This window comes from Lissotriton vulgaris, chromosome 6, assembly GCF_964263255.1.
Source record: "Lissotriton vulgaris chromosome 6, aLisVul1.2, whole genome shotgun sequence".
NCBI lineage: Eukaryota > Metazoa > Chordata > Amphibia > Caudata > Salamandridae > Lissotriton > Lissotriton vulgaris.
This window is the reverse complement of record NC_141694.1, coordinates 255,521,899-256,675,331: the sequence shown is the minus strand read 5'-3', so window position 1 is coordinate 256,675,331 and position 1,153,433 is coordinate 255,521,899. Positions and strand designations below refer to the sequence as shown.

General features: G+C 45.1%; 3 protein-coding genes, 1 non-coding gene and 1 pseudogene across 4 annotated transcripts; 1 reads left to right on the top strand and 4 right to left on the bottom strand.

The window, feature by feature from the left end:
- Nucleotides 1–189,529: 189,529 nt before the first annotated feature.
- On the bottom strand, nucleotides 189,530–240,299 carry TTC32 (tetratricopeptide repeat domain 32). Its single transcript, XM_086926289.1, has 3 exons — nucleotides 240,052–240,299; nucleotides 191,105–191,268; nucleotides 189,530–190,206 (listed from the first exon to the last, which is right to left on the bottom strand). The coding sequence occupies exons 1-3, from the start codon at nucleotides 240,276–240,278 to the stop codon at nucleotides 190,067–190,069; spliced, it is 531 nt and encodes a 176-aa protein (XP_086782415.1). The 5' UTR covers nucleotides 240,279–240,299; the 3' UTR covers nucleotides 189,530–190,066.
- LOC147707105 (U6 spliceosomal RNA) lies at nucleotides 218,568–218,674 on the top strand. The gene has a single exon (XR_015296910.1). It is a non-coding gene; the product is annotated as a U6 spliceosomal RNA (small nuclear RNA).
- A 33,333-nt stretch (nucleotides 240,300–273,632) lies between the features above and the next one.
- On the bottom strand, nucleotides 273,633–274,237 carry LOC147707103 (large ribosomal subunit protein eL21 pseudogene; annotated as a pseudogene).
- A 42,290-nt stretch (nucleotides 274,238–316,527) lies between these two features.
- On the bottom strand, nucleotides 316,528–847,910 carry WDR35 (WD repeat domain 35). Its single transcript, XM_086926288.1, has 28 exons — nucleotides 847,770–847,910; nucleotides 843,264–843,381; nucleotides 829,689–829,760; nucleotides 829,009–829,101; nucleotides 809,887–810,015; nucleotides 786,654–786,787; nucleotides 760,513–760,678; nucleotides 749,499–749,644; nucleotides 745,728–745,853; nucleotides 735,467–735,652; nucleotides 729,780–729,812; nucleotides 726,708–726,768; nucleotides 683,154–683,298; nucleotides 664,763–664,832; nucleotides 642,361–642,414; nucleotides 614,061–614,170; nucleotides 595,942–596,152; nucleotides 580,194–580,274; nucleotides 579,951–580,087; nucleotides 576,865–577,068; nucleotides 549,277–549,423; nucleotides 492,661–492,793; nucleotides 478,951–479,061; nucleotides 459,179–459,343; nucleotides 416,789–416,929; nucleotides 363,636–363,792; nucleotides 329,926–330,166; nucleotides 316,528–316,857 (listed from the first exon to the last, which is right to left on the bottom strand). Exons 1-28 carry the CDS (start codon nucleotides 847,791–847,793, stop codon nucleotides 316,695–316,697), a joined length of 3,558 nt encoding a protein of 1,185 aa, XP_086782414.1. The 5' UTR covers nucleotides 847,794–847,910; the 3' UTR covers nucleotides 316,528–316,694.
- A 133,775-nt stretch (nucleotides 847,911–981,685) lies between these two features.
- Nucleotides 981,686–1,152,672, bottom strand: MATN3 (matrilin 3). The gene is made up of 5 exons (XM_086926287.1): nucleotides 1,152,071–1,152,672; nucleotides 1,107,232–1,107,801; nucleotides 1,059,762–1,059,884; nucleotides 1,024,869–1,024,971; nucleotides 981,686–981,959 (listed from the first exon to the last, which is right to left on the bottom strand). The coding sequence occupies exons 1-5, from the start codon at nucleotides 1,152,303–1,152,305 to the stop codon at nucleotides 981,902–981,904; spliced, it is 1,089 nt and encodes a 362-aa protein (XP_086782413.1). The 5' UTR covers nucleotides 1,152,306–1,152,672; the 3' UTR covers nucleotides 981,686–981,901.
- Nucleotides 1,152,673–1,153,433: the final 761 nt, after the last annotated feature.

The window sequence follows — 1,153,433 nt, the reverse complement described above, 5'->3', positions numbered from 1 at the left end:
GAGGGAAGGGTCCAGCCAAACACCAAGATTTTTGATCTCCGCAACCGGAGTGGGGGTCGGCCCCAGCTCAGGGGGCAACCAAGTATCTCCCCATAGGTCCGTCCGCTTCCCAAAGATCATCACCTCCGTTTTTTGGCGTTTAGTTGGAGACAGTTGGACGTCATCCAACCAGCCACCGCCCTAAGTCCTTCTCTGAATCTTGGGGCATCCACCCCAGAGTCCCCGCTGATCGTGACCGCTAGCTGGGTGGGAAACGAACGAAACCACTGGTGTGCAGTGCCGATCACCCCTATCTCCTCAAGACGCTGCAGGAGAATATCATGGGAGACCGTGTCAAAGGCGGCGCTTAGGTCTAACAAAACAAGCGCCGCCGTTTGACCTGCATCCAGAACTACCCGCAGGTGCTCGACCATAGATAGCAATGCTGTCTCCGTACTGTGGCCGGCCCGAAAACCATTCTGGGTGTCGTCCAGAATGTTGGCACGCAACAGATGATCAGTGAGGGCGGTGTTAACATGCGCCTCCGCGAGTTTGGCTGGCCACGGGAGAAGCAAAATCGGGCGGTAGTTCTCCGATTTTGTAGGGTCGAGAGATGGTTTTTTCAAAATGGGCATTACTACCGCATGCTTCCATTTCAAAGGCACCTGGCCAGATGATAGCGACATGTTGATTAAGTCGCAAACCGGGGGAGCAAAAGTCTGGTCTCTGAACATTGGTGGCTTGAGCGGGTCGACCGGCGACCCAGACTTAACTCGGAGAGCCAGGGCCGTGTAAGACTCCAAAGAGAGATAGGGGAGAGAGTCTAGCACCACCTGATCCGGCAGGATGGGTGGCCCCATACTGGTTTGTGCATTGGTGGGGAAGGCCCTATATATGGTCTGGACCTTCTCCAGGAAGAAAGCCGCCAGCGCTTCACAATGGGTATTGGAGCTGATGGAGTTACCGGCAGGCTTCCTTGCCACAAGGTCTTTAAGGGCCTTAAAGATGGTTTTAACAGGATTCCCACTGCTGCGAAACTCCAGAGCGTAGTATGCAGCCCGGGTTCTACAAACAGCACGGTGATAAGACTTGACCGCAGCCATATACAGGGTTTTTTTGCTGCTGTCATACCTCTTCCTTCAGTCTCTCTCTGCACGTCTGCAGACACTTTTCAGAGCCCTCAGATTGCCATCATACCAGGGGCTAGGGGTGCGGAGGCCACACTTACTAGAAACCATCGGGATAAGGGAGTCTAGGGCCCTGGTTACCCATCCGCAGAAATGGTCATAACCAGACTCCACGTTCTCCACTGCACCCAGTGGATCGTCAGTGAGAAGGCGATGGAGATCTTCCGCCTTTAGTTTGCTCCAGCGCCGTCTGGGCATGGCTCGCAGTGGCGCCTTAAGTGGGGCTTCTTCAAGAGGACAGTAAATAGTCACGAGCGAGTGGTCTGACCAGGTCAGGGGGAGGGGGGGGCCACTGTAGCCCCCTCTAAGTTAGAAAAAAAGGGGTCCAGAATGTGGCCACCACTATGAGTGGGGTCCGAGACCAGCTGGAACAGTTGAAGGGCCTCGAGGTCTGCCACCATCCCTCCCACTGAAGAAAGACACAGAGTGTCAAAATGGAGATTCAAGTCTCCGATGATAGAAAAATTGGCAGACCCTACAGCTAGTGAACTAACTGCCTCAGGAAGAGCCTCCCGAAATGCCACTGAACTACCAGGTGGGCGATAAATCAGCAATCCTGACAAGGTAAAATGCGATGTAACTGCAACCTTGAACAGGGCGCTTTCGCAGCCCGTGATGTTCTGCACTCTCCAGGCGCAAGGATAACAAGATTTAACTGCAAGAGCGACTCCGCCCCCTCTCGGAGAGCGGTTGAGCGTGTAGATGGAATACTCAGCGGGGAGCGCCAGATTCAGTACAGTAGAATCGGTATCCTGCAGCCATGTCTCTGTCAGACAAAAGATGTCAGGGGGGTCATTGTCCATAAGATCAGCAATATCCTGATAATGCTTGACCGCCGATCTTACGTTCAAATTCCAGATGGTGAGATGTCGCGAAGAGACCTTACTGCTTATGGCAGGCTGCACTATACAGGACCCCAAGCAAGAAGGAGCTTCGAGTAGCCAGCCGCCACAAGCACAGCGATGGGGGCCACACAAAGGGTAAACGCGGACTCCGGCGCAGGGAGGCAAACAGTTGTTAATCGCCAGGAGAGTTTCCCTGGTATACGTAAGCATAGTTAGAGATGCATCTGATGTTCAGGCCGCCGCGAGACCAGCGCAACCGAGCGCGGACGGGCGCAGACGGGCAGGACTCTGGCACGACTCCGGCCACGCGAGGACGCGCCCGCTGCGCGATCCCGCTGCGCTAGGGGAGGAGCATTAAATAGGTGTTCCTAGGCGGCACATGCGCACTCAAGCGCTAGCAGATGGAAACGCCTCACTCCACTCACCCCACTCCAAGATGGCCGCCAAAAACGAGCAGCGCACCCACCCCAGGACCAGACCCGCCCAAACGGCGGTGAAGGGGCACAATTTATAGTGCAAGTAAGGGGCAATTTTAAAAAGGGTCAAAATGACCAAAACCAGCAGAAATTTTAGAATAACATTTTTAAAACAGCAGTTTTACTGCAAAAACACGCGAAGCGCTCTCGCAGCAGCAGCTACCTTGTCAGGGGCTGAGAACAGGAGAGACTCGCCTTAAATAGGTGTTCCCTGGCGGCACATGCGCACTCAAGCGCTAGCAGATGGAAACGCCTCACTCCACTCACCCCACTCCAAGATGGCCGCCAAAAACGAGCAGGGCACCCACCCCAGGACCAGACCCGCCCAAACGGCGGTGAAGGGGCACAATTTATGGTGCAAGTAAGGGGCAATTTTAAAAAGGGTCAAAATGACCAAAACCAATGATTGAAAACACTCTCTCCCAGGAAATTCTAATCACGGGGCTTATTAATGGCCACATTTTATTTAGCCTTATTGTTCTAAATGTTTCAACAATAAATTAAATATTAATCACCCACATGTGTTATCCTATGAATGAACCCAAATACAATATGTATTATCTGATGATAAAAATAAAGAAGAAGAAAGGTCTATCTGTGAACATGGGTTTAGATGTAGCGGTGATATTATGGGTAAACTGTACTCACAGAAATGGGCCCAGTCGTATACCTTACAGTTCTTCAATCTTGTGTTTTTCCTCGAGAATGGCTTCTCAGATCCCTGGCCTACTTACTTCAATTACCTCTAAGGAAGAGGTATAAACGTTGCTATCAAGTTGCATTATTCGAATTACCTGTCTCCTTTAGTGGTACCGTTTTTCTTCATTTGCATCCTGGGGATTAAGAATATATAAAATATAAATCGGGCTTATGAGTCACTTACTAAAGTCTCTATTAGCCCAAAATAATGAAGATCATGCTTACTTCTACAGTTCTAACAAAAATTGCGGTGCATTTACCACTTTATGATAGTAGTGAACACCGTTTCTGCAAGTCACTAACATATGTTTGAGTAAGGATTGCTCTATTTTACCTCCTGGACATTGCTTTAATTTTCACATTGTCTTTGATACTCTGTCAAGGGAAATATCAAATTAAAAAAGAGCAAAGTGGTGGTGTTCTTTCAGATTGACAAGTTTGCCACTTAATTCGAATAAGAGTATTATTTGTACAAATATTCATCTAAGCGAAGGACTAATTCTACTTAACACTTAGGGGCTGATTCACAAAGGTAAACTTACACTTTTGTGTAAGTGTACATTTTTCTGCTATTCACAAAGGGAGTATATTTACGAGTGCGGATTCGCCACACATAAAAATACCTTTTTATGTGTAGAAACTCGCACTCGTAAAGATACTACTCGTAAATCCCTTTGTGAATAGCAAACAATCTTAAACGTAAACAAAAATGTAAGTTTGCCTTTTGTGAATCAGGGCCAATGTACTTGACGTCAATGCCACCTCGTCTACCTCAGGGCGAAAATTATAAACCTTGGGTGAGAACTTATCTTCTTAAATTGAAAACATTTCTCGTTCAGCATGGATACTTTCACACCCTTTCTGCCTTGATAATGTCCTTCTGAACTTTATAGGACCACTCCAAACAGCTTTAGCGATCTGTAGACCTCGAGTTCAAATACTTGTAAAAAATTATATGTAAGAAATAGAACAGAGAATTAACTTTGGGTCAGGCAACTTCAGCCATCATTTGTTTATGACTTGCTGTTGCTTGGATGGGCTATCAACCAAACCCATGACAATTATGAGAATGGTTGCATTTTTCCATGAGGTACTTTACAAGTCCATATAAATGTAGAAATCGCCATCAGCAGTTTTCTGAACATGGAGGGCTCAACATACAGAGGGAAGGTAGGAAAGTGAAAACTAAACTTAGAAAGGATTAACATGTTTACTGCATTTAAACACCCAATTAAGGTTACATATAGTCTATTCCATTTGCTAAGTAGGGTTTTCTTCTGAGATCACAGGTTCCCAATTGGATGACTTGATCTCATACCAGGAGTTACACACATGGACCTCAAAGTATCTCATACTGGATTTTTCTAAGATGGTCTCAAAAGAGCTATTGAATTGCTTTAATTCACACATTTAAAGGAGTTACTTTTTATAAACTGAAACTCTTTAAGTATAGAGGGGATAGCTGGCAGCAATGCCTCAACATTAGCAATTCCTGACCTTGAACAGAAAAAGAGAGAAAATATGAAACTATTCTGCGTGCGCTAGGGAGGGAGGACTTATGGTCGGCATCGGACGAGTCATGCTTAGCTATCTCTAAATGAATTTTGCCAAGCGCATTGAAGGATTATAAACTGTCACATATTTTACAGACAGTCAATCCTTCTAGCTTAATTTATGGTTTCCTGGACATGAAACACCACTATAAAATGGAGCTGGTGTTGGATTCTATACAACCACCAATAGCAAAGAAATTGTTCTTTAGATATGGGACGCTCCCATTACTTGCGTTAACCAACAAGTGGGCGGGCGCCACCACTTATCTATGCCTGGGGTGCCTAGTAGAGGAAGAATCTGAAATTCATGTGTTGTTCTTCTGCTTAGCATATAAGTGGGCCAGGTCAAAGTGGGTTATTCAACTCTGTAGAAACTTGGGTATCGGAAATTATAAAGAATTCTACAGAGTCCTAAAATCTGATGCCAATACGGTTTTTGTTTTTGCAATTTCCAAATTCCTATTTGCTATGTGGTGTAAGCGAAAGTATTTGTTGAAAACTAGCAATACCCGCTCCTATCTGACTATTATTGTGATCCTAGTTTTTGTAAAAATATAGGCTGTGAACTTTCTCTTAGCATTTTTATGATTAAATTATATTTTTAATGATTGTTTTTAATTGATTATATTTCCCATAGTGATGAATATGAACTATCTTTTATAGAATTGATATTTGCTTGCTTCCCAATGGGTGACTATTGCTGCTCTATATGTTGGTACCACTTTATTGTATAGTGCCCTCTATGATATTGTATTTATTTTTTTCCTTTCTTAGCTCTTACTTAGTATCCTATTATATGAATTTTAAGAGGCAGTTATTTTGCATGTGCTTTTATGGCTGTAACAGCCGAAATAAAGTTTTCATGAATGAATGAATGAATGAAACTATTCTCAATTTCTAGGTCAAGGGCTCACTGTAAAAGTAATCAAAAGAGGAGCGAGGGAACGACTACTATTTTAATTTACCATGATTGGAAACAGCCTTCTTTCAAAACCAATGGCTTCTTTTTGCCTGTATAGAGCTCAAACACCGGCTTTGTCAAGTAGGAAAAAGAGTTCAACACAGGCAATAGTAGGCCACCAGGTTACATGGTCCAGTGACTTTTCTACATGTACTAGGTACATTGAAAGTGTGGTTTTTAACAAAATTTCAATATTCATTGTGTGAACTGATTTATGTGTAAAATCGAACTGCATTCCACAACCCTGTCCAAATTAAACACTTTAGAGGAACTTTACTTCTATCGGCTGTTCACCATTTATACGTGTAAAGTTACTCAAATTTGTAGCCTTATTTGTCTCAACCCGTGAAACAAGGAGGGGGGGCAAATTTACGAGTGTAAATTACAACTGCCAAAAAGGAACAGGAGGAAGTAAATGTAAGATATAGAATCAAATAAGCTGGTGAAACATATTTGTGTGTGTATATATATGTATATATATATATATATATATATATATATATATATATATATATAGATATATAGATATATACATATATATATATATATATATATATATATATATATATATATATATATATATATATATATATATATATATATATATATATTTATATTCAACTCTCTTCACATCTACTCCTTCATAACGAGTGCAGACCACCGATAAAGTGCAATTATTTACTATTTTATGTTAGTATTTTCGCGTTATTGCTGCCATACGTGTTTCCGCTTGAGACTACGTGTTTCAGTCGTTTACCGGCCTTGATCACATGGCATATATATTTATTTTTTTGTGCTCGTTATTTCATTAGTTAGATTTATAATTACACTGCCTGGTATGGTGAGTGCTTCCCCACTTCGGTTCCATTTCACCTATGTCATGCTGAGCAAAACAGAGTGAGTCTACCATAATCTCTTTTGAGAGATAATTGTAGAGCCTCTGTCGTTAATAAAATATCACAAAGTTTGACGAACTTAAAATCCTGCTCATAAGAGTAGAGGCATATTTGTTTTGTTTTAGATGACTGAAAAATGGTAGGCACAAAACGCTGATACTTGGAGATTGTGCAGCTCCAGGGAGTCCAAAGAGCTGGTGAGAATGCCAATACACATTTTCCAAAATGTGCTATACGCTATGCTTATACTGTTGACTGCTTTATTAAATTAAAGTCTATTCGGTTCTCATGTCTGGGAGATTGAAGGTGGAAGAGCAAAAAACCTATTATATAGATTACACTGCATTTTATCCAACTTCATTGTGAGAGAAACTGGAGGTACTAAAATGTTATAAGACATGCACATAAGAAAGAGCAACCCAATAACCCCCTGCGAGCTTGGGTATAAACTAGGGGGCAGATTTACAAGCCCCTTGCGCCACTTTTGCGTCATTTTTCCCATGTTAAAAATGACGCAAAAGTGGCGAAAGGGGCTTGTAAATCTGCCCATAGAAGTTTATAAATCAGTGCACCAAGGGGGATAATAAAGGAAAAATAAAAGGTTTGTGTGATTCATTTCAATAAGACAAAAATTGAGAGCTGTAGAACCACAAATTTAACTAAACAATTCAAGCAGAATACTGCAAAAATAAACACTGAAATGAGGCGTACACATGAAGAACATTTAATCCAAATAAAGCTGAGAAAAAATGAAAAAAACAAGATTTATAAGAGAGTCATGGAATGCACTTTGCTTTGATGATGTTTAACAGTGGTGTTAATGACGGCCAACTCAGGTTGTTTGCAAACGATAAAGAAGATGCTTTTGCCTTCATTTCCGCCTGGTGCTGGGCAAAACTATCCGTGCTCTGCAGCCAAACCCCTAGGTACTTATAGGATGTAGCCCTGGCATTTTTGCTCTTTGTTCATTTGTCAGCTTGCCTGGAGGACTTCCTCTTACTAAAGACTGACACGTTTGATTTCTCGTGATTTATTGTTACCGGTGTTGTCAGTACAATAGGATGCGAGGCCTCTGGGGGGATTCTGTAATCCCACATTGGGTTTGTCCAGTATTACCGAGTCATCGCTATACAGCAAGATTGGTGTGGGGGAGCCCTCTTATTTTATGGCAGCAGGCTTTTGCTTTATCTAGCGTTTTTGCTATGTCAGAGATATTAAGGACAAATAATATATAAGGGAAAACGCAACCCGGTTTAAAGCCCCTAGTAATGAAGATGTTTCTGTGAAGGAGCTTTTTGTCACCGAATTTTACTTGAATCCAAATGGCAGAGTACAATGCTTTGAGGCTTTTAGCAGGATGTGATCTACTCCTCATGTGTTCAGCTTATACTATATCGTGTCTATACAATTGGAAGCAGTCCTAAATTCACTGCACCATTTTTTTAGAGCTTTATATAGCGCAAACTAGACAGAAGGTATCAGAGCGCTTTACGTGAGCACCAGTTGCCTTACAGATCGACACATTCATTTATGTTAGGCACGGGAGAATGAGAGCCCCCCCTCCCACGCCTAGGGGCAGGGGGGCCTTTAGTGACATTTCGTGCGCGAGGCGAGAGTGAGGATGGTACAGGGTACCGTTGGTTAAGGGGAGTGGGAGTGGTCGTAAGGAGATATGAGGAGGCAGGGCAGGCTGGTAGAGCGTCACTTAGGTACGGCAGCACGGCCCCACCCCTCCAGCACGGCCCCTCCCCCCCTGAGAAGGTGATAAGAGCACCAGACGCAAGGGAGAAGCTCTCTTTGTCCTCTCGCCTCGGGAGCCCATTGGGTTGCAGCCAGAAGCAAGTTGCCCACCCACCCATCCCTGTGTTTAAAGGTAGAACTGGCGGGGTCCCGGGCAAGGAAAATGGCGGAGACTCCTTTTGGTGGGGAGTGGCCTAATCCTGGAACAGGGAGGGCAGTCCAATGGGGATCCGGCTGGCGGGAGAGGGGGCTGTCCTGCTGGTGGTCCTGGACTCTCCGGCCCTACCTGAGATGCCGGTGCTTGGAGGAAGCAACTTTGTGAGAGCTGGTGCGCAGTAAAAGGCGCCAAGCAGTGCCCTGGTGGCCGCGTCTAGGGGGTAGATGACGGGTAGTTACCTCAAATGGAAGCAATGGAGGTGGGTTGTGGCCTGCTGGTACAACCTGCATCCCGAGGGGCTCTGGAGATCCTGAATTGTAAATACTATTGTTACCTGCGGTTCAAATGAAGATTGCTTATCACAATGTTTATCAATGAGTGTTGTTTTGGTAATAAAAGTTTGTCAAATGTTGACAGTGCCTCAGCAAATAAAGATGGCTTGATGAAAATTAATAAAGACTACGCAGTGAAGACCACCCACTGGTATGGTGCCTTTTGTGGTGGGAGAGGGGGGCAAAGTTTAGTGGGGTGAATCGCACGTGATATGCCTACTATAAGTGATTTACCCAGAATCACAGGATGTTGAGAGTGTCCCTGCCGATGCTCGAAATCAGTTCCCTCAGCTTCGAGGTCGACTACCCTAGCTGTTAGGCCACATCCTTTCCCCTTTTATTTATGCTATTGCCAATGGTGCTATGATTGTCTGTCCATTCAGTGTGATATTGGGTATGGGATCTTTGTCTTCAGCCCCCTTAGAGAGGTCCTTTAAGAGTAGGGAAGCCTATAGTTTTTCAGCTATATCAAGAAGGGCGATAATACAATTGGCAGGAACGGCTCTTGATCCCTTCTTGTGTAGGGGCCAGTGCTTAATTTGCAAAAAAATTAAATTAAAATAAAAACACCAGGGCCCATTGTAACTTGCACCACCCATTGCCCCTACCAGCGCTGCCAATGACAGTACCAATGCAACTTCAAGTGTGACAATTCATACTATTCCAGGAGCCCAATGCTATAAGAATGGCTTGGGCAGCAGGTATTAGCAATTTGTAAACGTATATTGAATTAATATACAATTGTTATTGTGCACATCTGCAAATTAGACAGACAGCGCTACCATGTGGCAAACTGTCATAAGTGCAGGTACTAACGGCTCCAATTAGACACTGGTAGTTGACAGAGAACTTTCTATGAAGTTGGAAACAGGGCTGAGAAGTAGGAGATGTTAAATGAGGGGTGCAGCAAGGATGATCAGTAATCTTCAGCAAACTTAAACAAGGATGCTGGGAAGGAGTTAGATCCAGAGGAACCATCAGGCCTCGATTTACAAATGCTAGTTATAATTAATTTTTTAGTGCATCATTGACTGGTGGAGACTTAGGGCCTGATTTAGATCTTGCCAGATTGGTTACTCCATCAAAGGATCAAAGGTGACAGATATCACGTCTGCTGAAATATCAATCCTGTTATATCCTATGGGATTTATATTTCAGCGGATGGGATATCCAGCGCCGTTGTTACGGAATAACCCACACGCCAATATCTAAATCAGGCACCTTAGACAAAAAAAAAATGTTGGCTGTTTTGATGATGTGCTGTTCTTTAACCAGTTCTGACGCGAGCACTACCTCCCGGGTGCTGCGCACGACCAACGGCCGACGCAGCCCCACTCACTGCGTAGAACACCTGCACCGCAGCCGAATGCCCGTCATGGTAAACGGGTTAAATCTGCTTTGACAGTAATGTCTTGCGACATGATGTTCTCATTCAATTGCAGGGATATAATTTCCTATGTCTATTTGGACTGATTTATCCAGGGAATTTATGTAGGAACAAAGTTTCCTTGGCTCATCACATTTATATAGTGAGCATAATCGGACACATTCTTCCTCATTCTTTTTCATTTGGTTTCTAATATTCAATGCTTATAACTTTTTCGGAAGGGAATGTAATATTTCAAATTTTTACCATTAGGAATGTCTGCATTTCCTGGGCATACATTATCTTACTTACCTACTCCTTAACTGTCAACTATCCAAGCATATATCTCCTTTCTGCTGCTTAGCTTTGGTTGTCTGTAGTGTACCCAAATGTCTTGGATGGAATACTTGAATTAATTTTAACCACTGGTAATTACGTGGGGCCACATCCCAGTCCATTGTTAATTTGCACAATATGTCACCTCAGTTTTCACCGGCCGTCTACAAATCAGTCTTCACCCTGCCCCAATGGGAAAAGTCCAGCCATATCTGCAAGGCCAGGTCCTCCCTGAAACAGACACAAGCAACCCAAGACCCGTTTTTCTATTAGTAGGGCGCATAAGTCGGACAAAACTTGGTTCCAGTAGCACAGTATATACAGGACCTACGTCTGACCATACCCGATATGTTAAGGGTGTCACAATGAAGTATACAAACAAGTGATGTTTGGAATGCTTAAATTAACCTCAGTCACTTGTAATTACCCAGGGTCACATCCCAGTCCCTTGTTATTTTGCATACCATGCCACCTCAGTTTGGAGCTAGCCATATGCAAATCAGTCTTGACACTGCTTCAATATCAGCAGTCCAGCCCAAATTGCCAGGCCAGGTCCTACATGAACTATAGCTTTTTAGGAGGTCTCTGAAATCTTACAGCTTTTTCCTGTTAAGAATGTCTGTATTTCTTCAGCAATCATTATCTTACCCACTCTTTAATTATTAACTACCCAAGCCTGTACCTCCTTTCTGCTGCTTAGCCTTAGTTGGTATCACCACATCCTCTCTGTGTTTAGTTCAACTTTCTCTCTCACTTCAGCGATGGAACTTTCTCACACTCTGTTCATTCTGCTCCCAACTTTCTCTCCTTCTGTCAACTTCTTTCTAAAGTGCCTCCTCACTACAATGCTTTCTCAGTGAAAGAAATTGGGTTATTAGTTGAGGGGGGTGGCAGAGACCCCACTCAGGCAACAGCTATAATCTTGGTTAGGTGAACCACAAAAGTCACTAAACTAACCTGTGCCTAATGCTTTGGCAGCTTTGCACAAAGCAGTTAGGCTTTACTTAGTGGCAAAGTGTAAAGTATTTACACATCACAGAAACAGTATCAAAGTGAAAACACACGGGGTGTAGCCTAGAAACATGGCCTACAAGACGTGAGTTCTTGTCCTGCCATAAAAAATAATTCGGTTTTATCCTGGTGAAATAATGTAAACGCCAGGATAGGAAAGATACATTTATCTCCTGTGACACCCAGGTGAATGAAAAACACTGGATGCACCAACTGCATTGGCCATGGCGAGGAGCTGGAGATGTGACTGGGGCCTACCAGAGCTGGCTCTGTAGCACGCATCGCCCTTCGCGTGCTGCTGGGACAACTATTGACATGCTGTGTAGGGGGGACGAATCAGGCTCCGATTAATTTTTGCTCCCAAAAGACACAGGGTTGAGTGAATCTTAGCAGGAAGAAGACGTCCAAGCGCCGCTGCCATGACTTTGCCGTCTCAACGTGCATAGCTGGTGCTGGGGTTGTGGCCTGTGGTGGTGTGACAGATCTCATAAGGGCAGTTGTAGTGCGGAAGGAAACTTTGTAGTGTCTGGCCCAATAATACACGCAGACACTGGGTGATACTCAAGACCTTCTTTATTTGGATGCTTCCTCTTCGTGGGCTAACGGCTAACTGCCGTTCCTATCCCCCAGCTCCTCGGACCTCGAGCAGGGAAGCCAGACTCATAGGCTAGTGGAAGCTCTGGTGTCGGTCCCCAGTGCCAATATAAACTGGCAAATGAAGTACTCTGAATCATGGGAAAAAACAGACAAGCAAGGGTCCGCATGGCGAACAACATCACACAGTATACCAAGCCGCACCAACCTACCCAGAGAATAATGAGCAAACAGGTGCAAATTAGACCAGAGACATACCGGAGCTATTGGCTGCCTTACTGGGGTCCCATACCACCCTTGGGCATAAAATCGAGGCTGTCCCCATCAATGTCAACCTCCTCAGGATAGACTTAAGGTGGAAAATGGTGGAAAAAGTCAAATCTGCAGAGAGCAACATAACCAAACTGCTGCGGGAAGTTGCGGTCCTCAAATACCAGATGGCCCAGATGACCACCATCACGGCAGACCTGGAAAGGTAGGTCAAATACGTGGAGGGCCGCTCCTAATGTAGTAACATTTGAGTCTTGGGGTTCCCAGAGGACTGGAAGGAACATTGACAGAGCAATTCCTGGAGAACTGGGTGTGGACTGAAGTTAAACCGCAGGGCTTATCCAAAATGTTTGTGATAGAAAGAACAAACAAAGCTCTAGTGCTGCCACCACGCCCGGGGGGCCTCCTCAGCCCATCTTAGCCAAAATCCTGAACTACCATGACAGAGACGTACCCTCTGGGTGGCAAAGAAAAAATTGGTCCCCCTGTTCAGCAACACAAAAATCTCTATACACCCAGACTACACAAATTACGTTCAGGAGCGAAGTAAATAATTTTTAAGTGTCAGGCAGAAGTTCAGGTCCCAAATCTTAGATACATGCTCTGTATCCAGCAAAGCTTAAAGTCTTACACCAGGAGAAAGCTCATTTTTTTATTGGCCTGAGGACGTTTGGGAATGGCTACAAATCCGAGGTGAACCTGCAGACTCTATCTCGGATGCCAGCCGACCTTGGATATGGGGGACATGCTCCCGTAGATCTTCACGTCGGAGCCAAGCAAGGGCAACCGGCCCTAATTTTCATCCCCCTGAGTCCCACAAAGTTATGATTCGTGGTGATGGCACCATGCAGCTAAGCACCATAGAATCAGAAGAAACTGAAACAGGTGGCTCCAGCCCAGTGCCGGACTTTGTGCCAGATATATGTTTGCCCCGGAGGTAGGTATTGGAAGCAATTGAGTAGTGTAGTCTGTGGTGAGTAATTGAGCGGAGCATGGATTGAAGGTAGCCTTCACAACTGCCCAGGTGGATGTGTGATTGAAGTGGTTGCCAGCGGTGTGCTTGTTATATACATACCCCCCTCTGGGGATGTGTTGGGTGAAAAGAGCTCCCTGGTATGTGGGAAAATAGACTGTCTATCTGTACAGTCAGAAAAATAAATTTGTAGCAGAAGTGTTTCCTTGTTTTTGGATCCATTTTACAGGGGAACGAATGATGGAAAGGAGAGGGAAAAAGTCCTGGTTTTCTGAAAGTCAGGAAGAGGGCGTGGCGAGGCAACTTTGCTGGAGCAAAGCAGCGCGACAAAATGTGCTAGTATTTTCCTGTTTTTAAATATAAATATAGAGAAAGGAAAACTTGTTTTCCGTCTGTATTTATATGTCAAAATCAATTTAAACTGAAAACCGGGAGCCCTAGTTATGATGTATTAGATGTTAGTAGATCAGAATGACTGGCCGGGATGCTGACTGAAATTTAAGTACTAACCAGTCCCGGTTGGACAGGCGGAGATGCCGTGCAAGTCCTGGCACATGCAATGGGTGGACATTAATAGTCTTTATTTTTCCATTTATTTTTTTAGTCAATCTAATCTCCTCCTCCAAAACTTCCTCTCATGTCTTATATCCTATTCCCACCCAAATGGCCCAAAAACGTAATCTCTCCCTAACTCCACTCTGGAGCAAAATCATAAATAGCTCTCTAAGAACTGGAGATGCAAGAATGCCTGAAAGTCGGCTAAGTCACTCCATTACTGAAAACATCAGGCTTGATCTGAACAGCTTCAGGCCCGTCTCCAATCTCCCTCTCCTAGCCAAAATCCTAAAAAGGTGGGTCCTCCTACAACTGACTCAACACATGGATAGCATCAACCTTCTAGACCCCCACTAATCGGGCTTCAGAAAAGGCTGCAGCACTGAGACCGCGATTCTCAACATCATGGACGATATCTACAAGTCACTCGATAAGGACCAATGCTGCTTACTCATTCTCCTGGACTTATTGGCATCCTTCGACACGATTGACCATAATAAACTCATCAAGGTCCTCCACGAAAGGGTAGGTGTGAATGAGATGGTTCTACACTGGTTCTCCTCCACCCAAAGAGTAAAAATCAAAAAACTGAACATCTGACTTACACCCCGTCAGCAGGGGTGTCCCCCAAGGATCAGTACTTTCCCCACAACTCTTTAACATACACATGGAACCCCTCTCCAACATACTCAAAAAAGCCAACATCCCCTTCCACCTCTATGCAGATGACACCCAGATCTACCTAGAAACCTCCTCCATTGATGACATTCAGAGACTCAACAAAACTCTAAGAGAAGTCCAACACTGGCTATCAATAAATCATCTAAAACTCAACCAAGACAAAACGGAAATCCTACTCATCTCTAATAATGAAGAGAACCCCCAAATCCTAGACTGGCTAAAAGCTATTGACGCTCTCAACAGCATTCTCATCTTGGCTAATTCTATTAAATCACTAGGAATCACACTAGACCCAAAACTCAACATGACAAAGCACATCAAGAACTCCGCAAAAAGCGCCTTCCTCAACATGAAACTACTCAAAAAAATAAAACCCTTCATCCCGCCCAAGAACCTCAAGCAAGTGACTCAATCGCTGTTGCTGTCCAGACTTGATTACAGGAAGGCAATCCTCACAGGCACAGCAAAATCACACCTAGCTCTCCTCAGAACAACCCTCAACGCAGCAGCTAGAATGGTCACTGGAGTTAAGAAATACGATCACATCTCACCCACACTCAGAGAACTAAAATGTCTCCCAGTCGAAATGCGAGCCAGCTTCAGAACTGCCTGCTTTACACACAAACCCTTGCACAGAGGAAAGACAGAATTCCTAGCCTCCAAACTCAAGTAAGCCAACGAGGCAAGTAAGCTCAGGAGCACCAACACTCTACTCCTCATCACTATGAAAACACGCAAACAAAAAAACGCAGCCCGGTCTTTAGCTGGAAATGCGCCTAAACTCCACTCCATTCACCACCTCCTTTGTAAAATTCAAGAGCCAGCTCAAAGACCTCTTCCTCAATCGTTCCCTTCCGAACCGATAGCTGCCGTCGAAGCTCACAAGCTAGCAATGTGTTGTACTCTGCTATGGGGACATTAAGCCTTTTTCCTCCTCTACTCCACGACAGAAAGTGCCCTTATCACTTCTCCCCAAAGGAGGCTCGGTGCAAGTCAACAGACACACAACTTGAATATTACCTGACCTCCTTGCATCAATGTGGTACATTGCACTGTGACTTTAAAAGCGCCTTGAGCTAATATGTTACTTTTGTCTAGATTGTATGTCCCTCGCAAGCCGACTGTTGTAAAGCGCTCTGATAACTTCGGGTCTGGCTAGCGCTATAGAAAACTCCTCAAATAAAATAAATAAAAAAATGGGTGGACATAAATAGTCGTATTGTTGCACTATATTTGTCCATGGGTGGGTGGAGGGGGTTGGTTTATATTGTTTGTTTGCAGTCTTAGTTTTTTAGCAGCAGACAGAGGATGCACAGATGGGGCACCAATTTTTTACAACTAGTTTTAGTCTTAGCTAGACACAGGGTCTCTATCACTTGGATGAGACAAATGGCGCCCATTATTAAACACTGGCAGAAAGATGAGCTGCAGTGGACTTTGGCGGAGTAAACCAATATCAAGCTCAACGGACGTGACAATTAGGTAACTGACAACCTATCCGACTGAAGAGACCTGTGTGACACACTCCTAGATCTGGCATCGGACATAAGATCAATGGACACTGACAGCGCTGACCAACGAGGGGAGTGACACATTGGACGGAACCCCAACCCTATTGAGCTGAGGCATGTTGCATGCATGCAAGTTGTGCACTGTTGTTCCCTGGGAGAGGGTTCTGTGTGCCCATTGTACTCTGAAATGTTTGTCGTGATGTCATAATGAGCTATGTGTACAACATCTTCCACCATTTGCACCACTGCTTGCTGTTTTTTATGTGTAATGTTCTACAAAACTGAAAAATAAAGGTTTTTAAAGAACAAAAGTGAAAACACAACACAAGAAAACAGAAAATCCCAAACCAATTTAGAAAAATTAATACCAAAATGACAAAAACCGTTTAAGTTTTACCGAAGATATGTAATTCCAAAGTTTGAGATAAAAATAGCACCTAAGGGCACAAAGAGCCACTTAATGTCATCTTAATGTCATCTGGTCTTATCAGGCCGGGCAAAGTTACAAGTTCAGGTCGACTGCGTTGGTGCACAGTCTGGATAAAGGGACCAGGTTAGTCTCCCTAAAAAGGTGCAAACTGTTCTGTTTGTGGTAGAGGGGCTGCAAAGTGTAGGGAGAGCATTGCTATAGTCCGAAGAGCAGGCATAGGGCTGCCATCGCAGTAGTGCGAAGTACAGATCACAAGTTGCTGCTCAGTGCTGGAGGGCACTGCAGCAAGAAGATTCAGGTTCACTGGAGCTTCACGTTGACGGTCGTCATAGGCGGAAAAGTCTAGGAGCAAACAGGCCCGTTTGTGGTCACAACAAGCCCAAAACTTCAGGATTTCTACTTTTCTTATTGAAGAGTGCACTCTGATGCCAGCCAAAGGTCCAGGACCTCGGGAGGCACCAGTTGGGGATCAGAAAATCACTCCAGCAGAGACCAGCAGGGCTTATGCAGTTCCAGTTGTAGGTCCAGTTCCTTCAGGTCAGCTGTGCAGTTCCAGGGAGTCCTCTGGAGCTTGTTGTCTCCATGTAGCTCAGAACAGGAGGTCAGCCAAATAACCCTTGGAGTTACTCAGGTTAGCCTGGGTTTAACTGAGCAGGTCCAGTCTTCCTTCTCAGACAGCTAGTCAGACCTCAAGCAGAAGGGTAGTACTCTGGAGATCAATGCAGACCTGAAGCAGCAGGACAATCCTCTGCTAGCAGCAGAGCAGTCCCCTGGGGACAGGGAAGTGGTTGATCTGCAGTGTCCACAGGTCCATGAGTGTACTGAAGAGTGGTTTTGGGGGTCCAATATTTATACGTGATGCCATGTTTTAAAGTGGGAGGATTACCTATACTACCCCCACATCTGGTTCTGAAAAGTACTTCCCTGCCCCTATCAAGGCTCCAAGAAGTCTATGGTAGCAAAAGACTAGTGTCAGGTTTCTTTGTGTGTTCTGTAGGAAAAGCCCTATGAAGTGTAAGTGGGGAAGGGACAAACTCTAGCCTCAGACATCCGGGCAGTATGGCCCATCTTACCTACACAAGCCCCCCATAGGAGAGCCATTCCCAGTCATATGACCTAGGACACTTGCAGCAGGCACCAAATATTTAGGACTAGAAAATGCCAACTTTCTAAAAGTGCCATTTTCATATTTGTGACTTAAAATACAACTTTACAATTAAAGAGGATTTTAATTTACAATTCATTTGAGTCCTAAAATGATATTTCTGCTTGTTTGCAATCAAAAGTTAGCAATTATTAAGTGTAATAAGGTAACCCAATGTAATCCAGTGGGGGAATTTGCTAATGATCGCCACATCATTCATGTCCTCCAGCAGTGCCAAGTGACAAATCAGATTTGGCCTCCTCTTAGTTGAGATGAAAGTGGACACATGTCAATGACATCCATCATGAGATGGCCACAGCATATCCCGTACAGGATGACACAGAATAAACAAAGACTGACTTGACAAATGAGTGACACACCAGGTCACATGGGTGGACGTTTGAGCCACACAGAGGGCACACCTCTCTATTTACAATACACAAGTGCCTCAAACACCACATAGGTCAATGTCAATGCATTTAGTTACATGGCCACATTTCACATGTGCACGCCTGGGAGCGTGGCATCCAGCCAACATGCGACAAATCAACACCACTGTCTGATACTCATCTGCTGTACCGCTCACACCTCAATTCATCATTAAAACTTGGCACACCTCCACAACACAATGACCACAGTTGGTGGTGAACTGACAATTGCGTGTATGAGCAGACAGAATAGCACAAGTAAGTAACTACATCATACAGGGAGACAAGCCTTGCCGAGGTCATCAATGCCCCACAACAAATTGATATGTATACACATTGTAGAGTCCACTACAACACTGTCCTGCCTCATCAACCATCCGATGCATTTGTGGCTGGTTAGGGACTACAGACCAATGTACGTCACACATACACAACCATTGCACATGTAGGCACCTCTGGAGTCAATGGAACATTGGCATTGTGTGCACGATGATGTGCCTTTCACCATGTGGCCACTGTGCACTGTTGAAGTCTTCCCGATGGACATTGCCATTGTATGTGCCCCAAATCGAGGTAGCTACCGCCTGGCCCCAGCGGTGTGTCACCAGCACCCCCCATTCACACAAATGCGGTGGTGATAGCCATAGAGACATGGGAAGATGGCGGTTGGCATGCTCCGCCACCCAAATCGTGGTAGACACCGCCTGTCCCCGGAGGTGGGTCACCAGCACCTCACATTCACACAAGTGTGGTGGTGATAGCCATAGAGACATGGGAAGATGGCGGTTGGCATGCTCTTCAACAAAAACAGGTATTGGAGGGTCCAGGGGTATTTTTAACGACCACACACTGCTATAATCCCCAGGAATACAGTAATAACAAACGAATAGCGGTGGGTCAAAGAAAGAAGGGATAGAAATGGCTTGCTCTACAACTGACAGACTATGTTAACAGGGGTACTTCATTCAGGTTTGAAGAAAATACCCATCAGTATTCGACCTGTGCCACCCTTGTCATCATTTGGGTTCCTCCATACCACGAAGGAAGGTAGTCTACAATAGCTGTTTTATAGGTAGACTCCGATGTAACCCAGTGATGTGGAAACAGATAGTTTGGGCAACAGGAGAGTACTGTTAAGCAGTGCATGTGAAAAAAATGTGATAATAAACAAAAGAGAGTGTTGTTAAAATTAGATAGACAGGAGGCAAGAAACTTTAATAAACACCTCCCTACTTCTAAATCAATAAAAAAGTAGTGCGAGTCTAGTGGTTTTAACTCATAGCCACTAGTAGATTCTTATCAGGTCGACATGTTTCAGCAGACTTTACAGATCCCTCAGGTATCTACTGCATTCATCAGGACCGGCGACGCTACTGCTTATCATATAAAAGTGAAAATCATAATGAAAAATGTATCACCTGGGTAGATGTGAACAACTTTCTCCCAGCTGGTGGTACCAAACAACAGGATACACATAGACAGTTGTAGAAGAAGACAAAACATATAGTTAATACACTCCCAATTTTCAAATTTCTTGAGATAAATCAGGTGTAAGTATATTAGCCAACTAACTAATTGTGCCTTTGCGCTGCATATTATATTACAGCATTGTCAGCTCGTACTAATAGCTGTGCTCTCACTCACCAATTAGTATGGGAGAGGAAAGCTCCACCTCACCTGGCTCTGGCTCAGGTAGCTGAAGCACCGCTCTAGGGGGAGAAAGGAACATACAACAATGTCAGCTACTGCTGACTACATTCTTGACATTCACACCGTCACAATACGTGTCCGAGTTCACAGTAAATAAGCACTCTGGTGTTTTAAGGGGATGGTGTAGAAGGCTCGTGTCTTAGCGATCCATTCTTATTATCTGTTTTAAAATAATATCTTAGGTGGAGTGCAAAACAAACTTAGCTTTGAATTCATCGTCTTACACTCGCGCCTAGTGTGGGAGCCCTATTTATGTTTATTCACATTGTTCTCGCATTGTTTAAAATTTACCGTTAGTAGGGGAACACATGTTCTATTTTCAGTTCCGCCCTCACTGGCTTAGTACTTTGGGTAGGTTAGTAGGCTCACTATAGTCATTAGTGCCTAATGTTCAATGATTACAAAAAAATGTAGCGGAAGTTCGCTGAAGTCGCGTCTTCGCATCGACCTCACACGCGTCAATGTCTCTATTGAGACTGGCCACGGACGCTAAAGCCGAGAAAACATCGGACCCCACTCAAGCGTAACCGCTTGTCGTGCCCGTGTCTCGGCAGTCTACAGAGCAATGTAGTAGGCTCCTACCTGGCCGGCGGTTCTCCTGGCGTCCGTCCGAGCCAATCGGGGAGGTGCCGAAGGGCCGGTGCAGTCAACTATTTGCTCTGCCACCCAAATCGCTGTAGCTACCGCCTGGCCCCGGCGGTGTCTCTCCGGCACCCCCCCTGACGCAGGTGCGGTAGTCATTGGGATGGAGACATGCCCAAATGGCGGTTGGCATGCTGCCACCCAAATCGAGGTGCCTCATGTCATTGTACGGGCCCCAAATCGCAGTATCTACTGTTGGCCCCTGCGGTGCACCACCGCCGTGGAGCATGCCCTAGAGCCAATGGGAACGATGATTTCAGTGGCATGATGCAATTTTGAAAATCGCGGTAGGCGGGCTCCGCCACCGCGGAAGCGGACATTGGATGCTTTTGAAAGATGGGAGGCGGTCATTGGATGCTTTTGAATGAGGCAGACCTGGACAACCAATTGTTTCAGCTTTGCACCTTTGAAACGATCCCAGGTGGCTATATATGTGTGGGCGTGAGCCTCACTTTCCATTGCTCACAGAGCCTGCTGTCAGGGACCTCTGACCAGCTGCTGCCTCCAGGGACTAATGTCTGAGACCCCTCATATGCTGCTGCCTCCAGGGACTGCTGCCTGAGACCCTCAGCTGCTGCTGCCTCCTGGGACTGTTGCCTGAGACCCTCATCTGCTGCTGCCTCCAGGGACTGCTGCCTGAGACACCTCACCACCCAATTCCACCACAGGTGTTCCATGTCCACAAGGATGGCAAGTACAGAGAAGATCCGTGCCAGCCCATTCACACATGAGGAGCTGGACGTCCTGGTGGACCAGGTGCTTGCACAGTACCCAAGGCTCTATGGTGCTCCTAATGCTGTGGTAAGTAATCAAAAACGGAGGTGTAGGGCAGGGGGGCACACATGTAGTTGGACTGCTGCAGTATATGCCTGAGTGTGTGAGGTTGTGCCATGCACTGACAAATATGCTGTCTCCAGAGGGAAGGAGTGCGTGTCCCAATGTCACAGGTTTACCTGCCTGCAGTTGTAGTTCTGAGTGAAGTGTGTTGCATTGTCAGCCACAGTGACACATTATGTTGGCTATGCATGTGCCAGGACAGTGATTGCTTGGCTGAATGGCTATGTGTGCCCCTGTTGTCCAACTCAGTGTGAGCCCAGATGCCTGGCACAGTGCCCTCCCACCAGGACGAGATCACATCATTGCACTTACTGTGTCCTTACTCATGTTCTTTCACAGTGAAATCCAACTATGTACCATCTCAGCCCTGTATAATGGCACACAACCACACTTGTGTAGATCTATATTTTGTTGGTGAGTCCATGTCCCCCAATGCTACACACATGACATACTGGTATATTCACAGGGCATGCACATTGAGTGCTGCACAGTCTTGTACATAGTGAGTCTACCCACAGACACAGGTCGATATGTGATGTATGTTGTGCCCAGACATGCATAGGACTGGAGATGTGTGCAAGCCAAATAGGGGGTTTAGTGCTGTCATCCTGCATGTGTGTGAGATGTGCAGGGACTCTGTACGCCCTCATAAATGCATGCAATCACATCAGCTTAGCCCATGCAGAGTGCACATGTGAGATGTACCCCAGGGTGGGATGGACAGAGATTAGATTTGGTAATGAGTCTGTGTGTTGCTACTCTACTGATAGATGTTGGTATATGACACCGTGTCACTGATCATTTCCCCCTAGTGTCTCCCATGCCTGCAGCTCAAGGTACACCAGCGTAAGGCCGTGTGGAAGGCCATTGCAGCAAAGGTGCAAGCTCTGGGGGTATCTAACCGATGGCGCACCCACTGCCACAAGAGGTGGGACGACATCAGGCGGCTGGCAAATAACGTGGCAGAGTTGACCTTGGGGCTGCTTCCTCACATTGTGCGGTTGGCACGGCGCAGCATGACACCACTGAGGAGCCACATCTTGGCAGTGACTTATCCTGAGCTGGATGCACGTCTGAAGGTGCATCAGCAGCAAGGCAGGGGTGAGTATTTGTGGAGGGTAACTTTGGCTGGGAGCAGATGCATGTGTAGAGGGACTGTGCCAGCGGTGGCCTATGTGATGTTTGTGGAGTGGTGCAGTGCAGTGTCATGTAAGTGGCTGCTGGGATGGGGGCCAGTGTCATGCATTTGCATAAACTGTACTTACAAAGGTGATCCTCCCTGCTGTGCATTCCCATTGCCCGTATGTGTTATGGTCTTCATGGTTATTCAGCATTGGGGTAGTCTCGGGAATGAATTTTGGAGTGAACAGCAGGGTTCCCAATCTGAGTGTGACTACATCTATGCGTACATTGCATGCACCCTGAATGTTGAGTCCTACACTTCTGACAACAATGTGCACTAGTCTTTGGGTCCCAGAGTACAATATGGTGTTTAGCATGGGCCATTTGACATTGTGAACTGTCATGTCGTAATAGGTGTCTGTGTTGTCCCCTCCTGTTCCCTCAAGGTCTGTCAGTGGCAACAAGTGGTGTGCCCACATCATGTCCCTAGGTGTGGACAGAGCAGGTTGTGTGTCTGGTAGACTTCAGCCACTGTTGTGGTCTATGTAGTGAGTTGCTGCAATGTGATTACAGAGTGTGGTGTGCAACAGGTAGATTTTGGCATCTTTTGTACTGCATTTATTGCATTGTTTTGTCCTGTTGATGCCACTAACCTGACCCTGCATCTCTCTCTCATGCAGATTCACCAGTGGTCATGGAGGGACAGGAACTGGACACCAGTGGGGGTGAGACTAGCACTACAGCTGCACAGGAGCCCAGTGGCACAGGGATCACCAGCGCCTCAGAGGGGGACCGGAGTATGCAGGAGGAATCCCTGCCTGAGATCCAAAGAACCACATCATCTGATGCCAGCGGGGATGTATCCATGTTGGCGGGCACAGGGAATGGAGACTCAGCATCATCTTCTACCACACAGCGGCCAGTGCCCACCCTCCCATCCACTTCCTCTGGTGCTACCCGTGTCCGTGTCAGCAAGAGGGGATGAGTTACATTCACACCTGGCACCGCTGCCCCTGCACCTGTCCCCCCTGCTGCCCTCAGTCCTGAGTCTGTTGAGCTTCTGCGCCAGCTTTGTGTGGGCCAGACAGCCCTCCTCAATGCCTTCAGTGACCATGACAAAAAATTAGCCCAGGTGGTTGCCTACGTGGAAGGCATACACTCCGACGTGGGTGGGCTGCACCGTACTGTCCAGGTTTTGTCATCCACAGTGACGCCTGCCCTTCAACAGGCACATATTCCCATTCCTGCTCCAGGCCCTTTGTCCACCCCCCAGTTAGTGGCCACATCTGATGATAGTGACCACGGTTCACATGCGTCACAGTCACGATACAGCACAAGAAGCACCCAACAGAAACAATCCAAGCGGGTCCGCCCGCAGACACCATCCCCACAGAAGAGCAAAGCCACCCCAGAATGCAAAGACAAGAGCCCGTCAGGGAAAAGCAAGGCCCAAAAAGCAAAGAAGCAGACCTCAGGCTCACATACCTCAGAAACATCCCCAGCTAAGGACTCTCCTGTCCCTAAAACTTAAAGCAAAGCAAACCATGCCGTTCCTGTGCCCACTGAGGAGGTATTGTGTGGCATGGGTACACCTAGGAAGGGCTCAAGGCCACATTCCCCCACCACATCGACTCCCATTCCAAGCCTAGTGAAGCAGGTGAAAGAGGGCACTATAGGGGCTACCCCTGGCAAACAGACGAAGGAGGGCCCTGTAGGGGGTACACCTGGCAAACCAGGAGAGGAGTGCACTGTAGGGGGTGCACCTGGCAAACAGGGGAAGGAGGGCACTGTAGGGGGTACACCTGGCAAACAGGGGAAGTAGGGCCCGAGGCCTAGCCAGACGAAGCATTCCGCAGGAGCCAGCACCTCACAAGTGGGAGTGCAAGTGTCTGCACCTGATGCGGCTCTGTTGGTGTGTGTGCCTGTTGTGTCGACACCAGTTCCCATAAACCCCAGTACAGGGGAGCCATTTCGAATTCCCAAGAAGTGAAAGGCACCCCTCAAACCTCTGCCACCCACACTGTGTCTCAGGTCTGCATGACTCCACCTCCACGTGCCACTACACCACCTGGTCCAAACAGCCCTCTGGCTTGCCAAGCCTCTGATAGCCCTACCTCACCTGGGCCGCTCTCTCCCCAAGCAGGTGCTCCTGATGTCCCCGACACCCAGCCAGCTCCCAGTCCACCTGACAGCCAAGTATGAGTGCTAGTCCCCCTCACACACAGGTCTCTCTCACAGGTGGGCCTGTTCTGCCCATTGTTACCCCCCTGACTGTGTTGCTGCCCATGGAAGTGTAGAGTCGTACACAATCCCTGTGCAGATTCTCATGTACTCGCTCTGCACTTTGCCATGCCTACTGGCATTCCTGTTCTGCCCTTGCCTGTGCAGATTCTCATGTACTCGCTCTGCACTTTGCCATGCCCACTGGCCTTCCTGTTCTGGCCTTGCCTGTGCAAATTCTCATGTACTCACTCTGCACTTTGCCATGCCCACTGGCCTTCCTGTTCTGCCCTTGCCTGTGAAGATTCTCATGGATATGCTGTGCTCCCTGAACTAGCAACTGCCCTTCCTGTTTTGCCCTTGCCTGTGCAGATTCTCATGGATATGCTGTGCTCCCTGAACTGGCCACTGGCCTTCCTGTTTTTCCCTTGCCTGTGCTGTGCAGATTCTCATGTACTCGCTCTGCACTTTGCCATTCTCACTGGCCCTGTTATTCTGCTGTGTTGGACTGTTCCCTGTGCAGACTCTCATGTATTTGCGGTGAATTTTGCCGTGGACACTGGCCCTGTTGCTCTGCTGTGTTGGACTATTCCCTGTGCAGCCTCTCATGTACTTGCTGTAAACTTTGCCCTGGACACTGGCCCTGTTGCTCTGCTGGGTTGGACTATTCCCTGTACATCCTCTCGTGTACTTGCTGTGCACCCTGAACTGGCCACTGGCCCTGTTGCTCTGCTGTGTTGGACTATTCCCTGTGCAGCCTCTCAGATACTTGCGGTGCACCCTGAACTGGCCGCTGGCCCTGTTGCTCTGATGTGTTGGACTATTCCCTGTGCAGCCTCTCATGTACTTGCTGTGCACCCTGGACTGGCCACTGGTCTTGCTGTTTTGCCCTTGCCTGTGCAGATTCTCATGGATATGCTGTGCTCCCTGAACTGGCCACTGGCCTTCCTGTTTTGCCCTTGCCTGTGCAGATTCTCATGGATATGCTGTGCTCCCTGAACTGGCCACTGGCCTTCCTGTTTCGCCCTTGCCTGTGCTGTGCAGATTCTCATGTACTCGCTCTGCACTTTGCCTTGCCCACTGGCCTTCCTGTTCTGGCCTTGCCTGTGCAGATTCTCATGGATATGCTGTGCATTTTGTGCCTCGCTCTTCTCTACTGTTGGTGCCTATCTATGCAACATGTGAATAAAGACAGTTACTCGTGTTGTCTGTTTTGTCAGTGTCCTTACTGGTTAAAGTTATTTTGGTGTGTGCATGTGTTTGGCTGTGCCCCAGGCTCTATGTGGCACTTCAACATTGCCAAGGTCTTTGCTCGTCTACTCTTTTATCACAGGGGTGACGGGGACTTCAGTACTTTCTGACACTGATACTTGTGGCATCTGTGGTGTCAATTTAACCTGTGTTGCAGTTCTCATTTTCCAAGTTTTCAATTGTTGGCTACATTGTTCACATGTCTGGTTGGGGGACAATGCCAGCACAGAGTGTGACTCTGTGCACAGGTTTGCATGCGGGATGGGCAATGTCATCATTTATGTGTGTTATTCCTTTCTGTGTGCCCAGCTGTGTATGTATTTGGTCATTTTGTGATGGCCCGCCATCCTGGTTCCTTGGCCTACATGAGATGTGTGCTCTTGCGTTGTCAAGACGTGTGCAGTGTGTTGGTATGTCCATGCTGTTCTGTCTGACGCCTACTTGTTGTTTTAGTCACTTGTGAGTGTGCAGAGTGTGTGACTGGCACATCAGTGTCGTGTTTGTTTGATCATCCATGTGTCTTGATTCTGTTTCTGTAGACTGTGCAGACCTGCTGCTACACACTGCCATTGTGGTTGTGTTTCTCAGGCATTGCAGGCACATGCTGCCTTTTATCCTCCTGTATGGCATGGTGTGTGTGATGTAATGCCATCCCCTATGTTTGCATCTTGTACCTACTCTTTGTGAGCCTGGACTCCCTCTGATTGTGTTTTGTGCATTCCTGCCATGTCCACTGATGACGTGCAGTACACTTCACTTGGATGTTGGCGGTCCCCTTGCTTTGTGTGTGTGTATCTGCCTCCTCATCACTTCATTTGTGACATTGTGTTGTGTGGTGCATTTTTTTGGGCCTTGGGTTATGTACCACTCAGGTTCTTTCCCTAATTATTCCTTTGTGGTGTTCCTGTGCTGTTTGGCAGTCATGGTTGCTCATCTGCTGTTCAGCTGTGTTTGCCGGCCAGTGCTATGTTCAATTTGATTCCACCATTGTGTCCCATATCTGTGCATCTGTTGTGGTTGTGTTGGATGTATGTGTGTTGGTTGTGTTGTTGCTTCACTTCCTGGGTGTGCTGTTGTGTTTGTGCTGTGCTGATTTGTGTTGTATGGGTTGGTGTTGTGTCACTCATGTCTGTGTGTGACTGGTATGCTTGGTGTGCACACACTGCTTGTTGTGTGTACAGTGCTGTGTGTATGTGGCCTTGACATGGCCTGATGTGCATCCCCTGATGTCCTGCAGTTTTTTTCAGTTTGTTTGGCCTGTGCCTCTGTAGTTGGTTTGATGTGGCGGTGTTGTTCTGTGATGGTACATTTCTTGTGTGATTTGTGGTATGTTGTGTTTGCTTTGTTCCTGAGTGATGAGGTTGTGCACTCTTGTTGTGTCTGTGCTCCCATTGCCTTGCCACAGTTTGGCTGAGAGGGTATATCTGTTTTTGTTGTGGTTCTGTGTGTGTTTCATTTGGGTTATGTGTTTGTGTGATGTTTTTATGCAGACATTTGTTGTGGCATCCCTGTGTGTGATGTTTGTGGCTACACCCAGGGTGTGTGTTTGTTTTTGTGTGTATGGACTGGCAAGTATTAGCAGCCTTCATTGTGTGTGGCACTGGTGTTGTGTGCTGCTGTTGTGAGGGGGTATGTGTGTACATTCCTCCTGGTGTTTGACAGTAATGGAGTATGTATATGGGCCCTGTGTGTTGTGTTGCTGGTATACTCCTGTGAGGTGGTTGTATGCACGTGTGGCTGTTCCCAGTTTGACTTCCAGGCCTTCCTTTTCTTCCTTGTGCCTTTACCTGGTATACCTTGCTGTCTCCCTGTGTTGTTGCAGTGTGGTGCCTGTGGTTTGACTTCAGTGACTGTACCAGCCATGTGTGGTTTGATGGTCTGAGGGGGGTGTTCTGTGTTCCTTGTCTTGCATGTGATGTTCACATGCTTGTTGTGTGTCTCTATGGCTTTCCATTTGTGTACATACCACTTTGGCTTGCTGATTTGTTGTGCTCAATTGTTGTTGGCATTTTGGGTGTCTGTGTGTCAGTGTGTGGTATGTATGTGTGATTGTGCAGGCTGTCTGTCCATGTGTATGTTTGTTCCTTGTAGGTGTTCATTTGGTGCTTGTACTCATGTTTGTTTCCATGTGTGTGGTGGTGCTGTGGTGTGTGTGGTCCCCTGGCACTGTGCTGTGTGTTGTGTGTTCCTGTGCATCCACTCCTGCAGTGTCTGTCTCCCTGGTTGTTTGTTGTGTGGTGCAGGGTATGGATTCAGCTGGCTTGTTGTTGTGCACAGGATAGGCACATGGCCTGTGCCTTCATGGGGTGTGCTGATGTGTGGTGGGAGGAGGTGTGTCCCTGAGTTCTTAGTGCCGTGCCCATGCCTTGGACTAGCCCTGCCTTCTGCATTGTGCGCATGTATTCCCTTGTATTCACCAGTGCAGTGACGTGACCGGGACGTTGGTGCATGATTGCAGAATATGTGTGTCCAGGATGCAGAGTGGTGACTTGGTGGCAGGTGGGTCATGTGTTGGTGCCCTTGTGGTTGTGTTACTGCCCCAGCAGGGTTTCTGTTGTGAATTTGGACCCTGTGTCAGCCTGTGTGTTGTGTGTTGTATTTGTGTAGTTGCGTACCTGCAGCGTCGTCCGCGGGGGGCATGAGTTCATAGTGATGTAACAGGTACAGCACCGGGAACAAGTGTAGAGCTGGGTCCATGGCGGTCGTGACCTGGTGGAGGGGACCGGGACTCTGGTTTTGCGCTCCGCTGTCGAGTTTCCGCCGTCTCTGATTGTGCGGTGTCTCCACTGCGGTGCTTCTGCTTATTTGGGGCATCCTACTTTGTGGAGCGGGGCGGACGTCATTCCGCATGGTGGTGACTCTCCATTGGCCCACTCCGCCGCGGTGGCGGGCGCACTTTGATGGCAGTGCGCGTCGCTCCACGGCAGACGGGAATTGCCTATGTTATATTATGGCGGACGTGTTTACCGCTGCTCGCGAGCAGAAAAATGTGTTTTTCCGCACCGCCAGCACCGCGGTGGTGCCACCGCTCGACATCCCAATGGACCTCTTAGTGTCTGTGATCTTTCTTTCTTTTAAGCTCTCATGTTCTTGTACTATACTGGAGAATATTGTTCAAGATTTTGGAGAAAGCGTTTTATAAATTCAATAAAATTAAATATGCCAAATATAGGCATGCAGTATTTGGCAGTGTTCTGCTAATTATACCTCAGAATTTCAATGTTCCTCTCAGGTATGTTTTTGTAGGCTCACTTTAGACAGATTTAGCTGTCTATCGCAGACAGCACTGTAACCAATATTTTAACATATAATTAAAGGGCGCTTTGAGTCATTCCCTCGCTCAAGACTGGAAAGTATTTTTGTCCTTTCTGCAGATTGAAAGGCTTTCCTATGCAGGACTGTGTTTTCCCACACCTGAAGAATGTATGTTCCACCATGCTTCTTGATTGATTGTGTGTATCCTTCTACTGCTGACCTCAGGGAACTATATTTCTATTTGCATTTTTCGGTTTCATTTAATGCTTAGGGCCAGATGCATCAAGCATCCATTTTGCGATTCCTTATTAGCGAAAAATAAGGAATCGCTAATAAGGAATAGCAAAATGGAATGCATCAAGCAATCACTATAAAAATAGCGATTCCTTAGAATTCCTTAATTGCGACTCGCAAATTGCGAGTCGCAATTAATGAATACCTCCCCATTAAATCCTATGGGCCTAGAGGCCCATAGGAATGAATGGGAAGACAATCTCAATTTGCGAATCGCAATTAGCGATTCGCAAATTGCGATTGCGAGTTCAAGGGTGCAGGGGTGTCCAAAGGACACCCTGTTACACCCCTGAATGTGATCTGTGCACATATGTTGCACACACACATGCCCTTAGGGCATGTGTGTGCGCAACATGAAACTTTGAAAAATGCACAAAAGTGCATTTTTCAAAGTTTTTGCAGATTACCATGAAGTTGTACTTCGTGGTAATTTGCATGCCCTATTAGCGAATTCGCTATTTTTGATACTTTCATGCATTGCATTTAAGGAATCTCAATTTGAGATTCCTTAAATGCAAACAATCGCAATTTAGCGAATTCTCTATTTGCGATTTTTGCATTTGGGATGATGCATCCCAAATGCAAAAATTGCACTCGCAAAGGGCCAGATTCTGAGAATCTGGCCCTTTTGCGAGCGCATTTCGCTTGATGCATCTGGCCCTTAGTCCTTAATTGGAGTGCGTGCCCAAGCCTCTGCCTCTCCCTCTCCCTTTCCCTCTCTCTCTCACTCTTTTTCTCTCTGACACCCGCTTCACCAAGCCCAGCCATCCTTGCTGGCCCATCTACCTCTATTGCCTTCATGGTTCTCCCATCCCTCCCTCCATCACGGCAGCAAGCATTGCTAAGACTAGGTGTCTCTCTCGCTCCCATCCCCTACCTCACTGTCCCTGCCCACTAGCTCCTGCCGCTATTGGCTTTACGAATGCTTGGATTATCAAACCATCATTACCAAGGCCAATAGTGGTGGCTGCCATCTGGGAACGTTATTTTTTACACTTCCAGAACTTGAGCCACGATGAATAGATCCAACCAGGTGAGCAAATAGGAGGTACAGTAAATAACAGAACGTTCCATTGAGGGCACCTACCTTATAAACTTTGCCAGTACTTGCACAAGACCAATTTGCTTAGCTAATGCTGATGGGAGAATGAGGCCATCCCCTCCCTTTGTCCCCTCCCGTTGGTATGTGCTGCCTAATACAATGGTGGATGCTTCTCCTTAGATGAAGCAGGACTGGACGTGCCATTCATTGTGCATCTTGTAGATTTTAAAGTAAAAATCTGAAAAATTCACTGCACAAAATACTAGTTTATATAAAACCAAAAAAGGACAATTACAGGCACAGTGCCCAATCTCCCTCTTTAGAAAATCGGTTTACATGTCAGCATTTGTAAAACGCGTTCTAAAGATGGGAATCTTGTGTGTTGCGGGGCCAGGCCTCAAGGCGCCATTGGCTGGATTGGAACCTGGGGAATTGTTAATGTCAGAATCCAAGCCTAATGCATTTTTGGAGGTTTCCTGCAGGTCTGGCTATTGTTCAGGAGATCCTCATAGCACGAGGCATTAAACAGATTAAATGACAGATAAAACATAGTATCCATGAAGTGGTGTAACTCTAGAGCAGTGGGTCTCAATGCAAGCAATGATAATGTCATCCAGCCCCCTGTTTGCACAGTAAAAGGCTACAGTAATTTGTGCGCAATGGGCCCAGTGTCAATGCTCCTGCTCCACAATTGATAGCTAATCCCCTCTACTGTTGTCAAACCTAATGATTTTGGGGCCTTGAGACTCACATATTTAGGGCCCCACTGTTTGGAAAATGTTCTGCTAACTGCAACACATACACTCCTTTCCCCTTTCTTTCTTCCTCACATCTCCGCCCTGCCTCATAAGGGGACAGTTGGACAAGGGGATCAGCCTAGCACGAATATATCTGGAAAGTAGGGACACACAACCCAACGAGCCTGGGCAGAAACCCTGGAACGAGTTATCCACTAAAAGTGTATGTCATATCTTATATGTGTATGTACAAAAATCAATAAAAACGTATTGAAATTTTAAAAAAAGAACACCCAAAAAAATATATATTTATTAAACGACATTAAACTTTTTAATATTTGAATCATACAGAAACAGCAGCCATATGTCTTCCCCTGGGTCACAACAAGCCTTAAAACTAAACGGAAGAGGAAGACAAGTTGAGATAAATAGACAAAGTAATATAGAGAGAGATCACCTTCCCAGGGGGAGGAGGGGCTTTAAAGGGGCCCTGGGAAATTGCCAACTTTGCCCATGTCTTTTAAACGTTTCTGCTCTGCTTTTGCGTGTAAATGGCAAACTTATTTTAAACAAGTATTGGTAAATGCATTAGATTTCGCTTATGTGATTAACCCCTCCCCTGCTGGTGACGGAACCACTCAGTCATCAGCCGCGGTCGCACTGTGCTGATGACGGAGCGGTTCCTTCACGGCCCGCTCGGAACGCCTGCGCGGCGTGGATTCGGTGCCTGCGCTGAGCGTTCCATTGAGCGGGCAGGCCCCCCCGCCCCCTTAGCACTGCGGCGGAATAGCCGCCGCAGTGAAGGGGTTAATAATAAGCAGTTTTTTGTTAATTGTAGCTTGCTAAGTAGTTGTACAATACAAGTCAGGCTCCCAGGTTTCAGCTTTTACTGATTTTTACAGATAAATAAAAACATAAAACAAAGTGTTTCCTGTCTGTATTTTTAAAAGCACAAAAATACAGAAAATTCCGCTTTTTGTGAGTGACTTTCCACACTATCCTTCATGAATTCTAAGCTATCATCTGAACTGAGAGACAGCATGGGTAGTGAAAAAAACATGATGGGATTTCCTTAAATGTAGGCATATGTTAACATGTATTTGTATATATTGCTAATATTTTCATGTAGGTATAGTGTTCTGCATATTAATCAGTTAAATAAATGTGGAAATACACCATGTTATGACTCTATTTAATATTAAAACACATAATAAATATGGATAAATACCAATAAGATAGCCGAAAAATAAATATGGATAAATACAGATTGAAATATTGAAAAAATAAATACCATAAAAAAGGGAGCATTAAATATGTTACAGAAAGGCTGTTAAAATGTTATGACTGGTTTATGCACATAAAGGTAATTTATTGTGCTGTTTCTAATGGTATAGTGTGAGTAATAGCAGATTTTGTTATTGTGAAATGAAAGAGGGATGTAATAGAATTCATTGATGTAATATCAATATTATGTATTTGGAGGAGTTCTGACAACTTTCAACCCTTTCAATCAATCATGGGTTGGTAAAGTGCAGCTACTCACCTGAAGGGGTCCCAAGGACCTGGGGGGTGTGCAGCTCCAGAATGTTGCGGAGATTCATCAAAAAGCCAGGTTTTGAGGCCCTTCAGGAACTTGATGAGTATTGGAGTCTGTCGTAGGTGGAGAGAGAGGGTGATCCATGCCTTGGCCGTGAGGATGGAGAATGAGCGTCCTCTTTGTCTGGTCTACTTGATGCACTGTACCGTCACAAGAGCGAGCTGGACTGAGCAGAGGGATCTTTGGGGTGCGTAGAACGAGAAGAGGTGGTTTATGTAGGCTGGTCCGTTGTTGCGGAGGGCTTTGTGGGCGTGGGTGAGAAACTTGAAGGTGATTCTCTTCTCAACCGGGAGCCAGTGTAGTGTCCGTTGATGTCGGCTGATGTGGCAGTGGCGCTGTAGGTTGAGGACTAGTCTGGTGACGGCGTTCTGGACGTGCTGGAGTTTGCGGGTGAGGCGCTTGTTGATCCCAGCATAGAGTGCATTGCCGTAGTCCAGTCTGCTGCTTATGAGGGCATGGGTGATGATTTTCCTGTCTTCGAGGGGAATTCAGTTGAAGGTCTTTCAGAGGAGGTGTAGGGTGTAGTAGCAGGAAGAGGTGATAGCATTGATCTGGCGATCCATTTAGAGTTCGGAGTCCAGATTGATTCTGAGTCTGCGTGCATGGTCCATGGGGGAGGTGGGGTTCCCGAGGGTGGGGGGCCACCAGGTGTCGTTCCAGGCGTCGGGATTTGGGCCCATGATGAGTACTTTGGTTTTGTCCGTGTTGAGTTACAGGCAGCTGTTCTTCATCCACCTGGCAACTGCTTCCATTTCTTCTTGAAGGTTGTGTTTGGAGATGTAGGGTTCATTAGATAGGGAGAGGATGAGTTGGGAGTCATCAGAGTACAACACAATGTTGAGTCTGTGTGATATGACGATGGATGAGGGGCCATGTACACGTTGAACAGGGTGGGGCTGATTGAGGATCCTTGTAGCACTTCGCAGGTGGTCGGTGTGGGTTTCGAGAGGAAATGAGGGAGTCTGACCCGCTGCGTTCTGCTGGAAAGGATTGAGTGGATCCTATGGCGGGCATTGTTCCAGATTCCTGCGTCATGGAGTCTGAAGGCTAGGGTGGGGTGTGAGACTGTGTCGAAGGAAGCAGAGAGGTCCAGGAGGATGAGGGCCACAGTTTTTCCTCTGTCGAGGAGGGAGTGGATGTTGTCTGTTGCAGTGAAAATGGTGGTTTCAGTGCAGTGATTCTTCCTGAAGCCTGATTGGGAGGAGTCGAGGATGTTGTTTTCTTCTATGACGGAGGCGAATTGATAGTTGACAGCTTTTTCCATGACTTTCACCGGGTAAGGGAGTAAGGAGATTGGTCTGTAGTTCTTGAGGTCGGTGGGATCCGCTGAGGGGTTTTTCAGGAGAGGGTTGAACTTGGCATGTTTCCAGTCATCTGGGAAGGAGGCGGTCCTCAAGGAGTGGTTTATGATTCATCCAAGCTCGGGTGATGGTGTCTGCGGCTCTGTGGTAGATGTGGTGGGGCAGGGGTGTGTGGGGGCCCCGGAGTGGGTTGACTTCATAGTCTTCAGGGTGTCTTCAATGATGCGGGTGGTCCAGCTGTCAAGTGTTGGATGTGTGTTATAGGGAACGGCGGGTTTGAGTTTCGCATGGAGGTTGTTGTCGTGGAAGTTGTCATAGATGGTTTTGATTTTGTGATGGAAGAAGATGCTGAGTCTGTCTCAGAGTTCCTGGGGGGTGGAATGTTGGTAGTCTCACTGGTTGGGCGAACTCTTTGATGATACCGAAGAGTTCCTTGCTGTTGTGCGCATGGGTGGAGATTCTGTTCTGGAGTGCTTTCTTCCTGAGTGTCTGATGAGTTTGTGGTGAGCGGTGGTGGCTGCTTTGAAGCTGTCGAAGTCTGCTGTGGTTTTGGAGTTCCTCCATAGCTTTTTGAGGCGTCTGCAGGTTTGTCTGGATTCTTGGAGTTCGGTGGAGAACCAGCTGGCTTTCTTGGTGTGTGAGTTCGAAGTTTCGTTGAGGGGGGCAATGGTGTTGGCGCAGTCGGTGATCCAGTTGTTTAGGGTGTGGGTGGTGGTAGTGGGGTCGTCATCTGTAGATCGGGAGTGGAGCTGCTGAGGGAGATGGTGAGCTGCTTGTCGGAGATCTTATTCCAATTCCTGCGCTGGAGCAGGTGTGGACATTTGCGGTTGATGTTAGTTTTGAAGGTAAAATGGATGCAGCGATGGTCCGTCCATGGGAGTTCAGAGGTGTGGCTGAAGGTGACGGAGTTTCCTGCTGTGAAGATGGGGTTGAGGGTGTGTCCTGCTAAGTGTGTTGGTTCACAATTCAAATCATGACCCTTGTGTCTTCAAGGCAAATGTACTTGTGACTGCCTGTTTAGTAGTAAATCATAGCAATATGTGTTGTTTAGAGAAGTTCTGACAACTATTGGCCCCGGTGCCACTGCGCCTGCAGCACAATTGAAATCATGCTAGATAACTTTACTTGTGACAGCCTGTTTAGTAGTTAAATTTAGGAATATTCTTCATTTAGTGGCATCCCTAGAGCTATTGGCCCCAGTGCCACTGCACCTGCTGCACCAATCAAACCAAGCCCCTTTTAACTGCGAAATGACTGCAATTATGTCTGCTTGTATAGTAGTAAAATATAGCAGTATTAGTTGTTTAGTGGAGTAATGACAATTTTTTTCCCCGGTGCCGCTGCACCATTTAAATCAAGCCCCTTCCAACTGCCAGGTAACTGTAATTTTGACTGCCTGTATAGTAGTACAATATAGCAATGTTAGGTGTTTAGAGGAGCTCTGACAACTTTTTGTCCCAGTGCTACTGCACCTGTTGCATCATTCAAATCATTACCCTGCTGTACTTGTGCTTGTGGCTGCCTGTTTAGTAGTAAAATATAGCATAGCTCTTGTATATTAACTTTATTTTTAACATACAATGTTTATTACAAGATTTTTAATTTGATCACAATGACCAAATTGATTAATTTGAAAAAATCTATCCGATAATACCTAGTGCAAAGAAAGTTACTGAGGCATGAATAGGAAATGCCACAAATGTTCTAAGGCAAAAGGATCTGCTTTACACAACTAAGGGGCTGATTATGATGATGTTTAGAAAGGCTCCGAACGGGATTCGGATTCTCCGAATCTGATTCAGAACCTATGTTTCCGACCGAATCGGACACATTTCCAACTGACCTATTACGATGCAAGGAAACCGTTCGGGCTATCCAATTCAGTTCAGAGCGGTATTTGGACAGTCCAAGTCATTAGGAACCAAATCGCACAGCTCTATGGACACGGTTTCCGAACCAGCGATTACAATGGCCGATTCTGACAGCAGTTCCAAATCGGTCGGCCCGACTCAAAACGGGTGTCGGAATCTTACTTTGAGGGTCCCCCACTGGACCCCCTTCACACTGAGGCCTCCAGTTGGGTCCCGTGGGGGTACCCATGGGACTCTTTTCACAACCATGCACAGTGTGGCATGCACCATGGGGGGCCCACCACAGGGTACAAGGTTTTCCCCAACCACCCCTATTTTCAATGCATTAAAAAGCAAGCATTCCAGCATACTGTTAAAAGCTATCTTTTTCATGGGAAGAGATCTTATCTTGACAGTGAATGGGGTTTAAACAGTGTGAACAGATTTAGTAGAAGTATTGTAAATGCATGCAGCCAAGGGAAGTTAAAAAGAACGTTCCATACAAAACCGAACGAACATAGTATTTCAACAATGGGAACTGATAAAGCCCCCTTTTAAGATAGATGAAATACAAGAGATTTCACAAGCGCAGCGCAAGCAAAACCTAAAAATGAGGCGTACCTTTGGTGTACCTGTGTACCTGTGTACCACAAAAACAGGACAAAAATGTTATAGATAGTTGATGCAAAGGCTCTGGAAGAAATTTTGAACTCTAAAATACTACATGTGTTCTCAGAACCAGGGCCAGCTTTAGTGTTGGTGATGCCAGTGTGACAATCTATGATGGTGCCCCTTCCATGACCTTCTTTATGGATTCCCTCACTACCACCCTCCACAGTGTGCCTCATCTCACCCTAGCCCCTCTCTCACATTTATTTACTTTATAGCGCTACTAATCGCAACACATTATACAGAAACAACACGTCATAAAAGTTTGAAAATTAATGTACAGAAAATGATACTTAACACAATGAGTACTACAAGGTGTAGGGGTCACATTTCATCCATACTGCTTGGCATTATATGTTAAGTGCTTGGTGTGAAGAAACAAAGGGGTGGAGTTTCATGCAGTGCAGTGAACAAAGTGGATGAAAAACAAAGAGCAAAACAGCATAAAATCTATTGAGATATGGAATTGTTGCACTCTCCGCTATTGCTGGAGTACCTTAAGTTGCCTTGTGCCAATGTACAAAACCTTGCACCACAGAGAAAGGGTGTGTGTATATGTGTGTTGAATCAAGCATACGCTTTATACTCATAGGGTACCCTTCCCACACAAATTCTATGCGTTGATAAAGTTGAATACTATACAACTTTGTAAGTGTGCTGCACTGTACAGCACAAATAAAAAGTTGGAAAGGTTTGGGGGGAAAAATCCTTTCTCCAAGTTTATGCCTGCCTCAAGGCATAATTTTTTGATCCAAATCCCTTTGTACTAAAGTTAGTAGATAGAGATTTATGTCAAACTCCATTGGGGGTTGCATGGCATTGTATGCTTTCACCAATCAATCAATCAATCAACCAGGGAATTGTAAGTGCACTACTCATCCATGAGGGTCTCAATGCGCTAGGGGGAGGTGAGAGTCAGCAGTTCCGTTTACTCGAAAAGCCAGGTCTTGAGGGTCTTTCTGAGTGAGGGGGCTCAACTGATGTTGATCAGAATTCGTTCCAGGTCTTGGCCGTGATGTAGTAGAAGGCTGTTCCCCCTGTTCTGGATCTGCAGATGTGAGGTGTACGGGTATTGGCAAAGTTGGTGGAACAGAGGTTCCTTCTGGGTACGTGGAAGGTGATTCTCTCATTGAGGTATTTGGGTCCGGTGTTGTGGAGGCATTTGTAGGCGCGGGTGAGTATCTCGAAGGTGACTCTCTTCTTGATGGGAAGCCAGTGGAGGTTCTGTAGGTGTTGGCTGATGTATCAAGGGATGCTGAGAACGAGTCTGGCTGCGGTGTTTTGTATTGTCTAGAGCTTGTCGAGTAGAGCCTTGTTGATGCCGGCATAGAGGGTGTTTCCGTAGTCCAGTCTGTTGGTTATTAGAGTGTGTGTGACTGTCTTCCTTGATTCGAGGGGGTCCATTTGAAGGTCTTACGGAGAAGGTGTAGGGTGTTGAAACAGCTGGAGGCATCAGCGTTGACCTGTCGGTCTATGGAGAGGGAGGAGTTGAGTATGATGGCGAGGTTTCTTGAGTGGTCTGTGGGCTGCCGAGGGTGGTGGGCCATCAGGTGTTGTCCCATGCTGATGGGGTGGTTACGAGGACTTCTGTTTCCTCTGAGTTGAATTTCAGGCAGCTGTTGTTCATCCAGCATGCAATGTTCTGCATTCCTTCTTGGAAGTTGAGTCTGGTGGTGGTGGGGTCCTTGGTGAGGGAGAGGATGAGCTGTGTGTCGTCAGCGTAGGACACTATGCTGAGGTTGTGCGGTCTGATGATGGCCGCGAGTGGGGCCATGTAGATGTTGAAGAGGGTTGGGCTGAGTGATGATCCCTGGGGAACTCCGCAGTTGATTTTGGAGTGGAAGGGTGGCAGACTGATTCTTTGGCTTCTGCCGGTGAGGAACGATCGGATCCAGTCGAGGGCAGTTCCTTGCATGCCGGCGTCGTGTAGTCTGGCGGTGAGTGTACGGTGGGAGACTGTGTTGAATGCTGCTGACAGGTCGAGGAGATCCCAGCTGCGGTGTGGCCTTGGTCGAAGAGGGTGCGGATGTCATCTGTGGTGGCGAGTAGGGCAGTCTCAGTGCTGTGGTTGCTGCGAAATGCGGATTAGGAGGGGTCGAGGATGGAGTTGTCTTCGATGAACTTTGTTAGTTGTGCATTGGCGGTCTTCTCCATGATTTTTGCTGTGAAGGGGAGGAGAAGGATCGGCCGGTAGCTCTTGAAGTCCATGGGATCTACCGAGGGTTTCTTGAGCAGGGGTCTGACTTCTGCATGTTTCTAGTCATAGGGGAAGGTGCCAGTCATGAAGGTGTCATTGATGGTGCATCGTAATTCGGGTACAATGGCAGTGGCGGCTCTGTGGTAGATGTGCAGTGGGCAGGGGTCCGTGGGGGCCCAAGTGGATGCCTTTCATGGTCAAGGCTGTCTCTTTGGGCATGACCGGTGTCCAGGAAGTGATGATGGTCTGGCTGGTGCTGTCGGAGGGTGCAGTGGTTGTGGAATCAGGTGTTTGGTTGTTGAAGTTGTTATAGAGGTTCTTGATTTTCCTATGGAAGTACGATCCGAGTTTGTCGCAGAAGTACTGGGCGGGGGTGCTGTCAGTTGCTTTGCTGTGGGGCTTGGTTTATTCCTGGATGATGCTGAAAAGCTCCTTGGAGTTGCTGGCATTGGTGAGGATTTTGGTGTGGATGAAGGCTCTTTTGGTGGTTCTGATGTGTTGGTGGTATTCCGTCATGGCGTTTTTGTGGGTGGTGTGGTTCTTCGAGCGTCTTGTTGTTTCTCCAGTTCTTCTCAATGCGTCTGCAGGTTTGTCTTGCTTCTTGGAGGTCGGCGGGAAACAGGGACTTTCCTGTTGAGCAGTCTGTCGAAGTTGCATAGCGGAACAAGCTTGTCTGCGCAGCTGGAGATCCAAGTGTGAAATTCCCTGCCTGCAAGGTTAGCGTTGGTTGTGGCGGTGGGGGTGAGCAGGTTCGGGCGGCTTTGGTTTGTTGACAAGGAAGTGTACGCGGTTGTGGTTGGTCCATGGGGGTTGCGTGGTGTGGCTGAAATGGGTTCCGTTTCCCCCTGCGAAGATGGGCTTGTGGGTGTGTCCTGCCTTGTGGGTAGGCGTGGTCATGTGTTGTTTCTGTTCGATGTTGGCGAGGTTGTCCAGGAGGCTGGTGGAGTTGTGTTCCCTGTGGTCCCTGGGGTTGTCAAGGTGGAAGTTGAGGTCTCCGATGAGTGCGTAGTCCATGGAGGCGATGGCATGGGATGCAATAAGGTCAGTGATGTTGGAGGAGAACTGGCCGTGGGTTGTGTTCGGCGTGGCCTGCTGGCAGAGGTTGTTCCTTTCGGTATTGAGTGCGGGGAGGGCTCCTGAGTTGTAGCAGTGGATGGTCGGAGATCCAGGGTTCCTGGCGCTGGCCGCAATCGGGTAGCGGACAGGCGCAGACAGGCTTGCCTTTGGCGCGCCGCGGCACAACAGCGATTAAGTTGGGGAGGAGGAGGGACGAGCAGCCGGGAGGCAGGAACGTGTGTTGGCAGTGGGGAGGGGCCGCAGGAGCAACAGGGAGAGAACCGGGCAACGCAGGGTCAGCTCAGAAAACTAGGCACAGGGCACCTAAAAACAGAAAATGCACAACGGACAAAACAAAAAATGAGCAGTACACTTACAGTGATACCAGAGGCAGACAATGGCGCAGGACACAGCAAGGGGCACTGAAGAGGCAGGAGCAATCTGGCCGGCTGGAACGGGCACATCGAGGAGGGGACCTGCAGTGGCCTCGAACACCAAGCAGGTGGAGGCGAACTGGGTCAGCGACGAAGCAAGGCAGAGCGGAGCTGCTGGGGTGAGAGCAGATTTCAGATCAGAGGTCAAAGGAAAGCATAGTGCTACTTATTATTACTTTAGGCACTTTCTACAACAATATTCAGGATTTGCACTGGAAAGCAAACCCTAAAACATTCCTTTGCACCATGTTTGTGTCACTTTTGTGACACAAACCAAGTACAAAGTGTTAGTAAATCCGGCCCATAAACTCAGAATTGGAAACATAATACAATGATTTGAGGTGTCATACTAATACAGCTGAGCTGTTATCCAGTGGAACCCTTTTTAGGCTATCTTAGAATAACGAAAGATTGAGGAGAAAAACAATAAGGTTCTCAGCCTATGTCTTGCAATTTGCATACAGTGCTTTGACGCTAGTTCATAGGTCAATGTACATATTAAAAGGCTGGTAACTCTAAATAACAAAAGGGTCTTTGTGACAAAAGCAGTAACCCACTGACATATCTACCCAAAATACACATGGGTGGTCTTGCTGTTACATAATGTATTTGCAGCAGGAATATTAACCCTCTATGATACTTTATCATGATTGAAAACTGTGATCATCCCCTGAAAATTGCCTGGCACACAGGCAGCTCTTATCTTGCCTAAAACCGATATTGGCCGTTTGCATTTTACAATACATTATTAACCAGGGTTCAGTGACCCCCTAGTGCCACTGCACCTGCTCCACTAATGGAAGCTTCACTCAGTCATTTAATGTACTTAGCTAAGTGATATAGCAGGGTTAGAAGTGCATAAAACTAAATACTGGAAATAAGTTTGCCACTTTTCCCTGAGAACAATACTAGCCATTTGTTCATGTTTTAAGATTCTGCAAAGACCCTGACATGGCACTTAAATGGAAAATAAAATATAATTGTGTGTAATAATTGTTAACGCACCTTTCTCTCTTACTTTGAATCAGTCAGGGATCACTAAGTCTCTAAAAGATATTTCAATATGCTTTCCTTCTTATAATTACTGTTTAAAGTGTATACTAATACCCCGAGCGGTCTCTCGCCGTTTATTTATCTCCTCCGGTCGAGCACGCCCTGAGGAGTGCATGCTTGAAACAATGCATGGGAGAGCCCGGGTGGCTCTCTACATCGTGGATATAAAATGTAGATTATTCTAAATGTGCTGTGTCCTGATTTTTGGGCATATGTAAATTAACCCCCATCTTTTTCTCTCCCCACCCTTTTAGCTTTTTTCCTCCTTTTTTCCTCTTCCCTGTCTTTTCCTCTCCTCTGGTTTTTTACCTTGAGTCCAATTTCCTGTGGCTGCTATTTGGTATTAACCACTGAATTAACTTCTCTTTTTTTGTCCCAAGTCTTTCTTTTCTTTTTATCGCGGACGCAGCGCCTCCCCTCTTTTTTGAAGTTTCATTTTCGGCTCTTACTATCCCTCTGTGATTTCAGTGGGCGAATACTAATCTGATTGAGCATAAGTTAGCTTTTTATTTCTTTTCTTTCTCCTTTTTTCGGTAAAGTGTGTACTTGAATTGGGAGGTTTATTTAATCTGTTCTCTCTCACCACATCAGTGGGCGGTGAGTCCTTCGATCATTTGTGTTTTCTTTGCTTCTTTTTGAATAAGATAGTTATCTCATTTTATACTTGACTTTACTTTTTTGATTAACAGGGCTTGGATTGGTCTTTGTTGTTTCAAATGAAAGTTTTCCATCACTTGGAAGGTCTCTAAATTATGTTTGACCTACAGTGAGTATATATATATATTCACTGAAAAAAACATAGGTTATAGACCATATATAGTTAGGGATTAGCATTTACAAAACCTTATTTTACTCACACAAAATCATTGAAATCCGCATATATAGTTAGTTGCACTAACTATATATCGCGCACCCACAATCCACTGCTGATGATGTCACATATTACATCATTCATGACATGGTCAGTGACATCACTGATGACATCACTGATGACATCATCCAGTGACTGTATGTTTCTGTAAAGTTAAAATATGTCTTACATATTTAAGAATGAGTGGATGTATAAGTGTCTGGATGAAGGATTTAGTAGGTGCATGACTGACTGTATGAGAGAGTGATTAAATGTGTCTCACTGAGTGCATGGGTTAGTGACTAAACTGTCTTAATTTGTGCATCATTATATCTGTTGTTCTGTAAACTGCTGCATGTGTTGATCAGTAGCTATATGAGTAACTATATGGGTTATTGATTGGTTGCCCAAGTATTTGTATGGGAGAGTGAGTGTGTGTGTGGGGGTGGTTGGGAGGTGTGTGACTCTGTGCATAGATGTGTGAACAGTTGATTCACTAGATGTATGGGTTCACAACTGCATGTGGAAACAGCTGTATGGGTGGTTGACTGTGTGCATGAGTGTATTGGTGAGTGAATGGATATCTCAGTGCTACATGTCAAAGTAAGTACATTTGTAAAACACAGTACATGTGAGAGTTGACATATATAAATAACTGTGTATAAGAGCCAGTGAATGTGTGAGTGGCTGCATGGATCATTATAAACTTGTATCAGTGATTGTATAAGAGAGTAAATATGTGTTAGAATATGTTTGAATAAGTAAGGTGTGTATAACTGTATAGTTGAGGAAATGGAGGTGTGATTGATTCTTTGCATGACTGACTAGGTGTATGAGTAACTCCATGGATGAGTGACAATCTGTGAGTGTCTGTTTACACTGAGTGTATCTAAGGTTATATTAGAGTCTGAAGATGTTCATCGTATTATCACATGAATGATGTCATCAGTGATGTTATCAGTGATGTCATTTGAGTTGTCATCAGTGATGTCATCAGTGATGTCACTGACCATGTCATGAATGATGTAATATGTGACATCATCAGCAGTGGATTGCGGGTGCGCGATATATAGTTAGTGCAACTAACTATATATGTGAATTTCAATGGTTTTGTGTGAGTAAAATAAGGTTTTGTAAATGCTAATCCCTAACTATATATGGTCTATAACCTATGGTTTTTTCAGTGAATTTTCAAGGTTTTGTAAATGCTAATTCCTAACTATATATGGTCTATAACCAATGGTTTTTTCAGTGAATTTCAATGTTTTTTTAATAGCAAATATCAAAAGCTGTAAAATGTATTCTTCTTTTAAATGAAAAATATATTTTATATGTTTTTATTATAATTTTTTTATGCATCTGCCAAACCCTGACCTCTTAATAGTGCACTGGGGTGGAAATGATTTTGGGACTATGACTGGGGTTGGTCTGGAAATGCTTTTAAAGGACACCTTTCATCAATTGATGACACTTTTTCCCCAAACTGCCTTAGTATTTTCCAATATATGCCAAAGACAGAAATGGAACTGTTCCAACCAATTTTGTCCACAATTTGAGAAAGCACGGAAACATGTGAATAAATCTGTTTCTGCTTACATGAGAGACTTTAGAATGGGTTCAATATACAACAATAACTTGTGTTATAACATGCAAGACATCTACAGAGGAGATGGTGTGCACTTCTCAGATGAGGGGAATAGAATATTCCTCCTGAATTTTAAACTGTGCATTGAAACCTACTTGTAGGTACCTAAATCAGCCACAGAACCCAATAGCTCTTTTCTGAGCTACCCTACCTCTGATCATTCAAAACGTTTATCTTTTTCTAACTTTTTTCACTATTTTTCACCAAAGTACGCTCCCCGGTTCGCTTACCGGTGCGCGTATCGGGCGCTCCCCGCGCGATTTTTAAAAAAAAAATTTCAGCCTATATGAGCGTCCTAAGCCCCCCCTCAGAAAACCTAGAGGGTCAGAAAGTGTCTACCGTGCCCCCTTCTACCCATTCCGAACATTGTTTCCCCTCCATCTTGTGTCTCAATTCTACCGACACACAAAATGGAGGACTCCCGTAACGCTGCCAGTACGCGTACCGGGGCGCGCACCGGTGAGCGCTCCCTAAAAAAAGGTGGGAAAGTAATTTACAGAAAAACCACTGGAGACACTTTCATCAAATATAGAATAGGCCCTACTACATAGCAGTCCCTACCATTTACCCAAATTTGATGGAATTCCATTGAGAAAATTATGCTGTAGGCCTGACTAAATATCTTGAGGTAAATTACATGACAGAAACACATATGAAGTGTTAGAATTAACAACCAATTAAAATGTTACTTTCATTTTCTACTATTATTTCAAGACATTTGATTGGTTATGTACCTGAATATATATAAAGAAAGAGAGAGAAACACAGCCATTTTGACTACTACTTCCTGAAGTACATTTCAAGAGTATTTTCACTGTCAACTTTAACTTCTTTTTCAAAGGTAAGATATAATTTAAAAAAATTGAAAGGACAACTATGTTATGCACTTTAAATTAAATAAGGAAAACGTTTTCAGATAGTTACATACTGTCCCTCTATAAGAGTTAGTCATTGAGAAAGACTTAATTATTTAAATTATTGTTTGAGTTAGGCTTCTGTGGTATAATTATGAATTTACTTAGGCTTCATCACAGGCACTTTTTATTAGTTCTACTTCCTGCCTGAAACCATGCACTGCCCAAAGATTACTTCACTGTTAAAAACTCACAAGCACCTGTCTGAACTTAAACCCAACAGTGCCCTATCTCCACTGATATATTTTTTTATGCAATTTACAGCAAGAAAATGGAAGCACAGCAAAAAGAAAATACAATTTCATTTGAAATTAAGATTGAAAGCAATCCAAACCAAGAAAAAGAAGAACTAGACTTTATGGATGAATCAGAAGACCAAGAATTATTAAAATGTGCTGAAGAATGTGAATGTGATTCTTGGAATGAAAAGGAGGACATTCCTGATGATTTAATGTTACAAATTCTCTTAGATTTTGAAAAATCAGAACAATCAATTTAAATTTTAAAAGTTAAAATTGTTTGAGACATTATTCTTTTTAATATGAAAATTATGAAATAGTACCCAAAAAGATAAAATATAAACTGAGGCTTAAAATATACTGTGCAACTTTTTTGTGTTACATAGTAAGTTTGCTCATAGTTACTTCCTTTCTCCCACTATATTATCTCCAATGTTTATTTAACATCTCTTTATCATCTCCTGCCTCCATGTTCTTTCTGCTTTCCTCACAGACTATGCTATGAATTCCATATACCACAATAACTTCTGAAACAACATGCAAGATATCTACAAAGGAAACGGTCTATATTTATTTTTAGACTCTGCATTGGTACCTACATGTTGGTACTTATATAAAAAAATGTTTTTAAAAAATACAACAAAAAGAACAATCAATAAACATACAATATTTGAACATTCTTTCATTCTATTTTCCCTATATTACGCTCCCCGGACCGCTTCCCGGTGCGCGTACCGGGTGCTCCCCCCGCAAAAAAAACGATAATAAAATTATTATATTTTTGCCCCGCCGGGCCCTTTTAAAGCCCCCTCATCAAACCTAGTGAGTCAGGGAGGATGTACTCTGCCCCCTTATGCTCATTTCCCCCTTTGTTTTTGCCACCTCTTGTGTCTCGATCCTACCGAGACACAAGATGGCGGCCGTTCCGGACTGTTTAGAATGTTGACAGACACAGGAGAGCCAATCAGCTTCACTTCGCGAAGTTCCGTTACGCGTCAGGTACGCAACCGGGGCGCTAACCGGAGCGCTGTCACAGATATATCTGTTTTTTAAAACGTTAATTTCTCAAAATCCACTGGAGCACATATTTTGAGACATAGCAAAGGCACGTCGGGCAAACCATATCTACAATTTTGCCAAGTTTCGTGTAAATCCATTCAGCCGTTCGAGCTAAAAGTGATTCCAACTGCCCTATGGAAAAATGAATGGGAAAAACGCGTTTTGGGACCCCACTTTTTTCTCGGCCCCCCTTGACGAAACCCCCCCAAATTTTCAGGGGCTGCTCAGAAACAAAATGTGCCATTTTCCTGAAAATTTCAGCCAATTCCGTCCACAAACGCCAAAGTTATTCGACATAGAATTTTCAGAAATCCCATAGGAAAAAAATCCTAACTATATATACCTACTGGCGACCGCCAGTAGGTAATGTGTATATATATATTGTTTTCAAGTGAATTATTCCTAACTGTCCTTTGCATCTTAAGGATGGGTACCTAAATTTCACTGGCACTATATTAACACATATTTCCTTGATTTTTCCCAAACTATTTTTATTCTGTGATCTCTACCCACGATGTTTTTCCAGATAGGCTTTGCCAATGCACTGGATTTTATTTCTTTATTTTCCTTCTTTGGGGTTCTAATCACAATTTGGTCTCAAATCTGCATGACATAGAGCTCTCCCCTTTTTGGTTTTGTGCAATGCGTATACTTATTAATTTTTGATTATGATACCCATGTATCATATATATTGCTTATTTCAGAAATTACATGTTGGATGCTCTGAACTATGTCTTTTTTGTCCTGATGTTGACCAAACTATCTCGTTTTGGTTGAAACGCCTTCAACGTATATCTTTGGCATACATTCAAGAGGAAGCATTTAATGCCAATCCTGTTGTTGAAATTGTTTGCATCACTTGTCCTTTTTTATAGATTTTCCTCGGCCATTGTTTTATTGTTTACACTGTCAATTGTTTGTTTTGTAATTTCTGTTGTATAACAGTATGAGCACCTGTTTGTTGATTGCTTCATTGTAATTAAAAAAAAATCTTTTTGCTTCAAGTAAAAATTAGCTTTCTTTTGATAATTTTCTGTTTATGGGTGTCATTTTCTATAATAATTTTTCTTTGTATTTTTTCATTGTGTTGCAATTTTTATTTCTGATTTCTTGTTTAATTGTGCCTTGAGCCACTGTCGCTATTATATATTTTATTGCCCCAGGTTCGGGTAATAGGGCTGCCCCTGTTTGATGTAACCATGTGGATCTGTATAGCACAGCTTATCACCTGTGCGGTTATCCAGGCGCTGATGTCAAATGGTATCTCCCGAGCTTGGCACCCGGTGTGGTGGCACTGGTTGCAGTGCCCTAAAGCCGGCACTCCTCAGAAGAATGGTCTGTATGAAAAACTAAAGCTAGGCCTGGAAGAAAGGGAAAGATTGCCATTAAAATTTACTTTTTAAATAATTCTTAAACAGAGTATAAGGGACGTAGGTCAGCCAAGTAACCTCAGCTAAGGTTCCAGGATCATATGGAATCCGTTTGTCACTAAACTAAATGATATGCAAAGATTCTATAGAGCACTTGTGTCAAAATAGGGTAGAGGGATTTTCTTGAATTTTAAAATTGAGGAGCAGGGTCAGTTCTTGCTGTGACTGAGAAGTGACATTTTAGTTCTCATTGTGAGGTCAAATGTATTACAGGTAGTCAGCGATTTCAACATATCATTTGTGTAGTTGTCATATTTCGTAAGGTATAAGGAAAAAATATTTTGGGAGAGAAACCTAAACGTTCTAGACAAGAAATACCCAAGCAGCTGTATAAAGATGTAACAAAAATTCTGCAAAGCATTCAATGAAATAATTATGGTTATTTTAGTGACTGTTTATATTGCAGAACCCTAACAGCTAATGAGTATGCTTTAATATAATAGAAGAAAAACCTAGTTTTAGTAACAAATAGTGCAACTTTAATCCAAAAAAGATTACATTGGAAAACCTTGGAAATCAAACATAAAGCAATTCTCAACAATTATCTTTGCAGTTGCAATGGGTTGTCAGATGGAATGGTGGCTGACAAGGAGAAGAGCTTGAATATGCAGGTGGAACAAACAGGAGTAGGTAGTTGGTATCAGAGGTGATTAATTGTGCTGCTGTGAAGCAAGGTCAGTCTAATCTCTTGGTAGTGGCAACACAGTGATGGAGAATATGCCTATCCAAGACAAAGGCAACTGTAGCATATGCCCCTGATGCCCCGTTGTGGTTCTGACTGGAACCTAAGAAAGCTGGTGTATTGACGAGCCCAGAATCGTGGGCTAGAGCTACATAGCTAACCTTGGGTACTTGTTTGCTGAGGACCCTCTTCCTACCTTTGATGTCCTGAATCAGAATTTTGGCCAACCGGTAGCTCAGTGTTTAGCCTGAGGTGCTGTCCCTCATGCAATAAAAATGTGTGCTACATTCTGCAGCACATGTAGAAAGAGGAAAAGCTCTTGTGATTATTTTTGTACAGAGAGGTTTCCCTTCCTGTACAAAAATAATCATCCCTGCAAGGCAGGCACCCTTGCACATGGTGCAAAGGTGCCTGCGTTTGCGCACGGCATCCCACTGTGCGCCGGCTCAGGGGAAAAGGACAAGAATTCCTGCCCTTTTCTTTTGCCATTGGGAAGCGTACCAGGAAGGCCTGCTGCGCTTTCCTACGGCAAAACCTCATAAATGAGGCCCTTAATATCCAGATTTCAGGGTTAAATGTCTGCGATGCTCTGAAATGCTAGCGGATACACTGCACATGTTTCGTGGCTCCACAGCCCTTAAGGGGTACCGGAAGGATCGCTGACACACTGGACAACTGAAAAAACTAATTTTAGGACTTAGATATAGACCTAAAAACATGAAAGTTGCAAGCCATGTTCATTTGCTTTGTATTGTTAGTGGCCAAATGGCACATTGCTATGGCATGTGAGTCACATATTCCTTCACTTGAGTTGTGGGTAAGGGAGCTGCATAAATTGCCAGAAGATGAGAGTGAAAAATTACTGACTATGAGTCAACAGGCTCAGTGTCCAGTTGAGTCAAAAGTATGGGATGAGTAACAACCTACTTTGAAAACAAAAATGGGAGACCACCATAAACAAGTTGGCATTGGAAAGATAATATACCAATGCCCACAGAGTTACACCCTATATATCTTACTTAACTATAATGGCAAGCATAAAAATGGAGAGAGTCGGAGAAACCTGAGTTTGCAGTGTCATCATTAAACGTTGCACCTCCCCCATCATTACGACAACATCCTTTGCAGTCAACTCATTTTCTTCAATGGACCAATTAAGATAACATAGGGGTTTAATAAGCCCAATGCAGCAATATGTGTTACCTACAAATGGAAAGTTTACCACTGAGCCTTACATCCTTCCCAGGGTCCACCATAGGGAGGATAATAACATCACCTGATAGCTACTGCACTTAACAGACCAAATCATAGTATACTTTTCAAAGCCTACATCAGGCAGAGTAAAGGCCAGTGAACAATAATAACTTATTCAAAAAATCTGTGACCGTAGTGCCTCCAATCAGAGACATGAACCCCCTGCACAAATCAACTGAACTGCAGGGATTCTGCTCATACACAGAACTGTGCACAGAGACCCAGGACCTCAGTGAATTGTGGTGGACCAAAAAACTCACCTCAATACCTAGAACCCCTAACCGACTAGCATCAGTGTCACATTAGCTCTTCGTCCTATATCAAAGGTACCAATGATTAGACAACCCAGACCATGAGACTTAGGTTACTCTCAAGAATGGTGGGAATCAAGAACATTGTTTAGTTTGTTATTCTCATACCAGTCCACAATATGGGTAAGAAGAGACACAGTGAAGTTTAAAATGTTTATTTTAACGACGTGCTCTAAGATGCCGTATTTTTGCGAACATAAGCAGTTATATGATTAAAAATATTACAAGCAGCATTGTTACTATTCCATAAAACACAAAAGGAGAAATCATATTATAATGAGAGTGGAAACAGGTCTTATAGTGCCTTGTATGCCACCCTCCTTAATTAGGAACCATGTTTTATAAAATATAGAAGGTCTCTTAGGCTTGAATAGGGGACCCCATACCACTAAGATCAGCAGGAGTGAATCACATCAGGATCTGAAAAAGCTCTCTGGAAATGGAATTTCTCCAAGTGCCTAAAATCATGTATGCAGTGCAATATTAAAGGCGCAAGAATTTCAGTTAACTGAAGCTGCATGTATGTTGTGTCTAAGCGTGAGACGATCAGCCCGAATAAAAGCTAGCATTGCTATGATAACCTTGGAGGCTTTAGCACTCACTGTTTTCCATTATTCTGACACCTGAACAGTCTAACTCAAGAGCAACTAAGGGACTCATTAGTAGATCATAATCCGGGTTAGGAGACCCCTTATTGCAGAGACACAAATGCAGAGCCCATTCAAAACTGCAATCCAGACAGGCTGCATGCATGTAAAGTATGAAAACCGGAAAGATAATCCATACGCCGCGCTCAATGTAGCCAGAGGTAGCGATCCATAGTATTGAAGCATCCAATTACAAAATTGGAGCAGCCGGGGAGCTAGACGTGTGGCACAGAATGTGAAACCATTTTTGAGCAAGCAAACTAACAGCAGTACACCGGCAGCCAAGGCGAGAATTAACAGTAAACCACCGAAGAGGCTGGAAAATATAGAATGAAAAAATGCCGGTATCACACCAAATATAGGGCCTATTAGTATGGCGGACGGACCTGCGTCCGTCAGCCATCCCAGAGGAGGAGGGACTGTCCGCAGGGGCTGCGGCAGTCCCTCCATGCTAATTAGGATGTGACCGCCACCCTGGCGGTCACATCCTGTATTTTTAACATTGCGGCGGGTGCTGCTTGAAGCAGCACACGCCGCAATGTTAAAAAAACCTTGTTTACCTTTGTGTGCATGAAGCTGCAGGCACCGCGTGGTGCCTGCCGCTTCATGCACGCAAAGGCAGGGGGGGTACCATAGGTACCCCCCCATGTGCACCCCCACCCCCTTCACCCCTGGGGGCCCGCAACGGGCCCCCAAAAAAAAGTCTGTATGCCTTTCCACAGCGGAAATGCCACAATGGAAAGGCATAGGACCGCTGACATCCTAATAAGGCTGGCGGTGTATATCAGAGCTTTTCCGCCGCGGCGGAAAAACGGCGGACGGAAAAAAGATCCCCCAGCCATCCTAATCTGGCGGGGGGGGTGTTTCAGTCCGCAGCGGTTGATCCGCATCCTCCGAGCCAGCGGTGGCCTCCGCCGGCCCAGAGGATGCGGATTAACCGCAATCATAATCGGCCCCATAGTTTGGAATGAGGTCAAAAGATCAGTATTCAAAAGGGCATGTACCTTGGTGCGAGTGTTGGCCACGTGAAGGACAAATGTTTCATGCGAAGATTTAAGGGCGACTTCTTTTTGAGACAAAAGAGCCCTTATTCGACTCATCCTGTTGAACTCTGCTTTCAAGGTTGGAATGGAAGGCCAGATGGACACATCGAGCATCCCATGCGGAGGAGGGAAAAGCAAATTTTTGCAACAGACTACACGTTGGGAAACAGTCACAATGTACGATATCCCTGCCAGAATACCACAGCAATCTTCATTATTTAAAAGCAAATAACTACCGTTTGCTAGCAACGTTAAAGTCGGAGTTATAGCCGGGACGGGATTTCCTTTTAAAATGCAGGCTTAATTCGGTGTGTCTGAATTACAAGAAGTGTGCAATTGGATTTTCCTGCAAACTAATGAGTGATCAGGTAATGAAGTGCAATCTTCATCCTTCAAATAAACTTCTTTACCCTCCCTCAGGCATCTATAGGTGAATGGCAGAGACCAAACTTCATGGAGAAAAGCACTTCCCAAAGGTTCATATCTGGCTATGGCATAGTAATTCATACATAAATCGAATTTAAATAAGGGGAAAGGCAACGTTATTAACCCATGAATAAGTCATACAGCTTAATTATATTCGGCCACAGAAAATGGTAAAGGTTCAAGTTTTTCAATATGCAATAGTGAATACGTAGCATCCTTCATAGACATAAATTGTTGCTTAAGAGTCAAATTAAATGGTACAAATAGAGAAGAGGTATTCATGTAGTCCCATGGAACTTTACCAGCCTTTAACATTTATAATGTCCAAGCAAATTGGATGATTGAACATAATTGATTTTGACCATGATACAAAACAGACACTTCATCCTGTACCATATCAACCACAGATGAAACAAAAATTTTCCAATGTGTAAATTCGGGAAGAAAGGGTGTTAATACTGTTATCAACAACTGCAAGTACTTTTTCCAAATTAGCTTGGTCAGTAGCACGTAATCTAGATGCAGCTTTTATTTGCGACTGTTTCCAAACTTCATTGTAAACAGCATATAATCCATTAATAAATCTTTTTGAACTGCCACCTGCAGGGCCTTTATCAAAATCATTTAGATCGACATCTTCAGTCAATTTGGACAAATGGAGTTTAACTTGATGCTAATGTTTGAGCCAACTTTGACATAATTTGCCTACAGAATAGGTAGCAAAGGTGTGGTCACTTTCAAAACGAGGATCCACCCTAACCTGTGTGTAGCCCGGGGCCAGACCCAGAAAATGATGTTGACACAGATCTGAACGTTTCCGCCATAACAACAAACCTTGGGAATCAAAATTGGAAATATTAAAAGAGGAATTTGGTATCAGATTATTTAACTCATCAAGGGACTTATCTGTGTGATAGTACCATGTAGGGTATTGAGGTTTTGTAATTCTCGAGTCTGACTCCATTTTGTTCAGTGCCACCATTTTGTGTTGCCCTCACGTAGGCCTGTGAAGGTAGCCTGGCGAACAAAGTGGCCTGGCCTTCATAGTTCATGTATACATTAACTAGGTTTCTTTTTGACTCTAAAATGAACTGTAAGAAACTGACCTCTTCACCTGAAACTGACCTTGCAAAGCCAATTTCCCTGATCGATCTTTGTCTGAGATTGCCAATCAATGTTCAGGACATCGTTAACTTTTAATTTCCTTGCACATGCCTTATCTTGTTCAGCATCTGTTAATGTTTCTTTTTTATGTTTCTTCATTACATGGGTTATGCTTTCAATTATAGGTTTGTCCGGCTTGTGGAGATTGAATTTGGGACATTCCTAATAATTAACTTTTGGGTTGGCATACTGTAAATTGAGTTTTTATTATGTGATACTTTGTTTGAAAATGTACCTTATTGGCTAGAATTTTGTGCAGTGGGTGTACATTTATAATGTGAATATTGGGTATAAAAGGAGACGTCTCGCCTTAGTTAAATGAGCAGTCTCCTGAGAATTTACACCGTGATGTATTTCTAGGCTCACTGTTACTAGCTGCTGCTAATAAACTTTGTCTCTGATGCCATCCAGAAGTATTCTGTGTCTCTGTATACCAAGACAGGTGAACTCGAAGATCTTAGGCGTGCCCCTGACGCCGCTGGGTTAAACCCCGGTTCTTCAACTGGCGCCCAATGTGGGGCGACTTCAGCGGTACTGGTCCAAGCCCGAAGATTGTGAGGAGCCCCGTGAGGAAATTCTGGAGGACGGCCGCCACTTTATCGACCCCTGCATGTCGACGTGGACCGAAGGTTTTTTTCTGCGAGGCTTCCCCTTTCCGACGGCTGCGAAGGACTGCTGCCCTGACTGTCGCCCTGTCTTGGACCCTCTTGTGATGATTTGTAAAGCGAGACGTTATACGGTCTTCTGGTGGCGTGACAGACATTTTTGGTTAAGTATAAGTGGGTCGCTCCCACGTCTTTGTTTTGTTTCTTGGTTTTGATTCGGCCATTGCAATAGTCGAAGCCGAGGGGTTTGTATATTTGCAAGTGTATCATTTTTGATAACCCCTTGAAGTTTGAAGCAAGACTAGTGATCTAAAAAATGCCTGGTAGCAAATTTAGGAAATGGTCTTGTTGTAGTTGTAATAGGGATTGCCGATTGGAGGACTCGTGTCCGATACCTCCGGTTGAAACTCCAACTTATGAGCTCTATTCAAAGCATGGTGTAGGTCTCATTACCTTTAATGAAGTATGGGTCCGTTATACAAGGAAAGATGGTGTTTTACGATGGCCCCATCATGGTAGTTTTGAATCAGATGTTTTAGATAACCTAGAATTTGCGCTATTTAAGAAGAAAGCCCGGCCGGCGATGTTTGACTCTTTCCACCTTTGGCGTAAGGAAGCCAAACAGCGAGAAATTAAGCAATCTAAGAGAGATAGGAAGGAAAGGAATATATCTGTAATGCAAGCTGCTAGGCAGTTTAAGAAAGATGAAGAAGATCGTGCGATTGAAGTGTCAGACAGACAACATTGCATGACCATTGACAAATGTTACCCGGCTTTGCCACCCCCCCCCCCGTTTCAAATGTGACTGAAGACCCTGAGAAGGATCCTTTGATGTCACATTTACTGAGATTACCACCCCCTTATGTATAGGGTGCCACTGCACCTCTGTTACCTCCAGTTGTTGCACCCCTTGTTGTCGTTCAACCCCCTGTTGTTGTTCAGCCATCCGTTGCTTCACAGGTGGTTCTTCCTCCCCCGGCGCAGCCCCCTCCAGGGCCGCCAGCCTTGCCACCAGCCTTGCCTCAAACTCCTTTGCCTTACACTCCTTTATCTTCGACTTCTCTTATTTCTGTCCCTACGTCTCTGTCGCCTCAAAACACTTTGTCTCCTGTCCTCATGTCAACTTCTTCTCCTTCTGCTCGGCAACGAATGACTGAGACTGTCACTAGTCTTTTGTCTCCCTTCTTTGGGTCACTGAATATGACCCCTGTTTCTGAATGTAAGCAGAGACGTAGTCAGCTCCCTGGTCCCGAAGAGAGGGCCGTGTTAGATCTCCTTGCTCGTAGATGGGTTTCGTCAGTGCCGGTCGCTCTACCCGCCGCGTGGACCCCTCCAGGAAGTCACCCAGTCCCCTGCTGCCACCGCCGATCGAACCGCAGCCCTGATTGTGCCCCCTCTGTGGACGGTAGTATCGCCATAGTACTGCCCCACCCGTATTGTTTGTTCTGCTGCCATTTTGTGCTCAGCCCCCTGTTGCCGTTTTGCCCCATTTGTATTGTTTTGTTGTGCTGCCATTGTTTTGCCCCATTTGTATTGTTTTGCTCTGCCCCTGTTGCCTGTTGCTCTGCCCCCTGTTGCCGTTTTGCCCCAATTGTAGTGTGTTGTTCTGCTGCCATTCTGTGCTCTGCCCCCTGTTGCCGCCGTCTGCCCTAGCGTTTCTGGCCCCGCTGCCCACCCCGCTCCCTGCTGCTCCCCCGCGGCCCCGCCCCCACTCCTGCTGGTTTCCCCGACCCTCTCCCATTCACCACCCCGCTCCCACCTCCCAGCTGCTCCTTCCTCGCTCCGCCCCTTCCACTCTCCATTTATGGCAGAGGCCGCGCGTACGCGCAGTGTTCACGCGCAGCGGGTGTGCCAATGGTGCGCCGGAGGGACCGCGTCAACCAGACTGGAGGAGGCATCGCCATCGTCCACAAGAACACCATCCGCATCACGACCAACTCCGACGACACCCTCACAGCCGCCGAACATCTCCACTTCCAGATACACACCGACCCCAAGACCACACTCAGAGGCACCCTCATCTACAGACCCCCAGGACCCGGCACACAATTCAGCGAAGACATCACAGACTTCATCAGCACACACGCCCTCCCCTCCGCTGACTACATCCTCCTAGGGGACATCAACTTCCACCTGGAGAACAACAACGACAACAACGCCACCACCCTGCTGGACAACCTCGCCAACCTCGGACTCAAGCAACCCACTATTCCGGACACACGCTTGACCCAATCTTCTCCTCCAGCAAACACATCTGCTTCAGCCACTCCACTGGACTCCACTGGACAGACCACAGCTGCGTCCACTTCAGCTTCAGAAAGACCACGACTCACCACCTCCCGCAACAGGTTCCCCGCAGGAACTGGAACAAGATCACCACCGACCAGCTCACCACATCACTGAACCAGAACCCTCCAGCCAGATCAACGGACCCAAACCAAGCAGCCCTCAACCTCGCACAGTGGATCACCAACTGCGCCGACGACCTCGCACCCCTGAAAACCCCTGAAAACCCATCCCAACAGGCCCGGAATCAAGAAAGCCCCGTGGTTCAACGACGACCTCAAGAACTCCAAGAACAACTGCCGCACCCTCGAGAAAGCCTGGCGAAAGAACCCAACCACAGACAACATGACCGCCCTCAAGCACGCCACCCGCAAACACCACCAGCTGATCCACACCACCAAGAAGTCAGCATTCAAGGAACGACTAGACAACAACGCACACAACAGCAAGGAGCTCTTCAGCATCGTCAAAGAGCTCTCCAACCCCAGCGCCGGAAACAACGACATCACTCCCTCACAAGACCTCTGCCCCCTCGCAGCCATCGCACGCCAACACAACCTCAACATCATCTCCTACGCCGATGACACCCAGCTGATCCTCTCCCTCACCAACGACCCCGCCACCGCCAGAACCAACCTACATGAAGGGATGAAAGAAGTAGCTGAGTGGATGATGAACAGCCGCTTGAAACTGAACTCAGACAAGACGGAAGTCCTCATCCTTGGATCATCACCATCTGCCTGGGACGACTGCTGGTGGCCCCCGGTCCTAGGCAGCGCACCCAAACCAACGGACCATGCACGCAACCTGGGCTTCATCCTGGACTCCTCCCTATCGATGACCAGACAAGTCAACGCCGTCTCGTCATCGTGTTTCAACATCCTACGCATGCTCCGAAAGATCTTCCGATGGATCCCCACCGAGACCAGGAAGACGGTCACCCAGGCACTTATCACCAGCCGACTGGATTACGGAAACACCCTCTACACTGGAACCACAGCCAAACTGCAGAAAAGACTCCAACGCATCCAGAACGCCTCCGCACGACTCATCCTGGACATCCCCCGTCACAACCACATCTCCGGACACCTGAAAGACCTGCACTGGCTCCCCGTCAACAAAAGAATCACGTTCCGCCTCCTCACCCACGCACACAAAGCCCTCCACGACCTAGGCCCCAGGTACCTCAACAACCGCCTGACCTTCTACACTCCCACCCGCCAACTAAGATCGACCAGCCACGCCCTCGCCGCCGTTCCACGCATTCGAAGAGCCACCATGGGAGGAAGATCCTTCTCCTACCTGACAGCCAAGACCTGGAATTCCCTCCCCATCCACCTCCGTCTTACCCAATACCACCTCTCTCTCAGGAAGCAACTCAAGACCTGGCTGTTCGAGCAGTAGCAGACCCCCCCCCCCCCTCCCTAAGCACCTTGAGACCCTCCGGGTGAGTAGCGCGCTATACAAATTTCTTGATTGATTGATTGATTGAATACCTCCAAGTACAGTCCACAAGTGGTTATGGATATCTTCCTACAGTGGGAGGCACCAAAACAAAGGTATGTTTTTGATGTCATGTGTACCTTCCTTCGTCAGGAGTGGGAAGATAATGAGTTGGGTTCAATTCCACTGTAATTGCTTAATGTTCAGTCTGAATTTGCTAAAGGGACGATAGTGGGTTCCGATGTTGAGGAAGCGGTAGAGACACTACTCACTTTTAGGTCTAGACTTCCACCTCAGTCATTGTTCGAACCTGACCCTTCTGTTAGGAGAAAAGTGAAGCAGTATCCTATGAGAGAGGTTCCCCCTGTATGGAGAGAGGCAGTTGTGGCTGAAGCCGCTCATGGTATTGCGGCTGCACCGGCTCATTTTCAGCGAGTGTGGGTCATGTCCCTTGGAAGAGAGCTGAGGTCCTGGCTCTTAAGCAGACCTTGCCTGACCCCCGTAAAAATCCTGCTGGTTATTACAAGGAGTTGTCTCAGACAGTTGATGCGTGTGTTATGAATTTAGCTGACATAGATATGTTGATGGGTAATGTAGTTCCTCTACCCTTGTGGGCGAAGATCCGTCACGAGGATCAGGTGCCAGAGTTAGGAGATACGTGGGTTAATATTACTGCTGCAGATGGTCGGCAGGTAGGAGGTGCCAAACCTGAACCCTTCGTTGCAGAACTACCTGGTAGGATTAATAACTTAATGAAAACTATGATGCCTCCTCTGCAGGTGAACTGGGACAAGTTAGCAGCATGCAAACAAAAGAAAGACGAGAGTGTGTCTGATTTCTTCACTGGGTTTGAGGAAACATTCATTGATCATAGTTATTGTTATTGTTATTGTTAATGGAATTTTATAGCGCGCCTAATCACCTGCAGGCCTCTAAGCGCCAGGAAAGATGGTGGTAAACAATAACTTAGCAAGATGGAAGCTGGATTATACTGTGCTCATGCTTTTCCTGAACAGGAATGTTTTTAGGCTCTTCCTCATAGTGGTCAGGACATGAGTACAGAAGGTGGTCAGAGGTTGTTTGTAGATAAGTTTGTTTTTAATTTACTTCCTGAACTTTCTAATACGTTAAAGGACTCTGAGAGTTCATGGGCTGTTTCTTCTTCGGCCCAGATATTGGCTACTGCACACTACTATGAGAATAGAGATAAAGGTGAGAAGGATAAAGTAGAGAAGAAGACTAGAGAATTAAAAACGAAAGTTCTTCTGCAGCAGGCGTGTCCGCCTCGCCCTAATCAGCGTCAGTTTCAGCAACCTTCCCTGTTTCAGCAACCCCCACAGTTTCAGAAACTGTTGCGCTAGGCCCTAATCAGTGTGCTTATTGTAAAGAAAAGGGTCACTTCAAGAATAGTTGCCCGATCTTGCTACAGCGTGCGAATGGTATGTCTGGTCTGAGGGGTCGTGGTGGTTTCCAACAAGTACCTAGGGGTAGGGGACGTGGTACGTTTCCCCAGAATGAACGTTCCTTTTCCCCTCAGAATTCTATGAATTATTTTGACCAACAGAATGTTCCGACCGTCCAGTCCGCTCAGTACTACACTGATGATTATTATGTTGGAAGTGAGAGTGCTGGTTTTAATGATAGTTAGGACAGCCATGGACAAAGGGAGGGAGTAGTGTCAGTTCCAGTAGACCAGAGTGGACCTTATGTTGAATGATTACATCAGGTGTGGCAGAACCTTTTCTTTTGGATACTGGTGCAGTAAAGAGTTCTATCATGCACTCTAAACTCCCTGGCACACCTTTGTCTGGCTTGACCAATCTTTCAGTAGGATTTTCTGGCGCCCCAGTTCGTAACCCGGTTTCTTGTCCTTTGCCCCTTTCTATTGGTCCCTGTGAATTGGAGGCTCCCCTTATTCTAACGACTGGCTGTGGCGAGAATCTGTTGGGTTTGGACTTGTTGAAAAGATTGCATGCAACATTACATTGTTCTCCTTCGGGAGTACATCTTACCGTGGGTAAGAAAGTGATTTCCCCGATGTATCTGTCTAAGGATCGCCTTCCACTGGAACTGCGTTCTCTCCCTGATACACTTTGGGCTACAGGTCCCAATGATGTTGGTCTCTTGCAGATTCCACCCTACGTTGTTACCCTTAAGTCGTATGCTAAATTATCTCGCATTCCTCAGTACAAAATTTCCAGTGATGGCGAAAGAGCTCTTTTAGCGATTATCTATGATTTGGTTGAGAAAGGTGTGGTTGAAGAAACGAGACGTAATGTGTGTAACAGTCCTGTTCTGTCTGTCCTTAGGCGTACTGACTCTTCTCAGCCACCTATGTATCGGTTTGTGATCGACCTTCGAGAGGTCAATAAGATCGTTGTGCCACAGTTTCCTGTTGTCCAGGACATTACTGCTTTATTGACTATGATCCCTGCCTCAGCTGCTTGGTTTTCTGTTATTGATCTGAAGAACGCTTTCTTCAGTATTCCGATTACTGAGGAAAGTAGGGATATTTTTGGCTTCTCTTTAGGAGGCCGCAGTTTCCGGTTTAAGCGCGCTCCTCAAGGTTATTGTGAGAGTCCCTCCATTTATAGTCAGGCTTTGAAAACTCAGCTTGATACTCTTGCATTGCCTTCTGGTGCTACTCTTATCCAGTATGTTGATGATCTGTTGGTTGCTGCTCATGATGAAGAGATTTGTAAAGAAGTTACTCTTTCTTTGTTGCGACACCTGTCTGACCTTCATCATAAAGTGTCACCTTCGAAGTTGCAGTATTGCCGCCAAGAAGTGACCTACTTAGGTCATCTCTTGTCGAAGGAGGGAAGACGATTGACCCCAGAGCGTATTCAAGCGATTGCCCAAATGACTGTGCCATGCACACAGAGAGAGGTGCGTGCCTTCTTAGGTATCACCTCAAATTGTAGACAGTGGATTCCGAATTTTTATTTGCTAGCGAAACCTTTGTTGGCACTTACTCTTAAGGACACACCACACCCTCTTCCTTGGTCTGACGAATGTCAGAAGAGTTTTTCTGAATTGCGTGTTGCATTGTGTTCTGCTCCGGTGTTGGGTACCCCCGACTACAGTAAACCTTTTACACTTTATGTACACGAGAGAGAAGGTTGTGCGTTGTCAGTGTTGACGCAACAATTTGGAGACAAGCAGCGCCCATGTGCGTATTTTTCAGCTACTTTAGATCCGGTAGCCTAGGGCATTGCCTAGTTGTCTAAGAGCCACAGCGGCAGCAGCTGTTTCTATCCGACAGTCTGCTGGTTTGGTATTGGATAATACATTGATTGTGATGGTCCCACATGCAGTGGATACCCTATTGAATAGAACGAAGACTCAACATCTTACCAGTGCGCGTTTGTCAGGTTATGAGTTGACGCTTTTGGCTAGCCATGTGCACATCAAGCGTTGCAACACATTGAATCCAGCTACATTGTTGCCGATTTTTGTAGAGATAGATGCTCAGGAACAGCATGACTGTTTTCTCCGGACAGAGGAGGAAATGAAGGGTAGAGTTGATCTGAAAGACACTCCTCTTTCGAATCCTGATGGTACCCTATGGGTAGATGGTTTGTGCTTTAAGCTTCCGAATGAGAGACGACTGCAGCATATGCTGTCACAACCTTGCACACGATTGTCGAAACAGCACGTATTGCACAGAATTCAGCGCAAGCAGCGGAGTTGATAGCATTGACTAGAGCGTGTGTGTTGTCAAAAGGAAAGTGAGTGAATGTTTATACTGATAGCCAATACGCATTTGGCGTGGCTCACAGTTTTGGTCGCTTGTGGAAAGAGAGAGGATTTCTTACTTCCCATGGTACGAAAATTCAGCATGGACAATTAGTGAGTGAACTTCTTGAATCACTTACTTTGCCGACCCAAATTGCGATAGTGAAGTGTAGTGCGTATAAGAAGGTTACGGATGATATGGGTCAAGGGAAGGCGTTTGCAGATGAAGTAGCGAGAGAAACGGCGAAAGATGTGACGAGTCGGATGTATGTTGCAGGTCCTGCCAGATGGGTTGTGGAAGGAGGAATGTGTGAAGATACAACATAAAGTGTGAAGATGATTCAGGCAAAAGCTACTGAGAAAGAATTGAGTATGTGGAGAGAGAGTACGGGAATGTTGGATTCAACAGGCTGTTGGGTTGAGTTGTCAGAGCACCAGCGATGGTTGTTGCCGGATGCATATTTGTTTCCGGTGGTTACAATGGCTCATGGGTTGGCTCACATTAGTTCAAAAGGGATATGTAAGTTGTTGGCTCTGGTATGGCAGAATGGTGGAATTCCTAGGTGTGCTGAGAATTTGGTTAAACACTGCATGATTTGCTTGATGCATAATCCTGGAAAGGGAACCCCAACTCCAGCGGGTCAGTTTGCTCCTCCAACGTATCTGTTCGAGGTACTGCAGATAGACTACATTCATATGGAAAGATGCAATAACTTGAAGTATGTCCTTGTGGTTGTTTGTGCCTTTTCCAGATGGATAGAGGCCTACCCCCTAAAGGATAATGCTGCCTTGTCTACAGCCAAGGTTTTGCTCAAAGAATTCTTTCCCAGATATGGCTTGCCGAGGATGGTATGGAGTGATAATGGAAGTGGATTTGTTTGTCAGATTATGAAGAAAGTATGTGCGGATCTGGGTATTAAACAGAAATTTCACTCTGCGAATCACCCCCAGTCAGCAGGCCTGGTCGAGTGCTATAATGGCACTCTGAAGCTGAAGTTGGCCAAGGTGAAAGCGAGCTCTGGTCTTACATGGCCCGATGCCTTACCATTGGCACTTTTGTCCACGAGAATGACAGTACATTCTCGCGTGGGACTTAGCCCATACAAGATTGTTTTTGGACGTCCGGCGAATGTCTGGGGTGTGCCGAAGCCTAAGAAGTACAGTGATATCGAGTGCCCTATGTTGGTTGACTACTTACATGATTTGACTGCTAAATTGCGTGTGCTTCACCAACAGGTCCATGACACTTTGTCTTCAGTTTCTGTAGATGCAGGCCACACGATTCAACCTGGCGACTGGATTCTAACCAGGAATTTCCAGTGGTCAAAGAACTTGGAACCAAGATGGACCGGTCCATACCAAGTCCTGTTATCAACTCGGATTGCTATTAAGGTGTTCGGCAAGAAAAACTGGGTACATGGTACCCATTGCAAGAAGATACCTTTGCCCTTACCGTACGATATGTGGGTCCGGGAAGGTGTTGCCGATTCCGCAAGTGAAAGGGTTCCCAGATTTGTACCTTTTAGCGATGCACATCTGGAATGGACTCAGTCAGAACGTGCGGATGATGAAGTCTTGCAAGAAGCTGTACCGCCGTGTGTGTTTGAGACTTGATACTACGCACCCAGAGACACTCTTTCAGGATCAAACTGTGCCTGGTAAAGAACGCTACAACTTAAGGTCTAAAAAGGACAAATAAAATCTGATTTTTTTTGTGAATTACACTCTTTCAGACAAGAGACTATTTTTCTTTTTCTTTTTCGAACCACCATCCAGGTTCAGCTGCAGGATCGCGGTATAAGACTTATGGGGTGGCCCGCGTATTGACGAAAGGTCTGCGGTTCTAGGGCCGTCTAGGACGCCTGGTCGCACACTTGAGTGAAGAAGGAAAATTGCCGCGAGCAGCACGTTAGAGGATGGAGTCTGTTGTAACGGAAAGAGATGTTGAGAGAATAGATCTTAAGACAAGATTTTGTACATTGATACATAGCAAATGTTTTATAATACTGTGCTTTTTGACATTTTGAAGTTTCACGTTAGCTTGTGTGGATTGGACTGTCTATGATACACAACAGACATCTGCACCCACCTCCCAACCTATGCTTTCTTTCACTACTGTTTCTTTGCACCAGTTTTATACGTTGCCTGAACATTAATAGACAAGGAAATCAGAATTTGTCAACAACTCGTTCATACAGTTGTTGCATCAGCATCAGCTAGTAGTAAATACCACTAATTGTTGGGTTTGTGGTCTTATGCCTCATACGACAGATAAAGGTATGCCATATTTGGTTTTGCCTTTTTCTTTTAATGGGTCTGTGTGGACTTTTCAGACCATGTTTATCTATGCAAATGAGGTAGGCCCCTTACGTTCCCTTAAAGATAACTTGCGTAATAGTGCCTTTATAAGGGGAATAGTAGCTATGATCCGAGATATTGATGCATATAATGCTATCCCTAAGAATGAGGTGCAGGCTTACATTGGTTGGAACGTGACTGGATATAGTACCAGCTTGACAGAGTAGGAGAGACGAAAAAGGTCTCCCCCTATTTGGATTGTACCCCACCAAGGCCATTTTTGTTTGCAAGGTAATGGTCGGAATCCGAAAGCTCAGCTAGGTAAGAGTGTGTGTGATCAAACCTATGTCTATTCGTCTCGGACTTCTCAACCATTTGTGCCAGCTAAAGGCACATATTTTGTTTGTCATGACAGAGCCTACACATGGTTGCCACCTATTTTTCAGGAACGTGTTATGTGGCGTTTCTGCTTCCCCCTACATACACTACTGCTTCAGACTATCATAGAACGAGATATGGTAAAGGTGTCTTCAATCAGGAAGATACTGCAGCACACAAAGTAAGAGATTTCTTCATGGGCTCCCTGCCCTTTTGGGGTCCTATGATTAATAGTAGGCATATTCGACAGCTTGTCCGTGTTGTTGAAGCTACTATTAATGAGACAGCAGGTGCTCTTAGTAATGTTACAGATGAGCTTCAAGCGGACCGCCTTATGACTTTGCAGAACCGTATGGTATTAGACATCATACTTGCAGATCGAGGATGAGTATGTAAATTGATTGGATCCAGTTGCTGTGTTTACATACCAGATAATGCCCCTACAGTGTACCAAGCCCTCTCTAGGTTGTATAAAATCTCTGAGTCTATCCATGTAGATGAAGGAGACTGGTCATTGACAGGATGGTTTTGGGGACTGCTGTCCAAATGGGGATGGAAGACTCTGACATTCCTTAGTATGGTTTTAACCATCCTTTTCTCTTGTTGTCCCGCCATTTGTAGTCTTTGTGCTACTATGTGTGTTCGGAGACCTGTCCCAAGAGAAGTAGAGAATAATAAGATGATGCTACAGCAACACCTTGATGACCTAATGAATATCGATATAGACCTAGATTCAGATTAACATGAGTCTTAGGTTATTGCCTACGTAATGGTAAAAGGAGGGTCTGAGGTTTTGTAATTCTCGAGTCTGACTCCATTTTGTTCTGTGCCACCATTTTGTGTTGCTCTCACGTAGGCCTGTGAAGGTAGCATGGCGAAAAAAGTGGCCTGGCCTTCTTAGTTCATGTATACATTAACTAGGTTTCTTTTTGACTCTGAAATGACCTGTAAGAAGCTGACCTCTTCACCTGAAACTGACCTCGCAAAGCCAATTTCCCTGATCGATCTTTGTCTGAGATTGCCAATCAATGTTCAGGACATCGTTAACTTTTAGTTTCCTTGCACATACCTTATCTTGTTCAGCATCTGTTACTGTTTCCTTTTTATGTTTCTTCATTACATGGGTTATGCTTTCAATTATAGGTTTGTCCGGCTTGTGGAGATTAAATTTGGGACACTCCTAATAATTAACTTTTGGGTTGGGATACTGTAAATTGAGTTTTTGTTATGTGATACTTTGTTTGAAAATGTACCTTATTGGCTAGAATTTTGTGCAGTGGGTGTACATTTATAATGTGAATATTGGGTATAAAAGGAGACGTCTCACCTTAGTAAAATGAGCAGTCTCCTCAGAATTTACACTGTGATGTATTTCTAGGATCACTGTTACTAGCTGCAGCTAATAAACTTCTGATGCCATCCAAAAGTATTCTGTGTCTCTGTATACCAAGACAGGTGAACTCAAAGATCTTAGGCATGCCCCTGACGACGCTGGGTTAAACCCCAGTTCTTCAACATTTTCCCAAATCAGGAATTGAGGGAGTATTTAATTATTTAGACGTAGCCAATCCAAAGCAGGTGGTTTGTGAAATAGTCGAATTCAGAAACAACACATGGTTTTGGGATGAGACATGCACGATGCAAAGCCTCAGTGCCTTGTACCTGCCAGCCTTTAGAACCCCAAACAGATTTAAGATCAACAGTATCTTTCCACAGCTCATAACCCCCTAAAGCCAATTGATCGATAAAGGACTTTGAATACAATCAATTAGTATGGGTAAGTCTAACTTTGGAAGCAGTCATCTTAAAACAAAATGCCTCAGGATTGGACTGATTAAAATCAGTAAAATATTAACTTCTTTATAAGAGTTTTTGAGGCGGCTTCAACATGAGCAGGACAATGTTCCCATCGCGTGTAATTAGCCACATTTCTAAACGTGTTAGCCTTATGCAGGAAGTGATTGCTATAGTGTTGGTAGCAAAATAAGCCAAATACAAATCTTCAGCATCAAAAGCAGCATAATATTTCAAATCAGAAAATAGAGCCTCTACGGCTTTGACATCCCAATCATCAGAGCGTATGTTTTGTTTCACCACATCCCCCATTGAAACACGTAGTACATTGGAAACATTTAGAAACTCCTTGGGACCGTGGATTTGAAATCTAACAGCATCCCATACAATCCAATCTAATACGGGCCGAGCAGTGATAGTAACAAAAGTCTGGTCCCTCCTCATGATGTGAGATGAGGAGTGGGGTGCCAAAGTTCCATTAATGAGTCTAAGTGTAGATCTTTCTTTAACATCATGGATGTTCACAAAGTGGAAAAAATAAACCACGAATCCAATGGACATGAACAAAAAAATTGAGAACAGCATCAGACAAATGTAAGTCCAAGGGGGTATCAAAAAATGTTTTTTAAACCAAACTGCAAAAATAGAAATCTTTGAGGGTGACTTTGATGTGGTTGAGTCAGTGTCAAATGAAAAGCGTGACTGGTTAACTGCACCTGTTTGCAAATCAGGCATCGACAAATCTGTGGGATAAGTATACTCAGTATCTTTAAGGGGATCACCAGCCGGTGGATTCAATAAAGGATTTGTAACCATAGGTATCTCGATGGCAACGTCAGGTCCGGTGTTACTTCCCAGAACCAAAATAGAATTTTTCAGCATCGCTCGACAAGATACCGCAGGTGTCATACTAAGAAGAATCGGCCACTTGCTGTAATTTGACATAGTCAATGGAGATGTACCTGTTTTCCTTGCGACCAGGAAGTGGAGGTACAATGACTGTTCTTGTGCCCTCCACGCCAAGTACAGGAACTAGTGCTCGATATGAGGGACCGAACTCCTTCTTATTCTCCACCTTCTCACGGACCAGATCACCAACTCGGGGTAGCCAGCCAACTACCGGAATCTGCAGAGCAGCATCAGATGTGGAGGGCAAATGTTCCTTTGTAAGACTGTCTCTGGTCTTTTGTAGGTTCTGTAAAACATTAGAATGTTCATCTACGTCAAAAGATGCAGCAGACGTTGCCATGTCTAGACCCTCAAGGTCCGGAACAAACATTTTGATGCCAAAGAGCATTTCGTATGGAGTCCGCCTACCCAGAGACTTTCTAGGGAGATTATTAAGGGCACACTGTATGCTATAGAGATGGGCTAGCCAGTACCGGCCTGTACCTAAAACCTTAGCTGTCAAGGATTGCTTTAAGTCACAGTTCATCCGCTCCACAACACTATTGCCCTCAGGCCTGTATGGAGACGAACATTTGACTTGGACCCCCAATGGAGCAATGGCATCCTTGTATGCCTTAGAGGTAAACGCTGGACCCTAGTCCGAATGAAAGGTAACACATGCAAAAATTCCCACAAAGACACGCAAATCCCTGATGACAGTGCGAGCATCAGCATTCGTTTGTGGCCACACCCAAACAAAGCGTGTGCACAAATCTACTGCAACTAATATGTACTTATACGCAGTATCTGGGGAGAAAGGACCACAGTGATCTAAATAAACACACCCAAGTGGTTTATTAGATGTGTACAACTGTGTCTGGGGCGGGCGCGCAGCAGTCGAAAGCTTAATCTGCTGGCAAACATCACAGTGAAGGACACAATCACGCGTCTGTTTGTACAATCCGCGCCACCAGAAACGCTGTTGTAGGAGAGATACAGTAGCTGACACGCCAGCATGTGCAGAGGCCATACCCTTGTGGGCCGCTGTTATCAAAGCCTGCCTGCGGTCCGCGTTTGGAATCAACCTGTCACCAATGTCGTTAATTCTCACATAGGGAACTTTATCAAGACTTAAATGATAGGAGTACTTAGAAGGGACACCTTTAGGGTAATTACCTCCCTTCTCTGTTGCGGCAATAGCTGCCAAGATGTCATCATCAATCTTACTTTTGGAACGTGTAACTGCTGCTACCAAGTATGTCGCAACTGCTGTCTTCGCTGCTTTATCAGCAAGACAGTTACCAACAGCGTGTACTCAATGTGTTGGTGACCAAGAGTATGAATTACAAACATGAGTGGCAGCCGTTCTTTAAGCACAGCCACTAGAACCCAAACCATTTTTTGCTTGATTGTGCTACCTTTGGAATCACGATAGTCATTCTGAGTCCAAAAGAATTAGTTGTTGTTTTAAGACTGTACACAGTAGTAAGAGTCGCTCACAATACGAGTATTCACACTAGGATCAGCGTACTCCAGTGTAAGCACCAGAGCACGGAGCTCTGCCAATTGGGCAGTACAGTCCCCTAATGTCTGTGTATGCACAACATCAGACTTGAACTCTCCATTCACCATGGTACCAACCACTATTGCGCAGGCCGCCGAATACGCATGCTTAGACCTCGTCGCGGGTTGCGCCAATCCGTCCATGTAAATGATATAATGGAAACCCTCCCGCGGGTGTATGGTCAGAGGTGCAGGAAGAACAAATTCATACTGCAAGTTCTCTTGTGTCTGCAAAGAGGAATTAAAAATAAAAGTGATATCCAGAGACGTCAAAGATGTGGCCCATTGTATCCACCGAGGGTGCAAAGCTTTCAAATTAGGTACACTGGCTTTTGTCACTGCCTCCAAGGCAGGATACGGTGTAACCACCAACATGTGTTTCCCCTGCGACAGTGCATATTCTTTTAGAATCGCCATCTGCACAGCAGTCAAGACTTTTTCCACAGAGTAAAACTGCGTTTCAGCCGAAGTGTACAAGTGTGACTTGTAAGCGATAGGGACTGTGTCACCCTCATTAAATGTCAGGTACGTGAAACCCACCGCCCCAGGCACAATTCTGATTACCAGGTTGGTGTGGTTGTCACGAGTCAGTAAGAATCCAGATTCAAGAAGATCAGACAGCAAAGATCGCAAAATTGCAGAATGTTCAGGCAGCTAGCAAGATTTGGAGAACGTAGCCATAAGGACACAGTAGAGAAGAAGCACAAAGAAGATGTAGCGTAGGACTAAATGGGTAGTACCTCAAAGTACGGAACTTTGTAAATTATCAAGCTTGAAAAACCTATGTAACTATAGGTGGTTATACCGACACCACTGTCAACCGGAAACAATAGTGAGGGTGTCGTGGACTGTAATAAGCACTACTCAAGAGTCTCAAAATAAGACCACCATGTTGCAGGTATTCTGCTCCTACATAAAACTGTGCACAGAGACCCAGGACCTCAGTGAATTGTGGTGGACCAAAAACTCACCTCAGTACCTAGAACCCCTAACCGACTAGCATCAGTGTCACATTAACTCTTCCTCCTATAGCAAAGGTACCAATGATTAGGCAACCCAGAACATGCGACTTAGGTTACTCTCAGGAATGTTGGGAATCAAGAACACTCTTTCATTTGTTATTCTCATACCGGTCCACAACATGGGTAAAAAGATTCACGGGGAAGTTTAAAATGACGAAGTGCTCTAAGATGCAGTATTATTGCGAACATAAGCAGGTATATGATTAAAAATAATACAAGCTGCATTGTTACAATTCCATAAAACACAAAAGGAGAAATCATATTATAATTACAGTAGAAACAGGTCCTATAGTGCCATGTATACCACCCTCCCTAATTAGGAACTATGTTTTATAAAATATAGAAGGTCTTTTAGGCTTGAATAGGGGACCCAATACATCTAAGATCAGCAGGAGTGAATCACATCAGGATCTGCACAAGCTCTCGGTGTCTCTGGAAACCGAATTTCTCCAAGTGCCTAAAAAATGTATGCAGTGCAATATTAAAGGCGCCGGAATTTCAGTTAACTGCAGCAGTGTGTATGTTGTGTCTAAGCGTGAGCCGATCAGCCTGAATAACAGCTAACATTGTTATGATAATCTTGGAGGCTTTAGCTCCGACGGTGCAGATTAAGGTTGCGCTGTAAGTCTAGAGATGATGAAAACAAACCATTCTCATGTGAAGATATTCATGCAGTGAAACTTACAACAACAGCTACCTGCAGTGTTGTGTGCAAAAGCGACAAAAGGGCAAACTGGCGTGTAAACTTCTAACAAGCTTATGCTAACATAGCAGTGTGCAAGCAGAGGCCTGCATTCACTACAGAACCAAGTGATATTTATTTCACATCACTCAAGGACACAGCTCAAGAACATTCCAACACAAGTCACAACGCACCCCCCACCCCCCAGTGCAACCCCCAACATCAAATGGACTGTAAAAAAAAACAATCAGGACCCGGCAGGCCTTGCATTCCAAAAGACAGGTGGCTGGAGCCCTTAGAGGCCATTTGTTAAAGCACAGTGCCTTTGTCTCTTTTCCCAGCTCCCCAAAGTTAACTGCAGCAGACAAGGGAGGCTTTAAGTGAGAGAGGAGAAAGGGGGAGGGGAAAGGTACAGAGAAAGCGTTCAGAGAGGGAGAAGAGAGAGAGGAGGTAGGAGAGAGAGAATGGATGTATGGAAGAGAGAGATGGTGCGAAATAATGAAGGGAGCAGGGCTGGCTTGAGCATTTTTTGCTAGGTCTACTTTTGGTTTCCTAGTCCGGACCTGCCCCTAATAATTTCTAAGGAGCAACTCACCTGAACCCAAACACCCCCCCCCTTTCTCCTCCAGCTCTCAAGGAATGTCTTTTAGGCATCCCTACCATAATTTGGACCTTTTTATTCCTGTGGTTATAAACACATTAACACTGCACACCCTACAGGTGAAACAGAGTAGAAAAATGAGTATCCTACGACTCAGGGAGAGAAGGGGCAAAGTAACACTCTCACTACAGGGACGATCTACATGATCCTCAGAGGACAGCGGGTTGGTACGACAAAGAAAACTGTCAATCAAAAGAAAACCTCTAATCCCCCAGAAGAATATTCGTCCAACTGTTGATATTTGTACAAATAGGTAAATAGTTTATTCTGGGCTTTAGGAAAATAATATGGAACTGGGAATTCGGATGTGAGTGCCAACATTTTTTCAAATACAGTCCCCATTAATCAAGACACAGTTCAAGTGTTGGTGAACTATTTCAAAAGTCAGGTCTAAATGTATTTGCCATTGTCATAATATTCATTTAGTTGTTCTTTAATTACAATTCGGCCACAGATGCCACTTAATTTACCATGTTATAAACCTTTGCTGCTACCATCAGTGACTTGTATCAAGGACAACATCCCCAGGGGCTTCAAACCCCAACATTTAATACAAAAACAAATAGGGGGGGGGGGGTTAATGGACAGGACCAACTGGAGCCAAGTTTGTACTCAGGATATTAAGGATTTTAGATTGAAAGTTGCTGTAGTTTAATCTGTGAGTTTTCCAAGTATTGTCTGGCAAGTGTTAACTGTAGTAGACATGTACAACTGTTGTTTATCAGTAAATATTTTGCTTGATTGCATATGTAAGGACCTGTCACTACAAAGTAGAATAGTTCGATTATCTGTAAAAATGGTCAGTATTAACATCTCAATATAAAAAGCTTTATTATCACTGATTCAGATACCAGATAATACCTAAATCATGTTGCCATACCTACTCCCTCTGGATTTTGTGATTGTTTCATGAACATATTTTCTTACAATGACCAGCATCTCACATTGCTGTTACATAAATCACATTAATTGAACGAATGAACACAAATTGTAACAACAGTGAAAACTCTGGTTTAGCAACCATTTATTGGAATAAATCCATTTGAATACAAAGCATTTGTCAACTACTTTTCTAACAAAATCTACCCCATCACCAAATACCACCAATACCGAAGTATCTAATAAAGCATATCGCGCCTTAACAGTTCAAGTGAATAACTACATAATCGTAGGAGACAAGAGATGGGCCATTCACTTCTTACAATCCCCTTCTGTACCAAAATGTAGTCTCACTTCAGTCTTCTGCTCCACAAGTGGCTAGAAATGATAACACTTTACTCCACTCAGTTACGCAAGTTCTTTTATTTTGTGCAACGTTTATGTTGGCAGTGGAGAGCAGCCAAATAACTATGCCTCAATGGTATTATACCCCCATCAACAGGATTAGGACCTCTTATTCTAGATTTCTAGAGGCGACAGCAAGTTACCTCATACTCTTGACTTTTGAGAAGTGTGACTGCTCCACCATTGTCAACAAACCAATGGAAAAAATCATAAGATGGCATCAAATCAAAATGTAGCATCATGGAATTTTTGGGAACCATCTACAGAAATGGAAACAGCGGGTCGGAGCATTTGAGAATTATCTTATTGCTATTCATGAAAGTAATTCGAACTGTAACACAAGAAAGACTTTGTGTTCAACTCACTGGGGGTGGAAGGCCCAAAGGTTTTTGATTATTTACCACTAGTGATATCTGACAATGAGGATTTTGTTAGGTGGGTTGAGTATATGAAAGTCATGAAAATGTTGAAGCAACATTTAAGTGAGAGGGTAAGCTTACCGATCAAGAGACATAAATTCTTTTACCCGGAAACTGGCAGCCATGTGACAGTAGATGAATACGTAGGTCCATAAATTATTTTGCTGGGTCATGCAAATTCAAAGCACATAGAGAGCAGTGTGCAGGAGACCAACTGAACGTTCACTATTATTCAAAAAAGTGTAACAAAAGGTCGCTTTGTTACAACAATCAATGACTTGCAAACGTAATCAAAGTGGCTAAAGTTATGAAAAAGCCAATGTTGTCAGCACATACTGTGATAGGTGTGGAGGAACAAACAGTTCTGCACCATGCTAGTTATAAGGAGAAAAAAAGACAACAAAAAATTACAAAGACAAAGGTGTGCATTGTTATGGATGTGGGTGTAAAACTCCTTTAGGCAATAATAGTTCTTGACCTGCAGTGAGTAAGAGGTGCATTAAATGTCACGAATTTGGACACTTTCCCAAGGTGTACAAAAGTGCCATGGAAAATATTGAGCAGGTTAGTTACATTGAAGGTTCTTATAAAGGTGTTTATAAAAAATAAATTAGTCTGTTGTTGACGAGGACATTTACGTGCACTCGAATTCTGATTCACTCTTTTTTTTTTTATTGTCATTTTCATTTTAAATATATTTTTAGTACAGTGCAGTTGAACCACAATACAATATGTATATAGAGCAATTGCTCAAACGAAGTAGATATGAACAGTCACAGCGATATTAGTCAGTAAAGGTTAGTGCCCTGGGTGAGTGGATAACAACGAAAACCTCAATAACAATGACAATAGAGACGAGAATGGATGTTACCGAAAACATTCAAAGATGCCAAGGAATGCAATTATGAACAGTGTCATGTCGTCTCGCCTGACCCTGGTGTTGGACAGGGCAAGCGGAGACGGAAGGGGAGGAGCCTCGGAGCGAAGAGGAACGAGGCAGAGCAACAGTGACGCGGTATGAATAAAGAGCTATCGAGCAGAGCTCCCGCGTCCGCGTCTTCCTTGGGGGCTTGAGAGCTGACACTGGCGATGAGGGTGGGATCACTGGGATCCACCACTTCTGCCCCCACCACCGCCGCATCGCCGGCCGCTCTGCTGAAGACCCGATAGGCGCCGAGACCGAAAATTGACAGAGCGCCCTAGCGGAGTGCCACAACATGAACCCCAGGTTGAGTCCAGCCCAGCGACTGCCCTTTCATGCAGGAAAATATTTAGCATGCCATGAGATGCCAAATTGATGCAACTACACGTGGATAGTTACGTCCTTCCCGGCGGCCATCTTTAAGTCAGGCACCGTGCATAGGAAAACACTGATTCCTACCACGGCGGCCATTTTGAAGTCAGGCAAGTCACAGAAACCCCTACAAACCTGCAAACTTTCATAAAATTAAGGCTAGCACGGTCTGTTGAGACCGCATCCTTGCCAGCATGTCTGTGGAGGCTGATTCCACATCCACAAGTGCCACTGGGTCCATCCAACAAGCCCCACAACCAAGACCAATGCTCGTGGGAGTGTCGTACCTGCCCCCTCCGGAGCCTCTGGAGCTGACGTCCGGAAACAGCATGGGGCCCAAATGGAAGAGCTGGGCTGAAGATTTCGAGGACTTCATGATGGGGTCTCAGGTGCAAGACTCGAAACAGAAGCTGATAGCCCTGCGAAACTTGACATTGCACAGATCATCAAAGAACTGCCTGCTACCAATACTGCCTCATATGAAGACAAAAACAGAGCTTTAGACAGGAAGTTCCTCCATAAACGAAACATAGATCACGAACGATATACTTTCAACCGTGCCTCGCAAGAAAAGTATGCGCCGATGTGTGATTTCATCGCTCGCATCCGGCGCCTAGCCCGATACTGTGAGTTTGACACTTTTAATACAGAGGACGCACTTCGCCTGCGCATTATTGAAGGATGTCAGCGCCGCCGATTGCTAAAGAAACAATACACGCTCGAGGAGATAGAAGAGCTTACCCGCATTAATGATCAAGCAGAAGAACACGCTAAGAAGATGGAAGCCAGCAAATCCGAAAAAAAGGAACAAGCTTTCCGAATACAGTCACACATGGACTTAAGGCGTCGCCCTGACCATCGCCAACCTGGAAGATCGGCCATGTCCTACCGCACAACCTCTACGCGCAAAGGAACCCGAAACAGTCAGACAAGCAGACCAGCCTCAAAATGCTACAGATGCAGCCAAGACTACCCGCACTCAGGTCAATGTCCTGCTAGAGGCAGCAGTGTCATCGATGTGGAAGGGAAAACCACTTTGAAGTGGCCTGTCAGACGCGACGGTTGGAAATGAAGCCATCCAAATCGAACACGGAGACCCGCCACCATGCAAGAGCGGTACAAGGAAGAAGAAGCCGCTCATCCAGTTCGTCAAGATCAAGAGTACAGTCAGTCGGCTCCTACAGGTCCCAGAGGTAGACGTCCCAGAAATCGTCTTCTCTCACACCCATCTCGCACGACAGCGATGAATATGTGTGCATGGTGTCAGACTCCGACAGATAGAAGAAATACCCGCGGCTGAACATTCAAATAGGGAGCCACCCTGCCAAATTTGTACTGGACTCAGGAGCATCACTTAACTACATCTGCGCTTTGGAATACCAGAGCATGAACCCCCAACCAAAACTGGAGCCTGCTGCTGTCCGAGTTTATACATGGATGTCTAGAAAACCCCTACCATGTTTAGGACAGTTCCGCACTACTCTGACCTACAAGAACCGACAAATACAGGCCCAGATCCATGTGATTGAAGGCACTGAAGCAGCGGACTACCTCCTCAGCTTGCCGACAGCAGAACGCCTAAAGCTTGTCGAACTTCTCTACAGGTGGATGACTCCCCAGATATCGTCAACAAATTCCCAAAACTCTTCAAAGGTCTCGGGAAGCTTGTCCAGTTCAAAGTCAAACTACACATCAACGAGCGAATACCACCGATAGCGCAACACCATAGGAATGTGCCATTTCATCTGCAACAGGCAGTGGATGACGAGCTGCAAGACCTGCTGAGAACAGACATCATCGAGCGATCTACAGGCCCTACTCCCTGGGTGTCACCAGTGGTCGTTGTGCCTAAGAGAGGGCAAGACAACATGGTACGCCTGTGTGTGGACATGCGAGCCCCGAACACACCTATTGAGAGGGAACGTCACCCCGGACCCCACATCAGTGACATGATTGCACGTCTCAATGGGGCAACGGTCTTCTCAAAGCTGGATCTTAACAAAGGATACCACCAGCTGCAACTGCATGAGAAGTCACAATACATTACTATATTCACCACCCACCAAGGCCATTTCCGATACAAACGTTTACATTTTGGAATATCTTCAGCAGCCAAAAATGTTCAAGAAGCTATCCGGCGTGTAATTCAGGGCATCCCCAATGCTTTCAACTACAGCGACGACATCCTTGTCTTTGGGGAGAATCAGGCGGAACATGACAAAGCACTGGACCGAGTGTGCCATGCCCTACTCAATGCTAACCTCACACTTAACCCTGACAAGTGTGAGTTCCACAAGTCCATGCTAAAATTCTACGGACACATATTCCTCAAAGACGGCATGAAGCCAGACCCCGAGAAAGTGTCTGCTCTGGCGGACACCCCACAGCCAAAAGACGTCAGTGACCTCCGGTCATTCCTGGGAGTGGCTAGCTACTGTGCCTGCTACATTAAAGACTATGCCACCATCAGCCACCCGCTCAGGGAACTCACCCACCAAGGACAGCAATTCCTGTGGTCACCTGCGTGTGAACACGCGTTCAACAAAATTAAGAAGGCGGTGAGCACAGCCACAAACCTAGCATATTTTGACACCAAAACAAAGACTGAAATGACTGTGGACGACAGTCCCGTAGGTCTGGGTGCCATTCTGGCACAATACGATGAGGAATCGAACCAACAGCACATCGTCGCATATGCGAGTCGCAGTCTCACTGACACAGAACGGGCTTACTCCCAGCCCGAGAAGGAGAGCCTTGCGGTTGTGTGGGCCTGTGAACACTTCCATTTATTCCTCTATTGGAAACACTTTACACTCATCACGGACCACCAGGCGCTGATTACCATCTTTGGCAACCCACAGGCGAAGATGCCCCCATGGATAGAAAGATGGGGAATACGTCTACAGGACTATGTTTACACTATTGTCCACAAACCCGGGAAGGCAGAAAACCCAGCGGATTACATATCACGACACCCCCATGCTCAAACACAAGCGCGACGCTCCGTGGAGGAGGAATATATCCATTTCGTCATTGACAACGCATGTCTTCTAGCAGAGCCGCTAGACGCTATTCGTGAAGCGTTTGCTCAAGACGTCACCACCCAAGCCATCATGCTCCGAATACGTACTAACTCCTGGAGACATCTGGAAAATGCTAACCAGGATACAGCTGTCGACACTCGAGAATTTGCTGCATTTAAACACGTCCAAGGAGAGTTATCAATCAGCACAGATGGCCTACTACTGAGAGGCGGGAGGATAGTCATTCCTCCGACACTGCGACAGGGTGTCATCAATCTAGCCCATGAAGGACACAGGGGAGTGGAGGCCACGAAGAAAGCACTCCAAGAACGCGTCTGGTTCCCATCACTCGATCAGATGGTGGAAGACACACTCAAAGACTGTGCCTCATGTCAACTGGTGGGTCGAGATGAACCGCCAGCACCACTGCAGATGTCTGAGTTACCGGATGGCGTGTGGCAACAAGTAGCCATTGACTTCTTTGGTCCGTTGAAATCAGGAAAATATATCATTGTAATAATAGATGAGTACTCTCGTTTTCCCATTGCACTTCAAGTGTCCTCCTCTAAAGCGACGGCTGTCATTCCCGTTATTGATGAAACCTTTGCTGCATGGGGAATCCCAACGGCAGTAAAAACAGACAATGGACCACCCTTCAAAGGCCACAAATTCACTGAATTTGCAAAACATTTAAACTACAAACATCGGAAGATCACCCCTTTGTGGCCTCAAGCCAACGGGATGGTAGAACGCTTCATGGGGACACTAAAAAAAAACATTCAGCAAGCAGAGTTAACACACCCTGACATTCAGCAAGCGCTCAACGAAGTGCTGCGAGCCTACCGGACCACGCCACACAACACCACAAACCAATGTCCTGATGCTTGGGCGGGTTCCACGCACTCGGCTCCCTACCTCGGATGCTGTCACACAATTCCGAGCTGTGACCACAGACCATTATACTCTGGTAAAGTTTGATCATGAGAAGAAATCAAAAACTAAAGACTACGCCGAGCAACGCAGACATGCACGACCAATGGACATTCATGAAGGAGAATGGGTGCTGGTAAAGCGCGACATAAGAACAAAAGCAGATAGTCGCTACCTAGCACACCCTTTGTGAGTCACAAGCTGAAAAGGAAGAATGATCACGCACGAGTCTGAAGGTAAACGAATAACGAGGAATGTGTCTTACTTCAAAAGGTGAGACCCCTCTGCCTACACTCGAACTCAAGACCTGGACTCTGATACGGACTCGTCGAGTCAAGGAAGAAACAGTGACGGCGCACATCGCAGAATAGCAACACGCGAAGATACAAGGGACAGCAGTCCATCCGAACAAGTAAGGACAAGTCGTCCACGAAGGACAGTTAGGAGTCCTGTTCGGCTCATCGAAGAACTCTAAGAGACAGTAAGCATTATTGTACAAAGGGGGGAGATGTCATGTCATCTCGCCTGACCCTGGTGTTGGACAGGGCAGGCGGAGACGGAAGGGGAGGAGCCTCGAGGGCGAGGAGGAACGAGGCAGAGCAACAGTGACGCGGTATGAATAAAGAGCTATCAAGCAGATCTCCCGCGTCCGCGTCTTCCTTGGGGGCTAATGCAACTAGATGTTGAACTAAAACCCCTACTCAATAAGTAGGAAACAAATGGATTTTAATTTTTTTTGAAAAAACAAAATAATGGGTACATTTGTTCAAAGTAACGGAGTAATTCATCACAATTGTCACGAAGCCGGTGGGGACCAGCTGGGTTGCACAGATTAATATTGCTCAATAAGAGAAAATCCGGTGATATGGTAAGCACACCATATACCGTGGAAAAGGGGAGTGAAGGATATGGTCTGTAGGTGCCATGGTGTCAATTTCCTGAGTGTAGTGAACACATGCCCTCGCAGCATACCAAGTAATGGTAGTGGCAGTGCCAGTGCGTATGGTATGGTCGACCAGGTAATGAACAGGGCCCTACACAAGCACCGATAAGCGACTTGAAGGTTGGGATGCTTGGTATTGGAGCCTTGGCAGCAGGGTGAAAGATGGTGAGTAGCCGCTCCAAATCCCAAGGGGTGAGAAGCGAAGCAGTATTTGCAAGTTTAGCGACAAGAAATCAGTGCAATACCCATTGGAGTTGGAAGGCCAAATAATAATGTCTGAAATTAGGGATGTTGAGCCTGCCATTTTCCGTAGGCAATCAGAGCTTGAGGAGTGCAACTCTGCCACACGTATTATGCTAAATAAGTTCACCCACCATGGGTTCCAAAGAGCGGAAAAAAGTTCAATGTATAAAGAAAGATAGGTTAGCAAAATAATACAGCAATGTCGGCAGAACCACCATTTTCATCAGGGCTACCCTCCCCGCCAATGACAGCAGCAGTCTGTCAAAAAGACATCTGCACGTGTATCTCAGAGACCAGGTTGCTCTCAAAGAGGTCTTCTGGCTTGTGGTATATTCGCATCGCTAAGTAGCACAATGTAGCAAGACGCCACTCAAGTTGGATGCCGTTCACTTTGTTCATCAGTTTCGAAGTATGAATGTTGAAGAGAAAGACATTTGATTTGGTCCAGCTAACCCCAAGGCCAGAGATTATGGCAAATTCAGTTAACAGGTTTGCAATGGTGGGGTTATAGTTCTAACATCCTTAAGATAGAGTAGCATATTGACTGCATAAAGGGAGATAGAGTGTGTACAGTCTCCTAAGGGGATCCCCCACTGTTGGCCCTGAGTGAACAAATAGTCTGCTAAGGGTGCAAGTGCCAGAGAAAATAAGAGGGGAGACAGCGGACATCCCTGGTGGGTCCTTCATTGTATTGTGATAGGATCTGAGATATGGCAGCTGTAACCAGTCAGAGGAAGCAGGCCCTAGGCTGTACCAGTGTAGTACTTCGAATAAAAAAGGCCATTCAAAAGAGTCGAAAGTCTTATGTAGGTCCAACACCAAGCCCCCAGAGTGGGGATTTTGCTATGGGGCGTAAATACATGAAAAAATTATCAGAGGTGTAAAGAAGTGTTTCTAGTGGGTACAAAACTGTTCTGTCTGAATGAACTAATTGCGGCACTAAGGGGGGCAGGCTGTCTGCCAATATTTTTGCTTGTAATTTATAATCTGTATTTAATATTGCAAGGGGCCTATAAGATTCTAGATTGAGTGTGTCACGGGGGCCATCATGGGTTACGGGAGAAGACTTGGCAGATGGTCTCGAGAGCAAATGCTAAACCTATATAGATCGGTATGTTGTGCCAAGGTCACCTACGGAGCAGAAGTATGTGGTTTTATAGATAAACAATTGCAGCAGATTCAGGTGGAAGAAAACAAGTTTTTAAAAGAATTCTGAAAATTGCCGCAGAGTACCCCGGCCTATATCACCCATGAGGAAGTAGGGGAGCCCTACATTGAAGATCGTATCAAAATTAGACCCCTTCTCGCCTGGATTAAAATCTAGATTAATCCAGAAGCGGACCTCACAAGACAAATCCTAAAAGACTGTTTGAAACGTGACAGAGGGCGGCCACATTCCATGGCTGAAGTATGTAAAGGATTCTCTTGAGGCAATCGGCTGCAAAAACTTTTTCACTGCACCAGAATCTTTAAACGGCCAGAATAAAACAATGGTTAAAAAACTTTTTACAGAATGGACAATTACGACTAGGCCGAGGTGGAAAGGTGCAAGCCTACTGTTTTATCCTACTGCTTATTGACAAAGAAACAAGGAATGGAACCATACCTCACTGTGATGCATAACGCCCAGGACCGATTCTATATGACCCGGTTTAGACTAAATATGCTACATCATTTACTTGCCGTCCCCTCTGGATTCACTCTAACACTGGAGGCGAAGGGTACCTGCGGCTGCGACGCTAGGTCTCCGCAGAATACCCTTCACTTTGTGCTGCTATGTCCCTTTTATTCTGTTCCCAGACATAAGTTCTTAGTAGGGATCCTGAAAGAAACTAAACTTAGACAAGCAAAAATGGCCCTGAGGTTTCCTCAGGAAGCCTCAGATGCTCATAAGTTGTTTTGTACAGTAAGTTTTATCAGGATGGCAATGCGGTTAAGGAACACCAGAGAAATAACCGACTGTAATGCTCCTTAAACAGAGACCCAAGTATGGAAATTTCCCCTTCTTCTGTGTAAATGAAATTAATTTTAGCTTATTTTTTGAAAAACTCATTTTTAAACTCGTTTTTATATATATAAAAAAACTGTATATATTGTTTATGTACTTTTATGGTGTCTTTTTAAGTGCCGAATAAAGATTTAAAATTGAAATTGAGTGTTTCACTGTCTGGTTTGTGCAAGGAGATGAGCATGTCATCACTTATTGTGGATGGCAAGGTTGCTGCGGTGAGAGCAGCATCATACAGAGTCTTCAGGTTGGGTGCCAATAGTGGGAATGTACTTTAAGACATCCATCTGGTAAGCTATCTGGCCAGGGGTTTTACTGGTGACAAGGGCACAGATTTCTTTCTGTACCTCAATAAGGGGGATCTCCATGTACCGTTCCTCCATGGATTCTGGTGAGATCTGTAGGAGTATAAAATCGATCAGAACGTCGCTGATGGCTCCCAAGAGAGCGGCGGGTGCAGGTGCATATAGTTTGTGTCGTGGTGATGGAGCAAGGATTTGCACGTAACGCGACTTGCTTGTACTCATGAACCTCGCATAACGTTAACGTCATAATCAACCTGTTTTGTTTTATTAATATTGCACTTTTACACTACACGCGGGTGTCCCAGTGATGCTTGCCTATGTGTTTACTAATCCTAACTACTCTTGCAGCTAAAATGGTCGCTTCTATGCGGGATTCTAGTCTGCGAATGCGTCGGTCATACCCATGTGATGTGACGCATTCGCAGTTCTGGAGGGAACTTTTCGCTCATGCGCAGTACAGCTAAATATGGCCGCTTTGTTCTAACATGCTCTTCGCTTGCCTACGCTGCTTTTTCTCAGCTGTTTTGTTCTGCTTAACTCCTAATGCTATAGATATTATAAAGTAAGGGGTGTAGTATAGCCAATCATGGTATACAGTGTCTTCAATTTTTCTGTGTTTCTAAATTGTTTTCGCTTACTTTTCATGTATCGATCTTTGTGGGCCTGGGAGCGGTGCGCCACTCCATCTTTGAAGCCCATGTGGTACTAATCACATGATGAAGGAGAAGCGAGTCGTACAGCAGTGGAACTCAGCCAGATGGCTGCCGAAGCTAAGATGCTCCTGGGAAAGTGACCCATGCTCCAGGAGAAGACTTCGACTTGTACCTGAACTCGCTACATGTTGCGATAATTTTTGTATGCCCTATTGTGCTCTGAATTTCTATGCCATGGGAACTGGAATGTAAGTGGTGGGTTCGAAAACTGAATATTTATTATGGGAAAGTTCAAATTATAGGTGGTGTCATGACCTAACCGCCTCTCTTGTCCAATCCGAAGTTGGGGATCCTTTCACTTGCAACATTTGTGGGTGGTACATCGACCCGAAAACAGTATAACTGGCCTAGGTTTACCTGGAGAAATTGTCCGACTTGTCCGAATAGCTGACCTGTCACTGACCCTATGAACTCTATAGGTGATTAATACAGAGAGCTGTGGAGCACTCTGTCCGTAAATTCCACAAACTCAGTCTGGGGTGGAGAAACCTTTAAGTGCTGGCGAAGCACTTTGCTGGGAGATTCGAGAACCCAATCGGGTTATTGGCAGATTCCTTGCAGAGAGGGCGTAGCGCAGGCGTTGCATCCGAAGCTGCAGGTGTTGGTCGTACCCTTTGGTGAGCCCAGTCCTGATCCAAATCCTGGGGTGATCCTGTCCTGACTGTCCATGAGCTGTACCTGCTCGCCTACTGGCATCCTAAGTCCTTGAGGGTCCTTTCCCGCCTTTCCTTTCCCGCCTTTCCCAACTAACTGGGTTAGTCTTCATTCTGTCCTAGGTAAATATAATAAATGTGGGTGTTTGTCTATCTAAATCTTTTCTCTTCTGATTCTCTTAATAAAGCAAACTTGCCTATGTGATTTATCTCTGACATTTGACTCTCACGAAAAGTATTATTCTAGCATGTTCCTTATCTTCTCCTTACCCTTACTCAAAAACTGAACTGTTTTACATATCTAGTATGTTCCACTGTTACCCTCCCTATAGAAAATAAGTGCATCTTAGAAATTATCGTTTCTTCTAAATCGTTTAGTATATTCAAATTAGCATTTAGTAGAATGTTCCCTTGTTCTTACCCACCTTTAGTAACGTGATAAAAATCTGTTAGACAAAATTAGCGTGTTCCCTTTTTCCCCATTTCCTTTATCTTTCCCGAATGGTAGATGATCCTTACGTTGATTCATAGTTACACTATTTTTCTAATCTTGGTAATAGATGTTTTGATCTGTGTGAATTTCATTCTCATGGCATATTAATGAATTTGATGATTAGATAAAGCTTTAAAAACTTCTTGTGTTTGTGGTTATTACAAAAGTATAAACAAAATATAAATGCACATGGTATTGGTGTTTTTCTGCTTGCATCTCATAACTAGCTCCTGATCCATGGTGATCTTAGGTACCTGTTCTCGAGGATTGGTAAGTCAGGTACACGGAAATAGATAGAAAGGAAGCTCAAATTACTGATAGCGGTTTGTAGGTTACCTGATTTATGAAATATAGTGATGAACACGTTATGGGCCCAGTAGTGTATATTTGGTAAAATAAGAGTCGGGTGACCTGCGCGCTCTATCAGTAATTTTCTGGTAGCAGAAGGATGGTTAGGACTAGTTAAGATAAGTAGAGAATCAGTTGGATAAACCGTGAAAATTTAAATGTGCTGCTAAAAATTATTTTTCCTTGAGATCGATCGACTGCAAAAATATTGGTTTGAAATGTTATGAAATGTTTAAAATGTTTTTATAAAAATGCTGCTATATGATGTTTTATTATGTTAACCATTTGTTAGTGATTATTATATGTTGTCTAGAAAAATCCCCGGGGGCAGAATAGCGGGTGGTGAGGAGAATCCACTTGGCAGTGAGGTCACTGGTTTGAGGAAAATTAGTGCATGGTTAGGTAGAACTGGAAGCGCTAATTTAGGTTTCTTTTTCCGTATGCATAATTGAATAACTGATAGTGACGAGTTCGCTGATGAAACTTCAGTTGTGATATTTCCTAGTAAGGGTCACACGAGGAAGGAGTAGTAGGTTCATCGGAGCTTGAGTGATAGCAAAGGAGTTCGCTGGTGAAACTTTAGACTTAGTATATATCCCGGAAAGAGTGGATGAGTCAAAAGAAGTAACAGGTTCTCTAATGCTTGCATGAAGGGTAGGCGGAAGGGTCTATCCGTAGTGTATGAAAAGTAGACAGGAGAAGTTTACTTGCAGTGAATCAAATCTTTCTTTTAGACACTCAAGTACAGTGGTGAATGTTATACGTTGTAAACTAAATTGAGCACTTGCACTTTAAGAAAAATTCAAAGTTTCCGTTACCTTGTGAAAGAGGGAGTCGGTCGCAGCGCTGCGCTGACGTCACTCCGTGCCGCGCTGGTATTGGTTGAAACAGCGGGTGTGTAACGGAGCAGGTATTTGTAAGGGAGGGGTGAGTGCCGGAGCGTCAGACCGCGTCTCGCGAAAAGGCTGCGCACCCATTGGCCGAGAATATTTGCAATCACAGTGTTGATTGGTTGTGAAAAAGCTAAAAGACGCGCAAGCATTGGAAGAGGGTTTGTAAACAAAAGACGTAGTTAACCACGGAGCTTCTGGTTACGAAGTCTATGTGGTATCCCGAATTCTTACCTGATCCACAACATTTAGGTTTTCGCAAGGATCAGATGATAAGAGGCAGACCTTACAATATGTACGGGAGCAAGAGGAAAATGTAATTTGCTGACAAAGTTAAAAATTATTTCAAGAAAGAAAAACCCATTAAAACTAGAGGAGGTGTAATTATTCCACCACCTAATAGTCCCGCATCATTTATAATGTTTGATAAAGGTTATCATACCTGCGTATGTTTGGAAAATTGGGTAAAGTATACCCAAGAAGATGGAATCTTAGCATTTCCCTTAGATGGCACCTTTAATAGTAGAATTCTGTTTAATTTGAGGACCCGAATGAATGACTTACATCCCAGACCAAGATTAACGCAATATGAGGCTTTAGAAGAATGGGAGATTGAGGCCTTAGAGCGAGACAGACCCAGAATGGATAAGGGAGTAAGTAAATGGTACCCGAAAATGCAGAGAGAGACCAAAGAGAAAAGGATGAAACAGTGGAGACAGAATATGATGGTCAAGGGACTATTTCCAGTACTTCCTATAGACGAGCATGTAGGAGAAAAAAGGACAGAGAAAGCCCGACACTTAATGGCTATGGGTGATTCGGAAGATGAATACCTGGAGGATTTATTTATGAAAAATCCACCCCCATATGATGAGGATTCAAACCTTTGAGCTCGAAAAACCCATTCTTCAGACGTCCTAGAAGTAGAAGGGCCAGTGAAACAGATACAGCAGGTATAGGTAATAGGCAAAATAGTAAAGACGGATTTTGTAAACCTGATACAACTGTCCCAAATTATAGGCCATTCGGTGAGGAGAGATCAGCTATGACAGTCCCAACTGCCCCGAGTCTGTATCCTCCTTTAGTTCCACAAGTGTTACATGACACATCCAGTGAAAGGGGTTTACATGAACGAGAAAAGGAAGCCTTAATCAAACAGCGAAATTAACTCATTCAGACAATAGCTTAGATAAATCCCAGTCCTGAAGCTCTGACAATTCCAGTAACTATTGGTCCAGTTGTTCCTCTTTATGGGGATAGACAGACTAGTACGAAGACTCCAGTTACTACACCAGCTGTAGCGCAGCTCAGAAAGGAGCCTCTCATAGTGGATGATCAGGCAAGTGAATGCGAATCTGTGATCTCCCTGATGGATTTGCCCATAAGGGAACCGGAAAGCAGTGTACCACGGACAGGAACTCAGACTAGGGCAAACGAAGTCCTGATAGAGACAGCTTCAGGTACCAGAAGCACCACAGTAGTGACTCCGGAAGAACTAGACCGATGCACTCGAGAATTGGAAAAGGAAACTCCTCAGCCAAAACCATTAGATATTTACAAGCTAAGAATAGAGCTGGAAGAACTAATAGCCGGAAATGTGGGATTAGACAGATTGAACACCTTTAGTGAGGAAGAGTTACTGTTTATATGCAAAAGCCTTACCCGAAACACCAGAGTGTTCCATGAGAAACTAATGGACACCGCAGCTAATATGGGAATAGATGTTAGCAAATCCAAAGTCTTACAAAAACCTTACAGGGCAGAATTTTCGGATAAGGATCTAGAAAACATGAATGTGTCAGGGAAAAAGGTACAGATAAGAGATTTGTTGAATCTATTACAGAAATGGGGAGATTTAGAAAAATGGAAAGCCAGATGGGCAAAGAAAAAGGAAGACAGTAAGGCTAGACCAAGGACTTCTGAATATGTCCTAAAAGAAGTCGATAAGGCAGAGACTTTGTATCCCATGAGAGAAGTGCCAGGTGGGAAGTATGTCCATGTACCATGGTCCCGACAAGATATTGTGTCATTTACAAATGATTTCCCGAAATTACGAGAAAAGCCTGTAGAGTGGTATAGGCAGGTCGAGAGATTTGTCAAAGTTCAAAAATGTCTCCTGAAGGACCTAGATGGGTTCTTCGACATTGTAGTTCCTGTAGATTTATGGACAGAATGTAAAATTGCAGTTGATTGGCCCAGTGAAGAGTATGAAAGAGACTCAAGAACCGGAGCTCCCTCTCCGGAGGTGATGAGACAATATGACAAAGTAATACTGTATTTGAAAGGGAAGGTGCCAACCAAAGAAACTGATTGGACCCGTATAGATAGAACTACCCAAAATCATGATGAAACTGTTCACTCCTATTATGAACGACTGTTACAGGTATTCAAAACCTACAGTGGAATCGATAACATTGAAATGAAGGATATGACCCATTTCATTTATCGATTCGTGTTGGGATTGAGACCTGAAATCTCACAGTGGATTAGAGATAATAAAATCTGTTGGCAGGGAAAACCCATAGATGGGGTCCTGAAGTACGCCAAGTATCGCGAAGATGAGATAGAAAACAAACGAAAGGCATTAAAGGAAAAGGTCATGTGGGCTCAAGTGAAATTGGCAGAACAGCAAGAAAAGCAGTTAGGTAAATTGAATAATAATACCCCGAACACAAGCTCTGGGGGAGGAGGGAAACCCCGAGTTAAAATGAGTCGAGAGGAAGCCAGGAAAAAATTTCTCTGCCACGGGTGCGGTCAGATAGGGCACTGGAGAGACGAGTGTCCAATGCTACAGCATGGTAATGTACAAAATAATGATTTAAATCCACAAGTGCAGAAAGAGGGGCCATGAAAGACCCAGCAACAGGTAAAACAGAATCAGTTGCCTCGTGCACCTAGACCTAATTATAGGAGCAAAGCTCAGCAGAATGAGGAGGTCGAGGTATGGGATGGAAGGGAGGATAGAAATGCAGCAACCTCGCAATTCCTGTTGAATGATACATTCCTCTGTGATGAACCTTACTGACGGGGCCTGAGGGGGGAGGACGAGGAGTGTGTGCTTGGTGCCTCCTTACCGGTAGACCAGACAGGGCCATACATTGAAGGAAAGGTTGAAGGAAATGACGTCACCTTTCTGTTGGACACTGGTGCTACCCGTTCTACTGTGAGAACAGCAGACGTTCCAAATCTACCCTTCTCGGGAGAAGCTATCCAAGTAGTGGGTGTGTTAAATCAGATAATTAGTACCCCAGTAACTGAACCAATAGAGATTTCAATAGGGAATTTTAAAGAGATGCACAGATTTGTTGTCTGTGATTCCAGTCCTGTGAATTTATTGGGACGTGATTTGCTGTGCAAAATGAACTGTACCATCTTTTGCACACCGAAAGGCGTTGAAATTCAGACCCTAGATGAAGACGGACTGTACAAATTAATGTTACTAAGGCCTGACTCAGAAATTAAGAAATTGACAATACAAGACTTACCTGAAGAGCTCCAACAGACAGTGATACCAGAGGTGTGGGATTTCACTTGAAAAGATGTAGGATTAATGGCAAATGTAGACCCGATTCAAATAGCCATAAAACCAAATGCAGTTTACCCAAATACCAAGCAGTATAAAATGAATGCAGAAGTAAAAGCAGGAGTTGCCATCGAAATAAAAAGATTGCTAGAGGCAAACATCATACAGGAAGTAATGAGCAGTCCTTGTAATTCGCCCATAATTGGAATTAAAAAGCCTAGTGGGAAGTACAGGGTAGTGCAAGACCTGCGCAAGGTAAACAAGATTGTGGTCCCTTGTTGTCCAATTGTGCCAAACCCTGCAGTGATTTTGTACCAAATTCCATGGAATGCTGGAAGGTTTACCGTCATTGACTTATGTCACGCATTCTTTTCCATCCCATTGCATCCAGACAGCACATTTCTTTTCTCATTTGAATTCGACAGTCATGTCTATGTCTGGAATCGTGTTCCTCAAGGGTACACAGAAAGTCCTTCTATTTTCAATCAGATTTTGAAAAGATGCCTTGAATCATTAGTCTTACCTGGAGAATCAGTTTTGGTCCAATACATAGATGACCTCTTGGTGGCGTCTAAGAGTCGGAACGACTGTGTTACTGATACCATTGATAAAGGAGGGCATAAGGTATCGCCCGACAAATTACAAAAACTCAGTGAAATATCTGGGGCACCAGATAGAAAAAGGTATCCGGAAAGTTACTTCAGAAAGAATTAGGATAATTCGAGACATGGAATTACCACGTACCCAGAAAGAAATCAGAATGTTCCTGGGAGTAGTAGGATACTGTAGACAGTGGATTGTGGGATTTGCAGTCCTAGCAAAACCATTAATAAAAATGACCAAGAAAGGAGCTAAGGATCCAGTCGAGTGGGATGGTGAAAGCATGACATCCTTTATAAAATTACGAAACTGTCTATGCTCAGCTCCTGCATTGGGAATGCCTGACTATTCAAAAGACTTTGAGTTGTTTTGTGACACACAAGACAATTGTGCACTTTCAGTCCTGACCCAAATTCATGGTCTAATTAGACGTCCGGTGGCATATTTTTCTGCTACCTTAGATCCAGTGGCTGCTGGATTGCCTGGATGTCTGAAAGCAGTGGCTGCAACTTGCATGAGTCTTGAACAAAGTGAATCCATTGTCATGGGACATCCGGTAACTGTGTATGTTCCACATGCAGTAGTAATCCTACTGACCCGGTCCAAAACTCAGTACCTCACACCTAGTCGGCTGACTAAGTATGAAAGAATTTTAATGGGTGCAGCAAATGTAACTATCACTAGATGTAATATACTGAATCCAGCAACTCTATTACCAGATACACTGGCTGCAGAAGTCAGGGAAGAGGTTGAGCATAATTGCATTAATCTGACTGAATATAGCACGAAACCACGCCCAGATATCAAGGAAACGGCGTTGCCCATAGAAGACAGTGAATTGTTTGTAGATGGCTCATGTTTAAGACATGAGGACGGAGGTCTAAGTGCTGCCTATGCTGTGGTCACTCTAGAAAAAACAATAGAAGCATCCTACCTATTTGGAGTAAAGTCTGCACAAGTAACCAAATTGGTTGCATTGACAAGAGCTTGTAAAAATGGGAAAAACAAAAGAGTAACCATATACACTGATAGTCAGTATGGTTACGGGGTTGTGCATGACTTCGGCCAATTGTGGCTGCAAAGAGAATTCATGACTTCCTCGGGTACCGCTATCAGAAATGGAAAAGTGGTACAAAACCTACTGGAAGCAATCCAGTTACCAAAAGAATTGGCAGTGGTCAAGTGTGCTGCTCACAAATCTGGCAAGGACGATGTGACAGCTGGTAACAGATATGCTGACCAAAGAGCCCAATATTGTGCACGAAACAAAATGTCATTGAACATCAATTTGGGGGGAGTCGGAAACAGCTGCCAACGTATGGTGTTTGAGGATGTATCAACTTGGAAGAAACTGAAAGGGTTGCAACAGGCAGCAGAACCAGAAGAAAAGGAAAGATGGGAGAAAAATGGTTGTCGACCAAGGAATAGAGATGGTGTCATTGTCTATATTGATGGTATGCCTGTGTTACCAGACAGCATGATTGCTCCTATGGCTAGACGGATACATGGAGACTCACACATAGGGAGAGATGCAATGGTTAGTGTTTTCAAACAAACATGGTACAATTCAAAGTTCAGGAACATTGCAGAGGCGCATTGCCAGAGATGCTTAACTTGTCAGCAGTTTAATCCTGGGAAGAAAACAGTAGTGTTACCAAGTAGAATTGGAAAGGCAGAGGGTCCTTTTATCAGACTACAAGTTGACTTTATACAGTTGCCCCATTGCAAAGTAATGAAGTACGTCCTTGTCATAGTCTTCCTATTCTCAAAATGGGTGGAAGCTTACCCAGCTAAGAAAAATTATGCAATTACTGTAGCCAAGTTGTTACTAAGGGAACTGATACCAAGGTTCGGTTTCCCGGTCACAGTTTAATCAGACAGAGGTGGGCATTTTGCCAATGACGTAATAACTCAGCTCTTTGAAGCATTTAAAATTACCCAAAAACTGCACTGTGCATATCATCCAGAGGCTTCTGGAGTAGTAGAACAGCTGAATGGCACTATAAAGTCAAGACTGGGAAAAATGTGTAACTCTACTGGATTGAATTGGATAGACACTTTACCCCTTGTCCTGATGGGACTGAGAAGCATCCCAGACCGAAAAACAAGCCTGAGTCCCCATGAGATACTAATGGGAAGAGTGATGCGGCAGGCATGGGTCCCAAGACACAAACTGCTAAGTATTTCTGATGATTTTGTACTAGAATACTGCAAGCAGCTGGGTGACCAAGTGCGTTCTATCTCTCACCAGATTGGGGAAGACGCCATCGCCAGGCCAACAACTCCAGTCCATAATCTGAACCCAGGTGATTGGGTTGTTCTTAAGAAACACACCCGGTCGAGTTGCCTAGCACCGAAGTGGGGGAAACCAAGACAAGTGATTCTTGTCACTACAACTGCGGTGAAGTGTGCAGGTGTGCCAAAGTGGATCCATGCCAGTCATACCAAGAGGGTGACAGAAGAAGAAGCAACTGAGGCTGAAGGTTGTGCAGCTGAGGGGTCTCCAGACGTGGGTCCTGAAATAGCTGATGACGAACAATCGAGCACCAGTCAAGACGAATGGGTCCCAGCAGATGATCTGACTCTTGATCCAATAAGAACCAGAAGATACACCTACTTAGATAGAGAGTGGGATAGTGAGGACGAGACAGGACTAGGAGGAAATAATCAGATAATCGAAATCCATGACAGATCTGATGAGGAGGGAGGTCAGATAGGGACAGGGCAGGTTATCGACACACCTCCAAGAACTCCAGAGACTGAAAAGGGACAGTTAGAAATTAGGGCTGAAGTTCATGCGGAAGAAAATCAAGGGTTCGAAGTGCATGAACAGGATCAGATAGAAATAGACGAATGTGTTCAGGAAACAGAATTTGAAACAAACGAAAGTCAAAATCAGCGTACACCTGAACCAGGCCAGCTTAGAAACCAGGCGGAAGAAACTGAAGTAAGACCTGGGACTAGTCAGACAGGAAGGGAAGAAGGAAACGTTGAAATAAATGTGCCACAACTGAACGAAAATAAAAGAGCACGTGAGGAAAGCCAAATTACAGTGCCAGTTAAAAGACTTAAAAAGAAGAAAAGTGAACCAAGATTCATAAAAAGACTGAAACTGAGGTTGAAGACTGTAGAGGAAAAGCTAGAAGACAGGAAAAGGGCCGCCAGTGAAAAAGAAAAGGCTGGAGCCAAGCCTGAAAGAAGAAGTGACAGAATAAAAAGACAAAACGAAAAATATCGGAGTCCCGAATGGACTTACCTAGTGCTAGAGGAATTTGAAGACCTCAAGATAAGTGACGAGAGTGATGAAGAACTGATTGCTGATCAGGGCTCTGAAGAAGAAGACCCAACCTGAAAATTAACCTGCGTAAGCCACCTGTGTAAAGTAACAAAGAGGGGTTGGAAAACTTCTTTTAAGCCACAATGTCTGATTCAAATGTGAATGGAAGACCTAGACAGAATTGCTGTAAAACATGCTGTAAAATATGTCTGTGTAGTGTAGCAATAGTACTGATATTATGGATAGGACTAACAATCTCAATACCTTTCATAATAAGCAAGGACTCTAACCTGTATCCTACTAAATTAGTGACAAAAGACTCAGAAATTCCGCCGACAGAAGAGACTCCACAAAGTGTAGAAAGACGCGAGAAAACATCTAGTCTTAGACAGACAAAAATGGACGTAGAGGCATCAGATGAGGGAGGACTACATTATCACAGAATCAAAAACAGAACACATTTAAATGTATTTGCAAACCTTTTAGTACACTATGTAGAAGCCATGGATATAGAAGACTGCTATGTCTGTATGAAGCTACCCACTTCTGTAGCTGAAGGTGTGACCTATCACCATTTACCCCTAACCTATGGAATTTCCTGTAGTATTTTAGCAAGCTTATTTTATAGAGGAACTTTACAGTATTACTGTTCTAACTCTGACGTAATATTTTCTGAACTTCCTATACGGGGAAATCTGAACTTTGTACACACCAAGAGTGACGTGACTCTTTATATGGGAGAATACTTTCTGACTATAGGTGAAATAGATTTAGGTGAAGCACACAGAGATAACTTGACCTGTTCATTACATGAACAAGAATTTTTTTTTAAATATGGCAGAGAAAAGAAGGGAAAGTTTCCAAAGAAAGGCCAATGATAAAAGACAGAAAACTCCTAAATGGGCAGAAAACATGGAAAGCACCTCAAATGGTGAAGAGAACGCTGCACTGTTACTGGATTTCGAAAGAAAGGGGCAACTTTGTCTTCATAGAGAAAAGACCAGTTATTATAATAATATATTCATTGGTTCCAGTGAATGCGAACATAATTACAAGGTAATTTGAGGTTGGGGTTTCAAAAATGGGTCAGAAACTGTGTTTCCCGGAATTTATTATATATGTGGAAACAAAGCTTATTTCAAATTGCCGGATCACTGGTATGGAAGCTGCTATTTTGGCATTGTCTTGCCGAAAATATACCATGTGAATGACGCCGCTGGAAGCAATGAAAATACTAATGGTTTAGTACGTAGTAGAAGAGAAAGTGTAGGAGAAATAATAGGTGATATATTTAGTGCATTGATACCTATAGAGGGAGTGGTTCTGACCACACACCGAATTTGCAAATTGTCTACAGTGGTGGATCGGTTATCTACTGACACTGCTGCTGGTTTCCTGCTGGTCAATACTGAAATGGTTGCGATCAGATCAATGGTTTTACAAAATAGACTTGCTCTTGATACCTTATTGGCAAAAGAGGGCGGAGTCTGTAGAATGTTGAACACGCAACATTGTTGCACTTACATTCCTGATCAGAGTGTTGAAATTAAGAAATATGTAAGAAACATAACTAGTTTGGAAAAGGAACTCAAACCACTGGAGGTTGACAGTGCCTGGAAGAGACTAACTGATGGTCTCTCCTCAGTAGGTAGTTGGTTTTCTAACATAGGTAAAAGTCTTGTGAGTAAAATACTGATGCCAATAGCAGGAATAAGTTTAATTGTGTTAATAATAATAATTGTTGTAAATGTCAAAAATGCAAAAAGAAGTATTCTGGGAATAAGAGAGGAGTGAAACATAATGTTGATGAGCTTGAATTGGAAGAGCTGAATAATCAAATCTATAAGAAAATGAAGAATTTCTATCCAAATAAGGATGCAGAAAAAAGGCTCAACAAAAAGTTTGTAGAAATTGAAATGGGTGAAATGTGAAAGAGAAAGTTGGCATCTGGTTCCATTAATAGTGATGATAGTAAATATCATCAAAGAGGGCATTGATGGATCAAGGATTCGCACGTAACGCGACTTGCTTGTACTCATGAACCTCGCATAACGTTAACGTCATAATCAACCTGTTTTGTTTTATTAATATTGCACTTTTACACTACACGCGGGTGTCCCAGTGATGCTTGCCTATCTGTTTACTAATCCTAACTACGCTTGCAGCTAAAATGGTCGCTGCTATGTGGGATTCTAGTCTGCGCATGCGTCGGTCATACCCATGTGATGTGACGCACTCGCAGTTCTGGAGGGAATTTTTTGCTCATGCGCAGTACAGCTAAATATGGCCGCTTTGTTCTAACATGCTCTTCGCTTGCCACTGCTGCTTTTGCTCAGCTGTTTTGTTCTGCTTAACTTCTAATGCTATCTATACTACTATTATAAAGAGAGAACACAAACCTTTGAGCCAGGTAAACTCGAAAAGTACACCACCAATCAAAACATCCAAGACATCTTTGAAAACCTCAGGGCAAGCAGAAGGACATAGGCTATTAAAAATAAAAAATATATGTTGTTTAAAAAATTTCGAAATAAAAATAAAGTAGTCCCTTGCAAGTAGCGCCGGCCGCGACGTCTGCATGATGACATCATTTGCGTTTGCGCTCCCAGGCAACACTTCCGGAAATGGCGCAGAAGATCGTGACCTGCTGGAAGGACTGCCGAGGCCCTGCTTGCTGCTGTGCGAAGTGGCGGCCTGTGCGGGCGGGACGCCAGGAGAGTGGCGGCCTGTGCGGGTGGGGCGCCTGGAGAGTGGCGGGCTGTGTGGGCGGGGCGCCTGGAGCGGGACCGGCGGCTGAGGTAAGGATCTCCGGGACATGGGCGGGAGGGGGCGGGAGGGGGCCGGGGAGGGGGCAGGAGGGGGCCGGGGGCAGAAGTGCACACAAGCCTCAAATGCTGCCCCCAGCCCCTTTCTGCCCCAGGCAACGGCGGGGCGGGCTGCTAGTAGATATTAAAAAGTAAGGGGTGTAGTATAGCCAATCATGGTATACAGTGCCTTCAATTTATCTGTGTTTCTAAATTGTTTTTGCTTACTTTTCATGTATCGATCTTTGTGGGCCTGGGAGCGGTGCGCCACTCCATCTTTGAAGCCCGTGTGGTACTAATCACGTGATGAAGGAGAAGCGAGTCGTACAGCAGTGGAACTCAGCCAGCTGGCTGCCGAAGCTAAGATGCTCCTGGGAAAGTGACTCATGCTCCAGGAGAAGACTTCGACTTCGTACCTTCTCGTACCTGAACTCGCTACATGTTGCAAAAATTTTTGTATGCCCTATTGTGCTCTGAATTTCTATGCCATGGGAACTGGAATGTAAGGGGTGGGTACGAAAACTGAATATTTATTATGGGAAAGTTCAAATTATAGGTGGTGTCATGACCTAACCGCCTCTCTTTTCCAATCCGAAGTTGGGGATCCTTTCACTTGCAACATTTGTGGGTGGTACATCGACCCGAAAACAGTATAACTGGCCTAGGTTTAGCTCGAGAAATTGTCCGACTTGTCCGAATAGCTGACCTGTCACTGACCCTACGAACTCTATAGGTGATTAATACAGAGAGCTGCGGAGCACTCTGTCCGTAATTTCCAAAAACTTAGTCTGGGGTGGAGAAACCTTTAAGTGCTGGCGAAGCACTTTGCTGGGAGATTCGAGAACCCAATCAGGTTATTGGCAGATTCCTTTCAGAGAGGGCGTAGCGCAGGCGTTGCATCCGAAGCTGTTGTTGGTCGTACCCTTTGGTGAGCCCAGTCCTGATCCAAATCCTGGGGTGATCCTGTCCTGACTGTCCATGAGCTGTACCTGCTCGCCTACTGGCATCCTAAGTCCTTGAGGGTCTTTTCCCGCCTTTCCAACTGACCCGTGGCCAGGGTTAGTCTTCATTCTGTCCTAGGTAAATATAATAAATGAGGGTGTTTGTCTATCTAAATCTTTTGGTAAACAGACATAATATCGATTCCAAAATATCGTTTGGACAAAATATCGAGTAAAAAATATAGACTAGCCAAAATATCGACCAGACATAATATAGACTACAAAAATATCGAGTAATATCGATATTAATAGCCAAAATATCGAATTAAAAATATAGACTAGACATAATATCGACTAGATAGAATATAGACAAAAACAAATCGAAAATAAGGTAGTTATTAATAATTTTTAATAATTGTGTAATATAAATCTGTAGTGGGTTGTGGGTTTATAGGGGAATAGGGTGGGAAGTAATTTAATTATAATTAATTAATTATGTAAATTATTATTAATTGTTAATAATTATTAATTGGTAAATAATTAAAATATAATTGGTAAAAAATAATAAATAATTAATAATTAATTTTTAGTACATTATTTTCTGTAGCGGGTTGTGGGTTTATAGGGGAATAGGGTGGGAAGTAATTTTATTATAATTAATTAATTACGTAAATTAATAATAATTGTTAAATAATTATTAATTGGTAATTAAATAAAATATAATTGGTATTTAATTATAAATATTTAATTGATAAATAATTAATATTTAGTAATTTAGTTTCTGTAGTGGGTTGTGAGTTTATAGGGGGATAGGGTGGGAAGTTCATTAATAATAATTAATTAATTATGTAAATTAATTACAATTGTTAATTGTTAATTAATTAATAGTCATTTTAACCCCTACGCTATCCAGCGCTTTCCCTACTGTTCCACCCACTGGAGTGGGAATAGTAATTTTAACCCCTACGCTATCCAACGCTTTCCCTACTGTTGCACTCTCTGGTATGGGAATAGTAATTTTAACCCCTACGCTATCCAACGCTTTCCCTACTGTTGCACCCACTGGCGTTGGAATAGTAATTTTAACCCCTACGCTATCCAACGCTTTCCCTACTGTTGCACCCACTGGAGTGGGAATAGTAATTTTAACCCCTACGCTATCCAACGCTTTCCCTACTGTTGCACGCACTGGAGTGGGAATAGTAATTTTAACCCTTACGCTATCCAATGTTTTCCCTACTGTTGCACCCACTGGAATGGGAATAGTAATTTTAACCCCTACGCTATCCAACGCTTTCCCTACTGTTGCACCCACTGGAGTGGGAATAGTAATTTTTACCCCTACGCTATCCAACGCTTTCCCTACTGTTGCACCCACTGGAGTGGGAATAGTAATTTTAACCCCTACGCTATCCAACGCTTTCCCTACTGTTGCACCCACTGGAGTGGGAATAGTAATTTTAACCCCTACGCTATCCAACACTTTCCCTACTGTTGCACCCACTGGAGTGGGAATAGTAATTTTTACCCCTACGCTATCCAATGCTTTCCCTACTGTTGCACCCACTGGAGTGGGAATAGTAATTTTAACGCTTCCGCTATCCAATGTTTTCCCTACTGTTGCACCCACTGGAGTGGGAATAGTAATTTTTACCCCTACGCTATCCTGCGTTTTTCTATTGTTGAATTCACTATAGTTGTTACAATAAATTTTAACCAATTTTCTATGCTACAGTAAAAATATTATATATGTTTAGTTAATAATATGTATTTATATATATATATATATTTAATATTTTTTTTGTAATTTACATTAATTATTTATTAATATTACATTTATTTAATCATTTTAACTAAGTTTATATAAAATATATTTATTTTTATATTAGTTTTAACTTAATTCAAAGACATATAAAAAAAACGATATTTTGACAGTCTATATTATTTACAGTCGATATTTTAGAGTCGATATTTTTGTACTTACCTGTATAAAGATAGAAACTCGATATTTTGTCCCTCGATATTTTCTCATCGATATTTTTGCAAGTCGATATTAATGGGCTCGATATTATTTCAGTGATCCAAATCTTTTCTCTTCTGATTCTCTTAGTAAAGCAAACTTGCCTATGTGATTTATCTCTGACAGTTGACTCTCACGAAAAGTATTATTCTAGCATGTTCTTTATCTTCTCCTTACCCTTACTCAAAAACTGAACTGTTTTTCATATCTAGTATGTTCCACTGTTACCCTCCCTAGAGAAAATAAGTGCATCTTAGAAAGTATTGTTTCTTCTAAATCGTTTAGTATATTCAAATTAGCATTTAGTAGAATGTTCCCTTGTTCTTACCCACCTTTAGTAACATGATAAAAATCTGTTTCCCATTTCCTTTATCTTTCCTGAATACTAGATGATCCTTACGTTGATTCATAGTTACACTATTTTTCTAATCTTGGTAATAGATGTTTTGATCTGTGTGAATTTCATTCTCATGGCATATTAATGAATTTGATAATTAGATAAAGCTTTAAAAACTTCTTGTGTTTGTGGTTATTACAAAAGTATAAACAAAATATAAATGTACATGGTATTGGTGTTTTTCTGCTTGCATCTCATAACTAGCTCCTGATCCATGGTGATCTTAGGTACCTGTTCTCGAGGATTGGTAAGTCAGGTACACGGAAATAGATAGAAAGGAAACTCGAATTACTGATAGCGGTGTGTAGGTTACCTGATTTATGAAATATAGTGATAAACATGTTATGGGCCCAGTAGTGTATATTTGGTAAAATAAGAGTTGGGTGACCTGCGCGCTCTATCAGTGGCACATGAAGGCAGATTGTATCTCTCTTTGCATTTGAAGAAGTTGTCTATCTGTTTCCTGACATATCAGCCAGTTAGTAGGGTACCTGAGCGGTCAGCATCGGCAAGTATGTATTTAGTTTGTTCTGCATAGGTGAGGCTGTGAAGCTGCTCCAACAGGGCAAGGGGTTCACGTTGGGATCGGAGTAATTGTGCCCGAGTGGTGGTGATAGACTGAGATAGCTCTCCAAAATCCAAAAGCTGACCCTCCTGTCAAGTGATGTTAGTATGAGGAGGCGGTGCATGTTAAGTGCATTACCCATACAGTGTCCCTAAATGGATACTTTAAATGCATCCCATTATATATGGGGAGATGAGGCTGAGCCGGTGTCGATGTCAAAGTATTCTGTTATATTATCGACAAAGAAGGCACAGAACTGGGGATCCTCCAGCATGGAGGTTTGAAGGGTATAGTCAGCGGGAGATGTTCCAGCATAGCTGCAGATGGAGTGGATTGTGGTCTGAATGTGTGAGTCCGAGATGCTCTGTACGTGTGATATGTGGTATAATGTCTTGAGTGCAATTGAATCGGTCTATGCGGACATAGAGTGCGTGTGAGTATTAGGAGTACAATAAACATTCAAATGGGCAGGGAATAAAGCGAGAGGGAGGCATGCATGTATAATTACACAACTTGTCAAAGGATATCATCCGCCGTTTGAGGAGTCACTGCGGGCATCCCATCAGTGCTCAGGGACAAAATGTCAGATATGAAAGAGTCATTTTTGCCCAAAGATCTTGAGCTGTCCTCGTCTGCACTGTAATGTGGCACAGAATCTCAGAAGTCAGATGCCATTTGCAATGCTTTACAGCCTTCTTGGATAACTGCCTCCAAATTTGGTGAGCCATGTTGTCGAGGGGTCGTCAGGTTCAAGCGCTGTGTATGTTTCTTGCATTTCATCCTCGCTGGCGGCGGTTGTCTGTATGTAGATGATGAGGGATAAGAACCAGCTATTCCGCATTGTTCCATCCAGGACCCGACATCTGCTAGGTTGGTTAAATAAATAAGTTTTGCCATCAAACTGGATGCAAAGGCGGGCCGGGAAAAGAAGTGTGTATTGAACGTGGTGTTCCCACAGTTTGCCTTTTATCTCCAGGAAAGTGTGCCACTTCCGCTGGACTGTTAATGTATAGTCCGCCAACACCATTATCCATACATTATCAATCCTCAAGTTGTCTTTCTTGCGCTCCGTTGAAGAAGACAACCATGTCTCAGTAGTTCATGAGGCATAAAACTAATGAGCATGATGGAGCACCCAGCGTGAGGACCCTGTGGGTACGTTCTACAGAAAAGAATGGTTTTAAAAGTTCAGGAGTGTTAGACCTGGCATCTTTGGCATGGTTTCCCCTGTCTTTTTGCACCTGCCTCCTGTATTTTGATTGTATACTGGACTTCATTTTTGCTTGTTGAGGTACTTTGGGCACTTTACCAATGCTGATCAGTGTTAAGGTGCAAATGCTCCCTGTGTAAATTCTGATTCTGATTGGTTATCCATGATTGGCATGTATGGTTCACTGGTGAGTCCCTAGTAAAGTTCATGGTGCGTGCCCAGGGCCTGTAAATCAAATGCCACTGGTTGTGCCACCCACGAGTAGCCCTGTAAACGTGTCTCAGGCCTGCCATTACAGTGTCTGTGAGTGTAGTTTTAGACTGCCATGTCAACCTGCAAGTGCACCCACTTGCCAGGCCCTAACCTTTCCTCTTACTGCATGAAAGGTGCTCCTAACTTCGGCCCAAGGTAGCCCCATGGACAGAGTGCAGAGTATGTGTGTGTTTTACATGTCCTGATATTGAAATATTGTCAATTTTGTTTTTCACTATTGCAAGGACTAGCTCTCCCATAGGCTATCCCTGGAACTTCCTTGTAACATTTTACAAGTGTAAAGTTCAATTGGGAAGAGATAGAGATTTGGAGTTAGGGGTCCCTGAGCTCAGAATTAAGGAATACATCTTTTAGTGAAGGTGGTTTTTAGATTGTGTGTTTGAAAATGCCACTTTTAGAAGGTAGGCCTTTTCTTGTTTAACCATCCTGTGCCTCTGCCTGTCTGTGGAATCAATGTCTGTTTTAGACTGATAGGGGCCTGTTTGTGCATTCACTCTAAATAGTCACACAAAGGGAGCTGAGGGGTGCCCTGCATATCCTGATGACCCATCACCAGGCTGATGGGTCTTCCTGAGCTAGAGTTGTGGAAGGAGTAGTCACTGACACCTGAATAGGGCTGTGCCTGTCCTCTCACAATACTGAAACCACCACCCTGACGTTTGTCTGGAGCCGAGACAGGACAAGGCAAAAACTTGTAAATTACAAAGACTTCAATGGCCAAAGGGGGTATGAGTATTGGACCTAAAACCCAAGACTTTTAGAACACTTCTGGATCAATCAGAACCTCTGCCATGGAGTAAAGCTGAAGAGCTGTGAGGAAGAGTACTGCCCGTTTGCTGTTTGTTGCATTGTTGGGTTGGTCTGCAGTTGCTCCTGCTTTGGATAGGAAAACGACTGGACTTTGCTTTGTATTCTGCTTGTGAAGTTTCTCCAAGGGCTTGTGTGTGCTTGCCTTTGGTTAAGAAATCCCAGGGTCATCAAACACTTGACCTACAGCATCCCTGATCTCCACTGCTGGAGTTCTGACCTGTCAAGTGGTGTCAATTCCAGTTCTGGGCACTTAGAGGTTGTTCCTGCTACAAAAGCTCCAAAAGACTCAAACATCGACGCATCGGCCTTCCAGTGCCTGTTTTTCCAATGCAGCACTGACATGCAGAAGAAATTTCCACACACTGCCACCATGTGCCCAAAGAAATTGACACACACTCTGCCTGCAGTCATAGAAATCGCCACAGCCCGAGCTTAGCGCACCTCATCTCTAAAGTCGGAGACCCCCACACTGACTCCAACACAGGCCCTGCTGTGCGGCTAAAAGAATCGACGCATCATGGGACAGCGGGTGAAGACATCGATGCAGCGCCTGTTCGCCACCACCGCATCGACCTCCAGCTTGTCCTGACTTCCACGCATCACATCTGTGCACCAAATTTTGACATCACCTACAACGCATTGCTTCCCCATACAGTCAGGATTCGACACAACAATTCTCCTAAGTGCAGCAGAACTGATGCATCGCCTCTCCTTGGACTCAGTAACTGACACATCGCTGTGTTTTTAATGCTTCCCTCCTCTACAGCTGTTTTGCCTTGCGGATTTTGACGCATTTGAGGTACTTTGTGTAAGATCACCACATCCATAGAGCTCTAGGGACAGAATTGCATGAAACCTCATATTTTGAGGTCTGCATGTTGGATTTCTGTTGTGTTGGTCTTGTTTGGTGTAGATAAAGATACTTAATTTTCCTAAACTGTCCATTTGCGGTGTTTTCACTGTGTTACTGTGTGTGTTGTGTACAAATGCTTTACACATTGCCTCTGAGAGCCGGTCTGCTCGTGCCAGGATACAAAGGGTGTGAGCAGGGGTTATCTTGGGTGTGTAATAACCTTATCCTGACTAGAAGGCAGGGTCCCTACTTGAACAGGGAGTATACCACTGCAAACTAGAGAACCCAATTTCTAACAAGCAGGAAATAGGTGCCTATGCAGGCGTCCATGTAAGTCTCCACATCCCTGCCTTCAATGCCTCAGAAAGACCCACCACCCAGATGTTGTTCGGTTTAGATCTCCCTTCTGTATCTGCTGTGCATTCCTCCAGGGTGCAGACTTTCTCTTGAAGGGTATTTAGGTGGGTTTGCAGGTCCGATGTTTGCAGTTGGAGAGTTGCTACTGCTTGCCAAGTGCACCTGTCTGATAGCTTCCAATGGACATCTCGTAGAAGGGTGAGGTCTGTAGCAACGGCACCAATCTTCATCTCCATGAAAGTGCAAGTCCTTTCTATTGCCACAGGTACAACATCCAGCTTGCCAGCAAATGACTATGCACCAGACAAGCAGCTAGGGGTTTCGGTGATATATTGAGAGCCCGGTGGGGGTATAGAAGTGGGGGAGGACGCGGCACCGGTCCTGGGGTGTACCATTTTGACGTATCTCTGGATGAGTTGTTTGGCAAGTAGTTAGTTATGTCTCTGATACAGGCCCACTTGCGAGTGTCAGAGTGGGTCACAGCAACTTACAGCACAAGCAGTCCAGTGTAGAGACTAAGCAGCAGGGTATGATGCAGCCACAGCCGGCAGTGGGAGTACCTGCAGGGCGGTGACGTGGGGAGTGGGAGGGGCAGGGTGGGGGTATTAATGTATGGATTATGGAGTTTTACAGGTAAGTAAACATTTAAATAAATAAAACGAATTTTGATTCGCGCACTGCATCGCATTTGTTTTTTTTTGTTTGTTTGTCCCCCTGAAGAAAGGCACTCCCCAAAATGTACTCGTTACATGTTTTTGAGCACTATGATGTCATGGCTATAATTTAAGCTGCAAGAAACTACAAGAGGCGCATTCATATGCTTATTTTCCCAGTAGAAATTATACAGTCATTATACATAACGGACCTGTTTAATGTTTTGTTTTCGCAGCTGGCCTTGTTTTTTTCTTTAAAGCACATTCTCATCCTGTTAGCTGCTCCTAGTGCTCATGAATTGCCCTGAATTATAGCAAAGAGCGACAAAACAATACACAAGAATGAAAAAAATTAACCAATAAAAAGAGAGAACCTTGCTGAATTAAATGGATTGCTACTGCTAATAACAAATCTATTGGCTTAACATTTGATGGGGAATGGGGCCAGTGAGGAGACAGGGAACCTAAGAAAATATTGGAGAGGGAGAAAGGAGCAGAAGTGTTAAAGATTTTGTTAATTTGGGATTAAACTAATTGCCAAAAGCGAGAAATAAAGGGGCAGTCAAACAACATATGTTTTAAGTCAGTATGTGTACAGGGACAGGACCAGCAAGTGGATATAGAGTCTGAAGAGAAAGAGGCTAGTTTAGCCAGAGTAAATAAAAGTTGTTGATAAACACAGTAAAGTGTTTGAGAGGTGTTAGCAGCTCGGGAAGTTTTATGAATGTTAAGCCATAACCTATCCCAAGTAAGTGTTGACCAACATTCCGTTAAATCTTTTTCCCAAGCCAGTTCAGTCTTTGTTTTATCTCTACCTGAAGGAAGAAGTAGAGACATGTATAAAGAGGAGGCAGAGGGTAAAATGGTCAATAAAGGAAAAAGAGTGGAACATCTAGAGGGCAAATCTGATGTAGAAGGTAAATAATTATTATATTGAGTAAGTGAGGGTAGTAAAAGGGCATATTGACCTTTGAAAGAAGATGGTAGTGTGAATTTCTTTTGAAGATCAGGGAAGGATAAAGGAACATTATTCAATAGTAGTTGAGAAATCCAAAACAATCCCCTGAGTCTCCAGGACTTCCAATAAATGGTACAATTCTTAATACGTAATAGAGTATTATGCCAAATGGGTTGTCGGTCCAGGGAGGAAGGAGAAGGGTATGATGAAGGTAAAAGTAGAATAAGAAGTTTATGAGTATGGGAGATGACCGGGGGACGGAAAGATGGAATCGAATTTGTAAAAGCAAGAGATTCATTAAAATCGAAAGGAGAAAGAAAAGATTGTTCTAGAGATATCCAAATAGGAGGATGAGTTCCATGATCTGTGGATAGCGAATGAGATGATTGTTTTAAGGAAAATGCATAATGATAGGATTTGAAATCTGGAAACTTACGACCACCAGACGATTTATCCACTTCTAAAGAGGATAATGCGATACGAGGCGATTTATCTTTCCAGAGAAATTTTGAAAGCAGAGAGTCTATCATTTTAAAATAGAAACCGGTTCAGAGACGCATCAGTGGAACTCTTTCAAGATCTCTCTGTGATAACACTCCAAAAGAGAAGTGAATTCAAGATTGTCACCACTTTCCTGAGAGACAAAGGGGTGCCCTATTCTTGGGGCCACCTGTTTAGACTCATCTTTCGGTGGGGCGGAGCCCTTCACCAGATGGGCTCCCTCCAAGACACCTGCGATCTACTGGGGCTCGAACTACCGGATCAAGAACACAGCGACGACGCTAACACGGAGTCGTCACAAGAAAATCAGTCACAGACCCGACGTGATGGCTGGCAGAAAGTCCGAAGACGGCGACGACCCAAGTCGAGTGCACGCCCGGACCAGACGACGATTGCCAAGGAGCACGCTGCAGCGGTCCAGGAAGTGGCAAAGGACACTTCAGGGCCTTCTTAGGACAGCCACTGAGGGGGCATACATGGACAGTCGCAACAAAGAAGGGGGCGGGTTGGGGGGCCACGAAGGTCGCTGATGCCACATCCCCAGTCTATTTTTGGCTCCACAGGTTTGAGTCTAATCTGAATTTGGTCACTCTACAGGTCTACTCTACATTTGACTGACCTGGGACTATGACTTTTTCTTGGGTTTCTTTGGTTGGGATTGAGGGGGAGGGGGCAGTGGGTGGCTTTTGGAAGGGGGGAGAATGGCACAGTTGGGGTTGCCGGGAGGGGCTCTTTTTTGGGGTTGGGGGTTGGGGTGGGGTGGGGGGAGGGACCTCCTTGTCCACTAGTGCTGAGAGGAACCATTTCTCCCTTTTTTCCTTCTTTCCTATTGCACTGACGGGTCACACACATAGCGCACCTGCCCTTGCTACATGCCCGGGATGACTCAACCCTTGACAGTTCTCTCACTAAATGTGAGAGGGCTTAATAACCCGAACAAACGCAGGCCAATTCTCTCTTTTCTGAGGAACTCACAAGCTGACATCTGCCTACTGCAGGAGACACACCTGCTGCCCAAAGATCACAACAGGCTTAAATCCCGCTTCTTCCCAGAGCAGTTTTTCTCACCGGCATCCAGGAAAGTGGCTGGGGTGGCGATCCTAGTAGCGAGATCCTTTAGAGGCCGGGTGTTGCACAAAGAGGCGGAGATTAAGGGTAGGCTATTAGTCCATCGCTTCCTGGTGGCGGGACAGACATTGTTGATAGGCTCAGCGTACGCACCTAATGATGGTCAGGAGCGATACCTACACTCAGCGCTAGAAGCGGCCACAGCCAACACCCACCCACACCTACTAATAGGGGGAGATCTAAACCTGGTATTTCATAACACTGCAGACCGCTCTAACCAGCGCTTCGGACAGGTCGGGGCACTTTCCGCAGAGGGACATGCACATCTTGCTGATCTGGGCCTCGTTGACCTGTGGAGACTCTCCCATCCCCGAGCTACAGCCTACACACACTACTCAGCAGCCCATAAATCATATGCGAGGCTAGATTATTTCCTATGCTCTACCCAACTAGCGGCGCGCGCGCGGGATGTCGAGATCCTCCCGGCCTCACTGTCGGATCACTCCCCAGTGGTGGCGTCCTTCCTGGTACCGGACACTCCCAGTCCTCAGCGGCACTGGCGCCTGCGTATTGGCCTATTGCAAAACCCTGCCACGGTAGAGAAGATAACAACCGCCATCATCCACTTCCTTGTTATTAACGCCAATGATGACACATCCAAAGCCACTCAATGGGCCACGCTTAAGGCTGTCCTGCGGGGCAAATTTATCTCTGTGGCCGCGGCCAACAATAGGGAGCGTGCACAGAAGAGGGCTGAACTTACGCAGAGAGTGGCAGAGCTGGAGCAGATGCATCAGCGCACGGGGGCAGCCAGGGCCTGGCGCCAACTGTGCACAGAGAGGAAGATGTTAGCGGCCCTGGATCAGGATGTGGCGGAATTTGCAGCCCTGCGCCTGAAACATGCCTACTACACCGGGCGGGACCGATGTGGGAAATTGCTGGCGAGCAAGCTGAGAGAGCAGCGCCAGAGGCAACACATTCGGACTATTCAACCTAGCAACGGGGACCCGATTACTGAGGACGCGGCTATAGCGGCAGAGTTCGGTAGCTTTTATGCCGACCTGTACGACGCAGACACTCTAGACACACAAGCAGGCCGCGATTATCTGGATGGGGCGGCCCTCCCATCATTGAACGAGGCGCAAGCGAAGTTTCTAGATAGGCCCATTGGTATAGAGGAAGTCATCTCGGCGATATCTCGCCTCAAGCTAGGAAAATCCCCAGGACCGGACGGCTACCCCGCGGCTTTCTATAAGAAATTCTGTCCGCAGGTGGCCCCCTTATTGCGAGATCTGTTTAATACCTTTGATCAGCCCGGAGCCATCCCTCCGGAACTACTGGAAGCCGCAATCTCGGTGATACCCAAACCCGGTAAGGACCCGACGAGGTGCTGTTCCTACAGGCCAATATCCCAACTAAATATTGACCTCAAACTCTATACAAGTATCATAACTGGGTCCCTATATGCAACAGCTGGTGGACCCGGACCAGGCCGGCTTCATCCCCCAAAGACAGACGAGTGATAACACCAAACGCGTCCTTCACCTGATTGAGGCCGGATCACGGGCAAAGCCGGGCTGCATGCTCCTCACGGTCGACCCTGAGAAAGCGTTCAATCGGGTGCACTGGCCCTACCTAGACCTGGCGCTACAGCGATTCGGCTTCGGGGCTACTCTCCGAAACCACATTTTCAACTGCTATAGGCAACCTAACGCTACGGTCCGGGTGAATGGCCACACCTCACCACGATTCCCGATTAGCAGGGGGACCAGGCAGGGCTGCCCGCTCTCCCCCCTTTTATTTGCGCTCTACATGGAGCCATTGGCACAGCGGATTAGACAACACCGACTCATCAGAGGCATCCACTTTGGTGGAGATACAAACAAAATCAATCTGTACGCCGATGACATTCTGCTCTCACTCATAGACCCAATGCAATCCCTGAGAGCGCTCTTTATCGAGTTGCATACATTTGCCCAGGCCTCGGGCTTTAAAATTAATGTGGATAAATCGGAGGCACTGAATGTGTCCCTACCCCCAGAGGTGTTGGCGGAAGCTAAAGCAGAATTTGACTTGCGATGGTCTACATCTACTGTTCCCTATCTGGGAGCCTTACTAGCGCCCACGATACAGGCCACATTAGAGGTCAATTATGCCAGACTTAGCGCATGCCTTACCGAGACTCTTAGGAAATGGAAACACCTCACATTGTCCTGGCTGGGACGTATTGCTGCCATTAAGATGACGCTGCTCCCCCAGGCCCTATACGTCTTCCAGACTCTCCCGCTGCGCCCCCCCCCGCAGGTTGGCTCCAGAAAACGCAGGCAGATCTGTCGCGTTTTGTTTGGAATGGTCCCCGCCCCCGATTTAGGCACCTAATCGCCACGCTTCCCCCGGCACATGGGGGAGTTGGGCTGCCCGACCTCGCCCTGTACTTTCAAGCGGCACAGTTACGCACGCTTGTAGAGTGGTACCAGCTGGAGTCCAGCAAACACTGGCTTTTTCAGGACCAGGCAGTGGCGGGCCGGACACTCCAGGGTGTACCCTTCCTGCCGCGGCGCCATAGGCCACCTAACCTGTATGCGTCATATATCACCGGTACGGTCATGGACGTATGGGATAAAGTGGCAGTCCGGAGAGATCTCACTTCCTTCCCTTCCCCGCTAACGCCGATATTCGACAACCCGGAGTTCACCCCGGGCCTGGATGCACAAGCATTCGCGACTTGGAGGACTACACCTTGCCGGGAGATAGGCCACATGTTTGACCTTCAGGGCATCCTTCCATTCCAGAAGGTGAAGGAGACCTATGGCATACCGGAAGCGGATCGCTTGCCCTATTTACAGGTCCGACATTGGGTCCTCCAGCCGCCGATCAAACCGGGAGCGCAGCGCTTTCTTACACCCTATGAAAAATGGCTGCTAACACGCACGTCGGAGAAGAAACTGCTATCGGACATATACCAACACCTGCTTCTCACTAACAAATACACATATAGCGCGGGGCAGGCTAGATGGGAAAAAGACCTAGGAAGGCAGCTCACGCGCAAGGAGTGGGAGGGGATCTACCACAGGGCCCGGCACTCGGCCTACCACAAGGGCCTCACTGAGACACTCACAAAAGTGGCCACCTACTGGTATCACACCCCAGAACGCATACACCGCTGGGATCCCCAAGTCAGTGACCGCTGTTAGAGGGGTTGTGGGGGGTTGGGCACACTGGAACACCTGCTGTGGAGTTGCAAGCCATATTAACAACAGGGGGGAGGTAGAGTATGGAGATAGGATTCTCACTCCACGGGCACTGTTAATTAAACAACAAGAATCCTACTCAAGGAAAATAGGAGGATTGTAAACCACAAAGATGGGGGACACTCAGTGTTTTGTAAAATACCCCTCACACACCAACAGGCCCCTTGGTGTCATGCTTCATCATCGGGGTCTTTGCACCCCACTAGAGGGATGCGGCGTGCTGCGACCAGCGACTACGCGGGAGCACTGTCAGGATAGACTATGTGTGGTGTGTGTAAGGTGCAAGTGAAGGGGTATTTGAAAATGTGAGTGGTGGGGTATAGTGAGGGTTAAAAAGTACCTGGCTCGTAGGTTATAAGAAGAAAACTTTATTCAAAACCTCGGGCTGGTACTAGTAAAAGAAGTGCAATGTGAGGTTAGTTGTCGTCATTATGGACATTACCTCTGGTGTGCGTCGACATGTTTCGGAACTGGTGTTCCTTCTTCAGGACGGGGGCACAACTTCCCCACCTTACTCACGTATTTTTATAGAAAAAAATATTTTCTTGGGTGTAGAAGTAAAAATAAAAAAGTGAAATTATTTACAGTGAAATACAAAGGCTATGGTGTGCCTACAGCGGTATTGGTCTATGCAGTTGCATGACCTACAAAAGAAAAGAAAATAGATAAATTTGGTTGCCACAATGGGCTGGCTCAAACAGGTGCAGTCACCTGGTGCCTCAAATGGTATGTAATCCTGTAAAGGAAAAAAGACAGACACAACACACAACATAGATAACACACATAAGTTTGAAGTGGTTCTGTGAACATACTCATTATTTTGTATTTTCTTGCTTCATGAGCATTTCCAGAACGTCAGGGTTGGTTGATAGATTCGTAATCTATGTGGATAAAGAAGTAATTTCAGTATCCTATTACTCACAGTTTGGGTCGAGCATGGTGATCTTTGATTGTTTTGCCTACTCAATACTCACAGAATCGGCCAGAGATTACCTCCTTGTACCCCCTAACGCTGCTCCGCTGATAGTGACTAGCGACCAGAGCCCTGTCTTATATAGGTCTTGAGGTGCTGATTGGTTGCTCTGTAATTCGCTAATTGTCGGATGTAAGGCGTTACCCATATAAGGGAAATCCGGTGGTGCGCCTATCAGAATAGTGGCCTCGTTCCCAAAGTGCCGGGTGTATACTATGCGCATGTGTCATGGACTAGTTACGCTTCGCGCATGTGCAATAATACGCTAATTGTCCGATGTAAGGCGTTATCCATATAAGGGAAATCCGATGATGCGCCTATCGGAATAATGGCCTAGTTTCCAAAAAGCCGGGTGCATACTGTGCGCATGCGTCATAAACTAGCGTGTGACAGTTACGCTTCGCGCATGCGCAATCAACATCTGCGAGTCTCTAGTGGCTGCATAGGCGCATGCGCGTACTTGAAACCCCGTGATGTTACTTATGCGCATACGGGGAATTCGTTCTAACTATCCGTGGGTAATGCCTACGGAGGAGTACATTATATTCCGATTCTGTGTTTAGTTTAAATTTATTCTCGAAGGTTATAAATGCCTAATGGCATAAAGTGTCAATGTTAGCACCAATATTCTGTTCTAGTGGTGCTGCTCAGACTCAATATAGTGATGACTGAGTAATGTGAAATATGGGGAGTATTGAAAAATGAAATGGTAATTCTGTTAGGGGCAGTTTTTTAGGGTGTTGTTAGGAGGTATCTCGAATGGTCATTAGTGGGACATGTCTGTGAGTATTATTAGTGACAAACAAGTATAGTGTCCGAATCCAATTGGACCACAGTATCACAGTTAATTGATACTTGACAATTGGCCCCATGGAACGTCATCATTGAGGCCATCGGTGTGGGTACTCAGACGGAAAACCCATCGTTGTTCCTTTTGCAACAGACCAGTTTCAGATGGTAAACGTTCAATTATAGTCCATCTCAAATCATTGACACAATGTTGTTTTTCCAAGAAATGTGACGCCATTTTTGTGGTTGTTTTTTTACAGCGTATGTTGCTCTTGTGTTCACCCATTCTTACTTTCACAGGTCTGGTGGTCATGCCTACATACTCCAGGCCACATGGGCACGTTATCAAGTAGACAACATTTTTTGTCATCGCACTCAACACCGGCCGACTCCCAGAATGCCACCAAGCCACACCACGACGCACCCACGGACCTTTCAGCTGCCACGCCTGCAAATTCACCTGCATCCGGACCTGCCTCGCACCAGCACCCGCCAAGTCGAACACCAGCAGCACCCACCTCAAGTGCATCCTGCTCAACACCCGCTCCGTCCACAGACACGCCATCGAACTCTGGAACCTCCTAGACGCCACAGCCCCAGACGTTGCCTTCCTCACAGAGACCTGGATGAACGCCTCTTCAGCTCCCGACATCGCCATCGCTATCCCAGAGGGCTACAAGATCGTCCGGAGGGACCGCAACGCCAACCAGATGGGAGGAGGCATCGCCATCATCCACAGGAACACCATCCGTCTCACGACCAGCACCGACAACACCCTGACCACCGCCGAACACCTGCATTTCCAGATCCACACCGACCCGAAGACCACCCTCAGAGGCACCCTGATCTACCGACCCCCGGGACCACGCACACAATTCAGCGAGGACATCGCCGACTTCGTCAGCCCGCATGCCCTCCCCTCCACTGACTACATCCTCCTGGGGGACCTCAACTTCCACCTGGAGAACAACAACGATCGCAACACCAGCACCCTGCTCGACAACCTCGCCAATCTTGGACTCAAGCAGCTGGTGTCCACCCCCACCCACCTCGCCGGACACACACTCAACGCAGTCTTCTCTTCCAGCACAGACATCGACTTCAGCCACGCCACAGAGCTTCAATGGACGGACCACAGCTGCGTCCACTTCACCTTCAAGAGAACGACGACCCACCACCACCAGCAACAGGCCGCCCGCAGAAGCTGGAACAAGATCACAGCAGACCAGCTCGCCACCTCCCTGAGCCAGCACCCTCCTGCCAGCTCAGCGAACCCCAGCCAGGCCGCCGACAACCTCACGAAGTGGATCAGCAACTGCGCGGACGAACTCACCCCGCTGAGGACCCCGCCCAGCAGACCCGGCAGCAAGAAAGCCCCGTGGTTCACCGACGAACTCAAGAGCTCCAAGAAGAACTGGCGAGCCCTCGAGAAAGTCTGGAGAAGGGAACCTACACCGGACAACAGGACCACCTTCAAGCTGGCCACCCGGAAGCACCACCAGCTGATCCGCGCCGCCAAGAAAACTGCATTCAAGGACCGGCTGGACAACAACGCACACAACTGCAAGGAACTCTTCAACATCGTGAAAGAGCTTTCCAACCCCAGCGCAGGAAACAACGACATCACCCCATCGCAAGACCTCTGCAACTCCCTCGCTTCATATTTCCACAACAAGATCGCGGACATACACAACAGCTTCAACAACCAACCAACGCACACCAAGACCGAACAACCACCCCCCACCACCACCCTCCACGCCTGGACCCCGATCAGCACCGAAGACACCATCCGCACGATGAACTCCATCCACTCCGGATCACCGACCGACACCTGCCCTCACCACGTCTTCAACAAGGCTGACGCTGTCATCGCACCCCACCTGCGAGACATCATCAACACATCCTTCGACACCGCCACCTTCCCTGAGAGCTGGAAGCACGCCGAACTCAGCGCTCTACTCAAGAAACCCACAGCGGACCCCACCGAACTCAAGAATTACCGCCCCATCTCGCTCCTCCCGTTTCCAGCCAAAGTCATCGAGAAGACCGTCAACAAGCAGATGGCCGCCTTCCTCGAGTCGAATGGATCCCTCGACCCCTCACAGTCCGGCTTCCGAGCCAATCACAGCACCGAGACCGCCCTCATCGCCGCCACCGATGACATCCGAGCCCTGATGGACAACGGAGAAACAGCGGCCCTCATCCTCCTAGACCTCTCCGCGGCATTCGACACTGTCTGCCACCGCACCCTAGTACAGCGCCTCAGCAACGTCGGAATCCAGGACAAGGCGCTGGAATGGATCATCTCCTTCCTCGACGGAAGAACACAGAGAGTCCGCCTACCACCGTACAAGTCAGAAGCCACCGAAGTCATCTGCGGCGTCCCTCAAGGATCCTCTCTGAGCCCCACCCTCTTCAACGTCTACATGAGCCCCCTCGCGGCCATCGCACGCCAACACAACCTCAACATAATCTCCTACGCCGACGACACCCAGCTGATCCTCTCCCTGACCAACGACCCCGCCGCCGCCAGAGCCAACCTGCACGAAGGGATGAAAGAGGTAGCCGAGTGGATGACGACCAGCCGCCTGAAACTGAACTCGGACAAGACGGAGGTCCTCATCCTGGGCTCCTCACCCTCCGCCTGGGACGACTCCTGGTGGCCTCCCGCCCTGGGCACCGCACCCAAACTGACAGACCATGCACGCAACCTGGGCTTCATCCTGGACTCCTCCCTCTCCATGACCAGGCAAGTCAACAACGTTTCCTCGGCGTGCTTCAACATCCTACGCATGCTACGGAAGATCTTCTGGTGGATCCCCACCGAGACCAGGAAGACCGTCACCCAGGCCCTTGTCACTAGCCGACTGGACTACGGCAACGCCCTCTACGCCGGTACCACCGCTAAGCTCCAGAAGAGACTCCAGCGGATCCAGAACGCCTCAGCCAGACTCATCCTCGACATCCCACGAACCAGCCACATCTCCGGACATCTGAGAGACCTTCACTGGCTCCCCGTCAACAAAAGAATCACCTTCCGCCTCCTCAACCACGCACACAAAGCCCTACACGACCAAGGCCCGAGCTACCTCAACAGCCGAATCAACTTCTACGCTCCCAAACGCCGCCTCCGATCAGCCAACCACGCCCTCGCCGCCGTCCCCCGCATCCGAAGAGCGACTACAGGAGGAAGGTCCTTCTCCTACCTGGCCGCCAAGACCTGGAACTCCCTCCCGACCGACCTGCGCCTGACCCAAGACCACCTCTCCTTCAGGAAGAAGCTGAAGACCTGGCTGTTCGAGCAGTAGCGGCACCCCCCCCCCTCCTCCCCACCCCCAGCGCCTTGAGACCCTACGGGTATGTAGTGCGCTTTATAAATGTCATTGATTGATTGATTGATTGTATTGCAATTCGTAAATTGCCGTTGTTCCCAAGTTGTTCCGTTTCTGAAGGTCAGGGCATTGCTTTTTTGAGTCAGATGGCAGCTGCTGCAGTTACCACATGGAAAGTGTCCTTGGAGTCCAATAGTGGTCTGTCTACTGGTCAGATTCTGCCGAGGTCTGGTGTGAACCAGTATATCCTTGATGTTTCTTCCCCTGCGATGTGCATGCATAGGTTTTTCAAACTCTAGGCTTCCACAGTTCAGTATCCTCCAATGTTTGTCTATGATTTTTGACACCTCGTTAGACATGGTCGTGTAGGTCGTGACACATATTGGTCTTTTATTTACTCCTTTGTCCTGTGCTCTGTCTTCTAGGAGTGCGTCCCTGTGGTTATTCTTGGCCCTTTTCATGGCTCTGTCGATGGTTCTGATGGGATATTGTCTTTGTATCAGTTTTGTTTTCAGATCTTTTGCTTGTGTATTGTATTGGTTCAGTTCCGTGCAGTTGCGTCGGAGACGCAGAAATTGTCCATACGGTAGATTCTCCCTCAGGTGTCTGGGGTGGAAACTGTCATATCGTAATAGACAGTTCCTGGAGGTCGGCTTGAAATGAGTTGTGCTTTTTAGCCTCCCATCTTCAGTGTAGATGTTTAGATCCAAGAAAATCATTGATGTGTTAGAGATTGTACTTGTAAAGTTCAGGTATATGTTTTGGTTGTTCAACCAAGTCACAAAATTGGAAGCGCTAACCAAATCCCCATCCCAAATGATGAAAATGTCATCAATATACCTTTTCCAGGTATTGATGTGAGACTTGTATGGATTGTCCATGTGTAGGATTCTGTGCTGTTCCAAATGGTGAACATACAAACCAGCCAGACTTGGAGCAAATGTACTTCCCATACTTGTCCCATGGGTCTGTAGATAGATGGTCTGGTTGTATTGAAAGAAGTTCTCTTTTAAGGCCAAAGAGATACATTCCAGCACCAAATTTCTCGGAGTTTGATATTTCCAAGAGTTGCTGAAAAGTACTTCCTCTATGATTTGGAGTATTTCTTCATGAGGAAGGCTAGTATATAAACTCTCTACGTCAAGGCTTAGTAGGAGTTGTTTTGAAGGGTCAAAAGTTTTTTCTTCCAGTAGCTGCAGTACTGACTTCGTATCCTTTAGATAAGTGTTGGTAGACTGTACCAAAGGCCTGAGGAAGGCATCAGAAAATTTAGACAAGGGCTCTAGGATGGAGCCAATCCCGAGACAATAGGTCTTCCTGGTGGGTTGTTGATGTTTTTATGAATCTTGGGGATGCTGTAGAAATAAGGTGTTCGTGGTGAGGGTTGTTGCGAGCACCTGCAGAAATATTGGACTTCTATTTTAGACCTGATAGACCTCCATTTAGACACCCAGCTCCCCCGATTTCCTGCCTATGTGTTGCTGGGACTATCCAACACATTGATGTACCCCCTAAAGTCTATGAGAGGGAGACTAATAGCGCTTGCACTAGGGGCAGCGATGCAAAACATTGTGGCCCGCTGGAGGGATCCTCAACCACCTGTGCAGTTGGGCTGGCTGCACAGACTCTGGACCATTCTGGGAATGGAGAAGCTGTCTCTGACCACAGCGGGCAGAGGAGACGAATTTGCGGACCTCTGGCGGCCTTTTCTGACGCTTCTTACAGGGGAATTCAGGGAACTGAGCTGTCCCCGATACCTGAGATTGCTGCATCTGGCAGACACACCTCTCTCAGAGCCTAAGACAAAACCCCGCAAAAAGACATCCCAGAATTAGGGTTCCCTCCGTGAAGCCCTAGCCACTACTACTGATTTCTTTAGTGTTTCCTTTTTTTTACCTTAGCGGACAAGGGGGAGGGGGGGGGGGGTAGGGTAGGGGAGTGATGGTGGGGTTTTTTCCTTTTTTTCGAATAATGTATGCATTGCTGTTGCGACCGACTGATTCTCAGTCTTTCAAACGCGGACGGCCCAGCTGGGTTGTAGGCGGCATGCCGTGTTTAATATGCATCGTAAAGCACCTGCATTGGCGTTGGCGCAGGAACTGTTTTGTCACTGTTCGGCCCTTGCCTCTAAAAGCACTAGTCGGTGTATTGGCTTTCAATACAAAGATTTAATACTAAAAAAAGATCCATAGAGATTGAGGAAGAGGGATGCATTGGTGGAGGAGAGTTTGTCTTTAAGCGCTTTCCAGAGGTAGAAACAGAGGGTATCTTAGTGGTTGACTTGGAATTGGAAGTGGAACGGGGTATGATAGAAGAAGCATCTCCATTCGTCGCGTCTGGTTCATGATTTGCCTCTTCCATATTAGTTTGCAGAACACTAAAAGGGTTATGGTCCTCAACCAACACACTATCAGGCTGCTTGACATTGTCACGATTAAAACGAGGCATTGCCATGTAGCAGTGTGAAGAATATGGACCGTTAATGAAAGAAGCACCAAAAACGAATATGTACTGAGGGCGAGAAAACACGTAGGAATCCCAAGCAGAACAAGAACTGAAGCAAAACAGCTATATATAGGGACCAGTTACACCAGAAGGCAGGCAGAGACACAACGAAATGTCAGAAACTGGAGAAATTCCCATTTAAAAGGTGCAGGAGCAAAATTCTAAGAAAAATTACTGTTGTTGCGCATTAGGGAGAGCAAGCAGAAAAAACAAAATGGCGGCTGCGACTCCTCATCGAGTCGCGAGCGGCCGTTAAATGTAGAAAAAATGACAAAAAACGCTCACCTAAAGCAACCAAAAGTGTCTCTCTGTAAGTAGGACATGTTCCCACATATAATTCCTCTGTCGCTGGGTCCGTGTGACAGAAAGAGCAGCCGGAGGAGTTTTGACGCTTCACCCAGTCATGGAGCTCCGAAATCCAGCGGCCATCCCGCTCGGCGCTCAAGCCAAGCCACATCTGACTGAAGTTCTGATGAACTAACTTGTGGGCAACACATACACAAATGATACCAAGAGATGGACTGGGAGAGTAAACCCTGCTCAGACCTTTGATCCCTGCAGCCTAGCTGGAGTAGGTGAAATCTGGGCCTTTAAATGTTTTTATTTCATGTAGTTTCTGCTCTGGTTGCCAGCCCTGACTGCTCTTCACTTCTTTCCTTGCTCATGATGTGTATTTGTACAGCAGCAGCAGCAAGTATGTCCACCTTTAAAAAGGTACATGACTCCTGCTAATGTCCCCACCATTGCTGGGTTATGATTTAGGGGTTGCCAGAGGTATTGGATGCACCCCTGCAGTGCATTTTGAGAAACCTGGCACTGATTTTGCGACCCCTGGCCTAACAGGTAGGTAAACCAGTGCCAAGAACTACACAGGACAGCTCGCTCTTATGGACAGCGGGGCTCCACCCTCCATGTTGTCTGCCCATTTTTTATTACACTAATAGTGCATAGATTCACAATAAGTTAAATAAAAAATGGAGCACCAGGCGCTGGAATGTGGTCTTTGCTGGCAGCTCAGGTAAGTTAACACATGTTTCTAAATGTATGTTGTGTGCGTACATGCTTGTGAGTGGCTATGTGTATGTTTATAGGCGTGTGTCAATTTGCATGTGTGTGTGTGAGTGAGTCAGTGACTGGTAGTGAGGGTGAGTGAGTGGGACTGAGTCTCAGTGACTATGAGTGTATCAGAATGAGTGAAAATGAGAGAGTGAGAGTAATTGTGGTTGCAAGTGATTGAAAGTGGGTCAGTGAGACTGAATTTATTTGTAAGAATATGTGTGAGAAAGACAGAGAGTGTGCAAATGAGTGTGAGTGAGAATGGGTTTTTCTGAAAGACAAGGAGTGAGTGCAACTGTGACTGGGAGTCAGTGAGCCTGAGTAAATGAGAATGAAGGTGTCAGAGTAAGCCAGTGCAAGTGAGTGATTGAGATGGTGCGAGGTAAGGTAATAGTTAATGTGATTGTGAGTATGTGAGTGTGAAAGAATGAGTGAAAATTAGTAATTCAGAATGTCTGATAGTGAGTGAGAATAAGAGACTGATTGAAAGAGTGAGGGCAAACAAGTGAGAAAGTATAAGTGAGTAGGAGCAAGTGAGAGTGAATGAGTATGAATGAGTGAGTGTAAGGGTTAAAGCAAATGAGTGAGAGGGGGTGTGAAGGGTGTCAGTGAGTGAATACGACTGAGTAGAGTAAGAATGAGAATGTGATGCTTCCAAGTCTGTTGTTGAACCTGCCGTACAGAAGTTAATTCTTGGCTCTTAGAGGCACCCATGGCAAAACACTGGCACTGGCATACTTGAGGCATCTCTGTTAGCATGACGATTGCTAGTGACACAACACCGGCCCAGGCATAATGGAAGTCATTTTTTGCATAATAAACACCCATGGTATATCACGAGTACTGGCATAGTGGAGGTAATTCTTTCCTATGGAAAAATGCTGATTCTGGTGTACATAATGATTTTTCTTTTAGAATGGGGGCACCCATAGCAAAATGCAGGTGTTGGCACGCTGGTAGTTATTCGTGGCATAAGGGCAGACAATCATGGCATACGGGAGAGGGCAACCATGGAAAAATGCTGGCCCTGACATACTAGAGGTAATTTTTGATATAAGGGTCACCCTTGGTATATGGATGGCATTCATGGCAAAATTCTGACACTGGCGTATTGTATGTGGTTTTTGATATAAGGGGACACCCACGGAATATGGGGGGCACCCATGACAAAATGCCAGGGTACAATGGAGGTAACTTTTGAATATTACAGCACCCATAACACATTTTGAAAAAAATAGGGTCAACTCCTGGGAGTAAGGCTTCATTGGTTGGCAGCCTAAGTGTACTTGAATATTTAATGAGTGCCCTTTCAGAGCCAATGGCTTTTAAATAAATGTATATACAAATTATGCAGCTATTATGGAACGTCAGTGATGTCAATTATTCTGATGTCATCAGGTTTAATGTCATGGGGTAACTTCATGGGAACATTCAGGGCTCAAGGTCGTATGATATGACTTCCTGTGATCTCCTTATGGTCAAAGGGTGCATGAAGCCACTTCTCCTTTACCTGGCATTTTAGTAAATAGACGCCCATGGTCATCAACTCCCATTCTTGCCCATTTGGCATAATTTTACACATTTTACATCATTTCTGCCCTGCACCGACCATTTAATTGGTAATGCTTCAATGAATAATCCCCTTTTTATGTTGAACAGGAAACAGCGTTTACAACGCTGTTTTTACGAACTACCATTACAACGTGGTTGTTACAACGATCCTGTTGTTAGTACGCAATACATTTACATCGCAAGTCATTAGAATGACTTGCTGTAGGGGGCGCTAAGGTATAGGAGTAAACTGGAGTATGAATAGTAAATAATACTATTCGTACGTCCCGCATGCCCCCTACAGCAATTTAATGTAATGACTTGCGATGTAAGGGTATTGGTACCAACAACGAGGTCTTTGTAACGACCACTTTGTAAAAGTACGCATTGTAATGGCATGCGATGTAACATGCTATATTCATGGTGAACTTGCACACAGCACCATGCTGCCCATATGACTATCCTGATGCTGTGTAGCTGCTTGTTACTGCTACCCCCCAAATGGACTACATATAATGCAGACCGCCCAGGTAGATCTCTGCTCATTTCTCATGTCTCTGTCCCCTGTTCTCCTCCCACACTCACAAAACTTTATAGAGCGGATGATCCAACTATTGGTTAAGATGAAATTCGCGCAAATAAGGACTCTCACACAACTCTGAATGTAGCATAAAAGGTCACCTTTATTACCAGGACAGCCAAAGACAGACCCGCAACATAAACTTTTCCAACCAACCTTTTGCTTTTATTTTTCTCCAAACCTTCCATATAAACCATTTCCTTTTCCAATGCTTTATTTCCAAATAACCATAACTTGTTTTCATACCATCCGTATGTTTTCCTTCTTCTTTCCATCTCTTCCCAACCTACCCTCCCAAGCCCTCCCCCTTAGAGAAAGGATGAATCCGCTCTAGATTATCCAATCCCCTTCACACTCGCCGACAAAACAACAAAAGAATCTGCCTATGTTGTCCTGAGGTGACATCCTGACAATTTTGTCATGTATCAAGAAATATTTATGCATGTATGTATGTATTTATTTATTTATTTATTAAATTCTTTCTCTTTTTTTTTTTTTTTGAAACACGTAACAACAGGAACACGCGACAGTTGACAAACAACACCCTGCCCTTGATTTTTGCAACCAGGGTGGGTGGGTGGGTCAAACGCGACACCACCGCTCCTCTCACTCGCTCAGAGTGACGTCAAACCCTCCCTCCCCTCCCTTCACTTGGACCTAGCCCCTCCCACCACCCAATCAGGCTGCGTGAGGTCGTCCCTTGCGCGAAATACCCCAGGGGAACATTGGCTTTGCCAAGTGCCCCTGGGGACCCATCGCGCAAATAAGGACTCTCACACAACTCTGAATGTAGCATAAAAGGTCACCTTTATTACCAGGACAGCCAAAGACAGACCCGCAACATAAACTTTTCCAACCAACCTTTTGCTTTTATTTTTCTCCAAACCTTCCATATAAACCATTTCCTTTTCCAATGCTTTATTTCCAAATAACCATAACTTGTTTTCATACCATCCGTATGTTTTCCTTCTTCTTTCCATCTCTTCCCAACCTACCCTCCCAAGCCCTCCCCCTTAGAGAAAGGATGAATCCGCTCTAGATTATCCAATCCCCTTCACACTCGCCACCCAGGAAAACCCTTGAGTTTTCCTGCCCCACCCCAAAAAACCTTCCTCCCAAGTCATAAAATGGACCGCTCAAGTCAATATATAAGTCACTGTGAAGGAAAACACTGCGTTTATTGTTCGCCTCATTTGTTTGGTTTGGAGCACCCCAAGTCAACACACCCTAGATCGGACAAGGTGTCTCTGCGTTCCATCAAGTAATAGGACGGACCCATCTGCTAGGGATGAACCCCATCATTCCTCAACAAATGCAGCATTTCATTGTTAAAATGCTCATGTGCAATAACCGTGATGCCCATTGCCGCACAGTACGTTTTCCAAGCCCTGTTAACTTTCTTGCGAGCCCTTTCCACCGCCGCATGAACCCTGGCTCCTTTCCACTGGCTCCTGTACAAAAATTCCGTCCACACTACCCGGGTCCCCTCCCATCTGTCCTTGATCACCGCCAAATCAAGTTTCATTTGCTTGATTAAAGCTAGACCAGACCACTCAACCAGATCATTTTCTCCTAAGTGCAGAATCAACAAGTCTGGAATGCCCCATGCTTCCATTTTGTTTAAAACCAGGAACAACTCCCCCCATTTCATCCCCCCTAAACCTTTCCAAATCACCTCATGGTCATCACCATACAAGCCCAGACCTCTCCCACACAGCTGCTGTTCAGCAAAGTTCGCCGCCCATTACACTATTGAATGGCCGAGAATCCAGGTCCTCTTTTTCCGAGGAAAATCCGCCACTCAACCTGTGATGGAAAAAGTAACATTAACTAACCGGAAACCCTCTTTTGTGTAACTTTTTTTTTTTTTTTTTTTACAACCTAACACATTTAAAACAACAATTGGACTTCCATCGCCCTATACGCTGCAACTCCTCTTTCCCCCAAACCAACCTCGCTGCTTCGGTAGCTGCACCGATTCTGAAAGAATGCGTCCCAAAACTGTGTGGATTTTCCCCCGCCAACCCCAAGGCCTTCCTTAAAACCGCAAAAAATCGGAAACAACCCCCAACCCCGCTCCTACCAAGTCGCACCAACATCCCTTTCCCTTTCTGGTCTGTCTTTGACTGCCTCAATGTAATTTGTAACACTCCATTACCCAGAATTTCGATATCAGATGACTGGATCCCCACTTGATTTTGCAACCCCAATAATTCTGATATCCGAAATGCACCAAAGAACAACCATACCATACAATACTTGAATCGAGACCATTCCCATTCATCATAACAGCAGGTGGGCAGAACGCCCAACAGTTTGTGTAACAATGCAACTGTAATGGGATTTCTCAGCTTTTTCGCCTGCCAAACGGACCTCCTAAAACCTTTTAACCTGTTTTGTAAACGGAAACCCATTCGAACCTCACACCCCAAAAACAGTTGACTATAAAACGAAATTCCCGCCTTGCCTGAAATGGTTGATGGCGACAAACCTTTGTCTATCAAATATAACACCAATCCCCACATAAACTTTTCATCTTGTACCGCTGAACCGTCCCTGCCGAGCTGTGCCGCATATCCCAAAAAACCAGACCATGCCAGCTGATAACTGCGTCGCGTGGAGCCTGCTAATGACTGATCAACCAACTCTGCCATTCTCAGTTCCCCAGGACCCACATGCTCGACGGAATCGGTGTCCTGCATTGATCCGCTCCAGGTGCCAAATCCCGAAACCTCTGCCACTGACAGCGTCGGCAATTGAATTGTCAACACCAGGAATGTGTTGAGCTTATAAGACAATATTCAACTGCAGCACACGCAACATGAAAGCCCGCAACAATTGCAGCACCTTTACATCCTTTGCCCGCTGCCCATTAAAACGGACAAACCACTGCCATGTTATCGATGTGAAACAACACACAGCGGTCCCTGAACTTCTCACCCCACACCTGCAGCGCCACTAACAGGGAGAAAAAATTCCAAAAACGCGATGCTGCGACCTCGTTGCAACCACCGTGCCGGCCATCGCTCCGCACACCACCTTCCTTCCCAAAAAAACAAGCCGAAACCCAAGGCCCCGGCCGCATCCGAGAATATTTGTACTGGCCCGACAGTGTCTTCCGACCCAAAATTGATGGACACACCGTTGACTCGTCCAAAAATCGCAACCATATGCTCAAATCCTCCTTAAGTTTCGTTGTCAAACGAATGTGATGGTGGGGCAAGCAAGCCCCAGCCATGGCAAAGCCCAGACGCCTACAGAAGGTCCTGCCTGCCCTGACCACTCTACATGTAAAATTCAAGTATCCCAGAAGCCTCTGGACTTGCCGCAACTGCACTTTTTTGGCTCCCAACACTTCCTGAAGGAAAAGCCTGATCTCCTGCACTTTCGCTCGAGGCAAACGGGCCACCATTTCTTTTGTGTCTATCTCAATACCCCAAAAAGGTCAACATGGACGTTAGACCTTCCGTTTTGTCTTTAGCCAAAGGCATACCAAACTCCCCGGCCACGTCCTGAAAACATGCCAAAACTTTAGCACACTGCTCCGTCTCCGCTTTGCCCACAAACAAAAATTGTCTAAGTAGTGACATACAGCTACGTGTCCTGAACGCTGGACTACCCACACTCCAGAAATGTACTAAAGGTTTCGAACAGTGAGCAAGAAATAGCACAGCCCATGGGTAACACCCGATCCACGTAGTACTCTCCTTCAAAATACATGCCCAGCAACCCGAAATCCGCCGGATGAATAGGCAAAAGGCGGAAGGCCGCCTGAATGTCACATTTAGCAAGGTCAGCTCCCACCCCTGCCCTACGCACCAATTCCAAAGCTCCGTCTACTGACGAATATGACACTGCTGAATCAGAGGTGGTGATGAAGTCGTTCACAGACTACCCTTCCGGCCAAGACAAATGATGTATCAGGCGAACTCACCTTGCGCTTTCTTTGGGATAACGCCAAGGGGCGACACAATTAAATTTGGCAAGGGGCAAACCGCGAAATGGCCAACTATTCTGCCTAAATCCAATTCCTTCTGTAACTACACCCTCACCACTGAAGCCATCTCCTTTGCAGACCTGAGGTTATCTGCCCATCGCAAGACTCTGGGGCCTTGGTAACCAATCCTAAAGCCGAGCCGAAACCCCCAAAACATCTTGGCCGCTCCTTCCAAATCCGGATACCTCTCCAAAGAACTCAACATGGCCTGCAACCTAATTGGGGTAGGCGCCTTTTGGCATAAGAGGCGGCACCAATCCTCGCCCCCCCCTCTGACCTCTACCATGTTCTCCGGGGTGCTGGTTGGGAAAGCACTGAAAGATGGCATGTCTGCCCCCACACTGAGCGCATTCATGCTTGACTTTACAATACTGGCGCACACAGGAACCTCTATTAAAGCTCCAACATGCTCCAGTTGTGGGCAACTGACCCCGTCCGACACTACCCGCCCCCCATTGTGGCGGGACGCTGAGAAAAGGGGCCGGTAATGAATCGGCAACCCACTTGCTGTGTGGATCCTGTTAGCAGAAGAATGACCCGACAACACTGTAACCCCAACTCCTGATCTACTTCCCTCCATGGCTTATCGTGGAATAAACTCATTCTCGCCCGAACTCCTCGTCGTAGTTCAACCACGCAGATCCCCCCGCCTGCAAATGCGCCCTTCTAATGACATCTATGTATTTAAACAGCGAAACCGCCCTCTCAGGGTAATGTTCGCAATACACGCTGACATAAATAAGGAACGCCGCTGTCCAATTTTCGATCGTTTTCCTTTATCCGTCCTCCCCCCTTGCCCTGCCGTTGACTGTAGACTTTCACCATGTTTTGACCCCAAACCGTCACTCCCAACCCCCCCCTCTCATGCCTACCTTCAGCAGGCGCCACACCTGTACAACCTGCCAACGGCCGTGTCCAAGCCGCCCGCCAGTCTGTCTTACCTGCTGGTAACTGCGCAGCCCGTTGACGAAAGTCCTCCAGACCATCACGCTGATGATGTCCGCTCTGATTCCCACGTGCCGGTGAGAGAACCGCTCCAGAACTCTGAAACACACTGCAGAAGTTACTCGTCTCACCCCCCTCCCAGCCCCCACCTTACCACCATGAGACAATCCACCTCTCGAATAATACTCATTTTCTTTATCGGATTCACCATCATCACCTTCAAAATGTTTCTCATTTTCCGACATAGCAAAACTTATACCTGGCCTAGTGCCAGACGCCAAGTTAAGAAACCTACTTTGAACCTCTGACTCAGGCCTCCGTGAAAAGCGCCCAGTCGTAGGTACTAAATCCGCACCAGATCCGCTTCTTGAACTAACCCCCCCCCCAGTCACCGCACTCTGCGGCGCCGTCTGAGAGAAAAAGAAACTGCTCATCCGTTACCAGACCAGCAGCCTCCGTAAGGTACTCGCCGCTCGAGCGAGGACCCATTCCATACTTACCTGATACCTGTGTAGCAGACATACCATACCTGTGCTTCATTGGCAAATCCGCATGCTCCACCCATGCCCATTGGCCCTGCTGAGACACGGGCCCGAGTCAAAAACCACTTGAGGATGCCTAGGTGGAGGCCTCGCCTCTGGAAACAATGCACCTTCTCCCCTTATTTGCCCCACACAACCTCTACCACCCTTAACCCCCCTCCTCCCACCCCTGTACTGCCCAACTCGATGCTTCCCCCCCCCGCGCCCCCAACCATTCGATTATCTTGTTGAAAATATGTATTGTATGCTCCATCCTCATCTACTCCCTCACCCCAAACTTGCATTGGGGGGCCTATAGGCTGAGGAACAATAACGTCTTGGCAGTCCATAAACTCCTCATGCTGTAGTAGGTCCTGTAACTCCTGTTCACCGCCCCTGTCATCTTCTCCTTCCTCCGCTCCTGACTGTCCAAAGTTTTCAGTCTCACTAGCACTGGAATAGTCTACCAACAGCTGTTTGTTCCCTGCAAGGATACTTCAGGCGCTATTTCAATTCTATCGCCAGTCTGCGCTAAAACTCCTGACCTTATTGGCATATCTGCTGACCCTGCCATACTGGACTGCATCTTTGCTACTCTTGACTCCTGCGGCGCAGCCTCCATGCCTTCATTGAACACCCTGTCAGCATCCTTCTCCTCTATGTCAAACTGCGCCACACGCGTGTCAAACACGCCACCAGCTCTGCCTCCGCGCCTGCCTGCACGTCTTCTGGCGTGTGATGTAACTAACCTTCAGTTTGCTGGCAACACACCCGGGGCCGATGCTGAGCGCAGGGGTGGGGGCTTCTTACCCCGGTCTCCTCTGCTCCCGGAACGCGCTCTCCTGGCTCTCCCAGCCGGCACCTTGTCACCGCCTGCCTCCCCAGAAACCACACTCGGGCCGACCTGCAGGCAGCACAGCACGCAGGACTCCTTCTGCCGCTAGGCGGCGGGGGCGCTTCACTGCCTCCGAAGTGTCGACCACAGCGCCAGGCCTCAGCAAGTCACAACGTCCCACCGCCACCAGCGCTCTAATTGCCTCTCTTGCAATTTCAACTGCCGCCATTCTTTCGACAATGACTAGAAAAAACGTCGAAAAAAGCCCAGAGAAATGAATGCCAGCGCTGACAGGATTACCTCAGCTGATCCTGTCAAACGCGACACCACCGCTCCTCTCACTCGCTCAGAGTGACGTCAAACCCTCCCTCCCCTCCCTTCACTTGGACCTAGCCCCTCCCACCACCCAATCAGGCTGCGTGAGGTCGTCCCTCGCGCGAAATACCCCAGGGGAACATTGGCTTTGCCAAGTGCCCCTGGGGACCCAATAAACTGAAAGCATGATAGAAACCCTGAAATAGAACATGGCGTCTGCAGAGTAAGTTATGGCCGCCAGCTTATTACGATTTGCACCCCTATCGCTCACACCTCCAGGTCCATCTCACTGCAGTGCTAGCCTAGGTGCTGCGCCACACGAGAGGATAAGAACACCTCTGTGACCACTGACAAACAACACCACTGAGCCTCCCAAATGGGACCACAACAAATACAAAGCTCCGCCAATCATGTACTCGCCTACAGTGTGGCATGTACCTCGCCTGATAATATGCTTCGACGTCGCACCAAGGGGTAGGAAACGCTTTGAAAATGCTACAACACAAAACATCTACAGAGTGCCAGCAAACTAAATCTTAAAACACATCTGATTGTGCCAATCACTGGAAAGAGTCACCCTTCTGTAATAGGTTAGATTTGCGGAGTGTTTAGATGTAGGTTACTTCCGGGTTCTGGGCCTTTGGGACCTGTCACTGCTGCGTCTCATCTAATCTAACAGTATCGAGTTCGGTTTTATTTCCGATCAGAAGTCTATAGGGAACGTTCTATCTTCCAGTCGGAGGGGTGATAAAACATGGCTTAGCTCTCTTTTCTGCACCAACGTTAACTTAAAATATCAAGAACTTTCAACCTTTTAAAATGTCCGCAAGGAGTAACGTATGCTGGCAGCACAACAGAGCCCATAACCCCACAGAACAAGGCAGGGCAATAAAAAGATCTGACGTTACTGTCCCATATTTTGTCTGACTGACAGTCCCAATAGTGATCGCGGGAGAATCCCGTCCATGATGCGCGTCAATTGGAATTTAGGAGGCAGGGGGGACCACGCCTTCCACAGCCGGAGAGTTCTTTCATTATGATTGTTTTTCTTCACCTTTGATTTTCATATCTGAAAATGGGGTCATGCTAGACGAACTCTGTGGAATGGCCGAATAAACAGTTTGTAAGAGCACAGTACGCACAAACCACCAGGCACATATAGGATGACTAACCACCTTATTCCAAGTTTGTTTTGTTCCTTCTCAGTAGTTAATATATTTATAAGATGCTCGTGAAGAAAATGTGTAAATAACAGGGGCATATTAGCAAGAACCTCGTTAAAATTATCGCCATTTTAGCGGTAGGAAACGGCCGCTAAAACGGCGAAAATTTTAACGAGGTTATTGCGAATATCTATGCCCCTAAACTCTGGCAATAATTCTGCAATTAGTCGGGCAATTGTGGGAGTATGGTACCTTATCGTATTAATATCAGAGGTACTTAATGTGTTGTTTTTTGGTATTTGGTGCCATCTAGTGGTTAAAGCAAATCTCTAAAACTAACATAAATGAAATGCTCTTTAATTAAAGTATTGAGGATGACGCTTTCATTCTGTGTTTTTGTTTGCTTATATGTTCTAAGACAAAGTGATCAAGCGAATGCATTTCAGTGACATTGTCATTAACTGTGTGTATTTTGGTTACGTGTATTTAAATTATTTTACTTTTTTATTATTAAACTAAAAAAGTTTCAAATGGTCATATGGGAAATACACGTAAACTCCACGAGTCCTTTAAACCACTGTGATGGGTATACCTCGCCCTTTGTGGCTATGTGATGTGTAACAAAGATGAATTTCAAGATGGACGTCGATTCACAAAAACGTCTGCAGTAGCGTTAGTAATATAACGATTTTGATCTGTGATGATATCACATGAAGTGACGTCAACTGCGGACAGGGCAGGATGAAGTAATGTGAGCTTGGACCATGATGACATCACTGAAGATAAAAAAAATAAGATAAACATACATATCAACAGACCAAATTCATCCAGGAGACTCCCGATGTTTGTGCCACAATGGCTTTAATGTACCTGTCTCGTTCCTAATATTGCCTCTGCTTCAAAAAAAGTCACCGGGAAAAATAAATTCCCTCATTTTGTTTTCAAAATCTTCCACTTTACAGGTTTAAAATGTTGACATGTATAAATATGTGCGAAATGAAACATTACGTTCAAGATAAACAATGTATTTACCTTCAGTAACGCTCCCTTTAGTAGAGACTCCACCAAGCTACAGATTCCTCATCTTGGAATATCTCCCAGGCGTCAGACTGTATCCGGAATCTTTTCTGTTGTACCTCTGCGCGTAGGTAAGTGGCTGCGTAGGTAAGTGGCACCGTGTGGCTCTGCAGCAAAACCTCTGCGCTCCAGAAATGATGTGTGGAGCCTATCTTGGTGCCACTCAAGTGCACTGAAGTCAGTTGCTTTTGAAACTGCCCACACCCACAGACGCAGAACCCCAAAAGCAAATTGGTGAGTCCAGTGTGCAGATTCCTAGACATTGGATCTTACTAATGGATAGAGTCCATTCACAGACTGTAGCAGCCTTGATGCGATTCGTGAGCTAGTTCAATTGTTCTTTTCCTTAGTCGGTAAGGTACCACAATTCTTGATCCTCTCATTAGAATTCCGTTCTCAGTTTCAGATAGTTCTTCACTTATCTTTTTGAAGGCCATCAGTTCTTCTTTTATGCCCCCTTCTCCTGCGGGCTGTTATTGTTAATGTGTCTCCATCTCTGTTGCCGCACTACGTCCCCAATTGCCTGCATTGTCGGGTCTCTTTTTGTCTCTAGCTCTAGTTCTGCAATCGTTATTGACGCCGGAGTGTTCTGTTTTAGGATGAAATTTAGGTATTCTTCTGCCATGGTGGTGCTATTTTCTCGATGGGGAAGCGGGTGTCGTGACATATAGTCAGCTGGGTTGAGCTCCTTTCCAGGCTTGTGAACAATTTTTAAGTTGTAGTCCATCAGCCTGATTCCCCCATCGTTCAATTCTTGGTGGTATTTTGGCGCTTGGGCTTCCATAGATGGTAACTAGTGCTTGGTGGTCTGTTACGATCGTGAATGGCTTCCCATAGATCAGGGGTACTCATAGTACGGCCCGCGGGCCAGTGGCGGCCCGGCAAGCCTTCCCCGGCGGCCCGCGGACCTATCAGACATCTACCCGAGTTTTTTTTTTTTTTTTTGAAAGGCTGCCTGCAACCAGAGCTGATTCCGAGACTCTGCTGCCTGCGGGGGCCGGGCGATTTCCGCCATAGTCAGAGTGGGGCTGCAGGGGCGCTGAGAGGTGAAAATAGCCTCATTAACATGCGAATGGTCTTTTAAAGACCTGTGAAATGCTTGTGTGCGGCTGTGTGCGCGCGCCTGGAAGCTGTCACAGCCCGGGGCTATCGATGGCTTCGCTTGCCCCGGGCTCCCGCTTTGATATGCTAATCCGCCCGAGTCCAAAACTCTGCAGAGATCATGTTAATGTTGCTCATTCCGAGCCCGGCCTCCCCGCAGCTGGTATGCACAGATCCAATTTCAAAAGAAATGAACGAGGGCGCATTCTGCCATTCTCTGCTTTTTATGAGTCAAAAGTATGTTTCCCTGTAAAGCGCTTCATCCGCAAAATCCCAAAGCGCTGTATTGGTAGTTGGTGTTATGTAATCTATTGATTGTCGACTTCTTATTGGCCCCAGAGAAATGAAAGGTCGAGGGGGGTGCGCCAGAACTGGAACCGGTGGTTTGCAGGCTGCCCACAAGCCCTTGCAGCAGGTGCATTATTCAGAGCAGATTTACATGGTTCCTTTACATTCGAAGAAAGTGTAAACTGCCTTTAGCTAATAGTCTGGCCGTTTAATAATACTCCCTTGTTATTCTGCATGAAAACTCTGCCCCCTTTGGAGCTTATTTTGATAAAAAGATAACACGCTGATACTTGGCCCCTGTTTGTGATGTGATGTCTGGATGGCAAACTCCAGCGGAAAAAAAATCAGAGAAGCTACGGTTTGGCTGCTTTTGTGATCACGCAGCCAGGCATCTTTCGATGCTTAAACAGCTCCGTCGCCCCTGGGCCAGGAAGAGAGGCCCCAACAGCCACGAGAGCGCAGAGAGTGAGAGCTAGAGGGAGGGAGGGAGGGAGGCAGAGACAGAGAGAGAGAGAGAGAGAGGGAGAGAGAAAGAGAGAGAGAGAGAGAGAGAGAGAGAGAGAGAGAGAGAGAGAGAGAAAGAGAGAAAGAGAAAGAGAGAAGGAGAGAGAGAGAGAGAGAGAGAGAGAGAGAGAGAGTGGGAGAGAGAGAAAGAGAGAGAGAGAGAAAGAGAGAGAAAGAGAGAAAGAGAGAAAGAGAGGTGTGTATGCCGGGTATTGTAGCTCAGTGGACGAAGGCGTCTGCTGCAGGGACCTGTGTTCAACCTCATGGTCGCAGTTTTTTTTTTGTTGCTCTAGGCCCGCCCCCTCCCTCACTGACCCCGCCCCCACCGGTGCGGCCCTCGGACACAAACCACACTGTAAATTTGGCCCCCGAGAGAAAGTTTGTGAGTACCCATGCCATAGATGAACATGTGGTAGTGCTCACATGCCCATACTACCGCCAGACTCCTTTTCTGGTTGAGAGTATGCTCTCTCAATGTCCGACAGGCTCTTGCTTCCATAAGCTACGATCCGTCGTGGAGAGTCTTTTCCATGCTGGTGTTGTGCCAGTATTGCGCCCAGGCCTACTGGGCTGGCGTCCTCTGTCAATTCAGTACATAGGTTCGGGTCAAAATATGCCAGGTGGTCTACTGCCATTACTGACGCCCTTATCTCTTCAAATGCCTTGCTGCATTCTGTGGTCCATTCGAAAATTTGGCCCTGCTTCGTTAGTTCTCGCAGTGGGGTGCTCACTGTTGCGAAATCCTTGATGTATCGCGCACAGTAGCTGGCAAGGCCGAGGAATGAGCGCACTTCAGCTACATCTTTTGGTTCTTTTGCCTTCTCTAGGGTGTCCACTTTACTGCGATCTGGTCTCATTCCTTTCTTCGAGAAGATGTGTCAGAAGAATACCAGTTCTTCTCTTGCTAATTCACATTTTTTTTAGTTTACTGTCAGGCCCACTTCCTCCAGCTGCGAGCATACTTTTCTCAATGCTGTGTCATGTTCCTCGTCCGACTTGCCAAATACCAGAATATCGTCACTGTAATTCAGGCTGTTTTTGATTAGTCTAATGATCTGTCTGATTGTTTCTTGGAAGATCTCAGCTGCTGATGATATTCCAAAGCTTAATCGCTTGTAGCAAAATAGACCTAGGTGTGTTGAGAATGTGGTTGTGTATCTTGACTGTTGGTCCAGCTCTAGTTGGTGATACCCCTTACATAGGTCTAGCTTGGAAAATCTTCTCATTCCCGTCAAGCAGCTAATCATGTCATCTAGATGTGGCCCCGGATGTCGTTCTCTTTCAATGGCTGTGTTGGGTATTCTCATGTCCACACATATTCTGATTTGTTTAGTGTCCTTTTTTGGTACAGCAACTATTGGGGACACTCATGGTGTTGGCCCTTCAGCCGGTTCGATGATGTCCTGTTCTAGCAGTGCCTTTATTTCTTCTTCCACCTGCGGTTGTAGATGGATTGGTACCCTTCAGTGATGCTGGGCGACAGGTCTGACTTATTCGTTGATGTGCAGGGTGATCTGTCGTCCTTTCAGCTTTCCAAGTCCTTTAGTTAGCTTTGGGTACTCTCGTAAGATGCTTCCCATGTCAGATACGTGATATGTCATCTGTAATAGGCCCATGACCTTCGCTGTGACATTGCTTAGTAAGCATGGTGCGGGGATGTCTCCTCGTAGCACATGAATTTCTTCTGTGACGGTCTTACCCTTGTGCGTCATGGTGTCCGTGAATTTTCCCATGTTGGTTACTGGATTTCTTGCACCCCAGGTAAACACTCGTACACTTGATGGTTGTAGGTGTGGTTTTCTCTTCATTTTTTCATATTCTGTGGCGCACATAATGTTGCACGTGGCGCCGCTGTCTAGTACAAATTCTGCTTGGTGGGGCCCTACGTCTATGGTCACCCAGTCTGTCTTTTTTATTGACTGCTTATCCACCAGTCTGATGTTTTCTTCCTCATGCCCTTCGTCTGTGGACATGAGGTATAGGCGTTCCACTTTCTCTGCTGCTTCTTCTTCTTCTTCATCTCCAGATTCCAGCAACGAGCTCCTTGCTGTCGCTTCCATGTGTCGCACATGTCGGTTTGTTGTTGTTCTCGGTCTCCCTGGCCTTCCCTGTTCATTCTTGAATTGCATTCCTTGGCACATGGTGGCGAAATGGTTGCTTCTGTTGCATTTTCGACATATCTGACCAAATGCTGGGCAAGTTCCTCGATGTGGAAATTCCAGCCAGCATCTGTAACATTGTGACCCTTGTTGTTTTCTTGTCACCTGGTCCTTCGACCCTTTCTTCCAGTTTCCAGTTCGACCCGTGTCTGTTATTCTGTGAACTTGCTCCTCTCGTCGGTCCATTTGTCTTGCATGTGCCATCGCCCTTGCCTCTGCTCTCGCTAGATCTAAAATTCTTTCTAGCGTGGTTGGTTCCTTTAGTATTCTCGTACGAAAGTCTGTGTCACGACATCCTTCTGTCAGTCTTAGGCGGATGGCCTGCTCATTGTCGTATTTTTCAAATTTCACAATGGGCCACTAGTTTCCTGAGCCTCGTTGCAAAGTCATCCATTGGCTCCTCCGGTTGTTGAAAAGCTATGTTGAAACTGTATCTTTCAAAATCAATGTTTCTTTGAGGATCGAATTTAGTTGTCAGACACTTTATTAGTCCTTTGTATGTGGTTGTTTCGCTCTTTGGGAGCGTTATTAGAAGGTCGTCTACATCATCTCCCACCAGATTCAGGAATAATCCTAGTTTTTTTCCTTCTACTACATCTGTTGCTTCTGCGTATCGCTCAAATTTCACGATCCACTTCTCCCATCTTATTCCCACTTGTGGCTCTGATATGCTGAGTGGCAGTGGTCTGCGATACTGTGCACTTTGTTTGGTCTCAGGCATCTTCTGTCTCTTTGTCTTGTTGCACCTTTATTTCCTCTTTTGCTTGCTTATTTGTTGTGGGGATCTTTGTCCCTTTCCTCCTTTTTTCTTTTTCTTTGACCAGTGTACTTTTCTTTCTATCTCTTTTGTGCCTCTTATTCTTCCTTGCTGATCTCTTTCACTTCTTATTGTTTTTGCCTGGCCTTAAAATGGTTGTCCTGTTGTTCCTTATGTGATTTTTCCTTATGTCCCACACAAAATGGCCGCCGAAACTCACGCGAGATTTCGCGATCGAAATCTCGCGTTTCCTGACCTTAAGATGGCCGCCTTTGTGTATCTGTGCTGCTATTGGCCCTAGCTGCCTGGTCTCCTGATGGCCGCCGAGATTTGCTCTCTCGCGAGATCTCGCGCTTCTATTTTCAAACGCGAGCGCGGACACCTCGCGCTTGCTGCTCTTCTTACCGCGTTCCGCTGCTCTCGTTGGACGCTGTCGGGGTGGGCTCCCGCGTTGCTCCTAGCGTCTTTTCTTTGCTGCTGTTGCTGGTGCTGCGCATCCAGGGTGGGCACCTGGTTTTCCTCGACGATGCTCCCGGACGCACAATGCGATCCTCTTCACGCCTTGGATCGTTAACCTTCGTCGCCAGATGTCGTATCCTGTGGCTACAATCTACACATCAGTCACAGGACACAGGTGATTGTAGATATCTCTTTTATTGGTGTTGCAGGAGTGCGGCGCAGCGCGTCCGTCCTCTGGTCAGTCCTGGGCTTCTCTGTCCACTTCCTGTCCCTACAGGATGTGGTGTCCAGTGACCTGGTCACTGCCCTATGACCCACAGGGTCCTAGTGCCCTGTCGTCGGTCACCCTACGACAAAGAAGATGTTGAGAGAAAAAGTGTGGTTCCGAGGACTGGACAACATGGTGGAAGAAGAAGTAGCACACTGTCATGTCTGTCAAGTAACGGACTGCCTTCCAAACCAGCACCGTTGCACATGTCAGAACTGCCACCGGCAGTATGGACTGAGCTGGCAGCAGACTTTTATGGACCATTGGAGACTGGAAAGTACTTGTTAGTGGTCATTGATGAATTCTCAAGATTCCCAATTGAGAGAGAAATATCGTCGACATGAGCAAGCGCCACATTACCAGCGTTAGACGACATCTTTGCCGCCTGGGGCTCGCCACAAACATTAAAAACGGACAATGGCCCTCCATTTTCTGGAGAAGAATTCCGACGATTTATGGAATATTTGGGGATCAAGCATCGGAAGATAACACCCCTGTGGCCACAGGCCAATGGAATGGCAGAACGATTTATGGGGACTATAAAGAAAGCCATCCAGCGAGCAAAACTGACACAAATATCGAATGGACAAGCACTATGTCAAGTGCTGAGAGACTACAGAAACACCCCTCACAGCTCCACAGGTTGATGCCCAGCGGAACTGGTTTTGGGACGATCAAGCAAAACAAGACTGCCTCAAATAGATGCAAAGATAAGCACAGACCGAAGTGACATAGTGGAAAGAGATCATGAAGCTAAGAGGAAAATGAAAGAATATGCTGATAAGAGGAGACACGCATCAGAACCTCAGTTAAACGAAAGAGACCTGGTGGTGGTGAGACAGAGACAACAGCGGAAGTCGGACAGCCCATTTTCAAAGGATCCGCTAGTAGTGACCAAAGTGAAAGGATCAATGGTGACGGCAGCATCGGACCATCAAAGAATAACGAGAAACAGTTCCCATTTCAAGGAGCTCAAGGTGGAAGATGAAGGACCAGCGGCAACACCACCAAAAGTGGAAAACAGAGAGCAAGAAATCAGCAGAGAGACAAGACCAAGCAGAATGTGCAGGAAGCCACAAAGACTCATTGAAGAGATGTAGGACAAAGAATATATATATCTCTCTCTCTCTCTCTCTCTCTCTCTCTCTCTCTCTCTCTCTCTCTCTCTCTCTCTCTCTCTCTCTCTCTCTCTCTCTCTCTCTCTCTCTCTCTCTCTCTCCACAGTTATCAGCAAGCATGTGAACAAGAGGGGGACGAACATGAAGAACACTGATGTACCAAAACTTTGTGAATGTGACAAGGAACTTTTGTTTGTGACAAAGGGGGAGATGTAGCAGCCTTGACTGTAGGGTGACCGACGACAGGGCACTAGGACCCTGTGGGTCATAAGGCAGTGACCAGGTCACTGGACACCACATCCTGTAGGGACAGGAAGTGGACAGAGAAGCCCAGGACTGACCAGAGGACGGACGTGCTGCACCGCGCTCCTGCAACACCAATAAAAGAGATATCTACAATCACCTGTGTCCTGTGACTGATGTGTAGATCGTAGCCACAGGATACGACAAGAACAGGGGAGGGTCAGCAAGGAATCTGTGGCTAGGTAGAAGCTCTAGCACAAAGAGGGTTACCTAAAGTAAGTAACTTGCTATTCTGATTCAGAACTCTAGATGCAGATTCCTCACTTTCTGAATAGATCCCAAAGCAGTACCTTATTGGAAGTGGGCTGTGAAAAGACTCAAACCACAAAGTCCTGCAGAACCGAGGAGGCAAACTGCCCTTCTTGGCGGACCTGACTGTTCAGCAATAATGCTTTTGAACGTATGAAGGGATGCCAGGCAAATGTCTAAGACAAGGACAACAAAACTGGTGCTCACTAAAGAGCTCTGATACCCGATGTCTCGGGTCTAGTTCGAGCTATATAAACTCTAAAAAAAAAAAAAACTCTGCATGCTAATACTGTGGTAGCAGCTTTGGCCTTGGTATAATGAGCAAGCAATCCTTCCGGGGTCACAGCCTAATCAATCAATCAGCATTTGTGGAGCACGGCACGGTCACCCCTGGGGGTATCTGGGTGCTAGGGTGCAAAGTCAGGTCTTGAGAAAATGGTGGGAAGAGGGAAGAAACAAGCAGAAAAAGGCAAAATAGAGTGCAGAAGAAGGAGTGAGCAGAATAGGCAAAATAGAGATCAGAAAAACGAGCAGAAAATGCAAAACAGAGCAGATGAGGGCAAAACAGAAAAGGAAAATGAGCAGAAAGGCAAAACGGAAGTCACAAAAACAAGCGGAAAAGGCAAAACAGAGGGCAGAAAAACTAGCAGAAAAGGAAAAACAGAGGGCAAAAAACAAGCAGCAAAGGCAAAACAGAGCAAGAAATGAGCAGAGGAGGTATAAACAGAGGGCAGCAGGTAGACAAGCAGAAGAGAGTAGTGGACTGTGAGCAAGCTGTGCAGGAGAACTGTTGCAGGGGGAGCTGGCACAAGGACCTGCTCCTAATGTAGAGCTCAGTACAACGGGAGATAGTTCTCTTCGGCACAGCCTTGCCTTTTTTCACCTGATGACCTCACAAAGAGCTAATTGTCTTTGGTACCATCTATGAGATCAGCGCTCTCTAGGGGGCCAGGCAATGGAGTCTATCCTCCTTATAGGGATGAGGAGGAGAATAGAATGCCAGCATGGTGATAGTCTGACTGACATGGAACAGCATCACAACTTTTGGAAGAAAGGATACCCGAGTTCACAGAATCAGTTTGTCTGGAAAAAAAGTGCTGTATCGCAGATTGACACAGAGGGCTTGAAGCTCACTCACACAATGTGCCAATATCTTGCAGATGAGGAACACTGTCTTGAAGGGGAATAGCTGCAGAGGACAGATGTAAAGCAGCTCAAACGGAATGCACATTAAAAAGGTGAGGACCAAGTTAAGGTCCCACTGTGGCATGTTGAAGGGAGAGGAAGGAAAGAAATGTTGTAACCCTATAAAAATTCTTATAACAATTGGAGCAGTGAACAAAGAGGGCTGATCCGGCAACGACAAACAAGCTGAAAAAGCTGAAGGGTTCCCTTTAAATGTGCACCAGCACAAACGGAGAATTGGAGGATGAAAACCCCATATTACCCCCAGTAAAAACTCAATAAGATAAAGGTATGGTGAGTCCTTGAAGTAGGGGCTTCGGTTAGCATTTCTCTTTCCTATCCCAATATACCTAGGCACGCCAGATACATAGTCATTATATATTTGGATGTGGGGGCCTCACCCACGTAATGTGGCATGTTTCTTCATTGGCCACCTGATCCCACCCTGGTTAGATAGCACTATCAGGGCAGACTCAACTTACCTAATGATCTAGTTCTTAGAATATACTTGTTATCTGGATAAGGCAGGGATCCAGTTAGAATTAAGAATACCTTAATGTTAGAACCAGGGATCCAGGGACCAGTGACTCCGACACAATAGCTTGGCGCGAGGCAGGTAGGCACGCCCGAGGCTATGTGTGAAGTAGTTGTGCAGCACACTCCCACACTGATGCAGTAAAGCACACACAATAAGGAGAGACCACTCTGGTTTCATTTATAAGAACAAATATCTTTATCTACTTCTTGTCAGGATTAGAAACGTAAGATTCCCACAGTCTGCAGGGGAACCGGTTTTTGGTAACCTCAAGTCAATGTGGGCACAACTCGGTGGCAAATATTCAATACAGGTCACCCCTCCTCAGCACCGATTCCATGCAGATTATCATTCTTAAAGCTCTATGCAATATGGGTGAACATTCTCAAACCTCTATTCAATTAAGGTAATCAGGCTCGTTCAGATAGGTAAAACAGGTAACAATGCTCATTCAAGTATAACATTCAGGTAGCAATTCTATTGCAGATATACATTAATTACAGACAACAATCCTTACGCAGATCTTCAATACATGCAATATTTCCTAGGCAGAGGCTCAATACCGATGTAAAGAGGACATTCCAGCAGGGGGCAGTTCTCAGGCAGTTATTACACGGGTCCGAGAGTCTTCTACACGGTATTTCAGCCCCAGGAGGCCCGGGGCTATCCGTGCTGCAATTGGGGTGGGGCCTCCAAGTTGGCGTAGGCCCCACTCTCCCCGACTCACCACTCTGTCCCTGTGGGGGGTATTCAGTCTCTGCAGCATCGCTGGGTCTGGCAGGTGCAGGACGCCCCTACCCCAGTCAGCCTGCTTCTCCCTTCACTCGCGGCTTTGACTGGGGCGGGGGGGAGGGGGATCGCTTCTCTGCCTCCAGGAAGTTGGTTGACTGAATCTCGGGCCTCCCTCACTCCTCCGAGCCCCTCACGTGAGGGCCTACAGCGAGCCTGGGCCTCCAGGCTGGTTTCTCGTTAAGCAGCCAATCTGGGTATGGCTTCCTTGGGACACAGCCAGTGACGCGGCCGGCGTTCTGGTTGCTAGGCGATGCCCTCCTTTTCGCCCTCCACCCCAGCGCAGCATTGGTAGTATCGGCGGCGGCCCTCCCCTCAGCTCAGGGGCTGCGGCGGTACACTGGGACGCAGCAACGCTTCCTCTATCGGCGCCTGGGCCGCGGCAGTGATCTTGGCCACAGTGTCACCTGCGAGCTGCGCGGGGGCTGCAGCGGTGAGTACAGCACAGCGGTGCTTCTACCCCCAGAGCTCTCCCCCGCCTCAGCTCTCGCCCCCAGCGGCAGTGATCCTGGAAACAGGGCGCTTGCGGACCCAGTGCCGGACAGCCACTCCAGAACCTGGGAACACAGCAGCGTGCTTACACCACTCTTGGGGTCACCTATAGGATTTAGGCCTCACAGCGTGACACTGGCACAGCGCTCGGCATAAAGGGACCGGTGCTGGGTTCCTGGCGCTCCACAGTACCTTAAGGAATCCTCGGCAACGGCAGCGCTCTCAGGCTCACAGCGCGTTGCAGTTCCAGCACTGGGGGTGGGTTTCAGGTGTCAGGCACACAGCGCTTTGGAGTCACAGCGCTGGTTAGGGATTTCAGGTGTCAGTTGTAGGGGAAGGGAATATGGCAGTCCTGGGCAGGCACACTGGAGTTGTAAGTCTTGCAAAAGACATCAGAGGCAATCCTCATCCTGGGCCAATAGAAGTGTCATTTTATCTTGGCCCAGGTGTCCTGCCAGGGGGATCTCATGCGCTAATTCCAGCAAAAAGGCTCAATAGCATTGGGGGACCACTAACACCCTTGAGGACCCATGCACCGGAGCCTTGGGCTCACGTTAAAGAAGGCCATCCTCCCAGTAGATATGATAGTGCCCAGCAGCATTTCCGGCTGCTTGGGCCTCGGCCTGTCGCTGCATGCCCTCAAGGGTGGAGCATTCCTTCTGTGCCTGACAGAATTTCTCCGGGTAGGCCCTCCTTCCACCTGCCACTCTGCAGGGATTGGCAAGTCCCCCACAAGAACAACGTCACCCTCCGTGGACTCCGGTGCAATCGCAATGGGTGCCCCATCCATCTTACGGGGCGTGTCCTCCAAGGAGTTTTCCTGGTCAGCAGTGGGCTAAGGCCATTGTCCCAGGCTCCAGCCCTGGTTGACTCCCTCGCCAGGCAGCCATGGACTGTGTGATCGCACAGGTCCATTCTGGTAGTCCCAGCATCTCTGCGTGTGCTTTGAACTCTACCTCCTTCCAGGCAGTATTCTCAAGATAGTTTCCTAACAAACAGTCGACTGGCATGGCAGGGCTCACTGCAACTCTCAAAAGGCCTGAAACCCCTACCCATTCAAAGGGGACTTGGGCCACGGGGTAGTGACCCACACTGATGTCAGCCATCACAACCGGGTGGAATACATCAGGAATCACTTGCTCCGGGGACACCAGCTGTCTCCTTACCATCGTCATGCTGGCTCCGGTGTCCCTCAGAGCCTCCAGTCCCTGCCCGTTGACACAGACCCTCTGCCTGTACTTGCCAGTATTTGAGGGTACCTGGGTCTGTGGGACCATCTCCCTGTCTCCCAAGGATACTAGGGTCAAGCCTGGCCTCTCACCCCCCTTATCTAGGGACAGTTCCTCCCCGAGCACTACACTAGCCACCCCGGGAATCTTACCTCCAGTAGGGGCAGGATTCCTTTTACAACACTGGGGATCCCCTTTATTGTGTCCAACCTCCCCGCACTCATAGCACCGGACAGTCTGGGGCTGCTGACTTCTGTCTGGATAAGTAGTCTTCTGGTAGCCAGATTGGGGCTGGGATCCAAACCCTCTCCCTTTCAGTCTTTTTTGGGGGCCTTTGGAGAACTCCTTTTTATTTTCGCCCTCTGTCTTCTGGGAGAAACCCTGTCCACCCTTCTGGGGGTCCCCCCTCTAGATACCTGGTTGGACACCCTGGTACTGATCCAGATATCCGCCTCCTCTGCAAGTTCCCTTGGGTCGGTCAACTTGCAGTCAACCAGGTGTTGGCGCAGCTCTAGAAAACATTTATCTAGAAGGTGCTCTCTTAAGAACAAATCGTACAGCCCTTTATAGTCAGTCACCTCGCTGCCATGCATCCAACCCTGCAATGCTTTGCGGGTGTAGTCCAGAAAATCCACCAAGTTCTGTGTGGGAAGTTTGTGGCTATTTCTAAACTTCTTTCGATATTGCTCAGGGGTAAGACCAAACTTCTTAAGCAACACTTCCTTCATGACAGAATAGTTGGTCTGGTCTGCCTTTTCTAGTGTCAAGAGTGTGTCCCTCCCCACCGGAGGCATGTACCTTTACAGGCTACCCCCCAATAACTCTGGGGGACGCTAGCCACTTGTCGATATCATCCCCCACATTAAAACTGGCCACCACATCTTTGGGCACATAGAACCTAGACTCCCGTGAAGCCTCAGTAGGTATGCAGCCACCATTTGCGTTGCTGTTAACACCTATCTGTAGAGCTTTGATTTCCATCTCCTTCAGGCTAAGCTCATGGACAAGTTTTCCTTTTCTCCATAGCCAGCCTCTTCTCTTCACGCTCCTTCTCTAACCTGGCAAGCTCTAGCTTAGGCTGTCTCTCCTCCCTCCTGTCCTCAAGCTTCTCTGCAGACAAGCTCCATACTGACACACTACTGCCTGCCCTGGAACGTCTTCCTGGCAACACATTATCTCTAGCATCTATATTCAGTAGGTCCAGCTCTCCTGGAGCGTCCTGCTCTACCTGCCCCTTGCCCCCTCCCCATTCTGGGTGGGCCAATGCCCATGCTCTCAAGGTTTTCTGAAGCTCCTCTCTCTTGGTGCCCCGCTTGAAGAACACCCCTTTCCCCTGGCAGAACTCCCTAAGCTGCGCCTCCGTGTACGTTTCCAGGTTGGCCAGCTCGAATTCCATTCTGCTAGGTAGGGCCTCGGACAATTTCAGGGAAAACCACTAGGAAGTAGGTAACAGGCTTAACACAAGAGCACTTACAATCAGGAAATCAGGGGGAACTTTGAGCTTGCATTAAAACAGGTGTCAGATTGCAGCACACACTGAGTCATTGTAGGGTGCTGCACAAGCACAAGTCCTAATCCCACCACTGAACACCAATGTTAGAATCAGGGTTCCAGGGACCACTGACTCCGACACGGTAGCTTGGCATGAGGCAGGTAAGCACACCCGAGGCTATATGTGAAGTAGTTGTGTAGCACACTCCCACACTGACTCAGTAAAGCACTCCAAGTTGGCGTAGGCCCCAAGCTCCCCGACTCACTGCTCTGTCCCTGTGGGGGTTACTCAGTCTCTGCAGCTTCGCTGGCTCTGACAGGCACAGGACGCCCCTACCCCAGTCAGCCCGCTCCTTTCTCCACTCGGGGCTTCGACTGGGGGGGCGGATCGCTTCTCTGCCTCCAGGAAGTTGGTTGGAGGAATCCCAGGGCTCCCTCACTCCTCCGAGCCCCTCATGTGAGGGCCTACACAGAGCCTGGGCCTCCGGGCTGGTTTCTCATTCAGCAGCCAATCTGGACGCGGCTTCCTGGGGGCGCGGCCGGTGACACGGCCGGAGCCACGGTTGCAAGGCGACACCCTCATTCGCGTGCTCCAGCCCAGCGCGGCTTTGGTAGTAACCGCGGCAGCCCTCCCCTCAGCTCAGGGGCCGCGGCAGTACACTGGGATGCAGCAACGCTTCCTCTAGCGGCGCCTGGGCTTTGACGGTGATCTTGGCCACAGTGTCATCTGCAAACGGCGCGGGGGCAGTGGCGGTGAGTCCAGCACAGCGGCCCTTCTACCCCCAGAGCTCTCCCACGCCTCCGCGCTCGCTCCCAGCAGCAGTGATCTTGGACACAGGGCGCTTGCGGACACAGCGCCGGACAGCCACTCCAGATCCTGGGAACACAGCAGTGCACTTACACCGCGCTTGTTTCACCTACAGGATTTAGGCCTCACAGCACGACACTGGCACAGCACTTGGCATAAAGGGACCGGTGCTGGGTTCCCAGAGCTCCACAGTACCTTAAGGAATCCTGAGCAGCGGCAGCACTTTCAGGCTCATAGCACGTTGCAGTTCCAGCACTGGGGGTGGGTTTCAGGTGTCAGGCACACCTCGCTTTGGAGTCACAGCGCTGGTTAGGGATTTCAGGTGTCAGTTGTAGGGGAAGGGAATATGGCAGTACTTGGCAGGCACTCTGGAGTTGGTATTCCTGGTTCCCCTCTCACAGGGCAAGGTCAGCAGGCAGGCATGGTATCTCATCTAACTTGGGGACAGCAGGTCCTAGCATCAGCCAGGCTCAGTAGTGCAGCATCTCCCTAACTCAGCAGCCTTCACTCCTGCGGAGGGTCCCCAGGTCCAGTAGTGCAACAACTTGTCAGGTTTCCCTCCTTTGATTTTATACCCTTAGGTCAGGTGACCCTTCAAAAGGGCGACAAGTTATGGCGCCAACCTGGGAGGGGGTTGGAAGATTCTAGAGGAATCTGGGGACTCTGTGATGTCTGTCTATGGTGACAAGAGGCGGGACGGTCAAGGTTACAGTAGCATTAAGTCCCAGCTTTATCCCAACTACTAGTGCGCAGATAGGACAGTGGCCTCACCGCAGTAGCAGGGGCCTGTGGCAACCAAGTTGTTAGGAGAGAGCACCTGCACCTCAGCACTGTTCAGCAGCGGTAAGGCACCCAGAGTCCTATGTCCAACAAAAATGGCGGTCAGTAACGAGGCAAAAAGGGAAAAAATGTAGGGGAAGACCAACCTAGGGTTGGGTATACCACGGGAGTGCCCTTTACTAGATGGTATCATATGCATGATTAAAAAAGGATAAAATAATCAGTGGATGCTTAAGGGCGCAATGATAATCACATCTTTTTCAAAACCCAACATGTTTCTGCCCTTCACTTGTGCCATATAAAGGGTCAAGGGCATTCTTGAAGTCTATCACATGAACCCTATTTCTAACTCTAAAAGGATAAATAAAAGCAGGTAAGATCTGGATTTCCAACCCTCCCTGATGTTGGCAGTCAACCCTCCTTGTGGTTATCCTTCACTCCATGGTCTGGTAAGGGGTGGTGGCCCCTGTAGTCACAAAGTCATCAAGGAGAAGCACCAGGTCTTGTACCTTAGTTTCCTTCTTCAGCCAGCCGCACCTACCTTGTTTGGGGAGTTGTTTTCAATAGGAATTCCCAGGTGTGTGTCTATTAGGCATAACCTCACCCAGAATTCATAACCAGGCCCACCTTTAAAGGTTAACAGGTAACCAGATTCACCTGGTTTGTGAAATTAGGGATGAGTATCCCAGAACACAATAACACACTTAACACCAACCAAGTAGTCATGGTCCCGGCAGTACTGTTAATTTTTGGGTCACTTCTCGGTACCTGACATAGGTCATGTTAATAGGAGCAAAATAACAGTATGCTTTTAGAGGAAATAAATAAATGAGATTGATGGCACACATCACCTTAACATGCACAGTTCATGTAGTTGAATATGAGCAGGTTAACTGTGGTATGGTTAAAGAAGTTCTAGGCACCCAATATTTATCAAAGGGTCAGTGCATTTCCTCAGTCCCACACGCTTAAGACTCACTGGACCTGCTCAAGACATGCAGTATTAGTGTGGGTGCTGTACCTCACAGCCGCGACGGGCAGGGAAAACTAGGCGTGGCAAGAGCTCCCATCTTATATTTGCTAAACATAGTTAATTTCCAGCAATTGGGCAGATAATACCTACGGGTTAGGGAGGTGCGCTTGTTTGTTTCCTTGAAAAGTCATGGCTCAGAAGACAAATGCCAATACAATTTACTAGGAAACATTCTGCATTTCCATGATTTTAGGGAAGCACCGGTACATTAGTGCACACATTTTAGTCCATGTTCCACTTTCACAAAGCTTCTCCACTTGTCATCATTCTGGGGATGTCCTGTTCGGACTTTTGCACTGAGCTACGTTCACTTGGGTTGAGGGCATCAGCACAGAGACACATCATCAACAGATTGTGGGTGAGGTCAAGTGATGGATTTCCATTCAATACAGACATGAAACAAAGCGGAATTCTAAGAGGCCTCGGACCACACTCAGTTTCAGCTCCACCCATGCCTAGTTACGATGGGCTAGGCACACATGTTAGCCACGGGGGAACATGATGCCACTTTAATTCGTTATGAGACATGTCATCACATTGCCTATGTTTGGGGAGGCAATGCCAGTTATCCCAACTGTAGCAATGCACTGATACTATCTGGGACAAGACTCTGCCCATCACTGGGCATAAGTAGGAGTTACTAAATACCTTAATCAAAATAAATAAATACTAATAAATAAAAAAAATTGCACCTTCTCAGTGTTTGGCAATGAATGGCATGGCTACAGAGCAGTCAATGGCTTCCATGGAACAGTGGGGAAGTGGGTTTTAAACTCAGGACCCGGTCATGTACACTTAAGCTTGAGTTCCACCAATCACACCTGGGTTCCACCTAGTGAACTACTCATCTGCCACATACTACATCATCCCCTGGCACTGAAGCGCTTGCTTGGAACTGCATGATGGGTTTGGAGCTGCATGGTGGGTGTGGAGCTGCATGGTGGGTGTGGAGCTGCATGGTGGGTGTGGAGCTGCATGATGGGTGTGGAGCTGCGTGGTGGGTGTGGAGCTGCGTGGTGGGTGTGGAGCTGCGTGGTGGGTGTGGAGCTGCATGATGGGTGTGGAGCTGCATGATGAGTGTGGAGCTGCATGATGGGTGTGGAGCTGCATGATGGGTGTGGAGCTGCATGATGGGTGTGGAGCTGCATGATGGGTGTGGAGCTGCATGATGGGCGTGGAGCTGCATGATGGGTGTGGAGCTGCATGATGGGTGTGGAGCTGCATGGTGGGTGTAGAGCTGCATGATGTGTTTGGAGCTGCATGACGGGTGTGGAGCTGCATGATGGGTGTGGAGCTGCATGATGGGTGTGGAGCTGCATGATGTGTGTTTTCAGTGGCAGCCCTCTCTCCCTCCCATTGAACCCTCTCCAGCATGTCCGTATTTAACATGCTGATCCTGCATATAGTTGGCAGATCAGACCCTGAACTCTGGGTATTCTCAGTGCGGGGTAAACACAGTATGTATAGCCAACCCCTACAAGTAGAATCATGATTTTGTGCACAGTGCTTGACATAGTAGATCATGCCGAACTTTGGGAACAGTGGTTTCGAATCTGTCCCTAGGGGACCTTTTAGAAAGTATATAAATGGTCAATAAGCGAGTAAAGGTAACAGAATTAGGTTGACCACAAGCAATAACTTAATAACAAATAAACTTATGACACTTTGAGGTGTTTACACATGCTGGGCGTATCATACCATTTGTACCAGATGCGTATGAAGCTAGGCCTGTTGACTGTGGACACACCTTCATTGTGGCATCAAGCAATGGTACAATTCAATATGAATTGTAATTCCAGTGTACAGCAAAACACTTGTGACCTATGATGAGGTGTGGAGGCGCAATTTGACGGACTAGTCAAACATTTAGGGACGATTCCTTCCTGGTTTCCTTAGTGATTTGATATACTTAAGGGCAGTACCTTAATAAAGGTAATTCACGAACACAAGCAGCCTTTCCAATCTAGATCACATTCAGACCACAAAGGGGCAGCAGCTTACACCTTGAAATGGTTTAACACGATCTTCCCAAATGTTTTAGAACCGCGACCCACTTTTTAGAACAAAAACCTTTTGTGACCTACCTAGCTTTAATGGACATGAGGCGGGCAGTTATTTAATGTAAGAAAAGCAGCGTGCGGTAGAGCCCTGTCATTTATAGGCCATACATTTTCCAATGACATGGCCACTAAATTTGCACCGAGATACAGTTTTACTGATTAAACTATATTGCACACAAATAATGATGGAAATCTGTTTTCAGTGAATATTTATCATTTGTCCATCACCAAGTAAAGTGTCTTGATTTGTTTTGATCCTATTAAAATCCTTGCTTCCATAACACTTTAGAATTACGAAGAAATGTGCCTCATTTTTGCTTTCCTAACTGCTGAATGTGTACAACTCAAATCAATCTTCAAAAATAGCTTTATTCGATTTTGATTAGAAAAATCACAAAAGCACAAGTAAAATTACATGGTGAACATTAATAAAATTTCATATAAAACTTAAGAAAATACCGAATTGCAGCACAAGGAAGTTTCAGTTCATTGTTGATCTACATCTAATTACACTTTTTAAAAACATGGCGACTAGGTACATGGACATCTCATCTTCTAGCATTCGCAGTTTCAATAATGCCAGTCTACATTGTCTCAAACCCGATTGTCTCAATATAAGTTTTAAGTACTTATTCCTAGGCAATGTATAAAATTTACAGAACAAAGTACAATGTATCAGTGACTGGTGTGAGATATCGTCACAGGGGCAAAGTATCAAGTTTTTTAACCATATGTTCGGTTCGGGGAACGTAATTAGCCAAAAGAAGTTCCCCCCTCTAAAGCGAGTCAGTAACATCCTAGTATAACAACTCTGGGTGTGCACTAAGTATTTCTGAATCCCCTGTCTCTGTAAGATTATTTGATTCTCCATCACTGAGACCTTTTTTCCCTCTAGCTGCAACTGTTTAGTCTCTAACAAAACAAGGCAAATTTCTTTCAATTTTTTTCTCGATATTGTTGCTAGCAGGGCCGGGGAGTCAAAGAATTCGGGGTGTCTAATCTCCTTCAAAAAACCCTTAACATAAATAAACCAGTTGATCTTTAAGGCCCCCTGTAGCTTGAGACAGTCCTGTATTATGCTCCAATTCAATTCAGTCTCATTTAAGGTCCATACCTTGTGCCACAACAGGACAGGACTCACTTTAATAAGGTCTGTGACGTAGTGCAGACCTAATTCCTTGTGACAGACGTACGTGGAGGTAGACTTAGGCACAGCTAACAGGTCTCTGAGGAAAGCATTTTCGCATAGCTGAATCTCACGGGTATCTGCAATCCCCCAGACTCCTGCGCCATATATTGCAGTTGAAGCACATTTTGATTTATAAATATCCACCAAAATGTGTAGAGGTCTACCCCCTAATTTATTTGCAAAGTGTTGTACTGCCCCAATCGTACGGGAAAACGCTAATTTTCTCATGTAAGCAGCTGCCGACCATGTCCCATTCCTATCAAAAGTAATCCCCAGATAGGAAAAAGTTTTAGTTTGTTCTATCTTAGACTTCGCTAGGGAGATCTTACATTGGATATTTCTTGTATGCGTACAACACATAGTAAAAGTTTTCCCTATATTAATTTTTAAACCCCTGTTACTCATATAGTCTGAGAAAGAACTAAGCGCTTTTTGTAAACCAATCTGGGTCCTGGCCATAATTACCGCGTCATCGGCGTAAAGTAAGATTGGGGCAGGGTTACCGCCTATTTGAGGAAAGTCCTGTTTTTCATCCATTAGATGGGTTGCCACATTATTTATATAAAGATTAAATAAAATGGTGCTAATATGCAACCTTGACGTACTCCTTTTTTTATTGGAAATTTTGAGGTGCATTGGCCCTCTTTACTGAAGCGCACTTTTGCACCTGCTCCCCGGTATAATTATTTAACAAAATACAAAATATTAAGATCAATGCCTAATTGTAACAGGGTATCCCACAATATTTCGTGGCTCAGGCAATCAAACGCCGAGCTCAAATCGACGAAGGTTAAAAAAAGATTGCCTTTTTTTGCTGCCACTTGTTTTCCAATAATTATTGCCAGATTCAACCCTTGTTCCACAGTGCCCAATCCTGCTTTGAAGCCATACTGAAATTTTGAAAGGGCTCCTGTGTCTTCTGCCCATATCTGCAGTCTATTTAATATCTCTGCCTGCTATTTTCATCAGAGAGTCTAACAACGAAATTGGCCTGTAACATTTGGGATCGTTTCGGTCCCCCTTCTTAAATATGGGGACCACAATTGCCTCCTGCCATGAATGTAAAAACCCTTCTTTGTTACTACTGTTTAAAACATTGGTCAGAAGGGGTGCCCATATATCCACATTTGTCTTATATATGTCCACAGGAACCCCGTCTGGACCGGGGGCCTTACCTGCAGCACTTTCTGTAATGGCTGATTCAACTTCAAATAACGTAAAATGGATATCTAATGGAAATAAACTCTCTAGATTCTTCTCGACGTTTGAGCTAATTCTACTTGGTCAATCCCTGCTAAATCATCTCTTTTTTAAAGTTCAGTAAAATGGGTTACCCAGGAACCTTCATCGATGGCCATCTCTATAGTATCTGTGTTCCTGTCCACAAAATAAGGTGCATTCACCGCCTTCCAAAACCCAGTGGTGTCTCTCAAAATGCAGGCTTGGTGTAAAGCTTGCCACACTTCCTGCTTAAGTGCCTTCTTCCGTTTTGCTATGGCTGCATAGTAAATTGCTCTGGCCTTTCTTATTTCAAGGGGGTTTTTTGGTTCTCTTTTGAGTGTTTGCATCAAGACTGCATGCGCTTTCCTGCAGTCAAAGTTAAACCAACCCTTAACCTTTTTTCCAGAACTCTTCTTCAAAGTACCAGAAAGGGCCTTGCTTATTTCTTCTGAGATGCCACGAAAGGCGGAAATGACTGCACCACAGTCAGTGTCTTCTTGTTAGGTCCCGGGTGTCCTCAGGATCGTACGATGCTATATGGGTTCCACCTCTCGACAGCCCCTGGGTCTGAATGATAACAGACACACAGAAGTGGTCAAGCGATGGATATCAGGAAGGGTAGGAAGGGAACTGCGGGGAGAGGAAGCTGAAACGAGGACAAGGCACTATGAGCCAAGCACATACATTGAAAACAGGTTACTCAGATACATTGCACAATGAAATTCCTCACTTAGCTAGAGGTATTCGTACACTTATTACCTGTAGGGAAGGAAAAGATTGGCTTTGCCTGGCAATCAGAGAGTAGAACATATATCACAGACCTAAAATGCAAGAAACTATAGGTTATCCTACTGATCAACTGTATATTATCTAAGAACACTCTAGTGCAGAGGTCTTCAAACTTTTTGATGCCGAGACATCCTTGTAAAACCTTTTTAGGCGTAAGGAAAGATTATAGAAACTGGTACTCCTCATCATAAACAACTATCGACAACCATAAATGCGCCTGTTAGACCTCATCACATCCATCCATCCATCATTCATCCACCCACACTTCCACACATCCATCCATCCTTCATCCATCCACCCTTTCATCCTTCCATCCATACATCCATCCTTTACCTATCCACCCGTCCATCCACACACCCACCTTTTCACACATCCATCCATCCATCCATCATTCATCCATGCAACCTTTTATCCATCCATACATCCATCATCCATCCACCTTTTCATCCTTCCATCCATACATCCATCCTTTACCTATCCACCCGTCCATCCACCCACCCATCATTCTTCCACCCACCTTTTCACACATCCATCCATCATTCATCCATGCAACCTTTTATCCATCCATCCATCCATCCTTCATCCATCCACCCTTTCATCCTTCCATCCATCCTTCATCCATCCAACCTTTCATCCATCCATCCACCCACTCATCCATCATTCATCCCCCACCTTTTCACACATCCATCCATGCATCCATCATTCATCCATGCAACCTTTTATCCATCCATACATCCATCCATCCTTCATCCATCCACCCTTACATCCATCCATTCACCCATCACTCATCCACCCACCTTTTCACAAATCCATCCATCATTCATCCATGCAACCTTTTATCCATCCATACATCCATCCCTCATCCATCTACCCTTTCATTCTTCCATCCACCCTTTCATCTATCCATCCTCCATCCACCCACCTTTTCACACATCCATCCATCCTTCATCCATCCATCCGCCCTTTCATCTTTACATCCATCCACTCATCATTCATCCACCCACCCACCTTTTCACACATCCGTCCACCCTTTCATCCTTCCACTTGAACCAATGATATGATTGTAATGTCCTTCTGCTGTCCTTCTGCTGTTTACTGTGTATTTGTAAAGCGCTCTGATACCTACGGGTTAAACTAGCGCTATATAAAAAGTTAAAAGTAAAAATAAACCCACAGCTAAGTCCATTGAACTCAGAGGGCTACATCCTCACCCCCCCCCCCCCCCAGCTCCTGTATGTCAGCCTGGCTGAAACAGCTTGGACACACACAAAGGCACACCAGAGTACTATCACAGGTCTTTAAAAGACCTTTACTTGTTAACGAGGCTTTGATGTTTTTCACACCTCGGCGTGAATTTGGCGGCCTCCGCCTTGAGCACCCTCGATCAGCCCGACGCCAGGAACTGCACTCTGGCAGAATCTGCGACCCCCTTCCGAGGACTCCACGACCCCCCTGGGGGTCGCGCCCCACAGATTGCAGACCTCTGCTCTAGTGTAACATAAACATACCGACTGTGATAACATCAAAGGCTTCAACAGAGGGCAAAATGGTAAATAGCTTGCCAGGCGAAGCTCATTATACCCCTGTTGTAAGAAAGTTCATAAAACAGAAATAATCGTTATTCTCATAAACCACAAAGTACTAGACCTCCGGGTTAATTTTACCAGAAGAGCTTACAGTGAGTGGTTCAAACAGGATACTCCAATTTAGGAATACTTGACCATACATCTACAAGGGCGCATAAATAAACAAAGCACTGAATACTTCTTCAGTATAATCTGTAAGGACCTGTTGTCCAACAGGTGCTCTTCCCATGTCCTTAAAGCCTTTTCCGTAAGAAACAAAATCAAAGTATCTTTACTTCATGTAGCAACACTCGATTCAATACTAGTCCATACCCCACTGGTCCCGAGGGCAGTAGAAAACAGTGTCACTGATTCTGAAGTAAAGTCTAAGCAACAATAACAAGCAGTCTGAGATACGGATCCGTGCAGTAGCACTACCAAACGCAAATAATGCTCTCCAGTACGGAAAGTCCAGCCAGGTACCCTCCAGCTGGATGTTACTGACCAGAACGCTAGAATGAAGCCTCAGCCGAGGGCTCCGCAAAACTCATGAAATAGCTCCGTATCCAGCGAGGTGTATGCTTAAAACGGAACACTCAAGGAACCAGATGCCTGGAAGGCAAATCTCGAAAAAGGATACGCTGGAACTCAGGAAACTAAATCCTACCGTGTCTTCATCCAACAATCAGAATTAACGGCGAAGCGCTGACGTCCCCAGCTCCGTCTTGAGGCTTCCGCGTGTGACGTCATCGGACTGCGGCGTCGCGCGCAGCGCCAAGGATCATGGGAACTGTAGTTTCCAACCTACAAAAGACGTTTCAAGGCAGTGTTCGAGACTACCCACCTCCGTGGGTCATGACACTTCGGCTAAACAAGTCGTGAAGTCTTTGTAATTATTTGTTACCAAGACTTCAAGAAAATCAACAGGATCTACTGTATTCCATTGTATGGAATAACCGTTTAATTTAGCTAGGGTTAACCTGTAGCTATACAGATTATCTATAACGTCATTATTCTTACTATTTTTAGAGGAAAAATCTGAGAACAGGCTAATAGGGAAATGGTCACTTAATGCGATATCACCTGTTTCAAATTTAGGAACATTACAATAATGGCTGTTTGATACCAGAATGAAATCGATCAGAGAGGTACATCCCCTACCATTAAAAGTGGGTTTAAAAACCACTCAAGGATTGCATAATTCATTAGCAAATCCCAGGTCTTGTGAAAAAAGTAAAGAGTTAAAAAGCTTCCCTGCGGTAGTGTGTTCAAAATGAGTACAGGGATCCCCTTCTATGTTGTTCAATCCGCACCCGCCTAAATGACTTTTTGTACACAAACGGCAATTAAAATCCCCCGCCCAGATTACACAAGACCCCTTCATAGAGTCATCATGAGTATTTTGCATACATTGTGTGATATCATCTAAAACATTTATTAATTCAGACTTTAAGATATTATTATAGAAATTAATCAAATTAATATTTTGATTTCCTCCCACGCTAAATATCAAGGACTGATAATGATTTGGCCCTTTACTATATTTTTTGACCATGATATTTGCAGTGTTTGATATATAAATACAAAGTCCCCCGGAATTTCTGCCCCTCATTGTATGCTTAGCGGGAGTGTGAAAGGTTCGAAAACCATTAATATGAATGGCTTCCCGCCCTAACACTCCTGTAGGCAGATAATAGAAAATGTATTTATAAGCGGCATAAACATTGGATCATTTAGTTTACTGGATAGACCTGCTACATTCCAGGAAAGAAATGTTAGAATATCACCCTTGTTTATGCACTTACTTATAGCTTTATCCTTCTTAGAACAAGCTAAGCTAGTATCATTGGTTATATAAACCAGACTAACTTCTGGGTCCTGTTGTTGGCGTATAATGATTTGTTCTTGGTCGGTAGTTAAGTGCGGAGGAAACAAGTTGCAGAGGTTATCTGCCATATACTTGTCACTATCAGGGGCATGCCTGGAACCCCCTCCAACCAATTTAGCGTGTATATTTTGCAAACCCTCCTGGGTAATAACCATTGGGTCGCAATTCTCTCTTATATTGTGGCCGTTTTTTTTTTTATATCCTCGCCCCTCCTTAATTGTTATATATTCTCTACTTGGATGTAGTCAGTCTACCAGATCTAGACCACTAAACCTATTTGGAATTGGTATCTCTATCCAGTCAGATGCTAATACATGCCCTCTATTTTCCCTTCTGTCACGAGCAAATTTCGTGACCCTTGTTCAATCACCGCCGGGATCGGGTAAGTTAGTTGCTGGGTAATAATACGAGAGTGGTCGGGCTTCTATGGTTGATCTTGGCTTTTGATTACCCCAAGTGCAGATGCAATCAACTGTACGGGGGTCCCTAAAATTTACCAACACACAATCCCCCGGTATTGTTTTTGAGCTATTTCCCACCCAGGGAATTCTCCGCACCATCAATATCTCACTCGTGACATGTAGAGGTAATGTTCGATTTGTATTGAGCCAGTATGTCACCTTGTTTTTCAGAGACATATATGGTTCATGAATGGAATTATCTAATTCTGGGACTCCGGTCAGTACAACCAGGTACGGGCTAGTTTCCGGTGGTAAATTGAAACTAAAGCCCTCCTGGTGTTTCCCTCCTGTTAAAACCCCACTGGGCTCTCTATGATGTACTTTAGATGGAATAAGTCCTCCCGTAGGATGCAAGCTGGTTTTAGCAGATTCTACAGGAGTTATTAGCATTGATGCAATAGGAGTATTTAAGGTCTGTTTCTGAACCGGGGGAGGAGGATTATGAACGACTTGCGCTTCTGGTGGCTTATTTAACTGAACAGTACCCAGGCATGGCCTTTTATATTGTATAACAATTCAAGGATTGAGCGTTTGCACTCCTTCCCTTAGTCATTTACACTTAGTTTTCAATTTGAACATGAAGTGCGTGCGAACAGAAACCGTGTCAAGCCTCTTCACGGCTACGTTGAAACAAAGTCTGATGGGACACTTAACTCCTGCGCCCTTCTGTCGCACAGCAATTAGGGAAATCGTTCCTGTGTATAGCTTTACTTCAATAGTCACTTTCTTCCATTTAACATTTTTAAACCAGCCTTTTGACTCTCATATCTTCCTTAAGTACATCACTGCGGAGACTTTATATCTGTGTATTGAATTGTTTATTCATCATTTTCAAATACCGGACGGTGCCATTCTAGGCTTCTACGAGGGCATGTGAAGACAAAACATGTTTCAACACTGTTACAATGACGGCAATATACTCCCAACTTTGTTTCAAATTTCTTAGATACAAAGGCAAATCATTTTACTTTAAACACTGGAAAGAAAAGGATATCCTATTTGTACATCAATTTTTTATTGGTTCCTCCCTCATTTCATTTCCAGTATTGCAAAATATGTTTAATTTGCCTGCATCGTGTCTCACTGAATATACTATTATAACATCTGCTATTCAATCTTACTTGTCTTCCCTCTCTTCTTCTGAGCCTTTCTCCTCTTTCACCCCTACCACTCCATTGTATCCCCTATTTTCTACTCAATTACCTAAAGCTGCTCTAGTTTATTCAACTTTCAGTTATCTAATAACTCAGATCGTCCTAAATCTAACGTAGAGACTGTTTGGGGGACTGACCTTGATGTCTCCTTATCTGTTGCATTGTGGGATCGGTTATGGTCTAAACTTTTTAAAGTGTCTGTTGCTGCACGCATTACGCAATCTTTACTCTTTATATATCATAGAGTTGTTATTACCCCGGTTAGTATTCATAAATTCTCTCCTGTTTCTTCACCTTTATGTTGGTCATGCTCCAAGGAACCGGGTACTCTTAAACACCAATTATATGATTGTACCCCTGTTTTATCTTTTTGGACTGAAATATGGAATATTTGCATGCCAATGATTTCTTGTTCTTCTCAATTATCTTTTTTAAATGTATTTTTAGGTTCTTTATCAGATGATATGAATATTGATGTATCTTCTTCTGCTAAATTATTAGACCTGTTTATTGCTCTTGCATTTAAAGTTATTTTATCGTGTTGGAAAGATAATTCTAAACTCTCTGTCCATACTTGGTGGAACTATATTTGTGATGAACATAGAATTGCTATCGCATCCTCTACCTCTGTCCCTCTAAACATTAAAACTGATCTATTATGGCTCCCTTTCACTTCTTATCTTTCTTCCAAACCTTCTCCCTTGCCTCGTACTATTAATCCCACATGATATTTCCTTCTCTTTTCTTTTTCCTTCTTGTTTCCCCTCTCCTCTTCTCCCTCTTTCTTTCCTCTTCTTTTCCTTTTTCCTTCTTCCTTCTTTACTGTCCTTTTCCCCCTTTTTTCTCATATATTTCTTTTGATATTGTCATGGCTTTTCATATTACATTCTTACGTATTTTTTACCTAATTATTTATGCCATGTTTCTGTATTACTTTTAAAATGCCTAATAAAAATTTCCTGAACAGAAAAAAAATGTTAAATGGAAGAAAGTGACTATTGAAGTAAAGCTATACACAGGAACGATTTCCCTAATTGCTGTGCGACAGAAGGGCGCAGGAGTTAAGTGTCCCATCAGACTTTTATATTGTATAACATCTGACAAGCCCCTAGTGGTCTGTTCTAACTGGGGGAGCTGTTTCTCAATACGTAAAAGTCTGGATTCTAAGTGGTTCGAGGGAAAGTTTTAACAGAGCCCCCAGTTTTTGTAATAAGGGATCATCTTCCACCTCAATCCTGCCCACAATGTCATCATCACCTCCGGCACATAGTTCTTGGTTTGATTTAACCGGAGAATGAGGGGCATACCTAATCGGGGTCTTTCTGCTATTTTCCCCTTTTGACTTAGAGGAAATATCACTCTTGCCCATACCTTTGGCTACCTTTGGTTGCCTACCTCCAATATTTGTTGTATTGGCTCTCTTTCTCTTAGGGATTGCACCCTCACGTCTCTCCCTTAATTTTCTGGTATTCGGTATCTCAGGTGAATCAATACCCGTAGAAATTTGGACAACCTGTAATGTTTCTGATGATTGTGAACTATTTCTAGACATATTATTCACATGTTCATGAGCGATAGGGGGCAATGTATAAGGACTTGGGTTTTGGTGCGATTTTCTTTTGAAGAATGGTCGGGCGTACGAGCTGTCGCAAAATGGCCCATGGAGGATCTTTTAGCCATCGCCAAATCTTGCGACACACGCCGTTCCATAAGGATTATTCCTTGATCAATTACCGAATTAGCTCTATAAATAAAATTATCCAAGGTACCCGTTAGTGATTTCCCCGCATTTGCGGTGTTACTTCTATTTTCACGTGCAGACATGCTAATAGACATACTGATATTTAAGTCTATCTGCGGGATTACTATTGTACCAGGATTAATACATGTTTCCACATCAAATGTCAGAGGGTGGGCCCGGTCCGGTCTCTCTCGGGCTCGAACGGGCTACAACGGGCCTGCCCTTGGCCCGGGCTTCGCCTGGCACGCGCCTGCGCGCGTCCCGCGGATAGCGTGAGGGGGTGTTGCTAAATACAGTCAGAAGTGGGCGGGAAGAGTCCCAGGTGCCGGCGATGTTCCTGCGCTCAGTATGCTGATCCTCAAGTCCCGCAGCGCACCTCCTGCCACGGTGTGAAGCCCACAGGGGTAAAATGTTCCAGAGTGTTTAAAAGCCACGAAGGTTACAGCCCAGGTCAGAAACTGCTACGAGCAGCCTCCGCGAAGCGGGGGCCGCGAGCAGTTATGCTGTGCAATCAGGAGTGGGCGGGAAGAGTCCCAGGTGCCGGCGATGTTCCTGCGCTCGGGCTGCTGGTCCTCGCAGTCCCGCAGTGCACCTCCTGCCACGATGTGAAGCCCACAGGGGTAAAATGTTCCAGAGTGTTTAAAAGCCACGAAGGTTACAGCCCAGGTCAGAAACTGTTACGAGCAGCCCCCGCGAAGCGGGGGCGGCGAGCAGTTATGCTGTGCAATCAGGAGTGGGCGGGAAGAGTCCCAGGTGCCGGCGATGTTCCTGCGCTCGGGCTGCTGGTCCTCGCAGTCCCGCAGTGCACCTCCTGCCACGATGTGAAGCCCACAGGGGTAAAATGTTCCAGAGTGTTTAAAAGCCACGAAGGTTACAGCCCAGGTCAGAAACTGCTACGAGCGGCTCCCACGAAGCCGGGGCCGCGAGTAGTTATGCTGTGCAATCAGGAGTGGGCGGGAAGAGTCCCAGGTGCCAGCGATATTCCTGCGCTCGGGCTGCTGGTCCTCGCAGTCCCGCAGCGCACCTCCTGCCACGATGTGAAGCCCACAGGGGTAAAATGTTCCAGAGTGTTTAAAAGCCACAAAGGTTACAGCCCAGGTCAGAAACTGCAACGAGCACAACTCATTTACAGGTATTTACAGCTTGTTGTGCATTACAAAACATGACGTACTACAGCACGCAAACACAACCTCAACATTATCTCAAACGCCGACGACACCCAGCTGATACTCTCCCTCACCAAAGACCCAGCCCCTGCCAAACTCAACCTCCAGGAAGGAATGAAAAATGTTGCCGAATGGATGAAACTCAGCCGCCCGAAACTGAACTCAAAACAAGACGAGGTCCTCATCCTCGGACCATCCCCATCCACTTGGGACGACTCCTGGTGGCCCACAGAACTGGGCACCGCACCGACACCCACTGACCACGCACGCAACCTGGTATTCATCCTGGACTCCTCTCTCACGATGACCAAGCAAGTCAACGCCATCTCATCATCATGCTTCAATACCCTGCGCATGCGCCGTAAGATCTTCCGGTGCATCCCCATCGGAACTAGAAAGACGGTCACCCAGGCCCTCGTCACAGCCGACTAGACTACGGGAATGCCCTATACACAGGAACCACAGCCAAACTTCAGAAAAGACTCCAACGCACGACTCATCCTCGACATCCCCCGCCACAGCCACATATCAGCCCACATGAGAGACCTGCACTGGCTCCCCGTCAACAAAAGGATCACGTTAAGGCTCCTCACCAACGCACACAAAGCGCTCAAAGACATAGGTCCTAAATACCTCAACAACCGCCTCACGTTCTACATTCCAACACGCAAACTCCGCTCCGCCAGCCTCGCCCTCGCCACCGTCCCACGGATCCGCAGAACCACCGCCGGAGGAAGATCATTCTTCTACCTGGCGGCCAAGACGTGGAACTCCCTCCCCGCCCACCTACGACTGACCCAGGACCACCTCACATTCAGGAAACACCTCAAGACCTGGCTCTTCGAGCAGTAGCGGCACTCCCCCCTCCCCTCCCCTAGCGCCTTGAGACCCTCACGGGTGAGTAGCGTGCTTTACAAATGTACTGATTGATTGATTGAGCCTTTCCTTTCAGTCTATGTAGCCAAGTGAGATTGTCATATAATTCACTTTACTTTCTCTAACCACAAAGTGAGAGGAGTTTGCAAACACCAATCCCTATATTAAGAGATAATCAGCAATTTTTGAAAACCCCTCTGCAGCAAATGTGACAAGATAAATACAGAATCTAAAAACATCTTTATTTATTTTTTTGAACTTTCATGAACCACCAAAAATCGTCTCGGGACGCACCAGTGGTCGCAACCCACAGTTTGGAAGACACTAATTTAACACAAAAAGCCCCTCAGTCACGTAAGGCACTTTAACTATGTGGAATAGCATTGAGTAAGTTTGCCGGTATAAAACAAACGCCTGTGGGTGTCATCTGTGCTGCCAGTGCAGGCAGATCACTATGCCGCCCCCCAATGAAGTATCCACAGAGTGTTAATTTGTTGCCTGCATCCCCCAAAGACCACTTTCAGATGAATTCAGAGTGCATTAGCACTGCGGGTAAGGGACAGGTTCTGAGGGTGCAGCCAGATACAAGCCACAACAACCTTAAACAGTGTTCACCACGAAAAGACGAGTTATGTTCACTGTACTGAGCAGTAACATTCTAATGAAGCCATGGCAGTAGCAAGGATACTCTGCAAATGCAGCAAGAATACATTCAAGTCATATAAGGTTACAGGTAATGGTGAGGGGCCTCAGCAACAGAGGTTACCGCCCCTGACACTTGGTGGAGTTACAGGGCAACCCAGAGGACATTTGTGCAAAAAGCAACCACAAGAAAGAGCGTATAGGTGTTAATGCCAATACCCAGGGAGTCCTTACAGCAGAGCCCCAGAATGAAAACAGTGGTGCAACGTCATTCCCAAGTTAAGTTGTAAGCCTGAGCAAGTTGGGGCCTGATAATGCTCTGAATCTGCGTGAGTTCCTTGCAATCAGCTAAAGAAAGGTAGAAAAAAAACTAAACAAACTTTTTCAAAATGTATTTAGCTGATTGGGCTTCCCTTCCCTAAAAGAAAGGGAGGGAGAACAACCAGCAGTCTGTGCCCAGCAGCTGCTAAAGAAAATGTTGCGGCAGCACCGAGGCAGGATGCAGGTGTTTTTTCACCCATTCAGGTGAGAGGCTGCTCACGCACCCGCAGCACTCCGTATTTTGAGTTGGCGGTGTTCTGGGGTGATAAAGTCAGGGCAATAAGGGTTGTTAATTATCCCCTTAATACTTTTTTGCCTGTCCTTCAGGCCCAAAAAATACACAGAGGACAATTAAGAGCTGTGAACGCTCAATTTACATACACGAGAAACGCTGTTCTCAACACTACAGCTATTTCAACAGAGCACTCAGATTTTAGAAGAACCCAAATATGTTCCACCACTTTTTAGATTCACGTCTTGAACTCTAATTAGCACCAAGCGTAATATATACAAATTGTTCCATGCTGGTTTGCAGAGCTGTTTTTAATATGAGGAGGTTCCTGCATAATTTGCGTTTCCTTGCTCCATAATTTACTTTAACCAGATTCTTAATTTAAGGCCTCATGTACTATCCCCATTCGCAAAGTAGGGATGTGCAATTTGCATACTTTGGCAACATGTATGCTCAAATTAGGGGGAATGCCCCCTTCTGAGAAATGTGCATTATACTCAAAGTCAGCTTCCATGTTCTTCAAATAAATCACATAAGTGTATTTGTAGAATGCACATTCATCACTAAAGCAGTTTCCTGGTGCTGATAAACAATGCTTATTATTACTAGGCTCAGTAATATTCACTGTTTCAACCTCAGAAGAGTGAAAGTCTAGGTAAATCCAATCAAATTCAAACCTGTGGTCTGAGGTCCCTTGAAAGGACACAGTAATCCACTAAGCTACCAGAAAGCCATAAATAAAAGGAGTTTTTATGACTCGTGATAATGATGCCCAGTACCACAATGGGCTAATTTATCAATCAACAGCAGTATTACTCACAGTTTTTACTGCAGGGACCATAAACGACACAGGAAAGAACATTACACCTACATTCCCAATCCTGCCTGGAACGTAATACTAAACCCCATTTTTAGGTCTGGACTTAGCCAAGACCTTTTGATTTTACTAAAATGATGTATATAGTATACAAATAGGTGCATTCTGTCAGCCATTTACATCAGTTGGTCTGTTATTGTGCCTTTTAGTTTTCTTTCGCCCACTACTGAATACAATATGTTGCTGTGGGTCATCCAATTCCAGTCATTGGCTAACATAACTGTGTGGGTGACAGCCTTCTGTCCTTTTACAAGAAGTACTTTCACACTCTTTGGGATGCTCAAGATGTCCACCTCTTGATATTTCCTGCTGCTGTTAGCTGTAACAGCACAGACAGTCGAAAGGATCCAGCAAGGGAAGGGACCAGCTGGAAAGGAGATCTGGAAGAGAAATAAACAACTTTAAGAACATCTCCCCAGGTACCTATATAGTCAATATCCTGTGATGGTTCTCTACTGCATCTGAAAGCGAGTAAATGACTTCTCTTTCTGTAGACTGCAAGGATATATGCGCTTGTGTTAAAACCTTTAAAAGATGAACACACAAACGATTAGACAGATTGTTACTGAATCAAGAATATGAGTTTTAAACTTCTGCTGTAATGGTAAATGCCTACCATGTGACTCTTCTGCTTCTCATCACAGGGTAATTATTTATGTGTGCTTCTTTACCCCTGTTAGCGATAAAACAATAGTCCTTTTTTTTAGCTCAAAATATTTTTATTGAAAATAAATTTGACATATACAAACAGTTTGTCACAATTCTTGACTGCTTAGACCAAAATATAATGTCTGGCTTGTGGTGGAGCACAAACAGGCTACTGACAGATTGCACTCGATAGGCTCTCAAGCAGCAATATCTGGAACTTCAGCCACCCATAGAGAGCAGAAGCATAGGGTATTGTTCCACTATTTTTTTTTTTAGCAATAAAAGAAATGTCACGAAGTTGACTTGACTCAGAGTCACGGAACCAACCCACAGAACTTCATCAGATATCTTTTAATATAAGATCACTAGTGAGATCCAAACGCTGGGAGCAACAACACCGGCTTTTCAACCCATTTGAACTCATATGCGGATCCCACCCGTGTAGTGTGGGGAACGCCAATGATGAGATAGGAACTCCAGGAGGATGAAATAACTCTATATTTATTATAGATTATTAGTAAAAGAAGGAGCCCACATGAAGAGCTGAAAGATATCCAGAGGCTAAATCTAACTTAGCGACATATTTAGGCTACCCGGCGTGCTTTTATACCTTGACACTTAGACAATTCCCATTAAACATATTTTTGTCTGAGTCGTTAATTTTAAGTTTCCCTCACCACAGCACTGCACCACACACCATCAGCACTACCCTCAGAGTAACATTCTGGCTAGAGTTTCTATCCCACATCCATATCCGCACCATCATTCGATGGTTTGGGCGGCTGATTGGATGGATTAAAAACATCCCACATGATGAGACTCCGCCAGAAGGGTGGTCTGATGGGAATATCTCAGCCGTTTGTAACTCTTTCACTGCTTGAATGAGTCCTACTTTCTCAGCTACGAGTACAGCAACACACAGAGGACCGGTCATTTCTTTATTTTTGTGTAATTGTCTATGATAAAGGGAAATGAAATGACAGGTCGTTAAATATATTCCCTTGACCCCCTCAAAATTCTTTTTTATTGATAAAGCTAACTGCTGCATTCAAAGTTCTAGAGACAAGCAATTACAAGCAATTCTAATGACATACGGCAATTCCAATAGAACATTCTAAATTTTAAAGAGATATACATATTACAACCCGCTACAAGGTAACTCTCACACAAACTTGCTTGTTCAATTTGGCAGCTTATTTGTATAAGAAATGGAGCGGTGCATGTGCATCCTTACCTTACCGCCACCTCTGTCGGAAATTGGAACGAAACTGCAGGACGCTGAATCCTCGATACTCTGCGGTTGACGTTCAATAACAAGCAGAGGACAGTGGGCGAGGCCTCCTTTATAGTTCTGCCCCATTGAGGCAACATGGGAACTTTTGTCCCAACAGAGAAATGCAGAGGAAAAAATTACAGTTTATGTACATGGAATGGAAGGAGCGATGCATGCCACGTTCAACATAGTTTTGTAGGAGCTTGAACAGTGCCCTCAGTACAAGCATGCCTCCTGCTTAGTTCCTTGGCCTCAAATATGAGAAGAGACCTCCCGCTATTTCTTAGGACCACAAGGAACATGTCCATGTATAGGTTCTGGCGAGGGCCTGCCATTGTGGAACAGGAAGACTGGTAGGATTCTTTCCTACTGAGCCAGTTTGGAGGCTGGCAGCCTGTTTACCTGCCAAAGGTCTGACATCAGTGTCAATAGCATGGATACATCAGTAGCATGGATGTCATTGATGACTGTGGGCACCGTAAAATCCGATTTAGGATCTTAAGTGATGATTTTCAAACTGGAGGATGGAAGTAGTCTGCCAGACGAGCATGCATGCATGTTGCTTGCATTGTTGAAGCTCTTAGGTTGAGTCAGATCCTAGTGTGTGACAGGAATGGAAACAGCGATCTCAGTAGAAGTACAACAATAGCCTGATCCATGCCCTCTTCCCAAATATGGTACTCTCAAAAGTCTAGTGAGTGGTAAGCTTGAAGCCTTCCCTCCCTTTTGTGCCCATGCTTTGGATCTCTCTGAACAGGTTATACCAGGACCACCATTCCTTCCTGTGATATGAGAAGACAAATACCATTCATGAATACTCCACAAACACGTCTAGAAAATAGAGTAAAAGAAGGGGGCTGAAATCCCAAGTCAGTTCCAGACTGACTGGTGTTAGGTGACACCCCACAGCATGTTTGAGAAAGATATGCGATCCGAAGCTAGTGCTGCTGAGAGCCAGATTTTCCGCCTGATGAGGGGACTTTACCTGGGAAACTCAAAATCTGCCTTGGATGATCAGACTGCCCAGCTACTAAGAGAGGGATGCTGGAGGTGGCCCTGCAATAGGAGAATGTCCAGCGAAGACCTCAGTAGTAGCTAGACAATGGAGGGGCTACCTAAAGGTGAAGCCTTATCAAGGCGGTACTCGGGTGTGTGTTGCGGGGGAGTTAATGCAACTGCATTGGACTGTGGCAAACCCTTGTGCAAACCTGTGGTCCGCATGTTTTTAATTTGAGGTTATCAGGACTTCATAGAAATATGAAAATGCATCCAAAGAAAAACAGCTGTGATTTGGAAAGTCCATATTATTCTATGGGACCTGGCTGACAGAGCAAGAGTAGAGTTCACATGTCAATTTTCTGGATCATCTTTTTTCTGGAGCGCGCAGTTTGCTAATGGGGTAAGGCAGGAAGATGGGACTACAATGGGATTCATGAGATTGAATACAAGTTTCTATGATCTGTTGAAGCTCCAAACCAAGTTGCAAAAACTCATAGCCAGGCAAACATTAAATACTCATCTATGGAACGAAATAATCTCAATAAGGTATGCGCAGCCATGGACTACCTGACAGCATCAATAAATTGTCTAGGCCTGGAGGACCTCTTGGTGGCCTCAGGAACACATAATAGTTTCAAGCAACTTGTAAACAAGGCAGTGAAAATGTTGTTAATAGTCGAGGACAAGGCAGCGCTCAAAGAAAAAGGGGTTTGTGCTGCAGTGTTAGGCTTAGGTATCTATGGCGTGGTTACCCTGACTTTTTGCCTCAATCTCATGTATTTTTTATGCTGTGCCTGATTTAGATTTTGCTGGCTTAGATGCTTTGGGCACTTTGCCACTGCTGATCAGTGTCAAAGGGCAAGTGCTCCCTGTGTAAATTGTTATTATGATTGGTTCGCCCTGATTGGCATATTTGAGTTACTGGTCAGTCCCTAGTAGTGTGCACTGAGTGTCCCGGGGTTGGTAAATCAAATACTACAAGTGGGTCTGCAGCACTGATTCTGCCACCAATATGAGTAGTTCTGAAACGGTAAATCAGACCTGCCACTGCAGTGTCTGTGCGCAGTTAACTGCTATGCCAACTTGGCAAATGCACCCCCTTGCCAGGCCCTAACCTTCCCTTATCTTAAATGTCAGTCACACCTAAGGTTTGGCCCAAGGTACCCCTGTGGGCAGGGTGCAGCATATGGGAAAGGTATAACATGCCCTGGTGTGGGAGGCATGTCCCACCTTTACCCATGTGGCATGCTTGCAGGCAGGTCGCTCCCCACGCTGCTGCACGGCTCTGCCTGCATTGTTTTTGCCTAATGTTGTATTTTTCCCCTGTGCCTTACTTGCTTTCTTGCCCAGACTTGTTTTTATTCCTCTGTGCCTGTATTTGCTTTCTTGCCCAGACTTTTTATTCCTCTGTGCCTGTACTTACTTTCTTGCCCAGACTTGTTTTCTTGCATAAACTTGTTTTTCCTTCCTGTGCCCAGTTCTCCTGCGGCCCCCACCCGTTTTTCCCGCCGCTGCATCCCTGCGGCCGCCCCCCTGCAATCCCATACACTGCCCGCTCCCGCCTCCCAGCAACTCCTCCTTCCCACATCCCCTCATATGGAGGCCGCGCAGAGGTGAAAGGAGCGACCTCTGACCCTGCTCGCAGGCAGGTCGCTCCCCACGCTGCTGCAAGGCTCTGCCTGCATTGTTTTTGCCTAATCTTGTATTTTTCCCCTGTGAATAACTTTCTTTCTTGCCCAGACTTGTTTTTATTCCTCTGTGCCTGTACTTGCTTTCTTGCCCAGACTTGTTTTTATTCCTCTGTGCCTGTACTTGTTTTCTTGCCCAGACTTGTTTCTATTCCTCTGTGCCTGTACTTGCTTTCTTGCCCAGACTTGTTTTTATTCCTCTGTGCCTGTACTTGTTTTCTTGCCTAAACTTGTTTTTCCTTTCTATGCCCAGTTCTCCCGCAGTCCCTGCCCATTTTTCCTGCCGCTGTGTCCTGGTAGCCCGCCCCCCTGCAATCCAATTCGCTGCCCGCTCCCAGCTGCTCCTCCCTCCCACATCCCCTCATATGGAGGCCGCGCAGCGGTGAAATGAGCGACCTCTGACCCTGCTCGCAGGAAGGTCGCTCCCCACGCTGCTGCACGGCTCTGCTTGCATTGTTTTTGCCTAATCTTGTATTTTTCCCCTGTGCCTAACTTGCTTTCTTGCCCAGACTTGTTTTTATCCCTCTGGGCTTGTACTTGCTTTCTTGCCCAGACTTGTTTTTATTCCTCTGTGCTTGTACTTGCTTTCTTGCCCAGACTTGTTTTTATTCTCTGTGCCTGTACTTGCTTTCTTGCCCAGACTTGTTTTTATTCCTCTGTGCTTGTACTTGCTTTCTTGCCCAGACTTGTTTTTATTCCTCTGTGCCTGTACTTGCTTTCTTGCCCAGACTTGTTTTTATTCCTCTGTGCCTGTACTTGCTTACTTGCCCAGACTTGTTAGTATTCCTCTGTGCCTGTACTTGCTTTCTTGCCCAGACTTGTTTTTATTCCTCTGTGCCTGTACTTGCTTTCTTGCCCAGACTTGTTTTTATTCGTCTGCACCTGTACTTGCTTTCTTGCCCAGACTTGTTTTTATTCCTGTGCCTGTACATGTTTTCTTGCCTAAACTTGTTTTTCCTTCCTGTGCCCAGTTCTCCCGCGGCCCCGCCCGTTTTTCCCACCACTGCGTCCCCGCTTCCCCTGCAATCCTATTCGCAGCCCGCTCCCGCCTCCCAGCTGCTCCTCCCTCCCACATCCCTTCATATGGAGGTCGCGCAGTGGCCTCGCCGCTGGCGCCCCTAAGGCAAGCCCGTCTGCACCCATCCACGCCTGGACCGCACCCAGCGCCAGGACCCTGGACCCCAACAACGACACAAAGCCCGACACCGCTAGGATGCCAGAACCCTCCTTACACTCAACACCGGATGATCACACACCCATCCTCTCCCTCACCAAGGACCACCACACCGCCAAAACCAACCTTCACGAAGGAATGAAGTCTGTCGCTGAATGGATGAGGAACAGCCGAGTGAAGCTGAACTCGGACAAGATGGAGGTCCTCATCCTCGGATCCACCCTTCGACCTGGGACGACTCCTGGTGGCCGCCCACACTGGGAACTGCCCTAACACCCATCGACCACGCACGCAACCTAGGGGTCATCCTCGACTCCACCCTCTCCATGACTAAACAGGTCAACGCTGTCTCCTCCTCCTGCTTCAACACCCTTTGCATGCTCCGCAGGATCTACAAGTGGATCCCCACTGAAACGAGATTGTTCTCCCACATCGCCACCAAGACCTGAAACACCCTCCCCAACCACCTACGGCTGACCCAAGACCTGCTGAGCTTCAGAAAACTCCTCAAGACCTGTTTTTTTGAGCAGTAGCAGCATTCCCCACCCCAGCGCCTTGAGACTCTCACGGGTGAGTAGTGCGCTTTACAAATGATATGATTGATTGATTGATAGTGAATTACTGCCAATTTAGTTTTTAACTATTGCAAGGCTACTTGCTCCCATAGGACAGAATCGGGAGTTTGGTTAGAACATCTTATAAACATAACTGCCCCTGAGAACAAGGTAAGAAAATAAAGTTTAGTATGCCTGAACCTAGAATTTTAAAATGCATCTTTTAGTGAGGGTGATTTGTACATTCGGTGTTTGTAAACACCACATGTAGAAAGTAGGTATTTTCTTGTTTAGTCATCCAGTGTGCCTCTGCTAGGATGTGGATTGACTTTCTGAGTCTGGAGTGTCAGTGGCTGGGGAGGAGCAGTGGCTCCAGAGAGCCTGATGAGTCAGGGATGGGCTGAATAGACATGGGCTGCATTTAAAGTAGCGGGAGGAGATTTTCTTTCACCTGGATAGGCCTGGTATGCTTTCCACAATACTGTCTCCACCTCCTGCCAGGAAGCTGCACCAGAGAGGACAGAACTGATTTTGACTGGGCACCGGGCTTCTCTGCACAAAGATAGGGTATAAGTATTAGACCAAAACCCCTGAACTTTAGACTACTTCTGGAATCAAGAGGAACCTTTGCCAAGGAGAAAAGCTGGAGCAACTGAGGAGAAGTACTGCCCTTGCTGTGTGTCTGGGCTTGGCCTGCAGTTACTGTTTCTGCCAAGTAAAGGAGGACTTTTGAAATGCGCACAGGCACATTGCCATATTCGGAGACATTCGGATCGGACAGCGTGGGCCGCAGTAGGCTGCCGCCACCTTGTGTCTCCCACCCCCAGAGCACCCGTCCATGCAATCCACTTCAATTTTATTGAATCAGAGTTGAAAACTTCACGAATGGTCCATCGCTGGTGTCGGGTTGCATTTACGTTGGTGGAAGGGATCTCCAAATCATAATTGGTTTAGGGAGGGAAGCTCTTGCCAAATGTCCACCTCTCAAATTAATTTCATACTTCCCTACACTAGTTCACTACTAATCCTTTTTTGGTTCCTAAGTAGAGTGCTACTCGCCGAAAAAGCGATTTGAAGCCTTGTCAGGGGTAGAAAGCTCTATATAAATGCAATTACAATACAACCAATAATCTAATAACAGCTTATGGTGCTCTGGAATATATTATAGTTGATCTGACATCAATTATATATATTTTTTAAAGGCAGTGGATTCAAAATCATGTGTGGGGCCAGAGGCACTCACATATAGTGGGACTGCGTGATGACCTTTGCCTACCATTGTTTTAATTGACTTTGGTGTTTTGCTTTATTCTAGCATGAATGTACAACATAATTTCTTCTGCATGTGCTCTCTTCCTTGTAATTTCATTTGGGTCTCCTGGTAGCTTCAAAGTGGGAGTGTTTGCTTTTTACAGCTTTGCCAGGAACAGAACGTGTGGGATGTCCATTTGAAAGCATGAGAGAGAGAAAGTGTGGAATGTACTTCTCTGTCTCAAAGTGTAAAGTTATATGCAGTGGTGCTCAAATGTGCATTATGTTGTACATTGAAAAATTAAGTGTGTGATGCTATAGGCAGTGGTGCACAAATGTGCATTGTGTTGTACATTGGGAAGTTTTATGAAGTTTATACTATTGGCTTTGACATGCCCTTATGCCATCTTGAATTCTGACTCTGTCTAGCTTGAGCTTTGCGCACACAAGCAGGCCCCCAGATCACTGAAGTTGTTTAGGCCATTCACGGTAAAGATTGTTTTCTGTACTTTTGGAGATTGTTTCGCTAAGATATGGGGCTGGAACATGTGGGAGCACAGAAGAATATGTGAGAACTCTTTTGCCTGTGGAATGCTTGCATGGCGAGTGGCCAACTCCAGTACGTTGCCTTGGCATAGAGGAGGTCCTCTCGGAAACTTCTAGTGCTATGAGATTTTAAAACTGAGGTTTGTTGACTTGGAAAGTGGGATTTTGTTTTGACCTGAATGAAGGTGGACGGGTCTAGCTCAGTGTAGCAGTTCCTGGCTTGCTGAGTCTCTTGACCACAGCTGTGAATCCCCCAATCTGGAGTGGGCTAAGATGCAGTTTTTGCAGCTGGAGATGTGTTTTCTGACATTGTGATGTGTGAGTGTGTCTGTGAGCACATTCAAGTCTCCAGTGGTTATAATCCCCTGATGTATTAAGGGGGTCATTATGATGGCGTGCGGATCGCCACAGACCGACCGCCGATGGTGATCTGCACGCCATGTAGTGTAGTTCCTATTTTCCCTATAGGCCCTGCGCATTGGAATAACATAAACAGCAGAGTAGACGTAGAAGTGCGGTCTTCCAGGTTTTTAATGACTATGCTAAACTTAATTGGGTTTGTACCAACTAGCTCAGAGGTCACTGGAAACTTTCTTGACTGAATAGGAAGTGATCAGCTTCCCTGGTACAGTCAAGAAGGGATTCAGTTTTCCAACAACCGCATAAACATGACAACTTTGCTCCTTAGAATAAGAGTCAATCTCTAGAGTCGTGTGAAACAATAGACAGCTATTTCATCAGTCAGTTGTGCCGATTACTTTCACCAAGATGCAGAGAATAGAGAGACGGGCGTTTTCAATAAAAGGTAGTATTTATTGAACAGTCTTTCTTCTCATGCAAGAGAAATGAATTGCCACAATTGTAAGACTTGTTATTATAAAAGTGCGTACAGTAAAAGGAGAATTGCGCAATAATACTGTAAAAGCATTGATATGGTTTCTTAGCCATACAATGGTTAAAATGAATAAAATATATACATTCATATATACATTTGACTAACGTACTCAACTGGTGCTTCTAACTACGCCTACCCCAGTGTACTTGACCTAAGCCTAATACTTGGGAGGGAGTAAGTAAGTAGCAGTTTAGTTAAGTTGGTTTTGCCAAAGGTTTGCTTCAAAAATTCTCTCTAAGGGTTTAGTCAACACCATACGTCTGGAATAGAATGTTGGAGGGCTGGTATCTCCTTTCAGGACTCGATATTCCAGTCACCCGCAAGGGTAGGCTGGAAACGCCGGAGCTAGATTTTCTCGGCAGGAGAAAAGACAGCGTCTTTCTCAGCGCGTCAAGGAGGAGGAGGAGGAGCATCGTCCGTGGGCTTCTCGCATCTGCTGGGCTCTGCAAGGGACAGCTGTTCTGCTCCTGTATTCACCACACCATCGCATTTGCCTAAGGCAACGTTGGTAATATTTATACCTGAAAGGTGCCTTGTTTGACGTAAGTTTTTGGACATAAGACGTCAATAAAGATGTCACTCTGAACTGGTCGTTCTTACAGTGCTCATTAGAGTTCTATTACTAATAAAAACAAAGCAAGCGGGGCTTTCCCAGGTTGCTGGGGGTTTTATCTTGATGAAGAACTCGGAGTGTAATCTAGGAATCTAAGATAGTGGCTTCTGCTGTGTCATCTACTGTAATGAGCTGCAGAGGCGAGGTTCTGAAATATGGCTCTGATCGTTTATGCCAGAGACGAGTTTCTGAAATATGGCTCTGATCGTTTATGCCATTATAGAGGTATGGATGGATTATAGCCGTATAGGGGCATAAGGTCACAATATTGATCGGGGTCCTAGATCAGAACACGACACCCACTCCACGAATTTATGTCCATCAAATTACTAAAAACGAAAGCAATAAGATGCGCGTGTAACATTACCCACCCCAAAATACATTTTGCATTTGAAATGGTGTATTTGAAATACATGAAAATATAGGTACTGTACGTCTTTAAGCATAGAAATCATTCAAAAATTATAGCATATGTAAACAGTTTGAACGATTTTGCGATAAAAAAAGAATTACACATGAAATATCTCTTTATACAGAAAAGAAGGGCAAGATTATTTCATCACATATAAATGCAATCGCTGTAACATGTGCTAGAGGCTGAGGTGAGGTTATTATGTCTCTAGATGTACTAAAAATAGAAGTTCTGTTCTTTATGAATAGTTCTACTTTAAGCAAAGGTATTTCGTGCCAGAAAAAAGGTAAATATTTTGAAAAAGTGTTCAATTAAAAAAAAAAATCATGGTGAACGGGGGAATAGAGTTCCAACGCCTTTCAGTAGTTTTGGTTGATCAAAACTGAAGGCCGAATTCAGAGTTCACGGGAACGCTGTGTGTCGGAATGTTTTTCAAAAATCATTGTTTCTGTTCAGGGGAGAACATCATATCAGACAGGCTCTCAAAGAATTGGTCTACAAAATCAGGTGACAGTTCGACCAAGTTCGATAATGCTGTAACTTGGCAGGTGTGAGAATGATTGCTATCATCAATGTCTGGATCAGCAATGCTCACAGAAGGTCGTACCTGGGTGATGTTGCTTTTATTTCTCGCTCCACTGTCGCCACCTAGTCGTAGCACAGGAGTCTCAACGAATGCCGTCATCAGGATTGGTAGCCGCTGGGGACAACACGATGCGTGAGCCGTTACAGGACTTAGCAAAGTATCGATATCCATTGGTACTGCTGATGGTAGTGCAAGACAGGTGTCTAACACGCATTCTTCGCAGCATAGCATACATCGAAGCACAGGTAAGATGCAGGTCTGCCATATAGGTCTGAATGAAAGAAACCAGGTCATGTTCAGATCTCTCAGCCTGGCCAATCCAAGGACTCTAGTTATGCGGTCCCGGTAGCGTACTGCTAGGATCGTTTCTTCCATCCTTGCTGGAGTCATGTCTGTGTTTTGGCTTGCCATATCGGAGCAGGAGGGTCAAAAATAAAATGCCTGTTACAAGTCCCAAAATTAGTGGTATGCCGCATAGATGCTGGCCGCTATGAAGAGTTTCTGACGCTGTTTGCGTGGTCCCATAATGAAATTACGCAAGTCAGCACCATCTTTAGGTAAAGTTAAGTGTTGCTTAATTTCTGCCAGTGTGGATGTTTCTAGCCATTCAAGGCACAGTTTCCCTACACTGTATGTTGTTACTATCCCTGGATGTTGTCTCTGGGAGTATCTAGGGTCTGGTCTGGTCATTGTTAACCCCTGTGTTTTGTTCAGGAATCTATCTTGGCAGTTATTCGTGTCAGTAGGCCAGATTAACCACATTTTCCAATCAGGATGCGTTCTGTTTAAATGTAAAATTTGAGATACGTCTATTTCAATATCTGTGGTTACATTATCAGGTATTGGCTTTGGAATAGACGGTTTATTAAGGTCTTTAATCTTAGCTAGGCCAAAACAGGATGTTTGGTGAATTGTGTCATTTAAGAACATTATTTGTTCTGGGATCATGCAGGCTCGAAATAATGCTTCTATGCCTTGTACCTGCCATTCTTTTGTACCCCAGATGGTTTTTGTTTCAATGTTATTTTTCCAAAACTCAAAACCAAATGTCATCATTTTTTCATAAAGTGCTTCTGAATATATCAATTTAGTATTTGTCAGCATAGTTTTCAACCTTGTTTTATCCAACAGTTTATAATAAAACGTTTCTGCATCACTTGTATTAAACCCTGAGAAGTACTGGAATTTCTCATAGAATGTTTTAGAACTACTTTTAGGTGGAGTAGCACAATGTTCCCATTGGTTATATTTTAAAACATTTCTAGGTTGTGCAGATTTATGTAAGTAATGGTCTCCGTAATGTGTGAAGCAGTACATCTGTTCATAATTAGACGAACCTTGTAAATAATCATGTTCTGTAAATCTTGCTGACAACACTAAATCAGACATCATATTATTTATACTTTCAAAATCCCAATCATCAGAAAATGTACTTAGTTTTACAAAGTCACTTAATGAAACCTTGAACTGGTGAGGATATTTAAGGATTTCGACCGGGCCATATACTTCATAGTCAGTTTCATCCCATACTACCCCACCGGGTATTGGAATGGCTGTTACATTTACCGATGATAGTCCTCTTTTCTTCACGTGGGATGATTTGTGTGGTTTCAGAACTAAGTTGATGTTCTGGCTTGCTGTGTCCATTGAATTGTAATCAATTTTCCTAAAATTAAAACCAATATTAGGCCTAGTAGGAGTATAAGTACCCCTGATATAATCCAATGCTCAATCAATGGTGCATCCAGATATACTTCTTTGATTTGATGAAAGAGTTCTGTTGCTTTTTCTTTAAAAGTCTTTGTTACTGGCGTCACTTCAGGGTCGTTTTGATCTTCAGAAAAGGTATCAAAGTTGATGACGTAGCCAGAGGCAGTTCTGTCAATTGTTGGAATTGTTTTCTCAATTTGTCTTTCGGTAGCACATTCTGATGCCACATCATTGTAGACTGGTGTTTCATGACGAACTGTTTCAATCTGTGTTTCAAGAGGCACGAGTTCCATGGCATTATTGCATAGTCCTTCTCTGTGCACATAGTCCTTCTCTGTGCACTGCAGGTTTATCAAATGTGATTAGTCTTTCAGTTTGAACCTCTTGGATTGTTGCAAATTTGGGTATTCTATTGTTTCTTAGGCCTACTGTTGATTATAGGCCACATGATTGTGGTTTTACCAGGTCGATCGATACAACTCTGTTCTCCTTTTTACCAGCAAGAGGCGGTAGTACTACTGATCTTGTTCAGTTGATTGCCAAGACAGGTACTGCTTTTCTGTAAGAAGGCCCAAATTCCTTCTTCACCGCTATTTTTTCTCTGACTAGATCCCCAATCTTTGGAATCCAGACAGGTCTTGCTGGGGCTGGTGGTGCCTCTTCAGTGGTAGTTGGCTGCTGCTTTATTTTTATGCTGCTTAAGGATTTTCTTGTTTCATTCAAGTCCTGTAAAACAGCCAAACGATCTTCGATATCAAAGTCTTTATCTTTTACCACTGAAGCCTGACTATCGAGGTCCTGAACATGCATTCTAGTTCCGAACAATAGTTCGTACGGGCTGAAACCTTTTAGAGAATTTCTTGTCAAATTATTTAGATTAAGTTGGACACTTTTTAAAATGTTTGACCCACCCATCACCCGAACCTAATACCTTCGCTGTTATAGATTGCTTTATGTCTCGTTTTTTTCTTTCCACTACACTGTTCCCCTCAGGGTGTGATGGACAAGAGAATCGCAACCCAACGCCCATGCTGGCCATGGCCTCCTTATAAGCTCGAGAGCTGAAAGCAGGACCCTGGTCAGAAAGGAACATGGCAATTGCGTATGTGCCGATGAAGACTCGCAGATCTTTTATAACGGTTTTGGTGTCAGCCGAGCGCTGGGGCCACATTTTCTAAGTGAATCTAGTCTTAAATAATTAATAGGACGCAGGTTTGTATATAGACAGCATTACCCTGCCTACATAGCAGGCCATGGCATTACTGCGCTTGACTCGCTGCTGCGATCTCTGTCGCAGTCCGGACAGTTCTTTACATACCTATAGTGGTACAGGCTCATCCCCGGCCACCAGTATACTGATTGTAATTCAGTCAGAGATTCCTTCATCTGTATGTGCCTTGGACCTTCACCCATGTGTGCGTCAGCTATTAATAACTTTCTCCAGTTCATGTTTGGAATTACCCTATCCCCCACTCCAGGGATTCGAGCAAAAGGAACGGAGTTTGCATCAATTACGTATGCATAATTGAGTGGATAGTTCACGGGTAGTGCTGCACAGTCGCCTTTTAAGGACGTCTTTACTGCCAGCATGGTTTCCCCGTCTATGTATTTTTCTGAACACTTTTTTGTGGCTACGGAAGCCGGTTTAGTTGCTTCCGCTATGGCTGTATTAGCCAATGAATTCCCTGCAACGTGAACGCCATCACGTTGATGACTCAGAGTGTGTATCACGTGATTCTTTTGTAGTTCTTTCTCTAAAAGAACTACCTGTTTCCAAAGCATTTTATGCTTGATTGTGGCACCTGTGTCATCATTTTGAATCCAGCTCTGTAACTTGTTATTGTAAGAGTTGACGCAAAAATGCGAATCGCACACGATTAGTGTCGGGAATTCACGTTCTGCATTTTCAAGCGCCATCTTTAAAGATATGATTTCAGCTCGCTGAGCCGAACAGTTTCTCACTGATTCAGTTTTTGTTATTTTCGGTCTGAATTTACCGCACAGCCAGCGACCTATAACAATCGCGCAGGCTGCATCGTACGATTTGTTTTCTACATTGTAGTGCTGTACAAATCTGTCTGTGTAGATTATACAGGAGTATTGTTGTAGAGGAAGAATTTCGATTGGCAGAGGATATTCTTGTTCATAAGTTAAATCATTCAGTTTTTTCATGTGCGGGGCGAAATAGTATTTCACATCTTCCGCGCCAAGAGAATTTACACACTGTATCCATTTCGGATCCAGTGACACTGTAGGCAGGTTTACTGGGCTGAATAGCGCCTCGAAGGCGGATTCCGCTGTGAAGACATTGATCCTTTTGCCATGTGCTAGTTCTCGTTCATTCGCTATTGCAGTTTCTACTGCTTTCACAGTATTTTCTGTGAGACTGAATGTTTTTTCTGCTTGTGTGTACAAGTGAGATTTGTAAGCAATTTGGACCGTTTCTCCCTCATTAGAGGTCAGGTATGTGAATCCGCATCTTCCTGGGATGACTCGGATTACAAGGATTCGTGTATTATCACGTGTATCTAATTTTGTTTTTGCTAACATGTCTGTTTGCAGTGATCTCAAAATTTCTGTGTGTTTTTGAGTCCAGTTGATTGGTTTAAAATCAGGTTTAATTAGTTCGTAGAGAGGTTTAACCCTCCCCGCATAATTTAGAATGTAAGTTCTTCCGAAATTCAGGAAACCTAGAATCGATTGTAAGTTCTTCAGCGTTTTCGGTGCTTGGAGTACAGCGCACTTCTCTAAGAAGTTGTCCGCTAGGCTTTTCCCTTCATTTGATAATTCGTATCCTAAAAATAATACTGTCAGATGGGCAATTCGAGACTTTTTAAAGTTGAATTTGTAACCCTCTGCTGCGAACCCAAGTATTATGGTGTTCACCCTTTTCAAGTGAGTCTCCAAGTCGTCATCTGTGAGATAGAGGTCATCGACGTAAGATAATGCCTCATCATTATATATTTGTAGTAACTCTGTTACTCTGGCTGAAAATAGTCTTGGGCTGTTCTTGAATCCCTGTGGGAGCCTACAGAAATTTTTCTGAGACCCCATTACTGAGAAAGCAGTCAAGTATCTGCTTTCTGGTGCAATATTTTGACAAAAGAAACCATTAGATATGTCTAATGTCGTTTTATATTTTTTGCGAACTATGTTATTCATTAGTGCAGCACTATGCGAATTTTGTACTGCAAATGTTTTGCAACATGAGTTTAGGTGTCTGTAGTCCAAGACTAGACGATATCAATCGCCCGGTTTGGAAACAAAGGATTGTTCATTTGGGAGGTGCATGTTTCAATCACCCCCTGGTATTCAAGTTGATCTAAAATCTCCCTGACTTGTTTTTAGCTTCTTGCTTAATTGGATACTGCCTTTGTGCAGTCGGTTGACTTTTTAACTGGATTTTGTGAGGAGGAGAGTCCTCATCCCACCCTACATGATTTTTATATAATGCTGGTGCCTGGGCCACTGCCCATTTCCTTGCATATATATATTTAGTGTGAATCGGAATGTGATTCGAGAAGGCAGGCATAATTATTTCTCCGCCACGAGGGCACTCCCTGACAAACTCCGGGGGCCAATCCTTTTCAGCTAACAGGATGTCATAGCCTTTTGAGAGTTTATCCCAAAATAGACCCCTTATTTTCCTGGTCTTATCGCCCTCTATACGCAGTGTTTTTTCGTATATCTTGTGAGGTTCGCTAACTCTGGTATCGGCAGTTTCTACTTGAATGTATTCATTCGTGTCCACTGTCTACAGATGACTCATCAGGATCTTGCGAGCTATGGTGATTTCTGCTTCACTGTCTAACATTGTCTGTGCCCACTCCCCGTTTTTCAGCTGTGTCCTCAGTATTCTTGGCATGTTCGATTACTCTAATACAGGCTACCTTCTTCTTTGGAAATTGTAACTTTTTACTTTGAGCAGGTTTCTTATCTTTGGACTTGGTGTGCTCTCCTGGGTCTGACCGTCCTCTTCTTTCCGGTTTCTGCGAAAAAGATCGAGAGGGACGTGTATCAATACTTTGATATCTATCAGGCTTCTTCAAGTTATCCCTATTTCTAAGGTTATATCTTTTCTCAGAGGGGTGTTCTCGAGTCGGAGTTCTTTCCCTCCGTCGAGGGGACCTTCCTCTGGACTGGAAAACTTTTTCCTTGGGAGTGGATTGTTTATTTCCATCCCAGCTCTTTTTAGGAGTGTTTGAATTATTTTTAATAAATAATTTTTCAGGATTTTCGAGTAGTTGGGGTTTCACTGGTTTCCCACCCAAGCTGTCTCTACCTAATTCTTCATAACATTTTTCTATAATTCTGGCAAGCTCAATTGGTTGATCTGTTATATCTGTTTCCTTCAATTTCTGGCGGATCGCCACAGATGCGGCTTCTCCTTTTATATTGGCTAGTAATATAGCCGAGACCTGCTTGAAGTCTTTCAGTAATTTCATACCAAGAGTTAAAGCAGGTTCTGGTCCGTATTCATTCTGAATCTGTTTCAGCACATCTGGTATTACCGCCATTGACGGAACACCATGTGTTTTTGTGTAAATGGAAGCAAAGACTGTACCCCAAGTGTCACAGTCCTCTATGTGTGGTGCGACCCCCATTGGAAGGGAGATGGTCAAGATTCTGTGTTTCTCAATAGGGGTAGTATTCGGAAATACTGCCTCTATTTGAGTAATTTTCTGCACTAACCAGAAAGGAATTTGTTCCCGTTTTATGGGTGTTTTACCAAGACATGATTGTATGTTCTGTGGTGTAATTTTATTTGTGTTCCCCTGATAAGGGGTCAGCTGTGGGACATTAACAGCTGTTTGGACTGTTGCTCTCCGCATTACATATTGGACTAATTGTCTATGTATTTTAATTATTGTTTTTAGCTGTGCTAAAAGTTCTTCTTTCGACATTTTTGTAATGTCCGTATATGGTGTGTAGCTGGCTAGAACCGGCCACGTTGCTCCTGGTCTACCTAGTGGACCGAGCCTGATAATATGATCATTATGTTTTAAGGCGCCTTTAAACCAGAGCAAATGCTCTTGGTATTTTAATGGGATTTCAATCTCCTCGAAAGGAGCGTACTCATCCGGTGGTTCCCCTATTTTGTAATAGTGGAACTCGTTTGTTGCAGCGTTTGCCGCTGGAAATTTTATCCATGAATAGAATACCTCTGTCTGCCGATATTCGTGTGCCTCTATCACGAAGACGACTGTGCCACCTTGTGTGGTCAGTCTATTTTCTATAAGTTTTAACGTTATAGTTTTTCTTATGTTCATTAACACCGGCGTCCCGTTGATTCGCATTTACTGCGGCTTCAGCGGTCCCGTTGTCTAGTACTGGCATTGTATAAATGAAAGTTTTTCAGAGCAGGTCTCCAAGGAGACAAAGATTAGGTGCACAATATTTTGGAACACTGTATCCTTCAACATTGAATAAACCAGAGCTTTACATAGGAATCTCTTCCTACTAAGTTCGGGCAGATTTTAACCTTTCACCCACTCCAGACGTCTATTGGAGTATTTACGGTAGAAAGGGTCTGTGTGAAAAAGTACGACTGAGTTACTCTAACGTCTTGCGTTAGTTTTATCGCCTTACCAAACGTTGGGCGCCATGTAGTGTAGTTCCTATTTTCCCTATAGGCCCTGCGCATTGGAATAACATAAACAGCAGAGTAGACGTAGAAGTGCGGTCTTCCAGGTCTCTACTGACTATGCTAAACTTAATTGGGTTTGTACCAACTAGCTCAGAGGCCACTGGAAACTTTCTTGACTGAATAGGAAGTGATCAGCTTCCCTGGTACAGACAAGAAGGGATTCAGTTTTCCAACAACCGCATAAACATGACAACTTTGCTCCTTAGAATAAGAGTCAATCTCTAGAGTCGTGTGAAACAATAGACAGCTATTTCACTCAGTCAGTTGTGCAGATTACTTTCACCAATATGCAGAGAATAGAGAGACAGGCGTTTTCAATAAAAGGTAGTATTTATTGAACAGTCTTTCTTCTCATGCAAGAGAAATGAATTGCCACAATTGTAAGACTTGTTATTATAAAAAGTGCGTACAGTAAAAGGAGAATTGCAAAATAATACTGTAAAAGCATTGATATGGTTTCTTAGCCATACAATGGTTAAAATGAATAAAATATATACATTCATATATACATTTGACTAACGTACTCAACTGGTGCTTCTAACTACGCCTACCCCAGTGTACCTGACCTAAGCCTAATACTTGGGAGGGAGTAAGTAAGTAGCAGTTTAGTTAAGTTGGTTTTGCCAAGGGTTTGCTTCAAGAATTCTCTCTAAGAGTTTAGTCAACACCATACCTCTGGAATAGAATGTTGGAGGGCTGGTATCTCCTTTCAGGACTCGATATTCCAGTCACCCGCAAGGGTAGGCTGGAAACGCCGGAGCTGGATTTTCTCGGCAGGAGAAAAGACAGCATCTTTCTCAGCGCGTCAAGGAGGAGGAGGGGCAGCGTCCGTGGGCTTCTCGCATCTGCTGGGCTCTGCAAGGGACAGCTGTTCTGCTCCTGTATTCACCACACCATCGTATTTGCCTAAGGCAACGTTGGTAATATTTATACCTGAAAGGTGCCTTGTTTGACGTAAGTTTTTGGACATAAGACGTCAATAAAGATGTCACTCGGAACTGATCGTTCTTACAGTGCTCATTAGAGTTCTATTACTAATAAAAATAAAGCAAGCGGGGCTTTCCCAGGTTGCTGGGGGTTTTATCTTGTTGAAGAACTCGGAGTGTATGTGTGTCTAGGAATCTAAGATAGTGGTTTCTGCTGTGTCATCTACTGTAATGAGCTGCAGAGGCGAGGTTCTGAAATATGGCTCTGATCGTTTATGCCAGAGACGAGTTTCTGAAATATGGCTCTTATCGTTTATGCCATTATAGAGGTATGGATGGATTATAGCCGTATAGGGGCATAAGGTCACAAACCACCCCCTTTTCTGAATCGTTTTTGGCCACTATAGGTGTGGCAGGGTATACTCAGACATGAGTCCCTTTCTCACTGCACCATCAGGATTCAAGCAAGCCGGGCCGAAGAAGGCTGAAATGCCAGAAACCGGTCCCCGGTAGCTTGTCTCCTTTCTGGTGAAGAATTGGCTTGGTAGTTTAGTCTGCCCTGTTCCCATGATGCACTGGGCCAGGGACAGACTGATTTGCATATAGCCAGGTTCTGAGCTGGGATGGTGCAGTGAGATAAATAACGGTGATGGATCAAGCCCTGATCTTTGGACTGGGTAAGAGTGTTCTGCTTAATTCAGACACTCTGTTCATCACCACCCCCTTTTCTGTATCGTTTTTGGCCACTATAGGTGTGGCAGGGTATACTCAGACATGAGTCCCTTTCTCACTGCACCATCAGGATTCAAGCAAGCCGGGCCGAAGACGGCTGAAATGCCAGAAACCGGTCCCCGGTAGCTTGTCTCCTTTCTGGTGAAGAATTGGCTTGGTAGTTTAGTCTGCCCTGGACTTTGGCATTTCAGCCGTCTTCGGCCCGGCTTGCTTGAATCCTGATGGTGCAACGAGCAAGGGACTCACATCTGAGTATACCCTTCCACGCTTATGGTGGACAAAGCTGAGATGGTGCAGTGAGATAAATAACGGTGATGGATCAAGCCCTGATCTTTGGACTGGGTAAGAATGTTCTGCGTAATTCAGACACTCTGTTCATCACCACCCCCTTTTCTGTATCGTTTTTGGCCACTATAGGTGTGGCAGGGTATACTCACCCCATTTTCTGAATCATACACAAGGTGGCAGGCACCGCGCGGTGCCTGTCGCGTTGTGCATGTTGTACATTGCAATGCACAACATGCACCTTTAACATTACGGCGGGTGCTGTGTGAAGCACCAACCGCCGCAATGTTAAAGGCAGGAATGCGCCGGCCAGTGTGATGGGCGCATCCTAATTTGCATCGTTGGACTGCCGCACCTCTGGCGATCGGTCCCATTTTTCGTTAGGGTGTCCGCCCGCCATCTTAATGGTGCCCTAGTGTTTAAATCTTCATATCTTTTCATGCTTCCCTTTGATTCCTTGTGTCTGATTACTCGCATTTAACAGAGCTTATTTCTTGCAGTGGACGTCCAGTATTATTATCTGCTTGAACTTTATTCTATGCATTTAACAGTTGTATGTGCTTACATCTAAGTGTGTCGTTATTGCATATATATATATATATATATATATATATATATATATATATATATATATATATATATATTGCCACAGCCAGTTTCCCTCTCCAAGAAAGTAAAACTAGGGCGCACTCCGGATACAAAACCAACCATCTTTATTTGCGGGGGATCAGCTTGACGCGTTTCAGCATTTGGCCTTCATCAGATGCACTCCCCTGCCAAGTGCCACCTCATTTTCAAAAGGGATTTGGCTCTCTGAAGTAGAAAAGTGCACACCTGTGTTTCGTTGGGGGAGGAGTCGCTTCCATAGTCCAGCACGTGAAACTGCAACTCCCAGAGTGCAGTAGTAGTCCTAATAATAATAAATAATAAGCATTTATTAAGCGCCTGGCTGCACAAAACTGTGTGTCCCCGCGCTGACTGCAAATGCAAACCATCAAGAGAGACCAAGAGTCGGGCGAGCGGAGTTAATTTTTGGGAAATAGATGAGTTTTAAGTTTGGCTCTGAACCTTGTTTCAGATGGCTCCATCCGCAGCTGAATTGGCAAGGCATTCCAAAGCTTGGTGGCTAAATAGCGGAAGGATTTTCCTCCCATTTTAGCTTTGGTGATGCGGGGGATTTTAAATAGCATCATGCCCGCTGATCTAAGATTTTTGATCGGCCTATGGATGGTGATGAGGCCTCTTAGATAGCTAGGGCCTTTGTTTTGGGCAATGCGATGTGCGTAGCAGAGAGTTTTAAATATAATTCTCTCTTTAACAGGGAGCCAATGAAGCTTGGCAAGCGCATTTTTGGTCGAGGCTCTCAGAGGGAGACCGAGCACCAGTCGCGCTGCAGAATTCTGTATGCATTGCAACTGGTGCAGACTTTTTTGATTAAGACCAAGTAGGAGAGCATTAGCATAGTCCAGATGTGGGGATATTAGGGCATGGACTATGGTCTTTCTCGCTTCGGTCGGAAGAAGGTCTAGTACTTTACGCAGTACTTTTAGGGTGCTGTAGCATTTGCTTGTCACTTTGTTTACCTGGGCTCTGCCTGAGAGATCGGCGTCAAGCATGACTCCGAGATTCTTCACCTTCTCTACAGGCACAGGTAGTTCTCCCAACTCGCTAGGCCACCAGGCATGTGACCAGACAGAAGGATCCTTCCCTACAATCAATATCTCTGTTTTATCTCCGTTTAAACGGAGGCAGTTGGCGTTCATCCATGTCGCTATCCTTGGCATACAGTTAGAGAAGTTGGAGGCTAAGTCTCTACTGTCTGGCGTTATTTTGAACACCAACTGGGTGTCGTCAGCATAGCTGACAATGCCCACCCCAAATTCCTCCGCAATGTGTGCCAGGGGTTCCATGTAGATGTTAAATAAGGTAGGGCTCAGACTAGAGCCCTGTGGAACCCCATGGCTAACACTGCGAGGTGATGACTTAAAGGGTGGGCAATGAAGTTGGAAAGTTCTGTCAGTGAGGTATGACTGGAACCAGGTGAGAGCAGAATCTTTTACTCCCATGTCTGAGAGCCGAGACAGCAGCGTAGAGTGCAGCACGGTGTCAAATGCTGCACTTAGGTCCAATAGGACCAGCGCTGCTGTCTCTCCCTCATCCACCAATTTCCGAATCTGTTCGGTGGAAAACAGAACGGCTGATTCCGTTGAGTGGCCTGATCTAAACCCTGATTGGGAAGGGTGGAGGAGTGATTCTTTCTCCAAAAACTCCATGAGTTGGAGATTGGCCACCTTTTCTATGATCTTAGCACAGAAAGGGAGAAGAGAAATTGGCCGCAGATTTTGAAGCTGAGTGATTGGAATGTTCGGTTTCTTTTTTAGTGGTATTACCTGGGCAGATTTCCAATTTCTCAGGACATTGCCTTCCCGGAATGAAATTGTGATCATGTTGCTTATATGATCCAGTAGTAAGCTCTCCATGACCGCTTTATACTGTTCCGGTGGGCAGGCATCCATAGGGGAGCCTGAACAAATAGTGTTTATAATTTTCATTAGTTCCTGTTTATTAGGGGTCCTGAAATTGGTAAACTGGGGTTTGTAGGGGCAGGCATCTAGGGTCTCTGCCTTATTTTTATCTGACCTGGTACTGCTGGAAAACGTGGCATGAATTTTTTCTACCTTCTCCACAAAGAAGTCGGCTATTTGGTCGCATATCTCTGTGGAGTAGGTATCTTTCGTATCCAGGCGAGATGGTATGGTGATTTCTCTATAGATACCGAATAATTCTTTGGTAGGGTTTTTAGCTTCCACAATTCTGCTTTTGTAATAGAGACTCTTCTCTAATCGTACCAATTTTTGGTATTTTTTCAGCTCGGTTCTATAATTTTCTTTGAGTTCTGGGGTGTAGTTTTTCCTCCACATTCGTTCAATAGATTTGCATTGTGCTTTAGCTTTTTTCAATTTTTCAGAGAACCAGGGGGCATTTTTAGTTTGTCGAGCTGGGGGCTTGGTCGTCCAAGGAGCAATCTTGTCTAACGCTTTAGTTAGCCATGATTCAAAGTTATCCCATACCTCCTGTAGGGAATCGCCTGTTGCCAGGGGATGTTCGGTAAGTTCCTGCAGCAGCAATTCAGGGGTGCACTTTTTTAAGTTACGGCGTCTGTAAGGAGGCTTTTTCGCATGTAACTTGTTGATACTGTTTTTGGCTATTCTGAATGGCACCATACTATGGTCAGACCATATTAGTGGAACAGGTGGTGAAGTTTTAACGCCTTCCCAGTTCGTGAATATCGGATCTAATAGATGCCCTTGTTGATGCGTGGGCAAAATCGATAGAAGCTTGAGATCGATCGCATTAAAAGCATTCAGAAGGAGTTGCGCTTCTTTGGAGTGGCTATCCTCTAGATGGATGTTAAGGTCGCCGCATTGTCTCTTATCCTGGCTCTGACATTAGCGCTGCTTTGCTGCTTTGTTTACTGATTGCACTGTGCTTAATTTCATAGCGCCGACTTGTACTCTCAAGTGCTGTGTTCATTGCGCTGCTCTGTGACCCCTCACAGCGTCCACCACTCAGCCATTTCATTTGTAGATTTATTATTTCTGTAATAGCGCTCCAGTGCTCGCCCCAACCTCTCCCTGCTTACAGTTGTTGTTATTGTTGCAGCCATTTGCTGGCTGTGACGTCCAAGCCCGGCCCTCCAATCACGCTCCCGCCTCCCAGCTGAGCCTGCCTCCCACTGATAGTTTAGGCCGACCCATCCCCCTCCGAGAGCTGTGACCGTCCTGACTCGTGCAGATCCGGTTGCTCCCCTCTGTCCTCCTGGGTATCGTAGCGCTACTCCTAAGCTGCCTGTGCTCTGTGCTTTGTTCCTAATATTTCATCTCTGCGCCGCATTGTCTCTTATCCTGGCTCTGACATTAGCGCTGCTTTGCTGCTTTGTTTACTGATTGCACTGTGCTTAATTTCATAGCGCCGACTTGTACTCTCAAGTGCTGTGTTCATTGCGCTGCTCTGTGACCCCTCACAGCGTCCACCACTCAGCCATTTCATTTGTAGATTTATTATTTCTGTAATAGCGCTCCAGTGCTCGCCCCAACCTCTCCCTGCTTACAGTTGTTGTTATTGTTGCAGCCATTTGCTGGCTGTGACGTCCAAGCCCGGCCCTCCAATCACGCTCCCGCCTCCCAGCTGAGCCTGCCTCGCCCCTCCCCTCCCAATATCCTCTTATGACAGAAGCTTTTGCGCGCAGCGTTCACGCGCAGCGACCGCGCCCAATTCGCGCCGAAGGTGCGCCAAAGGTAAGCCCGTCTACGCCCGTCCGCGCCTGGACCGCGCCCAGCGCCAGACCCCCTGCCCCTCGCGCTGCCCAGCCCCCCCGCACTACCTACGATGCCGCCACCCTCCTAGCCCTTAACCCCGGTCGCGCCCCCAACTGCGTCCAAGCCGCTCCTGGACGCACCCATGGACCGTTCTCCTGCTTCTCCTGCAAATTTAGCGGCACCGACAACATCTCCGCTACGACCACACCACAGATTCCCGACCCCAGCCACCTACAATGCATCCTTCTCAACACCCGCTCGGTCCACAGGCACGCCATTGACCTTTGGAACCTACTAGACACCATCTCTCCTGACGTCGCCTTCCTAACGGAAACATGGATGAACGCTTCCTCCGCCCCTGACATCGCCATCGCTATCCCTGATGACTATAAGATCACACGCAAGGACCGCACCGACCATACAGGAGGAGGAATCGCTATCGTCCATAAGAAATCCATCCGCATCTCTACCAGCACCGACGCCAACCTCGCTAACTCCGAACACCTTCACTTCCAGATCCACATCGACCCCAAGACAACTCTCAGAGGCACCCACCTCTACAGACCACCAGGACCCCGCGCAAAATTCAGTGAAGACATCACGGACTTCATCACCCCACACGCGCTCCCCTCCAAAGACTACATCCTTCTGGGAGACCTCAACTTCCACCTTGAAAAGATCAACGACCGCAACACCGCCACCCTCTTAGACAACCTCGCCAACCTCGGACTTAAACAACTGGTCACTTCCCCCACCCACATCGCAGGTCACACACTCGACCCCATCTTCACCTCCAGCAACCATGTCTCCTTCAGCCACACTACGGATCTCCTCTGGACTGACCACAGCTGCGTTCACTTCACCTACAACAAGCCGAAACCCATCATCCACCTCCAACCAACTCTACAAAGAAACTGGAACAAAATCACCACGGATCAGATCTCCACATCGCTCCTTCGAACCTCCCCAGCCCTCTCTTCTAACGCCAACGAAGCCGCCTCCAACCTCACCCTTTGGTTATCCAACACCGCCGACACCTTAGCATCACTGAAAAAACGTCAACACAAACTTGGCAACAAGAAGGCCTCATGGTTCAACGATGATCTCAAGAAGTCCAAGAAACTGTGCCGCTCCCTTGAAAAGGCCTGGAAAAAAGACCCATCCACCAGCAACAAGGACGCCTTCAAAAGCGCCACCCGTACTCACCACCAACTGATCCGAAAAGCCAAGAAAACAGCATTCAAGGATCGACTTGACAACAACGCCCACAACAGCAAGGAACTTTTCAACATCGTCAAGGAATTTTCCAACCCCTCGGCTAACTCCAACGACATCACCCCCTCTCAAACCCTCTGCGACTCCCTAGCCTCTTTTTTCCACAACAAGATTGCTGACATCCACAACAGCTTTGACAACCAACCCGGAAGCCAACCCACCCTACCATCTGCTGACCATCTTCCCCCCGTAAACACCCTTAACGCCTGGAACCCAATCTCCACTGAGGACACCATCCGCCTGATGAATTCCATCCACTCTGGATCCCCCACAGACCCATGCCCTCACCACATCTTCAACAAAGCAGACTCCGTCATAGCTCCGCACCTCCGAGACGTCATCAACTGCTCCTTCAACTCCGCTACCTTCCCAGAAGACTGGAAACACGCTGAACTCACCGCCCTTCTGAAAAAACCAACAGCAGACCCCACCGAACTCAAAAACTACCGCCCCATCTCGCTTCTTCCATTCCCGGCCAAAGTCATCGAGAAAGCCGTCAACAACCAGCTCGCCGCCTTCCTCGAAGCCAACAAATCACTCGACCCCTCACAATCTGGCTTCCGAGCCAAACACAGCACTGAGACCGCCCTCATCGCAGCAACAGACGACATTCGAACTCTACTGGACAATGGAGACACAGTCGCCCTCATCCTCCTCGACCTCTCTGCAGCCTTCGACACAGTCTGCCACAGCACCCTTTTACAACGCCTCAGAAACATCGGAATCCAAGGAAAAGCACTGGAATGGATCACCTCGTTCCTCACCGGAAGAACCCAGAGAGTCCGCCTCCCACCATTCAAGTCCGAGGCCTCTGAAATCATCTGCGGCGTACCTCAAGGATCCTCACTCAGTCCCACCCTCTTGAACGTATACATGAGCCCCCTCGCGGCCATCGCCCGCCAACACAACCTCAACATCATCTCTTACGCGGACGACACTCAACTGATCCTTTCTCTCACCAAGGACCCCAGCACCGCCAAAACTAACCTACACGAAGGAATGAAAGAAGTCGCCGAATGGATGAAACAAAGCCGTCTGAAACTGAATTCAGACAAAACAGAAGTCCTCATCTTAGGTACATCCCCCTCTGCATGGGACGACTCCTGGTGGCCGGAAGCCCTCGGAAAAGCACCCATCCCGACAGACCACGCACGGAACCTTGGCGTCATCCTGGATTCTTCACTCTCCATGAACAGACAAGTCAGCGCCGTATCCTCTTCCTGCTTTAACATTCTTCGCATGCTCAGAAAAACATTTCGCTGGATCCCCTCCGAAACAAGGAAAACAGTCACCCACGCTCTAGTCACGAGCCGACTGGACTACGGAAACACCCTCTACGCAGGTACCACCGCTAAACTCCAGAAGAAACTACAACGAATCCAAAACGCCTCAGCCAGGCTCATATTAGACATCCCACGCAACGAACACATCTCTGGTCACCTTAAAGACCTCCACTGGCTACCCGTCAATAAGAGGATCACTTTCCGACTGCTTACCCACGCACACAAATCACTCTACGACATCGGACCAGATTGCCTCAACTCTCGACTGTCCTTCTACACCCCCTCCCGCCAACTTCGCTCTTCCAGCCAAGCCTTCGCCACTGTACCTCGCATCAACAAGACCACCATGGGAGGCAGATCCTTTTCATACCTGGCTGCCAAAACATGGAACTCACTCCCCGCTTACCTTCGCCTCACCCAGAATCACCTAGCGTTCAGAAAGCAGCTTAAAACGTGGATATTTGACAAATAATCCTCCTCCCCTTCCTAAGCGCCTTGAAACCCTCTGGGTATGTAGTGCGCTATACAAATTTTATGACTTGACTTGACATAATATTTTTATGTCTAACGGCTAACTGAGTAGCCAGTTCAATAAGTTGGCTACAGAAGGATATTGCTGCTCCAGGAGGTCTGTATATTAGTAATCCCGTGATTGTATTGGTGGTATCTAATTTGATGGTAAATCTTCCGCACTCACTATCCGTGATTTTTTGTTCGATTAAAGTGCACTCAAGGTCATTTTTGAAAATCATTGCCAATCCTCCCCCCCGTTGTTTCTGATGGTCTATTCTCAGAAGGCAATAGTTGCTCGGGATAGCCTCTAGGATCTCCGGGGAGGAGGCTTCATCTAACCATGTTTCAGTTAGAAACATGATGTCCAGATCTCCATTAGTCAGCAGATCATGAATTTCAATTTTATGCTTAGGCATAGACCTACAGTTAAGTAATGTCATGTTCAGGTTCAGCGTTTTATTCGAGGTGGAGTTGCTATTGGGAAGTAATTGATGGCATATATGGCATTGTGCGGGTAAAGATATCGGGTCTGTAGCGTGCAAAAAGTAGGATGATAGTGGCTTACCAAGATTCAGCAGGTTGGCTTTAGTGTAATGATAGCGAGGACTCTGATTGTTAAGTGGCTTCAGAGGTGATGGGGAGCCGGATCTGTGGAGTCCTGCCCCGAGCCCCGTCCGGTCGCGGACGTGCGCAGACGGGCAGGACTCTGGCTTGACTCCGGCGTGCGATCGGCGCGCCCGCAATGCGCGTCCGCTGCGCGGAGCCATGGACGTATGTATTTATGACGTCGTCCGCACGACGTTCTCAGCGAGCCCACACTAATATGGCCGCTGTTGTATTCACCCAGTCCCTGCAGATGACGGCCCTTTAATCGGCCACACCCACCGAGAGAGTCCGAGCAAGTAGGCTGCTCTGGCTGGGAAAACGGAGCGAATCTCCAGGTCTCAAGCACCTTTCCTCACAAAAGAAAATATGGGCGTAGCTAAGTGGCGGTAATTGGATTTATTTTAAAATAACAAGTGGCAAGATCGCGTCTAGCCCTTCAGCGCGATGGGGGGGAAAGGACACACAGGGAAATTCAGCAGGTCACAATTTTTAAAAATAGACGAGATAAAAATGGCATAACCTCCTGGCTCAAGCCTCAGGAGGGAAGCAGCAGTCTACCGGCTTGTGGTCTGGCCTGTATTTATGACGTCGTCCGCGCGACGTTCTCAGCGAGCCCACACTAATATGGCCACTGTTGTATTCACCCAGTCCCTGCAGATGACGGCCCTTTAATCAGCCACACCCACCGAGAGAGTCCGAGCAAGTAGGCTGCTCTGGCTGGGAAAACGGAGCGAATCTCCAGGTCTCAAGCACCTTTCCTCACAAAAGAAAATATGGGCGTAGCTAAGTGGCGGTAATTGGATTTATTTTAAAATAACAAGTGGCAAAATCGCGTCTAGCCCTTCAGCGCGATGGGGGGGAAAGGACACACAGGGAAATTCAGCAGGTCACAATTTTTAAAAATAGACGAGATAAAAATGGCATAACCTCCCGGCTCAAGCCTCAGGAGGGAAGCAGCAGTCTACCGGCTTGTGGTCTGGCCTGTATTTATGACGTCGTCCGCGCGACGTTCTCAGCGAGCCCACACTAATATGGCCGCTGTTGTATTCACCCAGTCCCTGCAGATGACGGCCCTTTAATCGGCCACACCCACCGAGAGAGTCCGAGCAAGTAGGCTGCTCTGGCTGGGAAAACGGAGCGAATCTCCAGGTCTCAAGCACCTTTCCTCACAAAAGAAAATATGGGCGTAGCTAAGTGGCGGTAATTGGATTTATTTTAAAATAACAAGTGGCAAAATCGCGTCTAGCCCTTCAGCGCGATGGGGGGGAAAGGACACACAGGGAAATTCAGCAGGTCACAATTTTTAAAAATAGACGAGATAAAAATGGCATAACCTCCCGGCTCAAGCCTCAGGAGGGAAGCAGCAGTCTCCTCAATGTGCTGCAAGCGGTGTTCCTGTTTACCAGATATTTTCGAACCCCAGAATTGAGGCTGGTCGACAACAAATTCAGGTGAGGGGTCGCAGTGTTAATTCTGGGCATGCAGCCAGTTTTGATCCGTACTTCCCACCTTCTACACCTATATATATATATACACACACACATACACACACACACACACACACACACACATCTATATGTTGTTTTCATTTGACATCTGGGAAAGCCTTGTAGAGTGTTGTACAAATAAAACCCCACGGTTTATTCTGAAAACTGTCTTTTGATGTACCTCATTTTATGAGAGTGAAATCCCTTTCCAGGGGTTTTTATTGTTTTGCCATGTGTGTGCTTCCGTGTGGGGGGCGGTATTTGCTATTATTTGGGAGGGTGGAGCAATTCAGCATGGAAATGCAGGATTCAAATATTGAATTGGTGGGTTTGGTTCAAGAAATTCTGATGGTATTGGAGATCCTATTCAATAACCCACAGCTGCAATTTAGAACTATTTTAGGTTAAATGTATAAGGCATGGGTAAACTCTTCCAACTTGTTGTTTGCTTGGCTCTGGTTCTTGACCTTTTGCTTGACAAAATCAGCAATATTTAAGGCACACAATTAGTCAGACATCAATGTGCACATTACAAGCTATTGCTTTATGTGGATGATATGATAGTCAGTATGAAATATAGACGCCTCTTAGACTTTTGGAAATAATAAAGTGATACTCTTCCCTAGCTGGGAACAGCAAAACCTGGAACAGCAACCTATTTCCTGTTGAATTTAAGTGTTCCCAAAATATAGAGGAGTGAAATGAAAATCAACAGTTATTAAGTATCTTCGAATGGGTTTAATAAAAACATTTAGATAAACAATAGGTTTCAATAGTTAAATGAAAAATTAATAATTAGTTGTCCAATTAAGAAATTGGACTGGCTCTCTATCAGCAGGTATAATAAATAAGGGAACTATGCATCCAATAAGAGTCTTGCAGATCCCAGATTTTAATTCTAAAACCTGGCAAAGATAGCCTTTAGTCCTTCCAATGTTAATAAAATGAATACTACTAAGTTTTACGTCAATGCCCCTTATATTAAAGTGCATAGGACAATTTCGTTCAGAGTGAGACCCATATAAATTATGATTGTAAATATTACAATTATATGAACTTCATCTGATTCGGTCTCAAACTCAGACTTCCCTAACCTGATGATTGGCTATCTGACATTCTATTCCCTTAATCACTGTGTTTTGCATTACAAACAAACAAATTAATTCAAATCATATTTACTTTATCAATATGTCTTTGTTTTTGGCTTCAACCATCATCATGACGATCCAACGGTTATTTAAAATGTCCTTAATGATCAGGAGGAATTTTCCATATGTCTCTTATACCATTTTTCTTTATCAATAGTTGTTTGTTTTAGACTCTGAACAGCATCCTGAAATCCTGGATTGATCTCCAAAACTTTGTTGAAATCCTTGACAGCTTCATCAAAAAAGGCTGCAATGAAACAGATGACACACAGTTTTAAAATCTATCCTCATTACAGTGTTACAATTGTTACAATGTGAGATCAAGGTAAATTGAGTTGAAGTGTCTGTCACATGACAACTACAAACACATCTTTCATCAACTAGTGATATAGTAGTTGGAAGTGGGAAAAGTACCAATGGCATTACCCATATCATGGGTTACATGAGGTTCAGATAACTAGGAGTCAGTGTCACTGGAGCTAATAGACATTTTAATGTTAACCTATTTTGATTGCAGAAAGATAACATACATTCACTTCTCAGTTTGATCCCACACTTGAGATATATATATGCCATATAAGTGAAAAATACATATGGCTCAATGACATGCTATTTAGAGAAACTGTACAAATAAACACACATTTGTTACTACGGTGCAAAGGTCAAATTTAAGTTTATTATCACAGCAGAGTGAACTTGGCATGATGAAAACACTATTTATTGCCTCACACAGTTCATATTACAATTATGTTACACATGCAAACAATTCTGCTAATGTTCACAATACCTCTTCAATATGATTTTATTGTACTGCACACATTTTGCCTCTTCCATCCTGGTTTCTGTTAAATATTTTTTTTAACAGACATTAAATAATCTCATGGCATAACCTATAAATGGAGTGGAGTGTAATGCAATTAGCTGTTTGTTACCACTGTTGGGGGAGGGGCATTATGACCCACTAGTAGTTTCACCTCTCATGAGTTAGGGCCCCTACCCACATTCAGCAGTGATAATTAATAGAATATTACACTCTATGCCACATATATGTATCTATAGTTCATAATTATGCCTTAAGACAGATGTCTCCATTTGGAAGCCCCATATATGTGAAAGTAAAGTTGAAACTTCATGCAAAGATTTACCTAGTCGGTATCTTATCAATCCTCTGTTGTAATAAGGAACTTCGAAATTTGGCTTGCTTTCAATAGATTTTGTATAGTCATCCATCGCTTCATAGAAGTCAACTCTAAAATATTTGATTTGTCCTCGGTTATTGTATGCCATAGCCAGTTCATCTGCACTGCATCTGTTTAAACACAAAATACAAAATTGAGAAAAAAGTGCTTAGATCTAACTATTTGATACTTTTGCTCCAGCAATCTATAAGTCACTTTTGGTATAATGGGCTGTAGAAGATATTTTTCCTTATAGGTTTCGCATACCACATAGCTTTAGCTGCATGCAGGTGAAAATCTCTTGTGGACCATACCAACAACTTGCGGTGGGCTGTAAGCCCGTCCACTGCTTAGCATTGGTTAGCTAAATTGTCACTCGCATTTGCTTGCTGCTTATTCAATGGATTTCCTTCCTCTGCTTGTGCTTGTCCCTCTCTGGGGTATCGACTATTCACTATGCTTTTGATTTGCTAACTTGCATTCTGCCACTACTCAGATTTAGGAACTATTTTTTTCTTTAAGAACTGCATGAGAATGAATGTGTTTATCAGGATTTCTCCCTCATGTGCAGCTTTCTGCGCACCAAATCCCTGCATCCCTCTCCCCAAGCACTTTGTCACTCCCTACTCCCCCATTTGCTCTCTCCCTTGTGCGCTGCCCGGACACCACCCTACAAGCTCAGTGTTGCTTTAACATTCCTCCAGTCTCGCCACTGCTTCCTCCTCTCCTTCCTCAACCTTGGCTTCTTTTTTTTTCATAGTTTTCTTAATTATGTCCCCCTGCCCCAGTTCATTGCTTCCCCGCCCGCTTTCCAATGCTTCCCTTCCACCTTCACCTTCGTTGCTCCTCCATCGATGGCTACAATTTCGGATCAGTAATTATTAAAAAAAATTTAAAAGGGAAAAAAATAGCACCCACACCAATCAGCATAAATTCACGATGGCGCATATAAGTCATTATTCATGTGCGTGCTTACCGAATGATCTGGTCCAAGCTGCGTCATGATGTATTTTTCTTTTTTTGGTGGTTTTGCAGAGCATTGGCAAAAACCATTAGAAAAGTCAAAGGTCACAAATGCAAAACCTACACACTTTGCCAATGCTTGCGCTATTTTTTTTGGTTCCAATACTTTACCGTTTGTGATTGGACTTATGCCTTTCATTATAGCTTCCCAATTTTTATTTGAAATAACTAATTTATGCATGTCACTGTAGGTTTTTTACACAGGCTGAACGTTGTCACTTATCTTCGACACTGGCAAATATCACAATGGCCTTTTTAGAAAAAATACATAATACAAATCAGTGTATTGTAAAAAAAAAAAAAAAAAAATACAATGCAATAATTCAGCATATCAAGTTTTAAAAAAATCATTGTCACTTTCAGGCAGTAGGATAAATCAGGGAGTAATTAAAGAGCCTGTTACATAGTCCTAAGTAGAACTCTCAGTTGCAGAATCAGTTATCAGAATGAATGATTCAGTCAGTCATCCATTTGAAGTGAATAAGTAGAGTATGTTTCTTATATTTTTTTGTAATAGCTTTCTCTGATAATACAGAATTTAGAAGCTAACTCGGCCCCTATGGGGTTGCACTAAGAACACATGGAATTTTCTTGTGCGGGAGTGGGGAAACTGTTCTGGCTCTTTGCTCACAAAGAGTTCTGCCAATGGCCCTCCATCCTTGCCTACAGCGTGGAGGAGAGGAAACAAAGGGAGCCGTGCAGGGTCCCCTGTGACACCGCCGAATGGGGATGCTCACCGGGGGGTACAACATGTGCCCCCCTGAGTACCTGCACCCAGTTCAAGCATTGCATGGACTTTTCAGTCGAAGCCTTGCCGGAACTGTTTTTGGCGTTCTCATTGCAGTGCCCATTTTTAGAGGCACCACCATGGAAATTCCAAAAAAAAGCCAGCCAGACAGGAGGAAACTCCTAATCTGGCAGGCGGTCTGACCATGGCTTTGGCAGTGCTGTGGCGCGGTGGACCCAACGCCGCACCACCAAAGTCGCAATCGGCCCCAACCAGCAGATTGGACTATGGAAACGCCCTATACGCCAGGATCAACAAGTCTTTGATCCGCGAACTCCAGACCATACAGAACACGGCAGCCAGACACGTCCTAGTCATCCCTCAACACAAACACATCACCCAACACATGCAAAAACTCCACTGGCTCCCTGTCGAGAAGAGAGTAACTTTCAAGATACTCACCCACACCGACAAATGCCTCCACAACACCGGGCCACAATACCTCAATGACAGAATCTCCATCCACGTACCCAAGAGAAACCTCTGATCCACTGACTTTGCTCTCGCCGACCCCCTGCGCCTCTGTAGAGCAAGAACGGGTGGAAGAACCTTCTCCTACATCGCGGCCATGACCTGGATTGAGCTCCCGATCAACATCAGACATGCCCCCACCCTACACATCTTCAGGAAGACCCTCAAGACCTGGAGCTTGGACTGACCGGAGCTGCTTCCCTCCCCTCCCCCCCTCCACCAGTGCCTTGTGACCCTCACTAGGTGAGTAGCATGCTTAGAATTCCCTGATTGATTGATTGATTGAGTGTACAGAAAATAGTGTGCTGTGCTAAGAAGAACTTGTCTCCTCAGCTTTGCATGCCTTTTCTGCGCAGTTTCTAACCATTAAGTACCATTTAAGGGTAAGTGTCTTTAATAATAGAACTTTTATTCTGAGAAAGTATTCAAGCTTTAGGTTTCACAACAGCATAGTAAGTGGTTGGACATCCAAAATTTTGGGGGGCTCTAAGGAACAGAGTTCAAAGCATTGCACTATTTTAACAGGAAGTATCATTAGCATTTGGCCCCGGGGACCTCTAGTACAGTGCTTAATTTGAGCCAGTGGTTTACAGTGCTCGGCACCGCCATGTAATTGTCAACACTAGCACTCAAGACAGTTTGTTACAGGGTGGAGCTGTTTGTCTAAAATATAGATGAACAAAGCAACATTTTATTAATTCAATGCACATTAAAATTTACTAATACCTGCTGTCAAAGCCATTTTTACAGCTTTGGCGGCCTCGAACAGTCTGAATATGTGTCGGGCATATCAATCTTGTCTTGCCGTTTTTTTCTGTGTCACAATACTGAGGACAACACATAGCTCCTGCATTGCAGCTCAATACTGGCCTCTACGAAGTCCTGCAATTTCCTTATATATAGCTGCCAATGTGTCTACATCATGGCCTATAGCATGTCTGTTATTCCAATCCTGGGTTCTACCCACACAGCTCTGCCAATGTATCCCAATTCTGACCTGCTTCAGACGTGCTCTTCCAGTACTGGCACACAGCTATGTCCCTGAATTCCAGTCCTGATCTACGGCTCCTCCTGCCATTGACATGGGTATAGAAGAACACCTTTGGCTAGGTAACACTGAAGATGCAGCTGCCTCTTCAATGATGAGCCATGATGCTAGTTTGGTCTGGTTCATTCATCAAAGAAGCTATTAAGCACACAGAAAGGCACGGTGCGTAAAATATGGTGAAGCATTTAATGTTGCCATGGGGCACAGCAACATCTATTACTTTTAAGATGCCACCTTCATGGCTGGACAGTCCCAAAAAAATAGCGCTGTATCAGCATAGAGTTGCTATATAAAAAGCACACTCAGTTCCATCTTGTAGTTTTGACCATCTTCTACTACTTCTTCTACTGTGGCACCAGTAAATGGCATACAAGTTGTGGAGAGCAAAGCAGCTGGAGTGTATGGAAAGCCCTGTGATAAACAGAGAACTGTCTCATTGTTTATATACTAACAATGTTGGGAGCACGCGACTGGTTAGAGCGTGCATTCTACTCGCGCCTCTGTGGGTATTTCGTGTTATTTTCCTTTGCATCTATGCATCCTACAAACGCCGTTCTGTGCTCTACAGGTCTTGTTGCAGAATCGGTCGTTTGTAACGCCATTCAGCAACGGAGCTGTGGGCACGGAGGTCATTGGAGGATGGGCTCAAAGTATATGCTTTTACTCGATGAATAAAGATTCCTTGTGACAACATACCTGTTTCTCCTGGATTTCTTCATTCCATACAACATCCTTTTGGCAACGAGGATGGGATTTGTGAATCGGACCCGTCTTCTCCCATTGGAACCAAGCAATCATCGTTGCTGGAGCCCACTTCAGCCGACGCTTTGCTTCCGTTTGGGCGAAGCACATGCTTCTCTGCTACTGATTGGCCCTGTTGTGCTGACAATTTTATCAGTGGTTGTTCCTGTATGGGGCACTTCTCAACTACCGCCCTTCCCATTGGAGGCAAAGCGCTGAGCTGTTGCCCCGTTGCTCCGCTGCAGGCTTCTTTGACCTCTTTTTATCAGCTGCTACTGCACCGCTGGGTTTTTCTGCCATTTCTGTCTCTGTCTGCGCACAGAACTGGAGTGTACACCAAATATTCACATGCGTGCCATATTTCAACTTCCTTAACTTGTAGTACACGTGCAACGAGCCTTTGTTTCTCTCTCTCCTCACCAAGTGTGCCTTTGGATACCGTACTGGGTAAAGTATAACACATGAAGGACACCTGACTGTCCTTCACCTGACTGTGTGAGCTTCATTATTTTGCACCTGCCCTTCACTCGTAGCGAGTTTTAGCTTCTGTTAGTTACCCTCAGCTATTCAAGTTATTCTACTTATTGATGCTTTGGCTCCAAATACTATGTTGCTTTCAGAGTATTGACCTAGGCAGAAAGAAAGTAAGGTACTATAGAGAGAAATGCACTCGCTTGTGCGTGGACTATTGCTACATTCAAAACCTACGTGTGCGGGACTGCTTCCACTCTATGGACGGATCACGAGCCTCTTATGTATTTGGGGACAAAGATACGTCTTGCGCTTCTTCCAGACATATCAGAATTCTATCTAAGCTACAAGAGTATAATTTTGATGTCAAGTATATTCCTGTGGCTACCAATTCCAGGTCTGACTGCTTATCAAGATTACCTGCTCCTTTGGATAAAACTCATAACTTTGATTTATTCAAGAATTAACGTATGCAAATGTAGATGTGATGAAGCTGTGCACTATTTCCGAAACTGAGTGGGTTTCTGCCTGTTGCAATTACATGGTTTTAAGCAAAGTGAAGGAATTTGTTCATCAGGGTTGGCCCCACGTTAAGAATTTAAAGAGGGACCTGTTTGTGTTTTGCCAACTAGCTGGCCAACTCACTGTTGAAAATGACATCCTTATGCGGGGTGACAACATAGTGGTTCCCAATCAGCTTCGACCCAAAATTTTTGCATTAGGCCACAGAGATTATTTGAGAGCCACTGCTGCCAAAAAGACTTTGAGGTGCTATTTTTGGTGGCCTTACATGGGCTCTGATGTCGACAAATTGGTTGACAAATGTCAGGAGTGCATTTTGTATCACAAACACTGAAAGTCCCAAAATACTCCTTTGGTCACAACACCATTACCACACGGTTCCTGGAGAAAACTTGCACTCCGCTTGGCTAGGCCAGTGTGGTCCCTACCTTTTGATAGCAAGTACGTAATTGTTGTCATAGATTATTTTTCAAAGTGGATATACTATGACTTCATGCAGGAGACATCCACAGAAAGAGCCATCATATTTTTTAACAAAATCTTTGCCTTGGAAGGGTATCCTGAGGAACTTGCCACTGATAATGGTGTGCAACTTTGACCAGATGCTATGGAATCCTTCTTAAAGGATAGAGGTTTTAAACACTACAATATTTTCCTGTACTCGCCTCATTCTATCTGGGCTGTTGAGAGGGCCAAAAGATTGATTAAGGAGGGTATCCAAACTGCTCTCACATGCAACAAAGATGTTGCCGGATTCCTCCAAGACAAAATCTGGGCATATCATAATATCCCACAATGTCACTGGAGTTTCTCCTTTTTTTACTGTTACGTGGTAGACAAGCTCACACTGGTTTGTGTCCGATGTGGCTTAAAGATAAGGCGCCTAATAGATTGGATGAGGTTGTGAATCTCAAGGACGTAGAATCTAGAGTTCAAAAATCACAAATGAACATCATAAATTTTCAAGACAAGAAAAGGAATGTGTGTGCACCACATATTGTGGTAGGGTCCTGAGTCGTGTTGAGGAACATGACACCAAGAAGATCCAAAGTGGATTTCAACTTTAATGGCCCTTTCATAGTCTCCAAGGTTGCTCACTCATCGGTGCTATTGGAGGTTGGACGATGGTGGGCCATAAAGAACTTGGGGCTAGATGTAGGTAAATTGGATTTACCGATTCTAAAATACTGAATTTTACTGATTCTGTATTTTAGAATCGGTAAGTCCAATGTAGGTAAAAAAAAAAAAAAAAAAAAAATCGGTAAAAATTACCGAATCGTTAAGATTCAGTAATTACCGAATCGGTAATTACTGATTCGGTATTTGCCATTGATTCCTATGGGCCTGGAGGCCCATAGGAATGAATATCAATTACCGAATCGGTAATTACCGATTCGGTAAAAGAGGGAAAAAGTCAAGGGGGCAGGGTGTCACTTTGACACCCTGTTGCACCCCTGATTAGTGCTGGGGTGCACATGTGGCATGTATGTCTGTCACATGGCACAGGTGTAAATGCACATTTATGCATTTACATAGGAATTCCCTATTTACCACCAACTAATAGTTGGTGGTAAATAACGAATTCTTAAAGCTCAGAATCACTCTTAAGTGCTTCCTACATCACATTTACTGATTCGGTAAATTCCAAATTGATAAATGTTGATTCGGTAAATACCGAATCATTCAAAAGAACCAAGGGCCAGATGTAGGTAGGTAAAAGCCTTTTCCTATGTAGGAGGCTTTTTTACCGATTCAGTAAATTCCGAATCGGTAAATGTTGATTCGGTATTTACCGATTCGGAATTTACCGAATCGGTAAAAAAGCCTCCTACATAGGAAAAGGCTTTTACCTACCTACATCTGGCCCTTGGTTCTTTTGAATGATTTTCAAAGTAAGGTTGTTAGGAGTCATTTGCAACAGTCTCCCCAAAATGCCCTGTTTTTACCCCCTCTGGATTCATATTCCAATGATCAGGACAGTGTTCAGTCTTGTGTTCATTAACCTTACACCCATGTTGCAGGCAATGAACATACTACTGATCAGGGCTATTCGTTCTCATGTGGCTCCAAGAGTCACTGTGGATTCTGCCAGAGTGCATCTTGCTAATGACTGAGTTTCTACTAGAAGTGGTAGTAAAAAAAAACCTTTGTATTTACAGGATTTCACCATGTAATGTTTCCTTTGTTGGTTTTTTTTGGGGGGGAAGGGAGATGTGTTATATGCTAACAATGTTGGGAGCACGCGACTGGTTAGAGCGTGCATTCTACACGCGACTCTGTGGGTGCCGTGTGTTATTTTCCTTTGTATCTTTGCATCCTACAAACGCCAATCTGAGTCCTGCAGGTCTCATTGCTGAATCAGTCAGTTGTAAAGCCATTCAGCAACAGTGTTGCGGGCACGGAGGTCTTTGGAGGACGGGCTCAACGTATATGCTTTTACTCGACAAATAGATTCCTTGTGACAACGTACCAGTTCCTCCTGGATGTCTTCCTTCCATACAACATCCTTCTCAAATGACTGACAGCATAGACATGTTTCCCTCTCAATTGCCAGATGGGAGCAGACTAATCCCGATGGCCTTACATGGTTAGGCATTATTTATTTAGTATAGTTCTTCTGTGAGAAGCATGCAGTGCTTGCATAGAAAGCCCTATGCTGCTATAGCTGAGTAAAGTAAATAGTCTGCCATAAAGGCACAAGAATTTAAAGGAGACACAGTTATTTATACGTATTTGGGTCAGATGTCATGAGATGTCATCACCAGCTCATGTGAAGTTATTTCTAATGAGGTCAAGGTGATTCAATGTACTTATTCTAAAGCCTATATAAAAACCATATCTCATTTTGGCCAAAGATTATTAGACAGTAGGTAAATACACATTTCTGCTCGAATTACTCCTGGAACACAATGCACCATAGTAAGAGTCTTTTCTGAAGTTATAAAACTAACATATTTCATTGTGAAAATTATCCATACTGTAAACAGTATAAAACGGGAGTATAAAAGTCTTAGACGCCAGTAGATGTCACTGGCATGACTAGACACTTTTATGAATGCTACATATTAGCCAGTGACTTAATAAGGGTGGACAACTTCCTTTTTAGGTCGAGCTAGAGAGAGCATGCGAAGCATGCATCTAGCTCGACAACTATTGTTGTCAGTCTCATGGGAATCTGAGACAGGGTTCGGCCACGCGCGTCGATTGCACCTTGTGGGCGTGCACGCCCAGGCCGGCGCCATGCACATATCCTATCTCAGATTCCCAGGAAGTCAGCCATGCCGCCATGCCTCTCTCAGTCGCGCGCGCACACATACACACAGCCACACTCACACACACATACATACACACATGCACGCACACACACACACACTGCATACACACACGCTCACACACGCACCCCCCCTTACCTCACCGGGCTCTTGTCGCTGCGCTGGTGTCATCTGTGCACTCCAGCTCCTCTGCCAGCACGACGCGGGGCTATCCCCTTAGGCATGGGAGCCCCGCCGTGCTATCCGCTGGTCTTCACCCGGGCCCCCTCCTGGGACCCGGAACTTCGGCTCCTGCACTTCGGCTCTGGGCTCGCTCCTCATAACGAAAGTTATGAATGGCACGCATGCGCAGGCAGCCCCCGCCCTCCCAGGTCTCCTCGAATGTCTTGTTAACTCCATGTCGGCCGCTAAACAGATCAGGATCATTCTATTCTGCCATGATAATAAGGGACAACTTGTCAACGCTTTCTCGAGGTGCAGTCTTGCTTCGCTTCCCATGAACCACACATCTGAAAACAATCATCTGAACTGAATAATGTGGCGCACTCACAAGGTGGAGCCAAGTGGCACAGCCATGCACGTTTTCGCTGGTTGTGTTAAGGACAGAGGGGGCTCTGTGTGTCCCAGTCCACCCTTTCGGTACTGGCACAGCGCCTCGCAGCCCTCCTCGGCACAGCGCCTCGCAGTTCTCCCCTTTTAGGCACTGCGCCTCGCAACTCTCCCCTTTTAGGCACAGCGCCTCGCAACTCTCCCCTTTTAGGCACAGCACCTCGCAACTCTCCCAGCACTCGCAGCCCTCCTCGCTCGACACATCGCCTCGCAGCCCTCCTCGGCACAGCGCCTCACAGCTCTCCCCTTTTAGGCACAGCGTCTCGCAACTCTCCCTGCACCTATAGTTCTTGGCCACCCCACTTACCTCCCTCCAGAGTTATGGCTCGCCTGTCCCTCTCACACAAACATTTCTGTCCCTTTTTGTGTTAAGGACAGAGGAGGATCTGTGTGTCTTCAGACCACCATCTCGGCACTGGCACTGCACCTCGCAGCCTTCCTCTCTTCGGCACAGCGCCTCGCAGCCCTCCTCGGCACAGCGCCTCGCAGTACTCTCCTTTGTGGCACAGCGCCTCGCATCTCTTGTCCGATTGCCTTCATGACTCTGCAGTGTTTCACGCATTGCATGAGCTGCGCTGCTCGGCACGTTTCAGAGGGGCTGGGGGGGTGGGGGGGGGGGGAATTGGATAAAAGGTGTGCTCAGCTGTATCCTGCCCGCCCAGACATTAACAGCCCATAAAGGCCTTTTAATAGCCCTCCCGCCCTGCCTTCCTCAAACACCCATCCTCGGATCAGACCTGGCAGAGGCGCCCTCCTCCCCCCAGCAGGGAGGAGGGCAGTGTGGGGGGGGGAGCAGTGTGAATACCTTGGAACCTCTGCGAAGGCGACTCCCCCCTTCAGACACCCGAGGCGCTACCTCGGGCACGCCTTTCATCTTGTCTGACGTGGGCTCCCAGCTCAGGCTTTTGGCACCGGGAGGGCAATTTGGCGGGGTGGGGCACTGTAGGTGAACAGTGTGAATACTTTGGAACCTCTGCGAGGGCGCCTCCCCCCTCCAGACACCCAAGGCGCTACCCGTGGCACGCCTTTCATCTTGTCTGATGTGGGCTCTTTTGGCACGGGGAGGAAGCAGCGCAGCAGAGAAGCCAATAAATAAATAAACATCCATCGGTTGTGTCAAAAATACCAAAACTCCAAAAGCAAACACTTGAGTGGACGCCTTCAGCAAGCACGGGACCCGTCGTGCCAGCTGTGCTCAGGGGCTGTACGGGCCGCCCACGTCATTGGTTAGAGTGTGTGCGTGCCACAGGCTACCGTCACTGACCCCAACAGCGCGCATCTTATCAACCGCAGAATGATGAAAGGCTGAGCGGGCTGCGGGCATAACCTTCATCAGCAAAGAGACAGACCCCAGCAGCGCGCATCTTATCGACCGCACAATGATGAAAGTCTGAGCGGACATAGCATTCAGCAGGCAGGAAACAGACCTCAGCAGCAGGCACTAAACCCCTTGAGCTGAGATGAGCGCAGCCTTGTAATGGCAGAGGAGACTCCAAAGCTGCGATTACCATGTGTGTCTCTCGAGGTCCCGAGGCGCCGCATTTCACGTGTGTCTCTCGAGGACCCGGGCTCCGCATTTCATGTGTCTCACGAGGCCGCACATTCCACTGTTCACAAAACCAAGCCTTTAATAATGTTGCTGGCCTCGGGGTACACACTCCCTCGCCTCCTGTCATGATTAACAGTTGAGCTACACAAACCCAAGCACTTTAAAAACGTGTTCTTTGAGTAAACACTTGGAATGACCCTGTCGTGGCCTCGAGGCACTTTACTGAGCCACTAAGGCCACGGATTAAAGAGCAGGCTCAGGAGGCGGTGCCCCTCTCACACCACTCTCCCTTCTCACCTCTCTCCTCTCTCACCACTCTCCCCTCTCACACCTCTCTCCCCTCTCACACTACTCTCTCCCCTCTCACACCACTCTTTTCCCTCTCACACTACTCTCTCCCCCCTCACACTACTCTCTCCCCTCTCACACTACTCTCTCCCCTCTCACACTACTCTCTCCCCTCTCACACCACTCTCTCCCCTCTCACACCTCTATCCCCTCTCACACCACTCTCTCCCCTCTCACACCACTCTCCCCTCTCACACCACTCTCTCCCCCCTCACACCACTCTCCCCTCTCAAACCACTCTCTCCCCTATCACACCTCTCTCTCCCCTTCACACCTCTCTCTCCCCTTCACACCTCTATCTCCCCTCTCACCACCCTCCCCTCTCACCACTCTCCCCTCTCTCCTCTCACCACTCTTCTCTGTCCCCTCATCCCTCTCTCCCCTCTCCTCTCTCTCCACTCTCCTCTCTTCCCACTCTTCCGACTCTCCCCTCTCACCACTCACCACTCTCCCCTCTCACCACTCTCACCACACTTCCCCCTCTCACCACTCTCCCCTCTACCCACTCTACCCTGTACCCACTCTACCCTCTCACCACTCTACCCTCTCACCACTCTACCCTCTCTCCCTTCTCACCACTTCCCCCTCTCACCACTTTCCCCTCTCTTCTCCTCTCCTTCCTCTCTCTCCTTCCTCTCCCCTCTACCCTCTCTCCTCTCCCCGCTCTTCGCTCTCCCCTCTCTCATCACTCTGCCTTCTCTCCCCTCCCCTCCCCTCTCCCATCTCTCCTTTCTCCTCACTATCCCTTCTCTCCCCTCTCCTCTCCCATCCCTCCTCAAGTACACACAAATGTCAATAAGCAATTACACTGCACTCTATGCAACATACACTCCAAATACCACTCAGTGCCACATAATTACACTGCACTCTATGCAACATACACTTAAGCATGGGCGAATTTTGCGAATCTCGCGTTCGCGAATTTTGCGGATTTGCGAACTCGCAATTCGCAAAATCCGCGAATTCTCGCGAATTTGCGGATTTTTTTTTGTGTGTTCGCGCGGGTTTCTGCCAGTTCGCGAGGGTTTTGCACCATTTCGCAAACGCGAACTTACCTGTCGGGTCGCAAGTTTCGCGAACTTGTTGTTCCTACGTGTCCAGCCTGTTTGGGACACTCTTCTTCATCACTGCCACTCTCTGTCACCACTGCCACTCTCTGACTACTCATGCCACCCTCTGGCCCACCCATGCCACCCTCTGTTTCATCACAGCACCCTCTGGTTGTCCAGTCAGTGTACATTATTGTGGCAAAGCAAGCACGCCTTCCCTGCCTCAAGTGACCTGAATTAATTTGGGGCTGATTAATGTGTCACAGAATATTTTTTTAGCTGGCACCTGCTTCCTTAGTGCTTCCTGATTAGTGATCTTTTGCACTTGCTAAGTGCTTTCATTGTTGCAAAATTAGTTACAACACCTGCCCTGCCCCAACTGACAATAATGAATTAGGGGCTGATTAATAGATTTGAACTTCCAGCCTGGCTCCTGCTTGTCTCCCTTAGCTGTAATTCAGGACCTTTGTGGCATATGTGTAACTATTCTGAGGTTCAGAGCAGGGTCACATAATAGTTGCAACTGGCAACTGAACTCTGGAGGGGCCCCTCAGGAAGCACTACAGGAAATGGCTACTAATGATGAGCCTGAACTTTTGAACCTGGTAAGTAGTTTCAGTTTTGCTAAGATCGTATTTCTGCAATTTTGCGCTTATTCGCGGGGCGCGAAGTTGTACTGGGAAGCCGCGAACTCACGCGAACAGTGCGAGCAAGCCATAAAATCCGCTGCTCGCGGATTTGCGGATTTTGCGGGAGATTCGCGAATCTCGCAGATTGCGAATTTACCGAAAATCCGCAAAATCCGCGAGCGAAACTGATTTTCCGCCCATGCTTACATACACCCCAAATACCACTCAGTGCCATATAATTACACTGCACTCCATGCAACATACACTCTAAATACCACTCAGTGCCACATAATTACATGCTACATATTTACACTGTGCTCAACACAACATACATTCCAAATACCACTCAGTGCCACATAAGTAAATTACACATAATTGCACTGCACTCAATGCAACATACACTCCAAATACCACTCAGTGCCACATAATTACACTGCACTCTATGCAACATACACTTCAAATACCATTCAGTGCCACATAATTACATTCTACATATTTACACTGCGCTCAACGCAACATACACTCCAAATAGCACTCAGTGCCACATAAGTACACACCACATAATTACACTGCACTCAATGCAACATGCACTCAAAATACCACTCAGTGCCACATAATTCTTTTTTTTATTATTATTATTTTTTTTGTCCTCATAACCACCATGTAGACATAATGCCAAAAGGAATTAACAGAGATCAGCTGTCTCCGTTTATCAAAAAACTGGAAGGGACACAAGCATAGTGGGGGGCCACCCATCCCTCAGCTGTCGTCTGCGTTCCAGAAAGGCACAGAATCTACCATTTACCCAGCTACAGTAAACCTTGGTGTAAGTGACAGCCAAATAGGGCCGGACTAAGACCGGATAGCGGCTGTATCATGGTGCAAGCAACAGAGGCACCATAGGAGATCAATCATTGGACCCGGGGGAAAAAAAATAAAACCCGGTTAAGTCGATGGACCCATGATAATAAATGCCAGAAAGCCCTTTTGCTCTGGTTGCCCAACCTGGCCAAATCAGTGTGTGAGGTCTGCAGGACTGAAATTTGCCAGTCTCTGAAGGTAGGAGCTGAAGAGTCCTTCCATTTCCTGCAGATCTCCCTTCTTGCTAACAGCATTGCATAAAATACTAGGCTTTTGGCTGCACTCTGTTCCACAGTTGTGTTGTGTTCGCCACCTTGTCGGTGCGCCGGGACGCTCCTTCGCTGGAGCAGCCGTGCGCAATACAAATAGCACTAACATAACATAACATAACATACCTCTGTACACCCTCTAGGACGCCAAATATCACAAGAGATAAATCTATGGTGACGGTTGTTCCCAATGATGCTGTGAGGGAGTTGCCAATCTCCTCCCAAAATGTGACTAAGTGAGGGCATTCGAAAAACATATGTGCATCGGATGCAGCAACAAGCCCGCATTTAGCACAAGACACTGAATCTCCTTCGGAAAATTTAGACAGCCTAAGAGGGGAATAGTATGCCCTATGCAGGGTAAAGATGTGATTCCTGCGTAACCAAGAAGGCTTGACAATGTTCCACAAGACTTTAAATGAAGCCAACCAAAGATCTTGTAGATTGTGGTCCATCATTAAAGAGCCCCACAGCCACTCCGGCAGAACGAAGTCGCCATCCGACTCATCCAGTATGAAATTATACCACTTGGATACTTCTTTTTTTAGCTGGAGCAATGTTTACCAAGTTAGATACCAATGGACTGTATCCTCCAAGTCTGGACTTACTCCTGTTGGCGGAAGAAATTTTATAAGCTTGAGTCCAGCTAGCCATTTGCAAATATTTGAACCGTGAAAGGTTGGGGCCGATCTTGGCCTGCAGATGTTCCCACGAGAGTAGATCCCCCTCATAAAAGAGGTCTCCCCAAACTTCCAGGCCTGCCTCTCTCAAAGGGATAGCTAGACTGTCTTCAAGCCAAGCGGGGCTTTCAGGTAACCCCCACAATGGTGTTTTTTCACAAAGGTAATCTTGTTTTATAGATTTCATAACTTCGGCCCATGTTCTTGCAAGACCTTGTAGAGTCTTTAGTTAGATTTTTTTTTTTAAACTTGGGATTGCCGAATTTAAAAAGAAAGCCCGAACAATTAACTCTTCCCCCATCCAACATAGTTGCAAACATTGGGCCCACCCCAGAGGCTGAGGGCACTTTCAGCAACATTCGGGAATGGAATAATTGGAAGGCCCATGCATAGATCTTCAGGTCTGGAGCCGCCAGGCCCCCCTTGTCCCTTCACCGTCGTAGTTTTTTCCATGCAATTCTTGGAAGATGGTTATTCCAGATACAAGATGAAATATTGGACCGAAACTTGGCTAAAATGGTTTGATCAAAATATAAAGGAATAGTATTAAATAAAAAAGAAATTTTGGGTAGGATCGACATTTTAATAAGGTTAGCTCTACCTAATAATGAAAGAGGCAGGTGTGACCATGATTGGAGAAGCTTACTGCATTCTTTGACAACTGCTGATAAGTTAACCTGGGCAAGTTTATTAATGTCCTTCACACTCGTGAAGCCCAAGTGCCGCATTGAGGTGCCTGCCTGAAACTCTGTTACAGAGTCATCATCGTTCCAGATCAACATTTCAGTCTTGGCTGCACTGATCTCATATACCAACATTTGTCCGAATATATGAGCCAATCTCAGGATAGCCGGGAGTGCGGTGGTAACCTCTGTCAAAATAAGCACATCATCCGCATATAATGCTACCTTTCTCATCCAACCCTGATAGAAAAATGGTTTGATGGTCACCTCCTCCCTTAGTTGTTGCGCGGAGGGTTCGATATAAAAATCGAAAAGCAAGGGGGAAAGCGGGCATCCCTGCCGGGTCCCCCTAGAGATAGAGAAGGGGTCCGACAGGTCTCCATTAACTAGTAGGCGCGCAGATGGATTATTATACAGCAGGCTTATCGCCCTACGAAACCCCTCGCCCACGCCGAATTTGGCCAAGGCCTCTGACAGGTACACCCAGTTAACTCTGTCGAAGGCCTTGGTTGCATCCAGCATGAGGGAGGCCAACGGAAGATTGCTGGTTATTGCCATATCCATTGCGCCAATTAAATCATAAGTCAGTTCATAGAGTTGTCTTCCTTTCAGGAAGCTCTTCTGATCAGAATAAAGAACCGAAGGGGCAATCGAGGCCAGCCTAGTTGAAAAAACTGTGGTGAAGATTTTGTAATCCACATTTAGTATAGAAATAGGCCTATACGATTCACAGGCCTCCTTAGGTTTACCAGGTTTTAAAATAAGGGTAATAGACGCATTGTCCCACGACACCGGAGGTGGCAGTCCTTCAAGAAGAATTTGATTGAAAAGGATAGTGAGGAAGGGAACAATTTCTAACTCCAAGGCTCTGTATAACTCAGCCGGCAACCCGTCGGGTCCGGACGCCTTCCCCCTCTTACCCTTCCTGATGGCTTATCTCACCTCATCCTCCGTAATAGTGCTGTCCAGATATTGAGACTGCTCAGAGGAAAAAGAGGGAAGAACAATGTTACTCAACCAGCCTGTAATAGACTCGGTGTAATTACCTTATCCTCTTCATATATATCTTGTAAGAACTCCCTAAAGATCCTCCTGATTTCCTCATCCGATGAAAAGGTGTTATTTTCTACTGTTATCGCCGCTATATTATTGCAGACCTGATCTATTTTGGTCTTCCATGCTAGTAGTTTCCCAGGACCCTCACTATATTCGAAATGTGCCAACTTGCTGGCCTCCCATCTTTGTTGGACTCTGAGATTTAAGACCGAAGCTAGGCTACCTTTTAAGACCAACAATTGATTCTGAAGAGGATCTAAAATAGACCCTGAAGCTGTGCAGTTAGTATCTATATCCTGTTGAATTCGGGCAATATCTGCTTCAATGGAAGAAATCTCCTCCCTGTATTGCTTCCTACGACAGGCGACTTTACCTGTAATGAGCCCCCTCAAGGTAGCCTTAAATGAGTCCCAAATAATTCTATTTGTGGCGGAGCCGTTGTTAGATATAAAAAAATTATGGGTCTCCGACTTTAAATATAGAATGTCCTCAGGATTGGAAAGGAGAGAACGATCAAAGGCCCACGTACCGGGGGGCTTCTTAGTATGGAGGACCAATTCCATCTCAACCACAGAATGATCTGAAAAATGAGACGGAAGATAGTCAATGGATTTAACAGAATCTACCAGTCTCTGACTAATTAAAATAAAGTCAATCCTTGACTTATGATGATATTTAAAATTACGGAAAGAGACCCCTTGTTGTTGCGCAGACCTCTGTCGCCAAACATCCACGTACCCATATTGCCTCATAGCATCCAGTAGGAAGGATCTAGTTTTAGACAAAACAAGGGAGCAACTATTAGGAGATCTGTCCAAGACAGGATCCAGCACAACGTTAAAATCGCCGGCCAATATTGTGGGGCCTGAGAAGGAAAGAAACTGCGAGAAAACAGACTCCAGAACTGAAGGGTTGTCCTGGTTCGGGTCGTAATAGCCCAAATCTGTAATTTAAGACCCAGCTATAATAACTGACGCAATGGCCCATCTGCCACAAGGATCCACAGCTTGTGAGACCAACCTGGCTTTAGCACCTTTTTTAAAGATAACCGATACACCCCTGATATGCGATGTTTGGGTGGTAGAAACCGCAAAGTCAATCCACCGATTCTTCCTGATGAGGGCGAGCATTTCACTATGAATCAAGTGAGCCTCCTGCAACACCACTACCAGCACATCCAAGTCACGCAAGTATTGCAAAATTCTATTAGCTCGGGGCTTGGTGCGGAGGCCGTTGACATTCCAGGAGATAAACCTCACGCCACTCATCCCTCAACCAGGAAGAGCAAGAATACCGTAGTAAGTGCGGCAGTTGTACGTTATCATCCATCACTTCTTTGCTCAAAATATGCCTGTTACTATTCCTTATATTGCTATTTAGGTTATTGAGGACTTTTTTAATATTTTTTCCACCCCCCTCCACCTATCCCCCCCCCCCCCCCCAGAGTGCCCATTCCTCCCCTCACTCCCCCCCCTTCCCCTCTCCCCCATGAAAAACCCTTGCAGAATCTAACCGGAACAATGTCCAGTAGATAGTGCCCCTCCGTGAACTCCCAGCAAGAAAGACCCCCCGCTATATTGAAAAGGGGATATGAAGGGCAAAAAAGACAAAAGAGAGCCTATACTATGAGCATATTCAACTACGCATGTTGGCGAGAGAGGCAGGTGAAGGACCTGCATCAAAATTTAGTAAATAAGTAGTAAGTAGGAGATATCATTAGGGAAATATGATATATGTATGTCTTAAGTACCCTCTTTGCCCAACTCCATTAATAATTCATCATCAGCTTGTACAGACCTGATGTTGAACATCTTGTTGTTATGCATAACTTTAAGAGCCGCCGGGAACATGAGCTGAGCTGTTGCACCTAACCTCCTAAAGGCATCCAGGCGCCTCCCAAATTCCCACTGTTTTTCGAGTGTGACTCTAGAGAGGTCTGATCTTATGAGAAAAATAAACCCTTTCCCAGCCAATGCCTTCTGTTTCAGGGCCATATTAAGGATCTGCTCTTTCAATATATAAGTATGAAAATTGACTAAAATTTTGCGAGGTTTGGATCTCTGGGGGTTTCATCTAAAGGGATCCCTATGAATTCTTTGAATGTCAGCAGACAATTCTTTAAGTGAATGTTCTAAACATAGGGAATCTTTAAGTAGAGCAATGATATACTGCTTGATGTCTGACCCCTCAGATCCTTCAGGTACATTAAGAATACGAATGTTCCCTCGTCTTGCATTATTTTCGAGGGTTTCCATCCTCTCGCTAAGAGCCAGGCCTTCCCTTGTAAGCTTCTGTATATCAACTTTCGCCTGATCCAAATAGATTGAATGTGATGCTAATGTCTCTTCAAGCACACCAGTTCTTATAGTAAGGCCATCAATTTTATTGTCCAATGTTTCGCAGTACTTTCTAATCTCTGCTTGATTAGCAGAAGATTCAGCAAAGCCTTTCCTTATCTCCAAAGTAAGGGCAGAGAACATTCCCAGAAAAGACGCGGACGTCATCGGAGAACCGAAGAAGCCGCTAGTGACTCCGTATCAACTAGAGCAGGAGTAGGAGAAATTTCCATGTCGGCCCCCCAGATGCCCCTGCTAATTCGACTAGGTTTGCCTCTTCGGTCAACCCTGTGGTTAAGGTCAGGGATACGCACTGCGCTGTCGTAGATGAAGATTGATCAGTTGTGAATTGCGAGGACTGTGGTTCTCTCCCTATATCCTGGAAACCCTGAGAGTCCCCAGGGAGCCCGGGAGGTACTAAGTGTTTAGGACTTTGAGTAGAAAGGGACCTTTCCTCAACTGCATCACTCTGCTCAAGCGACGGTGTAGATCAGAGCTTTCCAAAGTGTGTGCCGCGACACCGTACTGTGTCGCCTCCACTCTGTGGGTGTGTCGCCTGACAATGAACCCCCACATGTGTGGCAGCCCGGGCTCAGACAGCTCCCGGGCACACACACAGCCGCATCCGAGCACTTCACAGGTCATTAAAAGACTGTGTGCATGTTAAAGAAGCTTTGTTGATGTTTCACCCCTTCTAAGAGCCCCTGCAGTGCCACCCTACCCACTGCTTAATGTTTCAGCCCCCCCCCCCCTTGAAATGTGGCTCTAGTTATGCCTCTGCGCTGGGTGGTGTCTGCTGCTGTTAATATGCTCTGTAGCGCTTCCCTCCACCCTGGGCCCAGCAGGCACCAGTCTCGCCTGCCAAGCACCAGCCTTAGCCAGGGGCACCGGCTGTTGCGAACATGATTCCGGCTCCTTGACCTTGTCGGACACCTGGCAGTGGCAGCTTCCGAGCAGTTTCGGAAGGAGTCTCTGCTTGGCGCACTGGTTCAAGGCGCTGCATCTTATTACTTCGAAAACTCAGGCGTTAACAGAGAGGTTGGGACTCTATCCAGCCTCAGGTCCATGGGCTTTTTATCTTATGACCTCCGCATTTATTTATAAACATTACATCATTGTATTTGTCTATTTTGCTGAATTTATTTCTCAGCAGTTGCAGTAGAAGGGTAACGGCGAAAGGGTGCCACAGAGATATGGGGGGGGGGGGGGGGCAGAGATAGAGGGAGTGATAGAGAGGGAGACCGCGAGCGAGATACTGAAGGATGGAGAGCGGGGGCGAGAGACATACAGAGGGAGATAAACACAGAGAGAGAGAGAGAGGGAGAGAGACTGAAGGATGGAGAGAGAGAGATAAAGAGAGAGGAGGGAGAGAGAGGGGGAGTCAGACTGAAGGATGGAGGGCGAGTGAGATACTGAGGAGAGAGCCAGAGAGAGTGAGAGAGAAAGAGAGGGGAGAGAGAGAGAGACTGCAGGGAGTGGGAGAGGAGGGAGAGAGAGAGGGAGAGGAGGGAGAGAGAGGGAAAGGGAGGGAGAGAGAGAGGGAGAGGGAGAGGAGGGAGAGGGAGGGGAGGGAGAGGAGGGAGAGTGAGGGGAGGGAGAGGGAGAGGAGGGAGAGGAAGGAGAGGGAGAGGAGGGAGAGGAAGAGGAGTGAGGGAGAGGGAGGGAGAGGAGAGAGAGGAAGAGGAGGGAGAGGGGGAGAGGAAGAGGAGGGAGAGGTAGGAGATAGAGGGAAAGGGAGAGAAAGGAAGAGGAGTGGGAGGGAGAGGAAGAGGAGGGAGAGGGAGAGGAAGAGGGAGAGGGAGAGGAAGAGAAGGGAGAGAGGAAGAGGAGGGAGAGAGGGGGAGGAGGGAGAGGAAGAGAAGGGAGAGAGGAAGAGGAGGGAGAGAGGGGAGGAGGGAGAGGAAGGGAGAGAGGGAGAGGAGAGGGAGAGGAGGGAGAGGAAGAGGAGGAGTGGAAGAGGAGGGAGAGAGGAAGAGGAGGGAGAGAGGGAGAGGAGGGAGAGGAGGGAGAGAGGACCCGGGAGAGGAGAGAGGGAGAGAGGGAGAGGAGAGAGAGGGAGAGAGGGAGAAGAGAGAGATGGGAGAAGAGGGAGAGCAAGAGGAGTGAGACGGAGAGGGAGAGGAGGGAGAGGGAGATGGCGAGAAGAGAGAGGGAGAGGAGAGAGAGGGAGAGGAGGGAGAGGAGGGAGAGGGAGAGGAGACAGAGGGAGAGGAGGGAGAGGGAGAGAGACAGAGGAAGAGGAGGGAGACGGAGAGGGAGAGGAGGGAGAGGGAGGGAGAGGAAGAGGAGGGAGAGGAGAGAGAGAGGGAGAGGAGAGAGAGATGGGAGAGGGAGAGATGGGAGAGAGATGGATAGCAAGGCACGGTGAAGTAAGGATGATGTGCCTTTTGGCGCGCTGCGCTGAGAAAAGCGGTCTAACCTGAGTTTAATGTGCAGAGAATGGCTGATAAGTTGCATGATTGTTCCTGAACGGATTTTTGTATAACTCAGATTCAGCAAGGCATCAGGTGGACTTTGTGCATGGTTGGAAGGGTTGGCAGTGTGTGCACCCCCCTTTTTGTGTAAATCAATGGGGCATGTGTCAATGTGTGCATGGTTATATTCTTGTTTCAGGCACACACCTAGCCTTGCTTACACCCAGTTTTGCTAGTCACTGTCTTTGTTAGAACCTTCCTGCTTTCTCGAATTTGCTTGAAACTGCACCATTGGTACCCCCCAGAACCCCCTGTAGGAGGTTCGCCTCGCTTGCTGCGCTCGCTCGCATTACCGTGGCTCAAGATAAAGATTGTCGAAAAGGTGTGTCAACGACGTGGAAAGTTTGGAAAGCTGTGGTGTAGATACTAGCTCCAAGGGTTGAGTAGGGAGGGAAGGATGGGCGACTGAAACTGATGCCATATCAATATCGTCCAAAAGATGTAATATCTGAGGGACTACCTTGAAATAGGAACGAAGTGAAGGGGTAATCTTTGACCCTATGGAGAGCACCGTTTTGGGGTCTTTAGCCTTAGATTTGCCCCTAGAGTTAGTATGCTTAGACTTGACTTCTGTACTCAAAAAAGACGAAGATGTTATCTTAACTGGTGTATTGAGAGCGGGTCCGACGGCTTCTCTAACCTCCCCAGTCCCCCCAGAGACACTCGCCTTTCTTTTTGCGCCCTCGACCACGTTTGCCACACCTCTTGGAAGTACTGGAGGAATTGGAGGTACTGGGAGTATTTAATGTAAGGGAGATCTGTGGCGTAACCTCAGCAGAAGGAGTGTGGTCAGAAGGAGTATGGTTGATTACAGTTCGAGACACACCCTCCGCAGACGTAAAAAATGCAGAGTCCCCCTTACCAGCTTCAAAGACCGCGGACCCTTCCACTGTAGCAGTTAAACAAGAATACTGTAGCTGACCTTGTAGTTCTTCCTTACTGCAGGGCACTTTATCTCTTGTACGCCGAAGGTTCACCGCGTTTGCTGAGCCCCAAAGAGGGGGGGACCAGGCTTTGCAGCTTTCTACCTCTCCTCAGCTCCAGCGCGGCAGACCAAATCATCAACCTGGGCTCTGAGCAGACCCTCCGCTCTTGAGCTGGGAGGGGGGTGGGCAGCTGCTCCCAGCCCAGGGGGGAAGATACTCCTGTGATCGCCTTAAATTTTTCGTAGCCGGTCAAAGGGTTTTGTAATATCTGACCTCCAAAAGACAGCTCACAGAGCTTACAGAGCTCTGTTCCGTCATTTTCGTTCTCCACTCGGCGTCCTCCGTCCGCTGTCAAAACCCATGGAAAGGGAAAAAGGGCTACGCGGCAGTGCTGCAGAGTAGTGCACCGCATCCCCTTGCCGAAGAAAACCGCATCTCACAAAAGTGTAACCAAAAGCAAGTTCTACATTAAGAATATAGTTGTTCCCAGAAGACCGTTATGTTTAAACGGTATATCCTCAATCTGTACTGTCATTTCTGCGGCGGGGGGCGATTTTACCGGGAGCTCGGTCCGGAGCACCGCGGCCAGCTAACTAGCTGCCGCCTTGTTTTTCCAACCCCCCATCAGTGCCACATAATTACACTGCGCTAACTAAGACTTTCGGTATTCACAGAAGGCATGTAGGAGTCCTAAAGTTAGGACTCCTAACTTCTGTGAATACCAAAATGAGTAAGTGCCTTCTGTCAATATAAAAATGGTAGTAAGTTTAGGATTTTGTCTTAAGTTAGTTCTGTGAATTGGGCCCATAATCTTCACAAAACTTCTTTACAAAGGTTTAAGCTATTGCCATTATAAATTACAATAACTTTGATTTAAGTATTAATTATTTTAAAAAATTAAAAGCCTTTTTTATTTTTAATATCAATACATCTAATTCACGTAAATACAACACATATTGCATTACAAATGCTATAGGTGTCACATTTGCGAAAGTTACAACTATTGGCATTGTAAATGACAAAGCTATTAATTTAGCTATTTTCAAACCAAACACATAAATAACAAAAATTGTCATTTACAATACCGATAGCTCAAACTTTCCTAATGCGAGACCTATTGCATTGCAAATGCTTGTTTCCAAATTTTATGGCACGACACGGAGGCCATATTATGCAAATCTCCTTTATTACTACAGCTCAGTAGCAACAATTGAAGACCATGGAACTTCAATGAACATTCTAAAGAAGTATAAAGTTCCTTGTAGACTATCTCTCATCCTTCTTTGTTGCTGCTGCTCAGAAAGATAAATATCTCTCTCTAACATCCATTACCTCCTCGTTAGTCTTCCTCGCCACATGATTTACATAGTGAGATTTAGCTCCACAACAGAACCCTCCAAAGCAAAAGAAAAACACCTCCCACCCCCTCCCAACATGGCCGACCAGTCCCACCTGACCTCTATAAGAGGCGGACCGGCCCAACCAACAGCCTGTTTTTTTTGTTCTGCGCGATTCTCTCCAGAGCGCTGTTCAGGTAAGATGGGCCGGCGTGAGCTGGCCCTGGGGTTTTAGGGTTGTGGACCTGCTCTAGCGGTCCCGGGTGCCTTATGCCTAAAAATCCCCCCCCCTCTTCCTTCTCCCGGTCCTATGGGGCCGGTTAGGTGCTGCTCTAGCGTGCCAGGGGTTTACAGGGGGGGGGGCGGCCGGGGATGTGGGGTGTTTGGTCATTCCCTTGTATCCCCAGGTCGCTACTAATGGGCCCTGGCCACTAAGTGGGCTTTGGGTCCGGCGCTGGGGGTTCTCCTGTATGTAGGATGGGGCCCCGGTTACCTTGGATACGCCTGGCGTGGGTCCTTTGGACTCACGCTGTCTAGCAGTGGACTATAACAACGGACCTGATATTCTCGTCCCGGTGTCCAATGATAGAGTCACTCTTTACGACTCCACTACGCATTTGGCTCCACTTCATCCCTGCACGCGTTAGTGCGGCGCGTTTCCCTGGTATTCCTGTCTGCTGAAGAAGTGCTCAGTGGTGGTGCGCATACTTTGCATGTAGGAGGCGCCTGGTTCAATCCCCGGTGTCTCCAGTCTTTTGCCATATACGGTCGCAGGGGGTGGCCCCTGGCCATGCCCCCGTGATTTGGCCTGCCTGCGTGTGACATGCCTCGCACGAGGTCGCTTCGGCGCTTGTAGGTGTATGGGACTCTTACTTTAAGGGTCGTGGGTTCGAGCCCCACGTTGGGCGAAAATGAGTAATTTTTGCCTGAATATTGCATTGACTCTCATAATATGGAGATTAATCTTGCATTAGACATGCAATAACTCCCAGAAATTGTATATACCGTTGTTCTTCGGTACTACGAAGCCTAGCTGCTGTCTGCACCTACCTCGTCGGTCGGCGGGTCCTCGGGGGCTCTGCTGGTAGGGTCCGGGTGTTTGGTCTGCATCCTCGGGTCACGGCGCTGGTCGCTTCCGCCTCCTGACGGGGTTTTCTTGCATTTCCTGGGTCCCGCGGCTGGTTGCAGCGCGGGGGTTGTCTACGGGTGCCTCCCGCCTCTTGGGGGCGGGGCAGCGCTCGGCCAGGTGCGGCCTCTGTAGCGGCCAGGGCTGTAGGTTCACTTGCAGGCGGCGGGCGCGGCGGCACGCGGAGCGGTCCGAGGCGCTGGAGCTCACAGGTGAGGCTTCTGCCGTTGGTGGGTCTGCCCCCACGAAGGATCCGTTCCTGCAGGGGCGGTGATGTTTGTTTTGTTGGCGGTTCCACCCACTCCGCTAGTATCTGCCGTCCTCGGGCGGCTCTGCTGGTGCGAGGAATTGTCCCCGGCGCCTGGGGCAGCGTTCAGGAGGACACGGCTGTTCCGGTTGTCATCCGGGGGGCCCGTGTTTCCCCCGAGGACGGTCTGGGGCGTGGAGCCAGATTGAGGGCTCAATGGACTGTGGCGTCCACTACAGGGTGCCATAATCGGCCTCATGAAGTCCTGGCCCCTCTTCCGTCACCATCGACGGAGCCTCCCATTTCCGGAGGGGCTCGCTGCGACTGCATTTTGTACTCCGGGGGTTAGGGGTGCTATAGCTCAAAGGTAGGTCTTGGCCCTTTGGTACGGACAGCCCTCACAGGCCAGGATTCGAATCCGGCCATGGCTGCAGAGCTATCCCAGGGTGGTTTGGCCCGGGTGCCGGGGTCGTTCCCCTGCCGCGGCGGGTCTTCAGTTCAGGGGGTGCCAGGGCCCGGTTTTTTCCTCGCCTCGGTGCCTTTCCCACTCGTGGCCTCCCATTCTGCTTCTCTGGGCAAGGGCGTGTGTTTGTCGCATACGCGACCCCCACGAGGCTTAGGTGGCCTTGCCTCCACCTGAATGTGCCAGAGGGTACTACTGCGGCATTGGGCCATTCCACCCTGTAAGCGCCTGGTCTCGTACGCTCTCAGTAGAGGAGCAGGGTCGGGCCTGGTTGGTCCCGGGAGGGGAGTCGGCCTGGGCATACCGGGTGCGGTAGGCTTTAGGCATTCATTCCGGCGCCTTGAGACCCTTAGGGGGTGTTGTGCGCTTTTCTTGGGTCGCTTACGCGAAGGAAGTTTTGGCGTGGCCCCTGTGCTGGGTGGTCACGCGCCAGGTTGTGGAGAAGTGTGGCTCAATGGTTAGAGCAGCAGACCCTGATGCGGAGGTCTAGCCCGGGACCAGTGTTCAATTCCCCGTCTCGTCGGGTCTTGGGCTCGAAAATTCTACCGACCTGATTGTCCTCGCCTCGGTGCATATTCCTACCATGGTGTCCCGCTCTGCAACTCAGGGCAATAGCTTGCTTAATCTCCAGGAGGGCCCCCACAACGCTAAGGATGCCTGGCCTCCACCTGGTGGGTGCCCAGGTGTGGACGACTCACAGGGAAAGCCTGGAGGGGTCCACAGCGGTATTTTACGTCCCTAGGGGTGAGGGCGTCTCGCCTTCTCTTGGGATGGGGCCCTTCGACATTTCCCCCGGATTTCGGGGTGTCAGCCTTCACGTGGGGTGTTCTGGGCTTCCGGGCCCGGGTTTTCGAGTGCTCGCTTCGGCAGCACAATTACTAAGATTGGCTTTTCCCGGTCTCGTGCTGGTGCGGCCGCTCCCGTTTTGTTCGCCCCTTGATCCTGGCTTTCGGCCATCTCCCTCCCTGGGATTCCCGGGGGGGGGGGGGGGGGGGGGGGGGCTGTCGCCTCCATTGCGTCCCTTCTTGGGACGTTGCTGTCAGGGTTCTTGGGCTCTTTGGGCTTGCTGGCCGGTGTCCAGTCTTGCGGTTTTCCGCGGGATCCGCCTTCTCGGAAGGTTTGGGTACCTTCTCCTTCCCTTGTCTCGCCTGTGGATTTTTTCTGGGCCCGTGGGTGGGGAGGGTACTCCTGGCCCGCCTAGTGGAGCTTCTTCGCCGGGTGGGGGACTGGGTGTTCCCTGTATGGACGTATGGTTCTTCTCGGCCTCGTCGTTTTCGTGGGTGAGGCGTCTCGTCAGGCGGTGTCTCTCCTCCGTCGGCTCCCTGCACTTTGTGCGGTGGTCCCTTCGGCCCCCGTCTCGGGCTTGTCCTCCTTCGGGGGTCGTGTGCCTGGTCCCGGTTCTTCCCTCTGGTTCTTTCGGGGGGGGGTTTGGCCGGGGCGTTTGGGGGTCGTTGGGATCTCCTGCAGTCTCGCTGCTCCTCGTGCTTCGGGGGTTGCTGGCAGTCCTCCTGGCCTGCCGTTTGTTGCACCAGTGCTTCGGGGGTCGGTCGACCTGGCGCCTGTCCTTCCCCCGGGGTCCAACGGAGTCGGGTCTGGCCTTCGTTGCCTGGTCTCGCCCTGCCCCGGTGGTGTTTCGACGCCTGGGGCCTCGGCTAGGTCTGCCTCCGATGTCTCTGTTCGCGGAGGGGGACTCGGCCCTCCGACCCGGGTTCTACTCCTCCTTCCGGGTCCTAATTGCCTGTCTTTCGCGTGGCCTTTCGGTCTGATGTACGCGTTTCCCCCGTGCCCTCTGAGATCGCGGGTCCTCGGCAGGATTCGCTTGGGCAGGGCCGGGGTGCTCATGGGTGCTCGACTCGGCAGCGCATGGCCTTGTTTTGGAACGTTACAGTGAAGAGGTGCCTGGCACCCGCGCGTGGTTGCCACGCAAGTCGTGGTGCGTTCCGGTTTTTAGTTCCCGGCGGAGTCCACCGCCCCGGGTACCCTCTCCTATGGCGAGCTGACGGTTCGAGCCTCCTGGCCGATCCCGGATCTTCCCGTGCCGTGGTTGGGTCCCCCGCTCTCGGCGTCGGTGTTGAGCCGGCTCTTGTCGGCTGGCCTGCCTCCTTCTGCAGGCCCGGTTCTTGTGCGGAGGACGCTGCTTGCTCGGGGGTTGTGGCTTTGCTGCTGGGTTCCCGCAGGTCTTCCACGTTCTCTGCCTGTGCCCGGCGCTGGGCGTCCTTCTCGCGTTGGCGCGGTCGGCTTGGTGCTGTCCCCGCCTCCGTGGTCCCCTTGCGGGTCTTGGTTGTCCGGTCTGAGGGTTTTCCTGGGGCGTGGCCCCTTCTTCCCTGTGGGCCCGGTGGGCGGCCTTGCGGGCCTTCCACAGTCCGGTGTTCGACGGCCTGGTTTCCCTGGCTCCCTTGGCTCCGATGTTGTTTATCCTTCGCCCTCGGACGCTCTGCCGGTCTCCCCCTTGGGTGCTCGCTTCGGCAGCACATATACTAATATTGGAACGTTACAGAGGAGATTTGCTGGGCCCCTGCGCAAGGGTGACTCGCAAATTCGTGAGGCGTTCCATATGTGTTCTCTCTCTCGTTCTACGAGCTCTTCGGGGTCCGCCCTTTTGGGCCCCGGCCCTCGGTGGCTTTGCGGTTCCTCACCTTTCAGGTGGTTTTTCCCTGGTGGCAGTGGTGTCTGCTGGGCGGAGGGGCGTGCGGGGGTCGTTCCTCCGCTCCCCGCCCTTCTTGCGGGTTTTTGCCGGACGGGGTTGTTCCTCCGGCATGTCCCCCGTGTCCTTCCCGGGGTTCCTTCCCTGGGGCCTCGGACTCGGGTGGTATCTTTACCGCTTTTCCCTGCCGACGAGGTTCCTCTCTTGTCCGTGCTGGTTGTTCAGCGTGCGGTTTTGGCTTCTCTTGGCCGCACGTCGTTCCTTTCCCGGTTCGTTCGGACCACTAGCCCTCTTTCCACCTTGGTTCGCTGGCTTCCACAGGCTATCATCCCTTCCTACGCTTCGCTGGGTTCGGTGGATCCGGCGGAGGTCCAGGGTCGGTCCACGGGGGGTGGCCCGGCGTCCTGGGCCCCCTTCAGGGTGTCTCCTCTGTGGAGATTTGTCGGGCGTCGGCGGGGTCGTCCCCCGCCTTGTTCATGGGACTCTTTCGGTCCAGGGGGTCTTCGCTGGGGCCGTTCGGAAGACAGGTGCTGCGGCTCCTGGCTGGCCTACTTTTCCTTTATATCTTGATTTCAGGTTTCCTGTGATCCCTGTTTTCTTGTCTTTGATTCTACTTCAACCTTGGGTTGGTCTCTCTGCATCACCGTGTGGTGTTGTTTTTATGGTGGTCAATGAAGCCTTGTTGGCTTGGGTATTTGCTCACTATGTAAATCATGTGGCGAGGAAGACTAACGAGGAGGTAATGCCCCGGTTACTTACCGGTAATCTTCATTACTCCGAGTATAGTCTTCCTCGCCACATGAGTTCCCTCCCCCCTCCCTGTCTGGCTATCGGCTTCATTGTTTGCTTGGTAGATCAGGCTGTTGGTTGGGCCGGTCCGCCTCTTATAGAGGTCAGGTGGGACTGGTCGGCCATGTTGGGAGGGGGTGGGAGGTGTTTTTCTTTTGCTTTGGAGGGTTCTGTTGTGGAGCTAAAGCTCACTATGTAAATCATGTGGCGAGGAAGACTATACTCGGAGTAATGAAGATTACCGGTAAGTAACCGGGGCATTAACTGATCTTGCATGTCTTTGCTTTATTAAGATCTATATATGATTAACTCATTATATTTCATGGGCGTTAACTGTACTTCATTGTAGGAGTCGTTTTTTTCACTTAATAATGTCTTTTTATACAATTGTGGGGAAAATGTGTTCCTTTTCACTTTAATCGATTTATTGACTGAGGCGCCCTCCTTAATACAACTTTTTTCTATCTCCGGTCTGATTAGGTATGGTTTACTTTTGAAATATCGCGCACAAGACTGACTTGCCCCCGTTACGCATTCTATTGCACTCTCTCTCCTACCTTCAAAGCGCTTCCACTCCTGCTCTCAGGCCTCTGCCCTAGCCACTTCCTGCATCACAATTTCGGGAAAGTATTTGGGCTTGACCGCCCCCCTCCGATAACGAACCTTGGAAGGGGATGGATTAGAAGAACGAACTTTAGCATTGGCCGACGCACGTCTCTGCGAGCATGCCGGCTATTTTAGATGCTTGGGAATCGCTCATTGATTATCATTAGGCAGGCATTTTATGAAATCGGGACTTTACACGTACCCTTCAAGGAAATGACAGTTGTAACGCTTATTGTGTTCAACACATCGACGGAATTACAGCACTTTGATTGATTCTCTACACTACTACTAGATTTAATATTTTAATCAATATTTATAATAATTAAATTAATTACTTAAAATTAATTCATCTAAAATTTATTTATTTATTTATTTATTTTAGGTTTTTATAGAGCGCGTAGTCACCCACGAGTATCCCAGCGCTAAACCTCAGGCTCCTAAAGGACGAAAGTATGGGATGTTGACGACTCAGGGGAAGAGTAGGGTTTTAAGGGACTTCCTGAATCGTAGGAGGTTTGGTTCCGCTCTGAGACTCGGGGGGAGCGAGTTCCATTTTTTTGCTGTGTTGACTGAGAAGCGGCGGCCACCTGCGCGGGCCTTCTTCACCCTGGGAATCATGATAAGGTTTGCATGTTCTGACCGAAGCGCTCTCGTAGGTCTGTAGGGTGTGATCCAGTTGTTGAGAATTGGGGGGCCTGCATTGTGCAGTACCTTGTGGGCCAAGCAAAGGGCCTTGAAAGTTACTCTTTCCCTAATTGGGAGCCAGTGTAGTTTCCTCAATGCAGGTTTGGCTGATGTTCGGGCTGGAGTGTTCGTAAGTAGTCGGGCTGCGGCATTCTGGGTTTTTTGCAACGTTTGGAGAGTGGATTCCGGTGCTCCCAGGTAAATGGCGTTGCTGTAGTCCAGCCTGGATAAAATTAGGCCTTGGATCAGCAGAAGTCCGGACTGGAATGGAAGTAGGGGGAGCACCTTTCTGCATGATCTCAGTAGGCCATAGCAGATGCCGGCCGTTTTTCTTGCCTGTGTTCTGAAGGAGAGATCTGTCTCCAACCATACTCCCAGACTCTTAACATCCATCTTGGGGGTAGGGGGTTCACCCATACAGGCGGGCCAGATGTTAGGGGGAAGGTTCATGGTTTTGTGTCCTAGGAGCAGAATCTCCGTTTTTGATCCATTTAATTTTAGGGCTGAGGCACTCATCCATTGATGGACATTGGAGAGGCAGTCGTGGAGATTGGAAGGCTCTAGCTTGGGGTGGGAAAGCGTCACCACCAACTGAGTATCGTCAGCATAGCTGACGATGGTGACTCCAAATGGTGAGACCAGCTCCTCCAGTGGGGCCATATACACGTTAAACAACGTGGGGCTTAGTGATGAGCCCTGTGGCACACCACACCGGAGGGGGATGGAGAGGGAGCGCTTTCACCTTCCCAGGCTTGGAAGGAGCGTTGGGAGAGAAAGGACGTGAGCCATTTCAGCGCTCTGTCTTTCACTCCGATGTTATCTAGACGTTGAGTTAGGACCTGATGGCTGACCGTGTCGAAGGCCGCGCTCAGGTCTAGGAGGACCACTGCCACTGATCCTCCTGTATCGATAATTTCCCTGGTCTTCTCTACTGCTGCGAGGAGAGCAGTGTCAGTGCCCTGACCTGGTCTAAAGCCTGTCTGTGAGTTTTTGAGGAGTTGGTTTGCTTCTAGGAAGTGTGACAGCTTTTTATTCGCTAGCTTCTCGGCGACCTTACCTATCCAGGGGAGGAGCGAGATTAGTCTGTAATTGATACAAGATGTCTGAACCCCTACCAAACATCGAGGGACATCTAGAAAGACTCATTAACAAAGCCTTTGAAAAGGTAATTGGTTCTATTGATGAAACCATCAATAAAAAACTGGAGTCTTTAACATCCCCACGCCTTTCCACTAGTAACCACCAAGAAGGAGCAAAAAAGGCTGCAAAAAAGCGGAGATTTGGAGAAAGTAAGGGAAAGGACCCTAAAAGATCAAAAACCTCCTTTCTCCCTTCACACCTTCGGGGTGGTGACATGAATGGTGCCTCGGGCACCCCATTTGTGCAAAAAGAAGGCCCAGAGCCCCCTATTGATACTAGTGACAATTCAGAACCAGAAATAGACCTCTCTTATTCTTCTGAATTCAATACCGACGAGGAAGAGGCGCAAGAAAGGGGAACGGGGAGCTCACAAACGGCACTGAAGGCCCAAGATAATAATATGGGTCTCTTGGACCCTTTGGGTAATCCTATGTTTGATCCCCTCCTAATCAAACATCCTTTATCACCAGATTGAACTCCCTCCCAACATGTGGGAGACTATCTTACACTCTGGCTTAAAAGGGAGATCCCACAAGAAGTAAGAGCTAGATTACGCTCCGAATGCCCTAGACCCTCATTACCAAATAAAATTGTGGCAACCCCTGAACTTGATCCAAAAGTAGTGGCCTTTATTTCAAAGACCTCTACAGACACAAGAAAAGGCATTGACAAAGGCTTGAGATCTTGCCAAAATTGCCTCCTTGATACAGTGGGTCCTATTACAAAATTTTTTGAAATGGCAGAATCAGCTTACTTACAGGATCGCCAAGTAGACCCCCAAGAACTCAGGGAATGGGTTCAGAGGGCCATTTGTTTAATTGGTAACGCCAATACTGCATTGTCTATTGAAAGAAAAAAGGGATCCTCTTTAAAATAGATCCAAAATTAATTGAATTGGCAAAAAGTAATGGAGGGGAAAATACACAGGGTTTCCTTTTGGAGACGAAATCATTAAGGACATGGCCAGATATGTTGGAGCCTTCAGCTCAATTCAAAAATCACAGAAAGACATCAAAAAAGTCTTTCAAGAACGTGTTTTTAGACGGGCCGGGAGAATGCAGGGTCGTTTCCCCGGCCGTGGAAATTTAAACACAAGACCCTTTATCTCCTGCGGAGGAGGAAGATACACTAATAATTAAAACTTCAGTCAATTCTACCCGCAAAGACAAAGAAGCCGCGGACGCAACTTTAGAGGAGAACGAAGACAACGTTCAATTTCTTCAGGTAAGAACCTTATCAGACCCTATAGATACCCCTCCAAAAGTAGGGGGGAGACTACGCCAATTTGCTGGGAACTGGAATCTAATAACAAAAGACCCTTGGGTTCTCAATACTGTCAGAGGTTACAAAATAGGTTTTATAACTACGCCGCATCAACCAAAACCCCCACAAGAAATAGTTTTCTCTGGAAAGGACAGGGCTCTAGTGTCTCAAGAGTTTCAAGAACTTTTAAAAAAAGGTGCAATTATAGAGACTAATCAGATGGGTTTCTTGAGCAATATATTCCTTGTGGAAAAGAAAAACAAGGAACAGAGACCAGTCATAAATTTGAAAGAATGAAATCAATGAGTAGTTTATCAACATTTCAAAATGGAGGGAATTCACCTCCTACGAGACATCTTAAGAAAAGGAGACTGGTTGACAAGATTAGACCTAAAAGACGCTTATCTAACAATACCGATTTGGATACACCACCAAAAGTTTCTCCAATTTACGTGGCAAGGCCATTTATATCAGTTTTGCAGCCTCTCCTTCGGTCTGTCTTCCTCCCCATGGTGTTTCACCAAGGTTCTTCGTCCCGTTGCCTCATGGCTGAGAGAGAAAGGGATAAGACTGATAATATATCTCAACGACATACTCCTAATGGGTCAGTCGAAAAAGACCGTTCTTCATACGAACCTTACAATCAATCTATTACAACACTTAGGCTTGTGATAAACTTAAAAAAGTCTTGCACAGTTCCATCCCAACAAACTCAATTTTTGGGTTTTCTGGTAGACAGTGTCAATGCAGAACTTCGCCTACCAAGCGACAAAGTAAGGAAAGTAAGGAAAGAAATCAGAAAAATCCTGAAACTAAAGGAGTTTCCCCTAAGATTTCTAGCCAAATTGTTAGGCCTTCTTTCTTCAACAATCCAAGCGATCTTCCCAGGCCCTCTTCATTACCGGGCACTACTCAAGACACATTACTTGAGATTGAACCAATCCTACTCCCAACTAATCTTCCTAAATCAAGATTCGAGAACAGAACTCTTATGGTGGTTAAAGAATCTGGAGGCATGGAATGGCAGAGCCATTTTTGGGGAAGAACCAGATCTTATAATAGAGTCGGATGCGAGTTTGGAAGGATGGGGAGCTAGATGTGGAAATTTGACTACTGGGGGTCGTTGGACTCCTCAAGAGAAGATGTTACACATCAATTGCTTGGAACTTCTAGCAGGTTCCTTTGCAATTCGTCTTTTACTCAGAACTCAATGAAATGTTGTGTAACCCTTCGCATGGACAATGTATCAGCAGTTCGATATGTCTCGAAATTGGGGGGGTCCTCACTCGAAGGACTTAACAGACCTAGCGAAGACCCTCTGGAGCTTTTGCCTGAACAAAGGTATCTCTGTTGTGGCAGAACACATTCCTGGACTAAACAACGAAGTAGCCCACTGGTACTCAAGAAATTTTCGAGACTCCAGCAATTGGAGACTGAACAGACGAATATTCCTAACAATTCAGTCCATGTGGGGTCCCTTCAAAACAGACCTGTTTGCGGACCGTATGAATACCCATCTGAAAAACTTCTTCAGTTGGAGACCGGATCCTGAAGCTCTAAGTGTAAATACCTTCCTTCAAGATTGGAGAGGACTAGCACCTTATGCTTTCCCTCCTTTTGCAATGCTTCCTCGAGTTCTCCTTCATGCTCGACGTTACAAACAGAGCATGGTATTAATAGCTCCTCTTTGGAGATCCCAAGCTTGGTTTCCCATCATCCTAGAAATGAGTATAGATTTTCCCATTCTGATTCCCTCTTTCAAAGAAATCCTACTGGATCCAGAGGGTCATATCCATCCACTAGTAGAACAGGGTCTTCTACCTCTGACGGCATGGAGGATTTACGGCGACAATGGCGAATCCCTGGGCTTTCGTCTAATGCTTTCAGACTCATTTCTGAATCCTGGGCATCAGGAACAAGGAAAGCATATAGATTAGCATGGGATAAATGGGTTCGCTGGTGCGTTCAACGATGTTATGATCCCATTCCAACTGATTTAGTTAATGTTATTAATTACCTTTCAGACCTTTTCACCTCCGGTCTATCTTATAGAACCGTAAACGTTTACAGATCTGCAATATCAGCTGGTCATTCTTTAATTAATGGAATTTCTGTGGGACAGAACCTTTTAACTAGAAAATAATGAGAAGAATGAGGGTTATAAACCCACCTGGTCCAAAATATACTACTCTGTGGGACGTTACCCTTGTTCTTCGAACTTTATCTTCATGGGGAGATAATTCTTCCCTTTCCCTTAAACGTATTTCTTTTAAACTTACTGTTCTACTATGCTTAGTTTCTTTTAGAAGAACCTCAGATGTTAAAGCTTTAGATATCTCAAGCAGAGCCTTTCAACCCGAAGGAGTTTGTTTTTTCATTAAAAAGAGAACTAAAACGCTTTCTTCTTCTATTTTCTACCCCTGTTTTAGCGGAAATAGTAGTCTTTGTGTAGTTAAGTGTTTAAAAGAATATGAAAAAAGAACCTGAGTTTTAAGATTAAATGAATCTCAATTATTAATCTCTTATAGATCCCCTCATAAAGAAGTCTCTGCTCCAACTTTAGCCAGATGGGTTAAAAATGTCATGTATGAAAGTGGTGTGGATGTCTCAATTTTTGGTGCTCATTCTATTAGAGGTGCTTCTGCATCAAAAGCTTACTGTCTAGGGGGAGGATTACAAGATATCCTTAGAGCTGCAGATTGGTCAAATGATACTATGTTTAAAGCTTGTTACTTCAGACCAATCAATAATGTGATTGATAATGTTCTTAATGCACTTTAAACTTGCATAATATGGCCTCCGTGTCGTGCCATAAAATTAGATTTTTCACAGCCTGCTGGGCAGAAAATCTGGATTTATTTAAGGACACGGAGGCTAATATTATCCCTCCTCTTATACTGTATCCCACCCTATTCTTTTGTACGATATTATGATATTTCATTTTCTCTTTCAGAGTAAAGGTGGTTCTTCTCTTCTGGAAGTTGGTATTTGGAAGTTCTTGGTTCTCCAGTTATTTTGAATCTTACGCTTATGTTCTTCATGATGATCTTTCTTCGCAGTTCTTGAACAAAGAAGGATGAGAGATAGTCTACAAGGAACTTTATACTTCTTTAGAATGTTCATTGAAGTTCCATGTTCTTCAATTGCTGCTACTGAGCTGTAGTAATAAAGGAGATTTGCATAATATTAGCCTCCTTGTCCTTAATAAAATCCAGATTTTCGGCCCAGCAGGCTGTGAAAAATCTAAATTGTCATTTACAATACCGATAGCTCAAACTTTCCTAATGCAAGACCTATTGTATTGCAAATGCTTGTTTCTGTATGGTTGTCCTTTTTTGAGTGGTCTGCCCTGCTGCCTAGTGACATGTTGACAGGGAGAAGTGTACTGCATTTTGCCACTCACTTGACTAGCTGTAGAGTAGTATCCAAGTTGCAAGGATTTTTTCCGGTCTATATAATCTGTGCAAGAGGACACTTTCGGTGACTGGAAGGGAGGATCTGCAGCATAGCAGTCCTAAATAACGCAGGTTCATAGGCAAGCTCAATTTTAGATATGCCAATACAGATTGTGACCACCTGCATTTAAACAATGATGAATGTGTGAATGAACATGCTGAGATTTTCTACTAGAAAGAAGGCTAAAGAATGTGCATATTGTTAGGTTAGTGGACACAATCAGAGAGAGAAAATTATTGGCCCAAGATAAATTAGTTACTTAAAGTGGGAGAAGAAAACTGCAAAATGCTACTACCTGCTTCAAATGATATACATTTACTACCATATTACATTTTATAATATACCAAAGGGGTTGGGTGCTGCCCCCTTTCCCCGGTAACAACCAGTCTGTTTTTTAACCACAAATAGACTAGCAGTTTTTAGGTTCATTTTAAATACAGCCAACCATGCTAAATAAGGAGCAGAGGAATACATTTTTAAAAGTGAGTAACCAAGAACACACGATTTAGCCAAATGGGAAAACCAGGAATAAAAAACTGCAACCAAGAGGAATGTTTTTAAGTATTCCACTGGACCACAATTTGGATGGCGATTATTCTGATGGAAATTTTACATTTTTGACATTCTAAACTTTATTTCGGTTTGTTTATGAACCATAAAAGTACAACAACAACAACAAAAAAACACATTTTAAGCAATGAAATAATACACATGTTACATCCCAGTTCATATACATAGTCCACAAGTTTCCATTTGGTGGCGGAGTCCCGTTAAGATATTTAAGACAATAAGTTATATATTAACAGTTTAAAAAGTTAAAATACAGTAGAAACCCAAAGTTTTCCTGGGAGAGTTATCTAACAACAAACCAGGAAGCTTTGTTACTTCCGAAACAATCTCTGTCTTGTTAACCACATAGAAAACAGGAACTTAGCAATGGCTGTAACTATTAGTGCATAAATATCGGATTTTAAAATTCTAAAAAACTCTAGATAATTCCTAACTCCCAGGTTCACACATAGCTGTATAATCCATTTCTTTCTACTGTTGCAGTAGGCAGGACAGAACAAGATTACATGCATTAAGGTCTTGTTAGGGTTATCGCATCCTGGGCAGGGGCGAGCTGGACCCTCTTTCCATTTGTCTGTGTATGAGTGCAGAGGCAGTGTGCCATATCTAAACTGTAGATACAGCTTCTTTGCTAGAACCGGTTCAATCATATCTAATTCCTTCTCAAAGCTGTAAACGTTCTTAAGATCTAAGAAACTATCGGTGAGACTGGAGGGCCTGGCTGATTGGAGAGCTTCCTATAGATTATGGTGTTTTATGGTCTCAGCCAGGGTTTGTCTCGAGATAGCTTGGCATGCGGCCTCCGGATTGGACCACAGGTTCTCCAAGCCAATCCTGGTCGCCTGCCCCTTATGAATGATAGCCACTGTATCCTGCCTACACCCTGACAGGCCATCACGGTCTTCAGTTCTTCTTTATAGCTCTCAAGCTCCGGGACACTCCACAATCTTCGCCAATAGAGAAGTGGGCGAGAGGCAATTGCTTCTGCAATTGGCCTCAGGTTTAGATCCAGCCTTAGTGGAATTAGCGGTGTGCTTTTTGGTAGAGAAAGCAACTGTCTAATAAAGTTATTCTCAGTAACACCGATCTCAATTGCTGGTCGGTGCCCCTAGAGTTCCGCCCCGTAGAGAGTGGAAGATCTGGCTTGAACTTTATATATTTCTAGCGGTGCACTCACTAGTTTATGCACGCAAGTTTTCTGCACTCTTAAGATTCCCCCCGCGGACTGTGAAAGCCCTAAATTAGCCTTAGACATTTGGGTGTCCCACCCCATTTTGTCGTTCAGCGTCAAACCTAGGTAGACAAAGTTATTTACTCTTTCCAGGGGTCGTCCATCCATTTTCGGGTGAGGACAATTGATTGTGCTGGCGTTAAACACCATGTACTTTGTTTTATCTATGTTAATCACCAGATTCCTTTTCTTACAGAATTCGGTAAATTGGTCTAACACCCGCTGCATCCCCATTGGTGTTTTTGAAAGCAGCAGGGTGTCGTCCGCAAACATTAGTGCAGGGAATTTACCGCCAGCTAGATTGGGGGCATCAATATTTTTTGCGCTGGTCAAATCATCTATAAGGCCATTTAAAAAGAGGGAAAATAGAGTGGGGGCAAGTACACACCCCTGCCTGACTCCCTTCTCGATTGGGAATGCTCTAGTCAACGGACCAGATTTACCAAAGCGTACCTTTGCAAAGGTTCCTTCATGGAGTCTTTTAAATTGATGGCACAGGTAAGGAGGAATCCCCTTATTAGTTAGTATGCTCCACAGTTGGTTCCTATCCACCATATCAAAGGCGGATTTGAGGTCCACAAACGTTAGGTACAGGCTGCCCCCATCCAGGACCACATGCTTCCAGTAAAGTACCTGGAGCCGTAGTAGTTGGTCAATGGTCGATGTTTTGGCTCTGAACCCTGCTTGCAGGTGGGAGAGAATATTGTTCTCCAAATCCAATCCTGCAGGCGTTGTAAAAGGAGTCTGGCATAGATTTTTTGTGTGACATCAATAAGGCTAATTGGTCTATAATTTGATGGTACCAGCGGAGAGCCCTTTTTATAAACCGGAATGATTTCGGCCCCCAGCCAGGTGCTAGGGAGTTCTTGTCCGTCCAAAATGGCGTTAAATAGGACAGTCAAGTAAGGGGCCCATATCTTCAGCTCATCTCTGTAGAGATCACCAGGAATCCTATCCAACCCCGGGGCCTGATTAGGTTTCAGTGCTAGTACCGCTAGTGTCACTTCCGACAAAGTAAATAGAGGAGGGTGCCAGCTTGGATCCAACCTCAGGGGAAAACTTGGTAAGCCAATAGTTAGGGAAGCGGGACTAGAATAAAGATCTCTAAAGTAAGCACACCAAGCTTCCTCAGCGATGTTAGGGTCGATCTTAGACTTGCCCTCTACCTTCCCAGTGTGAACCAGATTCCAAAAGGATCGAGCATCTTTCGCAATTAATGCCTGTTTGATCGCATGCCATCTCTCAGTTTCCCATTCAGATTTTGCATGGAACAGGAGATCCTTATAAGCCTTCCTTGCAGTCATAATGGAAGTCCTACTGCCTGTTTTAAGAGCGGATACTAAAGTAGTTTTCGCCCTCCTACATGACTGGTTATACCAGGGATTAGAGTCCCGTGGCTGCCGTTGGCTCTGGTTGGAGGGTTTGTAGAAACTGCCCGCCAAGGCCGTCATTAATTCTTTATGGATTTCTAAAACTTTAGCGCCTTCCGCAAAATTTGGGACACTCTCGTACAGTGCTGACAACCGCTCTAGCTGAGGAATTACACTTTTGTACATCAAAGCCAGATTTTCTGGTGAAGTCTTAATAGAGGCCCAGCGGATTCTTTGACCACCCTGTATAATCCTAATATTGCTAGAAACGGTATCAGCCTCTTGTTGCACCGCCTCAGGATGTGGCAGATCCAGCTCCACCACCAAAGGGTTATGATCACTTTCCGAGCGATCGTGTACATGGAAGTTACAAATCAGTGGCCATAAAGACAAACTAGCCATAAAATAATCGATTATTGACGAATGGCCCATTCCATTATAAATACACTTTCCTGGACTATCCCCCGGAAAGCGACCATTACATGCTCTAAGTGAAAATGTATACGTCAAGGATGTGAGCTGCATAACCATAGGTGACCAGGATTTAGTTTGATAGACATTAGGAAATGGAATCTGGCAGGCGTCATCCTCGTCTGACGATATCTGAATAACCCCCCCAAGTGGCTCGTAGTGGCAGTTGAAGTCTCCCCCTATTAACACCTTAGTCTCGCTAGGGAGGCTGACTCTAGAGTCTGTGATGTCCCTCCCCCACGAACAGGGCGTAAGTAGATATTGATAATTGCCAATTTGGGTGTGTTTGGGCGAGCTAAAAGAATACATAATATGTCGCGGCTATTAGTGTTGATCCTTTTAACCGAGAACCCAAGGTGGACACCCACCCATATGGTCAGGCCACCAGATGGCCTGCCTCTAGCACCCTTTATGGCAAGTTCAGCGTGAGTAACAAACCCCATTCTATGGTGGGTGGTCATAGCCCATGTTTCTTGAAATATACAGATACCATAAGTATCCACAAAATCACACCAATCAGTGCTGTCTAATTTTGTGGTCAAACCCGCAACATTCCATGATAAGGCTACTAGGTGTCTACTTTGTCGGGTCGGTGGATCAATTGGCTGATTGGAAGGTGTAGCAAATTCTACGATTGGGTCACCTGATTTAGGGCTCATCTTTCCCTTAGATGAGTCGTGGCTAGATGTGGGGAGTTTGGCCTTGTGTGATATGGAGGGGGCAATAGTAGATTGGGAGAATGTAGACACCAACCTAGTCCCACTCTGAGTGTCCTCCCGGGCTGGCTCCCCTTTACCCACCCTTGAACTAGTTAGAGGAGGAGTGATGGAGGCGGGAAGTCAATCACAGCCATCGAAGCAGGAAAGGACACCATATCTGTTAGATGTTTCCAGCGGGGTAAAAGGGATCAAATGCTCCATACTCCTGTTCCCTTACAAGTGGTCCAACCCCCCTGAAAGCATACTGCGGCCACTAGCAGGAACTATATTCCACCCCGAAGTGTTCCCAGTAGGCAAGGGCCTGAGCGGATGGCCCGTGTGACTGTTATAGGGAGGCATATACGCATTCTTGTTGCGGTGAGGATCGGCTAGCCCTCCGGGGAAAAAAAGGGAAGTCACATGCGATCTTGGATAAAAGTAGGTTAGATCGTGTGGGACTATGGCAGTATTGAAATTCCCCGAGGACCCTGTTAGTATACATCTGACTGCCTCTGGGCCCCTAAAGTTTATTACTACAATGTCTCCCTTTAGGTTTTTTTCCCTGCTGCCCAACCAAGGGAGGCGCCTGACGTGGACTATCTCCCCATTGATGTAATCTGATGGAAATGTCAAGGGACTAACCCTCCAAGGAATATTTAACTGTTCTGTGGTACAGCTTGAATTTAGAACACGGTCTTTATTTAATGCATATTCAGGTGAAGTGGAAAAGCTGATATTTCATGTCAAGTATCCTAGAGCTAACGAGTACTGGCAGAGCCAATGGGTCTCACATATAGGAACTACTGACTTTGGCAATTATTTTTTGCCATACTGTAAAGCATGCATGCGGTTGTTGTGCAATATGGCAGAAAATAATGTAAAAAAAAAAAGAAAGGAGATATGACACTTCTGTCACGTCATTTTGTAGGCAAGCATTTTTTTCTTTTTAACCAATCCGAGATGAGTAAATAAAAAGGTGCGCGCAAAAAAGCTTTTTTTTATATAGATCCCTAACGTGCTTCTTATAAGAGAGAGAGAGAGACCTAAATGAGGAGTGGGCTGGGTGAGAAGCAAGGACGAGGTAACATGGAGGGAGAGCAGTAGAGAAGGACAAACAATAAACAACAATGGCAAAACATACAACAGAGGGTGGGCGGGCAGCAATGGAGAAGCACACGGACAGTTGATGGTGTGGGGATGGGGAAGCACACGGACAATGGTATGTTGCACAGGATGGGGAAAACCACAGACAACTGAGGGTGGGCATGTAGGGGGTTGGGAAAGCACACGGACAGCAGAGGGCGGGTGTTAAAAAAAGAACTGCAACAGAAGGTGGGCTGGAAAAAAGCAAAAACTGCAATTGAGGGGGGGAGAAGAAACACATAGGCCAGAAAGAGGAACACGAGGGACAGCTGGAAAACACATGAACTCATGCATGAAAAAAAGAAAACGGTAGCACCTAAAAAAGGGAGCAGTAGAAAGATCCAAATGATGGAGTCCATGCTCCAGGGGAGGGACTAACACCAAAAGAAGAATAAAATCCCACACAAGCGGATGAATAAGAAGCAAGCAAATGTGAGGGACAATAAAGCCAAACATTAGTAAGCAATTCTCGTACTGAGGCTTAGTCACAGCTCTCTCCATACACTTTTTTACCGGCTTGCAAAATCCCCAGCTATTTGAGCTCACACATTTCTCTACTAATGCCAATTGTAAGCTAACAACACGACTTACAATAGACAGTGCAAACACTATATTAGGCGAGACATAAAAATAACTCAGAAGATCACATCTAGTCCGGTTATCTGCCAACCTCAACCTAAGTGCACCCGTTTTTTAGGTTTCGCTGGGGAACGGAGCGTAAGCTCCGCCTCCAGAGAAATCTCTAGTCTTCAGTAAGGGACTCTTGGAATACGCCCTCTGTCCCATTGGCTAGCTCCATAAATGGAGGCTAGCCATTGGAACAGAGAGGCGTCCTTCATGGCCGGACCAGATTCGGGGGCGTTCCCGAGAATTTTTGGCTTTTCAGCCAAAAGCCGGGAACGCCCCCGAATCTGTTCCGGCATTGCCGGCACCCGCCTTCCTGCTCCGGCCGTCTTCTGCGTCTCTCCTCCCCCTTTCCCGCCCCCTCCCGCTTGTTTCCTGATGCTGGCCTCCCCCTTTCGCCGTCGCCGTGCGAAGAGCTGCTTCAGGAGCGGAGTGGAAGCAATGTTTTGTTTGTGAGTCAGCTGGACTGCACAGGCACCGCGACGGCTCTCTCCACAGGAACTCGGCCGTAATCCGAGGCCTGAGCACCGAACATGGGAACGCGCAGGTCCGATGCACGCAGAATGGCAACAGCTGAGTGACGGTGAAAGGCTAAAACGGCATAGCCTCGGCCCGGCGGGCTCTGGAGCACTAAAATAGATGCTCCCCGCCCCCCCTCCCGCTTCCGTGTCTTTCCCGATAAAAATACTGTTGCAGAGAAGCCTTCCCGACCCCCCCCCCCAAACGGAGGAAGCCTTCCCAACCCCCCTCCCGCTGTCCGTTCCCGCCCTCCCCCTCCCCCCCTGTCCGTGTGCTTCATGATTACCGTGGGCGGGGTTGCCGAAATGGCCTCTGCTGGTTCTGTAATAATCAGCCTTAGTCTTAAAGAGGAAGTTTAGGGGTACACTTAAGTGGCCCGGATTCCTTTGGGCGAATAGGTGGGCATTATTGGGAAGCGCGGGGTTTGAGGTGCGAAAGTTATTGTTGCGTCAGTTCCCTGGGGATGGAAGCCGGTCTGCAGGGGGAGCTCGTATACTTATCGCTGCTATTTTCTGCCCCTCAGGCCCCTGCTGCCGCCTCTCTCTCCCTGGCTCCGCCGTGACTGCACGACCCCCTCCAATGGTTCGACAACACAATGAGCTCCACCAGGTGAGATTCATCAGACCGCAAAAACGGTCTAGACGCGGACATCCCCGAGCTGGAACGCGGATTTCTGCTTTGTATGTAGCATCTACTGGGAGTGCGCCCAAATGTGCCTGAGCACAAGTCAGCGAGTTGGAGACCCTATGGAACGAGAAAGAAATTGCTAACCCAGCGCTGCACTCAGGGCTTCCAGGCACTAGGACACCAACTCCGCTGCAGCAGGTGAGTAGCGCTGAGAGGCGGCCTGAGCGGATAGCGCTCACGTTTCCCTTCCAACTGCTAACGCTGCCTCCAGTCACTGTCCTGTCTGTGCGGGCCCTGCTTTCTGTCCTCGCACACAGGTATGCTGTGTGTTTACTTTGTACAGCGCCGACCGCCCTTGCGTTTGCATTCTCTCTCTAGGCGCCCTCTCTTGTGGCTCTGGGACGCCCCCCACTGCAGAGGTGCGGTCGCTGAGCTGCAGAGAGGGTGATCCGTTTCTCTACAGCGATCCAGAGACTCGTCTTGTGCTTTTTATGTCTGTCTGGAGGCCGCTATACAGTCTTTAGAAGAACTCATGTCACAACACGCGACACATCACACACAGAAAGAGTGCTTGGGTCGGTGCTCGGGGGCACCGCAGCCCCTTCAGGCCCCGGCTCTATACAGAAAATGTGCATGGGTCGGTGCGGGGGTATCCCGCAGTCCCTTCAGGCCCGGCTCCCAGAGCTGCCACACGTTTTTGTATCAGCCCACGGTTTTACAATGATCACTTACAGGTTCCTGGGAGAACAAGCAGCGTGCTATTGAGCCACACCACATGGAGTCCAGTTTTTGTGCACACACTGGTGCAACCCCTCCCAGCAAGATCACGCCTGTCTTCGAGGCGCCTCAGTTTCACCTCAAGCCCCGGGCGGGGATTCTGAGGGTGGGGTCTGTTTTATAATTGCCCGGGCGGCTACAGTACTGGGCAGTGACATTTTAACAGTCCCTTCTCCAAATACAATATATTTGCTGACAAATTTAAGTCTTTCCATTCACCCTCTGCTTAGCTCTTCCCTCCAGCACAAGTCTCCAGTCTCTCCACCTCTCCCCCACCCGCTCGCGCCCTCTTTCAATCCCTCTTTACTAACCCCAGGCGCGCAACACCCATTGGACTCACCGGGCTTCAGCCATCCCCACCCCCTCAATTACTCACTTCACGTAACTGACTTATCTCATTTTTTATCTATTTCGTTTTTAATTCTCCCAAACTCCTTACACTTTGTTTTCCCACCCTCATCTTATTCGTTCTCTCTCCAAAACTCCCCTGCTCACTCCCTTCCCATCCACGGTGATTCTCTTGCCATTTAGCAATCTGAGGTTGTCTCTGAACCTCGGGGCGTCTCAGTACTGGCCACGAGGCACCATGACCTATTGTACCCGAGTGTACCATTGTGCAGCATGTTGCAAATCATGAAAAATACAATGTGTACTTCGCCACCTCAGCAGTTTGTTTTAAAGCGGCTGTCCGTGTGACTTTCACATGTAATACTTTTTTTTTATTCCCTACTTCTTCATACAATTGCTTACTTTTAGGAAGTGAAAGTTACAGTCTAACACATAATAAAACTGAATACATCTGAGTGTGCAATATGCAGAAAATGTGCTTCATTTAATCCGATTTCAAACTGGGATTAATACAAGGAAATTCGCTTTCTGTGCGTGTAGGGGGTACTCACGAAGGTAAACTTCACTGTGAATAAATCTAAATTTGAGTAGTCACGATTTAAGAGTGTAAAACTACTCCAGACTATAGACTTACACGTATGCACGCCCTGAATTCAGGGGGTGGAGCCTAATTTACAAGTGATTACAAGTGTAAAGTAACTACTAGTAACTTGTGGCAGAGATCTTCCTTTGGCAAACTATAGGGACAACTTAAAGTGTGATATATGCTTTCAAAATAAAATCAAAGTAAAATTTTAATGGCAAATAATTTTTTATACGTAGTTTCAATGTAGACCAATATAAAAAATGTGACAGCAATACTAACTTCACTTGCAATTAAAAAATTGAATTATTAATTTCAATATATTAAATTAAAACATATTTAATAAATATAAACTAATAGAACACATATTCCCAAAGTAAAATAATTAAATATTCGTAATATGTATTAAAAATTATGTAAACTACCACATGCAACAAATGAAAAAAATTTAGTGCTGTTGACAGGGGCTCTCGTTTCTGATGAATGCTTCCCGTTTGTTTTGTTACATATGACATTTTCTCTAAGCTGGGCACTGGTGTCCCATTGCTGTGCGTCGGATTCCACGTACTCACCTTTTGGGGGTTTCGGACTCAGGTTCCGGCCATGAGTCTGTGTACGCCTTTCTCCTGTCTTGGGGTTATTTTTCCCGCTCTGCGGGTATTGGTTTCCCCTTTGTTCCTGCATACTTCTGTGCACTATGCATGCCTGTGAGTGAGCTGGAAGATAGCCTAGTGTACTCGTTCCTGTGGCTGGGGTTGCCGGTTCGTGTCTCGGCTTCGCCGCTCTACTTCCTGAGCTTTTGGTCTACTCCTCTCCTTATTTTTAGGGGTTTGGCTTTCTGCATATTTCAGGTCTGGCGCACGCCTGCTGATCTTTCTGTATCCTGGTACGGTCAGTTGTGCTTTTTGTGCGTTGCTCTTCTACTTTATTTATTTGTTTCTTTAATGCATTCTTATAATGCGCGGAAGTTACTCGAAGGTGTCAGTCCGTGTGCCCGTCCCCCCTTCCCGCTGTCCGTGTGCCCGTCCCCCCTTCCCGCTGTCCGTGTGCCTTCCCCCCCTTCCCGCTGTCCGTGTGCCTTCCCCCCCTTCCCGCTGTCCGTGTGCCTTCCCCCTTCCCGCTGTCCGTGTGCCTTCCCCCCCTTCCCGCTGTCCGTGTGCCTTCCCCCCCTTCCCGCTGTCCGTGTGCCTTCCCCCCCTTCCCGCTGTCCGTGTGCCTTCCCCCCCTTCCCGCTGTCCGTGTGCCTTCCCCCCCTTCCCGCTGTCCGTGTGCCTTCCCCCCTTCCCGCTGTCCGTGTGCCTTCCCCCTTCCCGCTGTCCGTGTGCCTTCCCCCCTTCCCGCTGTCCGTGTGCCTTCCCCCCCTTCCCGCTGTCCATGTGCCTTCCCCCCTTCCCGCTGTCCGTGTGCCTTCCCCCCTTCCCGCTGTCCGTGTGCCTTCCCCCCCTTCCCGCTGTCTGTGTGCCTTCCCCCCCTTCCCGCTGTCCGTGTGCCTTCCCCCCTTCCCGCTGTCCGTGTGCCTTCCCCCCCTTCCCGCTGTCCGTGTGCCTTCCCCCCTTCCCGCTGTCCGTGTGCCTTCCCCCCTTCCCGCTGTCCGTGTGCCTTCCCCCCCTTCCCGCTGTCCGTGTGCCTTCCCCCCCTTCCTGCTGTCCGTGTGCCTTCCCCCCCTTCCCGCTGTCCATGTGCCTTCCCCCCTTCCCGCTGTCCGTGTGCCTTCCCCCCCTTCCCGCTGTCCATGTGCCTTCCCCCCCTTCCCGCTGTCCATGTGCCTTCCCCGCTGTCCGTGTGCCGTCCCCCCCTCCCGCTGTCCGTGTGCCGTCCCCCCCTCCCGCTGTCCGTGTGCCGTCCCCCCCTCCCGCTGTCCGTGTGCCCGTTGCTGTGGTGAGCTGTGCGTTTCCTTCAGCTTCTGGGGCGACTGTGGTTTTCTGGCATAATCATTACTTTGGAAGACGTGAGGAAAGTTTTTGTGAAATCTCTCTGCGTGATTAGTGCACTAGTGTGAGCTCAGTAGCTGGAGGTACAAACCCACCCTGCTTGTAATCCAGGTTATTGTGCACACCTTGTGCCTGTGGGCGTCGTTCAACATCTTGCTCTGTTTCTTTCTGGAAGTTTGCTTGGGCTGTGGTCTGTGATTGAGGTTATGTAGATAGATCGCTTTATTATTTTGTTAGGCAAAGGACTGCCCACAGTCTGTTCAGAATGGGCTGTGGTGGAATCCGGAATAGTCTGGGCTCTGCACGGAGGTGGCAGGGTTTAGCTGGTTTCTGATGTTTGCATCTTGCCATGTCACCATAGCTGAACACCTTCCATATGAGATCTTAAAAAAAGCCAATTTAGACGAACATATGGTTGTCACATCTTAGCGCTCTGAATTGACCTAGGTGATGTTTCGGTGATTTACAAAACTGTATGGGTAGCACATTGATAGAACATGTGGACAACTGAAGCGCGTCACTAGAGTGGAACCGGGTGTAAGTTGAGATTCCAGACACTTCGGACCCCCGGACACATGGGCTGGAACGGAGTCAGTCAGTCACGTGTCATGCAGTGCTTGACATGAATCACTCAGCCTAAGCCCGACTTTATTCTGCGGCACTGGCATGTCATGTGGCGTGGGGAGTGCCGGGCCGGGTGGGGACATCGAGGGGGTCCGATTTGCTCTTCTATCCATTCTGCCATTGCTTTTTTTTCTCAGCTCATTATCGCCTTGTGATTATCACCATGTGATGAACACTTGGTGTTTGGGGACAGTTTTCATTTTTCGCTTGCAAAGCCAAATAATTCGCCCGAGGCCACCACTACAAATGTCATCACTTATGAATGCGGCCAAAAATGTCAGGAGAGGAGAGGGGAGTCTTTGTGTGGCTCTAGGTGTGTGTATGTGGCTCTACGTGTGTATGTGTGTGTAGCTCTGTAGGGGTGTGTATATGTGTGTGTAACTCTGGGTATGTATGTGTAGCTCTGGATGTGTGTGCATCTGGGTGTGGCTCTGGGTGTGTTTGTAATCAGTGTGTATGTGTGTGGCTCTAGATATATATGTGTAGCTCAAAGTGTGTATGTGGCTCTAGGATGGTGTGTGTAGCTCTAGGGTGGTGTGTATGTGGCTCTGGGGGGAGGTGTGTGTAGCTCTGGGAGGGGTGTGTAGCTCTAAGTGCATGTGCGACTAGATAGTGCATGAGTGACTAGGGAGTGCATGTGTGACCAGGGAGTGCATGTGTGACTAGGGAGTGCATGTGTGACTAGGGAGTGCATGTGTGACTAGGGAGTGCATAGGTAATGCAGAATACATACAACGTGCAGTGTGCATAGGGAGTGCGGAGTACAGAAAACATAGAAAGTGCATAGTGCATAGACAGTGCACAGTGCATAAGGAGTGCATAGACAGTACAAAGTGCTGCATAGGGAGTGCAGAGTGCATGATGAGTGCATAGGGAGTGCAGAGTGCATAGAAGTGCAGAGTGCATACAGAGTGCAGAGTGCATACAGAGTGCTGCATAGGGAGTGCATAGGAAGTGGAAAGTGCAGAGTACATAGAGAGTACAGAGTGCTGCATAGGGAGTGCAGAGTGCATAGGAAATGCAGAGTGCATAAGAAGTGCAGAGTGCATAGGGAATGCAGACTGCATATAGAGTGCATAGGGAGTGCAGAGTGCATAGAGAGTGCTAGGGAGTGCTAGAGAATGCAGTGACTGCAAAAATTAAGCTAATGGCAATGTAAATGACAATGCCATTTACTTATCTGTTTTCAAAACAAAAACAGAAATACAAAATGTTGCCATATACAATGCCAATAACTCAAACTTTTCCAAAGGCGAAACCATTGCATTGTAAATGCTTGTTTTTTCATCGCACTTGCGTGTTGAACATATTTCTATGCGCCCTTAATATTATAGTATAATTGTGAGATCGTGGATACCAATATTCACCAATGGCGAGCAGCAGTCAAGGCGTATTCTGGGAGATGGAAAAGGGACTGAAACTCCAAAATAGTATTAGATCACTTTCGATACCCTCAATATAAATCCAGCAGAGTTACAGAATTTTAGTTGGCCTGGTTTAAAGGAGGGTTTAAGTTATGAACTCTCATTTATGCGCTTTGCAACTCGTAATACACACCCTGCTCCCCAAACAAACATCTGGCGACTCAACAAGAGTAGGATCCTGCAAATCACTAATGGGAGCTATTCACCTAACCCACTCGACACCACTAGACTGCGCATTTGAAAACACTGTGTAACATAAAAACAAGATTTTTCTACACCTAAAATGGCCGCCGTAAGCATACGCGAACAAGCGTTTACAGGGATTACTACAACCTGGTCTTGTACGTGTTAGCAAGCGGCCCCGCTTATCTCTGAAGCAGTCCCAGGCTCACATAGTTCTAGAGATTCCGTTTACCTGCCACGTGTGCCTGCGGTATCGTGCATGGCAATGAACTTGCTATAAAGCTGTTCTGCCAAATCGTACTTCTGTTGTTGGAAATGCGAGTGCGCCGAGGCTAATATCTCTCCCCCGTTCTCCATCATGTGGACCCAGCCTGCCTCAGCGAGATACTGTCTCCTCGGCCGCTCCTGGGAAAGCGACAACTCTGTATTCGAAAAGAGGGAGACTTCCTTTGTGCGCATTAAAGCAAGACTGGAACCCGAAACGCCAGCCCAGGACATTTGAGGAAGTATAAAGATCATTGGAATGGTGCTCATGTAACCGCCATATTGGAAGGGTGCTACTTCCCGTATAGTAAGTACACTATTGGGTCTCGGAGAAAATGCTTTAGTCCAAAAGAAACTCTTTTTCTCAGTTTCTTACTGTTACTAGAAACATACAGCTAGACTATAGTCATATTGAAATAAAATGAATAAGCTTTTGAACATTGTAGTTCTTAATCGTGGACATGTTTTACTCAGTGTATAAGTACAACTAAGTTTTGCTTGGATGTTTTTTGTTGTTGCTCATAACGTTCTGTTCTGCAAGTAGTCTTAGAAGAGGGCGGTAATAGGTGTGTGTGGAAATCCTAGAAGAAGCGGCTTGGCCATGAAGCTTAACTAAGACAGTTTTGGTTCGAATTAAATTTAAATCACTGGCATTATTTGTGTAATATCTGAAATTTTGGGTTACGTTCATTTTGCGTTATTACTCACTGTTCATTGTAAAACGAATGGCTAAAAGAACGCAAGCTTCTATTGCGAGCATTACTGTTATTTCCTGGATATTTAAAATCACCTTTACCAATAAGACCAACAGTCCATCAATATGGTCACAGCCAATATGTGTTTTGCGGTGGTGAACCTCTTTAGGGCTAAGCAGATGTATTGGATAGTTGTCATACAGTTAGAGACCAAAAGCAGCATTCATTTTCCAAACTGGTACAGTCAGATCAATTATGATTGAAGATTATGTGAGACCTATTGTAGTGTCATCATGCCTGACACGGCGCTGCGCGCCAGGGCCAGGCAGAGGAGGAAGCGGGGCCGGAAAGGGGAGTAACAAAGGTGCAGAATAAATGAAAGATGTGTCAAACGATCTCCCGCTGTCAGTCTCGTCATTCCGCGCTGAGACACAAAACTGGCAACTAGGGTGGGATGCGGAAGAACCCCTCTGCCTGCGCAGTGTCGCACCACCTGCAGTGAGGCCGAGAGCCTGCACCAACGATGCAAACACCCGCTGTGCAACGGAGCGTGTCAGAGCCAAGTACCTACCATAAGCCGCTGCCGCCTGCACTGTCAGCCGCTCCAGACGTGTGCCAACCCCCAGAATCTCAGTTAGGGTACGTCTCTTCATCACGTGTCTGTTGCACACTCATGCCTGTCCTGACCTGCTGCCATCTTGAGATCAGGCACTTAACATTGGGAAAACCATGCCACCATTCCGGCTGCTGTTTTAAAGTCAGGCAGAGCAGGAAAACACCACTACCTCTACTACAGGGGAGGAATGCAACAGTACTCCTGACTGCCTCTGCTGCCCCCTACACCCTTACACTACCAGGCGCAGCGCAAACACGCTGCAGGGTTGAGAAGAGCGAACAAAATCGCCTATGCGCCGTCATGTCTATGCCCCCAGATTCCTTCCAGAATGGGCAACCGGTTCCCAGTGCCGCTGGGGGTATCGTTCCTGCGCCGCCTGGAACCTCTGATGCTGACATCTGGAAATACCATGGGTCCTAGATGGCAAAGCTGCTGGAAGACTTTGCGGACTTCTTGAAAGGATTGAGGGTACTTGACCTCAACCAACAACTGATCGCTCTGCATAATCGGGTGGGCAAAGACGTTGGACAAATCATCAAGGAACTACCATCGGCCATGTCTGCCTCCTATGCAGACGTAAGGGAGGCACTCAACAGAAAATGTCAGGATATGCTCCGCAGGATCCAGATGCCGAAAATAAGGGTCCACCTCCTGATGTCACCAACACCCTGAATAAATTGCACAGGGTGTTCGAACTATCAGTCGAGGGAAAGAAAAGGGAAGGGTCAGCAGGGACAAGAACCTGAAATGACAAAAGAACAGGAAAAATGTAAACCAAGCACAGAGATATGTCTAGACTCATGTAATCTCACTAAACCCTGTATACCTGTTAGGGATTGGAGCGCAACATACTTTCTGTATTCAGCAAACTGTCATTCAGTCTTTATGCTCCTGTAAACAAAAACACGACATGAATAGCAGTGACTCTATACACCATTAATATATGACAGCAAGCAGTGTTTGTTGTAAGCAGCATACCATAAGATATAAGGTGTTTTTGCAAAGATGGGGGTTCTTGGTTCGTACAAAAGGAGTAGTGAATTTCCCTATCTTCCCAATCCAAATAAAGAAAGTCTCTCAGTAAGTTGAAAGACACACTACTGTCCCACTAGCACTCTACTAAGGATAAGTTCCAACAAATGAAGATACGAGTTGTACGTGGTTTCCATGGAAAGGTGAAACGAACAGCTGCGACCACCACAGCGTTCTGCTCAGAACTGCCTTATATAACACTCAACCGAGTAACGTTAGCGCGTGGTTGTGACCACCACCGCGCTCCGCTCTCGCAATAACCCCAAAGAAAAAACTGCCTAGTAACCGGTAGCGTGTGGTTGCGACCACCACCGCCGCTCCGGTAAATTATTGGAATGGTACCTCTGAAGGGCAACGGTAGCGCTTAGCGGCAAACCACTGCGCTCCGCTGCTTCTAATCCTGTACTGATACAGTAGGTAACCAAACGGTAACACAAGGCTCGACCACCTCTGTGTTCCGCTCTAATGCACAAGCAACGAAGAAGGCAAACGGCAGCACATGCCGAACAGACACTCCGCGCCCCTTTGGAAGTAAGAATGCAGGCACAGCTGTTGGTAACACGGGGAAAGGCCTCCCCACTGCGCTCCGAACTCTAAACAAAAGCAAAATTCTTACCGAACATCAGACACAAGACATGAGTCAGCTTCCATGGTAAGACGGCAAGGAGAATCCTGAATGGCGAACTCCTCAACCCGGAACAACTCGCCTGACACAGACCTAGCTGGAAGCCCAGAATTACGCGCACCGGCCAACGCGCCTGTCCGATAATTATACTTCCTCTCGATAGAGGATCATGGGAATTGTAGTTCTAGTTCTTTGGCAGGTGCTGTTCGATAGTTGCTGACAGAAAATTCCCCCCCCCCCCCAAGCGAAACCTAGACTATGAATGTTACACCTTCAATTTAGCGTCCCAAGAAAAGGATGAAGCGATGAGCGATTTTATTAAGCGCCTTAAGCGTCTAGCCCGATACTGTGAAATCGATAACTTCGCTACCAAAGATGCACTTCGCCTACAGATCATAGAAGGGTGCCTATTTGAATCACTTCGCCAGCGCCTGCTGAAGAAACATCACACCCTAGATGACATAAAAGAGCTCACGCGCATAAATGACCAAGCCGAAGAGCATGCGAAAAATATGGAAGCAGGCAAGACAGAGAAACGTGAGCAAGCTTATCGATTGCACTCTCAGGCAGACACATGCGCCAGTCAGATCTCAGGAAAACCTTTAAACACACAAGCCAAAATCGTGGCGGAAGCAAGAACAGCAACACTCGGAAACAACCATTGCACTGCTATCGTTGCGGCCAAGACTACCCCCACACCTGCCCATGCCGCCATGGGACAACAGTGCCACTGCTGTGGGAAAGACAATCACTTTGAAACAGTGTGCCAGACTTATCGCAAGGAGTCCGCGCCAACCAAACGTAACCCGAAACCTCATCATCACGCAAGAGCGGTACGAGAGAGAAGAGACCGATCCACCAGCTCATCGAGATCCAGTAGCCGGTCACACCTCTCTTATTGGTCTCGACTATAGTCATCAAGGGAATCCTAAGCCCTCACTCCCATCTCTCAAGACAGCGATGAGTATGTGTGCATGGTAGCGGACCCTGACTGATTAAAGCAGTACTCTCGGCTGCATATTCAAATGGGAAACACCCAGCGAAGTTCATTTTAAATACTGCAGCGTCACTCAATTACATATGCACCACCGAGTACAAGAGGATGAATCCGAAGCCTAAACTCCAGCCGGCCGCTGTGCATGTTTACACCTGGATGTCCAAGGAAACCCTGCCGTGCCTAGGACAATTCTGTACATCTCTGACATACGAAGACAGGTCCGTTCATGCCCAAATCCACGTCATAGGAGGTCCTGAAGTGGCGTACTGTCTTCTCAGCTTACCCACAGCGGAGCACCTGACGCTAGTGGAAATCCTATAGAAAGTGCATGACACACCTGATATCATCAGTAAGTTCCCAAAATTGTTCTCTGGACTAGGAAAACTCACTCATTTCAAAGTTTGACTGCACATAAATGAACAAGTGTCACCTGTGGCCCAACATCACCGGCAAGTACCTTTTCACCTCCAGCAAGCAGTGGATGAAGAGTTATAGGCTCTACTGAGAGCAGACATCATAGAGAGGTCAACGGGACCCCCTGTGCGTCTCGCCAGTGGTAGTAGTGCCACAATGGGAAGCAGAGAACAAAGCGCGTCTCTACGCGGATATGCGAGCTCCGAACACAGCCATTGAGCGGGAAAGGCGTCCTGGACCCCACATCAGCGACATGATCACCCGCCTGAACTGAGCGATGGTCTTTTCAAAATTAGACCTAAACAAGGGGTATCATCAGCTTGAGCTCCACGAGAAGTCCCGGTACATCACCACTTTTACCACGCACCAAGGGCTATTCAGGTACAAGCGCCGCAACTTCGGAATTTCCTCGGCAGCGGAAATATTTCAAGAGGCGATGCGGCGAGTCATCCAGCACATTCCAAACTCGTTCAACTACAGTGACATTTGGTGAAACTCGCAAGGAACACGGCAAGGCTCTTGATCGCGTGTGTCATGCTCTTCTAAATGCCAACCTCCCGCTCAACAGAGACAAGTGCGAGTTTCACAAGTCTACGCTAAAGTTCTACGGTCACATTTCCTCCAATGACAGGATGCAACCTGATCCTGAAAAAGTATCAGCATTATCTGACATGCCATGCCCCGAGATGTCAGTGATATACGATACTTCCTGGGTATGGCTAGCTACTGTGCCTGTTATACCAAGGACTACGCCACCATCAGTTACCCCCTGCGGGAGCCCACAAGACAAGGCCAAATTTTTCATTGGCCCACCAAGTGTGAGCAAGCATTCAGCCAAATCAAAACAGCAGGGAGTCTGCCATCAACCTAGCTTACTTCAACCCCTGCAAGAAGACAGAAATCACAGTTGATGCAAGTCCTGTAGGACTGAGTCATCTTAGCACAATATGATCAAGGAGAACAGCGACATATTGTAGCGTACGATAGTCGCAGCCTCAGTGGCATAGAGAAAGCATACTCGCAGCTCGAAAAAGGGAGTCTGGCAGTTGTGTGGGCGTGTGAGCACTTCCATCTCTTCATCTACGGGAAGCACTTCACCCTAATTACTAACCACCAGGTCCTCCTAACGATCTACGGAAATTCTCGAGCAAAGATGCCACCATGGATCGAATGTTGGGGTATTCGCCTCCAAGAATATACGTACACCATTGTTCACAAACCGGGGAAGGCGGAGAACCCAGTAGACTACATATTGCGACAACCCAGGACGTCAACACGGACAAGGTACTCACTGGCAGAAGAATACCTTAATTTAGTCATTGATTACGCAAGGCCACCCGCAGTCCCACTATAAGCTATCATAGAAGCCACTGCTAAGGGCGCCACGCTCCAAAACATAATACATTGTATCCGCACAAACTCGTGGAAACACCTGGAGGAGACATTAAGTGACAAGAATGTCAACATGCAAGAACTTGCGTCATTTCATCATGTCAAAGACGATCTCACAATCCGCACAAATGGACTGCTATTAAGAGACCGGCGAATTGTCATTCCTCAACAACTGAGGCAAGGAACCGTAAATCTAGCGCAGGAAGGAAACAGAGGTGTGGTGGCAACGAAGAAAGCACTACGGGAGCGGTCTGGTTCCCGTCTCCTGACCAAGTGGTTTCAACCACACTCCAAGATTGCCCGCAATGCCAAATGGTGGGGCGAGAAGAACCACACTCCCCGCTTCAAATGTCTGACCTCGGAGACGGTGTATGGCAACAAGTGGCCATCAACTTCTTTGGTCCACTGAAGTCTGGGAAGTACATTATTGTCATCATGGATGAGTACTCCAGGTTCCCCATTGCGCAACAAGTCTCATCCAGAAGAGCCACCGCTGTCATACCGGTCATCGATGAAGCATCTGCTGCGTGAGTAGTAGTGAAGACGGACAATGGCCCACCATTTAATAGACATGAGTTTGCAGAGTTCGCATGACACCTGAACTTCAGACACAGGAAGATCACCCCCATGTGGCCTCAAGCCAATGGGATGGTCGAAAGATTCATGGCCACCATAAAGAAAACCATACAACAAGCTGAACTGACCCAACACGACATTCAACCGACGCTCAATGAGGTACTCAGAGCATACAGAACCACGCCACATAGCACCACTAACAAGTGTCCAGCTACCCTGATGCTCAGAACAACTCTGCGTACCAGAATACCAGCTGCGGACACTGCCATACATTCCAGGACTCCGAATTCGGATCACGAGATATTAGTAGGCCTTAACAAAGTCAAGAAAGCAAAAATGAAAGAGTACACAGACAGTCGTAGACATGCCAAGGAGTCTGACATTCAAGAAGGAGACTGTATTAGTCAGTGCCCAACCTCTACAAGTGACAAGGCGGAAAGGAACCATGATCAAGGCTGCCTCTGAGACCAAGAGAACCACACGAAATGTGTTGCACTTCAAAAAATGCAATCCCGCAGTATACACCCACGTGGAAGAATCAGAATATGACACATACGAGTCGAGCCGAGAAGCTGAAGACCGAGAAGAACCTGAAACCACAGCGAGTCTGAGAGAGTCACGAGAGGGGCGCCTCTTGCGTCGACCATAGAAGACCATCAGGCGACCTACCCGGCCTTATTGAAGAACTCTGAGCAAGTAAGCATTAAACATTTGAAGAGGGGGGAGAAGTAGTGTAGGCATGCCTGACCCGGCACTGCTCTGGAGGGCTAGGCAGAGGAGGAAGCAGAAGGGAGCGGGCCGGAAAGGGGAGTAATGAAGATGCAGAATAAAGTAAAGACGTGTCAAACGATCTGCCGCTGTCTGTCTCGTCATTCCGCGCTGAGACACGAAACCTGTTTTTTTTTTATCCTCTTTAAATGCCCTATAACTGAGCTTATGCTAAAATAACCGTGATTACACTGTCATCCATTTTCAACCACTGTCGAAAAAACACCACATCTTTAATACCATTGTTGTCTCCCTATTCCAAATAAAGAACTGCAAGGTTTACACAAACAAACTGAGAGCATTCCCAGAGATTTTCCTCGCACTGTTCCTAATCAAGGACAGCCCAACTGTCCCAGGCTATCATTGAACAATGTATCCATTTGTATGCTTGAGTAAACTGAGAATGACTAAACTAAATGTAATACTACTGTGAGAGAATCCTCAAATGTATTCTGTAGTAAAATGTTTCTGCTTGCTTATTCCTCAACGGTGCAAACTCTGAGAACCATGCATTTTTGTAGGAATGTTAAAAGTCATTGTCTCAAGTCCTATGAAAGGACATGCTTCCCACTGTACTTTGGAATCTCATATTTCCCTCCTTTAGAAGGTGAATCCATGCCGGATTTTGTGTAGAAGTTTACTAAGTTCTTTGTACATATGATTGTATGGATTGCTACTAACTAATTTCTTTAATGGCATGCTTACTGTATTCTGCCAATTAATTATTTATATAAATCTACAAAAACCTTAACTTGGGTCTGTCATTCTTCTTAAGAATGTTTTAGACCTGAACATTGAACTTGTTTAAAGGTATTTAGAGACAGGTCCACTTAGAGCACCAAAGTCCAGAAGGAGATTACACTGCTCCCGATCCTAACAGTGGGCGGGCTATTGCTATCTTCATACCACACTGGTTGCTCTCTGACAGAACTGGTAGCGAGACAATGGTTCAGATTGGATCCAACTAATATCTGGAGAAAATAATTGGCTTTAAAACCGATTACTGTACCTTAATGGTCCAAACACCCCCCCTCCCACTCCGAGATTCAGCTTGACTCAGTTCCAGCCCAATTATGCTTCTGGGAGACAAGCTAGCTGAAGAACAATACGAGTATCGATGCGGATTTGCCCGCATGAGAAGAATGAATTAATTGTGAAGCAGATAGTGGTTGGAGTTTTAGTAGGCGCATTGTGGTGAAATGCAGTAGACAAACTTTGAGAGCAATTCATATGTGGCTTTAGCTGTCAGTGTGTGTGAGTGATAGTGTCAAGATCTCATCTATTTTTTTCAGCAGAAGCGATAGGAATTTGTGATGCAAGTTCCTAACTTCACCCTCAACCAAGGTAGCCCAACATAAATCAAAGTGAACCACGGAAGAAGGGGAAGAGGGAAATGGAAGAGAAAAAAAGACAAGTGTTCCAAAGAGACTGTCCTAAGGAGCGAGTGACTACACAAGCTAGTCGGTACTCCTTTTAAAACAAATTGGAAAAGAAATAGGTTGTCAATGGTATTTGCTGTTAAAGGTAAATGTCAGAGCATAAATATCCCTTGGTACTATAACTAAATACATAAGCAATTCCCCTCTTCCGTTTTACCAGGAAAATCTGTAGACACTGTAGTTGTCAGTTAAATCTATGGAAACAAGAGAGAGTACATGTAGAAATGGAAAAGGAGTAAGAAGGGCTTTATAAAACATATAGTGGCTTACGGTAAAGCATGCCTCATGTTTTACTGTTAATGGTAAAAAGAAATCTCGTAAATAGGGACTAGAAAAGTAAGGGCATAAGAGATGAAGAAAAACAATGTACATACATTCCTACATGTATTGTCTTTTCTTGCCAAAAGGAAAATGTAAAAAGTAAAAATAGATTTAAGGAAAATGTAAAAAATAAACATGTACAACTTATTTCTTTCCTTCAGAAACCAGTATTAACTTAAACTATTGTTTTGTCCACAGATATGCAAATATCATAGTTGAAAATGAAGACCCCTGGAAAGAAGCCACTTCAGATAAGTATTTCCCTGGTTTTAAACTGACCAATTGCATGTTGCGCATAGCGCGTTATATACCCAACTGGAAACTGCGGTGCTTGATCCTTTAAAGGTGTTCTCTCTTTTTGTTTTTTATTCTTTGCAGGTACAACTCTGGAGCGGAAAACAAGAAGAAACTCCAGGGCCGTGGAAGGACTTCACCAAAAACCTGATGAAGGAATGCTGAAAATGCCAATGCGGAGTGCAGGGATCCAGAAGCAGAGGTGAGTGAACCCAGAAGTAGGAAGCTGAAGGCATTGACAACAACTACATCGCAAAGCAACTTCCTGTCGGATGCTGCCGGCTTTAAGGTAGTCACGCTCTTCGCCCTGCTGCATCCAGCGAACAGACTGCTGCAGGCGCGACAGATAGTCATTGCATTTTTGTTTATATTTTTTAAAATCTACAAACATATGAGTGGTTATACATCTTATATAGAGCTGAAGAGAGGTAACTCAAGTTAGTGTATTAAATTGTTGAACTTGTGTGCTAAGGTGCGATGTATTGTGAGGCGCTATCAGTCACAACAAGATAAGGATGTAACTTTTCATTTACTAATTGAACTCGGTGGCAATTCATTCCTTAGTACTTGGGTGTGAGCGCACTGAGCACGATGAGGCTGCTGGTCAAAGTTCTATCGTTGTATGAAAGTAGGTAGTATTCTTGTTATTGTAGATATTTCTGTGTAGTTGGAGCACACAAAAGAAGAATTATAGTGAGAAGTGGTTCAGGAAGAACCAACAGCATCCTGGTGTTACGTCATCAGGGTGCCATGCAGAGATTGACTGGCGAATGCTGTAGCTGCACTGTGATAGGGTGACATTTGACAGAGAGGCTTTGGTATTGGTGGATATATTGTGAACCTAGAGTATGGTGAAGAGTGTGAGAGATTGGAGCAAAGAGTGATTGCGAATTTATTAACATGGTAAATCCTTGTTGAAAAAAGAGAAAGATTTAAATAAGGAGAAGTTTCCCCTAGAGGGCATACCAACCAGGGAAATGGCAGCCTAGAAAGGGTTACACACGTGCATTTGGCTTAGCCATTGGCATGGATACACGTTCAAAGATGGAGAATTATGATTCCCACTGAACTGGACTTTCCATATCTCTATACTAGAGGATCTGAGGAGGAGAATGTATGACCCAAAACCTCAGGCTTAAGCCCACACATTTTTAAGCCTTAAATCTTTAGAGAAAATGATGAGTGAAAAGAAAAGGAAGAAATTTGAATTAAATATTCGCAGTAGGGCTCATCAAGACACTCGAAGACTATCCCTTAATATAAAGCGAGGTGATGGAGAAGGAGAAACCCAAAAAAGAGGCAGAAACGGAGAGTGAGGAGGTGGAAGTCTTCATAGACAAGATCCTCGGTATAAGACCACCCCTATATAACGCGATCGCTGCGGCACCGAGTACCACAGCCCCGGCCTCAACAGAGACCTGGTTAGGTGAAGGATCCCCCTGTAGAAGCCCACACACCTCCAAGCTATACAGAGACTACAGACTCTTCTCCTGCTCAGATCCCCGCGCCTATAAAAGTGAGCAATCTGCCTTTATTGGAGACCATAACCTCTTTCCCAGCTGAGGTACCTGTTAGCACTTTACCAAATCAACCTATCTTAAGCGTACCTTATGACCTTGCACCGAAGCCTGGGGTAAGGACTCCAGTACCTCTGCAAAGAGAAAATTTGACACATGAGGTAAGCTAACTATTGCAGCCTTACCAGTCAACTCACCAAGCAATGGGCAAGCCCCACAGCGACATAACCTCGCCCAACTGAAAACTGAATTTAAAGAAATCGCTTAGAGAAATGTGGGGATGGACTTCCCGGGACATTACAATGAGCGCGAATTGCTCTACATGAGTAAGGAAGCAGTGAGACAGGTGCATGCAAGAATGGAAAATATGGTGGACAAGTGTGGGATTGGCATAACTCAGAAGTTGCATATGAAAGTTTGGATGACAATGGGTGAGAAGGAGTTAAAATTGTTGAAGTTAAGAGGATTAAAGACTCCTGTAAGGGAACTGATTGAGAACATTAGGGAATGGAGCTTGACTGAAAAATCAAAGAGAAAAATTCAGAGAGCTGTGGTGCGGGAAGCAGAAGGTCAAGGTTAAACAAAAGGAAGAGTTTTAGAAGGATGTGGAGATAGCTGCAGCGGGAACGATGAAGGAATATACTTTTAGATAAGTAAAGGGAGAAGCATATATTTACATGTCCCATAGTCACGATCAGATCTTTTCCATTTCACAAATTCCCTTCCAAAAATTAGAGAGAATGATGATAAGCAGTAAACACAGACGGAACACATTGTTTCAAAGGCCCTATGGGAAGATTTTGGTCTGTTTTTTGAGGTGGCGGTTCCAAAGAACTTGTGAGCAGAATATAAGAGGGCCGTCAAGTATCCCCTAGAGTGACAGGGACAAATGCACCTTTACCCAAAGAAAAAACAAAAATAAAACACCTGAAGACAAAGGTCACTCAGAGAAATGAATTGGTACACGATTTTCCAAACCTCTCGAGCCGAAATATTTGGTTCATGCTTATTTAGAGAGGTTCATGCAGGTGTACAGGGAGCATAGTGGAAGTAACAATCCACTTGGAGACAACATGGAAGGGTTTCCAGCCTCCTCTGTTGAAGGACTTAGACCTGAAATCCGTAACCAGATTATCCAAGGTGTCCTGTGTTGACTGAGCAAACCTGATAAGATCCTGCAGTGCGCAAAATATTACAGTGACATGTACGAAGCCCAGCGAAAGGGGCTCAAACAAAGTTAAATGATAGCCCAAACCCGGTTAGCACATAATGAAGGGACAAAAGGATTTAATGTTTCTGTTCAAAGCCCTGATGTTGATTCCAGTTGTGGGATGACAATTCAAGGAGTTTTCATGACATATGTTGTGGTGTACCGAAAGCCGATCATGTTTCAATCAGATACTCTAAAAGATTATGGAATCTCTGCAGCTAACATGCAATTTGACCCAGATTCACGACATTAATTATGTTTTGATTGCATCGATGACCAAAGAAGCTTGTAAAAAAAGACAATTGCTCTGCTCAACCACCTGGCTGAGAATCAGCAGTTTCCTCCAAGAAATTAAAGTACTGTCAGAAGGAAGTCCTGTATTTAGGACATCGGATTGAGAAGAGCTTGAGGTGAGTGTCCCATGAACATATATAGACTATCCTTAAAATGAAATTTCCATCTACACAAAGAGAAGTGTGAGTGTTCCTGGGCATAGTTGGCTACTGCTGACAATGGATCCCAACTTTTTCCTTCATGGCAAATCCTTTACTGAGGCTGACGCACACTGATGTCAGCAACCCTGTATCAAAGGATGACAAAAGCATTGAAGTCTTCCGGGAGCCATCAAATTTACTTTGCAGTGCACACACTTTTGGAATGCCTGACTATACTAAAGAATTTGTACTCTTTTGCCATGAAAGAGATGGGTGCGCATTGACTGTACTAACTCAAGCACATGGGGAGACTAAGCTTCCCATCTGATACTTCTCAGCTACTCTTGATCTGTGACAGTAGGGCTGCCTGGTTGTCTCAAAGTGGTTGTAACGGTGAGCCTTCGCATTCAGAAAACTGAAGCGATAATGATGGTTTACCCCCTGATTGTCATTGTCTCTCACTGGCTTGATATTCTAATGACCTGCATGCAACATTTGACAAACAGCCACATAACCCGTTATGAGAGAATCATGTTGGCTGCCAAAAATCATTCCATCCGAAGGTGTAACACTAAACCTTCCTTCCATTTTGCCAGCCCCAGAGGGAAATTATGAGGGCCATTTTCACTATGACTGTTAGTGTTACTGAGTTGTGCACAAAACTGAGATCCACCATACTGGATATACACCGTCCTGAATCTTACCATACCTTTTTTGTTGACGGGTCCCAATTTGAGAAACCATTGTGGTATTTTAAGAGCTGTTGTCGCCAGAGGAAAATGCTATACAAATGAAATTGCACAATTTTAAGTCCAGCACCTTTCATAATGAATGAGCCATGTAGGGCAGCAAAATAGACTATTCTCCACTATGCTATGGAATAGTATACACACCTTCAATGAGCAAGGGAATTTCAACAGAGTGCCCCAAAAGTAGAAAAGGCTAACTGGGAAAAGATGGGATGTGTTAAAGATGCCAGCAACATTTGGGTGTCCAGTGATGGGAAGCTAGTTCTCTCTGACTCTAAATTTCGTGCTATGGTACAGCACATGCATGGCCCCACACACGTGGGTTTAGACCAAATGGTGTGCACATTTTTTATATTGGTACAATCCTCATCTTCAATCCATGTCAGAAAGTTTGTGTCAATGTTGTGCTATTTGTCAGAAACAAACATTGGGCAAAACAATTGCTGTAACCGTGAGCCACATTGGAAAGTCTGATGGTTCCTTTATCCATCTCCAGATTGAGTTTGTGGAGACTCCATGGTGCAAGGACAATAAGAAAAGCAGCTGGATCTTTAGAAGACTAATCACTACATAAAAATGATACTACCCACCTCAAATGATCTGCTGCTTGTAGATCATAGAAATGAATATATGAGCTAGTTGGACGAGAGGCAATATATAAACACACACAGTTGGTACACAAAAGCACAACAATAAAAAACATCAGCAGAGAGTCGTTTCTGGTCTTTTATTTCCAGATGTACTGGACATGCACTTGATGGAAAGAGCCAACGCGTTTCGCCCAAACATGGGCTTCTTCAGGGCAATAAAATTGTGATATGACTTAAATCCTCAGTTGCTGGGTCAAGAACGGAGAATAAAATTGTTCTAAGACGTGGTGAAGAAATCTCATGGTGAAGAAATATGCTCTGTGTTTAGGCAGTGCGAAGTACCGTATTATGGTATTTGCCGTTTAGGGAATCGGAGCTGTGTCTGGAGTGCGCCCTGTAGCCAACGTGTCGGGGGTTAATTGAGGTATTTCCTTGTCATCATGTGTCTATTCTCACAATAACTTAATGCATAATCCACCCAAAGATGTGAAAGTCTGAATGTCGCTAAACTATTGCTACAGGAGTTCATACCGCTATTCAGGATGCCAGTTAATCTTGAATCCTATCAAGAAACTCCCTTTAAAGGTGAGGTGATGCAGTTGTTGTTGGTTTCGTCAAGATTTTTTCCATTGAGAGGTCGGGGCAGTACATTGAGAGGCAGATTTTTGGGATTTGCACCATACAAGGAATTCCTTGTAAATATCACAAAATGGGGTTAGCAGCAGTTTTTACACGGGAACACTTACCTTGCATCTCATTTTCGTTAACTCCCGCTAACAGAAGTGGCGATCTTAAAAATTCACGTTTTCGACAGAAAACTGCCGCTAACCAAGGTTAGAAGCAAATGGTAAATAAGGCGATAAAAAAAAAAGCCACCGTAATGTAAACATTTTAACGCTATGGCGTCGTTAACTTGTTGTACATATGCCCCATTGTCTCTTAAATTAAGCCTGACTGCTCTGTGCCAAGCTACTTGAGGGTTAGCACAGGATAATTTAGTGTGGGTTGTGACTTACCATGACTAAGATTGTGGTTCCTGCTTGGACAGGGTGCATACCTCTGCCAACCAGAAACCCAATTACCGAATAGATGAGGGTAAAGAAAACTCATGCAGAACACATTGTTTGAAGTGGCAACAAGACTTTGAAGGAACCACCCCAGAGATTGCGTATCAATGTTGCTAAAAAAGGATCCCTATGTATAATAAGAAAGCAAGAGTGAAACAAGACTGTTGAAAAATTGGAATGGAGTTGCATGCAAAACCTTTTCCGAATTGGAGGAGAGTTTAAAGGAATCTATTATGTATGTGGTAAGTCGGCTCAGAAAAAGAAAGAGACTTGATGTAAAGGCTGAAGAGATGCAAAGTGACCTGTATTATCCTCTGCAGGATCTTGGAGAATCTAAGAAGAACCCAAAGTTTATGAATATACTGTAATAAAGAAATAAGTTGAAGATTCAGAAATCTTCAGAGGGCTGTGAGCAGTTTCCTTTTTGTCTGCTTTAAATGCACTAGAATCAAGCATATGCTAACATAATCATGTTTACACTGTCCTCCATTTTTAACCACTGTCATGAATATTCCACATGATGATTACTATTATTGGTGTCTCCTGTTCCAACTAAAGAATGCAAGCTCTACACGAATAAACTGAGAGCGTTCTCAGAGACTTTACCTCCACTGTTCTTAATCAGGGACATCCCAACTGTCCCAGGCAATCATGGTACAATGTATCAATTTGCATGCTTAAACAAACTGTGAGAACAACTAAACTCAAAGTAATGCTACTTTGAGAGAATACTCAAATGTATTCTGTAGTAAAAATGTTCTTATTGCTTATTCCTTATTGGTGCAAAGTCTGAGAACTGTGCATTTGTGTAGGAATGTATTAAAGTCATTCTCTAAAGTCCTAGAAAAGGATATGCCTCCTACTGCACACCGGAACCCCATATTCCCTACCTTTAGAAGGCAAATCTATTCCGGATTTCATGTAGAACTTTACTAAGTTCTTTGCATTTATGTGAAGTAGTGTGGCTCACTGGTTAGAGGCGGCAGACCCGAGAGCAGAGGACGGCCTGGGACCAGGGTTCGATTCCCGGCGCGGCAGGTTTCTGGACCAGGGTCAGCGGACTCGATAATTCTCTCGCCTCGGTGCCCACTCTGATCAGCGATCACACTCGGCAACTCTGGGCATTAGCTTGCCTCATCTTCACTAACGGCCCCACCAGACCGCCGGGGATGCCTGGTCTCACCCTGGAGATACCCATTAAGGGACCATCTCTCAGGGAAGCCAGGAAGGGTTTCGCAGCGGTCGAAGCGCCTTGGGACCCTACGGGTAAGTAGTGCGCTATATAAATGCCTATACATTTACGTTGTTACTAAACTCTTGACTATTTCCTGTATTCTGCCAATTACTTCTTTATATAAATTTACAAAAACCTTAACTTGAGTCTATTCTTTTTGAGATTGTTTCAGCCCTGAATATTCAACGTGTTTAACGATATTAATAGACCGGTCCAATCGGTGAGCACCAACGTCCATAACGTGACATTGGCACGCTATTAATATGATCATATCACACAGGGTTGCACGCTGACATTGATGTTAAATACACAGGAAATGACAACAATAAGGTTATGACTGAACATCACTGAGATTGTTTCAAAACAGAAAACTGAGATCATGAAACTGATATATGGACCATCATTTCCCGTCAAAATCTTGCTTTTATGTATGTATAGTACATTTTGAAGATACTAAATAATAAAAATATTTACAGAATAATTTTTCTTGGTTATATATTTACTTCAGTTTATGTATGGCTCCCCATGTTGAGGTATAAATTTACTTGAATGTGCAAGTTAGTAGGGCTAATGACTTAGTGGGTGGTAATCAGGGCAGGGCCACTACCACCCTTCTAACCCGAATTTTGAGTCTATTGTAAGCTTAATTTGTGTGTCTGTGATATATTTTTACAGTGGCATATAACCTCACATCAAAAGTTAAAGGAGCTCTAAGTGATGGATTTGCATTTTGTGTAATTATGTGTAACTTTTTCCAAAAATTCACATAATTATGCAAAAGAAAAATGTGTATTTTGCATATCCCTACTAAGAATTCTTTGCTGTGGGTGCACATTTTGTTACTAAGGGCAGGCCTTGATACAGGTGGACTAGAATCCTATGCTGTACAATTCATACACAGACACTGAAGTTATTTTACAAAAATACTAACTTAGAAAAGTGAGAATGAGATACTTTTTTAATGTTTCTTACCAAAACATTTGTTTCTGTTGGTTGCTCTGCAGTAGGTGCGAGCCTGGCCAGGGTTCAGGCTCAATGGCTAACCTCCGGTGCACACAGCCAGAGGCTGTGTCCAGCGGGGCTTGGCCGTAGTTTGCCCAAGGGGGCTGGGCATTAGTATGGTTAAAACAAATATATTCACTGAAAAAATAAAGTTTAAAGTGACATTATAGGTAAATATGGTAATTTGTTCTTAGCTTATATTGAAAAAAAAACAATTATTCACAGAAAAAGAGGTTGAAATGATACTATGTTTAGGTGTTGGAATAAAAAAAAAGAATTCATGTTTGTAAAACAAAAAACATTTAATTAGGCAGTTAAAGTTTAGTGAACTAATTATAATTACTATAACTTGCACTGTTGTCAAGCACTGCTTAGGACCTCACGTTACATTGCTCTTGATATTTTAAATGACATCTCTAATGTCCAAACATCCAGTCATTGTTACAGTGTCATGTAGGTTTTGTGAACTTGAAGCAATTCAACACACTACACCTGTTCCCAGTTTTCTATATCAAATCAAGTGATAACGGACATAAACCTTCACAACATGGTAGACACATAGCACATCTTTAAAGTTACCCACATGTGATGGATGTTACACTCTTTTTACTGGTGTTTCACCCACTAAATAAACAAAATACCTCTATATTCTTTAATGAGGTCACTCCCTTTTTAAACCGTAAACACCCTCCATAAAAGAGTTTGTACTCTATTGAACTTAAACAGCTCAATCTCTAAACGACTTCACATGATCTGTACATTTAAAGCAAGAGGTTGACAGTTATGGTACTGATAAGGCTTTATGGACTACCCTTCAAAGTTTGGTAAAATACACTGCAAACATTGCTGCAATGAGCACAATGGCATACAACATTAGAACCTTGATTACAACCCCAGTGTGAATTAAACCACCTCTAAGTTGGTCACCCTTATTCAGCAATATGCAATGCCTGAAAATATTCAGCTTAGTTCTGGAAATAACCATCTACACCATATAAACATCCTTGTTATGTAGAATTTTCCTTTAGCGCTCTATTACAACTGTTTAACATGGGTACATGCCCAGACATCCGTCGGTGGATAATCTAGTGTCAACAGAAGCTTTGACTTTTCCCACAGATTATTTGCAACAGGCGTTTGTCTTTAAGCCACAATTTACATTGAAACATGCATCTACAACCCACAGCAGGTGTGTTCAGCCTTTACTTATTTAACATGACGTACTGCTTGTAGCCCAAACCTTACTGGTTTGTAAATGGTGCACCATATAACTTTCAACATGCATAACCACAAAACCTTACACTATTTTCATTCTGTGCAACCACACATGCACTGTGTAACTCTATGCTGTATATGAATATAGGCCCTCCAGTAAAAACTTTCCTATTTAAAATAATATTAGGGCTTATGAGGTAATGTGAATAGCAGGATCTAGGCTGGTGTCAATTGGATGTCATCAATAATGCCATTTGAAATGTCATCAGTGATGTCCCCAATGATGTATTTTAACATGTCATGAGTGAATATGTGAAGTCAAATGCAGTGCTTGACAGGGCGCAAGTTATAGTTGGTCAACTAAACTATAACTGGAAAATTGGTTATTTTTTTCCGTTTTTCAAAATTATTCCTTTTCTCATTTTAACACCTAACTATAATGTCACCTTAACCTTTGTTTTTTCAGAAAAAATAAAATATATATATTCACTGAAAAAAACATAGGTTTCAGACATGTTATAGTTAGGAATTAGCATTTAAAAAACCTTGGAAATTCACTGTAAAACAATGGGTTTTAGGGGTGTTATAGTTAGCTGGACATTTCACTCGTACAAAACCATTGAAATTCCTCCGCAATAACTCGCGTGCCCGCAATCCACTACTGATGATGTCACATATTATATCATTCATGACATGGTCAGTATCATCCCTGATGACATCACTGATGACATCTCAAATGACATCACTGATGACATCATGGATGACAACATCCAGTGAATGTGGTTGGCTTCCATATTTAAATAAGTATTATATATATATATATATAGCAATCTGCATTGAAGACTCAGTGGATGTATAAGTGTGTAGATGGAGAGTTTAGTATCACTATTATTGACTTTGTAAGTACCTAATGTTAAGTGTGTCACTGAACATATGGCATAGTGAATAAACTGTCTGAATATATGTATCACTTTCTTTTTTGTTCTGTAAACTACTGCATAAGTTGGTTACTACCTATGTGAAACTGTATATTCGTTTTTAATTAGTTAAGTGAGTATTTGTATGAGAGCGTGAATGGGTGTGTAGTTGGGTGGAAGGTGTGTGACTGTCCAAAGATGTGTAAATAGTTGTTTAAGTAGGTATATGATGTTAAGACTGCATGTGGAAACAGTTGTTTGGGTGAGTGAATCTCTTTATGGGTGTGGTGAGGAGTAAATATATTTCTTGATGTGATACACGTCCAAGAACGTTGAAATATAAAAGGCACTGTATGTGATACTTGGTGTATATAAATAAGTATATATAAGAATCAGTGGTTATCTGCATAACTGTATGGAAACTGTATACTTATAATAGTGATTTTATAGCTCACTCAGTATGAGTTACTTTCTATACCAATAAATAAAGTTATGTTCATTTAAGTGTGTAGCTGAGTAAATGTATGTATGATCAATGTTTGCATAAGTGAGTATCATGACTGCATAAGTGAGTAGGATATGTCCTTCTGTGTAATGTTGATATAAGTGTACAAGTATATTTAAAATTGTTCTATTGATCTTTGTCAGCATATATGAGTGAATGTGTAGGTAAGTGTTTAGATGTGTGTGAAGATGTAGGAATCACTGAGTGGGTTTTTAGGAACTTGTATTGGTGTGTCAATGGTTTCAAACATGGTACTCCATATTTTATAATGAGTGTTGAAAGGTTATGCTACTGTATGAGCGACCCTTGACCCTGAGTACAGGTAGGTCGCCCCCCCCTCTGCCTCCTCACGGTCCTCCTGTGAAACTGCCTGTGCCGCCCCGCTGCCTGCTTCTGCCGCTTCCTGCCCTCGTGCCACCGGTACTCTTGTACTGCATTGTGCGTCTCTTTCTGCTGTATTTTACGTAATATTGTGCCTCTTTCTTCTGTATTTGTGCCTCAGTTCCTCCACTGTTGTTGCCCTTCTGGGTACCCCTGCCCCCCGTTTTTTTCCTTCTGTATCCCCCTCCCGCTCTCCTCCCTCACACTCTTCTGCCGCTGCTGTCCCTGCGGCCCCACCCCCCTGCTAGCCCATTCGCCGCCCCGCTCCCGCCTCCCAGCTGCTCCTCCCTCCCACTGCCCTTCCCTCCCACTGCCCTTCTTATGGAGCACGCGCAGCGGGCGCACTGCTGGCGCGCCAAAGGCGCGCCAAAGACAAGCCCGTCTGCGCCTGGACCGCGCCCAGCACCAGAACCCCTGGCCCCCACATGAACCAGAAGCCCCGCCTGAGATACACCGCCACCCTCCACGCACTTAACACCGGCCGAATAATAATAATAATAATAATAATAATAATAATAATAATAAAGGGGTTTATAAAGCGCCTGGTGACGCCTCCCGGCGTATCCCCGCGCTGTGGAAAGGGTCAGAGAGCAAAGGAGGGGAAAGAACCTAAAGGGCAAATAGGTACGTTTTTAGTAATTTTCTGAATGTGGCTTCATTATTCGCTAGCCTAATATTGGTGGGGAGGGAGTTCCATTTGATTGCTGCCAGAGATCGGAAAGACCGACCTCCCATTCTGGATTTTTTTTATACGGGGGATCATGAGGAGGCCCTTTCCCATCGAGCGAAGTGCTCTGTTAGACTCGTATGGAACAGCTAGGTCAGACAAGTAGGACGGTGCTTTATGAGAGATAATTCTGTAGCATAAGAGGAGTGCTTTAAAAAGAATTCTCTTCCTAATAGGCAGCCAGTGGAGGGTTGCCAAGGTGGGTTTAGAAGCAACTCTTCTGGGTAGTCTCAATACTAGCCGTGCTGCTGAGTTTTGTAGCACCTGCAGTCTCCTGACGTTCTTTTCCGAAGTACCAAGAAGAAGCACATTGCCATAGTCCATACGAGAGGTTACTAGGGCCTGAGTCCTGGTACGCCTGGCCTCCAAGGGGAGGAGGTCCAGGGTACGGTTGAGAGTTTTCATGACCCCAAAGCACTTCCCTACAATTTTATTTACATGGCTGTCAAAAGAAAGTTTGGTATCCACCCAGACACCTAGGTTCTTAGCTTCTCTGCCAGGAGTGGGTAAAGACCCCAGACATGATGGCCACCACTCCTTGGTTCAGCTAGTATCCTTGCCTCCAATTATTAACACCTCAGTTTTAGAGCCGTTAAGTTTGAGGCAATGTTGGGTCATCCAAGTTGCAAGATCGCTCATACACGTTTTAAAATTTTCAGCTGCCAAGGAGGGGGCTTGGTTTCATTGGCTTATTGGCACCTAATGTGTGATTTTTTGTTGATGTGGGCTAGTATCATCGGTGTAATTAAGACTAGAGATTCAGTCTTGTTATGGAGTGAATTAAATTGATAAAATGTTATGATCTTTTTCAATGGTAAGAATTATGTCAAGGACCAATTGTTGTCTATACTAAGGAGGGGGCTTGGGCAGGGAGATCAGTAGTTTGGTATCGCCGGCGTAAGAGACTAGCTCTACGCCGTACGATTGGACCACCCCTGCCAGCGGGGCCATATAAAGGTTGAACAGGGTAGGACTCCGGGCAGAGCCCTGAGGTACCCCCTGTTCTAAAGCTATGCTGTCCGAGAGAAAGTTGCCTCTCTGAACCTGAAAGCTCCGGTTGGTTAGGAAAGCTTTCAGCCAACCCAATGCTCTCCCGGTGACCCCAGCTTTGTTTAGACACTGTAGCAAGATGGAATGTGCTACAGTGTCAAACGCGGCACTGAGGTCCAGCATAATGAGTGCCATGGTCTTACCCTCATCTGCTCCTTCCCGTAGAGTTTTGGTCGCTCTCAGGAGCGCTGTCTCTGTTGAGTAGCCCGATATAAAACCAGACTGAGAGCTATGTAATGCATTTTGAGATTCGAGGTGGGCCATGAGTTGAGTATTGGCTATTTTCTCTGCGACTTTAGCTAGGTAAGGTAGCAGAGATATAGGTCTTAAATTCTCTAAGGTGTCCTGACTCACATTGGGCTTTTTCTTTATAGGGAGTGCGATTGCTTTTTTCCAGTCTTCTGGCAGACAGGCTGTAGAAAAGGAGATTTGTAGCACGTATCTAAGGTGGGGCTCTAAAACAGCCAGACTAGCAGCTACTATTTTGGGAGGAGCAGGATCCCGAGGGGAGCCAGATTTAATGCTTTGGCAGGTTTTTACAAAGGTTTCCGGAGGAGGGACCGTAAAATTACGCAGGCATAAATCTGTGGGAGCGGCATCTTCCCTCTCAACAAAGTCATGTCCTGGTTTTATGTTGCCCGAGAAGTTAGCATAAATGTCAATGATCTTGCCAGCAAAATACTTAGCGATCTTGTTGCAAGTATCCACCGAATCATTATGGGAAGTATTGTTTGAGGTAATTACAGAGATTTCTTTTAAAGATCTTAAAGAGCTCTTTCGAGGAACTCTCTGCTTCCATAATGCGAATGTTATAGTGGGATGCTTTGGAGGCTCGGACCATTTTGTTATAATCTTTTTGAGCTTTTTTATAAAGGGTTTTAATTTTTGGGCAGAAATTGATACGCCATGTCCGCTCAAGTTTTTTACATGCGGATTTGGCTAGACGTAGTTCTTGAGTAAACCACGGATTAGCTTTACTGGCCCTCTTGGTGTTTGTCAGCGTGCGAGTCGGGGCAGTGCTATCTAAGGCTGTTATAATGCATTTTTGTAGCTGATTATAGGCTGTCTCACAGTCAGATCCTCCTGGAGGTCCAGCATTGTCAAGTAGCTTAATGAAGGTGTCAAGGGAGAAATTTTTCCATTTTCTACATTGATAGCGTTGAGCAGTATCAGAGCTGAGTTTGGTAGCAGCAATCTGTATTTGCATCGGAATTACGAAATGGTCAGACCAGGGTATCGGTAGTGGGGCCAGAGGGAGTACTCCAGTCCAGTTCCCAAAAATGGGGTCCAGCAAATGTCCTAGTAGGTGAGTTGGGTCCTGGTTTTTAAGCTCTAGCTGTAAGGAGAGCAAATCAGACTTTATGTCCGAGGCCTCATTATCAAGGGGATTGTCAAAGTGGACATTCATGTCTCCCAGCACTAGCAATCTGGTTTTTCTCAGTGGTAGGTGAGTTGTAGCCTCCATAAGGCTAGATGTAAAGTCGTGAAGCCTTCCTGGGGGTCAATATAAAAGGATACCCGAAAGGGAGTGTTTCGGCCCTATTAAGATAGTGAAGGAACCTGCTTCACTATGATCTATCGAGAGAGGAGATAGGGAGCATTCTAAAGGTGCCTTAGTTGCTATAGCGATACCCCCACCTCTACCATCCTTCCTATCGAGTCTGGAGAGGGAATATCCAGGTGGCATGGCCTCTATTATGACAGGGTCAGAATGCTCATCTAACCAGGTCTCAGTAAGAAACAAGATATTGAGTTCCTCATCCTCAAGGAAATGATAGATTTGAGTACAATGTTTCCTAAGGGATCTGCAATTCAGTAATGCCGCTTTTAGCAGCCCTTCCGTGTTAGATGTAGTGAGGCATTTATCAGGAGTGAAGGGACATATTGTGCAGCTGTGTAACGATATAGCCTCCATAGAGTGTTTACAGGGGAGGGCAGTAATAGGGCAGAGATCCAACAATTCCTGTCTATCATACCGTATCTCTTGGGACTTGAAGGTGACAGAGTCCGTGGCCCCGTGCCCCGTCCGGCCGCGGACGGGCGCAGACGGGCTTGCCTTAGGCGCTCCCGCTGCGCTCGTCCGCTGCGCTTGCGTGGGAAACACATTTATGGAAAGAGGGGGAGGGCGTGGCCTAACGGGTGGGCGTGGCCTCGCGTTAGCAGCGATGGCATCCGTGGGATGTTTTCCCTTTCAACAGCGCTAGGCTCCGCTGTTTGAGGATGCCTGCTTGGCGGGAATATCTGCAAATAGCTCAGGGTAGGTGCAGTGATTTAAAAACATAGTTAAGCACAGTTTCACACAATTTTTAAAAACGAACAGATTACACCTCCGGCTTCCGCCTCAGAGGTCTGACAGTTCCCTGTGTCGCGCTATCACTCAGCGCTTACATAGGCTTGGAGGTGGGCGTGGCCTAGTGGGTGGGCGTGGCCTCGCGTTAGCAGCGATGGCGTCCGTGGGATGTTTTCCCTTTCAACAGCGCTAGGATCCGCTGTTTGAGGGTGCCTGCTTGGCGCGAATATCTGCAAATAGCTCAGGGTAGGTGCAGTGATTTAAAAATACAGTTAAGCACAGTTTCACACAATTTTTAAAAACGAACAGATTACACCTCCGGCTTCCGCCTCAGAGGTCTGACAGTTCCCTGTGTCGCGCTATCAATCAGCGCTTACATAGGCTTGGAGGTAGGCGTGGCCTAGCGGGTGGGCGTGGCCTCGCGTTAGCAGCGATGGCGTCCGTGGGATGTTTTCCCTTTCAACAGCGCTAGGATCCGCTGTTTGAGGGTGCCTGCTTGGCGGGAATATCTGCAAATAGCTCAGGGTAGGTGCAGTGATTTAAAAATACAGTTAAGCACAGTTTCACACAATTTTTAAAAACGAACAGATTACACCTCCGGCTTCCGCCTCAGAGGTCTGACAGTTCCCTGTGTCGCGCTATCAATCAGCGCTTACATAGGCTTGGAGGTGGACGTGGCCTAGCGGGTGGGCGTGGCCTCGCGTTAGCAGCGATGGCGTCCGTGGGATGTTTTCCCTTTCAACAGCGCTAGGATCCGCTGTTTGAGGGTGCCTGCTTGGCGGGAATATCTGCAAATAGCTCAGGGTAGGTGCAGTGATTTAAAAATACAGTTAAGCACAGTTTCACACAATTTTTAAAAACGAACAGATTACACCTCCGGCTTCCGCCTCAGAGGTCTGACAGTTCCCGCCTGTCATCAAGCCACCCCGAAACGCACCCACGGACCCTTCACCTGCCAAGCCTGCAAATTCACCTGCCTCCGAACCTGCACCGCGCCCCCCAGACCAGTCGCCAACAACAACCACCTCAAGTGCATCCTGCTCAACACCCGCTCCGTCCACTAGCACGCCGTCGAACTCTGGGACCTCCTCGACACAACAGCGCCGGACGTCGCCTTCCTCACGGACACCTGGATTAATGCCTCCTCAGCCCCCGACATCGCCATAGCCATCCCGGAGGGCTACAAGATCACCCGGAGGGACCGCATCAACCAAACCGGAGGGGGCATCGCCATAGTCTACAGGAACACCATCCGCATCACGACCAACGCCGAGGACACCCTCCCGCCCGCCAAACATCTTCACTTCCAGATACACACCGACCCCAAGACCACCCTCCAAGGTACCCTTATCTAAAGACCCCCGGGGCCACGCACACAATTCAGGAAGCCATTGCAGACTTCATCAGCCCGCATGCCCTCGCCTCCTCAGACTACATCCTCCTAGGGGACCTGAACTTCCACCTGGAGAACAACAATGACAGCAACTCCACCACCCTGCTAGACAACCTCGCCAACCTCGGACTCAAGCAACTGGTAGACACCCCCACCCACTACGCCGGCCACAAGCTTGACCCCGTCTTCTCCTCCAGCAACCTCGTCACCTACAGCCACTCTACCGGACTACATTGGACCGATCACAGCTGCGTCCATTTCAACTACAGAAGGACCACGACTCACCACCACGCGCAACAGGCCCCCCGAAGATGCTGGAGCAAGATTACCACCGACCAGCTTACCACTTCCCTCAGCCAAAACGCCCCTACCTTCACCACGGACACCAAAGACGCAGCCCGCAACCTCGCACAGTGGATCACCAACTGCGCCGACGACCTGGCACCACTGAAGAACCCTCGAAGCATACCTGGCAGCAGGAAAGCCCCATGGTTCACCGACGACCTCAAAGACTCAAAGAAATCCTGCCACACCCTCGAGAAAGCCTGACGCCACGAACAGATGGCAGATAACCCGACTGCCCTCAAGAACGCCACCCGAAAACATCACCAGCTGATCCGCGCTACCAAAAGGACATCGTTCAGAGAACAATTGGACAACACCCACAACAACAAGGAACTCTTCAGCATTGTTAAAGAGCTCTCCAAACTCAGCACCAGCAGCAACGACATCACGCCTTCGCAAGACCTCTGCAACTCACTCGCCATGTTCTTCCACCGCAAGATCGTCGATATACACGACCGCTTTGACGCTCTGCCCACGCACCCCACCACCGCACCAACGCCCCTCACCACCACCCTCTGCGCCTGGACCCCCGTCAGCACTGAAGACACCACCCACGTGATGAACACCATCCACTCTGACTCCCCAGCCGACCCCTGCCCCCACCACATATTCAACAAAGCCGACTCCATCATCGCACCCCAACTCCGGAACATCATCAACAACTCTTTCACATTCGCTACCTTTCCGGAGAGCTGGAAGCGCGCAGAGATCAGCGCCCTCCTGAAGAAGCCCACTACGGACCGATTTCCGAGCAAACCACAGCACTGAGACTGCCCTCATCGCAGCCACCGACGACATCAGGACCCTGCTCGACAACAGGGAAACCGCCGCCCTCATCCTCCTCGACCTATCGGCTGCATTCGATACAGTCTGCCACTGCACCCTAACAAACCTCCTCCACCACGCCGGGATCCAAGGAAAGGCCCTGGAATGGATCACCTCCTTCCTCTCCGACTGAACCCAGAGAGTCCGTCTCCCGCCCTTCCGCGCCGCGGCCAACAAGATAATCTGCAGCGTACCCAAAGGTTCCTCGCTCAGCCCCACCCTCTTCAATGTCTACATGAGCCCCCTCGCAGCTATCGCTCGCAACCACAACCTCAAAATCATCTCCTAAGCTGACGACACCCAGCTGATCCTCTCCCTCACCAAAGACCCCGCCACAGCCAAAACCAGCCTCCAGGAAGGAATAAAAGACGTCGCGGAATGGATGAAGCTCAGCCATCTGAAACTGAATGCAGACAAGACTGAGGTCCTGATCCTCGGGCCAACCCCCTCCGCCTGGGACGACTCTTGGTGGCCTCCTGCCCTGGGTTCCGTCCCCAAGCCCACGGACCACGCACGCAACCTGGGTTTCATCCTTGACTCCTCCCTCACGATGACCAAGCAAGTCAACGCAGTCTCATCCTCATGCTTCAACACCCTCCGCATGCTCCGAAAGATCTTCCGGTGGATCCCCACCGAAACCAGAAAGGCGGTCACCCAAGCCCTCTTCACCAGCCGGCTGGACTACGGGAAAGCTCTCTACGCTGGAACCCCAGCCAAACTTGAGACCCGCTCGAGTGAGTAGCGTGCTCTACAAATTCCTTGATTGATTGATATGATGAGGTGTATCAGACTGTCACGTGAATGATGTCATCAGTGATGTCATTTGAGATGTCATCGGTGATGTCATCAGTGATGTCACTGATCATGTCATGAATGATGTAATATGTGACATCAGCAGTGGATTGCGGGCGCGTGAGTTATAGTTAGTACAACTAACTAGAACAGAGGAATTTCAATGGTTTTGTACGCGTGAAATGTCCAGCTAACTATAACACCCCTAAAACCTATTTTTTTTTCAGTGAATTTCTAAGGTTTTTTAAATGCTAATTCCTAACTATAAAATGTCTGAAACCTATGGTTTTTTCAGTGAATTTCTAAGGTTTTGTAAATGACAATTTTTAAATATATTAATTGTTATATTTATTTGCTTGATACTGAGTTACTACATTCAAGAAATACTTTATTCGGTTCGAATTTTCAAAACCATAAAAGTACAGACATATATAAAAAATGGTCCAGAAATCACAGTACGTCATTAAAATAAAAGTTACAGTTAATAATGCAACAATAGTAAAAACATTACGGAATAAACAAAAACCAAGATCAGTTTTGCAATACACAAAATGGTTGGTACATATTCTACGCCCAATTGATCTTTTTGCCAAGTCTCATTGCAATAGATAAAAATTTGGCCACATTATAGATAACCCAAATATCAGTTAACATCTGAAGATATAATACCGCTGGTTTAACCTGCCAAAACCCTTTCCCCTTGAGCAGGGGGATAATAAATTTTTCCCTAATGGTTTTAAAATGGGTACAAAAAAACAGGAAATGGGCAGTGTCCATAATTGAATAACCGTCACAATTGCATATGCTCAGTTCCGAGTCCCTGGTCCAGCCAGGGCGGCCACAAATTAGCAGATGAACTTTATTCAAGCGGAACTTGGTGAGGAGGTACCTGTGACTTGGTTTGTTGACAACTTTCAGGTAAAGTTCCGGTTCGTGATCTGAGGAAACAATCAGTTGATGCGACCTAACAGAAGGTTTTCTCAACTCCTTGTTTTCTCTGTCCATTCCACTATGTAGCAAAAAAGTGTTCTTTGCCCACTTCAGATCAGCCTTTACAAGGGCAGAAGGATTGTGGAACAACTCAGGCCTACCCAGCTTAACACAAGATTGTTCAACATATTTTAGCCAGGGAATCTTGTTCCAATGGTCCAATTTAAGACAGTCCTTCAGGATTTCATGATTAACATCAAGCTCTGGGTTGAGCCACACAGATATCCATTTCAGGAGGGGTGCCATAGCAACTCGGTCCTCCAAAAAATCCACCCCGCATTCCTGATGTACAATAAAGCTTGCTGTGGATTTTGGTACGGAAAGAATGGATTTCAAAAAGTTGTCTTCGATCACTTGAAGAGATTTAGCATGCATGAAACCCCATAGGTCTGCGCCATACATGGCGATAGCTAAACATTTAGCGGCATACACTTTCAGAACAGCCTCTATGGGCTTCACCCCAATTTTGCGTGAGAAACCAAGGACTGCGGATATAGAGCGAGCCAAAACCTTTTTCTTCTCCAACATTTGGGGAAGCCAAGTAGAGCGGTCATCAAACATTACACCCAGGTAAGGGAATCTGGAGACTCTAGATAATTTGTGGCCGTTACAGTGAAGAGACATGGCATGTTTTTTGACCTTGACATAGGGTCCTACCACCATTACATGAGATTTATTAAAATTGATGTTAAGGTCCAGATTTATCATAAAATTATAAAAGGAATTCAACAGACTTTGCAAACCCACAGCAGTTCTAGCTAAAAGAGCCGCATCGTCTGCGTACAGTAATGCGGGCAATGTGTATTTCCCTGCTCTAGGTATGTCTTTGCAGGCTGTGCCCAATGTTCCACCCAATTTGTTAATGTATAAAGTGAACAGTAGGGGAGCAAGAATGCAACCCTGCCTGACACCGTTGGTAATAAGAATTTTACCTGTACAATTCCCTTTTCTGTCATAACGAACAGTGGCGGTAAGGTCCTTATGAAGGTCTGCTAGGAAGTACACGATGTTTGGATCAATACCTATGCTAAGGAGCTGGCCCCACAACTTGGACCTGTTCACTCGGTCAAAGGCCGAGGACAGATCCATAAAAGCGATAAATAGGGATCCAGGCTTTGCTTTAGTGTATTTTCCGATCAGCAGTTGTAGGTTTAAACTCTGATCGATGGTGCTCCTTCCCTTTCTAAAACCATACTGAAGTGGGGAAAGGGTATTAGTCTCCCCTAACCATTCAGTAAGTTTATTGAGGACCACTCTCCCTAAGACCTTAACCGCAGAGTCTATCAGGGATATTGGGCGGTAATTTCCCGGTTCCCCCCTATCTCCTTTTTTAAAAATAGGGACAATTACCGATTGGGACCATGATTCTGGGATACCTGTCTTAAAAATGCTGTTGAAAACTCTAGCTAAAATTTTGGACCAGAATAAAATATCCACTTTAAAAAGATCAGCTGGAACCCCATCCGGCCCAGGAGCTTTATTACTGGTCATTTTTTCAATGGCTAGGCCCACTTCTTCTTCATCTACCATTAAGCTATACGGAAGTTTGTATAAACTAGTCGTGTCCTCAGCCCCTGTGGCTTCCTGCTCATACACAGATTTAAAGTGCAAATGCCATTTGTCTTCTTGGATGCCACAGTCCAATACACTATTGCATGAATCCGCAAAATATGGTTGGTTGACCACGGCCCAGAATTTGGCGCTACTTTTCAAGACGTCAGTTGAGGTCAGATCAGCCCAAGCATCCTCTCTGATCTCACGCCGTCTTTCCTCAACGGTGGTCTTATATACTTTCCTAAGGGTAGCCACAAGTTTTCTATCTACTGGATTTGATTTTAGAGCTAATTTTAATTTGTGATTAGCAGCAGAACATTTGTTGTCAAACCAGCCTACCCTTTCCTGGTTTTTCCTTTTACACTGTTGGGTCAGGTTAGACACGACATTGTTACATACCCTTTTATACGCTTCTAGAACCTCAGTGTCCCCCGCCTGATCATTTAAACAGAGTTCAAAATCCTCCTGATTATTTATACACAAATTGACAAAGAAATCCTCAGGAATTATTTTGCACCATTTGATTCGGCGGGCCTGATCAGTTGGTCGTAAATCACATTTGTCTACCAGACTCAAGCTATTATCAGTGATATTAAATACATTTTTAACTTTTAGTACAACGAGGTTGTGGTCACTAAAATGGGACCTTACAACACTATAACAAATAATGTGACTGCTATAACTACTACTCAAAAAGATGTAGTCAATAGTGGACCCGCTGCCATGACCCGTAAAAGTTGGAATGCCCTCTTCCCCCCCAAGTGGCAACATTAAGCCATTTTCGGCTAACAAAGATTCTAGAAAGGAGCCCTGATCTGTGTGTTCAAAATGGATGTTCTCCTCTTCTGGGGGACCAAACAGAAGGTTCGGAGGACAATCTTCCTGACAGCCGTGAACATTAAAATCTCCCAATAGAATGACAATACAATTGACCTCCAGGGACTCTTGGAACTTAATTAAAAAGGAGTTTAACCTCTGCAAATTGTCAACTGAGTGTTCTCTATCAAAAGAGTTATAGAAGTTCACCAGTAATACAGCATTAGAGCTCCTATGTGTGATTAAAACTGCAAGGCAGTAGGGGCTACCGGTGGGAATTTCTTTGTAGGTGCCTGAGATTTTTGCGGATATCCGGGTAATCATGCCACCTCTAGCCCGCCCTCTCAAAGAATTGACAGCTGGGAGGAAGAAGGTGGTATATCCATCCAATGTGAGCAGATTTTCGGTCACCCACGTTTCCTGCATGGCAATAATATCCATAGTGCCTATGAGGTCTCTCCAATGAGGGTCATCGATTTTGTTTCTAAGGCCCGCTATGTTCCATGTAGCCATTGCGATCACCTGCCTACCTCCTTTGCTCCCTTCAATAATAGACAAATCTGTCCCCCCCCTCCATGACCTGCTCTGTGATTGACATTCGCTCAGTACTTGGTTCAGATTTTAAATCTTGTGGGGGGTGACCACTCTGTAAGATGGTATCTGGGGAGGTTAATGATTCTGTAGCATGGTATCCCCTTACTTGTCAATCTACCCAATCCGTAAAGGACGGGTGATCGTAATGATTGAATGTTGGGACATTAAAATAATTTCCCTGCCCATTTACGTAGTGACAATCATGATATGGATGTTTATTTTGGGGGCCAACAAAAAAACCACCCTGGAAAGGTCCAGCTCTTCTTCTCCTAACCAGGGTCCACCCGTCCTCACCCCCCTCTTCCCAGCCACGTGATTGAGCCTCCCAGGGGGGATTAAACCTCTGTCTATAGTTAGACTCCTAAGAGCCCTTTAACCAACTCCATCTTTTGTCGGGTTGATCCCCTTGGACATAAAAATAAGAGAGAGACCTGGCCGTAACCGTGCTCGCCTGGTGACGCGGTGTACTGGCACAGATGTGATTTACTACCTGTGGGTGCTCAAAGGTGACCACCACGCAGTCACCTTGTAGTTTCTTCCTATTACCTCCCACCCAAGGAGTTCTTTCCACCATTAAGATGTTACTAGGCATGCCAGGCGGTAATGGGAAGTTCTTAGACAGCCAGTGGCACACCTTATTTTTTAGGGTTTGATAGGACTCCGTTTCATTTGGCCCGAGTTCAGTGACCCCTGTCAGGATTACTACGTAGGAGCATGCATCCGGGGGTAGGTGGATGTTTCTCCGTGGTTCTCTCTTTTCCTTAGGGGTCTGATCCAAGTTGGGAGTCGGGGGTGTAGGTATATTAAACTTGACCTGGGGGGTAGCCTTGGGTTTAACGGGGTTAGATACTGGATTTGGGTCAGGGGTTTTTGTGGAAGTGCCCCCTGTGACAATGGTGTTAATAGGGTTAATGGGCACGTTTTTTTTAAGAGAAGGGGTATTTTTATCAACTATAGCAGGCTTATTCATGGCCTTTTGTGCGGGGGGTATCTTATTATCCAAGCTGAAACTAGGAGCGCTTATATCTTTATGGATGTTTTTTAAGATAGTTTCTAAGCAACGCAACCTGGCTTCAATAGGTTCAAGCAGGATTTTTAACATTTGAAAGATGTTATTATTTGCCATGTTTAAGCTGTTCCTATCCTCATCACTACTAACATGATTATCTACTTCGCCACCTAGGTCCAAAATTTCCTCTAGGCTACTATCTATAACTGTGTCATCTGGTAAACTTAGTGGTAAACCCACATTAATTTGGTTAGTTCCATTGATGTCAACGGTATTAGCAACCAGAACATTATTAGAGTTTAGGGGCACCGGGTCTGAGGTAGTCTGATCTGGGTTCTGAGTGATCACCGCTTTCTTTCGTTTACGTATAACAGGTTTAGACTTTTTTTTGGGAATCGCTCCCTCTTTCAAGCCCCTTTCAAGAGTATTTTCCATAGGAACATCTTCAGACTCATGTGAAAAACCACTCTCTGCTAACAAAGCAAGATTAGGTGTTGCCTCCAAACCTTCTTGCGAGCTAATGTCATCATGAGCCCCCTCATTATGTACAATAGCTGAGGTATTGGAGTTTGTGGCTGCATGTGGAGTACAGGCTTGAGCTATGAGACCTAAAGAAGATCTCCTGGCCAATGCCAGATCTTGAGACACCCTTCTATCCATTAAAATAATCCCCTCATCTATTAAGGCGTGAGTCCGAACAATAAAATCATCGAGGGTACCCGTCAGTTTTTTGGTTCCAGCAGCTGCCATACTTCTAGTCTCTCGACAGCTCATTACAGGCCAAGAATTAAGTAGAATTACAGTGCAATTTGGCCGGGGTAACGTAAAAGCAAGGTCTCTGATGTTGGTCCCAGTAATGATAAATATAACAACAGTGAGTGAACTTACAATTTTGTAGGGGGTCCGTTGATCCAATGGCTGGCTAACAAATGACAAAGGGAATGGCCCAGGCCAGGCTCCTCAGGCCTCTGAGGGCCACAGAGGGCCCGCCCTTTGCCCGGGCTTAGCCAGCAGTTTTGAGTTACTTACATGTTTTAAACTATTTATTTTCAGATATTTTATTTTTTAAATTACATTATACATTATATTACAAAATATACTTTCTCAGAATGAATTAATTTAGTTTAAATACTTTGCAAATAGGCAATAGACTTTTAAGTACAGTAGTTACAGCTTATTTTGCAAAATATTTGCTTTTATTCGTAAATATAAATTTACGCCATGAACTCGTAGGGAATTGGCTCCAATAGTTCGGGTTCCTTGCCCAGTGTACTAACGAAGTGCGCTGCTCTTGGTGCTTCAGGCTGGCGTTTCATTTCAACCCACAAGCCTTTCGCCTTGGTCTCGGTCTTCCTCCTTTCATTCTCTTTGACACGCTTCAGAAACCTATCTCTTCTTTTTGAATGCTTAATATGTTCAATGCGCACGTTAATTCTCTTGGCAAGAATTTTGCCCTTGACGTGTTTGTTTACAATAATGCCCACTGCATGTTGGGTGACGTTGAATATCCTTCCAGTCTTGCCATGGTAACACTTGTGCGGCATACCCTTTTGAATTGTTCCCTTACCCTTGATGTCCACTATGTCCCCCTTCATCTAGATGCGCATGTAGGTCCCCAGAGGTACAACTCCATGTTTGCGAAATGGTCTAGAGAACATGTAACGCGTTCCTCGCCTTTTTCCTCTTGTGTTCGTCATTTTGGCGGTTTACTTAGATATGGAGACGTGCATTAAAAAATAGACACGTCCACTGTGGAAGTTTGTGGGAGCACGCGAGTCCATGGAATCAAACATCTAGTTGTGCGTCCCAATACACGCGAGACACAGAAATACTACCATCTAAAGGAAGTCGGATAATCTCCCTCAAGTTTTCCTGTGAGCACAGTTTACTAATGTAGCAGTTTTCAGATAAATTACTAAAATTAGCGGAGCACCATCTCGCACCGCGTTACCTGGTAGTTACAGTTGTTGCAATGGGCAACTCAATTTCAAACACAAAGCAACATTGAGCTCAATGTGAATTTCTAGTTGAATGCAATTAGTTACTTTATGGATTACTTTTCTAACCACAGGACTGGATCCTAGATTCAGTCCTTGGACATCTCCTGAAAACAGTTGAGTAAAAGCGTTTTGGTTACAGTAGTGATTTTTAAGGAATATTATTGTATTTTAAAAGTTGACACTTAAAAATCTTTCACATAGAATCACCAATGTTATCCTATGGGAGGAAATTCACTTCGCAGGTAAGTAGTGTTGTCGTTACTTTTTCTTACTCAGTGGTAGATCCTGGATCCAGCACTGATACATCTCCTGTAAACAGTTGAAAGAATGCGTTTGTCATACAGGCGATTTTTAAGGAATATTTTTAGTTTGTGAAAATAGACACTTAGAAACTTTTCTTGTGAAAAGCAGACAATGGATTCCTATGGAAGGGAATACAAGTAACTGGTAAGTACGGTTAGAATTACTTTTCAGGGTCAGTGCTGGGCTAAAAGATGCAGCACTGGGTTCTCTCCTGATAACAAGTGAGTAAATCGGAATTCGTTGTTCGGCTGATTTTAGGTGAATATTTAAAAGTTCCAAAACTCCACACTTAGACGAATTTCCAAGTGAAACCAGTCAATGTTAGCCAATGGAAGGAAATTCAAGTTACTGGTAAGTATGGTTAGAATTACTTTTCAGGATCAGTACTGGGCTCAAAGATGCAGCACTGAGGTCTCTCTTAACAGATGAGTAAATCTGAATTCGTAGTACATCCAGTAAGCGCCACAGAGCTGCGTAGCAGAGAGATGTAAAAAGGGGCACAGCCTGCACCAACTCTCTGCAACGCAGCGCAGTGGCGCTTCCTGGAAGCACCTGGTGTGCTACTTGGCCCCCATGGTCCCTCAGGTTTAAAGTGGAATTTGTTCCCCAGCTTAAAACGTGCCACAGGGCGTGTTTGCACACATCACGTCAGGCCCCGGCCCCGTCCCCTCCCTTCACCACTGTGTAAACGCACCCTGTCACCGTTCTAAGTTGAGAGATTCTAAGGGTCCCTAGGGTCAAACTAGCCCACTAGGTACCTCCAGTAAGCGCCACAGAGCTGCGTTGCAGAGAGGTGTAAAAAGGGGCGTGGCCTCTGAACACCTGTCTGCAACGCAGCTCCCTGGCGCATACTGGAGATACCTGTTGGGCTATTTGGCCCTCAGGACCCTCAGTATTGAAAGAGAATTAATTCCCCAACTTAAAAAGCGCCACTGGAGGGGCGTGGCCAAGATGGCGGAGTGAGCGGTCTCACTCTCTTCGAGCTCCCGTGAACCCGAGCCCCTTGATCGCCTTTATTTGCAGATCTCCCCCCAAAAGGGCGGAGATCTGCTATGGGATCGTGAGATCTTCCTACAAGGACATCAGCGGTGCTGGTCGCCCTCAGAATCGCTGTCTGAGAGCCCTAGGAAGGTGTGCGAAAGTCTAGCCGGCTCCGCGAGAAGACGGCGGGCCGCAGCCACTAGGCCCCGACTCAGTCCGGGGAAGTCCTGCGGTGGAGCGGCTGGCTGGAGTGTCGAGGCAGGACTCCTGTACTGCACGGAGCGGTACATATATCCAGTGCTCGGTGGCGATAGGCTGTTCACCGGGGCCCCCGGGTCGGATCTTCACGCGAGACTGGGGTTGAGGCCCAGCGGCACGCTCTCCTGACGCGTAGCTTCACCGGTGGCGGAGACGCATCCGAGGTCCGGAGTTGGAGTCTCTGAAGCTGGCCACGGCTTTGAGCAGCTGAGTGCGGATGCCCGGAGGTGTGCAACTGGGAACCGGAAGGCCGACGCAAGACACTACGCGAGGCCGGGGATGAGGCCTAGCAGTACACGCCCTTGATACGCGCTTCTTCCGGAAGCGGAGGTTGTCGCGGAGCCAGAGCGGAATCCCCTGTGGCAGAGTACAGCGCCCGGTGGAGAGGTGCGGAGCCCCGGCGCCCAGAAGAGGGAGACCGGACCCCGGGGTGACGCCGAGGACAACGGCTGGCTCCCTTGAGGCAGCCCCCACCCCGACGGCGGCAGCTGGCCGTTAGATTGGACTTGGAAATTTCACAGCTGACTGCTGCACGGACTGGGGCAGTGTGACTGGCCAGGGCCTGGGGGTAGGAGACTGGGCCCGAGAATGTGGCGCTGATCGCTACGCGAGGCCGGAGGTGCAGGCCAGCAGAGACCCCCCACTGCAGCGGCCCCCCCAGCGTCGACGGTCCATTAGAGGAACAGAGCAGGCCCCACAGTTGATTGGGGGCGGCACGTGTGTCTGCCGCTGGGGCACGTACTTTGGCTCGAAGCGCCAGAATGACCCACACGTGCTATCGGGCCTAGTCCGGAGCTCCTCCGATGCGAGGGTTACCCACCCAACCACTGGTTTGATTAGCGGGACCTACGGCAAGCCAGGTCTGAGACGCCTGATATCGGGAGTGAGGCTACCTGCGGAGCTCGGCAGGCGATATGGCCAGTAACAGAGGTACCAGGAAGGGGGACCGGACACTGCCTGAAATGTTGAATAGAGGCCCAGCGAGACAAGAACGGGGGCACCAATCACCGGCCCAATCGAGCAGCTATCAAGGGGCAGTGGGGGGAGAACCCCCAGTGACTAGATCCTTCCTCGAATCCCTCTTCAGCTCGCTTCGGGAAGATTTCCAGACGCTAAAGCAGGAAGTTGCAGGGGAGGTCCGTGAGGTGCGAAGAGAGGTCGATGGTCTCGGCGAACGAGTGGCCACTATGGAAGAAGCTGGTCACTCCAGGGACGAGGAGATTATGCAGGTGCAGCAGGAGGTACTGCGCCTACGGGATCAGCAACTTGACCTCCAGTCGCATAATGAAGACCTCGAGAACCGGTCCTGTCGCAACAACATACGGGTCCGGGGAATTCCATCCGGAGACGAGGGTGAGGACGTTGCTGGGTTTCTCAGGGAACTCTTCAGAGAGGAACTGGGAGAGCCGGATGACTTTGTCATCAGAATAGACCGGGCTCCCAGGTGGGCCCGGCGTGCAGGGCCTCTGCGCCTCCTCCGAGCATATTGGCTTTCCTACCGGACTTTCCCCTGAAGGAGCGGATCATTCGTGAAGCACGTCAGCAGCAGTTCCTGCGCTTCCGGGGGCACAAGGTTGCTCTCTATCAGGACCTCTCGATAATTACTCTCCAGAAGCGTAAGGGGTTCAAAATCGCTATGGACTTCCTGAGGGAGCACAATACACTGTACTCTTGGGGCCATCCTTTCCGCTTGATTTTCCGATGGAACGGGACACTGCATCAACTTCACTCCCTCCAGGACACCTGCGGGGTACTTGGCATTACTGCGACGGACGACGCGACTCCCGCTCCCCTTCGACGGCGTGCTAACAGAGACGGTTGGCAATCTATCCCAGCACGCAGGTCTCCTGCCTCTGCTGCCCATCCAGACTCGCCCACTATCCGGGCGGACATGGCCAATGCAGTACAAGATGTGGCTGAAAACACAGCGCCTACTGAAGTCGCTCTGACGGCCTGAATATTCTCCGGGGGGAGATCGACACAGCCATTCTGACGATGCAGGTTTGGGGGCTCGGGGTGGCGGCGGGGGGTGGTGGCGGGGGGTGGTGGGCAGGTTCAGTGGCTGGACGTCCACTTGAGTAACTTTCCACAGACTTGTCCGTTGAGGACCGGACTGGGACAATGGAATCTTGGGAACAGTTGGGAGAGCAGGGGGGGAGGGGAGGGGGTCGTTGGGGAAGTTGCAGTTGCGGGTCGGGGTTGGGGACAGTTGGGGAGTTGGGATGGAGGGGTGGAGGGTGGAGGGAGGAGGGGGGAGGGGATCTGGGAGTTGGGAAGGGGGGGTGGGTCGTCCAGTGCACTGTGCGGATATTAGATAATCTAGCGAATTTCATACACCCTGGTCTGCCTGAACGGGGACACTGTGCAAACATCTACACTCTCTTTTTTACCCTGCAGCCTCTGGTACCGTTGGGGGCGCTTGTACACACAGCCTTATTTGAGCGGGGTCTTCACGCTTTCTTCCACATCTGTCCCGATGCCTCCTGACACTTTTAAGGTTGTGACCCTGAACGTCAGGGGTCTGAATAATCCTGTTTAACGGCGGGCAGTGCTCTCTCTCCTGGAGAATACACGTGCGGACATATGTCTCTTTCAGGAGACACACCTGCTGCCACAGGACACACACAGAATGCGCTCCCATAAGTTCCCGCCCCAATTATTTTCTTCCTGTGCCACTAAGACAGCGGGGGTGGCGATACTGGTGGCCAGACACTTTATGTATTAAATCTTTTATTGAGCAAAAATAAGCGTAATGCACATCTCAACATCGTCCGTGCCGGCTCCGATAGGAGGCAGCCTAGTTCCGAGGCACCGCTGGCGCCCAATGTGTCCCCACCGGGGTCTACTTCAGTTAACACAGCAAGCCGCCTACAACCCATCAGGGCCGGCCGCGTCATAAGAGGTGCTATAGAGGTGCAAGCTAAGCCAATAATAATGCAAAAGTGAACAGGAATCCCCAACTCAGGACTTAAAACAACCCCTAGGGTCCTTCTCTCCCTCCCCTCTCCTTGTCCATTAGTTAAGTATAGGCAGTAGGTCATTGCTGACTCTCTACAAGTCAGGCGGCGCTGCACGTGTTGGGGCTATGCGCTTGTGCGTGCGTGTCTTGGGCTCCGGGAGTGGGGTTTCTGCAAGGCGCAGCAGACGTAGATAACGGGGACAAATCACCTCCCTGAATTCCCCGGTCAGCAGGGTAAGAAAGGGCTGCCAAAGCGCTGCAAAGTCCGCCCCCTCCCCGCTGAGGCCAGTGACAGCTTCTCCATACCCAGTATTGCCCAGAGACGATGCAACCAACCCAACTGTTGCGGGGCGTGGACGGCCCTCCAGTGGGCTACAATGTTCTGAACTGCCGCCCCCAGGGCCAGCGCGATCAGTTTCCCCCTCCAAGATTTCAGGGGGTACATGAGGGCGTTCGGGAGGCCCAGTATGATGTAGGCTGGGAATCGGGGTAGCTGCGTGTCCAGGTGGGAGTCTATTAGATCCAGAATAGGAGTCCAGTATGAACGGAGCTTGTCGCAGCCCCACAACAACTGTTCTAGTGTTCCCAGTTCCCCTCAACCCCTCCAACATCTGTCGCTAACCCGGGTGTCCCATTGATGTAGCCTCTCGGGTGTATGATACCAGTATGTAGCGACTTTGGTTAGTGTCTCAGTGAGACCCGTGTGGTGTGCTGAATGTCTGGCCCTGTGGTAAACCCCCTCCCATTCTTTCATTGTGAGTTGTCGCCCTAGGTCTCTCTCCCATCTAGCCCGTCCTGCGTTGTATGCATGAATGTAAGTGAGGAGTAGTTGTTGGTAGAGGTCCGAGATTAGTTTTTTATCCGAAGCGCGGGTCAGCAGCCACTTCTCATAAGGCGTGAGGTGTCGCCGGGCTCCCGGTTGGATTGAGGGGTGAAGCACCCAGTGTCGCACTTGCAGGTATTGTAGGCGATCCGTCTCAGCAATGCCATAGTCTTCTTTTACTTTGTGGAACGGGAGGACACCCTTGAGGTCAAACATGTGACCCGCATCTCTGCAGGGAGTCGCTCTCCATGCTGCGTACGCTCTAGTGTCCAGGCCTGGCGTAAAGTTTGGGTTGTCAACAATCGGGGTCATCGGCGAGGGAAACGAGGTCAATCCCTTAGCCACGGCCAACTTGTCCCACACTTCTAGGACTGTGCTCGTGATTTTAGAGGCGTAGAGGTTAGGGGGTCTATGACGGCGTGGCAGGAATGGTATACCCTGCAGTGTGCGACCGGCTACCGCCTGGTCCTGGAAGAGCCAGTGTTTGCCCGACTCTAATTGATGCCACTCCACCAGCGTGCGCAACTGTGCCGCTTGAAAGTATAACGTGAGATCGGGTATACCAACCCCCCCCCGTGAGCAGGAGGCAGAGCATGTTTAAACCGCGGTCGGCGGCCGTTCCAGATGAACCGCGTTAACTCTGCTTGGGTTTGTTGAAGCCACCTGGTCGGTGGTTTCAAGGGAAGCGTCTGGAACAAATATAGAATCTGGGGCAGCAACGTCATTTTGACTGCTGCGATCCGACCCAGCCAGGATAATGTGAGGGGCTTCCAACGCCGTAACTGCTCTCGGAGTTTCTTCGTGAGCGCCTCGTAGTTGGTCCGCGCTGTGCCCTGCACTGTCGGGGTCAGGAGGACGCCCAGATAGGAGACGGAGGCATCAGACCACTGCATTTTGAACTCCGCTTTGACCTCCTCCAGGGTGTCCGGCCGCAGCGAGATGTTCAGGGCCTCCGATTTCGCCTCGTTAATTTTAAAGCCCGACGCCAGTGCGAAGGCACGGAGTTCCGCAAAGAGTGCGCGTAGTGACCGCATCGGATTGGTGAGGGACAGTAGGATATCGTCCGCGTACAGACTAATTTTGTGCGTATCACCGCCAAATGGAATGCCAGAGATGAGTTTGTGGTGTCGCACTCTCTGCGCCATCGGCTCCATATAGAGCGCGAACAGGAGTGGAGAGAGCGGGCAGCCCTGACGGGTGCCCCTGCCGATGTCAAATCTCGGGGAGGTATGGCCATTAACTCGCACTGCTGCATTGGGTCGGCGGTAACAATTAAATATGCGGTGGCGGAGGGTTTCTCCAAACCCGAAGTGCTGCAGCACTTGGTCAAGGTAAGGCCAGTGCACCCTGTCAAATGCCTTCTCAGCATCGATAGTGAGAAGCATACAGCCCGGCCTCGTACGCGATCCGGCCTCAATGAGGTGGAGGACTCGCCGGGTGTTGTCACTGGTCTGCCTCTGGGGGATGAAGCCTGACTGGTCAGGTTCTATCAGTTGCTGCATGTACGGCGCTAGGCGACTTGTGAGGATGCCGGTGTAAAGCTTCAGATCTATGTTTAGCAGAGAAATAGGTCTGTAGGAGCCGCATTTGGTTGGGTCGCGGCCGGGTTTGGGAATCACGGAGATGGACGCCTTTGAGCAAGTCTGGGGGGATGGCACCGGGCTGATCAAAGGTATTAAACAGGTCACGCAGAATGGGGGCAACCTGTGGACAAAATGTCTTATAGAAAGCCGCTTTGTAGCCATCTGGTCCCGGGGATTTCCCCACCTTGAGGCGGGATATCGCCGAAATGACCTCCTCCAGGCCTATGGGCCGATCTAGGAAGTCCGCTTGCACCTGATTTAGGGTGGGGAGTGCTGCGCCTCGCAAATAGTCCATTCCGGCGTTCGGGTCCAGGCGGTCCGCATCATAGAGGGCGGCGTAAAAGGTACCGAAGGCCGCTGCTATGGCTGCGTCCTCCGTGATCTGGGTGCCACGAGCAGATTGGAGGGAGCGTACCTGCTGCCTCTGAGTCTGCGCCCGAAGCCTACTCGTCAAGAGCTTCCCACATCTGTCACCCCCGGTGTAGTATGCGTGCTTGAGGCGCATGGCGGCGTATTCCGCCACATCCTGGTCCAGGGCAGCCAGCATCTTCCTCTCGGTGCACAACTGGCGCCACGGCCGCGCGGCCCCAGTGCGCTGGTGCATCTGCTCCAGTTCTGCCACCCGTTGAGTGAGTTCAGCCCTTTTCAGCGCTCTTTCCCTATTGTTAGCGGCGGCGATTGAGATGATTTCACCGCGGAGGACCGCCTTGAGTGCCGCCCACTGCGTGGCCTTAGTCGTGTCCCCATTTGCGTTATGTGTCAAGAATTGAGTGATCGCGGTTTTAAGCCTGTCTTGAGTGTCTGGTAGCTGCAGAAGTCCGTCCCGAAGCCTCCAGTGTCGTTGGGGTGCTGGCGTGGGCGCCATCTGAAAGGTCGCCACCACTGGTGAGTGGTCCGACAGCGAGGCCGGGAGTATCTCCACGTCTGTGGCCTGTACCGCCAGCTGAGAGGAACACAAAAAATAGTCCAACCTCGCGTAGGTCTTGCGTGATGCTGAGTAGTATGTGTAGGCAGTCGTTTGTGGAGGAGCGTGTCTCCATAGGTCAATAAGGCCTAGATCTGCAATATGTGTGTGTCCTGATGTCGAGAGTGCCCCCACCTGTCCGAGCCTCTGACCTGAGCGATCTGCTGTGTTGTGGAACACTAGGTTAAGATCTCCACCAATTAGTAAGTGCGGGTGTGTAGTAGTTGTGGCTGACTCTAGTGCTGTGTGTAAGAACTTTTCCTGGCCTTCGTTCGGCGCGTAGACAGAGCCCACTAGTAGTGTTTGGCCCGCTACCTGGAAACTGTGGAGGAGGAGCCGCCCCTTGATCTCAGCCTCTTTCTGTATGATCCTCCCCCCAAAGGACTTGGCTACTAAGATTGCTACCCCGGCTACCTTTCTCTGGGAGGAGGAGAAAAACTGCCAAGGGAAGGAGCGTGATTTAAGTCTGTGTTGGTCTTTAGATACAAGGTGCGTCTCTTGCAGGAGGCAGATGTCTGCTTTCGAACGTTCCAAGAAGGACAGTATCGCTTTTCGCTTGATTGGGTTGTTGAGGCCCCGCACATTAAGTGAGAGTATAGTCAAGTGACGTGTCATGGCGGGGCAATAAGGAAGGTGCTGGGTCCCGCCTCCGGGCTGCGGGCGTGAGCCATAGGACAATATCGTGCTCAGCGCGGGTGTGTCCGCCGACCCCATCTGCAAGGCTAAAACCCCCTGAACAAGGAGAGCCCTCCCCCCCCCCCTTCTCAATCCCCCCCAACCCCAACAGGTGCAACTCCCCCCTCCCGGCCCTCCCCCATCCCTTCATCCCAACCATGAAAAAAGTTCGATCAAACACAGTCCCAGGTCCAGGTAGTAGTCCGCTGGACCCGTGGTAGGGTGTATCCTTGGTGTGTAGGCAATGGCAACGGTGTTGTTGGACAGAGCTTTTCCCCATCTGCCGCTGTGGGCAGGTTGTTAGGGTTACAGCAGGGAAAGTGTGCGGAGTCCGAAGCCTCTGCCCCCGCCGCCAGTTCAAGCAGTCCCGGCCTCATCGAATCCGTCTGGGCCCGTGCTCCCTCAGGCTGGGGTCAGCCAATGCCCGGTTTCACCAAGCCCTGCTCTATGGTTTCCACCGCCGCTCGTTGACCCTCCTCGATCTCCGTTGCTGCGGGGCGCCGTGGTCTGTGGCGACGTCGTTGCTGCCTTCATCGCCCGGCTGTGTCCTCCCCGGCAGTGCCCCCACCCGTCGGGCCCTCGTCCACTATCGGCTCCTCGATGCTCAGGAGACCACAGGCCTCCCTGAGGGAGCGCAATTGGTGGAGGTTGTTGCCGAGTTTGAACACTAGTCTGAAGGGGTGCCCCCAGCTGTAGGAGATATTGCGCTTACGTAGTTCCGCCGTGACCGGCCGAAAGGTGCGTCGTTTCTCCAGGGTAAGGGCCGCGAGGTCCTGGTATAAAGTTGGGGAGTGTGTGCCAAAGGCGACTGGTGCCATCTGACGTGCCTTGTTGAGGATCTCTTCTTTGGTCCTAAAGTCTTGCACACACACTAGGATGTCTGCTGGGTGTGCCGCATTAGCTCTAGGTGGGCCCGTCCGATGTGCCCTGTCCAGTCCCACGGGGGAGTCCGCCGGCCGGCCCAGAATGTGGTTGAACAGTCCCCGGGTGAATTGAAAGAGATCTTCCGTGTCTGAGGACTGCTTCACTCCCCTAATTCTAATGTTGTGCCGCCTGGAGCGGTTCTCCAAGTCCTCAGCATGAGTTTGGAGGTCTACTTGCTGATCATGCATGCGTACCAGTTCTTGCCGCAGTGCCTCAAGCTCCGCATCCAACGTGTCGCATTTTGTCTCCAAATCCGCTACTCTCTCCCCAATGGCGTCTGTGTCGCGGCGCACCTCCTTTATTTCCTCCTGGAGTTCCTTCTTCAGGGCGTGTATGTCCTCGCGCAGACCGGTAAAGAGGGACTCCAAGAAGGAGCGTGTGACAGGGCCCTCCGGGTCCGCTTTCCCCGAGGACGGAGAGTCCGAGGCTTTCTTCTCGGAGCCCACCCGGTGGCTGGTCGTCGCGACGTCCGTCCGCTTCCCCATAGTGCCAGGGGTGAAGAGCTCTGTGATGGTGCGATCTTTCCGGGTCCTCCCGTTGGACATGACCCTGTGAGGCCCTCCCCAGTGTGCTGATCAGCCGCCACTAGTGTCGGTGGCCTGTGAGACCCAAAACCTCAAGCGCGCCAAAGTCTCTCAGCGTCAGGCACGTGGGCAGCTCGGGGACCAGCGAGCCGTTCAGGGGAGCCAGGAGCAGGACCGGGTCCAGGTACCAACCGGCGGGCCAGCGCTGAGGAATCTGGGCGGACACGGAGCAGGGAGTCACCGAGCGGGCAGGAGAGGTGCTCGGCGCAGGGGTCCCCCCGGTTCGTGGCTCCAATGTGTGGTCCCTGGTCGGCTTCCAGCCACTTGCTAATGGCCTCCGTGCAGGTCGGGCCTCTGCTGCTCGCCGCCCGGTGCACAGCGTGGGCGAGTGTCTGGCCTTGTGCCTGTCCTCAGGGGAGTAGTGTGGTGGCAGCAGGTTGTGGAGAGGGGGAGCGCAGGCCAACCGAAGGCGCCGTCCTAGGCGCGGTGCTAGGCTACTCAAGATGGCGGGCCGTCGTGCTGCTCAGCCCCCGCCGGGCGGAGGGGAAAGGTGGGCGCTCTGCAGTAAGGGGGGCCCCAATGCTACCGCTGCACCCCCCCGGTCACCTCCTCTCCATCGGGTCCGCCCCGCTGGGCGCTGGGGGCCGATCGTCCACACCCTGCACCTCACCTCTGGCTGCCGGCAGGGTCCCCAGGCGCTGTTATCGTCTTCGCTGGTGAGCACCGGCAGCCTCGGCAGGTGTCAGGGCGGGGGCGGCTCCGATGCCCGGGAGGGACAGCAGGTCCGCAGAAGCCTCCGCTGAGGGGTTGCGGGAAGCCTCGCATGCCGCCGCGCGGGCCGGACCTGCCGCCGCCGCCGCCACCACCACCGCCGCCCGCCCGGGGTGTCACCAAGGCGGCCCTCGGGCTCCACCCTCCACAGCTCCCTCTCGCCTCTCTGCACACGCCAGGCCCCAACGGCCGCAGCAGCTTCGGCCAGTCCCGGCAAGAACTAGGCGCCCTCAGTCGCCAGCGCCAACCGCTGGTGTCCCCGCTACAACAACGGCGGTGTCGGGCACTCCAGGAGACCCTTTGGGCCGGGATAGGTGCTATAATAGTGCTGGAATACGGCAACCGGCGGCGGGAGCTCGGCAGAGCATGTCCGCTCACACCGCCATCTTGGCCACGCCCCCTGGCCAGACACTTTAAAGGGGAGATCCTTCATAAGCTCACCGAACAGAAAGGCAGGCTGTTGGCATACCGGTTTAGGATTGGGGGTCTTACTTTTACGATCGGGTCCCTGTACAGCCCTAATGAACGGCAGGAACGCTTTCTACAATCGGCGGTTAAGGATATCACTGCCTCGCAAGATAGACACATTATTCTAGGGGGGGACCTTAACATGGTTTTTGATTCCGCTATGTATAGGTCGGCGCAGCGCTCCCCGCAAGTCTGGGAGTTCTCCGCCGGCTGTAGGGCGCGGCTGGCAGAGGTAGACCTTCTGGATCTATGGCGACACATGCACCCCATGGACAGGGATTATTCATATTATTCCCACGCGCACAAGACTTATGCGAGGCTCGACCACCTATTGGTCACGTCTCCGGTGCAAGCGCTGGTCTCGGGGTCGGATATGGGCGTGTTGTCTCTATCGGATCATGCCCCGGTCGATGCTACGTTGTGTCTGCCTCCGACAGCTCGCCCTCCCAGAACGTGGCGTCTCCCTGACACCCTGTTGCACAGGAAGGTTGTGGTGGACCGCATTGTAGACGCGATCCGGGAATATCTAACTCACAATGACAACTCTGACACCGCCCGGGCCACACAGTGGGCAGCCTTGAAAGCGGTCCTCCGGGGGGAATTTTTGTCGATCTCCTCTGCCGAAAATAAAGAGCGACAGGCCAAAAGGGAAGAACTTACCGATAAGGTTCGTGAGCTCGAACAGATACATCGACGGACCGGGGCCCCCAGGATCTGGCGGCAGCTCAGGGAAGCGAGGAAGCTCCTGGCGGCCCTGGACCTGGATCAAGCGGAGTACGCTGCACTTCAGCTGCGCCATACCTTTTACACTGGGGGGGACCGCTGCGGCAAATTGCTGGCCAACAGGCTCCGAGTAGCATGCCAGGGCCAGCTGGTGAAGGAGATCTTTGACCCTACGGGGATGGTGCAGACAGAAGACGTTGACATCGCAGCCGTATTCCGCAGGTTTTACGCGGATCTCTACACCAGCGAGCCGCCGGATGAGACGGCCATGGCCGCTTATTTGGATTTGGTCTCCTTACCTTCCCTCGATCCCTTGCAGGCGGAGCACCTAAACCGGGATATCAAGATGGAGGAGGTGGTCTCTGCCATCGCCAGGCTTAAGCATGGCAAAGCGCCAGGCCCGGATGGATACACTTCGCTCTTTTACAAAACATTTTGTACGTCACTGGCCCCTATCCTTACTCGTCTTTTTAACTCGTTTGCTGAACCAGGGGCCATCCCGCCTGATCTTCTACGAGCCTCCATTACTGTTATCCCCAAACATGGGAAGGACCCGAAACACTGTGGATCTTATAGACCGATATCTCTTTTGAATGTCGATTTAAAATTATACACGGGAATCTTGGCCGCCCGACTAGCCCCTCACTTACCCGGTCTCATAGATCCTGATCAGGCTGGTTTTGTCCCGGGGAGGCAGACGGTTGACAACACGAAATGGATCGTCCACCTGCTAGAGAAAGCCTCCCGGATTCCGGGGGAAAGAATGATGCTGGCGGTGGACGCGGAGAAGGTGTTCGACTGGGTGCACTGGCCTTACCTGGAACGAGTTCTGATGAAGGCGGGCATTGGAGATAAGTTCCGCTCCATGATCCCCAATTGTTACAAACAACCGACCGCTATGGTTCACGTGAATGGGTATAACTCTAGGGACTTTAACATTGAACGAGGCACTAGGCAGGGTTTCCCGCTCTCGCCCTTACTCTTCGCGCTTTATATGGAGCCATTCGCCCAACGGGTCCGCGGCAATCCGGCGGTGACGGGGGTGCGGATGGGAGGATTCACACACGCTATAAGCCTCTGCGCTGACGATGTCATCTTGTCGCTTGACGAGCACAGAACGGCCCTGCCTGCCTGCATCGAGGAGCTGGCCTCCTTTGGCACGGTCGCGGGGTTCAAAATGAACATGGGAAAGTCGGTTGCTCTGGATATCTCCCTAGAGCCGACCACTAGGGCCCATCTACAGAACCTATTCCCCATGGTTTGGTCGTCAGAGGCGGTACCCTATCTGGGGATCCAGGTAGCCCCCACTTTGCCGGCCATGGTATCGGCCAACTACACGGCTTTGGGCGCAAAGATTAGGGAGGAATTGGGTTGATGGAACCGTGGCACCCTCTCCTGGTTGGGCAGGATAGCTGCCGTTAAAATGACGGTCCTGCCTCAAGTGCTTTATTTGTTCCGGGCCCTGCCGCTCCTGCCGCCGGTCGGATGGATCCCGCAACTACAGACGGATGTCTCGCGCTTTGTATGGCAGGGGAAAAAGCCCAGGATGTGAAGGGCCCTCTCACTGTTGGCCCCTGAAGCGGGAGGTTTGGGAATACCTGATTTCTGTAAATATTTCCAAGCATCGCAGTTGCGTTATCTCGTGGAATGGAGTAGGTGGGAGTCCGATAAGCACTGGCTCTTTCAGGACCAGGCAGTGGCGGGCAGACCCCTGCAGGAAGTCCCAATTGTACGCCGAGCTCACCGACCCAAAAACTTGTACGCTTCTTTTGTTACGGGTCTGGGATGCCACTAGCACTGCGTATGGCCTCACCTCGTTCCCGTTGCCACTCACTCTGTTGGTGGACAACCCGGACTTTACCCCAGGAATGGAACAAGGAGCGTTCACCCACTGGAGGCGGGCGGGATGTAGGGCCCTGTGTCACATGTATGGCCCAGAAGGGGTTATTCCCTTCCCGCAGTTCTCCCAGGAGTTTTCACTCCCTGAGACTGAGAGGCACCGCTATCTGCAAGCTCGCCATTGGGCTCTTCAGCCACAGGTGCGAGAGACAGCCGATGGGCTCTTCCTTCCGTATGAAAAATGGCTACTGTCGCGTACATCTGATTCGAAACTGATTACGGATCTCTATAGGTTGCTACAACCGCCTTCAACACACCTCTATAACCCGGGGAGGGAACGCTGGGAAGGACACTGAGCCCTAAAGAATGGGAGCACATATCCTATAGAGCGAGGCATTCTGCATACCACATGGGTCTCACTGACCCGCTGACTAAGGTCTCCACCTACTGGTACTACACACCGGAGCGGGTTCACAAATTTGACCGTAGCAAAGAGGACACATGTTGGCGAGGGTGCGAGCACCGGGGTACACTTACGCACATTCTATGGGACTGCCCACTCCTGGAAAACTACTGGAAGGAGGTACTGGATGAGGTTGATTCCTACTTTGGCATTGAACTACCACGCTTTCCAGCATACACCCTGCTAGGACTCCCGAATGGCCTGATGTACCCACTCAGATCCCGTAGGGGTAGGCAAATAGCCATCGCACTGGGTTCAGCTGTCCAAAACATCCTGATACATTGGCGTACTTCCACTACTCCCTCTATCACTGGCTGGCTCCATAGATTGTGGCACGTGTTGGGCATGGAGAAATTGTCGCTCACAGCGGCGGGAGACATAGCGCAGTTTAATGAGCTTTGGCAACCATTTCATTCTTTACTGCTTTCAGAATTTAAAGAATTTACCTGTCCCAAATTCCCTCGCCTATTGCGACTCACAAGCCCGGCAAAGCCAGCCCTGTGAATTGATGAGATTCGCTTTCCCTGTGGTGGGTGCCTTTGGTGTTTTTTCTGGTTAGGGTCTGTGCACTGGACGAGGGGTGGGGGAGGAGGGGGGGGGGGAGTCGGGGAGTTGGGTAGTTTGGGGTTTTGGGGGGTGTGTGCAATAAAAATGTCACCTCATGCTACGACAATGCATACTATGTACTACTGTACTGGACTGGCACACACGAATTGCACCTGATAGTTCTTCGCTGGAGCTGAGGCTTTGCCCGCCCTACCTAGTCGCTCCTTGATGATGTATGTTTGTCCTTGTATGTTGTGCTAAATAAAATGCTTTAAACCTTAAAAAGCGCCACTGGGCGCGTTTGCACAGTGGTGAAGGAAGGGGGCGTGGCCTGAGGTGATATGTCTGCAAATACACCCTGTGGCACGTTTTAAGTTAAATAATTAATTCCTCCTCAAGCCTGTGGGTCCCTGGGGCCAACTAGCCCACCAGGTACCTCCAGTATGCACCAGGAGGCAGCGTTGCAGAGAGGTGTTCAGAGGCGACACCCCTTTTACAAAACTCTGCAACGCAGCTCCGTGGCGCTTACTGGAGGTAAGGTTTCTGCTCTCTCAAGTGTCTCTGTATAGCCCATAAAGCCATCTATGGAGAAGCCCCTAATTACATTAAAGACCGTCTGAGGAAGTACACCCCGGGCAGAGCCTTGCGCTCCGGCAAAGCATGTAAACTAACTCAACCAAGATTTAATCTTAAATCTAAGGGTGGTACAGCACTGTCGGTTCTCCTTCCGCAAATCTGGAACAAGCTACCTGCCACCTAGCAAGGGGAGCCAGCGTTACTGTCTTTCAGAAAGGAGTTAAAGACCCACTTGTTTAAAAAGATAACTTCAATACTCTAACCGTCTGTATGGTTGAGGATGGCCCTCCGGTTGCAGTATGTTGTGTACTTTTTCTGTGAAAGCGCTTAGAGACCAGTGGTGATTTGCGCTATACAAAAACATAGTAACATAACATAACAAATAGCAAAGCAGTTTGCAATGACAGGGTGGGAGCCGCGAGGCTCCCGCCCTGTCATTGCAAATGGCAGTGTCCCGAGGGTGGGCCCCCCAGGACACTGCAGGAGCCGGCCCTGGGGGGTGGCGGTGCCCAGGGCCTGTACAAGGTTCCAGGAAGGGGGTCTCTGGATCACCCGACGTTCAATTTTCCTCTTTCTCTTTATAGATGGACATGTAGGTCATCATCAGTGTTATGCCCATTAGAGGATCTTACTATTCAAACGTAAAATGTATCTTGATTCAAGTTGTCTCTATTTCCTCCTCTCCTCCTTTGTGGCACTTGATGTAGTATAAAGTATGTCAGATCTTCACTTGTTGTCATGAAACTGCCGGAAATATCTGTCCATGGGGTTCGCCTGATCCCTGTTATTAATCTGCCTAATGTAGGGTCCCCTAATGCATTGGTAAAATTGTACTGCCTATATACATTTTAAAACAACTGCATCTAAGAGCATATACTACAAATTGGCTTCTGCAGTTCATTGGCTTCGTGATCTGCCACTTTTATCTGTAAACGGTAATGGTACTTCTGTTGTGTTTTATCCATACCTGCACGCCTTACACTTGTGGCATTGCCTAAAGCCCTTGCTTTCACAGAGCCAAGTTGTCTGATGTGGGGTACCTGGGCTATTTGTTACTAAAGCCTGCCGAAAAAGATCTTGCCCTGCGAAAGTTTATAAGTGGCCCTTTACCTAACTTTTCTCTCAGAAAGGCATACCCTCTTAAGTACATGGCAATGTTTCTGCATAATAGTTCTTATGCTTTTGTGCAGTTTGCTGTAGCCTGTAATAAATCGGAAATTTGATTCAGTTATCTTATTTGGATTTCCTTGTGTGTGATGAGTTGGCAAATATGAAATGTTCCCTAGGCTTTGCATTTGCTTTTTTTCTCTGGCTGCTCTTAACACTGACTTACTGTATCCCCGCTGTTCAAACCTCTCTTTTAACTCTTCCTGCGCTTGATACAGTTGGCTGGGGCAGCTGCAGTTCCTTTTCATCCGCAAGTTCTCAGCATATGGGATGCTATTCACCAGTTTGGCAGGATGGAAACTGCGAGCATGGAATATCGTATTGCCCGCAGTACTTTTTCGAAATGTTTTAGTACATTTCCCCAACCTTTTATGTGCACTGTGAGATCCAGCAACTGTACCTCTTTCTCACTTAAATGTGATGTGAACTTTAAATTTAGGTCATTGGTATTTAGCCTCCCAATAATCTCCTCTGTTGATGTTATGTCGCCTCGCCAAATGATGAAAAGATCATCAATGTTGTGGGTCCATATATGAGGCAGACCAATTGTTTGCTCTGTGAATTTGCCACTAGAAAACTGCTCAAGGTACTTAGATCTATTCTTACATCCCTATGTTACTAATCTACCTTCTCATTTAAGATATTCTACTGATTTCCTGTAAAAAATGGAGAGCTGAATATATGATGGTAACACTTGATTTGGTGTCTTTATACACCTTGATAAACCACAGCAATGGCATCCGAGCATGCAAATATTTAGAACACACCCGGATGGTGATCGAAATGTTGAGATTCTGCCTCACAAACAACGTGTTCATATTTAATAACAAATACTATTTGCAACAACACGGTACAGCTATGGACACCTGCTTCGCCCACACCTACACAAAATTGTTCATGGGGTGGTAGTAGAAGGAGGTGGCCTGGGTTGAAGAGAATGATTGACACATGAAGAATGTTGTGTTATGGACCAGATTCATCGATGATCTGTTTATCCTCTGGGAAGGTAAGTATCACAACTGGAGATATTCATCGCAAAGATACATTCTAATGAACATTCAACTGGCAAGCACATTCAGTAAAAGGTGTGTAACGTCTTGGATATAGAACTGGAAATGGAAAACAGGTAACTAAGGACAAGAATTCATAGGAAAGCAACATCCACAAATACAAATCTTAATGCCATTAGTGGCCACCCTGTATTGAAGCGGAGTATCCCATACATCCAAAAAGTAAGTGCAAAAAGAATCTGCTCAATGACAGAGTAATATGAAAAAGAGACTAGACCAATGATTGAAAGTTTTACTCATTGTCGATACCCCTTTAAAGTAATGAAAAATGCTAAGGAAGGAGTCAAGAAAACAGTCAGTGAACTACCACCACCCTACCTTACCCAACATGACCTTGTTCCAGTGCAAATTATAACAGCCATGTTATGAGCTTCTTACGAAAGGCCTTTTCCGAAGGTTCCACCCTCAGCTGTAAAAGGAGAGAATTCTGCAATTTCGCCGATAAGAAACCAAAATAGCAACCGCCCATCGTGGCTGTCTTCACCCGAGAAACAACCACCTTATTGGTAGCCAATGACCTCAAACTGCGACTCGACAGATAGCATTTCATCAATGATGCCAAGGATCGTGAGCGCCAGCCATTAAAAAGTCTTTGACAGAAGCCCAAAGCTTTAAACGAGGTTCTCTTACTGAGTGGCAGCCAGTGCAGGATGGCAAGAGCTGGACCTGCAGGTGCATGTCTCGGAAGATGTAAAACAAGGTGAGCTGCTACATTTTGAATCCTTAGGAATTTCTGCAGTCTCCCCTTCGTGACCCCCAAATAGAGGACATTACAGTAATCTAACTGCGTGGTCACCAGTGCTGGCACAATACTTTTTTAGCAGTTAGAGGGAGAAGGTCACATATTCCTTCCACAGATCATGTACATCTGGGTACTCAAAAAATAGAAGTAGGCATAGTCTGAATCTCATTATTGCACCACCTGCTCTTGATGTATTCAACAGTACCCCAGGTATAAATGATAAATAAAGAAGGATGTATTCCTAAGCGAAAACATACATTTTCCACATTCTTCTTGTGCCAATAGGAGGGTAATGTAGTGGGTATGCTTCCCAAAGTCTACAACATTAGTGTAAACCAATTATGCCTGTTAGTGTTATACTAACACCTTTCCTGTATTCCTGTTTTCGAGAGATACAATTTGTGGAATGCTTCCTTCAGATCATATCAACCACTCACCTGCCTCATTTAATATACTTTTGCACTTATTCTCTTTTAGCAAACAGTCAGACACGACATGAAGTTAACAAAACCTTTTAGTTCTAGCATGTCCCAAATGTTGAAATATTTTGCAGTGGTACCATTACAGGAGTGAACATTTAGCTGCCTAAAATAGGCCTTTAAGAAACGTATTATGTAATACTGTAAAGTTATACAACAATACTTAATATGTATATGTTGCTTTCTCTAATGTAAGCACAGAATATACTGCCCTCCATACACATCTGATTTTACAATTTCTGGTGAAATTTCCCCGCATCAAATCACCCAAATTGCTATCTGAGATATTTAAATTTTTACAGTGATACTGATTCCAGCAAATATAGGGACTGATTACGATGGCGGTCGGACGAGCGCCTGACCACCATCGTTGCAGGAAAAGGGACAGGCCAAGAGGTAGTGGGTGGTCCCCCCACCAAATTATGATCCGACCGCCGTGGAGGCAATCAGAAAGATGCCTCCTAGCATTGAGGCTTGTGCTACGGCCCGGAAAAGGGGCTTCAGCACGTTTGTAAACATCCCTGCACCTTGTGGCAGGCACCATGCGGTGCCTGCCACACGTTGCAGGGATGCCCTCCAGGGCCCATAGCTGAGGGCACCTTTCCGCCATCCTTTTCACATCGGGAGAACCAACATGAAATGGCTGGCAGAAAGGTGGATCGTAATCCCCACGGTGGTGCTTGAGATGGCACCACCTCCATTGTGGGGAATGCGATCGGACCAACCGCCTGACAGGCTCCTTCAGCCTGTCAGAAGCTGTTATTCGGTCCCTAGGTCAATGCGGTCCGACCAACCACATCCTAATACTGCTGTCTGACCACAGTTGTAGATGTCGGCACCATGTCGGTGTTGGTCCCACTGAGATTGTAATCTGACCTATAGTTGTATTTGGCCTTAAGAATATGTGTTGTTTAGGTGCATATCGAAGGCCATGAAAATGTATGTATTTACTAAAATTGATTTGCACCATATATTATATGGTACTAGCATGCACCTGCTAGCGTTCCCTTCTGACTATTGGCAACAGGTCTAATAGAGTAGTTTAGGGGCATGTTAGATTAAAGATTGACCCACGATGGCAGAAGTTGAATTTATAGTCCCTTTAAGAGGGGTTTAATAGACGGACCTGTTAGTCCTGGTCCTAAACAGGGTAATACAAATATCAACGATTCCACCTTGGATTTTAATGCAGCTAAAGGTTTTAAGTGGGCTCTTCTATCGTAGAAACAGAGCCTCAGATATTTTTTGTATTTACAATTTTAATATCCTCCCCACCTAGGTACCTTCCTTTTTTTAATTATTCCCGAAATTCAGAATGTACAATTTAGTTGTATTTACTGTAAAACTGTTTGCACAACAGAAATAAGATAGCACTCTGGGGCTGTAGCACACAAGGTGCCCCGGGGTCGCAATGGATGTTAACGCCTGCTTTGTGTGCCCCCCGGGGCACTTTGGTATTACAGAAGGGGCCGCAGAGTTCTGTAATACGGAAAATGCTGGCGCTTTCTCAAGAGGGTGTTCCCTCATTTGCATGGGGCCTCAGCCCCACGCAAATGAGGGAATCCCTTTGCACCATATTGCAGACACGGACACAGAGGTAAAGAAGCTCTTAGGAGGCGCACTGTCAGTGCACCTCCTGATTGCAGCACTCTGGCGTGGGGAAAGGGGGTCCCCCTTAAATGGACAGGCGTGTTGCTGCCTGCACTGTGAAGCACAGAGCAGAGCAGCTGCTTTAAAGCTGCTCTGCAGTTCACTTGAATGCGCTGCACTCAGGGCAGCACGAGTTCCCGGCTGCCCGGGGGGCTGCTTATTCTATGTAATAGGGCACAGTTTCCCTGCTTGTGCCTGGTGCACCTGTTTTTAGGTGTGCCAGGCGCATACAGGGAAAGTGCAACCATTGCATACAAGGGCCCTTGAAGTTTAACATTGCAATGCCTGCGGTCATAACCTCCAGATAATGGCATAAAAGTCAGCCTATGGACATATGGCCATCCAAAATCAGAGCCCCAACAACACATCAAAAGAGGTGAGAAACATAGGTGTGTGTGATCATGGACTCAAACGTATATATGTTGCCAGATGCTGAAGAAGACACTAGAAGCACATTTATCACAAAAACCTTGCTTCCTATCTTTCCGTAGCTTTGATAAAAACAAAAGGTACACAGCATTCTCACACCGATAGCCAAGTTGCACTAAGCCAATGGCATTACATTGGCACCCCGGAACCATTTTAAATAAGCCACAGTGAATTAAGAACGCTGCAGCAAGACTCTTCCACATCATCTTACCTGGGAACACATGACACCAATCCTACAAGTATTCCAGTGGATAGCTATAGCCAGAAGATCAGTGTTAAGTAATATGCATAGTAGACAGATCCCCAAGGAAAGGGACCACTATACAGACTAATGAAATCTAAACTATACAAACAAAACATCTTTGCTCCACACTAGCCTTGCTGGTTGTCATACCCACACTACAATAACCTTATCTAGCTAAGCAAACAAATTAAGCTACTCCCTTATCAGTGGATACCCACTGCAAACTAGAACATATTTCAGAAGAAAGGTGAACACCGGATTATTGCAAATATAATCATTCTCAAATGCCAACCCAAGTTAAAGTAACTTACAACACAATAATACATGGGATGACAATATTTGATTCCAGGTGTAGCCTACTACTACCCGCAGGATTGGGATAAGACACTCTTGTGCACAGTCACCCCGCAGGTGACAATATCAGCTACAGGATTATCAGCCTCACCTGTCACAACATATTACTTCCGTATACGCCAGGGATAGCTGGCCACTGACAGACTAAGAATCATACCCATGGGTTGAAATATATGTACCTGGGCCCATAACCTACAGAGACTAAATAGTTCTCACTGTCATTTGATGTCCTCAGACCCTCCTCCGCTAGTGTGGGAGGTGCCAAATGAAAACCCCCATATAAACACTGAAGAACCTTCTGGTCCGCTATTGGTAGAGAACGTCCCGAATGAGGACTTTACCCTACTTGGCTTGGATTTAGAGCTCTGTAGGAGATATGTCTCTCTTGAAATTAGTAAGATTATAGAGACTGTAGACATTCCGGCTATGATAGCGCCGGTGGGGTTGACATTATTTAGCAGTACTCTATTTTTCTGACCCCTGATATAGCTGTGAGTGATATCAAACCCAGTCAACCTCCGAAAGAAGAGGTAATAGTATTGGATTCATTGGTAGGTTTAGAACGTTTGTGTTGTAATCTCCTTTGTTAAGACATAGCTGAAATGGTATGTTCCACTCACCCCTTCCCCTCTACATTGTTAATCTGGCCCATGGAATATTGGTGCGGCGCTTGAGTTAGAACGGTGTGTGTGAGGCTGGCAGTGCAGAGACCAAGACGTGAATAAACCAGCTCTTCTTTAGCATCTATTGTGGCTGTGTTTACTTCTAACAAATTGGCGACGGGGCTGCGCGTGGGGCAGGTCCTGGTCTTCCCCAGTTTATACAGCGCTACCGAGAGCCAAGACACAGTTTATTGAAGGAAACCGTGAGTCTCAAAGAATCAGAAAGCAAATTGATTTTCTCGCCAAGCGCTTAATTGAGAGACTAGCTTGTAAAACAGTGTGCGCTTAATTGGTCGTGCCCGCACTGTGATTGACGCCTTGTTCCTTGAGGTGTCAGGCTTTAAGACATTTACGGGAGGCGTATTCATAAGCGATGTCTGCGTTCATTTAAATGTGTCCGGACAACAAAAAACGCCTCCCTCCGTGAACTGACAGCCTGTGAGACATTTACGGGAAGCGACCGCGAAGGCAAGATACTTTACTGTAAAGTCGGCGATTTTGAGCCGACGTTTATCACGGATTTCTGCTTAGTTCAAAAGGAAGTACAGTGTCAAAGTATTTATACAGCTGTTCTTCTTCACTATACGTGAACAAGTCATGTGAAAAGAGACTTGATGGGAGAAGTACTTGATTGTTAATGCGGGGGAAGTCTGTCAGCTGTTGTCAGCCAAGTGAGGCGCCCCGGTGTTCTGTAAGCTGCGCATTGAGGCAGAGGAGCGGCGCGAACGCATTTCAGTCAGGAGAGGGCGCCCTGTGTGTGTATGTCGGCGCATGGGTGGCAAAGGAAGCACCTGATCGTGCGGAAGCTGAGCACATTCCTGAAGGGAAGCCTGATTATCGCTGAGGTTGGCTACACGCTGATAGGCACAGCTATTGAGAAGCCTATTGGTGTTGAAGTAGGGAAAGAAAATATAATTAATTAAACCAGGTTGACTGGCACAGCTGATATCCAGGAAGCCTGTCCGGATTCCCTCCCTGGTATTCACGCTGATAGGCACAGCTATCGGAGGACATTTAGGAACATAGTGTGGCCATTGACATTGAAAACTGCGTGCGTTGAAAGGATTTATATTAATTCTGATGTAAATATTTTCATCCTGTAGAAGTCCAATCCTGTGAAGGAAGGGAAATGGCATAAAAGTGTTATACTTTCCTGTGTACCCAAATGTTATGCAAATTGATTAAGGTTATTATATGTAAGTAACGTGTTGTAACTAAGTAAATCATACAGCCACTGTCCCTGCTCATATACTTACACCTTGGCATTCATTCCAAGCTTAATTCATTAAATGGCAACAGCAATGTCAATGTCACAACCACCTCCCTTCCTAAATGAGGATGGTGAACCCCTCACTCCGTGGAAGAATTGGGTAAGGATATTTGAGTCCTATTTAATAGCTATTGGAGGCAACAGGTTCTCATCTATGAGAAAACTTCACATTTTGCTACATAACTTGGGAAAGCAGGCTAGAGAGATTTATGACAATTTACCCGAAATTGCTAGCGGAAGCAGTGGCGGAGGAGTGGATGGTGATGCTCCACCTGATGTATATCAAGTTGCTTTGATAAAACTAGATGCACAGTTTGGGAAGAAAATTAATGTTGTTTTGGAGCGACACAAATTCTTTTCAAGGTCTCAAGGGAAGTATGAGAGAGTAGTGAATTATATAGCAGTCCTTAGAGGCTTATCTTCCACTTGTGATTTTGGGAACCTTACTGATTCTGTGATCAGAGACCAATTGGTTAGATGTACATCAGATAAAAAGATACAAGAAAAGTTACTAGCAGATGCACCAGATTTGAAACAAGCTCTGGATATAGCGAAAAGCTTTGAGCACACAGCGTTCTGCATGAATGAGATGAAGGATGCTGTTGAAGTAAAACAAGTTTGTGAGGAAGAAATACTGAAAGTATCTAATCAGCATGACAAAAGCAAAAATGTACCTTTCTAAGGGATGAAACCCAAAAGTTAAAATGTTTCCGTTGTGGCAATCCCAATCACCTAGCGAATAGCGTGAAGTGTCCAGCATGGGGAGCTATGTGTAGGAAGTGTAACAAACGGAGACATTTTACCAAGGTGTGTCATGATATGAAAAAAGAGGTGACCCTAGAGGGGACATTGTATTCCAGGTTAACAAACTTCTTGAGAGCTCTGATTGTAATTACCCGGAGTGTGAGATTTTGCTTGACAATGAACCCTATAATGTATATGCAGATTCTTGTCACCTTACACACTCATAAATGAAACTACATTTAAGACAAGGTCTGTTGACAAAGAATATGAACTATTACCCCCAGACATCAACCCAGGAGGATACAACCGTGACACCATACCCCTGGTAGGAATGGTCATTATGCACATCAGATTCAAGGATAGAGTCACTGTGGGGAAAGTGTATTTAACAAAGAAAGGATCGTGCTTACTGGGGTGGAAACATCAAAAAGACCTAGGCATCAAGTTAGATCCGAATGCCGCTGAGCCAGTATACTTGATAGAACAGCCAAGCATAGGTACTGAAGTGTGTGAGGATTTCCCCGAGGTATTTTCAAATGAGTTAGGATTATTGAAAGGTTTCCTCCATAAGATAAAATTGAGGAAGCATTGTAAGCCCACGGTACATAAAGCTAGATCGGTGCCGTTAGTGGTGAGAGACTCCTTAAAAAATGAACTGGAGAAATTGGAATCCATTGCGGTAATTGAAAAAATTGAGAGCTCGGAGTGGCTCGCCCCCATTGTGGTAGCTTCAAAGGGAGGTGGCAAAGGGATTCGTTTGTGTGTGGATCTCAGGGACCTCAATGCTAACATCTGGGTAGAGAGGCATCCTCTCCCTAGAATAAATGAGATGCTCAGTGTGTTAAAAGGTGTGAAATTCTTCAGTGTTTTGGACCTCTCGGCGGCATACCACCAGTCTAAAAGCCTGACTTCCTTCATTACGCCTTTTGGGGCATACCAATATAACCATATGCCATTTGGGTTGGCATCCGCGGCGGCGTTATTCCAACGCATTATGCAAAACATCCTAGAGGGTCTTGGTAAAGTCATGTGCTTCCAGGCCGATATACTAATTTATGGAGACTCAGAGGGTGAGCACAACATGAACTTAGGAGAAGTTTTGAGCAAGTTGAGTAAAGCAGGTTGTACCTCCCAAAAGGACAAGTGCAAGATAGGGGTAAAGTCTGTAACTTACCTAGGGCACACCATTTCAGGAGAAGGAATTAAGCCTAAAACCAGCCTGGTGGATGCAGTGATGTTAGCTCCTGCTCCCTCTAATAAGGATGAGCTCAGATCTTTCCTGGGATTGGTGGAGTACATGACCAAGTTCATTGAAAACTTTTCTAGTCACACATGCTCAATGAGGGAACTCTTGAAGAAGGGTAGTACCTTTGTGTGGAGTTATGAGTGCCAAGAGGAATTCAAGTATGTAAAGTCAGCCATTGCCAAGGCACCCACCTTAGGCATGTTTGACCCCAATGAAAAAACCACACTGACTACAGATGCAAGCAGCAAGGGCCTGGGGGCATCCCTTACTCAAAGGATTGGTGGATGTGAGAGAGTAATTGCTTTCGCTTCCAGGGCATTGAAGGACCCAGAGTCTAATTACTCTACTATCGAAAGGGAAGCCCTAGCGTGTTATTGGGCAATAAATCACTTTTAATTCTTTCTGTGGGGGATCCCCTTTACCATGAGGGCCGACCATAAGCCGCTAATTCCCTTATTCTCCAAAAATGAACATTGAGAGGGCCACTCCACGCATTGCAAAATGGATTTTGGCATTGCAAGGTTACAATTTCACCATGTGTTATGTGGCCGGTGAGAAAAACACCATAGCAGACTGCATGTCAAGATTGCCAATACATGGGGAGGACAACATGTGTGGTCCACCAGAGGAGGTAATTCTCGCAGTAGGACACCCGGCAATCAGTAAGGAGGAGTGGGAGAATGAATCCCAACGTGACCAGGTGTTAAAGGAGTTGAGGAGATTGATTGAGGAAGGGTGGCCTAAGCATAACAATGAGCTAGCTGAAAACCTTAAACCATATTGGGCAGTGAGAAATGAGTTATCTAACACGAATGGTCAGGTATGGAGAGGAAATAAAGTCATTCCTCCGGTTAACATAAAAGACAGGATCATAGCGTTAGCGCACAAAGGTCATCCAGGAAGAAGCATGACGAAGAGTAAGGTCAGACAACATTATTGGTTCCCTAGGATGGATGGGTTGGTGGAGAGCACTGTAAAAGACTGCGAGGCATGTGGGAGATGTGACAAATCTAAAGTAATACACAAGGCACCACTCATTCCGGTAGGGGTACCAAGTAAACCATGGGACAAGCTGCGGATTGATATAATAGGTCCCTTGAACTTACTTAACACCAACCAGAGGTTTATGTTCGTAATCATTGATTATCACTCTCATTGGATCAGTACCAAATGTGTACCTTCAATAACTACACAAGATTTGATGGAGTTTTTGCAGGAGGTGTTCTCAACAGAAGGTATACCGAGCACCCTGGTGACAGATAATGGCGTTCAATTTGCGTCGGATGTAATGAAAAAGTTCTTGTCAAAGTTAGCCATCTCACATATAAGGACACCTTTTTACTGTCCAAAAGCTAATGGCATGGTAGAAAGGGCAAATAGGATGTTGAAGAAATCTATTCAAATGGCTGTTTCAATGCATGAACCTGTAGAGGAAGCTATTAGGAAAACACTGTGGTCATATCATTCTTCCCCCAATGCTGTGACAGGAGTATCTCCGTTCGCATCCCTTAAAGGGAGGAATCCGGGATCTAAGCTCAGCCCCAACTGGTTGAATGGTGGTGTTCCTGTGTGGGTGGATAGAGAGTCTGTGAAAGAGAAGGTGGATTTACATCAAGCGGATTACAAAACCAGGTACGACCAGAAGTGGGGCACCACTAGCAGGAAGTTCCATGTTGGACAGTGGGTAGTAGTCAAAAGACCTGTTATTGGACGAGCAAAAGTGTCCTCTTTCTCCAAACCAGCAAGAGTACAGCGGGTGAACAATAACTCGGTGGTGCTGGAAGATGGAAGCACATGGAGCATAGACAATGTAAGTGCCTGCCCCGATGTGTGCGTTCCAATGGCTGACTGTGAGGAAAACCAGGATGTTATTCTCCCGGACATACAAGCGGTCAGAGAAACCAGGGCGCGCCAGCCACCAAGTTGGCAAAAGGACTATGTAACTTAGAGCTTCTTAAGATACTTTGCCTCCCTCAGAGGACTGTTTTATAACTATAGTTATTTTCCTTACAGAGGGAGATGTGTTGTAATCTCCTTTGTTAAGACATAACTGAAATGGTATGTTCCACTCACCCCTTCCCCTGTACATTGGTAATCTGGCCCATGGAATGTTGGTGGGGCGCTTGAGTTAGGACGTTGTGTGTGAGGCTGGCAGTGCAGAGACCAAGACGTGACTAAACCAGCTCTTCTTCAGCATCTATTGTGGCTGTGTTTACTTCTAACAGTTTGCCATCTTCTATCCTAAAGCTGCTTGAAAAATGCATTAGTTGCTCCGATTGTGTTCTGGAAAAAGTGACACAAAGACTAAAGGTGCTATTAAGAAGTAAAAAGGATAATGAATAGATTTCAATGACAAAATAGAAATAGAAGAGGTTCTTAAGAAAGTCTTGTTTACCTGGATGTTGGACGTCAGACTGTTTCTAATACCCAGGCCAATATATTACAATGTAAAACATTGGTTAAAATAGCCGATATGCCAGAGAGTCTTCATGAGCATATATCCGAAGTAGTACTTCCTGAATCCACATCGGAAGTTAAACAACCCATAATAGAAACCATCCTATAGATAAAGAACTTGGAGGATCCGTCGAGAAGGGCAGACCAGGAAATGCTTCCTATTTTTAAAACCCAGTCAAACAAAGGAAAAGAGGGTACTCTAGGGGCCCCACGACCAAAGTAGAAAGGGAGTAGGAAAAAGACAAAAGGGAAAAAGAAGAAACCCTTGACCCTTGCATCGATTCTCTATAAAAGACAAAGGCAAATACACTTTGGAGAACATTTAGAGGTTACATTTACTTTGGAGGCTCTTACTCAGTCTTTCGAAGTTTCCCTTCAAGGTAATGAGTTGGTTTGAGCCAACTTAAGTTCACCAGACAATATATATAGTGGAGCCAATGGCAGCACATATGATGCCCTCCCTCTCCATTTTGCCTTCCTCGAACTTACCCGCTGTCGAAACAGGTTTTTGGCGAAGGAGCTCGTAATAACTACAGGGAGCCCGTCATTCATAGTTCTTTCACATCAAATCATTTAACTGCATAGTTAGTAGCTATTGATCCTGCCTGGCGTAATGTGGATACCACTAGATTGGATTTTATCCTCCTGTTTGACGTACACCAAATATTAAATTGTGCCTCACTGCTTAAATGCTTCTTGGAGATCGAGAATTTTAAGCTCATCCAGGGAAGTGATATAAACTTAGGGGCATATGTTCAAGGAAGTGGCGGAGTGGGTCTTTAGCTTAACGCCCCACTCCATCACTTCAGAAACACAGGGCTGCACCATATTTACAGCAATATGGTGCAGCCTTGCATTTCCCCCTGCATTGGCGCTACACTTAGCAGTGGAGCCAACGCAGGCACCCTCGCACCATAGTGCAAGTGTCTGCGTGTAGGGGAAAGATTGTCTATGGTCTGGTAGGTTCCCCTTCCTGTACATAAACAATTTCTAAATGCCATTTTGTCACTTCTATGTGTGCTGCTTAATACAGCAAACATTTAAGTCACACAATGACATTTGTTTTTAAGATTGGGTATGTACAAGGGAGACCTTCCTGTACATAAACAATCCAAGGCGTTGTGCTTTTTCCATTTATGCTGCACAAGGCAGCACACATAGAAACACTCAAAACGAGGAGAAATAATGCATTTGTCATCGTTGCGGCAACTTAAGACCAGGTTTTCCCTAGTCTTAATTTTGACGCTGCCTCCTATTTACACTGCCCTTGTAAATAGGGGGAAGCAACAAAATGAATGCAACACCCACTGCCCACCCCCTTCATGCTAAGCATAGCATGAAAGTGGGCCTTATTTACAAGGCAGCGTTAAGCCACATTAAGTGTAAATAAGGCATAGCCCCTATCACCACCAGAACGTCGTGAAAAGTGATGTGGTGGCAATAGGGGATTGTACACATGCCTGCTAGTTTCTCCGTTAAGGTCCGAAGTTGGTTTCAAATAAAGGGTAATTTTGAATTCTACAATAACTGCTAATTTGATTTTAAGATATTCTGAAGGCTTTCAAAGTAGGGGGTAATTGATTCTCAATATTCCAACCTTTTACTACCAGGGGGGGGGGGCAGAGATGGTTGAAAAGGAAATTCAAATCTGTGTAGATAAACACTGCAGACAAGTGTTAATACCTCTACCCCCCATGGAAATGAAAATGATGAGATTGGCAAATGAAATTGGCTACACGGTGCACTATCAAGTTTCTCCCAAAGCAATTACATAAAACGCCTGTTCTACTAGCAATGAACTAAAAATGAAATCCTGGAATGTGGCAGTAGTAAAAAATAGTAGGGAGAAGTTATACTATTTGATCTCTCTCGAGGCTGATGTGGTATGTTTTCAGGAGACTTGGTGTACGGATGATTTAAGTTGCGATTACTTCTTTACCTTAGCTTGCAAAGCAATTTCTTCCAGGAGGGGTCACGCAAAGGGTGGGGTGGCCTGCCTCATATCTGGTAAGATTCAGTGGAGTTATGATTGTTATAAATACCCTAACAATCTAAGTATGGTAGTAACTCTATTTAATTCTCAAGAAAATCTGAGAACCCCTCCACTAATGCTGTCAAATGCATACATTTCACCAGAAGCCTTGTATGATGCTCTGTTAAATGAGGTCTTCTCCCTCACTAAAAAAGAATGTGAAAAAGAATTGCCAACACATCTAATTCTGGTAGGTGATTTAAATTGTAAGATATCCAACTTTACGTTAGACTGACTATGGGAAAAGCATGCAGATTCCCCAAGCCCTTTTAACCCAAAAAATAAGAACTAACAAGAGAGGTAAACTGTTGGCGGCCGAATTGAAAAAGGTCAACGGTGTTACAGTAAATGGGAGACTTCCATGCGATTTCCCCCGCAGCCTTCACACACATCAACCAAGTGGGGGATTCCATCTTGGACTATGTGGTGGAGGGTAGTGCCTCATTGTTTCTGTTGCTTGACTTAAACGTCTCAGACTCCTCTTTCAGTGATCACAAGTTATTAACTCCCTATATACATTTTTAATACATTGCTCACCAGCCCTTGGGTTTTAAATGGCGAGTCAGCTAGTTTTGACAAGAAAACTGATTGAACCATTGGGATAAGAGGGCTGTCTCAAGTCTCTATGGTCTCTTAGAAGCTACCCTGGTTAAGCTGCCAGATTGGTTAGGAAAAGAAATAGAAAGTTTCAATAATTTTATGCTGCAAGTGGGGAACAGGCAAAATCAGAGAATTGAAGAAAAACGTTTAAAGCGGTACGCCAATTCCCTTCTCCAAATAAATCGAGAAATAAATGCTTTGATCAGAGAGCAGTATTTAAACTATGTCCTAGAAAAATACTCTAGAATACTGCTACTAAAAAGGCTACGAAAGAAGAAGGAAGACAGTCTGGATAAAACGTAGGTAAGCATTCTCAAAAGGCCATATAAGGACTTTTTGGACACTCGTTGCAGAGGGCTGTGGAGTCAGAATTTGATCCTCCCTGATTGCTATTGAAGAATCTTTATGCAGCAAACGAGGGGGCCACCAAGTATGTTATGCCAAAGCAGGACTATGCCCTGTATGGATCGCCCTCTGACAGAAGTAGAACTGGTCATCAAGTGTATGCTTTCTTCAGCAACGATGGGCCCTGATGATATATCAATTACTGTTATAAAACAAAATGGTTCCCCTTGGAGTAGAATCCTTTGCCCAGCCTTTGAATATTGTTATGATAGAAAAATGGTTCCTCTTCTTGGAAGGGGAGTATTATAGTCCAATTATTCAAGAAAAGTGGCCAGATCTCCCACAAAATTACAGTCAGATTGCTCTTCTTGATGCAGTGGGTAAAATCTTCGCCAAATTCCACATTACCCGAATTAGCAATTGGGCAGAAGCTAATAAAATCATACCCATGGAACAAATGGGATTTAAGAAGAAGCACATAACTATTAATATCACTGCCTTCCAGGTAATAAACGAAAAGTATGTTAAGGTCAGAGAGGGAAAGGTTTATACGGCTTTCATCGACTTCTCCACAGCCTTTGACAAAGTTGATCATCCCCAGCAGTGGAGAAGGTTTTAAAACTTGGGTTTTCTGGGCACACTTCTTGAACTAGTTTGTGTTCTTCATACTGATACCTGGTGTAAAGTTCTAATGCGAGGAGATAGAGGATTCTCGCTAGCCATCCCAACTGCAAATTGTTTAAAACAAGGATGCTCGCTTCATCGCTTGCTCTTCTCCCTATATATTTCTGACCTTCCAAACTATTTAGCATGAAGTGAGGGCATTCCCCCAGTAATTGAGTGAAAAACGATTGTTTACGTTATGCAGACGACAAAATAATTTTGGATTTAACCCCTAAGGGTTTAAAAAGTCATATACAGGCCCTCCAAAAAAGTTCTGTGGCTCATCACCTAAAGATTAATGTATCCATAAGTTAAATTATGTGTATGCATCAGAGGAAGAAGTTGAAATATGGAAACTTTGTACAGTCCTTAGGTGGTAAAAAAAATAGATCTTGTAAAGTCATATACATTTCTGGGGAAAATAGTGTGCGGTAACCTAAGCGAAAAAAGCCCATTTAGGAAATAATATATCTAAAGCTGATATTCAGACGAAAAGTTTAGCTTCTTCCTATAGGCATACAGGGAGAAGACATTTCGCACCTTTATTTGAAATCTTCAGCGCAAAGATTCTTGCCTCCCTGTTGTATGGCACAGAATTGATTGATGTAGGAAAATGGGATTTTTAAACATGCCGAAGGCTGAATTCTTAGAAATACAACCTCCGCATGTTCCACGTCTGCCCGTAGGCTAGAATTTGGATTGAGAAGTACTTGAGCACGGAGCCTCGCGGTGTTAGTCCGTTGGATGATGGGTCTAGTAAGGAGTGAAGATGGCATGCTTAGGTCTTGGCTGCGAAAAGAAATCTCTGAAGGTTTAAAAGAAAAGTCATCAATCTATAGAAACTTTATGATTGTGATATACTTGTTGCAATTAGACCAGTATTTGATCTTTAACTTGTCACCGTAGCAGTTAAAAGTAATTTTGAAGCAGGACACATGGTCTCAAAGTTTCTCGAGGGATAGGGAAGCCTGCTCCCTAATGAAATGTAATCATCCGGCCATTGACTCCTGCCTGATAAATAAAGCACAGGCTTACATTACATGGAACTTTCCGCATGGAGTGCACCGTTTTTGGTTTTTATTGAGGCAGGGTATGTTATGCTTAAATCCCCTTCTGGCAAAATGGTACAGTTCTTCCCTGTTGTGTAACTTGTGTAATATTGGTCCCCAGGATGTAAATCATGTGCTATTTATTGGACAAGCTTTGTTAGCTTGCCGACGGAAATGGTTGAGACCAATATGTTTACAGTTATCTATACTCTCCGTTTCAGCACTATTAAAATATCTTTATGAGCCTCCTAATGAAAGGTTCTGTTATAGAATTTTTAACTTTTTGGAGTGTTTTCTTAAATTATATTAAGGTGCATTAATAGATTAGAATGTGAGTGCTAACATGTTTTAAAACAGGGACGATCTTATTCATCATTTAAGATAGGATGGTATTTTATGATTTGTAAGTTAATTTCTTTGATATCTTTCAAACCCATGCACTGGTATGATGGTTACTTTAATATCTCGTACTGTATAAAATGATGCTGCTAATAGAATCCTGTCACTTGAAATGTTTTCTTGTTCCTCGGATATGGTTTAGAACTCTTTCATTTGTGCTGGGGGAGGAATATTTTTTATTGAGCCAACCTAACTGTAAAACAAAAGACTCTCCTTTTTATATGTATGTCCTTGTTGATATGCTAACAAGGACTCCGTGGGAATACTCGACCCCAAGAGAATTCATCCTACAGTTTGCCACACTTGCCCTGAAGAAGAATTATTTTGAATTTGAGGGGAAATTCTACCTCCAAACCAATGGCACTTCGATGGGCAGTGTTTTCACCCCGAGCGTGGCCGGGCTAAACGTATACCAATTCAAACTACTACATTTCTTACCAGCAACCAACCCTTACACCAACCACATTGCTTTCTGGCGTCGATACATCAACGATATTCTGATGATCTGGACTGCCACAGAGGAATCATTGACCACCTTTCTTAACGGGACCCATATCTAAGGTTCATGAGCACAGCTAATGCACTTACCATAGCTTTCCTTGACCGCAATACAGAGGCAGAAGATCGCACCCTAAAAACCTCCACATACTACAAACCAACGGCCAGAAACTCTGCTTCAATTTGAAAGCTTCCACCCACGCCCTCTCAGAGAGAATTTACTGTTTGGACAATTCTTGCGCATCCAACACAATTGTAGCTCCATAACGGACTATCAAAAGCAATCAGCCGACCTCACGCTACAACTCCAGGAACGGGGGTTATCCAGATAAAATCATCAAGACCACCAAAAACGCACCAGGAACCAGAACAGAGAGGCACTACTGGAAGACAACGTAAGGATTGACACACCAACACCACTGACCTGTCTCACCACCTACAATGGAATATCAAACCACGTGGCGAAAATAACAGGGAAAAACTGGAGGATTCTCAACACAGGAAATAGAAATTGGACACAATCACTATTTGCATACAAGAAAGCAAGCAGTTTGAAAGACCGACTTGTGTCCACCCGCCCTAAAACAATTGACAAACCACTGACCAACACAATCCAGAACTCATCGGGTTTACCGAATGTGGTCGGCCACCACCAATGTAGTCACTGTAGTGTCTGCCACCTGACACAGCCTAGCAAAACATTGAATCTAGAACCTGGTAAAATATGGCACCAACTTAAACACACAAACTGCAACTCCACCAACCTAATATACCTCATTGAGTGTTCCTGTGAACTCCGGTACGTAGGCATGACAACCCGAAAAGTAAGGACAAGAATTGTAGAGCACCGAAGCACCATCCACTGCAAAAAAACGAACAGCAAACTCATGGACCACTATCTACAAAAAGAACACACCCCCATTGACATGTCATGGACAGTGATTGAACACATACCTTACCACTCTAACAACAATGACAGAATCCTACTGGCTAGAGAAAGTTGGATATACCGCCTCTTGGCCCACACCCAAGGATTAAATGATAACATACCTTGGAACAGTTTCAGTCTTTGACACGTTCAACCCACCTGGGGATGAACACATACACACCTTGTGCCCACATGACATCTAAAAATGAGTCAGGGTGCTGCCTCACCACAATAGGTCCATATGATGCCAAAACACTGCACTAAACGTGTGACAGAACATGTAATTCACAAATAATATGTGTACCCACTGAGTACACGTCAGATTTTTGTCTGAACATTCGGCCAAAAATGCTCACCCACTTTGGACCCCAACGGCCCTACAATGCTCTTTAACTGCCACGAGTATTAAAGTTGCGTCCTAATTAGCCCTATGATTCCAATATCATCCATGCCACAATTGTCAAAGTGTCCGATATTATACTTTGAATACCCTTTCCAATTCAGGCACTGACACACGATACCCGCACATGGTAGTAGTCTTTTGTCTGTTTTGTCCCTTTCTCTGCAGACGCGATCCACGCTACAGACACGCCTGGCTACAGCTATGGTGCATATTTTTAACTTATTCATTTCTTGCCCAATGAGCTGATAACTAAAATATATACGCCTTGCCATAATGTCTAATATCGGGCATATATACCATCTCAAACACATGCACTCACATATGATGCATCCACAAGGTGGTAGTCTGTTGTTCGCTTTTCCACAGACGCTACTCACGCTACAGAGACACGCCTTGCACTGAACACGCTACAGCTGTGGTGTCCAGTTGCTATTTAAGCTTCTACAGAAACACCGCAAAACCATCAACGGAGTTCCTGTTTGGCCGCAGTAGGTTGAGAAGTGGGTCCTGATCAAGCACCAAGTGTTATACGGGGGGGGATCGTTGAAGAGTTGACATGCCTCTACGAACCGCCCGGAAGGAGCCAGATCGGGCGGCTCTCCCTGAATTTTAAAATGCTTATGGCGCCCACGTTTAAGGCAAAGGATGACGCCTCATTTCTCTCCTTTTTAACCTTCTGTTTTCCATCAAAGTGCTACTTTCAAAGTGGACCTCCTCCAGGGACTCATGGGGTTTGTCCTCCAGAATATGAGAGTAAGCACAACACTCGACTGTTGTCAGGGTCAACACCTCGGTCACAATTATGTTTCTCATTCCGCCTTAAAAACAATAGCACAATATTGTGTAGTCTCGCAACTCGGCAATTTAATTCACATGCTGACACGAACCGCAACACACCCCCGGTTTTCTTTCGACTATCACTTAGGCACAGCGCTACAAAGTCACTGAAATAACTGTGCCCGTGATGGTCCTCATTTATATGTGTGTGTCTAAAGGTTTTTTATTCACAGGTACAAACTTAGAGGAAAGCCTCCTCTGACAGATATAGCACCTTAGCGAGTGCGTCTCTTAGGAACGCATATATAATGTATAGAGCTCCTTTTTAACTCACTTTGCACACATGGGTCCTGACGAGAGCCAGAAATAACACAAGGCCTGGCTGAAACTAGTTGACCACACCGGATGTGGGAGACCATAAGTCTCTCCAACCACACCCACTAGCCTTGCTTTTAACACTGCCAAGGGCCCACGAATAAATAACCCTGTGGTTACTGGGACCCTGTGGACCGTTTTTCACTCCACTCTTAACACCCTCACTGCACACTCATTTAACACTATCAGCTCTGCTGTAAACAGACGTCACAGCACACCCAAGGCACACTCGGTGCCTTGGGTGGGGCCCGATGATGAAGCATGCCACAAACTAGGTTGGTGGGTGAGGGCCTTCATAAAAACTAATATGCATTTCTGACATGCACTACATGGGCATTACAAGTATCGTTACCTCTTTTTGATTATTGCTAATAGAATCCTGTCACTTGAAATTTTTTCTTGTTCCTCGGATATGGTTTATAACTCTTTCATTTGTGCTGGGGAGGAATACTTTTTATTGAGCCAACTTAACTGTGAAACAAAAGACTCTCCTTTTTATTTGTATGTGGTTGTGTTTGTGATTTATGTGGAGCTCTTCGGAGTATGGTGATCATAAATAAATACATTTAAAAATTGTAGTTACACCTAAGCCCTCATTACAAGTGGCCCGGAGCAGGATGCGATATTTATTCCACCTGAAAAAAATATGGCACTTCAGGGGGTCTCAATTTATTAGCTGCTATAAGCAGAACTTATTTCCCCGCTAACGGAATAAACATGCAGCATTTGGTTCTTACTGCTCCAAAATCGCATGTCCTAGTAATGACTTGACCTGCAGAAAGGTTCTGGGACTTATTTCCAGGTGGGGCCGGGGGGTGGGGGGGGTGTTTGGGGTGCTGCCCCATCTAAATAATTTATTCCCTCGTAAATAGTTTGGTACCAGTGCTTTTAGTCGGGCAATGTGAAGTGAGTGTCGGATTTCCCTGGGATTTTTACATGCCCACACTGACTAAAACGAACTCCGCATCTCTCATTGAAAGCCTTAAAAATGTTGGTTAGTTTGGAAAATATTGTGTTTTAAGTACCCTTAACAATCCGCACTCCTTTCTTTCCACTGCACCTCACATACCCTGCTTCTCATATAATGTGTATTTTTTACTAGATGTCTTGCGTGATTGTTGGAAAATTAGAAGCTCACCCCCCACTCCCCCAATCATACTGACCAAGCAAAGCCCCTGGAAATGTGGCAGACTATGCAAACTTTAGGGCACCCAGTAATTGGCGTATTCAATGACATTCACATGAGATAGGTTTGTCTAGGTTCGGAAAACAATGGCTCACTAGAAACGAGGGTCTTAAACTAGAAACATACTGGCACATAACAAGCTTGTTTGCCTAGCCGTTCATGTGAAATAATGACTGTTAACATGAATTAATGAAAAAACAAGAGCTGGTAACTTGTAGAATAAATTACAATGGGCCACATGTACCAACATCTGTAATAGTGATTACCTAATTGTGATTTTCAGCAAATCGCAATTAGGTAATCACTATTACAAATGTATATAGCGATTCGTAGGGGGTCGCAAATAGACCTACCTCATTAATATTAATGAGGTAGGTCGTAACTGGCAACCCCCAAGGGATCTCTAAAATCTTGGGGATGGTGGCCTGCTGGGGTCACCAGACCACCATTTCCTTTTTTGCTTTAAAATAAAGCAATCTTTCTTTTTTTAAATGCAGCCTATTTTCGTTAAAAGAATAAAAAATATATAGTTCACGTTTTTTAAGAGCTGGCAGTGCTTCGTGAGACCACTGCCTGCTCTTAAAAATGTTTTTGCATACATTCACAAAGGGGAAGGGGTCCTTGCTTATGTTTTGCTACTGCATTCACGCTCACTAAACATTTATATATACTGCAGCGATTCCATATTTGGAAGGAACAGCCTAAAAACACCCCTTCCAAATACTGAATCGCAAACCCCTTTTGCTATTTGGTAACAAGTTACTGAATCGCAAAATAGGGTTTAATATATGTTAAAAGAATTTTTTGCGTTCGCAAACGGGCCGATTCTGACAATTGACCCATCTATGGAAGCCCCAGGGTCAATTGTTTGTGGTAATCCCCCCCCCCCCCTACCCCCCCCCCCCCCCCCCCCAAGGTTAGTATTGTGACTGATAAGGGAGCTATCGACATATTTGATGGTTCGCCGAGTACTATGCGCACACTATGCCCAGGAAAAAATTAATGACATCCCTGTCTGTGTTGTCATGGAATATAGCCGGTTTAGGCTCGAAGACTAGTTCTCCGGAGTGGCAATCTTTCGTCACTAAACACGATGTGTGCCTGCTTCAGGAAACCTGGGCAACTGAGCCAATTCACTGCGTAGGCTATCTGAATTATTATGTACCTGCGATCGCTGGTGGAAAAGGTCGGCCCTCGGGAGGCCTAGCAGTCTGGGTCCACCAAGAAATTGGTTTTGTGGTGCAGGTTTTAGAGTCTCATAATAAGGACATACTAGCAGTTAGACTATTGTGGTGTGAGGGTAAACAGCTTGATGTGTATAACATCTATGCAAGGGACACTAAGGGAAGGAAGTCGGAGGTGTTAGCAGCCCTGGACACACTGGTCTACCAACATTCAAGATGTAATATTAGCGGGGGATTTTAACCTGACTTTTGAACCCCTTCTAAACAGGAACTCTAACTTTTATGATGCTGAAGATGAGTTGTGGAGGATCCCGAAATTAGACCTAACCTGTCAAAAAATGGACAGATGCCATAATACAGCTGAATTCCCTCTGTATGGAGAAAGGTTTGAGGGCTACAAATGGCTGAACTCAGTCAGACAGAGATGGTGCATGTACTTTCGATAACGGCTCTAGCCAAAGCCGTATCGACTTTGTTTTAATTGTCAACTTTGGCACGCACTAAGGGATATGAGGGTAGTTGATCATATTGAGAGTGATCATAACCCATTATCTGCGGACTTTGAAACAAGGGCAGAAAAATGTACATCTTATTCCGAAGGGGATCTGATTACCCTAGATTTAATTCCCTCAAATAATATGAGGTGTCTGAAATGGGCAAACCTGTTAGTAAAGCCTGAAGTCCTAGCTATGCTGTCAGTAGATGCAAATAACGTAACATTCAATTTGGAAGAACTTTTGCTTAACAGGGCATCATATGAGGAGGTTATGGTATTTCATGCAGTGTTTTTTAGACACCTTCGCACATATTTCCTTAAGACTGCCAAAAATAAGGGTACCAATCAAAAGAAGGGAAGTATATGGTTTAATAAAGAATGTAAGGAGGCCCGTAGTGCCCTGAGGAAAGCAATAAAGGATGGTGATATCCCTAAGGTTCGGTCAGCTAGGCAGAAATATAAGAAAGTCCAGGAAGTGGCAAAGAAATCCTGGGATGATAACAGATGGCAGGAACTTAAAAGGGCCTGTGAAAATAAAAACCAGAAAGTATTTTGGGATGTAGTAAAATAGGGCAGGGTTGGCCGCCACGCAGAACCGATTAATTACATAAGTCAAGACCAATGGGTAAAGCCCTTTCAATCACAATATGAGTGCTCTAATGAGGATGAGGAATTATCTGACCTTTCTTATGTTATGATGGTTCTGCCTTTAGTAAAGAGGATGTTGACATTGCACTGGGCACCCTACAGGGAGGCAAAGCGTCTGGCCCCAATGGAATTCCAGCGGATATTTTCCTCTCCGATAAAACTACATGGAGCGTTATATTTTAATTCGAATGCATGAAATAGCACAAGGCGCATCGGTTCCAGAGTCTTGGAAAGGGGCTGTGATTATCCCAATATTTAAAAAGGGGGACAAGTCACATCCAGGGAATTATAGGCCCATAAGTTTAATTGATACATCTCAAAAGATCATGGGTCGCCTCGTACTAGACAAAATCCAGGATTGGCTTAGTGAGCAGGACATTCCATCACCTCTTCAAACAGGCTTTCGATCGGGCATAAGTACCATCGACCAGACCTTTCGCTTCACTCTCCTTTACTGGAAAACGGTGGTCTTGGAAAAAGGCAGCTTGTTTGCTGCCTGTGTAGATTTAAGGGCAGCATTTGACCTCGTTTCCCGTAAAAGATTGTGGAGAGTATTAGATGATTTGAAGATGCCCCATGACCTACTATCCCTTACAGCTAGACTTCATGAGGACACCTATGCGAAAATTAGGTGGGGAACCCAGGGTCAGGATACTTCCTCATTCAGAGTGGATAAGGGGGTAAGACAAGGTTGTGTTATGGCCCTAACTTTGTTTTCTATTTTTATAAATGGGGGGCTAAATTCTTGGAAGACACCCCAACTGATGCTCCTAAATTGGCAGGCGTAAGAATTCCAATTCTTATGATCGCCGATGACACCCTCCTAATAGCAAAAACTCGTGGCTTACAGCGTGCATTAATATTTTTTGAGGAATTTTGCACCAAATTTTGGTCTTGCGATAAATGTCTCAAAAACGAAATATATGACATTTAATCTGCAAAAATCCGGGAGGAGCGATGCTGCTGAATAAGCACCCTTTGGAGAATGTGAAAGACTTCACAAACCTAGGCGTCATTATTCAGGATAATATGAACTGAGGTAGCATCTGGACATGGCCACACTGACACATCACCAGCAAGCGGGTACCATATTATCCAAATTTAATGCATCCTTCACCAAACCAGTCAGTCCGGTTTTGACCATCTACAATATGAAAGTTGTCAGTGCAGTTTTATATGGGGCGGAGCTATGGGGCTTTAAAAATCTTTCCAAACTGTCTGTAGCGGAAAATAGCCTCCTCCGAAAAATCGTTAACCTTCCACAAAGCACCCCGGTACAGCCATTACTTTACGAACAAGGTAGGAAGGCTTTGGCAGATAGTGCTAGACTACGCCCCCTGCTGTACTGGCGGATAATCTGGACAACTCCTGAATTGTCACCTTAAGCTGAGGGTTTTAAAGATCTAATAAAAGCTGACCATTTTAAGAAAATGTCTTGGTTACAGCAGGTTAGATCTGCATTAACAAATATTGGTTTGGTGGCCTTATGGAAGAACCCTGAGAACACCCGGTTCCCGTCGAGTGAGCAAATGAAGGAAATTTACTGGGGATGGGTGGATGCCAACACTTTTAGGAATAGTGAACCCTCGACATTGACGGGTCAATTCCTTTTGGCCAAAACAATACAAAAACTAGAAGCTTAATGGGATGCTATTACAAAGCCAAATGATAGGAAGCTTCTGTTTCAACTGAGAGTGGGTACCTTACCCGTTAAATTGCTTACTGCGAAGTGGGTGGCAGCTGATGATACTTTTTGCCCTAGTTGCAATGAAAGTCCAGAGTCTTTGGCCCATTTGTTATTTGTGTGCCCCGCCTATATAGTTCCAAGGCGAATATGGCTGGCTCCTATTTGTCGAACCCTGGGCACCAGTAAATGTGATGTGGCTTTGAGATTAATTTGTACTGAAACATGGTCACCACTTCTCATCGCCCTAGCCACATTTTTAGGATGAGCATGGATTATAAGATCCAAAGCGACAGTGGCATCATGATCAATGTATATTATGTATTGTACCCCCAAATCTTTTATAGACATGTATATAGATGAGTTTACATATGATTTTGGCACCCAAATGAATTATACTGTCCGTTGTACCATCTTTATTTGTATTAAGAGCTGGGTTTATATGAGATGAACATTAGTTTTAACACTGTTGTTTTTATAATCTTTTTAATGGATTGTTTTTATATTTGAGAGATATTATCCATTGTATCTGTTTTTATTGGATATTTTATGTACTGGATCTTGCTTTTATGACAATCAGTCGAATAAAGCTTTGTTGATGATGATGATGGATTCTGACGATTGACCCATTTGCAAACGCAGAAATTCTTGATACATGTGGTCCAATATTCTCTGAATTTTCTGGTAGGACTGTTTGGCTGACTTGGAGTTCACCTAGAAGCATTCTTCGTGGCTCTTCTTCACTGGAGCGGGGTAGGTTGATAAAGTATAGCTCTTCACAAGACGGAAGGCCAAGGTATTACTATATATATTCATAATTATTTGGGGTGTGCATTCCAGGCATCAGAAGTAGCAGCCTCACAATTGTAAAAAATACCTGCGTATTTGATGACTACATAAATACATCTGGACGCCAAAACCTTTATTGAAATCTCTTTATATTTCAAAGTGATAAAATGCTGGTGTGTTGTAGAAAAGCACTGCATATAAAATATTCTTATAGGTACATAAATAGTGATATGTTTAAAAATAGTCCAAAGTGTTTTCGAACAGAAGAGAGCCCCGTTCCAGAGCATCACTGCGTTAATGCCACCACCGAGCTGTGGCAGAGCGGACAGAAGCTGTAGTTGCTGATTTCGTGATCTTGGACACAATGTTTGCACACGCTGCACATCCAGAACTGGTACTCTGTGATAGGACGTCCTGAGGCAATACACGTCGGAAGCTTCCCTTCTCCACTGTTAGTACAAAAGTAAAACAAGAACATAAAGTAAGCATGGTTTTACAATTTTGAGTTCAAAATGCACATTGATATTTGATGCTATTGAAAATATAACATACACATTACATGGAATGAGTTTGCTCTCTGAAAAGATAAAACTAAATGAAAACTCATATTACTTTAACTGAAATCTTCGACACATAATCCTATAATCAGAAATAGAGGGCCAAAAAGAGGGTGAGGCTGAGAGAGAGGGCCAAAGAGAGAAACAGATAAAGAGAGGAGAGTGATATAGAGGGTCAAAGAGAGAGAGAACGAGCTGGAGGGTCAATAGAGCGGGAGAGAGAGTGGGAGATGTTGACAGTCACCTGAGACGTCCTGCTGAGATTCTTCATTTTAATTGTGCAGATCCGTGAAAGGGGTACCAAGTTGTGTGGTATCACAAACATAGCATTGGCCATGTGAATGTCTTTGGTCTCATCTGAATCGGTCGTTCTACCGTGTAATGCAAGTGTCTCTCTGGAACAGGATGGATTTGGGAACAAGGTGGGAGGGGTGTCAGGTTCTGAATAGTCAGAGTTAAATTAGGGAGAAGTGTATCTGCTGATACACTTCTCCCTAATTTAACTCGCCATGATGTCATTTATGTTGTTTAGTTTCCCAACATTTACAATAATGTCTCTAATATGAGCGTATAAAATTCGAATAAAACACAATGTATGTTCTTATTGACCACGTTTTTTAACAGTAACCTGTTAAAATGCCACCTATCACCCCTTTCCTTTCTAATCCTCTAGGTGACTATTCAGAACCTACATGGGTAAGACTATTATGTTGTATTGACCCACTCATGTCACAAAAGAGTGACAGTATACTTTTAACTGTGTGTTCATTGTTGTTATTTGTCCTGACGAATGCTCTTAGACCCATGGGCCAAGAGAGCAGAAACATGTTGACGTTTTTTTCTGTCCTAATGACCTATGCTAAGGATTCATAATTATCCCCAGAGCATACCCTTACATTTTTAATTAGTGGTCCAGCGATTTGAATAAAAAAAGTATCGCCTGGAAACTATTTTACTCACTTTTTCAGCTTCAGTGGGGTCACTCAAACTTTCTCTGGGCACTGCCACGATAAAACCAGAGATTGCCTCGGGTGAGGCTGGCAAGATACTGAATGTAAAAACCCAATGACTGTTGCCATAACGTCTGTGTGGGGCGGAGAATAAGATATACCGCTTCTCGTAAAACACAACGTTTATGAGGGTTTTTCAATATATTTCAATATATCTCTTGGAGTAAGTGGTTACAAGTGTCCTATCCCTTTTGATGAAACCTACCTAGTTATGGGGAACAGATAGGACACCCATTCCTCTTCCCTCATTTTGATGAAATACTTTGAAAACTCAACCAGCACGCACCCTTAGGATGAAAGCAGATAAAATTTGAGAAATGAGGAATACATGGTGTGCATCCTGCTACCCTTACAGTGCAGAGGAGCATATCTCCCCAGCTCATGGGCACCTAGCAGCACGGAAGAGGGACTGTTGAAAAGGGCAAACAGATGTTTTCCTGATAGTACCTGAAGGATTCTGCTCAAGGATCCCAGATGTGCCGCAATTCCTGACCAGGAACCCATCAATAGACACTAGGATCCGGGGACTGTCCAACCTTATGGGTTGACCTTTCCTTCAGGGCAATTCAATTGTGACCATTGTCCCTTTGGATTTAGTTTCTCTGTGCTTGGTGGCCTTATGCCCCTCTCAGCTGAATATAAAGCATGCGCCAGCCCCTCTGTCAGGTAACCTTTGCTCATACATTGTAAACCTTTTTTGAGAGCACATGAGAGTTTGGGCCCATATTGTTATTTGTCGTTCAATCACACCTATAATCTGTACAGCTTTGTTTTGTCATTAAAATAGTTATTGTAACTGCATTTGCCTTTTTGATTTTTGTGATGTTTGTGTTGCAAGTTTAAGGAATTTCGTTGTTTATCGCCTCTCAAAGATTTTTTTTTCAGTCTGACCTTCGTGATTGGTTTGAGTTTTGATTTTAATTTAATGACTGCTCGCTGTATTTTCAGCCTCTAATACTTTTGTAACCATTTTCACTTGCATTTATTCTCATTTTCTCCTCATATCTCACACACACACTTATTAGCATTCTCAGTGCATAGCTATGAGTACCTTCATATTGTACTGATTCCAGTATTTGAGGAGAACATTTTTACATAGGAAACAGATTTGGCCTAAGCCGTAAGTCACATAGAGGAGGAGCCCCCTGAGGCTGGTTCCGATAATAAACTTGAGAGAGAGGATTAAGGATCAGAATCTATGAGTTTTCAGTTGGTGGAGTTCCATCAGATGTTTGCTCCTCTTCCAGTAATTCTAAAGAACATGGCCATGCAGAACAGTAAGGCAGTCGTGATTGCCCATCATGGCTGCAAGCCGTGCCGCTGAGAGACAGGAGTATACTACAGTCCACGGTGTGCATGCAGGTACTGCATTCTTTAATCCCTCCTTTCTCTGGAGGATACTACAATTTTTTTCACACATTGATTACTTCCAACTTTTTGTGGAGGAAGTTTTCCACAAGCAAATTATGCAGCAAACACATTGTTATGTTACGTTACACTTTATTTGTAAAGCACACGTATACCAGATTGGTTTCATGGCGCTACTCTAAGGGTGCCAGTCCTAGGATGTTACTCGTATGCCTGTCTAAATAGCCATGTCTTTAGAAGCCTTCGAAAACTCATGAGGGCTGTGCAGGATCTGATTTCTAGAGGCAGGGAATTCCAGTATCTGGGGCCCAGTATGGCAAACCTTGTTCCACCAAAACGCTTCAGTTTGAAGGAAGGTAGAGTCAGGAAATTCTTATGGGCAGATCGCGGATTGCGTGTCGGAGTGTATCTTTCAATAAGACTGTCAGTGAATTTGGGCCTTCTACCATTCAGGGACTTAAAGATAATACATCCCAACTTAAAGGTGCATCTCTGACTTATAGGGAGCCAGATTCAGAAAAGGGGGTGGTGATGAACAGAGTGTCTGAATTAAGAAGGGTATACTCAGATGTGAGTCCCTTGCTCATTGCACCATCAGGATTCAAGCAAGCCAGGCCGACGACGGCTGAAATGCCAGAAACCGGTCCCCGGAAGCTTGTTTCCTTCCCAGTGTAAGAATTGGCTTGGTAGTTTGGTTTGCCCTGTTCCCATCATGCACTGGGACAGGAACAGACTAATTTGCATATAGCCAGGTTCTGAACTGGGATGGTGCAGTGAGCTAAAAAACGGTGTTGGATCTAGCCCTGATCTCTTGACTGGGTGAGAGTATTCTGCCTAATTCAGAAACTCTGTCCATCACCACCCCTTGTTGTTAAATATTTTGTCCACCCTAAGCGTGGAAGGGTATACTCAGATGTGAGTCCCTTGCTCATTGCACCCTCAGGATTCAAGCAAGCCAGGCCGACGACGGCTGAAATGCCAGAAACCGGTCCCCGGAAGCTTGTTTCCTTCCCAGTGTAAGAATTGGCTTGGTAGTTTGGTTTGCCCTGTTCCCATCATGCACTGGGACAGGAACAGACTAATTTGCATATAGCCAGGTTCTGAACTGGGATGGTGCAGTGAGCTAAAAAACGGTGTTGGATCTAGCCCTGATCTCTTGACAGGGTGAGAGAATTAGGCTTAATTCAGAAACTCTGTCCATCACCACCCCTTGTTGTTAATTATAGGGAGCCAGGGCAGCTTCCTCAGAAGGGGAGAGACATGTTGATGCCTGTTTTCCTGAAGAATCAGTCTAGCTGCCTGATTCTGTACCAGTTAAAGACAGTGGGTGAGATTAGCAGGAATGTCGATGTATAGAGAACCTGTGTAAGGAGCCTACTAATTTTCCTTATTTTTCTCAACTGGAAAAAGCACGTTGAGATTACAGATCCTATTTGAGTCTTCATTGTGAGGTCATTATTAATTATGACCCCCAGTGCTTTGGCAGATATTAAAGTGGTAGGGAGCTGTCCCAGCTCTTTAGGCCAGAAACATTTACTGCTGAACAGTTTTTGAGGGAGTATGGAGGTACCCTGGTGGCTCCCTAGGGCACATCTTCACTTCACTTGGGGAGTTGAAAAAATGTGGAGCCCTTATATTGCTCATGGGAATATTGTTCAAACCATCGGTGGAGTGTTAATGGCCTTAACTAATGAATTGGCAACACCCAACTTCCCATCTTTCATGAGCTAAGATCATTTTTGATTCTTCAGTATATGCTACATTTCACTTGATCCATTTGACAACATACAAATCAATATGTTGTCTCCTTTCTGACTTCTAAGGAAAGGCTGCTGTGCTTTCTGGATTTTGAGTTGGCCATTATCGTTAATCTTAATGCTGTAGAAGCAGTAGCCTCTACTTCATCTGTTGCAGAGGATGTTGGAAGGCTACAGGACTGTACCATCTCCGCTCCGAAAATAGATTGTAGCGCGATATACCCCCGGCGCCCTGCTCTGCTCCCCCCTCCATTTTGTCCCTGTTGTTGTTGTTGTGCTTGCTGAGCCCGCCCCGCCTCCCAGCTGAACAGCCCTCCCACTACCTATTTACGGCGCTCCTGGTCTTCGCAGCGCTGTGACCCCTCTCTGCCTCTGCCTTGAGTGGCTCGCTCCCCTGTGTCTCCGCCAAGACTCGGTATCGTTCTTGCTTTGCTGCTCTGCTCATAACTGTGCCACTGTTTACTTTTGTTTGCCTGTTATTTATTTGCGCTTGCCTGCCTGTACCATCTCCGCTCCGAAAATAGATTGTAGCGCGATATACCCCCGGCGCCCTGCTCTGCTCCCCCCTCCATTTTGTCCCTGTTGTTGTTGTTGTGCTTGCTGAGCCCGCCCCGCCTCCCAGCTGAACAGCCCTCCCACTACCTATTTACGGCGCTCCTGGTCTTCGCAGCGCTGTGACCCCTCTCTGCCTCTGCCTTGAGTGGCTCGCTCCCCTGTGTCTCCGCCGAGACTCGGTATCGTTCTTGCTTTGCTGCTCTGCTCATAACTGTGCCACTGTTTACTTTTGTTTGCCTGTTATTTATTTGCGCTTGCCTGCCTGTACCATCTCCGCTCCGAAAATAGATTGTAGCGCGATATACCCCCGGCGCCCTGCTCTGCTCCCCCCTCCATTTTGTCCCTGTTGTTGTTGTTGTGCTTGCTGAGCCCGCCCCGCCTCCCAGCTGAACAGCCCTCCCACTACCTATTTACGGCGCTCCTGGTCTTCGCAGCGCTGTGACCCCTCTCTGCCTCTGCCTTGAGTGGCTCGCTCCCCTGTGTCTCCGCCGAGACTCGGTATCGTTCTTGCTTTGCTGCTCTGCTCATAACTGTGCCACTGTTTACTTTTGTTTGCCTGTTATTTATTTGCGCTTGCCTGCCTGTACCATCTCCGCTCCGAAAATAGATTGTAGCGCGATATACCCCCGGCGCCCTGCTCTGCTCCCCCCTCCATTTTGTCCCTGTTGTTGTTGTTGTGCTTGCTGAGCCCGCCCCGCCTCCCAGCTGAACAGCCCTCCCACTACCTATTTACGGCGCTCCTGGTCTTCGCAGCGCTGTGACCCCTCTCTGCCTCTGCCTTGAGTGGCTCGCTCCCCTGTGTCTCCGCCGAGACTCGGTATCGTTCTTGCTTTGCTGCTCTGCTCATAACTGTGCCACTGTTTACTTTTGTTTGCCTGTTATTTATTTGCGCTTGCCTGCCTGTACCATCTCCGCTCCGAAAATAGATTGTAGCGCGATATACCCCCGGCGCCCTGCTCTGCTCCCCCCTCCATTTTGTCCCTGTTGTTGTTGTTGTGCTTGCTGAGCCCGCCCCGCCTCCCAGCTGAACAGCCCTCCCACTACCTATTTACGGCGCTCCTGGTCTTCGCAGCGCTGTGACCCCTCTCTGCCTCTGCCTTGAGTGGCTCGCTCCCCTGTGTCTCCGCCGAGACTCGGTATCGTTCTTGCTTTGCTGCTCTGCTCATAACTGTGCCACTGTTTACTTTTGTTTGCCTGTTATTTATTTGCGCTTGCCTGCCTGTACCATCTCCGCTCCGAAAATAGATTGTAGCGCGATATACCCCCGGCGCCCTGCTCTGCTCCCCCCTCCATTTTGTCCCTGTTGTTGTTGTTGTGCTTGCTGAGCCCGCCCCGCCTCCCAGCTGAACAGCCCTCCCACTACCTATTTACGGCGCTCCTGGTCTTCGCAGCGCTGTGACCCCTCTCTGCCTCTGCCTTGAGTGGCTCGCTCCCCTGTGTCTCCGCCGAGACTCGGTATCGTTCTTGCTTTGCTGCTCTGCTCATAACTGTGCCACTGTTTACTTTTGTTTGCCTGTTATTTATTTGCGCTTGCCTGCCTGTACCATCTCCGCTCCGAAAATAGATTGTAGCGCGATATACCCCCGGCGCCCTGCTCTGCTCCCCCCTCCATTTTGTCCCTGTTGTTGTTGTTGTGCTTGCTGAGCCCGCCCCGCCTCCCAGCTGAACAGCCCTCCCACTACCTATTTACGGCGCTCCTGGTCTTCGCAGCGCTGTGACCCCTCTCTGCCTCTGCCTTGAGTGGCTCGCTCCCCTGTGTCTCCGCCGAGACTCGGTATCGTTCTTGCTTTGCTGCTCTGCTCATAACTGTGCCACTGTTTACTTTTGTTTGCCTGTTATTTATTTGCGCTTGCCTGCCTGTACCATCTCCGCTCCGAAAATAGATTGTAGCGCGATATACCCCCGGCGCCCTGCTCTGCTCCCCCCTCCATTTTGTCCCTGTTGTTGTTGTTGTGCTTGCTGAGCCCGCCCCGCCTCCCAGCTGAACAGCCCTCGCCCCTCCCCCTCCCACTATCCATATATGACAGTTCTTCCCGCGCGCAGCGTTCACGCGCAGCGACCGCGCCCAACCCGCGCCGAAGGTGCGCCAAAGGTAAGCCCGTCTACGCCCGTCCGCGCCTGGACCGCGCCCAGTGCCATTCCCCCTGCCCCTCGCGCTGCCCAGCCCTCCCGCATTACCTACGATGCCGCCACCCTCCTAGCCCTTAACCCCGGCCGCGCCCCCAACTGCGTCCAAGCCGCTCCTGGACGCACCCATGGACCGTTCTCCTGCCTCTCCTGCAAATTCAGCGGCACCGACAACATCCCCGCTACGACCGCAACACAGATTCCCGACCCCAACCACCTAGAATGCATCCTTCTCAACACCCGCTCGGTCCACAAACACGCCATCGACCTCTGGAATCTACTAGACACCATCTCTCCGGACGTCGCCTTCCTAACGGAAACATGGATGAACGCCTCTTCCGCCCCTGACATCGCCATTGCCATCCCCGATGACTATAAGATCACACGCAAGGACCGCACCGACCATACAGGAGGAGGAATCGCTATCGTCCATAAGAAATCAATCCGCATCTCAACCAGCTCTGACGCCAACCTCACTAACTCTGAACACCTTCACTTCCAGATTCACATCGACCCCAAGACCACACTCAGAGGCACCCTCCTCTACAGACCACCAGGACCCCGCGCAAAATTCAGTGAAGACATCACGGACTTCATCACCCCACACGCGCTCCCCTCCAAAGACTACATCCTTCTGGGAGACCTCAACTTCCACCTTGAAAAGATCTACGACCGCAACACCGCCACCCTCCTGGACAACCTAGCCAACCTTGGACTTAAACAACTGGTCACTTCCCCCACCCACATCGCAGGTCACACACTCGACCCCATCTTCACCTCCAGCAACCATGTCTCCTTCAGCCACACTACAGATCTCCTCTGGACTGACCACAGCTGCGTCCACTTCACCTACAACAAGCCGAAACCCATCATCCACCTCCAACCAACTCTACAAAGAAACTGGAACAAAATCACCACGGAACAGATCTCCTCATCGCTCCTTCAAACCTCCCCTGCCCTCTATTCTAACGCCAACGAAGCCGCCTCCAACCTCACCCTTTGGTTATCCAACACCGCAGACACCTTAGCACCACTGAAAAAACGCCAACACAAAATCAAGAAGGCCTCATGGTTCAACGAGGACCTCAAGAAATCCAAGAAACTATGCCGCTCCCTTGAAAAGGCCTGGAAAAAAGACTCATCCGCCAGCAACAAGGACGCCTTCAAAAACGCCATCCGTACTCACCACCAACTGATCCGAAAAGCCAAAAAAACAGCATTCAAGGATCGACTCGACAACAACGCCCATAACAGCAAGGAACTTTTCAACATCGTCAAGGAATTTTCCAACCCCTCGGCCAACTCCAACGACATCACCCCCTCTCAAACTCTCTGCGACTCCCTAGCCTCTTTTTTCCACAACAAGATTGCTGACATCCACAACAGCTTTGACAACCAACCCGGAAGCCAACCCACCCTACCATCAGCTGACTATCTTCCCCCCGTTAACACCCTCAACGCCTGGAACCCAATCACCACTGAGGACACCATCCGCCTGATGAATTCCATCCACTCTGGATCCCCCACAGACCCATGTCCTCACCACATCTTCAACAAAGCAGACTCCGTCATAGCTCCGCACCTCCGAGACGTCATCAACTGCTCCTTCAACTCCGCTACCTTCCCAGAAGACTGGAAACACGCTGAACTCACCGCCCTTCTGAAAAAACCAACAGCAGACCCCACCGAACTCAAAAACTACCGCCCCATCTCACTTCTTCCATTCCCGGCCAAAGTCATCGAGAAAGCTGTCAACAACCAGCTCGCCGCCTTCCTCGAAGCCAACAAATCCCTCGACTCCTCACAATCTGGCTTCCGAGCAAAACACAGCACTGAAACCGCCCTCATCGCAGCAACAGACGACATTCGAACTCTACTGGACAATGGAGACACAGTCGCCCTCATCCTCCTCGACCTCTCTGCAGCCTTCGACACAGTCTGCCACAGCACCCTTCTACAGCGCCTCAGAAACATCGGAATCCAAGGAAAGGCACTGGAATGGATCACCTCGTTCCTCTCCGGAAGAACCCAGAGAGTCCGCCTCCCACCATTCAAGTCCGAGGCCTCCGAAATCATCTGCGGCGTACCACAAGGATCCTCACTCAGCCCCACCCTCTTCAACGTATACATGAGCCCCCTCGCGACCATCGCCCGCCAACACAACCTCAACATCATCTCCTACGCGGATGACACTCAACTGATCCTTTCTCTCACCAAGGACCCCAGCACCGCCAAAACTAACCTACACGAAGGAATGAAAGTAGTCGCCGAATGGATGAAACAAAGCCGTCTGAAACTGAACTCAGACAAAACAGAAGTCCTCATCTTAGGTAAATCCCCCTCTGCATGGGACGACTCCTGGTGGCCGGAAGCCCTCGGAAAAGCACCCATCCCGACAGACCACGCACGGAACCTTGGCGTCATCCTGGACTCTTCACTTTCAATGAACAGACAAGTCAGCGCCGTATCCTCATCCTGCTTCAACATCCTTCGCATGCTCAGAAAAACATTTCGCTGGATCCCCACCGAAACAAGGAAAACAGTCACCCATGCTCTGGTCACGAGCCGACTGGACTACGGAAACACCCTCTACGCAGGTACCACCGCCAAACTACAACGAATCCAAAACGCCTCAGCCAGGCTCATATTAGACATCCCACGCAACGAACACATCTCTGGTCACCTTAAAGACCTCCACTGGCTACCCGTCAATAAGAGGATTACTTTCCGACTGCTTACCCACGCACACAAATCACTCTACGACATAGGACCAGATTGCCTCAACTCTCGTCTGTCCTTCTACACCCCCTCCCGCCAACTTCGATCTTCCAGCCAAGCATTCGCCACTGTCCCTCACATCAACAAAACCACCATGGGAGGCAGATCCTTCTCATACCTGGCTGCCAAAACATGGAACTCACTCCCCGCTTACCTTCGCCTCACCCAGAATCACCTAGCGTTCAGAAAACAACTTAAAACGTGGATATTTGACAAATAATCCCCCTCCACTCCCCAAGCGCCTTGAAACCCTCTGGGTATGTAGTGCGCTATATAAATTTTATGACTTGACTTGACTTGACTGATAATTTACAGACCACATTCCTGCAGTAGAGAAAAAGAGTAAACCATAATGTAAAAGCGGATTTTGCACTCTGCAAGGAAAGAGGTAGAAGACATGCTACTACTGTCTCAAGGGCCTATCCAAGCACTGCCTGAGGCTTCCACCTTGTTTCACTTAATTCCTCATAAAAGTGAGGTTCTTGGAAAAAGAGTTAGTATGTGAATTGAAATGGCTGTGCATGGACACATACCTTCCATGGCCCATTACTTGGATTGCATATGCAGCCTTTCAAACTGTCCAATCTAATTTGGAAAATCTTTCTAATAGCCAAAACACGGTTATCCACACACCTCACTCTACAGGTCCTGAAGAAAGCCAGCATATTTTAGAGACTGGCTGAAACATGTAGGCCCAACTCCAGTATATTAGAGTCATAATAATAAAATCTACACATATTTGCACTTCTCTATTTTAACCCCGTCATAGGGCCCATTGTTAAAATTGAACTTATAAAAGGGACCCTATAGGCAGTTTTAATATCAGTTTCACTGCACCATACCACACACAAAAAAATGCTCCGCTGTAGTCCAGGCGTTGTAGCACACCCGAGCTGCACTCGGCACCTTGGGTGGGACCTGATGATGAAGCATGCGATCAACTAGGTTGGTAAGTAAGGGTCTTCATAAAAAGCCTACTGCTTTTCCACAAACATAAACGTAAGACTTCAAGAAAATATAGGTAACCCTAAGGTCAGAGTCGTACAAAAAAAAAACACTTATCCTAAACTCAACACATTTCAAATATACATTACTTTCTTTCATACCCATTTTTCATTCTTTAGATATTACCTTATAAAATTATGCATGGTCGGAACACAATGAAAAATATTATTATTTTTTGGCTCTATGTATCGCAAGCCTTTGGATAACCAGCAAACCCTATATAGCCTTGTGACTGGAAGAAGCGGGCAGACCCAATAATATGCTACTTTTGAAAATCGGCTACAAATTAAATATGAAAAGCATTTCCCCCATTTAATTTTTTCTCATTACTTTCATTGGTTATCAATTTCAATGATTAGTGTCTTTGGCAAATCCATGAGCGATCTGCTCCTTGTTAAATTAAAAATGTTCTCCGCTTTTGAGAAATATACAGTTTTCTGGGTTCGCCTATGGGTTTGACACCTCATTTGCCCCACACAATGCAAAGCAAGCAGGTATAAACTGCACTAAAAGGAAATATGGTCTACCATTTAGAAAATTGCAAAAACTCTGGTAAAAAAAATTATTATTTTGTACAACTTTGCTTGTTATTGATGGCTAGCAAGAGGGTGATCTTAGCACAGTAAACTTTTTGTAGATGTCATTTTCAGAAACAAAAATACTTTTTTGCCCAGCACGTTTCTCCATTGTTTCGCTCCACGAATCAAAATGTTGGTACATTTTGGTCATTTTCTCTGGAAGCCCTAAACCCTGGGTACTTTTGAATCCCCAAAATGTAGGAAAAAGGATATAAATTTGGTCTGGAAGAAAGTGATGCTGGATTAAGCACAAACTGCAGCCAAATATCAAGGTAAGGGCTCAGCACTGGGGCTGTGGAACCCCCAGCACTTAAGGTGCTACAGCCAGACACACTGGTGTTGCCAATGCTTGATATTTATGTTGATGTACTATGTTTATACAATTGTTTGTTCACATGACAGATCTCTTAGTTCGGGTACTGGCAGTTCGGGTACATTTAAGAATTACCATCTCAACAATGGTTGTGAATACAAACAATTAGATCTTTGAACATAGATAACTCGCCTATGTTCATATAAATATCAATCAATAACTTTATTCGATCTAAATAAAACATAGATCATAAAAGTACAGTACAATGTTAGTCATCCGTTTCCAAAAAAGTGTCCGTGCATAATACAAAGGTAATAACATGGTTGCAAGGGTCATTGGCATGGACATAGATCATAAAAGTACAATAAAATACTTGTCATCTGTTTCAAAAAGTGTCAGTGCATAGTGCAAAATTAATTTCAGGATTGCAAAAACCTCATTCATATCTATATATATTTTTATTAAAAAAAGAGACTGTAATGTGGAAGAGATAATTCATGGCCAGATGCAAAAAGGCCAAAGGCCTTTAGCATTTCTTAACGGGCCGAATCGTAATTTTGGCCTATTAAGAAATGCAAACCAGCCTTTTTCAACGTACAAAAGCCTATAGGGAATCGCAAAATGAGATTTCTACCAAGTAGAAATAGATGTTTGCAACTCCCTAAATAGGAAATCGCAAATAAGGATTTCCTATTTGTGATTTCTTAGCACATGCACAAAGCATTTCCTAAACGTAAAATGAGCATTTTGGAAATGCAACTACAATTGACCCAAAATCGATGGTAACCATGTATTAAAGAAATAGCACCACAAGATGTTTTTTTTTAAGTGCATTGGAGCCCACACATGTGTGCCCTACATGTGAACCAATAGTTCTGGGGTGAGTTACATGGAGCCTTATACCCATTGCCATCCTTGGTTTAGCATTTCCTAAATAGCGATTTCCTAATAGGAAAGCACTATTTAAGGAATGCAAACCCGGCCCATTGGTATGAATGGCATGGGATTTCCTAACTGCCATTTCCTAATAGCGATTCCTACTCTCTAGGAATTGCTATTAGGAAATCGGTAATTTCATACATATCCTTTTGCATTTTCTAAATAGCAATTCCCATGGAGTCGCTATTTAGGAAATGCAAAATAGCATTTCCATATATCTGGCCTAATATGCTGTACTTTGATAAGCCAACGACTGAAAAAACTGGCACTATCACCAGTGTGTAAACTGTAATTTAAAAAAAACACAATTGTCTGTTGCGCCATTTTTGTAAACATGTATTAAAAGCTTTATCTTTCTGTGATTATTGTGTTGTATTACCAAGAGGTAAGTAAAATTAAATACTGTTTATTTTTCAAAATGGAGGCACATAAGTAGAACTATTATATACATACACGTGTTCAGTTTGCACAGACTATAATACGTTTATTTCTGTAACATAAAGATCAACAGCATTAGAAAAAAGTCTCACCCTTCAGGAAGGCTGTCCAGTTCTGGCGGCCGGGTATCTTTAGGACTATGTTTGGTGAAGATCTCGAGAGCAAGGTCTTCGTAATGCTGCCTCTGTTCAAGGCTTAGTGTCTCCAGAGATTCAAGCTTAATAAATGCTTTAGAACATGTTCCAAATGCTCGGTTTGCACAGGAGCAGAGCCCTAACAGGGAATATATTTCAACTGCAGGTATAATGTCTTCATAATCTCTCAAATGGAGGCCTGCGATTTACAAATAAAATATGAAAGGCATATTAAACATGGGCCAAGGTAAAAAACACAATACTGGAATTTAATTAGTAGGTTATATAAGCAAACAATAGAAAATAGTGACATATTTTATTATAAGTAACAATGTGTATAGTTATATCTTTTGGAGCTCTTTAAAATAGATTTTGGTGTTAGAATATGGAATGTTTGCTCTTTAGTGAATCCTGTATCGCTTATTCTTCCCTTAATCAGTCCTATGTAAAGGACATGCTTGTAATGGATGGCACCGAGAAATAGTCTTCTACTTTTAGTAGCAAACCTTCTGGTAGGCATTCTTACCAACCTGCAGGCTCCTCTCCTCTTGAATCTCCTCCAGGCGCAGAGTGAACCCATAAAGATTAAATAGATCTCCTGCAGTGATAGATGGTGCCTTGGCATTGGGAACCTTCCTGCATATGATATCAGAGTTGTATAAGGTACCCTACCCTGGTGCACTGACCTCAGTTTCCTGTTTCTTTTCCACACCCTCCTAATCCGAGATGCGCTTGAGAAAATTTGACATGAATTGTAGAGTACTAACAATAACTTTAGAGCTTATTAAAAGTTGCATAACAACCCATCCACCACAAATATCATTACCAAAGCTAAGTGACTTTCCCTTTTGTGGAATATTTCTATCTGCAGGTTCCTCCCCTTTGAATCAATAACCAAATGTGTGGTAAAGTTATGGATGGCAGCTCACAATGCAAACCCAGCAGCTATCCAGAACAGGAACACCCCTGGACAATGACAAAGAAGAGTGGGTCTGGTGGAATAGGCCCGATAGCCTGGAGAAACTCTTTTCTAGCAAAGGTATAGCAGTTCTTTTGGAACCAACATAGCAAAACAAAAGCTGATCTTCAATCTGGTACTTTAGGGTCCTTTCAATGTAAAAACGGAGGGCTCTGCAAGGGGCTAGAAAGTGCAGTCTGTCCTCCCCTTAGGTGGGTTGAGGAGGTAGTTAGCATGTCAACAGTGTAAGACACTGACCCACGTGAAATGGTGTGACCACCTTTGTGGGAAAGAAGCTTTGGTTCTATGGATCAGTTTGTCCTAAACAAATGTGGTAAAAGAATAAACAGCCAAAGGCTGCAGATCACAAATGTACAAGGCTGAGGCAATGGCAACAAAGAACAGAGTCTTTAAGGTAAGCAGCGGCAAACTGTGCAAAGGCCCAAAAGGAGAACCCATTAACAATGTGAGCGCCAGGTTAAAATCATACTGAGACATTACAAAGAGAGAAGCGGGAACAAGTGGATCAACTGCTTCAGACAATACAAATCTTTGCTGGGCCAAGGAAAGTGCAAAACAAGGCAAACGTCTACAATAAATTGATTTGGCCTGACAAAATCACAGCCACCAGATCAGTAGGAAGATCAAAGGATCTCAGATTGCCCGCTCAATATCCATGCATTGAGAGGGGGTGTACTCTGTAAATTTGGATGCTGAACCTGCCCTGCTCAATGAGAGGAGAGGAAGTCCACCCTAATTGGAAGTAGGGAAATAGCAGATCCAGGTATCGGATCCCCCCCACAGCTAAGGTATCACAACCACTATCATCTGCACGTGGCCCGATGCGGCTTACTCAGAACCCAAGGAATCAGTGAGATGTGGGAAACATGGTAGAGGAGATGGAAATCCCACCTCATACTGAAATGGTCACCAAGGGTTAAATGCAGCAGCAACTGTAGAGTGCAGAAGCGAGACATTGTGTGTTCTCATGAATGTCAAAGCGGTCCACAGGGTGCCTTCACAAGAAGGGGGAAGAAGAACTGTACTACCTCTGGGTGAATGTGCCACACATGATCGGCTAGATGATGAGCACAAAGCACAGCTTCAATGGTTCCAGTTATAGAGGGTGCAATCACATGCCACACTACTTGTTGGCGCAACTCATCAGCCATATTGTCCATCAGGAACTGAACTGAATGAAGTGGATGGGAGACAAGAATGTTGAGTACCAGGAGATTGCCCAAAGCGCAAACGAACAAGTTACTTACCTTCGGTAACGCTTTTTATGGTGGATACAGTATCTGCCTGTGGATTCCTCACCTTGTGAATATCCCCTTTGTCAGCAACATTCGGAAATTCTTTCGTAGCTCCTCACGCAGACGTGGAGGACGTCACAGAAGCACGCCATCGCGCACGGCTCCACTGACGTCACTGAATCCATAATAGGACCCCGTCGGCGTGATGACATCAGTTCTGCCTTTTTTTCCGTGCCCTCGAGGCACACGGACGGGCCGGCAACAGTATATATACACAGTGTACACAGTAATCAAGGTAACACACACAGTGTGAAGACAATGCATTAGAGAAACAAAAAGAAACAAGACATTGCCTTAAAAACAATCATGCACAAAAGCAATAGCAACTATTATAGGTATACAAGGGTGGACAACGGGGAGGCGGGTGTGTCAGTGAGGAATCCACAGGCAGATACTGTATCCACCAGAAAAAGCGTTACAGAAGGTAAGTAACTTGTTCTTCTGATGGATACATCTGCCAGTGGATTCCTCACCTTGTGAATAGATTCCCACAGCAGTTCCACTCCAGGAGGAGGGTGTCCACCCTTCTATACCAAGAAGTCCTGAAGGATGGAACGAGCAAAGTGTCCGTCCCTCCTCACCTCTGCATTTAAACAATAATGCTTTGCAAAAGTGTGGAGGGAGGCCCAAGTTGCCGCCCTGCAAATGTCCTCCACATGAACATTCCTAGACAAGGCAGATGTAGATGACTTTGCCCTAGTAGAATGAGCTCTCAAACCTTCCGGAGGATCCTTACTGGCCAGGGAGTAGCATATCTTGATGCATAAGACAATCCATCTAGACAGCGTGCGCTTGTGCACTGCTCTGCCTTTCCTGCAGCCATCGAAACCCACGAACAGTTGGTCATCAATTCGGAACTCCCTGGTTCTGTCAAGGTAGAACCTCACCGCCCTCTTAGGGTCCAGGAAGTGAGGTCTCTCCTCCTCCTTGGAAGAGTGAGGGGGAGGATAAAAGGTAGGGAGCGTAATGGACTGCCCCAGATGGAAGGGAGTTACCACCTTAGGCAGAAAAGCAGCCCTGGTCCTGAGTACCATTCTTTCAGCATGAATAGTCAAGAACGGGGGTTTGAACTTGGAGCTTGAAGCTCACTTACCCTCCTTGCCGAGGTAATCGCAATCAGAAAGACCGTTTTAAATGATAAAAACCTCAAGGGACACCTGTGCAAGGGCTCGAAGGGTGAACCCATTAAGAAAGTAAGGACAAGATTCAAGTCCCATTGAGGCACAAAAAAAGGAGTGGGAGGAAATGTATTTGTAAGACCCTTTAAGAACCTTAAAGCAATAGGTGACTTGAATAAGGACGGCTGGTCTGGCAGGCAAAGAAATGCCGACAAAGCCGAAAGATAGCCTTTCACTGTCGCTACAGCAAACCCTTGCTGAGCCAAATAGAGTGCAAACTGAAGAAAGTCAGACAAGCGAGCCTTCAAGGGGTCAATGGACTTCTCTCCACATCATGAGACAAACTTGGACCACCTATAAGAATAGATAGACTTTGTGGAGTGCCGCCTGGCTGATAACATCCACCACGTCAGATGGGAGAGAAAAAGAATTCAAGTTGCCCCGTTCAATCTCCAGGCATGAAGGTGTAAGCTCTGTAGGTGGGGGTGTAGAACTGCCCCTGCGAGAGGAGGTCTGCCCTGAGAGGGAGCCGGAGCGGAGGGCACGAGGAGAGGTGGAGAAGATCTGTATACCACACCCTTCTTGGCCATTCCGGGGCGATTAATATGACTTGCTCCCGGTCTTGGTGAATCTTCCTCAGAACCCGAGGAATCAAGGGTATGGGAGGAAACGCGTGAAGGAGTTTAGAGTCCCAACTCAACTGAATCGCATCCCCCAAAGCTCCCTGCATCGGAAACTGGAGACTGCAGACTGCAGAATGACGGGCAGTGAGCGTTCTCGTGAGTGGCAAACAGGTCCACCCGAGGAGCTCCCCACGTCCGGAAGACGTGACGAACCACCTCCGGATGAAGCCTCCACTCGTGATCGGCTGAGAACTGCCGACTGAGACTGTCTGCATATACGTTCAGAACTCCAGCCAGATGATTTGCCATTAGACAAATCTGATGGTCCTGAACCCAGGAGAGCCTCTCCGCAAAGGCAATGCGACCCCACTCCTCCCTGCTTGTTGACATACCACATCGCGGTAGTGTTGTCCGTCAGGACTTGCACCGACTGACCGGGAAGGGAAGGGAAGGGAAGGGAGGAAGGCCTTGAGTGACAAACGTATCGCCCGCAATTCTAGAAGGTTGATGTGTAGCAACCTTTTCTCTGGAGACCAAAGACCCTTGATCTCCAGGTCCCCCAGATGAGCACCCCACCCTAGAGTGGATGCATCCGTTATCACTGTGGCCACCGATGGAGGAAGATGGATGGGCTTTCCTTGAGACAGATTGCCCTCCACGCTCCACCAAGACAGATCCGCTGCAGCTTCTCTGGAGATCCTGATTGACTCCCTGAGATCTCCATTGTGCTGATACCACTGCCTGCGGAGACACCACTGGAGTGCCCTCATGTGCCAGCGTGCATGGTTGACCAACAGAATACAGGAAGTCATCAGAGCGAGCAGACGAAGGACCTTCAGGACTGGAACAACCGCTCCATTGAAAAATAAAGGAATCATTTCCTGTATGTCGAGAATCCTTTGTGGAGGAGGGAATGCCCGACACACGGTGGTATCCAGTACCACACTTATGAACAGGTTGCGCTGAGAGGGCACAAGGTGAGATTTGGGAACGTTTATCGAGAACCCAACCTGTACAACAACTGAGTTGTAATTCTCAGATGATGGAGCACCTTCTCTGGCGACTCTGCTTTGATCAGCCAGTCGTCCAGATAAGGGAATACTGATATCCCCGACCTTCTGAGATGGGCTGCCACCACCACCATCACCTTGGTGGAGACTCGATGTGCAGTAGTAAGACCAAACAGAAGAACCGCAAACTGGTAATGTTGCGATCCTACCGTAAAACGGAGATACTTCCTGTGCAACTTCAGGATTGGATTGTGGAAATACGCATCCTGTAAGTCGATCGACACCATCCAGTCCTCTTGCTGCAGCGCTTGAAGAACCTGAACAAGGGTGAGCATTTTGAAATTCTCTTGTTTCAAAAAGAGGTTCAAGATCCTGAGGTCCAGGATTGGACGAAGCCTGCCATCCTTCTTGGGTATCAAGAAATACCGGGAGTAACATCAAGAGAAGTAGGTGGTCCTCCGTGCAAAATCCTTGACAAGGAGGGTAGTTTGGGGGAAATTCCCGGAAGGGAAGAGCATACCCATTTTCTGCAAGATTGAGAACCCAGAGGTCTGATGTGACCGATTCCCAACCTTGAAGAAAATGAGTAAGCGGACCCCTCACAGGACCAACATGATCCAGAATGGTGGATCTAGGGCTGCTTTGCTGTGGCAGGAGGGGGTGGGAAGAAAAAGAGGAAGAGGAGGAGGAAGAGGAGGAGGAGGAGGAGGAGGAGGAGACTTGACGACCTTGAGCACGACCCCTGTTTCTGCACCAGTAGGCTTTGTACAGGGAACTCTGCTGCTGCTGCGGCTGTTTGTATGAGCGAAAGGAAGACCTTCCAAATCCTCTGAACCTCTTATTCGAAGAACCTCTGGTTTGCAGACCTAGAGACCTAGCCGTCGCCTTACTCTCCTTGAACCTTTCCAAGGCCTCGTCTGCCTTCTTACCGAACCATCTAAAGGGAGATCTATCAAAGTCATCTGCACATCAGGAGAAAACTCAGAAGTCTTCAGCCAAGCAGCCCTCCTAGTGGCAACAGATGATCCCATGACCCTTTTCAAGGAGTCAGCCATATCCAAACCATTCTGAATTACCTGGCAAGCGGCAGCCTGCATATCCGCTAGAACCTCACTGAAGTTTTGCCGGCCCTCTTCAGGTATCTTTAGTACCAACTGCTTCGCGGAGTCTATAAGTGTGTGAATATAACGCCCCAGAAGGCATGTCGCATTCGTAGATTTTAAGGCCATAATGGCCAATGAGAAAATCTTTTTTGCTGATTGGTTCAATCTCTTTGACTCCCTATCACTTGGTACTTCAGGGAAGGCTCCGGTAGACTTCTTGGAGCTGCCTGAACTACCAGACTCTCAGGAGATGGATGAGATGACAAAAAGTCCAGATCTCCAGGAGCAACCCTATACCTTCTGGTAACAGCCTTTGATACCGCAGGAGACGAAAAGGGCTTACGCCACACCTCCATTACCGGCTCTGTAAAAGCTTCATTAAATGGCAGCATTGGTTCCACAACTGAAGAGGGAGAATGAAGCACCTACGTTAATATATTAGATTTAAACTCTGCAGTAGGCAAACTTAAATCCAAGAGCTCAGCCGCCTTTTTAATGACTGTGTGGTACGGTGTGACATCCTATGATGGGACATCAGGAGTCAAAGCAAGTTCCCACTCCGGAGATAACTCCAGGCCACTTGCCTCTTTAAGCTCTTCAAACAAGTCCTCAGACTCCTGCAGTTCGCCCTCCTCCATCTCCTCGATACCTTTGCTCCTTCAGTAGCCTTTGAGCCTCCCGCCTAGCCCTCATCCTCAGGATTGGCGTCAATGGAGCCACAACTGACTCCCATAGAGCTGGCGTTGGCGTCGTGCTCGGATCCGGAGGTGCAGCCTGGAAAGTACGAGGTCGAGTCGGAATCGGAGCCGGTGAAGATGGTATCGGCGGCGAAGACCTCGGAGCCGGGAAATGCAAGGACGGCGTCGCTGGCAGAAAAGGCATGAAAAGTGCCTGTGCATAAGTCTGCGGAACAACCAGATTATAGGTCATTGGACCCATGGGACCAGATGGTGCTTCATAGGGGTACATGGCTCTCGAAAAGACCCTGTATATCGCATTTAAATAATGTATCGGGTATTGACCTGGGCCTGGATGGGTGGGTATTGTCCCAGACACTGCTCCTGTTGTGGTACAATCGGAGTCGGGCCAAACGGACCCGAGGGAGGATCCATCAGAGTCGAAGACCCTTCAGGCGGTTGAGCCTCCTCCTCCTCCCGAGATGGAGAGTGCGTTGGCGCCGGGGAAGGATTCGAAGCCGGAGCCGGGGAATGCTCCGGAGAAGCCACAAGAGAAGGCTCACCTTGCGACTCCGGATTTGATGCAACTGGCCAAGGAGGGACATAATCTTTCCGATGTCGATGATTTGGAGATTTCGACTACGGATCTGACTCTCTTCCAGAGTGATGCCGCGACCTATGCTTCTTATTCTTGTGCTTCTTCTTAGATCGAGAAGCATGACCCGTAGACGACCACAAAGCCGATCTCGACTTCGAGCGGGACCTCGAACGCCTCCTACCTCTCTTCTCCTTCAATTTCGCTACGAGCAGCTTCGCCTCTTTCTCTCGGAGCGCCTTTGGGTTCATCTTATTACAGCTGGAGCATCCTTGGACGTGGTCAGATGACAGGCACCAAACGCAGTCCTCGTGCAGATCTGTTATCAACATTAACTTTCCGCATTCTCCTCAGGGCTTGAACCCAGATTTCCTCGATGACATATTGTCAGGAAACAAGATTTAACACGAAACAAGTATCAGTAACAAAGTAACCAAACGAGCTACTGAGGATCCCAAGAAAAACCGTTGGCGTTGACGACGCGGAAAAAAGGGAACTGATTTCATCACGCCGACGAGTTCCTATTATGGATTCAGTGACGTCAGCGGAGCCGCGCGTGATGCTGTGCTTCTGTGACGACGTCCATGTCGGCGTGAGGAGCTACGAAAGAATTTCCGAATGTTAATGACGCAGGGGATATTCACAAGGTGAAGACTCCACTGGCAGATGTATCCATCAGAAAGGCCGATATGACATTTCTGCTCCGCAGGAGACCACCAATGCATTGAGATGATCTCTCCAACCAAGGGAGGAGTCATTGGTCACCACTGTGGCCACTGATGGTGGAAGAAATCAGGGATTCCTGCTTGTGTATGTTGCCTACCTCCAGCCACCACTGTAGATCTCAAGCTGCTTCTCTGGAAATATGAACGCTGTACATCAGGACTCCCAAGTGCTGGCTCCACTGGGAGTGAAGACACCAATAAAGCACGCAATAGTGCAATTCCCAAGCTACAAAGGTTTTGCCACTAACCATCACTTTTGTGAAAACTCGAGGAGACGATATTAGCTCAAATGGTAGAACCATAAATTCATCATAGGAGGAGCCCACCAAAAAAACAGGTATCTCCTATGAGTCTGCAGGATCAGTACACCTCCAAGTCAAAAGACACCATCCAGCCTTCCAGCTCCAGAGGAAACTGGTGTAAGGGAAAGCATTTTGAACTTCTTCTGAAGAAAGGTATTCAGAACACAAATATTTAGAATGCTGTTGAGACCACAGTCTTTCTTCGGAATAAGAAAGTAACAGGAGTAACACTGTGCCTGAATTTGTTTTCCACAACCAATTCCATGTCCATTTTGCTTAGCAGAATGAGAAACTGCTGCTGCAGAATGTGAGTATGTAATTTGAGGCGACAGTGCAACAGAGAAAATTGATGAGGCAAGTCCTGAATGGGAAGAGCATAATCCTGTCAGACAATCTATAGGACTCTACTGCCAACTCTACCCTTACAGTCCGCACATGCTGGCTTAAAGCATTTTTGCAGGAGGGGTTGGGAAGAAGGAGGAAAAGGACAGATTCTGCTGCCCTTGACAGCCTCTGGAGACACAACACAACACCCTCAGTAGATGCATTTGAAACTCTGCAGCTGTGAGTGATGGTGCAAGCAAAAGAGCAAGAAACAGGACTAGCTTCGGAATATTGGTACTGCTGAGGAAACTGGTGAGCAGGGGAAGTCAGTCAGTCCGAGGGACTGAACCAGAGCATGAGCCTGTTTGAATCGTTGTAGCACTCAGTACGCCTTCTCACCAAAGAGGCAAGCACAAAAAGACATACATGTCTATAAGTTTGGCCTGAACAAGCTAGTAAAATGCATACAGGCATGGCAGTGGATGGCAACAGAAGAGCCCATAGAATTAGCCACCGAATCCACAGTATCCAGCCTGGAAAGGAGAAACTAAATGACTGAATTCTGTGCATCACGCAAACTTCTGCAAAATGTTCACACATAGGGAGTCTGATTCATGAAGGTACACTTATACTTTTGTGTAAGTTTACTATTTTTGGTGTTCACAAACTATGAGTTAATAGTAAGTTTACATCTGCGGGGTTCCACAGTTGGGGTGGAGAACCCCTCATATAAAAAGATAGGCCTCTCCTTTAGAAGTGCCAAGCAGTCTCCATTGTGCATGCCTGTAAAGGAGAAGATGGTTCACCATGCTGCTGTCATGTCATCTGTCATTGTCATGATAAACAATATTTGGCATCTGAATTAATATGAGTCAATGCCAATTGAGCCTGCTATAGTATTCAACCAAAGGCAAGGCATGTAAGGGGACTCCACCATCAACTACTGAGCCTGTGTCTAGTTCTGACCAAGATGGTCTAATTCTTCAGAACATATGCAACCTCAATAGGTTCAAAAGTAGTCACTGGTGGTATCAGGAACTAAGCTATTACCATTAGTGGAGCAACTGGCAGGGCTTATGGCAAAGGAAGAGGTTTACCCAGTGCCAGACCAGCATGAGGATGAGGTTAAGCAGGGTCAGCATGGGATGGAGTTGGCACTAGAAGTCCGGTTGGAGAATGCAGAGAGCCTCTTGGGGCCTGTAGACACACTGGTGTAAAAATAGCCCCCACAGCGAGGGGGGCCCGAGCTCCAGGAGATCCGCTCCATCATTGTGCATGGGCCCCTGGCCGGACAGCTCCTGACTGGATCCGGAGCGTTTGGGGGGACCTCCCTGCACTTCGTGGGGGGGGGGGGGGGGGCTCCCTGCAGTTTGCCCCCTTAAGTTTCATTACATCACTGCGCAGACACACCAGAGACTGCGGGAGTGGTGCAAAAGTTGACCAGCTCAAGTTGTGTGAAAACAGCTATTTTTGTGCAGTCAGCCCCATGGAAAAATCTGGGAAGTGAGTTTGGGGCACCGCGACTGGAGCCTGTATCTGAGCAGAATTTGGCACTTGCTGTACCTGGAACTAATTTGTCACCAGCTGCATCTCCACTAGGACTTGTTCTAAGGAAGATGACAAGGCCCGAGCCGGGGAACGTATCCACCAACTGGAATACCTAATTTTGGACCTGGAGAAACTTGTGAAGCTTATTATGCTGATTCCCGGCTGAGAAACTTGCTGATCAAAGGCAAAATAGTGGGAGCCGGCAAAAGACCAGGATCTGGAATGACGATGGCCCCAACATTTTTTTCAGGTCTGGGATATGAAGGGCTTCACCTTCCTCTCCATTATGCCCTAAGCTTGCATGAGGTCGCGGGCGTGGCTAGCTGCCAAGCATGGCGGCCGCCTCATAACAACAGAGCTTCCAACTGGGACCCACATAATCCTGCCATTACTCGTGGAACCTGGGGTAATCTTGCCCCAATCCTCCCCCTACCTATCACTGAGAACACAGAGGTCGCCTGACAGCTGAAATAGCCGTGCGGAGCCCAATGAGTACTGGACAGAGCTGAGGGTGCCTGATATCACACTGCGCTGACTTGCCGAGACAGAGGGCGAGGCCTCCCGAAGGGAATCATCCGACTACGCTGGACTACTACCTTGTGCGGTGGCTGTAAAGACCGCTGCTGACCTCAGACCCGTCTGGCAAGACGCCCGACTTGGCCCTACTGGGTAGGAGGGATTCCCTGCCCCGGGGGGGTTCCAAGCGCTGTACTCTGATCATAGACTGGGCGCTACGCACTTCCTCACTGCCTGCGCGGCTTCTCCAATTGCCTGCCCAGGCTTATGGTTCCCGCCTGTGACATCCACTCACCTACCCACCCTGCCTGGGTCCGGCGACTTCATTACAGTGACCGCCCCCATTACGTGCTGGGCGTAATGAGTCACTGAGGCCTGAGATTGTGGTGGGATTCCTGCCTCCCTCCGGTTGACGAGATCTGTGAGCTGGTGCGGTGGGACGCCCTTGTCCTGGGTGTTGGCTGGTGCAGCCTCTCTACACTCTCCCTCCCATCCCCCTTTACTTCCCACTGAAGACGTGCCGATCCTGAATGCAGCGGGCCGGGGGGTGACGGGGGGGAGGGGGGGAGGGGCCATGACTGTCTCCTGTAATTGAGGTGAGGTGGAATATGCGTAGATTGTTGGATGGAAGACCGGTGTACACCTGATCTCTGTCCCCCCCTAATGCTGTTGCAAAACCAGCTGACCCCAGGCCCCACCCGGACGGATTACTGGATTGTTCCTATTGCCTGAGCTCCAGGGTTGGCATTTGGGATGTCAGCTGGTTGTGCGCAATAGGGTGTCTGAAATTGCCGTAAGTTCTGTATGGTGCACACCCCCTAAAGTCTCTCCATGGAAGGCTGCTGCTGGCTGGGGACTATACCGCTTGTTACAATGCTGTATCCCCTCCTGGCGTTGTGGGACTTCTGAGTGCCTTTCCTGGCTTCTGTCTGTGTGGCAGGGGGTTCTTCTTCTTGCCCGCATCACTGTGACCCAGATATCTGTCTGGTGCCCACCGCCGGCTTCGCAACGGAAACTGAGGTTAGACGGTCACTCCTGGTACAGCGAAAGTGTATCACTCCTTCTCACTCTGTAGTGATTCTCAAAGTGGCTGGTGGGCGTAGACGTCTTATCTAATAGTCCACTGAACTGTTTTGTAGGACCCTAAGAGAGTCAACCAGTAAGTACGATTAGCTCAGCTATTACCACCCTCCTACAGCCGCAAAAACGCTCTAGTGAACATTGCCGTCACTTTCGCCAGCTCAGCCGCCGCGCCCTGTGCTGACATCCCTACCAGCTTCTACTTACATAGCCACATCACGAATATCGCAATGGGGCTCACGAAGGGGAAACCATCGGACATGCCCTCGTCGGAACTCCCAAATCAGGAGGACTCAGACTAAGGGTCCCAAATGTTCTCGATAAGTTGTGTCCCACCGACGGTCCTGACACCTCCTCCTGACAAGCTGGATCAAATTCTCCAGGAGATCAGAACAACAGTTTGGTCCCTCACCACTGGCTTCACCCTCTTATGGGCAGACCATAATAAACTCTCTGACATGGTCAATGACCATGCCCAGACACTACAAGAAATTGTACCACAGCATAAGGAACATTCTAGCCAACTGTCGCAGATGCAAAAACAATTGACTACCCTCCTTGATAAGGTTGACGATGCAGAAGGTAGGGCCAGGTGCAATAATATTCGCATTATTGGAATGCCAGAATGCTCAGAAGTGACCAATGCTACCCAGTTTGTGGAAACTTAGTTAAAAGAGCATATAGCCCCAGAAGGTCTTCCTATCTTCTTCTGTGTGGAGTGAGCACACCGGATCCCGACGGGCAGACCAACAGCGGATCTGCCGCCCAGGCCACTTATAGCCCGTAACCTCAACTTTAGAGACTGGGATTGTTTACTTCAAAAGGCTCGAGAAAATGCTCCTATACACTACGAAAACACTCGGATCTCTCTCTCTATCCGGATTACACCGTGCAAGTGCAACGACTAAGGGCATCCTATCAACCATTAAAACGACAACTCCAGGCCCTCAACCTGAAATATGCTGTTATTCGCAGCACGTTTGAAAATTATCCACAATCAAAAATCCCACTTTTTTTAATGCCCTGAAGCAGCAAATGAATGGTTTGAGTCCACCCTTCCCTCTCAATCCCTGAATAATCAGGATCAACGTATACGAGTTCAAACACAGCCGAAAGGGCCTAGGTCCCGTCACAATAGAACAACAAGAACTTTATCCACCAAAAAAACCATTACCGGAACAATCTCTACTGGAACAGGGGTCGTCAATGGTGGCAGTTGTCTCTATGCGTGACCATACACAGCTCACGTCTCTGGAACACTCTGATGACAATGTGGAACATTCTGACTCAGAGATAATCATATCTTGTTCCCCTCGATCACCCCGCAGATCGTAAAAGACTTATTTTTTTAATACTACCAACCACTACCCAAGGGATAATAATTCTTGTGTACTTAACCTACTGTGGTGAAGGGAAGTAAGACTTTACTTTTGCATTCACATTTTGTGTCTTATATGTTTTGTTTTTCTCCCCAGATTTCTGCTCATTTTTCAACATATTATAGGGTTCCATCACGATAGTGGCTCTAATTGCAGATGTAACGTCATGCTCGGTGTGGTACCCACCCCCTCTGCAGTTGCAGCTTTGTGTAAGCTTTTCGAATTAGTTGTTTATAGAATGTGTTTGGACCAACATAGTTCAATCCTTCGCCCTAGTATTGGGTTTTGTAGTTTTTGGACGGTTTACTGGTTCCTCGCTTGACCTAGTTTATCCAATGCAATGTATTCTCTGTGCTTCCCTAGGGCATTACCTACTACCTGTCTAATATGGAATAGCTCTTTTGGGTAAATACAAAATTCTAACATGGAACGTCCGGGGTATAGGGTCTGTCCATAAACGTCATAGAATTTATGCCCAACTGAATAGGCGAAAAATTAAAATAGCTTTTATCCAAAAATACATTTAACTAATTCAGAAGGGACCAAAATGCGCACAAAATGGAAAGGCCAACTTTTTAACACATCCTTCTCTGCCTTTGCAAGAGGGTCATTGATATGGATTAGACATGGGGTATGTTTTGTTCTTGTGGAACAGCGAATAGACACAGAGGGGCGATATGTGCTGCTACAGGGCAGATTGGTTGGTATCCCGATAATCATCAGTAGTGTATATTCCCCTAATTATGAACAAAATAACTACCTCACCAATTTGAATACAGTTTTATCAGACTAGGTGATCTACCCATGGATCTAGGGATGCTTTCCTGCATTACCAGGGGGAGCAGGGGAGGTAGAAGAGGAGGAGGAGAGATTGCAGGCCGACCCACACTGGCAAGCTGCGAAAGAAGGACCTTCCAAAACCATGATACTTCTTATAAAGAAAACCACTTGACTGGTTTTGCAATCCTAAGGATTTCGCTGTGGCTTTGCTATCTTTGAACCTTTGAAACGCAGAATCAGCCTTCTCGCCGAAAAGTTTTGAACCATCAAAGGGAAAATCAAGAAGGGTGTACGGAATCAGCAGTATCCAGGCCAGATTATATAACCTGTCGAGCAGCAGCCTGAGCATTGGACAGAACCTCCATAAAATTTCACCGCTCTTCATCAGGCAACTTGGGCACCAATTACTTCGCTGAATCCATCAAAGCATGAATATAACGACCCGACAAACAGGTAGCATTGGTTGATTTTAGTGCCATGCTAGATGAAGAAAATGCCTTTTTAGCCGATTGTCCAACTTCCTAGAGTCCCTGTCGGCAGGAGCCCGGGGAAATGATCCTGATGATTGTTTAGAGCAGGATGCCTGCACCACCAAACTTTCTGGAGATGGATGTGAAGAAAGAAAGGGAGTGTCTCCTGGAGCAGATCTATATCTTCTTGCCACGAATTTAGATACAGAAGGAGAAGAGAGTGGTTTACGCCACACTTCCAAGATAGGCTCAGTTTAGGCTTCATTAAAAGGCAACAAGGGATCAACTATAGAAGAAGGCGAATGCAAAACTTCAGTGAGTAAATTTGGCTTATACTAAGCAGTAGGCAGTTTAAAGTCTAAAAATGCTGCAGCCTTTCTGATGAAAGTATGATATGGAGCTACCTCTTTAGGTGGAGAAGCCCTTGACGAAGAAAGTTCCCACTCAGGGGAGGTGTCCAGTCCACCTGCCCCCTGAATTCCTTTGAATTAATCTACTGATTCCTCTATCTCACCCTCTTCAACCTCCTCTCTCTGATACTGTTCTTCCTCCAACAGTCTCAGTGCCTCTCTCCTTGAGCAAAACTTTGGCTGCGGTGTCGGCGGCCCGAAAGCCCCGGAGCCGGCGTCGAAGGAGGATCCGAAGGTGGAATTGTTGCCGTACGAGGTCGAGAGGAAGACCCACCAGACGGCGCCGGGGACTCCATATACGGCGTCGAAAATCTCAGAGCCGGAAACTGCCATGACGTTGCCGTCGGTATGAAAGGCACAAAGGGTGCCTGGGCATAATGCGGAGGCAAGTCCAAATTGAAGGCTAGCGGACTGCCGGAACCCAAAGGTACTCCGGAGGGGAAGGCAGCCTTGGCTAATACTCCATACATTGCATTTAAAAAATGCGTTGGATCTGAACCTGGAGTTGGAAACTGTGGATATGGAGTAGAGTCAGCATCCACTCGAGGAGCATCCGACGTTGGAACAGCCGACGTTGGAACGGCGGGATCCACTGGCGGAGCCACAGGTTCAACATCTTGTACAGGAGAAGGATCATCCTGAACAGGTGAGTCCTCCGAATCCGGCGAACCCCTCAGTGCCGGAGACTGCGCCGGGATGTCTTTTGGAGAAGGAGATCTTTCCGGAGTCACCGGAGGAGATGGCGTAGAAGACACCAGATCCTTCTTACGACGTTGAGGAGCCGGTGAAGGTGACCTCAAAGCCTTACCCTTCAACAAACGGCGCCGAGAACCATGTCTCCTCTTCTTCTTGTGTTTCCTCGACTTCAACGCATGCAAAGTCGACGACTTCAATCTTTTCACGTCCTCTCCCTTCCTTCTTTGCTTTTGCCATTAAAAGCTTGGGCTCTCGTTCTTTTAAAACCTTAGGGTCAATTTTTTGACAGCTAGAACAGTCTTCCACGTCGTGGTCCGACGACAAACACCATAAACAATATTCATGGGGTCAGTGATAGACTTGTGACCCCCACACTCCCTACAGGGCTTAAACCCAGACTTCCTCTAAGACGCCATCGCAATAGCAACAGTTAAAGCTGAAGGAACATCAAAGTAACTCAACACAATATGGAGAGTCCCAGAAAACCGTTACGCGTCGACGGTACGGAATAAAAGGAACTGACGTCATCACGCCAACGAGCCTCTCCTATGGCTCCGGTGACGTCATGTGAAGTTGCGAGCGGAGCCGTAGCATTGTCACATCCTCGTCGGCATGGAGAGCTAGGAAAAAGGTTTCCGCTGAATGCTGGCGCAGGGGATATACATTAGGTGAGGAATCCACAGGCAGATGTATCCATCAGAATTCTGAATCCACATATCTCGGGAAAACATTGTCTGACCACAACCCGCTTGAAATACTTATTGAATGGGTGAGGATACCCACCCCAGTCCCAACCTGGCGGCTTTGGCCGCAAACTCTTGAAGATGCGGTCTTCCGCAATACCCTAAGCACAACCATCACTAATTACTTTACAGAAAATGACAACTCTGCATCTTTCCGCCTGGTTGAGTGGGATGCCTTTAAACAGTAATTAGGGGCACGGCAATAGGAGCGATTGTGGGAGCTCATCAGGAAACACACAAGAACCTTGCCAATGTAGAAGACTCCCTTAATAACTTGGAAACAGCAGCCATTGCAGATCCGACTAAACAAACACCGTTACAGGAAGCCAGGATCAAGCATGCAGAACTACTTGAACAACTTTGCTGTATAGATTACAGTACATACACTCAGCATTGTCATAAAGAATCAGATAAATCAGGGACCCTTCTGGCACGTCTTCTCCACGATGCTCCCCCCCAATCCTAATATCAGAAATATCTCTCCCAGATGGTACTGCTGCTATTACTCAAGCAGAGATTAATATTGCATTCTATACATACTATAAAAACTTATATAGTGCTCCACCTGCTTCATCACATGAATATATAACCACCTTTTTGAATGACCTCACATACCCTCAACTGACAGCAAACGCTCAAGCAGAATTAGAGGCTCCTATCACTAAAACTGACATCAAAGAGGCCATCAAGGACCTCCCCAAAAATAAGTCCCTGTGTTTGGATGGCCTGCCGACCAAATTTTATTCGGCGTATGTTGAGAAGCTAGCCCGTTCCTCAAGAATCTATATAAGACGGCCTTAGAAAAGTGTACTCTCCCGTTAACAACCATGCAAGCACTAGTTATCTCTCTCCCCAAACTGAACAGAGATCCCACGGACATGTCAGGCTATCGCCCTCTTTCATTTTTACCTACCGAGTATAAAATACTTAGTAAAATACTAGCCAAACGTCTCCTCCCCTACCTCCCAAAATGGATCCATTTCGAACAATGTGGATTCACATATGGCCGCAATACATCCCTTATTAAACACCTTCATTATATAATGGAAACTGCTGCAGATCTCTCATGCAAAACTGGTTGTATCTCCCTCGATATGCAACAAGCATTCGATACACCCAACTTGACTTACATGCAGGCCTCAATGAAAAAATTGACATTCCAAGAGGTTATTTACGCTGGGTTGAAGTCTTATATACTGTCCCCACAGCCCAGGTCAGGACTGGCTCTCCTATTTCCCCAGTTTACTCCATAGCAAGGGGCAATAAGCAGGGTTGTCCCCTGTCACCATTATAATTTGTCCTGGTGCTAGAGCCACTACTCATTAAACTCCGCAAAGAAGCTACTGACCTGGGGATTCCAATTAGGAATACAACACACGTGGCGTCCACGTATGCGGATGATATACTTTACTTAAAAGACCTTACTACAGATTTGAAACCTATCCCATCTATATTTAAATAATTTGAACAGGTATCTGGCCTTGCAATCAATGCAAATAAGTTGCATGCTTTCTATATGCGGTATAAAGACACCCCAGATCTAGTTACATTTGGCGCCCTCACCCTATCGACTGCCCCACACACTTTTAAATACTTGGGTACACAAATATATAGGACTTCCCATGACCTACTAGATGGCAATTTATTGAAAACAATAGGATCACTTCGAGCACAGGTCTCTTTTTGGACTTCATTGTCTGTGATGGGTAGAATCGCCATCTCTAAAATGGTGATGCTCCCTCGACTCTTATATTTCTTCACTAATATACCGGTCATGATTCCAGCCAGAATCTTTAGTTCATTTGAAACACTTCTATCAGAACTTATCTGGGGTAGGGGACACAGAAGGGTGAGCCTGGCTAAACTTACAACTGTGTCCTGAAGAGGGAGGTCTTGGTGCACCCGACTTTCAGGCATATTGTATGGCCAGTCAATTACAATGGTTAGCTTACAGGCTCGCAGGCCGACATATACAAGAAATAGGTTATACAACACAGCTCCTTAGCCAGGGTGCACTTCATTCACGATTGTTGCCGCATGCTAAGATTCCATCTACTGCCCCTCCCCTGCTTAAGACAGCATTAATGTACTGGAAGAAAGCACTACAGTACACTTAAAAGACCTCCCCATACTCTCCTAACATTCCCTTGCTTGGGATACCTACCGCAACCTGGTTAATCCCAAGCAAAGTTATGGCCCCATGGGCACAAGAAGGTGTGACGACGATTGGAACGTTATTTATAGAAGATACTCTAGCTGAGTATTATAACTTTACTTGCGCTCAGGGGGTTCCCCCGACACTGTTTCTCCTTCACGCTACAATATCTCATTACATTAAACTCTGCTGGTCCCCTCCTGGGGTCGAACCTTGTATCTGATGGGAACAGGACACCATCTTACCCGCTGGTTATACAGGCGTATTAGGACACACTTGAAAACACCGCTAACCCCACTCCGAGCCCAATGGTCAATGGAACATAACAAGGAACTGACGGATAAAGAGTGGGCCTCTTTGTTGGAATTTCCCAAGTAAATATCCTGCAATGCTAAATTCAAATATATACAATACATGATTTTACATAGGACATATCTTGCACCGCACCACCTCAACAGTATGTACGCGAATGTGCAACTTTCCTGTCCTAGGTGTCGGTAGGCAGATGCAGACCTGCTTCATATGTTATGGGAGTGCCTGCAACTGCGAGTTTTTTGGCGCACAGTCCGTTACAGAGTACAAGAGGTTACTGGAACGGATGTCTGGACGACAGCAGATAGTTGTCTATTGGGACTGCATAGATGACCAAAGGGGCAGAAGGTCCAGTATAGATTTGCAGAAATGGCAGTGTTACTGGCGAAACGTACCATCACCCTGAGATGGAAATCTGCTTCTCCTCCTACGCCACTTTCCTGGAACACAGAACTGACACGTTGGGGAACTGCAGAGAGCGCAATTATTAGGCAGGAAGAATTTAGTGATATGCGCAGGATCCCTATGTCGATGGAGTGGGATTAGATGTTTGAGGCATTAAAAGCTATTGATCCCTTGTCTCCTCCGGTATCTCCAGTCATGCCCATTCTGCTCACACCTTCCGTATCTCTAATAGCTCACCCGACTCAACCTGTATAATGCTATATTATTGTTTTCTTATGTCGAGGGAATTCCTAATTTATAATTTAAATGTGAATGCTTTGTATATATCTTTGATTTTATAAACACGAGTACAATCTGCTGATACAGACATATTCAATCAGGAATCCAGTGAACCAGGGGGTGGGGGTAGTTTTCGTTGTATTGTAACGAGTTATAGATCATCATATGACTACGCATCCTACAATATTTGGCTGTTTTATCTATATGAGCGGTCCACAAATCCTACATCACATGGACTGTTATACCATCTGAAGTTATTATATATAAGGTAATATATTTCAACTCATTACCCAGATCTATCATTTGTATAATAGATTGCTATTTCAACACTATATACTCAATTGCCAAACTATAGGACATGTATGTATTAAGAAATGTGAAATTCAAATAAATTTGTTTAAAAAAAGCTTGCATGAGGTCACACTACTCACAGGACCTCAAGTCATGTTTGGGGCCCAAGCACAAGTCAAATATCGTAACTGTCCAAGAGTTTTGTGGCAGGATTAACATGGTTTAAAGCCTTTGATATCTTCGAATCAGAACCTTTCACTCTTCCTTGCGGGGTTCCAAAAGGATCTTCACTCAGCTGTACTCTATTCAATCTTTATGTGACAGAACTAGCACCCTTGATCATGTCCTTTAGATTTTCCCTCACCTCCTATGCTGAAGACACACAAATGATGTTATAAGCATTAATCACATCCATTATACGCACCTAACTAAGTCGGAAGGGCTGGCACTGCAGCATAGATGGAGGGGGCAGGTTTATAATACAGGTTACTCAGCTTTTGCGAGGGGCGCTTTAATTTGGATTAGGGCCGGGGTTCCTTTTCAGATGCTTCAACAATCCATAGATAGTGAGGGCAGATTTGTGGCGGTTGCAGGGCGCTTGTATTGAAGGAAAGTAACCCTGTGTAGTATTTGCGCACCTAATGTAGAACAAGCATGATTTCTAGACAGACTGTCCGGCACGCTGGCGCAGTTCCTGGCGGGTCTCATAGTGTTGGGGGGAGATTTCAACTCAATAGCGGATGCAAACCTGGATAGATTGCACCCGCCTTTGCGAAAGTCACCAGTGCACAGACTGTCCAAAGTTAGGCTTGCATGGCAGGATAGATGGTGTTTGAAGGATGTCTGGAGGTCTCATCACCCGCATGATAGGGACTACTCCTACTTTTCAGTGCTGCATGAGCTCCATGTGCGATTGGATACCATATTGTGTTCCCCACAAGTTGCAGCTTCCGTGATTCATTCAGAGTATCTTACTAGAACTCTGTCCGACCACAACCCGTTGCTGATTACTTTGAACTGGACGAAGGAAAGGGCGGACATCCTGACGTGCCGACTGCGCCCAGAGACATTAGAGGACCCCGTGTTCCGCAGGGAGGTGGGAGAGGTGATAGAGTATTATTTCTCTGAGAATGCAGGTACCGCTTCTACCAGAGCAGTGGAGTGGGACGCTTTTAAAGTGGTAGCCCGAAGGCTCTGCATTACTAAATATACTGGAGTACGTAAAACATTGTTGCAGGATGTGGAAAAGGCAGAGGAACAGTTGAGATTGGCGGAACGGGCGAGGCCAGAGCACCCAGAACTGCAAGGGAAAGTAATGGAGGCCAGAGAGGTGGTGGGCGCAGAAGTAGAGAGGTTACGCAGCTTTGCCCATAAGAAATATGTTGAGAAGACTCAAACGGAGGGAGATAAATCAGGGACTTTGTTGGCCTGGTTAGCGAATCCCATACCACGGGGCTCCCTGATTCTAGCGTTGGAAATGGAGGAGGGGGACATGGTTTATACCCAGAAGGGCATTCTGCAAGAGTTCCGGAAGTACTATAAACGGCTTTATAGGAGTACACTTACCACGGATGAGTCTAATATAGAGGTATATCTGAGGGACTTGGCGCTTCCACAATTGGAGGAAGAACAGGCGCAGCAATTGGGCCAGAGTATTACGCTTGAGGAAATCACGTGTGCCATTAAACAGATGGTGCGGAACAAAACCCCGGGGGTGGATGGATTATCGGTTGAGTTTTATTTGCATTATATCAATATACTGGCGCCGAGACTATTGGAGGTCTATGCGGAGGCATGGGAACTGGGTCAGTTGCCGGGAACGATGCGCGAGGCTCTCATAGTCCCGCTGCCGAAGCCAGGACGTGTGAGTACGGACAAGGCGGCATACCGCCCACTGTCCATGTTGACGACGGACTATAAAATCCTCAGCTGGGTGTTGGGATTGTGGCTTGCGCAGCATATGACTATTCTGGTACACGAAGATCAGGCAGGGTTTATCCCTACCCGGAACACGGCCACCAATATTAGGAGACTACTGAGAGTCTTAGGAGAGGCTTCCGGAAGTATCCCCCAAGCGGCGGTCATCTCAGTAGATATAGAGAAAGCGTTTGATTGCCTCGAATGGCAATATCTGTATACTACAATGGGGAAGTTCGGGTTGGGTGAGGGATTTGTGCGATGGACATCTGTGCTGTATACGTCCGCAAAAGCTAGAGTGCAGGTTGGACATATGATTTCGCCCAAATATGAGGTAGCTCGCGGGACGCAACAGGGTTGCTCACTCTCCCTGTTGTTGTTTGCGCTGGCAATAGAACCGCTGGCAGTGCAGACTTGACTGGGACGGTGGTATGAGGGACTGGTTTTCAGGGGGGCACAGCAATGTATAATGTTGTATGCGGACGATTTGCTGTTGTTTCTGGCAAATGCGGGGGAGGCACTGACTGGGGCAGCATGGATGTTATCGAAATTTGGGCAGGTGTCAGGTCTGCGAGTCAACTGGTTTAAGGCATGTTTATTTTCTGTGCTCCCGGGGATGGAGGCGCCGGATTTGCCAATAACAGTACGATGGGAACCATCCCATCTAGAATACCTCGGAGTCCATATTTATCATGGACATAAAGACATCCTAGAGGGGAACATCGGAAGGTGTGTGAGAGCCCTGAGAGGAAGCATGGCCTTCTGGAGTACACTGCCGTTGTCGGTGATGGGACGGATTGCCTTGCTGAAAATGGTAGCACTACCTCGGCTGTTGTATTTTTTCAGGACTCTACCTATATGGGTGCCGTGTTCGGTGTTTGCAAACTTAAAATCCATGATGGTAGGGTTCATCTGGGGTACGGGTAGGAGGAGAGTGGCCCTCCGGACTTTGATGAGGCCGAGAGTGGAAGGCGGGCTGGCAGTTCCTGACATGGAGTTGTACTACTTAGCAGCACAATTACAAATACTTACGCGGGCAGTGGCGGTGGAGTTCAGAGGGCCTGAGTCGGAAAGAGGTAGTGGGATACCGAGACATAACCTGTCCTTCATAGTTATGGAATAGCGCATAGAACTCGGCGGTCTCACCTTGGAAGAGAGGACGTTGCAGCAGTGTTGGAACAGGAGTCAACGGAGGGAGGGGGTGCAGCACCCATACGCACCGGAAATACCATTAGAGATGCTCATGGCGCTGCCGCACGGAGGAGACTGGTCATCGCTGTGGGACTGGGAACAGGCAGCAAGTCCTTGGGGACTTATATAAGGATGGAGGGCTCCTAACGTATCAAGTGTTGCAGGAGAGGTTTGAACTCCCTCGGGGGGGGGGGGGGGGGGGGGGGGTTCTGGTACATGCGGCGCTGGTGCAAGCGATACAGAAGCATTGGAAGGGGGGGTTGCTGGAACCTAAAACGACAATGGCATGTCAGTATGTGGTGATGGCGAGTGGCACATTTAAGGCAGTTACATGTTTATATTCCAGAATGCTAAATGAAGGGTTGGCCCCACTAGATGCGCTGCGCCTGAAATGGGAGGAGAGTATAGGGAAGACCATACCGGAGGCCACAAGGGGGCAGATATTGCGTAGAGCCTGGAAGGGGACCAGAAATGCGCGGTTCCAGCTGGTGCATTTCTTCATAATACATAGAGCATATCTGACTCCCGGCAAGATTCTGGACTTTTATAGCACTAGTAATGCGATGTGCACTAGATGCGTAAGTAGTGGGAGCAGACTTGGAACATATGCTGTGGAGTTGTATGAGACTTGAGAGCTATTGGACTGAGGTGGGAGAATTATTGAATCTGGTTACGGAGCGCAACTTGGAATTTGATGTGGCTGTTTGTGTGCTTCACTGGTTCCCTCACACGTCTAAAACGAAGACGACTAGTAAGTTTATAGATATGGGATTTGTGTTAGCGAAGAGGGAAATTACGATGCACTGGAAAGGGAGAGAGGGACCTAGTATCAGGAGATGGAAAGCAGAATACCTCAAATGGGCTGGTAGCGAAGGGGCTGTCCGCTTGCGGCAAGCACGACAACAGAACAATGATAAAGCGGCGAGGGCATGGGAGGAGGTGGTCCAGGTGCTGATAACTCAATTAGGCTCGGAGGAAGCGACATGAGCAGCAGGGAATGGAATGTACCCCATAATGTATGAGCTGGCTGGGAGTCAACACACACGTTATCTATAGAATGGAATGATAGGAGGACACACCGGGAACAGGGTGGGGGGAGGGCAAGGATAGGGAATTTAGTTAATTGGTTAAATAAGGAAGAGTATGTAAACTTGAGTGAATTGTTACATAATGGTTTCCGGAAAAGGAATTATGTATTCAGGTTTTATTTTATGGAACGCAGAAATGACTCGGAAATTGTAATTGCATATTGATTCTTGAGGATTGTGGACGGAACAGGGGGGGAGGAACGCTTGATAACTGTAATGATATTGGTGGTTGTTTATGGAAAAACCAATAAAACTATGTTTATAAAAAAAAATTAATAACATCCATTATATCGTAGTTAACTTTCATGATTGCATGCCTGTTGCATGAGCAGTCATTGCTAAAAACTGAACTCGGGTAAGACCGAGGTCATTTTGTTTGGGAACAATCCCCTGTTTTGGACACCTTCCTGATAGCTAGAGAAGATGGATGAGCTCCCAAATCCAGTTACAAAAGCAAAAAATCAGGGAGTTATAATTGACGAAAAATGTAATTACTCCAGTCAAATAAATTCAGTCACTTCATCTTCATTCAATACTTTTAAATTGATCAGGAAAACGTTGCCTTTTATTCCCATTAGTGCAAAGAAAACCGTTATTACCACCTTAGCAATGTCTAACATGATTACTGTAATGGTCTGTATCTGAGTTTGCTAGAGCAATACTTGATTAAATTACAGACTTTTCAAAATGCGGCTGCCTGGCTTCTCTTAGGCATTCCCATGTTTCAATCCGGTTCTCAGGCCATTAAAGATCTACACTGGTTAATGGTTAGAAATCGTATAAAATGGAAGGCACTCTGTCTGGTCTACAAGGAGCTTCATGGCACAGGCCCTCTTTTCCTAAGACAATACGGCAAGTGGTGCCAGCCCAGTAGAATTCTACGATCTCGGGAAACAAAAATTGTAGTTGTTCCAAGATTCAACAAGTCAAAGGGGGGAGAAGCAGCTTCATCCTTCGAGCAACCAGAGGCTGGAACTTGCTTCCACTCCACATTGAGGCAGCTCCTACACTGCTTGCTTTTACAAAGCAAGTAAAAACCTGGATTTTTATTAACTAAATGTAATGTATGTTTATTCAGTAGTCTTCATATGTCTGCGAGCACCAAGACACCCCTGGGTAATCGAGCACTTTAAAAAACTGCTTAAAATTAACATCCTGCAGATCCAGAGGCAATGTTCAGGCCTCATGTTCTAAGGCCTGGAGTACTTGCACAAGTGTCATTATTCTGAATTTATCAAGATTCTGAGGTCCAGAATAGGCCCTAGCCCTCCCTCTTTCAAGGGGACCAGGAAGAAGGAGTAGTTTCTGTCCTGTAACTCCAGTTCTGTAGTAGGGGTATCTCTGTTATAGTCATAATCTAGTGAATAGTCCTGCCCATGTGCGTGGACCCCGGCAAGCAAAAATAATCCCTTAAGTCGTCAAATCATGCAGAAAAACTGCAAGACACTGAAGAGAGAATTAAAGACAAATAATGCAGCCTATATCCACAGGCTACACTGTCCAGTACTTCAACTAAAAATTCCACCAAACAAAACCACACACAACACAGCCTGCCAGTTTCTTCCATAGAGAAACTTGCCTCTACCAGTAAAAGACTCTGGAATGATAGAGAGGAAGTCATGGACAGACAAGCCCCATAGGCTGCCATTATGTGGCTTAAATAGGATACTGTGCCTTTAAGAGAACTTTCCAGAACTTTACAGTATCCCAGAATGCACTGCAGGTTCCTTTTACTTTCAGTTCTTTTTTAAGGCGTAGCACGCCAGACCTGTAGCATTCCTTACATGAATATTTATCTCCACCGGGGAGGAGGGCGGGCGCTTATGACTATAACAGAGATATCCCTACTACAGAACTGGAGTTACAGGACAGAAACTACTCCTTCTGTAGTAGGGGATCTCTGTGTATAGTCATAATCTAGTGAATAGAATGGCAAGCCCATCCCCACACCAAAGCGGCGGTGGAGAGAAGAAAAAATAACACCACTATTGTGCGAACAAATTCCGCAGCGAAGCCTGCCCAACCTGAGCATCTGCCCTGGCATCAGTGTCCAGACAGTAATGCTTAGCAAAGGTATGAACCGACTTCCAAGTGGCCGCCTTGCAGATCTCTGCAATCGGAACATTACCGAGTAAAGCTGTCGTGGCAGCTTTTCCCCTGGTGGAATGAGCCTTAGGCTTACCCCCTAAGGTCTTATTAGCTCTTTGGTAACACAACTGTATGCAGGATTCAATCCACCTAGAGATGGACTGCTTAGAGGTAGCAAGACCTGTCCTGACCGATCCATAATTGACAAATAATTGGTCTGACCTACGAATATCTTTGGTTTTATCCAGATAAAATTTCAACACCCTCCTAACATCCAGGGAATGAAGAGACCTTTCCGCTGGAGATGAAGGATTCTGAAAAAACGTAGGCAAAGTTATAGTCTGGTTGACATGAAAATCAGAAATAACCTTGGGAAGAAATTTAGGGTGAGTACGCATAACAACCTTAGCAGCGTGAAATACAGTATAAGGTTCTTGGCAACACAACGCCTGAATTTCACTCACCCTGCGGGCCGATGTAATGGCCACGAGGAACGCCGCCTTCCAGGACAGGTGCTGCAACGAAGCCTTATGAATAGGTTCAAAAGGCTCCTTCATCAATCTGGACAGCACCACATTCAATTCCCATGAAGGCGAAGGAAGCCTGACAGGAGGGAACACTTTCTTCAAGCCTTCCAAAAAATCTTTGATCGCAGGGATCTGGAAGAAGGAAGTCTGTGAAGGGCATTTCCTGTAGGCAGTCAATGCAGCGAGATGAACCTTAATGGAATGAACATTAAGTCCTGGCTGCGCCAAATGTAGAAGGTAAGGAAGGATGACATCTCCCTTGCACGTCGTCGGGTCATAGTTCTTGGACTTACACCAGATACAGAACCTCTTCCACTTGTAAGCATAGGAAGCCCGAGTGGAAGGTCTCTTAGACTCCTTCAGTATGTCCATGCAATCTTCAGGCAGATTTAAATGGCCATATTGCACTATCTCAGGAGCCATGCTGCCAAACTCAAAGACGAGAGATGGGGTGCAGCATCTGCCCCCCGAACTTCGTGAGAAGGTCCGGCCTGCACGGCAGCCGTATGTGAGGAAGGAGAGACCGGTGAAGCAGGTCCGTGAACCACCACTGCCTGGGCCATTCCGGTGCAATGAGTATCATCCGCGCCCTGGACCGGGCCAGCTTGATGAGTACCGCTGGAATCAGGGGAATGGGTGGAAAAGCGTACAGAAAGCTGTTCGACCAGTTGATCCACACCGCATTCCCCAGCGTCCCATGCTGGTAGTACCTGGAGTCGAAGTCTCGGCATTTGCTGTTTTCGGCAGTGGCGAACAGATCTACGTCTGGAGTTCCCCACCTTGCGAAGACTTCTCCTAGTACTTCGTCGTTTATGACCCATTCGTGGTTTTCCTGAATCAGTCTGCTCAGTGCGTCTGCCTGAACATTCTGCACACCTGGCAGATGGGTAGCCGTTATCGTTAGTCCTCTGGCCAGAAGCCAGTGCCAGATCGCCTGCGCCTCCTGTGACAGAGTGCGTGATCTCGAGCCCCCCTGCTTGTTGAGGTAATACATCGTGGTCGTATTGTCCGTCTACACAAGCAGAGAGCTGGTCTGAAAGGACGGAAGAAAGACCTTCAGTGCCAAATGAACCGCTCTGTGTTCCAGGAAATTGATGTGGTACGTGGACTCCGACGGGGACCACGTCCCTTGAATCTGTAAGTCTCCGGAGTGCGCTCCCCATCCGTGGAGAGACGCATCCGTCACGAAAGTCTGCGTGGGAATGTCCTTGTGGAAGGGAACCCCTCTGAGGAGATTCTCCGCTGAACACCACGACTGAAGAGCATATTGAGATAGTCGTATCTTGTCGTCCCAAGATCCTTTCCTCTGATCCCACCGGTCCTCCAAGCACTCCTGCAGAGGTCTCATGTGCAGCCGTGCGTGAGGCGTCAGGAAGATACAAGAGGCCATCGATCCCAGTAGAGAAGACACCGTCCTCACTGCTGTAGATGGAGTGGTCATAAGAGCCTGAGTCTTCCGAAGGAGTGATAATAGTCGCTCTTCCGAAGGAGACACGCTTGCTGACAGCGTATTGATGGAGGCTCCCAAGTACTGTATGCATTGGACCGGAGTCGGGACAGACTTGGACATGTTGATGTGCAACCCCAGCTTGTTCAAGAGAAAGCATGTCTTCGGAAGTTTGCTCGCGCTTCCGAGAAGGAGGATGCCTTGATCAACCAATCGTCCAGGTACGGGTAGACAAACACCTTGTCCTTCCTCAGGTGTGCAGCTACCACCGCCATGCACTTCGAGAATGTTCTTGACGCAGACTTTAGTCCGAATGGGAGTACTGTGTATTGATAATGATTGGCGCCGACTTAACCGCAGGAACTTCCTGTGTTTGTGTGCAATGGGCACATGGAAGTACGCATCCTGTAGGTCTATAGCACATAGCCAGTCTCCCTGTTGCAACCGAGGATAAATCTGATGCAACGACAGCATGCAAAACTTTTCCCTGCAAATCTATCTGTTTGCCTGTCGCAAGTCCAGAATGGTCCTGAACTCGTTCTTGTCATTCTTGCGAACTAGGAAGAACCGGGAGTACAGACCTCTTCTTCTCTGAGACAGAGGTACGTCTTCTATCGCCCTTTTCCTTAACAGGATATCTGCCTCCACCTGGAGCTCGCGCAGTTGAAACTGCAAGCTGACCGGTGGAATTGCTGGAGGCGGGCTGGTGAACCGAAGACTGTATCCATTGCAAACAACATTCAGCACCCACTTGTCCTGAGTAATTTTTCTCCACTCTGCCAGAAAAAATTGAATGCTTCCCCCTACCAGAGTGGGTAACAGATCCGGGGGAAGTAAGCGCTCAGGGCCTAGACCCGGCCGGGCCTTTGGTCGCTAAGGCCGACTGTTGGCTTCCTCTGCCCTTCGGGCTTTTGTGGAACGGCTTACGGAACGGTTGTTGTTGCTGCGACTGTCCCGAAGCTTGGCCACATCCTCTGCCCTGCCCACCGAACCGCCATTGGAATAGGCGGTACGATTTCTTCGCTTCTTTGGGCTTCTCTAGACCCACAGTCGTGAGTGTTTCGGCCTCCGCCTTCATGCGGGCCATTTCATCATCCGCATGTTTCTCAAATAGGGTTTCGCCAGAGATGGGAAGGTTGGCCACCCTTTGCTGTGCGCGTCTGGTTTCAGTGACGTAAGGCGGAGCCAGGCGTGTCGTCGCTGGTTAATCCCATGGCAAAAGCCATGTGCCGCCAAGAGGGATGTATCTGCTGCAGCGCTGATAATTTGATTCGCTACCAGCATCCCTTCATTTAGCACTTCCTGGAAATCTTCCCGCTTCTCGCGAGGCAAGTGTTCCGCAAACTGCTGGAGGGAGTCCCAGAGGGCACGGTCGTAGCGTCCCAACAAAGCTGTGGCACTCGCAGCCTTCATAGAGGTCGCCGATGTTCCACATACTTTCCTTCCAGCTGAATCCATCCATCTAGACTCTTTGTCCTGGGGGACTGTGGATGACGGGGTGGTGGCATGCTGTTTGCGGTCCGCCGTCACAATCACCGAATCCGGAGGAGGTTCCACCCTTAGAAAAGCCGGGCCCGAATCGGGAGCCCGGTATTTTTTCTGTAAACTCGATGGGGCCGCCTTAGTCACCGCAGGGATGAGGAAAAGGTCCATGGCCGGTTCCTCCAGGCCCGGCACCAAAGGTAGTAGTGGACGAGACAGGTGTTTCTGGTGAAGTGTCTCGAAAATGACTGATGTCTTAGGCGTGGGCACCATCAAGCATATGCCCAATTTGGCAGCGCCTCTCAGTAGGACATCATGGAACGCCACCAGGTCATCAACCGGCGACACCCTTGTGTCCGGTGATCCCGACAAAGTCGGGGAATAGTCCCTGGTCCCTGAGGACCTCGTGCGAGAGCGAGATCGGAGCCTCCTATGGCGGCGTCTTGACCGCGTGGACGACCTGTTGCGCGATCGCTCCCTCCTCCGGGAACGAGAGCGTGACCTCCCGGTCCGTGGGCGCTCCGCAGGTTCCGTGGAGGCGTCTTCCGTGGCTTATTCTGGGGACGTGGTTTAGGAGTCCCCTTAGGTGGAGTAGGAAGAAGCGGTAGTGACACCGATCTCGGCGGAGGGATAGGGGGTATCTCCGGCCGAGGGGCGGGCCCATGTGGCGGGAGCGGCGGTGGTGGCTGTCCTGATGGTAGCGGAGGGTTGACGGGAGGATTCTCCTTCGGTATAGGTGGAGGAGGCGTCTTCGGCCGAGGTGGTGTTCTGGAAAGTTCTCTTAAAGGCACAGTATCCTATTTAAGCCACATAATGGCAGCCTATGGGGCTTGTCTGTCCATGCCTTCCTCTCTATCATTCCAGAGTCTTTTACTGGTAGAGGCAAGTTTCTCTATGGAAGAAACTGGCAGGCTGTGTTGTGTGTGGTTTTGTTTGGTGGAATTTCTAGTTGAAGTACTGGACAGTGTAGCCTGTGGATATAGGCTGCATTATTTGTCTTTAATTCTCTCTTAAGTATCTTGCAGTGTTTGTGCATGATTTGACAACTTAAGAGATTATTTTTGATTGCCGGGGTCCACGCACATGGGCGGGACTATTCACTAGATTATGACTATACACAGAGATCCCCTACTACAGAAACAGGAGTAACAGCTGAACTCCCAGTTCACTTTGGGCACAAACTCAATCACCCACTGGGTGAGTAACATTAAGAGCTACCTGAAGAAGATTTTAGCATGATACACTGATACCAATGTGAGGACTGGGGGTGTATGGGGAGGAGCATCCAGAAAGGGCATGGTATAACCAACTCAGACAATCTGAAGGACCCACTGTTCTGAAGTGACAGAATGCCAGTAGGACAGGCAATGCTGAATGTGACCCCCACTGGCCCCACATTCGCTCAAGGATGAACTAAAGCAAAGCCAGGAGAATAGGAGGAAGAAGGGTATAACTGATGTTACTGTCCTCTTTCTTTAGCACCACTTTCTCACCTAAAGTCCAGAGAAGTGTGCTTGGTGTGCATGATGGGTTGTAAAGGCTCATGTTGGTAGAGGCAAGGCTTCTGGAGTATCCGCTGAACTTCTGATGCTGTTGGTAGAACTGGCACACTGGGGAAGAGAGAACCCCCAGGAAAGTGTAGTCTCCAATGCAGAGTAAGGAGAATCCCATAAAAGAGCATATATTTCAAGGAAGCCTGGGTGTCTACAGGAAAACCTCTGGAGTGTACCCAGGTAAGTCTGGGGATGATGAAACTGATTCCCATAGCACGGGAAACCAAGTTCGCTAAGCCAAGGCCAGACTAAAAATCTGCTTGGCTGCATCATGGTCATCATGAACTGTCTGCACAAAAGACACCCAAAGTTTCTCTGGTAATGCCAGAAACAGCATTTGGGAGATTTTCCAAATGATGTGGCAACAGAAAGCCAGAATACAAGAAGCATTCGAAGACTGCAGAGCCAGACTGCCAGAGGAAATTACTTTCTTGCCCATCGCATCAATACATTTCCATTTCATAACTTGAGTAGAAGCGAAAGAGTTTTCTACTTCTGACTTTGCAATAAGAGGCTTGCACTATAAGGCTCTTGACAATAGAGTACTGCATCACGAACTTCAGGTGCCAGTCAATGCCATCTTGCAATGGGGAGATTAACAGTCAGATCCAAAATATGTGTCGGACCAGACTGCTAAAATGAGATCAACTAAAGTCTTGTTGCTAGGCAAGACAGTTTCAGAAGTGGCAGGTCAAAGCTGAAGGATCTCAATAAGTAGCTTAGCGTTGGTCTCCTCAGTGACAGCAGGTAGCTCCAACATTTCTACAGCTCTCTAATGACAACCCCAAAAGAGATGCTTTTCTTAATAGGGATCCATGTGGCGAACCAAGAGCAGAGTTAGGCGAAGTGTCATGGTCACTGGCATTTTACAAATCTAGATAAACATCAGCATCAGTATAACATGGAGGGAGCAAATTGTCTGCCTCCTCCTCCTCATCATCATACTCCTCACTGTGTTGTACTTGGTTAGTCATTTGAATTGTATGAAAGCTGAAAATGGTTTCCCAAAAGGCTTCCTTCCTATTGAGATACTGACGTCAAGGAAGGAGAGTTGCAAAGACAGGCATCTTCAACAGGAGTCGCTAATGATTGTGTAGCATGACATGGTTATTGTGCAGCATGACATGAGACAATCTTTCTTGAAAAGAGGGATCTGGTACCTGCATTGATGGTGGAACATCTGGTGAGGCATCTGCCTTAGGCTAGGCAAAGCTTAGTCAAAGAACGGGCTGGCCCTGACCATGTACATATGGGAATGAGAGCAAGGTTGATAATCTGCAGCATCGCCGCCTCGAAGGCTGAGACGTGTTGTAGAACCAAAGGTCGTCCTGGGACCTCAGGGCACATCAGCTCTAGATTAGGCTTTTATTCTGCATGACCTTCCGAGAGAGCAGGAGCATCTGGATATCAAGTAAGTGCTTTTTTTTATTGTCCTTTGATTAACCTAATGATGATGACCTGCAAAGGAATCATCCTCAATTCTCATGTTCGGCCACTTAGAATTTGGTCTCCTGCTCCCTTCTAGCCTATAGGTGCATCAAGGAACATTTTTCACAGGAACTGTAACCATGTTTGATTCCCAGACACCACAGACAGATATCACGTGGGTCCATGAGTTACATCTAATAGCGACAGTTTGAAGCCTGTTTCTTCAGTGGCGACATCCTGCAACTCTTTAGGAGAATATTTATTTGTGAATACTTGGAGAATGGAGTGAACACTCAAATCAGTAGGACCAGAGCACTGGAACCACACTGAAGGGTGTCGGAAAAGAGGAAATTACATCAGCATGCAAAGGTAGACCCTATATGTGTTTCCAAGTCAGAATGTCTGCATCAGGAGTCATGATAGGGGAGGCCAATGGCACCACCTGCTGTTGCTGTAGAGCTATTTCAAAATGTTTTCTGGACTTAGTGTGGTGCCTTTGGAGATTCAAGATTTTAAGAAGCTGTGAGCTGAATATCCCTCCCAAAGTTTACATTGTTTTAATCCAACACTCTGCATTGTCTTTTCAACAACCTATCAACCAGATCTCCCTGCAGGTTCATAGACATCCAACAGTGCATGGGCAAAGAGCTCTGAATATTCTGGAATGTGAACATCTACTTAAAACATAAAACTAGAAATTATTTAACAATATTTTGGTAAAAAAGTAATATCACAATGAATACGGCGTGTCTCTCCTGCAGCCAGAACCAATTATGTTGAGCTGTGCTCCCAGAAGTTCCACTAACTCTGAATAGGGAATTTTGGAAAATGTCATATACTGGCTGGCCAATGCAGGAAGTTACAAATACAGTACTGTCTGACTGTTGTAAATTATACTAGTAAGGCACAAAATAATGGCAAATAGTGTTATTAATATTCTTCCTCCACGATACCTCTTTAGCACTCTTCTATGGTCCTATGTAATATTGCTGATATGATCTTGAACAACTGCAAAGAGGGACGCAGACTCACTACTTGAATAAACTATTCCAAAGATTTTTTGTGCTTTTGTAACTTGGCCTGGAAAGTAAGGTATCATCACAATAGCAAGCCTTATATCAAAACTGCTTACTTGTCCTCATTGCTGCATCCACATAACCTTCGTAGAGTTGTCGCTGTGCAAGTAAGAAGAAATGATATGCTTCAGCTCCACGCCAGGCATTGTCTATTATTTTGTTATTTGCAGAGAGGGCATCTTCTTCAAGTAAACCAGCTAGTGCAGATGTTGCCTAAAATAAAAAATTCTCATAAGTCACAGTATTTCAAGTTTTGAAGAAAAGAAAAATAATTCAGACAAAGGGCACATTTCGATAACGTAAACAACAATATTTCAATACCAATAAAAAGGTCAGGTTAATACGCATCTACAAACAACCATCTAGCTGTATTCTGCACTACAATGACAGAATAGTCGAAGAATGGTTTTCAATATAGCATCACCAATTATTTGACATGAAAATATGTTACACAAGCTCCCACCGACTTGCTGAAAACCTAATATCTAAACGAGAACTATCCAATTACGAATGCTTTATTAACAATCACCTACCTTGAGTAAAGTTTCTGAAGCATACTATTACTATGAAGATTCTTTAACAATATCCATGTAGAGACACCACAAAAGGCTAGCAAAAAACAGTAAGCTGTGCCATCATCATCAGTAGTAATGATGTTGGAATTACTATTGGCACCCAATGTGCACATGTCTAGTGGTCGGGATAATTTACAATAAATAGCACCTTGAAAACCTTAACTTGTGAGGCACCAATAGCAAGAGTCTAAGAAGATCCAGATTAAAAGGTAGATGAGAAGGCTTGTTTGAGATATCTTCAGGAAATGCCTTGAACCATTACCTTTTTCACATTTGAAAAGACCACATTCCACCCCCATGTTTACAAAATCCATTGCACTGGTAGTATCTATCAGAGGCAGCACATCACTGTACGTGTTGGTACATAGAGCACTGTACAGCTATTTAACATGAGCATGTACCCAGACATTCACATTCATACATTATTGTGAAGGGATGCTTGGGCTATGCTCACTGATATTTTTCAACCGTCTTCTTTCATAAATGTTTTTATTATAGTTTTTTTTATATAATTACAAAAGTAGACATGGAGTGCGTAATGCCAAAAGAAGATAATTGACAAAGTGCAGTTGTACTGCATCAAACATAGGATATACAGTATGTACAAGGGTGCGTTATAGTGAACTTGTACAATGACAAGTAAGTAACAATGCAACTTCAGTGTGCAAAAGCCACAACTTGGAGGTGGGGGGAAGGCATGAGGGAATGGCAGAGACATAATAAGTTGGAAAGTGGTACAAAGCAGGAATAGTGGGTCGCTTAATATGTAAATAACAGTGTAGGCAGGGCCATGAGGTGGGCTCGCTTTGTATCTCCGCAGTGTGAGCAGCCAGGGAGGGGGTGGGGGGGGGGGCCCAAGGAGTGTATACAAGTGATAATGAACTGTTGGAGGATGTTCCCAGGGGGCGCACAAAGCGGTGTGTTATGCTGTCGGAATCATGGGAAAGATCATCCGGGGACATGAGGTGTAAAAATTGTATTAAAAGTGTGTTCCATTCTTGGGAAATGGGGCGTTTGTGAAGATGTCCCGCTTCTTCATAGCGGAGGGCGGTCCACTTGGCTGTCCTCTATTTATGCACTGCACCCTACTGTGCCGCTAGTTGAGGTGCACTTTAGGCCATCCATTGCAGTGGAAGTGACTTTTGGCAAGTACAGGGCCAAACCAGAGAAGCAAGTACGTACTGAGTGTTACTGCTTGCGCTAAAAAATACGGAGGCCACATGCCACCCATGTATATACATCCATGAGTTCAATTACCTCACGTACAGTGTGTACTCCACTCCAATAGGTGATGAGGGCAGGACAGGACCATAACATGTCACAGAGGTTTGAAACCCCGGCTTGACCCGGAGCATCCTAGATCCGCCGCGTTAAAATAGCAGTTGAATTGAACGCCTGTCAGATATGCCCGGTGAAGGATATGGAGCTGTTTTTTAATCTGCCGTTTCTTGAGAAAGTCTGAGGAAATGTCAGTGCCTGGTCCCGTTTAGTATTGTGCAGTGCTCTCCATAAGTCCTCCTTCCACTTTGCATGCAAGGCGCGAGGGAGGTCCCTGAATAGTACCGTAATGCACTGTAGGGCCATGTGATGAAATGACCACCCTTCCCCATGGTAAGAAGCACTTGAAGAACAGTGTGTGTAAGAGGTTCCTCATGTCATGTAGGCCATTGGGTATAGCAAGTTCTGTAGTTGACGACAAGTGAGGAATTGACCCAGTGGGAGGACATTGTCTGCCTGAAGTTGTTCAAATAAATGGAGGTGGCCATCTGAGAAGAGGTCGCCGGCTGTGTTCAGGGATAGTTTGTGCCAGTTACGCAGGTTTGAAGCAGAGTATATTCCTGGGTAACGTGGGATGTCCTGCAATCGGAACCCTGGGGCATATGGTGATACAAGTCGCATGAGAAAACGCGATCTGGTGACACATTTGCAAGCAATCCTCACTTATAAAGAGTGCGGGAGTCAGGTAGGAGCTGTTGCAGCTGGAAGCCTTGAATAATGGCAGCGGTGAGGGACTGTGAACGGTGTTGAGTTTCCTCCAGATTGCGGTTTGCCAACCACTTGGCTACCCATTGCAATTGTGCCGCGAGGAAGTAGGCTTCAAGTGATGGGACGCATAAGCTGCCATGGTGGGTTTCCTCCAAATTGTGGCTTGCCATCCACTTGGCAACCTATTGCAATAACGTCTTCAGGAAGTAGGCTTCAAATGGTGGGATGCATAAGCTGCTCCCTCCGGAAGGCAGCTGTAATTTTTTCAGGCCGATCCGGCGGTAGCCACTGTCCTAAATAAGTTTCAATAACAGTGCATAGAGTTCACAGAAGAAGCTGCGGGGAGACACCACTGGTAGGGTGGTAAAGTAATATAGAAGGCGAGGTAAGATCACAATCTGTGACAAGGTAATCTTCCTCATGGTAGCAAGTGGTAGTCTCTTCTAGAATTGTGCCAGTGATTTTAATGCAGCTAGTGCAGGTTGCAAGTTGCTGTTTAGGAAGTCGGACAGTGATACAGGTGAATGCCCAAGTACCGGACTGCGGAATTCCACCGGGCAAGCAAGGTCCCACCCAAACAGATGACTTGCAAAGCCAGGTCAGAGTGTGCGGGTAGATGGATGATTTGTCCCAGTTGACCGCAAGGCCTGTGTGTCGGGCAAACGTCTGGAATGAGTCTTCAACAGGGGTTAGGTCTGCCTGGAAGTCAGAGATACAATAAGAGATCATCAGCGTATAGCAGCATTGCGTGTGTCCGACCAGCAAGGGGATACCCCAGCATGGACTATCTCTCCGTAGCCAGATGGCAAGTGGTTCCATAGCTACTGCGAATAGTATGGGGAGAGAGGTACCCCGGCTGGTTGCCACGTTCGACCTGTAATGGGGAAGAGATGTAACATCACAAACGGGCCTGAGAGAGAGGCTTTGTATACAGTAGTCATTTATAAGCTAGAAGGTGTTTATCCATACCCATCTGTGTAAGGACTTCAAATGAGTAATCCCAGTTGAGTGAATCGAACACCTTCTCCAAGTCCAGGACCAGGCTGGTGCAGAGGAGAATCGATCCTGAACCTGATCCTGTATGTGAAAAAGACTCCTAAGATTGTGGGAAGTACTACACCCAGGGACAAATCTGTTGGCGATATCAGGACGTGCATGTAGGGTCCTGGTTCAGCTTGGGCAGAGATACAAGTAAATATTAACATAGGGAAGCTGGCAGCTCACTTAAACGTAGGGCATCATTGTACACTGCAGCCGATTGAGATGCCACACTGCCAGCGAAGGTGTTATTGAATTCTGTAGGAAGTCTGTTGAGGCGTGGGGTCTAATTTCTAGCTATAGCGTTAATTTCCTGTTTAACATCCGCAGTGGTTATCACAGTGTCTACATTTTCCCATTGGGCCACAGACATTTGTTGTAGGGATAGGTGCGATAGGAACAACTCTTAACCCCTATGCAGGACTTTATGAGGTGCTTTAAATATTTCTGAACCATATCTGTAGAATTCCTGGAGGATATCATGTTGCGCACGCAGGCTTATGCCCATTGGGGTTTGATCTCGAGGATGGGTGTCTTCCTTTGTTCCCGATCGATTAACCGGATGAGGAGGCGACTAGATTTGTCAGCTTCCAAATGGGTTTTAGCCAAATAGGCATTAAGGTTAAAGCATCCATGTTGACACTTTGCCTCTTCCAGCGCAGCCCGATGGGATGCGTCACACTCAGCATACCGCTCCAGTAACGGTAGGCATGGTTTCATCTCCATGATATCCCTGTCATGGGTTCTACGGACCCCTACAATTTCTTGGAAATAGATGCCGCAAGTCCCACTCCAGTGTACTGCTGGATGCAGTGCCCTCGTTTGCGGTGATGTAATTGCGTATGTGTGATTACTGAGAATCCCGGAAGACAAGGCATTCCAGGTAATCTCGGGGTAGATGGTACATGGAGGTCGGATTGAGGGGGACACCACACTGTAAATCCACTATATGGGCATCGTGGTCGGAGACCATACGGCCTAAGTAGTCTGCAGTGTGGACCGATGGCAATAGAGTGAGAGTGGGTGAGATTGTCAGGAGGTGGTGAGATGACTGTGGTCACAGTCTGGAGGCCGCCAGAGAAGTCTTGGCAGTATGGTTCCAACAGTTTAATGTTGGAGCAGATGCCAGACAGCTGGAAGATCTGGGAAACTGTACTAGGCAAAATAACAAATAGCAGAATTTTACAGCGATCGTAAGGAAAAGACATCAAGGCTGTTTGCAGACTGTGTGGCACGATCCTGGAGGCAGAGGAATCTGTGAAAATTGAGCTGAACAGAACTTACAGGACCCTAGGTAACTCCTTAATGCCCCACTTGACATCCTGGCAAGATTCCACTGCTTTGATATACCAATGAGAATCATGGATGGGTCACAGAGAAAAGACAACATGATCTTTGAAGAACAGAGTTGCCCTGTTTCAAGATCTCTTTATGAGCCTGTTAGAAATTGGGTTACTGAATCACTGAAGTGTGAGCCCTGGTCAAGAAGCAACCACAATCCTAGTCAGAGAAGGCACAAGTTAACCCCAAATTAACCTGTGATTCAGTTCCAGATTAGTCCTGCTTTACTTTCTCATGTTATGTGCCAAGAGTCTTATTTGTGTTGGAGAGGGTCGCGGAGAGCAAGGAGAGAGTCACAGGCGGTAATCTGCATGGTGCAAAGAACAGGCCAGGCATCTCTGATGGGCTGGTGTTTCACGTTGGTGGTTCTCTGCGGGCTATCAATGCCTGCTGTGCAAGGAGCCAGGTTAGTGCAGATTTTGGCAGATTTTCGGTGCGAGCGGCACAGTTTGGGTTTGAACAGGCCTGTGAGGCATGTCAAGGGTCCAGGACGAAATGCGTTACTTACCTGTAACAGCAGTTATCCAGTATTGGTGTCTTTCATAGATTCACATGCCTGAATCATTCCCCGTCGTCGAGACTGGAGCCTCCGGTACATAAAAAAGTAATGGCCTATAGACATACATAGAGAAAATAGGCCTAAGGGCCTCACCTTAGTAGCCTTTCCTTGTCCTTATGCAAAAAGGACCAAACTCTCAGAGTCAGCCAATCAGCTCCTACCTCCCTCTGGAACCTTCCTGGGAGGAGCCTCAGTCCCTCAGATTTTCGTACGCACCCAGCTAGGTAGGCGTAATATTGTTAGAGAGGGATGTGAGTCCTTCCAGGGGAGGCGGGAGGGTTGCATGTGAATCTATGAAAGACACCAATACTGGATAACTGCTGTTACAGGTAAGTAACGCATTTCTTATCCAGTATTAGGGGTGTCTTTCATAGATTCACATGCCTGAATCAGAGTAGTTAGCAATAAGATATGCACATTTGTGATGCAAAGTTGCCCTGCAGTCATGTTAGACAATACACATATTATCATATAACATGGGAATGATAGCAGAAGCAGAATATCACAGGAACAAAGAATGTGCATACCTGGATGGCGGGATGTAGGAAGGCTCACCTCACTGAAAGAGATGGCGAAGCACCGCCTGGCCCACTGCTGCATCCTTCTGAAGTTCGATATCCAGGCAGTAGTGTCTGGAGAAAGTGTGCGGTGACTTCCAGGTCGCCGCTCTGCATATGTCCAAGATCAGCACTCCAGCGAACAGTGCTGCTGATGTGGACATCGCCCTGGTGGAATGTGCAGTAACACGATCGCTCAAAGGCCGTCCGGCCTTGTCATGGCAGAATGCAATCGCTGAGGAGATCCACCTCGAGATGCTTTGTTTCGTGAGAGGCAGACCCATTCTCGGTCTGCTGTAGGCCACAAACAGTTGCGAAGATTTTCTGAAAGTCTTAGTTTTGTCTAGGTAGAACTTTAGACATCTCTTGAGATCCAAAGAATGTAGTGCTCTTTCTGCTGCGGTGGAAGGGTTCGCAAAGAAAGACCGAAGGACTATCGGTTCATTGAGATGAAAGTCTGAAGGCACTTTCGGTATGAATTTAGGGTTCGGTCTCAGCACCACCCTGTCCTGCTTGAACTGCATAAATGGTTCCTGAATGGACAGAGCCTGTAGCTCGCTTACTCTCCTGGCAGATGTTAAATCGAGCAAGAGCGCCGTTTTCCATTAGATGTACTTGATGGACGCTCGATGAATGGGCTCAAAGGGATGCCTCATGAGTTGGTTGAGGACTAGTTTGAGATGCCATGTCGGAGGGACCTTCCGAGGTCTCGGGAAGGATCTATAAAGTCCTTTTAGGAACTGTTTTATCAGTCTACTAGACCACAAAGAAGGTCCTGTGAAAGTTCTGGTGAACCGTGAGATAGCCGCCAGGTGAACCTTTATGGATGCATGTGCCAGTCCTGACTGTGCCAAATGCAGGAGATATGGCAATATCTGCTCGGGTGTGATGTGCAGTGGTCCCAGGCCTTGTTCTGAACACCAAATGCAGAATCTTTTCCATTTGAGAGAGTAGGTTTTGTTGGTACTGTCTGCTCTCGCTTTTGCCAATACATCTCTGCATTCCTGCGGGATATTCAGGCTACAGAACTCTCTGTGCTCAGGAGCCAGGCCGATAACCTGAGCGATTGCAGGTTCGGGTGTTGCACCTGCCCGTTGGACATCGTCAGGAGGTTCGGGTGTTGCCGCAGACGAATCGGTGTCCTGATGGAGAGTCGAAGCAGATCCGAGAACCAGTGTTGTCTCGGCCAGAACGGGGCAATCAGGATGAGGGTACAGGGCTCCGCCTTCATCTTCCTGAGGAGTCTTGGGATCATCGGAAACGGAGGAAAAGCGTACGCAAACACCCTGAACCAACCGATGGAAAAAGCATTTCCCAGTGACCCTTGTTGGGGATGCCAGCTTGCGTAGTTTGGGCATTTGGCGTTCCCCTTGGTGGCAAACAGGTCGATTCCTGGGACTCCCCATTGAGAGAAGATGTGAGTCAGTGCGCTTTTGCTTAGTTCCCACTCGTGGGAGAGGGAACTCTGCCTGCTCAGGGCGTCCGCGATGGTATTGTCCTTGCCTGGTACATAGTCCGCTTTGAGCGTGATCCCATGTAGTACCAGCCAGTTCCAGATCTTCTGCGATTCGCGTGATAGAGTGAGCGAACGCGTTCCTCCCTGTTTGTTGAGATAGTGCATCGTCGTGGTGTTGTCCGTTTTGACTAGCACCTGGGAGTTCTGGATGCGCGGTAGAAAGGCCTGCAGCGCCAGATACACAGCTCTCAGCTCCAAAAGGTTTATATGGAGCTGTTTTTCCTGAGCGTCCCACTTGCCGCTTATCCGAAGGTCCTGGAGGACAGCGCCCCATCCTTCCAGGGAGGCGTCTGTGGTGATCACCAGAGGTGTCGGCGGAAGGAGAAATGGTAGCCCTTCGGTTAGATTTTTTGCGGCGCCTCCACCAGTCCAGACTCTTGGATATTTTTGGTGTTACCCGTACAATGTCCTCGAAAGAGCCAGTACTTTGAGTCCAATGGCTCGTGAGAGCCTCCTGCAATGGGCGCATCCTGAGTCTGCAGTGAGGGATGAGGAGTATACAGGAAGACATCATGCCCAGGAGGGATTTGTAGGTCCGGACTTTTAGGGTTTTCTTTGACGCCACAGCCGTGGCCAGAGATAATATCTTGTCTGTCCTTTCCTTCGAGGGGAAGGCTCTTGCGCACTCCGTGTCCAAGGTTGCCCCAAGGAAGGTAATTTTTGTCGAAGGGATAATGCAGGATTTCTTGAGATTGAGAGTTAATCCTAGCCTCTGAAAAAGATTGGTGCAGGCGTTGGAGGATTCGGCTGCGCCTATTGCTGAGGGTGCCTTGACCAGCCAGTCGTCAAGGTAGGGGAAGACTTGGTGACCCATCTGCCGCAGGAAAGCTGCCACCGGTGCAAGGCACTTCGTGAAAATCCGCGGCGCGGACTTGAGGCCGAGCGGCAGGACTTTGAATTGATAATGTTGTCCTGCAACTTCGAACCTCAGGAATTTTCTGTGACACTTGAGGATGGGGATGTGGTAGTAGGCATCTTGGAGATCCAAGGATGTCATGAAATCTCCTTTTTCTAGAATGCCTAGTATTTCTTGAATCGTCACCATCCTGAACGATTGGCTCCGTAGGAAAGCGTTGAGCGCTCGGAGGTCCAAAATGGGCCTCCATTTGTTCTCTTTCTGGCGTACAAGAAAGAAGTGGGAATAGAAGCCTTTCCCCTTTAGAGGTGTTGGAACTCGCTCGATTGCTCCCTTCTTCAGCATTACAGAAATTTCCTGGAGAAGCAGGCGTAGGTGTTTGTGTGTCCGTCTGCGGGGAGGTGTTGTAGGAGGGACGGTGGTGAATTCTAGGGAATGGCCGAATCTTATAATTTGGAGAACCCACCGGTCCGTGGTGATGTGTTGCCAATTGGTGAGGAATTGGGTCAATTTTCCTCCAATTTGTAATGAGGGATAGGGTGGCTAGACTGGCTGGAGTAACCGGTCACTGGCGGCCGCCAGTGCCCCTCTTTTGATTCTTGCCCCTGAAGTTTGATCTTCCGTAAGAAGACTGTCGACTTTGTTGTTGTTTGTGTTGGTATTGATTTTTGTTATTGTAAGAATACGAGGACCTATTCTGATAGGAACCTCGATAAGAGGATTGACCTCTGGATCTGTTGCCTCGAAAGGACTGGTTCCGCGTCTGCAAGGTACCCAGTGCTCTGGCAGTGTCGGTGTCCTTCTTTATGGTTTGTAGCGCCTCATCAATTTTGTCTCCAAAAAGGTGCTGGCCGTCGAAGGGCATGTCTAGCACTTTTGATTGCACCTCCTGTCGGAACGACGTCGCTTTAAGCCATCCTTGACGGCGCAGGACTGCTGCTCCGGCAAGTTGACGAAAGCCGGTCATGGCTGCATCAATAGCACAGTCAATTATTTCGGCTGCTGAGGTTTGACCCTCCATAAGCAGAGCCTTGACTTCGCCTTGGACTGTGTCAGGTAGTTCCGCCAAATAGGGGGCTATGTCTTCCCAGAGTTGGCGATTGTAACGCCCCAACAGAGCTATGGAGTTGGCCACGTTGATGGTCATGGCCGATGTTGTCGTGAATCGTTTCCCAATTGTGTCCAACTTCCTGCCTTCTTTGTCCGGAGGAGCTGACAGAGGGGAGGAAGGGTTGCGGGAGTTCTTCTGGGCCGCCTGTGTAACCACCGAATCTGGTTTGGGGTGTCCATTGAGGCAAGCTGCCGCTGTAAGTGGGGCTTTGTATTTTTTGTCCAGGCGTGGAACAACCGCAGGTACAGAAGCGGGTGTCAGCATCAGTTTCTTGCCCTGCTCCCATAGGAATTCTATTATCGGAATAGATTTTGTTGACTTCTGCGTCTGCTCCTTGAAATCGTGTAGGAAGCATTCAGTTTCCGTCGATTCCATAACCATATGGAACCGTTTTGCTGCCCTTTCCACAAGTTTATGGAAGCCGCCAATATCCACAGGTGGCGAATCTGCTTGGCGTGGCTGAGGTGAAGCTGGGGAAGATGCGACATACTCATCCTCTTCATCATGGGCAGAGTGTATTTCCTGGACCTCTCCTTCTTCCAAGTCATCATCCTCGTCATCTTCGTCTGACGATACTACCACCTGAGGTTGGATTCTCTCACGGTGGGTTTGAGGGAGAGGTCGAGACTGTTTTGGGACTGACGCTGACGCAGGCGTATGATTCTCACTTTCCGTCGCTGGAGGTTCCGGGAAGCGTTGCTTGTAATCTTGTATAAGGTGTTTCAGGTCATTGACAATAGAGACCGGCAGGCAGACCATTGGGATGACTTCCGTGCGGACACTAGTGTGGACGGAGTGTTCCTGGTAAGTGAACTCCTCCTGTTCTTCGTCAGTGCTCTGGCATTTGACATGAAGGTCCGCGATGGAAGTCGCAGGATCCAGGAGGTCTTCTTCTTCAGATTCTTCACTCTGGAAGATATCTGAAGGTGGCTGCGTTTCCACTTTGCTCGGAGACGTGGTTTCCGGCATAATTTGCTGTTTGGTAATCTTGCCAGACGCAGAACTTGATGTGGAAGTTTCTGTCGTCGTTGCTGGTGTCGTCGACGGCGGCAGCGTGAGAGACGACACTTCTACGAGCTTGGATTTTTTCCATGTCTCAGAAAGGGTCATTGTCGACGAAGAGTCCTCCTTCGATGGTGTCTTCGTCGACGGTATGCCCGTAGACGGCAACTTGGTCGTCGACGATGACCTCGACGTCGATGTTGTCGTCGTCGGTGCACTCGTCGACGGCGAGCCCGTCGTCGACGTCTTCGTCGTCGATGTCTTCGTAGTCGACGTCGATGTCTTCGTAGTCGACGTCTTCGCCGTCGATGCCCTCGTCGACGCCTTCGTCGTCGGGATAGTCGACGGTGGGCTTTTCACCGATGTCGTCGTCGACAGTGGGCTCTTCAACGACGACGTCGTCGCCGACGGTGTAGTCTTCGTCGTCGACATGGTCTTCGACGTCGACGACGATTTCAGCAGTATAACAGATGAAATAGGTCTACCTGCCGACGACGATGATGGAGTTGTCGTCGTCGACGGTGAAGGTGACGACGCTGTTGTCGACACAGTGGTTGTCACTGAGGTAGTCCTCTGGGCATGTCTGCTAGATGACTGAGCAGGCTTCTTAAAGGTCTGGGAATCTTTGGCAGACACTGAAGATGTCGTAGATCTTGCCTCTGAAGACTTCTTTTGTGCCTTCCTAGGAGGAGTGTCTGAGGGGCCAGGGGAAGCTACCCTTGGCCTCTTCTGAGAGACTTCTGAGGTTTTAGAAACACTACCCTCTGAAGATTCCAGGTCGTCTCTGTCCTTAAGCCTGTCAAGCCAGATGAGAAGGCGACCTTCCCTGTCCCTCACGGTCTTTTTAGGGAAAGACCTACATATTCTGCAGTCAGCAGGGACGTGGTCTGGATAAAGGCAATATAAGCACAGGGCATGCTTATCTTCCACATGGAGCCTTTTCTTCCCACATGAAGAGCAGGCCCTGAAACGGGCTTTCTTCTGGGATTCAGACATTGTAGAAAGCAGTGGAAAGAAAACACTTATTGCAGACAAAAGTGGACTGAAGTAATCCCTGACGAGATGTAGAGTGAAGAAACCACTTCCAAAAGCTAAGTAGATGATTTTGAAAGAATCCTGAGGAGAGCTCAGGCTGGAGACTCCCTAGCACAACGTGCGGTAGAAAATCTGAGGGACTGAGGCTCCTCCCAGGAAGGTTCCAGAGGGAGGTAGGAGCTGATTGGCTGACTCTGAGAGTTTGGTCCTTTTTGCATAAGGACAAGGAAAGGCTACTAAGGTGAGGCCCTTAGGCCTATTTTCTCTATGTATGTCTATAGGACATTACTTTTTTATATACCGGAGGCTCCCGTCTCGACGACGGGGAATGATTCAGGCATGTGAATCTATGAAAGACACCCCTAATACTGGATAACTGAGAGGTACCACTTGAGGGACAGGAACTCAATGCAGCAGGGTGCAGGGGCTGGTTGGGGACATATTTATGTCCCTGAGGTTCAGATCAGGAGGCCAGCAGACTAGCCCTTTGAGTCACTGTAGGGCCCTGGGTTCAAGATGAAGTTACAGATTACTTTCCCAGGCAAGACGGCAGCGGGCCAGCACAGCAGGGCAGTAGTTCTTTTACAGCAGCAGTCCAGTAGAGTGGCAGTTCTTGTAACAGCACATCACTCCTTAGCCCTGGCAGAGTATCCATAGGTACAGAAGTGAACTGAAGAGTTGGTGTCTAAGGTCTTTCTTTTATACACATTTGTGCCTTTGAAGTGGGGAGAAGCTTCTATGAGAATGCCTTTAAAGTGCACAAATGTAATGCCTACCTAGCTTTGGCTCCAGACTAACTACAGAAGGCATGCATCACTTTGTGTGGAAGCAGGACACAGCCTTTTTAAGTGTAAGAGGGGCAGTGCCCAGCTTCTCCCTTCCTCCAATTCTGCCAGCGATGGCCCGACCAGTCACACCTAAGCTCCCATTGTGTGTGGCTGTGTAGGAGAAATACACAAAGGCCAGTTGGCAGCTACACCCAGTGATTTGACCAGAGAGAGGCTGCAGGCACCAAAAAGCTAAGAGAATAAAATGCAACTTTCTAAAAGTGGCATTCTCAGAATTGTAATTTAAATTCCTACTTCACCAAAAGTTAGGATTTTAAATTCCAGAGACATGAAACAAACTGGAAACTCTTCCCATTTGAAAATTACACTTCTAAAATGTAATGAGGCAACTTCAATGTTATCCTATGGGAGAGATAGGCCTTGTGTAGTGAAAAACTAATTTAAGAGTTTTCACAACCAGGACATGTAAAACTTAAAAGTGCACGTCATACATTTTAAATACATTGCACCCTGCCCTCTGGGCTGTCCAGGGCCTACCCTAGAGGAGACCTATCTGTATTAAAAAGGAAGGTTTGGGCCTGGCAAAAGATTTACTTTATAAGGAACCTAAGTAGTACTGTATACTCAAAGCTTAATAAATTATTCAAGATAGTCGAAGTCGGTGTGCTACTCTGGAGCGGAGCCTACCCGTGTCCAGGTAAGAGTGAAAGAATCCAGTAAATCATGCTGCTATCTAGAAACAGAGTGCACTAACTATAGGAGTCCGTAGGGTAAATCTAAAAAAAAGTGAACAGTTTTGACACAATGTGTACAACAAATGAGTGCAATGTTCTAAAATTCTGTAATCAATATCATTTATTCATTGATTATGTTTCAAAAACAATGGTGAGGATCCACTATTGATGCCGTCCACATTAAATGTAGCAGATGAATCAGCAGCTTGATAAACTAACTCAATGCATTTTGGGTGCTGTCACCCTTTTTCGGGGGTAACTGTAAAACATATATGTATTACCATATAGTAATTCGTCAGTTGCTATTTAAATTATACACAATAACAGATCAAAAAGCTGGAAACACACGAAGCAGAAAACAAATATGACTACTGGAACCAAAGTGATAAAGAAGATTCATTACCAACAATAAGTTCAGACTGGTTGGTGTAACAGGTGACCCAATAACCAGTTTTAGCATATAACCACACGTAATCAGAAAGGATAGTCAATCAGCTGTATGTTCGGGTCTATAGCCAAACACGGTATGAAAACCAGTCAATTCACAAGTGGTATACATGCTGGAATAGGGTGCAGCAATGTGTGAACAGTGTTGATGCATTGGTGTTAAACAATATTGTGAGTAACCACATGCCGCCTTGCCAGTATAACCACCGGTGAATTGAGCTGGCATACAGTTTTCCGACGGGGTTGAGGAAACTAACCCAATACGAGCCAAACATGTCCTGGACAGCTGGCTGTAAGGAAAATGCGATACAAGGGTTAAACTCGATTGCAAACATGCATCTCCGCTGTGTCACCTAGACAGATGTGCATACTTACTCGTAACCAGTGTGAGACTTGTCTACAATCCAACTTGGTTCAGCCCGATCTTAAAGAATCTTGAGATCTCAAAGAGTGTAAAACCTTTGCTCCTACATGTAAATGTATTGAGATTAGTCTGCTAAAAGGTCTCAGGTCTTGGGTTGGTTTCCTCAAACCCATTAGAAAACTGTATGGCAGCTCAAGTAAGTACCTTCCACAATGCATTGTGGGTAATTGAGTCCGTAGTTCACCCGTGATTATACTGGTGTGGCGGCATGTGGTTACTCACAATATTGTTTAACAGCAACACGTCAACACTATTTGCACATTGCTGCACTCTGTTCCAGCATATACCTCACATGTGCATTGTCTGGTTTTATCACACGTTTGGCTATAGACCTACACATACAGACGGTTGACTGTCTGTTCTGATTACTTGAGGTTATATGCTGAAGCTGGTTATCGGGTTTCCTCTTACATCAACCCGTCTGAACTTATTGCTGCTACTCAATCTTTTTTATCACATTGGTTGCAGTGGTCATATTTGTTTTCTGCTTCTTGTTTTCCAGCTTTTTGATCTGGTATTTCGATATTTTAAATAGCAACCGAACAATTACAATATGGTAATACATATATGTTTGACAGTTGCCCCTGAAGGAGGGAGGGAGGGTGACAGCACCCAAAATGCATTGGGTTTGTTTAAAAAGCTGCTGATGCAACAACAGCTACAATGAATGTGGACGTGATCAATAGTGGATCATTAAAATTATTTGTGAATCAATCAATAAATACATTATTGTGTTGATTGCAAAATTGTTTTGCAAAACTCATTTATTGTACACATCGTGTCAAAACTGTTCAAAATTTCTTTTGATTTTGCCTTGGGGCCCCTAAGGTCTTAGCACTCTGTTAGTAGATAGCAGCATGGTTTACCAGATTCTTTCATTGTTACACTGAGACGGGTAGGCTCCGCTCTAGAGCAGCACATCGACTTTGACTATCTTAAATAATTTATTAAGCTTTGAGTGCATGGTGCTACATAGATTCCTTATAATATTTTTGTCTGCTCATTCAGCTAGTGTGCACCATCTATTAATCATGTTGTTTGAAAACATAGCTCATATTACCAATAATAAAGCAGAAATTAAAGTATACTTATCAGAAGAGGCAGTAGGCATCTATTCTTAATACAAGTAGCTAGGGTTTTTGATACCTCACCTGGCATAGTCATACAACTATTTAGACAGCTGGAATATATCATGAGGAAAGAGATCAACCAAAAGCTTCATACCACAACGCTCATGCAATACCATAAAGTTCAACGTATACCACATGGTTTAAGGATAGCACTGAATTTAACAAAAACTTCATGACTCGCTGGTACGCGACCCTGGACAAATGCTCACTAGAACTCTTTCTACTCATAACTGAGGAACTGTCACAAATACTTAAAGACTTGGCATCTGAAATACACGATTTGAACGCACAATTAGAAACCAGGGTCAAAGCAGAAACATGGAGAGCGACCTTGGATGAGATTAATTTGAAACTAGACTCTCACGCTAAAGAAATTCATGCAAGGAAACTGCAGAAATGTAAGCGGGATACAATTGATTATAAATTAGATGAGGTGTACACATGGGCTGAAAAATATACTCAACATCAGATTTATTTTAAACCGGATGAGACTTCTTCTAATGAGAGTATAGTTTCAGATAGAGAGACTTTGTCCACTCGTCAGCCTATTGCTCACACCAGTCAGGTATCTGAAAAGGCATCCACCTCTAATAAGGATCCTGTTCAATGGAAAGGGTCTTTTTTATTGACCAGCCATGCAGCAAATCAAACTTCAGAAGGGGCTTCAGGCAGCTCAACTGCATCCATAGGAATCGGAGAGGAAAAGCAAACTGAAAATGAAAAGTGCATCCTCTGGAGCCAATAATTTAGTTAATAATGAACAAGGTACTTACCTTCGGGAACGCTTTTTCTGGTTAATACCGTATCTGCATGTCGATTCCTCACCTTTTGAATTCACCCCTGCGCCAGCATTCCTCAGAAACCTTTTCATAGCTCTCCCATGTCTACAAGGACGTCATAATAGCATGGCTCCGCTCGCGACTCCGTATGACGTCACCAGAGCCATAAGAAGACCTCGTCGGCTTGCTGACATCAGTTTCACCCATTTTTTTTTGTGCCTTCAAGGCGAACAGGTGAACTGACAACATATCGCAAGTATACACAATTATACACAGTATATGAATGAAAGAAGAAAGAAAACAGGAAAAGCTAAATCCAAGACATTTCCTGGCGACAAGCATCATAACAATGCAAATGACAATGGAATACGAGAATGTCATGCCCAAAAATCTTTTCGGTATATGAGGTAGAGAACAGGGAGGAGGGTGGGACAGTGAGGAATCTACAGGCAGATACTGTATCCACCAGAAAAAGCATTATCAAAGGTAAGTAACTTGTTCTTCTTATGGATACATCTGCCTGTGGATTGCTCACCTTTTGACTTGAATCCCCAAGCTGTCCCTCTCCCGGAGGAGGGTGTCCACCTACTTAGACCAAAAAATCCTGCAGCACAAAACTTACTAAATGGCCGTCCCTCCTCACCTATGAATACAAACAATAATGCTTCACGAAAGTGTGGAAGGAGGCCCAAGTTACCGCCTTAAAGATGTCAACCGCAGGGACACCTCTAGCCAAAGCTGAAGACTTAGCTCTAGTAGAATGAGCTCTAATACCTTCAGGCGGCTTCCTTTCTTGGCCAGGGCGTAGCAGATCTTGATGCACAAGATGATCCACCTGGAGAACTTACTCTTGTGGACAGCTTTGCCCTCCATTCTTACACACACAACAAACAAAGAGCTGATCGTCCAGCCTCAAGTCCTTGGTGCTGTCCAGGTAGAAGCTGACCGGCCTTCTGGGGTCCAGGCAGTGAAGTCTCTCCTCCTCCTTGGAAGGGTGAGAGGGAAGATAGAAGGTAGTAAAGGTGATCGGCTACCTAGATGAAAAGGTGTAACCACCTAAGGCAGGAAAGCAGATTTGGTACTAAGAACCATCTTATCTGCATGGAGAGTTGTAAAAGGAAGTTTAGAACTAAGAGCCTGAAGCTCACTTACTCTCCTGGTAATAGCAATCAAAAAAACTGTTTTGAGTGTAAGAAGCCTCAATGGACAACTATGAAGAGGCTCAAAAGGAGACCCAATCAGGAAAGTAAGAACCAGATGTAAGTCCCACTGAGGCATAATAAAGGCCATGGGAGGAAATCTATTAGTGAGGCCCTTAATGAACCTCATAACTATGTGAGACTTAAACAATAAAGGCTAGTCTGGCAAACAAAGGAAGGCTGATAAAGCAGACACGTAACCTTTAACAGTTGCCAAAGCATAACCCTACTGAGCCAAAGAAAGTGAAAAACTAAGAACATCAGATAAATGGGCCTTCAAGAGATCAATCGAACTCTCTCCACTCCACTTAACAAATCTGGCCCATCTACAGGAATAAACAAATTTGGTGGAGCGTCTTCTGGACGATAAAATAACATCCACCACATCCTGTTGGAGAGAGAAAGAACTCTGGTTGCCCCGTTCAATCTCCAGGCATGAAGGTGCAGGCTCTGGAGGTAGGGGTGTAGAACCTGCCCTGCGACTGTGAGAGGAGATCTGCCTTGAGAGGGAGACTGAGCGGAGGGTGCACTGAGAGATGAAGAAGGTCTGTGTTCCACACCCTTCTTGGCCAATCTGTAGCGATTAGTGTGACTTGGGCCCGGTCTTTCCAAATCTTCCTCAGAAGTTGAGGAATCAAGGGTATGGGAGGAAACGTGCAGAGGAGTTGCGAGCCCCAATCCAACTGAAACGTGTCTCCCAACGCTCCACGCATCGGATACTGGAGACTGAAGAACGACGGGCAGTGCGTGTTCTTGGTAGTGTCAAACAGGTCCAACCGAGGAAACCCCCACATCCTGAAGATGTGATGGACCACCTCCAGATGAAGCCGCCACACGTGATTGGCCGAAAAATGCAGACAGACTGTCCGCAAGTACATTCAACACTGCGGCCAGATGATTAGCAATCACACAAATCTGATGGTCCTGAAACCAGGACCAGAGCCGCAGAGCCTCTCTGCAGGGACAAAACAACCCTATTCCTCCCTGTTTGCTGATGTACCCCATCGTGGTAGTGTTGTCCGTCATGACCAGAACTGTCTGACCGTGAAGGGAGGGAAGAAAGGCCTTGAGAGCCAAGTGTATTGCCAGTATTTCTAGAAGATTGATATGAAGCCATCTTTGCCTATCATGTCCCATTGCGTGAACCCCTTACTATGTCTCAGGTGACTTGCCTTTTGAAGAACAATGCCATGGTGTCACTTCTTTTTGTGCATCTTCGACAACCTCGAGGTGTGCAGGGTCATTAACTTAGACTTGGATCTCTTGCGCTCTCTCTCTTCCTTCCTCGCCCGATCCATAAATAACATTGCTTCCCTTTCCTTAACCACATCCATGCTAGAGAGTTTCCCCTGCTGTGCTGGACAGCAATGAAAACGGGTGTGGTCATGACGAGCTGAGCTCGTCATGAGCACAGGAGCACTGTGCTGCATGACGAGCTGAGCTCGTCATGAGCATGGAAGGGGTTAAACCCCTTCTGATTCATCCTTTGACAAGACGAGCATCCCTCGACGTTGTGATCCGAAGACAGGCACCTAAGGCAATCTTCGTGGGGGTCGGTGATGGACATATGACCCCCACATTCCCTACTGGGTTTGAACCCTGACTTCTTTTGTGTAGCCATCGTACTCCTACAACTACACATCATAACTGAAACAATGTAAACCTACAAGAAATGGAGAGTCCCAGTAAAACCGTTATGTGTCGACGGCGTGGAGAAAAGGGAACGGCGTCAGCAGCCCGACAAGGTCTTCTTATGGCTCTGGTGACATACTGTGTTGCGAATGGAGCTGTTCTATTGTGACATTCTCGTCGACGTGGGAGAGCCATGACAACATTTTTGTGGAATGCTGGTGCAGGAGTAAATTCAAAAGGTGAGGAATCGACAGGCAGATGTATCCATCAGAAATATCTTTCACATAACTGCATTCACAAGACCTGGCATTACTTAACAAAGGGATCTCTTTTGTACCCACTTACCACACCAACGCTTTGGAATATGAAATTGCACTTTTCAAATTTGAGCCTTTTTTCCATACTTTACCACCTAGAGAATCAATTTCAGAGATTCCTGAGTGCCAGGAGTTCAAACCTAAAAGTACATTCATGTCTCCCATCTCTGACACAAGACGTTAGATGCTTTTGAAAAAGGATTTACAAAGCATACGGTTTTCCTCTCCACAGGTCAAGAACTTGTCACAACAAGAACAGAAGATCCTATTGCAATTAAGCAAGAACACTGACATCATTTTTCAGCCAGCAGACAAGGGTGGTGTGCTTCTTGTTATGGATCGTGCATACTTTGACCAAAAGGTGACAACTTGTGTGATGGATAAGGACACATTATTATTATAGAGGCTTTTGTAGCGCGCTCTGTTACTAAAAAATAGTATCCTGGCGCGATAGAGAGGGAGAACAGATCAAATTATATCCAGATTAGAGAGACATCCGTTAAGCAGTGATGTTAAAGAAATGGGTTTTTAGGCCCTTCCTGAACGCCGTAATGGATGAGGATGTTCTCAAATGAAGAGGAAGGGTATTCCAAGCTCTCGCCGCTCTGACAGAGATGGATTGGCCGCCGAGCCTGCTGTATTTAAACTTTGGCACATTCATTTGGTGGAGATTGATTGACCTGAGAGGGCGGTTGGGGACATAAAGGGAAAATCTTTTCCTCAAGTAAGCTGGACCCGTTTGATGGACTGCTCGGTATGCCAGCACGAGGATTTTAAATAAAATCCTTTGAGCAACTGGGAGCCAGTGAAGAGTTCTAAGAGGTTGACGGACACTAGAACTTCTGGGTATATTAAACAACAGCCGAACCGCAGCATTTTGAATGTCTTGGAGGCGATGAATCAAGTAGGCCGGGAGTCCGCAGAAGAGGGCATTCGCATAATCCAGTCTGGATAATATGAGAGCGCGAATGACCGTCTCCTTGGCCTCTCTCGGAAGCAAAGGGAGAAATCTGCGCAGGGTTTTGAGTGTGGAGAAGCAAATTCCAGAAAGTTTTTTCAGATGGTCCTCAAATCTGAGGTTGTTACTAAACCAGACTACTAGATTTTTTGCAGGTCCACCGATGGATTTGGGGCATGGGAGATCGGTGGGCCAGAGAGAGTCACTAAAGTTATCTGGAAAGGAACCATACAGCAGGATTTCAGATTTACTCTCATTACATTTAAGTTGGGCACAAGCCAGCCAGCGAAAGACCGATGATAAACATAATTGAGCTCTCGATTTGTCCGAGTTGTTTTTGGGCCATGTAACAAAAGCTGTGTATCATCGGCATAGGCCATAATTTTGGCTCCTAGCTGTTCCGCAAGATAAATGAGAGGGGTCATATATATATTAAAAAGCAGGGGGCTGCGGGTAGAGCCCTGTGGGACACCAGTTGAAAGTTTTTTGGGAGAGGAGGAAAAAGGCGGCATCCACACTTGCTGGGACCTGTTGTCTAAAAAAGATGTCAGCCAGCCAAGAGCGGAGCCAGTTATGCCTATGGCCGCTAGTCTGGTAAGTAAGAGGGAGTGAGGGACCGTATCGAAGGCGGCAGAGAGGTCCAATAAAATCAGAGCCGCTCTGCCACCTCCGTCCAGACATTCCCGGATAGCCTCAGAAACCTCAACTAAAGCAGTCTCTGTGCTGAAAGCAGCTCTGAAGCCTGATTGCGCTGGGTGAAGAGCCTGAGAGCTTTCAACAAATTTATCCAACTGTGTGAATGCGACTTTTTCACATATCTTTGCCAGGGCCGGCAACAATGATATGGGCCGGAAGTTAGCGGGGACCTTCGGGTCTAAGCCATTGTTTTTAAGAAGTGGTAGCAGTTTGGCCTGCTTCCAACATGCCGGGACAGTGGCAGTGGAAAAAGAGAGGTTGACAATATGTGTCACCTCTTGGCCGACTGTATTAGCCAGGCCCGCAAGGACTCTGGCAGGGCAAGGGTCAGCGGGGGATCCTGATTGTAGAGTAGCAAGAATTTTAACAACATCTGTTTTATCCACTGGAGTAAAAAGGACAAACTGATCCATAGGGACAGGCATAATGGGGGATGGAATAGTCATTGAGGATGGGAAATTATTACAGACAGTGAGCAAATCGTCTTGGATTTTTGCAATTTTGTCCACGAAGAACACAGAGAGTTCTTCACACCATTTTGCCGAAGAGGTTAAAAGAGGTTGAGCGGCACAAGGAGAAACAAAGCTTTTAACAATAGCAAAGATTTCCCTGCTATTGTTATTAACCTTGGTTATACGCCCGTCGTAGTATAGACTTTTTGCCGATTTAATTGCTGCGTAGTACCTCTTTTGTGCCGTCCTCAGTTCTTTCTTAGCCTCAGGGAGATAGGCTTGTCTCCAACGTCTTTCAAGTTTTTTACAACCTGATTTGAGATCGCGGAGAGTGTTAGAGAACCAAGGTTTAGAAGGGGTAGAGCGCACTCTACAAACACGACCTGTTTTAGTTGAAGAAGCAGCACCACATTCAATCCATGAGTTGAAAGAACTAACGGCTGACTCAATTTCAGAGGGAAGTGTAGGGCTAGAGGTATCTAGTTGATCACAGAGCGTAACTATGTTAATTTTCTGTGTGTGAGCAGCTGATTGGTTGGTCTCAGCGGGGCGGGACAGGGACCAGGTGAACCTAATCAGCATATGGTCAGACCAGGTTACTATTTCAGGGTCAGACATATTTATATCGAAGTTAGTGCATACTAGGTCAAGGACGTGACCCCCTGAATGGGTGGGAGCCTTAACCCACTGTTTTAGCTGGGCCATCGCAAAAGCATCGTTTAGCCGAACTGTGTCAGGTAGATCTAGATGATCCACATGAATATTAAAATCCCCCAAAAGGAGATATCTGGAGTATTTCAGGGCCCGTGGGACTATCATGTCCTCTAGTGCCTCTAGAAATTTACCTGCATGGCCAGGTGGCCGGTACACCAGAGTTCCACCTAAGGTAAAATGTGCCCCCAAAGAAAGAGAAAAGTGGAGCACCTCAGCATCAGCTGGGGGGCCCAAAGGATCAAGAGAAAAAGTCCACTTTTCTCTGAAAATGACTGCTATGCCACCTCCTCTGCCTAAGGGGCGATCTTGTCTAGTGATTTTGAAGCCACGTGGAATAGCAAATTCAACAACTGGGTTGCATGTCTCATTAAGCCACGTTTCTGTGACAAAGAGAAGATCAAACTCATTGTCACTTAACAATTCAAAGATGTCATTGGAGTGTTTGACCAGTGATCTAGCATTGATCAAACCTGCCTGAAGACATGCCGAATCGATGGGAGGCTGGGTAGGACTAGTTAGAGTAGGCTGGAAGCGAAATTTGCATACTTGACAAGTACGCTGAGATGTATCAGCCAGCTCCCATCGGTTCCTGCAGGGGCATGAGTTTGCACTAAGTGCTATGAGATACTCACGGGAGTAGGAGACACGGGACCGATCAGTGGATGGAGAAGCAGCAGCAGGGGGGCTGGCGCTGGCCACGTCCGGGACACGGACGGGCACAGACGGGCGCTCCTTCGGCGCGCAGACGGCGCGTCCGCTGCGCGTGGCCGCTGCGCGTCCTAAAGGGCATGGCTAATTATAGACTGAAGCCCCAACCTCCGCTGGACCGCTAACTCCGGTCCGGCAGGGTCAGACCCACACCAAAGATGGCGGCCGACCTAGCCCTTCACAGCAAACGGCACGTGAAGCCGCAGTGGAACGGGGCTTAGGGGGAGCACAGTCAGTGACAAGCAAATAGCGGTAGGTTATTAAGTGAGCAGATAATATAAAGACAGTTAATGTAAAAGTATTTAAAAGTTCTTTTTTAAAAAAGCAAATCAATTCAAATGCATCCGATGGTAGTAGAGTACAAGCAGAGGAGAGCCCTCGCAATCTGCTCGCCCTTCTCGAGCGTTGTGCCGAGGTACTGCCACTGCCTCAACACAAACGCGCTGCCCAACGAGCATCAGGTCTAATTATAGACAGAAGCCCCAACCTCCGCTGGACCGCTAACTCCGCTGACCTCACTTCAGAATTCACATCTACACTATTCACCATTTTGAATAAAACATTGGAATATGGATGGATTACAGAATGCACTCGTAGATTCTTTTTGATAGAGCATCCAAGACACCCTCATTTGTACATGCTTACTAAAGTGCATAAGAACTTGCAAGAACCTCCATTCAGACCCATAGTGGCTGGGTGTGGTTAAATGTATGAACCTATAGGCAAATATTTGGATTACTTTTTTCAGCCATTGGTACAATCCTGGAGGTCCTCTATTAGGGACACAACTGATTTTCTGAACAACCAAAAAATGCACAGTGTCTGAGTATACTGGCTGTGCACTATAAATGTTATAGCCCTCTACACCGCCATTCCACATGAGGAAGGATTAGAGGCAGTAGAATGGATGATGCTTCTATATGATGGAATCAGAGCAAATAAACCTTTTCTTTTGGAATTCTTACATTTCGGCTTATTCCATAGCTATTTTAATTGGAAAGGTGATTTAATTTTACAGTGCACAGGGACATCTGTGGGTTTTTCGGGAGCTCCTTCGTATGTAAACTACTTCATGGCCAAATTTGAACATCATCACAGTTTTGAAAATGCTTCATTAACTTACTACATGTTCATGTATCTCAGGTATACAGATGATACCTTTTTGATCTGGAACAGTAAAAAAAAACACATTGGTACAGAACAAGATGGTCTGAACATGTGCAACCCACGCATCCAATTTACCTACCCCATAAGAACTTCCGATAAAAACTTTTTGGATGTTCACATACAATTGACTCCTGAAGGTCTATCCACTAGCGTATTCCAAAAGCTACAGACAAGAACAATACATTCTAAGACCTTGACTTCGGTCATAGGCCGGCACTCTCCCCACAGCTCCTGCTCTTCGTTGCTGCCTGCTGAGCCACCTGCCCTGGGTGTTTGAGGCTGCTGCCTCAGAGGTTTTGTGAATTTACTTTGAGTGTGTTCTACTTCTAAATTGTGTTCTGTTTTTGTCACCATCATTGTCTTCATTTACTGTATTTTCACAGATTCACTCCTCATCTGTTCCAGCCCTCTCGCGCTTTTCCCCCGTTCTCGCCACTGCTGCCCCAGCCCCTCCCCTCCACCTGCATCGGTTTTTCTGTCTCCCAGCTGAGCCTCCCTCCCCTCTTGAAATGCAGACCGCTGCGCGGTCGTGCAGCGGAAGTGCGAAGCGGGAGCTAAGGCAAGCCAGTCTGCGCCCGTCCGTGACCAGCGCCAGGAACTCTGCCTTTCCTGGGCCCCACCGCTACGACTCCATAACCCTCAACGCACTCAACCCAGGAAGACACGCTGGCTGCGTGAGAACCGGTCCAAACACCACCCAGGGACAGTTCTCGTGCAGGGCCTGCCACAGATCCTTCACCATCAACGATGCCCTCACCACCACCGAAGGCCCGCCCTATGTACGCATCACCAACACCCTGACATGTATCCTCATCAATGTGCGCTCCCTCCACCGACACACCGTAGAGGTCTGGGAGCTGATGGACACACTCTCGCCCGACGTCGACTTCTTCACTGAAACCTGGAACAACGCCACCTCCGGCCCCGATATCGCGACTGCTATTCCCAATGGCTACAAGACCCAGAGGAAGGACAGTTCTCACCGCCCAGGAGGAGGACTCGCCATCATTCACAAGACCCCCCTCCGCCTCTCCACACCAAGCACGAGTGACCCCCACTCCAACACAGAACAACTTCCAGATCCATACCAGCCCCAAGACCAGGCTACGGGGAAGCCTCATTTACAGATTACAGGGACCCCGCACCCAATCTGCAACAACCATAGCCAAGCTCGCCGCACCCCATGCAATCGCCTCCATGGACTACATTCTACTCGGTGACCTGAACTTCCAGCTCGACAACCACAATGACCCCAACACCACCACTCTCCTCGACAACCTCGGACTGAAGCAACTGGTCAACAAGCCCACGCACAGAGCTGGACACACTCTCAACCCCATCTTCGTGGGAGGAATAAACATCCGGTTCAGCCACACCACCGAGCCCCTCTGGTCTGACCACCACCATGTTCATTTCACCACCAACACCGCACCCAAGCCGCAACTGCCACAAAGGAACTGGAGCAAGGTCTCAGAAGAACTCCTCATCACCACCCACATCCAAGACCACCCCAGCACCGTGAACGCCAACTCCGCAGCCACAGAACTTCACCGCTGGATCTCCCTCTGCACCAACAAACTCGCACTCCTCCGACACCTCACCAAACAAAGCCTGCTATAGGCCGCCTGGTTAACCACTGAGCTACACGAAGCATGCGCTCTTCCAGGCGCTCCTGCAGACGGCAAATCTTGGCAAAGCCAGAAAACGACAGAAGCGCGAACATCCACAGGAGCGCCCCGAAGAAATATCACCAGCGCATAAGGGACACCAAACAGACCTTCATAAGAAACAAAGTCCAGACTAACGCCATTTTGTGAACTACTCATATGGCAGTTTACAAACCCCCCAGTGAAGCCACGGACATCACACCCTCCCAGCAACTCTGCGACAAGCTTGGCTCATACTTACACCTGAAGATCAAGCCCCTCTACAACAAATTCAACAAACCCACACCGGACAACACCTCCCCCTACAACGCTGCCGATAGGCCAACCAGCACAACCTGGAGTCCTGCCACCGTCGAACACACCACAACCACCATGCATAAGACCCACTCGGGAGCCCCTACCGACCCCTTCCCTCCGCACATATGCCACAGGGCTGCCGCCGCCATCGCACCTGAAATAGGATGGACTATCAACGTCTACCTCATGTCCGGTGTCTTCTTTTGCGGCAAAAATCACTGAGCGCCTAGTGAACGCCCAGCTGACCACCTTCATTGAAGAGAACTCCATCCCAGACGCCTCCTAGTCTGGATTCCACAGCAACCACAGCACTGAGACCACTCTCCTCGCTGCCACAGACGACATCCGCCTGCTACACGACCAGGGACACACCGCGGCCCTCATCCTCCTAGACCTCTCCACAGCCTTCAACATAGTTTCTCATTGCACCCTTACAGCCGGACTTCACGATGCAGAGATACAAGGAACCACCCTCAACTGGATCCTATCCTTTCTCTCTGGCAGAATCCAGAGGATCAGACTCCCTCCCTTCCTCCCTGAACCCACCGACATCAACTGCGGAGTGCCCCAGGGCTCATCACTAAGCCCCACACTCTTCAACATCTACATGGCCCCCCTCGCCGCCATCGTCAGACACCATGGGCTCAGCATTGTATCCTACGCCAATGACACTCAGATCATCCTCTCACTCACGAAGAATCACGAAGACACCAGACTCTGCTTCCAGGAAGGAATGAAGAACGTGACAGCCTGGATGAAAGACAGGTGCTTGAAGCTCAACTCAGAGAAGACAGAGGTCCTCATCCTCGGATCCTATAACTCCGCCTGCGATGGCACCTGGTAGCCCTCCGCCCTCGGAAATCCACCCACTCCTACTGACCACGCACGCAACCTCTGCATCATCCTCGACTCCTCCCTCTCCATGAACTGACAGATCAACGCCGTCGCCTCCACCAGCTTCAACTGCCTGCGCATCTTCCACAAAACCTTCAAGTGGATGCCCCCGACTGCAGAAAGACCGCCACCCACGCACTCATAACCAGCAGACTGGGCTACGGCAATGGCTTGTACTCCGGAATCAACAAAACCCTACTACGTAGACTCCGGACCATCCAGAACGCTGCTGTCAGACTCGTCCTCGGAACTCCGCGTCAGGAACACATGACTCAACACCTGCAGGACCTCCACTAGCTCCCCGTTGAGAAAAGGGTCACGTTCAAACTGCTCCCCCATGTGACAAATCCCTCTACAACATCAGACCTAAATACCTCAACGAGAGAGTATCCTTCCACGTACCCAAGAGAAGTCTCCGCTCCGCCGACCTTGTTCTGGCAGAGGTCCCCAGCAGCTGCAGAAACAGAACGGGCGGGAGAGCTTTCTCCTACATCGCAGCCAAGACCTGGAACGAACTCCCCTTGAACATTAGATGCTCGCCAACATTGCACACCTTCTGGAAGGACCTCAAGACATGGCTCTTCGACTGACCCGGAGCTGCCTTCTGCCCCCTAGCGCCTTAAGACTCTCACAGGTGAGAAGTGCGCTTTATAAACCCCTGATTGATTGCATTTACTAGTTTTCATTCCCCAACTCTCAAACAGCATTTGCCTAAATTACAATGTATTTATATCAAAAAAGGAGGGAAGAGGATTAGAAGTCCATTCATTTCCCCTGAGTAAATGTTCATCAATCAAAAATAGAATGGACACTAGTTTCTACAAAACCATTGGTTTGTATTCGAAAACCCTCATAGACATCCTGGTATTGTCGTTTGCGGTGTATCTTTTGTCCGCCCAATCAGGAGTCATGGCGTATTCATCGGGTGATCGATTGACGTGCTGGGTGCCTGCCTCACCCGAGGCTACCTCTGGTGAAAGTAGAAGTGTCCAGAGATCAAAATTATGTACGTGAAGGAGTAGACTAAAAATAGTGTCTAATCAAAAAAAGGTTGTTTATTCTGGGTAGTTTAGGCACTATGGTTAAAAAGGAGTTGCGATACAAAGGTGGTCGGGTTACTGGATCACCATATCTTTTAAGGTACGTGTCGACATGTTTCAGCTCGCTCGGCCCGATCGGGTCAATGGAGCTTTCGTCAGGACAAGAAAACGTGTATACAGACAGACAAAAAGAAATGACATGAGCTTCACACAACTTGTGTGGGATTCAGTATTTAGTAGAGTGGGGATTGCTGTGGAGACAAAAAACGACATCGGCTATTATTAATGTCGGTACTCAGTACAGGTGAGTAGACAGTCAGGCTAGATTCTGTGAGGAGCGGTATTACTTTTACTCCAAAAACGCGCCAAAATTGTGGCGGTTTACACAGTGGGTTGAAGGAAAAAGGAGAACAAATGAGGTGTAAGGAAGTGCAATATTGGCGAAACCAAGGTCGGGATAGCCAAGGTAACTACTAGTTACGAAAACATACAAGTGTGTCACATGCACAATAACTCGACGTGGCAACCGTACTGATCCCAGGTCTGTTATCAAAGGGGATTCAAGGGTCTAGGTGCCCCGCAGTTATCTGCTTAAATGGAAACTAGTGCATGGTCAGTGATGGTAGTTATTAGGTGAGTCATATTTGGATTGTATAAGGGAGACGTGAGCAGTGACTTATATAACCCTCTTTAAGAAGTTGTAAATACCTGTTTTGCGCAAGGTGAGTACTTCGACAGGAAAAACCAGAGTCGCATGTGGTAATTTACTGTCAAAGTAAAGGTAGGCCCATTGATTAGTACATTGATTTGTCTTACCCGTTAGGCTGGAGAGCGGTGTGCTACCATTCTTACCCATGAGGTACAGCTAGGTGTCCCTTGTGCTGACTCTTCCCCTGGCTATGGGCGGGGCTATAGAGTTCAGTCTTTTATACTGGTCTTGGAAACAAAGAAGGGACAACTCTATATTTTGGGAAGAGTACTAGTAAAATGGAGGATATTCAAGGCAAAGTTGTTTTTTCAGTAGAAATGGTGCCAAGGAATATGATCGTTCATCCCCAGTGTGTCTGTTTTGAGGCGGTCTACCCATCTTTGCTCTTTTTCGAAGAGGGTTTGTTCTGCATTCTGATTTTTGAATTGGAGCATTTCAATGACTGTCCATCTCAGCTCATCGCAGGTATGGCCTGCCTCAACAAAGTGAGTACATAGTTTGGTGTTGTTTTTCTTGAGTCTAATGTTGCTTCTATGTTCTCCTATGCGGAGTTTTACTTTGCGACAAGTCATGCCTACATATTGGCGTTGGCACGGGCAGGTGATTAAGTAAATTACATGCGTTGAATTACAGTTAGTGTGGCTTCTTTGTGTCCACAGTATGGTGTCTGTTAATTGCAGTGTCTTGGTGGTGTTAGTGAACTTGCAGACTCCACATATGCCACATGGGTAGTGGCCAGTGACTGGGGTAATGTTTGTATCCCTGATGGTAGACATAAGGGGTTTATTCCTCGGCCTAGTGTGTACAAGGACGTCTTTGATGTTCTTTGTCCTTCTGTTCGCAAATCTGGGTTTGGGCCAGTTGAATTTGCCTGAAGTTAGTATTTGCCAGTTTTTCCTTATGAGTTTCTGTACATCATAGGTTGCCGGGCAGAAGGTGGTGACGCAGGTAACAAGATCTTTTATAGGTTCTTTGTTTGTGTTCTGTAGGAGGCATTCTCGTGGCTGATGTTTAGCACGTTTCTTGCATTTGGAGATTACTGCTGGGGTGTAGTCTATATTGCGTAACTTTCGACTCAGTTCCTGTGCTTGTAGTGTGAAATTCTCCTTCTTGCTGCAGTTACGTTTGTGCCTCAAAAATTGACTGAGTCAATTTTTGAGGCACAAACGTAACTGCAGCAAGAAGGAGGATTACACACTACAAGCACAGGAACTGAGTCGAAAGTTACGCAATAGAGACAACACCCCAGCAGTAATCTCCAAATGCAAGAAACGTGCTAAACATCAGCCACGAGAATGCCTCCTACAGAACACAAACAAAGAACCTATAAAGGATCTTGTTACCTGCGTCACCACCTTCTGCCCGGCAACCTATGATGTACAGAAACTCATAAGGAAAAACTGGCAAATACTAACTTCAGGCAAATTCAACTGGCCCAAACCCAGATTTGCGAACAGAAGGACAAAGACCATCAAAGACGTCCTTGTACACACTAGGCCGAGGAATAAACCCCTTATGTCTACCATCAGGGATACAAACATGACCCCAGTCACTGGCCACTACCCATGTGGCACACGTGGAGTCTGCAAGTTCACTAACACCACCAAGACACTGCAATTAACAGACACCATACTGTGGACACAAAGAAGCCACACTAACTGTAATTCAACGCATGTAATTTACTTAATCACCTGCCCGTGCCAACGCCAATATGTAGGCATGACTTGTCGCAAAGCAAAACTCCGCATAGGAGAACATAGAAGCAACATTAGACTCAAGAAAAACAACACCAAACTATGTACTCACTTTGTTGAGGCAGGCCATACCTGCGATGAGCTGAGATGGACAGTCATTGAAATGCTCCAATTAAAAAATCAGAATGCAGAACAAACCCTCTTCGAAAAAGAGCAAAGATGGGTAGACCGCCTCAAAACAGACACACTGGGGATGAACGATCATATTCCTTGGCACCATTTCTACTGAAAAAACAACTTTGCCTTGAATATCCTCCATTTTACTAGTACTCTTCCCAAAATATAGAGTTGTCCCTTCTTTGTTTCCAAGACCAGTATAAAAGACTGAACTCTATAGCCCCGCCCATAGCCAGGGGAAGAGTCAGCACAAGGGACACCTAGCTGTACCTCATGGGTAAGAATGGTAGCACACCGCTCTCCAGCCTAACGGGTAAGACAAATCAATGTACTAATCAATGGGCCTACCTTTACTTTGACAGTAAATTACCACATGCGACTCTGGTTTTTCCTGTCGAAGTACTCACCTTGCGCAAAACAGGTATTTACAACTTCTTAAAGAGGGTTATATAAGTCACTGCTCACGTCTCCCTTATACAATCCAAATATGACTCACCTAATAACTACCATCACTGACCATGCACTAGTTTCCATTTAAGCAGATAACTGCGGGGCACCTAGACCCTTGAATCCCCTTTGATAACAGACCTGGGATCAGTACGGTTGCCACGTCGAGTTATTGTGCATGTGACACACTTGTATGTTTTCGTAACTAGTAGTTACCTTGGCTATCCCGACCTTGGTTTCGCCAATATTGCACTTCCTTAGACCTCATTTGTTCTCCTTTTTCCTTCAACCCACTGTGTAAACCGCCACAATTTTGGCACGCTTTTGGAGTAAAAGTAATAGCGCTCCTCACAGAATCTAGCCTGACTGTCTACTCACCTGTACTGAGTACCGACATTAATAATAGCCGATGTCGTTTTTTGTCTCCACAGCAATCCCCACTCTACTAAATACTGAATCCCACACAAGTTGTGTGAAGCTCATGTCATTTCTTTTTGTCTGTCTGTATACACGTTTTCTTGTCCTGACGAAAGCTCCATTGACCCGATCGGGCCGAGTGAGCTGAAACATGTCGACACGTACCTTAAAAGATATGGTGATCCAGTAACCCGACCACCTTTGTATCGCAACTCCTTTTTAACCATAGTGCCTAAACTACCCAGAATAAACAACCTTTTTTTGATTAGACACTATTTTTAGTCTACTCCTTCACGTACATAATTTTGATCTCTGGACACTTCTACTTTCACCAGAGGTAGCCTCGGGTGAGGCAGGCACCCAGCACGTCAATCGATCACCCGATGAATACGCCATGACTCCTGATGGGGCAGACAAAAGATACACCGCAAACGACAATACCAGGATGTCTATGAGGGTTTTCGAATACAAACCAATGGTTTTGTAGAAACTAGTGTCCATTCTATTTTTGATTGATGAACATTTACTCAGGGGAAATGAATGGACTTCTAATCCTCTTCCCTCCTTTTTTGATATAAGCCTTTAAGCAGCGGACAGCTGCGGGAATCACCCACACCCTTACAGAATCACCTATTTCTACTTTTTAAGGGTGTCTTTTGTTTGTAAATTTCGGAACACAGAGAGAGGAAACATGGAGAACAATACCGGTCTGAGCTTTTCAGGAAGTGACATAGATGAAATCTTAGCAGGACAATCACTATTACAGAACCAGGAGTTCATACAGGCAATTGCTCAAACAGACGATTGGGACACTTTGACCAACAAAAAGAGAGAACAGATTCGAACCTCAATACATGGCATAATAATGACTGAATACCTCAGATCAAAATCAGCCCGAGAGGCCTATGGGTCACTAATGCTCCTAGGATTTTCTTACATGACCTTGTATTCAGACGCGATTGGTCGTCCATTTCGTGGAAGTGCACTTTGGACTACCTAGTCCTAATAGTAAAGACAGCAAAGAGACTTTCAGATGCACTATTGGTGGAGATACAGGAATGTGAAAATGAACTCAAAAAAAGTATCAATCCCCAAGTATACAAGAAACGCATAGATGAAATAACAAAAGAGATGGATGAAATGGAAGAATATCTTACGCAAAACAAACTCCAGAAGCTAACCAAAGAACTGAAGAAATTCAGCCAAGAAAAAATGCACCCATACTCAAAAGATGACTATACAACAACCATCAATGGATCGGATACAGACTCTACAGGGGTGACATCGTCTGAGGGATACAAAGGCAGCTCCGAAGAGTCCACACTGAGGAGGGGCCGAAATAACTTTAGATTCCAACGCCCACGACGAGGAAACAGATGGCCAAGACCACCTTTTTTCCATGGAAATGCAATGCCATATTATCCACCCTACATGCCTCCTTATGCGGGATGGATGAATCCTTACCATCCTGGCATGAACCAACAACAACCCATGGATAACCACTGCCTTTTTTAGGAAGAGGCCAAAATCAGTCCCGGGGCAGAAAGAAAAACCTCAGATGGCAAGATCAACAACCGAGCGTGCAAACGAGGAGCATGGCCACAGCACAACCAGGAACGAGCAAGAAGACTCATTAATAGTGAACCTAACCGACATTGTCCTGACTGAGGATCAAACGATTGTCCTCAACAAAGGACTCGGCTTTGTGCCCACACCAACTACAGATCGATTCAAACTTAAATGCGAAGTGTCTGAATTCTGCAGAACCCTTAAACTAAAAGCCTTTTTCAATGAATCCGTGAATCAGACCATGGAAGGCGACACTACCCTAAGAAGGAAGTCCAAATTCTGTCCTCCGAACAGTGCAGTACCCATTGAAATACAAACCTTTGAACAGGCAGTCATGAAGGGGATTGACAAAATGAACAACAAGAAGAAAATCTATCAAAATATGAGCAATAAAGAGAAACAAGCCTTGAATGAACTGAGAGACAATGAAAACATCATAATAAAACCCGCAGACAAGGGTGGTGGTGTGGTCATCTTGACAAAAGAAGGATACAACCAACAATGTCTGGCCTTACTATCAGATGAGAAGTTCTATAAAAAATTGGACACTGACCCCACTGAGAGACTTACCAACACCATTGCCATCATGATACATGAGGCTGAGACAAATAGTTGGATCTCTAAAAAAGAGGCAGATTTTTTAACACCAAAAGGACCAAAAATACCTTTTTTCTATTCCCTGCCCAAAACACACAAGAACAGGTCCCCACCAACGGGACGCCCGATAGTATCGGGTATTGGATCTCTGCTGGAACCCTTATCCAAGTTTGCAGATGAGTATTTGAAACCTCTAGTCCAGAATACCCCCACCTACTTAAAAGATACCAGAGACCTTTTGACCCAGATTACAGATCGAGAATTCAACCCAGACACAATGCTAATGGTGGGTCTGGATGTGGAATCCCTCTACACCAGCTTACCCCAAGAGGATACCTTAAAGATGCTAAAAGATCTACTCTTTTTGGAAGACTGGACACATAAAACCCCTCGACACTTCATTCTCGAATGCTGTAGATTGGCCCTACAAGAGAATTACTTTGAATATAACGGCCAATTCTTCCTACAATGCCATGGCACATCCATGGGCAGCGCTTTTGCGCCGTCAGTAGCGGGACTCTATGTGAGCCGTCTCGAACAAGAATGTGTGCTCCACAACACCAACCCATACGTTTCCAGTATATTATACTGGAAACGTTACATCGATGATGTTTTGCTCATTTGGGACACCAGACTAGACCTCACTACCTTCATAGAATGGCTCAATGGTAGAGACCAGTGGTTGAAATTCACTTACACTGCGAATAACCAAAAGATTGATTTCCTGGACCTCACAATTTTTGCAGAGAATGGCAAATTGGAAACTAAAACGTTCACGAAACCTACAGCAAAAAATAGCCTGCTCTCCTACAACAGCTATCATCCCCGCCCACTGCGAGACAACCTTCCTTACAGTCAATTTTTGAGGCACAAACGTAACTGCAGCAAGAAGGAGGATTACACACTACAAGCACAGGAACTGAGTCGAAAGTTACGCAATAGAGACTACACCCCAGCAGTAATCTCCAAATGCAAGAAACGTGCTAAACATCAGCCACGAGAATGCCTCCTACAGAACACAAACAAAGAACCTATAAAAGATCTTGTTAACTGCGTCACCACCTTCTGCCCGGCAACCTATGATGTACAGAAACTCATAAGGAAAAACTGGCAAATACTAACTTCAGGCAAATTCAACTGGCCCAAACCCAGATTTGCGAACAGAAGGACAAAGAACATCAAAGACGTCCTTGTACACACTAGGCCGAGGAATAAACCCCTTATGTCTACCATCAGGGATACAAACATGACCCCAGTCACTGGCCACTACCCATGTGGCACATGTGGAGTCTGCAATTTCACTAACACCACCAAGACACTGCAATTAACAGACACCATACTGTGGGCACAAAGAAGCCACACTAACTGTAATTCAACGCATGTAATTTACTTAATCACCTGCCCGTGCCAACGCCAATATGTAGGCATGACTTGTCGCAACGTAAAACTCCGCATAGGAGAACATAGAAGCAACATTAGACTCAAGAAAAACAACAACAAACTATGTACTCACTTTGTTGAGGCAGGCCATACCTGCGATGAGCTGAGATGGACAGTCATTGAAATGCTCCAATTCAAAAATCAGAATGCAGAACAAACTCTCTTCGAAAAAGAGCAAAGATGGGTAGACCGCCTCAAAACAGACACACTGGGGATGAACGATCATATTCCTTGGCACCATTTCTACTGAAAAAACAACTTTGCCTTGAATATCCTCCATTTTACTAGTACTCTTCCCAAAATATAGAGTTGTCCCTTCTTTGTTTCCAAGACCAGTATAAAAGACTGAACTCTATAGCCCCGCCCATAGCCAGGGGAAGAGTCAGCACAAGGGACACCTAGCTGTACCTCATGGGTAAGAATGGTAGTGCACCGCTCTCCAGCCTAACGGGTAAGACTAATCAATGGGCATACCTTTACCTTGACAGTAAATTACCACATGCGACTCTGGTTCCCCTGTTGAAGTACTCACCTTGCGCAAAACAGGTATTTACAACTTCTTAAAGAGGGTTATATAAGTCACTGCTCACGTCTCCCTTATACAATCCAAATATGACTCACCTAATAACTACCATCACTGACCATGCACTAGTTTCCATTTAAGCAGATAACTGCGGGGCACCTAGACCCTTGAATCCCCTTTGATAACAGACCTGGGATCAGTACGGTTGCCACGTCGAGTTATTGTGCATGTGACACACTTGTATGTTTTCGTAACTAGTAGTTACCTTGGCTATCCCGACCTTGGTTTCGCCAATATTGCACTTCCTTAGACCTCATTTGTTCTCCTTTTTCCTTCAACCCACTGTGTAAACCGCCACAATTTTGGCGCGCTTTTGGAGTAAAAGTAATAGCGCTCCTCACAGAATCTAGCCTGACTGTCTACTCACCTGTACTGAGTACCGACATTAATAATAGCCGATGTCGTTTTTTGTCTCCACAGCATGGGAAATCCCCACTCTACTAAATACTGAATCCCACACAAGTTGTGTGAAGCTCATGTCATTTCTTTTTGTCTGTCTGTATACACGTTTTCTTGTCCTGACGAAAGCTCCATAGACCCGATCGGGCCGAGCGAGCTGAAACATGTCGACACGTACCTTAAAAGATATGGTGATCCAGTAACCTGACCACCTTTGTATCGCAACTCCTTTTTAACCATAGTGCCTACACTACCCAGAATAAACAACCTTTTTTTGATTAGACACTATTTTTAGTCTACTCCTTCCCGTACATAATTTTGATTTCTGGACACTTCTACTTTCACCAGAGGTAGCCTCGGTTGAGGCAGGCACCCAGCACGTCAATCGATCACCCGATGAATACGCCATGACTCCTGATGGGGCGGACAAAAGATACACCGCAAACGACAATACCAGGATGTCTATGAGGGTTTTCGAATACAAACCAATGGTTTTGTAGAAACTAGTGTCCATTCTATTTTTGATTGATGAATAAATTACAATGTATTCAAATAAAAAGAATTACATCCAGTCAGGAAGTTTTTGGAGCAAACATGCAAAAATATTGCATGCTATTGCAATTACGAAGATACCCCAAGAAAATACTTGACTCGGCTATACAACATGTACACTAGATGAAACGTGAAAAACTTTTACAACAGGTTCCCTAAAATACTATGCCCTGAGAAGTATTCATACCCAAATTTTCCACCAAAGCACAAGAGATTAACCCCTTGAGTGCTAAGGGCATAATGGTTACGTCCTCAGCCGTGGCGCTTGCATCCGGAGGACGTAACCATTACGTGCTGACACCCACAGGGAATCACTAGCGCTCCCCAGTGTAGCAGCGGAAGCTGGCACCCATGGACCCCCCCCACCCCTCCCTCGGCAATCTGGTGACATTTGCGCGCACTATACTCGCTGACGTCATCCAAATAGGCTGAGTTGCGCTGGAAGCTGTGAATAGAGAAGAAGTGAGTTTCTTCTCTGGGGAGGTTTAAGGATGGGCTCTGGGGCACAGGGTGTCGGGGGCGGAGAGTATTTTCTTTCCCCCGGTGTCTCTTTAAAGTGTATTCCTGCTGCACGATCGCAGGTGGGGGCCACGATTACGCAGCAGGAATGCTCCCACTAGAAACCAGGGAGTTTCATATTTACATGTTGGGGAGCAGCAACAGTCGCTCTCCCTTATTGGAGCAATATTTTATCCATTTTCTGTCCCCCCTCGGGGGCATATAGGCCATAATTTTACACTGACATTGCACTGGCTCTTTAACAGCGTGGAGCAAACCATCCGCAATTAGTGCACAGGTCAAATTGTTAGAAACGGTTAAGGCGGAACACAAGCCCTTGCATGCTGAATAAAAATATTAAGATGGGGCTTTAAGGCAGATAAATTACTGACTTGTACGATCAGAGTTGAAACAGGAAGGATAACAAGAGTTAAGAATCAAACAGGTTCGATGTGTAACAATGATTCAGACATAGTTAGCACCATCTAAGAATACTATAGGATGCTGTACTCTATGTAGACAATGTCCAATTCTGAAATAGACACATATGTTTCAGACACCCCTATACAGAAAATTAGAAAGGAACAAATGCAAGAACTAGAGAAGCCCACACAAAAGGATGAAGTAATCTCTGGCATAGTTAGGCTCTAAATCAATAAATCTCCTGACTTTACAACCATTTTACAAAATATTTAGCTAACACCTTGATCCTCTATCAATCCAAGTATTTAACTCATCTGCAGACATTCAGGCCTACCTGATTACATTTCAGAGACCATGATGTCGGTCATACCCAAACAGAGAAAATTCAAGGAGTTATGTAGGTCATACATACCAATCTTTCTACTAAGCATGAATGCCAAAGACGTCACTGGTATTTTGGAAGTAGGCTAGGCAGGGTTCTCCAGGGACTGATCAGACCAGCCTGGATTTCTATTGGGAAGCAGCTGAAGTGAAACCTATATGAAACTGGAACAATTAACTGAGAACTTCCAAGGAACAGCAAGGTGGCATTGATGGTCTTTCTCAATGAACAAAAGGTGTCTGACTGGGCTCAGTGGCCTTTCTTTACGGTACCATTGTCGTGTAGTTTGCACTGTACGGTAGAAACTGCATGTTTGTAGACAGGATAACTGTTGGGATGGTGCCAGGCTGATTTCATGCACCCCCTCAGGAGATGTCATCCTATAGGTCAGCTAGTTCAAAGTGCCACCATAAGTATCACAGGTAGCAAATGGTTCAGGCAACCACTGAATATGACAACCCTGATCCCCCAGGAATCGTGGTAACAGATCTAGAACCCCTTTTCTCAGTCACTAGTGCTCTCTTTCCCCTCAGAGAAATATACACGGAATACACAGTGGGGCGTTTTCAATATTTATTGAACTAACGTGATCCTTGTATGACATATATGTTCTGCAATGATCAATAGACAGAAGCAGATGAGTTATTAGACGTATTAAGACAGTGAACAGAATGAAAAGTCCCACCATCTGCTAAAACTATGTATATATGCAAGCATACAAAACAATACAGAAATCTGGCGTACTCCTACTATGCATCCCCTAATCTAAGTGTCTAGGGTGTGTATGTGTATTCTGCCAAGAATCACCGTACTGGAGGATCCAACCCCCGTTACCTGAAGGTAAAGAATGTAGCTCCCCGTTGTGGTCACAAGCTGGACACCCCTCATCGAGATATCAGCAACCTGCTGGGCAGAAGCATCAGCATGTACAGACCTCGCCACGGACAGCAAAGCACTCCTCTGCCAACACCCAGAAACTGATGTTTATTTATAACAAAAGGCATCCTTCCCTTGGGGCGAGATACTGCCATTGTTATAAATAGCTCTGTCGCCATATCTACAAGAAAATAATCACTGTTGCGCAATGTATGTATAGACCTTGCACATGTTGTGTCAAGGTTTCATGATAGTGTGCTTGAGAACTTGGTTTGTAAGCATGTATAGTTCCCTAGAACCTTAATTGTGTGGCAAAGGTCATTGCGTGAGAGTGAAGGCAACTTTAGGAAGACACTTGTGTACATGTAAAAATTGCAGTGTTTCCCTCTAGGCCTAACTGAGACACATGGCATCATGGCTGCATTTGGAATAGGCTCAGATTTGAGGCCTCGGTCAGCAGCCACTACAAGAATCTTACAGCACTGGCCAGGGTTACCCACTGCTTTTATTGTCTGATGTGTATTTGTAAAGTGCACTGTCACCCCAAGGGTATCCTGGCACTGAGCAGGTATGTGTGTCTTGCCCTGTGGTAGGTTTGTTAATTAAAAAGCCAAGTTCAGCTTCTTGCGGAATTCAAGTAGGGAGGAGGAGGCGCTGATGTGAAGTGGTAGGCTATTCCACACTTTAGGAGTGATGTAAGAGAATACCTGTCATTCTGGCCTGGTTCTGTGTATGCATGGCATGTGTGCGAGTAGGAGTACTGCGGAGCAGAGGTGTGTGGGTAGTTGCTGGAAGGAGATTTGACTGTTCAGGGAGGTGGGTCTTAAGTTGTGTAGAGCCTTAAATGTGTGTCTGTAGCCTGCGTGGTTGTGTATCGGAAGCCAATGGAGCTCCCTTAAGTGTGGTGTGATGTGAGTTCTGTGTGGAAGGTTGAGGATGAGTCTGGCTTTCTGGCGACTATGGCATGAGTGACAGTTTTTTTTAGAGTTGCTTGGGAGCCATTTGAAGATCTTCCTTAGCATCTTCAGGGTGGGAAAGCAGGAAGTAGTGATGGCGTTGACTTATGCAGCATGTCCAGTTTACCGTTGATGCATATTCTGAGGTTCCCGGCATGGGTGCTGGGTGTGGGTTCATGTTCAGCTTATCGCCAGTTGGGGTCCTATGGTGAGGTGTTTCCGAAGATCACTACTTCTGTGTCTCGACAGTGTTGAACTTTAAATCCACTCAACGTAACTGTACTGCATGTTAATATAATCTGATTGAGATATCAGGAAATTCTGATAGTGATAATCTGTCTTTGTTAATAATTCCTCCAGAATGCCAAATAAATCAGTATAACCTCACTCTTTCAAGATCAACATAGCAACCCATGTTTTCGTCTTGTAGCTAATTAATTGCATCCTGCTTTTTTAGAAGCTTGAAAATCAAGTATTGAAAAGCTCAATTTCAGAAGCAACTGACATTGTACTCATATCAATTCCAAAGTTTCTTTAATATTCACTGTTGACCCTCTCTGCCTCTCCACACCCTTTGCCTTCACCCTACTGTTTTTTTACCTCATTTTTGTTTGCTTTTTTGACTACACTCATTAGTGCTAAAGTGCTTGTGATCTCTTCTCTAAACATGTTAAAACTGACCCTAGTAAAGTAGTACTACATGTACCATGGGCCTGTAAATTAAATGCTACTAGTGGGTCTGCAAGACTTTTTGCTATATACAAAGTAGCAATTTAAACATGTCAGGCCTGCCACTGCAGCTTGTGTGTGCAATTTCAAAAATAAAATATTGATCTGGCAAAAAAAAAAAAACGATTTGCAAGGCCTAAATCTTCTTTTTTAGGTTGAGCCTTGACAGCGCTTGCGCTGTCTGCAAGACCTGTTGTATCTCTTCTGTGGGGGGTTGGCACACTCACTGATTGTCATTGGTTATTATTTGTGGTATTCAGAAATCATGGCTTGTTATAAGTGTATTTGTGTAAATGTCTATCCTTTGTGTGATGAGTTCCCTCCCCAGCGATTTCACTAAGAGAATATTTTTGCTGGCCATCACACTGTACAGCGTGTCATAGCCTCTCCTCCCTCCTCCCGTCTGGCTACTGCATTGTTTATAGGTGGTATCTCCGTCTCTCACTCTCCCCCTGCCATTCCACCACCGCCTCACAACACTGTTGTCCTTCCCCACCACAACCCCTCGCTCTGAGGTTGCTGATCGCATTTCCAAATTTAAGGCAGTTTTGTTTGTTCACCGTTCGCACCCGTGACTCACTCGACACCCCAACCCTGCTTGCCCGCCCCAACTCTACTCCGAGGTATGTGGCCTGCACCAGCTCTGTTTTATCTTGATAAGGCGTGTCCTTGGTGGGACCCGGATGTAGACTGACTTGTCTCTGGTGCGTGCATTCCCAGCTGCACCAACCAGAGCGGCACCAAACACGTAAAGTTGGTGGGTGATAAAGAGCGCATTCTCCACGGCTAGGGTGCGGGCCAGACCTTGCAAACGAGGTGGTCACAGTGCCTGTTGTGAGCATTGCACAAGTAATCCCCAGTAAATCCATCTATGAAACAAAAACATGCAAACAAATTCTCACAGTTCAGTCTGTGAAATTGTTGCAGCTTTCTGACGCCATCATACCAGAGTGAGGCATTTTTCATTATTCGCCATTCAATTTCTTTGACGAATCGTGTTTTGCTGCAGTGTCTGGGAAAATAAATTGAGAACGTTTAAATGACAGAGGTTTGACAAATTTCCCATTTCCTTCCATAACCGAGCACATTTTCTTTACTTTCTGCTTTACATGGGAAGCTGCACTGAAATTTCATGAAGGTGAGATCATCCTTTATTTGTTGGAGGGCAACATAACATGTGAATCTTTGAATAGACTGAAGACAAGCTGAAGCAGGCATGGCGGAGGCTAGGCCAGGAGGTGGAGAGGGGGCAGGAGGAGCTAGCAGCTGACAAGCACAGGTAGGACAAGGGCCGTAGACTTCCACGTATACTAACTCAATGCAGCATTTTCAGTCAGACTTTTCCCTCCTGGCCCCCCAAAATGGTCTTTGTACCACAGATTTCTATAGCCACGAGTAAAATGTCCTAACTGTAGTAAATAGGGCTATTGAATCAAAGAGAATCTCTGGATGGATCATGACACTCGTCGCATCGGAGAGGAAATAAAATGAATGCTAAAGGGCTGTGTGAGGTAAAGCGCCCCTTTGTGACCTGCTGCAGGTAGAGCTGGTCTGTGCTCCTAGAGCCCCTGAGCAAAATTACATTTGGCACCCTTCATGCGCCTCATCCCATTCCCTCTCCTCTCTCCCCAAGGTATTCCCTTTAACCTTTTATAATTGCTATATTAAACAGGAGTTGCTGTTAGGCTCAGTGTTTGATTTGTTAAAAAAACAAGTGCAATTGGCCAAAATTATTAAAACGAGGCACTTTTGTTTTTAAAAAATACATGAAACAAGTGGCATGAGTGAAGCAACTAATTCAGGGCCATTTACTATTTAGATGCATTGGGGCAGATTTACAAGCCACTTGCGCCACTTTTGCGTCATTTTTAACATAGGAAAAAATGACGCAAAAGTGGCACAAGGGGCTTGTAAATAAGCCCCATTGTTTTTAGGTTGAGCTTCGACAGAGCTGCTTATGGCAAAGCGTAGGCAGAAGGGCAGAGCCAGGACTTTGTTTGTATTACTTTTATTAGACCGCTGAAAATGCAATAAAACCAGTGCCTCATGAACATTGGCACAATCGGCTTCCTTTACACATTAACAATGTGAAGTGAGTGACAAGGCAGACATCTGTGGGGGCGTGGACCGCTGGAGAGCAGTCCGCTCCAGAGTGGGCACCAGGCAGGGAGGGGTGAAGGGATGTGAGAGCAGGCAAGGATTTTGGAGAACATGGGGTTAAAACAAAGATCAGCCCTAACAAAGGGGTGGGAGAAGCAAAGGCGCAATAAGTAAATCTGAAAAACAAGCAGAACATCAGGGTCGTAAGCGTCAATCTTCTCCCCAGCGCTTTTTGAACCACATAACAGCATGTTTGTGGAAACTAACAGGTACATGCATCAATCTCGGCATTTGCGATTCCTTAATTGCGATTTTTAAGGAATCGCAATTAAGGAATTGCAAATGCCTATGCATTAAGAAATCGCTAAATAAATTGCGATTCCTTAGAATTCCTTAATTGCGATTAGCATTTTGCGAATCGCAATTAAGGAATCCCTTCCCATTCATTCCTATGGGCCTAGAGGCCCATAGGAATGAATGGGAAGACAATCTCAATTTGCGAATCGCAATTAGCTAATCGCAAATTGAGATAGCGATTTCAAGGGTGCAGGGGTGTCCAAAGGACACCCTGTTGCACCCCTGAAATCAAACAATGCACATATGTTGTGTACACACATGCCCTAAGGGCATGTGTGTGCACAACATGAAAGTTAAAAAAATGCACAAAATTGCATATTTTTAACATTTCGCAAAATTACCATGAGGTCCAACCTCATGGTAATTTTTTCTCTCTAATTGCGAAATCGCAATTTCTTTCAGTTTCATGCATTGCTTTTAAGGAATCGCAAAATTGCGATTCCTTAAAAGCAATCGCACTTTAAAAAAATCGCAAAAATAGCGATTTCTTCTCTTTTAGGATGATGCATCCCAAATAGTGATTTGGGAATCGCAAACGGCCGAATTTTGCGATTCGCACCGTTTGCGATTCCTAAATCACTTGATGCATGTGCCTGTAAGTGTGTGTGCTTTCATCACAAATTTCATTTTTGCGAATACATGCCAGCTGCTCCCCTGGAGCATGTTAAATAACAGCAGAAGGCAATGATGTGATTGCCTGCACATAGCAGGGGCAAGCTTAAAAGACGGGGGAGCCCTGAGGCTCTTTACTTGCGTGTCTGGTGAGGGGTAGCCATGGTCGGACTGGGACCGAAAATAGGCATGGCCACCAAAATAAAAGTGGCCCCCATTAGTGAATTCGATATCTAAAAAGTGAACCATGTTTTCAAATTGGTGCAGTTTTTAACTTGTAAAGACACACTGTATATGTGTTTTTCTATGTATGGAAGACTGCGTGAATTTGAGCTTGCTGCAGGCAATGTTTGTTTTAATAACAGGGAAAGCAACAACAAAAGCCTGTCCAGCAGGCACACAAACGGCTAAAAAAATGGGCCATACACTGATCAGTCTGAAAACCCGTCGGGCAATGCTTGATAGCCCTTCAGGCCAGGCTAGACTCTTACCATCTGCTTTCACAAGCTGTGATGCAACCGTGAGGGGCACTCACTCTTGAGCAGTGTAGGAAATGGCCATCTTGTGCAACAAGCTAGAGCTCTGTATAAGTGCACTTCACCAACTTCTTTCTGATCCTCTTCCCCTGTCTTTCTCCCTACTCCTCTCTATCTTCTCTACTCCACTTACTTGTCTTGCAGGCATAAGCACCTTACCTCAGTGTCTCACTACTGCTCCCTCCCCCCTTGGTAGGTAATAGACATTACCATTTACAACGCCAATAACTTTACCTCAAAAAAATGTGAGACCTATTGTATTTCCAATGCTTGTCAATATATATCAGTCACCCCTAGGCTAGGCCATAAAAAGCCTACAGGGCAGGGAGCAGTGCATTAAAAAAGTTGGACATGTACTTCTAAGTTTTACATGTCCTAGTAGTGAACAACTCAAATTCATTTTTGGCTCCTGCAAGGCCTAACTCTCCAGTAGGATATCACTGCAATACCTTATTGTATTTAATAAGGGATACCTTTCAATTGCGAGCAGATAGGAATGTTGAGTTTGGTCTCTAAAGAATTGTACTATAACTAACAATTCTGAGATTGTCCAAATCATTTGTTGCCGGCAGCCAGTATTGTGGGTCGCCTGACTAGGTGTAGCTGGCACTTGGTCTCTGTGTATTGCTCCTAGACAGTTAGGCAAATGGTGAATAGGTGTTGACAGGATGGGCCATCTCTGACTTAATGAGGGGGTGGAGCTGTCACCTACTACACTTGCACATCACAAAGACTGCTTTAACACACTTGCAAAGAGTTTCACACTAGTCTTTTGTGCCCCCATAGAGGCTAGAGGCAGGAAATTCCAGACACCAATGGGGAACGGGTGGGGGGTGAAGGGGCTCTAGAAGCTGCCTCCACTTCAAAGTGGGCACCAGGTATAAGTAGTAGACAGTCAGACCTAACACTTTAGTACACCTCTGGACCTGTGGAAGACTCAGAAAGACTGCTGTGCTGCTCTGCTGCTGCAAGGACTGCTACTCTGCCAATCTGCTACCTGAGTGAGAAGGACTGGACCTACATCTTGAACCCAGGACCACCAGAGTGACACCAAGTGCTAGTTGCTGGCCTCTTGATCAGAGACTCAGGGCAGAAAAGGTTCCAACCACCCTGTATCCCACACCTGGACTCTGTCCGCTGGGAGTCTTGCCTTCCCTCCCAAGTGGCAACGCCCAGTCCTGGACCCTTGGAAATTGGCCTGAAGGTGTTCTGACAGCCCAGCTATGGTCCAAGCAGAAACAATGCAGAGTGATGCATCACAGCTTTGCATCGGAACTCCTGCTGCGTAACTCATTTCTGACAAGGGCCTCGCAGCTCCTCGGAACCACTGCTGCTCAGCACATCCCCAAAGCAGGACCCCGTATCACTGCTCTTCAGATCCATCATTGTTCGATGCGTCATTGATGCAGGACATTGCATGGCAGCCCGGAATCAACGTGGCACATCCTCGACACAGGAACCTTGCAACGTTCCGCAACTGGAATTTAAGATACTTTGTTTAGCGGGTCTAATGTGGTCCCTGTAACCGGCCTGCGCTCCATTGCACTCAACTTGATCTTGTGACTTTGTCCCGATCTGGCACGACCAGATAACCACAGTTGGCCCTTTGTGCTTGTAAGCACTACTTTTAATTAACTCTTTTACTTTACATATCTTCGGTTCTACTAATTGGATTTGTCTTGTTTTGGTGTCAAATAATTTATTAATGCCTACCCATTTTTTCTAAATTGGTGTGGGAGTTTTCTTGTGTTGCGTGTTTACTTTATTATTCTTTGTATTTTGCGTAAACACTTTACACATTGAGGGTTAAGTACAGGTTAATTTGGGGTGTGCTATTTTTTACCCTGAAAAGAACTGTTGTTGCTGCTTGGGGAGGTGTCACCCCTCTCAGCCAGTAACCCAATATCCTACAATCCCATACACAGACCATTGCAGGAATGAGAGGAAATTGGTAACATCATGAAGAGTGTTTTTTTCATAATCAAAATTGCATGCAATGTGTATTATTTCTCAGTTTGATCATTTTAAATATAGTGTCATTTTCATTAAAAACAAATTAGTAAAGAGTGATTGCAACTCATTTTTCATACATGGACATTGTCCCAAACTATGACTTTGTTAACACTGGTCTGTAGGCTCTTATTCCTTATTACTCTGGGTGTATCTGGTCGACTAGTAACTGCTAAGATAGCCGTTAACACACATATTTGTGTGCCACAGTTCCAGTAATGTGTATGCAAGCACATGTAAGACACGACACGCACAATCACTGTTGTTAATGTTTTCATACTGTTGACTTAGGAAAAAGCTGAAGGCCTTTATAAAGGAAGGGAGAGTAAGGTCTAGGAATAAGAATCACCATGAAGGCAACTTTATCCTACACTTGCGCTGAAGCTCTCTCCCATTCCCTACCTATGGCTGGGTTCCAAAGCAAGTGACAACAAGAAAGCAAGGAGGACAAAGGCAGCATTGTGCTTTTTAGGTCTTAGTAAACAGGTTGCAGATAACTTTTGGCAAACGAACAAGTTACTTACGTTCGGTAATGCTTTTTCTGGTGGATACAATATCTGCCTGTGGATTCCTCACCTTTTGAATACCCACTACGCCAGCATTCAGCGTAAATTATTTTCCTAGCTCTCCCACGTCGACGAGGACGTCATAATAGCACAGCTCTGCTCGCGACTCCGTATGACGTCATCGGACTCATAAGGAGACCTCGTTGGTGTGCTGACGTCAGTTCCACCCATTTTTTCCATGCCTTCGGGGCAAATGGGTGGACCGACACATTTTCACACGTATACAAAATATATATATATATATATATATATATATATATATATATATATATATATATATATATATATATATATATATACATATATATATATATACGAATGCAAGCACACATAGTATAATTGCATGGAAAAAGGGCAACAGACCAAGCATTTCCCACTATTAAAGTGTTAGCATGAAAAAGCATATTAAAAATATTCATGTCAAACTGTTAAAGCATTTTTGGTAGAAACAGGTGGAAAACAGGGAGGCGGTGGGAGAGTGAGGAATCCACAGGCAGATACTGTATCCACCAGAAAAAGCGTTACCGAAGGTAAGTAGCTTGTACTTCTGATGGATACATCTGCCTGTGGATTCCTCACCTTTTGAATAGAATCCCATAGCCGTACCTCTCACGGAGGAGGGTGGCCACCTGACTAGACCAAAAAATCTTGAAGAACAGAACATGTAAAATGGCCGTCCCTCCTAACCTCCGAATCCAAGCAGTAATGCTTCACAAAAGTATGGAGGGAGGCCCAAGTTCCTACCTTACAAATATCAATAACAGGAGCACCTCTAGCCAAAGCAGAAGAAGATGACTTAGCTCTGGTAGAATGAGCTCTGATACCTTCAGGCGGGTCCTTCTTGGACAAGGCGTAGCAGATATTGATGCACAAGATGATCCACCTGGAGAGAGTCCGCTTGTGCACAAGCCTTGCCTTTCATTCGCCCAACGTAGCCCACAAAGAGTTGATCGTCCAGCCTCAGATCCTTTGTTCTGTCCAAATAAAAACGGACAGCTCTCTTAGGATCCAAACGATGAAGTCTCTCCTCTTCCTTGGAAGGGTGAGGGGGAGGATAGAAGGTAGGTAAGGTATTGGACTGTCCCAAATGGAAAGGAGTAACCACCTTAGGAAGGAAAGCAGCCCTGGTCCTAAGAACCAACTTATCTTCATGAATGGGCAAGAATGGAGGTTTAGAACTAAGAACCTGAAGCTCACTTACCCTCCTGGCCGAGGTAATGGCAATCAAGAAAACCGTTTTAAAAGAGAGAAGCCTCAAAGGACAACTATGAAGAGGCTCAAATGCAGAACCCATCAGAAAAGTAAGATCAAGATTTAAACCCGACAGAGGTATAATGAAAGGAGAGGGAGGAAACGTATTTGTAAGGCCCTCAATAAACTTCATAACTACAGGAGATTTGAATAAAGATGGCTGATCCGGCAAACAAATAAAAGCCGACAAATAACCTTTAACTGTAGCCACGGCACAACCCTGCTGGTCCAAGGAAAGAGAAAAACATAGCACACGAGACAAACACGCCTTCAAAGGACCAATGGACCTCTCTCCATTCCATTTCACAAATTTGGATCACCTGGAAGAATACACAAATTTGGTGGAGTGTCTCCTGGATGATAAAATAACATCCACCACATCCAGTGGGAGAGAGAAAAAACTCAGGTTGCCCCATTCAATCTCCAGGCATGAAGGTGCAGACTCTGGAGGTGGGGGTGTAGAACCTGCCCTTACGATTGCGAGAGGAGGTCTGCCCTGAAAGAGAGACGGAGGGGAGGGTGCGATGAGAGGTGAAGAAGATCTGTGTACCACACCCTTCTTGGCCAATCCGGGGTGATCAATATGACTTGGGCCCGGTCTTGGCGAATCTTCCTCAGAACTTGAGGAATCAAGGGTATGGGAGGAAAAGCGTAAAGGAGTTGCGGGCTCCAATCGAAATGCATCCCCCAGCGCTACAAGCATCGGATACTGCAGACTGCAGAACAATGGGCAGTGCGCGTTCTCGTTAGTGGCAAATAGGTCTAACCGAGGAGACCCCCACATCTCAAAGATGTGAAGCCGCCATTCGTGCTCTGGCCGAGTAATGCCGAATGATACTCTCTGCATGAACATTCAGCACACCGTCTAGATGATTTGCAAACACACAAATCTGATGTCCCTGAGTCCAGGACCAGAGTCGCAGAGCCTCTACACCTCCCTGTTTGTTAATATACCACATCGTGGTAGTGTTGTCCGTCAGGACCTGAACTGACTGATCGCAAAGGAAAGGAAGGAAAGCTTTCAGTGCCAAACATATCGCCCACAATTCCAGAAGGTTGATGTGAAGCAAGCTTTCATCTGGAGACCAAAGACCTTTGACCTCCAGATTCCGCAGATGAGCACCACACCCTAGAGTGGAGGCATCCATGATCCGGCGGAGGAGTCTGAAAAGGCTTTCCCTGAGACAGAATGCCTTGCACACCCCACCAAGTCAGTTCCACTGCAGCGTCTCTGGAGATTCTGACCTTCTCCCAGAGATCTCCATTGTGTTGATACCACCGCCTGCGGAGGCACCTTTGGAGTGCCCTCATGTGCCAGCGTGCATGACTGACCAACAGTATGCAGGAAGCAAACAGACCGAGCAGACGCAGAACCTTCAGGACTGGAAAAACAGCTCCATCCTGAAACAAAGGAATCATCTCCTGAATGTCGAGAATCCTCTGCGGAGGCGGGAATGCCAGACACACAATAGTGTACAGTATTGCCCCTATGAACAGGCTGTGCTGAGAAGGCACCAGGTGAGATTTTGGTACATTTATTGAGAAACCCAAGTTGAACAACAGTTGAGTTGTTGCTTGCAAGTGGCGCAACACCAACTCCGGAGACTCTACTTTCAACAGTCAGTCATCCAAGTAGAAGAAAACAAGAACCCCTGACCTTCCGGGATGTGCTGCTAGCACCGCCATCACCTTCGTAAAGACTTGAGGTGCGTAAGTCAGACCGAACCAGAGGACCGCAAACTGGTAGTGTTGCGATCCTACCGTGAACCAGAGATACTTCTGATGCGACTTCAGGATGGGAAGATGAAAATACGCATCCTGCAGATCGATGGACACCATCCAGTCTTACTTTTGCAGCTCAAGAAGAACCTTAGCCAAGGTCAACATTTTGAACTTTTCCTGTCTGAGGTAAAGATTCAAAACCCTGAGGTCCAGGATCGGTCTCCACCGACTGTCCTTTTTGGGTATCAGGAAATACAGGGGGTAGTAGCACCCCTGACCCCTTTCCTGCTCTGGAACCACTTCTATCACTCCTTTCTGTAGCAAGACAAGAACCTCCTCCTGCAAAAGCAGCAAGTGGTCCTGAACACCAACCCTGGCGAGGAGGGTAAGGAGGAGGAAATTCAAAAAAAGGGAGGGTGTACCCATTATCTACAAGATTCAAAACCCAACGATCTGAAGTAATTGATTTCCAATCTTGTAGAAGGTGGGACACCCGATCTCCTACCGGAAGAACAAGCTCTAAGATGGGGGATCTAGAGCTGCTTTCCTGAGACACCAACGGTGGGGGGAGGAGAAGAGGAGGAGGAGGAGGGCTGCTGCAGAGCGGCTCCTCGAAAACGGCCTCTATCCTTGCCCCTGTACAATTTATACAATGGGTTCTGCTATTGTTGACTCTGCTGAGGTTGCTGACGACCACGAAAGGATGTCGCCCTTCCAAAACCTCTATACCGCTTGTAGCCGTATCCTCTAGACTGCGTTTGAAGGTCCAAAGATCTTGCAGTCACCCTGCTATCTATAAAGAATTGTAAGGCAGAGTCAGCCTTAGTGCCAAACAGTCTCGTACCATCAAAGGGCAAAATCCAACAGGGTTGCCTGAACATCAGGAGAAAATCTAGATGATCTTAGCCAAGCTTGTCTCCTAGTTGCCACAGAAGATCCCATTACTCCTGCCACTGAGTCAGCTATATCCAAACCTGACTTAAAGGGCAGCAGCCTGAGAGTCAGAAAGTGCCTCAAGGAAATTAATCTGATCATCCATAAGAGCATGAATATATCTTCCAAGCAAACAGATAGCAGATGAAAATACTTTTTTTGCCGCCTGCTTCATCTTTTTAGAATCTCTATCCCCCGGGATGGTAGGGAAGGAACCAGATGACTGTTTTGAGCAAGAAGCTTGGACCACCAAGCTTTCAGGTGATGGATGAGTAGGCAGAAATGCAGGGTCCCTAGGAGCTGGCTTGTACCTCCTTGCAATAGACCTGGAAACGGCTGGAGCAGTCAAGGGTCTTTGCCAAACTTCCAAAATAGGTTCTGTCAAAGCCTCATTGAAGGGCAGAAGAGGCACAGAGACTTTAGAAGAAATATTAAGAACCTCAGTTAGAATGTTAGACTTTATCTCAGCTGAAGGTAATTGCAGGTCAAGCAACTCAGATGCTTTCCTTACAACTACATGATAAGGAGCAATATCCTGTGAAATCCCAGCCTTTGGAGATGAGAGGTCCCATTCCAGGGAAGTATCCAACCCACTGTCCTCCTGTAATCCTTCAAATTCGTCAACAGAGTCGACATTTTCTCCCTCCTCCTGTTCTTGTCTATATTCCTCTTCTTCAAGCAGTCTCTGCGCATCCCTCCAAGAGCGCTGCTTCAGAATCAGCGTCGGCGGCGCCAGATGCGGCGCCGGTGAAAACGGCATCCGTGTCGATGGAGGACCTTCAGGATCAAGCCTCAGCGTCGATCAAATCTGAGGTAAAGTCCACAATCTCTTCATCTTCATCTTCTGATACACCACGAATAATCACGTTGTGCATATCCAGGTTGCCAGCTCTTTCTAATCACAATAGGCACCCGGCTGGATCCCTTGTGAGTATTCTCTCTATCTTTTGTTTCACTTTATTGGTGGTGCACACCTTTCACGAAGCTGCGCAATCCCCTTGACAGATGTTCCTAAACCTTTAGGTACTGATGACACCCTACAACGCACACAGGGTCAAAACGCAGTCAACAGCTAATTAAAGTGAACCATTTCAATCAACTCTGACCAATTCGTACAGTAGTTGAGAATATTGTTAAATAATTGATGGTCGACTTTAAATATTGTGGAAACCAAGCTTTAAATGTCACAAATTTGTCACTCATGTTTTAAGGTTCCATTAACACAAGGGACACAGAGCACTATTGTTTTTTCTTTTCTGTACATAATACGTAGACTTTTTGAATGATTGAAAATAATCACTGTCGAGAGAAAAAAAAAGCCACAAGAAAGGCATGGATGTAGGAGGGAGGGGGAACAATGGGGGAAGCATCCACCGATTTCTCGAATTAACATGTGCTCGTGCAGAAAGGGAGGGGCATATTTAAAAGTTATACATTACGTGAAAGCATGCTGCAAATACCGTAACAAAATAAAATGGCCCCTATTGCTAAAGTTGGCGTCCCACCAAGGCTCTTTAGATCAATTAAGCAAAGAGTTCCCCCCAAGGGCTAATGCAAGCTATACAGTAATGACACAGTAAAATGTCCAGTCCTGATGGGAGGTTACAACAGAAGACAGGGAGGTACTAAGGAGGGACTAATAAGCCTATTAACAAATCAAAAACCAACATTTAGAAAGGACAGCCACAGCAGCCAATTGAAAAGATGGGCGGAGAGAGGGCAAAGCTTGAAGTCCATACCTGAATACAGCATGCCTCGCAGAGCAGTGCATGCGTTGCCCAGGCTCGACCTAAGAAGGTGGTAGGATGTATACAAATCCTGTGTTCAGTCCAGAGATAAGCACAATACCCTCTTCTTGTTCAAATTATGCATTTTCCTTTCAGCCATGGAGAACTTACGATGTGGTAAAAATGTCTGGAGAACAATCTTATCATTCGGATAGAACTCCAAAAGTACACTCAGTATGAAGGAGCAATAAGTACAGAGAACCACCATAGTCTGTATGAAACATCTTAAGAGTTTGTGAAGTGCAAATAGTTTTGAGTGCTCTTACATGCCTGGCCTGTTTTAAGTCAAAGAAGACAATCCTTTTGAAAGGTTCATGCATCAGCCTGGCTAGGATCAGGTTTAGATCCCAATTGTGAGTTGTCTTACCAGAGGGGACAAGTACATTAAAATCGCTACATGCCTTCTGACAAACTTACTTGGTATGGTGGTCTCTCCAGACCTGTTTCAGTAGCCTTTTAAGGCTGAGATGCAGGTATTGCAAGTATCCACCTGCACTCCCGCTTTAGCCATCACATCAACTTGTCCACTGAGCATCTGAGCGGGTTGATATTCTTCAGTTGTGCCTTCTGACAGAACCACAGTCATTTGCTCTAATACTAAATTTTGGAGGAGAGCTTTCATCCATCTACAAGGACCATCAGATTGTCTGCAGAGAGGTCATGATTTCCAAAAATCATGAGCTTAAGCTGATGGTAGGGAGGGATGTAACTCTCGCCTTCCACAGGAGGTCTCTCTTTTTTGGGTGGCTGATATGGTCCTCCTGAAGGAGAAGAAGTATGTCCAAACACCACATGTATGAATTTGTATTGTCAGACCCTGGATAGCGAGCAACCAACACCTAAAGAAGGATGGGAGTCCTCAGCATTACCCTCTGTGGAGGCGGAAAGACGTTTGTCATTCTAGAGTCCAGGAAGTGTGCTCCAGGAAAAGGCTGTTACAGAAAGATGTTAAGTGAAGTGATTTTATTCTATGTTTTCCTGGCTAATTCCCTGGATGATTAAAATAGGCATTTTGATACATGGTGTACCATGTGATTTTGTCTTTTTATGCTGTGACATTACCTATGTTAAATTGATACGGTGTGATGCTTTTGATGACACTGAACATTTAACATTGTCAGTATATCTGTAAACATGGATTAACACTTCTGTCACCTTTGTAAATCTCTGACAAAAGTAGTATAAGGAGTGATACATGGAAAGTACACATAGAATATAACAACAGATGTGAACATACAACATATTTTGAAAAGTTTAGTAAGTCATACCTCTGATTGCTTCCCTTTTATCTTTCCTTTTTGAGTGTTTTTAACTTGTTTATGATATTGTTCAATAAGTAAAGCTGCCAGCACATACAGCTTTTTCACAAGTAAAGGCTTAGTTCGTTTTTTGGCCTCTTCATCTGCAATCTTAAAAACAAATGTACACATAGAGAAAGTTTACATGACACCCACTCATATTCATACAGAAATGTATTTTTTGCCCCAGTTCCCATAAGCTGACATGCTTAAACATTGCTCTAGCGCCACCTTAAATTGTGTAATTTGTTTCAGGACACAACTGGGAAGCAATCACAGTTTCATCCCCTTTTTTTTTTTTTTTTACTGTTCACCCGTTTAGCTGTATGGCAGAAAGTAATTCAAAAAGGCACTTTTCAATCACTTACAGGATTAAAAAAAACACATGGCAAATTCAAAAGGTCTAACTAATTTACCTTCAGTAACATTATTTCTGGTGGATATAAAATCTTCCTATAGTGTCCTCACCTTATGAATTATCCTTCACGGCTTCATTCTGGTCTGCAAGAGCTTTTCCCCAGCAAGAACTTTGCAGCACCACGCAACTTCAGCAATGGCTACACCTTCAGACATTACAGTAAAAGAGTATGTTGAGCACCAACCGCCATGCTGGTGTCAGTTTATGGTATATTTTCTATATGCCAATAAAGTGTGCCGAGAGGCACCAAGAAGAGAAACAATGACAGATACAACAAATACATGTTTGGGAAAGACACAGAACTAACCTTCTGGTGAGTGCGGAGGCCAGTGAGGAATCTGAGGGAAGATTATGTATCCATCGGAAATATTATTAAGGAAGGTATGTGCCAGTTTTTTCTGACAAATACATCTTTCTATATGTTCATCTCATTATGAATCGTTCCCAAAGCAATACGTCCCTGGAAAGGAGTAGTGTCAGTTAACCAAGGAAGTCAATCCAATACTGCTCAAGCAAAGTACCCATCAATGTGTGCCTAAGGTTTGCGCCAATACTGCTTGGCAAAGGTAAGCAAGGATTATCTGGTAGATGATGTCAACCAAGACGTCTCTAAAGAGAGAGCTGTGGAAGTAGCTGGTTAAATGGGCACAAATGTCCTCTGTATGATCTTTCTTGGCCAGGCTGTTGCAGATCTTGGTACAGAGGATAGCCCAAAGCCAAATAGTGTGGTTGGTCAACATCTTGCCCATTTGAACTTTGGCAACACCCACACAGCGCTGGTCCTCTAATCTGTCCTGTCACTTGCAATCAATGCAGTAGGGCACTGTATGGTGGACTTCCTTCCTGACTGACCGGAAGTAAGAAGTGGGGATACCTCCCTTTTCTTCTTCAATCTGTGCGTTAGCAGTTGGTGTCCCCCAAAGTTCGGCACTCAGCCCTGCTTATCTTACACCCTTGGCGGTGTTAGACGAAACTTTGGGGGCAAAGGTAATATCTTTTGCCAACGAGACCCAGCTGCTTTTCAATGTGATGGAGGATTTATTAAACCTCTTCAATGTGTCTTCAATGGCTGTCCACCAACCAACTAAAATGGAATACCAGACATAATGTAGGTTTTGTTGTTTGCCCCTCTTCTGCCAGACATTTGGGAGACGTTCAGGACTTAGGATGCTCCCCCCCCCCCCCCCCACCCACCCCGGGCATTAACAGAGTTCGGTAAAGAATTTAGGAATTTAATTGGACATTGCCCTCACCTTCCAAACACAAATTCATTCACTGGCTGGCTCCAAACAACAGCCCGACCAGGATCTCGGCTCAAGGCAAGGATGCCTTTTGTCATAAATCAAATCAAATCAAAATGAACAGCTCCTGTTTTAAGTTGTTAAGATCCTTGAAAAAATTCCTACCTCGTCTATCTGTTGAAGCCAAGATGAACAAGTTTCTTACTTTCGGTAACGCATTATCTGGTATAGACCCTATCTAGGTGCAGATTCCTTGCCGTTGAATTTCCCAGGCGTGAGGCTGGAGCTGGAAACTTTTGCTGTGCAATACCCCTTGCACGCACCATTGGGTGGCTCTATTCGGCTCAGCGTGACATCGTGGCGTCGGTTATGACGTTGCAGTACCTATACAGGCGCCGCCCAGGCACGCGGACACTGGTACGTTTCATTTTTTCCATGCCAGAAGGGCAGAGCCACAAAGTAACAGACGCAGTCATGTGCAAAACTAGAGCCCTGAAAAGGGGAGCAACCCTAGCCCTACAACATTAGTCCACAAAGCAGGGAGGCATGGGTGGGGCTGTAAGGAATCTGCAGCTAGATAGAATCTTGTTATGTTGGAATCTTACCTGTTTGTAAGATTCTCCTCACGCTCTGTTATTTCCTTGTGTTCCTTGTGGAACTTCTGGTACACGACACTCGATAGCTGACAGTTGTCCTGCGCTTTCGAGGTGGTCGGATGCCAGGTTGCTTTCTGCTATTAAACTTACCTGAACAAGGCCAACGTTTCCTGCATTCTGCTTTCTCCGCCGTAAGAAGCATCACAACATTTTTGGCGACGCTTTCCTGATGCTTGGATTCATCTAACTCGGCTCACCGTATTTCCCTGCTGATCTCCGATGTGTAAAGCAACCTGGTGATCACTCGACGTTTTCCTCAGCGCTGTCTTGGTCTTCGGCTGTCTTCGCCTGGTCCGCTGATTGTCTTCCTTCAATTTCGAGTGACTTATCGACCTCAAAGGTACTGTTTCTTAAGGTTTTATTCATTGCGCTTGTCGAACACCCAACGTTCCAAGCCATTCCGTTATCCCACGTCATTGCACCGCATCTGACGCATCTGCAACGCATTTGACGTTCTGCGTGTTGACGTTGCCACGTCTTGTGACGCCCTTGCTGCTCGTCACTGAAGCGCATCGTCAGTCACCATTGTTACGTCTTTGGGAACGAACGCTCTGCTGCCTCCCATACCTTACTTTGCGTTCACGTCAGCTTCTCACCGTAGCTCTTCTCGACGTTCCACTCGTCTTTGTGACGTCAACCTACCTTGAAGTAATTCCCCTGATTCCGAGTGGCCACGGTGATTTGCTCTTCTACGTGCAGACACTTTCACGGTGATTTGCACACCCACATTTTCAAGTTTGCAGCTTAATTTCTTTTCTTTCGTTTTTAAGAATTTGTTTCTTGCCTCTTGCTTCATTATGGCCTCAAATATTGTTATGCCTCCTATGTTTCTGTCCTCTCCAGGCACACCATTAATAGATTGGGAGGACTGGGTTGAAATGCTAGACAACTACATTACTGCGCTTGATGGGAAAAATTTTCACCCTGAAAGGAAAAAAGCGCTTTTATTAAGCACATTGGGTAATGAAGGTCAAAGAGTGTTTAAGTATTTACCGGTTGCTCTAGGTCCCAATGGTCAACCCATGGATGACGCTTATAGAGAGGCTCTCAAAAGACTTGAGACTAGGTTTGCAAAAGAGGTCAACTTAGTCATGGCAAGGTACCGTTTTTATACCCATCCGCAAGCTGAAAATGAAACTATTGATGAATTTGTTTCCAGGTTACGTGAACTTTCCATCAAATGTCGTTTCGGTAACATGACTGATGAGCTAGTTCGCGACCAGCTCATAGTACAATGTCGTCACAGGAAAATTCAGGAAAGGTTATGGGCTGCAAAGGATCCTTCCTTAAAAGATGCGATACACATGGCAAAAGTCATCGAGGAGTCTCAGAAGTGTATCAAGGAATTAGAACGTAGAGATAGAAGTTCCTCACAAATTGGGAGTGTCGAATATGATGATTGTGTAGAAGGTTATGAAATTAATGCTGTTTCTAAACGTTTTAACAAGATTAACCCTAACAGTTTTCCTTCCAGGGTCAAGAGTAAAGAATGTTGGCGTTGTGGAAGCCAATTCCATTCAGGTGATTTCAAGAAGTGTTATGCTGTAGACCAGACTTGTAGGAAATGTGGTCGCAAAGGTCATTATCTTAGAATGTGCAAACAGGGCGAGAGTCTCGATAAAACCAAATCACCCGAAACTTTTGACAAACTCAAGTCTAAGGTGAATGTCATTAACGATAGAGTTTTAGTAATTCAACAACTTGATTGTGATTTGGTCAGTACCACATTTGATTCTCCCAGATTAACAAGACCTTCCGCTCTATTTACTATATGTGGTCAAGACGTTGTACTTATGGTTGATTCTGGCTCTTTGTTCACCATAATTCCAGAGTCCACCTTTTCTTCGTTATGGCACAATGTTTCTCTGGTTGAAAAAGATATTGATCCAGTTGGATATCAAGGCAAACCTATTGAAGTTCTGGGGTACATGTTTGGTGTCATTGCATTTAAATCCAGGAGTGTCAACGGGAAAGTGTATATAGCCAGAGAAGGTCCTCCAATTTTGGGGTGGATGCACCAGTTCGATTTAAATATTGTGATTAATCCCAACTCACCTGATGTGGTTATGTCAATTGAAAACGACGTTCAAGTTAAGGACATTTTGAATGCTGCCCATAGAGTATTTGTCGATAAATTAGGGTGTGTTAAGGATTATTTTCACAAAATTGTTTTGAAGCCCAATGCTTCTCCTGTGCAACATAAACTTAGAAGAGTACCTCTTTCTGTTAGGCAGGGTCTGAAGGATTTATTGCATGACATGTTGACTACTAAAGTCATTGAACCTGTTGAAGCTTCGCCCTGGATTTCGCCCGTTGTAATCACTTTGAAATCCGATGGCCGGTTGAGATTCTGCATTGACCTCAGGTCTCTCAACCAAGAGATTATTACAGACACTTTTCCCCTTCCCAATATCAATGAGTTGTTACAATCTGTGGGGGGGGGTAGATTCTTCTCAAAGATCGATCTGAGGAGTGCTTACCACCAAATCAGATTACACCCTGACTCCAAACCACTGACTGCTTTCATTACCACCGAGGGTACCTTCCAGTTCACTCGCATGCCGTTTGGCCTCGCCTCGGCTGCCAGTGTTTTTCAACGAATGATGTCTAACATGCTTAAGGGTCTGTCTGGGGTTGTCTACTTTCAAGACAACATTCTTGTATCTGGGAAAAGTGTGAATGATCACAATTTAGCTTTACGTCAAGCTCTTTTCAAACTAGAAGACACTGGTTTAACTGTTAATAAGGATAAGTGTGTTTTTTTGACTGAAAGCATTGAGTATTTAGGCTACACTATCTCCGCTGGTGGCATTGCCCCAAAAAAGAATCTTTTACTTGCCATCAGTCAAGCCCCAGCACCTAGTGATAGAGACCAGCTTCGATCCTTCTTAGGATTAGTCGAATATTATTCGAAATTTGTTAAAAGTTTTGCTAGTTTGTCCGAACCTTTGAGATTGTTGTTGAGAAAGGGCAATAAGTTTATTTGGGAGAAAGCGCAAGAAGTCTCCTTTCAACAGATTAAGGAAAATATCTGCAACGCAGGTATTCTAGCCCCCTTTGATCCTGTGTGCAAATCTTTCTTGACTGTAGATGCCAGTCTTACTGGTATTGGTGTAGTGTTTTCACAACTCCAACATGGTTTTGAGAAAACCATCGCCTTCGCTTCTAGAACTCTTACCCAAGCCGAGAGGAATTACTCGGTCATTGAACGAGAAGCTCTGGCTGCTGCATGGAGTGTGGAGTATTTTCGCGTATACTTGTGGGGTGTGCAGTTTGTTTTGCGAACCGACCACAAGCCACTTTTGAAGATTTTGTCGGGTGGTGGTGCTGGCAAAGGTTCTGCTCGTCTTGCAAGATTTGCTGCCAGATTACAGGAATATTCATACGAAATTGTTTTTATCCAAGGTTGGAAAAATGTCCAGGCAGATTGTCTGTCTCGCTTGTCTGTTGATTGGAGGTTGGTTGATCAGGATCTTGAAAAGTGCAACGTGGATGAGGCTGTTGCTGTGGTTGTGGATGTGTGTGAATCTTCTGTCGGTGCCTTTTCTCAGGACCAGTGGTTGTCTGAAATGAAGAAGGATTCTACCTTGCAAGAAGTAATTTCACTCATTAAGCGAGGTGCTCCTAGGGAAAGTATGTTGCCTGTCGCTGTCAGGCCCTTTTGGAAACTCTTAGATGAGTTGTCTCTTTCAGGTTCTGAGATCATAATGAGGGGCGATCGTTTCGTGCCACCTGTCGGCCTGAGATTACATATCTTCAAGCTAGCCCACTTAGGACATCTGGGTCAGGGCATGACTATCAGGAGGATAAAGCAAGAGTTTTGGTGGCCAGGTATGGATGATGTGATTCGTGGTTGGGTGGAGAATTGTTCCTTCTGCAAGGAGAGCGAGAAAAGGCTGAAAGTTGGTTTACAGGCCAGTCAAGGTCATATTTCGGACCCTGGTAAGCCCTGGTGTAATCTGTGTTTGGATTTCATTGGCCCCCTTTCTGGGCTACCTGTTGACATGCGTTTTGCTGCCGTAATCGTTGACGTCCACTCTAAATGGTTGTGTGTGGAGTTTCTTAGAGATATCAGCACCAGGTCAACCATTCAAGTGCTTGAGAATCTGTTTTCCTTAGAAGGTTTCCCTAACATGGTCTTGACTGACAACGGCACCCAGTTAACCTCTGGTGAAATGAGATGTTTTTTTGAGAAATGTGGCGTCAAGCACTCTCGTACTTCTTTATACAACCCCATGGGAAATGGTATGGTCGAGAGGTCCAACCGTCTCATAAAAGGTACCCTTCAACTTGCTTTAGCCAATAACTTAGATCCCAGACGGTTGGTTCAGGACATGCTTTGGTCATACAGGACTACCCTTCACAGTGTCACTCATCTGTCCCCGTTCCAAGTCATGCGTGGGCGATCCCCTGGTTCTAGAACGGTTCCTGCTTGGTTAAAGGATTGGGTTCTGTCTGATGGCGCGAGTTCTCCTGTAGTTGTTTCTGGGAAAATTGCTGTTGGTGATTGGGTCAAAGTCAAATCCGGCAGAACTAAGGCTGGTCTGCACAAGTTTAAGGGCCCTTTCCGTGTTGTTTCCCTCAACAAGTTTTCTCTCATCCTGGAAGGTGGTGATAGGTGGAACCTTAGAAATGTCGCTCTTTATCAGAAGGCTGGTTCGTTTCATCATACCCCTGCTTCCAGGAGTGAGGGCTGTTCTGGTGTTATGTTCATGCCTGATTCTGATTTCAGTGACTCTGTCACCCATGAGACTGCTTATGATTCTGGTTCCTCTGGTTCTGGTGCCTGTGGGTCTGCATGTGATCCCCCCACCCTCCCTTCTCCGAGTCTGAGTTTGCCTCTTGGACGTAGAGTGCATAAGTCTCCTGCTTACCTCAATGATTATGTCACTTCTTAACTTGTTTTTTTTTTCCTCCAGCGAAGTGGGATGGATTCTGTATGATTTCATTTTAATGTTTAATTTCATTTTAATGTTTATCTCTGTTTCTGTTTTTTTTTTTTTTCTTTCCTAGGAAATAGGATGTGTTATGTTGGAATCTTACCTGTTTGTAAGATTCTCCTCACGCTCTGTTATTTCCTTGTGTTCCTTGTGGAACTTCTGGTACACGACACTCGATAGCTGACAGTTGTCCTGCGCTTTCGAGGTGGTCGGATGCCAGGTTGCTTTCTGCTATTAAACTTACCTGAACAAGGCCAACGTTTCCTGCATTCTGCTTTCTCCGCCGTAAGAAGCATCACAACAAATCTCTACCACATAACGCGTTTCCGAAGGTAAGTAACTTGTTCATCTGACAGAGACTCCTAGCTGCAAGTTCCTTACCTTTGAATTAAGATACCCAAACTATACCATCCCGGCCGTGGGTGTGGACCAATACGACAACTACGCGGTCCTATAGGACCGAACAGACAAAATGTCCGTCCCTGCGGACCTGACTGTCCAGGCAGAAGTGCTTGGCAAACTTGTGCAAAGATGCCTATATTGCTGCCTGACAGATATCTAGTACTAGGATACCCCGAGCCAAGGCTGTAGTCGCAGCCTTTCCCCTAGTGGAATGGGCCCTTAAACCCTAAAGCAGATTTTAATGCAGAGAACGACCCAGTGGTAGATGGTGCTTTTCTGCACTGCCCTTCCATTCTTAGCTACTACGTACCCCACAAAGAGTTGGTCGTCCGCCCGGAACTCTTTTGTGCAGTCAAGGTAGAACGGCAACGCTCTTTTTGGGTCCAAGCCGTGGAGACGCTCCTCTTCCTCAGAGGGATGCGGGGGAGCAAAGAAGGTGGGCAGCATGATGGGTTGACCCAGATGGAAAGGGGTCACAACCTTTGGCAAGAATGAAGCACGGGTGCGAAGCACCACTTTGTCCAGAAAATACATCAAGTAGGGATGTGTGCAAGATAACGCCTGCAACTTACTCAACTTCGGGGCAGATGTAATCGCCACTAAAGAAGATTGTTTTGATAGTAAGCAGCCGGAAGGGACGAAAACAAGTTACTTACCTGTAACTTCAGTTATCCAGTATTGGTATCTTTCATAGATTCACATGCCTGAATCATTCCCCGTCGTCGAGGCGGGAGTCCCACGGTAAATAAAAAAGCAGTGCCAAAAGCACTTTGCAGTAGTAGGCTCTAGAAAAAAGGCCTGAGGCCTATATTATAGTAGCCTATCTACCTCATTATGCTAAAAGACCCAAAGTCTTTGCTCCAACCAATCAGCTCACAGCACCCTCTAGAACCTTCCCTGCAGAGCCAGCTCTCCTCAGATTTTCGTAGCACAAGTGGGAACAAGTATCCCAAACTTAGAGAACTGACTCTCCGGGGAGGAGGGTGGGTTGCATGTGAATCTATGAAAGATACCAATACTGGATAACTGAAGTTACAGGTAAGTAACTTGTTTTCTTATCCAGTATTGGGGTATCTTTCATAGATTCACATGCCTGAATCAGAATAGCAAGCAGTAAGCCAGGCAAAGTCGGTTGCGGATGGTGGGAGACTTATTGCAGTGCACCCCCATGAATGTATCGTCAACAACCAACAAACGCTTAGAGATTGAACTATTACTACATCATGTTCAAGTTCAACATTGACATTACGCATTTTCTTTCTGGAAAGAAATCTTAGGCATATACAACAAAAACACAACATGTTAAATGCTTCCAAATATATAAATACAATCTAATAAATGCATGTACTTTATATGAAATAAGTGAACATCAGTACCTGAACATACTCCTTATGGAAACAGGTGACGTAAAACAGCTTGACCTACTGCCGCATCATCCTGATTTGCTGATTGTAGGCAGTAGTGTCTTGTAAACGTGTGGACATTCTTCCATGTCGCAGCACGGCAAATGTTCTCAAGCGTCACTCCTGCAAATAAAGCCGCAGACGCTGCTACAGCTCTTGTGGAGTGAGATCGAACAGACCTTGTCAATGGTCGATTAGCCTTGACGTGGCAGAATTGAATCGCGGATGCGATCCATCTTGAAATTGTGGCTTTAGTGACCGCTTTCCCCAAAGTATTTTGACCATAAGCCACAAACAGTTGATCTGATCTTCTCAAAGTCTTGGTTCTCTGAAGATAGAATTTTAAGCATCGCTTGATGTCTAAAGAATGCAATGTCTTTTCAGCCGGGGTTCACGGGTTTGGAAAGAAAACTTTGAGCTTGACAGGTTCATTTAAATGAAACTGGGAAGGCACTTTCGGTATGAATGTTGGATTTGTTCGTAAAGTGACATAGTCCTGGGAGAAATGCAAAAAGGGCTCCTTTATAGTGAAAGCTTGAATTTCTCCCACTCTTCTTGCGGAAGTTAGCGCCAATAATAAAGCAACCTTCCATGTTAAGAACTTTAGGTCGGCTCTATGGATAAGTTCGAACGGATGTTTCATCAGTTGTGATAGAACCGTGTTGAGCTCCCATTCCGGTGGTGAGGGCTTGACTGGTGGATAAGCCCGGAACAGACCTCTCATAAATTGCTTGATTAGCGATGAAGAGCAGAGTGACTGAGAATTGGTCCTCTTTCTGTACCTGGATAAGGCCGCTAAGTGGACCTTTATTGATGAAAAAGAAAGGCCAGACTGCGCTAAGTGTAACAAATAGGGCAATATCTTTTCCGCCGGTGCCTCTATAGGGTGCAAAGCACTAGAGATGCACCATGCGCAAAAACGCTTCCACTTGAGACGATAAGTCTTTAATGTACTCTGGGCTCTTGCCTTCTCTAGAATGTCCCGGCATTCCTGAGGAATTTGAAGATGCTCAAATTCTAAGAAGTTAGGAGCCATGCGTGCAATTTCAGTGATTGAGGATCTGGGTGAAGTACTTGACCCTCGTTGCGTGACAGTAGCTTCGGAATTACCCGCAGCTTGATAGGTGGCTCCTGAGAAAGTAGCATGAGTTCCTGAAACCAATACTGGCGAGGCCACTTGGGAGCAATGAGGAGAAGGCGACAACTCTCCACTTTCATTTTGCGCACCACTCGTGGAATCAGAGGGATCGGAGGAAAAGCGTATGCATATGTCCCTGACCATCGCATCGAAAGGGCATTCCCCCTTGACCCCTGTTGAGGATATCTGCTGGCGTAGTACCGGCATTTCTTGTTCTGTTGGGTCGCAAATAGGTCCAACCTGGGTTTGCCCCATCTCTGAAACACATAGTTCAACTGGCCGTTGTCCAGTTCCCACTCGTGGCACTCTGACAAAGTTCTGCTCAGTTTGTCTGCCAAGGTGTTGTAGAGGCCTCTGACATGCTCCACTTTGAGGGTTATGTTGTGAACTGTTAACCATTTCCATAGCTCTTGGGCTTGTTTGGATAGTGTTGCCGATCTCGTTCCCCCCTGCTTGTTGATATAAAACATGCTTGTGGTGTTGTCCGTTCTGACTAAGACCGAGGATCCCACTATCCTGGGGAGGAACGCTTGAAGAGACAGACAAATGGCTCTCAGCTCTAGGCTGTTGATGTGGCATCTCTTGTCTTGCTGAGACCATCTTCCCTGCACTTGCAGTTCCTGGAGGTGACCACCCCAACCCTCCATGGACGCATCCGTTGTCAGAATAAAATCCGGAGGATTCTGCAAGAATGAAAGCCCCTGTTCCAGATTGCTGATCTGAGACCACCATTGGAGTGCGTGCACCATCCTGTTGGTGACTGTGATGGTGTCCTCGAATGAACCTGTCGCTTGATGCCATTGACAGTTTAGCTCCTCTTGCAGTGGTCGCATCTTTAGACGCACCAATGGAATGAGGTTGATGACTGAAGAACACATCCCCAGAAGTGATGCATATAGGCGAACTGAAAGTGACTTTCTTCTTGCCAGTTTTCTGGCCAGCGCTTGCAGACGGAGTTGTCTCTCTCGAGATAAGGATGCCTTGCATTCCATCGTGTCCAAGCAAGCTCCTTGGAACAACAGGCTTTGTCTTGGATGCATCTGGGATTTGGTTTCGTTGACTGTGAGGCCTAGCGATGCGAAGAGATTGCGGCATGCCGTAATGTCGGCTCTCACTTTGTCTTCTGATGGACCTTTGACTAGCCAGTCGTCCAAATACGGGAATACCTGCACTTTTGCTGCCCGGAGAGCTGCTGCCACAGGGGCCAGGCACTTCGTGAAGATTCTTGGGGCCGACTTGAGGCCAAATGGGAGAACTTTGAATTGATAATGGGCGCCGGCCACAGTGAAACGGAGGTACCTCCGATGGTTTGGGTGGATTGGGATGTGGAAGTATGCGTCTTCCATGTCCAAGGAAGCCATGTAATCTCCCTCGTTGAGGCAACTGAGAATGTCCGAGAGGGTGACCATTCGAAATCCCTGCTTCTTGAGATATTTGTTCAGATTGCGCAGGTCTAGGATCGGTCGCCATTCCCCTGTTTTCTTTTTTATGAGGAAAAAACGGGAATAGAAACCTGTCCCTCTCTGATGGAATGGAACCTTCTCTACTGCGTTCTTGAGTAGCATAGCTTGCACCTCCTTGAACAATAAGTGAAGACGAGGGGGAAGGGGGACCCCTGGGCGGAGTTGGTGGGGGTTTGGTGATGAACTCTAAGGTGTGACCATGATGGATCAAGTCTAGCACCCACCGATCCGATGTTATATTCTGCCATTGTTGTTGGTAAGCAGATATTTTCGCGCCCACGGGAAGGTAAGGGATTGGAGGTGGCGCCCAATTGCTCTCACTGTTTCTTGTGGCTGTCTCGTCCTTGGTTGTTTGCGCGCCTTCTTCCTCCTTGACGAGAGAAACCAGCCGATCCAGATTGTCTGTAAGAGGACTGGTAGTTTTGACGGTATTGTGGTTGATACTGTCTGCCTTGCTGGTAATAACTTCCTCTGGAAGAATAACCTCGTCCTCTAGCTCCTCTGAATGAAGCTCTTCTATATTGCAAGGATCCTAGCGACTTTGCAGTATCCGTGTCGGTTTTAATCGTCTGGAGAGCCTCATCGACATGTTTCCCAAAGAGGGACTCTCCGTCATAAGCCATGTCCAGTATCTTCAGCTGAACCTCAGGACGAAACGTAGTGGCTTTTAACCACCCCTGACGTCTCAGGACAGCTGCCCCAGCCAACTGCCTGAAATTCGTATTCGCCATGTCTAGAGCGCAGTCGATGGATTCTTCCGCTGCCCGCTCTCCTTCCATTAAAACTTTCCTTGCTTCTTGTCTTGAGTCCTCTGGTAATAGCTCTATGAATCTAGCCATCTCCGACCACATCTGGCGATCGTAGCGTCCAATAATTGCCATTGAATTTGCAATCCTGATGGATGCTGCAGCCATAGTGGAAAACTTCTTTCCAATAAGGTCTAATCGTCGCCCCTCTTTATCTGGTGGAGTAGAAATAGGGGTAGCTGGGTTCTTTGACCTTTGCTGCGCCGCCTGAGAGATTACCGAATCCGGGCGTGGATGGCCAATAAGGCACGCCGGACTAGAGAGCGGAGCACGATATTTCTTTTCTATTCTAGGTAACACAGCAGGCACGGATGCAGGGTTTTTCATTATCTTTATGCCCTCCTTCCAGATAAAATCAATCATGGGAATGGCTCTAGATATTCTCCTTGTTTCCTCTTTAAAGTCATGGAGAAAACATTCCGTTTGCTCCACTGTAACCGGGAGCTTAAACCTGGTTGATGCCCTCTGCATCAAGTTGTGAAAACCACCTACATCTTCAGACGGTGAATCTGAAGGTTGTGGAGTTGGAGGGGACGGCATGGGTATAACATACTCGTCCCATGGGTCCGATGAAGGTATGTTAGGCAACTCTCCATCCTCTACCTCCTCTTCTGATGATGTATCCGGAGTTTGTGGAGGCAAGACCGGTTGCGGAGTTTCTACAACTGGAGAGACCGGTGGCTGCCGAGGAGGAGCTACCGTATCAGATTGAGGTACTTGCGGAGGAAAACGCTGTTTGTAGTCCGCTAGCATAGCCTGCAAATCCTGTATCAGATTAGGCGGCAACTGAGTGACCTCCGGGACTCTAGGCCTTCTCTGATGTTCCAATGAATGAGGCACTATGATATCCTCATGGTAGTAGTGCTCCGCGTATGAATCCTCTTCATCATCATCTTGGCACTTGATGACAAGTTCGGATGGGTGACGTGCCACACCAAAAGCACCCACATCGTCATCATCTTCAAAGTCATCTTCTTCTTCATCATCCGCAAAGGTTTCTAGAAGATGAGAAGGCATAAGTGGAGATATATATGCACCCTGTTGTCTCTTATAAGACACTAGTTGAAAATTCTTTGTCGCTATTGGCGTACAAAAGGCCTGATTCCCAGTGGCAGGCCTTAGCAAAGCTGATCCCATCGACCTTGATGACCCAGGAGACCAAGGTGCATCTACTTGCTGAAAAGATGCCGTCGTCGACGGAGTTATCGTCGACGAGATCGACGACGAGGGCATCGTCGACGATAGACTTGTCGTCGACGGGACTGTCGTCGACGGGCTCGACGTCGACGGGACAGTCGTCGACGGATTCGTCGTCGACGGAACCACCGTCGACGGGACTGTCGTCGACGGGGTAACCAAGGACGGGCTCGTCGTCGACGGGATAGGCGTCGATGCATTCTTCGTCGACGAGGCAGTCGTCGACGGCGGCGTCGACGACTTCGTCGACGGGCTCTTCTTAGACGACGAATTTTTTGATGATGACGGCGTCTTCGTCGACGAGTCGTCCACGAGAGTTTTCTTTGTCACAATACTAATTTTAGTAGACACAATCGGAGTAGTGATAGATGTAGTTGATATCATACTCATAGAAAAAGAGGTTGAAGTAGAGACAGTGGTCACTGGAGAGGAGACAGTAGAAGTCTTACTCACAGTTTTCTTTGACGGTCGTTGGTGGCTGAGGCTCCAGAGACAGAGTGTTTGGATCTCTGAGAAGAACCTGAAGTAGAGTGGGAGGTCTTGGTATGCTTTCTCCCCTCACTTATCTTATCCTCGTGAGACCTTGCCCTCTTGCTAGAGGTAGAGGCTCTATCATCATCATCCTTGGAAGAGGATTTAAGCCACAAAAGGACTCTGGCCTCCCTATCCCTTAAGGTCTTGGCAGGGAAGGTAGTGCAGATCTTACAGGTTTTTGCCTCATGCTTGGGATACAGGCAATAAATACAGTCCTTGTGTAAGTCATCCACATGGACCCTCTTCTTCTCGCATGTTCTGCAGGGTCTGAACAAGGCCTTCTTGTCAGACATCTTGAAGCTCTTGAAGAAAAAAAACTGAGTCAAGACTCAGGGAGACTCCCTTCCACACGACGTGCGGTGAAAATCTGAGGAGAGCTGGCTCTGCAGGGAAGGTTCTAGAGGGTGCTGTGAGCTGATTGGTTGGAGCAAAGACTTTGGGTCTTTTAGCATAATGAGGTAGATAGGCTACTATAATATAGGCCTCAGGCCTTTTTTCTAGAGCCTACTACTGCAAAGTGCTTTTGGCACTGCTTTTTTATTTACCGTGGGACTCCCGCCTCGACGACGGGGAATGATTCAGGCATGTGAATCTATGAAAGATACCCCAATACTGGATAAAGTTGTTTATCGGCTTGACAGAGCACACATAAGATAGGTGAGGACCAAATTCAGGTCCCACTGCGGCAAAACAAAGGGCATGGGAAGAAACAGGTCAGCAAACCCTTTTAGAAACCTATGTACAATTGAACACCTAAAGAAAGAGGGCTGATCTGGCAGCTGCAAAAAAAGCATACAGAGCAGAAAGATAACCCTTTTGAGTTCCCAAAGCAGAGCCCTGTTGGGCAAGGGTTAGAATAAATAGAACAGTGGAAAGAGAAGCTGAAAGAGGGTCGATAGACCTTTCTGTACATTATAAAACACATTTCTGCCAAAATAACATTACATACTTTAGGAGGAATGTCAAAAGTCATCAACTTCCGCCACTCAATCTCCACGCATGGAGGAGCAGAGTTGGTAGGTTCGGGTGGAGGACCCTCCCCTGTTGCTGTTACAGAAGATCCTTCTGAAGGGACAGCCTGATTGGAGGATCAATGCTCATCTTCAGAAGCTCTGAATACCAGACTCTCCTCGCCCAGTTCGGAACCACACGGATGACTTGGGCCCAGTTGCTCCTGATCTTCTTCAGAACCCTGGGCAGGAGTGGTATGGGTGGAAAGGCGTACAGTAGGCCTGAGCTCCATTCAAAACGAAAGGAGTCCCCGAGTGATAGCCGCCTTGGTAACTCCAGCATGCAGTATTGCTGACACTGCGCATTCTCTTCGGAGGCGAACAGATCTAACCAAGGTTCTCCCCACTGCTGAAAGAGACCTGGCACCACCTCCAACTGGAGACACCATTCATAATACGCTAGGCATCGATGGCTGGGTTTGTCCGCCCTGGCATTCAGAGAACCTGCGAGGTGTTGAAACAACAAGGTTATCCCCTGCTGTTCCAGCCATGTCCAGCGACGCAGGGCCTCTCGAGAAAGGGTCCATGACCCCACCCTGCTTGTTGCAGTACCACATGGCGGTGGTGTTGTCTGTGAACACCTGCATTGAATTCCCCTTTGACAGAGGGAAGAAATGCTTTCAATGCCAACCAAATCGCCGGGAGCTCCAACAAATTGATGGGGAGACGCGATTCCAATGGAGACCAGTGTCTCATGATCTCCACCTCTCCCAGATAGCCGCCCCATCCCAGAAATGACACATCTGTCACAACTGTGAGATCTGGTTGGGGAAGGGAGAGGGGTCTGCCATTTACCCAAACGTGGTTCATTAACCACCACTGCAGATCTTCTGCATTTCCTTCCGAGATCTGAACTATGTCGGTGAGATTTCCCCGATACTGTGCACACTGGAACTTCAAGTCCCACTGCAGAGCCTGCATACGCCACCTGGCATGCTTTACCAACAGGATGCAGGAGGCCATGAGGGCCAACAGCCTCGGAGTCAGTCTCACCAAAATCCATAAAGAGGCCGAAACATCGGAATCATAACCTGAATATCCTGGACTCGCTGCTCTGGAGAACTGGCCCGAAACTGCACTGTGCTCAGAACAGCTCCCATGAAAGGAAGCATCTGAGAAGGCATCAGTTGTGACTTTGGCACGTTTATACAGAACCCCAGCAAATGCAGGAGGTCCGCCGTTGTCTGAAGTTGGTAGACGACAGCCTGGGGCGAGGACACCTTCCCGGCAGGAAGGGGATATGAAAATACACATCCTGCAGGTCCACCGCTACCATCCAGTCTTCTAGGGCAGACAAGACCTGAGCTAGAGTGAGCATCTTGAATGGTCCGAAAATCTAAAATGGGCTGCAACCCTTTGTTCTTCTTCGGAATCAGAAAGTATGGGGAATAACAGTCACTGCCTACTTCTGATACCGGGACACTCTCTATAGCCCCCTTGGACAACAGAGCTAGAACTTCCTCCTGGCGCAGTTTTATGTAATCTGCCATCAGCCGTTCCAGTTTTGGCAGAATGGGAGGAGGAAAAGAAAGGAAAGGGCAGGGTGACCGACAACTTCTGGCTTCCAGTCCTAGGCCAGAATGATCCGCGTCCACATACCCGCACGGCTTGTGAAGCCTGCACAGCCCTGTGGCTGGGATAGGACTGGAGCAGTTGGAAAACCCTTCAGTTTCCATGAAAGGAGCGAAAGGTAGATTGGCCACGTGGAGTAGAAAAGAGGTCCAAGGATCTGGCCGTAGCTTGAGAGTCCTTAAACCTCACTAGGGCCCCAAAAAAGCAGGCTCCATCAAAGGGCATGTCCATCAAATTAGCCTGGACATCACTCGAGAAGCCAGTTGTCCTACGCCAGGCATGGCACCTCAAGGCCACTGTCATGGAAATCGATCTGATCAGCGAATCTGTTGTATAAAGGCCACAATTTATGGTGAATTCTGCTGCATCTCTCCCGTTCTTAACTGCATGATAGAGCACAGCCCGGGCCTCCTCCAGGACTTGTGGAAGCACTTGTGCAAGTGTCTCCCAAAGGTAATGGGAGAAACGGCCCAGTAAGCATGCAGCATTGACCGACCACAATGCGAGGCTGAAGTAAGAAAACATCTTCTTGGATTCCCTATCCGGAGGGGTGGAAGGGGAATGTGGTTTGTGATGTAGAGGCCTGCACCACCAAACTTTCTGGGGTGGGGTTCGGCTGAGGATCTTTGGATCGCCCGGAGCTGGGCGATGGCGGAGTGAAATCTTGTCCTATTCACAGGAGCCCCTATGCTAGGCTTGGACCACGTGCCTAGAAGGACATCGGTAATTGCTTCATTAAAGGGGCAAAAGGGATTCAGAGGTGGAAGCCCCAGGCTGAAGCACTTCAATCAGGAGATTAGTCCTGACCTCCACAGAGGGCAACTCCAGTCCAAGGACCTCAGCTGCCCTCTTGATCACAATGGCATAAAATGCTCCTTCCTCCGTAGCCACAGTTGGCGGAGAGGGCATGCCAGTATCTGGAGAAGTATCCAGTTCACGGGCCTCCCCAACTTTCACATACCAGTCCAAATGCTCTGCAGAGTCATCCTGGTGCTCCAAAAGGTCCATAGACCCCTCCCATTCCTCTACCAAGCCTAACACATCCTCAAAGTGTTCAAGCAATAATATAGACCCCTGGGATCAATCGGCGCCGGAATCGGCATTGAGCGACTTCGTTCCGACTCCCTGTCTTCGCTGATAAGGATGGGGCCGGTACCACCGGCGGCACTGAAGGCATCGACTTTAGGTCTGATGCCGGAGGAGGTAGCGGTGGCAAACAGACATCGATCCAGATCAACGATCAGATCTTTAAGGCCTCACCGGTGCCATTGCCGAAGCCGACGGTGTCGAATCTGATGGGGGCCCCTTCCGAGGGCTCACCAGAGGTGTTGGCCCACTCAAAAACGCAGGGGATGGCTCGAAGAATTCTTAGATTTGAGCGTGGGTCTCCCCAGCTCCAGGAAAGGGAGGGAGGTGGAAAGTCAACCCTGACTCCGGCTCCGCAGAACCATGTCTAGAGCGGCGGTGCTCCTTACCTCCTTCGTTGACGGATGACATTCGAGGTGAAGATGAAGCCCAATTGGACTTCTTCTTCCTGTGCCTCTTCCCCAGGTGTCCGGACGACCTTGAGTGGGATGAAGAGGACTTTATGCTCCGGAAGCGGTTCTGCGACCTCCTCTTCTTTGATCGGAACCAAGCTTCCTCAGAGTCTCGGATGATGACGACTACCGGGCCACAAGGAGCTTCAATGCCCGCTCTTGCAAGGACTTCGAAGCCATAGCCCAACAGTCCGAGCAAGACTTCGGATCCTGGTCGCGCTAGAGACACCACAGGCAGACGAGGTGGAGATCGATAACAGACATCGTGCAGGGACCAGCCGCGAACCCTGTTATCCTCAAAGACATCCTTGCACACAATGGAATACATTTTTTTTTCAATCGACAAAAAGTCGATAAAAATACTGTCAAAAAACAACAGAGGCAGACAATCGTCCTATTCACAGGAGCCCCTGTGCTGGGCTTCGACCAGGTGCCCAGAAAGACGTTTATTAAGGCCTCATTAAAAGGCAGCAATGCTCCTTGCTGGAGACACCAGGCTACAAGACCTCTGTCAAAATGTTAGTCTTGACTGCCACCGTAGGAAGCTGCAGGTCCTCGACCTCCTCAGCCCTATGCAACACTATAGTGAATGACGCCCCCTCCTCCATAGCCAGGTTAGGTGGAGACAGCATGGCAGAATCTGGGGAGGTGTCCAGACCACTGGCATCACCCAGTTCCTCATACCAATCCATGTTTTGTGTTTGAAGGATTTCTTTTTTTTGTTTAAATATTTTTATTGGTTTCAATGACAGCCATACAAAGAATATTGAACGACAAGTTTCAAGTTATTCATAATATTACATGTACATACATATGTACATATATATTAAACACTTCCATCTCGATCTGTAGTTCTGCGCATTTCCATTTCTACCATAGGGGACAAACAGATATCTCCACGATATACATTCCACTTCAACCAATTCCGAATCCATTTTTTGGGGCAACCTCTTGCTACAAAGACATCCATCTCCAGCAGCATGCACCTGACTAGTTCTTTCGCCCACATGGTAGTGGAGGATGGTGTAGCACCCCCCATCCATTCGTCAGCTCCCGTTTACCCAACGTGTACCCCAATGTTATGAATTGCTGTTCAATGTCAGTAAGGTCAGTTGCGGCCCATAGGTTTAGCAGCCCCAGTTGTGGTGTCAGAGACACCTCCTTTCCCAAAGCCGTCTGCAGATGATTCGAGGCTTCTTCCACAAGGCTACGTATGGCTGGGCAACTCCAGAGAGCATGGTAAAAGGTAGCCTGTTGTTGGCAGTCCCTCAAGCAAAGGTCAAGTTAAGTATCAAATGGGGTAACCCAGTATCCCTATGAACCTGGGCAGTAAGGCAATTATTATAAACAATTGGTTCATTCGGGTGCACTGTATTTCTTTACTTATCTCATATTTTACACAATATATTCATTCATTGCAGGATGAGAAAATCAAAGCAAAATCATGAATGAAAAAGGAAGAATCCAAACCATCTGCAGTATTGCAAGATACTTTATCAATTGTATTCATTTATAAGTTCTTTCATTTTAAAGGGGTAAAAGGCTGTCAAATGTATACAGTGATGGGCACGGTGAAAAATTGTGACAGTTGGTACCTAGTAAAATTTTGTGCCAGTCTAATATACAATATATACAATGCCAATTTCCAATAATGACGAGGGGAGGGAATGGGAGAAGGGGAAAGAACGTGACCAGTATTTCTCTCTCAAAAAGTGTTTTCTGTATACCACAATCATCAGTATTAAGTACAGAATCCTTAGAAAGATGGTCCACTGAGATGTTATGTCGACGTTTCAACCCAGTAGTAGCGCTCTTGAAGCGTCTATGCGGGTCTTCATCAGGACTGAATGAGGGAGGTGGGGGTTGTGGGAGGCAGCTTCCTAGTAGACCCAGCCAGGCTAACCTTTGGAGATTGATGTTGGCAGCTAGGCAGATAAGTGGGAAACAGGACTCCTTTACTGTCGAGTTCTCTCTCTAGTGCCTGTAACTTCCAATGTTAAATCGGGTTCCTCCAATAGGCTCGTAGTGTTCAGCGTATTAGCACTCCGCAGTAACTTAAAAATGCGCTGTAAAATGCCTGCAGTATTTAATTCCGTCCCAAAGGATCCAGCGAAATGCACAGTGCCGGCGGCGAGAATCGCTCTGACCCGTTGACACAAGCAAAGGTCGTCAGGCCTAGATCCCAATTTTGCCAAAGTCTTCCCTGTCATGTATGATCGATGAAGTATCCTAAGCTGTAAAAGCCTATAGCTAAGTGTGATGGCAGCTTCCCCGGGGGACATAAGAGCCAGTTGCCAATCCTCGTCATTTATCAGGCCCGGGTCATCCTGCCACCGCTCTCTAAGCTTATTGAAGGTATTTGGTAGGTTATTACTAAATTTTTTATATGTGAGAGATATAGCTTTGGAGAGTAGAGGCCCATCCATCAAGCGATCCTCCAATGGCGACGATTCCGGTATGTCCGTAAGGGTCGGAAATGCCGCCTGGAGGGTGTGCCGTATTTGCAAGTACCTGTACACTTCCCCCTGGGTCAGGTGGTATGGACTCTGAAGTTCCTTAAATGTAAGTATAGAACCCTTTTTCACCAGGTCTTTTACTGCTGAAATACCGATCATATACAAAAGGGGGTGGTGATGAACAGAGTGTCTGAATTGAGCAGACCACTCTTACCCAGTCCAAAGATCAGGGCTTGATCCATCACCGTTATTTATCTCACTGCCCCATCCCAGCTCAGAATCTGGCTATATGCAAATCAGTCTGTCCCTGGCCCAGTGCACCATGGGAACAGGGCAGACTAAACTACCAAGCCAATTCTTTACCAGAAAGGAGACAAGCTACCGGGGACCGGTTTCTGGCATTTCAGCCTCTTCGGCCCGGCTTGCTTGAATCCTGATGGAGCAGTGAGAAAGGGACTCATGACTGAGTATACCCTGCCACACCTATAGTGGCCAAAATCGATTTACAAAAGGGGGTGGTGATGAACAGAGTGTCTGAATTGAGCAGACCACTCTTACCCAGTCCAAAGATCAGGGCTTGATCCATCACCGTTATTTATCTCACTGCCCCATCCCAGCTCAGAATCTGGCTATATGCAAATCAGTCTGTCCCTGGCCCAGTGCATCATGGGAACAGGGCAGACTAAACTACCAAGCCAATTCTTTACCAGAAAGGAGACAAGCTACCGGGGACCGGTTTCTGGCATTTCAGCCTCTTCGGCCCGGCTTGCTTGAATCCTGATGGAGCAGTGAGAAAGGGACTCATGTCTGAGTATACCCTGCCACACCTATAGTGGCCAAAATCGATTTACAAAAGGGGGTGGTGATGAACAGAGTGTCTGAATTGAGCAGACCACTCTTACCCAGTCCAAAGATCAGGGCTTGATCCATCACCGTTATTTATCTCACTGCCCCATCCCAGCTCAGAATCTGGCTATATGCAAATCAGTCTGTCCCTGGCCCAGTGCATCATGGGAACAGGGCAGACTAAACTACCAAGCCAATTCTTTACCAGAAAGGAGACAAGCTACCGGGGACCGGTTTCTGGCATTTCAGCCTCTTCGGCCCGGCTTGCTTGAATCCTGATGGAGCAGTGAGAAAGGGACTCATGTCTGAGTATACCCTGCCACACCTATAGTGGCCAAAATCGATTTACAAAAGGGGGTGGTGATGAACAGAGTGTCTGAATTGAGCAGACCACTCTTACCCAGTCCAAAGATCAGGGCTTGATCCATCACCGTTATTTATCTCACTGCCCCATCCCAGCTCAGAATCTGGCTATATGCAAATCAGTCTGTCCCTGGCCCAGTGCATCATGGGAACAGGGCAGACTAAACTACCAAGCCAATTCTTTACCAGAAAGGAGACAAGCTACCGGGGACCGGTTTCTGGCATTTCAGCCTCTTCGGCCCGGCTTGCTTGAATCCTGATGGAGCAGTGAGAAAGGGACTCATGTCTGAGTATACCCTGCCACACCTATAGTGGCCAAAATCGATTTACAAAAGGGGGTGGTGATGAACACAGTGTCTGAATTGAGCAGACCACTCTTACCCAGTCCAAAGATCAGGGCTTGATCCATCACCGTTATTTATCTCACTGCCCCATCCCAGCTCAGAATCTGGCTATATGCAAATCAGTCTGTCCCTGGCCCAGTGCATCATGGGAACAGGGCAGACTAAACTACCAAGCCAATTCTTTACCAGAAAGGAGACAAGCTACCGGGGACCGGTTTCTGGCATTTCAGCCTCTTCGGCCCGGCTTGCTTGAATCCTGATGGAGCAGTGAGAAAGGGACTCATGTCTGAGTATACCCTGCCACACCTATAGTGGCCAAAATCGATTTACAAAAGGGGGTGGTGATGAACAGAGTGTCTGAATTGAGCAGACCACTCTTACCCAGTCCAAAGATCAGGGCTTGATCCATCACCGTTATTTATCTCACTGCCCCATCCCAGCTCAGAATCTGGCTATATGCAAATCAGTCTGTCCCTGGCCCAGTGCATCATGGGAACAGGGCAGACTAAACTACCAAGCCAATTCTTTACCAGAAAGGAGACAAGCTACCGGGGACCGGTTTCTGGCATTTCAGCCTCTTCGGCCCGGCTTGCTTGAATCCTGATGGAGCAGTGAGAAAGGGACTCATGTCTGAGTATACCCTGCCACACCTATAGTGGCCAAAATCGATTTACAAAAGGGGGTGGTGATGAACAGAGTGTCTGAATTGAGCAGACCACTCTTACCCAGTCCAAAGATCAGGGCTTGATCCATCACCGTTATTTATCTCACTGCCCCATCCCAGCTCAGAATCTGGCTATATGCAAATCAGTCTGTCCCTGGCCCAGTGCATCATGGGAACAGGGCAGACTAAACTACCAAGCCAATTCTTTACCAGAAAGGAGACAAGCTACCGGGGACCGGTTTCTGGCATTTCAGCCTCTTCGGCCCGGCTTGCTTGAATCCTGATGGAGCAGTGAGAAAGGGACTCATGTCTGAGTATACCCTGCCACACCTATAGTGGCCAAAATCGATTTACAAAAGGGGGTGGTGATGAACAGAGTGTCTGAATTGAGCAGACCACTCTTACCCAGTCCAAAGATCAGGGCTTGATCCATCACCGTTATTTATCTCACTGCCCCATCCCAGCTCAGAATCTGGCTATATGCAAATCAGTCTGTCCCTGGCCCAGTGCATCATGGGAACAGGGCAGACTAAACTACCAAGCCAATTCTTTACCAGAAAGGAGACAAGCTACCGGGGACCGGTTTCTGGCATTTCAGCCTCTTCGGCCCGGCTTGCTTGAATCCTGATGGAGCAGTGAGAAAGGGACTCATGTCTGAGTATACCCTGCCACACCTATAGTGGCCAAAATCGATTTACAAAAGGGGGTGGTGATGAACAGAGTGTCTGAATTGAGCAGACCACTCTTACCCAGTCCCTTGCTCATTGCACCATCAGGATTCAAGCAAACCGGGCCGAAGACGGCTGTAATGCCAGAAACCGGTCCCCGGGAGCTTGTTTCCTTCCCAGTGTAAGAATTGGCTTTTGTAGTTTGGTTTGCCCTGTTCCCATCATGCACTGGGACAGGAACAGACTAATTTGCATACAGCCAGGTTCTGAAACTGGGATGGTGCAGTGAGCTAAAAAACGGTGTTGGATCTAGCCCTGATCTCTTGACTGGGTGAGAGCTTTCTGCTTAATTCAGAGACTCTGTCCCTCACCACCCCTTGTTGTAAATATTTTTGTCCACCCTAAGCGTGGAAGGGTATTCTCAGATGTGAGACCCTTGCTCATTGCACCATCAGGATTCAAGCAAACCGGGCCGAAGACGGCTGTAATGCCAGAAACCGGTCCCCGGGAGCTTGTTTCCTTCCCAGTGTAAGAATTGGCTTTTGTAGTTTGGTTTGCCCTGTTCCCATCATGCACTGGGACAGGAACAGACTAATTTGCATACAGCCAGGTTCTGAAACTGGGATGGTGCAGTGAGCTAAAAAACGGTGTTGGATCTAGCCCTGATCTCTTGACTGGGTGAGAGCTTTCTGCTTAATTCAGAGACTCTGTCCCTCACCACCCCTTGTTGTAAATATTTTTGTCCACCCTAAGCGTGGAAGGGTATTCTCAGATGTGAGACCCTTGCTCATTGCACCATCAGGATTCAAGCAAACCGGGCCGAAGACGGCTGTAATGCCAGAAACCGGTCCCCGGGAGCTTGTTTCCTTCCCAGTGTAAGAATTGGCTTTTGTAGTTTGGTTTGCCCTGTTCCCATCATGCACTGGGACAGGAACAGACTAATTTGCATACAGCCAGGTTCTGAAACTGGGATGGTGCAGTGAGCTAAAAAACGGTGTTGGATCTAGCCCTGATCTCTTGACTGGGTGAGAGCTTTCTGCTTAATTCAGAGACTCTGTCCCTCACCACCCCTTGTTGTAAATATTTTTGTCCACCCTAAGCGTGGAAGGGTATTCTCAGATGTGAGACCCTTGCTCATTGCACCATCAGGATTCAAGCAAACCGGGCCGAAGACGGCTGTAATGCCAGAAACCGGTCCCCGGGAGCTTGTTTCCTTCCCAGTGTAAGAATTGGCTTTTGTAGTTTGGTTTGCCCTGTTCCCATCATGCACTGGGACAGGAACAGACTAATTTGCATACAGCCAGGTTCTGAAACTGGGATGGTGCAGTGAGCTAAAAAACGGTGTTGGATCTAGCCCTGATCTCTTGACTGGGTGAGAGCTTTCTGCTTAATTCAGAGACTCTGTCCCTCACCACCCCTTGTTGTAAATATTTTTGTCCACCCTAAGCGTGGAAGGGTATTCTCAGATGTGAGACCCTTGCTCATTGCACCATCAGGATTCAAGCAAACCGGGCCGAAGACGGCTGTAATGCCAGAAACCGGTCCCCGGGAGCTTGTTTCCTTCCCAGTGTAAGAATTGGCTTTTGTAGTTTGGTTTGCCCTGTTCCCATCATGCACTGGGACAGGAACAGACTAATTTGCATACAGCCAGGTTCTGAAACTGGGATGGTGCAGTGAGCTAAAAAACGGTGTTGGATCTAGCCCTGATCTCTTGACTGGGTGAGAGCTTTCTGCTTAATTCAGAGACTCTGTCCCTCACCACCCCTTGTTGTAAATATTTTTGTCCACCCTAAGCGTGGAAGGGTATTCTCAGATGTGAGACCCTTGCTCATTGCACCATCAGGATTCAAGCAAACCGGGCCGAAGACGGCTGTAATGCCAGAAACCGGTCCCCGGGAGCTTGTTTCCTTCCCAGTGTAAGAATTGGCTTTTGTAGTTTGGTTTGCCCTGTTCCCATCATGCACTGGGACAGGAACAGACTAATTTGCATACAGCCAGGTTCTGAAACTGGGATGGTGCAGTGAGCTAAAAAACGGTGTTGGATCTAGCCCTGATCTCTTGACTGGGTGAGAGCTTTCTGCTTAATTCAGAGACTCTGTCCCTCACCACCCCTTGTTGTAAATATTTTTGTCCACCCTAAGCGTGGAAGGGTATTCTCAGATGTGAGACCCTTGCTCATTGCACCATCAGGATTCAAGCAAACCGGGCCGAAGACGGCTGTAATGCCAGAAACCGGTCCCCGGGAGCTTGTTTCCTTCCCAGTGTAAGAATTGGCTTTTGTAGTTTGGTTTGCCCTGTTCCCATCATGCACTGGGACAGGAACAGACTAATTTGCATACAGCCAGGTTCTGAAACTGGGATGGTGCAGTGAGCTAAAAAACGGTGTTGGATCTAGCCCTGATCTCTTGACTGGGTGAGAGCTTTCTGCTTAATTCAGAGACTCTGTCCCTCACCACCCCTTGTTGTAAATATTTTTGTCCACCCTAAGCGTGGAAGGGTATTCTCAGATGTGAGACCCTTGCTCATTGCACCATCAGGATTCAAGCAAACCGGGCCGAAGACGGCTGTAATGCCAGAAACCGGTCCCCGGGAGCTTGTTTCCTTCCCAGTGTAAGAATTGGCTTTTGTAGTTTGGTTTGCCCTGTTCCCATCATGCACTGGGACAGGAACAGACTAATTTGCATACAGCCAGGTTCTGAAACTGGGATGGTGCAGTGAGCTAAAAAACGGTGTTGGATCTAGCCCTGATCTCTTGACTGGGTGAGAGCTTTCTGCTTAATTCAGAGACTCTGTCCCTCACCACCCCTTGTTGTAAATATTTTTGTCCACCCTAAGCGTGGAAGGGTATTCTCAGATGTGAGACCCTTGCTCATTGCACCATCAGGATTCAAGCAAACCGGGCCGAAGACGGCTGTAATGCCAGAAACCGGTCCCCGGGAGCTTGTTTCCTTCCCAGTGTAAGAATTGGCTTTTGTAGTTTGGTTTGCCCTGTTCCCATCATGCACTGGGACAGGAACAGACTAATTTGCATACAGCCAGGTTCTGAAACTGGGATGGTGCAGTGAGCTAAAAAACGGTGTTGGATCTAGCCCTGATCTCTTGACTGGGTGAGAGCTTTCTGCTTAATTCAGAGACTCTGTCCCTCACCACCCCTTGTTGTAAATATTTTTGTCCACCCTAAGCGTGGAAGGGTATTCTCAGATGTGAGACCCTTGCTCATTGCACCATCAGGATTCAAGCAAACCGGGCCGAAGACGGCTGTAATGCCAGAAACCGGTCCCCGGGAGCTTGTTTCCTTCCCAGTGTAAGAATTGGCTTTTGTAGTTTGGTTTGCCCTGTTCCCATCATGCACTGGGACAGGAACAGACTAATTTGCATACAGCCAGGTTCTGAAACTGGGATGGTGCAGTGAGCTAAAAAACGGTGTTGGATCTAGCCCTGATCTCTTGACTGGGTGAGAGCTTTCTGCTTAATTCAGAGACTCTGTCCCTCACCACCCCTTGTTGTAAATATTTTTGTCCACCCTAAGCGTGGAAGGGTATTCTCAGATGTGAGACCCTTGCTCATTGCACCATCAGGATTCAAGCAAACCGGGCCGAAGACGGCTGTAATGCCAGAAACCGGTCCCCGGGAGCTTGTTTCCTTCCCAGTGTAAGAATTGGCTTTTGTAGTTTGGTTTGCCCTGTTCCCATCATGCACTGGGACAGGAACAGACTAATTTGCATACAGCCAGGTTCTGAAACTGGGATGGTGCAGTGAGCTAAAAAACGGTGTTGGATCTAGCCCTGATCTCTTGACTGGGTGAGAGCTTTCTGCTTAATTCAGAGACTCTGTCCCTCACCACCCCTTGTTGTAAATATTTTTGTCCACCCTAAGCGTGGAAGGGTATTCTCAGATGTGAGACCCTTGCTCATTGCACCATCAGGATTCAAGCAAACCGGGCCGAAGACGGCTGTAATGCCAGAAACCGGTCCCCGGGAGCTTGTTTCCTTCCCAGTGTAAGAATTGGCTTTTGTAGTTTGGTTTGCCCTGTTCCCATCATGCACTGGGACAGGAACAGACTAATTTGCATACAGCCAGGTTCTGAAACTGGGATGGTGCAGTGAGCTAAAAAACGGTGTTGGATCTAGCCCTGATCTCTTGACTGGGTGAGAGCTTTCTGCTTAATTCAGAGACTCTGTCCCTCACCACCCCTTGTTGTAAATATTTTTGTCCACCCTAAGCGTGGAAGGGTATTCTCAGATGTGAGACCCTTGCTCATTGCACCATCAGGATTCAAGCAAACCGGGCCGAAGACGGCTGTAATGCCAGAAACCGGTCCCCGGGAGCTTGTTTCCTTCCCAGTGTAAGAATTGGCTTTTGTAGTTTGGTTTGCCCTGTTCCCATCATGCACTGGGACAGGAACAGACTAATTTGCATACAGCCAGGTTCTGAAACTGGGATGGTGCAGTGAGCTAAAAAAACGGTGTTGGATCTAGCCCTGATCTCTTGACTGGGTGAGAGCTTTCTGCTTAATTCAGAGACTCTGTCCCTCACCACCCCTTGTTGTAAATATTTGAAATACCGATCATGTCCCATTTGTCGAACTCAGGCTGATAGCACAGCATGCCCAACTTCTGGGTATACCACAATGGCGTTGCCCTAGAGAGGACGCCCGCCCACCCCAGATGAGGGTTTGCCCCTTGCCATATTTCCAGTGTATGGGAGGGGTGCCCGAAATATTTCCATTTCTTTTTGTTATTCCTAGAATATAAGGCCCCAAGGTAACCGGAGCGATCTGTGACAAAAAAAAAACAAATATCGGAACCCCTTTATGGTACAGTTAACTGGGAGCTGAGGGACCTGGCCCGAAGCAAAAACAGCACAGACTTATGCCAGTTAATCGCATACCCCGAATATTTCCCAACATTTTTGAATATGTCCAGCACTACGCGTATAGACTTGTATGGAGAGGCTAGATATAACAGTATGTCATCAGCATACAGGATTATTCGGTCTTCCACATCACCAGTCCACTGCAGCCCCCGCATCATCACATCACGTCGCACCCACGCCGCAAGGGGTTCCATATGAGAGAAAATATCAGAAGGGATAAGGGACACCCCTGTCTGGTACCTCTTTTTAACTTGTATGTCCGGGACGTGCAATTGTTGACCCTCACCTGTCCCTGTATATCAGTGTATAGCAGTTTTACCCAACCTATAAATTTAGGGCCTAACCCCACTTTTTCTAGGACTGTGAATAAATATGGACATTCTATCAACTCAAATGCCATAGAGGCATCCAGAGACTTCTCCCGCAATATATTCCCTACGTGCCACCACATTGTGTAAATGCCGTATACTAAGGGCCGGGTTTTTCCCCGGCATAAAACTGGATTGATCCGGATGGACCAGGGAAGAAATGACCGTCACAAGTCGATTAGCCAGAACTTTTGCCAGTATTTTGGCTTCCACATTAATCAGCGAAATAGGCCTATAAGAGCCACAGCTGTCCGCTGGTTTCCCCGGCTTATGAATAACTACAATGGTAGCCAACCGTTGGTCCGCAGGCAGCCTACCCGTCTCAAAACTTTCCTTGTACATGGCCCGCAGATGTGGCATAGTCCGAGAGGCCGTGACTTTTAAAAACTCAATGGGCATTCCATTTGGCCCCATCACTTTCCCAAATTTATTCAGTCCAATGGTCTTACTAATCTCTTCGTTCGATACGTCCACATCTAAAGTGTCTCTATCCACATCAGAGAGGACCGGCACATCGCTGTCCAGGAGGAGCTGGCGCGGATCTTCGGCCGTGTATCTAGTAGAAGGGGAATTCGACCATCTGCGTTTGGAGCTCTGATGTTTCAGTTTGCAAAGCGGTAGGGACTATTTTGAGCTCCTTTACTTTTTCGTCCATCTTTTGAAAGTCTGCCCTGATGAGGGAAACTTCCACTGTGACAGAGTTTAGCGAGGTACGCACTCCATTGATAGCCGCCATGATATCATGTAGCGTTGGCTCTGTCCCCTGCTTAGGGCGAGTATGTACCCCATCTTTCTTCATTTGTTGCGGCTCACTTTTTTCACCTGCTTTAGTCCAGGCAAATTTGGCCAATTGCTTCTGAGCGTTGACCTTAGGACCTTTTCCCCCCATTGCCATGTAAGAGAAAGTCCAGGAAGATCCCGGGTGTTACCCGCCGCCTACCCAACGAGCATGGTGATCTCCCCGTCGGCCTGTCGGGTTCCCCCGGGACCGCCACTCTACCATTTCCCAGTTTAGTCCCAGTCCCAGGTGATATCTCTGCACTGGCAGCTTCCCTCCGCCGTCGTGGGGTCTGGGGGCAGCTTCGTTGTGGCCTGCTTCGGACTCTACCTTGGAAGGCCAGGCTTCCTGTTCCAGTCACAGCACCCGCAGCGCCAGTTCTGACCTCCGTCGATTGGCACCCCTGTAGCCTTTCTTTCTCTGTGGAGGTACACTGCCCCCTAGGGAAGGCAGCCGACACTTGCTCTACTTACATAGGAGCCAAAATGAGTCTACTGGCCTCTACAGCCCCCCAGCTGTATTCCCAGGACTTCCAAGCCAACTATAACTTATGCCTGTCTATGGGGTTTTGACTGAGCCCACAATCAGGTATCTTGCCAGCTGTACCTTCGGTTAGAGGCGCCAGCTCTCCGGTATGTACCCAGGCCACACACCTCATCTCCCAGAGCAGTCCTGAATCACATTCGGCTGGCAAATCGGGTGACAGACCCCAGATCCGAGGTTCTGCGCCGTCCGGCCTTCAACCTTTGCAGGCGCCGTGATGTCAGAGAGCAGGGTCATGAATTGCGCATCCGACCCTGTTATGTCTGTTCTGTGTGTCCTTTAGCGATGCCGGGCCCTTCCCGCCATCCCAGTTAACACCAGAACGTTCACGTCACGATCCGGCTGCACAGGGCCTAGCGAGCCGATCAGGCCAGGATCTCGAGTGATGAGGCCACACCCCCTCTAGGCCACTTGTTGGTAGCTGCAGCTGTACGCTGCCATGTCCGCCACACTGGGACACCGAGCACTGCTTCCCAGCGGTAAACAGCCATGACAACGCCAGCTTTACCCCGCGCTGCCATTACGACGCTGCTTTTACAACGCAAGTCGTTACCATGACTTGCGCTGGAGGGCACTGTTGGTAAAGGAATAGTTTAATTTTCTATTCCAACACCTTCCCTACTGTAACGTGGGCTGGAGTTGGAATAGAAAATTAAACCATTCCACAATCCAGCGACTACAGCACAAGTCGTTGTAACGACTTGCATTGTAAAAGCAGCGTCGTAATGGCAGCGCGGGGTAAAGCCCGCGTTGTCATGACATACATCCCTTCCCAGCACCCTCTCACTTGGTTTCAAGCCGTCTCCCAGTATTCTTGGCCAGCTTCCTATCCCGCCGCACCTCCTCCTTCGGTCAGGTCTCTGGCGCCATCTGTTTCGGCCTAGACCCTGTGGGCCTCCAAGCCAGGAACTTGATTAGGAACTGCAGCAGCTGGGCTCTCACCTCCTTGGCTCCAGCACCATGCGTGTTCTCGTCCGGTCTCCCTCACTCCGTCAGCCGAGTCTCCGTCTCCGTGCGTTCAGGCACTGGACACCAGCTGGTCACCGTGGGATTGTAGTGTCTCTTTTATCACGTGGCTACAAGCTCCGAATCAGGCCACCGGGAAGTCGCCATTATCGCTCCCTCTTCATTCCCACCAGCCGCACAGGCTTACTTCCCGGTTTCAGAGCACGCTGGTTGTTGCACCACATGTAGAGAATACCGACGGCACATTTGTAGCCTTGTTGTAACTGTGGATGGTTCAGGATAAAGCAGGATATCGAGCAAAGAAATGGGAGCTCACTCAGGCATCGTCCATTCTCGGTGGCCGCTAGCCACGCCCGAAGGATTTCTAAGGGATCCTGCTCCCCCTCCTAAACCTCCTCATCCATTCCTTACTCTTCAGAATAAGGCAGGTTAAACGGCATGGAGTTGTACGGCTCAGTCGGTGCCAGTGTCTGAGAATGCCCGACCGGCTACATGTCATAGGGAATGATGACTGAGGAGGCACTGCCAGTGGGCGTCGGGGAAGATCGCTGTGGAGGTGTGACAGGCACCGGTCCGGACCCGGGAACAGGTCCAGTTGGAGGCCCTGGCATCGGGCCGGAGCAGAAGGCGCTGAACTCACAGGGACTCCTCCATCACCTGAGCCTGCCCGGCCCAAAGGTTCCCCGGCAGGGTCAGGCCACCCAAATATGGCACACATGTGATCATAAAGTTCCTTAAGCTGGGCAGGGGTCGCTCCTGGTCATGGGATGGCAGGGAAGTGAACCGGGCCTCAGATGCCGAGGGTCCACGGCCTCGTCACAAGACAAAGTCAAAGTCGAAGCATGCTTTGACTTCCTGTGTTTTTTGTGGTGCCTCTTACCTGACTTCGACGACTTCAACGAAGAGGACTTCCATTCACCAGAGAGGTGCTCAGACCTTTCTGTCAAACGAGACCTGGACTGGGATCGAGATCGACATGGCGACCTCAGGATGCCGGGCCGCAGCACAAGTTACTTACCTTCGGTAACGATATATCTGTAAGAAACAGTACTTAGTATTGAATTCCTTACCTTAGAATATCCCCAGGCGTCAGACTGGATCCGGAAACTTTTGCCTAGCAGTACCCCTGCGCGTCAGTAGGCATCGTCTGCGGCTCCACGTCCGGCGGCGGTGGCACAGGGATGACGTCGCCGGAGTAGTTAGACGCCGCCCTCGCGCGCTGACGTCAGTTCTTATACACAGCTTTTCTGTGCCAGAAACGCAGAGCCATGATTAAAAACCAACACTGGTACCATGAAACTAGGGCCCTGAAAGGGATGACCTTAACCCTAGCTATCGGTTCGCAGAACGGGGAGGATGGGTGGGGCAGTAAGGAATCTAATACTAACTACTGTTTCCTACAGATATATCGTTACCGAAGGTAAGTAACTTGTGCATCTGAAAGAAACAGGTTAGTATTAGATTCCTTACCTTAGAATAGATACCCCAGCAATACCAACCCCGGTGGTGGGTCTGCGAACCAATGATCACACCAGAAAGTCCTGGAGGACGGAACGACCCAAGAAGCCATCCCTCCGGACTTGGCTGTCCAGGCAGTAGTGTCTTGCAAACGTGTGCAGCGAGGCCCACGTAGCTGTCCTGCAAGGGGACTCCCCAGCCCAGGGCAGTCGTAGCCACCGTGGCCCGAGTGGAATGGACCCTCAGTCCAACAGGAGGCTCCTTCTTAGCCAAGGAGTAGCATGCCTTAATACACAAGACGACCCACCGAGAGATGGTCCGTTTGTGCACCGTCCGCCCCTTCTTGGCGCCCACGTAACCAACAAAGAGTTGGTCATCCACCCGGAACTGGCGTGTGCAATCGAAATAGAAAGAGAGCGCACGTTTTGGGTCCAGACGGTGGAGCCGCTCTTCCTCTTTAGAGGGATGCGGAAAGAAGGTGGGCAAGGTGATGGACTGCCCGATGTGGAAGGCCGGGACTACCTTGGGCAGGAAAGAGGGTCTTGTCCGCAACACAACCTTGTCCGGATGGACAGAAAGGAATGGAGGCTTGGATGAAAGCGCCTGGAGCTCACTCATTCTCCTGGCAGAGGTGATGGCAACCAGGAAAGCAGTCTTAAGGGTAAGAAGACGGAGAGGACAGTTAGGAAGTGGCTCGGAGGGAGCGCACATCAGAAAAGTAAGTACAAGGTTCAAGTCCCACTGAGGCATCACGAAAGGAACAGGAGGAAACATATGAGTGATGCCCTTCAAGAACCTAGTAACAACCGGGGACTTGAACTAGGAAGGCTGATCAGGTAGCCTTAAGAAGGCGGAAAGGGCAGAAAAGCAGCCCTTGAGAGTGCCCAGAGCAGAGCCCTGCTGGGAAAGAGAAAGAAGGAAGAGGAGAACCTCAGAAAGAGGGGCAGAAAGGGGATCCACAGCCTTTGGTGTGCACCATGCCACAAACTTGTTCCACCTGCAGGCGTATACCGACTTTGTGGAGGGACGCCTGGCTGCCAGAATCACATCACAAACTTCAGGATGCAAGTCAAATGGCCTCAACTGTCACCGCTCAATCTCCAAGCATGGAGGTGGAGACTGGACAGGTTCGGGTGGAAGACCGTTCCCTGCTGCTGCGACAGAAGGTCCTCCTGAAGAGGCAGACAAATCGGGGGATCGACAGACATGCTGAGTAGCTCGAGATACCAGAATCTTCGTGCCCAGTCCGGAGCCACAAGGATAACTTGGGCCTGGTTGAGTCTGATCTTCGTCAGCACTCTGGGTAGAAGTGGTATAGGCGGAAAGGCGTACAACAGACCGCAGCTCCACTCGCGATGAAAAGCGTCTCCGAGCGAGTGCCGCCTTGGAAATTCCAACGCGTAGAACTGATGACATTGCGCGTTCTGTTCTGTGGCGAATAGATCTAACCAAGGCTCTCCCCACTGCTGACAGAGGCCTTGCGCCACGTCCGAGTTCAGACGCCATTCGTGATCCATAATGCACCGACGGCTGAGTTCGTCCGCCCTGGCGTTCAGGGAACCTGCCAGGTGTTGAACCACCCGGGTCACGCCCTGATGTTCCAGCCACTGCCAGAGGCACAGAGCCTCCTGGCATAGGGTCCACGACCCCACCCGCCCTGTTTGTTGCAGTACCACATGGCGGTGGTGTTGTCCGCGAACACCTGCACTACACTCCCCCGGACAGAGGGGAAGAATGCCTTCAGTGCAAGACGAATCACCCGCAGCTCCAGAAGGTTGATGTGGATCCGGGACTCCGCCGGAGACCAGAGGCCTCTGATGTCCGCCTCTCCCAAGTGGCCTCCCCAGCCCTGGAGGGACGCGTCCGTCACAACTACGAGCTCCGGTTGGGGTAGGGAGAGGGATCTGCCGCTGACCCAATCGCGGTCCGTGAGTCATCACTGCAACTGTCTTGCAGTGCCCTCCGAGATCAAGACATGGTCGGACAAGTTGCCCTGATGCTGGGCCCACTGAAACTTCAGGTCCCACTGCAGAGCCCGCATCCGCCACCTGGCGTGATCACCAGAAGGATGCAGGAGGCCATCAGCCCCAGAAGCTGCAGCGTCAACCTGACAGAGACCCGGGATAACGGCTGAAAGATCGGAATCAGAGCCTGAATATCCGGAACCCGCTGCTCGGGAGGATAAACCTGAAACTGCGCCGAGTACAGAACCGCTCCAATGAAGAGGAGCTTCTGAGAGGGACACCCACCTCCGCCTGACCCAGGACCACCTCGCCTTCAGGAAGCAACTCAAGACCTGGTTGTTCGAGCAGTAGCAGATCCCCCCCCCCCCCCCTCAGCGCCTTGAGACCCTCTGGGTAAGTAGTGCGCTATATAAATGCAATGATTGATTGATTGGTTGATTGAGGTGCGACTTCGGCACATTGATGGAGAACCCCAGCAAGTGCAGGAGGTCGGCCGTAGTCTGGAGGTGGCTGACGACTGTCTGGGGCGAGCCCGCCTTCAACAACCAGTCGTCAAGGTAGGGGAAGACTGAAACCCCTAACCTGCGCAGCTGAGCTGCGACCACCGCCATCACTTTCGTGAACACCCGTGGGGCGCTGGTAAGGCCAAAGGGTAGCATGGTAAATTGAAAGTGCTCATGGCCTACCGTGAACAGCAGGTAACGCCAGTGGGCCGGCAGGACGGGGATATGAAAATAAGCGTCCTGCAAGTCCAACGCTACCATCCAGTCTCCTGGGTCCAGGGCAGCTAGGACCTGAGCCAGTGTCAGCATCTTGAACTTCTCCTGCCGGAGGAAGCCGTTGACGTTCCGCAGGTCCAAGATCGGGCGTAGGCCCCCTTTGCCCTTCTTGGGTACCAGAAAGTAGTGGGAGTAACAACCACACCCTACTTCTGGCCCAGGAATGCGCTTGATGGCCCCTATGGCCTAGAGGGTCGTAACTTCCTCTCGTAGAAGTGTCAAGTGATCCCCCGACATGCGGTGGTACTGTGGTGGCATTGCTGGAGGGGTCGCCTCGAAGGGGAGGGAGCAGCCCCTTCGGACGATTTGCAGCACCCAACTGTCCGATTTGAAAGTACGCCAGTGGAGGTGGTGATGGCGAACCCTGCCCCCCACTGGCGTCACATGGGCCTGAAAGCTCGGACTAGGAGGGTTTTGAGGTGGATGCTGCAGGGGCAGGTGTGGACTGGCCTCGCAGTTGTCCCCGACCACCGCCACGGCGGTTTTCACGTCCGCTACCACGCTGGACGGTAGTCTGCGGCCCGTGGCTGGCAGGACGTGTGGGGGTGCTCCTTCCTTGGCCACGAAAGGAGCAAAAAGCAGCCATTTGCTGGCGCGGGGCCGAGAGGCCCAAGGACTTGGCCGTAGCCCTGGAGTCCTTAAAGCGCTGAAGCGCATGGTCTGCTTTGTCGCCAAAGTGGCGACGGCCATCAAACGGCATGTCCATAAGGGTGTTTTGGACATCAGCTGAAAAGTTGGCGGACCTCAACCAGGCATGGCGACGAATCGCCACCATTGTTGCCATCGCTCTGCCTAGTGAGTCCGTGGTATCCCGCCCACACCGGATGGAGTACAGTGCTGCATCTCGACCCTCCGCAAGGGCTTGGGTGAGTTTAGTCTGGACCTCCACCGGACATTGTGGCAGCACGTCCGCGACCGTGTCCCACAGAGAGTGGGTGTAACAGCCCAAGAGGCACGCGGTGTTGACTGCCCGCAGCCCTAAACTCAGGGATGAGAATACCTTTTTCCAGTATTGCTCGTACCTCTTGGATTCCCGATCGGGGGAGCCGTCGGGAATGCGGTCTGGGAGTTAGAGGCCTGGATGACCATGCTCTCGGGGGTGGGGTGGGTAGACAGGAAGCAAGGGTCGCCCGGAGCCTGGTGGTGGCGTCTGGCCACGTTCCTATCTACAGGCTGACCCATAGCGGACTTGGACCAAGTGCCCAGAAGAACGTCAGACAAGGCCTCATTAAACGGCAGCAGAGGCTCAGCCAAGCTTGCCTGCGGTTTAGGACCTCAGTGAGGAGGTTAGTCCTCACGGCCGCGACGGGGAGCTCCAGGCCCAAGTCCTTGGCCGCCCGCGTCAGCACTTCACTGTAAGCAGCCCCCTCCTCTGTAGCCACGCTAGGAGGGGAGACAAAGCCAGTGTCCGGCGAGGTGTCTAGACCACTGGCGTCCCCTAGCTCACCTGCCCAGTCCTGATAAGACTGGCACTCCTGTGCCAGAGGGTCCTCAGACCCCTCCCAATCCGCCTCGCCACCCATCACCTGAGACTCAGGATCAAAGGATTAGGCCAGGTCATAGAAGTAGAAATCTCCCATCGGCGTCAAGTACGGCGCCGTTCCGGCGCCGGACCCGAATCGAGGGAGGGATCGGGGACGGCGCTGCTCGGAGGCGGCGCCGGGGGCGACACCCTGGTGTGAGAAGTTGGCCTGATATATAGTGCTCACTATTCTAGTGATCACTGTGTATCATACCAAACGACCCTTATTGATGATTGGTTGTAAGTCAACCTTATAGACCAGCTATCCTAGTAGCATGGACAAGAGCAGTCTTTAGGCTAAACTCTAGAGGGCGTGTTAAGCCAGCTGTTATACCATCACATATATCCCTTGAACACCAAGTGAAAGGACACCACACAAGTTGTTATGAAAATAAAAGGATATTTATTTATAACAAGTCTACCCTGAACTCTTTATGAGTCAGGGAGCTAAGCACAATACAAAACTCTTAAGAAAATACTTCAAGTCGCACAATTTACACAAATGCCCGAGGGGCACTAAAAACCATATACACTAAAAGTGGAATGCGAAATACTAGCAGGTAAGTAACACGATCCAGAGGCTTCAGGATCGCTAGGACTACACTACTGAACCCTAAGGTTAGGAGCAGGAGGCCTAGGGAGATCGGGTGCAGAGTGTGCACTCACGCGGGATGCGGGACAAAGTCTATGGATGCTAGTATTTGTAAAGTTACTGTTTCCGGACGAATCCGACTAGCTAGACTGAAAACAAAAAAGGATCTGGACACTTGGATAGTGAACCTACGTTGGAGCACCGAAATGCTCAGGTTACCTAGCCCAGGGGCTGCGGCTGCATAGGGTTCAAAAGAAGTCGGGAATCCTCGTTGAAGTCTATGGAGCCTGAAAGAAGAAGTTGCTGGCAGGCGACCAGTGAAGATATTCGGAGGGATCCAGGCCTGGATCGATGATGGAGATGACCTGAAAGCAGAGGGGACTCAGTTCTTAATCACTAGCCAGTGCTTAGGTGGGCACCAGGATGGCACCGGATGAAGTCACCTCGACCAGGTGAATGGGCGACGCTGGACTCTGCTGTCCCTCGGACCAGGAGGCGTTGTCGGCGACCAGGATGGAGGTGCGAGCTGTCCCACGAAGGTGTCTGCTGTCGGCGATGCTGGAACCAGGATTGGAGCAACAAGCCTTGGCAAAGGCAAGCCCACGCGGTGGAGTCAAGATGGCGTCTGGAGTGGACCAGGAGGGTCCGGGGTGCTCCTCTTTTGGAGGGGAGCAAGGGCCAGTCTGGAGCAACCAGACCAGCGGTGTAATCATCGTGGTACGTCGTCAGGAGGGCCACTAGCCAGCAGGCAAGTGACCGGATAACGCGGTGAGCAGCAAAGAGCAGAAGGGCCCCACGCAGATCTCGTGGATGCTGGGGGGCTGGACTTCGGTGCTGGAGCTGCTCAGGGTTAGGGCTTCTCAAACCCCAAAGCACTCACTCGAGGATCCCTCGGCGGTCGTGCTGGTTAAGCGTCGTGCAGTTTTGAAGATGGCCGGTCCCTCAGGTCTCGACACACCCACGAATCTCAGCTGGGCTGAAGATGTAGGTAGAGGTCAGAGATGCCAGGGAATCCGGGTCTCGTCGAGCTGGGCAGTCTTGATCAGGAGGATGGACTTACAGCAAACCGCAATGCTTAGATGGTGCCTGCGGGTGCAGGGTGGCTACTCCTTAGCCACAAGGGAGAGTCTTCAGAAAAAGTCAAGAGTTCCTTTCGTGGAAAGTAGTCAAGATTCAGAATTATCTAATTTGGGAAGGGGGCCTGCTCCTACCTTTATTCTAAGAAAAGGGGCTGGCACGCGACTAGGTCCTGCCCATGGGTGGGACCAGGAGGGGGGTGGTTACACCCCTCTCCCTTGTCCCGACATTCCCCAGCTCAGGGGCAGGTGTGCCCCTGGAACTGGTTTAAGCCGGCATATGCACAGTGAGCACCGGGGTGCCACTTGCAGTCACCTTCCTCTCAGCCCTGCCTACCTGGGATACACAAAACCCTGTCTGGGATGGTGCTAGCACCGCCCCTGACAGGAAACCCTTTGTCCAAGCTCTCCTCGCTGGAAGTACTCCCAGCAGCAGGAGGTCAGACTTGTGTCTGTGGTGGCAGCATCCATTTTGTGGAGCTGAGGCTGTGTTAAGCTTTAACCGGGGTTCACAGTTACATACATGTCGTGTCCCTCTAGAAGGGTGGAATGATAACCCCGTCGCCAGAATTGGCGAGGGGTTAGTATTCCAATTCGTATGACACCTTACTCGACATGTTTTGATAAAGCGATACCAAAGTTGGCAAATAACCGCGAGGATTATAAGGCACTTAAGAGTATATGATACGCGTTATCATGGAACAGCTATTAGGACTTGGTTCCGCAAGCTGCAAACGGGCTCAGCTCATGCCAGAGCACCATCTCACATAATTCCAAGCACTCTGCCTTCAGGATTGATAAGGCCTGCCCTAGGAGTGACTGATAGGAATATATGTGTCCATTTTAGGGTTAGATATAGGAATACTATATCTAAAGCAAAGGGTGATTACACCACCTTGCCCCAGCTGTCGGGCAGCCAGTTATGTCAGATTTGGACGGCCAGCCAGGGGTGGCATAATACATGCTGCAGCCCCTGGGTAAACCTATGCCCTGGATACCTAAGGTATACTGTACAGGGACTGATAAGGTGGCCCAGTACCAATTGGGAAATGCACCTAAGGTACATGTGTGTCAATTTAGAGAGAGAACAGCTAGGCTGTGGGTCTGATTAGCAGGCCCACAGCCAGGGAAAGTCGTAAACCAGTGAAGCAAAAAGCAAAACTCTGGGGTGATCATAGGATTGCAGACCCTACTCTCCTACACCTGGGGGCCGGCACCGGCGAGGTCGTAAGGTCGACCGGCGACTACCCGGATCCGGACCCGGATCCTGTGGGGACCTGCGGCGCCGGGACCAAAGTCACCGACCCGCTGGGGCCCCCGAAGGCGCTGCGGAGCCCGACGGAGGAGTGAGCGACCTCATGGTCATGAGGAAGGCCTCAATCTCCTCCGGCCTCGCGTCCTGCCCAGGGACCGACAGGTATGAAGCAGGCCGCAACACCCGCGGCCGTCGGAGCCGCGTGGGTGGTGTCGCCCGAACCCCCGGCCGCATCACGCGAGCGTCCGGGGGGGGGGGGGGGGGAGTCGGAAGAGCGATGGCGTCTCTTAGACTTCTTGTGCTTACCTGAGGACTTCGAGCCCAAAGACCGAGGACGACTCCCGGAGCTATGGTGGCTCCGACCCCGCGACCTCCTCGCGGACCGGGACCTCGAGCGGCGCGGGCCGACTGCTGGAGCTCAAGTCGCTTTAGACATCGGGGCCCGGCAGTCGCAGCAGGCCTTGTCGTCGTGGTTGAGGCCCAGGCAATGAAGACACCGGCGATGGGGGTCCGTAACCGACATCAGTCGGTCGCAGTCGGCGCAGGGTTTAAACCCGGGCATCCCTACCGGCACCGTCGGAGTCGATAGACTTCGAAAAGGATCAAAAATGATCGAAAAAGTTTAGTCAAAAATTGACTAAGGGGTACCACTTTTCCGGATCTGTACTAGCTGGCGAGGAAAAAAAGAACTGTCGTCAGTGCGCGAGGGCGGCGTCTAAGTACTCCGGCGACGTCATCCCGGCGCCAACGACGCCGACGACGGACGCGGAGCCGCAGACGACGCCTACCGACGTGCAGGGGTACTGCTACGCAAAAGTTTCCGGATCCAGTCTGACGCCTGGGGATATTCTAAGGTAAGGAATCTAATACTAACCTGTTTCTTTCAGATATCAGCTTTAGGGACTGCTCCCTTAAAGCCTTTGGCACCATGGCCTGGCAATCAGAGCACAACTATGTGTCGTGGTCGCTCTCCAGACACCAGGGACACACTAAGTGGGGGTCCGTGACCGACATGGCGCAGTGACAGGCGGCGCACAGTTTGAACCCCAAGGTCTTCTTACTAGACATTCAAACACCAAAAGGAGTCAGCTCTCTTCGACAGATTTGCGCTGGCTGGCGTGGAAAGAAAAAGTACCGACATCAGCATGCCGGAGTGGCGGTTATGTTGACGATGTGGACGTCACAGTGGTGACAAACAGGATGCCAACGACGTCACGCGGAGTCTACCGAGGCCACCTACTGGCACGCAGGGCTACTGAGAAGAAAAATCTTCCGGATCCAGCCAGACGCTCAGAAGTCCAAAGGTAGGGAATCTGCAGCTAGATGTCTATCAGATATCAACCATCAATCTTCGGAATTATGAAAACGATTTAATGCTCACCTGTAATTAAAGCATAGGCCTATGCAAACGACATATGGACAAGAAAATATAGTGCCACATCACCATATTTCCTTTCTAAATTTAATACCACACAAGCACAGAATCACATAAAATGAGCACTGGAAGTGGTAATTTAAAGCATGGTCTTTGGCACAGATTTGGGCTGACTGGTCTCTAAAAGATTGAAGAGCCAAAGGGGCAGTCTGTAACCGTGATAGATAGTGGTAAATGGTTGTTTGTCACTGGAACGTAAAAGAAATGTGCTACTTTTTTCTGGCCATGTAGCAGTATTTATTTACATATCTAAACAGCACAATAGCATTACACAAAGCAATAAAACAAAACCAACTCATAAGAGGGCAGAAAACAGCAAAACAAATTAACCAAAACAGATTCCAATACAACAACCACAATACAACAAAGTGCAAAAATGCAACATAAAAGCACAAAACATACCACCACACCAGCATATCAAGTCAACCTAAAATCACAAAGCAAAAACAAAGCAAAACAATGCAGAACACAAACAACACAACGGAACAATGCAAGATAGCATAGTAGCACACTAAAGTAAGAGAAAAACAAAACAACAAATACACTAGTACAATTAGACTATAATGACAATACAGCATGCTTTCACAACAGCACAACTATATGCCAGAAACCAACAAAACAGGGCAAAGGCACAAATCAAAAAACAACATAAGATTATTTAGTTGTGTGTTTTTCTGTATTGGTGTTGTGGTATTTGAGACCCGGGTTTGTGTTGTTTTTGTGCCTTTGTGCAGTTTTGATGCATTGTGTTGGTACAATGTATTATATTGCTTCTTGTATAATGTTGCTGTGTTATTATTGCGTTATTGCAAAGTATTACTGGTATTGGGGTGTGTTACTGTAACATAGTTCCGGAGAGTCGCAGTACCTCAAATCCTGTCTGTCTGGTTAAAGGTGCATAAACATTCTTGTCACACATTACCACCTTCACAAATTTGTTTCCATAATATGCTAGTAAAAGGTGTTTGCACCCACCTTTGCCTTACTAACCACCAAGCATATGTAGTAACACCACTCAAGAAATGATATGTGAGTCATCCCCATGCTGCTGTAAAATATGAGAGGAAATGTACCCAGTACAAAAATATACCTTAAACATGAGCCGAGCAGCATCCAGGAAGTGATTTGCTTTACGATAGAGTTCAATGGCATCAAGAGTTTTATTTTTTTCCAAAAGATGGGAGGCATATTTAGCTAACAGCGATCCGATTTCTTTCATATTATGATTTTTTGCCAACTCGACAGCTTTATTCCACTGGAAAAAAAAATCTTTTGTTAATATTGTTGTCTTTTTGCTCATCTAAGAATCATTGTTTAGCTATTGAATGTATATTTTGTTCACAGTGCAAACTTTTGACGTTATAAGTGCTCAATTAGTTGCTTAAAAAAATCTGCATTCTATGAAGCTGGCAATAAAGTGTGTTATGCTAATCTGGCTTAATGAAAGGGCGGCACTTGAGGTCTGAAACAAAAGATTTAGAATCTGGCGGACGGGAACACCATCACAAACTTGACGGATGGCTCACCAGCTATATTACAGGGGCATTATGTGCTATGGCAATTGTAATATGGAGGTTAAGATATCTAACAAGTTTGTGAAGTAGTGTAGGAAGCTGGCTCTGCATACACTATACCAAATTAAGGCATAGTGTGCACAAGGGCCAGAGGATCCCCAGAGGTATAGCAGAGGCTAAATGAGATTATCGCTGACATTTCTATTTGTGGTAGCCTGGTCGAGCAGTTAGGCTTCTCAGGAGGGTGTGTTAAGCATTTATTGTATTCACTCAATCAAGGCTGATGTCACACACTCAGAGACAGAATTCAGTCCAATTAGGTAAGTATAAAAAAGGTATACTTATAGGTTATTTCTAGAACCAAGCAGGACCTGGTGAAGGTAAGTAATAAGTACTTTCAGATGCAAGACTGTTCAAGAAAATGCAGTTGTTCTTGTATTGTACCAGTTACAGGTTGATATCACTTTTCAGAATACTTGGCATTATACAGTAAATACTCTTTGATTACTTAAGAATATGTTACACTAGTGCTCCCTTTTCCTCATACATTAGCAGTTCTACTTAGAAAACTTTCTAGACCCAAAATCTCATACTATGAGTCCCTGTGGGAGGAACAATGGTTGTCGAACTCGGAGGGAAGTATTGGATTTACGAGGTTTCGGGTTAAGACCAAGGTTCCCCAAGGTCCAAGTGGACAATCTAACTAACACCACCAGCGGCACAGTGCAGCTGGGTGCAGAGTGTAGGGGACCAAGGATAGCCAATGAGCTAAGGGGGGCCTTTGCTTGGGCTCTGCTGGCAAGTTGACCACTTTTGTGTGGGAGCAAAGTTCCTAAGGTTGCAATCGGCACTGCAGGGGGCAACAATCAACACAAGAACTGCACTGACAGCGGTGCCGAGGCGGCTGGGTGCAGGAGGTAAATCGGGCGTCGGGTCCCTGGGCTTTTCAATGGAGTCCGTTGGCTTTGGAAAGTTGCAGGCTCGGTTGGGAGGACTTCTTAGAGGCGACCCACGACTGGGGATCTGGGAGGATGCTTGGAGACCGTTGGTTGGGCAACCCAAGGCTGGGAAGGCATCGAGGGCTGAGGTGTCTTAGGCATCGGTTTCCTTAGGCTGCGGTTGGTCGCAGTCGGCAACCGTCAGACTTCCTGGACCGCTTAGGTCAAAGGAGAAGTTGTCTTATCGCCGTCGTTCGCTGTCGGGGGGACCCTTCAAGTAAGGGCTTCAAGTTAATTTTGAAGAGTGTGGGAGGCCAGGGGTCACCGGATCCCAATTTAGGATGCCTGGGGGACCTCTTTGGAGTATGGGGCCACTTGATATCGGGCTGTGGCGGCCAGGTGCAATGTGGGATAGAATCACAGAGTCCAGACTTCAAGAGTTAGTCTTTGATTTGAGCAAATCCGGAGCTTACAGACGACAGAGTGTTAGTTGAGTACAGGGCAGGTCGTACGGGCTCTGGGGGTCTGCTGCTGCAGGACACGCTGGTTTCTTTGCTGTAGGGAGGTTGTGGTTGGGACAGGCCAGTAGGGCTGGGGCCAAGTCAGTTGATGTCCTCGGTTTCTTCCAGGGATCAGCACAGCTCTTCGGTCCTTCTTATTTCTTCCTGGAATCTGCGGAGGCAAGTTTCAGGGTCGCCCCTAAACACCAAATTTAGGGGTGTTAGAGGGGTGGGCAGTTTGGGACCAATGGGTTCCTTCCTTGGGGTGGGTACACCCCCTATAATGCTACCCTCCCGTGGGAGGGGGCATGAGACTCTTCCTAATTGGCTGAGTCCCCTCATCTTCAAGTTGGAGGGGACTGAGATGTGTGCTTAAACTCTATTCCCTCACCTTGGATTTCCTGCTGATTCTCCCACCTAAGTGGGGGTCAGAACCAGTGGGAGCCAGTTGCTGGGGGAAGCAAAAGACAGAGACAGTGTCCAAAGGCGACCCGCCTTTGAAGCGTCCCCTTTCGTGGGCACAGTCCATTCTGGGGGAGGTGGCATGACACCTCTGCCCAGGATGGGCTTTGTTTCTGGACCCAGATAGTGGAAGCCCTCTACCCAGGGGTCCAGAAACCTGTCTGGTAGTGGCAGGCTGGTGTTTACCAGTCAGGGAACCCAACAGAGGCTAGTTGTTTTTCAGGGGGCATCTCTAAGATGCCTTATGACAGCATTGTATAATAAATCCCACAATGGCCAGTGTGGGTTTATTATGCTGAGAAGTTTGCTACCAACCTTCCCAGAATTCAGTATAGCCATTATGGTGCTGTGGAGTTTGTAATAACAAACTCCCAGCCCATATACTCTTAATGGCTTTATTGCACTCACATTGCAGAAGAATAGACAAGGACACTAGGGATACAGTGCTCCTGCAACTACCCTCACCAGTGGTATAGTGCACTCAGCTAGAGGGGTGTCTTACCTATACCATAGGCAGTGGGTTGTAGGCATGGCACACAGGTATGTGTATAACCAATAACTTATATTGGGTGGCACACACCATATTTGACTATTGTTCAATTCAAATCTCAAAATACGTTTTCCTCAACTTTATCGTGATATACAAGGTCCTGGAGCTGCCAGTCTCCCTAATGTCATATGAATCATGTGTATCAAATAACAGTGTACCTGAATACCAGTGAGCACTGAATCTGTATCTCACCTTCAATTTTTCAAAAACCGCTACAAAACACAATTAACACAAATTTCTTCAAAACACATTTTTCATTGATTCCAGTTGAACATCGTCTGTCACTCAATATTCAATGTTCAATCCACATGATATTTGCATTGATTACACCCCCTTTTTTTTATAACACGTAGGCTTGGAGATATGTGATATCATGGTTAAGCGTAGCGCCTGACCAGAGAGAATTAGTGTGGGAGAAAGATCTAATAGTGTGAGTGTTTCTCATAATTTTCAGACAGATGGAGGACCGTCTCTGGTCACAGATAACCCTGCTCCCTTAATTGGGTATAACATGGATCACATTTCAGCGTTCAATCACTCCATAAATACCATTGTGTCCACCTAAGATGATAAAGCCAGGTATCGAGCCCAGAAACTCAAGCACAGGCTTAGACAGATGAGAAATGGTGCACTTCTCACCTATTTCCTTCATGCAGCATGTCTAGGGACTCACTGAGGGGTCTAAACCTTTTCTGTTTGTCCTGTGTGCAAACTTCCACTAAAATAACTGCTCTGAGAGGCCATACATCTGTCTCTCAAGTGGCAGAAAGAAGACTGAACTTCATTCTCAGGAGCAGGTTCTGATACACACCGTTTTCGCTGGAAAAAAACTGCAGTGATAAGGCTATGCATATAGGCAGGAAACGGCTTGCCATATAAGAGGCAAGCAATTGTGCAAAGTAATTGTTGGAAATGGGGGACTCTAGTTGTAAGGTTTGTACCCTGTCCAAGTAGGGACACCCTTTTATCTAGTCAGGGTAAGGGGTTTACATTTCTAAAATAACCCCTGCTCACCCCCATGGTAGCTTGGCACGAGCAGTCAGGCTAATCTCAGAGGTAATGTGTAAAGCATTTGCACATAAAACACACAGTAATACAGTGAAAACACTACCAAAGGACACCATCCCAGTTTTTTTTTAAATAGCCAATATTTATCTGTGTAAAACAAGATCAAACAATAAAAATCCAACATATGGTAAAGATATGAATTTTGCCAGAATAGACTTAAAATGCAGTTCCTTGAAGTCAATTGCTCCGTCCGAGTCTATCACGGTATCGTGAACAAACAAATCCAACAATTCAGGCCGACTGCTAGGTCGTGGGCCAGCTATAGTGTCAGGAATACCTGCAAACAGTACCTTGGAAATAAAGGGTGTTGTTGAACCATGTGATGAGTTTCGAAGAGGTGTCTGCATCGGCGGGCGTCAGTCGAGGAGTCATTGTAGTTGTTGTCGGGCCCTTGAAGTCACAAGCATTGCAGATCGAACTCCATGAGGTTGAAGTCAGGAGCGTCTGCAGCGTCGGAGCTGTGGTGAAGTGGAGCAGTGTAACATGCTGTGCCCTCGGGTCACGCTGCAAGCTGGTGCTCAGTGACGGCGTCCAGCGGTGTCAGTAATTCAAAGGCTGCAGTGCGGAGTGGGAGGGTGCCTGTCGCAGTTCTTGCAGGTCATGGGGCAGGCAGCGTTATTGGCATTGGGGAAGCGCTGTCGTCGGTGGACCCAAGGCTGCAGTGCGAGACGGGGCAATGAGGTGTGCGGGGCCCACAGGTCATGCCACAAGCAGCAGCTTCGGTTGACGATCTGGAATCAATGGAGCCGGCGTTGGTGGGCCAAGGCTGCAGCATGGGACGGGACGGTGCATTGAGTAACTTACAAGCGGTGCCCTTAGGCCACAGTGTAGGCAATGGTGTTGATGTTGGCTAGGAGTGGCAGTGTCGGGGATACCAGGGTGGTGATGTGAAGCGTGATGGTGCACAGTGCGGTGCTCTTAGGTCAAGGTGTTATTAGCGGCTCAGTGGCAGCATTGGGTGGGGTTGTTGGGTGGCTGTGAGACCAGGTTTGCGGTACGAAGCGGGCCATGCTCTCTGCTATGCTTTGAGGTCATGGAGCAGCAGCACAAAACACACAGTTCCCAGTGCTGGTAGCAGATGATCTTGAAGTCTTTACTAGTCCGAAGACTGCTTAAATGGGGGTAAGCTTTACTTCGAACCCTTGGAGAAACTCAGGCAATAAGATGTAGAAAGTTTAGTCCAGTCCATTTACTGCCCAAGTCAGAAGCAGCAACTGGAGGCCAACTCAACAAAGTAACACACAGCAAAGGGGCAGTACTCCTCCAGGGTGCGCTTCCAGCACTTCTTCCTGGCAGGTTCCTTAGTCCAAAAGAGTTCTAAAGATCTGGGGTTTTAGATCGAACACGTATATTCCTTTTTCCCTTTGAAGTCTTGGTTCAGAAAGTCTCTCTGGCTCAGCAAAACCAGTTCTGACCTCCTTGGTCCAGCCACACTACATGGAGAGGAGACACCATTGTGAAGAGCAACCGCAGCCTGTTCAAATGTCCGTGACAACTCCACTCACTATTCTAGCCCAGGATGGCTCATCAGCATATGCAGGACACACCTCATCTCCCTTTGCGTGAGTGTTTGGAGTGTATGAACAAGCAGCCATTGTCAGTCGAAAACCAGACGGTGAATCCACAAGCAGATAGAGGCACACCGGATGGTTGAGCAAGAAAATGCCTACTTTCTAAAAGCTATTGTCAGAAACAGTGGTTCCTATGGAGTAATAGAATCAATATAGATAATAAGGTGCACAATCGCAATGGAAGGGTTAAAACGATGTCTGAGGGCGAAGAAACCACATACACCTATGGTTTTAGTTTAATACAATCATATTTTATATTTTACAAACAAAATTCTACATACAACGAAAAAGAAAAATGTGCGTAGTATCCCCAGTGAGAAACAGGAACCTAAAATATTGATGACATAATATACAGCAGCTATATACAATAATACGCGCCGTTAATGGTTCACTTTCTTTTGTTGAAAGCGAACCATATACAGTGCTTAATATTGTTAGAGCTGCTGTATATTATGTATTGAGTTGCTAAATGGTCGAATTTTTGGAATACCTTGGAAACCTTGTAAAATACTGTCACAATTATGTCACCGATTGTGCACCTTATTATCTATATTGATTCTATTATTCCTCAGGAACCACTGTTTCTGGCAATAATTTACCCACCCAGGCTCCTTAGTGAGTTGGGTTCCCTTGTCCTTTTTCTCTCCTTTCTAAAAGCGGCATTTTCAAACCCACAATTTATAAACCACCTTTACTAAAAGATGTGTTATTACATTTTGAGCTCAGGGAACCTAAACTCCATTTCTCTATCTTGTACCAATTGAAAGTTACACTTCTAGAATGTTACAAGGCAGTTCAAATGATCACCTACGGGAAAGTCAGTCTTTCAATAGTGAAAAACAAAATGGACAGTATTTCACTATTAGGACATGTAAAACACACCAGCACATAACCTACCTTTCACATACACTGCACCCTGCCCATGAGGGAACCTTTGGCCTACCTTAGGGGATGACTTACATGTAAGAAACAGGAATGTAAGGGCCTGCCAGGTGGGTGCACTAGCTAGATCGATATGGCAGTTTAAAACTAAATGCACAGACATTGCAGTGGCAGGTCTGAGACACATTTGAAAGGCTACTTGTGTGGGTGGCACAACCTGTGCTGCAGGCCCACTAGTTGGGAACAAAAGGGGGTAGGTCCTTTATGTGGTGAGGGTTAGACCTAATATCAATAGTGAACAACACAAAGTACCCAAACCACAGTGACTCAATACGTTTTTTTGATACAGGGTAAGAAACCAATTTATTGTCGCTTCCCTAGACACCATTATTTTGTGTCAATCATTTTGTATTTTTTATATTTTCAAAGAATTGCTGACAAAAAAAGACATTGATTGCAAATATTTACAAGGCTAAACAAACTTTAACAAACATTAAAGGCAAAGACTATTTACACATTTAGAAACCATTATGTCACACATTAGAAAGTATTCTCACATCAGACATTAAATAAAACAATATTGAAAAAATAATACAAACATTTTTATCACAAACAACACAAAAATTGCAAACACTGAATGAGAGAAACTAGGGGTTGGGATGATAGAATATAAATAATGAAATGACTTATATATATTTTAATGCTGGACCAGCCGGTCCTAGCTTTTGTACAACAATGATACTTTGTATCTCCCAAACAACACTGCCGACGCGTTTCTAGACCAGACTGGAGTCACTGGTCTGTCATCAGGGCTGTATGTGTCTTGTATCAAGGCTGCTCAATGTAGAATTTGAGAGGGGGTCTTTTGGAGGTCCGTTTAAATGAATAGCGTGGCGGAACAGAGAAGCCTTTTACTTTGGGTAGTGCCGAGTGCTGGCAGGATCCATTAGGAGCGGCGTAACCATCAATTTTGATTCTTGATTTGATCTCTCGTTTGCGCATGAAAGGGGTTGTTAATTTCAGCGTTCTGTAGCTGGAGCTGCTGCTCTGTGCTGCTGGATTCGAATTTCAGCAGCTATATACAATAATACGCGCTGTTAATGGTTCACTTTCTTTTGTTGAAAGCGAACCATATACAGTGCTTAATATTGTTAGAGCTGCTGTATATTATGTATTGAGTTGCTAAATGGTCGAATTTTTGGAATACCTTGGAAACCTTGTAAAATACTGTCACAATTATGTCACCGATTATGCACCTTATTATCTATATTGATTCTATTATTCCTCAGGAACCACTGTTTCTGGCAATAATTTACCCACCCAGGCTCCTTAGTGAGTTGGGTTCCCTTGTCCTTTTTCTCTCCTTTCTAAAAGCGGCATTTTCAAACCCACAATTTATAAACCACCTTTACTAAAAGATGTGTTATTAAATTCTAAGCTCAGGGAACCTAAACTCCATTTCTCTATCTTGTCCCAATTGAAAGTTACACTTCTAGAATGTTACAAGGTAGTTCAAATGATCACCTACGGGAAAGTCAGTCTTTCAATAGTGAAAAACAAAATGGACAGTATTTCACTATTAGGACATGTAAAACACACCAGCACATAAACTACCTTTCACATACACTGCACCCTGCCCATGAGGGAACCTTGGGCCTACCTTAGGGGATGACTTACGTGTAAGAAACAGGAATGTAAGGGCCTGGCAGGTGGGTGCACTAGCTAGATCGATATGGCAGTTTAAAACTAAATGTGCAGACATTGCAGTGGCAGGTCTGAGACACATTTGAAAGGATACTTGTGTGGGTGGTACAACCTGTGCTGCAGGCCCACTAGTAGCATTTGATTTACAGGCCCTTCGCACAACTGTGCATATTACTAGGGACTTCGTAGTAAATCAAATAAGCCAATCATGAAAACAGCAATCCATAATATAATTTGCATGGAAAGCATATGCGTTTTAGCACTGATTAGCAGTGGTAAAGTGCCCAGAGTCCTAAAACCAACAGAAAATGGGGCAAACACAGGAGGCCAAAAAACTAAATGTTAGGAGGTAACCCTGCCAAAAGTGTCAGGTCTAACAGTAATGGTACACGAAGCTCTGTATTTGGCAGCTGCAGAAACAGTTTTACTTTTGGCTACGTGTGAGGAATGGGAGACTCGACTTAATAGTAATAATAAATAGCTACATATACATATGAATACGCTTGTGGGACTATTAGAAGTATTAACATACCTTCAACTCTTCAGAACGGGAAAGAGAACTGAAAGGAGCAGGGCGTGCTATTTAAGAACTGATGGGATCACTAATGACACCATCATGACAGCCTGTTTCATAGATGCCTCTACCCATTTCAGCATGTGGCCAAGCAGTTTCAAAGATAAAGTAAGTTTTTAAAAAAATGGTTACAACCAGTGCCAATGTTTTAAGATAATGTCTGCTGCTGCACAGCTGGAGTAAAAAGCTGGGCTGTTTGACTCAGAATGATATCTGAACACAGGAAGCCTGTCGCAGATGAGAGCCCTAGAATAAAACTGATCATGGACTGTGAAGTAAATTGTCAAACTGCAGCTGTACATCAGTGCGAAGAAGCTCAGCACAATTCTGCCTGTAGTGACCAAGAAAGGGGTCTAAGGTCTGATAGTCTCCCTTCTGGGTGAAGGAACATCACCTAGGAGAATCAAGATCACTCGCCCTGGATCATGGAGCATCATCTGCCTGCCAGCTGAGACCAGAGGACCCTGTAAGGAGGATCATAGGCATTCCTGTCTGCCAGTCAGTATGTATTTATTAATGTGTGTGTAGTATTTAGTTTGTAATAAAGTACATTAGATCTTCCAAGGCACCCGTAATTTTATGTAGTCTACTTCAAATGAAGTCATCTGTTATCGTATTTTTTAAAAAAATTAGTTATGCATATTAGCTTAAATACTTAATTTAAAGTGTGTGGCGAATTATTGTCTATTGCTTTGAAGATATAAGCAAAAGTCTAAAACAATTTAAAAAGTTTTTTATTTATTTACTTTTTATATACATATATATATATATATATATATATATATATATTACCTACTGGCTATCGCCAGTAGGTATATATAGTTAGAATTTTTTCCCTATGGGACTTTTGAAAATTCTATGTCTAATAACTTTGGCGTTTGTGGACGGAATCGGCTGAAATTTTCAGGAAAATGGCACATTTTGTTTCTGAGCAGCCCCTGAAAATTTGGTGGGGTTTCGTCAAGGGGGGGCTGAGAAAAAAGGGGGGTCCCAAAACGCGTTTTTCCCATTCATTTTTCCATAGGGCGGTTGGACTCACTTTTAGCTCGAACGGCTGAATGGATTTGCACGAAACTTGGCAAAATTGTAGGGACTGTTAGCCCGATGTGCCTTTGCTAGGTCTCAATATATGTGCTCCAGTAGTTTTTGAGAAATTAACGTTCAAACCAAGATATATATCTGTAACAGCGCTCTGGGCAGCGATCCGGTCCGCTTACTTTTCGCTTATCGGAACTTTGCGCGCAGAAAGCTGATTGGCTCTCCGGTGTCTGTCAACATTCTAAACAGTCCGGAGCGGACGCCATCTTGTCTCTCGGTAGGATCGAGAGAGAAGAAGAGGTGGAAAACGAAGGGGGAATTTAATGAAAGGGGGCAAGGTATCCCCCTCTTGACCCCCTAGGAATGTTGTTGGGGTTATTAAAGGGTCCCGTGGGGAAAATAAAAAAAAAATGATTTTTCACGGTAGAAGCGCGGCCGCGAACTGGTAGCGAAACGGGAATTCGCCATTTTGTGCTTCGTAAATTAAATTACTAGTTATAAGTGGGTGCGGGAGACGTATCCTAATCCCCTATGTTTCCTGAGGGTGGGTGAGGAGGCTGATATATGTTGATACATCTCTTCCAGCGGCTGTGCGTGAGCTTTTTTTTTTTTTTTGCTGCGTGACAGTCCGGAGCGGCCGCCATCTTGTCTCTCGGTAGGATCGAGAGAGAAGAAAAGGTGAAAAACTAAGGGGGAATTTAATGAAAGGGGGCAAGGTATCCCCCTCTTGACCCCCTAGGAATGTTGTTGGGGTTATTAAAGGGTCCCGTGGGGAAAATAAAAAAAAAATGATTTTTCACGGTAGAAGCGCTTCACGGGCCGCGAACTGGGCCGCAAACTGGTAGCGAAACGGGAATTCGCCATTTTGTGCTTCGTTAATTAAAGTACTAGGTATAAGGGGGTGCGGGAGACATATCCTAATCCGCTATGTTTCCTGAGGGTGGCTGAGGAGGCTGATATATGTTGATATATCTCTTCCAGCGGCTGCGCCATCTTGCCTTTTTTCGAATGCCACAATTTTGTCGTGCACGGCAGCCATTTTAGATGCCAGGCTGGTCCCAGGCTATCACCTACCCCTGCGGATGTAGTTTATGGCCCCAGCTGTAGAGAATTCAGACATGCCAATCCTCCTGATTCAGGCGTGTGAGTACTGATTTCAGTGCTAGTCTCCCGCCTCCCGATTTCTGCAAGCAAAAACCCGGGGGCATATTACGAACAACTAGCGATAATTTTTGTCTATAACTTGTTTAGAGACAAAAATTATCGCCGCACATCGGCGATTTTTATCGCAGATAAACCTTGCTATTATCGCAGAAAAGTCAGCGATATTCATGTATTATCGACCTAATGCTCTTAGCCATGTTATCCACCTCCCATTGGATAACATGGCTAAGAACTGCTCAGGGCAGGTGTTAGATTTTGGAGATATTCGCGCTTAGCGCGAATATCTCCAAAAGTTGGTAATAGAAGGTAGCGATGTTAGGGACTGTTTCCAGTCGCTAACATCTTGGCACGCCACTTTGCATGTCATTAGTGATAAGTATCACTGACATGCAAAGCCGGGCCCAAGATGGTCGCTATCTCCTTTTAGGTGTCACTAACTGGTGTTAGCGACAGTTTGATAATAGGGAAATAATTTTATCTCCGCTTTCATGGTTTTTAAAGCCAAAAAAGCGGAGATAAACCCCCTTGATAATATGCCCCACGATTCCTTGGGGGTTTCAGCTGACAGGGCTTGGTATTGTGTTACATGGTAATTTTTCCATGAAACATCAGAGGGTCGATGTAGGGGTTCTAGAAGAGGTGATAAACCATTTAAGCCTCATGAACAAGCGCATGGTCTTTTAAAGATTTGTGAAGTACTCGGGGCGGCGGTGTGTGTGTGCCCTCTTTCAGGAGCGGGCGGGGGGGCACTGCCAGCAACTTGCCAGGTCAGGTAGTGTTCAACACGTGCATCACCCTTTCTCTGCCTGCTATTGCGCTCCATGCTTCGGAAAGGTAAGAAAAAGAACGTGCATTTGAGTTTGAAATGTCCGATCCTGCAGCAGCACACTTCCAAAGCCCACACATGACAATAACCCGATTCAAGGCCCCATTCACCCGTTTTTCAAAAAATAGATAACACTCCAACAAATTAAGGTTATAAAACTTTATTAACTTTTAACGATAATGAACAGAACAAAAACTAAAAACATTTAAACATTTATTAACACAAAAAGCAACAATGGTTAGAAGCTGTCTTTTGTGCGAATAGTCCCAAGGCAGCACAACGTGCAGAGTTCTGGACGGCACCCAGGTGATGTCGCCTGGGTGCCGCACTGGTTTAGGGATCCTACAATGCTGCTCCGAAAATTGGCGTGGGGCGTCCCGGGTGGGGCGGGGGGAGGCCTCGTCAGTAGCGGTCTGTTGTGCGAATAGTCCCAAGGCAGCACAACGTGCAGAGTTCTGGACGGCACCCAGGTGATGTCGCCTGGGTGCCGCACTGGTTTAGGGATCCTACAATGCAGCACAGAAAAACAGCGTGGGGCGTCCCGGGTGGTGCGGGGGGAGGCCTCGTCAGTAGCGGTCTGTGTCCAGTGTCACATGGCTGACACAACATGTACGACAGGCACCCAGGTGATGTCCAGTAAACTGCCGCACTGGTTTTGGTATCCTACAATGCTGCTCCGAAAATTGGCGTGCGGCGGCCCGGGGGGGGGGGGGGGGGGAGGCGGCGTGAACGGGCCTCCCCAGGTGGCGGCCATCTAGCTGAGTTGCGCTCGCTCTTGCGGCCACAGCGTCTCGCTCACCATGTTGTGGAGTTGCTCCCACTCTTGCAGTGCAGCGATAGGCGGCTGCCACATGGCTGTCAAAATGGCGGACGGCTCTTCGGTTTTGGGCCTGGTCCACTGAAATGGCCCTGGGACACCTTGGAAGTCGGACGCTTGCCTGCTAGGGCTTGGGCTCCATTCTCGAAAAGCGTCCCCTCAGCCGTGAAGATTGTGTAAAAGTCTTGGGGGCCCCCGACTCCCGCAGGCTTCCGGTGGGGAGCGGCTGACATGATTGCTCGCGGAATGACCACGACGGAGCCAAGAGATGGTGGTGCTCTCATGCTGACGCCAGCTTCAGTCTGAATGATCCAGAAACAAGGTGGGGCTTTCATCGTTTGGGAAAAAAAAATGTTCTAAACCAATGAAAAGTGTTATTTTTAGGTCATATGACCAAGCCTTCCATCTTTAGGAAACCAAAAGTAAAATGAACCAATGAAAAGTTTTATAAACAAGTCACATGACCTGTTATGCGACATAGGGCTACAAAAAGCGTAGAAAATCCGTTGGCACGTGAGGCGGCGTCAGTAGCGGACCGATGTGCGAATAGGCCGAAGGCAGCACAACGCGCCGAGATCCGGATGGCACCGAGGTGGTGTCCAGCAAATTGCCGCACTGGTGTGGCCATCCTACAATGCTGCGCCGAAAGACGGCGTGTCCAGCTGAATTGCGGTCACTGTTGCGGTACAGTGACTCGAACGCGCCGAGATCCGGATGGCGCCGAGGTGGTGTCCAGCAAATTGCCGTACTGGTGTGGCCATCCTACAATGCTGCGCCGAAAGACGGCGTGTTCAGCTGAGTTCCGGTCACTCTTCCGGCACAGTGACTCGAACGCGCTGAGATCCGGATGGCACCGAGGTGGTGTCCAGCAAGTGGCTGCACTGGTGTGGCCATCCTACAATGCTGCGCCGGAAGTCGGCGTGGGGTGCCCCGTTGGCTTATGAGGTGATGTCAGTAGTGGACTGATGTGTGAATAGGTCGGAACCAGCACAAGGCGCCAAGATCCGAATGGCAAGTCCTGGATGTTGAGTGCCTCAGTTGAGATTTCTGAGCAGTGCTTGTAGAACTGTCTGAAGCTTATTTGCACCTGCTGCAGCTTCACTAGGTCCGGCGGAACTTGTTGCCTTTTCCTTTCTGCTTCTTTTCCTACAATGCGTTTCTTCTGAAGACACGACCAGGTCCCTGAATGTGTGCAGGGGGACGCTATTGAATGAATGAACGCGTCGAGATCTGGATGGCACCGAGGTGGTGTCCAGCAAATTGCCGCACTGGTGTGGCCATCCTACAATGCTGCGCCGAAAGTCGGCGTGGGGTGCCCCGTTGGTTTATGAGGTGATGTCAGTAGCGGACCGATGTGTGAATAGGTCGGAACCAGCACAAGGCGCCCTGCACTGTTGAGCCTTTTTCAATGTCTGTTTTTTGTTCTTTCCCCTCCATCAAAAACAAAACAAAAATACAAGGCGCCAAGATCCGAATGGCAAGTCCTGGATGTTGAGTGCCTCAGTTGAGAGTTCTGAGCAGTGCTTGTAAGACTGTCTGAAGCTTATTTGCACCTGCTGCAGCTTCACTAGGTCCGGCGGAACTTTTTTCCTTTTCCTTTCTGCTTCTTTTCCTACAATGCGTTTCATCTGAAGACACGACCAGGTCCCTGAATGTGTGCAGGGGGACGCTATTGATTGAATGAAAATGGCGGCTTGACACAAAGCTGACTCAAGCGTTACTGTTGGTGCTATACAGACAAAAATTGGTTTTCAGTTTGTACATTCTTCAGGTTTTTTTTTCCATCCAAGTCTGATTGAGAGTTTGTAGAAAAATGGCTTCAGATTTTCCACATACTACTCTTCAACATTCTTCCTAAATGTAACAATGTGAAACTCACTAGGAGAACGGCTGTTTCTGTTTCCTTTCAAAATGCTGCCACCAATATTTTCTGAATGGAAGACACCATCTTGTAACATAAAGGGCCGAAAGGGGTTCTGGTCTGGCCGATGGTTGGTGGAGACATTTTGACTATATCTTGGACCTGCCCGGCCTCGCCCAAAATGGCGCCGGTATAAATGGGACTCGTAACTCTTTGCCCGCAAATGTATATCTAGAAAATGTTATTGTAAGTGGCCCTGTCGTATTTTAATTACAAAATGTACGTCCACCGATTCCGCAACTGTTAGACACCTTTGTTCTTGTCACCTAATGGCCCGCTCGTTACGTTCTTCTACAGTGTAAATGTCTCCTCATCATATACGATTTGAGTTTGCTCCGTGGCCGGCCCACGTGGTTATAGGCCCGTATTTGTATACTGACATTTTCACAATAAAGGTTTTTAAAACAAAACACGGTAGTAGTATTTTCATTTGTAAAGTTTTTACTTTTAGTGACTGTTTTCGAATCAGTAAAAGGCAAGTGAAATAAAGCAGTCCAATTACATGACGGATAAAAGGTATAATATGTAGGAACGCAGTAAAGATAAATGGTCAAGGGCAGTTGTGTTTTTCATGTCTGTAACATAAAGTGATCGATAAGAATCTGATAATCAGGCGTATCGGCGACTAAGACAGCAGGCCGAATCTCTTTTACTCAACGGCTCCGTCATGGAAGGAAGAAACGCCCTTTTTCTCGAAAAAGGAATATATTTTACTTGCAAGACAGTTGTAAATTTTCCGGGAAAGTACATTAGCCTGGAATATTATAACATATGTTTGAAAAAAAAATATTGTTCGAAAATAATAAAAAGCGTAATTTTTAGGTCATATGACCAAGCTTTTCATCATTAAATTAACAAAAGTAAAATGAACCAATGAAAAGTTTTATTAACAAGTCACATGACCTGTTATGCTTACGTTACGCGCTGCGCGCCGCGCCTCGGATCACTTCCGGGTGCGCTAACGCGGCGTGTCATAAAACGCATTACGCGACAACGTAGGTCAAGAATATAGTCTAAATGTCTCCACCAACCAGCGTTCAGAACACAACCCCTTTCAGCAGTCCAAAAAGTTCTGTTAAATGACAACAGAGGGGACAGGCAACAAGAACCATCAGTCAAAGAGGGGAGGGCAAGTTCTTCTCTTCCGGGTCATGTTGGGGCGCTACCGGAACTGATCGAATTGGTAGTCTACAGTGTTTCTGGATGTTTCAGACTAAAGCTGGCGTCAGCATGAGACCACTACCATCTCGTAGCTCCGTCGTGGCCATTCCACGAGCAATCATGGCAGCCGCTCCCCACCAGAAGCCTGCGGGAGTCGGAGGCCCCCAAGACTTTTGTAGAATCTTCACGGCTGAGGGGACGCTTTTCGAGAATGGGACCCAAGCCCTAGCAGACAAGCGTCCGAGTTCCAAGGTGTCCCAGGGCCATTTTAGTGGACCAGGCCCAAAACCGAAGAGCCGGCCGCCATTTTGAGAGTCCTGTGGCAGCCGCCTATCGCTGCACCGCAAGAGCGGGCGCATCTCAACTACATGGTGAGCGAGACGCTGTAGTCGCAAGAGCGGGCGGAAAACAGCTGAATGGCGGAAGAGGCACAGTGTAGCAAAAGCGGGCGGAATGGCAACTAAAACGATAAAGGGGCGCCTCACTACAGCTTGTCTTCAGGTCAAACGGATTGTGGGACAAGGTCCAGAATTGAAGAGTCATCAAAAGGCAAAAAGTACCGCCGGACCCCGGGAGCCGGCCGCCTATGTCGGGGGCGATCTCAGGCTACACCAGTGCTATAAGACTTGGGGAGGGTGTCGGAGCCAAGCGTCTTCTCCGAGTCCATGGCCATCACAGCGCCCCTCAGGGGCCTCCGTCAAGCTGTTTAGGAAGGTAACATATCACATTGTTTTCTAATGCAGTCAGGTCCACAAACGACACTCACTTACTTTGAGAATAGTGAAGCTGCAGTAGGTGGAAATAAGCTTCAGACAGTGTTACAAGCGCTGCTCAGAACTCTTAACTATGGCACCCAACATCTAGAACTTATGCTATTTGAGAATGGTAGTGACATCGAAGCATCTCAGGGACCAAAACCATTAACGTGCTTTCACGTATGAAAATCTTACTTGGGGAGGGGGCAGGAGCGAAGCGCCCCCTCCCAGTCAGCGCCACCACACCGTATGTTGAAAATCTGAAGCCATCGTTCTACAAAGTCAACCAAACTTGGATTGAAAAATCTAGAAAAATGTACAAACTGAAAACCAGTTTTGGTCTGCATAGCATCAGTAACAACGCTTGAGTCAGCTTTGTGTCAAGCCGCCATTTTGATTCAACAAAGCACAGGCATTGAAAAAGGCTGAAATTCAGAACTCTAAACTATGGCACCCAACATCCAGGAGCTTGCTATCCGGATCTTGGAGCCTTGTGCTGTTTTCGATCTATTCACACATCGGTCCACTACTGACATCATCTTATAAACCAACGTTATGTAAATAGTTTTTTAATAAAATGTTTTACCCTGTTTCTTTGCTGGTGTGTTGTCTATATTTTTAATATTTGCATAGGGTTTGTCATTATTTTGTGCGGGATGGGTGATGGAGCCGAGCTGTCTTGCAGCCCTCATGGTGCGGAGCTCAGTTCATCTCACTATTTTCGTATTTCTCAAGAAGGGTTGTTCCTAATATTTCTATTTTAGCGAGGTCAAAAAGAGATCCAATTAGTGGCCTACTGATTTTGCTCGATTACTTTTATTTTTTTACACGATTTTTCACTATCTGCAAAGACTAAACAGAGTATTGCGACTTTGTGCTTGTTTGTAAATAGAGAATGATCCAAAGAGAACCAATTCTAAAACAGTAAATGCTTGGACAACAATCAATCAAATGGAGAGACAAGGAGGTACGACGGATTACAACGGGGGTAAAGGCCTGCGTTAACTACCCTTCTGTATCTGCAAAGAGAGAGTACTACTAAGGCAAAAGAGGGGAGGGGGGGGGGGCAGCGTTCAAAGCACATCAGCGTGCATAAATACGAAAATGTTTTTATCTATCACGTACTTGACATTTTAAAGCTTTTCATATTTGCTATTAAAAAACCAATGAAATTCACAGAAAAAACCATAGGTTATAGTGGATATATAGTTAGGAATTTGCATTTACAAAACCTTGAAAATTCAATGAAAAAACCATAGGTTATAGGCCATATATAGTTAGGAATTAGCATTTACAAAACCTTATTTTACTCGCATAAAACCATTGAAATTCCATATATAGTTAGCTAACTATAAGCGCTAACTATATATCGCGCACCCGCAATCCACTGCTGATGATGTCACATATTACATCATTCATGACATGGTCAGTGACATCACTGATGACATCACTGATGACATCTCAAATGATATCACTGATGACAACTCAAATGATATCAATGATGACATCTCAAATGACATCACTGATGACATCACTGATGACAACTCAAATGATATCACTGATGACATCTCATTTGTCATCACTGATCACATCACTCATGTGATAATACAATGAACCTCTTCAGACTCTAATATAACCTTACATACACTCAGTATAAACAGACACTCACAGACTGTCACTCATCCATGGAGTTACTCACACACCTAGTCAGTCATGCAAAGAATCAATCACACCTCCATTTCCTCAACTATACAGTTATACACATCTTACTTATTCAAACATATAATAACACATATTTACTCTCTTATATAATCCCTGATACAAGCTCACAGTGATCGATACAGCCACTCACACATTCACTGGGTCTTATGTTCAGTTATTTATATATCTCAACTCTCACATGTATTGTGTTTTACATACGTACTTACTTGCACATGTAGCAATGAGAAATCCATTCACTCACCAACACACCCATGCACAGTCAACCGCCCATATAGCTGTTTCCACATGCACTCTTGAACTCATACTCCTAGTGAATCAACTGCTTACACATCTATGCACAGAGTCACGCACCTCCCAGCCACCCACACACACACTCAGCCTCCCATTCAAATATTTGGGCAACCAATCAATAACCCATATGGCCACTCTTATAGCTACTGATCAACACATGCAGCAGCTTACACAACAACAAACATACTGATGCACGAATTAAGACAGTTTAGTCACTAACCCATGTACTCAGTGAGACACATTTAATCACTCACTCATACAGTCAGTCATGCACCTACTAAATTCTTCATCCAGACACTTATACATCCACTCATTCTTCAATATGTGAAACATATTTAAACTTTACAGACACATACAATCACTGGTTGTTTTGATCAGTGATGTCATCAGTGATGTCACTGACCATGTCATGAATGATGTAATATGTGACATCATCAGCAGTGGATTGCGGGTGCGCGATATATAGTTAGCGCTTATAGTTAGCTAACTATATATGGAATTTCAATGGTTTTATGCGAGTAAAATAAGGTTTTGTAAATGCTAATTCCTAACTATATATGGCCTATAACCTATGGTTTTTTCATTGAATATATATATATATATATATATATATATATATATATATATATATATATATATATATTAGTTGAAAGCATACAAATAAAGCACCAGTAAGTGATGATTTAGGTGGTACCAAGGGGACCAATCTGTCCACAGAACAATGCAATTAAGAACTATTGTAAAAGGCCGCTAGAGTGGTGACAATAAGGATATATAGAAATGTCTTAAAACACTACCCTTCTATGAAGAATTCTGACACTATAGCAAACATTTTGGCGAAGTTTCATGATCCACTTCCTAGTTTGGAGGTGGACAGGGCGATGAAACAATGCAAACTGGAAATTACATTTGTGTCTCTGTTCTATTTGACTTGGGGAATCGATATTGCATGTGCTTTTGGAGCCACTATTCTGTTTAATAATAGCCTCAGTCTCCCTTTTGGTGCATGGCTTGCAATGGAGTGGAGCACAACATGTTAGACTGAAGCACATTGGCATAATGTGGTACAACCTATGCAAGCAATAATGTGGGAAATACTAAACAGATATACATTAACATGTGTTTCATTAAACAATATGAATGACTGGGAATTTTGCATGGCTGTCCAAACTGTATGCAGTAGTTTGAATAACATAGTATTTGACTATTAATGCAGTAGAGGTTTTTATGTGACTGTACCTTTAAATATATATATTTCAGGAATGTAATAGTAAATGTATTATTGGAGATCTTAAGTAATACAAGACAGTGTTTCTATAAACAATAGAAAACTGAATTGCAAATGTACATGAGGAATTCTGGATGAAATCATGATTCAACATCCGCTTGATGGCCGACTCTCACCTGGTTCAGATGTACACAAGCATCAACTGCAGCTTTTGGTTGACTGCATTTCAGGAAGGCAGTGACGGCCTGCTCACACATTCCCACTGTCACAAACATGCGTGCTATATCCTGTAAGAAAAACACAATTGGCAGTTTCTACCATCATTTCAAATGAAATAACATTTTCATGTTCATATTTAATTGCAGCTTACATTTCACGAGAGGAGCAAAATAAAATTGAAAAGTGGACAAGCAGTATTTAAATATATGAGTTCAAAGATTCAAACTGAACTATCTAATAAGCAGTACATGCATCAGAGAATGAACATTTGAATTTAATATACCTAACATACAACTACACCTATTCAATAACATTTTAAATGTCAGAAATGTACACATTGTATCTTTTTTTCCTATGTTCTGCATATATTTCCGTTTTTTGGGGGTTTCACTAAAATTCTCAAGAGGACTTGGAAAAGTAAGGTGCAACCCCTGAGATTCGCAAAATCACTGGTTTTGAGGCAGCAAAATCCTTATTTAATATGTAGAAAAACCAATTTTACGAGTCAGAAAAGTTTCTGCGACTCTTAAATGAGCTTTGTGACCCATATTGAATTGCAATTTGAAAGAGGAGTGAAACGGGTGTTCTTTCCAAATTGAGAATTGATAACCTATGTATCAGTAGTAGGCAACCTCACTTCTGGTTGCAAAATATTGTTCTTCCCTTTTGGAAATCGGGTTGGCAGTTCCAGAGGGAGAGGTAGTGCTCCTGCGGACTGCTTCTTTTGAAATTTTGCCAAACTAGAAGCATTTTATTTTTCTGATGAAGCAGTGGCGATTCCCTTAAGTAACTGAGCTTGCTTTAACAAAAATTAAAAAAAATTAGTTTGGAAATGCAAACACAGGGATTAACATATCTGTCCATTGCAGCTCACCATTCCTGTGTTTGCATCCAATCACATAGTGTTGCAAATGACCACCTTCCTAGTGGATATTAATTAGGCTGGTCATTCTGCAACTGCCTGCGAATTATGATTTTGCGAATCATCGATCTAAAAGTACATATGTCAGTTTACAGAATAAGATTCCATTCACAAAAGTTGGTGTGTAATTTGCAGCTACTTTTTGCGAATGGGAACTAAGGGCCAAACGTACTATGATTTCTGTTTGCGATTTCCTAATGGCGAATTTCTGCGATTCGCTATTAGAAAATTCCAAACACCTATGCACTAATGTGTCTTTCACACATTTAGTGATTCTTAATGAGGTCGCAATTGACCTACCTCATTAATATTCATAAAGTAGGCCGCAATTTGTGACCCATTGGCTATTTTTATTTTTTCCTATAAGAATATCTGCCATAAAGAGAAAGGAAGAGGAAGTGATTCAGTGAGTTGGGGATTGCAGGAGGGGCTTTCACATTTGTGGAGACATAACTTTGAAAGAGGATAAGGGAATATATAAGAGACTGTCTGGAGTTCTAGATCTGCAGATCGTTTGGTTTTATGATGTCACGACAATACTTTGTAGTGCTGAAGGAGTGGCATTAAAAATAGTTTAGGCATAATGCTACTTTCCGGTCCTGTAATGAAATTCAAAACTAGGGTCTTAGAGCACAACAGTTAGGTTAGCATTGAAGACCATCTCCAATCAACTAATAAATACATGTGTATGTATCAGACAAAATCCCTAAATCTTTTCGGTTTTCTTGTTTTTTCTCCTTCCAGACTCTTTGATTTCCATTCTCCATCTTAGTTTCAGTGCTTAATGCACAAGTTACTTACCTTCGGTAACGATATATCTGTAAGATACATTAGTTAGTGATAGGTTCCTTACCTTAGAATTACCCCCAGGCGTCAGACTAGATCCGTAAAGTTTTCATCAGCAGTATCCTGGTGCGTCGGAAGGTGGCTTTGTGCGGCTCCAAGTCCGTCGTAGGCGTCGTGATCGTTGAGATGACGTCGCGGCAGCTACTTAGATGTCACCCTCAAGTGCTGATGTCAGTTCTGTGCATGACTTTCCGTGCCAGGAACGCAGAGCCATGAAAGATACTGACCACTGGTGCATTGAAGCTAGGGCCCTGAAAGGGATGACCTTAACCCTAGAAATCAGTTCGCAGAACGGGGAGGATGAGTGGGACGGCAAGGAATCTATCACTAACTAATGTCTCTTACAGATATATTGTTATCGAAGGTAAGTAACTTGTGCAACTGATAGAGAAACGTTAGTGATAGATTCCTAACCTTAGAATAGATAACCCAGCAATACCAACCCTGGTGGTGGGTCTGCGAACCAAGATCACACCAGAAAGTGGCTGATGATGGCTGATAGGCAGAAACCGGTCCTAGGATGCTTGATTCCGGTCCAGGAAAGACATGGCTTGGCAGTTCGGGCTGGGCTGTTCCCATGAGGCACAGGGTCAAGACTGATTTGCATATGGCCATGTCTGCACTGGGGTGGCCTGGTGAGCAAAATAACGATGGATTAAACCCAGATCTGTGACTGGGGGTGAATGTTTTGCCATTGTGCAACATTCCGTCCATCATCTTGTGTGTTTTGCTGTTCACCCTATGTGGGAAGGGTATGCCCAGACGTGGGTCCCTTGCTCACTAAGCCACTATAGTCAAGCTATCCTGGCTGAAGACGGCTGATAGCCAGAAACTGGTCCTAGGATGCTTGATTCCGGTCCAGGAAAGACATGGCTTGGCAGTTCGGGCTGGACTGTTCCCATGAGGCACAGGGTCAAGACTGATTTGCATATGGCCATGTCTGCACTGGGGTGGCCTGGTGAGCAAAATAATTATGGATTAAACCCAGATCTGTGACTGGGGGTGAATGTTTTGCCATAGTGCAACATTCCATCCATCATCTTGTGTGTTTTGTTGTACAGAAGTCTGCAGCATTCTGAAAAGTTAATAAAGAAGTGTCAGAAGCATTTTTGTTACCTTATGACCAAAAAAGCATTATGTACAACTGAACGACCATATTAAAAAAGTATTAAAAATAATGTCTTAAGGTTTTTTTTGTCCTTTCAATGCAGGCAACTTGTATCTGTCTGTCCCAATGGTTGCTTGTTGTGTTTTTTGTTGTTATGGGGGGGGCCTAAATAACAAGTGGGCGAAGGTCAGTCAGTCAGTCAGTTAGTGAGAGAGCCGGTCAGTGAGAGAGAGTCAGTCAGTGAGAGTCAGTCAGTCAGAGTGAGAGTCAGTCAGTCAGAGTGAGAGTCAGTGAGAGAGTGAGAGTCATTGAGAGAGTGAGAGAGTCAGTCAGTGAGAGTGAGTGAGAGTCAGTCAGTCAGTGAGAGTGAGTGAGTGAGAGAGTCGGTCAGTGAGAGTCAGTCAGTGAGAGAGTGAGAGAGTCAGTCAGTCAGTGAGAGTGAGAGTCAGTGAGAGAGTCAGTCAGTGAAAGGGAGAGAGTCAGTCAGTGAGAGTAAGTCAGTGAGACTGGGAGTCAGTCAGTGAGAGTCAATGAGAGTGAGTTAGTCTTTTAGCGAGAGTAAATCAGTCTATTAGTGAGAGTCAGTCAGTCAGTGAGAAGAACAAGTTACTTACCTTCGGTAACGCTTTTTCTGGTAGATACAGTATCTGCCTGTGGATTCCTCACCTTGTGAATATCCCCTTGCGTCAGCAACATTCGGAAATTCTTTTTGTAGCTTCGCGCCGACCTGGACGACGTCACAGAGGCAGGACATCGCGCGCGACTCCGCTGACGTCACCGACACCATAATAGGCCCACGCCGGCGTGATGACATCAGTTCCGCCCTTTTTTCCAAGCCTTGGAGGCACACGGACGGACCGACAACAGTAGATATATACACAGTATACAATAGTCAAGATAACACACACAGTGCAAAGACAATGCAGTAATTCAAGTAGAATAACATATATACATTCAACATTGTCATTATCTAAAGTATAGAAGAGTGGGGAGGCGGGTGGGCATGTGAAGAATCCACAGGCAGATACTGTATCTACCAGAAAAAGCCTTACCGAAGGTAAGTAACTTGTTCTTCTGATAGATACATCTGCCAGCGGATTCCTCACCTTGTGAATAGAGTTCCACAGCAGTCCCCACTCCCGGAGGAGGGTGTCCACTCTCCTATACCAGAAAATCCTGGAGGACAGAGCGCGCAAAGTGGCCGTCCATCCTCACCTCGGAATCCAAGCAGTAATGCTTTGCGAAAGTGTGGAGGGAGGCCCAAGTTGCCGCTTCACACATATCCTCTACAGGTACACCCCTAGACAAAACAGATGTTGAAGACTTTGCTCTAGTAGAATGAGCCCTTATACCCTCTGGAGGTTCCTTACCCGCCAGGGAGTAGCAGTTCTTGATGCATAGTATGATCCATCTTGAAAGTGTGCGCTTGTGCACAGCTCTTCCTTTCTTGCAGCCAGCAAATCCAACAAACAGCTGATCATCCACCCTGAACTCTCTTGTTCTGTCCAGGTAAAAGCTCACGCCCTCTTGGTGTCCAAGCGGTGAAGTCTTTCCTCCTCCTTGGAAGGGTGAGGGGGGGGGGGATAGAGGGTAGGAAGGGTAATGGACTGTCCTAGATGGAAAGGAGTTACCTCCTTAGGCAGAAAAGCAGCCCTGGTCCTGAGAACCATTCGTTCAGCATGAATGGTCAGGAATGGGGGTTTTGAACTAACAGCTTGAAGCTCACTTACACTCCTTGCCGAGGTAATTGCAACCAGGAAGAGAGTCTTAAAAGACAAAAGTCTAAAGGGACACTTGTGCAAGGGTTCGAAAGGAGAACCCATCAAGAAAGTAAGCACCAGATTTAAGTCCCATTGAGGCACAATAAAAGCAGTAGGAGGAAATTTATTTGTAAGGCCCTTCAAAAATCTTGAAACCACAGGAGATTTGAACAATGACGGCTGATCTGGTAAACAGAGAAAAGCCGACAAAGCCGAAAGATAACCCTTGACTGTGGCAACAGCAAACCCTTGCTGCGCTAAAGAAAGAGCAAACTGTAATATATCTGATAAACGAGCCTTCAATGGGTCAACAGATTTCTCTCCACACCAAGTGACAAATTTAGACCATCTGTACGAATAGATAGATTTGGTGGAATCACGTCTGGCAGACAGGATGACATCCACCACATCATGTGGAAGAGAAAAGGAATTCAGGTTGCCCCGTTCAATCTCCAGGCATGAAGGTGTAAGGTCTGGAGGTGGGGGTGTAGAACCTGCCCCTTCATCTGAGAGAGGAGATCTGCCCTGAAAGGGAGACGGAGCGGCGGGCACGAGGTGAGATGGAGAAGATCTGTGTATCACACCCTTCTTGCACAATCCGGGGCAATCAATATAACTTGGGCCCGGTCTTGATGTATCTTCCTCAGAACCCGAGGAATCAAGGGTATGGGAGGAAACGCGTAGAGGAGTTGCAAGTCCCAACTTAACTGAAACGCGTCCCCCAACGCTCCCTGAATCGGATACTGGAAGCTGCAGAATGACGGGCAGTGAGCATTCTCGCGAGTGGCGAACAGGTCCACCTGAGGAGTCCCCCACGTCCGAAAGACGTAACGAGCCACATCTGGATGGAGCCTCCACTCGTGGTCGGCTGAGAACTGCCGACTGAGACTGTCCGCTCAAACGTTCAGAACTCCGGCCAGATGATTTGCCATTAAACAAATCTGATGGTCCTGAACCCAAGACCAGAGACGCAGAGCCTCTTTGCAGAGACACTGCGACCCTACTCCTCTCTGCTTGTTGACATACCACATCGCAGTGGTGTTGTCCGTCAGGACTTGAACCGACCGACCGTGAAGGGAAGGAAGGAAGACTTTGAGCGCCAGGCGTATCGCCCTCAATTCTAGAGGGTTGATGTGAAGCAACCTTTCCTCTGGAGACCAAAGACCCTTGACCTCCTGATCCCCCAGATGAGCACCCCACCCTAGAGTGGATGCATCCGATATCACTGTGGCCACAGATGGAGGCAGTTGAAAGGGCTTTCCTTGAGACAAGTTGCCTTCCACTCCCCACCAAGTCAGGTCCGCTGCAGCTTCCCTGGAGATCCTCACAGACTCCCTGAAATCTCCGTTGTGCTGATACCACTGCCTGCGGAGGCACCACTGGAGTGCCCTCATGTGCCAGCGTGCATGGTTGACCAATAGAATGCAGGAAGCCATCAGGCCGAGCAGGCGAAGGACCTTCAGGACTGGAACAACCTCTCCATTGAAGAATAAAGGAATTATTTCCTGTATGTCGTGAATCCTTTGAGGTGGAGGGAATGCCCGACATATAGTTGCATCCAGTACCGCACATATGAACAGGTTGAGCTGGGAGGGCACCAGGTGAGATTTGGGTACATTTATCGAAAAACCCAACCTGTACAACAACTGAGTTGTGTCTTGCAGATGATGGAGCACTTTCTCTGGAGATTTCGCTTTGATCAGCCAATCGTCCACATACGGGAATACCGGTATCCCCGATCTTCTGAGATGTGCTGCCACCACAGCCATCACCTTGGTGAAGACTCGAGGCGCAGTAGTAAGACCAAACGGAAGGACCACAAACTGGTAATGCTGTGATCCCACCGTAAAACGGAGATACTTCCTGTGCGACTGCAGGATAGGAATGTGAAAATATGCATCCTGCAAATCGATCGACACCATCCAGTCTTCTTCCTGCAGCCCCTGAAGAACCTGTGCAAGGATGAGCATCTTGAACTTCTTTTGGGTAAAGGTTCAAGATCCTGAGATCCAGGATTGGACGAAGCCTACCATCCTTCTTGGGTATCAGGAAATACCAAGAGTAGCATCCCTGACCCCTTTCCTGCTCTGGAACCAACTCAATCGCACCCTTTCTTAACAGTGTCTGCACTTCCTCCTGCAGGAGTAACAGGTGTTCCTCCGTGCAAAAACGTTGGCAAGGAGGGTAATTTGGAGGGAATTCCCGGAAGAGCATACCTATTTTGTACGAGATTGAGAACCCAAAGATCTAATGTAACCGATTCCCAATCCCGTAGAAAATAGGTAAGCCGGCCCCCTACAGGACCCGCATGATCCGGAATGGCGGATCTAGGGCTGCTTTTCTGTGGCTGGGGGGTTGGAAGAGGAGGAGGAGGAGGAGGAGGAGGCTTGACGTCCTCGATGACGAGCTCTTTGCTTACCCCTGTAAGACCTATACAGGGGATTTTGTTGCTGCTGCTGCTGCTGCTGTTGGCCTTGCCAGTAGGGACGAAAAGGAGAACGTCCAAAACCTCTATACCTTTTGGTAGATGAACCTCTGGTCTGCAGCCCCAAAGATTTGGCAGTAGCCCTACAGTCCTTAAATCTTTCTAAAGCTGCATCCGCTTTTTTACCAAAAAGCCCAACACTGTCAAAGGGCAAATCCAATAATGCAGCCTGAACGTCTGCCGAAAAGTCCGATGACTTCAGCCAGGCAGCCCTTCTAGAGGCAACAGCAGTTCCTATGATGCGAGCAACTGAATCCGCAGTATCTAGCCCACTTTAGATCACCTGGCGTGCAGCCGCCTGTGCATCAGACAACACCTCCTCAAAATCCTTCCTGTTGTCATCTGGAATTTTAGGAGCCAACAGACGCAACAAATCCATCAGGGCGTTAATGTATCGCCCCATAAGGCAAGTGGCCTTAGTAGATTTTAAAGCCATACTTGCTGAAGAAAAGGACTTCTTTGCAGTCTGATCCTGTTTTTTAGCTTCCTTATCCCCAGGCACTTGAAGGAACTTGAACAGGCTGCCTGAATAACCAGACTTTCAGGCGAAGGATGTGAGGTTAAAAATTCAGGGTCCCCAGGTACAACTCTATACCTCCCTGCATCACTTTTAGACACTGCAGGAGCCGTAAGAGGCTTGCTCCAAACCTCCAAAATAGGCTCAGTTAACGCCTCATTAAAGGGAAGCAATGGTTCAACTACAGAACTTGGGGAATGGAGAACCTCAGTCAAGAGATTAGACTTATACTCCACTGTAGGCAGAGTTAAATTTAAAAGTTCAACAGCCTTCTTCATGACCATGTGGTATGGCTTAGCATCCTTTGAAGGAGCATCAGACACAGATGGCAGCTCCCATTCAGGAGAAAATTCCAAACCACTAGCTTCTCCTAGATCCTCAAAACAATCCTCCTGAAGCTCACCTTCTTCCATCTCAGCCTCGTCCTCTCTATATCTTTGCTCCTCTGTGAGGCGCTGAGCATCCCTTCTAGACCTCTCCTTCAACTTCAGAGCCGTTGGATCTGTGAACGACTCCGACAGAGCCGGTATCGACGTCGAGATCGAATCCGAAGGCCCAGGGCGCTGTTCTCGAGGTCGACTCGGAGCCGGCGACGTCGGTATCGGCGTTGATGACCTCGGCGACGCCGAGTAATGCCAAGCCGGCATGAAAGGCATAAAGGGTGCTGGAGCATAGGAGTGGGGAACTCCTAAATTAAAAGCCAGAGGACCAATAGGACCCGATGGTGCACCAGAAGGGTGCCATGCTCTGAAATAGACACCATACATAGCATTTAAAAATGCTGTAGGGTCTTGACCTGGAGCTGGGAAAGGAGGGTAAGACCCCTCAGAATGACCCTTTAGAGGTTCCGGATTCGCCACTTCCTCCACAGGTACTGAACCTTCATCCAAAGGGACCTCTTCATCCTCTCGAGCCAGAGACTGCGCCAGAGACGGATTCGGAACCGGAGTCAGTGATCGAACCCGGGACTCCAAAGGCGAAGCCTCACCTTCTGGATCCAAGACCTCTGGAGATGGAGACACCCCATCCTTTCCATGCTTCCTCTTAGGCGACTTCGGTCTCAAGTCAGAATCCTTACCGGAGTGACGTCGAGATTCATGCCTTCGCTTCTTATGTTTCTTCTTAGACTTCGAAGCATGATCAGATGAAGACTTCGAAGGCGATGCCGTACGGGTTCTTGATCTCGACCTCGACTTTCTCGAACGAGATCTTGAAGTCTTCTTTTCCTTTCTACCTTTCTATCAGAAGCTTGGTCTCCCTCTCACGAAGCACCTTCGGGTTCATCTTTCGACATGAAGAACAGCCGCCAACATCATGGTCCGAACTCAGGCACCAGATACAATCCTCGTGCGGGTCCGTGATTGACATCATTTTGCCACACTTCCCACAAGGCTTGAACCCGGTCTTCTTAGTTGACATCGTTAGAGATACAAAGAAGCAGGAAGACTTAGAAAACAGTAACAAAGTTACCAACAGCTACAGAGATTACCCAAAACCGTTAGCGTCGACGACGTGGAAAAAAGGGAACTGATGTCATCATGCCGGCGTGGGCCTATTATGGTGTCGGTGACGTCAGCAGAGTCATGCGCGATGTCGTGCCTCTGTGACGTCGTCGGCGCGAAGCTACAAAAAGAATTTCCGAATTTTGCTGACGCAAGGGGATATTCACCCGGTGAGGAATCCACTGGCAGATGTATCTATCAGAAAGAGTCAGTCAGTGAGAGAGAGTCAGTAGTGAGAGAGAGTCAGTGGTGAGAGAGAGTCAGTGGTGAGAGAGAGTCAGTGGTGAGAGAGAGTCAGTGGTGAGAGAGAGTCAGTGGTGAGAGTGAGTCAGTCAGTCAGTGAGAGAGAGTGGGAGAATCGCTCAGTAAGAGAGTGAGAGAGTCTGTCAGTGAGAGTCTGCCAGTCAGTCATTGAGAGTGAGTCAGTCAGTCAGTAAGAGAGAGTGAGAGAGTGTCGGTGAGAGAGTCTGTCAGTGAGTCTGTCAGTGAGAGTGAGTCTGTCAGTGAGAGTGAGAGAGTGAGTCTGTCAGTGAGAGAGTGAGTCCGTCAGTCAGTGAGTGTGAGTCTGTCTGTCAGTGAGAGTGAGCCTGTCAGTCAGTGAGAATGAGCCTGTCAGTCAGCCAGTGAGAGAGAGTGGGAGAGTCTGTCAGTGAGAGTGAGAGTGAGTCTGTCAGTCAGTGAGAGTGAGTCTGTCAGTGAGAGTGAGTCAGTCAGTCAGTTAGTGAGAGTGAGTGAGTCAGTCAGTCAGTCAGTGAGAGTGAGTCAGTCAGTCAGTCAGTGAGAGTGAGTCAGTCAGTCAGTCAGTGAGAGAGAGAGAGTCTGTCAGTCAGTGAGAGAGAGTGAGTCTGTCAGTCAGTGAGAGAGAGTGAGTCTGTCAGTGAGAGAGTGAGAGTGAGTCTGTAAGTGAGTGAGTCAGTCAGTCAGTGAGAGTGAGTCAGTCAGTCAGTGAGAGAGAGAGAGAGAGAGAGAGAGAGAGAGAGAGAGAGAGTCAGTCAGTCAGTGAGAGTGAGTCAGCCAGTGAGAGTGAGTGAGTCAGAGATGAGTGAGTCAGAGAGAGTGAGTGAGTCAGTGAGAGTGAGTGAGTCAGTGAGTGAGTCAGTGAGAGTGAGAGTGAGTGAGTCAGGGAGAGTGAGTGAGTCAGTGAGAGTGAGTCAGTGAGTGAGACTGAGTGGGAGAGTGTCAGTGAGAGTGAGCCAGTCAGTCAGTCAGTCAGTGAGAGAGAGTGGGTCAGTCGGTGAGTGAGAGAGTGGGAGAGTGTCAGTGATAGTCAACTTTGTCTGGATGAACAGACAGAAAAGGAGGTTTACAGGAAAGAGCCTGGAGCTCACTCAAGCGCCTAGCGGAGGTGAAGGCAGCCAGGAAAGCAGTCTTCAAAGTCAATAAACAAAGAGGACAGTTGTGAAGCGGCTCAAAGGGAGCTCACATCAATTAGGTAAGAACCAGATTTAAGTCCCACTGCGGCATCACAAAAGCACTTCTGTCAGGAGGTTAGTCCTGACGGCCACAGTACGGAGCTCGAGGAGTAGAGCCTCGGCTGCCCTACGCAACGCCACTGAATAAGTACCACCCTCCTCCGTAGCCACAGTAGAAGGAGACAGTGAGGCAGGTTCTGGAGAAAAATCCAGTCCACCTTCGTCCTCCAAATCTTCTGCCGAGTCCGGGTCTGACTCGCATTAGGCTGCGAGAGGGTCTTCAGACCCCTCCCAGTCCTCCCCATCCTCAGTAACCTGTGGGCAGTCGGGAAAGAAGGAGGAGGATGGAAAAAGGGATAGAAATTCCTCATCGGCGTCGGAATTGGTATCGATCGACACTGGTCCGGCACTGTCTCCATGTCGTCGTGGAAGCCGGCGACGACATCGGCAGGGGGGCCGGCCGATGCCAGCGGCGGTGCCCTAGACGTCGACATCAGTGGAGGTTGTACGAGGTCAGCCAACGTTGGCTGGGACCCATGCATGGATCCATGGGGGTCTCGCTGCGCTGAGGCCGGGGCCGGAGCCATTCACGAAGAGAAGCGAGGACCCCCAATCGAATACGTGAGGCCCGACGGACCAAATAGACGAGCCATGGCTACCAGAAAGTCCTGTAGTTGGGGCAGAGTCGCAGACGGACCTGGGAAAGGCGGGTAGGTCGTCGGCAACTGCGTAGCCTCCTCCGGTGCCACGGGGGCTGTACCACTCCCACCCTCAGCCATGTCGCACGACAGGCTAGGGGAAGGCGAAGAGTGACGGCACTTCTTAAACTTCTTGTGCTTCGTCTTACCTGACCCTGATTATTGCGAAGACTTCGTCGAACGATGGTAGCGGCTACGCGACCGGTCCCTCGACCTCCCACGGGACCAGGACCTTGAACGGCGCGGAGCCGACTCCCGGGCCTCAAGCAACATTCGGGAGCTATCCCGCAAAGTTTTTGGAGCCATGGCCCGGCAATTGGGGCATGACGTGGGGTCGTGGTCGTGCCCCAGGCAGTAGAGACACTCACGGTGCGGGTCCATTACTGACATCATGCGGGGACAAACTTAGTAAGATTCGAAACTGGGCATCCATACAGCACCAAGTGTCATTAGACTTTAAAATGACAGCGAAAAAAGTCCCAAAAAACTCCATCGAAAATTGACTGGGGGTACCACCCTCTCCGGATCTGCGCTTGCTGGCGCGGAAAAAGAAAGCAGGGACGTCAGCTCGCGGGGTCGTCTTAGTAGCTGCCGCGACGTCATCCCAGTGATCACGACGCCTACGACGGACACAGAGCCGCACAACACCGCCTTCCAACACAAAGGGGTACTGCTGACAAACTTTCTGGATCTAGTCTGACGCCTGGGGTAATTCTAAGGTAAGGAATCTATCACTAACGAGTCTCTTTCAGATTTATAAAAACAATAACTGCCAAGGCCCAATGATTGGCTGAGAAACCTGTGACTGGCCCTATTGAACATCTGCTAGCTGACACCAAGGCTGTGTAGTTGCTCTCCACTAAATTTCTCTTTCACCCACCACTAGACACTCCCTGCCCCTTCAGCTCACTTTAGCAGGTTCCTACTTTCCCCTTTTATCACACGTTTTCCTTCTTTCTCTCCCTCCCACTTGACTGCGTATTTGTGTTTCAGTCTCTTGTTTAAGGGTAAAAGTCTGATGAGGAAAAAAAAGTTTTGGTACCCAAAAATGAGTGCAGGTGGATCCTACCTGCAACCACCAGCTGAAATGAAGTACTCAATATTTTCCTACTTGGATGCCTCTTGGGTCCTTTTGTTTGTATTCATACCCAATCTCCCACTTTGAAAGAACCAGGTTCTGTCTCTTTTTAAATGCTTCCCTCTATACTTCTTTAGTCTTACAAGCATTCTGCTCCCTATCCTTCCCCGGCTGACCTGCCTCACACTAGTTCTGTCCAAACATGGTGGATAAACCTTTGAACAGGGTGTACATCTCCTAAGAAAGAAAAAAGGTGACTTTCTTATCATGAAGTGTGGTGTACTACACAATATGCTCCTTATCTATTCCTTCCCATTAAAATGACTACATACCACCAGCTAACTATCATTAAACAGATAACTGAATGGTTCGACCAGGTCATTGACTCATGGGTGATATAAAGCTATGCATATAATGATGTTGAATACAATGATCACTCAAATATTCACTCATTTGCCTTGAAACAAACTGTGGACCATTGTCCGGTACTAACTCTTGCGGACACTTCATCTTGCAAGAATTTCCACTAAAAACTATCACGTCCACTGACCTCATGTCTCTCACTAGTTTGACTTCTGGCCATTTAGAAAACTAGCCAACTAGCACTAAAGCATACTAGCCTCGCAATGCAGGACAAGTATAGGGACCAGTTATGTCCACCCATTATGTTCAAGCTTCTGCAAAAGCCTGTGTGGATAAATACTCCATATAATGGGCAATACCATCACTACTTGTAATTCGTCAGGACTATTACATGCTACAGAATTCCTCACAAACCTCTCAACATTTTTATCCTTACCCGGCCACCAGAAATTGGCTCTCATTCTACTTTCATTGCAGATGTGACGCCATGCCCTTCTTGCAACTTCCCACTCTAGCCAATAGGAATCATCAACTTGTCAGATCTTATAATCAATTCAGATAGCTCTGACGATGCTAGCTATTATTTCCAATCTCGGGCATCTCATGAATCTCATCTGGGCAGACCTTTCAAAATGTACTTCTTGTCACCAAACCCTTTTCTGTTTCACCAAATCCATTGTGCTTTGCAAATGTGGGACTCCTACAAAAACACTGATGGTAAATGCAACATACTGCCCACCATGTTTTATAGACAGTTACCTTCCTGACCTTTACGTCCATTTGAACTGTCCTATTCTCTTTCTGTATCTCTGTATGTATCTCGTTTTGCCCGACCCTGACTTGCACTGCTTCCCTTTCATTGCAGACGCCTTTTCACGGACCCTCCCACTGCCCATTGTCCACTCAATTCTGCAATATATTCACATTTCAAAACATACTATTTTATTTATAATTTTCATTCATGATTTATACTCACTGGAAGCAACTTGTGGTTTTCGGGAAGGTTGTTGGCCAAGTTCTCTAGTCCATCATAGTCTTCTAACATATAGTAACATTCAGCCAAACGTTCTTGGTTTCTTCCTTGCACATAATACTGCACAGCATTTACCCTAAGAACAACAGCAGATTTTTAAAGCAAACTATCTTGAAAAGGCAAGTTGGAGGTTTTAAAATACTATAATTGCAGCAAAACTGTTTTGCAAACATGCTATTAACTTGGAAAGTTACTTAGGTGTATATTTGTTTACCTTATTATAAAATATTTAAAAACCTAATGTGTATTTTAACCACAAATATGAAGGACCTTTCAAAAGATCGATGTTTGTTTGCTTCAAAATAGTAGTAACTGAAGACGGTAAAAGATTCACTAGACAAAATGGATTTATGAATGCAACTCAACTAATGACCCTGTCATATAGATACTTCTTTATATATACTATGTTAAGTTAGCATGGGCTTATTAAATGTTTAAACGCCATTTTTCCTTCGGCTTCAGCTTTGCACACGGCACATACTTGTTGTTGTAGCTTTCACCCTAGAAGAATGATGTGATTTATTTGAGAATAATGTGTTATTATTCTGATATCAGTTTTGCTTGGTACACTGTCTGAACAGTGAGTGCTGTACCCTCTAAGAATAACTCGATACAAGGTTGCTGGGAGGTCTGATCTTCGCACCACATTAGACATAACATAAATACAGTTGCTGCCAACATTGGGCTCTAAGCGGGTTTAAGATAGAGTTACAGGAAATACAGAACACACTTGAAGATGCTTCGCATGCAGAGAGCTGTTAGCTGATGATGTGATCCTCTCATCCTGACATTTAGAGGTATGGGCCCGCCCTGCTAAAACCCAAAAGAGACCTTCATAATATAATATAATATGCTAAATAGGGAGGTGAGAAATAGGTGTCGTTAATTCCTATAATTTCAGCATTATAATATGCTATCACCGTTTGCGTACTATGGACTAGTAGCTATGCTGATAACTTTGATTCTTATAATCTGTTTGTTAGTATTGTATAAGATACTCCGTTTGAGAACATTGCATTGATTAATAAATATTTCAAATATGCACTTGTCCACTTTACTCCCAGTTCTGGTTTGAAATGATTATAAAATGAAAGAGTGTTCATGTGTTCCACGATACCCGAGGTAACCCAAGTTCATGTTCTGGTTTGTCTAAGTCATTGGTCAGTTTGTCATGACCAATGAGACACTGTAGCTAGTTCGGTAAGGAGATTTTGGATACTAAGGTGAGTTTTGGGTCACCCTAATTCACTAAGGTTCTAGATCTCTATTCACAGTTCTGTGGGAGAACGGAAACCCTGCTACATGGCGCCCATACGTTGTTGGCCTTATATCATGACACTCGAGTAGTATAACATTCAAACCTTAACCCCTTCATTGCCGTTTCCGGTAAACGGTGGTGTCGGAAAAACCTACCTATTTTTGAAATAGGTCTTTTCAAGCTTGAATTTAACTAAAACGGTTTCCTTGAATTACTACCAAGTTGTGCTACAAAGTTTACTTTGTTTTTTCTAATTCCTGTGCAGTCATGGCACAAGCCGTGGACATTCCGCTACATAGTCGCATTGCGGTGCGTGACCATTTGCGGGCTTATGATAACCCCTTGGAAGGCTTGGCTGTGGTTATGGTAGTGAGTGCAGAACATGCTTACCCATACGAACTTTTCTATTCGTGGGTGACATTTCCGGCAGTGGACGCAAATTCTGTAGTGTTCCACTCATACACTGCCTCTCCTGTACCTGCTGAGTATGCTCCGTACAGAGCACAGGAAGTTCCTATTGATGTTTGGCAGCATGGAGTTTGGTTTGGTGGCGCCCTACCCCATTATTTAACTGCTCCGAGATTAGGTCCTTTGTCCATTCCGGGCACAAATTGGCCCGCTTTGGCTGGATTTACTCCACACCCTAATCACGGCAATTGTTCCTTGGCTGAACTTAGGCGACTTCATGTTGTCGCTATTGCCGTGATTAGAGCGCTTGTACATTACACAAGTCGTAATGTTCAAGGTGCAGCCCCTAGAGGTGCGCATCTTCCGGCAGGGCAGGCTGGTTTGAAAATCAGTCCTGTCATGGTGAATTCCGTAATGGGCAAGAAGCCCCAGGATAAGGATGATTTTCCTTTCTGGCTTGCCGAGAAATTTGACCAGCTGGAGGCTGTGTTTCCTAATACGACTCCTGGTGAAAAACACAGGATACTTACGCTTAGTTTGCCGAAAGATTTGGCCCCTGAGCTTGTTGACTGTGAGTCCTGGGGTAAGACTTTTGCAGCGGTCTATTCGAGATGCTTTGGCACCCCGTCTATGACCAATCTGTCTACGGTCCTTAAACGTGTTCAAGATGATCACGGACCGGAGTCTGCGGTTGAGTTGGGTATGCGCCTGTGTGGCACCTTTGATGTAGTTTGCGATCTGATCCTTGCGAATGTCAAAGGGGATGCATTGAACTTTCAGGTGGCTAACGCTTTGGCGGTAATTCCCGATGCCGAGAAACCCCGACAGTTAGCAAGGATAATTGTGGCGGCTTATAAAACAGTTGGCCGCAATGCCAAGGGTAATAAGCCTTTTTCTACTAAGGAGAAGAAGCAGCCCCAGGGACAATCTTTGGAAACGAACGTTCAGCCCAAGTCCAAGAAATAAAATTGGCCTAAAAAACTGAAACCGGGTCAGCAACAGCAACAACAACAAACACAGGTTTCTCGTCCTGCGTCTCCATTGCCTGCGCAGTCGGATCGTGTTTATGATTTGCGCGATCGCGCGATGATTAAATCACCTGAACGTTTTCAGGCTTCTGACCAACGCTCTCCTCGTTCCTTTCAGGACTCATCGGCCCGACAACCGGTGGAGGAGGGGGCGGCAGGGACCGGGGTGGACAACAAGGACGTGGTCAGCCCCGCCCGCGAACCGGTGGAGATCAGCAAGAAGGCACTACGCCCAAGAGACCACAGTTTGCCAAGAAGAAAGTCGCCGCCTTAACAGCGCATCGATATGCCCCAGATAGTGAGAACACGGCTTCGGAATCTGACGTGGGCTCTGACCTTGCTGGACAGCGCGGCGGAGATTACCATAGTGAGAGAGGCGCTCCGTCCACTACTGAAGGTGACAGCGACTGATACTTATGTTGTCATTGAAACAGCAGACACAAGAGTTGCTCCCCCTGATAGACTTTTTGAAATTGTCCTGTTGATAGAAGGTGACATACAGCGAACTGTAAAAGGGGTATTTTGGGAAAATCTTTCGTCTACTTATGACATTTTGCTTTCTGAGGCTGACTGGCCCCCGCCTTTTTGTTCACGCAGCTTCGCGAGGGGAGGAGGTGATCATCCCCAGTTTCGCGCACACTGTTTCGAGAGTGGAAGCGCTGCATTTTGCAGAAGAGTGGGCTCTAGCGCCTGCGCCGGCTGTGTACCGCAATCAATGTGGCTGGGATAAATTTTCTCCGTGCCACGAGATTCCTTTACGGTCTCAGCCGCAGCCTCAACCCCAATATCCCATACGACGTGAAGCCAAAGCTTCAGTCGCAGCAATCCTTGAACAATTGTAATATCAAGGTGTGATTGAAACGTGTGTGTCACCGATGAATAACCCCCTTTTTACTGTAAACAAGCCGGACGGTTCCTATTGTTTGGTTTTGGATTACCGGCATTTGAACTCGCATTGCCGTAACTGTGCAGTACAGAATACTCACGGCCCTTGTGAATAGTCTTGAGCGTAAACGGTTTAAAACCACGCTTGACATTTCCAATGGTTTTTATGCCCATAGATTGGATGGTCTGAGTTCCCAATGGACATCCTTTACATGCGCTGGTGTGCAAAAAATGTTTCTGCGTCTCCCTATGGGCTATAAGAATAGTCCTGGGTTTTTTTCCGCCCGCATAATCTCTCTTTTGGAGAGGATCGACCCAGTTGCTTGTTCGTATGTGGATGACATTTATCTCACAGACGACGAACTTTGGGAGCATCTGTGTCGTGTTAACAGCATAATTTGTGGTTTTGCAGACATGGGTTACAAGTTTAACTTTGCAAAATCGCACATTGCGGAGTACACAGTATTGTTTCTAGGTTACGAGCTTAACAACGAAGAAAAGGAATTGGCTCCTCATTTCCTGGAGAAATGCGCACAGTTGCGCTCTCCGACAATGCTGGAAAAATTACAATCTTTGCTGGGCTTTTTGAATTTTAGGAGGACTGACATTCCGGAATATGCCCAGCGTATCAAGCCATTGTATGCTTTGATACAACCATCTTTTTCCAAATCATGCTGGCTGCCTGAGCATTCGGCTATACTGCAGTCCTTGCAGGCTGATTTGCTCGCTTCTGAATACTTACAGACTCGTGATAACCAAACCAACCTGGTGATAAGAATCATCCCTGGGACGGTGGGTTTCACGTACCTAACTTTTAATGAAGGAGATACAGTACCTATTGCTTACAAGTCACACTTGTACACTTCGGCTGAAATGTGATTTTCCACTGTGGAGAAAGTTTTGACGGCTGTGCAGATGGCAGTTCTCAAGGAACGTGCCCTGTCACATGGAAAACGCATGTTGGTTGTTACCCCGTGTCCTGCCTTGGAGGCAGTTACGAAAGCCAGTGTACCAAATTCCAAAGCTTTGCACCCTCGGTGGATTCAATGGGCTGCATCCTTGCCATCCCAGGATGTCCCGTTTATTTTTGACGCCACTTTACGGTCGCAGGAGTACTTGCAGTATGAATTTGTTAATCCGGCTCCTTTAGCGATGCGACCCCTGGAGGATTTCCATTGCATCATTTATACTGATGGTTCGGCGCAGGTTGCGCATGGCTCTAAACATGCCTACGTTTCAGCGTGCGCCATTGTGGTCGGTGCCTTGGTGAACGATGAGTTCAAGTCCAGTGTCGTGCACACGCAGACACTTGGGGACTGCACCGCACAGTTGGCAGAGCTTCGTGCTCTGATGCTTGCATTAGAGTACGCTGATCCTTGTGTGACGACTTTAATCGTAAGTGACTCTTACTACTGTGTCCAGTCTTACAGTGAGAACCTGTTCTTTTGGATTCAGAATGATTTTCATGATTCCAAAGGTAGCACAATACAACATAAAATGATCTGGGTCCGAGTGGCTGAACTTAAGGAAAAGTTACCACTCGTGTTTGTGATTCATACTCTTGGCCACCAGCGTGTGGGAGTCCACGCTGTCGGTAATTCGCTTGCTGATGAAGCGGCGAAGTCAACAGTATCTAAATACTTAGTTGCAGCAGTTACACGGTCCAAAAGTAAAATAGATGATGACATCTTGGCTGCTGTTGCTGCCACTGAGAAGGGAGGTAAATATCCTGTGGGGTTCCCTTCAAAGTACACATACCACTTAAGTCCCGATAAGGTTCCTTATGTGAAAATTCCTGAGGTTGGTGAACGTTTGGTTCCCAACTCGGATCGCAGGGGTACTCTGATTACAGCAGCTCATGAAGGTGTGGTGTCTGCGCATGCGGGCGTTTCGGCCACTGTAACTCAGTTACAGCAGAGGTTCTGGTGGCGGGGACTGTACAAACAGACGCGTGATTATGTCCTTCAATGTGACATTTGCCAGCAGATCAAGCCTTCGACTGCTGCGCGTCCGCCACAGACACAGTTGTACATTTCTAATAAACCACTAGGATGTGTTTATTTAGATCACTGCGGTCCTTTTTCTTCTGATACTGCGTTGAGGAAAATTAAATTTTGGTCATGATGTGTTCCCTAGCGCGTACCCTACCGACTCCATGTACCAGCTTAAAGTGCATGTAACTTCCCTCCTGTGCCAGCTATGAAGACGCAAATACATTTGCGTCCACCGTCAACTTGTCCTCTTTCAGAAGCACCATGAATGGATTATATAGTCCGTTCCTAAGTATGCTATGCCACCGTCTTTTTGTAGTACACTTTTCACTTTTTCCTGCTCTAGCCAGAGTAGGCCCTGAATTCCTGCCATCTGAACCTCTTTTGTGGCTCCTGACTCTGCCCAGGCTACCTCTGTACTCGTGAACTCTGTCCTACATTCAGCGCGGCCCCTTGCGCTCAGCTCAAGCCTGCTTTCTGCCAAGACTGACTATAACCTTCGAGTTATCTGTTCCGCTCCCCGAGAATACATTCCTGCCTACTAGATCCTGTAAACATCCTCTCCAGCTGCAGAGCCAAAAAGGGCCGACCTGTCTTAATGCAAGTAATTCATAGCCTCCGTTGCCATGCTTCCATGGAAGGCCCCGTGCCCCCACGCTTCACATGTAGACACTTAGGCGCTCATACACGCATCCACAGTTAGCATAGAACAGCCTCTACCCTAGAGACCTTTCCGCCCAGATAGTATAGTTCCTAAACATCAGATATCAGATATGATAGAAGTACAAGTTGATCTGACATGCCAGACTTCTGTCTCTTTCCGTCAGTGTAAATGTCAAGACCCCTGCACCCCGTCAATCACACGTCATGCAGCTGCGCGCGCATCCAAGCTTCCGATTTCTGCTGACATTGCAACATTCTGTTAGCACCACCCCTTGGTGCCACCCACTTGCGTCACCAATCAGTGACGTTTCTAGCACACACCTCTAGTTCACGCCTAGTTTACGCCTCTTGATGATGTATTGGTACCACGTGTATACTGTTATCTTGTCTTCTCTCAGCTGTTACGCCTCTTACATTGAACCTTATGATGTAAATCAAGTATATAAGCTATGTATTGTCAATAAACGAGAGCGCGCTCATCTATCCCTTCTGACACCCCTGTGGTGGTCAGAACATGATATCCTGATTCCTTTATGAGGAATAAAACCCTTAGAAACTCTAACACCACGGACTCTGTTTTCTTTCCTTCTGATTGAGTTATCATTGATTAAGTACTTACCTGCATAGAAATTAAGAGAGTAAATTAATTATTTACGTCATTTTGGCGCCCGAATAGGGACTCCTCCCCCACCTCACGCGCCGGAAGGTGCGTTGCAATCCGTGTCCCCTGCCATCAGTTAGACGGACTACACGTGTACTGGCAGGATTTCCTGCATCCCCCTCTGACCCACGGAGGTGACGAAGACTGCGATCAGTACCCAGACGAGGCGGTGAGGAGTGCGGAGGATCCCGACCAGAGCCCAGCCGAAAGAAGCAAGGTCCGAGGTGTGAAGAGGCCCACCAGTTTTCCGAAGTTTTCCGAAGTTTTCCGAAAGTTCTCCGAAGTTTTCCGAAGTTCCGAGCCGAGTCCAGTCGAGTTTTCCGAGGCCTTCTGTTTCCGTGCTTCCCGGTGAGTACCATTGCTGGGTCGTATCTAGACGGGTTTGGGTACGCAAGTCCGGTCTGCACTGTTTTTAGGCAGTGTATCTGTACTGTTTAGCAGTATATCAAGTCTTCCGAATTTCTGCACTGTTACAGCAGTGTATCCGTACTGTTGAGCAGTACACTTAGTTAGCTATGTCTTCAATGTTTTCATGTGATTAATGTTGTGGTATGAATGTGACTGTTTTACTGTGTATTATTGTATTTCTTGTATCAACTAGCAACTCGTATCAAGGAATAAAAGACCTAGCGTTCAGCAATAAGTAAGCAGGATGCCGTTCCTCAGCAAGTTAAAACAGATCGGAACTAGGAAAGGGTTACTAGAGGAAGAAATTCCTATCCCCCCTAGGGACACTCCAGGCAATTTTATGTATCAGAAACACGGCATAGATGCCATATTATATCTAGATTTATGGGCCGATTACACCAAGCACCTAGATGAGAGACACAGATGGCCTGTTACCGGAACGTGGGATGCTGAGTGCATCATGAGGGTAGAAGAAGTATTATGGAAAAAGAAAGCTAGGCAATCCCAGAAGGACGCCATAGAATTTTGGCGTAAGGAATCACGTAAGCGTGCTGACAAAGCACTTCGTAGAGAAGACAGACTTAAAGAATCAGATAAAGAACGAGAAAACGAATTAGTTACTGAAGGGATCCGAGTAAAAACAGAACAAATAGACCGTGCCCGAAATAATCTTGTAAACGGTATGTATCTCATAGCAGATGGCACATCCGAACCTGAATCAGAGATACCGAAAAACTTACCGACACCATTAGTTCCAACTAAAGTAATGCATAAAACTACTAAAGACATATTCCTGAATTCGTATCTAGAGGATGTAGCACCAGCTTACACCAATCTGCCTGTTCGTGCCCTGCCTACTGACAGGGATGGGGGTGGCACTGCACCCCCAGATAATGTTCCGCCGGTACCGCGACAGACCTCCCCTGTTCCGCCACCTCCGCCACTTCCTCCACTCAAGACGGATCTAACGAAACCAGTACTACCTAATCTTACTAAACGACAGATTCAAGTCCAGATACAGACTCCGCGGAGAGATAATGCCCAAGCATCCGCCTCAGGAGGTGCGACAACGGGTCTACAGACCCCGCCACCGACACACAGATTGCATTTAAAGGACACACAGAATCCTTTCCAGTCTCCCTACTCACCCCGGCTTGAGGCATTCAAAGATAGGATGTCATTTTGCAGATATGATCCAGTACCCGGAAAAGACGATCTAATGGTATTAGCATCACTGCGCTTAAGATCTGCCACCGATAACTTGCTATGCTGTGTAGGAATGCAGGAAGCTCTCGACAGACTATACAAATTCATACAGACAGGGAAAGACCCCGACAGTGTCAAAGCTGCCATGTATAAACAGAAAATTGACATTCAAAAACAGATATTACGATTCTTCATTAATTGTGTGATAAGAGAACGAGACAGGCCCGGGACAGATCAAAGTGAGTTAGACGCATTGAACAAGTGGGGCCAAAATATAGCAGACGCAAAACATGACAAGGGGACTTGCATAGCCACTATGTCCCAGAAAATTAGTAAGGCAGTATTAACTGCACATCAGGAAGAAAATGATAAAAATTCCTCCGAGGAGGAAGATGAAGATGAAACATCAGGAAAATCTACAGACATTATAGCATATGTAGGTAGGGGAAACTACCTTAGGAAAGGTGTCCGTCCGGAGAGCAAGAGAGTCCTTTTCTCTGCTTTAACAAATCCGAATTCTTCTGAGCATCAGTTCCAGGAAACTGATAAAAGGCTTCGAGATCGAGTAGGGTACCATGTACTCAATTCTATGGATGAACAGGAACTAGCCCGGTCAGCCGTGTTGTGGGCCGAAAACCCAGACATATATAATGATGACACGTTAGTGCAGACATTCTTGAACCTTTCCCCGGAAGAACAGAGAATAGCAGGTGTATACATGATTCAGCACCTCCTCATCAAGTTCAGAAACCATCATTCTGATCCAGGTCCCTTACATGAAACATTAGAAGCACTACTCATGGATAGATGGAGAGGTTTTAGTACCAAATTAATACAAATAATTCTAGAACAACGACGTAAGTATAACACCTTCCTGAGCTCTGAATATATTCCCGCCCCGCCTCCAGAAAGAAAAATGTACCACATGCAATGCGGTGGTGGCATTGAAAGTCAGAATCCCTTACGAGAAGTACATCCAGTTATGGGTGAGGATCATACTCTGAAACGTGTGTATGTTCACACACCACTGACTAAGTTAGAACTGTTAGAAATGAAGAAATTAGTTCCGTGCCATGATAAAGACCCTGCGGGTTTTCACAGAGAGCTTAAAGACATGTTACTGATGGGAGATTACACGCATGATGATATTATGAAAATGCTAAAGGTACTGTTGCCCACGGGCATTTACGAGAAATTAAAAGAGAAGGATTGGGAAGTGGGAGAGTCAAAGATAGCATGGGCGGAAATAGAAGACGAAGAAAAGAAACGAGTCCCAGGGTTAGGCCTTGGGGATCTGACTAAAGCATTACCAGGTTTAATAGTACAGGTTCTGCCAAGATTATTGACAACTCGAAAGGAAGATTGGGACGCAATCTCGTCCTGTAAACAGAAACAAGATGAAGATACTAGTGACTTTTATTCAAGATTCGAGAAATGTTTCATTATCAATAGTGGCCTAAAAACTAGTAGCGAGTCATATCCACATCTTTTTGTAACAAAATTAGTAGAGAACGCCCTACCACTAGTTAAAAATAGAGTGTACAAGGTTGAAAGTACTTGGCAGGCAAATACGCCATCACAGATGTTACAAATGTTACAATATCACCAGAATAGAATCAGGGAAGAACAAGATCAGGAACAGAAACGTATGAAAGACACGAAAATGAAAATGTTAGTAGCTCAGACCATTCCAGCCGAGGGTCATAGAAAAAGTGGGGCCCAGACCAATCATTCTGCCGCTCCCGTTAAAGGGACATGTAATTATTGCAAGCAGCCAGGTCACTACGTCCATGAATGTCCAGTCCTGAAACATAACATCGAGACAGGTAAAACTAAAGAAAGACCGCGTCCGCCTAGACATGAACAGGGTCAACAACAGACCTCACAGAACGAACAGCCAATGCAGAATACACAGCCTATGCATGATCAGTCCCATACCGTACAGACAGTAGCAGTACCGCAGCCACAGCATGCTCAAACACAGCCCGCTGCCGCAACTAGACAAGTATCACAACAGATGTACCAGTATGCCCAGTCGGCATACCCAGATTATCAGCGTTATACATGAAACAGCCTAGGGAGGGAAAGTGATTTGCCTCTTATTGAAATTCCTGTAGATCAAGAAGGTCCTTATGTACATAGTCACGTATTAGGAAAAGACAGAAAGTTTTTAATTGACACAGGGGCAAGTCGCACTACTATAAGTCATAATGAAGTCCCAGGGGCACCCCTCTCAGGCTCACAGAATGTTTCCCTTGGTTTTTCAGGACAGCCTATTGTAAATGAAGTATCAGAACCAGTACCACTAGCTGTGGGTCCATTATCTCGAGTTACAGATTTGTTACTTACGAAATCATGTCCCGAAAATCTGTTAGGAATTAAAACACTGAAGGCTCTAGGAGCTATAATTTGCTGTTCCCCGGAGGGAGTCAGACTCTTTCTACGGGATTTCAAGGGTCATTATGTTTTACGTGACTTTGATGTCAGATTGAAGAATGTACCAGATCACTTATGGGCAAAAGGCCCAGCAGATGTAGGTTGTATGCATATCACACCATACCGTGTCACACTCAAGACAGGAGTTGTTTTACCCAGAATCAGACAATACAAGTTACCACCCGATGCTGTAGTGGCTTTACTGAAAATTATTGAAGAGCTTATCGCCCAGGGAGTGGTCGTAGAGACCGACTCCAATATCTGTAATTCACCCATCATTCCAATTCTTAAACGTACAGACCGCAATGCACCGCCAGTATATCGGCTGGTGATTGATCTTCGAGAACTGAACAAATGCATTGTACCACAGTATCCTGTGGTCCCCGATATCTCCTCCCTGTTAACTGCCATTGATTCAGAAGCAACGTTCTTTACTGTAATCGATCTCAAGAACGCCTTCTTCAGTGTACCCATTGACCCGGAGAGCCAATATCTCTTCGGATTCAGTTTAAATGGACGAAGTTTCAAATTTTCCCGCGCACCTCAAGGATTTACAGAAAGCCCCAGCATCTATAGTCAAGCACTGAAAAGACAACTAGATTGTATCCAAATGCCAGTTAATACCGCTTTACTACAGTACGTCGATGATCTACTGATCACCGCACGAAGTGAGCCCGAATGTGAACAAGCATCTCTGATAGTTTTGCATTTTCTGGCCGACAAGGGACACAAGGTGTCTCCTTCGAAGCTACAATTCTGTGTTCAGCAAGTTGTGTACTTGGGTCACTTGCTGTCCAAAGTGGGGAGACAGCTCACTCCCGATCGCATTCAGTTAATTGTAAACATGCCCCGACCCCAGTCACAAAAAGAAGTGCGGGCCTTCATAGGCCTCACCTCGTACTGCAGACAATGGATTCCTCAATATGCATTTCTAGCTAAACCACTCATCCAGTTAACAACACAGGAGGCAGCAACTTCGACTGTCCTCCCTTGGACTCAGGAACACACACAAGCCTTTGAGGAATTAAAGAAAGCTTTATGCCAAGCACCAGTTTTAGCGACACCATGTTACAGCAAACCGTTTACACTTTTTGTTACAGAACGTGACGGTACAGCATTGTCTGTCCTCACTCAAGATCAAGCAGGTTCACATAAGCCTTGCGCTTATTTTTCAAGCACATTGGATTCAGTAGCACAGGCACTCCCTGCATGCTTAAAGTCAGTAGCAGCAACAGCGTTAGCAATCAGACAAAGCGACTCAATTGTTTTAGGTCATCAGTTAACAGTACAAGTTCCACATTCTGTAGAGGTTCTGTTAAACAGAACCCAGACTCAACACTTGACTATAGCACGACTGACAGGTTACGAATTGACATTATTCCAGCCACACATAGAAATCAGACGCTGCAGTATCTTGAATCCAGCAACATTGTTACCTACAGTTATGACAGATCCAGCTCCACATGATTGTATAGAGATTATTAATGTAGTAACAAAGCCCAGACGAGATTTAACAGATGTTCCATTGACAAATCCAGACCTGACACTTTATGTGGATGGTTCATGCATGAGAACAAGTACAGGAGAGTTAGTGGCCGCGTATGCCGTGACCACTGAAACTGAAGTTAAAGAAACACATCGTATTGATACATTGTCTGCCCAAGCAGCAGAGCTCATCGCTCTGACCCAAGCCTGTATTCTAGCGAAGAACAGAAATGTTAACATATACACAGATTCCCGTTATGCGTTCGGAGTCGTACACGACTTCGGCATGCTCTGGCAAGAACGAGGTTTTCTGACCTCTCATGGTACAAAGATACAGCATGGTCCTCTCATTCAAGCACTGTTAGAAGCAATACATCTGCCTTCAGCGATTTCAGTCATGAAGTGTAAGGCACATACTAAAGCCACAGATTCTGTTTCCCAGGGTAATGACCTGGCAGATCAGACAGCAAAACATACAGCACTAACTCACACACAGACAACTGACACGACAAAGATAACAGATCCGACAAACTGCATGACAGTCAGGGATCCCACACTAGATGTTATTGACATTCAGACACATGCTACTGCAGACGAAATAAAGAAATGGACCGAACTAGGAGGGATCCAGACAGATCAAGGTTGGATGACGAAGGGAAAATCTACATGGTTTCTCCCTGACTCTATGGTTCAAGTCATGATAAATACAGCACATAGTCCTGCCCACCTAGGAGAGAAAGCAATGCTAGACAGTTTGCAAAATCTCTGGTACAATAAAAACTTACGAGCAGCAGCAAAACAGAAAGTGCGTACTTGCATGATCTGTTGTCAGTTCAATCCAGGTAAAAGCGTCCCTGTAGAGCAAGGTGGATTTCATCCTCCCGATCACCCTTTTGAAGTCCTCCAGATGGATTATATCCAGATGGACCGTTGTCGAGGATTTAAATATGTTCTCGTAGTTGTCTGTGCTCTGTCCCGCTGGACCGAAGCATACCCAGTCCCAGATTACACTGCTCCGACCACTGCCAAACAGTTGGTTCGTGAATTTTTCCCACGGTACGGCTTGCCCCGTGTCGTGTACTCAGATAACGGTCAGCCATTCTCGTCTGCCCTAATGAAAGAAGTTTCCTTGTTATTGGGATACCAGTGGAAGTTCCATTGTGTCCGACATCCAGAAGCCGCAGGCCTTGTTGAGAGGCATAATCAGACATTAAAGATTCGCCTTGCCAAAATATGTCAGGACAAAGGGGTCGACTGGATAGTCGCCCTGCCGGTGGCACTATTCTATATGAGAATGGTCGCCCATTCGAGATCAGGGCTATCTCCGTACGAAGTGGTCTTTGGCAGACCACCGAATATGTGGGGGACGCCCATTCCTAAAAAGATAACCGATGTTGATTCTAATATGTTGACAGATTACCTTGCCTCCTTGATGTCTGCACTCCAATCATGTCGTTCACAGGTTGCCGCAGCCTTCCCTGACAACACCGATGTGAAGGAGCATGACGTCCGCCCCGGAGATGTTGTTTTAGTACGAAACTTCGACAGGAAAAGCCCGTTGGAGCCCCGCTGGAAGTCTCCGAAGACCGTTCTTCTTACAACAAAGACCGCAGTCAAATTGGAAGGCAGAAAGGGGTGGGTCCACCTAAGCCATATCAAAACATTCCCAGGACTGAAACCGGAACAAGACACACCCACCCCCACCAGAGACTGTGATTCCAAAGACTTTACCGAAGTTAAAAGAGAAAAGACTCCTCAAGAACAATACCGTATGAAGTTACGATCTAACAAGTCAGACAGTTTAATTGTTTAAGTCCTCCCCTAGGTGAATCGGTTAAATAGTTTCTGACATGTATCCCCTAGATCGAGTTAGAGAGAGAGAGGAAAAGAAAATAACATACTGCAAATCACTTCGTAGTCACTGTATAGTGACACTAATAATAATGTTTATTCTAAGTATATTAATAATTGTTGCTAGCATCTTGTTACCTATATACTATCCTATCTTCAAGCGTGAACAATCTGCTTACAATGTCTCTGCTGAACACACTTTTAGTGAGTTACCTCCTCATGAGCTTTCCTACAGACTCGCGCTGCGCAACAATACATTCATTAGTATGTTACATCATTCTCATCAAACTAACAATGCTACAAATTGCTGGATATGTGGCCGACTCCCTCCCTACCAGAATTACAAGGGAGCACTGCCTCTCTTTCCGTATCCGTTCTCTCACAATGGCTCCTGTGGAGCATGGTTTAAGATAATTAATTCTTTAGATCCCGACATTGCTGTTTTCGATGGGGGTTGGGTTGGGGGAAACCTGAACTTGGTCCTACTAGACGTCTGTTACCCGGATAAGGAGGGACTCCCCATTAGAATAGGAACTGATCTAGAAAATGAAGTATATGGATTAGGTAATTATACAATTAGCCTTATGATTCTTACTGTCGAATCCGAAGCCACACCAGTTCTACCTATTATGTCAGTACTGCCAGTCACTGGTGAATTATGTATCAAGAAGAAAGGTTCAGTACACTTAGGTCATAGTAAATGCACTACTGTGGTCGAATTCAGTGATGATGGAAAATCATCTTTCAAAGCTATCAGTCATTCTTACTTTGTTTGTGGTCATACCGCATACATTCGCCTACCTCCAGATTGGGATGGTACCTGTTACATTGCATTCCTTCTGCCACCTGTTTTTCTAGCCCCTTCTGATTACCATAGAAATAGCAATCTAGTAAAAAATAGAGCCAGAAGAGGTGCCCCCCTTGTCGACTACACAGAAACGGCATGGGAACAGTACACTGATTTTAATAAAGGATTCTTTTTCTTCTTGGGCCCTGTCCAGAATAGTAAATTAATACGCAGATTAACTAGAACACTTGAAGCCGTAGTAAATGAAACTACCTCCGCCTTAGGTAACTTAACAGAAGAGCAGTCCGCTATGCGGGTTGTTGTCCTTCAGAATCGTCTTGTAATTGACGTCATCTTGGCAGATAGAGGTGGAGCCTGTAAGGTCATCGGGTCAAGCTGCTGTGTTTTCATTCCACAGAATGCACCATCTGTATATCAAGCTATCACCCGTCTTCATAAAATTGCAAATCAGATACATCAGAATCCAGGCACCTGGACTTGGTCCGGTTGGTTCTGGACAACGTTAACAGCTTGGGGATGGAAGATCCTATCCTTCCTAGGCATTGGCCTAGTCCTAGTATTCAGTTGTTGCCTGTGCCTGCAGTGTGGGCCAGCGATCTGTGGACTGTGTGCCACCTCTTGTATTGAACATTCCAGTTTCCACTCAAAACGTAACCGAAAGAAAGAAGAACAAATGATGTTACAAGAACAGACTGATCGATTCATGAGGATCGATATTTCATGAAGGGTCCGTAGGGAACAAGGAGGGAATGAGGAAAATTAAATTTTGGTCATGATGTGTTCCCTAGCGCGTACCCCACCGACTCCATGTACCAGCTTAAAGTGCATGTAACTTCCCTCCTGTGCCAGCTATGAAGACGCAAATACATTTGCGTCCACCGTCAACTTGTCCTCTTTCAGAAGCACCATGAATGGATTATATAGTCCGTTCCTAAGTATGCTATGCCACCGTCTTTTTGTAGTACACTTTTCACTTTTTCCTGCTCTAGCCAGAGTAGGCCCTGAATTCCTGCCATCTGAACCTCTTTTGTGGCTCCTGACTCTGCCCAGGCTACCTCTGTACTCGTGAACTCTGTCCTACATTCAGCGCGGCCCCTTGCGCTCAGCTCAAGCCTGCTTTCTGCCAAGACTGACTATAACCTTCGAGTTATCTGTTCCGCTCCCCGAGAATACATTCCTGCCTACTAGATCCTGTAAACATCCTCTCCAGCTGCAGAGCCAAAAAGGGCCGACCTGTCTTAATGCAAGTAATTCATAGCCTCCGTTGCCATGCTTCCATGGAAGGCCCCGTGCCCCCACGCTTCACATGTAGACACTTAGGCGCTCATACACGCATCCACAGTTAGCATAGAACAGCCTCTACCCTAGAGACCTTTCCGCCCAGATAGTATAGTTCCTAAACATCAGATATCAGATATGATAGAAGTACAAGTTGATCTGACATGCCAGACTTCTGTCTCTTTCCGTCAGTGTAAATGTCAAGACCCCTGCACCCCGTCAATCACACGTCATGCAGCTGCGCGCGCATCCAAGCTTCCGATTTCTGCTGACATTGCAACATTCTGTTAGCACCACCCCTTGGTGCCACCCACTTGCGTCACCAATCAGTGACGTTTCTAGCACACACCTCTAGTTCACGCCTAGTTTACGCCTCTTGATGATGTATTGGTACCACGTGTATACTGTTATCTTGTCTTCTCTCAGCTGTTACGCCTCTTACATTGAACCTTATGATGTAAATCAAGTATATAAGCTATGTATTGTCAATAAACGAGAGCGCGCTCATCTATCCCTTCTGACACCCCTGTGGTGGTCAGAACATGATATCCTGATTCCTTTATGAGGAATAAAACCCTTAGAAACTCTAACACCACGGACTCTGTTTTCTTTCCTTCTGATTGAGTTATCATTGATTAAGTACTTACCTGCATAGAAATTAAGAGAGTAAATTAATTATTTACGTCAGCGTATAAGTACATCTTAGTAGCAGTTGATTCATGCACTCGCTTTGTGTGGGTATGGCCCCATCGCAGCGCTGATTCACGAACTGTCATAAGAGATTTGCGTGTCTTTGTAGGGATTTTTGCCTGTGGTACCTTCCATTCAGACCAGGGTCCGGCGTTCGCCTCTAAGGCGTATAAGGAAGCTATGGTTTCGTTGGGGGTCCAGGTCAAGTTTTCGTCTCCGTACAGACCTGAGGGTAACAGTGTAGTGGAACGAATGAACCGTGACTTAAAGCAATCTTTGACAGCTCGAGTTATAGGCACTGGCAGAAACTGGCTGGCCCACCTCAATGGCGTGCAGCGTGCTCTTAATAATCTCCCTAGAAGGTCTCTGGGTGGGCGGACCCCATACGAAATGCTCTTTGGTATCAAGATGTATGTTCCTGACCTCAACGGTCTAGACTGCAAGGCCCAGGCCGCGGCCTTTGACGTAGATGAACATTGCAATGTTTTACAGAATCTACAAAAGACAGTCTAGCTAAAGAACATTTGCCCTCCACATCGGATGATGCGTTGCAGATCCCGGTAGTTGGCTGGCTACCCCAAGTTGGAGAACTGGTTCGAGAGAAGATCGATAACAAGAAAGAGTTTAGTCCTTCATATCGTGCACCGGTTCGGGTTCTTGGAGTGAAGGGCACGAGAACAGTCATATTACCACCACTTCCAGGTCGAAAGGAAAACAGATTTATCTCTATTGACAATGTCAAGAAACACAGGGTGGCCGATTCTTCATAGCATGACACCAGCAGTACCCTGTCCTTCCATGGTGAGACATTCTGTGTTGGCCATTACTTCTAGTGCTGAGCCAGCGGTGACCCTCGAGATGCCTATGGTTTCCAGTCCTTTATTGAACACTTTTCCTATTAATAACAATGATGACCTACATTATACCTATCCAACTGATTTATCAATGCCCGATTTACAGACTCGTTTGGCCACTGAATCCAGATTCTTTTTTGACTCTTCTTCAACACATTCGAAAAAACCTTCACGTTTAGCAACATATGTTACCTTATTTAAAAAACATTTTTTGATTCCCCCTTGGACATATATTTTTCTGGTTCTTTTTTCAATTTATCTTTTTATGTCAATTGGTTTTGTGTTTTATTTTTTCCGTCTGATTGATGGACATTATGTCAAAGAAAGAACAGGAATTCGACACCTTAATGGAACATTAGCCCCACTTTCCTCGTCACATTCAGCGCACAGACTGAAAAGGGAGTTGAATACAGTTAACATCACTGCTTGGCCTGTCCTTGATGGGATTGTGTGGGATGCGGTTAGGTTTCAAATTCACGGCCCCACTGAAGTGATTAATGTTCCAAATGTGCTTAGAGTGAATATGGGGGATGTTGTGAAACAAAACATCCGTTCTGATGATTGGGATATTCAGGCCGTGGAAGCATTATTCTCTGATTTGAAATATTATGCTGCCTTTGATGCTGAGGATTTGTACTTAGATTCTATTAATTATGGTGATTTGTTTTGCTTTCAACATTATGGTAATCATTTTCTGCATAAAACAAGTTCCAGGAGGGGTAGTGTGAATTACACACAGTGGGAACATTGCCCAGCTCCATTACAAGGCAGCTCCAGTACATTTCTGGGAAAATACACTTATTTCACAGACTTTAATCAATCAAATCCTGAGTCGTTTTATTTTAGAATGACACAAAAATCCATGTCCAAAGTTAGACTTACCGATACTAAATTGCTGTATTCGAAGTCCTTTCTAGACAAGTTAGCGGTAGATGGCTACGAGCTATGGAAGGAAAAAATTGACCTTAAATCGGTTTGGGGTACCAAAGATTGGCAGGTACAAGGCACAGAGGCTTTGCATCGTGCATGTCTCATCCCAAATCACATGTTTCTAAATTCTACCATTTCTCAAACAACATGCTTTGGATTGGCTACTTCTAAAAAATTAAATACACCAACTATCCCCGAGTTGGAAGAATATTCAGGTTGGAGTAATTACACTGAATTGTCCATTCGTGATTTACAAGCACTATTGCACAATTCGTCCTTTAATGTTTCCAGTTTGGATCCAAATGGTTAGCTGATGTGGCATAGAAGCTCAGATTCTTGCCAACGTCGTTTTCTGGGCTTGTCTGAAGGTTTTACACAAGTCACACCTGATCCCCGTTTTGAGACTGATCATACTGTTACGACATACTCAGTGGGCAAATTGTGTCAGAATTGGCTACAACATTCCACATTAGCTGCTTTTAAACTACATCTGTCCCAATTGAGTGACAATGTTGATTTGAATGACTTTATAAAAGGCCCAGCTAAGGGTAGAACTAAGAGATGGATTCATGCAATTTACAATGAAATTTGGAAGTTTTCACAAATTGAAGCTGCTAAACGACTTAGAGCTATTGACCAAGCTAATTTGGAAAAAGTGCTTGCAGTTGTAGATAACAGTATTAACATGCTTTCTTCCCGCATTTACACGTTGAATAATATTGTTTCTTCTGTTGTGGACATTGTGCATGATGAGGTGTCCGTATTATACCATGGTCAAAATCAATTGCGTTCTGTAATGCAGTTTGCATGGACACTACAGACACTTAAGACGGGCCGCGTGCCCTGGAGTTACATGAACGTGTCTTCCCTCTTTGCCCCATTTAATTTGACTGAGAAACAACGCATGCTTTCTATGCGTGATGCTTCATTTTCTATGTTACATATTGAAAGGTTAGAATCTTTACCGTTTTCTGTAGGTGAAGCCACTGCAGCAACGTGGCTTATCCATGGATTAATTACATTGCCTTTTGCTTTGTACAAATTCACTAATTGTATGCGGTACATTGCAATAGGGCAATATGAACCACTAGGCAGCGCCTTCCTCCATGAGGCGTGGTCTTTACCATACACATACTGATGTCTTAAAGATGGAAAGGAAGTGAATCTTAATGGTGAAGAATGCACGCAGTCGCCTGACCGTTCATTAATATGCAGACACATCCAGTTACACGGTTCTTGTAATCAGGACCGGCGTAATTTGGCTTGTGTTTTAAAAGGCAAACCAGTTCCAGTGATAGTTCCCACATTTACATTATTGACAAATTGTAGTTATTTGCTTTTGAATAACGAGGAGTGTTGTGGTTTAAAATTCGGTATCGCTTATGTGGTAACTGTGTGGTGTGTTGCAAGAACGTGCTATATCCTCCCACACATGGGAATTCAGATGTTTCCATCTGGCCGCGCATCCCAACCTTGAAAGCAGAGTTCAATGGATTGAGTAGAATAAGAGCCCTTTTGTCTCAAAAAGAAGTGCCCTGAGCTCGGCCCGTGAAACTTATGTCCTTCACATAGCTAACACACGCACAGAGGTGCAGGCACTTTTAAATACTGACTTGCCGTTTCATTTCTGCGAGCTGGTACATCAAATCTTTAATGCCTCCTCCACGTCTGGTCTCGCTACTTTTTTTAAATTAGTTAACAGTGGTCTCGTGACTACCTTTGAAAAGATTTTTGGTGTCATCCCCGCTTTCTTCCATTCAATATTTTCGAGTTTGTTTGGCGGATTCCCTTTGCTGGCTTTGGCTGCGGGCATTTTGGTATTATTCTGCTTCCTAAAACATGGATGCCCGTCCTGCGCAAGAAGCCGTTCAGCTGCTCCTGACACTGTTTCGTAACCGGATGTTTGATTACTATGGCACCCTGCCGCTTGCGACTTTAAGCACGGCTTTTGGATTATCGTTTCGATTTTCCTATTTCACATGTGTCCAGCCTGTGTTTCATTGCCTGAGCTGCGATTTTGACTGGGCCATTGATTTGTGTCTCTGCTTGACGATATCTCTTGACGTCGATTTTAATCACCTGATGAGCCCCGTAGTTGCTCACGAGTTGGTTTGTTCTGGCGAAAGGATTATGGCCTTGGCAGCGATGCATGGACTAATGGGTCCTTGGGACATACCCGCAGCGGCGCATGAGTTTCTGGCACATAGCGTTCTTGAGAACCCACCGAGTTGTCCTCTGATGTTGCTAGAGAATCCGGTGCTGGAGGAGCAGTATGTTCATTCCCATTACTTAATTGGATGGCTGAACTGTTTTCGGATGATGACAGTGATTTCATGTTGGAAGTTGTTGCTGCATATTTTGCATATTCTGTCCAATCGTGAGATGCCTTGGAGACTTTAATTATTATGGCACGTGACTTTTTATTTTTTGGAGAGTGCCCCTTTTTTCATTTACATATAAACATTTGGACTTATACGGCCTAGTCCTATATCTTTGAACTATCGAGGCCTTGATTTACAGTGTTTTGATGAAATATGTTTGGCCATCATAGGCATTCATACATTTTTTTACATTTAGCTTAGCTCAATATTGTTGAACTCTGCTTTCATGTTATGCCTCTATTCTAGTATTGACTTTCCCTTTTTTTTTGACCGTGCTCGGATCATTGGGGGGGGTGTCCTATAGATACTTCTTTATATATACTATGTTAAGTTAGCATGGGCTTATTACATGTTTAAACGCCATTTTTCCTTCGGCTTCAGCTTTGCACACGGCACATACTTGTTGTTGTAGCTTTCAACCTAGAAGAATTATGTGATTTATTTGAGAATAATGTGTTATTATTCTGATATCAGTTTTGCTTGGTACACTGTCTGAACAGTGAGTGCTGTACCCTCTAAGAATAACTCGATACAAGGTTGCTGGGAGGTCTGATCTTCGCACCACATTAGACATAACATAAATACAGTTGCTGCCAACATTGGGCTCTAAGCGGGTTTAAGATAGAGTTACAGGAAATACAGAACACACTTGAAGATGCTTCGCATGCAGAGAGCTGTTAGCTGATGATGTGATCCTCTCATCCTGACATTTAGAGGTATGGGCCCGCCCTGCTAAAACCCAAAAGAGACCTTCATAATATAATATAATATGCTAAATAGGGAGGTGAGAAATAGGTGTTGTTAATTCCTATAATTTTAGCATTATAATATGCTATCACCGTTTGCGTACTATGGACTAGTAACTATGCTGATAACTTTGATTCTTATAATCTGTTTGTTAGTATTATATAAGATACTGCGTTTGAGAACATTGCATTGATTAATAAATATTTCAAATATGCACTTGTCCTCTTTACTCCCAGTTCTGGTTTGAAATGATTATAAAACGAAAGAGTGTTCATGTGTTCCACGATACCTGAGGTAACCCAAGTTCATGTTCTGGTTTGTCTAAGTCATTGGTCAGTTCGTCATGACCAATGAGACACTGTAGCTAGTTCGGTAAGGGGATTTTGGATACTAAGGTGAGTTTTGGGTCACCCTAATTCACTAAGGTTCTAGATCTCTATGCACAGTTCTGTGGGAGAACGGAAACCCTGCTACAACCCATTTCGTGAAGTGTTACAGTAATCGCGATGAGAACATTGCAGAGCCCACTTTAAGAAAACAAAGATGGTGGCATGAAAAGGACTACTTTTTCATTCTCCCACACATGATATTTTGGATTGTCGATGGAATACCACATTCTTTAATATTTAGTCAAGGATTAGAATCCATGAACTTGACATTTAAAAAAAATCATATTTTACCTCTAACTTATGGCAGGAACAGACCCACCCTTAACTGTATTAAGCTTTCACAAGCATCCCACACACATCACAAGCCATCAGGAGCAAACACAAAACCACCCACGTCAAAGAAAAAAAAATATGCTGCTGTAAAAGAGCATTGCAGGAAAAGTGCCTAATCAATATACTGGGTCAAATAGTTTATTCATAATAAAGGTCCACTAAGGTAGAGAATACTCAACCGAAAGGGTATATGCTAAGCAATTTGCGAAAGGAGGGATGGTTTGCTTTCAGTTAAAGTAATGTAGTTTAATTTCTTGTCTGCTGGTTAAGTCATAGAAGGAAATATCTTTAAAAAATTAGTGGCAACGAAGGACAAGTTGTCATTCATCTCACCTGATATAAAAAAGAATGTTATGTAGCCAATCATCATGTTGATTAAAGACAAGAGGGAAATATATATATAATCAATATCTAGAACCCAACGCAGACGTTCCTAAATACTGCTGTGAGCGCAGTGGTAAGCTGAACTGCATAACTTTTTAATTTATTATGGAAATGCAAAAAAGGCATGAATCTTATTGAAACAACTGAGATAGCATAAAAACTTGGGAAGAGCCAATTTAGCAAAATGTGTGACACACTGCCTTCCATATCCACCTTGGCTCCCTTTGTATCTCAATTAATGGTTGGCCATAGAACCCTCTCCAATGTCAATCACATCTATACTTACTCACTATACATCTACACATCTATACTTACTCACTATACATCTACACATCTATGCTTACTCACTTCAGCATAGCCAATCACATCTATACTTACCAAATGCTAATTGGTTGCTCCACTGTCAACAAAGATCAACATTAAACACAGCTAATGTCGAACCCCATTACAGAGAAAAACTATCAACAAGCATAAAGAATTCTAATATGGCATCTTTGCAGAACAATAAAAAATTTAAGGATCCACATTCATATGGAAGAAAAGAGAATCCAAAGATATTTTGGTGATAAAGGAATTGTGTTCTCATGAGTCCCACCGTCCTTTGCCAGATTGTAGAGACAATTTGGCATGGACAGTCTGGAAGGTAATACATTCTTGAGGTTGAAGGTAGTAGCCTCTCAGTTGGGCAGTCTTACTAAACAAGACCTTTCCAATCTATTACCAAAACTAAGAAAGCTAGGGCACAATGTGTGTACAGAGTATAACATTCCGAGACCCCCTTTCAAAAAATTTATCATTGTAGCATAAAGAAAATGGGAAGAATGTGATTAGCACGGTCGTAACCCCTTTTATCAAGGCATATGACTGATATGAAATTCACTGTTCACTAAAACAGGCACTGCCGGTTTAGTACCAGAAAAAGATGCCTGCTATGACCCAGGTCTCATATGTGATAATTTTTTCGGGCATCACAGGAAATCCATAAAAGAACTCTCTCATAGGTTACATAAATGTATATGGAGACGAGCATACACCCCTAGGATGAATTGGCAACTGCTACTTAGCCACTATTAGGTACTGCAAATGTTCCAAACATGGTATGCATAGTATATATTTCTAACACATGGAGAAGCGTGGCTCAAATGGTTAGAGTGGCAGACCCCGATGCAGAGGGCTGGCCCGGGACCAGGGTTCAATTCCCGCCTCGGTGGCTCTTGGACTCAATTTCCCCAGACCTGATAATTCTCGCCTCGGTGCCTATTCTAATCATGGGTCCCACTCTGTGACTCTGGGCAATAGCTTGCTTAATCTCCACACACTGTGGATGCCTGGCTTCACCTTGGGGGGTGCCCAGGAGTGGACATTTCACAGGAAAGCCAGGATGGGTTCCACAGCGATATGAATACAGCGCTTCGAGGCCTCCGGGTAGAAGTGCGCTATATAAATACTCTACATTTACAGGTTGTTAAATATGTGCTGCTATGAATAATAACGTGTTATTACACGTTTATGGAAATATACCGGTCATTCATACATTGAGAACAATTTACATTGTGTACTTTGCCTAGGCTTTTCAGAAACATGAACATTTAAAGGGTACAAGCTAATGTACACTTGAGGGGGGATGTTACGACTTTAGTTTGCAGTTGATTGTGTTTAACTCCATGCTGATAACTCAATAAAAAAAGTAACCAAAAAACTATAGAGGCAAAAGAAATTATATTTGGCTAAAGTTCGCAAACAAACCCTCACCATTTAATTTGTATACTGGTCTGGGAAAATGTGTTCTTATGGAACTAATGAGCTTTAATTGGCATCATCCAGAAGCAAGATTTCAAACTCCGCAATACACGGGAGAGTGACAGAATTAATCACGTAAACTACGACAAGAAGTGGGCATCCTGAGGAAGACCCAATAATGTATTCTTTCTTGTACAGCATGCAAGAACTAGTACTGATAATCAGTGGAAAATCATCAATAATCTAAGCATTCCTCGTGTACCCAGAAGGTGTAAAAGGGGAATTGGTTACCATTACTACAAAGGGTTGGATCTTGAGAGTCTCCTAGTGGAGGGGTACATATGCTTGCCACTGTTCGTGCAAAACAATACACGGACAACAGCTTTGAGAAGTAGGCTACAGTCTTGCTACTAGATATAAGCAGGTTTCATGAAGGTGAGAATGTGACCGAGGTCTAAAAAGCACTTCTCTCTTACCACCCACTGCCACAAATAACTGATCTGGGACAGAAATGAAATAACTGTAACCCAAAAGCCTAAAGTCCGTTGCAAGTAGTATAGCAAATTAACACTGAAAACAAACCGTTCTTTAAACCAGAGAATGGCCTCCTACTATAGCGGTACTAAAAAAATAAAAAGTGAAACAGAAACAAAACTGGTGTTTCGAGAAGACAAGAATGGCCTGTACACTATGAAGGATCCACGGTTTCTAATGTTTTCCTATTGTGGGGTTCGAGTAGCTGTGAGTCAGATGTATGCTACTTTGGTAGTGGAGTGGAAGCTGAGGGGTCAAAACGTGAAATGTAATTCAGTCACTTCCACAGGTCATAAACAACAGTGGTAATTCACTACTATTCCTCTACTACTCACCTCAGCATATACTTCAGATGAACACACATCCAAAAGATGCAATGGCTCTGTAATGAGTCTTAAAGACCACATAGCCCTATCCAGGAACAACTAATTTCAAGGACATAAAAAAAAAAATTGACTGTTAAGGCTGATTGCAATTTCATGAAAAAACACTGGATAAATTCACGCAGGCCTTTACACTAACGTTGTGTTGTAATGATTGTACTGTATTGTTTTACTCTGCTACTCACAGCCTTATTGTAATGCTTTCTCTGACCATTCTTGAGCGTTGCCACTCAGCTGTTGAGGTCTCCTCAGTAAGTGGCGTTGAACTCCTGGCAGCCGGACGGCTCCGGTCGTGGGTGTACTATTTACTGGAATAATCCTACTTCAAATCTATCCTGCCTACAGTGTGTGTGTGTTCAACAACTTGGCGACGAGCGGGATCTTTTCCGCACCCACCGCCATATGCTGGCGTTGTTCTCGTCATTTCACGAGAGAAGCTTAATACAGCCTTCTACACTTCAGAAAACCCAGCGCAACGACTTTAACTTGGCCCGACACTTCAAGGGTGGATACATTTATTTTACTTACATTCCGCTTTCACTAGAGCTTTCTACTCACAGAGACGATTGTGGATTCGTGATATGACAGTCAAAGATAACACTTCAGAAAAACATTTCAAGGAAGGCACATGGGTCCTATGATGCCCAGCTTCTGCACCCATCTTGTACACATCCTAGGTTTTCATTTTCAGGATGAGCAATCAGTGGCCATATTACAGCGTTTTTAGGATCAGCATTGGCCGATCTAGTAGTTTCAGCCATGGAGAATATGCTAATAAAAGCTGTGCTTCACAGAGTCCTTTCATCACTTTTTTTATTTTTCCATTATCTTTTAAAAAAGCAATGCTAAGCACAGAATATATAGAATTTTGAACATAAGAATCAAAGCATGCTTACGAAATAAAGTGAACAATTTTAAAGTGATGAAATCCAGATTTACAAAGTAAATATTGAGAAAAGAGGAATAGCACCAACTTGCATAAAGGCAGGAAAATCCATGGAAAACAATAACAACCTTTGTTAAACATCTCTAGTAATAACAAATCAAAGTTCACTACACACATTCTACCACCCTCCAGGGGATAACCTCACCTTCAAAGAACACCTCATGGATATTCTAGCTACAAATGACGGTAAACAAAATATTCAAATATTCCTAGGTGACTTCAACCACCTCTGGGATGACCAGAATGACCCAGGGGTCAACAGCCTCAAAGCTTTCCTCTCCGATGTTAACCGTAACCAATCTGTAACAGCCCCACACACGACAAAGACTCAACCCTCGACCTAGTAATCTCCAAAGTTGACTCCATTCAGCTTGAATCAATCAATCAATTGGGGAATTGTAAGCGCGCTACTCACCCTTGAGGGTCTCAAGGCACTGAGAGGAGGGGGGAGGTGGAGGGGGGGGGGGTGCACAGATCTGTTTAGCCGAAGAGCCAGGTCTTGAATGTCTTTGTGAAGGTGTTCAGGGAGGGGGCGCGTCTGATGTCTGCCGGTAGCTTGTTCCAGGTCTTGGCTACAATGTGAGAGATGGATCTTCCGCCTGCTCTGGCTCTGTGGCTGCGCGGGGTTTCGACCAGTGCGAGGTCGGAAGATCAGAGGTTTCTTTTGGGTACGCGGAAGTTGATTCTGTCGTTGAGGTATTTGGGTCTGTTGTTGTGTAGGCATTTGTAGGCATGAGTGAGGATTTTCAAAGTGACTCTTTTCTCCATGGGGAGTCAGTGGTGACTTCGTAGGTGTTGGCTGATGTGTTTGTGTCGGGTAATGCAGAGGACGAGTCTGGCAGTGGTGTTCTGAATTGTCTGGAGTTTACGGAGTAGGGACTTGTTGATGCCGTCGTAGAGTGCATTTCCATAGTCCAGTCTGCTGGTGATGAGTGCGTGGGTGAAGGTCTTCCTTGACTCAGGGGGGATCCACTTGAAGGTCTTGTGGAGGATGCGGAGGGTATTGAAGCAGCTGGAGGTGATGGCGTTGACCTGACGGTTCATGGTGAGTTATGAGTTGAGTGCGATGCCGAGGTTCTTGGCGTGGTCTGAGGGGGTAAGTGGGCTTTCGAAGGCGGTCGGCCCAAGGTGCTGTCCCATGCAGAAGGGATGGTACCGAGGACAAGGACTTCTGTCTTCTCGGCGTTGAGCTACAGGCAGCTGTTCTTCATCCCTACTGCGACGGCCTGCATTTCTTTCTGGAAGTTGAGTTTGGCAGTGGTGGGGTCTTTGGTGAGGGAGAGGATGAGCTGGGTGTGATCGGCGTAGGATACGATGTTGAGGCTATGTTGTCTGACGATGGCTATGAGGGAGGCCATGTAGATGTTGAAGAGGGTGGTGCTCAGTGATGAACCCTGTGGGACTCCGCAGGTGATTTTCGTGGGGTCAGAGAGGAAGGATGGGAGTCTCATCCTTTGGCTTCTTCCGGTGAGGAATGATCCGATCCAGTCCAGGGCTGTTCTTTGTATTCCTGCGTCATGTAGTTTGGCGACTGGTGTGTGGTGGGAGACGTGTCGAAGGCCGCTGATAGATCGAGTAGGATGGAGGCTGCGGAGTGGCCTTGGTCGAGGAGGGTGCGGATGTCGTCTATGGCAGCGAGTATGACGGTCTCTGTACTGTGGTTGCTTCGGAATCCGGATAGGGACGGGTCGAGTACGGCGTTCTCTTCAATGAATGGTGTCAGTTTCCTGTTGACTGTTTTCGCTGCAACTTTAGCTGCGAAGGGGAGGAGCAAGATGGGCCGATAGTTCTTGAGGTCGGTGGGGTCAGCATTGGATTTTTCTACAGGGGTCTGACTTCTGCGCGCTTCCAGTCATCTGGGAAGGTGCCTATTTTGAAGGTGGTGTTGATGGTCCGTTGTAGTTTGGGTGCGATGGCAGTCGCGGCTAAGTGGTAGATATGAGGGGGGCAGGGGTCAGTGGCGGCCCGCGAGTGGATGCTTTTGAGGGTCGAGGCGGTGTCTTCGGCCGTGATCGGTGTCCCGTTGGAGATGGTGGGCTAGCTGATGTTTCTGGGGACGTGGGGCTATCGGTGGCGCCTGTTCGATGAAGTTGTCATAGAGGTTTTTGATCTTGAGGTTGAAATAGGTTCCAAGCTTGTCGCATTGGGATGGGGTGATGTCTGTGGCTTCGCTGCGTGGGTTGGTAAATTCTTGAATGACACTGAAGAGTTCCTTGGAGTTGGCCAGGATTTTGTTGTGGATGAAGTTCCTCTTGGTGGCTCTGATCTGGTTGTGGTAGTCCGTCATGGCGTCCTTGTAGGTGGTGTGGTTTTCGGTTGTCTTGGTGTTTCTCCAGTTCTCCAGGCGTCAGCAGATGCATCTGGCTTCTTGGAGAGTGGTGGAAACCCAGGCAGCTTTCCTGGGTCATTGTCTATTGGGGTTGCACAGCGGGTGAGCTTGTCTTCCCAGTTGTAGATCTAGTTGTGGAGTTCTCTGGCTGCTTCGTTTGCCTCAGGTGCCCAGGTGTGGTTGTCTCGGGTGAGGGTGGAGTTAAGTTGCTCGTCAGTAACATTGCTCCAGTTCCTTCGTGGTGGGAGTGGAGCTGGTTTGGGTGCCTTGGGTTTGTTGATGGCGAAGTGTACACAGTGGTGTCGGTCTATGGCGGCTTCATTCTGTGGCTGAATTGGACGCCGTTTCCTGCCGGGAAGCTGGGGTCGAGGGTGAGTCCTGCTCTGTGGGTTGGTGTGTTGAAGAGTTGTTTAAGTCAGATGCTGGCGAGGTTGTCACAAAGGATAGTGGAGTTGGGGTTGCTGGGGTTGTCGAGGTGGAAGTTCAGGTCTCCAATGGGTATGTAGTTTGTTGAGGTGATGGCGTGGGGTGCGATGAAGTCAGTGATGGTGGTGGTGAAGGGTGTTCGTGGGCCGGGGGGTCTGTAGACGAGGGTTTCTCAGAGTGTGGCTTTGGGGGTGGTCTGGATCTGAAAGTACAGTTGTTTTGCGGTGGGGGATGGTTTCGCTGGAGGTGGTGAGGCGGAGGGTGCTCTTGTGGGCAATGGCGAGGCCCCCTCTTGGGTGGTTGGGGTGGACTTTCCTATGGATCTTGTATCCGTCTGGGATGTCGGTGCTGAGGTATGGGGCGGGGGATGCGTTGGTCTAGTTCTCTGTGAAGAAGGCGATGTCTGGCGAGCGAGAGTCGAGCAGGGTCGCGTACTGGCGGAGACGGGCTTGCCTTTGGCGCACCTTCGGCGCGCATGCTGCGTGTGACCGCACAGTGGCGCCATTAAGTGGGGGAGGTGGGTGGGAGGAGAGGCTGGGAGGCGAGAGAGGGGGAATTCCGGGGAGGGGAGCGCGGGGCCGCAGGGGCAGCAGCAGCGAAAGGAACAGGCAGGCACGGGAAAATAAAAACAGTGGTGGAATTAGAGCAGGACACAGATGGTCACAATAACAGTGGCACAACAGGGAAAAAATTAAGGAAAAAAACGGCTGAGAAAGGTAACGGAGGTTGCAGGCAGTCTGGTCCCAGTTGGAGCGGGTAGCAGCCTCGAACCTCCCAAGTAGGAGGTCGTGGTCTGGAGACAAGAGATGGCACAACGGAGCTGTGGGGACTGGTGGCTGGTCTGACCATCACATAATTACATTCCACGTCATGGAATCAGTTAAACTACTTTCTGCACAACCCACGAGAACGAAGATCTGGAAGAGGAATCTAAAAAACATTCGTTCTGACCTACTCTCAACCTCTAATCCTAACATCTTCCTTCCCCCTGAAGGCCTAGCCGATGTACAAGGTCTGACTAACCATTACTTCCACTCCATAAACAGGTTATTAGACAAAATAGTTCCTTTACAATTGAAAAGAGCACCACAAAAGACTTAAAACCCTGGTATGATGGTAGGCTAAATGAAGACAGACGATAATTAAATTTAATTCGATGGAGATCTGCACCATCCTCTGACCACCTCAAGCTACTAAGAATCACAAGAAACTCCTATTCCAGAAAGATCACATGAACTTAAGCCAATTTCTTCAGTAATCAACTAGACTAAGCCAAGACCCTTTCCAAAAAGCCCAAACCAAGGTGTACCCACTCACCCAAGGCTATTCCAGACACCCTACCCAATTGTGAGAAATTTGCCTCCTTTTTCATTATGAAGACAGAAACTATACAAAACCGACCTGCTCAAAGACCTTTTATCCCTTACTGACACGCAGAAGAACACCTCACTGCCTCCGACAGGTGCCCAATTCAAATGCACTGCAAAATTCAACCTTAAAAACAACGCATCCTGGGGGCGTGGCCGAGAGAGCCATCATGGCGGACGCAACCCGAGAGAGCTCCGTCCCACCGAACACTTATCCTGGCATTTATCCTTATTCCCCCTTGCCTCGCTTTGCCCCGGAGGTGTCAATAGGGAGCGGAGAGCAGCGGCAGGCGGTGTGGGTTGTTTTGAGCCGCCAGAGTGCAACGGGGGCCGTGGTGCAGCTGTCGTAGCGGCGGGGCCTGCGTCAGCCGGTGCAGCCGGGGAGCTCGAGTTTCGGGCACCCCAGGCGGTAGGCACGGCCCGGCGCAAACGGAGAGCGGCAGGAGTGCTGTTGGCGGGAGCGGAGCCCTTCAGGTCCGAACACCGGGAGTTGGCCTGAGTCCTACTGGAAGCTCGAAGGCGATTGGACCCAGAGGCGGTGGGGCGGCCTTTGGCAGATGGCTGAGTAGTGCGGCCTGCTCCTACGGGCGTAACCGGGGCCTCTATTTTGGCGACCCCCCACGGAGGCGTTCCAGGGTGCTGGTGCGTGGGGTGCATACCCCGGACGACGGCGGGCCTCGCAGGGCCACAAGTAAGGAGGCGTGGTTTCCCACCCCCCCTCTACCCTTCTGGCTGGGGTTTGGGGCAGGTGTCGCGGTGAGCAGCAGACACCGTGAGACGGGCGGCAGGTGCCTCGGCGGCCGGGTCGAGCCGCAGTAGGTCCGTGGACAGTCGGGGAGCCCATCCCGAGGGGACCATTGCAACAGCGGAAGGGGGTCAGGGCCTGCACGGAGGGTGAGGAACGTGGGGGTATCACCCTGCGGCCAGCAAAACATCTGATGAGCCTCATCGGCGCACGCCAGGCCCCCCCTGGGCCCTGGTTTTGAACATCGACGGGTCCTCTGAACAGTGGTGCAGGGGGCCTTCAGGGAGTGTGAAGAGGAGACCCGGGCCCGGAGGGCTGGTGTGTGGAGACAAGCGGGTCAGCAGGCCAGCGGCGTCAGTCGATACACTGCCCCTGCCTCAGAGATCCTACATTGGGCCGTTGTGGCGGGACCGGGGTCGCTTGGGCAGGCAAGGCCCCGCCCCCTCCATTCGGCGGCCGCGGCGGGCCGCGGCGCAGTATCGGGAGTGCGGACACCATACGCAGTGAGGGGCACTGCCGGTCCTCCTGGTCGTCGAGGTGGCGTCGGTAAATCGGGGCGCTCACCTTCACGCAAGGCCAGACCAGGTGAAAACTAGCAACCCCCCGACTCCAGAGGGGAAGACCGACCGGGGCGCAAACAGCAAATCCAGAGGCGGGGGCTCCCGGACGCAGCCAGCCATGACCAGGGGCGGGAGTGGCGGAGGGGCCCCAAAACAGGGCCCCATTGACAAATACACGGGCCGGCTGACTGGGTGTGAGTGTTTGATTGATTCAGATGCTCCGTCCATCACCACCCCCTTTTGTACCGCTTTTGGCCGCCATAAGTGTGGCAGGGCATGCTCAGACGTGAGTCCTTTGCTCACTTTGCCACTGGATTCAAGCAAGTCGGGCTGAATACGGCTGGAATGCCAGAAACCGGTCCTCGGAAGCTTGTTTCCGGTCCAGGGAAGACATGGCTTGGCAGTTCGGGCTGGACTGTTCCCATGGGGCACAGGGTCAGACTGATTTGCATATAGCCATGTCTGAACTGGGGTGGCAGAGTTGGCTAAAGAACGGTGATGGATTAAACCCAGATGTTTTGACTGGGTGTGAGTGTTTGATTGATTCAGATGCTCCGTCCATCACCACCCCCTTTTGTACCACTATCCTGCGGCAGGCACGGGCAAAGGAACCCCTCATGTGCGAAAACCAGAAAATCCTGATCTTCCCCGACTATACCAGGCTGGTGCAGCAACAGAGACAATCATTCGCGGCAGCCAAGGCACGCCTTCGTGATCTTAAGCTTCCATATGCCTTACTGTATCCGGTCCACCTGCGGGTGGTCTATCAGTCCCGTACCCTTTTCTTTGACACCCCGGAGGAGGTGTTTCAATGGACAGACGAGACAGTCAAGGTACGGGTGCACACCCCTTCGGGCCGAGATTCAGACTCGTCTTCCAGCGGCGCACTGGCGCGGTCCTCCCAAAAATCACGGAGCAAGAGCAACTGGCGGTCCAGATCCAGGGGACGCTCTGCCTCCGGGGGGGCGGCGAGTGGAAGGGGAGCTGCCTCTGATCCCTCGAAGGCTGTCCCTTGAAAGGTGGATCTACTTGAGGTAGCATGTGGACGTAAGCATGCTGGAGAAGTGTGGCTCACTGGTCAGAGCAGGCAGACCCTGAAGCAGAGGTCAGACCTGGGACCAGGGTTCAATTCCCGACGCGGCAGGGTCTTGAGCTCAAATGTCCATGGACTCGATAATTTTCGCTTCGGTGCCTGACCTAATCATGGGTTCACACTCTGCAACTCTGGGCATTAAGCTTGCTTAATCTCCACAACGGCCCCCCTGCGGCGGGATGCCTGGCTTTCACCTTGGGGATGCCCTGTAGGGGCTATCTCACAGGGAAAAGCCAGGACGGGTTCCCAAGGCAAGCGCGGAGATACCCCTTCGTGGGTCGAATCTGGCGCTATATAAGAATATAATAATAATAATGCTTCTGTGGAGACTGCTGGTCTGGGGACCTCCCCGCTGGGTAATTCTGAGGCTGCAGGACATGATCGTTTGAGACATTTGAATTTCTAGAGATGATGTAGATGTGGGGCAAATGTGGGGTGGGGGGGGTACTAAGGGCGGGCGCACTCCCCGAGTTCAGGATAGTTGACGGTTGTTTGGGGGGATGGGTAGTGTTAAGGGGATCCATTGGGGTGGAGGGTCGTCGACCTCGGGTTGGGGGTGGAGACTCTGCTACACCGCGACAGGTACTTCATTGTTTTTTGAGGTATGGGGGGGGAGGTGTCATGGGGGAATGTTTGATGTTGAAGTGGGGGGGAATGCACGGTCCTAGTGATGTCACAGTGGTGGCTGAATGTGTGTGTACATGGCGCGCACAGTGGTTTGTTGATACATAAGGCTGATGATGTCGGGCCCAGGTGATGAGGCTCCAGGCCCAGAGGCACACTTCGTGTCCTCAGTCGGAATGTGAGGGGAGTATTGGATAAGATTAAGCGGGGGCGGTCTTGAAGCAGGCCAAGCGAGCGGATCAGATGTGGTAATGCTACAGGAGACTCATCTTTTAGGTAACAAAATCCTCAGCCTCCAGCGCTATGGCTATACCCAGGTCTTCCATGCTGGATTTGCTGAGGGCTCCAGAGGGGTGGCCATTCTTATATATCGTAGGGGCCCATACGTCCACACCATCCAATGGGTGGATCTGCAGGGTAGATACATATTTGTCCAGGGCGTCCTTGGGGAGAAGCCAGTAGTGTTCGGTTGTGTCTATGCCCTGCCCCCATTGCAGTGGTCCCTGGTTGAAAAGATAATTGCGGTGTGGGCGGATATCCCAGATGTCCTAGCAGCAGTGGGTGGTGACTGGAATGATGTGGTGGACAGTGCACGAGATAGGTACAGGCCTGGGGGGGGGGGGCAATGGCAACTGGAGGTCGATGGACACTTGGAGACACATCCATGGGTCAAGGCGTGAATATACCTTTCTTTCCGCAGTACATAAATCCTTCTCTAGACTGGATTACATAATTGTCCCTACGGCGACCCAGGGAAGGGTTGAGTCCGCGGAAATACTGCTGCGTGGGCTGTCGGACCACTCCCCAACGACTGTTACTATTCGCCTGGACCAGCGGCAGCAGCCATTTCGGTGGCGCCTCTCCGTATGGCATCTGCAACTGGTAGACTACCAAATACACATGAGAGAGGCCATAGCCCATTATATGACTGAGAATGAGGGGACGGTGGCGGACAAGGCGACTTTATGGGAGGCCATGAAACCCACATTGAGAGGCATAGACATAGCTTGGTGTGCGGCGGCTAAGAGGAAACGTAGAGAGGACCTGGACCGGTCCGAGGCTGAGATTAGGGATCTGGAGAGACGCAGCTGTTTGGAGGGTGGAGGCCAGACTGTGGGGCAGTTGTTGTTTGCCCAGCAGTCTTACGCCTCGTTACTCTTAGATGAGGCACGACAGATGTGGTTGGCGACCCGCAGTCGTATATACCAATGGGGGGATAAATCAGGGACAATGCTCCATAGACTGTGTCAGGGCCTGACCCAGGCTCGGACCCTCCCGAGGGTGGTAGATGGATCTGGATCCCCGATCACAGACCCTGGGGCGCTGGCGGAGAGCTTTGCAACATACTATGCTGACCTATATGCCCCAAGTGAATGCATCTCCGCAGATTTGGTAGACAAATTCATAGCCGATCTGCCGCTGCAAGCAGTCTCAGATGAGGCTCGAGACCGCCTCGAGCTTCTGCTCACAGAGGATGAATTGGGTACGGCTTTGAAGGAATTGAGCACGGGTAAGGCCCCAGGCCCTAACGTCTTTCCCAGCGAATTTTTTAAGAAATTCCACCTACAACTCGGGGCCCAGTACAGAGCGGTGGTGGGGGAGGCAAGGGAGCGCAGTAGTCTGCCCCCGACTGGAGGCATGCTGAGGTTGTGGTATTTCACAAACCTGGTCGGCCACCGGAGCAACATGCCTCATACCGTCCAATCTCCCTATTGAACGTGGAGGCCAAAGTTTTGGCCAAGGCGTTGGCTAATCGGCTACTGCCATACATTACGGATCTCATACACCCGGACCAGGCGGTATTCATGCCCCGTTGGGCGACACAACATAACATTAGGTGGGCTCATGTTGGGGTGGCGGCGATTCGCTCCACTGAGGGCGGCACTTTTCCTGGCTGACATGGACAGGGTGTTTGATTCGCTTAGCTAGATTGATCTGTTCTCGCTCCTGCCCCGACTAAATCTGGGTCCCGGTTTCGGTTGCTATACACAAACTTGACTGCCTCAGTTCGCGTTGCGGGAGTGTCATCCCCGAGCTTCGATATAGGGAGGGGGACCAGGCAGGGCTGCCCCCTCTCGCCCTACTTATTCGCCTTGGCTATGGAGCCGCTAGCTGCGTGGGTCCGAATGGATGCCCAGATGCAGGGGTTTGAGTGGGAGCGTGGTCTGTCAGATAGACTCGCACTCTATGCGGACGATATTCTGTTCTTCTTAACGGACCTTAATAGGTCTGGGCCCCGCCTTATGCGTATCCTACAAATTTTCGGCGAGACGTCGGGCCTGTATGTCAATCCGCGCAAATCTACCCTTCGGGTACTGGGGGATGGCCCGGCAGTTGGCGACTGGGCATCGGCACTTCAGATCGCAGTAGGTGGCATTAAATACCTTGGGGCGTTCCTGTCGGAGATCCCTGCTGTATCCTGGGAGCGCAATGTGGCGCCGGTTTGGGAGCGCACCCGGGCTGACATCAAAGTGTGGTCCGCATGCCACTGACAATCTATGGTAGGTCGGCCATCTTTAAAATGGTGGCTCTGCCTAGACTACTTTATCAGTTGCAAAATCATCCCTATCCTATCTCATCATCATGGTTTAAGCAAGTAGACTCGACTCTGGGACAATTCCTATGGGTGGATGGCGCGATCCGGGTAGCACTTCGCACATGCGTCCGATCGACATATAGTGGGGGTTTGGCAACTTCTGATGTTTGCTCATATTATCAGGCATCACATCTCCTTGTATTGAACGAATGTCGGTATGGAGACAGGGGGAACCCGGCCTATGCGCTGGAGCGGTCCCTTATGGAGCCCCGCATGCTCCATACATTGCTATATGCGACTCAGAGGGGTAGGGCACTGCCGTCAGTGACGCAGGTGGTATTTGATGTTTGGCGGCAAGCCCTGCGGCGAATGGGTTGATGGCAGACTTTGACAGAAGAAACTCCTCTCTGGCGAAACGGCCGCCTCCCCGACCTGGCAGCCCTTCAGGGCTTTGCGGGGTGGGATGCTATCGGAATCTCTAGACTGGGAGATGTCATGGCGGGGACGTCGCTTAAGTCGTTCCACGACTTGAGTGCTGAATACCATATGCCCCGCGCTCAGTTCTTCCGATATCTACAATTCTGACATGCAATGACCCCCTATATAGAGGGGTTGACATCTCTCCCGGAATTTAGTCCGCTGGAGGCTCGGGTGTTTATGGGGGACATTGAGACCAAAAAATATCACAAATATACCAATCCCTGATTATACACTGCTCTTCCGATCTGCAGAAACTTAAAGGGGCCTAGGAGGCTGATGTGGGGGAGTTAGAAAAGGAAGACTCGAATGAGGCACTGGCAGGCCCCAGAGGAGCGGCCATCTCTGTCCACCTGAGACTGATTCAGTTTAAATACTTGCACAGGGTGTATTTCACTCGGCGGAGGCTGTGGCAGGCGGGCCTCATTGCTTCCCCAATCTGTACTAGCTGTGGATGTGAGGAGGGTACATTCCTTCACACAGTGTGGAGTTGTGGCCACTTAGACAGGTTCTGGAATGGGGTCTGGAATGGTTTGGATGAGGTCCTAGGATGGGTGCTTCCTCGCACGCCGCGCCTGGGACTATTACATGTGTTGGATGGAGTGGGGGGTAACCGCTACAAGAGACATTTGTTTTTACTGGGCCTCACGATTGCCAAAAGAGATATAGCGAAGGCATGGAAGGATCCGAGGGCTCCGACGTTAGTGGCGTGGAAGAGGGGGCTTGATTTCTGTATGGGGATGGAGAAGCCCATATTTCTTTCCCGGGGCTGCCCTCTGAAACATTATAAAATTTGGAGACGTTGGGCTGATTTCAGGGGTATCTGGCTTGAGGCTCCGCCGGAACAGGACCCAGTACTGGATGCTTGAGCGTGCTGTGTCAGTGGCTACGTGTACACAAACTGTTGACATTGAATGGAACGGTGACGGGGGGGGGGTTATCCGGGAGGGTTGGGGGTGGGAAGGGAGTTTGGGGGGGGGGGGGGATTATAGGTGGTTAATTGCATTCTTTTCCTACCTATATTTGATGTAAAAGACATGATGGATTGCAATGCGTTATGTACGTTTAAATGCTTTGGCAGTTGCCTCTGGGGAACAGAGCTCTGCGATTTCAATGTGATCTATCAATAAAAATTTGTTTTAAAAAAAAAAAACAACGCATTCTGGTCCTCCTTCAACACTTACAGTGAAGGTACTATACTAAAAACGCTAACTGCTTTGAATCCCTCCAGCCACTTCACAGACCCTCTTTCCGCAAACTATTTAAAAGACTTCATTCCACTGCTTCTACCTCTTTGGACCAAGATTATAAATACCTCCCTCCTTCAAGAAACCATCCCAGAAATCTTTAAAACGGTCAGGTATCCCGTATCCTGAAGAAACTAACGTCTGACCCATCGGACTTAAATAACTATTGTACGATATCCAACATCCGCACTCTGGCCAGGATCTTGGAAAAATGTGTTCACACGCAGCTTAGCAACCACATTGGTATTAGATGAGCAGGTTGAATTGTTCAATCAGGCTTCCGTGCAGGTCACAGTACGGAATCAGCAATGACCCACAAAATAGATGACGCACAAAAAATCCTTGACTTACTAATCTTACTTGACCTTACATTAACAGTTGACACCGTCAAACACGACAACCTGCTAGAGCTCCTGAAGCACAGAATGGGAGTATCTGGATCTGTGCTTACGTGGTTCATCGCTTTCCTCCAAAATAGATCTCAAAGTTTCAAAGCCAATCAATCCTTATCCAACCCCGCCCAAGTCACCTTAGGAGTACCGCCGGGTTCTTCCCTTTCACCCACACTTTTCAACCTTTTCATAGAACCACTCTCCAAACTTCTCAGTCTCTCCAATATCCACTTTCACATATACGGAGATGACACCCAAATCTACATAAAGATCCACTCACTTGAGGACATCCAATCTCTCAACTCAACGCTACAAAGAACTCAAACATGGCTTGCAGAAAACCGTTTGAAACTAAATTCCCTCAAAACTGAATTCCTCTTAATTGCCCCCCCAACCAATCGTCCATCATCCTCGACTGGATGAAGCACCTAACCTCACTCAAAAGGCAACCTCTCATTGTTGACGCAGCGAAATCGCTGGGCGTGACGCTGGACAGAAACCTAAAGATGCAGAAACATATCAGCACTTCTACAAAAGGAGCACAATTCCACAAATACACCCTGAGAAGACCGAAACCATTCCTGTTAGCAAACGACTTCAAACAGGCAGTTCAAGCCCTAGTAATCCCAAGAGTGGAATATGGGGTTGTCGCCCTATGCGGCCTCTCCAGATCGACGACGGCCCCTCTAAGAGCCTCAGTGAACTCAGCTGCTAGACTCATCACAGGCTCAAAAAGAATCTGTCACATCTTCCCAGACCATGGAGCCCTCAACTGGCTACCATTCGAGGCTAGAATTCATCTGAAAATCGCATGTATGACGCATAAAACCTCAGAGTTATATAGCTCAGAAACTGGTACTCTCTTGTGATAATAGATCCTCTTACAACCGGACCTTCTCAGGAATGGCTCCCTGTATCTGGCATACTTTGCCCACAGAAACAAGACAGAACCCTTTTACTGCCTCTTTCAAAAAAGAAGAGAAATCGATTCTCATGGTTAAAGTTACTTGAATTACTTACTTATCAATCAATCAAATCATATCATTTGTAAAGCGCACTACTCACCCGTGAGGGTCTCGAGGCTCTGGGGTGGGGAATGCTGCTACTGCTCGAAAAGCCAGGTCTGGAGGAGTTTTCTGAAGGTCAGCCGGTCTTGGGTCTGCCGTAGGTGGATGGGGAGAGTGTTCCAGGTCTTGGCGGCGAGGTGGGAGAACGATCTGCTGCCGGAGATCGCTCTTCGGAAGCGGAAAACTGTGGCGAGGGCGGCGGAGCGGAGCTGGCGGGTGGGGGTGTAGAAGCCGAGTTGTCTGTTGAGGTACATTGGTCCGGTGTTGTGGAGTGCCTTGTGCGAGTGGGTGAGGAGCTTGAAGGTTATCCTCTAGTTGAGCGGGAGCCAGTGCAGGTCTCTCAGGTGGGGTGTGATGTGGCTGTGGCGAGGGATGTCTTGGATCAGGCGCGCAGAGGCGTTCTGGATGCGTTGGAGCCGTCTCTGGAGCTCGGCCAGGGTTCCTGCGTAGAGGGCGTTTCCGTAGTCCAACTGACGAGGGCCTGGGTGACCATTCTTCTGGTTTCAGAGGGGATCCACTTGTAGATCCTGCGGAGCATGCGGAGGGTGTTGAAGCAGGAGGAGGAGACGGCGTTGACCTGTTTAGTCATGGAGAGGGTGGAGTCGAGGATGACCCCTAGGTTGCGTGCGTGGCGGTGGGTGTTGGAGCGGTTCCCAGTGCGGTCAGCCACCAGGAGTCGTCCCAGGCCGAGGAGTGGATCCGAGGATGAGGACCTCAGTCTTGTCCGAGTTCAGCTTCAGTCAGCTGTTCCTCATCCATTCAGCGATGGCCTTCATTCCTTCGTGAAGGTTGGTTTTGGCGGTGTGGGGGTCCTTGGTGAGGGAGAGGATCAGTTGGGTCCCGTTTGTTACTCTTTTTACAGTCTGGGAGATATCGAGAGAGGGTGAAGATATTGCTCTCGCAACCTTCCTACTTCCGCGTCATCAGCTGGAGATGCTGCATATGGAAACCGCAAAGTAGTAACAACCATATATGGTGCCTCTGTGACTAATATCTTTAGTCGGACCTACGCCTAGTTCCGACCTAGTAAAGAGTGCACCCTGGGTAAGTCCGTGTACACTAGGGAAACTATCCTTTGTTGTCAGCTCGATAAGTTTTGCGGTGCCCCTTTAGCATGACAGGCATGCTTCTGCCCTACTTTTCGGGCTATGGGTTGTTAATTTCTAGCAGCAGGATGTAACGCTGTTCTAAAGATATTGGATAGGACTATAGTGTCTTTGTATGTAGCAGTCTGTTGAGTGATTGCCTGATTTGATCCTTTTGGGTCTCCATGTTTATTTTCAGAAGTCCCTACCCTGAGATACGTGTGGGGCCAATTTAAACGTCCAGCCCAGATAAAGAATGGCTATCTCCCTGAATTTTTCTCGCATCATTTAACCGTGTCAATAGGGTATGTTGAGACTGTTTGATTCTATGGTGATAGCGCGATGTATTTTCCATCTTGTTTCTACCTCTATGGTGGAGGTTCTTTTACTCTGGGGGGAGTGGTCTTGATCGAGACACCCCTAGCAACTATGCCACGGTTACTTATTTCTGGCTTGGCACTTTCATCTGTTTCTCGAGCACTCATGGGCACTTTTAATTTTTCAAGCACTTATGGGTATCCTGAAAATTGTATTGATATTTACTTTTTTGGTATGGACGCCCACAGCAACAATATTAATTAATTTACTATTGTGTTCACTGATGTATAACTATGGCTTCATTGTCCCTACAGTCTATTTCTCAGAGTATCACTCTGACTACAGATTGTGCCCCCGTGTGATTATTATGTTAGATGGAAAGCATTGTATTATGAAATCAAGAAAAAGATTGTCATACATGGAAATAATGATTTAATGCTCCCTGACGAAGGAATCCAGGACCAAAAGTTCCTTTCCGAAACGCGCGCGGCGCTTCCTCTGTTTTCTGTTTGTGTATATATTATATGTTTTTTGAAGTCTTTATATTGTCTATTTTTGATTCATGTGTGGAGGTTGTAAGATTGGTGAGACTGTTTGTCCATATGAGTTGTATGATTGTGTTGACTGGGCTGGTATGTGTGATCGCTTTGCTTTCTGGGGGTTTTATGTATATAGTATAAATATGTGTATATAGAACATTCATAAAAAAATTGTATCATGGTCATGTAATTGTGTTATAATGTTCTAACTTATCAGAAAAATATGTAAATAAAAAAAGACAATGTTTTTTCAATAATTTCTGTTTGTGGGACAATGTCATTATTTGAATTGATGTAGGATATATTACCTAACCTTAATCTGATTTCAGTGAGAGGTTTTTGTTCTTGTACTTACGAGGATCAGTTGGGTGTCATCGGCGTAGGAGATGATGTTGAGGTTGTGCCTACGGGCGACGTGGGCGAGCGGTGCCATGTAGATGTTAAACAGAGTGGGCAGAGGGATGAGCCCTGGGGTACGCCGAAGATGATCTCGGTGGCTTCGGAGCGGAAGGGGGGAAGGCGGGTGCTCTGGGTTCTGCCGGAGAGGAAGGAGGTGGTCCAGTCCAGGGCCTATTTTGGATCCCAGCGTTATGGAGGTGTGTTTGTAGTGTTTGGCAGCAGACCGTGTCGAAGGCGGCTGACAGGTTCAGGAGGATGAGGGCTGCTGTTTCTCCGTTGTCCAGCAGGGACTTGATGCCATCGGTGTCGGAGATGAAGGCAGTCTCTGTGCTGTAGTTGCTGTGGTACTGAGACTGGGAAGGGTCCAGGATATTGTTCTCCTCGAGGTAGCGGGTCAGTTGTTAGTTGACGGTCTTCTTGATGACCTTTGCCGGGAACGGGAGCATGGAGATGGGCCGGAAGTTCTTGAGGTCCTTGGGGTCCGCCTTGGGTTTCTTGAGTAAGGCGTTCATCTCAGCGTGCTTCCAGGTCTCTGGGAAGGTTGCTGTCTCAAAGGAGGTGTTGGTGACTTTCCGGAGATGGGGTGCGATGGATGTGCTGGATTTGTTAAAGATCTGGTGTTGGCTTGGGTCTGACGGAGATCCGGAGTGGATGGTGTTCATGATCTTGATGGTGACGTCGTCGTCGTCGATGTTGGTCCAGCAGAGCAGGCGGTTGGTGCGGATGGTGGTCGTGGGGGCGGATGTCACAGTGGTTGTCGGGGCGGTTGTGGCATTGAAGCTGTTGTGGATGTTTGTGATCTTGCGGTAGAAGCAGGTGGCCAGCAAGTCGCATAGGTCTTGCGAGGGTGGGATGTTGTCGGTGTCGGAGCTGGGGTTAGAGAGTTCCTTCACGATGTTGAAGAGCTCTTTGCTGTTGTGCACGTTGTCTAGGCAGTTTTTGAAGGAGGCCCTTTTGGCGGATCTGCTGAGGTGATGGTGTCTGCGGGTTGCATTCTTGTGGGCTGCATGGTTGTCCGGTGTTCGTTCACGGAGCCAGATCTTCTCCAGCTTTCGGCAGGTTTGCTTGGAGGCCCGGAGTTCTTTAGTGAATCAGCTGGCTTTCTTGTTGGTGTGACTGTTGGAGGGTTTCTTGATCGGGGTGAGGGTGTTGGTGCAGTCGTTGATCCACTGTCTGAGGTTGCGGGCGGCGGTGGTGGGGTCGGTGGGTGGGCTCTGGGCGAGGGTGGTGGTTAGCTGGTCTTCAGTGACTTTGCTCCAACAGCGGTGAGGCATCTGTTGGTTGCTGTGGTGCGTAGTGGGTTTCTTAAAGGTGAAGTGGATGCAGCGATGGTCGGTCCAGTGGAGTTCGGTGGTGTGGTTGAAGGAGACGTGGGGGTTTGCGGAGAAGATGGGGTCAAGCATGTGACTGGCGGAGTGGGTGGGTTTTGTGACGACTTGTCTGAGTCCGAGGTTGGCTAGGTTGTCGGTCAGAGTGGTGGAGTTGGTGTTGTTGTTGTTCTCGAGGTGGAAGTTCAGGTCCACGAGGAGGATGAAGTCCGTGGAGGCAGAGCGTGTGTGCTGACGAAGTCAGCGATGGAGTGCGTGGAACTGTAGTCAGGGTCCGGGGGGTCTGTAGATGAGGGTTCCTCTGAGGGTGGTGTTGGGGTCGGTGTGGATCTGGAAGTGCAGGTGTTCGGCGGTGCTGAGAGTGTCGTCGGTATTGGTCGAGACTCTGAGAGTGTTCCTGTGGACGATGGCGATTCCTCCTCCTGATCCATTGGTGCGGTGCCTGCGGGTGATCTTGTAGCCTTCTGGGATGGCTATGGCCATGTCAGGTGCCTAGGCAGGGTTCAGCCAGGTCTCCGTCAGGAAGGCGACGTCTGGGGAGGTTGAGTCGAGTAGGTCCCAGAGTTCAACTGCGTGTTTGCGGGTGGAGCGGGTGTTGAGAAGGATGCATCTGAGGTGATTGGATTCTTTCCTGGTTGGCAGCATGGTGAGGCGGATGCTTGTGAAGCTGCAGTTCCGGCAGGTGAAAGGTCCATGGGTGCGCTTCGAGGCGGCCAGGAAGCAGGTGTGTGATTGTCCGGTGTTGAGTGCGTGGATGGTTCTGGCATCATAGAGGTGTTGGGTGTCGTGGCATTCGAAGGGTCATGCCTTAGGCGCGCCAGTGGCGCGGCTTCCATATGAAGGGATGTGGGAGGGAGGAGCAGCTGGGAGGCGGGAGGCAGGAGCGGGGCGGCGAATGGGATTGCGGGGGCGGGGACGCAGCAGCGGGAAAAACGGGTGGGAACCGTGGGAAAACTGGGTACATGAAGGAAAAACAAGTTTAGGCAAGAAAACAAAGAAAGTACAGTGACAGATAAATAAAAACAAGTCTGGGCAAGAAAGCAAGTACAGGCACAGAGAAATAAAAACTAGTCTGGGCAAGAAAGCAAGTTAGGCACAGGGGAAAAGAACAAGTCTGGGCAAGAAATCAAGTACAGGCACAGGGTAAAAAAACAAGTCTGGGCAAGAAAGCTAGTTAGGCACAGGGGAAAAATACAAGATTAGGCAAAAACAATGCAGGCAGAGCCATGCAGCAGCGTGGGGAGCGACCTATAATATAATTACTAGTCTGTATTAGTGATCCCTTTGTATTTGAATCACCTATTTTTTTATTTTTCTATGTTTGTACCTGTTTACAACATCTGCCCTATAAAGTGCTCTGATACACTCAAGGGTCTTGTTCGTGCTATATAAAACCTTAAAAATAAATAAATAAATAAAACCTATTGCCTGAGTAACCCGGCGTGAAAAGAGATTGAAAGTCGGGACTAAAGGCTCTAGTCAATACGAAAAATAGAAAATGCATAGTTTCACCTAACAAACATCAGAAATTAAATCCAAAGTTACTCCCAAAATAGAATTTTCGCAAGGCATAGATCCGCGTATGCTAGACCATTGCCGCTTGTTATATCTTAGGATACAAACTGCCATGCTAAAGTTGACATGGTTCTGCATGGAAAGACAATATCCAGGGGTACTGGTAGCTCTGTTGGGAGGACTGAATTTGGCCCATTACAAGCTGGATCTTAGGGGTCCACTGAGAAAAGAGGAATTACCTGGGCAATCGATAATTCCGGGTCCAACTGCCTCAGTAATTCCTCATTTTGGCAAGACTTTCATCAGGACGTTTCATGTGCTTTCCATAATTGAAAACTCTGAGTGAAACTTAAAATAAATTCTAAATTGGAATGGTCAATGCCACTACCGGCCCAATCAGAAATAAGAGCCTAAGTTTAATGACAGCCTTAGCGTAAGCAAGAAGAAAATTTGAAAATTCCAAATGAGTTTGTAATGACTTCCAGGTGAACCAAGCCGACAATGAAAGCAGTCTGAATTATTCGGAGATATATAAACAAAAGTCAATGTGCTAAAACTGACAGCATGGGCTAGTAAGATAATTACAACAGGAAAGCCTTGGAAAACCAGATGTGAATGAGTTAGATGAGCTAAACTACAAGACAATCTTTACAAATTTATGAAGACCATGAGATAACTTTTGTGACACTAAAGACGCACACTAAGAGGTCGCTCATGAGTTGTATCACAACAGTAGGGTGTTAACTCTCACCTGAACCTACCTTGTCCATGTGCATTCTCCCTGCCATTAATTACCATGTAAACTGGAACAGGGTTACATTTTTCGCTAATGATTGGTCCCTTAGAATGGTACTGTGATCATCAGTGTGGCTTACTCTGGACAAAAGCAATAAGCACTTTAAAGATGACCGACATGCAGCAACAACTAAAAACAGGACAAAAACACACAGACAAAATGAAAGTCCACCAACAAAGATTAAACTGTCGTCAAACGGGAGGGATGAAAAAACACATAATACTTGCATGGACGTCAATTCATCGAAATGTCAGGAATAGCAGAAGTGACATTACATGCCATGTGACCTCCACCTGATGTCACATGAAGTGACATCACAAACTTTGACCTGGCGACAATACAAGAAGTGACATCATTTGCCCTTTGACCCTCCCAATGATGTCATAAGAAGTGAACTCGTAAGGCATATGAGCTGATGACATCACAGAAAGTGATATCACGCGACCTACGGACTTCATGAAATCGAAGGAAGAGACATTACGTGACTTTTGGCTTGGTGGCATCATAGGAAGTAATGCATCTTATGTTTGGTAACTTACATCACACACAGAAGCTGGAAAATCTCTACAGATACAAAAGAAGTACCCTATAGACAGACATGCTTCAAATCCTGTTGAAAATACAGCTACATACATTGCTTCATGTAGTATCTTCAGATATACAATTGAGAAAATGTAGCATTGATTAAGAATCTATCAACCAGTGTACAACAGTGGAAAATATGCTAGTCAAGTTGAAATCAGCCCATTATCAATATTGAATAACTTATAAAATGGGAAGGTTGATGGGCTTATAATGTTCAGAACAAGTTCACTTTATCATTTGTTTTAGAAACTAAGAGTGCCATGTAATTATATCTTAATCTTGGAACGTATATAACATGGCAATTTAATGCAGGTCAAGTTCTTCCAACAACCTCCTTCCTTTTCATGATACGGTATACACACTTCTAAACCTGTGGAGCCATTGAAACATTCCAGGTTTCCTATCATGAATTTCTTCTACAAAAACCCAAGCACATCACTGGCACAGTACTTGTGTTGCACAATAATGTGCTTCTTCTGACTGAACATAGCTTACCAGCAACAAACATCTTTTCTAACAGCCACAAGGCCCAAAGGCATGAATGCTTGCTTAACAAATGCCGATTTTACAGTCCACATTTAAAAATGACTCCATTAATCACTGCTATGAATGCAACACTTTCCACATATTTAAAATCCATCTCACACACACATACAGAGACAATGAATCATACGTGTGTAAATCAGGGTATAGAAAATGTTACATAAGGAAAATAAGACTACAAGGTGTGGGATTCACACGTCATCCATACTGGTAGGCATATTGGTCTGGAGAAGAACAAACTCAGGATTTAGAACATACCATAGTGGTTAGTGTTGGCTTTTATAATAAGAATGTATTTCTACCCAAACAAACCTTTCTTAGCAACATCAGTGTAGAAAGACTGAGAAAAAACATAACTTTCTAACCTGTACATGGAGCTTACATGCAGTTCTTAGATGTTAGATCATATCTCACTGTGCTAGGTTATAAATGTAACTTATGAACTGCACAGTAACATCAGAATCTCTGTAACAAAAGCAGTAACCCACTGAACTATCCACATAAAACATTGTTCTTTGATATGTATGGTACAGGCTCTTTGCAGCAGGCATATTAACCCACTGCGCTACCTTAGATAAGTGAAATCTGCCACTAGACAAAACTCCCATCGCTCTGAGATACATTAAGAAATCACCAGAGTTAACTTGACACTTTTATTGTTGCTCTAAAACTGCTAGTATACAAGAAACATTGCAGTGCTTTTAAAACGTCTGCACTGCTTCAAAACCGGCCCTCACTAACAAAACCTGCACCCCACCCTTCCAGCCTGCTGGGGAAGCAACCGCCTGATGCTCGGTACAGCCATTCCAACCATGGTGGTGTTCAAACCGACAATGTTGCATCAGTCCACCAGCACTGACTGGCGTGTGCATGCTGTGACTACAAGAATGCACTGTTCAACATAATACAATAGTAATCAATGTGTTATTCACTTTACCTAAACGACGGCTAGACCGCCAGAAGGGTTGAACCTGAAATATGTGCTCTTTAACAATTATTTCTGACGTTTTGCAGCAGGATATTTGAAAATCTTGTGTCAACTCCAAAAACAGATCATCTTATCTTACCTTACTTATTGCTTCTGTTAGAGGTATGCGCAGGCCCGCAGCTCATAGGAGTCACAAGGACTGGCACCACCACAAGGGGAGTCGGAGAGTCGTGGTTCTAGTCGAGTCGATGTGACAACTCAGGCTCACTGTGACACCACCAGTCCTGCGGTCCGCCCGAGGTCCGACCATCAGACTCAGTCAGAGAGTGACAATTAAGTGAAGCAAGTCACTCCCAGTCTGGTCGAGACTGGGAGTCTGTCCCTGAACTTGCGCTGAAGTCAGCCAGTCGCTCACTCACTCTGGAGATTAGTAACACCCAACATCCATGCCACACAGCAGGCACAAGTCTGACTACACCTCGCCTGTTACACGTTCTTTGTAGCAGGTTTATTAACCCTCTTTGCTACCTTAGATAAGTGATGACTGCCACTAGGCTAAACTCCCCTTTCTGTCTCCAGCAGATACATTATTAAATCACCAGAGTTAACTTGACGAAAACTGCTGAATATAAATGGAGGTGCTTTTAAAACTGCTGCACTTCTACAAAACAGATCCCATCCTTCCAGCCTCCCACGGAAACGCCTGTCCGTTGCCCGAAGCCCAGTACGGACGTTTTAGCCTCGGTGGTGTTTAAAACATGACAATAACTTGTTAGCCAGTCCACCAGCACTCACTGAACAGTGTGTGTATTTTTTGGCTATAAGGATGTAGTATTCATCTTAAACAATGGCAATTAATGTGTTATTCTGATTACCTAAATGATGGCTGGACCGCTAAAAGGGTTGAACGTCAGCGTGATGACGTCAGTTCCACCCATTTTTTCCATGCCACCGAGGCAAACGGGCAGACCGACTATAGAGACAATGTATACATAGTACACAGTATTCACACAAATACACACAGTGTAAAGAGAAATAGGAAAGCAAAGAAAGCAACCAAACATTTCCTATAAACCTACACAAAGGCAAATAGAAGCAATACAAAATGACAATATGAGATAACCATATTAACCAATACCTCTTATTAAGGTATAAGAGGGTGGACAACAGGAGGCGGGTGGGTCAGTGAGGAATCCACAGGCAGATACGGTATCCACCAGAAAAAGCGTTACCGAAGGTAAGTAACTTGTTCTTCTGATGGATACATCTGCCTCTGGATTCCTCACCATATGAATAGATTCCCACAGCAGTCCCACTCCCGGAGGAGGGTGTCCACCCTTCTATAGCAAAAAGTCTTGCAAAACAGAACGCGCAAAATAGCCGTCCCTCCTCACTTAGAAATCTAAGCAGTAATGCTTCTCAAAAGTGTGAAGGGAGGGCCAAGTTGCGGCCTTACAAATGTCCAACATAGGAACACCCCATGACACGGCAGAAGTAGATGATTTAGTCCTGGTGGAGTGAGCTCTAATGCCTTCAGGAGGCTCCTTACTAGCCAGAGCATAGCCGATCTTGATGCACAAGATGATCCACCTGGATAAAGTGCGCTTGTGCACTGCCTTGCCCTTCATGCGTCCAATGTAGCCCACAAAGAGCTGATCATCCTGTAGCAAGTCCTTCGTTCTATCCAGATAGAAACTAATCGCCCTCTTAGGTTCCAGGAGGTGAAGTCTCTCCTCCTCCTTGGAAGGGTGAGGGGGGAGGATAGAATACAGGAAGATTAATGGACTGCCCTTGATGGAAGGGACCATCTTAGGCATAAAAAAGTCCTGGTCCTGAGGACCATCCTTTCAGCATGTGTGGTCAGAAACTGAGGCTTTGAACTCAAAACCTGAAGCTCACTCTCCCTTCCTAGCTGAGGTGATAGCCACAAGGAAGAAAGTTTTGAAAGACAGAAGTCTCAAAGGACAACTATGCATAGGTTCACATGGCAAACCCATTAAGAAAGGTAAAACTAAATTTAAATCCCACTGGGGCATAATAAAAGGAGTGGACGGAAACATATTAGTAAGCCCCTTAATGAACCTTAAAACTATCTGAGACTTAAAAAGAGACGGCTCATCAGGTAGACAAAGAAATGCCGATAAAGCTGAAAAATATCCTTTAACAGTGGCCACAGCACAACCCTGCTGGGCCAAATGCAGTGAAAAACAAAGAACATCAGAAAGATGAGCTTTTAAGGGATCAATTGACTTCTCTCCACACCATTTAACACATTTTGACCACCTGGAGGAGTAGATAGACTAGGTGGAGTGTCGCCTGGCCGATAAAATAACATCCACCACGTCAGGCGGGAGAGAACAAGAATTCAGGTTGCCCCGTTCAATCTCCCGGCATGAAGGTGCAGGCTCTGGAGGTGGGGGTGTAGAACCTGCCTCTCCGTCTGCGAGATGAGGTCTACCCTGAGAGGGAGACGGAGGGGAGGGTGCGATGAAAGGTGAAGAAGATATGTGTACCACACCCTTCTTGGCCAATCCGGGGCGATCAATATAACTTGGGCCCGGTCTTGGCAAATCTTCCTCAGAACCAGAGGAATCAAGGGTATCGGAGAAAACACATAAAGGAGTTGTGAGCTCCAACTCAACTGAAACGTGTCCCCCAATGCTCCCTGCCTCGGAAACTGGAGACTGCAGAATGACAGGCAGTGCGCGTTCGAGAGTGGCAAACAGGTCCACCCGAGGAGTGCCCAACGTCTGGAAGAGGTGTTGAACCACCTCTGGATGAATCCACCACTCGTGGTCAGCGGAGAACTGCTGACAGAGACTCTCCACAAGTACGTTCAGCACCCCGGCCAGATTATCTGCCATCCAGCAAATCCGATGGTCCTGAGCCCAGGACCAGAGCCGCAACTCCTCTCTGCAAAGACGGTACGACCCTACTCCTCCCTGCTTGTTGACGTACCACATCTCGGCAGCGTTGTCCGTCAGGACTTGAACCGACTGACCACGAAGTGAAGGGAGAAAGGCATTGAGTGCCAAACGTATCGGCCGCAATTCCAGAAGATTCCTATGAAGCAATCTCTCCTCTGGAGACCAAATACCCTTGATCTCCAGATCCCCCTGATGAGCACCCCACCCTAGGGTAGAGGCATCCGTTATCACTGTGGCCACCGATGGAGGAAGGTGGAAGGGTTTTCCTTGAGACAGATTGCCATCCAAGCTCCACCAAGACAGATCCGCTGCAGCTTCTCTGGAGATCCTGACTGACTCCCTGAGATCTCCGTTGTGCTGAAACCACTGCTTGCGGAGACACCACTGGAGCCCCCTCATGTGCCAGCGTGCTTGGTTGAAATGAAATGAAATGAAATGAAATTAGATTTATAAAGCGCATGGCTGCCCGAAAGCGTCCCAGCGCTAACAGAAAATAGAACAAAAAGCAAACTGAAGATGAAACCAATAATTAGGGGTCCTTGGGAAAAAGAATAGTTTTAAGTGCCTTTCGAAACTTAAGATGACAAGGTTCTGCACGGATCCAGTTGGGGAGAGAATTCCAATTTTTTGCTGCATTCAAGGAAAAACGGCGACCCCCTGTGCGTGCCTTCCTAACTCTGGGGACCCTTGCAAGATTACCACGGTCCGACCGGAAAGCCCGGGAAGGTTTATAAGGGCATATCAGGCTCCTGAGAATCGGAGGTCCTTTGCCCTGCAGAGCCCTATGGGTGACGCATAACGCTTTAAAGATGACTCTTTTGCGTATTGGCAGCCAATGGAGTGCTCTCAGGGCCGGTCTGGCCGAAGATCTTCTCGACGTGCCTGCAAGCATCCTGGCTGCTGCATTCTGCACCCGTTGGAGAATGTTAAGGGTGGCTTCCGGGGCTGCCAGAAACAGGGCGTTACTATAATCAAGCCTCGATAGTATTAACCCCTGAATCAGAAGTGTCCTGGACTGGAGAGGCAGGAGAGGGAGAACTTTCCGTACTGAACGGAGCAGTCCGAAGCAGGTCCCTGCAACTTTCTGTGCATGAGTCTTAAAAGTCAGCTCGGGCTCAAGCCACACCCCTAGGCTTTTAATTTTTTCTTTTGGTGTGGGCAGCTCACCTAGACAAGAAGGCCAGGCGGCTTTAGGGAAAGATGTAAGATGGTGACCGAGGAGCATAATCTCTGTTTTCGCTCCATTGAGTTTAAGCCGCGAATTGGACATCCATGAGAATATCTCAACAAGACAGGCGGAGAGATTATCCAAACATCCTTCTTGTTGGGTTAGCGAGACGACTAGTTGTGTGTCGTCCGCATAGGTGACTGTTTTAATCCCAAAGGGGGCGACTACTTCCTCCAGTGGGGCCATATAAACGTTGAACAAAGTAGGGCTCAATGAAGAGCCCTGAGGGACACCACACTGGAGGGGGGTGGATTTAGACAGCAGACCACCTTCCCAGACTCTGAAAGAGCGGTTATTCAGAAAGGATGTGAGCCACTTAAGGGCCATTCCTGCAACGCCCAATTTGGCAAGACGGTGCGTTAGAATTTTATGATCCACCGTATCAAATGCAGCGCTTAGATCCAGGAGGATCATAACAGCGGATCCTCCTGAATCTAAGATGCACCTTGCCTCTTCTGCTACCACTAAAAGCGCTGTGTCTGTCCCTTGCGCCGGACGAAAGCCAGTTTGAGAATTGTTCAGCAGTTGGTTATTTTCCAGAAATCCGGAAAGCTGCTGATTGACCATTTTTTCAGAGATCTTACTTAGACCGGGTAGCAGTGAGATCGGGCGGAAGTTGGCCAGGTCCATGGGGTCGAGCCCCGGTTTTTTTAAAAGGGTTTTGACCCTTGCCTGTTTCCAACTGGGTGGCACGACCCCACAGGTGAAGGAGGCATTTAGGAGCTCTGTTGCCACTGGGGCGATCGTGTCTGCAATCTTCTTGAGAACATACATAGGCGCAGGATCGGCCGGGGAGCCACTTTTCATGGAGGATAGGGCTTTGCAAAAATCTTCCCTAGTAATACTGCTCAGAGTGCAACAGAATGCAGGAAGGGAACAAACTGAGCAGGCGAAGGACCTTCAGAACTGGAACAACTGCTCCATTATGAAACAAGGAAATCATTTCCTGAATGTCGAGAATCCTTTGCGGAGGTGGGAAAGCTCGACACACAGGGTATCCAGTACTGCCCCTATGAACAGGTTGCGCTGTGAGGGCACCAGGTGAGACTTGGGTACATTTATCGAAAAACCCAATTTGTACAACAGCTGGGTTGTTACCTGCAGATGATGATGCACCATCTCTGGAGCCTCTGCCTTCAGAAGCCACTCATCCAGGTAGGGGAAAACTGGGATCCCCGACCTTCTGAGATGGGCAGAAACCATTGCCATCACCTTGGTGAAGACTACAAGTGCAGTAGTAAGACCAAACGAAATGACCGCAAAGTGGAAGTGTTGTGAACCAACCGTAAAACGGAGATACTTTCTGTGCGACTTCAGGATTGGGATGGGAAAATATGCATCCTGTAAGTCGATGGACACCATCTAGTCCTCTTGTTGCAGCGCCTGAAGAACCTGAGCTAGGGGGAGCATCTTGAATCTCTCCTGCTTGAGAAACAGATTCAAGATTCTGAGGTCCAGGAGGGGGCGTAACCTGCCATTCTTCTTAGGAATCAGGAAATACCAGGAGTAGCATCCCTGACACCTTTCCTGCCCCGGATCCATCACTATTGCACCTTTTTGTAACAGAGCAAGAACCTCCTTCTGAAGGAGAAGTAAATGATCCTCAGTGCAAAATCCTTGGCAAGGAGGATAAGGAGGAGGGATTTCCCCGAAAGGAAGGACGTACCTATTTTCTACCAGATCTAAATCCCAAAGGTCCAAAGTGATCAATTTCCATTCCTGAAGAAAATGGGTAAGCCGGTCTCCCACAGGACCTACATGATCCAAGATGGCGGATCTAGGGCTGCTTTCCTGCATTACCAGGAGGGGTTGGGGAGGTAGAAGAGGAGGAGGAGGAAGGCTGACGCCTGGCTCCACGAAGGCAACCTCTGCCTTTACCCCTATAGGACTTGTACAAGGGGTTTTGTTGCTGCTGCTGTGGCTGTCTGAAACTTTGAAAGGAAGACTTCCTGAAGCCACGGTATCGTCTATAGCCTTAACCCCTCTTCTGAGTCTGCAGACCCAAAGACTTTGCTGTGGCCTTACTGTCCTTAAATCTTTGCAGGGCAGAATCAGCCTTTTCCCTAAACAGTCTAGACCTATCAAAAGGCAGATCAAGAAGGGCAGCCTGTACATCGGGAGAGAATCCAGAAGACCTCAACCACGCATGTCTTCTTGTTGCAATTGATGAACCCATAACTCTGGCAACTGAATCTGCTGTGTCCAGGCCAGACTGGATGACTTGGCAAGCTACAGCCTGTGAGTCCGCCAACACCTCACTTAGATTTCTCCTATCTTCCTCAGACAATTTAGGTAGAAGTTGTTTGGCAGAGTCCATTAGGGCATGAATGTATCTACCCAACAGACAAGTCGCATTGGTAGACTTCAGAGCCATGCTAGCTGATGAAAAGACCTTCTTTGCAGACTGTTTTAACTTATTGGAATCCCTGTCAGCCAGAGCCTGCGGAAAAGCCCCTGTAGACTGCTTGGAACAAGAAGCCTGCACCACTAAGCTCTCAGGAGAGAGGTGAGATGAAAGGAACACCGGATCCCCAGGAGCAGGTCTATATCTTCTGGACACTGACCTTGCAACTGCAGGAGCAGAAAGAGGGTTGCACCACACATCAAGGATTGGCTCAGTCAGTGAATCATTAAAGGGCAAGGGTGGTTCAACCACAGAGGACAGAGAATGAAGCACCTCTGTGAGTAAATTAGGTTTATACTCAGCCTAAGGGAGCTGCAAATCCAAATGTTCAGCAGCCTTCCTAATCACAGAATGATAAGGTGCAACCTCTTTTGAGAGGGAAGCCTTCTGAGAAGCAAAATCCCACTCTGGGGAAGTATCAAGACCACTTGCCTCACACAAACCCTCAAACATATCTTCTGTGTCATATACTTCTCCGTCCTCCATCTCTTCAGCCTGGTACTGCTCCTCCTCTAATAACCTCTGAGCTTCTCTCCTCGAGCGCATCTTCAGCTGCAGCGTCGGCGGCGCCACATGCGGCATCGATGGCTCCGGGAAAGGCGTTGAAGGAGGATCTAATGTCGTAACCAGCGCTGGTTGAATCTGAGAAGCTTCACGTGATGGAGCCGGGGACTGCCCATATGGTGTCGACATCCTCAGCGCCGGAAACTGCCAGGATGGCGTTGTCGCATAAATGGCACAAAGGGGGCCTGTGGAAACTGGTGAAGCACACCCAAACTAAATGCCATAGGACCCATGGGACCAGAAGGTGGTCCAGAGGGGTACAAGGCCCTGGCGAACAAGAAATACATTGCATTAAAAAAATGCGATGGATCCGAACCGGGCACCGGAAATTATGGTTACTGAACCGGTTCGAGATCCAAAAGAGGCACCTCTGGAGTCGGAGCCGCTGGAGCCACAGGTGGAGCAGCAGGAGCCGAAGGAACCTCAGCACCAGCCGGATTAGACACACCCTCTGTAGTCGGTGAGAATCTCGACATCGGTGACAGCTCTGGAGTCCCCTTGTAAGATAGAGAATGAACCGGAGTCACCTGAGGAGACACTGAAGGAGAAGGAGAGACAAAGTCCTTTTCTCTGAAGAAGGCAACCTCAACACCACAGCCTTCGATGACCGGTGCCGAGAACGGTTGCCTCCTCTTCTTCTTATGCTTTCTCTTGGAGTCATGCAACGTCGATGACTTGGACTTTGACCTTTTTACGACCCCTTTTTTCTTTTCTTGCCCATATACAGCCTGGCCTCCCGTTCCTTAAGAGCCTTCGGATTCATCTTACTGCAAGAAGAACTGCCCTCACCGTCGTGGTCAGACGACAAACACCAAAGACAGCCCTCATGAGGTTCAGTAATCGACATATGACCATACATTCTTTACAAGGCTTAAAGCCCGACTTCCTCGGGGCAGACATGCCAAAACAGAGAAAGATACAATTGAAATAACAAAGTATCCAGTCGAAAGTATGGAGAGTCCCAGAAAAAAATGTTAGCGTCGACAGCGCGGAAAAAAGAGTACGGCGTGGTCCTCTTATGGCTCCGGTGATGTCATGCTGAGCCGCGTGCGGAGCCGTGGTATTGTGATGACCTCGTCAGCGTATGGAGAGAGCTAGGAAAAAAGTTTCTGCGTAATACTGCTGCAGGGGATATTCATAAGGTGAGGAATCCACAGGCAGATGTATCCATCAGAACACGGTTGTACACATACAGCACGAGGTACAACGTCCTCACCTAGGGTTGGGTGCAGCAGGTGCATGCTTGCACTTACACACATGCTGCTAGCTGCAGAACGTGTAGTTAGTCACTGTCCAATCATGCCCAGCCATGCTGCACGCGCTTCGTGCTCATTCGCTCAGCCTTCTGTCCCAGGCTCACAGCAGATACGTACAATGTATCATATCAAGGACTGCACCAGCTGCCCCGGGGTCACCATAGCAACAATGAGACGAGCTCTTTCCCCCACCCAGGCCTAGCTTGCAGGCCATCATGATGTCTCTGCAGGCAGAGCTTCAGCACAGCAGTGCAATCAAGCACTGTTCACAATGCGGCTGATTTTATGTAATCAGAGCTCTTGCCAAGGCTGACAAAGAGCTACGGGTCGCAAGCAGGGCAGCAGGGGTCACAACAGGTGGCTTGTGGGTCGCAGTTGCGACCCCTTGCGGCCCCTAATTGACGTCCAAGAATACTTATGCATGGGGTTGGGATTGTAATGTGAACGGACAGAGGCAGACATAACTGCCGGAAAAACAGCATTAACCCATTCAAAGCACTGGTCAAATATTCACAATTTCAGTAACTCATCTGATCACACAGTGACTTAGACCAGTGTTTGACATTCCTGGTTTAGAAATGCAGGTTTGTGATTTTTGACATACCATTTTTGCCTGTCTGCAAAGTAGTCACCAATTGCGTTGTAGGCCTGTTCAAGAAGAGTATCATCCTGATCCCCAGAACCAGTTCTTAGAAGTTGTAGCACACGAAACCAGTCTCCAAGTTTTATCCTCAAACCAATAGCAAGATCTCTGCAATTAAACAAACACATTTTAATAGCCATATTAAAATCACTTCGTCATGTGTCAAAATTATTAATGTATTATTGTAACATTGAACGGGAGATTGGATACTGAAATATATATACACACTGTGCCAGTCACAGGATGGGCAATTTAAACCAACTAATCCATCATTAAAATACTGGAACAAACTATTTTCCAAATTGAGGGTGAGATCAACATGATGTAATCCTGACGAAAGATTTCCCTTTTTGAAAATGCTGTTTATGTACAATGTTACTGATTAATGACCATTTGTGAAAGGTAAAACATGATTTATATATGTCACTAGTATTCACTTTGAGAGCGAATGACTATTTACATGATAACGCAAACCTTAAGGTTTAAGAAATGAAAAGCGAGTGGCAGTTATGTCCAGTAAACGCACTTCAGAACACAAACCTTTTCAGTGGCTCAAGAAAGACAGTATGACCCAAATGTTTCACAGAAACACGTTACCTATTTTCCATGACATTGTTTCTGAAGGGCATTATACCCTCCACACCCCCAACTCCCCCGGCAGACTTTTTATAGTTAAAAATACTCATAAGAGCCGTAGAGGAGAATACGTTTGAGACAAATACTGTTCTACCTCCAGCGTCATTCTCAACTTCACAGGAAAAACTGACACCCAAAATAAAATATGTGCCATCATCGCCTTCAAGTCAGTTCTATTCTCCTTCTTGTACCCCACGACTCAAGAGTAAGGAATGTAAAAACTGGATATACTGGGGCCATTGACAGAAAGTAGAGTGAAAATGAATTTATACGAAATGCATTATCTCCAAAAAAAAATAATACTGAATGATGGTATGTTATTCATCTAATTGGGATTTCTTAACACTGATTCCTTTCTTTTGAAATGTCTTACAGCAATACAATTAGATCTTGGGAGAAGGGCGTAAAGGTAATCAATTGAATAAGGAACTATTGCACATATCTTCAGCTGAAAGAGCTTCAGACATATTTTTGTATAGGCAGAGGTGCAAACCATATGAGGAGCAGTCTTCCAAGTCACTGTTTTACATTACTGAAGGTTAGAAAACCATATAAACTAAAAGGAAAGAATTTGGGGTCAGATGAACAAAGCATTTTTGTAACTTTTTTCCTACTCGTAATATGGGTTTAGAAATGGATAAGGAATTTCAAATGGGAAGAGGTGGTTTAGGACCAGAATAACGGTCAAAAACCATTGAAAAGTTACTTGCCCCAACTTGGGCAGGAACTCATTTGCAAAAGGGAAGGGTTCCTCTTGGTCCGTGGCTAACCCCAGCAGGCCACAATTCCTGTGATGACCTCCAGTCAATGGTAGTCGCAATTTGGGATCGACCTCATCAATATGAAACAGGTAGGTCAGATTGTGTACCGCTCCTAATATGAATTTTCCAAACCAACCATATAGGTTGGTTTGGAAAACTACGACCAGAATTTTGCATGCAGCCCTTAATTCTGTAATTAAGCACAGTTTTGAGCCAGGGTGATGTATGTAAAAGAGAATATAGAGGTGTCTCTTTGTGCATCAGTTGCCCCATATGTAGCTGTGGCAGCTGTATAGGTGTTAAGTCAAATAGACTTAATGCCAGACTGTCTTACAGAAGATATAATAACAAATCTTGGTTTTCAATAGCAATTATGAAGACTAGTGTTTGATTACTGAGCCAAAGTCTCATATATTATGATAATACGCAATATTTCCTTGACCCTTTGGAAATTGCAACGTTCTCCAAAAAGGACCAGGAAGACCACTAACTGGTCAGTATCTATTACGATGCTACAAAGTAAGTTCAGAAATGATGGTAAGGGTTGCCACACCTATCCATGATACTGAGCCAGAAGCTCCACCTACTGTGGGCAGAAAAGATCCCTACCCAACTCCTAATGATTTTAGAACCAAATTGGATTACAGAACTTGAGTGTCAACTGAGTAAGTCGCTATAATTTTAAGTCTTATGAAACGTGAGGGCCATGCTGAAGAAGAGCAGGATAAAGGAAAGCATAAAGGGACTGGCCCAATTACTGCCTGAGCAGCATGCTTTCACAAGGGTATCGTTTATTAGTAAACTGTGTGATTACTTAAAATCTTTACAGTGTAAGATACAATGAACTACAATAAAATGCAATAAAATACCCCCCCCCGCCCTTCTCGGCCAAAACCAAGTAAAACCATTAGTGCAACTATATAGTTACAAGACTGACTGTGTTCACTACTATTATCCAATCAGGGTTCTATTAAAAGAATAAGAGTTATAATTTCTCCATGAGACCACGCCTACTAGAGTCTGAGAGTCGTATAGAAGTTCGACATCCACACTCACGCTGCGGATCCAGATGACAACTGTTGGATTCTGCATCAGACCCTTAGCCAACCCAGATTAAGTAACTCAGTCCGATGGTTCCAATTACTTTTCGACGACTCCCTGGGTTAGCTATAGGCTGACAACTTTGGGGCGACGGGAAAAGCGCTAAGCCCACTGTCGGGGCCCATCGAGTCTGTAGCCTTTAGTTGGGAATCGAGTGCCATTTTAACTTGGTGGATGAACTTGCCGATCCTAGCTAATAAGCAGGTCGTGGTTTCTGAGAGACACCAGTCCGAGGCCTCTCTGCATGTTCTATGGCCCAGATTCCGTAATGCAGGGCGCATCAATCGCTGTCGGTCGCTGGCCAACTTTGTACAGCAACATAGCAGATGTAGCCAGGATTCTCTGCGATAGTTGCAAAGTCGGCAAGCAATGGCTCCGTCCGTACGTGCACAAATTGGGTTGAAGTCCGCGATCCTGAGGGCCAAGAGGCGCATAAACAGAATTTTCTGTTTTGCCTGGGTTGTTAATGAATCATGCAGGTATGGTTGGGGTTTGCCGGAGATATAGGACTTGTCCAGGGCCAGATTTAGTGGGTTATGCCGGAGGATCTGTCTATCCCCAGGAGGTGAAGACCTGTACATATGTGGGCCACCCAGGTATGAAAATCATCGCTAACTACCAAACTGGCATGCTCTTACTCAGGAGCATCCCAGGTCTGTGTACAACCAACTACAAGTGCTTCATAGAGGAATGAATGCCCATTCTAGAACTCACAACCAAAACTCTATATTCAGTTGTCAATAGAAATGTCTAAATAAAATAAAATATTTGTCTGGATCACAAGTAGGAGGAAAGCCAAACGCCCCTGATAAGAAGGGACCTCAAAGGACCAGCAATTGTGTTCTGAGTAGCAGCTTCCTGCACTCAGAGCTGGTGGAGTACAATGATATTGCTGGGTTCACCTGGGAAAGACGTTTGATCATAAGAAAGTCCTCTTCAGTCACAGTCTAGTTATTGTCGCTCTAATCACTCAACTACAATAGAAGAAGGTAGCCGTCATCGATGAGGCAGCATGCAGAAAGCATCCACACTGCGCCCATATGGAATCTACAAAATCAGTTCTGTTCTCCTTGAAAAACCATGATGTGATTGTTGCCATTGCGAGAAAGGGCACAAGCAACTGCACACATTCAGAAGTAGACATTTTTCAAAACAAGGAATTTATACAAGGAAGCCGACTGATTCTCACTTTCCTGAATTGCCTTGGGAGAGCAGACATAAGTATCTTTTTTGTGTCCCTAAATTTAATTTCTTGGAGTTCCCATTTGGCAATACTACATGCCACTTTAGTGGACTTTGTATGAATATTTCTTCATATCCTATTCAGGGGCGTAGAACCTCTGATGACCTGTCTTTCTTTCTTGGCGAATTGTATTTCCTCACACATTTTACCCAATAATAATATGAAAAGACCACCAAACAGTCTATAAAATGTCTTTGCAATCCGCTAACGTGGAACCCTATAAACTGGTTTCGTTAATATCCGACTAAGTGTAGAATTTTTTTTTATGCGCAGCGTCCATCTCTTTAATCATAGTTGTGTCTTCAGAAAAGGTAATTTGGTATTATGTGAATTGATATTTATGGAACTCTACATTTAAACCGAGGACATCTCCAAAAGAAAAGTCAAAATGGTGAAACCATAAGAGTCGTGAACCAGTATACCTTCAACATCCTCTCCTAAGGATGCCTTTAGTGTACAGAGAAACTACATTTATTTGTTTATGTACCTTAACACCATTACATGCATTATGAAAATGCTAATCCTCATCTGTGTCTTAACACATACAGTTACATTTTATTACTGAATTGCTATATTGTTTTTATATCAGCTTGCAGACCACTAAAGTCATACTATGATTGCTAACTTACATATATTTCTAATGCACCACATTGAATGTATGTTGTATCTTCTGAACTGTATAATAAGCATTGCCTCATTCTGAGAATTGGCACTGCAAAGCAAGAAAAAGCCTAGTCAACACGTGCCTCTGCCTTCAGTACCAGTTCTTCAAGGTCTTCTCACATTTTATCTGTGAGAATATCCTGGCACTTGCTCATTAGATAGTATCAGCTGGAGTCGCATCCTCTCGCTGCTATTCACTTGTATTGAGAAAAAATATACAAAAATGATCAACACATTTATGGATTTTAGCAATTATGTGTTCGAACTAATTCAGGGTGAAAGCTCTGGCCTGCTGAAATGGCACTGCCACGTATTATTTTTTCTTGCATATTGCCAATTTTGCATTACCGCATGTTGGAATTAATAAACTATCAGTGTTGTTTTTCTTTTACAGCTTGATGCATTGCACTGTATGTTAGGCAAACTGGAGTTTTGGACCAGACTACACACGAGGACTTTGGTTGGGGGCCAGAGGCAAGGGAGATGTTTTTCAAAAGGGACTGGGATGAAGCACTGGACCTGGTGATTCGGAAGGACATTATAAGCATGTTGAATCCAATTTTAGCAAAGTTTAACTGCACTTACTGGACTTTGATATCTTGCATGGCCGGTGTTGTTTCTTATTTGTCGAAAATCTGTTAAAATGTGTGGTGCCTCCCCAACACAACAGCACATCGACTCCTGCCTTCAGACCTCTTTCCATCCCTCTGCTAGAACTGTTCCAGGTGCTATCTCACCTCCTGTCAGAGAGTCAAGTCACCAGTGCCCACCTTCTTTATCTGCCCCTCCACAGTTGTGCAATGTTGCATTCACTACCCCTCACAACTACCACCTCTTTCAGAGGTAAGCAGATACCTCCTGTATAAGTCTGGATCCCTTTCTGGGTCTGGCCTGCTATCTTTGCTGTTGCCTTGAGTATCCCGATCTTGGTGGAATACTCGCTGTGAAATGGAGAGACTGACAAAGCTGATAAAAACCCTTAACCAAGCCCACAGCTCACAGTTGCAGAGCAAGTGATGGGTAAAACATAGGATATCAGACAGACGAAGCTGAAGAGGGTCTACTGCGTTGTCTGCACACCACATAACAAACCTACATTATCTACATGAGTATGCCATTTTGGTGGAGTGTCTATGGGCACATAAAATGACATCAAGCACTTCAGGAAGTAAGAAAAAGGAACTCAGGTTATCCTGATCTTTTTCCGTGCATGAAGGTGGAGGCTGTGGAGGTTAGGGTGCAGCACTTGCCCGTGAGATTGCAAGAGGTCTAAGCTGTGAGGAAGGCTGAGCGGGAAGCAGAGGAGTAGGTGTATTAGGGCTGCATATCCCTCGTCAGGGCTATCAAAATGACTTGAGCCCAGTTAAGGCGAATCTTCCTCAAGATCTGAGGATTTAAGGGTATGGAGGAGTGCACAGAGTAGCTGAAAGCTTCATTTCAAGGGAAATGTGCGGAATAAAGATCCCTGCACTGGATACTGGCTGGCATAGTATTTCGGACAGTGAGGATTCTTGTGAGTGGTAAGAAGATCCACCTACCTCAGGAGTGCCCCAGAGGCTCTGGATGTAGATGCTATTCCTGGTCAGCGAGATGGCGCTCGCTGAGACTGTCTGCTCGCACATTGAGAACAAGATTCATTACCAGTCCGATCAGATAGTCCAGGACCAGAGCTGTAGAGCTTCTCAGCAGAGAATGTGCAACTATACTGCCCCATGCTTCAACCACACCACCGAACCCCACTGGACAGACCACAGATGAGTCCACTTCACCTTCAGGAAACCCACCACACACCACCGCACCCAACAGCTACCACACCGCTGCTGGGGCAAATTCACCCCAGACCAACTGACTACCACCCTCGCTCTAAGACCACCCACCGACCCAGACACGGCTGCGACCAATCTCAAACACTGGATCAACGACTGCGCGGACACCCTCGCCCCTCTCAAAACCTCCATAACCAACCACATCAACAAGAAAGCCGCCTGGTTCACCGAAGACCTCTGGATCTCCAAACGCACCTGTCGGAAGCTGGAGAAGAAATGGCTCCACGACCGAACACCTGACAGCCACACAGCCCACAAGAGCGCCACCCGCAGACACCACCAACTCATCAGGCACGCCAAGAGGACCGCCTTCAAGGACCTCTTAGACAACAACGCACACAACACCAAAGAGCTCTTCAGCATCGTGAAAGAACTCTCCAACCCCAGCTCCAACACCAATGACATCCCACCATCACAAGACCTGTGCGACTCCCTGGCCACCTTCTTTCACCGCAAGATCACCGACATCCACGACAGCTTCAACTCCGACACCCCTGCACCCACCACTGAGTCCACCACCCCTGCAACCACCACCCGCCTGACTGCCTGGTCCAACGTCAGCGACGAAGACACCATCAATACCATGAACTCCATCCACTCCGGATCCCCACATGACCCCTGCACTCACCACATCTTCAATAAAGCCAACACAACCATCGCGCCCCACCTCCGAAAAACAATCAACAGTTCCTTAGAGACAGCAACCTTCCCGGAAAGCTGGAAGCACGCCGAGATTAAGGCCCTTCTGAAGAAGCCCAAGGGGAACCCCAAGAACCTCAAAAACGTCCGGGCCATCTCCCTGCTCCCGTTCCCGACAAAAGTGACAGAGAAGATTGTCAACAAACAGCTAACCCGCTACCTCGAAGACAACAACATCCTGGACTCCTCCCAATCCAGTTTTCGCAGCAACCACAGCACCGAGACCGTCCTCAATGCCGCCACTCACGACATCAGGATCCTGATTGACAAAGGAGAAATAGCCGCCCTCATCCTCCTGGACCTATCAGCAGCCTTTGACACAGTCTGCCAACGCACCCTATCAGCACGACGCCGGAATTCAAGAGAAGGCCCTGGCCTAGACCACATCCTTCCTCTCTGGCAGAACCCAGAACGTCCGCCTCCCACCCATCCGCTCAAAATCCACCGAGATCATCTGCGGTGTCCCACAGGGATCCTCCCTCAGCCCGACGCTGTTCAATATCTACATGACACAGCTCGCCCACGTCGCACGACAACATAACCTCAACATCATCTCCTACGCCGACGACACCCAGCTGATCATATCCCTCACCGAAAACCCCCACACCGCCAAAGCCAACCTCCACAGAGGAATGAAGGCCGTAGCCGATTGGATGAAGGACAGCAGACTGAAGCTGAACTCAGACAATACGGAGGTCCTCATTCTCGGACCCACCCCATCAGCCTGGGATGACTCCTGGTGGCCCACATCGCTAGGCACAGCAGCGGAACCCACAGACCACACACGCAACCTGGGGGTCATCCTTGACTCCACCCTCTCCATGACCAGGCAAGTCAACGCCGTCTCCACGTCCTGCTTCAACACCCTCCGCATGCTTTGCAGGATCTTCAAATGGATCCCTCCTGACACGAGAAAAACCGTCACCCAGGCCCTCATCACCAGCAGACTCGACTACGGGAACGCCCTCTACTCAGGAACAATACCCAAGCTCCTGAGACGACTACAACAAATCCAGAACACCTCGGCGCGACTGATCCTCAACGTCCCCAGACGAAGCCACATCACACCCCAACTAAGAGGCCTGCACTTGCACCCCGTCAACAAGATGATCACCTTCAAACTCCTCATCCACGCACACAAAGCCCTGAACAACACTGCACCTTTATACCTCAATCACCGACTCAGCTTCCACACCCAGACCCGAAACCTCCGCTCAGCCAACCTCGCCCTTGCCACAGTTCCTCGTATCCAGAAAACCACCGCCGCCGGCAGATCCTTCTCCTACCTCGCCGCCAAAACCTGGAACGCCCTCCCCACCAGCCTACGACAGGCTCAGGACCTGCCGGCCTTCAGGAGACTCCTCAAGACCTGGCTCTTCGATCAGTAGAGATCCTCACGGGTATGTAGTGCGCTTTATAAATGCAGTGATTGATTGATTGATGCTTGTTGATGTACCACTTGCGGTTGTATTGTCATTCAAGATTTGGACAGACTGGCCGCTAAGTGGTGGGAAGAAGTTCTTGAGGGCCAGCTAGATTGCCCTTAACTCTAGCAGATTGATGTGAAAATTCTGCTCCTCTGGAGATTAGAGGCCTCTGATCTCCAGCTTCTCCGAGTGAGCAGTGCACACTAGGTTGGAGGCCTTCATGATCACAATTGTAATTGCCTGCAAGGGATGGAACAGCTTACCTTGATTCAGAATGCCTTCCACACTTCAAATCCTCTGCAGTGTCCCTGGTATTCATGATAGAGTTTGAAGATCTCAGCCACATTGGAACCACTGTCTGCGGAGGCACCACTATTGTCATCGTGCATGAGTGACAAACAGAATGGAGGAAGCTAATGGATAAGAAGGACTGGGCTACGTGCTTATTCTGAAACATTGGATTCATAGCCTAAATGTTCTGAACCCTCTGTGGAGGAGGAAAGGCTCAACCCAATGTGCTAACCAGTTCTGCCCATAAGAATACGGTGTGCTGAGAGGAAACCAATTGGGATCTGAGCTTGTTGATGGAAAAGCCCAGGTTGAATAGCAATGCTGCGGTCTTTGCAGGAGGCGTGACACCATCTCTAGGAAGCTAGTCATGATGAGCCATGCTACCTCCGCTATCACCTTCGAGAAGATTTGTGGTGCCAAAGTTAGATCAAATGAAAGGACAGGACCATGAGCAAGTAGCGTGCTGATCCTATCATAAAAGAAGAAAACTAGTTACTTATCTGTAACTTTGGTTCTCCAGTATTTGAAACTTTCATAGATTCCCATGCTTGTATCATTCCCGGTCGTGGAATGGGAGTCCCGGGTATACATAAAAAAGCAATAGAAACAATCACTAAAACAGAACCCAGGCCTAGGCCCATTCTTGTTTTGCATCCTATCTACCTCTTTTTGTAAAAGAGACCAAAAAAAATGAACAACCAATCAGATTGGCCTCACCCCTTGGAACCCTCCTGGGAGAAGCTCAGAAACTCCGTTTTTTTGTAGCCATTGTGTAACCAAACCACTGAATATAGAAGAGGCTGACCTTTCCCAGGGGAGGTGGGTGGGTCGTACGGAATCTATGAAAGTATCCCATACTGGAGAACCAAAGTTACAGGTAAGTAACTTGTTTTCTTACTCCAGTATTGGAACTTTCATAGATTCCCATGCATGTATCAGAGTAGCTAGCAGTTACCAGCACATTTTTGGAACCATGACCATTATAAAATCAAGAACAAATCAATAGCATATTCACCATAAAGACATTTTCAATAGACAATAACAAACTTAGAAAACTTAAGAAAATATAATATATGAGGTTCAAAAATGTGCAAGATCTGATAAAACAGTAAGATGGAAGGAGGGATAAAAGAGAAAGCTCACCACTACTGAAAAAGGTTCCTCAGGACTACTTGGCCGACCGCTGCGTCACTCTGCGTAGCCGCATCCAGGCAGTAATGTCTTCTAAACGTATGTGTACTGCTCCAGGTCGCTGCACACAGATCTCTGGGAGAGGAACACCAGCAAAGAGGGCTGTAGAAGAGGAAATCGCCCTTGTGGAATGGGTACAGACTCGACCTTCCAGGGGCTTGCCCGATGCTTTTTGATAATATTGGATAGCATTGGTAATCCAACACGCGATTCCCTGTTTGGATAGGGTCACTGAAAGATACAAATATTTGAGAAGACTTTCTGAAGTCTTTTGTCCTTTGAAGATAGAAGTTTAAGCACCTTTGTACGTCCAGAGAGTGAAGTGCTTTCTCTGCTGGAGTAGCCGGTTGAGAGAAAAAAGTCTTGAGAATAACCGGCTCATTAAAATGAAAGTCAGAAGGAAGTTTAGGTATACATTTTGGGTTAGTCCGTAAAATCACTTTTCCTTTTATGAACTGGAGAAAAGGTTCCTGAATAGTGAGAGCCTGTAATTCACCCACACGCCTAGCTGATGTAAAAGCTATAAAAAGCTCTACCTTTCAGGAGAGGAATTTCAGCTCTGCCTTGTGAATAGGTTCAAAAGGAGGCTTCATAAGCTGTGGCAAGTTCAGGTGCCACAGGGGAGGAGGAGGCCTGACCGGAGGGAAGACTCTATAAAGTCCTTTGAGAAACTGTATAATGATCCTTGCTGACCAGAGTGAGGGGCCTGCAGACGTGCATCTGAAGCGAGAAATCGCAGCAAGGTGAACCTTGATAGAAGAGTGAGCCAGTCCCGCTTTTGCTAATGATAGAATGTATGGAAGAACTTCATGCGGCTCCGAATTAAAAGGATGGAGTCAGTTGCGCTGGCACCAAATACAGAAACGCTCCATTCCAATTTGTAAGTCTTCTTTGTACTTGGGGCTCTAGCCTGAGAGAGTATTTCTCTACATTCTGCTGAGAGATTCAGCCCATGAAATTCTCGCTGCTCAGGAGCCATGACGAGAGCTGAAGAGACTGAGGATCCGGATGTAAGACTTGGCCCTGGGACATCGTCAGAACGAAGGAATCGGCTGCAAAGGAAGATGAAGGTCCAGGGAGAGAAGGTGAAGTTCTGTGAACCAAAACTGTCTGGGCCACGCTGGAGCTATCAGAATCATCCTGCACGGTTCTGCCTTGAGCTTCCTGAGTAATCTGGGGATCAGAGGAATGGGGGGAAAAGCGTAAACAAATGCGCCTGACCAGGCCATCGAAAGCGCATTCCCCAACTATCCCAGATGGTGAATCCTGCTTGCATATAACCAGCATTTCTTGTTCTCTGGAGTGGTAAAGAGATCTATTGAAGGTGTGCCTCATCTGTGAAAAACCTTCTTTAGAGTGAAGTTGTCCCATTCCCACTCGTGGCTGACAGACTTCAGTCTGCTGAGCTTGTCCGCTGCTTTGTTGAGGACACCTGGAAGATGTTCCGCTCGGAGAGATACCTCTTGTTGAATTGCCAATTCCCAGATTGATTGGGCTTCTTGCGACAACAGACGAGATCTGGTGCCTCCCTCTTTGTTTATATAATGCATGGCCTTCGTGTTGCCGTACGTATAAGGACTGTCGACTATTGTCTTCTTGGAAGAAAGGCTTGTAAGGCTAGGCGATTCGCCCTGAGTTCTAGCAGATTGATATGCAATAGCTGATGCTGAGGCCGCTTACATGAAGGTCTTGTAACACCACTCCCCAGCCTTCGAGAGAGGCGTCCGTAGTTATAATGTGAGGAGCCGGGGGTAGCTTGAAAGAAAGACCTTGAGAAATGTTTTCTTTGGTCATCCACCCAGATGTGGCGTCTCTCATGGTCTCGGTAACTGAGATCTTGTCGTCGAAGGAACCGTCAACTTGGCGGCACTGCAAGTCCAACTCTTCCTGGAGTGGATGCATTCTTAGTCTGCAATGAGGAATCAGGAGTATGCAGGAGGAGATAGAACCTAGCAGGGACTTGTAGAGGCCAACTAAAAGTGACCTTCTTTTTAACAATAAAGAAGCCATGGGCATTAGCTTCTCTTGCCTCTAAAAGGACGGGAAAGCCTTGTTTACAGATGTGTTCAGAATGGCCCCTAGAAATCTGGCTGTTCTTGACGGAAGAAGAGAAGACTTCTGCTCGTTGGAGTGTTAGGCCGAGATTGTTATGTTATGTTATATAATTTTATATCGCGCTCAGCTACTCGGCAGAGTGTCCCGGCGCATGCAGAGGTAAAGGAAAAGTGTACCTCTGTTGGCAAACAGAGGTGTACTTGTTATGACTGATTCTTCTGCTGCCAGTTTGGTAGGAGCTTTTATCAACCAATCGTCCAGGTTAGGTAAGACCTGAAGCTTTTGTCTTCGTAGAAAGGCTGCTACTGGAGCCAACACCTTTGTGAAGATCTGTGGAGCAGAACGAAGACCAAAGGGAAAAACCTTAAAATGAAAATGGCTCTTGGCTACTGTGAAGCGAAGATACCTCCTGTGAGCTGGGTGGATGGGTGGTGAAAATAAGCGTCCTCTAAATCCAGAGTGGCCAGGAAATTCCCTGAGTTGAGAAGACGAAGGATGTCTTGAAGTGAAACCATCCGAAAAAGATTGTTTGATGAGATAGGTGTTGAGCTCTCTCAGATCTAGTGTAGGGCCCCACTTTTCTAAGGTCTTCTGGATCAGGAAGAACCGGGAGTAAAACCCCTTTCCCCTTTGAGAGATAGGGACCGGTTCTATAGCTCCTTTGAGGATCATTTGATGGACCTCTAACCGTAGCAGACGGAGATGTTTCGATACCATGGCGCGAGGGGGCTTGGATGGTTGTGGTTGGACAAACTCCAGGGTATGGCCATAAAGAATGATGTTCAATACCCAACGGTCCGATGTTATTTGTTGCCAGTTCTGGAGGAATTATGAAACTCTTTCTTCCACTGATGACACAGTAGGAGAGGGGGGCAGTAGTCAGAGCCAGCAAGCCGCTATTGGCGCTTAGTGTTATCTCTGCCCTGGTGACCTTCTCTTCCTCTGTTGTTCGAACAAGAGAAAGACGAAGAAGATTGGTTCTGTCGTTGTTTGTAACTAGGCCTGTATGATTGTGATTGGGAGCCATATGAGGATAACGCTGTTGTAGATAACTTCCTCTGTATGTCGAGTTACCTCTTCCCCTCGCTCCTCAGAATGGGAACTTGCAATACTGCAGAGTCCCTAAGGATTTTGCGGTTTCTGTATCTTTTTTGATATCTTGGAGCGCATCGTCAATATGTTTTCCAAACAGTACTTCCCCATCAAAAGCCATATCCAAGATTTTGTTCTGGACTTCTGGGCGGAACCAAGTAGCTCTTTCGACGCTCCAGCTAAGGATCGAAAAGCTGTTGTTGCAATATTCATTGCACAATCAATGATTTCCGCTGATGTTATTTCGCCCTCCTGTAGAATCCTTTTAGCTTCCTTCCTTCCATCTTCTGGTAACTGATCTAGAAAAGTATAGCCAAAGAATTAGTAGCTCTGACTAGCAGGCTGGACATGGATGAAAATCTTTTGCCTACATTATCCAGACGCCTTTATTTGGAGGAGTGGTAAGAGGAGCCAAAGGATTTCTAGATTTCCTCTGTGGGGCCTGCGAGATTACAGAGTCCAATTTAGGTTGGCTAGTCAAACAAGCTGGGCTTCCCTCCGGAGCCTTATATTTTTTCTCCAGATGAGGTAGAACTGGAATAACCGTGGCTGGATTTTTCATGGCCTTCCTCCCAAACATGGTCCACAATCGGAATTGACCTGACCGATTTCTTATAAGGCTCTTTAAAGTCATAAAGGAAACATTCCTATTCCACTTTAGTCATGCGCAGTGCAAACCGTTTGGCGGCTCTCTCCATTAGGTTATGGAAATCCCCTTCATCTACAGGGGGGCATCAACAGGTGCTGGAGCAGCAGAAGCTGGATCTGGAATAACATAATCATCCCACTCTGCATCTGGACCTGGAATCGTGGTATTCTCTTGATCGTCTTCCGAGGGGTCATCTTGGACAGCCAGCGCAACAGGTGGAACATCCTGCTCTTCCATCATTGGTTGAGGTTGTAGTACTTGCGTGGTCACAGGACGAGCCGGAGGAATAGAAGTACTCAGTACTCCTACTGAAACAGGAGGCTATGTTGCAAATCTTTTCCTGTAATCCACGAGCATGACTTGTAAATCCGTCAGTAAGAAAGAGGGCATTTGGACCATCTCCTGATGATATTCCTGTTGATATTGAGAGGGAGGGCCATACTGATCATAATCATCATACTCTCCATCGGAATCAGTCTCCTGACATTTTACGTGAAGCTGAGAAGGGCTATCAGCATAGCCAAAAGGACCTTCCTCCTCATCCGATTCCTCCTCTTCTTGGAGAAGGGTAGGTGGTAACGGAGTCCCCCTCCTTGGTGAGGTCATCTCTGGTTTAATCTGAAATTTTTCAAGCAGGATTGAAATTTTTTCCACCGGCGACGACATCGAAGACGGGATCAGACGACGACAGAATCATTGGCGAAGTAATCACCTTCATCGACGCAGCTGTCATCTACGCAGTCATCGTCGATGCCATAGTCGTCGTCGACGTTGTTGGTGACGTCACACTCGTCGACATCCTCGATGATGTCGTCATCGTTGATACCATCGTTGACGATACATAGCCCACCGGCATTGAACTCGTTGACACAGAGCCCTGTGCCGGAACCGGCGACGAGGAAACCACCGTCGACGAGCCCATCGGCAGGGTGAGAGATGAAGAAGACTGCACCTTTTGAGTTTGTCGACAGAATCGATGACGGCGTCGTTGACGAGAGAGTCTTCTTTGATGATTTTACCTCAGAAGTCAACGATGATGGCTTTCTGAAGGTTTTTGTAGCTACAGGAGGTGACATTGGAAGAACAGAACTGGATTTCCTCTCAAGACTCGCTTCTTTTGGTAGCCCTTCCCTCTCCTTTACACCTTGGTGAGGAGATTAGACAGGACTAAGCCCTTTAGATCTATCAGAATTCTTTCTTTTTTAAGGCCTTACCAGGGCGTTTCTCAGAAGGTGAAGGAGAAGCTTTTACAGACCTTCTGGAAGAGGTCGCAGAAGATGATTCCTCACTGTCACTGGACACTGGCTACTTCCTTGATTTCAGCTTCTGGAGCCAGGTCAAAAAATGCCCTTCATGGTCACGTAAAGTCTTGGTTGAAAAGGTGCGGCAAATCTTACAGTCTGCATCCTTGTGGTCTGGGTAGAGACATTAAATATAGTCCTTGTGCTCATCTTCGATATATAACCTCTTCTTAGCACAGTAGCACATGCTTTAAAGAGGGCCTTCTCTTTATCTGACATTCTGGAGGAATTGAAAAACTGTTGAAAAAAGTTATAGAAACCAAGTTCTAGGAACAAAACTGAGCAGAGATCAGTGGAGAATCCCTAGCACAACATGCGGTAGACAAATCTGAGGTTCTGAGCTTCTCTCAAGAGGGTTCCAAGGGGTGAGGCCAATCTGATTGGTTGCTCATTTTTTTGGGTCTCTTACAAAATAGGATGCAAAACAAGAAGGGGCCTAGGCCTGGGTTCTGTTTTAGTGATGGTTTCTATTGCTTTTTAGGTCTCGCCTACGCAGCGTGCATGCGTTGCATAGGCAAAAAGATCTTTTGGAACTGCTTTGGCTTTTCAGCCAAAAACGTGCAGGTGTTCCATTGCCTTCAATGGCAACGCGTGCAAGTGTGGCGATTCACTTGCGGGAGCGCGCTGCGCCATATGGTAGCAATTATCGTTCCTGGCGCTGTGGTACATCAACATAACATGGCTTTTACCTGCAGTTAATCCAATACCCTAACATTTACTCTTCCCAACAACCCAACCAATCGACCCCAACTCTCTAGCCCTGGCACCACCAAACCCTGTACATAATCTCTCACCTCCTGGACCTCCCTTCGTGTTGCTGCGCCATAGCCATCATCAGCCCATCAAACCGCTCCTCTGTGTCGGTCATTTTTGCTCTGACTGAGCTAGGCCAACTCCCTAGCACACTCCTACAACGCCGAGTCCCGGTGTTCTAAATTGGTGTCCGGTATCTTCACTTTCCTGCCTCTGTGACAGGTAATTGATGCGTACTGATGTTCACACTGCAGCTGGTCAAAGTTCCGGCTTTGTCAGCCACGAGACATCACCAACCATTCAGGAACCAAAATGCGTGACTATAGGCTAATGTGTCAGCCAGCCGGGAGTCGAGCTGTGGTTACCCGGGTGGTAGCGCGCAATTGAGGCGGCTGTTTCTCCGGCAACAGGAATGTTCCAGAGAATACTTCTACTCTTTCTCGGCCCTGGGATGGGGGGGGGGGGGGCAGGCTCTATCAGTACGCTTTTGCAGTTTCAAACGAAGCAAACTCTACCCAGGGGCATTTGAGCACTTATTATTTAACATAAGACTTGTTCTATGTTACTTTCTGTTCCGGGACTTTTTTATTGTTTGAGTGTTTCCTTGGTTCAGCGTGGCGCCCGATTCATGGACACTTACAGACGCTCAGGTCTCTGTTATTGTATTTCCAGGACATGGCAGCATTCTGTCGGCAGCAGCATTAGGGCTGTACACAAAATGCCATTTGATTATTCACTCTAGTTTTACTTTGGCTCTCACAATGTATTTAAGTAACATGACAGCCGCAACATATTTAACTGCCCAGACAGCTACAACCACGCTTGGGAATAGCATTTCTTAACCCTCTCGGGAGGCAGGGTCATGACATCACTCAAATAGTGAACAATGGCATGGGAATCAAGAACATCGCAGAGTTGGGTTATAAACTTGCCGGTGCTTGATGGTGTTGTGGACGCATTCAATTTCAAACACAAGTTAAACTAAAAAGTAAAGACTGCTGAAAACAGGCATGCAACTCTGGAGACAGTGACACTGCAGCATACTGTTGTGTATCCTACACTAGATCTACAGTTTTACTCTGGCCACCACTCGTTGCACACCTTTTCTCACCTCCTCTTACCTACTTACAAGACCCTATTCTAGAGCCCGTCTCACACCCTTTTAAGATGTCCGATGCTTTCGGGTGTCTCCTCCCTCTGCCCTGGATGCAGCTCCTCCTCCCTGTCTGAGGCACACAAGCCACTCAAGGACCTCAGTGAACTGCCCGACTAGAAGTATGCCCTCTTTGCAGACCTGTGAGACTAGGGAGGCGGCTGCACAGGAGTCTGGGATTCCACTGCCAAAAATGCTGCACTGGTCTTTGTGTCGACCTTCATTGCATGCCGTTCTCGGAGCCCTTTTCTATTTGTTCCTCTCAAAACCATCCATTGTCTCCTGCTGCCCTGTCTTTGTCTTACCAAGTTCTTTTCTGCCTCCTCCATTAAGAGCCCACTAATGCCTACCATCACTCAGGAGATCTCCATGCACCACCCAGACCCCATTGACAAATCCAATAGGTCTCCCATCGGCGAGACCTATTGGTATTGCCAATTTGTTTATGTATACCGGGGACTCCCAATCTGACGACGGGGAATGATACAAGCATGGGAATCTATGAAAGTTCCAATACTGGAGTAAAGATATTTCCTTTGTGACTACAGGATTGGAGTATGGAAATTTGCATCCTGCAGATTGACAGACACCATCCAGGCTTCTGCTTCCTGTGCAAGCCGAACCTGAACTACGGACAGCATTTTTAACTTTTCCTTTTTGAGGAAGCAGTTCAGAAATCTGAGATCTAGATTCAGACAGAGAAGGCTGTCCTTTTTGGGGACCAGAAAGTACTGGGAGTATCAACCCTGGTCCAGTTCCTCCTCTGGCATAATCTCTACTGCCCTTTCCTCTCCTGTTGAAGGAGTCATAGGTGGTCCGCTGGAAGTAGGGGCGGAGAGGGTGGAGGAATCTGTTGAAAGGGTAGGGCATACCCTCATCCCACAATTTACAAGACACATAGATCTGAAGTAATGGCCCTCCGGGCATGTGGAAAGGAGTTAACCCATCCTCCAGCTACTTCCCTTTGATCTGACAAGAGGTGGCTGGGAGGAAGAGGGTGGGGAGGAAGTGGTAAGGCACATGCTCTTTTTTTGCCCTAGACTCTCTACGGTCTGTGCAGTAGGTTTCCCTGCTGCTGCGGTCAGGCTAGTTGCTGATGGCTATGTAAGGGAAAACTTTGTGAAAATCCTTAAAATGTCCTAAATTGGCTGTATTCTCTCTGGTTTGTAGGCCCAATGACCTAGAAGTGGCCATATTTTCTTTAAATCATTCTAAGGCGGAGACAGCTTTGGCACCAAAGGGAAATTAACTGTCGAAAGGGAGGGCCCTTAGAGTTGTTTGGACATCTTGCGGGAAACCATAGTTATTCAGCATTGCATGACAATGTAGAGAATTGGACGATCTCATAGCTCTGGCAACAGAGACTGCCGTATCCAACCCAGACTGAATAACCCACTTGCCCATCCCTATCAGTTTTGGAGACATGGGGCTGCAGAAGGTATTGTAAGTTAGGAAGGACTGTCTGTGACATGTCCCAGAGAGTGTGCATGTTGCATCAGAGGAGACAGGTGGAATTTAGACATTTTAAAGCCATGCTACCTGCTGAGAAGTTTTTTTTTGGCATACTGCTCCATATTCTTGGACAACCTATCTTATGGGGTAGTAGGAAAAGAAACCTGGCGACAATTGTGAGCAGCTAGATGCCTGAACTACAAGGCGTTTCAGTGATGACAGAGATGATAGGAAGATCAGGTCACCTTGGGGCAAGCCTATAGCGGCTTGCAGATGCTCTGTGAACTGTGGTGGAGGACATGGGTTTCTCCCAGACCTCTATAACGCTCTATCTTGCAAAGCTCAAATTAATAAGGTCACTGCAGCGTGCTTCAGGAAGCTACGTATGATTAGGAAGATCTTCCCATACCTCCCGCTGGATGCCCGAACTATCATCCACGCCCTGATCACCTCACACTTGGATTATGCCAACAGTCTCTATGTCGGTGCCCCCTTGTACCAAATTGAATGCTTGCAGATCGTTCAAAAAGCGGCGGCAAGACTGATTGGCAACATCCCTTACCGACATTCTGTCGCATCCTATCGTAAGAAGCTACATTGGCTTCACATTGCCCGTCGCATTCAGTTCAAGGCTCTGATTCTTGCTTTTCAGACCCTCAAGGGGCTGGGCCCGGGATACTTGAATTGAATTTCAATTTGAAGGGATTTGTATAGCGCTCGTACACCTGGCGGTTTCTTGGCGCTTAACTGGCAACTGCTACTCGGCGAGTAGGAGAGGGGGGAAAGGTGAGCAGTCAAGATGGGAAGGCTTGGGTGAAGAGGAAGGTCTTAAGGTCTCTGCGAAAGAGGGGGTACTGGGTGCAGGTTCTGAGAGACAATGGGAGAGAGTTCCAAAAAGCTGGACCCGCGGTTGCAAACTTGGAACCACCCCACTTCTTCCGTTTGAAGCGGGGAACCACGAGAAGGTGGTGGGAAGAGAATCGAAGGTCTCGTGAGGGAGTGTAGGTTTGAATGGCCGAGTTGATGAAGGAGGGGGCAGAACCTGTCCGGGCTTTAAAAATGGTGCAGCCGAGCTTGAATAAGACGCGCTGCCGGACAGGGAGCCAGTGCAGGGAGAAGAGGAGGGGAGTTACATGATGTGATTTAGAGAGGTTAAAAACCAGCCGAGCGGCCTGGTTTTGAACCAGTTGGAGACGCCTCATAAGGTAGTCGGGCATGCCATGGTAGAGGACATTGCCATAGTCTAGGCGGGATGTTACCATGGCCAGGAGAATTAGTTTGAGCGCGTCTGGGGCGAAAAATCGTGAGACTCTGCGAATTGTCCTGAGAGAGAGGAAGGCTGAGGAGACCACAGCAGAGACTTGAGAATGTAGGGAGAGTTGATTATTAATTTTGGATCCAAGGGTTTTGACTGAAGAGACAGGAGTGGGTGGGGAACCTAATGAAGGGGGCCAGAAGGAGGAGGACCAGGACCTGTCAACACCAACTCAGTTTTATCGGGGTTGAGTTTCAGGGGGTTGAAATTCATCCAGTCCTGGATGAAGGTCATGATGGACTGAACTTTAGATCTAGACACGGGGAAAGAGGAAAGGGAAAAAATGAGCTGGAGATCGTCTGCGTAGTTGTACACAGAGACCTCCAGTTGCTGTAAAGCAAAGATGAGGGGGGCGATGTAAAGGGTAAATAAAAGGGGGGATAAAGAGGAACCCTGGGGGACACCGCACTGGATGGGTTGAAATTCCGCAGAGAACTCTCCCAGGCGAACCGCCTGAGTCCGGCCGCTCAAGAAGGAGGAAAACCATAGTAGGGCTGTTCCTCCGATTCCCGCCGCCTCGACACGTGAAAGTAAGATGGTATGGTCCACCGTGTCGAATGCGGCGGAAAGATCTAAGAGGATCAGGGCCTGATGTTGATTGGTATCCATTCCTTGTCAGAGGTTGTCCAGAACCGATGTTATAACGGACTCAGTTGAGTGGGCTGGGCGGAAGCCGGCCTGTCTTGAGGCCAAAACACCATGACTCTCCACGAACTCACTCAGGGTTTTTACCACGTGTCGTTCCAATACCTTTGCCAAGAAAGGCAAAAGGGAGATGGGGCGGTAGTTGACTGGGTCGGAGGGATCCGCTCCAGGTTTTTTTAGGCTCGGAACGATCACTGCCGATTTGAGTGCAGGGGTAACGATGCCCTGAGCCAGCGAGCTGTTGAGGAGCGCTAAAGGTGGTGAGGGGCAGTGGGTGTAGATCTGCTTTAGGATGTAGGCAGGGCAGGGGTGCAGCGGGGAGCCGGACTTGACCAACGGAAGAATGGAGAGAAATGAATCGGTCGAGAGGGGGGGAATTGAGTCCAGATGTGCAGTGGCTGGAGGACGGCGGGGGTCAGTGAAGGCCGGGGATGGAGGAGGAATTTTAGTTTTGATTTTGCTGATTTTGTGTAGGAAGAAGTGATTGAGGGAGTCGCATAGTGGTTGAGAAGGTGATGGTTTGAGTGAGGCTCTGTCGGAAAAGGCAAGGTCTTGGATGATAGAGAAAATTTCTCTTGGCCGGTTCTCCGCGAGTTGGATTTTGGAGGAGAAATAGGTTTTCTTCGTGTCTAGTATGGCTTGCTTATATTGAGTGAGAAGTTCAATATACCTGGTTTTAGCAATAGGGCAGTAGTTCCGTCTCCATTGTCGTTCAGCTTGGCGGAGAGTGAGTTTTTGGATCTTTAGATCGTCTGAGAACCAGCGGTTTGTATCTTTAGGGCGTTTGGTTGCGATGCGTTTTAGAGGAGCGATGGTATCGCACCCGGGCCGCAGCCAGTTGGTGATAGCTTCTACCTGACCAGAGGAAGGCAGCGCGGTCAGATTGGGGCTGGAAGAAGAAAGGAGAGTCGATAAAGCTTCGACATCAACGCGGTTCCATGAGCGCGCCCAGACATTTGAGAAAGAGACTTTTATTATCACAATCGGTCAGATCTTTGAGGTCTAACAACTTGCTTCTCCTTGATGTCCCTCGCTTTCGCCTTTCCAGAATGGGTGGCAGAGCGTTTGGTGTAATGACAGCAAAACTCTGGAATAGCCTCCCATTAGACCTTAGGTTTACTTCCTCTGAATCACTATTCCGGAGCAAACTGAAAACTTGGCTGTTCACCACCTCTTAAAGTGCTTCTTCTTTCCAAGTCTGCGGTCCATAGCGCCGGGACACCCCCGTTGGGGGTAGCCGTGCGCTTTACAAGCTTCAAAAATAAAAAATTAAATAAATAGATTGGGCCTCATTAAAAGGGAGCAAAGGCTCCAAAAGTGTGATGAGCATAGATGACTTGGGTAAGAATGTTGGCCTTAGTCTCAGTAGAAGGAAGCTGGAGATTAAACATTTCTGCTGCTTTCTTTATAACAGTATCATAAGTAATGACCTACTCCAATGGTTGCCTCGTGTGAACCAACTGGCATACTTTAACCCCACAAAGTCATGGAGTGCCCAACCCCATCATCTGTGTCCTGGCTAGGGATGCCATGAGGATCAGAACTCCCAAAAAATAATCTACCCTTTTCTGACAGGCGCTGAGCCTTCCGCAGGGAACGATGTTGGGGTATCTCCAACAGAGGTAATGGCTTCACACTAGTTTATTGTGGTACCAGTAGCGTCAGTTGTGGAGCCAGAGTTAAAGGCAGCGGCACTGGTGGTGTAGATTGTGGCACTTGTGAAGTTGTTTGTGGCACCAGAGAGGTAATAGGATCTGGTGCAGAAAGAGAAGACCCCAAAGCAATAGTGAGCCAAGCCTGCAGGCCAGACCGGTGCCAGAGTAGTTGCCCACGTCACCGGCAGCAATGGAAAAAATGGGCAAACGGAGCCGGATGATATGTTGTCGCAAGAGCTCCAAAAAGTTTATCTGATTGGACCAATGGGGCCAGCTGGCACTCCAAAGGGGACCTTGGATATTCGGAAGATGTCATGCATTTCATTTAGACTATTTGCAGGATATGTCCCAGGAGTGGGGCACTCCAGGTGAGGGTGACTGGATGGGGGGCTCGGGGTCGATGCCACAGGCAGTAGCGTGTCCTGGGATGACACCCAGTCTAAAGGTACCGCAGACACCATATACTTAGGGGTGCCATTCACTAATTCTGGCTCCAATGTAAATGCTTGTGGGAAGGGAGGGAATCTCTGCAGTTGTTTGCATTTGTGTGCTCTCTTTTTCTTGTGATTTCTCTTTGCTGACTTCAATGACTGCAGTGATATCTGTGACTTCATACTTGGTCTTGCCTTGTGTCGCTCTTGACATTCATCCCACGCTCGGGCCAGGAGCATCTTGGCCTCCTTTTATTTTATGGCCTTGGGGTGATAACTGCAACAGGAGTTGTAGTCTTCTTTCTCATGATCCAACCCAAGCACCATTGACAGATTTAGCACAGGTCAGTAATAGTCCATTACAGACCCTTTACGGATTGAATAATAAACGCTTAGGGGGGGTTGACATTTTTAGCAAGAACTCCACCTGAAAAATGTTTGGGAGTAAAAACTATGATTACATTGATGATCTCCTGAGGAGACTGGAGCTCCGGATACACATCAGTGGTGATGGAAAAAAGGGAACAGATGTCTACAGGGGAACTTTATGGGTCCAGTAATTTCACAAAGACAATGTAGCTGACAATGAAACAGAGCCAGCGCCCACACTGACATGGACACCTATTAAAAAGTTTTCCGATTCACCTTGGATATTCAAAAGGTGAAGGATCTGCAAGCAGAAAATCCATCGGAAAGGGGCATGTGCTGTGGATGAGTTGACAGCAGACCCAAGCAGATACGTCTTTGGTCAGAAAAAATACTGCCGCCAAAATAAAGATCATAAACTAGTGGAATGCTCAGGACTTGGCAAAAGAAGACTTGATTTGCTTGCTCTTGGAAATTATATGACAATCTATTTATATAGAGCAGTGACCTCACAAGCATACCTCTAGTGCTATGAGGGCAGAAAAAGACAGAAGACCAGCGCAGATTTTAAAAGGAGATACATAATGTGAAACAGCAGGTCTTAAGAGACTTATGAAAGGCAAGACAACTGGTGAGTGAACGCAGATGAAAGGGGTGCAAATTTCAAATTTCTGGTGATGGAAAAAAGGGAATGGACATCCACACGTTTACAGGTGAGCTTTATGGCTCTAGTAATTTCACAAGGACACTGCTTCTGACAAGAAAATAGAAACAGCGGCCTCTACTGACAAGGACACCTATTAAAAAAAATTCAGATTCACCTTGGACATTCAAAAGGTGAAGGTACTGCAAGCAGAAATATCCAACAGAAAAGGGTATGTGTTGTGGATCAGTTGACAGCAGACCCAAGCAGATACTAGTTTGGGCAGAAAAAATACTACAACCAAAATCAAGGTCATAAACTAGTGGAATGTCCAGGAATTGGCAAAAGAACACTTGATCTGCTTGTTCTAGGAAATTATATGACAAGCCATTTATATAGAGCAATGACCTCCCAAGAATACCTCTAGTGCTATGAGTGCAGAAACGGACCAGAGCAGATTTTAAAAGGAAATACATAATGTGAAACATCAGGTCTTAAGAGACTTATGAAAGGCAAGATAACTGGTGAGTGAACGTAGATGAAAGGGGAGTAAATTTCAAATTTCTGGTATCAAATCGGAGAAAGCTCTGCCTCAGCACTTGGTTCTCTCGACTAGAGGAATAACTAGCTGGTGGGCAGAAACTGAGCAGAGGGTTTTAGAGGGAATGCACATTGTGCCTTCCGCTTCATCACTCTACACCTTCAGCATCTGCATAAAATCAAATCGCTTATATGCTTCTGTGGTACTGCCTTGCACCTCTCAGTCACCTCCCTCTGGAAGAAAGTAGAAATGGTAGAAGAAGCTAGAGAAGGCAGACATGCCACACCACTTGCTGCACACACCTGTGCGCAAACATGCTGATGTAAGCACAGGGCTGACACATCTGCTTCCACAAGCCACTAAAACCTTTGATCTGAACTCTAGTGAAACAAATTATATTGGCTAAAGATGACCAACAGGACCTACACAAGGGGTTCCTCCATTCTTTAATTGACTTCCTAGGAATGCCATTTAAATTAAAGTATTGTTGCCATCTGCTCTGGAAGTACATATTTTACACTACAGATTGCAAATGAGTGCTGTATGGTCTATGCATATGGAAAGTATTTCTCTACTCTTGAAAATATTCTATTTTAGGTTCAGTCTACTAGACATCGCATGAGCTGCTTTTTGTGAGGGTATAGGGAGGCTTACTAAGAATCTAGAGGGGCTTTGAGCCCGCCCATTGCTTCCCATTGATTGGCTTTCCTTGCTACTCTCATGTACCTGCTTCTAAATCATATCCCAGCTTGCCTATCTTGTGTTTGTCCCTCTCATGGAGCACTGCCTCTTTACAATGGTAGGAAAGTGGATTCTTATGTGGCATGGTTGTGAGACCTCACCATATAACGATATCACAATTTCTATAAGTTCCATTTAGGTTTCTTTAACAAAGACATGGGTATCTGTGGCACAGAGCAGCCAAGCTTAGACAAAGGAAAAGTGTAAAGCATTTAGAAGTATCAAAACAACGGGTAAGTAAGAAACACAACAATATCAATCCAGCACCAATTTATAAATATAGAGTGTATTTTTATCTTAAATTAGATATCAAAACAACAGAAATCTATAAAGGGGAACCAGAGATGTGATTTTGAAAAGGCAATTAAACTCTTTTAAGTTCCAAAAAACGTTTGTTATTGGTGTTGCATTTGCTAGTCAATGGGCCTGCATGACTACCAATCCTATCTTCGACTAGCCACAACAGGTTGGGAGCCAGTCATGGGGACCACCTAGGTCCAGGGAGACAGTTACATGTTGGGTCCAGCAGTCTCAGAGTCCCTGCAGAAGATTTCACTAAGTTCACGGTTCCAGCAAAGAAGGGCTCCTGATGCCAGGAATTCAGGATTCTGAACATGCTGGAGCTGTGAAACAGATGCGGTGAACTTCAGGTGTTGTCTCCTGCCTCATGCTCGATCTACCTCAATGCCCCAGTCAAGTCCAGTGTAGGCCTGGTTGCTACTGGTCGACTAATCTCTGGTTACAGCAGTCTTCAGCAGTTGCCCACACGTGAGTGTCTCTTTCTTGCAGGAGGACCAGGGTCCATTTCGATGATGGTCCCGGGTCCAACAGACTTAGGGACTCCTAGGGCAGATCAGGACTCTGCCTCACAGCAGGCATTTTGGCACCCAGAGTCGGACAGTTAATCCTGGGCAGCTGGGCTCTAACAAGTGCAGGCTTCTTTCATATTTCGTGGCACTGTAGCTACAAGATGAAGTCAGCCAATTGATTCTTGAAGTCACTCCTTCTGTTCTGGCACACATAGACAATTTTCCCCCGAGTGGACACTGCAGGCTCAGTTCTCTCTTTGCATGACCCTTGGCTTCAGCAGGTGAATTCCAGTCTTTGGTGCTGCCTCTCTTTGCCAGGTCCAGGGAGCAGCAGGGCAATCCTTCTTCAGTCTCCTTTCCAGTGAAGTCGTGATCTGAGGACAGTGGGACTGAGGTAGCACTTTTATGCCATCTTCTTGTTTGTGGGAGGGGAGGACTTACTAGCCAATGGGGCAATTGTTCCCAAGTGGCTACCCAGACCACTTAACATCACTTCATTGGGGTTTGGCCCTCGAACATTACCAAGATACCCCGCTCTATCCTAAACCAAGATGGTGCAAGCCTTCTTTCACTATGCGGAGCCCTAGACAAACCCAGCATAATAAGCAACTCTTCCTGGAAAACCAGATCTGCAACAGGTTTCAAACAAGCAAAATATCTAGGACAGGTAAGGACCAATGTACTGCAACACCAATAAGTTCCCTTTTTTATTTATGTCCAACAAGGGCCCACCTCTCTGGATTAGATGCCCATCATCCCAATATTTAGAATTATACAGCAAAAAAGAGAGTAAACGTTTTTTTCAATCAATCGCAAAGAAACTTGTTTAAAGTAATAAAGCTTCAGAAACTTCCAGTTGGTGTTGATAAAAATAGTTCTTTATTAATTGTCTTTTCATGGTAAAACAGCCAGCAGGGTTTACTCCTCTGGTGGAGATTCCAGCCTACACAAAGGAAAGGGGCAGGTCAAGGTGTGATCGTAATTTGCTTTACTGAGGCAGCGGCCTCTTGGAAGATAGCTGGGCCATCTGGGGACACCGCCTGGTAGTCATCCAACTAAAGGATGTCACACCTCCTCCTTTCAGAAATTCTCTTTGTTTCTGGGTACGCTTCATACTTTCTAGCAGGGGCAAGCATGTTGTCAAGTGCTGTAAACAGACTAGAAATGCAACAGAAGGTTTAGAGAACAATTTAAAAGTTACCATAATTTCGATCTCAACAATGAATCTTGTTTAATTTAACAATTAATTTGATACCTTTCAGTAATATCTTCGGTAATCCCAAAAGTTATGTTAGCACAAAGCGCTCTGGCTAGTGAAACTCCATGTTAGCTAATGGGACCACCTACCTTGCTACAGTGAAAAACAGCAATTTTGTGTTTTCACTATCAAGTTATAATAAATACAAAGGAACCATGCCCTTCTTTTTAATATTAAGCACCCTAAATGATGGGTTACCGAGGCCTTCCCTAGGGGTGGCTTACTAATATTAAAAAGGTTTCGACTAAGGTTGATGTTGCCATTTCGGTTTGGCAGGTTTAAAACTGCCAGTCTAGGCTACAGCGGCAGGCCTAGAGTTCCGTTTTCACCTTGTTACTGTAGCGGTGGTACAATTAAGTGGTGCAGTCCACTGGTGACATTTAACTTACTAGCCCTGGTTACCTCTTTTACAATATACTAGAGACTGAAAAGTAAGTTAAATGAGCCTGTTGGGTATTAGCCAATTGTACACGTAGTTTTGAGGGTCAGAGCACATGCACTGGAGCTGGGACAGCAGGACCCAGTGACCTACAGAGCACAGAATCCAGCAGCATCACTCCAAAAACATGGGGGGTGAGGACTGGGCTGGTAGACCACTTTGGAATTTAGTCATCTGTCAACCCCAACATTGCCAAATTTATACCTTCCTCCAAATATTTATTTGGACAACTAAAATCACAAATACAGGATCTAGATTCCTTTACATTTTAGGCTGCTACCACACAGATTCTATTTTCTACTTTTAACTTACAATTGCGAGAGTAGAACATTTGTCCCAATCCTTTGGAAACCTATATGGTTTTCAAAAAGGCAGCAGTATGTTTAGGTGAAATTTCAAATTGTTAGCCTTACCTCCTGTCCATATCCAAATACATATGTTCAGCTTCCTCGAACCTGCTGAAGTAAGCTGCAACTTCAGCCTGCTTCATGAACTCACTCTGAAGGTTGCCAAGCCGCTTCACAAACTCAATGCCTTGGTAATCTCTGCAGCGCACAAAAGCTTGCTCAGCAGTTGGAAGATCCAGTTTTTGGAGAGCAGCTTCAGCTAACAGGCGCCTGTGTTTAAAAGAAACATTTAGAAGCGAGGTTCCCATGAGGAAATGCACATTACTCAGGTTTACCATTTAGATAATTTCACAGTGCAGAGTGCTATGTGAAGATGTATGCAGAAACAGCTTAATTTTTTATACCTTGCCAGATGTGACTAAGGGCCTGATTACGACTTTGATGGTGTAGCAGCAGGCCACCACCCCAGCGCCCCACTGCCACAACGCCAACATCGACCGCTGACCGCATGCCAGATTAGGAGTTTTCTCCTGGTTTGCCAGGTGGTCCTTTGGCGGTCCCTTCACCGCTGCTGTCCAAAGGCTCATAAAGTGCATTCCTGCATGGTATGGACTGTGAAGCCAAGCCGTGCAGGAACAGAGGGTGCATGCACATGGGAGGGGGGCGGGGGCGAGGGGGGGACGCGACACCATATTCCCACCTGCATGCATACCCAGGCCCTGAGGCAACAGGGGGCCCTGAAGGGCTCTCGAAGTTTCCTCACTGCCACACTTTTCATGGTCGGGCTCACCGTCATGAAAACCGGGGCGGTGAGGAAACTCGCAATATGCTTGGTGGATCCCCGGCGGTCCTATGCCGGTCCGACAGCTATACTCGGAATCGGACGATTGGACCGCTGGTGCGCCAGTAGCCGCACTGCCACCGCTATGCCACTCCAGGTTTGGCAGGCCACAAACCACCAAATTCGGAATTAGCCCTTAAGTATTCAGGGCATCAGTGTTCAAATATTAAGCATATGCAAAGTGGTTTCAAACACCACACGCGACATGACATATAACCTCTTTATATGGGATAATTGCATTATACAAACTAAGCTTCCAGGAGCAAGGGAGTGCTAGAGAGAGCAAGACGTATATACAGTATGCTGTACAGAGAGTACGATACATAAAACCATTTGGTCACCTAAGTTGGAAGCAGGTGTGCAAATTGTGTGGTTTACAAGTGTACATTCATGCTCTGTATTCACAAAATGTGAATTGACACCTGAAATGTGATATTACTCAATATTGGTGTAATATTATATATGAGCAAATCTGCTCGCATAAGCAGAGAACTGGCATTCCAGAGCAATGATGCGGTATAAACTAAGGAGACAATGACAAATCTGCATGTTTGTGAGTATTCACACGCTTCTCCAATGCACCCTCACACCCTGGATACTGTCACAGAGTTACTCTTGTCAAACGCACAAGGAAATAAATGCGTATCCCAGATGGGAATACCTCCAATCTTGGTGAGAAAGCAGGCAGTTAAGAATCATGTGGAGAATAATGCCTTTACATGTGGGGACTTGGAATATACAAACTAAGTCTATAACTACTCCTAGGAAACTATGACTGTAGCAGCTTTCCAGGAGTTATTCCCAAATATAGAATTGTTTTCCCAATTTAGAAACATGAATACAGCAGTCTGGTTTACACTTATTTGAGCAACAGGCCCTTTGCCATTGCCACAGTAATTCCTGGAGGCAGTGGAGGCTGTGACGGATATGAAGGATGGATATTTCACAGCACTGTCAACTAACCAACGGTCCGTTACAGTATGTTGAAATAAAAAGGTCTTGAAATGGCAGATTTCTTCTTTGCTGAACTGAAAGTTGGATGGGTGAGCCTAGTATCAGGGGTATGTCATTCCATACACCTGCAGTACAGACAGAAGTTTTGCGTCAGACATTTCGCCTTTCTCGGCTTTGGCCTTTCTAGGCTGGCTTGGTCACGTATTCAAGAGAAGCAGGTTCTGCCACAAAATATAGACTGAGGTAAACATGCTTATTTGTCATTATGTGCTACAAGAGCAGTATCTTAACACAGACCCCTCATTTTCATATGAAAAGAATGTGAACACATCTTTTCAATGAAAGCTTTTCCAGTAGGCAGTGTCTGATTCCGGGAAGACGGTGAGTGCAAGAATTCCACAGCCTCGTGTTAGAAACCACACAGACAGTCCAAGTCACCTTTCGTCTGTTGGTCAGATATAAATCACTCTCTCTGTTCTGTTCTATAACCAATCAGACTAAATTTAGAAAAAACGAATATTTCCTTACTACTGCAAACCATGGCAATTTCTACTATTTTCTCAATACAGAACTTTTTTAAATTTAACATCTATATTTCTGCACTGCTTAAGCCATATCGTCATCTTCAGAGCCTTTTAGCCCCATATGGTCACAGTGAAAATGGGGTTTTGTTACATGGATTTCTAGTTCTTCTTCATAATTATCAGTGAAATAATGTTATGTGATGTGATTTTCTAAACAGATTTACTGCACTTAGTGACTTCGATCCTTGAAATAGAAGTATATAAGTGAAGGTACATACTATCTCAGAGTACCCGGTCACTACTGAGAAGAGCTGGTACGCTCCCATTAGACTAGTCAACCCCTATTAAGAAGTGCTAGCTAGTACCCTCCATTTCAAAATCAAGAAGTGAATGCACATATTTAAGTACTTTGTAATTATTTTAAAATAGTTGCACCAGTGACCAGCACTTAAACTTTGATTGTAGTATTTCAATTTTTTAATACATTTGCTTATGGTTTCTTTTATACCCGTGGATGATATATGCCAATTTTTATGTATAAAATTGATCTATGCCTCTTTTATGAATTTCAATGTAAATCTGAATAAATATTTTGATTGATTGAAGTATTGAATAACTACACTACACTGCGCCTAAAAAGAGAACCAACCTACTAACGTCATCTTTGGACAAGTCCTTACATTAGATTGCCTTGCCATTCCTTAGCATTCCTAATAAAAGAACAAAATTAACAAGTGTACACATTGGCTAACACAATGATTGAATGCACTCAAAGACAAGGCATATTCCATCACAAGGTTTAACAGTGATCAGTGCATAAAAATATGTTTTACCAGAGTCTGGGATGAGGGTTGTCTTCGATGAATTGAGAAGCTTCTTCTATGCCAACCTTTTCAATCAGAGCCCGACTGTCCCGTAGTGACCGAATTTCAAAGTTCATGAGGTAATCTTTGTTTGGCTGTTCTGGATTCTAAAGTTGAAAACAACAATTTTGAATTAGTACAAATTGATATGTTTATACATTTCCTCACTCAATCATATGACTGCTAGTTCCTACTTGCAATTCTCGATTTTACCTTTAATATTTCATCCAAAAGGACAGATTTTATTTCCAAGTCTTCAAAATTACAAATGTATCCAGAGGTTTGAATTGGTTCCTACAAAAAACATAAAACATTTTCAAACATAATGCACAAAGTAGTCTGAATATATTGAATGTTAAAAACATGACATTAAAAGTTAAACCATTTTTCAATTCATTCTGAATTTTAGCTAGAAAAAACTGAACATTTATGAAAATGGAAAAGCACTAAAGCTGAAATCTGTTTAAATGACAGTGGATACATTACCTCACAATAAAAGAGGTGCTAAAACATGTGTTTATTAAATTAGCACTTGTAACGTGATATGGAATTGCACTTACCTTCAGTAACACCTATTCTAGTAATGACTATCTAGACGCAGATTCCTTACCTTACAATAACCCCCAGGCATTAGACTAGATCCAGAATATTTTAGTGAACAGTACCGCTGTATGTCGGTAGGCATGCAGAGGTACTACGTGGGGTCATCTGCCCCAGAATTTATGTGAGCGGTCATCAGTCTCTTTTTGCAACTTTCCACAGCAGGATCGCGGAGCCACAAAGAACACTGACCAATGGTGTGAGGAACAAGGGCCCTGAAAAGGGAACAGCCCTGTACCTAAAACTTTGTTTGCACAGCGGGGAGGGTGGGTAGGTTAGTAAGGAAACTACGGCTAGTTAGAGTCTCTCCTACAGATCGGCATTACCGAAGGTATGTAACTTGTTCATCTGACAGAGAATTCTAGCCATAGATTCCTTACTTTTGAATAGATACCCAAGCAATACTTCCCCAGAAGAGGGTCTGGAAACCCGACAAAGAAAGAAAGTCATGCACAATCAAATGGTGCAAAGTGCTCATACAGACGGACTTGACGGTCTAGGAAGTAGTGCTTGGTGAACATGTGCAACAAAGCTCACGTTACAGGCTGACAGAAGTTCAGGACTGGAACTCTGTGTGCTAACACAGTGTTTGCAGGTTTTGCCCTGTGGAGTGAGCACACAAGCACTTCGGTGGTTGCGTCTTGGCCATGGCATAGCAGATCTTCATGCAGAGGACAATCCATTAGGAGATGGTTAGATTCTGCCTTCAACAGCCAGTCATTGAGATAGGGGAAGACTGGAACCCCTCACCTCTGCAGATGAGCTGCAACCACCGCCATCATCTTGGCGAACACAGAGGGATGCTGGTAAGGCAAAAAGGGAGCATGGCTTTATCTTTCATGGCTCTGACATACTCCATGAAGAGTTGATTGTCCACCTGGAATGATCGCGTGTGGTCAAGATAGAACGACAACACTCTTTTTGGGTCCAGCTGGTGGATTCTGTCCTCTTCCTTAAAGGGATGAGGTGGAGCCTAAAAGGTAGGCAGGGTGATGTACTGGCCTATGTGGAACGGGGTGACAATCATTGGGAAGAAGGTTTTTAGGGCGGCTGAGATGACAGCGTTTACAGTTTACAGACCCTCCAGCAAAATGTAACTGCCACCAGAAAAGCTGTCTTGATGGTGAGAAGCCTAAGAGGGCTGTTATGATGCAGCTTTAAATGATCTTACATCAGAAAAGTAAGAACCAAATTGGAGTCCCATTGAGGCATAGTGAGGCAAGCTGGAGGAAACATGTGTTGAAGACCTTTAAGGTACTTATTTACAATAGGGGACTTTAAAAGGGAAGCCTGATCAGTGCTTGAAGGCAGAGGATTGACAGGTTGGATGGGAAACCCTCCTCTGTTGATGCGAAAGGAGATCAGCCTGAAGGGGCAGCCTCAGCAGAGAACCGATGGACATGCTCACCAGCTCGGAATACCAGACTCTGAGCCCAATCCAGGGTCACAAGGATGATTTGGGCCCAGTCATACCTGATCTTATTAAGAACTCTGGGCAGAAGTGATATTGGCGTAAAAGGCATACAGTAGGCCGGAGCTCCAATCGAGATGAAAAGCGTCTCCGAGCAATAGCCACCTTGGAAACTTCAATCCATAGAACTGCTGACATTCCACGTTCTCGGCAGAGGCGAAGAGATGTAACCAAGTCTCTCTTACAGCTGAAACAGACCTTGTACCACCACCATTCGTGATCCGCTAGGCATCTTCTGCTGAGTTTGTCCGCTAGTGTTGAACCAAGGAAATGCCCTGATGTTCTAGTCATGTCCAGAGGTGCAGGGCCTTTTGACAAAGGGTCCACAACCTCACCCAACCTGTTTGTTGTAGTATCACACTGAGGAGGTGTTGTCTGTGAATACCTGCACAAGTCTTTCTTTAATGGAGGGTAGAAAGGCTTTCAAGGTCAGCAGGATTGCTCGGAGCTCCAACAAGTTGATGTGTCCAGAATCCACTGGAGACCAGACTCCTCTGATCTCCACCTCTCCCAGATGGCCACCCCAGCCCAGGAGTGGCATGTGTTTCACTACAGTCAGCTCTGGTTGGGGAAGGAAGAGGGGTCTGCCGCTGCCCAATTGTGGCTCGTTTACCACCATGGCAGATCTTTGCAGTGACCTCTGAGCTCTGGACCATATCGAAGAGCTTTCCCTCATGCTGCGGCCACTGGACTTTCAGGTCCCACTGCAGAGCCCGCATATGCAAGCGGGCATGTGTCACAAGCAAGATCCAGGAGTCCATGAGGCTCAGCAGCCTCAGAGCCAGTCTCACCACATCGAGTAGAGAGGTTGAAACATCAGTATCATAGCCTGAATAACTTGGACTTGCCACTTGGGAGGATAAGCCCAGAAATGGCCAGTGTACAGAATAGATCTGGTGAAAAGGAGTATCAGAAAGGGGATCAGCTGTGACTTTGCCATGTTGATAGTTATTAGGGAAAGGAAAGAAAACTTGGCTAGTCAGCCACTAGTATGTACCTGGGCCTCCATGTTATCCTGCTATCACGGCTGTTTAAGCTAAGCGCCAGCACATCTTTGGGTAACCGATGTGCTCTATAAATTTATATGGTACAAAGAACAAATGGCCCTAGTGGACCCAACGTTTAAAAATACTATAACATCACCTGTGGGAATGATTCAAAACAATTTGACAATGAATGCAGTTCATTTAAGCAATAGGAACACAGATTTTCATGTTCTCTGGTAATGTGACAAAAGTACATGTTCGACAGGTTAAATAAAACCAATTCAATTCAAAAAGGTGCCCCAATGGGAAAGCAAAGGTAAGTGCAGCATAGAGCAAAAGTGAGGGTAAGTGGGAAAGGGAGAGCAGTGAGCAATTTATACATCTGAATCATATGAAATGCCAATCCGGCGTATACTGCATTGCCAATCTGTTCACAAAACGATAGTATATGGACACATAGAAGACCTAACACTGTTGTCCACAAAGGTAAATGCAATGTATAGCTGTCGACATTTTGACCCTGAGGGATGAATGTAGACAGCTTGAATTCTTACAATAGGGTCTTCATCAGGACCAACTATGGGACACCTAGGAATAATTAAAGGTCATTAGGTACAGGTGATGACACATTGAATGAATTATAATCATTTTTAATCGAATGGGCAAGGAAAAAACTTTTACCCTAGAACCACCAGGAGCATATGGTAATGAGTGGAAAGAAGATGGACCCACAGGCTCCAAAGTCAGGAAAGGATGTCGAGTATTTGTCTGGAAAAATATATTAGTAAAATTCAGCAAACATGAAAGTTTGGGGTTTAATAATGGTTAAAACGACTAAACTACAGTGGTCCCCAGACATAGAGATAAATCACTTACTTGTTGGCAAAGGATAAGTACTTAGGCTTGAATGAATCAAAGTCCCAAGTGTCTAAAAAAAGAATAAGAGACAACAATTGTGTTAGTCTCCACCACCTAAAAATGAATGGGTTTTAAAATACAAAAAATCGTCCCTTTGGACTGAGCCTCAGTCACATACCTGTAAAGCACGACTTGCATCCGTCTCAATACACTGAAGATGGAGCATTGAGTCAGCAGATGATTAAATACCGGCTCACGTGGCTCTGAAGCGTGCGCGTGTTACTTTCTGGTGAGCAGCAGCAGAATGCTGCTCACACGAAGCCACCGCGTCACAGGGAATCCTTCACCGGCAATTTCAAGAGGGATTGCCTCCCTTCTTAAAATCCGGAGTGTTTGAAGGATGTCCTTTCTTCACGGAAGACTATTTGAAACAAGACCAACAAGGACGCTTCACTGGTAGGGGTAGAGGTGGATATGGAGGCTGTCTAAAGTTTCCCACATTCTCGGAATCCTCTGGATCCAATAGTGCTGGGAGTCACGCAGACCAACCAGGGACAAGTTCTGGCTACAATTACCAGGACAGCTGGTACACACCACCACAGGGACCCCCTGTTTTTTAGGGGAGGCAAAATTGCAACCACCTAGAGGCTGTGGTTATAACGAAATCAAGGTTAACAGCAGGCCCAAGAAGAAAGGGACCAGAGATGGGATGGGGGCCAGACCAAAGAACAGAAGCAGGTCCGGTTCCCACCGGAGACCCACAGCGAAATTCAGACCAGGCGCCGTGTATACAGGTGGTAAATTCACAGAGCAACCCGATTATAAATGTATCCTCTTATTTGCTCACCTCAGATGAGGAGGGGGTACTTTGTAAGAGACTATATTTTGTGCCTACCGCCCGCCCTAACCAGTTCAATATCAAGGTGGAGCTACATCATTTCTTCAGGAAGGTGAGATTGAGGTACCATTTAAAAAATTCTCCCCTATTTTCTTCCAGATCACACATTGTTCTACAAGTATGATCTACTTTCATGCTACCAGCACATCTGGTCTCTAACAAAATACTGGCTTATGAGAGTGTGGTTTCTAGGGATGTTTTGAAGGTATGCGCTGAGCGACAGTACGCCAAATATAACGTCCCCAAGTCAGAACGTGAGGCTATACAGTCTTGAAGAATAATGGACAAATTGTCATCAAGCCTGCGGACAAAGGCGAAGCCATAGTGGTCCAAAACCCGAATGACTACAAGATGGAGGTCCTTAACCAACTGGGGGATGGCATCAGCTACACCTGCCTGAGGACTGACCCCACTAAGGAGTTGCTTGAGTTGATTCTTAAAGTGACTGAAGAAGGTTGCTAAATGGGTTTCTTATCAGATTTGGAATTCAACTTCCTCAATCAGAAACAACCTCGCTTCCCCACAATCTACAAATTATCGAAGGTATACAAGAGTCTGGAACATCCTCGGGGACGACCTATAGTCTCTGTTTACAGCTCCCTACTTGAACCACTCTGCAAGTACGTTGATTTCTTTTTTAAACCTATTGCAGAAGCAACCAGCACCTATATAAGGGACACCATGCAGACTATCAGAATGGTGGATAACCTACCCTTCAACCCGACAAATCAACTTCATGTGACTTTGGACATAGTATCCCTGTATACTAGTATTCCACATAAACCAGCCTTCGAGGTCATCTATACTGCCCTCAACAAGAGACCAGCGCCCACCCTGGTACCTACAGACTTCATCGTCAAATTATTGGAGATTGCCATGATGTACAACATTTTCTTCTTTCGGGGAGAATACTATCTCCAAACCAAGGGAGTCGCAACGGGGGCTAGCTTTGCTCCAGATCTGGCTATCATATATATGGACCACTTCGAGGAGACTTTTGTACTCAGTGAAAGGAACCCATACTTGGAACATCTGAATTTATGGAAACGGTACATCAACAATGTCCTACTCATTTGGACGAGAACATCTACTGAACTGGACAACTTTTTTGAATGGCTTAACCAACGGTCCACGGATATTAAGTTCACTTTGCACTCAGATTGCAGCAAAATTGACTTTCTGGACATCCCTATTAAAGTGGACAACAACTTGCTGTACACCACCTTATTCAGGAACCCGGCAGAATGAAACTCACTGCTTAAATATAACAGCCATCATCCCAGAGGGCTGTGTGATAACTTACCCTTTGGGCGGTTTCTGAGTATACGTAGAAATTGCTCCCACAAGGATGACTATCTGTCACAGTCTGAGAGTCTCACTGATCGTCTCATTGAGAGGGGATACCCGTGGAGGTTGGTGAAGCAAGCAAGAATAAGAGCCTGGTTTAACCCAAGGGAACACCTATTGGTTGCCAGAACATGTCAGGATAACCTTGACAAACGACTGATATGAGTCACTACATTCTGTACCAGCAGTAATGCCATCAAACAGATCATCAATCACTACTGGGAACTGATCTCTGATGATTTGGGAATATCTGAACCACCCATGCACTCTTTCAAGAGGGGAAAGAGTATACATGAATATGTGGTACACTCCCTATCTTCCAGAGATAATTGGACACTATAAATGTGGACATTGTAAAGCTTGCAGTCTTACCATTCAGACAAAACAACTGACATACAAATACCATAAATTGATTTCAAAACCCATACAAATGTAATTCACCTGATGTCATATACTAACCTGTGCCCATGTGATCTGATGTACGTTGGACAGACAAGTCAAAAAGTGAAGGCAGGTTTGTTGCAAAAGTGCAGCAGGGTTAGATGTGGCGTAGTGGGGGCACCGTTAGTATAACACTTTCAGGAAGCAAACCACTCACCAGACAACATTAGATGAGTTATACTTAAAAAGATCACTTTGGCCATTAGGGGAGGTGACATCCAACAGGTTCTGAACATGCGAGAAGGTAAATGGATGCACACTTTTGATACAATCCAGAATGGACTTAATGAGCTGGAGGCCAGCAGCGCCCATTTTCCATGCCTGGTGAGGGAGTGAGCAGTACAACTGTGGCCTACCTCCGAATGTTTTGTGGTATTGGCAGGACCACTCATTTAATCATGTAAGGGCCACCACTTACGTCATCGTATGGACCGAATATATATGTCAAGGCGTTTCTATGTATTCATGTTTTCATTTAAGAATTATGCTTCATTATACCGTATGTATGGAGTTTTTAGGCATTATTCAGTAAAGTAGTGTGCGTCCATACATACAAAGGAAGTGGGTTTGCTCATTTGATCCGCACATCTACTGACTTTCTGAGTCCATAGCAAAACTATCTAAATTCCACTTGAAAAGAGGTGCCCACAAATGGTGTTTTCACACCCATCCACTGGGGTGTCAATCAATCTAGAGATCCAAAGGATTTATGTACACTACACCCAAGCACACCTAATCATTACTTCTATGATCCAATCAAAGCATATTACAAATGTTAGAGAATTGTAAAGAGAACAGTTTCAAAGAAGTTCTTGGTCCACTCTCTTCAAAGAGTACTCCAGTCAAATTTCCAAATCAGGTCTTGTGTGTTTTACTTCAAAGGCAAAAATGTAGAAACAGCAGCAGCCGATGCGCGTTTCGCCCGCATGGCTTTTTCAAGGCTGCAGAAGAATATATATGCAGTGCTTTTTAAGAATATTACCTAAATTAATAATATCTCAAATACAGACATACAGTTTTTACTATCTCAACCCCACCATGTGTAAGTCACAACAACATATGATCACAATCAATCTTAAGTTTTTTATATTAACAAAAAAGTTAATGACTTATTGAACGAGACCCTTCATGGTCAATACCTCCTAGAGGACAATCCAAGTCATATTAATACAGTGAATCCTAATTTGTGGTAAAGAAAAAAGCCAAGTGTATCACCCAACACTAGTGAAACAGGAAGAAACAGTTATTATATTTAAAGCAGAAAAGAACCCATCATCTTGTGCAGATTAAACTTTCGGTGATTCGTAATTTTTTTCTCACCTCAAAATAGAGTTTCATATCAAGGATTGTGGTTATAGCTGGCACGTTGGATTCGATATATTGATGATAGCCTTCTATAAATAATCACTTTCTAGAAGGAATATAATGCGAAGATTAAGTCCTCTGCTATCCGTATTTAGTATGGAGAAGAAGGAAAATGATTCGGAACTTAAGAGTCAGATGCACTTAATGGTTTTTCAAAATTTATGATAGTCGGCATCCCACAACCGAAACGATCTGCCTCGAGTATAGTATAACGTAGAGGCTTTTAACTGAATAGAGCCAATCTACTCCATCATATTAAATGATTCATCACTATAAACTCTAATTTTCAATCGACTAATCACTAGTTGTGTGACTCTAATCTAAAATCTCCTTTAGAGTAAAAAAAAAAGGGACACAACAGAATTAGGGAAAGCTTGTAAATCACAGGCACTTTTTTCATAGAGTGTCGATTGTAATTACTGTTGTTTTAGAAAACAAAATTAAAATCAAGCCTTATGCCTTAGTAAACAATAAGCAATTCTTTAAAACATCATAATAAACATTTAAAACATTAGAGCGCCTTACCCCATAATGGAGCAACAATGTATATTCAGTGTTGATGTATTGAATCCAATGTATAAGGTCGGGGCTATGAAGAGTATCGTCCAATCCAAGAGTAATTCAGGTCAGGCCCTTCGGACCTTAATACGTCCGGAAGCCTGTAATAATGATGAGTAAGTGGCCTTGTCCCTAATGAGATATTATGTGTTCCGAGGCTCTTACCTGAAAAGTAACAGGCGTTGTTTCGGGCTCGTTCACTCTCTCCAATTCCGTGGTAAACACGGAATTCGTAAGGACGCCATCTTTTAACCACGCGGAGCATCAAATCTCATAGAAAGAGGAATTCCATAGCGTACAGTATGCAGTTATCACAGACTGAGGACTTTCGCTGTGTATGCTATCTATTTGCGTCATGTTTGACACAAAGAGAGATCCTGATAAATAATAACAACTCAATTACGACCGCACATGTTGTGTGCATCCTTGATGCAATGTATTTATTATTAATTTCAAAGAATCCCAAATATCCTACGAAGAAGTGCATTCGCTGCTCCGCCCTAAATGATCAATATACAATTTTAAATTGTACCCAATAGTTGTGGACACCCCACCAGTGAGAAGGAACATCTTGTTTTCAGAGGATGTTATACGATACCATCCTAGTCATATCGGTGATTCATAGAAATAGAAAACAGACTATCATGTCCTGTCTATGTAACTAGTCACATAGTATGAGGACAATAAGTATACAACAGGATACAGTGTAAAGAGTTCACCATAAACAGAGCACTGTCATTATCTGCATTCATTTTACCGTACATATCCATATTGAATGCAGTGTGAAAATCGAGCTCTATATTGATTGAAAGTTAAAATGTCACATCATTTGTAGATGGTATGCATATAAAGAAGTTGGACTAAATGGTTTTATAGAATGAGGATCCACCAATTAGTTCACAGGTTTCTTAGTGAATAGATACCATATAGAGTAGAGTGACTGGATGCTTATCAGAAAGCTACTTAAGGAGAGTAGAAATAGATTATTATGAATTCAAAACAATTACCATATACGTATAGGATATACCTGATAGAAACCATTACCAAATAGAAATAAATAGAGGAGCACCACATTACATGCGGTTAGTAATATTATAGGAGATTGTGCGTAAAAACAACAATGTCTTACAAAAATGAAACAAACCGTGGCATCAAAGTAAAGGGCTATGGCTTATACAGCATTGATCATAAAAATGTATACATTTCCTTGTCAATGTTGATCCCGCATTCCACTGCCCGTAGTTTGATAATCCAGGCACTTTCAAACTTGCGTAAGCGGGACACCCTATTTCCACCCCTCAAGTCAGTATCAACAGTATCAATTCCATGAAAACTTAGTCTTAATAACTCATTAGGGTTAGGTGTGGTATTGAAGTGTACTGCTAGGGGGTATTGTGTGTTATTATTTCTGATGGCTTGGGTGTCTTTGATGTAGGTGGGCAAATTAGTGACATGTGGCTGGAGATACATATCGATGTATTCAGATATTCTTTCTGTTGGGGAATTGATCCCCGAAATAATGGGTCTTCCTGGAGGGAAGGTGCCTTGCTTATGAATTTTTGGCAGTATGTACATACACAGATTAGTTGGTGTTTCGTTCTAGAGATATTGTATTCTGCATCAAAAATAAGTCCCTCTCCTTTTGTCAATTAATGTAACAGTTACCTGTTAGTTGAATATAGGTAGTTTGATCTGCAAGTTGCCTATCTATTTCATGTATATAATCTACCCTATTCATGAGGACTACATTCCCTCCCTTGTCTGCCTCAAGAATGACAAGGGAGGTATCACTGGCAAGATTGCAAGGGCTTTTCTTTCGTCAAGGGATAGATTGTATTTAGCTCTAAAGTGTTTGGACCCAAGCTTATCTTTAAGTTTGTATAAGTCTCCATACACTAGTTCCTGGAAGGTATCAATCACATTAGGACCAGAGAGTTGAGGTGTGAATCTGGATCTCACTTTCAGACCACTATCTGTGTCACTAAATGTGTTCAGATTGAGTTCTGATGTCAAGCCTTGCAAACATGTGGCTGATTCCTGTTCATGTAAGGACATCAACAGTTGTATAGCCTTTACGTCCCTTATTTAATGAGTGGTCTCTGTTGTTTCTAAATTAGTCAGATTAGATGCCCTTTTCTGTCTGTCTGCAAAGAATTTATGTAATTTAAGTTTTCTTGTGAATTTAAAACAGCTCACATGTAAAGAGGTAAAATTTGGCTAAGCATTTGGACAAAACCCAAGACCTCTGCTCAAAATATTTATTTCAGTTTCCGTTAGTGCATGACTTGAGAGATTAACAACATTGATATAATTTTTGGCATTTGTACAATCATCATCATTCACATTTGTTCGTGCTCCTGATCTTGTCGTCACCCCCACTCTTTCCTTTGCGTTTCATTTAACAATAATGCATCATTATACCGTATGTATGGAGTTTTTAGGCATTATTCAGTAAAGTAGTATGCGTCCATGCATTTGGCCACATGTTATTTTGGTTAACTCAGGTCAATAACCTCTGGCCCACACATTGTCAGATGATTTGGGTATTGCCATATCATTTCCTAATCGACAGGAGCAGACAACATGTTGCACGTACGTCTTTGTACATTAATCACTTTGGAGAAATTAGGTAGTCAGTCACAACAAATGTGTATACTATTTGTTTTTATCGTAATTATTGTGTCTGACTACATATATAAAGTGACATCTTAGTCATCTTGTTGAACATTCTGAATGAATCTTGACAAAAAGTTTAGCTATTCAAAGACTAGTTACACCTTTGATATACGAGATGTCGTGTACTCAACCACTGCGAAACATGATTCATATGTATTCACATTTGTTTGTATCTTTATTAGATTATCAGATGTTTTGTACCCAACTACCCGTTCTATGACTGCTATGTATATTTACTTCATTTGTGTGCCCTTTACTTCGATGATCCGAGGTTTCTGTTTATCTATACTCTTCTCGAGTTATTTTGGTACTATTATTATGCCCGAACAGTAATAGGATGGGTCTGTAATATTTTGTAAACAATGCGCACAATGTTTTACGCACACCACAGGTCCAATGTGCAGATGCCCCATGAAGAAAGGACATCCTTCAAACACACCAGGTTTTCAGAAGGGAGGCAATCCCTATTGAAACTGCCAGTGAAGGATTCCCTGTGATGCAGTGGCTCTGTATGAGCAGCATTCTGCTGCTTCTCGCCAGAGCACAACGCGTGCATGCTTCAGAGACGTGTGAGCTGATATTTAACTGTCTGCTGGCTCAGTGCTCCGTCTTCAGTGTATTGAGACGGATGCAAGTCGCGCTCTGCAAGTATGTGACTGAGGCTCAGTCCAAAGCGACGATTCTTTGTATTTTAAAACCATTCACTTTTAGGTGGTGGAGACCAACACACTCATTGTGTCTTATTCTTCTTTTTTAGATGCTTGGGACTTTGATTCATTCACGCCTAAGAACTTATCCTTTGCCAACAAGTAAGTGATTTATCACTATGTCTGGGGACCACTGTAGTTCAGTCGTTTTGACCATTATTAGGCCCATAACTTTCATGTATGCTGAATTTTACTTGTATGTTTTTCCAGACCAATACTCCATGTCCTTTCCTTATTTTGGAGCCTGAAGGCCCATCTACTTTCCACTCACCACCATATGCTCCTGGTGGTTCTAGGGTAAAAGTTTTTTCCTTGCCCATTTTGCGAACAATGATTAACATTCATTCAAGGTGTCATCACTTGTACCTAATGAAGGCCCTTTAATTATTCCTAGGTGTCCCATAGTTGGTCCTGATGAAGACCCTATTTTATGAATTCAAGCTATCTACATTCATCCCCCAGGGTCGAAACGTTGACAGCTATACATTGCTTTTACCTTTGTGGACAGCAGTGTTAGGTCTTCCATGCGTCTGTATACTATGGTGTTGTAAACAGATTGGTCATTCATTATAGGTCGGATTGTCATTTCATATGATTCAGATGTATATATTGCCACTGCCCTCCCTTTCCCACTTACCCTCACTTTTGCACTAAGGTGCACTTATCTTTCCTTTCCCATTGGGACACCTTTTTGAATTGAATTTTGTTTTTAACCTGTCGACATGTACTTTTGCCGCATTACCAGAAAATATGTGTTCCTTTTGAATAAATGCACTGCATTCATTCTTAAATTGTTTTGAATGATTTCTACAGGTGATGCTATAGTATTTTTAAACGATGTCCACTAGGGCCATTCGTTCTTTGTACCACACTTTACCCAGTTCCTAGTGATTTGTCTGGGTGTACCCCCTTGTGTCTGTAACTCTATAAATGTATATAACATAACCTAGTGAACCCCAGCGAGTGCAGGAGGTTCGCCACAGTCTGAAGGTGGGAGACTACCACCTGAGCGAACCCGCCTTTGAAAGCCAGCCATTGAGATAGGGAAAGACTGGAACCCCTGATATCCGCGAATGAGCTGCAACCACCGCCATCATCTTGGTGAACATCACAGGGATGCTGGTAAGGCCAAAAGAGAGCATGGCAAACTGAAACTGCTCATGGCTCACGTGAACCGCAGGTAACGTCTGTGGACAGGTTGGATGGAAACGTGGAATTATGCTTCCTGCAAGTCCAATTCTAATATCCAGACTCCCAGATCCAGGGCAGAAAAGGCTTCAGTGAGCATGAGCATTTTCATTTATCCTTTTTGAAGAAGAAATTGAGAGGGCACAAGTCTAGGATAGGATCAAGGACCTCGGTCCACTTTGGGCACCAAGAAATAGCGGGAATAGCAACCAGAGCCTTTTCTGATGCAGACACCCTCTCTATGGCTCCCTTGGCCAAAAGAGCCTGCACTTCCTAGTGGAGTAATGAGATGTGTTTCTCAGTCAGCTTGTCGCTCGAAGGTGGCAAAGGTGGACGGGTAGTCACAAAGGGAAGGGAGTAGCCCCTTTGGAAAATCTGGAAAACCAAACAGTCAGATGTTATCAGCCTCCAGTGGTGCATGGTGATGGTGTATCCCGCCTACAACTGGATGCCCATGATGGTATAAGGGCAAACTAAAGGGGTTGGTGGAGGATGCAGCTGCTGGGAGGTGGAGGGTGATGCACTTGGTCCACCTTTGGCTACCTGATCCACGAGGCCTGTGAATGCTGTGTCCTCAGCCATACAAGAACTGAGAAATCTGCTGGCTGCGGTTGCTGGGCAGTTGGAGACACGGCTGGGAGCCCCTTTCATGAAAGGAGCAGAAGGCGGACAGGGGTTGACGAGGGGCAATGGAAAGTTTCAAGTAGCTGGCCGTAGCTCTGCTACCCATGAAGCGCTCCAGCACTGAGCCAACCTTGTTTCCAAAATGACGGGAGCCATCAAAAGGCATGTCCATGAGTGAGCCCTCAATATCCTAGAAGAAAGCCAATTGTTCTCAGCCAGGCGTGACGCTGTAAGGCAACCAACGATAAAACAACTCTGCCCCCAGACTTTCATCCAGCCCACAATATATGGCGAATTTATCTGCGTCTATACCATTAGCAATTGTCCAAGACCATAGACATCACCTGCACACCTGAGTCCCAGATTGAGTGGAAGAATCGGCCCAAAAGTCACCTGGTATTCATTGACCACAGTGCAACTCTGGTGAAAGAGAAAATGTTCTTGCTCAAGATATGGAACCTCTTGGATTCCTGTCCAGGGGAGTGGTAGGGAATGCATCAGGACTTAATTTGGAAGTGGAGGCTTGCATCGGCAAGATCTCTGGGGTGGAGTGGATGGTGAAGAGGAAACTAGGGTTCCCTATTCACAGAGGCACCTGTACAGGCCTTCGACCAGGTCCCAAGTAGGACATCCAAGAGGGCTTCATTAAACGGGAGAAGCTGTTCAGATGTGAGGACTCCTGGTTGCAGCACCATAATCAAGACATTGGTCTTGACAGCCACAGTGGGTAGCTGAAGGTCCAGGACCTCGGCTGCCCTACTCACCATCATAGCTAATGAGTTTCCTTTCTCCGTAGCCACAGTAGGATGAGAAACCAAGCCAGTATCCAGGGAGGTATCCAGTCCACTGGCATCAGTGAGATCCTCACAGTAGGTATCCTCAGAGTGACATCTAAGGGCTGGTATTCATCAAGGTCAAGTGGCCCCGCCAATCATCCTCAAGTCCCAGCCCAAAGGAATAGGGCACAGGCTCCGGCCTGGGTGGTCTTCCCCAGTCAGCACCAGAGTCGCCATCGGAAAATACCCATCTGTATTTGAATCAGAGTATGGGACATCACCGCCAGGAACGTCGGCAGTGGAGCCATCCATGGCTCCAACAAGCACGTGTGGTGCTGGCGGTAGACCTGTAGGGGCCCTTCCTGACCCAGTGGGGCCTTAAGGCACTCCAGCAGGGATGGGTGGCCCAAATATTCATGGTCTCATAAAATTCCCAAAGTTGGGCAGAGGGCGTTTCAGCTCCTGGAAGCCCAGGGAGGCTCGGAGATGGCCAAGCACTGGCTCAATCATGGCCAGGCCTTGAATGCCGACACTCCCTTTTCTTGTAGGAGGACTTTGACTGATGCGGTACAGTTGAAGACCTCTTCTACTTCTTGCTCTTCTTCCATTTGTGGGACCTATCCTAACACCTAGGGTAGGTCCCACAAACGGAGGGACTGTGACGACAAGTGCTTGAAGTGGCTCTGCGACTGATCCCTGGACCTTCCTCTCGATCGGAATCGATAGTCACGGCATCGCACGTGAGCAGTAAGGTGGTTCGGAGACCGCCCACTCAAGGCCTTGGCATGCATAGTGTGACAATCGGCAAAGGTCTTGGCATCATGATCGTGCTCGAGGCACTAGAGGCAGACGAAGTGGGGATCAGTCACCGACAATTGCCAGTGACGGGCGCCACAGGGCTTGAAACCTGCCTTCTTCGTAAACATCCCTGCCACTCCACGAGACAAAGTTTTAAAAAACTTCGACAAAAGTGTTGATAAAAGGTCAATTAAAAAGTATCTTTTCCAGATCTGTGCTGACTGGGGCAGAAAGAAAATAACTGTCATTGGCGAGCTGGGGTGGTGCCCATATAGCAGAGCGCACGTCACTGCTGGTGTGAAAGATGCAGATGATACCACGCAGGGCCGAACAACACCAACTATTGGCACGCAGGAGTGCTGCTCACAAAAAGTCTGCATTTAGTCTGACGCCTGGGGATTATTCTAAGGTAAGTACTCTGTGGCTAGAAGTTATTAGCAGATAGTCTTTCAAAGTTCTTCAACCCCAACATGTTCAAATTCAAGTAAACATTTAAACAAGTGACCAAGAGATTTAGAAAAATGTCTGCACCCACTTTACAATTTTTGCTCAAATCAGTTTCATTCATTTCATATACGTGAGCTCCAAATTATCTTGCCCATCAATTTGTCACACAGCTGAAAATAACAATGCATGTTCCCAAGGAATGCTATCATGAATAATCATACCTCTGGATCTAAATTCCTAAAGACGTACATTCTTGTTTTCTCCATCATGGCAAACAAATCAGGATTGTCATTGGCCCATTTCATATCCCATACATCTTTGCGTTCAAATTTCAGTTGCTCTCCAATCACTTGTTGTCCCGAGCTGTCAGTTATCCGCGCCTCCAAATCCAGGAACGCTACAACTCCCGAAATATCTATAATAGCAAGGCGGCTGAAGGAATATAAGAAGGTTTAGGAGTAATGGGAAGTAAAGAAATATTCCTTTATTTACAGAAACCTTAAATGAAGCAGTAGTACAGTACATAGTTTTATCCTACATATATACACAAAACAGAATGAACGTTTGGAACTAGACAAACTAGTCACAATTGCTGTTACCTTGCAGACAACAGGGTCATGATTTCAATGGTGCAGCAGGTGCAGTGATACCCAGACCAAAAGCTCTAGGCACCCTACTAAACACCTAAAATTGCTATATTTTACTACTAAACAGGCAGTCACAAGTCTAATTACCTTGCAAACAGGGTCATGATTTGAAAGGTGCAGTAACACCAGGTCCAAAAGTTGTCAGAACTCCTCTAAACATCTAATAATGCTATTGTTTACTATTATACAGGCAGTCACAATTGCAGTTACCTTGAGTCAAAAGGGACTTAATTTAAATGGTGCAGCAGGTGCAGTGGTACCGGGAACAAACGTTGTCATAACTCCACTAAAACCAAATATTGCTATATTTTACTACTAAACAGGCAGTCACATGTGCAGTTATCTAGCAAGAGCCAGGGTCATGATTTCAATGGTGCAGCAGGTGCAGGGGCATTGGGACCAAAATCTCCAGGCACCCCACTAAACACTGAATTTTGTTATATTTTACAACTAAACAGGCAGCTACGAGTGCAATTATCTTGCAGGCAACAGGGTAATTATTTGAATGGTGCAGCAGGTGCAGTGGAACCAGGCCAAAAGTTGTCAGAACACCTAATATTGCTGTATTGTTTAAACTAAACAGACAGTCATAAGTGCAGTTATCTAGCAAGCACTAGGGTCATGATTTTAATAGTGCAGCAGGTGGAGTGGCACCGGGACCTAAAGCTCCAGGCAACCCACTAAACACCTAATATTGCTATATGTTATTCCTAAATAGGCAACCACAAGTGCAGTTAACTTGCAGAGAACAGGGTCATGATTTGAATGGTGCAGCAGGTGCTGTGGCACTGGGGCCAAAAGCTCTAAGGACCCCACTAAACCTGTATTATTGCTAAATGTTATTACTAAACAAGACACAATTGATCTAGCAGACAATAGGGGAGTGATTTGAACGGTGCAGCAGGTAGGCACCCCACTAAACACCTAATTTTGCTATACTTAACTATTAATATTGCAATATTTTACTACTAAACAGGCAGTCACAAGTGCAGTTACCTTACAGATAATAGGGGCATGATTTGAATGGTACAGCAGGTGCAGTAGCCACAGGGCCAAAAGCTCTAGGCACCCCACTAAACACCAAATATTGCTATATTTAACTACTAAATAAGCAGTCAAAAGTGCAGCTACCTTGCAGGCACTAGGGTCATGATTTCAATGGTGCAGAAGATGCAGTGACACCGGGGCCTAAAGCTCTAGGAGCCCCTTCTAAACACCAAATATTGCAATATTTTATTATTATACAAACATTCACAAGTGCAGTTACCTTACAGATAATAGGGTCATGACTGGAATGGTGCAGCAGGTTGGATGGCCCGGGCCAAAAAGCTGCCAGAACTCCTCTAAACACACAATATTGTTTTTACATCAATTAATTCTATTATTTCCCTTTCATTTCTCAAAATGTTCCTATTACTTACCTGCACTATACCACTAGTAACAGCACAATACACTGCCTTAGCGTACATAAACAAGTCATAACACTTTAACAGGCTTTCAGTAATGTATATTACAACTTACAACAAAAAACTGCTTATTATGAATCACATAGGCGAAACCGAATGCATTTACCAATGCTTGTTAATATTTATAATAAGTCACCCCTAAAGTAGCTCCCAAAGGCTAATAGGGACGGGAGCATAGCATTTTAAAAAGAGGCTTATATGGGTTTACGTTTTATATGTCCTTGCAGGAAAAGCTCCTAAAGTAGTTTTTCACTGGTTTTAGGCTATGTCTCCCATAGACAAACAATGTATTACCTTATTACACTTAACAAGTGCTAACTTCAGTTTGGGACCAGATTGAGAAATACTGTTTACATTCGAATAAATAGCGCAGGGTGCTTTTTGGTGCTAGTTCCACCTAAAACATTAACAATTCATAACTCGGGTTCTACTGATTGGATTTTTGCCATTTTGGTGTCATTTTATTTTTATAAGATTTTTCTTCTGTAACGTTTCCACTTTATTACTGCTTCAGTGCTACATAAATACTTTACACATTGCCTCTAAGTTAAGCCTGACAGTTATGCACCAAGCTACCAAAGGGTTAAACACAGGTAATTTAGTGACTTCCTGTGGTTCACCCTGACAAGGATTGTATTATTTGAGTTGTGCTTCCACTGCTCTTAACAAATAACCCAATTTCTTACACATTCCATGTCCTGAAATAGCTCCCACTAATGGTTGGAAAAGGTTACAAAAATATTTGTGAACATATTAGGTTGAAGCTCCATTCTTCTTACGTATTGATTTGGGATTCATTCAGGTCCGGGAATTTATGAACAAATACCTTCATATAATATCTGTTTGTGGAAGATCTTTGAATATAATTGCGAGACAAATGTCAGCTCAATGAACACTCGTCTTTTCCTCAAATTAAACAATCATGTCTGTTTCAGTATATTCTATTTACTAATTTAACAGCCACGGAGTTCCATAAAAATAAAATGTACCACATACATTTTAACACCAATCTAGATTATGCTCAACTATCCAAATTTATGTTTGTATCATCATGCCTCATATTTAGAAGGAAGGTAAGAAATCTAATGGACATAACAACCACAATGACTGCTATATCATTATATAAATGCTAAAATGAAGGAATGAATAAATGGAACTGACAAATTATCTTGTATTATAATTAGGCTGTTCGGTTTTAGGTTTAAACCTATAAAAACTGATAAAACCCCACTGATAGAGAAATGGTCCTCACCAGTGAAAACATAAAAACACTGAACAAACACCTGCACAACCACAAACTAAATGCCATTCGAAGAAAGGAAAAAGAGAGGGACAGTCATTTTCTTTCTTCATGAATGTAACTTTGTTATTCAAACTAGCAGTAAGAAAGACTGGACTAACATTATCCTGCTTGAGTTTTGTTCTTTAGGGATGCCACTCAAATATTGTTTCTTCTTCTTGTTTCTTTTGTCAGTTTTGTGATCTTTGGTCTAAAGTTGCAGGGTTTAGAAGCATGTTTAGGTCTTGTTTAATTATTTTATAAACTGTAGAAAATCAGGAAATATCAAAACCATATTTGATATTTTGGCTGTGTTTGATTCTTTCACTGCTAGGTAAAATGGCTGGTTTCATAAGAATCTTCCTTAATTTGTGTCATCACATTTAGCTTGTTTTTAGAATTTGCCAAAAGGTTTATATAAACTTAGATGGTTTGAGCTTAGGCTCGTACTTTCTTTAGCCATAGAATTTTATATCAAGTTATCTAGTCAATTTTAAACAAGCATCCAAAACAAACATTTATAAGCAGAAAACAAAAAGAGGTTGAGCTAACCATATGCGAATCACCACCTTCAGGCTCAATTAGAAAGGTCATGGTGCTGCTACCAGGGGATAAATATATATAAAACACAATAAAGGAAAGTGGCAAAGACACAGAGCCCTCAGCGTGACACTACAGTAGAGAAAACTTTAATGTGGTTGTCTTCTTTGGATTTCATCAGGAGAACACCCATTTATGGCCTTCCTCAACAAACGAACCAAATGGACCAATATTACAACTTATCATATATTTATGAAAACCAGACAGTTTAAGGACATTATGGTTTCTGACCAATTTCTTATTTGATTCCTCCATCAGTTTGTTTCCATTCGTATAGACTTGGCATGAAAGTTACATACCCTCTTGTGTTATGAATCAGTTGCACAGCATGGTAATCTCCACGTCTGTGTTTTTCTTCGACAACCGTGAGTCATCTGGTAGGTTAGCATGCCTGCAACAACTGGTTTCACTGGGTGATAATGGCTCATTTTCTAATAGTACATCAGGAAGGGCATCAGAGTATTACCTTTTTGTCTGTCACATGTGCATGACAGCAACAAATGCTTTTCTTTATGGTTAAATCTGGCTGGCGCAAAGTTGCTCTTATGCAACTCCACATGCACTGAAAGCATCAATACAAATGTAGTCTTTTGCCTACTTGGGTCCACATAAAAATGTCAATTAAGATTAACTAAAACTGTCTAGACCCCCTGTCTTTCTCAAGGAATTTTAGATTCTTGTGTTGTAATTATTTGCAGTATTTACGGAATTCTGAGACAGTTTTTTCAGAAATAATGCCCAATACATTTTACATTTCTCCCCTATTTGTTCTGTTTCCAATGCCAAGGTTTACATTTCCAAAAGCTCTTAGATTTGAAAGTACCAGTTCCATCTATCAGGGATGTATTTTTTCTGATATCTAGAGGCGATACCCTGACGTGCTGTGCATGATGTCAAGTAAATCTGCCTACCCTGGAGTGTGCATTGGAAACTGGCCATTTTGGCAGGGTTTCCCCTAAATGTTGTTGCATTCCATTGCTGAACCGATTTTGTTGGCATTAGGAAAAAGCTTTTTTCCTGCTAACCTGCTACAATTGTCATATATCTGATTGGTACATTTAATTTACTTGTAAGTCCAAAAGTAAAGGCACTACATGTTCCCAGGGCCTGTAAATGAAATGCTACTAGTGGACCGCTGCACACATTGTACCACCTACTAAAATAGCCTGGTAAAACATGCCTACAGGCCTGCCACTGCAGACTGTGTGCACAGTCTTAAATTGCCATTTCAAACTGGCAAATAAACCTTTTGCTAGTACTAAACCTTCCTTTTTAATACTTATAAGTCACCCCTGGGGCAGACTGTAACGGCTCATAGTGCAGGATGCACTGTATTTAGAAAATAGAACATGTCTACATATGTTTTACATGTCCTGGCAGGGAAAAACTCAGTCATTTTTCACTGTTGTAAGGCATATATATACTGTTTAGACTCAAATTACTTGTAATTTAAAATCCTCTTTAATTGTAAAGTCAGATTGTAAGTCACAATTCAGAAAATGTCACTTTTAGAAAGTTGGCATTTTGTTATCTCAACCACAGGTGCCTTTGGCCAGTCAGTTGACTGTGAATGTCTCTGCTGTTTGGGTTTGTATATTGTTTCCAGATAGTAACACAAAGGGGACTTACGTGTAGACAGGATGGGCCACACTGGCAGGATGACGGAGGGAGGATTGGTACCCGGCCATAATTACATTTCAAAGGGCCTTGCCTGAAGCACAAACAATGGAATCTGACACCAGGCTTGCCCTGCCTTCTGCCACCACCAGGAAGCTTGGAGCCTTGACCTGGAAACAGGAAGACCTTTACAGAGCCAGTGTTGGCACCAGCTATAATACTGGACCTCCAGAAACACGCTTCAGAACATTCATGAACCTGTGGGCATTAGAGAAGAAGGACTGCCCTGCTGCCAGAGGACTGCCCTGCTGCTTGAGGACTGCCTTACTGTCTAAATAGGAAGACTTGAAAGCATAACTTAATTCCAGGCTAAGCTAAGTGGCTTACAAAGACAAGGACACAACAAGCTCCGGAGGACTCCTTGCACCTGCCCAGAGGACCTGCTGCACAGGCTCTGCAAATGGTCCAGCTTGAGCCATGCAGGCCTCTGCTGGAGTGAGTTTCTGATCCCCAAGAGGTGCCCTCCAGAATCTGGGCCCTTGGCTGGCATCAGCTCCTCCAAAGAAGAAAATTGTGAAATCATGAGGTTTTGGCTCTTCCTGACTGTGACCGGGCCCCTTGCCCCGAACATTACCGCAAACATGAAGCTCTGTTGAGACCTGCTCTTCATGCTACAGAGACCACTAGCAACACAAGATCTGCACTGCGCGCAACAGCGTTAACTGCCCGCGGTAACCACTAATGCCAAGCTCCACCAACGACTGTCCACGACGCCTGATCAGCTCTTCAAGCTACAGCAACGACAGCCTGCGACCCCTACCTGCTCTTTGCGCTACAACGATGACCATCCGCGATGCTCTCCCTGGTTCTCGCTACCTCTTCCACAACGACAGACCTCTTTGCCCCGGACTCAGAAGGTAACTCTTCAGCAGGACTAATTTGGTCCCTGAATCCAACCCGTGATCTATTGCGGTTGGCCTGACTTTTCCCCAATGAAATGTGACCGAATGACTGTGAGTGGCGATTTGTGCCTTTAGATGCTATTTTCACTAGAAAATGTTAATTTGAACATCTACGGTTCTACTGATTGGATTTTTGTCGTTCGGGCGTCATTTTATTTATTAAAAATGACTATTGTTCTACATTGGTTTACGATTTCTTTATGTTGTATTTTTGCTTTATTACTGTTTGTGTGCTGCATAAGTACTTTACACTTTGCCTATAATTCAATCCGGACTGCTTTGTGGCAAGGTACCGGAGGTTTAAGCAATTATTACTTTAACTTAGTGACTTTTTTGTGGTTTACCCTGCTGAGGATTTTGGTTGTTGCCCGAGTGGGGATTCCACCCCCTTAACCAATAACCCAATTTAATACAGTAACCATAATAGGAAGGTAAGATAATTTGGGAGCCCAACAGGGCTTAACCTGAAATCGAGTGATATTTGTTTCAAATATGAAATCAATTGCATGAAGAACTTCATTCCAGAAGATTTTTAGCAATGAGCATTCCAGTAATATAAGCTTATCCCACAGTATCGTCTCCTCCAACAATTACTAGTTGTACAGGGATCTCATTGATGTAGTTTACGAGTAGTAGAATGACATTAAATATATTTTTCATTAAAACTTTGCTTGCTGTTTAATTTGTTAGTGGTCAAGCCGGACGGGAGGAATATATATCCTTCTACTCACTCAGTGAAAACCAGCCCTAATTATTCTTCCTAACTCCATTGTCTCAGGGATTTATTAGCCATGGAGTGTTTAACAATATGTTTCATAATATGGAAGCTGAGAAAGAATAATCACATATTTTGTGTCTTAATAACAGATGCTTTTATTAAACATGTCATTGCACTTGTTATGCTATGTTATATTAGGAATTTATAAAGTTCCTGGTTACTCCATTCAGAGTGCCCCCATGCTGGAATCCAACTGCGAACCTAGTAGAGCCTGCCCAAAATTGACTAATAACCTAAGGATTGTCTGAAGAAATAGGTCTTCGGTTTTTTCCAGAATAGGACTTCAGAAGATTCCGCTCTTATGTGCAAAGGGAGTGGATTCCAAAGTATGGCAACCAAAAAGCTAAAGGAACTACCGTCCAAACGTGCTCTATGTATTTTTGGAGTCACTCTCCGGGCAGTCCCAGAAGATCTGAGGATATTCAGAGAAAATCTTAACATGTACTAATAAGTTATGTGATTGAATTTCAAATACATTTTTATATTACCATGTAGTGCATATTAACTTTGATATGTTTGCTAAGTTTAATGTATGTTGGAGGTCTAGAAACCATTTGATTCAGTGTTGTACCACTGCCCATTTTCTTGGATTGAGCAGTAAGATTAGCCATGAAATAAAAACTGGCAGTGAGAAGCACAAATAAAAAATTTAATAAAAAACAATGAAATCAGCATTAGTTAATGTAGTTCTATCTCTCCTCAAGGTCTTCTTGCCTGCAGGAGTTAGCAGTGTACATTTCTGTGACAGGATTGGACTCCGAATGGGAAAAGCTTGCCTGAGGTTGTCCTGATTCTGATTCACCTTAAGACCCTCACTGACTGAGGATGTAAAACAAGAGAAATAAGAAGATAATGTATCTTTCTTAATGAGTTTAAATTCAGATATGTTTTCTGGTTGCTTGAGACATTCCCATCCCTTTTTGCTTGCTTGAGATATTGCCTTCCTCCAGAGAAAGGGTGTGGGATTCTGACCCTCTGATTTCCTGATATGAAGTAGAATGGAAGATGATATAGACCATATTTTTGAATTATGACCTTTCTCTCGTCATAAATACTATGTATGTCCAGCAGGGTAGTGATGATGATACCTGATGCATTTTCTTCATGCCATCGTTTGATGCATAGATGAAGTTAATGTTAATGAAACTTCTAAAGCGTGCGAATACCCTGGGATGTCTTGGCGCTGGACTGGAACGCAAACCCTGTGAAGAACGGAAGGGAAAGGATTAATTTTAAAACAGCCAAGTTTTCAATTTTTTTCTGAAGGAAAGGAGAGTTGGCCTCTCTTATATTAACAGGAAGGGTATTCCATAATTTGACCGCGCAGTAGGCAGTACTTCGACCTCTGTAACTCGCAGTTCTGATCCTTGGTACCAACAATAATCTGGCATTTGTAGACCTTAACTGTCTGCCTGGGTGATACCATGAGAAGAGGTCTTTCAAAGGCACCTGTCCTGTCCTATTTACTGCTTTATAGGCAAGGCAGAGTAACTTAAACTTAATACGTTGCACCACAGGCAACCAGAGGAGCTTCTGCATTTCTTCTTTGGTTGATTGGTACTTGGGTATATTCAATAAGAGCCTGGCTGCAGCATTCCGCACCATTTGAAGTTTCTTCAAATGTTGTTTCTGTAACCCAAGATATAGAGCATTACAATAAACTAACTTTGACAGCACCAAGGTAGTTACAACTGTTTTCCTAAGATCAAAGAGAATGTAAGGCATAACCTTCTTAAGTTTTGTGAGCAGATAGCAAGAGGCTGAGACTGTGGCATTAGTTTGTTGGGCGTAGGTACGTTCATTATCTATCAATACTCCAAGATTTCTGGCCTGCTCTACTGGATTAGGGGTCTGTCCAAATTCGGCTGGCCACCACAGTCCGTCCCATTCCGGTTAAAGATTACCTAAGATAAGCACTTTGGTTTTGTCCGAATTCAGCTTTAGACAATGTCTTCCCATCCAGAGGCTGATTTCCCTCATGCAGTGCTGAAACTGCATTGCTGGGGATAATGTATTTTTGTATGCCGCAACAACAATCTGAGTGTCGTAGGCATATGATGTCAATTTAAAACCGAACTGCTGTATTAAAGGTGCAAGTTCTGAAACATAAATATTAAACAAAGTAGGACTTAACGACGAACCTTGAGGGACCCAGCATGGCAATACATAGGGAGTTGCCTGAAACCGATCAAGGGACACTGTCTGCTTTCTATTCTTTAAGAACGATGATATCAATACTGGGCAAGGTCCTTGACCCCTATGTGTTTAAGACGTTGAAGCAGTATATCATGGTGTACAGTATCAAAGGCCGCTGAAAAATCGAGGAGAATCAGCACAGCGGCGCCACCCTTGTCCATCACTGCTCTAATCTCCTCTGTGGCCTTGATAAGAGCTGTCTCAGTGCGAAAACCAAACTGAGAGGGGTCAAGTAATTAATTTTCCTGAATGAACTGAGTGAGTTGGATATTCATTATTTTCTTGACTATTTTTGCGAGGAAAGGGAGCCTAGCAATCGAATGATAGTTACTGGTTATGGAAGTATATAGGATTGCTTTTTTTGATAAAGGAAGGATGGCTGCATCTTTCCAAACTGCTGGGAAAATGCCCAATAGGAACATATTGTTAAAAATATTTGTTAAAAATGGGCTTACCTCCCATGCTATGTGTTTCAAAGCTGCCGGGGGCAGGGGTCTGATGGTGATCCCGATTTAGTTTCCTGAATAAGTTTTCCCACCAACTCACTAGATACTTGTGAGAAGATCAACAACTCATTCTTTTGGGTCTCAGTGATGGGAGGGACTTCGACTGCCTTGTTAGGAATAGCAGTGAAGATGTTATATATGTCATTGACTTTATTCCTAAATACACAGGCAATGTCATCACATAAGGATTGACTGTTCACTGATGAAGAACTATTTGGTATGGTTGTAAGCTTCTTCACCACCTGAAATAACTGTTTTGCTGAATTTTTGGAGCATTCTATCTGTTCAGTAAAGAAGATCCTTTTTTCGGTAGCTAGTAAGATTTTATAGTTGGCTAATGCATGTTTATAGCTATCTTTTTCCTCTGCCTCATAGTTCACTCTCCAGCGCATTTCCAGTCTACGACATTGTGTTCCTCTATCAATCAATCAATCAATCAGAGTACTTATAAAGCGCACTACATACCCATAAGGGGCCGCAAGGCGCTGAGGGGAGGGGTGCAGCTACTGCTCGAAGAGCCAGGTCTTGAGGAGTCTTCTCAAGGTGAGCAGGTCTTGGGTCTGCCTTAGGTGGTAAGGGAGGGTGTTCCAGGTCTTGGCGGCGAGGAAGGAGAAGGATCTGCCGTCGGAGGTTGTTCGATGGATGCGGGGTACAGCGGCGAGGGCGAGGCCGGCGGAAAGGAGCTGGCGGGCGGGGGTGTAGAAGCTGAGTCGGCTGTTGAGGTAGGCTGGTCCGGTGTTGTGTAGTGCTTTGTGTGCGTGGGTAAGTAGCTTGAAGGTGATCCTCTTCTCGACAGGGAGCCAGTGTAGGTTCCTCAGGTGGGGTGAGATGTGGCTGCGGCGAGGGATGTTGAGGATCACTCGGGCGGAGGCGTTTTGGATGCATTGCAGTCGTTGTAGGTGTTTGGCCGGTACTCCTGCGTAGAGTACGTTGCCGTAGTCCAACCTGCTGCTGACGAGGGCCTGGGTTACTGTTCTTCTTGTTTCAGTGGGGATCCACTTGTAGATCCTGCGGAGCATGCCGAGGGTTTTGTAGCAGGAGGAGGAGACGACGTTGACCTGCTTCGCCATGGAGAGGGAGGAGTCAAGTATGATTCCTAGGTTGCGTGCGTGGTTGGTGGGAATAGGGGCTGTTCCTAGTGTGGTCAGCCACCACGAGTCGTCCCAGGATGAGGGGGTGGGTCAGAGGATGAGGACCTCCGTCTTGTCCGAGTTCAGCTTCAGTCGGCTGTTCTTCATCCATTCGGCGACGGCCTTCATTCCTTCATGGAGGTTGGTTTTAGCAGTGTGTGGGTCCTTGGTGAGGGAAGGATCAGCTGGGTATCGTCGGCGTAGGAGATGATGTTGAGGTCGTGTTGGCGGGCGACGAGGGCGAGGGGGGCAATGTAGACGTTGAACAGTGTCGGGCTGAGGGAGGATCCTTGGGGTACACCACAGATGATGTCGGTGGCTTCGGAGCGGAAGGGGGAGCCAGACGCTCTGGGTCCTGCAGAAGAGTAAGGATGTGGTCCAGTCCAGGGCCCCCTCTAGGATTCCGGCTTCTTGGAGGCGTGTCTTTAGTGTGCTGTGGCAGACCGTGTCAAAGGCGGCTGACAGGTCCAGGAGGATGAGGGCAGAGGTTTCACCGTTGTCGAGTTGGATCCTGGTGTCGTCTGTGGCGGTGATGAGGGTTGTCTCGGTGCTGTGGTTTCTTCGGAATCCGGACTGGGAAGGGTCTAGGATGTTGTTATCCTCGAGGTAGTGGGTCAGTTGCGTGTTGACGATTTTGTACATAACCTTCGCCGGGAACGGGAGCAGGGAGATGGGCCGGAAGTTCTTGAGGTCCTTGGGGTCCGCCTTGGGTTTCTTGAGAAGGGCCTTGATCTTGGCGTGCTTCCAGCATTCTGGGAATGTGGCAGTCTCGAGGAAGATGTTGATTACTTAGTTGGGGTGCGATGGCTGCGTCGGCTTTGTTGAAAATGTGGTGTGGGCAGGGGTCTGTCGGTGATCCTGAGTAGATGGAGTTCATGGTTTTGGGTGTTTTGTCGTCGCTGACCTTGGTCCAGGAGGTCAGGCGGTTGATGCGGGTGGTGTTCACAGGGGGGGCGGAGTCTGGAGTTGCAGGGGTGGCCGAGGTGTTGAAGCTGTTGTGGTGACAGTGATCTTGCGGTGGAAGAAGGTTGCCAGCGAATCGCACAGTTCTTGAGAGGGCAGGATGTCGTTGGCGCTGGGGTTGCAGAATTCCTTCACAATGCTGAAGAGCTCTTGCAGTCGTGTGCGTTGTCGTCCAGGCGGGTTTTGAAGGACGTTCTCTTGGCTAGTCTGATGAGTTGGTGATGTCTGCGGGTGGCGTCTTTGTGGGCTGTGTGGCTGTCCGGTGTTTGTTCGTGGAGCCATTTTCTTCTCCAGTATCCGGCATGTTCGTTTGGAGGTCTGGAGCTCTTCGGTGAACCATGTGGCTTTCTTGCTGGCGCGGCTGTTGGATGGTTTCTTGAGCGGGGCGACGGTGTTGGCGCAGTCGTCGATCCCCTGTCTGAGGTTGCGGGTCAGTGGGTGGGTTCTGGGCGAGGGTGGTGGTCAGCTGGTCCTTGGTAACTTTGCTCCAGCACCGGCGGGGCTGCTGTTGGGTGCGGTGGCGATCTTTTTGTAGGTGAAATGGATTCAGCTGTGATCGGTCCAGTGGAGTTTGGTGGTGTGGTTGAAGGAGACCTGGGGGCTTGAGGAGAAGATCGGGTCAAGCGTGTGGCCGGCGGCGTGGGTGGGTGCGTTGACAAGTTGTCTGAGGCCGAGGTTGTCGAGGTTGTCGATCAGGGTGGCAGAGTTGGCGTTGTTGTTGTTCTCGAGGTGGAAGTTCAGGTCCCCGAGGAGGATGTAGTCCGTGGAAGCTAGTGCGTGGGTGCTGACGAGGTCGGCGATGGAGTCGCTGAATTGTGTCCTGGGTCTGGGGGGTTTGTAGACGAGGGTTCCTCTGAGGGTGGTGTTGGGATCGGTGTGGATCCGGAAGTGCAGGTGTTCGGCTAGTAGCAGAGCTTCCGTGAACCAGGGAGCTGAGGGATGAATATGATTCTCAGTGTTTTTACCATTCAGCACCGTCGCCGTAAAGGCATTATTCAGCCAATCTGTATATTCCTCAACAGCCTGTTACACCTGTTTGCTCAAGCTTGGTCGTGTCTGCTCCAGTTGAGGTTCAAGCATGTTGATATCTAACTTGTTCCATGCTTTGAAAGATTTTCTCTGTGCTTTAGCAACACTGGCTTCCGGTGAGATCTGGGAAGGATATTCAAATTAGACCGAGGAATGATCTGACCAACGATAGGAAGTATATTTTTTACCATCATTTCCGGTACAGAGGAAAAGATACCATCCAGGGTGTTCCCTGCCTGGTGTATAGATTTATGTACCAGCTGAGTGAGTCACAGCATACCTAGAGTTTTGCTAAACATTACTGTATCTTTCTCTGACAACAACTCAAGGTGTATGTTAAAATCAGCCAAAATTGTAAACCTCTTTGGAGTGAGGTAAGGTTCTAAGAGTGAGTCTAAATTAGCGATGAAATTAGTTCTTGACCCCCGAGGGCGATAAATGAGAGTGCACTTAAAGGTGTTTTTGGGCTTGATTCTATTGAGAAGTTCAGCCCTTCATAGTGAGGATTATGTACTGGGGAAAAGGTGGCTCTAAGATGTTCACAGTAAATGACAGCAAGTCCGCCCCCTCGCTTAATGGGGCTGTCAAGTCTGGACGAAATGTAGCCCCGAGGGGCTGCGACCACAAAGTCAGACGATGAATCTGCCCATGTTTCTGTTAGGAATAACACATCCAAGTTATATTGCAGGATTCTAACTGCAATTTCAACTTTGTGCTTTGCATGTGACCTTACATTAATCAGACCTCAGCATATCTCTGTCCATCTGTGAGTCAGTATTGGTTTAGATGTTGGCTTTATATTAGCTGCCAAGCCTAATTCCCTCAAATGTTGATCAGGGAGCTCGAAATCACAGGAGCATGTAAACTAATAAGGCCCAAATCCTTTGTCCAGTACACATCTGGTGCAACCTTGGTTTGAGTCTAGCTTATTAAATTTGTGCATCTCTGCACGTCCTTTCAATGCGGTTTAAGTAGCATGGTGGTGGAATGACTAGACCGCTCACCACCGGAAATGAGAGTTCCTAACCCGCTCAGCCCACCGGAAACTGCCTAGTGATCACCGTGCTCTCTGCGAAATCAGCAGACAGCCGGGCTGGACCGGGCGTGATCCCAGTGCAAGATAAGTACCAACAATTATTAAAAATATGGACCCCCTCGAATGTGCAAACTGCGATAGTAAAAGTTAATAGCAGCAAGAAGTAAACAGAACAGAACAATTTAAAACAAAGTTAAAACCAACGCCCTAAAAAAGATGTTAGCAGGGCTTACTCAGTCCGCTGCACGTCCTTTCCGTGCAGTTTAAGTAGCGTGGTGGCGGAATGACTAGACTGCTCACTACCGGAAATGAGAGTTCCTAACCGGCTCAGCCCACCGGAAACTGCCTAGTGATCACTGTGCCCTCTGCGCAATCAGCACACAGCTACAGTGGATTGGGGCGTGATCCAAGTGCAAGTGCAAGATAAGTACCAACAATTATTAAAAATATGCCCCCCCCCCTCGAATGTGCAAACAGCGATAGTAAAACTCAATAGCAGCGAGAAGTAAACAGAACAGAACAATTTAAAACAAAGTTAAAACAAGCTCCCTACAAAAGACGTTAGCAGGGCTTACTCAGTTGGGTATGCAAGAGGTGAATCTGAGGCAGGGCTTCTTAAACTTCTTATAACCTTGCTCTTCCCAGATGGTGAGAATGAAGTTAAGAGTTTGTAGAATAATCTTGAAGTGATGGCTTTTTTGTGAGATCAGTGGGATCAAGACTTTGTGAAGTAAGGATTGAGATAAAGAATGGACAAGGAATTAGTGGTGGAATCACTTACAAATACTCATTAACACACTAGGGATCAGAGAGGATCTGAAAAAGCCAGGGTGTACTGATCCCTCAAAAAAACAGCTCTTATTACACAAAGTACACCCGGCTATACGAGGAAGAGAAAAGAAGATAGAGTAAGTGTAATGTTTGTGAAAGAAATAGAAGGAGAAATTTCCTTCAGGACAAGAACTCTCACTCACTGTTAGCGGACATGCTTCATCATATGGGTTCCCTCCTCACACCGTGGTGTGGGCTACGACTCCCCGAGGGGAGGAGCTAAGGTGTTTCTCAAAGATGGACGTATGAAATACAGGTGAAATGAGGGGCAGAGTGCAAGGAAAGTTAGTGAGTTATTTTAAAGTGTTTCTCTGGATCCACAGAATTTTTATTGGGTGGTTACAGAGACACGATTAAAATGTGAGAGGGCTAGGAATTAAAACAATATATCCCTAGATCAAGGTCAACATGTTTCTGCCATTCATTGGCCCACTATAGAGATCCGGAGGCATTCATCAGGACCCAAATTTGAAAGTCACACTGCATATGTGATAAAGAAAGAAAATATACAGGCCATCACAGGAATTGGGCGGGCAGGTGTTCAACGACCCTATTTACTTCAAAGGGGTTCATTTGCTATAGTGCGACATATCAAACCCACTTTCCATGCTCTTGCCAAGACGTCTCTCAGCTGAGTGCATCACACAGTCACGTAGACGTTACAAGACAATGGAGAGTGGTTTTGATATATCGCACTTCGTCACCTCAGCCCTTATGATTCACACTTTCCCACGCCCCTCCTAGAACTAGATCTGAAGTGAGCTTGGGTCTCACTTCATGGAACGTTCCGAAAGTAGTGGGTGAAGTCTGGGCAGGGAAGACGATTTTCTTAGATTTCGTAGGCTTCGGCAAAGTAATGCCTGTTGACTGAGGTGAACACACTTTGGCATACAGAATGGAATGTGCAGAAGGAATTTAAATGATGAAAATTATCAGTAAGTAATCTGAGCATTAGTCATGTATTTTTTAAAAAGTGAGAAAGGAGTATAAAAGGGTATGGTATAATGGGCACCTTTCTAAAATGTTTAGAAATACTGTAGGATAATTGAAACACACACACACAAAAACAACAATGTTTTAACAGGTACGAAGTTGAGATTTACATCAATTGATGATGCAAAATATAGGGCAATTCTATTATTTTATATTATGAATAACCTGTGACATGACAACCAAATCAGGCACCATAACATTGTCTAGTGATGTTTGGTTGAATATTTGACGGAAAGGTCCAGTCAATGAATTACTGAACACACCCAAATGTCCTAGAGAAAACCTGATACATCCTTCATCTTATCCAGCAAATGGTAATTGAGTCGCCAGTTTCCTCTGTATGTAAAGTGCCCTATGGAGTGCCACAGACTCAGTTCGTTCACTGAGTCTTGTACCCCTTTACCCAGGTTACAGAACAAAATGGGATGCTCCTACAATTGTATGCCAATGATACAACATTTAATATAGGAATACACAGGAACGCTGGGCAATCACTGGTTACAAGAAATCTTCCTTTGTTTAAATGGATCTAAGACTGAGATCCTTTTGTTTGGTGGAACAGACACTTAGTCCATGCCATTTGAATAGCCACATAATATTTGAAGTCCACCACACACATGCCATCAAAAAGCAATAGAGCTCTAAGTTAAGTTTACGTGCAATTTCCTCCCAAAATTAATATCTATGGCTGAATGTATCAGCACGAATAATCATGGAGACAAAAATACGTACCTTTACTCCACACAACCCACCGTATGAATCTGATGAGATCTTTTGTGACAGCATAATGTGGCTGCCATAATGTGGTGTGTACAAAGCTTCCTAAAATACTAACAGGGTGAATAGAAAGAAATGCAAGTGTGGCAACTAGACTTGGCTTAAATCTCTGAAAGACAGAGTACGTAAAGCCAGTTTTGAAAGAAGACCACTTACTGGTGAACTTAAGAAATCAGCTTAAAAGTTTCCAGAAAAACCATAAAGCATGCTAGAAGAAATGCCTGAGTCACCTGCTAAAGCTTTACTCCGTCCACCTTAATTAACAAGTGTTCAAGAGACTAAAAATGTAGGCTGATCTCTAGGAGTTCTGTGCTTTGAAATTCCCTGAATGTGACCTTCAGAGCAATACTTAATGTTCAGTTGTTCATACTGGTCTCTTACAGAGGTCTAGACTTTGTGGTAGGAAGTAAGGAATGCTAGGTAGGGACAATGTCTTACATCCAGACAAGACTCCTACCTGATACTCTTAATAGGTTCCTCTAAACCAATATGTATGTTTCTCTGGAAGAACCAACTAGAAACAATGTGGTGTTTTGTGAAAATTAAATAAAAATAAAAAAAATAGGTACAATGTGACCTTAGCACAGAATTCTTAATCAACTGGGAAAATTACATTTAATTGTGTCGTGTTCAAGAAAGAATTTGATCAAAATAATACCTTTAAAAGCTCTCAGGTTTTATAAAATCCATGAGTCAGCAGCTCATCCAGTCTGGATTTATCCTTTGCATCCTGACACTTGTAGTACAGTTCTACAAGTACCAAATGTAAAGATAAAAGACTAGATTAGATAATCTAATCATGTATGGAATTGAGAACTGCAGGAGCTCTTTACTTCAGTGATCCTAGTCTCTTATATGGAGGAAGAAGATAATTCACTGGCCCTCTTTCCTCGCTCTAGAATGAACAAGCATATGCAATGCAATAGGTCTTGCATTTATGAGTTTGAGCTATTTGCATCGTAAATGACAATGTCTTATTTATGAGTTATTTTTAAAACAGATAAAAAAAATGCATTGTCATTTACAATCCTAATAGCTTACTCTTACAAATGTGAAACCTATTGTATTGCAAATGTGTGCTATGAAAATACAAAAAAGCATTAGGAGAGAGAGTATCCTACCTGAAACAGCAGGCAGGACAAAGCCATTTGATAAAATAGTGCTCGGATGCAGTAATTAAAGCCGCCTAAGCAACAACACAAGTAACAAGAGGTGTCGCCATAAGAGGTTACAAAATGAGACAAGGCGATATCAAGAAGGGACTACTAAGCCTTTTGACCAATGAACAGCCACAGTCTACAGTGGTAAATGACAAGCCAATAAAAATGTGGGTGGAGAGTGGGCGGAGCTTCAAGTCCCTACCTCCATACAGCATGCCTCACAGAGCAGCGCGTGCGCTGTCCAGGCTCAACCTAAAAAACACAAGGAGGTTTATCTGTGGTCGCTCTTGCTGTAGTTCCTAAAACTCCAAGGTATGTTACTCATTTAGGAGAAAAACTCAAAGAAGAGTAAAATAAAGTTCAAACTCACCTTGAGTTGCAGTTTAAACACACCTGATGGGCCCGACAGTTCAGGACATTTTTCTGGACTAAGCCAACATTAGGCAGACTGTATCGTTGAATGGTGCCAGATTCACGTGCCTGTAGACAAAAGTAAGTGCTTATAAAAGCAATCTATTATACTTTTTGGGGAATGTTGCTCATATTTTTTTCAAGTAAGAAAAATGTACTTAGAAAAAAGGACCAAAAGTAAACATTCCTTTATCATCCATGTTTTCCAATGTCTTAGTAAAATGTGTTTGTAGAACGTCACGGACTGTACTCCTGTTTCTCAACATTTTCTTTGTTAATATATTGTGAATGGTACTGTAGCCAATATGCTACATTTAAGAATGAATATTTGTTGACCAAAGTCAGTATAACCAAAAATGAGCCAGGCCAATTTGACTGTAAAATTATCCTAATTAACGTAAGTGACATTATCTTTTGATTAGGTTCTATTTTTGTTACACAGGAACTCTTATTCTCTCCTTTTTGCTTGATGGTAGGTACATCTTTTCAACCCTTTGTTCTGTCCACATCATGATTTGCTAGACAAAGTACAGGAAAGGCATATACTGCCTACTTCTTCTTTGAAATTCCCTAATGTGCCTTGGCAGTTGCCCACTTTGGCCACCTCCTCCTAAGTCTTCACAAATCCTTGCCTCATCTATTTCTCTGCATCCACTTCCTCTATAAGCTAATAAACAACATTATACCATGAAAAGAGTCCCTGTAACTCTCTATGAGGAAGTCTGTCTATTTCTATTGTAGCCAATGCTTAAACAACAAGTGTGCTCATCACAGCCTGCCAGCATCTTACACTTCAATTTCTTAGTATTCCGTTTGTGATGCTGTGACCACCCGCGCAATCTGCATAGAGGGGTATAGATGCGCAGGTGAATAAAAAACTGTTAGTGACAGGAAAAACTCTTAAGAGAAAGACAGCAATAGTGCAATCTGAAATCGTGCTTCTATCCTTAAAGGACTCTGAATATTACAGTCTTTATGTAACTGGAAGTGATATCAGCGGCATAATTACTAATGTATACAAATTCAAAGCCTTACAAAAATAGACGTATGTATATGGTATTTTTATATTGCGGACCTAGCCAATGTGCTCAAAGACAAGCATAAAGTCAACAAGTAAGAGGAGAGGAACGTGGGACTGTGGATAGTGAATGCATTGTGATGTAGTATTCTTGAAAGAGGCGAGTCTATTTCTTTCCTAAATTGGCGCAGAGTAGGGACAGTCCTGATGGATACATATATCCAGTAGTAGTAGCTATCTATTATTTATTCGTTGATTACAAAAATTATTATCAAATATTCCCATGATTAATATCATTAATTCAGTGTCCATGAGGTTGTTCAGGTTCCACTCAAGCTTTTTACTCTAATGTGGATTATACCTGTCATTGATGTGTGTCTTACTAACAAACGTGTTACTAACCTTCAGTAACTTTCTTCTCGTGAATACATATGTTAATTACGATTCTTCATTTTGAACCATTCAAACTACTATAGATGGGTCTGGAGGACTTACAGCGACAAACCATTATTTGCGTAAAATAGCGCTGCTGCAGCATCATATGCAGGTAAAGGAAAAAAGATACACATGGATCAGAGAGAATATTATCAAAAGTATTTAACTCCTGCTTTTTGCCAACAGGTAGCGCTCCTCAAAGCAAATAGTGTCCCACCTTAAGGAGTGCTGCTTTCAAATTACTTTCTACAGCACTAGAAAAGGTGAAAAATAGTTGATCATCCATTTCAAATGATTGTTTTTGTTGTTGTTGTAAACAGTAAGTCAGACCTCTTTTAGGCCATATTCTGTGCTTATTGGTAAAATGGGGTGGTATTACCGTACCGGTGTTATAGATTCCTGCTGGTATCACTGTCCCATATATAGGCCAATATGATTTTAATTCCCAAAATGGGGAATAGCTTCTGGGTCCCAAAATTCCCAAGCCCTTTACCACATGTATTTCTTGAATTCCAGGTCTATTTTCATTAACTTTTTCCACCTGCTTTCCCCCAGAAGGAGGGCCTTAATGTTCAGTGTCTAGATTATGCAACTATTCTTATTTCCTAAAAGGGTGAGAAGGAAGAGAGAAACCAAGAAGACGTTTTCTGAGAAAATTCATATTCAAACCTATTTTAACAAAAATAGAAGGCATTTAACTACACTATCCTTGTAAAAAGAGATGCAATACGCAGAGGTAGAGAAAGTAAAAACCCTTGCTGACGTAATGGCTAATAGGAAGATGGTCTTCACAATAAGGAATCTCTAAAAACAAGTACATAGTGGATTGAAAGGGGATCACATTAGAAATGTCAGAACCACGTGGAGACCCCATGTAATAACAAAACATGGCAAAAAGGGTAAAGGTTCTTCAGATAGATATTTAATAAACAGACAAAAACCTTGATTCAGTAGACAATGAAATGCAGAAATGACAAACAGGCCTATACAACCCAGGCACTGATGTTTTTCTTTGCAAGACAAAGCAAACTGCGATGAGGATGGAATAAATCCTGATCCTGGATCAATATACCCAATGAATATCCTGAGAAGGAAATTCCCCACCTGCTAGCATAAACAGCTTTCTGCTGAAAGCTGTCTGGCCACCAACACGACCTCTGTCAAATGAGAAAGACAAATATCCCACCAGCCGGTTATGACTGCTACATCACAGTCTCCTTGAAAGGTAAGAGCCAAGGAGGTTCAGTTCTGTGCTACCATAGACATTGTATTTTGTTTTAAGTAAAACAAACCGGATTTCCATGTGGTGCCAAGAGAAGCACAATTTGTATTCCACTGTGAGTATGCTCATTTAACACCCAAACCTCCCCAGTGACCGAACGAAAACTGTATCTATTTAAGGAGCCAAAGATCTTCGTTACTGAAGATACGTGCTATGTGCATCTATCCGTTTTGGAGAATCACTATAAGAGCATCAATCTATAGCAGTAGCCTGGATCACTTGTTATCGCAAGGCTCCCAGTTCAGTTGTAGGACTGCCAGAGGTTTTGGGCATGCAAAGTGTGGAGACTCTTTTTCTGACTAGTCCATTTGTGGTTTTACTCTCTGAATTTTCAGCCATCCTCAAAACGAGGAAAAACAAAAAACAATAATTATGTAAACAAAGTATCCTGTAGATGAAAGTGCTACCTAGAGCACTGGCTCAAGGGTTCAGAGCAGACGAGCAGCCACAGTGGCTAGTATGTAATTATGCATCTCCCCCTTGTGATTTTCTGTTTGTAAGCTGTTAGGGAATCTGCTCCCTCCTGCTGATGAGCCACCAGAAAGTTTGCTGCATTTACCCAATCAATGGTTATATGCCACAAGGTCAGAACCAAAGTACAGCTTTTTTGACCCACTGTACGTTTTTGTTTAAGGAGTGCATGGTAACAGTCTTGTCTGAAATTTTAATATATTTTTCAATGAAAGAAAGGTTTGCAATATTAGACCCTCTGCTCCCAACTTGAGAAAATATATTTGAAGCATTTTCTCTTGTGAACTCCAACTGACGTGATCAGATAAACCCCAAACTAGGAGTGAGGCATCCATTCCTACCAAGCACTGATAGATTGACTGGTAAAAGATTCTCTGATTAAGTACACCTACAAACAGAATCCCCATTGATGCTCAAATAATGAGGTTGAAGATTAATCTTGTCTCGAAAACAGTCGCAGAATTGGTTCCAAGTCATTGTACGTGCCACAGAAGAGGACAGGGATAGCGCAGAACTAGGAGCTTAACCATTGTGCGCCATGCATCCGTTATCTAGAGGGAAATACCTAAAAAGGGTGTTGTCCGAAGTAGACTCACTGAACTTCATCCGTTGACAAGGAACAAACCAAGCCCTCAAGAGAGGAAGGCAATTAGGAATCAAAAGGATACTCCCTTTCACAGATTCTTTACTTGAACAACTAAGCTGTGTTTATGACTAATTAAATAGTAATACACATTGTACCACTGCTTCGCTGAATTGATACTGTGTTTGATACTCAGTTTCCTCAGTGCATAGAGGTCCAGGTAGCTGCTTGACAAACAGTCTGAATCTGCAGTTCTCAAAAGAAGGAAGAAGTGACGACTTTTCCCATAATCGAATGGGCATAAAAGACAGGGAAAATCAGGTGGAAATTGTCTGTTTCCTGACAGCTTCACCTAGCATGTGTCCTTCAAACCCTACAGTAAGTTTTACATCCCATGAGATTTTTGCTCTATGCGTGAAGTGGATGTGAGCTCTTCTGAGACCTAATCGTGGCATCTCTCGTCCTATTTTGAGGGATGTGGAACAGGAAAGAATGATGGAAAGAAAGAATGCAAATTGTGAGAATGAAATTCAGATACTATCTTCGCAAATAAGGAGCGTATGACCTTCAATAACACCAACTCTCAATGTCACTTTAGCCTGAAAAAAGGCAACAGAGAAGATACTCCAAAAACTTGCAGCTTTCCATCCTTATTGTCAAAGTTACTGTCAACAAAGGGCAACCTTCAGTGGAAGGTGAATATCATGCTAGGATCCTACTAAGGGACTCTGAACAGAGTATGTTGGAATCTTTGAAGAATCCTGATATTCCTGACAATTTGAAACGGGGGAGAGGTTTTATGCAAGTGGGCATAAATATCAATTATCCCTTCACTGTTCCTAAATTTAGATATTTCTCTGCCACCGAAACCATAAAGTGAACAATCTGCATGATTCTAGTCTTTACTGACTCCAGGAAATTATTTTGGTACCACAATGTGAAAGCAGACCATTTAATGGAATAGACCACACTCGACAATGGTTGTCTAGCTGCTAAAGGACAGACATAAACTTTGGTACCAGTACCAGGCAGAAAAAAACCGGTTTTTGTAAAGCACAAACTAATCACCCCTAAGGGTCTAAAGGCGCTTCGGGAAGATTAAGGGAGCTACTGACCAGAGTCACATGGTGCTGGGCTGAGATGGCACCAGTGCCAGGGATCAAACCGTGAGCCCTTTGCTCCGGGAGTCAGCCGCCCTGGCTGCTGCAACACACCTTCAGAGTCTGTCCATTGGGACGGAGCAGCCATCCTTCATGCAGCTCTCAAGGCGGTCAACGTAGCACATAACTCAGCTGCACCTGCTCTGGGTACAAAGTCTATTTGGTCAACTACTGGACGTCCTACTCTAGAGCAATCAAGATCACATAAGATATGTGCCGGCATATTTTTTTTAGAGGCACAGTGGAGAATGAAATACTAGACTATTAAGTCTTCCAACTACTTTTCTTATGGGCGTTCCAACGGGAAAAAACTTTAGACATTTCCTATGCCTAGTTGCAAAAAAATCTGTGTCTGGTCCATCCCATACCCCAAATTTGCAATCTCCCACATCCTGCAGCAGTACCCACTCGTGATCGGATCCCGTGTTCAGGTTCCCCTCAAGGTAAAATAACAAACTGACCAATTCCTTGTTTGTTTATGGCAAAATGCCACATGCTCATTGCGTCCTCACAGATGCCTGTTCATCATTGAAGTGTGGCCTATTCAGATTTTGACTTGTTTCCTTTTTATTTGTAGAAGGCTCTCAGTGTGAGCCTCGCTGCTCTTAGTTTCAGATGCTGGATATGAAGCATTATCAAGTGAGAGAACCACAAGGTTGAAAGTTATATTTACTAGATGTACGCCACATTCTTGCAGATATGCCTTTTTCATCATCGTAGACTGGAACCAGAAAGTCTAACAGTTTCTGCCATTGCATGTTCAAGGTGATCAACATATACAGTCGTATGAAGAGGAAGGTAGATCAGATCCCTAAAGTATGCAAAGAATTGGTTCCACTGCAAGTCTAGTGACCATTATAGAGTCTCATCTGCAACCAAGTGGAAGGAAACAGGAAAAACAATGATACTCATCATACCTAACATAAAACTAGCCTGACAGTCTGGAGTGGATTCTGTGAAAATTACAGCAACCATCTATGAAATAGATCTCCCTTTTTGGTGGAAAAATTCCAGCATGTTAAGCGTCCAGAACTACTCCCATTGAAAACTTCTCCTTTTGTGAGGTACTTTTTAGCAACTGTATGTCCAAAACTAGAAATAGCCCTCCTCATTTCATCTGAATTAGAAAGCATCTTGAAAAGTATCCCTCTTGCTCCTTTCACAAGCAAACACAAATTCTCATTCATTATTGTGTTTGTGGGGTAACGGAGATTTGAGGAGTGACAGGAGGAAGACAGCTACTTTAAAAAGGGAAACAATGAACTAATCTTACTGCCTAAGGACCCAATCTTCTTCCAATTATAAAGGAAATATATTACCAGTCCACTGACCAAGAAGTTGTGATTTTAATAGATCAAACATTCAGACAGATTTTGATGTTGTGGAGGTGGGAAGAAGAAAGACAGTAAATGCAGTTGCTTTCTCTCACAGAATTTCTTCTGATGTACTGCACTGGGGGAAGCTGAGCCTGCTGTCTCTGCATGGTTAAATCACTGACTGCAACCTTTCCTGACAGGATAGGTCAGTTGTTGAAAAGCTATAGCAATGATTTTGCTCTAGGTAAACTCCAGGAGCACGTGATTCACCTTTACCCCAAAAAGTCCACCAAAGGGCAGATCCCCTCCTTTAGCCCGGATGGTCCCTGAAAAACCATTGGACTACATCCATGGAGGTTGTCTGAGGAGGACACCTGAAGGGAGAAGCTGTGTTCATTTATATATAAATCTGTTTGCATGCCCTGTTTGGCTGCATCTATTTCATCCAGGCAGATAGTCGTGGTCATTACCCTCTGCCACCTTGGCAGAGTACCTTTCACCTTATTTAGAGGTACGCTCTGATACCTTCGGGGCTAGCTAGTGCTATGTAAAACTCATATATAAATCTGCATGCCTGGCAGAGGTGTCCGTTTTGTATGGGAGCTGCTGTTGCTGTAGCTTCCTTTAAAGCACTGAAGGTCATCAGGCAACATGTTTAAAGCACCTGTTCGAAAAACCTTTGTTAAAAGAAAACAAGCTCCCAGAGATGGAGTTTGTTTTCTTTGAACCAATAATTAATGGCCATTCTACATTTTCCCAATCTAGACCACCTTAATTGTGACCTTTGCAGATAGGTCAGCAGGTAAGAGGTTTACACTGATGGATTCAGAGGAAGCTCCACTGTTGCAAAACTGGCAATTTCTCCAACACTAAAATAGAGCAGGGAAGCTACGTGTTTGGTGGGGCAGGAGCACCTATTATTTATGGTGGTGCTCTTGCACCACAAAACTCCAAGTGAGGCACTTAATCTAGGCTAAATGAAGAAGCAGCTCCGTGCATACAGCACTTGGGCTATAAGAATGCTCCAAGAACAGAGAGCTGTCGGGAACAGGAAAATTAACTAGCCCATTTGCGTTCTGCAAGTCTACAAGAAAACTCTGAATGATCAGGTTGAAGCAGTGTAAGTTATCAGACTCGTAGTAATCGTCCTCACCCTAAATTGGAGTTGTAGTGAGGGCAGGGCCTTGTGTGCGCACATTGCTATGTTAGCAGGTGCTTATTAGAAGTTTAAACACCATTTTATCCTTTTGCTGTTTTTGCACACAACACTGCATATAACTGTTGTTAGGCTACGTAAATGTCTTCACATGAGAATGGCTTGTTTTTTCAACATCCCTAGACTTACATCGTGACCCTAGTCTGCACAGTGAGTGCTAAAGCCTCCAAGGTTATCATAACAATGTAGCTGTTGTTCGGGCTGATCAGCTCACGTTTTAGACATAACATACAGACAGCTGCCTTTAATATTGCACTGTAGGCATGATTTCAGGCATTTGGTGAACAATCCGTTTCCAGAGAGAAAGAGCTTTTACAGATCCTGATGCGATTCACTTCTGCTGATCTTGGAGGTATGGGGTCCCCTATTCAAGCCTAAGAGACCTTCTATATATTTTACAAAAACATAGTTCCTAGCTAGGGAGGGTGACATACTAGCCACTATAAGTCCAGTTTTCACTAGCATTCTAATATGATTTCTCCTTTTGTGTTTTATGGAAGTGTAACAATGCTGATCATATTATTTCTAATCATATGTCTGCTTGTGTTAGCAGAAAATACTGCATCTTAGAGCACGTCTTTAAATAAACATGTTAACCTTTCCTGTGTCTCTTTTTACTCCTGTTGTGGACTGGTATGAGAATAACAAACAAAAGAGTGATCTTGATTTCCACCATTCCTGAGAGTAACCTAAGTCGTATGTTCTGGGTTGTCTAATCATTGGTACCTTTGCTGTAGGAGGAGGAGCTAATGAGGCAATGATGCTAGTCGGCTTAGGGGTTCTAGGTACTAAGGTGAGTTTTTTGGTCCACCACAATTCACTGAGGTTCTGGGTCTCTGTGCACCTACCCTCTGTCATTAAGCGTGTACAAGATGAACACGGAGCGGAGGCGGCTATTGAATTGGGAATGAGACTTGTGGGAGTGTTTGACGTAGGTTCCAATCTCATCCTTGCTAATGTCAAGGGGGATGTGGTGAGCATTCAGGTGTCGAATGCTTTTCACGATATCCCCGATGCCGATAAACCCTGTCAGTTACCGAAATTATTACAGCGGCATACAAGACCATTGGCCGAAATAGTTTGGATGTGAAGCCTTTCAGCAAAGCAGCACAGAAGCAAACTCAGGCAGCGAAATCTGACAAACCCAATATTTCAAAGCAGAATTGGAATAAGAATTAAAAACTGGGAAAACAGCAACAGAAACAGGGGTCCCATCCTGCATCACCAATACCTGCGTCTACTGAGCGCACATATGATTTGCGCGACCGGGCTACTATTAAGTCACCTGATCGTTCTCAGTTTCCTGATCAACGTTCTCCTCACTCTTTGCAGGATACATCGGTCTCAACCACCGGTGGAGGAGACGGCGGCAGAGGTCGGGGTGCCCAACAAAGTTGTGTGCAGCCCCGCAAGACGGACAGTAAAGGCAAGCAGGACGACTCTCCACGTCAAAGACCCCAGTTTCAGAAAAGTTGCAGCTTTAACAGCGAGATATGCCACGGATAGTTAGAACACAGCTTCGGAACCTGACGTGGGCGCTGACGCTGCTAGACAGCGCGGCGTAAATTACCATAGTGCGAGAAGCGTTGTGTCCGCTTTTGAAGGTGAAAGCAACTGACACGTTTGTTGCTGTTGAGACAGCTGACACTAGAGTGGCTCCCCCTGAAAGACTTTATGAGATAGTCCTTTTAATTGAAAGTGAAATACAACGTACTGTAAAAGGGGAATATTGGGAGAATCTAACAACTACCTAGGACATTTTGTTGGCGGAGGACGATTGGCCCCCACCTTTCTTTTTAGCCGCTCCACAAAGGGAGGATGTTATCCTCCCCAGTTTCGCACACACTGTGCCGAAAGAGCAGGCTCTGCATTTTGCAGAAAAGTGGGCTAAGGTGCTTGCACCGGCTTTGTACCGTACTCACTGTGGATGGGACCAATGTCCTCCCCGACATGAGATACCATTGCGGTCTATGCCACAGACTCAACCCCAATATCCCATGCGGCGTGAAGCGAAAGCTCCCGTGGCAGAAATACTTGAACAATTGGAATATCAAGGTGTAATTAAAACCTGTGTGTCACCAATGAATATCCCTCTTTATACTGTGACCAAGCCTGATGGATAGTACCGTTTGGTATTAGATTACCAGCACTTAAACTCCCATTGTCGGACCTGCGTGGTACAGAATACTCACAGATCTGCCCTTGTGGATAGTCTTGTGCGTAAAAGGTTTAAGACTACAGTTGACATATCCAATTGCTTTTTCAGCCATAACCTGTCCTCTACTTGTAGTCAATGGACAGCTTTTACCTGTGGTGGCAAAGACAGTTCCAAAGATTAGTTATGGGCTGCATGAACAGTCCCGGCCTCTTTGCCGCCCGCATAGACTCTTTTGGAGGGACTTGACCCAGATGCATGTTCGTGTGTGGATGACATTTATCTCGCAGACGACGAATTATGGCCGCATCTGTGTCGCGTTGACCGCATCATTTGTATGTTTGCGGACTACGGTTACAAATTTAACTTTGCAAAATCACACATTGCAGAGTACACATTGCTGTTCTTGGTCTATGAGCTCAACAATGAAGGCCGAGTTTTGGCACCTCACTTCCTGGAGAAATGCACACAGCTGTGCGGTCCGACAACTCTGAAAAAAACGACAATCTTTGCTGGTTTTTTTTTTATTTGGGCATACTTACATTCCCGGATATGCCCAGCGTATCAAGCCTCTTTATGCTGTGGTACAACCTACTTTCAACAAATTGTGTTGGCTGCCTGCATATTCATTAAACTACAATAATTACTCCAACTGACTGTGTGAGGGTCAATCCGAAATGCACCCAGATGGAAGACACTGAAGCTTGTGGTGTGTAGAGGAAGGTGTAGCTTCACCATTTGGTGAGGAAGGAAAAAAATTCCTTTTTATTTAATTACCCTCACACACCCTAGTGGTGTCATGCTTCATCATCGGGTCACCCTGACGCCTATAAGTTGGGGTGGGCTCGACCACAGTATTGGGAGCTCTTTGAAGATTGCAGAAGACCAGGGGGGCTAAAGTAGTAAAAAAAACCTGTGACAGAACCCCAGTTTCCCTTTATTATTGGGTTCGTCACGGTTATTAAAATAACTTAAAAAGTGGGTCGGTATAGGAGTGTTATGGTCCTAAGACCCTAGTGCTAACATGTTTCAGTCCTTAAGTGGTCTTAAACATCCAGAACTTTCTTCAGGGCTCAGGTTAGCCTCCCTGGGTTACAGTGAGGGGAATTCCCTATCCTGTCAGTGAGAGCAAGGGCAGAGTAGCTGCTCCTTGAGTGTGTGATAAGAGATTCTACCACATGTGGGTCTCCATCCTGATTCTGTGGAGTCTTCGTGTCTCACGGGACCGTAAGGCCATGTGCGGTAGCTCTGTAGTCAAATCTTCATCAAGAGCCCTGCCCCGGTCCCCGGCTTTTGCCGGGGACCGAGACCGAACAGGTTAGGAGGTGGGGCAGGACTCTTGATGAAGGTTTGACTACAGAGCTACCCCAGATGGCCTTACGGTCCCGTGAGACACAAAAACTCCACAGGATAGGGAATTCCCCTCACTGTACCCCAGGGAGGCCAACCTGAGCCCTGAAGAAAGTCCTGGGTCTTTAAGACCACTTGGAGTAATTATTGTGGTTTAATGATTTTACTTGGGAGGAGTTACTCCAACCCTAGTCCTCTCTACCCTCCAGGCGTTGAAAAAGTTCTTTAAAAAAAAGCCTCTTTGTGTACATATGCCTGCACATTCAGCCATCTTGCATTCTTTGTAGGCTGATCTTCTAGCATCTAAATTCTTACTGACTCGTGGTAACCACACCAACCTAGTGATAAGAATCGTACCTGGGGCGGTGGGTTTCACGTACCTGACTTTTAATGAGGGTGACACATTCCCTATTGCTTACAAGTCACACATGTACACCTTGGCTGAAATGCGTTTTGACAGCAGTGCAGATGGCGATTCTGAAGGAACGGGCACTGTCGCAGGGGAAACGCTTGTTGGTTGTTACACCGTATCCTGCCTTGGAGGCAGTGACGAAAGCAAGTGTACCGAATTCAAAAGCTTTACACCCTCGGTAGCTACAATGGGCCACTTCTTTGACGTCTCCGGATTCGTTCATCCGGCTCCTCTGACCATGCGCCCGCTGGAGGATTTCCATTGTATCATTTACACTGATGGTTCGGCAAAACCGGTGACAGTTTCAAAGCATGCTTATTCATCGGCCTGCGCAATAGTGGTTCGTACTATGGTAAATGGAGAGTTCAAGTCCAATGTTGTGCATACACAGACATTAGGGGACTTTACCGCCCAATTGGCAGAGCTACGTGCTCTGGTGCTTGCACTGGAGTACGCTGCCCCTAGTGTGACTACTCTGATTGTAAGTAATTCTTACTACTGTGTTCAGTCTTACAATGACAATTTATTCTTTTGGGCTCAAAATGAATATTGTGATTTCAAAGGTAGCACAATTAAAATACAAAATGCTCTGGGTTCGAGTGGCTGAGCTTAAAGAATGGCGTATTCAAAGATAAGGGGGAGAAAGAGGGAAAAATGGCTAGGCTCACCCTCCAATAGTTAATGTAGACCTGAAAATCCCTAATTCTAGGGATCAAGAACCTAGCCTTTCAAAGGTTAGGTTCTTGATCCCTAGATTTAGGAATTTTCAGGTCTCCCTTAAAGAATGGCTGTCACTTGTGTTTGTAATTCATACTCTTGGGCATCAGCACGTCAGAGTTCACGCTTTTGGTAACAGTCTGACTGACGAGGCAACAAAGACCGCAGTAGCGACATACGTAGTTGCAGCAGTTATACGTTCCAAAAGTAAGATTGATGATGACATCTTGGCAGATATTGCTGCAACAGAGAAGGGAAGTAATTACCCTAGAGGTTTCCCTTCAAAATACTCTTATCATTTAAGTCCTGATAAAGTTCCCTATGTGAGAATTAACGACGTTGGTGACAGATTGATTCCCAACGCGGACCGCAGCTCCTCTCTGATAACAGCTGCGCATGAGGGTATTGCCTCTGCTCATGCCGGCGTCTCTGCGACTGTATCTCTTTTACAACAGCGTTACTGGTGGTGCGGATTGTACAAACAAACGCGTGATTATGTCCTTCATTGTGACATTTGCCAGCAGATTAAACCTTCAACTGCTGCCCGCCTGCCCCAGAAAAGGTTGTACATATCTAATAAACCACTTGATTGCATTTACTTAGATCACTGCGGTCCTTTCTCCTCTTATACTGTGTATAAGTACATCTTAGTTGCATTTGATTCGTGCACACGCTTTATTTGGGTGTGGCTGCAAAGGAGTGCTGATGCTCTAACTGTCAAAAGGGATTTGCGTGTCTTTGTGGGAATTTTTGCATGTGGCACCTTTCATTCGGACCATGGTCCAGCGTTCGCCTCTAAGGCGTAAAAGGATGCCATGCGTTCATTGGGGGTCCAAGTCAAATTTTCATCTCCATACAGGCCTGAGGGCAATAGTGTTGTGGAGTGGATGAACCGTGACTTAAAGCAATCCTTGACAGCTAGGGTTTTAGGTACAGGCCGGAACTAGCAAGCCCATCTCAAAAGCGTGCAACGTGCACTTAATAATCTCCCTAGAAGGTCTCTGGGTGGGCGGGCCCCATACAAAATACTCTTTGTCATCAAAATGTTTGTTACGGACCTTGAGGGTCTAGACCTGGCGGCGTCTGCCGCATCCTTTGACGTAGATGAACATTGTACTGTTTTGCAGAATCTACAAAAGACCAGAGACAGTCTTGCAAAGAAACACTTGCCCTCCACAACTGATGCTTCGCTTCAGATTCCGGTAGTTGGCTGGCTATCCCGAGTTGGTGAGCTGGTCTAAGAGAAGGTCGAGAACAAGAAGGAATTCGGCCCCTCATATTGTGCTCTAGTTTCTGTGCTTGGCGTGCAGGGGACAAGAACAGTCATTTTACCTCCACTTCCTGGTCGCAAGGATAACAGGTACATCTCCATTGACAATGTCAAACTACACAGAGTGGCCGATTCTTCTTAGTATGACACCTGCGGTCTCTTGTCCAGCAATGCTGAGAAATTCTGGTTTGGCTCCGGCAACTACCACCAGGCCTGACATTGCCATCAAGGTGACTACAGTTACAAATCCTTTATTTGCAGACATGTGTGGCTAGTCAGTCGCGCTTTTCATTTGACACTGACTCTGTCTCATCGAAGTCCCCTTCAAAAGTTTCTATTTTTGCTGTGTGGTAAAAAAAAGATGTTATACCCCCTTGAACTTACATTTGGCTGGTGTTATTTTCTATTTTTTTTTATTCATGTCAATTGGATTTGTGGTGTATTTTTTCCATCTTGTGAATGGACATTATGTTAAAGAAAAATCTACAATTAGACTAATTGATGGAACTTTGGCACCCCACTCCTCGTCACACATCATGAAGAGGGACCAGACTTTTGTGAATATCAGTGCTTGGCCTGTCTTAGATGGGATTGTATGGGATGCTGTGAAATTTCAAATCCACGGACCCATAGAGGTCATTAATGTCCCTAATGTACTTTGTGTTTCTATAGGGGATGTGGTGAAACAAAACATTTGCTCTATTGATTGGGATGTACAAGCTGTAGAGGCTCTATTTTCTGATTTGAAATATTATGCTGCCTTTGATACTAAAGATTTGTACTTCGAATCCGCAAATTATACTGACTTATTTTGTTACCAATGCTATGGCAATAATTTTCTGCACCAAGCAAACACATTTAGAAATTTGGTCAATTATACACAATGGGAACATTGTCCCGCCCCTGTTGAAGGCAGCTCCAAAACTCTTTTGAAAAAGTTTACTTATTTTACTGATTTTAATCAGTCCAATCCTGATGCATTTTATTTTAAGATGACTGCTAAGTTCTCTTCCAAAGTTAGACTAACCCACAAAAAATTATTGTATTCGAAGTCCTTTATCGACCAATTGGCAATAGGGGGCTATGAGTTGTGGAAAGATACTATTGATCTTAAATGTGTTTGGGGTTCTAAAAGTTGGCAAGTGTAAGGCACTGAGGCTTTGCATCGTGCAGGTCTCATCCCGAACCATATGTTGTTTTTGAATTCAACTATTTCACAAACCACCTGCTTTGGATTGGCTACGTCTAAAAAATTAAATGCTCCTTCTCTTCCTGATTTGGGAGAATACTCCACCTGATACAATCACACCAGTAAGTCCATTAGTGATTTACGGTCTCAGTTATTAAATTTGTCCTTTAATATTTCCAGTTTGGATCCCCAAGGTTGGTTATTATGGCAAAAAAAGTTCAGATTCATGCCAACATCGTTTTCTGGGTTTGGCTCTGGGCTACACACAGGTTAGGGTGGATCCTCGTTTTGAAAGTGGCCATTCAGTCACTACCTATTCAGTAGGCAAGCTATGTCAGAACTGGCTTAAACATTCCACATTAGCATCGGTTAAGCTTCATTTATCTAAATTGACTGACAATGTTGATTTGAATGACTTTGTGAAAGGTCCTGCAACAGGCAGTTCCAAAAGATGGATTTACGCTATTTACAACAAGGTTTGGAAACTGTCCCAAATTGAAGCTGATTCTAGGTTAAGGGCTATTGCTCAAGCTAATTTAGAAAAAGTGCTTGCAATTATAGATAATAGCATCAACATACTTTCTTCCCGAATTTACACTTTAGACAATATTGTTTCTTCAGTCGTTTATATTGTGCAAGATGATGTCTCTATTTTGTACCATGGTCAAAATCAATTACATTCCATTATGCAGTTTGCATGGACATTACAAACGTTGAAGGCTGGTAAGGTGCATTGGGACTACATGAACACTTCTTCTCTATTTTTACCCTTTAATCTGACTGTAAAACAACAACTTATGTCCATGAAAGATGCTACATAATCGCTTTTGCATACTGAAAAGTTGGAACCATTACCATTTTCTGTGGCCAAAACTAATTCAGCTGTTTGGCTTATTCAGGGGTTAATAACCCTACCTTTTCCTTTATTTAAATTCGAAGCATGTATGAAACACTATGCCATAGGCAGATTTGAACCCTTGGGTAGCGCTTATCTCCATGAAGTTTGGTCCCTACCGTTTACCTATAGGTGCCTGAGAGAAGGTAAAGAAGTTTATTTAAAAGGTGAAGATTGCACTTTAACACCCGACCACTCATTGGTCTGTAGGAATAAACAATTGCACAGCTCTTGTAATTCAGACGCCCCTAATTTGGCCTGCATTTTAAAAGGTACACCAGTTCCGGCTACAACACCAACTTTAACGTTGTCTTTGGCGGTTTACCGTTAATTCTTGCCTTGGCTGCCGGTGTGCTGCTGTTAATTTGTTTGCTCAAGAATGGTTGCACCACCTGTGTCACACGACAATCTGCCCCGGCTGCTTCTACTGCACAACCGGATGCTTGATTACTATTGAACGCTGCCTCTGCCTACGTTGAGTGCAGCATATGGATTATCATTTCGATTCTCCTATTTTACATGCGTGCAGCCTGTCTTCATTGCCTGGATTGCTGTTTTGAATGGGCTCTGGATTTGTGTCTCTGCAATATGGTGTCTCCCAACCCGGATTATGACCAGCTGATGAGCACCTTAGTTGCTCATGAACTGTAATGCTCTGGCATTGGGATTATGGCCTTTGCAGCAATGTATGGAGTCCTAAGGAATTGGAATATGTGTTCAGCGGCACATGACTTCCTGGCACACAGTTATATTGAAGAATACCCAAGTTGTCCTCTGATGGTGCTAGAGGCTTCGACTATTGAAGAACATGTATTACTGAATTGGATGGCTGAAATGTTTTCGGATGAGAACAATTACTTCCTATTGGAGGCAGTTTCAACGTACTGTGCCTATACACTCTTGGATTGAAATGAAATGTTTTCCTGCTTCAAAACGTGTACTGGCCTCGTGATTTTTTTATTCATTTTTTTCTGGCTCTTCACAATTTTGTGTTTGACACTGAACTGCCCCAGCTTGGTTTTCAAATTTTGTGTGCTTAATTATTTGGAATTTACTCCCGATTTTCCAATTTGGCATTTTTATTTTTAACTTGGTTCTATCTCACTCAAACTTGATCAAGGGAGGATTTAGTGAGGGCAGGGCCTTGGGTGCGCACATTGCTATGTTAGCATAAGCTTATTAAAAGTTTAAACACCATTTTATCCTTTTGCTGCTTTTGCACGCGACACTGCATATAACTGTTGTTGTAAGTTAGGCTACGTGAATGTCTTCACATGAGAATGGCTTTCAACATCCCTAGACTTACATCATGACCCTAGTCTGCACAGTGAGTGCTAAAGCCTCCAAGGTTATCATTACAATGTAGCTGTTGTTCGGGCTGATCGGCTCACGTTTTAGACATAACATGCAGCAGCTGCATCTAACGAAGATTCTGGCACTTTTAATATTGCACTGTAGGCATGATTTCAGGCACTGGGAGAATAATCGGTTTACAGAGAGAAAGAGCTTTTACAGATCCTGATGTGATTCACTTCTGCTGATCTTGGAGTATGGGGTCCCCTATTCTATATATTTTATAAAACATAGTTCCTAGCTAGGGAGGGTGGCATACTAGGTACTATAAGTCCAGTTTCCACTATCATTCTAATATTATTTCTCCGTTTGTGTTTTATGGAATTGTAACAATGCTGATCATATTATTTCTAATCATAGGTCTGCTTGTGTGCAGGCCTGGAATGCCATCCCCCTTGCCCTACGGTCTATCCAGGACCCAGTTGTGTTCAAAAGGAAACTTAAGACCCTTTTCTTTGCTTGATAGCCTCTACTAGCACCCCTTTGGCACCGCGCCGGGACACTCACGAGTATCCGAGCACATTATAAATGGATATAACATAACATAACATAACATCTTAGAGCGCGTCTTTAAAATAAACATGATAACCTTTCCCATGTCTCTTTATACTCCTATTGTGGACTGGTATGAAACCAACAAACGAAAGAGTGTTCTTGAGTCCCAACATTCCTGAGAGTAACCTAAGTCGAAAGTTCTGGGTTGTTTCAATAATTGGTATCTTTGCTGTAGGACGAAGAACTAATGAGGCGCTGATGCTAGTCAGTTAGGGGTTCTTGGTAGTAAGGTGAGGTTTTTGGTCCACCACAATTCACTGTGGTCCTGGGTCTTTGTGCACAGTTCTGTGTATGAGCAGAATCCCAGCAACAGAGCACATGATGAAAACAGTGGGCATTGAAATATGGCCTAGATAGGCCAGAAAGTTATTAAAATTCCTTAAAATGTATTTCAAGACAGTGATTTTGTGTTTGTGCTGCTACTTTTCTGGTTGTTTGCAAAATGATATCCTTCATTGGAGAAGGTGGGAGAAATTACTTCCAGGCCTCCACCAACTTGATGCCACATGCACCAAAGCTGATGCGGAAAGCTTCTTCCGGAGTCCAAGAAGGGTGTAAAAGGCAAGAAAGAATAAAGCAAGTACCAGCCAAAACCTCTGCTGGCCACGATACAATAGGCCAGCTTCCAAAGACCAGACAGCTCCTCTGCTGGGTATGATGCGATACAGCGGGGGCGAGGCTTGCTAACATGGCCGCTTAGACATGCTCGAAAAGAGCTCCGTGAGGCAGTCTTTGCTGAGCCAATATCCTGTGATATCCTGGTCCCTTAGGACTAAGTGATAAGTCTCCTGGGTTCTCTGGGACCTCCACCCACATCACGAAAAAGACGAGAGGTTCGGAGCCCTGATAATTGACTTGGAACTCTAAGTCCCCATCGATCGGAGGAGTGGGCGCCATCTTGGAGCTGGAATGACGAGGTCAGACGGAGCAGTCCGGCTTATGGATCTGCGGAGCCTTGCTGGCTGGGTGGGGCAAACGCGGCAGCCCTGGTGAGTGGTGGAGTGCCGACGAATATCACTGAGTGAAGACCTGCGTCTGCCGGTGGGGGACCGTTACTCCATGGAGCCAAGTGCCGATTGTTTCCTGCCCAAGTGGTCTGTGTCCCCTGTGGGGGCTTGGCGGCCCCCCTCCAATGGAGACACAAACGAATATATGCCCACGTGTGTTCCCCGGGCTTAAGGGTGCCTGCAACCTGAAGGACGAGGAAAGCTATGGGGGGACCAGACTCAGGTGTTCGAGCTGCAGGCCTGTGAGCCGTAATCCTTCACCGCCAGTGGGCACCTCGGAGCGATGATACCAGCCATTGATAGTCGGGACGTGGTCCACGAGAGCTGGGCTGCCGAGGGTGTAGTGACCATCAAGCAGTGTATTGATGTTTGGAGGAGGCGGCGGCGCGGGGGCTGCACAAGCATGAACAGGCTCTGAGACGCTCGTGAGCAGCGTATTTATGGTGTGAGTTGCCGACCCAGTGCCCTGGCCAGTCCTGCTGATACCGTATGTCATTGGAGAGAGCCCTATTTTGAGAAGAGACCTGAAGGCTTCCAGACGGCGAGTTAGTTCAGTTGACTGAGAAGCAGTGGATATCCTGTGGCCGGAGGGGACCTGACGCACGTAGTGGGAGAGATTTTGCAGCTGTTGAGAGTCCTTGGGCCACCGTTGAACTCGCGTAGATACTAGGCCCCGCAGGCTGTATAATTAGTGCACAGTGACACGCGCCCCTCCACAATCCGGGAAGGTGGCATGAGATACAGCTGGAGCACCTAGCCGGCCAAGATGGGTAAGGATAAAACAGCGATATCCCAATCTAATAATACACCCCGCCCATACCCCATGGCCAGGGGGCCAGAATCGAGGATGGCCCGCCGGAACAGGGAGCACTCAAGGGGGCTGACGAGGATTCTCCAACACTGATGGACGTTATTAGAGCTGTTCAGTCGACCAGGGATGACATGATCCGGAAGATCGCTGCTGTGGCTATTGACGTTAATATGTTGAGGTGTGACCTAAGGAAAGTCTTGAAAAGAGTGACGGTTACGGCAGAAGACACAGAGGCATTAAAAGAGGAGGTCAAGGGCCTTAGTGCCATGGTGGCAGAGTTGAAACGCCAAATGAATAGGCTCGAAGACCAGGCTGAAGATTCGGAAGGTCGGTCTCGAGGGGGAAATCTAAGATTTGTGGGTTTCCCGAGAAGGCAGAGGGCCCTGAGGTAGACCTGTTCTTGGAGGATTGGATCATTCGCGAAATGGCTCCCAAGCAGCTGTCGAAATTCTTCAGTATTGAGCGGGTGCATAGGGCGCTGGTGGCCCCCCTAGGCCCAGAGCACCCCCTTGCCATTATCGCAAAATTGTTTAACTTCAAAGATAGAGACCTTTTGCTTCAGCTCTCTCGCAGAGGGCGGCGGTTCTTTTTCGAGGTTCATTCTATAGCTATCTATCCGGATAACACCAAAAGAGTGCATGAACAGAGAAGACTTTCATCGCAACAAACGAAGGCTCAGGGACCTGGACCTTAAATATAGCGTATGTTCCCTGTAAAACTATGAGTGATGAGTGATGAGTGAAGGCCGGGCCCTGTCTTTTTTTCTCGGCGGAGGAGGCGAGAGGCTGGTTGGACGCCAGTGCCCCATAGGGGAGGTGCCTGTTCCCCTCTATGAGTTCAGCCGGGACGCAAGTCTTGCAGTCTCCCTTGAAGGGCCGTAGACAGCCTACACGACAGGCGCCTAAAAAGAGAACGATGAGTTTCGGCCGAATCACCGTCCTCCGAGATGGTACACTGCAGGCATCGGATTCGGAGGTCGTCCCGGATACGATGGAGGCGACGCCGGACCTTGAACATGGAGCGGAGGGCTCAGATAGTATGACTGAATCCTATGAGTTACACAGCAACTGTTTAACTGTGCAGATAAGTATATGTTATGTTTAGAACCCCTGGGGGTCTTGGAAGGACTGGTTGGTAGTAGTTATGGGAGTGTTTTCAGGGAGGTGGGCGTTTTGAAGCTCGGGTGGCCTCTTGACCCCTGGGCTGTTATGTTTAGCCTCGCTTTATTTCATTCCGACTATGGTACGGGTTGGGGATCATGTTAATTCACTTAATGCATTAGGGACTTGGGCTGCCGCCGGAGTAGCGACGTCCCTACTAGAGACCAGGTCCATCAGGATACCCAAATCGCTTGGACAGTGCTTGGTTGTTATTTGAAGGGGGAGTATGGGGGGGTATGTATGGTTGGCTATATGGGAACGTATACTCAAACTTGTACTGCTGCCCAAGGGAGGGGGTAGGGACAGTGAATGTTCAGTTCTTGGGAGTTTATTTGTTTGTTGGGGAACTTATGGAGTCACATGGAGAGTACATTACAACTCATGGACATTGGAGGTAAAGGGAGGAACATCTAGGGAAGGGGAGAGGACATGTCTGTTACCACTACATTGCCATGACAGCACAGACACTGGAGTTTCTTAACTGGAATGTCCGTAGAATGGCCGGACAGGACAAGTATCGTAGAGTGCACACTTTCCTGAAGAGATATGGAATAGCAATTGCGGGGCTGCAGGAGACACACATTTGGGGGAACACTATAAAATTCCTTCGTAAAAGTTGGAGGGGACAAATCTACACTACATCCTATTCTGGCTTTGCACAGGGGCATTGTTATGGGTGGCCCCAGGGGTCCCGTTCCAACACCTTCAACATGTTCTCAATCCTGAATGTCATCCTGTTTGGAAGGTAGGAAGGGAGGGAACTGGGTATATTAATGTCTATGCGCCCAACCTGGATTGCTCCGAGTTTTAAACGGCAGTCCTGAAAGCAGCAACACCTTACATGGGTGCTGAAATTCTTCTCTTTGGAGATTTTAATTGTATCTTTGACTGGGCGTTGGATCAGGAGCCCCCCCAGAGAAAACACTAAACCCTGTATGGTGAGATCCTCATGGGTATTTTACAGGGCACGCAGTTACGAGATGATTGGAGAGCGCAAAACCCTAGCAAGAGGGAGTTTTCTTGTTTTACTCTGGCAGCCAACACCTTTTCGCGGATTGATAATTGCTGCCTTACTCCAGGTCTCTCAGCTACGACACAGGCCATCTCTTATTTGCCGCAATACCTATCTAACCATGCACCTTTGTAGCTGACACTATCCTCTGGACAGGGGCGACCACCCATTTCACTATTGCGGCTTCGAGCTGAGGCCCTTCCGGACCCTCCATATGTACAGACTATTACAGAGGCCCTCCAACATTATTTTGGGGTGAATTAGGGGTCCACTGCCACTAGATCTACAAAGTGGGAGGCCATGAAGGTCGTTATCATGGGGGTTTGTATGAAGACCATTTATGGGGTCTACCATCAGCTTAGTGATGATATTGATTCCCTAGTAAAAAGGCTTACGAATCCTAGAGACCGCGCTATATCAGAACCCGAATGATAGAACTGCTTGGACGCAGGTGCAGGGAAAGTTACTTGAAGCCTGGTCGTGACCATAGACGCAGAAATACACCACCTAGAAGCAGAGGCTTTATATGGAGGGCGACAGATCAGGAGCGCTATTAGCTCGACTTATCAGGACGGAGACGGAGCACACACAGTGATAGTTTGGGGAATGTGATGTACACGCAGGACGCGATTATAAAAGAATTTGAGATCCACCTGCACCAGACTTGCTCGGCTATTGCCCAGACTAGCCCTATCACATTTCAAGACTTCCTTAAAGACATAATGCTTCCCACCCTTGGGTAGAATGAGGCAGAAGCCCTCGGGACACCACTTACTAGGGAAGAAATACTAACCTCCAATAAACAGCTGAAGCCCCGGAAATGTCCCTGGAGCAAAGGTCTCTTTGCTGAATTCTATAAGACGTTTGCCCCCCAGCTCATGGATCACCTCCTTGAGGTATATACCGGAGCTCTAGCCAGTGGGACACTTTCCAATACCATGATTCTCACGTCGGACAGGGATCCCCTTTCCCCGAGTTCTTATAGGTCCATCTCTCTCCTGAATATAGAGAAGAAAATATTAAGTGGTGTATTAGTGGCGCGTCTATTGCCATACATGACCCAACTGGTCCACCCAGATCAGTCTGGATTTTTCCCAGGGCGGAATTCTACACATAACTTGCGCAGACACGCACATGTATGGTATGCGCCGGATCTTGAGAAATCAGAGTGGGCTCTCTGTCTCCCACACATAAGGCAGGCCTTTGAGTCTGTGAGTGGGATTACATGTGGATGGTACTTGCTTGGATGGGAGTGGGGGAAGACTATCTGAGAGGGCTGTAACTGTTTGTGTCTGCCTCCGGAATCAGGTATCGGACAGTCTAGAGCTTTAACAGGGTACCTGACAGGGTTGCCTCCTGTCGCTGCTACTCTGTTGCAGGGATTCTGCTCCTACACAGAACTGTGCACAGAGACTTGGGAGCTCAGTGAATTAGGGTGTGCCAAAACTCACCTTAGTACCCAAAATACCCTACCAGACTAGCATCAGTGTCACATTGGCTCTGCCAAAATACCAATGTTTAGACAACCCAGAACATGCGACTTAGGTTACCTCAGGCAATGTGGAAAACATGAACACTCTTTTGTTATACTTTCATACCAGTCCAAAACAGGGAGTAAAAAGAGACACAAGCAAGTTTGAAATATTTATTTCTAATGCTGTGTTCTCATGCGCAGCACCTTAGCTAATACAAGCAGACATATTATCAGAAACAAGATTGTCAGCAAAGTTACTATTCCATAAAATACAAAGGGAGAAAGCATGTTATAATGCTAAATGGAAACCGGTTTAAAATAAACCTATATTTCACCCTCCCTTGCTAGTAGGTTATTTTATAACTACAGAAGGTCTCTTGGGATTACATAGGCGGCCCCATACCTCGGGTATTAGCAGAAGTGGATCACATCAAATTCTACACAAGCTCTCAGTATACAAATGTTCTCCAAGTGTGCGTGATCAAGCATACGCAGTGCATTATTAAACGCACCAATACCAGAGGTGGCCACAGCTGCATATGTGTTATGTCTAGAACGTGCACTGATCAGTCCGAACAACTACCACAGTGTTGAAATAACCTTGAAGGCCTCGGCACTCACTGTTCAGACTTAGTTTACCAGGCAAGGCTACTAATGTAGAAAAACACGTTATTATTGTGTGAAGCAAAACCCTCTGCTAAACTCTAAACAATTAACAAAGTGTGTGCCGTGTGCAAAAGGTAGCATAAAGGAAAAATGGTGTTTAAACTTCTAATAAACTCATGTCAACCTAACACTGTGTGAATGCAAGGCTCAGCCCCACGACACCCTCTCTTGGTCTGAGCACGGATAAGAAGGGGGCAAATTTGGAAAACAGAGTTCAAGAACAAGAGTAAGAATCAAGTTCAAATTGCCACAGTGGAAAAACTGGAGCAAACTCCAAACTTTAAAAATACCTCAAATCAAGAATCACTTTAACAGACACAGGGAAGAAAATAGGCCTGGGGGAAAAAAAATTAAGACGGCAAAAATACCAGAACAATCCGATGTCCAACAGGTGACGTCGGCCATGAAAGAGAGAGAAGAGGAAACGCATCTCACTCCAACAATGTATATGCACAGTACGTTGTAACAGCCTCCAACAGGAAGTCATTGTTCTCATCTGAAAACATTTCAGCCATCCAATTCAGCAATGGGAAGGAACATACATGTTCCTTAATAACAGGAGCCTCTAGTACCATCAGAGGACAACTCTGGTTCTCTTCAATATAACTTTGTGCCAAGGAGTCATGCGCCACAGCAAAAACATTCTAACGTCTCAGGACTCAATGCATCGCTGCAAAGGCTATAATCCCGTCGCCAGAACAAAGCAATTCATGAGCAGCTAAGGGGCTCATCAGTTGATCAAAATCCGCGTTGGGAGACACCATATTGCAGAGACACAAATCCAGGGCCCAGTCGAAATCGCAGCTCAGGCAATGAAAGACAGGCTGGACGCATATGAAAAAGGAAAATCAAAACGATAATTCATAAACTGCACTCAATGTAGCAAGAGGCAGCGCTCCATAATAATCAAGCTTTCGGTTGCGGAGCAGCAACATCCATGGCAGATCATATTGTACCCACAGGACGTGCATCCATTTTGAAATAAACAAAGCAACAGAAGCACTCCTGCAACCAGAGCGAGCATCAAGGGAAATCCACCAAATAGGCTGGAAAAAATCGAATGAAAAAATGCTGGGAACACGCCAAATATAGTTTGAAAAGAAGTCACAAGGCCACTACTAACAACCTTAAAAAAGCATTAAAGATAGTGTGAATTAATTCACCAATATGCAAGGGCAAATCCGTATTTAATAAAGCATGCACCTCTCTGCGGGTGTTTGCCACGTGAAAGACAAATGTTTCACGAGCAGATGTGAGGGTGGCTTCTTTTTGAGACAAAAGAGCTCTTATGCGACTCATCTTGTTGAACTCTGCTTTCAAGGTCGGAATCGACGGCCAGATGGAAACATCAGACTTCCCACGTGGAGGAGGAAACATAACGTTTTTACAACAAACTACACGTTCAGAGACTGTAACAATGTAAGGAATTCCAGCTAACATCCCACAACAATCCTCATTATTTAAAAGTAAATAACTACTGATTGCTAGTAATGTGAATGTGGGTGTGATAGCAGGCGTCGGTGTACCTTTCAAAACACAGGCTAGATTAGGCGCATCCTGGTTGCATGAGCCATGCAATTGGATATTCCTACACACTAATGAGTGGTCCGGTGTTGTTGTGCAATCCTCACCTTTCAAATAAACCTCTTTTCCCTCCCTCAGGCACCTATAGGTAAAAGGAAGCAACCAAGCTTCATGGAGATAAGCGGTGCCCAGAGGTTCATATCTGCCAATTGCGTAGTACTTCATGCAAGCTTCGAATTTGAACAAAGGAAAAGGTAATGTTATTAACCCATGGACGAGCCACACAGCAGAATTTGCTTGGGCCACAGAAAATGGCAAAGGTTCTAACTTTTCAATATGTAACATAGAAAAAGTTGCATCCTTCATAAACATAAAACATTTCTTGTCAGTCAAATTAAAAGGGGCAAACAAGGATGATGTATTCATGTAGTGCCAAGGCACTTTTCCTGCCTTTAACGTTTGTAAAGTCCATGCAAATTGCATAATGGAACGCAATTAATTTTGACCATGGTACAAAACAGAGACATCATCTTGCACAATATCAACAACAGATGAAACAATATTATCTAAAGTGTAAATGCGAGAAGAAAGTGTATTAATGCTGTTATCTACAACTGCCAGCACCTTTTCTAAATTCGCTTGATCTATAGCTCTTAAGCGGGAAGCAGCCTCAATCTGGGACAGTTTCCAAACTTTGTTGTAAATAGCATATATCCACCTTTTGGATCTGCCGGAAGCAGGGCCCTTGACAAAATCATTTAGATCAACATCGTCAGTCAATTTAAATAAATGAAGCTTTACTGACGCTAAAGTGGAATGTTTGAGCCAATTCTGACATAATTTGCCTACTGAATAGGTAGTCAAAGAAAGGTCACTCTCAAAACGGGGATCTACCCTAACCTGTGTGTAGCCTTGGGCTAAACCCAGAAAACGATGTTGGCAAGAATCTGCACTTTTGTGCCACAACAACCAACCATCAGGATCCAAACTGGATATGTTAAAAGTAGAATTCAGCAACAGGGTCTGTAATTTTCTAATAGAAAAACTGGTATTATTATCCCAACCAGGGTATTCTTCCAATTCAGGGAAAGAAGGAGCCTTTAATTTTTTAGTAGTAGCCAATCCAAAGCAGGTGGTTTGTGAAATAGTAGCATTCAAAAACTACATATGGAGGAGGATGAGACATGCACGATGCAAAGCTTCAGTGCCTTGCACTTGCCAACTTTTAGAACCCCAAAGAGATTTAAGATCAACAGTATCCTTCCATAGTTCATAGCCCCCAATAGCCAATTGGTCAAGAAAGGACTTGGAATATAATGGGTAAGTCTAACTTTGGAAGTGGACTTCTGGCTCATTTTAAAATAGAATGCATTGGGACTTGACTGATTAAAATCAGTAAAATAGGTGAACCTCTTTAAAAGAGAAGTGGAGCTGCCTTCAACAGGAGCGGGGCAATGTTCCCATTGCGTATAGTTAACCCTATTCCTCCTGGTGTTTGCCTTATGCAGGTAGTGATTGCCAAAGTGTTGATAACAAAACAAATCACCATAATTCGCCGAATCGAAATATAAATCTTTAGCATCAATAGCAGCAATATATTTCAAATTGGAAAACAAAGCCTCTATGGCTTGAACATGCCAATCAGCAGAACGTATTTTTTGTTTAATCACATCTCCCATAGAAACCCTTAGGACAGTCGGGACATTTATGACCTCTGTGGGACCATGGATTTGAAATCTAACAGCATCCCATACAATCCCATCGAAGACGGGCCAAGCAGTAATGTTTACAAAAGCCAGGTCCATCTTCAATCAGTTTGAAGAGGAATGGGGTGCCAATGTTCCATGAATGTGTCGAATAGATGTTCTCTCTTCACCATAGTGTCCATTTACAAGACAGAAAAAATACACCACAAATCCAATTGACATGAACAAAAAAATTGAAAAAAGCACCAACCAAATGTAGGTCCAAGGAGGAATCAAAAATTTTTTTTTAAACTATGTATCGAAAACAGAAATTTTTGAAGGGGTCTTTGATGTGGTAGAGTTAGTGTCAAATGAAAATCTGGACTCAGTTGCCAAGCAAGTTTGCAGATCGGGCATCGATAAGTCTGTGGGGTAAGTATATTCAGTATCATCAAGATGATCATCAGGTGGAATACTCAATAAAGGACTGGAAACAGGAGGCATCTCGAGGGCAACGTCTGGCCTGGTGTTAGGAGCCGGAGCCAAACAGAATGTCTCAGTATAGATGGACAAGAGACCGCAGGTGTCATACTAAGAAGAATCGGCCACTCTGTGTAATTTGACATTGTCAATGGAGATGTACCTTTTTCCTTACGACTGGAGCTCGATATGAGGGACCAAATTCTTTCTTGTTCTCGATCTTCTCTCGAACCAGTTCTTCAACTCGGGGTAGCAAGCCAACTACTGGAATCTGCAACGCAGCTTCTGATGTGGAGGGCAAGTGTTCATTTGCAAGACTGTCTCTTGTCTCTTGTAGATTCTGTAAAACATGACAATGTTCCTCTACGTCAAAGGGGGCAGCCGCTGCCGCCTGGTCTAGACCTTCAAGGTCCAGGACGAACATTTTGATACCAAAGAGCATCTCGTATGGGGTCCGCCCACCCAGAGACCTTCTAGGGAGATTATTAAGTGCACACTGTACGCTATTGAGATGGGCTAGTCAGTTCCGGCCTGTACCTATAACTCGGGCTGTCAATGACTGCTTTATATCTCGGTTCATTCGTTCCACAACACTATTACCCTCAGGTCTGTATGGAGACAAAAATTTGACTTGGACCCCAATTAACTCAAGGCATACTTGTACGCCTTAGAGGCGAACGCTGGACCCTGATCTGAATGGAAGGTGCCACACGCAAAAAATTCCCTCAAAGACACGCAAATATAAGCGTGCAAGAATCAACTGCAACTAAGATGTACTTATACGCAGCCGCTCTGTTTTTCACATGAATGTGCTGCTCCCAGGGCAGCAAGAGTTTGTGGTTGCCCTGGGGGAAGCGCATTCACCAAAATGTGGCGCATTTTCCGGATTGCGCTGGGCGCAGCTTTTGAAAGATGAGCCCTGTGCAATCCAAGAAAATACACTGCATGTATAATATTGCTCTTGGTTGGTAATGGCAATTGAGAGAACACAAAAAGCTCTTTTACTGATAGTGCAGCTTAGCAAATATTAAAGAAATTAAGTAAAATAAGTATCACTACCTACCACAATAAGAGTTTTATCAGAAGCCGTTATACAACAGATTGGATCGTCCGTGGCCTAGAAAGGGAGACAAAACACTCCAAATTGTTATTCCAAATTCCAAGTACTATCCAGTTTGCCAGCCTAAACCATATGATGTATGACAGTTCTCTATCTGAAATCAGCAACAGTATGTATTTATCATGGGACTGTAACAATGGTCCATAGTTAGGGTTTCACTGTGCTTTCCGAGTATCATGAGGCTCCACACACTGACGGTTTTGTCTGCACTTTCCTTTGCTATGTTGAATGTTATACTATGCTGAGAAAAAGATACAAATTACAGGAGGAGAGATAAAATATATAATGAAAGGCATCTCAATAAATACGTTTCCACCCCGTAAATAGCACAAATCTCACTGGCAGGTGACAAAACATTTTCATGTCATACTTGTAAATCTTTTTACTCAGGAAGGAGAAAGGATCTTTAGAGAATTCCGAGGCTGCATCATAGGACTCAACAAAAGACCCCAGTGATGATCCTGACTACTGAACAAGTATGAGAGACAGGAGAGGTAGCTGGATTGTGGATGGTTAAAGCATGATTAAGTAGTGTTCTTCAAGAGGTGCATCTTCAAATCTTTCCGAAACTGGAGCAGCTTTCAGGCTTTTCTGTTGATCTGGAGCAACAGGAAAGCCTGCTTTGGATTTCCTCTTTTATACTTGTTCTGCAATTTGTCTGCGGGTGTGCCAAGAACCACCAAAGATGGTGAGCTTACCTACAAGATAAGCAGGGTTGCTGGTCGTGATTGCTTTGTAAATGATGCAGCTGGTTTTTAAAATGGTGCAGGTTGGCAAGGGGAGCCATAGGTGTTCCACCAGGATGGGGGTGATGTGAGCATATTCCTTCTGGCCCTGGATGAGCTGTGCTGCATAGTCAAAGACAGCGGCAAAACTTCTAGCAAAAACGTGCCTCCTTACCCTAATCAATGGGGGCCAGGAGATGGGATAGTCAAACATAATGTCCAGGTATATGGGAATGTTTTGACTTTGGTAAGTGTATGGCCCTTAAATAGATGTGTTATGCGTTAAGTGTTTCTGGGACCTATTATCATGATGTGTGATTTGATTGAATTGATTCTAAGGTCAAATGCCCATGTAGTTACTAAAGAGTTCCAGTAAAGTTTGGAGACCCTGTGCAGTCCTGGAAACTAAATCAGTGTAATTTGCATATAAAAGTGATGGAACAGGGTGGCCATTTATCATAGGAAAGTCACAGTACCCAGCTGCAAGGATCTGCTCCAGTTTATTAACATAAAGAGTAAGTAAAAAGGGGGCCAAGATGTAACCTTGTCTGAACCCCTCCCACCACCCCCTATGAGTGTGAACTGCTCAGCGCATTCTCCCATCGAACCGTACATAACGGAGGTGTTCAAATTAAGGTGCAGATTGCATAAAAAAAAAAGAATGGCTTTGTCAATCCCAAGTCCAGCATTATTGACCACAGCTTGTCTCTGTTAGCCTTGTCAATAGCAAAGGTTCATAAAGGTGAGCTGTATGGATCCAGGTCTGACTGTGGTGTCTTTATCGATTAAAAGGTACAGGTTTAGGCATTGATCCACAGTGCCCTTGCCTGGCCTGAAGCCATACTGGACATCAGATAGTGGGCGATGGTCTTTGGCTCAAGTTGTTAGTCCTTTTAACTTTGACCTCGGAATCTATCAGAGAGATCGGGCTAAAACACAGAGGATCATCTCTTGAGCCCTTTTTTTTTAAAATGGGGACAATAACTGATTTGGACCATACACTGGGAAGACTGTGCTTAAAGCCACATTAAAATACATAGTTAATACTGGTTCCCAAATAGGTATGTTGGACTGAAATAAGTCCATCGGAACCCAGTTGGAACCCAGGGCCGTGTTACTAGGGAGAGCGAGAATAGCGTCTCCTACTTCTTTGCGGTCAAAAGAAAGAAAAAAAAACACTTGCAGATGCCAATGCTCGAGAAACTCAGAAATTCCAACAGTGAAGCAAGGCCTATCAAAGTATTTAACGCACATATCAGCTGTGATACATTGCAATAGGGGACGTCCCAAGTAAGAATTGTGGGTGGAACGCAATCTCCCAAACATTGACAATAGATCTAGAGGCAAAGGCGGTAATAAGATCCTGCCTAGCCTCCTGTTCTGTAAGGTGGCTTTATATAAAGCTATAAGGGAGGCAACTTTAAATCTGTCCCTGGGCTATTCCTTAAGGACTGTCAGTAGGTCACCATGAACACTGGTACAGGAGTGGTCAAACCATTTAATAAGGAAAGGGTAACGTGGCCGGGAACAGGTAAGAAGTTCCACCATGTGCATTCTAATGATAGCGAAGGAATCAAGAAAAATCTTATCTGGGCACAGGGGATCAAGTTATGAGATAAAAGCATCAGCGCAAAGGCCTAACAAGTTACGATGAAGAGAGTCGGGGTCAATGCCCTTCCATCTGAGTCTGCAACTCTGATCACATGGGGTTAACTGCCCATAAGTTAGAATCGTAACAGAGTCCAAGGTATGCCTCCACTTTAAGGTGGTTGGTAGGGCTGTGATTACTTCTTGTGTCCAAAAGAATGTTGTATTTGATCAATGGTGACACCAAAGCAGTGGAGACGAAAATAAAACCTATGTGGTGTGTGCACCCTCCCAGTAAATGTAGGGGTAGTAGTGCAATCAAAAGGCTTTGTCTCACCCTCATACAGAGCAGGCAGATTATAGTCATTCACCACAGTATTAAAATGTTCGCCTTGACCAGTATGTACAAAATTAGTGCCTAAAGAGGAATAAGAGAGCCCATCGGTAGAACTACGGTTATCACAAATTCGTCCATCAAAATCACATGGAGAAAAAGGCCTGGCAGAATAAAAACATTTGTCAAATTGAGGTCTGAGTGTTCCAACATATTTAGCAGTGAGTTGGGCACTAGTGGCATTGTAAAAATGAATAACAAGCAACCTACATGAACTAGAAAAAGACCACCACAAAGCTAACTGGGGAGCAGGTATCTAATTGTTCAGTTTTGCAGTTAAGAGTGAGAGAAACAAGGGTCAAAAGACCACCCTTGGCCCTTCCTGACTGTGAGTGGCGTGCTAGTACAGAGAAACTGCTGTACCCATCAGAGAAACTGCTGTACCCATCAGGGAAAAAGCTGTGGGTCCAGGTCTACTGAAGACAAATGATTTTAAAACTCCTTAGGAAGGTTAACCAGAAAGAGTCATCCCTAAGACCAGCAGTGCAAGCGATTTTCTAGGAAAGGATGCCAAGCGTATGGGAGATGATGTTGGTGCGGTCCAGGTCTCAAGAGGAGACAATTCCCGAGTCCCTAAAGTTATAACCAGAGGAGAAAGTCAGTCAGTGGTATCCAGGGTGCTCAAAGGTTCGAAAGAGTTTGTGATGGGCATTTTAAACGTGTCACTGTGGAGTTGAGCTGGGCAGGAAGAAGACATATTGATACTATGAGATGCAAAAACTGTACGATGGCCTTCAACACTAGAATAAAGGTGATTGTAGAAGTAATCCAAAGATAGTGAGGTGATGCCTGTGACAGGGCTAACTTGCAAGGGCCAAAAACATGTAACAACCAATCAGATTAGGCTCACCCCTCAGAACCCTCCTGAGAGAGCCTCAGATTTTCGCAGCCGTGTGTAACAGTAACCACATTTGCTGAAGGCTGAGCTTTCCCATGGGTGGTGGGGGGCGCATGGGAATCTATGAAAGTTACCAATACTGGAGAACCAAAGTTACAGGTAAGTAACTTGTTTTCTTACTCCAGTATTGGAACTTTCATAGATTCCCATAGCTTGTATCAGAGTAGCTAGCAGTTAGCAATAACGCCCATTTTGTGACATAAATACTGAAATAACTCTGTATCCATAATTTCATAATAAGATAATAGACATTGAAACAGGAGTCAGATAAATATTATCAAATACAAAATGTGTAATAACAGGAAGGAGGGATAGAAGGGAAAATTCATCACTTATTAGAAGAGATTGCTCAGGACAGCTTGTCCCACTGCCGCCTCATTCGGTGTGGAAGAGTCCAAACAGTAGTGCTTTGTGAAAGTATGGGCACTGCTCCAAGTAGCTGCCCTACAAATGTCCTTGATAGAAATTCCAGTTAAGAGAGCAGTAGATGATGATATTGATCTTGTGGAGTGAGCTCTGACACGTCCTTCTAGTGGCTTACCGCGGCTTGGTGACAGTAGTGAATTGCGCTGGCAATCCAACGTGAAATCCCCTGCTTTGAGAGGGGGAAACCCTTCCGAGGGGTACTAAAGGCGACAAAAAGTTGTGTAGACTTCCTGAAATCCTTTGTGCGTTGGAGGTAGAATTTCAGACATCTTTGGACATCTAAGGAATGAAGAGACCTTTCCGCTGGAGTCGTAGGTCGAGGGAAAAAAGATTTTAAAATAACAGGTTCATTCAAATGGAAATCCGAAGGGGCCTTTGGAATAAATTTCGGATTTGTTCTCAGAATCAAAGTGTCGTTTTTGGACTGTATAAAAGGTTCCTTAATCGTGAGAGCTTGAAGTTCTCCAACTCTTCTGGCTGACATTAAGGCTAGAAGGAGAGCCACCTTCCATGAAAGAAATGTAATATCTGCTCTATGAATAGGCTCAAACGGAGGTCTCATGAGATGAGCAAGAACGAAGTTGAGCTGCCACATTGGCGAAGGAGGTCTAACCGGAGGGAAAACTCTAAAGAGCCCTTTCAGGAATTGTTTGACAATCCTTGCCGACCAGAGGGAAGGGCCAGAGGCTGTTCGTCTGAACCTAGAGATAGCTGCCAGGTGTACCTTGATGGAAGAATGTGCAAGACCCGATTTGGCCAGAGACAGAATGTAAGGTAATATCTTATGAGGAGCCGAAGAGAATGGATGAAGGTTCTCAGGGTGGCACCACAAACAAAAACGTTTACATTTTGCACAATAGGTCTTATTTGTACTCGGTGCAGAGGCTTGAGCTAAAATTTCCTTGCAGTCTTGAGGGATATTTAAACTTTGGAACTCTCGGTGCTCAGGAGCCACACTGTCAACTGTAGTGAGCTCGGATCCGGATGCACCACTTGGCCCTGGACATCGTCAATAGAGAATGAATGGGACGCAGGTGAACCAGCCAATCCTGAGAGAGTTGGAGAAGCTCTGTGAACCAGAACTGGTGGGGCAACGCCGGTGAGATTAGAATCATTTTGCAGGGTTCCGTCTTGAGTTTCCTGAGTAATCTTGGAATCAGGGGACTGGGCGAAAGGCGGAAACAAATGCGCCTGACTAGGCCATCGAAAGAGCATTCCCCAATGACCCTAGATGGTGATCCCTGCTTGCATAAAACCGGCATTTCTTGTTATCTGGTGTAGCAAACAGGTCTATGGATGGAGTGCCCCAACGAGTGAAAATTCAATTGAGAGTGTCTTGATCCAGTTACCATTTGTGACAGGCTGACTTCTGACGACTTAATGTATCTGCTGTCGTGTTAAGGGCCCCTGGAAGATGCTCTGCTGAGAGAGAGATTTTTTAAAGTATTGCCCATTCCCAGATCTCTTGGGCCTCCCTGGAAAGAAGTTGTTCCACTTTGTTTGTTCACATAGTGCATGGCCGTCGTGTTGTCTGTACGGACCAGGACGGTGGAGTTCTGAATCCTCGGAAGGAAAGCTTGTAAAGCCAAACAAATCGCCTTGAGCTCCAGAAGGTTGATATGGAAAGTGTGTTGCTCTGGTGTCCAGTGATTGCTCACTTGTAGGTCTTGCAAAACCGCTCCCCAGCCTTCTAGAGAGGCGTCCGTGGTCAGAACCGAAGGAGCTGGAGGAACTTTGAAAGTGAGACCTTTCGCGATATTGTTCCTGATGGTCCACCAGTTGGCCGCCTTTTTCATAAGAGGAGTGACCATTATCCTGTCGTCGAATGATCCTTCTGCCTGGCCCATTGCATGTCCAGCTGTTCCTGCAAGGGGCGCATACGAAGCCTGCAATGCGGAATTAAGGGAATGCAGGATGATATCGATCCTAGGAAAGATTTGTATTGGCGGACCGACAGAGTTTGTCTTTTTTGCAATTGATGGGCGGAAAGAATCAGCCTGTTCTGCCTATCCTCTGAAGGGAAAGCCTTGCAACAAGTCATATCCAGAATGGACCCCGGGAACTTGGCCGACCTGGATGGAAGAAGGACTGATTTGTCTCTGTTGAGTTGAAGACCCAGATGATTGAAAAGTTGAATGCAACTCTCGACTGCTCTTGTAGTTGCTTGAGAAGATGGAGACTTTATCAACCAATCGTCCAGGTAGGAAAAAACCTGTAGTGACTGCTTTCTGAGAAATGCTGAAACTGGGGCCATTACCTTTGTGAATATCCGTGGAGCGGATCTGAGCCCGAAAGGTAGGAACTGAAAGTGGCTCTTGTCTACTGTGAAGCGTAGAAACCTCCTGTGTGCTGGGTGAATGAGAACATGGAAGTATGCATCCTTGAGATCCAGAGTTGCCATATAATCGCCAGGATTCAGGAGAAGCAAGATATCCTGAAGAGATACCATCCGAAACGAGAGTTTTATGAGATAGGTGTTGAGCGCCCTCAGGTCTAAAATTGGGCGCCATTTTTCTTCCGTCTTTTGAACCAGAAAATACCTGGAATACAACCCTTTTCCTCATTGGGATTGAGGCACTGATTCTATCGCTCCTTTGAAGAGCAGCTGATGAGCTTGGAGATGTAGAAGATTCAGATGTTTTGATTCAGAGGCACGAGGGGCTCTGGAAGGTGGCAAATTTTGAAACTCTAATGTGTGGCCAAATCTGATGATATTGAGGACCCACTGATCCGATATAATGATTTCCCAGTTGTGGAGGCATTGTGATATCCTGCCCCCCACTGATGTTACTGCGGGTGGAGGAACAGTAGACAGATCCGGTCAGCTGCTATTGGCGTTTAGAAGCATCTCTCCCCTGGCGTCCCTGTCGGCCTCTTGATGGCTGGTGAGAGAAAGACGCTGACTGGCCCTAGTGTTGAGAGTACTGGGGTTTATACGACTGTGAGGATTGCGAATAGGAGGAGTAGCGCTGTTGGTATCCTCCCCTGTAAGTCGAAAAACCATTTCCTCTTGCACCCCGAAGGGAACCTTGCGGTATTGCATTGTCCCCAAGGACCTTGCCGTGTCTGTGTACTTTTTGATGTCCTGTAGAGCGTCGTCCACATGCTTCCCAATAAGCATTTCTCCATCAAATAGTAAATCTAGGATCTTATTCTGAACCTCAGGGCGAAACCAGGTAGCCCGAAGCCAGCCTTGACGTCTTAGAATGGCTGAACCTGAAAAAGCGCGAAAGGCAGTGGTGGCAATGCCCATAGCCCAATCTATAATCTCTGAAGAAGACCGTTCTCCTTCCTCCAGTATCTTCTTTGCCTCCGCTTTGGAACTACCTGGCAGCTGATCCATAAATGAAGATAAATCGCACCATATTTGGCGATCATATCGTCCCAAAATTTCAAGTGCAATGGCCGCTCTAACAAGAAGACTGGACATAGAGGAAAACCTTTTTCCCGCATTATCTAGGCGCCTTCCCTCATTATCCGGTGGTGTGGTAAGGGGCGCCGAAGGATTCTTCAACTTTCTTTGAGCCGCCTGGGAGATAACAGAGCTCGTCTTTGGTTGACCAACCAGGCAACCGGGACTATCTTCAGGAGCCTTATATTTTTTCTCCAGCCACAGAAGAACAGGGATGGCTGTAGCTGGAGATTGCCTCATCTTTATCCCTTCACTCCATACATGCTCCACAATTGGGATTGAACGGATGGATTTTCTGTAAGGCTCCTTAAAATCATAAAGGAAGCATTCTGATTGTACAGTTGGAATGGGGGCCAAATCTCTTGGAAGCCCTCTCGATAAGATTATGTAACCCTCCAATGTATGCTGGAGGAGAATCAATAGGATCTGGCGATGGTGAGGCAGGATCCGGAATGAAATAATCGTCCCACTATCTATCTGGGTCCGGGGCCTGATCCATATTCCGATCTTCATCTGATGAATCATCATCATCATCATCATGCATAGTCACGATATTGTGGTGACTTTCTATTGGTTCCGGCTCCGGATGCTGAGGCAACTGAGGAGCCACTGTAGCCGAAGAAGCGGTCGGGTTGGTGATGGCGGTAGTTGCATGGATTACTCAGAAGTCTGAGAAGGAAACCTTTTCTTGTAATCTAGCAACATAATTTGCAAGTCATTAATGAGTGAGGAAGGCATGGCCACCATACCCTGTCGTGACTGCTCTGAGGTCTATCTTGTGCAACATAATATTGTTGTTCCATATAGTAAACTTCAGGATCCGAGTCCTGGTACTTCACTTTAAGTTGGGACGGGCTGTAATTAACCCCATAAGGACCTTCCTCTTCCTCTGAAAACGCTTCCTCCAAGAGCAAAGCCGGAGGTAATGATGTCACTCTACGAGGAGATGTCATTTCCAGAGTGATTTGGTGTCTTTTTATAGAAATCTGAACTTCTTGAATCGTCGACGAGGTCGTCGACGAAGAAATTGTCGTCGGAGAATGGATTGTCGACGACGATGGGCTGATCGTCGACTGAACCGTCGACGAGCTCGATATCAGTACCATTGTAGCCATTGTCATCGTCGACGTCTTCGTCGTCTCCGTCGACACCATCGTCGGCGTCATCATCGTCAACGACATTGTGATAGGTACCTGTACAGTCGTCGAAGTCGTCGGCGAAGTTCTCGACGACGTGCCCGTCGACGGACCTGGGATCGACGCCAGGTGAATTTTAGAAGCAGTCGTCGAGGTACTGGATATTGTCGTCATCGACGGACGGTTTTTCCTCTCAGATCTTCCTTCCTGAGATACAGATGACGGTTTCTTGAACAATTTCACTTTTCAGGTGATGGAGGGGAAACAGAAGGACCATGGGCCACCTTCTGAGTTGGAAGTACCTCAGGAACTAGTCCCTCCCTCTCCTTTACACCTCGGTGAGGAGATTTCTTGGGACTGGGCCTATCAGACCTATCAGAGGTCTTTTGTAAGGCCTTAGCAGGAGGATCAGACGAAGTTGAAGGGGAAGACCTACCCCTTTTCTTAGACCTCCTTGAAGATGTAGCTGAGGAGGAATCCTCACTGTCACTAATAGAACTTCTTTCTGAGACTTCATCTTCTGCAACCAGGTCAGCAGAGTCATGGTAGAGAAGGTCCTGCAGATTTTATAATCAGTGGCTTCATGATCAGGGTACAAGCAATAGATGCAGTCTTTATGCTTGTCCTCAATGTAAAGCCTTTTCTTAGAGCAAGTAGCACAGGCTTTAAATAAAGCTTTCTTTTCCTTGTCTGACATCCTTGGAGAGAAAAAATATGAAAAAAAACTAAGTTGTAGAGAAATCTGAGTAGAGCTCAGAGGAGACTCCCTTAGCACAACGTGCAGTAGAAAATCTGAGGCTCTCTCAGGAGGGTTCTGAGGGGTGAGGCTAATCTGATTGGTTGTTAAATGCTTTTGGTCTCTTTTGCAAAAAAGATGGATATGCTACAAAATGAGATGAGGCCTAGGCCTTTCTTTCTCTTTTGTACCTACTGCTATGTTATTTTTTATTTACCGAGGCTCCCATTCCGCCGACAGGGAATGATACAAGCTATGGGAATCTATGAAAATTCCAATACTGGAGAAACTATACAATCTCCTGTAAATATTTTGGGACCCTTGCAGAACAAGGAAACGCGCCTGACCATGTTAATGTAGTTAAAGAGATACAATGTAAAGCCCAACTAATTATGAAGCCAGTGGACAATTGCTAACAGCTTGTCAATTGCTAACTGTCTTCCATGGAGCCAGACTTCAGTTTGGGGATGTTGATTAGAACTACGAGAAAAGGTGTGGGTGCCAGTGGAAGATCTAAATGCAAAGAATCATGCACAATCAGACATATCAACCTAATTGCCTGTTTCGCAATGTGCTCCCCAAACTGTTGTGTGCAAGAACGTCAGTCAATCGCACTCTCGAGGGGCCAGGCATAGGATCACTATCCTTAGCCATTAGGCCCTCTCTGCTCAGGAGGAACAGAGTCTTTTGAAGGAGGTTTAGGTGCTGAGGTGGGCCATAAATCAAAAGTAGTTAAGGCAACAGAAGCTACTGAGATTTTGGGCAGCAGGTTGCTAACAGAAGAGGAAGATAAATTAGCCTGAAGGTTGCGTAGAACCCTTTCAATGCTAGAGAGTCTACCAAAGCATTCCATGGCAAGATTCTGTGATGAGGTGTTCAATGTTCTTGAATATACTTCTCAGTTGAGGGTTGCATGAAAGGCAAGATTCATGATCAGGCCCAGAATTATATGATGAAACCTTGCTGAGGACCATAGCCTTTGATCTGCTAGTTCTTCTTGGCAGAGCACAAGGACATGGATTATTAGGGTCACATTGCTGATGAACAATTGCATCAGTCGAAAGCCTGCTGCAAGTGAAAGGGGCACTAAATCCATTGGTAAGTTAGTAAGGATCTTGAGTTGAAAGTCTGCAGGTGGGAACAAAAGGACCCACAACAGGAGGACTGGTAACACACCCAGTACCACCTCTACTGTGGTGATCTGTTCAGTAATAGTCCCCCACCACAGAATTTAGAAAGTTCCAAATATTAAGCCCATTGCGGTCCCTCTTGTGAGAGATGTAAACTTGTGAAGAAGTCCGCTTATCCATGGAGGTGACAGAGAAAAGGATGATAACTCTTGTGGCTTGGTACAGTCCGGTCTCAATCGGGCACTGAGGAGCCCACTCTTGGCCCGGTCGTTGCCCGGGCATGCCCCACGAGCATCTCGCACAGCGGGTCAGCTGAATTGCTTAAGAGCCCGATCTCCATAACCCCATCCTCTCCTTAGGCAGGGAATGCTGGTCAGTGTAGTCCAGGCCAGCAGCCTTTTCGTGCTGCAGGTCACCTGCAGTGTTTCAGAGCGCAATCTCCTGGCCCCGCCCTATCCTTAGGCAGGGAATGCTGGTCAGTCAAGTGCAGGCCAGCAGCAGTGAATCTTTGGTGCAGTGAAGTCAAGAATCGTAGACTGGAGCAGCGAGCAAGTTGTACAGTGGGCTGGCGTGTCAAACAAGAGAGTAGGGTGTTGTACACTGTCACAGAGTGGAGTACAGTGTTTTAGAGTGGAGGAGGATGAAGTAGAGTGGAGTATTATCAAGTGGAGTTCTCATATTGTACAGTGGAGGAGAATGTTGTAGTGTAGAGTACAGTATCATGTGGCATAGAGTGCAGTGGAAAGTTGAAAGTGGAGTAGAGTGTCGGACAGTGGAGCGACGTAGACTGGACTATGGTAGCGTAGAGGGGTATATTATAAAGTGCAGTAGAGTGGAGTACACTGCAGTAGGGTAGTGTAAGGTGGAGTGGCGTGGAGTGCCACAGCATACAGTTGACTAAAGTGTCATAATTTGGAGTACTGTGTTGTACAGTAGAGTGCAGTGGTGTGTATTGGAATGATGTAGACTACAGTAGAGTACAGTGGTAAACAGTCTAGTTGAGTTTTGTAGAGTGGAGTTATGTACAGTACAGTGTAGCGGAGTGGATTGGCATACAGTGTTTTATAGTACAATTACATAGAGTAGCGTAGAATGGAGTGGTGAACAGTGGAGTACTGGAGTAGAGTGGAGCACTGTGTTATAGAGTAGAGTGGAGTAAAGTGGGGTGCAGTGCCATACAAAGAGTTGCGTACAGTGTCAATAGTGGAGCTGTGTTGAGGATTGTTGCACAGTAGCATAGACTGAGGAGTCTCATACAGTGGAGTAGAGTTGAGTGGTGTGGCGTAACGTAACGTAGTGTTGAATAGAATAAAATAGAGTATCAGTTATAGAGTAGAGTGGCATGGAGTAGAGTGGAGTGGCATAGCATAGGTATAGTACAGTCTTGTACAGTAGAGTGGAGCGCTGTGTCGTATATAGAAGTGTTGTATAGTGGAACAGTGTGTTGTACAATGGAGTTTACAGGCTTAGAGTGGAGTATAGAGTTACAGTGGAGAATATGGGGATAGAGTGGAGAAGAATGTCGTAGAGTGCCATAAGGTGTGGTAGACCTTTATAGAGTGGAGTTATTTTGAGTCAACAAGAGAGTCATAGAGTGGAGTGGCATAGAGTGAAGTGGTGTACACTGTAGTGGGGTAGAGTGGATTACTGTAAAGTAGAGTAGCATATAGTGGAATAGTGTACAGTGTAATACTGTATATTCTACTGTAGAAGAATGGAGTGGCATAGAGTGGAATGGTGTGCAGAGGAGTGAGGTAGGTTGGAGTAGGGTACAGTGGATTAGAGTAGAGTGGGGTGGCACACATTGAAGTGGCATAACGTAGAGTTGAGGATACTGTTATAAAGTGGAGTGGCGTCTTGGAAAGTATAGTGAAGTGCTGTGTCATACAATGTTTTAAACAGTTGTAGAATGGAGTCCAGTATTGTACCATGGAGTGTATAGGCATAGCGTCAAGCACACATTTTGACAATGGAGTGTACATGGTTAGAGTGGAGTAGAGTCTATTAGAGTGGCATACAGTGTAGTAAAATTGAGCTATACAGAGTGGAGGAGGGTACAGTGACGTACAGTGACATGGTGATGACTGGAGTGGTGTATTGTGGGGTAGAGTAGATAGCATACAGTGGGGTAGAGTGGAATACCATGCAGAAAAGTGGCAAAGACTGAAGTTGCATAGAATGTAACAGCATATAGTAGAGGGGTGTACAGTGGAACATGGTAGAGTGGAGAACACTTGAGTGGCATAGAGAGGAATAGCATAAAGGGGACTAGCACACTGTGGAGAGATGTAGACTGAAGTGTTGCACAGTTGAGTAGGGTAAAGTAGAATAGCATATACTGGTGTTACACAGTGTGGAATAGCATCGAATGGACTCGCGTAGAATGGAGTGGAGTGGAGTGGTGTACGCTGGAGTTGCGTTGAGTGGAGTGGCGAATGGCATACAGTGGAACAGCATGGAGTGGTGTAGAGTGGAACAGTGTATTGTGGAGTAGTGTGCAGTGAAGTGGCATACACTGGAGTATCATAAAGTCGAGTAGCATACAGTGTAGTGGCATACACAGAAACAGTACATGGTGGAGTGTACAGTGGAACAACAAACTGGAATAGCATTAAGTGGAGTGGCGTAGAGTGGAATTGGATATACTGGAGTAGTGTATAGTGAAGTGGCCTACAGTGAAGTGACGTGCAGAAAAGTGGCATAGAGTGGAGTTGCATAGAGTGTAACAGCATAGAGTGGAGTTGTATACAGTGTAATAGCGTAGAGTGGAGTGGTGTAGAGGGGAGTGTTCAGTGGAGTGGCATAGAGTGTAATAGGGTATAATGGAGTAGTACACAGTGGAGTGCTGTAGACTGGAGTGGTGTACTGTGGAGTGGGGGTATAGTGTAATAGCATACAGTGTAGTTGCGTGCATTGGAGTGATGTCTAATGGAATAGCTTAGTGGAGTTGCACAGAGGGTAGGGCCATACACTGGATGGCGTAGAGTAGCGTACAGTGGAATGGCATACAGTGGAATAGCACACAATAGAGTGTTGTAGAGTGGAGTGGCATACAACGGAATAGCCTAGAGTGGAGTGGCATACAGTGCAATGGCATAGAGTGGAATAGCATATAATGGAGTAGCGTCAAGTGGAGTGGTGTGCAGTAAAGCAACAGAATGGAGTGGCTTAGAGTGGAGATGCGTACAGTGTAAAAGCGTAGAATGTCGTGGAATCCAGAGGAGTTGCGTACAGTTTAATAGCGCGGAGTAGAGTGGCTTAAAGTGGAGTACTGTACAGTGGAGTGGAGTAGACTGGAATAGCGTATAGTTGAGTGATGTAATGTCGCATGGCGTATAGATGTATGTGCAATTTAGCAACAATGTAAATTATGGTGTTCAGAGTAACCAAAAACAGTGTATTGCACTGGCTTGTATTTCTCCATATTTACCATCACACAGGGCCAAGCGTGGTAGCCTTGAATTGCTTTGTAAATCTAGACTTAAGTATTGTGTTGCCCATGCGACACCATGCATGACGCAAGAGTACTACAATCCAATAATACAGCTAGGCCTTAGTTAAAGTTTGGGCCATGTTATACTATGGTAAATTTGCAGCATACCGTGGTACATGGCAATGACAAGGCAGTATATAATTGGGTATGGCTATTTTAGAGAATGAATATGCAGCCATATTGTTTTTACTACGGTTTGGCTCAGTTCAGTGATAGGGCCCTAGATACAGGTAAGTAGTAGGTCCCTACCTATTACCACTTTATTAAAGTGGTAATGTGTAGGGAGCTGTATTTATATATTTTTTTAACATATTTTAAAATAAGTTTACGGACATCTACAGCAAGCGATTCACTACTGGTATGGTAATACATCGTGTACACTGCTGGCCTCTAAAATTAATGTCAGATGGGCTTCTGTTCATTTTTAGTATTGGAAAGGGCAGGTTAAGTAACACACTTCCATTCACGCCCTTACAACACAACTCCTAACACGTAGGCGAGTCCGCCTTGATTTAACTTAGAGTCTAGTCGGCTCAGGACGCCATTTAGGATGCCGTAGATTTTTTGACTTAACAGTGTGAATACACTCGGCGTTTCCATCTGAACCCGAGACCTCTTGCACGGCAGTCATATCGACAGCAGCACAGCCACTAGCAGGTACAACTTGGCACAACTGGATAAACACGGATAACCTAACCTTTAACACAAGATCTGAGGCTAGTTTATCAGCGCGCTACAAGCGCCCCACCAGTGTCGATCTGCAGGCGCATCCACTTCTAAGTTAACTAATACCGCCACTAACTGTCTGGATAACTGGGTATGAGTAATCAATTGAGCATATATGTGGGTGGGCGCATTCTCCGCGCAGCCATGATATTTGCTAATGAATAGTTTTTAAACTTTTAACTCCAATGCAACATCGCAACTGATGACGCTACATACCCATGAAGGGAGACATAGGTGATCAACTAATTGAACCCAGCAGCACTATGAGCCCCACGATAGGTCACACATGAATACCGCTAAGCAACCCATGGCATGCAGTATATTTTACACAACCAACGTGTATTAGGGGTGGCCATTACACAAGGCAAGGACTACAACAAAAGCCTGCATATGTGTTAAACTCTTGACCGCCATTTAGCACCGTGTAACCAGTACCATGGGCTTATGAACACTTGGAGATATCAATCACTGCTGTATAGAGAGAGATATTCTGTTGTACATATATTCTGTTTTTCCCCCTTCCAGTCCATCACACATAGGAGCAAAGCCTTATGCGTGAGCCATCGGGTACTGTGGAAGCATGCCCTCTAAACGCAATTGCGTTCACTTCACATATGTAAATAATAGGAGTCAGAGTTACTTTGAGACCATGTCTATGTCTGTGATCCACAACATCAACTTGAATGATGCCTTTATACTTTTGTCTCCCAGAACAGGTAGATCTAGGTTATAACAGGTACAATTAGTAGTAGACACTTTTAATGTGAGTAATACTGTATGCCACTAAGTCTCGGTGTAGATAGTTCAATCATCTTGGTCCTGAAGAATCGCAAGTACAATTAACTTAAAGTGAGAAACATGTTGGCCCACACGTTATAACAAGGACACCACCACGCGAGACATTAAACTCGGAAGAGTGCCTTGTTCTTTGCTTTTATTTAGGGTAGGAGACCCCCAGAATAAAGTCTGTCCTTCTAGGTACTCCCAATCCTATTTTAAATCACTGCACCACATCTACAGAGTTCTAGCCCCACATCCACACTTCACCAAATGGCTGTTGGATAAAAGATCTCTGATAAAGTGCCTCTACTATAGGGAGCCCGTTGAGTATTACACCGCCGACCCAATGAGGAGCAGCCCAAATGATGAAGCATGACACCTGAAAGGGTGTGTGAGGGCATTACAATCCAACATATGGATTCCCAACACTGACCCTTTCAGGGAACGGTTGGGTCCAGTCTCTCGGGACTCTGCAAACCTTTATCCCAGAGAAATAGCATAAATCCACTCTTTGAAGCCTTAAAGGCGACAATTAGGGGGACTTGCATTGGGCTCCAGGCTGGGTACTAAAGATATTACGATCACATATGAAACATATTGAGACGGAGACATTGCACCATGAACGTGAGCATTTTATTTATTTATTAAAAAAGTTTTATATAGTGCTGGCTAGACCCGAAGGTATCAGAGCGCTTTACATGAGAATCAACAATGTAACAGAAAAAGTTCAACAATTACACAATACATCAAAAAATAAGCAATACAATTAGGAGAGGAGAGATAGGAGAGAGAAAAGTAGTGGAGGGGGCAGGGGAGGTGAAAATGGGAGGATAAGGGGCGAGACTACAAGGAGAGACGAAAGGAAGTCTGTCTAAAGACTGACTGGGTAGGTGACGACCAAGGAGGAATCCACCGCCCATCTCCCCTATAGCTAAACCAGGTAGCTCCATCGGGCATCAGACGAAATAGTTCAGTCTCAATACATTGAGAGAGGAGAGAAGGAGACATAAATAGAGGCAGGATGCCGGAGGAGACAACAGGAGAGACGAAAGGAAGTGCAACAATGTGGTTCAGCAATATAACAGAAAAAGATCAACAATTACACATTACATCAAACAATCAGCAATACATTAGGAGCGGAGAGAAAGGAGAGAGAAAAGTAGTGGGGGGTAGGGGAGGTGAGAAAGTGAGGATAAGGGAAGAGACAACAGTAGAGACGAAAGGAAGTCTGTCTCAAGACCGACTGGGTAGGTGACGACCAAGGAGGGAAGCCACGGCCCATCTACCCTATAGCTAAACCAGGTAGCTCCATCGGGCATAAGACAAAATAGTTCGGTCTCAAGTGGCGAGGGAAGAGGTTCACAGAAAAACAAGGTGGGGACAAAGGGCAAGGGCAGGTGAGGGCAGAGGACAGAAGCTGAAAAGAGTAGGAGCGGAGAGGGGTGAGGGTTGAGGGAAGGGAGAGGTTGAAGAAAAGGTCAGGAGCGACGCAGGAGCGTTTGCCCTAAGTCCGGCTGGGTAGGTGATAGTAAAAGGAGGGAGTCCAAAGTCCATCTCCCCTATAGCTCGCGAGGTAGCCTCACCGGGCATCATACAAAAGTAGCTAGGTCTCAGCTGTCTAGGGAAGTAAGCAGGGAACAGGACCAGGTGGGTGGGCGGGGACAGGGACAGCGAAGGCTGGTTGAGGTCCTCGGGAGATCAATGATTAAAGACCAGGGGAGGAACGAAAACATCACTGAGGGTTTCACTGAGTCGGCCATCTAGAACTCAGGCATTGCGACATTGTAAGTTCAGATACAGTCAATCAGAGAGGATGAAAAATGGCCTCAGAAAGAAGCGCTCCTCATAGACAAGTTGGCAGAGGTCTCTCCGGAGTGTTGCTCGTCAATCACCAAGGCAGGGCGGCAACTCAAATGAGCAGGAGATGGTGAAGTCAACAAAGACCCTAATTGTTGAGGAAGGTCTTAGAGTGGGCAACGACGGTCAAGAATGCCACTCTCCAGCATACCAGTAAAAGAGAGTTAAGTTATAGAATGAGTGTTGCTTTTGTTTCTGATTCAGTCAGAATTAGCCGTTACAAGATGGCTGCCGTACTAGTTGTAAGCCAAAAAAGAAAATGGGTTCTGTTTTTGGTGCAAATTGTGTGAGAGTTTGCCATTGCATGATGGCTGCCAATTTAGTAGGGTGCTGTTACAAGATGGCTGCTGTTTTCATTTGGGGCTGTAACAGGATGGCTGTTGATTATGGTGGTAGCCGTTACAAGATGGCTGCCAAAATCCACCATATGTAATCATTAGGTAACTGTGTGGCCTTTCTTTTTTTTTCTTTTTCTTGAGAGGATATCAGGAATTCGGCCATTTTTAAAAGCTGGGAAGTCAGGACGGGCAATGGTTTGTATTAAAATGGCTTGCCTCAGGAGTTAATGGATTTTGAAGAGGGTGGTTTTCCTTTGCAAAACATTCCCAATGAAGGATTCCAAGTCATTTAAATAAAATCTACAGTGCGCGTCTACTTACAATTAGCCAAGTGAGAAATCCTCCTTTTGGGGGCCAGGCGCCGAGTTGGAGGGTGCGGGGGACCCTGCAGAGGTCTCAGTAGAGCCGGTAATACTCCGGTACAACCCCGGGGCAGCTCCTCACTTTCGGGGGTCCAGGCGCTGAGATGGGAGGCACGGTAGGCTCTGCGCAGGTCGCAGGGGAGCCTGAATCAGAAGAATTGCTGTGAGTGATCGGCGCTAGGTTTGCTGGGCCGGACTAGGGGCCGCTGTTGGTCGGGGCTGCTGGCCGAGGACGGAGGAAACTGAGACACGTTGAACATACATAAGTTGGCAGAGATCAAGCTACTAGTGACTGAATACAATGAGACAGCTGAGCAAGAAATACAACACTTCTCGACTTTGGAAGGCTAGGTCGTATGGTGAGGGAGGTTGGCCAGGTCGCACACTGGCAGCCAAACTCAAAGGGGTGAGAGCTCAGGAATAAGTTACCAAGATAGAGGGGACTGATTGAATAATCTATCATAACTCCCCAGATATTGTGGGTTGCTTCAGGGAAAATTATGTATCCCTCTATGGTTCAGGGGATGAAGCAGACAGCGAGGCATTCGAAGATTTTTTGGAGGAGATAGCTTTAGCCTTGCTCTCAAACAGCCAACGTGAGTACCTAATGCAGCCATTCACAGTAGAGGATGTGAAAAAGGCCATACTATAGTTACCATTCGGTAAGGCTGCGGGCATCGATGGACTGCCGGGGGAATTTTAAAAGGACTTTGTTGACATACTAGCCCCTCACATGGTAAATATGTATAGTGAAGCATATGAAATAGGCTTCCTACCTCCCACCCTCAGAGAAGCTTTAATTATTACTTTGCTAAAGCCTGGGAAATGGGCAGATAGTTGTGAGTCGTACCGCCCTCTGACTTTGTTGAATATTGACACCAAAATATTCGCTAACGTTATCGCTACTAAATTACACCCACTGTTGCCAGCCCTGGTTCTACCGGATCAATCGGGCTTTGTGCCATCCCGTTCAACATCCCATAATTTGCGCATGTTATTTGCAATTTTACACCAATTAGACCTTGAATACAGAGCAGTGGCAGAGTTGCTGGACGCCGCCAAGGCTTTTGATTCGGTTAGATGGGGGTATATATTTGCCACACTGCGTAGGATGGGCTTGCCGTTTCCATTTCTACAATGGATAGAGATTCTTTACATGGCACCGACAGCGAGGATGAGAATCAACAATTGTCACTCTAAACCCTTTAAAATCCACATAGGGACCAGGCAAGAGTGCCCACTCTCCCCCAACCCTTTTGCCATCATGATGGAGCCTTTAGCCTGTGTTGTGCGACAGAGATACACAAGAGCAGCTCTGCAATTCAGTCAACGTCCCCTGATAATTTCCATGTGTGCGGATGACATGGTTTTATACATCCGCAATCCAGAGGAGAACCTGCATGCACTCATCTGGGAAAACATTAAATACGAACATTTATCGGGGCTAAGAATCACCTGGGGTAAATCCCGTCTTCCCACTCACACCAAGCACATTTTACTTCCTAATGGAATATCCACTTGAATGGTCAACGGAGCCTGTAAGGTATCTAGGGGTTTGGGTACACTTTGATCCGGAGATAGTGCTGAGAGAGAACTATGGCAAAGCTATGTCCTCCACAGAAGATCAAGTGAATAGATGGATAGGCCTACCTCTCTCTAGCAGATAGAATAGCAGTAATGAAAATGGTAATTCTTCCCCGGTTTCTGTACCTTTTCACTAATTACCCCGTCAAATTAACAAAGATTTTCTTCTCTTAGTTCAGTTCGATATTAATACGTTTGAATTGGGTGAACAAGGAATCCAGATGTCGCTGGGGAACTCTGCTTAGGTGTGACTCGCATGGGGGTGGGGGAGGGGGGAAAACTTCGCAGCTCCTGATCTATATTTCTATTAACTATGTGCACAAGCCCAATTTACGCACTACTGGTGTTTCCCTCCCCCATTTATTCCACACGTGGCAGTGGAGGCGGATGATATGGCCCCTGACCGCTTAATGGCATAAATCTCTAAGTCCAACTACCCATTCAGAGACATGTGCCCTGCGGAATGTACGGCACAGGCATGGCGGGCGATGGCGAGGTGTGCAGGCAGACAACTTGTATATGCCCCGGCTCTTCCAATAGCACACAATCCTAAACTCCTAGTGACTCAAGAAAAAAAAACGCTAGAAACTCTAGCAGAAATGGGAGTAGTCACAATGGGAGATCAGTTAAAGCCATCCTTATGGCTAAATTCACTTGAACACTTTTTTTCTTTGGATATATTGAACACACTGCTCTGTCTTTGTATATTTGCTTATCAGATTGTCTAACTGTACTTTTTGTTTTATCTGATTGCTATCCTATTTTGCTACTCATTGACTTCCCTCTACTATTCTGTACCCAATAGTTGGTTTAAGCACTCCCTTGTCTCCCTCTACAGTTCTGTAAAGCGCTCTGATATCTGCAAAGATCTTGTTCGCGCTATATAAAACTTTGAAAATAAATAAAAATAAATAATTCTGATGGAGGAGTTAAACGACCGACATCTCTGTGAGCCAATGTCAGTTTTTACGTATTACAGACTGCATGAGGCGCTAAAGATTTTTAACGACAGGCACCCCACCAAACCGGTTACACTAACCCACTTACAGACACTACTGGTAGGGCCATCACGGGGTAAGTTAGTCACCTGACTGTACAACACGTTACAAGCTGACACTGCACCCATTTCCAGTCAGGCACATGAACGTTGGGAACAGGGATTGGGTGATGCTCTTAGCGAGGAGAAATGAGAGTTCAGCTGTTCCATGACCAGACGTCTGACAGCTAATTGTAATCTATGCATAAAACACTTTAAATACCTCCAACATCTGTACTACACCCCTTCAATTGCACAGGTACAGAATAAGAGAGAAGGCTAGCTGCAAACGGTGTGGGATGCAAGAAGGTGATTTTCGTCATCTGGCTTGGGATTGTTATAAGGTCAATCAATTTTGGACGTTGGTTACACAAGCTTTAACAATCATGGTGTTGGAGAAAGTTGACAGCTAGCCTCGGATCAGCTTGCTTGGCCTGGTGAAGTGCCTAAGACCAAAGAATAGCCGACTGGTGCTGATTGCAATATTATTATTAGCAAAGAGGAAAGTGGCTCAAACATGGGACAATAAATTGGTGCCACAATTTAAAAACTGGATAAAGGATTTGGTGTTCTGCAGTGACCAACTGGCTTACTATGCTGAAGAACTTCCAGTGCCCTCTAGGCCCGAAGAGGTCTGGTCACCTCTAACTGCCTATTTAATGTCTAGTTCCCAAGATGTTGCAGGAGTTCTGAGTTCACCCTAGTAAAGTTAATAGTGTAATGCACCACAATGTGAGGTAATGTATGGGACTGACTGTACAAAGATATACTGGACATAATGTACCTGTTGTCACACGGGCGGGGGGAATGTTGCGTGCAATACGCAGAAGATTACTGTCATTTTGGAAATGCTAAATGTTTTTTTAAACATCATCTGTGTACCATAATGTATAATCCTGCCAAATGTAATGAAAATTCATTTACCCGTTTTAGCACTACGTCAAATACAATAATCTATGGAAAATGCATTGGTGGAAAAAACATGTTTTGGGACCTCCCTTTTATATTTGCATTCTCTTGACGATTTCCCACAATTATTTACATCTCTCAAAATACAGAAAATGATATAGGTCTGGAACGTTTTGTGGTGATTAATCAAACGAGTGAAAAGCTGTTAGGGAGCAAAAATCCGGAGATTTCCTATCTCTGGAAAAACTGTCTATAACTGCAGAGTAAAAAACAGATTTGTTGTGATTTCTTTCTTTTATTTAATCTATTGTATTTGTTATGTGTTTCTTTATTGTTTTACATAATCATGAAACCATAAATGTGTTTTTAACTGCCTTCAACTCAAATTTACCAATGGAAATCCAGTGGGCTAGTTGAAAATGTGACTCTTCCAACATAGCGACTGGTTGAAGTGGGCTAATCTGCAACCCCTCTATGTATCTTCCCTTTAGTTGTGTGTGTATATGTATTATTGATATGTATTAGTTTACCTTATTACAAAAGGCTTTAAGAAAGCTAAAGCTGTTTATATGCCAGAACTAAAAAGGAAATTAAATATAATATTTTCTAAAGACCTGTAAAATCTGTTAGGAACTTATTAATGTATTAAACTCTGACAAAGTCAGGTGCCCTAAAACAATTTAGCATATAATCTTTCATTTAACCTTACCTATGAAGTCAGGCCAGGAATTATAGTATTGAAAGTCAACATATTCACAATTTCAACAAGTTCTGTTACAAACCACAACTAGTAGCTTCATCTCCATTGATACCTACAGCTGAAGCTTTGGTGAAATCCAAATGTCCATCTGCAGTTCCAGTTGGAGTGTCATCAATATGGTAAATTCTGCAAAATAAAAAGAGAACAGGTGTAAAGACTACATATACTTAACATCTGAAATACTACACTACTGCTAAGACAAACTGAAGTATTCACCAACTGACAAGACAAACTGATATAGTAAGCTACGGACATTGTGAACAAAAGTGGTACAAATGTTGCATCAGTAAATGTTAGAATTGATTGTCTAATGTCAGCACTTTTATAGAGCACAGGGCCCTAGACAGATAACGTTTTCCTGGTCTTAGAGCTCGTTGGCTAACAAAGTAGTCTGTAGTTTCTTCGTGAAGACCATGAGAAATTGAGAGAGACATATGTCAGCAGGCCAGATAAGTGGGGTCCGACATGAACGATGTGTACTGTGATTAACTTGGGCACTTGAGCCATGTGTACTGTGATTAACTTGGGCACTTCAAGGATATCTTTTCTAGGATGGGCTAGAGCTAGCTGATGTAGACATATAAGGGACAAGCATGAAGCCTTAAAGTGAACAGGATCTGCTACAGTGATCAGATTGTGCAACAGACACTTGGTCTTTCCCCAAGCCAGGTATCATAAGCTTGGCAAAGCCGAAGGGCTTTATAGAAATGTGATTTTTGGTACATTGAGAAGCCTGCTCATTTTCCTTGTATTTGTGTTATTTTACAGTTCAGTGTCATTTTAACAAAGAGGCTCATCAATAAAGGTTAGACCTGTCAGCCTTAGGGTGGTCTTCCCCTAAACATGTTGCCTTCTTACCTCCAATTCTTGCTAGATTTTTGCTTCTGTTGGCCTTAGGACTCTGCTACCCAGTGTTTAATTGCTTGTGCTGGCTCCAGTAAACATGCTTTGATTGGCATATACCTAATTGGCATACTTAATTTGCTTGTAAACCCCTTGTAGAGTGGTATACCATATACCCAGGGCCTGTAAATTAAATGCTACCAGCAGGCCTGCAGCACCTATTGTGCCACCCATTTAAGTAGCACCCTAAAATGTTTCCCAGACCGGCCATTGCAGCCAGAATGCAGTGTCACGCTGCCACGTCACTGTGGCATTTAAACCCCCTTGCCAAGCCTTATACTCCGTTATTATTATATGTAAGTCACCCCTAAGGTAGGCCATAGGGCGAGGTGAAGCATAAATAAAAAGTAGTACATGTGCTTTTAAGTTTTACATGTCCTGGTAGTGAAACTGTCCCAAATTCATTGTTCACAACTGTGAAGCCTGCCCCTTCCACAGGATAACAATAGGAAATCCTTATTACATTTAATAAGCTGTAGTTCGTAATTGAAAGGAGATGGGTATATCATGTTTGGTACCCGTTGAATGTTAATGATTATCCCTCTTTAATAGTGAAGTCGAATTTGTCATTACAATTTTGAAAATGCCACTTTTAAAAAGTTGTAAAAACAACAATTGATGGACAGAATTCAGAACAATTTCATACATTCATCCCAGTACAGAGATTTGGGCCTAAATCCATTGTTTTCTTTGCTCGCCATTACTGTTTGAACCCAGCCGTATGCAAATCAGTCTTGACCCTGTGCCCAATGGTAACAGTCCAGCCCGAACTGCCAGGCCAGGTTCTACCTGGACTGGAAACAAGCATCCTAGTATCGGTTTCGGGGTTGCACCCCTCATCAGCCAGGATAACTTGACTCCGGAGGCATGGAGAGCACGGGACACATGTCAGGGCATACCAGTCCCACTCGGGTGACAAATGTAAAAACAACAATTGATGGACAGAATGCAGAACAATGTTATAAATGTACCCCAGTACAGAGATCTGGGCCTAAATCCATAGTTATTTTGCTCACCATGCCATTCCAGTTTGAACCCAGCCATATGCAAATGAGTCTTGACCCTGTGCCCAATGGGAATAGTCTAGCCCGAACTGCCAGGTCAGGTCCTCCCTGGACTGGGAACAAGCATCCTAGGACCGGTTTTGAGCTTTCACCCCTGATCAGCCTGGATAGCTTGACTCCAGTGGCATGGAGAGCACAGGTCCCACGTCTGGGCATACCCGTCCCACTCGGGGTGACAAATGCAAACACAATTGATGGGTGCATATGTTGCCCTAAGTGGAAAGGGTATGCCCAGACATTGGTCCCGTGCTCACTGCACCACTGGATTCAAACTAGCCTGGCTGATAAAGGGTGATGCCCTTGAACCGGTCCCAAGATGCTTGTTTCCGGTCCAGGGAGGACCTGGCTTTGCAGTTCGGGCTGGACTGTTCCCATAAGGAACAGGGTCAAGACTGATTTGCATATGGCTGTGTCCAAACTGGGTTGTTGTGGTGAGCAAAAGAATGAAGGATTACACCCAGATCCTTGTGACTGAGGGTGAATGTTTGCATTGTCCAGCATTTTGTCCATCAATTGTTTCTTTTGCATATTTTGCCATAAGTGGGAAGAATATGCCCAGATATGGGCCTCATGCTCACTGCACCACTGGATTCAAGCTAGCCTGGATGATGAAGAGTGATGCCGTGAAACCGGTCCCAGGATGCTTGTTTCCTGTCCAGGGAGGACCTGGCTTGGCAATTCAGGCTGCACTGTTCCCATAAGGAACAGGGTCAAGACTGATTTGCATATGGCTGGGTCCAAACTGGGGTGGCGTGGGAGGCAAAAGAATTATGGATTAAACCCAGATCCTTTTGACTGGAGTTAAATGTTTGCATTGTCCAGTATTCTGTCAATCAATTGTTTCTTTTGCATGTGTTGCCCTAAGTGGGAAGGGTATGCCCAGACATGGGTCCTGTGCTCACTACACCACTGGATTCAAGCTAGTATGGCTGATGAAGGGTGATGCCCTGAAACCGGTCCCAGGATGCTTGTTTCCGGTTCAGTGAGGACCTGGCTTGGCAGTTTGGACTGGACTGTTCCCATAAAGAGCAGGATCAAGACTGATTTTCATATGGCTGGGTCCAACATGGAGTGGTGGGGTGAGAAAAATACTGATGGATTAAACCCAGATCCTGGTGACTGGGGGTGAATGTTTGCATTCACCAGCATTACATCCATCAATTGCTTCTATTGCATACTTTTAAAAAGTTGACATTTTCCTGCCCATAGCACTTTGGGCCTACAGCCTGTTTTGGGTCACATGACTGGGTACTGCTGACAGACTTTCTGAGTTCCTCTCAGACAGTCACACAAAAGTGGGATTAGGTGTACCTCAATGGGCCATCAACTGCCACGATGGGAGCGGGGCAGAGATTAGCACAGCCCCACTTGCACCTTAATAGGCTATGTCCTGTCGCTTCACAATAGGTCTAACAACTCTTTACTGTCATTGAAGCCAGCTTGGTGCCAGGGCAGGGGAGTCACGAAATTCCAAGAAATTCAAAAAACCTTTTCTAGACGCTTATCCCATCTTCCCGGAGAAGTGCAGCAGGTATAGAAATTGCAACTATAAACCCATGCTTCAGTTAACTACTGGTCCTGCGGAAAAGCTCTCGGAGGACTGCCTGCTGCTGTACCTGGAAGTACTGCTTTGTTGTCTGGAACCTGCCTTGAACACTGAGAGGCCAGCCATGTTGTTGAGCCCTACATTTACGCCAGCACCCAGGACTACCAGAAGTGACTCCAAGGGCTAGTTTGCTGGCCTCCTGTTCAGAGCCAAAGGCACACTTAAACCCAAACCTGGGTCCAGCCGGAGTGAGTCCTAAACCCGTAAGAGGATTCTCCATCCATTACTGGACCCTTGGTTGTGGTGCTAAAGGTGCAAAGATTGCCAATTTCCAAAACTGAGGGCTTAGACAAAATCTGGCCAAAAAGTGCTCTGAGAACCAGGAGGAGACCGGGACCAACCTGCTCGCCTATCTGCCCAAGGTGCATTGTCAGTCAGTCGCTATGTTCTTCTCTACAGCAACAAATACTTTTCAGCAGACCTTCGCCACAGGGAATACGACCTTGTAACTGTCTTCGGCTACAGACCTGTACTGCTAGAGATTTTCGCCTTCCATTTCGAAGACCAAATCTGAAGGTAAAAAAAGATCTTCACCATGGCTTCACTCCACGGCCACCCAACAACGATTCTCCCACCTTGAAAAATCCTGCAGGCTTGCCCAGCCCTACCTTCTCAGAAATTTTTCTTCAAGAATTTTTCTAGGTCCGTAGGTAAGCGCAGACTGGGCCCAATCTACTTTTTGTATCTGAACCACTCTCCATCGCAGTCATCCTTAGCTTTTTACTTTGAACCGGATGTCTGCAGATGGTGCTTTGATCTTTTAGGCGCTATTTTGAAACTTTAAATTTAAAAATGCATAACTCCGGTGCTAAATTTGGATTTTGTTGTTTTCCTGTCAAATAATTTATTACGATTTCTTCTATTTTTCTAAATTAGGTTGGGTGTTTTTTGTGTTGTGTTTTCACTTTATTACTGTTTGTGTGCTGCATAAATACTCTACGGATTGCCTCTAAGTTAAGACTGCCTTTTTTTGTGACAAGCTTCCCAGGGTTCAGCACATGTCAATTTAGTGACTTTTTGTGGTTCTCCATCCAAGGGATTGTGGCTGTTGCTTGACCAGGGCTCACACCCCAGTCAATCAACAACCCAATTTCTCACAATAACACTTCTCTTCTTCCCCGTCGGAGTGTGCAGCTAAACAGCAATACTCATGTTCTTCTTTAAAGGTGGATAGAATTCCAAGTGTAACATGATATGTGTAGCGTTGCACAAATGTTGTACACATATAATATTATATGTACCACTGCACAACTTCTCAACAAAGTGACTTGCTCTACTATTTTCTTTAGGTAGTACGGCGAAGCAAGGGGGCTGGGAACATTGGCCTGCTCTGCTTTACTGATAAAGCACCAATTTCCTGTTCTCAGAAATATATTACCAATTAAAATACACAGTTTTCAGCCCTCTTCTGAACACTGTAATACTTTGGCTAATTTTTTGTGTAATGGCAACGCCAATATGCAGACGACGTATATCCATCATTAAACATGTTACAGATTACTGGCACAGTCAATGAAACAACTTTGCCTACCTGAATTAAATTTGCAACCAGGCAAGATTGATCAAACACCATGTATAAACAAGTACACCTTTGTAGATTTATGGACATATAATGATGCCGTTGTTATAGCCTACCAAAACCAAACTATCTGTTCTATTACGAAGACTGTGTCAACAAAATATTTTTGGACAGCAACCGGATGCATTGCTACGACTCTGTATTCTTCAATAAAATGTAATGAATACATCTTGAAAAAAAAACTATGGGTGATTTTATTTGAAATACTGGTGATTGCAAAGCCAGTTTGTTTCAATATGATGACATCTGAGAAGCCGACGACGGACTTGATGATTGCTATGGTATGCCGAATCAGGTTCACTAAACACAAGGAAAATGTGTGGGAAAGAAAGGCTTTCAAACCTTGAATGGGAGCTTTGCTATTGATTCTATGTCAGGACTGGAGTATTCGGATTATGCTCCTTTTTCTTTACTACTTAAAACACAGCAGTCCATCAACATTAAACAGAAAATATAACTACATTTCCCATGAGTCTCTTGACCTTCTCCCAGATTGATCCACCAATCATGATCCATCTGACCATATAGGACATCATGTGACCTCAGTCTGTCCTCTTTCTTTTGCTGCCTCACAAAATCAGATAACCTAAACATTCTCTATACTGGTACTGTTTGTGTATTTTGGATTACCTTGGAATGTATATATTTCAGGGGTAAGGGGATGAGGAGGGGCAATGCTTCCCTTTAATTTGCATTAACCATCGTGGAGTGGGAGCGGGCATGATCAGAGTGAGCGTGGTACTAAAGCACATGGAATATTGTCCTCTTTCCCTGCCGAGAGTAGTGCATGCGCGCTGCAGCATGCCTTCATATTAATTGCACTTGACATCAGACAAAGCACACGCGCGGGCCGACTGCAGTTTTACAGAAGGAGACTCCTGTCCCAAAGGAGCTGTCAAAATGTTTGCTACGGCCCTGCCTTAGGGGCAGTCGCGGCCAACATGGTTCACGGGGTTTTCATGTGGGGAGAGTGGTCGTGAGGGAGGGGGGGGGGGTGAGGGGGTTAAATGATAAATAAAAAAACGTACCTTTCCCAGGTCCCGGGTTTACTCATCTCCGGCTCCTGCTTTCGTCCCAATAGCCAATCACAAGGCTGCAATCGCAGCATTGTGATTAGTTAGGACACCGACCATGCAGGTGTCTTTGGGAGGGTGCGCATGACAGGGTTTGTTGGCCCCAGAGGGCCGACCAAACAATCAGGGCCCGCAGCATTGGGCAAACCACTCCTCCCCTGCCCTCGAACAGACCTAAACCACCCCCACGCCCCCAACCAAACCCTTCTGCTTTCTCGCAGTGCGAGAAGCAGAAACATAAAATGGTATTTATAATCTTCCTCCATACATCCACTGCAAGAGATTGGCCTATTCTTGAGCATACGGCTCGATACCCAACAGAAATATGTGCCAATTTATTAATGATGATGCGTATTTTGGGGAATATGCAGATATGCCTTATGAACATGGAAAAAAGTCTGGTGGAGGGAGTGGAGGACCATGTGCAGGACTCCGTGACAAAGCTCTTGATTCGGGCTCTTCATCACTTTACGCAGCCTCTCATACGCTATCGCAGGAGGGAACTGAGTGCAGGCCCTCCGCAGAACTTCCCCCTTCAAGATATAAAGCCCACAGAACTGAGCCGTCCTAGAAAAGGGACAGCTGAATGGCTTCACACTTCACACTGAGGCAATGGAGCAGATGGGCAATTCAGTCCTTTGGGGCCACGAGTATGGCGCTGCGGCGACACCAAGGTACGGAGGACTCTCCCTCCCAATCCTCTGTTTGGAACAATGCCACAATGAATACCAACCTGCTACCAAGTGGAAACGTAAAACCCATCAATCCACTGTCAACCAGGCTGAGCTCTGGAATAAAAACCTGCTCTTCAAGAGAGAGGTTCGCAACATATTTCGCTTAGAATGCCCAAGCAGCTCCCTTCTGGGTAAGATTGCGGACCCTCGCGAATTGGATCCTAATATGGCGACCTTCTTAAAAAAGTTTGCCAAAGATCCCAAATAAGGATTGACCACACCTTGCGTGGCTGGCTGGACACGTCACTGGACCTCTCAGGCCCAGTAATACATTTTTTAGATTTAGCAGTTCAGGCCAAGGACTCAGATGCCACAGTAGGCTTCTAGGCAATGCCAATTGCGCTATTTCCACAGAAAGTCACGAATCCCTTTTGATGAGAATCGATCCTAAATTGACCAAATTTGCAAGTACCGAAGCCGGTTCGCTTGCGATTGGCCTGCTGTTCGTGACAAAAGTTGCCAATGAACTGGGCAAGTATGTGACCATTTTTCAGCATTAGATAAGGCCCAGTCATTGATTAAAAAGGTCTATAACAGGGGAATTTTTGCAAGGATGGATGCTTCAGGGGCCAGACGTCATGCCCTGGTTTCACACGGGCTTCTCCCAGACGTTACTACGACTCAGGAAGAGGAGCGCCTACCGATTCCGGATCAAGCAACTTCTATCTCTCTCACACTTGAGGAAGCCAATACCACTACCACTGGGGTACCTATAGGGAAAATCGCAACGTATCTCACATATACAGGTACGGGTCATTCAATTTTCTGACATTGCATTGGGGGGCAGGCTCAGTTTTTTACTTCACAATTGGAGGATGATTACTCAGGACCGTTGGTTTCTGGAGACAGTGCAGGGTTTCAAGTTGTTATTCTACACGACCCCCTCTCAGGAAGTTCTCCCAATTCCTCTCCTTTTTTCCCTAGACAGAGAGTCTTTTTATAGATTCAGAGATCGAAGGGGTGCCAAGAAAGGAAGTGATAATCCCTGCTATGCCTCATCCCAGCTTATCTCGCTTCAAAAATCTTGTTATCCAGTCTCAGCTGCGACCCTGGCTCATTGGGTCAAATAGTTGCTGGCTGAAGCAGGAATCGTTGTGTCCTGGTTTGGGGCGCATCCAGTTCATCGCGCTATGGCCTCTAAAGCCTTCTCTACTGGATCTAGACTGGAGGATATTATGACAACTGCAGACTGGTCTTCTGATTCCACTCTTAAAATGTTTTATCACAAACCTATTGTGGATGGGGCTTCGAAGGTAGTGGTGCAGCTTTGAAATGGTAAATGGCATAATCCGAAGCCTTCAGTCAGGACATAGGAGAAAATATTTTCTAGCTAGTGCGTCAACAATTTTCATTTCTATTAAGAACAGGGAGGCAAGGATTATTCCACCTAAGAGGTTTAGATTATGTATAGCATAATGCTTATGTTGATGGTGTATTTGATACTTATTATCAATCTGATTTTGTTCTACTTTGTCCCACCCTATGGTTTGTTTATAAGATGGAAAGTTATGACTACGTTTTTTTTTTCCTGACAGGCACGGATAGCCAGCCGGCGTAGAAGATGCCCGAGTTCTATCTGTTAGGATTCCAGAGGAAAGAACTGGCGCTATGGTCTCAGTGCCTGAAAGCTGAGTTTGGGCTCTTAAGTTGGTTGACGGTTGATGTTGGTTTCAGTTCCACATTGGTGATAGGTTGTTCTGCACAGTTGAAGCTGTTATGACTTAGCAAAGAAAAAGGAAGGACTGAGGTCACATGAGGTCTTACACGGTTGGATACATCAGGATTGGTGGAGCAATGTGGACGATGGTCAAGACAATCATAGGAAATGCAGTTATATTTTCTGATTTATGTTCACTGGTTGCTGTGTTTTAAGTAGTAAAGATAGAGAAGCCTCCATGTCTTTCATAGAATTGAAAATTCTTGTCACGCTAGCTAGAAACTTTTTTATTTCTACACACAATTAACGCACATATTGAAGGGGAACAGCACCATTTTAAACATCTCCTTTGAGCATGCAGCTAATATCAACCTATGGCACAATTTCTAGATTGTGGCCAGTCTTGAGAGAGTGATCACCGCACACAAATCATTAAAGTTGAATGGCAATTTATGACCTAAAAGGTAAATGGCCTCCTTGAAGAAACAAATGGCAAGTGACTAAGGTGGAACAATATGCCTTCTGGCCGCTCGAGAGATATGTGGCTGGGCGATGACATTTAAGAGGCACAGTATAGCCTTGTCGATATGTTTGCACCAGCTAGTCCCTGTTCTGGTGTGTGGAAAAGTATTTATAAATATAAATTTGCCTACATATCATCTTGCACTAATGCACGTGGAATCAAGTCAAAAACAACAAAATGGAATCTTTAGGTAATTTGTCACTTTAAATTTGGCATTGTAATATCTGGTACAAAAGCAATTGTAGGGTTGGAAGTCTTGCAAAAGAGGTGACATTTCTCCAAGAACTGACAGGCCAGGTCATCCCTGGACTGGAAACAAGCCTTCCCAGACCAGTTTCGGGGTATTACTCATCAGCCAGGCTAGCTCGGATTCAGTGGAACAGTGAGCTTGGGATACACGTCTGGGCAAATCTTGCTGAGCCAGCAAAGGAAAATTGGATATTCAATCTTTTTATTTTAATTGAGGGTGCAGTGCCAGAAACCACTTCCTTGTTTCTAGTGTTGCTTTAGATTAATCTTGAGAGATGTATATTTTATTTCCAATCCAGGAAATGTGGTTATTTATATGCATGTAGTGAAGTACCTTCTCAGTGTGTTGGGAAACAGAGCGGTTTACAAACAATTTGATGATTGGTTGATTTGGTCAGTGATTTGAAGAAAGGAACACTGTGTGCGCATTCAAGTTGGAAGCCCTTGGCGAAGGTAATTCTAGTGCTCTGAGGGAGCCACTTCTCTAGGGAACACAAGACAAGAGGGCTCAGAGTCCTCTGAACCATTTGGGACCCCAAAGATGCGCAGATTGCCCCTGCGGTTTCTGTCTTTTAACTCAACCACTTCTTTGTAAAGGAGTTTTGTGGATAATCTAAGCAATTTTAGTTCTTTTTCGCTTTGGCTGTGTCCTCTACAATGCTGATGAATAGCTCCACTTCAGCGAGTATCTGTTATGTTGCTAATATTCATCCTTATGGGGCTTAGTTCCAATTGCAGGGCATCTGTTTGGCTTTAGTAGACTTGGCTAGATCATAAACATCTGCTACTTTCTTTAGGACCATTTCCATGGTTGCGTTGATGTCCGATTTCCCCTTTATTGGTGAATTTGGCACTGAGTGGGTCACTTTGGAGTGCTTCATATGTGTTTTGGAGTCTTTCTCCTCCATATTGTAAAAATAAAGGGTGATTGGTACTGATGAAGATAGTGGTGAAGCATTCAACAGGCACAGAGTCACCCACCACATGGGACTGGTTTATCTTGGAACAGTGGGTTAAGAGTAATGCACCTGTCTTGAGTTGTAATAGTTTCCTCACCTCCCTATCCCTGATATTGTATGCAGAGATGCCTCAGGGCTAGACCCTAGGACACAACCATTACAGTCGAAGTCATAGTTCTGAACATTGCGTGACAGGGGGTGAGAGGCAGATCCAGATGCTTCAGAGAAGAGCCCAAGACAGCCCCTGCTTCAGAACATGGACATTTGATTCTCAGGATAGAGCGCAGACTAATGCCTATATTTTTTCAACACATATCATGAGCCATGGTGAGTTATGTTTGCAGCATGTAGATTCAATTTAAGTGTGCGGGGGCCACCAGGTAGCTTTAGGGGATGAGGTCAGCACTCCCTTGTAGAATCTGATGCTGCACATGGTAAGTTATGCATCGTCATCTTAGGGAAAGTCTGCATGTGATAAAAGCGAGTATCTAGTCTCTGGAAGTGACCAATGTGATAAACAACCTGTGGGGTGGCTGAGTTGTGGCTGAAATCAAGCTTTGGCTAGATAAAGCACTCCCTTTTAAAGGTACCATGAATTGAGATCAGCAGATTTGGAGCCTCAAGATGCCATTTTGAGGTCAGTCAGGACTATTAAACGCGCTCTGATTTTAACCAGGCGGCCACGGTCTTAATTTATAGTTATAAATTTTGGCTGCATGCGGGATAGACACGCATGTTATTATTATGTAGCAGACAGCAGCTTATTGCGCAGTTGCAATTTTGGAGGCAGGACGCGGAGGAGGGGGCATCCAAGCAGTTGTGGCCTTGGATTGTGATTAATATGTCATTAAGTTGAGCTTTATGTGTAACTCCACTACTGTGTTTTGTTTTTGTGGTCGACAACAGCTTATTGCTAGTTTGTGATTTAGGAGGCTATACGCTTTGTGAGTTGTGAAGGAAACAGGGCTATCAGGGCGCCATCTTAGAGTCAGGTGTGGTGGTTAATCAGATATGCTAAGATTCATAGTGCATTCATCAATAAAAAAACAGGGGAGGTGCAGGGCTCAGCACTGCGGAGGTCTTGCGCTAAAGTGGAAGCCAAAGCAAATCTACCTTCATTCTGTGAGAGTGCTCGTAGATCAAGCCCGTAGATGTGGGTACTGTAGTAGCGGGCATTTTGAGAAGTGTGACTCATCAGGAGCTTGTAACTGATCAGCCTCTGAGAATGCTGCCAGCCAATTTTTCAGTTCTACTGCATGCTCGCGATGGCCCGATGAGTAGTGATGCCTTCAGGAGTCAGATTGGTGAAAAGATACTCCTGTTAATCCAATTCTTAAGTCAGCACCAACGGGAGGTTTTACAGTTTTACATACATTCTACACTTCAGAAACTCTTGCCTATAATAGGCTTTTGGAGGGTGCCCCAAATAATCTGGACATTTTGAACTCTTCACCCTCCCTAATGATATATGTATATATTTGTAGGAAAGGTTCTGGGGGCCTACATGCAGTGGAGAATTATTCTAATGTTTATCACTATCAATGAAGGTCCTAGGATGCAGAAATCAGATTTTATATAAAAATTCCCCATTAAAATTATATAAATCTACACGGTAAAATATTCAGTGTGGAGAAGGATTTAGAGAAAGACAGTTAGAAGAAGCAGTTGAGAAATTACCGCAGGCACAGAGATGGAAATGTTTGCACTGAAAGCAACTGTGTTTCGAAATGTTATTAAACATTTAATTTTCGTACACATAAAACTTGGGTTCACATCACCCATCAACTAAAGTGTTTTTCAAATTTTGAATTACAGTGGAATTAGACTCTTACACTGACATCCAGAATGTGGGAAATTGGCGTAATTTGCTTTTGCGTAAAATTATGAGAAATGGAAAACTGACATTTAGGGCTATATTTTAGTGCAATAACACATGTGCATCAAACAACCCCAACTTGTGTTATGATCATTCGTGTTGTTCTCGTGCTCCGAAATTGTGATGCAAGTGGCGTAATTTCTTACATTTTCCGTAACAGGTCTAACTCGAAATCCATTAGATCATGTCAGCGTAAAGGAAGTTTCACCCAGGCCTAGTTACTTCACACCACTTCCTAAAGGTCAATAATGAATAAGAAACTTTACAAACAGAGCTGTAGGCCTTGTGTTTGGCGAACAAGAACAATATGCAGTTTTGCACTTTCCTTATTAGTTGTATGTAATTAAGGCGATAAGGACATACATTTCCTGATGTTTAAATTCAAAGATAAATTCTCACCTATCGTAAAAAAAATACATTTTATTATGCATTAATATTATTAAAAGTAATGTATAAAATTAACTAAAAGTATTTTCAATGAACTTTAATAAAAATGTTATACTCATTTATAAATTCAAAAAAGGGTGTTAAAATATTTCATAAGTAAATAAAAAATGTTTTATTGATAGATATTCTAACATTTAATCCATTTATTTATATATTAAACTGTTTTAAGTAATTTAATTCAACATTATTTCCTATATCTCCATTATTTGCTCTGGGGAGGTTTACTGTACCAGTGGTTGGCCATGTGTGGTGCAGGACTTACAACAGCTTGGAGCACGAAAGTTACTTACCTTCGGTTACGCTTTTTCTGGTAGATACAGTATCTACCTGTGAATTCCTCACCTTGTGAATATCCCCTTGCGTCAGCAAAATTCGGAAATTCTTTATTGTAGGTTCGCGCCGACGTGAGCGTCGTCACAGAGGCACAGCATTGCGCGTGACTCCGCTGACGTCACCGACACCATAATAGGCCCACACCGGCGTGATGATGTCAGTTCCGCCCTTTTTTCCGTGCCTTCGAGGCACACGGACGGACTGACAACAGTAGATATATACACAGTATACAATAGTCAAGATAACACACACAGTGTAAAGACAATGCAGTAATTCAAGTAGAATAAAACACTACTTTTGAGAATAACATATATACATTAAAACATTGCCATTATCTAAGGTATAGAAGAGTGGACAACGGAGAGGCGGGTGGGCATGTGAGGAATCCACAGGCAGATACTGTATCTACCAGAAAAAGCGTTACAGAAGGTAAGTAACTTGTTCTTCTGATAGATACATCTGCCAGTGGATTCCTCAGCTTGTGAATAGAGTCCCACAGCAGTCCCCACTCCCGGAGGAGGGTGTCCACTCTCCTATACCAGAAAATCCTGGAGGACAGAAGGCGCAAAGTGTCCGTCCCTCCTCACCTCGGAATCCAAGCAGTAATGCTTCGCGAAAGTGTGGAGGGAGGCCCAAGTTGCCGCTCTACAAATATCCTCTACAGGCAGACCCCTAGACAAAGCAGATGTTGAAGACTTTGCTCTAGTAGAATGAGCCCTTACACCCTCTGGAGGTTCCATACCCGCAAGGGAGTAGCAGATCTTGATGCATAGTATGATCCATCATGAAAGTGTGCGCATGTGCACAGTTTTTCCTTTCTTGCAGCCAGCAAATCCAACAAAGAGCTGGTCATCCACCCTGAACTCTCTGGTTCTGTCCAGGCAGAAGCTCACCGCCCTCTTAGGATCCAGGCGATGAAGTCTCTCCTCCACCTTGAAAGGGTGGGGGGAGGATAGAAGGTAGGAAGGGTAATAGACTGTCCTAGATGGAAGGGAGTCCCCACCTTAGGCAGAAAAGCAGCCCTGGTCCTAAGAACCATTCGTTCAGCATGAATGGTCAAGAATGGGGGCTTCGAACTAAGAGCTTGAAGCTCACTTACCCTCCTTGCCGAGGTAATAGAAACCAGGAAAGCCGTCTTAAAAGACAAAAGTCTCAAGGGACACTTGTGCAAAGGTTCGAAAGGAGAACCCATCAGAAAAGTAAGCACTAGATTTAAGTCCCATTGAGGCATAATAAAGAGAGTAGGAGGAAATTTATTTGTAAGGCCCTTAAAAATCTTAAAACCACAGGGGATTTGAACAATGACGGCTGATCCGGCAAACAAAGAAAAGCCTACAAAGCCGAAAGATAAGCCTGGACAGTGGCAACAGCAAACCCTTGCTGCGCCAAAGAAAGAGCAAATTGTAGTATATCAGATAAACGAGCCTTCAATGGGTCAACAGATTTCTCTCCACACCAAGTGACAAATTTAGACCATCTGTATGAATAGATAGATTTGGTGGAGTCACGCCTGGCCGATAGAATGACATCCACCACATCAGGTGGGAGAGAAAAGGAATTCAGGTTGCCCCGTTCAATCTCCAGGCATGAAGGTGTAAGGTCTGGAGGTGGGGGTGTAGAACCTGCCCCTCCATCTGAGAGAGGAGTTCTGCCCTGAGAGGGAGACGGAGCAGCGGGCACGAGGAGAGGTGGAGAAGATCTGTGTACCACACCCTTCTTGGCCAATCCGGGGCGACCAATATGACTTGGGCCGGTCTTGGCAAATCTTCCTCAGAACCCGAGGAATCAAGGGTTCGGGAGGAAACGCGTAAAGGAGTCTTGGGTCCCAACTCAACTGAAACGCGTCCCTCAAAGCTCCCTGCATCGGATACTGGAGACTGCAGAATGGCGGGCAGTGAGCATTCTCGCGAGTGGCGAACAGGTCCACCTGAGGAGTTCCTCACATCCGAAAGACGTGACGAACTACCTCCGGATGGAGCCTCCACGCGTGGTCGGCTGAGAACTGCCGACTGAGACTGTCTGCACGAACGTTCAGAACTCCGGCCAGATGATTTGCCATCAGACAAATCTGATGGTCCTGAACCCAGGACCAGAGACGCAGAGCCTCTCTGCAGAGACACTGCGACCCTACTCCTCCCTGTTTGTTGACATACTACATCATGGTGGTGTTGTCCGTCAGGACTTGAACCGACCGACCACGAAGGGAAGGGAAGGGAGGAAGGCCTTGAGTGCCAAACGTATCGCCCGCAATTCCAGAAGGTTGATGTGAAGCAACCTTTCCTCTGGAGACCAAAGACCCTTGACCTCCAGATCCCCCAAATGAGCACCCCACCCTAGAGTGGATGCATCCGTTATCACCGTGGCCACAACTGGAGGCAGTTGAAAGGGCTTCCCTTGAGACAGGTTGCCTTCCACTTAGGCCCAGATCTCTGTACTGGGGTGAATGTATGACATTGTTCTGCATTCTGTCCATCAACTGTGGTTTTTGCTTCTAGAGGATACAGCAGTTCCCATGATGCGAGCAACTGAATCAGCAGTGTCTCGCCCACTCTGAATCACTTGGCGAGCAGCCGCCTGTGCATCGGCCAATACCTCATTAAAATCCTTCCTGCTGTCCTCAGGAATTTTAGGAGCCAACAGCCTTATTACTGAGTCCATCAGGGCATGTATATATATGCCCAAAAGGCAAGTGGCATTAGTCGATTTTAAAGCCATACTTGCTGAAGAGAAAGACTTCTTCGCAGTCTGATCCTGTTTCTTGAATTCCTTATCCCCAGGCACCTGAGGGAATGCACCCACAGTCTTTTTTGAACAGGCTGCCTGAATAACCAGACTTTCAGGCAAAGGATGCGAGGATAAAATTCAGGATCCCCAGGTGCAACTCTATACCTCCTTGCAACACTTTTAGCCACTGCAGGAGCTGTAAGAGGCGTGCTCCAAACCTCCAAAACAGGTTCAGTTAATGCTTCATTAAAGGGAAGCAACGGTTCGATAACCGAACTTGGGTAATGGAGGACCTCAGTCAAGAGATTGGATTTATATTCCACTGTAGGCAAAGTTAAATTAAAAAGTTCTGCAGCCTTCTTCATGACCATGTGGTATGGCGTAACATCTTTTGAAGGGGCATCAGGCACAGATGACAGCTCCCAATCAGGAGAAAGCTCCAAACCACTGGCTTCTCCTAGATCTTCAAAACAGTCCTCCTGAAGCTCACCTTCTTCCATCTCAGCCTTAGCTTCTCTATATCTTTGCTCCTCTATAAGGCGCTGAGCATCCCTTCTGGAACTCTCTTTCAACAGCCGCGCCGTTGGATCCGTGAACGACTCCAACGGAGCCAGTATCGATGTCGAGATCGAATCCGAAGGCCCAGGGCGCCGATCTCGAGGTCAACTCGGAGCCGGCGACGGCGGGATCGGCGTCAACGACCTTGGCGGCGCCAAGTAATGCCAAGGCGGCGCCGGAGCTGGCATAAAAGGCATAAAGGGAGCTGGAGCATAGGAGTGGGGAACTCCTAAATTATATGCCAGAGGACCCATGGGACCCGAAGGTGCACCAGAGGGGTACAAAACCCTGGAAAAGACACCATACATAGCTATAAAAAACGCAGTAGGGTCTTGACCTGGAGCTGGGAAAGGTGGGTAAGAACCTACAGACTGACCCTTCAGAGGTTCCGGATTCGCCTCCTCTTCCACAGGTGGATGTGTCATAGACATCGAGCCCTCATTGAAAGGGACCTCCTCATCCTCTCGTACCGGAGACGGCGCCTGAGATGGATTCGAGACCGGAGCCGGAGATTGAACCTGCGACTTCAAAGGCGAAGCCTCACCTTCTGGATCCAAGACCTCTGGTGATGGAGACACTACATCCTTTCCATGTCTCCTCTTAGGCGACTTCGGTCTCGAGTCTGAATCCTTACCGGAGTGATGTCGAGATCCATGCCTTCGCTTCTTATGCTTCTTTTTCGATTTCGAAGCATGACGACCTCGAAGGCGACTCCGTACGGGATCTTGACCTCGACCTCTACTTCGACCTCGCCCTTCTCGAACGCGATCTCGAAGTCTTCTTTTCTTTTCTTCCTCTCAACTTCGCCACCAGAAGTTTAGTTTCTCTCTCACCAAGTGCCTTCGGGTTCATCTTCTTACACGAAGAACAGCCTTCGACATCATGGTCCGAACTCAGGGACCAGATACAATCCTCGTGCGGGTCCGTGATCGACATCATTTTGCCGCACTCTCCACACGGCTTGAACCCGGTCTTCTTAGTCGACATCTTCAGCAAGACAAAGAAGCAAGAAAACAGAGAAAACAGTAACAAAGTTACTAACAGCTACAGAGATTCCCAAAACCGGTAGTGTCGACGACGCGGAAAAAAGGGAACTGACGTCATCACGGCGGCGTGGGCCTATTATGGTGTCGGTGATGTCAGCGGAGTCACGAGCGATGCCGTGTCTCTGTGACGTCGTCCATGTCGGCGCGAAGCTACAAAAAAGAATTTCCGAATGTTGCTGACGCAAGGGGATATTCACAAGGTGAGGAATCCACTGGCAGATGTATCTATCAGAAACTTTACTATTGCTATGGGCCCCTTTTTGCTTTGAAAGTAGTAACTTCAGAACTTCAGTTTCTGACTATAAATGGGCGTCCTATTTTGTGGGTGGGTGTTTTTCCCTCTCTAAACCCTCCGACCCCTCTCTCGAATCCTCTAACCCAGGGCTTAGTTTGCATAGTAGCGCTACGCTTAGCTATGCGAAGTGCACTTCGCACTATGCGAGCTAAGCGTAGCTACGCGAACTGCGGTAGGAAAAATGCTGTTCGCACTGATTGCATAGTGCCAGATGCTTGTACGCCCTGTGCAATTTTTACAAATGGCATCTTGCACAGTGCAAGCGGTCGTATTCTGCAGCTCGAGTAGATTTGCACTCGAGCAGCAGCTTTCTCAACGCAGACTGGTAGTTTCTCATCGCAATGAGAAACCTGACCTCCTTGCATTGAGAATCTCGACGGGAGGTATATTTTCCACGCTTGCGATCGGCAACTTGATGTTGCTGATCTCGAACGAGGAAAAAGGGATGATGATGATTTTGCCCGCTCGCGAGCAAGCAAAAAATGCCTGCTACGCGTTTTTGCACAGTGCTACGTGCAATTCGCGTAGTGCAAACTGCGCACGCTACGTGAGCGTAGCGTAATCCTACGCCGAAGGTTAAAAACCTCCCATTTAGTAGTAACTTTGCCCCTATTGTCACCTAGTACCAACCACAATTACAAGTAAGTAATAGACTAACATGTGTGACGATCTACCCATAGAAAGATATTACAGGTGGAGATTTACCTTTGTAGGTTTGTTTATAGCATTTTGTAGCACTTTAGTAGTACTGCAATAACAGTACTAAATGTACCAAAAATGTAGTTTGTGAATAAACCCTGTGATGTTTTTACACAACATACCGTTCTCGTCCTTCTTTTCGTATCCGAGTCACCTGATTGATTTCCAATGCTGTCAGCCTCTTTGCCACACGATACTGCCAGATGTAAAATGCTTCTCTCGATGCAGCGATTACATGAGATTTTGTCATGGTCACGAACAAAGGAGCTGTTAAGAATATTAAAATAGCTTGTGGGCACAAATCACTAAAACAAATTCTAAGGTTATAGAAACAATATGATTTTTTTAAAATAGATTGTTAAACAAAAACAGTTTCTCAATATTTGCTAAAAATAACTGCATTATCAGTTGGCCTTTAGGTATCAAGATTAAATAACAACTGAAATTCAATATGAAAAACTATAGCAAAATCAAAGAAGACTATAGATAGGCTGGGGACAGCAGATTTATTTAAAAAACAATAGCTCTTCCGCAACTGATGCCATCTTCAGGTGTTGAATTGACTACTTCCAAGTATGGTGTTTGACTGCTCGGCTGATACTTTACATGTGTTGTGGCTGTAATCCATTAATTGCTGTGTTTAATCTCATTATGTTTAATGTTTTTTTCTTCATTTTAATTGTTCTTCCTCCCGTCTTATTTGTCAGATTTTGGTTTCAAGAGTAAAGTAAGACAGACAGGTTGGATCTATGGGATTCCGGTATTACTCCTATTCCAATTTTCCCAGTTAATATTTTTAGAATGCTGTGACTATGTGAGGTATCCATGTGAACCGATTGCTGATTGCTAATCAAGACTGGAGTCTGCATGGGAGGAGCCAAGATGGCGGCGGAGACGGACGTGTAGTCCCCCGGCTCCCCGAGCCTGTGTTTCCTACAACACTATCCTGTCCTTTATCCTGCTACAGCGCTGCCGCGGAAGGACGAAGAAAGCGCGCTGTTGTTGGGGGTGTTTCTCCGGTGTCCCTACCTGCCCGCTTGCTGGTGATATTGGCGTGCCGGCCCGACGGCCATTGCTGAGCCCTGGGACCGGACCCCGTCTCGCTGTGCACTGCCGGAGACGGCTTGAGCTCCTGTGGGTGGACCGACGAGTGGTGTGACTGCCATCCCCTGCCAATCTGGTGGCTGTGAAGGTGCCTGCACTGGCCCCTCCAGTGGAAAGTGTGAAACGACCGATTGTGGGTCTACACTGCTGCCCCTTCTTCGTGCGACGATGAGGTGAGCCGCACTGTTCACTTTTTTGTCGGCGCGGACCTGGTTGCATCGGCTTGCCTTTGTGCTTACTCCTGCTTGAGCACGCACGAGGGGAACTTTTGCTGATTGTCGCTTGCTAGTAGCGGGCCCGGATTATGCCGCGAGATCACACCCCCACTGCCTACTGAAAGATTCGCCTACGATATCGGTGAACCCGTTATAGTACTCAACATGGCGGCTGCCCCCTCTGCGGTACTGGTTGACTACCTCTCGGCTCCTGATTGGGTTGCCCTGCATGGCCTCGAGAGATGTGTGGAATATTGTGGGGCACCTCGAATTGTGGAAACCTCGGATCACCCTCCCGTTTTCACCTGTGCCTCCGTTATGGCCGCGATTGCCGACTTGAGGGGAGAATGGCGTGAGTGCTCTCGCGCACTCGGCGCGAAGCTGGATGAAGCCGCTCTCGGATCGGAGGGTGCATCGCCTGCCGGCTTTCCTTTCTGCACCGATCGGCCCTCTCATTGCATTGCTAGAGAAACATTGTTGCCGCGTGACTGTGTATTGGAGCAACTGTCTGACAGTGATTACTCAAGCGGACTGCCATCAGCCCATCCCGTCGTTGATACACTGTTTTCCATCCTGCCACAGTTCTTACTCTCGGATACTGAATCACTATTTTTGTTCATGGATCCGCTGGCGCTGCAACTATTTTTCTTGACTGTATATGCTATGCACGGTGCGACCTCAGTTCATTGTTTTAAGCAACAACAGGCAGAACTGGTAACAATACTCTTTTGGATCGCTATCACTGTGTGTGACTGGAGGTGTCCATTTTGTATTTGGGGACCTTCTCCTTGCCGAGGGCGGCCATCTTATCCCTTTGTTCTTTCTGGGGCGGGTCCCGTTCCGGTGCCATGTTCAGTGGGACGCTTGAGATCTGGCCAGGGCTAGGGAGGCCCTCCTCCTGTGTACTGTGAATGAGGGCGGGGGGGAGACCTGGGATGGGACACTTCCTCAACGCGTGCTGCTGTGCTATGCGATGTCTCTCCATATTCCATTTAGTGCATGAAGATCTTGCTTTTGTCATTACGTGTAGGGTGGAGAGTATTTTATGGCCGGGGAGCTCGGGAGACTTAGAATTTGGCCCTCCTCGGGTATTTAAAAATTTCTTTTTCTTTTCCTCCTTTTCTTGGTCTATATTTCGGGTTCTTTAGTGGACGACAGACACACTGCTGGGGGGGGGGGGGGGGAGTAGGCCGTAGCCTCTGCATGAGTGTAGGGTGGGGGGGGGGGTTTAGTTTTCTACATTTAGTTTCTATGGGCCTTCTTTTTCTCTATTTCTCTATTTCTCTGCGCTTTTCTTAACTTATTTCTGTTCTGGGTCCGCGATAGGGGTTAGTAGGGAGTGGGTGGCGCTGTACGTGGTGCGTAAATGCTAGCTGATGATCCTGTTGCTTTACTTGTACCGCCAATCTGCCTGGGGTGTTAGCCTCCATTGTTGTTCTCATTTGATGATGCTGCCTGCTCATGTTGTGAAGCTATTGTACGGACTCAGTTCTCCTTGGTTCCTATTCTTCACTGATTTATATTTAGAACGAAAAAAAATTTAAAATTAACCTTCAATGCTCCTGCTTCTCGGCGACATGTTTCTACTCAGTGTAACGTTAAATGATTGTTGCTATGTCGCCTGGTGCCGCTGGGAAACTGTATTGCTCGCACTTGTGCTCCAAAAGTATTGTGGCCGGCCTGATGGTTGTGGGCCCGTATTTGTTCTTTTATTCATGCACAATAAAGGTTTACAAAAATAAAAAAAATTAAAAAAAAGACTGGAGACTGCCTTGATTCTATAATTTCGTATAACAGTTCTCTTCGTTAGACCTAGCAATCACATCCTGCTGATTCTGTTACGCCAATGTCAGAATAAAATATTATGTATACTTTATTGGGTGGATGGTCGATATTGACACATATCTCTTGTTTCAATGTTATTCCCAAGCAAAACTGCCTTTTCTGAAAAAAGTGTTCAGAGAATGATGTAGTAATATTTCAACGCTTCACGCCCATTTAAATTTCATGAACTTTATGAGCTGGTTTCCTTTTCTTAAATATCAGCTTCCTATCTTGACTGTTTTTCAGAAGAGTAGCAGCAGAAAATGTAAATAGGCCAGATGTGGTGTGCCGTTCTATTCCCAGTAGTGAATTGGATCTATGAATGCATTTTCTCCCACAAACTGATATTTTTCTGATACTGCATCCTGGTCAGCCTGTCCTCGTATTAAACAGTATCAGTACCAGGATGCCTTTGAAATGGTCATAGACTGTTCCAATTCTACTCCTCTTCAACAGATAACTGCCTGTCCACACATCTGGACACACAAATTTACCTTGATACTGAGAAGGTCAATTATTGCCTAGTATATGTTACCAAGTCAGTCGTTTAGCAAAGTGAATGATTCTAAGAGCTGCTTTGTGTCTTCATTTATGAAGATATTACAGCTCTCTGTGTTGATTATCACAACATAGATTTAGCTAAACTTCCCTGGTATATTCTTCCTGACCTTTACATGTTTTTATCAATAATCTCCAAATCATGATTTCTGAGGTTAATCAAATTGGAAAATTTACTTTCATGGTGATTCCCTACTTCATGCTCTCCCGCCTTCATAACTGGTTGGGAAATGCCTGCACTACACAGACTGGACCAGCTAAATTTTCTCCCACTTTTTTGTAAGGAACGGTATCACAGGTCTATGCTTCCGCACATATAGCGCTCATCATTAATTGTGCCTGCCTTGATCCCACATACACTTTTTCTTTGCATGTATGGTAGTGAGAATGCAGCTGTTTTGAGGCTACAAAGCATGTGATTTGCAAAATTAAAGGCTTTGCAACTACAAAACAATGTGTTTCAATGTATTAAAGAAATTGCAAGTAGCAATGCACAATCTCCTTAGGATGCCAACTTCAATGTCCCTCCAAATTAAAAAAAAGGGGATAAGAGGTAGTAGTGAAATTCCTTGTTCCATTACTGAATAGCTATTTGGCACAGAAAGTGACAACACTGCAGCCTGCTTGTTTAAAACAAACAAGACTGTAAGGACTACAAAAGAAAAATAAATGACCTAAGTTCTCGAAGACCGCATTCAACATAAAGTAATTCATGTTGTGCTTCATTCCAGGATGGACCATGAACCATGAGTATTATTTTCCTGTACGTTATTTTCCCAGGCCTGCAGAGAGGATTTGTATTTCATTTTTAGATTGATGGCTACTAAAATTGTTCTCTAAGAAGATTGGATTTCTAAAGCCATCTGGAAATAAAGTCCAGAATTTATTTATGTTTTACTTTATTTTTTAGTTTTTTAAAACAAAACAAAAACAAATCCGTAGTCAGTGATATGCATGGCGAATGACTATACACACATAATGCAATATGACATTTTGGCAGGCAGGGCCATAGCCAATATAATTACAATCCCCGACCTGGGGAACTAAGACACTGCATGCTTATGCCCCCTTCTCATCTGTGGTTATGCAAACCCAGCACTCTGTGCTCACCACACATTACCATGTATTTCCTCACTCACTACATCATGACTGTCTTTTGACACCAAACCAGAGTTAGGGTGCAGCAATGCGGTACACAGATCTCTCTACTCAGCTAGATTATCAGCAGCAAGACTGTGGAACAGACTCCCTTGGGAGATCAGGCAAATCAGGGAACTTTTACCCTTCAGGAGATGTGTAAAGACCTGGCTGTTCCCCAAGACCTAGCTGGCCGGATCCTGTCTCTGAATCATTTCCGCCTTTGAGCTGCTTAGCGCCAGGATGCCTGCATGGTGATAGTGCGCTCTATAAATTAAATGAATAAATAAATCTACCACCCTCTGGTCGCATCTATTGAGTTGCATGAGAGTGTCCTCCACCAAGGTCCATACCATTACATCCTTTTCCCATTTTGCAATTTCAGGTGCCCTCTGTCCAATTCAAGTGAGGGATACCCTCTGTCTTCTTAAGACTAACCTCGATTGTAAGAACTTGTACAGTATCTTCCTGCCTTTTGGGAGATTAATGTTGTCCAACAGACAACACTGTGGCGTGCATGTGATATTCAAATGTGTTGATGTCAGTGACCACCTGAGTCCAGAAGTCCTGTAATAGCCTGTACTGTCAGGCTAAATGCAGGAAGGATTAGTTACTTACCTGTAATCCTAGTTCTCATCCAGGGGTACACTCATCTAAATCATAATCTATGAATAATCCCCGCCCATGTGCGGGATCCCAGAGCATATAGAAAATACATGTATATACATTTATATGCATATGTGAAAACATATATCTGCAACCTAAAATGTTACCAACATGAAAAAAATGCAGAAATTACATAGGCTCGCATAGTAGTACCCATAATCTCCTTACCCATAAGGAAAAGAGGAAGCACCAAACAGTTGCCATACAACTATGCTGTATTGCCATAAAGAAACTTGTAATTGTAGGCAGTTGCCTGTAGGCAGCAGCAGAGTAACAAGAAAGCTGACACCTTGCCTTTAAGGCATTTGAGTAAGGGTACCGTGCCTTTAAGACCTGCAGGAGACCCCTTGCTCCCATGATGCACCACAGGTGGCAGTTAGGTCAGTTCTATTTGATGGTGTATAAACACCTATGTAGACATCCAATCAATATACAATACTTTCAAGAGTGCTCTCCCAGGGAGGAGGGTGGGTCGCTTATGACTGATGAATATACCCCTGGATGAGAACTAGGATTACAGGTAAATAACTAATCCTTCTCATCCAGGGGCTACTCATCAATAGTCATAATCTATGAATAGAGTAGCAAGCCCATACCCAAAGTCTTGCGGACGAGCAACAGAGTCTACAGAACATGAAACAACATCACATTCAAATTGCAATTATGCAAACAAATTCCGTAAAGAAGCCTGCCCAACCTGGGCACCCTCCTGAGCGTCCGAATCTAGACAGTAAAGGCATGTAAAGGTATGCACTGAACGCCATGTGGCTGCCTTGCAGATTTCAGACATCAGAATGTTGCGCATGAGAGCTGTGGTAGAAGCTTTCCCTTTGATAGAGTGTGCTTTTGGTCTACCTTGTAAGGTCTTATTAGCTAACTGGTAGGATAAAGCTATACAAGAGACAATCCATCTAGAAGTAGATCTCTTGGAAGCAGCTAGACCAGTATTCGTGGAACCATAGTTTACAAAGAGCCGGTCAGACTTCCTAAGCGGAAGAGTTTTTGCTAGGTAAAACTTCAATACCCTCCGGAGATATAAAGAATGTAAAGACCTCTCCAGGGGAGTGGTAGGCTGAGGGAAGAAAGTGGGCAGCTTGATAACCTGATTGATGTGAAAATCCGACACCACCTTAGGGAGGAAGCTCGGATGTGTTCGAAGCACCACTCTATTGATATGGAATACAGTGTAAGACTCCTTGGAGCACATCGCCTGAATCTCACTCACGATGTGTGCTGAAGTGATGGCTACTAAGAAAGCAGCCTTCCAGATGCTGCAAAGACGCCTTATGAATAGGCTCCAAAGGAGCACTCATCAACTTGGTGAGGACAATATTAAGCTCCTAGGGCAGAGAGGGGGACCTCACTGGCGGAAAAAAATTCTTGAGCCCCTCTAGAAAATCTTTGATCACTGGCATTTGAAAGAATGAGGTCTGGGTAGACTTTTTATAGGCTGTGATAGCAGCTAGATGGACCCTGATGGAGGGGTACTTCAGGCCTGACCTCGCCAAGTGCAGTAAGTATGGGAGGATCACTTGCTCCTGACCTTGGGTCGGATCAAGAGCATTGTTCTTACACCATAGGTAAAATCTCTTCCACTTGAAAGTATAAGACTTTCTGGTGGAAGGTCTCTTTGCTTCTCTAAGGATGTTCATACAGTCAGCAGATAGGTCTAGATGTCAGTACTGGATGACTTCAGGAGCCATGCAGTCAATCGTAGAGATGGGAGGTTGGGATGAAATACTCTCCCCTCGTTCTTCATCAGCAAGTCCGGGCGGCAGGGCAGTCTCCGGTGTGGAACCTCTAACAGCTGTAGGAGATCCGGGCACCACCACTGGCGAGGCCACTGGTGCTATCAGGATCATTCTGGTGCTATCAGGATCATTCTGGTGTTGGTCCTGTAAAACTTCTGTATGACCGACAGGATCAGAGGGAGTGGAGGAAAAGCGTACAGCAATGTCTGCGACCAGCTGATCAAAAGTGCATTCCCCCGTGATCCCTGCTGGGGGAATCTGGACGCGAAAACGGGATATTTTGTGATTGCTGCGTCTGCAAACAGATCGATTTCTGGCACTCCCCATTGCCGAAAGACGTCCTGAGCGACATCTTCATTGAGCACCCAGTCGTGCTCTTCTACGTAGTCTCTGCTGAGCCAGTCTGCCCGCACGTTAATGGTCCCTGGAAGACGAACTGCTACGATCGTGAGACTCCTCGCCAGCAGACACTTCCATATGGTCTGGCCTTCCAAAGACAGGACTCGTGATCTGGTGCCCCCTTGTTTGTTCAGATAGAACATTGTTGTTGTGTTGTCTGTCTGAATCTGAAGGTAGCTGGATTGAAGGGACGGGTGCAAGGACTTGAGCGCAAGATGGACTGCCGGTAGCTCCAAGAAGTTGATGTGATAACTTCTCTCTGTCTCGGACCAGAGACCTTGTACCTGAAGCTGGCCCATATGAGCTCCCCTGCCCTGCATTGAAGCATCTGTGACTACTGTCTGGGTCGGAGGTATCTGATGAAAAGGGACCCCTTACAGAAGGTGAGAGCGTTTCATCCACCATTTGATGGAGTCCCTGGCAGCTTGATGAAGGGAGACCCGATCTTCCCATTGGCCTGACCTCTGTGACCATTGATCTTTGAGGGACTGTTGTAGAGGCCGCATGTGAAGCCTTGCATTGGGCACAATGTATATGCATGAGGCCATTGATCCCAGCAGTGAGGACACCTGCCTGGATGTGGGACGTGCAGAGTCAAGAAGAGTGTGGCACTTGAGAACCATTGATGATAACCTCTCCTCCGAAGGACACACGCTTGCCTTTGCGGAGTCCAGGGAGGCACCCAGAAGTGTATCCGTTGCGTGGGTTTGAGGACCGACTTTTTGTAGTTGACTTGCAACCCCAAGGAATGCAGCAGGTTGAGGCAGTAAGAGAGATGGCTCTGGAGTAGTGCAGGTGCGGAACTTTTCAGGAGCCAGTCGTCTAGGTAGGGATAGACGAAGATCTTTCGCCTGCGGAGGAAGGCAGCCACCACCGCCATGCACTTGGAGAATGTCCGAGGGGTTGATTTGAGCCCAAACGGAAGCACTCAGTACTGATAGTGCTGGCGAGAAACCTGAAACCTGAGAAATTTGCGATGTTTTACTGAAACAGGAATGTGAAAGTAAGCGTCCTGCAGGTCGATGGCACACATCCAGTCTCCCTGATGAAGGTGCGGAAAGATGTGATGCAGGGCTAACATTAGAAATTTCTCCTTTCTTATAAACCTGTTCAGCAGGAGCAGGTCGAGGATAGGTCTGTACTCTTTGGCTACCCCTCGTTTTTGGACTAGGAAGTACAGAGAGTAAACACCCTGGTTTCTCTGGAGAGGTGGGACCTCCTCTATGGCCTTCTTCGAGAGGAGGATAGATACTTCGTCCTGGAACAGCCGACTTTGGTGTTGAGGAAGGAGCTTCAATTGTGGGGGCACTTGCGGAGGGGGAGACTTGAACCTCAGCAAGTACCCATGCTGCACAATATTCAGCACCCATTTGTCTTTTGTTATGGTTTCTCACTCTTCCAGGTGAAAAACAATACTCCCTCCTACCGGAGTGGCGAACGGGTGCGGAGGAAGCAATGCCTCATGCTTGGGAGGCTGCTTAGAGGTGGACTGTTGCTGTTTGTTGTTCCCCCTTCCTCTTCCAGGACACCTTTGTGGGAATTGGGACCTCTGCTGGCTCTGGGAGGACCATTGAGGGGTTTGAACCCTCTGTTGAAAGGGACGTTAGTCGCCCTGTTAAAAGCGTTTTCGGAACTCCTTCCGTTTCTCCAGAATAACAGCCTTGACAGTATCCAGCTATGCCTTCATCTTATTCATCTCCAGGTTGACATGAGCCCCGAATAAGGAGGAGCATTAAACAGAAGGTTTATGATCTTTTTCTGTGCCTCGGGCTTATAGCCTGTGAGGCGCAGCCAGGCTGAGCGCCGTGAACAGACGCCATGGGAGTAGCCATGAGCGGCGAGGTCTGAGGCGTCCGCTGCCGCGCTTATGACCTGATTGGCTACTAGCCCATCTTCTTGCAGAATCTCGCTAATGCCATGCCGATCATCTTTGAGGAGCTTTTCGGTAAACCTCGCCAGGGAGTCCGAAAGAGATCTGTCATATCGCCTGAGAAGGGCTGAGGCACTTGCAATCTTCATGGATGACCAGGAAGTATTGAACATTTTTCAGCCATAGGAGTCCATCTGTTTACTGTCCTTCTCAGGGGGAACAGAAGAGGAGGAGGATGATGAATGTGACCTCATGGCTGCTGCCACAATGACGAGTCCGCTGTTGGATCAGCTCTAAGAAATAAGGGATCCTCGGCTGGGGCCTTATACTTTTTGGAAATCCTGGACGGGACGGACCCCACCGTAGCAGGAGTGAGGAACGTGGCCATAGCTGGTTCCAAGAATTCTGGCACCAAAGGAAGCAGCAGTCTAGGAGCTGTACAATGGCATAAAGTGTCAAATATGATGGACGTGGGAACTACAGGGGTATGCAAAGTGATGTTTAACTTCTGTGCTTCCCTACCCAGAGCATCTGAGAAAGTTGTGAAGTCATCAATGGGAGACACCCGTGATAGAGGAGTCGATGAGAATGTCGAGAATAGTCCAGGAAAGATGAACTAGTGGAGGAAGACCATGTGGGTGATCTTGTGCGTCTTCCCTTATGGGGATGTTCGTGATGAGAGCTGTGACGACCCCTGGACCATGTTCGGTGTGTGGAAGGCGATCTTGGTCTTCTGGGAGGAGACTTGGAGGGTCTAGCAAGAGCACTTCTATCAGGAGAGGTCCTGGATGGCGAGTATGTGCAAGAGAAGTCTGAACCCGGACTTCTGCAGTCATCTGTCCTGACACCCTGCAGCCATCGAGGTGACAGACCGTAGGCCCTCTTCTCTGGGAGATTTCTCTGGTGAAATCTGCACAATATGCAGTCCTGGGGATGATGACTGAGTTCCAGATGACGATCTGGATCTTGATATTGACTTACTCCGGGTCTCCTCCATGGCCGCTGCAATTTTTTACCTTGACATCGAACGCCTCGACGTCGATGAAGTCTACGTTACCATCGGCGTCGATCGTGGTGATCCTGTCGCTGATGGTAGTCTCGACGTCGATCGCCTACGGCGATGCGGAGACTTTGACGTTGACCTTCGACGTGGGGACCTCGACTTAGATTTCTCATGACGTCGTTTTGGCGTCGACCTTCTCGGCGTAGAGTGATGGGACCTCAACGACGCTCGACATCGGCAGGTCCACTTGCGGTGTGATGTTCGCTGTTGTGACTCTCGATGTCGACCCTTGAGGGTGGCGGAGAGTGTCTTGACATTGACGGAAGCCTCGACTGGGTTTTTTCAGGTCTCTCTGGACCCACAGCCTTCGAGCCCGAAGTGCTGTGCCTCGACGCAGACTTACTTGTATGCGGCGGAGAATCTCAACGTTGAGATGGCGATCTGTCCCTCGACGCTGACATGTGTCTAGGTCTCTTCGACGGTGACCTCGACGGCGAATCTCCTGTCACCTTCTTCTTGCTGGCCTCAGGGGAGATGGAATGTCGCCGTTTTTGGTGCTGCTTATTTGAAGAAGGTGCTCTGAAGTCTCCATGGTCACCTCCATGATGGCTTCTGTCCTTCTCCAGCTGGGCATGCAGCCTAATGCGTTTCCTGTCACACAGAGTCCGCCTGGAAAACTTCTGGCAATAGTAACACTGGTCAGGATTGTGTGAGGATGAAAGACACACAATACACACAGAGTGTGGGTCTGCCAGTGCCATCTTCTTGCCACAGGAAGGGCATTTCCTAAATAAGGCTGGCATTCTGACTGGAAAAAACTTTGGTAAAACCAAAAACCCAGAAGAATAAGCCTTTAGGAGACAGTAAATGTTGAGTTTTGTTAGACAAATCTCAAAGAAATAATTTTCAGTCAAAAAACTGAAGAGCTCAAGCTCCAGGATCCTCACAGAAGGTGCCGGAAAAAAGAACTGACCTAACTGACCCCTTTGGTGCATCTTGGGAGCAAGGGGTCTCCTGCAGGTCTTAAAGGCATGGTACCCTTACTCTAATGCCTTAAAGGCAAGGAGTCAGTTTTCTTGTTACTCTGCTGCAGCCTACAGGCAACTGCCTACAATTACAAGTTTCTTTATGGCAATAATACATTGTTGTATGGCAACTGTTTAGTGCTTCCTCTTTTGCTTATGGGTAAGGAAAGTATGGGTACTACTATGCAAACCTATGTAATTTCGGCATTTTTGCCATGTTGGTAACATTTTAGGTTGCAGATGTATGTTTTCACCTATGCATATATATGAATATATATATATATATGAATATATATATATATATATATATATATATATATATATATATATATATATATATATATATATATATATATATATATATATATATATATATATATGTATTTTCTATATGCTCCGGGATCCCGCAAATGGGCAGGGATTATTCATAGATTAAGACAATTGCTGAGTATCCCCTGGATGAGAAATCGCCATTACCCGCACCACAGCAGGGACAACTATGAGCTCGGGTTGAGAACATGCAATGCAAATCCTATGTGTAAGATAAGCCCTTTGAAGAAAATTATAGTGTATCAGTTGAAAGCAGGCATTACATGAAATGAAATGTGTGAGCGTGTTAAAATGCATCCAGTCCCGGGTTCCTAAGGGGACATCTAGAACAATGTCCCAAGCTGTGCAGGCCCACAGAATGGTCCCCATCACATCAGCACTCATTGCTCTGTACAAAAGTCTAGAATTCAATTTGAAATTATTTTTCTTTGTTTGGGGAACTCAAAGCTGGTCTCAATGAGCCAAATGGTCTCACATAATAACAATATGTTCAAACAGGGTATAGGATCTACATGGAGAAGGAGGTTATAAGCTCTTTGTCCACTGCAAACCACAATAGAAATGTTCAAGGTCTCAATATAAGGTGAACAACTTTGCTTAATTATCTTTTACTGTCTTTGATGGCGAGAAAGCCATTACCAAGTGTTGAGCAGAACCCATGTAAATCTAATTCTTCAGTAAAGGACTGCGACTTCTTGATGTTTATGGAGAAAACAAGTTGTGAATGGTGTTGTACATCAGGTGTATGTTTATTTCTGTTTCTTCTGAAAAACTTTGTCCTTACCAGGCATTTTTCAGAAAACAGTAAAGGTGAATTTCGCGGATATGAATATAGGATGCAACGACCTTTAGAAAAAGCCCTCAAGGCATAGTTTATCATGAGTATGAGGCATCTGTATTGATCATGGTCACTGTTGATAGCAGTTACTAAAAATTAAAGTAGGCATCTTTGCGATTTAAAGTAACACTTCCAGAGTTTGTGTAAAAGTTGCCATGTTACACATGTCCGCTAAACAAAGGTGATTCACTTTGCATAGGTAGAGTACAGACCTGATCTCACCATCTTTAAGGGTACGAAGAGGTATCTGGTAAAAACATCTCTGGTACTAATCAAAGTCAGTAGCTCCTAGCAGAAGATTCACAATCTCCTATATTTCTGGCATTTTAGAGGGGCGATGCAAAGAGTAATCATTTAATATTATTTTGAGTACTCTGGTCATGAGAAGCCCACTGAGCTTGAAAGGAGGAAGTTGGGTCTCCATGATAATTGATAAGGAACTGAATTCCATAGCAGATGTGTTAGGTGCATAATTAACAACAGATTCATAACTGTTGAGAAATATGTGTTTTCCAGAAGATGGTGTCAAAAATGCTTCTAATTTGAAGCTTGTGTGTACATAAAGATTTTGTAATACTGCAAATGAATGTAAATACCAGTTTCCTGACAGGAACTCAGATTTTGCTGCTACAAACCAAGTCTTACATTTTCTAAATGATCTGTCATTGGAAGCAGTATTACCATCAAAGGGGAAAATATGAACTAGTCCTGAATGTTCTGAGGGGGAGGCTATGCTCTATGTCATACAGATGTAGTAATTCATAGCTCTGACTGTTCTGTTCTCTAGCTTCAAATGGAAGCAGCCTGAAGTGGAAGATATTCTGCAAATTGTTCAATGTTGAACAATTTCAGAAGATTATACTGGGACATAGCTTTTGTACAGTTAATTTATGTCTAGGACGATAAAACAAGTTACTTATCTGTACACTGTGGTTCTCCAGTATTGTTATCTTTCATAGATTCACATGCTTGTACCATTGAAGTACATAAGAAACATCCAGAAGGAGTGACAAACTTTGGAAGTCGTCAGCCTCCTAATGTAGGCCCAAACTTCAGCCAATCACAGACAGCCCTAGACCTCAGCTCCCCAGTCAGAGCCACCAGACCTCAGATTTCGTGCACAAGTGTGCTCAGGGAAAAAATATACTCTACTCACAATAAGTGTATCCAAACCCCGAAATGGCTCCTAAGGCCTAATTAACTCCTTTGGTTACAAAAAACTACAACAGTGGGAAGGAAAGATTTCCTTTTGTTATTTAACCGTCACACACCCTATTGGCGTCATGCTTCATCATCGGGTTCACCCAGACTCCTAAAGGTCTGGGTGGGCTCAACCGTATTTCAGGGATCTCTCTGGAGATATAGGCCAGGGGGACTTAAAGAATAAAAATCCTACTAAACCTCCAGGTATCCCTTTGTTTGTGGTGATGTAGTGGATGTTAAAGATATTAAACGGGTCGTTATAGGAGGTTATGGTCCTAAAACCCTAACAGACTGCCAACATGTTTCAGCCCAGATGGTCTGCCAAAAATGGTCCCGGGCTTTCGTCAGGGCAAAAAGTAATATCCTCCCTGGAATCGATCAAACCAAACTAAGCTGACCTGTGTATTAGTTTTGAAGCTGCAGAAAGCTGCAACCTTTCTTGAAAGGGCTTGACCCTTTCTAGGTGATGTAAAAAAACAACTGATCAGTTTTACTGAAAGTTTTAGTTCTGTGCCTTTAAAACTTGATGCATCTCTTCACGATTCGTGTTGACCACAAAGAAAGTTCACCTGACCTTCTACCAAACCTGGAGATTGCCGCCAGGTGTGCTTTCATTGATGAGTAAGCTAATTTAGACTTGGCTAAGTGAAGTAAGTAGGGCAAAAGTTGTTCTGGAGAGGATGCAATTCCTTTTCTTCGCACCAATGACAGAATTTCTTCCATTTCTCAACATAAGCCCGGTTAGTGGATGGAGCTCTGGCCCGCTTCAGAATGCCCACTGCAAACTGGACCGGCAAACCTGCAAGATTTTTAAGCCTGCAAATTCATAGTCGGAGGTTCCAGGCTGACAAACCTCGAGACCTTTTTTGAGGATGAACAACATGGTTGTTATTTATCGAGAGTAAGTTTGGTAGCGGAGGGAAGACAATGTTTGGGGATATCAAACACAGGAGAAGCTCTGTGTCCAGAACTGCCTCGGCCATGCAGGAACTATGAGAATTAGACATCGTGGTTCTTGCTTCATCTTGTTCAACACTCGCAGGATGAGGGAAAACGGCGAAAACGCATAGGCAAATGTTCCTGCACACTGCAACTGTAGAGCGTTCCCCCAAGAATTCCTCTGAGGGAATCTGCTGGCGATCCTTTTGCACTTCATGTTGTTTTCTGTCGCAAACAGATCCAGTTTTGGAGTGCCCACAATTTGAAGACCCGCTTCAACTGGCGGACGTTGTCCTCCATATTGTGATCTGTAGCACTGTTGACAATATGGCTGATATCTGTAGGACGGAAAAGATGGCCTCTGCTGAAATTGAGCTCTACCTCTACCTCCTTGAGAGGACTTAAAATCGCCTTTGCTGCAGAGTGCCCAATGAACGTGCAGTCTCTGTATCTTTTTTAATGCCCTGCAACTAGTCATCTACATGTTTTCTGAAAAGATTTTCCCCATCGAAGGGTATGTCTAGCATTGGACCTCAGGGTGGACGTCGCCCTCAACCATCTTTGCCTGCACAGGACTGCAGCACTAACCATTAGCCTAACGGCAATAAAAGATAAATCCAAGGCGCTCTAGCACCCTCCTGCAAGAGGTCCTTAGCTTCTTTCTTCTTATCTTACGGTAGGAATTCGAGAAGAGGAAAGAGATCTGACCATAATTGATGGTCAAACCCTTCTAAAATTGACAAAACGTTAGAAGCCTTAATGGCGGTAGCTGACATGGTCGCAAAACATTTACCAATACTGTCAAGGTATTTTCCTTCTCTATCAGGCGGTACTGTACAGGTAGATTGTGGGCTTCTGGAACACCTCAGGGCAGCCTGCATTATGACTGAATCCGGACGGGGATGGCCAATTAAACAAGCTAGAGCCGAATCCGGTGCCTTGTATTTCTTCTCCATCCTCGGTAACACAGCCGGGACAGAGGCTGGATTTGTCACTATTTTCAGGCCTTCACTCCAAATATGGTCAAAAATCGCGATGGATCGGTCCGATTTCTTTTCAGTGTCCTTAAAATCATAAAGGAAACATTCGGTTTGCACCACAAGTAGAGGCAAATCAAACCTCTTGTAGGCTCTCTCAAGCCCTTCATGGAAGACCCCTCATGTCTCCTGGGGATGAAATAGCCAGAGAAGGAGAAGGCGAAGGAGAAGATATAACCACATAATCATCCAACTCTTGGCCAAGTAGGTCCGTATCCTGCGTGAGCTCGCCCTCCTCGGGCTGTTCATCTGGATCACTTTCTATGTAATCATCCTAAATGGTAATTTTTATTTTATTTATTTTATTTTGAAAGTTTTATAAAGCGCGAACAAGATCCTAGTGGATATCAGAGCGCTATACAAACAGTAAATGTTACATATACAAACAATAATAGTAGATCCAAACAAAAGTACAAAAAATATAATAAAAAACAATATAGTTATATTTAGCATCAATAAGTGTCTTGTGGTTGAGAACGCGGCTGCTTTTCACCACATTGATTCAGCAGACCATACTTTCCTTTTTAAAAGCAGTAGTGGACGGGTTAAGAAGACTCATTTCTGGGGGTAAAGCATTCAAAATTCTGGGTGCCATCTCAGAGAAGGATCTGTTATAGGTTTTTTTTCTTATCGAATTTTTGTGGTTTCAGTAGTAATTTTTCTGCATTTTTTGAGGATCTGGACCCACCAGAGATAGTCAGTAATTGGGAGTCTTTTGATGTAAGGCTCTGTGCATCATGCACGCAATTTTCAGCTGAATACTCACATCTAGGGGTAGCCAGTTCAGGGATTGAAGGTCCGGGGAGATGTGGGTGCTACGTTTAGATCCAGTTATGAGTCTTGCTGCAGCGATAATTGAAGCTCTAAGAGGTGCAGTTAATGCTTTGGGTAGGCCACAAAGGGAGACACAACCGCATTCCACTCTGGGTATAACCAGAGCTTGTACTGCCTGCTTAAAGTCATTGTGTGGTAGGAAGGGTTTAAGTTTCCTCAATGTGTTTATCTGGAAGTTGGCTCCCTTTGTAGCATTGCTGATATGTTTTTGCATGTTGAGGTTACTATCTAAAGTTATTCCAAGTGACTTTGCTGAATCCACAATGGTAGGTTGTATGTTGAAAGCTGTGATATGTTTGATCCGATCTTGCATTTTCGGGATTTGAGCCAGCGGGGCTATTAGTAGAAATTCAGTCTTTAGGGCGTTCAATTTAAGATGATTTTCTGCCAGTCAAGTTTGGGTGTTCCTAAGGGCTGTGTTAAGTAGTTTGATGTCCTTTAAGGAGTGTATCTTGAGGTATAGCTGTGTATCATCTGCGTACATGTGGTATTGAATGTTAGAGGTTTGTAGAATTTCAGTTAGAGGTTCCAGGAAGAGATTAAACAGTGTTGGAGATAGGGCTGATCCTTGCGGAACCCCCAAGGTCACTGGGATGGGCTTGGACAGGCTTCTCGGCCTGAACAACAGGTGGCGGAGTAACCATGGGTGGAGGCATAGGAACTTGAATATCCAGACCACCAGGTGTCAAAGGAACTGGAGCATGAGTGTCCGGAAATCTCTTATAGTAATCGTTAATCATATGTGTGAGATCCGGGACTAGAGAGACTGGGACCATCATGGAATCTCTCTGAATCTCCTGACGCTCTTTATAAGTCTTGTAGGGATATTGCTCTTAAAAAGAGCTGTAACGCTGAACTTGGGAGCGTCCTGTAAAAGCCCCCTTCCATATACTTCAACTGTGCTTGTTCTTCTTCCTCATCGGTGTCCTGACATTTGACTCAGAGTTGTGAAGGGCTATAGGCGGGACCAAAAAGACGGTCATCACCTGATTCCTCCATATCTAGACGGAGCGAAAGAAGTAAAGGCAAGACCTTTGGTGAAGGTGAAATTCCTGGTGACTTTTGTACCAGATGCAAGCTTCTGTAACCTGTGATTGAGCTGTCGACGACCCCGTCGACGATGGGAGGTGAGGTGCTGGATAGTGATCATCGTAGACACTGGACGAGAAGGTGATTTGAAACTACTGTCGACGCACCCGTCGACACAGTCGTAGACACGCCCGTCGACGTAGTGACTGTCGTCGTAGTCGACGACGAAGAGATCGTCGTCACTGTTCTCATCGATGAGGACATCACCACAGCCGTCGGTGAATCGGTGGTCACCACAGAAGTTGGAGATTTTGAAGAAGATCTCGACGACGGATCAGTCAACTGTGTTTTCTTAGTCAACAAAGCCTGTTTGAGAGGGGTGACAGGCAGAGAAGCAGGAGAAGGCCTGGTTCCTTAGGCTTAACAGCAGATTTTTCGGCAGTGGAGGATTTTTCTGCCTTTAGTTTCTTCACAACAGCCTTAACGAGGTAGAGCCCTCATTTTTACGCTTCCTCTCAAAAGAAGATGGCCCAGGGCTCTCTTCAATATCAGACCCAGATTCTGATTTAGATTTCTTCTTCTGGAGCCATAACAATAATCTGGCTTCTCTATCCTTCAAAGTTTTTGCAGAAAGGTTCTGCAGTATTTACAGTCTTTTGCTTTATGTTTAGGATAAAGGCAATAAAGGCAATAAAGGCAATCCTAATGAGGATCTTCAGAAAAAAGCATTGCTTTTCCACATGATCTACAGGGCCCGAAAAGCCTCTTCTTAGAACCCTCAGACATCTTAAAGAAAAAATGGTTGAAAACACAATACCTTGAGGTGAAATCAAACAAGGTCAAAGGTACGCCCAACTAGAAGTAATCTAGCTGCGCCATCTTTTCCTAATTTGCTCCCTTAATCAATATTGAAAGAGTTAATTCTATAAATACAGTGAATGGCTGCACTTTTTGAGTCCAACCTATGCAAGATCTACTTTTTTGCAGGATGATGAAGTGGCAAAAAGTAAGGCAAAGTTATGAGAGACCTGAAAGTCTAGTGCAACTTTAGGAAGAAAGTAAAGTTTTACCTTCAAAGTATCACTATTCTCGGAGAAAAACATGAAAGGTGAGTAAGAAGCTAGTGCCTGCAACATACTATCTCTATAGCAGTTGTGACAACTGATGACTGACTGATGATCTTCAAAGCTAAAAATTAAGAACTTAAAGTGAGAGCCCATCTAAAAAGGTCGAATTTCATAACGGAACAAAAAAAGATGTAGGAGGAATTTTATTTTGTAATCCCTCCAGAAGGTTTCCCAACCGTTGGCAACTTAAATAGAGAATCCAGTTATTTAAAAAAAAAATTCAGCCGAAAATTTCCAAGGTAACTTGAACTGTCCAAATGTCAGGGCGGTTCTGTGAAAATGAAATCCCAAACTGAAAAATATGTGTATTTTTCATGGATGAATAGGATTAGCATAACCTGAATGTATACATATTTCTTTCTATAAGAAAAAACAAATTTGGTGGGTGGATGCCAGCTGGAACTGTATCACTATGACAGTCTTCAGACTTTGGCAAGGTTGATATCATGATCACCACTGCAGCGGCCACCTCTGCAGACATACAAAAAAGTGTATAATGTGATAAGGTCTAGAAGACCCAAGACCAATTTGACTGTCTGATGCAAAAGAAATAGTAGTTATCTGACTTATATGACTCAATGTGTTCAGGTTAGGAAAACCCCTGAGAAGGATCCCTGTAGAGGAGGGAGCTCACACCAACAAATCATTTAAATATGGAGCAAAAAAGTGGCCCGGATAATGGAGGTAGGAAACCACCACTGCCTTAACATTTGCATAAAACCCTTCCTGTTGATGACAACCTGCAGGGAAGAACCTTTAACTGAAAGTGAATATCTCCCATAGTAAACATCAGCTACTTTCTGTGGAAATCTTCATGTGGAATATGGGAAAATAGATCCTGGAGATCAATAGGAACTAATTACTTCCCTGTAACTCCAGTTCACCTGCAATGATATCTTTCATAGATTCACATGCTTGAATCATTCCTCAGTCGCCAGACTGGGAACCCCTGGTAATTTTACAGACTGAAGTCATATATGCAAATTATTAAACATAAACAAACACTTTATCGTTGATTAAAACAATTTTCTCTTTTCTCACCTATCCACATCATTTTATGAGCCAAACCTCCTCTAATCAGAAACTGACTCACCCAGCTGATTCTGACTAGTGCCTCCAACCGTCAGATATTCTAAACCAGAAAAACCTTATCATAACAATATTGGAAGCCTTATTAACAGGAGAAGTGATTGGGGTGCTTGTGAATCTATGAATGATGCCAATGCTGGAGAACCAGAATTATAGGTAAGTAACTTATTTCCTTCTCCAACATTTGATCTTTCATTGATTCACATGCTTGAATACTGAATATTTAAGCAGTACCAACTTATATAATTAGCGGAAGGCAAAAAGGAGGCTTACATTAAGCAAATAAACTTCTTAGTATCGCCTGCCCTACTACAGCATCCATTCTTGTATGTGTATTCACGTTACAGCTTTAAATATATCTTCCAACGACACTCCAGCATAAAATACAGCCATTGCAGCCATTGAGTCTTAACTCTTCCCTTTTATGGCCTTTTCATGAGTTCATATGCTGTAGTAATATAAGATACACTGCGAAAACTGCTATACTTTTGCATCATGTAATTTGTAAATACCAATAAAAACATTTAAAAAAAATAATAAAATAAAAAATAACCCATTATGCAATATGCTGCACTGTGACTGCCTTTCCTTTACTTTTAAATCCAAAGGCTGCAAAGTCAAGTCAAGTCAAGTCAAGTCAAGTCATAAAATTTGTATAGCGCACTACATACCCAGAGGGTGTCAAGGCGCTTAGGAGGAGGAGGAGGATTATTTGTCAAATATCCACGTTTTAAGCTGTTTTCTGAACGCTAGGTGGTTCTGGGTGAGGCGGAGGTAAGCGGGGAGTGAGTTCCATGTTTTAGCAGCCAGGTAAGAAAAGGATCTGCCTCCCATGGTGGTCTTGTTGATGCGAGGTACAGTGGCGAGGGCTTGGTCGGAAGAGCGTAGTTGGCGGGAGGGGGTGTAGAAGGACAGTCGAGAGTTGAGGCAGTCTGGTCCGATGTCGTAAAGTGATTTGTGTGCGTGGGTGAGCAGTCGGAAAGTGATCCTCTTATTGACGGGTAGCCAGTGGAGGTCTTTAAGGTGACCAGAGATGTGTTCGTTGCGTGGGATGTCTAGTATGAGCCTGGCTGAGGCGTTTTGGATTCGTTGGAGTTTCTTCTGGAGTTTAGCGGTGGTACCTGCGTAGAGGGTGTTTCCGTAGTCCAGTCGGCTCGTGACCAGGGCGTGGGTGACTGTTTTCCTAGTTTCGGAGGGGATCCAGCGAAATGTTTTTCTGAGCATGCGAAGAATGTTGAAGCAGGAAGAGGATACGGCGTTGACTTGTTTGTTCATTGAGAGTGAAGAGTCCAGAATGACGCCAAGGTTCCGTGCGTGGTCTGTCGGGATGGGTGCTTTTCCGAGGGCTTCTGGCCACCAGGAGTCGTCCCAAGCAGAGGGGGATGTGCCTAGGATGAGGACTTCTGTTTTGTCTGAGTTCAGTTTCAGACGGCTTTGTTTCATCCATTCGGCGACTTCTTTCATTCCTTTGTGCAGGTTAGCTTTGGCGGCGCCGGGGTCATTGGTGAGAGAAAGGATCAGTTGAGTGTCGTCCGCGTAAGAGATGATGTTGAGGTTGTGTTGGCGTGCGATGGCCGCGAGGGGGCTCATGTATACGTTGAAGAGGGTGGGACTGAGTGAGGATCCTTGAGGTACGCCGCAGATGACTTCAGAGGCCTCGGACTTGAATGGAGGAAGGCGGACTCTCTGGGTTCTACCGGTGAGGAACGAGGTGATCCATTCCAGTGCTTTTCCTTGGATTCCGATGTTATTGAGGCGTTGTAGAAGGGTGCTGTGGCAGACTGTATCGAATGCTGCAGAGAGGTCGAGGAGGATGAGGGCGACTGTGTCTCCATTGTCCAGTAGAGTTCGAATGTCGTCTGTTGCTGCGATGAGGGCGGTCTCAGTGCTGTGTTTTGCTCGGAAGCCAGATTGTGAGGGGTCGAGGGATTTGTTGGCTTCGAGGAAGGCGGCGAGCTGGTTGTTGACGGCGAGCAAAGAGTTGATCTGTTTTAAGCATTTCCCTTGTTGCCTGTAAATAAAACTTCAGACAGCTGCAGTTAACGGACCAAGGGGCTAGACTGGCCAAATAAAACATCTGCTTCCTGAATGCCTCAATGAGTTGTTACTGTTCGTCAGAAGGCGCTTTGGAGAAACAGTTGAAGTTCAGTTTACTGGTGGAAGTGTGAACATCCAAAACATCTGGGGTAAGGTGCTGCATAAAAAAAATTCTGGGTCATCTGGCACACGCCTGTGGCATCTGTCAACTTGCCTGTTCACTGGTAGACAGGAACTGGGCTTAGACCAGGTGTCACCCAGGATTCTTTAAATAAGGGTTCTGATGAACTTTGCTCCGGTTGTAAAACGCCTCTTAGTACGTACATTTTGACTTTCATAGTAGACTGTTGAAAATGTAATACCTCTGCTGCATACCTCATTACTATAGCAAAGGGAGCACTCTCTTCGGTTAGAGGGAAAAAGGGAAAACACAACTCAATATGCAACAAAGTGCCCAATCCCCTGGCCACTTGCAAGTCCAAAACTGTAATCATCATAATGGTGAGAAAAGAAATCCCTCTCATCTCCACTGTCATTTCCAAAGGCTGGTAGCTCTGATCAAAGTACAAATTGAAAAGCTGTTGGAGCAGTGGGGTGTGGCTCTGAGACAAAGGCACGCTTCTCGCTAAATCAGATTAGACTGGGGCCAGATGCATCAGTACGGTGTTCAGATGCAAGCTTGGTCAAGGCTTAGCTGAATTTAGGTTGTAGCCAGATAAGGCTTTAGGAAAGGGGTCTTCCTCCAGTGCCGGTAGCATCCGTGCGGGCGTCCATGTCAGAGGGACCAGCGTGGATTTTAGGCCCAGACTGGAAGTCGGCTCTGGCTTCGGAGAAGAATCTGAGGTGGGCTCAGATGGCACGGATTGCTCTGAGGGTGGACCCAGCGACAGTAACCTAAATGGAGGCCTCTGCAGATCCTAAGGGCCCAAAGATGGCCTCACACAAGGAGTCAATTTGCTGCAATATAGCTGATGGACCAGGAAACTTGGAGCGCATCAAGATCAGCTGTGAGATTGGCTTCTTGAAGGGGAACTCGATGCACCCTGACATCCTCTTGATTGCTCACATTCAGAGTGGCAGGACTGGGACGAAACCTGCTTGGCCCTCTTGTGCTTCCACTTTGACTAACCGGAAGACCTGGACCACCATGAGGACCCGTCGCAAGAATGACCCCGAGAGTGAGAATGGGTAAGCTCCATCGACTTCGAGCAGGAGCAGGATTTCCAAGATTTCTGTCAATGTTCAGTGACTTACAGTTTCTCTTCACGTTCCCTGATTATCTTCTGATTTATAAGGGCACACTCCTCTCAGGACTTTGTGCCATGCGCCTAACTCAGACACCAGTGGAACACCTCATGGGGATGTGTCACAGGAGCTTGTTTCCGCCTGGCCCAGCAAGTTTCAAAACCTGTAGTTTACAGAGGGGACATAGCTCCCTTACACACTGGAAAAAAATATTTAGCAAGAAAAGACTTGTAAAGCGATGAGGAAAACGTGGAGGGTAAGCTTGACGTTGGATAGGGTCGGCACGGCATGGGTTCAGCATCAGGTAATGGCAACCTGTGGCAGGAGGTCTCATCTCAGCATAGGGATTGTAACCAATAGTGGCATCTGTGCCGGAGTCATTACTGATCTTAAAATGGATCAATAGGGCCCAACAGGTGGAGGTCCTTTCAGCGGAGTCCCAATTGGAACACCTCTCGGCTCCATGGGGCCTGAATGCACTCCAGAGGGAGCAAATTGCGCAAATAAGCGCACCATGGTCATCTTGAAACTCCTGAAAAGCAGGAGTCGTTCCAGGCCCGGAAAACACAGCTAGCTCGGAGCAGAAGGCGAAACTGATGCTAGAGAACGGCTCAGGGATCAGATCCTGGAGGCAAAATCACACTGGGCCTTGTCAGGGGACTTGCAACCCCGTTTAGATGACTTTTCTCTGGACCAAGATTGGGAACGGCCTGACCCCAAGACTTTAACTAGCGCATCCCCTCCTTGTGCAGGCAACAACCAACTTCACTGCTCCCAGATCGTCTTAAGGTGCACTCACCACAGGTCGTGGAGCTGTGGGATGACCCAGGCACCAAAGGCAGACCAAGTGGAGATCTGAGAGAGACATCTGCATGTGACAGTACCCACAAGGCTTTAATCCTGAGGAGTTAATTGAGGACATGTCCCTTGCATACTGAAGAAAGACCTGTAGTAGCTCAGGATCCACATCTGTCGGCATGTAGATAACAAGCATGGGCATAGCCAATAGGTCTCGCCTTTGGACCTTATAAGTGTTTAGCCATGCAGCACATAATCCAGAGTGGTTCAATTATATTCAGCCAAAATTGGAATGTGTAGAAGCGCGTGGCATTGGGAGCAGTGTCTGGTAGCTTGCAGTGGTCTAGGGGCAGCTAAGGGAAGCTTGCAGAAGTGGACCCCCGTAAGCAAAATACAAAATCATTCCCAAAAAGAAAAAAAATACAGATTATGGGAGAGTCTGCAGCACAGTCCCCCTTGTGCACCTCTGATTACGTGTTTTCCTCCTCTCGCGTTTCGAAGACAGAGGTGGGCACAAAAGAGCTAGCTTTTCACACCAGGGAGATAGATTGACACTTTATTGAGATTAGAGCCCTTGCAGGCAAGTCTCTACTCCTGCTATTGGTCTCAGGCGCCATCTGAAAAAGAACAAAGGCAGCTGCCAGTGCTGCATTTCACTTTAGGCCGCGCCAGGCTAGAACAGCAGAGCACAGAGGGGGAGAGTGATCACCAGGACAGCAAACCAGTCAACTGCACAGATAAAGGAATTCCTAGCTAAGTGAGAAACCCTACAACGCAATGCAAATGAAACCAGCAATAAGTCTCGTACAGATGTAACACTGGAATGTATCTCTTGTGCTCACGTTTATTGATTTGCGTGTTTCTGTGTAATGTGCTCACCATCACGGTGTGTGCGTGGACTGAGATGGGGAAAGGCACGGATGAGACCTGAGCCCCGACATGAGCGTGAGTGAGGGTGAAAGACACAGCTTAGCAGAGTAACATAGTGAAACGGAAAATGCTACAGCGCCCTTCGAGGAAGTTGTGAAAGACAGGGATGAACATTGCGGGAAAAAGAGTGAAAGAATTAGAATAAGAGAAAGAGATGGTCTGTATGAGAGAATAGCAGACCTGCCAGTAAGTGCCCGTGTGGGAGAGGGAAGTAGTAAGAGAGACTGGAAAATAGATAGACGGACTCAAATATATGCAGAGGAAGCGCTAGAATTCAATGTATTGCAAGCGAGAACCCACAAAATAACCATGCGGGTCACACACACACGCACAAATACACAACCAAACACAGAAACACACATGCAATATTTCACGCAGACAAAAATGCATAATAGTACAGTCACAGACATTTCGACCAACACACCATCTACCCAATTGTGACAGCAATGACATCTTCCTCGTACACACTATACAGGTACGTGCACACACACACATGCACGTGCATGTACAAACACCCACATTCTGACAGCCGGGCTACGGAGAACGGGAAGGGGTTGGAGCATTGTGAAGATGGACAGCAGGGTGGCAACAGCTCTTTTCGAACACTCGTGCTTGTGCTGGCATCCACCTTGCAGGAGCGAGCAATGGCGCGCAGGCCATCAATTTTCAAATAGTGCACGCGCCGCTGCTCACTCCCGCAAGGTGGATGCCAGCACAAGCACAAGTGCTTCAAAAGAGCTAACCAATTCCTAAAGGTCACTCCTAGAGCAGGGCTGTGCTCCAGGCAAGACCTAAAAAGGGACTTAAGTCAGCGTGCATAGGTAGCGCCTATATAGGCCCGTACACATCACACATAGCAACAGGCGCCACCTTCCAGCTTGCAAGAGACACTACTTCAAAGTTAGTGTGATGTACTCTTGTAGTGCTTGAAAGATCACTGGATTTTTTGTAAAATTGCTGAAATCCACCAAGGGACGTTCGAAAAATTAAAAAACTAATTTTATATTGAGGACAGGCAGGCGCCCAAGAGAAAGCGGCCCCCCATCTTGGTACAACAAACAGTGTAGAGTTGCAAAACATTATTAGGTCCTAGCAATAAGAAACCAAGACAGGGCCCTAATTCAGGCAGCACGGTGTGACCACAAACAGGCTCTCAACATAGCCAGAAAAGAGTGGGAACAGGGAAGGTGGGAGAGCCTCTTATCTGCTGCCAAGCAAAAGGACCATTGTGCTTTCTGGAATTTAATGTCCTTTGGTTCTAGGGAAGGACACTGTATTATAGCGACAAATATTGCAGCAGGCTACTGGGTTTGCACACTTCTCTGACCTGTATGGACAGGTGGGTGAAACCGCCATTTACTCAGCCAAATCATGGTGTTGTAACGTATCTAGGGCTCTAGTGTAATTTTCCCCATTCATGCCCTTAAATAGGTATAACTTGTCATATCCTTATATAGGAAAACAAAAGGGAAGTTGCTGCACTGTTCCTATGGAGAGTGAGGGAAGAGTTAACTGGCATGACCATAGATGTTAGAGTAACATCCTGGGGCATCCATTTTGTTGGATGTAATTGCCTCACACACCCCGAAGGATGTCATGCTTCATCATCGGCGGTTGCTCCTCGTCAGGGAGGCGGTGCAATCCCCGACGGGCTCACCTCAAAGAGGGGCTCTTTGGCGGAGATCTTTTTTCCAACAGCCTTATGGTGAGGTGGGGGTGTGTGGGCTGGGCTAGGTGTAATGGTGTGAGGGATATTAAAATGTAGCAAGGGGTACCGGAATTCAGTTTATTCTGGGGGTCCCCTGGCTGCAGTTAAAAAAGTGGGGTTAGCTCACTAGGTGTCAGCAGGTTAGGTCAGGTGACCCTAGATGAGACTAAAGGTGATGCTGGTCGACATGTTTCTCGCTGTGGGTCTAGTCACCGCGATTCATCAGGACCTTAATAAAGTGCAAAGAAAAACATGCTAGTGTCATGTGTGTTAATCGTTACCTCTGTGGGTACTCCTATGCCTAACGGTTAAGGATTAAATGCCACATGAGGGGTCGGCGGGACTGAACATCAGGGATGAGCCCAGGGTTTTAGCTCCATACTCTTGTGTCCGCGCAGTCAGACCTACCCTTCTCCGCCGATATCCTTATATAGTTCCGGCCCGAACTTGAAACGCGTCGGCAAATCCAGCAAGAGCTAATTACAACATTCAGCGTGGTTTAAAATAAAATTGCCTCATGCTTGTTCTCTTGTATAGAATTGGCTCTCTTCATGATAAATTTCTATGAAATGATTTAACATATTGCAAAACTGTGGCACTGCAATTTGTATTGTTTGTTGGATGTAACACTTGATGTTTTCTCTTAGTATAATTTGTAAGTGTTTTATGTCAAATGTGGATTAAGTAAGACTGTTTTCAACGTTTTTGTATTGTGTATTTCCTTTCTGCCATTCAAAAACTTCTTTTTAATAATCTCCCAAAAAAAAGGTACAAATAAATATACCAGACCAGGTTTAATGAAAGTGTTTATCTGGTCCTTATTCATAAACTCATTGAGTAAGAGGGCAAGCTTGTGTATGTAGAGTAATCAATAAGGCGCAACATTTAAATTCACGGTTTCTGAATGATTAGCGACCCCAGCCCCAAAGGAATAGATATAAATAGATCATTTGTGGACAATGCGCTATATCATGGAATCTGACTGACAAAACGGACCGTGAGTCGGGGTATTCTGATAGATGCTAATGAGTTCATGGCGACCATCTGTGCGTTTGTTTCTGTTGGTATATGGATGCCAGACGCAATCTGTTGATTTCAGCCGACGCGTCCTTCTGGTTCAGACCACACCCACTTTCTGAACTCAATGCTAATAGGTTCTAGTCTAATGTGCAAAACAAACCTTTCAAGCTAGTTTGTTAATATATTATTAATCCCTCTCTAATGTGTATCAGTGAGGCTCGTCTGTTAAGGCACATGTCCACTGCGGTTCTGCAGGTTTTATACGAGAAACGATTAAATTCGCTCAAAAAATTGTCTGTACTCTTTTCAAACACGTAAAAATTATTGTTCATTTTCACTGCTTTTCGTCGTAATATAAGCAATAATAGAAAACCTAGCTCAATTTAATATAAAAATCCCTTTTTTTAATAATAAAAATGTGCATTATTATCCTCAAATGTCTGAATAGTGTAAACGGTTCACGGCCCTTCTCTAAGAGGGATTGTACTTGGCTCGCTGAATTGAAGTACTGAGTCACACCAGGTGTTGTCCTTGGTTTGAGCACTGAGTCTCAGGCCACACAAAAAATAGTGCACTGTACAATTGGAGCATAGCGAGCATATATCGCACGCGCTACAATTAATTTAATAGTAGTTATTAATTCTATTGACCTTGGAAGGATGAAAGGCTGAATTAGCCTAGCCAGTATTAAATTATATAACCTGCAGGCCACTCCAGATGTCAGCAGCAAGTGCTTAACAACGTCGACCTCAAGGCCATGCAAAGGATTCTTAACGGAATGAGGACCCAGGAGACACTGACCGCTTCAGAGTTGTAACTATATCTTTTCCAGCCCAGCGAGGATGATGACACATTTGCGAGACACACGTCTCAGTGGTTCAGCCTGGAATTCATATCTCCACCCCTCCTACCCAACCCCAGCAGCGATGCGCGTGGACACACGTTTCCCTGCAGCACACGAGCAGCTGCCACTTTTTAAATATATATTTTACTTTGCTTGAGAAACAGGTTAATGGGGCTACTTGGACTAACGTCGCCTGTGCCACGCCATAATAACACCATTCGTCTGACCCACTGAGCCATGCTGTGGATCTAATGGCTTACAGTGTCAAACAAAGAAAGTCATTATCACAGCATGCCGACAGGCTCCCCATGCTGCTAACTAATAGCACCTCTCCCGGAAAGGACCTATAATTAACACAGCAGGTCTTCCAGAGAGGAGCACTCTAATTCAATGAACGCGCAAAAGCGGTTCATGTGAAGCACGTTCACAGACCAGAATCTACTCGTGGGAAGCGCGTTCACACAGTTTGCTACCTCTCACATTTTGTTTGCTTTCGATACTTGCACAAGTGTCACCACTGCCTACGTAACGTTTGTTCTTGTGTTTGAGCGTCCTCCATGTATGGCAGCAATATACCTCAACTTATACTTTGTACGCTTTTGCAACCTGCACACATGTCACTTTTTCCTCCGGTAATGCACCGTTTGCTACCACTTGTACTTTGTGCACTCACGATTGTCACTTTTGCCTCATGTAATGTAACTTTTGCAATTTTTTCACTTGTATTGTTCTCTTACATCAGTTCTGATCCTTTTGTAAAGCGCTCCAACACCTTTGGGTAAATTCCGCGCTATATTAAAACGCATAAATAAAGAAATAGAATAAAAAACACAAGAATACAATGGGCAGCTTGAATGGGGAGGGGTGAGAGAGACGGGCACGCATTGTGGGCGTGCACATTGCCGTGGTCTGCGGCTCGTGCCCAGTGGCGGCGCCTGCAGGCTTCACCGTGCTGAGGTCGGTGTTTGCTGCGCAGCTCGTGCGGCCTAGGGAGGGGGCCCCGGGACAGGGACACATGGCGTGCCTCGGTTTGCAGAGGACTCGGAGGTGGGAGCCGCAGAGGTATTGCTACTGTGGTCGGGGGTGCTGTGGGGGATGCCGGGGTGTACTGTAGTGGCGGAGGAAGAGCGCTTTGCTGCGCATTGATGGGTTGTCAACAGAGGCTGCAGTGTCGTAGAGAGGAATTTAAGAGGCTCTGCTGTTGGGATGCGGCGGTGGGGGGCTCATCCTCAGCGTGGGAGTGGTGGAGAGTGCCACCATTGCCTATGTAATGTTTGTTCTTGTATTTGAGTGTCCTCATTTATTGCAGTATTACACCGCTACTTGTAGTTTGTACGCTTTTGTAACCTGCACACATGTCAGTTTTCCCTCCTGTAATGCACCATTAGCTTTCTCTTGTAGTTTTTCTAATGTTCTCTTACATTAGTCCTGTTCCTTTTGTGAAGCGCTCTGACACCTTCGAAAAACGCATAAATGAAGTAATAAAGAAAATTAAATGGGGCGTGCTGGTGTGGAACGGGACGGTGGTGGGTGCGGAGATGGTCAGTGGCGCTTTCGGGCACCGGAGGTAAATGTAGAGTGAAGCTTCTGCCACATGGCGCCGCCCGCGCACTCTTTGTGGCCGACGCGTCTCACGTATGCGTCCACAAAGCAGAATCTGCAAGAATCTGCGCGTGCCATGGTCTGTCTCCCTTGAGAGGCATCTCAACAACAATAGGTCTCGAGAGCGAGACCTAAAAAGGGACCCTGTGAACAGATAATAACATCCTGTCTCCATTGCAGGCAGGGTTTAGGAAAGCCACAAGTACAGTTGATCAGGTGTTCCAACTCCTTGTGTTAATTTGGAAAATGGTCACCCTGGGAAGGAGGATGTCGTCTGCGCATCATATTTGTGGACCTTCACTCCGCCTTTAATCTAGTTCCTAGGTCAACTCTATGGCAGGTGTTGCAGGAGGTGGGGGTGCCAATTATCTACAAGATATCATAGCGAGGCTGCACAACAATAACTATGCACAGGTCAGATGCAGGAATGCGGGTGAGCTTACAAAGCCATTTTCAGCCAATAGAGGGGTTCATTCAGGGTTGCGTGCTTGTCCCCATGCCTTTCGCACTCTATATCAATAGCCCTATAAAGCACCTAGATCAGGGTGACAAGGATGCCCCTAAATTGGCAGACATAAGGATCCCTTCTTTCATGTTTTCCAACGATACCATCCTAATTTCCAAATCACCAATGGGGCTCTAAACACTACTGTACCACTTTTAAGATTTTTGCATAGCACAGGGCCTTGAAATTAACGTGGCCAAAACCAAGTTTATGGTAATCAATACAGGTCACACAACTGGGGCAAATCAGACATTGGCAGGAAAATCTTTGGAGAGAGTGCAGCATTCACTATCTGGGCATCACAGTAACAGAGCAGGGCGGGTGGCAGGCATACATCATGCAGCGCAGATTAACAGTGAGCAAGTAGCAGGGAGCATTACAAAGCTGACCTGTAACTCTGAGTTCCAACCGGCACGCCCGGCACTACAGGTCTACCACCATCGACCCCTACGGACAGCCACTTAAAGTGCAGAACTATGGGGCCATCTAGAGGTCCCCTCACTAGAATTGGTGTAAACCCGATTTATGCAAACACTAGTGGGTATCCCGATAAGTACTCATTCATTTCCACTTAGGCTTGATTTGGGGTTGAGACCTCTCTCGGATAAAGTTAGTCTCTGCCCAATACTCTTTTGGAGGAGGATCTGGGCTACCCAGGAGCTCCATACATACCGAGATGGATTAAAAGAAATACTTTGGCTGGTGGGATCAATACACCTTGGATTAAGTACATTAAAGTCACCCTGTGGTAGATCGGGCTACTACCACCACTGTGGAGTGCCCCAAGAGAGGCAAGATCAGTTTTCAAGAATAATATCAAATTAGCATACTGGCAGCATCAAGAGTCTTTAAAACACTCCAATGTGTAGAACAGCCCCCTGACCAATGCCTTCCTCTCAATTAAAAGGCTCATTCATCAGAGAAGATTTCATGGATCAGATCAACACCCCCAACCCACGGCCACCCTCCCAAGCAAGGCGTTTATTCCTGCTATTATGCTATGGTACCCTGCCCTTCAATTCATTTACCATGAAATGGGTTAAATCGCCTCCGATAGATGAGCAGCTGTGCCCAGGTTGTGGGTCCTCTAAGGAGTCTCTAAACCAGGTAATGCTATTCTGTCCAGTCTACCTAACTAATAGGTGTTTTTGGATCCTACCTCTCTGCCGAAATTTACAGATTAGAGAATAGAAGTCTGCTCCAAGGATATTAAAAATGGACTGTAGTAAACCGTTGGTTTTTGCACTCCCCTCCTACTTGTTGGCTATGTGGATAACAAGGGCTAAATTTAGGGCCTTAAATGGCTAAATATCTGGTGCAATTTTACTAATGAGCGCACACGTACAGAAAGTGCATTTTAATGTTTTATTAATTCTGAGTTCTTATTCTCTGTCCACAAGACAGTTTTTGATATTGTTTTTAGCCACATTTACTTCTGGACCATGTATCTATTGCATTATGATTATCAATGTTTTACCATGCTTATGTATTTGCTTTTATGGCCTTGAGCCAAAATAAGGCTTGTATGAGTGATTACTGGAAGTCTATCAGAACTGGACTTTCTGATCAGACTTAGATAGTATCTCTAAGAGGAAATCCTCTTCCTTGTGGAGGCGGTGCATTTCCACCTTGTTAAATTTGGATGCTCATTGGATCACCTTGTGATATTCCGCAGTATCGTCTGGGAGCTGATACTTAGATCTGTGTCTTAAGGGGTATGGAAATCGTAGTAGATTCCTGCTCCTGGGAGATTTTAACATACACATGGATGTTCCTACAGCCCCGGGGGTCAGGGACCTGGGTGAACTATGCGCCTTAGCACAGCTCAGGACACAGGGTCAGGATACTACTCATCTCGGAGGGCACTGCCTTGATCTAGTTTACACCAATTTCAGTATCACATCCGACACCCCTCGTCCAGGTACATGGTCGGACCACTTCCTGGTAGGCTTCTCCTGGGACACCGACAGGACGCGGGCCTCAGCCATAGAGCAGCTGGTCCCCCTTCCCAGGAAAATTAGTATTCCAGCTTTAGCAGCATCCCTATCTCATACCCTTCCGGAAAAGTCAGGAAATCTAGAAGAAGCGGTTGAGAATTTCTCGTCATGGATTACATCCTCGGTTAATCTACTCCCTCAGCCCAAAGTTACAAAAAGGCCCAGAATCTCTCCTTCCTCTCCCTGGTACACGGAACAACTTAAAATCTTAAAAATAGGCTGTAAGGAGAAAGAAAAAATCTGGAGGCGAGAATACTGCCTATTAGCTAAGGCGGAACTTCAAGCAGCTCAAAAAGTCTACTACGCTGCAATTAAGACGGCTAAGGGAGTTTACTATGCAGATAGGATTCAAAAGGCCAAAAACAACAGTTGTGAAATTTTCTCCATCGTTAAAAGTTTCACGTCTCCAGTGGCAGAAACTCAGGAGGCCCCTATATCTGAGGGCTGGTGTGAGGAACTGTCCACTTACTTTATAGAAAAGATAAAGAAAATTCAAGAGAGCCTTAAGCCCATGGACTCTGTTCATTCCATATCAGTTCAGGAGGCCCGTGAACAAACCGACTCTCTTCAACTTTGTATTCCAACTAATGGCATAATGCCGAAAGACACATTGTGTTCTTTCAAAAAAGTTGAAGAAAAGGACGTTTTGGCCATCCTTAAAGCACTGAAATCTGGGTTGCCTGCCGATCCTTGCCCCGCTAGAGTTTTGAGTGGAGTGGCGGAGATTATTGCTCCTACAGTAACTGATCTAGTTAATGACTCTTTACAAACCGGTACTGTACCGCTCCAGTGGAAACAAGCAAAACTCCTCCCACTGATTAAAAAACCCTCAGCAGACCCTTTGATTGCTTCCAATTATAGACCTATGTCCCTTCTCCCGGCCCTAGCCAAGGTCTGTGAGAAGGCTGTGTTTCGACAGCTAGAAAAATGTGTGGAAATTACGGAGGCTTTACATCCTGCCCAGTCCGGGTTCCGCTCCTCATTCAGTACTGAGACCGCGCTCGTGGAAGTTACCGAGGCCATTAGGGAATGTCTGGACGGAGGCGGCAGAGCCGCTCTAATTTTATTGGACCTCTCTGCCGCGTTTGACACGGTTCCCCACGTCCAGCTTCTCTCCAGGTTGGAGGATATTGGCATCTCGGGCGTGGTTCTCAGCTGGGTCGAATCCTTTCTTACGAACCGGTTCCAACAAATCTGGCTCCCCCCTATCATTCCTCGAATAGCAGGGTAGATACAGGAGTTCCACAAGGGTCGACTTTGAGCCCCCTTCTTTTTAATGTGTATTTGACGCCCCTTATCTATCTTGCTGAGAGTTTGGGTGCGAAAACAATGGCTTACGCCGACGACACCCAACTCCTCTTTACTTGGGACAAGAACAATCTTGATACAGAAAGAGTCCAACAGTGCTTGTCCTCAGTGTTTGCTTGGCTTGCCCGGGCTTGTCTCAAATGCAACGAGGACAAGTCAGAGATTCTCCTGTATGGCCACTTTCCAATGGCCAATAAAGAATCTATTTGGCCCAGGGGACTGCCGTGTCCAACTGAGAATAGTGGGGTTGCAAAAAATCTAGGGATCTGGTTCGGAGCTGATTTATGCTTCCGAGACCAAATCACGCGACTGGCGGGACCTTGCTACGGAACCCTTACCTCTCTCCGTAAGTTCTTTCCCCTTCTCCCCCAAGAGGCAAAGGAAACAGTAGCCAGAGCACTTATCCTGTCGCGTCTGGATTACGCCAATGCCCTTTATATAGGTGCACCAGACTTTCTGCTCCACAAATTGCAAGTGGTCCAGAACGCGACAGTAAGGCTTCTGTTCAATATTCCCAGGAGTCTTAGTGTACGCAAGCAGCTCTCAGAGATGCACTGGCTTCCAGTAAGGCAGAGAATATGTTTTAAATCCTGACATTGGCTTTTAAAGCTTTACACGGCCCATGTCCGTCCTATCTAAGAGACAGATTTGCTTTTTACTATCCTCCTCGGCAACTGCGATCTGCCACCCTGAGACATCTGGTCATCCCCAGATTTAAGAAAGTCCGCCTAGGGGGAAAATCCTTGGCGGTTAGAGCTGCTCAGATGTGGAACAATCTTCCCGACCCCATCAGACATATGACAAGCCTCACATACTTCAAAAAACACCTAAAAACGTATCTCTTCAGACAATCCATGTAGTCCATTTGCTTTTATACTAGCCGCCATTTGAATCTGCTCTCGCGCCAGGACAGTCTTGACTAGCAGTGCGCGTTACAAGAAGCCATATAACATAACATAACATAGTTATCTCATGGGTAGTCTATGGCCCCCTGGGTCAAGAGGGTCCTCATAAGGGTCAGCAGGACTAAATATGAGTGGTGTGAAAAAGGAGGTGCAGGTGGAAGAGATGGGGGGTGGAGGTGGAATATAGTGGAGAGGGCTGGCGCCCTATCTCTATCCTTCTTAGGTCCTGGAAGCAAGTTCCTCCTCAAAGATGAGTCTCAGTGGCTTTCAGCAGAGGTGGCTTCGGTGAAATCTTCCTAGTCTGAGAATGAATGAAGTGTCTCTTTTGCTTTTCATCCATCTCTTACTGTAGTCGCTGGAGGATTGTCTGTTCCGAGTCAACGGAACAGGTCGTCAATGGAGTTTGGCGATGGTCTCGGAGTCGAGGGTAGCTTTAGTGCTGGCATCAAAAGGGCCTTCAGCTTTAAAGGAAGTTAAGGGATATGAAGGATCCTGGGGATAAACAGCCATGGATGGTCAATGCCCTTGGGTGGGAGCTTTTTCGGTTCCAAGGCCTTTGGTCCCCCTAGAAGTTTGATGTCTTTGCCACAGGGCTCAATGACCTTTCTGTGAGGTCTCTTCAGAGGGTGTGGGTGAGAGTATGGGTGAGAGTATGTGTGAGAGTATATGAGAGAGAGTGTGTGTATGTGGGTATTTATGAGAGTGTGTGTGTGTGTGTGTGTGCGTGTGTGTGTGTGTGTGTGTTTATGAGTGTGAGCATGTGTATGTGTGTTTATGAGTGTGTGTGTGTCTGTGCGAGTGCACGTGCACATGTGTGTGTGTGCGCATGTCTGTGTGAACCATACTCACGACCCTGGATGAGGTCTTCATTCAAGGGCTGCTGGTTGCGGAGGTCCTGGTCTGAGCCAATGGGAAACACCAATTCTCACCTGGGTGGCAGTTTGTAGGGCGAAATGCCAACACCTTCCTCGATATTGAAAGGCGCTTGTTCTCAGAATATGTTGGGCACATCGTCGGATGATTGCTGATCCATTTTCTGACATGTCCAATGCCACTACTGTCAGTATTGTTGGGTCTTCTTCAACTAAAAGGTTGAGCAGGCTTCATACACTGTGTAGTCGTGGTCAGAGGAGAGGCAGAGGTTACAGACCATCACGGTTGAACCAACGGAACTTCACATGGCACTAGGGACAGTTCTGGAAGGGCACCAGTTCCATCACCCTGTGTGAATTCTCTATAAAGATGTTGTCAAGCTTGGTGGGGAACGTGTCCCACAAGAGGACCACCGAGCATCCTGTGACTTAAAAGCCTTTTTTCAAAGAAAAAAAACCAACTTGCAAACATCTGATTCCAACACTAGGTGACAGGAGTATGCAAAGTATGTAAATCTACAACAGGAGCATACTCCTAATATAATGTTCCAGTTAGTCTGTTCTCCCTTAAGGTTGAGAATAGCAGCATAAAATATGTTGTATATCAATAGGGCATCTTCTATGCAACATACCTCTAGTATTGGTATAGACATTCAGTCTTTGATTTAATTTGTAATGCTTGTTCCTCATTCCTTAGTTGTATTTCTTGTGGTACCTGTTTTTGTGTTTATTAGATTCTTTCAAGGAGTGTCATCTGAGGAGTTGAGGTTGCTAGTTTAAGAGTTGAGCATAACAGGGGCCATAGTGCGTTACAAGTATTAATCCCTGTTTCTATGTCTTTCCATACAGATAGTTTATGGCTTCTCTTGCTAGGGTTTACAACATTGGTTTAGGTTGATACACCTGTTTTTTCCCCCATACAAATGCGCAATGCCCGTTAAGTAGATGAGAGAGAACTTCATTCATCTCTCAGAATTCTGATGGAGGTCTGACCATTGCTGCATATCTTGATACTATCTCCCAAAACAAGCCCTTGGCTATATAGACCAACAGGTTCTGCATCCATGTCTTAAAATGAGAGAATGCTCACTCACTGGAGATGTGCCACACGCCATCTCTGTTTTTCAAAATTGCTAGAAAGACTGTACTCTTCCATTAATTTCCAATGGCCTAATTCACTGGCATTGCTGGAAACTAAGTTTTACGGAGATCCATAGGAAACCATTTTGTTGCTGTACATTTAGCATTGTGACTCATACAATCAAAACTGATTAAATGTTATGCTTGTGGGTATACATTTTGAAATATTAACATTTGCTAACCCCAGCGGATTTCCTGTATTCGAAAGCTGATTATTAGAGCACTGTGTGTGGATTTAAGGCACATTCCAGTAGAAGCTGGTAAACACCAATAAATGTAAATATTTGGGTACTGATGTACCACATGCAAGTGATTTCCCACCCTGGAAATGCATGCACCATATTGAATATGCTACTTACCAGTATGCATCTGTTCTTGGCATGTAGGGCTGCTGACATTCATATCTGTGCATAGATCGCCGCCTAGTGTTGGGTTCGGATGATTACACATTGTTGTCCTGGAAGAGTCTTCGAAGTATCACGAGATAGGTGGCTCCTCCCCTGGACTACAGTGCGGATGGGCATCCTCTCCATCCTCAGATTGTTTTTCGCCATTGTGGCAGAGATGGAGTGTAATACAGTGAGTGATGTCCATGCTACATAGTAATTCTGAATGCTACAGCTGCTACAGGCGCCGGGGAGGAGGGTGGGCGATATGAATGTCAGCAGCCCTACATGCCAAGAACAGATGCATATTGGTAAGTAGCATATTCGGTTTGAGGCATGTGGGTTGCTGAATTCATATCTGTGCATAGATTACATAGCAGTCCCTCCTGTTAGCGGCAGCTGCCCGAGCCAGCTGCAGCAGTCTGAAAAAGAGTTTTGAGAACAGCCTGTCCTACAGCTGCCTGCTGTTTAGAATGCACATCTACGCAGTAGTGTTTCGTAAATGTATGTGTGGTGGACCAAGTGGCTGCCTTACATATCTCTTATAAAGGAATATTCCCCAGGAAAGCCATGGACGCTCCTAACTTACGTGTGGAGTGTGCTCGTGGTGGAATGGTTAGTGTGCGTTTAGCCTTAGCATAGCAAATCTGTATACACTTAATGATCCACCGGGCTATCCCTGCTTTGGGAATGGGGTTGCCTTTGTGTTGTGGAAAAAATGCAACAAAAAGCTGTTTTGTTTTTCTGAAATCCTTTGTTCTGTCAATATAGTACATTAGAGCCCTTTTGACATCTAACGTGTGTAGGGATCTCTCCGCAACATTTTCTGGATTAGGAAAGAAAACTGGCAGTTCTATGGTCTGGTTCATGTGGAACTGCGAAATCACCTTAGGCATAAATGTAGGGTTGGTGCGTAATACAACCCTATTTGCGTGGACCTGTATGAATGGCTCTTGAATGGTTAGTGCCTGGAGTTCACTAACTCTCCTCAGTGAGGTAATGGCTACTAGGAAAGCAACTTTCCAGGTCAGAAATTGAATCTCACAAGAGTGTAGAGGTTCAAAAGGTGGTCCCATCAATCTGGTGAGGACCACATTCAGGTTCCAGACTGGTGACGGTGGGTGTCTGGGAGGGATAACTCTTTTAAGTCCTTCCAGAAAAGCTTTAATGGCAGGCACTCTGAATAATAAGAGGTGCTGCCTGTTCTGAAGATAGGCTGCTATGGCGGATAAATGTATACGAATGGAACTGTACGCTAGATTACATCTGTATAAATGCAACAAATAACAGATAATGGTTTGAATAGATTCATCCAGTGGGTTAATGTCATTGTTGGTACAATATATGACAAACCTTTTCCATTTAGCCGCATAGCATGCTCTGGTTGTGGGCCGTCTTGCCTCCTTGATGATATTCATACATTCTGGCGGCAAGCTGAGGTAGCCAAATTCTAGGACTTCAGGAGCCAGATCGCCAGGTTGAGCTATTGCGGATCTGGATGCTGAATGTCGCCATGGCTCTGCGTCAAAAGCCTGGGTTTGAGGCGTAGCCTTTGATGCGGTACCAGGGATAGTTCTAGAAACGTGGTGTACCATGGTTGGCGTGCCCACATTGGAGCAACCAGGATGAGGGTCATCGAGTGTTGCCGTAGTTTGCGTGCCACCAGCGGTATCAAAGGTGCTGGGGGAAAAGCGTACGCAAATTTGCCTGACCAGTTCATCCATATCGCATTGCCCTACGACTGTGGATGTGGGAACCTGCTTGCGAAGCTTTGCCATTTTGCGCTTTCCCTTGCGGCGAACAGGTCTATCTGTGGATGACCCCACTGCTGGAAGTACTGTTGGAGCACTGATGGATGTATCTCCCACTCGTGCATCTGGTGGCTGTGTCTGCTGAGCAGATCCTGTCCTTGCCCGGGAGGTGTTCCGCCATGAGGAAGATGTTCCTTTGAATGACCCACTTCCACATGCTCTGAGCCAGATGAGACAACTGTGGAGAGTGTGTTCCTCCCTGCTTCTGTATGTAGTACATGGCAGTCATGGTGCCCGTCCGGATCAACACGACCTTGTTCCACAAGTGTACCTTGAAAGCTTTCATCGCCATGAAGATTGCCATCAGTTCCAGAAGGTTGATGTGCATCTTCTTTTGCTATGCTGTCCATAGTCCCTGCACTGTGTAGTGGAGCACATGAGCTCCCCATCCCTGGAGAGACGCGTCCGCCGTCAGTACAATTTGTGGCACAGGCTCTTGCAACGGTCGGCCCTTGCAAAGGTTTTGTGGGTTCCACCAATGCAGAGAGTTGAATGCCCGACCGCTCACCAACACTAGGTCTTTTAACTGTCCTTGAGCCTGATTCCACTGACCTGCTAAGCACTCCTGAAGCGGACGCATGTGTAGTCTCGCGTGCGGGACTATGAAAATGCAGGAGGCCATTATGCCTATCAACTGCATGAACACTTTCGCTGGAAGCGACTGTTAAGGTCTGAATTTTTGTATCAGCAATTGCATGCTGTTTATTCTCGCTGAATTTGGCTAAGCTTTGGCTGCCAGAGTGTTTATTGTCGCACCCAGGTACTGTCACACGTGGGCGGGCTGAAGATGTGACTTCGGATAATTCAGTGAGAATCCCAGACTGTGAAGATGAATGGTGTGGGACATGTGGCTGGCACACTGCTGGGCCGTCTTTGCTTGAATAAGCCAGTCGTCCAGATAAGGGTAGACATGTATGTGCTGTCTCCTGAGGTGTGCTGCTACTGTCGCCAGGCACTTTGTGAACACCCTGGGTGCCGTTGTTACTCCGAAAGGGAGGACTTTGAACTGATAATGTTGATGTTGAATAGTGAACCTGAGATACTGTCTGTGTGATGAGTGTATGGGTATATGGAAATATGCATCTTTTAGATACAGTGTTGCGAGGAAGTCTCCCTGACTGAGTAACGGCAGAACTTGCTGTAAGGTGAGCATATGAAAATGCTCCGACAGAATGTAACTGTTTAGAGGCCTGAGGTCCAGTATAGGTCTGAGCGACCCGTCCTTTTTGGGTATATACCCGTACTGTACAATGTCTCTCACCCACCTGTCTGTGGTGATGGACTTCCAGACTGGCAGGAACTGTTGTAGTCTCCCCCTGACAGGTGTTATATGGCCAGGGGGGGGCAGTGACAGGGCGTCACTGTTTGGTATTGGCAGAGGATCTGGAACTGTTGTTTCCTCTGCCTCTGCCCTTGATGTTGTTTCCACGATATCCACCCCGGTTGTTCTTATTGTAGGTGGATTGTGTACCTCCCTTATTGTATTGTGTCTGTTGTGTTGACTGGCCTCTTGAGGGGCCCCTAGTACTGGAGCGACGAAAGGAGCCACCCCGAAACTGCTGTGACTGCAGAGCCCCCATAGACTTTGCAGTCTCTGTGTCTTTTTTAATTTTTTCACGGGTGGGGTCAACCTCAGGTCCGAATAGGAAGTCTGGATTAACTGGCTGATTGAGGATAGAAGTTTGTTGTAATTCAGGTTTGAATCCTGAGATTCTCAACCAGGCGTGTCTCCTTAACATAACGCTAGTGTTGATGGCCCTGGCTGCAGTGTCAGCTGCATCTAGAGCGCACTTGATGGAAGCATTGGTTATCAGTTTCCCCTCCTGGATGAGTAGTTCTGCCCCCTCCTTGTACTGATCAGGTAGGTGTTGCAACAGTGTCTCAAGGGTATCATAATGGGACCTGTCATATCTGGCCAAGAGTGCCTGAGTGTTGGCAATGCGCCAGATGTTAGCCGCCTGCGCAGCCACTCTTTTTCCTGAAGTTTCCATAACTTTTGACTCTTTGTCAGGAGGAGGAGCATCACCTGTAGTCTGGGAGTTTGCTCTCTTACGTGCATTAGAAACAACCAATGAATCCAATGGCAACTGTCCCCTTATATAAGTAGGGTCCGCAGGGGCCGGTCTATATTTCTTCTCAATCCTTGGGTTTAACACCCTGGCTCTAGTGGGGACTTTAAAAATGTCACCAGCATGCTTAAGGACCCCTTTTTGCATGGGTAGGGTTTTGACTGCCCTTTCTGAAGTGGAAAAGGTGTCGACCAGAAAGTCTTCATCCACAGGGTCAGCATGTAGCTCGACGTCATGATTACTGGCTGCCCTTTCAATAAGGGCGTTAAAGGCAGTTGTGTCCTCAGTAGGAGATGTTTTCACACTGTACACAAGAGTGTCAGGGCCAGTCTGCGGATCCCTTGAGTCAGCAGGGTCCGCCCATGGTTGGGCTTGATCATCGGGATCAGTGTCCACATGATAGAGGCCATCCTCATGTTCATCATCCCCTGCATCCACATCTGAGTATGTTGGGGGAAAATGTTGAGGTTCCTGTCCATAGTGATGGAGAGGTTCCACAAGAACTGGAGATGTTGTTGAAACTCTCTTCTTCTTCAAGGGAATCTTATATGATTCCATGGGTGTTTCTGGCATTAATTTTTTTTGTATATGGACAGTCTACCAGTTTCCGAGTCGATGAATTGCCTCGGCTCCTGGTCTTCAGGCTCTTCTGCAGCCTCCATTTCCGCCGACGCTTGTTTAGTGGCGCCGATAGCTTGTTTCGGCTCGAACATCTTCAGGCGCACCGAGGTTGGGAACCCGAATTTTTATAGGTGTCGACGCGGTCTGAACTTGTCCGACCAGCTTCGGGGCCTTCTATGGTCCGACCGCTGTAGCCTTATCCTTGATGCGTTGGAGTGACTCTGACACTTCCTTGGCTATGAATGGACTGGGGCGCGTCGACTCGACAGGGTCCTTGGAGCCAGTCTTCGACTTGTCCGTAGGCCTCGACCGAGGATCGATCCCGTCTTTCGGTTTGAGCCTTTTGTGTGAATCGACTCCCTTCGGCGCCGGCCTTGGTGGTTCGACGGCCTTGACCTTGGTATTCGGTGCCCCAACCATCGGCTCGATGACCTTCTTGAGCTTTCCGGCATCGACGGCCATTTTCTTTTTCTTCGGCTCCGAGGGGTTTGAGGCCTTGGAGCCGACCAGAGTCACTTGCACTTTCGGTTTCGGTTTTGGCAATGATGCTGTCGGTTTAGATTTCTTTGTATCGACCGATGGCGGTTTCGAAACCGAAGGCTCTTTAGAAATGTTCGAAGCCGGGCCTTTATGCGGGGCTGTAGAACTAGACTGTAGATCTTGGGTAAGGCCTAGTGGCGATCCCTCGACCTGAGCCTATTGAGTGCGTTATCGTCGGCCCCCTTATAGCCGGTTGGGCCTAGCTCTTCGCCTGAGCTATCTGCTACGGCCCCAAGGGCCTCCACGTCGTCTCCTACCTCATCGACGAAGTTTTCGTCTTCTTCTTGCACCTCTTTGTCTTCGGCGTCATACTCGGAGTCATGGCCCGAAGCCGGATCAGAGCAGTATTCCTGATTCTCCAGATCAACGACCTCTTCGTCTTCGGTCCAAAAGATGTTCACGGGAACAGGCGCCGACTTCTTTGACTCCAATCGAGCCGCGCGTCGAATCTTAAGAGTTTTCTTCGACCTGAACCGGGCACAGGCCATACAGTTGGCTTCGTTGTGGTCTGGGGACAGGCACTTGTTGCACACCGGGTGGACATCGATGTGCGGGTATTTAGCATTGCAAAGGGGACACCTCTTGAATGGACTTCTTTCCATTAGAGATCGAAGATCGGGTCGAGTGTGGAAAGAAAAACCTGTTGAGTCCTCGATGTCCTCTCGAAAAAAAGGCACTGATACCGAACGAAACGATACCGACGCTGTCGAAAGCCTTTTGGCTTTGTATAAAGTTTTCCTAACTTGAGCTAAGATAGTAACATCCGAACCCAATGGCGGAAAAAAACAGTCTGAGGATGGAGAGGATGCCCATGCGCACTGTAGTCCAGTGGAGGAGCCACCTATCCTATCTCGTGATACTTCGAAGACTCTTCCAGGACAACAATGTGCAATCATCCGGACCCAACACTAGGCGGCGATCTATGCACAGATATGAATTCAGCAGCCCACATGCCTCGAACTTAATCAGGGCACAGAGGATGGAGCTTTTTCTTGAGAAATATATTGACTTTATGAAGAAAAAAATGCATGTGCTACTGCATATTTGCACATCATTTTACTCAGGCAGAAATGTACAACTTGTGAAATGTGTAGATGCATTCACAGTGTGCATTGTGTATAAGGCTTCTGATGGGATTCTTTGTAAAGTTGTGTGCTACAAATGGAAAGAAAGACAATAATGAGGGTATAATATTAAGAAACCGGCAATTAAAACACAAAGCAGTAGGTAAATTCACTAGTAGCACATTATTGCTTAAATGCATACCTGTGCACTCAGTAGAACAAATGTGAAAAATCAAAAGCAGTAGTGTGCCTAACAATATATAGATATTCATTATGTGTTGTTAACATACACTTACCAATATCGATGTATTTAGAATCCAAGGGAGTTCCAATAGAATTACAAAGCACCAGTGCGTACTGAAATAAAAGTACAAAATGTTACTGAGATTGTTTGTATCTACATCCAGTCTATCTTTATGTTTCTCCAAGGCGTGGTCAATTTTCATATATTTTAGGCGTAAGTCCATGATGTGCGGATTTATGCAATTTTAGTTGCTTTGGGATTTAGCAATGGTAATTTGATAAATAAGGTCACTAGTGATTTCATGTGAACTGCATTGGAATGGGCAATAGGTTGTTCAAGCCACCATAAATGGGGAATTTCTGTGGTCCATAGGCTCTAGATTATAACAGCCTTTAATCTGAGGTTTCTGTATAGTTAGTTTTCTAGAGGTCTTTTGTCATGAATTATTTCTAATCTGATTGAAGAACCACAACTTTCCTTTAATAAAGGTTTTCGCAGATTTTTTTCTGGCTTACTTTTCATATACATTGACCATTGACAACAAAAGAACTAGACACGCATGGCCTTTAACACATACTGGTTGGATTCCACAAAGCTCTGCGCCCAGTCCCATGCTCCCTGGACCTACTGTGCACTGCCTTCAGCCATATACTGCAGGAACTGGGAAGAGAGTGCGGCCTTGGTTTATGCCCTTTTGGCCAGTTTCTTCTCTTCGCCAAGTTCCTATCCTCCCAGATTCAACTGCACAAGCTTTGCACAAGTAAGGCAGGCACTGGGTGTAGGGTATCGTCTATGACCACATCCTGTGACCCAAATCTGCTTTGTCCAGGCCTTGGTGGGTACAAGTGCTGGCATGGGAAAAGAGAGCAGTACATGGCTTTCACCTACATCCGCGCGATTATTAATAGGGAGTCGGATGTTTCCACAAAGGCATGTAAAAGTAAGTAAATGGGTACCGCTGTTGTACCGCTTCCCATATTCAAATGCTTTTCTGAATTGTCCCCTACCATATTTTGTCAAGAGTTTATTTATTTAGTGCTCTTTATAGCCCTTCCGGACCAAAAGACATTAGGGCACTTTACATGTAACTGACATTCCAATAAATAGTAGCAAAAACATTTGAAACAGAGTATTAATAAATTAGGTGAAAATGGCAGGAATCACAGATTTCTACTATTGGTGTAATTTTCTACTTTGTAAATCAAATCAATTTTAGTTAATGGGCATTAGTTCAGGAACAGATGGAAACACATATTTTATTTGTTTTCTGAAGGTAATAAGTGTGGCAATCATCCTCAAAAGACAGGGGCTTTCTAAAAGCTGCAGCAGTGAAGGACTGCTTCTGGGTTATTTATTTATGCCATTTGTAAAGCACAACTGTCACCGGACTGGTATCGTGGCCCTGAGGCAAGTGGGTAGGTACTACTGCTAACATATAGCCACAGCAGCGGTCCGTGCAGAAAACAGCAGTGGGGCCCCATGGGCAGGGATTTCGAGGGACGAAAGGAAATTAATTAATTAATGTTCCCTCTGCATCGTCCCTCGAAATCCCCCCAACGCTCCACCACTGTTACCTGCATGGACCGCAGTTGTATAGCCATCCAGGGTAATACGTTGGCAAAGTTTATTTAGGGAAACTCCATGTCTTTAGAGCTTTCCTAAACTGCAACACGGCAGTTGAGGGTCGAAGAGATGGCGGCAGCTTGATCCATAGTTGGGCCACTTTGACCGAGAAGGGCCGGCCCCCTTACCTTGCCTCCAAAAAAATATTAATGCAGACCAAGTATCGGTGCTAGAGAGGGATGTCGTCTCGGGGTATACCCCTTCAGTCGTCTCGGGTTATACCCCTTCAAGCTTCTTCTGGTGATGGATATTCTGAATTAATGTCAAGTTAAACAGCATTTCAGCTTTGGAGGTCTTTTAGAGCATCACTTATCTGAAACAAATCTTCTTCATAAGAGGCCTGTTGAATGAGTTACCCTCATAACTCAGGCAGGCGGGACATTTGGGCTTATTGCAATATCTTTCCTGCTGCCTGGGACTTTGTTTTCTGTTACTTGATTCTTCGGGTTTGGCATCATTCTGCAATTCATGACTATGTATCTGACTTAGGGTTTGGTGGATACGCCGTCACAAACATGAAGGATAACCTGATTGCCATATTACAAGCGCATTATATCCAATGGCACTTGTAATATGGCGGACGGAATGTTTGTGACAGAGCTTTCATCTATCAAATGCCCTGTACAGTGGCACAAGGTCACGATTTTGAGTACAGGAAGGAGACTGGCATCTATGTCTCAGTCTCTCCCAAGTCATGGCAATCCCTAACATTCAATAAAAATCATGTACTTCACTTTGGGAAATGTGAAAGATTTCTTAGATGTGGGTGAAGGCAACTGACCCACCAAACAGCGACTGAAGGTGAAGCAGGGCACACTTTACCCATGGAAGACTTGGCTAGTAGCAAATGCCTCAAATGTTCAAGTGTAAATTTAAGTCTATGTGGAACTTCCTTATGCTGGTACCCTTTTCCACCTGGAAGCCTTGACGGGTCACTTGGCGGCTCACGGAGCTGGGTGAAATCACTTAGGGGCCGCCTGAACCCTTGATGGCCATGTGAATCCCTAGGATTTCCTCTCACTCTGCATGGATGTAATGCAACAAGGGGTAAAAATCATTGTAGTAATTTCTCTAAGTAGCTTCCCTAGTCTACTCAAACACCATTGTTTTGCCACACACCACAGAAGATAATCCTATGGATTACTAAGGTGCGCCAGGGGCTGTGATTGAGAGGGCTTGAGTCCCGCTCCCAAGAGAAACTGTGAAGGGCATGGCGGGCTGCCTCCAGCTCAAAGCTAGAAGTCCACAAAGACATACTGTCTAGTCACCGGGCCGTGTCAGAAATGAAAGTTGAGAATAAACATGTATTCCACAAGGTGCAATATTTTCTTGGTAGAGGTGATATACAAACATTTATTGATGGAATTATGCTTTCAGCCGAAAGTCCAAATCATGGCCTTATTCTAACACATTTAGATAACTGTATTAAAAATGGGATGTATGTGACAGGCTACCATGCATTATGCATGTCAGAGAAATTAAGAAAAACACCTTTACTTACCTTTGATCCATTTGAATCCATCTCATTGTCCTCCTGTAATTTGAAAATATGTATAATCATTTCATTAGTTATTAAAAAACACTCTATTATATCAGTTCAACTCTTGTGGTACAATAGAAACAATACATTAGCTCCTATTTTCAACTCATTAATCGACATAACTAAATATATCAGGTAAAAAAAATTAAACTCTAACATAGCAAAATCGGTAATTTACCGATTCGGTATTTTAAGGAATCAGTAATTTACCGATTCCTTAAAATACCGATTCGGTAAATTACCGAATCAGTAAAATGCCCACCTACATCTCATTTTCCAAATATCGGTCGGTAACGGCCGAAATTATCGAATTTGCCTACCTACATCTGGCCCTAAGTGCGTAGGTCCAAATGACGTGAAAAAAAGTGTAACGTCCGCATAGGAATAGTGACATACAAAATGAGGCTCTCAGTTTGTTTCCCTGCTGAGGTGTCCGTTTTGAATATTTAGCAAATACTTCATTATTTAGGGCCAGATGTAGGTAATCTCGATTTACCTACTCTTAAATACCGAATCATACCGATTCGGTATTTAAGAGTAGGTAAATGGGATGTAGGTAATTTCACTTTTGAAATTACTGAATCTGAATGATTAGGTAATTACCGAATCGGTATTTACTGATTCGGTAATTGCCATTGATTCCTATGGGCCTTGAGGCCCATAGGAATCAATGCCAATTACCGAATCGGCAAATACCAATTCGGTAAAATTACTGAATTTGCAAGGGGGACAGGGTGTCACTTTGACACCCTGTTGCACCCCTCAATTGTGCATGGGTGCACATGTTGCTGACATACATGCCCTTAGGGCATGTATGTCTGCAACATGGCACGTTTTTTAAAGCAAAAAAAATGCTTTTTGAAGGGTTTTCATTATTTACCAGCAACTTCTAGTTGGTGGTAAATAACTAATTCTTAAACCCTTGTAGCACTGATTACAGTGCTACCTACATGTTGAATTACAGAATCAGTAATTTTACCAATTCGGTATTTTACCGAATCGGAAAAATTACAAATTCGGTAAAATTACCGATTCTGTAATTTAACATGCCCCTTCATCTCAATATCCAAATACCGGTCGGAAACGGCCGAAAATCGGTATTTTCGTCCGTTTCCGACCGGTATTTGGATACCTACATCTGGCCCTGAGTCTCCATATCTTTAGTTAGCTGTGTTTTCTACTAATGGTTTTCAAATTACTGTTTCTCTTTCAAAAAATACTCAACCTACCACTAGAGACATTATACAGAAATAATAACATCTATGTTCATTTTCTGCTTACAATGTTTACTATCATCAATGTTTTCAATGTTTAGTACTATCAATAACGTAATCCTACTATTTGGTGCACTCAGTGGTGGAGTTAAAAAAAAAAATGTATTCACTCCGGAGCTGGCATCCGTGCTTCCCAAAATACTCACGTAATACTGGAATGCCCGTGATACATCCTTATCACCTAATAACAGCCATATCAAGTAACTGATGCTATCACCTCAGGCAGGGTGGCCATGAGGGTCTTAGGCTGTCAATCCCTGTCTTATTCCGATGCAAGTGACTATCCGGGGCGTCGGTGTCGAGCCTTATCTAAACCGCCAATTTCTGTTCATTTAATGACAGTTATGGGCACTATATAAGACACATATAGGGCTGTCGACAACCAGACTAAAGTAGATTCCATTTTATTGTTAGAAAATCAATCAAGATAGGAGTCATTTGCCTTTTTAAAAGTGATGGATTGTTTGTTTCTTCATCCATTACACCCGCTGCACCTTCCCTTAACTCAAAAGCATGAACACTATTTCTTGTTAATTACCGTAAAAAAGTAAAAATTATTTAAGCAATAAAAGAATATCCTTTCACTATGAAATATGTGTATGTGACCTTGTTACACTAACCCCCACATTCATCAAACCCGAATTCTGCGATTTCTAAATTGCGGGAAATACCGAATCGCAATTTAGAAATCGCAGAATGGGATGCATGAAAATTTGCGATTAAAAAAAGCGATTGGCAATCGGCCGCAATTGCCGATTGCGATTTTTCCAATATCGCATAAAAATCGCAGAATCAGCGGATTTCCCTGTTGAAATTGCGATCTCGCAATTACCGAAATTGCAAATTGCGAGATCGCAAAAACGGGAAGTCACATTTCCAGCACAGTGATGGCATCACAACCAGGAAGCAGGCAGTTCCCACCCTCATTCTGCATACTGAGCCTGAAGTGGAAGCAGCACTGTTCAGAGCTCCACTCCAGAGCACCTCCAGCTCAAATCAGGAGACACCCTAGTGGAGAAAATGTCCCAGGAAGCAGCAGGGGGCAGTACCTCAGAAAGGAAAAGGAAAATAAAGTTTTCCAAACAAGAACTGGAATTCCTCATAGGAGGGAGTGAGCAAAGACTACGAACGTCTCTTTGGGAAGGATTCAAGGAGGGTGCCTGAGGCGGACAAAAGAAGGATATGGATGCGCATCCGTGCCAAAGTAAATTCCGTGGGAGTGACCCAGCGCTCCACCGAAGATTTAAAGAAGAGGTGGTACGACCTCAGAGGGCGTGCCAAGGAGAGGATCGCAGAGAGGCTGGGGGAGCGTGTCGCAACAGGAGGAGGAGAGGCCACTGTCCTACCCAACACCCCACTTGAGGATCTCGTGGAAGACACCCTGAACCCCCAGGCATGCGTGGGGGTAACCCAGCTGGACTCCTCCCGACTCACCCAAGATTCACAAGGTAAGTGCAATGCGACTGCGACCCAGTCCCCTGATAATGGCCATGACCCTAGAGCAACCCATCAGCAACCCCAGTCATGCAGACCATTCACACCAGAATAGCCCTATTGCATTGTGGGACATGTAGTCTGACCACACTTTCCATCTAGCCCCATACAGCCAGTCCTGTCCAGTGAGAGTCAATCCTACAGCCAGTCAGAGAATGTTAGCCTGCATGCATGTAGCAACCTTCTATGTGCAAGATACATGTCATTAATTACCGTCCACTTCACATCACAGGTGGCGCTGCAGAACCCAGCACTGACAGTGAGGCAGTGCAAATAGCTGATGATCCTGAGGACACCGAGGGAGACGTCCATCCAACCCCTCAACCAGGACCATCAGGCCAAGCTGCAGCACCAGCAGTAGTTCCACCACCTGCCCCTGTGGACAGTGCCACCTCAGCGCCAACAGGCGCGCCACAACCGCAGCGTGTGACACACATGCCAGTGGGACTGACAACAACAGCTGCAGCACGTAGACAAACCCGCCGCACTGCCGCTGTGAGAACCCAGCGGACTGGTGAGGGAGGCGTGCACAACAACGGCACGTGCTGCCAGGGGGGTGAATGTGCGGGCACCTGGGCTCTCCATTGAGCGCCGTATGCTCAGCATACATCTGAAATAAGCCCGCCATCTCGCAGCAATTCACCTACAGCTGCACAAGACCTCTAGCAATGTGGGACAGCTGTCAGACAGGATGGAGAGGATGACCGCTGCAGTGGAGGCCAACACCCAGGCCATGTTGACCCAGCGGGACGTCAACCAGCGCCGCCACCGCCAGCTGCTGACCCGCCTGTCTGCGTACACGAGGTCAAACTACTTAATAGGGAATGCCACCTCCCAGCTCTCACGACGCTCGTTGGCCATGCAAGTGCAAATGGTCCAGAGCTGCCAGGATGTCGCAAGGGCACTTGAGCAAGTTACCACTGCAGTGCAGGGTCTGCAGGCAACTGGCCATGGCCAGGCGGGTGTGGGGGATGACACTAGTGAGGCAACCTTAAGCCACAGCAGCCAATCTGTGCCACTGGTGGTAGTACCACGCCGCAGCACCAGGCCCACTGCTGCCTCACGGGCAAATCCTGAGGAAGAGCTGGAAAGACGACTGGGAGCGTCCGCCCGGAGGCACCATTGACCATTTCTTAAGTACCATGAAGGGCCATGCTGCTGAGACAAGCATGCCCTCCTACAATACATGGGAACATATGACTTAATATATCTCTCATGTTACAGTGTGAAAAATTGAAAATTTATTGTGAACAAAACAATAACAAATATTCCGTACCAGTTAATCAGACTCATGTCGTTATTTGAATTGTCATGCATGAGTGAAGTGTTGGGTGAGGGGAGTGGGTGCACTAGAAACAGTTAATAGTGATTTGGTTGCGGCGCCTGTGTCCTTCTGCAGGATTCTCCCAGCGTGCATGCCGCACATGTGCAGGTGGGCGGTTGTCCCCTTCCGACTCACTGCCATAGATCTCTACAGGTATCCTGCGCTTGGTAGCAATGTTGTGGAGTATTGCACACACGGCCATGATGCGGCAACAGACCTCAGGCTCATATTTGAGGGCCCCACCAGTCTTGTGAAGTATGCGGAATCGGCACTTCAAAAGGCCAAATGTCCGCTCAATGCAATTTCTTGTGCTTATGTGTGCAGCATTGTTACGCCGTTGCTGTGGTGTTGCAGGGTTGAGGAATGGGGTGAGGAGGTACTCACGGAGACCGTAGGTGCTGTCACCTGAATGTAAGGAGCAGAGGGTGAGTGCCTGTGATGCGCAGCTACATGGTCACAGTGTAGATTTTGGTGGCATGTGTACTTACCAAGTAGGTGTCCTTCGCCAAAGTCTCCCCTGGCCAGTCGTGTGTGCATGCCGCTGTGCCGGAATATGAAGGAGTCATGTGTGCTCCCCGGGTATTGTGCCACTATGTCCGTGATGATTGTCTTACCGTTGCACACCATCTGGATATTCAGGGAGTGGTAGGACTTGCGGTTCCGGTACATGCATTCGGTTTGTGCAGGTGGGCAGATGTGGATGTGGGTTCAGTCAATGCATCCTATTACATGTGGGAATTGTGCAATGTTGTAAAACTGAAGCTTGGTTTGATTCAAGTCCTGTTGGGTGGTCGGGAATGTGATGTAATGGTGTAGCCGGGTCAGCATAGCCTCCAGGAAACTCCTTAGGCAGCGGGACATGGTGCTCTGGGAGATCCCCCCTGCAACAGCGACTATCCCCTGGAAGCTTCCGGAAGTTTGCGAATTCGCAATTACTTTTTAGCGATTTTGCAATTTTTAGCTTTTTCCTTTCATGAATTGCTTTTCATTATATTAAGATCGCAATAGCTAATTCGCAGCTATTGCGATTGCAATTTTGCTTGATGAATCTGGCTGCAAGTATCTAGTAAAAAAAAAATTCCTCATAGACTACTTCGGTATACTGGCTGGCGTAACTTCTGAAGAGATTAATTTTCATGTGAACTACTGTTTTTATAAACATAAACTGGGATATATGCATGTATCGAAATTAAGCGACCTACGTGTACCCAGGCCATATGAAGTAGATTTTTTTATATTCAGAAATCAGCCATTTGGAATAGCCTAATATTCAATTATATTATAAAATAATGTTGTCCAACACTGACCTTGAAGCACTGAATTTAGCTGTCTTCTGAGTCAGCTGAGAATGATGGCTGTGTTATACAATCCGGCCACATGAAGCTTTTGGTTGGCAATTGCAATGACAAATTGGTACTGCTGTTCAGGTGTCCTAGGCATATATGAGCTTCAACAGTGCCAGTAATAATTTTGGTGTATTTTGACTGGTATGCGATTCAATGTCACTTTAAATTGAATTAGTTGTAATAGTGGATTGTAAACTAACATTACGTTACCTGGGGATGGTTTTCATCAGCCTTAGTTGCCAAAATACAAAAATCTCCACATGTAGTAATGGATACCAAGCTCTTGACATATTTAACATATTTCTCGTTGTTTTTTGTTTCCCAAAATACAACACAGTATTCCGGTCGATCTGGTTTGGTGTACGCATAAACCACAGTGTTACAGCAGTATCCCCACTGCAAGAACAAAAAGCAAAATTGTTAATGGCAAGTTAACTTAAGGCATTTGAAATCTATATGACTAAGCCAAAACTTTTATAGGTAAATGCAAACACATTATCCCTCAAAAAAAAGTTACAGAAAACAAAATGGATATATCATACATTGAACATAGAAGGAGAAATTGTAGAAGGACAAATTGAACCTTCTTTGATGTACCTGCTTTCTTTTATCATAATTCATCAAAATCATAAGTATGAAGAGGAATGAGTAATTACTGTTTAAGTCGTTCTACGAGAGCTCCTGTTCAATCAACCATTAACACTTAAGACTTTAATAATGGTACTTTGAAAATGATGATTATGGTCCAGCTGTGTCCACACATCCACGCTCCTAACATGTCTGCATTATGGTGGGAGTGCTAAATGAGCACATAACAAATAATGATGCTAATATACAATTTGCAAAGTTCTCCAGTTTAAGATACTGAAAGGAAATACAATCCCCAGTACTGGTATCTTTCACACGCTTCAATCATTTCATTTTCCATCGTAGAGCTGGGAGCCGCGTAGCAAATTCTGAATGAAGTATGATGTCAGACTGTTCACACAGCATAATAAATAGCCAAATAATACCGTATTTAATTGCCATGGAGTTGGTAAATGCTTCAAAGGAGGGTAAGCTCGAAAAAGTCCTCTGAAATACTCTATGACAATTCTATTTGACTACAGGGATGCCTTTTCAGAAGATCTCCTAACTTGTGGTACAGCTGCAAAATAAAGTTTAAAGGACGCATGAGAAAGGTCTGCTCGTGCTATGTGTATCAGATAAGGTAGCAAATGTTCTGGCTGAGAAGGCATAGGGTGAATATTATTAGCTAGATAACAAAGATAACATGTTTACATTTAAATTTATATGTTCTGTAAATGTTCTCCTCTCTAGTTTTAGCTGGTATTTATTTACAATTCTGTGGTATATCTGAATGTAAATATTCCTAATGGATAGGAGCCAAATCAATAAGTGTAAGTACTTTCGATCTAGATGAGGTACAAATTTGTTTGTGTGAATTATGATGCTATTCTGAAAGAGGTAGCTCTGTGAACCAGTATTGTCCAGGTCATTTCTGGCTTAGTATGATTTGGAATGGCGCCGTCTTGTTCAATGCGTCTGGAACCATAGGTATTTTAGGAAAAGTATAGGCAAAGATTCCTGACCATGCTATTGGAAGCATAGTCCCCCCTCACCCTGGTTGCTTCTACAAGTTTGCATACACTTGGCATTTTGCAGGACTGACTGGTTGCAAAGAGATCCTGCGTTGCTTTGCACTCACATCTGAAGATGATGTAAAGTAGTTGCTGATTTATCTCCCCTTCGTGGAATTTCTTTATCAATCTGCTGAGTGTGTCTGCTCACTGATGTTTGCACTCAGTACATGCTCTTTTGTTAACGTGATGTGATGTTTGAAGGAAGGTGGAGTATTATGTGGTGATCCTGGCTAGGCTACACCATGCAATACTCTCACAATATCCCAAAGATGGTCCTTAGATTCACAATAATAAATCCTCAGCTCAGTCCTGGTAGTGTGGCAAAGAGAGGTCAAGCTTTACTAGAGGAACATGTGTTAAGCATGTCAGAGTACCAACATGGACGAAAAGTAATTGACACAACTCAAAAGACATCTAACACCAATTTATACACATAAAGCAGATTTTTATATAAATTTAGACACCAAAACAAGCAAACTTGAATCAGTATAACCGGAGTTATGAATTTTGGAAGAAAAATAAATCAGTGCATTTCAATACAGCAAAACGTTACCATTGCGGTCAATGGGAAATTATACTAGTGACAATTGGTCAACTGCAGGTCAAGTTGCATGGATACCACTGGGGGTTAAGGTGATGCTGGTCCCAGGACCAAAAAACACAGTCAGTTCGATTTTACCTGGCTCGAGAAGCCCAGGTGCTAAATTGTCCTGGCTGTCCTTGACGATTAAAGCCGCTGGGGACATGGTATCACCGCTCAGACGGTGCCAAGGGAAAACGGATGCAAAAAGTCGGCTTAAGATAACCTACTGACGTCGGTCGTAGATGCTGTGGAGTTCCCTTTTGATGCAGCATCGAGTAAAGGAAGTACAGTTCTGTGTCGCAGACTCGGGTCCCTTCTTTGTCCTCTTTGATGCAGGTTGATTCAGAACAGAGGTTTAGTTGTCAGGGGTGTCAGTTAAAACCTAGATTTAAGAGAGTTAGGGATGTGGGAGCAAATAGCCAATGCGCTGTTAGCCCCTACACCTAATCCACCCCTGAGATGACCACATCCAGGGATGTGGGTCACCTTTTCTACCCAGAACCCTCTATTCTGCCACTTCTAAAAATGTCTGAAACCCTCTTTGGCTGTACAGATCGGACAGCCCACCCTAGGGGTATGGCTAGCCTTCTGGGGTGTACACCTCCAGACTAGCTACATTTCCCCGCCTGCCCAGGTGCAAATGTGCCTAGGGGCAGGAGGAGGCTGCTTCCTCCTCTGTGAGGCAGTCTGCTTGCATAACCGAAGTGGTGTATGCTTTGGAGGTCACTGCCTTGATGTGCCACTTCACTGACCATCCTGTCTGGGAGGGAGGTGCGGTCTCCTTCCCATCCAGGCTACTGTTTTTCACTCCTGTAAGTGTTCACACATCCTGCCGGGGGGTCAGATTCCAGTCTGGGCAGTGGCAGCTGCAGGCTGCCAACCAGAGCACAGGAAAGACTGGTCTAACCAGCTGGGCAACCTCTTAGGTAGCAACCTGCGTGCATGCCACATCAACCTGGACACTGGTACTGTGCCAGGAGTGAGGAGGCAATTTGTTTGATGCCAAAGTTGAGCATAGTTGGAGGTACCATTTGGAGCTGGCAACCTCAAGTGTGCCAAGTTGCTAGCCCATGTTATCCTATGAACCGCTAAACACTTATAGTAGGCCTTAATGTAAAGGGCTAATATAGGGACATATAAACTTGCATTCATATGTCCACACCTTCAATATGCTGTACCCTGCCTACTGGGCTTAAGAGGTCTACCTTAGGTGTGACTAAGGTAGTGCTTTGGCCATGCCACTCATGGTGAGGGCAAGTTGATTTGGAGCAGTTTGCGCTGTTCTTGCAGTCTGCAATGGCAGGCCTGCTGTCATCTGTTTACTTGGGTCACTCAGGAAGGTACAAATAGTGCTTCTGGCCCAGGTGACCCCTTTAACACCCATACCCTGGGTACCCTTGGTACTACTTTACTAGGGACTTATAAGCGAGCTAAAGTCCTTGCCAATTGGGAGCACCAATTTGCTACATTGTGTTTTAAGGAGAAAACATTGGGGCCTAGTTAGCAGGTTTCAGCACACTTTCAGAGTCATAACCCAGCAGTTGGTAGTCCAAATGGGGGCAAAGAATGGGTTGAAACCTACAAAAAGCCTTTTTTCCTACACAACCCCAACCCCAAGCTAATACGTCAAGGAGACTCAATCCCACTCTTGGTGAGTTTTCTGGGCTTGTCCAACAAGGAAGGATATAGGGAAAACTGGGTGACCTCTTGCAGGCCTACTCTTTCCTTACATCCTTCAGTCAGGGTCATTGCCTCTGGATAGGTACTCACATCCACTAGGACAGGACTCTATTAAAATTGGACCTTAGCTGAAGCTATGTTTTTATCCTCCTCTTTTCCCTTGGTAGCCCCAATGGTGCACAGTGTCCCCGAGGTGGATTGGGGAAATGGCACAAGGGATCATATTCCTAGTGGTGGGAGGGACACTCTACTGTCTCTAAATGAAGGGTGCAGGGAGAGGGTTTCCCCCATGGTAGAAGCCCTCGTATGTGAGTATGGAGACCACCCAGAAGAGTGTAGCTTGAGTGACAGAAACAGTCAAACACTGTCTTACCACTCTCATGAGGGTGATGTGAGGTACTTTTGCCCTCTGCACAATGATGAATCCTCCTGTAGTGATGCTGTACTAGAGTGGAATGAACTGGTTAGGACTCGCCTCTGAAACCATTGCCACAAAGAGAGCAAAGACTAAATGGGGTATAAGTATTGGACCTTAAACCCCGAAGAATCAGATTACTTTTGGACACAAGAGGAACCTTCTGGCAAGGAGAAGAGCTTGAGAGCTGTAAGGAGGAGTACTGCTTCTTTGCTGTGTGCTTTGCTAGGTTGGCGTGCTGTTGCTGCTTCTGTCAAGGAAGAGGACAAAGATTGGAACTTTGCTGAGAACCTGCTTGAAGAAGAATCTCCACTGGCTTGTGTGTGTTGACCTCCTGTTCTGAAATCATAGGGAGACAAAGACTTCCCCACCAGCTCCCCTGAACTACACTGCTGGGAGATCGGACCGGTCAGGAGGTGCCTATTCCAGTTTTGGGCCTCTGGAGGTTGTTCCTGCTGTTTGGAGCTGGAAGAAACGGAAAGAAAGCAAGAAAAACAACTCTGACGCCATCAGCGACGCTGCCAGTGATGCCGCCAGTGATGCCACGACCGCACCGAGGCAAGGGGCACAGTTCATGAAGTGCACAACGCACCGCCTTGCCTGCACTGCAGCTCCCACGCCCTACGACACCTGCTGACGCCTGCTGTTGCCGGCCTTCCCGACGCCATCCCTCGTACCGGCGCCATCACCGCCAGCAACCCGTATCACGGAGCCGATAACTGACGAGGGTGACTTCACTAACTCTTCGACTTCGCTCACCGAAACCGACGCCTCACCACTGACTGCCCCTCTCCTGGACTCGACATGTCGCCTCTACGCGGACCCAATGCCTCACCTCCCCCATTGCAACCAGGGAACCGGCATAGGCACCGACACCTAACCACCACTACACGGTGCATCGTCCATAGACTGCGTTTTTCAAGGTACTGTTGTTTGAGGGTACGCCTAACTCCGTGCCCGACGCCATGTACATCGCGGTCGGCGCCCTACTTTGAATTTATGCCCGTCACAACGTCGCACTAGCCCCAGGTGGAACTATTTGTTTCTACAAGTTCTATTTCTGCAAGTAACTGTTTTTGAGTGCTATTTTTATATATGCATGTTGGATTTTTGTTGTTTTGATCTTGTTTTGGTTATATAAAGATATCTTATTTTTCTAAATTGGTGTGGTATCTATTTGTGGTGTTTTCACTGTGTTAGTGTGTGTTTTAAGTACAAATACTTTACACATTGGCACAAGCAGACGGGCATATCCCATAGGCAAACTACCAAGGGGTGAGCTACAGAGTATCTCCCTTACCCTGAGTAGAAGCAAGGGTCCCTACTTGGACAAAGGTACTTACCTCTGCCAATTAGAGACCCCCATTTTAAACAACAGACAAATATTTTAAACTGCTGCACTCCTGACATTCCAGGCAACCATTCCTTGGTTAGCGTGCCTGGATTCACATTTGCCAAAAAAAAAAAAAAGAGAGTATCTCTACATTTGTCATTATATAATCAGGCTGCAATGTGATATTTATGCGGTGTTTGGACCAATACATTGCCCAGAATGTGACAGAGAAACTATATGGTTTGTAAGGGTGTTTACAGAAACCAAAGAGGTACATGAATTTAAACAACCTACTGCCACTTTTTTCTTTAAAAAGGTCTGGCACAGAGGTGCACAAACACTAAGGCAGTCTAAGGGATAACATGGTTTTAGTAAGCTTTGTTTTCAGCCAATGTAATTTTGTTGACTGGATTCACGTTTTAAAGCAAAAAAACTAATAGAAAATGTTACCTGTTGAAAAATAAAAATTATTTTAACAAATCGTGTTTTGGGGATCTTGCACTTTAAGTCGCCATGGAAAATACAGCAGTGGATCTTTTCCAGCTCAGCAGTATGAGCAGAAGATGTATCAGCTGCACACAGGAAATCAAAACAAGGCAGATGTGACAATACCTTAAAACATGAACAGCATACTGCACGGCAGGCAGTGATTCAGACCAACCTTGGCAACAGCACTTGCCTCAAGCAGGGTGGCGAGAGAGGAGTGGGAGGAGAGATGAAGCTCAGTGAACTAGCATTGAAAAAGAAGCTATAGTGAGGATGCATATAAATAAATAAAAACGCCTGTGAGTGTTCTATGTAGAAAATCCAGGATGTGATGCTCGCCCACAAGGGGGCTAAAACTATGATCTTCCTGTGTTGAATTGACCTAGGTCCCTAAGCACTTTGCACACAAGCGCTATCCCCAAGTAGAAATGTAATCACCTACTTGTGAAAGCAGGCAGTGATCTTTAAAGTATTATCTATTAAACAATTATAAGGATGGTATCCATAGTCCCTCCCCCCATCAATTTCCGAAACTTATTTCAAAAGCGGGGATATCATAGGCAACTGCTCAGAGAACTAGAAGCTATGTATAAGGGTTTAGTGTCCTGGACCTAAAACAAAAGTAAATTTTCCTTTCTTTTATTTTTATTTCACTTCCTATTGCATTATGTTGTAACAAATTACCAATCAAATAACAGTTGTAGGGTTCCTGACCAAGCTGTAAATGTTTTTGTTTGTTTTTTTGGTGCTTGCAAACTAGCCGTCACCGGTCGCGCTTGCGGAGAAGTCGCTAGGATACGCCTACAGTTACGATTCATCAGTTATCTACTGCATATTATGCCTGTATCACTGGGGAATGGCAGCTCGCCTACTATATCCATTATATTTTAATTACGTGATTCTGTAGGATCCAGACCTCTGGAAGTTCCACACCCCTTCGGGCTCCTTCCCGAGCAATAGTGCATCACGTTGTGCATATCGTTAGGGGCCCTGTATTCATTATATTGTCTTACACTGCAACTCGCGCTCTGCCTGGGTAGACATACGTGGCAGCTAGTATTCTAAAAATTGTATTGGAGGTTGGTCTTCTGAAGAAGGCATCTCTCTGCTGAAACGTGCGTTGAAACATCTTGGAAACCACCCTACAATTATAGAAATCCATGAGATTCTATGTGTTAATCATTCATCATGTGTGTGTCTTTGGTCAGACATTCAATTATCTTAGTATGCTGACACTGTATAAAAACCTTTAGAATGTAGTATGGGTGCATGGATGACTGATTATAGTTAGAATGTTGCATAGTTTTTCTGTGATATAAAAGTCTTACATTTTTAATGATTTTGTACTGCAATAAATAATTTTGTATTTTCCTATTTTTAGTGTCACTACCATAATTCATATAAATATGTTCTAAATTGTTCATGAAGTAGCCCTAGGAATTTCACAGCAGGCTGTACATTCCTCCAGGGTACAGAGAATAAAGCGAACAGTGGAGTGGTCCACAAAGATACCCTAAACATTGTGCTAGTAAAACATTAGCTAGCAATGGGTAGTGTGGAAATTCCTCTCATGGCTTTCCTCTCATTCACAGAGAAGAGATGTAGAGATATTTTCATTCATCAGTTTTGTCCATGGTATACCTAATATTACATCTGGAATTAAGGGTAGGAAGACTGAAGAGAGTCATCCCTGACTCTTGGTTTTATGGAGAAGACTAAAAGACAGATTCATTGGTTTAGATCAGGGGTCTTCAAACTGGGGTTGGGCCCCTCTAGAGGGGCCTCGACTAATCCCAGGGGGGCACCAGGCTCATGTCAATAAAAACATCATGCTGATAGCAGTGCTTTGTTTTAAGCTAAAAAGAAACGATCAGCAGTCGGCAACTCTGTAATGGGGCACTTTTAAAAGGTTTAACATAACTGTAATGTTTAAGACATACTTAACCATTGCAAATTGAATGGAATAATTGTGGGAAACTCTGAGGGGGCCCCTAATTATTTTTATTTATACTGGGGGTGCGGCCTTAAAAAGTTTAAAGACCACTGGTTTAGATAAACACAGTTAATATGGGAGTAAATGAGCAGAGCTGCAGCATTAGGACATCCTTTGTATAGCCAGCTTACAAGCCAGAGGTATAAACAGCTTCGAAATAATGATTCTTCTTGTGGGTACAAGAGATACACAGAGGACAGTTTCTATGGCGATCTTTGTTCTCTAAACGTTTCTGAACCAAATGGTGACCAAGCTAGACAGAGAACTAGTTTGGGAGATGGTTCTGTTAAGATCAAAATCAGGTGAATGGAGGGCCTAGCTGACCCAAACTACATGTAACTATTGTTTAAAGAAATGCGTGTTGATGTTTGTCTCCACCTGATGGCAAATAAAGGGCTTTATGATTGGCGTGTCAGATCACTGTATGTCAGCAGGACATCATGTTTCCAATCTTATACTTTCCTTTTACAAATCACTGAGGGGCATTAATCATATTGCTTTACATAAAGAATCCATTTACTACACAATCTCAAAAATTGTGCAAGTGATGCATGTGCATCACCTGCACAAGAGTCAACCCAGACTGTGGCTTTGAAAGTGCCAATGATTAACAGCAGTTTGAAGCAAAACTAATTGATCAGGCGTTCTTCCTATACCCTATTACTTGTCCTAATGCAGCATAATTTCCCCAGCGCCTCTAACTGGGGGTACACATGTTTAGTTTTGTGTCTATTGACGATTCCAAAAGTCACAGCACAGTCTGTGAGAGGTAAGTTGTGGAGTCTATTCTGGTATGTAAATAAAAACTTCTTTACAATATAGTAAGGCATAGACGGACACTTCGAGATATTAATATTTAAAGAGTCTGATTACTGTGTCATTCTGTATCAGGGTTTAAAAATCGGACACCAACTCCTCGAGTAAGACTTGATTCGTCAACCAAACTACCCCTGGAAAGTGCAGTTTACTACAGAAGTACTTGACAACAGTGTCCAAGGCCCTGGGACCCTAGTAGGGAGCGGTCATCACAATCAGGGAATTTACCCTGCTACCTCTGGCTGTCCAAGGACCAGAGAAACAAGCATTTACAATGCAATAGGTCTCGCATTAGGAAAGTGTGAGCTATTGGTATTGTAAATGACACATTTTTTTAAATATGTGTTGGCCTTGAAAATATAGAAGTTAATAGCATTGTTATTCACAAAGCCAATAGCTTACACTTTCCTAATGCGAGTCCTATTGGCTATGGCAATGCTTATAGGTACCTGTAATCAAAAAGGGCCCATCTCAAAAAGGGGGTTAGTGTGTATCCTGTTGACCTTGGAATACACACATTTGGTTAAAATACCCCTCACACACCAAAAGGGCCCTTGGTGTCATGCTTCATCATCGGGGTCTTCCCGCCCGGCTGCCGGACGGGGCAGTGCTGCGACAAGCGACTACGCTGGAGCACCTTTTTAAATTGTGGGTGCTATGTGAGTGAATGGAGTGAGTGTCAGTGGGGTCAGGGGTGATAGACAAGTGATGTTAAAAAACACCTGTCCTAGTGATACAAAAACTATTTAATAAACAATGGCTGGTATTATTAAAAAAGGTGGTGTCGGAAAGGGTAAGCGGGTTTATGGGCTTACTTTCCTGTGTGGGTTGACATGTTTCGGGCGACATGCCCCTTCGTCGGGACCGGGGTAAGAGATCCCCCTGTCACTCACTAGTGTGTCGCCACTATGGGTTTATTTACAAAAAGGTGAAAAAAAGGATCAATGTGTATGTATATATACTTTATATTTTAATACACATCCCTTGCAATGTAGTAAGATACTCATGTAGTATGCTCATTATGATGAGGAACAGTGCCTCATGGGCCAACACTAGATCGAAGGGTATTTTAGGGGTCCAATCAACCCCCAGCCTTGTTGTGCTTCCTCCTCCGTCCGTGGCCTATGTGGTGGCCTGAATTTATAGAACACTACCATGCCACATTTTGGTCTCTTTCAAATTCCACATTCAATCAGAGAAACATTTTCACAGGCACTATCAATGCCTTTTGCAGTAAAGGAAGAGAGAACGCAATAAATGATCAGTGGGATGTGGGTTTGAAGGTCACATACTAATCGTCTCAATTGCAGTCTGGCTGCATTCAGGAGGTAAATCAGAACTTGCCCTGCACCCCAAAGATCAGGTTTCTCCATGGGCTATTGATGGGGAGGATATCATGGCTACCAGCCTTGCAAATACGTTTAACCCCACGTACAAAAATGTAACACTAACAAAATCCAGGTCAGCTGCTCACAGGCTGAAAGTAATTTACGTGATTCCATTTTCTACGTCAATTACTTACCTTGTAATCAGGTCTAATATTTGCAAAATATATGAAAGAATCAACAGCTAGGCCAACTCGTAGTCCTCCTCCTTCCCAAGATATTGCCGCCATCTGTTTTCCAGGAACTTTCAGAGTACGGAGATGCTGGAAAATTCAATATTGTGTAAGTACACTTGCTGGACATTATAGACATCAACAAAAAAAAAAAAAAAAGATGTCGAACATGCAACCGTCCTTTCAGACATTTTAATTTTAACAACGGTGGAACCTAATCACTGAAAAAGGCAAACAGTGTTATGTTTTGTAGTTTTGTATAGAGAAGAAAACATTAATTACTAGTAATCATAGTTCTCTTTCAGTAGAATCTACAATAAAGTCATAAATACTAAACAGTTCTGCCCAGAAGCGGGATCCAAAGTACTTTTAATTTATATGCAAAAAGCTTTCCTTTTAAATTCGATTTTCATGACATAGGCAGTCACCCTTTAGAGATAAAAATGATAACAATAAAAATCATTTTCACAACCCTTTTTTTTAGAAGGAAAAATGTAGGAAAATAGGGAGAATGTAGATAGATAGGCTACAGTGTTTATAGTCTGGAAATCTGATTATTTAAGGAACCACAGACCTCAGGAATCCCATAACACCTATCAGTGGGAGTAGATCCGTTTGAATTTTACTGATGCTTGCGATCCTTAACAGAAAAGAGACATTTTTTTTGTCCCTCTCCTTGGAGAGCAAGGCAGGTTGCTTATGACGTTAATGAAGACTACGATGGAGGAGAAGTATGATGACTAGTAATTATCTTTTTCTTCTCCATACAAAACATAACACTGTAAGCCTTTTTCAGTGGTTAGGTTCGACCGCTGTTTGCCTTCTGCCAAGTCGAGCAGAAGAGAAGAAGCTTTCTTTCATTAAGAACAACAGTACTTTTGTGGTACAAAATGGTTTAGAAGCAACAAAAGATATGAAACGTGAGGATATATATTTTTTATCCATAACTAGCCAAAAAGGGCAGAGCTGAGCCCTTCAGGACTTCTGCACAGGATCAGAAACACAGAACTAACCTAACTGACACTTATAGGGTATGACTGGATACTGATGGGAAACTGGCAAGATGTACTTCTTTAAAGAAGTAGCACCTGTTTTCCAGGCTCCAGAGTATACCTGGACGATGAACTCCAATCCGTTTGCGGAGTTTTCTGTACTCCACGCTCCACGAAGCACACAGTGTTCCGAAAATGTTTTTTACTCAATTGTGCCCGCCAACCTTAAGGTAAATCCAACGTTAGACCAACTCCCAGCGAGATTTCTCAACGTGGCGGTCCCGGATGGCCGCAACCATTCTTTAGCGTTGAGGAAGCTGCCGCTCGAGTAGACAATCTACTTTAGCAGCAGACAGAAGTAGCGCCCTCTTGCACTAGAGCTAGTGTCTTTCGCACAGATTTTCAAGCGTGGGACAAACTCCTGTAGTTAAAAATAAGCGTGAACGGCGTGTCCTAACACACTCCACCGCTTGCAGAACTCCACGTAGTGCAGTGGAATTTTTGGGTCTCTTCAAACTCCGCCCTGGCCTACTCCAAAGGTGGTAGCCTAGCTTCCTGTATTCTTGCTATTTTCTTTATTCCCTCCATTATAAAACGGTTTGTGAAAGAGTTTTTTCTGGTTGCTAAATCAATAGTACTCTCTTTTTTTGTGTGGTTTGTTGTTATTTTTCAAGAAAAATAGAATACATTTGTCTTCTAGAACCAATCACCAGATCCAGTATAAGACACCAGAATAGAACAACAGTTGGGTGCAGCTTGGTGCCACTTGACCCAAGCCACATTAGACTATCGATCCCCAATCAGGGCGAAGACAGTCTTGGGTTGCTTGTGTTATGGGTCAAGGAGGGCCTGGCCTGGCAGTTAGGACTGGCCTTTTCCTCCTGGAGCAGAGTCGAGAACGATTTGCATATGGATGGGTTGAAACTGAGGCGGCATGGTGGGCAAAAGAATGATGGATTGGAATGCCACCCCGAGCGAGTGGTTAGACTTATTGCGAGCATTCCTCCCATCACCTTTGTGTGTTTGATGTAATAGCATAAGTGGCGAAAGATATGCCCAGTCGTGGTTCCCATGCTCACCAAGCCACTTGAACCAAGCTACACTCGACTGATAAGCCCCAGTAAGGGCGAAGCCAGTCTTGGGTTGCTTGTGTTCGGTTTAGGGGAGCTGGCAGTTCAGACTGGACTGTTCCTTTCGAGCAGGGTTCAGCGGATTTGCATGTGGCTGGGTCCAGACTGAGGTGGAATAGTGGGAAAAATAATAACAGGTTGGAATTCTACCCGAGCAATTGCCAAAGGTTAGACATATTGCAAGCATTCCTCCCATCGCCTTTTGTATGTTTGAAATGAATTAGCACCTTCATTTGTTCAAGGTTTCAGAAAAGTTTGCATTATTTTGTTCACTTTTCGACCAACCTGATATAAAATAGCTATTTGTCAAAGCCATGAGTTGTCTGTACTTCCTGCACTGTTCCACATATGACGGGGAATGGTAATTATTGGCCCTTGTTAGGTAATTTCGGTTTTGAGCAAGTGACAAGAGTTTTTCTTTGTCAGGGTCCTTCAGAGTATTTTTGTGTGAAGACAATTACAGTATTAGTTGTCTAACTACCAGCCAGTGGTTTGGTAATTTTCTTTTGATTCACCTACTCTTGACCTGCGTGTCAAGCAATGCTTAATATGAGCAGGTTGTTTCAACACTGTAGCGCGAAATGGAACAAAAGGTATTGGAGTGCTTTTGATGCACCTGCACTTAATCGTCCACACCGGTGCTTATAGGTCGAACTCGATCCAAAGGTATTGGAGCGCTTTTCTTGAGTACCCGTTAAGAAAACATTCATTTTTTGGTAGGCACAGGGAGATTACGTGATTTACCCAGAATCACAGAAAGTTGAGCCGATGCCGAGACTCGGACCTGGTTCCCCAGCTCCTAAGTCGGCAGCACTAGCCCTTATACCACATCCTCTCACCACTTGTAGGGTTTCATGGTTAGTAGTTAGTTCAGTTATAGGAGGTGCTATTAGGAACAATGGGCTGGTGCAAGCTGTCCCCTGACGAGAACCCCAGCACTAATTTTTTTTACAAATTAACCACTGGTGTCAAGGTTCACCTAACTTTGCCTTTGCTTCCATTTTACGCAGTGAACAAGACGCTTTGTTATATGAATGTGGCATGAGTTCCTTTATTTGCATTTGGGGAAGAAATTACGCTATGTTTTACACCCAAGACACACAAACGGGAAGATAAAAGTGAAACTGGAGCTAATAATACTACTTTTTTTTGTATTGCTTTCATTCCGCCTTTCTCATTTTAGTACTTGCAACACACATTCGCAGAGGTGCTATTTGCTCAATCCCTGGCGTGCTAGGGCCAGTTCACAGGAGGTAAAGGATGTGAGGATCTCATGAATGCCCTTTTACATCAGAGAAATCTTATATATATATATTTTTTAAAAGGGAGCCCATTCATCTCAAACAACAAACACTTTGATGATGTAGGCAGAAACATGAATATTACTGATAAATAATTTTAGCATGATGTAAAACCTTCACAATAGGAAGAAATGTCCTATAAAAAAACTACAAAAGAAATTTACTATAAATGGGACTCCGTGCACAGATGTGTTCATACAAAATCCATTCTGCGTGTTCCCGCATTCCTTCAGGCAGAAATGGGAGCTGACATGAAAGAAATAGATAGTTAAAAAGACGTTCCTTGGCTTTAGAAGTACAAAATACATTTACCTCTCCAAACGGTGTGTAAAACTGCACTGTATTCACATCTTTATCCATGCCGGAAGCCTTCTGAGAACCCGCTACAGCCAAAACACTTCCACTACAGTTCCACTGAATACTCACTACATTCATGCAGGTGTCAATCAGAATGGGATCTACAAAGAAAATGCGTAGAAAAAGGTTATAAACAACTAAGTAATGCAAACAAAACACCATTGAAGTGAGCAAAATACACACTAGCAAGTGTAAGAGCATTTTGAAATGCAAATTCAAGGAGATTCATGGGTGGGTTTTAGAGAAACTTTGGTACATTTTATAGTAAAAATGTGTATCAGTATGCGAGTCAGATTGAGATGTACAAATTCTAAAATGGTACAATAATGGAGTCACGATAACCTTGGGCTAGCATTGTACCAAAGTGAGGCAATCTGTTACACCACAATCATACATATAAACGTTATGAAAGAGGTGAGCAAAACGAACAAGTTACTTACCTTCGGTAACGCTTTTTCTGGTAGATACTATATCTGCCTGTGGATTCCTCACCTTGTGAATATCCCCCTTGCGTCAGCAACGTTCGGAAATTTTCTTCGTAGCACGCCGACGTGGACGACGTCACCGGAGCACGGCATCGCGCGTGACTCCGTCTGACGTCATCGACCCCATATCAGGCCCACGCCGGCGTGATGACGTCAGTTCCGCCCTTTTTTCCGTGCCTTCGAGGCACACGGACGGACCAACGATAGCAAATATGCAAATATACAATGTACACAGTACAAATAGAACCAAATCAATACAACAGTATTACAATCATATATACAGAAAGACCAGGTATAGCAGAGTAGACAACGGGGAGGCGGGTGGGTCAGTGAGGAATCCACAGGCAGATATAGTATCTACCAGAAAAAGCGTTACCGAAGGTAAGTAACTTGTTCCTCTGATAGATACATCTGCCGTGTGGATTCCTCACCTTGTGAATAGATTCCCACAGCAGTCCCCACTCCCGGAGGAGGGTGTCCACTCTGCTACACCAGGAAGTCTTGGAGGACAGAACGCGCGAAGTGGCCATCCCTCCTCACCTCGGTATCCAAGCAGTAATGCTTCGCGAAAGTGTGGAGGGAGGCCCAAGTCGCGGCCCTGCAAATATCCTCAACAGGTACACCCCTAGACAAAGCAGATGTTGCAGACTTTGCTCTAGTTGAATGAGCTCTAATACCCTCAGGAGGGTCCTTACCCGCAAGGGAGTAGCAGATCTTGATGCACAGGATTATCCACCTGGAAAGAGTGCGCTTGTGCACCGCTCTGCCCTTCTTGCAGCCAGCAAAGCCAACAAACAGCTGGTCGTCCACCCGGAAGTCCTTAGTCCGGTCCAGATAGAAAGACACCGCCCTCTTAGGGTCCAGGCGATGCAGCCTCTCTTCCTCCTTAGACGGGTGAGGGGGAGGATAGAAGGTAGGAAGGGTAATGGACTGCCCAAGATGGAAAGGAGTCACCACCTTAGGCAGAAAAGCAGCCCTGGTCCTAAGAACCATCCTTTCTGCATGAATGGTCAGGAATGGGGGTTTGGAACTTAGAGCTTGAAGCTCACTTACCCTCCTTGCCGAGGTGATTGCAACGAGGAAAATTGTTTTAAAAGAGAGAAGCCTCAATGGACACTTGTGCAAGGGTTCGAAGGGAGAACCCATTAAAAAGGTCAGCACAAGATTCAAATCCCAATGAGGAACAATAAAAGGAGTAGGAGGAAACATATTCAAAAGACCCCTCAAGAATCTCAAAACCACCGGAGATTTAAAGAGAGAAGGCTGATCCGGCAAACATAAAAACGCCGATAAGGCCGAAAGATAACCCTTGACCGTGGACACAGCCAAACCTTGCTGTGCCAGATAAAGGGCAAATTGTAAAATATTAGACAAATGAGCCTTCAAAGGGTCAACATCCCTCTCCCTGCACCAAGAAACAAATTTAGTCCACCTATAGGAGTATATGGACTTAGTGGTGTCACGCCTGGCAGAGAGAATAACATCCACAACCTCGTGAGGGAGAGAAAATGAACTCAAGTTGCCCCGTTCAATCTCCAGGCATGAAGGTGTAATGTCTGGAGGTGGGGGTGTAGAACCTGCCCCTCCAACTGAGAGAGGAGGTCTGCCCTGTGAGGGAGACGGAGCGGCGGGTGAGAGGATAGGTGGAGTAGGTCCGAATACCACACCCTTCTTGGCCAATCCGGAGCAACCAATATGACTTGGGCCCGGTCTTGACGAATCTTCCTCAGAACCCGAGGAATCAAAGGTATGGGGGGAAACGCGTAAAGGAGTCGAACTCCCCAACTCAACTGAAACGCGTCCCCCAATGCTCCTTGCATCGGATACTGGAGACTGCAGAATGAAGGGCAGTGAGCATTCTCGCGAGTGGCAAATAGATCCACCCGAGGAGTCCCCCACATCCGAAAGATGTCGTGAACAACCTCCGGGTGAAGCCTCCACTCGTGGTCGGCAGAGAACTGCCGACTGAGACTGTCTGCACGCACGTTCAGAACCCCGGCCAGATGATTTGCCACCAGACAAATCTGATGGTCCTGAACCCAGGACCAGAGACGCAGAGCCTCTCTGCAGAGACACTGCGACCCTACTCCTCCCTGCTTGTTGATGTACCACATCGCGGTCGTGTTGTCCATTAGAACCTGAACCGAACGACCGCGAAGGGAAGGGAGGAAGGCCTTGAGCGCCAAACGTATCGCCCTCAATTCCAGAAGGTTGATGTGAAACAACCTTTCCTCCGGAGACCAAAGACCTTTGACCTCCAGGTCTCCCAGATGAGCACCCCACCCTAGAGTGGATGCATCCGATATCACTGTGGCCACCGATGGAGGCAGCTGAAAAGGCTTTCCTTGTGACAGATTGCCTTCCACGCCCCACCAAGACAGATCCGCTGCAGCTTCCCTGGAGATCCTCACTGACTCCCTGAGATCTCCGTTGTGCTGATACCACTGCCTGCGGAGGCACCACTGGAGCGCCCTCATGTGCCAGCGTGCATGACTGACCAACAGAATGCAAGAAGCCATCAGACCGAGCAGGCGAAGGACCTTCAGGACTGGAACAACCGCCCCATTGAAGAATAAAGGAACCATTTCCTGAATGTCGCGAATCCTTTGAGGTGGAGGGAATGCACGACATACAGAAGTGTCCAGTACCGCACCTATGAACAGGTTGCGCTGGGAGGGCACCAGGTGAGATTTGGGTACGTTTATCGAAAAACCCAACCTGTGTAACAACTGAGTTGTCTCCTGCAGATGATGGAGCACCATCTCCGGCGACTCTGCTTTGATCAGCCAATCGTCCAGGTACGGGAAAACTGGAATCCCCGACCTTCTGAGATGTGCAGCCACCACAGCCATCACCTTGGTGAAAACTCGAGGCGCAGTAGTAAGTCCAAACGGGAGGACCGCAAACTGGTAGTGCTGCGAACCCACCGTAAAACGGAGATACTTCCTGTGCGACTTCAGGATTGGGATGTGGAAATACGCATCCTGCAAGTCGATCGACACCATCCAGTCTTCTTCCATCAGCGCCAGAAGAACCTGAGCAAGGGTGAGCATTTTGAACTTCTCCTGTTTGAGATAGAGGTTCAAAATCCTGAGATCCAGGATAGGCCGAAGCCTGCCATCCTTCTTGGGAATCAAGAAATACCGGGAGTAGCACCCTTGACCCCTCTCCTGCTCTGGAACCACCTCTATTGCACCCTTTCGAAACAGTGCCAGGACTTCCTCCTGCAGGAGAAGCAGGTGGTCCTCCGAGCAATAACCTTGGCAAGGAGGGTAATTGGGAGGGAACTCCTGAAAAGGAAGTGCATACCCATTCTCTACGAGATTGAGAACCCAAAGATCTGATGTAACCGATTCCCAATCTCGTAGAAAGTGAGTAAGCCGACCCCCTACTGGCCCTACATGATCCAGAATGGTGGATCTAGGGCTGCTTTGCTGATGCGGGTGGGGGTTGGGCATTATTGGAGGAAGTGGAGGAAGAGGAGACTTGACGTCCACGTCCACGACCCCTCTGTCTACCTCTATAGGACCTATATAGAGGGTTTTGCTGCTGCTGCTGCTGTTGCTGTTGGCCCTGCTTGAAGGGACGAAAAGAAGATTTAAATCCCTTCAATTTTCTAGCCGTCGACCCTCTCATCTGCAGACCCAAGGATCTCGCAGTGGCACGGCTGTCTTTAAACCTTTCCAAGGCCACATCAGCCTTTTTACCAAAAAGGCCAGTCCCATCAAAGGGTAAGTCCAGCAAAGTAGATTGTACATCCGCTGAGAAATCAGAAGACTTTAACCACGCGGCTCTCCTGGTTGCAATGGATGAGCCCATAATTCTGGCAACAGAATCCACAGTGTCCATGCCGCTTTGAATGACCATGCGGGCCGCAGCCTGAGTGTCAGAGATCACTTCATTAAAGTTTTTCTTATCCTCCTCAGGAAGTTTTGTAGACAATTGCTTCACTGAGTCCATCAGCGCGTGCACATATCTACCTAAAAGGCAAGTAGCGTTTGATGACTTCAGAGCCATGCTCCCAGAAGAGAAAGTCTTCTTCGCAGCCTGATCCAATTTCTTAGACTCTTTATCAGCTGGCACTTGAGGGAAAGAGCCTGCAGCCCTATTAGAGCAAGCCGCCTGAACCACAAGACTTTCCGGAGATGGATGTGTAGACAGAAAGGCAGGGTCATCAGGAGCCACCCTATAGCGCCTTGCAATAACCCTTGAAACTGCAGGAGCAGACAACGGCCTCTTCCAAACCTCCTTAATTGGATCTGACAAGGCATCAGTAAACGGCAGAGTTGGTTCCACAATCGAAGAAGGAGAATGCAGGACTTCTGTGAGAATGTTGGGCTTGTACTCCACTGTGGGCATAGAAAACAATGGCCCAACCCGAAATCGATTATGAGCTCAATCAATCAGTACTCACAGTTGATTATTTATATGACTGAATAGGTGTTTCAAAAATAATCACCTCTTGTAGATTTTATCAAACAACTTCGAAATGCATCCACCATTGGAAATTAATTTATTCAAAAAATTCAGGAGTTTTAATGAATTGCTCCAACACAGCGATATAAATTTCATATATACATTAATAAAAAAATATTTTTTAAACAACGAACGGTAACAAAGAGAGCAACGTGCTTCTATAAGGGTGCCGGAAAAATAGAAAGAAAAAGTGATTTGGATAGAAAGGGTGTTAGCCTCAACAGAATAGTGACATAGAATTTTTACAATTGAAAAAACAGTGCTGTACAAAGGGCAGCAAAAATATATACACAGGCCACTGATTGCTTTTTTCTCTTTTAACATTTATACATTCTTTTACTGGCATGTATAATGTTTGAAGACGGTAGTGGTCCTATTTGTGGGTAGTTTTGCGTCTGTACTCCACTGTGGGCAGCTTTAAGCTAAGAAGGTCAGCAGCCTTCCTAATAACCACGTGATAAGGAGCGACGTCCCTTGATGGTGCATCAGAAGTCGAAGGCAGACCCCACTCGGGAGAGAGTTCCAGACCACTAGCATCCCGAAGCTCATCGAAGTCATCATCATGATCAGGAAGCTCGCCTTCTTCCACATCTGAACTCTCATCATCCTTTTGCTCGAGAAGACGCTGAGCTCTCCGCCTCGACCACTCCATTCGAATCGAAGTCGATGGATCCGGCAACGACTCCGACGGAGCCGGTTCCGACGTCGAACGAGGAACCGGAGCAGGAGGACGAGAGTCATGAACAGGCGTAGTACCTCGATCACGACGAGGTCGATCCGGAGTCGGCGAAGCCGCATGCGGAGTCGAAGACCTCGGTGGAGCCGTACCGAGCCAAGGTGAAAGAGGCGCCGGCATGAAAGGCATAAATGGAGCAGGGGCATACGACTGAGGAATACCCAGATTGTATGATAATGGACCCATGGGGCCACCAGGCGCTCCAGTGGGGTACATTGCCCTCGAATAAACTCCATACATCGCATTGAGAAAATGCGAGGGATCCTGCCCAGGACCAGGGAAGGAAGGGTACGGACCTACCGGATGTTGCAATGGAGGCCGACCCGACACATCCTCACCCTGACCTTCCGGATTCACAGGAGTCTCCGTCGAAGCCGGTTCTTGAATCACCTCCTCTTCTTCATGCTCCGAGGAAACCGGCTCCGGGTCCGGCTCCGGCTCCGGCGCCGGAGATCCTTCTTTTGACAAAGCAGGTGAAGGAGAGACAAAGTCCTTACGATGTTTGTGAGACCTTCTCTTCGAGTCAGAGGAATCCTTCCCCGAATGATGTCTCGAACTGTGCTTCCTCCTCTTATGCTTTCTCCTCGAAGAGCTCGAAGCATGTCCGGAAGCCGACTTAGATCTAGACCTAGATCTATCTCTGGACTTCGACTTCGCTTTAGACCTCGAGTCCTCTCCAGACCTCGAGCCCGCTCTGGACCTCGACGCCGATACCGACCTCGACCGAGACCTTTGCTTCGACTTCGATCTCCGTGACGTAGATCTCGAAAGTCGCCCAGAGTCTTTCTTCACCTTCGCCAAAAGCAACTTTGCTTCACGCTCCCGAAGCGCCTTTGGATTCATCTTAAAACAGGACTCGCAGTTCTTCACATCGTGACTTGAACCAAGACACCACAAACAATCCTTATGTGGGTCAGTGATAGACATCATGCGGGCACAAGACCTACATGGTTTAAAGCCTGTTTTCCTCGACGACATCTCCGGAGAAGAACAAGGTCGTAAGAGAGAAACAGTGACAAATATGAACAGAAAGATACTAGGTATCGCTGAAGATCCCGAAAACCGTTAGCGTCGGAGACGCGGAAAAAAGGGAACTGACGTCATCACGCCGGCGTGGGCCTGATATGGGGTCGGTGACGTCAGACGGAGTCACGCGCGATGCCGTGCTCCGGTGACGTCGTCCACGTCGGCGTGCTACGAAGAAAATTTCCGAACGTTGCTGACGCAAGGGGGATATTCACAAGGTGAGGAATCCACACGGCAGATGTATCTATCAGAGAGATGATGCTATAAAAGATCTGTAGGGAACAAAAGGGGTTAGGTCCTTTATGTGGTGAGGGCTAGACCTAATATCAATAGTGAACAACACAAAGTACCCAAACCACAGTGACTCAATACGTTTTTTTGATACAGGGTAAGAAACCAATTTATTGTCGCTTCCCTAGACACCATTATTTATCTCGATCATTTTGTATTTTTTATATTTTCAAAGAATTGCTGACAGAAAAAGACATTGATTGCAAATATTTACAAGGCTAAACAAACTTTAACAAACATTAAAGGCAAAGACTATTTACACATTTAGAAACCATTATGTCACACATTAGAAAATATTCTCACATCAGACATTAAATAAAACAATTATTGAAAAAATAATACAAACATTTTTATCACAAACAACAAAAAACTTGCAAACACTGAATGAGAGAAACTAGGGGTTGGGAGGATAGAATATAAGTAATTAAATGACTTATATATATTTTAATGCTGGACCAGCCGGTCCTAGCTTTTGTACAACAATGATACTTTGTATCTCCCAAACAACACTGCCGACGCGTTTCTAGACCAGACTGGAGTCACTGGTCTAGAAACGCCTCAGGTTACATAATTTGAGGTCACATACATTTTAGGCTCAGGAAGGAAGACTAATTGAAACTGACCATAATAACTTGCTTTTCTGCCGAACCGGAACCCGGGATCCCAGGGTTAACGAAAGTAAGTCTCGATGTTAGAAACTTTCAGCAATAGAGAACACAGCCACAGTAAACAGTATGACAGTTGGGAAGCATTTGTTAGAGTATGTGCGGAAAAATTTCAGAACAACTGAATTCTCGTGAAATACTATAAAGACTGTAACATGACCCTACCCGACATAGTACCCTTGTAAAGTGGTATATCACAGGGGTTAGCACCTCTGAAAAGCTGTGGAAAGCTTCAGACTATTGTGATTATGCCATCCCTTCTGCCACATCCGTATAAATAAACTCTGTCAGCCCTTCTGAAGATAGATGGTCATTGAGCTGTCTCACAATGTGCGCCAGCTCCGTTAGTATTGTAAACATACTCTTTAGGTTAGCCCTTGCATTATTAACAGTAGCACACTGTAGCCGGAGGTAAACATTATATAGATCAGCACTTCTTACCTCGTCGACGCATGCCGTCAGGTCGTCGGCGACGACCGCTGCTGCACTGCGAGGCGTCATGCCAAGGTGGCGCTGTCAACAATCATAGACGGAGACCGGCGTTGAGCCCAGATATCGTCGTCGACAAAGTGACCTCCGCTGGCTGTCATGAGGACGGCAGGACAAGGTAACAAGATGACGGCGTAGTGAAGCATGCAATGGGGCAGTCTTAGACAGAAAGATGAAGACGAGGCCGCTGTCGACACCGTCATTGTTAGGCGGAGCGGACTACGTCAAGGCATCCTCGATGTCGTAGTCGACGCATCTGTAGACGTCATTGGCGTCTACTAGGCAGTAATGATGCCTTGCTGTCAAATGGATATGGGTGCCTTTTAGTTAGCGTGATCGCTAGGAAAAAACAACAGCCAGAGCTGTAGGCACCGACAGCGAAGTTCAAGAGGAGAGGTATTTGCTTTTCTCCTGTGAACGGTCCTTCTCTGACCCAAAAGAGAGTCTTTTAAGGACCTTTAAGAGCGTCTTAAGTACTGAACCCCTTTGACGCTATCATCCACATTTGACTTGTATTCCATAAGACTATAGGAATACTCTTACCTGATAGGGTTGAGTCAATAAATAAATCCTTAAGTGGAGAATCTGTTAGAGAAAATAATTAATTCCACCATAGCCACATGTTGTAGAGATTTTTAAAAACCTTAAAAGGAGTATAAAAGGAAAAAACAATTAATTCCACTACCACCACGGGTCTAAAGAACCCTATTTTAAGCATTAACTTCAGTGGTAAAAGGAGTATATAAGAAAAAAGAGTTGGTATAGCTGAGCAGAGCTCAGGAGACTCCCTGCACACGAGGTGCGGTAGAAAATCTGAGGATTTTGCCTCTCTGTGGAAGGTTCCAGGAGGGTGCTGCAGCCTGATTGGCTGTGTTCCAAGTTTGGTTCTTTTTGCAAAAGGATTGATCTGGGCTAATGTAGTGCCTCTGTGGTCCATAGTAGCCTATTGTGTAATGTTATTAGGACTATAATGTATATGTTTTACTATACCGCGAGACTCCCACCTCGTCAGCGGGGATGATTCTAAGCATGTGAATCTATAAAAGATACACCCAATACTGGATAACAATACTCGACATCATGGTCAGATGACAAACACCATACACAATCGTCGTGTGGATCAGTTATGGAAATATGTCCACCGCACTCCCTGCAAGACTTAAAACCTGATTTTCTCGAAGACATCCTTGAGAAGAAAGAAAAAGAGAACAGGATACAACTGGAAAAAACAAAGTAACAAGCTACGGAGAGTCCCAGAAACCGTTGGCGTCGACGGCGCGGAAAAAAGGGAACTGACGTCATCACGCCGACGAGGCTCTCCTATGGGTCCAGTGACATCAGCGAGGTCGCGAGCGGAGTCGTGCCTTTGTGACGTCATCTACATCCTCGTCAGCGTAGAGAGCTACAAAAGTTTCTGAATGTTGCTGGCGCAGGTGATATTCACAAGGTGAGGAATCCACTGGCAGATGTATCCATCAGATGTATCGATCAGAAGATAAGCTACTTAAGGGAGAGGATAGGAATTATCTGGGCTGTCTTCACCATAACACTTATTTCATTATGGAATTTTATAACAAGTGTTATAATCTCATACAAACCATCTGAGCCTCCTACTTGATCGTTCTAGCTGGAAGGGACATCTTTCTCAATTAGACAAAGTTTTACATGATAAGTTACTTACTTATCTCAGAGACATGCCAGAAATTAGCAAATGTAAATGTGCCCGAAAAACCATGCTTTTTAATAAAGGATTGCCCGAGATGAACATCTCCTCTATCAGTATCTAGTCTCTTGGTTCTCTTCCATTTTCTGTAGCTCAGGTGCTGTGACATTTAGGCCAAAGGCATGGCTTGCACAACATATAAATATATATGTGCACAGAAGAAAAATCAATGATCAAAGAACATCATTAAGGAAGACAAAAAAATATGTTTGCATTTATTTATCGGCTAGAGGAATATTTAGTTGATGTATTATAGTTCAGGGTTCATACAAACACATGCCAATAAACCATCTCAAAGAAAATGTACCAGGGAAAAAACTCTTAGCATCTCATCCCCTAAGATTTTTTCTCTACGGTGCCTCATCCTCAGCATCTGGCATATGGCGTTTTATTTTTTAATCTCATTATGCCGCCCCTCAGTTATTTCTCTCTTCATGTGGTACTCATATTTATGGAGAATCAAGGACAGGCTCAATATTTTTGCAGTGGCTACCTTTAAAAGCTAGTGGAAACAATGCAATTTAACATCAGCTTTTATTGAACTCTTAAATCACTGTTAAGACAGACATGAACAATTGCATTGATTCTTTAGACTCTCTATAACTGTCAGACAAGTCAGTAATGTCATTTCTTCTCAAAGACTGCATGTTCCATGTAACTTAGTGCAGATAGAGCAAACATGATCATGAAAATTATATAGATCAATGGTAGAACTAAGGGATGCTGTACCAACTCAGTAAGAAAAACACTGTTCTGTAGACAGTTTTTTCTAAATGATCCCAAATCAAGCTTGGACTAAAGTATAGTGGAAGGGAAGGAGCATTGCATGGGTTAGCTCAAGCCGTAAGGATCAGGTGGACAATAAAGAGTGCACATTCTCAGAACATACACTATGATTGCACTCTTTCTTGGTGAAGCGTGGCCCTGCCATGCTGTAGGCCATAGGTACTATGCAAGACTCTTTAAAAGATATTGTTATCAAATTAATGCATGGCAGAGTTACAGAGGGAGTTGGGTGGGTTCTCAAAGATGTACTGCTGAGTCCACAAAATGCAGGTGAACCACAGGTTGCACTCACTTTCATCATACTGATGTCTCATTATCTGGCATCTTCCATTGTCAAAACAGATAGCAAGACAGGGACAATCTGGCTCAATGTAACCCTCTGTACCGGCATACCAATGCATTCCCGCAATGCTGAGGACTCCAGTCACATTCACCAGACAACTCATGGTCACCGTGCCCTAAACACAAGAAATAAGACAATTACTTTAAAACTATTACAGCACTTCGAAATCTCAATAACAATATATGCATTTTAACAACTAGAAATTGTCAAAGTAACAGTTTAAAAATAAAACATGCTATTTAAAGATCTACAAATCAGAAACAGAATAATGTTCCCACATCTCTTCCAGCCATGTCCCAAGCTATGATTTTAGGTTCCTCCTGCGCTACAGCATCAAACAGTCCAGGCCAGCTACTCTAGAGCTACTGTCCATTATTTCTCCCAGACTAAACATATATGGCATCAGATCCCTGCATATTCACGGCTCAACTGTATGAAACATGCTACTCTTTCCACTGAAAAAACAGGGGAATTTTTACCTAAGCCTCTACGAATGAATTTAAACACTGAATGTTTTTCGGATAAACACAACTTTATTTGTTTACCCAGACAATTGATTTTGTCTTTGATTTCTTGTAATTTGTCTTGTTTCTTTATAAACAGAAAAGGAAGATTGCCATCAACCTCACATATAGCCATATGTGAATTACATTACCAATGTGTGAATATTTACAAAAAGTGAAACACAAAATATGTGAAAAAACATTTACATCACAAAGTGCTCAACATTATACAAAAACATGGACCATGAATTAACCTTCGAATTTGGAAAAAAACAATTCATTTAGCAGTCCTACGGCTCAAGGGTAAACGTTTTTCCCGTAAGACCCCTGGCCAATTCCGCTGACCAAATCAACAAAGCTAAACAATTCAAATCCAACAGTAGTTTCAAATTCTAGTCTCAAATGCACAATGAATGTCCAAAATCAGAAAGCCAATCAGAAAGCCGACGCGTTTCGAATCCTGCTAGCTGATTCACAGGATTCTCATCAGGGCAGTATAATTCTAGTCCATGGGCACTATTTCTAAAACAGAAAGGGGAAAGTTTGTTTTAATAAAAAATAGTCCTCAAGCCATTTATTGTGTTAAATAACATGGCGGGAGGCGGCATACCTTGTGCGTGAATTATCCGAAATTGCATTTAACTCATTGAAGAAGATGTTCTATGCTGTGGGTCCGCGCTGAAACAGAGCGGATGGTTGGTCAAAAATAGCACGTTCAGAAAGCAAAGCATCAAAGCTAGTACTGAGCACAGGGAGCTGCGTTACCTTAAAATATCTTGGTCCGGCGGCAACGCTGCCTGGTCCGGATTATACTTGTCGTGGTTCGGGTTGTTTATCTGTGGGTTTAATAATGCCAATGAATGCGGGGTCTCTACAGCTTCATTGTCAAATTGACTGACATGCACTGCGGGGACTTACTTGTCTTTTTTTATTTTTTTATGGAGGCGCATACATTCCTCTCCGGGGTTTCCGCAAGTTGTGCTGTCAGAAAAGAGGGGGGGGAACAAGTCACTCCGGTGAACAATTCTACACGTGTGGAACACAGAAGAGATGAACATCTGGCGGTGCCAAAGCTTACCGGCGGTGATGTAAATGTTTTTTCACATATTTTGTGTTTCACTTTTTGTAAATATTCACACATTGGTAATGTAATTCACATATGGCTATATGTGAGGTTGATGGCAATCTTCCTTTTCTGTTTATAAAGAAACAAGACAAATTACAAGAAATCAAAGACAAAATCAATTGTCTGGGTAAACAAATAAAGTTGTGTTTATCCGAAAAACATTCAGTGTTTAAATTCATTCGTAGAGGCTTAGGTAAAAATTCCCCTGTTTTTTCATTATATTGGCCCTACCTACCCTCTTTCCCATAGGGCCTAACCACCCTTGTTCTTTGATACTCTTTGCACTGAGGCTTGAGAAATACTTCTTAAAATGTAAGCAAAGTTCATAGACATATACTTTCATTTCATTCAGAACCCTTTTCTCAGAAATAAAAACTCTGCGATACCAAGGAAGGATGAAATTCCGCGACTATGCGGCTGTGACATCCCTGCCATTTTCATTTGGCCCTGAATGGTCTGCAATGCTTTTGCTGCTGGGAACATTTTCTGGGGCCCCTGATCCTGAGAGGCCCACACACTGCAAAATTGTACTCTTCATGTGAGGTCTGGGATGGGCGACCCTAGGAAAGTATCTCTATTGGTCCCCTTTGCAAAAGCCCTGGCTTGGTGCAATTTATTCTTGTTTTGAGGTGCCTAATGCAGCCCGTAGGCAAAAAGCTTCATTGTGTATGCTGTAATTCGGAGTGCCTTGGGACAGATGGGGGATCTTTTTCTTTATTTTTTTGGTTACATGTAATGCTTGTAAATCTTTTTCTGTGCACTGTCACCTTCCTGGTGACGTATTTCCGGGGGTGGAGGGGGCGGAACTGCTCACTTTGCCAGCATTTAGGCATGCACGTACGTGCCTCTGGCGAGCCAAAGGCAAGCCCGTCTGTGCCCATCCGTGCCTGGACGTCGCCAGACGCCAGCTATGCGGCTGGTTTTGGAAAAAATATGCTTTCTTATTCCTGAGATGAACTTCTAGCCATTAGGCCAGCAAGGAGCAGCTGCGGCCTTCTCCCGTGCAACCTTCCTGTGGGTCCATTCTGTTGTAGGAACTGTGGCTTTAATTCATGGGCGCCCATTTCATCTCTTCCCATCCATCCATCTGGTCCTCATCAGGATATTACTGTTTAGTCTCAGTTGCAGGTTGTTAGTTAAACACTATCAGGATGTGTACGATTTGTTATGCGACGAATCCCCTCTTGTGCTTTTCTTGACAGAGACATGTTTGTCAGCAGATACAGTGGCAGAACCAGGCTTGGCACTCCCCCCGGGCTATAATATCATCACCCTTAATCGGGAGACTAGAGGTGGTGGTGTGGCAGTTGTTTTTAAATCATGCTTTACCTGTACACTTGTTAAGGAAACCTTAATGGGTTGTGAGTGTGGATGGTTTGGGATTTCTTTTAATTCCAAATATACCATGTCTAGCATACTGGTATACCGCCTTACAGGCCCTTCGAAGGAATGCAGGACTGCACTGGTTGACATAGTGGGCTTACTGGTCAACTTTTCTGTCATTGGCGACTTAAATATACATCTTGACAATCCCCATGACTCAGAAGCAGTCAACTTCTCAGCTGACCTAGCAACCTGCCAGCTGCAATAATTAGTACATGGTTCCACTCACTCTGCTGGCCACCTACTTGACCCAGTCTTTTCCAATCTTCCACGTCATTCTGTCTTAAACCCTATTCCGCTACATATGTCTGAACATTATCTGATTCCTATGATGCTTTCCGGTTGTGCCCTCTCGAAAGTCACCTCAGAAGCTTTCACTCCGTCGCCCCTGGCACAAACAAAATTTTGATCATCTCAATACCGTCCTCTCCTCGAGCGTGCCTAATTGGCCGGAAGAATAAGAGAACAGCAGAGTAATTAATTGTACTCTGGTTTGAAAATAAATACCCTTGAAATATCCCTCAGTACTATTTCTATTTTCTATCGTTGATGTTTATGCTCAGGTATAGGAGGGTAATTTGGGCATGACCCCTACTACTGTATATACTTAATTGACCAGAAGACACAGATGCCGCCAGCGAAGCACTATCTGATTGGCTACAGCATCCTCTGGATGACCTGATCCCTGCCAAACAATCTTAGTGTCGGAGCCCTAGATCCAATCCATGGTATAACAACGACCTTACCAATATGTGTAAAGCATGTAAGCGGATGGAGCGGGCATGGAGGCGAGACTTTGACTCCATCTTGAAGAGTTGCTATCAGTCAGCCATTAAGAAATACCATAGGGCTGCCCAAAAAGCACAGGCAGCACATTTTGCTGATGAGATCAGAAAAGGCCATAATCCTTCTAAGAGGATTGTTTCTATTCTTAAAAATCTAAATCAATCAATCAAGGCATTTATAGAGCGCACTACTTACCCAGAGGGTCTCAAGGCGCTAGGGGGGGGGGGGAGAGGGGGTGCCGCTACTGCTCTAACAGCCAGGTCTTGAGCTTCTTCCTGAAGGAGAGGTGGTCTTGGGTCAGGCGGAGGTCGGTAGGGAGGGTGTTCCAGGTCTTGGCGGCCAGGTAGGAGAAGGACCTTCCTCCTGTTGTCGCTCTTCGGATGCGGGGGACGGCGGCGAGAGCGTGGTTGGTCGATCGGAGGTGACGTTTGGGAGCGTAGAAGTTGAGGCGGTTGTTGAGGTAGCTCGGGCCTTGGTCGTGTAGGGCTTTGTGTGCGTGGGTGAGGAGACAGAAGGTGATTCTTTTGTTGATGGGGAGCCAGTGCAGGTCTCTCAGATGTCCGGAGATGTGGCTGCGTCGGGGGATGTCGAGGATGAGTCTGGCTGAGGCGTTCTGGATCCGTTGGAGTCTCTTCTGGAGCTTGGCGGTGGTTCTGGCGTAGAGGGCGTTGCCGTGGTCTAGTCGGCTGGTGACGAGGGCCTGGGTGACCGTCTTCCTGGTCTCGGTGGGGATCCACCGGAAGATCTTCCGTAGCATGCGCAGGATGTTGAAGCAGGATGCGGAGACGGCATTCACTTGTCTGGTCATGGAGAGGGAGGAGTCCAGGATGAAGCCCAGGTTGCGTGCGTGGTCTGTCGGTTTGGGTGCGGTGCCCAGGGCGGGGGGTCACCAGGAGTCGTCCCAGGCGGAGGGCGAGGAGCCCAGGATGAGGACTTCCGTCTTGTCTGAGTTCAGTTTCAGGCGGCTGGTCGTCATCCACTCGGCTACGTCTTTCATCCCTTCGTGGAGGTTGGTTCTGGCGGCGGCAGGGTCGTTGGTCAGGGAGAGGATCAGCTGGTTGTCGTCGGCGTAGGAGATGATGTTGAGGTTGTGCTGGCGTGCGATGGCCGCAAGGGGGCTCATGTAGACATTGAAGAGGGTGGGGCTGAGCGAGGAGCCCTGAGGAACGCCGCAGATGACTTCCTTGGCTGCTGATCTGAACAGTGGTAGGCGGACTCTCTGTGTCCTTCCGGCGAGGAAGGAGATGATCCACTCCAGTGCCTTCTCCTGGATTCCGATGTTGCTGAGGCGCTGCACTAGGGTGCGGTGGCAAACAGTGTCGAACGCCGCGGAGAGGTCAAGGAGGATGAGGGCCGCTGTTTCACCGTTGTCAAGCAGGGCTCGGATGTCATCGGTGGCAGCGATGAGGGCGGTCTCGGTGCTGTGGTTGGCTCGGAAGCCAGACTGTGAGGGGTCGAGGGATCCATTCGTCTCGAGGAAGGCGGCCAGCTGCTTGTTGACGGTCTTCTCGATGACTTTGGCTGGGAACGGGAGGAGCGAGATGGGGCGGTAATTCTTGAGTTCGGCGGGGTCCGCTGTTGGTTTCTTTAGTAGAGCGCTGAATTTGGCGTGCTTCCAGCTCTCCGGGAAGGTGGCGGTGTCGAAGGAGGTGTTTATGATGTCCCGCAGGTGGGGTGCGATGACAGCGTCGGCCTTGTTGAAGACGTGGTGGGGGCAGGGGTCGGTCGGAGATCCGGAGTGGATAGAGTTCATCGTGCAGATGGTGTCTTCTGTGTTGATCTGGGTCCAGGCGCAGAGGGTGGTGGTGGGGGGCGTTGGAGCGGTCGTGGGGAGCGTTGTTTGTGGGCTGAAGCTGTTGTGTATGCCAGCGATCTTGTTGTGGAAGAAGGAGGCGAGGGATTTGCAGAGATCTTGCGACGAGGTGATGTCGTTGTTTCCGGCGTTGGGGTTGGAGAGCTCTTTCACAATGTTGAAGAGTTCCTTGCAGTTGTGTGCGTTGTTGTCCAGTCGGTCCTTGAATGCTGTTTTCTTGGTGGCGCGGATCAGTTGATGGTGCTTCCGGGTGGCGAGCTTGAGGGTGGTCATGTTGTCCGGTGTAGGCTCCCTTCTCCAGGCTTTCTCGAGGGCTCGGCAGTTCTTCTTGGAGCTCTTGAGTTCGTCGGTGAACCATGGGGCCTTCTTGCTGCCGTGTCTGCTAGGCGGGGTCCTTAGTGGGGCGAGGTCGTCTGCGCAGTTGCTGATCCACTTCGTGAGGTTGTCGGCGGCTTGGCTGGGGTTTGCTGAGCTGGCGGGAGGGTGCTGGCTCAGGGAAGCGGCGAGCTGGTCTGCTGTGATCTTGTTCCAGTTTCTTCGAGCGACCTGTTGCTGGTGGTGGTGGATCGTGGATCTTCTGAATGTGAAGTGGACGCAGCTGTGGTCCGTCCAGTGGAGTCCGGTGGCGTGGCTGAAGATGATGGCCTTGCTGGATGAGAAGACGGCGTCGAGTGTGTGTCCGGCGAGGTGGGTGGGGGTGGTCACCAGCTGCTTGAGACCGAGGTTGGCGAGGTTGTCAAGCAGGGTGGTGGTGTTGCGGTCGTTGTTGTTCTCCAGGTGGAAGTTGATGTCCCCCAGGAGGATGTAGTCAGCGGAGGGGAGGGCGTGCGGGCAGATGAAGTCGGCGATGTCTTCGCTGAATTGTGTGCGTGGTCCCGGGGGTCGGTAGATGAGGGTGCCTCTGAGGGTGGTTTTGGGGTCCGTGTGGATCTGGAAATGCAGGTGTTCGGCGGTTTTCAGGGTGTCGTCGGTGTTGGTCGTGATGCGGATGGTGTCCCTGTAGATGATGGCGATGCCTCCTTGTTAGACCTGTCTGGCTTTTTGGCGAAGTCCCTCCTAATTATTATTTATTTTGTCCCCTTTTTGCCCCTCATACCCTTGTTAATTTTTTGTCTACTGACTTTTTGTAGGTGTTGGCCAGGGGGATAGGTGTTCTTTCTCCCCCTCATAATCTTTTACCTCAGGCCCAGAGGCCTGTTCTGACAGGAAAGTTGGCACCACCTAAAATGGTGGCCACCAACTGCCCCAACTGTCACACACAGAACTTGGCCATAGCCTAACATAGGGCATTCTAGAACCTTCTGGTCCATTCTGGACCACTGAAGGGCAGCCTATATAAGGCGGAATGCGGGGCAGCCATTTTGTCTACCTGTGGAAGTCAGCTGGAGGACAGGCTGTAGCTAAGGGTGGGAGAGGTTAGACATAGGGTTGACCTCCCAGATAGGGAAGCTGCCTTGGGTTGTCACCTCATTATCCCCTTCTGGGTTACTTGTCCTGACCCCGCTGTGAAAGGTTACTGGAGACCCTGGGCGCCTAGCTTGCCCCTTGTCCAAACTATATAGGGGAAGTCTATAGGAGAAGGAGACTGCAGCGCTGCGGAGCGCAGTCCTCTGCCCAGTTGGAGGGACTTGTGAGAAGTGTGCCTTTATCCTCAGCCTCTGTCCAGAGCCTGGTAATTGTGCGAGACTGTCCCCTTGTTCATAATTCCCTGGAACGTCACCTCTCACCTGCTGAGGTCGAGCGCCACTGAGGAGAGGAGAAGCCAGGAGAAAACGGGCTGTTCCGCCCTTCTACCCCCCAATCCAGCGTAGAGAGCAGCGTCGCTGTAGATCTGCATCTGCCAGCCCTGAGGTGAGGAGCGGAGAAGAAGGGCAGGGTAGCGCGTCCAGCGCGGTCACTGGGAGAGAGACACTAGCTCTCCGCGCATGCCCCGTGGAGCCGCCGGGCTCCGTGAGGCGGAGCCGGATCCGAGGAGGCGGAAGGGGAGCAGCGAGAGGAATCACCAGCACGCGCGCTGCTGCGCATGCTCACCAGAGTAGCATCTTGCCGTCCAGCGCTGAGGAGAGGCGCCGGCGGCTTTTCCAGGCTTTTCCAGGCTGTTGAGCAATCGGCGTGTCCTTCCTGCCCCAGCGCCACACTGAGGAGCTGGCCTGGGCAGGGAGGGAGAGAAACGAGGCCCGGTAAAGGTCTGGGGCTTCGTGGTGTTTACCTTCATCAAATCCAGCGCGAGTGCGGCGCGGAGGAGTCAGCCTGAGGCGTGGGAGAGCCTCTTCAGTTTTGATTCTCCAGGCCTCGCGCAGGCTAATTCTTGACCTTTGGCACAAAGCTAATCTCACTACAGTCACAAGTAAGGAGGTATCTACGTGGGGAATTGGTTTCCACAGTATTAACTATACATAAATGGAGACTCTGACTCTGGGAGTACAGCGTCTATGAGGAATCCCTGACAGGGACCTAAATGGAATTGGCTTATGTGGTTCTTAACCCATTTCTCTCTGGCAGGATAAGGAAGTGAATTATAAACGCTATTCATGTAAAGGAGAGTGTTACCCTGAGCTAGTTAAAAGGTTGATCTTGCCAAACTGTAGAGTAATACTGTATTGAGAGATGACGTATAGTAGACTGAATACAGTAACTGCATAATTGAGCTGTAGAGGAGTAATAGTCATCTACCAAATGTCTAAGTGAATTATCTATTTTACAAATGTTGGTTGTTCTTATGACCTAGAATTGAAAAGTATTCCTGCTATATTCTACACAACCTGAATGGTAATTTAATTGTGGATTCTAAAAGTGAAAAGAGCCAAGATATATATATATTATTTTTATAAAGCAGTACGTATTTTCCCACATTTTTGGTGTAGTGTTTTCTTTTTGAGTGCTATTGCGTGGCTTTACTTTTGGGTGGTCTGCAACCTTTACACTGTGCCTCTGATATGCTAGTCTTGCCCTAGGCCAGGCTACCCAGTTCCAACACTCCTCCAGTCTGGTTGCCGCGGTCTCTACGGGTGATCTTGTAGCCCTCTGGGATGGCGATGGCGATGTCGGGCGCTGAGGAGTCGTTCATCCAGGTTTCCGTGAGGAAGGCGACGTCAGGAGCCGTGGTATCGAGGAGGTTCCAGAGTTCGATGGTGTGTCTGTGGACGGAGCGGGTGTTGAGTAGGATGCACTTGAGGTGGTTGCTGCTGGTGTTCAGCTTGGCGGGTGCTGGTGCGGGGCAGGTTCGGTTGCAGGAGAACTCGCAGGCGTGACAGCTGAAGGGTCCGTGGGTTCGTCTCGGGGTGGCTTGGTGGCATCCCGGGATTCGGCCGGTGTTGAGTGCGTTGAGGGTGGCGGCGTCGTACGTCCGGCGAGTGGGCTGGCATCTTCGGGGGCCAGGGGTCCTGGCACTGGGCGCGGGCCAGGCGCGGACGGGCGCAGACGGGCGCAGACGGGCTTACCTTTGGCGCGCCTTCGGCGCACAATCGGCGCGCCCGCTGCGCGTTACCGCTGCGCGTGCGCACGGTCGCCATTTATGGCGAAGTGCAGGGAGGGAGGGGCAGCTGGGAGGCGGGAGCGGGGAGGAAGGGGGCGTGGCTACACTCCCTGGCGGCAGGAATCGGCAGCGGGGAGCGGGGTGCGGGTGCAGGGGTAGGCTGCACAATGGGGGGGAAACTAGGGGCAGCACGGGGAAAAAAGTATCAGGGCACAGAAAAACAAACACTACAGCAGGAACAGGCAGGCAGAGGAGCACAACGCGGAGAGAGCAGCAGGCGGGGGCGTGGCCTGAGGGCGGATCCGAGGGCGGGAAGACTCTGTGAGGCAGGCTGAATCGGCAGGCGGGGGCACACACAGCAGCTGGTGGCCGTGCGGCGCGGGGGTGTCCTACAAGTAGGTAAAAAATGCTGGGGCATCTGCGATGTTTGCCATCAATTCAGATGTGAGGACCTTGCCACCTTCCTTATAACTCAGGTGGATAACATCTATAAGACCTTTCCTCAGGTTACTATGGGCTCTGACTTTGGGGATGTACCTCCTTCCACCCACACACTGGCCACCTTCCCGCCAATTACTGAGGATGCTCTACCTATACTCTGCAGGAAGGTTAAATCTTGCTCCCCGGCTGACATTATGAAGCCTGGCCATCTTATGAGACTGCTTCCTGTGCTTCTCACACCTCTGGGCTAAGTTATCAACATGTCGCTGTCTATGGCTACAGTTCCTAGGCTATGGAAGCAGGCTAGGGTAATACCGCTATTAAAGAAGCCCACCCCCGATCCAGCTAAACAGGAGAACTTTCGCCCTATCTCCCTGCTTTCTTGGGCCTCTAAGATCTCTGAAGCCTATATTAATTCCATCTTGTCAGGCTACCTGGAGGATAATAACATACTGGACTCCTCCCAGTGCAGGTTTCGCACAGGCCTTAGCATGGAGTCAGCCCTCCTAGCTATGACTGAACATCTGAGAGCAGCACTGGATGAGGGACGTACTTCGGCACTGATCCTATTGGATCTCAGTGCCGCATTTTATACGGTCTCTCACCAGATACTGATAGGGAGGTTGAAGGAGGCTGGCATAGTGGACCTCGTCCTGGATTGATTTATCTCCTTTCTTTCGGATAGGTCCTTCCAGGTGTTGGCCCCCCTTTCACCTCCAGAATCATTCCTATCAAACAGAGTGCCGCAGGGCTCTGCGTTAAGTCCAACACTTTTCAACCTGTATGTTCAGCCCCTAGCTGCGATAGCCAAGAGGAGTGGGCTGATTATAGTATCATATGCTGATGGTACACAATTAGTAGTCGCCCTCTCCAATGACTGTTTGAATGATGCTGCTAAATTCTGGAGCGGTCTTGCAGCCGTCGCAGCGTGTATGACTGCCAACTGTCTCCAGCTCAATGCCAGCAAGTCTGAGGTCTTGCTGGTAGGGAAAGATCTTGAGCTATGGAGTGAAAAGTGGTGGCCCACCACTCTGGGCCTTGCTCCCGCCCCAAAACAGGTGGTGAAAAACCTTGGGGTCTGGGTTGTTTCGGCCCTCAGCTATCAAACCCAGAATAAGAAGGTGGCGGCAACATGTTTTGGTATTCTGCGTGGGCTTAAACCTTTGCTGGGTTTCTTTTATCCTTACATCCAACAGATGATTGTCCAGGCATCGGTGTTGTCGAGACTAGACCATGCCAGCTCACTCTACCAGGGGGCAAACAAGACGGAGATCCTGAGACTGTAGGGAGTCCAAAATGTAGCCGTCAGAACTCTTCTTGGCATGCCTAGATGCTGCCCCACCTCCACCGACCTCAAGAACTTCAGGCCCATTTCCCTGCTTCCATTTACAGTCAAGGTCATCGAAAAGGCCATCAACACCCAGCTAGCAAACTTCACTGAAGCCAGCAACGTCTTTGATCCCGATTCCGCAGCACCCACAGCAGCAAGACCGCCCTACTCGCCACCACTGACGACATCCACTCCCTCATAGACCAGGGCCAAAGTGAAGCCCTAATCCTCCGGGACCTCTCAGCTGCCTTTGACACCGTCTTGTTGTATAGCGTTTTAGGATCCAAACGAAATTTACTGATTCATGCCCTTATATAGGTACAATTCACATTGCCCTTATATAGGCATTGAAATCATAACCATATTTAGACATAACCCATGCAGTCCAAATACAGGCATGGCTACTTCCACTCGTTCCAAAAAGCCACAACAATGTCTTGGAAAACTCTGCTTCAGCAGTCAGGGACATCCCCTTGCTTGAATATTGATTTGTCCAAGAATTCATGGAGTTTTCAAAGAACTACCATTCCTTTGGGGTTCTTTGATGACGTTATTATGTCCGACTTTACGTCAAACCAGGCACCTTCCAGGTATAAATATGCCTAGCAGACACACAGTGGTTCGGAGCAGCTCGACTATCAACTTGCCCGACGCAGCTCGCTACAGCAAGTGCCAAAGGAAGCCGACCCTCCAGATGACGCACTGATTAAGAGGCTGCATTTCTCCAGGCGGGAATCCAGCTCCAGTGTTTCCAAGCTCCCCTTGCGGGGTTTTGGGAAATCGAGTCAGAGACAGAGATACCAGACCTCCGTAATTCTAAAACCAAGGTACGGAGCTGATTAGACCCTAAGAGAAATCTTGGTTAGATTCTTGGCAAAGAAAAACTAAACCTATGCTACACCTCACTTACTTCTTCCCCGGAACTAGACTTAGGTTAGGTAAATTGGGGTAGGTGTATTTTAGAAGCACCAGTTGAGTACTTTTTAGCCTTTGTTATTTATGTATGTATTTATCTATGGTTTAGAAACCATACATTGCTTTTACAGTATTATTTCATACTACTCTTCATACGGTACGCATTATACTTTGCAACCAGTATTACGATTGTAGCAGTTCACTTTGCTTGCATTAGAAAGAAGACTTTTCAATAAATCCTTTTACTGAAAACGCCTGTCTCTCTATTTTCTCTGCACCTCTGATGAAATGAAGCATGCACGATTGACTGAGTAAAATATCTATCTATTGTTTCCATGACTCTGAAGATACGTTTATTCTTGGAGGAACAAAGTTGTCATGTTTATGCGGTTGTCAGAAACTAATCCCTTTTTGTGTATTCAAGAAAGTTTCTAGTGACCTGTGAGCTAGCTGGCACTCACAATTACGTCTAATATATTCGATAGAGACCTAGTCGACCTAAGTCCTACGTCAAATCTATAGGATATATTATTCCAATGGGCAGAGCCTATATGGGAATATAGAAACTACACTACATGGCGCCCAACGTTTGGTAAGGCACTAATTTAACGCTAGATACTAGAGTACCTCAGTCATGCTTTTCACAGAGACCCCTTTTTCCCCTTAAAACACTCCAATAGACGTCTGGAGTGGGTAAAAGGATAAAATATCCGCCATAACTGAGTAGGGCGAAAATCCTATGTATTAGTTTTTGGTTTGATTCAACGTTGAAGGATACAGTGTTCCAAAATATTGTGCACCTTATGTTTGTTTCCTTGAAACTTGCTCTGCAAACTTTCATTAAACAATGTCGAATAACGGCGACAATAACGCAACCGGTGGATGGAGCTGCAGGAACTTCAACCCAACCGGGCTTAGACGTTACAGGTTTCCAACAAAATGACCCGGATGCTATAGTCATCCCGGAAAACCTAAGGAAAACAATCACTATAAAGCTTATAACAAATGGCCTATCACCAAGATGTGGTAGGGTAATTTTTGTCATAGAGGCACACGAATATCAGCAGACAGAGGCAGACAGAGGTATTCTATTTATGGATAGTCTTCCCTGAAGCAAATGCAGTATAGCATGTGTTTCACTTCTACAAGGTAGAGGATAATCCAACGGAATATGTTCCTTTCGAGGACATTGAAATTCCACTAACTTACCAAGAGCATCAGCTCTGGTTTAAGGGCGCCCTACAACATCAAAATCACATTACTAGGCTCTTTCCACTAGGTAGATCAGGAGCAACATGGCCGGTACTAGCCAGCTATACACCACATCCTGAAATTGAAGAAATGTCAAGTGAAGAACTGTTAGTTCAACTAAAACAACTAATAAAAATACATAGACAATTGGTTCAATATGTCATGCGGACTCTAACAGTCCAACCTCCTCACCAGGGGAACACAAATAAAATCACACCACAGACTATACAATCAGTCATTGGTAAATTACCGGCAAAATGGGAACAAATTCCATTCTGGATAGCTCAAAAAATTACTCAAATCGAGGCAGTATTTCCTGACAGTACACCTCATGAGAAACACAGAATTGTAACAATCTGTTTACCAATGGGGAATCGCACCACACCTGGAAGACTGCGACACTTAGGGTACAGTCTTTGCTACAATCTACACAAAAACACATGGTGTTCCGTCTATGGTGGTAATACCAGATGTCCTGAAACAGATTCAAAATTAATAAGTGGCAGAGCCTGCTTTAAATCTGGGTATGAAATTACTGAAAGATTTCAAACAGGTCTCAGCTATAATATTACCTAATATTAAACGGGAAGCAGCATCCGTGGCGATCCGCCAAAAATACGCGAAATTGATATAACTGAGCAACCATATGAACTGGTCAGAATAATTGAAAAATCTTATGAAGAACAAGGTAGAGGTAGTTTGGGTGGGAAACCAGTAAAGCCCCAACTAACAGAAACTCCTGAAAAGGTCTTTATTAAAAACACTCTCACTACTCCTAAAAAGAAGTGGAAAAATACTAAACAAACTTCTAATGAGAAGAGTTCTCAGTCCAGAGGATGCTCTCCTCAAAAGGAGCCCTCTGAAAAGAGGTATAACCTCAGGAACAGGGATAATTTGAGAAAACCTGATTGATAGCAAGATACTGATACACGTTCCTCTCGTACCTTTCAGACTTCCTCACAGAAATCGGAAAGAAGACGACGGTCAGAACACAAGGAAGAACGCATGAAGTCCAAAGACGATCAACAAGTTCCAAAAAATAAGAAAGCTCAATTCACCAAGAAGAAGGTAGTAGGTCTAAAAATCACACATTCTGAGGATCTGGAGGACACAACTCAAGAAAGGGGAGTGGGCCCAGACAATGCTGGACAGTGGAGCAGAAGTCACCATAGCTCGCAAGATCTTGAAGGATCATCTGGAGACAGGGGACTTGAATGAGTACATTCAAGTTGAAACAGCTGACACCAGGGTTAGTGTACCCCATAAATTATTTGAAGTAACGCTCCGGATGGAGGGGGACATAAATAGGAAAATAAGAGCACTCTTTTGGGAGAAGCTCTCTAAGGGTTATGACATTCTTCTAGCTGTAAAAGACTGGCCACCAAAATTTGTCAGGGAGTGCTCACATGGCGAAGACATCATTATGCCAGCCTCCATTAATCATATTCCAATTCACTTAAAATACACCTATGACAGAAAATGGGCTGTAACCCAGGCTCCAGCATTATATAAAAATCATGTAGGATGGGATGAGGATTCCCCTCACCATAAAATCCAGTTAATAACTCAACCAACTGCACAGAGGCACTATCCAGTTAAACAAGAAGCTAAAAAACAAGTCAGGGAGATCCTAGATCAACTTGAATACCAAGGGGTGATTGAAACATGCACCTCGTCAATGAACAATCCTTTGTTTCTTGTCTCCAAACCAGATAATACATATTGTCTAGTTTTGGACAACAGACATTTAAACTCTTGTTGCAAAACCTTTGCAGTTCAAAATGCACACAGTGCAGCACTGATGAATAATATTGTGCGCAAAAAATATAAAACTACATTAGATATTTCTAACGGTTTCTTCTGTCAAAACATTGCACCTGAAAGCAGGGACTTGACCGCTTTCTCAATCATGGGGACACAACGTCACTTCTGTCGTCTCCCCAGGGATTCAAGAATAGTCTGGGGTTATTTTCAGCCAGAGTAACAGATTTAATACAAACTTATGATGATGAGGCATTATCTTATGTCGATGACATATATCTAACAGACGATGACTTGGACAGGCACTTGAACAGTGTGAATACCATTATACTTGGATTCGCCTCTGAAGGGTACAAATTCAACTTTAAAAAATCAAGAATTGCCCACCTCAACGTCCTTTTTCTGGATACGTGTTATCAAGTGAAGGCAAAAGCCTGGCAGCCAACTTTTTAGAAAAGTGTGCGCTGCTCCAACCTCCAAAAACGCTGAAAAACTTACAGTCAATTCTAGGTTTCCTGAATTTTGGAAGAACATACATTCTAAACTACGCAGAAAGGGTTAAACCTCTCTACAAATTAATCAAACCTGATTTCAAAACTACTAATTGGACTCAAAAACACACAGAAATTTTGCGTTCAGTGCAAACAGACATGTTAGGAACATCACATTTACAGACACGCGTAAATGTTCGCAACCTTGTAATCATAATAATCCCAGGAAAATGCGGATTCACGTACTTAACTTTTAATGAAGGTGAAAAAGTACCAATTGCTTACAAATCTCACTTGCACACACACTCTGAAATGAAATTCATGTCAACGGAAAATTTTTTGACAGCGGTTCAAACTGCAGTAGCAAAAGAGAGAGCTCTCGTACAGGAAAAACGCATAATGGTTGTTACTCCAGTACCTGCCTTAGAGGCAGTGACAAAAGCGAGCATTCGAAATGCAAAGGCTTTACATCCAAGATGGATACAATGGGTTAACTCTCTTGCTGCAACAGACGTTGAATACATTTTTGACCCTTATTTGAAAACACAATAATTTCTACAATACGAACAAGAATGTCCTCTGCAAAGTGAGATTCTGCCTCTGGAACGGTACGAATGTATAATTTATACAGACGGATCTGCACAGCCCGCAATTGGGGGTAAACAAGCTTATAGTGCTGCATGCTCGATTGTTAAAGGTCGCTGGTGTGATGGTAAATTCCGAACTATGGTCACAAAAACACAATCTCTTGGAGACTGTACAGCTCAGCGAGCTGAAATACAGGCTTTCAAGATGGCGCTTGAAAAAACTGATCGCGAATTCCCCACACTCAGTGTGCGATTCGTATTACTGCGTTCAATCTTATAATGAATACTTGCAGAACTGGTTCAAAACGGTTTCAAAGATGCAAAAGGTGGCACAATCAAGCATAAGTTGCTTTGGGAACAAGTAGTTCAATTACAGAAAGAACTACAAAAGACTCACGTGGTCCATACACTGAGTCATCAGCGTGATGGCGTTCACGTTGCAGGGAATTCATTGGCTGATGAAGCCGCGAAGGCAGCTGTACAAACGGCTTCCGTAGCTGCAAAAGACAGCGGTTAAAGATTACCAAAAGGTTTTCCACTCAAGTACCCATATATAACTGATGTAAATAATGTTCCTTTTGCTCAAATCCCTGGAGTGGGGGATTGAGTAATTCCAAACATGGAACATAGATTAGGACTAATTTTAGCAGGACGTGAAGGGCTTGCCTCTGCACATGCAGGTGTTTCTGCCACAGTGTCATTATTAAAAGAAAGATACTGGTGGCCGCGCATGAGGAAAAAGACCAGAAACTATGTTTTGGAATGTGAAATCTTATATTGAAAAAACGTGCTTCTAATGGAGCATTAGAAGCATCCCTGTGGGCACACCATTCCCCCCTCAGAGCGAAATGAGAGTTCTCTACACCAAGTTAGTATTGTAAATTGTCCATGTTTTATTCACATGATATCATTTCAACTGTCTTTTATGCTTTTCTCAAATCAGTTTCTCTTTTTGGTCTTTTGTAATCCATTCATTTCATTTTACAAATGCGGCATTATTTTGAATCCAATGCATTTCGGGCATTACAAACTGCCCTTCATCAGGGAACAATGCTACAAAGGAAAAAAGTAAAACAATATCAAAATACTGTACGATCTAGATGTTCATTACACTATTTCCTAGTGTTGTGAGCCTTTATGTTATCACCTAGAAACCAAGTGTTCAATACAGGTTCTAAGAACTGTGTACATCGCGCCATCAAGTACAGAATACCGTGAATTTAACCTGCCACCTACCATAACCTTACATCCCGTGTTAATCCAATAATTGGCCATATAGCCCACTCACATGCCGATTCTGCCGCATGGATTTTCACCACATGGTCGAAAGCTACCAAAAGCAAAAACAGTAAACGGACCGTTAAAAGCAGAACTCTGGTGTCAAAACTCTGATGTCCCCAATCTATCCACTCACTGCCAATTATCCATTTCCAAAACTAACCTGTTGTATTCTCGCTTGTCGAAAGCTTTCTCGGGTGTCTACCAAACTTTCAAAGATACTCCATAGTGACCGTCTTTATTTTTCCCAAGAAGACGTTCATTGGTCAACATTTCGATCACGCGGTGTGAAAATGAAAGACATACTAAGTGCTTGGTCTGTTAGTGACTTGAATACTAAACCTCCAATCGTTCGGTATGGCCAATAATGAAAATAGAATCCAAAAGATATCCCTGTGTTACTACGTTAATTACGCGCTAAAGCTCCCAATAGGAAAAGGTGATCGAAGAAAATAAAAATTGGTTATTAAGACGGCCTGCAGATACGAACCCTGCGGTGTCTTAGAATATCAAACATAATAAAGTGGAGTGGGTGTTGTATAGCGTTTTAGGATCCAAGCGAAATTTACCGATTCATGCGCTTATATAGGTACAATTCACATTGCCCTTGTATAGGCATAGAAATCATAACCATATTTAGAATTTACCCATGCAGTCCAATGACGCGCGCACCCTGAACTACTGCAGCGCGACCTGGAATGTTTTAAGCAATTTGTATTTTGATTTTAAAAATTCACTGAGGCACTTCGTTTTAAAAAATTGAATTTACTGCTCACTTTCGCCTCTGCAGCCCCGTTCCACCGCAAGCACTAGGCTTGTTTGGTGTGGAGGGTGCAGGGAGGTACCTTCTTCCGGGTTCCCTCCCGGTGTTGTGCAGTGATTGGGCGAGTGTGTGGAGGCGGAGCTGACCGAGAGCCCGTCCTTTACATAACTCGATGTCGCCGAATACGCGCAGCGGATGCACGCAGCGGATGCGCGCAGCATCCGCGCCGTCCCCGCGCCGAAGTCGAGCCAGAGTCCAGCCCGTCTGCGCCCGTCCGCCCTCAGGACGGGCCAGACATACTGCCCAGGTAACCACTACCAATCAGCTGTCGATTTCATATTATCACGGAACAAACAACCTAAGTATTGTCACCAGGCCATTAATGTTGATACTTGGGTAGGCCCTACAGGCTGTCGTGGATGTAAGCAGGTACTAGAGCCATATCATAGACCAACAGAGAAAGGGGTACGTAGGAATTTAACCGGGGGCCTCATAAATGCACGCTCCATGTGCAAGAATGCACTACATATAGATCATCTAATTCTAGAAAAAGATCTAGACTGTTTATTAGTCACGGAAACATGGCTTAGAGACTGGTCCAACCCCGATATAATGCATGCGCTGCCTCCAGGTTTCCTAATTCAGAGGCTAGATATACCTTCACAGCGAGGGGGGGGGCTGGCAATCATCTACCGAGATTCTCTAAAATGTACTACAACAGATTTATCGGACATCACAGGAGCAGAAAGCCTCGGATTCAGCATTCAGGCGCATGATTCCTTTACCTTTGCGGGGGCATTGATATATCGTCCTCCAGGACAACCGACACAGTTATTAGAAAGTGTAGGAGAAGTCCTGACTAATTTGACTCTCAAATTTGCCAATTTTACTTTATTGGGAGATTTAAATTTTCATCTGGACAGCAGTAACGATCCCAACGTGTCGTGTTTTAGAGAGATTCTACACGTACTGGGACTAACAATACAAACTCTGGAACCCACCCATAAAGCAGGGCACATATTGGACTGCATCAGTTCTAACTTGGACACAATGAAGGTAGAGTCCCCTTTGACTCAGACTTGGTCTGATCACAAATTTATTGCTTTCAGCCTTAGGGTACATGGTAATAAGGCTATGAAGATGGGAACACAAGATAAAGGGAGGTCTATCCCACGCTGGGGGGAAATAGAACACCCAGATCTCAACAGCTGGGTGAAGGAAAGCAAACCGCTACTGCTAGGGAATGAGATTACTGATAACCAGAGATATGAGGGGTGGATGAGGAATATTGGGAAGAGGATGAAATCCCAAGGGACAAAGACCAGATCTATACAAGGGAAAAAGTCTTCGCCCTGGTTTACGAGTGCATTAAAAGAATCACTAAGAGAAGTGAGAGTCCTAGAACGCAGATGGTGTCGTCATTACAATAGTAATGACCAGGAGGTCTACAAGACAGCTAGAAGGCACTATCACGCGTTAATTAAACGTGGTAAAGTGATCTATTACACAAACATGATCGAAGCCTCCAATAATAAGCAGAAGGAAATCTTTTAAATCGTTAATAATTTTAGGAATCCCAAAATACTATCTCAGGAAATTCCGCCGTCCCGGATTCTCTGTGATGAGATAGCGGATTTCTTTGAACAAAAAATACAGAATCTTATGAAAGACTTCCCTCAGGTTGAACTGGGTGATTTAGAGGAAATGAACAATATACACATAATTGACTCTCACTCAGCATGCTGGAAGACCTTTGCCCCGATCAGCCTGGAGGATTCCTTCCAGGCTATATCCTCAATTAAGTCTGGATCACCATTTGACCCCTGTCCCCCAGCGCTGCTAAAAGCTACAATAGAGGAGGTCAATCCTGTAATACATTCTATCATTAATTCATCCTTCCAAACAGGCGAGATCCCAACCCATTGGAAAGTTGCTGCATTCAGACCTTTACAGAAAAAGGCTTTGAGGGACCCTACGGTCCTATCCAATCTGCGACTCATTTCACTTCTCCCCGCCTTATGTAAAATGGCAGAAGCCTGTGTTAATAAGCAGCTCACAGCTTTTTTAGAGGAGAAAAATATCCTTCATACCAATCAAGCTGGCTTCAGAGCTCACCACTCTACAGAGTCTGCCTTGCTGTTCACAACAGAGACCATACGAGCTGCACTGGATCAGGGCAAGAGGGCTGTCCCGATCCTGCTAGATCTATCTGCAGCGTTTGACACAGTGTCCCATACTATCCTGTTACACCGCCTGACTAGTGCGGGCATAGCTGGCACCGTGTTAAATGGCTCAAAAACGTTGACGCATAGACGGCAGGTTATCACGCTGGGTCAGTTCTGCTCCGAAGAGAAGGCATTGCGGTCAGGGGTACCACAGGGCTCGAGTCTGAGCCCTACCCTTTTTAACTTATATATGGTCCCTCTGATTGATCTAATCTCCTCATTCAATATCAGTACAATAGCTTATGCTGATGACACGCAACTAGTCCTAGTCTTGGATGAGGACACAACCAATGCGGAACAGACCCTGAACGAGTGTCTGACTGTGACTTTTGCTTGGATGACAAACAATCATCTCAAATGTAATTCCGCTAAAACGGAAATTTTGTCGTTTGGCTTAAACAACTCCTTTTCTCCCCAGACGTGTTGGCCGGAGGATGCAGAAGCCCCACCGAATACTATCAGGGCAGCACGTAACTTAGGGATTAAATTTGATGAGACTCTCTCGTTCAAACAGCAAGCAAAGGAAGTAGCTGGCTCATGCTTTAACATAATAAAGGGCCTTAGGAATTTTTTTGATCTCCTCCCCCTACCAGCCAGACATACGGTCGCAGTTGCGCTAATCATTTCTAGAATGGATTACTGCAATAGCCTGTATGCAGGGGCAAACAAATCTGCCCTGCACAGACTGCAGATGGTCCAGCATGCGGCTGCTAGACTGGTACTCAGATGGCCAAGGAAATCTTCAGCCTCGGATGCGCTGGACGCCCTTCACTGGTTTCCAGTTCAGAAGCTCATTTTGTTTAAGGTCCTGACGATTGCCTACAGGGCCTTCCATAAGCAAGGCCCATTGTACCTTTGCAGAAATTTCAGGCGATACTATCCCACACGGGAACTTAGATCTGCGACTGTCAATTTGATGATTGTCCCGAAATTTAGACTGGCGACTAAGGGAGGAAAATCCCTGGCGGTAATAGGTGCAAAGGCATGGAATAAACTGCCTCATCAACTCTGCGCGATTACCATCGAACAGAAGTTTAGGAAATCCCTTAAGACATGGATCTAAGACATGGATCTATAGCCTGCCGGACGCTGCATGTAAAACACTGGTATAAAGCTTTCCCTGAGAACAGTAGAGCTGCGACCATCTCTCAGCGGCACGTGTCAAAGCGCCAAGATGCTCCTTGGAGTGGCAGTGCGCTATACAAATGTACATCACATCACATCACATCCAAATACAGGCATGGCTATTTCCACTCGTTCCAAATAGCCACAACGATTTCTTGGAAAACTCGGCTTCAGCAGTCAGGGGCATCCCCTTGCTTGAATATTGATTTGTCCAAGAATTCATGGAGTCTTCAAAGAACTACCATTCCCTTGGGGTTCTTTGATTACGTTATTATGTCCGACTTTACGTCAAACTAGGCACCTTCCAGGTATAAATGTGCCTACACTTGCCCTAGCAAACACACGGTGGTTCGGAGCAGCTAGACTATCTACTTGCCTGAAGCAGCACGCTACAGCAAGTCCTGAAGGAAGCCAACCCTCCAGCTGACGCACTGATCAGAGGCTGCATTTCTCCAGGCGAGAATCCAGCTCCAGTGTTTCCAAGCTCCCTTGCGGGGTGTTGGGAAATCGAGTCCGAGACAGAGATACCAGACCTCCGTCATGCTAAAACCAAGGTACGGAGCTGATTATACCCCAAGATAAATCTTGGTTAGATTCTTGGCAAAGAAAAACTAAACGTATGCTACACCTCACTTACTTCTTCCCGCGTACTAGACTTAGGTTAGGTACATTGGGGTAGGTGTATTTTAGAAGCACCAGTTGAGTACTTTTTAGCCTTTGTTATATATGTATATATTTATCTATGGTTTAGAAACCATACAATGCTTTTACAGTATTATTTCATAATACTCTTCTTACTGTCGGCATTATACTGAGCAACCAGTATTACGATTGTAGCAGTTCACTTTACTTGCATGAGAAAGAAGACTGTTCAATAAATCCTTTTATTAAAAATGCCCGTCTCTCCATTTTCTCTGCACTTCTGATGAAACGAAGCATGCACGATTGACTGAGTAAAATATCTATCTATTGTTTCCACGACTCTGAAGATACGCTTATTCTTGGGGGAACAAAGTTGTCATGGTTATGCGGTTGTCAGAAACTAATCCCTTCTAGTGTATTCGAGAAAGTTTCCAGTGACCTCTGAGCTAGCTGGAACTCACAATTAAGTATAATATATTCGATAGAGACCTAGTCTACCTAAGTCCGACAGCAAATCTATAGGATATATTATTCCAATGTGCAGAGCCTATCGGGAATATAGGAACTACGCTACAGTCTCCCACCGCAAACTAGCCACTAGACTCCACAACACCGGTATCCGCAGAAAAGCCCTGGACTGAATATGCTCATTTCTCACAGACAGAACTCAGCGAGTCAGAGTCCTGCCCTACCTCTCAGAACCTACAGAGACCAGATGTGGAGTGCCCCAGGGATAATGACTCAGCCCCACCCTCTTCAACATCTACATGGCCCCCTCGCAACCATCGTCAAAAACCACGGGTTCAACGCCTACGCCGATGACAGCCAGCTCATCCTCTCCCTCACCAATTAACCCGAAATCTTCCTGCACAGCTTCCATGAAGGGATGAAAGCCGCCTGTAAATGAACTCCGAGAAAACAGAAGTACTCATCCTTGGCTCCAGCGCCTCTGCATGGGAACGACACTTGGTGGCCGTACCCGCCCTTGGAAACCCTCCACCCCCACCCGACCCCGACAGACCACACACGAAACCTCAGCATCATACTTGACTTATCGCTCATGATGAACCACCAGATCAACACAGTATCCTCGGCCTGCTTCAGTACTCCTCGCATACTCCAAAAAACATTCAGATAGATCTCACTTGAATCCAGAAAAACTGTCACATATCCCCTAATCAGTAGTAGATTAAACTATGGCAATGCCCTTTATGCCGGAATCAACAAGAAACTCCTCCGGAAAACTCCAGACCGTCCAGAACGATGCAGCCAGACGGATCCTAGACATCCCCTGTCACAAACACCTCCACGATCTCCTCTGGCTCCCCATCAAAAGAAGAATAACCTTCAAGTTCCTCACTCATGCATACAATGCACTCCACAACATCAGACCAGCAAACCAAAACAACTACCTCTCGTTCCACGCACCCAAGAGACACCTCTGATCAGCTGACCTCTCTCTGGCCATCATCCCACCCATCTACAAGACCAGAACAGGAGGAAAGTCCTTCTCCTACCTCACAGCCAAGGCCTGGAATGCCCTTCCTTCCCACCTACGGCAAGTGCCTACACTGCCCCAGTTCAGGAAAGACCTCAAGACCTGGCTCTTTGGATGACCCCAGCACTCAAAGGATCTGCCTCCCCCCACCCCATCTTTGCCTTGAAACCCTTGCGGGCGAGTAGCTGCGCTTTACAATTCCCTGATTGATTGAGTCAGAATACGTCAGATACGTACTAAAGATAACTTGTGCTCACCGACTGATAGACACACTCAAACAGTAACACAATTAATACACCATAAAAAGATTCCACACAGGTTTAGAAAAATATCTTTCTATAATTATGACCAAAGCAACATGGATACTTCCAACTATGCATATTAAAAGACAGAACTAGTTATCCTGAATGAAACAAAGATACAACGTTATCCCCATAAATGCCTGAAGGACATACAGTATTTAAAAGAATGCAGTTGCCTCTCAAACTTTATGGTTATAGTCACATCCAATGCATCAAATAAACATCAATCTTAGTAGCACCTTCACTTCTATCAGGTGTTTTTTATGGTCACTTTGTGAGTGCAAATACAGTGATCCCCGCTCAGGGGATCGACAAAGTAACTCTTGGAGAGTCTGGGAATAAAGTAAACAACATCCAGGTAGGTCAGTCTCCGGAGGCGGTCACACGCCTGCCTCTGGGTCCTCCACAGAGAGGTCACCCCAGAAAGCAGAAAGAGAAATGCTTCAATGCTTTGGCGAGGCAAGGGCCCTTCATGGCCACTCAAACTTGTACCCTTCACTGAAAACTCAGAATGCAGAAAGAGAAATGCATCAAAGCTCTGGCAAGTTAGGGGCCCTTTGTGGCCGTTCGGCATGCACTCTTCACTAAAAACAGGTCCGCCCGCAAAGGAGCACTGGGCGGCACCTCCCACGGCCCTTGTTAGCCACACAGTACCTTAGTGATGGCCAGGCTCAGGTAGTTTGTGACAACATGTAGGGTCTTTGGGCCTTGGAAGTGGGGATGGCGCTGTCATCTTGACACGTGCTGATCCAGGGGGCAGGGCTTGGCGGAAAAAGTCTTGTGTGTCTGGCCCAACCAGTGTTGCTGGACAAACCGTCAAGAATGATCCTTGTCCCTTTTGACTGCCTGACTCGGGAGCCATAGAGTTCCACGGTAGAACAAAGGGATGGAGGTCTTTCCTGACGTGGAGACCTCTAGACTAGAAGGTAAGCCAACAAGCGCTTGAAGAACACTTGATGGGGGGCACAATGGATGGTAGCAGGCCAGCGCATCAAGGCAGGTTGCAAAGTGGTAGTCCCTCCTGCAGCCTAGCAGTCTGTAGGCCAACACAGCAAAGCAGTTAGCAAAATGGTCCCTCCTGGCAGCACAGCAGTCCTCCAGCAATGTCTAAAGATGTGGGGTCAGAGCCCCATTACTTACACTTAAAAATGCCTTTGATTTAGGCAGTGACTTCAAAGAAATCCTCAGAAGTGCACAACAATCCCTTTCAGCCCAGTCGTGGCTCCAGTCGATCAGCAGAGGATAAATCAGCCCTTTGTGTGAAGGCAGGACACAACATATTCAAATATAAGTGTGAACCACCGCTCCCTCTCCCTGCCCAGGAAGACTATCAGTATGCAGATGAATGCAGATGTATCCGATTGTCACACTCAGCCATTCCTGTGTTGTGGCTGTCTGGAGAAAATGCACAAAGTGAACCAGCCACCAGGCCAGATGTGTTTTGGAGACAGGCTGCAAAGCACAAAAAGTTATAAGCACAGAGAAATTCTTACTTTCTAAAAGTGGCATTTCTAAAATAGTAATATGAAATCCAAATTCCCCAGTAAGTAGGATTTATCACTACCATTCTAAACGTACCAAACATGGCAACACCACTCTTTTCTGATCAGAAATTCCCCCCTAAAAATATATAAAGGAATTCACAATTCTAGCTTATGAGACAAGTTTGAAAGGCTACGTCTGTTGAAGGAAGAATTAGGGCTGCAGCCCACTAGTAGCATTTAAAGTACAGGCCCTGAGTATATGGTATACCACTTTACAAGGAACTTACAAGTAAATCAAATATGCCAAACAGGTGTAAATCAACCATACCATGTTTAGGGGAGGGAACACATGCACTTTAGCATATGTTAGCAATAGTAAAGTGCCCAGTGTTCTAAAGCCAACAAAAAGAGTCAGAAAAAAGGGAAGAGGAAATCAAAATGTGTGGGGATAGATAACCCTTAGTTTCTATATATTAATAATCTGCCTGAGGACACAAATCTACTGTGTTCCCTTCAAATGTAAAGTTACTTCTGTAATTATGGTCACTGGCTTGCTACAAGAAGGAGCAGCTTGAGCAGGGAACAATGCATCACAGGCTGTGCTTCTAGGAACTCAGCCGGATGGCACAGTATGCACAGCTGCACAGGGCCATCACTGTACACACAACTTACTGTGGAACAGGCCCTGTCGCATTCAGCACAGCCGAAGGCATAGAAAGTACCGCAGATAATTCTTAGAAAAGCTGGCATGCTACTCTTGCTCTATCTGTGTTTTTTGTTAGCTAAGATTGGCAAAAACCTCTACACAATAGTGAAAATCACTGGCACTCCCAATTATTGTTTGTAGCTGTTTCTGAAGTAAATAACTACAATTGAATTGGCATAGATAAAGGTTTTACAAATATACTTACAATAGAATTCCCTTGGTTGTCATAAATGTGTATTTCTCCATTTGCCATCCCAAAAAGCAAGATTTTACTATCTGGAGACCAGGCTACATGGCAAAGCTGAATACCTTTCAGCTCTTTTCCCCAAATTCGATTCCCTGTTGAAAACATTAACAACATCATGTGCATTAGTGAAACAGCTGGTAATGAATTAATAAAATATAAATAATTCAATGTAATTCACTACTTAGCCATTCAACAAAACCTGAAAAGTTGTATTTACATGGTGGCTTATGAGGATGTAGAGTCACAATATGGCTTAGGCGATACAAAAGCAGGCTTCTGGATTTGAAAGTTACCATCAGCAGTGCTACACAACCCATTATGAAAGCCTTTACCATAGGCCTTTATTTTACATGGGCATATACAACTGCATTGGTGTTCCAAGTCCTGGAATTGCAGACACTGCAGAATAGGTAAACCCGGGATGCAGATTTAGCACAGCATTCGGAGTCAAACCTTGAGGGTGCCCTTAGAAATGTAAAGACAGCGAGAGAATTGGAGTTAATGCACCATATTTGCACTTTAATTTCCCATTTTGGACACGTTTTTCACCTGGAAATTTCATTTGTGGTTGGCTGTGGAAAAGTCTGTCGGAAAACACTAGGAGGGTTACATTTCCACTGGATTTGTAATTCCGGATTTGGCCAGTGACTGTTACTATCTGAATTCAGAATTCTACAGAACACAGAATCAGGGCCATGTGAGAGAAAACGAGAGCCTTATTCACAAAGCTTTTGCTTTAAAGTGTGAACTTTGTTCCCATAGGAGTGATCCTCTATTTGGACAAATGTGTTAATGGGATTCACAAAGGATGTCAACAATTCTGTTTGGCAGTCAGATATTTGTAAAATATATGCATACAGATTTTCCAAGTAAAAATAATCTGCATGTAGAACTGCAGCACACGAAATGAGTTACTTACATGTAACTCCAGTTCTCCAGCATTGGTATCTTTCAAATATCCATATGCTCGAATCATTCCTCGTCATCAAGCTGGGAATCGCAGATATATTTTAAACAAAAGTAAACAGTGTTAGTGTGGCCATAGGCTTCAACAACAGTGTTTGTTTAGTAGCACATCATCCTAATTTGAAACAATCTGAACCTTATTTAGCCAATGAGATGGAAATGCTGAGCTCTCCTATTCCCGCCTAGAGGCTACCACAGTTCAGATTTCATATCACAATTCTGAAAAGTACTTATGATAGAAGTGAACCTCTGACCAGGGAGGAGAAAGGGAGGAGAAAGGGTTGCATGTGAATATATGAAAGATACCAACTCTGGAGAACTGGAGTTACAAGTAAGTAACTAATTTCTTTTCTAGCAAAGGATCTTTTATATATTCACATGCTTAAATCAAAATAAAAAGTAGTACATTACATTTGAATGAAGCGTGAAGCAGGCTTGCCCTATTGAAATAGGTTCTGTAGAACTCCATGTCTCACGGCAGAGTCCGCTACCGCATTCATAATGAGGCAGCAATGCCGGTGAAGGTATGCCAGCTTTTCACCTAGGCTGCTTAGCAAATGCCCTGATAAGAGGTTTCAGCATAGAGTGTCGTTGTTGAGGCCATGCTTCTGGTAGAAGGTGCCGTCGACCCGCACTTCAGTGAACGCTTAGCTTTATAGTGGCAAAAAGTGAGACAGGCAGACAGCCAACGTATAATGCCTTGCTTTGATAATGAGGAGCTCTTCCTGGATGGCTGAATGAGACAAATACTGAACGTAAGAATTTAAGTTCCTAGTTTTGACCATGTACTTATTACTCTTCAGTTCTGGATCCAGTCGTGTCTGGGCTCCCACCATGTTTAAGGTCTGCAGTGACAGTCGCAAACCTCGTTGAAGCTTCTGAAAATATTCATAAGTTAAATGCTGCTTTGTATGTATAAAACTGGTGATGTAGGTAGTGAGAACTGACTTATTTCCTATACCAATGCTAAAATATTTGTCTCAATTACAAGAGCAAGCCTACAAAAATGAAAAACAGTCCACGATCAGAAATGTAAAATAGACCCTGAGGGGCGTGGAGAGACCGCATTGAGGGTATGGGTACTCAAATTTCTACACTTCAACCTCATCACATTAAATCATGGTGCAGCCCATGTTGGTAGGGACGGCATGGTATGTGTCGCAGAAACCCATTGGTATGCACCCATCTTTTCCGCCATAGCCCAGACCTATAGTCTGTTATGAAATGTTGGGAAATGAATTAAAGCCAGCTCCACTGGCTTTAACCCAATTTTGGGCCACTTCTTCCGGATCCAGATGCCAAAATGTAATTTCTATGTCCTGATTATTGTGTAAGTGTGTTCTCAGGATAGGTAGAAATGAACAGTTGTGCACCGAGCACTCCTATTTTATTCAAAGTTTTGACTAAATCTGACCTAATGTTATGATCTGTGTGCAGCAACTGATTGAGTATACCCAGGTACTCTACAAAGTAACATGCAAATGTGGCTGGCCAACAGAAGTTAGCACAGGCTCAGTTGCGCACAACTCTATTAAATTCTATTGATCAAACCTTTTTTATAAACGTTTCAACACATATTTTTATTCATATGTTTTTTGTTATTCAATCAAACTTTTTCAACACAACATTCTGTATTTAAACATTTACACATGAATTTTCATTTGCTGAATAAAGACAAATAAATTTATACATTTGAAAACAACATTAAATTTCTTGAATGTATCAAAATCCGCCCAATGCATTTCGGGACAAAAGTAGGGTCCCTTCGTCAGGGGCAATGCTGAAAAATAACATGTACAGGCACATCAGTCTCTATGCATATAATACATATGGTTCATTACTCTTATGTATTTCCACCACCAAAGTAAAAAAATTCACCCACAGTGCATAAACCAATAGATACACCTTAACCCTAAAGAGCATGTATGGACTACTTACATACACATAGAGTAACTCTATATTCTTCGAGCCGCGTTTCTCCTGGGTCCAAAAACAACTAGAAAAACAATGTAAACACTATTCACGCTTACCGCCAGCATAAACTTCGAGTGAAGACTTTGACCACAATCAATTCACCCAATGTTTGGTTGCATACCTGCATATACTTCAGTAATACGCGTGTCGTCAAACCTTCCTCGTATATAACGTGATCCTCATTCAATATCTGTCTGCAACACACAGGGATAAAGCACTAAGTATACTGTTTGTTTCCGCATGAAACCATAGCTAAATACATCGCGCTCTACCTAACCTTACCATTTATGTTCCAATACGCCGCTCTCCAAAACAATCCGCCAGGTACTCTTCCAAAGCTCGGAATCTCCCGCGTTTGCAATGCCAGCGCCATTGCCTGATTAAATTGCCATAACCTGCCTCCCTATTGGTTAAACTGCGGAAATTCTCCACCAATCAGAGACAACGAACTAAACCTAGTCGTCTACGTCACACGTTGTCAAGGCGACCGGACTCTGAAGACACATTGTTTATCAGCCTAGATTTACTACAAGCTTCGAGCGAAAATATCAATAAATAATTGTTAGCAAATATTAAACAAGTGAGTTCACTGCCCGAAGACATGTATAAAAAAAGCCTCATCACTAGATAAGCCACCGACGTGCGAAACACGCGGAGCTTAAAACCATCGATCACATTGAAATCAAAAAGCTTTATTAAACCCAAGCATGACACGCGATCATCACTTTCTGTAGTCACTGCCAAAGAGCTCTATCCACCATACCAAGTAACAAGAAATAAATAAACAGTGAGGAAAGAAAGAAATGTGTAGTGAAAAAACATAAACCAACGTTATGCATATGCTTAGATGACGAGACAGTATCAGAGATTTTTGTTGTTAAAAAAACTTAATTATAAACCATGGTATATACACCCTTCAATTGATTCAATATGTGACATTAGCAACACATTTATGATAGTCATCACAAAAAACTGCTCAGCTCAATCCGGTCATTTAATCCCCCAGGGGTCAGTGTCCCCAACATTTTTATCCAGAATGATTCTCTCTGCAGTAATTTCTTATTCCTGTCACTACCCTCGCTCAGTGTTACAATTTCAAGAATAGTGAATCTTAGTTGGGCTATAGTGTGCTTTTTTTCCAACCAGTGTGTTGCTAAGGATGATGTCATGGATTTGTTTCGTATTCTGCTTTTATGTTCTGAAATACGAATTTTCAACTTCCGCTCAGTTTTCCCAACATATAAAAGTCTGCAAGGACATTTAATGGTGTAAATAACCTGGTTGTTGTTACAATCTCCCTCGTATTTCAACTTGATGGTCCTTCCAGATTGAGGATGTGTAATCACATTACCAACCATTACATTGTTGCAATGCACACAGTTTGTACATCTCCTCATCCCTTTGTAATCCTTCTTTTTTTCAATCTCTGCATGTTTCAACAATTCTTTCAGGTTTTTGGACCGAGTATAGGCAAACAAAGGCTTGTCGCTAAAGCTGTTGTTGAAATCATTTTCTTGCTGGAGAAGTTCCCATCTTTGGTGTATGATGTTTTTGAGTTTTTGTGAGTTGACTGAGTATTTTGAAACAAACACATTACGTCTCTGTGCTTCTTTTTGTTTTTGTATTAGTAAGTCAGGCCGGTTTTTCTCAATTGCTTTGCTTTGTGCTGTATCCAGTATATCCATGGGATAGCCTCTTTTTATGTAGTTTTCCTTGTATTCCTTGATATACTCAATACATTCATTTTGTCCTGTGACTATTCTCCTGATCCTCAAAAATTGAGAGTATGGAAGATTCTTCAATAAATTCGGAGGATGAAAGCTCTGAAAAAGCAACATGCTGTTCTTATCAGTCGGTTTGCGGTACAAGGAGGTATTAATCCTTTCTCCATCCAATTCTACCATTACATCTAAATATGCTATTTTTGATCTACTCACAGTGTGTGTCACTTGAATGCGTGGATTCCTTGAGTTTAATGATGCAATGTTCTGATGTAATTGTGCTTCTGTACCAGACCATATTAAAAAAATATCGTCAATGAAACGACAAAAAAATTCCAGATGTTCTGTCCATTCTTTGTGAGCAAAGACATGTTCTTGCTCGAATTTTGCCATGAAGGTATTAGCAAATACTGGAGCCCCAGTAAAACCCATTGACGTTCCATTCAACTGCATGTAGAATCTTTCGGCCCATTGGAAATAGCTGTTTGTCAAGCAGAATTGTGTTAACTCTAGTAAGAACACTGGATTGATTTCCATTTCTGGATGTTGCAATAACATCCACTCTTCAGCTTCCAGTCCGTCCGTGTGTCCAATCGAAGTGTACAAAGATACGACATCTATAGTGCATAGAATGTATTCTTTGTCTGCTTGTAAACTGACCGATGTCAACTTCACTAAGAAATCAGTTGTATCCTGTATGTATGTATGCCATTTTTGGATGAGTGGTTGCAAAAAATAATCAATTATTTGCCCAGCCGGTTCAAAAATTGAGTTACAACCTGCCACTATTGGTCGAAATGGTGGATCTACCAGCGACTTATGCACTTTTGGCAACATATAAATCTTAGGTTTGCTTGGATTTTGTATCATGAGAAACTTTGCCATGTTTGGTGTAATCCAGTCTTCATCAATTGCTTTGTTTATCAGAGATTGTAATATCTTTTGGATTTCACTTGTGGGATCTCTTTGTAACAGTAAATAGGTGTTAGTGTCATTCACGTGTTCCTCCACTTTTCGCTGATAGAACACAGTATCCATGAGTACCAACGCACCCCCTTTATCCGCTTTCTGAAATGTCAACTCTGTCTTTCTAGATAATTGAACCAATATGCTTCTTTCCAGTCTACTCAAGTTATTAGGTGTTTTTCTATTTTGTCTGTAGTTCAATTTCTTCAAATCCTTTGTTACCAATGCTTCAAAAAGATCAAGTGTCTTGTGTGAAGTGGGCGCCTCAAATGTACTTTTTGGTCGAAAAACTTCTACTTTTTTTTCTCCTTGGGTATCATCTGTGGGAACTACATTATCGAAAAAATTCCTCAGTCTCAAGATTCTCATAAACTTATAGAAAGCAACTTCATCTTCAAATTTGGAGCCCATATAAGTAGGAACAAACGTAATGCCTTTATTGAGGACTCTTTCTTCATGTCTGGTCAAAGAGTATTCTGAAATGTTTATTACGAGGGTTTCCCCTGGCTCCGTAGTCCTTTTTTCAGTTGTTTTTCCTTCTCTTTTTCTTTGTCCTCTCCTTGTTTTTTTGTTTGTTCTTGTTCTGGCGGACGATCTATTTCCACGACCTCGGTTAAAAAAGACACCTGTGGGCTTGATGTACTTGCTTTTTCCGTTTGAGTTATGTTTGATAACTGTGTTGTTTTTATCGGTGCTCGAGATGAGTCTATATCACGGTCTGTGGCTAAACTTTCTTCGGATGAGGTTGTTGTTGGTCGTCGAGTAAAGCGTCTCTGGGCATACACCTCTGCCCAGGTGTATGCCTCATTCAACTTATAGTCGATTGTATCCCTCTTAAATTTTCTTAGTTTAGTCTCCTGCAACTCTTTACCATATTCATCCAATTTGATGTTGAGATCACTCAAGAATCTCCCAAGTTCTTCTTCTGTCATACGTTCAGAGAGATCAGATTTAATGGCAAAAATTTCAGTTTTAAGTTCATCAATAGTTTTTGCTAATTCTTCAATAATGAGAAGGATTAAATCCAACGAGCATTTATTTAATATTTGGTACCATTTCTCCATAAATTGAGAATTGTTCTTCAAGCGATATAGCATAGGTTTAATTGATAGCCTGAGTCCCCTCGGGATTCGTTTAACCTTATGGTATTGAACCAAAGTGGAAGCATGTAATCTCTGATTGAGTTCACGTCGAGATGCAAATTCTAGTTGTTTCAATTGATGTCCTATGGATGTGCTGTGTGCCTGTAGATTCGTGACTTCACTGATTAAGCCATATACTTCAGCAGCTTGTTCTGCTGTATATCCTCTTGTTGTTGCTCTATTTTCCGTTAGAGAAGCTATTGCATCAAAAGACATTTTGAACTGATTGTGGTGACTGAGGGTGCTCTGGAGCTAAGGTGGGTAACGTGAAGAAATGAACAGTTGTGCACCGAGCACTCCTATTTTATTCAAAGTTTTGACTAAATCTGACCTAATGTTATGATCTGTGTGCAGCAACTGATTGAGTATACCCAGGTACTCTACAAAGTAACATGCAAATGTGGCTGGCCAACAGAAGTTAGCACAGGCTCAGTTGCGCACAACTCTATTAAATTCTATTGATCAAACCTTTTTTATAAACGTTTCAACACATATTTTTATTCATATGTTTTTTGTTATTCAATCAAACTTTTTCAACACAACATTCTGTATTTATACATTTACACATGAATTTTCATTTGCTGAATAAAGACAAATAAATTTATACATTTGAAAACAACATTAAATTTCTTGAATGTATCAAAATCCGCCCAATGCATTTCGGGACATAGAGTAACTCTATATTCTTCGAGCCGCGTTTCTCCTGGGTCCAAAAACAACTAGAAAAACAATGTAAACACTATTCACGCTTACCGCCAGCATAAACTTCGAGTGAAGACTTTGACCACAATCAATTCACCCAATGTTTGGTTGCATACCTGCATATACTTCAGTAATACGCGTGTCGTCAAACCTTCCTCGTATATAACGTGATCCTCATTCAATATCTGTCTGCAACACACAGGGATAAAGCACTAAGTATACTGTTTGTTTCCGCATGAAACCATAGCTAAATACATCGCGCTCTACCTAACCTTACCATTTATGTTCCAATACGCCGCTCTCCAAAACAATCCGCCAGGTACTCTTCCAAAGCTCGGAATCTCCCGCGTTTGCAATGCCAGCGCCATTGCCTGATTAAATTGCCATAACCTGCCTCCCTATTGGTTAAACTGCGGAAATTCTCCACCAATCAGAGACAACGAACTAAACCTAGTTATAGGTAGAAGCATACCCAGTGCCCATGCCAATACCATTACAGTAGCTAAGCACCTACTCAGAAATTTTATCCTGGGTTCAGAGTACTGTACCAGACAAAGTGCCAGCAGTATTACAGGCTTTTACAAGGTGTTAGAAATTGGTCAGTATTTCCATTGTGCATATTACCCAGAGTCAGCTGTAAAAGTGGAAAGGAGCAATGGTAACCTTAATAATAAGATAGCTACAATATGCTCAAAGACCCAGTTTAAATGTCCTGATGCTCTGCCATTAGCGTTAACCATCCTTCAGAGTGATCTCCTCTCAAAAGACCAAACTGAACCCATATAAAATTGTCATGTGCCAACCCATGATGCTGTCCTCAAACCCCCTCCAATTTCAACTGCTTAGTTGGATTTAAAGTTGATAATGATGCAGTTCCACAACATTATCTCTACAGATTCCACTCTCAGGTTCTAGCAACCTTACCAGAGTGTCCAAAAGGAGCCTGCCACGCCCATCAGCCCAGTGACACAGTGTACACCAGAGGAAGACTGCACTGAGATCTTGCAGGTATGGGCCCTATCAGATCCTGCCCCTCACCAACACACCTGTCAAATTCCATGATCTGGCGACATGAGTCCACTAAACCCACTGCAAACGAGCTACTTTCCATAGACATAGTGCTGTTCTTGCTAATGCTTCTGGACATTTGCCTGGCCGGGAGCCCCTGCTGGAACTGTTCCTATTGTGGACCCTTGGTGGGCTAGATTCTTCATGTCACCTTCTCTGCCTGCTCCACAACATCCTTGTGATCCTGCCCCCATCCAGATACCAGATTCTTCTGTGGGTCTGGCCTGCTATCTTTGCAGCTGCTCTGAGAATCTGGTTGTTAGTGGGATACAATCTTGCTGAAGAATAGGGAACTGTAGTGAACCTTTCTCTTGTTCGGAGCCTACAAGGGTGTTGATGTTGGAAAAGTAGAGACAGACAATACATTCTTCCTCCCTCTGGATCTGCACACACATGCCTGTTGATGTGGGGGATAGCATTCCTTTGATCAGAGTACCCATCAGTTATAATGACACCTGTCTTCACCTTTTATATTATGGCCAAAAGCTGCCAACGTGTGCTAACATCTCCTCCACTCCTACCCAGGCCTTGAAAAGTTAAAAAATCTTATTAACTGGAACATGTCAGATGTGATTCTTTGTGTGAATAATCTTATAATGATTGAGCAAGGATTGATTTGCGAGCACCTTTGTCGGACATGGTAAATATTATTTAACAGAAGAGAAAAAACCTTTTGAACCACCTCCTTTTGAGTACTAATTTCTTCACAGGCTGTTGTTTTATAAATGCCACCAGCAAGAGGATCATGTTGATTTTAATTGTGGGTCAACCCTTGGTTGCCCTTAGATTGGACTGACATGTGTTATCCAGGATACATTGTTCCTCCAGGAGATACTTTGATGATCATATTTTAGAATGAAGGAGGAGTAGGCAGGAAAGTTCAACCAGCGCTAAATTCTTTTCTGCCTTAACTCTTATGTACAGATTGACAGAGAATTAAATAAGAAGAAATCAATAGATCTTAGAAGATATTGCTAAATATACCAATACTGTCACAACCCCCTCTTGCGCCCTCTCAGTCACAATCCCTTCCTGTGCCCCTTGTATAGTGGTCTAGCATGCAGGGCTCATGTTGTATTACCCCTGTGGCACTTTATGGCACGCTATGATACTATGACTGATGTTTCCTAAGACCCGTAATTATATTTCGGTTGAATCCCTGCAAGCATCCCCCAGAACTTGTGAACCAATAGATTATCTTGCACCTGCTGATACTAGGGCCTTGGTGTGGTTTTCCATTGAATCCCTGCATGCAACCCCCAGAATCCCATGAGCCAATGGCAAGCCTTCTCCCACTGTTACTGGGGCCTTGGTTTTGTTTTCCATTATGCACGTTAGAGCAAAAATAATACATTTGTTTCCAATTATTAGGTTCCGGTCATCAAGTGGCACCTGCCCATTCTGCAAGGTCAAAGCGAGTGTACTAACACGTTTTTTCTTCAAGGGATTGGACCTTCAAGAGGGTATATGAACTACGCACAATCCTGAGTCATTGCTTGGCCTCGCTCCCTATGGAACAAGCTTCACCCTTCCCACTCACCTGAAGAATCCGTCCAGGAACTGAAAAGCTCTCCAGTCTCCTTCAAGTCCATGTGAACCGTGGTTCCAGCTCCCTTGACTTCTTCCTCCTCTCTCCCTCCGGACCCACGTGACTCCCCGAGTCAAATCCTCAAGAATGTCTCATCAGAGGCTCAGGCTCTCAGATTTTCTCGCACAAGAGTGAACCAAAGTGAAAAGAGCATAAGCGAGCCTCTGAGGGGAGGTGGGTGGGTTGCATGTGAATCTATGAAAGATACCGATACTGGAGAACCACAGATTACAGGTAAGTAACTAATGTTCTTCTCCAGTATTGGGGTATCTTTCATAGATTCATATGTCTGAATAAGAGTAGAAAGCAGTACATCCAGATAATGCTCGTAAAATTCTACTTGTAACATAACCATATGTAGAAGAAACATTATGCAGTCACATACATAGAAGTTCCATGATATATATATATATATATATGAAAAAACCGAACGCCCCTCCAGTAGGAAAGGAGAAGAGGCCACTCAGGGGAACTTCAGGAGCCGTTTATTAAGGACAGCGAGGCAAGATGCATTTCGGCGTTGTAGCCTTCCTCAGTTGCCGCTGCTATCACGTGTTGACCCCACCCACGTCTTAAAAGTGTCCTGAACCACCCTCATTGGAAGGTGAGTAGTTCCGCCCCCAAGTCCCATGTTGATACATCCATAGTGGCTCAGATGAGACTTTAACTCCCAGAAGCCATCACTCCTGGAGAGTATAACTCGGGGAAGGAAAACAATGCGCAGGGTCAAGGCGCAGTAATGAAATGGAGTTTTCACGCTTTAAATGAAGTCCAACAAACTCCCTCGGGTCCCCTTTACAGTCCAAACACCATGTGCAATGCAGCCGGGTCTTGAGCCAAAAATACAGTGATTTCGACTCCTCGTCACATTACGAGCTGCCGCTGGCAGTAGTCCATGACTGACCTTGCACTCGAGGCGGGCAGAAGTAGTTCCGATATCACGGAGGAATATATATATATATATATAATATTATATATATTTTATCACACAAGGTTGCCCAAAAGAGAGAAGCCAGCCAGCAGTACAATGATCTGTTTTATTTCGGCGGTGGGCTTGCAAACAGATAGCCAGGCACAGGTTCGAGTTCAAAAGTCAATTGCACAAAGCTGTAACCAGACGCGTTTCGGGGAAGGAAACACCCCTTCTTCTGTGGTAGCTTGCATGAAACTGGATGGCGGAAATCACGCACCTTTTGTATATTTAGTTCCTGCCCTCGTGGGCGTGGCCCGCAAGGCCACCTGGATCTTGTAGTGCGTGAAAATTAAACCCCAAGTGAGTCCATCATCATAATCGTATTCAATGTTTTAGTCTCCAAGTGGGTAGAGTCCGAGACCTGCGTTAGCATATCCGTCCCGCTTTGTGGCCCACGCCACAGATACTGCCCCTGTTAAACAGAGATCGCGTGGTGAAGATCTCACAGGCCCACGCTCCAGTGGTGAGCTTCTCTCGCGGCAAGACACGCCGCTCAATATTTTATCACACAAGGTTGCCCAAAAGAGAGAAGCCAGCCAGCAGTACAATGATCTGTTTTATTTCGGCGGTGAGCTTGCAAACAGATAGCCAGGCACAGGTTCGAGTTCAAAAGTCAATTGCACAAAGCTGTAACCAGACGCGTTTCGGGGAAGGAAACACCCCTTCTTCTGTGGTAGCTTGCATGAAACTGGATGGCGGAAATCACGCACCTTTTGTATATTTAGTTCCTGCCCTCGTGGGCGTGGCCCGCAAGGCCACCTGGATCTTGTAGTGCGTGAAAATTAAACCCCAAGTGAGTCCATCATCATAATCGTATTCAATGTTTTAGTCTCCAAGTGGGTAGAGTCCGAGACCTGCGTTAGCATATCCGTCCCGCTTTGTGGCCCACGCCACAGATACTGCCCCTGTTAAACAGAGATCGCGTGGTGAAGATCTCACAGGCCCACGCTCCAGTGGTGAGCTTCTCTCGCGGCAAGACACGCCGCTCAATATTTTATCACACAAGGTTGCCCAAAAGAGAGAAGCCAGCCAGCAGTACAATGATCTGTTTTATTTCGGCGGTGAGCTTGCAAACAGATAGCCAGGCACAGGTTCGAGTTCAAAAGTCAATTGCACAAAGCTGTAACCAGACGCGTTTCGGGGAAGGAAACACCCCTTCTTCTGTGGTAGCTTGCATGAAACTGGATGGCGGAAATCACGCACCTTTTGTATATTTAGTTCCTGCCCTCGTGGGCGTGGCCCGCAAGGCCACCTGGATCTTGTAGTGCGTGAAAATTAAACCCCAAGTGAGTCCATCATCATAATCGTATTCAATGTTTTAGTCTCCAAGTGGGTAGAGTCCGAGACCTGCGTTAGCATATCCGTCCCGCTTTGTGGCCCACGCCACAGATACTGCCCCTGTTAAACAGAGATCGCGTGGTGAAGATCTCACAGGCCCACGCTCCAGTGGTGAGCTTCTCTCGCGGCAAGACACGCCGCTCAATATTTTATCACACAAGGTTGCCCAAAAGAGAGAAGCCAGCCAGCAGTACAATGATCTGTTTTATTTCGGCGGTGAGCTTGCAAACAGATAGCCAGGCACAGGTTCGAGTTCAAAAGTCAATTGCACAAAGCTGTAACCAGACGCGTTTCGGGGAAGGAAACACCCCTTCTTCTGTGGTAGCCTGCATGAAACTGGATGGCGGAAATCACGCACCTTTTGTATATTTAGTTCCTGCCCTCGTGGGCGTGGCCCGCAAGGCCACCTGGATCTTGTAGTGCGTGAAAATTAAACCCCAAGTGAGTCCATCATCATAATCGTATTCAATGTTTTAGTCTCCAAGTGGGTAGAGTCCGAGACCTGCGTTAGCATATCCGTCCCGCTTTGTGGCCCACGCCACAGATACTGCCCCTGTTAAACAGAGATCGCGTGGTGAAGATCTCACAGGCCCACGCTCCAGTGGTGAGCTTCTCTCGCGGCAAGACACGCCGCTCAATATTTTATCACACAAGGTTGCCCAAAAGAGAGAAGCCAGCCAGCAGTACAATGATCTGTTTTATTTCGGCGGTGAGCTTGCAAACAGATAGCCAGGCACAGGTTCGAGTTCAAAAGTCAATTGCACAAAGCTGTAACCAGACGCGTTTCGGGGAAGGAAACACCCCTTCTTCTGTGGTAGCTTGCATGAAACTGGATGGCGGAAATCACGCACCTTTTGTATATTTAGTTCCTGCCCTCGTGGGCGTGGCCCGCAAGGCCACCTGGATCTTGTAGTGCGTGAAAATTAAACCCCAAGTGAGTCCATCATCATAATCGTATTCAATGTTTTAGTCTCCAAGTGGGTAGAGTCCGAGACCTGCGTTAGCATATCCGTCCCGCTTTGTGGCCCACGCCACAGATACTGCCCCTGTTAAACAGAGATCGCGTGGTGAAGATCTCACAGGCCCACGCTCCAGTGGTGAGCTTCTCTCGCGGCAAGACACGCCGCTCAATATTTTATCACACAAGGTTGCCCAAAAGAGAGAAGCCAGCCAGCAGTACAATGATCTGTTTTATTTCGGCGGTGAGCTTGCAAACAGATAGCCAGGCACAGGTTCGAGTTCAAAAGTCAATTGCACAAAGCTGTAACCAGACGCGTTTCGGGGAAGGAAACACCCCTTCTTCTGTGGTAGCTTGCATGAAACTGGATGGCGGAAATCACGCACCTTTTGTATATTTAGTTCCTGCCCTCGTGGGCGTGGCCCGCAAGGCCACCTGGATCTTGTAGTGCGTGAAAATTAAACCCCAAGTGAGTCCATCATCATAATCGTATTCAATGTTTTAGTCTCCAAGTGGGTAGAGTCCGAGACCTGCGTTAGCATATCCGTCCCGCTTTGTGGCCCACGCCACAGATACTGCCCCTGTTAAACAGAGATCGCGTGGTGAAGATCTCACAGGCCCACGCTCCAGTGGTGAGCTTCTCTCGCGGCAAGACACGCCGCTCAATATTTTATCACACAAGGTTGCCCAAAAGAGAGAAGCCAGCCAGCAGTACAATGATCTGTTTTATTTCGGCGGTGAGCTTGCAAACAGATAGCCAGGCACAGGTTCGAGTTCAAAAGTCAATTGCACAAAGCTGTAACCAGACGCGTTTCGGGGAAGGAAACACCCCTTCTTCTGTGGTAGCTTGCATGAAACTGGATGGCGGAAATCACGCACCTTTTGTATATTTAGTTCCTGCCCTCGTGGGCGTGGCCCGCAAGGCCACCTGGATCTTGTAGTGCGTGAAAATTAAACCCCAAGTGAGTCCATCATCATAATCGTATTCAATGTTTTAGTCTCCAAGTGGGTAGACACACACACACGTATATATATAAATATAGTGCAATGTTTATATAAATAATAAGCATAACTGATATGTATCTGAGAAATAGTAAAGAGGAGGAGGGAAGAACAGAGGCTCACCTTATTTAAAAAGATTACTGAGAACCGCTTGTCCCACAGACGAATCTGCATTACTGACAGCTTCCAAACAGTAGTGCTTGGTAAAGGTGTGCCTGCTGGACCATGTTGCAGCTCTGCAGATTTGATGAAGAGGAACACCAGCAAAAAGAGCAGTAGAGGAGGAGATTGCTCTCGTAGAATGTGCTCTTGGAGTGGTTTGTAATGGTCTTCCTGCTTGCAGTTGACAGAAACAAATTGCAGCAGCAATCCAAGGAGCTATTGTTTGTTTGGAAATTGGGTGTCCCTGGCGTATCCTTCCATAGGCCACAATAGATGGTCAGATTTATGGATTGAAGAAGTCCGTCGTTAACATTCGGAAGGATAACTTTTTAAAATATTTGAGGGATCGAAGATCCAGAATGGGGCGCCATTCTCCCAATTTTTTCTTTATCAGGAAAAATCTTGAATAAAACCCCGTTCCTCTTTGCGATTGCGGGACCATTTCGATCGCTCCCTTTCGTACCATCAAATTTATTTGGGAAAAAAGCTCCTTGAGATGATCTGGAGGTGGGCTTTTGGGAGGAGAGTTTGGAGGAATCTTTATGAACTGTAGAACATGGCCTCTGGCCACAATGTCCAGGACATGCTTGTCTGATGTTATAGTGGACCAGTTTGAGTAAAATTGGGAGATTCTCCATCCAGCTTTTAAAGGGGTAGGCGGTAGAACAGGTGGCGGTTGTCACTGTTTTTTTAGATGTGTCTCGTCCACAATAGGAGGGCTTTCTCTTATTCTGTGAATAGGAGGTATTTCGTTGTCCGTAAGACTGTTGGCGTTGGGACTGGTACCGTTGGTTACTTTGATATGACCTTCGTTGGTTGTATCCTCCGAGACTCGAAGAAGATCTACGGCCTTTAGCGCCACGAAAGGGCTGCTTCCGAAACTGGAGATTACTGAGAGATCTTGCTGTCTCGGATTCTTTCTTAATGGCCTGAAGGGCTTCATCCACATGTTGGCCAAACAGTGATTCACCATCAAACGGCATATCAATTATCTTTGCCTGAACCTCCTGGCGAAAAGATGTCAATTTTAGCCAGCCTTGCCGCTGTAGTACTGCGGCATCTGCTAGTTGTATAAATACTGTAGATGCGACATCAATGGCTAAATCTATGATTTCCGCAGAGATACGCTCTCCTTCTTGCAGGACTTTTAAGGCTTCTGATTTAGATGGCTCTGGCAACATGTTGATGTAGAGAAAGATGTCCGACCACATCTGTCTATCGTACCGGGCTAAAATGGCCAGTGAATTGCAGGAGCTTTCATGACCTTCAATCCCTCTTTCCAAATGAAGTCAATGATTGGAATAGTGCGTACCAGCTTCCTCCTGATCTATAAAGTCATATAGGAAACATTCATTCTTTTTTGTTTCCATAGGCAGGAGGAACCTTTGTGTTGCTCTTTCCATAAAAAGATGAAAACCTCTGATGTCAACTGGAGGAGAATCGATGGGAAATGGAGTTGAAGGAGACAGAGTTTGTATGCGGTAATCGTCCAACTCCGTAAGAAGCGATCTGTCATCCAATTCTCCTTCCTCCCTATCGTCGTCCGAGGTGAGAGCATCATGGGACTGATGCAAAGGCACTGGAGAAGGTGGTCTGGGTGACCACAATGCAGAAAAGGAAGTTTGAGGCACAGGAGTCGATGGCATGGACGATGCCGATTTAGATGGAGGGAAACTGCGATAATAATCGTCTAACATGAATTGCAGATTGTTTAATAGAGCCAAAGGCATTTGTGCTGTCGGGATAGCATCTGGAGCTGGACCCACAGTCTCTGGGAAAGGATTGTCATCCTGATCCTCCTAATGATATTTAATAAATAATTCTGAAGGGCTCCTGGCAGTGGGAAATCTGTCATCCTCTTCAGACTCCTCATTATCCTCCCCATAATCCAGTAATTGTTCAGGTAACTCTAGAGGTACCTTAGTAGGGGAAATATGCAGCGGAGAGAGGGCCTCCAATTATGAACCACGTCTGTGCAGCAAGGAAGATGGTGTTGTCAATGGTGGTAATTGTCCAGACGTCGTAGATGGCGCAGAGAGTGCTGCGGCCGTATACGTTGACCAAACCTGCAATTCTGTGCAAGCAGATAACTGTAGCATCTACGAGTGCGCCGTCGACGGAGTCGTCGTCGATGGAGCTGGCATCAATGAGGTAACCGTTGACGAGGCAGTCTTAGATGACGAGGTAGTCTTCGACGAGATCTTCCTAATCTTCGTCATCGAAGGGACGTCGACAGTAAATCTCATTTCCTTCGTCGGCGAGATTGGCCTCACGGAGACGGAAACCAGTGATGACGGCGATGATGCCGACGACATGATCATCTGTGCTCGGAAACAAGAAGGTTGCAGTCAACGTCGTTGTAGCGTCGACGGTGAGTTTCGTCGACGAAGAAGTCGTCGTCGATGTAGTCGACCACAGGACCTTTTTCTGAGGTAAATCCATCTCAGAAAGTAGTTTTGAAGCCAGAGACTTCGCAGTTTTTCTCGGGGCGTAGTAGGCAGAGGCTTACTTTTAGAAGGTGGAGGAGCCTTTTTTGAGGTGGAAGGCAATTCAGCACCTTTAGAGGTTTGCTGTTTTCTCAACACCTTAGTCCCAGGAGAAGACAAATCCTCCTCAGCAAACCTCTTCCTAGAGGACATAGTTGAGTCCGAGGCAACACTCCCCACATCAGATAAGGGGATGTCTTGATCCTTAATCTTCTCTAGCTACAGAAGTAGACGTCCTTCTCTGTCTCTGAGAGTTTTTTGAGGGAAGGTCCTACAGATCTTGCACTCTCTCACCTGATGATCGGGATACAGGCAATAAATGCACTTCTTGTGGGGGTCCTCAGAAAACAGCCGGAGCTTCTCACAAGGTCGAAGAGGGATTTCTTAGATTAAGACATCTTGAAATGAACTAAAATCCTGAAGGAATAAAAGAATACTGAGCAGAGCTCAGGGATCCTCCCTTCACACGACGTGCAGTAGAAAATCTGAGCGCCTGAGCCTCTGAGGAGAACATTCTGGAGGGTGCTGTTGCCTGAACGATTGGCTGCAGTTTGGACTGTGTATAATGACTTGGACAAGTCATAAATATGGAAGTTTTTTTCCTTGTAGTTTCTGGCTAGTTTACTTCCTGGTTCTATGTTACCTATGTTATAGTCCGATAACAGGGAATGATTCAGGCATGTGAATCTATGAAAGATACCCCAATACTGGAGAACTCGGCTACGTACTTGATGTCAGGTTAGTGCACACTAATCCTCCTATAGTAGTAAGCAAGTTCGAACATCAGCATCTTCAAAGACTATAGACTTTTCCTACATACCCTCTTGTTGTGATTTATTCCAGTGCTTCTTGTGTGTTTATTCTGTGGACCCTTCCAGTAACATTGGGGCTAGAACTGTGATTGCGCAAGGACTAAAGAATCTGTGTTTCTCTGTAGTGCCAAGAGAAAGTACCTCAGAGTGCTCGGTATATGCATGAGCCTTGTACCCCCAACCTGTGTTTATCTTTGGGGGTGCAAGTAACTCTAATCTGTGTTCCAAGTTTATCCACAGGAATGACACACTCCAATCTGTGATTTTGGTTATTCTGCTCTCATGCCATGCTGCTGATTAAACCTGCAGTGTATGCCACTATAGGTAATTCATGGTCATTGTATGTAGAGATCTGTTAGTGTACGGATTGTAACTGCCTCCTCTTGGTATTTACAGTGCATTGCATCATTGCAAAATCAGAGTTTCTGGTCCAGTGCACATCTACCTCGCAACCGCAGAAGGTCTCAGAAGTGACAAATCCTGTTACGCAGTAATTCCAAAAAAGAGCAGTATTGGCTCCAACTTCATGTTTTTATGAATTCTTGTTGTATTAAGTGTGGGTGTAGGGAGCCATAGTATATTTTAGAATGTAACTTGAATATGCACATGCTGGTTTGGTTTATGAATACGTATTTTATATATTTATATAAATGTATGTACTGTTCCTTTACAGCCCTGACTAAGACCCTTGTCAGAACAAAACACCTTGGCTGGGCTGCAGTTTGATGTTATGAAGAATAAGAAAATCTTTTTTGGAATATCATATCTGGGCTACTGCGTTATATTGGATCTAAAAGAAGAATTCATATGTTTGAATAATCTGAATGAATATGTGATTAAGTAAACTTTCAGTAAAAATATTGGTCTTCCTATGCACTTCCTTTTGCATATTGTTTTCCTGTTACGCTGTGTCTCACAGCGGCTGAACAGATCCAATAATGCAAGTCTCTCTTTTCTGATTTTACCCCCCCCCCCATCCTCCCAGGGACCGTGTGTGATATAAGGAGTTTGGTCTTGTGTGGCTCTGAGAAGGATAGGAGGTTCAGCATCGGCTCCAGTGTCACATCCGCGGGTGGGACCAAGTGAGTGCATGACAGCTACGGCTTTAGAATTCGTGACAGAGAAACTAGACGCCCATGCCAAACTACTAATTCGAAGTAAAATGGCATTAGATTATCTCTTAGTGGCTAAAGGCGGCATTTATGCTATTGTAAGGTACTGAATGTTGCACCCATCTCCCCAACACTTCCTTAACCAGACATGAGGAGCTAGTAATAATGCATCAACCTCTGATTTGGCAAAAATAAGGGAACTACCCATACTTTTACGTGTGTTGTTTCTGAGGATGACGAGAAAAAGGACAATGAAAAGATAATAAAGGAAGAGAGGAGGCTTTTTTCTATAGAATTGTTACAAAAAAAGGTTTCCTTCCGCAACGTAAATGCTTTTATTTTTATAGGTCTTCAAAACACTGTGTATCAATATATTTTATATTCAAATATGGATGTTGTTTCTTGATCTGAATTTAGCCTCAATTATGTGTGTAAAGCTTCATGACTCTAGTAGGCTAGAGGACATTTTATTCAGAGTAATCCATTTGCAAATTTCTGCAAATCATAACCTCTGGCCAGTTAAAATGTCAATTATTTTTATTTATTTGCTGAGCTGTTTGCTATTTTTTCATTAAACTCATGTTAGATTAGAGTGCTTCCCGACCTGCTGTGTTTTATTTTTTACACCTCTCTAAGAGGTAATACACTGAGGTTATGTTGTCAGTCCTGAAACACAGTGCATTTTAGTAACCCTGGAAGGAATGAATGAAGGCCCAACCTATGGCCAAAAAGCTCCTGGAATGTTATGTAGAGTTGTTTCTCAGCCATGGTCAACAAGCTGTGTGTCCAGGTCATTTATATGGGGCCCCCAATCATCCACTGACAGATCAGTTATCATAATTATTAATTTTGTGGACGGTTGGAACAAAACATCAGCTCTGAGGTTTGAAGGGAACCTCCAAAACAGCAGGGCCTGTTTGAGCCTTCTGGTGAGTTACACAGTGTTGTTCCATGAACCAGTAACTTGCTTCCACTGGTGGTGTAGCTACTGCTGAACGGGCCTTTTCTGGAGGCTGCAGAAGGGAACCAGGCCAATTCAAGACAACATAAAACCTAATAGGGATTTCTATGTCCTGACAGGCAATGCGTGCTTGGAGCAAAATTCCAATGCCATAGCCTGTAGGTTTGTGTGTTTCTTCAGTGGGGTAAGCTTTTTCCCATCTAGTGTCTAGGATTGCTCCTGAGAACTGCAATCTTGATGTAGGATGAATGTAACATTTTTGGTATTCAGGGACAGTCCTAGTTCCTGAAATACGCTGATGTGGGTGGCTGTAGGGGCATCTTTGTCAGAGCTTTGATGAGTCTATCCTCCAAGTACGGATATACTTGGTTACCCAGTCTTGGAAAGAAGGCAGGCCCTGAAACCAGCCCCTTTCTGAAAATCTGGGATGCAGAATTTAGCCCTAATGAAATTGCAAGCAATAGTATTCCCCCCCCCCCCCCCCCCCCCCACCCCCACACAACACAGTTTTGCAGGCACGTCAGTGTTTTAAATGCCTTGGCACATGAAAATATGCATTTTGAAGCACGAAGGAGGTGAGGTACTTCCCTTCCTGAAGCATCAGAAGAACATCTTGCAGGTTACCAAATGGAAGGATTGTTTCTTCAGGAACTTGTTCAATTTCCGAAGATACACTATTGGTCTCCACTGGCCTGATTCCTTCTTGACCAGAAAGAATTTTGAGTAAAATCCTTGTTCTCTGTGATTTCTTTGGATCTTCTCTATGGCTCCTTTCAGGAGAACGAGAATAATCTCTTGCTGTAGTTCCTCTAAATGCAGATGATGTTGGTGGTTTCTGTATAAACTCCAGAATGTGACCAAACTGCACGGTCAGAAGTAACCAACGATCTGTAGTGATTGATTCCCAAGTGGGTGTAAAAGCAGATATTCTTCCCCCAATTTAAATTAGTGCAGCTGGAAGAGGTGGCAGCTGTTAAAAGTCAAGCTCTCTGATTATTGTGGATGTGTGGCTGGCATAAACCCCTTTTTCTGGTGTTTTGCCATAGCCTGGGGGTGCTGATCTCAGTTTGAAGACTATTCTTGATCTTTCCCAGAAAGTCTTGGAGGATGGTATGGTCTTCTTTGGCTTCCATTTTAAAGTAAACGCCTCTGTATGCTTGGGATCTCAGTGAGCCATGAAAGGAACAGTCAACGGGAGGTTTATAATGTAATAATCTTAGGGAATGTGTCTTTTCTGTGCCCATCTTGATATTTTGCAGGGACGTTTGTCCACATGTTTTCCAAATAAAGATTGGCTATCAAAAAGTATGTCTCAAATCTTTGCCTGGACCTCCAGGCAGAAGAAATTTCACTAATGTATCCCTCCTTGTGTAGTATCGCTGCTCCTGAAAACTGATGGAAGCTGGGACTAGGAATATACATTGCTGCGTCAATAATAGTAGAGGTTAATTTTGCACCATCTTATACAATTAACTATCTTCTTCTTTTCGGTCACCTGGGATGAGCAGGGCTAGAAGCAAAATGTTGCGACCCAGCATGGCCAGGACATTTGCAGCTTTGATGAAGATTGCAGGCAATCAAGCTCCACAACTTGTCAATGCGTCTGCTATCTCTGTATGGAAAAGCTGATGTCAGAGTGAAACCATTCTTTGACCTACATTAAAATCCTGGTGAGATCAAACTTTCTGGGCCATCTTTCCAGCAAACCGTGAACGCGGGGGATGTAATCTGAAGGTGAATCAAGCTGTACTGGTGCTTTATCATATTCTCTAGGGAAAATGTATTCCTCTAACTTCTCATTATGTGCATGATTATCATCCTGTTCTTCTGCTGATCTGGTCTGAGTCAGAAGTGTATGTTTTCCCATGTCCCTAGTTGCAGGCGAGACAACTTGCTGTAGAGGGCAAGGTATCTCTAGTGGAAGAGGTAGCTGTCGTGGGGTTGGCACCCAAGGAGGGGTACACAGTATCAGCGGAGGATGCTGTGGAAGTAAACTTTGAAATGTATCTAGCATCTGTTCATGACTGCCATCGGCACCTGCATCATCTGTGGACCACCTTAGGGATGTCATAGATAAGGTTGGTCATAGGTGCTAGAGCAGCTTGATGGTAAGATTTGTCCTCACGCTGATATTCCTTCTCATATATCTCCTCTTCAAAATCAGGTACATAGTGTATATCTAATTCAGCAGGGCTTTGGGCTCTGTGTGGCATTTCATCCTGGTCACTGTTAACATCTTCCAAGTCTGAATCCAGTATCTGCAACATGGGGTGAGTAGAAATCTTCAGAGAAGACTGTGGGAAAGTGGCTTTAATGTAATTCCCAACTAGGTGGTTACTGCTATCGTTAGTGGGGCACTGTCAAAGTACTGGAGGTCACTGCAGTTGACGGTGAATTAATCCTTGCCATCACCTGGGTGATCTACGGTGCAGACGGCTGATGTCATTTTCTTGTCTGTCGGGACGGTGAGGTTCCCTTCAATGGGACGTTTCTTATGGACGATGGGGCTGCAGCCATTGACTTCTTGATCGATAAATCTGACTGGATATCAGAATAGCTGGATTTTTTTCATGCAATTCTTTGCAAAGGACAACCTTAGCCTTTTTGTAATGCCTTTTCGGGCTGCTTCTGATGCTCAGAGGAGGTGGTTGCAGATGTTCTTGGAACAAATTTCAGCTGAGGAAGCTCCACCTGCTTCATTTTTAGCAACACCTTCATGGAAGTGCTTGGTGGGGCATTTTTCACTGAATGATCCCCAGAAGATGGGGTAGTCTTTAAGTGTCTTTGATGGTAAACTTTTGCATACAAGTTCATTTAAAGTGTCTTCACACTGTCAAAGACAACAAATGAAAAATTACTTCTAATGTGTGTTTGGTGCTTGCTTGATATGATACCATATTTCTAGAGAATTATGTATTTTAACTCATATAATGTGCTCTAACTCAAAATCTCTAGAGTCTAGAGCTAGAACAAACAGCAGGAGACACCAGCCTATCTTATTTACTTTAGCGGCTCCACTGGAAATAGGTAATGTTTTCATTCAAGCCCTACTGTAAATTTACTGATGAGGTAGCTAAGATTGGGAAGACAAATTTAAATTCTAACATACTCCAGCTTCACCCTCTCCAATGCATGCATTTCCTGTGCATTTACAAGAGTACACCTTGCTGTATGATGAGATTAGGACAATAGTGGGCCACAGCAAAAGAGCAACATTAAACATATAATCTACACACACTTTACTGGTTTGAGTACATTACCATCAACTGAGCCAACAATCACTGCACCATCTTCATATACAATACAGATCTTTTGTCCATCAGCATTCCAGCTCATACTTCGCACAACAGATTTGTTTCTGTTGTTGATCATTTCCTCATACCAAGAGCCTGCAGAGAATTATATTTGTGTTATTTAATTTTCATATTATTATTAACACTTCTAGGTTTTTTACCAAATTCTTTTTTCCCCTTGAATTAGTATTACATGTTTAATTGATATTAGAGTTCACAAACGAAATATACTGGAGTCTTTATGATAAGATGTCAACAGATATAAATAACAGTAAATAAAGGTAGAATATTGCTGCTGAAGAGAAATTTTCATACAATGAACTAAAGTTTCTAGATGTTTTAGGCTAGAAGAAAAGCTTAGTTGTAATACTAGTCTGAAACATTCAACTTTTCTTTGAAGGCATAAATACTTGACTAGGCTGCCAGTCTGCAGGATCTCAGACACCTTTAACATACACTATAGAGAAACATGGTTCCCAATGACATCATAGTAAAACACAAAGAACAAGGCACATCGGTTTGTAAATGTCACCAGAACCACGAGAAAGCATGTTGCCCCTTTATATATTTTTTTATATTACATGTTTATTTTGGGTCAGTTAGCCTGACAAACATGCTTTTTCAAATAGTAAATATGTTTATTGAAAACAAGGACTACAGTGTGTGGTCATCTATAGGAAAGAGGGGAACTAATTTAATACTTAATCATGGAGTTAAGTTGTTAGAATTTTAGAAAAGACACTCTTTATTGTGTTAAAAATACACTCAGTCTGTAGAAGGCCAAGACTTTCTCTGCAAAGTCCTACTAACAATGGGCAAAGACTGGAATTAGAAAATGTAGGTTTTGTTTACCCTTCATGAATAGGATGTTGATTGAAAATACACCTATGAGAGATTTTCCACATTTCACAGGGACCTGTGAAATATTATCCACATTTCCCTATGAAATAAGGGTTTTCATATCACTGCATTTTATGGACTAAAACACCCAAACATAAATATATATATATATATATATATATATATATATATATATAGCCACACAATCCGAGCAATACAGGTCACAAAAACGGCAAGCACTCCGATGTAGAGAGGTTTCTTCAAGATTTATTCATTTTCCAAACCCCCCCCTTCACCCATGACAGACGCGTTTCGCCAGTTAGCTTCGTCCGTGTCAGTTTGTGCAAACATACAGAAGCCATTTTAAACCCACCGCTTGGTTTCATTTCATAGACATAGATGATGGTAATTTACATGGAAACGGCGGCCATCTTGTAGTGTAGTATTTACAAGTATTACATTTTGGTTCGAAAATGGCTTAAATAAAGTGCTCAAGTGCAGAATTAAAAAAAGTTGACTTTGACAAACTTTACATTAATCTTGTGCACACTGTTATTCTGTATCAAATTATCTATTCATATATATACACATTTGAAAAAAGGGATTATTTTTTGATTTTCAAAGCTAGTTATGTAGGGGTGTATCCCCTATTTTTGCATAGAATATTTACATTACCACATCATTTCTTTTTATTTTCTTATTGTTTTTTGAGGCCCTGTATGGGCTTGGATCCCAAAATCCTATATGATACAGATATTTACATACTGGTATGACTTTCATCTGGGATGGCGCAAGCATAGACAAATATATACATATATTTACAAGGAATTAATCTTCAGTCTACTGATACAGAGAGGAAACCTTATCTTATATGTACAGTAAACACCAGGAGTATAGCCTCATTCTATTCTACAGGTGAACCCACATTTCTGCATCATTATTCAGGCCCCACGGTACCATCGTTTTTAGGTCCAGAATATACATCGACTCTGTGATGCGCAGTGTCTTTTCCCTGTCACCACCACGTTCTGATTTTGTGACTTGGTCAATGCAGTAGAACCTAAGTAAATCCCTGTTGCTTTTGTGGAATTCAGCAAAATGACGGGCTACCGGATAGGTCTTATCATTGTTCGCGATAGCCCTCATATGCTCCAGGATTCTTAGTTTAGTAGGTTTGATGGTACTACCTATATAGCGTTTATTGCAAGGGCATTCGAGGCAATATATTGTAAAATCAGAATTACAATTGAGATGTTTCATGATTTTTCTATTGGGTTTACTCTCTCCTGTTCTACCAGGATATTCTTTTACTTTTTGGCTATGCTTGCAGGCTTTACATCGTAAGCACAGGAAGAAGCAGGTGATCTTGTTGGTGGCTACAGATGTTTTTGAGGGGGGCATAATGGCTGTGAACCAGGTGATCTGAGAGTGTCTGGCATTTCCGATAGGTGATCATGGGTCTCTTGGAAATATACCTTTTCAGGGTGTTATCTGTTTTTAGTATGTGCCAGTTTCTCTTAAAAGACTGAACCAGATCTCCTGCTTTAACATTAAAGGTGGTGATCATTCTGACCTGATCGTTTTCATTTTGCGTCTCTTTCACCAACAGGAGATCCCTTCTGTTGACGGTATCTGCTTTAGCGGCTGCCTGATTTAATAAGCTTTTCGAGTAGCCTCTAGCCTGAAATCTACTGCTAGCATCACTTTGGGCATCTCTAAAGTCTGTTTCCGCTGAGCAGTTCCTTTTTAGGCGCAAAAATTCGCCGTAGGGTACGTTTCTGACTAGACTTTTTCGGATGGTGGCTGGCCGCGTGTAATATGGCGTTGCCAGCCGTAGGCTTCCTATAGAGTCTAGTATGGAGATGGTTATTATGCACAAATACTTCTAAATCCAGATAACATACACTGCTTTCACTAATTGTGCTAGTGAATTTCAGGTTCAGATTGTTATTGTTGAGCGCGAGGTTTTGTCTCCGCGCCACACAATAAAAAGATCATCGATGTATCTAGTCCACATCAATATTCTTTCCTGCCATTTTTCATTGTCACCTCCCCAGACCTCGTGCTTCTCCCACCAGCATACGAATAGATTCGCGTAGGTTGGGGAGAAGCACGATCCCATGGAAGTTCCCCTTATTTGCCTACATAGTTGACCAGAGAATAGGAAATAATTATTGTATAAGCAAAAACGCATCATGCACAAAATCATTTCGCTATGTGTCCGAAATTTCTCATGTTTCCTATCTAGGAACCATTTTGTCGCACTCAGTCCTTGCTCATGATCAATGCATGTGTAAAGATTTACAACATCAAGTGTTATTAATAGCATGTCGCTTTCCCAGGTTATACTGTCCATAATACGGAGGAAATCCTGTGTGTCTCTCACAAATGAAGGTAAATCCTTCACAATAGGAGCCAAAAAAGCATCAATGAAGCGGGAAGTGTTCTCAAGCACTTTATTTAAGCCATTTTCGAACCAAAATGTAATACTTGTAAATACTACACTACAAGATGGCCGCCGTTTCCATGTAAAGTACCATCATCTAGGTCTGGGAAATGAAACCAAGCGGTGGGTTTAAAATGGCTTCTGTATGTTTGCACAAACTGACACTGACTAAGCTAACTGGCGAAACGCGTCTGTCAGGGGTGAAGGGGGGTTTGGAAAATGAATAAATCTTGAAGAAACATCTCTACATCGGAGTGCTTGCCGTTTTTGTGACCTGTATTGGTCAGATTGTGTTGCTGGTTTCAAGCACCCGGGACGTTTGGAGCGACGGCGGTGAAGGACCTGTGTGCGAAATATAAATATTATATATATATCTTTTCCACGTTTGCTCCGAGTGATTGCCGATGGCTCCGTGGGAGGTGGCTTGTACTCCGTCCGAGCACGCCGGTAATTCAATTCTCCAAAACGCACCAATGTTCATGCTCTCAGAAAAACGCCACTGCACGCCAGAAAGTAACTCCAAAGGCGTTTATTCACACCTACAACATGTTTCGGCTTAGGACAAGCTTTGATCATGTAAGTAAAAGTGTGTACAAGCTTTGCTAATAAATTAGATATTGAAAGTGTTGTAAACACAAACGAAGGGCACCCACCCCAGTAAAAGACGGCAGACATCTGATGGTGTTGAATGTCCATGACGCTAACGCTGGAGAGAAGAAAAAACCTGTATGCATGATGACAATAGGAGGTGTGGAGGTACAGATGTATGCAGACTCAGGTTGTCCGTTCACAATAGTTAATGAAGATATGTGGAATTCTAAGTTCGCAGAGAAACTGGGATCAATCAATCAATCAGAGTATTTGTAAAGCGCGCTATTTACCCGTGAGGGTATCAAGGCGCTGAGGGGAGGGGGGTGTTGCTACTGCTCGAAGAGCCAGGTCTTGAGGAGTCTTCTGAAGGCGAGTAGGTCTTGGGTCTGCCGTATGTGGGTAGGGAGGGTGTTCCAGGTCTTGGCAGTGAGGTAGGAGAAGGCTCTGCTGCCGGACGTCATTCGTTGAATGTGGGGGACAGCGGCGAGGGCGAGGCTGGCGGAGCGGAGCTGGCGGGTGGGGGTGTGGAAGACGAGTCTGCTGTTCAAGTAGGCTAGCCCGGCGTTGTGGATTGCTTTGTGTGCGTGGGTGAGGAGCTTGAAGGTGATCCTCTTGTGACAGGGAGCCAGTGTAGGTCTCTCAGGTGGGGGGTGATGTGGCTGCGGAGGGGACGTTGACGATCAGTCGGGCGGAGGCGTTTTGGATGCGTTGTAGTCCTCGTAGGTGTTTAAATGGGATTCCTGCGTAGAGTGCGTTGTAACGTACTAGAACCTGACATTAATCCGGAGGGATTTTCTGGAGAAAAGATTGATTTAATGGGGTTCATAAACTTGGTTTTAAGATTTAAAAACCGAGAATCGATGGGAAAGTTGTACATTGCAAAAAAAGGTCCCTCGGTTTTGAGTTGGAGGGATCAAAAGAACTCTACATATAATTTTGAATCCTAATGTGGAAGAGGTGTGGCGCAGCAGCCAGTGTGCTTGACTCCGGACCACAGGGTTCACGGTTTGATCCCCGGCAGCAGGTCAGCCCAGCACCATGTGACTCTGGGCAATGGCTCGCTTTATCTTCCCGAGGACCCCCAGCGCCAGGAAACCACTTCGGAGGTAGCTGTGCGCTTTACAAATTCATGGTTATTATTATTATTAGTCCTGAGCCTGTGATGGTAATCGATGAAGGGGAGAGTGTTGGTATGTTTAATGTATCTCCACAGGTGTTTAGTGGGAAAATCAGAAAGTTGAAAGATTATGAGCATTGCATTGTGTTAAAAAATGATGTATGTCCTAAGACACATAAAGTGAAGAATATACCAATTCTCCTAAGGAAGGAGGCAGAAAGTGAATTGGAAAAGTTAGTTGAAACTGATGTTATAGAACGTATTGAATCCTCAAAATGGATTTTGTCCGGTTGTTGTGGCAAGGCGTTGCAATTGAAAAATCAGGATCTGGATCTGCATTGATTTGCGCAATGTCAACAACAACATGGTTATAGATACATTTCCCTTACCAAACATTTTAAAGATGCTGGCTTTAGTTAACCTCATAGATGCTAGTAAACATCCCTCCCCAGTGCTGCGCTGTCCATTGGAACTAGTGCTGAATGGACGTCCAATGGTCGTGCGCAGCACTGGGGAGGTAGTGCTGCCGTCGGCCAACGCACCGACGCAGCACTTAAGGGGTTAAGAATGCTAATTTGTTTTCCTCTATGGATCTCTCAGCTGCATATTTCATTTGACTGGCTGGCTTTCATTACCCCAACTGGATGTTTTCAATATAAAAGAATACCTTTTGGACTGGCATCATCTGCAGCTCTTTTCCAGAGGGTCATGTATCATTGTTTGGAAAACATCCTACAGTAAAATGTTTCCAGGCTAATCTATTAGTTTTTGGTAAGGACAGGTCTGAACATGATAAAGCCTTGAAGAATGTGTTGGAAATACTGGAGAGCAATGGACTGACAGTCGAAATTTAAATTTGCTGTTCACTTGGTTACTTGAGGAGGCAATTCTCAATGCGCCCAATTCCACTATTAAAGAAGAACTCAGGTCCTTTTTGGGACTAATTGAATTTTATAATACGTTTGTAAACCAGAGTGTATGCTCTAAGACAGCTATTGAAAAATAAGGTCACATTTGTTTGGTGTGATGAGTGTAAGAGAGTTTGTAGATGTCAAAAAAGCTATTGCGTAGGCTCCAGTGCTTAAAGGATTTAATCCAGAGTTCAGGAACATTGTTACTGTTGATGCTAGCAATAAGGGTGTAGAAGGTGTTTTATCCCAAATTCTTAAAGATCGGAAGGAATTTATCATAGCATATGCTTCGTGTGCACTATCACTTGCTGAAGAGACATTATCGGTCATCAAAAAGGAGACTCCTGCTTGTATTTAGGGTATTGAACATTTCCGTTCGTTCATCTGGGGCAAACAGTGTACTGTTGGTACTGATCACTAAACCCTTGTGAAATGTTGGACTACAGAGGGGCTATTCAATGCATCTGCTAGGACATCAATGCGTCTTTAGGATGTTGTATACAGTATGGAATATGTTCCAGGGAAAAGCAATGTTTTGGCTGATTTCCTTTCTCGCATGCCCTCTGTTGCGCAAGAATGCGAGAGGAATGATGAGTGGGATCATTTTAGTTTAGCACTTATCCATGTCCAAGGGGCTCCTGAGTGTCTGAAGATATTTGGAGTAAGGAAAATTTGGAGGAAAATAAGTTGCAACAAATACTTGGAAGGGTTAAGCATGGCTGGCCTAAGAAAACTTGTTTGAATAAGCATTTGAGGAACATGTGGGAAATAAGATGCCAATTATCTATTCAAAATTGTATAATTTTTAGGGGCAAGAGAGCAGGTCCCCCAACTTCTCTAAGAAGTCACGTGTCTTTATTTATGAGTGTTCTGGATCGTTATGACAGTTCATTGGAGACTGCTGGAGAGGAAGGAAGGTCACAGAAGATTGTCTCTTTGTATCCGGTGTTTCAACGAATAAAGCTTATACTTCAAAAGTTGTTACTCAACAGTGTGTCTGATGGTTCATGCCTTGGTCTATGTCGGTGGCTACGTAGGTGCCTGATGGTGGGTGGGTGACATTTCATGATGGGTGCACAATTGTACATTACTGGAGTTGGACATATGAACATAGCTAAGATGTTGTCTTATGGGGTGGAGTCACACATAGTGATGGTTGTAACTATTTTTTACATTTTGTTGTGGACAGCTTAACAAATCTGGGTTTTCATAATCAAGATATTTAATAATTTAGCCTTTAAAGCCTTCTCAAAAACTATTGAACAGATTTATATCAACCCAATCAAAGGCACACTTTTCTGCAGCTTAGCCACTAATGCTATTTCACCGGCAAATTTCATGCAGATTTGTCAAGTGGTATCTAAGTTATAAATAAAAGTAAAAATGAACTTTTCATGGAAAGTAAAGCCTCACTATACCAACACACTGCCTAGCACCAGTGCGTAATTCTGAATATATCTATATCACACTGCTGCCACTGTGTAGTTATGCTTCACAACAACGTTCCATTGAATAGGCACCAATAACTCTGTCCCACATGGGCCAATTTGCACATGAATTGGCAATCACTTAGCATATGAAGCTATGATCCAGCACACAAAGTTTTGTGCAGTTACGTACAGGAGAAGAAAGTTAACAAGGGGGTAAAAATAATATCTTCCATTTTTGATACCACATGACATGCTGTTGACACTGCCAGTCCCTTTTCCGGGGAGTGAGCATGGGGCAGAGAGGGGCTACAGGACCCCAACAGAACAGTTTGATGTTGTTTGCCACTGGACTTCTGGGGTCGATCCTACCCCTTTAAAATGGGCCAAGTACAATATTTCCACACTTGAGTCTCAGAGTAGCGATGGACGAGCAGTTACAGGTTTCTCAGGGAAGTAGTGTGTGGGCCAAGAGCTAGAACACTCAACCTAAAGATTCAATAATGTAATGTCCAGCCCAGTGCTCACCTTTCATGGAAAAAGAAAATACATTAGTACTACAAAATCTGATGGGTACAAATTACAAGGTTGTAATGTGTTGCCTTCTAAGAGTGAGGTACACACCTTCCTCCTTCATAGTAATTGTTCTCCTCCCCACTATGGGGAAGATTCGGTGATTATCGTCCTCGACCATTTATGGATTCAGGCAAGATTAGGCTCAGGTGTAGATTTCTCAAATGTTCTCAATGCACAACTCAGTCCAATGTTGGTACTGTTCCTTTTGGCACAGTCTCAAGAGAGAAACTGTGGGCCTCAGTTTCTCGCCCTATGGTGCAGGCTACGTGTACCTGCTGGCTGTTGGTGTTAGTCCAGACTGTGTGGCGGATACATGTTGCACCCTGTCCTCATGGCAATGGCTCTTTTCTTTCAGGGTTGCGGCCCTAGCCTCTCTTGGGGAGAGCTTCATCGGAGGACTCGGTGAGGCTGGGCTGTGTGGCAACACTTGACTTCAGCAGCAGCAGTCCCTTTGGTTAAGCTGCATTCATGTGCTGAGCAGTGGCAGTTGCCTCCAGGCTGAATCCTTGGCAGTGGTGTTGCCAGGCAGTTGTGTCCTCCAGGCCTATAACGGTTCTATGCTACAGCTATGACGCAGCTTTCCTATCCTCGTTGGAAATGACAGCATAAGTCTCTTGCACCCTTGACAAACTGCCAGGTACGATTGGATGGCATGCTCTTCTACAGTCATTGTACAACTCACTAAGAAACTACAATGGAACACGTAGGGCTGCCCCTTCTGTACAGTATCTCCTCCTGCAGGCCAGGCACACTCATTTTTGTTTTCAGTAGGCAGGCTTCTATGCTTTTAGGCATACAACCAGCTAATCCAGTAGAAATTATTGCCTTCAGGCGATGTCTCACTTATGGTAGACTGACGGTCTTGTAGAAACCAGCTCTGGTTGCACAGCAGCTCTTACAAATGCTATACAAAGTACTCACTTCACTGGTCAAGTAGAACTTGGGACTGGATTAAGGTGGGGTGGGTTAGATCCCACATTTATACTCATTTACCAGATACAAGATGCGGATTCACTGCATAAGGCTTCAGAACAGGTTTGAGTTGGTACTCTTTCAAATTTAATTTCCAGGCTACTCTTTAGACACAGACTTTGTGCAAGATGAGGACTCTCATATCAGGTACAATGGGGTTATTTCCAAGTCCCAAATAGGGGCACAATGAACTACAGGTTTTCTGCACCAGGGTGTACCTGAAGCAGTAATGAGTGTTAGATAAAGGCGGTATCCTACTTGGAAACTTCTTCACCTTATGCATCAGAAACTGTGATGCCACACCTCACTCCTACCATCAACCAAACCGCAGTAGTCAGGAAGAGCTAATCAGCAGTCCTTTGCTAACAAGGCCTTTGTAGAATTTCTAAAGGGAGTACTTTCTCCATCCTGGTCACTTCAGTGTCTCTATCCTTCAGCCACAGGAAGTCAGGCAATACAATTCCACTGTCTGAGGGAGGCCAACCTCACCCTCCATCTTTTGCCATGCCACACTGGGGTATCCAAATGGATTCCACTGCCTCACTACTCAGACTCATAAATAACACAAGAGTCCTTCTACAACACATTTTATACATACAGCACACATACTTGCACTTGGCATGCATTCAAGATGTTAGTAGAAGACTGCGGTCAACTTGAACTACAGTCACTGGGGAAACCTCCGAATTCACCAGCTAGGGGTACGACATTTGCCTAAACGTTAATGCGACGCACAACTGACTGACGAATCCGATCAGTGAATGAGACTTGCGATGGTTATATCATGCCACAAGGCCACTTGGATACACTTATTTATGCCTCACCAATTGTGGACCATTACTTGATAGGATTACTCACCCTCTTTCTCTTTCTTAGTTACCATTCCAACATGCACAACGATGCGATAAACACGGTATCAGGAACTTTAAGCTTTCATCTGGACCCCACTAGATGAACCTGTTATAGGTATGGGATATGTCTCTTGTTGCTGTGCCATATGGAGGGGTTGGGACTCGCGGGTAGGGCTCTCATGCTGCTGCTAACATTTGATATGATTCGTGGGTGTAAAAACATAGGCTTTATGGTATGTGAGGATTGAACTGCGCACCCGGTTGACATCAGAAGTGGATTTGCATATTGCACAACGCTGCATTTTGCTACTTTATCTAAGTTGTTGTTCAATTTGGCTGTGACTATAACATTCGGTCCTTTCCTTCCACAGACCCCAGTGGGCGCTACCTTTTAACGGCTATATATGTATGGTTATACTGAATGACGTAGATCATTCCGGTGGGTTTAAATAACTCGAATCCTATGTGTGTTGTATGGGATCCACCTGACGTGCATTGCAGATGTCAGATTACTCCCTTTTCTTACCATATCTCTCTCTAAATAGTATATAGCCGCCAATTTAGAAACATTTTTCTTTTTGTCTGCAGACTCTTTTATACCTAGTGACCAGTGAAACGCCAACCTCCTACTTACCTACCGTCTTCACGAGCTTCTGGATAGAATTGGCGATTTTAAACTTCCAGGTTCGTTATAATATGCGCAACACCAGACTGAGACGCACCATTTTCAAATTTAGGACAGCCCATCGACTTAATATTAATATTATTTTTTGTATGCCTGACTTGTAGTCCGGTGCAAAAGGGGGTGGTGATGGACGGAGCATCTGAACCAATCAAACACTCACACCCAATCAACAGATCTGGGTTCAATCCATCATCGTTCTTTAGCCCACTCTGCCACTCCAGTTCAGACATGGCCATATGCAGATCAGTCTGACTTGTAGTCCAACCTTCCCCTACTTCTCTTCTCCTTTTTCCCTTTATGATTCACCAGGAGTACATGGATGACTGTAGGCCGTGAATGTCTTGCTGTGTTTATCATTGGAATACCGACACGCGCATATCGACATATACAATTGGGAATTGTGACTGGACTAACTATTATTTATTTTCGGTAAGTAACCACGTTAGGATGGTCCGGGTTTGGAACAGTTAGTTTCCCACATTCAGTCTCCCCTTCTTATGGAATAGTTCTAAACCACCCCGTTTCTCCGGTTCACCTTGTTCTTTTCCCTTCTCTTCCTTTTTCACTTCTACCATACGTCTTTTGCTCCCTATCCTGTTAGTATCTTTTTACCCCTTTTTAGATCTTACAGGAGTTCAGAGCTTTAAGAGATATATTTTCAATCCATAAAAATATTGCCGCTCGCAGCCGTTGACGCTGGAAAGGGATTACTGGGTACTTCACCTCACTGCTTGTCGAATTGCAGAAACTCTCCACGGAGCCTGACTGGGAGGCTTCCAACACCTCTGCCCATTTATCGCTGCTGCCGGGGCCGGGACTGCGAGACCCAGGGTGCGTAGCGCTTCAACAACACAGCGCACCTGGTGTCTCTTCCCGCCCCCAGCTCCCTCGTGGGTATTTATGGCTCGCAGCCCCCGCTCCGCGGGAGCCGCTCGCAGCCGTTGACGCTGGAAAGGGATTACAGAGTACTTCACCTCACTGCTTGTCGGATTGCAGAAACTCTCCACGGAGCCTGACTGGGAGGCATCCAACACCCCTGCCCATTCATCGCTGCTGCCGGGGCCGGGACTGCGAGACCCAGGGTGCGTAGAGCTTCAACAACACAGCGCACCTGGTGTCTCTTCCCCCCCCCCCCAGGCGCCACATATAACCACGCCCCCTCCCGTGTATCGCGGGATGCCCGCGGGACTCAGGCCGGGGCTGAGCCCGGGCAAAGGGCGGGCCGTTTGAGGCCGTTTGAGGCCGGGAGAGACCGGGACCGGGCCACCTCCCTGATCTGGCCTACCCGCACGCTTCTGACCTTTTCATTCCCAAAAACTGGACCACACACCGCCAGAGGATGACCACAAGGGAAACCCGTAGCAAAAGCAACTTGGCAGCAGCGGGAGCTGCTAAAGGTACGCTTGAAAACTATTTTGCCAAAGCGGGCTCACAACTGATTGATGAAATCACGGTGCTAGAAAGGCGTATCTCACAAGAACTAGATTGGGCAAGGAGATCCTCTATGGGTCCATTGGCACATGCCAAGTCCCCTGTTAATAGAGACATTTACACACCAACCATTGCCAACACCGACTCTAACAATGAGACACCTGGTGTTGTCAACTCTCCAGTGAACCCAGATACATTAAATTCGACTTCATTTAGCATCATAAAGGACCTCAGTGAATATGAGCATGTTACATCTGCCATCGATACAACCACATCTTACCCCACCAACTATTACACCCCTAGTTCCACAGGTAATTATTGATAATGGTATAGTTAATAACTCGCTGCAGGGGCAAGGGAAGGGGCAATTCCCAAAAGGAAAACTAACACCAAAAATGAAGGGAAAAGAAAGACAAAAACTCCCAAACTAAATCCCATCCCCGAAGTTAATAGATCTGGCATAACCAGTACACAGATTAGGCCTACTGGTGCAGCAGAGATGTTCTGCGTATAGAGACAACAGAGCACCCTATTGATACCTCCAGTGAGGATATTACGTTATAAGACATAGGTGCTCTCATTAGATCCTTATTAAGCCCTCTAGAAGCACACCTAATTAAGATAGAAGCTAGGCTGGTATTCATAGAAAAATCGACTGTCCAATTAGCTGACAGTCTAAAAGTAGATAGTGGGGGTGGCAGAGGGGCCGCAGAGACTAAGAATAAAAGGGATCTACCAATAAACCCTAGAAAAGACAACAGGGTAGTTCCTGTGGCACAAAAGGCAAAATCAATCCCTCCCACAACCACGACATGCTTACCCAAGGCCAAGGCACAAAATTCCAATACACCCCCAATTCAACAATCATTACACCCTCATTACACCCCCCTCCCCAGGCCAACTCCAACAACACTAAGGACAATACACAAGTTCCCAACGACTCACAGAAACTAACCCCACCAGTAGTCAAGGCACCTGGGAACGCCAGAAAATCCAGAGCTGTCTACCTACCTCCGGAGGCCAGTCCCTATACAGTAATCCTAGCAGGGGTTCCGGAGTTGAAAACACCTTCAGAGAATCAATAGCTTCCCTGAAGAGCAAGGTGATTAGTTGGCTATCCATGTATAGACCTCTACCTGAGGGCATAACCAGCAAGGTCCTGATGATTAGAAGGGTCCCATGGGTAGGCAACTTAAAGAAGACCATCCAGGGGGACTGTGTGCTGATAAATTTTAGAGATCCCAGGACTGCCGCCCATATCTGTGGATGGGATCCGATGACCAAGCGAGCACCATTAAGTCATTACCCCTTTCCTTCTTCTACCCACCACCGAATTACGAAGGGGATGCGGAGAGATGGAGTACTTCCGTTGAGAGGGGGGGTGAGTGGGACTATACTGGGAGAACAAACTCCAACTACCCCAGAATTCAACATCACGCGTTTCTCACACCAACCCTGGAGGAGGAGGGGTGGGAAACGTATTATGGGAGGGGAGGTGTCTGGGGGGGGGAAAGAAATAGAAGAGAATATCGCCCTAGAGTCCAACATCCAACATATTTCCCAACATTCAACAGATTCAGTGCACTAGAAATAGTGGATTGACAGGTGAGGCCTTATGGCAAGGAGCATCTCCATTGCCATAGAGAGGGCTCAGACGGAACCATCACACCCTGCAGCCCCATACACAAAATAATGACAAAGACAGGCCAGAAAGGAGAAACGACCCACACAAGTGAGCCAAAAAAGTCCACCATCAACCACCTTAATAGTCATAGGGAAATAGGACAATTACGAGCAGATACGATTATATCAACAACCCCCACACCTAATGGAAATGATCACGCTCCCTCTCCACCACCATCAGTAAATCACAAGCCGCCCTTCCTGAAAATACTCTCATGGAATGTGGCAGGCCTGGGAAACAAGTGGGATCAACCGGAATGGTTATCATTTATTGATTCTAAAGATATATGCCTCTTCCAAGAAACCTGGGCGAGGGAAGAGCTCTTCCCCCAAGGTTTCGCATCATTTCATATCCCAGCGAAATGGGGGGGGGGGGGGGGTAGAGGACGCCCTTCTGGTGGCCTTGCAGTATGGGTGGCAACTCACTTGGGATGTCAGGCCACGCGTCTCCCGCTGTCCTCAGAAGATATCCTAGTAGTGCAGCTCGATTGGCCAAATTCTCGTAGACTAGCCTTGATAAATGTTTATTCTAGACCAGTAAACATAGCACGAGAATCGACCACCATTGAGGAACTTTCAGTTTTCTTAAATGAATTACCCACAGGGATCCCAATTGTGGTGGGAGGGGATTTCAACTCGCATTTTGAGCCTCTTGCAGGTCTCCTGGATGGCTCCTCACTAGAAGAGGATGCAAGATGGCTAGTTCCCCCATTGGTAGCTCCGCCCCCTAGAGCATGGACCCCACTTGCACTACAGATTACCGCCCTAACCCTCAAACAAGGAATTAGGGCGTGTAACGGTCGTACTAAATCTGACAATCCCAGCAAATACACCTTTAATAAAGTGGGCAGGGAGTCAAGAATAGACTACGTCCTAGTCCAACTGTCTTCATGGCAGCATATAATTGATTTTAGGGTGTTAGCGAGAACAGATAGTGATCATAACGCCCTAGAATTGGACTATGTGAACCCTGGTAAGGAGGGGAGGGACCATGCACTGGGGGCGGTAAATCCAAACCCTAGTCTACTCCTCGAGAACAACAGAAAGAGAGTGAGGTGGAAAAAACTGGCTACCAGCAGGGAAAAACTATCATGCCTTTATATAAGAGTAATCCCAATATTAGAAAAAGTTGTCCGCCTTAATGGGGAACCAACCTCATGTGAAACTCACAAAATAATGTGCTCCCTACACGAGGAACTGGTTAGAAACCTGGCAATAGTTCTCTCTTCCAAGACTCACAACAGAGGTGCCGGTTAACACTGTTCCACGTGGTATAACGCTAACTGCCGCAAGGCAAAGGGGGACCTTCTCTTTTCTATTAAAGAGGGTAAAAGTAGATCAGAGATACAGTCTAGAAGACGGGCATATAAGAAAATGGTCAATAGTGCCAAGATGGAATGGGATCAGAATAAATGGGAGGAACTTTCTAGTTCCCTGGCTACTAGGGACTCCCGGAAGTTCTGGTGTATAGTTAATAGGGGGTGCAAAGACCTAGCGCCAGCAATAGAATCAAACATTGCTCCAAGCGCCTGGCAGGAAAATTTTCAGTCCCTCTATACAGAGGAAAATGGGACTAAATGCTATTCACCCCCATCCGTCCCAAATCATCTAGGGGGGAGGAACTCTTCACAGAAAAGGAGGTCAGAGCAGCGATCGCAGGCCTACCTTTGGGCAAAGCCCCAGGTTTGGATGGTCTTCCTGGTGACCCGTTTAAACAGGAGCCTGATGTGTGGGCCCCTTACCTATTGGTATTTTTTAATGCAGTTCTGAGGGGTATGGATGTGCCTTGTACTTGGCTGGGAGCGGAGGTGGTTCCTATATTCAAAAAGGGCTCGCCCCTGCTCCCAGCCAACTACAGGCCCATCAGCCTCATAGACGTGTCCCAGAAGCTCTTTGGGAGGCTTATATTAGATCGGCTCCAGAGTTGGCTGGAGGAATGTGCTATTTTGAGCCCATATCAGGCAGGTTTTAGAAGGGGGATATCAACAACTGACCAAATATTCCGTCTAAACCTCATCTATTGCAGGGCTGCATTAGTTGAGGGGAGCAGCTTGTATACTGTGTTTGTGGACCTGAGAGCTGCCTTCGACTTGGTCCCCAGACCAAAATGATAGAGAGTCCTAGCAGAGATGGGTGTCCCTGTAGAAATCCTATCTATCTTAGTTAAACTACACTAGAACAACTTTGCACGTGTCAGGTGTGGCAGGAATGGGGACCTTACAGACAAATTGCCCGTTGACAGAGGGGTTAGACAGGGCTGTGTGCTCGCACCGACCCTGTTCTGCCTCTTTGTGAACGGGGTGATTGCTCACCTGTCTAGGATTGCAGACATTAATGCCCCTAAGTTGGAGGGCAGCAGGGTGCCCGCCATTATGTTTGCGGATGACACCCTGCTGCTATTGAAATCCCCTATGGGAATCGAAAGGGTATTGGATGGATTCCTTGAATTCTGTACGGAAAGGGGACTTGAGATCAACGCACAAAAAAACAAAATACATGATCCTAAACCTCACTCCATCAACACATCCAAATCCCTTGCTTGGCTCAGTCCGCTTGGAGAGGGTCTCTACGTTTGAGTACCTGGGGGTAACTCTAAACGAGAAAATGACCTGGGAAACACACAAAACTAAATCTAACATGAAACTGGTGCAGCTAGTGGGTGGCATCTCAAGGATGGTTAAGAACTCCACATACCGCCCACTGGGTCCCATTATCCAAATTTACAAAGCACAGGCACGGGGGGCAGATACATACGGGGGCGAAGTCTGGGGTCACACCACTGCTCAGAAACTTATGTGTACTGAAAATAAATTTATTAGGCAGTTGGCCGCTCTCCCCGCAAGTACGCCGCTGCTCCCTCTGAGACTGGATTTGGATATTAGGCCAATCGAAGATGAATTGGGACTTAAGCCATTAACTTTCTGGCGAAGACTTTGAAGCAACATTGACCTTATTAAATACAGGACTGAGCTTCAGGAGTTTTTAAACACACCAAATGCTAACTCTATTCCATGGCTAACCTACATAAAAAGGTCATTTGACACACTTGGCTTGCCAGAACTATGGAATGATCCGGCAAAAGCATGCATCAGGATTTCACGGCAAGAACTATCAAAGGTTTATTACAACCCAAAACTTACTGTTGCCGTGAACGAGACGCGGGTGGGCTCCTTTACAAATTTATTCACCCAAAACAAAGACTTTTACTTCTTTGAATGCGTTTTAGATGGAATGAACCCACCGCTTGCTAGGAAACTCTTTCTCCAGTGGAGGTATGGCACCCTACCTCTAAGGTCATTCACAAGCTCATGGTCCTCGCCCCCGACAACTGAGCGATGCCCGGTATGTGCCCACCCTCGAGAAAATGACTCACATGTGGTAATTTTCTGTGAACCTTACCGAAAAATTAGGAAATATTGGCTTATTCCCCTCCTCAAAAACATGGGCTTCAGAAGACTTTTACCTGCGTATAGCATCCTGAAGACTGATTCCTCTCCACAGATAGTGTTTGCAATGGCAAAGTTTTTAACGACAATGTGGCACGTACGCTTCCGCTTCATCAAGTTGAACGCGGACTCTTAATCATGTACTACTAAATTTTAGCTGATAATTGATTTTAGATAACTTGATTTATCCTCCAGAGACCAATTTTTTATTGTTTTGGTGTATTGTAAATATTTTTCTGCTTATGATGAGTGTATATCTTTTATGATCTTATTGGTCGAAATAAAGATTTCAAAAGTAAAAAGTATTTGGCAGAGAGGGTTCTCATTGCTTATGTAAAAAACCTGTTAGATAATTCCAACGGCACCTTTTGATGTTTTTAGATGCTTTGTATATTGTCATAAACCTGTGTTTTTTCCGGTTTTAAAAAAAAACTGTTTACGTGCTGTTTAGGTTTGTCCCTTTACATGTAGTGTTGTGTTTTTTGTGTGCTGTTGTTGAGTTCTAATCACATCTTTTTCAGTTTTTAAATGGATTCAATTCTGTATTATGTTTTGTTTTTTGTGCCATTCTTTCGTTTGTATGCATTATTTCTGTTATGTTTGTATCTGTTATTTATACATTTCTATATGTCATCTTTGGTTTCAGCCCTGAGGAAGCTCCCAATGTGGGAGCGAAACGCATTGGCTGATAACTTGATTGAAAGGGTCGTAAACTTGAAATCATTTTCCAATAAAGAAGTGACGTTTTTCATATAACACTGGCCTCCTGGACTTTGTGAGCTGTGCACCCCGAATTTAGTATAATCATTTCTTGATCTGGAGCACAGTTACGCCATTCAACAGCTGGCGTAGGGGTTGATTGCATAGCGACTGGAAAATTTGGGAACTGGTGTGAGGTGCGGCATCGAGAGCCCGCTGTTGCTTCTAGTGCTTTTGTTTTACATCTCTGCATAAATTTACATCAGTGGGGTCAGTAGACAGCACTCAAAGTGACATAGGAAAAAGGTCTGGTAACACTTTAGATTTATAAGATGGTACGCTGCAACCACCAGGGCATGGATAGTATTGCACTGTCTAATATGAGGACAGGTGGGGTGCACCTCTGAGGCCCTTATATTTTCAAGGGCAGGACTAGGCTCTGTGCAAGTGCTAGATTAGCATGATACCAGAGCCAAAAGTCGGGCACTCAGGACAGGGGAACACACCTGCCTACTATGCAGGGGACATTCTTGTTCAAACACTCAAAGCTACAGCAAAAACATCTGAATGGATTTCTGCCAAACTTTGCATCAGTGTAGGACTCAGAAAGCGTGCAGTCATTGGTTTGGAGTTAACCCATCCAGTGTTTCTTTTAGATATTTGAGTTACAAAGAGAGTTCTATAGAGGGTGAACACATGGTTAGAAAAGTTTGCAAACGAAAATTTCGGTCAATCACATTTAAATTGTTCAAGACTTCATTGGCTGATGAAGGGCATCATACATCTTTTTCTCCCAACTTTAAAACAACAATTTTAGCAATGCTGAAAGAAAAATCCACAGAAAAAGGGATGCACTCTGAGAGGTGCCCAGCACCAGGAACATGCCAGTGGGCACTCAGAGACAGCCTGTGGGTTAAAAAAAACTGAAAAAATAATGCCAAGGACTAACTGATATTGAATGACTTCACGGTAAAACAAGTATTACTGTATAACAGGCCCAATTGTCTCAAATTCACAATTTTCTGAAAAACCTTAAATTCCATAAATTAAAATTTTTCTCAGTAAAACAATTGTAACATAGAATATGGAAGACAACCGACAGTGGTTCATCAAGTTAGGCTGAATATCTGCTCACTATTGTATATGATGTATATGTTGTGAAGCGCTCTGATACCCTTTGGTCTAGCTAGCGCTATACAAAACTACTAAAATAAAATAAAAAATAAAAAAGTAATAAAATAGATTTTGAACCTTTCACTGTAGTAACATATGTGTAAATGTAGGCTTATTAATATATTTATTCCAATATGGTGTCATTAAACTATATTTATTTTCAATAGCACAGAGTAAATACATATGTATTTAGAAGAATGGCACAAAGAAAACGTAGCCAACACATCCATATGAATATTACCTTTGTACAACATCCATACAATGATAAGCCCATTTTGATCACTTGTGGTCAGCTTCTGATAATGTTCATTCCAAGTCACCACCTGAACAGCACCTGAAAAAAGAAGTCCATACATATATAAAGAGCGGGCAGAAGGTTAAGCCCTAACTTTTAATGCTGCAATATATCCATTCGCTCATATTACCATACAATATGAGAATGCTCAATAATTTCAGGTTATTGGTCAAATATTCACAAAGTAGTACTACTACAAAGTAGTAACTGGCATCTCGACCACTAAAGACCCACAAATTACATTACTGGATATATTGCAGGGTTAGGATGAATCCTGGGGAACCAGCATGTGTCAATTGTTATTACAGAAATAGAGTGTGAAAGAGCAGGTGCCATACTAGCGGACACTCATAAAGTATTTGACAGTGGGTTTTTAATTTTACTAATTTTAAAGATTCGAAAATTGTTTGTAACTTCTTCATCTGTAGACAGTTAATATTCTGAGAAGTATACCAGAAGACCTCATCAACTCAAATCTGAAATAACAAGGCGGTGGTGTTAACAAAAAGGTTCCTGGGTAGATAGATTGTATCAAACGAAGTGTCTGAGTCAACATAATATTGCTTAGCCAAAATATGATCAGCAACCCCAGAAACTAGCAAAATGTAGTAGAACGAGAAACATACCTCCATGCCCCTCAAGAGTCTGGTTCATTGACAGGTTGCTGGGTGCCGCGAGTCCCTTTAGTTTTAAATCATCTGAAAAGCAAAGATTGTTTTTAGCGTAACATTCTATCAAAATGTGATGTAATGCAACACCGATTCAATATTAAACAGTGACCACATAGGAGGATAAAGTTCACGTACATAATTAATTTTCCAATAATTGGAGGACTTGATTTCACACCCTCACCTTATTTAACATGGGAAACAAAAATATACAATTCTCATCAATAAGCGTGAGGTTCAGTTAACAAGATTAGCATCGCCCTAGGAATACCCATTTACAGACCAGCATCATATGTGCATTAAGTGGTAGACTAAAGCTTTATCCTTTTTTGCTGCCAAATAAGGCACGATAAGATTTCTCTAAAATATATATAATATATTTTTTTTATTTTTTTTTAAAGCAACTGAATTTCACAAAATGTGAAGAATACATTTTGTGCTGTTTTTGATGATGGTTGCAAATATTACATAATACCTGTCCTGAAGCCGAGGAAGCTGGCACACGATTGCACAGCATATAGGCTGCTATCAATGTTAAATATCGACAAAAAATATTGAGTAAGATACTGGGGGCCAGGCTACTGCCTCTCTGCCCAAATTGATACCCTCAGATCAAGCAGCATTCATACTGGGTCGAAGCACAGTCATAAACATCAGACGACCGCTGAATGTCTTAGATGCTGATGACTGTGCAAATGCAGCAGTGCGAATGTGTGTTTGCGGTGGACATAGGGAAAGCATTCAACAGCCTTGAATGGCATTAACTCTATGAAGCACTGATGCACATAGGGCTGGGTAGAAAACGAACAGGCGTGGATGAGATTCCTCTATACGAACCCAACTGCCAGAGTCCACACAGGGAAAACCATCTCTGGGAGCCAGGTGGTGGAGTGCGGAACGCGGCAGGGGTGCCCTTTGCCCCCCCTGCTGTTTGCGTTGTCTATGGAGCCTTTGCCAGCTATACAAGAACAGGTCGTGGTTAAAAGGGCTTATATCGTCGGGGATATCAACACCGCAGTATGTTATCTGCAGGTGACCTCCTGCTTTTCTTCGGCAATACTGAGTAAGATCTAAAAGGAGCCAGGAACATGCTGGAGAGCTTTGCCATACTGTCTGGCCTGAAGGTAAATTAGTAGAAGTCCAGGCTTTTCCTTACGGCACCAAATAGAGGCCCACCAGAAGATCTGGAACACCTCCAGTGGGAGCCCCTCTCTCTAGCATATCTAGGGGTGAATGTCTATCATGACCACGATGACCTCTTAGAAGTCAACGCATGTCTAGTCATCTGTTCCCGCTGCTCTTCTGCAAATTTTTGGAAGATGCTGCCGCTTTCAGTGGGAGGCCGTGTTGCTATCCAGAAGTTGGTGGCCTTGTCGCATCTACTCTACTTCTTTGGCACACTCCAGGTCTGGATCCCACAAGCAATGTTTCAAAACCTGGATTCTCTGGGTACCACCATTATGAGGGCGGATCATAGACAGGTAGCGTTAGCCACAGTCCAGCGCTCCAGGGTGACTTGGGGGCGGTCAATTCCTGATTTCGAGGTATACTCCTTAGTGGCTCAGTTAAACTGTCTGATCCAGTCGCTGGTGGCCAGGAAAAATCCGGACAGGATTGCAAGTCCATTTGCGCCAGTGACGTTACACCTTACTAAGATGTTGCTAAGAGTGTGGCAGCCTATCACTGGAGATACTGGGGTGTTCTGGGAAATTTCTTGATGCTGGACTTGCTGTATGCAAAAACATATGCAGCAATATACCAACAGTTGCCTCATGGCGGATGCTGGTGAGGACTTGATTCCTGGACTGCTGGGGAAGCGAGAAGAGTGAGAGATCTCTTCAGGGATTCGGAACTGCTCCCATTTGAAGAGTTTAGAGCAAACTTTGATGTGTCATAGTGCCATTCCCTCTTGCACAGAGTCCTCACTTCAGCGGTAAGGAAGCCGTGGGGTACTGGTTCATCTGAGCCACTGGAGCTTAGATGCTGCACAAAATATGTGGCCTTATCAGTGGGTACCATTAAGACTCATGTGTCTGTAAAGTGATACGAATTGCCCTCCATCGCCCAATGGAGCACTTGAGGACGCATTGGGAGAAAGACTTGTGTGTTCTCTTACCTGTCAAAGACTGGGACACTATCATGGAAAGAACACCAAAAGTCTCCAGAAACGTGCGGTTTAAATTAATTAACTACTATATCCTGCACAGATCATGCCTTACTCCCGAGAGGATCAGGAGGTATTTTTAGGTGCATGAGGTAGCTTGCTCTAGGTGCAGGGATGGAGAAGTGCACATATTGCACATGCTTTGGGTGTGCCCCTCCCTGCGCACTTTTTGGGAGGATATCGCGATCGAGCCAGTCATTGAGAGGGAGGTTTGCTGTTCCCCGGGCCATTGCCTGCTGGGGTGCTTTCCACATACAGCTAAAACTAAAGTTACTGGCAAATTTCGGGACCTAGCCTACGTACTAGTCAGGAGTGATATTGCCAGACACTGGAAGTCACCAGAGGCCCACTAATAACTTCATGGAGGAGTGAAATGGAAAAATGAGAGGCTAGATGTGTCATTTGAATACTAGACAGCTAGTTCCTTGGAAGTGCTGGTGAACGGTTTTGTCACTCCAGAATCTAAACCTCCCGCCCCCATGGCGTCGCCTGCAAGATCGTAACAGCTGGAAAAAAGACAGAATTTTCTGGGCCCCCATTGATGGCCTGATGAGGCTCCTGCTGCTTCTGCACACTGCCAAGCATGCCACTGAATACTAGGCCTATTAATCTACATTAGTCACCAGTGTACACAGATGTATTTCCCTTATTACCAATTTTGAGATATTGTACTGACTCACTGGGGGTGGGTAAGGGGAGGAGGGATGGGAATGTTTGATACACTAAGGGGCTGATTAGGATGCGTCACGGAAGGCTCTGACCGACGGTCTGAGCATTCCGAGCCACATTATAATGGGCTTCCCCGTTTACTTTCCGACCGCCTAATCAAGATATAGGAGGTCGGAAAGTAAACCTACCTGTCGGAATTCAGCCAGTAATCTGAAGTGCTGTCCTTTCCGCCATTGAGATTACAATGCATGGTTTCAGATATGGTTTCCATGCTGGCCTGTCCGACATGGAAACCATGTCAGAAAGCGTGTTTGGGGGCCCACAGCAGGTCCCCCTTTGGTGCATGGCCTCCGGTAGGAAGCCGAGGAGGCACCTATGGTGCCATCCTGTTGATCCCTGCACATTGAGGTGCCTGCCACAGGGTGTAGGGATGAACTGCATCTCCCATAGTGAAATGTAGGAATGTGACAGAACAGTGTTCGTGGCATCCTAATGAGGCGGTCAGGACCAATGACTGGGTGTCGGTCAGTCCCAGGACCGAGTCGGAGTCGGACGGAAGGAAGGAATTATGTCCAACATCGAAATCCGGCCCGCTGGGTCTAGATGTGCAATGCACTGTTGATGCTGTCATCACCTGAATGTGCCGACTGTATCACAGTAATATATGTATGTTCAGAAAAACTTTAATAATGTTTTCTTTTTTTTAGGTCTCGTTCCTGCGTTGCAGTGCGCAGCACTATTCACGTAGCACGAGACCTCTTGTAAGGGGGTTCTGAAAGCTGCTCACACGCTCGTGCGTGTGAGCAGGCTTTTGCCTCCCACCATTGGCTTTAGCGTGTTTTTTTTTTTTTAAACGGCACAGGATTGGGCAAAGGCGGGCGCTTGTCCCACCTTTTTAAAGCCCATTCCTGTCCTTGTCTAGCGTTCGCCTCGCTGCCGCTACCGTGCTCCCTCCCCCCGCTCCTCTGTGGTGCACGCAAACCACTGGTTTACAGAATGCAAGCTCCCTTACAGCTAGTTACTTATGGCTTTGCGTGGATAACATGAGAATTCAAGAGGCGTTTACTATTCAGTTAGAGGCTTCTTCGTCACAAGCTACTTGGTCAGGTTGCAGTTTGGTATGAGTGTTAGCACATAGTATGTGTCTGCCACTGGAATTTGATTCTAAGTAAACAATATATATGCGCCTCTGTTTACTTTCACTTTCCTCTTTCTGCAGCCACTAGTCGCGACTCTGCATTTGCACTTTATTGGTCTTCGTTTAGATGTTTTTAATTCTCGCTGGCCAACAAGGATGGAGGGGTCACCCCTAAGTTATCCACACACTCACTCATTCATTTATCCGTGCGCTGACTCACTCCTCCAAACATGAACTTGCTATTATATTCACACCAACACAAACTCACTTACCAGATAAGAATCACTCTCACGTCAAAAATAGTCAGGCCTATTACTTTTGCCACTGCTTTTTTTTTACTTTCATTAGAGGGAGGGCATTTCTTGTGTTTCAAAGGCAAGGGAGCTCGGCGGGGCCAGTTTTCTTTTGTAGCAAAGAAAATATTAACTCATGGATGACTCACAGGGAAGGTCTTATAAAAACGTCTTTTTCCGCCCTCTGAGCCCACACCGTGCAGTGCTCCGCTTGTCTGTGCCAAGGCTTGTTTCTGAGCTCTCTGGATCACTGCCACAGTCTCCTCTCTTGCTGCTCACACCCCACGGACCTTGTACCTAAGGTGAGTGCACGCATTGCACGCGGCATTCTGGTTTTATCTGCTGTGCAACGCAGTGCGTTTCCTCTCCAACAGTCAACACGCAGTAAGAGGCACAGCACAGCACAGCGCCCTTGGCTGCTCTCCAGCTTTGTATTTATTCCCATGTGGTTAGGTAGTAAATTTGAAGAAAGTGAAGGCACAGAGAGGAGGCTGCAGAGGCGGGGTCTGTTAGTGGGTCCAGGCCTGCTTGACCCCTGGAGTTCCTTCCTGCTAGTCATCCATGTACTTGACATGTAGGGTCATCATGTGTGTTTGGCAAAATTTGACTGACGGTAACTTGTGAAGGTACTGCCACCTGGCTGATGCATGACTGTCACTGCCCCAGGCCAACTAGCATCTATGAAGCACCGATCTGATCAACGTGAGGTATGAGTGCCGCAGCATCACAGACATCTGCCCCGGCCCCGCCTGCCCTTCAGAGGCACCCTTACTCTGCTGCAGGCACACAGGTCTCTGCAGCGGCACCGGTCTAACCTGTGACTGACTGCTTCACGACACGTCTACATAAAGGCGAGTCGGCCATTTTACGGGCGCCATCAGCCACACGTGCCTTTAGGACCCCTTGCCTGACACGTCCACTGGCGCTTCGCCACTGTGACCCACTCTTTCACGATTCTCAGCGTCTAGATTAAAAGCTGGCTATGAATACAAACATCTGCAACTGCGCGCGCACCTGTGTTTAAAGTGCTTGCTGCTCAAAATGCGCCCAGCAGTTGTTAAGAACCACCAGAATAGCAACCAGGCGATACCATGAAGGCAGCCATGGTGGAGGTATTTACTGTTCACCAAACAGTGACACAGGCTTTACTTTAAACAGTGGCACATACAAATGATTCAAAGGGACTGGAAATACTCGGCGATTGTTACGAGGGCAGCCCCATAGTAGCTCAGAATTATTCAGTCCGCGATGGAAAAAACGCTCTCACATTTATCTCGTAAACCTGTATTTGATACACTGAGGGATAACTTTTGCAGGCCCTATGTGTCCTTAGTATCAACAAAGCCCTGAAACTAACAAAACAAGCATTTGCAATGCAATAGGTCTCGCATTATTAAAGTTTGAGCTATTGGCATTGCTAAATAATGCAACACCATTAGCTTTATTAATGCGAGACCTGTTGCATTGCAAATGCTTGTTTATTTAATGGTTAAGAATTTTACAATGGTATATTGCTTATAAATGTTTTGCTTTAAAGTCATGGTAAAAGCATTGTTTTCGATTTTCTGATCTGTTGTTAGAGATGTTTTCGTACACTACAGCAGGTCTGTGCAAAATATTTTCAGGTTGCCACTGGGCTTTCACTAATATTATTAAGATTGGGAAGCAGTATCTCTGTAGATTGCACTGTGTTCCCCTAAACACCCTAATGCCCATGAGTGCAATCTTCATGGTAATTTTACCAGTTGCACGCTCATGTCAGGTGTTACAAAGCCTAGTGCAAGCCCAGCATTATAACACCAAATATGTGGAAGATATACCCAGTTACTTACATTGAAATAGAGGAGGGTTTAAGCAGGGGAAATTAACAATAATTTTATTTTTGGGTTAAAAAATTAGGAGTCTCCTACTAAAATTAGCAGTATTAGATTAGCCAAACCTTCTCTGTGCAACACTTGAAGTTGGCTTCATTGATGAACCCCTTTCTCTTTCAGGTCTAAACCAGAGTTGGTTAAGGCAATGGTATAGTAGTCTTTGGGTTCCATTTGGGTATGGCAAAGTACACAGCATACATTAATTTTAAGCTGTTACAGATTTACCGATCGTTGCTTACCAGTACAGCTGTATAGTACTCCTTGTAGCTGGTTTTCTGTATAAATCAAAAAGGCCATATGTAACTGCTTCATTCTTTAGTTTGACAGAAAAAGTAGTTCTCTTTATATAAACATGAATCCTTTCCTATGTCCTCTTTACTAAATGTTATCTTTTTCAAATGAATGTTTTTCTTTTTAGTTGGAATCTCCTCTCCAATCAGACTGCAGTTCTTATAATGAATTTAAGAATGCCAACCAAACATATATTTAACTGAGCATTCTCATTTCATATTTCATAAACTCTAATGAAATAGCGCCTGAATGTCTTGTTCAATAATACAGTCAACAAAATGGTCTCATCCTTGACAGCAGTGTCCAACTCAACTGGTTACTCTCTTATTTTCTCAATTCCCAATGCTGGAGGAGGTTATTACCCTAAGACCCCTCTCTAAAGTATATTTTCCAATAAGAAATCTTCAAACCAGGGCGATACTGTCTAAATAACATTTTGCAGCAAAAGCAGGTCAAACTTTCCAAATGTTCAATACAAGGAAACATTTACAGACCATATGTTAAAATTGGAAGATCTCACAAGAGAAAAGACCAAATGCAGGCAATCCTAAAACACAACATAATATTTTTTGAGAAAAATGCTGAAACCTCAACAACCACAGCACTTTATCTGTGTGGAACAAAACTTGTTCCTGAAATGTGTGACGTATACTTATTGGAAATCTCCCACAGAATTTAGATAAAATGGGGAGTGGTACCATGGTCCATTCTGGAGAAGCATAGTAGTCTTGAAATTCTGGATCATGACTTGTTACTATCCCAGGTAAACTCAGTGGTTAGAGTTTCAGACCCAGATATTAGATGACTTTGGGCTCCAAGTATATTGCATAAAGTTTTGACTGTCTTGGTAGATTGCCAAAACCAATTTTAGCAGTTTCCATGTGTTCAGAATAAAGCAGGGGGGGGACATGTTAAGGAGAGAGATTTGGTCTCCAGTCTAAGATGATGAATCCTGTGGCACTTATGAAAGTATGAATGAGGTTCAAGAAACAGACCCTGGTTTTTAAGAATCTTGATGGTCTGGGCTAGAGTATTGTGTTCAAAGAAATCTCCATGTAATGCTCCACGAAATCCCCAAAGTTAACGTAGGGGCCCAATCTAGTAGCCCCTCCACACTAAGTGCATGACAAAAGAAGACAGGACATTTCTGTTCTGGATCCAAAGTCTTTGTGTATAATATGGGTTGGCAGATAAGTCGGTCAGTGCATGTTTCACATATTCTCTCTTGTCCTTTAGCAGGGGAATCACGGGCACAATAACGTGATAGGAATGTCGTTGTCAATAATATCAGGAACATATCATTTAACATAATATCAGGATCCTGTACTTGAATGTTAAGTACAAAAATAAAGGAAGAAAAATATTGTACACTAATATTTAAAAAAAGACATAAATATTGATTTCTTTCATAGATAGTTTAAAGTGGTAAAAGTTAAATATTTTAATATTTGATTTTAATATAATTTACCTAAAATATATTCCACTAATATTTAATACTATGTATAAATATATACCTATATAAACACACACACATATGTGTTTATATTTATAAAAATATTATACAAATAGTGTAATATAATTACAAAAATATTTACTTTTCATGAAATTATTTCTTTATATTTTACAATTCTTAATATGGAAATATATATCTATCCATATACATTTATACCAATACATTTCAAATATTATTACGCTTAATATAAACTAAAAATTATTCTTAATTATAACAGACTATTTATCATACAAAACAAAACCATAAAAAATATAAAACAACAAATATTAAATATAAAGAATTTAAAACAAATAATGCTATAAACTATATTTAACTATATTTCTTAGGGTCTGAGACTATTAAATATACTATTCGCACTCTAGTTTATTCAACGGTAGGGAAAGCGTTGGACTTTAGAGGGGTACAATCTACTATTCCCACTACAGTCTGTGCAACAGAAGGGAAAGTACTGGATTTCAGAGGGGTGAAATTTACTATTCCAACTTAAGTCTATGCTACAGTAGGGAAAGCGTTATATTTTGGAAAGGTGAAATTTGCTATTCTCAATCCAAACAGCACATCTGTATGGGAATTATTAATTTACAAAGAGGTTAATTTTACTCTTCCTTCTGCAGTCTAAACAAGCGTAGGGAAAGTACTTCACTTCAAACAAATGACATATATAAGTAAGACCATGAATGTAGAATAAAATAGTAAATGCTTAAGACAAAAAGTATTAATTAACATATATATATATATATATATATATATATATAATCAATTTAGATTAATGCTATTCATTTAAATAATTTTAGTTATTATATCATTGTAATTAAATGATTAATTAATTACACTTCAACCCTAAACTCCAACAAACTTAGCAGGTTGCACCCAAAATATAATTTTAAAAATACATATTTAATTACTTAAAATCAATTAAATAATTAACAATTAAAAATTGCTAATTATTACTTAACATCCCAACCTAGACCCCTATATATCCAGCAGCCTGCAACTAAAATATAAATAAAATAATTACATTTTCCATACTTTAAACGTTTAAAATTCAATTAAATAATTAATTTACAAATAATAATTAATTATAAATTATTAAATAAATAACTTCCCACCCAATACCCCTACAAACCTAGCATACTGCAACTGAATTATTGGTACAATAAATCAGTATTCCATATTTTACATAATTAAAAATGAATTACATAATTATAAAACTAAAGTATATGTACAATAAATACTTTTTCCACAAATTATATAATTGAAATTAATTAAATAATTAACAAAATGTAATTAATTATAACGTAACCACCCTAACCCTCTACAAACCCAACATCCCCTATCAACAATATAAATTATTATAAACAATTAATAATTGTAATCATATAATTACCAAGCTATATTTTTTTAAAATAATAACCTTACATAAACAATAGTAACACAACATTAATACATCAACAATAACACATTCAAATAATTGACAAAATAATGGCCCCCATTACAATGGTGGGTGGTCCACCACCAACAGGCCGTCGGTGGCAGTCCGACCACCATCTAGGGCATGGGTCCGACCGCTGGATTACAAGGAAGCCGGTCAGACAACAGAGGTTGGGGGTAGGACCGATGCCAACGACAGGACCAAAAATCCCATCGGAACGGCGGCCGGATACCTAATCCCTACAATGGAGGCGGTATCTGTGCAGGCACCGCTGTAGGGATTAGGATATCCCTTTCCGACTGCCTGTTCATGGCGGGCCCACTGCCATGAACAGGCAGACAGAATGTGACTTTGGGGCCGTCCCGCGTGGGCCAATGCTTAGTGGCCCGTGGTGCACATGTAGTTCCTCCCCACTCATCCATGCACCATGTTTCAGGCACCAGATGGTGCCTGACACACGGTGCATGTCTGACGCCTGACACACGGTGTATGGATGTGCACAAAATGCATTTTGTTAGTGCTGCTTGTGCTGCAGCCCTTTTCCTGGGCCGCAGCACAAGATGCACTAGAAAAAAAGCATTTTACAACCGCCTGCATTGTTGATTTTTGTCTTCTTCTTTCATTTTTCACTTTTTGTACATTATTTGATTTGATCCACCGGCTGCGTGAGATCGGGATCACAGGTAGTGCCCTTGATTGGTTTTCCTCCTTTCTACCTGATAAGTAGTTCCAGGTCATCGCTCCTCCATTCCACTCTCTGACACCCTGTGTGCTGTAGAGTCCTGCAGGGGTCTGCATTAAGTCCGAACTTATTCAACATCTACCTTCGTCCGCTGGTCTTGTTGGCCAATACTCGCAATATACAGTTAGTATCTTATGAGGACGATATGCATTTGATCTTTTCTTGTAACAAAGACTCCAGCCAGGATATGATTATATTTCAGGAGGATCTGGTAGCCATAGCGGGCTAGATGGACGCAAATTGCCTTTAGTTAAATTTAGCCAAAACTGAGATTCTCTTGCTTGGCAGAGACTCCTACCAGTGGGGCAACAACTGGTGGCAGCCAGTGGTGGGTAATCCTCCTACGCCCAAAGGCGTGGTAAAAGACCTCAGCATACGGCTGGATATTGTACTCTCGTTTGAGAAGTATGATAAGTCGGTGGCAGGGACCTGCTAAGGTATCTTGCGCGGACTTAAACCCATCTTCGGTCTGTTTGACCCTCATATGCGCCAGCTGGTTGTGCAAGCCACGATCCTGGCCAGGCTAGAATATTGTAATAGCCTTTAGTTAGGTGTTAACAAATCCGTGATTAACCGGCTCCAACGCACCATGAAGGCGGCAGCTTGCATTTTATTTGTGCTGCCTAAATATAGCTTGTTTCAGGGGTGCAACGCGAACTCCACTGGCTTCCCGTGGAGCAAAGAGTCAGGTTCAAAGCACTCTGTGCTAATCATAAAGTTTTGACTGGCTCCAGACCGGCGATTCTCAGAAACCTGGGCCACCATTATGTTTCCTCCCATGCCCTGCGCTCTGCGGATTTACATCTGATGCAGATGACTCTTTTCCATAGAGACAGAGCCGGTGGCCTTTCTTCCTGGGTGTTCGCTCCTATTTTATGGAACTCGATGGCCCTTGCTATCAGGAACATTCCCTATCTCTTGGTGTTCAGAAAGGCGCTACAGACATGGTTATTTCAGTAGTTCATCATCTCATTTCTTCTCTCTCCCTGGTCTTTAGCGCTGGGACGTCCCTTTGCTGGGACAGCCATGCGCTTTATAAATCGCATTACATAACATAACATTTATGTTTTCCTTCCTGCTTGGCTGCCAAATAATTATATGAGGCATTTAGCCTATGTCTCTTGTCGCTAGCTAGGTTCATTTAAAAGGTCTTAGTTACCATATAATGCTGCCTGCAATACTCATATCTTGATCCTCCCTACCCCTTGTCTCTTTTCTCAAAATTTCACCTTGCCTTTAAGCAATCTCTTTGCTTGGTTACGTGCCAATCTCTCTGCCCTCTGTTAGCCATCATGCCAACTTTCAGCTTGTTCATCATCCTATGCTCTGCTTGCCTATGAAATAGTCTTCAGCCTCCTTGCTTTCCATTATTCAGTACACATCTTACCGCTCTGCCTAACTGCTTCTGCCCGTCTATCTCCTTTCATATGTACCCTAGTTTATTTACAGTTCGAATTCTGCCTGCTTTTAGCCAACCTATCTATCTGCATCTCACTGTAATATCCTTAGCCATCAATAATTATTCCTGTGACAATTAACCTTATTTGTAACCATCTGCTTCTTAGGAAGAGGTGTATGGATGTGTAGTCCAGATGCAGGAGGATTAGGATATTGACTCGATCAATGCTCTGGTCAACCTTTAGTAGAAGTACTTTCTAAAGCAGGAATTGTTGACAATGTGTTTGGTTCTCTAGTCTAGACCCAGGCCTCCACTGACTTTTTACCTCGGAAGAGAGGAGATTAGCCACCAGCTCCCCATCATACTCATCGCCATCTTTCCCGACAGCCATCTTTCCCGACGCCTGGAAATGCTCAGGGGTGAGACCCTTCCTCAAGAAACCATCTGCAGACCCCTGCTAGCTCCAGAATTACTGTCCCATCTCACTGCTCCTATTTCCTGCCAAAGTCCTGGAGAGGGCCATCAACATCCCACTTACCAACTACCTGGAAAGAAACAACCTGCCGGATCCTCCCAATCAGGTTTGAGCGCCAATCACAGCACTGAGACAGCCCTCATCACCTCACAAAATGACATCTGCATCCTACTTGACAGAGGAGAACCAGCCTCCCTAATTCTGTTCGAACATAGTGCAGCCTCCAACATTGTCTCCCACCACATACATCGACTGTGCCAGATCAGAATCACAGAAAGACAGATGGATGGCAAACCTTTTCACGGGTCCACCCAGAGAACCAGTCTCCCCCTTCACCTCACAACCCAAGCACACCTCAAGGTTCATCATTCAGCCCAACCCTCTTCAACATCTATATGACACCATTCGTAGACATCGTCATACCTCACAACATCAAGACCATCTCCTACGCCGATGATACCCAATCCATCCTCTCGCTCTCAGTGGACCCCACCATGATGAAGACAAGCTTCCACAACTGCCTGAAGCTCAACATGGACAAAACTGGAGTCCTGATCTTCGCCAGATACACAGCACTCAGGAACGACTCCTGGTAGCTATCGGACGCCCTTTTTTCCACCTCGCCGCCAGGTTCTGGAACACCCTACCCCCTCAACCTCTGCACCTCACCCTCGTTGACCCACTTCAGGAAGGGATTCAAGACCGGGCTCTTAGACTAAGACCCATGGCACAGCACCTGGATACCCTCTCTGATACGCCATGCTATATCAGTACCACTTGATTGATAGTGTGTTGGCTTTGGGGAAGAAGCAAAACTGGAAGTCCAAAAGTATTCCTCAAATATTCACAGTTGAGCTACTGTGAGGGGTTGGTGGGAAACATGTGAACTGAATGTCAGTGGAGCACCCAGACTGCAGTCAACCAATATGATCTCTGACGTAGCCCGTGCTGATGATGCTTTGCAATAGAGCCCAAAGGAAATGATATTTAAAAAAGAATTTATGGCAGGATACAATCATGTAAAAATCATATGCCTTTAGAGGGAAAATGTGCCAGATACTGAAATAATGAAGGACTCAATCCTGAATCGGATCTTCAGAGGAGTAGTGGGGGGGGGGGATATATTGTGCAGTTGTCTGTGTGTGTATGAGATGGGGAAGGGCAAAGTGAAGAGTGTGAGACAGAGTGAAAGAGAGAAAAACAAAGAGGCAGTGAGCGGACTCTGGATGGTAAGCGGACTATCCTTCAGATGCTGAACTATATTTTGTTCCAGATTTCAATATAGAGTTCCAATCTGCAATCCTTTGTTACTCTGAATTGAGAACAGATGACAGAAATCCTCATGAGAGAACTTTCTTTAAACGATCAATATATAGCGTTGTAAGACAACAGATTATTCTTTCAAGAACAGGGCGGACCTGTTTAAAGACAAAAATTGATAAAGACACTGACATTTTTATCAACTTTGCTGTAAATCTGTTTACTCGCCTAAAGAAAATTAACATCGAATGATTAGATACGGTGTGCTTGTAACTTTAGCTACCTGTTTGGGTTTCTAATTTTAACACTTTCAGCAGTCCATCCTCTCCACCACAGGCTATAAATCCTTGATCTTTGTTCCATGATACGCATCGGAGACGAACATTATTAGGGATTGCAATCTGCAACAAAAAAAAGTATTTTAAAAATGGCATTTTAGAAACTGAATATTACATGTCTTCTTCATTTCATTATATAAATAGCAATAAGAATGCACTTGAGATCACTTTTTCAAAACTGGACTCAGTAAATCGTCTGATTTTCTAAGCTTATCTATTGACACTCGGGAATGCTTTTGCACCATTGAGAAGACTAAGCCAAGATGCAGTTTTATAAAGAAAAATCTCAATTAATCCATCAGCTATAAACACAAACTCTGGTGTACTTCAGGGGGCTGACACCCTTCAGCAGCTGATTTGATAATCTGCATGCTTGGGAAAGTGCACTTTTTAACTGGCTGGGAAACACAGTTTCTAAAAAGCAAGATCTTTGCTTTTTAGCCCCTTCCACGCTGATGACGAGCTGGGCTCGTCATGGCGTAGCCTCCTCGCACGCTGATGACGAGCCCAGCTCGTCACGTAACATGCGATTTTAGAAATCTCAGCGTGCGAGCGGAATTCCACTAGCGCGCATGAGGTTAAAGCAAGAAATCAACTTGCCTTAATTATACACAATCTTGGATTTTGCATTTTAACCTAATACAGAATGCTACACCATGGGCCCGATTCCAATGTCGGGCCGAAAGCCTCTGCCAGACCCCAACTCGGAATCAGGACCGACTGTTTTGCGGTCGGCGGTTCCAACTGCCGGATTACGATGCAACCGAACACTGTTCGGTCAGAGTCCCATTGTTCACTATGGAAGTTCGTGTTCCGCCTGACAACCGGCCGTAACACAGGCTCCTATGGGGAAATGGGATGTCGGCGGAAAACCCTGCACCCTGTCACAGGCACCCCATGGTGCCTGACACACAGTGCAGGGTTTTACAGGGGGGTCCATTAGGTACCTCCTCGGCCACCAACCGTAGGCCGTGGAGTTAAGGTGGCCCTACTGCACAGAAAGTACTACCCCGATTGTTGATCCGTAAGACCCGGATAACTTTAATCACTAAATCTGAGTCGATACTGGTGGAATGTCCCTACGTGAAGCTAGGATAGTTCATCACCCATAGGTCAGGAAGGAGGCAACTCCTTTTGTTTTATATTCCCTAACACACCCTAGTGGTGTCATGCTTCATCATCGGGAAACCCTGACGCCTAAAAGTCAGGGTGGGCTCAACCATATCTCAGGGAGCGCTTAGAAGATTTTTTGGGCCAGAGGGGGATAAAAATTAAAACTCCTCTGTCAGATCCTGGTTTCCCTTTATTCTTGGATCTGGCAGGGATATTAAAAAGATAAAGGAATAGGGACTTGTGGGATATTATGGTCCTAAGACCCTACTGCCAACATGTTTCAGTCCACTGGTGCCCCATGAAGGGTGCTGGACTTTCTTCAGGGCAAAGACTGTGACCCCCTGGAAGATTAGAGGTATGGGAATCACCCTACACTCAATTTAGTAAGGGCAGGTAGCTGCTCCTTATCTATATACATATGATATGTCGTCACTCGATCTGTAGAACGACACAAACAACAAAATAACCACCATGGTATCATTAACTCATTGTCTGCAGGTTTGTGTATCATGCATTTGTGCCAGAATCCCCTGAATAACCATCCGGATGGTGACACAATCATGAACTATACTCCTAAATGGAGTGCGTGTTTCTGTTCAATAAGCTTCTGGGCATAAAGAGTGAGCTACTTTTAAACCTCTACAAAAAATAAGGAAGCTTATCCGACACGGCCTCTTAATCAGAGATAAACATAGATCACAATGACAACCAAGAACAGAATTAACGGTATTGCAACATGCAAGCAACAACTGAGAAGCATGCAGTATCCGATTTCATGAATACCAACTATTTACTGCAGATGCATCTCTCCTACTGCCCTAACCTCAAGAGAGGTTTTTATAAAGGGCATATCCTAAACTGATATATTTCAATGTGCTCTCAAATGTGATGGTAAAGGAAAAAGAAGGCACCGTGGAATAAGGTAATTGCTTTAGAGCAAACAAATTAGTTAATTGATGGAGGCCAGGATTCAACCCAGGTTTCCTGGTTGCACAGTCCAGCCACTAGGTGGGTATCTCTTTATACTGTTTTACATCAAAGGTTAATAGTTTTTCTTCAAGTCTCTGTGGAGCTACAGAAGTACACAATAGTTTAGGACATGTGTGTTTGAAACATGCACTTCAAAATACATTTCAGGGGTGCAGTGGGGGTCCAAAGGACCCCCCCCCCTGCACCCATGGAATGCATCAACATTTTGCGAATTCTAATTTGCGAATTCGCAATTCCCATTGATTCCTATGGGCCTTTTGGCCCATAGGAATAGGAATCAATGGGAATTGCGAAATCACATATTGGAATTCGCATAATATTTGCGATTCGGTAAAAATTGCGATTTTTACCGAATCGCATATTTTATGCACTTTCAATCATGCATCCCGTTTTGCGATTCCTTATTTGCGATTCGGTAAAAATCGCAAATTAGGAATCGCAAAACCGGACTTTGATGCATGTGGCTGTTAGTGTATAAAATCAAACAAAAAAGTTTTGTACAGCAGACATACTGAACTCCTATTTGAAGTTGCTCTCATATGTGATAAAGAAGAAAAAGGCATCTCAGTGAAATGAAATATTTGCCTAGGATCACTTAGTTTGAGACCAGTTTCTGGGTTGAGTGCATTACGAGTGGAGCAGATTATTCAAGTCACTAGGCATGCAGGTCTGTGGTAAACCAATTGTATGATTTTTCGAGCCTGCTCACACAGACCCCCCACAGAAGGGAAGTGTTTCCAGGCAACAGTTCTCAAACCTGTTAGAATGTATTTTATTCTGTTTCCATTAAACAGGACATAACTCTTGCTGTAAAAAAAGAATTGTGGACATCTGATGTTTGAACAGGGGGTGTTGTTGAGGCTCCTGGGGGCAGACCACTTTTGATGTGTTCCTTAAATTTAAATGAAGTAAAAAAAGAATTGCAGGGATATCTGTTTTGTGTGGATCCTTATATAAAGATACCGTCATTTAGTATAGTTGGTAATGTGCTTCATGTAGAGACTTGCCAACATGTGTAGATGTTCATAGATTTCATCCTACCTGCATATGTAGATGCTTAACATAATTTCTGACTTCCTGACTTTACTGTACACGCCTCACTAGGTGCCACTACAGTGTATCTTTTTTTTGTGAAACTCTCTGAAACATGATTATGAGTTTAGTTTTACCTTCTAAAAACTAAATAAATCAATAAAATGTTGTCTGCTGGTTGTGATGCTTGAGAAACACACAGTGGGGCACAGCTCATTTTAGACTATCTATTCGACAACCAGAAACTGAAAGTTGCACATCTTTGCTGCAGTGTATCCATCTGCTAGTTCCAAGGGAGAGATTTAAAATAATGCTGAACTATGCTTCGTAGACAGACCTAATGCATTTTCTTGCATGGTCTCGCCTTAAAAATCACATCTTCTCTTACAAAAACCTTTGTCAATCTTCTTTCCATCGCTCAACGAACTGTGTGTGATCTAAAGCATGCCTGTAGATCTTTGGCCAAGGTGCCAACTGAAGGCTACACCATATATAGCAATTGTTTTAGAGTTTTCAATCAAATACCATAACGTAAAAAATCAAGATGCTTTTGGGGTAGATAGCATTGGGATAATAGTTTAAGGCCTATAAACTCCAACTACTACATACAGGCGACCGCACGAGGATACCAGATGCCTCGTGTGCTAGAGTGTGTAATAGTACCTTATTATAATGCTACTTTTGTAAAGCGCTCTGATGTCTTAGGGCCACATCCGCGCTATATAACAGCAACAATAAATAAATAAATAGATAAATTTGGAAAGGCCACTGGCATATAATGCAAATAAAGACAAATTCCTCTTCTGTTGCGCCCTCTCGGGTCCCCGTGACCCCTCAAAACTCGTTTGCTTTTGCAAGACGCACAGTCCTCCTCTGATGCTCGAGACTGCTCAGCACTTTGGCTAGATGCGTGTCCATCCTGATGCTGCGGGTGGTCCCTCCGCTCGCAGTAATGCTGATCTGTCAACTACATAGGTCTTCCATTAGCGGTACAGCACTTAGAAACAGAAGGGCGAGGTGAAGCGCCACATACAGAAGCTAATGTTTTTGCACCTAAGCTGTGTGCACTGCAGCGATTCCACTAACTGCTACTGAGGATTCCTCGGCATCAAGTGCCACTGCAACAGAGTATTTGTGTCCTGTGCTGCTGAAGTACTCAACCATTTCCCTCGGCTGCAGCTCTGTGTGCTGATTTAACGCCCAACTGTGCTGCTTTGCCCTCGCTCCCTGTGCATCTTCCCCGAGGCAGCCGTCCGCTGCTTGTGCTGCTTCTATCTCTCAGGTCGTCGTAGTGTAGCTCGTGCTCAGGCACTCACCTTCTTGCTCAAGTAGATGAACATCCTGCGCTTCCTCTCTGGTTCCCGTCTAGGGTGCCTGGCGTTATAGCGCTGCTTACAGAGCCTGCTTGCAGGTAACTGCCATGGCGCACTTAATTCCGCCCACCTCAATGCGTCCCTGTAACCAGGTTACTGAGGCCACCGGAAGTGATGTAGTGATCGCTACGCTTTCCGGATGTTGGGAGTTCCTGATTAGTGGTAGTGTTTTGTATTGCGCACGCGCATTTAAGCTACCTCGTCTATCGGAGAAAAAATAACTCCGAGTAAAGGAACAATTCTGAGAAATACAAAATACAAGAGGTAGACAAGCATTTGCAATGCAATAGGTCTCGCATTAAGAAAGTTTGAGCTATTGGTATTGTAAATGACACATTTTTTATTTATGTGTTGGTTTTGAAAATAGCAAAAAGAATAGCTTTGTCATTTACAATGCCAATAGTTTTAACTTTCGCAAACGTGACACCTATAGCATGTGTAATGCAATATGTGTTGTATTTACATGACTTAGATGTATCAATATTACAAATAACAATGGCTTTTATTTTTTTTAATAATTCATACTTAAATAAAAGTTGTTGTAATTTATAATGGCAGTAGCTTAAACTTTTGTAAATAACTTTTGGGAAGATTATGTTCAGTGCATTTTATTGTGATTAAAATCCAAGAACAGAAGTGAAATATTAACATCTTTTTGTGACATTTGTAATAAAGCTTGAAACATTGAGAGAACATATTAGAACCAGTTGTTCTTGAATAGTTGCACAGAGTGATGCTGTGGCGTTCAGTGGTGCTGAGTGATGATGTGGCCTTCAGTGGTGCCGAGTGATGCTGTGGACTTCAGTGGTGCTGAGTGATGCTGTGGCATTCAGTGGTGCTGAGTGATGCTGTGACATTCAGTGGTGCTGAGTGATGCTGTGGCATTCAGTGGTGGTGTGGCGTTGAGTGGTGCTGAGTGATGCTGTGGCGTTGAGGGATGCTGTGGCGTTGAGGGATGCTGTGGCGTTGAGGGCTGCTGTGCGCTGAGTGGTGCTGTGGCGTTGAGTGGTGCTATGGCATTGAGTGGTGCTGTGGTGTTGAAGGGTGCTGTGGCATTCGGTGGTGCTGAGTGATTCTGTGGCGCTGAGTCATGCTGTGGCGTTGAGTGATGCTGTGGCGTTGAGTGGTGCTGTTGTGTTGAGTGGCGCTGTGGTGTTGAGTGGTGCTGTGGCATTGAGTGATGCTGTGGCATTGAGTGATGCTGTGGCATTGAGTGATTCTGTGGCGTTTACGTAATGCTGCGGTGTTTAAGTAATGCCGTGGCGTTGAGTGATGCTGTGGCACTGAGGGATTCTGTGCGCTGAGTGGTGCTGTGGCGTTGAGTGGTGTTGTGGCATTGAGTGGTGCTGTGGTGTTGAGGGGTGCTGTGGCATTCAGTGGTGCTGAGTGATTCTGTGGCGCTGAGTGATGCTGTGGCATTGAGTGATGCTGTGGCGTTGAGTGGTGCTCTGGTATTGAGTGGTGTTGAGTGTTTCTGTGGCGTTGAGTGTTTCTGTGGCGTTGAGTGGTGCTGTGCGCTGAGTGGTGCTGTGGCGTTGAGTGATGCTGTGGCATTGAGTGATGCTGTGGCATTGAGTAATGCTGTGGCATTGAGTAATGCTGTGGCGTTGAGTGATGCTGTGGCATTGAGTGATGCTGTGCTCTGAATGGTGCTGTGGCGTTGATTGGTGCTGTGGCATTGAGTGGTGCTGTGGCATTGAGGGGTGCTGTGGCATTCAGAGGTGCTGAGTGATGCAGTGGCGCTGAGTGATGCTGTTGCATTGAGTGATGCTGTGGCGTTGAGTGGTGCTGTGGTGTTGAGTGGTGCTGTGGTGTAGAGTGGTTCTGTGGCGTTGAGTGGTGCTGTGGCGTTGAGTGGTGCTGTGGCATTCAGTGGTACTGAGTGATGCTCTGGCGTTGAGTGATGTTGTGGTGTTGAGTGATGCTGTGGCGTTGAGCGATGCTGTGGCATTGAGTGGTGCTGTGGCATTGAGTGGTGCTGTGGCATTGAGTGGTGCTGTGGCGTTGAGTGGTGCTGAGTGATGCTGTGGCGTTCAGTGATGCTGTGGCATTAAGTGATGCTGTGGCATTGAGTAATGCTGTGGCGTTGAGTGATGCTGTGGCGTTGAGTGATGCTGTGCACTGAGTGGTGCTGTGGCGTTGAGTGATGCTGCGGCATTGAGTGATGCTGTGGCGTTGAGTAATGCTGTGGCGTTGAGTGATGCTTTGGGCTGAGTAGTGCTGTGGCGTTGATTGGTGCTGTGTCATTGAGTTGTACTGTTGCTTTGAGAGGTGCTGTGTCATTCAGTGGTGCTGAGTGATGCTGTGGTGCTGAGTGATGCTGTTGTGTTGAGTGATGCTGTGGCGTTGAGTGGTGCTGTGGTGTTGAGTGGTGCTGTGGTGTCGAGTGGTTATGTGGCGTTGAGTGGTGCTGTGGCGTTGAGTGGTGCTGTAGCATTCAGTGGTACTGAGTGATGCTGTGGCATTGAGTGATGCTGTGTCGTTGAGTGATGCTGTGGCTTTGAGTAATGCTGTGGTGTTGAGTGATGCTGTAACCTTGAGTGGTGCTGTGGGGTTGAGTGGTGCTGTGGCGTTGAGTGGTGCTTAGTGATGCTGTGGCGTTGAGTGATGCTGTGGCATTGAGTAATGCTGTGGCACTGAAAGCAGATAAAAAAATGTTTTAACCCACATTGCACAGTTTGCCAAATACATATATGGTGAGCTGTCCGTTTGGTTTGCTAACATAGGATACCTTGAGATTACGTGTACATACATGTCACTCTACTGTTAGTAGATAACACTTTACTGTTTTTAAGAAAGTTCTTGGACTAGCTTTAGAAGTATTGAAATCGTTAACTGATGGAGTTGGTGCTGAGTTTAGGATAATCCGTGTCCTTGCGCCTACAGAGAGTCGAAAACTCTTCATTTTAAAACCGGGTTAAGAGGACTATAATTTCAGATGGAAAAAAACGAAAGTTTATGAGCTGCTTGTGCACAGGATCAGGAAACCTGTGAGATGTGCTTGATTTACGTGATGCAGAAATTAAGTCACGTTGCAGCATACTTTCTTTGTTAGGCATTCAGACCGGAGGTCTTTTCTATAAGACTAAGCCCAGGTCCTCTTGATGTTGGTAGGGGGGCAGGGAAGCTGACGAGGAGGTGGGGAGGGGCAGCGAGGTGCTTGGGAGTGCGTTGTGCTTTGAGGCATGATGGCCTGAAGGAAGGCGATACATTGTGGAAAGAGGTTCAGGGGGAGAGTGTAATAAAAAGCAGCAGATGGCTGGGAGCTCTCCTGGTGTGTGAGGCGGATAGGGGTGGGGGCGGGGGAGCAGGGAGCGAGCGAGTGGGAGGAAACCAGAATATGATGGGACTTGCTTTGCTAAACACTCCGAATGAAGGTGACCTGTAAACAACAGAGGAGAAGTAGAAGGAGACTTTATCAGGCTCAAGCAAATCTAGCCTCCCTCAACTAACAAAAGTGCATTTTGATTGAGAACTTAATCCAGCAATCAAACATGCCTGGGGGGGGAGGCAGAGTGAGTTTAGATGCCATTCTCTAACCAGCATCATGCACGGCTGGATTGAATGACCTCCGCCATTAGCTTTCAGTACTTGCGCCTTTGTACTGAATGAAAAGTTAGAGTAATCGCCGGTGCTTGGCATTACTGGAGGAGGCACAGATAATTGGCTCTAGAGGAGGGAAGGGTAGATTTGTGTGTCTGTTCTCATATAGTGGGAAGTGTTAAAGTTATTCATTACTCAACATTTTGTGCCCAGGAGCGTACATCTACAAGATACACGTTTGTTTTATTTTTTTAAGAGTCAGTTTAAATTTTTGCACAGTGGTGGAAACCGAGTGACACTGTGCAATATCGAGTCATATGCTACTTAACCACATGCCTATGCGTGCATGTGTTGAATTTCTATTAAGCGCGGAAGTTAAAGCATTTCACAAGCCATGCCAGAGAAATGAAAGGCGCGTCAGCCATTGTTGACGATAAACGGGGGAAACCGAGTGACACTGTGCAATATCGAGTCATATGCTACTTAACCGCATGCCTATGCGTGCTTGTGTTGAATCTTTGCTAAGCGCGAAAGTGAAAACATTTCACAAGCCATGCCAGAGAAATGATAGGCGCGTCAGCCATTGTTGACAATAAACGCAGTGGTTTTTTAAAGTGAAAGCATTTCACAAGCCATGCCATAGAAATGAAAGGCGCATCAGCCATTGTTTTAAAGTGAAAGCATTTCACAAGCCATGCCAGAGAAATGAAAGGTGCGTCAGCCATTGTTGACGATAAACGCGGTAATAGCAAAACAAGCGCGCGCTGGCAAAGCATCGCGCTTCAAGAGCCTGGTGGGGGCCGGGGAGAGAGTGAGTGGAAGGGAACCAGCATATGGGGTGTGAGTGAGGCCAAGCGCGTGCTGGTGAAGCGTCATGCTTCAATAGATCACATGAATTGGGAGGATTCCGCTTGTAATCTGCTTGGTCAAAGAGTTTGTTTCAACTACTATACTCTCGTCTATTTAGCCCTGTGGGAGAGAATAGTCGAGACCGAAAAACGGTGCATTACAGGAGGAAAAAGTGACGTGGGCAGGTTACAAAAGCGTACAAAGTACAACTACAAACAGAGTTATAATACTGCAATACATGGCAGACACTCAAGCACAAGAACAAACGTTACATAGGCAATGGTGGCACTTGTGCAAGTATCTAAACAAAACAAAATGTAAGAGGTAGCAAACAGTGTGTTACAAGAGAAAAGTGACATGTGCATGTTACAAACGAGTACCAAACACAGGTAGGAGGATAATACTGCAATAACTGGTAGAAGACACTGGGAAGGCACTTCCATAGTCATGGAGAAAAGGATTCTCTATAATGGAGGGTCTTCCTTCAGATAATAGAGAGGGTGTGAATTACATTTGGAAGTGTCTTTGAAGGAGTAGAACTTTGAGGTCAGTTTTGAAGGCCTGGGGGGAGGTGGTGGTCCAGAGCTGAGGCGGAAATGAGTTCCAGATTCTCACCGCATTGCCTGAAAAGGACTGGGCCATCGATCTTTCCTTCTTGAAAGTAGTACATTTTCCGCATTACGTGATGGTCTAGAGCCTCCAGAGATTTTCAGTTTGTTCGCCAGGTAGCAAGGAGAGGAGGAGTGCAAGGCTTTGTGGGTGATACAGGCAGTCTTGTAGATAGATCTTGCCTCGATGGGAAGCCAGCGGAGGGTGGATAGCATGGTTGTGATGTGGTCGCTTCTTTTGGCCCCATAAATGAAGCGAGCTGCTGAATGGAGAATAGATTTAAGGGGGGACAGGTGGGATTTGGAGAGGCCAGTGAGAAGATAATTGCAGTAGTCCAGTCTGGAGAGGACCAGCGATTGGACCAGGGTTTTAAGGTCTTGATCCGAGAAGAAGCAATGAATTCCCCAAAGAAGGCACAGTTGGTATCAAGAAGACTTTGCAATGGAGTTGATGTGGGGGATTAGATTGAGTTTTCTGTCGAGGATGACACCCAGGGATTTTGCGCTGCCACCAATGATATGTTTATTGTTAAGTAGATTCAACTTATCCATCCATGATTGAACTGGGAGAGGAGAGAGTGAGGAGGAGAGGAGGAGGAATTCAGTTTTGGAGAGATTCAGAATCAGTTGATGTGTTGACATCCAGTTTTGAAAGGAGTCCAGAGTAGAGCTTAGGACGGAGATATCGTGAGTGGAGGCAACCTTGAGGTAGATTTGAGTGTCGTCTTCATAGAGATAATAGTAGACCCCGGATTTACTTAGGAGATCTCCCAGTGGTTCTAAATAGAGATTGAACAATGTGGGTGCAAGTATAGTGCCTTGAGGAACACCTTGACCTACCGCAGATGGAGGTGAAAGACTGTTCGCTATTTTAATCATTTGGGGTCTATCATAGAGGAAGGACCAAACCATTTAAGCACAGTGCCCTCCATGCCCATTCTCTGTTGAAGAGTGTTGAGGAGAGTGTTGTGATTGACAATGTCAACGGCTGCAGAAAGGTCAAGAAGAATTAGAAGACAAGACCCTCCCGAATCGAGTATCCACAGCGCGTCATCAATCACTTGAGCAGGGCTGTTTCAGTGCTGCAGTTTTGGATGAAGCCAGACTGAAAATTGTCAAGAAGATCATTGTCCTTGATATGACGAGAGAGTTGTTTCGCTACACATCTTTCTGTGATCTTCGCAAGAAAGGGTAGGATAGTGATGGTGAGGTACCGAAAAATATATCACAACCCAAATGGAGTCATACTTACAAATAACCCATGTACCAATTACCAATAATCAGTCTGTTGGCAGTGTAGAAGGTCCAATAGTTTATTATGACAAACAAAAACTCTGCCAGAGGAGCTCCTTGCGACCTAACCCACGAGGTCCGCCATGAAGACTGCTGGCCCAGTATCAGCAAACCACATATATACAGTTGCATTTCGAAAAACCGTTACCTAAGATGGAAAAATACAAGCTGGTACAGGTTGGTGCAAAGGAAAGACCATATATGGAACACAAAACCCTCCTCAGTATAGTTCAGCTAATTATAGCAAGGTCGAGAGGGTGACTCCCTCCTGCTAACTCCGAGAGAGTCCGCACAGCGCTCCCCTGGAATGTGCTTGCCCAACCTACCCCCACCTATAACCTTGACAGGCCTAACATGCAGAAGCAGCTGGTTGCTACAGTTGTCAGGTCGCTACAGTCATACTATTTCACAGGGAAATGCATTTTGGCTGAGGAAACGTAAGGGCTTCATTAGTGCTGAAAGCAGGCTCAGGCCACAAAAATGGCGCTGGTCTGGTCAAGCTGTGTTTGCATATAATGAGAAAAAGAGTCTAATGAAGGGTACATGGATCCCTAAGCAGTTATGCGTGCGGATTTACTAATGTTCAATTCTCTGTATCTGTAAATTAGCTACACCACGCTAATTACTAATGGTGACTACAAGTTTTAGTAGGCCTAAATCGAATTCTAGTTCCTCAAACCCTCCTTTTAGCGTGATGTAGCTAACTATTAGGAAGTACTAATCTTGGAAGACGTCCTCATCAATAGCCATCAGCTCTCGAATTTCCTGTTGGAGCAACTGAGCTTTAGGGGGAACAGGAGATGGGGTGAACATGGCCGTCAATCTAGTGGCACAATAAGAGCAACAGGCCGGTCCACACTGCATACAGAGGCAGCAAGTAAAAAGGATACCGCCGCTCCAGCGACTATCACCAATAATTTCCAACCCCAGGTTGATAGGAGATTCCAGAACCAACCGGAAAGTGACCAGGACCCATTCTCGGTGTGTATCTCTGCCGCTATGCGATGTAACTTTTGGATGGCCAAATGGACCGTGGGGGCGGAGTCAGGAATATAAACACAGCAGGAACTGCCGATCACTCGGCATGCTCCCCCTCGATCAGCTAAGATAACGTCAAGAACCATCCGGTTCTGGAGCAAAACGAGTCTTGTGGCCTGAAGCTCTACAGTGATATTGGTCATTATATCAGTGGTGATATTAATGACATTCTCCACTATCCTAGACAACCTTCTTATTTCCCTACTATTGAAGATCGGCCCCCAGAAAGGGACCAAGCCTTTAGTAAAATCTGTAAACTGTTGCAGGGACGTATCTGTCTGGTCAACCTCAGTCATGTCAAGCTGTTTGCGCTGTCTATTTGGAACTGATTTGGCACTATGTAGCTGATGAGTTTTATGGTAGTCAGATGGGGCTATGTAGACAGGGGGGTACAAGAATGATAGGTAGCACTGCCCCGCCCATCCACGGGGTAACCAAGTATAAGCGTTTTCTCCACAGGCAAAATACACATTCGGTGGTGTCAACAGTGGAGGGCTGCTGAAAATCTTCATTCTATAAGTATAATTACAGATACTATTTCCAACCTGTACATGTCCCATGCCCTGTACACAGAAATCGGAGGAAGTATTTAGAATAGGGACTGGCATGGTGCATTCACTAGTAACATTTCTGGCAACAAAATGCTGAAAGTACTGAGAATTGTTAAAGTTGGCAAAATCATACAATTCGTCCTGCAACCAAGTACTATTTTCATTAGCAGTATACAAATTCATACAGGCATCTGGGTCCAGTGATCCCTCTCCCCCATTTCCAGTTGGGTCGAAACCCTGATGTGTTTCAATATATGACAAAATCATGTCGTAATCTTTTTCTGTATAATGTTTGGGATTCTCCACGTAATGATTATACATTGCCGAGAACATTTGAAACCATGCTTCACAGCTACCTAAGTAACACAAAAGCAGGGAAAGGAACAAGTCATGTTTATGCATGACTGACGGCAACAGCCCACAAACCCAGCAATCGGTCATGTTGGTACTACTGTGGGTTTGGTGGAGCATTTCTACAAATACATTTTTGGCATAAGTCTGGCGATGTCTTTCCTTATGCGGAGCTAAGGTGAACATCAAGTGCTCAGGTCGGGCAACGGTAGAGGGCATCATAGCTTGCATGGGATACTCGTACTATAAATATATAAAAACACCCATAAAGATGGCTAATATCACAGTTATTACTAACACAAAAGCTATTTTCACACGCATGGTCCAAGTAGAAAACATTGGTTCATAAAACGGCAAATATCGTGGTGCAAGGGGACGTTCTTCTTCAAGTACAAAGCGACCAAAAGGGTACCTTCCTAACTAAAAGTCCAAAAATAAACTCGGGCCTAGCAGACCGTCCTGCCAGAGGGTTCTTCTCCGTGTGTCCGTCAGAGTCTCACAGGCAGACTCCTATCGTTCATCTCAAGGAAAACAAAACCTAGTAGGAAAATAGATCCGATGTACAACCTGGCCGTTTCACAAGTGTTAGTCTTTCTTTCTGAACAGAGCGCAACAACAAAAGTTCCAGCTCTCAACGGGTTCAGTCCAGTGTCTCGCTCAGTACCACAGACTCAAAATCTAGCAAGCCCTGTCTACTCAATCAAGTCTTTCCTTATCTCCTGGCAGTAGCGTCTGAGGTACCGTGGTGTTTTCTTGGCCGTAGGTTGTATCGCACATGACCCGGAGCTTCCGGATCAGAAAATAGCAAAGAAGGCACTTTTCCTTCATCAGAGCTTCTGCTTACTGGGATGTCAATGACAGGATTAAGGGCTGTTGCTGGATCAACTGAGACCGGCTCGCCCGATCCTGTCACTCCTTCTTGCCTTGGCTCTGTTTCTCAGGCGTCAGAAAAAGGCACAAATGCAGCGGCTCTCTCAGTTTCCTCGGTCACGATTCCACCAGGTTGTCGCTGATCATAAGGAAGCGGGAGTGGCAGCATTTCAGGTGGGAGGCGTGTATCCAGTGCTTCCTCCCATCCACTTTTACAGCTGTCCGGGCCGCGAGCAGGATCTGGTGCGACTCGGATCACCTCGGAGCCAGGCTGGTGTCTTGTTCAAACTTCTTGACCAATACCCACTGGCCAGGTTCCAAGCGATGTCCGGGGCCCTCTGGCGGAGGCTGCAGTACAGATGCTACCTGCTGATGAATAGAACGGAGGTCTTTAGTCAATGCATACAGGTAGTCGATCAACATAGGATATTCAACTTCAGAAAAGAACCGTGGCCTGGGTACTCCCTATATGTTCGCTGGTCTTCTGAAGACAATCTCATAAGGAGAAAGACCAGAACGGGAGTGAGGGGTAACCCTTAAAGACATGAGGGCTAGGGGCAGAGTGTCAGGCCACTTCAAACTAGTACTTTCTTGAATTTTTGCCATCTTAAGCTTCAAAATTCCATTATACTTCTCCACCAACCCTGCTGACTAGGGGTATTGTGCTGCATGGAATTTCTGTTGTATATGTAAACCCTGGCAAATGTGTGTAACGAGGGCCCCATGAAAGTGTCCCCCATTGTCCGACCAGATCAAACGGGGCAAACCATAGCGTGGTAAAAATTCCTTGATAAGGACCTTTGCTGTAGCCAGAGCAGTATTTTCTTTAGTTGGATAGGCCTCAACCCATTTACTAAAAGCACATACCACCACCAAAACGTACTTTAAGTTGTTGATGCGCTCCATGTGGATATAATCCATCTGGAGGACCTCAAACGGTAAAGTTGGGGGTGCAAAGTTTCCACTTAAAACACTTTCTGCCTTCCCTGGGTTGTGCTGCAAACAAACCATACAGTACTGGACCAAACGGACAGCCGTCCTCTGAATGTTCGGATTATTCCATACTGGGTCTAACAAGACACAAATTCCTTTAGCTCCTACATGGGCTGGGCCATGAGCCATAGTCACGACAGCTTGCACTAGGGCATTGGGTAACAGCCATCTTTGCTTTTCTGTTAAATCAACCCAACAGTTATTCTCATCCATTCTTCCCACTTCCTTTTCCCACCGTTCCAATTCAGCTGGGGTAGCCTCCTTCTGTAACTCTTTCAACTTTCCATAGTATTATCAAACAGGTCAGATTCCTCCACCCATCTTGCAGAGGACGTTACAAACATAGTGGGCATCATAGACTGAGCTGTTTGCTTGGCAATCTGATCTGCAAAAGCGTTCCCCTCACCCACTACGTCTACCACTGCCTTATGGGCACTGCATTTTATTATGGCTAACTTTTTGGGCAAGGTTAGGGCATCTAGTAATCGTAGCACCAGTGGGCTATTCTGTATTTTCTGGCCATGAGAGGTGAGGAAACCCCGCTCCCGCCACAGTCACCCACAGCTATGGGCTATGCCAAAGGCGTATTGACTGTCTGTGTAAATGTTGACCTCCAGTCCTTCACTTAATTCACAAGTTCGTAATAATGCCACCAGTTCAGCAGCTTGGGCTGACCTATAGGGAATTCGATAAGTCTCAACTACCGTTTTCAGTGCGGTGATTGCATATGCAGCTGTCGTGGTGCCATCTGCTAACTTGAAACAGGACCCATCCACGTATAATTCCCCCCGAGGGTCAGGCAAGGGAATGTCAGTAAGGTCAATCCTACCCTTCGTCTCCTCCTCCTTACGAAATATGCAATCATGTACATCATTCATATTCTCATTCGAAGGGAGTGGTAGCAACGTGGCAGGATTTAATGTGGCACATCCCGTAATCGTAATGTAAGGAGCAAACAGTGTCAATTCATAACCTGTGAGGCGTGCACACTTAAGATGCTGTGTCTTAGTTCTGTTTAGCAATACATCCACAGCATGTGGCACCATCACCGTTAAACTAGAATTTAGAACGTGTCCTTCCGATTGTCGGATGGCCATTGCGACAGCTGCCGTGGCCCTCAGACAGCTAGGAAGTGCTCTGGCCACATTATCCAACGTGGCCGACAAGTAAGCACAAGGTCTCTGCCTACCTCTAAATTCCTGTGTTAACACTGAAAGCGAGCAACCGTCGACCTCATGCACATATAGTACAAAAGGTTTACGGTAATCAGGAGTACCCAAGACGGGTGCAGAACTGAGAGCAGATTTCAGAGTCAAAAAATGCTGACATTCGTCAGTCCAGGGAAGAGGTTCATGCAAATCTTTAGTGGTTAGATGCAACAAAGGTTTAGCAAGAAGAGAAAAATTAGGTATCCATTGGCGACAGTAGGAGGTAATGCCAAGAAAAGCACGGACTTCACACTGAGGGCAGGGGACAGACATGTTAGAAATAGTAGTAATACGTTCAGGAGTCAAACGCCTACCCTCCTTTGACAGTAGATGACCTAAGTAGGTCACCTCCTGTCGACAGAATTGAAACTTGGATAAGGACACTTTATTACCCTTAGCTGCCAAATGGTGTAACAATTTAACCGTGGCATCCTTACAGCCTTCATTAGTGTCGGATGCTATTAATAAATCGTCCACGTATTGCAAGAGTACATTGCCCTCTGGTAGTGCTAGGTCATCCAGTAGGGCCTTAAGGGCCTGGCTATAGATGCTCGGACTTTCAGTATAGCCTTGAGGAGCACAACAGAATCTAAAGCCTCGTCCAGATAATGAGAATCCGAAGATCTGCCTGCTAGCAGGATGACCTTAAGAAATCCAAAAAGCTATGCCGTACTCTCGAGAAAACATGGAGAAAAAACCCAACCACTGACATCATGACCACCTTCAAGACAGCCACCCGCAAACACCACCAGCTGATTCGATCCACCAAGAAATCAGCATTCAAGAATCGACTCGACAACAACGCACATAACAGCAAGGAACTATTCAACATCGTCAAAGAATTCACCAACCCCACCGCAGCCTCAAACGACATAACTCCCTCCCAAGACCTCTGCGACTCGTTATCCTCCTTCTTCTACAACAAAATCGCCGACATACACAACAACTTCGAAAACAGTTCCAACGAACAATCCTCTCCACCCCCCTCTGACCCTAATCCGCCCTCTAACAACCTCAGCGCCTGGAACCAAATCACCACTGAAGACACCATCCGCCTCATGAATTCCATCCACTCTGGCTCGCCAACCGACCCATGTCCCCACCACATCTTCAACAAAGCAGACTCCATCATCGCACCCCATCTCCGTGATGTCATCAACTGCTCCTTCGACTCTGCTACCTTCCCAGAAAGCTGGAAACATGCCGAAGTCAGTGCCCTCCTGAAGAAACCAACAGCAGACCCATCTGAACTTAAAAACTACCGCCCCATTTCCCTCCTCCCATTCCCGGCCAAAGTCATCGAGAAAGCCGTTAATAGCCAACTCGCCGCCTTCCTCGAATCCAACAATTCCCTCGATCCCTCACAGTCCGGATTTTGAGCCAAACACTGCACCGAGACCGCCCTCATCGCAGCAACAGACAACATTCATACACTACTGGACAACAGAGAAACAGTGGCCCTCATTCTACTTGACCTCTCCGCCGCCTTCGACACTGTCTGCCACAACACCCTCATACAACGACTCAGCAACATCGGCATAAAAGGAAAAGCCTTGGACTGGACCATCTCGTTCCTAGCTGGAAGAACTCAGAGAGTCCGACTTCCCCCTTTCAAATCAGAGGCCACCGAAGTCATCTGCGGTGTACCACAAGGTTCATCACTCAGTCCCACCCTCTTCAACGTTTACATGAGTCCACTCGCCTCCATCGCGCGTCAACACAACCTTAACATCATCTCCTACGCTGACGACACCCAGCTGATCCTCTCCCTCACCAAAGACCCCAAGACCGCCAAAACCAATCTTCACGAAGGCATGAAAGAAGTAGCCGTATGGATGAAACACAGCCGCCTTAAACTTAACTCAGACAAAACGGAAGTGCTCATCCTAGGATCATCCCCCCCTGCCTGGGATGACTCATGGTGGCCCTCGGATCTGGGCTCAGCACCCATACCCACAGACCACGCACACAACCTTGGCTTTAACCTAGACTCCTCACTCTCGATGACCAAACAAGTCAACGCCGTATCATCCTCCTGTTTCAACGTACTCCGTATGCTAAAAAAAATCTTCCCCTGGATCCCCACCGAGACAAGAAAGACCGTCACCCACGCACTGGTTACAAGTCGACTAGACTACGGAAACACCCTCTACGCCGGAATGACAGCCAAACTACAGAAAAAACTCCGACGCATCCAAAACGCATCAGCGAGACTCATTTTGAACATCCCTCGCCAAGATCACATTACCGGCCACCTGAAAGACCTCCCCTGGCTTCCCGTCAACAAAAGAATTACATTCCGTCTCCTCACCCACGCACACAAGGCCCTCTACAAACTAGGGCCCGAATGCCTCAACACTCGTCTAACCTTCTACACACCCACCCGCCAACTAAGATCCTCCAGTCAAGGCCTCGCAGCAGTTCCGCGTATACAAAGATCCACCATGGGAGGTAGATCCTTCTCCTACCTGGCAGCCAAGACCTGGAACTCCCTCCCCACTCACCTCCGCCTTACACAGAACCACATCTCCTTCAGAAAAGAACTTAAAACCTGGATATTTGATAAATAAATGACCCACCTCCCCAAGCGCCTTCAGACCCTATGGGTGAGTAGTGCGCTATATAAATTCTTGAACTTAAATTTTTGAACTTGAAAAGTATTGGGCAGTTGGTGGGATCATAGTGAGTATAGTGGTGATGTCTGTCACCACAGGGTACTGTGGTACCACAATTTTATTGACCTCCCGCAAATCAATTACAAATCGATATGCATCGCCATTCCCCTGGGGCCCTGACTCTGGTGACTTCTTCGAGATCGGGAGAATCGGACTGTTACACACGTTTGCAGCCGTTTCTTCTACCACCCCTTTATCTATTAAGTCCTGTATGATCATGAGCAAAGCTCGTTCACCAGCTGGTGAAATCTTGTATTGGGGTACACGGGGTAGCTTCGCACCAGTTTTTAGCGTGATGTGAACGGGTGGGATGTCTAATCTACCGACATCCGCATCCCCAGTGGCCCACAATGTTGCGGGGACGGAATCTAATTCAGGCGGGAGGGGCTCATTTTTAGCAAAACATTGTCTCATACTGTCAGCATAGGGCTGTATCGTCAGATAAACACCGTTTGGGGAGCAATAGATTTTTGCATTCAGCTTTTTCAGCATATCCAAACCCAACAGATTTTCACCACAATGTGAGGTCAGCAGAAAAGGTGCATCAATGGTAGCGGGACCAATCGTGAAGGGGAGAGGTTTAGAGACGGGGCTTACCACTGGGGCTCCTGAAAATCCCACAGATACGTTATTTTGCCCGGACAGAGCTGCCCCTGGAACCAGTGATCGAGCAACTGAACTGTTCATTGCTCCTGTGTCAATTAAAACATTCTCAGATGTCCCCATCAATTCCCCCTTCACATAGGGTCCTTGCTGGTTGACCGGGATCGACACCTGGCCCCTACTCTGTCCCCGGCTGTCCTATGGGTGATCGTACCCATCCTGCTCACAAAATGCGTAATCCTCATTGTAGTACTGTCTACCCTGAGGGTTGTCAAAATGATTTCGTTCAGACTTGCCTTGAGTCACTTCTTCTCTGTGCATATCACTCCGGTCCGGGCCACTCCGCCCACGGCCTCGGCCCCGAACCGCTCCCTTCTGGGCGAGGAGTAACGGACACTGAGCTTTCCAGTGTCCTTCCTGTTTACAATAGGCGCACTAATTTAACCCTAACGGCTGGCTCTCGCGTGCGCCTGCGCCTGCGCCCCTTCCTGCTCCTCCGTTGGCTCCCTCCCCTCTGGATACGGGCCCTCGAGTTCCTCTACCTCCCCCTTGGCCTCGAACAACTTGCTGTAACAACACTCGCGTCTTAAGATCCTTGGCTTTCTTTTCCACTTTATCATTGTTTTCATTTTCCCTATGCTCATAATATTGAGCCATGCTCATTATCACGGAGGGAGTAGAGGTAGTCCAGGTACTTTCAGCAGCATGCAACCGTGCAGAGATTTCAGGTGCCACATTGGTCACAAACCTATTTACAAACAACCGTACCCCACCCTCCGTTGCTAAATCCTAACCGCTAAAGTCAATGAAAACTCCCTCAAACCGGGTGAAGAAGTCAGAGACACTTTCATCTTTCTTCTGTCTACAGGCTGTCAATTTATCCCAGTCAGCCTTACGGGGGAGAATCAGAGTATGCATGTAGGCTATTATCTTTGCTGGCAAAGTGATAATTTCGTTTCTAGGCTTATCTCCTGGTTTGCGGTCTCAATCCCAGTCTCTCAATTCCTCCCAAGTCCCCCCTAGCTTTGTCTTGTGATCGATATCGTGCACCTGTCACCATATGTCGACCGGTACTAGTAATCCAAAGAATAATTCTATATCTACTAACATCATCACAGCCGAGGCTGCAGCTTTAGTCAATTCTTTATAGTATGCAGTAGGGTTCTTGCGTGGATCAGGCAATTGTGATTTCAAAGCAAGAACCTCACTTTGTTTCCACGGAGTGTAAACCAATTGCTCCTGGAAGTGGGCGTCTACTCGGGCTCTTATAACTTGGTCAGTATTATCACGCATCTCGGGAACCTCGGGGTGAAAAATAGGGTGTACCTCTCTCATGGGCTGCTGAGACGTCCAATTGGGGCTTTTCATAAACACCCTGCCTCAATATTTTACTAAGGTGTCTACATTCTTATATACCTCCTCTGGGTCCATGTTAAACCTATGCGTCCAGTCTCGGATGTTATATAGTATTTGGGGTGCCATCCCATCCTGGAAGCATAGTTCCCAAGCCTCAATCAGATAGCAAGACATTTGGTAGAGTGCATGCTGCTGCATTACTGGTTCAAGATCTTTTATGGTACTCCACAAATCAGCTACAGTGTATATATTGTTTCGCATCCATTTAGCTGTCTGATCTGCTACTGCCTCTTTCTCACCATATCCTACAGAGCCTCTCGTGAATAGTCGTTTACCTTTTAGACTACCATGTTCCCCTAATGGCGTATGCTCCCCGTCTCCGGGGGTCGTACCAGCTGATTGTGAGGTCAAAATGGGGCTCGGTGCTGCAAGGACTGATCGGGAAGCTGTCGGGAGCAGTCGTGCGTCGGGGGGAAAGGCAGCCGTGTCTCCCAATGAGGTAGGAGTGGCACCATGAGTGCCTAAGAGAACGAGAGGCACGTCTCCCCCCGGGGCGGAAGCTGGAGGAGTCGTGGCCGACTGAAGAGGCAAAGCGGGGTACACGCGCTGTGGCGCATATGGAGGTGGTGGCCGTACACTTAACAAATCCTCTATCTCATCTTCTGCTTCATTTCGAGTCACATAGCTTTTATCGACCTGTAACCGAAATTGCCTATCTGCATACTCGATATTTTGTTCAGTCTTCTGTTTATCACGCGCAATGGCTTTCTGAGTTACAGTCTGCCCTTACTGTATTTTCATTAATTTCTCAGCTCGTATGCGTCTCCTCTTTGCCTTTTTCTGCCATTTGTTAAGAGTATCGAACATGGACTGCCTGCTCCGCTTAGCGAACAGGCGTTCCTGCAGATGCTGGATCTTTTTCTCATCGAAAGATCCCGTCTTTGGCCACTGCAGTTCTACATTGTCCTTAGTATACTTATTCCACAATGTATTAAATAAGAGGGGTCCAATACCATGCTTACAGTACATATCATGGCTAGGAGTTCCCTCCGGAGGAGCTGGCTGGCTTTCGTCCAACCTGGTACCTCCTCTGCCAAAGCAGCCGCAACATAGCTTACTGAAGCACGGCATTTGCTCCTAGTACTAGACTGGTAACTAAAAGGAAAAGGGTATTATAAACACAGGGCTATTGTTTACAATACTCTCATACACATGGCCATGTTCTACATTCAAACCCACTCATACGATTATACACTAATAAAATGACCATAGGCTCACAATTGACATGAAACAAATACAACAGACACAATTTCAAACAGGAGGTGGAGCCCGTCGACTCCCACCTATGGAGAACTCTTTTCCAAAATCTCAAGGAGACCCAAAAGCAATCAAACAGTCTTGTCCTTAGACTGCCTAGAGATAGCCACACAGGTTCCTTTTAAACCACAGACCGACCTACGGACCATCTGACGGCATTCATGGTTCACCTCCCGGACTGTTCTCAAGCGCCGCTCCAGATTTGTCTGAGTGCTACCCAATCCAGCCGCCGGTGTTTCCGAGAGCAGTCCGGGCGGGTGTGAACCTCTCTACAGGTCACACCAAGGCGTCTGTTATCAATCTCTAGTAATTCCCCAAAAGTCCAAAACAGGAGCATCCACCAGTGCAGTCTCGATACTGCCCCGCCGGACCCCCTACTCGAGTTCTCCGCGACTTAAAAGTCACCAAATTCCAAATCCAAAGGATATCCAACATAAAACAAAACGATTCAATCACCTGGTGCACTCAGGTCCGATTGGGCGTTCTCTACTGCCAACTCCTATGGACCAACGTGGTCCGTTCTCAGGTTACACCCGAAGGACTCCGGCGTGGGGTCACTAGCAGCTGAGCTTTCTCGATCGGGAGAGCGGAGCGGACCTCAATCCTTCAGTTGATCCAACCCCTCCCCTCCGATCAAGATCACCCTTTCAATGTCCCGTCTTTTCTGATTACAGAGGGACGTCCCCAACGCGGAGTCCCGGCGGAGTCGCCAACTGAGGTACCGAAAAATATATCACAACCCAAATGGAGTCATACTTACAAATAACCCATGTACCAATTACCAATAATCAGTCAGTAGGCAGTGTAGAAGGTCCCATCGTTTATTATGACAAACAAAAACTCTGCCAGAGGAGCTCCTTGCGACCTAACCCACGAGGTCCGCCAAGAAGACTGCTGGCCCAGTATCAGCAAACCACATATATACAGTTGCATTTCGAAAAAACTTTACCTAAGATGGAAAAATACAAGCTGGTACAGGTTAGTGCAAAGGAAAGACCATATATGGAACACAAAACCCTCCTCAGTATAGTTCAGCTCATTATAGCAAGGTCGAGAGGGTGACTCCCTCCTGCTAACTCCAAGAGAGTCCGCACAGCGCTCCCCTGGAATGTGCTTGCCCAACCTACCCCCACTTATAACCTTGACAGGCCTAACGTGCAGAAGCAGCAGGTTGCTACAGTTGTCAGGTCACTACAGTCGTACTATTTCACAGGGGAATGCATTTCGGCTGAGGAAACGTAAGGGCTTCATTAGTGCTGAAAGCAGGCTCAGGCCACAAAAATGGCGCTGGTCTGGTCAAGCTGTGTTTGCATATAATGAGAAAAAGCGTCTAATGAAGGGTACATGGATCCATAAGCAGTTATGCGTGCGGATTTACTAATGTTCAATTCTCTGTATCTGTAAATTAGCTACACCACGCTAATTACTAATGGTGACTACAAGTTTTAGTAGGCCTAAATCGAATTCTAGTTCCTCAATGGGGCGGAAGTTATTGAGGTCATTCGCATTAGCAGTGGGTTTTTTAAGCAGAGGGGTGAACTGCCCAGTTTTGAATGGGACAGGAAGGGAGCCTTGACAGAGGGAGAGGTTGACTAGAGTGGTTCAATAGGGAAGCGAATGGGTATAGAAATCAATGGTAATGGCAATAGGGATGGGGGGTCAAGAGAATGGTTGGAGGACTTTGTTTCGCGGATGCCATTGAGGAGGGCATCTTCAGAGATGGGTCAAAGTTCTGCCAAATGACTAGTGATTTGCGCTCCTCAGGAGGGATAGGATGCTGGACCTGATCCACCAGTGATTTCACTTTTTTGTCGAACAATACAGCGGAATCCGCGGCTTTCTTTGTAGAATACTCCAGCTTGAAGGTTGGAGGAGAGCAGTTAGTATTCTTGATGAGAGCAAATAGTTTTTTGGGTCTATTTTTGGCTGAATCAAGGAGGGTTCTGAAGTGCGACGCTTTCCCAAGGAAGATGTGCTTGTGGTACTTGGATCTTGCTGAACAAAGCGTGGTCAAATTATCGGTGGAAGGTGCTTGCCTCCATTGTTTCCCCAGGAGTCTTAGGTGCTTCCTTTCTTCATAGAAGGATTTGTTGAACCAAGGTGCTGAGGGAATGGGCCTTTTCTTTTTGCTTTGGAGAGGAGCGACGTTATTGATTTCCACTGCAAGGACCGTGAGGCATTGGGAGGTGAGTTCGCCAACATCTAGGTTCGGGACAGTCTACATGAATCGGGGTAGCGATAGAAAGCATGCCTGCTTTAGAGATAACAAGGTCCAGGATTGAGCCCTTGGAGTGTGTTGATTCTTTGCAATGTTGGATAAGATCGTTTGCAGAGAGGAAGGTGGCCAGCGAATTCGCGGAAGAGTCTTGCGGTAAGCCCCAGTGGATATTGAAGTCACCCACGAAGGTCTGATTGTCAATTTGCGAGTATTGGTCGCTGATGAAGTCAGTGAGTTCCTCCATAAACGCAGGGCTGCTGCCAGGCGTGCGGTAAACGGCATGGAATCTGAGGGGTGAGCGGTGGTGTAGTTGAAGGTCAAGAGATAGGCATTCAAAAGTGCAGAAGGAGCTGATAGGAAAAGCCTTAAGTTGAAAGGAGTTTCTAAAGATGACTGCAACACCTCCCCCAAATTTTTCAGTTCTGTCATTTCTGTGGGTAATAGGAGATCAAACATAGAGTAAAAGGTATCGTTGAACCAGGTGTCTGTGAGGAAGAGCAGGTCAATATTGTGAAAGGTGATGGTATCAGAGATCTGCAGTTTTGGAGAAGACAGCGCAGCTCTGTCAAGACTGTTTTGGTGATGGGGCACTTGGGCTATGAAGAGTGATAGGGATATTGTACTTAGAAGGGGTGCACGGGTGGGTTTAGGTGGATGCTTGGCTCTGACAGAGGAGATGGTCGGAATAGTGTAGATAGTTGGGTTACTCGGATATGCAAGTTGAGGAAGGGTGGCGTTCAAGAGCTTGTGTGGATTAACAATGGTTGTAGACGACTGGTTATGCTTGGCTATACTGGGGGGGGCGAGGTGCATTTCATGGGAAGGTGAGAGTTTTCCAAAGGAGTAGAGGTGTAAGGAAAAGTGGAGATCTTGGAGCTTAAAAATGAAATGGTAGCTACAAACTGAGAGATGGAGGTGATAAGAGAGCCTAGCTTAATTTCCAGAGAGAGTAGGGCAGAGCAAGGAAGGTTGTGTGGTTCGATGGGAACAGGAGGGGGTGGAATGGGTGGTGAAGACAGGACAGGAGGAGGACAGGAGGAAAGTTGGGGTCTAGGGTTCATAGGAGGGGAAAAGTGGAGATTGAGAGCGGGAGTTGGTGTATCAGAGGTGCAGGGCGGGTTGTCTTTGTTGGTGTTGCAAGAAGGAAAGGAATTAAGGACAAATTTGGGGGAGATGGGTGCGGTCTGCTAACCCAGAGTGTGGCCCACTGACGCTGCACAGTGCACACTGTGTGGATGTGTGGTTAGAAGCAGTGCTTTAAATGGGCCGGGACTGTCCGGTGTGGAGTACTGGCACTTATTTATTTTGAGACGGAGAGTACCGGCACTTCGCAAGAGAAATGCTATACTTTTAATTGGAGAGTACCGGAACTTCTATTTTTCCATTTCAAGCACTGGTTAGAAGGGTGTTACCGTAGTTACTTTTCATTAATCTGAAGGGTGTTGCCGTAGTTACTGTTCATTAATCTTCCTTCATTAACCTTAGCCCTACTAGTTTTTGTCACAGTTATCATGTGAAGTCAAATCACCAATGGTTGAAATGGAAAAATAGAAAACCAGGTACACTATACCAGAGTGCCTACCCTACTTGTTTTTGAAAAGAGCTGGTACTCTACCATTAAAATCATTGCATATGTTCTGAGAAGTGCAAGTACTCTTCTTGTCAAATAAAGAACTGTGGGTACTCAGCACCTGAATGTGTAGGCCTATTTAAAGCACTGCAAATCACAATTCAAAAATGTTTATTTCTTCACATGTAGAACTCTTGAAATTAATATGTCCTTTACAGCACCGCACTGAGATGTACATATAAAAGTGATTGTTTTTAAACATGAACTTAGAACCATTCTGCTCCTTCCAGAACTTTAAGTGAGTTGGGGGCCTCCAGTCGCAGACCTGGTAGCATTCCAAAATGGACGTTGATACAGATCTCTATCAAGCCCTATATTGATGTCCCTAATTTTATTTGGAAATACCAGTGATTGATTTCTCTACATGGAATGTAAGAAACGTTGAAGTAATCCATGTCATGTTTAGTTTTTGTTTAGCATGTTTACTTAATCTTAAATTCCCTAAGAGTGTTAGCTATTTTCAGGATTTTTTATTCCTGTATTTCTTTTCTTGTCGCATATTACTCTTGTATAGTGGATACTTTGGACTGAGTCACCTTCAGGTGTTTAAAAAGCGCCACAATTGAGAGCACTGGCTTTGAGGCTGAACGCAGTGTGAGTTTATTACATGCCTGCCAGTGAGTCAAAAAGGGAGTCAGAATACATGGTCATTCAATCCTTGGCCTCTCTGCAGAGCGTTCACATTTTCCCTCGGGCGAGATTTAAAATAACTAGGCCTGTTGAGGGTAAAAGGCTGCTTTATTTGGACAGGTATGCAGATTCAAATTTACAAAATATAGACAAAGCCTCACTAATAAAATGCCAATATCCTACCACCTCCGCCACACCCTTCAGCCATTACCCACAGTAAACACTTCCCAAAATATTCTTCTAAGAAACTATCATCCCCATCCCTTTTCTTTCATCCACTGCCTACCTCCTGCCTCAGTCATCGCTCCCCTGTGTTCCCTCTGCCCGAACCTACACTGCAATGCCCCCAACCATTCCTACCTGTCTCGAGCTCCTCAATTTCTGCCACCTGTCCAAGCGACAACTACTGTGTATTTTAAATAGCCAAAACATCATACTAATACAAGGTAAAATAATAGGGAGGGTGGGAGGGACAACAACATTTACTTAAACTTCACTAACTGACTGGAATACCTACCACAACATTAACCGTCGTCTTAGCCCCACCCACCGCCACCAAACGCCAATGGCAGCACACCTGTCCTCTTGAAATCTTCCACCTGCCTGAAGATACCAGGGGGTGGACATTCTGCGCCCCCAGGAGCCCTCATAGGGCGAGATTAAAATAACCAGACCTGTTGAGGGTAAAAGGCTGCTTTATTTGGACAGGTATGCAGATTCAAATTGATCAAATATAGGCAAAGCCTCACTAATACAATCCCAATATCCTAACATTCCCCACAGTAAAAACGTCCCAAAACATTCTTCTAAGAAACCATCCCCCATCCCTTTTCTTTCATCCACTGCCTACCTCCTGCCTCAGCCATCACTCCCCTGTGTTCCCTCTGCCCGAACCTAGTCTGCAATGCCCCAACCCTTCCTGTCTGTCTCGAGCACCTCAATTTCTGCCACCATGAAAAACCCTGCCCAGGCATTTTTCCTGCCCCCTCATCCCCCTCCTCCATCATGCTATTTACTCCAATATTTGCTGAGAATGAAAAAAACCCTCTTGTTAAGAACCAAAACAGCTAGTTCCAACATTAGCTCGAGCTAGAGAGCACAACAATTGGTCTGTCGCAACAACAGGCCACTTTTAACACCACACTCGTTTTTATAGCTAAAGTAACTGCTAACTTTTTTTTGTATTCAATAAATATAGTTCATTGCATATAAAGGATAGGTGAATGCCATCCTGCCTAAAAAATTGAAAATCTTATTTAGTTATATCATTATGTGATAACCAGCTTATACTGTTAAGGGTGCAAAAAGAATATGTGATGTTGCAACGCAATCAAAATGATCGCGGTATGTAACATTGTAGTTTTTACAACGCAAGTCGTTACAACGACTTGCGCTGGAGGGGGTTGGACTTAGGAGAAGGGGTATGAAAGGGGGACAGCTACTGCCAAGGTAAAATGATTTACTAGCTGTCAGAAAATGTCCACATGTTTTACTTTTGCATTTGGGTGAAATTTTTATTTCAGCACAGTGAAACCCTATTTTTTTGCCCAAAATGCCATTTCTATGCTTGTTTTGCAGCCCATTTTATAAAAGAATGTCCAATTATCCAAATGGTAGCAAAAGCTAAGAATCCTCTATATTTCTAATATATCGCAAACAACAATCCGATGACCATCAGCCTGAACACTTAACCTTTTCGCCGCGGATATATTCTGCTGGGGTGCGGCCAAATGCGACGTGTGCGCAGTTCGGACAGCCCCCGGCGTCCAACGCACACGTCCATCGTGAGTTCAGATGGCCTGGGGCCGTCCAACGCATCGAAAAGGTTAACTTCTTTGATAGAAAAACCCAACCTTGATGCTTCAGATGCAGCACCAATTCTGAAAGAATGCATACCAAAATGAAAAGGATCTTCCCCTATATGACACAACGCCTTTCTCATTACTCCCAGTACTTGCGAAGCCTTAAGCCAAAAACCATTCTGATGTCTGAATACAAAATCAAAATGTGCACCACCAGTAATCTTGAAATCTTGCCAAGCATTTCATGGACATAGTGTGCTGCCAATTCTTTGAATAATCACTTTTATTCCGTTCCCAACCTGATCAGTTTTCGATTGTTCTAGAAATATTTGGATTGCTTCCTTAGATATTAATACATTTTTAACTTTTAGACCATCTTCTTGACTTTTTCCCAACAATTCTGAAAGCCCCAAAAAATAACCAACACATGCATAATTTAAACAAAAACTGTTAGAACAGGGAAAAACAAATAACTGGAGGGCTCTTTATTATGGCAAATAATAGCCTCAATGACACTGGGTGTCTAATGGATTGACCTCTTTTCTTCTTTTATGCCCAGCCTTGCAACAGACGCCGTCCCATCTCACCTGCTGATGGTTCATATCCACAGAAAATGTTTCCATAAAAATTAAAATTTGTCAGTTTACCAGCAATTGTCGTAGCTGATATGTTCCTTTCTATGTTAACCGTATTGAAATGTAGAGTATCATCCCTGCGCCTCTCTAAACCTTCTAAACTGTCTGTCCTATGAGATACGCCTGATTCTAAAAATTCAACCCATGCACTTCTATAGGCTGCCTTGGTACTTGATGCTAGTGATTTTTCAACTACCTGAAGCATTCACATTCTGCTAGCTCTCATACCTCTTGTGGGACTTTTGTTTTTTGCTGTTATTCTTAGCGCGCCAAATCACGGAATTTCTGCCACTACGAACAAGATAATGCATCTGCGATATTGTTATCTGCACCAGGTACATGTTTCGCTTTAAAAATATTATACATCAGACAACCAAACATAAATCGTTTGTAAGAGTTTTAGCAAATGCTTCTTTTTAGCTTTCTGACCGCTGACCAGATCCACTACAGTCTTATTGTCGACATTGACTGTTTGTTCGCCAGTTTAGTATCCCACAAAGCTAGAGCTACCGGCAGAGGAAAGAATTAAAAAAAGGCTATACTTCTCTGTTCATCAATCCATTTCTTCGGCCATTGCTCAGCGCACCATCTACCCTCCCAAACTAGCCAAAAAGAAATAGCTACAGCCGCATCTGAAAAATTTGTATCATCCATACAAATCCCATTCAAGAGACCACATAGTAACTCCATTGAATGCTCTCAAAAACATTAATCAAACTTCAAAATCTGCTCTCATTGCTGCCAACATTCTTATCCTATGATGTGGTAGAGTGGCTCCAGACATGGCGAAGCCTTGCCTTCTACAAAAAGTTCTGCCAGCTTTTACCACATGGCAAGCAACATTCAAATGCCCTAAGAAGCCTTGAATTTGTTTCAAACAGAGTTTAGGTGCCTATTTGGCCTGTTCCAGAAATTTAACAATTTCCTGAACTTTCCCTTCTGGTAGTCTTGCTTCCATTTTGACAGTATCTAGTTCAATTCTCAGTATAACTATACATGTTTTAGGGCCTTCCGTCTTTTCAGGCGCCAGTGGTACACCTAAATCTTGTGCCATGGACTCAAATTGAATAAGAGCTTGCTTACATTCTTGTGTACGAGCTGCGCCTATAAACAAAAAATCATCTAGGTAATGTGTGAATGAGAAATCATCACAAGCAAGATCACGCGCATATGGTACACTACATCATCTTCCTGTTTATAACAGCAAAAAAATAATAATACTTGACATCTTAAAATCATAAACAAAACTTTGAAGCTACATTGTATAAAAACATAGTGCACAAGTTTTGTTTAGAAAAGACATTTGCATCAATTACATCAACCATCATAAAAATCTTTAAACCTAGCAGGCATAGAAACATTGCACATGGGTCTTGTTACAATTTGTTCATCTGGATAAATAGCACTAGACGGTGCATGACTGTTAGATTTGGGGGTCTCTAGTTGGCAGAGGTAGGTACCTTTGACCATATAGGGACCCTTGCGTCTAGTCAAGGTAAGGGAGAACACTCCTAAAATAACCCCTGCTCACCCTCTTGGTAGCTTGACACTGTCAAGGTACTACATCGTCTCTTACCTTAAACTCTTTTCGAAGCTCTTTTCGAAGATGTAGTAGATTTCGCAGGGACGCAAGGGACCAACTTCCCGAACAACTAACTTTAAACTTGTGTTTCTAATACTACAAGATGAAAATTAGAAATTGGGGAGGAGGGCCGGATACTGGACGTGATGAGATTCTTGCTGTCAACCTGCGAAGCAACAAGTATCGTTGGATCAGACCTTAAGTTTTTCTCCTGAGTTTTCACATCCAGACTTCAACACATTCAAAGCCAGTGTTTATACCTTCTAAACTGTGCCTACCTGCGAGCAGCAGTTGTTAGTCTAACCTCCCAGTATGTCTTGTCTGGTGTGGATGGGCTGTGTGTAGTCAGGTAACTTCTAGTAGATATACTGTTGTTCTTTTTTGTAGTAGATAGCTGGAAAAGGTAATACAAGATGTTACTTTCTTTCCTTATAACTCTAGAATTCTTTTTATCTCTAGACAATCTTTTCACTTACTTCTGTTTATATTTTTCTTAAACTGCAAGGGGTTGTCTGACTGTTCTAAAAAGAAATTCCAAAATAGTAGAGCACAAACATATCTACTTGTATAACCAACATTTGCTTGAATACCTATAAAGACAGTTACAAAACATTAAAATATATGGTACATAATTGCTGATTATTCTTTTGCTGGAGATTTCTTCCAAAGTCTAATCTTTTCAGATTACTGATAGTTTCAGTTTTCTTCTTGTTTTAAGAAGTTCCAAAAATTGGTTTCTATATGTTGCCTTTCTTTCGTAGGGCGCCTTTAAATAAAAGAAAAGTACTTATCTCCTTGCTCTTGGTATTTTCTTGCAGAGTCTGCTGCTGTGAAGAATAAAGCATCCGGAAGACTGAGTACCGAGAACGAAAGAAGACGCCCTCTGATCGAACAAGTAAGTTTCTTTTTGAAGTCTCAGGCGGGAGGCATCCAGACGCGTCTTCCCTCGAGTTCCAGCAGAAGGCAAAGCTTCTTCTGGAACGATGGGTGCGGTTTAAATAGACAGCCGCACCCAAACTCTTACACGCACCGTTTACGTTGAAACGGATGGTGCGTGCAACTTCAACTCTTAGTCCTCTTTGTTCAAGTCTCTTTTCCCCCAGCTCGCTGGCCTAGCGGCAGTAAATAAAAGGCTGTAATAAAAGGCTGACAAGGCTGTAAATAAAAGCGGCAAAACAAAACAAGCTTTTCTAAAGACAGTGTGCTAACACGGCAGTAAATAAAAGCGGACTGCAAAGAAAAGCGGCAAAACAAACAAGCTTTTCTTTTGTCCCTCAATGAGTACACTCTCTAGCAGCTTGCTAAGATATAGATGTCAAAAGAGATCAAAACGACAACCAATTAGAGTTTTCTGACAAATTATTTCAAAATATAAAACAATAAGAATGTTACACCAAACACACTGACTACTCGGACTGCAGGTGCACGGGAAAGGGGTGGGCATTTCATTTTAAAAAATAGGCTCAGATTAAGTGCCATGCGTGCTGTAGGGCCAATCCTAGAATCCTTATCTTGACCCTTGTAGAGATTTATGACAGTACTCCCCTCTCAAGATCCCCCCTAAAACTGTTGCAATAGGTCTTGGTTTAGTTGGATAACGTACATAAAAGGCTCTTACTACTTTAGGCACGTTTTTTAGATGAGTTATAGGTTCCCATGATCGTTCTTCAGGACCATAACCCTTCCAATCTACCAAATAAAAGAGTTTGCCCCGAACTCTCCTGGAACCCAAAATTTCTTTTACTTCGAATTTTCGGTGCCCTTTAATAGTAATTGAAGGAGGAGGTCAAATAAGACAAGTCTGTGGATTATAAGGCTTGATTAAAGAGACATGGAATACCGGATGAACCTGATATTTTGGAGGGAGTTTTAATTTTACACAGACTGGGTTTATTACTTTCTCTCTAGAGAAAGGATCTATAAATCTAGGATTACTTTTCTTATTCCCTTTTTATTCTCAGGTTCTTGGTATTTAACCAAACCCTGTCTTCAATAATATACTGGGGTTGTTCTATTCTATGTTTATCTGCTGCATCTTTTTGTTTTTCTTTTGCCTTAGCCAAATTATATTTAGCCTCTTCATGAATAGATGACAATTTTGAAATATAATCATGAATAGCTGGAACTACATTGGTGACTTTAAGATGTCCTGGAATATTTTTGGGATGAAAACCATAATTACAAAAAAATGGAGACATTTTAATAGAAGTATGTTCCAAATTATTGTATGCAAATTCTAGTGCACCTAAGAGATCTGACCATTCATCATCAAGGATAGTCAACATACATCGGAGAAACTGTTCTATGGTCTGATTGGTGCGTTCTGTCAAACCATCTGTTTGAGGATGATAACTTGACGATAATCGAAACTCCATATTCAATAATGAACTCAAATTTCGCCAGACATGGGAAAGGAACTGAGAACCCCTATCGGAAATAACCACTGATGGGATTCAATGTAACCGTATTATATGAGTCATTAAAACTTGTGCTAATTCCATGGCAGTTGGAAGTTTCTTTATGGAAATTAAATGGGCCATACGTGAACATTGATCTACAACACTTAAATGCTAGAAAATCCTTTCTTAGTTGGTGAAAGCTCTACTATAAAGTCTAGAGAAATAGTATGCCAAGGCTTAGGTGGTATAGGTAGAGGTGTCAAAAACCCACTTGGAGCCTGATGTGATGTGATGCTTTATTTTGAATACAGATACTACAGGTTTCAACAAACCTTTGTACATCTTTGAACATAGAAGGCCACCAAAAGTGCCTTTTGATGTTTGTACGTTTTAGTAATGCCCGATGAGCTGACAAAGGGATATCATGATGAATATGCACAATTGACTTTTGGATTTCAGGTGTAGGTACCATAACTAGATCTTGTACAAAGAAAAGCTTATCTCTTTCTTGAATGAATGAGTATTCTTTTTTCCATTCTTCAACACTTCTTGTCTCAAGTTCTTTTTTTATACCAACTATTACATCACATACAGACAGGCTAGCTTGAAAACATGTGGTTGGTGGTACTGGTTGTACTATTACATTTTGTTCGGATTCCTTTTCTCCAATATGAGATAAAGCATCGGCTTTCTGATTTTCTTTTCCAGGCCGAAAAGTGATTACAAGATTATAATCATTAAAGAATAAGGACCATCGCAATTGTCTGGCAGATAAAGCTTTAACAGATCTTAAGGCCTGTACATTTCTGTGTTCTGTGTAAATTGTAATTGGATGACGAGCCCCAACAAGTAATTGCGCCACTCCTCAAAGACTGCTTTTATAGCCAATAGTTCCTTGTCTGCTATGGCATAATTTTGTTCAGCTGTAAACAGCTTTCTGGAGTAATAGGCAATAGGATGCATTTGACCGGTATCTTTATTACGTTGTGACAAAATACCACCTAGGGCGAACTGAGAAACATCTGCTTCAACTATGAAAGGCTGAGTGGGGTCTGGGTGACATAAGATGGGTGCAGTAGTGAATTTTGTTTTCAACTCTTGAAAGCCTTCTTCAGCTGATTCGGACCAATCGAACTTTACTCCTTTTCGCAGTAATTTGGTAATGGGAGTTATCGTCTGAGAAAAATTCTGAATAAATCGACGATAAAAGTTTGCAAAGCCTAGAAAACTTTGTACCTGTTTAACCTAAGCAGGACGAGGCCAAGAGCTTACTGCTTCAACTTTTTTAGGATCCATCTCAATCCCAGAAGGGCTAATCACGTATCCAAGAAAGTCCACTTTTGAGACATGGAACAAACTTTTTTCAAGTTTGACGTAAAGGGAATTTGAAAGCAATTTTTGAAGAATGGCTCAAACTTGTTTTACATGCACTTCTTCTGAATTCGAATAGATGAGAATATCGTCTATGTACACTACACAACATACATCTACGAACTTATGCAACACTTCATTTATAAAAAATTGAAAAGCGGCAGGAGCATTGCAAAGTCCCAAAAGCATAACTTGATACTCAAATAGGCCAAATTTGGTGCGAAACGCAGTTTTACACTCTTCGCCTTTTCGAAATCTCACAAGATGATAAGCTCCACACAAATCCAATTTAGTATAAATGGTGGCCTGTTTTACCTGGTCTAGTATGGTTGGAATTAGAGGCAAAGGACACCTGTTTTTATTGTAACATTATTCAAGGCTCTATAGTCTATGCACGTGCGTAACCCCACCCCCTTCTTCAGTATAGAAAAAGAGAAGAAGAAACTGGAGATTTTGGGCCCGATTCACAAAATGAACTTACTACTTTTGGCATTCACAGAATGCACTTACTACTTTTGGTATTCACAGAATGAACTTACTCATTTCGGTATTCACAGAAGTTAGGACTACTAACTTTAGGACTCCTAAATGCCTTTTGTGAATACCGAAAGTCTTAAAATTAGGATTTTTCTCAATTTAGTAGTAGTAAAGTTAGGACTACTAACTTTAGGATGCCTAAATGCCTTCTGTGAATACCGAAAGTCTTAAAATGACGATTGTTCTCAATTTAGTAGTAGTAAAGTTAGGACTACTAACTTTAGGGCGCCTAAATGCCTTCTGTGAATACCGAAAGTCTTAAAATTATGATTTTTCTCAATTTAGTAGTAGTAAAGTTAGGACTCCTAACTTTAGAACTCCTAAATGTCTTCTGTGAATACCGAAAGTCTTAAAATTAGGATTTTTCTCAATTTAGTAGTAGTAAAGTTAGGACTACTAACTTTAGGATGCCTAAATGCCTTCTGTGAATACCGAAAGTCTTAAAATGACGATTGTTCTCAATTTAGTAGTAGTAAAGTTAGGACTACTAACTTTAGGGCGCCTAAATGCCTTCTGTGAATACCGAAAGTCTTAAAATTATGATTTTTCTCAATTTAGTAGTAGTAAAGTTAGGACTCCTAACTTTAGAACTCCTAAATGTCTTCTGTGAATACCGAAAGTCTTAAAATTAGGATTTTTCTCAATTTAGTAGTAGTAAAGTTAGGACTCCTAACTTTACTACTACTAAAATGAGAAAAATCGTAATTTTAAGACTTTCGGTATTCACAGAAGGCATTTAGGCATCCTAAAGTTAGTAGTAAGCATGAGCGAATTTTGCGGATCTCGCGTTCGCGAATTTTGCGGATTTGCGGATTCGCAATCCGCAAAATCCGCGAATTCCCGCGAATTTGCGGATTTTTTTTTTTTTTGTGTTCGCCCGTGTTTCTGCCAGTTCGCGAGGGTTTTGTACACTTTCGCAAATTGCGAACTTACCTGTCGGGTCGCAAGTTTCGCGAACTTGTTGTTTCTACGTGTCCAGCCTGTTTGGGACACTCTTCTTCATCACTGCCACTCTCTGTCACCACTGCCACTCTCTGACTACTCATGCCACCCTCTGGCCCACCCATGCCACCCTCTGTTTCATCACCACACCCTCTGGTTGTCCAGTGTACATTATTTTCGTCAAAGCAAAGCACACCTTCCCTGCCTCAAGTGACCTGAATTAATTTGGGGCTGATTAATGTGTCACAGAATATTTTTTTAGCTGGCACCTGCTTCCTTAGTGCGCCCTGATTAGTGATCTTTTGCACTTGCTAAGTGCTTTCATTGTTGCAAAATTAGTTACAACACCTGCCCTGCCCCAACTGACAATAATGAATTAGGGGCTGATTAATGGATTTTAACTTCCAGCCTGGCTCCTGCTTGTCTCCCTTAGCTGTAATTCAGGACCTTTGTGGCATATGTGTAACTATTCTGAGGTTCAGAGCAGGGTCACATAATAGTTTCAACTGGCAACTGAACTCTGGAGGGGCCCCTCAGGAAGCACTACAGGAAATGGCTACTAATGATGAGCCTGAACTTTTGAACCTGGTAAGTAGTTACTTTCAGTTTTGCTAAGATCGTATTTCTGCAATTTTGCACTTATTCGCGGGGCGCGAACTCACGCGAACAGTGCGAGCAGTGCGAGCAAAATCCGCTGCTCGCGGATTTGCGGATTTTGCGGGAGATTCGCAAATCTCGCGGATTGCGGATTTCCCGAAAATCCGCAAAATCCGCGAGCGAAACGGATTTTCCGCCCACGCCTAGTTAGTAGTCCTAACTTTACTACTACTAAATTGAGAAAAATCGTAATTTTAAGACTTTCGGTATTCACAGAAGGCATTTAGGAGTCCTAAAGTTAGTAGTCCTAACTTCTGTGAATACCGAAATGAGTAAGTTCCTTCTGTGAATACCAAAAGTAGTAAGTGCATTCTGTGAATGCCAAAAGTAGTAAGTTCATTCTGTGAATCGGGCCCTGAGAATGCTGTATTAATCCGTTTGCTAGATATTCATCCAAATACTCTTGCAGGAGTTCATTTTCTTTTTCAGTAAGTGCATATATCCTACTGTAAGGTAAGGTAGCATCAGGTGTGAGATCTATCCTACAATCAAAGTCCATATGAGGGGGAAGAGTATTAGCCTATATTTTGTCAAATACGTCAGTCAAATCAGAATAGTCTGAAGGTACTCCTTCTAGTAATAATATACTTGGGGTCTCATTTGAAAAATCAATTCCTTGTATCGCGTCTTCGGTATTTTCCTTAAGAAAACAATGATTAAGACACTGAAGAAATTTTAAAGTTATTGTCTTGGATACCCAATCTATATTAGGGTGTGTAGAATTAACCATGGGATCCCTAAAATCACTCTAAACTGAGGTGCATCAATGATGTCAAAAGTTATTTGTTCTCTGTGAATGGAGGAACAATCCATTTCTAAAAGTTTAGTTTGCCTTAATATAGGTCCAGACGTGAGTTCTTTACCGTCTACTGCCCTTACTATTTCTGGGTGACTTTTGTGGAGAAGTGTGGCTCACTGGTTAGAGGAGGCAGACCTGGAAGCAGAGGTTAATCCGGGACCAGGGTTCAATTCCTGGCTCGGCGGGGTCTTGAGTCCTAAAATGTCCATGGACTCGACAATTCTCGCTCCAGTGCCTACTCGATTCACGGGTTCACACTCTGCGACTCTGGGCAATAGCTTGCGTAATCTCTACAACGGCCCCTCGCGGCGGGATGCCTGGCTTTCCCCTTGCGGATACCCTGCCGGGGTTATCTCACAGGGGAATACCAGGACGGGTTCCCTAAGCAAGCGCTTAGAGACCAGTTGGTGATTTGCGCTATATGAATTCCTGTACATTTACATTTACATGTTAGATTTAAAGCCTAATTTGTTCAAGAACTGTGTGTCAATAAAGTTGCCAGTGGCCCGGAATCTATTAGTGCATCGATTTCCCGAGAGCACATGGGATCAGTCAAACTTTTTAACGTTACCTTTATACAAAGGTGACAACACCCTTGGGGTGGTACAATAGAGGCCAAACTAGAATAGGCACTTGACAAACTGACCTCGTCTTTTATCGAGTGTTCTAGTTTTCCGACTGAACTTGTGTAACTGCTACTTCAGAAGTTTTCTGTTTACTTTTGTTTGGACGAGTAGGGCACTCCTTAGCGAAATGACCCGTCTTTCCACAATGTAGGCATTGATTTAACTTTCGTCTTTTTTCTTTTTGTTCTTTTGATCGAGGTCCTCGAATTGAACCTATCTGCATGGGTTCTACAGAGTCTAACTTGGTAGTGAATTCTCGTGAATTTGCTGGTTTTTCTTTGAAGAATATTACTGTGATCAGATTTTCCTTTTTCTTCTCTTCTCTCAATCAATCTGTGACTTATTTTACAACTAAATCAATAAATCCGTTATTGTCTTCTGGAGGCTCTAGAATTTGCAATACCATGTCCTTTAATTCGTCCTTTAAAGCTCTATAAAAGAGGGAGACTCTATTGTCAAAAGGCCAATAAGCTTTTAAGACCAAATGATTAAAAACTGAAATATAATGGAGTAAATCAGATGATCCCTGTTTTAAATTTAGCAACTCATTATCTGCAGACTGCACAAAGATGTGCTTTGCAAAAATCTTTTTCATCGCTCGTTCAAAATCTCTGAAACTTTTTTAAATTGGGTCATCTCTCTCCACCAGAGGAACAGAGCAAAGGGCTGAGTCCCCACCTATGTATGATAACATAAAAGCTACTTTGGATGAATCATCTGGAAATGCTGTGGTTTTAGCCAACAAATGTAAATAACATTGATTCATGAAAATGGTGAACTTATTACAGTCACCATAAAATCTCTCAGGTTGTGCAAGAGGAATGGGTACAGAAGTGACAACCTAAATCTGGGTTTGAGCACTTGAAGTAGAAGAGGAAGCATTGTTGATATATCCCTACGTAATGCTGCATTTTCTGCCTTGAAGTCGTTCAAAATAGATACTATGTCCTGTAAGGAAACTTTATCCATTGCATCATGGCAAAATATTAGTCTTGGGCTTTGCCTTCTGTCAAGGTACTACATCGTCTCTTACCTTAAGCTCTTTTCGAAGCTCTTTTCGAAGACGTAGTAGATTTTGCAGAGACGCAAGGGACCAACTTCCCGAACAACTAACTTTAAACTTATGATTATAATACTACAAGATGAAAATTAGAAATTGGGGAGGAGTGCCGGATACTGAACATGATGAGATTCTTGCTGTCGACCTGCGAAGCAACATGTTTTCACATCCAGACTTCAACACATTCAAAGCCAGTGTTTATACCTTCTAAATTGTGCCTACCTGCGAGGAGCAGGTGTTAGTCTAACGTCCCAGTATGTCTTGTCTGGTGTTGATGGGCTGTGTGTAGTCAGGCAACTTCTAGTAGATATACTGTTGTTCTTTTTTGTAGTGGATAGCTGGAAAAGGCAATATTAGATGTTACTTTCTTACCTTATAACTCTAGAATTCTTCTTTTATCTCTAGACAATCTTTTCACTTACTTCTGCTTTGCTTTATATTCTTCTTAAACTGCATGGGGTTGTCTGACTGTTCTAAAAAGAAATTCTAAAATAGTAGAGCACAAACATATCTACTTGTATAACCAACATTTGCTTGAATACCTATAAAGACAGTTTCAAAACATTAAAATATATGGTACATAATTCCTTTTGCTGGAGATTTCTTAAAATGTCTAATCTTTTCAGATTACTGATAGTTTCAGTTCCAAAAATAGTTTTCTATATGTTGCCTTTCTTTCGTAGGGCGCCTTTAAATCAAAGAAAAGTACTTATCTCCTTTCTCTTGGTATTTTCTTGCAGAGTCTGCTGCTGTGAAGAATGAAGCATCCGGAAGAATGAGTACCGAGAACTAAAGAAGAAGCCCTCTGATCGAACAGGTACGTTTCTTTTTGAAGTCTCAGGCGGGAGGTATGCAGACGCGTCTTCCCTCGAGTTCCAGCGGAAGGCAAAGCGTCTTCTGGAAAAATGGGTGCGGTTTAAATAGGCAGCCGCACCCAAATGCTTACACGCACCGTTTACATTTAAACGGACAGTGCGTGGCACTTTAACTCTTAGTCCTCTTTGTTCAAGTCTCTTTTCCCCCGCCTCGCTGGCCTAGAGGCAGTGTGCTGACAAGGCTTTAAATAAAAGCGTATTGCAAAGTAAAGCGGCAAAACAAACAAGCTTTTCTTTTGTACCTCAATGAGTACACTCTCTAGCAGCTTGCTAAGATATATATGTCAAAAGAGAACAAAACGACAACCAAATAGAATTTTCTGACAAATTATTTCTAAATATAAAACAATAAGAATATTACACCAAACACACTGCCTACTCGAAGTGCAGGTGCACGGGAAAGGGGTGGGTTTCTCATCTTACAAAATAGGCTCAGATTAAGTACCATGCATGCTGTAGGGCCTATCCTAGAATCCTTATCTTGACCCTTGTAGAGATTCATGACAGGCACAAGCAGACAGGCTTATCTCAGAGGCAATGTGTAAAGCATTTGTGAACAGATACAGTAACCCAGTGACAACACTACAGATGGACACCACACAAGTTGTAGTATAAAAATAAGTATTTGTATATAGGCTTAACACCCGGCCACAAACGACAAAAATCCACAATACTGTACTTTAAAAATGGTATAAATAGCTTACTTCTCTTTAGATGTAAAATGCGACACTTTGAGTTCAATGTACCTTTGGATGCGTAACACTATACAACGAAAGTGTTGCAGGGAAGGTGATGCGTCGGTTCCTTACACGAAAGAACAGTGATGCGTAGGGTCCCTACTACTGCGCAGGGGATGCATTGGTTCTTCTCCTTGTGGAGAGGTGATGCGTCGGTTTCTTACTGCGCTTCTGTGTAGATGTGACCAGCATGCCCGTGAAGCGATGAAGATCCAGTACAATGAAACAAAAGTGACATCTTCTTCTTGATGCAACACGATGCGTGAACGCCCGACGGCCGTGCGGCGACTCAACTATTCGTCTGAGCCTCGACAGGCCCTGTGACACGCTTCTCCGGTGATGCGTTGGCATCTGATGCGACAGCCACACTCTTCTCCGGTGATGCGAGGTACTTCGGCGATTCGATGCGACAGCGGCGTTACCCTTCTTCAGGGATGCGACGACAGCGGCGGCGACATGCATCTCTGATGATTCGACGGCATCTGATGCGACGGTGTCTGATGGGACGGCGACACTCTTCTCCAGCGATGTGAGGCGCTTCTGCGAGGTGAAGCGGCAGCGGCGACACCCTTCTTCAGTGATGCGGCAACAGCGACTGCAGCGGCGTCACGCTTCTTCTTCGTGAGTTGCGCTTCCAGCTCCTTGCGACACGCAGTCGCTCAGAAGGCCCAACACAACAGCATGCACTTCAAAAGAACTCTTGGGGAACTGGTGGGTGAAGTCTGTTGTCCCTAAGTCTTCAGCAGGAGGCAAGCTCTATCTCAAGCCCTTGGAGATCCTTTATAAGTTGATTTGAAAGTAGCACAAAGTCCTTTCTTCTTTCTTTGGCAGTCAGGCAACCACTGCAGGCCAATCCCCCCAACAGCACTCAGGTCAGGGATAGTCTCTGTTTCAGTTTCTCTGGTTCCTCTCCCCAGCAAAGGTTCTTCTTGTTTCCCAAAAGTGATCTAAAGTTCTAGGGTTTGGGTCCCCGCTTTTATACTCATTTTCCCTTTGTTCTCTGAAGGCAGAGAGGCCTTTGCTTAGTCCAAACCAGTTCTGGTCAGTCCTGGAGCACTTTGTTGACAAGACTCCTTCTCTCCTTTCACAGTATAGGCCAGGGTCATCAGATGCACATCAGCAGGTGGAGCCAGCATTGTGGAGGGAAGGCACAGTCCTATTCAGATCCCAGGTGCAACTCCTCCCTCCCATCTACATGCAGATCTCTCTATTCAGCCCTGTTCTGACTCACCCTGTCTCCTGGAATCCCCCAGCCCCTGTCACTCAAACTCCAGACAAGGTATACACAACCTAGCAGAGGCACGCTTGGATAGTTAGGCAAGAAAATACCTAATTTCTAAAAGTGATATTTTATAACACAGAATGTTTTAACACAGAATGTTAAAACCAACTTCACTAAAAGATGTATTTCATTCTGAGTTCCGGCATACTAAACTCGAATTTCTACCTAGTTCCCTGAGTCAGTTAGGATTATAATATGTAATAATCAAACTGTCCATTCTGGCCTATGGGGAACAGGTAGCCTTGCAATAGTGAAAAACTAAAGTGGCTGTAATTCACTATTAGGGCATGCCACACACACCTTGGCAGGTCCTACCTTTTACCAACAATGCACCCTGCCCTTGGGCCTACCATAGGGGTGACTAATATGCTGAAAAGGAAAGGTTTAGGGACTGGCAAGTGGGTGCACTTGCTTAGTCAACATGGCAGTACCAGACTGCACATAGGCTCTGCAATGGCAGACCTGAGACACATTTTTCAGGCTGCTTCTGTGGGTGGCACAACCAGTGCTGCAAGCCCACCAGCCGCATTTGGTTTACAAGCCCTGGGCACACCCAGTGCACTGTACTAGGGTCTGACAAGTAAGCCAAACCAACCAATCATGGATTCACTAATCCATACATCAATTTACCATAGGGAGCACTTGCACTGTGGCACTGAATAGCAGTGGCACAGTGCCCAAAGCATCTATAACCAGCAAAAACACATGAGGCAACACCAAAAAATGGAAGGGAGACCCACACCAACAGTGGCAAGTCTAACAGTGACTATCAAAAGGAAGCACTTGAATGAGATCAGGATAAGCCAAAGCTGCTAAATTGTCACCAGTGAGAGAAACGGACTGTAAGGGGTTTCAGATTGCTTGTAGAAGGCATGTCTGGAGGGGTAACATAATTTCTCTCATCAAATCAATGACTATCTTCACTCCTATTGTGCTTTCCAATATGACATGCTTGCTCCTGGGATAACTTAACTAGGTTTCTTTTAGACCACCACCCCTTGCCTTGTAAAAAAACAACACCCTTCGCAACCTTTTCTATTTTGATTGAATTTGAAAACCTAGATTCTCCCTTCTTGACTCCGTGAGGAAGTTTAAGCAAAACCCATTCGTTCACTTGAAAATCAGCGGTTTTTGTAGCATGGGACACGTCATAATGCGATTTTTTTTGGGTTTGTGTCTGTTTCACTCTCTCTTTGACAAGTTCAGAGATAGGGCAAACAATGATTATCCTTGGGTAAAGTGTCTCTTAACCAATATGGACAGAGTTGTGCTCTGGGAATTCTCTTCCTTAATAGAGTAAAGGGAGGTACATCTGTTGTGGAGTGTGGAGTAAGATGATAGTTCCAAACATTTTCTTTAAGAAAAACTTCAACTTGAGCCCCAATGTTTGTAACCCCTTCCTTCAAAAATGTATTAACCCTATTGACCAGACCATTTGAAGTTGGGGAATACAATGCAACCTTGAGGTGTTTAATGTGGTGTTTTGCAGCAAAATCTTTCCTTTGTGTGGATACAAAGTGTGTGCCATTATCTGTAACGAGCTCCCTTGGAGGACCTTCACAATTGAAAATATTGTCAAAAAATGTGATCACTGAAGTAGTGTTTGCAGTCGGAACAAAGTAAAAGAAAATCCATTTAGACAAATAGTCAACTAAGACTATCAAAAATCTCTTATCAGGTGGTAGCAAGTGAAAAGGATCTGAAAAATCAAGGGCGACCTTGGGCCACAGTTCTTCTGGTAAGGGTCCTGTATGGAAATGTATTTTTTGTGTGAGCCAGTGCTTGTCAGATAATAAACAAGTACAGCAGGATGATATACATGCAGCAATTTGAGAGTCCATAGAGGGCCTCCAAAAATATTGTTTGATGTTCTTGGAAGTGACTTCCACCCCTAAGTGACCAGAATGAGCTGCTTGAAAAAGTTGAGATCTAATTGACATTGGAGGAATCATCAAATCATTACGAAACTGCAGCCCATTAACGATGGACAGTGCACTAGAAACTTGAGAAAAAGGTTTCACGGGAGAAGGCAAACACCACTCTTTGAGCCATCCTTGAATGATAAATGTCACTACTTGAGACAAAATATTATCTTCAGCAACAGCAGTAACCCATTCCTCACGAAAAATTAAACAATGAGCATTTAAAATGTCATCTAATGATGCAACCACAGATTCAATTTCTTTGTGTTCACAATCTGTATCATCGTGTTGAATAGGCATTCTCAACAACAAATCAGCCCTGATATTCTTGTTACCTTGGATAAATTTGATTTTGAAATTGTATTCATGTACGCAAGATAACAATCTCACTAGTCTAGATAATGCTTTCCCAGATCCATCACCACTAAGGAGATGAATAAGTGTTTTATGATCAGTAAAAAGTGAAAACTTAATTCCCCAGAGATACGTTTTCAATTTCTCAATAGCCCAGGAACAGGCTAAACCTCTCTTTTGATTGTGCTGTATCTTGATTCTGCTAATTTTAGAGACCTAGATGGAAAGGCCACGGTGTGTTCACAATTATCATAAGACTGTTGAAGTACTGTTCCTATGCCCTTTTGATAGGCATCCACAGTCACCAAACATCTTGCACCTGGCTTGAAAGCTGGATAAAGCTGGTGCTTCAGTGATGACATTTTTAACATATGTAAAAGCATGTTCAGCAACATCATCCCAAATGAAATCAACATTTTTCTTTTAAAGATTTCTCAGGGGTTGACCAATGATGTAGTATCCTTGAATACCTTTGGAGTAATATTCACTCATCGCCAAGAAAGATCTGAGAGAATCTCTGTCTTTAGGGGGACATCTTGAATTGCCACTACCTATGAACATTTTCAATGTATTCCAGTATCAGATATGCAATGACCCAGATAATCCAATTCTGTCTTACACATTTTACATTTATCCGGTTTGAGAGTAATTCCCACCTTATTGAAGATTTCCAAAACCTTTCTTAAAATGGAGTTGTGCTCCTCTCTAGTTTCAGAAAAGATTAGGACATCATCTTGATATTCCTGTGTACCTGAGATTCCAGAAAGTATAGAGTCCATGAATTTCTGAAACACACTCGCTGCAGAAGCCAGGCCAAGGGAAGTCTCAGAAATGTATAAGCTCTGAATGGAGTGATACATTTAGTGAGATCTTGGGATTCTGACATGAGTGGAATCTGATGATAGGCAAAGCAAAGGTCCAAGAGTGAAAACAATTTGGCTTCATTATTATTTGAGAGGAGGTCACCAATCTTGGACAAAGTATGACAATCAACAAGTATATTCTTATTTAAAGTGTGTGTCAGCACACAACCTGATGGAATTATCCTTCTTGCGAACTATCACTATGGGGCTGATCCATTCCCATCCCAATTGTTGGTTCTCGAACTGCCTGCCGTGCCTGCTTCCCAAGAGGTAATTCCACTCTAGAGACTGCCTCTTTTCATCATGTTCCAACCCCTGGTCTCTTAGCCCTAGATTATCTGGCCCACCTGAAACTAGTCGACCCTAAGGATCCTGAGGGGGTTGCTAGTAATTAGAGAGATTCCCATGACCGTGTCGCTTGGTATTCTTACGCCTCTGATGGGGAAGCCGATCTCTTCTTACCCACTCTGGTGCGCTGGGAAGACTTTGCCAATATGGAGCCTAAACTTCCGATCCTTTGCTCACCAAACCTGTAACCAACTTGTCACAACGCTGTCCGAATCAGATACCCCCTGAACTTATCTTAAAATGGGGCAAAAAACTTCAAACATAAACTACTTAAATCCCATCCGGAAACCCTCATCTCAGACCCCTACTTCTCTACCAGTACGGGTGCTACCATAAATGACCTCATCTTCTACACTAATCGTCATGCTCAATGGCGGAAGGCCATCCACTCTCTGCTCAAGATCCCCACTTCCCTGAAAACACCTCATGGTCTTGGATTGATTTTGGCACCCTCTGCGGATTACAGAGCGGAAGCCACCATCTCCATCTACAAAAAGGGAATCATTCTTATACAAGCCTCTGACAGATTATTCCCCACCATCCTAAATACATAGGCTAGCGGAAATCACGCACACCGTGCAAGGGCGGGACCCCCAGCGGTCCCCCAGTACTCGCAGACTTTATCCCCTACCTCGACACCACCTCCCGCTGATCCCACATCTGCCTCGTTGGACTCCCCACTTCCTACCCTAACTACATCACCCAGATTCTGCCCAAGTCGCCTTCCTCCAGGCCAATTCACACTCCCATCAGGCTCCCATTGGCCTCGACTGGTCTACCCAAGTCGCCTTCTTCCAGCCCAATTCACACTCCCACTAGGCTCCCATCGGCCTCCACTGGTCTGTATCCATCAGTCCCTTCCTCTCCTATCCTACCCATCCTTCAGAGCTTGCAGTGCAACTTCCCGGAATCCCTCCCCTTAGGGCACATTCAAGCGCCTACTGCCCTACCTTCCCCCGACCTCACTAGCTCCTCCCCTTCCATACCCATTTCGAGCGTGCAGCTCCACTGGCCAGAAACTTTTCCCGTTGGGCCCATCCAGTTTCCTACCGCCCCTCTTTCCCCTGACCTCATTAGCTCTTCCCCTAGCCTATCCATTCCAAGCGGGCAGCCCCAGTGTCCAGAACTTCTTCCCGCTGGACACATGCAGTCTCCACCTGCCCTACCTTCCCCCCAACTTCACTAGCTCTCTCCCGCTCCAGGAACCCGGGGGACCGTGCCTCCCAATCCCATCTGCACACCTCAATCGAAGGCCGCCTTAGCGAGATAGTACACTGACTACAACTACTTAAGACTGAGGTCCGCAGTATACTACATATCTTTAAGGCCTTGGTTGCAAACCCCAGTCCTAGCGGCCCCACCATGAAAAATTACCATCGCCGCTCGCTCCCTGATCACGGGCGTTCTGAGCTCCCCTCCTCCTCGGACGCACAGATGTCTTATCTCTCCCACATACTTCATAGGTGGGCCTCCGCTCCGCTCCCTAATGACCCGGCGCGCCCCTCCAGATGCAAAGCCCCCCTGTCCGATACATTCTTATGTTCCAGCTCACCCCCCCTCCATAGCAAACTTGCAACAAATTAAACCCATCATGATGGATCCCTTCAGGGAACCTAGGCCTAATACCAGATCCCATAAATGAGAACAAGCTCATGCAAGTAACCACCACACTTCCTGCTCCAACTGACGCCATCACTAGTCTCAAATGTGTGCTTCTAAATTGTAGATCGGCAGCGAAACATGCTGCGGACAGTGCAGATCTCCCCGTGGTGGAGGATCTTGACCTTGTAATGCTGACTGATATGTTATATTATGTTATGTTATTTTTTATACTTCTATAGCGCACGGCCACTCCATGGAGTATCCCGGTGCTTTATCGAAGGAAACCCAACCGAAGAAGGGAGAACATAACACTGAAAGGACGTGCAGACACAGGAAGCAACATCAAATTAAGGGAAAAGCCATGTCTTAAGGGCCTTTCGGAAGGACAGAAGGCTAGAGGTCTGTCTCAAAGAGATTGGGAGGTCATTCCAAGCATGAGGAGCTAAGTAGCGAAAAGACCGTCCTCCTGCTCTAGCACGCTTGATAATGGGAACACTCATTTTAGATAGGGACGAAGATCTGAGAGATCTGGGGGGGTTATACCAGGACAATCGTTTGGAAATATATTTGGGGCCTATGCCATGTAGGGCCTTGAAAGTCGTGGTCAAAGTTTTAAACAGAATCCTTTTAGCAATAGGAAGCCAGTGTAGTGTTGAGAGAAGATCAGTGGCTCTGGCTTTTCTAGGAAGACCAAAGATGGCTCGGGCTGCAGAATTCTGGGCGATTTGCAGACGCCTGACCAGATATTTGGGAAGTCCCAGGAACAAAACATTAGCATAATCAAGCCTAGAGCCAATCAGTGCCTGGACAATGATTTTTCTGTGCTGGATGGAGACTAGAGGGAGGAATTTACGAAGCATCTGAAGGATGCCAAAACATTTCCCAGTAAGAGATGAGATATGCGGTCCGAAAGATAGCTCATTGTCAATCAAAACTCCCAAATATTTGGCTTTCAAAGACGAACTAGTGGGAGGAAACATATCTTGCGGCCACCAGGGTTTCCAATCAGGCTCAGAGGTACAACCAAAGAAGAGCAACTCCGACTTGTCGGAGTTGCACTTCAGCCCATGACGTCCAAACCACTCAAAAACAGCGCTCAAACAGCCCCTGACCTGGGCATCGTCAAACAGGCCATCCTTGTTGCTTACAAAGAGGAGCTGGGTGTCGTCAGCGTAAGTGACAATCCGGGCGCCGAAAGACTCCGCCGTCACCGCCAGGGGGGCCATAAAGATGTTAAAAAGGAGGGGGCTCAGAATTGAACCTTGGGGAACCCCCACCTCTAGCGGTGACATTTCGGCGGAGTAGGGAGGCGCCCAGATTGTCTGCCGGCGGTCGGCTAAGAAGGATTTAAGCCAATTCCACACCGTTCCCTGCAGACCAAAGTCCCAGAGTCTGGAGAGAAGAAGTGCGTGGGGAACGGTGTCGAAAGCCGCCGACAGGTCTAGCATAATCAGTACCACTTTTTTTCCAACATCCAACTCCTCCCTGATGGCATCTGTGACTTCAAGGAGCGCAGTCTCCGTGCTGAAATTTGCACGGAAGCCAGATTGAGTGCTATGCAACAGACCCTTTTCCTTGATGAAATTAGAGATAGATCTGTGAACAAACCTCTCAGTCACTTTCGCCAGAGCAGGGAGTAGGGAGATGGGTCTGTAATTGGCATGGACTGAAGGGTCGAGCGCTGATTTTTTAATGAGTGGCAGGATCATGGCGCTCTTCCAGGCTTTGGGAACTACCCCGGAAGAGAGCGACAGATTCAGGATGGGATTTACCAGGTCATTTAGAACAGGTGCCATATTTGCTAGACACTTGGCCGGGCAAGGATCCTGTGGAGATCCGGATTTAAGACTTGCCTGACTGATACCTAGCTTAATGACTCAGCTACCCACTTCTTGGACCTCTTAATACCTCCCAACTATGATATCATTAGGTTGGACAGATCCTCAGGGCAAGGTGGAGGAATTGCATGCTTACATTGGACCAATCTTACAGTGAAGGTACTTCAGACTGACCTACTGCCGTCCTGTGAATATCTATGCATTGAAGTGGCTGGAGGCAACAGTCACTCCTGCAAACTGCACACATTTTACCACCCCCTCGCGACAGCTTTCAGAGAACAGATCATGGACATTATTTCAGCTAACGTAGACTCCCATGGCTCCCAAATCTTCCTGGGAGATTTCAACCTCCGTTGGAATAATGCAAACTATGGGGTGGTCAATAGCCTTAATTTCTTCCTCCTTGACCTTAATCGAATTCAAATCTGTGACAACCCCACGCATATCAAAGGAGCTACCTTAGATCTCGTCATTGGTAAGTCCAACTCCCTCCTCCTCGATTCTATCCTCCCATGTGATTGGACAGATCACTATTGCTTCACCTTCCGTATCTTGGATTTGGTAAGAACAAGTAAAGCCCAGCTCAAGAACCCAAAACAGTTCAAAAGATACCCACGGAATGTCTACCCGCATGATCTGACTGCTCTCTGTGATAACATCTTGCCCTCACCACCGAACATGTCGGATGTCCACGAACTTACGGCCCATTATGATCATGCAATGCTGAATGTACTAGACTCGGTCGCTCCACTACAGCTCAAAAGAATCCCCTCCAATCTCCAAACCATGGTTTACAGATAGTCTTAATTTAGAAAGAAGAAACCTAAGCCGTGCTGAAAGGCTCTGGTGGTCCAATCCATCCCTTGTGCATCTGTACCACCTAAGATCCCTGAGAAGCTCCTATAATTAACACATCAGATGCTCGAAGGCCACCTTTTTCAGAACTCAGTTAGACCAAGCAAAAAAGCGTCCTAAAAAACTGTTCGAACTCATCATGTCCCGAGCCAATAGTCAAGCGAACTCTGCATTACTGGGTCAAGGGACATTGCCCAATTGCGAATAATTTGCTTATTTCTTCATGGATAAGACCAGTAATATTGAAACAGATCTACGAGCGGCCTGCAACCACCTGTTGATCAGCCCACCAACCCCCCCTATGTCCACCTCATGCGGAGTGCATGGTCCTGGCGTTACCACACTTCCCCAAAAACAACGCCTCCTGGAGTCTCTTCCAAACCTTGGATGAATGCACTATACGCAAAACGCTGTTGACTCTGAAACCTTCCAACCACTACAATTACCTGTTGCCATCGACACTTTTCCGGATGTCAGATCCTCCCTATTGACATTGTGGACTACAATAGTCAATGCATCACTGCGGCAAGGTGTTATTCCAAATTGCCTAAAAATGAGTCAAGTTACTCCGATTCTAAAGAAACCTACTGCAGATCCCTCGGACCTTCATAACTTCCGCTCAATCTCCAATATCCCCACCTTAGCAAAACTCCTGGAGAAATGTGTGCTTGCCCAACTCTGTAACCATATCGACCATTTACAACTCCTGGACCATTGCCAATCCGGTTTCCGCTCGGGCCATAGCACTGAGACGGCCCTAACGCACATTGTTGAGGATGCGTTAAGGATGTTGGACCACAATGAGTCATGCCTACTGATCCTTCTTGACCTTTCGTCAACATTTGACACTGTCGAACATGATACTCTAATTGTCCTCCTGGAACACAGGATGGGGTTGTCAGGGCCTGTGCTTAATTGGTTATCCTCATTCCTCCTGAATAGATTCAAACTTCAAGGTGAACCAATCCCTGTCCCATCCTGCACCGGTTTCGCTGGGGGTTCCCCAAGGTTCAGCACTCTCTCCCACGCTCTTTAACCTGTTCATGGAGCCTCTTACAGAAATGCTGAAATCATCCAGCGTTCACTATCACATGTATGCAGATGATACTCAAATATACCCAAAGATCGCCTCCCTTGAGGACATTCAGTCCTACTGGAAACACAAAGCTGGCAGACACGTAACCCCCTGAAACTAAATACTCTAAAAACAGAATTCCTCCTTATCTCACCCCATAAGCAATCACCGGACGTTGAACAATGGTTGAATCAGCATACGGCTATAAACTTCAGACCTCACCTCGTTGACTCGGCATCCTGGCTTGGTATCATACTAGACAAGAGTTTGATCATGCAAAACACATCAGTTCCCTCACCAAAGGAGCGAACTTCCAACTCAGCATCCTTAGGAAGCTCAAACCTTATCTCCCTGCTCATGACCTAAAGGTTGCAGTGCAAGCATTGGTGGTAGCAAAGCTAGACTATGGCAGTGCTACACTGTGTGGCTTGCCCAGAGTGATAACGGCTCCCCTTAGGGTGACCTTTAATGCTGCGGCCAGGCTTGTTTCAGGCACAAAAAAATTCAACCACATCTCTCCTGACCTGCTAGCTCTGAAATGGCTCCCCTATGAAACTCGGATACAGTTGAAAATTGCATGCATGACACTCAAAGCCATCCACCTCAAGAACCCGATGTACCTTGCTTAGAAACTAGAGCTATCATGTAGTTCAATAGCCTCTAGAAATGCAAGTACCCTACTACTCAAACGACAAAAATGTAAGAAAAAAATACCTATATTCGATCATTTTCAGGTATGGCACTCTCTTCCCCCCCGAAGTAAGAGTGATCCCTTCCTCTGCCCTGTTCAAATCAGAAGTTAAAGAGCTCTTGATGAAGAAATATCTGCCTCAATCTTCCTGCCCCTCTTGACTACCGGTCCATTTGACACTGTTCTGTGCCTGAGATGCTAGGTTCTTGAGAATGTTGGACATTCTAAATATATATGTACCTGTCGTTATGTTGATTATTTGTATTTCCCATGTACTTGTCCCACTGCATAAACTATAAAGCGCTCTGATACCCTCAGTGGTCATGTTCACGCTATATAAAACTTACAAACAAAATTAAATAAAATTACCTTCTCTTTAGCCAGAGTGTCCAGCAAGATTTTGAGATCAGCTCTGACAGATAGGGGAACAGGCCTGAGTTTGTGGGACACATGCAAAGCTTCTTTTTCAACTTGATTCTATGTTCAAATTTATAAATTATCCCTTTCTTGTTTGTAAATCTGGACATTTTTAACCATTTCTGAGAGTGTGTCATGTTCAGAATCATGTGTGCAAGTAAATTGATATCACAAACCCTGACAGGATTAGGTGAACCTGGAATCAACATTAGTCCCAATTTTGCTAAATCACACCAGCCTAAAATAAATTTTCCTTTCTTAGCAACATACGTTTTTGTAAACGCTTCTCTAACCAAACATCTTACTTTCTCCAAGAAAAAGCCAAGCATATCAATGTTCTTGTCTCCATCAGCTTTTGGAAAAACATCAGGAGTGTTTAAGGGTTTCAACGTAGACCTCATTCGTTAATGCAATGTGTCTGAGATTTTTGTGATGGGAGCCCCTGAGTCTGCCATCATGTCGAGTTTTGTGTCACCAATGTACACATCACAAATGAGACCTGTAATTGGAGAGGAATCAACTGTGTCTACTTCAAGGGTGAGAAGAACTTTTGCAAAATCATGTGGCAAGGAACATTCTTCTGAGACAGAAGAAATATTAACCAAACTAACTCCAGTGATGTTCCCTGAACTTCTACACACCCCTGAAAAGTGACCCATTTTATGGCATTTTGTGCATTTTTTACCGATAGCAGAGCAAACCGGATAATTACTTAAATGTTTTTTGGATCCACATCTGCAACAAAAAGTACTTTTTTTAAAGGACTTATTAGCATAAGTTTTAGATCTGTAAGACAAAGCATTAATGACATCTGGCATTTCTACATTGTTAACATTTTTAATGGGCTGGAGGGCATGGCCAAGCCATCGACCGCAATGGTCGTAAGGCGTTGAAGATCCAGTGCAGGATGCCTGTGCCTGCCCTGAAACTGCAGCTTTTCTTCACTACTGCATGAAACACACACTGACGGAGACCTTCGAAATGTGCCAGGACAGCATCTAGCCTGTAGGCGTGACGCGAAGGGGCTCCCCCGGCATCGAGTTCCAGCACACGCCATTGGGAGGTGAGCTGTGAGGCCCGGCCTGCCTCGGAGGTCCTGGGGAGAGAGGGTCCACGGGTGAGCCTGAGGCAGGAGTTATGGTACTCAGCCGGGTCCCGCCACCTCCCGGTGAAGCCCAGCTTGGCCTTTTGTGGGAAGCGGGCCCAGTTTGTGGCACAGGCGGATCCTGTCTGTGCTGTCTGGACCGGATGTCGGGTGAGTGAGGGGGGCGGCAGACTGGGCCTAGCCTCAGCGATTTTTCAACCCGCGATATTGCCACCTGCTATGGCGGGCTAATGCCGGCTTCCTGGGCCCCCTTGCTCTCTTTATTGTGATGCCGCCCCCCTCCCTGTACTCAAACACTGCTGCACACCTGGGTGACCCAGGGGAGCTCTGCCCAGCGATGATGACCCCTATGCGATTGGGCAACGTTTGGTGAGCGAGGGCCATTGTTCAACTCAGTAAACGTGATGGCCGCTTCCACTGCAGCTTACTTTGCACCACACATAACACGCCGTGAGGGGAGCCTGGGCACGCTCCTCTTTCAGCGTGCCACGGATACCTGAGCATGGGGACAGAAGATAGGCCTGTAGAGCTGTTGTTCTGACCACTGCCTTCCCCCCTTTTTTGCGGACACGCCCCTGAGACCTTTGGGAGCTGGGAGTGGTGGGGATTCAGCTGGGGCACCCCTTTGTCCCCCGTTGAGGAGCTCAATATTGTTGTTGCTGACCAGGGAGAAACCCAAGCACTACCATCCGTGACGCACCTGAGGCCTACGAGGACACCCGTCGTTGAGAGGTCTGCTATATTGCCCGGCTCTGCCGCATCTACAATTTGTGCCCCCAAGGTGACCGAGCCTGAGGGAGGATAAATTCATTGAGGGGGGGGGGTAGCTTGCACTATCCCTGAGCCTACTGTCGCCACTGGTGCGGTCTCTTTCTGGCAACTACTCCTGCTGCTACAAACCACGGCAGTGGGGCGAGGAGACCCCAAACAGCGCAAACTTACCTTTGTCAAGGTGGATGCCACTGAGCGACCCAACAGCAATCCTGAAAGGGAGGAAGTTGTGGACTGCACAGACCCCCCACAACCCATGGATGGGGCTGCTGCTATAATGGCATAGCTCCGGGCTGAATTCCGTGGCATAGAAACAAGGCTGGACACCCTGTCCTCCAGGCTTGACAAAATGGGAGAACGTCTGGACAGGCACATTACCTGGCTGGATGGGGCTGAACAAGGAATATCACCCAAGGAAGACCAGGCTACTGATACTACATGCAGGCTTGAGCGGATGGAGAGACTATTAAACATTGAACATTCCTAAATACGAATCAGTCTCACACCAATTAGGAGCGCTTCACTGGCTGCCAGTAAGAAAAGGAATAATGTATTGCCTTCAAAGCACTCCAAAGCACAGGCCCTCTGTATTTGAAATCACATTTGAAATACTATGTGCCTTCTAGAAACCTGAGATCCTCTCAGTTAAAACTGCTTCAAATTCCCAGGTATAGGCAGGCACGTTGGGGAGGTAGAAGTTTGTTGCTAGGGACTGCGAAAATCTGGAACCTCCTGCCACTAACAATCAAAAACAGCACGCCACTCAGTCTCTTCAGAAGATCATTAAAACAAGGCTATTTTCAAACTGACCGAAAAGACCTGCTAGTGAAAGCATACCCATTTTTACATATGTCCGGCCAAGTCCTCAGCACCAAGATGCCCTCGGGCATTCGTTTCGCTATATAAATCTAAAATCAAATCAATTCAATTTAAAAACAGTTGCGATCAAGAATGAAAATTTAGAGGCCAGATCGCGCAGGAATAATATCAGTATATTGGGCCTTGCGGAATCCATGAACATGGGCCGTCTGGAACCCTTCATTGAAAACATGCTAACGGAACTATTCGGCGCAGAGAACCTCTCTAGGAACTTTGTGGTGGAAAGGGCGCATTGATCTCTTGGCCCACGACCTCCCCCAGTGGCCAACCACGCTCCATTATAGTGCGACTACTCAATAACAGAGACCGAGACTCGGTTCTCCGCCTGGCCCGGGAGAACTCGCCTGTACAATTCCATGCGACTGTTCTTTCTTTTTACCTCAATCACACTGTTGCTGTGCAGGAAGCCCAGCAGAAATTCTTGGAAGCTAAATGGCAACTTCGCACCTTGTGTCTTAAATATGCCATGCTTTATCCTGCAAAATTGAGAGTGATAGTGGACTGTAAACCAAGATTTTTTGAAAATGCTACTGACACTCTGGCATTCTGTAAGCACCGTCAATGTGCGACACTCAGGAGCCAGACGCAGTCCTCTGGACACTCCTCTCCGGATGGCCGCTAGTGCTGATCTCTCCCCTGCGGACTGAGAACTTAGAATCCTATTTCTAATACCTGGGTGATGGTTACACTGTCTATATGCAACACTGCAATGTTATTTTTCTATTGTTGATGGATTTATATGTGCCTGTTATGCTGTTTTGATCCCTATACTTTGTCAATGTTATGTGGTGTTTGGTATGGGTATCGGATGTCCGAGGCGTTGCCCACCTCCCTAGGATGACTCCGATTCCAACCCTATTGGGGTTTTTCATTCTCTTTTCTTTCAGGATCATTGGGGAGGGACGAGGTTCACGGGGCCTTTGGGCCCAGGTGTGAGTAGTAGGTGGGTTTTGAGATGTTTTTTCAGTGTGATGTATTGTGATTTATTGCGTTGGTATTTTGTGTATTTCCCTACATGTAAGATCCTATGTAGCTTTCCATCTCCTATTTTCCATCTCCTATTACTCCCATATGGTATTACTTGTTCTGGTTAGGCGGTTAAGAACCCCTTTATGCCTTGGTATGGCTGCAGCCCCTATGGTAGATATTAAACTTAACACCTGGAATGTTCGGGGGCTCAATAACCAGAGGAAGTGCAAAGTGGCGTTAGCATACCTCTGACAACATGATGTAAAAATACCCCTTTTACAGGAGACTTACCTCCCCATACAGGGGACTCCTCCTTTTGCATCTTCTTGGGGACCTCATAGATTCTTCGCAGGTTTTAGCACTTATTCCAGAGGGGTCTGCCGTCTTATTCATCATTCACTCCCATTTACTCATAAAGAGACTGTAATGGGCTCTCAGGGGAGGTATCTGTTGTTGCTTGGCACCATGATGGGCAGGAAGGTACTGTTCCTCAATGCCTATGTGCCTAATATAGACGATCCCACTTTGTTCGAGGACCTCCGCGTCTTGCTTCATCGTTATGATTATGATACATTATTCCTAGGGGGGGGACTTAAATCTCTGGCTTGAACAGAGTCGGGACTCCTCCAACCCAACAGCTGTTACCAAAACACGTCCCCTTGGTGTGATGACAGACCTCATTGATTCCTTTGACTTGCGTGACCTTTGGCGGATACACCATCCTCTGTCCCCCGGTTATAACTTTTATTCTGCACGACATTCCACTCACACTCGCATAGGCTATTTATTGACAAAGACACAGGGATGTCTTTGGACTAAGGGTAGATTTACACTCCTATGCACTCTGTCGGATCATGCGCCAGAGTTACTACACTTACAAATCCCGAACTTGGCTGGGTGGGAAGTAGATGGTCGTTTCTGGCCTTCGCGTTGTTGGATGAGGTCTTCAGATCAGAAATATAGGTGGCATTAACGGAATATTTTAACCTAAACTCTGGCACAGTAGAACACTATGTTAAGGGACACCTTTAAAGCCTATATCCGGGGCGCTGTCATATCTAAGCAGGCGGGTGTACTTCAAGCGATTCGAGGGAGCCTCGCTAAAGTCGAAGCTGAATTTGTTTTATTAGATGCGGTGTCACTGGACCCCCATATTATGATGGGTGCGGAGACATGCTTTTCCGCTGTGGATATTCCGCCGTGAAAAAGCATGTGGACCTTTGCTTCTGGGGGGCCCTTGCGGGCCCCCAGGATGTTGGGGGTGGGGGATGCTCATGGTACCCCCTTGCATTTGCATGCACAAAGCATCAGGCACCGAGCGGTGCCTGCGGCTTTGTGCATGTACATGCAAAGCATGCATTTTTAAGTTTGCGGCGGGTGCTGCTTCAAGCAGCACCTGCCGCAATGTTAAATATACAGGATGTGACCGCCAGGGTGGCAGTCACATCCTAATTCCTATGGAGGGATCGCCGCTGCCCCTGCGGATGGTCCCTCCACCTCGGAGGTGGCGGACGTCCGCCATCCTAATCGACACCTTAGTTCTAAATTTGTAAGTCTTCTTAACAGTAAAGTGTACTTGGGGCCGGAGAACATGGCGGCCGCAGGCTAGTGCGGTGCGCGCGCTAGACGCCGAAGCTCCGCACCACGGAGAATCGCCTCTTACTGACCTGCTGCCTTCTGAAGTCCGATATGCGGATTACGCTTTCTTAGTAAACCCCCTGCTAAAGCACTGAAATCCCGCTTTGGTAATCCCCGACCGGACTGGACTGCTAGGCTGAAGACTATCGGTATTTTTCCCCCGCCTACCTCGGATGTGTTACGCTTTGCTACCTCCCGGCAGCTCTCCGCCCCTTCGGGGTCCGTGGTACAGAGCAGCCGTGGAGCTTCGCCGGGCCGCTCAGCGCGGGGTCTGCTAAGAGGTAGGCTGGGCTGTGCTGGTTCTGGGGGTGCAGAGGTCCAGCTGTTGCAGAAGCAGACTGGACCTAATAATACTGTCAAAAGGCAGACGCGAACAGAGGCAGATTAGACTCTCCTATTAGTGAAGGGCAGCAGGTGGAGGCTGCTGTGTGCCCTGGGGGACCTGCGAGTAAGAGACGTGGGAAGGACAAAGAGATCTCCCAAGGGGGGACGAAAGGTCTTAGAACTGTAATTAAAAACCTGGAAGAAATAAAAAAGGTCAGTAAGGAAATACGACAACTACCAGAACCCCCTGCTACGGGGATACCGGCAGGGACAGTGGCAGCAATTGGGCCCTCCGCCTACGCCTCTGCCTCCACTCCTGTAACAAGCAAGCCAGACCAGAAGTCCAAGCAGAAAGCCAAAGGGAAAAGAAGTAAAAAAAGTAATAAAACCGGTCAAGGAGGGTGCAAGGCTCTGAATTCAACCAGCAGTGTTGGGAAAATAACTCCCTCCTTGCGCTCATTTTTCAAAATGTTGCCTCAGGTCTTAGATCTGATTCCAGCTAGCAGTCCGGAAGTGAATCCCAGTACTGATATCCCCTCTGTTAGCCTGCCTACCACAGATATTGACCCGATTATTGTCAATCCTACCAGATTCTCTGATACCTCCGCCCCAGCTATCGATATGGCTGATCTACTGTCTACTGACCTAATGTCCTCCCCACCACTAACTATATCAGCAAACACCTTTGCAGATGAGGGAGAGGTACAAGCTTCGACCCCCACAGGCCTCCCTCAAAATTTAGTGGAGAAAGATAAAGAAGATGAGGAAGAAGGAACCAATCACACGACACCCACACCCACTAAAACCGAGTCAGTATTGGCGGCCCTGGCAGCTTCAATTGCCTCAATGAGAGAAGAGATCCGCAATGATTTCCTGGTCTCCAAGACAAATCAGAATGATATCCGTTCATCTTGTGAAGCTTTGGAGAGGAAAGTAGATGGCTTGGGGGTAAGGACAGAGGCATTGGAAAATGCAGTGGAAGGAATTAAAACCAACTTAGAAGCTGCTGAGTTGAAAATTCATAACCTACGAAGGGAAGGAGACGCGATGAAAGAAAGAGTGGAATCCTTAGAGAATTACTCACGCAGAAATAATCTGCGTCTTCTAAAGATTCCGGAGGGAAAGGAAGGTGGAGACCCCAAGCGTTTCATAGTGAACTTGTTGAAGGAATCTTTAGACCTCGAGGAATCAGCTGAGGTGTTGGAGAAAGATATTCAGCGAATTCATCGCGACCCTTTTCGTCTTAACGCAGGCAGGACTAAACCCAGGAAAAATCTCGTTAACTTTTTGACGTATGCTCTAAAAGAGAAAATACTCAACACAGCACTTAAACTTAAAACCACAAAAAGCCTTTATTTCCCCTTTGAGATCCGCTCTGATCTATCCAAGACTACGCTTGATAGGCAGTGGGAGTTGGGTCAGAAGATGGACAGATTTAGAGAGCTAGGCGCAACAGTTCAGATGAGGTTCCTGGCTTTTCTGCGCATCATGTACAATAACAAGATGCACAATGTCAGATCACCCTATGAGGCAGATGAGCTTTTGGAATACATTCGAAATCACTCCCAGGGCAAACTCTAATCGTTCAGAATCACTAAGTCTCTATTCTCCATTATACTCTCCATTCCCCTTGTCTACTTCCTTCTTATCTGATTGGTCGCCAACGCAGTTGGAGAGATCTCACTATATAGATCTATAGGGGTATATGAGATATAGAAAATAGGAAAAAAAAAAAGAAAAAGTAATAAAGAAAGAAGAAAAAAGAAAAAGAAAAAGAAAATGAGAAGGGGGAAGGAGGAAAAAAATAAAGAAAGAAAAAAAAAGGGGGAAAGGGAAAGGAAGGGAAAAGAGAAAAGGGGGAAAAAACCCCATAGGAAAATAAACAAATAAATCAAAATGGGGAAAGCGGAAGCTGAATTTGTGTAAACTTCCGCACAAGATAACGCACAGGTATTTTCTTAGTTCCTTTTTTTTTTTTTTAAAGTTGAGCACTTCGTGGTGTGGGTGGAGTAGGCGCAGTCTGGCGTGAAGCCGGCCTTATAACTGGCCGGAGTAAGTATGGTTGGGTTCTCCAAGAGGAGGGGGGAGGGGGAGCTGGGAACAGGGGGGGGGGCACAAAAATTCAAAATTATCCTCAGGAGTCTGGTCCCTCAAAACAGGTTCCTTTTATTTTAAACAGTCCAACTGTCATAGCCAAGACAAATAAAGTAAATAAAGGCGACAAAATTAAAGTGCGTAGCAGGAAAGTGCCCACCATGAAGGAACGATGATATCAGTTCAGTTCTTATCTTGGAATGTCAATGGTCTGCGTGTGCGAGGAAGAAGAGAATGCATCCTACAATATCTGCGAGATTCCCGGGCGCAGATCATTGTCATCCAAGAGTCACATCTTTTAAAAAGCGAGGCCGATTTAATACTAAAAAAACAAAAGTGGATAGACAAATTCATTAGCAGCGATCACAACGCCAATATAAGAGGCATTCTCTTAATCTGCAAAAAATCAGCAAACGTGCGGATCCTTAACTTCAGTGAGGACAATAGTGGAAGATGGCTTCTAGTTAAGCTGTCTATACACGGGTCGGTATATAACTTAGTCGGATATTACGGCCCTAATATAGACGATCCTTCTTTTTTAGAAATAGTTAGAAACAACTTAATAGCCACCTCAGACCCCATAATATGGACAGGGGACTTTAACGTTATCTTGAATCCAAAATTAGATAAATTCACCCACCACAGCAGAAATAGAAGTCAACCTCCTTTGAAAACCAGACAGTCCCTTAAAGGGATCATGGAGGAAATAGGGTTGGCAGACTTATGGAGAGAAAAAGCTGGTACTAAACTAGGGATATCCTATAGAAATCTAAAATATAAACACACGTCAAGAATAGACTTTGCCCTGTTTAGTTATTGCCTCCAAAATTCTATATCCACTATTAAGTATATACCCTCCCACATATCGGACCACTCAGCTCTCTTATTTATACTAAAACTTCAACATCAAAAAAAACACCCCTCTTGGTCATTTGATCAAACCATCTTATTGGAACCGGAGGAAGTGACACATTTTAAATCCAAAGCCAGGACGTTCTTAGATATCAATTTGGGCTCAGCATCTCTTGAAACGGTCTGGGAGACTCTAAAAGCATACTTGAGAGGTTGCATTACAAATAGAGCCTCTTATTTGAGAAAAAGCTATATATCGAAAATTCAGAACCTTGAACAGGAACTAGAGATAATTGAACAGAGAATTGAGGCTTCAATTGGGTCACTACAAGATCAAAAGAATATGTCTGATCTGAGAAACCAGTTAGAAGATATTCTACAAGAGAGGGTATCAAAGAGATGGGAGGCGAGCAAAATATCAAATTTTGAATTCGGGGAAACAGCGGGCAAGATCTTGGCTTGGAGGGTGAAAGCTGAGCAAGCAAAAAATCATATAAGAGGGATCAAGGTTGAGGGGGAAAGTGAGCTCAGGACATCAAATCAAGAAATTAGTATAGCCTTCAGGAAGTTTTTTGAGGAGATATACAGAGAAGACATCCTTGATAACCAACAGGCAAGAAATACATGGCTAAATCAGATACCCTTACCGTCTTTTTCACCTGCACAAAGTGAGGCGATTGAGATTAATATTTCTGAAACGGAGGTAAGGAAGGTCATTTCTTCACTTAAACACGGCAAAGCCGCAGGTCCCGACGGACTCCCTGGAGAACTGTATCGAGCTTTGGCTGATGCAATTGTCCCCACTTTAACGGCCCTTTTTAATGGTATCTTGATACATGGCACCGACCCCCCTCGATCATGGAGCGAGGCCACTATAGTACTGATTCCTAAACCTGGCAAAGACCCAACCCTATGTGGGTCATATCGCCCAATATCACTACTGAACAGCGATTTCAAGATATTTGCCTCTATCTTAGCATCTAGATTGGGTTCAGTAGTGGGGGAAATTATTCACCAGGACCAGAAGGGATTTATTAAAGGTCGTCAGTGGGGGCAATCGACATTGCCTCATCTTTTTCCCTCCCGCTGGCAACTCTCACCGTAGACGCAGCTAAAGCCTTTGATAGGGTGAATTGGCCCTATTTCAAGGACGTATTAAGGAAGTTTAACATAGGGGAGAAATTTTGCCGCACAATAGAACTAATGTACAACTCACCATCGGCACGACTCCTAATAAACGGTACACTGTCTGAATCACTCGGGATTTCAAGAGGAACTAGACAGGGCTGCCCGCTTTCCCCCCTCCTCTTCAACCTATACATTGAACCGTTTGCGGAAGTTCTGAGACGGGATGTATCTATTCCATCTTTCAGGTTTGGGGAGTGGGAAAAGCGGGTAGCTCTATATGCAGATGACATCCTAGTTTTCACCTCTGACCCGGAGACTACACTCCCAGAGGTAATAAGGAGAGCTGAAGAGTTCGGCCGCATCTCGGGCTATGAGATTAACCCAAGCAAAACTGACATCATGACATGGAATATCCCCGATTTACGGCTAAACGTAACCAACTCAATGAGATATCTGGGTATCCGGGTTGTGCAGGATGTTGGCAAAATTGCTCAGGTTAATCTTGAGAGAGTGTTTAATGAAAGTAAGAAATTGTTAAAATCTGGGTCTAATCTCCCACTGACTATCTTAGGCAGAATAAGTCTGATAAAGATGTCCATCCTTCCTAAATTTACTTTTATTTTTAATACCATCCCTCTTTCATTTGATAAAGCAGCCTTGGAGAAATGTCAGAGAGAGCTTAATTCTTTCGTGTGGTGTTATAAATCGGCAAGAGTTGCATGGAAGAAACTGAGAAGGAGGAGGAAAAAGGGGGGTCTGTCTCTACCTGACTTGCAGTACTATGCGTGGGCATTCCAATTATCTCATTCAAGAATGCTTTTAAAAGTTCCATCTAATACATCAATTGGTCTCATGCTTAACACCATGCTGATTGGAGCCGGCTTACCAACTAACGGCTACATGTTCAAGTATGGAGATCAGAAATACTTCAAAAAAGTTAAATTAAAGATTCTTATGTCCCAAGCGAAGTTATGGTCACATATAAGGAGGAACCTAGGTCTGTCATACTACTCTAACGCTGCACCCATTTGGGAATCCCCAGGGCTGCCGCTCTGCCTGGATGACAGGCTTGCTACCCCGTTGAAAGCAGGAGGGATATCAGCATGGGGAGATCTGCTGGCAGGCGAATCATTGAGGCCCTGGGAGGAGTTGCGGGACCAGCTGGGTACAGAGTTTTCGAGGTTTAAGTACTTACAACTAGACAGCTGGTTCAAAGCACTGATCAGGTCAGGAGCAACACTTGGGAAGTGCAGCATCACTGAAGAGAAACTGGTAGCACAATCAGGAGGGGGCAAAGAGGTTTCGCAGTGGTATTGGTGCCTGTTGGAAGAGATAGATGGAGAATTCATCCTCCCGGAACAACTATGGGGCACAGAACTCGATGCCCAGTGTATTGAAATCTGGCAGAAATCCTGTACCCTGTTATACAAGTGCGTTAAACTTGCATGGCTCAGGCGCAATCGTTTTTTTACAATTCCTCGAGCCTATTTCACACCATTAAAGCTATCTAAATTTATCCCAGGGAAGAAATGTAATAAATGCGACTATGTCGCAGCCTCGGACATCCACATGTTTAAGGAATGCCCTAGCATACATCAGTTCTGGAACGAAGTAAAAGCGACTTTGGGCTCCATTCTTAACATCTCGATCACTATTACACTTTCCCTGATCATATTTGGATGGGACAATAACATCAAAGGTCATGCAAGGACATTCCTGTTCTATGCAATACTGCTTGCAAGAAGAGAGATATGCAAGGTCTGGACGGAAAATCTGGCACCAACACATGCAAATTGGCTATCATCTCTCTATGCAACCTCCAAAACGGACATGTCGAGATCAGGTGGCTCACGTAGCCGGGCTTTCGTGAGCCACCATCAAACATTTCTAAAAAACAATAACAAATTATTTCGGAGAAATAGACAACGATTGCACTAAATGTATTGACCCATATCTGATGTGGTCTAATAGGATATAGTAATGCTGGATTCGCGGACCGTCTACTTGGAAAGTTATGTAACTCACTAAACCAACTACAAAAAGGTTCTACTAGGACTGGCAGGCAGCACTACGCAGCACGCAAAGTGACAGACACAGTCCGTCATGATCACCACCACTATCTCTTCTTAGTGGCAGGAGTACAAAGGAACTACTGGACTTGAATCTCTAATGCCTAGCATTATGCAGTTCTGTAAAGTACACTGATACATAATCATCACCCAGGCCAAATGAGCACAAAATTGAAAACAAGTAAGCATAGTAGCACCGCCAGTGAGCAGGTCGTGTTCCTGGTCCAGGATGTCGGACCACCGGTGCGTCGACATGTTGTAGGTGCGCCGGACCCCAGACTCCCGATACATGGCCCGGCACACCTTCCCCCATAGCTTGCAGACTCCCGGAGCCCGTACCCGGCACCGAGCCTGCCGCGACGGTCTTGGGAGGTGGCACTGGACAAAAAAAACAGTGCGGCCACCTCCACCGCGCTGAAAATCTCCCGGGCTATTACTGCCTCCCCTCTTAAGTGCCTGCATGGGAGCCGGGTACGGGGTGCGGGACCCTTCCCCTTGCTCTTCCCGGCTCCCTTTGCCAAGGTCCTGGACAGGAAAGTTAAATAAAAAATAAAAAAGAATAGGGAAAAAGTAAATAAAAGAAAAGAGTTAAAAAAAGTAGTTAAAAGTAACCAAAAGTAGAAAAAAACACAAAATATAGATGTAGAAAAATAGAGGGATAGATAATGAGTAAAAAAGATCCAAAAAGAGTTCAAAGAAACAAAGGATTGCAAAGATTAGGGGAGAATTGAAAAAGCATGCCCAGAACCATAGCAATGAATGAAAAACAAGATGGCCGCTCCCATTGAGGACCGCGTGGGCAAGTTCGCGCAATATTTCCCCCGCGAGCACTCAAAAATGCACGCGACCACGTAATGCGCCCCGCGCACAACGCAAGCATGCAACTAGAGCCCGGGAACGGAAATACACAACGCGAACAAATGGCTGCGCCCATGTACGACCGCATGGGTAATTTTGCGGTCGGTGCGCTGGAAGAGGCCTGCGAACACGCAAAGCGCCCGTGAACACGCAAAAAAAAAATCTGCAAATTTGTGGATTATGCGTACCGCAAATTCGCTTTTGTGTGAATTCGCTTACAGCGAATTCTCGCATTTTGCCCATACTTACAATATACACCACTCATAAAAACTCACACAGACCTTGCTTCTAAATCTAATGTACACAACACTAGAAACTACCCGAATCCATTCTGACTCACTAGATCTAAATACAACCACCAACAATATACCCCACTGCACACTAAATAAATTGACACCGCTCCACACAAAAAACCCTTAATGTGCAACACTATTAAGTGCCACCAACCCCTTAACACAATACAAAAAACACTATAGCATACTACTTTTTAAACACTAAATTTAATCTGATTTCAACAGCCCTTGAAATACCCATTTTGTTTAGAAACTCATAACATCCAACATGCATCAATTAGGCAATAAAACATTGAATCCTATGTTATTAACAAAACCAAATACAATCTACACTTGCTATAAACACAAACTAATGTAGAACATAGAAAATATAAAATAAAAAAACTCTCGCAAGATCTATTGGCTTTGCGAATGCTTGTCCTCTTTCCCTCTCCTTCCCCTTTCCTCTTGTTTTCTCTTATACCCTTATTATCATGTTCACCTCTTCAACTTTCATTTCTCTCTGTTCTCAATCACTTCTCACCATCCTCGTGTTTCCTCTTTCTCTATTTGGCCTCTTGTCTTATTCTTGCCTCTCACATTTTTCACTCCCATTGCACTTTTCTCCATACTGTATCATACTCAGCTCATTTTTCCCTCTCTCACTCGCCACTCTCTCTCCTACTTCCTCCCATCAACTACTTCTATCTCCATCTTGAAAATGTGGGGTCCAATAAATGAAAGCACATGTTTTGTACTACCCATTTTAGAAATTGTACCATACTTAATGTTTGTACTGATAATGCCCTGCTGGTGGAAGTTTAAGCACTTACCCATCTTTGCCTTTCCCAGAAATTGTCCTTGCCGTCGGTTTTTCTCACAACTGTCCTCTTTTTCTCAAACCTCCTTTGAACTCTATTTTTTATCTTCCTTCCTCTTCTTGAAATGAAATGAAATGGAATGAAAGCTTTATTGATTTAGAACCCTAACGGGATCAACAATATAACACCTCGCATTCTGCTGACGAGCTCAGCTCGTCATGCAGCACGGTGGCCGTGTGCTGGTGAAGAGCTCAGCTCGTCATGGACTTCGCGGGACGCCCAAGCGGCGATAATTACCCCGCGGTACTGGACGTTCCATTGAGCGGGCGTGGCCATGACGAGCTCAGCTCATTACCAGCACACAGCCACCGTGCTGCATGATGAGCCGAGCTTGTCAGCAGCACTGCTGCGCAGCGCACGGCCCCCCTCCCCCATGCCGCGGGGGGCACCTCGCCGCCACGTGTGGCCTCCCTCCCCCCGCACCGTGGGGAAATTAACCCTGCATGGGGTTAAGACAATGTTACTGCAATCATACCATACCATTGTTATTCCACATGTTCTTACATTAAAACAAGTTTAAAAATGTTTTATTACATTTAAATACATTGTAACATACATATTCATTTGGTTGAAACATTATAGGGTTAATCATTTCATCAGCTCTTGCTAAATTTAATCTAAGTTCTGCCGAGGCTGCCGGGCAAGTATAAAGTGCACGTCTTAAATCTTGAGTCCCTCCATGACACAAATTACATAAATCAATAGTGTTATTCCAGAGGCTTTTATAGGCATTAAAAGGTCGCCCTCCCAGCCTAAGTAGTAATATTGTACACATAACTCTTTGATCTAAGGTGAATAATATCAATTTGTGAGAATGATTGTCATCTGAAATGGAGGGCAATGGCTTATATAATTTGAGATTCACACAGTGATTATGAATGGGTATTTTACAGAAAAAAACAGACATATAGAGTAGCGATTAAGTACTATCAATCAGAAATAAAAAGAACGTAAGCTAAATATTTTGAGGAGAAAATAACAGCAGCAGCAAATGCGCCCAGGAAAATATTCCAAATCACAAAAAGTCTGACTAGGTGCCCGGCACCAGACCCCGCCTCAGATACCACACAGACAAGATGTGATGAACTCATAGTTTTTTAATACATTTTTTAGATATTTATAATACAGTCCCCAAAACACAAGAGGAGGTAAATTTGACCAGGAGGTGGACCTTCCGAGGGATGTCACCCCCTACTTGGAAGATTTCCCTACCTTGGACTTGGCCACCCTAACACAGCTGTTTGCTCAAGTCAAATCAGGTTCCCCTTGGGACGAGGCCCCCCTTCATAAACTCTGCAAAGTATAAGGAGCTATTCTTCCGGTATTGCTGGAGGTGTTAAACTCCTCGCTATCGAGTGGCCAGGTACCCTTAGCATGGAAGCACGCCATGATAAGAGCCCTATTAAAAAAGCCCAATCTTGATCCAGAGGTATGGAGTAATTATCGCCCGGTCTCCCTGCTTCCAGGGACTAGCAAAATACTTGAAAAATATGTAAGCAAAATTCTCTCAGAACACCTTGAGAAACATTCCCTGCTGCCTGATACCCAGACAGGCTTCGGCCCTAATCATGGGACAGAGACAGCCTTGCTAGCTGCAGTGGAAGAATCCAGGATAATTCTTGAACAAAGTGGGGGGTGGCAGTCTTCCTACTTGATCGGAGCTCTGCATTTGACATGGTCAATTATAACCGCCTATTTGACAGGCTCAGAATGTTGGGAGTCTCGGGCAAGGTTCTGACATGGATAAATCCTTCCTGAAAGACAGAGTATTTCAGGTGTTTGAGGGAAACTTCTCCCCCAAATGTCTACCCCTTTCGTGTGGAGTCCCCCAGGGCTCTTCATTGAGTCCTGCCCTTTTTAATGTTTACCTCAGACCCCTGGTCGAACTAGTACTACCTTATGGGATTCAAATCATTACATGTGCAGACGATACACAATTGGTGGTAGTATTAAAGCACCCACAGAATACGCCAATTGACTTCGGATCCTGCATGGAAGCAGTGGCCACATGGATGAACCAGTTTTGTCTCAAGCTTAATGGAGACAAGACTGAGGTAATGAGCTTATACAACCACCCCAACGCCTCAATGGAATTAGTGGGGTTAAGCTGGCCTCAACGTCTTGGAATGCCCCAACCCCAAAAGGCCAGATAAAAGTTCGGGAGTTTGGTTAGACAAATCTCTCAACTTTAATAATCAAGCAATCAAGTTGGCCGCAAAATGTTTTGGCATCATTAGAATGCTGAGGAAAGTTCTCCTATTGCTTCCGGTCCCAGAACGAAGAGTTATAGTACAGGCATTGGTGTTGTCATGATTAGATTATGGTAATTCCCTCTACTCGGGTACCACAAAGACCACCATAAGGAATCTACAAGTGGTACAGACTGTGCGGCCAGGTTGCTTTATCACACCCCCTGCCGGCAGTCAGCCAAGCCTGTTATAAAAAAAACTTAAGTGGCTGCCAATAAGTGAGCGGATTAAGTTCAAAACCCACAAAACACTCTGGGGGACAGGTCCTAAGATAAATCACTCTCTTATAGCCTTCTACCACCCAACAAGATGTCTTCGATCAGCCAGCCAATTTTTGGCAGTGATACCAAAATAAAGAGAGCACGATCAGGCGCTCGCTCGTTCTCCTTCAACGCGGCCAGGCTATGGAACACTCTCCCTGCCCAGCTGCGGTCAACCATTCATCATCTTTCTTTCCGGAGACAGTTAAAGACGTGGCTTTTAGGACGTGCCTTAGTTAAAGCCTCTCTCTCCTGTTCTGCTTGTTACTGATAGCGCGGGATGCCTAAGGGTAGGCAGGCGCTCTTTAAATATTAGCTAATAATAATAATAATTGTATTGTAATTGCATTGATATAGGTCTTACTAACCCAGAAAAGGCGTTGAGGCCCCTTTTCTGCATGTGGCACCCTGCTCCGGAACCTATAAAGGATTAGTGGTGAATTAGGACAGTGAAATATGAAAGTAATTTGAGAGATAGAAATGTTAGTCATTTATTTGGATTGAGAAGGATAGTGGAGGGGTAGAAGAGGGAAAAGGTTTGCATTTATATAATGCTTGCCATCCCTGATGAGGTGTTGAAGCGCTGTTTTCGGCGAGTAGCATGCTACTCCGGAACCCAAACAGGATTAGTGGGAATTAGTATAGGGAAATATGCAATTAATTTGAGTGGTGGACATGTTAGTCTGTTATTTGGATTGAAAATTAATAGTGAAGGGATAGAAGAGGGAAGGAGGGATAGAAGAGTTATTATAATTTTTTTGGAGTTCATAGCAGTGGGAGGCGGTTTCGGATGGGTAAAGTACTCACAAACATTTCCTCAGGGGCCAAAATGCACTGTCTGGATTATCACCGGGGGCCACACATATGGCCGTGTGAGGAGCGTGTGGGGGGTTGATTCGGGCAGGGTGATTTGGGGGCAGGGCTAAGTTGGGCGGGACATGGCATGGTGGAGACATTGGTGGACAAATTGTCCCACAGGGGGGAAACCATGCATGGAACTTACAAAAGAACTTCTTTAAATAAATTGTTAGAAAGACTTAGAGAATGCTGCATTGTGAAACAAACACGTGGATAGGTTTGAAATTTAACTTTTGCAAAGGATGTTCAAGTAATTTATAGAAACCGTGCCCCTTGTGGTATAAATGACACATATTGATGTAAGAATGGTAACGCTCTATCAATTGAAAGTACATTCAACTCGACATTTTTTTAAATGTCTATTATTCTTATAAAGTAGCATTCAGATTAGGTACTTAAAGGATTCTGATTATTAGGTATCAGTGTTAATATTGGATAAATGTCAATCAAATTAATATTCAAATATGGAAGTAGCTGAGGAACTAGTAGTTCTGTTCCTTCATATTATACATGAATAGATTAATTTAAGAAGACTGGCAGTGTTTTTCAGTGTGCAAGAGTTGTAGTGCAAGTCTCCAAATCTTGATGCTGCATAAGGAGTGTTACCCTGTTTTGAAGGCCTTTAATGAAGGTAAAGCAGTAAGTACAAAGGCACACATAATGCAGGAAAAGTCTTTTCCAAGGCACATAGATTACGGACTAATTTTATACTTGAATGACTGAATGAATGAATAAAATATTTAATACAGCGCACTGTGGCCAAGCGGCTTCCTGGCGCTGGGGACTAGAGCCACCAATCACAGAAGAGGCCACTAAGATTTAACAGGAGAACGCTTGAGAAAACAAAAAGGTTTTTAAGGCTTTACGGAAGTGAGAATAGATGGGAATGGAACGTATGGACAGGGGGAGGCCGTTCCAGTAACGGGGGGCCAAAACAGAGAACCTGGTGCCACCCGTTCTGGACTTGCGAAAGCGGGGGAGATGAAGAAGGGAAAGAGTGGAGGAGCGGAGCGTGCGGGTGGGAGCGTGAGAAGAAATGAGGGAACTAATGAACAAAGGAGCAGAGCGGGCCTGAGCTCGGAAAACTAGGCAGCCCAGTTTAAAAAGGGATCTCTGGAGGACAGGGAGCCAGAGGAGAGACTTGAGTGCCGGGGTGATGTGAGAGGTTTTAGGAAGGTGAAGAATGAGACGGGCAGCCTGATTTTGAATTGCCTGTAGGCGACGAGTTTCGTAGGCAGGGATGCCGACGTAGAGGCCATTTCCATAATCAAGACGGGAAGTGATAAAAGCCATAATAATAATTTTAAGGGCATCAGAAGAAAAGAAACAGGACATTTTTCGAATAAGACGAGTGACAAAAAGCAGGAAGAAACAACAGAACTGATTTGTGCATGCATAGAAAGATCCTGACTGACTATAATCCCCAGGGTGCGAACTGAAGCAACAGGTTCTGGGGGAGGACCAAAAGTGAGGGGCCAAAAGGAGGAAGACCAGGGGTTAGAAGAGCCACCCGTCAAAACCAGCTCCGCCTTATCCGGTTTGAGTTTCAAATGATTGAAACTCATCCACTCAGAAATAAAAACCAAAGTAGAGCGAAATTTGTGAAGGGAGTCAGAGGAAGAAGAGAGATCGAAAACGAGCTTGAGGTCGTCTGCGTAGTTATACACAGAGACTCCCATATCGAGAAGGGACAAGATAAGAGGGTAGATATAGAGATCAAAGAGTAGCGGGGAAAGAGAAGAGCCTTGGGGAACCCCACAAGAAACCGGGCGAGGAGTGGCAGAGGAACCAGAAAGGTGAACTGATTGAGACCGTCCCTTAAGAAAGGACGCAAGCCAAGAAAAAGCAGAACCCCGAATGCCCGCTGCGCCAACACGGCCGAGAAGGATGGAGTGGTCGACCGTGTCAAACGCAGCGGACAGATCGAGGAGGACCAAGGCCTGAGGGAGATTGGAGTCAGCTTTCCCCTTCAACTCATCAAGCACAGCAAGGACCACTGACTCCGTAGAGTGGCCCGGGCGGAAGCCCGCCTGATGAGAGGCCAAAAGATGGTTCGCCTTGATATAGGTGGACAGACAAGATGTTACATGGCTTTCGAGGGTCTTACCCAAATAGGGAAGAAGAGAAATAGGCCTAAAGTTAGAGGGGAGTGATGGGTCCAGGTCGGGTTTTTTAAGAATAGGTAAGACAATAGCAGATTTAAGGGAAGCAGGAACTAAGCCCTGGGTGAGGGAAGTATTAAGAAGGGAGAGGGGGGGCGCTGGGCAGCTAGAAAAAAGTGTTCTAAGAATATGTGCAGGAGCACAATCCACTGGCGATCCGGACTTGACTTTGGTGAGTAGGGCATGGAATGGATCGAAAGATATAGGCGGGAACTGGTCTAGAAAAGAAGAGGGCAAAGGAACAGCGGAAGGCGGACCAGGCAAAGAGACAGTGGGAATATTGGATTTGATCTTAACACTCTTATCGATGAAATAGTCGTTAAGTGAAGAACAAAGGATCTGAGAAGGGACAGGGCTAGGGCTGGCGCGATCAGAAGAGGCTAAATTATGAACTAGGGAAAAGATCTCCCTCGATTTGTTAGCCGAAAGGGCGACTTTCTCGGAAAAGTATGTAGTTTGGGCCGAGAGAATCGCTCTTTTATATTCATGTGAGAGGCATTTATATTTGGCCCGAAGAGTAGGACAATATTTACGTCTCCACTGACGCTCAGATCGTCTAAGATCTAACTTAAGGGCTTTTAGCTCAGTATTGAACCATTTGTGGGCGTCATGGGGGCGAACGCTCTTCACCCTCCTGAGCGGGGCAACCTGATCGCAGGAAGAGGATAGCCAGGTTCTGACCGCCTCAGCCTGAGAATCAAGAGGAAGGTCAGAGAGATCGGGGTGGAAAAAGCTAGAACAAGCGAAAGAGAGTTCAGATCGACCTGATTCCAGCTGCGAGCGAGAATATTTTTAGGTAGAGGGGGTTTGTCAGTGAAGCCCAAGTGAATGGAAAAGGAGACAATAGAGTGATCCGACCAGGTGCAGGGAAGAATGGTGGGGGAAAGGACCATACAATCAACCTCTGGTGGAAAATTCCACTAGTTTACCAAGCGCACTCCTATATATTTAAAGTATAACCAATGTGAACAATTGATAACCTATAATATTTCAATGTTATCACTCGAAGAGAAAATTCAAAGAAAGAAATTCTTTTTCAAAACGTAGCTTTATATAATCTTTTGCTTGTAAATCTTGTTCATTTCAACATATTCATTTTGAAATCAATACACAATCTGAAAATTAACAAGTAAATGTCATCACATTATAAATTTGTTGTAATAACTCTGATGTTGAAAAACTTTTTGATGAAAGTGAAGACATAGTTGAGAAATAGGCCCAATGCATTTCGGGGGGGTTCCCTTCTTCAGGGGCACTGTAAGAATGAGACAACGTATCAATAATCCGTGTTAACATTTCATTTGTTTACAAAGAACTTCAACTAACATCTCATTAAATAATTTGCGAAGGCAGTTCATGAAAGCACTGAAGCTAGATATATGTGTTCTGGCATCTAATTTGAACAGTTGTTTACATGAATGATATAAACATCGGACAATTGATCCAGGTCAAAAAATAGAAAGAGAAAAGAGGTAAAAACTAAACTGGAGGAAACTTCTCTACCGCTATCAATGTGTCTTGCGTTACAGTGTTAATTTACAAAATTCAGGGCGCAACAAGGGATAAACTCGATGTTAATGGTAAGTGTGCCACCATACTGCGTATATTGTAGGGGCTAAAATAGTAACAAAGGTACTCACATCTCAACTCCTCAATGTCATTTATCAGAATTCAAGTGCTCCAACATGTAAAGTTGATAAATCTCAATCTCTCAGCTGAGAACGAAAACGACAAGATATATATGTATCACAACCTAGACATCAATTTGTTCAGAAGCCTAATGGGGAATCTATCCCTCTAAATGTTCACTTACTTGATACTAAGTAGCTGTGACTGAAAGAAATAAGTCTAAGTGGAAAGACAATAATCACTCGTGCGTGAGCACCGCAGCCATCTGTGCTCGAGCACGTACCGGCACCTGCGGGGAATGCTTCTTGATATTTCACTATCTAAGATGCAAAAAAGCAAGGGTATTTTAGAAAATTCCTGTCTTGCCAGCAAAATTGATATTCTCAAAAGATTCATGACTCAATAAAGGACTGGAAAATTACTACACCACACGTATCAACAACATCGTTCTTGAATACTGTTTGAACTGAACCAATACTATAACACATCTTAATTGCATGCATTAACACTAGCCACTGCCCAAAATAAACTGAGCCACCTTCTTATGCTACTAAGAAAATCTGATCTCCCCTTATCACGGTGACCAATGGAACTGCTCTTCCCTCTTTGCACAATAAATCTGTCAAACTTAAACACTGGCACTGTATCGAGTGCTGTAACCCCCTTTATATATATAAGCTCACCAAAGTTGCGTTATCCTCTCCATTAAGAATCTGGGCTTCTTAGTTACTATCTGCAAAGAAAGCAAGTCTACTAGTAAAATTCTAAGATTACACGCGCTCTATGCCGATACTAGCCCAACCAGACATAGACTCACCTCTAACTGTTCAAAATGACGCCGTTGTGCTTCCAAACTCTACCACGAACTAAACTTCAGACAGCATGTTGCGGTGTTATATACCCACATTTGTTTGGTCGACAGTGAAACAGGACTGCTAGAGTTGTATACTCGTGACCTCCCACCTTGGAGCCATGGACAGAGTAATAGGACTAGAAAACATCATCCATCCCACCTAAGAGCCATGGACAGAGTAATAGGACTGGAAAACATCATCCATCTTGGAATGGTAAAACGTCGGCTAACTTGTGCCCATAGTAGTTAAATATACATTGCAACTAAACTATGTGCTATAATACGTTAGTTCGCGGAGACAGTATGAGGAACAGAAATTTCTCATATCAAAGTGGTGAGCGTTTAATTCTCATTACGTTAACCCTAAACTGCAGCTCAGATCGTTTTTTGATAGCTCCATAAGCTGAGAAGCAAGATCCGACAAGAATTAATTTCTCCCGATTAAATTATGGTGAGAAATGAACATAGAAAGAGAAAATAAGAAAAAATTCGCTAATTACTAGAATTGTAATTGCAAAGAAAAGCTTAGTAACTATTGTTTGACCTGTGTAAGAGTCCGTTACAAAAAACTAAGTAAACAACATGCTAGGTATTGTACACACAGAACGAATGGCATTGCAAATATCATGTAAGTCATTGGCATAATTCACATATATTGCAGTTATAAAAAACACTGTAGTTCAATCCTGTCATTAAGACCACTCGGCACCATGGTCTGTAAGTGTTTTGTCCACCAAGCTTCCCTTTGAGCTAGTTGTATTGGATGGTTTTTGTCTGGTTTCACTGTGACTATTTCTAAGATTGTAAACCTGAGCTGTGCATTGGTGTGTTGGTGTTCTAACCAATGTGTGGCAAAGAAAGATTTAGTAGATTTCGTTCTGAATGTGCTTTTGTGCTCAGAAATGCGTACCTTAATTTTTCTTGAAGTTTTGCCTACATAAAGAAGACCACATGGGCATCTGATAGTATAAATGACGTTCATACTGTTACAGTCTCCATTATATCTTAATGAAATGCTTTTCCCAGATTGTGGGTGGTGAATGACATTCCCTGTTATGACATTGTTACAATGAACACAATTGTAACACTTTCGCATTCCGTTAAATAATGGTTGATCTGCAGAAACTGTGGTGGTCAAAATTTCTTTTAGATTCTTGCTCCTTGTGTACGCAAATAAGGGCTCTTCATCATACAACCCCTTGAAATCCGGCTCTTGTTTCAGCAATTCCCATCTTGATTTAAATTATATGTTGAATTGCTTGGGATTTGGATGAATATTTAGACACGAACACATGTCTATTCAGATCGACCTGATTCCAGCTGCGAGCGAGAATATTTTTAGGTAGAGGGGGTTTGTCAGTGAAGCCCAAGTGAATGGAAAAGGAGACAATAGAGTGATCCGACCAGGTGCAGGGAAGAATGGTGGGGGAAAGGACCATACAACATACTGACCAAATTTGGTCCAGTATGTGACCCTGGTCGTGTGTAGGGGCAGAGACGTGAGGAGAAAAGCTAAGACAGTGAAGAGTGGCCGAGAAATCTTTGGAGGACAAGTCCTCCTTAGGATCGCCTGGCCAGAAATTAAAATCGTCTAAGAGAAGGACCGAAGAGTTATTAACCACAAGCATGGCTAAGAGTTCCTGAAGATTGGGCACAAACAAAGGCATGTTTTGAGGGGGGCGGTACACAAGAACAACTGTGAGGGGAACTGAAAGGTTAAGTGAGCGGGCCACCAGGTAGTCCACATTGGGTATGGGGGAATAAGAGAGGAGTTGAAATTGGAAACCGGAGCGAACATTCATGGCCACACCCCCCCAACCTTGCCATCAGGACGGTCCGCCCGGAGGATATAGTATGAGTCAGGGAGAATGGCCAAGATATCAGGAAGAGAATCAGTAGAAAACCAAGTTTCCGTGAGGAATAAGAAATCGGGAGATTCCATATTCAAAAGATTGAAAAGGTCCACCTGGTGCTTTCCTGCTGAGCGAGTGTTGAGTGAGCAGGTAGGCAGATGCAGCAGGAGGTGAAGGAGAAGGACGGGGGTGTGTGGGTGTGGGGGGAATCCAAAGGGAGAGGGAGTGTAGTTTGGGGGACATAAATACCAAAAGAATCAAGTCAGTGTGCAACAGGAAGGGGAAGAATATTGGCAGAATAGGAGTGCAACAGGGCAGACGAATAAACCAGCAAAGGACCAGGAACACAGGCCCCAGGTCCCGGCCCGTCGCGGACGGGCGCAGACGGGCTTGACTTAGGCACAACTTCGGCGCTCCTTCTTCGCGCCCGCTGCGCGGCCGAGGATACCGTGTTATAATGTAGGAAGAGGAAGGGGCGGGGCAGGGGGAGAGTGGCCAGAACACTAGCCCGTAGACCCCATAGCTCCCAAGATGGCAACCAGCCTCGCCCGTCTCCACTCCAGCAAGCCAGGAAGTAGAGGAGGGGGCCGATCAGCGGGAGGCGCTCCGGAGGACAGAGACAGGTAGGAGTGATTAAAATCCACCAGCGAGTGCCTTTTCAAGTCAAGGCACCGGCATTATTAAAAATGGTCCAAACGTTGCTCCCAAGGCAGCGCCAGGGGAGGTAGATGCAGCGTCCAGGTGCACTGGTTAGAATAAGCACCGGCATGGCTCCCAGCAGACGCCTCAGGAGGAATAGGCAGCAATTCATGTCCACAATTAATTTCTTGTACTCTAGAACTTTTTTAGAAAGTTCAGGTCTCAGGAGGCGATCCAGATGTGTATCAGTGAGTTTGTTTCTTAGTTTATTTTTTAGAACACCCATTGTGGAAAGGGAACACTCACATACATATGTGGAGCCAAAAATGCAAACTATTTTCTGTGCCATGGTAAAAAGAAGAGTGGCTATTTCAGAGGGTACACTGTGCCAGAGATCTTCTGGTTCCTTATCCAAGAAGGAGGACTTAAGCACATATTCTGTATTGCATATCAATGAATTCCATCTCATCTTGTGCCCTTTTCAAACCAAGAAGTTAAACAGCTTCAAGATTCCTTGCACTAACCATCCATGGATTTTCTACATGCCTGAAAAGTGGGGTGAGAACTCTAAACTGAGAAAATAGCATCTTAATGTCCCCAGAAATTTCCTCCAGATAAGCTCACAGAGTGAGACTCAACAACATATCATGAGTTTTTTCAACCCTCATGGTTAAAGCCTACAACTTGGGAAAGTGTGTGAGATCACCAGCAGCCAGCTGCTCTTGGAACAGGTCAAGTTTACTTTCGAAGAGATATATGGCACTCATCATCAAGGACACAAGTTTAAGTCTACCTTGAAGTACCAGAATGAGAGTGTTGAAAGGCGAGAAAATGTGACACAGAAAATGGAGCATGACGAGCAATTGCAAGTCATACAATTCTGGGAAGGACTGTCCTCGACTGATTACAAATTGTTCAAATTCCGGAAGCAAAATAATAAAGCTTTCTATCACTCTCCCTTTGCTCAACCACCTAACTTCAGTATGCAACAACAGGTATGCAAATTAAGTTTCAGCATCCTTCAGCAATAATTTAAAAAGAGTGTGGTTCTGTGCTTTTGCTCAAATATAAATAACAATTCTTAGTACTTGCTTCATAACCTCATTTATTTGTCCTTGTTTTATTTTCGTGCACAATACTTGCTGATGGATTATGCAAAGATAATCAATGAAAGTGGATGATTGAAGTTTTTTTCTTAGCAGAGATATAAAGCCCCTCTCATGTCCAGTCATGGAGGGACTCCATCTGTAGTGATACTTACAGGATTGCTTAACGGCAGGTGATGATGGTCAATACATCCTCTCCTCTTGTTTGACATGCAAAGGAAAAAGGCAGAGGAGCTCCTCCTTTGGAATAATTTCTTGTTCCAAATATCTCACCCAAACCATCAACTGAGCGACATCACCTACACCTGCTGACTCATTAACATCAATGCTAAAGAAAGGGGACAGCTTGACTGTATTAATGACCCGTGCTAGAACATTGTCACCCATTTACTCAATTCTATGTGTGCATGTGGAATCTCCCATTTGTGATACACCTATTTCCTTCATAATGTTAGATTTATTAGAATTGTTGTTAAACAAAATGTGTGTTGCCAAAAAACATTTCTTAACCATCTCTGCCTCTGTAAATGTTTTTTAATGTTTTGCAAGCAAGTAGCATATTTGGAAGGATGCCTCAATTACAGCCTCAGATTCTTTCATCTTGCATAGAAAAAGCTTTTGTTGGGATAGAAGGGCTTGCTTCAGTGATGCCACTTTCGCAGAACACGGTTATGGGAACATTGGGAAATTTTCTCCGAAGTCAGAATGTCTGAATTTATAGTGCGTCTCCAGGTTATATCTTTTGAGGACATTAACCTTTTCCTAACAAAGGAGACAAGTAGCTTTCTCTTTTGGACATTCCACAAAAAGATATTCTTCTTCCCAATAAGCCTTGAGCACCCTGTGTTCACTCTGTATTGCAGGACTTTGTTACCGGGCTGTATACTATTTCTGGTGGGTTCCTTATTAATACTGCAGGAAAACAGGGTTTGTGTTCATGACCGATGGTACAACCCCTTCTCACGACCTAGCCAAGCCTTCTTAGACACAAAGCTCTGCACAGAACTGGAGTGATTAGATATACGCTGTTCGAAAGCGAATGAAAAGACAATGAAATGACATCTTATAATGGCTGTTTTTTATACCCATTGTAATGCCGAACAGGCAGAACTAACCCATGAATGATTTTCTCTATCGATGGGAGATTCTGTGAGTCAAACATAAAACACATTCTTCCCAAGCCTGAAATCAGAACCTTGTTCTACATGCGCTACGGCTGCATGCATCGTACACACAAAATACATGAGAGAGACATGTACATGGGAATAATGCATAGATAAAGAAACAGGGCCTTAATAATTACACTTCAGCTGCCTACACACATCTCATGTTGTTCATGTAGCTTTTTTCAAGGTATTATGTTCATCAACGTTGACTTGTTTCCAGAGAAATATTTTGCTGTTGACTTATGAATTAAAATCTGTACAAAATGCTGCACTGTCATGAACATTTCAGGGACCAGCTTGTGACCCACTTACGGCTTCCAATCCGGGCTCCACAAACAATTAGAAATATCACTGGTGGCCCATAATGTCCAGCAGGGGTTGGGCAGGCATACACACACAAATACTGTTTCATTCACGCACACATACACCCAGCACATACACATACCCATTCACAAATAGACATACATTCATACATACTCACATGCATCCACCCAACATTACAAAAAAAACTTGTAGGCTGCAGCAGTGATTTTGGGTACCTCTGCTGTTCCATAGAGGAAGCGATGCTGCCTCCTGTAACTGGCTGTAAAAGGTCAGCGAGCTAGGTAAGAATGGGTGCAGGTAAAGAAAGCCAGCAACCTGCGTGACTTCTTTTAAAAGCCTACACTTCTGCTGCAATGCAAGCATATGACGTTACAGAGACAGATGAGGGCAGGGGGCACTGGTGAGCATGCAGGACACTGATTGACCTTTTCCCAGTGATTGCAGCCCCGAGGAATCGCTATAGCAGAAATGGCGCTGAATCCATGACTGCTATTGTTTTCAATTGGGGCCGCATGGAAAAGCCTGGTGGGAAGCAAGTGGCATGCGGTCCGTACTTTGAGTGCTGCCGGGTTAATGTCACTTCGGTGACTTTGTCTTGGAATCAAGGTTTTAAAGAAAAGTTTAATTTGCGCAGGGGTCCAGATATATAAATATTCCATCTTGCATTCCAGTTTATATAAGACCACTTTTAGGTTTTCCATGAAGGTGTATTATTTTTATGTACTCTTTGTGCTTCCTGCCTCAACTTATCTCTGAGAGTACTTTCTTTTGCTTAAAATAAGTTATAGGCCCATCAAACAATCTTTGGCATTTCCATGGCAAATGAACTAGTATTATCAAGTTCTCATTTTAAAGCTTGCACCAGTACTCCTTGGTTTTTCGTTGCCAGGTTATATAATAATCTTACTTTCGAATTGGTTTAAAAAGGACCATTGCCTTATGGGTGTGTGGACTTAAGTGCATATATAGGAGTCTGAGGTATTTTGACTCTATATATTTCTATTATGGGCCCGATTACGATGAGGTCGGAGGCTTTCCAAGCCTCATTGTGGTTTTATTTTCGACCGCTGCATTTCAATGCAGGTGGTCGAAACTGACACTGGCCGGTGATTCCGGCTGGATTCGGATGGACTCAAAGAGCCTGTTGGCCAGTCGGAGACCGGCACGTAATCCCACTGGACAGTGTTTCTGCCGCTGGGATTACGATGTTGGTTTCTGACAGGCTTTCCAACATGGAAAGTCTGACAGAAAAGCGACATTGGGGGACCCTAGCAGGGCCCCCTTTACCTTGTGACCTCCGGTTGGGGCCAGAGGGGGCACGTATTGTGGCCCCCTGTGAATCCCTGCACCATGAAGTGCCTGCCACACGGTGCAGGGATTCACACACACTCCCATTTTTCTGTGGGAGCTTTTGCTATGGCGGTTTATGGCCGCAACACAAGTTCCCATGGGGAAATGGGTATTTGCTACCGCGCGGTCGCATTGTAATTAGTTATCCGGGACCGCTGACCAATGGTCGAGCAGTTCCCATACCGAAACGGTGTCAGGACATTTTAATAAGGCCTTACGTGTTTAAAATGTCTCCACCCAGAAGATTTATAAAACTGACCTAAGGCTGCTATATTCCCTAAGGCCTTATTTCCTAAATGTTTAAAATGAAGTTTATTATCAAGACTTTGGGGGAACACTTTCCCTAAGTATGTGTATGAGTAGCCCTTGACTCCTGGTCTTGTGCGCCGCTCCCTCTGGAGGTTAATATTTAAGAAAGCTTTTTTCCTGCACATTCATTAGAAGCTTTCAAATTTCTACACCTATTAGTGTTAGATATAAAAACCAAAAATTATGAAAATTGGATCTGTAAAGCAGAAGTACAGTATATGGAGGGCCAATGCAGGCCCAATTGAAGTTGTTAAAATGTATAGATATTTAGGGGTGGTGTTTGATGGCAGAGCTTCTTTTAAATACCATTTTAAAGGACCTAAGGGCAAAACTGTGATTTTCATTCACGCTTTTAAATGCTTACAAAATTGCTCAATTGTCAATCATATGATTATATTCTTAAAGTCATGAAAGTCAAGTTACAGCCAACCCTCCAATATGGCTCACCTATTACTAATGCAAAGCTTTTAGATTTGTTGGTAGTTAAGGCATTCAAAGCAACCTTCAGGATTCCCAAATCAGTAGGCCAAGCAGGACTAAGATTAGAGTTTGGTCTTCAGAGACAGTGCTTGGTATCAGAAGGAGCATTTTTTAAATGTATGTATCTATTTTCTCATCAGCCCCTGTATCCTTAGGGAACACCTACTATATATAAATAGATAAGTCTACTTATGCTGTCAAATTGAGATCCCATATTTTAACCTCCCAAAGGGACATTGGTCTGCAAGTAGATCTCCAAGACTTGAAAATGCCCAATTATAAGTTAATTTTGAAAAAAACGGATCAATCCTGAATCCCTCAAATTGGATAAAAATGCATTAGCATGGACAAATTATGCATGGTATGTGATAATTCATACCAATGTTTACGCACCCAACCATATTTGCCTGCTTATTTTTCAGCAAAAATAAAAAATACTTTATTAAAATTACAAATGGGAATAAATCCTACAAAAGAGGGCACACAGTCATGGATTCTAATTGTAGACTTTGCGGATGACCACAAGAGACATTGGAACATTGGCGTGTGCCCTAGGTTGATTAACACTCGACGTATATTTTTGAAACCACTATTTCTGAGGATCGGGGTTAGATCAGCTCGCCAGGCACTAATCTGGTCACTATCTGGTGAAACGATCCAGTTGTTATGCCAACTGATAAACATTTTTAATGTAGCCAATTTCTTTCTGATATAACACGCCTGAGATGTATTGTATTTACTTCCCTTGAACCAATGAGCTTTTTATAGATATTTTTCATTTTCTGCTAGGGAGAAAATTAGATCTGTAATAATATATGCCCTGTTACAGTAATTATTGATGCACCTTATTATTGTTTCTATACACTGGAATTATTAATTATGACGCATTAGCACTTTAAAATGCAATTTGTGCAATATTCTGTTATAGTAACTAATGATGTATTATTATTGCATTTTATCCTTGTCTTTATATGTTCTAATTAGTAATTATTGCACGCTGGCAATTTAACTGCAATATGTGCAATATCTTGCTATAGCATTTGTTGATGCATTTTTATATGTGCTATCAATGTAATTAGCTATTCATAATTAAGCCTATGTTTGATTGATTTTATATACTATTTTTTGCGCAATGCATGGTGAATTGGTTCAGTTTTGGAACATAATTATGATTGTACTGGTAATTTTTAAATGATACTTGTGGTACAGTATTTAGATATTGCATAATGTAAAGTTGTTTGATTGCAATGATTTAAATTAATCACACAAATAAATATTTATTATTATTATTATTATATATCATCTGCATACAGTAATACTCGCAAATTATAAAATGCAACCTATGGAGGAAACTTCCTAACATTTACAAATTGAGTGGGGAGATCATAAATATATATCGAAGAAAAGAAGGGGGCCCAACAGACAGCCTTGTTTTAGGCTGTTCTTTGTCTGGACTTTTTGTGTTAGGCCCTTAATCTCTCCCATTAACACCCTACACCAAGTGGAGGAATGCAATGCTATGAGTAGTTTTAATAATCTAACAGTATGCCCAATCAAATCAATTTCCTCCAAAGTGTCGGCCTGTCCACTTTGTCATAAGCTGTCGAGAATTCATTAAAGACACTTTGTGATTTCCTAATCACATATTTATCTATTGAAGTCTGTACAATTAAAATGTTATCCACTGCAAAGTAGTTTGGTCTGAATCCAGCCTGTTTGCATGCAATAATTACTTTGGAGAAAGCCATGTCCTGGAGATGCTCTAGCATGCTGGCTGTGAAAATGTACCTGATGCATCCAGTAGAGCAATTTGACAATAGTTGGCTGTGAGAAATCAAGAGCTCTTCCTATGGAGAGGAATACAATACTCCCTTTCCACAAGGACGGAATTTGACCTGCTTGATAACAGAGGAGGAAACATTTTCCCCGACTCCTCAGGATTTGTTTTAACAACTTTTATGGTAATTTTATCTGGTATCATTGCTGCAGAAGATCATTCACCTCTTATGTATGCTGCTATCTGTTTACTTATAGGGATACTATAAATTCAGTTTTATTATTGGGACATTTAATATCTGTTCAATCGATGAGGGTATTTATAAATTCCATTCAGACCATGGAATGGGGATGGATAATACATATTTCCTAACCCCACTGTGAGATGCTGTAAGGTTCCAGACTCGCTTTGAACTTTTATTTTGTGCTGCCAGCCAGAACTCAATCTAGTTCTTATCAATTCCCCTTCTTTTTAGGATTTAACTAATCATTTGTGTGTTTTTCCACAATATTTATATTTCGTTTTTCCTAGTGACAGATTATGCAATGAATGGAAGCTGAGTATTTTTATTTAAGGTTACTGAAATGTTCTTGTCTTGATCATCTTTTTGCTTAAATTCCTTTATTCCTCTTGGGACCATTGATATGATTCGAAATCTCATAGATGATTTCCAAGATAATCCCCCTATATGTGGTAATTGGATTAACCTTCTTATCTCCATGTAGATTTTGGTAATCTTCTATTAGCTCTTTCACTTTATTCATTGACCCAATATTCCAGAATATTTTTCCCCGGGCGGGGTCCACCTGTTCTTTAACATTTCCCACCTCCACTGCCCAATTTTCTGATTGTTGTACCTGTATGGCGAATATCATAGGCAAAGCTGTGTAAAAGCTACCTTGATAAAAATATGCACAGATCTCTTCAAAAACATTGACTACGTCATAAATAGATATTACATAGTCAATAATAGACGAGCCTGTGCATCCTTTTCTAGCTGGGGTAGCTGGTACGTCAGGAGCCACCCACCCATTATTATTATCCCATTGATTCCACTGAGGTATTCCAGAAGGGATTAGCATCTTTGATCTACTTTTTGTGAAGTGGGGAACAACGATTCGGGTATCTGCCAGGCATCTTCTAGCACTTTATTTATAAATACAGATAAAGTAGCATTTGCAACTTTAGCATTAAAATCCCCAATTAAGAGCATGCTGACGACGACACTCAGTTCATCCTCTCCCTCACCAAGGACCCACGCACCGCCAAAACCAACATCCACGACGTAATGAAGGCCATCGCCGACTGGATGAGGAGCAGCCGGCTGAAACTGAACTCGGACAAGACGGAGGTCCTCATCCTCGGACCCAACCCCTCGGCCTTGGACGACTCCTGGTGGCCGACCACTCTTGGGACAGCACCGACACCCACCGACCACGCACGCAATCTAGGATTCATCCTCGACTCCTCCCTCTCCATGTCCAAACAGGTCAATGCCGTCTCCTCCTCCTGCTACAACACCCTCCGCATGCTCCGCAGGGTCTACAAGTGGATCTGGACTGAAACAAGAAGAACTGTGACACGGGCCCTCGTCAGCAACAGGCAACGCACTCTACGCTGGAATCCCAGCCAAACACCTACGACGACTACAGCGCATCAAAAATGCCTCCGCCCGACTGATCGTCAACGTCCCCCGTTGCAGCCACATCACCCCCACCTGACAAACCTACACTGGCTCCCCGTCGACAAGAGGATCACCTTCAAACTCCTCACCCACGCACACAAAGCACTCCACAACCCCGGACCAGCCTACCTGAACAGCAGACTCAGCTTCCACACCCCCACCCGCCAGCTCCTCTCCGCCAGCCTCGCCCTCGCCGCCGTCCCCCACATCCAACGAACAGCCTCCGGACGGCAGATCCTTCTCCTACCTCGCCGCCAAGACCTGGAACACCCTACCTACCCACCTACAGCAGACCGAAGACCTACTCGCCTTCAGAAGACTCCTCAAGACCTGGCTCTTCGAGCAGTAGCAAACCCCCCCCCCCTGCCCCCCCCCCCCCTCTCAGCGCTTTGAGACCCTCGCGGGTGAGTAGCTCGCTGTACAAATACCATGATTGACTGACAATATTTCTATTTCCTTTTATGCTTTCAATAGAATCAAAGATTTGGTTTAAGGTTAAGATGTTTTATTGTCTGGGAGGAACATATGTCAATCTTTTAAAATTTTCAGTTTTAAGAAAATTGATCTGGATACCTTAAAATATTTTGATGGGAAAAGTGACGGATCTTAAAATCCTATAGAACTTCGTTTGACAATAGAATTGCGAGTTCTCCTTTTGCATGCCCTGCAGGAGTGTCTATTACAAATGTTCAATATATCTCAAACTTCCTATCACACCAGGTTTCTTAAACGCAAACTATTGCAGGCTTTTGCTCTATTACTTGTGCTATGTTGTCTGCACAAAAGCCAGTCAAATTCCATGATATTATAGATAATTTATTGCTCAAAAGGTCATTTACATTCTGAACTTACTTTGATTTCATTAATTGCCATGGCTAACCAGAACCAGGGATCCTCCTTACAACATGCTGCACATAATTGATGCTCTTGATTGCGTTCCGCTTCTTAAATACATAATCCTCTCGTCTTCTCTAATCTCTCACCCTCACTCAAATGTTGCCTGTCTCACATTTCATCAGTGGTGTATCTATACTTATTTAGCTGGCACATCTCTATTGCTTTCTCTTCTCACACTCTAGCTTCTGCTTGTCTCACACATCTTAATCTCATTTGCACTCTGCCTCTCCTTCCATGCTCCTCTCTCCCACCACTTCTGCTTCTAACCCAATTTCACTTTTTCACTCAGACAGACATATTTGACTAACATGGTGTGTTTGCCACACTGAATATCACCATTCTTTGGTTCATATATTGAGCATTAGCTGTACTTTATTACATCAGGATTGATTAAATTATCACAGCCACCTGGTAAGTAAATAGATTCAAGACAGTCACAAACATTCTACCCTTTTCGGAAGGTTTTTGAAAAGGCAGGCACTGGAAGTCTTTACTATACAATCATCGGGTGCTTTGCAAACCCAGCCTTGATATTGCACATGTTCAAATTATTGAGAGCTGCGCTGACTATGGTGGTTAATAAACTTGCTGGTGAGATCTGTGTGCAGTCTAAGCATGGATTAGCCTCATTATAAGATAACAGAGGGTTAATGTACCTTCTGCAAAGCAGAGTGTGTAATGTGCATGTCAGAGATTTATATTTTATATATATAGCTCAGTCGTTCACCGCTTGTCTTCAATCAATCAATCATAGCATTTGTAAAGCACACTACATACCTGTGAGGGTCTCAAGGTGCTGGGGGGGGAAGAGGGGGGGGGGGGGTGCTGCTACTGTTCGAAGAGCCAGGTCTTGAAAAGTTTTCTGAAGGGCAGAAGGTCTTCGGTCTGCCGTAGGAGGATGGGGAGGGTGTTCCATGTCTTGGCGGCGAGATGGGGGGACGATCTGCCGCCGCCGGCGGTCACTCTTCGGATGCGGGGGATGGTGGCAGGGGCACGGTCTGCGTATCCAAGCTGGCGGGTGTGGGTGTAGAGGCTGAGTCGGCTGTTGAGATATGCTGGTCCGGTGTTGTGGAGTGTTTGTGTTTTGTTCTGCTGAAAAAAGCAAATAGTGACCCTGAGATTTTCTCTAATTTTAGACCGGTATCGCTGCTCCCGATATTTTCTAAAATTTTAGAAAAACATGTGAACAGACAGTTAGCAGAGTTTGTTAACTCCAACAACCTTCTTCATTCCTCACAGTCGGGTTTTAGAGTTGGGCATTCAACCGAATCTACCCTACTAGGAGTGACGGAAATGATCCGTCAAAAGCTTGATATTGGTGGCACGGTGGCACTCATTCTTTTAGATTTGAGTGCCGCCTTTGACACCATATCCCATAAAATGCTACTTGAAACCCTGGAGGGAATAGGGGTAAGAGGACTAGCTTTGGATTGGCTTAGTCATTTTTTATAGATCGATCTTATCAGGTCTTTTCCAAAAATAACATCTCCAATACTTTAACCTCCCCTTATGGAGTCCCACAAGGGTCAATTCTCAGCCCACTAATATTTAATATTTACATCGCCCCTCTAGCGAGTATTGCAGTAAAATTTGGCCTTAGTATTTTTTCATATGCAGACGATACACAATTGGTGTTCTCCCTATCAACTACTGATAACAATAACATCTCCTCCCTACGCTCTGGGCTACAGAACATAGCGAAGTGGATGCACTCCAAAAAACTAAAATTAAATGGTTACAAAACGGAACTACTAATCTTTGGAAAACAAAAAGAGCTCTGGGGACAAACACATTGGCCCACAGAAATGGGTCCCCGCCAATAGCAGTTCCTTCGTCCAGAATCTAGGAATACTGATCGATGACAAATTGACGATGCGTGATCACGTAGCCAAAACAGCGTCAGTCTGCTTCGTCATCCTAAAATGGCTAAGGAAAATTTTATGGCAACTTCCTGAAGGGGCACAAAGAACTGTAGTGCAGGCCTTGATTGGCTCAAGGCTGGACTATGGGAACATTCTTCTCCTTGGTACCAATAAAGAGATCATACGACGACTACAGGTCGTCCAAAATGCGGCAGCAAGGGTGCTTTTACATCTACCAAGGAGGTCGCATGTCTCCGAACATTTACGCAATTTACATTGGCTCAAAATGACCAACAGAACCAAGTTTAAAGCGTTATGTTATATGTTCAAGATAAACATCGGAGAAGCACCAGCGTACCTGTGTAAACTGGTCCAAAAATACACCCCAGCTCGCAATCTTAGATCAACACATTTGGCGAAATTTGTTGTACCGAGATTTAAACGAGCAAGAATGGGAGGACGCTCCTTCAGATATTTGGCACCAGCTTTATGGAATTCTATTCCATTAAAACTACGACTGGAACCCAACTATGTAACATTTCAAAAAGGTATCAAGGCATGGCTTTTCAACCAAAACTAAGATTCATAGTTTACTCCCCCTGGGTAGGATCCGATCCAAGGCGCCGGGAACCCCTCAGGGTAGCTGTTGCGCCATACAAATGGAATAAATACATGAATAAATAATACATTTTGTGTGCGTGGGTGAGGAGCTTGAAGGTTATCCTCTTGTTGATGGGGAGCCAGTGTAGTTCTCTTAGGTGTGGAGTGATGTGGTTGCGGAGAGGGATGTCGAGGATCAGGCATGCAGAGGCGTTCTGGATGCGTTGGAGCCGTTTCAGGAGTTTGGCTGGGGCTCCTGCATAGAGTGCGTTGCTGTAGTCTAGTCTGCTACTGATGAGGGCTTGGGTGACTGTCCTGGTTTCAGTGGGGATCCATTTGAAGATCCTGAGAAGCATGCAGAGGGTGTTGAAGCAGGAGGAGGAGACGGCGTTGACCTGCTTTGCCATGGAGAGGGTGGAGTCGAGGATGACCCCTAGGTAGCGTGCGTGGTCGGTGGGTGTAGGGGGTGCTCCTAGTGCGGTAGGCCACCAGGAGTCGTCCCAGGCCGAGCAGGTGGGCCCGAGGATGAGGACCTCCATCTTGTCAGAGTTCAGCTTCAGTCGGCTGTTTCTCATCCAATCAGCGACGGCCTTCATTCCTTCGTGGAGGTTGGTTTTGGCGATGTGGGGGTCTTTGGTGAGGGAGAGGATCAGCTGGGTGTCACCGGCATATGAGATGATGTTGAGGTTGTGCCGTCGTGCGACGTGGGTGCGCAGTGCCATGTAGACGTTGAACAACGTTGGGCTGAGGGATGAGCCTTGGGGTACTCTGCAGATGATCTCAATGACTTTGGAGCGGAAGGGGTGGGAGGCGAATGCTCTGAGTTCTGTCAGAGAGAAAAGAGGTGGTCCAATCCAAGGCCTTCTCTTGGATTCCGGCATTGTGGAGGCATGTTCTTAGTGTGTGATGGCAGACTGTGTTGAAGGCAGCTGACAGGTCCAGGAGGATGAGGGCTGTGGTTTCTCCATTGTCAAGCAGGGTCCTGATGTCATCGGTGGTGGCGATAGAGGGCAGTTTCGGTGCTGTGGTTGCTGCGGAACCCGGACATCTTGCAGACGTCTTTGTGTTACTTGTGGTTCACAAGTTATAATTCTTTGAAGCATAGCCTAGTGAATTATGAAATTGCAAAAATGAGCCACATACAAACGTCAAGGCATAAGTTTTGAACCTTACTGTTTATATCAAACTTTCATTATTCTAATGTTGCTAAAAATGTTTCATTTGGATACTGAAAAACACTTATTGCAAGTGCTATTTAGATTGTTATTATTGTAATTACTCATAGACAAGTACATCAGATATTCTTAAATAGCTCTTGCGTACAGAGTTTTGAAAAGTCAAAAACCTGTCTCTAAGTGGTAGTTTATCTTTAGGCACTTGTGAAAGAACAACAATATGAGTGTCCCTCTTTTCACCATTACATTGACATTAGTGTGTTGGGCTCACTGGCTAAGACTTGAGCAAAAAGAGTGCAGAGGTATTTGTGTTGGGCCCAACTAAAAATAAGTGGCCTCCCTATCCCCTGCAGGTTTCTGCCCTGAACGTAAAACCCTAAGTGTTGGTACAGCTGAATGCGTGCTGAGACACTTTCAGCAAGTTTCACTATGGGTGGATTGGATCTCAGATCCAGCAAAGTAATAGTGGCTGTATCTGGGATCTGAGTGAATCTCCCTCTGTTCCAGAACTGCTTACAGGTAGAAGTAGCTCTTCTATCTATTACCAAAGTGTCAGATTACCAAATAATTAAAGGCAATCAGAGACCTATGCAATTCAGGGGTTTGCTTTAACAACTTAGTTCATTCTAGGAGTTTTTTCAACTAAATCAATTAGTCTAACACCTGAAAACTGTAATTTGGAAAAGGAAAACCCAGGAGTAGATCATTGTGCCCCTTGTGACATTGGGCCACCTGTTAACCTCACCAAAGCAGGTGATTTATGTTTCATCATTTATATTGTTCCTCCATGTAAAACAAATGTCTGTAAGATATGTGTAACCTGCGAGAAAGTTCTGCTACCTACAGTCGTAGCCCCTACATTCTCTATCACTTGATCTGTGCTGAGTGAGTCTGTTAAGTTCGAGCAACTTCCAATTGTGTTCTGCTCCCTGAACTCAAGGCCTTAATGATGTCTAGACCTTGAAAAATGTCACTGCTCCCTCAACCTGTATATCTCATGAAAACGCTTGCTATTATGTAAGTTCTTCATCACCATATTTCATCATTTGTTTGGAAATGTCAATTCAGAAACTCCTCTTTAAAAATCCTCTGTTAGTCATTGTACTTTAATGTAAGCTGATGATTGTTTTATGTATGGTGTAAATAAATGTGTGTTTGTACTCATACACATTTAAACATGGTTTTCTTACTAGTCAAACAAGTATTGATAATGTTTAATCTATGTAAGAGTCTTGGTGTAAATTGTACATGGCTAGACCAAGTGAAGGAAATGCAGGGTATATTCTTTCAAATGCAGGGGCAATAATGTGCTGTAAGATGGACTCCCAAAGATGTCATAGAAAGAGCTACATCACAATGTTTCGACACATGACACCTCCTTTCCTTTGTGTGTCTGTAGCTCTCCAATAACAAAACATTTGATGCGTACATTTACTCTCACCCAGAGCCAGGAAAGATTTGAGGGTACAAAACAATTACTAGAATAGGGTGAGGCATCACGTAGGCAGAAGAGCCTAGGACGAAGTAAGTGCACACTGTAGTGTTGCTCGTGTTTGCCAGGCCCATCTGGATTGAGAGGTTCCTGAATTAAGAGAGAGATAGTATTTGGACCCTTCTTTTTACTAAAGAGATAGGCATGCCCTCTCACAAATCCTGTTTCTCATTGATTCTACATATCCATTGCTTTCACTCAGGTCCCCAGTGGAAGTTATACCCTTGGAGATAATTGCCCCTCTACCCCACCCACATTCTGCATCCTAAGCCAAAGGTGAGCACACATACCAACGTCTTATGTATTCATTTTATTGGTAATGGCCTCTAGTGTGTTTAATAATGCTATAAAAATGTGCTAAAGGTGAAATTTCCCTACTTTACTTGCACATTAATGACAAGGAATGTGGTATGGCTGCATCAAGTGGAATTTGAGAAGAGCAAAGCCAAAAGTCAATTTCTAATTGGCTACTGCAATATTATTACATCAAATGTTTGAGATTTATGGAAAGATTGACCTTAAAGACACATTCTTTAGACACAATACTTAACACCATCGGTGCTCATGACGAGCTCAGCACGTCATGAGGCACGGTGGCACTGTGCTCATTACGAGCTGTACTCATCATGACCCGCGCGGCGCTCACACGCAGGGATAAATCCCCTGCTGTGCTGAGCGTTCAACGAAAACGGGTGTGGTCATGTCGAGCTCAGCTCGCCATGAGCACAGCGCCACCGTGCAGTTTGAGGAGCCGTGCTCGTCACAAGCACCATGGTGCTGCGCCCTCATCCAAGCGCCACGGGGGGAATTAGCCCCGCAGCGAAGGGGTTAAGGAAAATCCTGATTTTATTACAGACACACAGGTGAATATTATGCTTTCCTAATGTTCTGCTTTTATTACACTGCCCAGCAATCCCCTGATCACATACCACAGTTGAGGGGAAGTGAAACCACTAGTCATGAACCTAGTGTGAGCAACCTTTTTAGGTCTTGCCTGCGTTGCAGCGCATGCGCTGCTCTCCTTGGCGAGATCTATTGTTGTTGGTTTTGTGTCTGGCTTCTTTGGAAGTGGGGTTTGTGTCCGCCCTGTCTCCTTTAGGCCCCGCCCACTCACCTAGCATTGCAGCGCATGCATGCAGCGTCTCTTCAGGTTGTTCTTTGTTTCCTTTCTACCATTCACTCGAAAGCTATTGTTTTTTTGAAGTTGTGTTTATCAAGAACACGTCAATTGTGCACTTTGGCTTCGAAAATATGTTTTGTATGATGTTTTAACTTTTCAGACTCCTCGTTCGTGTAGCAAGTTTTCTGTAGTACTCTTTCCGCGTCATTCATTCTATGGTTCTTCTAATTTGGCATGCAGGTTGCCGACGTACTGACCCTCCACTTCCTTCTCTCCACGCCTATTTAGTCACATGAGGAGGGTCATGAAGACTTCTTCCAGGCGGTGGTGTAAGTTGGGGAACTCAGAAGCGTTGGGGGTTTGGAATGTTTGGGATCCCAGCACAGCGTCATGGCGGCGGGCAACAGCAACTGGTTGTCAGATGTAAACGTGGTGCTGTTTCTGGCATATGGCAGTCTGATAAGGAAACAACAAATACCAGGAGTGGGTGTATTGCAATGCTTGAAGGTTCGTTGCAGGGGACAAGTGGGTTTTGTAGGTGGATGCACAACATTGACAAGGGGGCACTGTTTGGGGGTGAGTTTTTCTTCTTCAGATGGGTATAATTCAAGTGGGGAATAGTGCTATGAGGTGGAAACCATTCACAAAGTTGTGTGTATAGTTTGGGAAATGTGATTGTAGGGGCTGAGACGGTTGGTTATGAACAGCATTAAGGGATTACTTAGCATGTTATCTACGCTCAGTCACAGAAAGTGCAGCACAATGTTAAGCATTTGTACTTCTTGTAATGGAATGAACACAATGGTCGGCTCCCTGTTCTGCAGGATGCGACCAATAACAAGGCTGCTGCTATGTGAGCCCATGTCATTTGTAACCTCACCATTTCATTATTGCTTCTTAGCCTAAATCACTTTTCATGTATTTTTGAAACATTACAATATGAATTGCTAAACTGCAAGTCCCATAATAGTGTGCCAGGGCACCTACGAAAATGGAATGAATACAAGGAGGGGCGTTCCCTGCTCTGCATTTGTCGGCCAGTAAAAGTCAAGGATGTTACATGCGAGTCCATGTCATGTGTAATGTCACCATTTATTTCTTGCTTTTTAGCTTACACCACTTAGCATGCTTGTTTGGAACATTATAATTGTGTTACTGAAACTGCAAGTCCCATATTAACAGTGTGCTAGGACACCAACGAAACATTATGTTTGGGGCTGCATTGTGTGGCTAATTAATGCTGTCAGATGTCCATGTAGATGCAAAATTGTTGTATGTGTGAATGAAAGGGCTTGAGACTTATAGGTTCTTCACTACTATCATGGCCACAGTGCTTTAGAGGTGATGACTCGCCTACCTATTGGAGTTTTAAAATCGAGACCGCCCCCAGCCCAAAACCCTAAAAGCTAGTTAAGTCATTTATGTTATGCTACATATTTCTGTGTCGAGGGGTTCAAGTGACACTGCATATTTCAGTGTAAGACAGTGTTTTTGTCAGTTAAGTAAGTGTTTTTTAGCTATTTTCATCTTTAAAAACTATTTAATTATACAGATTAACACATTCTTGCGAGTTCACTCTAAATCAGCCCTTCCATTGCCAATTGGTGTCATCAGTAGATCTTTTTACAAGTAAATCTGCTGTTGTTACTGCATGACCTGTAGTGTGTTGAAAGCATGCAACATTTCATTCACGTGAATGAGGCCTGATGACGAGTGCAGTGGTAATTATCGATCCCCTATGCAAATACCTATTTACACGGGTCAAAATGACACGTTTATCGCAGGTTTCAACCCCCCAAAATTATCGGGTGTATTGAAGTCCACATCCCTGTGAAAGCATGTTGAAATTTACTTGTGACGGAAAAGGCCTGGTAAATGAAAGGCAAGCGGGTTTTTGATGCGGAAAGCACGACAATCCTCAGATTATGGCACAGGTTTAGAGTTGAACTCATAGTGGATACTATTTATCACACTTTCTTTTATCACACTTTTTATAGATGTCCTGATTTGATATGTGTTGCTTTCATTTAAGCCTACAGGAGCCACGGCTGGATCAGGGGGCTTCAGTTACAGTTTTTGTCTATTCCACTGGTTCTACATCTCGCTAAAGTGTGTTTTAGGCCAGGTCAATAACCCTGTGGCTTCCTAAATAAATATACAGGCTACGCAGACCCACCGGTGATGGGCCAAAGGCAAGCCTGTCTATGCCTTGACCAAACCAGGCATGCTGTCCCATCAGCCCTCCGAGATGAGCGCACCTCCATTCGCAGGCTGAATTACTTCAATGCATGCCAGTAGATAAAGCCATCTCTTACCTTTTGCGCCATCTAACATTTTGGGTTCTTTGGCTTGTATCTGTCTACTACTGCTGCTACTCTCCCACGACTGTTTTCAGTAAGTCTCCTGACTGGTCAGTCGTCCACCCATCAACCGCTCCAAATCAGAATATCCTCCCAACAGACACATAATTATTTACTGGTCCCTTTCCAAATATCACCTGGACATCTGGAGGTTTTTTCCATCAACACATCCTGCTCCTCACAGAAACTTGTCTTCTCAATGTCACAGTGTCTGATGTAGCAACTGCCATTCCAGCAAGTTATTGATTTGCAGGGCAGAATGGTGATGGTGGGATTTCATTCAGAGGAGAGATCAGCAACATACTCCACTTAATGATTATGCCCGACAATGCCCCCCAAAATATACATTTTCTAAGGATCCTATTCAGGCAACCACTGTGATTTCTCAGGTAGAACTTTATATCATCCGCATACGGTGATATGAGAATATGTGTACCAGTATAGTGGATCGCAAACTTTGAGTAGTGTTGACGTAGCTTGGCCCTCAGAGGCTCCAGTGCCAGTGCAGAGAGGATTGGAGTAAGGGTCATCCCTGTCTCATACCTCTGTAGAAGGGCACTGGAGGTGGCAGCTGGCCATTAACACAGATTCTTGCGACAGGGGAATTATACAATAGGTTAATCGAGTCCACAAGCGCAGCTAGGATCCCCATTCTAAGTATTATATTAAACAGATAGTCCCACTCCAGAGTCCAATGTGAGGAAGGCATCAACGAACACTGACACTGCATTGAGGTCTGGGTTTAGGCCCTGCAAGATGACAAATAAAGTTTACAAATTGTAGGCCATTGATTGGTCAGGAACAAAACCAGATGGTCAGGCCTTAACACATTCGGTAATAGGAGATTGAGTGGGTTACCAATCAGTTTGGCTAGAATATTGGCATCACAATTCTGGAGGGACAGCGGGCAATGGGAATAGCGCAGATTCACCAGCTTTCCTGGTTTCAAGAGAGTGACTGTTATCACCTCCTATGGAGTGGGGGGACGTATTCTCTTTTGTCTGGCCACTCCTCAAATATGGCTAGCAAATATGGAGCCAGCATGGAGGCATATTTCTTACAGTACTTGTATGGAACCCCATCCGAACCTGGAGTTTTGCATGTGGGAAGTATTCTAATGATTTCTCATATTTCATTCACACTGAAAGACTCAGCCAGGAATTGGTGGTGAGCCCCGCTTAACCAGCCCAAACAAGTAGTGTCTAAGTAAACAGATATTAATTGAGAGGGCGGTATTCCCTTAGATGTGTACAAGTGGGAGAAGTGGGTGTGGGAAGCCCAGATAATTTGGGATGTGTCCCAGCGAAGTGTGCTGTCCCCATCACTGATCTGGACAATATCATTAGCCACCCAGTGGTGCTTGATTTTGGCTACCAGTGACTTTCTGGGTCTCTCCCCTTCTCGAACACCTTGGCCCTGGCATATTTTATACCTGCAAACCCTCTCTCCCACCTTTGCATATACTATGATTTTTCACTGATCTGTAGCCAGACATTGGCTGCAAGTGGTCCACCTTAAAACCCCACCAGCATTTTGAATTCACCCTCTAACAGAGTTGAGTGCCAGCAAAGAGTTTTTAGGATACCATTGCTTATAGCTATGCATACCCTCCAATTGGTGGCCTTATAGCCCCTATGTCTTTATGTATTTAAAGTTTTACAGAGCGCGAACATGACCCAAACGGGTATCAGAGCACTTTACATACGGGATCTGGAAGACATAGGTAAAATAGCTGGGGAAGAAAAATAGAGAAATACACATGAAGTACGTATGACATATTAGCAGGCGAACACTGAGGCCGTAACATAAGCCAGGTAGTAGATGAATCACCTAAACAGGAGTGGAGACCCAAAAGGAGAAAAGCTTTTTTTTCAGCGCAGTGTATAATAGAAGAGCTTTAACTTTCCTTTTGAAGGCAAATGTTGAGCGAATCAGTCTTCTTTCCACCGGTAGGGAGATCCAGATTCTCGGGGCAATACCAGTGAAAGAATGATTGTAGGTTTTCATTTATTTAAATTTCTTAGGCTTGCGCAGCAATGTGTTGATTCTCCTTGAGGGCTGGGAGCCATCAGATAGTTCTAGCTTATTTGTCAGGTACGGAGGAGTGTTGAAGTGTAATGCTCTGGGGGTCATGCATGCAATTTTTAACTGGATCCTTGACTCATACGGAAGCCAGTTGAGCGATTTCAGGTCTGGGGAGATGTGGTTAGTTTCTTGGAGCCAGTGATGAGTCTGGTCACAGTATTCAGTAGAACTGCCGCAATAGAGTAGAACTGCCGTATTCTAGTTTTGAGATGACTAGTGCTTGCACTGCAGATTTGAAGTCATCTTGGGGAAGGTAGGGTTTGAGTTTTCTTAGTATGCTCAGTTGGAAGTTTGCGCCTTTGGTAGATGCTCTGATGTGGTCTTGCATATTTAGGTTTTTATCTAGCACAATTCCCAGTGATTTTTGTGGAATCAATGATATGTGGTGTGAAGTTGAGAGCGGTGAGGTTTCTTAGATATTTCTCAGCAATGGGGGTTTGCTTAGTTGGTGAGATGAGGAGGAATTCCGTTTTAAGGGTGTTTAGTTTGAGGTGGTTGGTGGCTAGCCAATTTAGGGATTTGTGCAGTGCTCCGTTGAGTGACTTGATATAGTAAGGGGAAGAGATTTTCATGTACAATTGGTTGTCATCTGCATACATGTGGTATTGGATGTTAGATGCTTTGAGGATTACAGTAAGTGGTTCAATGAAGAGGTTGATGAGCGTGGGGGAGTGCGAGGACCCTTGGGGAATACCCAGAATGCAGGGGATGGAATTTGAAAGAGTTTGATTGGATATGACTCTCTGAGTTCTGTTGTTGAGAAAAGAGGCAAACCATTTTAGTACCATTTTAGTACAGTGCTCCATCCTACATTCTAAAAGGTTAAGTAGATTGTCATGTTTGACAGTGTCAAATGCAGATGAGAGAATAAGTAATGTTAGTAGGCAAGAATCATCTGGTCAAGCAGTGTGAGAACGTCGTCCACTATATGAGTAATGGCCGTTTCAGTGCTGTGGCCAGGACGGAAGCCCGATTGGCATTGGTTAAGAAGTTGGAAATGCTCAATGTGTTTTTGCAGTTGATTTGTCAGGGTGGGGATATTAGTGATTGGTCTATAGTTATTCAGGTCTTCAGGGTCCGCTGTGGGTTTTTTGAGAATAGGGAGAACTATGCCGCCTTCAGGCAGTCAGGGATCTCACCTTGAAGAAGAGAAGCATTGATGTCCGGACCAGAGCGGGACTAGTGAATCAATCATGTCTTTAAAGAAGTTGGGGGGGAGGAGATAATTGAAGTGAATTGAAGGTTTACGGTTAGAGAGTATGTTGAAGATGGCAGTGTCATTGAGGGGTGTGAATTGGGGTAAGAGGGGATGACGGTAATGAGGAGTCAGTAGGGGGTGAGAGATCGATCAGGGCAGACTTTAAATCAGATTTGTTATTACTTGCCTTTTCGAGTTAGTAGTTAGCAACAGCATCACAGTTTGGCTGATGGCCTGAGATGAGAGGAGATTGGGTAGGAGTGTTATTGGATTGTAATTTAATCAACTGAAACAGCCTTTTCGAGCGGTTATTGGCTTTGTCAGGTTGGGATTTGAAAAAGGTTGCTTTCGCCGTTCTCATAAGTTTGTTGTATCTGCTCCCTTTTATCCTTAACATTTTTAGTAGACCAGTGGATGGAGCTGATCTCCAAGTGCATTCTGCTAATCTCAGGCTGCGTCTGCCAGCATTTAGGCTGTCATTGAACCATGGTTTGGAGTCTTTAATTGGGTTTTCTTTTTAGTTGAAGGGGGGCAGTTGCATTCAGGGCAGACAACATGGGGTTGTTATAGTGCTCAGTGAGTTTGTGAACGTCAACCATGTTTGCAGGCAGAGGTAGGTAGATATTGCAACAAGATATGAGCTCCTTTACGTTTGTATTTTAGAGCGTTCTTTTCCAGTGTTTTTGTATATTGACCGAATGTTTAACGGCAAGTACTCATTTATCTATATTTGTAATTCAGCTGCAAAGACTGAGTCAAGAAACATTTCTAGGTTTAATCTCCAGTTTATACCAAATGGTTCCAATGCCAAGGGCTGAATGCACAGCAATGCCGGGGAATGTTCTGAGAAACTTTGTGGCAGGTGCCTGATCTCTATTACCCATGTGCTCACATCCTGTGTAGTGAGCTAAAAATCCAGCCTAGACCACTGCAGAAAATATGTGCTCGCCTGCAGATGTGGATATCTCTGCCTCCAGGCGTCCACCAGTGTATGGTCAGTGACTATCATGTTTAAATGCCTCAAGGCCTTGGTGGGGGCCATGGCTATCACCCCTGATTTGTTCAGCACATCAATGAGTGTACAATTGAAGTCCCCACCCCACAGGAGGGCGCCTGGGTTAGTAGATAGTACCTTTGCCAGCAAGATCTCAAAGAAGACCGGGCCATCGATGTTGGGGCCATAGCAGTTAAGGATCATAAGTGGCACCAGTTTCACCCTCCCCCACAACATAACACCTTGCGAGTCAGTGCATGATCTTATCATGGCAAAGGGAACACCCTTCTGTACCAACACAGCAATCTCTCTAGCGTAGGTATAAAGGAAAGATTTGATGCAAACTGAGGCCCATTTATTAGCAAATTAGTGTTCCGACTGAGGGGCATATGCATCTCCTGCAGGAGGGCTGCGCTAATATGGTGGCTATCAAAGAAGGAGAGCACTTGATTCTTTTTCCTGGGATTACCAAGCCTCTAGACATTCCAGGTCAGGCAGGCTAGCCTGGGGACTACGCCAGCCATCAACCTACAAATACTCAATGTGTTTCATATCGTGTACTTTCCTGGAGTGTAAGGGCAGGCCATGTTTGGAAGAAAGGAACCAGAGTGGTGCAAATAGTCCATTGACCCAAATATTTCATGACCATACAGTGAACTGCTCACAACCCCTTTACAACCCATCGATACTGTGACCCAATCCCATCAGGGCAAACCCAATAAGCCCACCACCGAAAAGTTCATATTATGCGTCTGCTTTAACAACAGGGCAAGAGGCACGAACTAACTAAACATGTGTCGTTAATAACAAAGGAGTGTACCTAAGGGGTTACCAAAAAAGCCAAAAGTGTAACCCTCGGTCTAAAGGCCAGTTGTTTTAAGGGAACACATGCTGTCTCTTCTTTGCATGATAACCGTAGAGTGAGGGTTATAGATGGACAACTTTTAGACCATTAGGGAAGATATACAAATCATCAATCGCTCAGGGTGTGCTCCAAGTGGTACCTGGCTCCAGTGAAGTACTGGGTGGTTCATAGCATAATGCTCTACTTTGCACTGATCAGAGTCTATTTCACACATCGGTGAGTTCTCCCAGGATGCGCTGCACCTATTCGGCCATGATTTCCATGGGATCCCCCTAAAAAATGATGCCACCTTCTGTGAGAAGCTAAAAGATCTGCTGTTTTCCACCATGTGTGATCCAAAGCCTCACCTGGAACTGCTTGGCGTATTGTATTTTGGCCTTGAACAGTTGCTATTTGACTGGAGGGAATTTACTACTAGCCTTCTCGACTGTGACAGTCAGGGCAACGAGAAAACTGGTATCCTCTAAATTCAAGTTGTCCCTTTTCCAGTTTTTGCCAATCACATAGCAGTATCTCTGTCTCGATAGTTCAGAAGACAGGCGATGAAAGGACGCGCAACTACCAGTAGGCAAGAAAAAACCTCCTTCCCAAACTTTCCCATTAGGAGCCTTCTACAAAGTCTTTCATGTTCCCAGTATTGGCTGACTCCAGGATGTAAAGAATCCAGACGTTATTTCTTCGGAACCGGGATTCAAGGTCTTCATTTTTGGCTGCTTTCAAACGTAAGACTTTTACTATATTAGAGAGTGTCACCTTTTGACTTGAGAGAGTCCTTTGCCACAAATATCCTCTGCTCTGCCTCCATAAATCTGCCATTTTGTCTTTCTAACTTATTAGAGATAGTATCCAAGTGCGTAGTCAGGGAAACCAATTTAGAGTCAATGGAAACAATCTCTCCTTCATTGCTCTCTCCAGCATCTTCATCTCTTCTTCTCTGTTCTCCACTCCTTAATTGGAGGGTCCAGTGTTTTTGGCCCTGGCGAGGTTTAAAGGGTATTGTGGATTGGCAGTTGTTTGTTTTCTGACCCATCCAGAACTAGGTAGGGGAACCGCCATGAAGGCATGGCACTGCTCTAGATAGTGCAGTGTCACCAGTGTACAGGGCAAGATTGACCGAATATATGGAGTCTGGCACTTCACCATACGTGGGCCAAGGCTGCTCCTGAAAATGAGAATGCAACTGGGCAATCAATGGCAAATGTTGATGAAGTATACACCCCCAGCCTCACACCTAAGCCTCCAAGAGACATGCATATTAAAGGACCCAGGCTCCTAATGACAGTCTGTCAGGTTCCTTCAACTCTAATCCAAAGGTCCACACGGGACATTTGCCGGTAGTGCAGATTCAGGCCCAGCCTACTCTCCTACCAGTTCCCACCTCGCTAGGTAACTTCCAAGTCTCCCTACAATACTGTTGTTGGCTGGGGCCCAACAGTAGCTGGGTCTATGAGGCCCAACCTTCCTCCAACTGTAAATCAGGGACCCCAATCTGGGGGTTGGGGGGTTCACAAGAAGGCCCGCCTTTACCCATTCACTAGTTCCCCTGTGAGGCACCACTCCTTCCATTGGTCTCGTTTGCAGCTCAGCACAGCACTCGCCTATGTCATGCTATGATGCATTTACCGTGCCTCGTGCCGGGGGGAGGGACAATGCACAAGCCTGCTGTGCAGATTCCAATAGGCGCTGCAGGCGCCAGTCACTATCTCCTCAACTCCCTCCATTTTTCACAGTGCTGCCCATTAAACCCATTCAGCAGGTCGTCCAGCCGCCCTCTTGCTGGCACCCTGGTGACGACTCACTGCAGAAGGGATCATCTGCAGTGCAATGGAGGGTTAATCAGCACTGTTCTGTCTACTGGAGCCCATTGGGGTCGTGATGTTGTCTTTTTGGGGCTCATTAGTGCTACTAAGGTGCGAATGCTGTTGAATATTCCCTCGCCAGTAGCAGCCTCATAAGAGTGTGGCCATCATGTGTGCTGGCTCTCTGGCACCCCCACTACTATAATTATCATATCAACTGACCATCCTGATGCAGGCCTTGTCTGACAGTTCAATTTCATACCATCGTTACAGGAGGATGGGATGTTCTTAGATACCACTACCAAGATTGTTACAATTTGGGTCTTATAAGCATGACGCACACAGATATAACAAAGCAGCACTACAGATATCATGTAGATGTTAAATACGGCCTAGGTAGATGATAAGTACTATGACAATCTGAAAAACAAGATGTAGAAGGCTGAAATGAATAGGGTATTTTGAAATCCCACATGTCCTTTATCAGTAGGGGTCTTAATAATAACTTTGTAAAAGGATTTATAATTGTGACTTTCTGCTGTTGGTTATTAATGATGACACAGAGTTGAGGTACCACTTGCTCATCTACTCTTTTGTGGTAAAGTATGTGGAGGGAAGAACCTGCCTTCAACAAAAAAAGAGCATCCAAACATCTGATTCTAACATAGGAAGACACTGAAGAAATATTTTAATGTAATGGGAGAGCTTCTACATTACTTTCCAACAGAATTTATGTTGCTCCATCTGCATTGTTCAAGTCGAGTTGAATTTTGGAGTGACAAAACAGATCAACTCTTCACACTGGGAAGGAGGGATAGTGTTCTCCATTAACTTAGGAAATGTAAGTTCTTTTTCTATTAAAAAAAGCTACGTTGGTCTCAGATAATTCTGGTGTGATAATATTTATTTATACAAGTAGACTTGGTCGTTGATCATATTGGAGTTGTAGGAAACCAACAAGTACACATTGAGTCACCCAAACAGCATTGCCTAGGATAATGTTACACACGAAGGGTGACATCCGCATTGGGAGGGTGAGTTAACCTTTAGGGGAGGACAGGGAGACAGAGGCTGTAGGGGGTTAGCTTTTCTTTTGCCCTTACAAGGAAACAGGTTTCTCCCCATGGCTTGGATGGACACATGCTGGAGACATGGACCCTGACCTCATAAGTCTCCTATTCCTATTGAATGGTAATTTGGATGTAAAGGAGAGGAATAGGGACGCCACCACAGGAGAAATTGGAGGTCACATACCTAGACTGCGGTCTGAACAGCCTACTCTTCCTCTTTACAGGCCCCAAAAATGAATCCCTAAATTACTAATTAGTGAAAGGATTAGGGGTTTAGTAAGTATCGGCACCTTACAGACTGTCACCAGTCGAGATCTTTCAAGTACTCCCATAATAGGCAATATATTTACTACAAGTAAACACCATAGGCATTCTCCCTAACTGTTCCAAGCCAGTAGGTCGGGGTACAGTTGTTCCCCAATTTCTCACAATGTTTTTCCAATATCCTACCACCAAAACATAGTTGCAGGAGACTTCCTTCTTGATGGTAGTGACTGAGGCAGAAAAACTCAAAATAAAGAGGAGTCAACAGAGAAAAAAACAAGATTACTTTAACGACTCAAACTAAACCTCTATCTACTCAATTCTAATATGGAAGGTTGAGCCTTCACTTTCCATCAGGAGTAATAACAGTATCCCAATTTGTTAAAGGTTCTTGAACAAGCCCAACCAGAAGATGACCACATTTCTGAGCCCACTTGCCGATACTGCCAGTGGAGCGAGTTGGTGTATTGGGTAATCTCTGTGATAGATGGATCCCTACATAAAACAATGTTGGGACCCAGACACAATAGGGAATCTGTCCTAAAATTAATTCTCAACCACTGTACTGAAAGACACAAAGGGGCACAGAAGGCCTAAAGACCAAGCTACAGGACTTTTTCTGGCCCCTAGTATACACTGAGAGGGCTGGATATTGGTAAAAAAAAATCCTGATCGCAAGCTGGCCAATCCTGGGTTCACACCTGGGATCTCCTGGAAGCATTACCTGTTATTCCTGAGACCTTTTAATAACTTGGTATTTATTTATTTGGACCCATGGAGCCCTCTGGCTAAGGAAATAAATGCTTCCGGGTGCCAAGAGATTATGATACCAGATAACCAGAAGCCTTTCCCCTGAGGGTATCTCAGTAGATTATTTTTGCAATATGCTTACTCCCTATTTTGCATAGGTTGTGCTACCAGTGGAAATCCTTATTGACCAGGTAACATATTTTGTGTACCAACTTATGGCCCAGATTTGCAAAACACTCTAGATACACCACATACAACCTTCTTTGTATCACCATTAAACTGGTTAAGTGTTTTAACAAAATGTTAAAATTAATGTTGAATAAAAATATGCCCCAGACGGTAAAGACTGGGAACAGATGTTGCCACTGTTTGTCTTTCACAGCTGGCCATGAATGTCCAAAGTTTTCTCACCATTCAAATGACTTTTTCTGAGGAAATCTCAGACTATATTAGACATTGCAATGGATGAATGGAAATGAGAGGAAGATAAGTCCTTTCCTTAAGTAGATTGTGTGATAGCTTTGAACGATCAATTGTGGCGTATCAAACAACTTACAGCAAACATTTAAAGAAGACACAAGAGAGAGTATACAATAATGGGACTCTCATCAAGTTCTTAGAGATGGGTGCCTAAGCCCTACTACCTCTATCCACTTCTGTGATCAAAAGTTTGTCTAAATAGCTTGACCATTTGGCTAACATCAAGTTGATCAATAGGACATATAACATGTAGGCTAGCTCATCTGGACAAAAGTAATTTGTCTCAGTTGTATCAGACAAATCTGTTAAAAAATTAAAAGAAGTGGAAAAATATGACTTTTGGGTGTAGTAAGAAATAAACCCAGTCCAGAGGAAGATCTGTTTCTTATTTGGAACTTTTGCATATAGGAAAATCGGACAAAGAAACCTCAGGCAACTGAAACAGAAAGGGATGACTGGAGATGCTTAATTGGAACAGGTCGGTGATGTTTCCTCTTCCCTCTCCGGCACACTTCTTTGATGGAACACAATATTGAGATTCCACCAGGGAGCCAGATAATAATCAAACGGTACCAAATACCAGAGGTTCAATAAGATGTGGTAAAATCAGATATTGACATTATGCTGGCTATGAAGATCAAAGAGCCATCCCACAGTGAACGGATCTTCCCTTTAGTACTGGTACCTCAGCAAGACAGGTCCATCAGGTTCTGTATTGATTTCTGTAAAGTGAATGAAATATCAACTTTTGATTCCTACCCAATGCCTTGATGATCTCTCTGAGTGACTTGGATGTACCTGATTAATCAGCACACTAGACCCCACTAAGGTATAATGACAAATGCTACTAAGACCTAGTGGCAGATATCAAACTGCATTTTCGATCCCTTTTTGGTATGTTTCAATTTTGCATAATTCATTTTGGGTTAAATGTGCTCCAGAAACTTTTTAAAGGCTTATGGTCCAGGGACTAGCTCCTCATCATGAATTTGAACAGTTTACCTTGACAACATTATAACTTTTATCCCACAAAGGAGGGCAGTCTACATCACCTGGAAGCAGACCTATCCTCACTCAAAATGGCAGGACTTACCAACAATCCTGCCAAATGTACACAAGTTAAAGCTCAAGTACAATATCTGGGCTATAATATTGGTGGTGGCATGATTCACCCTCAGATCAGGAAGATTGAAGAGCTAGAACAAATCACGAGGCCCCAAGTGAAAAAGGGTGTGTGCTCATATTGTAGGTATATTGGGTACTTCAGAAGTTTCAGTCCTCACTTTTTCACTTTAGCAGAACCATTTACGCTACTCCTAAAGAAGACAGTTCCAAATAAAGAACTGTGAGGCTCACCACAAAAGCATACTCTTTTAGATTTATTGCAGAATTCTGGCATGCAATCCAGTGCTCCTCTACCCTGATCTTTCCTTACCATTCATCCTGCAGATGGAAGCTTCTGGCAATGGTTTGAGAGCTGCTCTGGCACAGGAATTTGGAGATGGAGTTCACCCCATTCAGTTTGTTAATTGAAAGTCACTTGCCTATGAGCAATTGTATACTACCATTGGTTATCCGCTGTGCAGTGGAAGCATTACAACTTTACGGCTATCACTTTCAGGGAGTCATGACCACACCCCTTTAGCATGGCTTAACAAAAAAAGGGATACTAACCATGGAGTATTACAATGGTTTCAGTTACTCCAATTGTTTCTGCATGGATTTTAGGGCCCTCAACGAAATCTCAACCTTTGACGCGTATCCGATACCAAGAATCGATGAACTGATAGAAAAGCTAGGGGAAGCACGGTTCATCAGTACGATAGACCTAACGAAGGGGTACCGGCAAGTACCCCTTAAAGAAGAAGATCGGCACAAAACCGCCTTTTCCACCGAGAATGGACACTTCGAGTTTACGGTACTACCGTTTGGACTCCACGGAGCCCCCGCCACATTTCAAAGGCTGATGAATCATGTGTTAAAGGACCTTACTTCGTTTACCTCCGCTTATCTGGACGACATCGTCGTCTTCAGCCCTGACTGGAAGACGCACCTAACGCATCTACAACGGGTATTTGAAACTCTTGAAAAAGCAGGACTGAAGATAAACGCAAAGAAATCGCGGATGGCGTTCCAGAGGGTAAAATATCTGGGATATATACTCGGCCATGGCCGAATCGAACCACAAATAGAAAAAGTCTGCGCTATAGCCGACACTCAGTTCCCTGGCACCAAAAAGGAGATGAGAGAGTTCCTGGGGCTGATCGGCTACTACCGACGCTTCATCCCTCAGTTCGCACAGTTAGTGGCCCCGCTCACCGACTCGTTACAAAGCAGGTTCAAGGAAAAGACTCTAAATTCCCCCACGCCTGAGATGCTCAGCGCCTTCACCACCCTTAAGCGCATGATCACATCCACTCCGATTCTGACGTCACCGGACTTTTCCCGTCCTTTCTCCCTTCACACAGACGCCTCCGAATATGGGATAGGGGCGGTGTTATCCCAGCTAGGGGAGAACGGGGCGGACCATCCCATCCTGTACATCAGTAGGAAGCTATTCCCGAGGGAGCTGAAGTACACCACAGTGGAAAAGGAATGTCTGGCTATCCGGTGGGCTGTGGATAAGTTGGCATATTATTTGGAGGGGAGACCGTTTACCCTTTATACGGACCATGCCCCCCTCCAATGGATGGCCCGTAACAAATCTAACAATGCCTGGGTCATGCGTTGGTTCCTGGCCCTGCAACCCTACGCCTTCACGGTCCGACACAAAAAGGGCATTGACAATACGGGGGCTGACTATCTGTCTAGACATCCACTTCCCGAACGGAAGTGTCCAGGGGGGATGGTGTGTAACGGGGACGGGTGGCCCCCGTCCCCGGTGCCCCCGTGTGAGACTGTAACTTGTGACCCCTCCCTCTTGTTTTCACAGCCCCCACCTCCTCCCACATGGAACAGGTACGAGGAGCGATACAGCTGTGACGACGAGGATACAGACATCGGCCCCTTTAACTGGTCCAGCGGAATCGTGGAGGCGGAGTCCGGCACCGCCTTAAATGAAGACGGAGAGCAAGCACAGGTGTGTCTATACACCGGAGGAGCGGTCAGTAGAAGGAGAGGTGTGGCGTAGAGCAAAAGTGAAGAAAGCGACAGAACGTGGGACGAGGAAGAGGTGCGAGACCCATCGAGATCGGAGGACGAGAGGAGAGAAGCATCGGTATTGGGAGAGGAGAGGCGAGAAGCATCGGTACCGGGAGAGGAGAGGCGAAAACCCTCGGAATCGGAGGAGGCGGAGATACCACGACCCGGAATCGTGAAGGAGGAGGATCGAGAGAGCATCGAGGCGGAGGTCGGACGGAGAGCGGACGAAACACAGCAGCCAGGAGGCCAACGATACTGCGAGCCGCCTAGCCGCTCCCCTGGAGGGGTGTGGCTAACAGAGGTGCGTGCACGTATAGCGGGTTGGGTTGGAAGAAAAGTAAAGTGCAAAAGCCATCCCTGAGCCCCGTTTTGTTAATAGATAGTTTTCACTTCACTCACCTTCCCTAGCGCAGCTTGAGCACTGGGTTGTCCTCACTTCCTTCCCCCACCCTTTTCACATGCACATATAGTATCTATCCTGATACGTCCCTCTCTTGTTTTCCCTACCGGCGGTGACGAGGGCAAGACGGAGCCAGACGAAGTAACACGTAGAAGGAATCTGACGAGACGGAGATTTAACACATGTATTTGCTACATGTCCGCAATTACATACAGTGATAAAAGAGATAGAGAAGTTTCTTGATGCCTCACTGGATATCCAGATCACCCTAAAACCGGCAGAAATATTGTTAGGGATAGTCACAGATAGTAATGTTACTCAGGGGGAGTTTGTTTTTGTCGCTATGGCAGTTTATAGGCTCTGCCTAGCCAGGGCCTGGTTTGATAAAAACCCCCCAGCAATGCAAGTCTGCCTGTCTAACCTTTTGTCAACTTACATTCTGGAAAAAAATATATATGCTCGGAAAGGTAGAAAAGGGAGGAGCTTGGGGTTAAGGATATGGGACCCTATTATAAGATGGAGAGAGGGCCTGGGGTTGATCGATTAGGTTAGGACAGTTTCGGATGAAATTGCTGCATGTATTGTAGAAATACACCACCAAATAAAACCTGGTAGTGTCATAACAAAAACTCGTCTCCTGCCTATCCATGTCCCGCACGTTACAGTGGTGGAGAATGCGGGCACAGGGACCATCTGCTTAACAAAGATGGAAGAAGTGGTGCAAAGCCTAGTAAAGGGACAAGAGAGGCTCAAATGGGCAATACAACAACAACTCCTGTCGGCAGATGCCGACTGTGAAATTATGAAGGCAGCTATGTCCGCATGGGCTCTGGACCCGCCCGTTCTGACAGGAGCTGTGTCTCTAGGGGGGACCCCTCAGAACATCAGTGGGGTCTCCCTGCAAAAATACCATCTGGGAGAGGACCCCGATTCCTTTCTTCTAAACTTTGAGAGAGCCGCCCGGGCCTGCGGGTGGCCCGTGGCCAAGTGGCCCTTCTTTCTCGCCCCCCTGTTGGTAGGCGAAGCCCAGGCTGCCTACTAGGTGGCCAATCCAACAGGAGATACTGCCTACACGGACATTAAGAGGATAATATTGGACCATTTGGGTCTTGATCAGGAGGCATATCGCCTCCGGTTCAGGAAAGAGAGAGGTGTGCTGGGAGAGACCCCCAAAACATTGTTCGTGCGCTTGAAGATGGCAGCAGACAAGTGGCTAACTCCTAATCTCTGCACCAAGGAGGAAATAATGGACCGGGTATACCTCGAACAGTTCTTAGAGGCCCTTCCTTTCGCGACCCAGAGGTAGTTGAGGCAACACCACAACCTAACCACCGCCAAAGCGGTAGACATGGCAACCACCTTCTCCAGGGTCCAGCCGAGACCCACACCGATGTGGGAACAAGAGAGACATAAACCGGTAATCAAGACTGAAAAGAAACCTGTGAAATTTCCAGAACCCGTAAAGCCAAGAATTTGGAAACCCGAAATTCCGACGCATAGCGGCCCGCAATGTTTCGAATTCGGTACGTGGGGCCACATAGCAAGACTGTGTCCCAGAAGGAGACAAACAGAGGAACCAATGGAAGTGGGATATCTTACCCGGACTGTAATGTACTCAGCCGAGATGGGGCATGCATTCCGAGTAAGTGTAAGGGTAAACGGTACCTCCATCCATGCCCTTTTAGACTCCGGCTGTCGCCAGTTGGTGGTGCAAACTAAACATGTAAAGCCCACCCAGGTAGTGCCAAAGGAACAAGTTAGTATCCGCTGTGTACACGGGGATGTTGGACCCTATCCGGTAGCTCTCCTGCCCATAGAGCCCCGAGAACGTAAACCCCATACCATCAGGGTAGGTGTGCTGGCAACCCTCCCAGAGGACCTCATTATAGGGACGGACAACCCTGAGTTTCTAGAAATGTTCAACCAGAGCCTGAAGCCCGGGAAAACCCTAGACAGGGCCCAAATCAGGAAACAGCCCATTCCCGCCCTAGTGTCCCCAGAACCGTGGATTCTAGATCGCAGTTTCCGATTCTCACAGAGCAACGATGCCACCTTGTTCAACGCTTGGGAGGCCGCCCAGAGGACCCAGGACCAGGACCCCCTCCTATACCCCCGGTTTTTTGTGAAGAATGACCTGCTGTACAGACAGGGACAGAAGGACGATCCGGAACAACTATTAGTCCCAGTACCCTTTAGGGAACAGGTGCTCTTCTACTCACATGCGCATCTGGTAGCCGGACACACCGGAGCAGAGAAAACAACCCAAAACATACTTCAGCATTTCTACTGGCCCGGGATCTACAAAGACATCATGGTGTACTGCCAGGAGTGTGAGGTATGCCAAAAACGGAACATGACCCGACCTCCGGCCGTTCCCCTACAGCCACTGCCCATTATCGGCGTTCCGTTTGAGCGGATAGGAATGGATCTTATCGGGCCTCTACCAAAGACTCGGAAAGGATATCAATTCGTCCTCGCAATGGTGGACTACTCGACGAGGTTTCCGGAAGCTTTCCCGTTGTCCACAACTACGACCAAACAGGTGGCAGATAAAATGCTGGAGTTGTTTTCCAGAGTGGGGTTCCCCAAAGAGATCCTCACGGATCAGGGAACCCCCTTTGTTTCACGATTGATAAAGGAGGTCTGTCAGCTCCTGCACATCCAGCAGATCCGAACAGCGGTGTATCACCCCCAAACCGACGGGCTCGTCGAACGATACAACCGAACCCTGAAGAATACCCTCCGGAAGATGTTGGAGGTCAACGGGACAGAGTGGGATCAGGTACTACCTTTGACCTTGTACGTGATTCGGGGACAAAAACAGAGTAGTTTGGGGTTTTCATCGTTTGAGTAGTTGTATGGACGACAACCACGCTCGCTCTTGGATATGACCAAAGAGGCCTGGGAGAAGGATACCCATAAGGAGACCCTGAAAACCCTGGAATACGCCCGTAACCTACGATCCAAAATTGGAAAGTTGAGAGATTTAGCGTACACAAATCTAGAACGGAGCCAACAAAAACAAAAGACCATATACGACAAGGGAAAGCGGTGGAGGAAATAAAAAAAAGACGACTGGGCGTTGGTACTGCTGCCCTCCTCCACGCAGAAATTCAGAGCCGAATGGGGAGGTCCCTATCGCGTCGTCGCCACCATTGGCAATACCAGCTATAGACTACAAATCAACCCCCGGAAAATCCAAGTATATCACATCAATATGTTAAAAAAATAGCTGGGTCCCCCTCCCGTAGGGGTACATCTGATGGACTCAAAGAACCAGGAGAACTCCAGCACCATTGACCAATTGGTAGTCAATGAGGACCTGATGGACAAGGAGAAAAGGGATTTGAGGGACACCCTACAGGAACACTCCAACGTGTTCTCAGACCAACCCGGAAGAACCACCCTTACAGAACATCAAATACAGACACAACCGGGAAAGATAGTGAAGATACGTCCATATCGCATCCCAGAAGCACGACGGCGAAGTATCAAGCAGGAAGTACAAGATATGCTAAAACTAGGGGTCATCAGGCCATCAAGGAGTAACTGGTCCAGCCTGATCGTGATGATTCCGAAGCCCGACGGAACACGCAGATTCTGCATGGATTTTAGGGCCCTCAACGAAATCTCAACCTTTGACGCGTATCCAATACCAAGAATCGATGAACTGATAGAAAAGCTAGGGGAAGCACGGTTCATCAGTACGATAGACCTAACGAAGGGGTACTGGCAAGTACCCCTTAAAGAAGAAGATCGGCACAAAACCGCCTTTTCCACCGAGGATGGACACTTCGAGTTTACGGTACTACCGTTTTGACTCCACGGAGTCCCCGCCACATTTCAAAGGCTGATGAATCATGTGTTAAAGGACCTTACTTCGTTTACCTCCGCTTATCTGGACGACATCGTCGTCTTCAGCCCTGACTGGAAGACGCACCTAACGCATCTACAACGGGTATTTGAAACTCTTGAAAAAGCAGGACTGAAGATAAACGCAAAGAAATCGCGGATGGCGTTCCAGAGGGTAAAATATCTGGGATATATACTCGGCCATGGCCGAATCGAACCACAAATAGAAAAAGTCTGCGCTATAGCCGACACTCAGTTCCCTGGCACGAAAAAGGAGATGAGAGCGTTCCTGGGGCTGATCGGCTACTACCGACGCTTCATCCCTCAGTTCGCACAGTTAGTGGCCCCGCTCACCGACTCGTTACAAAGCAGGTTCAAGGAAAAGACTCTAAATTCCCCCACGCCTGAGATGCTCAGCGCCTTCACCACCCTTAAGCGCATGATCACATCCACTCCGATTCTGACGTCACCAGACTTTTCCCGTCCTTTCTCGCTTCACACAGACGCCTCCGAATATGGGGTAGGGGCGGTGTTATCCCAGCTAGGGGAGAACGGGGCGGACCATCCCATCCTGTACATCAGTACGAAGCTATTCCCGAGGGAGCTGAAGTACTCCACAGTGGAAAAGGAATGTCTGGCTATCCGGTGGGCTGTGGATAAGTTGGCATATTATTTGGAGGGGAGACCGTTTACCCTTTATACGGACCATGCCCCCCTCCAATGGATGGCCGGTAACAAATCTAACAATGCCCGGGTCATGCGTTGGTTCCTGGCCCTGCAACCCTACGCCTTCACGGTCCGTCACAAAAAGGGCATTGACAATACGGGGGCTGACTATCTGTCTAGACATCCACTTCCCGAACGGAAGTGTCCAGGGGGGATGGTGTGTAACGGGGACGGGTGGCCCCCGCTCCCGGTGCCCCCGTGTGAGACTGTAACTTGTGACCCCTCCCTCTTGTTTTCACAGCCCCCACCTCCTCCCACATGGAACAGGTACGAGGAGCGATACAGCTGTGACGACGAGGATACAGGCATCGGCCCCTTTAACTGGTCCGGCGGAATCGTGGAGGCGGAGTCCGGCACCGCCTTAAATGAAGACGGAGAGCAAGCACAGGTGTGTCTATACACCGGAGGAGTGGTCAGTAGAAGGAGAGGTGCGGCGTGGAGCAAGAGTGAAGAAAGCGACAGAACGTGGGACGAGGAAGAGGTGCGAGACCCATCGAGATCGGAGGACGAGAGGAGAGAAGCATCGGTATTGGGAGAGGAGAGGCGAGAAGCATCGGTACCGGGAGAGGAGAGGCGAGAACCATCGGAATCGGAGGAGGCGGAGATACCAGGACCCGGAATCGTGGAGGAGGAGGGTCGAGAGAGCATCGAGGCGGAGGTCGGACGGAGAGCGGACGAAACACAGCAGCCAGGAGGCCAACGATACTGCGAGCCGTCCAGCCGCTCCCCTGGAGGCGTGTGGCTAACAGAGGTGCGTGCACGTATAGCGGGTTGGGTTGGAAGAAAAGTAAAGCGCAAAAGCCATCCCTGAGCCCCGTTTTGTTGATAGATGGTTTTCACTTCACTCACCTTCCCTAGCGCAGCTTGAGCACTGGGTTGTCCTCACTTCCTTCCCCCACCCTTTTCACATGCACATATAGTATCTATCCTGATACGTCCCTCTCTTGTTTTCCCTACCGGCGGTGACGAGGGCAAGAAGGAGCCAGACGAAGTAACACGGAGAAGGAATCTGACGAGACGAAGGGAAGAAGGGTTGATTGCCAAGAGCCGCCTAGAAAGAATCCGATCACCAAGGAGAGCAGTCACACGTAAAACCTGTACAGACTTTCTTTACCATCAAATAAAACCTGGTAGTGTCTTAACAAAAACTCGTCTCCTGCCTATCCCTGTCCCGCACGTTACACACTGCCCGCTTGCCGTGCCTGTGCGGCGCTAATTCCGTGCCTGCGCTGACGTTCTGAAGAGCGGGCGGGGCCGTGACGGAACCGTTCCGTCACAAGCACAGCTCACCCGCGGGCCGTGACGGAGCGGTTCCGTCACGAGCACGGCGTATTACAATGGTTTCAGTTACTCCAATTGTTTGCCTTCTTGGTAAAACATCCGCCAAATCACCTCCTGGGTTTGCAAATTTTTTCCCCTCATTCATTCATCAGCCATCAGTGCTCAGGTCTGAGGGGATTGGGCATTTATAAACCAACAGTAATGGTCCTTAATTGTCCCCAGTTGTGCGGAATCAACAAAGACATGCTGAGTCACCCAAACATCATTGCCTAGGGCAGTGTTGTAACAAAGGGTAATCTCTTCAGTCGGTAGGATGAATTAGACTGGGTGCACAGAGGGTTACCCTGGGAGGATAAGATTACAGAGGCTACCTTTTCCTTTACTCGTACAAGGAAACAGGGCTGATGGAAGATGGACTTACGCAAATCAAGCAGCCATGCACAAAGTCCTTGCTTTCTGTGGGGCAGGTATGAAAGGAACACCAGTGGGGAATGTGGACAGCCGCTTCATAGTGGAAGGCCCGCCTCCCCCTTAGCGCTGCGGCAGAATAGCCGCCGCAGCGAAGGGATTAATTGGAATCTATTCAACAAGCTCATGATTCAGTCATAAGGTTGCAGGTTGATGTCTTTCCTCTGGTTGTAGTCTCTGAAGGGCCACTTATATCGAATGCATTGGAGACCCAGGTAGCAAGAAAGAATCAATTCTGAGCAGGACTGCTAGCCTGGGATACATTTTGTTAGACTAAGTAACCTTGGCAATGTTATGATCTTTGTATGTATATGTGTATGTATGTATTGCTATTTATATAGCACAAAACTAACTTGGAAGCAACAGAGTGGTGTACATTGCTTTGGGGGTTGGGAGATGATCGTTCTTGTCCTTTTCACCTTGGACAGATCTTGAAGCCTGATCGAGCTAACCACCACATACTTTTTGAGAGTTTCACTGTAATGACTTCTGGTCGAGCAAAACTCATGTAAAAGGAGTGACCAGCAGTGTGACTAGGACGATTTGGCTGGGAGTGATGTGACGTGATTGACCTTTCTACTACTGATGATTAGCAACATTATGCAAGACTGTCTTCATATAAGTGTGAGACAGGTCTGTAGCCAGCATTTACATCCTTTGCAGCCATCTTGGGGGTACTTTTGGGACGTTTCGCGGCGCCATTTTGTGAGCACTCTAGTGCTCAGGCGTGATCCCGAGTCCCCTACAAAAACTTGTCATGAAGACGCGCAGTGGAGACGCACAGCGGAGACGCGCAGCGGCGCGCCGCATTCGCACCGGAGTCAAACCAGAGTCCTGCCCGTCTGCGCCCGTCCACGCACGATCGGGCCCAGGGGCTAGTACCCCTGGCGGGCAGCTGACATATTCATCTAGAGAGCTACAGTTATTAGACTCAGGTAGGCAGACTCTAAATTCAACTATTCTGACTAAATTAAAGCAGACTAACATCCTACGACCCCTTAGTTGCAGTCCATTACTCACCCGCCCTCTCGGAAGCTTACTAGCCTGAATACAAGGTCGCTTCAAAAACACCACCTTGAAATTTTCACTCTTCTTCAGGATGAGGATATAGACGTCCTAACCCTTACAGAGACGTGGCTAGGTGACAATTCATTACCAGATATTATAGCAGCCCTCCCAAATGGATACAACACCGTTTGGCACAATCGTGCTGATAATGCTCGGTGGTAGCAATTCTGTTTGAAAAACATCTAACAGTCATTAAATTAATGGCTGAAACAGTAGATTCAGCGGATATACTTGGAGTGAAGATCACCTTGAATAATACCTGCCTTATTGTTCTCACTGTCTATCGCCCGCCAAAATGCACTTCAGTGTTCAATGATTTATTTGCCCCCATTATCTCAGATATCTGTACTCGATATAAAAAAGTCTTGGTAACTGGAGATTTTAATGTCCACTGGGATAGTTCCCAAAAAGATTTGACAACTCGACAGTTGGAGACCTTTATGACTTCACTGGGCCTTGAACAGCTTGTAGAAGCTCCAACGCATATTAAAGGTCACACCCTCGACCTAATCTGGACCTCTGATCCAGAGGTGGTCCTTACAAATATTCTACCCTGCATTTGGTCTGACCATCATCTACTCAATTGTGACATCCCTATTGACAGTTACTTGTTTCAACTACCCCTAAAAACCAAAACAGTATGTCAATGGAAAAAAGTTGACTCTAAAGCCTTAACTGATATCCTTCCTAAATATATGCAACCACTGGCTTCTTATGGTGATCTAGACCAGGATTATAAGGTTATAACGCAGAATCTTAGCAAGGCCATTGACCAGATAGCACCTGAAAGAGTACAGAAAATAAAGGGTGTTGGAAAAGGGGCACCTTGGTTTACCCCTCCTTTGAGGGAACACAAAAGAAAGCTTCGCAATCTTGAGAGATGCTGGAGGAAAACAAAAGACTGCATAGATCGGGGACAGTATAAAATATCTCTGAATTTATATAAAAAGCACATTTTGTTAGCAAAAGGTGTATATTATGAAACCCGTATAAATAATGCAGACAATATTCAGAAAGAAACTTTTAAAATCCTAAAAGAACTGAGCAAGAAAGAAGAAAAATCAGAAATAACAATAGATTGTAATACCTTTCAACGTTACTTTCTTGAGAAAGTGGTAACCATTCTTTCTGATATTAAGAACAGTACCTCCAGTGGTCCCTCTTCATTACAGGTTTCTCAAGCTTCCCCGAAATTCACCATCTCTAGGTTTCCAGGGTAGACTCTACAACCCTTGGGCAGCTTATGAGTGGAACCAAGTCAGGTTCCCCTGTGGACCCATGCCCCCCCCCCCGGTGTCTTCTGTCTGGCGCTCCCTGTTCTAGAGGACCATATTATCTCCCTCCTTAACAATTCGTTAGATACCGGCCTTCTACCAGCTAGCTTTAAAGAAGCATGAGTCAAGCCCTTGATAAAAAAGCCGGGGGCTAACCCGGCTATTCTAAAAAACTATAGGCCAATATCCCAGCTGCTTTTTTTGTCCAAGATTTTGGAACAACATGTGCTGAAGTCCCTGTCTTCATTCCTGTAATTACACCATCTACTCCAGGAGCGTCAAGCAGGGTTCCGTGCACATCACAGCACCGAGTTGGTGATGCTCTCGGTGCTGGATGAACTCAGAGGCATGGCTGACAGTAAGAAACCAAGTGCCCTGATACTTTTAGATCTATCAGCGGCATTTGATACTGTCAGCCACGCCCTGCTTCTGGACAGACTGGTCGCGTTTGGGATAAAGGATTTAGCCCATCAGTGGCTAAAATCCTTTCTTTCGGGGAGGACTCAGAGGATTCAATTGTGGATTGTATTTCTGAGGTGGGTATTCTTGAGTGCGGAGTCCCACAGGGCTCTGCATTGTCCCCACTTTTGTTCAATCTTTACCTGCAACCACTGATAGATTCTTTGGCAAGCATGGGCTGCAGAATCTTTAATTATGCCGACGATACTCAGTTGTTACTGAGTATCGACAGTACGGCATCTGCACAGACCCAGGCCCAGAGTATACTTAGATATACGGTCAGTTGGATGACGGCAAATTTGCTGAAGATAAATCTGGAAAAACAGAGGTTTTGGTGGTATCAACTGCTGCCTCGCCCTGGAGCGATTTGTTCTGGCCCCAGGAACTTGGCCCCACCCCGAAACCGTGTCCAAATGTAAAAAGCCTTGGTATTAAGATCGACCATGAGCTGACAATGGCTAGCCAGATATCTTCTGTTGTTGGGACCTGTACTAACCTAATTAGTCAGCTACGCAAGCTAGTCCCCCTACTTTCTTTAACCATGCTCCGTACCATTGTCTTGGCCACAATAACTTCAAGGATAGATTATGGAAGGCGCTCTACTTAGGTCTGCCAAAAATCCTGACTAATCGCTTGCAGGTAACTTTGAATGATGCAGCGCGATTAATTTTCAGACTACCTAGACATACCCATGCCTCCCCATTATTGCGCAGGCTACATTGGCTCCCCATAAAGCAAAGGGTGGAGTTTAAAAGTTTATGTACTGCCCATAAGGCAATCTATGGGCAAGCGCCTGCCTATATTAAAGAACGTCTCGGGGTCTATAATCCCAAAGGAACGCTTAGGTCCTCTAACTCCCAATTGTTGTCCTGTCCCGATTCAAACTGGCAACCAAGGGAGGGAGATCTTTCTCTGTTCTGGTCCCACAGATGTGGAACAAACTACGGAGTCTCTCCGTAGAGAAGTAAATCTTCTGCACTTTAGGAAGTCGTTGAAAACACTCTTGTTCAGGGAAGCTTTCGGCCCTATTTAAATAATGCTGTCACATATGTATTTTCTGTACATTTACTCTGTTGTTGTTAGTGTCATCTGTCATGAGCGCCTGGAGACCTGACGGTGATTTGGCGCTATATAAACCCCAGTTAACAATAACAATAACAATAAAAAGTGATGCGTGGAATGCTTGCTTAATCTCAGCCACTAGTAATTACACAGGGTCACATTCCAGTCCATCATTTTTAGCTTATCCTTATTGATTCAATGACGGACCATCCACATTCCTGAATAGCCAGGATAAGTCCTCTCTGAATAGGAGCATGAGCAACCGCAGGTTGGTTTAGGTCTAGTTTGAAATCATCAGTGTAGTACACCTTGAGTACTGTGGCACAGTCAGCTTGGCACCTATTTTTGGGATATATATTTCTTATGCAGGGAAACTCATAGCAAAAAGAGTAATGGTTCCATTAATCTCAGCCACTGGTAATTATTCTGGGCGGCATACCATATAATCGTTTTTTTAGCTTGTCCTTGTTATTTCAGACAAGGACAAGCCATATGCAAATGAGGGTCTGGCCATAACCCAACAGGGACAGTCCACTCCAAACAACCTGGTGATGTTGATAGAGCGGTAATTTCATCTGGTAATTTCTCAATACCAAAACCTCATGCTACCACTATTTACCGCTGAAAAGGTGTTGGGCCCTTCACACGAAGTATTACCTTCAGGAGATTTAAATAAACCCAAACAGTCAAAAATGCAATTATTATTTAAGCCAATAAAGAGAGTTGTTGAGTATTTTAAAGGGTTTTATTTTCTAGTCAAAAGTTAATTTTTATCTGACCCTTTATTCATTAGTAAAATATCAATCAGGTTACAGAATTTGGAAAACATGAAAAATAGCAATAATACAGAACATATTACAGTCTGCATATAAGCATTACATGTAGGAAAGAAAATCTGGATCAAAATATCAGTTAAAACTCTTAAAGAGTTTCTAAGAAAAATAGTCTTGCAAAGCTAATCAATAATTAAATAGTTTGCAAAAATCTCCCATTAAGAGAAATAAATGCATAAGTCAAATTAATCTTTTCAAAACTAATTAATTAGTCAAAGCATACACTTAAAGTTTAGCATCTAAATCTAAAAAGCCTTTCTATCTGTTGCTGCTCTTTGCATCTGTCTGTGTCTAAAGAGCAAGCATCCCCTCCTTCACCAGACCCACAAGGAATGTGGCCTGCAGTGCCAAAATATGATGTGCCAGGACTCTGAAAAAAACCTCCCTTCTCCTCGGAAGCAATCTCTCCCTTCAGCAATCTCCTCCAGTGACGTTCTCGTGAGGTACTGGGTTTTTCAGAACCGGTACTGATCCGGTAACCCAGCGGTGTCAGGGATAACACCCGTAGACCTCGAGTACTTTCCTGATTCAGACCACAGAAACACGAGTCTTCTAGGTGAAGTCAAGGATCAAATTTATTGGCTGCAACCAGGTAACAAGCGTCCTAGAAGTACAACAGCATGTATGTTCTCAGGAGACTGCTCAAATGTACAAAGCCTGGTCTCTTCTTTTATACATCTTTTTAGGCTTCAGGCAACATTCTTAAGTTTACGGTGCAAACATTCTAGAATTTACAGTGGGCTATTCACATATTTTCTTTACAAAAGGAAAAAGCAGAGTCATGGTGACATGTATACATTTAGTGTGTCCAGTTCGTGATCAATTATCCAGCCAGGCCCAACATTTCCATCAGATATCGGTGTACCCTCAATAAAACCGGGCTCCTCCTCATCATAAAGCAAAAGAGAAGAAAAGAGCAGAGCCAGGTGTGAGCAAGATTTGGGCAGGGTGTGTGTGCGATGTACGCGATTTATGGCCTGTTGTATGTAGATGCTATCTCGTTTGGCCACTGGGAGAGGAACTGATCAAACAGGTTTGGCTTGGGGCGATGGCTTCAGCTTGGCCAGGTCACAGGGAAGTCGATTAAGGTGTACGTGTCCTTGATATCAAATTCAGCTGCAGTTGCAAGCCTATGTGAAGGGCAACATATAAGACGGATGCCAAAACGCAAAATGGCGGACAAGGGTTCAGAAACAAAAATGACGATTTCGTGGTGAAATCGTTACCTGATTGTGACGCAAATGCTTGTGCACAATGTACTAGTCATTATCGGTATTTTGGCATACAAATCATCAAAATACGACAAAGTTTATTTCACGGGTTCCAGAAATTTTCAGGAACTACAAACCCTACTTTTGCCCTTACATAGGCAATTAAACCTAATCTCATGCTAGTCTGAGTCCAGGTCGATATTCCTAAAGTCATTGAGGTGTTGCTGCAGCATCATTCTGGTGCTTAGTTCGTCTTGTGACACAGGCTTCCTTACACATGATGTAGTACAGAGGCCACACATTGCAGGAGCGCACTGCACACACAGACAGAACAGGAAGAGAATGGCTAGAACAATCCCAACGACCATCAGAATTTTCCATCCCCAGCCAGATATCAGTTCCCAGAACCATCCCATGAGAGACCAATCTCCTTTATCTACATGAATCGATTCAGAAATCTTATGCAGTTTGGAGATGGCCTGGTACACTGTTGGAGCGTTATCTGGAATAAATATACAGCAACCCGATTGGATCAGCTTACATACCCCACCTCGGTCTGCAAGAATGACATCTAATGCGACCCTGTTCTGAAGGGTCATGAGTCGGTCCGACTGGAGCTCAGCAGTCAGATTACTAAGGGCACCAGCAGTTTCGATCACGGTGGATTCAACTACTCTTGTCAACTGGCGAATGTTCCTACTGTTCACCATGGGCCCCCAAAATGGCAGAAAACCTTTGGCGAAATCACCAAACTCTTGTTCCGCGGTGTCGTCTTTACTCACAACACCCCTAACTATCCTTGTCCTATGGTAATCTGCCGCGGCCGTGTAGGTGGGTGGCAGCAGGAACGAGATGAAACATGTGCCCGAGAAGTCAGGGGGCAGCCATGTGTATGCTCTATCTTGGCAGATGAAATACGTGCCCTTAGCTGCTGAAAATGAGGGGGAGGTCTGAGACGGGTAGACATATGGTTCGGTACAGACACTATTCCCTAGCTGAGCTCTGGGATTTTTGCCATTTCCTTGCAGACATAGATGACCTTGGTGGGGCACTATCCAGATTGGGGAAGATTTCTTTGCTCGCTGGCTCTCACTTAAAGAAATTCCATACTTTGTTACATTCCATCTACGATAGGCTTCTAGTTCGTCTCTGGGGAGAATTCTATATGTGTCAATATTTTGGCTCATATTTCTGATCCCCACTAGTAATGCCCCGTTGACTGAATTGCTCCCTGTGGAACGTGGGGAATATGGTTTGAGGGAGAATAAAAATAACGTTTGAAATGCCCACAAAGATCCGTAGTAACTAAAAGGTAGGACAAAATACGGGATACCCTTATCAGTCGTGTGTGGCATGAGTCCACATACCCAGCAATTTGTCGTGTTTATTACAACCTGGTGTTGATGTAGAAGTTGAATGAATGAGTTATTAATAAACTCCAATCTCCTAGCTGACTCATGCTCAGGAAGGGGTTGAAAAGAATGTGCAGAAACAGTAGGAGGAGGTATGGGCGATGTAGTCGGGGCAAAGGACACTTGTAAAGAAAACAGTGTGTAACCTATTAAAAACATCATTGTACTCAGTAATAGGAAAATGCATAATAATAGAAAACTTTTTCTTGTCACCACTCGGCATATTTTCGTTTTAAAATTTACAGTTTTGGCAGGTCTCTCCATGTTGAAAAACTCCATCCTCTATGTTGCTGCCTGCGGTGGGAGGTTGCTTCTGTCAAGGAGGGCCTCTGTTCAGTCCAGGGTAATTCCCTTAGACCAACCAGAACTGTAGACCTAATCGTCTCCAGCAGCGCTCCAAAGACTGCGTCAACCGCGGCCTTAGCTGCAGAACCCGGATGGCGGTTCGAAAAAACAAAAATGAGCAAGTTTCTCGGGTGGAGAGCTGCGTTTTCAAAAATAGTTCTTAAAGGGGAAAAAAATGCTTATTAGTTTATTTTTTATTAGTTCGTATTTCTCGGCCTCAGATTATACCGTTGCTTTCCCGGTATTGTATGATCTTGAAACAGAGCTTCAGGGTCTGAGGCATCCAATCGAGCTGATGATGGCACAGCTGCTTGTAGCAAATTGTCACTTTCTGTCTCTGTAATTGTTCCTTTTACACGAGCATCACTGAAAGGGATGAATCTTGGTACGGATTCTGTCTCTGGGTCAGCGATACCCTCCTGGACCCACCGGTCATAAGGCAAAGGCAGCGGGACCCGTTTAGTGTGGGTCCCCTGTATCCAATATTTCTTTCCCTCCACTCGGACGGCAGATCTCGTCGAGAGAAGGACCAAATGAGGACCGGTCCACCGGGGCTGATCGTTTCTTGCCCTTTGGAAATTTTTCACGAGGGCATATGTTCCAGGATCAATAGGGTGTCCTGGAGTTTCAGAGGCTTGAGGCAGTGAGTCGTGAACCTGTTTGTGTAAAACACGCAATTTAGCCGTCAAATCATACAAGTAGTCAAGCAAAACAGGATACTCTATTTCGCTAAATTTGGTAGGTCTGGGTACTCCCCATATGTTGGCCGGACGGCCAAAGACTATTTCATAAGGGCTAAGTTTTACTCTGGAATGCACTGTCATTCTGGTGGATAGGAGCGCTAAGGGCAGAGCATCAGGCCATTTAAGACCAGTGCTTTCTTGAATCTTAGCTAATTTTAGTTTTAGGGTGCCGTTGTAGCATTCTACTAATCCAGCTGATTGGGGGTGGTTTGCAGCGTGGAACTTTTGCCGGATGCCTAGCCCTTCACACACTACTTTCATCACTCGTCCCACAAATTCACTCCCGTTATCACTCCAGACCATCCTAGGCATTCCAAACCTAGGGAAGAATTCTTTCACAAGGGCTTTCGCTGTGGACAAGGCAGTGTTGTCCTTTAGGGGATATGCTTCTACCCATCTGGAGAAGGCACAAACAACAAGGGGTACGTATTTTAAGTTGTTGCACCTCTCCATGTGTATGAAATCTAGCTGCAAAACCTCGAACGGATACGTAGGAGGTGCAAAATGACCAGCTGGAGTTGGGGTTCCCTTACCAGGATTGTGTTTCAGACATACCATGCAATGTTTAACTACATTCTCCGCTCACTTAGGTATTCCAGCATTCTGTCATACCGGGGCCAGCAACTTGCAGATCCCTTTCACACTGATATGGGCCATTCCATTGGCCATTGTAACAACCGCAGGCACGTACGCATCTGGTAGCAACCATCTCTGATGTTCTGACAATTCGACCCAACAACCGTTTGCATCCATTCTACCCGTACTTTCTTTCCACATGTTCAACTCTTCCTCTGTAGCCTCAGATTGAATCGATTTCACACTCTCTATTGTGTCCTCACACATTCCAACATCACCTATCCATCTGGCAGGGCCTGCAACATACATTCGGCTCGTTACATTTCCTGCCGTTTCTTTCGCGACTTCGTCAGCAAACGCATTTCCACGACCAACATCATCAGTCACCCTCTTGTGAGCGCTACATTTTATAATCGCAACTTGCAGAGGCAAAGTCAGTGATTCAAGAAGCTCATTCACCAACTGACCATGCTGGATCTTTGTGCCATGCGACGTCAGGAACCCACGTTCACGCCACAATCGTCCAAAACTATGGGCCACACCAAACGCATACTGGCTGTCCGTGTACACATTCACTTTCATTACTTTCGACAACACACATGCTCTTGTAAGTGCAACCAATTCCGCAGCTTAAGCTGAGTTAAATGGAATACGTGCACTTTCAACGACTGTATGCAAAGTGGTGACAGCATATGCTGCAGTCGTGTCACCATTCGGAAGCTTGAAGCATGAACCATCCACCCATAAGGTACCATCACATTCAGCAAGAGGAGTATCTTGGAGATCTATTCTCCCTTTTGTTTCTTCTTCTGTTCTAAGAAAACAGTCATGCTGTTCCTCAGCATTCTCGGTCTAAACTGGGATTGGCAATAATGTGGCGGGGTTTAGTGTACCGCATCTTTTGATGTGGACATGGCTCGCTAACAAAGTTAGTTCGTAACCAGACAATCGAGCACTAGTTAAGTGCTGCGTCTTGGTTCTGTTCAATAGCGTGTCCACTGCGTGTGGAACCATAACCACTAACGTGTTATTCATCACCAAACCAGCAGACTGTCGAATAGAAACAGCGGCTGTGGCTCTCAGACAACTCGGCAATGCTCTAGCTACCGGATCCAAAGTCGACGAAAAATATGCACATGGATGCTGCTTATCTCCAAACAACTGTGTCAACACTGATAATGCACAACCCTCTTGCTCATGGACATATAATGTAAAGGGCTTATTGTAGTTGGGGGTACCCAACACAGGGGCCGAACATAATTCTGTGCGCAATTCAGAGAAACTTTTCTGACACTCTTCGGACCAAGGCACGGGATTGGGTGTATCTTTACATGTTAATGCCACCAATGGTTTGGCCAGTAAAGAAAAATTTGGAATCCACTGTCTACAGTACGATGTAATACCCAAGAAAGCACGCAATTCTCTCTGTGTTTTTGGCACACTTAATTTTGCTATTGCCTGGATTCTTTCTGGGGTCAGTTTCCTTACCTCCTTCGATAAGAGATGACCTAAGTAGGTCACTTCTTGTCGACAATATTGTAATTTAGACAGGGACACCTTGTGATGCAGATCACACAAATGACGCAACAATGACAACGTCGCTTTTTTACATATTTCCTCAGAGTCTGCAGCGATAAGCAAGTCGTAGACATACTGAATGAGGGTAGCGCCTTCAGGTAAAACAATCGTATCAAGCTGTGTTTTTAAAACTTGACTATATATTGATGGACTTTCACAGTAGCCCTGGGGAGCGCGCTTAAAGCGGAAACTTCGTCCTCCTAAACTGAAACCAAAAATATCCCTGCTTTCCTCAGCAATTGGGATGCTGAAGAAAGCATTCTTCAAATCAATCACCGAAAACCATGTTGCAGAGGCTGGGATCATAGTCAACAGGGCAGTAATGTCAGGAACAACGGGAAATTGTGGCACTACTATTTTATTCACCTCTCTGAGGTCAATCACAAATCTGTACACAGGTGGCTGAGATGGGTCAATTAGTTTCAAAACCGGCAGAACAGGACTATTGCAAATGTTGCCTCTTGTCTCTTCAATCACATCTTTTTCAATCAAATCGTGAATGATCGCTAATAACGCTTTCTCACCTTCACTGGAGATTTTGTATTGGGGAATACGAGGCATTCTAACATCAGCTCTCAATGTCACAACATATGGTGGTATTTCCAAGAGACCCACATCGTTAGGACCAGTAGCCCAAAGAATATTAGGTAGAGACAGCAATTCTGCCGGGATTTTATCTTTCGACAAATACATCGGAGAAACCACTTTCTTACCTAGTGTAAGTTGTACTCCCGAGGGAGAGCAGTACAGAGTCGCATACAATCTTTTTAGCAGGTCTAATCCCAACAAATTTTCACCACAACCTGTTGTCAAAATAAGGGGTGCTTCCAATTCACAAGGACCAACAGACAGGGACATAGGATATGAAATCGGGTTCCTAACCGGGGCGCCAGAAAAACCTACAGAAACATTCATTTCGCCAGACAAAGGTGCGCCAGGGAGTTTTGAGTGCATCATAGAACTCTTTGTAGCACCAGTATCCAACAGAAAAGGTTCAGACACACCTGATGTAATCACCTCAACATATGGCCCACTCTGATCTACTGGAACTGAAACAACTCCCTCTCTTTGTCCATGGCTGTCCTAGGAATCATTACCTTTGGTCCACCCATCTTCTGCATAATAATCATCAGCATAATACTGAGCTGTCCTACCAGAAGTGTTATTCTGCTGGTCAAACTTATTCATAGAATCCTGAGGCGGAAAGGAGCGTGCATTCTGAGGGACGTTTCCACGTCCTCTACCTCTAGTTGTTTGCTGAACACCCCTACCTCTTGTACCAGAAACACCATTCATGCGTTGTAATAAAACGGGACAGTTATTCTTATAATGACCCTTTTCTTTGCAATACGCGCACTGATTGGGTCCATATGGTTGTTGGGGGAACTCTTTTCTTTGCGAGTTCCCCGAATACTGTTGAGGCTGCTGGTAAGTATTCTGATAGTTACTTTGGCTACCATTATTCTGACCATTACCGCCACGTGGCGGATATGCTTGCTGCAATAAGACCTTCGTTTTCAATTCCTTAGTTTTCTTTTCTGCTCTATCTTTCTCATCTTTGTCTCTATTTTCGTAATATTGTGCAGTAGCCAATATCTGTGCTGAAGAGGAAACTGCCCATGAACTCTCTGAATCCTTCAACTTCTTACACAACTCTGGAAGCAGATTGTGCACGAATTTATCGACGAACAGTCGCTGACCACCTTCTGTGCTCATATCTTGACCACTGTGGTCAACAAACGTTTCTTCAAACCTGGTGAAGAAATCAGACACCGTTTCATCTTTCTTCTGCTTACACGCAGACAACTTATCCCAATTTACACGCAACGCAGGCATCATCGTTTTCATGTAATCTATGATCTTACTAGGGAGCTCAGTAATCAAATCTTCGGGCTTGGCACCGCCTACTTGTCTATTGTCAGCATCTCTAAGGTTAACCCATGTATCACCCAATTCAACCACATGATCTGTATGACGAATCTTACTCCAAATAGGTTGTGGGACAACATTGCCAAACATGTCGATGTCTGCCAAGTTCATAATACACGAACCCACAGTCTGAGTCAATTCTTTATAGTACCCTGCTGGGTTTTTGCGTGGGTCAGGCAAAGACTGCTTAATTGCTAACACTTCTGCACGTTTCCAGGGGACATGCACCCAAACGCGTTGAAAATGAGCCGGTACAGCTGGTGGATTATTGGCCGGACCAGCGGCCACTGCTTCCTTCCATACTGGAGGAACCTCTCTCATTGGGTACTGTCCTTTTCTCTTAACGGATGAATCTTGTTCGAACAACGACTGAGAAACACCCTCATTCCTAAATGACAGTAATGTTGCAACTGCTTTGTCTACATCGGAACCCACAATCGTACCTTTTGCAAACTCAAACCGGACGCAACACAACTCAGGCGGAATAGGCTTCAAATAATTTTCCTCCAAACCCTCATAAAGAAAAGTACACATTGTATCAAAGACGTACCTCTGCTTCGGTTCTTCCCATTGGCGAAAAACATCCATAACAGACTCTAAGTCATATCTTGCGGGGTCGTTAATCCATTTACCCGCAAGACGATCTAATATTTCTTTCTCTCTAGAATCGGGCAGTTGACTACGTAACTGCGTGCGTTCCAAATCAGGGGTCGTACTATGTGACCCAAAGAAAGGAGAGAAAAGACTAGCAACAGTGTTTGTCATTCTCTGTCGAACCGAAGGAGAAGTCGACAAGACAGGATATAAAGCAGATTGAGAAGAAGCTAAGGCAGGAGCGGTAGCAGAGGAGGTGGCCCTAGAGAAGGCTGCCTCGGAGGAACAGGAGCCAGCTGAAGAGTAGCTGGTGGGTGCTGTGGAGGAACGGGAGGCACAACAACCATGGGTTGCATAACTAGAGGTTGTGGAGGTGCGGTAGCATTTTGCGCATATGGGGGTGGTGAACTTAACAAATGCGACATTAAGGAATCTTTTTCAAGCTCTTTTGCTGCTTCTTGCTGAAGAGGCGGCAAAACTGGATAACATTTATCTATTACCATTTTACGTTGCCTGTGCAACTGCTCGCTCATCTGTTCTTCTTCATTGTCTTTATGCTGCCTGGCAGTTTGCATTATCGAAATACCCCTTTCTCTCTTAATCCTCTTCTCTAATTTAATTTCTTTTTGTTTGGCCTCCTTACGCCATAGGCGGAAAGAGTCAAACATTGCCGGCCGGGCTTTCCTCTTAAAAAGTTTAACTTCGAGATTATCTAGGATTTCTGTATCGAAACTACCATATTGGGGCCATTTTAAAACACCATCCTTGCGGGTGTATTTGATCCACACTTCATTGTATATGATGGGGCCTACCCCATGTTTCGCATAAAGTTCATAGGTCGGAGTTCCAATCGGAGGAACCGGACACGAGTCCTCCAATCGGGAATCCCTATTATTACAACCAAGGCAAAACAAATTTCCAAGTCTGCTAAGACCAGGCATCTTCGCTCACTAGTCTAGCTCCAAACTTCAAAGGATTATCGATTACGATATTTCTCGTGAATACACGAATCCTTCGGTTTTGGTGCTTGCAAGTACCAATACAAAACGGTCCAAAAGGGACACCAAACAAACTAAGGACTGGGAGGCGCTCCACTTATACTTAACTGAAATATCGATGACGTCACCAGAAGACTTGTCTATCGTTTCGCTCTACCAAACATCAAGGGTCCAAATCAGGGCGGCAGTCAGGGCAGCAGTCCTTCGTAGCCGTCGGGACGCGGAGAACCTCGCAGCAAAGACCTTTGGAATCACGTCGACATGCAGGGGTCGCTGAAGTGGCTGGCCTTCCTCCGGAATTTTCACACGAAGTTCCTCACGAACCTCTGGCTTGGACCGGTACCGCTGATACCGCCCCACGTTGGGCGCCAACTGAGGTACTGGGTTTTTCAGAACCGGTACTGATCCGGTAACCCAGCGGTGTCAGGGATAACACCCGTAGACCTCGAGTACTTTCCTGATTCAGACCACAGAAACACGAGTCTTCTAGGTGAAGTCAAGGATCAAATTTATTGGCTGCAACCAGGTAACAAGCGTCCTAGAAGTACAACAGCATGTATGTTCTCAGGAGACTGCTCAAATGTACAAAGCCTGGTCTCTTCTTTTATACATCTTTTTAGGCTTCAGGCAACATTCTTAAGTTTACGGTGCAAACATTCTAGAATTTACAGTGGGCTATTCACATATTTTCTTTACAAAAGGAAAAAGCAGAGTCATGGTGACATGTATACATTTAGTGTGTCCAGTTCGTGATCAATTATCCGGCCAGGCCCAACATTTCCATCAGATATCGGTGTACCCTCAATAAAACCGGGCTCCTCCTCATCATAAAGCAAAAGAGAAGAAAAGAGCAGAGCCAGGTGTGAGCAAGATTTGGGCAGGGTGTGTGTGCGATGTACACGATTTATGGCCTGTTGTATGTAGATGCTATCTCGTTCGGCCACTGGGAGAGGAACTGATCAAACAGGTTTGGCTTGGGGCGATGGCTTCAGCTTGGCCAGGTCACAGGGAAGTCGATTAAGGTGTACGTGTCCTTGATATCAAATTCAGCTGCAGTTGCAAGCCTATGTGAAGGGCAACATATAAGATGGATGCCAAAACGCAAAATGGCGGACAAGGGTTCAGAAACAAAAATGACGATTTCGTGGTGAAATCGTTACCTGATTGTGACGCAAATGCTTGTGCACAATGTACTAGTCATTATCGGTATTTTGGCATAAAAATCGTCAAAATACGACAAAGTTTATTTCACGGGTTCCAGAAATTTTCAGGAACTACACTCGTACCTAACCCATGTGAATGACGCAAAAAGCAGAAGTGAGCTGAAAGCCAGCCAGTGAGCAAAAAGCCAACCACGCCTCCAGAGAGGTCATTATTTATACTCTAATTCTTGGCAGACTACACAAAAATGTTGCATCTTCAGGAAAACTTGTACGTGATTGGTCAGTCATGATGGCAAGAGGTCTCAGAATCCTGACTCATTCTAAAATCCTGACAATACCAGTTTTAACAAAAGAAGCATACACGAGTAAATACATTTTATATATATTTGCAACATTTGCTAGGAAAGTGTTTCATTCTAATTCTCTTCCTTCCTTCCACAGCACAGTCAGGAAGGATATCTTTAACCTCTTGGCTGCTAGGCGTTTTCCCGCTGTGTGCTGGGAATTACCATTTTGCTGGTGTCATGACGAGCTCAGCTCGTCATCAGCACACGACACCCGTGGGTGATGACGAGCTGAGCTCGTCATCAGCATCGAAAGGTTTAACTAACTCGTACATTGGCACAATCACAAGAATGTGCAGTTCAAAGTGACCTTGACTCCTTCCGCAGTTTAAGTCAAGATGGTGTCTGCGCCTGCTCTCTTCTCTTTAAATGCAAGTCATTGCCTTGCTGGATTTACTAGCAGCCATGTTTTCTTAGGCCCCAAAAATAAAACAGACACAAAAGAGAATATTAATGTCATGTAATTCTGCCAGTATGTTTCCCTCCCTCATACTAATACCACTTATAAATGTTTACCTAGCCAAGCTATTAGTTTCAAGCAGTTTTTCTATTATGTATGACATGTAAAATAAATGTGCAACATAGCATTTTTATGCATTTAGTGTAAAATTTAAAAGCACACACAGTTAATACAGAACCCACAGTTAATACAGCGCACACAGCAACATGCTTTCATGTTTTAGATAGATTTTCATGCAAAAAGTATTTAGCCCCATGTGTAGTGTTTGGTGCATTATTAATTCACACACATTATAAAAAGAGGTGTTATTAACTGAAATATTTATCTAAATATCCCACAAGCCAAAGTCTTTTAAGACAGGAATAGTGAAATTAGATTACAAGGGATGAGCTGGGAAAAGAGAAACACATTCTATTAATCTTCAAAGCTAAAAAGGACACTTCTCTACACTGCAAAAACACATGTTAATTCAGCACAAGCATTTCAGACTGACTTAGGCCTCACTTTCATATTTTTCATGTGCCATGTTTTTAACTTGCACCAAAATGTGTGTGGCAATTTAAATGCAGTCTGTCTGAAGCACAAAAATAAAACCATGCCTGACTGCAGATGAAATCTGCTCCATCAAGGTCCCTTCTGAACAAGGGCTCAAGCATCTCCAGACCGGTTCCTCCTTAAATGAACCTTGTATGTGAGCAGCAGCTTGCGTCCTCGAGGAATGGTATATTTTTAAAGAAATTGTTTGTTAGAAATTAGGTTGTTGGTTGACTGTGATGTAAGCCCTGGTAAAGCAGAAACCATAGTCCTTTTTGGGGTAAGTCACAAGCAAACCCCAAATGAACCTGTGCTCACCCCCTTGGTAGCTTGGCACTCAGCAGTCAGGCTTAACTTTGAGGCAATGTGTAAAGTATTTGTGCAATGCTTCAAACAGTAAAACTATTGAAACTACACCACAAAAGGAGCCCACAATAGATTTAGAAAAATAGAGGAATGTTTAATAAATAAAACAAGATCAAAACAAAAAAAATCTAATTAGTAGAATTGGTGATATTGACTTATTAGGATTGTATTGAAAATAGTACCAACAAGCACAAAGCGCCAATTGGGGATATCTGGTCACACCATACTGGGACAAAGTAACAAATTCAGTCTGACCGTGATGGATCACAGGCTGGCTACAGGCACCTAGTTAGGCCTGGTGAACGGAGTACCTTAAATCCTGGTTGCAGAGTGTTGTGTGGATCATTGTCAAAGGTGCGGGGAGCAGCTAAAACAATGGTCGGGCTCATGATGTATCAAGGCTACCGTGTGAGGTACTGTTGCGACATCATCGAGGATCCCTTTGATGGGGCTTGCAATGAGACGTCCGGCATCCGGGATGTTGCATGCAGCTGGTGATGTGTCAGTTCCAAGAGGCTGTGATGCAGAGTCTGACATTGTCGTCGAGGCTGCCGTCGCCAAGAGGTGCAAGAACCTGGCTGCACCAACCGGGCAATGCGTCGGTTCCGAGGACTGCAGTGATTGATATGGGTCTTTGCAGTGGGTCCTATCCAAACGGCAGTTGCAATGTGTCAGTTCTGCTCTGGAATGTACTCTCAGCAGAGAAGATGGATCAGTTCTGCAGGCAAGCACCTTAGGCCCACTTCCAAGGGTCCAGGAGTAGGGTGGCACCCCTTAGCATGGTAGTCTCACAGATGGCAGAGTCCAGATGCATGTGCAAGGTGGTTGGAAGCCTATTATGTCCCTGAGGCTTCAGATCAGGGGGACAGCCAACTAGCCTTTTGAGTCAGTCTAGATTCTGGGTTCAAGAGACGCAGGTTTAGTCCTTCTCACCCAGGCAGGAGGGCAGCATGCAGTAGGTTGGCACAGCCAAGCAGCAGTACAGCAGAATGGAAGTACTTCAGCAGCACAGGAGTACTTCTTTCTGGAAGAGACCTGCTGACCAAAGTTAAGTCGGGATTCCCTAATGACACTTTTCCTCCGAGGGTCCTAAAAACTGTTTTGTCCTCCCCCCCAACACAGAACACAGCCGTCTCCCTCCTTAATGAGTCCATCAGCCAATGCATTGCCCCTAGCCCCTTTAAGGAGGCCATAATTGTCTGCTCCAAAAGAAAGTCAGTGATGACCCACTTGCCTTGCTTGAAAAATTACTGCCCTATCTCCTTGCTACCTTTCTTAGTGAAGGTATCAGAGGCTAGACATCTCTGCTCCCTCCTAGAGGAACCTAACTTCCTTGACCCTTCACAGGGAGGCTTTTGGCAAGCCCACTCCACCAAATCAGTCGTCCTCTCAGCCATGGATGACATGTGAGAAGGAGCCGACATGGGCTTCACCCAGGCGCTCGTCCTTCTAGACCTATCGGCGGCTTTCGACATGGTCGACCATGAGTTCTTGGTGGACCGTGTCAGAGTAGCGGGATTGCAGGACAGCGCTGGACTGGATTATCTCTATTCAAAAGGACCGATTTCAATCAGTCTGACTGTCTGTCTTTAGCTCACCCAAGGCATGACTAATCTGCAGATTACTTCAAGGTTCCTCTCTGTTCCCTCATCTTTTTAAATTGTACATACGCCCCCTAGGGCATTCCCTAAAAAAAAAGTCAGAATCCGTAACTATGCGGGTGCCATGCAACTGCTTTTTACTAATAATAACTCCCTTGAATTTATAGAAGCCTTCCAAAATAAGATGTTCATCCGTAACTGGATCAACAGCAACCCACTAAAATTAAAATCTGACAAGACAGATATTGTTATAACCAGAAACAAGTATGGCTTATGGAATACCTCATTCTGGCCGTCCTTTTTGGAGTCCTCATTGACAAGAATCTTTCCAAGAACCCTAGATAGGAGCGGTAACCTCCTCTTTGCAACTTTGCAAAATCAGGAAAATCCTCAAATTCCTTTCGTTTGAAGCCCTCATTCAGGTTATCATCACCTCAGTCATCTCCAGTATAGACTATGCAAACTCTTTCTACCTAGGCCTTCCAAAAGGCCTCAATTAAAGACTTCAACTGGCACAAAACCAGGCAGCCAGGTTAATCTTCCAACAACCAGTAGAACAACAATCTGTCTTCAAGACTGACTGCATTCTTTTTAAATCCCTCTATGGTAGAAGTCCAGCCTTTATATCTGTCCAGATCCAAAAATATACTCCCAATCGTAACTTTCTGGCAACTCTTAAAAACATGGCTCTTTAGACAAGCATATGACTAAAGCTGGGAGGAACTTGATGTGCTTCTGTTACCTATGCGCCAAAAAACCGACCCAGTGTACATGCACTAAATAATATCAGTATCCACAGGTCAAGAAGTGTACTGAAGTGGTGGTGTCTGAGGTCCTTCTTTTATACACAGTTGTGGCTTTGAAGTGGCTTTGAAGTGGGGAGAAGTTTCCAGAGGCATGCATTTGAAGTGCCAAGATGCATTGCCTTCCCTTCCTTGGCTCCAGACTAACTACAGGGGGTATGCCGCCATCTGTGTGGGGACAGGGCACAGCCTATTCAGGTGTAAGTCAGGCTGGGCCCAACTCTTCTCTCCCATCCTGCCCAGAGACAGACTCCAGCAACAAGTGGCCAAAGCAATAAAAGGCCAACTTTCTAAAAGTGGCATTTTCAGAATTGTCTTTTAAAATCCGAATTCCCCATAAGTTAGGGTTTTAAATTAGGATTCCAAAGACACCAAACTTTAGCAAGTTATATTTTCCTATTTGGAAATTACACTTATAAAAGGTAATACCAATATTATCCTATAGGAGATAGGCCTTGTAGCAGTGGAAAACAACTTTGAGGTTTTCACTACTAGAACATGTAAAACTTAAAAGTACATGACCTGCTTTTTTAAAACATTACACTCTGCCCTCTTGCCTGCCCAGGGCCTACCGTAAGGGTGAATTATATGTATTAAAAAGGAAGGTTTTGGCCTGGCAAAAAGTTTATTTTGCCAGGTCGAGTAGGCAGTTTAAACTGCACACAAAGACTGCAATGGCGGGACTGAGAGATGTTTAAATGGCTACTTAAGTGGGTGGCACAGTCAGTGCTGCAGGCCCACTAGTATAATCAACCGAACAAGAATGGCTGGATAGGCAAAGTTATTATCATGAATGACAGTAACGTAGTCAAAATATACTACGTTACCAAGGCCTTTTGTACCAAAAGCAAATTTATTTAATTTTTGGTTTTTAAATTCATCAAAACATATGGGCAAACCAAAAGACTGTCACGACAGTGAGTACACGAATACAGTATTTACATTTATACACAACTACCACTATACATTATTTACAAATTGAAAAGCACACAATTCAAATGAGCACAGTTGTGAAAGACACACCAAGAAAAACAGTAACATTAATCAAATATCCAAACATAGATTGTGTTTATATACAGTGAAAAAGTTCCTATAAACAAAAATACAAAAATACAACCAGTCCATGGGGGTATGAAACCAAGGGACAGGCGGGAACAGATGGAGTAGTACGCCTGCCTGCCTGACAACCCTGTGGTTGCAATTTATATTGGGTTACACAGCTAGGATTCCAGGTGGTTTTTTTGTTTACACTTCCTAGGTGCACCCTTTTTGAATGGCCACAGGGTAGGTATGTCGACGCGTTTCGAACCGGATTTGTTGACGGTTCTCTTCAGGACGGGGACTGGGAACAAAACATCTGCACGAGGCAATGAGTATGCCTTGGTGACGGTAATTCGCCGGTGTAGGGGCAATTTCTGTAATTAGCCGGTTATGGATCTTTCAAGTGTAGTTGTCCGCCACGCGGTACACACACGGGGTTAGGAATATTCACATGGTGGCAGTATTTCAATTCAGGCTGAACAAGTGGCTTGTGTAGCGCGTAAATCTCAGGGATCACTTCAGGACCGGTATGGGGTATGCCTGAACACGGGAGGATTCAATCACTCGAGGTCTCTCTGGCAGGAACGCGCACGGTCTGTCAGTCACACAGGCCCACTAGTAGCATTTAATTTACAGGCCTTGGACACTGATAGTGCCACTTTACTAGGGACTTATAGGAAAATTAAATATGCCAATTGAGTATGAGCCAACATTACCATGTTTGTTAGAGGAGGTTTTAGAATGTAAGTAAAAGACAATTAGAGAGTAAGCATCCCAAGTTAGCAAAGGTTTATGTCCGAAAGTTTGATTGCATCAGATTCTCGTGGACAACAAAACTATGCCCTTAATACAAGTGTCCCGCAAATCAGAGGGCACTTCCCTCAACATGAATTACTGATACCACATGCATCTGTAATTTTAAGGGCATTCAGTTGCTGCTGATTACAGGTTTTTGGGGGGAATAACATGTGGGAGCAGTGTATCCATCATAATTTCCGCAGTTTTCACTGAGTCATTTCACCTGCATTCAATGCCTGACTGAAAAACTGTGAAACCATGGTCGTCGTGTACAACTTGTAATACCCCACAGTGTCCGTAACCTTAGTTACCGGGACCATCAGGAATTATGCATGTTGTAAGGAGGACACAAGTAGGAGAAGAAATTCTGTCTTTATGGATATAGTTTAAAGCAAGCATGTGATAATCAGGTTCAGGCGAACCTGAGGCATAAGCTTAGGTGAAACATAGAAAATGCTAGCTCTCTAAAAACATGCATGGAGCAGTCTCCCACATGACTAGGTTAGGCATAGGTGAGCAACAATAATGGAGACATCATTGCGAAGAAATGACCATAAGCCATATGCATGATAATGTGGCTTTGCAATTTCCAAATAGCAAATCTGTAAAAATCGCTATTAGAGAATTGCAAAATGATATGAACTAAACAGTGTATTCGTCTAATGCAAATTTCTACAGATTCGCAATTGCAAATAAGAAATCGCAGTTTAGGAAATCGCAAAATTGTGATTTCTTAATATGAATTTGCAAATTAGGAAAAGTAATTTTTCTTTAGGTTTGAGTTGCAAATGCAGCCATGTCTTCACCGCTGTCACCCACTCGACACCCTCCCATGGCACAGAGGAGCATGGAATGTTCAGCACACCGCCTCTGCTTTTCTTTCACACCTCACTGCCTTAGCCTCACTCTAAATTACCATTCAAAGCGCATCTGTCCTCAAAATAGGGACACTGCATCTCGATTTGGATCTGATAATGCTCGACCCAAATGCAATTCCCCATTCTGGGGGGAAATAATCATACTAGGTTGATTTATGTGCAAGTCACTGCTATGACTTCCTGGTGACTGCCTGAAGCCAAAAGGTACGGACAACACAATACCTGCAAATGTGGTGGGATTGCATTGCTTCTGGGGGTTGGGTTCTGTAGCTGAGGCTGTAACTCAGCAATTAATTCCAAAATTACCTCACTACTGAGTTTGTACTTCTTAAAACTCTCCTCCTAAGTCTGTTCAAAAAGGGGGACCCTCATCCTAAATATCCTGTCCTGTCTCTGCCTCCTTCTCTGCCTACCAGTCAAAATCCTCCTCCTCCTCGCCAAGATATACAGAGTTGCCATTCTGAATAAGCCAGATGCGCTTTGGGTGATCTTGTTTAGTTTGCACCTGGTTCCACCAGATCCACATTGATGGTAATTGCATTTCCTAAACGGCCATTTTGCGTCTATTCACAATTAAGGAATCCTTTGTAAATGGTGTTAACCATTCGCCAAATGGAAATCCCTACTGGGGTTTCCTATTTAGCGGTTTCTAAAAATGCGATTTCTACTAGATGGAAATTGCATCTTACACCACTGCAAATGCCTTTCGTACATACCAAAATGGCATTTTGCATTTCCTAATGGCCCGAAATAGCGATTCGCACCATTATGAAATGGAAAATGCCTTCGTACATATGGCCCCATGTGTATTATGCCGGACAAGGGCATTCGGGAAATGGGAACATTAGACAGACGGAGTCATTCTTATCAGTTCTCTGGGTCGATACCTGTTAATAGGTGCATTAAAGTATTGATGTTCCAAATGACTAGCCAAATGGCTGCCCAAGGATACATAAATAAAGAGACTAGAGAAAAAGAGAGTAGAAATTTAAAGCACAAGCGCCAGAATAACTGTCATGGGAAGGTGGGAAATAGGATGTTTTCAAGGACAAGTGCTGAAGACTTATAAACAAATGAAGTCTATTTTGGATCTGAGGCTCTGTAGAAAATTATTACACAAACACGAGACAGTGGGTGACAAAAAGATGGCTTCGTTTTCTGGTTGCTTTAAGACAAGTTATGGCAGTAGCATTGATTCTTGTTGCGTAATTATTGGAAAACACATAGCTGATAGATTCATAGGAAGGTGAAGTATATAAAGCCTGCTCTGCATAACAACTGTGCTTTTAATTACAGATTGATGGGGCTGAAGACAAGAGCCAACTCCATTCTTTGATGGTTTAGGAATTGCAAGGGGCCCACAAATTTTGAGCGAGCCAGTGGTCATTGCTTAGACTTCTAAGGGTCTGAGATGACCGTTTTGCCCCATATGAATATGCATGTATCATCAATTAAACCGTGCTTAATTTGTATAGGGTTCAAAGTTTTCCTAGGAGCCCTCTGCTGGCGCTGTTGAGTGCTGGGGTTTCTGAATACAGAGGCTCACTAGTCTTGGCTCGGCCTTGTGCCTCTTCCTTCCGCCACATTTAGACTTTCTGTCTCTTTATCTCACTGATGGATGCTCTTTTGCATGGCTGCTGTTTCACTTTTCATTGTCTTACTATTTTTCTCTTTCTCCTCGTGTCTCCCATTTCTGCCTTGCTCTCCTTGCTCTGGGTCAAAGTCGAATATGGGAAAGTAGGTTTGGTCACCAGAAGTGAGTGCTGGTTTGTCCTGTCAGAAAGGTTTATCCCTTAACTGAATTTATGGGAACCCAATTTGGGAGCTGCAACATATTTATTTCTACATTTTAAAGCAAAGCTTCCCTCTTTATGATGATGATGTAGCTAACTGGGATGACATCTGATTCTGGATCTGACTATTTTTCGCTTAATCTGTGGGACAAATGTCAAAACTTTGGAAAAGATCCTACTCCAATGGAGGGCCCGCTTCAGTTTGATGGCCTGAGCCTCACAAAACGTCTGTCATGCTCAGTGCTGGTACCCACCACCTGCACAAATTAAGCTGAGTTGGATAGTTACATGGTATGTCTCTATACATATAGTTACATTTAATTTAGAGAGGTTCACCTTCAGACTCAGAGCTGTATAATGAGTTTACACTTGCCAAAACCACACCATGACCTGAGTTGAGTGAGGCACAAATGAATAACTCACCAGGACTCAGACTATTCTTATATACAGCGCCAAGAAACCAATCAGTGAATGTGCGCTCCACAACTAATTTTAACATAACATAAGACATTCCCTTTAGGTTCTGAAACTAGACAGAGCATAAAGCACACCATGTTTTTTACATTTTTCTCCTCACAAACCGCTATTATTATGGAAAACATTTTATTTACATTGCATACACAATTTACGGATTTGGCATTATTTATTTGAATCAGGATTAAGCATGTACACTAAGTTTAACAACACAACTTTTCTTTGCATCTTATATTTCACGAAGGATTCGTATATGCATGCATGGTAAACAAAACTCGAACAGGTTAATATACTGATTAGCCTTACAAATGCAAATGCTATTATTGTTAATTAGCCACATCAATCACGTAGTAAAATATCCTAGGAACAGAATCGCTTCTACAATTACATTATCAATGTATATCTTATCAATCTAAATGACACAGATTCCAAGCCCTGTGTTTCTGCTTGTACATAACTGTTTTTCAGATCACAAATGCAACAGCCAAACTGATGTTTAGCTATGATATTCACTTAAGGAGTTCTAGGCTTTTAAACTCCTTCCGGAATGATCTTTTACATAATTTCCCTATTTTGTCAGGGAAAACTATCTGATGACCAGCATGAACAATGCAAAGTTAGAGTGATAGACAGACAGGCATCTAAATAAAGAAAATCTATGATACTTCTCACAGACACTTGTTTGCGGCATGGAGATAACTACTTGTACACACAATTATGGTGGGAATTCTTAAATTGTGTTTTTACAGTTTGAAATGTATACTCCACTATCCTTTCAATCCAAATAACAGACTAACATATCCAACATGCAAATTAATTTCATAATTTAATTATAGTAATTCAGCGCTAATCCTTTTGGGTTCCGGGGTAGCGTGATACTCGGCGAAAAAGCGCTTTGATGCTTCTTCAGGGGTAGTAAGCGCTGTACAAATGTAATTACAATACAGTTTAATACAATACAAGCCGATTCACGTCTTTGTTTTTTTAAGTAGTTTGCTTTAACGAAGGAAATTCAAAAAAGGGGCATAAACAGTTCGTAACAATGGCAATTATGTATCTTAAGCATATTATATAATGTGCTTCATTGAGCATTTACAGTGTGTAGACTTGTATATAGCTTTATTGGTTTAGAACACTACAATGACACAGTTGCCGAGCTTAATTAAGTTTATGCATTCAGATTAAGATCTATTTGCAAAGTTTCTTTTTTAATGTAGTCAACAGCTTGGAGCAATAACCATGCATGTTGTGAGCAAAAAATAATAATTGTGGCCTTCAGTGACGTGGAAAGGTATCTTCTGCAGCAGAGTCTGTAGTTCTAGAAGCGCTTCTGTCTCCGTTCATAGACCTGGAGCTTGCTGGTCACTTCATCTAGTGACTGCCTGTTAAGGCAAATATTGTTTTCATGAATACATTTCAACAGTTTCAAGATTTTAACTATAGATGTAGAAGACTTATGGGACACCTTCTCTGCTACAATATGTGCCTTGCATTGAGACGCATGTTCCGCATGATTTTCAGGTGTCTCCCAGTCAACACCAGAAAGACAGTCACACAGGTCCTTGTCACCAGCAGGCTGGACTACAGGAACAGACTCTAGGTAGGAATCACCACACTCCTCCTGAAGAGACTACAAACAATACAAACTCAGCAGCAAAACTCATCCTCACACCGCACCTTAAGAAGCTACACTGGCTCCTGATCCGGAGGAGATGCCAGTTCTTCAAGATGTTGACCCATGCATACAAAGCCCTGCACAAAGAAGGACCAGCATGCATCAAAAAAGGCATGACCTTTCATCAACCAACCAGACACCTATGATCTTCCCCCGTCTTCCTCGCAGACAACCTCTGGATGTGCCAAATCAACAGTAGAGGACGCTCTTTCTCACACCTGGTGACCAAAACTTGGAGCAACCTTCTCCTTCTCCTCAGGACCACCTCATCGCTCTGGGAATTCAGGAAAGGACTCAAGAGCTGACTGTTCGAATGAACAAATCACCAAGCAGTTAGCTACCGTTAAATGATAGATTGATTGACGAAGAAGGCATCACATTTACATGGCAATAATCATAAACATAGTAGAAGATCCCTATGTGCTGAGTACCAACAAGAACCTTTAGTGGTTTCAGAGTTGCACCAATGACGGAACTCTGGTAGTCACTCCTGATGCATCCATACTGTTGGCTGCCTGGATATCAGTGTCTGTAAGTGACATAGTAAATGTGTGGTAGTATCTAACAATGTGATGTTATACATGTACTGCTCCATTAAACAAAATCGCAGCTTGTGGGTGGGCAGTTCCAATTCAGATTTAATTAGTTTGAATTACAGCCAAAGAGAGGACTGTGAATGTGATTTGGAGCAGACGTGGGAGGCTGGTGATTTTGCTGTTGGGTGCATGGAAGTGAAGATAGGCAAGGGGTAATAGCAGCCAGATTGGAGGCGGAGTAACATGTATAAGAACCTTTTTCAGCCACAGTGGGTATTTAGGAGTAGGACAAGCTTTACTGCTGTTAATGGGCATGGAAAATATATATATGCATATTTATATTACCGATAATAAAAAATGTCTAGGCCTCGCTTCGCACACAGCAATTGCAGTGAAATGGGTTAATGCATGTCGGCTGCTTTTTGGGTTCATGACTAGTCCTTGTGAGGAGAACATATGTTGGTAAAACTCCACTTGTAGGTATATATTTCTAAAGTAGTCACAGGTAAAATATAACCTTACTCTCATTAAGGGCTCTGGTAAGATCATCGCATGTGGCAAGAAATGCTACACTACCAATAGTAACTACCAGTTGCGCTAGAGAGCTGTATGAGGACGCCAGAACGCCATCTCGAAACGGACTGCAGCGGGAACGGGTGGCGGCGAGCAGGCTGCTCACTGCCTAAACTCACTGCCTAAACTCTGTCCACCCGCCCTTCAGGAAAACGAGACGGGAGGCGAGTGGCAAGGGGCCCGCAAGGCGAGAGAAGCAGCGGGAGCAGGCAAGGTGAAGCGGCCCCCGCTGCTGTTACTGCTGCTACCTGGGAGCCACCTGGGGTTGCCTTGGAGCTCCCTTGGAGCTTGGAGCTCATTAACGCGAACATCGGGCTGGGACCCACAGCCACTGCCTGAAACGCCCTGCACTGTCAGCACGACCATCGGCCAGGAGGACGAAAGTGAGCACAAGCTACTCACCAACAGCTCGGACTAAGGACTAAGGATTTAAGGTACTGTGTGGGGGGGCGAAGCATGAACGCGAGCGCGGTGCCGACAGCGGCTACCGTGAAGTAAGAGCCTGGGGGGTTGACCGACAGGCAGTCTGACTGACCAGCGGCCCCCCTGTGTGCTCCGCTCGCAGCAGCCAGCCAGCATCCCCCCCCTTTTGCCAAAAGGAAAGCAGTACCTGACAAAGCGGACACAGCGCCTGAACTGTAAGAGGCAGCTGACATCCACAGGAGAGCGAGTCGAGCAGAGAAGGACCCCAACACCGCCACCAGCCGCGCCGCCGCCTCGGGACTGCATATCCCGACAGTCTCAGCGGCGGCGCGTTCCCCGACGCGTCACACGCGCCGGGAGGGGCAAATAAAGCACACAGCCCCCGGTGGAGCGGGGCTAGCCGTTTCATCTCATTGCCAAAAGGAAAGCAGTACCTGACAAAACGGACACAGCGCCTGAACTGTAAGAGGCAGCTGACATCCACAGGAGAGCGAGTCGAGCAGAGAAGGACCCCAACACCGCCACCAGCCGCGCCGCCGCCTCGGGACTGCATATCCCGACAGTCTCAGCAGCGGCGCGTTCCCCGACGCGTCACACGCGCCGAGAGGGGCAAATAAAGCACACAGCCCTCGGTGGAGCGGGGGGAGCCGTTTCATCTCATTGCCAAAAGGAAAGCAGTACCTGACAAAGCGGACACAGCGCCTGAACTGTAAGAGGCAGCTGACATCCACAGGAGAGCGAGTCGAGCAGAGAAGGACCCCAACACCGCCACCAGCCGCGCCGCCGCCTCGGGACTGCATATCCCGACAGTCTCAGCGGCGGCGCGTTCCCCGACGCGTCACACGCGCCGGGAGGGGCAAATAAAGCACACAGCCCCCAGCGTCGCGGGACGCGAGCGGGACGCCCGGGGCTAAGCCCAGGCAAAGGGCGGGCCCTCTACGGCCCTCCAAGGCCTGATAAGGCCGGGCTGGGCCACCCCCATTCAGTGTCCTGCACAGTAATACACCTTTCCGGCTTGTGACGATGCCTAAATCGGGGACTGAAGGCCACAAAGCTGTTGAAGGGAGCTCAATCCTGGGTCCATTGGATAAATTCTTTTCTAAAGCAATGGGCGAAAAAGATAAAGATAGAGACCTGGCCCTGGCTGAGCGCCGCATCGCACGGCGACAATCTATAGAGCTACTTAAAAACACCATCCTAGATCCTTGTTTGATACTCACCCCCGAGCCTCTCCCTTTAAATTCGACCTTGGAAAACACTGACGGGGACCCATTGAACACAGATAACGTTCCATTATTGTTTCAATCTTATTTCTCCCCGAAAAATGGTACATCCACTCCATCCCCTTTACACTTGGCGAATAATACAACCACTGCATCCATCGATCTTATCGATTTGGTCACTCAAAATTTGCCAAAAACTGCTGATTTTGTTCCACCTGATATAATAGTAGTTCCGTCCCCCCTGGACACACAAAAGCTAACCATGTTTCAACCATTACCCGTTGTTTTAAGGCCAGACAAATCCTTACCCACCAAAAATTTACCCAAAAAGAAACAGGCTACCATCCGATCTCCACCTAAAAAACGACGAAAAAGAGCCCCAGTAAAAGGGATTCCAAAAACCCACATATCGGCTAAGGACCAATTAACCAAAGAATTGTTACAAATTGTAGAGGGAACATCCATTTTACCGAGGGAAACACTTACTTCTTGCGTGCCCCCTACAATTAAGGACTTTGTGGACGCAATGGAACACCTTATCAAGGCACTATTAATACCAATCCTTGAGAGAGTGAAGAGAATAGGCACTCAGCTGGACACCCTTTCAGGAACCCAGACACAAAACCAGGCTGGTAAAAGGGCCCAAGAAGCTCCTATGAGCTTCAATAATGGAGATAAAACCCAGAGCATAGTAAAAACCTCCTTGCCCATAACTAAGCCCACTTCTTTGACAGCTGGAGAACAAAAGACTAATAAAGAACAAAAGACCCTGGTCCAAAAGTCCAAGAATGACATGACCCCTTCTAACCAACAAAAAACCCAACCATCAGACCCAACTAATAAGACGGCATCAAAACAAAACCCAGTTCCCCTCCCAAAAGCGCCTCCTAATACTCAGGCGCAAACGCTACAAATAAACTCCCTTATGGCTTCGGCAAAAATGGGCAATACCCAGCCCACTCTAGAAAAAAATAAATCTGCCGCACAATATGAAAAACGTCCACGTGAAAGGTATGCTGACCTTCCCCCCGAGGCATCACAAAACGTTATAGTATTAACGGGGGTCCTACCATTATCCGCTACAGGAGGTCATGAAAATCATCATAGCCTAAAAAACAAGGTGATTTTCTGGCTCAGTGAGAACAGACCCCTACCTCCCCACATAAACGGCGATATTATAATGGTAAGAAGAACAAACTGGGTCGGAATTCGCCCAAAAGATATTGATGGGGACGTTGTAATTGTCACATTTAAAGACCCAAGGGTCATTACACATGTCACAGATTGGTTTTCTGGGTTTAGCAAGGGTCCAATATCGCCTAAACCTCTGGCTTACTTTTACCCTGAATCTCTAATGCCGCCTAAGCCACATCAATCAAAAATTTACTATGACAAATCCTCACTGGCACACCCTAGAAGACCATTTTATGACAGATATCCCACAAGGCACCTAGTAAGGGATCAGACATCTTTCCCCTTTACTGACTATAGGCAACTGCCGACACCACGATACAACCCTGCGGGCTATGCTCAACCTTCCCCATTCATAAATCCGTCCTGGGACTTTCCCTGCCATAACTTTTATGAGCCACTCTACGGTCTTGATGATGTAGAGTGACTCCTTCAAGGCAAAGAAGAAAACCAGGGTAGTATGTATGCTGTAAGATCAAATGACCATCTCAACGCCATTCAGGATGATCTGGAAGATGGGCTTGACAAAAACCTTTCAGTTAATGGGGCTAGAAATAGAGAAAAATCCATTGATAGGGACAAAGTTAAAGGTGCACTATGTTTAGGCCCAAAACCCACTGACAACGTTCCCTCGTCACAAATGGGACTCAGGAATAAAACTTCCTATTTGCATTTCCACTCTTGGAACTTGGCGGGTCTTTCCACAAAAGTCACATTACCAGACTGGATTAAGGTGGTTAACCAGTATTCCATCCTGTGCTTTCAGGAAACTTGGGTGATTTCTCCTATCCATCTACAGGGTTTTCACACATTTCATTCACCTGCGTCTGTGAGTAAGCAGGGCAGACACAAAGGGGGACTTTGCACGTATATTAGTGTAGCAGTTGCCAATAGGATTAGAAAAACTTTACTTAGGGACTCATTCCAAGTAATTGTCATGGATATCGCCCCGTCTCTCTCACTCTTAATTGTTAACTTTTATAACAACTTGACCGTGGAACAATTGGAGAAAGCAGTGGACAACCTACATCAAGCCCTCTTAACGATCAAAGCAACTTCTGGAGGAGAGTGTGTAATACTTGTGGGCGATCTTAATTGTCACATCTGCCCTAACACAACGAGAGATGCCTGCGATATCTATGAGTCATATGAACTGGACTCTGCCGATGCTATTTTCAATCATCTCCAACACACAAAATCAGGGGATCTGCTTAATAAATTTGTGACCTCTCTCAATTTACATCTAGCAAATGAGCTTCTTCACACCCCAAGATCCCTTAAAACAACCTTTCATGGCAGAGGAACGAACTCTATTATAGACTTTATATTCTTCTCAAAAAATCATGCTTCGCTAATATCAGGCTGGGACACCCTCAATCACCCTTATAGTGATCACTATCCTTTGTCTATATCTGTTGAGCTTCCTTCTCTAACTACGGGTCAAAAAAGCTTAGAGGTAAGATATGATCAACCAATTCAAATTGGAGCCACAAACAGTTATACTGTTAAATGGACAAAAATCAACCCAACTAATCTTCTCAAAAACCTAGTCACCAAGAGGAGGGAGGAGATTCATATCTGTCTCTCTAACAACAATAACCCCAATGACATCTGTAAGGCTTTCATCAACATCCAGGCTACACTGAAAGAATTACTGACGCGCCAGTACAAATCCGGACCTATTGTACACAAAGGGTGGTTTGATAAGAAATGTTCCATGGCTCTAAAGTCTTTAAAGAACTTGCTGCGTATCACACCCAAACCACTTCCAGAAATATGACAGGCCAGGATCCAATATCGCCAAGCTATGAAAAATAGAAAAAGGGAACTGAAAAGGGAAGCATGGCAGAATTTGGTAACCGGGGACATGTCAGACTTCTGGAAACTTATCAACACTCCCCTGCCGTGGGTAGTTATGCCTGAGAGGTATTTGGACATGGCAATAAATGGCGAGACGTGGGCGGCCCATTTTCAAAAACTATACAGCAATCCCACTTGCGCAATTAACTCTATACCAATTTGCATTTCATCATCAATCTTAAACTCATCCCCGGAGAGCACTAGTAAAATTGTATTCTCGCACAAGGAGGTTGAACTGGCCATTAGGGAAACACCCCCTGGGAAGGCACCTGGTCCGGATGGCATTCCGGCAGATGTGTACAAGGCAGAAATTGAATTTTGGGCCCCCCTATTGACTTCTGTTTTAAATTCCATAAATACTTTTGATCTACTTCCATCTTGGACTGAGGCAATAGTAATACCAATCTTTAAAAAAGGAGATAGACACTTGCCATCGTGCTATAGACCAATATCCCTGCTCGATACCCTAATGAAAATTGTCGGACGTATTATCCTGAAACGAATAACTAATTGGACAGAGGATAAGAACATACTGTCGAACTTGCAATATGGTTATCGGTCAGGCAGAGGAACAATAGAACAGACCCTCAATTTACACCTCATCATGTCTAAATACGTCGATACTAAAAAGCCAAGCCTGTACATAACGTACATAGATTTAACTTCAGCATTCAACTGCGTCCTTCATGACCAATTATGGGGCATTTTCAAACAACTGGGGATAGATCCATCAATTCTCCTATTTATTAAAGCCCTGTACAGAGATGCCGGTGCCAGAGTCAGATTTGGCCTGAAGGGAGACTGTTCGCCACGCTTTAACATCAATAGAGGGGTTAGGCAGGGGTGCATTTTAGCCCCCCTGCTTTTCTCTCTCTATATAAATGCCATTGGCGAACAGCTCAAAAACATCGAATGTGACTTCCCAAAAGTAGGTGGTCAATCTATCCCAATTCTGCTATATGCAGACGACGCGGCTATTCTCTCCCAGACTAGAGTGGGCCTACAAAAAGCTGTTTCTGCATTCACAGTGCTCATGAACGATAGGGGCCTGAAAGTCAACATAGGAAAAACTTACACAATGCTATGTAATAAAAGGCATAAAAAAATCCCTTGCCCCGTGTTCATTGAGGGCCAAAGACTCGAGACTGTGGAGGCATTCACATACCTGGGCATTTGTTTACACAAAAAACTAACATGGAAAGCGGCAATAGAGAAGAGGAAACTTGCTTTTGTAAGAGCCATCGGTGGACTCCGAGATTTTGCAGGAAAAATAGGGGGGAGGCCTGTGAAACAACTAATAACTATATACAAAGCAAAATGCGCCTCTACTGCCACCTATGGGGCTGGTCTTTGGGGAATAGATAAAAACATCTCATCGCTACAGATAGTGGAAAATCAATTTTTAAGATACCTTCTGGCCACCACAAAAGCAACTTCCGTGTATATGATGCACATTGAATTGGATCTGCCATACATATCGGACATTATAAAATCTGAGCCTCTTCTCCTCTGGCACAAAATCTGGACTACCCCCGAGACCGCCTTGAACAGAGAAGTTATACTAGACATCTTAAAACTGGAAGGGGCCAAAACCGTCAACCAATCCAAATGGCTGACCTATGTCAAAAATCTCTTTGCGGAGATTGGGCATCCAGAGTGGTTTACGGATCCTTCACTATTGGAAGACATCTCAAGAAAAACCCTAAGAAAGACCCTAATGGCCCACCTGGAAACAACTAGATGGAATAAGTAAAAAACATCTTAATAATATTCAGGCTTATCAAAGGGTGACATCCCATAAGGGTCTACAATTATACCTCTCTTCGGATTTCTCCTGCTACTCGAGGATGTTGCTTACCAGATTTAGACTGGGTACATTTTTCCGACTTGTAACTTTCCCTACACGTAACGATTGGACACAGATTCTGTGCCCATGCCCCTGTGATGAATTGTCAACCCAAACTAACATCCACACTATTCTTTTCTGTAAATATTATATGTCTCTGAGGAAAGCCCTTTTGTTACCCCTGTTAAAGAGATGGGGTATTAGGTCTTGTAAAATCGCCTTCGAGCGTCTGCAAGAACTTGAAGACCGGGAGGTGATCTCTAAAATGGAACAGTTTTTAAAATTACTGATCAAATTTAGGAAATCCCTAGAAGGATATGGGTGTTAACAACTGTCGTTTTTAATGCTGCTTTTAAATGCTGTTTATAATTGATTTCTTAAACAGTGTGTTTTTACCAATTCCTAAGTAATTGATGAATTTTAAATTGAAATTCTATGTTTTTCTCTTTTTATTATCTTGTTTTTAAAAATATTGTATAATAATGTACGCTTATATGATATTTCTTTGCTGAATATCGAATAAAGCTTATTTTGAACCTTTTGAACTACCAGTACTAACTCTCCCTCCGTGTTTGCTAATCACAATGCTGCACAGTGGTCGCTTACTGACCTGTGCCCTTTAATGTCCTGTTTCTGACGCAAAGCTTATGTTTTAATCACACATTCCTACATTCACTGGCCAACAAAGAAGGCCCCCATCCCTGGGTGGAAGTACTACTAAAAAGCATTGGTAATGCATTTTATTTATTTTATTTGCGAAGTTTTATATAGCGCTTGCAAGACCCGGGGGTATCAGAGCGCTTCACTTCTCTTTTTTTCATTTAATGGATTATCATAATTTAAGAGTGCAAAAAGAGACAAATAATTGATTTATAAGTGTGAGTCACACTGCTTCAAATCACATTCTCAAATGAACCCAAGTCCATGAGGCAGAACTAGTCAGAGGAAAGAAAAATCAAAAAGTTTCACTTTTTTATTTTAGTTTACCTGTCCCAGTACAGGAAAGCTAACACCAGTTGAATAAGGGAAGGTTCCAATTTTCCAAGAGCAGCAAGCAGATCAGTTGTAAGTCATGCCACGTCGTTGACGGCACTAACTTTACACATTAAGCCATCGGTTTCGCCTCTGATGAATAATGAGTTGTTTTAATCACTCGCCGTCTTGGACGAAAGAAAGAGCCCCCTGACAAGTATCACGGGAGTGGAGAGGATGAGGCGCATCGGCCAGAGCTGCTGACTCGAGAGCTTGGGATCCCAGTTCGACTCTCTGTGGAGCAGCATCCTGTGATTGAGGAAAGTCAGTTAATCTCTCTCGGTGATAAATTGCACTAAATAAATCTGAGCTGTTAAAGACATGAGTCTCGCAAAGAGGAAATTGACTCATTTGAAGATGGCTGTGCAGAGATTTTCTCATCTTGTCACTGTTGAGCCAGTATGCTCTGCTTTACACACTCGAAGACTGGCCTACTGTGTTCTAGCTATATCTCGTTGCATCAAAATGGGTGTAGAGCGCACACTCAGGCACCTAGAGATGCTTTGCTGTGATATTATCCCCGTATATATTGGTGCACGGCGGCATATTAATGGCATTGCAGAACAAGCACCCACCTTGGAGTGGCTTTGGATTAAAGTAAATTCATCTATTTTAACACCTACTCCGTCACAAACCTGTTACTGAAGTGCAAGCACCCCCGCCATATGGCTGCTCACTTAGTTACTGCACTGACAGAGGCAAGGCATGCAGTGAAGTGCTGCCTTAACACATCTGGAGACATCTCTGCATTGGCTCATCTCTGGCCTTGCTGGAGCCCAAACACTACAGGCATTGCACCCGAAGAGTCCGTGGTGGCCAAAGTACACGTATGACGCCATTGTCCGTAACGTATACAGCAGAGGCGAAAGTTGAGTATGAAAGAATAAATAACCTCAGCTGTAGTCCTACGAACCTGATCTAATTGAGAGAACCTCTGGGGGTGGAAGAAAACACCCTCTATTTATCTTTTTAATCAAATAGAGAGGTGAAAAATGAAGCCTTCCTAAACCATAGAGAATCACACTGCAGCAAATCACATTTGACAAGCAAATTGAGTTATGCACAACTAAGTTTCTTCATTTTGTAAGAAAAGTAACAAAAATTACTGTAATGCTGCAGCTATCTAATGAGAAAAGATCTCAGGCTTTAAAGCTCACGTTTCTGGTCCTATCTTGTCAGAGGGGAATTATAGCTGATTTATTGGCAGCTGCTAGAGCACCCACATGGTGTGGGTGGGGTTTACTCCTGGAACAGCTTTTGCAAGCCATGCTGGGAAAAGATCAGATGAGGAGATGTGACTCTCATTGCACTGAGAGCGATGGCCTGTAATGCCACCGAGGGTCAGTGTATTCGCCGTGATGCCAAATGCAGGGTGGGTTGTAAATGGCGCCACGATTCTGAGAAGACACTTTTAAAAGGTGATTTTTAAAGTATGTTTTCTTTGCAAACAAGCATTGGTAATGCATTGGTTTCTGCTATGTGATGAATAAAAAGTTGTTTTTATCAACCTTGACTCTACTCCAAAAGGAACAGTCCAGCCTGAACTGTCAAGCCAGGTTCTCCCGGAACCAGACTGCAAGCAACCCAAGATCAGTTCCCTCCGATTGGAGCTCATCCATTGGGTGTAGCATGCTTCCAGTGGCAAGGTGAGCATGAGACCCATTTGTAGGCATGGTTTTGCACTTAGGGTGGCACATCAAACACATAAAAGTTGATGGGCAGAATGCTTGCAATAGGTATAAAGATTGACAATTGCTCTGGGTAGCATACCAACCTGTTGTTCTTTTGCCCACCATGCCACCTTGCTTTGGACCCAGCCATATGCAAATCAGTCTTGACCCTGGTGCAATAGGGTCAGTCCAGCCTGCATTGCCAGGCCAGGTCCTCCTTGAACTGGAACCAAGCAACCCACAACTAGTTTCAGCCTGATTGAGGCTCGTCAGTTAGGTGTGGCTTGGTTCCAGTGGCACAGTGAGCACAGGACCCATGCCTGGGCATACCTTTGGCACTTAGACGGTACAGCAAACACTCAAAGAGTGATGGGAGGAGTGCTTTCAGTAGGTCTAACAACTGACATTCGCTCGGGTTGTGATTTTAATAATTGGACATGATGCAGCTGTATTCTGAAAGAAAACTAAACTCTGAGGTATTGTTCCTATTGTTATTAAACTCATCTATCCCAGAGTTGTAGGAGAAAATGTGCTCCAAGTGTGCAATTGTTCTTGCGTTTTTCATAATAAAGATTTCATTTAAATCATATGAATGTTTACATTTCTCAGAAATACATGCTCCTAGGGCCCACAGAATGATAAAAGCATAATTCGTCAGGCATAATTTTGACCTACAATGCAAGGAAAACATTAAGGGACTGATTACGAGTCTGGCGGTTGCAAGACCGCCAGACTCGTGGTGGCAGGCCACCATTCACCATTTCACAACTGTCAAAGTCGTATAGGCAGAACACCGCAAGCTGTGGCAGGGAACAGTCATTCCGTGACAGTGGCACAGCTGGGACACAACACAATATGTTGAGCGGGGACTGGCGCAGGATCGCTCAGCAAATTACGAGTTCATTGATCGCCAGCATTTCATGGCGGGAGCCCCGCCATGAAAAGGCTCATGGTGGACGAACAAAGGGGGCCCTATAGGGCCTAACTATATATATATATAGTTTGTCGAACTGTCGTTTTATAAAAAATGCGTCACATGATGAATGCTTGCGCTATTTTGTCATCTATAGGGCTTATTTCCACATTTGTTTAAAATGCAGTGTTATTGATATAGCTGACATGCATTTCATTAAATGAGTGTATTATGCAGAGATACTGTGGTGATATCATGACCCAGTATGTGGACATGGGTGCAATTTAAGGCACCATGCACTATGCATTCAAGATACTATGAGTATTATAACCACTATTCTGTTGTATTGCATTTTCACATGAAGGCTTCTGTGCGCCCTGTTGTTGTATTTATTCAGCTTTATACATTCAGTTACACTTATTCATTTACATATGTGTGTGCCTTTTTACATTTTTGAGCAATGTGTTTTCTATAGGGAATTCATTTCCACCCTTATAGGGCTTCAATATGTAATAAATCTTTATTGCTTGATTACTTAAAATCATTGCAATCACAACAACTTTACATTGCAATCATAATAACTAGATTAATCATTAAAAAATTCCTTTACAAAGACATATTCCCAGCAGATATTATAAAAACTATCCGATATATACAATTTTGAAACTTACCAAAAGGATAAGATCCATTCACATAGCATCAATAATTACAAGATAATATTGCACATTTTATATTTTAAAAGTAACATAGTGCATGGCATACTTTTCCATATACATATCTCAAAACAAATTACATTTCAACGCTCTTATGTACATTTATTACCTTAACCATCATATTAAGGTGATAATAAATTGCATCATTTTAGTATAAAGTGCTAATATGCAAATATTGCACTAACCATCACATTAAGTCAAACATAAAGTACGTCAATTTACAATAGTAGAGGCACTTCTGTTTTTAGGATCCCTTATAACATTATAATTAAGTGATAATACCTGTGTGCCAGATAGTACTGGAGATCTACCTTTTTTTATCAAAAAAAATTTCAACCGCCATTAAAAGTTTTACTAAATGTCACAACGGAATCGATTCCCCAGATAAAGACATGATTAATGCCTGACGAGCAGATCTAACCACGCTCTTCAAGAAATAAGGTCTCAAAACTATACGTTGAAGCGTGATCAACTTAGGGCACATACACACTATATGGAGTAGAGTTTCCTGTGGCCAACCACAAAGTCTACAATTAGAGTCCGTCCACTGCTTAATCCATGATTGCGTGCCCTCCTTTGTTGGGTTTAATCCCATACGCAGTCCTAAAAACATATTTTTAAACTTTGCTGAGAAAAAAACATTAAAATATGGCTGAATACGTAGTGATTGGTATAAATTGATCACATACCATGCATAATTTTTCTCTGCTAAATCAATTTTATCTAATTTAAGCGATTCAGTTTGAATACGTTTTTTTAAAAATTAACTTATAATTGGGCATTTTCAGGTCCTGTAGGGCAATTTGCAGGCCGGTGTCTCTTAGGGAGGTTAGAATATAAGATCTCCATTGAGCCGCATGGACAGACCTTTCTATTTCTTGCTTACAAATGTTCCCTAAGGATGATGGATCTGATGCGGACAATGTTGCCATGCATTTTAAAAATGCTCCTTTTGATACCAGGCTCCGTCTCTGGAGACCAAACTCCATTCTTATTCCTGCTTGACACACTGATTCAGCAATCCCAAAGGTTGCTTTAAAAACCTTAACCACCAATAGGTCAAGTATTTTCAAGTCTTTCCCTCTAGTAATAGGAGAACCATATATGAGAGTTGGTTGTAATTTAGCTTTGATTACTTTAAGAATATAATCATATGATTGACAGTTCAAAGACTTTTTTAAGACATTTAAAAGCATGGATCAGAGTCACAGCCTTAGCCCTAAGATCCTTAAGATGAAATTTAAAAGTCACACGGTTGTCAAAGACCACCCCTAGGTATCTATATGTCTTAACAGTATCAATTGTACCTGCTCTTACCTTCCAGGTATTACATTTCTGTTTTGCTACACCAGATTTCATAACTTTCGTTTTTTTGACATTCAGTTCCAGACCATTCTGTTGGGAGTAGTCGTCAAAGGCAGTAATAAGTCTTTGTAAGCCAATAGGAGTATGACTCACAAGAATAGTATCATCGGCATACTGAAGATAACTAATTTGTTCCCCCCCCCCCTATCCTAGGAACATGGCATTTTTCCACATCCAAATATTGGAAAAGATCTGATAAAAATAAATTAAATAGACAGGGGGCAAGAACACATCCCCGTGTTTTCTATGTCTATTCATGTGACAGATTATAAAAGAATTTTAAATAATGGAGAGTATCAGACTGAGGAAGGCTGCTATGTCGCGTTTCTGTGTTGCCAGGTCGGAGGAGATCCCATGGAATAAAAGTGCCTGTGATACCCAGCACTCCTTGTGTGCATGCTCTCTTCTTCGTGGAGTAGGGTGGTTTGTGAGATATATATATATATATATTACCTACTGGCGGTCGCCAGTAGGTAGTTATAGTTAGGACCGAGTTTCCATAGGAAATCCTCAACATTCTATTTGGATTAACTTTGGCCCCGGTGGATGAATCTTTGTGAATTTCTCAAAGAAGATGGCTTGGTCCGCTGCGCTCCTTCCCTGAAAGTTTGAGGGGGATTCGTCAAGTGAGGGCTGAGATAAAAGGGGGTCCCAAAACGTGTTTTCTCCATGTTATTTTACATAGGACGTTTAGACACGGCTACAGCTCGAACGGGTGAATGGATTTATAAGAAATTTGGCAAAACGGTAGAGCCCGGCTCGCAGATTAGGCTTTTTTTGGAATGGTGTAAATCCGTTCAGTAGTTGCTGAGAAAATTAAAGTTGAAGTCAATTATATATCTATACGCGCGCACGGGTGCGCTCACTCAAGCGGCTGCACGTGAGCGGAATTTTTTTTTTGCTGCGTGACGTCTGTTAACGTTTGATTCGAAGGAAATCAGGAAGTGTTGACCGCCATTTTGTCACTGCGAGTAAATATATTGTTCATTTCAAAGCGTTGGAACATGGAAAGGGGAGAAGGTAGAGATTGTCTTGCCACGTAGGTTTTCTCAGGGTGTGCAGTAAGGCCCTTAGACGCGAAAATATATATATATATTTTTTTTTTAAAGTTGCGGGGTGCGCGCACCGGGTTGCGCACACCTATTTACAAGAGTGTGAAAATGGAGATAAATCAGAAGTTTGAGTGCTTAGATATAAGGTGGCTCTGAAAAGAGCCCTTGTGTTAATTGAGTTTTTTCTGCATTTATAAGTAAGTACCGATGCAGATCCTGATGTTGCAGAGGAAGATTCTGTTTCCCTCATCCGTGAAATGAACACCATCTCTCCTATAGATGTCTTGCATGTGGTAACGCAAGTTGTTGTGGTAAATAGAACCCATGCTATAATCTCTGAGGAAAGCAGAAACAGATTTATTTACATGTCTCCTTGCTTTCTCAATTTGTGCACAATGTTGATTGGACCAATTCCATTTCTGTCTTTGGCATATATTGGAACATACCAAGGCAGTTCGAGGAAAAAGTGTCATCAATTGTCGAAAGGTGTCTTTTAGAAGCATTTCCAGACCTACCCCAGTCAATGTGCCTAGATCGTTCCCACCACAGTGCACAATTATAAGGTCTGGTTCTGGGAGATGCATAAAAGTTTTCACCAATGGTATTAATTGGTGACATCTCAATCCTCTTTGGCCAATCCACGTTATCTGCACATTTGGTAAATCAAGGTTGGAAATTCGTCTGTTTGCTGCATATGTTCCACTCCAGTGAATATAGTGTGTCCTAAAAGCCAAGCCTTCATTTTCAAGGCAGATGCACTGGTACTCCGATGGGTTCTGGAAGTGGAATGGTAGTTGGAAGCTGAAAGTCAGGATAAAAAAATGGATGAGGCTTGGTGTGATTGAAAAAATAAAAATGATTGGTTGATTCTAATACCTCAAGATTGAAGACTACGTTGCATGTTAATGTTATGTAAAACCAAAAATACTATTGGGCGTGAAAAAAATGACATGTAACAGAGCTGTGGATAGGCAGGTGTTTCTGGAGGGAAAACAGTGTTCTTAGTTTGCTGTAGAACGTTGAGATATGAACTTTTGACCTGTGCCTTCAGCCAGGTGCAGAATGAGGTGTTACCATGGAAACAACCAGAGATGGCAGTGGGTGAAGGGTGACTTTTATGTGACATTGAAAATATTGTGAGGGACAACCAACTGAAATGTAAATTTGATTTCAAAATTTTGCGGGAAGAAATATGATTGGCTGAAGAGACATATATGAGTCTGTATTGACTGGATATCTGTGCCATTGAATTTTGGTTGCAGTGATACAAGCATTATTGAGAGTTCCGTCAAACGAATATCTGTTTTGCGACTGCCACTGTTCTACATCGTACTAAGCATTGGTAAAGGTAAGTCTGTAACTGCTTGTTTTGTCATATACCGTAAAATGTGGTTTAGTCACAAACATTGATTGATTTTCCTCATAGTCTGAAACTAAACTCATTTTTGGCTGTCATAATGTCTTGTATTTCTAAAACTATTTTTCCATTTCGTTTCATCACTCTTTATCGACATTATTTGTTTAAAAAATATTAGTTTTACATTTTGGATAATACATTTCAATAAGGTAAATGGTGTTCATTCATATTGTTATGTAATGTTTTACTGTTAGTTTTTTAAAATCACTGTGAGTCAGACGAAACTGGAACGACATTTTTTGGGGGGGACAAATTAAAAAAAATTTGAACGGCGAACTTGAAGGTTTAATTAGTTGGCAGAGTAAAGGTGCAGGGGCTTTTAGGAGGGGTAACATAATTGCAAGGCCTACTTAATATTCAAATGGATGTTTATAGAGATGTGAAACGTTGAGGTGCGTTGGTGTGTGTAGCTAGAATATATATGTTATCTTGGGCTGGTACAGCGGACGGGAGGGACGTGTGGGCCTGAAGTCCTGTGAATTTAATGGGGGTTGCGCGCCTTTTCTTCAAATTCTTTCAAGTGTAAATTATAGTTTTGTATATATTTTTGGTGAACAGTGAAATATGAAGTATAAAATATGTTTAATATAGAGAGTAATTATTTGTGTGATTTTGAAGCGTTTACACATAATGAGAGAAGTTGTTTATGAAGTGAAAAAATGGTATTAGCAGAGAGACAGATAATGCAGATAGAGAGAGAAATGGTAAATTACATGTGATACCGTCGTCAAAAAATGCTAATGGTTAATTAATTCATAAACTTTCTGTTAGACGACAAAATTACAGTGCGGTTTGTGGCCGCGGCCTGTATTGGTGGGGGTAGGGTGAGAGGGGCAGGTGGTTGAGTGAAATAAAATGAAAAGTTGGTACATTACATGTGATACCGTCGTCAAAACATGCTAATGGTTAATTAATTCGTGAACTTTCTGTCAGACGACAAAATTACAGTGCGGTTTGTGGCCGCGGCCTGTATTGGTGGGGGTAGGGTGAGAGGGGCAGGTGGTCGAGTAAAATAAAATGAAAAGTTGGTACATTACATGTGATACCGTCTTCAAAAAGTGGTAATGCTTAATGAATTCCTAAACTTTCTGACAGACGAGAAAATTACACTGTGGTTTGTGGCCGTGGCCTGCACTGGTGGGGGTGGGGTGAGAGGTGGAGGTGGTCGAGTAAAATAAAATGAAAAGTTCTGACCATGAGGTTGTACACAGGTTTGTGCAGTACATCTCTTCATACATTGAGGTAGCAAACCGAGTATAAAAATATCACTCCTGCTGTTTGAGTGCATCTTAATCTCCCATCTGTTTTCCGTCTCTGTTGCTCTGTGTTATCTTATTGTGTGTGTGTCTGTCTGTGTCTGCCTTCAGTCCGGGCTGAGGAAGTTTGCTGTGGAGGCATACACAGATAGTCCCATCAAAGTAGTTGGAACGTTTTCAAAAAAATATTTATATAATTGAGATGCTTTTTTGAAGCGCTAGTGAATGTCTTCTTTCACAATTACCGCTCGGTTGCTTCCATAGAGCAGAGGGTATGTCGTATTTCACTACTTAGTGCCTCTGCATCTGCACTCTGTTCTCTGGTGGCTGGCGGAGAAGTGTTTGTTATTGTGGAGATGAAAGGGTGATAAGGAGTGAAATACGACATAGCGTCTGGTCTGTAGAAGCGTGGGAGCAGTGATTAACTCTGAGTCAAGCGGAAATGCGGCGGTGCTTGGTAACAGTAATAAATTATTTTTTTACAGAGGTACAACTGTTTGCATGGTGCGCGACCCACTAAGAAAGGGTTGACGGGCCGTCATAGGTCCGCGGGTTCTAGTATGAGTAAGTCAGGTTGACAAAAGAAAACATTAAGTTAGTACAGTTGAGGTTACGTGGAACACATGAATATTCTTTTAGTATACAATTATTTCAGTTGAGATTATGGATTAAAAGAGAGAACGTGTATATTTGAAATGTTTATTCAGAAATGCACTATTTTCAAGGCAAGTCTCTTATCTAATAGGAGTACAGACATTGCAAGAAACAAAGTAATCGGTATAGTCACTAGTACATAGAATACAAACTGTATAGTTGATGTAAAATGAATATGGTATAGCAAAATTAATTGTACACTGTTATGAGGAAGTACATTATATTTTAATAAATGTAAGAAGGTCTCTGGCCTTTCAGTTTAAGAACGATACATGAAAATGCTAGTGGTTAGACATCATCTCATTAACAATCAGCTCTGTGCATGCCAAGCACTATCAAGTTTGTGTTATGCTGTTGTGTGAGGAAAAAAAAGGCGCCAAAAGGGAGAAGTTGGGTGAAGGTGCATGTATGTAATCTGTTGTATCGTTCGCAAATCAGTGTTGAGAAGAACTACTGTATTGACATATCTTTTGAAGGTTGCAGTATTGCATTTGAAATACAGCACGAAAAGCAATGGAAATATTAGTGAAAGAACATATTTTTCTCTTATGTATTAAAAAATATTTAAGTTTATGGAAAATTAAAGGAGCAGAGGTGTGTGAGGCGGAAATAAGCAGTTCAAAGGCGAAATGGCGTATACAGTTATAAAAAACTCATGCTATATTTACACATTAATCAGGGCACATGTAGCATATATTAGCGAGTTTTGCTTCGAGTACGTTTGAAATAACATAAGATAAGATATGCAATAGAATTGTTGAGATTAGAGTTTAATAAAAAATAAAGTTCCAAATCGAGTAGCTGAAGAAAAAAAATTTTGTCCACATAAAAGACAAAAATTTAACCAGCAGGAAAATTATAATGTCCACTGTTAATAAAGCCAATAGGTCTGTTAATGTAAAAGAATATCCAAGAAAACGTGAAAAAGATAGGGAGGCAAAACGAAATGTGGACGTCAATGGCTTGCATAAGAGTCATCCTACAATTGTGTAGGCGAAGTAGGCATCAACTGCTTCTAAAAGGAAGTCACTGTTATCATCCGAAAACATGTCAGCCATCCAATTGAAAAGAGGAAAGCAGCATTCATGGTCTTCTATTACCGGAGCCTCTATTACCATCAGAGGACAGCTCGGTGGATTTTCAATGTAGCTGTCTGACAGGAAATCTTGCGCAGCTGCGAATATATTCCAATGACCCAGAACTCCTTGTATCGCTGCAAAGGCCATAATCCCTCAGTTGCAACAAAGCTCTTCATGATCAATTAACGGATTCATGAGATGATTGTAATTCACTTCAGGAGGTACCATGTTGCAGAGACATAAGTCCAGGGCCCACATGAAATCACAGCTCAGGCAATGAAATACAGGCTGCACACAGGTGAAATAGGAATATCGAAATGATAATCGATATGATGCATTCAAAGTCGAGAGTGCTAAGATGCCGTAGTAGTCAAGCATCCTCTGGCGAAATAGTTCTAAGTGTTCCGGCTCGTTTGCGAAGACAGGAGGGACATCCATTTTGAAATAAACAAGATGAGAACAGAAAAGTCGCAGCACTGGCAGTTCAACAGGAAGTCAAGAGAAATAGGTCGCCGACTATGGAGTGAAGAGTAGCAGAATGACTTGATATAATTTCTGGCAGAGCAGTCACTAAACCATTGCTTAGTAGTTATAAAAAAAATAGCCTGTCCTGAAGTGGAGGATGCGTTAAAAATTAAGGGAGTCACCTCAGCAAATTGTAAAGGAAGGTCACTATTTTATAAGGAATGCTCTTCTCTGTGAATATTAGCTAAGTGAAAGATATGTGTGCGAACAGATGCTACGCTAACTTGTTTTTGTGACAATAAGACTGTTGTTCATGTCTTGTGATTCAAGGCCGGAATTCGCTGCCAGATGGAAACATCAAGGTTCACATGCGGGGGTAGATAAACTAAATTCTTAAAGGGAAGCAAATGCAGAGTGATTTTTACCGAGTAAGCTTTGTCGTTTCAAAAGTCATAATAATTTTTATTATATGTAAAAAAAATATATGACTGATGAAGAATGAAGAAAAAGTCGTCATAATAGCAGGCACTGGTGTATCTTTGAAAAGATATGCAACATTACAGGGATTCTAGTTAAATAAGTTATGTGATTGAAAGTGCCTGCATGTGGACGACTAATTACATGTTTGAGTACAGTCATTTGTATAAACATTTAGGGGCAGATTAACATGCTCCGTGCGGCAGTTTTGCTTCACTTGTCACATGTTAAAAGTGATGCTAAAGTGGCGTAAGGGGATTGTAAACCTGCCCAACATTTTTCTCCCGTCTCAAAGGCATTTGTAAGTGAAAGGGAGCGACTTAGTTTTATGACTGTGGGAGGTACTGAGCCGGTGGTATCCATTTATGTGAAGAAATTTATAGAATTTAAAGAGTGAAAAAACGGGAAAGGTACACTAATTACTTTGTGCATTAGTGATGTTGCAGTTGTGGCTTCCGATTCTAAAAAGGGAAAAGTGTTTAGGCGTTTAGGGGTTGATTAGGATCGCGGACGGACTTCCGTCCGTCCGCGACCCCAGAGCAGGAGGGAACCTCCGCATGGCATGCGGAGTTCCCTCCTGTGCAATTAGGATGTGACCGCCACCCTGGCGGTCACATCCTCTATTTTTAACATTGCTGCGGGTGCAGCTTCAAGCTGCACCCGCGGCAATGTTAAAAATGCACGCATTGCATTTGCATGCAGAAAGAGGCAGGCACCGCGCGGTGCCTGCCGCTTTCTGCATGCAAATGCAGGGGGGTACCATAGGTACCCCCCATGTGCACCCCCCACCCCCCTTTCACCTAGGGGGCCCGCAACGGGCCCCCGCAGTGAAGTTCCGTATGCTTTTCCACGGCAGAAAACCCGCCGCGGAAAAGCATAACTCACTGGCCATCCTAATATGGTGGACGGTGTCTGGAAGACACCGTCACTATATTAGAGCTTTTCCGCCGCGGTTGTAATACGACCGGGGCGGAAAAGCTGCGGACGGAAACCAGGACCCAACAGCCATCCTAATGTGGCGGTGGGTCTTTGGTCAGTCCGCTGCGGGTTTTCCGCATCCTCGGGGCCGGCGGTGGCTTCCTCCGGCCCCGAGGATGCGGAAAAACCGCAATCGTAATGACCCTAATGTGCAGCTTTGAAAAAAAACGTGTGTATGGTTTGAAAATGAAATGTAAAGGTTTAAAGCTGGGGTTTCCAAAGCGGTCCTGGAGGGCTATATGCATGGCAGATTAAAAAAATTACTACATGTTTTTCAATGGGGTTATCTAAAAAATATGTTTCTTTGTCTACTGTGCAGTTTTTCTGCATGTTGCCTATTCTTTGATTTTTACTGTTGCTGTGTCTTATACATTTTCCAGGGGCGGCTCTAGGCTCATGGCGGCCCTGGGCAGGGAGCGTAGGTAGGGGGCCCCGTAAGAGGGGGCCCGGGTGGGGCGGAGCGCGGAGCCCAGTGAAGAGGGGAGGGTCAGGGTGTTTGGAAGTGGAACAGAGCCAGAGGCTGCCAAATACATGGCATGGGCCGCCACGCAAATATGTATCCATACTCAGAGGATTATTATATTAAGGATATATATTGGTGTGGTGGCCCCTGGGGTTTGGTGGCCCTGTGCAGGTGTACAGCTTGCATATGCCTAAGGCCGGCCCTGCATTTTCTGTGTATGCACTTGTTCTCCGTCACATGGGCTTTTAATTATGAAGGCCTTGTGCCGCTGGTGCATCACTTTTAACATGGGAAAAAGTGACGTATCTGTGGCGCAACGCTTTCATAAATGAGACGTTTTGTATCTTATTCTAATGATAGAGAATCTTGGGGAATTTATCTGTTATGCTTGTTCTTTGCTACAATGGCTCTATGTTGTGTAAGAAATAAGTCTGTAATATGTTAATTAAATTTTATTATTTTCTTTTTTATAGTGTTTGGTGCTGAAAAGCAACAACCTGCCTTCGGATTCACACAATTTCAGGAATTATATTCTTTTTTTTCAGGTGAGTTGGTATTTTTGCATAGGCAATTTTTTTGGGTGCACATTAAAATAATAAAGAAGATTTTTTTAAATGTTTGTAAAATTTCGGTTTGTAACATGATTTTATCTTGTATTTTTCCCATGGTTGTATCTGCTTATACTAGATATGTATTTTGAGATATTTCTCCACTGACAGTTGAAATTATCTTTTAATGGGCTTGGTGCATGTGTTCTTTTTGATGGAGTTCAGATTTACGGATCATTTGAGTATAATTCTTTCCGGTTTCCATTAAATAATTCTTGTGAAGTGCTCATTATTTTTGAAATCTTGTTGTATTATGTTTGGCAGTCTTTCTCTTTTATTTACAGAGGGGTATTATGATATGGTTCTTGGTGTGATGGGCATCTTTCCTGCATATCTGTGATTATACTATGTATAGGCACTGTTTTACATATATTTGCAGTGCTTTATTATGATGTGGTTCTTCATGGTTAGCATGACATTTTGTATATGCTATGACATTTACATGGTGAGTATGCTGTTGAAACATAAAAGCAACTGTCTCTGTGGGAAGTAGTAATCTGTTAAGTGAATGTTATGGTTTGTATAATGTGAGCCTTCTCTTTAGAGTGTATATAGTTTGCATAGCACTTTGTACTGGTGAACTCAGAAAATGGATCTCTAAAAATTAATTCTAAAGTTTATCAATATTTCTGATATCTGGAAAATCTAAAAAGAAATTTTACAGTAAAATGTCTTTTTACAACAGTAATTATTTAATGCAAAAAAAGGATCAGTGTTAATGTTTAAGGTTATACTGCCAATTTCTTTTCGAAACAAGAGGAACGGGCTATCTTAAAATATATAGAGTTAATAAGTTAGAAATTACAAAAATATATGTAGTTTAAAAATTAGTAAAGGTACTTTTAAGTTATAAATTTATGAAAAAAGATATAATTTAGTCTCTATATTTTTTTAAAAGGATACAGAAGAATAAAGTGAATATAGACATGGAGAATTGCTTGCAAGACAAACAAATTCATTTCGATATTATTAAAGAAGTGATGGAGGAAATTTTAGAAGCGGCCTTTCAAGAGGAAATAGACAACCAAAATGATGATTTTATGGACATTTCTATAGACTCTGCTTATTTAGAGATGGTAGAAGGGGATGAGGACTTTGGATTTGAAGAAGTCCCTGATGATGTAATGCTGGAAGTTCTACTAAATTATGAACTTTTGAATGAATACAAATATTTTTGATAGTAAAGCATTCTTGAAGACAGTTTTCTTCTCCTATTCGTCGTTGATCTGCTTTATGAGAGGGATAAGACATGTTCTCATGAAGTGTAAAAGAGATTGTAGTAAAAAAGATTAAAACATCTACGATGACCGATAGTTCTCGAAAAAAGTGTACTGTTTGTATGCTTTAAAAAATTAGAATTAAAAAGTACGTCAATAATGTTAAAACAGCTATGGACTGTGATAAATTTAGAACCAACATTCACTACAGGATTTCCTACTCTGTTCAGAGACTTTCAGTTATTCTCTTTATTCTACTTAGAAAATGAATCTGTGGTTTTAATTTGTACGTTATATGCTAGTAGTCAACTATAATATTTGTTATGTTTGTGTTTTACAGATTGACATTTTCATCAAAATATTAAATTAAGATGCTGACCAGAAGTGGAAAAAGAAAGCTCTATAAACGGACTTTCAATTTGAAGAAGAAAGGAATTAAGAATTATCAAAAGAACAAAGGACGGATAAAAAGAAGAGTGCTCCGGGTAAGAAAACCAAAACCTTTTTGAAAACAATATGTCAATGGAAAAATGTTAGTATTAACGTCCAAAAGGAAAAAGATTTACCAGTATCGAGAAGGAGACATGGAACCAAAGATAAAAATGTTTCTGGAATCAGCAGAGAGGAAAATCTATACAGTAAAACGCGGACGAATCAATTTACCCAAATCAGGAAGCGTATGTTTTATAACAGAGTAGTTTCGAATTTATTAAAAAAGGAGAAAGTTTGTAAAAGAAGATCTGCTTTTTTTAAGAAGAAACAACATATAGAGGGTATTGTTCAGCACGCGTTTGAGACAAAAAGAAAATTATTTATTTTAGTACTTAATAGAATAAATACACTAAATAAGGCAATACGAGTTTTAAAAGCTAAAAGTAAATGGAAGAGACACATAAATAGGAGTAATTTTTGTAAAGTGTTTTCTGGAAAGTGGATGCATACTTCAACTTCTGAACCATTTTTTAATGAAGAGAGTTACTTTCAAAGTAACGATTTGTTGCATGCAGTTGACACCAGTGGTCGAGCATATGAGGTGAAGGATGGTTGTGTAATTGAGAAAGAGAAAATTGTGGTTAGAAATGCAGAAGAGGTGATGGCTGGAGAAGCTTTAGAGGGACGTCCTAATGTTCCTGTTTACAGTTGGAATTGTAGTAGCATTTGTAGTGTACAACAGGATTCAATTGATTTCTTTCGCAATTTCTTACGTAAGTACACTAAAGAAAGTCTTAAAAGAAATTTGTAATGTTGCAAGAATTAGATCATTGCAGAGTGCGAGAAAAAATAGGTCTGCAAGGCCATTCTCTGGCTTGTCTTTCTAAAAAAATATGCCAGAGTGTGTTTCATCACTTCAGGATGTTAGCAGTGCATCATACTAAAATGATAAAATTAGTGAGAAAGTTGTATTATGCAAAAAGTCCAGCACTTAAACTTAAACAATTAAATAGTGCTCTTTTGCATGGATGTGAATTGGATGTTAAGAAGATTTGTGCGGAAATTGAGGTAAGTTATTTTGGTCCAGAGGAAGATAATGCAGAAACTGATATATTTATAGAAGGAAATGTGTTAGAAAATGTTGGAAATGTTAATATTGAAAATTTTGAACAGGAAATAATAAAGTTTAAGGTAATTGCAGGTGAGAAACCAAATTTTTCTTGTGTCTGTTGTCGACGCATTCATTACAAAAGTCAAACTAGGTTAGTTGATTTATATTTAAAAAGTGAAGATGAAAGTAATAGTCAATGGAAAGATTTTGCAACTTATTTGTTGGTGGAAAACTATTTTGATTTGGGTTTTGAGCAACGTATTTGTAAATATTGTTATAATAAATTAAATGAAAATAAAATGCCTGCTAGAGGTGTTCATAATAATCTAGAGTTGATAAATATTCCATCAGAATTGATGGATTTAAATACTTATGAGACTATTCTGATTCAATGTGTACATCCTTTTAAGGCTATTGTTCGTATGGAGCCTAAGACTGGCAAATTAAACCCTTCAGATTTACAAAGAGGATTAAAGGGTAGAGTTGTATATTTGCCACTTGATTTAAAAAAAAATATGGAAACAATTGGTGTTGAAAATGTAGAAGAGGAACCTCTAGTTATTCTAGTTAATGGTGTACCTACAAAGAGTAAGAAAATCTGACAAGATTTAGTGGATGTTAGAAAAGTCAAAAAGGCAACGTTGTATTTAGTCCAAAACAATAAGTACTATAAAGATGTATACGTAGAAGAAGAAGATGTAAGTGAAGAAGAGGACAATGATTTGTCTATTGGACAAATTGAAAAAGTTGACGTATCCAGAAGTGAAGAAATTTATGAACATTACAGTGTTCATCCACTGCATTCCAAAGAAGCAATAGGGAATGCTATTGAATTATTTCAGATGAAAAAAGCGAAAGGCAATCCTATTAGTGTGTGGGAAGAAAGTTTGAAAGGTCGTTGTTTTCCACAGTTATTCCCTACAGGTGAAGGTACACGATATGATGATCGACCTATGCAGATTCCTGCATCTGAATACCGGACAACAAGATTATATGCAGAAGATCCGAGGTTTCGCCAATGCATTCCATATTATGTTTGAGAGTGACTTATCTGGTCTGTCTTATGCAGTAAACCATATCTTAAAAAGTGGAGTTCATCTGCAAAATATTTCAGCAAAGGAATTTATGGATAAAGTGCAACAGAAAGATAGTGTTTTGGATTCACACCTAATTAATTTAATGGCTTGTCAGCATGGTACTAATGAGTATTGGTACCGTCGTCATGGAGATTTGAAGTGCATGCTTAGAAACTTAGGAGCACCAACATGGTTTTTAACTCTAAGCTGTGCAGAGTATGCTTGGGAAGATTTACTTGAATTTCTTCGGGAGGCGAATGCAAACATAGAAAATATAAACTACAAGACACCTGGAGAACTGTGTTCGTTAGATCCAGTTAATGTTTGCAGATATTTTAATCATAGATTTGAAGCTATGATGTCTTTTGTTACAAACAAGAAAAATCCGCCTCTTGGTGAAGTAGTGGATTTCTTTTGGAGAAAAGAATATCAAGCAAGAGGTGCTCCTCATATTCATATGCTGTTATGGATCAAGGATGCTCCTAAATTTGGAACAGACTCGGATGAGACTGTACTGTCTTTTATTGAACAGTATGCCACTTGTGACATACCTAATAGTACAACTGATAAGGACTTAAGAGGAAAAGTGTTACGTTTTCAAAGTCATCGTTGTGGAAAATATTGTCGGCGAAAATTCAAATCAAAGAGTAAATTCTACACCAAATGTCGTTTTGGATTTGCACGACTGGTACTTTCAAAAGGAAGAGTCAACAATTTGATGTCATGTTTGCGACATAATATCAGAAGAAGGTCACCTAAAAATACGTACAATTTAAGAAGAGGTGAAGAATCCAAATATATAAATGACTATAACGCAGTCATTTTGTCCATGTGGAATGCTAACATGGACATACAATATGTTGCAGACAACTCTATTTCTGTGGCTCAATATGTAACGTCTTACATCACGAAATCTGAAAAGACGGAACTGAAGGAGATGTGGGAAGACATTTCTCATGAAAAGAGCCTAAGCAAGAAATTGTATACGTACAGTTTGAAGATGTTGTCTCATCAAGAAATTGGAGCATATGAATGTTGTGATCGGTTATCATCAGCAAGTCTTTATGCAAAATCAAGGACTATTCTCTGGGTGACTTTGGGTCTTGCAGAAACACGCAACCGTGTTCTGAAACCTGTCCAAGAAATTGAATATTTAGCCCAGAAAGAACCAAACAGTACAGATATTCTGAAAACAAATATGTTGGATACATACTATCCAAATAGAAGTACTCTGCTTGAAAACATTTGTCTGTATGAAATACTTCAAAACTACACTTTTAAAAGGAATGTTACAGAGAATATTGATAAAGGTGTACACGCTGTAATTGGACATGAAGGATGTCTGGTGAAACAAAGAAAAGGACACTTGATTAATCATCGGAAACTGAGTTGCGATACACCTGACAAAAGATAATTTTACTATTTTGCTCTTTTGTAACTCTTTAAACCATGGCGTAGAGAAGAGGAACTACTTGGGGACTTTGATAGTTATGAAGATTCATTCAACGCATCTAAAAGTAGTATCGAATGTCCTGTTTTTAGTAATTATCTCCAAATGTTGAATGATGAAATAGAGCAAGAAGCGACAATTGCAGCGGAGATTGCTAGAGGTAGTTCACACGGTAGTCAAAGTTCGGCTTCATTAAGTCAAGATCCACTGGGACAACCAATTATCCAAAATGAAGCAGCCACCGCCATGGATGAGGTGGAAAGAGCAATGCAGCAAGGTCAAGAGGAAGTAATCAACTTAGAAGAATTAAAGAAGCAATTTAATCTTGAGCAAAGACAGATATATGATGAAGTGACAGAGCACATTGAGCATGGCTTTCGTCATGAGAGAAAAGATTGCTCATGTATGTCATTTGAACCTATTCGACTATATGTAAGCGGAGAAGCTGGAACTGGTAAAAGTTTCCTAATTAAAGGAATTACTACATATATACAGCAAAGAACTCAGTCAACACTGTCGTGTATTGTTACTGCTCCAACTGGATTGGCAGCACATAATATTAAAGGTATTACTTTACATCGTTTACTGATGCTGCCAGTTGAACATGAAAATAAATTACAATATCACAAGCTATCTGGAGAAGCTTGTTTTGAAGTTTCTAGAGTCCTTAAAAAAATGAAACTTCTTATTATTGATGAGGTAAGCATGGTATCCAATTTAATGCTTGCTTTTGTGCATTTAAGAATGCAACAGATACTTAAGACAGAGTATGATGTGTTATTTGGAGGTAAACATGTCATAGTTTTTGGAGATCTATTGCAGCTAACTCCTGTGAAAGGACAACCTGTATTTGAAACTGTTACGCATGAGGAGACCAGAAAGTGCCTGGGCAGTATTGGAAATGTTAATATATGGTCGCATTTCAAATATACTGAACTGATTCAAAATATGCGACAGGCAAAGGATACTAAATATGGAAATATTCTTCAAGATATAAGGATTGGAAAACTAACTGAATATGCGAAAGACACTCTACGAACACGATTACTTTCCAAGCTGTTTCCTAATGAAGATAATGTACCTGAGAAAATATATAGTAAAGAGGTAGCAGATAAGTCAGTGATATGCTTGATGCCAACTCTCAAAGAATGTTCAGTTTTTAATGAGAAAATGTTGAATTTAGAAAATCAAGAAATTAAGAAACTGGAAGCTAAAGATAGAATAGAGCATGAAGGTAGTACTATTGTTTTGTCTGAAAAGTTGAAGTTAAAATTGGATTCTCTTCAAAAAACTATATCTAAAACTGCTGGTTTAGAGAAAAATCTGTATGTATGTTTAAATTGTCGTATAATTTTAAGGAGAAATTTACATGTAGAAAGAGGATTGGTAAATGGAGCAATGGGTAATGTTGTTGGTTTTGTCAATTACACAAATAGAGATGAGATTGAAGTTTTAAGAATAAAATTTGATGGAATTGAGGAAGTTCAACAAATTAGTCGCTGTTCAACTCGTTTTTTGCTTGTGAAAGACTTATATGTCCGTCGGAAGCAATTTCCAATTTGTTTGGCATATGCAGTGACTATTCACAAATCTCAAGGTTTAAGTGTAGATTGTGCTTTGGTAAATATTGGAAGCACTGTATTCAAAGAGGGTATGGCGTATGTTGCTTTATCGCGAGTTAGAACTTTATGTGGACTGTATCTAATTGATTATGATGAGACAAAGATTAGTGTAGATTTAAATTGTGTGAAGGAGTATAATAGGTTAAGAAGAGAATATGCTCCAAGTTTACCTCAATATCCTTTAGTTGAAAGGCGTATGGTTGGTCAGAAAAGGAGAAATGAGGAGAAATGTGCTGAAGTAGTCGAGAAACGAAAAAAAGATGTAGCTGTTGTTGGTAGGCGTCAGAAAACGGTTAGTATTGAAGAGATTGTTGGATTTAAGTTTGAAAACAGGTCTGGTGTCAACTGCTATGCAAATGTAGTAGTTAATGTTGTTTTTTTGCTAAAAAATGTTAAGGAACAGATTGTAGAAAATCAGGAGCAAACATTTTGCTATTCATTAAATTCTGTATTTGAAAAATGTAGTAGTGGTGATAGTGAAGTAGCAAGTGTTTCAGAACTAAGGAATGTTTTAGACATATGTGCAGGAGTAAATCAATTTTCTCAGAATATTCAGCAAGATTGTCAGGAATTTATTATGTATATGTTTACAGTTTTGGAGGATGAAGGTGTAGATATTGATAGCCTTTTTGGCCTTTCTTATAAATGGGAACATAAGTGTGATAATTGCTCATTTTCAAGTATTACTGATATACACAATGAAAGATTTATATATTTAACATTACCAGACTGTAAAGAAGTGTCTTTTCATAAACTAGTTAAAGATGCGCATCAGAACATGGTCTGTTCTCAATGTAAGTCTGAAATGTTATCAACTTTATTTATCCACAGATATGGACAATATGTAATTTTCATGTTTCAACGATGCAGAGCTAATGGGAGTAAATTATCAACTTTAATTTAAAATGTTGTGGCTTCTCAAGTATCTATTTCTAGAAGAACATTTGCAACTGTAGCCATTATTTTTCATGAAGGGCCTTCAACATCATCAGGACATTATACAGCTTATTTGAAGTGTGCAAGCGGCTGGACGCTTTGCAATGATAGTCAATTGACTTTTAAGAAACGTTTGCCTTTTGCCTTAACTAACTCCTATCTGCTATTTTTGGAACCCAAATTCCAGTAGAATCACTTGCTGTAGGAAGATTAATACTGTAAAGATATGAAACTTTGTTGTTTACAAATATCATGTGACTGAGGGTGTACAAATCTAGAAATGAAATTTGTGTTTGGCATAGTGATAACATCAGGTACAAGTTTACTTAATTTTTATGGTATAGAACATGTTACAAATTTTAACTTTAAAACACATTGGGGCAGATTTATGTTGACCTTGCGTCTCTTTGCGCCACAATTTCGTCACTTTATTTACTACAATGACAGTGCAAATAATGTACCATATTTACAACGTTATGGATCTAGGAGATATGTCATATTCTAAAGCCCTGCACCATAAGGAAGTGTTCCTCTGAAGGAATGCGTCTTGAAAGTGGCTGACTGTAATCCATGAGATTTCACTCAGTGACTTTCAGGCCCATGCTGTTTCAAAACTGTGCTTGTGCTTGAAGCAGGCGTAGGTATTGACGCAGCATTGTGAATATAGTGCACTGGTGAGCCTTGCTGGAGCTGCATCACACTTGCGACACAACTTTAGCAATGTATTACTTTTTCGGCACAGATGTGTTACGCATCTATGCTGTGTTTGTACCATGGTGCGCCACATTATAAATGTGGCACATTATGGGTGAAGCAGCAGTAGCATACTGTGGTGCACATTAACTGGTGCATATCTGGGTATGAACCAGTTAACATAAATCTGCCCCATAGGTTACAAATCTGCGTTTAGTAGAGTGTTCGGCCTTTGTAGCTTTATGTTTTTTCTGTTATTCTATGTAGATATGTAATATTGCAAGTTTCTTAAAATTAAAAAGCAACAAGCATGGCATTGTTTAATATAGTATTGTATAATGTATTTCATTTAGTATGTGGTAATGAGACCGACACAGAACTCCAATGGGTGGGAGGGGCTGTTTATGTGCTCCTGGAGCACTGTGAGGCCGCTGCAGCAGTGGGAGTGAGGCCTCTCAGAGGGGAGCAGCGCAGCTCCTTTTGATGGCCACAATTACAGATAACAGGGTAGAGATGTCTGTGGAATTTATGGATGGTTAGTCACTCTAGAGTGTGCGCGGCGCCCCTGACACCTCATTACGGCACACAGGGGAGCCACGGTGCACAGTTTGAGAATCAAAGACTTAGGAGATAAACCTTCATAATAGAAAGGCCTCTAAGCGATAAAAATCGCCGGTGCTCGGCGTTAAAAATATCGCCGCTATCGGTGGAATTTACCACGGTGTTAGTGCTTTAACATCAATGGGAACACATATGTGATAGTAAATCCTGTAACAGCCTCGGTATTTCACATTATCGCGTGAAAACAAAAGTTGTTTTCACACAGTAATGTGTGCCTTGTAATTAGGGGACAGGGTGGATTTAGTTTTATTTACTACACTGTTATGTTAACGATGTCGAATGTTTGATTAGACGAGGCTTTAACAGTTTTGCGATAAACTTTTTCTCGCAACGCCTCTTTTTGTGATAGGGTGTTTTACCCTCCAACCACATTCTGAATGTGCTTTGACCTACGCCCACTTTGCATGTCATTAAGTTACTGTGCGCAACATATGCAAAGTGGTGTTACGGCAGGCGATGTAATGCCGTTTTCAAGAAGGTGCAGCAGAATATTTTCAAGGATAGGTAAAACATTAACGCCGCTTTTATCGGCAGAAAACTGCAGATATAGTGGCGATAACGGCGTTGATAATATGCTTTATGAATTGCAATCGAATCTAATGTTAGATGTAAAGACAAGTAACGTAGGTTTCGATTGCAATTCATAGATCATATTATGAAGGCTATTATCGTCGTTTTATCGGCAGTGTTCTGTGGATGAAATCGACGATAATGTATTACGTCTCCTTCATAATATTCCGAAGTATCGTCGCTTTTTTGCATAATTGTCCTGAAAAAAAACGTCGATACTTCAGCTTGTGAATAGAGCTCTTTTTGGTACAATGAGTTAGTTCTGAAAAGAACTTTTTTTTTTTTTTAAAACAAGTGTTATGTTGTTTTTGATTTTTTAAACTTGCACCGACATTTTCAACTGTGACACAGGATCAAAATGAAATGAAAAAATGTATCTTTTCTCTGAGCATTCATGACTCTCAATTTTTAATTTAATAAGATTGAGGCGCTGCTCTCCGTACAGAAGAATTTCTCCACAGTCGTTGCATTTCATGTGCACCTTCGCTAAATATGGTCTCAAGTCCATCTCTGCACTCGATGGAGATACAGGTCGTCGACCAGAAGATGTGCTGGCCACCTCTGATGGTAATAGCGAGGCCAGGGCTCTTGTCGATGCCTTTGCAAAATGCACAGGGTGCACTTGTTTGACATGCCGCACCATGGTATGTATGGAAAAGGAATATTTTTTTGTTCGATTTCCTCTTGAGAGAACCGAGTTACATATCGTGCAGGTTACTTTTGGCGCATTCACTTTCTTTTGATCTTCAGATAAGTGAAAAATTGCCAGATGAAAGATTTTTTTTTTCTTCTTAAAGGTAGTCGATCATTTTGTTCAGATTCGGAAGATGAATGCGATACGGCAGCCATTTCAGCAAAGTCTTCCGAAAGATGTAGGATGTTGTTCTCTCTTGAGAGTAGAAAAGATAGTGAGGGAAGTGGGTGGAGTGCTCCGTGTAAATTCCAGAATAGAAACTACTAAGAACCAATTGGAAGTGTTGTTTTCAAGTCACATGACTTCACATGCGCGTCTCAGGACGTGTACGCGGTGACAGTATCTAGTCACGTACGTTATTTGGAAGTAGCGGTCTAATTCAGCGAAGTTTCAAAACGTGAAAAGGAGTAAATCCAAACACATCCGGATTTTGTATATCTTCTGAGCTGGATTCAAGCATACAATTGTTAAAGTATGAAACGTTTTATATTTCTAAAAAAATACCAAGGTGTGTACATCCGGTAATGCACGAAAGTTAAAAAAGACATTCGGTTATAGGTTATAGTTACTTCAGCTAACTATAACTCGCGCGCCCGCAATGCACTGCTGATGATGTTACATATTACATCACTCATCACATGGTCAGTGACATCACTTTTGACATCACTGATAGCATCTAATATGTCACATATGTTGTCTGCAACATATAGGAATAGTATGTCACTGATTCAGGCATGTATGCAATATGTAAAAACTCTTAATGTACCATATTAACACTTAGACACTAAGACACTCTTGGTAATAATAAAGGAACAATAATCTATATAGATAAAATGTTTCAGTGATATAGCTACTCGTCAACACATTCAGCCACTAAAATAGAAACTGATAGACATACACAGATATGTATATATTTAAATATTACTCAGTAACCCATGTACTCATTAAGATATATTTAATCAGTCAGTTACAGAATCTATTTCTCATATGTAATTTTCAAAACTAACCCATTTAATAGATGATGTTATGAGTGATGTGATGTGTGACATCATCATCAGTGCATTGCGGGCGCGCGAGTTATAGTTAGCTGAAGTAACTATAACGGGGGAATTTCATTGGTTTTATATGAGTGAAATGTCCAGCTAACTATAACATGTGCCAAACCTATGGTTTTTTCAGTGAATTTCATAGGTTTTGTAAATGCTACTTCCTAACTATAACATGTGTAAAACCTATGTTTTTTTCAGTGAATATATATATATATATATATATATATATATATTGGAAGCATATGCCATCTGGCAGTGCATCCAACAGGTAATGCACATGCTTTGAAAGTCACTAAGGAGCAGCACATTTGTCTCAGAGAATTTTCTCGCCCTGCAAATAGTGTAAGTGAAAGGCGCAGTTCTACGTACAGGTAGAATCTCCAACATTATGGAGCATTAGTTGGTCTTCTGTGGCACGTACTACAATGGGCCTGACATTCTTAGGCATCTCTATCCAATGTAAAAGTATTTCGAGTATCGTAAATGACTGAGATCGCAACATGGGAAAATGGACAATTTTGTATGGGTTGAATAATATCATTTAGCACACTGTATATACTGCACGTATGTTTACATGATAAATAACAATGATTGCCAGAATACAAATGCCTCCCTCCACACCAATGCGAATTGCTGTAAAATGTGCCTTTAACATTTCCTTTCCAGTGATAATTTATATTTATTTTATTTTGTAATGAACGTAGTTGTGTTGCAAATTTCTTAAATCAACGCAATTAACAGCATTCTAATATGTAAATAATGCCAGAAGAAAGACTGTATGAGCAACCATGACTCACCATATGTAACGGAGCATACCTCTTCCATGGCTTCTGTGTGAGGGAAGTTTCCATGGCAACCCACCTATGTCACGACCAAGCCATTCACTTGTATATAATGCACGTCACATCCAGTGTTTAGATGTTGTGAACAAGGCGGTTTTGCCGCCGAAACGCGTCAAGCTACTCGTATGGAATAAAACCATTTTTCTTTGATAAATTGATCCCACGGTGTCAGCGCCTGATTTCGTATGAAAGAATCCAGGATTGGAAGATATATATATATATATATATATATATATATTTGGAAAAACTCCTTCCAAGCCTCCCTGCTTCAAGAAATATGTATATTATTAAATACATTTAATTTTCAGGGGAGACACGTGGCCCCCCTCCCCGTTTTTATTTACATTATTACTCTGGGAGATGGGGTCCCCAGGGCTTAATTAGGCTCAGGGAGGTGGCCCATGTGCCCCCTCCTTTTATTAATGACTTGGCCCCAGGGTATGGGGTTCCCGGGCCTAATAAGGCTCAGGGAACAAAGGGCCAAGCAGCCCCTCTCCCATTTTATACTGTATTTGTCCCCTGGGGATGGGATCCCCATGGCCTATTAAGGCTCGGGAAGAAGGATGAACTCCCTCCTCCCCTATTTTTGGCTCCAGGGGATGGGGTACCTGGGACCAATTGAGGGGTGGGTGGGGTCCAAATCCCAAAGTCAAAGCCTTCTTTGTCAACGAGGTGTGGAGTTGGCAGCTTGCTGGGGCTTTGGCCATAGAGCCTGATGGCAGGCCAAGCCCTGTGACCAACCTCTGCTATGCCTGGCCAAAGGCTGCATGCAGTGTGGGATTGGCTGCCTGTGGGGAATTAGATGCAGGGCTTGGCTGCAACACAGACACTACAGCTATCCCCATGCCATGCACACGCAAAGGCCATACACGGCATGGGGTTGGCTGCCTCTGTGTGGCTGCCTTTTGGGAGGGGGCTGCAGGGCCTGCCTGCCATAGTCACTTGAGTTAACCGTAGCTATAACTGCTGAATTTCTATGGTTTTGTGCGAGTAAATTCAGACTCTATCTATAACGGCCCTGTAACTTCTGCTTTTTTTCAGTATATTTCTATGGTATTTGACTGTGTGCATCAGAGGTTTAGCCACAGGACCTGGTAGGCCAGGCCCTACCACATGCATCCATACGCAAACTGGAGTTGGATGCAGTGGGTGTTTTATTCTTTCTTTCCATTTTCTCTTGATCCACAGACTCTCTGCAAATTTACATATGGAGCTGCGCTGAGACCCGCAGGCAGATCTACAGATCGGATGAAGCAAATAAATTGGGCAATTTTTTGCCCATGAGGGATTCCTAAGGGACCCCTTTATCTGTTCTATGAGGTCAGGATATATGTATCCTGATGCCGTATATATTTTTGCACTCTTTTTTTCCCACCCCCTTGCCGATGTGACAAACAAAATGGCGGCTGCAACTTTTCTGCCAGACAATCAGGACCTTGCTTTTCCCAACAGAACCTCCACTGTCGGATCTGTATATACTCCCCATCCCCAGATATTTATTTATTTAACCTCTAATATCTCAGAACCTACAGAAAGGATTTACACCAAATCACAAAAAGCGTGCTTTCTGGACCAAGAGCTAACACATGAACCCCCCTTTTTCATGGCCTCCGCTTGACGGATCACCCCAAAACTTTCAACACAGCAGCTGAACCGACTAAAGTATAATCTTTGAGAATTTCGTGAGGATTTGTCAAGCAGCGCCAAACTAAAAATGCTCTTCCTAAGGTAACTAGGTCCTAAATATAACGGTTGCTAATAGGTTTTATATAAATATATATATATATATATATATATATTTATTTATTTATTTATTTATTTTTTTTTTTTTCGGCACTCGTTTTTCACCAGCCTCCGCTCCGCTCGAACACGGGTGCCTCTCTCGCACGGTGAAATGCGAAACGTATTGGCAAGACTCAGAAACCCCAAAGCTCCCGGGTTTCAAGGAATGAGAGCACTCGAAGCAAATGTGGCGTAGGTCAGCCAAGTCTTTATTCATTAAACTCCCTCGATAGTCAGTTAGCAAACGCGTTTCGGCGTTTCCGCCTTCGTCAGTGTAACTGACATTATTTACAAATCAAGTTTAAATCAAGTAACATCGTGATCGTCATTGGTCACGTGTCAATTCATGTGCATTGACATAAACGAAGGTACTTAGAACAATACATTCACTGCTTCTGCGGCGGCCATCTTTCAATATGTAATCCACTATATTACATATGTACATATAAACACAATGTGAAAGAACTTATAGCTAATTCATTTGTCATATCCATTCAAATTTAAGAAAGAAAACATTCAATTAATTACAATGCTCGATCTTGCTTATAACCCATAAATTTAGATGGTAAAAGTGCCGCTAGTACCAACAAATGCGAGTTTCACTCAAAATTTATCGTGAAAGTCGCCTATGTTCACATGGTTTTACGTTACCATCCTTGCATCGCAGTTGTTATATTTTGAATGGATATGACAAATGAATTAGCTATAAGTTCTTTCACATTGTGTTTATATGTACATATGTAATATAGTGGATTACATATTGAAAGATGGCCGCCGCAGAAGCAGTGAATGTATTGTTCTAAGTACCTTCGTTTATGTCAATGCACATGAATTGACACGTGACCAATGACGATCACGATGTTACTTGATTTAAACTTGATTTGTAAATAATGTCAGTTACACTGACGAAGGCGGAAACGCCGAAACGCGTTTGCTAACTGACTATCGAGGGAGTTTAATGAATAAAGACTTGGCTGACCTACGCCACATTTGCTTCGAGTGCTCTCATTCCTTGAAACCCGGGAGCTTTGGGGTTTCTGAGTCTTGCCAATATATATATATATATATATATATATATATATATATATATATATATATATATATATGTATATATATATATATATATATATATATATATATATATATATATATATATATATATATATATATATATATATATATATATATATATTTATTTATTTATATATGCATGTATGTATATATATATATATATATATTACCTACTAACGGTCGCCAGTAGGTATATATAGTTAGGATTTTTTCTCTATGGGATTTTTGAAAATTCTATGTCTAATAACTTTGGCGTTTGTGGACGGAATTGGCTGAAATTTTCAGGAAAATGGAACATTTTGTTTCTGAGCAGCCCCTGACAATTTGGGGGGGTTTCATAAAGGGGGGGCCGAGAAAAAAGGGGGGTCCCAAAACACGTTTTTCCATGTTAATTTCCATAGGGCGGTTGGCCTCACTTTTAGCTCGAACGGCTGAATGGATTTGCACGAAACTTGGCAAAATTGTAGGGACTGTTAGCCCGATGTGCCTTTGCTAGGTCTCAATATATGTGCTCCAGTGGATTTTGAGTAATTTAGGTTCAAAAAAAGATATATATCTGGGCGGAGCCTAACCACACATCTGATCTGATTGGCTGTCAGCACTTCATCCAAGAAGTGTTGGCAGCCATCTTGGGACCAATATACATGATAGCACCTCATTAAAAAGCATTGTAGTTAATAGAGGGTTTTAGGACTTTAGTTACATTATAAATCATTTGTTGATGGTACCATACTTGTTTTAGGAATTGTGGTGGGTTCTAAGGTGATTTTACCATGTGAAAAAACCTTCTGCTGTGATATCATGAATATTGTTTGAAAGAAAACTAATATCTCATGATTTTCCCACAGTGGTTTGGAAGGGGATCTATAAGCTAAACTGAAAGCATATTTTCTGTAAATTCACATTATCTTTCTCAGTCATGTGAAAATTAAGTCTGACATTCTCAGTAAAACATGTACATCCAACAAGGACAGAGACTGTCAGTTGATTCCTTTGTGTTCTACTGCAGCCTCCTAGAGTGTTCTAAAGAACAACTAGAGCGCTAACAGTCCTACTTATTACAAAGGTATGGCACACCTGAAGCCATCTTGATTGGAATAAAGTGGTAACTCTTAAAACATTTAATTTAAAAAGAAACAACATGAGGGGGTATATTTTGCCATAGAAAGTATGATTAGTGCTGCAGAATGAAAAATTAGGGCACATTTTGAGTGACTTCTCAAATCCTTTTCTATTTCATTAAAACATTCTGACATGCAGTCTCCCAAAATGGCCACCAGAGACAAAAGAGCCCAAATGTAGCCCAAATATCACCCAGATGTAGCCCAAGTATAGCCCAATGACAGAATGTCCCAGAGTGTTCTAAAGAACAACTAGAGCGCTAACAGTCCTACTTATTACAAAGGTATAGCACACCTGGAGCCATCGTGATGGGAATAAAGTGGTAACTCTTAAAACATTTAATTTAAAAAGGAACAAAATGAGGGGGTATATTATGCAATAGAAGGTATTATTAGTGCTGCAGAAAGAAAAATTAGGGCACATTTTGAGTGACTTTTCAAATTATCTTCTATTTCATTAAAAAATTCTGACATGCAGTCTCCCAAAATGGCCACCAGAGACAAAAGAGCCCAAATGTAGCCCAAATATCACCCAGATGTAACCCAAGTATAGCCCAATGACAGAATGTCCCAGAGTGTTCTAAAGAACAACTAGAGCGCTAACAGTCCTACTTATTACAAAGGTATGGCACACCTGAAGCCATCTTGATTGGAATAAAGTGGTACCTCTTAAAACATTTAATTTAAAAAGGAACAAAATGAGGGGGTATATTTTGCCATATGAATTATGATTAGTGCTGCAGAAAGAAAAATTAGGGCACATTTTGAGTGACTTCTCAAATCCTCTTCAATTTCATTAAAAAATTCTGACATACAGTCTCCCAAGATGGCCACCAGAGACAAAAGAGCCTAAATGTAGCCCAAATATCACCCAGATGTACCCCAACTATAGCCCAATGACAGAATGTCCAAGAGTGTTCTAAAGAACAACTAGAGCGCTAACAGTCTTACTTATGACAAAAGTATGGCACACCAGAAGCCATCTTGATTGGAATGAAGTGGTAAGTCTGAAAACACTCAATTTAAAAAGGAACAACATGAGGGGGTTAATTTTGCCATAGTAAGTATGATTAGTGCTTCAGAAAGAAAAATTAGGGATCATTTTGAGTGACTTCTCAAATCCTCTTCTATTTCATTAAAAAAATTCTGACATGCAGACTGAAACATGCACTTTGAATACCAGCAGCAGACGTCCCTGGTGAGCAGTAGCTTTACTACAGTGATCTAATGTGCAACTAGAGTGCTAACATTCAGAATTTATGGCAAATGTTTGACACATCTGAATGCCTTCTTGATGGAACCAAAGTAAACAAGCATTGAAAATGCAATAGATCTCGCCCTCGTTTAAGTTAAAGCCATTCTGTTTGTAATGAGGTGGCTTTTTAGCTTTGCTTTTATTAGTGTTTTTTCAACTTTCATGTAAATAACATGCATCTGTATGCATATAAGTATATGTATGCATGCATTTATGTTTGTATTTATATAGATATACAGATGATATATGTTTATATATGTATGTATATATATATATTCACTGAAAAAACCATAGGTTATAGACCATATATAGTTAGGAATTAGCATTTACAAAACCTTGAAAATTCACTGAAAAAACCATAGGTTATAGACCATATATAGTTAGGAATTAGCATTTACAAAACCTTGAAAATTCACTGAAAAAACCATAGGTTATAGACCATATATAGTTAGGAATTCACATTTACAAAACCTTATTTTACTCACACAAAACCATTGAAATTCAATATATAGTTAGTTGCACTAACTATATATCGCGCACCCGCAATCCACTGCTGATGATGTCACATATTACATCATTCATGACATGGTCAATGACATCACTGATGACATCACTGATGACATCTCAAATGACATCACTGATGACATCACTGATGACAACATCCAGTGACTGTATGTTTCTGTAAAGTTAAAATATGTCTTACATATTGAAGAATCCACTATACAACGACAAAAACAGGCTTGTAGCTAATCGAACAAAATCAAAGGTAATTATATTCGGGCATTACCCAAGGAAAAAATCTTTAAAATGGAGGCTAGGCAACCTTGTACTGGAAACTACACAGCGTTACATCTATTTGGGCATCTGTTTTCAGGAATCAGGGCTCCCAAGTGCTCATCTTAAGTCAATCCAGGCCAAAGGTAAATCCATCACCTATGCCATCTGCAAGCTGCAAGCCTCCTTATACAGTCCGTCTACCACGGCCATCAATAGAGTACTTAAAGCTAAGCTCATGCCGGCACTCAACTACGCCCTTCAGGCATTCCCGGGTAAACTGAGCCATGAATTAGAAAAAATTAATTGCAGGGCATACAAGAGACTTTTCCATCTCCCAAGCTGCACTAGAAACATCCTCGTTCGCTTGGAGTTCTCACTCAACCAGCAAAACCTGGAAGAACTGGCCGCCTTAAGCAAATATTACTTTCTAACAACGGCGGCTCAGGAGAACACACTGAAGGCAGTCCTGAAATGCATTTTCAGAGAGCCAGGGAATCCTTGGTCTGCCGCCCTCGATGTGGCCAAGGCCCATCTCAATCTCGCCACGGACTCCTGGAACCCTGAATATGTTACATACTCTGCCATCAAAAACGTGATAAAAAAACAAGTGCGTGCACGGTCACGGGAATTGGACCTGGAATCCCTGAGGAGAAGAAAAGACCTGCATGAGACCCTGTGTTTACCGCACATCCTGCATACTCCTAAACAGCATCTGACGCAGGCAGTGGGAAGCGCAGCCCTTCACAAAATCTTGGCTTACAGATTACATCCTTTGCCCCTTAAAGAATTGTACCCGTGTGGCAAGGCCAGCCCAGGTGCACATGAATGCAGGCTCTGCAGCTATAAACGGGAGTCATTGGCACATCTTCTCTTCTGTTGCCCAGCCCTGCGGTTGCCCCGTAGTCTCTATCTTAGGCCGCTACTTAGATTTTCTGGGTTACGCTCTGCAAAGGATGGGATCTTTCATCTTTATTCCCTGTCCACGGTAATGCATATGGCCACCTTTGGGAAATTTATCTTCCAAGCACTGGATGAAGGATTTAGTAGGTGCATGACTGACTGTATGAGTGAGTGATTAAATGTGTCTCACTGAGTGCATGGGTTAGTGACTAAACTGTCTTAATTTGTGCATCATTATGTCTGTTGTTCTGTAAACTGTTGCATGTGTTGATAAGTAGCTATATGAGTAACTATATGGGTTATTGATTGGTTGCTCAAGTATTTGTATGGGAGACTGAGTGTGTGTGTGGGTGGCTGGGAGGTGTATGACTCTGTGCATAGATGTGTGAGCAGTTGATTCACTAGATGTATGGTTTCAAAAGTGCATGAGGAAACAGCTGTATGGGCGGTTGACTGTGTGCATGAGTGTATTGGTGAGTGAATGGATATCTCAGTGCTACATGTCAAAGTAAATACATATGTAAAACACAGTACATGTGAGAGTTGACATATATAAATAACTGTGCATAAGAGCCAGTGAATATGTGAGTGGCTGTATGGATCATTGTGAACTTGTATCAGGGATTGTATAAGAGAGTAAATATGTGTTAGTATATGTTTGAATAAGTAAAGTTTGTATAACTGTATAGTTGAGGAAATGGAGGTGTGATTGATTCTTTGCATGACTGACTAGGTGTGTGAGTAACTCCATGGATGAGTGACAGTCTGTGAGTGTCTGTTTACACTGATTGTATCTAAGGTTATATTAGAGTCTGAAGAGGTTCATCGTATTATCACATGAATGATATCATCAGTGATGTGATCAGTAATGTCAAATGAGATGTCATCAGTGATGTCATCAGAGATGTCATTTGAGATGTCATCAGTGATGTCATTTGAGATGTCATCAGTGATGTCACTGACCATGTCATGAATGATGTAATATGTGACATCATCAGCAGTGGATTGCGGGTGCGCGATATATAGTTAGTGCAACTAACTATATATTGAATTTCAATGGTTTTGTGTGAGTAAAATAAGGTTTTGTAAATGCGAATTCCTAACTATATATGGTCTATAACCTATGGTTTTTTCAGTGATATATATATATATATATATATATATATATATATATATATATATATATATATATATATATATATATATATATATATATATATATATATATATATATATATATATATATATACACACACACACACACACATGCACACACAAGCACATATATATTTGGTAAAGGCATATGCGGTGTAAAAACATGCGTCGTAATGGATGCGTGGCAACAGCATTATATTGTAATGCCTGTGTGATAAAAGGCTGTTCCTGCTGCTATTAGCACTGGAGTCATGTTTTACCACTGATATGATGTTTAGGAAATATGAGCTTTGAAGTTCATAATTTAGTATATTGTGCCCCACTCCGACTGATACACTGAGAATATAACTGTAAATGTTAAGTATCCTGGAGAACAAGATTTTCCAAATTGTAAGAAAAGATGCAGTGGGAGGGTGGGAGTTAAACCAGGCAAAGGATATGTTTTGAAGTTAGCATCAGGATGTAAGCGTCGACCTTCTGCTGAAATGCAACAAGAGCTTCACACTTGCAAGGGTCTTCAGTGCTAACAATACTCCTGGCCTCTTCTGACAAGAACAAAAAAAAAGATACAGCTATAATTTGAGGACATAAGACAATATAACATGTATACATACAGCATTCAACCAGTATAATTGTGCTAAGTGTGTTTCCTGTTACATAAGTGTGTATGAACATTTTTTTAAATTTTATTAACAGAGTTTTATATAGCGTGGACTTGACCCGGTATCGGGTATCAGAGCGCTTTACATAGCACCAGTTGCGTTACATGAGGACACATTCATCATTTTTGTTAGGCACGGGGAGATTAAGTGATTTGCCTAGTATCACAGAAGGTTCAGCGTTTTTTCCGAGACTCGAACCCAGTTCCCCGGATTCGAGATCGACCTCTCTAGCCGTTAGGCCAACTCCTAACATTTGGTTTAAAATTTCACGGCAAGATCAGAGGCTCACATTAAATGCCTGATTGGGTGGTATGACCTTGTGGATGCCCAAACCTTATGTTTTTACAAATACCAATCACACATTTTTGTATGCAAAACCTAATCGTAGTTCTATTGAGTAATGAAGCGGCCAACACTTAGACACAAACAAATCAGAATATATTTAGTGCTCTTACAATCTTGCAGGTTAATCAAATTCTAAAAAGGACAGGACGTGTAGGTTTTTAGAAAAATATAACAATGTATATTTATTTCAAAAGTCATTCGCAAAGTACAGGTAATTAAAAACAATTTGTACAATAACTGGGTTAAAAACAAAATAAAAATACAATGGTATGTACTTCAAGACAAAAATTCATTCATAAGAAATATCAACACTACAGTTTATTACAAGAACAGGGGTCGACGCGGCGTTTCGGTTTTTGGAGAAACGATTAAAAACCTTCTTCAGGACCAAGTTCTAAAAAGAAACATACAATTACTTTTTTTGCGTGTGATAAAAATCAGGTATATATACAAAACATTTTTTCTACAAGTTATTTTGACCTACAACATCTCCTGGCTATTATAGAGACAGAACATTTTGTTTCTATTCATGGTTGTCCGTAGCCTGTTTTACAAGACTTAAGTAAACATATTGGTATTTGTAAACACCATATTGATTACAAGGCGGGGCATATTACTAATGGGTATAAGAGATAGATATTAATATATCTCTCCAACAAAATTAGCAATGGTTGCATGAAGAAATTCCAATAAATTTAATATAACATGAAGCTCTAAGTTTTCATTGTTGATTATTCACTTAATTGTGGGTGGTTTTTATCCAAAATGAATATTTGGTAAAGTTAGATTACCTTAAATATCTAGAGCTCTCATCCCGATAAATCCGGGGAGACTGTCTTCCCAAGTATACTCTTTGGGTTTCAGCAGGACTGTATACTGCCTGGTCTGTAGGTGATTATAAATCCTGTAGAGGAGTGAAGGTAAACAAGGCCTGTGTTAAACTAGGCATACTATCTAGAATGAAGGGCTTGGTGGTGAATTGTAGCTACCTTAATATTTCTTTAAGGAAGTTGTCACAGTAGTAGTAGGAGCCACCGATATATGTTTTTCAGAAGGCTGAAAAATAATAGAATGTACTCAATCTCCATTTTTTAGATGTTAACTCAGTGTTCTAAAAACAGAGGGGGGCTGTGTTGTATTTATATAGTATTTAACTTACCCAGATATTTAATTCCTGGCTCCCCAAGTACGCACCATCCATTGAGTACATTCTATTATTTTTCAGCCTTCTGAAAAACATATATCGGTGGCTCCTACTACTACTGTGACAACTTCCTTAAAGAAATATTAAGGTAGCTACAATTCACCACCAAGCCCTTCATTCTAGATAGTATGCCTAGTTTAACACAGGCCTTGTTTACCTTCACTCCTCTACAGGATTTATAATCACCTACAGACCAGGCAGTATACAGTCCTGCTGAAACCCAAAGAGTATACTTGGGAAGACAGTCTCCCCGGATTTATCGGGATGAGAGCTCTAGATATTTAAGGTAATCTAACTTTACCAAATATTCATTTTGGATAAAAACCACCCACAATTAAGTGAATAATCAACAAGGAAAACTTAGAGCTTCATGTTATATTAAATTTATTGGAATTTCTTCATGCAACCATTGCTAATTTTGTTGGAGAGATATATTAATATCTATCTCTTATACCCATTAGTAATATGCCCCGCATTGTAATCAATATGGTGTTTACAAATACCAATATGTTTACTTAAGTCTTGTAAAACAGGCTACGGACAACCATGAATAGAAACAAAATGTTCTGTCTCTATAATAGCCAGGAGATGTTGTAGGTCAAAATAACTTGTAGAAAAAATGTTTTGTATATATACCTGATTTTTGTCACACGCAAAAAAAGTAATTGTATGTTTCTTTTTAGAACTTGGTCCTGAAGAAGGTTTTTAATCGTTTCTCCAAAAACCGAAACGCCGCGTCGACCCCTGTTCTTGTAATAAACTGTAGTGTTGATATTTCTTATGAATTAATTTTTGTCTTGAAGTACATACCATTGTATTTTTATTTTGTTTTTAACCCAGTTATTGTACAAATTGTTTTTAATTACCTGTACTTTGCGAATGACTTTTGAAATAAATATACATTGTTATATTTTTCTAAAAACCTACACGTCCTGTCCTTTTTAGAATTTGATTAACCTGCAAGATTGTAAGAGCACTAAATATATTCTGATTTGTTTGTGTCTAAGTGTTGGCCGCTTCATTACTCAATAGAACTACGATTAGGTTTTGCATACAAAAATGTGTGATTGGTATTTGTAAAAACATAAGGTTTGGGCATCCACAAGGTCATACCACCCAATCAGGGTTAACTGTGGGACCTCTGTGCTTGACTACTTATTCTCCCCTGTCCCAGAACTGACAGTTAAGGGGGCCTCCTTCATTTGTTACTTGGTTTACCCAGCTAGTTAGCTGAGGAGGTATTTCTTTTGTGACACTCATACATCACACATATTCCTATTATCGGGTTCCCGATACTATATTCCTCGTTCCATCTAGCCGTACAGTAGTAACATGGAAGGTTTCAAAGTACTTAGCTACACAGATGATCATTTTAATAAGATCATCCACGGGCCGCCTGTAAAAAACATCTCTGCAGTCTGCCTGGAGAAGCCAGACGAGGAACAATGGCGCGCCTTGTGGAATTTAAAAAAGAAGGTAGTTAGGGCTGAGTTACATGTGGAATTCCTAGTGGAATACTGCAAGAAAGGAGTGATTCCTAAAGGCCTCCAGGTGGTAAACGAGCCTGGGGTTTTCATAAATAATAGGAAATTTATAGAGAACTGGACACTGGTAGCCAACCGCTGTAGTCGGGATTGGATCCTCCTTATTATTGAGACCGCCCAAGAAGTACTTATAGTAGAACGTAAAGAGATCGAAGATCAAGAAGCCCAACTAAAGGGTAGTCCAGTACTACAAGAAGCAAAACAGAAACTAGAGGAAATAGAGAAAGACATATCAGGATACACTGACTACTTAACGAATAAAAAGAGCAATAAATTACGGAAAGACATATCAAATTACAACCCCGAACATGTCTATCCATATTTACAGAAGGATTTTTATGAAAGGAATAAAGAGAATCACCCACAACGTAAACCATGGCAGAACCCCCCCCGCAATTTTCAGAAAAGAAAAGTCAGGTTCTTTGATACTTCATATACCAGTTCCGAATCTGAGGGTGAACAACAAACTGAGAACAGAAACTTGAGAGATAGGGAAGCTGCAAATACCTCAAACCACACACTCCTTCCTTTTTTGGAACAGCGCCAACAGAACCAGGGCCAGACAAAGGGGAGAGGCAGAGGACGGGGGAACTACAACACGACACCGCAGTTCCTACGACGTCCCAACACACGCAGCCAGAAACAATGGGACTAGCCAACCATCATAAAGCCCCCATCATTAATCTTTCTAAAATCACACTCACTGCTCAACAAATCACACTGTTAGAAAAGGGTCTAGGCTACGCAATCTCTGCAAACATTGACAGATACTCGTTAGAGAGGGATCTCCAAAGCTTCTTTAGGAAGATCAGGCTAGCCATTTACTTTGAGGGGAAAGAAAAGCATCCCAGCCAAAATAAATCAGGGTTGAAGAACAAGTCAGTTTGGACTCCCAGTATCAATATGATACCGAAAGATATAGAAGCTTTCGAGCGGAGCGTGGACAAAAGCATAGACGACTTACTCAAACACAAGCACTGGATCAACCACAACCTCAGTAAAGATGAGTCACTAGCCCTTAAGTCCCTACAGAATGACACCGAGCTGACCATCAAACCAGCAGATAAGGGTGGTGGGATTGTAGTAATGGACACCTTTGACTACAACAATAGGATGTTGAATTTACTGAGCAATAAAGAACATTATAAGCCTGCAAACATGGAAGAATGGGCATCCCTCAAATCCCTTATCCTGAACCTCCTCCAGCAAGCCAAAGATGACGACATTATCTGTGATGAGGAATACTCTTTCCTTAGAAATCAGGATCCGGTCATCCCTGCCCTTTATGGACTTCCAAAAGTCCATAAAGACATCCAAAATCCTCCCATGAGGCCAATTGTTTCTAGCATTGGTTCGCTAACAGAACCGCTCAGTAAATATGTAGATGTTTTTCTACAACCACTTGTCACTAGCCAAAAAGCGTTCATTAAAGACACGGCGGACATTATCCATAGAATAGAAGGCCTAGAATTTGATCCAGAGTCCCAGCTTCTTGTCACATTAGACATAGAAGCACTTTATACTAATATTCCACAGAATGCAACAATAGAAGTAATTACATCAATGCTTAAGAGTGAAGACCGAGATCTTGAGGAACACGAAACCTTCATTATAGACTGCATATCTGTAGTATTAAGAAACAATTTGTTTTTGTTTAATAAACAACTTTATAGACAGATCAAGGGGACCAGCATGGGGGCCACCTGTGCCCCTAGTCTGGCCTGTCTGTACGTGTCAAACTTTGAAGAACAGCACATATACAACACGGTGTCACCCTTCTATGAGAACATATCTATGTGGTCACGCTACATAGATGATGTCTTTTTTATCTGGACGGGACCCATAGAAACACTGCGAGAATTTATTGCCTGGTTAAACCTCGGTGACCAAAATCTTAAGTTCACATCCCATATTGACAACCAAAGGACAGAGTTTCTAGACATCATCATCAAACATACCGATGGTATACTAACAGTAGAACTCTTCACAAAACCTACGGACAGGAACACGATGTTGCACCACAAAAGCAACCACCCCCCGAGCCAAATAAACAACATCCCATTTGGGCAGTTCCTAAGATTAAAGAGAAACTGCACCACAATGCATGACTTTGAAAAACATGCGGAGACTCTCAAAATTAAGTTTCTAGAGCGAGGGTATCCAAAAAGACTAATAAGGCAGTCATACAAACGTGCCAAATACTATAACCGCGACAATCTGTTCCTACCAAAGAACCAGGAAGAAGATACACCTCAACCAATTGCTTTTGTGACTAACTACAATGTAATCAGTAACAAATTGAAGAACATTATTAATAGGAACTGGCACCTCATCACAGACAAACAACACAACACACTGCCGAAACCACGTTTTTCTTATAGAAGGAATCATACAATCAAGAACAGTTTAGTTCACACATACAGGGAAAATAAAATGGCTTGCCAACCCTGTATCAACAATGCACCCCTACCTACAGGTACATTTCCCTGCTCAGGATGCAACAATTGTAAAGACATCATTCGTGGTGACATTGTTACTATCAAAGATTCCGTTATCAAACCTACAAGTTTCATGAATTGCCGCACCAAAAGTGTAGTATACCTTATCACCTGTCCATGTAACTTGATTTACATAGGAGAAACCTCTAGAGAAGTAAGGATCAGACTTAATGAACATAGGTCGGCCCTACGTACCAACAAAATAGGAGCTCCTCTCACTGAGCACTGGAAAACCGCCAAACACAAACTCACCGACCTGCGTTGGTGCTGTGTTGAACACGTAACCCTCAATACTAGAGGTGGCAACTTGACACAGAAAAGAAAAAGACGTGAACAATTCTACATGTCCAGATGCAATAGTGTCCGTATTGGTCTGAACAGCAGGGAAGACTGGGAGAGAATAGTCTGAAGAGACAAGGGTAGATAAGTACCAGACTAGCTAATAGCCTCCATCGGTAGTCGGCAATAATATACTCAAACATTCCACGAGTGGGCTGCAACAACACTCTTTATTGTGGACTAAAACCGATATGGGGTTTGTAATAACCAACACATCGACGTGTAGCCCTCCTCAATAGGCATTTATAAACACCTAAATTCCTCCAACAGGCTGTAACAATAAAAGCCTATGTTTTATTCTTGAATATCTTCCCCTCTATATATATCTTCCCCCCTCTATATGTCGACCCCTACACCATATTTGTTGACATCTATATGGTGTGTATAGCCTTAAAATAAACATATTACACTGCTTGTGCAAGAGAAATGGTAGCGCACATTTACTTATTTTATAATTTGCTACAAAACCCCTATGAGTGTATGTAATATTAGCTTAGACTAACGAGGAGTTTTACCTTCCGCAAAATAACATAGGAGGTCGATAAAATATAATAAAAAAACAACAGGTAAACACAGCGCGTAAACACAGCGCGTGGACACGTGACCACCTGAGAGCCAATCTAAATACAGATACCGGCAGCCCAATGGCAATCGCCGGTGTATAAGAGCGACATCAACGGCCTCTTCTCCTTACATATCACTTTACCACAGATCCCGGAAGGACCGTAGAAGTAGGAGCAGGGAGGCCGAATCCCGATTCACAGGTGAGCTTGCTAGAATTGACCTCGCCGTTTTTTAAGCGGAGCGGGAACCCTCGCGATCCCTTCACCTTTGCTTTTTAAACCCACGTGTACCAGTTAAAATACCCAATTACATAGGGTATAAACGGAGCAGGAACCCTCGCGATCCCTTTATTCTAGTGTTTTAAACCCTTGTGTATCTGTTCAAATACGCAAGTACACAGTGTACAAGCCATTCGACAGCCACCGGCCTCCTTGCTTAATAAACATGAATAGCGGGTTGGCGGGATATGGAATCCCTTGGGTCTTATTTACCATGCCTCTAGATATATACCGGGCATTTCGGTGCTATGAATGAAAGGAGCACGCTCGGTGCAGTGAATATAAAATTTAGAAAAACATACTTAAGAACGCCCAAAGGTCAGTTAAACCAGAAATAAGAAAATGAAGACATAACACATGCTTCCATAACGCTTAGTGCTTTAGGACAATGCACTAATAACAGATTCAATGTTAGTGTTGATATAGCTGCAGTTTCCATCAACTAAATACAACAGCTAAAATACGTCGATTTTGAGATCACTAAAAAGATGCAACTGCAGAACAAAGAGCAAGTAGGCAGTAGCAATTTACAAACTACTCTTCCCTCTTGTTCATTCACAGTGCAAGGAGTAGCGCATTTATATAAGGCAGCGCCTATAATCACAGCGCCATAAGGAAAGGATGGTGCGTACTTGGGGAGCCAGGAATTAAATATCTGGGTAAGTTAAATACTATATAAATACAACACAGCCCCCCTCTGTTTTTAGAACACTGAGTTAACATCTAAAAAATGGAGATTGAGTACATTCTATTATTTTTCAGCCTTCTGAAAAACATATATCGGTGGCTCCTACTACTACTGTGACAACTTCCTTAAAGAAATATTAAGGTAGCTACAATTCACCACCAAGCCCTTCATTCTAGATAGTATGCCTAGTTTAACACAGGCCTTGTTTACCTTCACTCCTCTACAGGATTTATAATCACCTACAGACCAGGCAGTATACAGTCCTGCTGAAACCCAAAGAGTATACTTGGGAAGACAGTCTCCCCGGATTTATCGGGATGAGAGCTCTAGATATTTAAGGTAATCTAACTTTACCAAATATTCATTTTGGATAAAAACCACCCACAATTAAGTGAATAATCAACAATGAAAACTTAGAGCTTCATGTTATATTAAATTTATTGGAATTTCTTCATGCAACCATTGCTAATTTTGTTGGAGAGATATATTAATATCTATCTCTTATACCCATTAGTAATATGCCCCGCATTGTAATCAATATGGTGTTTACAAATACCAATATGTTTACTTAAGTCTTGTAAAACAGGCTACGGACAACCATGAATAGAAACAAAATGTTCTGTCTCTATAATAGCCAGGAGATGTTGTAGGTCAAAATAACTTGTAGAAAAAATGTTTTGTATATATACCTGATTTTTGTCACACGCAAAAAAAGTAATTGTATGTTTCTTTTTAGAACTTGGTCCTGAAGAAGGTTTTTAATCGTTTCTCCAAAAACCGAAACGCCGCGTCGACCCCTGTTCTTGTAATAAACTGTAGTGTTGATATTTCTTATGAATGAATTTTTGTCTTGAAGTACATACCATTGTATTTTTATTTTGTTTTTAACCCAGTTATTGTACAAATTGTTTTTAATTACCTGTACTTTGCGAATGACTTTTGAAATAAATATACATTGTTATATTTTTCTAAAAACCTACACGTCCTGTCCTTTTTAGAATTTGATTAACCTGCAAGATTGTAAGAGCACTAAATATATTCTGATTTGTTTGTGTCTAAGTGTTGGCCGCTTCATTACTCAATAGAACTACGATTAGGTTTTGCATACAAAAATGTGTGATTGGTATTTGTAAAAACATAAGGTTTGGGCATCCACAAGGTCATACCACCCAATCAGGGTTAACTGTGGGACCTCCGTGCTTGACTACTTATTCTCCCCTGTCCCAGAACTGACAGTTAAGGGGGCCTCCTTCATTTGTTACTCACATTAAATGCCTACAAGCCACAAACTGGTTCTGGTTTCTTAGATTTATCACTGATCTCCAAGCTTGTTTTATTTTCCACCAAAAATATTATTTCTGTATTTGTTTTCCTCTCCTAATGCCCTTTTAGAAGAGAAATTTGATTTTTGTAAGTTCAAAAGTCTTTTTGTAGGGTAACCACTTCACGTCATGTCACTCAAGACGCTATTTCCAGTCTTGGACTTCTGTTACACAACTTAATGCATTCTGGGAGATGCAGTCTTCCTGAGGCCCCCATTAAACTAATTATACCAACACATTTGAGAGCAATGATTTTTAGATGAAACTTCTATAGCTGGAAACGATGTCCAGAATGACACAGAGTGAAGTAGCCACTCTACCTCTACATTCATAATCTTGGTGGATAAAATAGCAAGATTGGAGAGGAGTTGAAAAAATCCATAGTGCTTAGAAATTATATTTTATATACTTAGGGTGCTACTTTAGAAATTCTTGAGTATGGATGAATGTGAAAATGTATGCAGCCATGCCCATTTTAGGAATGGGTTGGGATATCTAGAATTTCAATACAAAGTGAAAACCATTATCTGGAGTTCCGTGATCTAATTAAGATATAATGTCAGACCTGGTACAATCTTTTGCTGGCTGATCTTTGTGGCTAAAAGATGAATCACATGATTCAAGGTCTTCCCTGTCTATGATTTTACCAGGGAAGAATTGTGAAACAAATTAAATCAAGGAAAAATTATTTTATGTAACAATCTAACCTAAAGATTTTCTCCATAATTTTTAAGGGCAATTAATTTCACCAAATCTTCTTTTATTTCTTTTTTAAAGACATTTTTATTGCAATTTGAGCAATTTTACATTCCAAACATGCAGGTATATCACATAACATATAACCAACTATGCTACACCGGTTGACATTTCAAATTATACTAGCATCACCGTTAGAAGTTCACCAAGAAATTAGAGATGCACAATCTTAAACTCTTTGTAAACGCTGATGTCAAAGTATAATTGAATCGTCACATGATGGAGTTCATCTTATAATCAGCAGAACAATCAGGTGCATCCCTCAGAATGTCCCCACCAGTGTCTCTATGGGTAGATTGGTGGAGCTGACAGCACTTCATCGGTCCTGGGCGGTCCCAAGGAATTGGTACCTCTACCCTGTGTATTCTACCATCCAACATTCCCCTTGTTTGCTTGTCTGACTCGGTATAGCCTCTTAGGCTATCTATCACAGCCGACTAACCAACACTTTTTATCTTGGACAGATGTAGTCTGGTCACGCAACGGAGATGCCAGGCTGAGTGGCCCAATATTAATAAAACTAGCTGGGGATAGTCAAACGAACAGATATGGCAGGCATCTGGAACATCCGGGACCATTATGTGCATGGGGCTAGGAGTCATTCACCAATGAGGTCCATTCACTAAAACTTCCAAATCCAAATAAGTGAATGACATTTTTCTCAGAGTTGTGAGTACACATTTATTTTTTCTCTAGAACCACAGTTGTTATCCTACCTTTTCTTTTCCCCTATTGCAGTATCTCCTCTTCCTAATCGGGGGAGACTCCAGAACCTTTCCTCCTCCGCTCCTATTTTGGTGCATCTTCCATACCCTTTTCCTGCTTTATCTCCTCTGCCCACTTTTCACCTCCTACATATAGTTGTGGCCTGAATTGCTTTATTCTCTGTCTATGCCTATTCCTTTAACCTCCTCCAGCTTTTGTGTCTATTTTATAAGGTGAAACTCCCTGAACTCCACTCATGGATGATTCTGTATCATGGTCTCCTGGTTTTTGCTTAAAGTTGTGACAGAAAAACAAAATAGACTACTTCGGCCCTAAACTTGTTTCTTATGTTTTTCAAAACAGAGGGCCTAATTAGGATGTCGGTCACAAAGCCTCTGACTGCAGGTTGGAGGCTTTCCGACCGACACCCTTGGTTTGACTTCCGACCGATGTATTACGATTACCGCGGTCGGAAGTCAAATGGCCAGTCATTCTGGCTGGTATCCAATGGGCTCACGGAATCTGTCAGCTAATCCAAAACCGCAACATAATCCCTTATGGACGGCATTTCTGCTGTTGGGATTATGATGTCGGTTTCAGGCAGGCTTTCCATGTCGAGCTTTCTGACATGGATAGTCTGTCGGAAAATTACTTAGGGGCCCCTAGCAGGCCCTCCATCCCTCAGCAGCCTCCGGTTGGGGCGCTGGAGGGCACCTACTGTGTCCCCCTGTAAATCCCTGCACAGTGTGCCAGGCACCTTGAGGTGCCTGTCACACAGTGCAAGGATTCACAAAAACTCCAATTTCTCTGTGGGAGCTTGTGCTGCTGCTGCTGGTTTCCGACCACAGCACAAACCCACATAGTAATAGGGGTTGCGGAACCGCCAATTTATGGTTGGTCGGCTCTCACACCGAGATAGTGTTGGGCGGACGTAATAGACCTCATAGTGTTTAAGGAAAAAAGTTACACAGACTTTCTGTTCCTTATTTTTACATCTCACCCCAAGCAAGTTTAGCTGGGCGTTGCATGAGCTGTTGACTTCAGTACATCAAAAAGAAGTATGAAGATGTATAGATAGAGAGTAGACTTTGGGAGAGCTCTCTTCAACCATTGGCTTTGATATATTTGTCATGATTTGCAAGGGCTCACCATCAAGGCCGTGACATGATAAAGATGGCTACAAGGTCTAGTATGTGTTTCATGTTTATAGATTTGTAAAACGCAGGGCTGCCCGAAGGCTTCCCAGCTTTCCAATTAGAGTTTTGTGATGAGCTAATGTAGTTAGTTATGATAAACTTGAGATGCAACGTGACATGTTGCTTGAAACTGAGAACCATGTATGCTCCTAGGATGATTAAGCATGTCATTACATAAACACAGAGTGTTACTCACTAATCGTCCCTGACAATTCATTTGTTTTCCATTGTTATCTTCATAACATGCTAGTGGATTTATAACCTTTTTTGTTCACAGTGTTTAGGCACGCTTTCCTAATGATTGAACAAAAATACTGACCCTTTGTCAAAAGAATCTACTTTGCAAAATTTTGCTGTGTATGCCCTTTAAGATCAACTTTCACTGCAAACCTCATCTTCTGTCAAGATTTCATAAAACTCTTCTTTGAGTGTTCAACTTAAGTCTACTAATTAAGTCTTTTCACAAAAGGCCTTTTAATTTTATTTTTAGAGACCTTTTTATTGTGGTTTCATATCCAACATTACAATATATTGTATGCCCTTTTACACTGCCACATACCCTTACAGAGTTTGTGAATTATATTGACAGTCTCAACAGTGCTATATCTGTGTCTTCTCATATATGGATCTTAACAGAGAAAAATAAAACAATCCCCTCCGCCCCGCCCATAACATGTAGTTCCCTCCACCTGTAGTGTCCAACTCGTACTAGATGGGGTAAACCTTAGCGTTCTGCATGATATAGTGTCCATGATTAATGATAATAGGTTGAGTGTTTATATGCCCGGGATGGGAGTGCAGGTGTATTTGGGAATGATGGGTGCAGTCTGGAGTAGTTAAAGAATAGTGGTTCAAGGGGGGGGGGGGCGCTAGAGGGCGCACACACGGAATGGCCGCCTAGCTGAGAGGCTCCTGTTCCCTGGAACATTAATCCTGTAACTATCCTATGCCACTGGAGAGAAGTGTCTCATCAAACCTGCTCATTCGACGCAGGAGGAGACCCTCTACAATCGACCCGAGCCTTGGACTCCTGGCGGCTCCTGTTGCAGAGAAATTGCTGACTTGACCGGCGGAGCCCTCGGAGCTCTAGAGGTGCGGAGATCGGCCGCGGGCCGGAACTCGAGGCCGGTGCTTGTCACAAGGCGGTGGGCCCCTCCTGCTTGTTTGCCTGCGGTGCCCGGGGCGGGCCTGTCGTATGGCCCAATTATCGAACCATGGCTCGGCATCTGTGATTGCGCTACCTACCTGCCTCCTGTGCCCGCTGGGTTTCCACTTCGGCCATCCACCTGCTGCAGCCTGAATGACCGGACAAGGAGAGCGCCGCTGGATGCTGTGAGGTGCGCATTAAGGTACGGCCATCGGACGAGGGGGCCGAGGCTATCAACCCGACCCCTGTTGCTTTTGTGGGAAGGCGGGCGCCTGCTCGAGATATCGATATTATCACAGCGGTCGGACGGAGAGTGAAGGACGGCACCTACCGCTGCTTTCGACCGTGTGCTGACGCTCTGCCAGGGGGCGGGTGAGTTTGCTTCTGCTGCGTTCGCCGCCCTGATGCCCACCGCGCCTCTTTAGAGGTGCACATCTAATACAAGCCCACCCAGCATCTCCATTAGCATTAATGACTGTTGGCAGGTGAAGGAGCAGGGGAGACGACGCTAGGTGCTGTTTTTGACCTGGTGAAACACCACCGATTTGCTACCTGGGTCTACGGCCTCATTGAGCACATCCCTGCACTGTAGAGGGGTCGGAGCCCTCCGCGGACTATTCAGCATTTTGCCGCCGGTATCCACAGCCGTACACCATCTAGTTGGAAGTGCTGCTTGTGCATGCCTCCGCTTATTGCGTGCTGTCTGAGTGGAGCTTGTGCCGGATTCCGAGGGGACCATTGCTAATGATACCTTGTGAATAGCCCTGTTCACTGTCGCTGTCCAGCCACTTACTGACGGATTGGACATCTTGCAGTGTTTCTCTGTCCTGAATTGAGTTTTTCCCAACGATCAGAGACACCAAGCGGTGTGCAGGCAGGGTATCCGGCGCGGGGTGTGCCACTTCTCAACGCGACGTTCCGCCTGGCTCAGAGGGGCTTACACTAGCTTCGGTGGGCCTGGCGACAGAGGGAGGCGAAGGGCGCGGGGTCATGATGGTGCGCCCCGAGAATCGCCAGACGAAGATCAACTTCGACAGCGCAAAAAGAGGGACGAGGACGAATCCTGCCGAGCCGGGGCCCAGTGATGTGGCACCGACCACGACTGCATCTCCCTCTAAGGACCTAGACTTGCATCATTTGTTTCAGGTAATGAGGCAGGGCTTTGCCACAGTGGTGGAGAAGGCGGACAGGATGTCCTCCAGGATGGACGCTCTGGTACATAAGGTGGACCAGCATGAGGAGCGGATCACGACAACGGAACAACGAATCTCCGATAATGATGACGTCACAGCATCCCATACTGCACAGCTTGCCCGCATGGATAATCTTTTGCGAATCATAGCAGCCAAGAACGAGGACTTGGAAGCCCGTAGTCGACGCAATAACATACGCGTCACGGGAATTCCGGAGTCCACAGACACTGGCAGGATGGAATTATACGTGGAGAAGCTCCTCAGGGGATCGGTGGGAGAAGATGCATTCTCACCCCAATTCATCGTCGAGAGGGCACATAGATCACTGGCCCCCATCCCCAAGCCCGGCATGCCGCCTAGGCCGATCATCGCTCGCTTATTGAATTATTGCGACTGCGATGTGGCATTGAGAGCAGTGCGGACTCAGCTAAACCTGCACTATAATGGAGTTGCATTCTCCATCTACCCTGACTTCACTCCTATGGTTCAGGAGGAAAGACGCAAATTCATAGCGGTAAAAAAGAAATTGCGGGAAGCCCAACTAGAATACACCTTGCTCTACCCGGCAAAGCTACGGGTGACACACCAGGGAAAACATCGCTTTTTTACGAATCCGCAAAAGGCAGAAGACTACTTGAAATCGATTCGCAAGACACAGACAAATGACCGGGATGCCGAGGCAAACCCTGAGGATGACCCGTCCTCGGCTGCTGACAAACACTGACCGGATATAGCCAATATGATCGGAACTGCTGTAATGTTGCACTATTGGGCTCTGTCTTTGGTGCGCGATCCCGGACTGCAAGAATGAGACTGCATATCCTCTTCAGTGGTAATGTATTCCAAGGACCACAATCCCTGCTCTGGCCTCCACCAAGGGTGGTACAGTTCTGGAAGCTAACGGAGGGAGACGTGGCTGTGCGCCCTTGATGTTGTTTCCCTCACGGGTATACCCCATTCATGTTACTAAGTTGTGGAAGTTGTGGGGGGGTAGAGGTGGGAGGGGCAGCTGCTGGCATGATTGGGATGCAGTAGTGGGTGGGGGGCTGAGTTCTTTTGGGGTGGGAAGTTTACTGCATGATATGGACAGCAGAGCATCAGAATTTCATGACAATACGTGTCACTTGAACGGGGAAGGTATTACTGCATTCGCAGGGGTGAGTTTCAAAATGTGCTTTGTCGTAACCTATGGCTGATATAAGAACTGATGCACAATTGAACTGTATGTCGTGGAATATTAGAGGGCTTAATAATGCAAAAAAATGTCGAAATGTGATTGCCTATCTAGACCGCCAACAAGTCCACATTGCTATGTTACAGGAAACCCACTTGCCTCCGCATACACAAGATGTCTTTGCTGGTAAATGGGCTGGTACCCGAGTGTTTTCCTCTTACTCTACCTATGCAAGGGGTGTTGCTATCCTCATTAGACGCACTGTACCATTTCAGAAGTGCGGGGAATTAATAGATAAGGAGGGATGCTTCGCTCTGTTGTGGGGGCGATTGGGTCGTGACACTGTCACCTTAGTTAATTGCTATGCACCTAACATTGATATGCCCTCTTTTTTCACTATGCTCTGGGGTAAAATTGTGGACGTAGGGTCCCGACACATTATTTGGGGGGGGGGGGGACTTTAACTTGGCTCTGCAGCCGTACCTCGATAGAGCAGATGGGGCAGCGCATTACAAGCCCAGATCCAGGGAAACACTGGGGGATGTGATCTTGGAGGGCGGATTGGTAGACGTATGGAGATGTTTACATTCCTCCCGCAGAGAGGGAACACATTTCACCTCACAGACAGGCACATGGGCACGGCTGGACTACTTCTTTATGACCAGGGAGACATCAACAGGGGTGGAGAAGGTGCAACACTTACCAAGGACATATTCCGACCACAGCCCTGTCTTGTTACACATGCGAATACCTGGCTGGGACACCCCTAGGCCACGATGGAGGTTGCAGCCCACAGCCCTACTAGACACTCTGTTTTGCACTGAACTCAGGGAGGAAATTGCTGCTTTCTTTCCTAGAAACAAGGGGTCTGTTGATTCAGTTAAATACATCTGGGAGGCATTCAAAGTAACGATCAGTAGATATTGCATATCCAAAAGTTTCAAGGTCCTGCGCGACATTCAACGCACTATTCACAACCTTGAAGGTGAGCTAAAGGCCTTAGAAGTCCAAATGGTGGTGGAAGGCAGTGCTGCCATCCACGCGGAGTTCAGGGATAAGCTGACAAAGTACGAGGAGGAAGCCAACAGGGAAGCAAAATTTAGGGGGAAGCACTGGCACGCTAGGAAGTACTGTGAAGGGTACAGACCTGGTAAGGCACTAGCGGTGACGACACGCACCCGCATGACCACAACACGATTTTGGAACTCACGAGCGACCAGGGACACACAGTCAGAGACTCAGACGAGCTACTCACTGCCTTTGTTTCTCATTATCATACGCTTTATACCACAGCTACAACCACTGATGTACCGTACGGTGACTTCTTGAATGACGTAGCTCTCTGCTGGCTCAGCGACGGCGATAGAGCCTTCCTGGCTGCTCCTTTTGAAATAGACGAAATCCGTGAAGCCATCATGTCTCTCAGAAACGGGAAGGCACCCGGGCTGGACGGGATTCCGGCCGAATTTTATAAAACGTACATCGATATCATGGCCCCTGTTCTTCGAGAGGTCTTCGAGGAATCGCTCGCTGTCGGTGTCCTCCCCTTCTCCATGCGTGAGGTTGTTATCACCTCACTTCTGAAACCTGGCAAAAATCGCGGCTCCTGCGACTCCTATCACCCACTTTCCCTTCTGAATTGCGATGTTAAAATACTTGCGAAGGTATTGGCAACTAGATTGTCCCTCTTAATGACCAGAATTGTTTTACCTGACCAGTCTGGCTTTGTCTCGGGTCGTTCCACCTCTCATAATTTGCGTACTCTGTTCTCCCTACTTCGCACGGTGCACCCTGACCTTCCAGTTGCTGCGGTTTTCCTCGATGCCACCAAGGCATTCGACTCAGTCGAATGGCCGTACCTGTTTACTGTACTGGCACGCATGGGATTTCCCAAGCTGTTCATTTCCTGGGTCCAACTGCTCTATACCCAACTGACGGCAAAGGTCCTCATCAACGGTCGCCTCTCACACTCCATTGCCGTCACCAGAGGTACCCGCCAGAGGTGCCGTTGTCCCCACTCCTATTCACGATTGCGGTCGAGCCTCTTGCCTGTAGACTCTGGCAGTTGCATCGTGAAGTCGCGATACGATGTTTTCAGCGCCAGATCGATGTGTCCCTATACGCTGATGACATGACACTTTTTGTTAAACACCCAGCCCTAAACCTCAATCCCTTACTAAGAGAGTTTTTTCTATTCAGCAGGATGTCTGGTGTGCACATAAATTGGGCCAAGTCGCAATTCTATCCACTCACGGGTGCGGTTGTCGACCTTCCCCTCGATTACCCCCTTGAATGGTGTAGGTCGGACCTGCGATACCTCGGGATACAGATTTCACTCGACAAAGATGAAACCATACGCTCCAACTACGGAGTGGCAATCACGAAACTCACTGCATCGGTAGACCGCTGGATCGCCCTGCCGCTCTCCATGGCGGGTAGAGCGTCCCTTATCAAAATGATAGTCCTACCACGGTTTCTTTACCTCTTCCTTAATATCCCTTATTATCCAGGTGCCTTCTTCTTTAAAACGTTAAAGTCGGAGCTGTGTCGACTGTTCTGGGGGGGAAAGAGCCCAAGGCTAAAATGGACCACATTGACACAGCCATATGACAGAGGAGGCTTCGATGTCTCTGACTTCGAGGCTTATTATCTGTGTGCGCAGGCGCATTATGCGTATCATTGGATAGTTCCTACTCCCTTCATGCCACAACTGGCAGTAGAGGACAGGATTGTTGATCCCCTCCCGCTCAATGGACTCCTCCATTGTCCTGAAACATCTATGACGACTCCGCTTGCCTCCGTATCATGCACTCTAGACGCCAGGCGTCGCATTGCTAAGAGACTGTCTTGCGGACTACTCTACTCCTCTCGGCTAACATTGTCATATCTAAATGTAAATGTACATGTATTTATATAGCGCAAATCACCGACCCGGTATCTAAGCGCTTGCTTAGGGAACCCGTCCTGGTATTCCCCTGTGAGATAACCCCGGCAGGGTATCCACAAGGTGAAAGCCAGGCATCCCACCGCGAGGGGCCGTTGTGGAGATTAAGCAAGCTATTGCCCAGAGACGCAGAGTGTGAACCCATGAATCGAGTAGGCACCGGAGCGAGAATTGTCGAGTCCGTGGACATTTTAGGACTCAAGACCCCGCCGAGCCGGGAATTGAACTCTGGCCTCTGCTTCCAGGTCTGCCTCCTCTAACCAGTGAGCCACACTTCTCCACTCACCCTAACCTGGCGCTTCTGCAGGAATGTGGCTTCCAATTGCTCTGTGAACGCGTGCATGTCACCTGTTGCAGATGGTCAGTTCAAAACCGCAGAGTTGTTCTTCGCCTCTCATGCCCGTACTCCACTGGCCGTCTTTTACTATCTGCGCCTACGCCAAGGAATGAAGGAAATCCTGCCTGATTTCCCCAGTGAACCTGAAAACTCATGTCCACTACATTTCATGTTATGCTCACAGGATGGTTCACACCTGGTGTCTGGTCTGTATCGTCATCTTAGGTAGACTGGTCCGGCATCTGAGGTCAGGGCTCGACTGCACTGGGACACCGACCTGGCAGTCGAACTCAGTGTTGAGAAGTGGCAGTATTGCTGCACCCTCACGGCCCAAATATCGGGCAGCAGTAGACTTAAGATAATACACTACAAGTTCCTACAACGTCTGTACTACACCCCAGTTAAGAAGCATAGGTTCCGACTGACTGATGATGACAGATGTGAGCGCTGCCGCGCGGAACATGCAGGGTTCCTGCATCTTGCTTGGGAATGCCCCCCTGTTCGCCTTTACTGGCAACAGGTGCACAACGCCCTGGTATCTATGACAGGTGAACCCATACTTATCGATCCGTTACTTATGCTCCTTAGGTACATGCCGCACATCCCTAAAACCTGCAGGAAATTCTTAGATATTGCACTGCTCCTGGCAAATCGGCGAGTAGCATGTCGCTGGGGCCGAGGCAGAGCCCCTAAATTCAAGGAATGGTTAGCAGACGTGACTTATAGCCAGGAGCAACACATAACCTTCACTGAGCTAATTCCTATTAAAAGTCAGCCTAAAGACATTTGGGGACCTTTGGTCGGCTACCTACTAGCACAGACAGATGAGGAAGATAACCCGGAGGGGGATGGCGCCTGTACTCCCACTGGCATCTGAGGGGTATGCGGCCTCGCCCGCCAACGCATGCACCACTGACACCATTCAGACCTGGTTCATCAGCCCCATGCATTAGTCAATGTCCCACCGGATAGCATAGTCCGCCGATGCCCTCTGCCAGATCACATTACACTTGAAGGTACTCCTGTTGTGCCCCCCCCCCCATCATATAGGTCTCTAGAGTTCAATCCATGATGTACATGTTTCTCCTTTGACAATGTTCTGTATCACCGTACACTGTGCTCACCTTAACCACGGAATGTTATTGTTAATTATGATAGAGAACTGCAGTATACTATCACTGTTATTATTTGCCTTTGTGACGTCAATGCCTCAATGATCCAATTCCATGTATGTTTTTTTATGTTTACTGTGTTGAAAAGCCAATAAACAGATTTAACAAAAAAAAACAAAAGAATAGTGGTTCAAGTGTGGCCCAAACGGTCCCAAAACAAGGGGGGTCACCCAAAGAGGGGCACTGTTTTTTTCTAAAAAGTGAAATCAATTCATTGGGGAGCAAGAGACAAAGTACGTAGAGGGTCATGTAGGTCAAAAGAGGACAGATATTTAATTAAACAAATTCAATTTTAGAGTGCTCACATAATACGAAAGTGTGGTCTGAAATAGTGATTGTGGATTTAAAAAGGCATCGCATTGACAACAATATAGTAGTTGAACTCCATAAATGATTTTACAAGTTATGAGGAATTCATGTTGTGGGGTGGTCGACGGCGTTTCAAACCCAATTATTGGGGTTCATCTTCAGAACAATGGTGAGCAAGTTGGTATGAAATTAAAACTGCCCTTTAAAGATACAGTGTAGTTCCTAGAAGCAGTGCTCTAAGCAGAGTTCAACTACTATATTAGGTGGATGTGGAGGGTGTTCCAGGTCTTGGTGGCGAGGTGGGAGAACGATCTGCCACCAGAGGTCGCTCTTTGGAAGCAGGGGACTGTGGCGAAGGTACGTTGGTCCGGTGTTGTGGAGTGCCTTGTGAGTGTGGGTGAGGAGCTTGAAGGTTATCCTCTTGTTGACGGGGAGCCAGTGAAGGTCTCTCAGGTGGGGTGTGATGTTGCTGCAGCGAGGGATGTCGATGATCAGACATGCAGAGGCGTTCTGGATGCGTTGGGAGCCTTCTCCGGAGTTTGGCTGAGGCTCTTGCGTAGAGGGCATTTCCGTAGTCCAACCTGCTGCTGACGAGGGCCTGGGTGACCGTTTTTCTCGTTTCAGTGGGGATCCACTTGTAGATCCTGCGGAGCATGCGGAGGGTGTTGAAGCAGGAGGAGAAGACAGCGTTGACTTGTTTAGTCATGGAGAGGGTGGAGTCGAGGATGACCCCTAGCTTGCCTGCTTGGTCGGTGGGTGTTGGAGCGGTTCCTAGTGCGGTTGGCCACTAGGAGTCATCCCAGGCCGAAGGGGTGGATCCGAGGAGGAGGACCTCCGTCTTGTCCGAGTTCAGCTTCAGTCGGCTGTTCCTCATCCATTCAGCGACGGCCTTCATTCCTTCATTAAGGTTGGTTTTGGCAGTGTGGGGGTCCTTGGTGAGGGAGAGGATCAGCTGGGTGTCATCGGCGTAGGAGATGATGTTGAGGTCGTTCCGAAGGGCAACGCGGGCAAACGGTGCCATGTAGATGTTAAACAGCGTTGTGCTGAGGGATGAGCCCTGGGGTACGTCGGAAGGGGGGAAGGCGGATGCTCTGTGTTCTGCCGGAGAGGAAGGAGGTGGTCCAGTCCAGGGCCTTCTCTTGGATCCCGGCGTTGTGGAGTCGTGTTCTTAGTGTGTGTAGTGGCAGACCATGTTGAAGGAAGCTGACAGGTCCAGGAGGATGAGGGCCGCCATTTCTCCATTGTCAAGCCCTTTAGGCGGATCTGATGAGGTGATGGTGTTTGCGTGTGGCATTCTTGTGGGCTGTGTGGCTGTCTGCCGTTCGTTCACTGAGCCAAATCTTCTCCAGCTTTGGGCAGGTTTGCTTGGAGGCCCAGAGGTCTTCAGTGAACCAGAAGGCTTTCTTGCTAGTGTGACTGTTGGAGGGTTTCTTGATCGGGGCGAGGGTGTTGGCGCAGTCATTGATCCACTGTCTGAGGTTGCAGGCGGCGGTGTTGGGTTCGGTGGGGTCAGAGGGTGGGCTCTGGGCGAGGGTGGTGGCTAGCTGGTCTTCATGACTTTGCTCCAGCAGTGGCGAGGCATCTGTTGGGTGCAGTGGTGCATTTCTTGAAGGTGAAGTGGATGCAGCGATGGTCGGTCCAGTGGAGTTCGATGGTGTGGTTGAAGGAGACGTAGGGGCTTGCAGAGAAGATGGGGTCAAGCGTGTGACCGGCAGAGTGGGTGGGTGTTGTGACGAGTCATCTGAGTCCGAGGTTGGCGATCAGGGTGGTGGAGTTGGTGTAGTTGTTGTTCTCGAGGTGGAAGCTCAGGTACTTGGGGAGGATATAGTCCGTGGAGGCGAGGGCGTGTGTGCTGACGAAGTGGGCGATGGAGTCGCTGAACTGTGGTCGGGGTCTGGGGGGTATGTAGATGAGGGTTCTTCTGAGGGTGGTGTTGGGGTCGGTTTGGATCTGGAAGTGTAGGTGTTCTGCGGTGCTGTGGGTGTCGTTGGTGTTGGTTGAGACTCTGCGGGTCATCTTGTAGCTTCTGGGACGGCTATGGCTATGTCGGGTGCCGAGACGGGGTTCAGCCAGGTCTCCGTCAGGAAGTCAACGTCTGGGGAGGTTGAGTCGAGTAGGTCCCAGAGTTCAACGGTGTGTTTGCGGGCTGAGCTGGTGTTGAGAAGGATGCAACTGAGGTGGTTGGGTTCTTTCCTGGTCAGCAGCATGCTGCGGCGGATGCTGGTGAAGCTGCAGTTCCGGCAGGTGAAAGCTCCGTGGGTGCGCTTCGGGGCGGACCAGGGAGCAGGTGTGTAATCGTCTGGTGTTGAGTGCGTGGAGGGTTCTGGCATCGTAGCGGTGTTGGGTGTTGTGGCGTTCACGGGGTCCAGGGGTCCTGGCGCTGGGCGCGGTCCAGGCGGGGACGGGCGCAAACGGGCTTGCCTTAGGCGCGACAGCGGCATGCCCACTGCGCACTCCCGTTGCGCGGCCTCCATATGAGGGGATGTGGGAGGGAGGAGCAGCTAGGAGGCTGGAGCGGGCGGCGAATGGGATTGCAGGGGGGCGGGCCGCAGGGACCAAGCGGGTGGAAAAACGGGCGTGAGCCGCAAGAGAACTGGGCACAGGAAGGAAAAACAAGTTTAGGCAAGAAAACAAGTACAGGCACAGAGGAATAAAAGCAGGCGTGGGCGAGAAAGCAAGTTAGGCACAGGGGAAAAATACAAGATTAGGCAAAAACAATGCAGGCAGAGCCGTGCAGCATCGTGGGGAGCGACCTGCCTGCAAGCAGGGTCAGAGGTCGCTCCTTTCACCGCTGCGCGGCCTCCATATGAGAAGATGTGAGAGGGAGGAACAGCTGGGAGGCAGGAGCGGGGCGGCGAATGGGAATGCAGGGGGGCGGGGCGGCAGGGGACGCGGGAGAACTGGGCACAGGAAGCAAAAACAAGTTTAGGAAAAAAACAAGTACAGGCACAGAGGAATAAAAACAAGTATGGGCAAGAAAGCAAGTTAGGCACAGGGGAAAAATACAAGATTAGTGCGTAATCAGGGAAAATTAGAATGTTGTAGTATTCCAGGGACAAGGCAGGTCCTGTTCAAGTTACTCGGAGAATCAGTTAGTCAGTCAGTCAGTCAAAGCATTTTATTTCGATTATTAAAAATCATAAAAAGACAATCATGAACATATATACATAAATACAAATATACAAATATATACACATAGTTAAATACAGTGTAAGTAGGATGTACATAGATCACAATACGTTCAGATGATACTCTGAGAATCGTTTCTAGGTTCCAAAGGTTTAAGATTCTGGCAACTATATTTCGAGGTGGAGTGCCCAGAGGGGGTCTTCAAGCCGAACCCTATGCACTCTCTCCACCACAAACACTGTGGAGAGCCCCTGGGGTAACTATGATCCGCAACTAGTTTTCAATGTAAAGCATGGTGCTTGTTCCTTTGAGGTTCTCTGGAGACCTATTATTTGAATGTTGTTCCTTCTGGTTCGACCCTTGGCGTCTTTTGCACATTGTTCCAGGAAATTGACCCGTTCTGTGAGGTCTTCCGGGGTCTTATTCATAGTAGCTGTTTGTGGTGAGAGAAGGTTTTCTAAGGTTGTCTTTATTGCATTTAATTTTAGTACGAAGTTTGTGTTGGTCATCACGTAGAATATTGACATATCAATTTTCATTCTAGGGCAGTTTGAGTATCTCCTCTGGCCACCAAGATTGGGTCCAGCTTGTCAGGGGCTGTTTCCTCACAAAATGTCTCTAAGGGATCTGGAGATCTTGTGAGGATGAGATCAACTTAGCAATCTCGCAGAGCAGAAATTGAATGGTCCAAATTCAATGTTTACTGTCTTGATTGTGTTGACCAATGAAAGTTTTAATAAAGACTGTACTATTGATACACTTTAGCAGTATATTTTAGTACTTAAACAATGCTAGATACCTATGCTTTTAAACCATCTGACAGTTCAATGTTTTTGTAACAATGTAACTATTGATGTACTTCAGCAATATTTGTACTACTTGAAGAATAACTGTTTTAATAGGTAAGGTTTTATTGAGGGAGTTTTAGTGATACTTTATGCTCCTTGAATTATTATTTTTCTTAAATTTATTTATGAAGTTTTGTACCCTTACGGGTATCAGAGCGCTTCACAATTTTGGGTGAGAGGGATACAGTATTGGGAAGCAAAAACATGTGTTCATTGCATAATTATACAAGACGCGTGCAAGAATCCAGTAGGTGTCGGAACTCTTCAAATAAGGTTAGAGCAAATATAGCAATGGGTGAGGAACATTCAAACATATATATGTACAATGCATGCTAAACAATGGTATTCCCGAGTATATAATCATGTCCAAAGTCAATCAAGATGAGTGACTAGAGGGCAGTAATGTAGTCTACTAGTCAAGGCTTATTCAGGCATTAACTTGAGTATAAGGATTTTTTTCCCTTCTTTTTTGAAGGAAGCGGTCGGGGAGATTGTCCGGATTTCCAGAGGAAGAGAGTTCCAAATCTTTGGGGCAATGCCAGAGAAGGCTCTGTTACTCGATATCTTTTGAGCAGGGAAAACCTGTGGTTTCAGGAGCATTGTACTTGCATTCCGTGAGGCTCTGCAGCCTCCTGATAGTTCTAGTTTTTGAGCCAGATAGATGGGGGTCTTGAAGTGGAGGGCTTTGTGCGTAATGCAGGCAATTGTTTGGTGAATTCTGGCCTCGTATGGTAACCAGTTTAGGGACTTTGTGGCTGGGAAAATGTGTTCTTTTCTTTTTGTCCCAGTAATCAGTCTACCTGCGGCATTAATGAAAGCCCTTAACGGGGCCAGGCTCAGTATGTGGAGACTACATAGTATGGAACTGCCGTAGTCTAGTCTTGGCAAAACTAAACCTTGTGCCACCAATTTGAAATCTTTCTGTGGAAGGAATGGTTTGAGATTCCTTAGTATACTCAATTAATGTTTGACTCCCTAGGTTGCATTGCTGATATGGTTCTTCATATGCAAGTGCAAGTCTAGTGTGATTCCGAGCAATTTAGCTGACTCAATAACGTGGGGGGGAACAGTTAAAGGCAGTGAGGTGTTTCATCCAAAGGTCAGTCTTGAAAATGTGATTAGGGGGAGTGATGAGAAGAAATTCCGTTTTGGATGTGTTGAGCATGAGGTAGAGGTGCGTGAGCCAGTTTTGAGTGTTCATCAGGAGTGAGTTGAGTGAGATGATGTCTTATAGGGAGGTGATTTTGAGCTAGAGTTGAGTGTCGGCCCCTATACATATGAAAAAGGATGTTCACGGAGATCAATGCATTTGCTAACGGTTTCAAGAACAAATTGAAGAGTTTGGGTGATACTGCGGACCCCTGTGGAATCCCCATTGATACAGTTTTGGCTGGGAAAGAGAGTGATTCATCTTTATTCTTTGGGATCTGTTTTGAAGGAAGGAAGTGAACCACTTCAATACCGACCCGGAAAGGCCCCTCCTATGTTCCAGAGTAGATAGTAGTTTGATGTGGTTCACATTGTCAAAGGCAGAAGATAAGTCGAAGAGGATCAATAAGCAGGATTCATTATGGTCTAGGAATTTTAAGATGTCATCCGTGATTTGCTTGAGTGCCAATTCTGTGCTGTGTCCTTTCCTGAAGCCAGACTGATGATGATCCAACAGTTGGAATTTCTCTATGTGTGAGCAGAGTTGAATTAGCAAGCATTTTTCAAGAAGTTTTGCTTGTGTGGAGATGTTGGAAATGGGGCGGAAGTTGTTCAGGTCGGAACTGTCTGCGTTAGGTTTTTTAAGATAGGGGAGACCTGTGCTGGTTTTAGACAGTAGGGATCGTGCCTTGCACTAGTGAAGCATTGACGATCTTGGACGATAATGGGAGGATGGAGGCTTTTATTTCCTTGAAGATGGGAGGTGGGTCGCTGAAGTGGTTAGACAGATTGATTACAAGGAGGGTGTTGTAAATGTCACTTTCATTGAGGCGAGTAAACGTATGTCAGGATGCGTTGTTTTTTCGGCTTAAACTAGGGGGGATGAGTGGCTCTTGGTGGGTAGGTGGGGCTGTGGTTTTATATATTGGGAGAATGGCCCTCTTTGATTCAATGTCTAAATTGATGCTGTTAGTTTTCTGAGAGAAGAAGGCTTCTAAATTGTCACATGTAGGACAGCCCTCACCAAGGTCCTGGCGGTTGGGTGCCTTGACTGATTGTTGTTTAATGAGAACAAATAGTTTCCTAGGTTGGTTGTTACCTTGATTGAGTTGGGATCTGAAGAAGTTGGTTTTTGCAGTCTTGACTTTTTTGTTGTACGAATTCCTGATAGCTCTAAGCAGGTTTAAATGTTCGGTGGAAGGCATGGACCTCCATGATCTTTCGGCCGCCCTCAGCTTACGGCGTTCCGAGCATAGGTCGGAGTTGAATCCAGGTTTGGAAATTTTTGGGGAGGCATTTTTATGCTGTCGAGTGCTAATAGCATCCATGAAATTAGAGATAGAGGAATTATAACAAATCAATGAGGAGTTGTACATCCTTCAAATCTGCTTGGGGGGGACAAGGCATTTTTGTAACGGGTAGTGATGCATAGGTATTTACAGAAGATTGGATTGGGGGTTTCTGATTGCGAGTCTGAGAGTGTGTTCCTGTGTATACGAGCTATTCCCCCACCATTTTTCAGTGATCTGTCCATACAAATTATTTCATAACTAGGTGGGAATAGAAGGTCAAGGGTAGGGGACGAAGAGCAATTTAGGCATGTTTCTGTGAGGATAATGATGTCCAATTCGTTAATCAGGATGAGATCATAGATATCAGTGGCGTGTTAACTAGCTGATCTGCAATCGAGAAGTACTCATTTCAGTTTGGTCGGTCAACTGGGGAGTCGGGGTCTGGAGGGTGTCAACTCGCTGGTTTTCGCTATTTATAGATCTTGGTTTGTAGACAGGTTCTCTGTCAGGGTTAGCGTGGATAGTTTGGATTTGATCCGGTAGGGACTTGTCAGAGCCAGGAGGGAGGGAATAAGAAACAAGTTGATTATGGATCTCAATAGCCGACAGATAGTCCTTAAATGACATACTATATGACATAAAAATGCTTTCACGGATCTTGACTGTTAACTGCTTTAGCAGCGCTGTGATTATAGACAAACTTTAGTGATAGTTTACACCAACGGAATAATGATAATTCTTTTTTAATTAGGTTAATAGAATTGATGCACTTTTACGTCATTTTGCACTACTTAACCAATGTTAGAAATGTATGATGCTCTTAAATATTTTGATAGATTGGAAACAACTTAGTATATTATTGTAATGATTTTAATTAATCAGACAATTAATACATTTTACTTGTGAGAATGAAGCCTTGTGGTGTAGCCATAACTGGGTCCCCCCACGGGGGTACTAGGGACATCCTTCAGCCCTCTGACTCTATCCATTGTGATCAAGAAGTGTGTGGTTGGCGATGGAGAATGTTAACTGAGCCCCTTGAAACACAGGGAGCCTGTAGGGCTAGCTCCTTCTGGGTCAAGAAGCTCTTTAAGGACCGCGGGGGTCAGGGACCTCTGCAATTTGCTTGGGCTCTGACTAGTGTGCCAAGATCTAGTGAGTGGGCTTGGTCCCAAGTATCCTCAATCTGACAGTCCCAATCAAGGGCAGGCTTTCGTCCTCCTGTGTGTTCTCCTGGCCCGGGCAAATAGTAAAGGGAGAGGGGGCTATTGTAGCGATCTGTTGACGTTGCACTATGTAGGCTGTTGAAGCTCTGTGGAACAGCTACTCAATTGCCATGGAATGGGGGAAAGTGCCAAAACTCCTCACCTCATTCATGGTGTTCTCATGAGATCCAGCGGCGCTGTGGCTGATCCTTCTTAGCTCTACCATGGGTCTCCATCGAGCCCACTGTGGTCTCAGGGTTTCGCATCCGGAGCACCAAGAGACCAACCTTGCCCCCTGGTAGTTTTCCCTCACACTGGAGGTGAGTGTGTGGTTAGTACTCCTTATGGGTCTCCACTAGGCCTCCTAGATCTGCCTCTGATGCCACGCTTGTCTGCCAGCCATAGTCTGTTACAGGTGCCATGGGTTGGAGAGATCAGCCTCTACTCCACCTCAGTTTCATCAGTCATCTCCAACCAAGAGACCAATAGGCTGGCGCTGTGGAAAATGGAGAGCCACGCTCTGCTGGCTCCCCTTTCTCCTGTGCAAGGGAGGAAGGTGTTTACTCTCCGCACACAGCACAGGCCACGATTAGGACTCCGGAACGTTGTTCACAGCTCTCTGTTTCATGGGGCTGTGACGTCACAACCCTTGATGGCGGTTGTTGCAGAATTGCTAGTGACTCCCCACGGATATTTGCAGATGACGGACTGTACCCAGAAGCTCGCTCAGAGCACATCTGCCATGTATGGCAAATGGACACCCCTCACAGCATAGGGCCATTTTAATCATTATTATTGTTAGCAAAAGAAAGGAAAAACACCTATGTGCAACTGTGTCAATAAATCATTCTTTGTATTCTCCTATAAGACTGTATAGTTTATATTTCATGTTGTGAACTGTAAGTAAAAAGCACAAACTATTTACAGCATCAAACATAATAAAGTAAACATGTGTGCATTGTTTATAACAGTACGTTTGTTCTTCATATTAAGAATGCTATGATTTTAAGTAAGAAGTCTAGAAAATGCTTGAATAGTGCAAACATTTAAATAGGAAACAAAAATGTTTTGTCCTCCCACACTTAAACTACTATACTCACCTACCATGTGTCACCTATAAGATCTATGCAATTAGGAAAAATCAGCTTTACGACTAGACAGATATGTCCTGCCGGCTGATCGCATTCTGAGGGCCCTGTATACAACTGCGAGAAAAAACACTCCCACTGGTCCAACCGCACACACAGTCACAATATGGCACACTGTGCAGCGAGCGCTGGGGTGGGATGGTAGATTGACGCAGGCTACACTGCTCTGGGGGAACGTCCTTTACAACGGAACTTACAACGAAGTACCGTTACGACGCAGGTTTAACAGTGAAAGTCATTACAACGACTTTTGCTGGAGGGCGCTCTAGGATAGGTAATAGTTTAATTTACTAACCAACACCTTCCCTACTATCCACGGGGACAGGAGTTGGAATAGAAAATTAAACTATTCACTATCCAGCGCCCCCCAACGCAAGTCGTTGTAACGACTTGCGTTGTAAAACCTGCGTCGTAACAGTACGCGTTGTAAAAGCACGCGTTGTACCGTCATACATCCCTGCTCTGGGAAACCCACTGGCTGGGTAAGCTATACAACACCAAGGGAATCAGACAATGGGACCTCATAGGTATCTCCAAAATCGGAGACCTTCGGATGAACAGGGGGGTCGATCCCTTTGCACAACTGAGAGAAAAGTACGACATGGCACCGACCTAAATTTTCAGAAATATGCAGATCAGACATGCACTGCTAAATACAATACCACTAGATACACAGCTACCGGAGGCCTCACCACTAGAGGACAGACTCCTTACTGACCACATGAACACAAAAGCCATTTCCCAAATCTACAGTAAAATTAAAAACTACCAGCTGGACCCCACATCGGCCCTAGGGACCATTGGCAGGATGACGAGGGAGTACTGGACGACTCGGATTGGCAGGAGGCATTAACATCTCCAAGAGAGGTGGCGATCGCCTCTAAACTCAAACTTGTACAGCTAAAGATTCTTCACCGCATATACTATACACGCACCCTGATGCACAAATTGGGGCGAGCGCCCGACCCCCTATGCTTACGACATGGTGGACTACCAGGCACATTTTTTCATATAATATGGCAATGCCCGCAGATTGTACCTTATTGGGAAAAAGTTATGAGGGTAATTTCGAGGGTGGGGGATCCGGAGGTCCCACCGGAGCCAAAAAGGTACCTCCTTAACATATGGGAACTAACAGATTTGAACCTGAGGATGCAGGATTAGGCGACACTGGGGATGGCAATTGCAAAGCGTAATATAGCCCAGAACTGGGATTCGGGGCTGGTACCAACATTGGAGAAATGACATAAATAACGCCATGGTAGTGGAAAGAGCGGTATACATGCACAGGGGATGCCCCAAGAAGTGGTCTAGAATATGGGGAAAATGGAACGAATTTATGGGAAATATATGTGAATACCCACAGACTGATTCAATCTCGGCTGCAAGTGTATGAAGGATGGTTTTTAAGCTAATGTAGTGGTGTTTTGCTAAGCTATTAAGCGTTGTGTTAGACAGGATGAAATAAAAATAAAAAGGGGGTTTAGGTTCACACAGAAGCGACACAGAATTAATGTATAATGTATGCTAAGAAGTAAATGACCTCAAGTGTTATGCTGTAAAGAAGGAACAAGTGGATCATGTTTCCTAACGTTTGTAAAAATCAATAAAATATATATGTTTTTTAAAGATCTACCTACTATACCTAACGTATCATAACTACTTTATCTACTATGCCTAACATACCTATCGACAAAAATAACAAACCTAACTAGCATATCTACTTAACGGCCATAACTAACAAACCTAGCATACCTATCCTATCATGGCCACTTAGCGTATCTAACTCACAATAACTACTTACCATACCTAACCTGCCTACACTTGTGCAGTGTGTATATATTTAGTAACTGTCCAAAGGTTGAGTTTTTGTGAAAAAGGAGCAAGTAATGCCTTTGGGGCCTCTAATATCAGCCCAATGTACTGCATCCTGATACAGAAAGCACTTGTGTCTACCTTGAGAACCCTCCAATAAGAGTCTAATGTACTGAAGGCTACATCAGAAAAATTATGATTGCAGTCTTTAAATATACTGTGCTTGGTTGGGAATTGTCAGATTTAATGTTGTTTTCTATTTTTTTAATTTTCTTTCCACACTTAGGATTTGATACCAAGTCTTTAAGTTTCTTCCTTTTGATTCACTATTTTGTAAATTAAATATACTAACAATGGTCTAAGACCATTTTTCTATCTTCTCTGACCAGAAAGTATTTCTAAAACAATGTTTTTTCTCATCACAACTTTCTCCTATCCTAGATCTATTAAAAGAAAATTATTGAGGCATCGCCTGGGCCTACTCCCATGTGCCTTGAATTTTCCACCTTGGCTGAGGGACCTGACTCAACCTCCTGCTGCCTGTGCGTCAATGGATCAGAAGATCTTTTGCACCTGCTGGGTACCCGCAAGGAGCTGCTGAAGAAAAGTAGGCAGTTGATAAAGACTCCCTTTACCCAAAGGAGAATCCGCTCACTGGACTGGACTGGGGGACCCACAGTTGAACTGCAGACTGATAACATTTCTTGAGCTAGCAGAAGACAAAAATGAAACGGGCCAGAGAACGAAATAGATGCCCGGTCACAAGCTGACCACACATTTGGAACAAGCACACCGAGGATAGAGGGGACACTGATAATAAACTGCACCTGTCAATGCCCTGGGCCAAGGATATTACCAGGTTGCACAAACAACCTTTATCGCACCGCACTCAGCATTTAGAAAAGTTTTAAGATAAACTGATTGATATTTTATATATATTTACTTTTTATGTATACTCATGGTTTCTGATTTTATGCACTGTTTTTATTAACCGATTAATAACTTAACTTAGCCTTTCTACGTCCGAGATTGGCTCCAGAGGATCTTGAGTTCAGGTGATAGGACAATATCGAAATCTACAAATTAGGAGGCATATGGACTTGAAAAAACATGAAACCCTTTGAAAACTTATGGACAGGATATCAAAAGCATAAATACCATTCCTTTTGCTTTTTCCAGCTTAGATATATGTTAGACCCCACCAGGACCACTTACTGCAACTCCATAAAGTCAGCGCATTGGAGACCAGGCTGATGCTGGACCCAATGGGTAGGAGCCATATATCGCATGTCTATCCGTCACTGATTGCCAGTGTTCCGGATCATCTGGTCCCCTTGCAGGAGGGGTGGAAGGAGGACTTGAGCCCCCTGGATGCTGAAAAATTGAGGGAGGACAAAATGGCTGCCAGAGCACTTGCGATCCTTGCCAGATTCTGACTATTCCCGTTCCACTACCTATATGGGACATATTATACCTCAAGCGGCTGCACAAAATTAACACATGCTCTCACCAACTTTTACTAGACAGAGTTCCTCGAGGGGAATCCTGCACAAATGGTCTGGGATAGCACAGACATTCAACCCTACTGAATGTAAGTTCAGTGAGCACTGAGTTCTGTATTGGGAGACTATATATTGTTTCAACATATTATTCAAACTCCTCACATTCCAATATATTATCTTATATTTTGCCAATTCCACCATCGCTTAAACAGTTCTAATACAACAACAATCAGGCTGAGAGGTAATCCAGGATTTCCTCCGTCTCACCTCAATGGCGATTGTTGTGCATTTTGAAGCAACCTGACGGACCTTGAGACCCCAACTCCCACACCCCAGGGTAGAAAGCCAACATCTCCCCGACCAAAACTTTATAAAGTAATAACAAACACCCACGTCTAACTGATGAGGGGATGGCCGTCACCGTATTTTTACCCCCCGGCGGCACACAATAGCACCCAGCTTAGCTTACCACATTAAGGCTCATCCATGTCTTCTTATATATTTCATAGCATACCAGGATGGCCTCTCCTCTGCAAAGCCACTGGTCTAATTTTTCTTGCATCACAGAAGTTGTATCCCCCATCGTTCAGATAATATCATCTGCTGTGAAAGGAGTAACCTGTGGCAGCCCTGAGTTCGAGTCCAGTGTAGGGACCGAGGCCTGGTCAGAGTCTGTGTTGTGCATGTTGGTTTCTGCTGTGTCTGACAGTGGGCCTTCTCCAGATCCATTGGGGTTTGCTGCCATCGCTCCGGCCTTCATTCAGCCCTGTTGAACCTCCCCTCCCGTTCTGCTCTGCCCCACAGGTCTAGGATTGAGAGAAGTCACCTTATATTCTGGGTTCCATTTCTGCCCAGTATGAACCCAGCCTGATCGGGGTGGATCAGGGAGGCCATGTGTGGGAGCAATCTGGACCCCAGTATTTTACTTAGGATTTTAAAGTTGAAGTTGAGCATCGACAAGGGCCGGACTGCTGCAGATAATATAATATGGAGCATATAATTATTAGGTAAGCTGGTTGCTTTGGTTTGCTGTAGAAGTGAATCTCATTCAAATCTTGCTCTTGGGATTCTGGCCAGCTTAGCTCTCCCTCAAGACGGTATATATCAAGATTCATGAAGACCTCCTTTGGATGGTTCCTGGGGTTCACCTTTGGGACACTTCTAGTTGAGAAAGCACAGAACAGTTTTTATTTAAGAGTCGACAATCCAGATTGCATCAGCACTTCCACTGTGTCTCACTAGTGTACACCTAGGCTTCCATAGCCCCAAACCTTTAAAAAGAGCAAATAGAATATGCATGGTGTTGTAAAGTTTGTCCAGCTTGTGACCAAATTCAAAAGATGGTGTCTGGAATCGAATGCATTTATGACCAAGGGGTATTCATATGCATAAGATAGTACCAATTCCAGAAGACTTAGCAGGATGAAGGACAGTATATTTGGTTGGACACTAAGTGATCAATCTCTCATTCTGATTGATTACTTCAATTTGTGGACAGAATGCCAATGGTAATGTGTGAATTTGACATATACACAACAGGAAGTCCAACCAAGGGTCGGTGGAAAACAAAAGTATGTATATCTATATTAATTTAGTAGGTACTACTAACTTTGGCACATGATTGTCTGTACCACTCGTTCCGTAATGCACTTGATTGCAAGTTGTTTTTGCTATCCGGAAATAGTGTATTTATTAATACCCCTACCAGGGGAACCCAGGCTTTCTCGCACAGCCTCAATGTGATACAGAACTGCATCCATACTGGTGTCCACACCCCCATCATGATACAGAGCTAACTACACCCCAAACTTTCACCATAGCCCTTACCTGATGCAGAACTGCACCCCAAACTGCTACTACAGCCTCCATCTAATACAGAACTGCATCACAAACTGCCCCCTAAAGCCTCAACCTGATGCAGAGCTGCACTCTAAACTGTGGCCTACAGCCCCAACCTGATGCAGTCAAAGCTGATGCAGAGCTGCACCCAATCTGCTGTCCACAGCCGCAACCAATGTAGAACTGTCCCATAAGCTTCCACCTACAGCTCCAAACTGATGCAGAACTACACTCCCAGATGCGGATGCAGAATTGAGTGCTTTATGGTGTTTAAGGAATCCCTCCAATACTACTAGAGATTTTACAAGCTAGGACTGAAGTTGCTTCGGGCACCATCCTGGGTACTTTGATCCCCCCATGGCATCTTTGCTCCAGTCTGACTAGGAATAGATTGGGGACCCAGAGCAGCCCCTGCAGGAATGCTCAAAGCCCCACTCTCTTCATCACCCTGTGCATACTCTCTCTCCATCCATCATTGTGCAGCCGTCTCTCTCTCTAGCTCTGATCACTTTCATTGCATCTTCCCCTTCCCTCTCTTTCTCTAGCAGTTTGCTGAAATTAACCTCGGGGACCAGTGGAAAGGAACAGAGGCACCAGGAGTGGCCCTCCTGTGGCTCCAGCCCACAGAGGAAACGCCTGGTGGAATAAAATCCTGCCTGGCCCTGAATCGGACCACTAGCGAGTGGTAAGGTAAACTCACAAAGCAGATATATCTCTCCCAAGACACGCACAGAACATCTATCTCTTATGGATGCAGGGGTATTAGACAACCCTTGGGATGATTTTACATTTATTAGAAAAACAGAGTTGCGAACCAACTCCTGTAGTATTCAAAACTCCCCCAGGATCTCTTGTTTTCACTCCGCTCTTCGTATCAGCACTCTAAGTTTTCCAAACCCCCCACTATCTATTCTAACCCCTTCATAGACCCCTTGGGGGAAATACATGGTTACCTGTCTGGCCAATACAACGTGGTAGTTATGCGTTTAACTATACACTTTTGCCAAGGGAACAAGGCTTAATATTCTTACCTGAGCACGTCTTGTTATCTTGATTCAAGATATATCCTTCAAAGCACTTGCAAAGGTAGGAGTCAGCTGCACTAACACACAAATGCTGGCAGCCATGGTTTCCTAGATCACATATATCCAAACCTGTGAAAAAACAATTGAAGGAACATAGTTGTGTGAATGCAGTGCTTAGGTCAACATCATTTCTTTAACATCAATTGCCATAAGTTATGCTGCCCTCGGTGGTAAGCATCTAAGGGCCTGTGGTGGACAGGTATCGCCACAAACGTGATGGATATCCTGTCCTCCTTATTACAAGAGCCATAGAATATAATAATGGTTGTGCAGAGCACCCATCTGACAATCTCTAAATCAGGCCCTAAGGCCGTGAAATTTGTCATAATTCTATATGACATAGGACATCATAGAAATGGCATTTCTAGTTCCATATGCAATATAGGATTTTTATTAAGTGCTACAGAAGAGCATACAGGAAACAGGAAGGGAGGTCTCCACCTCTATTCGCAAGTTGGGTCTGGGAAGACAATCTGCATGAATGATGCTGACACGTTTGTAGAGTATGAAGTCGAACAACCATTGGTGGAGTAAGAAAACAGAGAACCTATACAACCCCAAACAAAGCAAATGGATTCCCCCATATCTTGCAGTATGAAGGAACCACTTGTGGCATTGTGGTGCTGCTCTTAAAATACTGCACTTTGATAACACTTCAGGCTGTGGCTCTCGTGCATGCCTTATTACTTCACATTTATGCCACCACAGCAGACTTCATTTGATATCATTTAATTGCTAAAACAGTGCAGCCCTGCAAAAGTACAAAACTACACACTAGAAACCTAGGGCAGTAGATAGAATATATCCTCTCCAGAGGGAGCAAAATTAGGACTGGACAGAAGATGGAAGAGAGTGCCAGTGTCTGTGGTAAACAAGTGGCACAATAAAGCAGATAAAAAGGATAGAATGTTACAATTAATGGTATTATATTTGCAACAGAATGGTAAACTTCCTATAGTAATAACATGCAATTACGTTATTACCCAATCTAAACAACACATATATGAACACAAAAAGTACCCGAGAAGCTGTAACATACCATTGCCTATCCTTCCAGTAGTGTGACCGAGCACACGCATAGCCCTGCCAGGACGAGCCGAGTGATGTGTGGAAAAACATGAACAATGCAAAATTGCTTTAAGCAAAGCAATAAAGATGTAAGGAGAAGAGGTTGGGATCGTTGAAGTATTTTTTTTAGACATGATGTTGGAGTTATGACATCTGCTTTGGCTACCTTTAAAGAAGTCTTAGCACTTAATTAAGAGTGGTTCGGTGTTTGTGCTACTATTTATAGGACCCGACAAAATCCAACTCAGCTGAATAATTATCAGGCATTTTTACCTGATAAATTTTGCCTGCTTTGACTTGATGAAATTTGTCAGTAAAAAACTGTGGGAGTGTGGTGTTAGACACCAAACTCTTAGTTACGATGTGTGCAGTAACAAGTCTTTCTGCACAAATCACAATTAACTAGGCCATTCATAATGAGGGCCTTTGTTGTAGAAAAGGTTCCAGGAAGGAACGGACACTGTTCAAGGAGGATGCAAGATCCTCCAATCAACACGAGAGTCTCTCAGACTTAGTTATTGTTAACTCATGACGACTCAGGTCTACTCATCCTTATGCTTCTTCATCCTCTGCATGCTTCGTAAGATATTCAAATGGTAACCCAAAGCTCAAAACGCACCATCACCCAGGCCTTCATCTCTAGCCAACTAGAATACAGCAACACTCTCTACGCAGGGGTTGTACCTTAACTCCTCTGACAACTAAAGACCATAGAGAACACCGCAGCCAGACCCAGCCTGGATCTCCCTAAACAAACCCACATCACCCTCTACCACAGGGAACTCCACCGACTCCCTGTACAGAAAGGATGACAGTTCCAGCTCCTGATTCATACATACAAGCCCTACACCACCGTGAACCCGCCCACTTGAACAACTGTCTGAACTTCCATGAACCCACTAGACACCTCCACTCCAGGCCCCTTTCTCTACCCTTCACCCCTGCATCCAACGTAGCAGATGCAGAGGTCGCTCCTTCTCTTACCTAGCAGCAAAGACATGAAACAAACTATCCTTTCACCTATGAACCTCCTCAACTGTTACAGAATTCTTGAAAGTCTCTGAAGACCTGGATATTTGGCTAATCAGTGGGACCTGCCAACACCTGGATCACCTCACGGGTGACAAGAAGGGGTCGACAAATCTACTGATTGATTGATTGATTGATTGAACTCAGTGTGGAAAATCTCTCTTGTAGAAACTGGTCATAGTTGGAGACCAATGAAATTTTAACAAACGCTGACAGAGTCAACACATGTTTGTAACGAGGATCCTTCAACATCCTGAGGATTTTCATGGATGGAACCTGCAGTGTAGAAGGCCAAATGGAAAGACCAAAGATCAACAATATGGAATCTTACAGTTGTTTTGTTCAGCGTGCTATATTGTCTATTGTAGTGGAAGAACAAACTATACAGCAAGTCTGACCTAATTATGAGGCAGGAAAACATAAATTATGCAGCATACTGCAAAATGTTTTGTGATAGCATTACTTCTTTATTTTCCCATTTTTATATGTTAACACTGAACAAAGGTTTCACCTCATTAGTACCAGTTTCACACCCAAATTCAGCAATAATTAAATTAAAGGTGGCGCAACAGGGGATGTATGTGTTGCTTTTCTTTTCTTTTCCCAAGACTCATTGCGGCAACCTGAAATCTGTTGTACAATAACAATATAAATAATTATTGTGAAATTCCATTCAACCCCAATCGGTCAAATATTTTCATCAACAAAATATGGGATGACAAGAAGCATATATGTCTTTGTTTTAGTTGTTACGGGATAACTTGGACACAACAAATTGCGTAATGTTTGTAGATATTTTGAAAGTCTTTTTAGGTTTGAAATAGATTATGGGTGCTTTGATATAAACACTATGATTAGCAGATATAATTACGTTTGAGTATATCTTTCAGCATGTGAAAATGTCTGTATTGTATATATTTTTGTATATATCACATGTGTTCATTGTATATTTATATTTGTCCTCACTATTGTATATATGGTTAGATGTATATATTCGTCTTCTATCTTTCCTTTTTTTGTTCATGTGTGTTACAAATTTTGTCTTTTTATGTGTTTTTAACATTACAGCCCTGAAGAAGTTCTGCTTCAGAACGAAACGCATTGGCTGGCTATCATTGAATTTTCCAAAGGAACAATAAATAAGCATTGAAATATACACCAAGACTCAGCCTATCAATAAGGACATCAATTGAGTTATTTTTTCATTGTTTGGACTTATTTACTAAGCGGTGCTATTCCGAATTCAAGGAGACTTACGTAAACTACTCACCTTCATTTGCCACCTGGGAGTGATAAAGGTCCATTCCTTCTTCCTATGCACAGTGTTGTCATAAATGATGTCAATTCAGATGTTATTTGGGATGTTGTGATAAACATAAGGATTCAAGGAGCGGACCTTACAATGCCGCACCTAAGACCCAGTTCCAAAAGTTTGTAAGGTTCTGTGCCGCCACCCCCGACGTCAGCTGCTAATTGGCGTCGCTGTGTTTTCCAGATCACAGGTACTATGTTTGATTTTCTATGGGGGGCGCACAAGGAAGAAGTCCAAAAAAGATGTCAATTCTGAATATATAGAAAAGTTCTTTATTTGATATTGTTCATTTTAAAAGCAGTCACCGTGCAATTTGCAACAAAATCAGCCAACGCGTTTCACTCCCTACCAGGGAGTTTCTTCAGGGCGAGTGAAGTTTTACACCGAAGGCGCACACCAATAATCCTCCAAAGTCGTGAAGAGAGTTTTCCTCTCTCTCTCTCGGGGTGGTTAGAGTTCCTAGTTGATTTGTTGGTTAGCTAGATATATGTACAGGCGTTTTTATTTTCACTTCGTAGATTGTAGACAAAACCTCACAATAGAACTGTGTGAGATCCCCTAGTACCGCGTAACACGCTCCGGTGTTTTGAGATTCAGGTGAGGGAAACCGTATACTTTCCTTCACCCACAGTCATTTGTTGGTTCAGAAGTATTTTGTGAACCTGGAAAAGTTTCCTCGATCTCATCAAAGTGACGGCAGGGATGGTCCCACAACTTTGGAGGATTATTGGTGTGCGCCTTCGGTGTAAAACTTCACTCACTCACTTCACTTTTCTATATATTCAGAATTGACATCTTTTTTGGACTTTTTCCTTGTGCGCCCCCCATAGAAAATCAAACATGTTATTTGGGATGTTATCGATGCAGTCATTTAACATGTCATGAAGCATTTATTATGTGAGGGTATAAGCAGTGCATGGTGAGGGTGCGAGTTATAGTTACTTTGGGGCACAAGTTATAGATACTTCAGATAAATATAACTGGTGAATTGCAGTGCTTTTTTGTTTAAAATTGATTTTTTTAACTGACACCTATCATGTCACTTCAACTTTTGGTTTCTTTAATGAATTTCTAAGGTTTTTTAAATATAAATGAATATATTATTACCATACCTAACCATAACGTCACTTTAACCTTTGTTTTTTTTAAGTGAATTTATGTTTTTTTATTTAAAGTACTATTTTATTACAATACCTTACTATGTCAAACTCACGCTGCGCAAGGACTGAGACTAGGCCCTGTACACAACCCACGCGGATGCCCAATCCTTCTGCTGCGCATAGCTTTCGGTCGTGCGTGACTCTGCGCCCAACACCCTGCAGGCACTCAACCCTCCTACCATGCACAGACAAATGCACGGGGCTAGACATGGATTCAGAAATTCTGAAAAGCCCAAAAATATGATTTTTTAAATTGTAGCAGTCATCAAGGCCTAGGGGGTTGAGTTACCCCAACCCTGCACCCTTACATTGTGCGCTTACATTAATTCTAGGACACAGAGACCAAATCTCAAGCTGGCGGCCGGAACATTTTCCTAAGGTTGCGATCAGCCAATGAGATTGCCTAATTTGGCCTCAAAGATTCACAGGTTTCCACAGATCCACCGCAGAAGTACTGTGTCACTATCTTTGCCTATTGTTTTTATAAATATATAAAATAATACTAACATACTAAACTGTTTGTAGTAGGCCCTTAGCTATGTAAGAAGGCTCAAATATGTGGAGGGAGTGAGCTCTATGTGAGGAGGTGCACAGACAGTGTAGCCTTTCTGTAGCAGTGGCACGCCCACCTAATTAGGCTTGGAGATCTAGGGAGTGGGCTCAGCATGAAGAGCAGTGTAGAGAACCCTGCATAGTAGGAGCTTTCCACCTAATGGAGCTTGGGTCTTTGGAAGGGGTGGGTTCTATGCACAGTCTGTAAACTAAGCACTAACTGTGTGTAATTGGAGCTTTCCCACCTACGGGGCTTGGGTCTCTGCAAGGAGTGGGTTCTACGCACAATCTAAGCACTGGGCGCAGACTGTGCACAGTAGGAGCTCACCAGCTAATGTGGCTTGTGTAAATAGAGAGAGTGTACTTTATGCAGAGTCTGCACACTAAGGGGCAGATTAGGATTGCGGATTTCCTGCATCCTCCGGGACGGCGGAATCCACCGCCGGCCCGGAGGATGCGGGAAAACCGCTGCGGATGCTGGAAAGACCCACCTCCAAATTAGGATGGCTGGTGGCTCTTTGAATCTGTCCGGCGCTTTTCCGCCGCAGTCGCCTTACGACCGCGGCAGAAAAGCATTAACATGGCTGGCGGTGTCTATTTGACACCGCCAGCCATATTATGATGGAGTACAAAGTATGCTTTTCCACGGCGGCTTTTCTGCCGTGGAAAAGCATACGACCTTCACTTCGGGGTCTGTTGCGGGTCCCCTGGGTGAAGGGGGGGGGGTGGGGGGTGCACATGGGGGGTACCTATGGTACCCCCCTGCATTTGCGTGAACAAAGCAGCAGGCTTTATACACACACACACACATACACACCCACCTACACACATATGCATTTTGCAATAAAAAAGAAATGTTTGAATAGATGATTATTAACCTCTATTCCTATGTTTATGAATAAGTTCAACTGTGAGTATAAAAATTGTAAACAATATGGCGTCCCACATTGTGAACAAGACCGTCATGCACAGTCGAAACGCATCAAGTAGTCTCTGTGAAATAAATACCGAGTGATATCATCAGCTGGAAGTATCGGCATCTGTTTTTTGTGAACAGTTGTATGTTATTTTAGAATAGAGAAAGCCGCCTTGGCCTTTGTCAGCACGCCCCCAATATTTGGAGCTCAGTGGCGTAAACAGCAACTTGAGCTGAAGTAATATATCTATATGTATTATGTGTATATTACCTACTGGTGGTAGGACCTAGTTTCCATGGAAAAAGCGTTTTTTGTTTTCTCAATATCTTTGGCGCCGGCTGACGCATCTTCTCAAAATTTTCAAAACTAGTGGCCTGCTCTGGTCAGCTCCTGTCTTGAAAGTTTGGGGGTTATTTGACAAGTGGGGGCTGAGAAAAAAGGGGGTCCCAAAACTTGTTTTCCCCATTTAATTTTCTATAGGAAACTTTAGACACAGTTGCAGCCCGAACTGCTGAACGGAATTACACCAAATTTAGCAAAAAGGTAGTGGTCGGTTAAGAAAAAAGACCTTTTTTTAAATGGTATAAATCCGTTCAGAAGTTCCTGAGAAATTTGAAAAAGAAAAGGTTGTGATATCTCGGGACGCAGTGGAGTCATGACCCCTCCTGAGCACGAGCTTCACTGTGATTGGCTGCCAACACTCCAAACCAGGAAGTGTTGGCAGCCATCTTGTGACTCGGTAGAACTGAGTCACAAGAAAACAGTAAAACAAAGTTGGAAAACCAGAAAAGGGGGCAGGGTTGAAACACTCTGACCCCCTAGGCCTGTTCAGGGGATCCCACAAGGACCCTCAGGTCCCAAAAAAAGAATTTTATTTTAATTTCAGCGAAATGCGCACTGGGGTCGCAAATCCCACCGAAATGTTAAAAAAAATATGAAGCCAGGTCCTGGTAGCATTGCCCAAAAATATTAGCGGGCCTCCGCAGCTCCGAGGACTGCCACCTCCCGGGGCTTGCTTAATTTGTGGGGGGGCGTCCAAGGGCACCCAAGCCCCGGAGACCGCCACCCCCGGTCTTTTCCTCAAATATTCACGGGGGCTGCTGCCTTCTGCAGCCCCGGGGACCGCCACCCCCGGGGCTTCCTTTTTTTATTAATTAAACCTGTGTGTGGAAGGGCACGTGGCCCTCCCACAGCCCTGGGGACCGCCACCCCGGGGCTTGTTTAATTTGTGGGGGGCCACCTATGGCCCCCGAGCCCCGGGGACCACCACCCTGGTGCTTTTCTCAAATAATTACGGGGCTGATGGCCTCCCGCAGCCCCAGGGACCGCCACCCCCTGAGCTTCCTTTTTTATTAATTAAACCTGTGTGGGGGGGATCGAGCCCCCCCACACACCCCGGGGACCGCCACCTCCCCGGGGCACTAATCATGTAAATTTGGGGGTCCGTTACGGACCCCCGAGCCCCGGGGACCACCACCTCCCAAGGGCTGTGCACTAGTTGGGAGGTAGGCCCTCTTCCAGGTGCCCTTGATGGCCCTGGGGAACACCAGCCCCCAGGGCCGGCTTTTGCAGTGTCCCGGGGTGTCCACTCCCGTGCCACTGCTTTTTGCTCCCGCCCTGTCTTAGCAAACTTGCTTTGGATTTTGGAAGCGAGAGCAGGGAAACCTGCTCTCTCTTCCAAAATCCAAAGCTGATTGCTTTTCCACACAGGGAGCAGCATTTTAAGAGCTCGCCGTGTGGAAAAGCAATGCAGGCTCCCGCAGGAGGCGGGAAGCTGGCAGGGACCGTGGGGGCATTGAGGCTCCCCCCACGGTCCCCAACAGACAGGCCAGGCCCCGGAGGATGATGTCCAAGGGGCGAATGTAAATTAGTGAAAGTGGATGTGACCCTAGCGCGGTGCTCAGTGCGGCCCCTGGTGTGAACGCGGGGAGTGCTGTGCTCAGTGCACCCCCTGGTGTGAACGCGAGAGGTGCGTGGTGCTCTGCGCGGCCCCCTAGTGTGAACACGAGGGGTGTGCAACTCCCAGCGCAGCGTCTGGTGTGAACGCGAGGGATGCACGGTGATCAGCGCGGCCCCCTAGTGTGAACGCGAGGGGTGCGTAGCTCCCAGCCAGCATCTGGTGTGAACGAGAGGGGTGCACAGTGCTCAGTGTGGACCCCTAGTGTGAACGCAAGGGGTGCGTGGCTTCCAGCGTGGCGGCTGGTGTGAACGCAAGGGGTGAGCGGTGCTCAGCACGGTGTCTGGTGTGAATGCGAAGGTTGTGCAGTGCTAGTGTGAACGGGATGGGTGTGCGGCTCTAAGTCGTGCTGGGTGCGGGACTCCTATCAAAAATAACTACGGTTTTGTATATAAAACTAAGTTCTATGTTTGGTTATTAGATGGCTCTAAAAAGAGCCCTTGTGTTTATTATGAGTTTCTTGCAGCTACATGTAAGTGGAGATGCAGAGCTTTGTTGAGCAACATTCTGTTCCCTTCATCAGTGAAGTGTTCTCTGTCCCTCCTTTCGATGCCCTCCATATGGAAACGTATATTGTTGTTATATATGGAGCCCATTCTATGGTCTCTGAGGTAAACAGCTTTATTGACATGTTTCTTGCTTTCTCAATCTGTGGACAAAATTGATTGGGCCACTTCCATTTCTGTCTTTGGCAAATGTTAGAGTATACAAAGGCAGTTTGGGGTAAAAGCAACATCAATTCTGCAAAGGTGTCCTTCATTATCATTTCCAGACCTACCCCAGTCAATGTGCCTAGGTCATTGCCACCACAGTGCACAATCATGAGGTCAGGGTTTTGGAGTTGCAACAAGGTTTTAACAAAAGGTGCCATTTTAATCCGCTCTGTCCAATCCATTCAACGTCTACATTTTGCAAAGCTAGGCCTTTGTCAATACCTCTGCTTTCAGCATTCCTTTTGAACCAGAATACATAGCTGTGCCCAACAATCCACACTGAAAGCATCTTGAAGGGATCTCTGTAGGTAATCAAAAGATGTCTGTAGCTGAGGTAGTCAGATGTTAGAATGAGAGATATCTAAGATGGTGGAGAATATGCTATTCTTAAGAAAGTAGAGATTTGATTGGCTGTTTAAGAAGAGTAAACATTCAAAAATAGGGCGCATTTTACTATGTTTAAAAAGCATGTTTCTTTTTGGTTAGTAAAAAAATTTCAAAGGTTCAGCAGACAGGATAAGGGCATGTTTTGCAAAAGCAACCACACTTGGTTTTCTTATGTACAACATTCTGTGGTGAATTTGTGACCTGACAGTTAAGTTGAATGTTGCATGATCTATTGCTATAGAAACTTGTATTACGAAGAAGGGGTGAAGAAGTCAGTTGAAAAGTGTTATTATCTATGACCAATGGAAATGTGTTTTTCAATTTGAAAATCTCTGGGAAGCAATGTGATTTATTGCTTATGTGTATTTGTATGGAAAAATAGAGTGAAATCTTGCCATTACTGGTTTTACCTTGGAGAGTCTGGTGATCTATAGTCACTCAGTGTAAAAGAAAATCCTGTATGAGTGTGTGAGATTTTTCATTCAACAGATTTATTTAAAAGGTGAGTTACATATCTTTGAGGTTTATTTAAAATAGATTTGACATTATTCTAAAACTGTGTTGTTTGAAATATATTATTACATAAAGAGATGTATATTGGGATTATCTTTATTGAACTGGAAGTTTGTTTAAAACAGTTTGTACAGTAATATTTATATTTTAAAGTCTGTTCAAAGGTATAGCTGAATGATGCTTCTTATTTTTAGATAGTTGGTTGAAAATGCACTACCAAAAAAAGTGTATTTTCAAAGATGTTCATATAAGGTGTAGTTTAGTAGGCATCATGTTTTCTTCTTTCTAGAAAGGTATAGTTTAATGATACTGCACAATTATAGATAGTTTGGTAAAATGTAGCACAACTGTGCTGTTTGAAAGATGATCATATAAGGTGTTAATCATTAAGTTTCTGTTATTAGTTTGTACAGAAGGTAAATTTAAATGCTGCCATATGTTTTAAGATAGAATGGTGAAATAAGGTGTTGTTAATTATGCTTGTTTTTGTAGTTTGAGCTAAGGTATAGTTGAATGATGCCACATAATTTTAGATATAATGCTGAAGATGTATAATAAAAGTGTGGTTATAGAAATACTCATAAAAGATTTTGTTCATTAGTCTTCTTCCTTAACTCTTTTGAGAGGTATAATTTGACGATGTAGCATATTTCTAGATTTAATGGTCAAGACGTAGCTCAAAAATAAACCACAACATTTTACTCTTGCTGATATGTTGTAGTTATCTACTTAACTTGACACTATGTAATGGTTCATTTATGTGTTCAGATGGTATTTATATAGTTGTATGTATATTTACTGAATTACTGAGAGGTGCTTGACTGATTATAGGAGTGCAAAGGTAGTGAATATGTGATTTAAAAGTACATGAGAAATTATTTACTGATTCTATATTGTGCAATCACCCAGTTAGTATGCAAGCACTACCCATGCATTCATGCAATGACTCATGCACTATCCATTCAGTCTCCTAACCACCTAAACAGTACTGATTTACTCCTCCAATTACCCAGGCGGTACCCATGCAGTCCAGCAATCACACTGTCACTCTCTGTGCACTCCTCTAATCATCCAGCCAGTAGCATGTCCCTATCTAATCACTGCTATAAAACCCAAGCACTTATAAATTTGCCATGCTGTCAACTTGCAGCACTCTAGGTATCCAGTCACTATCCATGTACTTGTACAATGACTCAGGCATTAAGAAATGCAGTGCTACAATCAAATGTGTACTATCAGTTCAGTTCAGAAAACGTTATTTCGGCCGAAACGGCCTTAAAAGCACAGATTCATAAAACATACATTAAAATATACAGAGAGAAAGCAGGGTTATAACAACATTTCATGGGAACAAACACAGAAAATTAAGAGCTAGGAGTTGACCCCCATGCTGCATCTAAAATTGATGAAGTATCTCATATTTTTCCAGAAGGTGATTGCACAATAGATTTCATAAAGTGCTTGGTGCGTAGTGCAATAAACAAATAAATAAATAAATATTCTAGGTTAAAAGGTTCTTGAGAAAAAAGAGAATAGAACCCTTCCATGCGCTAGTAACACAACCCTTAGTCACGACAGGTTATACAGATTATGAAGTAGCAATGTTCCCGAGGGGCCCATCTGCCTCTCTGACAAGTTTCAAGAGAGCCCTTCTAGTGTTCCACATAGAGAACAAAAATCCTGCTACAGAGGAGACAATCGGAATACTTAAATCTGACTTCAATATCCGAAAGGCATCCATATAATATCTACTACCTATATTCCTACAGATCTGGACTAGCCAACTTTTCCTGGCTTTTTGGTAGCCAGTACAAGCAAAGAAAACGTGTAACACCGTTTACACAGGAAAATCACATGCGGGGCAGTGGGTCATAGTCTGGTTTTTCCATTTAGCTGTGAAACATTTAAGCGGTAAGAACCCATACCTAAATTGTAGAAAAAGCTTTATTGCCTCCACATGAGTAATTAAATCTAAAACTGCCTCATAACAGGATTTTTCTTTTATTTCTAAGAAGGCTAAAGTGAGCTTGCCAGTAATGGGGCTAGAGCTGAGTTGAGCCATACTAGAGTTCTCATATCTAGTCTTCAACTCTTTCCTCGACAATTCGAAACAGGCTCGGGCAGGTTCGGACCACCATTCACCCAACCCCATATTGGTTAGGGTGAGTTTGATGTAAGCAAACCAGGGAATTTTTGCGGCTCCCGGTAACAACATAACTTCCCTTAATTCCTATCTGTACACTGTAAGTTCGGGGGCGGTCCACAAGCGCCGCCAGAACATTAGCGGTTTCAGACCTAATAAATCTGTGATTGCCACCTCTCCTACATCCAAGCACAGCGGAACCAATGCGGTGCTTATTGGTAACCTAAATAGTTGTCTGAGGTATTGGTTTTCCCCTTTACCAAGGACCCAAATTTTGAGTGGCCCCATAGCTCGTCACCGTATATTGCTCCACCTCGTGCTTGTATCTTGTATATTTCTAGTGCCGGACTAACCGCTCTCTTAACAGACCTGCTGTAAACCTTCATGATTCCCCCTGTAGATTGAGCTAGTTTTAGTGTTGACTTTTTAATGTGGGCCCCCCAATCCATATCAGTTATGGTAATGCCTAAGTATATAAATGATGCGACTCTCTCCAAAGGTTTGCCGTTTAGAGCGGGGTTTGGGCGTGTACTTCTAGGACTGTTTAACGCCATAAATTCTGTTTTCTGAAGGTTTATTTCTAGACCGCTATCCTTACAGAACAGTTCAAATCTGTCTAAAACCCTTTGGATCCCCATTGGGGATTTTGAAATCAACAGAGTGTCGTCGGCAAACATCTTTGCTGATATACGACGGGAGGCTAATTTAGGGGCATCTAGGTCTTTTGCTGTTTGTAAGGCATTAATCAGCCCGTTAATATAGAGGCTAAATAGCATAGGAGCCAGGACACAGCCCTGGCGTACGCCGCGTTTGACTGGTATGGGGGCGGTGAGTTTTCCTTCTCTGCCATATCTTATTTGGGCAAAATTGTCTTGGTGAAGACGCCTAAAAAGTTCGACTAGATATGGTGGAACACCCATTGATCCAAGGACTAACCAAAGTTTTTGCCGCGGCACCAGATCGAATGCTGACCTTAAGTCGACGAATATTAGGTATAGGCTGCCCCCCTCTAGACTAACAGTTTTCCAATACAGTAGCTGTAGTCTTAGGACTTGATCAAGGGTTGACAGCTTTTCCCTAAATCCAGCCTGGAAACAAGATAATACCTAGTTTTTCCCCATCGAGGCGTGTAGCCTGGCTAACAGTACTCTTGCTAAAAAAAATTGGGGTATGTCTGTAAGACTGATTGGCCTGTAGTTGGTTGGAAGGAGTGGAGAACCTTTTTTGAAGATGGGAATTATCCCAGCTCCCAACCAGCTAGAGGGTATCTTCATACCACCCAATATGGCATTGAAGAGGACACAAGGTACAGAGTCCATATAGATACCTCGCTCCTATATAAGTCCCCTGGAATCTTGTCCAAGCCTGGAGCTTTACCGGGTGCTATTTTTGCCAGCGCGAACTTGATTTCTATACTTAAGGATGTATCATTTACTTGGAAGGATAGGGCTGTCCCAGTACTTTCAGGAGAGACTACTCCCACTTGGCAACTAGCAGAAGGGTCTCGCTCAGGACTATTTTCTTCCACATAGAGGGATTTAAAATTCTCCCTCCGTACCTCTTCAGCCAGGTTCGGTTCAACTGTCTCTTTCGGGGCTGATGTGCCTGTGTTTACAATGCCCCAGAACACCCTCATATCTCTCTCCCCGAGAGCTGTTTTCAGCGAATCCCAGGTTTCCCTTTCCCATCTTTGTTTAGCTTCTCTAAGTGCTAATTTATATGCCTTCCTTGAGTTTTTGATTAGCTCGCGGTTATTGGCTTTAATTGAGGATATGAGTGTTCTTTTGGCCTTACGGCATGAGCTATTGAACCATGGGTGAAATGATGGCTTAAAGCGTCTCAGAGTTTTGTTTGGGTAAAAAAGTCAGAGCGACTTCTCTTAGCTTCGCGTAGTTGGTCTCTACCGCTTCCAGGGTGGTAGCATCTCTAAGGTGCATGTTCATAACAGACATCTCTTCAAGCACAGGAATGAGCGCATCCTATCCTGTGATTGAAGGAAGTCAGTACACCGAACTTTCCTCCTGCAGTTGGTGATAGTCAGCCTCGAATCGAGTGGGGTTGTGGGAGACACATTGGTCGGGTTCACAGATTTTAGGGGCATATTATCAAGGGGGTTTATCTCCGCTTTTTTGGCTTTAAATGCCAAGAAAGCGGAGATAAAATTATCTCCCTATTACCTAGCTGTCGCCAACACCAGTTAGCGACAGCTAGTAGGAGATAGCGACCATCTTGGGACCCACTTTGCATGCCAGTGATATTTATCACTAATGACTTGCAAAGTGGGCGTGCCAAGATGTTAGCGACTGAAAACAGTCGCTAACATAGCTATCTCCTACTACCAACTTTTGGAGATATTTGCGCTAGGCGCGAATATCTCCAAAAGCTAACACCTGCCCTGAGCAGTTCTTAGCCATGTTATCCAATGGGAGGTGGATAACATGGCTAAGAGCATTAGCTCGGTAATGCATGAATATCGCTGACTTTTCAGCGATATTCATGCATTGCGGCGATTTTTATCGCATTTGCGATAAACCTTGGTAATACCAAGGTTTATTTGTGGTAAAAATCGCTGCAGCTCAGCTGTAAATTTTTGTCTCTAACCAAGCAATAGCGATAATTATCGCTATTGCTTGGTAATATGCCCCTTAGTTCTAATGAAAGCGCATGGTGGTTACTATCTGTTCGAGTTATTATTTTACAATCAATCATCATATTCCAAAAGTTACAGTTAATTAGAATATAATCTAATAAAAATCCCCGTTCTTTGCTATGAAATGTGTAACCGTCTGATGTATCGGAAACTGACCGTCCGTTACACGCTCTTAGGGAATGTTTTAAAGCCAGTCAGTTCAGCTGCATCACCAGGGGGGGCAATTTTTTGACTTTGGGACATCTAGTCTCAGGTATTTCCAATGATCTATCCTCATCATATGAATCTACTGAATACAAACCCTCAAGTGGTTCAAAATGGCAGTTTAGATCCCCGCCGATTAGCACCACGTGATTTGGTTCAATAGAGCATACAAATGTAGACAAGTCATCTATCGTACTAGATTCTTTCCCTCTGGAAGAAGGTCTGGAGTATAGATTTATTAAGACAACCGGTGGCTTGTTAGGGAACCGCAGTTGGACACAAAGAATATCTAAGGAACCTGTATCAACTTGTACAGCCCAGCATCCAAGATGCACCCCACTCCGTGTGATAAGGCCCCCCGATGGTCACCCCAGACCCCCAGTTGTTGCAGAAATACTAAAAGATGCGTAACCTGGATTTATTATCTCCCCTCTTGCCCAGGTTTCTTGAAACATACAGACCTCAAATTGATTAATAAAAGATACCCAATCTGGGTCGTTCAGTTTAGTACATATACCCGCTATGTTCCATGACAAAACCCGGGTAATCTGGCTACTGCAAGTGGTGTTCTTTGAGGAGGGGAGGTTAGTCAATATTTGTTGTTGTCCACTATCATCGCTCCCCATGGGCCCTATAGATGTTGAACAGTTGGGATTTCCATGTTGGGCATACTCACTTACAGATTGTATATTACTACTACCACTAGAGCCGAACATGCATCCAGTAGTTACACCCTACTCTCTACAGAGATCTGCTTCTTTTCCCTCAATCTTCAGTTTTAAGAAGAGTTCACGTGCACACTCTTCATTACATGAGGCTGGTTCTTTTAGTCAGTTAACTCCTTCTAAGGGGCTGAATCTAGTTTCGATAGGGATATTAAAATCAAATTGGTTAAGCCAATGTGGACTTTGGTTAGATGGTTCGCAGTTGTTCGGACTGTTAGTGAACCGTCGCCACCCCGTCCCTTGCAATTGGTTATACAGTTGCGGCCTAATTGGTGGATAAAAGTAACACAGGGGAAGCAATTGAATTCCGCCCCTGGTTCTCCTGAGCTCTGGGCTAAGGACTCTCTGGGTTATATATGAGTTTCTAAAATTAACTATTATACAATCACCTTGTATACTCTTGTTACGTCCTCCTATCCATCCCACCCTTCTTGTTGTGAGGATCTCCACTAAATCAATTCACAAGCCAATGTACAGTTTTGTTCTTCAGTTCTTGGTGGGATTACATTAAACCTGTTCTTAGGCCAGGAACTAAGATTGCTACATAAGGGGTTGCTGCAGGGGGTAAATTTACAGCAGGAGGGACATAAGTCCTTTCTTTACATTCCAGTAATAAACAGGGTGCTTGTGCTTGTGCTTCAGCGTTGGGATTTTTCTGTGTAGCCTCCTTGTTTTTTGACTGAGGAGAGCTAATGTTTGCTGCCAGGGCGGGCTCAGCAAAAAGTCTGTTTCCGGCCTGCTCCCTTACTATTTGGATGCTGCTGGAAGTTCCTGCCGATGGATTCTTTTTAGATTTTGAATGGGAAGTTGACACAGGATTAGCCCTTTCATCCTGCTTGCTTAGGATGTTATTGGAACTATTGATATCCCTAGTTAGCTCCCTGGATTTTACCCATTGTTTCAGGTTAAGTGCTAACCCATCTAATTTCTCAGTTAGGAAACCAATCTCTTCTCTTACAATAATTCTTATTTGAGCATGAAGGTTAGACACTAGGTGCCTTATTTATGAAGGCCTTGCGTCAATTTTGCGCCGCCGGTGCGTCACTTTTTGTGACGCACCAGCGGTGTAAAAAATGCGCCCTGTTACGCCATATTTAAAAAGTGACGCATCTAGGTAGATGCGTCACTTTTTAAACCCCTGCGCCACATTATACCTGCGTCAGGTATAATGTATGCAGAAGGGGCGTTCCCCCGCAAAAAGCCTCGTAATAGTGACGCAGTGAAATCTATGAGATTTCACTGCGTCACTTTTAGGACGCTGTTGTGTCAAAATCTTGCGCCTGCCTCACAGCAGGCGTAAGACTGACGCAAGCCCTTTCACATGGGGCTTTCCCCATGTGAAATGACGCATTGCTGGAGTTGCGTCACTTTTGTGACACACTCCAGCAATGCGTCACTTTTGCGTCTACAGACACGTCAGAAATACTGACCTATCTGTAACTCCTTGCGACATGATGCGTCATACATTAAATATGACGCATCAGGAATGTCGCAAGGAGTGCGCAGTGAAAAGTGAAGCATCGCTGTTTTCACGCAGCGATGCGTCACTTTTCATAAATAAGGCCCTCGGGTTGTAACCCACACAGGCTGTTCGATTGTGGGGCCTGTAGGATCCTCTATACAAATAGGTTCACTAATACCTCTGGGTTGAATAGTCTGGGGTTGTCTTTTTTGACTAACTGGCTGTTTGGTTATCAGCTTGGGTTTGGCTTTTACATTTCTGACCCGCTGTTTTTTGGACCTAGCTTTGAGTGACTCTAGGGGTACCCCTTCTACTGATGCAGGTGAGGCGTGAGAGTGCTCCGAGGTTCCGGACCTGGACTCAGGATGGGAGTAGTGGCTGAAATTGAAATTTCCAGATATGGGGTAATAGATAAACGCCTCTCGGTCCGCTCTGTTTCTGTTGCCACTGCCCCCAACGCTTTCTCCAGCATCCTATCTATTGAGGTGGGTTTAGAGTTGCTTTTAGGCGGGGATGCTACTTGTTTGTTGCCCACACATGCGCGTTTCCCCATTATCTCTATACAGTTGGAAGATATGTATAGGCCTTTTTGAGTTCACGTTCCTCCTTTGACCTTCTACTTGAGATAAAACACCCACAAAAATGTCAAGACTCAGCCAGAGTCGGCTCAAATATTAAACAACAGTAGCTTGTGTCCCGAGTTTGTGAGGGAAGAGTTAGAGAGGTTGCCCAGCCCAGCCTATTCCGGCCTCTGACGGGTGCGGATGGGCCTGCCCTTGGCCCGGGCTTCGCCGGGGCAATGCCCACGCGCGGCCCGCGTTGCGGGAGTTGTCCCGTTGTTTTAAGCACCTCCCGGCGCTGTATGGTGATGTGTGCAGGTTGTACCATCAAAAGAATGCCGGGTACTGTGGTCCCCAGGGGCTGCAGCAAGGAAAACTTCACTCGCGGGAAAATGGAGCAACTGGGAAGCCGCTTCCGTGATCGTCAACAGGGCTGGCAGCAGGGCAGTCCGGTAAAATCAAGTCCCCCACCAAGCAGGTAACAATAGTGGCAAGGATTAAGGCTGTCCCCAAACCAACTCCACTGTACTGATTCACTCCTCCAATTACTCAGGTAGTACCCAGCCATCACACTGTCACTCTCTGTGCACTCCTCTTATCATCCAGCCAGTAGCATGTCCCTATCTCATCACTGCGCTAAAACCCAAGCATTTATAAATTCACCATGCTGTCAACTTGCATCAGTCTAAGTAGCCAGTCTCTATCCATCTACTTAAACAATGACTCAGGCATTAAGACATGCAGTGCCACATTCAGATGTGCACTATCCATGCAGTCCTCTAACCACCTGCACAGTGCTGATTCACTCCTCCAATTACCCAGGTAGTACCCATACAGTCCTGCAATCATACTGTCACTCTCTGTGAACTCATACAATCATCCAGCCAGTAGCATGTCCTTATCTAATCACTGAGCCAAAACCCAAGCACCTATAAATTCACCATGCTGTCAACTTGCAGCACTCTAAGTAGCCAGTCACTTTCCATGTACTTGTACAAAGACTCAGGCATTAAGACTTACAGTGCTACAATCAAATGTGCACTACCCATGCAGTCCCCTAACCACCTACACATTACTAATTCACTCCTCCAATTACTCAGGTAGTACCCATGGAGTCCAGCAATCACACTATCACTCTCCGTGCACTGCTCCAATCATCCAGCCAGTTACCATGTCCTTATATAATCACTGTGCGAAAACCCAGGCACTTATAAATTCACCTTCCTCCTTCCTTGCAGTACTCTAATCATCCAGTCACTACCCATGTACTCATGCAATGCCCCAGGTACTAATACATCCAGTATTACAATCCTCTATCCACTGTTGATGCAGTCCTCTAAACATGTAAACACTACTCATTCACTCCTTCAATTATCCAGTTAGTGCCTGAGTACTACAGTAAATAGATTGTGATTTCAAAACAAAGCATTTAAATGGATTTTGTGTAGAGCATGTTTGTTTAGTAATACAATAGTATATTTTATAGATTTATTTTGATAATATTATTTTTTATCAGATATTCTTCTTCATCATTAAAAACACTCACCATGACTAGAATAAAACAAAAGGGGAAACAACAAAAGAAGCAGTATTAGTTAAAAAAAAAACACAACAGCAAGAATTAGATGAACTACAACATGTGGGAAAAAAGAAAAAGTGTTGTGGTAAGAGAACAAAATAATTTATAAATAGACTTTTAATGACTAGAAACAATTTGCACAATGTAGAAAGTAGAATATCTCAACAACAAAAAAGAATGAGAAAAAAAGGAGAAATTAATGGTAAATCAATTTTGTATGGTAAAAGGAGAAAGAATCAATATGAAGACATTAAGAAAATAATGTTTTACAATAGAGTTGTCTTTAATTTGTTGAAAGATGTGAAGAAATATAAAAAAGATCAGCATTTTATAAAAAAGAAGAAACCAATTGAAACTATTGTTGAGAAGGCTTTTGAATTAAAAAGGAAATTATTCATTTTAGTTTTAAACAGAATTCGATCATTAGATAAGCCAATACATTTTATGAAGGACAAAAGTAAAAAGAAGAGACTAATTAACAGAACTAATTTTTATGCAATTTTTTGGGTTGAATGAAAGCACAGTTCAAGTTCAGAGCCTTTTTTAATGAAGAGAGTTATTTTCAAAGCAATACATTATTGCATGTAGTTGATATCAGTGGTCGTGCTTATGAAGTAAAAAACGGTTGTCCAATTGAAAAATAAAAGATGGTTCCTAGAAATGTAGAAGAAGTGATAGCTGATGAAGTTCTAGGGAGACGTACTAATGCTCCAATGTATACTTGGGATTGTAGTAGTATTTGCAGTGTACGGCAGGAGTCTATTGATATTTTACTGAACTTCTTATGACAATATAGTAAAAAAGTGTTAAACAAAAGATTAAGATGCTGCAAGGAGTATTTCCTTGCAAAGTGAGAAAAAATACTGCTTTGCAAGGTCATTCTTTGGATTGTCTTTCTAGAAAAGTATGTCAAAGTGGTTTTCCTCATTTCAGAATGTTAGCAGTTCTCAAATGTGGAAGTTAGTCAGAAGATTGTATTACGCAAAAAGTCCATCAATAATTTTAAGTGACTTAAACAGTGCTCTTTTGCATGGGTCAGTATCACATGTAAAAAATGTTTGTGATGAAATAGAGTTTCGTTACTTTGGTCCTGAACAAGAGTGTAGTCAAAGTGAGACATTGATAGAAGTAGGTGTTGAAGAAGATGTGGAAGACGTGGAACATAGTAGTACTGAGAGGTTTGAAGGCGAAATTATGAATTTTAAGGTAATTTGTTGTGAAAGACCAAATTATGGGGCTCATTAGGATGGCGGACGGACTTGCGTCCACCTGCCATCCCTGAGGTGGAGGGACTGTCCGCAGGGGCAGCGGCGGTCCCTCCGGTGCAATTAGGATGTGACCGCCACCCTGGCCCTTTGTATTTGTTGTCGACAAACTCACTATAAAAATTAGACAAGGAAAGTTGATCTGTATTTAAAAAGTGCAAAGGAAAACAATGATAAGGGGTACGAATTTGCAACTTATTTGTTGGTAGAAGATTGCTTTGATTTGGGTAGTGATCAACGTATTTGTAAATATTGTTATAACAAATTAGAGAACAACAAAATGCCAGCTAGGGCTGTTCATAATAACCTAGAGTTGGTAGCTATTCCTCCAGAACTGGTAAATTTAAACATGTATGAGTCCATTCTGATTCAATCTGTGCACCCGTTTCAGGCTATTGTTTGTATGGAGCCTAAAACTGGTAAGTTGCCTCAAACAGATTTACAGAGAGGATTAAAATGATGAGTTTTATATTTACCTTTAGATTCAAAGAAAAATATTTAAAATATTGGTGCAAAGAAAGAGGAAACTGAACCGGTAGTTATTCTAGTTAATGGTGCTCCTACAAAGAGTCAGAAATATGGCAAGAATTAGTAGATGTCAGTAAAGTGCAAAAGGCAACATTATATCTCATAAAAACAATTATTACTACAAAAATGTGTATGTGGAAGAAGAAGAAATCGTTTTAGGAGATGATAGCAAAATGTCAAGTGGCCAAATTGAAAAAGTGGACATGTCCAAAAGTAAAGAAATTTATGAACATTATAGCGTACATCCTTTACATTCCAAAGAAGTGATAGGAAATACTATTGAATTATTCTAAATTAAGAAAGCAAAGGGAAATCCCATGAGTGTTTGGGAAAAAAGTTTCGAAGCTTGTTGTTTTCCACAGCTCTTCCTCACTGGAAAAGGTGGACGATATGATGAACGATCAGTACAGAGTCCCGCATCAGAATATCGGACAACTAGATTGTACTCAGAAGATCCAAGATTTCAACAATGTATTCCATGTATATTTCATCTTTTGCTTGAAAGTGACTTGTCTGGACTTTCAAATGCAGTCAACCACATTTTAAAAATAGTAGTTCATCTTCAAAATGTTTCTGCAAAGGAACTCATGGACAAAGTACATGAGAGAGATAATCATTTAGAATCTCAATTGATTAATTTGATGGCGTGTGAGAGTGATACTAATGGAAATTGGAGAACTCAAATACATGTTAAGGAACTTAGGAACTCCTACGTGGTTTGTTACACTAAGCTGTGCTGAATACGCATGAGACGATTTACGTGAATTTCTTCAAGAAGCAAATTCAAATATTGCAAACATTTAATTCAAGACACCTGGAGAACTGTGTTCCTTGGATCCTGTAAATGCATGCAGATATTTTAATCATAGGTTCAAGCTATTATGTTTTTTATCTGCAATAAAAACAATCCTCCTCTTGCAGAAGTTATTGATTTCTTTTGGAGAAAGGAGTATAGGTTTTATACCAAATGTTGTTTTGGTTTTCCACGTCCAGTAATATCCAAAGGAAGAGTAAACAGTTTCATGTCAGCAGTGAAACATACCATCACTAGAAAATCTCCCAAAAATACTTACAATTCAAAAAGAAGTGAACAAGTGAACAATCAAAGTATATTAATGATTATAATCCAGTTATTTTGTCTATGTGGAATGCTAATATGGATATCCAATATGTTACGGATAATTCCATTGCTATTGCTCGGGATGTAACGTCATACATAACAAAATCGGAAAAGACGGAGTTGAAAGAAATGTGGGAAGAAATTTCCCGCGTGAAGAGTTTTAGTAAAAAATTGTACAGCTTTAGTTTGAAGATGCTGTCCCATCGAGAGATTGGAGTCTACGAATGCTCGGATTGGTTGTCCTCTGCAAGTTTATATTCAAAGTCAAGAGGAATCATTTGGGTTAGTCTAGGTCTTTCTGTATCACGAAAATGAGTACTATACAAGAAATCAAATATTTAGCATTAAATGAACCGGAAAGCTCAGATATTGTTAAAACAAACATGTTGGATACGCACTATCCAAATAGAAGTCCTCATCTTGAAAACATATGTCTCTACGAGTGTTACAGCCCAAGCATTGCTCAATATTAAAAGCGCCAAAAATACGGGCAAAGTGTGAGAGTAGCCAATGCTTAATCCGAGAAAATACACCATACACGGTCTAACCACGTCGTACCTCCGTCAAGAACGGCGACTCCCGGCATGGTAGCTGGAATATTGAGACATGCCTGGGCTGTAACACTCAGATTGCTCGTGACCAGGCTTCCTTGTTTCGTAATTGGTGGGTGAGGACTTTAAATACGCGTCGATTAATATTTTTGTTTTCTTTGATGAGTATGTGGGGTTCTGTTTGTTGCTACACAAACGCAGGAACTTTTTATCACGCATGCTGCCTCTTGTATTCAGACCTTTTGGTTTGCGCATTGACATTGCAGCAAGACATGATGCCATCTACACAGGCTGCCCCTTATTTTAGATTTCCGTTTGGTGTATTACATCCTATCTCTTATCTCGCCATGGTCGTATGCTGCCCTTTTCTTTTTGATACAGTATGTTTGTTTACACGTGTACATTTATAAATTTTTTCCTTAGTTCTGTCCTGATAATATATGGATTAGAGCAACACCTATTACAAAGTTCATCACCCCTGTCCTCATATTGCATGTACATATTTGCATTGAGGAGAAATTTGTATATCGATACTCTTCTGAACCATAAGGTGAGTGTATTACTTTGCCTTCTTTCGGCTGCTATGGTTGGCAACCTGTTGTCATAGGTTTCCCTTGCTTCTCAATGAAAAACACATTATATAACAATAGGAAACACTTTTCAGTCGTCATACTATCAATGATGGTGGGATACATTTTTTTGGGAATATGTTGACATGTTAAATATTATGACATGACATTGATGTTATGTCATTCACATTTTATATGATCTTGCCCCTTGATGATATACATGTTTTTATGGTTTGAACTCATTAAATAATATATTTTTATGGAATTAATTGTGTGCATTTTGGGACCCCTATTTAGAAGTATGATGGGTTTCTTGTCTTTTCAGATATATTTGTGTATTATTTGTGCCTTGCTTTTGACGACATCGACACCTCATTGCCAGTGTGTACACTAAACAGGTGAGATTCATAGGTGATGGGTGCTACCGTACCTATGGGTTATCACCCTTCCTCTTGGCTTATTTTATACAGATTTGGATACCAATTGGAGAATTCTGATAATTTGTTCTTCAGTTTTAGACTAAACACCTTGACTGACTTCAACGTGTTTTGAAGGGAAACAGCCGTTACAACGCAACTATTACAACACACCGTTACAACGCACACCATTACAACGTAGGATCCTTTACAACGCATGCCTTTACAACGCATGATATTACATAGCAGATGCTTTTACAACGCATGCCTTTACAACGTAAGTATAGGTAAGTATATCATTTTATTTAACCTTTTTTTAATTTCAAAAATATTAAAAATAATTAAAATAAATTAATTAAAGTTATTTTATATATATATATATATATATATATATATATATATATAGTTTGGGTTTTGGGGTACAGGGGTATTTTTAGGGTTCAAGGTTGGGTTTGGGTTTTGGGGTACAGGGGTATTTTTAGGTTTCAGGGCTGGGTTTGGGTTTTGGGGTACAGGGGTATTTTTAGGGTTCAGGGCTGGGTTTGGGTTTTGGGGTACAGGGGTATTTTTAGGGTTCAGGGCTGGGTTTGGGTTTTGGGGTACAGGGGTATTTTTAGGGTTCAGGGCTGGGTTTGGGTTTTGGGGTACAGGGGTATTTTTAGGTTTCAGGGTTGGGTTTGGGTTTTGGGGTACAGGGGTATTTTTAGGTTTCAGGGTTGGGTTTGGGTTTTGGGGTACAGGGTATTTTTAGGTTTCAGGGTTGGGTTTGGGTTTTGGGGTACAGGGGTATTTTTAGGTTTCAGGGCTGGGTTTGGGTTTTGGGGTACAGGGGTATTTTTAGGTTTCAGGGCTGGGTTTGGGTTTTGGGGTACAGGGCTATTTTTAGGGTCCAGGGCTGGGTTTGGGTTTTGGGGTACAGGGGTATTTTTAGGTTTCAGGGTTGGGTTTGGGTTTTGGGGTACAGGAGTATTTTTAGGTTTCAGGGTTGGGTTTGGGTTTTGGGGTACAGGGGTATTTTTAGGTTTCAGGGTTGGGTTTGGGTTTTGGAGTACAGGGGTATTTTTAGGTTTCAGGGCTGGGTTTGGGTTTTGGGGTACAGGGGTCTTTTTAGGTTTCAGGGCTGGGTTTGGGTGTTGGGGTACAGGGGTATTTTTAGGGTTCAGGGCTGGGTTTGGGTTTTGGGGTACAGGGGTATTTTTAGGTTTCAGGGTAAGGTTTGGGTTTTGGGGTACAAGGGTATATTTAGGTTTTAGGGCTGGGTTTGGTTTTTGGGGTTCAGGGGTATTTTTAGGGTTTTTTAAATACCTAATCTATTTTTTAAAATATATATTTATATGTAAAAAATAATTATTTAAATATAATTTAATTTATTAAATTAATTTAATTTTAATTAATTACATTTAAAAAAAATAATAATATACTTACCTATACTTACGTTGTAATGGCATGCATTGTAATAGCATCTGCTATGTAATGTCAAGCGTTGTGAAGGCATTCGTTGTAAATGCATCTGCGGTGTAAAAAATGCGTCATACATCCTATTTGACATCCTATTTTGAGACGTGGATCCACACAGATCTTGTTTATCTAACTTCTTGGCTAATTTACATATAAATGAATTAGGTGAGAATATATTTTTTTTGTCATCTTCACGTGATAGCCAAAACATGGGTTTGGCTTCCTTGGTGATTACTCTATGTATTTTACTCCCTAGGGCTGCGCACTTGATAGTCACTACTTATAGAAGTACTGTCTGTCTTTCTCTTCCCCCCTTCTTGTATCATTATTAATTTTTGAATTTTGTTGATTTAGATTCTTGCCATTATCATTGATCTTGAATATTGTGCCTCTTGGAACTTTCCTTCTATATCTTCGTTGGATGGTAACATCGGCTACTGTTTCAATTCAAGAAGAGGTGAGACACTATGATAAATCTACCTTCTCTCTCACCCATTAGGCCGGTAGCCTGGTATTTAGGAGGGAGGTCCCACCGTTCCATTACTTTTGGGACATTGTATTTCTATTGAAATAGACTGCCTATTGTGTATCTTGACGTATAGAGAAAATCTGTATCATGCAGCTAGATGCCTTCGGATTCACGTTGTGAACCACATTGTTTTGGGGATTCTGTCACGTGATTTTGCTACTTATGCGGTAACATGTTAGTTTTTTGGCTGTTTTCAATTGTATAGTTTATGTGATTTATTTATACTTTATTTCTTTATACATACATACATATATATCTATTTTTTAATATTTAGGGATTTATCCCGGTATCAAGAGAAAGTGGTCAGTAAGCAAATAACTGTTAACATTCATTGTAAATACTTGTAAATATCGTATTATTGTGATATGCGAGTCCATCAATTGTGTTTACCCAATGGTTGTAAAAAATGAAAAAAGTGAAAAAAAATCGAATGAACCAATCACTTATGAGCACTGTGCACTTTAAATACGCTAAAAAAATAAGGTTATGCTGTCATGTGATCAAGGCTTTGTGCCAAAACGTTATGGCGACAGCTGAATAAACGAGAATAACCAGCATCCAAATTGTGGTCCGTGTCTGTTTCCAGCGCGATCAAGTCAAGGGTGATTGTGGCAGGAGAACGGAGGTTTTTGCATATGTGCAGCCGTTACGATATCACACGGCTCAACACGGACCCCTTCCGAAAGTCGGCTTGAGAGGGAAAAGCTGACTGGTCGACGCGAAGTGGTATCCGGTCTGAGGCATCTCGGATCTTGTTTGCAGCTTCCGGAAAGGGAGATTAGCGTCGGACCCCCCTGGAGTACGAAGATTGGAGACGTAAGTCCAGTCCCCCGGAAAGCGGCACAAGGAGAAAGTGCACGAGTTCAGGAGCAAGGACAGAGGACTACGCGACAAAAACAATCAAGGTACTGGCGGGAGGAAGGTACGGATGCGCGGGGTTACCTGTGGTGAAAAATCCAAAACACCCACAGTGTAACGTGACGCCCGCGTCAATTACTATCAGCGTAATAGAATGTCTGCCGACAGCGTAAGAGAGCGGGAAGCAAGGGCAAGCACAATGTTCTCGGATAGGCAATCGGCAAAACCGACTACCGGGACACAAGAAGAGGCTGCCAGTAGCTCCAAAAACGTATCCCTAATTGACAAAATAAAAATATTAGAAAAAAAGTCCCGCCAGGAACAGAGCAAATGGTGGGAGTCAAAATCCCTACAAAGCTACATTGAAGTTAGAAGGATACCGCGTGGTTTACGCATACTAACAGCTCCCAGTTACGAGAATCCGAACCCGGACCTAATGAAGGAGTGGGCCGAAATAAATCTAGAAGCATCAAGACAGCAGGTCCTAGTCCTGATAAAGTATGCTGATATCGACAGAGCACGCTTATTAGAGGAGATATCTAGCATCTATGAGGAATTGGAGGGAATGGGTCCGGAAGATGAAAAAGAAAAATTACTAAAAGAAATGAAAACCAGGTTGAAAAAAGAGGAGGAGAAAATAATAGACCGTAAAACCTATAAGTTCCAAAGAGATCGTAAGGACTACGAATTAGGACAAATTTTCACATTTTCGAAACGATATGACTCCTTACGTAATGCGTCATCAGGCAAAAATCAGGCAAACAAACAAACCAAGGCACCTCAAGCAAAAACACGAAGAGATCAAACTGACTCAACAATGTCGGATTTCAGCTCTGAGGGTGGAAGCGGATCAGAGTCAGAACAAAGAGAGGTGAATGGGGAAACACAACAGAAAAGACCCTCCCCTGGTGAAGAGATTGTTTTTTTATGCCAAAACAGACTGCAATCACTAAGACCTGGGACGCGAAAAAATTACAACGAAGGAGGAAGAACTACATCGCGAGGAAGAGGAGGAGGGCAAGGCAGCGGAGGAAAATCAAATCAAACTACGTGGAGAGGCCGGGGGAAATGGGACAAGAAACAGTAACCCCACAGAACAACACAATAATCAATTTAACCAAAATGGATTTAACACAAAAGGAGGAAGAAATCCTACAGCTTGAACTGTCGTTTGCCCCTAGATCGAACCTTGATTATGCCAAAACGCGAATAGATGTATATAAAGCGGTGAGAAAACTGAAACTCAAAAAATACCATAAGCAAAAGAAAACGGAAGGAGAAAACACCCAGGATGAGAAACAAGGCACCCTCACGCAGGAGATGGAGGAATTATGGAATAAGGAGGGCGAAGAAGCACAACCGCCCATGCCAAATATATTTGGCGGAACAAGGAACAAGCAAAGAGAGGGGGAAATGGGGTTAACGAAGCTGAAACCCCCATCCACATTCTGCCCGATATTACCACGAGATGGAATAGACATCTTCCATGAAAATGTGACTAATGACCTGAAGGAATTGCAGAAGCGCATAAGCAAGGGACGCTACAAAAACAACGAACAAACCAAGGACTATGAAAACTTGATAACAAAACTGAGCAAGGATAAAAATATAGTAGTTCGACCCAGTGATAAGGGGGGCAACGTAGTCCTGCTCACTAAGGAAATGTATGAAAAAGAAGCACTTATGCAACTCAATAATCGAGATCATTATGAGAGAGTGAACATGGCAACAATTAAAGGATGGCAGATCGAATATCATGGCTGGTTGACAAAATTGAAAAGGAGGAAACTTATATCTGAAGCAGAATACCGGTATTTAAAGGTGGACCATCCGGTGATGCCATGTATTTACTTCATTCCGAAAGTGCACAAAGACCGAAAAGAACCCCCGGGGAGACCCATCATCAATGCAATGGGGGGGTTGCTTGAAAATACATCGGTATATATAGATCAGTTTCTACAAACCTTTGTGAAAAGCTTGGAATCATATATCCGGGACTCGAGTGATTTCCTTGGAAAAATGTGCAACATTGACTGGCAACCGGGAGACTGGCTGTTAGCACTAGACGTAAGTGCCTTATATACAAGCATAAAACATCTAGATTGTATAAATGCGGTTAAGTACTATCTATCCAGAAGACCTGATGACTGTAAAGAACACACTGAAATGTTGTTAATTATGTTGACTTATTGCCTAGAACACAATGTTTTCATATTCAACAACCTACTATACCGTCAATGCCAGGGGGTGGCAATGGGGGCCAGTTTTTCACCGAGCGTGGCATGCTTACACATGGGGGCTTGGGAGGAGCTGGTCCTCAAAATCAACTTTGAAAAAGAAATGAAAGAAAACATAGTAACATGGTATCGTTTTATAGACGATCTGTTTGTAGTGTGGAGAGGGCCACAAGTGGATGCGGAAAAATTCATTGAAAATCTAAATGTGAATGAGTTAAATATTAACTTTACCTACACAATGAGCCAGACAAAGATCCCCTTTTTGGACATAGAAATTTATACCCATGAAAATAAACTAGCAAGCAGACTATTCCGCAAAACAACAGCAGGGAACACGATCCTACACGCCAGCAGCACTCACCCGGCCCATCTAATACGGAGCATTCCGTACGGTGAGATGCTAAGGATTCGCAGGCTGTGTAGTGAACCTGGAGAATTGCTAAGAGCACAAGATGAATGTGCCAAGCGGTTCATGGAGCGAGGGTATAGCAAAGGGGTCATACAACAGGCAATCAGAAAATCCATGGTCAAGGACCGTAAGGATTTATTAGGTATTGTAAATGCCTCGGCTGAGGCATCGGATAATAAGCTCGCAACTAACCCTGACTACGACAAACAGGCAGAACCATTCCGCATAATAGTGGGGTACTGTAATCAACATCAAGAGGTACGAAAAATCATCAACAAAAATTGGCCAATAGTCAGCAGTGATCCCTTAATAGGTCAGGATCTCCCCAAGAAAGCCTCCATAACCTTCAGCAAAGCACCCAACATGAGACAAAGATTGGTGGTAACCTGCCCAGAAATCATTGACAGTAGCTCTTGGTACAAGAACAATCAAGGCTTTTTCAGGTGTAAAACCTGCAAAGCATGTGTTCATGGTGTGAACAAGAAAATGTACAAGGACGGATTCAGTGACCAAGAGCATCGCATTACAAAGGTCCTGACATGTAAAACAGACTACGCCGTTTACGTCCTTGAGTGCCCCTGCAAACTGCAATATGTGGGAAGCACAAAGCTTCCCGTGCATAAAAGGATATTGCAGCACCTAAGGGCGATAACCACGCAGGATAACACCTATCCCGTGGCGAGGCACTTTAAAAGTCAACACCAAAGTAACAACAAGGAGCTGACATATTGGGTGGTGGATGCTGTAACTGCAAGTAGGAGGGGAGGCAATCGGGAAAACAAATTGCGTAAAATGGAAACCAACTACATACTCAAGCTCAATAGCAAACACCCTATAGGTCTGAATCTGACTGAGGATCTGTACACATGTCTGCACAACTAAAGATTATGAATAGCAAAAATGCCCAAATACGATAAAAAAGTGTCAATACTATAATCTATGTAAATAGGATGTACATATATGAAATAAGATGGGAATGAAGGGTTGATGAAACGGAATTTTAAAGAAAAATGTGTTGTACATAGATGTATATTTCATAACAACTGTGTATACGTGTATATATATAAATATATATAGGTGAATACGATATCAACTGTAAATAGTCAATTTTATACAAAACTAGTTGGGCAACTATCAAATCCGCTGATAAAATCAATCATATGTGACAATTGAGCAAAAAGTAGAAGGACCATATTTACTTATACTTAGTACAGAAGTAGGCAACCTGAAGTAAATGATCACCAAGAGTGAAGTAACTGGGAAAAACAATGTTAAAATGAAAAGCATAAGTATAATCGTAGTGGGATGTCAAATAGAGGGAGAGAAGTTTGGATCTACGAACAGTATTAACGAAGAAACAATAGCAATTATCTAAATTGAAAATGTATAGCCCTCTTTTCATACTGTTTTTAAACACTTTTTTGCACAGGAGCACTTTATATGGGTATGGGAAATAACACAAACAATGCAAGGAAAGATGAAGTATTAAATGAAATGTCAAAAATATTTTTGAATAAAGTAATGGGGATGATGGCCAACATGGGGATTTAACCCAGGATTGTAATATTGCGGCAACATCTTAATAATGTGGTAAAAACTCTTTGAACACATAAGGGGATTCAACCCAGAATTATTTTTGAATATTTAGGGATTTATCCCGGTATCAAGAGAAAGTGGTCAGTAAGCAAATGACTGTTAACATTCATTGTAAATACTTGTAAATATCGTATTATTGTGATATGCGAGTCCATCAATTGTGTTTACCCAATGGTTGTAAAAAATGAAAAAAGTGAAAAAAATTCGAATGAACCAATCACTTATGAGCACTGTGCACTTTAAATACGCTAAAAAAATAAGGTTACGCTGTCATGTGATCAAGGCTTTGTGCCGAAACGTTATGGCGACAGCTGAATAAACGAGAATAACCAGCATCCAAATTGTGGTCCGTGTCTGTTTCCAGCGCGATCAAGTCAAGGGTGATTGTGGCAGGAGAACGGAGGTTTTTGCATATATATATATATATATATATATATATATATATATATATATATATATATATATATATATATATATATTCTTTTAGCTTTTCAATCTCTCTTTTTTACTAATGTTATTTTCTTCCTTTTCGATTTCTCCTTTTTCTGTTTGTTTCTGACTATGACTTTTCTTTTTCCATTCACATGGAAGATACTTTTCGGTTTATGAGATTCATTCTAGAACTTTAAGAAATCACTTACACAACGGAGTGTTGTCTAAAACGTCCAATGTCTTGTCCATATGATCATTTTGAAATGTAATGTCCTAGCGAACTTTGTATGTACATATGTATATATCTGTATGTATGGGAATGTTTTTTAACCTCTCTATCTGTTGTCTTGGGCAAGTTACTCTTAAAGCTTGTTGTGATATATGATGTTTGATTTTATATTTGTGTATTGTATATGTATTTTTGTAAGTGTTTTTCTTTGTGATCATTACAGCCCTGATGAAGTTCCTGTTCGGAACGAAACGCGTTGGCTGTGCCCCTTGGTTGTTAAAGAATATCTGAATAAAAGAAAGAAATAATACTGTATTAAAGGTGCGTGTGTCTACTTTCAACGAGTGCACCTTCCATATTTTGATGAACACACTTGTGCATGAAGGTACCAGAAAGTCTTTGGGCAGTATTGGAAACGTGAAACTTTGGTCATATTTTGAATACAAAGAACTTATTAAAAATATGCGACAGGCAAGTGATGAAGACTATGGGGGCATTCTTCAAGAAATAAGAATTGGTGTATTGACACAGCATGGTAAGGAAGCTTTGCAAAGTTGTCTACTTAGAAACTTGTTTCCAAATGAAGATGTTGCTCCAGAAATAATATACAAAGAAATAATGCCATCACTGCGAGAGTGTTCTACATTCAATTAAGAACTTTTAAAGCTGGAAAAAGAACAAATAATAAAAATGGAAGCCATTGATAAAATAGAGCACAAAGGCTGTGTAATGGCAGAGTTTTTGGCTTTATTTAGCAGTGATATAGATCATTAGTCTTGCTCGCATCTAGTATAGGTATTCTTAGCCTGTGTTGGCCCTTTTAAGCCCTTTTTTCAGACCTATAAGAGGATAGCTGCTTAATATGCCTTTATTCTGGACTTTCACCTGTCTATTGCCTATTGGCTTTGACATATTAGACATATTGGTATGGTTTATGTAGGTATTTTGACAGAGCTAAGGAGCATTTCACCCCTTTCAGGCCTACAGGCCTAGAGCTAGAGGGACTCCATTTTGATGAAGCTGGGAGACTTTTCAGGGCAAAGGCAATGTTTATAGTTAAGGCTGTTTTTCACTTGGAGAGAACCGGTCTGGGCCAGCCCTTATCGGTAGGCTGTATTATTCTCTGTGTTGAAGACACCACAAAAGGCTGGCCAGCTGGGTGTGTGTCCTTGATGCGAAGTGGTGCAGAGATCTGGTGGGCGGCAAGCTGCTGGCTGGAACTTTCCATGAGGAAACAGCATTCTATATCAGTGAAGTGCAGAGGCGGAGTCAGTCAGTCGAGGAGAGAGTCAAGCAGAGGGTCAGTCCAGCAGAGAGTCGAGCAGTGGAGTGGAGTTGGCAGAGAGAGAGAGAGGGTTCAAGCTGGAGAAGAGCTGAGTTGAATAGTGAGCTGGAACTGAAGGAAGCAGTCAGAAGCAGTTGCTTATCAGGAGGAGGTGTGAATAGCTGGAGTCTGAAGTAATGCCTTTTAGACGAGATAGAGGAGAGCTCGTGGACTAACCTATGGGAGCAGATGGAGTTAATTGGACATTGGCGCAGAGACAGAGTGAATAAGCTAGTGGAATGAACGGTGATCAGAGCGGCAGGAACCATTAAGATTGAAGACGGAAGGTGGAGAGACAGTTCGTGTGGGGGAGAGGAGTCCAGAGACAGAGTGATCAGCGCAGAGGTGTACCCAAGAGTGCAGGAGAGTGAGAGAGTCTGAGATGAGCCAAGGCACAGACGAGAGAGGAACCCAGATGACAGCTAGAACAAGACTTCACACTAATCAGGTGATATTGTTTTCATCACATTAGCTACACTTACACTTTATGTCTAATCTTTTCCCTTTCAGCGGAGTGTTCCTGTTATGTGTAATCCTTCTCTTTCAAGCGGTGTGTTCTACCTATAGCCTTTGTTGATCTGTGTAAATGTTTATATTGTTATAATAAAACAACCCCCAGTTTATAACAAACTGGTGTGTAGCCCCTATTCTTGTTCACTGAAGGTAAATATATCTCCTAGGTAGTTGCTACGTGAATGGATGAGTAATCCCAATCAGGTAAGTGGTGATCACATAAATAGGGAGTGAGTGGACCTTTGATGCCAAGAGCAGGGAGTACACTATAATCTGGAACTATATTCAAAGTTATTATTGTAGTTTCATCCCGAGTAGACAGCTGAGATAATATCCCAAATAATGGTTCATAGGAATGTGGTCGTCGTTGATATGCGGCGTTAATGAGAGCACTGGGGGGTCGAACCAGTGTGGATACCCACAGGATTGTGTCTTGAGTAAATGAGAGCACTAGGTAGTTGAACTAGTGTGTAGTTTCGCAGGATTGCGAACACTTTGGAAAAGGGAGCATTGGGTTCTGCAGGCCCGTGTGTAGACACACCGGATTGTGTGTCAGATCTGCCCTAGGGTAGAACGGTCTGGGTCAGGGTGGCCGCGAGACCAACTGATGTGAATAAGTGTGGTGTAGGGTATGGATATCCCTAGTAATCAGTGAGTATTCTTAGTATCCCTATAGATTTAGTGGTGTTTTTAATAATATGAGCTTGTATATTGCGAGTTCCCCATCCTCAGGTAGGTACCAGGTGCCTGGATATAGGTGGTCCTGGGGAGGGAAGGTGAGTACGTTCTGGCTGGGTTGGAGGGGCCCCTGGGGGCTGATCCCACCTACTCAGAAAATCCAGCCATAACATCTGGCGTAGTCGGCTGCTTACGAATCCTGTGTGCCTGGCCATGTGCTTGGATAGTTTCCCATGTGTTGTGTGGGAGTGCCCTGAGCGCCAGACATTACATCTGGCGTAGTCGAACAGTTTACGAAACCTGTGTGCCTGGCCATGTGTTTAGAGAGTTGCCCATGTGTTGTGTGGGAGTGCCCTGAGCGCCAGACATTACATCTGGCGTAGTCGAACAGTTTACGAAACCTGTGTGCCTGGCCATGTGCTTAGTTTGTTTCCCATGTGTTCTGAGGGAGTGCCCTAAACGCTGGTTCCATCTGGCGTAATGTTGCAGTTTATGTAGCCTGTTAGATATATGGGCTTGAACAGTTGCAGCGTGAGGAGATTGCATTACATCATGGCATTTGGTTTATTCAGGGTGGAAGGAATGGTTTTCATCTTGGTGTTTAAACTGTCAGAGTTGAAGGATGGCATTACATGAGAAAGCCAGTTACATCTTTGTGATGGTCCAATTGTATAAATGTGTGTAAAAAATGCTTTTAAATTGCCCATTCAATTGCTTGCTGCATCTGCTTATGCTGTGCAATGTGAAATGTGTTCATTGTTCTATAATCTGTGGAGTTCTTTGAATATAGCTCCTTGTAAATATGACTTGTGAATAGCGCCGTATTAATGTGACTTGTGAGGTGCATGTTCTCATGTTGATCTGCTGTGTTCCTTGTGCATTGCGCCTTGGAAATGTTGTTTGTGAAAGGCTTGTCTTGTAAATATGGCTTGTGAATAGCGCCATGTGGTCATGGCTTGGACAGGGCATGTTATCATTACGTTTGGCAGGAGGGAGCTGGATCTCTCTCGGGTGCTTGGGGATAACGTTTTTGAAAATATGTGTACGTGTCATCTGTAAACGTGAAGAAATGTGCTAATGATTTTCCCATGTATAAATGGACGTTGGGAAATGATTCTGCTTGAGCTGCCAAAGGGTTAATATCTTGAGTTGAGATGGCAGTCTTTATTTTTTACATGCTGTCAACATGCATGGTTATCTGACCTGACTATAAAAGTCAGTGGATTATTTTAAGGACTATTTCATGGTTTGATTTTGACTTTTTTTTTTTGATTCCTTGGTCAGCCTATGTGTTTTGTCAGTTTCTTGACGGGAAGGTAACATCTTGTGTTTTGAGAAGGGTTCTGTTCATTTCACATTCCTTTTGAAATGCGTCTACGAATTTTTGTGTGGGTTTGCCTTGGAACTGATGTGGTTATAAATCGACCAGTCTGATTACGGGAAAGCTGTGTTCTTTTAAAATGAGTGAAATGTTACAAAAAAATGGCCCGTTAGAGTGCACGCTACGAGCTGTTTTCATTAATTATTTCTGTGAGGGGTTTCCATCTAGACAGGAATGTGTTGGTTTAAGAATAATAAATCTTGCCCGACTGTGCATGGTGACATGTGCTTTTAATTAGTGAAAGGCAACCATGTGCCTTTGAAAGAAAAAATGTTAAAATGTAACATTATTATTTTCCCAAATGTAAATTAAAATGTATGCTTTTATAAATGTGTCAGCAAAACCTTAACTTAAATACAATGTTGAAATGTATCTGCATTTTATGTTGTTTTACAAATTATTTCTCTTTGACAAATGGACCATGTTACTTCGTTTTTTTTCCAAATGCAGAATGTATAATCTTGTGTGCCAAAGGTAGTTGCCCCTTTCTAAATAAGTGCCCATATTTTAAGTGTCTTGCCTTTAGCTGAATTAGTTGGACAAAAGTCTTTTTCAAAACTGGAGCTTTTTTAATTGGCAGTACACTGTAACAGAATTGTTTTTTGTTAAATTCTAGCTTCCGTTAGTTAGAAAATAAGGCATGAGAAATTTGTTTTTCGACCTTGGCAGACCAGCTGGTTTGTGCCTTCATTCTGCAAGTTTCGATCACGTCCCAGTTTGTTATGATTGGCTACAGTTCAATTTTCTTCCGCGAACGGCTTGTTTATTTAAGGGCGGGGTGACCTGGCTCTTCCCTTGGTGTTAGTTAGTCGTAGTGAGCCTGGGCGGGCCTCTCTGACCAGGGAAATGGGAGGCTTGCAGTGCCCTGCTGATGCTGTGAGCCCATCATTTGGCGGTAATCCAAATTTTTTTTTTTTTCACATTGTAGCCTGGCTCCTGCTCTGAAGGGAGGGGTTGGTTTAGAGAGGCTCATCATATTGCAGTGTTTAAAGTAGCTTCCCACTGTAGCATGGCTCCTGCCCTGAAGGGTGGGACTGGCTTAGTGAGGATTAGGGTATGTTAGGCCCCACACAATGTTATTGCAAGTTAAATTTTGAATGTTTTTAATTAATTAGGATATTTTCTTTTCAATAATGAAAGGCACCCGGGGTGCTTTTTAAATGGAAAATTTTATTTTACAAGAATAATGATACTTGTTCTCTTGTTCCTAGGTTGCTGGGTTGTGGTGCGTGCGTGTGTCGGCCCACCCCCCTCCCACTCCCTTTATTGTTTTAGCTTTTTACTTTCATGTTTTTATTTTAGTTTATTATTTTTGGATGATGGAACCAGACCAGACCAGACCAGACCGGGTGATGGATGGCCGCATTGGAGGAAGTGTCCGGATACAGAAGATGAAGGGTGGTGACCTACACTGATGTCCCAAAATTGACTGCCTTGAACCCCAATAATAGGACATTGGACTGATATTTTTGACAAAACCAATACAATTTTTTTTTATTTGTGACAGAATCCATCATGATACGATTTCCCGCAAAAGGATTTTGTTATGTAATTCCTTGGCCTGCAATTTTTTCTTGACATCACTACGAGCAGACCCACTTTTAAAAAACAAAAAACTAAAACATGTTTTATTTGTAACAGTATTATAAAAGAATGTGATGCATGATCCCTTGGACAAGCAGGTCCCACTTTTAAAGCAAAAAAACATGTCACCTATTATAGTTTTTCTGTTTTCTTCAAAACAGTTTTTGCCAATGAAGGACTTTTTTGAATGGCGGTGCCCACATGTGTTTTTAATGTTACACCTGCTATCCTGTACAAATGGGGTTATAGTTTTTACTGTTCTTACATTTTCACCTTGATTGATCAAAGGGTGGTTACCTTAAAATTTGGATTGTTCTGGGTGGTGTGTCTTTTAGTATGATTATGTATTAATGTTTGCCCGAACCTTGACACAGTTTGTCATGTTTATTTCTCTGATTTCACTTTAAATTGACAAATGTCAGCAGGTAGGCCTCATTTAGGCCTATTGTTATTTTCATCCCACAAACAGGCCCCTACACTAATAGTTTCATGAGTCATCATTAGCTTAAGTTGCCTATAGTACGTAGGGCTCATTTAGGGCCTTTCTTGTTTTCTCATTAGGAGTTGAAACACATTTAGTTCTTAAGTTGACAATAGTAGGTAGGCCTCGTTTAGCCTTAAGTTGTCCGAAGTAGGCCCCATTTAGGCCCCTTGCTGTTTTCATTCAACACATAAGTCCCTACATCACTAGATTTCACCAGTTATCATTAGAAGTTGAGGCACATTTAGTTTGAGGATGCTTTGGTTAGTTTCTGTTGTTATCAGATCCAATCCCAGATATGTTTCAGCATTCAAGTCAAGGGTGCTTTGATTTGTTTTTAGGTTTCTATTACCTACAATTGAGTTTCAGGTGGAATTTTCTTGAGTTGTCATTGTTTTTAGGGAGTTTTTTAGGTTTTGATTTGTTGATAGATTGTGTTGATGTTTGTTTATCTAGATGTTATTGTTTGTCAGATGTTCGCAAGATAAGGATCTAAGGGTGGATGGCAGAGATATTTAGCAGTGATATAGATCTTAATCTTGCTCACATCTAGTATAGGTATTCTTAGCCTATGTTGGATAGATTATGTTGATGTTTGTTTTGATGGTTGTTGTTGTTTATAAGATGCTCGCAAGATAAGGATCTAGGGTGCAATGTAATGGCAGAGTTTTTGGCTTTATTTAGCAGTGATATAGATCATTAGTCTTGCTCGCATCTAGTATAGGTATTCTTAGCCTGTGTTGGCCCTTTTAAGCCCTTTTTTCAGACCTATAAGAGGATAGCTGCTTAATATGCCTTTATTCTGGACTTTCACCTGTCTATTGCCTATTGGCTTTGACATATTAGACATATTGGTATGGTTTATGTAGGTATTTTGACAGAGCTAAGGAGCATTTCACCCCTTTCAGGCCTACAGGCCTAGAGCTAGAGGGACTCCATTTTGATGAAGCTGGGAGACTTTTCAGGGCAAAGGCAATGTTTATAGTTAAGGCTGTTTTTCACTTGGAGAGAACCGGTCTGGGCCAGCCCTTATCGGTAGGCTGTATTATTCTCTGTGTTGAAGACACCACAAAAGGCTGGCCAGCTGGGTGTGTGTCCTTGATGCGAAGTGGTGCAGAGATCTGGTGGGCGGCAAGCTGCTGGCTGGAACTTTCCATGAGGAAACAGCATTCTATATCAGTGAAGTGCAGAGGCGGAGTCAGTCAGTCGAGGAGAGAGTCAAGCAGAGGGTCAGTCCAGCAGAGAGTCGAGCAGTGGAGTGGAGTTGGCAGAGAGAGAGAGAGGGTTCAAGCTGGAGAAGAGCTGAGTTGAATAGTGAGCTGGAACTGAAGGAAGCAGTCAGAAGCAGTTGCTTATCAGGAGGAGGTGTGAATAGCTGGAGTCTGAAGTAATGCCTTTTAGACGAGATAGAGGAGAGCTCGTGGACTAACCTATGGGAGCAGATGGAGTTAATTGGACATTGGCGCAGAGACAGAGTGAATAAGCTAGTGGAATGAACGGTGATCAGAGCGGCAGGAACCATTAAGATTGAAGACGGAAGGTGGAGAGACAGTTCGTGTGGGGGAGAGGAGTCCAGAGACAGAGTGATCAGCGCAGAGGTGTACCCAAGAGTGCAGGAGAGTGAGAGAGTCTGAGATGAGCCAAGGCACAGACGAGAGAGGAACCCAGATGACAGCTAGAACAAGACTTCACACTAATCAGGTGATATTGTTTTCATCACATTAGCTACACTTACACTTTATGTCTAATCTTTTCCCTTTCAGCGGAGTGTTCCTGTTATGTGTAATCCTTCTCTTTCAAGCGGTGTGTTCTACCTATAGCCTTTGTTGATCTGTGTAAATGTTTATATTGTTATAATAAAACAACCCCCAGTTTATAACAAACTGGTGTGTAGCCCCTATTCTTGTTCACTGAAGGTAAATATATCTCCTAGGTAGTTGCTACGTGAATGGATGAGTAATCCCAATCAGGTAAGTGGTGATCACATAAATAGGGAGTGAGTGGACCTTTGATGCCAAGAGCAGGGAGTACACTATAATCTGGAACTATATTCAAAGTTATTATTGTAGTTTCATCCCGAGTAGACAGCTGAGATAATATCCCAAATAATGGTTCATAGGAATGTGGTCGTCGTTGATATGCGGCGTTAATGAGAGCACTGGGGGGTCGAACCAGTGTGGATACCCACAGGATTGTGGCTTGAGTAAATGAGAGCACTAGGTAGTTGAACTAGTGTGTAGTTTCGCAGGATTGCGAACACTTTGGAAAAGGGAGCATTGGGTTCTGCAGGCCCGTGTGTAGACACACCGGATTGTGTGTCAGATCTGCCCTAGGGTAGAACGGTCTGGGTCAGGGTGGCCGCGAGACCAACTGATGTGAATAAGTGTGGTGTAGGGTATGGATATCCCTAGTAATCAGTGAGTATTCTTAGTATCCCTATAGATTTAGTGGTGTTTTTAATAATATGAGCTTGTATATTGCGAGTTCCCCATCCTCAGGTAGGTACCAGGTGCCTGGATATAGGTGGTCCTGGGGAGGGAAGGTGAGTACGTTCTGGCTGGGTTGGAGGGGCCCCTGGGGGCTGATCCCACCTACTCAGAAAATCCAGCCATAACAGGCTGTTACTATTATTTTGAACTAAAAATTAAAAACAAAATTGGTTCATTGGAAAAATCTATATCTAAAACTGCTGGTTTAGAAAAGGATTTATATGTATGTGAAAAACTGTCGGGTAATTTTACGGCGTAATTTGAATGTAGAAACAGGTTCAGTAATGGAGCCATGGGAAAAGTTGTTGATTTTATTTATTATCAAAATAGAGATGGAATTGAATTTTTAAAGATTACATTTGGTTATATTGAAGAAGTATAACAGATTGGACGTTTCTCTGCTTGTTTTTTGCTTGTTAAAGATTTGTATGCTTGTAGGAAACAGTTTCCTCTTCCTTTAGCATATGCGGTGACCATTCATAAATCTTAAGGTTTAAGTGTAGACAGCGCCTTGGTAAACATTCAAAATACTGTGTTTAAAGAGGGAATGGTGTATGTTGCATTGTCCCGTGTCAGAAATTTATCTGGATTGTATTTGATTGATTTTGATGAGAAAAAGATTAGTGCAGATGTAAATTGGGAAAGAGAGTATAATCAGTTAAGATGACTGCATGCTCCCAATTTAGTTGAATATCCTATGTATGACAAGTGTGTAGTAGGTTAAAAACGAAGAATTGAGAATGTCTGTAGTGAAGTTGGAAAGATGACAAAAATCAAGACAATGTTGAGATTCCAAACAAAAAGAAAAAGAACAATGTTTAAGAGATTTTTGGATATCAGTTAGAAAATAGTTCAGGTATCAACTGCTATGCTAACGTAGTGGTGAACGTTTTAATTTTTTTAGAAAATCTCCAACAGCAAATTATGGATAATCGAGAAAAAAGGTTTTGTTCCTTGTTGCATTCTATTTTTGAAAAATTGAGAACTGATCAAACTAAAATCCAAAGTGTTTCTGGTATTCGGAATCTTCTGAATATATATGTTCTGGTTTTTCACAATTTACACAGAATGTGCAACAAGATGCTCAGGAATTTCCTATGTATATGCTTGCAGTATTGGAAGATAAAGGAATACAGATTGAAAATCTGTTTGGACTTTATTATACATGGAAACATGAATGTGAAAATTGTACATTTACTTCTACCACTGAACTAGAGACTGAAAGATTCATATATTTGACAATACCAGATTGTAAAACTGTGTCTTTTAACAAATTATTTAAATCAACTAATCAAAATATGGAGTGTAGGCAATGCAAATCAGAAATGTTAACATTATTTGTATAAAGATTTGGACAATATATAATTTTAATGATACAACTTTGTAGAGCAGATAAAAGACAATTTAAACATTCATTAAAGTCAACTATCAATATCAGGAAGAACTTTCGTATCAGTAGCAACTATTTTTCACGATGGACTTTCTATGACATCTGGACATTACACTGTCTATTTAAAGTGCAATAAAGGATGGACATATTTTAATGATGCCCATTTGGTTTTCAAATGTTGTTTGCCTAACGAACTATCAAATTTATACCTAATATGTTTAATGCCAAAGTTCTGAGAATATAATTTGGCCTGTTGGGAATATGTCAATATGTATTAATGAGATTATTTTGGATAATTTTAATATAAAGGATTTCAGGAATATCATTCGGCCTAGTGTGAAGATATTGATATGAATTAAGACGTTTATTTTGGATATTCTCACTGCAAATGTTTTAAAGAACATCATTTAGACTATAGGGAAGTTATGAAGAATTGCGGATTCAATTATTGTTTCTGTTCTTTGATATTGTATTTTGAAAATTCTCTTAGAAAGAAGCATTTTATATATTTGATATTTGCAATGCGATGTTATTGAGGATGTTTATTTTAGGAAATGTGAAGAGATAGTTGACTTTGTTGTAAATATTTTGGACACAGATTATTTTTTTTTTAACAATCTTACTGAATGTATTTTTTTGCCCGCTGTTATGTGATGAGTTACATTGAAATCACTGTGTATGGCGAAATTCAGTACATTCTAAGAACAGCAAAAAAGGCAAACTGAATATGTTATATAATGCTAAAATTATGTTGTGTTCTTAAAATTAAAATATTATATGCTATAACTGTATTTTGTCTTCTCTTGTACAGACCCTAATTCTAAAGTGTGAAAGTTTTTAAAATTTAATTTATAAAAAACAACTGCAAAAATGATTTCGAATACTTTGATATCTACTATAGTAAAGGTAAGATTAAGTAATCCAAACACTATCCATGTACTACTACATTCACCTCTGCACTATCCATACAGTCCTCTAACCACCTAGACACTGCTCATTAACATCTTACATTCCCCAGGTACTATACATGCAGTCCAGCAATCACCCTGTCACTCCCAATGCACTCCTTGAGTCACCCAGCCAATACCATGTACTAATTCAATCCCTCTGCCAATACCCAAGCACTTTTAAATTCCCCTCAGGCGGTCTCCATGCAGTACTCTAATCATCCAGCCAGTACCATGTCCTTAACTAATCAATGTGCCAAAACCCAAGCACTTATAAATTCACCTTGCTGTCAACTTCCAGCATTCTAAGTATCCAGTCACTATCCATGTACTTGTACAATGACTCAGGTATTAACACATGCAGGGCTACAATCAAATGTGCACTATCCATGCGGTCCCCTAACCCCCTCCACTCTGTTGATTCACTCCTCTGATTACTCAGGTAGTACTCACGCAGTCCATCAATCACACTGTCACTCTCTGTCCAGTCCTCCAATCATCCAGTCAGTACCATGTCCTTATCTTATCACTGCGCCAATACCTAAGAACTTATAAATTCACAATGCTGTCAACTTGCAGCACTCTAAGGATCCAGTGACTATCCATGTACTTGTACAATGACTCAGGCATTAAGACATGCAGTGCTACAATCAAATGTGCACTACCCATGCAGTCCCCTAACCACCTACACAGTACTGATTCACTCCTCCAATTACCCAGGTAGTACCCATGCAGTCCAGCAATCTCACCGTCACTCAGAGCCAACAACAAAAACTTGGCAATTAGATTAAAGAAAATAAAAACAAATTAAGAATGGTGATTCTAGATTGCAACCATTGACTGCTTCCCAACGCAAAGTGTCTTTCTGCATTTAATGCAGACCGGCTCTACACGAGATAAATCTCGATGAATGTTGACAAGTGTTGTGCCACTTGAAGAAGTACTGGGCCCATCATGTCCTTCTTTCTTCTGTTTCTGTCTTAGTTGTTCTCGGGCAAGTCATTTTGGATGAATTGATTGAAGATGTTTTAACATTGACGATGTGCCACATGAATATTTTTTTGTGATCCACGTAAAAGCACTCGCTAACAAATTGAGCAAGTGACTTTTGTTGCATTAACCTTCTTTTGTCCTGGTGGTATAGTAAAAAATGCCCTTTTCACACTCTCATATTTCTTTTTGCGATCTTCTTCCAAATCTTCTTCTTCCTCTGGTGGAAGTTGTTCAGGTGATGATTCAGCAGCAATTTTCAGAAGAAGAAAAATAAACACAAAAAAGATGTAAACACACCTAGTAGAGAAGAGGTCTGTCTCTAGAGATGGTCCTGGAAGAATGAAAGAAAAATGGGTGGGGTCCTACAAATTCTAGAATAAAAAGCCTGTAAACAAATCATCGGTGCTGCATAGATTCTGGAACGGGGTTTTCAGGTGTTTATCTGAGGTGTTGGCCTGGGAGCTTTCCCGTGTCCCGAAGTTGGCCTTGTTGCATGTTATGGAGAGGATTGGGGGCAACAGGTACAAGCATTATTTGTTACTGTTAGGTCTCACGTTGGCCAAGCGGGACATAGCCAAAGCTTGGAAGGCGCCCCAGGCCCCGCCTGGAGGAACGGCATGAACTTCTACATGGGTCTTGAGCAGCCTATATTCCTAGCCCGGGGGTGCCCCGGTAAGCACTTTAAAATCTGGAAGTGGTGGGCTGACTACCGTGGTCTGGACTTGGATCCTCCGCCGGAGAGGGCCGCCCCCCAGCCGACTTGACTGATGGATCTTCGGCAGTGACCATGGGGCGTTTCGGTGGACTTGGCATATCTTTCTCAGATATTCTATTGTAACTCCGTAGCGACAGAAGCACAAACGGGGGGTAGGGCGGGGGGTTGGTAGTTTCCATTTTTTTCTGTAGAAGTCTGAGATGCTATTGTTGTTCCATTGATGTACGCAGTAGACAAATTACTTGAATTCGCGCAGCGACCAAGATAGGTGGGTGCGCAAATCTTTTTTACTTTTTTTCTTTTAAAAAAGGTTACTTTAATTTTACAAAGAAAAAGATTATAGTTACATATTAGCATTTTTTTTAAATCATGAACTTCACAGAATGAAATAGGATACAGCTAAGTTATAGTTAGAAATTAGCATCTAAAAACCATTGAAATTCACTGAAAAAAACATGTTTTTTCAGTGAATATATATATATATATATATATATATATATATATATATATATATATATATATATATATATATATATATTAAAGCTCAGGTTACCCAACGTTTTCGGGGGCACTCCGGGAATGACTATGCCACGAGGCCCGGCAGCTCACAGGTCGCGGCCTGACGCGTTTCGCAATGCTGCTTCTTCAGAGGCCGTTTCTGTCTGCAACTCGGCCATGCGTGCTTCACCGGGATTTGAAGATGCTGCCTTCTGATAGGCCACAGGTTCCCAATGCTTTATGGTATCCGTAGTTCAGCACAAATTAACCCTGGATGGGTGCCAAGTTGGAACAGTCACTCATGCTTGCCCTGTATGGGCCCCATGTGCTGGCGAGTCTGATTCCGGCGTCGCTCCTTTACCTGCTCGGAACAGCAGTGGTGCCTCCCACGCGGCAGGGCTTGCCGCGGCAAATATTAAAGTTCAGGTTACTCAACGTTTTCGGGGCACTCCGGGAATGACTATGCCACGAGGCTCGGCAGCTCACAGGTCGCGGCCTGACGCATTTCGCAATGCTACTTCTTCAGAGGCCGTTTCTGTCTGCAACTCGGCCATGCGTGCTTCACCGGGATTTGAAGATGCTGCCTTCTGATAGGCCACAGGTTCCCAATGCTTTATGGTATCCGTAGTTCAGCACAAATTGACCCTGGATGGGTGCCAAGTTGGAACAGTCACTCATGCTTGCCCTGTATGGGCCCCATGTGCTGGTGAGTCTGATTCCGGCGTCGCTCCTTTACCTGCTCGGAACAGCAGTGGTGCCTCCCACGCGGCAGGGCTTGCCGCGGCAAATATTAAAGCTCAGGTTACCCAACGTTTTCGGGGGCAATCCGGGAATGACTATGTCACAAGGCTCGGCAGCTCACAGGTCGCAGCCTGACGCGTTTCGCAATGCTGCTTCTTCAGAGGCCGTTTCTGTCTGCAACTCGACCATGCGTGCTTCACCGGGATTTGAAGATGCTGCCTTCTGATAGGCCACAGGTTCCCAATGCTTTATGGTATCCGTAGTTCAGCACAAATTGACCCTGGATGGGTGCCAAGTTGGAACAGTCACTCATGCTTGCCCTGTATGGGCCCCATGTGCTGGCGAGTCTGATTCCGGCGTCGCTCCTTTACCTGCTCGGAACAGCAGTGGTGCCTCCCATGCGGCAGGGCTTGCCGCGGCAAATATTAAAGCTCAGGTTACCCAACGTTTTCGGGGGCACTCCGGGAATGACTATGCCACGAGGCTCGGCAGCTCACAGGTTGCGGCCTGACGCGTTTCGCAATGCTGCTTCTTCAGAGGCCGTTTCTGTCTGCAACTCGGCCATGCGTGCTTCACCGGGATTTGAAGATGCTGCCTTCTGATAGGCCACAGGTTCCCAATGCTTTATGGTATCCGTAGTTCAGCACAAATTGACCCTGGATGGGTGCCAAGTTGGAACAGTCACTCATGCTTGCCCTGTATGGGCCCCATGTGCTGGCGAGTCTGATTCCGGCGTCGCTCCTTTACCTGCTCGGAACAGCAGTGGTGCCTCCCACGCAGCAGGGCTTTCCACGGCAAATATTAAAGCTCAGGTTACCCATCGTTTTCGGAGGCACTCCGGGAATGACTATGCCACGAGGCTCGGCAGCTCACAGGTCGCGGCCTGACGCGTTTCGCAATGCTGCTTCTTTAGAGACCGTTTCTGTCTGTAACTCGGCCATGCGTGCTTAACCGGGATTTGAAGATGCTGCCTTCTGATAGGTTACTTTAATTTTACAAAGAAAAAGATTATAGTTACATATTAGCATTTTTTTTAAATCATGAACTTCACAGAATAAAATAGGATACAGCTAAGTTATAGTTAGAAATTACCATCTAAAAACCATTGAAATTCACTGAAAAAAACATGTTTTTTCAGTGAATATATATATATATATATATATATATATATATATATATATATATTTATATATATATGTATATATATATATATATATATATATATATATATATATACATATATATGTATGTGTGTTTGAATATATGTTACATATATATTGTTATATATAAAAATTTACTCCTGATGTAAAGGCTCTTGATGTAATTACTACAATGCTACAATGTAATTAGGTAATGATTCCTGATGCAATTTTATGTGAATTAACAACTGCCAATACAAATGCTCCTCAACACTGTGAATGCAGGAGCAGTGGAGGAATAATGCTGAGAGGTAACTAAGTGAAATGTACGTGCAACGGACCGTCTCATCCTCTACAATTCAACACTTGTGTTTAGAAAGGGGATTGAATCAGCATGATGCTCAAAATTATTATATGGGAAGTGCATAGTTATACCACAGCTGGCCATGTAGAAACTATACATGGGAGTTTGTTCGGACAATACTTCTCCTTTGCCACCTTTTTTCCGGAAAATTTGTTTGCAAGGAAATACTGAGAGATCCATAAAGATCAGCCATTTTACAAATTGTTAATTTGTTATTAATGCATATTGTTTTCTGTTGGAGGCATGGCAAATACCTTGCTCTTCCTTGATATAGTTTTGTTGTAAAGATTAAGAGAACATATGGTGTAAATTTTTTTGAGACTTAATTTGTACTCATGAACCAGATATGGAATCTCAGAGTTGTTCTGATTCCCTTACAACATTAAAAAGTGTACAAACAATAGCCAATTTCAGATTCTGGTACAATTTCCTTAATGAAATTCCACACATCACTGTGGAATAACCACAACATCTAGATTCTTTTCAACTCTCTCTATCCCTATTTGTTCCCTACACATGCCCTCCATCACCCAACAATATTACAATTCACACTGGGGGATACACAAGACACCTATAGAGCAATATAAAAAGAGGTGATAGATTAACTACTGTCTACTTATTTTATTTCATATATCTTAAGTCACTTTTAACTCATTGTACAATTTTGTAGGCATTGCCCTAAATTGCATTTTTTTGTATGAAGCTAACATTCTATGATTTCCCAAACTTTGTCTTATATTTTCCTTTTTTTATCAATTTCATTTGTATTTTTGCACAGGGTTTGGTAGTGATTTGTTAGTGTTTGAATACCCCAATTTGGGTAACTGACCAGAGGGGTATCAAGGATGCCACGGCACTAATGCAATAAAAAAAAATGCTTGCTCTCTTCCCCCAGGTGAATAGTAAAAGACTGGTATTACTGGAGTGCTGAAAGACTCTCACAACCCTGAGGGCTGGTGATCTCGCTCCTGCTGCACTAATGAAAGCTGTGTTCCATCATTTATAACAGAGAACAACAGAAGCAAAGGAGATCTGAAACCAATGATCTTACCACAAAGAGTCTGCCTGAACTTTGATGTCAACTTTTTTATTACTCCATAGGTTTCGACATAGAAGACATGATCATCCAGAGGCTCACTGGCCATCAATTTCAAAGACTGCATATCTGCACGGTCAACTCCAATTGCATACATTTCAATACCAGTGTCTCGCGCTCTTTCAGCAACTTCATTCACCCTGTCCTGGGGCCTGCCATCCGTCACAATGATGGCCACCTTAGGAATGTTCATGGCTGCAGGCCGTGAGCCGGACTCCTCAGTAAAAACCTTGTCAATGGCTGTCTGAATGGCTAGTCCTGTCATGGTGCCGGTAGCCAGTGGTTTGATCTTGGAGATGGCATGTTTCATGGCTGCTTTGTTGAAATAGGTTTTGAGAAAAAACTCTGTCTTGACTGTGCTGGCATAGTTTACCACTGCAACTCGTGTGGCTTGCTCACTGATATCCATGGTATGGATCATATCCGAGAGGAAGATTTTAACTTTCTCAAACTCCTGCGGACGAACACTGCGAGAACTGTCGATGATGAACACCAGATCCAAAGGACGGCTTTTACAGGTAGTCTCTATAGGGAGAGTTGATACAGAATGATGGTTACAGAGGAGAAAGAAGATTACAAATTGTGTTTATATCTTTTTTTTGAACTTGCATTATCATCAAAGCCATGAATTATAGTTATATCTGCAATAATATACCTTTAAGGGCTAACTATCCAGCACTTTACATTACGCACCTTACAACACCAAATACATTCAACTAAAGCACTAACCTACTCCCTTTTACGCCTGGCTATCAATAACTTCTAGTAGCCTCCTATAAATCTCAACATTCTATCCGCCTTCCCACTAACTTCAACTACCAAGGGCCTGATTCTGATGCGGGTTGGAAAGCTTCCCACTCAAATCGGTTTCCGACCCACTCGGATCGGGATAGTCCGACCGACGGAGTACGATGCATCCGGATGCTTCCAGATATGATTTGGTTGGACTCCCATTGACTTCAATGGGAGCATATGTTCCTAACAGTATCATAATTGGGTCCTGGGTCGGGAAGACACGTTCCCGATCCAATTTGGAAGGAGCAAATGCCATTAGGAGGCCGTCCTAACCGCATCAGAATCAGGCCCTAGGTGGGGATGCTTTCCTAACCGCATCAGAATCAGGCCCTCAGTGTTACAATTAATAATTAATATTCCTTGGAGTTTTCTCACAGTCCCCAGATTTGGCTTGGTCAGAGGTGTTCTTTCATTCATTTCAAGTTGCGTCCATAACTCAAGCCATATATTGTGTGTCTGAACTGTTGTCCCCCTGGCTTTGTAATCTTCAACATCTGTTGTTTGGGCCAGACCTAGAAGATCATGTGATGTTGTCAATCCTCAAAGGGGATTTCTTATGCAGACACAGGAAAGTTGGATTTTTCCTTGATATTTTGTCAGCCTTTTTATGGGAAATGATGGTCAGCATAGATCTTTTTAGATTGTTTATATTTGTACAACCTGCAATTTATTTATTTTTATATTGCAGCTAATACCCTAAGATGTCTAGGCGCTTGTCATCCAACATCCTGCCAGCCGTGAGATGAAATAGTCCTGAAGTATTAAAAAATTTAAAAAGTAACAGAAGTTATGCCTTAAAAAGCCAAGTCTTCAGACTCTTCCTGGAAGAGATCAGGTCAGCTAAGTTTTTAAGTCTGTATGGCAACTGATTCCACAGTCTGGCAGTGATGTTAAAAAAACTTTTGCCTCCCCAGTTAGAAAGTCGTGATTTGGGGACCTCCACCAACATATGTGAAGAGGACAGCAGCATTCTGGTTGGTGTCTACCAACGAAAATGGTCAATCAGATATGCCGAGCCCTGGTTGTGCAGTGTCCTAAAGGTAATGCAAAGTGCCTTAAAATTAATCCGTTTTTCCTCTGGAAGCCAATGTAGAGCATTGAGGGCCGCCTTTGCGGAAGAGTATTTTGGTAATCTAAAGAGCAAACGGGCAGCCAAATTCTGTAAAGCCTGCAGTTTGACAGTCAGAAGGCCCTTGCAGTAGTCCAACCTTGATAGGACTAGTGCCGAGACCACTGTTGAAACCTGTCCCAGGATGCTTGTTTCCAGTCCAGGGAGGACCTGGCTTGGCAGTTCGGGGTGGACTGTTTCCACAAGTAACAGGGTCAAGAATGATTTGCATATGGCTGGGTCCAAACTGGGGTGGTGTGGTGAGCAAAAGAATTATGGATTTAACCCAGATCCTTGTGATTGGGGGTGAATGTTTGCATTGTCCAGCATTCCGTCCATCAATTGTTTCTTTTGCATTTGAGACCACTGTTTTCTTCAGGTCTAGTGGTATTACAGGGAAAATTTTCCTCAGGACCTTTAGAGAATAGCGGGTAGCTGAGGTAATCGCATTCACATGGTGGGAGATGGACAGGCTGTTGTCAAAGATGACTCCCAGATATTTTGCCTTGGAGACTATAATGGGGAGAGGGCCTAATTCCGTAGGCCACCAGTATGAAGACCAGAGGGAAACATCTCTGCAAAAAAGAAGAACCTCTGTCTTATTCGAGTTCAATGGAAGATAGGTGGGTGAACTGTGACCTACAAACTGAAATTCTGGTATACAAGTAAATTTCCATGTTTAGCAAATAGAATGGGCCTTAATATAGTCATATCTGTAAAAGTGTACATATGTCAATTGTTCCTGGATGTAAAAATAACTCAAATGTACATGTTATTCATACCCGTCTACAATTTCAGCTTGTAGTGGGTTGTTTGATGGCACCGTTTCGACCCCTAAGGTTGAGGGTAAATTCTGTCCTCATGTTGCGGTCTTCATCAGGGCAAGGTTGAGAAGAACAACTTGTAGAAGGGGCACGATCACTTTTCCGTTCAAGAAGAATCAGAGCACCTTACGTGGCTCTATGTCGAAAAAGGCAGCTAGCGAGGTAGATAAATCTCTCGCAGAAGGGAATCAATATAAACAAAATCTCATCTACCCTACTCTTTCTTTTTCTCCCCTCACACTAAGAGCACTGTAAATATTTATCATGCTGGTATTCACTGGAGCAACTGTGTTCCCATTAAGAAATGCTTTGACTTTATATTGCAATAAATGCCTTCCAAATTCGGAATTAAATCTGACTCAAGCATCACAAACAGTAAGAGTGGTGAATGCCTTTTCATTATTTATTTGTAACAAGTTGCTTCCACGACTGCATTTCTATTGTACTGTATTACTGACCCATGTCTGGTAGTTTTACGTGGGCTACCCTGTTAAAACTCAAAAGCTCAAGGAATAGTCACAACTCTGGTTACGGTGAACCATCAAAGTCACTAAATTAACCTGAGCTCAACCCCCTATTAGCAATGTCACACAGCAGACAGGCTTAACTTAGGGCCTGATTGAAATCTTGGCAGACGGGCTGCTCCATCACAACTGTAACGGATATCCCGTCCGCCGAATATAAATCCTATTGGAAAGAATAGGATTTACATTTTGGTGGATGGGATATCCATCACCGTTGTGACGGAGTAACCCGTCCGACAAGATCTAATCCAGGCCTTTAGCATTAAACATATTTAAAGTATTTAAGCATTACCAAAACATTAATAATTATAAAATGTAAAACAATAGGCATTTTAGACATAATTAGAAAATGTTAATAAATAAGATGACACCAAAATGACAAAAATCCAAGCAGGAGAAATGCTGATATGAATTTTAAAAGTTTTAAGTGGAAATAGTGCCAAAAAGCACAAAGCTACAATGATAGTCTATGGAAGGTGTTTAGACAATATATCAAGTTTAAAATTTTGGGAGACATAAATGTGGAAAATTAAATATTGTGACAGACAAATATTGTGATACACCAATATCGTTGAGAAGAATATAGGTTTTTCAGGGAAGTAATATTTTTATGAACATTGATTAAAATTGTTTTAATTAATATAGTTCTTAGAAACATTGTATTTCAACAATTCTATTTTAGTGGATATATTAATTATATGTGTTACTATTGTTTATATAAATGTTACATTTTTTTAAGTTGGCTTGCAATTTTAAGTGATTTCAATTTAACTGTTAATAGTAATTTATAGTGTTGTAGTGGGTTGTTGGGGTTGTAGCGGGATGGGGTGAGAAGTTAATTAGGTAATAATGACTTATGAAATATTTATGTAAGGTTATTTAATTATATTATTGATATTTATTATGTACATTTTGTTGAACTGATTTATTTTCATTAAATGTTATTTGCAAGCTCTTAGGTTTCTATGGGTATAGGCTGGGAAACTAATTAGTAATAATTAACAATTATTAATTGAACATTCTTCATTTAATTAATTTTTTTAATGTAATTTATGGAATACTTATTTATGAATTCATATTTTAGTTGCAGGCTGCCTGCTGGGTTTGTAGAGGTTTAGGATGGGAAGTTAAGTAATAAATATTACATTTATTATTGTTAAATATTTAATTGAATTGTAATTGTGTAAAATGTGGAATGCTTATTTATTTTAGTTGTATATTAGTTGCAGGATGCTAGGTTTGTAGGGGTGTAGGGTGTGAAGTTAACTGAGAATTAATTAGCTAACAATTCATTATTAATTGATAATTAATTACTTAATTGATTTTAAATATGTAAATGATGGAATACATATTCTTTTTTGTTATATTTTAGTTGTGGGCTGCTAGGTTTGTAGAGGTATAGATAGGGAAGTTCATTAATAATTGAATACCAATTATTTTATTGTATAGTAATCATGTAAATTGGTTCATTGTTTTTAGCTTTTTAACATATATATATATATATATATATATATATATATATATATATATATATATATATATATATATATATATATATATATATACATACACATATATATATATCATGTAAATTAATAATTTTTATATTCAGAGCTTAATGTTTTTTCTACATTCATGGAGTTACTCATATATGTCTGTAATGTGTTTTAAGTAAAGTACTTTCCAGACTGCAGTAGGAATAGTAAAATGAACTTTTTTGCAGTTCAACACTTTCCCGACTATAGTAAACTTAACCCCTTTAAAGTTCAATGCTTTCCCTACTGTTGTACAGACCGGAGTGGGACTACTAAATTTTACTTCTCTGAAGTTCAATATGTTCCCAACTGTTTTCCTGCTTTTGCACAGACTGGAGTGGAAATACTAAATGTTACCCCTCTGAAGTCCAACACTTTACCTATTGTTGTACTGTTTAGAGGGGGAATAGTAGAATAGTAGATTCGCTGCGCAGTCTGGAGTACAAATAGTTAATTTAACCCCTCCGAAGTCAAACACTTTCTCTACTGTTGCAGAAACTAGAGTGGAAATAGTATATTTAATAGTTTTCATAAAGCTGGTTAAATATATATTTGATAGCATTATTTTTTTTATATTTTATACTCTTTGTTTTTATTTTAATATTTATAGTAGTTTTAGTAAATGTGTTATTGAATTGTTTATATATTTATAAATTAATATAATGTAAAATAAATATGTTCATTAAATGTTATATATTTAAACAGGAAAAGAGAGTGAGGATCTGAAAGAGCTCGTCCTTTTCCCCTGAACAATCTATATCAACAACAAGAACGGGCTCGAGAACTCGAGAAAGTCAACTGCATCCAAAAGCAAACGTGTGGAGAAAACCTTTAAGTTTTTCAAAAGAACCCTCACCCACCAACCTAGTTGGTGGCATGCTTCATCATTGGGTTCCCTCCAAGGGTGCCGTGTGCATCCTAGGGGTGCTTTAACGCCTGATTACAGTGGAGCAGGTTGTTTTCTTTGTGACAATTTGTGAAAACGGTGGGTTTCTCCAGGAAAGGGTTTTTCTGCAAAAAGAAAAACAACATGCTCCGCTGTAATCAGATGTCGAAGCACACCTAAGATGCACTTGGCATCCTTGGTGGGAACCCATTGATGAAGCATGCCACCAAATAGTTTGGTGGATGAGGGTTCTTTTTAAAAACCTAAGGGTTCTCCACACGTTTGCTTTTGGATGCAGTTGACTTTTTCCAGCCCGTTATTATTATTAATATTAAATGTTATAAACACAAACATATATGTGTGTGTGTTTATATAAGTATATATTTATATATAGAATCAAATATTGGTGGAATTTATTTAATCTATATTATATTACATTTATATATTGAAATATTTAACATTTGCTACTTTCGAACATTGTTCAATTCATATTTAAAAAAGCAATATTTTTGGACTGATGCTGATGATATTTTTTTCCTATATTTTGATACTTACCATTATAAGTATAGGAGCATGATATTGTGGTAAATTATATTTTTTACACAATATTGTTGTCAATGATATTGATAAGCACAATATTTTGTCAGTGATCCTATATGGAATCAGTAGACTGGGTCCTAGACACGATTTGAAGCTAACCGCGATGGAGTGGGGTACACTAATCAGGTTCATGTTATGCTATGTTACTCTTATTTGTAGAGTGCACATACACCAGACAGTTACATGGCGCTGGGGGTAACAGAAACATTGCATGCAGCCTACTGTCTATTTATATGCTCGCCTGAAAAGCCACGTCTTTCGGAGCTTCCTGAATTCAGAATCGCAGGGGGCAGACCTGATATCAGCCCCAAATGAGAGGGGCAGGTAACGAGAATCAGGAGTTGCCAAGTGTCTATTTTTTAATGAGGGAATTATTTTTAATTCTTATTTGTTTTAAGTATGTATTTACGCAGAGGCAGCTTTTTATGGAATATGTAAAGTCGGACTTGATGCCATTTTACTCATGTTGCAAAGGTGTTAACTAATCATGCAATAAAGTCTTTTGTAAGGTAATAATGAGGGAATTGTAAGAAAGTTTGAAATCAAAGACCTCAAGTTGTGAGTAGAAATATATTTTTGGATACGGGCTAGAATGAAAGCAGGACTACAACTCTGTAGTGATTTAAAGATAATGCATCCAGCCATAAAGATGGAGCGCTGTTCTACAGTGAAGTTTCCTCAACAGGGGGGTGATTCTGCAGTTCCGGGGTTGTTGGTAAAAGAGCCTGGCTGCCTGATTTTTTAGTAATTAGAGTCTGCGATTCAGGCCCTTAGGGTGGCCCAAGTATAGCGAGTTAGCAAAGTCAAACCGTGAGATGACCAATACCATGATAACCTGAGTGAGTGCCTCAAAGGAGAAGAGTTTGCCAATCTTTCTGATTTTCTGGAGTTGTAAGAAGCAAGATGAGATTACAGCCCCTCATTGGGGTTTCATAGACAGATTTGCATCGATCAGTACTTCAAAACGAATATATGACGTTATCCCGCGGGATAACATTCCGCATACCATTAGTCCGCATTTTTGATAACGCAAAACCAAAACAACGAAATACCATTATCCCGCAAACATTTACTCCCAATATGCCTTTACCACGCATGCCATCACAACCTAAAGGCATGCGTGCGGAAGGCATATACTTTGTAAAAGTACATTATATATATATATGAACTTCTACCTGCAGAGAGCACAACCAAACATGACAGAGCACAACAATATGTTGGTGGACATGGCGAAGTTTTGTCTAAACAGCAATGTTTTTATGTTCAACAACATGATGTATAGGCAGCTACAGGGTGTTGCCATGGGGGCCAGCTTCTCTCCTAGCTACGCGTGCTTGCACATGGGCTATTGGGAGGAGCTGGTCCTCATGGTGGAACACGCAGAGACAGTGCAAAACAGGGTGGTAACCTGGTTGCGCTTTATTGATGACCTGTTTATTGTGTGGAGGGGTGATACAATATCTGCAGAAACATTTATAACAAACATCAATAACAACAACTTGAACCTCCAATTTACTGCCACTATAAGCGATACATCCATTACATTTTTAGACACAGAAGTCTTTGTTGAACACAACAAACTAGAGATCAGATTGCACCGCAAATCCACCGCCGGGAACTCTACCTTACACGCAAGAAGTTCACATATCAAACACCTAGTGAACAGCATCCCTTATGGGGAGATGCTAAGGCTTAAGAGGATCCATAGTAGGGAGAGTGACCTGAAAGACGCCCAAAGAGAGAGCAAAAACAGATTTTTACAGAGAGGGTATTCTAATAAAATCATAGATGCAGCTATACAAAAAACTGCACAAAGAGACAGATCCGAACTGTTGTCAGGACACACCAGGTTACCGCTCGAAGGGGAAGCCATAGTCACCAGGCCACCTGAATTCAGGATAATTGTGCAGTACAGCGCACAATTTAAACAAATCCAATCTATCATCAGCAAGAATTGGCCACTAGTCCTCAGTGACCCAGTGATAGGGAGTGATCTCCCAAAAAGACCTTCTATTACCTACAGCAGGGGGCAGTCTATGAGGGACGAGCTGGTAAAAACCAGCCCAGAAGTCTTAGAGTCAACAGTATGGTATCAAACACATACAGGCTTTTTTAATTGCAAGGTATGCAAGGCTTGCCAACAAGCAGTCAACAAATCCTGCTACCTCTCGCCATTTGACAGGAGGGAACACAAAATAGACAAGGTGTTAACTTGTAAAACCGAATACGCCGTCTATGTCTTGATATGTCCTTGTGAACTGCTCTATGTCGGGAGTACCAAACATCCCGTACATAAAAGAATCCTTCAACATCTAAGAGCAATTGACAATCAAGACAATACCTATCCTGTCGCGAGACATTTTAAAGCCAAGCATGACTCTAAGAGCAACAAACTCAGGTACTATGCAATAGACTGCGTACCAGCAAGTAGACGAGGTGGCAACCGAGAGGCCAAACTTCGCCGCCTTGAGACCCATTATATACTTGCGCTTAATACCAAGCATCCTTCAGGTCTTAACATTACCGAAGATCTTTACACATGTTTATAGTGGGTAAACCTGAGGCACTAGAGGCATAGGATTTACTTCATTTGCACTATCAATTAGCATATTTTATGGATTTTAGATACATATTTATTCTGATGAAGATTTTTTTAATCTGTTTTGTAACACCATCTTTTAGCAATGAAATTTACTGTGATGGTCATTTTAGATATACTTAAATTATAAATCAATTTTAGCCTTTATATACCATTTAGGTTTTTATAGGTGTAATAATTAATTGATTTGCTTGTGTATATTTTGCTGTTGATGGTTTATAATGTACAGATTGAAATTCATTTATAGATATGAATTTCTAGATCCATATATGATATGCGTTGTTTTGCACATAAATTGTGGCCAGTCTTTTACCACTATGGTATTTCAATGGCACTACATCCTTTCACAATATAAGTGGCTCTTTCGGCGATTAACTTTTATGCCCGTTTGCACTTTATCTCCATCCCTTTGGGACCTGTAATTATTGGACATTTCAAGCGTATGGGGCTCCATACTGATCCACCCAAAAATACACCCAGGGATTTAAGGAAAATATGCTGCTATATTCTAAGTCTATTGATTTAGTACAATTATCAGGATTTAAGCCGCACTGAGATTTAACAATAATGAATTTATTTATTTTATTCACGTTTATTTACTTTTTCTCACCTTCACGAAAATCAGGCATTGTATGTTTTTATACTAGTACACAGGTTTGCATTTATTTTCAGTGGCCAAACTTACATACATAGTATCTTTGGTATTCAAAATGAACTGATAAAAGAAAAAGATTTTGTAGTTCACAAACCAGGATTTCTTCTATGTTTGTGTAACCTGTAGGCCAATACCTGTAACGTCAGCAATGTATTTAAACCAATGCCAAAAACGTACCTGTGTCATGTGATCAAGCGCTCTGTGTAGCGCGAAACGTGTCATGATGGCTGGGAGCACCAACACCGAATAAACCACCTTGCACAAAACTTGGGTCCGTGTCCGTGTTTTCAGGACGAGCTGAGCCTGCCTTGCAGCCGGATTATCCTTGGAATATATATATATATATATATATATATATATATATATATATATATATATATATATATATATATATATATATATATATATATACATACATACATACATATATATATATATATATATATATATATATACATATATATAACTTTATATATATAAATATATATATATATATATATATATATATATATATATATATACATATATATATATATACATACAAATATATTTAAAAAAATTAAAAAATAAACTTTTTTTGCATTTAAATTGAATTATTTATAATTATGTTTGTTTAAAAATATATATTAAATACATATATATATATATATATATATTTTTTTTTTAATTACCCTATAAACCCTAAAAAAATAACCAACCCTGGTCCCTTAAAATACCCCTGCACCCCAAAATCATAACCCACCCTTACTCCTTATAATACCCCAGCACCCTTAAACAATAACCCATCCTGACCCTAAAAATACCCCTGCTTCCCAAAACCCAAACCTACCCCTGAACCCTAAAAATATACCCCTGTACCCCAAAAACCAAACCTACCTCTGAACCCTAAAATATCCCTGTACCCCAAATCCTAAACCTAGCCCTGAACCCTAAAAACACCCCTGTACCCCAAAACCCAAACCTATCCCTGAACCCTAAAAATACCCCTGTACCCCAAAACCCCAAACTTTCCCTGACCCCTAAAAATACCCCTGTACCCCAAAACCCAAACCTATCCCTGAACCCTAAAAATACCCCTGTACCCCAAAACCCAAACCTACCCCTGAAACCTAAAATACCCCTATACCCCAAAACCCAAACCTAGCCCTGAACCCTAAAAATACCCCTGTACCGCAAACTCAAACCTATCCCTAAACCCTAAAAATACCCCTGTACCCCAAAAACCAAACCTACCTCTGAACCCTAAAATACCCCTGTACCCCAAAACCTAAACCTAGCCCTGAACCCTAAAAACACCCATGGACCCCAAAACCCAAACCTATCCCTGAACGCTAAAAATACCCCTGTACCCCAAAACCCAACACTTTCCCTGAACCCTAAAAATACCCATGTGCCCCAAAACCCAAACCTATCCCTGAACCCTAAAAATACCCCTGTGCCCCAAACCCGAAACCTAGCCCTGAACCCTAAAAATACCTCTGTACCCCAAAAGCCAAACCTATCCCTGAACCCTTAAAATACCCCTGAACCCCAAAACCCAAACCTACCCCTGAAACCTAAAATACCCCTGTACCCCAAAACCCAAACCTAGCCCTGAACCCTAAAAATACCCTTGTACCCCAAAACCCAAACCTATCCCTAAACCCTAAAAATACCCCTGTAACCCAAAACCCAAACCTATCCCTGAACCCTAAAAATGCACCTGTACCCCAAAACCCAAAACTTTCCCTGAACCCTAAAAATACCCCTGTACCCCAAAACCCAAACCTATCCCTGAACCCTAAAAATATCCCTGTACCCCAAAACCCAAACCTAGCCCTGAACCCTAAAAATACCCCTGTACCCCAAAATCCAAACCTTTCCCTAAACCCTAAAAATACCCCTGTACCCCAAACCCCAAACCTATCCCTGAACCCTAAAAATACCCCTGTACCCCTAAAACATATACCCCAACACCCCAAAACACACCCTTAAAATACCCCTGTACCCCTAAAACATATACCCCAACACCCCCAAACACACCCTTAAAATACTCTTGAACCCCTAAAACATATACCCCAACACCCCCAAACTAAACCCATATACTTACCTTACACTTATATATTAAAAACATATGCTTTTACCAATCATGCTTTTACAACGAATTTCGTTGTAAAAGCATGCGTGGTAAAAGCATATAAGATATAATGGCATGCATTTTAAAATTTTGCGGACTGTTGGTACTTTTGTTATAATGGTATGCGGACTGAAGGTATGCGGAATGAAAGTTGCGGTATGAAGGTGATGAACCCTTCAAGACTCTTAACTGACTTCTTGGGCTGAGTAGGGGAGTCTATTGTGAAAGGCCAAAACATGGAATTCCACAAGTCATGTTTGCTTCTAGTAATGACAATCTCAGTCTTATCAGAATTCAGATTGACATGGTTAATATTCATCCAATCACAAATAAATAACATCATATTTTGGAAGGATGTGTTGGATTCCAATGAGCTGTCTATGGTAAAGATCAATTGCATGTTATTCAGGAGAATTATAGAATTTAACCTTCACTTTATTCAGGGAGGGAATAACGCACATATGTATAAATTAAAGAGGTAAGGGGACAAGTAAGATCCCTGAGGTACTCCGAAGGTTAACCTAACCTTGGGAGAGAAAAAGGAAGAAAGTCTACCTAACTGAGACCGGTCCTTCAGTAATGAAATAATCCACTCCCAGGCAGTACCATGGAGGCCCACGGCTTCAACACAGTCCACCAGAATCTCATGGCCAACTGTGTCAAGGCCTCTGAGAGATCAAGAAGTACCAGTTCCTGGGTGGTATCCCTGTTGGTCTACCTTGCTGGGGTCGTCCAGCACTGACAGGATGATCACCTCAGTAGAGTGGACTGACTGAAAACCAGAATGATGGGGTTCAAGGAAATTTGTTTCTTCCATAAAAGAACATATACACCCAGGTATGTCGGCCTCAAGTTCTTTTGCAAGGTAAGGGAGCAGAGATATGGGGAAGTAGTTTTTTAAGATAGATGGATCATCGCTGACTTTCTTTAGCACTGGAACTACTATCGCCTCCTTAAAAGAGCTGGGAACCAAGCAACAACTCAAGGACTGATTAAGATAGGATAAAGCTTTGTCAGGAAATGAGAGAAGACAGTTTTTAGGACCTTCGGGGGACAGGGATCATTGGGAGAGCCCGATTTCACTTTGGTCAGTGGGTCCATGAGACACACCTTGCTAATGGCGGGCAGCTCAGACATTGTGACTGAGTTACTGTCTTCCATAGATGTTGCCGGATAAGAGGAACTAGAAGGAATACTGGCTTTAATTGTCGTAATCTTGTCAATAAAAAATGAATTGAGGTCCAAAACAACGAAATACCATTATCCCGCCAACATTTACTCCCAATATGCCTTTACCACGCATGCCATCACAACGCAAAGGCATGCGTGGTGAAGGCATATACTTTGTAAAAGTACATTATATATATATATATATATATATATATATATATATATATATATATATATATATATATATACATATATATATATATATATACATACAAATATATTTAACAAAATTAAAAAATAAACTTTTTTTGCATTTAAATTGAATTATTTATAATTATATTTGTTTAAAAATATATATTAAATACATATATATATATATATATATATTTTTTTTTAATTACCCTATAAACCCTAAAAAAATAACCAACCCTGGTCCCTTAAAATACCCCTGCACCCCAAAATCATAACCCACCCTTACTCCTTATAATACCCCAGCACCCTTAAACAATAACCCATCCTGACCCTAAAAATACCCCTGCTTCCCAAAACCCAAACCTACCCCTGAACCCTAAAAATACCCCTGTACCCCAAAAACCAAACCTACCTCTGAACCCTAAAATACCCCTGTACCCCAAATCCTAAACCTAGCCCTGAACCCTAAAAACACCCCTGTACCCCAAAACCCAAACCTATCCCTGAACCCTAAAAATTCCCCTGTACCCCAAAACCCCAAACTTTCCCTGACCCCTAAAAATACCCCTGTACCCCAAAACCCAAACCTATCCCTGAACCCTAAAAATACCCCTGTACCCCAAAACCCAAACCTACCCCTGAAACCTAAAATACCCCTATACCCCAAAACCCAAACCTAGCCCTGAACCCTAAAAATACCCCTGTACCGCAAACCCAAACCTATCCCTAAACCCTAAAAATACCCCTGTACCCCAAAAACCAAACCTACCTCTGAACCCTAAAATACCCCGGTACCCCAAAACCTAAACCTAGCCCTGAACGCTAAAAACACTCATGTACCCCAAAACCCAAACCTATCCCTGAACGCTAAAAATACCACTGTACCCCAAAACCCAACACTTTCCCTGAACCCTAAAAATACCCATGTGCCCCAAAACCCAAACCTATCCCTGAACCCTAAAAATACCCCTGTGCCCCAAACCCCAAACCTAGCCCTGAACCCTAAAAATACCCCTGTACCCCAAAACCCAAACCTATCCCTGAACCCTTGAAATACCCCTGTACCCCAAAACCCAAACCTACCCCTGAAACCTAAAATACCCCTGTACCCCAAAACCCAAATCTAGCCCTGAACCTTAAAAATACCCCTGTACCCCAAAACCCAAACCTATCCCTAAACCCTAAAAATACCCCTGTAACCCAAAACCCAAACCTATCCCTGAACCCTAAAAATACCCCTGTACCCAAAAACCCAAAACTTTCCCTGAACCCTAAAAATACCCCTGTACCCCAAAACCCAAACCTATCCCTGAACCCTAAAAATACTCCTGTACCCCAAAACCCAAACCTATCCCTGAACCCTAAAAATATCCCTGTACCCCAAAACCCAAACCTAGCCCTGAACCCTAAAAATACCCCTGTACCCCAAAATCCAAACCTTTCCCTAAACCCTAAAAATACCCCTGTACCCCAAACCCCAAACCTATCCCTGAACCCTAAAAATACCCCTGTACCCCTAAAACATATACCCCAACACCCCCAAACACACCCTTAAAATACCCCTGTACCCCTAAAACATATACCCCAACACCCCCAAACACACCCTTAAAATACTCTTGAACCCCTAAAACATATACTCCAACACCCCCAAACTAAAACCATATACTTACCTTACACTTAAATATTAAAAACATATGCTTTTACCAATCATGCTTTTACAACGAATTTCGTTGTAAAAGCATGCGTGGTAAAAGCATATAAGATATAATGGCATGCATTTTAAAATTTTGCGGACTGATGGTACTTTCGTTATAATGGTATGCGGCCTGAAGGTATGCGGAATGAAAGTTGCGGTATGAAGGTGATGAACCCTTCAAGACTCTTAACTGACTTCTTGGGCTGAATAGGGGAGTCTACTGTGAAAGGCCAAAACATGGAATTCCACAAGTCATGTTTGCTTCTAGTAATGACAATCTCAGTCTTATCAGAATTCAGATTGACATGGTTAATATTCATCCAATCACAAATAAATAACATCATATTTTGGAAGGATGTTTTGGATTCCGATGAGCTGTCTATGGTAAAGATCAATTGCATGTTATTCAGGAGAATTATAGACTTTAACCTTCACTTTATTCAGGGAGGGAATAACGCACATATGTATAAATTAAAGAGGTAAGGGGACAAGTAAGATCCCTGAGGTACTCCGAAGGTTAACCTAACCTTGGGAGAGCAAAAGGAAGAAAGTCTACCTAACTGAGACCGGTCCTTCAGTAATGAAATAATCCACTCCCGGGCAGTACCATGGAGGCCCACGGCTTCAACACAGTCCACCAGAATCTCATGGCCAACTGTGTCAAGGCCTCTGAGAGATCAAGAAGTACCAGTTCCTGGGTGGTATCCCTGTTGGTCTACCTTGCTGGGGTCGTCCAGCACTGACAGGATGATCACCTCAGTAGAGTGGACTGACTGAAAACCAGAATGATGGGGTTCAAGGAAATTTGTTTCTTCCATAAAAGAACATATACACCCAGGTATGTCGGCCTCAAGTTCTTTTGCAAGGTAAGGGAGCAGAGATATGGGGAAGTAGTTTTTTAAGATAGATGGATCATCGCTGACTTTCTTTAGCACTGGAACTACTATCGCCTCCTTAAAAGAGCTGGGAACCAAGCAACAACTCAAGGACTGATTAAGATAGGATAAAGCTTTGTCAGGAAATGAGAGAAGACAGTTTTTAGGACCTTCGGGGGACAGGGATCATTGGGAGAGCCCGATTTCACTTTGGTCAGTGGGTCCATGAGACACACCTTGCTAATGGCGGGCAGCTCAGACATTGTGACTGAGTTACTGTCTTCCATAGATGTTGCCGGATAAGAGGAACTAGAAGGAATACTGGCTTTAATTGTCGTAATCTTGTCAATAAAAAATGAATTGAGGTCCAAAACAACGAAATACCATTATCCCGCCAACATTTACTCCCAATATGCCTTTACCACGCATGCCATCACAACGCAAAGGCATGCGTGGTGAAGGCATATACTTTGTAAAAGTACATTATATATATATATATATATATATATATATATATATATATATATATATATATATATATATATATATATATATATACATATATATATATATATACATACAAATATATTTAACAAAATTAAAAAATAAACTTTTTTTGCATTTAAATTGAATTATTTATAATTATATTTGTTTAAAAATATATATTAAATACATATATATATATATATATATATTTTTAATTACCCTATAAACCCTAAAAAAATAACCAACCCTGGTCCCTTAAAATACCCCTGCACCCCAAAATCATAACCCACCCTTACTCCTTATAATACCCCAGCACCCTTAAACAATAACCCATCCTGACCCTAAAAATACCCCTGCTTCCCAAAACCCAAACCTACCCCTGAACCCTAAAAATACCCCTGTACCCCAAAAACCAAACCTACCTCTGAACCCTAAAATACCCCTGTACCCCAAATCCTAAACCTAGCCCTGAACCCTAAAAACACCCCTGTACCCCAAAACCCAAACCTATCCCTGAACCCTAAAAATTCCCCTGTACCCCAAAACCCCAAACTTTCCCTGACCCCTAAAAATACCCCTGTACCCCAAAACCCAAACCTATCCCTGAACCCTAAAAATACCCCTGTACCCCAAAACCCAAACCTACCCCTGAAACCTAAAATACCCCTATACCCCAAAACCCAAACCTAGCCCTGAACCCTAAAAATACCCCTGTACCGCAAACCCAAACCTATCCCTAAACCCTAAAAATACCCCTGTACCCCAAAAACCAAACCTACCTCTGAACCCTAAAATACCCCGGTACCCCAAAACCTAAACCTAGCCCTGAACGCTAAAAACACTCATGTACCCCAAAACCCAAACCTATCCCTGAACGCTAAAAATACCACTGTACCCCAAAACCCAACACTTTCCCTGAACCCTAAAAATACCCATGTGCCCCAAAACCCAAACCTATCCCTGAACCCTAAAAATACCCCTGTGCCCCAAACCCCAAACCTAGCCCTGAACCCTAAAAATACCCCTGTACCCCAAAACCCAAACCTATCCCTGAACCCTTGAAATACCCCTGTACCCCAAAACCCAAACCTACCCCTGAAACCTAAAATACCCCTGTACCCCAAAACCCAAATCTAGCCCTGAACCTTAAAAATACCCCTGTACCCCAAAACCCAAACCTATCCCTAAACCCTAAAAATACCCCTGTAACCCAAAACCCAAACCTATCCCTGAACCCTAAAAATACCCCTGTACCCAAAAACCCAAAACTTTCCCTGAACCCTAAAAATACCCCTGTACCCCAAAACCCAAACCTATCCCTGAACCCTAAAAATACTCCTGTACCCCAAAACCCAAACCTATCCCTGAACCCTAAAAATATCCCTGTACCCCAAAACCCAAACCTAGCCCTGAACCCTAAAAATACCCCTGTACCCCAAAATCCAAACCTTTCCCTAAACCCTAAAAATACCCCTGTACCCCAAACCCCAAACCTATCCCTGAACCCTAAAAATACCCCTGTACCCCTAAAACATATACCCCAACACCCCCAAACACACCCTTAAAATACCCCTGTACCCCTAAAACATATACCCCAACACACCCTTAAAATACTCTTGAACCCCTAAAACATATACTCCAACACCCCCAAACTAAAACCATATACTTACCTTACACTTAAATATTAAAAACATATGCTTTTACCAATCATGCTTTTACAACGAATTTCGTTGTAAAAGCATGCGTGGTAAAAGCATATAAGATATAATGGCATGCATTTTAAAATTTTGCGGACTGATGGTACTTTCGTTATAATGGTATGCGGCCTGAAGGTATGCGGAATGAAAGTTGCGGTATGAAGGTGATGAACCCTTCAAGACTCTTAACTGACTTCTTGGGCTGAATAGGGGAGTCTACTGTGAAAGGCCAAAACATGGAATTCCACAAGTCATGTTTGCTTCTAGTAATGACAATCTCAGTCTTATCAGAATTCAGATTGACATGGTTAATATTCATCCAATCACAAATAAATAACATCATATTTTGGAAGGATGTTTTGGATTCCGATGAGCTGTCTATGGTAAAGATCAATTGCATGTTATTCAGGAGAATTATAGACTTTAACCTTCACTTTATTCAGGGAGGGAATAACGCACATATGTATAAATTAAAGAGGTAAGGGGACAAGTAAGATCCCTGAGGTACTCCGAAGGTTAACCTAACCTTGGGAGAGCAAAAGGAAGAAAGTCTACCTAACTGAGACCGGTCCTTCAGCAATGAAATAATCCACTCCCGGGCAGTACCATGGAGGCCCATGGCTTCAACACAGTCCACCAGAATCTCATGGCCAACTGTGTCAAGGCCTCTGAGAGATCAAGAAGTACCAGTTCCTGGGTGGTATCCCTGTTGGTCTACCTTGCTGGGGTCGTCCAGCACTGACAGGATGATCACCTCAGTAGAGTGGACTGACCGAAAACCAGATTGATGGGGTTCAAGGAAATTTGTTTCTTCCATAAAAGAACATATACACCCAGGTATGTCGGCCTCAAGTTCCTTTGCAAGGTAAGGGAGCAGAGATATGGGGAAGTTGTTTTTTAAGATAGATGGATCATCGCTGACTTTCTTTAGCACTGGAACTACTATCGCCTCCTTAAAAGAGCTGGGAACCAAGCAACAACTCAAGGACTGATTAAGATAGGATAAAGCTTTGTCAGGAAATGAGAGAAGACAGTTTTTAGGACCTTCGGGGGAGAGGGATCATTGGGAGAGCCCGATTTCACTTTGGTCAGTGGGTCCATGAGACACACCTTGCTAATGGCGGGCAGCTCAGACATTGTGACTGAGTTACTGTCTTCCATAGATGTTGCCGGATAAGAGGAACTAGAAGGAATACTGGCTTTAATTGTCGTAATCTTGTCAATAAAAAATGAATCGAGGTCCTTACAGAGGTTCTTCTGAGTGGGTGTAATCATAGCAGTCACTCTTACAGGATTTGACAGTTCGGGTAGAAGAGCACCCAGTAGGATCAATACCAGGGGAGTGATTGGCTCCACCAGTTCACTGCCAGAGCTGTATTTATTCAGTAGCCTCAAGTTGGAAAAGAGTGATATTGTGGAGAGGTCTAACTGGTGGCCCGTCGAGTGTAACAATCTAAGCTCATTAGAAGCGTTAGTAAGATTTTGGGCATATTAGCTAGCCGATAGCCCTGGCCAGCCGCGGAAGGCGCAGATGGGCTTGCCTTTGGCGCGCCTTCGACGCATCCTGGTAAAATATTTTACTTTCTGACTTAGCCTTTTAAGTCAAACTTTTCAGGTTTTCTGGAGCAGCTCTTCTGGCCACTTTTAAGGCTTCCTGGAGCCTCAGGGCAGCATATAGAGGACAGGACTCACTCCAGCAGAGGCCAGCAGCCAGGTCCAACCCAATCAACTTGTTCCTGGTCAGTGGGACACTCCATGGAAAAGTCCTCTTATAGCTTATTGTGCCACTGTAAGCACACAAAAGGTCAGATAACTGACCCATGGAGTCCACTTCCTTGTCCTGGGTGCAAGAGTGAACAGGTCCTTCAGGTCACAGACAGTAGGCGTGGTCCTCTTGTTTTCTTTTACAGGTACCACAATTATGCCCGGCACCAGCTAGTGGCTGGGGGTGACACCTGGGCACTCCCTAACAATAGAGTAAATGTTTCTGGGGGCATTTTTCATGGCCTAGTTGAGAAGAGGCACCTCTTTACAGAAAGCTTGATGTGGACTATCAAAGTGAGCACTAAAGTTGGCAACACATGTTTCGTGGAATATAAAGCCACTTCTTGAGGACAAAAGAGACTTTGTGGAAAAAGATGTAAATGATGAAAACATGTATGTTACAAAACCATTTGAAGGATAGTATACACTCTTATGTACAGGAATTTCAAAATCAAATCAAATAAAACTTTATTCGGATAAGGAAACTTATCCATAAAAGTGCAGACAAGTCAAATCAGTTACAGAATAAAAAGCCATTCTTTCCTTATTTAAAAAGACAACAAATTCCTAAGATTGGTACAGATAAGACGAAATAAAATAGGCACTGAATTAATACGTTAAAGAAAGAAAACTGTCCTTAACACACAAAAAAGAAAAGATACTAAACACAATATTATTTCTAAAACTTATTACACAATAGATTAATCAATACTTTAAATATAACAATTAATCATAATCTTTTCGGTATTTGATGCATGATTTTAAAAAACAAATTATAGGGACAATTGAGAACTCAGTGTCCAAACATTGTAGGGCTTGGAGCGCCGGGCGGCATTGGCGTAAACCCATGTATTTTACTAGCGGTAAAATCCAATTTCTCCGTGGGTGGTCATAGAGGCTGCAAAATAACATTACCTGGAGAAGCGATTGCTCTGACTGCCCATCACATGGATAAGAGGAGAGGTTTGCGGACCAATCATTGGTTTTGGGGAAAGTCACTAAGCGGTGGAAAATACTGAAACAAAACCGGGTCAGCTAAAATTTGTCGTAATATGTTAATGTTGTTAGCAGTAAATAAGGCTGAATCCCCCAAGAGGTTTGTACTGCTAGGAGATGAACGTTTGTCGGCTTTGAAGTCTCTCTTGCCATTCTAAGCTCACGTAGATGGGATAAACATACATTTTTCAGAGTGGCTCGTGATATGCTCACGATAGTTTCGGGGTGGGTAAAATAGGATTCTAAATTTAAATCAATAAAGAAATTTGAAACATAAACCAACCATGTAATGCTCTTCCATCTTTCTAGGGCGAGGCAGTCGATAATCAGAGAGCGAGTACGCTTACATTCATCTGTATGCCATATTCGCTGCCAAAGTAGGATCGGTTGGATGGCAATGATGTCAGATATATAGTCCATACCTAGTTCCAAGTGGCAGCCGTGGATTGGAGAGCTTTTGGGGACCGCTAGAAGATACCTTAGAAAACTTTTTTCCACCTTTTGGATGCATGCAGTGGCGGAAAAACCCCATATTCCTGCTCCATATAGAGCTACTGAAGAGCATTTAGGGTGGTAAATCTGGAGCAGTTCGCGTGCCGGACGTTGGCCTAGATTCCGGGCAAACGTTTGCAGGGCCGTTACTGTTCTAAGGAATGACAGTTTCCTGGTTTGAATTGCTGGTCGCCAGTTTTATTTATTATCGATCAGAATTCCCAGGTAGGGGTATGTTTTTGTGCAGTCTAATTTGGTGTTACTTATATATATACCCTTAGTGTGGCTAGAGGCTTTCCCAACGTGCATAATGAAGGTTTTCTTATTGTTAACCTTTAGATCCAGGCTTTCCATGAATAGGCAATATCTATTGACCTGCAATTGTAGTTGGCAGGGAGTCCGCGCCATTATGACCGCGTCATCTGCGTAAAGCAGAGCTGTAATAAGACGACGGCCAATCATGGGGAGATCCTGACTGCCCTCTAGCATTGTCACCTCCAGGCCATTAGTGTTCAGATTAAAAAGGAAGGGAGCCAGCACGCAGCCCTGTCTGACTCCTTTCACCACATCAAAAGACCTGTTCAACTCCCCCCCGTATCCTAGCGAACAGGAATTTATATAGCGCAATCACCAACCGGTTTCTAGGTGCTTGCTTAGGGAACCCGTCCTGGTATTCCCCTGTGAGATAACCCCGGCAGGGTATCCACAAGGTGAAAGCCAGGCATCCCGCCACGAGGGGCGGTTGTGGAGATTAAGCAAGCTATTGCCCAGAGTCGCTGAGTGTGAACCCATGAATCGAGTAGGCACCGGAGCAAGAATTGTCGAGTCCATGGACATTTTAGGACTCAAGACCCCGCCGAGCCGGGAATTGAACCCTGATCCCGGGCTGACCTCTGCTTCCAGGTTTGCCTCCTCTAACCAGTGAGCCACGCTTCTCCACTTGTCTTCACTTCACTTATCAAACGTCTAACCTCTCAAAGATTATAATGAGCCTCCAAAAACCCATACAAACTGAGACTCGTGAGAAAGCCACATCAAACAAAATGTTAAGGTCCACAGTGGATATTTTTCAATGCATGATATTAAAGAATTAACTGCTAACGTTTCCCGATCCGTTTATAATCGCTCTTAAAGGCTTAGGATTCGTATAAACACATCAGTCTATTTTCAAAATGTTAAGCTGTATGATTTCTCTCTCACAGCGTTCCAACATCAAACCTCCTTGCCAAACAATGCACAAGTAGTGTGTGGGCAGTAGAGGTGTGTAACCCACACTCTGATGTAGCATCCTATTTCAACCATGCATCTCAGTACAGCTGTGATGGTGGCAGAAAGCAAGCCACCCCTACGGCCATTCATTGAAGCTTTACAGCATCGACTATAGTAAGGCAAGGTGGGTGTATGTGAGCATATATGACAGAGGAGGGTGGCATAAGAAGGTTAAAAAATGAGGCAAATCATTACTAGATGAACGCAACACTGGACAGCCTGTGAGTGAGTTGAGGCCTGAAGCGATGGGGTGTAAAAAACCCATCTCCCAATATAAGTGTGTCCAATACTGAACTTTCAAGTTTCCCAAGTGCCTTCATTCACTGATTCTAAGGACTGCCATCCATTGTTCCTTATGCTCAGCCTCATACAATCAATTACAATCTTTGTAATGATTCAAGATCATTCCCTCAAATGTCTAGAAGCCACTAATGGCATGAGTTATAGAGCCTGCTACTAAGCACTATGTGGACCAAAGATGTTTGAGTAATTTAGTGCCTAAAATGGTGAGAGAGGTGGAGAAAAATCTGAGGCCAGGTGTTGCTGATAGGCTGCAGCATGACCTTCAGTAAAGTGCCAGGCATAAGCAAGTGTTTGGCCTGTCAGATGTCTCTTTCAAGTTTCCCAGCTCCTCAGCTTTATTGTTTTATTCATTCATCAACTTGGTTGATTTGGGGTTTATAAGACACTGCCTGTCACAAGCCTGCCTCCTCAAAATACTTTGGCTAAAGTGTAGGTGTCCAGTAGTATAACTCAAGCTTGCAGCATTCAGGCAATTTGGTTGTGCTACTGCCAGAGTCTGAGGAGCGTCTTGCGAATTCAGGCGGGTGGGATAAAAGCATCTGACCGGCCGAGGAGCAGTAAAAGGAGGCAGTTTTGGTGGTTGTTGTTTGAAAACTTATACTCATACTCCCATGTGTCCAGGTGGTAGACTATGTGTAACATGTGCATCTCTTCAAAGGTGTAGAGTCCCAAGCAGAGAGCATACCAGAGGGCAGATGAATCTTTATCTATAGATGTGCTTTTGAGTCTGGGGATGAATGACTGGTACATTTAACGTGGTGGGTCTCAGAAGACTGGTAGGTTCACAGGGCTGGAATAACTTCAGCAACTTTTGGGGAGTCAAGGTAGAACATTGTGGACTATGGAAAGTGATTGTGTGTGATCCTTGTTTGGTTGATTTGAGGGATCCTGAATCATACCTCCAGGCTTACAATTGGCTTAATATTCAATTACCTCATATGGCTCCACATTTGGTCTCCTTGAATTCCCCCTTCCCAAACCCATGCTTCAGCCTACTTTACTGCACTCAATCCATTTTCTTTGAGGTCTTCATTGCTTAGCATTCATTCTTCTCAACAGATTCTATGGTCTCTTTGATGACAACTGAGAAAGACCAAAAAAGACCTGTCATAAGCTTACAATTCTAGATTGAGGTTCTGCCCTCCATATCCATCTCCCTGCTTCCTCCTCCTTTAACGTTAACCCTTTCCGTCTCATATTCCTCCTTATTTCAATCTTGCTAACGTAGAGGGGTGAACATATGGTTGCAGGGCTGCCTTTTGTATTGCATGTATTCTGCAGTTTCCGGAATAATCATGAGTGTATGGGGTTGCCAAAGAATTTCAGGTCGACATAACCTTAGACACATTTTTGAGAGAATGAGAGCTCTTCCCCTTTTATATACCACATAGTGCCATGGCTTCAAATTGGAGAGGTTCTTATATTTGAATCTTTTAACTGCATCCGTAGAAAGCACTTGTATACCTCCTGAAAGCAGTTTGGAAAATAAAGGCAAGGAGAGGGTGCACTTATTGAACACACTGTAAACATTTTCATTCTGCAAAGACAATAAAGCTGAATGCAATAGAGGTTGACTGATTAATTTGTTCATTTCACCATCCAAGAAATGGACATCACCACCTAGATGTCTTCAGGATAGCTGAGTCATTTGGATGGTGCTGAGAGAGCGTAAATATCACCTATAGATTTAAGCAATACTAATGACAAACGCTGCATTGAGCTTCAGGCATAAAACTGCATTTAAAAGTAGCATGCAGACATTTGGTCCTGGAAAAGTTAAAACATGAGGCCTGGTCAGATGCTTTCCATTTAATGAATCATGAAAAAAAACATGCACAGTGATTTAATGTGGATTTGAAAGTGTTTTGTTTAGATTTGCCCTTACCATAGAATGTAGATTTAATTTGCAAAACGTGTTTTATATATGCAAAGTAGCATATATTTGAACTGAATTAACACACATTATAAATAGGGCTCTGTTGTAAATGAAATGATGACTCCACGAGCAGGTAAGTGAAGTAAGAGGTTTAATGCAGCACAGGTATAGGTAGGTCAGCCCCTCGTCCAACCAGAGCTCCAACTGCCAACAGGGCGAAGGAGAACTCCAGAACCCAGAACACAGAGAGAGATCTAGAGTGCTGGCCCAATGAAGAAGCAAAGCACTGTACAACATATCTTCCCCCTTTGCAAGGAAAGATAACACAGGAAAAGGAAAAGAAACATTAATGTACATAGTCATTCAAGTACATGGGTGGGCGACGGAAGCGAGAGCTCCTCAATCTGACATCAACGGAAGAAGAGGAAGGAGAGGCAGGAGCACAAGGGACAGGAGCAGGAACAAGAGAGACAGGAGCAGAATCAACCGAAGAACCACTACGATGTGTACATAAAGATGTGGAGGCATCGCCACCACCCACCTCCCCCCGTCCAGTTGGCAAGGGGATGGGAGAAGAAGGACGGCCAGAAGACAGCAAATAACCATTACAGCCATCAACTCCAGTAGCAAACAGGTCATCAGAAGAAGAATCTTTACACTTTTGGTAGAGCGCCACCCTCCGATAATTCCAACTTTCGCCATTGGCTAGGACAATAAAATGCGGAAAAACCTTCTTGACTCTACAGGGACCCCTAAACTTGCTAAGACCTTTAGCAAGCCTCCCAGGCTTAACTTTAACAAGGTCACCCACAGAGATGGGCAAGGGGGTACTGTTACGAATTAAAGGCACTTCGCCACAAGAGCCCTTCAACCAAGCAGGCGTTAATTTAGTTATTGGTGTGCGTCCACGCATTAGTTCAAAAGGAGACTTTTCACCACTCTTATGCGGTGTGGAGCGGTAAGCCCAGACCAGTTCCTGGACACGTTCATCTGAAAAGCAACCAGTCTCTACAAACATTTGAATCACACCTTTTACAAGGCGATTCACTCTTTCACAAAGGCCATTGCCCTGTGGGTTGTAAAGGCTAGTCTTCTGATGCCTGATGCCACATTCATTTACAAAAGAAGTCATTTTCTAGGATGTGAGTTGAGTCCCATTATCAGAAATGAGGACAGATGGATAACCTTCGTTAATGAAAATACCCTTCAAAAACTTAATGGTGGTGTCAGTGTTAATCTCTTTTACAAATTGTACGCAAAGCCATTTCGAAAAAAAATCGATTAAGACAATTGCAAAACGGTGATCAGTAGGTAATTCACTCATGGGGCCTATGAAGTCTATGCAGACACTGTGCCAGGGAGCATTCTCAAAAACAATCTTATGTGTAGACTGAGAGCCCAAAACTTTCAGACGCTTCTCGCCTTCTTTGCAGAAGCTACACTTTAACACACAATCAACTGCATCATTATCAATAGAGGGCCACCAAAAGTTCTGTTTGACACGACGTTGAGTGAGGCTCTGACCCAAATGTCCCTCATGGGCTAAGTCAAGGATCCTCCTTCTTAAGAGGCTAGGAGGGACAAAGTGATCACCTCGCATCAACACATCTTTCCCCTCTAAGGAAAGTTCATCCAAGATTTTCAGGAAGGGTCTGACTAAAGGACTAACGGTACTCTCTCTTCTTGTTCCTTTAGAAACAAGATTGATAACAGCCTTTAAAGTCAGATCTTCCTCCATGCCTTTGGACCACTCATCACGAGAGAATGAGCCACCTCCCACCAACAAAACATCCTCCATCACAGCAACAGCAAGGTCATCAGACGTGATCTCAGAATCACCACAAGTGGAAGGAATGGGAAGCCAATCCGCCTGGATATTCTTCCACCTGTGAACAAATTCGATCCCACACTGATAGTCTTGTAAGCGAGAGGCTAATCTCGCCAATCTTGGAGAACCCTTTCCGGCCCCACCGGGCGCCAGGACATTTAAAAGGGGTTTGTGGTCTGTACGCAAAACGAACTTGTAACCCCACAAGTAGGTCCGAAAGTAACTTGTGCCCCAGACTGCAGCAAGGGCTTCACGCTCTATAACAGAGTAGTGAGACTCTGAGGTAGATAGAGGCCTAGACGCGAAAGCTATGGTTTTCTCAACACTCCCATGTTTTTGTAAGAGGACCGCACCAAGGCCAATGGCACTGGCGCCAACCATAAGAATGGAGGACCGAGCAGTGTCAAAAGGGGTGAGGACATTTGCAGATTTAAGTTCCCCTTTAATTAACTTAAAGCAGGATTCATGCTCAGTAGTCCAACAAAATTTTACACCTTTTTTTAGCAAGGATCTCAGGGAAGCAGTCTTAGACGAAAAATCCCTTACAAATTTCGAGTAAAAGTCGATCAAGCCCATAAAGGACCGAAGTTGATCCTTATCAACGGGGGAAGGTGCTAGCTCAATGGCCTCAAGTAAGTTTTTCTTTGGTCTAATGCCTTCTTCAGACAAACAAAAACCTAAATACTCTATTTCCTTCAACAAAAAGGCACACTTCTCTTTTCTTAACGTCAAACCAGCCTCATCTACTCTAAGTAACACATCTTGTAAAATTTTATTGTGTTCTCGTAGAGAATCACCATATATCAAGATATCGTCTTGAAAATACAGCACCTTATCAAGACCCTTGAAAACCTCAGAGACAAGTCTCTGGAAAACGCTAGCGGCTGAGACTAGCCCAAAGGGTAGCCTAGTGAATTGGAATGTTCCCTCGCTGGTGATAAAAGCAGTTAAGTGCTTTGAGCTGTCATCTAGGCAAATTTGATGGTACGCATGTTTAAGGTCCAACTTACTGAAGAACCTAGCTCCTTTAAGAGTCGATACCAATTCACCAATGTTGGGTAGGGGGAACACGTCAGCTACAACACACTTATTTAGGGAACGAAGATCTACACAGAATCTAATCTTGTTATCCGGTTTCTGCGAGATCACTACAGGCGAAACCCAAGGAGATGCCTCGATGGGTTCAATAATTCCCCCTTGGAGCATTTCCTCAAGGGTAGCCTTAACCTCATTGCGTAAAGCAAAGGGCACTCTCCTCACTTTGTGTTGAATGGGTGAACTGCCCTCCTTGAGAATTATGCGATGTGAGTAGCCAATCAGTTCACCCAACTGGTCCCTAAAAACATTTTTATATTTGGCCAATATGTCCTCCAAGGATGAGGTCTCAACAATTGAAATTGGATTATCAGATCTAGGATCAACCACAATGTGCAGATCAAATTGATGGTGACGACCTAAAATTGCTGGTCCATCCGTTGATATATATATTTTACCATAAGCTGATCTGCCTTTGAAGTCAATTTCAGCTTCAAAGAAACCTAGCATGTCAATCTTCTCACCTTGGTAGCCAGACGGGAAAATGTCACACGTCTTCAGTGCTCTTTCGCCCCACGCACTCTTCATTAATGAAGTGGGAATTATGGTCCACTTGGAACCTGTGTCAACCATGAGTGTGATAATTTTCCCATCAATAACAAAGTCATCCTTAAAAGGATTACCCCTCTGGTTGTCACACGAGCATACAGTGTCAGTCAGAACTAAAATTTTGTTAATATCACGTCTCAAATCATCACATTCATTAATGACTGTAACCCTTGAATTATTCTTATTTCTACACATTTTAGCGAAGTGTCCCGCCTTACCACAACGTAGACACTCTTTGTTATTTGCAAAACAAAATTTCCCATCCGAAGAATGAGAAAAACTACCACACCTAGAACACATCTTTTGATTATTCTTGCTAAAAGGTGATTGTTGCACATTCTTTTTCTGAAGGACATAGCCTTTTTTTCTAACAATTGCAATGGCAGTAGCTTCATCGTCACTGTTTTCGCTAAGAGTACTCTTATTAGAGATTTCTGCCACTTAAGTCTCTAGGCCACTTTTTTGTAGTTCCCTCATACATTTTTCACTTTCCTCCACGACTTTAGCTAATTCTATGGCATCCTTCAATGTTGGGTTCTTCGCCGCCCACAAACGTTCTTGGACTTTTCTATTGTTGGCTTGAACAACTAGCTGGTCTCTAATTAATTTGTCCGCCATCTGGCCAAAGTTACACTTAATCGATAACTCACGCAGTCTTGCTACAAACTCATCAATGCTTTCTTCAGCCAATTGTTTATTTTTATAAAATTTATATCTTTGAAGGATAAGAATTTCTTCTTTGCCAAAACGAGTTTCTAACCTTTTTACTGCCTCTTTAAACGCATCTAAGTCAGCTTGTGACCCTGCAGGTAGTACTTGTGGTAAATATCTGAAAAGGCGCTGTCCCTCTTTACCCAAAGTGGTCATTAATAGTGCTTTTTTGCGTTTAGGTGAGTAGTCCTCTCCATCTAGAGCTTCAATATAGTTGTAAAACATGACTATCCAGTCTTCCCACGCTATAGGTGGATTGCCTGGCTCTGATAAGAATTGAGGAGGAAGGGCGACATTAATCGATTGAGCCATGTCTCTTATTGACCACAAACAGGGTAATGGGTAGATAAAACAAGTACACCAGACAGTAAAGGAATGATGAGTTGTATAATAAATGCTTACTCCGATAATAGAGAAGATCCGTTGTGAAGAAACGATGCTTAACGCTCCACAACGAGCGTTTCCCTGGAGATTGTCAACAAAGCAGAGAAATACTTACAAAATGGCCGATTACGTCGTGCGTGTGATTGGCTACACGTCAGACGTTAAGGTAACAGCGAGAGTCTACGCGCATGGAAAATGCGCTCCAGGGACGTTGTACGCGTTGCTATGCGTTCCAGTGACGCTACGCGTGTCAGGATTGGTGACGCTGCCGCCTGCGTTCAGTGACACTACCGCTTGCGTTGTTATGCGGTTGCGCATTAGCGTTGCCAAGCAACTCACCGGGATTCTTGGACGTCGATGAAGATGACGTCGATCACTGTTTCGGAAATCCCGAAAAGGAGGAACACCAGGACAGTCTAATTTCGGATCAAACAGTCACCGCTGACATGAAAGACGAGGTCTGCGTCCTCGCTGTGTGCCACACGGGGTTCTTGAGGGGTGAAGATCTACCGCACTGTATAACCTTCTTGGGCTGCAGCAACAAACGAAGAAGCAGTGGTTGGACACTTCGCCAGTCCAAGTCGCCAAATGTTGTAAATGAAATGATGACTCCACGAGCAGGTAAGTGAAGTAAGAGGTTTAATGCAGCACAGGTATAGGTAGGTCAGCCACTCGTCCAACCAGAGCTCCAACTGCCAACAGGGCGAAGGAGAACTCCAGAACCCAGAACACAGAGAGAGATCTAGAGTGCTGGCCCAATGAAGAAGCAAAGCACTGTACAACAGGCTCCCGGTTTTATGGCGGTATCGCTTTGTTCGCCCTAAGTTGGCAGGGTATGCCCAGACGTGGGTCACTTGCTCACTTTGCCACTGGATTCAAGCTAGCCTGGCTGATGACGGCTGAATAGCCAGAAACCGGTCCCAGGATGCTTGTTTCTGGTCCAGGGAAGACATGTCTTGGCAGTTCGGGCTGGACTGTTCCCATGAGAAACAGGGTCAGACTGATTTGCATATGGCCATGTCTGAACTGGGGTGGTGGGGTGAGATAAAGAATGATGATAGATTAAATCCAGATCAGTTGACTGGGGGTGAGTGTTTGATTTGCTCAAACGCTCCGTCCATCATCCCCTTTGGTATCGCTTTGTTCAGCCTAAGTTGGCAGGGTATGCCCAGACGTGGGTCCCTTGCTCACTTTGCCACTGGATTCAAGCTAACCTGGCTGATGACGGCTGAATAGCCAGAAACCGGAAACAGGATGCTTGTTTCCGGTCCAGGGAAGACATGACTTGGCTGTTCGGGTTGGACTGTTCCCATGAGAAACAGGGTCTGACTGATTTGCATATGGCCATGTCTGAACTGGGGTGGTGGAGTTAGCTAAAGAATGATGATGGATTAAACCCAGATCAGTTGACTGGGGGTGAGTGTTTGATTTGCTCAAATGCTCCATCCATCATCCCCTTTGGTATCGGCTGGTTAACCCTGCAGCAGTAATTGTATACAATTTATATAAAATAATTAAAAAAAATAAAATAAATAACGAATACCTGCCACCCAAGCCATTTTTAAAGCTTTGGCAGCCTTGAACAGTGAATCGTCACACTTGTAACAGTGTGATAGTTAGTAGTTGTGTAACTACAGTGGTAATGTGTGGAGCAAACTGTGTTGGCCTCCTGATGACGGCCCTGGCACTTATATTTTTTTTTACAAATTAAGCACTGGTGTAGAGTATATCCAGGGTTCTAAATATTAAGTCATGTGTGGCAGGATATGATAGTGCCACAACATGTTGGAATATGTGTAATACAAATAGGTACATCAATAACATTTGGTACCAGTGGCGGCTCCTCCACTAAGGCAGAGGAGCATCGCCCCTATGCTTTCAGAATTGGAAATAAAGGAAAAATAAAATGATAAGAACTTGTTGTTATTATCGTTTTATTTGTTACTGCTGTGGCAGCTTGACGGGGCTGCTCTGCTCTCAGAACAGTGGTGGACACTCAGTAAAGTACGCATGAATATTTGGCCAGCCGTCTGGGCCGGCCAAACAGTCATGTGCACTTTGCATGTTCTCCACCAGAACAAGCCCAGGCGCCCATTCCCTTACTGAGGGCCGAACCACGCTGTTCAAACCAAACACAACCCAGCATTGCAGCGTTGTGATTGGCTTATAGGAGCCTGGGTGTTTCCTGTTCCCGAGTGGAGCGATGGATGACGATGAGGGACAATGAGGAGAGTGGCGAGGGCGTACGTTTTTCTTTACCCCCTTCCCCTAACACCCGCCATCCCCCGCCACACCCGATCCATGCCAGCCGCCATTGTTTGGTACAGAAACCTGTAAAGTGTGAGGAATTGTAATGTGCAGTATATTTTTAGAGCGCTTCTGGTCGGTCGGACGCTGATGGGTCTCCAACCTTTACACTAATGAGAGCCCCTTTTTTTGTTCCATAAAAATCATCCCAACCTACCAAATTTATTTTTGTTGTACACTTAAGACAAGAGTATATTAGTGGCCACACTATGCAAGAATACCAGCCGTGATCACCTCGGCAAAGTTTTGCCAGCAGTAATGTAAACAAGCATTGGCATAGCCAAAAATGTCTCGCCTTTGGGACCTTATAGTGTTTAGTTATGCAGCACAATATCCTTGGTGCAGCAACATCAACTGTTGCATGGCTAAACACTTATAAGGTCCCAAAGGCGAGACCTATTTGCTATGCCAATGCTTGTCATTTTGGGTTGTGCATAAATGGGGAACAAGACTAGCGAGACATTAAATTATCGGTTTGAATTTCTCTGTTCACCATGTCCCAGTATTCTATTTGTGCTTTTCCAACAAAATTCCAATTTCTTATTTTAGTAAACAGTGCAAATTCTTGGTGCATTTCAGTGCTAATTTGTAAACAAATAATAAAAGAAAAAGTGCCAGGGCTCTTGCCAGCAGACCACTGCAGATTGCACAACACATTGCCCCTGCTATGCTGCCAATGATAGTAACAACACAACCACAAGCCACAAGCCACCATTCTCCTAAAAGTGTGCCAATTTGGACTATTTCAGGTCCCTAAAGCTACAAGAATGGCTTTGGGCAGCAGGCAATAGTCATTTTTAATGTATATTGAAATAGTAAAACTGTTGTTGTGGTCATCTCTAGATTAGCCAGACAGTGTTGACTTGTGGCAGACTGTCACAAGCGCTGGTGCTGACAATTAGGTGCTGGTGCCGAGAACCGGAAACCACAGCCTCAAATTAAGCACTGGTCAATTTTGATAAATTTTTAGGTCTGGCTTCACATTGCAGCTGTCGCTAGAACTCATGTTAGCAACCTAAAATAAAGAGCTTTTCACGAGTACTACAGAGAAGTGATTTGGCTCCGCCCATATGTTGGTGGGCACAAGACATGTTTTGATTGGTTAGAAGTTGTATTGATTGTTATCTCTCTGTTTTAAAGCCTACAGACTGGTACCTAGTACATACAATCTTTCAAATTACCATAGTAAGCAAGAGTTTTGGTGTTGGTTATCCCTACCAGAAAAACTGTGGGTATACAGGATTTGCACAGGGACATCCTTCTAAAGACCTCGTAGATAGGTAGGAAAGAAAGTATTTTGCTGTGCCAACTGCAACATTTCATATATTTGTGACTTCATGACTGTATGCTTGCCTTGTGGAAACGTTTCCGCTCTGCAGAGTAGGCGTGAGTTGGTTGTGGTGACAATCCAATTATACCATCTATAGACCTGATTGATGCGCAGGGTAAAGTTACAGCGGATGTCACAAGTCTTAGCTATTTATGATAAAGGTTATGACATAAGCAGTAGAAATGGGTTATTTAATGTGAAAATGATTTGTTAAACCAAATAGGCCTCTGAGAGTGGATTATCACACAAGCTTACAAGCTTTAGACAGGTATTTGGCTGCATGCAATCTTATAGATTACCATAGTAGGCAAGCATTTTGCACTCTGACAAACCCTAGGCATAGAAGCCTCTCAATGTGATGATTCTTGTTAGACCCTATGGGGGGTTGTACATTGTTTTGCCAACTGTAACTCTGAATATATTTTATAACTGTATGCATGATAGTTGCTATTCATAAACCCAAGCTATTGCCAATGCTTGTTTGTAAAGTACACTCCCAAGACTCTGCCTTGGGTCCTTCGTGTTTATGAGTTAGTAGCTACCAATGCAACACGAATGGCTCCATCTGAGCAGAGGGCTGTATGATGAATTGTGGCCAGTGTCCTAGCACTGTAATATCATGACCCCAGAAAATAATTTTGAGGTGGTAACAGGTTTTTAATCGGACAGCCACATAAAGATAGTCTTTGTAAATGTAGGTGATCCACTCTCTCCAAGGCCAATGTATTTTCTCTGACCACAAAAAGTGGCACTCAACCGGGGTGAGAAGGTTGAATGGAGGGAGTTTGGAATTGAATTACGATCCTGGATCTAAGGTGGTAACAAGCGGCTCCCGTAGGAAATATCTGGTCGCCACGATTGATAGAAAAATGTCAATAAAACATAGTTACTGAAAATAAGTGGGACTCCAGTCTGTTTGTTTTTACTATTAGGGACCTTCTCGAGTATAAAAAGCACATTTTCACTCAAAAATTAATGTACTACTTAAAAAACAAAAATCACACACAATAGGTAATGTCGTATTAGAGAATTTATTTTTCTTAACTTTCCAATTCTTAAAACACTGGTTTCTAGTTACCACCCTCAATTTGCTTAAGGCCTTTTACTGTAGGTAATAAAAAAAAAAAAAAACAGACCTCCAAATTGAATGTATTTTGTGATAAAAAAGAGAGGTGCAACCAAACGGAATGTATTTCCCAAATGCTGTTAGCTTTCAGCCATCTGTAACAGGAGACAAAAAATAAATACTAGAATACAAGGCTATGTGTGTAAGCCGCTGGGTTTTACAGAAAAAGGGTCATGTGCATTTACACAACCTTTTTACTCCCTATGCACCTACTCGAATGCTTACATCAAGTGGGAGAGGAATGGTGCACATCCCTAAGATCAGGAGAGCTAGGATGGGTGGCCGCTCGTTTCGTTATGTGGCGGCCCAGCTGTGAAATACCCTCCCTCAGAATCTCCAGCTGGAGGAATCTGAATCCATCTTTCGTGAAGGTCTGAAGACCTTTCTATTTCCGGTAGGTTAATCTAGTGTGTCATTTGGCTATTTCTGTATGGCTTTCCGGTTCTATGGCTGCTATCTTAGCGCGGGGACACACTGGGTCAGTGTAACCAGGCACTTTACAAACTCAAATAACATACCATTACATAACAAAGGAAAATTGTAAACTATAACCAACATGTGCATGGTTTCTATGTTATAAAATACCTACCTGATGAAGGGACATGTGTGGGGTTCCGAAATCCAGCAGCTAGTAATTCATGCACGGCAAATAAAACACCATTTCGAAATGACATGATGACTCGTTCACAGAAGTCTGCACACTTCAGCAACCTTCCTATGCCCAATTCACCACCATTGCCTTTGATTTACAGCTGGCGCATCTGCTTCCGGGGTGATTGCAGCCAGTCACCTGGGTGGATCTTCCGGCTTGTACTGGCGAACCTCATAAGCAGGCGCTCCTGTCAGTCATACGCTGATAACCTATCAGCTTTTGAGGTGTTGTTGCACTTCTCACAAGAGGTCCCCACATGCATACACAAGTGATAGCTCTTCAGTTTTCTACCCAGCCTGCCGCCTTTCAACGCCCTGGTCATCTGCTCGCGCCGACGACCAGTGCTTGCATTTCCTGGCCGGTTACTAGTTTCACCACATAAATGTCCTCTCTTGGCCATAAATAGCTCTCTTTTAAACTGGCACTGCTAGTTCCTGGCAGCGAGCACTCCTAGGCTGCGGAGGTCGGTGTCTGCCACTTTTTAAAATGTTTCTGCACGCGCACCCTGGATTCCAGCCTTACAAAAAAGATATTTCGTCTCTTTAGCTATTTTCTAGCCTTCCCAAACATACAACCCCATCAAAGTTATTAACAAGTGCAAGCATCGATCTGTGCCTACATTTCTTTAATTCATTAATATTGATATCACGAATTCAGCAACACCGCTGCATTTAATACCAAAGGTGATGACGGGAGTTTAAACAAATGTAGCTTACACATATATACACACCCCTGACCACCCTCTCACCCCCAAAAATACAGAGGATGCACACACATAAATACGCCAGCATCAGAAACTGTACTTTGTACTGTTATGATTACTGTAATACTGTTATCTTTAACAATGTGTCAACCTTTTTTAATATCCATGAACGCTTTTTCTTTAAAAAGTGCTGCATGTTTAAATAAAGTCTCACACAAGTTCTAGAACCTCTTAATTTGAATTAGTTAATTCAAAGATTTAAAACACACTAGTGTGAAAAATTGTACCAATGCCATTCTTTACCTAATTCAAGAGAATTACATCTGGTCAAACTTCAACATTTCCAACAAGCGCTGCAGGTTGCCGGCAGTAGAGGGAGGCGTGTGCACCTCGCAAGGCAGCAGGGGGCTGCGCGATTCCCTTGCAAGAGCGATAATTGCTACCATATGGCAGCGCTCGCTCTGGCAAGTGTATCGCCAGATGTGCACGCGTTGCCATTCAAGGCAATGGAACGGGTGCATGTTTTTGCTGCAAAGCCAAAGCGATCGCAAAAGGTCTTTTTGCCTGAAACGCATGTGTGCTGCGTAGGCGAGACCTAAAAAGGCGTAGTCAGTTTGGAATACCTCTACAAGGGTAATACATAACAGCCACATCTGCAATGCCCCCTAGAGCAAAGGGAATAATGCTAGTAATAAGTCTCACAATGCTGCATGATTTATGATTCAGCTTTAAATATATTCGTGAAATTATTGGGTCTGAAAATGTTCGTCTCTTTTATACACTTTTCAATTTTGGCATACACATATTAATTGAAACCAGCAAAAGTTTCTAATTTGGTATGCTGGCCTGCACACAGGTAGTTGGAGAGCTACCAGTAGCTCACGGGCTACAGGTCGGAGAAGCCTTCTTCAGAGCGTAAATGTCACAATAAAGATTCTATATTCATGCATTCTTCTAGTACGGAGAGCGGCTCACACAGTAAGGCTATTGATGCACTCAATTAAATACTAGTTTACGGCTTTTTGTGTAGTCCAAAGTGAGAAAGCTGCGCTGGGCGTCGTTGAGGCCAGGACACCCCCACCCAGGACTACAGCAGTAGCATAAAGCCAGCTTCTGTCCCCGAGGGAGTGAAGGGGCCCCGCCCCCGGGGAGTGTGAGCTCTGAAACAGGCTCAGCACACACGCAGTTGAAGACATGGAAATCAGACTCGAAGAGGCAGACAGTTTGTAGAATACACTCACAACTCAAATATGAATAATAGTTTATATCTGCAACCGAGGCGGGGAGTGATGAGACTTGTATTATATAAGCGCAATTCAGCAAAGTTAGCCGCTTCCAGGCACTTTGTATTTTTGTAAAATAGGTGAACAAGTGAATGCTGATATGAGGTCTTCCTTGTATAAACGTCTTGGAACTAAATAAATGAATGGGGTGTCAACATTTCAATTGAAACCCACATTATTTTTCTCAGCCAATCAAAATAGTAATAATGAGCTAGCCTTTCTACTTTAGACTTAGATTCGTTTATCTAGACGGATACTGTGCCTTTACCATTTGTTTTACAAACATTATGGTCGAGTTTCTCACATCCCCTCCTGCTTGTACTCCATATTCGATAGTTACGTCCTGCGTCCCCTACCACCGCCCATCTGCCTGCATAGCTCACCGCAAACGTGTTAACGGTAAAATCATATAGTATTTGTTCAGCTCGGTCTCTTCATCACCAACGTATCTGCATACCTCTGTGTCTGCATCACCCCAGTGTGACATCACCCGGATACCCTGATTACGTCACGCACAGCGATTCTTATAGACATGTTCCTGTTCCTCTGGCAATTGCTAATACATCTGAAAACTATAGAATCATGGGGGCAGATTTACAAGCCCCTTATGACACTTTTGTGCCGCTATTGCGTCACTTTTGTGACGCAGCGGTGGCGTAGAAAATGCGCAAATTTATAACGAGACACTTCTTGGGAGATGCGTCACGTTGCATAGCCCTGCGTCACATTATACCTGTGTCAGGTATAATGTATGCAGGGTGGGCGTTCCCACGCAGGAAAGACTCGTAAATGTTATGCAGTGAAATCTACAAGATTTCCCTGCGTCACTTCTAGGATGCCACTGCTTCGAAACCGTACACCTGCTTGAAGCAGGAGTAAGGAGGGACGCAGTGTAGTAAAAATAGGTCTCAAAATGCATTGCTGGAGCTGTGTCGTGCTTGCGACAGCAATGCGTGACTTTTGCCCCAACAGATGCGTCAGAATTTCTGACGCATCTGTCAATCCTTGCACCATGATGCGCCGTATTATAAATACGGAGGGGCAGATTTATGAGGCAGTTGCGCCTCTTTGCGCAGCAATTGCGTCACTTTATTAGACGCAATGGCGGCGCAAACAATGCTCCCTATTTACAACGTGACGCATCTAGGAGATGGGTCACGTTGTAAAGCCCTGCTCCATAAGGAGGCGTTCCTGCGCAGGGGGGGGCGTTCCTGCACAGGAACGCCTCCTAAAAGTGGCTGAGTGAAATCTATAAGATTTCACTCAGTCACTTTCAGGGCAATGCTGCGTCAAAATCCTGCGCCTGCTTGAAGCAGGCGTAGGTCTTGACGCAGCATTGTGAAGATGGGGCACCCCCGAGCCTTGCTGGAGCTGCGTCGCGCTTGCGACGCAACTCCAGCAATGCGCCACCTTTACGGCACAGATGCGTCACGCATCTGTGCCATTTTTGCCCCATGGTGCGCCGCATTGTAAATGCGGCGCACCATGGGTGGCGGAGCTGTGGCGCACTGTGGCGCACATTAACTGGCGCATCCCTGGGGATGCGCCAATTAACATAAATCTGCCCCGGAGCATCCATGGTGGCGCAAGGGTTTCTCAGGGTGGTGCAGGGAAAGTGACACGTTTACAGATGCGTCACTTTCTTGTAAATCTGCCCCTGAATGATTTATATGCTAACTGTTTCAATGAGGCTGTCGACAGCGTAATTATTTCACACGAGGGGCCTCTTTTTAACGTGCACATTTACTATGGAGTTTGGGGGATGCACAGTCATGTAGTGTTAGGATGGAGTGTGAAATAGACACGATTAACATATTTTGACATTGAGGTGACCTTTCTCTGCTATGAATCGAACAAGTGTGCGGAGCAGGGCATGGGGCGCAGTCTGCGTTGCCATTGCTGGGGTGTGGAATTCACTGGCTGGGTGAACTTCGATTAACACGCAGCAAGGGGAATGGCAGAGGAATGTCTGTTACCTGTGGGACATTCCTGGCGGCTCTCAGCCCCCATGTGTGAGCCTCTGGTAGGTCTGTAAATGTTGTAAACTCATCCATGGTTGCAGCGTTACTCTGAACATGCAAACAAGGCTGGCAGAAGAGCCGCGCGCCCTGGATGGGGAATTAGAACTACATTGTGGTACATGGCTTGTCATTGTGATGAGGTGGTACCGTCTAGTGCCCCAGAGGCGGTGACTGTAGAGGTCTCACCTCGTGTCACTCTTTCACTACATAGACTCTCCCTCCCTTTAAACACGGATCCAGATGGGTCTCCCCCTCCAGTCTCCCTGCTTGCCGTCTCGCTATAGATTACGTCTGCCTCCCAAACCTCCCTTTGACATACGCTAATCAGTATACCTGTTTAAGGGGCTGCTGTCACGTTGTCCTTCGTCGCTTTCGTGCCCTCTCACCTCAAGACACTCAGCCGCTCTCCATGTGCAATGAATGGCCCTTCTTCCACCTCACCCTCTCACTCAGCGCGCCCCACACTTGTACTTCTTGTTGTAGTGGCGCCTCTGCCCTTACATCCCTTGTCTGCTTCCTCCTACCCTTGGCCCCATTCTGTAGAAGCTTCTCTCCTCTCCCCGACCCCTCCGGCACTGCGTGACTAATTCTTTCCTTGTGGGCGCACCATGTTCTCGTCAGCACCCTTTTCTACAACCGTCTCACTCAGTTTCCTATCTACCTCGGTTGTGGCCTGGGCGGTTAACCTCCTAACCTCACACCCCTCAGCCAACCGCAGCTTCACATGCCCCCTCTGCGTGGGTCTCCCCCCCCCCCCCATGCTCTCATTTTCACCATCTTCTTCAATACACATTTCCATCGAGTGCTTCCATCCTCCGTGCTTGTGCTGCTGTGTTACCTCATCCGCTCTACCTGTTCCATTGCATCTATTACTTCAGCCACCCTACCTGTTCCTTCCCTCCTGTTTCCGAGCCCATTCTACCTGTTGCTTTCCCTCTGTTCTGTCATCCACTGTACTTGTCCATTTGTTCTATTACCTCGCTCACTCTACCTGTTTCATTCTTTCTATTGCCTAGCTTAGTCTACCTGCTCAATTTCTTTTATTACCTCACCCTCCCTTCCTTCCATTCCTTCTATTACCTCGCCCAGTCTACCTCTTTATTCCTTCTATTATTTTACCCACTCTACCTGTTCCATTGCTCCTCTTACTTCGCCCACTCTACTCGTCCATTCCTTCTCTTATTTAATCCACTCTACTCATTCATTCCTTCAATTACTTCACCCACTCTACGGGCTCCTTTTCCTTACTTTGCCCACTTTTCCTGTCCCATTCCTTCTATTACGTAACTTGCCCTACCTGCTCCATTCATTCTATAGCCTAACCACCCTACCTGCCCCATTCCTTCTATTATCTAGCATACCCCACCTGTTCCATTCCTTCTACTGCCTGGTCCACCCTACCTGCTCCATTTCTTCTATTGCTTACCTTACTCGCACCATTCTTTCTAATGCCTAGCACACACTACCTGCTCCATTCCTTCCGTCACTTAGCCTACCATACCTGCCCCATTCCTTCTATTATCTAGCATACCCCACCTGTTCCATTCCTTCTACTGCCTGGTCCACCCTACCTGCTCCATTCCTTCCGTCACTTAGCCTACCATACCTGCTCCATTCCTTCCGTCACTTAGCCTACCCTACCTGCTCCATTCCTTCCGTCACTTAGCCTACCCTACCTGCTCCATTCCTTCCGTCACTTAGCCTACCCTACCTGCTCCATTCCTTCCGTCACTTAGCCTACCCTACCTGCTCCATTCCTTCCGTCACTTAGCCTACCATACCTGCTCCATTCCTTCCGTCACTTAGCCTACCCTACCTGCTCCATTCCTTCCGTCACTTAGCCTACCCTACCTGCTCCATTCCTTCCGTCACTTAGCCTACCATACCTGCTCCATTCCTTCCGTCACTTAGCCTACCATACCTGCTCCATTCCTTCCGTCACTTAGCCTACCCTACCTGCTCCATACCTGCTCCATTCCTTCCGTCACTTAGCCTACCCTACCTGCTCCATTCCTTCCGTCACTTAGCCTACCCTACCTGCTCCATTCCTTCCGTCACTTAGCCTACCATACCTGCTCCATTCCTTCCGTCACTTAGCCTACCCTACCTGCTCCATTCCTTCCGTCACTTAGCCTACCCTACCTGCTCCATTCCTTCCGTCACTTAGCCTACCCTACCTGCTCCATTCCTTCTGTTACCTAGCCTTCCACATCTTCTATTGCCTAGGCTACCCGCTCCATTCCTCCTATTACTGCAAGAAGATATGCTGCATCTCCTCTGTACGTGTAAAGATCTAACAGAGGAAAGGAGACAGCTTTTAAAACCGCTTTTCAACCAGAGAGGGATTCACACACGGAGACAGGCTGTGCTGGCATGTTTTGCACCTGAGGACACGCAGCTTAACTGCTGGTTTGTAAACGTTTTAGGACAAGTGGTGAAGAAAATGCTAAGAAAGAACAGCACTACAGGTGACAAGGAAAGAGACTGACGCTGTTATAATAATCGCTTGTTCTTTTAATGGACTGTAAATACCATTTTGTTATAATGTCTTTTAATCGATTTTAATCTTTGAACTTGTAATGAGATATTTGTGGCAATGGTTTTAAGTAACTCTGCTAAATAAAATAAACTTGAAAAACTATTGCCTAGCCTACCTTACCTGCACCATTCCTTCTGTTACCTAGCATAACCTACCTGCACCATTCCTTCTGTTACCTATCCTACCCTACCAGCTCCATTCCTTCTGTTGCCTACCCTACCAGCTCCATTCCTTCTGTTGCCTAGCCTACCTTACCTGCTCCCTTCATTCTATTGCCTATCCTACCAGCTCTATTCCTTCCATTGCCTAGCCTACCTTACATGCTCCCTTCCTTCTATTGCCTTGCCTACCAGCTCCCTTCCCTCTATTGCCTAGCCTACCTTACCTGCTCCATTCCTTGTTACCTAGCCTGCCAGCTCTGTTCCTTCTATTGCCTAGCCTACCTTACATGCTCCCTTCCTTCTATTGACTAGCCTACCAGCTCCCCATTCCTTCTATTGCCTAGCGTACTTTACCTGCTCCCTTCCTTCTATTGCCTAGCCTACCCTACCTGCTCCCTTCCTTCTATTGCCTAGCCGACCTTACCTGCTCCCTTCCTTCTGTTACCTAGCCTACCCTACCAGCTCTATTCCTATTGCCTAGCCTACCAGCTCCATTCCTTCTATTGCCTTGCCTACCAGCTCCCTTCCTTCTATTGCCTAGCCTACCTTACCTGCTCCATTCCTTGTTACCTAGCCTGCCAGTGCCAGCTCTGTTCCTTTGATTGCCAAGCCTACCTTACCTCCTCCCTTCCTTCTATTGCCTAGCCTACCAGCTTCATTCCTTCTATTGCCTAGCCTACCTTACATGCTCCATTCCTTCTGTTACTTAGCCTACCCTATCCGCTCCATTCCTTCTATTGCCTAGCCTACCTTACCTGTTCCATTCCTTCTGTTACCTAGCCTACCCTACCTGCTCCATTCCTGCTATTTCCTAGCCTACCTTACCTGCTCATTTCCTTTTATTGCCTCATACATTCTACTTGTTCCACTCCTTTTGCCATCTCATACACTCTTTTTGTTTGATTCCTTATTTAACTTACTAGCTCTATTGTTTATTACCACGCCCACTCTACTTGTTCAATGAAATGAAATGGAACAAGTAGAGGAGGTGTGGTAACAAGTCTTCCTTACTATAACCTATCCTGCACTGCATCCTCGGCTCCCACCTATGTTCACAGCTCCGATTCTCACTAGCTATATTTGTGCTGAGCACATACTCATGTATTTAAACAGAATGGGGTAACTGTTCCTATGGGAAAAAAAGGGATGAGGAAAAGGAGTGGACTGCTCAAAGGTGGACCTACCCCTCTTACTGCCTTGCAAGGGAGAGGGGTACGTTCACCACAATCCACCCCGTACGTGGCCTATTGTTAGAGTTTGTAATATGGGAACATGATAGGGTGAGCACAAATCTGGTACTCTTTGACCTTGTGCGTCACCACTACTGAATGTTGCATACAACTGAATTCTAACACCCGCCCTGATTAAGGGTGGGATATTTATTTTTACTCCTGGTCCTGAAGAAACGCTGCGGATCCCTCCGGGACCAGCAGGGCGTGAAACATGTCGACGTAGACCTAAAAATGTACTAGTTCTTTTACATCACATACAAGATAGTCGCGCTTCATAACTCTGCACTGACCAGCCACACTTCATTGTTTTTAATCCTACCAAAGGGACCCTTGATTAAATTTACCACTGGATACTCTAGGTAGTGTTAGATCACTTGCACAACTTTTCATTATCTCCAAACACTGCCACGCATCATTGCTGTTGATATATAAAAAGATTTCCGCCAAAGAGCCCTCTCGCATGCCTTTTTTATCTGTGAATTTTAGCTTATATTGAATATATATAGAAACGGTGATTGTACATGTGACAAAAATATAAATATATAGTACAAAAAATAATCTCAAAGAGTTGAAACAAACAATTCATAAAATACAGAAACATATTCCCATTCAACGCGTTTCGGCGTGAGCCTTCTTCAATATAAGCTAAAATTCACAGATAAAAAAAGATGAAATAATAATTTATAATAAAACAAGAGAATATATCAGGAAGACATACAGTGTCAATTGATTCATTAGCACAACATCTTTCCTTATTGTTATGAAACGTGCACAAAACCTGGTGCAATTGTGCTCTTCTTTTCTAAAGGAAGATCCTTCTCACACCTGGCAGCCAAGACATGGAACTCCCTCCCCATCCACCTTCAGCTAACCAAGGACCACCTATCCTTCAGGAAGCTACTCAAGACTTGGCTTTTCGAGCAGTAGCGGACCCCTCCCCCCCAGCGCCTTGAGACTCTTCCGGGTGAGTAGCGTGCTATACAAATGTTCATGATCGATTGATTGATAGCAGAATGTATGGAACAAGTAGAGCGGATAAGGTATCAGACTCTACATAACAAGTAGAGGGAGCGGGATAGCAGAATGTATGGAACAAGTCGAGAGGGTGAGCTATCAGATTGTATGGAACAAGTAGAGGGAGGGGGATTGCAGAATGTATGGACAAGTAGAGTGGGTGAGGTATCAGATTTTGTGGAACAAGTAGAGGGGGTGGAATAGCATAATGTATGGAACAAGTAGAGCGGGTGGGGTATCAGGCAGTAAGGAACAAGTAGAGGGAGGGGGATAACAGAATGTATGGACAAGTGGAGTGGGTGAGGTATCAGATTGTATAGAACAAGTAGAGGAAGTAGTGTAGCAGAATTTATGGAACAAGTAGAGCGGGTGAGGTATCAAATTATATGGAACAAGTAGAGGGAGGGGGTTAACAGAATGTATGAACAAGTAGAGCGGGTGAGGTATCAAATTGTATGAAACAAGAGGAGGGAGCAGTATAGCAGAATGTACGAAACAAGTAAAGTGGGTGAGGTATCTGATTGTACAGAACAAGTAGAGGGAGCGGGATAGCAGAATGTATGGAACAAGTAGAGGGAGCAGGATAGAAGAATGTATGGAACAAGTAGGAGGAGCAGGATAGCAGAATGTATGGAACAAGTAGAGCGGATGAGGTAGCAGAATATATGGAACAAGTAGAGCGGGTGAGGTATCAAATTATATGGAACAAGTAGAGGGAGGGGAGGTAACAGAATGTATGAACAAGTAGAGCGGGTGAGGTATCCAATTATATGGAACAAGTAGAGGGAGGGGAGGTAACAGAATGTATGAACAAGTAGAGCGAGTGAGGTATCAAATTGTATGAAACAAGAGGAGGGAGCAGTATAGCAGAATGTACGAAACAAGTAAAGTGGGTGAGGTATCTGATTGTACAGAACAAGTAGAGGGAGCGGGATAGCAGAATGTATGGAACAAGTACAGCGAGTGAGGTATCGCATTTTTGGAACAAGTAGAGTGAGAAAGAAAGGAGAATGTATGGAACAAGTAGAGGGTGCGGGATAACAGAATGTATGGAACAAGTACAGTGGGTGAGGTGTCAGATTGTATGGAACAAGTAGAGTCGGTGAGGCAGCAGCATATATAAAATGGGTGGATGCGGTAGCAGAATGTATGGAACAAGTAGAATAGGCGAAGTAACAGAAGGAATGGTACAAGTCGAGTGGGTGAGGTAACGCGTTCCTTGTGCTGTTACTTCATTCACTCTACATTTTTCTTCCCCTGTCCTGGTTTCCTCCACCTTTCTTGTATTAACTTTCTATCTCTTCATTCCATTCTTGCACTTTCTGTGACCTATTCCATCTTTCTGCAGTACATGCACAATGCACCCCCTCTGCCCAGTCAATTGTGCATTGGGCTTCCTACCTGTGGGCTGGGTCCTGGGAGGGGCCCTAGTAGTGGTGGTGATCACGATCCGTGGGCTAGTAGCGAGCACTGGTGGATGGTGGAGCACAGGCACAGCTGGCCTGTTGTAGGTCACAGGGAGATATCCGTAGTTCCTCTGCCCATGGTAGCCATAAAATCGATAGTTTGTCCCATCAACCAGGGCAAGGAGGCAGGAGAATGAGCAGAGGAGCCCCACAACCAGCACCTGCTTCATTGTCACTAAAATAGTATCCACATAGACCAAACACACTCGTTAGCAACAACGAACGCGCTTTGAGGCCAAGCGGTGCAGTAGGAAAGCGCTATGGAAATGATACGCTACAATTATTCCCTGGAAGCTTGACCGTCGAAAGCTCTCTCCGCGGTGCTGACCTTTCGCCGAAGTCCCTCGCAGCTCAACAATCTGCAGCGTTAACGCCTGGGCGGCTATAAAGGCCCCAAGCATGTGCCAGGGACGCTTGAGCGAGAGCCCACCCCCAGACTCCTCAGCACGACCCCTGACGGAATTCTGTGCAGTGAAGGCGCGTGCACTTGTTAAGAGATGTGGGTGGGGCCGACTGCCCCGTGCCTCCTCGCCCTGTCTCTCCCCTCCGACGACTGACACTAGAACACCTCAGGGGCTCGAGGTTACCACAAGGGGCCGTTCGCCGGGAGATTTGCTCGCATTCTGTGTGTGGGAAACCCTCCGTGAAAGGCACACTCACAGACCGACGTTTGGACCGGAGCCAAAGCACTTTCATGTGACCTGAGCACAGATATGCGTACTTATTAAGTCAAGGCTTAAGCATGAAATCAAGGGCATGGCATGTCCATGACAATAAAAACATAAAATGGTTGGACACCTCACAGCATTTCGTCCTTCTGTTTTCGAAACGGGTTATTTAAAATGAATTACTATTCTTGCAACTCAAATGGTCAGCACTCGATTCCTAATTAAAAAATAAAATAACTATTTTAAACAGAAAAAAGTGTCCGAATTTTAACCGTACTGTTCAGGGTGCCCCTTTCCCTTCCGAGTGGTTATTAGATCTTAGGTATCAGAGACTGCACTTGAATTCGTCATGTTTGCATTAGACTTACTTCGGCGACATATGGCCCTGTAAAGATTAATGAAAATCCAAGTATTTTGCTACTTCCTGACCTAATTCTTGCCTAGTAAATCTTTTTCCTGCTACTGGGGATCATTGTATGCGGTGCACTGAGCTCTGCTTTGCACTCCAGTTAAAAAAGATGCTTACATAGTCTTAGATATATCTTCGATCATTGCTTATTCACATTCTTTTGATGAGCATGCCTTTACCATCTCTTGGCCACCTCAGAATGCACTTTCAACCATGGTTGT

Coding starts and splice junctions, on each gene's coding strand:
- TTC32 (XM_086926289.1), bottom strand. CDS start 240,278: ATGCGCACAAAGGAAGTCTCCCTCTTTTCGAATACAGAGTTGTCGCTT. Junction 191,269..240,051: donor ACCGCAGGCACACGTGGCAG/GTAAACGGAATC, acceptor GTGTTTAAACAG/ATGCAGTGCAGATGAACTGG. Junction 190,207..191,104: donor ATTGATAAGATACCGACTAG/GTAAATCTTTGC, acceptor GTTTCATTGCAG/CCTTTTTTGATGAAGCTGTC.
- WDR35 (XM_086926288.1), bottom strand. CDS start 847,793: ATGTTCATCTACTTGAGCAAGAAG. Junction 735,653..745,727: donor ATATTAGACCTGATTACAAG/GTAAGTAATTGA, acceptor TTGTTCTTGCAG/TGGGGATACTGCTGTAACAC. Junction 316,858..329,925: donor CTGGACAGCCTTCCTGAAGG/GTGAGACTTTTT, acceptor TTGTACTAACAG/TGGAGAAGGGAAGCTTCCGA.
- MATN3 (XM_086926287.1), bottom strand. CDS start 1,152,305: ATGAAGCAGGTGCTGGTTGTGGGGCTCCTCTGCTCATTCTCCTGCCTC. Junction 1,107,802..1,152,070: donor TCCCAGGACCCAGCCCACAG/GTAGGAAGCCCA, acceptor CTCTCCCTATAG/AGACTACCTGTAAAAGCCGT. Junction 1,024,972..1,059,761: donor AGATAACAAGACGTGCTCAG/GTAAGAATATTA, acceptor TGTTCTTGTCAG/AAGAGGCCAGGAGTATTGTT.